At 47.0% G+C, this 1,153,433-nt stretch overlaps 1 protein-coding gene across 1 annotated transcript; it reads left to right on the top strand.

Moving 5' to 3' along the window:
- The first annotated feature begins 275,465 nt into the window (after positions 1 to 275,465).
- Positions 275,466 to 1,045,573, top strand: FKBP4 (FKBP prolyl isomerase 4). Its single transcript, XM_069628122.1, has 10 exons — positions 275,466 to 276,310; positions 429,351 to 429,495; positions 470,044 to 470,186; positions 472,804 to 472,924; positions 508,757 to 508,913; positions 568,333 to 568,423; positions 699,692 to 699,775; positions 794,742 to 794,927; positions 949,904 to 950,143; positions 1,044,833 to 1,045,573. Exons 1-10 carry the CDS (start codon positions 276,218 to 276,220, stop codon positions 1,044,983 to 1,044,985), a joined length of 1,413 nt encoding a protein of 470 aa, XP_069484223.1. The 5' UTR covers positions 275,466 to 276,217; the 3' UTR covers positions 1,044,986 to 1,045,573.
- Positions 1,045,574 to 1,153,433: the final 107,860 nt, after the last annotated feature.

Genomic DNA, 1,153,433 nt, shown 5'->3' with positions numbered 1-1,153,433 from the left:
ACAAACTTATTTTTGGGAATTTCAGTGGTCTAGGATGCGGGTTAATGCCCCTTTCAGGCTGCACGTGTTTTTGGGACATTCAGAGCTCTCTGATGCAATTTTTGGGCCACCAACCTTTTCTGGACGTTAGGGGGTCTAGGATGCCTGTAAAGCCCTTTTTTGTGTATCGAAAGTTTTCAACATTTTTGCAGGCCTAAGATGCATTTTAAGGCCTTTTTGGGCTGCTAACATATTCTGAACTTTCAGGGTTGTAGGATGCATTTTTCGTGCCAAAATTATTTTTGGGAATTTCAGGGGTCTAGGATGCAGGTTAATGAACCTTTGAGGCTGCAAATGTTTTTGGGACATTCAGAGCTATTTGACCCTGTTTCTGGGCCACCAACATTTTCTGGACTTTAGGGGGTCTAGGATGCCTGTAAACCCCTTTTTTGGGCCTCCAAAGTTTTCAACATTTTTGCAGGCATAAGATGTATTTTAAGGCCTTTTTTGGGCTAACATATTCTGAACGTTCACGGATGTAAGATGCATTTTTCATGGAAAAAATATTTTTAGTAATTTCAGTGGTCTAGGATGTGGGTTAATGCCCCTATCATGCTGCAAATGTTTTTGGGACATTCAGAGCTCTCTGACCCTGTTTGTGGACAACCAACATTTTCTGGACTTTAAGGGGTCTAGGATGCCTGTAAACCCCTTTTTTGGACATCCAAAGTTTTCAACATTTTTGCAGGCCTAAAATGCATTTTAAGGCCTTTTTTTTGGGCTGCTAACAGATCCTTAACTTTCAGGGGTGTAGGATGCACTTTTGGTGACAAAATTATTTTTGGGAATTCCAGTGGTCTAGGATGCAGGTTAATGCCCCTTGAGGCTGTAAATGTTTTTGGGACATTCAGAGCTCTCTGACCCCGTTTTTAGGCCACCATCATTTTCTGGACTTTAGGGGATCTAGTATGCCTGTAAACCCCTTTTTTGGGCCTCCAAAGTTTTCAACATTTGACAGGCCTAAGATGCATATTAAGGCCTTTTTTGGGCTGCTAACATATTCTGAACTTTCAGGGCTGTAGGATGCATTTTTCGTGCCAAAATGATTTTTTTGAATTTCAGTGGTCTAGGATGCGGGTTAATGCCCCTTTGAGGGTCCAAATGTTTTTGGGACATTCAGAGCTCTCTGACGCAGTTTTTGTCCCACCAACATTTTCTGGACTTTTGGGGGTCTAGGATGCCTGTAAACCCTTTTTTGGGCCTCCAAAGTTTTCTACATTTTTACAGGCCTAAGATGCGGTTAGGGGCTTTTTTGGACTGCTAACATATTCTGAACGTTCAGGGCTGTAGGATGCACTTTTCGTGCCAAAATTATTTTTGGGAATTTCAGTGGTCTAGGATGCAGGTTAATTAACCTTTCAGGCTGCAAATGTTTTTGGGACATTCAGCGCTCTCTGACGCAGTTTTTGGGCCACCAACTTTTTCTGGACTTTAGGGGGTCTAGGATGCCTGTAAAGCCCTTTTTTGTGTATCGAAAGTTTTTAACATTTTTGCAGGCCTAAGATGCAGTTTAAGGCCTTTTTTGGGCTGCTAACATATTCTGAACTTTCAGGGCTGTGGGATGCATTTTTTGTGACAAAATTATTTTTGGGAATTTCAGTGGTCTAGGATGCGGGTTAATGCCCCTTTCAGGCTGCACATGTTTTTGGGACATTCAGAGCTCTCTGATGCAATTTGTGGGCCACCAACATTTTCTGGACTTTAGGGGGTCTAGGATGCCTGTAAACCCCTTTTTTGGGCCTCCAAAGTTTTCTACATTTTTGCAGGCCTAAGATGCATTTTAAGGTCTTTTTGGGCTGCTAGCATATTCTGAACTTTCAGGGTTGTAGGATGCATTTTTCGTGCCAAAATTATTTTTGGGAATTTCAGGGGTCTAGGATGCAGGTTAATGAACCTTTGAGGCTGCAAATGTTTTTGGGACATTCAGAGCTATTTGACCCTGTTTCTGGGCCACCAACATTTTCTGGACATTAGGGGGTCTAGGATGCCTGTAAACCCCTTTTTCGGGCCTCCAAAGTTTTCTACATTTTTGCAGGCATAACATGCATTTTAAGGCCTTTTTTGGGCTAACATATTCTGAACGTTCACGGATGTGAGATGCATTTTTCATGGAAAAAATATTTTTGGGAATTTCAGTGGTCTAGGATGCGGGTTAATGCCCCTATCATGCTGCAAATGTTTTTGGGACATTCAGAGCTCTCCGACCCTGTTTGTGGACCACCAACATTTTCTGGACTTTAGGGGGTCTAGGATGCCTGTAAAACCCTTTTTTGGACATCCAAAGTTTTCAACATTTTTGCAGGCCTAAAATGCATTTTAAGGCCTTTTTTTTGGGCTGCTAGCATATCCTTAACTTTCAGGGGTGTAGGATGCACTTTTCGTGACAAAAAAATATTTTTGGGAATTTCAGTGGTCTAGGATGCAGGTTAATGCCCCTTGAAGCTGCAAATGTTTTTGGGACATTCAGAGCTCTCTGACGCAGTTTTTGGGCCACCAACTTTTTCTGGACTTTAGGGGGTCTAATGCCTGTAAACCCCTTTTTTGGGCTACCAAAGTTTTCAACATGTTTGCAGGCCTAAGATGCATTTTAAGGCCTTTTTTGGGCTGCTAACATATTCTGAACTTTCAGGGCTGTAGGATGCATTTTTCGTGCCAAAATAATTTTTTTGAATTTCAGTGGTCTAGGATGCGGGTTAATGCCCCTTTGAGGGTGCAAATGTTTTTGGGACATTTAGAGCTCTCTAACCCCGTTTTTAGGCTACTGTCATTTTCTGGCCTTTAGGGGGTCTAAGACCTTTAAACCCCTTTTTTGGGCCTCCAAATTTTTCAACATTTTTGCAGGCCTAAGATGCGGTTAGGGCCTTTTTTGGACTGCTAACATATTCTGAACGTTCAGGGCTGTAGGATGCATTTTTCGTGCCAAAATTATTTTTGGGAATTTCAGTGGTCTAGGATGCAGGTTAATTAACCTTTCAGGCTGCAAATGTTTTTGGGACATTCAGAGCTCTCTGACGCAGTTTTTGGGCCACCAACTTTTTCTGGACTTTAGGGGGTCTAATGCATGTAAACCCCTTTTTTGGGCTACCAAAATTTTCAACATTTTTGCAGGCCTAAGATGCATTTTAAGGCCTTTTTTGGGCTAACATATTCTGAACGTTCACGGATGTAAGATGCATTTTTCATGGAAAAAATATTTTTGGGAATTTCAGTGGTCTAGAATGCGGGTTAATGCCCCTTTGAGGCTGCAAATGTTTTTGGGACATTCAGAGCTATTTGACCCTGTTTCTGGGCCACCAACATTTTCTGGACTTTAGGGGGTCTAGGATGCCTGTAAACCCCTTTTTTGGGCCTCCAAAGTTTTCAACATTTTTGCAGGCATAAGATGTATTTTAAGGCCTTTTTTGGGCTAACATATTCTGAACGTTCACGGATGTAAGATGCATTTTTCATGGAAAAAATATTTTTAGTAATTTCAGTGGTCTAGGATGCGGGTTAATGCCCCTATCATGCTGCAAATGTTTTTGGGACATTCAGAGCTCTCTGACCCTGTTTGTGGACCACCAACATTTTCTGGACTTTAAGGGGTCTAGGATGCCTGTAAACCCCTTTTTTGGACATCCAAAGTTTTCAACATTTTTGCAGGCCTAAAATGCATTTTAAGGCCTTTTTTTGGGCTGCTAACATATCCTTAACTTTCAGGGGTGTAGGATGCACTTTTCGTGACAAAATTATTTTTGGGAATTTCAGTGGTCTAGGATGCAGGTTAATGCCCCTTGAGGCTGCAAATGTTTTTGGGACATTCAGAGCTCTCTGACCCCGTTTTTAGGCCACCATCATTTTCTGGACTTTAGGGGATCTAGTATGCCTGTAAACCCCTTTTTTGGGCCTCCAAAGTTTTCAACATTTGACAGGCCTAAGATGCATTTAAGGCCTTTTTTGGGCTGCTAACATATTCTGAACTTTCAGGGCTGTAGGATGCATTTTTCGTGCCAAAATGATTTTTTTGAATTTCAGTGGTCTAGGATGCGGGTTAATGCCCCTTTGAGGGTGCAAATGTTTTTGGGACATTTAGAGCTCTCTGACCCCGTTTTTAGGCTACTGTCATTTTCTGGCTTTTAGGGGGTCTAGGATGCCTGTAAACCCCTTTTTTGGGCCTCCAGATTTTTCAACATTTTTGCAGGCCTAAGATGCATTTTAAGGCCTTTTTTGGACTGCTAACATATTCTGAACTTTCAGGGCTGTTGGATGCATTTTTCGTGCCAAAATTATTTTTTTGAATTTCAGTGGTCTAGGATGCAGGTTAATGCCCGTTTCAGGCTGCAAATGTTTTTGGGACATTCAGAGCTCTCTGACGCAGTTTTTGTCCCACCAACATTTTCTGAACTTTAGGGGGTCTAGGATGCCTATAAACCCCTTTTTTGGGCCTCCAAAGTTTTCAACATTTTTGCAGGCCTAAGATGCATTTTAAGGCCCTTTTTGGGCTGCTAACATTTACTGAACTTTCAGGGCTGTAGGATGCATTTTTCGTGCCAAAATATTTTTTTTGAATTTCAGTGGTCTAGGATGCGGTTTAATGCCCCTTTCAGGCTGCACATGTTTTTGGGACATTGAGAGCTCTCTGACGCAGTTTTTGTCCCACCAACATTTTCTGAACTTTAGGGGGTCTAGGATGCCTGTAAACCCCTTTTTTGGGCCTCCAAAGTTTTCTACATTTTTGCAGGCCTAAGATGCTGTTAAAGCCTTTTTTGGACTGCTAACATATTCTGAACTTTCAGGGTTGTAGGATGCATTTTTTGTGCGAAAATTATGTTTTTGAATTTCAGTGGTCTAGGATGCGGGTTAATGCCCCTTTGAGGCTGCAAATGTTTTTGGGACATTCAGAGCTCTCTAACCCCGTTTTTAGCGTTTTTAGGCTACCGTCGTTTTCTGGACTTTAGGGGGTCTAGGATGCCTGTAAACCCCTTTTTTGGGCCTCCAAAGTTTTCTACATTTTTACAGGCCTAAGATGTGGTTAGGGCCTTTTTTGGACTGCTAACATATTCTGAACGTTCAGGGCTGTAGGATGCATTTTTCGTGCCAAAATTATTTTTTGGAATTTCAGTGGTCTAGGATGCAGGTTAATTAACCTTTCAGGCTGCAAATGTTTTTGGGACATTCAGAGCTCTCTGATGCAGTTTTTGGGCCACCAACTTTTTCTGGACCTTAGGGGTCTAATGCCTGTAAACCCCTTTTTTGGGCTAACATATTCTGAACGTTCACGGATGTAAGATGCATTTTTCATGGAAAAAATATTTTTGGGAATTTCAGTGGTCTAGGATGCGGGTTGATGCCCCTTTCAGGCTGCAAATGTTTTTGGGACATTCAGAGCTATTTGACCCTGTTTCTGGGCCACCAACTATTTCTGGACGTTAGGGGGTCTAGGATGCCTGTAAAGCCCTTTTTTGTGTATCAAAGGTTTTCAACATTTTTGCATCCCTAAGATGCAGTTTAAGGCCTTTTTTGGGCTGCTAACATATTCTGAACTTTCAGGGCTGTGGGATGCATTTTTCGTGACAAAATTATTTTTGGGGATTTCAGTGGTCTAGGATGCGGTTTAATGCCCCTTTCAGGCTGCACGTGTTTTTGGGACATTCAGCGCTCTCTCACGCAGTTTTTGGGCCACCAACATTTTCTGGACTTTAGGGGGTCTAGGATGGCTGTAAACACCTTTTTTGGGCCTCCAAAGTTTTTTACATTTTTGCAGGCCTAAGATGCGGTTAAAGCCTTTTTTGGACTGCTAACATATTCTGAACTTTCAGGGTTGTCGGATGCTTTTTTTGTTCCAAAATTATTTTTTTGAATTTCAATGGTCTAGGATGCGGGTTATTGCCCCTTTGAGGCTGCAAATGGTTTTGGGACATTCAGAGCTCTCTAACCCCGTTTTTAGGCTACCGTTGTTTTCTGGACTTTAGGGGGTCTAGGATGCCTGTAAACCCCTTTTTTGGGCCTCCAAAGTTTTCTACATTTTTACAGGCCTAAGATGCGGTTAGGGCCTTTTTTGGACTGCTAACATATTCTGAACGTTCATGGCTGTAGGATGCATTTTTCGTGCCAAAATTATTTTTTGGAATTTCAGTGGTCTAGGATGCAGGTTAATTAACATTTCAGGCTGCACATGTTTTTGGGACATTCAGAGCTCTCTGACGCAGTTTTTGGGCCACCAACTTTTTCTGGACTTTAGGGGGTCTAATGCCTGTAAACCCCTTTTTTGGGCTACCAAAGATTTCAACATTTTTGCAGGCCTAAGATGCATTTTAAGGCCTTTTTTGGGCTAACATATTCAGAACGTTCACGGATGTAAGATGCATTTTTCATGGAAAAAATATTTTTGGGAATTTAAGTGGTCTAGGATGCGGGTTAATGCCCCTTTCAGGCTGCAAATGTTTTTGGGACATTCAGAGCTATTTGACCCTGTTTGTGGACCACCAACATTTTCTGGACTTTAGGGGGTCTAGGATGCCTGTAAACCCCTTTTTTGGACATCCAAAGTTTTCAACATTTTTGCAGGCCTAAAATGCATTTTAAGGCCTTTTTTTTTGGGCTGCTAACATATCCTTAACTTTCAGGGGTGTAGGATGCACTTTTCGTGACAAAATTATTTTTGGGAATTTCAGTGGTCTAGGATGCAGGTTAATTAACCTTTCAGGCTGCAAATGTTTTTGGGACATTCAGAGCTCTCTGACCCCGTTTTTAGGCCACCATCATTTTCTGGACTTTAGGGGGTCTAGTATGCCTGTAAACCCCTTTTTTGGGCCTCCAAAGTTTTCAACATTTGACAGGCCTAAGATGCATTTTAAGGCCTTTTTTGGGCTGCTAACATATTCTGAACTTTCAGGGCTGTAGGATGCATTTTTCGTGCCAAAATTATTTTTTTGAATTTCAGTGGTCTAGGATGCCAGTTAATGCCCGTTTCAGGCTGCAAATGTTTTTGGGACATTCAGAGCTCTCTGACGCAGTTTTTGTCCCACCAACATTTTCTGGACTTTAGGGGGTCTAGGATGCCTGTAAACCCCTTTTTTGGGCCTCCAAAGTTTTCTACATTTTTACAGGCCTAAGATGCGGTTAGGGGCTTTTTTGGACTGCTAACATATTCTGAACGTTCAGGGCTGTAGGATGCACTTTTCGTGCCAAAATTATTTTTGGGAATTTCAGTGGTCTAGGATGCAGGTTAATTAACCTTTCAGGCTGCAAATGTTTTTGGGACATTCAGCGCTCTCTGACGCAGTTTTTGTCCCACCAACTTTTTCTGGACTTTAGGGGGTCTAGGATGCCTGTAAAGCCCTTTTTTGTGTATCGAAAGTTTTTAACATTTTTGCAGGCCTAAGATGCAGTTTAAGGCCTTTTTTGGGCTGCTAACATATTCTGAACTTTCAGGGCTGTGGGATGCATTTTTTGTGACAAAATTATTTTTGGGAATTTCAGTGGTCTAGGATGCGGGTTAATGCCCCTTTCAGGCTGCACATGTTTTTGGGACATTCAGAGCTATTTGACCCTGTTTCTGGGCCACCAACATTTTCTGGACTTTAGGGGGTCTAGGATGCCTGTAAACCCCTTTTTTGGACATCCAAAGTTTTCAACATTTTTGCAGGCCTAAAATGCATTTTAAGGCCTTTTTTTTGGGTGGCTAGCATATCCTTAACTTTCAGGGGTGTAGGATGCACTTTTCGTGACAAATTTATTTTTGGGAATTTCAGTGGTCTAGGATGCAGGTTAATGCCCCTTGAAGCTGCAAATGTTTTTGGGACATTCAGAGCTCTCTGACCCCGTTTTTAGGCCACCATCATTTTCTGGACTTTAGGGGGTCTAGTATGCCTGTAAACCCCTTTTTTGGGCCTCCAAAGTTTTTAACATTTGACAGGCCTAAGATGCATTTTAAGGCCTTTTTTGGGCTGCTAACATATTCTGAACTTTCACGGATGTAAGATGCATTTTTCATGGAAAAAATATTTTTGGGAATTTCAGTGGTCTAGGATGCGGGTTAATGCCCCTTTCAGGCTGCAAATGTTTTTGGGACATTCAGAGCTATTTGACCCTGTTTCTGGGCCACCAACTTTTTCTGGACGTTAGGGGGTCTAGGATGCCTGTAAAGCCCTTTTTTGTGTATCGAAAGTTTTCAACATTTTTGCAGGCCTAAGATGCAGTTTAAGGCCTTTTTTGGGCTGCTAACATATTCTGAACTTTCAGGGCTGTGGGATGCATTTTTCGTGACAAACTTATTTTTGGGAATTTCAGTGGTCTAGGATGCGGGTTAATGCCCCTTTCAGGCTGCACGTGTTTTTGGGACATTCAGAGCAATCTGATGCAATTTTTGGGCCACCAACATTTTCTGGACTTTAGGGGGTCTAGGATGCCTATAAACCCCTTTTTTGGTCCTCCAAAGTTTTCAACATTTTTGCAGGCCTAAGATGCATTTTAAGGTCTTTTTGGGCTGCTAGCATATTCTGAACTTTCAGGGTTGTAGGATGCATTTTTCGTGCCAAAATTATTTTTGGGAATTTCAGGGGTCTAGGATGCAGGTTAATGAACCTTTGAGGCTGCAAATGTTTTTGGGACATTCAGAGCTATTTGACCCTGTTTCTGGGCCACCAACATTTTCTGGACATTAGGGGGTCTAGGATGCCTGTAAACCCCTTTTTCGGGCCTCCAAAGTTTTCTACATTTTTGCAGGCATAACATGCATTTTAAGGCCTTTTTTGGGCTAACATATTCTGAACGTTCACGGATGTGAGATGCATTTTTCATGGAAAAAATATTTTTGGGAATTTCAGTGGTCTAGGATGCGGGTTAATGCCCCTATCATGCTGCAAATGTTTTTGGGACATTCAGAGCTCTCCGACCCTGTTTGTGGACCACCAACATTTTCTGGACTTTAGGGGGTCTAGGATGCCTGTAAACCCCTTTTTTGGACATCCAAAGTTTTCAACATTTTTGCAGGCCTAAAATGCATTTTAAGGCCTTTTTTTGGGCTGCTAGCATATCCTTAACTTTCAGGGGTGTAGGATGCACTTTTCGTGACAAAAAAATATTTTTGGGAATTTCAGTGGTCTAGGATGCAGGTTAATGCCCCTTGAAGCTGCAAATGTTTTTGGGACATTCAGAGCTCTCTGACGCAGTTTTTGGGCCACCAACTTTTTCTGGACTTTAGGGGGTCTAATGCCTGTAAACCCCTTTTTTGGGCTACCAAAGTTTTCAACATGTTTGCAGGCCTAAGATGCATTTTAAGGCCTTTTTTGGGCTGCTAACATATTCTGAACTTTCAGGGCTGTAGGATGCATTTTTCGTGCCAAAATAATTTTTTTGAATTTCAGTGGTCTAGGATGCGGGTTAATGCCCCTTTGAGGGTGCAAATGTTTTTGGGACATTTAGAGCTCTCTAACCCCGTTTTTAGGCTACTGTCATTTTCTGGCCTTTAGGGGGTCTAAGACCTTTAAACCCTTTTTTTGGGCCTCCAAATTTTTCAACATTTTTGCGGCCTAAGATGCGGTTAGGGCCTTTTTTGGACTGCTAACATATTCTGAACGTTCAGGGCTGTAGGATGCATTTTTCGTGCCAAAATTATTTTTGGGAATTTCAGTGGTCTAGGATGCAGGTTAATTAACCTTTCAGGCTGCAAATGTTATTGGGACATTCAGAGCTCTCTGACGCAGTTTTTGGGCCACCAACTTTTTCTGGACTTTAGGGGGTCTAATGCATGTAAACCCCTTTTTTGGGCTACCAAAATTTTCAACATTTTTGCAGGCCTAAGATGCATTTTAAGGCCTTTTTTGGGCTAACATATTCTGAACGTTCACGGATGTAAGATGCATTTTTCATGGAAAAAATATTTTTGGGAATTTCAGTGGTCTAGGATGCGGGTTAATGCCCCTTTCAGGCTGCAAATGTTTTTGGGACATTCAGAGCTATTTGACCCTGTTTCTGGGCCACCAACTTTTTCTGGACGTTAGGGGGTCTAGGATGCCTGTAAAGCCCTTTTTTGTGTATCGAAAGTTTTCAACATTTTTGCAGGCCTAAGATGCAGTTTAAGGCCTTTTTTGGGCTGCTAACATATTCTGAACTTTCAGGGCTGTGGGAAGCATTTTTCGTGACAAAATTATTTTTGGGAATTTCAGTGGTCTAGGATGCGGGTTAATGCCCCTTTGAGGATCCAAATGTTTTTGGGACATTCAGAGCTCTCTGACCCCGTTTTTAGGCCACCATCATTTTCTGGACTTTAGGGGATCTAGTATGCCTGTAAACCCCTTTTTTGGGCCTCCAAAGTTTTCAACATTTGACAGGCCTAAGATGCATTTAAGGCCTTTTTTGGGCTGCTAACATATTCTGAACTTTCAGGGCTGTAGGATGCATTTTTCGTGCCAAAATGATTTTTTTGAATTTCAGTGGTCTAGGATGCGGGTTAATGCCCCTTTGAGGATCCAAATGTTTTTGGGACATTCAGAGCTCTCTGACGCAGTTTTTATCCCACCACATTTTCTGGACTTTAGGGGGGTCTAGGATGCCTGTAAACCCCTCTTTTGGGCCTCCAAAGTTTTCAACATTTTTGCAGGCCTAAAATGCATTTTAAGGCCCTTTTTGGGCTGCTAACATATACTGAACTTTCAGGGCTGTTGGATGCACTTTTCGTGCCAAAATTATTTTTTTGAATTTCAGTGGTCTAGGATGCGGTTTAATGCCCCTTTCAGGCTGCACATGTTTTTGGGACATTCAGAGCTCTCTGACCCCGTTTTTAGGCCACCATCATTTTCTGGACTTTAGGGGGTCTAGTATGCCTGTAAACCCCTTTTTTGGGCCTCCAAAGTTTTCAACATTTGACAGGCCTAAGATGCATTTTAAGGCCTTTTTTGGGCTGCTAACATATTCTGAACTTTCAGGGCTGTAGGATGCATTTTGCGTGCCAAAATTATTTTTTTGAATTTCAGTGGTCTAGGATGCCGTTTAATGCCCGTTTCAGGCTGCAAATGTTTTTGGGACATTCAGAGCTCTCTGACGCAGTTTTTGTCCCACCAACATTTTCTGGACTTTAGGGGGTCTAGGATGCCTGTAAACCCCTTTTTTGGGCCTCCAAAGTTTTCTACATTTTTACAGGCCTAAGATGCGGTTAGGGGCTTTTTTGGACTGCTAACATATTCTGAACGTTCAGGGCTGTAGGATGCACTTTTCGTGCCAAAATTATTTTTGGGAATTTCAGTGGTCTAGGATGCAGGTTAATTAACCTTTCAGGCTGCAAATGTTTTTGGGACATTCAGCGCTCTCTGACGCAAGTTTTTGGGCCACCAACTTTTTCTGGACTTTAGGGGGTCTAGGATGCCTGTAAAGCCCTTTTTTGTGTATCGAAAGTTTTTAACATTTTTGCAGGCCTAAGATGCAGTTTAAGGCCTTTTTTGGGCTGCTAACATATTCTGAACTTTCAGGGCTGTGGGATGCATTTTTTGTGACAAAATTATTTTTGGGAAATTCAGTGGTCTAGGATGCGGGTTAATGCCCCTTTCAGGCTGCACATGTTTTTGGGACATTCAGAGCTATTTGACCCTGTTTCTGGGCCACCAACATTTTCTGGACTTTAGGGGGTCTAGGATGCCTGTAAACCCCTTTTTCGGGCCTCCAAAGTTTTCTACATTTTTGCAGGTATAAGATGCATTTTAAGGCCTTTTTTGGGCTAACATATTCTGAACGTTCACGGATGTGAGATGCATTTTTCATGGAAAAAATATTTTTGGGAATTTCAGTGGTCTAGGATGCGGGTTAATGCCCCTATCATGCTGCAAATGTTTTTGGGACATTCAGAGCTCTCCGACCCTGTTTGTGGACCACCAACATTTTCTGGACTTTAGGGGGTCTAGGATGCCTGTAAACCCCTTTTTTGGACATCCAAAGTTTTCAACATTTTTGCAGGCCTAAAATGCATTTTAAGGCATTTTTTTTGGGCTGCTAGCATATCCTTAACTTTCAGGGGTGTAGGATGCACGTTTCGTGACAAAAAAATATTTTTGGGAATTTCAGTGGTCTAGGATGCAGGTTAATGCCCCTTGAAGCTGCAAATGTTTTTGGGACATTCAGAGCTCTCTGACGCAGTTTTTGGGCCACCAACTTTTTCTGGACTTTAGGGGGTCTAATGCTTGTAAACCCCTTTTTTGGGCTACCAAAGTTTTCAACATGTTTGCAGGCCTAAGATGCATTTTAAGGCCTTTTTTGGGCTGCTAACATATTCTGAACTTTCAGGGCTGTAGGATGCATTTTTCGTGCCAAAATTATTTTTTTGAATTTCAGTGGTCTAGGATGCGGTTTAATGTCCGTTTCAGGCCGCACGTGTGTTTGGGACATTCAGAGCTCTCTGACGCAGTTTTTGGGCCACCAACATTTTCTGGACTTTAGGGGGTCTAGGATGCCTGTAAACCCCTTTTTTGGGCCTCCAAAGTTTTCTACATTTTTACAGGCCTAATATGCGGTTAGGGCCTTTTTTGGACTGCTAACATATTCTGAACGTTCAGGGCTGTAGGATGCACTTTTCGTGCCAAAATTATTTTTGGGAATTTCAGTGGTCTAGGATGCAGGTTAATTAACCTTTCAGGCTGCAAATGTTTTTGGGACATTCAGCGCTCTCTGACGCAGTTTTTGGGCCACCAACTTTTTTGGACTTTAGGGGGTCTAGGATGCCTGTAAAGCCCTTTTTTGTGTATCGAAAGTTTTTAACATTTTTGCAGGCCTAAGATGCAGTTTAAGGCCTTTTTTGGGCTGCTAACATATTCTGAACTTTCAGGGCTGTGGGATGCATTTTTTGTAACAAAATTATTTTTGGGAATTTCAGTGGTCTAGGATGCGGGTTAATGCCCCTTTCAGGCTGCACATGTTTTTGGGACATTCAGAGCTCTCTGATGCAATTTATGGGCCGCCAACATTTTCTGGACTTTAGGGGGTCTAGGATGCCTGTAAACCCCTTTTTTGGGCCTCCAAAGTTTTCTACATTTTTGCAGGCCTAAGATGCATTTTAAGGCCTTTTTGGGCTGCTAGCATATTCTGAACTTTCAGGGTAGTAGGATGCATTTTTCGTGCCAAAATTATTTTTGGGAATTTCAGGGGTCTAGGATGCAGGTTAATGAACCTTTGAGGCTGCAAATGTTTTTGGGACATTCACAGCTATTTGACCCTGTTTCTGGGCCACCAACATTTTCTGGACTTTAGGGGGTCTACGATGCCTGTGAACCCCTTTTTTGGGCCTCCAAAGTTTTCTACATTTTTGCAGGCATAAGATGCATTTTAAGGCCTTTTTTGGGCTAACATATTCTGAACGTTCACGGATGTGAGATGTATTTTTCATGGAAAAAATATTTTTGGGAATTTCAGTGGCCTAGGATGCGGGTTAATGCCCCTATCATGCTGCAAATGTTTTTGGGACATTCAGAGCTCTCCGACCCTGTTTGTGGACCACCAACATTTTCTGGACTTTAGGGGGTCTAGGATGCCTGTAAACCCCTTTTTTGGACATCCAAAGTTTTCAACATTTTTGCAGGCCTAAAATGCATTTTAAGGCCTTTTTTTTGGGCTGCTAGCATATCGTTAACTTTCAGGGGTGTAGGATGCACTTTTCGTGACAAAATTATTTTTGGGAATTTCAGTGGTCTAGGATGCAGGTTAATGCCCCTTGAAGCTGCAAATGTTTTTGGGACATTCAGAGCTCTCTGACGCAGTTTTTGGGCCACCAACTTTTTCTGGACTTTAGGGGGTCTAATGCCTGTAAACCCCTTTTTTGGGCTACCAAAGTTTTCAACATTTTTGCAGGCCTAAGATGCATTTTAAGGCCTTTTTTGGGCTGCTAACATATTCTGAACTTTCAGGGCTGTAGGATGCATTTTTCGTGCCAAAATTATTTTTTTGAATTTCAGTGGTCTAGGATGCCGGTTAATGCCCGTTTCAGGCTGCAAATGTTTTTGGGACATTCAGAGCTCTCTGACGCAGTTTTTGTCCCACCAACATTTTCTGGACTTTAGGGGGTCTAGGATGCCTGTAAACCCCTTTTTTGGGCCTCCAAAGTTTTCTACGTTTTTACAGGACTAAGATGCGGTTAGGGCCTTTTTTGGACTGCTAACATATTCTGAACGTTCAGGGCTATAGGATGCACTTTTCGTGCCAAAATTATTTTTGGGAATTTCAGTGGTCTAGGATGCAGGTTAATTAACCTTTCAGGCTGCAAATGTTTTTGGGACATTCAGCACTCTCTGACGCAGTTTTTGGGCCACCAACTTTTTCTGGACTTTAGGGGGTCTAGGATGCCTGTAAAGCCCTTTTTTGTGTATCGAAAGTTTTTAACATTTTTGCAGGCCTAAGATGCAGTTTAAGGCCTTTTTTGGGCTGCTAACATATTCTGAACTTTCAGGGCTGTGGGATGCATTTTTTGTAACAAAATTATTTTTGGGAATTTCAGTGGTCTAGGATGCGGGTTAATGCCCCTTTCAGGCTGCACATGTTTTTGGGACATTCAGAGCTCTCTGATGCAATTTATGGGCCACCAACATTTTCTGGACTTTAGGGGGTCTACGATGCCTGTGAACCCCTTTTTTGGGCCTCCAAAGTTTTCTACATTTTTGCAGGCCTAAGATGCATTTTAAGGCCTTTTTGGGCTGCTAGCATATTCTGAACTTTCAGGGTAGTAGGATGCATTTTTCGTGCCAAAATTATTTTTGGGAATTTCAGGGGGCTAGGATGCAGGTTAATGAACCTTTGAGGCTGCAAATGTTTTTGGGACATTCAGAGCTATTTGACCCTGTTTCTGGGCCACCAACATTTTCTGGACTTTAGGGGGTCTAGGATGCCTGTAAACCCCTTTTTCGGGCCTCCAAAGTTTTCTACATTTTTGCAGGCATAAGATGCATTTTAAGGCCTTTTTTGGGCTAACATATTCTGAACGTTCACGGATGTGAGATGTATTTTTCATGGAAAAAATATTTTTGGGAATTTCAGTGGCCTAGGATGCGGGTTAATGCCCCTATCATGCTGCAAATGTTTTTGGGACATTCAGAGCTCTCCGACCCTGTTTGTGGACCACCAACATTTTCTGGACTTTAGGGGGTCTAGGATGCCTGTAAACCCCTTTTTTGGACATCCAAAGTTTTCAACATTTTTGCAGGCCTAAAATGCATTTTAAGGCCTTTTTTTTGGGCTGCTAGCATATCGTTAACTTTCAGGGGTGTAGGATGCACTTTTCGTGACAAAATTATTTTTGGGAATTTCAGTGGTCTAGGATGCAGGTTAATGCCCCTTGAAGCTGCAAATGTTTTTGGGACATTCAGAGCTCTCTGACGCAGTTTTTGGGCCACCAACTTTTTCTGGACTTTAGGGGGTCTAATGCCTGTAAACCCCTTTTTTGGGCTACCAAAGTTTTCAACATTTTTGCAGGCCTAAGATGCATTTTAAGGCCTTTTTTGGGCTGCTAACATATTCTGAACTTTCAGGGCTGTAGGATGCATTTTTCATGACAAAATTATTTTTGGGAATTTCAGTGGTCTAGGATGCGGGTTAATGCCCCTTTCAGGCTGCACATGTTTTTGGGACATTCAGAGCTATTTGACCCTGTTTCTGGGCCACCAACATTTTCTGGACTTTAGGGGGTCTAGGATGCCTGTAAACCCCTTTTTCGGGCCTCCAAAGTTTTCTACATTTTTGCAGGTATAAGATGCATTTTAAGGCCTTTTTTGGGCTAACATATTCTGAACGTTCACGGATGTGAGATGCATTTTTCATGGAAAAAATATTTTTGGGAATTTCAGTGGTCTAGGATGCGGGTTAATGCCCCTATCATGCTGCAAATGTTTTTGGGACATTCAGAGCTCTCCGACCCTGTTTGTGGACCACCAACATTTTCTGGACTTTAGGGGGTCTAGGATGCCTGTAAACCCCTTTTTTGGACATCCAAAGTTTTCAACATTTTTGCAGGCCTAAAATGCATTTTAAGGCATTTTTTTTGGGCTGCTAGCATATCCTTAACTTTCAGGGGTGTAGGATGCACGTTTCGTGACAAAAAAATATTTTTGGGAATTTCAGTGGTCTAGGATGCAGGTTAATGCCCCTTGAAGCTGCAAATGTTTTTGGGACATTCAGAGCTCTCTGACGCAGTTTTTGGGCCACCAACTTTTTCTGGACTTTAGGGGGTCTAATGCTTGTAAACCCCTTTTTTGGGCTACCAAAGTTTTCAACATGTTTGCAGGCCTAAGATGCATTTTAAGGCCTTTTTTGGGCTGCTAACATATTCTGAACTTTCAGGGCTGTAGGATGCATTTTTCGTGCCAAAATTATTTTTTTGAATTTCAGTGGTCTAGGATGCCGGTTAATGCCCGTTTCAGGCTGCAAATGTTTTTGGGACATTCAGAGCTCTCTGACGCAGTTTTTGTCCCACCAACATTTTCTGGACTTTAGGGGGTCTAGGATGCCTGTAAACCCCTTTTTTGGGCCTCCAAAGTTTTCTACGTTTTTACAGGACTAAGATGCGGTTAGGGCCTTTTTTGGACTGCTAACATATTCTGAACGTTCAGGGCTATAGGATGCACTTTTCGTGCCAAAATTATTTTTGGGAATTTCAGTGGTCTAGGATGCAGGTTAATTAACCTTTCAGGCTGCAAATGTTTTTGGGACATTCAGCGCTCTCTGACGCAGTTTTTGGGCCACCAACTTTTTCTGGACTTTAGGGGGTCTAGGATGCCTGTAAAGCCCTTTTTTGTGTATCGAAAGTTTTTAACATTTTTGCAGGCCTAAGATGCAGTTTAAGGCCTTTTTTGGGCTGCTAACATATTCTGAACTTTCAGGGCTGTGGGATGCATTTTTTGTAACAAAATTATTTTTGGGAATTTCAGTGGTCTAGGATGCGGGTTAATGCCCCTTTCAGGCTGCACATGTTTTTGGGACATTCAGAGCTCTCTGATGCAATTTATGGGCCACCAACATTTTCTGGACTTTAGGGGGTCTACGATGCCTGTGAACCCCTTTTTTGGGCCTCCAAAGTTTTCTACATTTTTGCAGGCCTAAGATGCATTTTAAGGCCTTTTTGGGCTGCTAGCATATTCTGAACTTTCAGGGCTGTAGGATGCATTTTTCGTGCCAAAATTATTTTTTTGAATTTCAGTGGTCTAGGATGCCGGTTAATGCCCGTTTCAGGCTGCAAATGTTTTTGGGACATTCAGAGCTCTCTGACGCAGTTTTTGTCCCACCAACATTTTCTGGACTTTAGGGGGTCTAGGATGCCTGTAAACCCCTTTTTTGGGCCTCCAAAGTTTTCTACGTTTTTACAGGACTAAGATGCGGTTAGGGCCTTTTTTGGACTGCTAACATATTCTGAACGTTCAGGGCTATAGGATGCACTTTTCGTGCCAAAATTATTTTTGGGAATTTCAGTGGTCTAGGATGCAGGTTAATTAACCTTTCAGGCTGCAAATGTTTTTGGGACATTCAGCGCTCTCTGACGCAGTTTTTGGGCCACCAACTTTTTCTGGACTTTAGGGGGTCTAGGATGCCTGTAAAGCCCTTTTTTGTGTATCGAAAGTTTTTAACATTTTTGCAGGCCTAAGATGCAGTTTAAGGCCTTTTTTGGGCTGCTAACATATTCTGAACTTTCAGGGCTGTGGGATGCATTTTTTGTAACAAAATTATTTTTGGGAATTTCAGTGGTCTAGGATGCGGGTTAATGCCCCTTTCAGGCTGCACATGTTTTTGGGACATTCAGAGCTCTCTGATGCAATTTATGGGCCACCAACATTTTCTGGACTTTAGGGGGTCTACGATGCCTGTGAACCCCTTTTTTGGGCCTCCAAAGTTTTCTACATTTTTGCAGGCCTAAGATGCATTTTAAGGCCTTTTTGGGCTGCTAGCATATTCTGAACTTTCAGGGTAGTAGGATGCATTTTTCGTGCCAAAATTATTTTTGGGAATTTCAGGGGTCTAGGATGCAGGTTAATGAACCTTTGAGGCTGCAAATGTTTTTGGGACATTCACAGCTATTTGACCCTGTTTCTGGGCCACCAACATTTTCTGGACTTTAGGGGGTCTAGGATGCCTGTAAACCCCTTTTTCGGGCCTCCAAAGTTTTCTACATTTTTGCAGGCATAAGATGCATTTTAAGGCCTTTTTTGGGCTAACATATTCTGAACGTTCACGGATGTGAGATGTATTTTTCATGGAAAAAATATTTTTGGGAATTTCAGTGGCCTAGGATGCGGGTTAATGCCCCTATCATGCTGCAAATGTTTTTGGGACATTCAGAGCTCTCCGACCCTGTTTGTGGACCACCAACATTTTCTGGACTTTAGGGGGTCTAGGATGCCTGTAAACCCCTTTTTTGGACATCCAAAGTTTTCAACATTTTTGCAGGCCTAAAATGCATTTTAAGGCCTTTTTTTTGGGCTGCTAGCATATCGTTAACTTTCAGGGGTGTAGGATGCACTTTTCGTGACAAAATTATTTTTGGGAATTTCAGTGGTCTAGGATGCAGGTTAATGCCCCTTGAAGCTGCAAATGTTTTTGGGACATTCAGAGCTCTCTGACGCAGTTTTTGGGCCACCAACTTTTTCTGGACTTTAGGGGGTCTAATGCCTGTAAACCCCTTTTTTGGGCTACCAAAGTTTTCAACATTTTTGCAGGCCTAAGATGCATTTTAAGGCCTTTTTTGGGCTGCTAACATATTCTGAACTTTCAGGGCTGTAGGATGCATTTTTCGTGCCAAAATTATTTTTTTGAATTTCAGTGGTCTAGGTTGCCGGTTAATGCCCGTTTCAGGCTGCAAATGTTTTTGGGACATTCAGAGCTCTCTGACGCAGTTTTTGTCCCACCAACATTTTCTGGACTTTAGGGGGTCTAGGATGCCTGTAAACCCCTTTTTTGGGCCTCCAAAGTTTTCTACGTTTTTACAGGACTAAGATGCGGTTAGGGCCTTTTTTGGACTGCTAACATATTCTGAACGTTCAGGGCTATAGGATGCACTTTTCGTGCCAAAATTATTTTTGGGAATTTCAGTGGTCTAGGATGCAGGTTAATTAACCTTTCAGGCTGCAAATGTTTTTGGGACATTCAGCGCTCTCTGACGCAGTTTTTGGGCCACCAACTTTTTCTGGACTTTAGGGGGTCTAGGATGCCTGTAAAGCCCTTTTTTGTGTATCGAAAGTTTTTAACATTTTTGCAGGCCTAAGATGCAGTTTAAGGCCTTTTTTGGGCTGCTAACATATTCTGAACTTTCAGGGCTGTGGGATGCATTTTTTGTAACAAAATTATTTTTGGGAATTTCAGTGGTCTAGGATGCGGGTTAATGCCCCTTTCAGGCTGCACATGTTTTTGGGACATTCAGAGCTCTCTGATGCAATTTATGGGCCACCAACATTTTCTGGACTTTAGGGGGTCTACGATGCCTGTGAACCCCTTTTTTGGGCCTCCAAAGTTTTCTACATTTTTGCAGGCCTAAGATGCATTTTAAGGCCTTTTTGGGCTGCTAGCATATTCTGAACTTTCAGGGTAGTAGGATGCATTTTTCGTGCCAAAATTATTTTTGGGAATTTCAGGGGGCTAGGATGCAGGTTAATGAACCTTTGAGGCTGCAAATGTTTTTGGGACATTCAGAGCTATTTGACCCTGTTTCTGGGCCACCAACATTTTCTGGACTTTAGGGGGTCTAGGATGCCTGTAAACCCCTTTTTCGGGCCTCCAAAGTTTTCTACATTTTTGCAGGCATAAGATGCATTTTAAGGCCTTTTTTGGGCTAACATATTCTGAACGTTCACGGATGTGAGATGTATTTTTCATGGAAAAAATATTTTTGGGAATTTCAGTGGCCTAGGATGCGGGTTAATGCCCCTATCATGCTGCAAATGTTTTTGGGACATTCAGAGCTCTCCGACCCTGTTTGTGGACCACCAACATTTTCTGGACTTTAGGGGGTCTAGGATGCCTGTAAACCCCTTTTTTGGACATCCAAAGTTTTCAACATTTTTGCAGGCCTAAAATGCATTTTAAGGCCTTTTTTTTGGGCTGCTAGCATATCGTTAACTTTCAGGGGTGTAGGATGCACTTTTCGTGACAAAATTATTTTTGGGAATTTCAGTGGTCTAGGATGCAGGTTAATGCCCCTTGAAGCTGCAAATGTTTTTGGGACATTCAGAGCTCTCTGACGCAGTTTTTGGGCCACCAACTTTTTCTGGACTTTAGGGGGTCTAATGCCTGTAAACCCCTTTTTTGGGCTACCAAAGTTTTCAACATTTTTGCAGGCCTAAGATGCATTTTAAGGCCTTTTTTGGGCTGCTAACATATTCTGAACTTTCAGGGCTGTAGGATGCATTTTTCGTGACAAAATTATTTTTGGGAATTTCAGTGGTCTAGGATGCGGGTTAATGCCCCTTTCAGGCTGCACATGTTTTTGGGACATTCAGAGCTATTTGACCCTGTTTCTGGGCCACCAACATTTTCTGGACTTTAGGGGGTCTAGGATGCCTGTAAACCCCTTTTTCGGGCCTCCAAAGTTTTCTACATTTTTGCAGGTATAAGATGCATTTTAAGGCCTTTTTTGGGCTAACATATTCTGAACGTTCACGGATGTGAGATGCATTTTTCATGGAAAAAATATTTTTGGGAATTTCAGTGGTCTAGGATGCGGGTTAATGCCCCTATCATGCTGCAAATGTTTTTGGGACATTCAGAGCTCTCCGACCCTGTTTGTGGACCACCAACATTTTCTGGACTTTAGGGGGTCTAGGATGCCTGTAAACCCCTTTTTTGGACATCCAAAGTTTTCAACATTTTTGCAGGCCTAAAATGCATTTTAAGGCATTTTTTTTGGGCTGCTAGCATATCCTTAACTTTCAGGGGTGTAGGATGCACGTTTCGTGACAAAAAAATATTTTTGGGAATTTCAGTGGTCTAGGATGCAGGTTAATGCCCCTTGAAGCTGCAAATGTTTTTGGGACATTCAGAGCTCTCTGACGCAGTTTTTGGGCCACCAACTTTTTCTGGACTTTAGGGGGTCTAATGCTTGTAAACCCCTTTTTTGGGCTACCAAAGTTTTCAACATGTTTGCAGGCCTAAGATGCATTTTAAGGCCTTTTTTGGGCTGCTAACATATTCTGAACTTTCAGGGCTGTAGGATGCATTTTTCGTGCCAAAATTATTTTTTTGAATTTCAGTGGTCTAGGATGCCGGTTAATGCCCGTTTCAGGCTGCAAATGTTTTTGGGACATTCAGAGCTCTCTGACGCAGTTTTTGTCCCACCAACATTTTCTGGACTTTAGGGGGTCTAGGATGCCTGTAAACCCCTTTTTGGGCCTCCAAAGTTTTCTACGTTTTTACAGGACTAAGATGCGGTTAGGGCCTTTTTTGGACTGCTAACATATTCTGAACGTTCAGGGCTATAGGATGCACTTTTCGTGCCAAAATTATTTTTGGGAATTTCAGTGGTCTAGGATGCAGGTTAATTAACCTTTCAGGCTGCAAATGTTTTTGGGACATTCAGCGCTCTCTGACGCAGTTTTTGGGCCACCAACTTTTTCTGGACTTTAGGGGGTCTAGGATGCCTGTAAAGCCCTTTTTTGTGTATCGAAAGTTTTTAACATTTTTGCAGGCCTAAGATGCAGTTTAAGGCCTTTTTTGGGCTGCTAACATATTCTGAACTTTCAGGGCTGTGGGATGCATTTTTTGTAACAAAATTATTTTTGGGAATTTCAGTGGTCTAGGATGCGGGTTAATGCCCCTTTCAGGCTGCACATGTTTTTGGGACATTCAGAGCTCTCTGATGCAATTTATGGGCCACCAACATTTTCTGGACTTTAGGGGGTCTACGATGCCTGTGAACCCCTTTTTTGGGCCTCCAAAGTTTTCTACATTTTTGCAGGCCTAAGATGCATTTTAAGGCCTTTTTGGGCTGCTAGCATATTCTGAACTTTCAGGGCTGTAGGATGCATTTTTCGTGCCAAAATTATTTTTTTGAATTTCAGTGGTCTAGGATGCCGGTTAATGCCCGTTTCAGGCTGCAAATGTTTTTGGGACATTCAGAGCTCTCTGACGCAGTTTTTGTCCCACCAACATTTTCTGGACTTTAGGGGGTCTAGGATGCCTGTAAACCCCTTTTTTGGGCCTCCAAAGTTTTCTACGTTTTTACAGGACTAAGATGCGGTTAGGGCCTTTTTTGGACTGCTAACATATTCTGAACGTTCAGGGCTATAGGATGCACTTTTCGTGCCAAAATTATTTTTGGGAATTTCAGTGGTCTAGGATGCAGGTTAATTAACCTTTCAGGCTGCAAATGTTTTTGGGACATTCAGCGCTCTCTGACGCAGTTTTTGGGCCACCAACTTTTTCTGGACTTTAGGGGGTCTAGGATGCCTGTAAAGCCCTTTTTTGTGTATCGAAAGTTTTTAACATTTTTGCAGGCCTAAGATGCAGTTTAAGGCCTTTTTTGGGCTGCTAACATATTCTGAACTTTCAGGGCTGTGGGATGCATTTTTTGTAACAAAATTATTTTTGGGAATTTCAGTGGTCTAGGATGCGGGTTAATGCCCCTTTCAGGCTGCACATGTTTTTGGGACATTCAGAGCTCTCTGATGCAATTTATGGGCCACCAACATTTTCTGGACTTTAGGGGGTCTACGATGCCTGTGAACCCCTTTTTTGGGCCTCCAAAGTTTTCTACATTTTTGCAGGCCTAAGATGCATTTTAAGGCCTTTTTGGGCTGCTAGCATATTCTGAACTTTCAGGGTAGTAGGATGCATTTTTCGTGCCAAAATTATTTTTGGGAATTTCAGGGGGCTAGGATGCAGGTTAATGAACCTTTGAGGCTGCAAATGTTTTTGGGACATTCAGAGCTATTTGACCCTGTTTCTGGGCCACCAACATTTTCTGGACTTTAGGGGGTCTAGGATGCCTGTAAACCCCTTTTTCGGGCCTCCAAAGTTTTCTACATTTTTGCAGGCATAAGATGCATTTTAAGGCCTTTTTTGGGCTAACATATTCTGAACGTTCACGGATGTGAGATGTATTTTTCATGGAAAAAATATTTTTGGGAATTTCAGTGGCCTAGGATGCGGGTTAATGCCCCTATCATGCTGCAAATGTTTTTGGGACATTCAGAGCTCTCCGACCCTGTTTGTGGACCACCAACATTTTCTGGACTTTAGGGGGTCTAGGATGCCTGTAAACCCCTTTTTTGGACATCCAAAGTTTTCAACATTTTTGCAGGCCTAAAATGCATTTTAAGGCCTTTTTTTTGGGCTGCTAGCATATCGTTAACTTTCAGGGGTGTAGGATGCACTTTTCGTGACAAAATTATTTTTGGGAATTTCAGTGGTCTAGGATGCAGGTTAATGCCCCTTGAAGCTGCAAATGTTTTTGGGACATTCAGAGCTCTCTGACGCAGTTTTTGGGCCACCAACTTTTTCTGGACTTTAGGGGGTCTAATGCCTGTAAACCCCTTTTTTGGGCTACCAAAGTTTTCAACATTTTTGCAGGCCTAAGATGCATTTTAAGGCCTTTTTTGGGCTGCTAACATATTCTGAACTTTCAGGGCTGTAGGATGCATTTTTCGTGACAAAATTATTTTTGGGAATTTCAGTGGTCTAGGATGCGGGTTAATGCCCCTTTCAGGCTGCACATGTTTTTGGGACATTCAGAGCTATTTGACCCTGTTTCTGGGCCACCAACATTTTCTGGACTTTAGGGGGTCTAGGATGCCTGTAAACCCCTTTTTCGGGCCTCCAAAGTTTTCTACATTTTTGCAGGTATAAGATGCATTTTAAGGCCTTTTTTGGGCTAACATATTCTGAACGTTCACGGATGTGAGATGCATTTTTCATGGAAAAAATATTTTTGGGAATTTCAGTGGTCTAGGATGCGGGTTAATGCCCCTATCATGCTGCAAATGTTTTTGGGACATTCAGAGCTCTCCGACCCTGTTTGTGGACCACCAACATTTTCTGGACTTTAGGGGGTCTAGGATGCCTGTAAACCCCTTTTTTGGACATCCAAAGTTTTCAACATTTTTGCAGGCCTAAAATGCATTTTAAGGCATTTTTTTTGGGCTGCTAGCATATCCTTAACTTTCAGGGGTGTAGGATGCACGTTTCGTGACAAAAAAATATTTTTGGGAATTTCAGTGGTCTAGGATGCAGGTTAATGCCCCTTGAAGCTGCAAATGTTTTTGGGACATTCAGAGCTCTCTGACGCAGTTTTTGGGCCACCAACTTTTTCTGGACTTTAGGGGGTCTAATGCTTGTAAACCCCTTTTTTGGGCTACCAAAGTTTTCAACATGTTTGCAGGCCTAAGATGCATTTTAAGGCCTTTTTTGGGCTGCTAACATATTCTGAACTTTCAGGGCTGTAGGATGCATTTTTCGTGCCAAAATTATTTTTTTGAATTTCAGTGGTCTAGGATGCCGGTTAATGCCCGTTTCAGGCTGCAAATGTTTTTGGGACATTCAGAGCTCTCTGACGCAGTTTTTGTCCCACCAACATTTTCTGGACTTTAGGGGGTCTAGGATGCCTGTAAACCCCTTTTTTGGGCCTCCAAAGTTTTCTACGTTTTTACAGGACTAAGATGCGGTTAGGGCCTTTTTTGGACTGCTAACATATTCTGAACGTTCAGGGCTATAGGATGCACTTTTCGTGCCAAAATTATTTTTGGGAATTTCAGTGGTCTAGGATGCAGGTTAATTAACCTTTCAGGCTGCAAATGTTTTTGGGACATTCAGCGCTCTCTGACGCAGTTTTTGGGCCACCAACTTTTTCTGGACTTTAGGGGGTCTAGGATGCCTGTAAAGCCCTTTTTTGTGTATCGAAAGTTTTTAACATTTTTGCAGGCCTAAGATGCAGTTTAAGGCCTTTTTTGGGCTGCTAACATATTCTGAACTTTCAGGGCTGTGGGATGCATTTTTTGTAACAAAATTATTTTTGGGAATTTCAGTGGTCTAGGATGCGGGTTAATGCCCCTTTCAGGCTGCACATGTTTTTGGGACATTCAGAGCTCTCTGATGCAATTTATGGGCCACCAACATTTTCTGGACTTTAGGGGGTCTACGATGCCTGTGAACCCCTTTTTTGGGCCTCCAAAGTTTTCTACATTTTTGCAGGCCTAAGATGCATTTTAAGGCCTTTTTTTTGGGCTGCTAGCATATCGTTAACTTTCAGGGGTGTAGGATGCACTTTTCGTGACAAAATTATTTTTGGGAATTTCAGTGGTCTAGGATGCAGGTTAATGCCCCTTGAAGCTGCAAATGTTTTTGGGACATTCAGAGCTCTCTGACGCAGTTTTTGGGCCACCAACTTTTTCTGGACTTTAGGGGGTCTAATGCCTGTAAACCCCTTTTTTGGGCTACCAAAGTTTTCAACATTTTTGCAGGCCTAAGATGCATTTTAAGGCCTTTTTTGGGCTGCTAACATATTCTGAACTTTCAGGGCTGTAGGATGCATTTTTCGTGACAAAATTATTTTTGGGAATTTCAGTGGTCTAGGATGCGGGTTAATGCCCCTTTCAGGCTGCACATGTTTTTGGGACATTCAGAGCTATTTGACCCTGTTTCTGGGCCACCAACATTTTCTGGACTTTAGGGGGTCTAGGATGCCTGTAAACCCCTTTTTCGGGCCTCCAAAGTTTTCTACATTTTTGCAGGTATAAGATGCATTTTAAGGCCTTTTTTGGGCTAACATATTCTGAACGTTCACGGATGTGAGATGCATTTTTCATGGAAAAAATATTTTTGGGAATTTCAGTGGTCTAGGATGCGGGTTAATGCCCCTATCATGCTGCAAATGTTTTTGGGACATTCAGATCTCTCTGACCCTGTTTGTGGACCACCAACATTTTCTGGACTATAGGGGGTCTAGGATGCCTGTAAACCCCTTTTTTGGACATCCAAAGTTTTCAACATTTTTGCAGACCTAAAATGCATTTTAAGGCCTTTTTTTGGGCTGCTAACATATCCTTAACTTTCAGGGGTGTAGGATGCACTTTTCGTTACAAAATTATTTTTGGGAATTTCAGTGGTAAGGATGCAGGTTAATGCCCCTTGAGGCTGCAAATGTTTTTGGGACATTTAGAGCTCTCTGACCCCGTTTTTAGGCTACTGTCATTTTCTGGCCTTTAGGGGGTCTAGGATGCCTGTAAACCCCTTTTTTGGGCCTCCAAAGTTTTCTACATTTTTGCAGGCCTAAGATGCAGTTAAAGCCTTTTCTGGACTGCTAACATATTCTGAACGTTCAGGGCTGTAGGATGCATTTGTCGTGCCAAAATTATTTTTTGGAATTTCAGTGGTCTAGGATGCAGGTTAATTAACCTTTCAGGCTGCAAATGTTTTTGGGACATTCAGAGCTATTTGACCCTGTTTCTGGGCCACCAACTTTTTCTGGACGTTAGGGGGTCTAGGATGCCTGTAAACTCCTTTTTCGGGCCTCCAAAGTTTTCTACATTTTTGCAGGCCTAAGATGCATTTTAAGGCCTTTTTGGGCTGCTAACATATTCTGAACTTTCAGGGTTGTAGGATGCATTTTTCGTGCCAAAATTATTTTTGGGAATTTCAGGGGTCTAGGATGCAGGTTAATGAACCTTTGAGGCTGCAAATGTTTTTGGGACATTCAGAGCTCTCTGACCCCGTTTTTAGGCCACCATCATTTTCTGGCCTTTAGGGGGTCTAGTATGCCTGTAAACCCCTTTTTTGGGCCTCCAAAGTTTTCAACATTTTTGCAGGCCTAAGATGCGGTTAAAGCCTTTTTTGGACTGCTAACATATTCTGAACTTTCAGGGCTGTAGGATGCATTTTTGTGCCAAAATTATTTTTTTGAATTTCAGTTGTCTAGGATGCCGGTTAATGCCCCTTTGAGGGTGCAAATGTTTTTGGGACATTTAGAGCTCTCTGACCCCGTTTTTAGGCTACTGTCATTTTCTGGCCTTTAGGGGGTCTAGGATGCCTGTAAACCCCTTTTTTGGGCCTCCAAATTTTTCAACATTTTTGCAGGCCTAAAATGCGGTTAAAGCCTTTTTTGGACTGCTAACATATTCTGAACTTTCAGGGCTGTTGGATGCATTTTTCGTGCCAAAATTATTTTTTTGAATTTCAGTTGTCTAGGATGCCGGTTAATGCCCCTTTGAGGGTGCAAATGTTTTTGGGACATTTAGAGCTCTCTGACCCCGTTTTTAGGCCACCATCATTTTCTGGACTTTAGGGGGTCTAGAATGCCTGTAAACCCCTTTTTTGGGCTACCAAAGTTTTCAACATTTTTGCAGGCCTAAGAATCATTTTAAGGCCTTTTTTGGGCTGCTAACATATTCTTAACTTTCAGTGGTGTAGGATGCACTTTTCGTGACAAAATTATTTTTGGGAATTTCAGTGGTCTAGGATGCGGGTTAATGCCTCTTTGAGGCTGCAAATGTGTTTGAGACATTTAGAGCTCTCTTACCCCGTTTTTAGGCTACTGTCATTTTCTGGACTTTAGGGGGTCTAGGATGCCTGTAAACCCCTTTTTTGGGCCTCCAAAGTTTTCTACATTTTTGCAGGCATAAAATGCATTTTAAGGCCTTTTTTGGGCTAACATATTCTGAACGTTCACGGATGTAAGATGCATTTTTCATGGAAAAATTATTTTTGGGAATTTTAGTGGTCTAGGATGCGGGTTAATGCCCCTTTGAGGCTGCACATGTTTTTGGGACATTCAGAGCTCTCTGACCCCATTTTTAGGCCACCATCATTTTCTGGACTTTAGGGGGTCTAGGATGCCTGTAAACCCCTTTTTTGGGCTACCAAAGTTTTCAACATTTTTGCAGGCCTAAAATGCATTTTAAGGCCTTTTTTGGACTGCTAACATATTCTGAACTTTCAGGGCTGTGGGTTGCATTTTTCATGCCAAAATTATTTTTTTTGAATTTCAGTGGTCTAGGGTGCGGGTTAATGCCCCTTTCAGGCTGCAAATGTTTTTGGGACATTCAGAGCGCTCTGACGCAGTTTTTGGGCCACCAACGTTTTCTGGACTTTAGGGGGTCTAGGATGCTGTAAACACCTTTTTTGGGCTTCCAAAGTTTTCTACATTTTTGCAGGCATAAGATGCATTTTAAGGCCTTTTTTGGACTGCTAACATATTCTGAACTTTCAGGGCTGTGGGTTGCATTTTTCGTGCCAAAATTATTTTTGGGGATTTCAGTGGTCTAGGATGCATGTTAATGAACCTTTCAGGCTACAAATGTTTCTGGGACATTCAGAGCTCTCTGACGCAGTTTTTGGGCCACCAACTTTTTCTGCACTTTAGAGGGTCTAGGATGCCTGTAAACCTCTTTTTTGGGCCTCCAAAGTTTTCTACATTTTTGCAGGCCTAAGATGCATTTTAAGGCTTTTTTTGGCTAACATATTCTGAACGTTCACGGATGTAAGATGCATTTTTCATGGAAAAATTATTTTGGGAATTTCAGTGGTCTATGATGCGGGTTAATGCCCGTTTGAGGCTGCAAATGTGTTTGAGACATTTAGAGCTCTCTTACCCCGTTTTTAGGCTACTGTCATTTTCTGGACTTTAGGGGGTCTAGGATGCCTGTAAACCCCTTTTTTGGGCCTCCAAAGTTTTCTACATTTTTGCAGGCCTAAGATGCATTTTAAGGCCTTTTTTGGGCTGCTAGCATATCCTTAACTTTCAGGGGTGTAGGATGCACGTTTCGTGACAAAAAAATATTTTTGGGAATTTCAGTGGTCTAGGATGCAGGTTAATGCCCCTTGAAGCTGCAAATGTTTTTGGGACATTCAGAGCTCTCTGACGCAGTTTTTGGGCCACCAACTTTTTCTGGACTTTAGGGGGTCTAATGCCTGTAAACCCCTTTTTTGGGCTACCAAAGTTTTCAACATTTTTGCAGGCCTAAGATGCATTTTAAGGCCTTTTTTGGGCTGCTAACATATTCTGAACTTTCAGGGCTGTAGGATGCATTTTTCGTGCCAAAATTATTTTTTTGAATTTCAGTGGTCTAGGATGCCGGTTAATGCCCGTTTCAGGCTGCAAATGTTTTTGGGACATTCAGAGCTCTCTGACGCAGTTTTTGTCCCACCAACATTTTCTGGACTTTAGGGGGTCTAGGATGCCTGTAAACCCCTTTTTTGGGCCTCCAAAGTTTTCAACATTTTTGCAGGCCTAAGATGCATTTTAAGGCACTTTTTGGGCTGCTAACATATACTGAACTTTCAGGGCTGTAGGATGCATTTTTCGAGCCAAAATTATTTTTGGGAATTTCAGTGGTCTAGGATGCAGGTTAATGCCCCTTGAAGCTGCAAATGTTTTTGGGACATTCAGAGCACTCTGACGCAGTTTCTGGGCCACCAACTTTTTATGGACTTTAGGGGGTCTAATGCCTGTAAACCCCTTTTTTGGGCTACCAAAGTTTTCAACATTTTTGCAGGCCTAAGATGCATTTTAAGGCCTTTTTTGGGCTGCTAACATATTCTGAACTTTCAGGGCTGTAGGATGCATTTTTCGTGCCAAAATTATTTTTTTGAATTTCAGTGGTCTAGGATGCCGGTTAATGCCCGTTTCAGGCTGCAAATGTTTTTGGGACATTCAGAGCTCTCTGACGCAGTTTTTGTCCCACCAACATTTTCTGGACTTTAGAGGGTCTAGGATGCCTGTAAACCCCTTTTTTGGGCCTCCAAAGTTTTCTACATTTTTACAGGCCTAAGATGCGGTTAGGGGCTTTTTTGGACTGCTAACATATTCTGAACGTTCAGGGCTATAGGATGCACTTTTCGTGCCAAAATTATTTTTGGGAATTTCAGTGGTCTAGGATGCAGGTTAATTAACCTTTCAGGCTGCAAATATTTTTGGGACATTCAGCGCTCTCTGACGCAGTTTTTGGGCCACCAACTTTTTCTGGACTTTAGGGGGTCTAGGATGCCTGTAAAGCCCTTTTTTGTGTATCGAAAGTTTTTAACATTTTTGCAGGCCTAAGATGCAGTTTAAGGCCTTTTTTGGGCTGCTAACATATTCTGAACTTTCAGGGCTGTGGGATGCATTTTTTGTGACAAAATTATTTTTGGGAATTTCAGTGGTCTAGGATGCGGGTTAATGCCCCTTTCAGGCTGCACATGTTTTTGGGACATTCAGAGCTCTCTGACGCAGTTTTTGGGCCACCAACTTTTTCTGGACTTTAGGGGGTCTAATGCATGGAAACCCCTTTTTTGGGCTACCAAAATTTTCAACATTTTTGCAGGCCTAAGATGCATTTTAAGGCCTTTTTTGGGCTAACATATTCTGAACGTTCACGGATGTAAGATGCATTTTTCATGGAAAAAATATTTTTGGGAATTTCAGTGGTCTAGGATGCGGGTTAATGCCCCTTTCAGGCTGCAAATGTTTTTGGGACATTCAGAGCTATTTGACCCTGTTTCTGGGCCACCAACTTTTTCTGGACGTTAGGGGGTCTAGGATGCCTGTAAAGCCCTTTTTTGTGTATCGAAAGTTTTCAACATTTTTGCAGGCCTAAGATGCAGTTTAAGGCCTTTTTTGGGCTGCTAACATATTCTGAACTTTCAGGGCTGTGGGATGCATTTTTCGTGACAAAATTATTTTTGGGAATTTCAGTGGTCTAGGATGCGGGTTAATGCCCCTTTCAGGCTGCACGTGTTTTTGGGACATTCAGAGCTCTCTGATGCAATTTTTGGGCCACCAACATTTTCTGGACTTTAGGGGGTCTAGGATGCCTGTAAACCCCTTTTTTGGGCCTCCAAAGTTTTCAACATTTTTGCAGGCCTAAGATGCATTTTAAGGCCTTTTTGGGCTGCTAACATATTCTGAACTTTCAGGGTTGTAGGATGCATTTTTCGTGCCAAAATTATTTTTGGGAATTTCAGTGGTCTAGGATGCAGGTTAATGAACCTTTGAGGCTGCAAATGTTTTTGGGACATTCAGAGCTATTTGACCCTGTTTCTGGGCCACCAACATTTTCTGGACTTTAGGGGGTCTAGGATGCCTGTAAACCCCTTTTTTGGGCCTCCAAAGTTTTCAACATTTTTGCAGGCATAAGATGTATTTTAAGGCCTTTTTTGGGCTAACAGATTCTGAACGTTCACGGATGTAAGATGCATTTTTCATGGAAAAAATATTTTTAGTAATTTCAGTGGTCTAGGATGTGGGTTAATGCCCCTATCATGCTGCAAATGTTTTTGGGACATTCAGAGCTCTCTGACCCTGTTTGTGGACCACCAACATTTTCTGGACTTTAAGGGGTCTTGGATGCCTGTAAACCCCTTTTTTGGACATCCAAAGTTTTCAACATTTTTGCAGGCCTAAAATGCATTTTAAGGCCTTTTTTTTGGGCTGCTAACATATCCTTAACTTTCAGGGGTGTAGGATGCACTTTTCGTGACAAAATTATTTTTGGGAATTTCAGTGGTCTAGGATGCAGGTTAATGCCCCTTGAGGCTGCAAATGTTTTTGGGACATTCAGAGCTCTCTGACCCCGTTTTTAGGCCACCATCATTTTCTGGACTTTAGGGGATCTAGTATGCCTGTAAACCCCTTTTTTGGGCCTCCAAAGTGTTCAAAATTTGACAGGCCTAAGATGCATTTTAAGGCCTTTTTTGGGCTGCTAACATATTCTGAACTTTCAGGGCTGTAGGATGCATTTTTCGTGCCAAAATGATTTTTTTGAATTTCAGTGGTCTAGGATGCGGGTTAATGCCCCTTTGAGGGTCCAAATGTTTTTGGGACATTCAGAGCTCTCTGACGCAGTTTTTGTCCCACCAACATTTTCTGGATTTTAGGGGGGTCTAGGATGCCTGTAAACCCCTCTTTTGGGCCTCCAAAGTTTTCAACATTTTTGCAGGCCTAAAATGCATTTTAAGGCCCTTTTTGGGCTGCTAACATATACTGAACTTTCAGGGCTGTTGGATGCACTTTTCGTGCCAAAATTATTTTTTTGAATTTCAGTGGTCTAGGATGCGGTTTAATGCCCCTTTCAGGCTGCACATGTTTTTGGGACATTCAGAGCTCTCTGACCCCGTTTTTAGGCCACCATCATTTTCTGGACTTTAGGGGGTCTAGTATGCCTGTAAACCCCTTTTTTGGGCCTCCAAAGTTTTCAACATTTGACAGGCCTAAGATGCATTTTAAGGCCTTTTTTGGGCTGCTAACATATTCTGAACTTTCAGGGCTGTAGGATGCATTTTTCGTGCCAAAATTATTTTTTTGAATTTCAGTGGTCTGGAATGCCGGTTAATGCCCGTTTCAGGCTGCAAATGTTTTTGGGACATTCAGAGCTCTCTGACGCAGTTTTTGTCCCACCAACATTTTCTGGACTTTAGGGGGTCTAGGATGCCTGTAAACCCCTTTTTTGGGCCTCCAAAGTTTTCTACATTTTTACAGGCCTAAGATGCGGTTAGGGGCTTTTTTGGACTGCTAACATATTCTGAACGTTCAGGGCTGTAGGATGCACTTTTCGTGCCAAAATTATTTTTGGGAATTTCAGTGGTCTAGGATGCAGGTTAATTAACCTTTCAGGCTGCAAATATTTTTGGGACATTCAGCGCTCTCTGACGCAGTTTTTGGGCCACCAACTTTTTCTGGACTTTAGGGGGTCTAGGATGCCTGTAAAGCCCTTTTTTGTGTATCGAAAGTTTTTAACATTTTTGCAGGCCTAAGATGCAGTTTAAGGCCTTTTTTGGGCTGCTAACATATTCTGAACTTTCAGGGCTGTGGGATGCATTTTTTGTGACAAAATTATTTTTGGGAATTTCAGTGGTTTAGGATGCGGGTTAATGCCCCTTTCAGGCTGCACATGTTTTTGGGACATTCAGAGCTCTCTGATGCAATTTGTGGGCCACCAACATTTTCTGGACTTTAGGGGGTCTAGGATGCCTGTCCCCTTTTTCGGGCCTCCAAAGTTTTCTACATTTTTGCAGGCCTAAGATGCATTTTAAGGCCTTTTTTGGGCTAACATATTCTGAACGTTCACGGATGTAAGATGCATTTTTCATGGAAAAAATATTTTTGGGAATTTCAGTGGTCTAGGATGCGGGTTAATGCCCCTATCATGCTGCAAATGTTTTTGGGACATTCAGAGCTCTCTGACCCTGTTTGTGGACCACCAACATTTTCTGGACTTTAGGGGGTCTAGGATGCCTGTAAACCCCTTTTTTGGACATCCAAAGTTTTCAACATTTTTGCAGGCCTAAAATGCATTTTAAGGCCTTTTTTTTGGGCGGCTAGCATATCCTTAACTTTCAGGGGTGTAGGATGCACTTTTCGTGACAAAATTATTTTTGGGAATTTCAGTGGTCTAGGATGCAGGTTAATGCCCCTTGAAGCTGCAAATGTTTTTGGGACATTCAGAGCTCTCTGACCCCGTTTTTAGGCCACCATCATTTTCTGGACTTTAGGGGGTCTAGTATGCCTGTAAACCCCTTTTTTGGGCCTCCAAAGTTTTCAACATTTGACAGGCCTAAGATGCATTTTAAGGCCTTTTTTGGGCTGCTAACATATTCTGAACTTTCAGGGCTGTAGGATGCATTTTTCGTGCCAAAATAATTTTTTTGAATTTCAGTGGTCTAGGATGCGGGTTAATGCCCCTTTGAGGGTGCAAATGTTTTTGGGACATTTAGAGCTCTCTAACCCCGTTTTTAGGCTACTGTCATTTTCTGGCCTCTAGGGGGTCTAAGACCTTTAAACCCCTTTTTTGGGCCTCCAAATTTTTCAACATTTTTGCAGGCCTAAGATGCGGTTAGGGCCTTTTTTGGACTGCTAACATATTCTGAACGTTCAGGGCTGTAGGATGCATTTTTCGTGCCAAAATTATTTTTGGGAATTTCAGTGGTCTAGGATGCAGGTTAATTAACCTTTCAGGCTGCAAATGTTTTTGGGACATTCAGAGCTCTCTGACGCAGTTTTTGGGCCACCAACTTTTTCTGGACTTTAGGGGGTCTAATGCATGTAAACCCCTTTTTTGGGCTACCAAAATTTTCAACATTTTTGCAGGCCTAAGATGCATTTTAAGGCCTTTTTTGGGCTAACATATTCTGAACGTTCACGGATGTAAGATGCATTTTTCATGGAAAAAATATTTTTGGGAATTTCAGTGGTCTAGGATGCGGGTTAATGCCCCTTTCAGGCTGCAAATGTTTTTGGGACATTCAGAGCCATTTGACCCTGTTTCTGGGCCACCAACTTTTTCTGGACGTTAGGGGGTCTAGGATGCCTGTAAAGCCCTTTTTTGTGTATCGAAAGTTTTCAACATTTTTGCAGGCCTAAGATGCAGTTTAAGGCCTTTTTTGGGCTGCTAACATATTCTGAACTTTCAGGGCTGTGGGAAGCATTTTTCGTGACAAAATTATTTTTGGGAATTTCAGTGGTCTAGGATGCGGGTTAATGCCCCTTTCAGGCTGCACGTGTTTTTGGGACATTCAGAGCTCTCTGATGCAATTTTTGGGCCACCAACATTTTCTGGACTTTAGGGGGTCTAGGATGCCTGTAAACCCCTTTTTGGGCCTCCAAAGTTTTCAACATTTTTGCAGGCCTAAGATGCATTTTAAGGCCTTTTTGGGCTGCTAACATATTCTGAACTTTCAGGGTTGTAGGATGCATTTTTCGTGCCAAAATTATTTTTGGGAATTTCAGGGGTCTAGGATGCAGGTTAATGAACCTTTGAGGCTGCAAATGTTTTTGGGACATTCAGAGCTATTTGACCCTGTTTCTGGGCCACCAACATTTTCTGGACTTTAGGGGGTCTAGGATGCCTGTAAACCCCTTTTTTGGGCCTCCAAAGTTTTCAACATTTTTGCAGGCATAAGATGTATTTTAAGGCCTTTTTTGGGCTAACATATTCTGAACGTTCACGGATGTAAGATGCATTTTTCATGGAAAAAATATTTTTAGTAATTTCAGTGGTCTAGGATGTGGGTTAATGCCCCTATCATGCTGCAAATGTTTTTGGGACATTCAGAGCTCTCTGACCCTGTTTGTGGACCACCAACATTTTCTGGACTTTAAGGGGTCTAGGATGCCTGTAAACCCCGTTTTTGGACATCCAAAGTTTTCAACATTTTTGCAGGCCTAAAATGCATTTTAAGGCCTTTTTTTGGGCTGCTAACATATCCTTAACTTTCAGGGGTGTAGGATGCACTTTTCGTGACAAAATTATTTTTGGGAATTTCAGTGGTCTAGGATGCAGGTTAATGCCCCTTGAGGCTGCAAATGTTTTTGGGACATTCAGAGCTCTCTGACCCCGTTTTTAGGCCACCATCATTTTCTGGACTTTAGGGGATCTAGTATGCCTGTAAAGCCCTTTTTTGGGCCTCCAAAGTGTTCAAAATTTGACAGGCCTAAGATGCATTTTAAGGCCTTTTTTGGGCTGCTAACATATTCTGAACTTTCAGGGCTGTAGGATGCATTTTTCGTGCCAAAATGATTTTTTTGAATTTCAGTGGTCTAGGATGCGGGTTAATGCCCCTTTGAGGGTCCAAATGTTTTTGGGACATTCAGAGCTCTCTGACGCAGTTTTTGTCCCCCCAACATTTTCTGGATTTTAGGGGGGTCTAGGATGCCTGTAAACCCCTCTTTTGGGCCTCCAAAGTTTTCAACATTTTTGCAGGCCTAAAATGCATTTTAAGGCCCTTTTTGGGCTGCTAACATATACTGAACTTTCAGGGCTGTTGGATGCACTTTTCGTGCCAAAATTATTTTTTTGAATTTCAGTGGTCTAGGATGCGGTTTAATGCCCCTTTCAGGCTGCACATGTTTTTGGGACATTCAGAGCTCTCTGACCCCGTTTTTAGGCCACCATCATTTTCTGGACTTTAGGGGGTCTAGTATGCCTGTAAACCCCTTTTTTGGGCCTCCAAAGTTTTCAACATTTGACAGGCCTAAGATGCATTTTAAGGCCTTTTTTGGGCTGCTAACATATTCTGAACTTTCAGGGCTGTAGGATGCATTTTTCGTGCCAAAATTATTTTTTTGAATTTCAGTGGTCTAGGATGCCGGTTAATGCCCGTTTCAGGCTGCAAATGTTTTTGGGACATTCAGAGCTCTCTGACGCAGTTTTTGTCCCACCAACATTTTCTGGACTTTAGGGGGTCTAGGATGCCTGTAAACCCCTTTTTTGGGCCTCCAAAGTTTTCTACATTTTTACAGGCCTAAGATGCGGTTAGGGGCTTTTTTGGACTGCTAACATATTCTGAACGTTCAGGGCTGTAGGATGCACTTTTCGTGCCAAAATTATTTTTGGGAATTTCAGTGGTCTAGGATGCAGGTTAATTAACCTTTCAGGCTGCAAATGTTTTTGGGACATTCAGCGCTCTCTGACGCAGTTTTTGGGCCACCAACTTTTTCTGGACTTTAGAGGGTCTAGGATGCCTGTAAAGCCCTTTTTTGTGTATCGAAAGTTTTTAACATTTTTGCAGGCCTAAGATGCAGTTTAAGGCCTTTTTTGGGCTGCTAACATATTCTGAACTTTCAGGGCTGTGGGATGCATTTTTTGTGACAAAATTATTTTTGGGAATTTCAGTGGTCTAGGATGCGGGTTAATGCCCCTTTCAGGCTGCACATGTTTTTGGGACATTCAGAGCTCTCTGATGCAATTTGTGGGCCACCAACATTTTCTGGACTTTAGGGGGTCTAGGATGCCTGTAAACCCCTTTTTTGGGCCTCCAAAGTTTTCTACATTTTTGCAGGCATAAGATGCATTTTAAGGCCTTTTTTGGGCTAACATATTCTGAACGTTCACGGATGTGAGATGCATTTTTCATGGAAAAAATATTTTTGGGATTTTCAGTGGTCTAGGATGCGGGTTAATGCCCCTATCATGCTGCAAATGTTTTTGGGACATTCAGAGCTCTCCGACCCTGTTTGTGGACCACCAACATTTTCTGGACTTTAGGGGGTCTAGGATGCCTGTAAACCCCTTTTTTGGACATCCAAAGTTTTCAACATTTTTGCAGGCCTAAAATGCATTTTAAGGCCTTTTTTTGGGCTGCTAGCATATCCTTAACTTTCAGGGGTGTAGGATGCACTTTTCGTGACAAAAAAATATTTTTGGGAATTTCAGTGGTCTAGGATGCAAGTTAATGGCCCTTGAAGCTGCAAATGTTTTTGGGACATTCAGAGCTCTCTGACGCAGTTTTTGGGCCACCAACTTTTTCTGGACTTTAGGGGGTCTAATGCCTGTAAACCCCTTTTTTGGGCTACCAAAGTTTTCAACATGTTTGCAGGCCTAAGATGCATTTTAAGGCCTTTTTTGGGCTGCTAACATATTCTGAACTTTCAGGGCTGTAGGATGCATTTTTCGTGCCAAAATAATTTTTTTGAATTTCAGTGGTCTAGGATGCGGGTTAATGCCCCTTTGAGGGTGCAAATGTTTTTGGGACATTTAGAGCTCTCTAACTCCGTTTTTAGGCTACTGTCATTTTCTGGCCTTTAGGGGGGTCTAAGACCTTTAAACCCCTTTTTTGGGCCTCCAAATTTTTCAATATTTTTGCAGGCCTAAGATGCGGTTAGGGCCTTTTTTGGACTGCTAACATATTCTGAACGTTCAGGGCTGTAGGATGCATTTTTCGTGCCAAAATTATTTTTGGGAATTTCAGTGGTCTAGGATGCAGGTTAATGAACCTTTCAGGCTGCAAATGTTTTTGGGACATTCAGAGCTCTCTGACGCAGTTTTTGGGCCACCAACTTTTTCTGGACTTTAGGGGGTCTAATGCATGTAAACCCCTTTTTTGGGCTACCAAAATTTTCAACATTTTTGCAGGCCTAAGATGCATTTTAAGGCCTTTTTTGGGCTAACATATTCTGAACGTTCACGGATGTAAGATGCATTTTTCATGGAAAAAATATTTTTGGGAATTTCAGTGGTCTAGGATGCGGGTTAATGCCCCTTTCAGGCTGCAAATGTTTTTGGGACATTCAGAGCTATTTGACCCTGTTTCTGGGCCACCAACTTTTTCTGGACGTTAGGGGGTCTAGGATGCCTGTAAAGCCCTTTTTTGTGTATCGAAAGTTTTCAACATTTTTGCAGGCCTAAGATGCAGTTTAAGGCCTTTTTTGGGCTGCTAACATATTCTGAACTTTCAGGGCTGTGGGATGCATTTTTCGTGACAAAATTATTTTTGGGAATTTCAGTGGTCTAGGATGCGGGTTAATGCCCCTTTCAGGCTGCACGTGTTTTTGGGACATTCAGAGCTCTCTGATGCAATTTTTGGGCCACCAACATTTTCTGGACTTTAGGGGGTCTAGGATGCCTGTAAACCCCTTTTTTGGGCCTCCAAAGTTTTCAACATTTTTGCAGGCCTAAGATGCATTTTAAGGCCTTTTTGGGCTGCTAACATATTCTGAACTTTCAGGGTTGTAGGATGCATTTTTCGTGCCAAAATTATTTTTGGGAATTTCAGGGGTCTAGGATGCAGGTTAATGAACCTTTGAGGCTGCAAATGTTTTTGGGACATTCAGAGCTATTTGACCCTGTTTCTGGGCCACCAACATTTTCTGGACTTTAGGGGATCTAGGATGCCTGTAAACCCCTTTTTTGGGCCTCCAAAGTTTTCAACATTTTTGCAGGCATAAGATGTATTTTATGGCCTTTTTTGGGCTAACATATTCTGAACGTTCACGGATGTAAGATGCATTTTTCATGGAAAAAATATTTTTAGTAATTTCAGTGGTCTAGGATGCGGGTTAATGCCCCTATCATGCTGCAAATGTTTTTGGGACATTCAGAGCTCTCTGACCCTGTTTGTGGACCACCAACATTTTCTGGACTTTAGGGGGTCTAGGATGCCTGTAAACCCCTTTTTTGGGCCTCCGAAGTTTTCTACATTTTTACAGGCCTAAGATGCGGTTAGGGCCTTTTTTGGACTGCTAACATATTCTGAACGTTCAGGGCTGTAGGATGCACTTTTCGTGCCAAAATTATTTTTGGGAATTTCAGTGGTCTAGGATGCAGGTTAATTAACCTTTCAGGCTGCAAATGTTTTTGGGACATTCAGCGCTCTCTGACGCAGTTTTTGGGCCACCAACTTTTTTGGACTTTAGGGGGTCTAGGATGCCTGTAAAGCCCTTTTTTGTGTATCGAAAGTTTTCTACATTTTTGCAGGCCTAAGATGCATTTTAAGGCCTTTTTGGGCTGCTAGCATATTCTGAACTTTCAGGGTAGTAGGATGCATTTTTCGTGCCAAAATTATTTTTGGGAATTTCAGGGGTCTAGGATGCAGGTTAATGAACCTTTGAGGCTGCAAATGTTTTTGGGACATTCAGAGCTATTTGACCCTGTTTCTGGGCCACCAACATTTTCTGGACTTTAGGGGGTCTAGGATGCCTGTAAACCCCTTTTTCGGGCCTCCAAAGTTTTCTACATTTTTGCAGGCATAAGATGCATTTTAAGGCCTTTTTTGGGCTAACATATTCTGAACGTTCACGGATGTGAGATGCATTTTTCATGGAAAAAATATTTTTGGGAATTTCAGTGGCCTAGGATGCGGGTTAATGCCCCTATCATGCTGCAAATGTTTTTGGGACATTCAGAGCTCTCCGACCCTGTTTGTGGACCACCAACATATTCTGGACTTTAGGGGGTCTAGGATGCCTGTAAACCCCTTTTTTGGACATCCAAAGTTTTCAACATTTTTGCAGGCCTAAAATGCATTTTAAGGCCTTTTTTTTGGGCTGCTAGCATATCGTTAACTTTCAGGGGTGTAGGATGCACTTTTCGTGACAAAATTATTTTTGGGAATTTCAGTGGTCTAGGATGCAGGTTAATGCCCCTTGAAGCTGCAAATGTTTTTGGGACATTCAGAGCTCTCTGACACAGTTTTTGGGCCACCAACTTTTTCTGGACTTTAGGGGGTCTAATGCCTGTAAACCCCTTTTTTGGGCTACCAAAGTTTTCAACATTTTTGCAGGCCTAAGATGCATTTTAAGGCCTTTTTTGGGCTGCTAACATATTCTGAACTTTCAGGGCTGTAGGATGCATTTTTCGTGCTAAAATTATTTGTTTTGAATTTCAGTGGTCTAGGATGCCGGTTAATGCCCATTTCAGGCTGCAAATGTTTTTGGGACATTCAGAGCTCTCTGACGCAGTTTTTGTCCCACCAACATTTTCTGGACTTTAGGGGGTCTAGGATGCCTGTAAACCCCTTTTTTGGGCCTCCAAAGTTTTCAACATTTTTGCAGGCCTAAGATGCATTTTAAGGCACTTTTTGGGCTGCTAACATATTCTGAACGTTCAGGGCTATAGGATGCACTTTTCGTGCCAAAATTATTTTTGGGAATTTCAGTGGTCTAGGATGCAGGTTAATTAACCTTTCAGGCTGCAAATGTTTTTGGGACATTCAGCGCTCTCTGACGCAGTTTTTGGGCCACCAACTTTTTCTGGACTTTAGGGGGTCTAGGATGCCTGTAAAGCCCTTTTTTGTGTATCGAAAGTTTTTAACATTTTTGCAGGCCTAAGATGCAGTTTAAGGCCTTTTTTGGGCTGCTAACATATTTTGAACTTTCAGGGCTGTGGGATGCATTTTTTGTGACAAAATTATTTTTGGGAATTTCAGTGGTCTAGGATGCGGGTTAATGCCCCTTTCAGGCTGCACATGTTTTTGGGACATTCAGAGCTCTCTGATGCAGTTTTTGGGCCACCAACTTTTTCTGGACTTTAGGGGGGCTAGGATGCCTGTAAAGCCCTTTTTTGTGTATCGAAAGTTTTTAACATTTTTGCAGGCCTAAGATGCAGTTTAAGGCCTTTTTTGGGCTGCTAGCATATTCTGAACTTTCAGGGTTGTAGGATGCATTTTTCGTGCCAAAATTATTTTTGGGAATTTCAGGTGTCTAGGAGCAGGTTAATGAACCTTTGAGGCTGCAAATGTTTTTGGGACATTCAGAGCTATTTGACCCTGTTTCTGGGCCACCAACATTTTCTGGACTTTAGGGGGTCTAGGATGCCTGTAAACCCCTTTTTTGTGTATCGAAAGTTTTTAACATTTTTGCAGGCCTAAGATGCAGTTTAAGGCCTTTTTTGGGCTGCTAACATATTTTGAACTTTCAGGGCTGTGGGATGCATTTTTTGTGACAAAATTATTTTTGGGAATTTCAGTGGTCTAGGATGCGGGTTAATGCCCCTTTCAGGCTGCACATGTTTTTGGGACATTCAGAGCTCTCTGATGCAGTTTTTGGGCCACCAACTTTTTCTGGACTTTAGGGGGGCTAGGATGCCTGTAAAGCCCTTTTTTGTGTATCGAAAGTTTTTAACATTTTTGCAGGCCTAAGATGCAGTTTAAGGCCTTTTTTGGGCTGCTAGCATATTCTGAACTTTCAGGGTTGTAGGATGCATTTTTCGTGCCAAAATTATTTTTGGGAATTTCAGGGGTCTAGGAGCAGGTTAATGAACCTTTGAGGCTGCAAATGTTTTTGGGACATTCAGAGCTATTTGACCCTGTTTCTGGGCCACCAACATTTTCTGGACTTTAGGGGGTCTAGGATGCCTGTAAACCCCTTTTTCGGGCCTCCAAAGTTTTCTACATTTTTGCAGGCATAAGATGCATTTTAAGGCCTTTTTTGGGCTAACATATTCTGAACGTTCACGGATGTGAGATGCATTTTTCATGGAAAAAATATTTTTGGGAATTTCAGTGGTCTAGGATGCGGGTTAATGCCCCTTTCAGGCTGCAAATGTTTTTGGGACATTCAGAGCTCTTTGGCCCTGTTTGTGGACCACCAACATTTTCTGGACTTTAGGGGGTCTAGGATGCCTGTAAACCCCTTTTTTGGACATCCAAAGTTTTCAACATTTTTGCAGGCCTAAAATGCATTTTAAGGCCTTTTTTTTGGGCTGCTAACATATCCTTAACTTTCAGGGGTGTAGGATATACTTTTCGTGACAAAATTATTTTTGGGAATTTCAGTGGTCTAGGATGCAGGTTAATGCCCCTTGAGGCTGCAAATGTTTTTGGGACATTCAGAGCTCTCTGACCCCGTTTTTAGGCCACCATCATTTTCTGGACTTTAGGGTGTCTAGTATGCCTGTAAACCCCTTTTTTGGGCCTCCAAAGTTTTCAACATTTGACAGGCCTAAAATGCATTTTAAGGCCTTTTTTGGGCTGCTAACATATTCTGAACTTTCAGGGCTGTAGGATGCATTTTTCGTGCCAAAATTATTTTTTTGAATTTCAGTGGTCTAGGATGCCGGTTAATGCCCGTTTCAGGCTCCAAATGTTTTTGGGACATTCAGAGCTCTCTGACGCAGTTTTTGTCCCACCAACATTTTCTGGACTTTAGGGGGTCTAGGATGCCTGTAAACCCCTTTTTTGGGCCTCCAAAGTTTTCTACATTTTTACAGGCCTAAAATGTGGTTAGGGCCTTTTTTGGACTGCTAACATATTCTGAACGTTCAGGGCTGTAGGATGCATTTTTCGTGCCAAAATTATTTTTGGGAATTTCAGTGGTCTAGGATGCAGGTTAATTAACCTTTCAGGCTGCAAATGTTTTTGGGACATTCAGCGCTCTCTGACGCAGTTTTTGGGCCACCAACTTTTTCTGGACTTTAGGGGGTCTAGGATGCCTGTAAAGCCCTTTTTTGTGTATCGAAAGTTTTTAACATTTTTGCAGGCCTAAGATGCAGTTTAAGGCCTTTTTTGGGCTGCTAACATATTCTGAACTTTCAGGGCTGTGGGATGCATTTTTTGTGACAAAATTATTTTTGGGAATTTCAGTGGTCTAGGATGCGGGTTAATGGCCCTTTCAGGCTGCACATGTTTTTGGGACATTCAGAGCTCTTTGATGCAATTTTTGGGCCACCAACATTTTCTGTACTTTAGGGGGTCTAGGATGCCTGTAAACACCTTTTTTGGGCCTCCAAAGTTTTCTACATTTTTGCAGGCCTAAGATGCGGTTAAAGCCTTTTTTTGGACTGCTAACATATTCTGAACTTTCAGGGTTGTAGGATGCATTTTTTGTGTCTAAATTATTTTTTTGAATTTCACTTGTCTAGGATGCGGGTTAATGCCCCTTTGAGGCTGCAAATGTTTTTGGGACATTCAGAGCTCTCTAACCCCGTTTTTAGGCTACCGTCGTTTTCTGGACTTTAGGGGGTCTAGGATGCCTGTAAACCCCTTTTTCGGGCCTCCAAAGTTTTCTACATTTTTGCAGGCATAAGATGCATTTTAAGGCCTTTTTTGGGCTAACATATTCTGAACGTTCACGGATGTGAGATGCATTTTTCATGGAAAAAATATTTTTGGGAATTTCAGTGGCCTAGGATGCGGGTTAATGCCCCTATCATGCTGCAAATGTTTTTGGGACATTCAGAGCTCTCCGACCCTGTTTGTGGACCACCAACATATTCTGGACTTTAGGGGGTCTAGGATGCCTGTAAACCCCTTTTTTGGACATCCAAAGTTTTCAACATTTTTGCAGGCCTAAAATGCATTTTAAGGCCTTTTTTTTGGGCTGCTAGCATATCGTTAACTTTCAGGGGTGTAGGATGCACTTTTCGTGACAAAATTATTTTTGGGAATTTCAGTGGTCTAGGATGCAGGTTAATGCCCCTTGAAGCTGCAAATGTTTTTGGGACATTCAGAGCTCTCTGACACAGTTTTTGGGCCACCAACTTTTTCTGTACTTTAGGGGGTCTAATGCCTGTAAACCCCTTTTTTGGGCTACCAAAGTTTTCAATATTTTTGCAGGCCTAAGATGCATTTTAAGGCCTTTTTTGGGCTGCTAACATATTCTGAACTTTCAGGGCTGTAGGATGCATTTTTCGTGCCAAAATTATTTGTTTTGAATTTCAGTGGTCTAGGATGCCGGTTAATGCCCATTTCAGGCTGCAAATGTTTTTGGGACATTCAGAGCTCTCTGACGCAGTTTTTGTCCCACCAACATTTTCTGGACTTTAGGGGGTCTAGGATGCCTGTAAACCCCTTTTTTGGGCCTCCAAAGTTTTCTACATTTTTGCAGGCCTAAGATGCATTTTAAGGCACTTTTTGGGCTGCTAACATATACTGAACTTTCAGGGCTGTAGGATGCATTTTTCGAGCCAAAATTATTTTTGGGAATTTCAGTGGTCTAGGATGCAGGTTAATGCCCCTTGAAGCTGCAAATGTTTTTGGGACATTCAGAGCTCTCTGACGCAGTTTTTGGGCCACCAACTTTTTCTGGACTTTAGGGGGTCTAATGCCTGTAAACCCCTTTTTTGGGCTACCAAAGTTTTCAACATTTTTGCAGGCCTAAGATGCATTTTAAGGCCTTTTTTGGGCTGCTAACATATTCTGAACTTTCAGGGCTGTAGGATGCATTTTTCGTGCCAAAATTATTTTTTTGAATTTCAGTGGTCTAGGATGCCGGTTAATGCCCGTTTCAGGCTGCAAATGTTTTTGGGACATTCAGAGCTCTCTGACGCAGTTTTTGTCCCACCAACATTTTCTGGACTTTAGGGGGTCTAGGATGCCTGTAAACCCCTTTTTTGGGCCTCCAAAGTTTTCAACATTTTTGCAGGCCTAAGATGCATTTGAAGGCACTTTTTGGGCTGCTAACATATACTGAACTTTCAGGGCTGTAGGATGCATTTTTCGAGCCAAAATTATTTTTTTGAATTTCAGTGGTCTAGGATGCGGTTTAATGTCCGTTTCAGGCCGCACGTGTGTTTGGGACATTCAGAGCTCTCTGACGCAGTTTTTGGGCCACCAACATTTTCTGGACTTTAGGGGGTCTAGGATGCCTGTAAACCCCTTTTTTGGGCCTCCAAAGTTTTCTACATTTTTACAGGACTAAGATGCGGTTAGGGCCTTTTTTGGACTGCTAACATATTCTGAACGTTCAGGGCTATAGGATGCACTTTTCGTGCCAAAATTATTTTTGGGAATTTCAGTGGTCTAGGATGCAGGTTAATTAACCTTTCAGGCTGCAAATGTTTTTGGGACATTCAGCGCTCTCTGACGCAGTTTTTGGGCTACCAACTTTTTCTGGACTTTAGGGGTTCTAGGATGCCTGTAAAGCCCTTTTTTGTGTATCGAAAGTTTTTAACATTTTTGCAGGCCTAAGATACAGTTTAAGGCCTTTTTTGGGCTGCTAACATATTTTGAACTTTCAGGGCTGTGGGATGCATTTTTTGTGACAAAATTATTTTTGGGAATTTCAGTGGTCTAGGATGCGGGTTAATGCCCCTTTCAGGCTGCACATGTTTTTGGGACATTCAGAGCTCTCTGATGCAGTTTTTGGGCCACCAACTTTTTCTGGACTTTAGGGGGGCTAGGATGCCTGTAAAGCCCTTTTTTGTGTATCGAAAGTTTTTAACATTTTTGCAGGCCTAAGATGCAGTTTAAGGCCTTTTTTGGGCTGCTAGCATATTCTGAACTTTCAGGGTTGTAGGATGCATTTTTCGTGCCAAAATTATTTTTGGGAATTTCAGGGGTCTAGGAGCAGGTTAATGAACCTTTGAGGCTGCAAATATTTTTGGGACATTCAGAGCTATTTGACCCTGTTTCTGGGCCACCAACATTTTCTGGACTTTAGGGGGTCTAGGATGCCTGTAAACCCCTTTTTCGGGCCTCCAAAGTTTTCTACATTTTTGCAGGCATAAGATGCATTTTAAGGCCTTTTTTGGGCTAACATATTCTGAACGTTCACGGATGTGAGATGCATTTTTCATGGAAAAAATATTTTTGGGAATTTCAGTGGTCTAGGATGCGGGTTAATGCCCCTATCATGCTGCAAATGTTTTTGGGACATTCAGAGCTCTCCAACCCTGTTTGTGGACCACCAACATTTTCTGGACTTTAGGGGGTCTAGGATGCCTCTAAACCCCTTTTTTGGACATCCAAAGTTTTCAACATTTTTGCAGGCCTAAAATGCATTTTAAGTCGTTTTTTTTTGGGCTGCTAGCATATCCTTAACTTTCAGGGGTGTAGGATGCACTTTTCGTGACAAAATTATTTTTGGGAATTTCAGTGGTCTAGGATGCAGGTTAATGCCCCTTGAAGCTGCAAATGTTTTTGGGACATTCAGAGCTCTCTGACGCAGTTTTTGGGCCACCAACTTTTTCTGGACTTTAGGGGGTCTAATGCCTGTAAACCCCTTTTTTGGGCTACCAAAGTTTTCAAAATTTTTGCAGGCCTAAGATGCATTTTAAGGCCTTTTTTGGGCTAACATATTCTGAACGTTCACGGATGTAAGATGCATTTTTCATGGGAAAAATATTTTTGGGAATTTCAGTGGTCTAGGATGCGGGTTAATGCCCCTTTCAGGCTGCAAATGTTTTTGGGACATTCAGAGCTCTTTGGCCCTGTTTGTGGACCACCAACATTTTCTGGACTTTAGGGGGTCTAGGATGCCTGTAAACCCCTTTTTTGGACATCCAAAGTTTTCAACATTTTTGCAGGCCTAAAATGCATTTTAAGGCCTTTTTTTTGGGCTGCTAACATATCCTTAACTTTCAGGGGTGTAGGATATACTTTTCGTGACAAAATTATTTTTGGGAATTTCAGTGGTCTAGGATGCAGGTTAATGCCCCTTGAGGCTGCAAATGTTTTTGGGACATTCAGAGCTCTCTGACCCCGTTTTTAGGCCACCATCATTTTCTGGACTTTAGGGTGTCTAGTATGCCTGTAAACCCCTTTTTTGGGCCTCCAAAGTTTTCAACATTTGACAGGCCTAAAATGCATTTTAAGGCCTTTTTTGGGCTGCTAACATATTCTGAACTTTCAGGGCTGTAGGATGCATTTTTCGTGCCAAAATTATTTTTTTGAATTTCAGTGGTCTAGGATGCCGGTTAATGCCCGTTTCAGGCTCCAAATGTTTTTGGGACATTCAGAGCTCTCTGACGCAGTTTTTGTCCCACCAACATTTTCTGGACTTTAGGGGGTCTAGGATGCCTGTAAACCCCTTTTTTGGGCCTCCAAAGTTTTCTACATTTTTACAGGCCTAAAATGCGGTTAGGGCCTTTTTTGGACTGCTAACATATTCTGAACGTTCAGGGCTGTAGGATGCATTTTTCGTGCCAAAATTATTTTTGGGAATTTCAGTGGTCTAGGATGCAGGTTAATTAACCTTTCAGGCTGCAAATGTTTTTGGGACATTCAGCGCTCTCTGACGCAGTTTTTGGGCCACCAACTTTTTCTGGACTTTAGGGGGTCTAGGATGCCTGTAAAGCCCTTTTTTGTGTATCGAAAGTTTTTAACATTTTTGCAGGCCTAAGATGCAGTATAAGGCCTTTTTTGGGCTGCTAACATATTCTGAACTTTCAGGGCTGTGGGATGCATTTTTTGTGACAAAATTATTTTTGGGAATTTCAGTGGTCTAGGATGCGGGTTAATGGCCCTTTCAGGCTGCACATGTTTTTGGGACATTCAGAGCTCTTTGATGCAATTTTTGGGCCACCAACATTTTCTGTACTTTAGGGGGTCTAGGATACCTGTAAACACCTTTTTTGGGCCTCCAAAGTTTTCTACATTTTTGCAGGCCTAAGATGCGGTTAAAGCCTTTTTTTGGACTGCTAACATATTCTGAACTTTCAGGGTTGTAGGATGCATTTTTTGTGTCTAAATTATTTTTTTGAATTTCACTTGTCTAGGATGCGGGTTAATGCCCCTTTGAGGCTGCAAATGTTTTTGGGACATTCAGAGCTCTCTAACCCCGTTTTTAGGCTACCGTCGTTTTCTGGACTTTAGGGGGTCTAGGATGCCTGTAAACCCCTTTTTTGGGCCTCCAAAGTTTTCAACATTTTTGCAGGCCTAAGATGCATTTTAAGGCCCTTTTTGGGCTGCTAACATATACTGAACTTTCAGGGCTGTAGGATGCATTTTTCGTGCCAAAATTATTTCTTTGAATTTCAGTGGTCTAGGATGCGGTTTAATGCCCCTTTCAGGCTACACGTGTTTTTGGGACATTCAGAGCTCTCTGACGCAGTTTTTGGGCCACCAACATTTTCTGGACTTTAGGGGGTCTAGGATGCCTGTAAACACATTTTTTGGGCCTCCAAGGTTTTCTACATTTTTGCAGTCCTAAGATGCGGTTAAAGCCTTTTTTGGACTGCTAACATATTCTGAACTTCAGGGTTGTAGGATGCATTTTTTGTGTCAAAATTATTTTTTTGAATTTCACTGGTCTAGGATGCGGGTTAATGCCCCTTTGAGGCTGCAAATGTTTTTGGGACATTTAGAGCGCTCTGACCCCATTTTTAGGCTACTCTCATTTTCTGGACTTTAGGGGGTCTAGGATGCCTGTAAACCCCTTATTTGGGCCTCCAAAGTTTTCTACATTTTGCAGGCCTAAGATGAGGTTAAGGCCTTATTTGGACTGCTAACATATTCTGAACTTTCAGGGGTGTAGGGTGCACTTTTCGTGACAAAATTATTTTTGGGAATTTCAGTGGTCTAGGATGCGGGTTAATGCCCCTTTGAGGCTGCAAATGTGTTTGGGACATACAGAGCTCTCTTACCCCGTTTTTAGGCTACTGTCATTTTCTGGACTTTAGGGGGTCTAGGATGCCTGTAAACCCCTTTTTTGGGCCTCCAAAGTTTTCTACATTTTTGCAGGCATAAGATGCATTTTAAGGCCTTTTTTGGGCTAACATATTCTGAACGTTCATGGATGTAAGATGCATTTTTCATGGAAACATTATTTTTGGGAATTTCAGTGGTCTCGGATGCGGGTTAATGCCCCTTTGAGGCAGCACATGTTTTTGTTACATTCAGAGCTCTCTGACCCCATTTTTAGGCCACCATAATTTTCTGGACTTTAGGGGGTCTAGGATGCCTGTAAACCCCTTTTTTGGGCATCCAAAGTTTTCAACATTTTTGCAGGCCTAAGATGCATTTTAAGGCCCTTTTTGGGCTGCTAACATATTCTGAACTTTCAGGGCTGTAGGATGCACTTTTCGTGACAAAATTATTTTTGGGAATTTCAGTGGTCTAGGATGCGGGTTAATGCCCCTTTGAGGCTGGACATGTTTTTGAGACATTCAGAGCTCTCTGACGCAGTTTTTGGCCCACCAACTTTTTCTGGACTTTAGGGGGTCTAGGATGCCTGTAAACCCCTTTTTTGGGCATCCAAAGTTTTCAACATTTTAGCAGGCCTAAGATGCATTTTAAGGCCTTTTTTGGGCTGCTAACATATTCTTAACTTTCAGGGGTGTAGGATGCACTTTTCGTGACAAAATTATTTTTGGGAATTTCAGTGGTCTAGGATGCGGGTTAATGCCCCTTTGAGGCTGCAAATGTGTTTGAGACATTTAGAGCTCTCTTACCCCGTTTTTAGGCTACTGTCATTTTCTGGACTTTAGGGGGTCTAGGATGCCTGTAAACCCCTTTTTTGGGCCTCCAAAGTTTTCTACATTTTTGCAGGCATAAGATGCATTTTAAGGCCTTTTTTGGGCTAACATATTCTGAACGTTCACGGATGTAAGATGCATTTTTCATGGAAAAATTATTTTTTGGGAATTTCAGTGGTCTAGGATGCGGGTTAATGCCCCTTTGAGGCTGCACATGTTTTTGGGACATTCAGAGCTCTCTGACCCCATTTTTAGGCCACCATCATTTTCTGGACTTTAGGGGGTCTAGGATGCCTGTAAACCCCTTTTTTGGGCATCCAAACTTTTCAACATTTCTGCAGGCCTAAGATGCATTTTAAGGCCCTTTTTGGACTGCTAACATATTCTGAACTTCAGGGCTGTTGGATGCATTTTTCGTGCCAAAATTATTTTTTTGAATTTCAGTGGTCTAGGATGCCGGTTAATACCCGTTTCAGGCTACAAATGTTTTTGGGACATTCAGAGCTCTCTGACGCAGTTTTTGTCCCACCAACATTTTCTGGACTTTAGGGGGTTTAGGATGCCTGTAAACCCCTTTTTTGGGCCTCCAAAGTTTTCAAATTTTTGAAGGCCTAAGATGCATTTTAAGGCCCTTTTTGGGCTGCTAACATATACTGAACTTTCAGGGCTGTAGGATGCATTTTTCGTGCCAAAATTATTTCTTTGAATTTCAGTGGTCTAGGATGCGGTTTAATGCCCCTTTCAGGCTACACGTGTTTTTGGGACATTCAGAGCTCTCTGACGCCATTTTTGGGCCACCAACATTTTCTGGACTTTAGGGGGTCTAGGATGCCTGTAAACACCTTTTTTGGGCCTCCAAAGTTTTCTACATTTTTGCAGGCCTAAGATGCGGTTAAAGCCTTTTTTGGACTGCTAACATATTCTGAACTTTCAGGGTTGTAGGATGCATTTTTTGTGTCAAAATTATTTTTTTGAATTTCACTGGTCTAGGATGCGGGTTAATGCCCCTTTGAGGCTGCAAATGTTTTTGGGACATTCAGAGCTCTCTAACCCCGTTTTTAGGCTACCATCGTTTTCTGGACTTTAGGGGGTCTAGGATGCCTGTAAACCCCTTTTTTGGGCCTCCAAAGTTTTCTACATTTTTACAGGCCTAAGATGCGGTTAGGGCCTTTTTTGGACTGCTAACATATTCTGAACGTTCAGGGATGTAGGATGCATTTTTCGTGCCAAAATTATTTTTTGGAATTTCAGTGGTTTAGGATGCGGGTTAATGCCCCTTTCAGGCTGCAAATGTTTTTGGGACATTCAGAGCTCTCTGACGCAGTTTTTGGGCCACCAACTTTTTCTGGACTTTAGGGGGTCTAATGCCTGTAAACCCCTTTTTTGGGCCTCCAAAGTTTTCAACATTTTTGCAGGCCTAAGATGCATTTTAAGGCCTTTTTTGGGCTAACATATTCTGAACGTTCACGAATGTAAGATGCATTTTTCATGGAAAAAATATTTTTGGGAATTTCAGTGGTCTAGGATGCGGGTTAATGCCCCTTTCAGGCTGCAAATGTTTTTTGGGACATTCAGAGCTATTTGACCCTGTTTCTGGGCCACCAACTTTTTCTGGACGTTAGGGGGTCTAGGATGCCTGTAAAGCCCTTTTTTGTGTATCGAAAGTTTTCAACATTTTTGCAGGCCTAAAATGCAGTTTAAGGCCTTTTTTGGGCTGCTAACATATTCTGAACTTTCAGGGCTGTTGGATGCATTTTTCGTGCCAAAATAATTTTTTAGAATTTCAGTGGTCTAGGATGCCGGTTAATGCCCGTTTCAGGCTGCAAATGTTTTTGGGACATTCAGAGCTCTCTGACGCAGTTTTTGTCCCACCAACATTTTCTGGAGTTTAGGGGGTCTAGGATGCCCTTAAACCCCTTTTTTGGGCCTCCAAAGTTTTCTACATTTTTGCAGGCCTAAGATGCATTTTAAGGCCTTTTTGGGCTGCTAACATATTCTGAACTTTCAGGGTTGTAGGATGCATTTTTCGTGCCAAAAATATTTTTGGGAATTTTAGTGGTCTAGGATGCGGGTTAATGCCCCTTTCAGGCTGCAAATGTTTTTGGGACATTCAGAGCTATTTGACCCTGTTTCTGGGCCACCAACTTTTTCTGGACTTTAGGGGGTCTAGGACGCCTGTAAACCCCTTTTTTGGGCCTCCAAAGTTTTCTACATTTTTGCAGGCATAAGATGCATTGTAAGGCCTTTTTTGGGCTAACATATTCTGAACGTTCACGGATGTAAGATGCATTTTTCATGGAAAAAATATTTTTGGGAATTTCAGTGGTCTAGGATGCGGGTTAATGCCCCTTTGAGGGTGCAAATGTTTTTGGGACATTTAGAGCTCTCTGACCCCGTTTTTAGGCTACTGTCATTTTCTGGCCTTTAGGGGGTCTAGGATGCCTGTAAACCCCTTTTTTGGGCCTCCAAATTTTTCAACATTTTTGCAGGCCTAAGATGCATTTTAAGGCCTTTTTTGGACTTCTAACATATTCTGAACTTTCAGGGTTGTAGGATGCCTTTTTCGTGCCAAAATTATTTTTGGGAATTTCAGGGGTCTATGATGCAGGTTAATGAACCTCTGAGGCCGCAAATGTTTTTGGGACATTCAGAGCTATTTGACCCTGTTTCTGGGCCACCAACATTTTCTGGACTTTAGGGGGTCTAGGATGCCTGTAAACCCCTTTTTTGGGCCTCCAAAGTTTTCTACATTTTTGCAGGCCTAAGATGCATTTTAAGGCCTTTTTTGGGCTGCTAACATATACTGAACTTTCAGGGCTGTTGGATGCATTTTTCGTGCCAAAATTATTTTTTTGAATTTCAGTGGTCTAGGATGCCGGTTAATGCCCGTTTCAGGCTGCAAATGTTTTTGGGACATTCAGAGCTCTCTGACGCAGTTTTTGTCCCACCAACATTTTCTGGACTTTAGGGGGTCTGGGATGCCTGTAAACCCCTTTTTTGGGCCTCCAAAGTTTTCAACATTTTTGCAGGCCTAAGATGCATTTTAACGCCCTTTTTGGGCTGCTAACATATACTGAACTTTCAGGGCTGTAGGATGCATTTTTTGTGCCAAAATTATTTTTTTGAATTTCAGTGGTCTAGGATGCGTTTTAATGCCCCTTTCAGGCTGCACGTGTTTTTGGGACATTCAGAGCTCTCTGACGCAGTTTTGGGCCACCATCATTTTCTGGACTTTAGGGGATGCCTGTAAACACCTTTTTTGGGCCTCCAAAGTTTTCTACATTTTTGCAGGCCTAAGATGCGGTTAAAGCCTTTTTTGGACTGCTAACATATTCTGAACTTTGAGGGTTGTAGGATGCATTTCTCGTGCCAAAATTATTTTTGGGAATTTCAGTGGTCTAGGATGCAGGTTAATGAACCTTTGAGGCTGCAAATGTTTTTGGGACATTCAGAGCTATTTGACCCTGTTTCTGGGCCACCAACATTTTCTGGACTTTAGGGGGTCTAGGATGCCTGTAAACCCCTTTTTTGGGCCTCCAAAGTTTTCTACATTTTTGCAGGCATAAGATGCATTTTAAGGCCTTTTTTGGGCTAACATATTCTGAACGTTCACGGATGTAAGATGCATTTTTCATGGAAAAAATATTTTTGGGAATTTCAGTGGTCTAGGATGCGGGTTAATGCCCCTATCATGCTGCAAATGTTTTTGGGACATTCAGAGCTCGCTGACCCAGTTTGTGGACCACCAACATTTTCTGGACTTTATGGGGTCTAGGATGCCTGTAAACCCCTTTTTTGGACATCCAAAGTTTTCAACATTTTTGCAGGCCTAAAATGCATTTTAAGGCCTTTTTTTTGGGCTGCTAACATATCCTTAACTTTCAGGGGTGTAGGATGCACTTTTCGTGCCAAAATTATTTTTTTGAATTTCAGTGATCTAGGATGCGGTTCAATGCCCCTTTCAGGCTGCACGTGTTTTTGGGACATTCAGAGCTCTCTGACGCAGTTTTTGGGCCACCAACATTTTCTGGACTTTAGGGGGTCTAGGATGCCTGTAAACACCTTTTTTTGGGCCTCCTAAGTTTTCTACATTTTTGCAGGCCTAAGATGTGGTTAAAGCCTTTTTTGGACTGCTAACATATTCTGAACTTTCAGGGTTGTAGGATGCGTTTTTTGTGCCAAAATTATTTTCTTGAATTTCAGTGGTCTAGGATGCGCGTTAATGCCCCTTTGAGGCTGCAAATGTTTTTGGGACATTCAGAGCTCTCTAACCCCGTTTTTAGGCTACCGTCGTTTTCTGGACTTTAGGGGGTCTAGGATGCCTGTAAACCCCTTTTATGGGCCTCCAAAGTTTTCGACATTTTTACAGGCCTAAGATGCGGTTAGGGCCTTTTTTGGACTGCTAACATATTCTGAACGTTCAGGGCTGTAGGATGCATTTTTCGTGCCAAAATTATTTTTTTGAATTTCAGTGGTCTAGGATGCGGGTTAATGCCCCTTTGAGGGTGCAAATGTTTTTGGGACATTTAGAGCTCTCGGACCCCGTTTTTAGGCTACTGTCATTTTCTGGCCTTTAGGGGGTCTAGGATGCCTGTAAACCCCTTTTTTGGGCCTCCAAAGTTTTCTACATTTTTGCAGGCATAAGATGCATTTTAAGGCCTTTTTTGGGCTAACATATTCTGAACGTTCACGGATGTAAGATGCATTTTTCATGGAAAAAATATTTTTGGGAATTTAAGTGGTCTAGGATGCGGGTTAATGCCCCTATCATGCTGCAAATGTTTTTGGGACATTCAGAGCTCTCTGACCCTGTTTGTGGACCACCAACATTTTCTGAACTTTAGGGGGTCTAGGATGCCTGTAAACCCCTTTTTTGGGCCTCCAAATTTTTCAACATTTTTGCAGGCCTAAGATGCATTTAAAGGCCTTTTTTGGACTGCTAACATATTCTGCACTTTCAGGGCTGTTGGATGCATTTTTCGTGCCAAAATTATTTTTTTGAATTTCAGTGGTCTAGGATGCCGGTTAATGCCCGTTTCAAGCTGCAAATGTTTTTGGGACATTCAGAGCTCTCTGACGCAGTTTTTGTCCCACCAACATTTTCTGGACTTTAGGGGGTCTAGGATGCCTGTAAACCCCTTTTTTGGGCCTCCAAAGTTTTCTACATTTTTGCAGGCCTAAGATGCATTCTAAGGCCTTTTTTGGGCTGCTAACATATTCTGAACTTTCAGGGCTGTTGGATGCATTTTTTGTGCCAAAATTATTTTTTTGAATTTCAGTGGTCTAGGATGCGGGTTAATGCCCCTTTGAAGGTGCAAATGTTTTTGGGCCATTTAGAGCTCTCTGACCCCGTTTTTAGGCTACTGTCATTTTCTGGCCTTTAGGGGGTCTAGGATGCCTGTAAACCCCTTTTTTGGGCCTCCAAATTTTTCAACATTTTTGCAGGCCTAAGATGCATTTTAAGGCTTTTTTGGACTGCTAACATATTCTGAACTTTCAGGGCTGTTGGATGCATTTTTCGTGCCAAATTATTTTTTTGAATTTCAGTGGTCTAGGATGCCGGTTAATGCCCGTTTCAAGCTGCAAATGTTTTTGGGACATTCAGAGCTCTCTGACGCAGTTTTTGTACCACCAACATTTTCTGGACTTTAGGGGGTCTAGGATGCCTGCAAACCCCTTTTTTGGGCCTCCAAAGTTTTCAACATTTTTGCAGGCCTAAGATGCATTTTAAGGCCTTTTTTGGACTGCTAACATATTCTGAACTTTCAGGGCTGTTGGATGCATTTTTCGTGCCAAAATTATTTTTTTGAATTTCAGTGGTCTAGGATGCCGGTTAATGCCCGTTTCAGGCTGCAAATGTTTTTGGGACATTCAGAGCTCTCTGACGCAGTTTTTGTCCCACCAACATTTTCTGGACTTTAGGGGGTCTAGTATGCCTGTAAACCCCTTTTTTGGGCCTCCAAAGTTTTCAACATTTGACCCGCCTAAGATGCATTTTAAGGCCTTTTTTGGGCTGCTAACATATTCTGAACTTTCAGGGCTGTAGGATGCATTTTTCGTGCCAAAATTATTTTTTTGAATTTCAGTGGTCTAGGATGCGGGTTAATGCCCCTTTGAAGGTGCAAATGTTTTTGGGCCATTTAGAGCTCTCTGACCCCGTTTTTAGGCTACTGTCATTTTCTGGCCTTTAGGGGGTCTAGGATGCCTGTAAACCCCTTTTTTGGGCCTCCCAATTTTTCAACATTTTTGCAGGCCTAAGATGCATTTTAAGGCCTTTTTTGGACTGCTAACATATTCTGAACTTTCAGGGCTGTTGGATGCATTTTTCATGCCAAAATTATTTTTTTGAATTTCAGTGGTCTAGGATGCCGGTTAATGCCCGTTTCAAGCTGCAAATGTTTTTGGGACATTCAGAGCTCTCTGACGCAGTTTTTGTACCACCAACATTTTCTGGACTTTAGGGGGTCTAGGATGCCTGCAAACCCCTTTTTTGGGCCTCCAAAGTTTTCAACATTTTTGCAGGCCTAAGATGCATTTTAAGGCCTTTTTTGGACTGCTAACATATTCTGAACTTTCAGGGCTGTTGGATGCATTTTTCGTGCCAAAATTATTTTTTTGAATTTCAGTGGTCTAGGATGACGGTTAATGCCCGTTTCAGGCTGCAAATGTTTTTGGGACATTCAGAGCTCTCTGACGCAGTTTTTGTCCCACCAACATTTTCTGGACTTTAGGGGGTCTAGATGCCTGTAAACCCCTTTTTTGGGTCTCCAAAGTTTTCAACATTTTTGCAGGCCTAAGATGCATTTTAAGGCCCTTTTTGGGCTGCTAACATATACTGAACTTTCAGGGCTGTAGGATGCATTTTTCGTGCCAAAATTATTTTTTTGAATTTCAGTGGTCTAGGATGCGGGTTAATGCCCCTTTGAGGGTGCAAATGTTTTTGGGACATTTAGAGCTCTCTGACCCCATTTTTAGGCTACTGTCATTTTCTGGCCTTTAGGGGGTCTAGGATGCCTGTAAACCCCTTTTTTGGGCCTCCAAATTTTTCAACATTTTTGCAGGCCTAAGATGCATTTTAAGGCCTTTTTTGGACTGCTAACATATTCTGAACTTTCAGGGCTGTTGGATGCATTTTTCGTGCCAAAATTATTTTTTTGAATTTCAGTGGTCTAGGATGCCGGTTAATGCCCGTTTCAAGCTGCAAATGTTTTTGGGACATTCAGAGCTCTCTGACGCAGTTTTTGTACCACCAACATTTTCTGGACTTTAGGGGGTCTAGGATGCCTGCAAACCCCTTTTTTGGGCCTCCAAAGTTTTCTACATTTTTGCAGGCCTAAGATGCATTTTAAGGCCCTTTTCGGGCTGCTAACATATTCTTAACTTTCAGTGGTGTAGGATGCACTTTCCGTGACAAAATTATTTTTGGGAATTTCAGTGGTCTAGGATGCGGGTTAATGCCCCTTTGAGGCGGCAAATGTGTTTGAGACATTTAGAGCTCTCTTACCCCGTTTTTTAGGCTACTGTCATTTTCTGGACTTTAGGGGGTCTAGGATGCTTGTAAACCCCTTTTTTGGGCCTCCAAGGTTTTCTACATTTTTGCAGGCCTAAGATGCATTTTAAGGCCTTTTTTGGGCTGCTAACATATTCTGAACTTTCAGGGCTGTAGGATGCACTTTTCGTGACAAAATTATTTTTGGGAATTATAGTGGTCTAGGATGTGGGTTAATGCCCCTTTGAGGCTGCACATGTTTTTGGGACATTCAGAGCTCTTACCCCGTTTTTAGGCCACCATCATTTTCTGGACTTTAGGGGGTCTAGAATGCCTGTAAACACCTTTTTTTGGGCCTCCAAAGTTTTCTACATTTTTGCAGGCCTAAGATGCGATTAAAGCCTTTTTTGGACTGCTAACATATTCTGAACTTTCAGGGTTGTAGGATGCATTTTTGTGTCAAAATTATTTTTTTGAATTTCACTGGTCTAGGATGCGGGTTAATGCCCCTTTGAGGCTGCAAATGTTTTTGGGACATTCAGAGCTCTTACCACGTTTTTAGGCCACCATCATTTTCTGGACTTTAGGGGGTCTAGAATGCCTGTAAACCCCTTTTTTGGGCTACCAAAGTTTTCAACATTTTTGCAGGCCTAAGATGCATTTTAAGGCCTTTTTTGGGCTGCTAACATATTCTTAACTTTCAGTGGTGTAGGATGCACTTTTCGTGACAAAATTATTTTTGGGAATTTCAGTGGTCTAGGATGCGGGTTAATGCCCCTTTGAGGCGGCAAATGTGTTTGAGACATTTAGAGCTCTCTTACCCCGTTTTTAGGCTACTGTCATTTTCTGGACTTTAGGGGGTCTAGGATGCCTGTAAACCCCTTTTTTGGGCCTCCAAAGTTTTCTACATTTTTGCAGGCCTAAGATGCATTTTAAGACCCTTTTTGGGCTGCTAACATATTCTGAACTTTCAGGGCTGTAGGATGCATTTTTTGTGCCAAAATTATTTTTGGGAATTTCAGTGGTCTAGGATGCGGGTTAATGCCCCTTTGAGGCTGCACATGTTTTTGGGACATTCAGAGCTCTCTGACCCCATTTTTAGGCCACCATCATTTTCTGGACTTTAGGGGGTCTAGTATGCCTGTAAACCCCTTTTTTGGGCCTCCAAAGTTTTCAAATTTTTGCAGGCCTAAGATGCATTTTAAGGCCCTTTTTGGGCTGCTAACATATACTGAACTTTCAGGGCTGTAGGATGCATTTTTCGTGCCAAAATTATTTCTTTGAATTTCAGTGGTCTAGGATGCGGTTTAATGCCCCTTTCAGGCTACACGTGTTTTTGGGACATTCAGAGCTCTCTGACGCAGTTTTTGGGCCACCAACATTTTCTGGACTTTAGGGGGTCTAGGATGCCTGTAAACACCTTTTTTGGGCCTCCAAAGTTTTCTACATTTTTGCAGGCCTAAGATGCGGTTAAAGCCTTTTTTGGACTGCTAACATATTCTGAACTTTCAGGGTTGTAGGATGCATTTTTTGTGTCAAAATTATTTTTTTGAATTTCACTGGTCTAGGATGCGGGTTAATGCCCCTTTGAGGCTGCAAATGTTTTTGGGACATTCAGAGCTCTCTAACCCCGTTTTTAGGCTACTGTCGTTTTCTGGACTTTAGGGGGTCTAGGATGCCTGTAAACCCCTTTTTTGGGCCTCCAAAGTTTTCTACATTTTTACAGGCCTAAGATGCGGTTAGGGCCTTTTTTGGACTGCTAACATATTCTGAACGTTCAGGGATGTAGGATGCATTTTTCGTGCCAAAATTATTTTTTGGAATTTCAGTGGTCTAGGATGCGGGTTAATGCCCCTTTCAGGCTGCAAATGTTTTTGGGACATTCAGAGCTCTCTGACGCAGTTTTTGGGCCACCAACTTTTTCTGGACTTTAGGGGGTCTAATGCCTGTAAACCCCTTTTTTGGGCCTCCAAAGTTTTCAACATTTTTGCAGGCCTAAGATGCATTTTAAGGCCTTTTTTGGGCTAACATATTCTGAACGTTCACGGATGTAAGATGCATTTTTCATGGAAAAAATATTTTTGGGAATTTCAGTGGTCTAGGATGCGGGTTAATGCCCCTTTCAGGCTGCAAATGTTTTTGGGACATTCAGAGCTATTTGACCCTGTTTCTGGGCCACCAACTTTTTCTGGACGTTAGGGGGTCTAGGATGCCTGTAAAGCCCTTTTTTGTGTATCGAAAGTTTTCAACATTTGACAGGCCTAAGATGCATTTTAAGGCCTTTTTTGGGCTGCTAACATATTCTGAACTTTCAGGGTTGTAGGATGCATTTTTCGTGCCAAAATTATTTTTGGGAATTTCAGGGGTCTAGGATGCGGGTTAATGCCCCTATCATGCTGCAAATGTTTTTGGGACATTCAGAGCTCGCTGACCCAGTTTGTGGACCACCAACATTTTCTGGACTTTATGGGGTCTAGGATGCCTGTAAACCCCTTTTTTGGACATCCAAAGTTTTCAACATTTTTGCAGGCCTAAAATGCATTTTAAGGCCTTTTTTTTGGGCTTGCTAACATATCCTTCACTTTCAGGGGTGTAGGATGCACTTTTCATGCCAAAATTATTTTTTTGAATTTCAGTGCTCTAGGATGCGGTTTAATGCGCCTTTCAGGCTGCACGTGTTTTTGGGACATTCAGAGCTCTCTGACGCAGTTTTTGGGCCACCAACATTTTCTGTACTTTAGGGGTTCTAGGAGTCCTGTAAACACCTTTTTTTGGGCCTCCTAAGTTTTCTACATTTTTGCAGGCCTAAGATGCGGTTAAAGCCTTTTTTGGACTGCTAACATATTCTGAACTTTCAGGGTTGTAGGATGCTTTTTTTGTGCCAAAATTATTTTTTTGAATTTCAGTGGTCTAGGATGCGGGTTAATGCCCCTTTGAGGCTGCAAATGTTTTTGGGACATTCAGAGCTCTCTAACCCCGTTTTTAGGCTACCGTCGTTTTCTGGACTTTAGGGGGTCTAGGATGCCTGTAAACCCCTTTTTTGGGCCTCCAAAGTTTTCGACATTTTTACAGGCCTAAGATGCGGTTAGGGCCTTTTTTGGACTGCTAACATATTCTGAACGTTCAGGGCTGTAGGATGCATTTTTCGTGCCAAAATTATTTTTTTGAATTTCAGTGGTCTAGGATGCGGGTTAATGCCCCTTTGAGGGTGCAAATGTTTTTGGGACATTTAGACCTCTCGGACCCCGTTTATAGGCTACTGTCATTTTCTGGCCTTTAGGGGGTCTAGGATGCCTGTAAACCCCTTTTTTGGGCCTCCAAATCTTTCAACATTTTTGCAGGCCTAAAATGCATTTTAAGGCCTTTTTTGGACTGCTAACATATTCTGAACTTTCAGGGCTGTTGGATGCATTTTTCGTGCCAAAATTATTTTTTTGAATTTCAGTGGTCTAGGATGCCGGTTAATGCCCGTTTCAGGCTGCAAATGTTTTTGGGACATTCAGAGCTCTCTGACGCAGTTTTTGTCCCACCAACATTTTCTGGACTTTAGGGGGTCTAGGATGTCTGTAAACCCTTTTTTTGGGCCTCCAAAGTTTTCTACATTTTTGCAGGCCTAAGATGCATTTTACGGCCTTTTTGGGCTGCTGACATATTCTGAACTTTCAGGGTTGTAGGATGCATTTTTCGTGCCAAAATTATTTTTGGGAATTTCAGGGGTCTAGGATGCAGGTTAATGAACCTTTGAGGCTGCAAATGTTTTTGGGACATTCAGAGCTATTTGACCCTGTTTCTGGGCCACCAACATTTTCTGGACTTTAGGGGGTCTAGCATGCCTGTAAACCCCTTTTTTGGGCCTCCAAAGTTTTCTACATTTTTGCAGGCATAAGATGCATTTAAGGCCTTTTTTGGGCTAACATATTCTGAACGTTCACGGATGTAAGATGCATTTTTCATGGAAAAAATATTTTTGGGAATTTCAGTGGTCTAGGATGCGGGTTAATGCCCCTATCATGCTGCAAATGTTTTTGGGACATTCAGAGCTCTCTGACCCTGTTTGTGGACCACCAACATTTTCTGAACTTTAGGGGGTCTAGGATGCCTGTAAACCCCTTTTTTGGACATCCAAAGTTTTCAACATTTTTGCAGGCCTAAAATGCATTTTAAGGCCTTTTTTTGGGCTGCTAACATATCCTTAACTTTCAGGGGTGTAGGATGCACTTTTCGTGACAAAATTATTTTTGGGAATTTCAGTGGTCTAGGATGCCGGTTAATGCCCGTTTCAGGCTGCAAATGTTTTTGGGACATTCAGAGCTCTCTGACGCAGTTTTTGTCCCACCAACATTTTCTGGACTTTAGGGGGTCTAGTATGCCTGTAAACCCCTTTTTTGGGCCTCCAAAGTTTTCAACATTTGACCGGCCTAAGATGCATTTTAAGGCCTTTTTTGGGCTGCTAACATATACTGAACTTTCAGGGATGTAGGATGCATTTTTCGTGCCAAAATTATTTTTTTGAATTTCAGTGGTCTAGGATGCGGGTTAATGCCCCTTTGAAGGTGCAAATGTTTTTGGGACATTTAGAGCTCTCTGACCCCGTTTTTAGGCTACTGTCATTTTCTGGCCTTTAGGGGGTCTAGGATGCCTGTAAACCCCTTTTTTGGGCCTCCAAATTTTCAACATTTTTGCAGGCCTAAGATGCATTTTAAGGCCTTTTTTGGACTGCTAACATATTCTGAACTTTCAGGGCTGTTGGATGCATTTTTCGTGCCAAAATTATTTTTTTGAATTTCAGTGGTCTAGGATGCCAGTTAATGCCCGTTTCAAGCTGCAAATGTTTTTGGGACATTCAGAGCTCTCTGACTCAGTTTTTGTACCACCAACATTTTCTGGACTTTAGGGGGTCTAGGATGCCTGCAAACCCCTTTTTTGGGCCTCCAAAGTTTTCAACATTTTTGCAGGCCTAAGATGCATTTTAAGGCCTTTTTTGGACTGCTAACATATTCTGAACTTTCAGGGCTGTTGGATGCATTTTTCGTGCCAAAATTATTTATTTGAATTTCAGTGGTCTAGGATGCCGGTTAATGCCCGTTTCAGGCTGCAAATGTTTTTGGGACATTCAGAGCTCTCTGACGCAGTTTTTGTCCCACCAACATTTTCTGGACTTTAGGGGGTCTAGATGCCTGTAAACCCCTTTTTTGGGTCTCCAAAGTTTTCAACATTTTTGCAGGCCTAAGATGCATTTTAAGGCCCTTTTAGGGCTGCTAACATATACTGAACTTTCAGGGCTGTAGGATGCATTTTTCGTGCCAAAATTATTTTTTTGAATTTCAGTGGTCTAGGATGCAGGTTAATGCCACTTGAGGCTGCAAATGTTTTTGGGACATTCAGAGCACTCTGACCCCGTTTTTAGGCCACCATCATTTTCTGGACTTTAGGGGGTCTAGGATGCCTGCAAACCCCTTTTTTGGGCCTCCAAAGTTTTCTACATTTTTGCAGGCCTAAGATGCATTTTAAGGCCCTTTTTGGGCTGCTAACATTTTCTTAACTTTCAGTGGTGTAGGATGCACTTTTCGTGACAAAATTATTTTTGGGAATTTCAGTGGTCTAGGATGCGGGTTAATGCCCCTTTGAGGCGGCAAATGTGTTTGAGACATTTAGAGCTCTCTTACCCCGTTTTTAGGCTACTGTCATTTTCTGGACTTTAGGGGGTCTAGGATGCCTGTAAACCCCTTTTTTGGGCCTCCAAAGTTTTCTACATTTTTGCAGGCCTAAGATGCATTTTAAGGCCTTTTTTGGGCTGCTAACATATTCTGAACTTTCAGGGCTGTAGGATGCACTTTTCGTGACAAAATTATTTTTGGGAATTATAGTGGTCTAGGATGTGGGTTAATGCCCCTTTGAGGCTGCACATGTTTTTGGGACATTCAGAGCTCTCTGACCCCATTTTTAGGCCAACATCATTTTCTGGACTTTAGGGGGTCTAGGATGCCTGCAAACCCCTTTTTTGGGCCTCCAAAGTTTTCAACATTTTTGCAGGCCTAAGATGCATTTTAAGGCCTTTTTTGGACTGCTAACATATTCTGAACTTTCAGGGCTGTTGGATGCATTTTTCGTGCCAAAATTATTTTTTTGAATTTCAGTGGTCTAGGATGACGGTTAATGCCCGTTTCAGGCTGCAAATGTTTTTGGGACATTCAGAGCTCTCTGACGCAGTTTTTGTCCCACCAACATTTTCTGGACTTTAGGGGGTCTAGATGCCTGTAAACCCCTTTTTTGGGTCTCCAAAGTTTTCAACATTTTTGCAGGCCTAAGATGCATTTTAAGGCCCTTTTTGGGCTGCTAACATATACTGAACTTTCAGGGCTGTAGGATGCATTTTTCGTGCCAAAATTATTTTTTTGAATTTCAGTGGTCTAGGATGCGGGTTAATGCCCCTTTGAGGGTGCAAATGTTTTTGGGACATTTAGAGCTCTCTGACCCCATTTTTAGGCTACTGTCATTTTCTGGCCTTTAGGGGGTCTAGGATGCCTGTAAACCCCTTTTTTGGGCCTCCAAATTTTTCAACATTTTTGCAGGCCTAAGATGCATTTTAAGGCCTTTTTTGGACTGCTAACATATTCTGAACTTTCAGGGCTGTTGGATGCATTTTTCGTGCCAAAATTATTTTTTTGAATTTCAGTGGTCTAGGATGCCGGTTAATGCCCGTTTCAAGCTGCAAATGTTTTTGGGACATTCAGAGCTCTCTGACGCAGTTTTTGTACCACCAACATTTTCTGGACTTTAGGGGGTCTAGGATGCCTGCAAACCCCTTTTTTGGGCCTCCAAAGTTTTCTACATTTTTGCAGGCCTAAGATGCATTTTAAGGCCCTTTTCGGGCTGCTAACATATTCTTAACTTTCAGTGGTGTAGGATGCACTTTCCGTGACAAAATTATTTTTGGGAATTTCAGTGGTCTAGGATGCGGGTTAATGCCCCTTTGAGGCGGCAAATGTGTTTGAGACATTTAGAGCTCTCTTACCCCGTTTTTTAGGCTACTGTCATTTTCTGGACTTTAGGGGGTCTAGGATGCTTGTAAACCCCTTTTTTGGGCCTCCAAGGTTTTCTACATTTTTGCAGGCCTAAGATGCATTTTAAGGCCTTTTTTGGGCTGCTAACATATTCTGAACTTTCAGGGCTGTAGGATGCACTTTTCGTGACAAAATTATTTTTGGGAATTATAGTGGTCTAGGATGTGGGTTAATGCCCCTTTGAGGCTGCACATGTTTTTGGGACATTCAGAGCTCTCTGATGCAGTTTTTGGGCCACCAACATTTTCTGGACTTTAGGGGGTCTAGGATGCCTGTAAACACCTTTTTTTGGGCCTCCAAAGTTTTCTACATTTTTGCAGGCCTATGATGCGATTAAAGCCTTTTTTGGACTGCTAACATATTCTGAACTTTCAGGGTTGTAGGATGCATTTTTGTGTCAAAATTATTTTTTTGAATTTCACTGGTCTAGGATGCGGGTTAATGCCCCTTTGAGGCTGCAAATGTTTTTGGGACATTCAGAGCTCTTACCCCGTTTTTAGGCCACCATCATTTTCTGGACTTTAGGGGGTCTAGAATGCCTGTAAACCCCTTTTTTGGGCTACCAAAGTTTTCAACATTTTTGCAGGCCTAAGATGCATTTTAAGGCCTTTTTTGGGCTGCTAACATATTCTTAACTTTCAGTGGTGTAGGATGCACTTTTCGTGACAAAATTATTTTTGGGAATTTCAGTGGTCTAGGATGCGGGTTAATGCCCCTTTGAGGCGGCAAATGTGTTTGAGACATTTAGAGCTCTCTTACCCCGTTTTTAGGCTACTGTCATTTTCTGGACTTTAGGGGGTCTAGGATGCCTGTAAACCCCTTTTTTGGGCCTCCAAAGTTTTCTACATTTTTGCAGGCCTAAGATGCATTTTAAGACCCTTTTTGGGCTGCTAACATATTCTGAACTTTCAGGGCTGTAGGATGCATTTTTTGTGCCAAAATTATTTTTGGGAATTTCAGTGGTCTAGGATGCGGGTTAATGCCCCTTTGAGGCTGCACATGTTTTTGGGACATTCAGAGCTCTCTGACCCCATTTTTAGGCCACCATCATTTTCTGGACTTTAGGGGGTCTAGTATGCCTGTAAACCCCTTTTTTGGGCCTCCAAAGTTTTCAAATTTTTGCAGGCCTAAGATGCATTTTAAGGCCCTTTTTGGGCTGCTAACATATACTGAACTTTCAGGGCTGTAGGATGCATTTTTCGTGCCAAAATTATTTCTTTGAATTTCAGTGGTCTAGGATGCGGTTTAATGCCCCTTTCAGGCTACACGTGTTTTTGGGACATTCAGAGCTCTCTGACGCAGTTTTTGGGCCACCAACATTTTCTGGACTTTAGGGGGTCTAGGATGCCTGTAAACACCTTTTTTGGGCCTCCAAAGTTTTCTACATTTTTGCAGGCCTAAGATGCGGTTAAAGCCTTTTTTGGACTGCTAACATATTCTGAACTTTCAGGGTTGTAGGATGCATTTTTTGTGTCAAAATTATTTTTTTGAATTTCACTGGTCTAGGATGCGGGTTAATGCCCCTTTGAGGCTGCAAATGTTTTTGGGACATTCAGAGCTCTCTAACCCCGTTTTTAGGCTACTGTCGTTTTCTGGACTTTAGGGGGTCTAGGATGCCTGTAAACCCCTTTTTTGGGCCTCCAAAGTTTTCTACATTTTTACAGGCCTAAGATGCGGTTAGGGCCTTTTTTGGACTGCTAACATATTCTGAACGTTCAGGGATGTAGGATGCATTTTTCGTGCCAAAATTATTTTTTGGAATTTCAGTGGTCTAGGATGCGGGTTAATGCCCCTTTCAGGCTGCAAATGTTTTTGGGACATTCAGAGCTCTCTGACGCAGTTTTTGGGCCACCAACTTTTTCTGGACTTTAGGGGGTCTAATGCCTGTAAACCCCTTTTTTGGGCCTCCAAAGTTTTCAACATTTTTGCAGGCCTAAGATGCATTTTAAGGCCTTTTTTGGGCTAACATATTCTGAACGTTCACGGATGTAAGATGCATTTTTCATGGAAAAAATATTTTTGGGAATTTCAGTGGTCTAGGATGCGGGTTAATGCCCCTTTCAGGCTGCAAATGTTTTTGGGACATTCAGAGCTATTTGACCCTGTTTCTGGGCCACCAACTTTTTCTGGACGTTAGGGGGTCTAGGATGCCTGTAAAGCCCTTTTTTGTGTATCGAAAGTTTTCAACATTTGACAGGCCTAAGATGCATTTTAAGGCCTTTTTTGGGCTGCTAACATATTCTGAACTTTCAGGGTTGTAGGATGCATTTTTCGTGCCAAAATTATTTTTGGGAATTTCAGGGGTCTAGGATGCGGGTTAATGCCCCTATCATGCTGCAAATGTTTTTGGGACATTCAGAGCTCGCTGACCCAGTTTGTGGACCACCAACATTTTCTGGACTTTATGGGGTCTAGGATGCCTGTAAACCCCTTTTTTGGACATCCAAAGTTTTCAACATTTTTGCAGGCCTAAAATGCATTTTAAGGCCTTTTTTTTGGGCTTGCTAACATATCCTTCACTTTCAGGGGTGTAGGATGCACTTTTCATGCCAAAATTATTTTTTTGAATTTCAGTGCTCTAGGATGCGGTTTAATGCGCCTTTCAGGCTGCACGTGTTTTTGGGACATTCAGAGCTCTCTGACGCAGTTTTTGGGCCACCAACATTTTCTGTACTTTAGGGGTTCTAGGAGTCCTGTAAACACCTTTTTTTGGGCCTCCTAAGTTTTCTACATTTTTGCAGGCCTAAGATGCGGTTAAAGCCTTTTTTGGACTGCTAACATATTCTGAACTTTCAGGGTTGTAGGATGCTTTTTTTGTGCCAAAATTATTTTTTTGAATTTCAGTGGTCTAGGATGCGGGTTAATGCCCCTTTGAGGCTGCAAATGTTTTTGGGACATTCAGAGCTCTCTAACCCCGTTTTTAGGCTACCGTCGTTTTCTGGACTTTAGGGGGTCTAGGATGCCTGTAAACCCCTTTTTTGGGCCTCCAAAGTTTTCGACATTTTTACAGGCCTAAGATGCGGTTAGGGCCTTTTTTGGACTGCTAACATATTCTGAACGTTCAGGGCTGTAGGATGCATTTTTCGTGCCAAAATTATTTTTTTGAATTTCAGTGGTCTAGGATGCGGGTTAATGCCCCTTTGAGGGTGCAAATGTTTTTGGGACATTTAGACCTCTCAGACCCCGTTTATAGGCTACTGTCATTTTCTGGCCTTTAGGGGGTCTAGGATGCCTGTAAACCCCTTTTTTGGGCCTCCAAATCTTTCAACATTTTTGCAGGCCTAAAATGCATTTTAAGGCCTTTTTTGGACTGCTAACATATTCTGAACTTTCAGGGCTGTTGGATGCATTTTTCGTGCCAAAATTATTTTTTTGAATTTCAGTGGTCTAGGATGCCGGTTAATGCCCGTTTCAGGCTGCAAATGTTTTTGGGACATTCAGAGCTCTCTGACGCAGTTTTTGTCCCACCAACATTTTCTGGACTTTAGGGGGTCTAGGATGTCTGTAAACCCTTTTTTTGGGCCTCCAAAGTTTTCTACATTTTTGCAGGCCTAAGATGCATTTTAAGGCCTTTTTGGGCTGCTGACATATTCTGAACTTTCAGGGTTGTAGGATGCATTTTTCGTGCCAAAATTATTTTTGGGAATTTCAGGGGTCTAGGATGCAGGTTAATGAACCTTTGAGGCTGCAAATGTTTTTGGGACATTCAGAGCTATTTGACCCTGTTTCTGGGCCACCAACATTTTCTGGACTTTAGGGGGTCTAGCATGCCTGTAAACCCCTTTTTTGGGCCTCCAAAGTTTTCTACATTTTTGCAGGCATAAGATGCATTTAAGGCCTTTTTTGGGCTAACATATTCTGAACGTTCACGGATGTAAGATGCATTTTTCATGGAAAAAATATTTTTGGGAATTTCAGTGGTCTAGGATGCGGGTTAATGCCCCTATCATGCTGCAAATGTTTTTGGGACATTCAGAGCTCTCTGACCCTGTTTGTGGACCACCAACATTTTCTGAACTTTAGGGGGTCTAGGATGCCTGTAAACCCCTTTTTTGGACATCCAAAGTTTTCAACATTTTTGCAGGCCTAAAATGCATTTTAAGGCCTTTTTTTGGGCTGCTAACATATCCTTAACTTTCAGGGGTGTAGGATGCACTTTTCGTGACAAAATTATTTTTGGGAATTTCAGTGGTCTAGGATGCCGGTTAATGCCCGTTTCAGGCTGCAAATGTTTTTGGGACATTCAGAGCTCTCTGACGCAGTTTTTGTCCCACCAACATTTTCTGGACTTTAGGGGGTCTAGTATGCCTGTAAACCCCTTTTTTGGGCCTCCAAAGTTTTCAACATTTGACCGGCCTAAGATGCATTTTAAGGCCTTTTTTGGGCTGCTAACATATACTGAACTTTCAGGGATGTAGGATGCATTTTTCGTGCCAAAATTATTTTTTTGAATTTCAGTGGTCTAGGATGCGGGTTAATGCCCCTTTGAAGGTGCAAATGTTTTTGGGACATTTAGAGCTCTCTGACCCCGTTTTTAGGCTACTGTCATTTTCTGGCCTTTAGGGGGTCTAGGATGCCTGTAAACCCCTTTTTTGGGCCTCCAAATTTTCAACATTTTTGCAGGCCTAAGATGCATTTTAAGGCCTTTTTTGGACTGCTAACATATTCTGAACTTTCAGGGCTGTTGGATGCATTTTTCGTGCCAAAATTATTTTTTTGAATTTCAGTGGTCTAGGATGCCAGTTAATGCCCGTTTCAAGCTGCAAATGTTTTTGGGACATTCAGAGCTCTCTGACGCAGTTTTTGTACCACCAACATTTTCTGGACTTTAGGGGGTCTAGGATGCCTGCAAACCCCTTTTTTGGGCCTCCAAAGTTTTCAACATTTTTGCAGGCCTAAGATGCATTTTAAGGCCTTTTTTGGACTGCTAACATATTCTGAACTTTCAGGGCTGTTGGATGCATTTTTCGTGCCAAAATTATTTATTTGAATTTCAGTGGTCTAGGATGCCGGTTAATGCCCGTTTCAGGCTGCAAATGTTTTTGGGACATTCAGAGCTCTCTGACGCAGTTTTTGTCCCACCAACATTTTCTGGACTTTAGGGGGTCTAGATGCCTGTAAACCCCTTTTTTGGGTCTCCAAAGTTTTCAACATTTTTGCAGGCCTAAGATGCATTTTAAGGCCCTTTTAGGGCTGCTAACATATACTGAACTTTCAGGGCTGTAGGATGCATTTTTCGTGCCAAAATTATTTTTTTGAATTTCAGTGGTCTAGGATGCAGGTTAATGCCACTTGAGGCTGCAAATGTTTTTGGGACATTCAGAGCACTCTGACCCCGTTTTTAGGCCACCATCATTTTCTGGACTTTAGGGGGTCTAGGATGCCTGCAAACCCCTTTTTTGGGCCTCCAAAGTTTTCTACATTTTTGCAGGCCTAAGATGCATTTTAAGGCCCTTTTTGGGCTGCTAACATATTCTTAACTTTCAGTGGTGTAGGATGCACTTTTCGTGACAAAATTATTTTTGGGAATTTCAGTGGTCTAGGATGCGGGTTAATGCCCCTTTGAGGCGGCAAATGTGTTTGAGACATTTAGAGCTCTCTTACCCCGTTTTTAGGCTACTGTCATTTTCTGGACTTTAGGGGGTCTAGGATGCCTGTAAACCCCTTTTTTGGGCCTCCAAAGTTTTCTACATTTTTGCAGGCCTAAGATGCATTTTAAGGCCTTTTTTGGGCTGCTAACATATTCTGAACTTTCAGGGCTGTAGGATGCACTTTTCGTGACAAAATTATTTTTGGGAATTATAGTGGTCTAGGATGTGGGTTAATGCCCCTTTGAGGCTGCACATGTTTTTGGGACATTCAGAGCTCTCTGACCCCATTTTTAGGCCAACATCATTTTCTGGACTTTAGGGGGTCTAGGATGCCTGCAAACCCCTTTTTTGGGCCTCCAAAGTTTTCAACATTTTTGCAGGCCTAAGATGCATTTTAAGGCCTTTTTTGGACTGCTAACATATTCTGAACTTTCAGGGCTGTTGGATGCATTTTTCGTGCCAAAATTATTTTTTTGAATTTCAGTGGTCTAGGATGACGGTTAATGCCCGTTTCAGGCTGCAAATGTTTTTGGGACATTCAGAGCTCTCTGACGCAGTTTTTGTCCCACCAACATTTTCTGGACTTTAGGGGGTCTAGATGCCTGTAAACCCCTTTTTTGGGTCTCCAAAGTTTTCAACATTTTTGCAGGCCTAAGATGCATTTTAAGGCCCTTTTTGGGCTGCTAACATATACTGAACTTTCAGGGCTGTAGGATGCATTTTTCGTGCCAAAATTATTTTTTTGAATTTCAGTGGTCTAGGATGCGGGTTAATGCCCCTTTGAGGGTGCAAATGTTTTTGGGACATTTAGAGCTCTCTGACCCCATTTTTAGGCTACTGTCATTTTCTGGCCTTTAGGGGGTCTAGGATGCCTGTAAACCCCTTTTTTGGGCCTCCAAATTTTTCAACATTTTTGCAGGCCTAAGATGCATTTTAAGGCCTTTTTTGGACTGCTAACATATTCTGAACTTTCAGGGCTGTTGGATGCATTTTTCGTGCCAAAATTATTTTTTTGAATTTCAGTGGTCTAGGATGCCGGTTAATGCCCGTTTCAAGCTGCAAATGTTTTTGGGACATTCAGAGCTCTCTGACGCAGTTTTTGTACCACCAACATTTTCTGGACTTTAGGGGGTCTAGGATGCCTGCAAACCCCTTTTTTGGGCCTCCAAAGTTTTCTACATTTTTGCAGGCCTAAGATGCATTTTAAGGCCCTTTTCGGGCTGCTAACATATTCTTAACTTTCAGTGGTGTAGGATGCACTTTCCGTGACAAAATTATTTTTGGGAATTTCAGTGGTCTAGGATGCGGGTTAATGCCCCTTTGAGGCGGCAAATGTGTTTGAGACATTTAGAGCTCTCTTACCCCGTTTTTTAGGCTACTGTCATTTTCTGGACTTTAGGGGGTCTAGGATGCTTGTAAACCCCTTTTTTGGGCCTCCAAGGTTTTCTACATTTTTGCAGGCCTAAGATGCATTTTAAGGCCTTTTTTGGGCTGCTAACATATTCTGAACTTTCAGGGCTGTAGGATGCACTTTTCGTGACAAAATTATTTTTGGGAATTATAGTGGTCTAGGATGTGGGTTAATGCCCCTTTGAGGCTGCACATGTTTTTGGGACATTCAGAGCTCTCTGATGCAGTTTTTGGGCCACCAACATTTTCTGGACTTTAGGGGGTCTAGGATGCCTGTAAACACCTTTTTTTGGGCCTCCAAAGTTTTCTACATTTTTGCAGGCCTATGATGCGATTAAAGCCTTTTTTGGACTGCTAACATATTCTGAACTTTCAGGGTTGTAGGATGCATTTTTGTGTCAAAATTATTTTTTTGAATTTCACTGGTCTAGGATGCGGGTTAATGCCCCTTTGAGGCTGCAAATGTTTTTGGGACATTCAGAGCTCTTACCCCGTTTTTAGGCCACCATCATTTTCTGGACTTTAGGGGGTCTAGAATGCCTGTCAACCCCTTTTTTGGGCTACCAAAGTTTTCAACATTTTTGCAGGCCTAAGATGCATTTTAAGGCCTTTTTTGGGCTGCTAACATATTCTTAACTTTCAGTGGTGTAGGATGCACTTTTCGTGACAAAATTATTTTTGGGAATTTCAGTGGTCTAGGATGCGGGTTAATGCCCCTTTGAGGCGGCAAATGTGTTTGAGACATTTAGAGCTCTCTTACCCCGTTTTTAGGCTACTGTCATTTTCTGGACTTTAGGGGGTCTAGGATGCCTGTAAACCCCTTTTTTGGGCCTCCAAAGTTTTCTACATTTTTGCAGGCCTAAGATGCATTTTAAGACCCTTTTTGGGCTGCTAACATATTCTGAACTTTCAGGGCTGTAGGATGCATTTTTTGTGCCAAAATTATTTTTGGGAATTTCAGTGGTCTAGGATGCGGGTTAATGCCCCTTTGAGGCTGCACATGTTTTTGGGACATTCAGAGCTCTCTGACCCCATTTTTAGGCCACCATCATTTTCTGGACTTTAGGGGGTCTAGTATGCCTGTAAACTCCTTTTTTGGGCCTCCAAAGTTTTCCACATTTTTGCAGGCCTAAGATGCATTTTAAGGCCTTTTTTGGACTGCTAACATATTCTGAACTTCAGGGGTGTTGGATGCATTTTTCGTGCCAAAATTATTTTTTTGAATTTCAGTGGTCTAGGATGCCGGTTAATGCCCGTTTCAGGCTACAAATGTTTTTGGGACATTCAGAGCTCTCTGACGCAGTTTTTGTCCCACCAACATTTTCTGGACTTTAGGGGGTTTAGGATGCCTGTAAACCCCTTTTTTGGGCCTCCAAAGTTTTCAAATTTTTGCAGGCCTAAGATGCATTTTAAGGCCCTTTTTGGGCTGCTAACATATACTGAACTTTCAGGGCTGTAGGATGCATTTTTCGTGCCAAAATTATTTCTTTGAATTTCAGTGGTCTAGGATGCGGTTTAATGCCCCTTTCAGGCTACACGTGTTTTTGGGACATTCAGAGCTCTCTGACGCAGTTTTTGGGCCACCAACATTTTCTGGACTTTAGGGGGTCTAGGATGCCTGTAAACACCTTTTTTGGGCCTCCAAAGTTTTCTACATTTTTGCAGGCCTAAGATGCGGTTAAAGCCTTTTTTGGACTGCTAACATATTCTGAACTTTCAGGGTTGTAGGATGCATTTTTTGTGTCAAAATTATTTTTTTGAATTTCACTGGTCTAGGATGCGGGTTAATGCCCCTTTGAGGCTGCAAATGTTTTTGGGACATTCAGAGCTCTCTAACCCCGTTTTTAGGCTACCGTCGTTTTCTGGACTTTAGGGGGTCTAGGATGCCTGTAAACCCCTTTTTTGGGCCTCCAAAGTTTTCTACATTTTTACAGGCCTAAGATGCGGTTAGGGCCTTTTTTGGACTGCTAACATATTCTGAACGTTCAGGGATGTAGGATGCATTTTTCGTGCCAAAATTATTTTTTGGAATTTCAGTGGTCTAGGATGCGGGTTAATGCCCCTTTCAGGCTGCAAATGTTTTTGGGACATTCAGAGCTCTCTGACGCAGTTTTTGGGCCACCAACTTTTTCTGGACTTTAGGGGGTCTAATGCCTGTAAACCCCTTTTTTGGGCCTCCAAAGTTTTCAACATTTTTGCAGGCCTAAGATGCATTTTAAGGCCTTTTTTGGGCTAACATATTCTGAACGTTCACGGATGTAAGATGCATTTTTCATGGAAAAAATATTTTTGGGAATTTCAGTGGTCTAGGATGCGGGTTAATACCCCTTTCAGGCTACAAATGTTTTTGGGACATTCAGAGCTATTTGACCCTGTTTCTGGGCCACCAACTTTTTCTGGACGTTAGGGGGTCTAGGATGCCTGTAAAGCCCTTTTTTGTGTATCGAAAGTTTTCAACATTTGACAGGCCTAAGATGCATTTTAAGGCCTTTTTTGGGCTGCTAACATATTCTGAACTTTCAGGGTTGTAGGATGCATTTTTCGTGCCAAAATTATTTTTGGGAATTTCAGGGGTCTAGGATGCGGGTTAATGCCCCTATCATGCTGCAAATGTTTTTGGGACATTCAGAGCTCGCTGACCCAGTTTGTGGACCACCAACATTTTCTGGACTTTATGGGGTCTAGGATGCCTGTAAACCCCTTTTTTGGACATCCAAAGTTTTCAACATTTTTGCAGGCCTAAAATGCATTTTAAGGCCTTTTTTTTGGGCTTGCTAACATATCCTTCACTTTCAGGGGTGTAGGATGCACTTTTCGTGCCAAAATTATTTTTTTGAATTTCAGTGCTCTAGGATGCGGTTTAATGCGCCTTTCAGGCTGCACGTGTTTTTGGGACATTCAGAGCTCTCTGACGCAGTTTTTGGGCCACCAACATTTTCTGTACTTTAGGGGTTCTAGGAGTCCTGTAAACACCTTTTTTTGGGCCTCCTAAGTTTTCTACATTTTTGCAGGCCTAAGATGCGGTTAAAGCCTTTTTTGGACTGCTAACATATTCTGAACTTTCAGGGTTGTAGGATGCTTTTTTTGTGCCAAAATTATTTTTTTGAATTTCAGTGGTCTAGGATGCGGGTTAATGCCCCTTTGAGGCTGCAAATGTTTTTGGGACATTCAGAGCTCTCTAACCCCGTTTTTAGGCTACCGTCGTTTTCTGGACTTTAGGGGGTCTAGGATGCCTGTAAACCCCTTTTTTGGGCCTCCAAAGTTTTCGACATTTTTACAGGCCTAAGATGCGGTTAGGGCCTTTTTTGGACTGCTAACATATTCTGAACGTTCAGGGCTGTAGGATGCATTTTTCGTGCCAAAATTATTTTTTTGAATTTCAGTGGTCTAGGATGCGGGTTAATGCCCCTTTGAGGGTGGAAATGTTTTTGGGACATTTAGACCTCTCGGACCCCGTTTATAGGCTACTGTCATTTTCTGGCCTTTAGGGGGTCTAGGATGCCTGTAAACCCCTTTTTTGGGCCTCCAAATCTTTCAACATTTTTGCAGGCCTAAAATGCATTTTAAGGCCTTTTTTGGACTGCTAACATATTCTGAACTTTCAGGGCTGTTGGATGCATTTTTCGTGCCAAAATTATTTTTTTGAATTTCAGTGGTCTAGGATGCCGGTTAATGCCCGTTTCAGGCTGCAAATGTTTTTGGGACATTCAGAGCTCTCTGACGCAGTTTTTGTCCCACCAACATTTTCTGGACTTTAGGGGGTCTAGGATGTCTGTAAACCCTTTTTTTGGGCCTCCAAAGTTTTCTACATTTTTGCAGGCCTAAGATGCATTTTAAGGCCTTTTTGGGCTGCTGACATATTCTGAACTTTCAGGGTTGTAGGATGCATTTTTCGTGCCAAAATTATTTTTGGGAATTTCAGGGGTCTAGGATGCAGGTTAATGAACCTTTGAGGCTGCAAATGTTTTTGGGACATTCAGAGCTATTTGACCCTGTTTCTGGGCCACCAACATTTTCTGGACTTTAGGGGGTCTAGCATGCCTGTAAACCCCTTTTTTGGGCCTCCAAAGTTTTCTACATTTTTGCAGGCATAAGATGCATTTAAGGCCTTTTTTGGGCTAACATATTCTGAACGTTCACGGATGTAAGATGCATTTTTCATGGAAAAAATATTTTTGGGAATTTCAGTGGTCTAGGATGCGGGTTAATGCCCCTATCATGCTGCAAATGTTTTTGGGACATTCAGAGCTCTCTGACCCTGTTTGTGGACCACCAACATTTTCTTAACTTTAGGGGGTCTAGGATGCCTGTAAACCCCTTTTTTGGACATCCAAAGTTTTCAACATTTTTGCAGGCCTAAAATGCATTTTAAGGCCTTTTTTTGGGCTGCTAACATATCCTTAACTTTCAGGGGTGTAGGATGCACTTTTCGTGACAAAATTATTTTTGGGAATTTCAGTGGTCTAGGATGCCGGTTAATGCCCGTTTCAGGCTGCAAATGTTTTTGGGACATTCAGAGCTCTCTGACGCAGTTTTTGTCCCACCAACATTTTCTGGACTTTAGGGGGTCTAGTATGCCTGTAAATCCCTTTTTTGGGCCTCCAAAGTTTTCAACATTTGACCGGCCTAAGATGCATTTTAAGGCCTTTTTTGGGCTGCTAACATATACTGAACTTTCAGGGATGTAGGATGCATTTTTCGTGCCAAAATTATTTTTTTGAATTTCAGTGGTCTAGGATGCGGGTTAATGCCCCTTTGAAGGTGCAAATGTTTTTGGGACATTTAGAGCTCTCTGACCCCGTTTTTAGGCTACTGTCATTTTCTGGCCTTTAGGGGGTCTAGGATGCCTGTAAACCCCTTTTTTGGGCCTCCAAATTTTCAACATTTTTGCAGGCCTAAGATGCATTTTAAGGCCTTTTTTGGACTGCTAACATATTCTGAACTTTCAGGGCTGTTGGATGCATTTTTCGTGCCAAAATTATTTTTTTGAATTTCAGTGGTCTAGGATGCCGGTTAATGCCCGTTTCAAGCTGCAAATGTTTTTGGGACATTCAGAGCTCTCTGACGCAGTTTTTGTACCACCAACATTTTCTGGACTTTAGGGGGTCTAGGATGCCTGCAAACCCCTTTTTTGGGCCTCCAAAGTTTTCAACATTTTTGCAGGCCTAAGATGCATTTTAAGGCCTTTTTTGGACTGCTAACATATTCTGAACTTTCAGGGCTGTTGGATGCATTTTTCGTGCCAAAATTATTTTTTTGAATTTCAGTGGTCTAGGATGCCGGTTAATGCCCGTTTCAGGCTGCAAATGTTTTTGGGACATTCAGAGCTCTCTGACGCAGTTTTTGTCCCACCAACATTTTCTGGACTTTAGGGGGTCTAGATGCCTGTAAACCCCTTTTTTGGGTCTCCAAAGTTTTCAACATTTTTGCAGGCCTAAGATGCATTTTAAGGCCCTTTTAGGGCTGCTAACATATACTGAACTTTCAGGGCTGTAGGATGCATTTTTCGTGCCAAAATTATTTTTTTGAATTTCAGTGGTCTAGGATGCAGGTTAATGCCACTTGAGGCTGCAAATGTTTTTGGGACATTCAGAGCACTCTGACCCCGTTTTTAGGCCACCATCATTTTCTGGACTTTAGGGGGTCTAGGATGCCTGCAAACCCCTTTTTTGGGCCTCCAAAGTTTTCTACATTTTTGCAGGCCTAAGATGCATTTTAAGGCCCTTTTTGGGCTGCTAACATATTCTTAACTTTCAGTGGTGTAGGATGCACTTTTCGTGACAAAATTATTTTTGGGAATTTCAGTGGTCTAGGATGCGGGTTAATGCCCCTTTGAGGCGGCAAATGTGTTTGAGACATTTAGAGCTCTCTTACCCCGTTTTTAGGCTACTGTCATTTTCTGGACTTTAGGGGGTCTAGGATGCCTGTAAACCCCTTTTTTGGGCCTCCAAAGTTTTCTACATTTTTGCAGGCCTAAGATGCATTTTAAGGCCTTTTTTGGGCTGCTAACATATTCTGAACTTTCAGGGCTGTAGGATGCACTTTTCGTGACAAAATTATTTTTGGGAATTATAGTGGTCTAGGATGTGGGTTAATGCCCCTTTGAGGCTGCACATGTTTTTGGGACATTCAGAGCTCTCTGACCCCATTTTTAGGCCAACATCATTTTCTGGACTTTAGGGGGTCTAGGATGCCTGTAAACCCCTTTTTTGGGCCTCCAAAGTTTTCAACATTTTTGCAGGCCTAAGATGCATTTTAAGGCCCTTTTTGGGCTGCTAACATATTCTGAACTTTCAGGGCTGTAGGATGCATTTTTTGTGCCAAAATTATTTTTGGGAATTTCAGTGGTCTAGGATGCGGGTTAATGCCCCTTTGAGGCTGGACATGTTTTTGAGACATTCAGAGCTCTCTGACGCAGTTTTTGGCCCACCAACTTTTTCTGGACTTTAGGGGGTCTAGGATGCCTGTAAACACCTTTTTTGGGCCTCCAAAGTTTTCTACATTTTTGCAGGCATAAGATGCATTTTAAGGCCTTTTTTGGACTGCTAACATATTCTGAACTTCAGGGCTGTTGGATGCATTTTTCGTGTCAAAATTACTTTTTTGAATTTCAATGGTCTAGGATGCGGGTAAATGCCCCTTTGAGGCTGCAAATGTTTTTGGGACATTCAGAGCTATTTGACCCTGTTTCTGGGCCACCAACTTTTTCTGGCCTTTAGGGGGTCTAGGATGCCTGTAAACCCCTTTTTTGGGCCTCCAAATTTTTCAACATTTTTGCAGGCCTAAGATGCATTTTAAGGCCTTTTTTGGACTGCTAACATATTTTGAACTTTCAGGGCTGTTGGATGCATTTTTCTTGACAAAATTATTTTTGGGAATTTCAGTGGTCTAGGATGCAGGTTTATGCCCCTTGAGGCTGCAAATGTTTTTGGGACATTCAGAGCACTCTGACCCCGTTTTTAGGCCACCATCATTTTCTGGACTTTAGGGGGTCTAGTATGCCTGTAAACCCCTTTTTTGGGCCTCCAATGTTTTCAACATTTGACAGGCCTAAGATGCATTTTAAGGCCTTTTTTGGGCTGCTAACATATTCTGAACTTTCAGGGCTGTAGGATGCATTTTTCGTGCCAAAATTATTTTTTTGAATTTCAGTGGTCTAGGATGCCGGTTAATGCCCGTTTCAAGCTGCAAATGTTTTTGGGACATTCAGAGCTCTCTGACGCAGTTTTTGTACCACCAACATTTTCTGGACTTTAGGGGGTCTAGGATGCCTGCAAACCCCTTTTTTGGGCCTCCAAAGTTTTCTACATTTTTGCAGGCCTAAGATGCATTTTAAGGCCTTTTTGGGCTGCTAACATATTCTGAACTTTCAGGGTTGTAGGATGCATTTTTCGTGCCAAAATTATTTTTGGGGATTTCAGGGGTCTAGGATGCAGGTTAATGAACCTTTGAGGCTGCAAATGTTTTTGGGACATACAGAGCTCTCTTACCCCGTTTTAGGCCACAATCATTTTCTGGACTTTAGGGGGTCTAGGATGCCTGTAAACCCCTTTTTTGGGCTACCAAAGTTTTCAAAATTTTGCAGGCCTAAGATGCATTTTAAGGCCTTTTTGGGCTGCTAACATATTCTGAACTTTCAGGGCTGTAGGATGCATTTTTTGTGCCAAAATTATTTTTGGGAATTTCAGTGGTCTAGGATGCGGGTTAATGCCCCTTTGAGGCTGGACATGTTTTTGAGACATTCAGAGCTCTCTGACGCAGTTTTTGGCCCACCAACTTTTTCTGGACTTTAGGGGGTCTACAATGCCTGTAAACACCTTTTTTGGGCCTCCAAAGTTTTCTACATTTTTGCAGGCATAAAATGCATTTTAAGGCCTTTTTTGGACTGCTAACATATTCTGAACTTCAGGGCTGTTGGATGCATTTTTCATGTCAAAATTACTTTTTTGAATTTCAATGGTATAGGATGCGGGTTAATGCCCCTTTGAGGCTGCAAATGTTTTTGGGACATTCAGAGCTATTTGACCCTGTTTCTGGGCCACCAACTTTTTCTGGCCTTTAGGGGGTCTAGGATGCCTGTAAACCCCTTTTTTGGGCCTTCAAATTTTTCAACATTTTTGCAGGCCTAAGATGCATTTTAAGGCCTTTTTTGGACTGCTAACATATTTTGAACTTTCAGGGCTGTTGGATGCATTTTTCTTGACAAAATTATTTTTGGGAATTTCAGTGGTCTAGGATGCAGGTTTATGCCCCTTGAGGCTGCAAATGTTTTTGGGACATTCAGAGCACTCTGACCCCGTTTTTAGGCCACCATCATTTTCTGGACTTTAGGGGGTCTAGTATGCCTGTAAACCCCTTTTTTGGGCCTCCAAAGTTTTCAACATTTGACAGGCCTAAGATGCATTTTAAGGCCTTTTTTGGGCTGCTAACATATTCTGAACTTTCAGGGCTGTAGGATGCATTTTTCGTGCCAAAATTATTTTTTTGAATTTCAGTGGTCTAGGATGCGGGTTAATGCCCCTTTGAGGGTGCAAATGTTTTTGGGACATTTAGAGCTCTCTGACCCCGTTTTTAGGCTACTGTCATTTTCTGGCCTTTAGGGGGTCTAGGATGCCTGTAAACCCCTTTTTTGGGCCTCCAAATTTTTCAACATTTTTGCAGGCCTAAGATGTATTTTAAGGCCTTTTTTGGACTGCTAACATATTCTGAACTTTCAGGGCTGTTGGATGCATTTTTCGTGCCAAAATTATTTTTGGGAATTTCAGGGGTCTAGGATGCCGGTTAATGCCCATTTCAAGCTGCAAATGTTTTTGGGACATTCAGAGCTCTCTGACGCAGTTTTTGTACCACCAACATTTTCTGGACTTTAGGGGGTCTAGGATGCCTGTAAACCCCTTTTTTGGGCTACCAAAGTTTTCAACATTTTTGCAGGCCTAAAATGCATTTTAAGGCCTTTTTTGGACTGCTAACATATTCTGAACTTTCAGGGCTGTGGGTTGCATTTTTCATGCCAAAATTATTTTTTTGAATTTCAGTGGTCTAGGGTGCGGGTTAATGCCCCTTTCAGGCTGCAAATGTTTTTGGGACATTCAGAGCGCTCTGACGCAGTTTTTGGGCCACCAACGTTTTCTGGACTTTAGGGGGTCTAGGATGCCTGTAAACACCTTTTTTGGGCCTCCAAAGTTTTCTACATTTTTGCAGGCATAAGATGCATTTTAAGGCCTTTTTTGGACTGTAACATATTCTGAACTTCAGGGCTGTTGGATGCATTTTTCATGTCAAAATTACTTTTTTGATTTTCAATGGTCTAGGATGCGGGTTAATGCCCCTTTGAGGCTGCAAATGTTTTTGGGACATTCAGAGCTCCTACCCCGTTTTTAGGCCACCATCATTTTCTGGACTTTTGGGGGGTCTAGAATGCCTGTAAACCCGTTTTTTGGGCTACCAAAGTTTTCAACATTTTTGCAGGCCTAAGATGCATTTAAGGCCCTTTTTGGGCCGCTAACATATTTTGAACTTTCAGGGCGGTAGGTTGCATGTTTCATGCCAAAATTATTTTTTTGAATTTCAGTGGTCTAGGGTGCGGGTTAATGCCCCTTTCAGGCTTCAAATGTTTTTGGGACATTCAGAGCTCTCTGGCGCAGTTTTTGGGCCACCAATATTTTCTGGATTAGGGGGTCTAGGATGCCTGTAAACCCCTTTTTTGGGACTCCAAAGTTTTCAACATTTTTGCAGGCCTAAGATGCATTTTAAGGCCTTTTTTGGGCTGCTAACATATTCTTAACTTTCAGGGGTGTAGGATGCATTTTTCGTGCCAAAATTATTTTTGGGGATTTTAGTGGTCTAGGATGCATGTTAATGAACCTTTCAGGCTACAAATGTTTCTGGGACATTCAGAGCTCTCTGACACAGTTTTTGGGCCACCAACTTTTTCTGCACTTTAGGGGGTCTAGGATGCCTGTAAACCTCTTTTTTGGGCCTCCAATTTTTTTTTACATTTTTGCAGGCCTAAGATGCATTTTAAGGCTTTTTTTGGGCTAACATATTCTGAACGTTCACGGATGTAAGATGCATTTTTCATGGAAAAAATATTTTGGGAATTTCAGTGGTCTAGGATGCGGGTTAATGCCCCTTTGAGGCTGGACATGTTTTTGAGACATTCAGAGCTCTCTGACGCAGTTTTTGGCCCACCAACTTTTTCTGGACTTTAGGGGGCCTAGGATGCCTGTAAACACCTGTTTTGGGCCTCCAAAGTTTTCTACATTTTTGCAGGCATAAGATGCATTTTAAGGCCTTTTTTGGACTGCTAACATATTCTGAACTTCCGGGATGTTGGATGCATTTTTCGTGTCAAAATTACTTTTTTGAATTTCAATGGTCTAGGATGCGGGTTAATGCCCCTTTGAGGCTGCAAATGTTTTTGGGACATTTGAAGATCTTACCCCGTTTTTAGGCCACCATCATTTTCTGGACTTTAGGGGGTCTAGAATGCCTGTAAACCCCTTTTTTGGGCTACGAAGGTTTTCAACATTTTTGCAGGCCTAAGATGCATTTTAAGGCCTTTTTTGGGCTGCTAACATATTCTTAACTTTCAGTGGTGTAGGATGCACTTTTCGTGACAAAATTATTTTTGGGAATTTCAGTGGTCTAGGATGCAGGTTAATTCCACTTTGAGGCTGCAAATGTGTTTGAGACATTTAGAGCTCTCTTACCCCGTTTTTAGGCTACTGTCATTTTCTGGACTTTAGGGGGTCTAGGATGCCTGTAAACCCCTTTTTTGGGCCTCCAAAGTTTTCAACATTTTTGCAGGCCTAAGATGCATTTTAAGGCCCTTTTTGGGCTGCTAACATATTCTGAACTTTCAGGGCTGTAGGATGCATTTTTTGTGCCAAAATTATTCTTTGGAATTTCAGTGGTCTAGGATGGGGTTAATGCCCATTTGAGGCTGGACATGTTTTTCAGACATTCAGAGCTCTCTGACGCAGTTTTTGGCTCACCAACTTTTTCTGGACTTTAGGGGGTCTAGGATGCCTGTAAACACCTTTTTTGGGCCTCCAAAGTTTTCTACATTTTTGCAGGCATAAGATGCATTTTAAGGCCTTTTTTGGACTGCTAACATATTCTGAACTTCAGGGCTGTTGGATGCATTTTTCGTGTCAAAATTACTTTTTTGAATTTCAATGGTCTAGGATGCGGGTTAATGCCCCTTTGAGGCTGCAAATGTTTTTGGGACATTCAGAGCTCTTACCCCGTTTTTAGGCCACCATCATTTTCTGGACTTTAGGGGGTCTAGAATGCCTGTAAACCCCTTTTTTGGGCTACCAAAGTTTTCAACATTTTTGCAGGCCTAAGATGCATTTTAAGGCCTTTTTTGGGCTGCTAACATATTCTTAACTTTCAGTGGTGTAGGATGCACTTTTCTTGACAAAATTATTTTTGGGAATTTCAGTGCTCTAGGATGCGGGTTAATGCCCCTTTGAGGCTGCAAATGTGTTTGAGACATTTAGAGCTCTCTTACCCTGTTTTTAGGCTACTGTCATTTTCTGGACTTTAGGGGGTCTAGGATGCCTGTAAACCCCTTTTTTGGGCCTCCAAAGTTTTCTACATTTTTGCAGGCATAAAATGCATTTTAAGGCCTTTTTTGGGCTAACATATTCTGAACGTTCACGGATGTAAGATGCATTTTTCATGGAAAAATTATTTTTGGGAATTTTAGTGGTCTAGGATGCGGGTTAATGCCCCTTTGAGGCTGCACATGTTTTTGGGACATTCAGAGCTCTCTGACCCCATTTTTAGACCACCATCATTTTCTGGACTTTAGGGGGTCTAGGATGCCTGTAAACCCCTTTTTTGGGCATCCAAAGTTTTCAACATTTCTGCAGGCCTAAGATGCATTTTAAGGCCCTTTTTGGGCTGCTAACATATTCTGAACTTTCAGGGCTGTAGGTTGCATTTTTCATGCCAATATTATTTTTTTGAATTTCAGTGGTCTAGGGTGTGGGTTAATGCCTGTTTCAGGCTGCAAATGTTTTTGGGACATTCAGAGCTATTTGACCCTGTTTCTGGGCCACCAACATTTTCTGGACTTTAGGGGGTCTAGCATGCCTGTAAACCCCTTTTTTGGGCCTCCAAAGTTTTCTACATTTTTGCAGGCATAAGATGCATTTAAGGCCTTTTTTGGGCTAACATATTCTGAACGTTCACGGATGTAAGATGCATTTTTCATGGAAAAAATATTTTTGGGAATTTCAGTGGTCTAGGATGCGGGTTAATGCCCCTATCATGCTGCAAATGTTTTTGGGACATTCAGAGCTCTCTGACCCTGTTTGTGGACCACCAACATTTTCTGAACTTTAGGGGGTCTAGGATGCCTGTAAACCCCTTTTTTGGACATCCAAAGTTTTCAACATTTTTGCAGGCCTAAAATGCATTTTAAGGCCTTTTTTTGGGCTGCTAACATATCCTTAACTTTCAGGGGTGTAGGATGCACTTTTCGTGACAAAAATATTTTTGGGAATTTCAGTGGTCTAGGATGCGGGTTAATGCCCCTTTCAGGCTGCAAATGTTTTTGGGACATTCAGTTATTTGACCCTGTTTCTGGGCCACCAACTTTTTCTGGACTTTAGGGGGTCTAGTATGCCTGTAAACCCCTTTTTTGGGCATCCAAAGTTTTCAACATTTTAGCAGGCCTAAGATGCATTTTAAGGCCTTTTTTGGGCTGCTAACATATTCTTAACTTTCAGGGGTATAGGATGCACTTTTCGTGACAAAATTATTTTTGGGAATTTCAGTGGTCTAGGATGCGGGTTAATGCCCCTTTGAGGCTGCAAATGTGTTTGGGACATTTAGAGCTCTCTTACCCCGTTTTTAGGCTACTGTCATTTTCTGGACTTTAGGGGGTCTAGGATGCCTGTAAACCCCTTTTTTGGGCCTCCAAAGTTTTCTACATTTTTGCAGGCATAAGATGCATTTTAAGGCCTTTTTTGGGCTAACATATTCTGAACGTTCACGGATGTAAGATGCATTTTTCATGGAAAAATTATTTTTTGGGAATTTCAGTGGTCTAGGATGCGGGTTAATGCCCCTTTGAGGCTGCACATGTTTTTGGGACATTCAGAGCTCTCTGACCCCATTTTTAGGCCACCATCATTTTCTGGACTTTAGGGGGTCTAGGATGCCTGTAAACCCCTTTTTTGGGCCTCCAAAGTTTTCCACATTTTTGCAGAACTAAGATGCATTTTAAGGCCTTTTTTGGACTGCTAACATATTCTGAACTTCAGGGCTGTTGGATGCATTTTTCGTGCCAAAATTATTTTTTTGAATTTCAGTGGTCTAGGATGCCGGTTAATGCCCGTTTCAGGCTACAAATGTTTTTGGGACATTCAGAGCTCTCTGACGCAGTTTTTGTCCCACCAACATTTTCTGGACTTTAGGGGGTCTAGGATGCCTGTAAACACCTTTTTTGGGCCTCCAAAGTTTTCTACATTTTTGCAGGCCTAAGATGCAGTTAAAGCCTTTTTTGGACTGCTAACATATTCTGAACTTTCAGGGTTGTAGGATGCATTTTTTGTGTCTAAATTATTTTTTTGAATTTCACTGGTCTAGGATGCGGGTTAATGCCCCTTTGAGGCTGCAAATGTTTTTGGGACATTCAGAGCTCTCTAACCCCGTTTTTAGGCTACCGTCATTTTCTGGACTTTAGGGGGTCTAGGATGCCTGTAAACCCCTTTTTTGGGCCTCCAAAGTTTTCAACATTTTTGCAGGCCTAAGATGCATTTTAAGGCCCTTTTTGGGCTGCTAACATATACTGAACTTTCAGGGCTGTAGGTTGCATTTTTCGTGCCAAAATTATTTCTTTGAATTTCAGTGGTCTAGGATGCGGTTTAATGCCCCTTTCAGGCTACACGTGTTTTTGGGACATTCAGAGCTCTCTGACGCAGTTTTTGGGCCACCAACATTTTCTGGACTTTAGGGGGTCTAGGATGCCTGTAAACACCTTTTTTGGGCCTCCAAAGTTTTCTACATTTTTGCAGGCCTAAGATGCGGTTAAAGCCTTTTTTGGACTGCTAACATATTCTGAACTTCAGGGTTGTAGGATGCATTTTTTGTGTCAAAATTATTTTTTTGAATTTCACTGGTCTAGGATGCGGGTTAATGCCCCTTTGAGGCTGCAAATGTTTTTGGGACATTTAGAGCGCTCTGACCCCATTTTTAGGCTACTCTCATTTTCTGGACTTTAGGGGGTCTAGGATGCCTGTAAATCCCTTATTTGGGCCTCCAAAGTTTTCTACATTTTGCAGGCCTAAGATGCGGTAAAGGCCTTATTTGGACTGCTAACATATTCTGAACTTTCAGGGGTGTAGGATGCACTTTTCGTGACAAAATTATTTTTGGGAATTTCATTCGTCTAGGATGTGGGATAATGCCTCTTTGAGGCTGCAAATGTTTTTGGGACATACAGAGATCTCTTACCCCGTTTTAGGACACCATCATTTTCTGGACTTTAGGGGGGTCTAGGATGCCTGTAAACCTCTTTTTTGGGCCTCCAAAGTTTTCTACATTTTTGCAGGCCTAGGATGCATTTTAAGGCTTTTTTTGGCTAACATATTCTGAACGTTCACGGATGTAAGATACATTTTTCGGTGAAAAAATATTTTTGGGATTTTCAGTGGTCTAGGATGCGGGTTAATGCCCCTTTCAGGCTGCAAATGTTTTTGGGACATTCAGAGCTATTTGACCCTGTTTCTGGGCCACCAACTTTTTCTGGACTTTAGGGGGTCTAGTATGCCTGTAAACCCCTTTTTTGGGCATCTAAAGTTTTCAACATTTTAGCAGGCCTAAGATGCATTTTAAGGCCTTTTTTGGGCTGCTAACATATTCTTAACTTTCAGGGGTGTAGGACGCACTTTTCGTGACAAAATTATTTTTGGGAATTTCAGTGGTCTAGGATGCGGGTTAATGCCCCTTTGAGGCTGCAAATGTGTCTGGGACATTTAGAGCTCTCTTACCCCGTTTTTAGGCTACTGTCATTTTCTGGACTTTAGGGGGTCTAGGATGCCTGTAAACCCCTTTTTTGGGCCTCCAAAGTTTTCTACATTTTTGCAGGCATAAGATGCATTTTAAGGCCTTTTTTGGGCTAACATATTCTGAACGTTCACGGATGTAAGATGCATTTTTCATGGAAACATTATTTCTGGGAATTTCAGTGGTCTAGGATGCGGGTTAATGCCCCTTTGAGGCAGCACATGTTTTTGGGACATTCAGAGCTCTCTGACCCCATTTTTAGGCCACCATCATTTTCTGGACTTTAGGGGGTCTAGGATGCCTGTAAACACCTTTTTTGGGCCTCCAAAGTTTTCTACATTTTTGCAGGCATAAGATGCATTTTAAGGCCTTTTTTGGGCTAACATATTCTGAACGTTCACGGATGTAAGATGCATTTTTCATGGAAAAATTATTTTTGGGAATTTTAGTGGTCTAGGATGCGGGTTAATGCCCCTTTGAGGCTGCACATGTTTTTGGGACATTCAGAGCTCTCTGACCCCATTTTTAGGCCACCATCATTTTCTGGACTTTAGGGGGTCTAGGATGCCTGTAAACCCCTTTTTTGGGCATCCAAAGTTTTCAACATTTCTGCAGGCCTAAGATGCATTTTAAGGCCATTTTTGGGCTGCTAACATATTCTGAACTTTCAGGGCTGTAGGTTGCATTTTTCATGCCAAAATTATTTTTTTGAATTTCAGTGGTCTAGGGTGTGGGTTAATGCCTGTTTCAGGCTGCAAATGTTTTTGGGACATTCAGAGTTATTTGACCCTGTTTCTGGGCCACCAACTTTTTCTGGACTTTAGGGGGTCTAGTATGCCTGTAAACCCCTTTTTTGGGCATCTAAAGTTTTCAACATTTTAGCAGGCCTAAGATGCATTTTAAGGCCTTTTTTGGGCTGCTAACATATTCTTAACTTTCAGGGGTGTAGGACGCACTTTTCGTGACAAAATTATTTTTGGGAATTCCAGTGGTCTAGGATGTGGGTTAATGCCCCTTTGAGGCTGCAAATGTGTTTGGGACATTTAGAGCTCTCTTACCCCGTTTTTAGGCTACTGTCATTTTCTGGACTTTAGGGGGTCTAGGATGCCTGTAAACCCCTTTTTTGGGCCTCCAAAGTTTTCGACATTTTTGCAGGCATAAGATGCATTTTAAGGCCTTTTTTGGGCTAACATATTCTGAACGTTCACGGATGTAAGATGCATTTTTCATGGAAACATTATTTTTGGGAATTTCAGTGGTCTAGGATGCGGGTTAATGCCCCTTTGAGGCAGCACATGTTTTTGGGACATTCAGAGCTCTCTGACCCCATTTTTAGGCCACCATCATTTTCTGGACTTTAGGGGGTCTAGGATGCCTGTAAACACCTTTTTTGGGCCTCCAAAGTTTTCTACATTTTTGCAGGCATAAGATGCATTTTAAGGCCTTTTTTGGGCTAACATATTCTGAACGTTCACGGATGTAAGATGCATTTTTCATGGAAAAATTATTTTTGGGAATTTTAGTGGTCTAGGATGCGGGTTAATGCCCCTTTGAGGCTGCACATGTTTTTGGGACATTCAGAGCTCTCTGACCCCATTTTTAGGCCACCATCATTTTCTGGACTTTAGGGGGTCTAGGATGCCTGTAAACCCCTTTTTTGGGCATCCAAAGTTTTCAACATTTCTGCAGGCCTAAGATGCATTTTAAGGCCCTTTTTGGGCTGCTAACATATTCTGAACTTTCAGGGCTGTAGGTTGCATTTTTCATGCCAAAATTATTTTTTTGAATTTCAGTGGTCTAGGGTGTGGGTTAATGCCTGTTTCAGGCTGCAAATGTTTTTGGGACATTCAGAGTTATTTGACCCTGTTTCTCGGCCACCAACTTTTTCTGGACTTTAGGGGGTCTAGTATGCCTGTAAACCCCTTTTTTGGGCATCCAAAGTTTTCAACATTTTAGCAGGCCTAATATGCATCTTAAGGCCTTTTTTGGGCTGCTAACATATTCTTAACTTTCAGGGGTATAGGATGCACTTTTCGTGACAAAATTATTTTTGGGAATTTCAGTGGTCTAGGATGCGGGTTAATGCCCCTTTGAGGCTGCAAATGTGTTTGGGACATTTAGAGCTCTCTTACCCCGTTTTTAGGCTACTGTCATTTTCTGGACTTTAGGGGGTCTAGGATGCCTGTAAACCCCTTTTTTGGGCCTCCAAAGTTTTCTACATTTTTGCAGGCATAAGATGCATTTTAAGGCCTTTTTTGGGCTAACATATTCTGAACGTTCACGGATGTAAGATGCATTTTTCATGGAAAAATTATTTTTTGGGAATTTCAGTGGTCTAGGATGCGGGTTAATGCCCCTTTCAGGCTGCACATGTTTTTGGGACATTCAGAGCTCTCTGACCCCATTTTTAGGCCACCATCATTTTCTGGACTTTAGGGGGTCTAGGATGCCTGTAAACCCCTTTTTTGGGCCTCCAAAGTTTTCCACATTTTTTCAGGCCTAAGATGCATTTTAAGGCCATTTTTGGACTGCTAACATATTCTGAACTTCAGGGCTGTTGGATGCATTTTTCGTGCCAAAATTATTTTTTTGAATTTCAGTGGTCTAGGATGCCGGTTAATGCCCGTTTCAGGCTACAAATGTTTTTGGGACATTCAGAGCTCTCTGACGCAGTTTTTGTCCCACCAACATTTTCTGGACTTTAGGGGGTCTAGGATGCCTGTAAACCCCTTTTTTGGGCCTCCAAAGTTTTCAACATTTTTGCAGGCCTAAGATGCATTTTAAGGCCCTTTTTGGGCTGCTAACATATACTGAACTTTCAGGGCTGTAGGATGCATTTTTCGTGCCAAAATTATTTCTTTGAATTTCAGTGGTCTAGGGTGCGGTTTAATGCCCCTTTCAGGCTACACGTGTTTTTGGGACATTCAGAGCTCTCTGACGCCGTTTTTGGGCCACCAACATTTTCTGGACTTTAGGGGGTCTAGGATGCCTGTAAACCCCTTTTTTGGGCCTCCAAAGTTTTCAACATTTTTGCAGGCCTAAGATGCGGTTAAAGCCTTTTTTGGACTGCTAACATATTCTGAACTTTCAGGTTTGTAGGATGCATTTTTTGTGTCTAAATTATTTTTTTGAATTTCACTGGTCTAGGATGCGGGTTAATGCCCCTTTGAGGCTGCAAATGTTTTTGGGACATTCAGAGCTCTCTAACCCCGTTTTTAGGCTACCGTCATTTTCTGGACTTTAGGGGGTCTAGGATGCCTGTAAACCCCTTTTTTGGGCCTCCAAAGTTTTCAACATTTTTGCAGGCCTAAGATGCATTTTAAGGCCCTTTTTGGGCTGCTAACATATACTGAACTTTCAGGGCTGTAGGATGCATTTTTCGTGCCAAAATTATTTCTTTGAATTTCAGTGGTCTAGGATGCGGTTTAATGCCCCTTTCAGGCTACACGTGTTTTTGGGACATTCAGAGCTCTCTGACGCAGTTTTTGGGCCACCAACATTTTCTGGACTTTAGGGGGTCTAGGATGCCTGTAAACCCCTTATTTGGGCCTCCAAAGTTTTCTACATTTTGCAGGCCTAAGATGCGGTTAAGGCCTTATTTGGACTGCTAACATATTCTGAACTTTCAGGGGTGTAGGATGCACTTTTCGTGACAAAATTATTTTTGGGAATTTCATTCGTCTAGGATGTGGGATAATGCCTCTTTGAGGCTGCAAATGTTTTTGGGACATACAGAGATCTCTTACCCCGTTTTAGGACACCATCATTTTCTGGACTTTAGGGGGGTCTAGGATGCCTGTAAACCTCTTTTTTGGGCCTCCAAAGTTTTCTACATTTTTGCAGGCCTAGGATGCATTTTAAGGCTTTTTTTGGCTAACATATTCTGAACGTTCACGGATGTAAGATACATTTTTCGGTGAAAAAATATTTTTGGGATTTTCAGTGGTCTAGGATGCGGGTTAATGCCCCTTTCAGGCTGCAAATGTTTTTGGGACATTCAGAGCTATTTGACCCTGTTTCTGGGCCACCAACTTTTTCTGGACTTTAGGGGGTCTAGTATGCCTGTAAACCCCTTTTTTGGGCATCTAAAGTTTTCAACATTTTAGCAGGCCTAAGATGCATTTTAAGGCCTTTTTTGGGCTGCTAACATATTCTTAACTTTCAGGGGTGTAGGATGCACTTTTCGTGACAAAATTATTTTTGGGAATTTCAGTGGTCTAGGATGCGGGTTAATGCCCCTTTGAGGCTGCAAATGTGTTTGGGACATTTAGAGCTCTCTTACCCCGTTTTTAGGCTACTGTCATTTTCTGGACTTTAGGGGGTCTAGGATGCCTGTAAACCCCTTTTTTGGGCCTCCAAAGTTTTCTACATTTTTGCAGGCATAAGATGCATTTTAAGGCCTTTTTTGGGCTAACATATTCTGAACGTTCACGGATGTAAGATGCATTTTTCATGGAAACATTATTTTTGGGAATTTCAGTGGTCTAAGATGCGGGTTAATGCCCCTTTGAGGCAGCACATGTTTTTGGGACATTCAGAGCTCTCTGACCCCATTTTTAGGCCACCATCATTTTCTGGACTTTAGGGGGTCTAGGATGCCTGTAAACACCTTTTTTGGGCCTCCAAAGTTTTCTACATTTTTGCAGGCATAAGATGCATTTTAAGGCCTTTTTTGGGCTAACATATTCTGAACGTTCACGGATGTAAGATGCATTTTTCATGGAAAAATTATTTTTGGGAATTTTAGTGGTCTAGGATGCGGGTTAATGCCCCTTTGAGGCTGCACATGTTTTTGGGACATTCAGAGCTCTCTGACCCCATTTTTAGGCCACCATCATTTTCTGGACTTTAGGGGGTCTAGGATGCCTGTAAACCCCTTTTTTGGGCATCCAAAGTTTTCAACATTTCTGCAGGCCTAAGATGCATTTTAAGGCCCTTTTTGGGCTGCTAACATATTCTGAACTTTCAGGGCTGTAGGTTGCATTTTTCATGCCAAAATAATTTTTTTGAATTTCAGTGGTCTAGGGTGTGGGTTAATGCCCGTTTCAGGCTGCAAATGTTTTTGGGACATTCAGAGTTATTTGACCCTGTTTCTGGGCCACCAACTTTTTCTGGACTTTAGGGGGTCTAGTATGCCTCTAAACCCCTTTTTTGGGCATCCAAAGTTTTCAACATTTTAGCAGGCCTAAGATGCATTTTAAGGCCTTTTTTGGGCTGCTAACATATTCTTAACTTTCAGGGGTGTAGGATGCACTTTTCGTGTCAAAATTACTTTTTTGAATTTCAATGGTCTAGGATGCGGGTTAATGCCCCTTTGAGGCTGCAAATGTTTTTGGGACATTCAGAGCTCTTACCCCGTTTTTAGGCCACCATCATTTTCTGGACTTTAGGGAGTCTAGAATGCCTGTAAACCCCTTTTTTGGGCTACTAAAGTTTTCAACATTTTTGCAGGCCTAAGATGCATTTTAAGACCTTTTTTGGGCTGCTAACATATTCTTAACTTTCAGGGGTGTAGGATGCACTTTTCGTGACAAAATTATTTTTGGGAATTTCAGTGGTCTAGGATGCGGGTTAATGCCCCTTTGAGGCTGCAAATGTGTTAAGGACATTTAGAGCTCTCTTACCCTGTTTTTAGGCTACTGTCATTTTCTGGACTTTAGGGGGTCTAGGATGCCTGTAAACCCCTTTTTTGGGCCTCCAAAGTTTTCTACATTTTTGCAGGCATAAGATGCATTTTAAGGCCTTTTTTGGGCTAACATATTCTGAACGTTCACGGATGTAAGATGCATTTTTCATGGAAACATTATTTTTGGGAATTTCAGTGGTCTAGGATGCGGTTTAATGCCCCTTTCAGGCTACACGTGTTTTTGGGACATTCAGAGCTCTCTGACGCCGTTTTTGGGCCACCAACATTTTCTGGACTTTAGGGGGTCTAGGATGCCTGTAAACACCTTTTTTGGGCCTCCAAAGTTTTCTACATTTTTGCAGGCCTAAGATGCGGTTAAAGCCTTTTTTGGACTGCTAACATATTCTGAACTTTCAGGGTTGTAGGATGCATTTTTTGTGTCAAAATTATTTTTTTGAATTTCACTGGTCTAGGATGCGGGTTAATGCCCCTTTGAGGCTGCAAATGTTTTTGGGACATACAGAGCTCTCTTACCCCGTTTTAGGCCACCATCATTTTCTGGACTTTAGGGGGGGTCTAGGATGCCTGTAAACCTCTTTTTTGGGCCTCCAAAGTTTTCTACATTTTTGCAGGCCTAAGATGCATTTTAAGGCTTTTTTTGGCTAAAATATTCTGAACATTCACGGATGTAAGATACATTTTTCGGTGAAAAAATATTTTTGGGATTTTCAGTGGTCTAGGATGCGGGTTAATGCCCCTTTCAGGCTGCAAATGTTTTTGGGACATTCAGAGCTATTTGACCCTGTTTCTGGGCCACCAACTTTTTCTGGACTTTAGGGGGTCTAGTATGCCTGTAAACCCCTTTTTTGGGCATCTAAAGTTTTCAACATTTTAGCAGGCCTAAGATGCATTTTAAGGCCTTTTTTGGGCTGCTAACATATTCTTAACTTTCAGGGGTGTAGGATGCACTTTTCGTGACAAAATTATTTTTGGGAATTTCAGTGGTCTAGGATGCGGGTTAATGCCCCTTTGAGGCTGCAAATGTGTTTGGGACATTTAGAGCTCTCTTACCCCGTTTTTAGGCTACTGTCATTTTCTGGACTTTGGGGGTCTAGGATGCCTGTAAACCCCTTTTTTGGGCCTCCAAAGTTTTCTACATTTTTGCAGGCATAAGATGCATTTTAAGGCATTTTTTGGGCTAACATATTCTGAACGTTCACAGATGTAAGATGCATTTTTCATGGAAACATTATTTTTGGGAATTTCAGTGGTCTAGGATGCGGGTTAATGCCCCTTTGAGGCAGCACATGTTTTTGGGACATTCAGAGCTCTCTGACCCCATTTTTAGGCCACCATCATTTTCTGGACTTTAGGGGGTCTAGGAAGCCTGTAAACACCTTTTTTGGGCCTCCAAAGTTTTCTACATTTTTGCAGGCAAAAGATGCATTTTAAGGCCTTTTTTGGACTGCTAACATATTCTGAACTTCAGGGCTGTTGGATGCATTTTTCGTGTCAAAATTACTTTTTTGAATTTCAATGGTCTGGGATGCGGGTTAATGCCCCTTTGAGGCTGCAAATGTTTTTGGGACATTCAGAGCTCTTACCCCGTTTTTAGGCCACCATCATTTTCTGGACTTTAGGGAGTCTAGAATGCCTGTAAACCCCTTTTTTGGGCTACTAAAGTTTTCAACATTTTTGCAGGCCTAAGATGCATTTTAAGGCCTTTTTTGGGCTGCTAACATATTCTTAACTTTCAGGGGTGTAGGATGCACTTTTCGTGACAAAATTATTTTTGGGAATTTCAGTGGTCTAGGATGCGGGTTAATGCCCCTTTGAGGCAGCACATGTTTTTGGGACATTCAGAGCTCTCTGACCCCATTTTTAGGCCACCATCATTTTCTGGACTTTAGGGGGTCTAGGATGCCTGTAAACACCTTTTTTGGGCATCCAAAGTTTTCAACATTTTTGCAGGCCTAAGATGCATGTTAAGGCCCTTTTTGGGCTGCTAACATATTCTGAACTTTCAGGGCTGTAGGATGCACTTTTCGTGACAAAATTATTTTTGGGAATTTCAGTGGTCTAGGATGCGGGTTAATGCCCCTTTGAGGCTGGACATGTTTTTGAGACATTCAGAGCTCTCTGACGCAGTTTTTGGCCCACCAACTTTTTCTGGACTTTAGGGGGTCTAGGATGCCTGTAAACACCTTTTTTGGGCCTCCAAAGTTTACTACATTTTTGCAGGCAAAAGATGCATTTTAAGGCCTTTTTTGGACTGCTAACATATTCTGAACTTCAGGGCTGTTGGATGCATTTTTCGTGTCAAAATTACTTTTTTGAATTTCAATGGTCTAGGATGCGGGTTAATGCCCCTTTGAGGCTGCAAATGTTTTTGGGACATTCAGAGCTCTTACCCCGTTTTTAGGCCACCATCATTTTCTGGACTTTAGGGAGTCTAGAATGCCTGCAAACCCCTTTTTTGGGCTACTAAAGTTTTCAACATTTTTGCAGGCCTAAGATGCATTTTAAGGCCTTTTTTGGGCTGGTAACATATTCTTAACTTTCAGTGGTGTAGGATGCACTTTTCGTGACAAAATTATTTTTTGGAATTTCAGTGGTCTAGGATGCGGGTTAATGCCCCTTTGAGGCTGCAAATGTGTTTGGGACATTTAGAGCTCTCTTACCCCGTTTTTAGGCTACTGTCATTTTCTGGACTTTAGGGGGTCTAGGATGCCTGTAAACCCCTTTTTTGGGCCTCCAAAGTTTTCTACATTTTAGCAGGCATAAGATGCATTTTAAGGCCTTTTTTGGGCTAACATATTCTGAACGTTCACGGATGTAAGATGCATTTTTCATGGAAAAATTATTTTTGGGAATTTCAGTGGTCTAGGATGCGGGTTAATGCCCCTTTGAGGCTGCACATGTTTTTGGGACATTCAGAGCTCTCTGACCCCATTTTTAGGCCACCATCATTTTCTGGACTTTAGGGGGTCAAGGATGCCTGTAAACCCCTTTTTTGGGCATCCAAAGTTTTCAACATTTTTGCAGGCCTAAGATGCATTTTAAGGCCTTTTTTGGGCTGCTAACATATTCTGAACTTTCAGGGCTGTAGGATGCACTTTTCGTGACAAAATTATTTTTGGGAATTTCAGTGGTCTAGGATGCGGGTTAATGCCCCTTTGAGGCTGCAAATGTTTTTGGGACATTCAGAGCTCTTACCCCGTTTTTAGGCCACCATCATTTTCTGGACTTTAGGGGGTCTAGGATGCCTGTAAACCTCTTTTTTAGGCATCCAAAGTTTTCAACATTTTTGCAGGCCTAAGATGCATTTTAAGGCCCTTTTTGAGCTGCTAACATATTCTGAACTTTCAGGGCTGTAGGATGCACTTTTCGTGACAAAATTATTTTTGGGAATTTCAGTGGTCTAGGATACGGGTTAATGCCCCTTTGAGGCTGGACATGTTTTTGAGACATTCAGAGCTCTCTGACGCAGTTTTTGGCCCACCAGCTTTTTCTGGACTTTAGGGGGTCTAGGATGCCTGTAAACACCTTTTTTGGGCCTCCAAAGTTTTCTACATTTTTGCAGGCATAAAATGCATTTTAAGGCCTTTTTTGGACTGCTAACATATTCTGAACTTCAGGGCTGTTGGATGCATTTTTCGTGTCAAAATTACTTTTTTGAATTTCAATGGTCTAGAATGCGGGTTAATGCCCCTTTGAGGCTGAAAATGGTTTTGGGACATTCAGAGCTCTTACCCCGTTTTTAGGCCACCATCATTTTCTGGACTTTAGGGGGTCTAGAATGCCTGTAAACCCCTTTTTTGGGCTACCAAAGTTTTCAACATTTTTGCAGGCCTAAGATGCATTTTAAGGCCTTTTTTGGGCTGATAACATATTCTTAACTTTCAGTGGTGTAGGATGCACTTTTCGTGACAAAATTATTTTTGGGAATTTCAGTGGTCTAGGATGCGGGTTAATGCCCCTTTGAGGCTGCAAATGTGTTTGGGACATTTAGAGCTCTCTTACCCTGTTTTTAGGCTACTGTCATTTTCTGGACTTTAGGGGGTCTAGGATGCCTGTAAACCCCTTTTTTGGGACTCCAAAGTTTTCTACATTTTTGCAGGCCTAGGATGCATTTTAAGGCTTTTTTTGGCTAACATATTCTGAACGTTCACGGATGTAAGATACATTTTTCGGTGAAAAAATATTTTTGGGATTTTCAGTGGTCTAGGATGCGGGTTAATGCCCCTTTCAGGCTGCAAATGTTTTTGGGACATTCAGAGCTATTTGACCCTGTTTCTGGGCCACCAACTTTTTCTGGACTTTAGGGGGTCTAGTATGCCTGTAAACCCCTTTTTTGGGCATCTAAAGTTTTCAACATTTTAGCAGGCCTAAGATGCATTTTAAGGCCTTTTTTGGGCTGCTAACATATTCTTAACTTTCAGGGGTGTAGGATGCACTTTTCGTGACAAAATTATTTTTGGGAATTTCAGTGGTCTAGGATGCGGGTTAATGCCCCTTTGAGGCTGCAAATGTGTTTGGGACATTCAGAGCTCTCTGACCCCATTTTTAGGCCACCATCATTTTATGGACTTTAGGGGGTCTAGGATGCCTGTAAACACCTTTTTTGGGCCTCCAAAGTTTTCTACATTTTTGCAGGCATAAGATGCATTTTAAGGCCTTTTTTGGGCTAACATATTCTGAACGTTCACGGATGTAAGATGCATTTTTCATGGAAAAATTATTTTTGGGAATTTTAGTGGTCTAGGATGCGGGTTAATGCCCCTTTGAGGCTGCACATGTTTTTGGGACATTCAGAGCTCTCTGACCCCATTTTTAGGCCACCATCATTTTCTGGACTTTAGGGGGTCTAGGATGCCTGTAAACCCCTTTTTTGGGCATCCAAAGTTTTCAACATTTCTGCAGGCCTAAGATGCATTTTAAGGCCCTTTTTGGGCTGCTAACATATTCTGAACTTTCAGGGCTGTAGGTTGCATTTTTCATGCCAAAATTATTTTTTTGAATTTCAGTGGTCTAGGGTGTGGGTTAATGCCTGTTTCAGGCTGCAAATGTTTTTGGGACATTCAGAGTTATTTGACCCTGTTTCTGGGCCACCAACTTTTTCTGGACTTTAGGGGGTCTAGTATGCCTGTAAACCCCTTTTTTGGGCATCCAAAGTTTTCAACATTTTAGCAGGCCTAAGATGCATTTTAAGGCCTTTTTTGGGCTGCTAACATATTCTTAACTTTCAGGGGTATAGGATGCACTTTTCGTGACAAAATTATTTTTGGGAATTTCAGTGGTCTAGGATGCGGGTTAATGCCCCTTTGAGGCTGCAAATGTGTTTGGGACATTTAGAGCTCTCTTACCCCGTTTTTAGGCTACTGTCATTTTCTGGACTTTAGGGGGTCTAGGATGCCTGTAAACCCCTTTTTTGGGCCTCCAAAGTTTTCTACATTTTTGCAGGCATAAGATGCATTTTAAGGCCTTTTTTGGGCTAACATATTCTGAACGTTCACGGATGTAAGATGCATTTTTCATGGAAAAATTATTTTTTGGGAATTTCAGTGGTCTAGGATGCGGGTTAATGCCCCTTTCAGGCTGCACATGTTTTTGGGACATTCAGAGCTCTCTGACCCCATTTTTAGGCCACCATCATTTTCTGGACTTTAGGGGGTCTAGGATGCCTGTAAACCCCTTTTTTGGGCCTCCAAAGTTTTCCACATTTTTGCAGGCCTAAGATGCATTTTAAGGCCTTTTTTGGACTGCTAACATATTCTGAACTTCAGGGCTGTTGGATGCATTTTTCGTGCCAAAATTATTTTTTTGAATTTCAGTGGTCTAGGATGCCGGTTAATGCCCGTTTCAGGCTACAAATGTTTTTGGGACATTCAGAGCTCTCTGACGCAGTTTTTGTCCCACCAACATTTTCTTGACTTTAGGGGGTCTAGGATGCCTGTAAACCCCTTTTTTGGGCCTCCAAAGTTTTCAACATTTTTGCAGGCCTAAGATGCATTTTAAGGCTCTTTTTGGGCTGCTAACATATACTGAACTTTCAGGGCTGTAGGATGCATTTTTCGTGCCAAAATTATTTATTTGAATTTCAGTGGTCTAGGGTGCGGTTTAATGCCCCTTTCAGGCTACACGTGTTTTTGGGACATTCAGAGCTCTCTGACGCCGTTTTTGGGCCACCAACATTTTCTGGACTTTAGGGGGTCTAGGATGCCTGTAAACCCCTTTTTTGGGACTCCAAAGTTTTCAACATTTTTGCAGGCCTAAGATGCGGTTAAAGCCTTTTTTGGACTGCTAACATATTCTGAACTTTCAGGGTTGTAGGATGCATTTTTTGTGTCTAAATTATTTTTTTGAATTTCACTGGTCTAGGATGCGGGTTAATGCCCCTTTGAGGCTGCAAATGTTTTTGGGACATTCAGAGCTCTCTAACCCCGTTTTTAGGCTACCGTCATTTTCTGGACTTTAGGGGGTCTAGGATGCCTGTAAACCCCTTTTTTGGGCCTCCAAAGTTTTCAACATTTCTGCAGGCCTAAGATGCATTTTAAGGCCCTTTTTGGGCTGCTAACATATACTGAACTTTCAGGGCTGTAGGATGCATTTTTCGTGCCAAAATTATTTCTTTGAATTTCAGTGGTCTAGGATGCGGTTTAATGCCCCTTTCAGGCTACACGTGTTTTTGGGACATTCAGAGCTCTCTGACGCAGTTTTTGGGCCACCAACATTTTCTGCACTTTAGGGGGTCTAGGATGCCTGTAAACCCTTTATTTGGGCCTCCAAAGTTTTCTACATTTTGCAGGCCTAAGATGCGGTTAAGGCCTTATTTGGACTGCTAACATATTCTGAACTTTCAGGGGTGTAGGATGCACTTTTCGTGACAAAATTATTTTTGGGAATTTCATTCGTCTAGGATGTGGGATAATGCCTCTTTGAGGCTGCAAATGTTTTTGGGACATTCAGAGCTATTTGACCCTGTTTCTGGGCCACCAACTTTTTCTGGACTTTAGGGGGTCTAGTATGCCTGTAAACCCCTTTTTTGGGCATCTAAAGTTTTCAACATTTTAGCAGGCCTAAGATGCATTTTAAGGCCTTTTTTGGGCTGCTAACATATTCTTAACTTTCAGGGGTGTAGGATGCACTTTTCGTGACAAAATTATTTTTGGGAATTTCAGTGGTCTAGGATGCGGGTTAATGCCCCTTTGAGGCTGCAAATGTGTTTGGGACATTTAGAGCTCTCTTACCCTGTTTTTAGGCTACTGTCATTTTCTGGACTTTAGGGGGTCTAGGATGCCTGTAAACCCCTTTTTTGGGCCTCCAAAGTTTTCTACATTTTTGCAGGCATAAGATGCATTTTAAGGCCTTTTTTGGGCTAACATATTCTGAACGTTCACGGATGTAAGATGCATTTTTCATGGAAACATTATTTTTGGGAATTTCAGTGGTCTAGGATGCGGGTTAATGCCCCTTTGAGGCAGCACATGTTTTTGGGACATTCAGAGCTCTCTGACCCCATTTTTAGGCCACCATCATTTTCTGGACTTTAGGGGGTCTAGGATGCCTGTAAACACCTTTTTTGGGCCTCCAAAGTTTTCTACATTTTTGCAGGCATAAGATGCATTTTAAGGCCTTTTTTGGGCTAACATATTCTGAACGTTCACGGATGTAAGATGCATTTTTCATGGAAAAATTATTTTTGGGAATTTTAGTGGTCTAGGATGCGGGTTAATGCCCCTTTGAGGCTGCACATGTTTTTGGGACATTCAGAGCTCTCTGACCCCATTTTTAGGCCACCATCATTTTCTGGACTTTAGGGGGTCTAGGATGCCTGTAAACCCCTTTTTTGGGCATCCAAAGTTTTCAACATTTCTGCAGGCCTAAGATGCATTTTAAGGCCCTTTTTGGGCTGCTAACATATTCTGAACTTTCAGGGCTGTAGGTTGCATTTTTCATGCCAAAATAATTTTTTTGAATTTCAGTGGTCTAGGATGCGGGTTAATGCCCCTTTGAGGCTGCAAATGTTTTTGGGACATTTAGAGCGCTCTGACCCCATTTTTAGGCTACTGTCATTTTCTGGCCTTTAGGGGGTCTAGGATGCCTGTAAACCCCTTTTTTGGGCCTCCAAAGTTTTCTACATTTTTGCAGGCCTAAGATGCAGTTAAAGCCTTTTTTGTACTGCTAACATATTCTGAACTTTCAGGGTTGTAGGATGCATTTTTTGTGCCAAAATTATTTTTTTGGATTTCAGTGGTCTAGGATGCAGGTTAATGCCCTTTGAGGCTGCAAATGTTTTTGGGACATTCAGAGCTCTCTAACCCCGTTTTTAGGCTACCGTCGTTTTCTGGTCTTTAGGGTGTCTAGGATGCCTGTAAACCCCTTTTTTGGGCCTCCAAAGTTTTCTACATTTTTGCAGGCCTAAGATGCATTTTAAGGCCTTTTTGGGCTGCTAACATATTCTGAACTTTCAGGGTTGTAGGATGCATTTTTTGTGTCAAAATTATTTTTTTGAATTTCACTGGTCTAGGATGCGGGTTAATGCCCCTTTGAGGCTGCAAATGTTTTTGGGACATTTAGAGCGCTCTGACCCCATTTTTAGGCTACTCTCATTTTCTGGACTTTAGGGGGTCTAGGATGCCTGTAAACCCCTTATTTGGGCCTCCAAAGTTTTCTACATTTTGCAGGCCTAAGATGCGGTTAAGGCCTTATTTGGATTGCTAACATATTCTGAACTTTCAGGGGTGTAGGATGCACTTTTCGTGACAAAATTATTTTTGGGAATTTCAGTCGTCTAGGATGTGGGATAATGCCTCTTTGAGGCTGCAAATGTTTTTGGGACATACAGAGCTCTCTTACCCCGTTTTAGGCCACCATCATTTTCTGGACTTTAGGGGGGTCTAGGATGCCTGTAAACCTCTTTTTTGGGCCTCCAAAGTTTTCTACATTTTTGCAGGCCTAAGATGCATTTTAAGGCTTTTTTTGGCTAACATATTCTGAACGTTCATGGATGTAAGATACATTTTTCGGTGAAAAAATATTTTTGGGATTTTCAGTGGTCTAGGATGCGGGTTAATGCCCCTTTCAGGCTGCAAATGTTTTTGGGACATTCAGAGCTATTTGACCCTGTTTCTGGGCCACCAACTTTTTCTGGACTATAGGGGGTCTAGGATGCCTGTAAACCCCTTTTTTGGACATCCAAAGTTTTCAACATTTTTGCAGACCTAAAATGCATTTTAAGGCCTTTTTTTGGGCTGCTAACATATCCTTAACTTTCAGGGGTGTAGGATGCACTTTTCGTGACAAAATTATTTTTGGGAATTTCAGTGGTAAGGATGCAGGTTAATGCCCCTTGAGGCTGCAAATGTTTTTGGGACATTTAGAGCTCTCTGACCCCCTTTTTAGGCTACTGTCATTTTCTGGCCTTTAGGGGGTCTAGGATGCCTGTAAACCCCTTTTTTGGGCCTCCAAAGTTTTCTACATTTTTGCAGGCCTAAGATGCATTTTAAGGCCTTTTTTGGGCTGATAACATATTCTTAACTTTCAGTGGTGTAGGATGCACTTTTCGTGACAAAATTATTTTTGGGAATTTCAGTGGTCTAGGATGCGGGTTAATTCCCCTTTGAGGCTGCAAATGTGTTTGGGACATTTAGAGCTCTCTTACCCCGTTTTTAGGCTACTGTCATTTTCTGGACTTTAGGGGGTCTAGGATGCCTGTAAACCCCTTTTTTGGGCCTCCAAATCTTTCAACATTTTTGCAGGCCTAAGATGCATTTTAAGGCCTTTTTTGGTCTGATAACATATTCTTAACTTTCAGTGGTGTAGGATGCACTTTTCGTGTCAAAATTATTTTTTTGAATTTCACTGGTCTAGGATGCGGGTTAATGCCCCTTTGAGGCTGCAAATGTTTTTGGGACATTTAGAGCGCTCTGACCCCATTTTTAGGCTACTCTCATTTTCTGGACTTTAGGGGGTCTAGGATGCCTGTAAACCCCTTATTTGGGCCTCCAAAGTTTTCTACATTTTGCAGGCCTAAGATGCGGTTAAGGCCTTATTTGGATTGCTAACATATTCTGAACTTTCAGGGGTGTAGGATGCACTTTTCGTGACAAAATTATTTTTGGGAATTTCAGTCGTCTAGCGTGTGGGATAATGCCTCTTTGAGGCTGCAAATGTTTTTGGGACATACAGAGCTCTCTTACCCCGTTTTAGGCCACCATCATTTTCTGGACTTTAGGGGGGTCTAGGATGCCTGTAAACCTCTTTTTTGGGCCTCCAAAGTTTTCTACATTTTTGCAGGCCTAAGATGCATTTTAAGGCTTTTTTTGGCTAACATATTCTGAACGTTCATGGATGTAAGATACATTTTTCGGTGAAAAAATATTTTTGGGATTTTCAGTGGTCTAGGATGCGGGTTAATGCCCCTTTCAGGCTGCAAATGTTTTTGGGACATTCAGAGCTATTTGACCCTGTTTCTGGGCCACCAACTTTTTCTGGACTTTAGGGGGTCTAGTATGCCTGTAAACCCCTTTTTTGGGCATCTAAAATTTTCTACATTTTTGCAGGCCTAAGATGCATTTTAAGGCCTTTTTTGGGCTGCTAACATATTCTTAACTTTCAGGGGTGTAGGATGCATTTTTCATGGAAACATTATTTTTGGGAATTTCAGTGGTCTAGGATGGGGGTTATTGCCCCTTTGAGGCTGCAAATGTGTTTGGGACATTTAGAGCTCTCTTACCCCGTTTTTAGGCTACTGTCATTTTCTGGACTTTAGGGGGTCTAGGATGCCTGTAAACCCCTTTTTTGGGCCTCCAAAGTTTTCTACATTTTAGCAGGCATAAGATGCATTTTAAGGCCTTTTTTGGGCTAACATATTCTGAACGTTCACGGATGTAAGATGCATTTTTCATGGAAAAATTATTTTTGAGAATTTCAGTGGTCTAGGATGCGGGTTAATGCCCCTTTGAGGATGCACGTGTTTTTGGGACATTCAGAGCTCTCTGACCCCATTTTTAGGCCACCATCATTTTCTGGACTTTAGGGGGTCTAGGATGCCTGTAAACCTCTTTTTTGGGCCTCCAAAGTTTTCAACATTTTTGCAGGCCTAAGATGCATTTTAAGGCCTTTTTTGGGCTGATAACATATTCTTAACTTTCAGTGGTGTAGGATGCACTTTTCGTGACAAAATTATTTTTGGGAATTTCAGTGGTCTAGGATGCGGGTTAATGCCCCTTTGAGGGTGCAAATGTGTTTGGGACATTTAGTGCTCTCTTACCCCGTTTTTAGGCTACTGTCATTTTCTGGACTTTAGGGGGTCTAGGATGCCTGTAAACCCCTTTTTTGGGACTCCAAAGTTTTCTACATTTTTGCAGGCTTAAGATGCATTTTAAGGCCCTTTTTGGGCTGCTAACATATACTGAACGTTCACGGGTGTAGGATGCATTTTCCCTGCCCAAAATATTTTTGGGAAATTCAGTTGTCTAGGATGCGGGTTAATGCCCCTTTGAGGCTGCAAATGTTTTTGGGACATTCAGAGCTCTCTAACCCCGTTTTTAGGCTACCGTCGTTTTCTGGACTTTAGGGTGTCTAGTATGCCTGTAAACCCCTTTTTTGGGCCTCCAAATTTTCTACATTTTTACAGGCCTAAGATGCGGTTAGGGCCTTTTCTGGACTGCTAACATATTCTGAACGTTCAGGGCTGTAGGATGCATTTTTCGTGCCAAAATTATTTTTTGGAATTTCAGTGGTCTAGGATGCAGGTTAATTAACCTTTCAGGCTGCAAATGTTTTTGGGACATTCAGAGCTATTTGACCCTGTTTCTGGGCCACCAACTTTTTCTGGACGTTAGGGGGTCTAGGATGCCTGTAAAGCCCTTTTTTGTGTATCGAAAGTTTTCAACATTTTTGCAGGCCTAAGATGCAGTTTAAGGCCTTTTTTGGGCTGCTAACATATTCTGAACTTTCAGGGCTGTGGGATGCATTTTTCGTGCCAAAATTATTTTTTTGAATTTCAGTGGTCTAGGATGCGGGTTAATGCCCCTTTCAGGCTGCACATGTTTTTGGGACATTCAGAGCTCTCTGATGCAATTTTTGGGCCACCAACATTTTCTGGACTTTAAGGGGTCTAGGATGCCTGTAAACCCCTTTTTTGGGCCTCCAAAGTTTTCTACATTTTTGCAGGCATAAGATGCATTTTAAGGCCTTTTTTGGACTGCTAACATATTCTGAACTTCAGGGCTGTTGGATGCATTTTTCGTGTCAAAATTACTTTTTTGAATTTCAATGGTCTAGGATGCGGGTTAATGCCCCTTTGAGGCTGCAAATGTTTTTGGGACATTCAGAGTTCTTACCCCGTTTTTAGGCCACCATCATTTTCTGGACTTTAGGGGGTCTAGAATGCCTGTAAACCCCTTTTTTGGGCTACCAAAGTTTTCAACATTTTTGCAGGCCTAAGGTGCATTTTAAGGCCTTTTTTGGGCTGATAACATATTCTTAACTTTCAGTGGTGTAGGATGCACTTTTCGTGACAAAATTATTTTTGGGAATTTCAGTGGTCTAGGATGCGGGTTAATTCCCCTTTGAGGCTGCAAATGTGTTTGGGACATTTAGAGCTCTCTTACCCCGTTTTTAGGCTACTGTCATTTTCTGGACTTTAGGGGGTCTAGGATGCCTGTAAACCCCTTTTTTGGGCCTCCAAATCTTTCAACATTTTTGCAGGCCTAAGATGCATTTTAAGGCCTTTTTTGGTCTGATAACATATTCTTAACTTTCAGTGGTGTAGGATGCACTTTTCGTGTCAAAATTATTTTTTTGAATTTCACTGGTCTAGGATGCGGGTTAATGCCCCTTTGAGGCTGCAAATGTTTTTGGGACATTTAGAGCGCTCTGACCCCATTTTTAGGCTACTCTCATTTTCTGGACTTTAGGGGGTCTAGGATGCCTGTAAACCCCTTATTTGGGCCTCCAAAGTTTTCTACATTTTGCAGTCCTAAGATGCGGTTAAGGCCTTATTTGGACTGCTAACATATTCTGAACTTTCAGGGGTGTAGGATGCACTTTTCGTGACAAAATTATTTTTGTGAATTTCAGTCGTCTAGGGTGTGGGATAATGCCTCTTTGAGGCTGCAAATGTTTTTGGGACATACAGAGCTCTCTTACCCCGTTTTAGGCCACCATCATTTTCTGGACTTTAGGGGGGTCTAGGATGCCTGTAAACCTCTTTTTTGGGCCTCCAAAGTTTTCTACATTTTTGCAGGCCTAAGATGCATTTTAAGGCTTTTTTTGGCTAACATATTCTGAACGTTCACGGATGTAAGATACATTTTTCGGTGAAAAAATATTTTTGGGATTTTCAGTGGTCTAGGATGCGGGTTAATGCCCCTTTCAGGCTGCAAATGTTTTTGGGACATTCAGAGCTATTTGACCCTGTTTCTGGGCCACCAATTTTTTCTGGACTTTAGGGGGTCTAGTATGCCTGTAAACCCCTTTTTTGGGCATCTCAAGTTTTCAACATTTTAGCAGGCCTAAGATGCATTTTAAGGCCTTTTTTGGGCTGCTAACATATTCTTAACTTTCAGGGGTGTAGGATGCACTTTTCGTGACAAAATTATTTTTGGGAATTTCAGTGGTCTAGGATGCGGGTTAATGCCCCTTTGAGGCTGGACATGTTTTTGAGACATTCAGAGCTCTCTGACGCAGTTTTTGGCCCACCAACTTTTTCTGGACTTTAGGGGGTCTAGGATGCCTGTAAACACCTTTTTTGGGCCTCCAAAGTATACTACATTTTTGCAGGCAAAAGATGCATTTTAAGGCCTTTTTTGGACTGCTAACATATTATGAACTTCAGGGCTGTTGGATGCATTTTTCGTGTCAAAATTACTTTTTTGAATTTCAATGGTCTAGGATGCGGGTTAATGCCCCTTTGAGGCTGCAAATGTTTTTGGGACATTCAGAGCTCTTAGACCGTTTTTAGGCCACCATCATTTTCTGGACTTTAGGGTGTCTAGAATGCCTGTAAACCCCTTTTTTGGGCTACTAAAGTTTTCAACATTTTTGCAGGCCTAAGATGCATTTTAAGGCCTTTTTTGGGCTGGTAACATATTCTTAACTTTCAGTGGTGTAGGATGCACTTTTCGTGACAAAATTATTTCATGGAATTTCAGTGGTCTAGGATGTGGGTTATTGCCCCTTTGAGGCTGCAAATGTGTTTGGGACATTTAAAGCTCTCTTACCCCGTTTTTAGGCTACTGTCATTTTCTGGACTTTAGGGGGTCTAGGATGCCTGTAAACCCCTTTTTTGGGCCTCCAAAGTTTTCTACATTTTAGCAGGCATAAAATGCATTTTAAGGCCTTTTTTGGGCTAACATATTCTGAACGTTCACGGATGTAAGATGCATTTTTCATGGAAAAATTATTTTTGGGAATTTCAGTGGTCTAGGATGCGGGTTAATGCCCCTTTGAGGCTGCACATGTTTTTGGGACATTCAGAGCTCTCTGACCCCATTTTTAGGCCACCATCATTTTCTGGACTTTAGGGGGTCTAGGATGCCTGTAAACCCCTTTTTTGGGCATCCAATGTTTTCAACATTTTTGCAGGCCTAAGATGCATTTTAAGGCCTTTTTTGGGCTGCTAACATATTCTGAACTTTCAGGGCTGTAGGATGCACTTTTCGTGACAAAATTATTTTTGGGAATTTCAGTGGTCTAGGATGCGGGTTAATGCCCCTTTGAGGCTGCAAATGTTTTTGGGACATTCAGAGCTCTTACCCGTTTTTAGGCCACCATCATTTTCTGGACTTTAGGGGGTCTAGGATGCCTGTAAACCCCTTTTTTGGGCATCCAAAGTTTTCAACATTTTTGCAGGCCTAAGATGCATTTTAAGGCCCTTTTTGGGCTGCTAACATATTCTGAACTTTCAGGGCTGTAGGATGCACTTTTCGTGACAAAATTATTTTTGGGAATTTCAGTGGTCTAGGATGCGGGTTAATGTCCCTTTGAGGCTGGACATGTTTTTGAGACATTCAGAGCTCTCTGACGCAGTTTTTGGCCCACCAACTTTTTCTGGACTTTAGGGGGTCTAGGATGCCTGTAAACACCTTTTTTGGGCCTCCAAAGTTTTCTACATTTTTGAAGGCATAAGATGCATTTTAAGGCCTTTTTTGGACTGCTAACATATTCTGAACTTCAGGGCTGTTGGATGCATTTTTCGTGTCAAAATTACTTTTTTGAATTTCAATGGTCTAGGATGCGGGTTAATGCCCCTTTGAGGCTGCAAATGTTTTTGGGACATTCAGAGCTCTTACCCTGTTTTTAGGCCACCATCATTTTCTGGACTTTAGGGGGTCTAGAATGCCTGTAAACCCCTTTTTTGGGCTACCAAAGTTTTCAACATTTTTGCAGGCCTAAGATGCATTTTAAGGCCTTTTTTGGGCTGATAACATATTCTTAACTTTCAGTGGTGTAGGATGCACTTTTCGTGACAAAATTATTTTTGGGAATTTCAGTGGTCTAGGATGCGGGTTAATTCCCCTTTGAGGCTGCAAATGTGTTTGGGACATTTAGAGCTCTCTTACCCCGTTTTTAGGCTACTGTCATTTTCTGGACTTTAGCGGGTCTAGGATGCCTGTAAACCCCTTTTTTGGGCCTCCAAATCTTTCAACATTTTTGCAGGCCTAAGATGCATTTTAAGGCCTTTTTTGGTCTGATAACATATTCTTAGCTTTCAGTGGTGTAGGATGCACTTTTCGTGTCAAAATTATTTTTTTGAATTTCACTGGTCTAGGATGCGGGTTAATGCCCCTTTGAGGCTGCAAATGTTTTTGGGACATTTAGAGCGCTCTGACCCCATTTTTAGGCTACTCTCATTTTCTGGACTTTAGGGGGTCTAGGATGCCTGTAAACCCCTTATTTGGGCCTCCAAAGTTTTCTACATTTTGCAGTCCTAAGATGCGGTTAAGGCCTTATTTGGACTGCTAACATATTCTGAACTTTCAGGGGTGTAGGATGCACTTTTCGTGACAAAATTATTTTTGTGAATTTCAGTCGTCTAGGATGTGGGATAATGCCTCTTTGAGGCTGCAAATGTTTTTGGGACATACAGAGCTCTCTTACCCCGTTTTAGGCCACCATCATTTTCTGGACTTTAGGGGGGTCTAGGATGTCTGTAAACCTCTTTTTTGGGCCTCCAAAGTTTTCTACATTTTTGCAGGCCTAAGATGCATTTTAAGGCTTTTTTTGGCTAACATATTCTGAACGTTCATGGATGTAAGATACATTTTTCGGTGAAAAAATATTTTTGGGATTTTCAGTGGTCTAGGATGCGGGTTAATGCCCCTTTCAGGCTGCAAATGTTTTTGGGACATTCAGAGCTATTTGACCCTGTTTCTGGGCCACCAATTTTTTCTGGACTTTAGGGGGTCTAGTATACCTGTAAACCCCTTTTTTGGGCATCTCAAGTTTTCAACATTTTAGCAGGCCTAAGATGCATTTTAAGGCCTTTTTTGGGCTGCTAACATATTCTTAACTTTCAGGGGTGTAGGATGCACTTTTCGTGCCAAAATTATTTTTGGGGATTTTAGTGGTCTAGGATGCATGTTAATGAACCTTTCAGGCTACAAATGTTTCTGGGACATTCAGAGCTCTCTGACACAGTTTTTGGGCCACCAACTTTTTCTGCACTTTAGGGGGTCTAGTATACCTGTAAACCCCTTTTTTGGGCCTCCAAAGTTTTCAACATTTTTGCAGGCCTAAGATGCATTTTAAGGCCCTTTTTGGGCTGCTAACATATTCTGAACTTTCAGGGCTGTAGGATGCATTTTTTGTGCCAAAATTATTCTTTGGAATTTCAGTGGTCTAGGATGGGGTTAATGCCCATTTGAGGCTGGACATGTTTTTCAGACATTCAGAGCTCTCTGACGCAGTTTTTGGCTCACCAACTTTTTCTGGACTTTAGGGGGTCTAGGATGCCTGTAAACACCTTTTTTGGGCCTCCAAAGTTTTCTACATTTTTGCAGGCATAAGATGCATTTTAAGGCCTTTTTTGGACTGCTAACATATTCTGAACTTCAGGGCTGTTGGATGCATTTTTCGTGTCAAAATTACTTTTTTGAATTTCAATGGTCTAGGATGCGGATTAATGCCCCTTTGAGGCTGCAAATGTTTTTGGGACATTCAGAGCTCTTACCCCGTTTTTAGGCCACCATCATTTTCTGGACTTTAGGGGGTCTAGAATGCCTGTAAACCCCTTTTTTGGGCTACCAAAGTTTTCAACATTTTTGCAGGCCTAAGATGCATTTTAAGGCCTTTTTTGGGCTGCTAACATATTCTTAACTTTCAGTGGTGTAGGATGCACTTTTCTTGACAAAATTATTTTTGGGAATTTCAGTGCTCTAGGATGCGGGTTAATGCCCCTTTGAGGCTGCAAATGTGTTTGAGACATTTAGAGCTCTCTTACCCTGTTTTTAGGCTACTGTCATTTTCTGGACTTTAGGGGGTCTAGGATGCCTGTAAACCCCTTTTTTGGGCCTCCAAAGTTTTCTACATTTTTGCAGGCATAAAATGCATTTTAAGGCCTTTTTTGGGCTAACATATTCTGAACGTTCACGGATGTAAGATGCATTTTTCATGGAAAAATTATTTTTGGGAATTTTAGTGGTCTAGGATGCGGGTTAATGCCCCTTTGAGGCTGCACATGTTTTTGGGACATTCAGAGCTCTCTGACCCCATTTTTAGGCCACCATCATTTTCTGGACTTTAGGGGGTCTAGGATGCCTGTAAACCCCTTTTTTGGGCATCCAAAGTTTTCAACATTTCTGCAGGCCTAAGATGCATTTTAAGGCCCTTTTTGGGCTGCTAACATATTCTGAACTTTCAGGGCTGTAGGTTGCATTTTTCATGCCAATATTATTTTTTTGAATTTCAGTGGTCTAGGGTGTGGGTTAATGCCTGTTTCAGGCTGCAAATGTTTTTGGGACATTCAGAGTTATTTGACCCTGTTTCTGGGCCACCAACTTTTTCTGGACTTTAGGGGGTCTAGTATGCCTGTAAACCCCTTTTTTGGGCATCCAAAGTTTTCAACATTTTAGCAGGCCTAAGATGCATTTTAAGGCCTTTTTTGGGCTGCTAACATATTCTTAACTTTCAGGGGTATAGGATGCACTTTTCGTGACAAAATTATTTTTGGGAATTTCAGTGGTCTAGGATGCGGGTTAATGCCCCTTTGAGGCTGCAAATGTGTTTGGGACATTTAGAGCTCTCTTACCCCGTTTTTAGGCTACTGTCATTTTCTGGACTTTAGGGGGTCTAGGATGCCTGTAAACCCCTTTTTTGGGCCTCCAAAGTTTTCTACATTTTTGCAGGCATAAGATGCATTTTAAGGCCTTTTTTGGGCTAACATATTCTGAACGTTCACGGATGTAAGATGCATTTTTCATGGAAAAATTATTTTTTGGGAATTTCAGTGGTCTAGGATGCGGGTTAATGCCCCTTTGAGGCTGCACATGTTTTTGGGACATTCAGAGCTCTCTGACCCCATTTTTAGGCCACCATCATTTTCTGGACTTTAGGGGGTCTAGGGTGCCTGTAAACCCCTTTTTTGGGCCTCCAAAGTTTTCCACATTTTTGCAGAACTAAGATGCATTTTAAGGCCTTTTTTGGACTGCTAACATATTCTGAACTTCAGGGCTGTTGGATGCACTTTTCGTGCCAAAATTATTTTTTTGAATTTCAGTGGTCTAGGATGCCGGTTAATGCCCGTTTCAGGCTACAAATGTTTTTGGGACATTCAGAGCTCTCTGACGCAGTTTTTGTCCCACCAACATTTTCTGGACTTTAGGGGGTCTAGGATGCCTGTAAACCCCTTTTTTGGGCCTCCAAAGTTTTCAACATTTTTGCAGGCCTAAGATGCATTTTAAGGCCCTTTTTGGGGTGCTAACATATACTGAACTTTCAGGGCTGTAGGATGCATTTTTCGTGCCAAAATTATTTCTTTGAATTTCAGTGGTCTAGGGTGCGGTTTAATGCCCCTTTCAGGCTACACGTGTTTTTGGGACATTCAGAGCTCTCTGACGCCGTTTTTGGGCCACCAACATTTTCTGGACTTTAGGGGTTCTAGGATGCCTGTAAACCCCTTTTTTGGGCCTCCAAAGTTTTCAACATTTTTGCAGGCCTAAGATGCGGTTAAAGCCTTTTTTGGACTGCTAACATATTCTGAACTTTCAGGGTTGTAGGATGCATTTTTTGTGTCTAAATTATTTTTTTGAATTTCACTGGTCTAGGATGCGGGTTAATGCCCCTTTGAGGCTGCAAATGTTTTTGGGACATTCAGAGCTCTCTAACCCCGTTTTTAGGCTACCGTCATTTTCTGGACTTTAGGGGGTCTAGGATGCCTGTAAACCCCTTTTTTGGGCCTCCAAAGTTTTCAACATTTTTGCAGGCCTAAGATGCATTTTAAGGCCCTTTTTGGGCTGCTAACATATACTGAACTTTCAGGGCTGTAGGATGCATTTTTCGTGCCAAAATTATTTCTTTGAATTTCAGTGGTCTAGGATGCGGTTTAATGCCCCTTTCAGGCTACACGTGTTTTTGGGACATTCAGAGCTCTCTGACGCAGTTTTTGGGCCACCAACATTTTCTGGACTTTAGGGGGTCTAGGATGCCTGTAAACACCTTTTTTGGGCCTCCAAAGTTTTCTACATTTTTGCAGGCCTAAGATGCGGTTAAAGCCTTTTTTGGACTGCTAACATATTCTGAACTTCAGGGTTGTAGGATGCATTTTTTGTGTCAAAATTATTTTTTTGAATTTCACTGGTCTAGGATGCGGGTTAATGCCCCTTTGAGGCTGCAAATGTTTTTGGGACATTTAGAGCGCTCTGACCCCATTTTTAGGCTACTCTCATTTTCTGGACTTTAGGGGGTCTAGGATGCCTGTAAATCCCTTATTTGGGCCTCCAAAGTTTTCTACATTTTGCAGGCCTAAGATGCGGTTAAGGCCTTATTTGGACTGCTAACATATTCTGAACTTTCAGGGGTGTAGGATGCACTTTTCGTGACAAAATTATTTTTGGGAATTTCATTCGTCTAGGATGTGGGATAATGCCTCTTTGAGGCTGCAAATGTTTTTGGGACATACAGAGATCTCTTACCCCGTTTTAGGACACCATCATTTTCTGGACTTTAGGGGGGTCTAGGATGCCTGTAAACCTCTTTTTTGGGCCTCCAAAGTTTTCTACATTTTTGCAGGCCTAGGATGCATTTTAAGGCTTTTTTTGGCTAACATATTCTGAACGTTCACGGATGTAAGATACATTTTTCGGTGAAAAAATATTTTTGGGATTTTCAGTGGTCTAGGATGCGGGTTAATGCCCCTTTCAGGCTGCAAATGTTTTTGGGACATTCAGAGCTATTTGACCCTGTTTCTGGGCCACCAACTTTTTCTGGACTTTAGGGGGTCTAGTATGCCTGTAAACCCCTTTTTTGGGCATCTAAAGTTTTCAACATTTTAGCAGGCCTAAGATGCATTTTAAGGCCTTTTTTGGGCTGCTAACATATTCTTAACTTTCAGGGGTGTAGGACGCACTTTTCGTGACAAAATTATTTTTGGGAATTTCAGTGGTCTAGGATGTGGGTTAATGCCCCTTTGAGGCTGCAAATGTGTTTGGGACATTTAGAGCTCTCTTACCCCGTTTTTAGGCTACTGTCATTTTCTGGACTTTAGGGGGTCTAGGATGCCTGTAAACCCCTTTTTTGGGCCTCCAAAGTTTTCGACATTTTTGCAGGCATAAGATGCATTTTAAGGCCTTTTTTGGGCTAACATATTCTGAACGTTCACGGATGTAAGATGCATTTTTCATGGAAACATTATTTTTGGGAATTTCAGTGGTCTAGGATGCGGGTTAATGCCCCTTTGAGGCAGCACATGTTTTTGGGACATTCAGAGCTCTCTGACCCCATTTTTAGGCCACCATCATTTTCTGGACTTTAGGGGGTCTAGGATGCCTGTAAACACCTTTTTTGGGCCTCCAAAGTTTTCTACATTTTTGCAGGCATAAGATGCATTTTAAGGCCTTTTTTGGGCTAACATATTCTGAACGTTCACGGATGTAAGATGCATTTTTCATGGAAAAATTATTTTTGGGAATTTTAGTGGTCTAGGATGCGGGTTAATGCCCCTTTGAGGCTGCACATGTTTTTGGGACATTCAGAGCTCTCTGACCCCATTTTTAGGCCACCATCATTTTCTGGACTTTAGGGGGTCTAGGATGCCTGTAAACCCCTTTTTTGGGCATCCAAAGTTTTCAACATTTCTGCAGGCCTAAGATGCATTTTAAGGCCCTTTTTGGGCTGCTAACATATTCTGAACTTTCAGGGCTGTAGGTTGCATTTTTCATGCCAAAATTATTTTTTTGAATTTCAGTGGTCTAGGGTGTGGGTTAATGCCTGTTTCAGGCTGCAAATGTTTTTGGGACATTCAGAGTTATTTGACCCTGTTTCTGGGCCACCAACTTTTTCTGGACTTTAGGGGGTCTAGTATGCCTGTAAACCCCTTTTTTGGGCATCCAAAGTTTTCAACATTTTAGCAGGCCTAAGATGCATTTTAAGGCCTTTTTTGAGCTGCTAACATATTCTTAACTTTCAGGGGTATAGGATGCACTTTTCGTGACAAAATTATTTTTGGGAATTTCAGTGGTCTAGGATGCGGGTTAATGCCCCTTTGAGGCTGCAAATGTGTTTGGGACATTTAGAGCTCTCTTACCCCGTTTTTAGGCTACTGTCATTTTCTGGACTTTAGGGGGTCTAGGATGCCTGTAAACCCCTTTTTTGGGCCTCCAAAGTTTTCTACATTTTTGCAGGCATAAGATGCATTTTAAGGCCTTTTTTGGGTTAACATATTCTGAACGTTCACGGATGTAAGATGCATTTTTCATGGAAAAATTATTTTTTGGGAATTTCAGTGGTCTAGGATGCGGGTTAATGCCCCTTTGAGGCTGCACATGTTTTTGGGACATTCAGAGCTCTCTGACCCCATTTTTAGGCCACCATCATTTTCTGGACTTTAGGGGGTCTAGGATGCCTGTAAACCCCTTTTTTGGGCCTCCAAAGTTTTCCACATTTTTGCAGAACTAAGATGCATTTTAAGGCCTTTTTTGGACTGCTAACATATTCTGAACTTCAGGGCTGTTGGATGCATTTTTCGTGCCAAAATTATTTTTTTGAATTTCAGTGGTCTAGGATGCCGGTTAATGCCCGTTTCAGGCTACAAATGTTTTTGGGACATTCAGAGCTCTCTGACGCAGTTTTTGTCCCACCAACATTTTCTGGACTTTAGGGGGTCTAGGATGCCTGTAAACCCCTTTTTTGGGCCTCCAAAGTTTTCAACATTTTTGCAGGCCTAAGATGCGGTTAAAGCCTTTTTTGGACTGCTAACATATTCTGAACTTTCAGGGTTGTAGGATGCATTTTTTGTGTCTAAATTATTTTTTTGAATTTCACTGGTCTAGGATGCGGGTTAATGCCCCTTTGAGGCTGCAAATGTTTTTGGGACATTCAGAGCTCTCTAACCCCGTTTTTAGGCTACCGTCATTTTCTGGACTTTAGGGGGTCTAGGATGCCTGTAAACCCCTTTTTTGGGCCTCCAAAGTTTTCAACATTTTTGCAGGCCTAAGATGCATTTTAAGGCCCTTTTTGGGCTGCTAACATATACTGAACTTTCAGGGCTGTAGGATGCATTTTTCGTGCCAAAATTATTTCTTTGAATTTCAGTGGTCTAGGATGCGGTTTAATGCCCCTTTCAGGCTACACGTGTTTTTGGGACATTCAGAGCTCTCTGACGCAGTTTTTGGGCCACCAACATTTTCTGGACTTTAGGGGGTCTAGGATGCCTGTAAACACCTTTTTTGGGCCTCCAAAGTTTTCTACATTTTTGCAGGCCTAAGATGCGGTTAAAGCCTTTTTTGGACTGCTAACATATTCTGAACTTCAGGGTTGTAGGATGCATTTTTTGTGTCAAAATTATTTTTTTGAATTTCACTGGTCTAGGATGCGGGTTAATGCCCCTTTGAGGCTGCAAATGTTTTTGGGACATTTAGAGCGCTCTGACCCCATTTTTAGGCTACTCTCATTTTCTGGACTTTAGGGGGTCTAGGATGCCTGTAAATCCCTTATTTGGGCCTCCAAAGTTTTCTACATTTTGCAGGCCTAAGATGCGGTTAAGGCCTTATTTGGACTGCTAACATATTCTGAACTTTCAGGGGTGTAGGATGCACTTTTCGTGACAAAATTATTTTTGGGAATTTCATTCGTCTAGGATGTGGGATAATGCCTCTTTGAGGCTGCAAATGTTTTTGGGACATACAGAGATCTCTTACCCCGTTTTAGGACACCATCATTTTCTGGACTTTAGGGGGGTCTAGGATGCCTGTAAACCTCTTTTTTGGGCCTCCAAAGTTTTCTACATTTTTGCAGGCCTAGGATGCATTTTAAGGCTTTTTTTGGCTAACATATTCTGAACGTTCACGGATGTAAGATACATTTTTCGGTGAAAAAATATTTTTGGGATTTTCAGTGGTCTAGGATGCGGGTTAATGCCCCTTTCAGGCTGCAAATGTTTTTGGGACATTCAGAGCTATTTGACCCTGTTTCTGGGCCACCAACTTTTTCTGGACTTTAGGGGGTCTAGTATGCCTGTAAACCCCTTTTTTGGGCATCTAAAGTTTTCAACATTTTAGCAGGCCTAAGATGCATTTTAAGGCCTTTTTTGGGCTGCTAACATATTCTTAACTTTCAGGGGTGTAGGACGCACTTTTCGTGACAAAATTATTTTTGGGAATTTCAGTGGTCTAGGATGTGGGTTAATGCCCCTTTGAGGCTGCAAATGTGTTTGGGACATTTAGAGCTCTCTTACCCCGTTTTTAGGCTACTGTCATTTTCTGGACTTTAGGGGGTCTAGGATGCCTGTAAACCCCTTTTTTGGGCCTCCAAAGTTTTCGACATTTTTGCAGGCATAAGATGCATTTTAAGGCCTTTTTTGGGCTAACATATTCTGAACGTTCACGGATGTAAGATGCATTTTTCATGGAAACATTATTTTTGGGAATTTCAGTGGTCTAGGATGCGGGTTAATGCCCCTTTGAGGCAGCACATGTTTTTGGGACATTCAGAGCTCTCTGACCCCATTTTTAGGCCACCATCATTTTCTGGACTTTAGGGGGTCTAGGATGCCTGTAAACACCTTTTTTGGGCCTCCAAAGTTTTCTACATTTTTGCAGGCATAAGATGCATTTTAAGGCCTTTTTTGGGCTAACATATTCTGAACGTTCACGGATGTAAGATGCATTTTTCATGGAAAAATTATTTTTGGGAATTTTAGTGGTCTAGGATGCGGGTTAATGCCCCTTTGAGGCTGCACATGTTTTTGGGACATTCAGAGCTCTCTGACCCCATTTTTAGGCCACCATCATTTTCTGGACTTTAGGGGGTCTAGGATGCCTGTAAACCCCTTTTTTGGGCATCCAAAGTTTTCAACATTTCTGCAGGCCTAAGATGCATTTTAAGGCCCTTTTTGGGCTGCTAACATATTCTGAACTTTCAGGGCTGTAGGTTGCATTTTTCATGCCAAAATTATTTTTTTGAATTTCAGTGGTCTAGGGTGTGGGTTAATGCCTGTTTCAGGCTGCAAATGTTTTTGGGACATTCAGAGTTATTTGACCCTGTTTCTGGGCCACCAACTTTTTCTGGACTTTAGGGGGTCTAGTATGCCTGTAAACCCCTTTTTTGGGCATCCAAAGTTTTCAACATTTTAGCAGGCCTAAGATGCATTTTAAGGCCTTTTTTGGGCTGCTAACATATTCTTAACTTTCAGGGGTATAGGATGCACTTTTCGTGACAAAATTATTTTTGGGAATTTCAGTGGTCTAGGATGCGGGTTAATGCCCCTTTGAGGCTGCAAATGTGTTTGGGACATTTAGAGCTCTCTTACCCCGTTTTTAGGCTACTGTCATTTTCTGGACTTTAGGGGGTCTAGGATGCCTGTAAACCCCTTTTTTGGGCCTCCAAAGTTTTCTACATTTTTGCAGGCATAAGATGCATTTTAAGGCCTTTTTTGGGCTAACATATTCTGAACGTTCACGGATGTAAGATGCATTTTTCATGGAAAAATTATTTTTTGGGAATTTCAGTGGTCTAGGATGCGGGTTAATGCCCCTTTGAGGCTGCACATGTTTTTGGGACATTCAGAGCTCTCTGACCCCATTTTTAGGCCACCATCATTTTCTGGACTTTAGGGGGTCTAGGATGCCTGTAAAACCCCTTTTTTGGGCCTCCAAAGTTTTCCACATTTTTGCAGAACTAAGATGCATTTTAAGGCCTTTTTTGGACTGCTAACATATTCTGAACTTCAGGGCTGTTGGATGCATTTTTCGTGCCAAAATTATTTTTTTGAATTTCAGTGGTCTAGGATGCCGGTTAATGCCCGTTTCAGGCTACAAATGTTTTTGGGACATTCAGAGCTCTCTGACGCAGTTTTTGTCCCACCAACATTTTCTGGACTTTAGGGGGTCTAGGATGCCTGTAAACCCCTTTTTTGGGCCTCCAAAGTTTTCAACATTTTTGCAGGCCTAAGATGCGGTTAAAGCCTTTTTTGGACTGCTAACATATTCTGAACTTTCAGGGTTGTAGGATGCATTTTTTGTGTCTAAATTATTTTTTTGAATTTCACTGGTCTAGGATGCGGGTTAATGCCCCTTTGAGGCTGCAAATGTTTTTGGGACATTCAGAGCTCTCTAACCCCGTTTTTAGGCTACCGTCATTTTCTGGACTTTAGGGGGTCTAGGATGCCTGTAAACCCCTTTTTTGGGCCTCCAAAGTTTTCAACATTTTTGCAGGCCTAAGATGCATTTTAAGGCCCTTTTTGGGCTGCTAACATATACTGAACTTTCAGGGCTGTAGGATGCATTTTTCGTGCCAAAATTATTTCTTTGAATTTCAGTGGTCTAGGATGCGGTTTAATGCCCCTTTCAGGCTACACGTGTTTTTGGGACATTCAGAGCTCTCTGACGCAGTTTTTGGGCCACCAACATTTTCTGGACTTTAGGGGGTCTAGGATGCCTGTAAACACCTTTTTTGGGCCTCCAAAGTTTTCTACATTTTTGCAGGCCTAAGATGCGGTTAAAGCCTTTTTTGGACTGCTAACATATTCTGAACTTCAGGGTTGTAGGATGCATTTTTTGTGTCAAAATTATTTTTTTGAATTTCACTGGTCTAGGATGCGGGTTAATGCCCCTTTGAGGCTGCAAATGTTTTTGGGATATTTAGAGCGCTCTGACCCCATTTTTAGGCTACTCTCATTTTCTGGACTTTAGGGGGTCTAGGATGCCTGTAAATCCCTTATTTGGGCCTCCAAAGTTTTCTACATTTTGCAGGCCTAAGATGCGGTTAAGGCCTTATTTGGACTGCTAACATATTCTGAACTTTCAGGGGTGTAGGATGCACTTTTCGTGACAAAATTATTTTTGGGAATTTCATTCGTCTAGGATGTGGGATAATGCCTCTTTGAGGCTGCAAATGTTTTTGGGACATACAGAGATCTCTTACCCCGTTTTAGGACACCATCATTTTCTGGACTTTAGGGTGGTCTAGGATGCCTGTAAACCTCTTTTTTGGGCCTCCAAAGTTTTCTACATTTTTGCAGGCCTAGGATGCATTTTAAGGCTTTTTTTGGCTAACATATTCTGAACGTTCACGGATGTAAGATACATTTTTCGGTGAAAAAATATTTTTGGGATTTTCAGTGGTCTAGGATGCGGGTTAATGCCCCTTTCAGGCTGCAAATGTTTTTGGGACATTCAGAGCTATTTGACCCTGTTTCTGGGCCACCAACTTTTTCTGGATTTTAGGGGGTCTAGTATGCCTGTAAACCCCTTTTTTGGGCATCTAAAGTTTTCAACATTTTAGCAGGCCTAAGATGCATTTTAAGGCCTTTTTTGGGCTGCTAACATATTCTTAACTTTCAGGGGTGTAGGGTGCACTTTTCGTGACAAAATTATTTTTGGGAATTTCAGTGGTCTAGGATGCGGGTTAATGCCCCTTTGAGGCTGCAAATGTGTTTGGGACATTTAGAGCTCTCTTACCCCGTTTTTAGGCTACTGTCATTTTCTGGACTTTAGGGGGTCTAGGATGCCTGTAAACCCCTTTTTTGGGCCTCCAAAGTTTTCTACATTTTTGCAGGCATAAGATGCATTTTAAGGCCTTTTTTGGGCTAACATATTCTGAACGTTCACGGATGTAAGATGCATTTTTCATGGAAACATTATTTTTGGGAATTTCAGTGGTCTAGGATGCGGGTTAATGCCCCTTTGAGGCAGCACATGTTTTTGGGACATTCAGAGCTCTCTGACCCCATTTTTAGGCCACCATCATTTTCTGGACTTTAGGGGGTCTAGGATGCCTGTAAACACCTTTTTTGGGCCTCCAAAGTTTTCTACATTTTTGCAGGCATAAGATGCGGTTAAAGCCTTTTTTGGACTGCTAACATATTCTGAACTTCAGGGTTGTAGGATGCATTTTTTGTGTCAAAATTATTTTTTTGAATTTCACTGGTCTAGGATGCGGGTTAATGCCCCTTTGAGGCTGCAAATGTTTTTGGGACATTTAGAGCGCTCTGACCCCATTTTTAGGCTACTCTCATTTTCTGGACTTTAGGGGGTCTAGGATGCCTGTAAATCCCTTATTTGGGCCTCCAAAGTTTTCTACATTTTGCAGGCCTAAGATGCGGTTAAGGCCTTATTTGGACTGCTAACATATTCTGAACTTTCAGGGGTGTAGGATGCACTTTTCGTGACAAAATTATTTTTGGGAATTTCATTCGTCTAGGATGTGGGATAATGCCTCTTTGAGGCTGCAAATGTTTTTGGGACATACAGAGATCTCTTACCCCGTTTTAGGACACCATCATTTTCTGGACTTTAGGGTGGTCTAGGATGCCTGTAAACCTCTTTTTTGGGCCTCCAAAGTTTTCTACATTTTTGCAGGCCTAGGATGCATTTTAAGGCTTTTTTTGGCTAACATATTCTGAACGTTCACGGATGTAAGATACATTTTTCGGTGAAAAAATATTTTTGGGATTTTCAGTGGTCTAGGATGCGGGTTAATGCCCCTTTCAGGCTGCAAATGTTTTTGGGACATTCAGAGCTATTTGACCCTGTTTCTGGGCCACCAACTTTTTCTGGATTTTAGGGGGTCTAGTATGCCTGTAAACCCCTTTTTTGGGCATCTAAAGTTTTCAACATTTTAGCAGGCCTAAGATGCATTTTAAGGCCTTTTTTGGGCTGCTAACATATCCTTAACTTTCAGGGGTGTAGGGTGCACTTTTCGTGACAAAATTATTTTTGGGAATTTCAGTGGTCTAGGATGCGGGTTAATGCCCCTTTGAGGCTGCAAATGTGTTTGGGACATTTAGAGCTCTCTTACCCCGTTTTTAGGCTACTGTCATTTTCTGGACTTTAGGGGGTCTAGGATGCCTGTAAACCCCTTTTTTGGGCCTCCAAAGTTTTCTACATTTTTGCAGGCATAAGATGCATTTTAAGGCCTTTTTTGGGCTAACATATTCTGAACGTTCACGGATGTAAGATGCATTTTTCATGGAAACATTATTTTTGGGAATTTCAGTGGTCTAGGATGCGGGTTAATGCCCCTTTGAGGCAGCACATGTTTTTGGGACATTCAGAGCTCTCTGACCCCATTTTTAGGCCACCATCATTTTCTGGACTTTAGGGGGTCTAGGATGCCTGTAAACACCTTTTTTGGGCCTCCAAAGTTTTCTACATTTTTGCAGGCATAAGATGCATTTTAAGGCCTTTTTTGGGCTAACATATTCTGAACGTTCACGGATGTAAGATGCATTTTTCATGGAAAAATTATTTTTGGGAATTTTAGTGGTCTAGGATGCGGGTTAATGCCCCTTTGAGGCTGCACATGTTTTTGGGACATTCAGAGCTCTCTGACCCCATTTTTAGGCCACCATCATTTTCTGGACTTTAGGGGGTCTAGGATGCCTGTAAACCCCTTTTTTGGGCATCCAAAGTTTTCAACATTTCTGCAGGCCTAAGATGCATTTTAAGGCCCTTTTTGGGCTGCTAACATATTCTGAACTTTCAGGGCTGTAGGTTGCATTTTTCATGCCAAAATTATTTTTTTGAATTTCAGTGGTCTAGGGTGTGGGTTAATGCCTGTTTCAGGCTGCAAATGTTTTTGGGACATTCAGAGTTATTTGACCCTGTTTCTGGGCCACCAACTTTTTCTGGACTTTAGGGGGTCTAGTATGCCTGTAAACCCCTTTTTTGGGCATCCAAAGTTTTCAACATTTTAGCAGGCCTAAGATGCATTTTAAGGCCTTTTTTGGGCTGCTAACATATTCTTAACTTTCAGGGGTATAGGATGCACTTTTCGTGACAAAATTATTTTTCGGAATTTCAGTGGTCTAGGATGCGGGTTAATGCCCCTTTGAGGCTGCAAATGTGTTTGGGACATTTAGAGCTCTCTTACCCCGTTTTTAGGCTACTGTCATTTTCTGGACTTTAGGGGGTCTAGGATGCCTGTAAACCCCTTTTTTGGGCCTCCAAAGTTTTCTACATTTTTGCAGGCATAAGATGCATTTTAAGGCCTTTTTTGGGCTAACATATTCTGAACGTTCACGGATGTAAGATGCATTTTTCATGGAAAAATTATTTTTTGGGAATTTCAGTGGTCTAGGATGCGGGTTAATGCCCCTTTCAGGCTGCACATGTTTTTGGGACATTCAGAGCTCTCTGACCCCATTTTTAGGCCACCATCATTTTCTGGACTTTAGGGGGTCTAGGATGCCTGTAAACCCCTTTTTTGGGCCTCCAAAGTTTTCCACATTTTTGCAGGCCTAAGATGCATTTTAAGGCCCTTTTTGGGCTGCTAACATATACTGAACTTTCAGGGCTGTAGGATGCATTTTTCGTGCCAAAATTATTTCTTTGAATTTCAGTGGTCTAGGATGCGGTTTAATGCCCCTTTCAGGCTACACGTGTTTTTGGGACATTCAGAGCTCTCTGACGCAGTTTTTGGGCCACCAACATTTTCTGGACTTTAGGGGGTCTAGGATGCCTGTAAACCCCTTATTTGGGCCTCCAAAGTTTTCTACATTTTGCAGGCCTAAGATGCGGTTAAGGCCTTATTTGGACTGCTAACATATTCTGAACTTTCAGGGGTGTAGGATGCACTTTTCGTGACAAAATTATTTTTGGGAATTTCATTCGTCTAGGATGTGGGATAATGCCTCTTTGAGGCTGCAAATGTTTTTGGGACATACAGAGATCTCTTACCCCGTTTTAGGACACCATCATTTTCTGGACTTTAGGGGGGTCTAGGATGCCTGTAAACCTCTTTTTTGGGCCTCCAAAGTTTTCTACATTTTTGCAGGCCTAGGATGCATTTTAAGGCTTTTTTTGGCTAACATATTCTGAACGTTCACGGATGTAAGATACATTTTTCGGTGAAAAAATATTTTTGGGATTTTCAGTGGTCTAGGATGCGGGTTAATGCCCCTTTCAGGCTGCAAATGTTTTTGGGACATTCAGAGCTATTTGACCCTGTTTCTGGGCCACGAACTTTTTCTGGTCTTTAGGGGGTCTAGTATGCCTGTAAACCCCTTTTATGGGCATCTAAAGTTTTCAACATTTTAGCAGGCCTAAGATGCATTTTAAGGCCTTTTTTGGGCTGCTAACATATTCTTAACTTTTAGGGGTGTAGGATGCACTTTTCGTGACAAAATTATTTTTGGGAATTTCAGTGGTCTAGGATGCGGGTTAATGCCCCTTTGAGGCTGCAAATGTGTTTGGGACATTTAGAGCTCTCTTACCCCGTTTTTAGGCTACTGTCATTTTCTGGACTTTAGGGGGTCTAGGATGCCTGTAAACCCCTTTTTTGGGCCTCCAAAGTTTTCTACATTTTTGCAGGCATAAGATGCATTTTAAGGCCTTTTTTGGGCTAACATATTCTGAACGTTCACGGATGTAAGATGCATTTTTCATGGAAACATTATTTTTGGGAATTTCAGTGGTCTAAGATGCGGGTTAATGCCCCTTTGAGGCAGCACATGTTTTTGGGACATTCAGAGCTCTCTGACCCCATTTTTAGGCCACCATCATTTTCTGGACTTTAGGGGGTCTAGGATGCCTGTAAACACCTTTTTTGGGCCTCCAAAGTTTTCTACATTTTTGCAGGCATAAGATGCATTTTAAGGCCTTTTTTGGGCTAACATATTCTGAACGTTCACGGATGTAAGATGCATTTTTCATGGAAAAATTATTTTTGGGAATTTTAGTGGTCTAGGATGCGGGTTAATGCCCCTTTGAGGCTGCACATGTTTTTGGGACATTCAGAGCTCTCTGACCCCATTTTTAGGCCACCATCATTTTCTGGACTTTAGGGGGTCTAGGATGCCTGTAAACCCCTTTTTTGGGCATCCAAAGTTTTCAACATTTCTGCAGGCCTAAGATGCATTTTAAGGCCCTTTTTGGGCTGCTAACATATTCTGAACTTTCAGGGCTGTAGGTTGCATTTTTCATGCCAAAATAGTTTTTTTGAATTTCAGTGGTCTAGGATGCGGGTTAATGCCCCTTTGAGGCTGCAAATGTTTTTGGGACATTTAGAGCGCTCTGACCCCATTTTTAGGCTACTCTCATTTTCTGGACTTTAGGGGGTCTAGGATGAATGTAAACCCCTTATTTGGGCCTCCAAAGATTTCTACATTTTAGCAGGCATAAGATGCATTTTATGGCCTTTTTTGGGCTAACATATTCTGAACGTTCACGGATGTAAAATGCATTTTTCATGGAAAAAATATTTTTGGGAATTTCAGTGGTCTAGGATGCGGGTTAATGCCCCTATCATGCTGCAAATGTTTTTGGGACATTCAGAGCTCTCTGACCCTGTTTGTGGACCACCAAAATTTTCTGGACTATAGGGGGTCTAGGATGCCTGTAAACCCCTTTTTTGGACATCCAAAGTTTTCAACATTTTTGCAGACCTAAAATGCATTTTAAGGCCTTTTTTTGGGCTGCTAACATATCCTTAACTTTCAGGGGTGTAGGATGCACTTTTCGTGACAAAATTATTTTTGGGAATTTCAGTGGTAAGGATGCAGGTTAATGCCCCTTGAGGCTGCAAATGTTTTTGGGACATTTAGAGCTCTCTGACCCCCTTTTTAGGCTACTGTCATTTTCTGGCCTTTAGGGGGTCTAGGATGCCTGTAAACCCCTTTTTTGGGCCTCCAAAGTTTTCTACATTTTTGCAGGCCTAAGATGCAGTTAAAGCCTTTTTTGGACTGCTAACATATTCTGAACTTTCAGGGTTGTAGGATGCATTTTTTGTGCCAAAATTATTTTTTTGGATTTCAGTGGTCTAGGATGCAGGTTAATGCCCTTTGAGGCTGCAAATGTTTTTGGGACATTCAGAGCTCTCTAACCCCGTTTTTAGGCTACCGTCGTTTTCTGGTCTTTAGGGTGTCTAGGATGCCTGTAAACCCCTTTTTTGGGCCTCCAAAGTTTTCTACATTTTTGCAGGCCTAAGATGCATTTTAAGGCCTTTTTGGGCTGCTAACATATTCTGAACTTTCAGGGTTGTAGGATGCATTTTTTGTGTCAAAATTATTTTTTTGAATTTCACTGGTCTAGGATGCGGGTTAATGCCCCTTTGAGGCTGCAAATGTTTTTGGGACATTTAGAGCGCTCTGACCCCATTTTTAGGCTACTCTCATTTTCTGGACTTTAGGGGGTCTAGGATGCCTGTAAACCCCTTATTTGGGCCTCCAAAGTTTTCTACATTTTGCAGGCCTAAGATGCGGTTAAGGCCTTATTTGGATTGCTAACATATTCTGAACTTTCAGGGGTGTAGGATGCACTTTTCGTGACAAAATTATTTTTGGGAATTTCAGTCGTCTAGGATGTGGGATAATGCCTCTTTGAGGCTGAAAATGTTTTTGGGACATACAGAGCTCTCTTACCCCTTTTTAGGCCACCATCATTTTCTGGACTTTAGGGGGGTCTAGGATTCCTGTAAACCTCTTTTTTGGGCCTCCAAAGTTTTCTACATTTTTGCAGGCCTAAGATGCATTTTAAGGCTTTTTTTGGCTAACATATTCTGAACGTTCATGGATGTAAGATACATTTTTCGGTGAAAAAATATTTTTGGGATTTTCAGTGGTCTAGGATGCGGGTTAATGCCCCTTTCAGGCTGCAAATGTTTTTGGGACATTCAGAGCTATTTGACCCTGTTTCTGGGCCACCAACTTTTTCTGGACTTTAGGGGGTCTAGTATGCCTGTAAACCCCTTTTTTGGGCATCTAAAGTTTTCAACATTTTTGCAGGCCTAAGATGCATTTTAAGGCCTTTTTTGGGCTGCTAACATATTCTTAACTTTCAGGGGTGTAGGATGCATTTTTCATGGAAACATTATTTTTGGGAATTTCAGTGGTCTAGGATGTGGGTTATTGCCCCTTTGAGGCTGCAAATGTGTTTGGGACATTTAGAGCTCTCTTACCCCGTTTTTAGGCTACTGTCATTTTCTGGACTTTAGGGGGTCTAGGATGCCTGTAAACCCCTTTTTTGGGCCTCCAAAGTTTTCTACATTTTAGCAGGCATAAGATGCATTTTAAGGCCTTTTTTGGGCTAACATATTCTGAACGTTCACGGATGTAAGATGCATTTTTCATGGAAAAATTATTTTTGAGAATTTCAGTGGTCTAGGATGCGGGTTAATGCCCCTTTGAGGCTGCACATGTTTTTGGGACATTCAGAGCTCTCTGACCCCATTTTTAGGCCACCATCATTTTCTGGACTTTAGGGGGTCTAGGATGCCTGTAAACCTCTTTTTTGGGCCTCCAAAGTTTTCAACATTTTTGCAGGCCTAAGATGCATTTTAAGGCCTTTTTTGGGCTGATAACATATTCTTAACTTTCAGTGGTGTAGGATGCACTTTTCGTGACAAAATTATTTTTGGGAATTTCAGTGGTCTAGGATGCGGGTTAATGCCCCTTTGAGGCTGCAAATGTGTTTGGGACATTTAGAGCTCTCTTACCCCGTTTTTAGGCTACTGTCATTTTCTGGACTTTAGGGGGTCTAGGATGCCTGTAAACCCCTTTTTTGGGCCTCCAAATCTTTCAACATTTTTGCAGGCCTAAGATGCATATTAAGGCCTTTTTTGGGCTAACATATTCTGAACGTTCACGGATGTAAGATGCATTTTTCATGGAAAAAATATTTTTGGGAATTTCAGTGGTCTAGGATGCGGGTTAATGCCCCTATCATGCTGCAAATGTTTTTGGGACATTCAGAGCTCTCTGACCCTGTTTGTGGACCACCAACATTTTCTGGACTATAGGGGGTCTAGGATGCCTGTAAACCCCTTTTTTGGACATCCAAAGTTTTCAACATTTTTGCAGACCTAAAATGCATTTTAAGGCCTTTTTTTGGGCTGCTAACATATCCTTAACTTTCAGGGGTGTAGGATGCACTTTTCGTGACAAAATTATTTTTGGGAATTTCAGTGGTAAGGATGCAGGTTAATGCCCCTTGAGGCTGCAAATGTTTTTGGGACATTTAGAGCTCTCTGACCCCCTTTTTAGGCTACTGTCATTTTCTGGCCTTTAGGGGGTCTAGGATGCCTGTAAACCCCTTTTTTGGGCCTCCAAAGTTTTCTACATTTTTGCAGGCCTAAGATGCAGTTAAAGCCTTTTTTGGACTGCTAACATATTCTGAACTTTCAGGGTTGTAGGATGCATTTTTTGTGCCAAAATTATTTTTTTGGATTTCAGTGGTCTAGGATGCAGGTTAATGCCGTTTGAGGCTGCAAATGTTTTTGGGACATTCAGAGCTCTCTAACCCTGTTTTTAGGCTACCGTCGTTTTCTGGTCTTTAGGGTGTCTAGGATGCCTGTAAACCCCTTTTTTGGGCCTCCAAAGTTTTCTACATTTTTGCAGGCCTAAGATGCATTTTAAGGCCTTTTTGGGCTGCTAACATATTCTGAACTTTCAGGGTTGTAGGATGCATTTTTTGTGCCAAAATTATTTTTTTGGATTTCAGTGGTCTAGGATGCAGGTTAATGCCGTTTGAGGCTGCAAATGTTTTTGGGACATTCAGAGCTCTCTAACCCCGTTTTTAGGCTACCGTCGTTTTCTGGTCTTTAGGGTGTCTAGGATGCCTGTAAACCCCTTTTTTGGGCCTCCAAAGTTTTCTACATTTTTGCAGGCCTAAGATGCATTTTAAGGCCTTTTTGGGCTGCTAACATATTCTGAACTTTCAGGGTTGTAGGATGCATTTTTCGTGCCAAAATTATTTTTGGGAATTTCAGGGGTCTAGGATGCAGGTTAATGAACCTTTGAGGCTGCAAATGTTTTTGGGACATTCAGAGCTCTCTGACCCCGTTTTTAGGCCACCATCATTTTCTGGCCTTTAGGGGGTCTAGTATGCCTGTAAACCCCTTTTTTGGGCCTCCAAAGTTTTCAACATTTTTGCAGGCCTAAGATGCGGTTAAAGCCTTTTTTGGACTGCTAACATATTCTGAACTTTCAGGGTTGTAGGATGCATTTTTTGTGTCAAAATTATTTTTTTGAATTTCACTGGTCTAGGATGCGGTTTAATGCCCCTTTGAGGCTGCAAATGTTTTTGGGACATTTAGAGCGCTCTGACCCCATTTTTAGGCTACTCTCATTTTCTGGACTTTAGGGGGTCTAGGATGCCTGTAAACCCCTTATTTGGGCCTCCAAAGTTTTCTACATTTTGCAGGCCTAAGATGCGGTTAAGGCCTTATTTGGATTGCTAACATATTCTGAACTTTCAGGGGTGTAGGATGCACTTTTCGTGACAAAATTATTTTTGGGAATTTCAGTCGTCTAGGATGTGGGATAATGCCTCTTTGAGGCTGCAAATGTTTTTGGGACATACAGAGATCTCTTACCCCGTTTTAGGACACCATCATTTTCTGGACTTTAGGGGGGTCTAGGATGCCTGTAAACCTCTTTTTTGGGCCTCCAAAGTTTTCTACATTTTTGCAGGCCTAAGATGCATTTTAAGGCTTTTTTTGGCTAACATATTCTGAACGTTCATGGATGTAAGAAACATTTTTCGGTGAAAAAATATTTTTGGGATTTTCAGTGGTCTAGGATGCGGGTTAATGCCCCTTTCAGGCTGCAAATGTTTTTGGGACATTCAGAGCTATTTGACCCTGTTTCTGGGCCACCAACTTTTTCTGGACTTTAGGGGGTCTAGTATGCCTGTAAACCCCTTTTTTGGGCATCTAAAGTTTTCAACATTTTTGCAGGCCTAAGATGCATTTTAAGGCCTTTTTTGGGCTGCTAACATATTCTTAACTTTCAGGGGTGTAGGATGCATTTTTCATGGAAACATTATTTTTGGGAATTTCAGTGGTCTAGGATGTGGGTTATTGCCCCTTTGAGGCTGCAAATGTGTTTGGGACATTTAGAGCTCTCTTACCCCGTTTTTAGGCTACTGTCATTTTCTGGACTTTAGGGGGTCTAGGATGCCTGTAAACCCCTTTTTTGGGCCTCCAAAGTTTTCTACATTTTAGCAGGCATAAGATGCATTTTAAGGCCTTTTTTGGGCTAACATATTCTGAACGTTCACGGATGTAAGATGCATTTTTCATGGAAAAATTATTTTTGAGAATTTCAGTGGTCTAGGATGCGGGTTAATGCCCCTTTGAGGCTGCACATGTTTTTGGGACATTCAGAGCTCTCTGACCCCATTTTTAGGCCACCATCATTTTCTGGACTTTAGGGGGTCTAGGATGCCTGTAAACCTCTTTTTTGGGCCTCCAAAGTTTTCAACATTTTTGCAGGCCTAAGATGCATTTTAAGGCCTTTTTTGGGCTGATAACATATTCTTAACTTTCAGTGGTGTAGGATGCACTTTTCGTGACAAAATTATTTTTGGGAATTTCAGTGGTCTAGGATGCGGGTTAATGCCCCTTTGAGGCTGCAAATGTGTTTGGGACATTTAGAGCTCTCTTACCCCGTTTTTAGGCTACTGTCATTTTCTGGCCTTTAGGGGGTCTAGGATGCCTGTAAACCCCTTTTTTGGGACTCCAAAGTTTTCTACATTTTTGCAGGCTTAAGATGCATTTTAAGGCCCTTTTTGGGCTGCTAACATATACTGAACGTTCACGGGTGTAGGATGCATTTTCCCTGCCCAAAATATTTTTGGGAAATTCAGTTGTCTAGGATGCGGGTTAATGCCCCTTTGAGGCTGCAAATGTTTTTGGGACATTCAGAGCTCTCTAACCCCGTTTTTAGGCTACCGTCGTTTTCTGGACTTTAGAGTGTCTGGTATGCCTGTAAACCCCTTTTTTGGGCCTCCAAATTTTCTACATTTTTACAGGCCTAAGATGCGGTTAGGGCCTTTTCTGGACTGCTAACATATTCTGAACGTTCAGGGCTGTAGGATGCATTTTTCGTGCCAAAATTATTTTTTGGAATTTCAGTGGTCTAGGATGCAGGTTAATTAACCTTTCAGGCTGCAAATGTTTTTGGGACATTCAGAGCTATTTGACCCTGTTTCTGGGCCACCAACTTTTTCTGGACGTTAGGGGGTCTAGGATGCCTGTAAAGCCCTTTTTTGTGTATCGAAATTTTCAACATTTTTGCAGGCCTAAGATGCAGTTTAAGGCCTTTTTTGGGCTGCTAACATATTCTGAACTTTCAGGGCTGTGGGATGCATTTTTCGTGCCAAAATTATTTTTTTGAATTTCAGTGGTCTAGGATGCGGGTTAATGCCCCTTTCAGGCTGCACATGTTTTTGGGACATTCAGAGCTCTCTGATGCAATTTTTGGGCCACCAACATTTTCTGGACTTTAAGGGGTCTAGGATGCCTGTAAACCCCTTTTTTGGGCCTCCAAAGTTTTCTACATTTTTGCAGGCATAAGATGCATTTTAAGGCCTTTTTTGGACTGCTAACATATTCTGAACTTCAGGGCTGTTGGATGCATTTTTCGTGTCAAAATTACTTTTTTGAATTTCAATGGTCTAGGATGCGGGTTAATGCCCCTTTGAGGCTGCAAATGTTTTTGGGACATTCAGAGTTCTTACCCCGTTTTTAGGCCACCATCATTTTCTGGACTTTAGGGGGTCTAGAATGCCTGTAAACCCCTTTTTTGGGCTACCAAAGTTTTCAACATTTTTGCAGGCCTAAGATGCATTTTAAGGCCTTTTTTGGGCTGATAACATATTCTTAACTTTCAGTGGTGTAGGATGCACTTTTCGTGACAAAATTATTTTTGGGAATTTCAGTGGTCTAGGATGCGGGTTAATTCCCCTTTGAGGCTGCAAATGTGTTTGGGACATTTAGAGCTCTCTTACCCCGTTTTTAGGCTACTGTCATTTTCTGGACTTTAGGGGGTCTAGGATGCCTGTAAACCCCTTTTTTGGGCCTCCAAATCTTTCAACATTTTTGCAGGCCTAAGATGCATTTTAAGGCCTTTTTTGGTCTGATAACATATTCTTAACTTTCAGTGGTGTAGGATGCACTTTTCGTGTCAAAATTATTTTTTTGAATTTCACTGGTCTAGGATGCGGGTTAATGCCCCTTTGAGGCTGCAAATGTTTTTGGGACATTTAGAGCGCTCTGACCCCATTTTTAGGCTACTCTCATTTTCTGGACTTTAGGGGGTCTAGGATGCCTGTAAACCCCTTATTTGGGCCTCCAAAGTTTTCTACATTTTGCAGTCCTAAGATGCGGTTAAGGCCTTATTTGGACTGCTAACATATTCTGAACTTTCAGGGGTGTAGGATGCACTTTTCGTGACAAAATTATTTTTGTGAATTTCAGTCGTCTAGGATGTGGGATAATGCCTCTTTGAGGCTGCAAATGTTTTTGGGACATACAGAGCTCTCTTACCCCGTTTTAGGCCACCATCATTTTCTGGACTTTAGGGGGGTCTAGGATGCCTGTAAACCTCTTTTTTGGGCCTCCAAAGTTTTCTACATTTTTGCAGGCCTAAGATGCATTTTAAGGCTTTTTTTGGCTAACATATTCTGAACGTTCACGGATGTAAGATACATTTTTCGGTGAAAAAATATTTTTGGGATTTTCAGTGGTCTAGGATGCGGGTTAATGCCCCTTTCAGGCTGCAAATGTTTTTGGGACATTCAGAGCTATTTGACCCTGTTTCTGGGCCACCAATTCTTTCTGGACTTTAGGGGGTCTAGTATGCCTGTAAACCCCTTTTTTGGGCATCTCAAGTTTTCAACATTTTAGCAGGCCTAAGGTGCATTTTAAGGCCTTTTTTGGGCTGCTAACATATTCTTAACTTTCAGGGGTGTAGGATGCACTTTTCGTGACAAAATTATTTTTGGGAATTTCAGTGGTCTAGGATGCGGGTTAATGCCCCTTTGAGGCTGGACATGTTTTTGAGACATTCAGAGCTCTCTGACGCAGTTTTTGGCCCACCAACTTTTTCTGGACTTTAGGGGGTCTAGGATGCCTGTAAACACCTTTTTTGGGCCTCCAAAGTATACTACATTTTTGCAGGCAAAAGATGCATTTTAAGGCCTTTTTTGGACTGCTAACATATTCTGAACTTCAGGGCTGTTGGATGCATTTTTCGTGTCAAAATTACTTTTTTGAATTTCATTGGTCTAGGATGCGGGTTAATGCCCCTTTGAGGCTGCAAATGTTTTTGGGACATTCAGAGCTCTTACCCCGTTTTTAGGCCACCATCATTTTCTGGACTTTAGGGAGACTAGAATGCCTGTAAACCCCTTTTTTGGGCTACTAAAGTTTTCAACATTTTTGCAGGCCTAAGATGCATTTTAAGGCCTTTTTTGGGCTGGTAACATATTCTTAACTTTCAGTGGTGTAGGATGCACTTTTCGTGACAAAATTATTTCATGGAATTTCAGTGGTCTAGGATGTGGGTTATTGCCCCTTTGAGGCTGCAAATGTGTTTGGGACATTTAAAGCTCTCTTACCCCGTTTTTAGGCTACTGTCATTTTCTGGACTTTAGGGGGTCTAGGATGCCTGTAAACCCCTTTTTTGGGCCTCCAAAGTTTTCTACATTTTAGCAGGCATAAAATGCATTTTAAGGCCTTTTTTGGGCTAACATATTCTGAACGTTCACGGATGTAAGATGCATTTTTCATGGAAAAATTATTTTTGGGAATTTCAGTGGTCTAGGATGCGGGTTAATGCCCCTTTGAGGCTGCACATGTTTTTGGGACATTCAGAGCTCTCTGACCCCATTTTTAGGCCACCATCATTTTCTGGACTTTAGGGGGTCTAGGATGCCTGTAAACCCCTTTTTTGGGCATCCAATGTTTTCAACATTTTTGCAGGCCTAAGATGCATTTTAAGGCCTTTTTTGGGCTGCTAACATATTCTGAACTTTCAGGGCTGTAGGATGCACTTTTCGTGACAAAATTGTTTTTGGGAATTTCAGTGGTCTAGGATGCGGGTTAATGCCCCTTTGAGGCTGCAAATGTTTTTGGGACATTCAGAGCTCTTACCCGTTTTTAGGCCACCATCATTTTCTGGACTTTAGGGGGTCTAGGATGCCTGTAAACCCCTTTTTTGGGCATCCAAAGTTTTCAACATTTTTGCAGGCCTAAGATGCATTTTAAGGCCCTTTTTGGGCTGCTAACATATTCTGAACTTTCAGGGCTGTAGGATGCACTTTTCGTGACAAAATTATTTTTGGGAATTTCAGTGGTCTAGGATGCGGGTTAATGTCCCTTTGAGGCTGGACATGTTTTTGAGACATTCAGAGCTCTCTGACGCAGTTTTTGGCCCACCAACTTTTTCTGGACTTTAGGGGGTCTAGGATGCCTGTAAACACCTTTTTTGGGCCTCCAAAGTTTTCTACATTTTTGAAGGCATAAGATGCATTTTAAGGCCTTTTTTGGACTGCTAACATATTCTGAACTTCAGGGCTGTTGGATGCATTTTTCGTGTCAAAATTACTTTTTTGAATTTCAATGGTCTAGGATGCGGGTTAATGCCCCTTTGAGGCTGCAAATGTTTTTGGGACATTCAGAGCTCTTACCCCGTTTTTAGGCCACCATCATTTTCTGGACTTTAGGGGGTCTAGAATGCCTGTAAACCCCTTTTTTGGGCTACCAAAGTTTTCAACATTTTTGCAGGCCTAAGATGCATTTTAAGGCCTTTTTTGGGCTGATAACATATTCTTAACTTTCAGTGGTGTAGGATGCACTTTTCGTGACAAAATTATTTTTGGGAATTTCAGTGGTCTAGGATGCGGGTTAATGCCCCTTTGAGGCTGCAAATGTGTTTGGGACATTTAGAGCTCTCTTACCCCGTTTTTAGGCTACTGTCATTTTCTGGACTTTAGGGGCTCTAGGATGCCTGTAAACCCCTTTTTTGGGACTCCAAAGTTTTCTACATTTTAGCAGGCATAAGATGCATTTTAAGGCCTTTTTTGGGCTAACATATTCTGAACGTTCACGGATGTAAGATGCATTTTTCATGGAAACATTATTTTTGGGAATTTCAGTGGTCTAGGATGCGGGTTAATGCCCCTTTGAGGCTGCACATGTTTTTGGGACATTCAGAGCTCTCTGACCCCATTTTTAGGCCCCCATCATTTTCTGGACTTTAGGGGGTCTAGGATGCCTGTAAACCCCTTTTTTGGGCATCCAAAGTTTTCAACATTTTTGCAGGCCTAAGATGCATATTAAGGCCTTTTTTGGGCTGCTAACATATTCTGAACTTTCAGGGCTGTATGATGCATTTTTCGTGCCAAAATTATTTTTGGGAATTTCAGTGGTCTAGGATGCGGGTTAATGCCCCTTTGAGGCTGCACATGTTTTTGGGACATTCAGAGCTCTCTGACCCCATTTTTAGGCCCCCATCATTTTCTGGACTTTAGGGGGTCTAGTATGAATGTAAACCCCTTATTTGGGCCTCCAAAGTTTTCTACATTTTAGCAGGCATAAGATGCATTTTAAGGCCTTTTTTGGGCTAACCTATTCTGAACGTTCACGGATGTAAGATGCATTTTTCATGGAAAAAATATTTTTGGGAATTTCAGTGGTCTAGGATGCGGGTTAATGCCCCTATCATGCTGCAAATGTTTTTGGGACATTCAGAGCTATTTGACCCTGTTTCTGGGCCACCAACTTTTTCTGGACTTTAGGGGGTCTAGTATGCCTGTAAACCCCTTTTTTGGGCATCTAAAGTTTTCAACATTTTTGCAGGCCTAAGATGCATTTTAAGGCCTTTTTTGGGCTGCTAACATATTCTTAACTTTCAGGGGTGTAGGATGCATTTTTCATGGAAACATTATTTTTGAGAATTTCAGTGGTCTAGGATGCGGGTTAATGCCGCTTTGAGGCTGCACATGTTTTTGGGACATTCAGAGCTCTCTGACCCCATTTTTAGGCCACCATCATTTTCTGGACTTTAGGGGGTCTAGGATGCCTGTAAACCTCTTTTTTGGGCCTCCAAAGTTTTCAACATTTTTGCAGGCCTAAGATGCATTTTAAGGCCTTTTTTGGGCTCATAACATATTCTTAACTTTCAGGGCTGTAGGATGCATTTTTCGTGCCAAAATTATTTTTTTGAATTTCAGTGGTCTAGGATGCGGGTTAATGCCCCTTTGAGGCTGCAAATGTTTTTGGGACATTTAGAGTGCTCTGACCCCATTTTTAGGCTACTCTCATTTTCTGGACTTTAGGGGGTCTAGGATGAATGTAAACCCCTTATTTGGGCCTCCAAAGATTTCTACATTTTAGCAGGCATAAGATGCATTTTAAGGCCTTTTTTGGGCTAACATATTCTGAACGTTCACGGATGTAAGATGCATTTTTCATGGAAAAAATATTTTTGGGAATTTCAGTGGTCTAGGATGCGGGTTAATGCCCCTATCATGCTGCAAATGTTTTTGGGACATTCAGAGCTCTCTGACCCTGTTTGTGGACCACCAACATTTTCTGGACTATAGGGGGTCTAGGATGCCTGTAAACCCCTTTTTTGGACATCCAAAGTTTTCAACATTTTTGCAGACCTAAAATGCATTTTAAGGCCTTTTTTTGGGCTGCTAACATATCCTTAACTTTCAGGGGTGTAGGATGCACTTTTCGTGACAAAATTATTTTTGGGAATTTCAGTGGTAAGGATGCAGGTTAATGCCCCTTGAGGCTGCAAATGTTTTTGGGACATTTAGAGCTCTCTGACCCCCTTTTTAGGCTACCGCCGTTTTCTGGTCTTTAGGGTGTCTAGGATGCCTGTAAACCCCTTTTTTGGGCCTACAAAGTTTTCTACATTTTTGCAGGCCTAAGATGCATTTTAAGGCCTTTTTGGGCTGCTAACATATTCTGAACTTTCAGGGTTGTAGGATGCATTTTTCGTGCCAAAATTATTTTTGGGAATTTCAGGGGTCTAGGATGCAGGTTAATGAACCTTTGAGGCTGCAAATGTTTTTGGGACATTCAGAGCTCTCTGACCCCGTTTTTAGGCCACCATCATTTTCTGGCCTTTAGGGGGTCTAGTATGCCTGTAAACGCCTTTTTTGGGCCTCCAAAGTTTTCAACATTTTTGCAGGCCTAAGATGCGGTTAAAGCCTTTTTTGGACTGCTAACATATTCTGAACTTTCAGGGTTGTAGGATGCATTTTTTGTGTCAAAATTATTTTTTTGAATTTCACTGGTCTAGGATGCGGGTTAATGCCCCTTTGAGGCTGCAAATGTTTTTGGGACATTTAGAGCGCTCTGACCCCATTTTTAGGCTACTCTCATTTTCTGGACTTTAGGGGGTCTAGGATGCCTGTAAACCCCTTATTTGGGCCTCCAAAGTTTTCTACATTTTGCAGGCCTAAGATGCGGTTAAGGCCTTATTTGGATTGCTAACATATTCTGAACTTTCAGGGGTGTAGGATGCACTTTTCGTGACAAAATTATTTTTGGGAATTTCAGTCGTCTAGGATGTGGGATAATGCCTCTTTGAGGCTGCAAATGTTTTTGGGACATACAGAGCTCTCTTACCCCGTTTTAGGCCACCATCATTTTCTGGACTTTAGGGGGGTCTAGGATGCCTGTAAACCTCTTTTTTGGGCCTCCAAAGTTTTCTACATTTTTGCAGGCCTAAGATGCATGTTAAGGCTTTTTTTGGCTAACATATTCTGAACGTTCATGGATGTAAGATACATTTTTCGGTGAAAAAATATTTTTGGGATTTTCAGTGGTCTAGGATGCGGGTTAATGCCCCTTTCAGGCTGCAAATGTTTTTGGGACATTCAGAGCTATTTGACCCTGTTTCTGGGCCACCAACTTTTTCTGGACTTTAGGGGGTCTAGTATGCCTGTAAACCCCTTTTTTGGGCATCTAAAGTTTTCAACATTTTTGCAGGCCTAAGATGCATTTTAAGGCCTTTTTTGGGCTGCTAACATATTCTTAACTTTCAGGGGTGTAGGATGCATTTTTCATGGAAACATTATTTTTGGGAATTTCAGTGGTCTAGGATGTGGGTTATTGCCCCTTTGAGGCTGCAAATGTGTTTGGGACATTTAGAGCTCTCTTACCCCGTTTTTAGGCTACTGTCATTTTCTGGACTTTAGGGGGTCTAGGATGCCTGTAAACCCCTTTTTTGGGCCTCCAAAGTTTTCTACATTTTAGCAGGCATAAGATGCATTTTAAGGCCTTTTTTGGGCTAACATATTCTGAACGTTCACGGATGTAAGATGCATTTTTCATGGAAAAATTATTTTTGAGAATTTCAGTGGTCTAGGATGCGGGTTAATGCCCCTTTGAGGCTGCACATGTTTTTGGGACATTCAGAGCTCTCTGACCCCATTTTTAGGCCACCATCATTTTCTGGACTTTAGGGGGTCTAGGATGCCTGTAAACCTCTTTTTTGGACCTCCAAAGTTTTCAACATTTTTGCAGGCCTAAGATGCATTTTAAGGCCTTTTTTGGGCTGATAACATATTCTTAACTTTCAGTGGTGTAGGATGCACTTTTCGTGACAAAATTATTTTTGGGAATTTCAGTGGTCTAGGATGCGGGTTAATGCCCCTTTGAGGCTGCAAATGTGTTTGGGACATTTAGAGCTCTCTTACCCCGTTTTTAGGCTACTGTCATTTTCTGGACTTTAGGGGGTCTAGGATGCCTGTAAACCCCTTTTTTGGGACTCCAAAGTTTTCTACATTTTTGCAGGCTTAAGATGCATTTTAAGGCCCTTTTTGGGCTGCTAACATATACTGAACGTTCACGGGTGTAGGATGCATTTTCCCTGCCCAAAATATTTTTGGGAAATTCAGTTGTCTAGGATGCGGGTTAATGCCCCTTTGAGGCTGCAAATGTTTTTGGGACATTCAGAGCTCTCTAACCCCGTTTTTAGGCTACCGTCGTTTTCTGGACTTTAGGGTGTCTAGTATGCCTGTAAACCCCTTTTTTGGGCCTCCAAATTTTCTCCATTTTTACAGGCCTAAGATGCGGTTAGGGCCTTTTCTGGACTGCTAACATATTCTGAACGTTCAGGGCTGTAGGATGCATTTTTCGTGCCAAAATTATTTTTTGGAATTTCAGTGGTCTAGGATGCAGGTTAATTAACCTTTCAGTCTGCAAATGTTTTTGGGACATTCAGAGCTATTTGACCCTGTTTCTGGGCCACCAACTTTTTCTGGACGTTAGGGGGTCTAGGATGCCTGTAAAGCCCTTTTTTGTGTATCGAAAGTTTTCAACATTTTTGCAGGCCTAAGATGCAGTTTAAGGCCTTTTTTGGGCTGCTAACATATTCTGAACTTTCAGGGCTGTGGGATGCATTTTTCGTGCCAAAATTATTTTTTTGAATTTCAGTGGTCTAGGATGCGGGTTAATGTCCCTTTCAGGCTGCACATGTTTTTGGGACATTCAGAGCTCTCTGATGCAATTTTTGGGCCACCAACATTTTCTGGACTTTAAGGGGTCTAGGATGCCTGTAAACCCCTTTTTTGGGCCTCCAAAGTTTTCTACATTTTTGCAGGCATAAGATGCATTTTAAGGCCTTTTTTGGACTGCTAACATATTCTGAACTTCAGGGCTGTTGGATGCATTTTTCGTGTCAAAATTACTTTTTTGAATTTCAATGGTCTAGGATGCGGGTTAATGCCCCTTTGAGGCTGCAAATGTTTTTGGGACATTCAGAGTTCTTACCCCGTTTTTAGGCCACCATCATTTTCTGGACTTTAGGGGGTCTAGAATGCCTGTAAACCCCTTTTTTGGGCTACCAAAGTTTTCAACATTTTTGCAGGCCTAAGATGCATTTTAAGGCCTTTTTTGGGCTGATAACATATTCTTAACTTTCAGTGGTGTAGGATGCACTTTTCGTGACAAAATTATTTTTGGGAATTTCAGTGGTCTAGGATGCGGGTTAATTCCCCTTTGAGGCTGCAAATGTGTTTGGGACATTTAGAGCTCTCTTACCCCGTTTTTAGGCCACTGTCATTTTCTGGACTTTAGGGGGTCTAGGATGCCTGTAAACCCCTTTTTTGGGCCTCCAAATCTTTCAACATTTTTGCAGGCCTAAGATGCATTTTAAGGCCTTTTTTGGTCTGATAACATATTCTTAACTTTCAGTGGTGTAGGATGCACTTTTCGTGTCAAAATTATTTTTTTGAATTTCACTGGTCTAGGATGCGGGTTAATTCCCCTTTGAGGCTGCAAATGTTTTTGGGACATTTAGAGCGCTCTGACCCCATTTTTAGGCTACTCTCATTTTCTGGACTTTAGGGGGTCTAGGATGCCTGTAAACCCCTTATTTGGGCCTCCAAAGTTTTCTACATTTTGCAGTCCTAAGATGCGGTTAAGGCCTTATTTGGACTGCTAACATATTCTGAACTTTCAGGGGTGTAGGATGCACTTTTCGTGACAAAATTATTTTTGTGAATTTCAGTCGTCTAGGATGTGGGATAATGCCTCTTTGAGGCTGCAAATGTTTTTGGGACATACAGAGCTCTCTTACCCCGTTTTAGGCCACCATCATTTTCTGGACTTTAGGGGGGTCTAGGATGCCTGTAAACCTCTTTTTTGGGCCTCCAAAGTTTTCTACATTTTTGCAGGCCTAAGATGCATTTTAAGGCTTTTTTTGGCTAACATATTCTGAACGTTCACGGATGTAAGATACATTTTTCGGTGAAAAAATATTTTTGGGATTTTCAGTGGTCTAGGATGCGGGTTAATGCCCCTTTGAGGCTGCACATGTTTTTGGGACATTCAGAGCTCTCTGACCCCATTTTTAGGCCACCATCATTTTCTGGACTTTAGGGGGTCTAGGATGCCTGTAAACCCCTTTTTTGGGCATCCAATGTTTTCAACATTTTTGCAGGCCTAAGATGCATTTTAAGGCCTTTTTTGGGCTGCTAACATATTCTGAACTTTCAGGGCTGTAGGATGCACTTTTCGTGACAAAATTATTTTTGGGAATTTCAGTGGTCTAGGATGCGGGTTAATGCCCCTTTGAGGCTGCAAATGTTTTTGGGACATTCAGAGCTCTTACCCGTTTTTAGGCCACCATCATTTTCTGGACTTTAGGGGGTCTAGGATGCCTATAAACCCCTTTTTTGGGCATCCAAAGTTTTCAACATTTTTGCAGGCCTAAGATGCATTTTAAGGCCCTTTTTGGGCTGCTAACATATTCTGAACTTTCAGGGCTGTAGGATGCACTTTTCGTGACAAAATTATTTTTGGGAGTTTCAGTGGTCTAGGATGCGGGTTAATGTCCCTTTGAGGCTGGACATGTTTTTGAGACATTCAGAGCTCTCTGACGCAGTTTTTGGCCCACCAACTTTTTCTGGACTTTAGGGGGTCTAGGATGCCTGTAAACACCTTTTTTGGGCCTCCAAAGTTTTCTACATTTTTGAAGGCATAAGATGCATTTTAAGGCCTTTTTTGGACTGCTAACATATTCTGAACTTCAGGGCTGTAGGATGCACTTTTCGTGACAACATTATTTTTGGGAATTTCAGTGGTAAGGATGCAGGTTAATGCCCCTTGAGGCTGCAAATGTTTTTGGGACATTTAGAGCTCTCTGACACCGTTTTTAGGCTACTGTCATTTTCTGGCCTTTAGGGGGTCTAGGATGCCTGTAAACCCCTTTTTTGGGCCTCCAAAGTTTCCTACATTTTTGCAGGCCTAAGATGCAGTTAAAGCCTTTTTTGGACTGCTAACATATTCTGAACTTTCAGGGTTGTAGGATGCATTTTTTGTGCCAAAATTATTTTTTTGAATTTCAGTGGTCTAGGATGCAGGTTAATGCCCCTTTGAGGCTGCAAATGTTTTTGGGACATTCAGAGCTCTCTAACCCCGTTTTTAGGCTACCGTCGTTTTCTGGACTTTAGGGTGTCTAGTATGCCTGTAAACCCCTTTTTTGGGCCTCCAAATTTTCTACATTTTTACAGGCCTAAGATGCGGTTAGGGCCTTTTCTGGACTGCTAACATATTCTGAACGTTCAGGGCTGTAGGATGCATTTTTCGTGCCAAAATTATTTTTGGGAATTTCAGTGGTCTAGGATGCAGGTTAATTAACCTTTCAGGCTGCAAATGTTTTTGGGACATTCAGAGCTATTTGACCCTGTTTCTGGGCCACCAACTTTTTCTGGACGTTAGGGGGTCTAGGATGCCTGTAAAGCCCTTTTTTGTGTATCGAAAGTTTTCAACATTTTTGCAGGCCTAAGATGCAGTTTAAGGCCTTTTTTGGGCTGCTAACATATTCTAAACTTTCAGGGCTGTGGGATGCATTTTTCGTGCCAAAATTATTTTTTTGAATTTCAGTGGTCTAGGATGCGGGTTAATGCCCCTTTCAGGCTGCACATGTTTTTGGGACATTCAGAGCTCTCTGATGCAATTTTTGGGCCACCAACATTTTCTGGACTTTAAGGGGTCTAGGATGCCTGTAAACCCCTTTTTTGGGCCTCCAAAGTTTTCTACATTTTTGCAGGCATAAGATGCATTTTAAGGCCTTTTTTGGACTGCTAACATATTCTGAACTTCAGGGCTGTTGGATGCATTTTTCGTGTCAAAATTACTTTTTTGAATTTCAATGGTCTAGGATGCGGGTTAATGCCCCTTTGAGGCTGCAAATGTTTTTGGGACATTCAGAGTTCTTACCCCGTTTTTAGGCCACCATCATTTTCTGGACTTTAGGGGGTCTAGAATGCCTGTAAACCCCTTTTTTGGGCTACCAAAGTTTTCAACATTTTTGCAGGCCTAAGATGCATTTTAAGGCCTTTTTTGGTCTGATAACATATTCTTAACTTTCAGTGGTGTAGGATGCACTTTTCGTGACAAAATTAATTTTGGGAATTTCAGTGGTCTAGGATGCGGGTTAATGCCCCTTTGAGGCTGCAAATGTGTTTGGGACATTTAGAGCTCTCTTACCCCGTTTTTAGGCTACTGTCATTTTCTGGACTTTAGGGGGTCTAGGATGCCTGTAAACCCCTTTTTTGGGACTCCAAAGTTTTCTACATATTAACAGGCATAAGATGCATTTTAAGGCCTTTTTTGGGCTAACATATTCTGAACGTTCACGGATGTAAGATGTATTTTTCATGGAAAAATTATTTTTGGGAATTTCAGTGGTCTAGGATGCGGGTTAATGCCCCTTTGAGGCTGCACATGTTTTTGGGACATTCAGAGCTCTCTGACCCCATTTTTAGGCCCCCATCATTTTCTGGACTTTAGGGGGTCTAGGATGCCTGTAAACCCCTTTTTTGGGCATCCAAAGTTTTCAACATTTTTGCAGGCCTAAGATGCATATTAAGGCCTTTTTTGGGCTGCTAACATATTCTGAACTTTCAGGGCTGTAGGATGCATTTTTCGTGCCAAAATTATTTTTTTGAATTTCAGTGGTCTAGGATGCGGGTTAATGCCCCTTTGAGGCTGCAAATGTTTTTGGGACATTTAGAGCGCTCTGACCCCATTTTTAGGCTACTCTCATTTTCTGGACTTTAGGGGGTCTAGGATGAATGTAAACCCCTTATTTGGGCCTCCAAAGATTTCTACATTTTAGCAGGCATAAGATGCATTTTATGGCCTTTTTTGGGCTAACATATTCTGAACGTTCACGGATGTAAAATGCATTTTTCATGGAAAAAATATTTTTGGGAATTTCAGTGGTCTAGGATGCGGGTTAATGCCCCTATCATGCTGCAAATGTTTTTGGGACATTCAGAGCTCTCTGACCCTGTTTGTGGACCACCAACATTTTCTGGACTATAGGGGGTCTAGGATGCCTGTAAAACACTTTTTTGGACATCCAAAGTTTTCAACATTTTTGCAGACCTAAAATGCATTTTAAGGCCTTTTTTTGGGCTGCTAACATATCCTTAACTTTCAGGGGTGTAGGATGCACTTTTCGTGACAAAATTATTTTTGGGAATTTCAGTGGTAAGGATGCAGGTTAATGCCCCTTGAGGCTGCAAATGTTTTTGGGACATTTAGAGCTCTCTGACCCCCTTTTTAGGCTACTGTCATTTTCTGGCCTTTAGGGGGTCTATGATGCCTGTAAACCCCTTTTTTGGGCCTCCAAAGTTTTCTACATTTTTGCAGGCCTAAGATGCAGTTAAAGCCTTTTTTGGACTGCTAACATATTCTGAACTTTCAGGGTTGTAGGATGCATTTTTTGTGCCAAAATTATTTTTTTGGATTTCAGTGGTCTAGGATGCAGGTTAATGCCCTTTGAGGCTGCAAATGTTTTTGGGACATTCAGAGCTCTCTAACCCCGTTTTTAGGCTACCGTCGTTTTCTGGTCTTTAGGGTGTCTAGGATGCCTGTAAACCCCTTTTTTGGGCCTCCAAAGTTTTCTACATTTTTGCAGGCCTAAGATGCATTTTAAGGCCTTTTTGGGCTGCTAACATATTCTGAACTTTCAGGGTTGTAGGATGCATTTTTTGTGTCAAAATTATTTTTTTGAATTTCACTGGTCTAGGATGCGGGTTAATGCCCCTTTGAGGCTGCAAATGTTTTTGGGACATTTAGAGCGCTCTGACCCCATTTTTAGGCTACTCTCATTTTCTGGACTTTAGGGGGTCTAGGATGCCTGTAAACCCCTTATTTGGGCCTCCAAAGTTTTCTACATTTTGCAGGCCTAAGATGCGGTTAAGGCCTTATTTGGATTGCTAACATATTCTGAACTTTCAGGGGTGTAGGATGCACTTTTCGTGACAAAATTATTTTTGGGAATTTCAGTCGTCTAGGATGTGGGATAATGCCTCTTTGAGGCTGCAAATGTTTTTGGGACATACAGAGCTCTCTTACCCCGTTTTAGGCCACCATCATTTTCTGGACTTTAGGGGGGTCTAGGATGCCTGTAAACCTCTTTTTTGGGCCTCCAAAGTTTTCTACATTTTTGCAGGCCTAAGATGCATTTTAAGGCTTTTTTTGGCTAACATATTCTGAACGTTCATGGATGTAAGATACATTTTTCGGTGAAAAAAATTTTTTGGGATTTTCAGTGGTCTAGGATGCGGGTTAATGCCCCTTTCAGGCTGCAAATGTTTTTGGGACATTCAGAGCTATTTGACCCTGTTTCTGGGCCACCAACTTTTTCTGGACTTTAGGGGGTCTAGTATGCCTGTAAACCCCTTTTTTGGGCATCTAAAGTTTTCACTATTTTTGCAGGCCTAAGATGCATTTTAAGGCCTTTTTTGGGCTGCTAACATATTCTTAACTTTCAGGGGTGTAGGATGCATTTTTCATGGAAACATTATTTTTGGGAATTTCAGTGGTCTAGGATGTGGGTTATTGCCCCTTTGAGGCTGCAAATGTGTTTGGGACATTTAGAGCTCTCTTACCCCGTTTTTAGGCTACTGTCATTTTCTGGACTTTAGGGGGTCTAGGATGCCTGTAAACCCCTTTTTTGGGCCTCCAAAGTTTTCTACATTTTAGCAGGCATAAGATGCATTTTAAGGCCTTTTTTGGGCTAACATATTCTGAACGTTCACGGATGTAAGATGCATTTTTCATGGAAAAATTATTTTTGAGAATTTCAGTGGTCTAGGATGCGGGTTAATGCCCCTTTGAGGCTGCACATGTTTTTGGGACATTCAGAGCTCTCTGACCCCATTTTTAGGCCACCATCATTTTCTGGACTTTAGGGGGTCTAGGATGCCTGTAAACCCCTTTTTTGGGCCTCCAAATCTTTCAACATTTTTGCAGGCCTAAGATGCATATTAAGGCCTTTTTTGGGCTGCTAACATATTCTGAACTTTCAGGGCTGTAGGATGCATTTTTCGTGCCAAAATTATTTTTTTGAATTTCAGTGGTCTAGGATGCGGGTTAATGCCCCTTTGAGGCTGCAAATGTTTTTGGGACATTTAGAGCGCTCTGACCCCATTTTTAAGCTACTCTCATTTTCTGGACTTTAGGGGGTCTAGGATGAATGTAAACCCCTTATTTGGGCCTCCAAAGATTTCTACATTTTAGCAGGCATAAGATGCATTTTAAGGCCTTTTTTGGGCTAACATATTCTGAACGTTCACGGATGTAAGATGCATTTTTCATGGAAAAAATATTTTTGGGAATTTCAGTGGTCTAGGATGTGGGTTAATGCCCCTATCATGCTGCAAATGTTTTTGGGACATTCAGAGCTCTCTGACCCTGTTTGTGGACCACCAACATTTTCTGGACTATAGGGGGTCTAGGATGCCTCTAAACCCCTTTTTTGGACATCCAAAGTTTTCAACATTTTTGCAGACCTAAAATGCATTTTAAGGCCTTTTTTTGGGCTGCTAACATATCCTTAACTTTCAGGGGTGTAGGATGCACTTTTCGTGACAAAATTATTTTTGGGAATTTCAGTGGTAAGGATGCAGGTTAATGCCCCTTGAGGCTGCAAATGTTTTTGGGACATTTAGAGCTCTCTGACCCCCTTTTTAGGCTACTGTCATTTTCCGGCCTTTAGGGGGTCTAGGATGCCTGTAAACCCCTTTTTTGGGCCTCCAAAGTTTTCTACATTTTTGCAGGCCTAAGATGCGGTTAAGGCCTTATTTGGATTGCTAACATATTCTGAACTTTCAGGGGTGTAGGATGCACTTTTCGTGACAAAATTATTTTTGGGAATTTCAGTCGTCTAGGATGTGGGATAATGCCTCTTTGAGGCTGCAAATGTTTTTGGGACATACAGAGCTCTCTTACCCCGTTTTAGGCCACCATCATTTTCTGGACTTTAGGGGGGTCTAGGATGCCTGTAAACCTCTTTTTTGGGCCTCCAAAGTTTTCTACATTTTTTCAGGCCTAAGATGCATTTTAAGGCTTTTTTTGGCTAACATATTCTGAACGTTCATGGATGTAAGATACATTTTTCGGTGAAAAAATATTTTTGGGATTTTCAGTGGTCTAGGATGCGGGTTAATGCCCCTTTCAGGCTGCAAATGTTTTTGGGACATTCAGAGCTATTTGACCCTGTTTCTGGGCCACCAACTTTTTCTGGACTTTAGGGGGTCTAGTATGCCTGTAAACCCCTTTTTTGGGCATCTAAAGTTTTCAACATTTTTGCAGGCCTAAGATGCATTTTAAGGCCTTTTTTGGGCTGCTAACATATTCTTAACTTTCAGGGGTGTAGGATGCATTTTTCATGGAAACATTATTTTTGGGAATTTCAGTGGTCTAGGATGTGGGTTATTGCCCCTTTGAGGCTGCAAATGTGTTTGGGACATTCAGAGCTCTCTGACCCCATTTTTAGGCCACCATCATTTTCTGGACTTTAGGGGGTCTAGGATGCCTGTAAACCTCTTTTTTGGGCCTCCAAAGTTTTCAACATTTTTGCAGGCCTAAGATGCATTTTAAGGCCTTTTTTGGGCTGATAACATATTCTTAACTTTCAGTGGTGTAGGATGCACTTTTCGTGACAAAATTATTTTTGGGAATTTCAGTGGTCTAGGATGCGGGTTAATGCCCCTTTGAGGCTGCAAATGTGTTTGGGACATTTAGAGCTCTCTTACCCCGTTTTTAGGCTACTGTCATTTTCTGGACTTTAGGGGGTCTAGGATGCCTGTAAACCCCTTTTTTGGGCCTCCAAAGTTTTCTACATTTTAGCAGGCATAAGATGCATTTTAAGGCCTTTTTTGGGCTAACATATTCTGAACGTTCACGGATGTAAGATGCATTTTTCATGGAAAAATTATTTTTGAGAATTTCAGTGGTCTAGGATGCGGGTTAATGCCCCTTTGAGGCTGCACATGTTTTTGGGACATTCAGAGCTCTCTGACCCCATTTTTAGGCCACCATCATTTTCTGGACTTTAGGGGGTCTAGGATGCCTGTAAACCTCTTTTTTGGGCCTCCAAAGTTTTCAACATTTTTGCAGGCCTAAGATGCATTTTAAGGCCTTTTTTGGGCTGATAACATATTCTTAACTTTCAGTGGTGTAGGATGCACTTTTCGTGACAAAATTATTTTTGGGAATTTCAGTGGTCTAGGATGCGGGTTAATGCCCCTTTGAGGCTGCAAATGTGTTTGGGACATTTAGAGCTCTCTTACCCCGTTTTTAGGCTACTGTCATTTTCTGGACTTTAGGGGGTCTAGGATGCCTGTAAACCCCTTTTTTGGGACTCCAAAGTTTTCTACATTTTTGCAGGCTTAAGATGCATTTTAAGGCCCTTTTTGGGCTGCTAACATATACTGAACGTTCACGGGTGTAGGATGCATTTTCCCTGCCCAAAATATTTTTGGGAAATTCAGTTGTCTAGGATGCGGGTTAATGCCCCTTTGGGGCTGCAAATGTTTTTGGGACATTCAGAGCTCTCTAACCCCGTTTTTAGGCTACCGTCGTTTTCTGGACTTTAGGGTGTCTAGTATGCCTGTAAACCCCTTTTTTGGGCCTCCAAATTTTCTACATTTTTACAGGCCTAAGATGCGGTTAGGGCCTTTTCTGGACTGCTAACATATTCTGAACGTTCAGGGCTGTAGGATGCATTTTTCGTGCCAAAATTATTTTTTGGAATTTCAGTGGTCTAGGATGCAGGTTAATTAACCTTTCAGGCTGCAAATGTTTTTGGGACATTCAGAGCTATTTGACCCTGTTTCTGGGCCACCAACATTTTCTGGACTTTAAGGGGTCTAGGATGCCTGTAAACCCCTTTTTTGGGCCTCCAAAGTTTTCTACATTTTTGCAGGCATAAAATGCATTTTAAGGCCTTTTTTGGACTGCTAACATATTCTGAACTTCAGGGCTGTTGGATGCATTTTTCGTGTCAAAATTACTTTTTTGAATTTCAATGGTCTAGGATGCGGGTTAATGCCCCTTTGAGGCTGCAAATGTTTTTGGGACATTCAGAGTTCTTACCCCGTTTTTAGGCCACCATCATTTTCTGGACTTTAGGGGGTCTAGGATGCCTGTAAACCCCTTTTTTGGGCCTCCAAAGTTTTCTACATTTTAGCAGGCAAAATGCATTTTAAGGCCTTTTTTGGGCTAACATATTCTGAACGTTCACGGATGTAAGATGCATTTTTCATGGAAAAATTATTTTTGGGAATTTCAGTGGTCTAGGATGCGGGTTAATGCCCCTTTGAGGCTGCACATGTTTTTGGGACATTCAGAGCTCTCTGACCCCATTTTTAGGCCACCATCATTTTCTGGACTTTAGGGGGTCTAGGATGCCTGTAAACCCCTTTTTTGGGCATCCAATGTTTTCAACATTTTTGCAGGCCTAAGATGCATTTTAAGGCCTTTTTTGGGCTGCTAACATATTCTGAACTTTCAGGGCTGTAGGATGCACTTTTCGTGACAAAATTATTTTTGGGAATTTCAGTGGTCTAGGATGCGGGTTAATGCCCCTTTGAGGCTGCAAATGTTTTTGGGACATTCAGAGCTCTTACCCGTTTTTAGGCCACCATCATTTTCTGGACTTTAGGGGGTCTAGGATGCCTGTAAACCCCTTTTTTGGGCATCCAAAGTTTTCAACATTTTTGCAGGCCTAAGATGCATTTTAAGGCCCTTTTTGGGCTGCTAACATATTCTGAACTTTCAGTGGTGTAGGATGCACTTTTCGTGACAAAATTATTTTTGGGAATTTCAGTGGTCTAGGATGCGGGTTAATGTCCCTTTGAGGCTGGACATGTTTTTGAGACATTCAGAGCTCTCTGAAGCAGTTTTTGGCCCACCAACTTTTTCTGGACTTTAGGGGTCTAGGATGCCTGTAAACACCTTTTTTGGGCCTCCAAAGTTTTCTACATTTTTGAAGGCATAAGATGCATTTTAAGGCCTTTTTTGGACTGCTAACATATTCTGAACTTCAGGGCTGTTGGATGCATTTTTCGTGTCAAAATTACTTTTTTGAATTTCAATGGTCTAGGATGCGGGTTAATGCCCCTTTGAGGCTGCAAATGTTTTTGGGACATTCAGAGCTCTTACCCCGTTTTTAGGCCACCATCATTTTCTGGACTTTAGGGGGTCTAGAATGCCTGTAAACCCCTTTTTTGGGCTACCAAAGTTTTCAACATTTTTGCAGGCCTAAGATGCATTTTAAGGCCTTTTTTGGGCTGATAACATATTCTTAACTTTCAGTGGTGTAGGATGCACTTTTCGTGACAAAATTATTTTTGGGAATTTCAGTGGTCTAGGATGCGGGTTAATGCCCCTTTGAGGCTGCAAATGTGTTTGGGACATTTAGAGCTCTCTTACCCCGTTTTTAGGCTACTGTCATTTTCTGGACTTTAGGGGCTCTAGGATGCCTGTAAACCCCTTTTTTGGGACTCCAAAGTTTTCTACATTTTAGCAGGCATAAGATGCATTTTAAGGCCTTTTTTGGGCTAACATATTCTGAACGTTCACGGATGTAAGATGCATTTTTCATGGAAACATTATTTTTGGGAATTTCAGTGGTCTAGGATGCGGGTTAATGCCCCTTTGAGGCTGCACATGTTTTTGGGACATTCAGAGCTCTCTGACCCCATTTTTAGGCCCCCATCATTTTCTGGACTTTAGGGGGTCTAGGATGCCTGTAAACCCCTTTTTTGGGCATCCAAAGTTTTCAACATTTTTGCAGGCCTAAGATGCATATTAAGGCCTTTTTTGGGCTGCTAACATATTCTGAACTTTCAGGGCTGTATGATGCATTTTTCGTGCCAAAATTATTTTTGGGAATTTCAGTGGTCTAGGATGCGGGTTAATGCCCCTTTGAGGCTGCACATGTTTTTGGGACATTCAGAGCTCTCTGACCCCATTTTTAGGCCCCCATCATTTTCTGGACTTTAGGGGGTCTAGTATGAATGTAAACCCCTTATTTGGGCCTCCAAAGTTTTCTACATTTTAGCAGGCATAAGATGCATTTTAAGGCCTTTTTTGGGCTAACATATTCTGAACGTTCACGGATGTAAGATGCATTTTTCATGGAAAAAATATTTTTGGGAATTTCAGTGGTCTAGGATGCGGGTTAATGCCCCTATCATGCTGCAAATGTTTTTGGGACATTCAGAGCTCTCTGACCCTGTTTGTGGACCACCAACATTTTCTGGACTATAGGGGGTCTAGGATGCCTGTAAACCCCTTTTTTGGACATCCAAAGTTTTCAACATTTTTTGCAGACCTAAAATGCATTTTAAGGCCTTTTCTTTGGGCTGCTAACATATCCTTAACTTTCAGGGGTGTAGGATGCACTTTTCGTGACAACATTATTTTTGGGAATTTCAGTGGTAAGGATGCAGGTTAATGCCCCTTGAGGCTGCAAATGTTTTTGGGACATTTAGAGCTCTCTGACAACGTTTTTAGGCTACTGTCATTTTCTGGCCTTTAGGGGGTCTAGGATGCCTGTAAACCCCTTTTTTGGGCCTCCAAAGTTTCCTACATTTTTGCAGGCCTAAGATGCAGTTAAAGCCTTTTTTGGACTGCTAACATATTCTGAACTTTCAGGGTTGTAGGATGCATTTTTTGTGCCAAAATTATTTTTTTGAATTTCAGTGGTCTAGGATGCAGGTTAATGCCCCTTTGAGGCTGCAAATGTTTTTGGGACATTCAGAGCTCTCTAACCCCGTTTTTAGGCTACCGTCGTTTTCTGGACTTTAGGGTGTCTAGTATGCCTGTAAACCCCTTTTTTGGGCCTCCAAATTTTCTACATTTTTACAGGCCTAAGATGCGGTTAGGGCCTTTTCTGGACTGCTAACATATTCTGAACGTTCAGGGCTGTAGGATGCATTTTTCGTGCCAAAATTATTTTTTGGAATTTCAGTGGTCTAGGATGCAGGTTAATTAACCTTTCAGGCTGCAAATGTTTTTGGGACATTCAGAGCTATTTGACCCTGTTTCTGGGCCACCAACTTTTTCTGGACGTTAGGGGGTCTAGGATGCCTGTAAAGCCCTTTTTTGTGTATCGAAAGTTTTCAACATTTTTGCAGGCCTAAGATGCAGTTTAAGGCCTTTTTTGGGCTGCTAACATATTCTGAACTTTCAGGGCTGTGGGATGCATTTTTCGTGCCAAAATTATTTTTTTGAATTTCAGTGGTCTAGGATGCGGGTTAATGCCCCTTTCAGGCTGCACATGTTTTTGGGACATTCAGAGCTCTCTGATGCAATTTTTGGGCCACCAACATTTTCTGGACTTTAAGGGGTCTAGGATGCCTGTAAACCCCTTTTTTGGGCCTCCAAAGTTTTCTACATTTTTGCAGGCATAAGATGCATTTTAAGGCCTTTTTTGGACTGCTAACATATTCTGAACTTCAGGGCTGTTGGATGCATTTTTCGTGTCAAAATTACTTTTTTGAATTTCAATGGTCTAGGATGCGGGTTAATGCCCCTTTGAGGCTGCAAATGTTTTTGGGACATTCAGAGCTCTTACCCCGTTTTTAGGCCACCATCATTTTCTGGACTTTAGGGGGTCTAGAATGCCTGTAAACCCCTTTTTTGGGCTACCAAAGTTTTCAACATTTTTGCAGGCCTAAGATGCATTTTAAGGCCTTTTTTGGGCTGATAACATATTCTTAACTTTCAGTGGTGTAGGATGCACTTTTCGTGACAAAATTATTTTTGGGAATTTCAGTGGTCTAGGATGCGGGTTAATGCCCCTTTGAGGCTGCAAATGTGTTTGGGACATTTAGAGCTCTCTTACCCCGTTTTTAGGCTACTGTCATTTTCTGGACTTTAGGGGGTCTAGGATGCCTGTAAACCCCTTTTTTGGTACTCCAAAGTTTTCTACATTTTAGCAGGCACAAGATGCATTTTAAGGCCTTTTTTGGGCTAACATATTCTGAACGTTCACGGATGTAAGATGCATTTTTCATGGAAAAATTATTTTTGGGAATTTCAGTGGTCTAGGATGCGAGTTAATGCCCCTTTGAGGCTGCACATGTTTTTGGGACATTCAGAGCTCTCTGAGCCCATTTTTAGGCCCCCATCATTTTCTGGACTTTAGGGGGTCTAGGATGCCTGTAAACCCCTTTTTTGGGCATCCAAAGTTTTCAACATTTTTGCAGGCCTAAGATGCATATTAAGGCCTTTTTTGGGCTGCTAACATATTCTGAACTTTCAGGGCTGTAGGATGCATTTTTCGTGCCAAAATTATTTTTTTGAATTTCAGTGGTCTAGGATGCGGGTTAATGCCCCTTTGAGGCTGGACATGTTTTTGAGACATTCAGAGCTCTCTGACGCAGTTTTTGGCCCACCAACTTTTTCTGGACTTTAGGGGGTCTAGGATGCCTGTAAACACCTTTTTTTGGGCCTCCAAAGTTTACTACATTTTTGCAGGCAAAAGATGCATTTTAAGGCCTTTTTTGGACTGCTAACATATTCTGAACTTCAGGGCTGTTGGATGCATTTTTCGTGTCAAAATTACTTTTTTGAATTTCAATGGTCTAGGATGCGGGTTAATGCCCCTTTGAGGCTGCAAATGTTTTTGGGACATTCAGAGCTCTTACCCCGTTTTTAGGCCACCATCATTTTCTGGACTTTAGGGAGTCTAGAATGCCTGTAAACCCCTTTTTTGGGCTACTAAAGTTTTCAACATTTTTGCAGGCCTAAGATGCATTTTAAGGCCTTTTTTGGGCTGGTAACATATTCTTAACTTTCAGTGGTGTAGGATGCACTTTTCGTGACAAAATTATTTTTTGGAATTTCAGTGGTCTAGGATGCGGGTTAATGCCCCTTTGAGGCTGCACATGTTTTTGGGACATTCAGAGCTCTCTGACCCCATTTTTAGGCCACCATCATTTTCTGGACTTTAGGGGGTCTAGGATGCCTGTAAACCCCTTTTTTGGGCATCCAAAGTTTTCAACATTTTTGCAGGCCTAAGATGCATTTTAAGGCCTTTTTTGGGCTGGTAACATATTCTTAACTTTCAGTGGTGTAGGATGCACTTTTCGTGACAAAATTATTTTTGGGAATTTCAGTGGTCTAGGATGCGGGTTAATGCCCCTTTGAGGCTGCAAATGTTTTTGGGACATTCAGAGCTCTTACCCCGTTTTTAGGCAACCATCATTTTCTGGACTTTAGGGGGTCTAGGATGCCTGTAAACCCCTTTTTTAGGCATCCAAAGTTTTCAACATTTTTGCAGGCCTAAGATGCATTTTAAGGCCCTTTTTGGGCTGCTAACATATTCTGAACTTTCAGGGCTGTAGGATGAACTTTTCGTGACAAAATTATTTTTGGGAATTCCAGTGGTCTAGGATGCGGGTTAATGCCCCTTTGAGGCTGGACATGTTTTTGAGACATTCAGAGCTCTCTGACGCAGTTTTTGGCCCACCAACTTTTTCTGGACTTTAGGGGGTCTAGGATGCCTGTAAACACCTTTTTTGGGCTACCAAAGTTTTCAACATTTTTGCAGGCCTAAGATGCATTTTAAGGCCCTTTTTTGGCTGCTAACATATTCTGAACTTTCAGGGCTGTAGGATGCATTTTTCGTGCCAAAATTATTTTTTTGAATTTCAGTAGTCTAGGGTGCGGGTTAATGCCCCTTTGAGGCTGCAAATGTGTTTGGGACATTTAGAGCTCTCTTACCCTGTTTTTAGGCTACTGTCATTTTCTGGACTTTAGGGGGTCTAGGATGCCTGTAAACCCCTTTTTTGGGACTCCAAAGTTTTCTACATTTTAGCAGGCATAAGATGCATTTTAAGGCCTTTTTTGGGCTAACATATTCTGAACGTTCACGGATGTAAGATACATTTTTCGGTGAAAAAATATTTTTGGGATTTTCAGTGGTCTAGGATGCGGGTTAATGCCCCTTTCAGGCTGCAAATGTTTTTGGGACATTCAGAGCTATTTGACCCTGTTTCTGGGCCACCAACTTTTTCTGGACTTTAGGGGGTCTAGTACGCCTGTAAACCCCTTTTTTGGGCATCTAAAGTTTTCTACATTTTTGCAGGCCTAAGATGCATTTTAAGGCCTTTTTTGGGCTGCTGACATATTCTGAACTTTCAGGGCTGTAGGATGCATTTTTCGTGCCAAAATTATTTTTTTGAATTTCAGTGGTCTAGGATGCGGGTTAATGCCCCTTTGAGGCTGCAAATGTTTTTGGGACATTTAGAGCGCTCTGACCCCATTTTTAGGCTACTCTCATTTTCTGGACTTTAGGGGGTCTAGGATGAATGTAAACCCCTTATTTGGGCCTCCAAAGTTTTCTACATTTTAGCAGGCATAAGATGCATTTTAAGGCCTTTTTTGGGCTAACATATTCTGAACGTTCACGGATGTAAGATGCACTTTTCGTGACAAAATTATTTTTGGGAATTTCAGTGGTAAGGATGCAGGTTAATGCCCCTTTGAGGCTGCAAATGTTTTTGCGACATTCAGAGCTCTCTAACCCCGTTTTTAGGCTACCGTCGTTTTCTGGACTTTAGGGTGTCTAGTATGCCTGTAAACCCCTTTTTTGGGCCTCCAAACTTTCTACATTTTTACAGGCCTAAGATGCGGTTAGGGCCTTTTCTGGACTGCTAACATATTCTGAACGTTCAGGGCTGTAGGATGCATTTTTCGTGCCAAAATTATTTTTTGGAATTTCAGTGGTCTAGGATGCAGGTTAATTAACCTTTCAGGCTGCAAATGTTTTTGGGACATTCAGAGCTATTTGACCCTGTTTCTGGGCCACCAACTTTTTCTGGACGTTAGGGGGTCTAGGATGCCTGTAAAGCCCTTTTTTGTGTATCGAAAGTTTTCAACATTTTTGCAGGCCTAAGATGCAGTTTAAGGCCTTTTTTGGGCTGCTAACATATTCTGAACTTTCAGGGCTGTGGGATGCATTTTTCGTGCCAAAATTATTTTTTTGAATTTCAGTGGTCTAGGATGAGGGTTAATGCCCCTTTCAGGCTGCACATGTTTTTGGGACATTCAGAGCTCTCTGATGCAATTTTTGGGCCACCAACATTTTCTGGACTTTAAGGGGTCTAGGATGCCTGTAAACCCCTTTTTTGGGCCTCCAAAGTTTTCTACATTTTTGCAGGCCTAAGATGCATTTTAAGGCCTTTTTGGGCTGCTAACATATTCTGAACTTTCAGGGTTGTAGGATGCATTTTTGTGCCAAAATTATTTTTTTGAATTTCAGTGGTCTAGGATGCTGGTTAATGCCCCTTTGAGGGTGCAAATGTTTTTGGGACATTTAGAGCTCTCTGACCCCGTTTTTAGGCTACTGTCATTTTCTGGCCTTTAGGGGGTCTAGGATGCCTGTAAACCCCTTTTTTGGGCCTCCAAATCTTTCAACATTTTTGCAGGCCTAAGATGCATTTTAAGGCCTTTTTTGGGCTGATAACATATTCTTAACTTTCAGTGGTGTAGGATGCACTTTTCGTGACAAAATTATTTTTGGGAATTTCAGTGGTCTAGGATGCGGGTTAATACCCCTTTGAGGCTGCAAATGTGTTTGGGACATTTAGAGCTCTCTTACCCCGTTTTTAGGCTACTGTCATTTTCTGGACTTTAGGGGGTCTAGGATGCCTGTAAACCCCTTTTTTGGAACTCCAAAGTTTTCTACATTTTAGCAGGCATAAGATGCATTTTAAGGCCTTTTTTGGGCTAACATATTCTGAACGTTCACGGATGTAAGATGTATTTTTCATGGAAAAATTATTTTTGGGAATTTCAGTGGTCTAGGATGCGGGTTAATGCCCCTTTGAGGCTGCACATGTTTTTGGGACATTCAGAGCTCTCTGACCCCATTTTTAGGCCCCCATCATTTTCTGGACTTTAGGGGGTCTAGGATGCCTGTAAACCCCTTTTTTGGGCATCCAAAGTTTTCAACATTTTTGCAGGCCTAAGATGCATATTAAGGCCTTTTTTGGGCTCCTAACATATTCTGAACTTTCAGGGCTGTAGGATGCATTTTTCGTGCCAAAATTATTTTTTTGAATTTCAGTGGTCTAGGATGCGGGTTAATGCCCCTTTGAGGCTGCACATGTTTTTGGGACATTCAGAGCTCTCTGATGCAATTTTTGGGCCACCAACATTTTCTGGACTTTAAGGGGTCTAGGATGCCTGTAAACCCCTTTTTGGGCCTCCAAAGTTTTCTACATTTTTGCAGGCCTAAGATGCATTTTAAGGCCTTTTTGGGCTGCTAACATATCTGAACTTTCAGGGTTGTAGGATGCATTTTTCGTGCCAAAATTATTTTTGGGAATTTCAGGGGTCTAGGATGCGGGTTAATGCCCCTTTGAGGCTGCAAATGTTTTTGGGACATTCAGAGCTCTCTGACCCCGTTTTTAGGCCACCATCATTTTCTGTCCTTTAGGGGGTCTAGTATGCCTGTAAACCCCTTTTTTGGGCCTCCAAAGTTTTCAACATTTTTGCAGGCCTAAGATGCGGTTAAAGCCTTTTTTGGACTGCTAACATATTCTGAACTTTCAGGGGTGTAGGATGCACTTTTCGTGACAAAATTATTTTTGGGAATTTCAGTCGTCTAGGATGTGGGATAATGCCTCTTTGAGGCTGCAAATGTTTTTGGGACATACAGAGCTCTCTTACCCCGTTTTAGGCCACCATCATTTTCTGGACTTTAGGGGGGTCTAGGATGCCTGTAAACCTCTTTTTTGGGCCTCCAAAGTTTTCTACATTTTTGCAGGCCTAAGATGCATTTTAAGGCTTTTTTTGGCTAACATATTCTGAACGTTCACGGATGTAAGATACATTTTTCGGTGAAAAAATATTTTTGGGATTTTCAGTGGTCTAGGATGCGGGTTAATGCCCCTTTCAGGCTGCAAATGTTTTTGGGACATTTAGAGCGCTCTGACCCCATTTTTAGGCTACTCTCATTTTCTGGACTTTAGGGGGTCTAGGATGAATGTAAACCCCTTATTTGGGCCTCCAAAGTTTTCTACATTTTAGCAGGCATAAGATGCATTTTAAGGCCTTTTTTGGGCTAACATATTCTGAACGTTCACGGATGTAAGATGCATTTTTCATGGAAAAAATATTTTTGGGATTTTCAGTGGTCTAGGATGCGGGTTAATGCCCCTATCATGCTGCAAATGTTTTTGGGACATTCAGAGCTCTCTGACCCTGTTTGTGGACCACCAACATTTTCTGGACTATAGGGGGTCTAGGATGCCTGTAAACCCCTTTTTTGGACATCCAAAGTTTTCAACATTTTTGCAGACCTAAAATGCATTTTAAGGCCTTTTTTTTGGGCTGCTAACATATCCTTAACTTTCAGGGGTGTAGGATGCACTTTTCGTGACAAAATTATTTTTGGGAATTTCAGTGGTAAGGATGCAGGTTAATGCCCCTTGAGGCTGCAAATGTTTTTGGGACATTTAGAGCTCTCTGACACCGTTTTTAGGCTACTGTCATTTTCTGGCCTTTAGGGGGTCTAGGATGCCTGTAAACCCCTTTTTTGGGCCTGCAAAGTTTCCTACATTTTTGCAGGCCTTAGATGCAGTTAAAGCCTTTTTTGGACTGCTAACATATTCTGAACTTTCAGGGTTGTAGGATGCATTTTTTGTGCCAAAATTATTTTTTTGAATTTCAGTGGTCTAGGATGCAGGTTAATGCCCCTTAGAGGCTGCAAATGTTTTTGGGACATTCAGAGCTCTCTAACCCCGTTTTTAGGCTACCGTCGTTTTCTGGACTTTAGGGTGTCTAGTATGCCTGTAAACCCCTTTTTTGGGCCTCCAAATTTTCTACATTTTTACAGGCCTAAGATGCGGTTAGGGCCTTTTCTGGACTGCTAACATATTCTGAACGTTCAGGGCTGTAGGATGCATTTTTCGTGCCAAAATTATTTTTTGGAATTTCAGTGGTCTAGGATGCAGGTTAATTAACCTTTCAGGCTGCAAATGTTTTTGGGACATTCAGAGCTATTTGACCCTGTTTCTGGGCCACCAACTTTTTCTGGACGTTAGGGGGTCTAGGATGCCTGTAAAGCCCTTTTTTGTGTATCGAAAGTTTTCAACATTTTTGCAGGCCTAAGATGCAGTTTAAGGCCTTTTTTGGGCTGCTAACATATTCTGAACTTTCAGGGCTGTGGGATGCATTTTTCGTGCCAAAATTATTTTTTTGAATTTCAGTGGTCTAGGATGCGGGTTAATGCCCCTTTGAGGGTGCAAATGTTTTTCGGACATTCAGAGCTCTCTGACGCAGTTTTTGGGCCACCAACATTTTCTGGACTTTAGGGGGTCTAGGATGCCTGTAAACACCTTTTTTGGGCCTCCAATGTTTTCTACATTTTTGCAGGCCTAAGATGCATTTTAAGGCCTTTTTGGGCTGCTAACATATTTTGAACTTTGAGGGTTGTAGGATGCATTTTTCGTGCCAAAATTATTTTTGGGAATTTCAGTGGTCTAGGATGCAGGTTAATGAACCTTTGAGGCTGCAAATGTTTTTGGGACATTCAGAGCTATTTGACCCTGTTTCTGGGCCACCAACATTTTCTGGACTTTAGGGGGTCTAGGATGCCTGTAAACCCCTTTTTTGGGCCTCCAAAGTTTTCTACATTTTTGCAGGCATAAGATGCATTTTAAGGCCTTTTTTGGGCTAACATATTCTGAACGTTCACGGATGTAAGATGCATTTTTCATGGAAAAAATATTTTTGGGAATTTCAGTGGTCTAGGATGCGGGTTAATGCCCCTATCATGCTGCAAATGTTTTTGGGACATTCAGAGCTCGCTGACCCTGTTTGTGGACCACCAACATTTTCTGGACTTTATGGGGTCTAGGATGCCTGTAAACCCCTTTTTTGGACATCCAAAGTTTTCAACATTTTTGCAGGCCTAAAATGCATTTTAAGGCCTTTTTTTGGGCTGCTAACATATCCTTAACTTTCAGGGGTGTAGGATGCACTTTTCGTGCCAAAATTATTTTTTTGAATTTCACTGCTCTAGGATGCGGGTTAATGCCTCTTTGAGGCTGCAAATGTTTTTGGGACATTCAGAGCTCTCTAACCCCGTTTTTAGGCTACCGTCTTTTTCTGGACTTTAGGGGGTCTAGGATGCCTGTAAACCCCTTTTTTGGGCCTCCAAAGTTTTCGACATTTTTACAGGCCTAAGATGCGGTTAGGGCCTTTTTTGGACTGCTAACATATTCTGAACTTTCAGGGCTGTTGGATGCATTTTTCGTGCCAAAATTATTTTTTTTAATTTCAGTGGTCTAGGATGCCGGTTAATGCCCGTTTCAGGCTGCAATTGTTTTTGGGACATTCAGAGCTCTCTGACGCAGTTTTTGTCCCACCAACATTTTCTGGACTTTAGGGGGTCTGTAAACCCCTTTTTTGGGCCTCCAAAGTTTTCAACATTTTTGCAGGCCTAAGATGCATTTTAAGGCCCTTTTTGGGCTGCTAACATATACTGAACTTTCAGGGCTTTAGGATGCATTTTTCGTGCCAAAATTATTTTTTTGAATTTCAGTGGTCTAGGATGCGGTTTAATGCCCCTTTCAGGCTGCACGTGTTTTTGGGACATTCAGAGCTCTCTGACGCAGTTTTTGGGCCACCAACATTTTCTAGACTTTAGGGGGTCTAGGATGCCTGTAAACACCTTTTTTGGGCCGCCAAAGTTTTCTACATTTTTGCAGGCCTAAGATGTGGTCAAAGTCTTTTTTGGACTGCTAACATATTCTGAACTTTCAGGGTTGTAGGATGCATTTTTTGTGCCAAAATTATTTTTTTGAATTTCAATGGTCTAGGATGCAGGTTAATGCCCCTTTGAGGCTGCAAATGTTTTTGGGATATTCAGAGCTCTGTAACCCTGTTTTTAGGCTACCGTCGTTTTCTGGACTTTAGGGGGTCTAGGATGCCTGAAAAAGCCCTTTTTTGTGTATCGAAAGTTTTCAACATTTTTGCAGGCCTAAGATGCAGTTTAAGGCCTTTTTTGGGCTGCTAACATATTCTGAACTTTCAGGGCTGTGGGATGCATTTTTAGTGACAAAATTATTTTTGGGAATTTCAATGGTCTAGGATGCGGGTTAATGCCCCTTTCAGGCTGCACATGTTTTTGGGACATTCAGAGCTCTCTGATGCAATTTTTGGGCCACCAACATTTTCTGGACTTTAAGGGGTCTAGGATGCCTGTAAACCCCTTTTTTGGGCCTCCAAAGTTTTCTACATTTTTGCAGGCCTAAAATGCATTTTAAGGCCGTTTTGGGCTGCTAACATATTCTGAACTTTCAGGGTTGTAGGATGCATTTTTCATGGAAAAAATATTTTTGGGAATTTCAGTGGTCTTGGATGCGGGTTAATGCCCCTATCATGCTGCAAATGTTTTTGGGACATTCAGAGCTCTCTGACCCTGTTTGTGGACCACCAACATTTTCTGGTCTTTAGGGGGTCTAGGATGCCTGTAAACCCCTTTTTTGGACATCCAAAGTTTTCAACATTTTTGCAGGCCTAAAATGCATTTTAATGCCTTTTTTTGGGCTGCTAACATATCCTTAACTTTCAGGGGTGTAGGATGCACTTTTCGTGACAAAATTATTTTTGGGAATTTCAGTGGTCTAGGATGCAGGTTAATGCCCCTTGAGGCTGCAAATGTTTTTGGGACATTCAGAGCTCTCTGACCCCGTTTTTAGGCCCCCATCATTTTCTGGACTTTAGGGGGTCTAGTATGCCTGTAAACCCCTTTTTTGGGCCTCCAAAGTTTTCAACATTTGACAAGCCTAAGATGCATTTTAAGGCCTTTTTTGGACTGCTAACATATTCTGAACTTTCAGGGCTGTTGGATGCATTTTTCGTGCCAAAATTATTTTTTTGAATTTCAGTGGTCTAGGATGCCGGTTAATGCCCGTTTCAGGCTGCAAATGTTTTTGGGACATTCAGCGCTCTCTGACGCAGTTTTTGTCCCACCAACATTTTCTGGACTTTAGGGGGTCTAGGATGCCTGTAAACCCCTGTTTTGGGCCTCCAAAGTTTGCTACATTTTTGCAGGCCTAAGATGGATTTTAAGGCCTTTTTTGGGCTGCTAACATATTCTCAACTTTCACGAGTGTAGGATGCATTTTTTATGCCAAAATATTTTGGGGAATTTCAGTGGTCTAGGATGCGGGTTAATTCCCCTTTCCGGCTGATAATGTTTTTCGGACATTAAGAGCTCTCTGGCACAGTTTTTAGGCCACCAACAAATTCTGGACTTTAGGGGGTCTAGGATGCCTGTAAACCCCTTTTTTGGGCCTCCAAAGTTTGCTACATTTTTGCAGGCCTAAGATGCATTGTTAGGCCTTTTTTGGGCTGCCAACATATTTGGAATTTTCAGGGGTGTAGGATGCATTTTTCAGGACATTAATATTTTTGGGAATTTCAGTGGTCTAGGATGCAGGTTAATGCCCCTTTCATGCTGCAAATGTTTTTGGGGACATTCAGAGCTCTCTGGCACAGTTTTTGGGCCACCAACATTTTCTGGACTTTAGGGGTCTATGATACCTGTAAATCCCTTTTTTGGACCTCCATAGGTTTCAACATTTTTGCAGGCCTAAGATGCATTTTAAGGCCTTTTTTGGCTGCTAACATATTCTGAACTTTCTTGGGTGTAGGGTGCATTTTTTGTGCAAAAATATTTCTGGTAATTTCAGTGGTCTAGGATGTGGGCTAATGCCCCTTTCAGGCTGCAAATGTTTTTGGGACATTCAGAGTTCTCTGACATGGTTTTTGGGCCACCAACATTTTCTGGACTTTAATGGTCTATGATACCTGTAAACCCCTTTTTTGGACCTCCAAAGTTTTCAACATGTGTGCAGGGCTAAGATGCCTTTTAAGGCCTTTTTTGGGCTGCTAACATATTCTCAACTTTCAGGGGTTTAGGATGGATTTTTTGTGCCAAAATATTTTTGGGAATTTCAGTGGTCTAGGATGTGGGTTAATGCCCCTTTCAGGCTGCAAATGTTTTTGGGACATTCAGAGTTCTCTGACACGGTTTTTGGGCCACCAACATTTTCTGGACTTTAGGGGGTCTAGGATGCCTGTAAACCCCTTTTTTGGGCCTCCAAAGTTTGCTACATCTGTGCAGGCCTAAAATGCATTTTAAGGCCTTTTTTGGGCTGCTAACATATTCAGAACCTTCAGGGGTGTAGGATGCATTTTTCGTGCCAACATTATTTTTGGGAATATCAGTGGTCTAGGATGCGGGTTAATGCCCCTTTCAGGTTAAAAATGTTTTTGGGACATTCAGAGCTCATTCGGGCTGCACCGTTTTTGGGCCACCAACATTTTTTGGACTTTAGGGAGTCTAGGATGCCTGTGAACTCCTTTTAGGGACCTCCAAAGTTTTTTACATTATTGCAGGCCTAAGGTGCAATTTAAGGCCTTTTTTGGGCTGCTAACATATTTGGAACTTTTCTGGGGTGTAGGATGCATTTTTCGGGCTATTCATATTTTTTGGGAATTTCAGGGGTCCAGGATGCAGGTTAATGCCCCTTTTCGGCTGCAAATGTTTTTGGGACATTCAGAGCTATCTGACAGTTTTTAGGCCACCAACAAATTCTGGACTTTAGGGGGTCTAGGATGCCTGTAAACCCCTTTTTTGGACCTCCAAAGTTTTCAACATTTGTGCAGGCCTAATATGCATTTTAAGGCCTTTTTTGTGCTGCTAACATATTCTGAACTTTCAGGGGAGTAGGATGCCTTTTTTGTGCCAAAAATATTTTGGGGAATTTCAGGGGTCTAGGATGCGGGTTCATTCCCCTTTCCGGCTGTAAATGTGTTTGGGACATTCAGAGCTATCTGACACAGTTTTTAGGCCACCAACAAATTCTGGACTTTAGGGGGTCGAGGATGCCTGTAAACCCCTTTTTTGGGCCTCCAAAGTTTGCTACATTTTTGCAGGCCTAAGATGCATTGTTAGGCCTTTTTAGGGCTGCCAACATATTTGGAACTTTCAGGGGTGTAGAATGCATTTTTCAGGCCATTAATATTTTTGGGAATTTCAGTGGTCTAGGATGCAGGTTAATGCCCCTTTCATGCTGCAAATGTTTTTGGGGACATTCAGAGCTCTCTGGCACAGTGTTTGGGTCACCAACATGTTCTGGACTTTAGGGGGTCTATGATGCCTGTAAACCCCCTTTTTTGGACTTCCAAGGTTTTCTACATTTTTGCAGGCCTAAGATGCAATTTAATGCCTTTTTTGGGCTGCTAACATATTCTGAATTCAGGGGTGTAGGATGCCTTTTTTGTGCCAAAAATATTTGTGGGAATTACAGGGGTCTAGGTTGCGGGTCAATGCCCTTTTCAGCTGCACATGTTTTGGGGACATTCAGAGCTATCTGACACAGTTTTTAGGCCACCAACATTTTCTGGACTTTAGGGGGTCTAGGATGCCTGTAAACCCCTTTTTTGGGCCCCTGAAGTTTGCTTCATTTTTGCAGGCCTAAGATGCATTGTAATGCCTTTTTTGTGCTGCTAACATATTCTGAACTTTCAGTGGTGTAGGATGCATTTTTTGTGCCAAAATATTTTTGGGGAATTTCAGTGGTCTAGGATGCAGGTTAATGCCCCTTTCAGGCTGCAAATGTTTTTGGGACATTGAGCGCTCTCTAGCACAGTTTTTGGGCCACCAACATTTTCTGGACTTTAAGGGGTCTAGGATGCCTATAAAACCCTTTTTTGGGCCTCCAAAGTTTTCCACATTTTTGCAGGCCTAGGATGCATTGTAAGGCCTTTTTTAGGCTGCCAACATATTCAGAACTTTCAGTGTGTAGGATGCATTTTTTCGTGGCAACATTATGTTTGGGAATATCAGTGGTCTAGGATGCGGGTTAATGCCCCTTTTAGGCTGCAAATGTTTTTGGAACATTCAGAGCTCCCTGGCACCGTTTTTTGGGCCACCAACATTTTCTGGACTGTAGGGGGTCTAGGATGCCTGTAAGCCTCTTTTTTGGACCTCCAAAGTTTTCACCACTTTTTCAGGCCTAAAATGCATTTTAAGGCCTTTTTTGGGCTGCTATCATATTCTGAACTTTCAGGGGTGTAGGATGCATTTTTCGTGCCAACATTATTTTTGGGAATTTCAGTGGTCGAGGATGCAGGTTAATGCCCCTTTCAGGCTGCAGAGGTTTTTGGGACATTCAGAGCTCTCTGACACAGTTTTTAGGCCACCAACATTTTCTGGACTTTAAGGGGTCTAGGGTGCCTGTAAACCCCTTTTTTGGGCCTCCAAAGTTTTCCACATTTTTGCAGGCCTAAGATGTATTGTAAGGCCTTTTTTGGGCTGCCAACATATTCAGAACTTTCAGGGGTGTATGATGCATTTTTTGTGCCAAAAATATTTTTGGGAATTTCAGGGGTCTAGGATGTGGGTTAATGGCCTTTTCAGGCTGCAAGTGTTTTTGGGACATTCAGAGCTCCCTGACACAGTTTGTAGGCCACCAACAATTTCTGGACTTTAGGGGGTCTAGGATGCCTGTAAACCCCTTTTTTGGGACTCCAAATATTTTTGGGGATGATTCCAAGATGGCCACGTGAAGACGAGTCGCGTCTAAGCCGCGCTCGTCCCGGGCCGCCTAAATAAGCACAATTCCCAGCATAACTGGAGTGGCTACCGAGAGGATCTCCCCCCCAGCGTCGCCCGTGGACCCAAGACAACGGGTGCTCTACGGTGGGGCGCCAAGATAGCAGTGGACGAGTGCTCCCAGGCAACCGCCCCTCCCCCATCGGGCGATACCTGCTCCGGCCCGGCGGCTTTACCAGTGCGAAGCAGGAGGGCGGACTTCAACAGAAGCGGAGAAAATCGGCGACGGAGCGGTGGGGGCGAACACCCTCCCCCCACGGGTGTCAAGCTGAGACAGCGCGACTCCCGAAGGGATCGGGTCGCATACAGCAGCGACCGGGGATGACGGAGGGGCCATTCCGGCCCCTCCCTCTCGAGGAAACACAGTACCATATTCCCCGCCGTGGAGCTCCCGACGCGGCGCGGGGGGCCGGCAGTAACGGGAGCCCCAAGGATCACGGGGGGGGCAGCGGACGACACTCCTATCAAGGCGGAGCGCACCATAACTGCCGTCCTGTACGCCGGGGGCACCAAGGACAGAAGAGAGAACGCTGCGGGCTCTGGGCCGGACTAGACAAGGTACCGCAGAAAAGAGCGGAGGGGTGAGGCGGTGTAAAGTGGGGCCCAAGCCCCAAACAAAGTAAGTGATCACTCCCGGTGCCCCCACATATAGCAGCTAATTAACACACTCCCCAAGGGAAGGGGGGCAGTGACTGTACAAGGTTGTGGAGCAGAGGGATAGGAACTCTCAGGCGGCAATATAGACGCCCAACGGGGCTCAATAGGAGGGGGAATGGATACGGATTCAGAGAGAAGGGAGACTCCAACAGAAAGACGGGACCAGTGGGTGGTCCCCCCCGGAGACCAAGATAAGAAATCCTACTGGGAAGGGGAACTCATCCTCACAAGAAGGTTACACCAAGCCAACCCCAACAGGCGACCCAGGAGGACAGCCCCACGAGCGCCAGGGGGGCATAGCACAAACTCAAGGGGGAAACACAGCGGCCCTTGCATATTCCAGGACTCATTCATACCATGTCAAGGGCAAAAAGCAAAAACTCCGCTGCCAACAGACCCCACAACCCACGAGGCAAGATGCAAATATCCTTCAACTGTGGTCCACGGACGCCGCACACCAAACCAAAGGGAAACAGCAGGACAGCCAACAAAATGAAGGAATGGCACAGGCGATCCCCCATCACTCACCCTCTAGGGAAGACATGCAAACATGGTTCCACGAACTCCAGGAAAAATTCATGTCTTCCGTACAGGAACAATTCACGGCGATGAAAAACGACATGAAACAGGCGGTCCAAGACCTGAGGATTGATGTGGCGAAGCTGGAGGAGAGAACGGACACATTGGAAAGAACAGTCCAGGGGATAGAGGAGGAAACGCAACAGGCAAGCGAAACCCAGGAACATTTGGTGAGACGCACCCACAACCTTGAGTTACAGTGTGAGGATTTGGAGAATCGCTCCAGGCGCTCGAACATTTGCATCAAAAACATGGCGGAAACAGTACTGGACAGAGATCTTATGTCGGCAGTGAAGGAGGTGTTCAGCGATATCCTGGATGCTGCAGAACCGGATACTATCGGAGTAGACAGAGTCCACAGGGTCGGCCCAAAAAGATTGGGAGCTCCGGGGAAGAGGCCTCGGGACGTTCTGGTGGCGCTTTCCTCCTATCCGCAAAAAGAACACATTCTGAGGAAGGTCAGAGAAATGGATCACATTAGAATGAATGGACAGGAAATCCAACTGTACCAAGATTTGGCACTGATAACACTACAAAAGAGAAGAGCAATGGCCCCACTAGTCAAGGCCCTGCTGGCGAAAGAAATTCGATACAAATGGACATTCCCATTCGGGCTGACGTTTACATGGGAAGGGAAACAGAGGAGAGCAACCATTTGGGAAGAAGGCGTCAGCATAATGGGCCTACAGGGCGATACGGAGGATGGGGATCAAGCAACAGTCAGTGGGGAGCAAAGGAGAAGACTTAAGGGATGGGAAATGATCAAGCAAAAAAGGCCAGCCACGGGAAGAGAAGGCCGTAGGAAGCTGCCATGATAGGTGGAGAAGTAGTAGAGCGAGCCGAGGTCACCCATGCGACTTCGCACTAAACTCCGGTGAGGGTAAGGGAGAGAACAAGAGCAGCTGCACAAGAGCTGGAGAAGGCGGTCCGGGATGGACCCACCAGCTTGGAATCGGGTAAGATAAGACAGTAATGTGGGGTTTAGGATCCCCCACACACATATTCCCTGAGAGGAAGGAGGGCAGGGAGCTACGGGCGCAACGCCCCAGCATCACTAGGAACCCTCGCCCTACTCGGGGACAACAAGTTTGGTTTTTTGTTACCAGTTGGCAGGGGAGTTCAGGGGGATGGGAGTTGGGGACGGGGACAACAGACAGCAGCAACGAAGGAAGGGATTTCACGTACTCTGAACTTGTGCCTTATTAAATGGGGAAGATCCGCATTGTGACCTATAACATAAGGGGGATGAATCACCCAACAAAAAGGGTGAAACTGGAGAAGTTACTCAAAAGGGAAGAGGCGGACCTCCTGCTCCTCCAAGAAACGCATATCAGAGCTAAAGACAAACTAAAAACACACGTTAGTGGATATACAATCTGGGCTCAGGCGAATGCCACTGGAAAAGGGCGGGGGGCCTCATAGCAGGGAGGACCGGAAGGGACGCCATAATGGAGAACTCCATCACAGATAAGGAGGGAAGGTATGCGTTTGCTAATGTGGTGCTGGAGGGGCAGAGGATCACCCTTGCGTCAATATACGCGCCCAATGTGGGACAGGACGCTTTCTAAGAGACACCCTGAACAAACTAGAGTCCTTCGCAAGGGGGGAGGTGATCTTGGGAGGAGATTTGAATATGGCTTGGGACCCACAAAGGGACAGAAGCACTGGAGGGGCACATAGCCATGGGGCACCATCAAAACGTCTCAAGCAACAAATGGATCAGTTGGCCCTGAATGATATATGGAGGAAACTCAAAGGGGACCAAAGTGGGTTCACATACTTCTCACATGTGCACAACTCTATGTCACAAATTGACTATCTATGGGTATCAGTGGGGCTCATGGGCAAAATCCTGGAGGTGGAAAAGGGGGCAATTGCACTCTCGGATCATGCACCCTTGTGGCTCGATATGAAACTTCAGGGGAAATCTAGAGGTCTGTGGAGGTGGAGATTGCCGGAGGACATAATCCAGGACCCGGTCACGGGGGAAACCATAAGGGAAATGATAGAAGAATACTTCACCGAAAATGACACAGGGAAAGTACCAATCTCCACAGTCTGGGAGGCGTTTAAATCGGTGATCCGAGGGTAACTAATGGCACTGAAAATCACAAGGGAGAAACAGAGGTTTGGGTGGGAAAAAGAACTGGAAAGGTCAATCACTGAGTTGCAAGGGAAAATTCTGACACAACCCACCAGGGAACTTAAGAGGACACTCAGACACACCCAAGGCCAACTAGAGCTGCTGCGCTCAAAGGGTGCAGAAAGGAGCCTACTGTACTTAAGACAAAGGTACTACATAAAAGCAAATAAAGCAGATAGGCTGCTGGTGAGACAACTCCGGGCCAAACAGAAAGACATAACAATCAAAAGCATCATAGACACGAAAGGGGAACATCTCACACGCACACAAGACATAGGGGAAGTGTTCAGAGAATACTACCAGAAACTGTATTCCACTGACCACCCGGACTCAGACGCACAGGACATATATCTGAAATCCCTCACATTCCCGCAAATCTCAATGGCAGACAGGCAGGCCTTAGAGAACCCCATAATGGAAGAAGAAGTTAGAAAAACAATAAGCGAACTCCCAAAGAATAAAGCCCCAGGCCCGGATGGCTATACGGCCCCATTTTATAAAGAATATGCGGATCAGCTGATCCCGGTTCTAACCAGACTATTGAACTCCTTCAAAGAATCTGGCAATGTGACCCCCACCATGAATGAAGCGAAGGTCATGGTGTTTCACAAACCAGAGAAGGACCCAACATGCCCGACTTCATATAGACCAATCTCGCTGATTAATATAGATGCCAAAATATATACTAAGATATTAGCAGCTAGGCTTTCCCCGCTTCTCCCTAAGTTAATTCATTTAGACCAATCAGGCTTTATCCCAGGAAGACAAACACACGACAACCTCAGAAGGATCATCTATTTGGTGGAAAAGATAGGCGTAAAGCAAACCCCAGCAATTCTCCTGGCACTAGATGCAGAGAAAGCATTCGACCGAGTTGAATGGTCCATGCTATTCAAGACACTGCAATTTATGGGATTTGGGGAGCACTTTATAGCCAGAATCAGAGCGAACTACAATGCCCCTACATGCAGAGTGGCCATCAATGGGGAGGTAACTGAAAAGGTATACATATCACGAGGAACAAAACAGGGGTGCCCACTCTCTCCTCTATTATACGCTATTTTTCTAGAGCCCCTACTGATGAAAATAAGGGAAGACACGCAAATTAAGGGGATAGAGATGGCAGGCATGCAGCATAAGGTAACCGCATATGCGGACGATTTGCTGTTAGCATTAGAGGAGCCGGGCCGAACGCTGGCTGCAGCAGTGGGAGAGCCAGAAGTCTTCGGGCCCATCTCGGGGCTAAAAATCAATAGGAACAAGTCAGAAATACTAATACTGGCAGGAGACGGGGATGAGATAGAGAGAGAAGCAAAGGCACTCAATATCAAGATAGCAGCAGAGGGTATTAAATACCTAGGAATTACACCCACACACAAGGTGGAACTACTATACAGTAAAAACTATCCGCAGCTACTGACTAGCATCCGAAGAGATTTAGGAAGATGGAACCCCTTGCTGATTTCTTGGTGGGGTAGGATTCAGGCAGTAAAGATGTCTATTCTCCCAACGCTTCTATACTATTTCCAAGCCCTTCCGGTAAGGATTCCCCGCTCATTCTTCGGATCACTCCTGAGGGTAATCTCAACCTTTTTGTGGAATGGGAAAACTCCAAGACTGTCCAGGGCGGTCTTAACCTCGTCAACTAGGGAGGGAGGGATGGCGCTTCCCCATTTTCAAAAATACTACCAAGCCGCCCAACTAAAGGTGCTTCGGGAGTGGCTGGGTGAAGACCCACAACCAATATGGGCAGCACAAGATAGGGCAGTGGCTAGAACCTCACTAGTGGAATTACTCTGGAAACAGAAACAGCATAGACACCCCAACATAGGGATCAGCGAAATATTGAGCACGACTATGGAGGCGTGGGACACCCAAACGCGAAAGGGCGTAATGACCACCACACTAGGCCCATTCACCCCCATTTGTAGGAACCCGCAGTTCCCGCCAGGAATGGAGCAGGGTACATTTGACAACTGGGAGGAGGCGGGTACAACGAAAATTGGGGAAATGTTTGTCAACAACGAAATTAGACCATACGAATCATGCCTCATACTCCCAACAAGAACCACACAGGATAGATATATATATGAACAACTTAGGCATTGGCTAAAGACCCCTGAAATCACGAAGGTGGCAACGAGAACCCTAACCCCATTTGAGAAATACATTACAACCAACTCAGGGGCAAAGAAATGGATCTCGACTTTATACTCATTTATAAACACACAAGATGAAGAGATTAAATGGTCATAGATGAGCAAATGGGACAGAACGCTGGGAGTGGAACTAACGAGAAAGCAGTGGGAGGACATATGGGCTCTGATCCCCAAAATGACAAGATCTGTGCAAATGAGAGAAATGTGGGTTAAAATAGTGACTCAGTGGCACTACACGCCTGAAAGACTACATGCTATGTTCCCAGAAACATCTAACCTCTGCTGGAGGGAATGTGGAGAGGTGGGGACATGGAAACACATCTGGTGGGCCTGCAAGGGAATAGTGCCGTTCTGGGAAGAAGTTAAGGGAGAAATGGGCAAGATGTTCCCGGATGTGGGGCAACTAGGTGAGGGCGTATGGATGTGCGGAATGAGAGATGACACGACAAGAAGATACACAAAAGCACAATGGAGAAGCTTTGTGGGACCCCTCATCGCGGCTTGGACAACTATAGCCCAGAACTGGAAAAAGAAAGACACACCGCTGATATTTACGTGGCTTCAAAAAGTATGGGCGCAGCTAGCAATGGAAAAAGTCACACACTCAATCCAAGGCACAAAGGACAAATTCGCCAAAGAATGGGGCGGTGTCTTGGAACACCTCCAGTCAGACTTTATGGAACAATGGTGCCCCCACAACATTTTTAATGCATAGTTTATTCCTCGAATCAAATCTCGTGTCCCCGGGGGTGTGGGGGGAGGGGGAGGTTGGGGTGAAATGTTGGTACAAAGTTGATGTACGTTGAACACTGAAAATAATAAAGACAAGTTTTTAAAAAACAAAAAAATATATATATATATTTTTGGGAATTTCAGTGGTCCAAAGTTTTCAACATTTTTGCAGGCCTAAGATGCATTTTAAGGCCTTTTTTGGGCTGCTAATATATTCTCAACTTTCAGGGGTGTAGGATGCATTTTTTGTACCAAAATATTTTTGGGAATTTAAGTGGTCTAGGATGTTGGATGTTGGATAATGCCCCTTTCAGGCTGCAAATGTATTTAGGACATTTTGAGCTCGCTGGCACAGTGTTAGGGCCTTTAACATTTTCTGGACTTTAGGGCGTTTAGGATGCCTGTAAACCCCTTTTTGGACATCCAAAGTTTTCAACATTTTTGCAGGCCTAAGAGGCATTTTAAGGCCTCTTTTGGGCTGCTAACATATTCTGAACTTTCAGGGGTGTAGGATGCATTTTTCGGGCCATTAATAGTTTTGGGAATTTCAGGGGTCTAGGATGTAAGTTAATGCCCTTTTCAGGCTGCACATGTTTTGGGGACATTCAGAGCTATCTGACAAAGTTTTTAGGCCACCAACATTTTCTGGATTTTAGGGGCTCTAGGATGCCTGTAAACCCCTTTTTTGGACCTCCAATGTTTTCAACCTTTTTGCAGGCCTAAGATGCATTGTAAGGCCTTTTTTGGGCTGCTAACATTCTGAACTTTCAGGGGTGTAGGATGCATTTTTTGTGTCAAAAATATTTTTGGGAATTTCAGTGGTCTAGGATGTGGGTTAATGTCTTTTTCAGGCTGCGAGTGTTTTTGGGACATTCAGAGCTCTCTGACACAGTTTTTAGGCCACCAATATTTTCTGGACTTTAGGGGGTCTAGGATGCCTGCAAACCCCTTTTTTGGACCTCCAAAGTTTTCAACATTTGTGCAGGCCTACGATGCATTGTATGGCCTTTTTTGGGCTGCTAACATGCTGTTAACATATTCAGAACTTTCAGGGGTGTAGGATGCATTTTCCGAGCCATTAATATTTTTGGGAATTTCAGGGGTCTAGGATGTGGGTTAATGTCTTTTTCAGGCTGCACGTGTTTTTGGGACATTCAGAGCTCTCTGTCACAGTTTTTAGGCAACCAACATTTTCTGGACTTTAGGGGCTCTAGGATGCCTGTAAACCCCTTTTTTGGACCTCCAAAGTTTTCAACATTTATGCAGGCCTAAGATTCATTTTAAGGCCTTTTTTGGGCTGCTAACATATTCTGAACTTTTCGGGGTGTAGGATGCATTTTTTGTGCCAAAATAATTTTTGGGAATTTCAGTGGTCTAGGTTGCAGGTTAATGCCCTTTTCAGGCCGCAAATGTTTTTGGGACATTCCGAGCTCTCTGACACAGTTTTTAGGCCACCAGCATTTTCTGGACTTTAGGGGGTCTAGGATGACTGTAAATCCCTTTATTGGGCCTCCAAAGTTTTCAACCTTTTTGCAGGACTAAGATGCATTTTAAGGCCTCTTTTTGGGCTGCTAACATATTCAGAACTTTCAGGGACGTCGGGTGCTTTTTTTGTGCCAAAATTATTTTTGGGAATTTCAGTGGTCTAGGATGTGGGTTAATGCCCCTTTCAGGCTGCAAATGTTTTTGGGACATTCAGAGCTCTCTGACACAGTTTTTGGGGCAACAACTTTCTAGACTTTAGGGGGTCTAGGATGCGTGGAAACCCTCACACATTTAGGTCAGATGTGAAAACCGACTACCTCACACAATTAGGGCAGATGCAAAATATGACTACCTAACACAGGGTCTCATTACGAGTTGGCCAGTCCATTAAAAAAGTGCTGGTATTCATGGATATGGGCATTTTACCAGACTGCCAAACTACAGGTTTGCTGGTAGAGTACCTGGATTACCTCCAGCTGGCAGTAATCCAGGCGCCCTACCAGCAAAAAAAGCTCTCATTACCAGCACTGCATTGCCGGTGCTTTGCACACAGTAGATTTCCCAGTTGGAGCCAGAACTGTACTGCTCTTGGACTGACTTCTGGTTCTTGGAGATACTTCAGACCTTCCAGCTTCAGTGGCCTGATCATGGGTAAGGCTCCTATTAGGCTGAAAGGTGTCACTGGGGATCAAACGTGCTGGTGTACTTAAGACCTGCCCTTCACAAAAGGTCCAGTTCCAGACAATAGGCTCTTTTTCCTCACTTCTGTAGCATCAGGGCAACCAGACACGTCCTCAAGCTCTTGTCTGAGTAGTTATTTCTTGTTGCATTCTGAGAGCAAGGATTCTAGTCTTTCTTTAAGTGAGATTGCATTTGCCTCTATGCTTTTTTCATAGGCACCTTGGGCGGAGGTCACAAAGCCTTCTAAAAAGATCCATTTTGAATGTAGCATGGGAAGCACTGTGGAGTGGTCCTTTTAAGTATTGTTGAAGGCCTCATACAGTTGTATAAATAGAGCCAGCGAGATGTACAAGGCTAACATCAGGACCATGTCAATGCCACCACCCCCTGTTTCGCCTTTTAGATTAATCTTGCTTATATTGAAGTTCGTCCTTTTTCTCGATCTTCTGCTATTAGGCTTCATCAAAGGGGTACAGGATTCGGAAGATGCAGAACTTACGGAAGAGGAAGATGAGGTTTTAAGTGGATTCGGGACATGCAACCTTTACACTCTCAAAACGTCTGACGGCTTTGTTAAGAGCAGGTCAGCCACCTGAGCACCCACGATGAGGGTGTTCTCAGCAGACTATGGACACATGGCAGCTCCTTCAGCATGTGCATCTAATTCAGAACATTATATTCTACAAGTTGTCCATCCATTTTTCATTCAAAGTGCTTGTAGAGGACTGCACTTCAACCATTCCATTCACAAGAAGGACTGGGAGTACTGGTGAGTCGTTGTCACTGGCAGTTGAAGTTTTAAGTACTTCATTTGGTTTGTCCATGACTCAAAGAGCAAATTGTTCTTCACCATTAAAGAGTGAGAGATTGTCAATGGACAGACCATTCGCAACATTCTCGAAGGCACTTTTGTGATTAAACAACTTGGAGCCACCAGGGCATTGAACATCTTACACTGTTCGTACAGAGCAGAGGACACAATTGTGTTGCAGAGAATGGACTTTATTTTCTTCTAGGGGGAAGTCTCCCAAGCAGACGAGAGGGGCTTCATGGTTCAAGTCCAGCTCCACCCTGGTGGCAGACTCCAACAAGAACCGATCAGCTATTTCATCACCCATACATTTGTTGGCATTCTCAGCAGGCTTTTTGAAGAAAAAGCATTTCTTTTTTAACCACTGACTGTCACCTTTGGAAAGGGTTGAAAGCTTTCTCTCCAGGTGCTTCTCTTGGGTCTCTTGAATCTCTTGTTGCAGCTTAGGGTCAACAATGTACCCCTCAGGTTTCCACAGGCCAAGTTTAGATCTTGTTTCCTGCAAGTTTTTGCTTGACGGTTTGCTAATATGTTTGCAGGATTCTGTACGTTCCGGTGCAGCGATTAGCAATTGCATGCAAGGAGAACTCGCCGGTGCATTGGAAAAAGTGCATTCACAGGAAGTAATTGTAGATAAAACTTCCAAAGCAAGGGCAGGGCAGGTAGCACGACACCAACTTCATATGGGTCAGACCAGGAGGCTTCTTTCTCTTGTCCTCCATCCAGACTTGTGTCAATAAACGATTTTGCTGTAGCACAATACTTGATAGAGGCCACGTCCCTTCTTCATGCAACTATGCCCAGTCAGTTCATCAAGGCTGACTCACTTTGGAGGCATAGCTTGCGCCTTGTATGTGGTGGGGGTTCATCGGCGATCTTAGTACAATGTTTGGTGTACAATCCTTTTTTTATGCACTGCTGAATCACCAGCAAGTGACTAAGTTTGCACACTTGGGTTCTTATATGGCCCACAACCCACACAGTCAGGACGCACCAACTAATTACACCACACAGTAGGATAGAATTCTGATAAACAGTGGGAGCGGCAAAAACAAACTGCTTGATGTCAAAGTTATGATCGCAGTTTAGCCTGCTCAACGCAGTCAGTCACGTTACCAGTAGGGTTTCAAAGTTGTAAACGTCTGTGATTTACCTTGTTTTCTGTAAGGACCACATACCAGGACAGCAGTTCACTTCTCGGTGCCACCTCGCAACACAACGAAACACTTCTGAACACTTTGCGACGCTTCGAGTGTGTTCGGGGGTTAAGTAGAAGGATTCTTAAAGACACATGCAGCTTAATTTGAATCAGCAGCTCCACAAGGAAAAACGCCAGTAAGCAGGTCAATATTGCCAGCAGGTAAAAGCGAAACACTTCAGGACACTTTGGGTATGTAACAGAAAGACAGGGATCCCGGGATATGTAGTTTCCCACAACACTGGGGTTCGGGTTCTTAAAGGTTTTACCATAGGTGGATAGTGAGTTGGCTTTGGATAAGGGAGATTTATTGGTAGGAAGGGTGGTAGATCTGGAGCAGCCTACAAAAGCTTCATGGACTTCAACCTCCTCACCACCTTCCTCGGTATAATACCGTGTCTCCCCTGGGCTATTTCCCCAAGCACAACCCCAGGCTCCCCTACCGAGGTGATTTTTCCCCGCTCGTCTGCCTTTAGGGTTGGGATATGAGAGGGCCAGCTCTTCCTGGCCACCTGAAAAAGGGATTCCCGGGACCCACGTGGGAGAATACCCTCACGTTTCTCGCAGGAGGCAGAGCGGAGGGAAAACAAATGCACATGTGATTAAATCCCTAGTTCACTCCACTCATTCTGCTGTGATGCTGGAAATGCATTGGAGGGACAGGGCCTCCCTGTCCTTGTCCTGTAGTCCTTTTTCATTTGTGTTCTGTATCGTTTTCTGCCCAGGAGTCCATGTGGGACTCCTGGCAGTGCAGCTCTTCCTGTTTTTGGTTTGGTGTACAGACCCATGGGATACCCTTATGGCACCCATGGGTGGGGGCACAACCCTGTGCCCCTAGTGTATGTTTTTGGGCACATGTGGGTGGCCCACAGAGCAGGGTATGGGCTGGTGGCAGCTCCATGCTGAATTTGACAGGTGCTCTGAGTATCCTCCATTTTGGGATACCCTGGCCCAGCCATTGGAATCAGTTGATTCCTGATAGGAAACAAGATGGCCCCTGTGGCCTCTTGCTTTCTATTGCCTGTTACCTTGTTGTCCCTTCCCCCTGACTGGCTGTTGGGTGGAAGTCCCATATATGGTGTTGTTGTGAAGTCCAGTCCAGACTGGCTGGAGCCTTCCCAGTGACTGCATGTTGTGGGTACACCCTGTGGGTGGGACCTGGGTGAAGGGAGTGTGTGACCAATATACACTTCTTGTTGTGGTTGTCTGGTTTCTGGTATGAGAGGCAAAGACTGAGACAGCCCTGCCCGAAACTGGCCTGAATGCAGTGTGTAGTGTTGAATGGCTGGGTACTTGTCCCAAACCACATTCCTTGTTTTGAGTGTCTGAGAGGGAGGAGGATGGCCTGAATGCACTGTGTGCCTGATTGGCTGACTGACTGCATGAATGCCCTTCTGTATGATTAGCTGCTGAGTGTGACCCAGCAGTGTGGATGAGAAGCAGAATAGTATATCTGGGGACCTCTCACCACTGGAAATTGTTCAGAAGCTGTGTCTACACTTGAAGAGTAACTGGAACTGCTGATCCGCGACGCCCAGCTGGAAGAAGAAGACTTGCTGTTGGATTTGCTTCGACATGATCTGAAAGCTGCCGAATTCGTCGAAGACTGATCCGAGAGAGGACCTGGTAAGGCGCCCTCTTCCCGTGCTCCGAGGGACCATCAAGCACCGCTAACCTTCGCCGAAGCTCCCTGGAAGTCAGACCCTCGAAAGGCTGCCAACCGGAGACGGGGACCGCTGAGGAGAACGAAGTGAAGCACCTGGACTTTGCCGCTGTCGAAGTCCATTGCCGTCGACCAGGGTTCGCAGGTTTGTGTAACCGCTGGAGGCCTGTTGAAGTCGTGTTGCCCCAGAAGAGGGGACCGCTTGACGCCGTGCCGCCGACGACCGGAGCCGCCCGCTCCTTTGCCTAAGAACATTTGAATCGAAGGACTCCCTTGTCCGCAACGTCGACCGCTTTATCCAAAGACTTTGACAGCTCGACGCCCTTGCTGGGCCCCAGTTCTTCTGAAACTCTTTGCGGTCCAGAACTATCAAACGCCGAGGTGCCCCGCACACCTCATCCTCGCAGGACGTCGCCGACGAGCACCGCCTGGATCAACCCCGTGGTCACGGCACCCTCGAACTTCTCATCGATGTCGTTGACGCTAAATTCACCACCTTCGACGCCTCTCGACGATCCGTGACTCCTGCTTGAAAGGGGGTCACTCAAAAAGGATCCATCGACGCTTCTTCGAAGAACTCTGCTCCACCAGGTACATTAGGGGGGTAAAAACATTATAGGAGGAAATAAGACTATTGAGCAATATATGGACTGGGCTTGTGCTATATCTTTATTTTACAGGTTGCCCAGGTGGGAGGATCTCCACACAGAACTGTGTCTAGGTAACGGGGCCAGTATTCTGCCAATTGTGTCAACCATCTTGCTTTCCTTCCTATCTCTCTTGCTGGTTTCCTTGTTATTGATCTGTGTGACAGTCTAACAGTATAGTTGATGCACTTTAATGAGACCTGATAATATTGGTGGTACCACTTTAGACTTGTATATATTTGCCATTGTTGATTTCTGAGTACAAAGTGTGTTATTGTGATAAGTGTACATACCTTTGAACATTAATTATATAAAGACTGTGTTTTCAGTAATACAGTGTGTGGACATTCCTTTGTGGGGGCTCGCGGACTACACTGTACTTAAGAACCAGCCTGCATCACCTCCTGAGAAGCTAGGCCTTCATTGCTCGTCCATTGCTACCTTATAGAGAATCTTGGCTGGGGTCCTCTGTTCCTCTCCTCTACCATATAGAGAGCAGAAGTACAGACACCCCCCTCCGGTCCTTTACATCTGCGCATTCAGGCCATCCGGGTAACTGCCTGTATGATACAGCCAAAATTGTGCCCAGTTGCTCAATCTTGCTTCTGTGGCCTTGGCATCAATGTCTGAGACCTTGTCCACAGCCCACCACTTTAATTCATCTGGCCCATTGCCTTTGGATATATAATGCTCAACCAAAGGAGCTGTCATTTGCTTGGTTCTGATTCTGGATCGATGCTTCATGATTCTTATTTCTACCTGTCTAGAGGTTTTTCCTATATAGATCTTCTGACACGAACACATGATACAGTGGATTACTTTACAGCTCCTACATGTGATTTGTGTTCTTAATGTCCATGTACAGTCCTTAAGAGGGAACTCCTTCATAGAGGACGTATATTTACACACATACTCAACAGGGCACAAGGCCCAACACAGGGGCAAGGCCCCATACAGTGCTAATGGTTGCTGGTCGAGTTATTTGTCTCCTATCTGCCCTCGTTAACATTTGTTTAAAATGCCATCCCTTTTTAAAGGGGAATAGTGCAGGTGGTATCTCAGGCTCATTTAATTATATTAGATGCTAATTGCATAAAATACGTTTACGAATGGCATTACTGTATGTGCATTACTGTAGTTGCACATACAATCTGGTCTGTGTGTTCATGGGGTTGATGTTGTAGTAGGCATTCCCTGTCTTGGTGGCATGCCCGCTTTGCTGACTGTCTCAGTAATCTCTTTGGATAGCCCCTTTTGATAAATAGTTCAATCACCAACCGCACTTGATCTTGATAGTCCTCTATGTTAGAACAGTTCCTTCTGGCTCGAAGAAACGGTCGATACGTTATGTTGTCTCTTAAGGCTTGCGTGTGAAAGCTACAATAACGCAGGTTCTGATTACGATCTGTCTCTTTATGGTATAATCCCACTTTGAGAGTATCTGACTCAACCTGGATCATGAGATCCAGGAAAGGGATCGCTTTATTGTTAGAATTGAAGGTGAAGCATAAATACATGTTTAAACCATTCATCCAATTAAAAAAATCGTTAATGGCTCCCTGTCTGGAATCCCAAATGATCAAAAGATCATCAATGTACTGCTTATATATTTTAATAGTAGCAATGAAGGGATTAATATCAGAGTAAATGTACAGATGCTCAAATTTTGCAATGTAAAGATTTGCGGATTTAGGCGCAAAAGCTGCGCCCATTGCAATCCGCCTTATCTGACTATAATAGTCACTTTTAAATCAAAAAAGGTTGTTGAAAAGAGTACGTTCTAAAGTTTCCGTCAGAGACTCACTCAAAATTAGATGGGGCCTAGGTCTCTCGTCTAAATATGATTTCATAAAAACTTGTGCTTCAGCTTGTGGCATTTTAGAATGTAACGCTTCACCTTCAAGAGTCACTAGTAGGTCAGTCTCTGAATTAAAGGACATACCTTCCACCAACTTAATCACATCAGTCGAATCAGCCAAATAGGCCTGTGTTTTTGAGTCTTAAGGTTTAAGGAAAAAGTCCAAGAATTGGTCACTCGATTCTAAGAGAGTACCACACAATGATATGATCGGAATCCCAGTTGGGTGGATGGATTTTTGTGCGCTTTGGGTAAAATATAGCATTGGAGAGTATGGATGTTGTCAGGATTGAGAAACTCAAACTCTTTCTTGTATATAAAGCCCATCTCTAAACCCAACGTGGTAAACTGGTATAGTTCTTGTTTGATCACAGTGGTGGGGTATTCTCAAAGGCAAACATAATGATAATTGTTTTGTAATAGTCTGAGACATTGTGTCATATGCCATGCACCCCACACCACAATGTCATCTCCTTTGTTAGCACTCTTAATGACAGTAGACGACAAAAAAACTGGGTGGGTCAGCATTCTTCTGTTTAGCCGTGAAACTTTGGAACTCCCTTCCCAGGGAAACATGAAATATAGAGGGCCGCACAAAATTCAGGAAACTCCTTAAAACCTGGCTCTTCAGTTCTGAACACAATACCGACTGAACAGCACCCGCACACCTTGTAACCGATCAAACACTGAAAAAGGAAAAGGAGTCTGAAAACAACAGAGGAATGAGGGACAGGCCTGGGAACAGAGACCTTAAACAGTGATGTCCCCCACCCCTTCCCCTAAAGAGGGACCACTAAGAAACAGGAGAAGGTGTCAGGCCTGACATGATTAGGTCAGGGAAGGAGGATCAAGGGAAACCAGGGGGGGGTGGCTCAGGGAAGGGCAACTCCCGGCCTAGGTGTACCCCCAAGGTGGACCAACAAGTGAACAGGAGTAATGCACCAGACCCTTCCCAAAAGATAACAGATAACACTGTAGCGTATCGAAGAAAATGACTACCCATTCCCTGCAGATTCCTTTCATGCCAGTGAACACCCTCCCCCCCAACTAGAAAAAAGGCCTGTACCAAAATCAGACAGTATAACAAATTCCAAAGTGGCCCCGGAATAATGACCACTGAGGTGACAATCAAGGCAAAACCAGAAAGGGCAACTAGGAGTTAGGAAAAGATCATGACCGCCACAGGCGACGCAGTTAGATGAATTTTATGAGTAGGAATGTTACTCACTTAGACAGATTTCAGGAGTGGGAACTATGATGCACTTGGAGAAATCCCAGGGCTGGGAAATCTAACGCGCTTAGGGGGCTCTCTGGCTAATTGCACTCAGATGGAGTCTCAGAGGAGGGGGGACGTAGTGATACACTCGGTTTTACTCGTGGGGTGGGAGGTATGACACACCTGGATGGATTTCAAGGGTAGTAGTTCTGGCACACCTACTTTAACTTCAGGGTGGGAGGTCTGATGCATTTGGATAGTTTTTTCAGAGGGGGAGGCAGGACTCACCTAGATTGATGCCTGGGGTGGAAGAGTGGTGCACTTGGGTGGCTTCTCAGGGTGGGTGGGGTGTAGTTGTATGGATTCTTAAGAGTGGGAGACGTGGTACACTTGGATGGATCTCAAGGGTGGGAGTTGTGGAACATGCAAATGCACCATCAGGACTCTCATCAGCAAACCAGTGCTAATAAACGTACCCTCTGCATATGATATGATATATGATATGGCATTTATAACGTGCCTATACACAAGTGTTTCAAGGTGTGACGAGGCAAGGGAGGGGGAACAGAGGGAAGAACAAAGATAGCGATCTTACTCAGCAAGGTGACATTGAGATTGCGCAAGTGCAGGGGAGGGGGAAAGGGAAAAGTGCGGGTAGGGAGGAGGGAGAGAGCAGTGCAATACATAGGATCAAAAGTAAAAAAATATAATAAAATAAATAAAACAATAGGTAAAAAGTGCAGCCAGCTTGTGGCAAGTGCAGGGGTAAGTGCAGACATCAAATGTCAAGAGCTGGTAGGGGACTGTAGGTATACAGAAACAGCCCCCAAGTGCAGGGGTTGCCCGGGAGGCAGTGCAGGTGTGCAACTGGTGGGGGAAGGTACCTGGGCTCAAGATCAGAGGGTAGCCAGGTGACCAGTGCAGTTTCAGTAAGGAGTTCAGCAGGCGAGAGGAGGAGAGAAAGCAGAAGCAAAGAGGAAGGTCTTGAGGTGCTACAGAAACTGGAGATGGTTCTCCTCAAGTTTCAGGGAGGCAGGGAGGCTGTTCCAGAGGGAGGCCCCAGCCGAAGATAGACCTCTACCACCAACTTGTTGCTTGGAGAAGCGACTGACCCTGAGGGAGTTGGAGGCGGATGATCGAAGAGCTCGAGAAGGAAGATATTTAGGAAGAAAGAGTTGAAGGTATTGAGGCCCCATGCCCTAGAAGACCTTGTGGACAATGCAGAGGGTTTTGAACTTAATCCTCGCAGCCACTGGGAGCCAGTGCAGAGCTTTCAGTCCTGGAGAGATACGATCCCTGGGCTTGAGGCAAAGGACATGTCTCGCAGAGGGCAGAGAGTAGTAGCAGGCAGATTTACACCTCTCAAACTCTGGACCTAATGCAACCAGACCTCTACAGCACCACAGTCCACACCTACTTCACAACACCGCAACAACAAACCAAACCACACATAACCTGGCACAATAGCACACAGTGGCCAACTTCCAAAAATCACATTTATGCTCAGTGAACGGTGTTTCCGAACTGAAGCTGACAATAGGACATCACAGCTCTATTCCTTTTTTCTGCTCACCCCCACTAAACATCCATCCTCCCACCTAGCATTACGGATCCGCCTGAGCGCCTGGAGACCACACAAGTGGCATTGGTGTGCGGTATAAAAACCTTTAACATTAACCTTAACAAGTGATCATCATTACATAAGGCCTGTACTCTCTCCTGTTCAGTACATTTAAGATTGAACATCCGGGTGTGGGTTCTGGACTCATGTTATGTTATGTTAAATGTTCTTATAAAGCGCACGTATGCCCTAGGGCATCTTGGTGCTGAGCAGAGGTGGAAGGCCCAGAACAAACGATCAAGGAGAACCTCAGAAGAGAAGGGTCTTCAGGGCCTGCCGTAAGGCCAGATGGTTGGAGGTTGCACGCAGTGCCCAGGGCAGTTGGTTCCATGCAGTGGTTGCAGCCACAGAGGAGGCACGGCCGCCGGTCCTGGTCCGTCTGATACAGGGGACAGATAATAATAAAGCAGCCTGGGACCGGAGGGGGTGAGCAGGAACATAGTGGACACATTTCTCTTGAAGGTATTCAGCTCCTAGCCTGTAAAAGGCACGATGCACCAGGCACATGGATTTTAACAATATTTGTTTTTTCAATTGGAAGCCATTGTAGTTGTTTCAGGAGCGGTGACATATGCGTACGTGCCGGGGGCAGAGAATTGTTCTGGTTGCCACATTCTGAAGCATTTGGATACGGTTAATCAGCTAGCGTGGTTGGCCGTTGTATAGTGAGTTGCAGTAGTCAGCGGTGCTAAGAATCAATGCTGCTACCACAGGGGCATGAAAGTGACCAGGAATGAAGGGAAGGACCTTCCGTAGTGTGCGCAACTTAAAGTGATCGGATTTGCAGACTGCACCCACCTGCTCGGTCATGGTCAGGGAGGATGAAAACTTTAACCCCAGATTTCTCACTACAGGGGACGGAGATGGGAACGGGCCAAAGGAAGTAGGCCAGAAGTCAGGGGTCCAGTAGGTAAGTGGACTGGTTGTTCCTACCACAAGGACCTCGGTTTTGCTGCCATTAAGTTTAAGAGAGTTATTTGCCATTCAGGCTCCCAGATCCTCAAGGCAGCTCCTGAGCCGAGTTGCCGTCTCAGGGCGAGAGAGATCGAGGCAAACCAAGATCTGTGTGTCATCCGCAGAGGAGTAAAAGCGGAAGCCATGAGACACGATAAGAAGAAGAAGAGGGTGGATGTAGATGTTAAAGAGAATAGGGGAAAGCGCAGATCCTTGTGGGACTCCTCAGAATACTGAAATGGATTCAGAGCAAAAAGGGAGCAGAAAGACTGGCTTGGACCGGTCAGCCAGGAAGGCTGCAAACCAGTTCAGAACCTGACCTCCAAGGGCCGCGCTCGACAAATGGGATATCAGAATGGAATTATCTACCGTGTTGAACGCGGCCGAAAGGTCGAGCAAGAGAAGAGCTCCCACCCCGCCTTGATCAACTAGGTGGGTGAGATCGTTGAATACAGAGTTCAGAACTGATTCAGTTCTTCTCCCTGATCTGAAATCAGACTGAAAGGCATCAAAATACCCAGATATTTCCATAAAGGATGACAGGAGGGGGGAGACCAGAGCTTCAAGCACCTCCATCAAAGTGGGGAGAAGAGAGATGGGACGGAAGTTAGCCAGCACAGCTGGGTCCAGAGAAGGCTTCTTCAAGAGCGGAAGCACACGAGCATGCTTCGGAGAGCTGGGAATCAACCCCTCTTTAAAGGACAAATTAACTGCTGAGGTGATATGAGTAATCAGATCTGTAGAGATGTCTTTGAGCACATCCAGTGGAATAGCATCTGCCGGCGACGCAGATTTGAGCCCAAGAATTGCTTTAGGGATGTCCTGCTCAGAGAAGACAGTAAAGGAGAGCCATGGGGTTATAGCAATAGGAGGCACGGAGGTGGTCTGCTCAGCGGTAGCCCAGGCAGAGTTATCTCTGATGTCCTTACATATCGCAACAATCTTGGAGTGAAAAAAAGACGACAGGGAGTCGCAAAGAGCTTGTGAGGTCTAAATAGAGACACCTGTCTTAGTCGGGGTGGAAAGAGACTGCACTAACTCGAAGAGTGCTTTAGGCCTATTAACCGCGTGGTCGATCTTTTCACTGAAAAAAGATTTTTTGGCCGTCAAAATTGCTTTTTGATAGGTTGTTAGGGCATGGTGAAAAGCAGTTCTATAGGCAGCCGTATAGCTAGCCCGCCATTTTCTTTCGGCTTGTCTGCATTTAAGTTTTAGGATTCTGAGTTCGTCAGAGAACCACGGACTCATGGTCATAGATTTTATGAAAACCATTTATGATGGCTCTCCCAAAGGCGAAAATATCTTTGGATACCATCCTACCATCCGGCGGTAAGGAGTAAAAGTGGATTTGGGTGTAAAGGTGGTTGTACCCTCCCTGTCTGAATTACCAACCTTCTGGTTTCCCCAAAAATATCTCAACCTAATCTTCCAGAACTGCCTAGATTCAATTTCACTATGCATTTTCGATGGATTAGACATAGGTACAAAAGTCAATCCTTTGCTGAAAACTTTTAAATCTAAATCTGTCAAAGTCTTAGAAGACAAATTAAATGCAGAAGAGGCCAAATCTCTCATCTCCTGTACTTCCTCCTATGAGTTTTTCAAATGGTCTTGCGGGTGGTTGAAAGGTCTGTTCTGCCTGTTGAGGTGGCGTTGGTGGGGGGGAACTCTCTACGTGGGTGCCTTCTGTCCCTGACAGCCTCCGCCTAAAAAGGATCTTCTATTATTTCTATGGGTTCCTTGGCCTCTATACTATTGGCCCTCTCCTTCATAATCAGAGCCAGAGGAGGTATCAGAAAAGGTAACGTAACGCCTATGAGAAAATCCTGCTCGTGGCTGATTGTTCGAGTAACTTGGCCCAGTGTACTCAGTGCCCAAATAAGCATAGACTAACTACCAAAGTTCTGTAAGTCCTTCTTGAGTTTGTCAATTCTTTTATTAGTAGTAATTCTGACAAACTCTGTCACCTGTTTCTGGATCAATTCCAACTTGTCTTTAGCATTTTGGTGGACATTATTAGTCAAAAAGGTGTGTTTGGCGGCCTGTAATTCCTCTTCAATCTTGTGAATGGCCTTTCGTGCTGTATTACTTCTAAGTAGCATCCAGTCTCTGCTGCATTTTGTCTCAACACACGAGAAGGAAATTTTATATTCTTTACTGTCTAGAAAGATGCATGGTTCATTCTGAGCATGTATACCTTGAGGGATTATATTTCCTCTTAAATATTTAGTGAGCAAATTTCCATGCATTTGGGTACGGAATAGCTTCTTTTTCAGCTTCAATAGTGAATCAATGTTAATGTTGGGAACAGCCGGATTGATTGTATCCAAATTATCGAAAAAGGAGGGGACATTAATAACTTCTGCCAGTTGTTTGTCGGTGTATGAAAGAACATCTGAAGTAGCCATGAGTGAGAGGCACAAAATGGTGAAGGAGATCAAGGGAGGAAAAATGAAGAATCTGAGACACATAAGAATGCATAACCAAGATCAGGGAGTGGGTGGGTGGAAGACCGAAGTCTTCAAAACCAAAAGGAAAAAACTCAGTGGCAAGCAGGTGCCCTCAGCAAAGTGCTGCCCTAAAAATATTGAACCACAGAGGTGGGCAAACCCCATAATTCATTGACACTTGGGGTATGAAACAAACATAACAACAAGGGATCTGATGTCACATGGGATCAATTTCAAACCATAAATCATCTAAAACTCACTACTCATGCCCTCAATGGGAATGGAACCAGCAAAATCTAGGAACAAAATCAAAGACAATATAAACAAAAATAAATTAGAATTTAATGATGATGTAAATATATACTAAGTCACAAAACACAATCACATCACTATTACTGAAAGAACACTTAAGACTCAACAATGTAAATCCCTATCAAAATACAAAAGACAAAATCGTGCTAACCAGTGCTGAATGAAAAAGAAGAAATGTGGCTTCAAACAGATAAAACTGCAGAAAGAAATAGACCCACAAGTCCCTATAGCATATCGCGGAACACTTATTATTCTCTAATAATCACAATGCAATAAAAGAAACTATCGTAAATATAGTTGGACAATCAAGGTTTCCTAATCATGACAATATGCAAAAAACAGAAACATTCTAATATTTGGTCAACTAGCCAGCTGAGGTCATGAATGTACAATCAGTGCCTTTTATGACCCTCCTGTTGTTTTGAAACCAAGCTGGGAATCGAGGCACCTCTGGGACTCCAGCAATGGGAGACTTCATCCTTTAATATTTTACAAACTTCACAAATTTGTCACTTTGGGGTACTCTACAGGCAACATCTTTTTGCATCTCAGCTCAATACCCTTCTCTCACACTTTTGTCAACTAGAAGCGGATCTGGAAACAGAGGCTCTAGATGTTTTCCAACATTACTGGATAGAAATCGGAGGCTATGATTTTTCCCACTTCATAATGATTTCGAGACTGATTCAGTCAGCGAAAATCAAGCTCTGAAGTATTGCCATCTACTAAGGGTGTGAAAGCTGGCTTTTATTTCATTTATTAATAAATAATAAAATGGTGCGTGTAATTACATCTCAGAAAGGGGGGTCTGCTAATCAGACCCTCCTTTTAGTAAGCTCCAGGCCAAAAGCGTAGTGTAGACCTGTGCCTTGCTGCATCACTCTCCCTGATCTGCAGCTTATACTCTCCAGTGTCACAGAGCAGGTTCAGAGGTCACAAGTGCCCTGTTGGACAGCTGCAGTGACAGCAAAGACACTGCATACCAGAGGTTGCCTTTAAATCTGCACCACTGTTCCAAAACCATAATAATTATAAAACTTACCACCTGGTGGCAGGGTAATCTTGAAATAAAAGCCACACCTAGATTTTAGTATGGTGGCTGGTAATGGACATATTATTGAAACCACAGCAGATTTGTATCATACACATGTCAAAACTGTGATCCCAGGCCAGCCAGGGGAGGGTTGTGTGTATTATAGTCAGACTTAGTGTCTCTGCTCAGTCAGCTGGATAATGGGCAGGAAGACTGGCCATTTCCTTTCTGAGGTTGGGTAATACATCTCTCCAGTGAGGCAGCTCCTAACATTAAACTCCTGGGAGGAAAGCTTCAAAGCGGCACATCTTAAAAAAAAGGGCCAGTCTCAAACAAGGGTGTGGAATACCAAAGGGCAAATTAAAGTTGCATGCTTGGGAAGGGGGCGGGATTAGACATTCAGACAGAGCAGAATAACTGGGGAAAAGGTTCCTCCATATTGGTATTTGGTAGTCTTTTTCCTTCCTGTCTCCTCCACTCCTTGCACAACAAATCGCTTTTGGTGTGATGCTTGAAGGCATACCTTACCTTAACAGGAATTCAACTCCTTGAAGCAGGGTCACTTTTATTCAATCCTGGGTGCCATTTGCCTTCATAAGGAAGGGTTCTTCCACTCCTTTGATTCACTTTTGAACCTTCAAGAACATCAGGGACAATTTATTGCGACCCTCTTGAAAGAGCAATCCCCTTCAAAGTCCTCTGCCAGAGGTGAAGACAGGCAATCAAAGCCAGTGGCAAGCTATATTCCCTACCCATCCCTAGGGATCCTCAGTGCTGCCTCTAATGTCTTGAACTAACTCAACCTTTGAACTGATGTTGGGGAGCCCTCTGAACTGCAACACCCAAACGCTGCCTTCAAAACCAAATGAGTAGCTGCTTCAAACCCACTTGATGACAGCTTGTTGCTTGGACTAGCACTACTCTCCACATTCAAACCTGGTTTGCCTGTTGGGAAGGGGTGACGATCCTCCCATGCCCCAAGTGCTTTCAGATGCAGCAGAGGCCTGGAATTGTGCAGCAGGGGCTCAGGGAGGAGACAGAAGGGAGAGGGGTGGTGGCAAGGGCCATTGTGCAGGGAGGATGGGGGTTGTTTTTGTTCTAGCAAACATGGGGAACCAAACGTCATCTTAGATAGTAGCAGCCATATTGGAATTGAGGCCTAACTTTGCGCTGCAGCCAGGACCACAGGTCTGAGCCACACACATAGAAATAAGTGCATGCATGCAAGAATAGGGTGTAGATTTGGCATCAGTGAGAAAGGCCAGAGCTGCAGAGATGCATAGACCTTTCATTGTTTCATTTTGCCAACATTTCGTATCCCAGAAGGAACGTGCCCTGCAAGGTCACAAGGGGGTTGAGAGCTCTCTGCAAAAAGAGATCCCACGATGAGGGCACGAGCCTCCGAACTTCCCTGTCCCAGCTCTAAGTAATAGCACCAAAAAAAACATCCAAAGACCCCCAGCATTCCAAGGTACCAGTCAGTACCAGACAATCAACAATAAAAATGTTATACCCTCAATCGATCAGGAAAGATCAGAAATCAGGGACCAGTTGCCTTTACCATAGGTCACATGGTTTGTGCTGCGAGGTGCCGGGAGGGGAAAAACAACATAGCTAAAACGAGGGTGGGGATCTTTGGATGGGTGCAGATGTGTCTGGAATCGATTGAGTGCGCGCAATGCAATGGCCTTGAAGTATCCTCTTAGACCTTGTCTACAGTACCAGGTGCACATAAGGTTAGAGATAGAGCCTGCATTGTTTTTCTTCGCCTATAAACCAATTAAGTGTAGATTCATGTCTGATGATGCACAAGGAGGAGCTCACATGAAAGAAGACAGACAGAAGGGGCTGGGACCAATGGCCTGGCATACCCTTTAGAGCAGGTAGCCTATGTAAAGCGTTGCACCAACCAGCCATTTGGATGTGTACATTATGTAAATAATTTCTTCACTGATGACGCTGTCTGCCTTCATAAAGTGTTGCTCATACTTATTTTGGCAGAACATTCCCTGGCAGCAGAGTACTTTGCTGGCGAATTTCTACTTTTGTGGAAATCAAATTTTGATCTCCTTGCAAGAGGTGTGCTGGGCCTTTTTCCCTAATGGGTTGCATTTTTTCTGGTGGGATCGTTAAGGGGTTCTCTACATTTCTGGTGACCCTGACGTGATCCCAGCGAAGACAGAGGATTCCAGGCCGCATCTCTGGATGGTGGAAAAAATAGGTACCCTGTATTGAACGCGATACAACTAGGGGCACAAACATCAACTCACAGGTTATAAGCATTGGCTAATACAATTCTCTGAGTCACAACTTATCATAAATATTTCTTTATATGATTTTTTGTATGCTTTAAGGATGACATTTCTATACCAAACAGTACATCGATTTACAAACATGTATCGGTTGATTTGTTCTAGAGTCACAATTTCTGTTGGGTAAACAGTTAGAAACTAAAATTTTGTTAGTTTTCACAGTATTTCACTTTTTCTTCATACATTATCCTGGTAATCTGATAGGTTGATGAGTGTTGTATTCCTATCCTTAACTATGCGTTTCGGGCGTCATTATGCCCTTCTTCAGGTAAGATTATCTGGATATTAATGTTCTGTAAGTTTAAACACAAAGATAATGGGTTTAAGTCCTATGGATCCCATTTGATTAATCTAGGATTTTTATATAAACAACTGTCAGTAAATCAGTAACAAATCTGCACAAACCTGTGGCTGGATTAGGCCACTGATTGTTCCCTTCCTCCGTTACATTTGCGGGATCTGTAAAGAAATGTATCTAAATTACAAACATGGTGGATTTGTTAGCCTCTAAAAGGTGGAGTTTGTGTGGGATCAGTCGCATGAATATGCGCTGTGTCCCACTACAAACTCCTCCTACTAAGAATGTTCTTCACTACACTTATTTAAAACTAAGTGTACTCACTTGGTTTGGTCGACAGGACTCAGTTAGCTTCGGACGTGCCAGTTCTTCTTCACTAGGCAATCTGATGTCACTGTAATGAGATTTATAGATCTTGTGTTATTTACCCATCCGGATTAATCGTATGCTATAATTTATTTGGACATTTTCACAGTCATACCTGTTTTGTTTTGGTGGTTAGAGAGCCCCCATGGTCTCTGCTTGGTCTGCATGGGCTACTAGAGCGCCCTGCCGGTTTATACTTTTACAGGCGTGTGCGTCTCATCCATATTTTCAGGCTCCATCTAGCGTGAGCAAACAGTGTATGTTACGGGTCCTTATCTAGCCGGGACATGTATCTGCGTAATTCTCCACAATACACACTTGGTCTATCCCTTACATTTGCTTCGTGATGCTGCAGTATTGCGATTGCTTTCTCTTCTATGGGTGCCCGCTGTGTGGTAACTCTCTCTCAACACTCCTCTTCTTCTTGCCTGCCACGGCCACTCTGATACTCTATGTCCCTTCTCTCCTGTGTACGAACCGTGTGAGTCTGAGACCCCATAGTTCTCCCTTAAGACGTCCACTATTTTACTTTTCTGCCGGCTCCGACTGAGTTGGTGTACTTCCGTGTTACTGGATAGTTCTTCCCGTAGGCACATCTAGCGCGACTATGTTCGGTCGATTTAGTTAGGCAGCTGCGTCCGCCATCTTTGGTGTGTGTAGTCTAAGTGGGCTACCAATTGTCGTACATATATTTTGGATGATTGTACATACATTTTTCAAAGTTAACCATTACAGCCAAAACGTTGGTGCAGTTATGTTATTACCTTGTGTTAATTTCTAGCGCACACGTGATCAAATATAATAATCAAAATGTAGGATTATTTCCACTGTTAACCATTACAACAAAAACATTTATACAGGCATGCTATTCATTCCTTGCACTGTGTTTTAGCACACACTTAATCCGATATAATCATGATAATCATGATAATATACATATACCGGTCTTCCACTTCTTTCATGTAGTTACAGAGCACTTTTCTGGTAAATATACATAATTACATACATGCTTCTCAACTGCGTAGCAATATATTCTATAAGGCATGTTGTTTCGATCCCAATTCTCTGTTCATTTCTGCGTACACATCATGGTACTAAAAGAGTCCCTATCAGACATTTCAGTATTTTTCTTTTTACTATAGGCAGCAGCTCAAATCCCAGTCTAAGTTCATCCCCTTCGGGTGCATCGAATCGAGTTTGTCAATCCAATATAATTTCCTCTGTTGTAAAAGTTTGGTTAGGTTATCTCCACATCTGGGCAAGGTCACATGTTCCAGAATGATACATTTAATTTGTGCCACTGTATGTTTTTGTTCTCTGAAGTGCGTTGCCACTGGGGACATTAATGAAGATTGTCTGATGGTTGATTTGTTTTCCCCCCATCTTATCTTCACCTTTCTTCCTGTTAACCCCACATAGTATAATCCACAAGGGCATTTAATCCCATAGATTACATTAGCAGTGTCACATGTTGATGTATGTTTCAAAGGTATTGGTTGTCCTTTGTGTGGATGATTAACATAGTTTCCTTTCATAACATTGTGATAGCAGTTACAATTGTTTCATGGTATTGTACCTTTATAATTCCCTGGTGTGTTGCATCTTTTGTGGCTGAAATCTGATTTAATGATGAAGTCACAAATAGTTCTATTTTTGTTGTATGCAAACAGGGGTGTTGTTGGAAACAATTTAGCCATTGTGGGATCAAGCGATAATAACTTCCAGTTCTTTTTCACAATTTTCTTCACTTGGCTACTCTGTTGCGAGAAAGTTGTGACATAAACCAAATCCATACCGGTTGTTTTGGCACTTGGTTTCAATGCTGCTTCTCTTTTATTTTTTTTGACTCCTTCAGATTGTATCTGAATTTACTGTTGATCATAGCCTCTTGCCAAAAACTTTTTTGTGAGGTCAATTGATTTTCTCTCAAACTCTTCTTCCTCTGAAATTATTCGTCTTTATCTCAGTAGTTGACTCATTGGGATGCTTTCAACTGTGTTCCTTGGGTGAAAACTTGACGCAAGTAATATGCTGTTCCTATCTGTGCTTTTTGTGAAGACAGTAGTTTCCAATTTGTTTTCTTTACAATACACTAACACATCCAGGAATTTCAATTGCGTTTTGCTGTTTTTGTGGGTAAATTTAATTCTAGGTGATAGGGAGTTCATATTCTGAAATAATTTGTTAAGTTCCTCATCTGTGCCTCTCCATATCACGAACAAGTCATCAATGTACCTCACAAAGAATTGCAGCTTACCATTCCATATTGGGTTATTCAAAACTTGGGTTTCTTCCAGGTACGACATGTATATGTTTGCGTAACTTGCTGCCATCACGGCGCCCATCGACGTGCCTGATATTTGTATAAAGTAGCGATCCTCAAATCGAAAAAAGTTGTTATTCAAAATAATCTTCCACAATTTCAAGATAAAAACTTGATCAGATCTCACTATTTCCTGTGTTCAATAATTAGTTTGTCATTTTGTGCCCCAACCAATGTGCTTATAATCAGTTCTCTGACTTGCGAAGTGGGATCATTGTAGGTTTCTAAATAAGTGTCTTGATCAGTGAGTTGTCTCTCTACTTCTGATTTATACTTCTCCATATCCCAAATTGCCATGGCTCCTCCCTTGTCAGCTGGTTTTATAATTATTTCTGGGTTCTACCATAGCCTCTTCAACACCTGTTTTTCTCTGTTGTTCAAGTTTCCCCAGGACCTACTCTGGAACTTTAATTTCTTCATATCATTCAAAACCGATTTCTGAAAAGCATCCATTATGTTGTTCTGTACAGGTGGTAAAAATTTACATTTTGGTTTCATCTCTAGAAATTTTGGTTCTGGTCTGGTGTCTTCTACTTCTATTGTGTCAAAAAACGATTTAAATTTCATTTTTCTTGTAAGTTTAAAGAAAGAGATTTTCTTCTTAAGCAGAGAGCTATTATAGTGTAGGACAAAAGATATCCCTTTCTGTAGAGTTGCTTGTTCAGATCTGCTTAAGTTGTGAGTCCAATGTTGTGGGTGGTGACAATGGTGTTTTCCTTCCTCTATTATATGGTTGTCTACCACTTTTCATCTGATCTTTCAAGTGATAGTATTCTTTCCAACTATACACAATATCTAATTTGTAGTCAAGGGTATCTAATTTTCTTTAGTTCTATTTCACTCTTATAGTCTTCCAACTTGGTATTAACCCCTTCAAGTAGTTGTACCAATTTCTCTTTGATTATGAATGCTGAAAGCGATTTCTTAGTTGCTTCTAAGTCAACTTCCAAAGTGATCAGGAATTTTGATTGTTCCTCAATTGTCAGGATTATAAGGTCCAATGAACATTTATTAAGTATTAATCCCCACCTCTTCACAAAGTCAGGACTATCTTTACATAGGGTCGGTTCTAAACCAATTCGTAGACCTCTGGGGATGCGCTGGGCTCTGTAGTACTGGGCTAAGGTGGTTGCATGTAATCTCTGATCGATTTCTCTTCGAATAAGTCTCTCTAGTTGAAAGACTGTCTTCTGGTTTGACAGATGCTGAGACTTCTTTCTCAGTTGTTTTAATTAAATTTAGTATTCTATTTGCGTCCTCTTGTGAAAACGCTACGGTCTCCGCTCGATTACTTGTAAGAGATTTTATTTTTGAAAAGGACATCTCTACTATTCCAACTATTTATTGTGGTCTGCCCTCTAAAGTCGGTGTAGCAACAATAGAACTAAACAAAGTTAGGTGTAGAGGTGCACTCTTAAGTATTTAGGTAGTGTGGTTTCCATAAACTATCCTTATTTCAATATGTACATTCCCGCGGCTAGAGCGTTCTAGAGTCACACTTCACACCCAGCTACAGTGACAAGTCCCAAGCGCGCAATCCAAAGTGGTGTACAGGAGCCGTTTTCACTGAATTCCTGTCTGCTCTTTGAAGCGGGGCGCAGCTCCTAGGAGGTTGCAGGCTGTTGTTGGGACCCTGTCATGGAGGAGCTCCGGTGATCACCCAAATGTAGGTAAACCTCTTGTGAGTGACAACAAAGGGGGTAAGAGTGAGTGGGGAAGCATAGTGTATGCGTGGTTGACGGGAGAGCGTGAAAGGCCATGTGGCGTTTTTTGTATTTTTCATATTATTATTATTAAGGAGATAATGAGGAGGAAAACAGGACAGTGGGATCCTTTCCGAGTAAGGGGAGATGATGGCACCATTTTCATTGTGATTACAGGATAAAAAAGTAGGAGCTCCATATAATTAGAGAGTTTGGATCCTGTGCCCAACATATTCCAGGTGGGGGAAAGAGGCAGAGTAGTGATTGTTGTTTTGGCTTGTTGTTTTAGTATATTGAGCCATTATTGTAAATTCGGTGGAGGCTGAGGGAGGGCCTGTGAAAATAGTGTAAGGTGTGAGAAGTGTTGGAGTGAGTGCGAAGCAGGGAGGGCATGAACAGGGGGTGACCGAGAGGCAGGAACGGAGGACTGGAAGTGACAGTTAAAATAACGCTGTGTGTGACGTACAGCTAGAAGCTTCTTTTGAATATACCATTGTTAATTTGGGGGTAATGACTCTACTGACTCTATGTATAGTGCATTGCCATTGTACAAGTTCAAGATAGAGAAGTACCACAACCAGTGGGTGGTGAAGATGCAAGGGGGATGCCCGCCCTTGGCCAGAGCAGGGTACCAATAACAGAGAGATATTAGAATATATGAACACGTTCCTAGCTGCGAAGTATAAAGGTAAACAACTACAGAAACGAAAAGAGATTTTTGACTTGTGGAAAATTGTAGAGAACATAGGGCCTCATTACAAGTATGGAAGTTGCCAAGCCGCTTTTAGCGGCATGGCTACCCCCATACCGGGTACTGGGTCTGGGTCCGGGTTCCTGGAATGAGGAATTACCAGGCCATTCCGACCTTGGAGGGCCCGGTAATCCCCTTTCCTGGAACCCAGACCCCGTACATCCCCATTCCCATTTCAGCCCCCATAGGGCTCAATGGGAATGGTGAGGAGGCTAACAGCAGGCCCTTTAATGACGGGCCCGTTGTTAGCATCCTGGTCTGCTATCGGGTCCCGCTAAGGACGCCTGGTTTTACCAGACGTCCTTTGCGGGACCCGCAAGCAGACCCCGTAATAAGGCGGTAGGGGGATAATGGGGCCAGCAGCTCTACCGGCGCCGTTATCCCCCTACCGCCTTCCTCGTAATGAGGCCAAGAGTATACTGTTGGGTGTATTGCCCGGTGCAAAGATAGCAACACCTCGAGTATATCGAACTTGACAGCGCCAGAGGAAGCGCAGCAGCCTGCGCCTCGAGAGGAGATTTATCCACTTACCGCCTGCCCAGCCACAGGATACGCAAACCCAACATGTGTGCCCACGACTTTCACCGCACCCAATCCCCATATCATCTGACACTGAAAAGCATTCCACCATGGGAGAGTAAATCACAGAAGAAGTTAGAGGAGGCTTTAGCGGCAACGCAAGCGGAGCTGGCCCATCCGAGGACAGTGAAGGAAGGGGAGAGAAACCAGGGGTGTTGTCTGGGCAAGTGGAGGGCAGAAGTTATTTGGTTCAGACTGGATAGCACTGCGATAAAAGATGTGCATGTGGAGAAAGGGTATGGTGACTAACATGGAGCGCAAAGCATAGGCTATGGGATGGAGAGGTCAGACAGGGATGCAAACAGAGAACTGCGAGAGGGAAAATGGGATACTCTAGATGAATTTGAAGATGATGAGGGGGATACCCAGGAAGCGCCAAAGACATCACCCAGAGCAGAGAGCTTGAGAGGACTGTGATTGAGGAACAGATATGGGCGGTGTGAGAAACCAGAAGGTGTCTCCCCCGCTAGTCCCCAGGGATCTGTCATCCAGGAGGCCAGGACACAGCCATCGCTTTTGGATCCAGTTCCTGGGGGTGGGCCAGTGTGGGAGTATCACCTGTGTGAGGGATCTTTCGGGGAGTCGGACACTGGATGGTGAGTCACAGTATCCCCTTCTCTACACTGTCCGGCTTCAGCTTTACCACCCCCTTCTCCTCACCTGAATCTTCAGAGGATCTGTCCTTGGAAGCTGTTACTGACTTCTGGCGGTTGTTCTCCTTGTCTGGTTATAGCCTATTTGTAGGCTTCCTGGCCTTCCGCTCGTGTAAATAAGGTCTGTCCCCCCCCCTTAGGCCACCTTGGCAGAGTTAGGAATCTGCCCTCGTGGAACCCTGGGGGGCCAACCCCCATTTCAGGGAAAAAGCCGGATGGCAGAAAAAACCCTGAAGAAGAAGAGCACAGGAAGAAGTCTGTGGTTCGGTTGTTTTCTGAAGAATATGAGGAATTATACACAGAGAATACAGTCTCCAGTAGAAGCGGTTCTAGGTAAGTCCGGGATCAGCCACAAGTATACTTCTAAGTTAAGTATTTCATAGTGCAGAAAGCAGGAAGTGCAGGAATACCACTTCCGGTAAGAAAGGCTGAAAGGAAAGGCAAGACGGAATACGCCTAAGACGGAAAACAGAAATGGCGGATAGAACAGCAATAGCAATGAGGTATAGACAGAAACGGGAACAAGAAAGAAAGCAACAGAATACTACAGTAGCACCTTAAGATATGGCAGCTATTACCGGAAAGGAACACTCGATCCGAAGGGCTGGTCAAGTAAGTAAGAAGGCTATAGAAGGCAAACAGAAAGAAAAGGAAGGAATTGCATAGGAATGCGAAAGGCAACCCGATCCGTTATCGGATCGAGAAAGAAAGAATTGCAGAAAGACACACAAGCTCAGAAAGTGAAATATGCAAAAGAGGAGTAGCGTAGAAAAGGCGGAGGACAGTAGATTCCGAGAGTGGATTGAAAGGCACAGAATGGCGGAGGAACGCCGAGAATCAGATAAAGTAAACAAACGTGTATCAGAAGCGAAGTGAGAGGGAACAAGAGAGGAAGCTGACAAGCGCCGTAAAGGTAGAGTGAAGTATAAGAGCAGAAGCAATAAGAGGGTACACAGAACTAAGCTGCACAGGAAAGCCAGAGGGAACAACGAGTAATTCACGGAGCGCTGTAGGTAGAAACAACAGATACAACGCACCGGCAAGGGGGCAGAGTCTGAATATATAAGGGACTCCGCCATCTTGGGTGAGGACTAGAGCGGGGAGGCATAAATATGTTAGTGTCTCCAGTAATTCCACAGTTTCCACCCGCGATTCCTGACAATAACACCTTTTCTCCAGCCTACCAAGTAGGATACGTAGGAACTTTATCCGCCCTTTTACAACATGAACACTTTCTCATTGACAGCCCGCTATGAGAGAAAATGGACTAACACCCGAGCTGTAGACCTGCTATGTCCCAATGCAATGGTCAGGCAAGGTGAGGCAATTACTGATCACACACACACCTGACTTCCATTACATTTCCTCACACAGATAAAAGCCAGAGCACTAAATCACACTCAGAGTGAGGCAAAGCACACAAGGAAACAGCAGTTCCGAGATGGCAGTTTAATGAGAGGAGAAAGACAGCAAAACAGAAGGTGGTCGCAAGGAGGGATGTTCCCTTTACCTTTTTGACAAGGAACAGTTACTTCCAAGAAACCTCAAGAACAGAAAGCGTAAGAATAGGAAACCAGGCTGAAGAATCCTACATTGTGTGTCAGAGGTACTCGGGGCCCTCCTGTGTCAGTAATGAAGGCAGGGAGAATCTCCAGCCACCTTCATACTGTCCTTAGCTCCAAGAACAAAGCTGCTCCAGTGCAAACAACACAGCTGGTCAGTTGGGCAGACCAATACAAGAGTGGTCTGTGTTGAAGTCAAGGTTGTAAGCTGCAACATTGTATGGTGAGTGATGGAACAAAGATTGTTAAAACGCGTGTGATAAGAGACACAAGTGAAGTTAAATGGATGATGAGTGATTGAACTTTAAAGCAAGCTACAATACCTTTGACAGAGTGGACCAGCACCATGTGGGTGCTCCATCGAAGGTCTCTGTAAGTTATCCAGCTGAGAAGTAATGACAGTAGATAAAGTTGGTCCGAGTCTGTAGATAAAGTAGATAAAGTTGGACCGCCGGAGTGAGATCAATTGAAAGTTTTGTGTTAAAGTGGGTCTGACCCTGGCAGAGGGGGGCCCGGAGGGAATCAGAAATCACCCAAGAAGTTGTACATAAGAATTCTGAGGAGAAAGGAACTTTTGAATGTTTGTTTGTCGCATCAGGACCTCTAAAGTAAGAGATTTTGAATGGCAAAGAGACTTTGACATAGACGGCCCTGATACTGAGATTTGAACTGCATCCTCGTGCTAGAGAATCCAGAGACTGTGCTAAGCTCGAGTGTGCCTCCTTGTCCCATGCTGAAAACGTGGGCAAGGGAGGCTAATGGGTTGAATATCCTGACTTATCATTTCTTGACCACTTTTCTTTTGCATAACATTGTTTCCCACACTATTTTGAATTTAGAAGGACTGGCAATAGGTTTATTAGTATAGCCCCTTTTATTTTGACAGGCTTGACTAGGACTGCATTATTATTATTTGATGGTCATAGCTTGCTCCCATCTTTAGATTTCGGTTTAGATAGGTGTTTTTCAAAGCCAATTAAAGTTCAATAAACACCCTTGAACAGTGATCACTTGTGTCTGTCTTACTGTTTGATACCATGCCTTCCTTACATATGGTGTTAGAAGTGGGATATAATTCAATTGATAAAAATTGATCCATGCTGATAATCGTTGTACCACCAGAAGAGGAAAATGAAATCGTTGAGCACCTTGACTCTAACCGTGTATCCACTCTAAAAAAAGGTTTTGCTCTCCCAGCTGCAAGTCCCAACTGGTCAACAGGATTTGTTTTTTTTAAACTTAGTTATTGGGGGGTGCTGTTGTGCAGTGGAACGATGAAGACACAAGCCTCGATAGCTCCGTGACAGCCGCAGACATCCTGCAGAATTAATTCTGTTTCCCCAGCAAATACAAGTAACAGAACCATCACCTCGGACAGCTGAACATTGCGGCCGCAGATCGCTGCAATCCTGGAAGAAAATGCAGAGGGAAACCTTGCGAAACGACCACTGGCGGGGAAGTAAGGCAGCCGGCGCCATTTTCGGATTCAGCCCGTCGGCATCGTCAGTGCCGGAGACTGAGTGAAGAAACATCGCCGACCCAACATCAGGTGCTTCTTCCCCCCTCCCACCAGGCGGGCAGGCTGCATGCCCCGTACAGCAGTGGAGCAGCGCTGGAGAGCGCGCAATATAGCAGTGGAGGTCCTGAAACCAGGCATCCTTCCTCCTCCAGGCAGGAGAACTATGGCAGCGGTTCACAAGCCAGACTGGGACAGTGTCCTGAGAAAGAGGATCCTGCAGGGACCCGTCAGACCCAGGTGAGAGAGGGGGGACATCAGGCCCACTTGGCTGCAACAGAAAGAGGAGAAGAAGGACAATAAGCGGCATGGCATCCCTCCACCATCGCAGCTACAGCCTGTTCACCCCGTCCACCCACGAGCCACTTGAATATGAGGGACAGCCTTGGACTTCACTGGCCACCAGCAGAGGGAAGGCAATAAAGCCAACAGAGCACAGACACTCACATTCCGATCTCCATCTGCCTCAAGACCCAGCAGACCTAGGGGGGAGGTCCAGGGGTGGGTGACATCAGGCCCACAGGGCCCTGCATGAAAGGCGCAGGAAGACAGACCCTGCACCGCAACTAGTGACGGGGCTTCCTTCCAAGCCAGCCAGGCACAACATGAGGGAGCAGGAGGCAGCATTAATACCCATAAACCTAGTTGGGTGTCCTTATACGCTGCGGCATGAGGAGGGGAGCTCCAATGAGTGGGGGGGCAAGAACGGAAGGGGGCACTATCCGGGTTGAAGCATGGTTTCTCTGGGATGATGGCTCATAATGGGAAAGTCACGTCGATGACCTGGAATGTTAACGGGTTGTGCTCAGTTGTCAAAATAAGGTTAGTCCTACAGTTCCTCATAGGCTGTCCCGTGACATTGTATTTCTAACTGAGACTCATTTAGCAGGAATGGAGTGTAAATTCTTTCTCAGATCCAATTACAGGGTGGCTTTCCATGCAGGTTTAGCTCGGGGCTCCAGGGGGACGCTCATACTCCTGCATAAGAGGGTCCCATTCCAGCTCGCAGAGGTGAATGCCGACCCCAGGGGGTGCTATGTTCTGGCAAAGGGTGAGTTATGGGGTGACACTAGGGGAATGGTAGCGGTATATGCGCCCCCTCCGCTCGCATCCGATCTCTTGGCGGAACTTCAGGGGCTCATGCTTCAAAGCCATGAGGATGCTTGGATACTGGGGGGACTTTAACGAGGTGATGGACCGGGGCTTAGACAGGACATACACGGGTACCAGTAACCCGGCAGCCTGTACCAAACTGTGCTAATTCACTGAGGCTTTGGGGTGAGTGGACGAATGGAGATGGCTGCATCCAAACGAAAGGGGCATCTCCTTCTTCTCTGGGGTACACAGATCTATGTCAAGAATTGACTACTTTTTTTTCGTCCCAGCGAACACGATCCATCAATAACTATCTGCCAAATATTTGGCTAGAGGGATATCGGACCACTCCCCGTTAGTCATGGAGCTAAAAAATGGGATAACTAAGCCCCAAGGAAGCTGGCTCCTCAACACCTATTACCTGGTTGACCCTAAATTTGTGGATGCCCTGGCCACTAAAACCATACTTGAAAATACATTCGGGGATGGTCGGCAGCCCAGTCACACTTTGGGAGGGGTATAAGGCATTGTAACAGGGGGGGGAGCTATCAATGGTGGCAGCTAAGCATATGAAGTACGCACATGAGCTGGAGGAGGAGGAGAGGGAAGTGCAATAGGCAGAGGAGGAATGTCTCTCCTCAGGGTCACAGAAGGCCAAGCTGACACTAGTTACAGTGCAAGAAACACTGCGTAATGTGGCACTAGACAATGCCAGGGAAGCGCACTGGGCCAGACAAAGTCAAATCCATGAAATCAGGAATAAAGGAGGGAACATGCTGGTCTGGCTTGAAAGGATAGACAGAGGTACTGGATACATGCGTGCCTTACGGGCTACCCAGGGGGAGGAAATGACTAACAATACAGACATAGCCGAGGCCTTTGTGCAATACTACGAGGCGTTATACAGCTCGGGAATGGGAACCGTGAGGTGGATGGGCCGGACGCACTAGATCAGGTGCCTCTCCAAGGCTCTCCGCTCAACAAGCTTTGGGTTTGGAGGCAGCCATCTCAGAGGAGGAAATTTCAGCAGCAATCGCACAGCTACAGATGGGTAAAGCGCCAGGGCCAAATGGGTTCCCGATAGAGACATGGAAGCGGCTAGGGGAGAAAGTGACTGCCCTCTGCATCACTTCTTTCTACAATACAGACACGATGAAGGTCTGCCACCCGACTTCAGGCTGGCTAGCATAGTGGTTCTCCCGAATCCTGGTAAATCCCCAAAACTGTGTGCCTCAAACAGGCCAGAATTCTAAATAAATCGGGAGGCTAAGATCCTGGCGTGAGTATTGGCCAATCGCTTGTTGGGGGTGATCAGCTCGCTGATACTCCCGGACCAATGCAGGTTCATGCCCTTCAGATCCACACAAATGAACCTACGTCGAGCAAAGCTCACTATTGGTCTGGCATCTGAAATACCAGACACTCTTGCACTCCTTGCCATAGACTTCGAGAAGGCGTTCGATTCTGTTTGATGGGACTCGCTTTAGGAAATTATGAGTCGCATGGGATTTGGCGAAAACTTCCTGGCCTAGGTTGGCTTGCTATACATCTCCCCCGAGGTGGTGATAAGAGTAAACAGGGTCACCTATCGGGTCTCTGAACTGGGGCGAGGCATGTGGAAGGGATGCCCCCTTTCACCATTGCTGTTTACTGTGGCAATAGACAACGTTAGAGGTGCACTCGTGGGTTTTCAAATGTGATTTCTATAAGTCATCCTAATTGTAATCTAAACAATTCCCGGTGCTCCCTAGTAGCTCTGTGCTACCAGATCTCGAATATCATGTGAAAAATAGGTATCTTGTACTCGACAGGATACACCCAGGTGCACACACAATAACTAACAAGTTGCAAATATTAGTAAAATTCTCTAAAACACAATTTTTCATAAATTTTTCTTTATATGATTTTTCATATTTTCAATGTTCAATGTCTCATACAATACACACATAAAAATATGGATATATGAATTCTTTCTGTGATCATGTGTAAATCAAAATTTTTAACATCAGAAGAAAATTCTTAACATCAGAGAAACTTTTAAATTATTTCATCAAATATCAGAAACAAAAAATTCTGTTCGTTTTCCCAGTCTAGTTAATGTTCATAAGTGTTTCTCTTCTTCCACACTCAATATCCTGGTAATCTGATAGGTCACTAGATGTTGGATTCCTATCCTTTACTACGCGTTTCGGGCGTCACCTTGCCCTTCTTCAGGTAAAGATTAACTGGATTTTAACGTTCTGTAATTTTAAACAAAAAATAATAAATAATAGTTTACAGTACTCAGTGATCAATCTAATCTATATGACATTTTTTTCACTAAAATACTGTCAGTTCATCAGCAACAAATCTGCACAAACCTGTGGCTTAGTTGGGCCACTGATTTTTCTTTCTTTCCTCTTTTTCCTTTCAGGAAATCTGCAAAGAGATATAACTTAATTACAAGTCGGATGGTTTCTTTAGTTTATAGAGCTTGGAATTTGTGTGGGATCAGACACATCTATCTGCGCTGAGTCCCACTACAAACTCCTACTGCTTAGATTGTTCCTTTACTTATTGAAACTGAGTGTACTCACTTGAGTTTAGGTCTTTAGGGCTCAAAACGAATTGGGACATGCCTGGTCCTTTTCAATAGGCATTCTGAAATGATGTCTCTGTAATGAGGTTCGTGGATCTTGTTTAGCATTAATAAAAAAGATTATGCATTATGTTGCAATTCTGAAGAGTTGCTTGTTCAAATCTACTTAGGTTGTAGGAGGAGATGTTTACCAATAGGTCTTCTTTGTTGGTTGACTTACTTTCCTTGGTGGGTTTTTTCTTTTTCCCTCGTCTGCACGGACCCGGTCTAAAAAAGAGTAACTTGTCGGTTCCGATGTTGGTACTTGCTTTGATGTACTTGGTCTCTTACTTAAGTTCTTAGGGTCCCTTGTCTTTTCCTGTTGATTCCACGGGGTTTCCTCAATGTTGTCAGCCTCCGTACTGGAAGCGTCTGATGTAGTAGGTGGCGATGATGGTGTCTTTCTTCCTCTATTGTGTGGTTGTCTGCCGCTTTTTGTTTGATCTTTCAGATGATAATATTCTTTCCAGCTACATACAATATCTAACTTGTAATCAAGAGTGTCACGTCTACATTTTCTGATCTTCTTTGATTCTATTTCACTTTTATAGTCTTCTAATTTAGTATTAACCTCTTCAAGTAGTTGTACCAATTTTTCTTTAGTTATGAAGGCTGAGAGTGCTTTCTTGGTTGTTTCTAAATCCACTTCCAAAGTAATCAGGGACTTTGCTAGTTCCTTAATCATCAGTATTATAAGATCAAATGAACATTTGTTGAGGATTAACCTCCACCTCTTCACAAATTCAGGACTTTCTTTTCATAGAGTTGGTTCTAGGTCGATTCGTAGTCCTCTGGGATAGAACCACTAGCAATACAGCCAGAATGGGAGGCATTCAAATGGCCCTGGGGTGGGGAAAGATATTGTCCCACTCTATGCAGACGACCTCTTAATATACATGAGTAACCCAAAGGTCTCATGCCCGGTCATGACTGGAATACTTCAGGCATACCAAAGCTTTAGCAGGCTTAAAATAAATTGGCAATAATCTGTCCTTTTCCCAGTGCAGAGATAGGTAACACTGCTCCCCCAGGAATGCCCATACACAATAGCAGCTTCAGGTTTCAAATACCTGGGTATTCACCTTAGCCCATGCTTCGCTGACTTCATCCAGCTCAATCTCACCCCAGTAGTGAACACATTAGCACAGGATATCATACACTGGCAATCCCTCCCACGAACCCTGCTGGGCAAAGCAGCCCTATTTAAGATGTTGATGCTACTGAAATTTCTCTATACCCCTGTCCCAATCCCAAAGAAGGTTTTTGTAGAACTGAAGGGATCGTTGAGGGTGCTCTTATGGGTGGGGGGACAACTGTGGGTGGCACTGAAGACGCTGCAACAGTCAGTATGGGAAGGGGCCATAGGCTTACCCAAAGTGCGTAGATATTACTGGGAAGCCCAGCTTGGGATGGTGAATGGCTGGCTGCACGGGGACCCGTCACTCCCACACATCACAGTGGATCCAAAAAGAATGATAGGCTGGACATCCAGGTAGGCATTATATGGGGGATAATATACATGAGGACTCTGCCCGGGCTGACGAGGCACACATGCCAAGTGTGGGTGGAGGTGCACCAGGACATGGGGAGGGGCGGAACACTGACTCTTGACCAGCCCATTTGGCATAACACGCACCTGACGGAGCTGCTGAAGATGGGGTATTTTGAGAGCTGAGCAGCAAAAGGAATAGACACCTTGGAGGATATAACACAAGAGGGACGTCTTCAGCGATTTGAAGAACTGCAAGGACAATATGGCATGTCAACAGGTGAGGGATTCCATTATATGCAAATATCTCATGCCATGAAAGCCCAATTTCCCTCTCTGGGAGAGGTCCCAAGTAGTCCCCTGCTGGAGGCTGATCTATTCTCAGTGGGCATCGCCACCAAGGTCACGTCAACATTATACCAAGTGCTCACGGCATTTGGGATCACAGAGCTCACCCGCCTGAGGGTGAAATGGGAGTGGAACCTGGGAAGGTTGGAACCGGAGGAATGGGTGGAGGCCCTTATGTTCCCAGAGGGAGGTGGGAATAGCGGCTCCACTGCGGCTGATACAATTCAGGATCCTCCACAGAGTATACTACTCCCGTCCGGTGCTGACCAGATGGGGCAGGGTAGACAGCGACACATGTCTGGTTCCATGTCTTAAAATCATGGCAAAAATGGCAGTGAATACAAAATATTGTGGCAAAAATGCTGTGGTTTTGCCGCCACAATCATGTAAAGGATGCAGGGGACACCCCCGCAACTCCCAGACCCATTATACCATTTAAGGGGAGCAGGGGGCACCCCGCAACTCCCGCTCCCCTTAAATGGTATAATGGGGTACACTTTTACCGGGTCTAACCACAGCATTTTTGCCGTGATTTTTTTTTACTGGCAACATTTTTGCTGCAATTTAATTATCTAATATCACATGTCTTAGATGTGGTAGGGAAGGAGGTACATTCTATCACATTCTCTGGGAATATGCCCAGATTCAAGTGTTCTGGGGGAAATGTACACATAAACTGTCCACTGTAATGGGGGCTCAGGTCCCTCTGGAGTGAAATAGGCATTTCTGGGAATATGGTTAGATAAAGGGTTTACGAAACATGAAAAAACATTCCTGGCTATAGCACTGGGACTTGATAAGAGACTGATTGCAGCATCATGGGGCTCTGCAGAGTGCCCGAGATTAAGCCAGTGGACTGCGGAACAGGACCACTGTTTGGCATTGGATAGGAGAGTGTACAGGGCTTGGGGCTGTCCCGGAAAATTCACGAAGACATTGGGGAAGTGGGATGGAGATTGCTGAGGGGCTTGACAGTATGGAATGCCCGAACCTTGAACCTTCTTGCTGCCAATGTAACTTGCTAGCATCCTATGTTAGTTGCGCTCCCACGTTAATGATAATACTGTTAAATGGAAGCTACTCTATTATGCTCAAGTGGCACCTATGCTTGTGTTTGTTCTGTTCCTTTATGAAAATAATAAACAGATTGATTTAAAAAAAAAAAACAGTTGTTATTAGATACCCTTCCACTGTCACATTATAACATCCAACAGTGGAATTGAATAATCTTAAAAATACGACCAGCACACACCTTCTGCCACAAACCTTTTTTGTCAGTACCAAATTAATTTCATTCCATCGGTCTAGAAAGCAATCTAGCTAAATCTCCCTCTTCGGTGGAATCAGACTCAGAGTAGTATGATGAATTCGAGACTCTATCAGAGGGAGTTGAGACCTGTTTCTTTTCAGACTCAGAAAATACTACAGAAGGAACCCTTACCCCGTCGGAAGAAATGGCCGACCTGGCAGCCATCATGGCCCAACTGGCCACCCATCAGATTCAGGCAGAGGCCAGGCTTGAAGAGAATTTAACAAAATTGATTGAGTTACAGGCAAGACCCCTGCTAACTCGAGGGATACTCCAACCATACCAAGAGGGCAAAGATCTAGGGAAATTCTTTCAGAATTTTGAACGATTAGCCAAGCAGTTAGGATGGGAAGAAAATAGATTTTTTTTTTATCTAGGACCTCTGCTGAAAGGTGAGCTACCAGTTACTTAATATTGCCCCGGGAGCTACCGTTATATCCATAAACGAGGGGCTTTTAAAAAGGGTAGGCTAAACCTGTAACTTCTATCTGCAAAAATTAAGGGCCAGAAGACTAAAGCCCGGGGAAACCCCCCTTGAATTGGGAGAACAAATTAAAAATACGATTGCTCTGTGGATTAACAACAAAACAATGGAAGAATTGGTAGAAATGATTACGTTAGAACAATTCACCAACTCTTTACCCCCTTTTATGCAAAAAGCAGTAATACAACTAAATCGACCTACCCTAGCCATGCCCATGGAAACTGCCCAAAACCACTCGGTTGCAGCCAAACACTTCCACTCGGTACACTGCAGTGAGGAGCGGAAAGATCACAAACTTACACACCGGCCCCAAACCCAGGTATTAAATAGGGGAGGAGGATCCTATAAAACCAAGGAATGGATACCAAAAGAAATAATGGAAGTTAAAAGACCTGACCCTAGAGGTAGAGAGCAAAGTAAAAGAGAAGAACCGAAGGAAAACAAACCTTCTCCTCCTATTTGTTTTTTATGTAGAGAAACTGGCCACTTGGCTGGAAACTGTCCAAAAAATGTAAAAGAAGAACCCATGGAAATAGGCTGTTGTAAAGGGAAAGAGTGGGAGGAACCCGAAGAAGATCTGGAAACCTTCAACATATGTTTATGCCAGTCCTCCGATGACTTCACATATGAAAAGGCCTTGATATATGGAAAACATGTAAAGGCATTAATTGACTCAGGCAGCAAACTGCCATAAGGGCCGATTTGGTTACAACAACCGACCTCGAGGATACCACCCTAGTTAGAGTTACATATAGGCACGGGGATAACGAAATATACCCCAAGATACCTGTGTACATTAACATCAGGGGGTAGTCATATTTGATATCATCGGCCATCATTCCTGGACTCGCCGAAGAAGTCATTGAGGGAAGGGACTTCCCTCCATCTTCCACTCTTTTGCCGGAGTCTCCAACTCCCCATAGGGAATTTATACCTCAAGACTATTGGCACTCCAACTGTTACTCCCAAACCTCTCCAATGTGGGATTGGATGGAGACAGAACACCATGAGCCTACCATTTACCAAAAACCTTCCATGAAACATAAAGAGCACATAAATCCAGAATCAGCCCCTCAAGGCCAGGTTATGGGATACATTCGAGAGACAAATAGAAACACCTTGCATCTGCGAGCAAAGAGGAAAAGAGAGCCAAGGAATATGAGAGAGTCCTTGGATATATCTGGTTCTTGTTGTATCCAAGGTCTTCAAATCGAAGAACCTAGACAAAGAACAAATATATCCACCTTGCATAGGAGAAGGGCAAGTGAGAAACCAGAAGGTGTCTCACCCGCTAGTCCCTGGGATTCTGTCATCCAGGTGGCCAGGACACAGCCATCGCTTTTGGATCCAGTTCCTGGAGGCGGACCAGTGCGGGAGGATCATCTGGGCGAGGGGTCTTCGGGGAGTGGGAGTGGGACACCGGATGGTGAGACGCGATATCCCCTTCTTTATAACACCTTTTCCCCAGCCTACCAAGTAGGATATTTAGGAACTTTACCCCCCCCCCCATTTTACAATGCGAACACTTTCTCATGGACAGCCCGCTATCAGAGAAAATGGACTAACACCCAATCCGTATACCTGATGTGTCGCAATGCAATGGTCAGGCAATTACTAGTCATCAAACAAACCTGAATTCCATTCCACTTCCCCACACGGATAAAAGGCAGAGCCCGAGAGCACACTCAGAGTGAGGCAAAGCACACGAGGAAACGGCAGTTCCAAGATGGCAGTTTAACGAGAGGAGAAAGACGGTGAAACAGAAGGTGGTCGCAAGGAGGCAAGTTCTCTTGACATTTTTGACAAGGAACTGTTACTTTCACGAAACCTTGAGAAAAGAAAGCGTAAGAATCCTGCATTGTGTGTCAGAGGTTCCCGGGGGCCCTCCTGTGTCAGTAATCAAGGCAGGGAGAATCTCCAGCCACTGTGGTACTGTCTTGGGCTCCAAGAACAAAGCTGCTTCAGTGAAAACAACACAGCCGGTTGTGATCTCCACTGTCCCAGTGCTGGCTACCTCTGATTACACACAAGAGTTGTATCTCTTTTCCCATTCAAATGGCCAACTGATGACCGCAGTACTGACACAAAAGAGTACAATGGGCCACAAGCCATTGGCCTACTACAGCGGACTGTTAGATTCTGTGATGCAGGGCGAGTTCCCATGCAAACAAGCGCTTGTTGCAGCTGCATTTGTGATTGAGAAAAGCTCCACAATTGTCATGGGGTGCTCTGTAAAGCTGTACATGGAGCACGCAGTGTTTGCCCTTTTGGAGCATTCCAAATCAACTTTCACCACTCAGTAGGCATCTGAGTATGAGATGATTCTGTCCAGCCCGAACATTTATATTGTGAGGTGTAAAGCTATAAATCCTGCCACCTTTTTGAGAGAACAGTGTACTGAGGAAGACCTTGCAGCACATGATTGTGTAACATTTGAGGTGGAGGAGGATGACATCCTGAAAGTAAGAGATAGCCCACTCAAGGGAGGGGATACTTTTAGTTGACGGGTCATCAACTATCGACCAGGGCACAGGTTTGAGGCATACTGGGGTGGCAGTATTTCATCTAGTGTCTACGAGGTATTGGTACAAAAGAGATTACCCATGCACTATTCAGCCCAAGCAGCAGAACGTCTAGCACTCATTGAGGCGCTTCTGACATCTCAAGGGTTTTGCATCACCATCTATTCTGATTCGGCCTACGTCAGCACCACGGTGCATGCAGGACTGGCACAGTGGAAGAGGAGGGGATTTAAGAGGGCTGACGCATCCGCGGTACAACATGCGGCACTGTTAGATAAACTAATTGACGCACTATCTCAAGCATTGGCAGCGGTGGTGAAATGCACCGGCCATACTGACGATACAGACAAGGTCTCACTCAGTAATGATGCCACGGATGTGGCGGCCAAGCAAGCAGCACTGGTGCCGAGTGTTTCTGAGTACCCAGTGGTAGTGCAGAGCAGGGAACAACTGCCAGACTCCTTCAATTCCTTAACGATTGTGCAACTAATTGAATTGCTGGGACGAGCCCCAAAGGAGGAGAAAGTCATGATTGAAAAGGGGATGCAAGCAGTCCCCTGCAGATGTATTATGGTGACAAGAAACATCGGGCAAAGCAGTTATGCCACAAGAGTTGCTACAGGTTGCATTCAACCAGCTGCATCATCCTTCCCATGTGTCAAACATATTTCTGCAGATATACAGGAGGACTGGTTTGTGCCGAATCTGCAGGAGGCAGTTAGTAAAATAATTGTTAAGTGTATCACGTGCCAGACCTATAGTAGTGGTCTTACCCTAAGAAGAATCCAAGGTACACTGCCCCCACCCTTCTGGGACATTCCACAAGTTAGATACTGACTTCGCGGATATGGGCAAAAGGTGCAATGGATCCCGCTACACAAAAGTTGTTTTGTGTCCTTTTTCGTGGTGGGTGGAGGCTGGTCCTTTTGCACACCCTGATGCAAAATGTGCAGCCAAATTATTGGTCAGAGTGGTCTTTCTTCGTTGGGGCGTGTGTGAAGTTTTAAGGTCCAACAACGGCACACACTTTTTCAATGAGCTCTTCAAAGAGATCACTGCATTATTGGGCATTAAGCATTGGATGTGTACAATTTACCACCCTCAGGCCAAAGGATTTGTGGAGAGGATAAATGGTCTTCTATAGAGCAAGTTGTCAAAGCTTTCCACCATCTTAAAGAAATATTGGGTGCATGGCTTACCTCTTTCTCTATTTAGAATGCGAACGCAGGCCTATAAGGATCATCACTTATCACCCCACGAGGTGGTAATGGGGTGACGAATGCACATGCCCCTATCCCCAATCAGGAGATCATCTGATGCTCACAGGGCTGCATCTGTTTTAGGGGACGAATTTTGTAGCTACTCGTGTGCCCTAACCAAAGCCATAAAATGTAGGCCTCAACAGATCTACCCGCTAAGGATTGAAGAGACGAGCAGCACTGCATCTGATACTGCACCCACGTTGCATCCTCTCCATATTTTCCCTGGTGACCATGCCTTTGTAAAGAACTTTGTCCACCGTTGGAGCGAGCCTAGATGTAACAGCCCCTTTGAAGTCATCTGTGCTACTCCTCTTGCAATAAATGTTTGTGAATTACGATACTGGGTGCATTTATCTGATGTTCGCAAGGCACCCTGCCCACCCAAACTCAGTAAAGTACTAAACAGTACATGTTAAGTTCCTGCCAGCAAAAACTCTTTTCCTGGTAGAAAATTGTAAAGAACCACCTGCAGCTGCAGAGTGACTGCTGTTGTCTTCCTAATGTGTTTTCGACTTTATTTTTCAAAGTTCTACAACAAGACTACCTCTGTGATAAATACAAATGCTGCTATGCATTGTTTGCACTGAGAGCTCTCTCACTCCATTGTTTCCCTTTCTATTGTCACTCTCTCATCCATGTATAATGGATGTACATGGGTACAATAACTCCATCTATAAAAAGCAACGGTCTCGTTTTCAGAAAGATTCTCTTATAACTGTGTTTCCCCCCACATGCATATGTGTAATGCATTGGGTAGCTGGTACATCTGCTATTTCTATGTTTGGATTAGGAATATGTTTAAGGTGTAGCATGTTGCAAAGGTGGTTGAAACGAATAATACTGTGACTGTGGTCCACAATATACAAGCTAATGCATCTGCTAGACATACACATGTCACCCAGCAACCTATGAGGAATTTCGCAAATGTACTCATCCTATCGTTATTGCTTAACGTGCTTTTTAACATAATAGCAAATGATACTTTCTTTTCTAGTGTTTCACATTCTAGAGGCCTGAAATGTTTTAAAAGACAAGTTAGAAGGAACAAGTATCATCAGTACCAAGGACTTGGGTTAGATACAATAGAAGATGTGCACCATCAAGAATTAAGTAATAGCTGGTATGCAGACATGAGCTCAGTAGGGAAAACAAAATGAACTGGAAATTGTTATGTGTGTTCCTTGATTCCACACGCATCAGGGTCCCCAAGGTATTACTGCCATAGGAAATTCTGATTGTGTATGTTAAATGTTTATTCCATATGACCTTTTGGAGGTTGCAAAGCACTTTCCAGGCATGAACCGTGCAACTCGAGGTAATGGATACCTGATCAACAGCAATGTGCCCAAAAATCACAAAAGTATAGAGTGCCTGCAAAATTGTAAAATTGGAAGGCATGAGGTTTGTGGCAAGCAGATGGCAAGAAATCACTATGAGCTGTATAGCAGGGGTACTGGTAAGATTTGGAGAAAAAGTGATCACAGTATGCAGCGGGTACTGAAATGGGCAAGTAGCAAAACTCACTTGGATTAAGGCAATACAAAAAACAGTGAAAGTACAAAAGCAGGAAGAATACAAACTGTGTTTTTATAATGAAGGAAGTGTCTTTGTGGGGACCAACAGTAGGTGCAACAAAACATTATACATCCCAAACCTCAAGAAAGGGACAGCAGCCATGATGGACAAGTACTGGGTGTGTGGCCAGCATGCATTTCTGCACCTCCCGTCATCATGGAGGGGCACCTGCTCGCTGGCATCGCTACACTCAGCACTTCTGGTGGTCCCTGAACAGTATTTTATAGTGGGACCAGGTGACTTGTCGGCACCAACATCTGCACCAGTGTCTGACATCCACACCACGGTGCCACGACAGAAGCCCATATTCCGTATCCTGCCAGAAAAGGAGAAAAAAGATACATTGCTCAGAAGGGAAGGTCGAACTATCTATATCAAGACTCTTCAAAATTGCTTAAAGAAATACCAGATCAATATGACTCTACAGCAAAGAAGACATTTTTTTGCCTCATTACTCTTACCAGGAGTGCAGACTGCCACGAATGCCAAATGGCTGCAAATTGTGTGGTGGGAGGTGATCCAACTGGCCAATGACACTGAACTGGGCCCCATTGCGATCAAGATGGAAATGCGCGCACATTTCGGCTGATGACGTTGCAGAATCGTTACGTGTTGGACCTCCTCATGGCCATGGAGGGTGGGGTCTGCAAATGGCGATTCAGGTTGCACCTACGTACCTCCTAATGACTGACGATGTGTCCCTTAACAACATAATAGGGGCCCTGCATGTCCTCAGCACTCACATGCAAACAGAAGCTGGAATACAAGAGATTGATTGGTTCGATATCCATTTTTTGAGAGTGCCATCCTGGATGGGGGCCATCGTGAAGATGCTGGCTCCTGTGATCGTGTTCATGTTGGTGATCTTCTGCAGCTGCCAGCTGGGATTTTGATGCTGTGCCCAGCGGCGCAATGATAATGGTTTCAATTGGGGTACAGGAGGCACCTTGTGGTACAAAATTTAGCGCAGTTCAGACTGACGACCCAAACAAGCCATGTACAGTAGCAGTAGAGCAATGTCTTCATTCATTCATGGTGTGTGACTCTTTCTCAACTCTCATGCTGGACTTCCTTTGCATCTTGTACTCATGGAGGCCCTGAATCATGCTGTTCCGATCTTCATCTTGTATCCTGGCTTGCAACATTATGTGTTACTACTGACTTCTGCAATTGTAATCGCTCTCCACTCTTGCTTCTCCACTCTTTTTTGACTGCTTACCCTCTGTTCTCTCCTCCTTTCCTTTCTCCCTTTTCCTATCTCCTCCCCTTACTTTCTTCTATGCACTTACTCTATCAGAATTGTCCCTGGACCTAATGTGATAGCAACCTTGTCTGTTTCCTCCACCCTCCCATTACTGTTTTTTCCTCACCACCCACCTCCAGCACTATCTGAAATGTCGTCAGGCCTAGTATGATAGTCGCTTGTTTTGTTCCTCCCCTCCCTTTCTGCACCCCTCTCCCTCACCTTTTGTTTTTCTCCGGCTCTACCAGAAATGTCGTCAGGCCTAGTACAGTAGTCGCCTGTCTGTTTCCATTTCCTTCCCACTCTCCCCCTCCCTTCCTTATTTATGTCTTAGCTCTTGCACTATCTGAAATGTCGTCAGGCCGAGTACGATAGTTAATTTCACATCCTTACTGTTCATGGCCTGTAGGAATGTCATTGTATTTTCCCTTGTTCCCTCCCTTGCCTTGAAGTGCTTTGAAACACATTGTATATAGGCGCTATATAAATAAACTATCATATCATATCATACCCCCAAAGTACCACGACAGTTCCCCCACCTGACCAGGAGAAGTACACAGAACACTGGGTAGATTTAGCAGGGGATGGAGGATGTATATACATGACATGCACCCCTGAGCAATATGCACAGGCAGGGGAAAGTCTGTGGCCCTCATTACGACCCCGGCGGTAAGTGAAAAACGATGCCGGTAAATGATTACCGGCATCGTTTACCGCTAGGTCCGATCATGACCCGTGAAAGTGCTATTAGCGGCATCGTAGTTAACGGTGCCGCTAACAGCACCAAGCTCGCGCGCACGTGACCTTCCACGCCGTAAGTACTGGCATCGCGCAAAGGTAGGCAAATCACAAACCAAGCGGGCATGCTCTTAACGCCATCGCGAAGGCCGTAAGTACCTTACCGCCAAGGTGCTAATTCCGCCATCGCGAACCAACCGTAAATGTCCATGTGCAGTGTTCCCAGCTGCCACAGGTGCACAGAATCAGCACAGGTGGAAGCAATACAGGCTCACCAAGTACAAAAAGAGCACACCCCACCCCTTCCCACACCCAGTCACACTCCACAATGATTCCAATACGACTAGCAATGTTGGGGCTGGAGGACCTGATTGCAATGCAAGTGCTACAACTACAACAACAACAACAGGCAGCACAGAGGAGAGTCAGGAGGATAAGGCGGGCAAGGCAGGGCCAGCAAGCCCCACCACCACAGCCAGTGCCACCACGCAGGCAGCCCCCAATCCCACGCATCCGAGCCAGTCCATTCAAATTCACCGCTGAGCAGATCCATACCTTGTACCGTTTGGACCGGGACTCCATCACCACCATCGTTGACATGATACACAACGACATCGTCAGCATGATAGAAACACCCACCGCCACCCCCCCTACTGAAGGTAGTGTCCGTGCTCCACTTCCTGGCCACAGGCCCCTACCAGCACACAGTGGGGCACTTGCATGGCATTTCACAACCATTATTCTCACGTACACTGAGCCAAGTGCCCAATGCCCTCCTCAAGCACACAGACGACCACATTTCCTTACCACGGTCTGCCCAGGAGATTGTAAACACCAAAGTGGGTTTCCATGCACTAGCCAGCATACCTGGTTGTATTGGTGCCATCGACTGCACCCATGTGGAATTGGTGGTCCCACATCCCATGGAGGTAGCGTACCGCAACCGTAAACTATTTCACTCAATCAACGTGCAAATGGTTTGTGACTCCAACAGGATCATCACACATTGTTGTGCCCGATTCCCCGGATCAACCCATGATTCAATCGTCCTGCCTAACTCCACAATACCACGCTACATGGAGCGACATGCAGGGCCAAGATCCTGGCTACTCAGTGAGTCTCATGTCATGGCCATGGAAATGTGAAGTGGGTAGGTGATTGACGTACCAATGCATACTTTACCTGGCTGAAAGGGGGGGGGGAATGATGCATACTTTACCTGGCTGAAAGGGGGGGGAATGATGCATACTTTACCTGGCTGAAAGGGGGGGCGGAATGATGCATACTTTACCTGGCTGAAAGGGGAGGGGAATGATGCATACTTTACATGGCTGCGAGTAGCAGAGGCAATGGAGCCAGCTCATACCCTAAAGCAGCCCAAATGTCAACTGACACCTGTACACACAATGCCCGATGTAAGCAGCCCTACCATGTGAATGAAGGTGTGTCCCAACCATGACACAACCATCTGCAAGTGCATTGTACCGATTCGGACCACATTGACCTCAACGAAATGCACCTACATGCAATGACTTTAGCCAATAGACGGCACCAAACACCATCAACTGAAAGGCCAGTCCCCCATAACTGCGCGCAAAGGAGGCACATGACGGACAAAAACATCAATACACCAGTACACAGACACTGAGGCCCCAAAAATGTGCCTATCAACATTAGTAGTGCTATGATGAGAGCGTTGATATCACAGGACACCTGCCAGGTCACCAAAACAAACGCCATGAACGGACACAGTGGATGGGCACTCACAAGGCACTTGACCCCCCTGCATACATTGGTTGATGGCATGCAAAACAGTCCATGAGAGGAATACACATATACCGGTCACATAGTGTGAATCCATTTGTGCATGTAAAAGTGGTACAAAGTAACAGTTGAATGCATGCCATGGTGGCATGTCATGATTTGAGATTTGATGTCATGACTGACACATACATTGTTGCCCACATACAGGTGATGCAGGCTATCCCCTGAAGAGGTGGCTCCTTACACCAGTCCGGAACCCACAGAACTAGCACAAGGAGGACTTCAATCGTGCACTTACACGAACCCGTGTCGTGATTGAGCAGGCATTTGGTCTATTGAAGGCACGGTTTTGCTGCCTCAGCAGGTCTGGTGGGGCACTCCTGTACCGCCATGAGAAGGTGGCAAAGATCGTCATGGCATGTGTCATGCTACACAATATGTGCATCAGACGGAATGTGCCCCTGCCCCCTGACGCTGAACTGCAACCACCTGACGATGAGGATGAGGAGGGTGGGGATGGGGCAGCACCTCAGGGAGACAGCGATGCACAGGAGGGGCGTGACATGCGTCGGACTCTGATCAACCAATGTTTCTAGCACACATGGATTGGGGGTGTCACATGGAGATGGCAATTGGGGCACTGTGTGTGTCTGGGATATGCACACTGTGGACTGTTCACCAATAAATCACACATACGCAATGAGCAATGTCCACACATGTGATTTGTGATCAAGCAAAAATTGTATTGTAAATGTGAATTCAATTAACACACCCACTCCCCCCTCCCCCCTCAACTCCCCAACACACCCACTCCCCCCTGCCCCCTTCAACTCCCCAACACACCCACTCCCCCCTCCCCCCTCAACTCCCCAACACACCCACTCCCCCCTCCCCCCTCAACTCCCCGCAAAAGTGCGTGGATGCCTGTGTTGAAGTGCCTAATGTGGAATTGATCCACTGGGTGGCCTCTATTGGCAGCCCCCTCTGCCGGCCCCCGGGGCACCCCTGCCTGTACTCATGCATGTTCATGGCCGACCTGCGGACGGGGCTGCTTGGGGCAGAACTGGCAGCGGAGGAGGTACTCGGCTGCTCACTAGGACGCATGTCCTTCATTGTCTATATAAGCTCCGAGAGCACGTGCCGCACTGCGGCAAGTTTGGCACAGATGTCCTTGGTGGAGGATTGTATAGCTGCCTTCACAGTCTCAGCACATTTTTGCATTTCAGCACTTGCACCTCCACAATCGGCCACATGCTGAGTGAGGAGTGTGGACAGTTGGTGTTGCCTTGTTAATATTTGGTCCAGCGACTGTTGGTATTTTTGGGCATTGGAAGATGCCATTGGCGCATTCATTGGGCTACTCCCCTCCTCCACACTTTCCACTGGGCATGGAGTGGCTGGCCATGAGTTATCAGGGGATAGCCCCTGTGTGTTGTCAGCATGCAGGCTACATGGGGACAGGTAGGGGGAATGAAGGTGGGCAGTGGGGGAACATTCTATGACATCCTCATCATTCCCCACATCACTATCAGAGCAAGCTGCAATTGCAGCAGTCTCCCCAATCGTACTGCTTCCTGCAGACACAGTCCCTTCAGTGGCCACCAGTTGTTGAATGTTTGTTGCTGGTGGTACCATGCTGCTTGCCTTGGTGCTTATCGTTGCCCTGGCCTATGTTGTGGCAGTCGACTTTGGCTGCTGTGTTTTTTTTTTTTGGTCCAGCAGAGGTGGAGGGTTGGTGTGATGTTGCCTCAGGCCTGGCCTTCTTGGCAGGTGTGGTGCCAGTCTCGTCCTCGCCTGGGTCCGAATGGGAGCCTGTGGTGGAGCAAAGGAGGGAAAGTGTTATTGATGGGTCTGTGGACATTGAGCAGGCATTGTGATGACTGCCATGATTTTGATGACTAGATGGTGCACTTTGGAGGCAGTGACATACAGGTTGTCTCCCTTTTGGGTGGGAGAAGTAAGCAGGAATGTGGGTGCCTACAGTGAGAGTGTGCATACTGCATGTGTACAGGGTGTAGGTCAATGATGCCTGTTGGCAGTCTTCTGCTGATGTGTTGCGTTAACCCTATTAGGCAACATTGTGCTTCCCATGAAACTGGACTTCAGGAAGTTTAGCATGGCTTAATTTGAGGCACCTACCTGATGTCGGGGCACCTCTCTCCATTTCACCGACCCCCTCGATGGTCTTGATGCCAATGATTGTGGCACATATCTCCTCCCCTGGCTCCATTTTAATTGGTGAGTCTGCTCCTCCACCAGTTGCCATGCCCAGGTTTCTGTTGGCAGACAGTATGCTCCTTACACGGAGCCGGAGGTCGTCCCACCTTTTCCGGCACTGTTTTGTGGTGCGGGGTGTTGTTCCTACTGCACTGACCCGCTGTGCGACTAGGTCCCATATGGCCTTCTTCCATGCTATTGCCGGTCTGGTCATTTCAGTGGAGAATACGATGTCCGCGTTTTCCTGTAGGGTTTCTGCCAACATGGTGAGCTCTTCCCTACTGAAGCGCTCCTGCCGCAGCCGATCGCAAGATTTTTTGACAACTTTCGGCATTATGACGATGGGTGGGTGTGGGTGAAGGTTTGTGGCGGGTCTTGGGGTCAGATGTGCACTGGTTGTGGAGGATTGCAATGGATTGTGTTTTTAAAGATGGCCGCTGTGCTCTTTCCCGTTCCGGTGCGATGGCGTAACTTCCAGATCCGCTTCTTTACGGTCACCGCTAATAGCGGTCACCGCTATTTGCGGTGATCGCTAATATCGGTGGGTAGGGTGGCGGTGGTGCAGCTTGCACGGCATACGATGCCGGTAGGTGACCTTTTTGGGACGTTAACGGCATGGCGCAGATTACATTACCGGCATGGCGCAATGCTCGTGCCCGAGAGGTCGTAATTTATTGCTTTTAACGGTTTCAGGCCAGCACGGACACGTTAGTTGCGCCATGCCGGTAATGTCCATTACTTACTGCCGGGGTCGTAATGAGGGCCTGTATGTAAGGCATGGGTACCAAAGGAAGGGTCACCTACATACTTGGAAGCTGAAAGATAGGAAAGGGAAAGAAGAGGTAAGAAGGACGAGGGTGTTAGGAAGGATTTCCCTTAGGTGCAATTTTCCCTCCATTTGTGAACCCCCCAAACGTTTTGCTTTTGTTTGGAGTACTTAATCTGACTTTTTCAAGTGAAGCACAGCCTTCAGCTCCGCCCCTCTGTGCTTTTGCTAATTTGTTATGGGGAAACTGACACATCCTTCAGGCTGTCAGTAGTGGGAAACTATGTTTACCCTCGTCTTCGACTTTGTTGCCATTTCTTGGTATCTTTTTATCCATGTGTCAAGTACCTTACAGTACTGTGCATAGGGGTCCTTTTGATTTATGGCCCTAGCCACCCTCTGAGGACTTTTTGGTGTTTGTACAAGTGTGCCTAGGACGAACTGGTGGCAGCATTTTACTTTTAAAGTAGTTTTACTTAGTTTTTATGGACTATACCGCGTTTGCTGCGTTTGGTCCAAGACTGTGACCAGTGCCGAAAATGGCCGTGCCAGGAAGTCTTTTTTTCTGTCCGTTGGCCATTGTGTCCCTTTGCCTTCCCCCAGGTCGAGAGACCTGGGTATTTCTTATTTGGGCATGCAGCCTCCTGCAAAAACTGAAACTTTCGAAGGCTCCTGCATGTCACATGTCCTGGTGCCAAGGAAGAGGTCTGGGACTGTCTGGTCCCAATCCACACTAATGGTGCCAGTATGTCTGGTAGCCATGAATGTTTGGAACCACTGGGAGCCATGATTGGTGGGTATCACACAGGAATGCCACTGTCCTGAGTTGAGACTCGAGACTTGAGACTATGGGAATCGGTAGCTTTTCCTGGGCCCTCTCCCACCAAACGTTGTTGTCCGAATGCCTCTGGGTCGCAATTTAGGAGAGTGCGCCATGCCGCAAGCGTTTGCAGTCCCTGCGTCACCCTGCTGTGGTGACCATCGCTGAAAGTGCCTGCAGTGGTTGCCTTCAGTGTCCTGCGATGTGCTGTGCCGCAACTATCATTCTTCTTCCTTCAAGGGCTGAGAAAAAGCAAACGGCCCATCACGGACGATCGTCCCGTACAGCAGCAGCTGAGAGGCGGAGCGTCCTGAAACAACAGGGTTAACACCAACAGGCGAAGTGGGCTAGAATGCCAAATTTTGGTCCACACTGTGTTGAGGGTCAGTGAGTTCTTTCCTAAGTTACCGGTGGCCCCCTGGCACATCCATTCATTTTTACGCACAAGTGTTCCTCAAAAGATACTCATCTTGGCTGGGATAGCCTGCACTCGCCAGCTATTCTCGAGCTCCGAAAGTCACTCTATCCACAAGGGTAGACTCTCTTCTAGGAATAGGAACTTATTCTTCATCGCCTCAAGCCCCTTCCTGAACAGCTACAGCCCCCTGAAGAGAACCCACTTTTTCATTTACGCATGACTGCGTGCTGTTAACGCACAACTGTACTTTGAGTGCTAGGCTTCTCTCTTCGTAGGGCTGGACTACATAAATTAGGGGTTGTTGATGAAGGACTGCCTAAACTGATATCTGTGTTGATTTAATCCCTTTCTGTTTCAGGTTGTGGTTATTTTCTCCCCCATCATCAGCCTTAGGCTAATCGCATTATTGTATATATGTTAGAGTATGATTGTGTGTGGTATTGTTTCTTCATAACTGTGGTTTAATTGTGTTTTGATTATAAAGGCCTATAATAAATGTATTTTTGATACATCTGTCTAAGAGTAATCTGTGGAGTTTTACTGTGTGTGCTCATTGTGGGCTTCCGATCACTCTCACCCCTCCTGAGACTTAGCCTTGACCGCCTGCCAAGCTACCGTGGATTGGTCTGGTTTTTCCAGAAGTTTCCCCTATTCCACTAAACTAGTGTGGCCTCCTAAACTTCTGCCCACCAGGTCAGAGTTCAGAAATCCATCTTAACAAATTGGTGTACAACAATGGGATATGATTGGAGGTACCCCGTGTTGCACAACAGTGAAATACCCACTTACACAGAAAATACAGTGACCTTGGTTTAATTTAACTGTAGGCTACCTGCCACACTTATAACATGGAAGCAATTGCAAACATAACTTTGAGTGCTTCCACATCTGAAACTCTGAGAAAGATCTGTTTTGAAATAGGCTTGTCAGCCTCTGGAACAAAAGCTGAAATTATCCAAAAGATCATGGAGTGGCAGGAAAGCGAGATCTCAGCTTGTCCCTCCAATGACAGTGCAGAAGGTGCTGGGGCTGCTCCCAGTAACAGTGCTGATAGGACTGCTGCTGCCTTCATCGAGGGGACGGATGATGCTCAGGATGATTTAGAGTCCCATATTTCTTTTGCTGGCTCTAAGGCCAAGGCCATGCTGGAATTAAGAAGACATGAGCTGCTGTTCAAGCAGAATGAGCTTGGATTCTGCATTGTCTAAGATAGAACTTGGGAAAGCAGAGAGACAGAAGGACAGGGATAACCAGTTGGAGCTTGCTAGGACAGAAGCTGCCAATGGCTCCTCTAGACGATCTGTTAATGGGTCTACCGCCTTCTCTCATCCAAGGTTCCCAAAAAATATGCTTAGTATGTATGATGACATGAATGACATCTTGGATTGGTTAACTACATTTGAGTATGCATGTGAAGTGCAAGTAGTTGTGGATGATGATGAGATTGCATGGTTGCTCAGTCGACTACCCCATTCTGGCTGGAGTGCCATTATGGAAATGTCTAAGGCTGAGAGAAAAGACTTTGCAAAATTAAAGCAAAACCTGGTCTTAAAGTTTGGGAAGACTCCTGCCCAATACTTGAAAAGATTCAGGGATTACAAAAAGAAATAGGGTAATACTTGGGTCTCATATGTAACTGATTCCTTGAAAGACTTGACTGGCTGGGTGGAAGGTTAAAAGGTCATCACCTTTAAGGGTATGATTTGTTCAGTCATGCTTGAACATATTTTTGCTTCCTGTTCCCCAGAGTTTAAGCAGCACTTAGCTGATTCTAAGAGATAGATCCTAAGAAAATAGCTAGTGCAGCAGATTTGTGGGTGTCACACAGACTGTCCCATAAGGACAAGCCTGCTCCTGTTTAGTAGGAGGAGGGGGAAAAGCACAAATATAAGGAAGGTGGGGGATCTGATAAAACTTCCTCCCATTAGGGCCACAAAAAGCATAACAAGGGTAAATCACATGGGAATGTTCAGAATAGTGAAAATAATCCTCCAAACCTGAATTCTGGTTACAGTAAGCATCCCTATGTCCCAAGACCCAGTGGATCTTGTGTGGCTTGTGGAGCAAGTGATCACATGAAGGGGGACCCCAGATGTAAGGTCAAAACCTTGGTGTTCACTCTGTGAGTCTGGCCTTCCCCTCATATGAAGAAGAAGAAATGATCACAGGGGCATCCTTCTCTTCAGACTCATTTCCCAGTGGGATAGAATCTGAAGTAGTCTCAATATCCCTGGGTTCTTGTGTCTAGAGTCTCAGAGGCTTATTTCGGATAATACAAAGCACTACTTTAAAGACAGTGTGCTGATCAATGGAATAGACAGGGATAGTGGGGCCAGCAGAACTGCGGTGGATTCCACATTGGTAAACCCAGAGGAGCTTTCGAGAGCTTTCCTGATGCCCACCAAGTTAACTGATGGCCCCACTCACAGGTTCCAATCAATGCCTGTAAATCTAACCATAAATGGTACAGTAGTAAGGATTCCTGTGAGTGTTCAGAGGCAAGTATCTGGAAAGGTTCTGCTGGGAAATGGCCCCAGAGACTTAGGTTTTGTGGGGGCCACAGCAGAACGACCATGCACAAGGTCACACATAAAGGCTGCCCTGGCCAAGTCAAAGGCTGAGCCAAAGCCAAAGGGGAAACCCAAGGCTAAGGGAGTCAAGAAACCAAGAAGAGGGAAAGACAATATTCCCCCTAACTCACCTACCACTGAGGTGGAGTTAGTTGGCCAAGCACTTGAACCTGATGAGGAAGAGGTGCTGCTTGAAATTCTTAACCCACATGACCATCCTGAACTCCAAAGTGTATTGGTTGAAGGAGGTCCTGATAGGGAAGAGTTTAGTAAGGGCCAACGTGAGTGGCCATCTTTAGAAGGCCTAAGGAGACAGTCCTATTCCCAGCTTGAGAGCGAACCTCCTGGGAAACATAGGATTTATTGGGAAGGTCTACTGAAGGTGACCATAAGAAGTAATTGGTCCCCCTACAAGTAAGACCCTTCCTCTTACAACTGGTGCATGAAGTTCCATTAGCTGGCCGCCTTGGGATCAAGAGAACCAAGCAGAGGTAATCCATGCATTTTACTGGCCCAAGATGGGGGTCCAAGTAGAAGGCCATTGTAGGAGTTGTGCCACGTGTTAGATTTCTGGTAAGGGTGGCTCAACAATCCAGGCTCCATTGGTTCCACTCCCTGTGGTGGGGGTGCCATTTGAGAGGGTAGGTATTGACATTGTTGGTCCCCTTAAACCTATTGCCAGAGGATTTCTGAGGTTCATCTTGGTGCTGGTCGACCATGCCACAGAATATCATGAAGCCATCCCATTGAAGACTGTGACTGCCAAGTCAGTTGCAAAAGTATTGCTAGGCATATTTACTTGGGTTGGCTTTCCTAAATAAGTTGTGGTAGACAGAGGCAGCAATGTTATGACTAAGTACATGCAAGCCATGTGGAAAGAGTGTGGGTCACTTTCCACATGGCTTGCATGTACTTAGTCATAAGCTTATCACCCACAAACTAATGGCTTAGTTGAGAGGTTTAATAGAACTCTCAAAAGCATGATCAGGGCTCTGGAAGAACCTCAAAGGAGAAAATGGGACCTCCTGTTGCCATGCTTACGTTTTGCCTACCTCAGGAGAGTGTTGGATTCAGCCCCTTCAAGCTTCTTTTTGGTCACCCTGTTAGGGGAACACTTGCCATAGTCAAGGATCCTTCCATCACTACCAATGTAGTGGACTATGTATAAGGGTTAAGGAAGAGAACGGTCCTTCTGATGGCTCAGGCCGGTGATAAATTGAAGGCAGCTCACTCTCTGGTGAAACATTGATATGGCCGGAAGACTTCACTCATTCACTTCACCCCAGGACAATAAGTCCTAGCTATGAATCATATAAGGCCTAGAGTCCTACAGGACAAATGGTCAGGCCTTACACAGTTGTGGAGCAGCGGGATGAGGTAAACTATTCACTGGACCTTAAGAGACCTGGTCAGGCCCCTAAAGTGTTCCACATAAATAAGCTGAAGGCTTTCATCCCTAGGGTTGAAATAGCAGCACTGCTTTTGGCATCAGACAGAGAGGAAGAAGAATCCGAGCCTCAGCCTGACTTCTTCCAAGGTAGCCCTTCAGATGGCTCCATTGAATGTGTCCATGTGGCCCCTCACCTAACTTCTACCCAGGAAGAGGAAGTAAGATCTTTGCTTGGGCAGTTCTCCCTCTTGTTCTCTCAGACTGCTGGTTTAACACCTTGGTGCAAACACGAAATTGACACAGGAGACAGTGTACCTACCAAAAGTAAGGGGTACAGAATGTCAGATAAAGTGAGATCTTACATCAAGACGGAGGTGAACAAAATGTTAGATCTTGGGGTGATTGAAAACTCTAGTAGCACATGGTCCAGTCCTTTGGTTCTGGTACCAAAGGTACATCAAAACTGAGGTTTTGTGTAGATTATAGGGCTTTGACTGCTGTCACCAGGTCAGATGCTCACCTCTTGCATAGAATTGATGAGCTAGTGGATACCTTGGGTGCCTCCAAGTACCTCAGCACATTTGACCTCACTGCAGGGTATTGACAAATAGCCCTAGCAGAGCATGCCAATGAGAAGACAGCATTCTCAAACACAGAGGGTCTTTGCCAGTTCAGGGTAATGTCCTTTGGATTGAAGAATGCACCTGCTACATTTTAAATGCTTTTGAACCATGTCCTAAATGGGTTTGATGAATTCTGCTTAGCATATGTAGATGATATAACAGTCTTCAGTACCACCTGGGAAGAACATGTGAAACACCTGGGAATAGTATTGCAGGCTCTCCAGAAGGCCCACTTGACTCTCGGGAGGATATTTTAGGGGCAATGTGCTCGCCTTGGAAGCAAGACGACACGGAGCAACACAAGTTCGATCCCCGGGTCTGTGCTTAGAAACCTCTGGGTATTAAGCGCGTCATAAATAACCAATCATATCATATCATATAAAGGCAATGAAGTGCCAGATTGGGCAAAGATCTGTGGTCTACCTTGGACATGAAGTAGGTGGAGGGAGGATACAGCCTCTACCCAATAAAGTATAAGCAGTACAAGACTGGCCTACCCTCACTACACAAACTCAGGTGAGAGCCTTCTTATGTCTCACTGGGTACTATCAACACTTCATGGCAGACTATGGCATCATGTCTGTCTCTCTGACTGCTCTCACCACTCCAAAGAAACCAAAGAAGGTCTCCTGGTCAGAGGAGTGTGTGAAGGCTTTCAATGGCTCAAAAGACTCCCTGCGCCAGGCCCCTGTCCTCAGGGCCCCTGATTACAAACATGCTTTTATTGTGCAGACAGATGCCTCTGACACTGGCATAGGTGCTGTACTATCACAGATAGATGAGAAAGGCAAGGAACAACCGCTTGGAATTATTAGTCGTCAGCTTAAGGACAGAGAGCTCAGGTGGTCCACTTGTGTTGTCTGCCAAAAAGTGCATGGGCAGACATATATCTTTTTATCACCAGTACGCTGAAGGGGAAACCTTGGAGCAGGTAGGCAATGCAATGATTCACACATACACATGCAGTTAGAAGTTAATTTACAGTTTATACAGCTATTTACTCATCAAGAAAGCATACATAAATGCATAAACTGTAATGGAAATAAATCACAGAAAAGACAGTAATCTAAAGAGGATACATCACCGTTGGCGCAACTTCATTCCTCTTCTTGCCAGAAGCAGCTGGGAAGCCCTGCAACACAGCCAAGCACAGCAACCAACAGGCTCGGACCGAAGCGTCCCCCCTCCGACTGAGGCCTTTGCTCTCTGTCTGACCTTTCCAGAGCACTGCATTATAAGCCCTCCACAAAAGTGGGGTTGATTTTTCTCAAATCTTCTGGCATGAGCATCTGCACATTGGTGGTTGACCGCTTGTCCCCGGCCGTAGTGACCTATGGTAACCTCAAGGAGCAGAGCTCGTCCCTTTCTCAAAACAGCAAACTCATCCTCAACTTTGACAGTGTCCATGGCAACCTTATCAGGTACCAGCCTGCACCTGCAGATCGCTGTCTTTGCGAGCACTGTGCCCTTGGATGAGCCATGCAAACCAACATAAGCAACGAATAACGTTGAAAACATGTTTTCCAGTAAAATAATGCTAACAATTCTGAAAATCGGTGTACAAGTGCAGCTTTCACTGAGGAAATGGGGCAAATATCCATTATGGATCACAGTGCCCCAGAATGCACTGCACACCAGCACCATATTTTAGCTCAAGCATTACAATCCACCCTTGGATATTTGACTTCCATAGCCCAGTGGCATTGGAGTTGGTTTCCGAAACCGACGAAGGATCATAACTAAGTTGGGGATGCATTGGATACAACAGCAACCAGTAATTATAGTAGCTAGTATTACACTAATGCAAACAAAGGGGTAACGCAGGGTGACCCCAATATCTGGAACCCACGAAAATAGCCAGCACCACCAATTACCAGTATGATCTTGAGATACTTGGGCTATTAAGTCCTTTAACCAATGAACATGGCTTTCAATGGATTGTGAATGATAACTCAGATTATAACAACACATACCCTCAACTGCGTTTCACTCCAGGTTATGTCTCAGCAACAAATAATCAATGGCAGCTTGGTTTTGCAAAGCTGCCTTTCTAATAATTTTGCTATCAAGAGGCAACTCCTCTAATGCCTGAGAAGTGTGATTGAGTCCTTTCACTACTAAACATTCTAATTTGATTAAAGATGTATAGCCCCCAGCAGCTAAACCCCAAACTCCCACTAATGAATAGGCCAGTGCTAATACCTCAAACTCTGATAACAAATGCACATGTGAATCACAAATTGGGGGAAGCCCTACAGATTTAAAAGTGGATCTTTTGCTTCGATGTACTGCCTAGTGTAAAGGAAACATCATTAATCCTAATCGTGTTAAGGCACATGGACCTTTAGAAATGTTAGCTGGAATGTACGTGTATGTGATGTTGCCACATGAAAAAAGCAATCCCGTTGGAAGTTTCACATGATTTAGATGACTGTCAGCTACCACTGTGTAATTACAGGTCATGGTGTTATTTACATTGGTACATGTGCTTGGAACTCGTGCACACAATTTCTTCTCAAACGCTGTTTAGTTAGGTTCAGCTGTTGGCATTTGCCAATTTCCTTCGGTTCACAGGTCATATGATAGCAAACATCGCCTTGAGTCACATTGTAGGTTATAATTTGTGTCCGTTTGTTTCTCCATTTGCGATTTGTTTCCTGGCAAAACTTGCAATAACCGTAGACAGAAAAGGACTGCAGTACATCGGAATCCTGTACTGCAGAATCATTTTGCATGACCCTGAAAATCTGCCTCAGGATCGGAGCAGGTGTTAGCACTGCTACTAAACAGGTAGTCAGCAAAGCTTCTGCGTCAGTTAGGCAGAAATGTGAAATGTTTAAAACTTGCCATGCTAGATATGTCCACATGTTCTCCGTTTTGGCAATCTTCAGTGAATATCTTCACCGCCCTAACGACATCTCTTGCACAGCCGACATCAATGTTGTTTGTGCTCGCACCTGACATGTCTTTCGCATTACACGAATCCCGTTCTTCGGCCTGGTTGTTTTTGTGCCATTGGCATTGGGCTGCTTTTGGATATCATTTCTCATAATCATCAGACTCCCAAAAATCACAGGCATAGATGTGACATTATGCCTCGGTTGCAGCATGCCATTTGACTATCCCGAATAGAGTCCATTTAGTTCCACAGTTACACCAGCCAGACAAAGGAACTACAAAGCAAACCCAGAAAAGAGCTATCAGTGTTGATAATCATTCTCTTAAGTAACATTTGTCTATTTGTCTGCCGGCACATAATGCCATTTTTCCTTGCCAGGTGCCATCTCTAAGACTACTTGGTCCTTGCTTGATGAAATAACATCACCGGGTACCGGAGTCCACTTGGTCTTTCGACCCACACTTTCGCACTCAGAACCATGCTGTCTGAAGAGCCAAAACCACAATCCTGACGAGTAGTTAACACTTTCAGGGGCTCTCCTTTTTTTATCATAGGCAACTTAACTGGGACAAAAATCTGAAAAAGCAAGGAAAAGGTTTAGGCTCTAGAATTGAACACTCCTGTGCTGAGCTCTCTGTTAGGTTTGCTGTTCTGAATGATGCTGTGCAAGGTCACAGGTTGGAAGAGGTTAACCCAAAGCCTCTTGTAGAGAAAATTTGCAGAAAGTCCTGGCTACCTTACAGCAGGAGGTTTGTTTTCGAACCTTGTAAATAAAGATTCTCACGCTGGTTGCTGTGTCTCAGAATGTGTTTCTTTTATTGTTCATAGTATAGACACATAGTCTAAAAAGGTGATCAGCCGACACATGTTTCGACCCCGGAGGGTCCTTCCCAAGGCAAGTTAGGAATGGTTGGTCTGGGCGAACTTAACCCATAGAAATCAAGGGATGCCGTGTGGCAAAAAAATCAGGTGCAAAAGCGGTTGGTTTTCCTGGCTGTTTCCGTATTCCTTCAGGCATGCTGTGTCAAGCATGTGTCTATACTATGAACAATAAAAGAAACACATTCTGAGACACAGCAACCAGCGTGAGAATCTTTTTATTTACAAGGTTCAAAAACATACCTCCCGCTGCAAGGAAGCCAGGACTTTCTGCAAATGGGACAATAATCAATTGGGCTACTCTATCTCCCATTTTGAATCGGTAACACTTGGCCTCCACTGTTCATTAAAATTACTTTGATTTCTCCTTGATAATCTGCATCTATGACCCCACCTAGCAGTTGAATGCCTTTCAATGCTAATCCAGATGTGGGGGCAATCCATCCCATATGTCCTGGTGGAATCTGTACTCCAATCCCTGTTTCAATCACAATTATCCCTCTTGGGTCTAACTTTACTTTACTTTATAACACTTGTATAGCGCAGGCCATGGACCCGTAGGCATTAGGGCGCCGACAAAGAACATTGAGTTAGAGGAAGCCATGGAAAAGGTCCAGAGAGGAACGAAGAGCCAATTGGGATATGAAGCCATTTACGTGAACAGCCAGGTTTTCATATTCCTTTCAAAGGACTCTAAGTTAGGTTGGTCTTTAAGATCTGGGGGAGGTTGTTCCAGGCCCTAGGGGCTGAGAGAAAGAAGGCTCCTTTTTCAGCCCTTTTGGTTCTGCTTCCTCGGAGCATCAGGAGTTTCTGGCTATTAGATCCTAAAGATCGACTTTTAATTTTGTCCACGATTAATTGTTTTAAAAAAATGGGCATAATACCCTGTATGCATTTAAACGTGTTCACCAGTAATCGATAACGCACTCGAGCCTCCACTGGAAGCCAGGGCAATCCTCTTCTTGCATTAGAGACGTGATCCCGGCGTTTAAGCCCTGTCACGACACTGACAGCGCTATTCTGTATGACTTGAAGTCTTTTCATTTCTGTTTTGTCCAGGCCCGCCAATAGACTACAACAGTAGTCAATTTTGGCTCCCATAATCGCTCAGGCAATGGTTTCAGAATTAGCCTGATTGATGTAGGGCCTAAGATGTGCTAGCAATTTAATGTAAAATGTTGCGGCAGAAACAAAACTTCCCACATGGGCGTTCATCGAAAGCTGCTGATTTAGAATGAACCCCAAGGTTTTAACTTATTTCAAGGGTGCTATTTTGATCTCTCCAAGCTGAAAGCTCTGGTAAGGTAAGCCCAGTTTAGACAACAGAGATCCCTCAATAAGGAACTCGGTCTTGCTCTTATTGAGTGATAGATTTTTCCTCAGCATCAAGTCCTCCATAGACGAGTACACTCTATTTAATTCTACCTCATCCCTTGCATGGGCACCACTCACGGGGACAACACACTGGGTATCGTCTGCGTAATTGGTGAATATGATCCCCTCTTAAGCCAGCAAATCAAAGAAGGGACCATGAATATGTTGTAAAGACAAGGGGATAAACAAGCGCCTGAGGAATGCCAAATTCAATGGGGATCGAAGGAGCCTCTACTTCCCCGGAAAAGAGTCTGCTTTTGCGGTTATTCAAAAAAGATGTACTCCATTGTACTGCCATCGGGGAAAAGTTTGCTACTGACTCCAACCTGTCGACCGAAATAGAATGGTCGACCAGGTCAAAGGCAGCAGACAGGTCAAGAAGCATAAGCATGGAAGCAAGGCCGTTATCCATCTGGTCAAAAAGGCTGGATTTTAATTCCAGTAATGTGGTTTCTGTCCCAAAACCGACTCGGAAGCCTGACTGACGAGGGTTAAGCATAGGATACTTGTTAAGGTGTTGTGCAAGCTGTTCGTAGGTGACTGTCCAGAAATTTTAAAAGAAAAGGCGTGTTTGTAATTGGTCTAAAATTGAGGGAATCATTTGTGCAGAGGATGTTTTTTTTATAATGGGGGTGACCCATTCTTGTTTGAGGTTCTTAGGCACAAAACCATCAGAAAGAGAAGCATTGACAAATTTACAAACAGCGGTTAATAGCGCCGGTGGGCAGTTTATAATGATTAAGGCGGAACAACGATCGCCTTTACACAACGTGACTTTGAGATGTTTCACGATGCCTGCTAACTCCTCCTCAGATATAGGGGAAAAGTTGAATTGAGGAATTACTGAGTTTTTTGTAGCAGAATCTATCTTCTTCGTATTAAAAATTGTCAGAAGCTCTTTTTTCCTCCATGGCAGGTCAGCCCTGATATCTTTCAATTTGTTTGACATGGCATCCTGAATGTCCAGGCACCAAGCGGCATCTTGATAACTAGGCCTGAATCAAAGAAACCTGAGGTCTCTTGCTCTTTGAGTATTTTAAAGAGTTCTTTAAACTCTGAATGGGCCTTGGAAATCCTAATGTTTAGGGTATTTTTCTTTGCTTCTATGATGGCCATTTTATAAGCTTTAGCAGTGCGTTTATAGCTGGCCAGAGCATTAGACGAAGGACTAGATTTCCAAATATGAAAGAGTTTCAAAGTGGCGGATTTAAGTGTTCTCAATTTGGGTGAAAACTAGGGCTTATTTCTCACTCCCTCTGTCGTTCTTCTATTTTTAAGGGGGGGCCAGAGATTTAGTGATGCCCTCTAGATTTAGTAAGAGGGAGTTGGAAATATTTGTGGAAGAGTCCTGGGGGGGTGAAATTAATAGACGGGTTCAGCAGAGGTTAAACCCTTTCACGGGTAAGCAATTTGTAGCTTCTACTGAGTGAACTGTTTCTTCTGGAAGTCTGCCTGAATGGAAAAGTGCACGAAGGAGTGATCTGACCAGGGACAAGATAAAACATACGAGTCCTTGGTCTTGACATTAATGGATGAAATCCAGTCAAGGGTATGACCTAGGTTGTGCATCGGAGTGTTGATAAGCTGCTAGAAGCCAAGATTAGACAGAGCAATTTACAATCCCCTGGCCGCCTTGTCATTCTTATCCACCAACCAGAAATTGAAATCCCCCAGTATAAAATAACTAGATCTAAGTTTGAGATGAGGCAATAGATAGTTCCACAATGCTGAGGCAAAGTCCTCCGTGAGTGACTGAGGTCTATAAATGAGGATAAGATTAGAGGTGGATTCTGCATTTAATCCAATTTTGACATAGAGGGATTCTATACCATTCATAATTATTCCTTTAGATTTCCAAATAGTAATGGAAGATTTAAAAATGAAAGCAACCCCTCCCCCTCTGCCTTCTTCTCTACCCTCTTATCATCTTATACCCATCAGGGATGGCCAAATCCAAGGAAGGGCCAGCAGCGCTATGACCCCATGTTTCTGTAAGGGCACAGACGTCACTATTCTTCTCCTCTATATAGGTTGCGACTTCCACAGCGTGTTTAACCAGTGATCTGGTATTCAGGAGCATGCAGACTAGGTCATGGATAGGTGTAACAGAATGGCCATTACGCATGTGTTCAGAAACAGTGCGTGGAGAATTCAGCGAGGTTATTAAGAGGCGTGATAGCTTGGATCAAATTGACTTCAGAACAAAGGACACCCCCCTGCGCAATCACCTGAGTTAGGGTAGAAATAGAAGACTCTGGTGCCTCGGGTAAGACATGAGGCAGGAGGGTTCAGGCACTACTGTGAAATTACATCCCCCAGGGGGAACCGGAGATGCAGAATGTGTGTCTAATGACATAAGGCAGGCGGGACTCATTGTGGTATCAACAAGTGAAGGAGACACAGGTATAGTGAACATTTCTATCCATGATCTCTTCATGAGGATGCAAGTATACACCTGCTGATTCTGGGGTTGCTCGTTAGGGAGCTAAAGAACCTGGTGTAATTTCCCAGTACATTAACATCTCCCTAGCAGAATTGGGTTGGATCTCTAAAGCAGGAGTCATTAATCGCAGCAATGGGGTCTCATGGTTATTCACTGGTCTATTATTCAACAGCTGTACCGCATCTAACACTCGATCACGCCAGCCTGCTAAACTGCCATTGCCAGATTTGTGCAGCTGTTCTTTCCAACAATACATTAATTCTACCAATCAAACCTGATGCCTCTGGGTGTTAGGGGACGTGGTACACCCACTCAATGCTCTTTTCCTGACAACACTCCTGAATCAATTTGCCATTTTAAATTTGCAAGTGTACACAATTTTACAACGGAATCTAATCTAACAACTCAATGGTGTTCAGTTAAGTAGCATGTTTACACAGCAATACCATCAAATATCGGGGGTATGTATCCACAATGGTGCATGCATATTGACAGCCTTTGCTGTCAATATAGGACGATATAATCGATGTGCCAGGTTTGACCTACGTACCCTGGACAATTTGCGAGATGGGTTTATGCTGTTGGTGTTGACACACCGCAAAATGATTGTTTTCACTACCTTTAAACGGATATTGATCCCTCGAGCTTGTGCCCACCTGAGAGTAGCTTTTTCTCCAAGGTGCCCACATTTCTGGTGAGCTCATTTCGCCAGACCCTGCAAATCGTCCTCCTGAGCCTTTGCATCCACAGATGAAATCTTGGTGTGTTCATCTGCAACAGAATGAAACCAACGTTCGAATGAATCTGCAGCACAATGTGCATCTACATGATACACTGTCACTTCACTTTGCGATAACATTTCTACAATATCTTGCCACAGTTCCTTTCCCCACAACTCTTTTGAATGAAGTTCCATCCATTCTTTTGCCATGTTGGCAGCCACATTGCCAACCCATTTGCCATCAACCATGAATCTGTGTACATATGACATTGTTTCAATGCTTGGTAAACTGCATAGAATCCTGCAAACTGACTGCTCTTTCCTTTCCCTATTGTTGTCAAAATCTTTTTTGTCTTGGGATTATATGACACTGTTTTCCAGTATCGCTCAGTTCCCACATAGAGAGATGAGCCATCTGTAAACCAGGCATGCTCTGTATGCTGTACTGTCAGATCGCCATAAGGTACTCTCCATTTCATGGGAGACTCATGTATTTCAGTCACTTCCTGTGGTATGTAATCTGTGGGTGGTATGAAGGCCACCTGCTCATGTAATTTTGCAACTCCAGCCTTTCCTGATTTAGCTCTGGCCTCTTGAGTGTGCCCTGTTTTAGGAGAGCTCAACATCCATTGCTTAGTCGGTATTGTTTCAGGCCTCATCACTACATCATGCCCCACTGTCATTTGCTCAGTATCAACCAGCGCACAATAACATGCCAGCAACTGCTTCTCAAACAGAGGGTATGTGTTACCAGCCTCGGCAACTTACGACTACAGAATCCCAATATAACAAGTTTCCTGTCCTGTTTCTGCCACACACTCCAGTTAGCATAATTTTCTTGTACAGTCACATTTAACTCCACTTTGCCTTTCTTCAATGGCCACAAATCAAGCATCTGCTGCACAATGCCTTTTGCCAAATCAAATGCTCTTTGCTGATCCTCCCCCCACTGAAATTCATATTTCTTTCGTGTCACTTCATAGAGGGGGGGCAGTATCTGCCCTAGATGGGGTATGTGCTGTCTCCAAAACCCAAACAGCCCTATGAACTGCTGAGCTTGTTTTTTGTTCATCAAAGTGGTGAACTCAAGTATTTTCTGTTGGGCCTCCAGCACCATCTCTCAATGCCCATTATGCCACTGAATTCCTAAGAATACCACTGTCTCGGCTGGCCCTTGAATCTTGTTATGGTTAATCTCCCATCCTTCCTTCTTCAACCCTTCCATGATGACCTCTAACTGAGTTCGCACACTTTGCTCATCTTTTCCCTGAATCAAAATATTGTCAATGTAGTGAGAGATTTGTATGTAAGGTTTACATGGTATCTTGTCTAAGTGTCTGCCAGCAGGTGTGACAGATGGTTAGGCTATGTATGTACCCCATAGGAAATCTTGTGATGGTATACTGACACCCGTTCCAAGAATATGCAAACTGCTCTTGGCACTCCTCAACAAATGGCACAGAGAAAAATGCATTGGCTAAGTCTACCACTGCATACCAGGTTCCCTCAAACTTTTGGACATTCTCAATCAAAGTAACAGCATCTGAGACTGCAGGCACTAAAGGAGGAGTGTGTTTATTCAACTCGCGATAATCCACAGTCATGCTCCAGCTTCCATCCCCCCTTTTCAGATGCTAAAGCAGATTGTTGCACGTTGTAGCAACAGGGCGTAACACTCCTGCCTCTGCATGCCCTTTGATGGTGTCTGAAATTTCCTTATGCCCCCCCGGGAATGCAGTATTGCTTCAATGCTACCCGCTTGGGTGCCAAAGGTGCATGCACTGGGGGCATTTTCAGTTTTCCTACAGTAACTGGTGTACAAGTCAATGCACTCACTCCAAACTGATAGGTTTTACCTCCAAGTCCCAGAGTCAACCCTCCCAAAATTTCAAACCCAATTATGTACTCAGGTATAGGGACAATCCACACTTGGCATTTCTGCCTTGTCAAATTGCTGATTTTCATTTCCAATATTGTTTGTACTGCAGGGGTTTCCTTCCCTCCTAGCCCTGTAATGGTAAAGTGTCTGCCTTTAAATCGTGTCAGATTTCCATGAATCAAAGTGGCCTCCACCCCGGTATCATTCAATGCTTGCACCTCTTGTGTATTTCGCGGCCCCCAAAAAATCTTAACATTACCATGAGATCGCCTATCAAATTTTATGCAAGCAGATGCTGCCGGAGCGTGGCCGTAATCCTGGTCAAATTTCAAATGTGTGTATCCCGACTCGGACTCTAACATGGCACTCGCCACCTTCCCCAAATCAGCATATGTTGGCTGGTATGGGGAATGGATCCCCATCAATCCTTCTTCCTGTTCCTCCTCAGGAGGAGGTGAAGGTGAAGTGCCCCTCTGTGGCTTAGTCACTACCTGTCTCTTAACCTGTTTATAGCGCTCTTTTGTTGCAAGCCCTCTCTTTTTGTATAGCTCGTACATTGCCCTTGTTTCAATGCCATCAATTTCTTCTCGTGGCACACCATCTTTCAACAAGGCCGAAAACATATCCTCTCTGGACAATCGAGAGTCTCTACTATCTTGCCTCCTACCTTCAGTACTTCTCTCACTACACCCCTCTCTCTCTCATGGCTTATCTTCACTTTTGTCCCATTCCCCCAAGTCTGTTAATTGCCGGATGGCATCCATTACTTCATCAGTGAGTTTTCCCATCATACCGACGAGTAATGTCATGATGACACTATTGTATGCGGGTGGGGCAGTTCTTATCACCATATTCCTGGTTGAAACTGAAAGCGGCACTACCCCCATGTGTTCTGTCTCAACTACGAGAATTGCCTCCTTCATGGCATGCTCTCTGATCTTTTGAATCACTTCTTTCAAAGTATACCACCTCTTTTCCTTTCTAGGCCACTCTGTAGTAATGGGATACTTGTGCTTATACCCGTGGGCTGCTAGGTGCAACAAAGACACTGCAAAGCTTGACCATTAGCTTCAGGGGGTGGCCCTGATCTTAATACCTTCTGTACATTGGTGTCATTTGACAAAGGCAGGAAGCGCGGGGAATCCGTCGCATCTACCAATAACCCTGCTGCCCCTCTATCAAACAGCCTCATCATCCATGCCAGCAAAGGTTCCCCTGACTTTTGCCTCAGACGAGTATTGATTTCCGCAACCTCCTGTTGAGTGTAATCTTCCAGTGTGGTTAAATCTACAACTCCTCCCCCAGGATTATGCGGATGAGGTCCGACACGGCGTCTCGTAACGAGTTTAGTCGTCACTGTCTTTTGATTAAGTTGTGACTTAGATTCTGGCCGCCCCTTCCAAGGTGCTCTCGGAGCCGGTTGAGTCGAAAATGTCTCCATTCCCATGTCGGGGTCCCAGTCTATGCCTGATGTGGTGATTACAGCCGCTACTTTCCTTTGGTTGACCCCCAATTGTTTCTTTCTATATTTATATTGGGCAACTCTGACTGCTGCCCTCTCTGCTACGGTCTGATATCTATCAGCTTTTCCCTTAAAAAGCTTCATTTGCAAGAGCTGAATTAGCGCAATCTGTCTTCAGCTAACTCTTTTTCCAGCTGTACAATATCCTCTTTCAACTCCACATGCCTCTGGTGTAGCTTTCTATAAGCATGTAAGAGGACCCATCCTCTTCTGCCTAAAGCTGCACATTCCTTTCCCTTCTAGACTGAAACCTGCTATAAACAAAACACTACCTCTGCGGGGCTAGGGTCTCCTAATATCTCATCCCAAGGCTCACTCAAGCCTGGCCCACACACCTAGGCTTGCACCAATATATCATATGGGCTCTTGGCCCACGCTGGAGTCATAACTTTGGGACATTCTCTGCCAGCGGAAGGCCCTTTTCTCTTAAACAAACAATTCATTTTTACAATAATTTTACAAACCTCTTTTTTCTACAGTCACTCCTTCACTCGCGCAATGTGCACACAGAGAACACTAATTAAGGCAGCCTGACGCTCACTGTCAAAAGAAAAGACATTTCACTTGCAATATAAATCTTGCTTCCAGCGTTAAAACACAGATTCTTGGATACTTGGAATTCCTCATCACAAATACCCTGTTCACAGCGCCACATGTATTTCCTGCCAAAAAGTGCATGGACAGACATATATCTTTGTTATCACCAGTACACTGAAGGGCAAACCTTGGACGCAATGATTGCCACATACACACGCAGTTGGAAGATAAGTTAGCGCTTATACGTCTATTTATTCATAAAGAAAGCATACATAAATGCATAAACTGTAAGGAAATAAATCACAGAGTAGACAGTAATCTAAAGAGAATACATCACCGTTGGCGGAACTTCATTCCTCATTTTGCCAGAAGTGGCTGGGAAGCCCCGGAACACAGCCAGGCACAGAGCACAGCAACCAACGGGCTCGGAGCGAAGCGTTCCCCCTCCGACTGAGGCCTTTGCTTTCTGTCTGACCTTTCCAGAGCACCGCATTATAAGTCCTCCGCAAAGGTGGGGTGGCATTTTCTCGAACCTTCTGGCATGACCGTCTGCGCATTGGTGGTTGACCGCTTGTCCCTGGCCGGAGTGAACTACTGTAACCTCAAGGAGCAGAGCTCTTCCCTTTCTCAAACCAGCAAAGAAAACAACTCTGTAACTGGTCCCCAACTTTGACAGTGTCCATGGTAACCTTATCAGGTACCAGCCTGCACCTGCGGATCGCTGTCTTTGCGAGCACCGTGCCCTTGGATGAGACATGCAAACCAATTTAAGCAATGAATAACGCTGAAAACAAGTTTTTCCAGTAAAATAATGTTAACAATGCTGAAAATCTATGTAAAAATGCAGCTTTCACTGAGGCATAGAGCAAATATCCATTATGGCTCTGAGTGCCCCAAAATGAACTGCACACCAGCACCATATTTTAGCTAAAGCATTACACCACTTAGAGAAAGAATGTTTCTCTGTCATACGGGCCCTAAGGAAGCTGAGGCACTACCTCTATGGGACCCACTTCACTGTGCAAACTGACATTAAGCCCTTACATTGGCTTATGAACATGAAGTGAGAGAATTCAAAGTTACTCAGGTGGTCCATAAGCCTGCAAGGATTTGACTTCACCATTGAGCACAGGCCAGGTGTCTAACATAGCAACGCTGATGGGTTGCCCAGAATGCTTAGTCGACCTGAACATGAGACTCATCCAGGAGTGTATTAAGTCCCCCTGTCTTTAGGTCTCGGAGGGGCACGTGTTAGGAAGGATTTCCCTTAGGTGCAATTTTCCCTCCATTTGTCAACCCCCCAAACCTTCTGCTTTTGTTTGGAGTACTTGACCTGTGTTTTTCCAGTGAAGCACAGCCTTCAGTTGCGCTCCTCTGGGCTTTTGCTCATTTGTTATGGGGAAACTGACCTGTGCTTCAGGCTGTCAGTACTGGGAAACTATATTTCCCTTAGTCTTACACTTGGTTGCCATTTCTTGGTAACTTTTTATCTATGTGCCAAGTACCTTACATTACTGCGCATTGCTAGCCCGCGTCACACCCTAGAGGATTGCTCACATTGACCTGATTCATATCTAGAAAGCCCCAATCCGTGGTGGTATTGCGATTGCTAGCCTGCGTCGTACCCCAGAGAATTGTTCATGTTTACCTGATTCATATCTAGAAACCTCCACACTGTGACATTTCTGTGAATGCTAGCTTGCACCACACTGTGATAATATTGTAACTGCTAGCCTGCGTCGTACCCCAGAGAATTGTTCATGTTTACCTGATTCATATCTAGAAAGCTCCACACTGTGACATTTCTGTGAATGCTAGCTTGCACCACACTGTGATAATATTGTAACTGCTAGCCTGCGTCGTACCCCAGAGAATTGTTCATACTGACCTGATTCATATCTAGAAAGCTCCACACGGTGACACTACTGTCAATGCTAGCTTGTACCACACTGCAATAGTACTGTGAATGTTGGCCAGCACCACACTGTGATAGTATTGTGATTACTAACTTGCCTCACATCCCACAGAATTGTTCACAATGACTCAAATCATATCTAGAAAGTACCAATACTGTGATCATACTGTGAATACTCGCCTGCGCCACACTGACAGTATTGTGATTGCCAGCCTGCAACGCACCCCAGAGATTTGCTCGTACTGACTCAAGTTACATCTAGAAGCCCACACCTTGATCACACTGTGAATGTTAGCCTGCAACACACTGTGATAGTACTATGATTGCTAGACTGCTTCATACCCCAGGGAATTGCTCGGACTGACTCGAATCTCATCTACAAAGCTCAATACTGTGACCCTACTGTGAATACTAGCCTGCACCACGCTGTGATAGAATTGTGATTGCTAGATTGCGTCATACCCCAGAGAATTGTTCATGTTGACTTGATTCACAATTAGAAGGCTCCACACAGTGATAGTACTGTGAATGTTAGAATGCAGCACTCTGGGATAGCATTGTGATTGCTAAACTGCATCGCACTCAAAAGAATTGTTCATGTTGACCTAAATCACATCTAGAAATACCACTCTATGATAGCACTGTGAATTCTAGCTCGCACCACACTGTGATGGTATTGTGATTGCTAGCCTGCGCCGCATCCTAGAGAAGTGTTCATATCACACTGAGATGGTGCTGTGAGGACCAACCTGCAACGCCTCCTACTATCTCTCTGAAGCCTCTCTCACATTCTCCAGGAGCCTTAGTTCAAGACTTCCTAATACTGCCTGCCATTATCTGAAGCCTAGGCCTTCTCCCGCTGTCTGGGTGCCCAATTTAGGTATTCGACTCCTGCCTGCCATTCTCTAAAACCTAGGCCTTCCCCCCGTTATCTATATATCTCAAATCTAGTTACTCTAATCACTACCTGTGACTGTTAGAAACCCGGGTCTCCCTCTCGTCCGTCCAGGTCTCTCAAATCGAGGCGTTAAGTACTGTGTACTATTGTCTATTAGAATATCAGGGAAACCTAGGCTCCCACCATTTTGGCATCCCAAACTTCTGGGCTCTCCACCGATACCTACCTTAATTGATTCCTGGACCACCCCATGACCTAGAACACCCAGTACCCAGCAGCAATACCCTCCCCTGGACAGTGCTCCTATAAGAATACACCTAACCAACCAACGGAAAGGACAGACTGTACCCTATAGCACCCGCCCAGGAGCCTCAAACCAAATCTAGTTGCTTAAATTACTGCCTGCGACTGGTAGAAACCCGGATCCCTCTCTCGCCGTCCAGGTCACTGAAGTCGAGGCATTATTTACTGTGCGCCATTCTCTATTAAAACATCAGGGAAATCTAGGCTACCACCATTTAGATAAACTCGTAACTTCTGGGCAAACTATCGATACCTAACTTAAATTGAATCCTAGAACACCCCATGAACTAGAACACCTAGTACCCTCCTCTCCCTTGGACAGTGCTCTTACAGTAATACACCCAACCAACCAACGGAAAGGACAGACCGTACTCGATAGCACCGAAGCATAGCAACATAAGAGGAAACAGCTACACTGTCATGGCATAAGACACAGCAGACGGCCATCTGCCCTGTAAACTCTACACAAGACCATCTCTAGCCACTGAGGACCAAAAATGCCTCAGCGCAGAAATGGATGCCGACAAAGAGAGCAGGAACATGGAACAACTAATACGGACACACAACCCGAACTTCCCCCAGTAGAAGCAGCCTCGAATGTAGAGCACACCCCGCCAAACACCGCTATCAGCAAAACAAACACTGTAAGAGAAAAATCCTTATATCTTACACCGTACCTCGCGACCACCACATAGCCTCGATACCTCAACGACACTGATATCTCGAGACAAGCAAAGAATCCCCCCAACAGGCGGGGGGAAAAAAGAGTATCAAAGAAGAGATTGGGAAGATTTCAATACCCTCACTCCATACATCACAAGTACAGAAGGGCACTATTGATACCCATAACATCCCATACGGGATGATGAAGCTATAGTAGTCAACAACCCAACCACTAACCTAACAGACCGATTCAATGAAGAAGCAGCCTTCGCTGATCTTCATCCAATTAAACTCAATACAGAAGCACCCCGACTGAACAACCACAAACCAAAACAAGGAACAACAAATAAACAAAACCACACCGAAAGGTTCCACTGCAACCTTATCAACGCAAGGTCAGTGTACAAACATGCCACCGAAATCTACGACCTCCTATGTAATGGAGGCATCGACATCCTATTTGTAACTGAAACATGGCTAGATGACAACTACAAGATCACCCTTAACGATTGCCTGCCTGATAACTTCAAATACGTCCAAGCAAATAGGAAAACCAAAAGAGGGGGTGGACTGGCAATCGTCCACAAGGAACATCTGGTTATCAAACTGGAAGATCTGTTAAACATCGATAAATGCGAATCCTTAATCCTATGCCTATCAATAAACCCCAAAACAAACCTGAAATTCATATGGATATACAGACCTCCAACCTACAATGCACCATTCGTAGACTCCTTAATGGAAGCAATCACCAACCTAGCCATCGAGCATAATCATTTGATCGGCCCTGGAGATTTCAACATCTGGTTCGATGAAGAAACCTGAATCAGACAAAAATCTCTAACCAGTCAACTAGCAGCAATGAATCTACAACAAATAGTCAATGGAGCAACCCACACGGCAGGGCATACACTTGATGCAATCGTCACCAATAAAAAACTCATTACCACGGCACCACCAATGCAATTACTTGGGAGCGACCACCTCATCATTCCCTTCATAATAACACTAACCACCCCAATAAACAAGCAACAAGACAAACCACTGAACACCATGAAAAGAAATTGGAGAACCATCAAAAACTCCAACTTAACTGAACTTCTGGAACTCAGCAAACCACAAGAAACAACTATGGAAGAAGATGACCTGGAAAAAAAAGTAGCTCTACTCCACAAATGGATCACAACAACGATCGACGAAATCGACAAAGAAAAACCTTTCACCCCTTCACAAAAAAGATCAACGGCAAAATGGTTCACCTAACTACTCAGCACCATGAAAAGGAAAAACCGAAAACTAAAGCTAGAATGGAGGATCAAAAACGACAGGGAAAATAAACTGAAATTTCAACAACATATGAGCTCATACAAAAAGGAAATACAAAAAGCAAAAAGGAAATACTACGACAACCGAATCTTAAAAGCACCAAACACCCAAAGAGAACTCTTTAAAATCATAAATTAAATAAAAAACACACCTTGCTGCAACAACATTCTAATACCATCGATGAACCTATGCAATGACCTAGCAGACCATTTAAAAAACAAAATCATAACCATCCAACAAACCATACAAAACCATGCGATCAGACTACGGAACCCACCTACCCATATGAGGAATGCCCGAACAAACTCTGAAGGTTCCCCGAAATATCAGTGGAGACTTTCGTCAAACTGGTAAACCAAAGCAGCAAAACAGGTTCTCCTGAGGATCCTTGCCCCCTGGACATATACAAATCAATCCTCAAACAAGGAGCACCCTTGGAATACCACAGCAATGTCCTCAACCTCTCAATCTCAACAGGGAATTGCCACAATCCTTCAAATCAGTGCACATCAGGCCACTACTCAAAGATACAGCAGGAAATGTAGAGGACCTCTCCAATTACAGACCCATCTCCAACATCCCGTATCTAGCTAAACTGCTCGAAAAGCAAATATACCAAACAACTCAAGAATTCGTAGAAGAGCACGGCCTACTAGACCAGGCACAAGTAGGTTTCAGACCAATGAGAGGAACGGAATCAACACTCCTCTCAATTTGGGACGGCCTAAAAGCAAACACGGACTCAGACAACAGTACTGCCTTTACATCTAGACCTCTCTGTGGCATTCGACACAGTTAACCACAACATACTCACCACAAGATTGGAAGTACTGGGTATAACATACAGCGCCCTACTGGGGATCAAATCCTTCTTAACAAACAGAACAGAGACAATTTGGATGAAACCTTTCAAATCCTACCCAAGAGAATCCACTTGCGGTGTACCACAAGGATCATCCTTCTCCCTGTCATTATTCAACATCTACCTATCTCTACTAATCAAGATCAACAAAAGACACAGCCTCACTTGCTACAACTACGCTCATGACACACAAATAGTCTACAAAATAAAAGACACTCAAGAAAAAACACAACATTAGAGAACTTCCTTTGTGATATATACAACTGGATGAACTCGAACTGCCTCAAACGCAACCCAGGCAAAACAGAAATAATGATCACACAAAAAACGGAGGCGACAACCACTGCATCCCTTGGCCAAGGGAACTCAGTACAACCCCAGCACCATCATTGACTGTAAAAAACCTGGGTGTCCTGATAGACAACAAACTTACTCTAGAGCCACAAGTAAATTCTCTACTCAAGAAATGCTTCTTTCTCCTGCAAGAGGTAAAAAGGATCCTACCATTCCTGTCATTCGCCAACAAAACAGCTACTGTCATCGCTCTCGTCATGTCCAGAGTAGATCACACCAATAGCCTGTACCTGGGTATGCCTGAACGACTTCTAAAAAAACTACAACGCATACAAAATGCGGCAGCCAGATTACGCCTCAAACTACCCCGAAGAGAACACATCACACCAGCGCTAAAAACACTACATTGGCTACCAATAAAACAGCGAATCAAATTCAAATCAATGTGCATCACGCACAAAGCAATCCACAACCAAGGTGCAGAGTTCCTGAGAGATAAATTAAGCCTACATCACCCAACAAGGACGCTCAGATCAAGCAACAATATACGCCTGGAATCGAAACCCTACAACAAAAGGAAACTCAGAGGATCTTCTTTCTCTCACCTCGCACTAAAACCTTGGAATGACTTACCAAAGAACATACGTAACACAAGAAATCACCTACTATTCAGAAAACTCCTCAAATCCTGGCTCTTCACTGCATAACTAGAAGAACGCCCACAGGGGCATACACATAGTTAAAACAATGATGAGTGAAGAAACCGATCCTGGATCCGACTAGACAATCAACTACAAACAGAATCTACGGAAGACACTCTACGACATACCAAGCTTACTGACTGAGAGATAGCCAGGACAGGAGGAAACCAAAGATTGTATACACAGCTAGACCAGGATGGAAGGACAAGGACGACCACCAATAGCACCCTGCCCTGAATTACACACTAGCACCTGCAGACCATCGACAGAAACTGATAGCAAGGGAGTAGGGGACTGCCAACCTACAGCACCGATACTAGAGGAGGTGGCAAGACACACCCTATCCCATTACACTAAGTCCAAACACTACACAGCCGGAACGCGCCACGCCATCACTCAACAACTAGATCGACAAGAAAGGAAAGTGGCAATAAGCTTACCTACAGGAATGGCAGTTATATAGAACAAGTCCTGCAATGGCCTAGGATATAAAACCTACTAACCCAAGCTCAAACCTCTGCAAAACCTAACTCACCCTGAAAATCCACACAACCATCTTTCGCCCAGCACACCGCACACACTTCACCACACCGCAACAACAACAAGCAAACTACACATAAACCGCACCAACAGCACAAGAGGTCTCACATCGGTCCGATACTCATACCACAGCTCAGCGCACAGTGAAAACCGAACTGAAGTCACCAACAGCACACCACTTCTCTCACTTTCCAACTCCTTCTCCACCCAACTAACCTTACCCGCCCGCCTCTTGTTTTACATATCCCCGTGAACGCCTGAGGACCAATTCCGTTGGTGACAGTGCACGGTATAAATACATTTAACATAAATACCTTTAACATTTACAAGTGCAGCTTTCACTGAGGCATGCAGAAAATATCCATTATGGCTCTGAGTGCCCCAGAATGCATTGCACACCAGCGCCATATTTTAGCTAAAGCATTACACCACTGTAGAGAAAGAATGTTTCTCTGTCGAATGGGCCCTAAGGAAGCTGAGGCCCTACCTCTATGGGACCCACTTCACTGTGCAAACTGACATTAAGCCCTTAAAGTGACTAATGAACATGAAGGGAGAGATTTCAAAGTTGCTCAGGTGGTCCATAGGCCTGCAAGGGTTTGACTTTACCATTGAGCACAGGCCAGGTGTACAACATAGCAACACTGATGGGTTGCGCAGAATGCTTAGTCGACTTGAACATGAGGCTCATTCAGGGGTGGATTAAGTCCCCCTGTCCTTAGGTCTGGGAGGGGCAAGTATTAGGAAAGATTTCCCTTAGGTGCAATTTTCCCTCCATTTGTGAACCCCCCAAACTTATGCTTTTGTTTGGAGTACTTAACCTGACTTTTTCCAGTGAAGCACAGCCTTCAGTTGCGCTCCTATGGACTTTCGCTCATTTGTTATGGGGAAACTGACACATCCTTCAGGCTGTCAGTACTGGGAAACTATGTTTCCCTTAGTTTACTATCTATGTGCCAAGTACCTTACATTACCGTGCATAGGGTTCCTTTTGTTTTATGACCCTAGCCACCCTCTGAGGATTTTTTTGGTGTTTGTACAAGTGTTCCTAGGATGACCTGGTGTCAGCAGCTTACTATTTCTTTGTTTTTATGGACCATACCGCGTTTACTGTGTTTGGCCCAAGACTGTGGCCAGTGGCGAAAATGGCCATGCCACAAAGTCTTTTGTCCCTTTGCCTTCCCCTAGGTCAAGAGACCCGCGTACTTCTTATTTGGGCATGCAGCCTCCCGCGAAAACTGCAACTTTCGCGGGCTCCTACATGTCACATGTGCTAGTGCCCAGGAAGAGGGGTGGGACTGTCCTGTGCTCCCCAGCTATTCACGAACTCCGAAAGCCGCTCTATTCACAAGGCTAGACCCTTTTCTAGGAATAGGAACTTATTCTTCACTGCCTCAAGCCCCTTCCTGAGTAGCTATAGCCCTGTGAGGAGAACCTGCTTTTTAGTTTATGCACGACCGGGCGTTGTTAACACACAACTGGACTTTGAGCGCTAGGCTCCTCTCTTCGTAGAGATGGATTGCACGAGTTAGGGATTGTTGATGACGACTGCCTAAATTGATTTCTGTGTTGATTTAATCCCTTTCTGTTTCAGGTTGTGGTTATTTTCTCCCCCATCATCAGGCTTAGGCTAATCGCATTATTGTATATATGTTAGACATTGTATGGTTGTGTGCAGTATTCTTTCTTCATATCTGTGGTTTAGGGTGTTTTGATTATAAAGGCCTATAATAAATGTATTTTTGATACATCTGTCTAAGAGTCATCTGTGGAGTTTTACTGTGTGTGCTCGTTGTGGGCTTCCATTCACTCTCACCCCTCCTGAGACTTAGTCTTGACTGCCTGCCAAACTACCGTAGATTGGTCTGGTTTGTCCAGAAGGTTCCCCTGTTCCACTAAACTAGGGTGGTCTCCTAAACCTCTGCCCACCAGGTCAGAGTTTAGAAATCCATTTTAACAGAGGGGCCCACATGAGAGTTTGTTAATGTAGTATTAACGAAAGGGGGGAATGTTGGGAAAAGGGAATGATCGTCCCAGGCTCCCCAGCGCTTTCGGATGCGGCAGAGGCCTGGAAGTGTGCATTAGGGACTCTGGGAGGGGACAGGAGGGAGAGGGTCGTGGTAAGGGTCATATTGCAGAGAGGATGTGCATATTTTTGTTGTAGCGAACATGGGGAACCAAACGCCATTTTACATAGTAGCAGTCATATTGGAATTGAGGCTGAACTTTGTGCTAACAGCCAGGGCCGCAGTTCCGAGCCACACACATAGAAATAAGTGCATGCATGCAGGAATAGGGTGTAGCTTGGGCACCAGTGAGAAAGGCCATAGCTGCGGAGATTCATAGATGCTTCTTTGTTTTATGTTGCCAACATTTTGTATCCCAGAAGGAATGTGCCCTGCAAGGCCACAAGAGGGTTGAGAGCTCTCTCCGAAAAGCAATCCCACAAGAAGGCGGGCACAAGCCTCCGACTTCCCCTGTCCCAGCTTCAAGTAATAGCAACCAAGAACCCTAGTTCCAAGACCCCTAGCATTCTAAGGTACCAGTCAGTCCCACGTCAACCATAAAACTGCCCACATTCGATCAGGAAAGATCAGAAAGCAAGGACCAGTTGCCTTCACCATAGGTCACAAGATTTCTGCTGCAAGGTGCCGGGAGGGCTAAAACAACATAGCTAAAATGAGGGTGAGGACCTTTGGATCAGTGCCAACGTATCTGGAATCGAGTTAGTATGTGTGATGCAATGGCTTTGAAGTATCCTCTTAGCCCTTGTTTGCAGTACCAGGTGCACATAAGGTTGGAGATAGAGCCGACATTGTTTGTCTTTGCCTAATAACCAATTAAGTGTAGCTTCATGTCTGATGACACACAAGGATGAGCCCATGTGGAAGAAGACAGACAGAAGGGGCTGGGGCCAATGGTCTGGCATCCCCTATAGAGCAGGTAGCCTATGTATTGGGTTGCACCAACCAGCCATTTGGATTTGGACATTATGTAATTTACGCCACTGATGACACTGTGTGCCTTCAGAAAGTGGTGCTCATACTGATTTTGCCAGAACATTCCGTGGCAGCAGAGTACTTTGCTGGAACATTTCTATTTTTGTGGAAATAAAACTTTATTCTCCTTGCTAGAGGTGTGCTGGGCCTTTTTCCCTAGTAGGTTGTATCTTTTCTGGTGTGAGCGTTGATGGGTTTCTCTACATGACCTACACTGAAGGCAGCGTGAAGCCTGGTTCGACTAGAACCACTGAGTACTGTGAAAGGTACTGTTGAGAGGCGTTAGCCCGCTTTTTGGATCCTAGAGACTGTTAAGCCACCCATTTGAGCCATCTTCATCAAGAGATATCCTTTTGAATCACATTATTGCCAATCTCTTGCCTTTCACCCCTGCTACTTTACCCAGTGTGCTTGCATCATTTACATTTTGCAAATTCTGCGTTCTTTCAACAGGGGGGGGGAGTCGTGTTAGTGTTTTTCTAGTATATTTTATATTGCATACAGTGTGTTCGATTCAAGTATATATTTTTCATAGAGCCTTAATTGGACATTACTTTATTTTAGACCGTGGTACTTTTGATGTTTGGGTTGCTACTGTCATCATATTCACTACCCTCTCAAGGGCGTCATTTGGGTGTTGCCAGGGGTCGCACCTGAAACCCTTGAGGTCTCCCTTGCCACCCCTGTCGTCTCTCTTGCTACCCCTAAAAAAATGGAAAAAAACATTTTTTTGTTGTTGTTTTTTTCAAATTGAAGCTCCTGGGCTGTGACCAGTGCTATGTGGCTCTTTGTTTCTAGAGGGGCTGGCTTTCTTGTTCAGGCTTTTTTTTTAAAACAGAGGGTTCCACAAGTGTAAAAATAAAATAGGAATAACAAATCATTTGTCTTTCTGGAATTCTATACAATAATTGCTAGACTCATTAAAGGTTTACTGCAGGCACACTTCAGGGGGTGAGCCACTGATTTAGTCTGTTCCTAAACACCTCAAATTCGCAATGGAGACAAAAACTTCCAAAAAGCATTTAGAGCAGAATAAGCATCCATTTCGGACAATGGGCCTGATTCACAGAGTGTTTTCCTATGAGATTGTACCATTATAAACCGCTTCTGTGAATCAAGCCCTCTATATTTTGCTTTTCGCAAGTTACAGTTAGAGCATGTTTTTTCCTGCCTTTGTCTCTGTTATGATCATCACAAGACATTCCATCTCAGTGTCCTCAGTCACTTGACAAAATACTTGTGTCTAAAAGCTTGCGTACAGTGTAGAAATGTTTGGCCATAGCACATAAATTGGCCCTTAATTTCATTGAGCCACAGTTAATGCTTTGTTGTAATTTGTCTATCTTTCCTATATCAATGGCATGCTGTTCAGGATGTTTGCTTGCATGTGGGAGGCAACGAGTACCCAGAGTACAGGATGCTATGTGAGTGCGCTCCTTTCCCTGCGCTACTCTAAATTCTTTAATTCACAGTTATGAACCCTCCCAATGGCATGTATTTTGCCAACCTCTGAAGCTTGAAAAGAAGATCCACGCAGGCTTGACTTGTGGCCAACTTTGCACTAGACCTGCAGATTAACTCGCCTGCTGTTTAATCTCAGTTACCAGTTTAATGGTATCCACTAGAGAGTGTAATTTGCTTTCTGACTTTGAGAACATTCACACATGTAATTGCTAATTTTACTATAGCCGGTAAGCTAGCTATAGCCAGTAAGATTGTTCAGGGGTTTGAGCGCTTGCTGCTGTGATATGTGTGTGATGTGCAGGTTGCAGGTTCGAATCCCAGCAAAGCAAACACAGCCTTTCATCCTTCTGAGGTTTATAAATGAATACCAACATAGGTTGGGTGATATTGTATGTATATTTGTTCTATATAAAGTTCGTAAGGGTAAGTGCCATACAATAACACATCCTTACCATTTGGTCTTGGACATCTTCTTGCATTCACAGTAATTTGGTGTTATGGGCCTATACATACTGATATACATATGGTGATCCATTCTTGTATGAAATGTCACTTCACATCATCCAAGCAGCAGCCACGCACCGTGTGCATCCCACTCCAGCCTACATCTGGAAGATTGCCTCCAGTACTCACGATACAGGGGTGGACAGCAATGAGGACCTATCGACTTCATTTGGAATGAATGGGCCCTGCTCAGACCTATTTCCGCCTCTGCCACATTGGATGCTGGCAGCTTTTATTCCAGACTATGGAGGGAAGTTGATGGGCGACACCGGCCCCTGATGAAGGACTCCGACAAAGGGTGTCCTCCCATGTCTGGGCATGTCCAGGCACGTATGACGTATTAGTTCTTGCCCTTTCTGCGCAGCTCTAAAAACTAAAACGTCAGAATTCATTAACTGCAGGACTCTCACTCACACAATCGGTGCTGAAACAAACTCATCAGCGTCTACACTATGGCATGAGAAGGTAAGAAGCCTACTATCTCCGCTCCACTCGTACTGCACATTTTCTGACCCCTGCTACAGTACCATCACTGACTCTTTTTAAGTGCTGTGTTACCTACAAACATTACTTCACATGGTGCGCTCAACCGTCTGCTGCGGCCAGGCTGATGCGCACGCATGTATTACATTGTCTCTTAATTTCTGCCTTTTCCGTAATGTTAATGCTATGATGAATGACTATCACAAACAACCTTCTATACCTACCAACTTGTACTTTGGTACTCATATGATTGTCTGCATGCCTGATGTAGCCCCTGTAACATTTGGTGAGGCTATGCCAGTCTGCATACAGACACACACACCTATTATGACTCATATTCTTGTCTGCAAGCCTGATGTAGCCCCCGTAATATGAGGTGAGCCTTTGCCAGTCTGCTTACTGTGAGAAACCTGAGGGTATTCTCCAAAGTAGACCTCAGGAAACCCTTATTCGGGTGGCCAGGGGAGGGCTGGCACTCTTGGACCCCAATCCTGGAGGTGGACGACCAAGGGAGGATTACCTGGGTAGGGGGGCCCAGGGTTATTCTCAGGGAAATACCCCAGATAAGATGCAGAATTCTATTGGGGAAGAAGGAGAGGAGGACGAGATCCCTACGACCTTTGTAGGTGGTAGCAGATCCGCCGCTCTTCCTCCCAATAAAGCTCCCTTACTAGAATCCCATCACCCCAACATCTCTGAAATTACCAAATCTGACCCCTTCAAAATCTTATGGATACCCTAGGAACCCAATTCCCTTTGCAGTCCAAATCCACAGTTCCCAGAATCACTGCTATCCTGCCTTCTACTTGGATACTCCCAATCTTTCTCCTTCAAGTCCCTCTGATTATCATTTCCAACCTGCTCAGATAAAACACTACCATTCCCACAATCCCTCTTGTTTATTTTGTGATAATAGTTCCGATCATTTTCGCTTGCTCCACGAACCCTTCCAATCCCACCCTTCTGAATTTACCAACCCGCCCTAAGACGAAGAGTATAATTTGCCCTGACAAAAACCCACCTTTTGACAAAAACCCACCTTTTGACACAAACCTCTTTTTAGCCCGTGGAAGACGGCAGACTAACCCAGGAGATGTTCACCTGACATGTCCCAACGTAAGGGTCAGGGAAACTCAGGCAATTGATCAAAATCGCACACTCCTGACGGCCCTTCCCTTTCCCCACAGCGATAGAAAGTGCAGCACGAAAGCACACAGAGGGCAAGGCAGACCGCATGACGTGAGAGCTAACTCAGCATGGCAGTTCAAGAGGAGGAGACAGATGGCGCAGACCTGGAGGGTGACAAGGAGAGAAGCGACCTTGCCCTTTCCTACCAAGGGCCGTGAATCCTCCAGAGAAGGAATCATAAGATCGCATAAAATAGCCAACGTGTGTTGCAGCAGATGTCTACAGTACGTGAGACCCTCCTCCGCTGATAACCAAGCCGGGAAAGACGCTGGTCTCGGTGGTACAAACCTTGACTCCAAGGATAAAGAAACGCAAGCAGTTCATCACAGCCGGTGAGTCGAGGGGAGAATCAATAAGAAACCAAACTGTGTTGAACGAAAAGTAGCCAAGGGCTAGTTTGAACTTTGAAAGAATTAAAGAAACGATTGAGGAAAGAGGGGGAAAACCAGAAACAAAGGTGGCCAGCACCATGTGGGTGCTCAAGCAGGAAACTCTGTTTGATTACACAAGGGTAGAAACTACAGTAACCAGAAGCCCTTGGGAAGAGGCAAAAAGAGGTCAAAGTGGTCATACAGGGTTCTTGTAAAATCCTCTGTACCGTCGAAAGTCTTTGACCGGCAGATGATCGAGGAAGCTAAGGAAAACGAATCATGCATGGTGAACATTAATACATGAACTGTATCTCGTAAAGATTAGCAAGAGTGAACCCGGTGGAGGGATGCTAATGAGAGGGGGCGAAATCTAAAGTCCCATGATGAACTGCTAGAACCATCAGCAATAGTGAACTCAGCAGAGGGAAGCCGACAAAGGTTGATGAGAGTGAACACGATAAAGGGAAATCGACAACCAAAAGGTGGCGAGAGTGAACCCGGAAGAGGGAAACCAGTAACAAGGTGCAAAGCCCGAAAACCTGTTTAAAATGACATTAAGATTTCCGAAAGCAAGAAATATTGCAAGACAAGGGGAAAGGAAGTGCACCCCCCCCCCCTTGTCATTTGGGATCTGAGCCCGGCAGAGGGAGACCAGGACCCATCGCCCCAAGGTCATTGAGAATGGAACTGTTCAATTGATTGGTTGAATACGATATGTGAGGGGTCGGCGCCCGGAAGAGAGGGGCCCAGGAGTGGAGCCATCACCCATCGTGAACTGTGGAAAATAACTTTTTGTTTGTTGGATACATCAGGCCTCGAAGGCAAGAGACCTTTTAATGAAAAGAGACTTTACTATTGAAGAACCTGATAGCTGGAACGGAACTGTTGGCTCGTGCTGAGAAAGCTTGAGCGTGTACTGTGCCAGCTGGAACAGAACTGTCGGCTCGTCCTGAGAAAGCTCGAGCGTGTGATGTGCTCCAAGGTCTCACCTTGTCCTGAAAATGTGGGGAAGGGAGAACCCTGGCAAACACATCCTGACTTATTATTTGGAACACTTCTTTTCTTTTTTGAAACCCTTTACCACACTCTTTCTATAATTAGTTGTAAGGAATTGGCAATAGGTTTTTCTTAGTATAGACCCTTTTATTTTGACACAATGTCACTAGGACTGCCTTATTTTTCATTTGATGGTTGACGCTTGCTCCCGTCTTAGATTTAGGTTTAGCTTAGGTGTTTTTCCACCCTGCATTCATTGTTCAATAAACACCCTTGAACTGTGATCACTAGTGTCTATCTTTACTGTTGCCACCATGAGTGCTTTACATTACACACACACCTATTGTGTCTCATATTCTTATCTGCACGCATGATGTAGCCCACCGTAACATGGGGGGAGGCTTTGCCAGTCTGCATACACACAGTAATTCATTCTGTAACTCCAATGCATGTTCTTGCACTTCACTAATGTACTTTCTGTAACAAGCGCCCTGATGCCTGAGGGTTTGGTGCACCGCAATAAATGCAAATAAATACAAATATCACATTACAGTGATATTGTAACCATATTTTTCGCTGTGTACTTAGGGACAATGCCATGTGATGCCACTTCCTGTTTTGTGAAGGGGTGAAAGGTTGTGTTCCATCACTTCCTGTCATGCCGCTTCAGGGTGGGGCAAATGACATCACTTCCTGAGATGTCATCAGAGGTCAAGGCTCATGTGATGTCACTTCCCCTACCTCTGGCATTTTTGTGAAATGACGTCCTGTACCCTCTTAAATGTATATAGCCTGTCCTTGGCCCAAGTTACCACAAAAGGCAAAGGAAGTATAGCTCTTGACCGTACCAGTTTTACCTTTATGATTGAGATCATTGTTGGATTTGTAGCTGAATGAGGACTAGGTAGGCAGTTTAGCATACATGTCAATCTTCCAGATTTAGACTGGAGACTCACGATTTTTCAATTAATAATCGTGCTATTTTTTTATAGTCTCCTGCCTAAAATATTTATAAAGCAAATGCAATCCTATGAGAAAAAATACATTCTCCTGATTTCTGTGGTGAACTCTCCTTCCATGGGCTCCCCAAATGTTGGCAGGTCTGGTTTAACACTGCTCATCCTTATACTCCCAGGACTGGAATTGGGCTGGAAAAAGACAGATCAGCGCTCCGGTAAGACAATTCAGATTTTCAACACATTTGTTTAAGAAAGTCATAATTCTATTAAAGACATGGAGGCAAAGGATTATGCTTCTCTTATCTTTACTCGACTCGAGCAGCATTACAATAACAAAAGCAATAAAACAATAAAGTGAAAAAACGACACGTTCCATATAAAAACCAAGGGCCTCATTCCGAGTTTGGAGGTAATCATGGCGCTATTAGCGCCATGTCTACCTCCAATACCGGTACCAAGTCCGCCCTCGTTCAATGGGAACTTACCGGTCTATTCTGACCTTTGAGGGACCAGTAAGTCCCCATTGAAAAAGCCATTCCTCATTCCCATTTGAGCCCCCATAGGGCTCAATGGGAAGGGGTAAGGCGCTAATAAAGGTACCGCAAATTGCGGTACCGTTATTAGCTCTGAAGTCCCTTAACGGGTCCCGTCCTTAACGCCTGGTAAAACCAGGCGTTAAGGAAGGGACCCGCTAAGGGAACTCGGAATAGGGCGCAAAGGGATTACCGGCACTGGTGTCCTTACTGGTGCCCGGTATCCCTTTGCGCCCAACTCATAATGAGGCCCCAAATCTTTAGTAGTTCTCTTGTTATTGGACTTCAAAATAAACATGTGATCTTATTCCTCCAATAGTCTCTCAACACCTCCATAAATCTGTCCACCATCTTAATATCTTCCTCTTTCTTTCGCTGATGATTCCTTTTGCATCCCAACCGGTAAACGCTGAACTTTATCTAATCTCGTCCCGACGCTCATGTTCCTGTCTGCTTGTTATCTCCCATGGAACCTGCAATTAAAAAACATTTTAGGTTCCTGGTCACCTGGGATGGGTAATCGTTTTGCATGACAATATACATCACATAATTGCATCATATTCATGACATTATATTATACATGTTCACAATTAGAATGGGTGGGATAATCCTTTGCCTCTGTGTCTTTAATAGAATTATGACTTTCTTAAACAAATGTGTTGAAAATCTGAATTCTATGTCAAGACCTGGAGGCTTGGACTATGCTTGTTTAAAGCTTACTTACCACCAAGGTTGTTACCTTTTCGACTGGTTTGAAATAGAAAGTTTTGAATGTGGGCTAATTGTCCAATCTGCTGCCTTGAATATATCTTCGGTCATGCTCCTACACTAAAAGCTTTGGATGCTATAGCTCCTCTCGCTGAGTGTGCGACATATTGTGAAATGTCAATGCCCGCTTCGCTCATCGACCATCTCATCCATCTTGCTAAAGTGTCTGGCGCTACTACCCAAAAGGGTCTCCTCAGCACAATGAGCAATGGGGATACCTCTGCGGGAAGTATGTCTTTGTTTTATTTATATACGCCTGAATGCACCGTACTGGACATAATTTAGGTTGTTCGGTGAATGATGCATAATCTATAGTGCTCAGATTAGTTTTTGTTCGTCTAGATATATATCGAATGCTACTCCTGTGAGTGTAAATGTCTTCCTATCCATTTCTAACGCTCTAACGTCAGATACACGTTTACATGACAATAAGCATAATAGCATTGTCACCTTAGCTGATCATTCTTTCCTGGATAGTTCATTGTTATCTGGCCATGTTGAAAATAACTTTAATACCCTGTCCATATCCCATAATTGGTCGTGTTATACCCTGATGGTTCTCATCAATCTGATACCTTTTAGTAATCTGCATATCATGGGGTGTTCCCCTACTGTTCGTCCTTCTAAATGCATGTGTCCCGCTGATATCGCAGATCTAGCATTGCTGATGTTCCTGCATGCTTTGCCTTGCGCTGCCATTTGCGTAAAAAAGAAATTGCTACATGTACTACATCTGTTCAAGCCGAATTACCAATCCTCTCCATACATCGGCTATGCCACTTTGGCCATGCAGACCTATATGCCTTTCTGGTCCCTGGTGCCCAGGATTCCACAATGAAATGCTAAGCCTCGTTTGATAGCTGCCCTGATATCGCCCACACAATGAGGTTGAGACTGCCTGACCCCACTAGAGGACGGTTGTTCCCTATCAGGTTCCGAATTATTGATCCAATCGTCAGTAGTACAATTGGGTTGTTGTATGACATTTCCAGCTGATCAAGGAGCCATGCTTGTCCCCTCCATGATGGAGTCACTAATATTAACAATGCTCTTAGACTCCTCACCTGTGCCAGAGTTCTCACTATCATTTAGAATGGTGGGTAGGCATATTCCATATATGGGCACCATACTTTCAGGAAAGCCTCTGTCGCCTCTGCTTTGGGGTCTGTCTCCAGCTGAAAAATCAAGGAATCTGTCTGTTCAGTCTCGATCCAAATAGGTGCCTCTGAAATGGTCCCCATCTTTCCCGCAGTGTTTGGAATACTGTCTCGTCCAGCTTCCAGTCGCTGGCGTCCCTTGGGAACCTGGAGTTCGAATCGCTCCCTCGTTCAGACTGCCGGGCAGGTATTCTGCCATCCCTGAGATCCTCCCCTGAAGGCATAAGTGCCAGAACTCGTTCACTAAATCCGCTAACATCTTGGATCTCGTTCCTCCTAACCTGTTTATATATCTCACTGCGGTCACATTGTCCATCTTTTGTATTGTCTATTTATAAAGTGCTTACACACAAAACGAGTGCTTCAAAGGGCTCCAAGACGGGAGCGGAAACTTGGGATAGAATTGTTAATAAGGCCTTGGAAATTTCAGAATAATATACAGTAATAATAAGCATATTAGGCCTGACAACATTTCTGCTAATTCAAGTGCATTCATATGTAGTTGGTGGGGTGGGGGAGTGGGTAGGGCAGGGAGAAAACATAACAGACAAGACAAACTGTCAATGATGCAAGTGCCAGAACAGCAGTTAGGATAGGAGGAAGTGCGCCTGGTCTAGGAGGGCCGGGTAAGTGCAAAGGGTTGCCTCTTAGAGAAGTGCGTAGTACTGCAATTAGTGTGGGCCCGGAGGCAAGTGCAGGTACTGGTGTGGGTGCCTGGGACCTGTAGGTTCTGAGGTGAGCCAAGCGACCAGTCAGCAAACTGAGCAGAAGAAGGAGGTAGTGGTAGAAAGCAGAGGTTAGCAGAGGAGCGGTAGAGAGAAGGCATAAGAGAAGAAAAAGTTCTTGAGGAATTTCTGGAATTTAAGGAGTTCCGGCTCGAGACAGAGAGTGGCAGGGAGACTGTTCCAGAGGGTGGCCCCTGCCCAGGATAAGGCTCTACCCCCAAGTCTCTGGAAAAATGGCTCACTCTCAGAGAGCTGGGGGAGGATGAGCAGAGTACTCTAGAGGGAATGTATTTGAGAAGAGTGTGTTGTAATTAGTGCGTGGCCTGGCCCCAGAAAGCCATGTGAACTATGCAGAGGATCTTGTATATGATCTTTGCAGCCACAGGGAGCCAGTGGAGGGATTTCAGTGCCAGAGAGATGCAGTCCCTGGGCTTGAGGCCAAGGATAAGTCTTGCGGTTCTATTCTGGATGAGTTGTAAAGGTCTGGGTGTAGAATTGGGGAGATTGAGAAAGAGACTGTTAAAGCAGTCAAGTCTAGAGAGAACCAGAGCTCTCAATACAGTGTGGCTCTGGGGTAAAGTGAGAAAAGGTAGGATACCTTGGAGCAGGTTTAGCTGATAGTGAGATTTTCAGGATACATCTGATATGTGTATGGAGGAGAGAGTAGAATAGAAGATGACCCCCAGGTTTTTTGCCTCACTGATGGGTGAGGGTGCTGGGCCAAGGGAATGTGGCCCAAATGAGAGTGGGAAAACGGGAGCAAGGGTCCCAATGAGGACATTGTCTGTCTTACTGGCATTAAGGCAGAGGTCATTAGTTGCGCACTAGGACTGCATTTTGGACAGAGAGTCATGAATGAGTGAGGAGGAAGAAGAAGCTGAGGGTAGCTTGAAGGAGAGTTGAGTGTCGTCCGCATAACACTGAAAGTTGGAAGTGAAGGAAGAGATCAAGTGGACCAAGGCGGCCATGTATAAATTGAAGAACCAGGGGGATAGGTTAGATCCCTGAGGGTACCCCGCAAGTAGAGAGAGTGATAGCGGAGAGAAAGGGCCCAAGTTCCACCTGGGATGGACGGTCGGAGAGAAAGGAGGTAAGCCACGCCAGGGCCTGATCAGTGATGCCCAGGGTATCCCAGAGACGATTGATCAGGGTGTTACGGTTCACTTTGTTGAATGCAGAGGAGAGGTCAAGGAGAATGAGGACAGAAGGAGAGTTAGAATCAAGATTTGAGAGCGAGTCTTCATGGGTCTTCAGGAGAGCAGTTTCCATACCTCTGGATGCTCTGAAGCCAGACTAATGATTGTGGAGACTACCAACAGATTCAGTGTGGGGAGTAAGTTGAGAGATGGCCAACTTCTCCATTAGTTTGCCCAGGAAACGGGTGATAGAAATAGGGTGATAGTTTCCGGGATAGAAGGGTCGGCAGAGGGTTTTTTGAGTAGTGCGCGCACTAGAGAGTGTTTGCGAGAGAAGGGGAAAACTCCAGAGACGAAAGAGATGTTGCAGAGGTCCGCCAAGGCAGGAGCTAAAGTGTCAATGTTGTCCTTGAGGGGGCATGGGTCCCACACAACAAAAGAAAGACCGGGGTATAGTGCATCTACGTAGGGAACACAAGGAGGCTGGGTCCACCTGTCCAGAGGAGGCTTTCATAGACCGGACTAGACTAGTGACCTCATAAGGTGTGACGGGGAAAAGGCAGGAAAAGGGAGAGAGGGAAGAGTGTGAGAGGCTGAAGAGGGCTTGGAGGATGTTGGTGTATGTGTGGGTGAAGGAGTGAGAGAGGAAAGGATGTCCAAGGTTTTGTTGGTGAAATGTGCTGCCAGTGCCGAGCAAATGGCCTAGGTGGGTTCAGTGAGGCAGCAGAAGGATTTGCCAAATCCTTGCAGACTTCGAAATGTTTGGCCATTTTGTTGGATGCCACAGAGATGCAGGCCTGAATATGGACTGGACTCTTCTCTTGGACCAGATGCAGAGTCTATATTGCCTTTGGAGAAGGCGACAGGCCAGTTTGTCAGAGCATGCACCTGAGGCCACCCATTTCCGTTCTGCTGCTCTACACTTGTGTTTGAGGGCCGCCAGATCGGAGTCCTACCCGGAGGTGCACTTTTTGGGATGCTTTATGCGCACCCTAATGACAGGGGCAAGGATGTCAAGAGTGTTGGAAATGGAGAGATGAAAGTTAGAGAGGGCTGTATCAGGGTGGGAGCCAGCCGCAAGAGTCGTGGTGGAGAGTAGGAGGATGCAAAGGCAGCCACTGTCACTCTTTTCATGGGTCGTGAATCCTTGAAGACGGGAGACTGTGTGGGGAGTGCCAATGCTAGAGGAGACAAGAGCGTAAGGTGGGAAGAGAGGGATCGGCCCAGGAGAGTGTTGTAGTGAGAGGGGTAGAAAGAGGGACGTCATTGGAGATGAGAGCATCCAAGGTGTGGCCTGCAGTGTGAGTCGACCCGGAGGGTAGGATGGATGGAGAGAAGGAGTCAGAGTTTGGGAAAGGTCCTGAAGTTTCTGAGGAGTCCAGATGGATGTTTAGATCCCACAGCAGGAGGAGTTGTGAGGAGGTGGGGAGGAGAGAAGAGGCCACACCACCCTGAGAGGAAGAGGGCCTATAGAAGGTAGCCAAAGTAAGAGAGGATACTGGAGAGAGAGCGAGCCTGCAGACCAGGCATTCAAAGGAGGAGTAGGCCTGAGTGGGAATGATGGAGACGGGGATCCACTCTGGATAGATCAGAGCTACTCCCCCTCCTGGTTTTTTAGTCCTGGCCACAGAGAGGATCTTGTAGTCTTGATGGAGAAGTGTGTCAAAACTCGTGACAGATCTGCTCTTAAACCATGTCTCAGTGAGTACCAGAACATCAAGGTCCAAGAGTTCAAGGAGGTGGCAGATGTCGAGGAGTTCTTGATGGCAGAGTGAGAGTGCAAAGTGGCAATATGGAGCAGATTGCCATTTTTGAGAGACGTATGCGGGGTACATGGGACAGCTGTCCCCCCTGCAAGCAGAGAGAGGGCCTGGGAGTTGGAAATAGGAGAAGGTAGAGAGCCAGGAGAAGATAGCAAGACAGGAGACAAGGCTGGTTCTAGGGATGTAGCACATGTGGAGGTGAGAGAAGAAGGGGGCAAAGGTGCCCTAGGAGAGGAGGGTGACAAATTGATAAGGCACGTGAGTAGCCTATCAAAAAGGAGTACATTGGGTTGAGGACCCTGTACCAGGACAGTACCATTTAGATAGACATTAATGATGACCCTGTAGGAGAAGGAGGTAGGAAGGTCCTCCCAACAGGTGCCACCATTGATGTGTGAGGAGGAGAAGGGAGAGAGCAGAGCGACCATATGAAGGGTCCATAGGCCGGGTGTAGAGAAGACAAAGAGGATGTCGGTAAGAGTGTCATGACCCCCGCCCCTAACCCTTATAGGCAAGGCACTGGAGCCAGGCTACGACCCTCCATAGTGGCCTTAAAGGCCCTCCCATCTCATCTGAGACTCTCCTGGAGTCAGTCCTGGCACCTTTGGTGCCAGGCTCATACATAATGTTAGGAAGACTTGAGAACTGGACTTGGTAATGAACTTTTGTGCAACATGGATGCCCCCGCATAGCTCAGTTCTATGAACCATGCTATGCGGTCTAGTGTTTTGGGTGTGGTCAGGCCCAGGGATATCTGGGATACCTGGGCACTAAATAGGCCACGCCAGGGCAGAGAAACACGCTTCGTGTTACTCTGCGCTCTGCAGCGTGACGCTCACCACGTTCTGCTTGGATCTTCGCCTGCCTTCACGGAACCGTGTACCTGAAAGAACAAGAACATCATCAGCACAACACTTACCTGAGAGTGGAATCCTGTTCACCATCCATCGCTCCTTTGGTCCAGAAAACACAGCATCTCGGCAACTCTTTTTCCATCTTCGGAGCATTAGTAAGCGTTTATATTTCCAATTCAAGCCGCTCTTGGTCAACATCCGTTCCGGGACATAACAACGACCTACAAAAGAGAGGAAACACAGGTTAGCACACGACAAGTCAAGAAGGCACCGCATACTGCGCATTACTCACCACTTAATATTCTCTCAGCCAGCACCCATTCTGGGACACCGCAGCGGCCTGCAAGAAAAAGAGAAAGACAGGTCAGCACAAGAAAAGGCAAATAGCACTGTGCTTCGCGCTTTCACTCACTGTCTCGTGCTCAGCCAACCAAGCAGCACAACATCACTAATGACCTCTTCCTGCACCTAAAGGAAGAAGAAGAGACATTAACAGGGGCAATTGAAAAGAAAAGGACAAAACTGCAAAACCAACCAACTTACCTTGATGGACTGGAGTTACAGCAGCTCTGGACTCTTAGGGCCTGCACCAGTGAAGCAACTAGGTTGTGGCTTGCCCACGTCAACAACGCACCCCTGCACCGAGAGGCAGGACGGAGAGCGCATCATACAAGAAAGCAAGGTGAGGAGAGGACTTAAGGGGAAGGTTGGGTCCTCAAGGGAGGTGGGAACCAAGCAACAAGAGACAGTAAGAGTAAATCCGAAATTCCTGTTTTTCAGGCCCAATCCTCGGCCGAACAGATTCCAAGGGAGAGGTTTCAGATCGCAAGTGGTCCATTCAGGCTGAGTGGCGTCCCCGTGGATATCAGGTGAGTGTTACAAAGAGTTGCTCTGGCGGAAGTGCTGACATAGGTGTCAGCAATAGGTAGGCCTGGGTTGGAGGCCAGGGTGTCCTTTTTGATTTTCTTCCTGACAGATTTAGTGAGAGGTGAAGGATAGGTGATGGGGAAGCAGTAGGAGAAGATAGGGGAGATAGAAAGTGCCATAGTGGACACAAGGTGGTGCAATTAACCCAGCAGGAACCTGAGGGATGAGGCAGGAATCGAGCTGGCACACACATACACAAAGGGGTGATTGATTGATAGATTGATAGGTTATTTATAACGCGCTTAATACCCATGGGTTTCTGAGCGCGGAACCGGGGATCGAACCTGTGTTGCTCTGTGTTGTCTTGCTTCCATGGCGAGCATGTTGCTGCTGAGCTATCCTCCCGATGGGAGGAGGACAATGTGGAACCACAAGATGGGGGGTGACAGACTAGGACAGAGGGCGACAGGTGAGTACCAGGCAATGTATAAGTGTGCACACAGCGGTTTCAGTTACAGTTAAGAGCAGAATAGCACAATGCAGGATGTGCATACATCTCAATTTGATTATGGGATAATCAGAACAAACAATATTGGAGGGTGCACACAGCTACATTTGACTATGGGCAAATCAGAAAAAACTATGTTGGAAGTGCACACAGCTAAATTTGATTTTGGGCTGAACCAGAAAAAACAATGTTGGAAGTGCACATAGCTAAATGTGATCTTGGGCTAAACAGGAAAAACAATGTTGGAGGTGCAGACAGCTACATTTGGTTTTGGGCTAAAGCAGAAAAACAATGTTGGAGGTGCACACAGCTAAATTTGGTGTTGGGCTAAAGCAGAACAAAACAATATTGGAGGTGCACACAGCTACATTTGGTTTTGGGCTTAAGCAGAACCAACAATGTTGGAAGTGCACACAGCTACATTCTATTTTGGGCTAAAGCAGAAAAAACAATGTTGGAAGTGCACACAGCTACATTTCATTTTGGGCTAAAGCCGAAAAAAACAATGTTGGAAGTCTACACAGCTAAATTTGATTTTGGGCCAAAGCAGAAAAAACAATGTTGGCGGTGCACACAGCTACATTTGGTTTTGGGCTAAAGCAGAAAAAACAATGTTGGAAGTCCACACGGCTAAATTTGATTTTGGGCCAAAGCAGAAAAAACAACGTTGGAGGTGCACACAGCTAAATTTGATTTTGGGCTAAAGCAGAAAAAACAATGTTGGAGGTGCACGCAGCTACATTTGGTTTTGGGTTTAAGCAGAACCAACAATGTTGGAAGTGCACACAGCTACATTCTATTTTGGGCTAAAGCAGAAAAAACAATGTTGGAAGTGCACACAGCTACAATTCATTTTGGGCTGAAGCCGAAAAAAACAATGTTGGAAGTCTACACAGCTAAATTTGATTTTGGGCCAAAGCAGAAAAACAATGTTGGAGGTGCACACAGCTACATTTGGTTTTGGGCTAAAGCAGAAAAAACAATGTTGGAAGTCCACACGGCTAAATTTGATTTTGGGCCAAAGCAGAAAAAACAACGTTGGAGGTGCACACAGCTAAATTTGATTTGGGGCTAAAGCAGAAAAAACAATGTTGGAGGTGCATACAGGTAATTTGGTTTTGGGCTAAAGCAGAAAAAACCATATTGGTGGTACACACAGCTAAATTTGGTTTTGGGCTAAAGCAGAAAAAAACATATTGGTGGTGCACACAGCTACATTTGGTTTTAGGCTAAAGCAGAAAAAACAATGTTGGAAGTGCACACAGCTAAATTTGATTTTGGGCTAAGGCAGAAAACAATGTTGGTAGTGCACACAGCTAAATTTGACTCCTGGAAGACACATGTAACTCAGTGTTACCCTCTCGGCCCAATCAAAGGCCCCTGCTGTCCCACAGCTCTCCTCTGGTGTCGATTTGCAAGTCAGAGAAGCCCCTGCTGGGTCTCTCTGTCCTCTCCGATGTACCATTTGTAATGTAGCTCTGCAGCTTCCTATTCTGCTCACACTCTCCTGGCGTGCAATGGTGCCGGCTCTGTTTCTCCAAGCTCAACGCTTGTCGTTGGCTCCAGGCAACTAATATGCCCAAACAAAGGATTCTCAGACAGCGTTCCGAGTCTCCTGCTTCTCTTGACTTTCCTCCATCGGATCTGCCAGAGCAGGATCTGTTTAGACAGGAAATCCTATTGGGCCTTCTCCTGTGTCCAGCATTTTACTGCGAACAAGCCTGGTAGAAGCTCCAGACAGTTGCTATGCATAACCAGTTCTTTCCCCGACCATCTCCCTCCGGTCGTCATATTCCAGCACCGGGCTCCCTAGCCCCAACTGCTGTCATCAGACTCTATTATTAGGTCCGGGGATGAGCCAAATATTGCTCTCTCATTCCATGCCTCCATATGTGGTAGCCACCACTACATTTACTCCTTGACCTCTTGAGCTAGAGGTACTCTCTGTTCGTAAGAGGCCCAGCGCCGTGAGATGTTGTATCTTCAATCTCTAGAAAGCTCTGTAATGGAGTGGGCCTGGGAAAATCGCTTGTATTGATGATGCTAATCGTCCTACTAATCTAGCTATTTCCCGAATCGATAACCTTTTCCTTGTTAGAGCACGCTTGATCTCTTTCTTTATGTCGTTTACCTTGTAAACCGGTAGGCTCAGGGTAACCCGCGGGGTGTATACCAAGAATCCCAAAAACTCCATGGACTGATCTGGAGTCAGAACTGACTTCTGCCAGTTGACCAGAAAACCCAGACGTTCTAGCAGATCCAGGGTGATGTTCATCAGTTGGCTTGATCATCTCTCTGTCTTGACACATTATGCAGATGTCGTGTAAATACACAGTCATGCAAATTAACAAGGGGGGGTCCTCACTGTTCTTAGAGAGGCACAACTCCACCCTAATGATGAGGTCCAACCAGACCGAAACACCTGTCTGAGGTTGCTGTTGGTACTCTTGTTCAGAGGAGAATTGCCTAGCATTTCGGTGCTGAACTGCCCCAGGGCAGGACAAAGACTGATATGTTTGCGATATTCCTTCTCTGTGAAAGATACTGAGCTTAAGACTCTGGGTAAGGATCTCGTGACCAGGACTAATGTCTGGCAGAGTCTCCTAGGACCCCCCTTTGGTATTTGCATATTTTAAGTAACTTTGGGTCTCATCCTTAGTTACTAGGGGAATCCAGATGTAGACTCCTTGCTCACTATTCTTAGAGAGGCACAACTCCACCCTACTGATGAGGTCCCACCAGACCGAAACACGTGTCTGGGGTTGCTGTTGGTACTCTTGTTCAGAGGAGAAATTGCCTAGCATTTAAGTGCTGGACTGCCACAGGGCAGCGCAAAGACTGATATGTTTGGGATATTTCTTCTCTGTGAAAGATAGTGAAGTAAAGACTCTGGGGAAGGCTCTCATAACCAGGACTAATGTCTGGCAGAGAGTCTCCCAGGACCCCCCTTGTTATTTAAATACACAATCATATGTATCCCCTTTTCTCTTAGATATGTCACTACAGGTTTCATCAACTTTGTGAAACACCATGGGGCTGATGCTAGTCCGAATGGTAGACATGTGAATTTCCACATTTGTCCCTTTGATCTGAATTTTAGATATTCCTCTGATCTGTAGCTAGTGGAACATTCAGGTAAGCGTCCCCAAGATCTATTCTTACCAACAAATCGGCCTGTTCTAATAAGTACATCAAAAGGTGAATACCCTCCATTTTGAAGTGTCTGTACAATATGAAGCTGTTCAGTTCCTTTAGATTTATAACTGGTCTCAGCTTGTGTTTTCCCTTGACCAAAAACATACTGATTACAAAGCTGTCCGACTGCTCTGAAACTTGATTTATGGCACTGTGATGCTGGAAATGCATTGGAGGGACAGGGCCTCCATGTCCTTGTCCTGTACTCCCTTATCGTGTGTGTTCTGTGTTGTTTTATGCACAGGAGTCCATGTGGTACTCCTGCCAGTACAGCTCTTCCTCTTTTTGGTTGTGGTGAACAGAGACCCTTGGGATACCCTTAGGGCACCCATGGGTGGCGGTACAACCCTGTGCCCTAAGTGTATGTTTCTGGGCACCTGTGTGTGGCCCACGATGGCAGCTCCATGCTGAAATTGACAGGTGCTCTGAGTAGCCTCCATTTTGGGATAACTAGGCCCTGCCATAGGAATCAGTGGATTCCTGATGGGAGCCAAGATGGCCCAGGTGGCCTCTTGGTTTCAATTTCATGTTACCTTGTTTTCCCAAAGTCCCGGGAAGCCCTGACTCCGTCCCTTCCCCTGACAGGCTGTTGGATGGAAGAACCATACATGGTATTGTGGGGAAGTCCAGGCCAGACTGGCTGGAGCCTTCCCAGTGACTGTATATTGTGGGTACACCCTTGGGGTGGGACCTGGGTGAATGGAGCGTGTGACCAATATGCATTCCATGTTATGGGTGTCTGGTATCTGTGTGTGTGACACAAAGAATGAGACAGCCCTGCCCAAAACTGACATGAATGCAGTGTGGTGTGCTGAAAGTCTGATCTTCACTGAGGCACCCTGGAAGCCAGTCCTGAAAGGCTGTCGACCGGAGAGGTGTTTGGCAGTAAACCCACTTGGTAGCAGTCTGGACCACACAGATTCACTTGGTAGCTGTGGCTGAGCAGTCAGACTTCTCTCAAGAAGAGTTAAGCAGTATGTGGAGTATACAATATAGGACAATTCTTCACAGTAAAACAAGCAAACACGCAACAAGGCTTCAGTGTAAAGATATTAAGGTATTTATTTATAACGGAACATCTGTAGAAAACACTATGGCACTATCACGGCAAACATTTCAATTACAATTACTCTACGAAAAAGAAACGATCAAACCCCCTAACAATATTTCGACAAGTCTAGGTTCTACCGGCATCACTTATTTACAGACAGAGGTGTATGCCTCAACCTAGATGGTACTCTAATATTAGTTAGGACGGGAGAGAAAAATAGGCAGGTTACGAAATCAACACAGTTCAATACTTCACGGGTAAAATGCAAGGCAAGAAGGCAAGAACCACAATAGATCATAAAGTTCAGAGGCCATGCCCACTCGGAGAGAGGCAAGGCGATATGTCCCAAAAAGTCTCTAGTGGAAATGCGTTCGAGTCTTTGTAGCAAATTGCTATCGGCAGATTGAACCAGTTCAGAACAACACGCTAGAGAAAGCTTGGAGGCGACCCAATGGAAAGGCGAGGATTAAGACACCTCACTCGAACCGATCGAAAGGGAAGCCAGAGTGCGACCGGAGTTGGCAAGGCAACTCGGTCCAGGGTGCCTAAACCCCCTCCCACACCCCTGTGGTAACCCAGACAGAATGGCACCACTTTGGAGGGTCTCTGTACAGAGGCCCGCCAAAAGTGGAACAAAGGGCTCAACCTTAGGTTTAGGAGTCACAGAGACGAACACAGACGCCATTTTAAAAACAGAGTTCTGGCAGAAAATACCATCCGATAAACTTATTTAAGATAAGTAGACCGGTGGTACGTTGGAGATTAACGAGGAAAAGTATCAATCTTCCAACAATGGGACGAATCCCATAGGGTTATGTTCGGGGTCGAACATAACAAGTAGTTTCCACTGCCACCAGCCAAACCTCGACGAGGGGGGACGGGACAGTGCCCCCTCGAGTAACAGACCCAGGAGTAATCGAATTTCCCCTACTAGCACGTCCACAATAAAATGGTTTGTACTAGTTCTGTTAGTAAATTTAGGCCTAGTAAAGCCAATGGTGACTTTACATGCCCGGGGAGACAGTAGTCAGTCCCCGGGTATGGAGTCTATGGTGGAGGTCCGCTAGGACGCCCCAGTGTTACGGCACGTAGGGTGCGGTGTAACACACATAGAAAAACATATGAGACCCTATGGCGTAAAAGACCCCATAGCCATTAGAACACATTGACATTCAAAGGAATTACACACATTCATGTCCAAGAGTGGGAGGAAAAGAGTCTCACTCTTGGCAGGATGGAAAAAACAAACTCCAGAAATCCAGCAAAGCTGCTGGGGGACTCACTAGGTTAGGAAATTCAGCCTAAACAGAGAATTCTCCCTAACAGGGGGGGGTCCTCACACAGAACTGTGTCTTAGTAGCTAGAGTACTATTCTGCCATTGTTTAACCTAACTTGTCTTCCTTCCTATGTCATATGCTGATACACATTACTGTTTGATTTGTATGCCATTAGAAACTGTCAGCAGTTGGTTCATTTTAAAGGAGTCAATAAGTTAGTGTGGTACCACATAGGCATTGTATATATTTGCCATATTAGATTTACCAAGTACAAAGTGTATTATTGATTGTGTATATATACTGAATCTTATTTATATAAAGAACTTTGTTATCACATAACATAGTGTGTGGACATTCGTTTTGGGGGCTTGGGGACTACACTGTACTTAAGAACCAGCCCGCATCACCTCCTGAGAGCTTAAGCCTTGGTTGCTCGTCCATTCTACCATATAGAGAATCTTGGCTGGGGGGCTCTGTGCTTCTACTCTGCCATATAGAGGGCAGGAGTACAGATAACCCCCTCCGGTCTTTACAGGTTTCCTTTTTTTAATAAGGCCTTTATTTCTGTCTAGCAATTCTTTGTCTGCTGCTTCTGAAGTTGCTAGTTCACTTAGCTTGGGGTCCATTTTTACCAGAACTGACTTGCGTCTCTCAGTTAGGAGCGCAATATTTGCGTTCTCTAAAAGACATACGGCTCTCTGTGCCCATCCTGACAGAATCGCAGGGTCTATGGGTTAATTTTTCTCTTTGGCCTCTACTGTCATTTGCAGTATCTTAGTGGGGGGTCCTACCACGTCTAACATCTTGTCCTGGCATCTAGACCCTTTTTTAATGTCCTTAGCATATTTGCTCATAAAGGTCAAAATGTTTTCATCTATTTCAGGTGTTACAGCAATACCCTCTGATAGGTGTGGTCTTGGGCATTCTGCCCTAAATTTGTTTCTAGCCTCTTTAGACAAAGGAGTCCTCAGTCTCCTCTTCAAATATGCGGCTATCTTTGTCGGTGGTTCCCACTCTGCTGAGCGTGGGTGTCTCAGAGTATCCTGGTCAAAATCATACCCAGCCTCATTTTCTGTTTCGGTCATTTTCCTTTTCTTAGAGGTTCCCTCTTCCCCAGATGAAGATATCACTTCCACTTCCTGTGAGGATTGTTCTTGCCAATCATATACTCTTCTGAGATCTCCGGGGATGTGTCATGCCATTTGTGCACTCTCCTCTTAGACTTCCTTGCTGTCTTGGTTTACTTCTGTGGCATCCGGGGAGGGGGGGGTCTTGCTATGTACAACCTTACAGGCTCTCTTTCTCCCCCCTTTCTCTGTCTCATGTCCATTTGCTCCCGAGCTCATGCATGCCTTGCGGGAATTTTATTGAATCCTCCATAATGGCCATCTGATCCCCCATGCTGGTCCCCAGAGCTTTCTGTATAACGTGGCCCACATCTGTGTAGTTTCTTTTTTGGCTTACTTGTGCCCTATTTTCTTCATTGGAGCTGGACATTGTGAATGAATATAATATTTGCTACAGGTATGATATATATATATATATATACTCAATATATCCTTCACAGGATCTTTTGGCCTGTATTCCCCTCAAACTCCACTTACAGTGTGAGCAGTGGTCCCAAAAGTAAAGCTTTCTCGCCCATCAGGTTTACTTGGGACTGTGTCTGTCAATTTTGTTGCTTTCCTGCAACTTTATGTATTTAGCAACCAGGTGCTGCTGTTCTGACAGAACTTCACTGTCAATGACTCTGCGCGCGTGTAGCGCGGAACGTTCTGCTTATTGCAAACTTTCTTTCTGATAGAGATATTTTAAATGATAGTAAGAGGCTGACCGGCCCCTGCAGGGGGCGCTAGAGGGACAGCCTACATAGCGGGCTGTCCCCTCTGGCCACCCCCTTCCGGTTGCTGGTCATGCCTCTCCTCCCCCCCCCCCCCCAGCGAGGCGGAAGAGGCGTCCCCGGGGACCTGGCTTCCAGCCTGGTCTACCGGGGACACTTATAAGGGCGGGAGCTGCTGGCCATCATTCTTTTGCCCAGCAGCTCCCGCCTTGCAAGAATCATCGAGAATTGGCAGTCGCGAAAGATTGGTAAGTATGGGGGGGGGAGGGGCCCACTCGCTGGCCGCCGTGTCAGCTTGAGAGGGCCTCCCACATTCAGGCCTGGTTGACCATTTGTATACATTGATGGCCGCCGTGCCAAATGTTATGTGTTTTAATATGCACGCTGGGGTTGAGTTGTGGCCGCCGTGCCTATGTTTATAAAAGTGTGCGTTGTTCGAAATCAAGTTGGGACCGACGTGCCATGTAGTGGTTTTACTTGCGTGGGGTGGAGTCATGGCCCTTGTTTGTATTGACATGTGTTGCAGCGCGAAATCATCCTGGGTTTAAAAGGATGCATGGCCGCCACACCGGGTGTTTTTTGCATCGAATGCAAGTCGTTGGTGCCGCATTGGGCCCTCGTTGCTATAACATGTACAGCTACTTGATAATCATCCTAGGGTTTAGCGGATTCATGGCCGCTGCACCGGGTGTTTTTGCAATGAATGCAAGTGGTGGAAGCAGCAAAGGGGCCGTTTCAGGGTTGTGAGTCATGGCCGCCGTGCCATGAGGTTTGAGGGCACACAACGCGGTATTGTTAAGCAGCGCTCGAATTATGTCGGTCAAGTGGCACAGCGAGTAGAGTGCTTGCATTGACATACATGCAGAGCCTGCTAACGCAGGTTCGAATCCCAGCGGCGCCAAACGCAGCCTTTCATCCTCCCGATGTTGATCAATGAGTCCTACATAAGGCTGGATTGCGGGCTTTTGTAATTTAAATTGTTATGAGGCAGCGAGAGCCGCAAGTGGGGGGAACTGTGATCCTGCGTTTTCCCATGGCGAGTAGAGTCGTGGGCTTTTTGATGCGGTCTCGCTCTTTCCCGCACGCCCACTAGTATGGGTTCGGGCCGCAGCGGAGACTAAGTGTTGCCTTTAGTCCTACGGGGCGCGAATGCGCGCCAAACACCGCGGGTAGTGCGGGCGGCGCACGGAAGACGGAGAGTCTAGTGTGCTAGTTTCTCACAACACTGTATAAGGCCCAAAGTATTAATTAAGTTGGGGGGGGTACGTTTATCTTAACGCCTGTAACATGTGAACCCCGGGCAAAGCACCAACCCCCCCAAGCCCTCCACTCACACCTTAACATGCTGCGCGCAAGCGGTTCATGGTTGTTGATAATTTTAAGGCGTGTCAGCGGCAACGTGCCTATCACTGTAGAGCGCGCATCGTGCAGCTGTACAATGCATAATGACGCCAAACTCAACATTTCACCCTTCCGAGGGAATAAAAGAGCACCGCACACCATGGGTCATAATAAGCAGCGCTCCGATACCCGAGGGTCGTAGCACTATATAGATGCTACATTATTATATTAGCCATGGTATTATTATTTAATCATGTGGCGCTGTGACTTAGATGGGTAAAGCGCCTGTTTAGAAAAGAGGAGATCCTGGTTCGGATCTCAGCAGTGAAATTGGCGTATTGGAAGCAATTAAGGAGCAGTGCATGTGAAATACGCCGGGTGGTAGGCGAGTGATAAAGGGCTGCATGCAAATGGGTTGAGCACGAATGACATTAGGGGGGAGGCCTCCGCATCACGGGCTGAAGATGTGCTTAGCCAGGGCACGGCCAGTTACGCCTATTACTTCTGTTGTCTCCCAGTGTTGTGTGGGGAAATTTTTGCAATTCACGTGCTTTCTTGGGGCCAATACATTCCTTTATGATCCTCGGGGGCCTTTTGTGATGTCGAATGAATGAATTGCTTAACGGTGTGGTTCCATTTTTGAATACAGATCGGGCAAAGGAGTAGCGGTTAAGAGGAATTTAAGGATATTCACCAAAAAGAAAAGAAGTGGGGTAAGGTATATGTCAAGGAGGCAGCAAATGTGTGAAAACTAGTCTTGGCGGGTGCATTTAGTCAGCACTCGCAATGTGGAATGCAGTACGGTCGGGTAGTAACGTGAATTTTCCATCTTCAGTTAGGATGTCGTCGGTGGAGGACTCACAAGACCTGTTTCACTCCATTGAGGAAGTGCCCAACACCCCGGGGTCAAGTGAGGAAGAGGACGAAAGGGCCATCTGGGCGTTATTCCAAGAGAGGATGCGCAGTGAGGGGAAGGGTTGGGCTAAGAAAGTGTTAGCCAAAAAACAACCAGAGCTACCCAAAAAAGTTGTGGTGGACCCCCAGATCTGTCCACCCCCCGTGGTAGATACTCCCCCACCGAGCGCAATCGCACTAAAACCTTTACCTGCCAAGAGAAAACACCAGCAAAAGGGTAAGAAAGCGGCTGAAATGTTGCAGGTGGAGCCTACGGTACAAAATGTCAGCGAGCTGGCGCAAGTTGGGCCAGGGGCTACAGCCTTGTCACCGGTAGCAACTGCAGATGTAGCGAGTGTGAGCGAAACGCAATTGTGTCCCATTGCACCTCCCATGTTACAGGTTTCAGTTGAAAAATCAGGTGTGTCGCCACCAGTCGGGGGTGCGGTAGGTAATGAAAGGTTTGGGTTGATTTTAGAAGAGTTATTATTGTTGGTCAGGGGCAATGGGGCTCCTGCGGCAACAGTGGCCACCCTACCAGTGGCTAGGAGTGTGTGGGAGGGGACCAGCGCGAGCACCACTGATATCAATTTGCCCAGTATACCCATCCCCCCTGCCCGTACGACGGGCACAGCCCCCACCATCAGCGCCCCCATCACTTCACTTGCATCACCTTCAGCGCCTTTAGGAGCGGAACAGCCGGTTGCCCCCCTGTTATCAGGCAGGTCATCCTTAGCATGGCATATACCCGAGGACATCAGAGAGCAAATATGGGCCAGGAAGAATATTGACATATTCAGCCTTTTAGCAATAGAAGATGCTGGCCCCAATGTCACGCTAAGCACTGAAGAGAACAATAAGAGGCATCGTAAGTATCATCCGGAAGAGAACATAGCCAACTGGGAGAAGGCATTTGATATAATGTCAGTTTTGGTGATGGAAAAGAACCCTGAGCACGGGCCGGGTTTGATCAAGTACAGGGAATCAATTGTAGAAGAAGCTAGGCTGTACGGTTCTACAGGATGGATCGATTATGACAGGAAGTTTAGACACATGATGGAACACTGCCCCACAATGACATGGGACCAGAAAATGATGGACGGCTGGGTCACTTTTATGGGGGGTAAGCAGAGGAAGAGTATTGTCTGGACTGATATTTACAAAAGCGGGAAGAAGAACGGGTACGGTAAGCAAAACAATGGTGGCAAGGGGCAACCCTTTCACAATACCCCCCAGGGACGGGGGGGCCAAGAGTCGGGAGCCACAGGATCTGGTACCTCGAATGGACCACAAGAGGATAAGAAGGGAGCGAATAGGGCATGCCGGTTTTTTAATAAGGGCAGCTGTAACTGGGGTCCTAAGTGTAAGTTCAGCCCTGAGTGTGGGAAATGCAGGGGGAACCATCCCTTGGTCAGATGTTTCAAGCGGGAGGGTGGCTCCGGGGGTAGGGGCAAGAGGAAAGGACAGTAAGGCTCACATATTCACTCCCCCCCCGGCAACAGGCACGGCTACACAGAATTTGGATTTGTCTAGGAAGGGTCCCTCTCCAGTGAATTTGCAGGTGTTAGTGGATCATCTAAGCCATTACCCCAGACAGCGTGAGAGGGATTTGCTATTTCAAGGTTTCACAGAAGGATTTGTTATTCCTTACGAAGGTCCCCTCACCTGCCGCTTTGCTAGGAACTTACCTTCAGCGAGGGATCTGCCTGAGGAAGTTAATAAGAAATTAAACAAAGAACTAGAACTAGGCAGGATTTCTGGACCATTTGATGCCCCCCCTCTCCCCAACTTCATTGTGTCACCTCTGGGCATAGTTCCCAAAAAGGAGAGGGGCAAGTACAGGCTCATCCACCACCTTTCTTACCCGAAGGGCGAGTCAGTGAACGACTGGTTGAGCCCTGAAGTATGCTCTGTTCACTACGCATCTTTTGATCAGGCTATGTCGGTGGTGGCCAATATGGGAAGAGGGGCTTTGATGGCCAAAGTGGATATTGAGTCTGCATTTCGCTCATTACCTGTGAATCCAGCCAGCTTCCATTTGCTGGGTTTCCAGTGGAATGAGGGTTTCTTTGTAGACTAATGTATGCCCATGGGGTGCTCTGTGTCCTGTTCCTTTTTCGAAACATTCAGCACGTTCCTTGAATGGGCGGCACGCAGAAGGGAGCAGCGGGGGGCAATGGTTCATTATCTAGACGACTTTCTATTCTCTGGCAGGGAAGGGTCAGAGGACTGTGCAATAGCAATGTCTGTTTTTCAACAATTGATGGGAGAGTTGAGTGTTCCCTTAGCTCCTGAAAAAACAGAGGGCCCTTGCAAGGTTCTGACATTTCTTGGTATTGAGATAGACACGGTTAGGGGCACTTGTAGGTTGCCCGAGGATAAAGTAAAGGGTTTGAAGGAGGAAATAGTGAATGATTTGCCAAAAGACAGGACCACCCTTGAGAAAATGCAGCAACTTCTGGGGAAACTGAATTTTGCGGCCAAGATAATCCCGGCAGGCAGGGTTTTTGCACATAGGCTGGCCAGGGCAACAGCGGGTGTGGTTCAGAAACAACACCATATTAGATTAAGCACTGGCCTCAAGGAAGACTTAAGGATGTGGTACAGATTCTTAGACAGCTTCAATGGGGTGCAAATCTGGCGAACCCCGTGGGAAACCAACACTGAACTACAGTTGTTTTCAGACGCTGCGGGAAGTGAAGGTTTCGGCGTAATCCTAGGGCCAGAGTGGTGCGCTCAGAAGTGGCCACAGCAGTGGCACAAGAAGGGGATTACAAAGAACATAATGGTCTTGGAAAGGTTCCCCATTGTTGTCGCACTGTTGTTATGGCCTACGGTTTTGGCCAATAAGAGGGTTCGTTTTTGGTCTGACAACAGTGCGGTAGTGCAAGCCATTAACTTACAGTCCGCATCATGCCCTGCAATGTTGAGCTTGCTCAGGAAACTAGTGGAAGTATGTCTGTATCACAACATTGAATTTAGGGCCCGACATGTGCCGGGCACTGCTAATATTGCTGCTGACGCTCTTTTTCGCTTTCAGTGGTCAAAGTTCCGGAAGGCCCACCCAGAGGGCAGACTGGAGGGAGCGCAGTTCAAAAAGGAGTGGTGGCAGCTGGTGGTGTGGACAGGGCGCTCGCCGAGTTGAGTGAGCGCTCACTCACGCCCGGAGTAAGATCTAGATACCAGCAAGGTAATGGTAAGTTCAAGAACGTGATCTCTCATCTGCAGGGTGAGAAACTGACTGCGGAGGAAGCGCGCCTTTGTGGTCTGGGCACACACGGAGGGCATGTCAAAGAGTTGGGCAGCATCGCATTTAGCAGCAGTTGCATTCGACTTCAAATTGGAAGGGAAGGGCGATCCCACGAAAGGGTTTTTGGTGCGTTCTGCATTGAAAGGCTGGGCCCGTTCAGAGCCAAGGTCTAAGGATGTGCGAAAACCAATTGACTTTGGGTTATTGGTAAAGTTATTGGCCACGTTACCTAGCATATGCTTCAGCGAATACGAAGGGGCGCTATTCAGGTTGGCATTCGCATGGGCCTTTTTTGGGGCATTTAGGATTAGTGAGCTAGTTTCTGCATCTAAAAAGGACACATCTGGGAGGGCCATTGCTTTGGGTGATGTATCTCTGTTTCACAAGGAAACAGGTGAAGGGGTCAGTATATTATTGAGGAAAATAAAACGGACCAGCAAGGAAAAGGTTATAACATAGTCTTACACGCGGCACCCCTTTCAGAATGTTGCCCGGTACTCCTTTTTAAGCTCTTTGTAAAGTTACGTGCCACGAGTGCCGGCCCCCTGCTGACTCACGCTGACACTTCCCCCCTTTCTGTATTCCAATTCCGCAAAGTGTTGGCAATGGCATTGAAGGCTTTGGGCATCCAGGAGGAAGGTTGGTCCACGCATAGTTTTAGGATAGGCGCAGCCACCACAGCCTTTCAACAAGGCATGTCCCCTCGGGCGATCATGAAAGTGGGGAGGTGGGAGTCTGGCCGTTATCGACTTTATGTCCGCCCCCAGCACAGTGCATGCCCAGAAGAATACTAGATATCAAGGGCACTGAGGGGCCGGGGCAGGGAATGGGGTCGGTTTGGATACAGGTTAATCAGGAAACTTATGGTATGATATGTTTTTCTCCATAGATGATGCAGTGTGGCTGATCGGCCACTCATTTGTGACACGGGCAGAAAAAAGGGCTAGGCAATGGACGATCGGACAAGACTTGGGATTCAAGAGTACCGAGTGTGTGTGGCTGGACACTCCTGGAATGAGGTGGCATTCCTTGCTGCCGGCCATTCACTGGCGATTACAGTGGAGGCGTGCACCAAGGTGGTTGGTGATTCATTTAGGGGGCAACGATCTGGCTAAATTGGGCCGCGGTCGCCTGCTCGCCCAAATACAGGTGACTTTGCGCATTACAGCACATGAGTTACTAGGCACAGAAATACTCTGGTCAGAGATGGTGCAAAGGCGGGTGTGGAGCGACGCCATCTCTCTGCCCGGCATGGAAAAATCCAGGAAGCGCTGCAACAGAAGTGTTGCAAAATTCACAAAGGCAGAGGGCCTGGGGTTTATAGGGCATTGCTGCCTGAGCTCCTTTCCTTCCCATTTTGATGCAGATGGTGTACACTTATCTGACAAGGGCAACAATGTTTTCCTGACGGCTATATTGGGCGAGCTAAGGAGGGCTGGCTGCAGATGAACTAATGGTGAGTATGGAACAATTGGGATGCTAAGTTTGTCAGTTTGGCCAGTGGCTAAAGAGGTGACAGGGTTCACCTGTATCTGACTGTTTTGTAATGTGGCTGGGACCGTCCCAAGTTGTCTTGCTCCTAATAAACCTGTGACCCTGTGTTTTCCAAACTTTAAAAGTTGTCTTTGTATTCATTTCATTGTGTTATGGTACGGACCAAAGGAGGTGGGGGTGTCCAATGGGGATCTCCCCGCTATGAGCACGAGATGCCGAGATGGCTAACCGGAGCGGGGGCGCAGCGGAAATACATCTTCCCAACTCGCCTCCTCTCTGGCGCTGTGTTCTACTCTGCCCCCAATGCCGGTCCTGACTCCTGTCACGGAGTTCCCGACCACCAAAATGAATAATGATTTTCCTATGTTGCAGATCTGCTCCGCCAGAATTTTGATACGCTGCACTCGCTTTATATCTCCACATGCTCGTGCTGCCTTGTAAAACAAATTTCAATCAGTCAAATTACTTTTTTTTTTTTTTATAAATAAACAAATGCTATTTAACTGGCTGCCCGAGCAGCAAAGAAAGAGGAAGACATTAAGATGGTGGACAGATTTATGGAGGCGTTAAGAGACTATTGGAGGAATAAGTGCACATGTTTATTTTGAAGTCCAATAACAAGAGAACTACTAAAGATTCTGTTTTACATGAAATATGTATTTTTGTTTCACTTTATTGTTCTACGCTTCTCGAGTTGAGTAAAGTTCAGAGAAGCATAATCGGAACCTCGGGGTCTAACATAAAATTCTTGTCGGAGTGTAGCTCCGTCTTTTTCCGACTCAATTCCTGCCCTGGAAGTACCCGAGTTTGAGCTGGCTGTTGTCACATTTTTCAGTTGTACATTTTTAATTCATTGATTCTATGCTGCTGGCAGTTCAGTAAAGAACGTTAATGGAAATTGTTGCCTCCATGTTTATTAAAATTGCAAGTTTACTAGAAAATAGGTACTTCACATATATTTATGGCGTTACTAACACGTCAGGTACAATTCTTTACACTAAAGCGACTTCTGTTTTGCTTCAGTTCATGGGTTAGTAAAATAGGGTGGTGAATGAGTTCAATGTAAAGCATTTAGGACTATCGAAGATGCAATGTTTACATCTAACATGTGTGTCAAGAGACTGAATGGAACCTCCCCGTCCTGTTTGTTTCCATCTTGGTAGGTATGCAGCAGCAGCACTCTTTCTGCTAGTTTCCCCCGCCTTTGCAATTATCTATCCTCCTCTGGAAATGTCTGGAAACTTCCGCGCCCCTCCCACAGTAGCAAGGCAGAGGAAACCTGCAGGAAAAAAAACAGGCTCGCGCAGTACGACGGTTTGTGTTTCTCCTTCTCCGAAACAAGGGGAATGTCCCTGCAGCCTGTACCTACCCACTGACCTTTAAGCCACTTCTCTAAACTGTTAGGACCTTCCTGACGTTCTTCCAAATGTCTGCACTGAACCGCTTTATGCTATTTCAGCCAGAGCTGTTAAAACTCCGGCTAACACTGGATTGAATCTGATCTTTTTGTCCAAGCACTTCCAACCTTTTGGTTAAGCTACATTAAAACCTTCTAATTAGTACTGGATAGTTCAAGGGCTTGTTGAGATGAGCTGCGTTCCGACTTCTTGGCATTATTTCATAAAATTGCTGGGCTTCGTCGCAGCCATTCGGCGGCCAGTGACGCATTAGAACGCAAGCTAAAGCTCAGCTGCAGTAGCAAAGTCGAACTGACATGGCGTAAGATCCGCTGGTGAGCGGCGAAAGAACCGCCGACCTACATCAGAACCGTTTAGATCGATCCGTACGAAAACTCCTATGAGAACAGGAACAGCATTCGTGCATCTGCCGCTGCTGCGCTGCAACAGGGGAGGGATCCTATTGGTGGGCGTGTCGCCCGGAAGTGGACGGCGGCGAGGCCAGTGGGTGGAGTGCGCCACAGCATTACCCGGGGAGTGGAGCGCGAGGTGAGACTCACACACAGAGCGACATTAGCGCGGCGCTGTGGACCATGACAGCCGAGGAGATGAAGGCTGAGGCTCAGCAGACCTTTTCCGTGGAGGGGGCGGACATCACCCCGAAACAAGACGGAGGTATCCTTAAGGTAAGGCTCCTCGATCTGCGACGGCGCGATCAGCGTGCGATACTCCAAGCACCTGTGCATGGGTGTACGTGCACCGCTTCCGCATAGATACCGAAGACCCCGTCTTCATGGTTGACTCCCTTACAGGCCTCCCCCCCCCCCCCCCAAACCTGTCTAAATGCGTCCCATACTGCATGTCTGGCAGCCTATAGCCGAGCTCGCCACACTTTGTCAACCAGCGACCTCTTCACTCTGCTCATGCTGCCCGACCATTCAGGGCAGCGCTAGTATTCTTTTCCGTTGCTACTTGCAGTAACTTGAGGGGGACAATTTCAAAGCGCTGAATCATTAAATCATTATACCCTACCGATGATACGTTCTCCCTCCACCTCCACATATAACTTAACTCCTCTGAATACGTGGTTATTTACTCCCGTAGATGGTCTGGGCACCTTGGTCTTAACCGTTTCTTCTACTGCCCCCTCACAATCACATACCACTACTACCCCTCTGGTGCCGCGCCTCATTCCACATACAAATAAAAGCGGTGTGCAATTGCGCTGTTGTATTATGGAGCTTGTGGTTGCCATCGTGGCAGCAGTATTATGTATGCAATTTTTTAAAATACAGAGGGTGTGGAAGACATGGAAGTAATGAGACGGGCACTGAAATTATTGCAATGATGGAACATGAAACAAAAAAACTATGATGTCCATTCTGGCTGCTTAGTAAAAAGCTGGTGTCTTACTTACCCAGATGGTGGTCGACCAACAATGGGCGAACCATCTCTGAGAAGAGACATAAAACACGACTTGCTCGCATTTTCAAAGAACACAGACGCTGGTAGAAAATCCCACTTGTGTGACAAATAATTCCCTTGAATGTTATCGCCATACAAAAATGCGTGCCTGCGTGCCTCGTCCTTCTGCTCGATGAATGGCTGGGCTGTGAGTTTATCGTGAGACGTCAGTGTGATGAAGTGGCTTCTGCCCTGCAGGAGTACAAGGTGCACACTCTGCCCTCACACTACTACCAACCAAGAGCCAACTCAATCCTAAAGGTAAAACACACAGTTAAGAGAGTTCCTTGTCTCTTGTGGTAATTTGGACTAAGGGAAGGCTATAAAGAGGGCAGTGAAGGTGGTTCAGTAGCAACCCAAACCGCAAAGTGTAAAGCACTGTCAAAACCCACCCTTGTAGAAAAAAACACAGAACATGCAAAGACACAATAGACGCAGCACTGTGGGTATGAGACTGGGGAAGGGAGGCAATAAAAAACCACCTTGTTAAAAGTATATGTTGTTGAGGTTACTAAAGGAATTAAAATTATCTATCCAGTCCCTAGGGTCCAAAGATGGACCAGGGGATTGGTGGAGGCTGATGTTAGTCAATAATACCTTTGCAACAGTCTTCTGGCTCGACGGCATCGATTACTGTTGCTCTTTGGTTTAAAGATGCGGTGGTCCAGTGGCAAGCTGGTGTCGTATGGCAGTTAGCTGCAGTCTCAAATAGTTTACTCGAACTGTGTGGATCGGACAGTCACCAGGTTTGGTTCTGTGGTTGAGGATCGACGGCTGTCCATCTGGTTCCTAGGTGCGCAGGCAAGCGGATTCTATGCAGGTGCTTGGAGGTCGTGGATCGGGACACACTATGGTGGGTCTATTTTACAGGTGAAGCGATGAATAGTCCGGTCCTTTTGGACAGGGAGTCTAGCGCTACTTTGTTGGTTCGAGCCAATGCAACAACGCGCTTCAGCTACCGTAGTGTGGCAGAGAACTGAGTCGAACAGGCATGTAGTGGTTTGCAGAACAATGAACGCCAAAGCCCTCATCAAAGGGTCCTGATAGTTAATTTGGTCTCGGAACATGCTTGATTCACAGCTTGCGGTGGGTTGATGTACAAAAAAAAAATCTCTGCTGTTCTGGCTTCCAGGGGCTGGCATTCCCGCTCTGGGGTCTCGATGACCAACGTTGGTATTTTCTAGGGCTGGCATACTCCTTCAGGCATCCTGCAACACACCAAGGTACTAGGCAATAGGGTGGTTGGCAGAGATGCGTTCTTGGTCCAGCAGCAGAGTTCACCCCCAAAGGTCTCTAGGGATGAGACTGAGCTTGTCTCGGCCGTTGAACATCTGTCTTAACCCCACAACTGGGGGACTCTGGAAAGGACTGCTCTCCCAGCAGGACACAACAGAATCTTCTTTCAGGATTAGAGTCCAAAGGCAGCACTCAAAATTGAGGGGAGATGGGAGCTATTTAGCTCCTGCTTTTAGCCTAGTTAAGCCTGGTTAGTTGACACCAACTGATGCCAAACAAACACACCTATGTACATTTTAACTCTGTGTGTTTGGGACCATCTATAAATCAACATTAGGACACAGCTTTATGTCATTTTAAAGAATATTGGGTCATAAATAATGGACACAAATTATGTTTGCATCTTATGTAGAAGTTAGATTTGTGGCACGCTATGCTCTAGCTTCTTGTTCCCCAGTGATAGCTCCTGGATAATGCTGGATTCCGAGGAGCTGCATTTACCTCCTGCTCATCCAATCTTCATTTCGATTCTGGCAAAGGATGATTGATTTATTTATTTATTTATTTATTTTTAATTTTTTCATTTAGTTTGTACAAACTTTTTGAAAAAGCAAAATTATACACAATGTTCCTCCCCTATCTATCTCTAGGGTGCTTCTGAGATGGGTCTTTACGATGCATTTTTCATAGCAGAGTGTAGCGTTCCATAACTTATTGCTTCTCCCCGACCTGGTTATTCTCTTTTTTTCATTACTCTATTCGCTACAATAATTTGTTATTCCATTACCAATCCTTTATCTGGCTTTGCTTCGCCTCTTCTTCTCATCTCAACACTTCTGAAGCACCCATTACTTTTTAGATTCTTTCTCTAATTTAGTTCTCTTTTAGGAGGTTTTCAAGTATTTCCACGAAGTATGTCAACCCGAAAGTGTCTTTTTCGCATGGGTTGTGAAATTTTCGCCATAGATCCTCTCCACTTAAGGTGGCATATTTTTGCACTATATGTCCTAGGTGTATAGATCTCTGATTTTTCAGGGCCTCACAGTACAGTGTTAGGTGTTTAAGGGTTTCTTGATGTTTATTACAGAAACGACACCTGAGTAATGCTTTCAGATTCCTCGTTCTTATTGCTCGGCTTACTCTGGTGTTAAGTTCATACGAAATTTCATATAGTTTATTCGATGTCTTGCATTAGCTGATCTCATCAAGTATTGAGGCAGTTGTTTTCGATCTTTGGCTTCTATAGCTGCATCTTCCATAAGTTTGTGACGATTGCGATCATCAACTGTCGAGCACCAATCCTGTTCCCATAGCTTTTTCTTCACATGATTCGGGTTATTTCTCAGGGTGTCTTGATCAGTTCCTAATAGTTCTAATTGCTTTTTACACCCGGCTGCCCATTTACATAGCAGAGTTTCTTTGTTGCCTTTCATAGCATTTTGTAAGATCTTGAATTGAGGCAGACATTCTACTGTGATGATTTTCCGATATATGGATAGCATGTTCCATAACACTCGGGCATGCATGGATATTAGATTAAGTTCATATCGCACACATGCACTCGAGATTCCTTTCTGTAAATGCAGAACCCTCCTCCAGTATTGATTTTCTAGTTCTGGCCATAGAGTGGCGGACACTACGTAGATCTTTCTATTTTGTCGAATTGCTTCCATTTTCAGAAAGTTCAGTATTGTTAGATTCGGCCCGCAACCAACTCCTTTCACGAATCCAGTTTGCCGAAGATCGTATCTTTTGGTATCCTGGATCCAACGTAATAGTTGGTTTTGGAGTTGGGAGGCAAACATTTTTCCAACCACATCGAGCAGAGCTATCGGCCGGTAATTTTTGGGGTCGGTTCGATCACCTTTTTTAAAGATTGGTACTACAATGGCACACCGCCAGGAAGAAGGTATTTGTTTCATCTGGAGGATGGTTCGGAATAATAAGTAGCAGATGTCTGCCCATAGTTCTGGGTGTTGTTTTAAGTGTTGATTTGTTAGACCATCTGGTCCTGGTGCTCTCGATGTGCTTAATTTTAGAATGTTTCTGTAGATTTCCTCTTTTTTTATTTCAATTGACCACTCATGCTCTGAGGATGGCAAGATTCTTATATTGGGTTGATTGTTATTGAATGTTTCTGCGTAGTGTCTGATCCATTGAGCTTCAGAGATCATAGATTTCATGATGGTTCCCTGGGGTGTTGATATATTATTCAGCAAGGCCCAAAAATCTCTAGTCTTTCTTTTAGCAAGTACTTCCATCATACTTTCGGCATCTCTCTGTAACATGATGTGTTTGTGGCTGATTAGCCAGTTCTTATAGGTTTGTTTCAGATGTCTTATCATGCTTTGGTTATTTGTATTGGACTTGTTTTTGAACATTCTCGATGCTTTTTTCAGATTTTTTTTTCTTTTTGTTAACTTCTGCATCCCATACATGGAGCTGTGTGAAGTCCGGTCGTGCCTTAGTGTGTTTTTTCTCCCGGTATATCTGTAATAGAGTTGTATACTCGATTTGTTCCATTTTTGTTGTATTTTCAAGTGATTTCCTTAGTGAGATGATATTATTCTCACTCAATCTTAGCCTATTACGACCAGGACCTGTTTCGAGTGTCAATACTTCCTTGACAACTGATCTTCTCGATTCGTTTGATTTCAAATACAGCTTTACTAAGCAATGGTCGCTAACCTTCTTTTCGATGATTTTGAGAGACAAGACCTCGCTTCTTAGAATTCCGTCTACGAACATGTAGTCAATTGTCGAGCTTTGTGAAAGTCTTCTCCAGGTCAGATGGGCGGGAATGTCCCCTGGCGTATTGCCGTTCAGCAAGTGTAAGTTCCAAACTTCCATCTCCTGCATCCATCGCCTGGCTGCCTGTTTACCTTTTAGTTATTTTTTCTTCAAGGGGATCGTTTATAATAGACAGACAATTTATGTTTAGGTCTCCACATACTAAGATGTTTGTATCTTTTTCGTTCCTTTTGATATTACAAATTAATTCTGAGATGGTTTCCATGAAATTGTCTAATGGTGGTGTTGCGTGTTGCCAATATATATTAATCAGTATTAGTGCATTATTTTTGTTCACGTATCTCTCCGGTAGTTTCACTTTACACACTTGTATATATGGTGACACAATAGTGTGAGATAGGATACGCATACCGCTTTTTACTTTGACGAGTGTTAACATTCCTGACATGGGTCGTCCTTTTTCCCCTTTAATTGCTCTGTTGAATGCTATTTCAAAGCCGTCTGCTACTGGAGATTCCAGTAGCCAAGTCTCTTGTAAACAGAGCAAGTCTATGTCCATCAGTTCATTGGATGTATTTTCAAAAAGATGTGAATGTCCTCGTGTGTTCCATGAAGCGATACATATATTACCAGTCTCCTTGATCTTTGGGCATTAGCTATGTTTTGTGTTGTTTATAATTTTAGCAACCCATGACCAGTCCATGTCTTCCCTTTGTGAGTTGATTGCTTTCTTAATTTTGGAGTATCTCTGCTCAGTCGATACTTCAACTAACCCTGTTTCTGCAGTTTGTTTTATTAATGATGTGACATTTAGAAGGAACATTTTGTTTTTTGAGTATAGTTCTTCAACACGTTGCACTTTTATTCTCAGTTTCAAGATTATAGATTCGTACCAATCCTTTGTTCGTCGGTTGATCTGCCTTCTGTGGATTCTGAATTTCATGTATATCGAACCCCATAGAGTTCAAAATGGTTCCAGCGTTTAAAAGTGAGTCACAGATGATTTTAGAAGCTATATGCAGGATCACGCAGTCATTATTTTTCTCATCCTCTAATTCTACTATTAGGATGTCATCAGAAGCCACAGTTCTTAGTTGTGGAATATGATGAAATAGCTTCATCACATTATTCCTATTCAAGAGGAGGTCATCTTTTTCTCTCATTATACGTTCTAAGCGCAGCAGGTGTTTTCCCATTTTCCTAGATCTTCGAGCTTGTAGGCTATAATCGGGGCCATCGGCGTCGGTTGCTCGTACGTTATGCTGTACTTCCAGATATGTCGGTTTTAGCGGAATCCAATGGCTCTTTTGTAGCGATGATGGAGCTTTTGAAGAATGTTCCGAAGAAGGTTTAAAATTATGGTGAGATCCTTCTTTAAGATCAGCTTCTCTTATCAGAATGGGTTCAGTTAATCCTTTATCCATTAGCGCCATTTTAGCCTCCAAGATCTCAAGGTTTTGCTCATATTTCCACAGGTCCGAGTTACTCGAGCTATGCTTTATCTCAGATTGTAAGAGTTTCTTGGTGGCCAAGGTTAGCGCTCTTTTAGCCTCAATTGTCATACATTCAGAGGAGATTTCCGCTACGGTGGATAAGATTGTGCCAGAGGGTTTGAGAGAATCACTGTTAGTATCTTTTTGTTGAAATGCATGTATCTCGTGATCTGGGCAGCCAGGTTTGGAAGGAGGAGTAGTTCTACTAGCCGGCTGCTTTGTAAGAATCTTCGTTTTAGGGAAAACTTGGTTTATTTCCCTTATATTGAGGTCGATGTTGATTGAGGCGTCTGAGGGGGGCCGATCTTCAGGTATGCCTGAATCAGGAATTTCAATCCAATCATCTTGCTCATATGTTGAAAGATCTAAAAGTTCTTCAGAAATGCTCACAATTCCAACATGTTGGTCGTTTGATGCGTCTTTTAAATTTGGTGGCTCAGCTGGTATGGCATTTTTCACTGTACAAGGCTTGGCCTTCGCGGCGTTTTCATCTAGTTGTTTGGTGTTTATTGTAGAGCAGAGCCCTTTGATGTTCCTTAAGAATGATCGTACACTCGATCTACATTGGCTTTTTTCTTGGTTTTTTCTTTATGGGTTTTTTCTCAGTCATCTTGTCTCTAACTTTATTATTTAGTGTTGCATCTGATTTTTTTAATTCAAATATTGGGTACATCTCTTTTTGTATTGAATCTGGCTTTGCAGGAGAGACTGTCGCATCATAACCTTCAACCCCAAGTATAGAGTTCATGAGATCTTGTGTCTCGGGTTCATTTGACGCCTTGTTCTGATTGAGAAGTTGAGACAGCCACGTCCGTTATACACTTGTCTATAGGATTTGCTGACATTAAATCCTCATCTCTGTCAGAGGGAATGTCCTGCATTTGGGATAGGTATGATTTGTTGTTTACTTCACCACACTTTTGTGGAACATCTTTTAGTTGTCTGGTGAGCGTAGTCGTTTTTTCGGTGCTACAGATTCTTTTTCTCTCATTTGTGCAGAAGACAGCTTCACGTGGTCGTTTTGATTTTTGTGTACATTTCCTCGGAGGAGCATTAGCATCTTTTTTTTCACACCTCGTCTCATGCGTGATTATCTCTGCATTTAAGCTAGTATCTAGGATCATAATTTGGGTCTCATAGTCTATTGTATTGTTCGCAGTAGGATCCTGTGTTTTATCGTCATTCTGGTCTGTAATCTCTTTAGGTATCATTGATTTAAGAGCAGGATTTGATTTATGTTGTTGCAGTAGTGTTATGGCTTCTCGAGCTACTTCGGCGAACAGTCGTTTATCCATCGCACTATTTTTGGTTTGATCCACAATGGTCTTAATATATGCATCAGCTCTTAGATGGTCATCAGTCCAAGTTTGTTTCATCCAATTTAGATCTTGATCCGCATTGATAATTTTCGAGTTCAATAAGGCTATGAGAGTGGTTTGATCTTTAATATTCTCATTCAATTGTTCGTACAGTTTGATATATGGCGACATCGAAATCGTATGAGCAGCCATTATGAGTGAATTTAGATCTCTCGTAATTTCTTTAGCCATCAGTTCTGCCATGTTTAATATTTGGCTATTCTGTTTGTCACTTTTCTGAGAACTTATTCGAGAGAATCTAGATTTTTTTCTTACGTGAGTTGGATTTTTTCTTAGATCGAGTATCAGGCAGTATATCTATTACAGACGGTGGACCGTAAATTTCCAATCCAGTGAAAAGAGAGCCAGCTAGCTCTCTTTCATCGGTGAGCCTTTTTTGTGATGTTATAATAAGGTCACTAAAATCGTCATTGATGGATTCTGTACGTTTCCTTTTCGTCACTGGTTTTAACCAAGGTTTAGGAAGTCCATTAGGGTTTAGTGAGCCAGGTGGGAGACCGCAGACATGCTCCTCACAGGTTGAGAATTCCTCCAATGGTTTCGCTTGTTCCAAGGGGTTGCGGAATCCAGCCGATGATATTTCCGTTCTGCAGTCTACACGGCTCCTGTCTGCTAGGACCCTCAAGCTACATCGGTCGCAGTTCCTCTTGCCGTATGGCAGATAGTCCGAAGCAGAACCAGGACTAGACCGTGTTATCAGAACTATTTCCCCAGGAGCAGCATCCATCAGTGGTGTTTTTCTGGAGAACTCACTGTGGAGCGCAATCTCGCCAGATTTTCTGTCCACCATCTGGAGGATTTTATTGGGGTTGTGTAAAGATCCGGCAGGTCGTTTGTCGTTAAGTTCACAGTCATCGCTAGTCATGCCACTAGCACTACCTGTAGGGTCTATACAGTTCGTCATGCCTCCGCTGGTGATATCACCGACGGCGATATTCATCTCCTGTACGTCTTTGTCGAAATCAATTACCGTTCCGGCCATGCTTGAGAGAGATTTAGTAAACAGCAGTTCATTACCTTTCTCTGCGTTAACCATTGTGTTATCCAATCGTGTGTTTGTAGATGCACAGTTAGCTGTTAGAGTCTAAAGAAGCCCTATGAGTATCATGAGCATCATCAGCCACAGCGGGCTCTCCCTCCTTCACCGCGTAGGTTATATTGGGCTCTGTTTGTAATGTTTTTAGTGTAGTCAGAGACGGTGAAGTTGGCGTTGCTAGTGGATGTAGGTCAGTACTACACGAAGCTAAGGTGCTGTCCTGACAATCAAAAAAGTTCTCAGTCTATGGAGGTAGAGGATGCACAGTTCTTTTTACGGAACTTGCAGCGACTTACCATTAGTTCCAAGCGCGGGTCAGTGGGATCGCAGCCACCTGCAGCCAGGAAGCGTCGTTGCCGCCGTGTGAGCGGATGAGTGGCATCTTCCTCTCCTTGATACACCACTACATTGTCCAAATTGATCCCCGAGGGACCAGGGTCTAAAGTGTTCATCACAGAAGTCGTAGGGATCACGTAGAAGTTGAAAAGTAAAAATAGGGGAAATAAATGCCCTGAGAAACGCGTTCAGGCGCAAAACACGGTTGGAGCTGCAAGGAAGAAAAAGCGAGCGGAGTTCGGCACAGAGGCGTGGGCGGGGGCCGTGGCAGCTCCCAGCTCCCCAGGTGCTCCAGGCAACACTGCCAACACTCAGCGTCACTCCGCGGCCTGTGCTGGGTCTTTGAAGGTAAAAACGACTTCCTTTCACAACGAGGTAGACAGGCAGCAAAGCAGAGTTCCCAACACTGCCAACACTCAGCGTCACTCCGGATTCTTTAAAGGATGATTTAAAGAAGTGCTGTGAGACCCCTCTGTTTACAGGTAAAAGTGCACAGGTGGTTGGACTAAAGCTAGCCTTCTTTGGGGGTCCAATCCGTGCTCTTGGAATGAGTGGACTTTGCTCTTCTGACATCACACCCAGTGTGCTTTGTAGTACAGGAAGTGGAGGGGACAGAGAGGCAGTGAGAAACACTGGCATAATCTGTCCCAAACTGTACAGACCTCTCCCTGGCTACACAAACCCACCTTTTCCCATCTCAATAAAATTGAAGACCTTTAGAAACACAGTACCCTGGAGGGAGACTTAACACTTTTTGTGAATGGGTGTGCCTATTGATTCCTGTTCCCAGACTGGATTTCTGTAGATTGGCTGTCCCCGCTGAAAAGGTGTTAGCTGCTGTTACAAAGGAACATAGAGGCAATCCTCCAGGGCTAGAGTCCTGTCAATGTGCAGGGGAGCCTTGTCTGGATCAAATGCACATAGCCCTTCCACAGCTGAACTGGGCCCACAGTGCTGACAGGTGTGATAGCAATTTAATGTGACTAGGATGACTGAAACATGCAAGCCACCCTATCCTAACTATGATGTGGCTTATATTTACAGTTTCCTGTACTGCCATGACCGGTTCCTCAGTTATGTTTTTGGAACATAAGCGCAAATCATAGATGCAGCCCTGGTGCTGTAGAGACTTGGCTTTCACTGCATCTGTGCAGAGGGATCCTGTGACCTCTGAACAGGCTCTGTGACACTGGTAGAACAGGCACTGCAAATTAGAATGCTGATGCAGCATACACACTATGCTTTTGGCATGGAGCTTGTGAAAGGGGCATTTGATCCTCAGATTAACCTTTCAGAGATTGAATTACCTGCTTCTTTGTATTATTTAATACAAATCAAAAGAAGCCAGGGCTTTTGCACCCTTACAAGATAGCAATTAATCGCAGCCGACATCTGCCATGTGCGTATTTCTTTTGTTTTCTTGTAATTGTTTGTTGCAGGCATTTAGTGCTGCTGGGGCGAACAGCAGCAGCTTCCGTGCTCTGAGGTGCCATGGTTGGCTTCTCTGATTGACGAGTCCTGTTCCCTTCCTGTGTTAGACATATTTCTTTGCATGTTGATTCTGGTTCATATTTTGAAGGTTCTCAGTCGAAATTGTGCATGTGCTTTCAACGTGGTGGTGTATCGTTGCTTAGCAAAAAAGTTTGGATAAATTGAAAAATGGAGATGACACAAAGTTATTGGTATTGCTAGGATTAAGTTTCACAGAGTCGGGGAATTGGCCTAGATTGCATCATTGATCAAATGGGGAGTCGGCCAATGGAATTAGACTTTGTTCTAAAATAAACAACCAGTAGTCTTAGTCCACTTGTCTTGTCACAGTACTTTCAAAAAGGCTCCTGCTTTCCAGACAGAATGTCAAAGAAGTTAAAACTGAAAAATATGTTCAGTGGTTATGTATGTGTAGTGTACTGTATGCTCCATGATATTGAATAAACAGAAGTCCACTTTTTTTATTTTTTTCCTTCAGTGTATCCTACTCCTGAAAGGGAGTATAACGCCTCCCTTTATCTGATGTTCCTTCCACAAAGAAGCAGATATGCATGGCCCTTCCTTTCGCTTAAGAGTTGTAAGGACTGTGATAAGTGTCGACTATGAGTAATAATGATGTTTAACTTGTGCATCTAGCTTTTCTGGGGTGGAGACACCCCAATCCTCTGCACGTGAAGCGGCCATGCCCCTTGTCGCGCGTGTCTGTACCAGGGCTCAGAGACTTTGGTCGGGTTCCTTGTATGCCATGGAGAATGCATGTGAATCCTTCATCTCAAAGCCGTTGCTGACTGTGGGGTGACAGAGAAGCTCCAGTGAACCTGTTGTGACTCCATGCTTTACAGCATAGATAATGGTCCCATGGCCCCAAGATTTGTGTTGCCAGTCTGCAGCAGCAACTGGATGCTTTGGAGCCAACCGTGGCCCTGTGGAGGGAAGGAAGGTTTTGGCTGCAAGGGATCATTTAGAAACTGGAAAATTGCCACAGGAGGGAAAACGTCTCCTAAAAGGGCTGATTGAAGCAGACAACTGAGATGCTTTAATAAGCGTGGATTTAACATTTATTCCAGTACGCAGACAGCCCTCGCCCCTTTTAAAAAAATAAATAAATAAATAAATAAAAAAAAATAAAAAAAACTCAATGGGACCCGGAGACATTGTTCTGCATTTCCACTCATGAATGTTTATTGGAAAAGACAAGAGGCATGGATGAGATCGCCTTTGCGCACATTTCTCTTTTCTTTTATTTATTTATATTGCGCTCAGTGGACCCGGAGGCATGATGGCACATACAAAACAAACACAGAATTATACAATGTCAAAATATAAAAGGAGAGCAGAATACAATCGCAATAAGCAAAGCAGGGTGATTGGGAGAGATCAATTCAAGACAATATTTAACTTGGAATGGGGTGATAAATGTTTTAAGTTGGTAATTCTCTGTAAAAACAGGGGTACGCTACTAGAACCATACCCTACCACTATGCAGTCAATGTTATCTGAACCGCACCAGTCCTCAATCTGAGTTCTCCAGAGGACCTTCAGGTCCTGGGATCTAACACAGTTGGGAGCCACTTTTAGGTTGAGCCAGGCTAGGAATCTGTACTTAAGGGCCTCTCTTGATTCAAACCAACCCAGCTTCTCAACGTTAGTAATGATGAAGTTTCTGGAGTCCAAGGCAATGCTCCTTTAATTTGGGGTCCATGATTTTCGCCATTTCTGATATATTTTATTTAATTTTTTTTTTTTTGTGTGTCATAGTGCCTTATGAGGTATGGAGTCCGATGAATCAGCAGACTTGATGAGAGGTAAAATACCTTTTGGCTAGAATTTCTGCCTCAGGACAAGGAGCAGAGACGACTGATTTCGCCTGCATCGCCAGTATCAGAGGAGAAAGCTCAATAGTGTCTGTCTGACATCCCTGATGAGACCCATGCTGGGCAGATGCCGTTTGAGATGACTTTTCCTTTCTTTTATCTGCTGTTTGCAAGGGCTTCTGCACGGTTGACGTAGGTGCCAAATGAGATTTTTACCAACCGACGCAAGCCAGAACAGACATTCCTCAAGGTTTAGACAAGCCGCTATGTTCAGCAGCAACTGGTTCTTATAATACTACCACTGTCTGGTTCCTTGGGGATGTCCAGCCCCCAGTCGGGACTTTCTGGAGGCTTATCTCCCGACTGTCCCTCCCTTTGAAATTAAGTGAGGCGATACCATCTGGGCATGCCTCAAATTGTGGCCTTCTAAATTAACAGGTACCTTATTCTTTAAATGCACCCCTTGTTTCGCATCAAAGAACTCTGGTGCATGAGGCTGTGCAGGCGTGGACAAGGGTAAAAGAGGTCTTGCAACACTAACCCCCTTCTTGAGAGCACTTTTGAGGTTTTGATTATTAGACAAAAGTTTAGTAAGAAGGAGATGATCCTTCTGGAGCTTTAACCTCCTTTTTGCACTTAAGGCTAGAACCTCTGAGAGGCGACTGCCTCTCCTGTGATAATCCGGTGGCGGTGAGTGTGGATACCCCCTGTATCCATTTGATAGTTGGAAGACACCGGGGTAGAATCCCTTTCTCCCTTTCTCCCTTTCTCTCTCATCTATCCCTGTACCAGTAACTTTCAAGAAGCAAATATCCTTCAATAGTTGCTGATAAATTAAGAGCCACAAATGTATGGTAGAGTTGGACTCGGTGCTCCAGGTAGAATTTTGGCGTGAGCATACTTTACTCCCAATTTTTAGAAATGGAGAGTAAATTCAATTTCAAGAGTAAAAATGTGTTCCCTCCTCCGCAAGAGTAAAACGTGTCTGACAGCTATCCAATTTGCAAACTTAGCTGTTGATCGGTCGATGCAGCTACTGTGTCTCAGTCCATAATATCTGGGTGCCAGGCCCTGCCAGTGGTGGACCTGACGTCTTTGGCCAAGGTATTCCCTGAAACAGCTGACGACCTTGCCTCGTCAGACTATCTAGACCGCATTCTCGTCAATCTGAACCATGTTTTGGTGTGTTCAAGCTTCTCTGGCAGGCTGAACGTAAATGGACAGGCACCTACCTTCAGGTGGATTGAGCCCGTTTTGCGTCGGGCCACGGCTGTATTTCATGATGCAGTCGTGGCTGCTAAGAGCAGATGCCACTCTGGCAGAGTGGAGGCTGCTCTTAACCACCATAATGAGCTATTTGAGCTTGTATGTGCCTTTCTCCCCCCTGCCCCATCCCCCCCATGGCCTTGAAAGGGGGGTCTTTCTCTCAGAAAATTGCGAATATTCGCAATGTGATTGCACTCTTGGGTCCAGGCGGGGGATCCCCTGTAGTTGCATCTGACTGCCCTCCTCTGAGGTCATGGTCTACCTTCCCTATGTTTTCAGCTGAGGAGATTGTAGCTTAAATATTAATCGGACCTAGATCCTATTCCTTTGGCATTGTATAAGGATATAATGCCGTCTGTTGCCCCTTGGGTGACTTGTGCAAGTCGGGGTCCATTCCGTCACAGCTGAAACATGCACTGGGGATTCCTCTCTTGGATCCTGCCTGTCATGCTAATTTCCGCCATATTTCATTACACTTTCTTTATGAAGCTTCTGGATTTCTTGATCTCTCCCCTTCTGAGCTCTTTTCTGGAATCTTCTGTGTTTTTCGATCCTTTCCATTCTGGTTTCTGTCCCAGTCGGGGCAACAAAAGGATGCTGGTTTCGGTGGTGGATGACCTGGCACGTCTCTCGGATCAGGGTGGAATGGGGGGCCCTAGTTCTATTAGATCTTTCGGCACCCTTCGATCCTGTCGACCAGGCCATCCTGCTTGTTTGCCTGCACGGGGTGGGATTACTGGACCGGTTCTATCCTGGGTCTCTGCTTTTCTTGCTCATTAGGCACAAACTCTCCCACCTTTTTGTTGGGTGTCTGTTCCCCTGTCCTGTGGGGTCCCCCAGGGATCGTCTTTGTTCCCTACGCTAATTAATGCTTACATCCAGCCTTTGGTTAGGCTCCTCCGCTCCCACGGCCTCCGATGCTGCTCGTATGCTGACGACACTCAGATTATTCTGTGGCTTGATCTCTCCCTTCTTGATCCAGTGTTTCCGCTGCAGAGTTGCTAGGTGGACGTGGGGTGTTGGATGGGACACAATTGGCAGAAGTTAAATGGGGACATGACCGAGATCATGGTGGTCCCTGCTTCTGTCTCTTCTCAGGACCTCTGCCTTTTGTCCTTCCTCTTTTGGCCCCTGTCCTAGGCCAGTTTCCGTTGTGAAGGATTTGGGGGTAAAACTCTCATTCTCCCTCTCCTTGGAGGCCCAGGTGGCCTTGGTGTGTCAGTCTGGTCATTACAAGTTGAGGTTTGCATAAAGTTCTGGGGTTTCTCCCCTCAGTTTCATGCACCAGTGGTGGCTGTACTGGTGCAGAGTGTATTTGACTACTGTAATTCTCTCTCCATAGCCCAGCCATTATCTGATCCACTGCCTCCAAGTACTACAGAATGCGGTAGCTAGGCTGGTGAAATGTACCCCTTATCGTATGTCTGTCTCCCCGGTTGTCTGGCGGTTGCATTGGTTACCTGTGGTCCAGAGGGTGCAGTTCAAATATATGTGCATTGTGCCTTCTATGGCTGGGGTGCTGAGTACCTACAGTGCAAGTTTCACCCCTATGTTCCCAACAGTCCACTCTGTTCTCTTAAGTCATGTGCGAGACGTACCCGTAGAATAGAAATGGTACGAGTTGGTGGGTGTGCGTTTTCTGTTGCTGCAGCTCGGTGCTGTAATTCTCTTCCAATCAATCAGTCTTCGGGCAACTGCTGACCATTTATCTTTCCGCCAGCTACTGGAGATGTTTCTTTTCATCTAAATTATCATAGGAGGTCTGAGCTGTTGCAAGTACCTTGCTTAGTGCCAAGATGCCCTAGGATGGACGCGTGCTTTCATAAATTAATTTAATTGTAATTTGTTATTTATAACACGCTTAATCCTCAGAGGTTTCTAAGCGCTGACCTGGGGATTGAACGTGTTGCTCTGCGTCGTCTTACTTCCAAGGCGAGCTTGTTGCCCCTGAGCTATCCTCCTGCGATGAGGGTCAACCTGGTGAGGCAGACGCCAGTATCTCTGCCAGTATGTCAGGACTTAGTTACTGGATGGGGTCAAGATTCGCCACACCTCCCATAATAGCTCAGCTTGATAGCATGGTACCTGAAGGCCAATCCCTAGGTCCAGTTGTTTCCAGCGGTCAAGCTACCTTATCCCAAGCCTTGTGTCACAAACAGTTTAAACCGCTTCTGCAGATATCAAACTGGTGTCTTCAAAGACAGCATTCCTGGTGGCCTTAACATCAGTCAGGAGGATAAATGAAATACAGGCCCCAGCGCCGGCCAACCCTTTCATAACCTTTCTACGAGACAAGGTGTTGTTACGCACACACTCTTCGTTCCATCCCAAGATAGTCTCTGATTTTCATATTAATTAGAGATTTGTCTCCTGGTAATTTTACAAATCCAACTTCTGAGTCGGAGAGAATTCTTCCCTTGGACGTTAGGAGGGCCCTTAAGTTCTCCTCGACAGGTCTAGAGAATTTAGGAAACCTTATCCATAGTCCCTTACCACCATACGCCCTCCCTGCATCCCCTAAAATGTCCTCAGTTTATTTGTACTGAACTATGCTGGTCATAAAGGACTGTGGTGCGAGGGCCGAAGGAGGTTTTGGGAGGCAGAGCCTGTGGCCAAGCATGCGCTCAGACCCACGCATAAAAATAGGACCTAACACTTTGTATGGCGCTACAAAAGGCTTCAGTCGCGTCAGACGGTATAACCCACAAATATGGAGGAAAGGGGACTATGGACTAATGGTACAGTAGGTCACTACGGTGAGTAACGTTTCCTTTTCCATGTGCATTCATTCGAACAGGTTACTTTACTGAATGTATCCAGGAAATTCGTCCCCTTTCCCCAAGAGGGAGCAACATCCTTTTGGACTGGGAGGTGAGCACGCTAGGCAAGAACACCCACCAGGAAACAGGGCAAGCAAGTAACCACCTGAAGTGGCACCCCCTTGGTTATCAATGGGGATGGAGTAGTGTAGTTACTAATTAACCTTCAGAGATGGCTGGCATGGTTTCTGACCCTTGTATTGAACACAGAGTACGAGAAGCACAGAATCAACGGAACAACCAATCTTATATCAGCTTGAATTATAGACTATGGAGGCACTATATCGAGGAGAACCGGAAGAGGAAGTCCTGTGAAGGGGGCTATGCGAAATAACAGCCTCCCAGAGGGCAGAGCTAAGCAGCACGCCGACTAGGAAGGTGCCTGGGGCTGAACAACAAAGAGCCCACGGAGCACTGCTAATGTCTGGTCGGCTGGTTTCACTGAGCAGACTGAAAAGCAACACCCGAATTAGAGAGGGGTATCTGGCACCCATCCGCAGCACTGATTAACCTGTGAAACGTGAGCTGGAGAGGAGTCAAAGTCGCGGTCCCTTATTAGCCGACGAGACCACCTCCTCCTCAGAGAAGTGCTGTCATGACATTGAAGATACTTGGCTGTTCCTGGGAGGAGAGGTGGGGGTGGAGACCCAGTAAAACACCATGGTGGGGTGAGAAACCAGAGCCCTTGGCAGGGTGAAAGCCAATTGGCCCCAAGAAGAGGCAAGAGACGCACTAATGCAAGTACAAGTGAAAGAAACCATAGGCAGTGAGGACACGAAAGAGCAGTCTGTGCAGTCCGTGCATGGCCGGGCTCCAGGGCGACAAATCGGAGCCTTTGGATTCTGAACTCTTCTGGACTTGCACACAACAAACCAGAGGTAATTGCCTGCATGCACCCTCTTAACTGTCCCCATCCTTGTTGTTTTGACGTTTATCAAATACCTTGTTACAAGTTCCTTGAAAGGTGTTGCGTCACTTTCATAAACCGTTCACAGCTCCACGACTAACTTCACTCTCTTGTGCCTCAAGTGTTTCCAGGGGCCGAACTAATCTTACAATCCCTTGTACACAAAATACTTTGTTACAAACAGTATCACCAGCGGCTATTTCCCACAGGACACCAATTACAAAATTAGTCAACGCCAACTCTGCAGACTTGCAAACTTCTCTGCTGTCTCGTAGGGTGGCTCTTGACTCATTGAGCAGTGGAGCACGGTGGGCATGTGTGTTCACAGCGCCCAGGCTGCTGAACCCTGATACCATTCAGTGTTCCGGATCTTTGTTAATCTCTGACCACCGGAAACAAGCTACGCTTCGTATAGAACTCTGTTCCACCAATCATCAGCATGTAAAGTTGGGGACTGCGGATGAATAACCTTTGACCCACATGCTCAATTTCTGGTGCTAGGCAACAAGACCAGCTAATTTCAAGATCAAAGACACAAGCAATTTATCTAATAACAGTATTGATATCCAGGAATCAAACGTATACTAAGAGACCAGGTAGGAAATCCAGAGAATCTGTCCCGAACACACATGGCGAAAATGATCAGTGTTTCACAGGAGCTTGGCACCTCTGCCTCACTTCTAAACTACGTTACTGTATCAAGTTACACCAGTAATCTGGTGGAGAAGGGCACCTTTTAAACGCTACAAGTCTGGGGGTTGCGTCTTCATTCCACCTCAAAGTGTCTACCCGTCAGACCTTCAACGCCCCACATGTTTGGGGCTGGCTGGTACTCTGGCTCCCGCAAGGCTTGAAGCGGGAGAATCCAGCCCACTAAACCACCCCATATGTGACCTGCTAATCTGAATTGCACCTTAACCACGACAGCAATGAAGAACAACATTGGAAGCCTCTTTCCAATAAGCTCAGTGGGTCCCATGATGCGAACAAGGAATCTCTAATGAGGATACCGCAATTCCCCCAACTGCCTGGTGAACAAAAAGAAATGGCTTCAAATAACATTGACCTGCTCAATGAACTTTTGGATTTGGAAAATCAAGCCTTGATTGAGTCATTTTATGAACTCAATGCCGTACCAACAATGTGGGAAAATAACAGATCCAAAGATTGGCTTGCGAAGTCTCCAGGGAGAGCAAGAAGTTCTTTGGTAAAAGCAAGTCTAACAAACTTGCCCCACCTCCTCCCCTTACAATAATGGCCCTTAATTTTGTAGTGAGCTCACCGGAAAAAGTATTTATTTGAAAATCTAAAACTTGAAGTGCTACCTCAGTCAGGAACCCTACTGGAAATCTCGAAAGATCTGGAAATTAGCAATATCACTATGGTTGCAATATAAACAGCTTTCAATGAGTCGGTGTCTGAGATTCTAGGCGAAGTGCACTCATCATCCATAGCTCAATCATCCAAACTGGATTACTTAACTGAACAATGGGTAGTGTTCAAGGGAGAGATTAGGTCACTCTGAGAAACTCGACCGCCTGCCGCAAGCAGTATCTGGGGCTAGATTCTTGCCTCCAGAGATTATCAATCCGGTGGATGAGATGAATGACACTCCCCTCTCAGCCTCCGTATTGGAGGAGTTTCTCTGCCTAGCACAATTAGACGAGATGGAATTCTCCTGTATAGACTCAGATGAGGCGATGAAAATTAAAACTTTACACTACCGGAGAAAGCGGCCCAGCCCACAATTATTTTGAATAGGAAGACAAAAAAGCGGAAGAAAAAGATGAAGAGCCCAATTGAAACTCCAATCGCAGATGTCAATAAACCTGCAAACTAAAACAAGAATCGCACATTAGATCGTTTCATCAGAAATCTAAAAAGAGGGCCTGTGCCATATTGTCGCAGAGATCCCCCAGGCGTCAAACACCAGAAAAGCAAAAAAAGGGCAGAAATGCTTAAATAAACGACTTGGGGAAGTGCCACCTGAGGAGGGGGCAAATGTAACAATTGCAGTGGCTATCCAAACGGATCCAATTATTCCCGCAAGGAAATAGCCCCCATCTTCTTGCAAGCGGCCCTAAAATCCAAAACGATGAAACCGACGTTGAAACTTGCACCAATCTTTCTGAAATCTTGGGACTGCCGGACTCTATAGACTTTGTCCAAGTGGAGTCAATCAACAGCTTCCAGTGAATCCTGAAATTATCCCTACACCCCAAAAGAGCACGGGGGTCGCAAACAGTGGGCCCTGACCGGTTGGTTTGGGCCCTTACCCATGTCCCATGAGTAAAGCAACTGATCGGCAGCAACTAGTTTCAAAGCCCCTCGGACAGGACTCGGGGCTGAAGTTTTTCTATCAAGGCCAACTTCAAATGAGATCAGAAAACCACCTCTGAACCGTTCAACTATCTTATTGGAAATGAAGTCCATCCCTCCTCTTTTTCTCTTCCTCTGACATTTAACTGGTGAGCTTTCCCCACTGTCCCAATACTGACACGGTTGAGTTAGTCCTAAAATCAAGATTGGGCCAATCGTCAATCCTGGAGTCGAAAGAGGCTTGGCACCAGAGGGACTTGCTGGTCTCCAAAATATGCACTCAGAGCCAAGAATTTCGATCAATGAAAACATACACTCCTGGTTTAAATACTGCACCAAATGGTTCTGCCAGAGATGCCAGAGATGCTCCTATCTCCACAAATATGTGGGAGATAGTACTGGAGATATCTCCCAAGCCCTCCTTAAAATGGGCTTCCATCAATAGACTCTAGTAGGGACGCAGTTAAGTTTACTCTCTTGGAATACCGGGGGCTTCTCCTCTTTTTTTTTTTTTTATATCGGACCCCAGAAGACTTTTGACTGTTCAGAACTCGGATCTGAGTTGTTTTTTTTTCTCCAGGAAATGTGGCTGACCTCTGTTTTGGGATTTGATGGGTTCACAACATTTCAACAGCTAGCTCTCCACTTGGGAGGGGAAGAAGACCTGTGGGTGGTGGTCTTGTTGCCTGTAAAAATGTCTTCAGTTTTTCCAAATTGCTCTCCACAGAGAATCGGGGCGTGAGAGTTGGGACAGAAGGGGGCCGGGCAGACTTGTGTTGGATAGTAGTTAATCTGTATTGGAATCCGCATGTCTTCAATTTACTAGTTTTCCTGCAAGATTTGTCACTGTCTAGTTGAATTCTCATCTCTTTCACTCAGACGAAATTATAATAGCGGGAGACTTGAACTCCCAATGTGTGTCAACTAATGATAAGATTTCAGGCAAAACCAAATTTGGAACAAATAACAGTGAAGTTTGGTTAAAATGTATCGGGGGAAGGAGATCTTTGGATGCTCAATGGTAACCTTGTGGGAGACCTATTGAGTGCCCCTACCTGGCACTGGGGAGCGTCCTTTTCACTTTAGATTATTTTTTTGTCACCAGGAGAATCTTTGATAGATGCCTCACATTGGAAATTGCTGATGGGAACAGAGATGATCACGACATGTTGATGGCTACACTGGCCGGGGAAGTTGTTTATTCTCCTGCACCTATACATGTGATATATCCATATAAACTGCTGGTAATCGTTTGATAAAATTTGATGGAGGGGGCTTGACCCTCACTAATAATCGGAACTAACGAGTCAAACAGCTGTTAGATCATCAACTCTCGTTGCGTTGTGAGCCAACTAGTTTTCTCGCCTTCCTATGGGATTTAAGTCCCCAAACTAACCCTGCCCAAATGTGACACACCAACATTCTTATGATGCCCATAATTCAAGAACAAAAGAGGCTTAAACGTCAACACAGAGCAAGATTAAAAAAGGGGGGCCTTTGACAAAAAGGTTCTTGATGAACATCTTAGAGATCTAAACAAGTATAGGAAATGGATCCGGTCACATGGGCACCTAACATCTTTTCACCATCTTGCTGGCATATTAAGTGCCTTATCTTTCAGAAACTCTAGAAACTTTTGGGCTTTAGTGGGCTCTCTGAACAATCGATCCAGCGATAATCTGGAAGCAATACTACAGGAACATGTTTGGATCAAGCACAGGAGTGTCAGACGCTTCGGTTCCCTAGACTGAAGTGAGGTCCTTATCCCTTTCCGGTGAGTAGATTGGAACTCTTAAGAAATCGTCCACCTAAAGAGCGGTTGGGCCTAATGGATTGAGCAGTACAATCCTAAAAATGAATCTGGTTCTTTGGGCAAAGGTGTTTAAAATGTCTTTTCGATAACATCATCGTGTCAAAGGAAATGCCAGAATCCTGGAGGTAGTCTGTGGTAATTCCAATATATAAAATGGAGGACCGCCTAGCAGCCACGAACTATCGTCCCATCTCCCTTTTAGACACAGACAGTAAAAGTTTTCTGGGTCTAATGCTGGGCGAGATGAAGAGCTGGGCCAAATCCAAAGGTATCATCCCTAAACAACAAACCGGATTTCTGAGGGGTCTTTCAACATTCCTTAATGGGTTGGTCCTTAGCTGCCTTAGTGCGCAATCTCGCATGAAGGGCAGCGTGCCCCTCTTCGGTGCCTGAATAGACTTGTCACAGGCGTTCAATGCTTTCAACAGAATCTTTGGAAAAAATTGAACACCTGGGGCGCTCTGCCCAACCTGCTCTCCATATTGATCGAACTCCACCAAAACTCAACAATGCAAGTCAGGCTATCGAGAGCAGGCGCATTGTCGGGTTCAATCAAGATTGAACGAGGAGTGCGTCAGGGGTGTCTGATTGCTCCCTTTCTTCTTATTCTCCATGTCTGACCTGATTCTATGACTGCAAGACAAAGGACTAGATGCCCCAAAAATTGGAGGTACTATAACAAACTGGTTGGCGTATGCTGATGATGTAGTTGTTTTAGACCACTCAAAAGTTGGGTTGCAGTGCTTATTGTCTGCATTGTCGGAATACGCCAAATACAATGACCTAAAAATCAAACAAAATGAGTCTAAGGTGCTGATCTTCAAACACCCAAAGAAGGCCATAAAATCATACATCTGGGACCTAGAGAAGCATCCAATTGACATAGCTGCCCCCAAATAGGTTACCTCAGAGACTATCAAAGCTTTCCCGACTATGGGCCATCTTCTTGCAGCCATTGACCTTCAGGTCCTCCATGTGGGGTCACAGATAAAAAGAATTCATCTAAAATTTTGTAAGTTCTTGATTGAACCATTGGTGAGGTTCTACTTGGGTAAAGTGGTTCCCATTATCCTATTACCCTTAGACTCCAACACACTTTCCGTTAATATAGATTGGGATAAAATCAAGGCCAGACTATGGAAACGATTCTAGAACCTGCCAAATGTTGTACCCATTTGTAAGTCTAAGGTTTGAATTGGGATTCATTTCTCTCAGGGCGATGAAGTGGAAATGGATATCGATGCCGAGATTAATCTTGGATCCGCAGAAAGGATCGCTGTATGAGGAAGTGGCACTGTTAATGCAAAGAGACTTGAATACTTTCCTCAGCAACCTTAGCTCAAAGTGCCAGGAAATCTTGGTTAACTCGGATTGTTCAACAAAACTCCTTATCCAAAATCCAGGCAAAGTTAAAGTTTGTTTGAAACAAACGGATTGGATTCGGACAATTGACAGTATGAGGCTGGCTAAGTTATCAACATTGTATACACGCACAGATAAATGTAGGTCATTTTTGCTCCGGTATCTAAGTAAATCATCTGATCCAGTTATTAGATAAGACTTCTTAAGGTTTAGATTAAATCTGTTCCCCACGCTGGAAATCCTGTCTATAAGAAACCGAGAGGAATATCCAACTGCTATCTGTGATAAATGTGATGAAAAAGAAATCAGTCGCTTTACCATTTACTATTGAAATGCTCAGGCACCTGGACATTGAGAGTGGCAAGATACCAGAAATGTGTCCATGATATAAGGTGGCTGAATTCGGACATTTTCTGGGATATATCAACTGGGAATTAAACTTTTCTGACTTTGAGTTCTCGCCCTCTTAAAAGCCTTGGATTTGTGGTGGGGGGGGATTAATTCTAGATAACACTGAGATCGTGACTTGATGAATTTAATAATGTATTTGTCTGGCGTGATGACATTTCTTTTTTTGCATTTTTGTTTATTACTCTTATGTAACTCCTATGTTTGGTTTTGTTAAGATTGCGTGTGGTTCTTTTTTTCTTTTCCATTTGGTACACATTTTAGGAGTTTGTTACAAGTGTTTAAAGTCATTCATTGTATTTTTATTATAATATGGCTAAAACACTATAAATAAAAAAAAAATAAAACCATATTGCTGAGTTAAGGACTCGCCATCCCTGTAGGAAAGTCCGAGACTATTCTACACAAAAAGCAGACAAATCCAAGGGACATTCTTATCAGAACTTTGATTCTATCCAGCCAGTTAGAGTGCATGGGAGTCCATAGATGGACAATTGGGTGGGGGGCAGAATTTAGCCACCATTTCAACCATTTAGGAGTTAACGGTCAACCTGTTGTCCACTGTATGTTGGCCTTTTATTTTAGTTCTAAGGTCAGCACATAGATTAGGCTTTTGGGACAGAGAATGATGATTAGGTTTGTAAGACTTCCGGACAAACATGTAATTCTTCTTCTCTTTCATTATTCGCTAGGGCCAACCCACACTTTAGAGTTGGAGGGGAAAGTGTACTGTTTTGGTTCTGAATGTGTCATGGTTGAACAATGTTCTCTTGTCTGACTCCTGAGTCCGACTTGTCATGCAATATAAACACAATATAATGCATCAGTTTATTAATCCAACTAGAAAATAAATACAAGAGGGCATCTCTGATGCATAGCTTTATCTTGTGAACGACATGTTTGTTATTTTAAGTCGGGTCTTTTGGTGTACCCCGCATAAAGTAATTAATCAGCCTTTAACTGTTGCATTTAAAACTGTGGTGGAAATTTGCACTCCTCATTGGTTGGTGATATTTGAAATGGTGTGCCTGGTATATGTATAGCATTAGGGGGGGGGCTTTATTTGTTTTCTGGCTGGTGAGTAGCTTACAACATACCTTCGGACCATGGATTTTTGTAAACGCAATTTGCTTTTGGGTATATCTGTATTGTCAGCATAATGGTGCATCTTGATGTTGCGGTTGTCAGGTGCTCCCCAATAAATATTGGAGAGGACTGGGGACCTCCTTTTTGGACTCTGCTGATTATTGTTTTCATGGCATCTGTTACAATAAATAAAATAACCTAGTCTGTGGGGTTTTGAATGAAGTTAAGGTATGCCTACTGGGGATGCATTGCTAATGAAGCATACAATCCTACACCACTAGGTGATTTGTGGCAGAGGGCCTGTGTGATGTCGTTAATCCAAGATGACCACCGTTATGGATACTAATTTCATTTTTGACCTAGAACTGCTTTTAGGGTGGTTCTATGAAAAAATTGCCATGTAGGTTTTTTTTGTTTATAACATGATCAAAGCAATAGAAATACTGTTGAATATCTTAGTTTCTGAGATATAGCCTCATCAATTATTGCCACTTCATCGCAAACCTCATACTGTATGCTCACTAAATTAGAGAAGTTCGAAATAATTTGCAGCTTTTTGATGGAAATATACGGTTTATTAAAATTACAATATCCACATTTGAAGGGAGAAATTAAGGTTTTACACATCTTTTGAGTCCCCGAGTACATTTTCATCATCTGCAAAATCCTTATCGCGGAGCTGTTCGTCGCCACCACATTTTCAGTTCTGTGCACCTTAGTGATCGAGTTTGGCATTTGCAATGCACAGCATAACATACATTGACGCATGCCCACTGAACCAGCTGTGTTATTGACTGTGCTGCACATAGTAGGAGAGTATTGATAATCTGCTGTGAGGAGCCAGGAATGCGACATGAACACATTGTTTTAATTATAAACTTTTTTTAAATAAAGGTTGCAAAATGCCTCTATATCCCTAATCTAGGCGGCGTTTCCCTACCTCAACCAAAACTAATGGGCCAGTACTTGTTCAAGATGTCCAAAGCAAAATTACGTCCTGTGTCTGAAATCCTATTCTGGCCCTCGCACTCTAAAACTAACTATAGGGTGCAAAGGATATTGTCCAACTCTCAAAGTGTGTAAAAGTTCAAATTCATCACAAAGGTATAAATCCATCCAGAACGTTCCAAATGGACAATGTTTACAGTTCCATGGGATGGCTCCCTTCCCTGGGTTTCTTTTACCAATAAGAGGTTCAAACCGAGAATAGTAAAGGTCCTTGAGGTTATATTATTTGGCATTTATATAGTGCTCTATATATCAATGGTATGACCTCAAAGTGCTGGAAGGTTGAACGCCATCGGGGACCGCAGTCCAGGTCAGTCGAGAGATTAAGGTGTCATAGGGTGCTTGGGTGCACCGATATGTGCGCAGCTTGATGAGATTGCTTGATGGTAGCTGCATCCTAGCATTACATATGACGGTATTTGATAGCAGTTGAATGTGTGCAGTCTGGAGGATGGACACCAAGACTCGGTTCTGGCTGTGTTAGACCTGTGTAGTATGCCTAGGTGTGTAGCTAGGCTGATTTTACGTGGGGTATAGCTGTGTTTTATCAAAATGTTGAGGTGTTCATGAAGTAATCTTTGTATGTGAGCAGCTAGGCCGAATTGACCGAGGGGTGTAGCTGCGCTATAATTGTGTTGGTGTAGAGGGTGAGCATAGTGATTGAGAGGTCAGTGTCTGGGTGGATGTTTTGAATAATCGAGATCGATATTGCGTTAAGAGTAGACTTATTAGTGACTAAATGGGCACATTCAGTGGCGTCATTGCTCAGAACCTCTTTGAACATTTGTCATTAGGTTTGTGTCTCAGCAGCCTTAGATAGTCTTAGTCAGCATTATGGAAAGAGCCAGGTCTTTAGAGCCTTGTGGGAGGCCATGGCCATGTAGTCTTGGGTGTGTCGACTATATGGGGAGAGTTTCACATAGTTGGTGCCATGGTTGAGAAGGCGAATCCTCCCATTCTGTTAGAATTAGAGGTTGGAATCACTAGAAACAAGGCAGATCTTGATCTTAGCATGCGAGATTGGAGGTAGGGAATTATCTTCTCTTGTAGGTACCTTGGGCCGGACTTGTGCACTCCTCGGTGGGTAATGCATAGGGTCTTGAAGGTGGCCCTTTTTCCAGATGGGGGCCAGTGGAGGGTTCGGAGAGCGGGTGAGAGGTGGTCTTGTGCCTCAGGGCGAGGAGGAGTTTGGCAGCCGTGTTTTGGGCTCTTTGGAGTTTATTGATTTGGTATGCCAGTGCTCCCAGGCATAAGGAGTTGGCATAGTCCAGTCTCGACATAACAATAAACATAAAAGCGGTGAGTCTGTTGGGGTAGCAGAGGTAAGGAAAAATTAGTCTAAGAAGTTTGAGGTGGTAGTGACAGCATTGTGAAACACTGATCTGACGGGAGATGGTTAGGCCTGAGTCCTTAGTGCAGCCTACGTTTTTGACTATGTTGGAGGAAGGGGCTGGTGGGCTGAGGGAGGGAGGTGCATGGGAGCGGTTGTGGGAGAAGGCAGTATTGCCGCACACCATGATTTCTGTTTTCTCAGGTTTCAAAAGGAGATGGCTAACTCTCCTTTTGGCACTTGTAAGGGTAGCCCAAGTTACAGGGTATCCCTAATTATGACAGTGCCCCTAAATCACACTCACACCAGAGTAAAGTAGTACATCCCTTTAGGGAAGTAAGGCCAAGAATCTATCTTGCAAGTCTAACAAATGTATTCTTTACAGAAATGAGGGTAGGAGCAAATAACTCTGCTACCTGAATGGTCTCTTCTGTCCCTCAACCGTTCCTTTCTCCTGCAAACTGGTGCCAAGCAGGAGCTTTTATACTCTTGCCCTGGTCACTGGATATGGGCATGGCTACATCCCACACCGTCCTTCTTCCATACACAGGGTGCTCCAGTCTTCCTTCATTGTCGGCAATTTCTGTTAGGACATGCTGCTTTACATATTACTACATTACATCGACGCGCACTCCAGCCCTGCAGACTCTTACAAACCCTTGAGGCCAAGCCCCTGGAAAAACTCAACATTTCTATAAAATGTTTTCATTTGAAACACTTGTATTTAGGCGCGTTATAAATGCCATATATCCTATCATTCTCATACGTCAGTCATTCTACTCATATTTTTGTGGTCCTGTAATTTCTTTTAAACCTGTTTTTCATAAGTCTGCATGTTGTGCATTGAGCATGTTGAAATCCCCTTTTAGAATACTTGTGCTTTTGACAGACAACAGGCAGCTGCTGAGTTACTTTGTGCTGCTCTGACAGCCTTAGTGACGCAAGACTGCATGAGCCCTGCGAACCATTTTTAGCACGGGCGGTATTCTTCCGGCAGAGAGCTTGCTTCTGTCGTGGGTTGAGATTTTTAGAACTGCATCGACTTTGACATTTACACATTTATTCAGCTAATAGTTAATTATGCTTTATATTTTAAACAACCTGCCTTTACTGCCTGCCCATGTCTGTGTATATGATTATATTTTCATGAGAACTTTCTCTGTGCCCCCCCTTCCCCCTTGTAGTGCCTAGAAGCAGTCAAAAGAAGCCTTGCCTAATTCTAAAGCGCTTGGGGGCGGGGGAGGGGGAGGGGTGAAGGAAGGCGCTCGATCCTTTCCAACATTCCCTCCTTCTCCAGCAACAAACTCGTCCCCACCCGACATATCTACAACCCCAGAAATATTAGTTTGAGTTTCACTGTTTATTGTATGGCAAGTTGTTTTGGATCCCCCATTTTATACCATCATCTTTGCACTATTAGGGACTATATTGACACAACATTGGAGACTCCATCAAAGGCAAGCAATAGTCAGTCCGTGTTCTGAACTCCACCTTCTTTCTTCATTTGAACACCTAGATTGTGCACTGCCTTGATGACGTGGTATAGTGACCCATTCTCAACAACCTCCAGGGGTACAAAAGTGCAGCAGCTGCTTCCCAACTTTTTACACACTCCTCCATGTATGGCTGTTAGCAAATCCAGCATGTAGCGTTTCTGCATCGTCGTGAGTCTCCATGCACGAGGCTCTACTTTGATGGCGTTGAACCCATTTTCTGTGTCATTGGCCAGCTGGCCTAGCTCCCATTGGATTATCTGCACCCACTTGGCGTTAGCAGCTGCTTGTATCCCAGCAGCCAAAAAAGATTAAGTCTCTACTGAGCTTAAAAGTAGATACTTGTCAGGTATTTGTCTGAGCAATGTGTGATCTCTTCTTTCTTCCCGCTGTTGAAATCCTCTTTTCTGGCAGCAGCCAAATTCTTGTGTGATCTGCAAGTTCTGCTTCTTTAGGTGCTTGAGTGGCTGTTGGTACCTTGACCGGCATTTCTTCTCCCTTCAAGTGTTGTTCCGGTATTACTAGTTGCACTGAGTGCAGGGTGGCCAGTGAGACTACATGATGGTGGGAGGTGCAAGTAGGCTTGTCGTCCATAAACTCAATATAATCCATCACCGCTGCCATACCTTTCATCATACCGGCGATCACATGAGTGTAGGTGCACTGCGTGTTTGCGCCAACAGGAACAGTTCCTTCATTGCTAAAACAAAGTTCATAGTCTCTCTATTCGCACTAGCTTCTCCATTGTTGCAATTCTTGTGATGTATTGGGACCATATTTGCGCACACATAATCTCTACTTGGGCTATTGTTTCTTTTCTGTACGATCAGTCCATCTGCCAGGGACGTCACTGTGGTGCCCTGCCTTTTGTCGTTGACATGTAAGTAACTCCCAAGGAAAAATATGGTACTTGTAGACAATTGGAGTATTTCGTGTTGCCATTGCATAGCGCCGGGTCTAGATCAATGCTCCTCAACTGCAAGGTGTGTGGCTGGAATGTGTCCTTTATCTTACATGGTGCCAGATGTACCAGGCGTTGTGCCTCTGTAATTGGGACTGGATGTGGGACTAAAACCGTAGGAGCCCCTGATGCGTACGAGATAAATGCACACGCTTAATGGCTTTCATTGATCACATTCCTTCCTGCAGTGCGCATACTTTACCATCTGTTCGATGAATGAGTACTCGATCAGAAATAGCATCCAAGCCCAACCCCAAGTATAAATCATACGTCATTCGTGCTTCCTTTGTTTATTCGAAAAAAATGACCTTCTTTTTAACATTATCCCTACATAACCGAGGTTTGAACGCGTCGGTCAGGTGTGTGTGTGTGTGTGTGTGTGTGTGTGTGTGTGTGTGTGTGTGTGTGTGTGTGTGTGTGTGTGTGTATGTATGTGTGTGTATATGTATATATATATATATATATATATATATATATATATATATATATATATATATATATATATATATATATATATATAGTTCTCCTTTATCTTACTCTGTTGATTGAGCTTTGCCTTGTCTCAGGTGCTCCTTTAGACATCCGAGAGAGGCACCCAATATCTTAACCCCTTAACACGGACGCGAGAGGAGTACAGAACATCACCTCATAAGGAACCTGGGACTGATCAGTTCCCCAGGTAATAATGGTCCAGTTGTGATATGGGCAATGCTGTGCATGGAACTGTGGTCTCGCTTTCTACAGGGGTGGTCACTATTCTCCCCCCACTATGCACCGCTAGTGTGCCTCCGTCCCGTCTCCTTCCGTCAATGTATGAGCCGTTGATCAGAGTGGGAAAATAAGAAAAACTCCTGTGTATAATCCGGAGTTGCTAAAACAGGGGCCGTGCAAATAGCTTCTTTTAAGTCCTCAAATTGACTATTCATTTTGTCACTCCGTTCCAATTTGCTTTTAAGTCTTCTATCCTTCCCTTATACTTTGTAACAGCGTCCTTGTGTAGACTGCATAGTCTAGGATCTTTGCCCCACAATAATTACATAAGCCCAAAAACTGCTGCATTTCCTTGACAGTACTGGGCCTAGGGGTGGCATGTACTGCTGCTGCCCCATCTGGCAATGTTTATTTACTGTTTGCAGAAATAAGTTGCCACAACTATAGTACCTCCTGTTGGCAGTATTACAGCTTTATTTTTATCTGTCTTGTACCCTTTGTGACCCAGCAATTGCAGTAATGCAACAGAATCCCTAGTGCACTGTTGTTCATTTTCACTACGTATCAGCAGATCATCCACATACTGGATGATTGTGCTATGCACTTGACTTCAATGTAATCTGTACTGGGGTCACATCTCTCACTAACCCAACATCATGTGGGCTAACAGTCCATAATTGTGCTGGAACATGTTGCATGACCTCAAAAAATAAAGACTGGGTCACCACTGCCATCGGGGGGCACTGTACCTTCCTATACTGCACCATGATATCCCAGGGGATGCAGATTTCCAAAAAGATCTCCCCGTTTTGCTCACTACCCTCTAACTCAGTAATTTCCTTCAATTGTACTGTTGGGTCTACACATAGTACTGTCCGCCACTTGCAACCATCTTCAGGGCTACTTTTGTCTGACACTACTAGTTGGAAAATAAAATCTGTGGGCACTCGCCAACATTTTGTCGTAATCTGAGACCCTGCTTTTGCTTGTACCTTGATGCCTTAGACCAATCTGGAGCCACAGGAACCCCATGGACTACTGACTCCCTTGCCATTGCATTTATTATTACCATTGCCAGAGCTACACACATCCCTGGCGTGGAACACACTATTCCTTGATCTGTGAGTTGTATAGTTCTCCTTAGTTTACTGAGCTGTTCCCTACCCAATAGGTTAACAGGGAAACTCTCTGAATATAACAAGGGGGCTCGTACTACCTTCCCTCCCACTTTTATATCCAGCTCCTCAGTGTATGGAACCGTAGAAATAGACCCAGACAATACCTGTGTCAAGAGTTTTGCCTGATATTCGGAAGTTCCCCCTCCATAATGGATGATTTAGTTGCAACTGAATCTACCATAAATATAAATTGCTTGTTTCCTACTTCTGCTTCCACCAAGGACTCCTCTTCAGGGTGTACAGTTGTAAATAGGAATGGCCACGCACGTGCTCTCTTTGGGCTGTCGTAATCAGAATATGCATTTGTCCCAGCGAATGAAAAAGGGCGGCCCCGCCATAGTAACTTGTAATGGGGCGCCTGTTACACCCCCCCCCCCCCCCCGTCGCCCTGTTGAACTGTGTTCTCTCACCAGGCTGTGGTTGTTGCCCGCGTTGCCTCTGCCTGTCAGTCCCATACGGAAACTTATTTTTGCCCCCCATTCCCCCCTCGGCCAAATTGCTATTGTCCCATTCCTTGAGGCCCTTAGAATCCCTGCCCCGAAGGTGATGGCACATAATTAAATCCCATCTCAGGCCTGTTCCTGCATTCCCTTGCGACATGCCCCCATCTCATGCAATACCAGCACTGTGGTGTTCCCAATCCTCCTCCCTGGGGCCCTATCCCCCCTCCTATTGCCCCCCCCCACTAAGCCTCCTGCTCTTGCTCCTCAAACCGCTTCTCCCCATTGACGTTTCTTCATACTGCCACTGTGGGTTGGGGGTACTGTTCCCCCTCCCCCGCCCCCCACTCCATTGTCCCTGTCCTCCTTCACCCCATACTGCCGCAATTGGGGCATTCACAATTTTTGGTGTCTCCTTTCCTTTCCCATTGAGCTGGTGCTTGGATGACAACCTTATTTAGTTTCTTTTCCAATCGTTTTGCCTCGTCAGTTTGCTGCTTCTGGGCTGTGTCCCTGTCATGCTTCTTGCATCTCTTACAATGGTAGACTATTATACTTTGTATCTCCGCCCACCCTTTGGTGTCAACTCCCACAATTTTACCCAGTGCCTTCTGGACCTCTTTTGGTAATCTCCTCATCCCCCATTGTACATTACATTAAAGAATGGAAGTCTGGGTACATCCTTCGAAGGGCATCCCATACCCTTGATTCATTAAAGGCTGCGCCATCATGTTCATTATCTGCAAGACTCATCTCAGGGTACCCAGCCCTTGCCCGTATGTCCCAACTATGGCAACCAGTAAACTCTTAAGGTCTCCTAGTACTAAGGCTACCCCTGCTGTTTGTTTTTCAAATTCATAGATCTGTTTACTAGCTCCGGCTATAAGATGGGTGAGGGCTTTCATCAAGTTATTTTTGTCCATTTGAGGCTATGGCACAAACTGCGTTATCCCTACTCCTTTATGTATGAGGCATCTGCATGTCTATTTCATCTTCTAACCCTTTGTTAGTATTCTTCTGATCTTGTACTGCCACCATTTTAAATATGGTCTATTTCCTGGTCTATCCCTCCTCACTGTCTCGTGTCGGGGACGGGTTTCTCACTGCCTCCTCTCCTTGATCTTTCTTGTCCTCCCTCTTCATTATTTCAACCACCTTGATCTTCCCTCTTCATTTTCCCTTGCTTGTTCTACTTCTTGTCCCAGGATCGTCCATACCCTCTCCCCATCTTTTTCAACACAAACATTTCTTATTGCCCCAGGGTTGAATCTAACCAAAAAATCCCCTGACTTCAAATCCCCTATTTTCTGCACCGGTACCCTTATTTGTGATAATACTTCTGCAGGTTCTTGTAACCTGACTAACCTTTCCTGCAACGCTCTTAACTCTTTGTCTATATCTACTTGTGGACCCTCTGGGTACACCGATGTTACGGGCATGTCAGCGCTTGTGAATGGGTTATATGGAGGTGTAAAAGCTCTGGAGTGCCCCACCCCCCCATCTCTAGTTGCAAACCCTTATAATCCTATTGTTGAGACACTACCACTGGAGGCTTATAGACTGGGTTTGTATACTCTACTGCAGATTTAGGTGTTACGGGGTATATCCCCTTACACTGGATCTCTTTCACCTTCCTGATCTTCCATATCCTCGCATAATCACCAGAGATCTAGAATCTTTTCTTTTGGAATTTTTTCTCTTTATATTTTGTTGCTAAAAGATGGACATTTTTTCTAGCATGTTTCTGTTACGGGAGTCCTGCTCCAGCCAGGAGCAGGATATACGCCCCCTTCCTTTGTTTGTGATACTTATCTAGCCTGTCACAATACAGTGGCAGTACCCTATGTGTTTTATTGGTGTTTCTTCCCCCATAATTTTGCGCGCGTCCCCAATGCTTCACTTGGACCTTACTACTATGCTGCACATCCTGCTACTTGTTGCACAAAAATATGGATCAACTCACTTTTCCTCCCACTCCCTTTTTATTCCTTTCCACTTTGATTTCACCCACATACACCATGAGTCATCCACCTTTCTTCATTTTTTACCACAAAAGACAGCAAGAGAAAATATACAATAATAATTGACTAAAATCCAGGCCCATTTCTTTTACTTTTTTCCTTATATCCTTGTAATGCCTCTTTTTCCTTTTATATCCTTGTAATGCCACCTTCCCAGCTTTTTTAATATGCTGAGGATCCCATTGCCTTTGTCGTCATAAAAGAATAATGCGTGGTACTACCTTCTCAACCTATTATGGCTGAGGATCCCTTATCTCTCAGTCTTTATATGCGGGGGCTCCCTTTCTTCTCCGTCTTTATTTATTGAGGCTCACTTTTTCCATTATAGAAAGTAGAAAAACAAAAATGCGCCACAATTTCAATACATAACCCACCTCTTATCCAATCTACTCCTTAACACATCACCTGAAATCCTATCCAATTTATAAGATAACACATCACCACAAGTCCTATTGACCTCATACTTCATTCACATCACCATACTATCATACATTCATACAACATGTCCCTTTGTTTTTATCACTTGTAAGAGTATACTCACATGTGCGTGTTTCACCCAAGTTGGCTCTGTTTACGAAGTCCCAATGCTGGCCTGTCCCTGGAGCCACACCCTGCTTCAGTGAGCGAAGAGGATTTCTTTTAAAATTACTAACATTTCAGGAAATGTGTGTTTTTATTTAGGGGACTGTTCATTGTAGATGGGCGTGACTCCTTCATGGTGACTGGCCTGGGCTTCGCAAAGTACGTAGGTAAAAATGGAGAGCACCTCAGGTTATCGCCACTCTAAGTGCAGCCCAATTTACAGGGCTACCCCTAATTGTAAGGGTGCCCCTAAATCATGCTCACACCAGAGTGAGTACACCCATCTAGGGAAGTCATGCCAAGAGTCTTATCTTGCAAGGATAACTAATTTATTATTTACAGAAATGAGGATAGGAGCAAAGAACTCTGCTGTCTGAATGGTCTCTTCTGTCCATCAACCGTTCCTTTCTATAATAAATTTAACTCATTCTTCTCATATTTTTATGTGGTCCTGTAATTCCTTTTAAACTGGTTTTCATAATGTTGCATGCTGTGCATTGAGCATGTTAACATCCCCTTTCAGCATACATGGGCTTTTGACAGACAGCCGCGGAGTTACTTTGTGCTGCTCTGCCAGCCTTAGTGACGCAATACCACATGAGCCCTGCAATCCATTTTGAGCACAGCCTGCATTCTTCCCGGCAGAGTGATTGCTTCTATTGTGCTTTTTGAGATTTTTAGAACTGCATAGAATTTAACATTTAAACATTTATTCAGCTAATGGGTAATTGTGCTTTATATTTTAAACAATAACTGACTCATGTTAGTGCCTGCCCATGTCTGTGTATATCATTATATTTGCATGAGAGCATTCCCAGTGCCCCTCCTCCCCCCTGGTCCCCTGTAGTGCCTAGAAGCAGTCAAAAGAAGTCTGGCCTAATTCTAAAGCGCTTAGGGAGTAAGGAAGGCACTAGTGCGTTCCGAACATACTACAATCCATTGCCTGGGAAATGGCTCCCTTCGCCAGCCTTTTCTTCACATTCAAAGCAGATTAGACTCCTAAGGGTGAGTCCTTCTCAGAATTCTCCTTTTACTGTCGCAAATTGGGTGCAGCTCCCAGACTCGCAAGTCTTCTGGCATACTCTACTCCAGGTTCCTTTCCAAATTTACAACAGTTCAAAGTCTCAAGGGAATGACTCAGCCTACTGAAGGAAGTAAATCTTAAGGCAATCACACATACTGGACTTTGCTTGCTGTACTCTTCTGCCAGGACTGGTAGGCACTTCCTTCATAATTGTTAATTCATGAAATGCTTAATAACGGGAGGGTTTCTTAGTGCGGGATCGGGATTCAAGCCTGGGTTCTGCTGCGTTGTCTTGCTTCCAAGACAAACACTTTGCCTCTGAGCTATCCTTCCTCCCCAATTAACCGGCAGCCCACTGATGGATACCCTTGTTTGTAGCAGGGAAACAAGGATATTAATTGCAGGGCTGCAGCACCGTAATGGATTCAATGCGGATGACCAGCAAACTACTAGAGGGTGACATGCTGCACAATTGAACATTTTGCGAGAAGTAGAGGCATGTGCCTGGTGCAGACCTAATTGCGCAATACAGAGTGTTTAGAATAAAACAGTGGTTTCACATGTCACAAAATAATTCTTACAAGAAACCTATACACTGGCCCTGGAATGCAGAGAAGGAATCCAAGAACCTTAGTCCCTTGAGTAACAATACAGAGGAATGCGATGATATCCCTATACACACCTGGAACTAACATTACGAGTGGTTACGTCATGATTCCTGCCCCCCATGTTCCCAGCCCTCCAAGATGTCAGGCTGGAGGCAGGCCACGATCACCTACATGGCCCTCAAGGGCCTCTCCATCCCTCCAAAGACCCACTTGGAGTCCGACGTGGCGCTTGTGGCACCAGACTCGCTCACTCCCATAGGATAACATTGGGGTTTGGACTTGTAGTGCATTGATGGGGACAAGATGGATGCCCCCACATATTTCGGTTCCCAGAACTGCATGTGCAGTCTAGTCTTTTGGGTGTGGTTCAGCCCAGAGACACCTGGGATACCCAGGGACTATTTAAGCCACACCCAGGCTTAGAAACATGCTTTGCGTTCCGCACCTGCAGCGTGACACTTGCCGTGTTCGGATCGGTCTCCAGTAGGCCTACATCTTTCTTCTGTGCTCAGCTCCTGCAAGTACAAGAACACTGTTGGGAACAGCCTTACCTTGCGGCGCTTCTGCCCATCATTCATTGCTCATTCTATTCTGCGGGCATCTTCGGCGGTGTCATTCCCATTCCGGCACGCCGCTTCCTAATGAAAAGGGAAAAGAACAGAAAAAAGGCATTAGTAAGCATTCTGCAAATCTTTGCTTATTTTTGAATACTGCACAAGCTTCAAACGCTTACCTGAATCCCAGCCGCTCTGGGGGAACTCTGTCTCTGGAACTTCTCATCCATCTGCAAGAGGGAAAAGGCACTCCAGGTTAGCGTGGAAACATCTAGAGGCGCCGCATACTGCGCTAACCGTATTTGTTCTTCATAACCGGCATCCATGCTAAAAACATTGCGGCACTTAATAGACACAGAAAAATAACTCAGTTGAATACAAATACGAAAGGGGTGCATCGCGCTCACTCACCTTCAGCGCTATTCGTTTTAGCAGCACACCGCCATCCCCGGACGCCGGCCATCATCTAAGGAAGGAAAGCTTTGAAGTTAGAGAACTGTTCAAAAGACTCATTATACTTACCTGTCGGACTCTTGACAGTGAAGTAACTAGGCAGCAACGAGCCTGCATCGATCAACGCGCCCCTGCGCTGAAAGCAGGACGGAGAGTACGCTATCCAAGAAAACAAGGTGTGCTGTGGATCAAAGGGAAGGGTTGGACCCTGGGGAAGAAGGGGTTCAAGCACACAGAGACAATAAGCAGTCTACCAATCCTGTGTTTCAGGCCCAGTCTCCAGTTGAATAGCCCCCAGGGAAGGGTTTGAGGTCGTAAGAGGTCAGAACAGGCTGAGTGACGTCCCTGTGGATACCCAGTGAGCGTTACAGATTATGAATAGTTTGGGTATCTAAGATTGAGTCCAACTTTGAGCAAGACGGTCCTGATGAAGGCCTTACAATCAGCAGTCTAGAATGCTAGGAAAAAGTTTTTTTTTTTTTTAGCAGAAAGGCTGTAACCAGTGTCGATCGACAACTAGAGTATACATCTTTTCTTAGTCTCCCGGTTGTCCATAGAGGACAGTACAATCATGAAGTCCTCAGTCCACATTATCTGTACAATGTCGATCTAGTCTAATTTCTCTGGATAAGTGAGGATGTCATTCAATGTTCTTAGTGGAGGTACAGATTATAGAGGCGGACGATTGCTGCTGTTTTTATTGTTCCTAATGAAAACAACAACAAAAAGTTGTACAGACTTAAGTGCTAAAAACGGTGTACCGGAAATTCTTTTTCAAAGTCAGTGTACTATCCCCCACACTAAATGTTTTTAGAATGATTATTGTTGGTTTATAGAAGTATGTCGAGTTTGTATAATGTATGTTAGATGCAAAGCACAAGGTTTTTAAAAATGAAAATAATTAAAGAAGGAATTCATGACTTAAGATACTCCAGTGTTTCAAGTGTGGTTATTGACCAGCCATTCAGACAAGAGGATAATTACAATTGTTGTGACTGTGCAAGGGCTAACCGATCTCCACGCCTATGTGTATTTTACATCCTCCCGACTTGAGAACTGCCTCCTGGAAACAAAAAATTAAGGAAAGTACCCAGATCCTATATAGATGGTATACTCTCTTGCCAGAATTTGTATGCTTTTATTTTTAATACATGCATTGATACTTCTCATCTACTTATTCAGCTACTTTTACAAATACTCACTAGACTTTTGATCATGGTTCAACACACAATGGCTTTCTCTCTGCTATACCTCCTTGGTTCTCCCCAAGTTCGAGCAATGGGTCTCAGCCTTCTGGAAGTATGACTTGCTTCCTGGCGTTCTGGTTTCTGCAAGCCTTTTCAAAGCGCGTTGCTCACTAGGCTGCCCTCTTATAGCTGTCTGGACTCCTGCGTCCCCACCAGTACCTTGCTCTTCAATGAGCTGGAGGACTCAATGGTTCTCTTCCTGGCATGGTTTTAAATCATCTTGGGCTAGTTGTATTTTCCCAGTGATTAGACTTGTGCCCATGGTTCTCATGGAGGGGGGGACGGGGGTTAATCCTCATTGCTCCGTGCCTCTTTCTCGTATCAGTTGTTATACTTTATCTGGTGCAATCCTCATTGGGAGTAAACATCACTGCTCCCTGCCTCGTTAAGTTGCCAATAGACAAGTCTTTGGGGGATAGTGTGGGATACTTGAAGTAGACTTGGTCAGTGGTTCAGGGAGAGTGTTACAATATGCCATCAAGACATGAAGAAAGGAAGAAACATCCCTAAAAGTGAATTGGGGGTGGGAGGGGGGTGTATGTGACAGTTTCTGATGATGCGCGGTCCTTTCCCCTGAGCATCGCCCCGCCCCCTCCCTCCCCCCTTCTCCCCCCCCCCCCCCCCATGTGTGTGGTCTTGCCTCGCATACTGCTGCTAGGGTCAGGATCAGGTAGTGGCAGATATCCACCATCTTTTCCTTTACAGATGGGGAGCAGGTGCAAGTGGATCTTGGTCACCTGGCCTAAGCCCCGCCCACCTAGTGTCTTGCTGGTTGCCGCTCCTTTTCCCTACTTAAGGAGCCCTCCAGCCTCTTTTCCTTTTCAGATGGTGAGCAGATGCAAGTGGATCTAGGTCAACTGGCCTAAGCACCACCCACCTTGTTAGCCTGCCTCTTCCTTCCTGCTCTTAACTCTTACATCAAGGGTGTCTCTCTCTCTCCTGGGCGTCCAAAGTGAAGGGCAGATGAAGAGAAGGGCAATTCCTGTTTCGACCTGTTTGGACCAGGAGGAGCTAGGGACCAAACCCCTGCTCAGACAGCAGGACAGCAGGTAACATCCACCAACATGTGTTTAGTCCCTCTGACCCCACAGGCCATCCCCACTGCTCTGGCCCCCCTGTGATGTCCCCTTGTGCCCCCCCCCCCCTTTGTGCACAGGTGTTGCCTGATTTGCTTGATTCTTCTACCCAGGCCCCCCAACCCCCAAGCCTACTTCTGCAGGAGTCTGTCCTGATGCATTCTGGTTTCACCATCAGTCTAGTGGCCAATGCTGGATTTGACTTTTATGGCCTTCATGATTCACGGTGTCACTTTTTCTCATGGTGGCACTGAATCATGCTGTTCCCTTCTTTATCTTGTATCCAGGCTTGCAACATTGTGTTACTACTGACTTCTGCAATTGTATTTGCTCTCCCCTCTTGCTTCTCCACTCTTTTTGACTGCTTACTCTGTTCCCTACTCCTCTCCCTTGCTCCCTTTTCCTATCTCCTCCCCTCCTCCCCTTTCTTCTATGCACTTACTGTATCAGAATTGTCCCTGGACCTAGTATGATAGCAACCTCGTCTGTCTCCTCCCTTGCCCCTTACTTGTTGTCGCCCCCTCCCAGCACTATCTGAAATGTCATCAGGCCTAGTATGTTAGTTGCTTGTTTTGGTACTCTCCTCCCTTTCTGCACCCCTCTCCCTCACCTTTTGTTTTCTCCGGCTCTACCAGAAATGTCGTCAGGCACTTGTGCGTTCTCAATGTCACTGGGACTAGCAAGATGGTTTTTGTTCTCCCTTGTTCCCCTCCCTAGTGTATGAGCATGATCTAAACAAAAAATAATTTCATTTCATTACTGTAGTCGCCTGTCTGTTTCCATTTCCTTCACACTCCCTTCCTTATCTATCTTAGCTCTTGCACTATCTGAAATGTCGTCGGGCCGAGTATGATGGTTAATTTCACATCCTAACTATTCATGGCCTGTAAGGATGTCATTGTATTTTGCCTTGTTCCCTCCCTTGCCTTGAAGCGCTTTGAAACACATTGTGTATAGGCGCTATATAAATAAACTATTGTATCAGATCTCCTGGCCCCCTAAGGAGAGGCTACCTCACACTGCCTTCTCCGACCCCAAATGTGATGTCGCTGGGAGATTCGGGTATTGATCAGCGCATTGTCACTCATCACCTGGTAATGAGTCCTTAAGATATATGGTATTAGAGAGGATCTTGTTAGAGGCCTATTTATTATTTTGTTTATTTTTAAAGACATGTTTTTTATCTTTGTTCCTGACAAGTAGACTAGATGTCCAAGTCTTCCCAAAGCTTCAAGGATTTATTTTTCTGAAGTCTTAAACTTTCCAGAAAGAGTTCTTCGTAAAGCACCTGGTAACATCACATCCTGAAAGAGCATGAAGGCCTAGTAATGCCTGCACTTTTGTAGGCCCTAAACGGGAGCACACACATTTGAGATCTATAAATCTTCTATTAGTTCCAACTCCTTTGAAAAACATGCTGTCAGATGGGAAAAACAGTGACCACCACAGTGAAGGGACAAATACATTGGTATCGGGTGAAAAAATGTGGTGGGTAGTCGCAGGACGACTTAATGCATGAAGGGGAGTGAATAATTATTTTTGTGTCTGCCTCCTCATGTGTGCTTTCAATGTCTCCAACATCATCACCGGGCTTAAAAAGAATTGCTTTATTTGAGAGGTAAGCTGTTCTCCTCTTTAGCTTTATAATGCAATGGGAGGCTTCTCGTGGACATTATTTCAATATTTGTAGAATTCGTGATTTTGTACTCCACTGGTGTTGCTTTACTTGCTCTTTTCCTTTGCATGGAGTTCTAGATTTATTTTCGAAGTAGGTATTAAATATGAATTGAGTTTCTTCATACTTGATCAGATAAGGTTCTATTTTCTTGTTGAATTAAATTGCATGGTCATGGCATGTCTTCACATATGACGGTTTCTGCAGTGCTAGCAATTTTACCATTCCATCAAGGACAACTGCTGAATAGGTTTGCTCTGGCACAGATAATCTACCCTCAGGAACAAATGAAGAGCCCTTCGTCATGTTAGAAACCTCTGTATGCTGTTCCCTTTCCAGTATCTTCACATGCTTGCTTTTGTTTGCAGCTAAAACCATTGCACCATCTAAGTTGAACATTGAAAGAGGTACTGCAGAGATTTTCGGAATTACTGAAGCATTTTTGTAGTTCAATGTCAGTTCGACTTCGTGAAGCAATCGGCAAACGTGTGAACAAAGAATTATCTGCCTTCAACTGCACTTTGGTGGCTGATACTTTTATCTTAACAACTTTGTGTGCACTTTTAAACAGCTGAAGGTTCTCTTTCTTAATCGGTGCCCACCAATTACAATTACTGATTCGGTCTGGTATTATTTAAAGCTGTTTTGTCAACCATTTTCTTTTGAATGTTTTCATCAAACTACCATTGTCAAGATGTTCATTGGTTCTTTTCCAGGATAATTCCCTCCTCCTTTCTTCCTCCTATCCTCCTCTGCGCCTATGGCACTCACCATCTCCCCAATCTTTTCTAAATGCTATAATATCACCTATCCTCCCTCTCTGACAAAGTCTGGAAGAAAAAAAAGCTTAGACATCCTGGCCACTAATCCTGGCCCTCCTATCACAGACACCTATGTTGGTGCAACGTCAGGCAGATCTTCTCTGATGGCCTCTCCAGAGCTACGGACTACTCTCTACTCTCCTCTCCTAACCCATTAATGGTGGCACTAGATGGGAAGTACTCTTGGCAGGCTTTGCATCATCCAGGTGTATCAGTAATGTCTATCGCATTGGCACTGTCTTGGTTCATTGTCCTCGACCCAACCTCCTCCTCTTTGACCGGGGCCTGCCGTTCCTCATCAACTTTCTTCCTATACCTGCTGTTACTCGTACTCTCTGTCCGCCCTCTGACTGGTGTTCCATGCCCCGGTACCCCTCCTTTGAAAAACCTTCAAAGGTGGTGACCTCTTGCATCTAGCTACGCTTAATGCTCGTTCTGCCATCATCTGCCCCCTCATTGAAGACCTTGGCATCCTTGCTCTTACCGAGACGTGGTTCAATGACAGCCCAGTCACTGCTTTTCTCTCCCTTCTTCCTGATGGCTGTAAAATCAACTCCAAGTCTCGCCCTAACCGTGCTGGCGGTGAGGTGGCTCTGATCTTCCATGAGTGGCTCTCTTCTTCCCCTCATACCCACTCAGTCTTATTCTTACTCTTCCTTTGCGAGCCTGGTTTGCAAGCTGGTCTTCTCTCCTACCTCCATTGCCACTAACTACAGGCCACCTGGCTCTACCACCCTGTTCCTCCTCTCTAAATGGGCTGATTTCGCCTCCTCACAACCACCTCTAAACTACTTCTGGATGATTTCAACATCCACCTTGACTCCTCCATCACGGCATCCACTCTCTTCTGTGACCTTTGCACTTTGCTTTCCCTCTCCATTCTTCCTTCTGGTCCTACCCACTCGGCTGGACACTCTTGATGCCTTAATCGACACTGATCTTTCACCCACCCCCACTGATCACCCCACTCTCCAGGTGACCCAAGTAACTACTGACCGATTGCCCTCCTTGATTAACTGAGGAAAATATTTGCCTCAATTCTACTGCACCATCTTAATCATTGGGCTAAAACAACTGGCTATATTGATGATGGGCAAGCTGCCTTTATTAAAGGAATGGGCACCAACCTGAAACTTCTTTTATTAAACACACTGAGGGCAATATAGAACAAACAAAAATATGACTTGCATTCATAGACCTGGAAAATGCCTTTGATAGCGTCTCCAGAGAATGTCTATAGGTTAAATTAACATCTTGGGACTGCCCTAGAGATCTTCTGGAAGCTATCAAGGCATTATAAACAAAGACCACAGTACAGGAGAGATTGTCAATGGAAGGTATCCTATCAGAAGAAATCTAAACCTCTAGAGGTCTCACAGGGATGTTCCTTGTGGCCAATCAAATGGAGATTAAATCTTTCGCTCCAATGAGATATGGCCACCAGCTGCCGTGGATAATGTACGCAGATGACTTGGCCTTGATTGACCAACTCCAATTGGCCTATAACGCCGGCTAAACCAGCTATTATACTTGGAGGAAAATGGTCTCAAGATTAACGTTAAGAAAGCAAAGATGGTGATCTCCCCCGTCCCATACTGCCGGGAAAATACCTAAGTACAGATGGTGTGTGGGTGAGAAAAGAGTAGAATGTGTAGACTCAATGACTTATCTGGGAGTATTCTATAAATCCAGTGCACTTGGAAAACACTGCATTGAGGTGGTAAAACTCAAGTGTAAAAGATTGTCTACACAAGTGCACATTTTCCACAAAAGATATGGGAAATGCTTGCTAACGCCAACTATCACCTTGTACAAGCAAAAGGCGAAACACATACTTGGATATGGAGTTGAAGCTGTTACCTTTTGGTCCCCAAATTCTGTGAGAGGATGGAAGCACTTTATTGGAAAAGGATGCTGCGAATTCCGAATAGTGTGCAGATCACGTTCATTAGATTTGAATTGGGACTGCAATCCATAGTCCATTATTAAATGGAAATCATTGGCACTCTTCCGGAAAAGAATTGAACCAGATAACATTGCACCTTGGGAGATGCTAAAGAATAGAGGCTCAAACAATAAAGATTCCCTTCTGTATAGATGGAAACAAGATTGTGTTGAACAATCTAGACATGACAAGTGACTTTTTAATAGAGAACCCTGGAAAAGTAAAAACCCAGAGTAAGAGGCTGGACTGGATTGGGACACGAGCACGAAGATTAACATACAAAACGTGCTCAAGCTAGAGTTGGATAATAAAGGCGTTAATTAAGCCCTGAGGTACCTATGGAAATTCCCCGGTCCAAAGTACTGCAACTTATTTTTAAGATTGCGGTTAAATATTCTACCAACAATGGAAGTATTAAACAACAGAGGACTATGTGATGCGATGGGACCAATATGTAGACATTGCAAGGTGGATGAAACGATTGAAACAATGAAACATCTAATGATTGAGTGTCCTAAACTGGCTACTATGAGAACAAAGTGTCTGATGTCGGAATCCAGTTTAAAAGGTTAACAGAAGAGTGGTGGAACCTATTTTTAATAGGGGAAAATCGGTCAATTATGTTTGAGGCTTTAAAATTCACGGACACTACGTTAATGTTGTAGATAATTTTGAATATTACTACTCACTGTGTAATGAATTTGATGGAGATTGGCTGTTTTTATATTTTTTTATGGCAGGTTTCTAATAAGCCAATCCATAATAAAACAATAAAATGTCTCCTTTGAAAATGCAGACTTCCATTACGGTGCAGCGATCACATAGACCACTTTGGCCTGCATCCTAAACCCGCCTCCCCTTCCTCTCCATAATTGTCTTTCGACTGCACACTTCTGTGTGTCGCCGACTCATCTCTGTCCCTGTGGCATCAGTTCCCTTCCACCAATGTGGCTCGGAACTGGCACCCCCATTTTTTTTTAACCTTGTCCCCTGCTACCCTTGTTCGATGTAATGTGTTTATTTGTTCTTTTTATTTTTGTTGCATAGATCCCAAATTTGCCCGTATCAAAATTCCAACTGCGACTTCAGTTGGAATTTTGGTACAGGGCGAAAGCGCAGTATTGTATAGGTCTGACTTTTACAGTTGGCATTTTTATACAATACCAAAATATTTTTTGAAATCATGCAAAACGAACTGCGAACAGAAGCTTCTAAACAATAAGATCACATTCTCTTAAGGATCTTCTTTATTATGTTTTTATGGTGAACAAAAAAGTCCTTGGAAAATATTGGATAGGATCCCCCTGAAAGGAGTTATAGATCCAATTCTGATTCATAAATTGTAGCAGCGTCCGTGTTGGATTAATGACTTCACACAGGCCCTCTGCCACAATTTCAGGCAAGACACCTGGTAATACATATAATCTTGCTTCATTTTCAATGCACTCCTGGTGGAGTGTTGTTGGAGTGTTCCTTGTGTCCTGGTCCTGGCGTGCTCTGTTATAGTGCTTTGAGTAACTTTTCCCTGCCTATTGGGACCTACACATCTTAAACTCACCTCTGGACGCAGAGTGTTGCGTGTTGCGGAGTGTTCACTGCAGAACAGTGAAATCAAGAAGCATGGAGCCACTCTCTCGTACAACGGATCCTGCGCCACACCATTGACCGGCTGCCAGCGCGGAGAGGTGGCGTTCAACCCCCCCGGCCCCACCGCCTCACGCCCAGTGTTGTCGTCATGCCGAGATCGCTGCAACGGAGGCTCGTCCGCAACTAACCCGTAAGTGAAGTGCTGGAGCCCGTACCTTCATTGGAAGGAGTGGCTCCCGCCCCGATAGCCAGACTCTACATAGCTAATCGGCTCAATGAGTCCCCCTTTCATGCGGAATTGGACCCAAATTCTATCTGCTTTGAATTACTGGACTCAGTAATGCGACCAAAAGATCATTTAATTGGGGACCCTTTAGAGCGGGTAGCCATGGAAGCTAACAAATGGGACTTCTGGCGTTCTTCAGATTGGAGGTGCCATGACGTACCAGAGTCCTCGGGTACAGGACTCTGCTGGAAGGCACATGAATCTTCAAAGGGGCAAGTTGCAAAGGCACAACACGAAGATAGGTGTGGCCTCCCTCTTCGTTCCCTCCCTGAAGGCTCTGACATGCCGTGTTGTTGAAAAACAACAACAAAATACATCTAAGGAACAAGGCTTATAATAGTAAAACCTGTTGTTTAGCAGGTGAGGGTACCCTGCCAAGCTCACTACCTATGGCGCCCTCGGACGTCGGTGAATTGAGTTCTGGCCCGGCAATCACTGACTCTCAGAAGAAAACAGAACAGCAACATTTCTTAATGGTCACTAACCATTTGCTAAAAAATCTGAAGGAAATCGGCGCCTCGATGGCAGCAAACCAAAAAGCCAAAAAACTGGAAGGGGGGCCAGCAAGGCAACTGGCAGCGAACCAGCAGTGCTTGCATGAGTAGTGACACCATACCTCTGGATCAGAGTGTCCCTGCTAGTCAAAGTCAATCAAATATGAAATATTTGATCATACATCTTATACATGCTTAAATATAAAACTGAGCTCATGCCATTTGGCACAACAAAAGCCTTACTAAACTTAGGCCCAGCTTACTCTTCCTTCCTCAAACGACTCCACCATCACAGTGGTTAACGAAAGTTAAAACACTTGGCATCTATTTGCAATCTTTGCTAGGAGCTGAGGCGCAAGTCTCCTATCTGAAACGGGATTGTCAGTATTATCAGAGACTCCTATGCCTTATCAGCCCATACTTAAGCACTAGAAACAGTGCTACAATCGCCAGAGCTACTATCCTGTCATGACTGGACTATGGAAATGCACTATTGTTGGGTGCTAACAGCAATTGCATTAAGCAGTGTCAAATAATCCAAAATAACGCAGTCAGATCCATCGCTGGAAAATCCAAACGCGACCATATAACAAAAGACAAACTATCTCCACTGGCCTGCAATAAAGGAGCGTATAAGTTTTAAATCCTTGACTCTGGTCCACCGCTGCCTAAATGGCACAGCTTCGGCTTTCCTGAAGAAGAAATTTAACTGGTATGAACCAGGCAGATGCCTAAGATCGGCTCAGCAAGGATTACTTGGATCCGGCCATGCCAGAGTAAAAGCCACAGGCCTAGGCAGAGCTTTTCCCACCAAAGCAATTTCCCTTTGGAACGAGTTACCCCACAGCCTCAGGCTTGAAAGCAAAATCCAATCGTTTTTGAAAGCAGCCGAAAACCCCACTCTTTACATCAACACACTACCACCCCTGCGCTCATGTTGAGCCTACATTACTTTCTACTCGTACTGTCCTGTTAACTTTCATGATGCTTGCAAGCTTTCGGCGCGTTAATAAAAATATATATATGCTGCAAAAACGAAGAAAATTGGACCTCAGTATGAAATCGCTGCTTGTATGTTCCATCGAACTTAAAGGCATGGTCTAGTAAAAATGTTTATTGTCCCAACGGGTCGGCCATGTTTTTTTAAGCCAAAGTGGCTCGATTTTAGAAAACTTTCCTATGGACCTTACCCGAGTTTTCGTCCATTAAACACACGCGAAAACAAGCACCAGGGAGCCTCCATTTTCTGATAATACTATCTTTTCCCCGATCGCCCTGGCTGACCTGCTTTTGCGTCACTAAATCAATTCCCCCGCCCCTGAGCCTGACATTATGAAAACATTCATATTCCCCACCTCTCCCCGTGACGTTACTGTGCTGCGTAGGCAAACGCGCCCAGTCGTCTTCTGCGCGACTCCACACAACCCGGAAACCAACACAGATCAACTCACAACACAGCGCGCCACAATTCGGAATATGAAACTGTACTTTAAAATGAAACAGCAACACAGTACATTTGGTAAAGTACATTTATTTGACATTAAATGTTTAGAGAATATTCAGCAATTGACATATGAACTCCGGAAGCCATTTATTTTCTTTTATCTGTATCCGCAATAACTGTTCCGTTTCATCTTGAGTCACGCGCTGTTCCTTTATGGTACACAGGGTGTTTTTTTTCGTAAAAAGAATCACTTTGGAAGCACGGTGAACCGCAAGGCTGTTCCATCAACTAGGCACTAGTCCAGCCTAAAGGTTGATATGCTGCTTCTAGCCACTAGTACAGCGTAAGGGCATGTGGGCCCTTGGCGATCGTCCCATAATATGGTGATCGTGCTCCAGTTGTTGACACGAAGCTGCAGGTGTCTGCTGAAGAATCCATCCGACGGTGTCTCAAACAGATGGCAGTGGCAGTAAGGGATCAAATACCTGTTATGAAAACAAAAAAAATGATAATTAGTCTCGCTAGCCGAACTTCATTAATATTACTCATTTTATTTATTACGGCCGATCAGAAACTATTTGCTTGCAAGGGTAGTTCAATGGAGTATGTTCGTCTCTAAAATCAATGCGAAAAGTAATGAGATAAATCGAGGCCAACACACAATGATAAACGACAGTCTACATGTGCGAGGAATGATATATGATACAGCATTTGTAACGCGCCTATACTCAAGTGTTTCTAGGCGTGACGAGGCAGGTGGGGAACACGGGCAGACAGACAATGATCCTACTAGGCCAGGTGTCTTTCTGATCGCGCATGGGGATGGGCTGTACAAGGTTAGTTGAATACAAATTAAATAATAGGGCCAGCTGGTGGCAAGTGCAAGGAAAATGCCGGGAGAAGGGGCTGAAGGATACAGAGACCTTCCCGTAGTGCAGGGAAAAGTGGCTGGGCCAAGGAGCGAGATCGGTGAGACCAGTGGACCTGCATGCCCATGTGCCCACTACGAACAGTTTTACTTGGTTTTCCTAGCTCTTCATTCATTCATTTATTCATGAATCCATTCATTAATTCTTCATTCCGGTACAAAAGCGTGTAAAGATTTACTTACATTATATTTGAAATTTCCATTGTGTCTCTTCGTAATGCAGTCTGTAAAACGGACCGTGCTCTTGACAATGATTTTTCGTATACTGACCTAAAACTGAAACTCGTTCTAGTTTCTGAATTTTCTGCCTTATCGTCTTACGTTATTGCGCACTCCCTTCAAATGTAGTTCTTTCTGCACGGTCCCTGTCTCATGGTCAAAAAACAATAGACCCTTATACTTCCAGTGCGACTTGTGGGCCTCATCTGGGCGCTGTCCTTCGCATTCTTTATTTGCAACATCACGTAGTATAGGCATCTATGAGAACTTGAAGTTTAGAATCCGTCTATGTAGTGCGCCTCAATGTGCAAATGCGAACTGGCTTCTCTCCCAAATGCCACGGCCCTCTTGGCTGGCGAGTTCTAAGTGCCCCAATTTTGTCCCCGTTGTCTGCGAGCTTTGCAGCCCAAATTGAGACATTTAATTTTTGGCGGAAGGTCAGGGAAAGTATAAAGTACCACAGGAGTTGAGATGAAAGTGAGATTTATTGTTTGTTTTATTATTTGCAATACGCAAGCCTCCCCTCCGTTAACAGTGCTCAGCATTTACATTTACATGAGATGAGACATGAGAAAAATATATACATACACATGTGAGGTGAATAGAGAGAATTCAAAGATGACACCCAGCTTGTTCGCCACCCATGATGGTGAAGGTAGGGGCTAGGTTTACAGGTACACTGTACAATAACATTTATTTACAAAAAGACAATCGTATTGCAATTATTTAAACCGGGATTTGTACTTCACAATCAGCTGTGCATCGGGTGGGCATGGCACAGTCGCAATGTTCGGTGGCAATGGATCACTGCTCTGCACAGAAACGTCCAAAATTCCATATCTGTGCTTCCCTAACACAGCAACAATAAGGCCTTTCACAAAGTCGAACTGCATTTCATAATAGACTGGTTTGATCACCCATTGCTTACTTCGTTTTGAAAACACCTTAGTGTAGCGAGGCATCCTTACTTTACCCCTAGTCCTAGATTGTTCACGCCCGACATTGCTGTTATGGGCCAAGACCGCTAGTAGAGTGCGATGTTTCATGCCCCGAAAACTAAAATGCAAGCGCTTTGGCCTGTACTTTAGGCACATATTGTGGAACACCTCCAAATCGCCTGTGTGACAGAATTCTGTCAGTCCTCTCAAATCTCTTGATAGAGTTTTGTCAAACTGTAACACTCGCCTGATTCCCCCGGAGGCGCAGGTCTGGCTTCGAGTGCTGATGCTTCTTCAATGGTGAAGCGCAGGACTCTGAAGATGGACAGAAAGGGCCCTCTACTCTGGCTTCTCCGGCTCGCAGGAATATCCCCCTGTGCGTGAAAAGGGAGTATTACCTACTGACTGAGTTATGCTCAAGCCTCCCACTCTCTTCCAACCCTCCACGATACCCTTCCACGATTCCCCGTGAAGTCTCACCTTCCATCCTGCTTCTGATGCAGGGGCGCGTTGAAACCCAGTTACTTCACTGGATTGAGGATTGATGGGAGTTCAGGTAAGCTTGACTATTCAGGTAAGGCTCTGTAAAAGTTCTGTTGCAAGTTCAAAAGTCCAAGCTTAATAAGATGTTCATTGTCTTTTTGCAGCACGCGCTAATGCTTATGTCTTTTTTCCCCTTAGGGGCCGGGGTTCGGAATGCCGGAGATATGGCGCCGACCCGAAGTGAAACGTGCAGTTCCAGTTCCAGTAAATGGCAGGTTAGTTCTGGATGAGCGCTCGGGAACTGTCTTTGCATACGCTCATTCAATGTCTTTGTCTTTTTTTCCCCCATAGGGGCCGGGGTCCGGAAAATGCCTGGAAGTGGCAAAACCCGAAATGAAATGGGAATGACCAACAGGTAAGTCTTATTCCCTTCCTTCTCTCACCTCTTATTTTTGTTTTTTTCTCTAGGCTCTGGGAAGTGGCTGTGTATCCAGATGATCGCTGCTGAAGATGGAGGACCCAGGAAAGGTGAGTGAAATGCAGCGCTGCAGCGATCGTAACAAAATGCTTTTAAAAATGTCTTCCCTTTCAAGATTGTCGGTGATGTCTCCGTGGTGCAGATTTAGCTGGTAAGGTCTCTTGTCTCCCTTTGCAGGTGACCCAGGATGCTGACGGGCGTGGCTGAAGTCCAGATGCAGGAGCTGACACGGTGAGCGTCCAGCTGCGAGGAGCAGAACAATGCAAAGCGTGAGTTGCTGATCGGGTGTGGTTTAAATAGCTTTGGAAGAAGTCCCAAGTGTGTATCCTTCCTCCGATCAGGTATGTATCCTTCCCCGACCACACCCGGGTGGAAAGTAGTCCCACAGGTAAAGTAGTTCCATTCAGGCCTCAAGAGGGCCTGGATGTGGCAGCATGGTCTGCATCAGGTAAGTGCACATTAAAACACTTGAACACATGTCTAGCTTTATGAGCCTGGTGCCTAAGGCGCCAGGACAGAGGTCCAACATGAGCCTGTCGCCTAAGGCGCCAAGGTCTGCGTCCAAAGGGCCCCAGCTTGGGCCCGCTGGCAATACGCTGGGGGAAATGCCTGCCTCTGGGGTTGCTGGGTCGGACCTGGCTCCTTGGAGGTAGGCATCATGACACAAACGATCTTCTCAATGGCTTTGTGTGTCGGTGAAGATGGAATCAACCACTTCTTCTTCTGTGCCTCCTCTGGGGACAAAGGGCCATGTTCACATTGGTGGAAATGTTCATTTGTTGTCCAGCGGTGAACGTTGGTACAGTGGTGCAACAAATGGTGACCGCCATTTTTCAAGTAGCATTTCCACTGACCCCTCACGTTTTTGAGCTCCACCAAAGATGGTTGGTGATAGAACGTGACCACTGCAAAATACTTTCAAAACCTTTTTTTTTCCCTGCAGCCGAGATTTTCTTATTGATTGATTTAGCAAGATGCCATACATCAAATTGATGTTTAATATGTGGGAACTGCTCTCTCATTGTCTTGGCAATTGAAACGTGTCTATTCGTGGCTATGAGGTCGATGTGCATTCCCCTCGATTGTAGATATTCCACTGATTTTATAAAACCTAGTTTCTCCATGGCCACTGAGGATGTACATTGTGTTACCTGCACGACCACCGAACTCGCAATTTTCTTACTATCCATGTCCTGAAAGTGGTAGGTGCAGTACTTAGCAGAAAATCCAGGGCTGTCGCATTGTCCATCGCCGGCTAGCCTGAATAGTTGGCCTTCGAATGTACTTGCTAGAGACAATTGTTCAATTTTCCAAGCATCACTAATGGCCGGAAACAGATAATCACGTTGGTATGTGTAGTACAGCGCTTTAGAAATGAAATGGAGTCCCACAAACTGAAAGAAAGCCTCTAACTTTCTAAAACTGGAGCCACTAAAAAGTGATGCAGCTGCACACAGTAGATTGCCTGCTGGCAGTTTCCCCAGCATTGGTTGTGCAGACCATGAGAACCTATGATTTAATCTACAGGCGGCATTTATTTTGACGTTCCTGACTTTTATTTGACGAGTCACATTAATCAATGGCTTCCCACATACTTTCCCTCTAATGGAATGCACACATTTCAGCATACTTATAATTTCCATCAAACAACTGTCGAATACAATGTATTTGCTCTCTTTCATTAGACTGTCATCCTGCGTCAAAGTTGTTTCCGCCTTTGACGTTGTGGAGATTTCAACACATTGGGAAGTAATATTGCTGATATAAAGTTCTGATGCGTCTATGGATGCTGCGGCTGGTTCATTCACTGTCATTTCAACATCTATTACTTCAACATTGATGGGAGAACACAACAATGTCGACAGGTTTTTTGGTGGGAAATTTTTGACGGGTGTAGATTGTGTAAATTGATCTGCAACTACTTCAGAGTTATCTTCAACACATTCAATAACATCTTCTTGTGGTGGTGCGGTCGCACTGTAGCTATGGTCCAATGCAACTTTGCTGTAGTCTCAAACACAATTAATTCATGTTCTGGCCATTGGACATAAGCATCTCGAGCCTGAACACGCCTCGCCTCAATCAATAGTTCCTCCATAGTGTACACGGTCTGGCAAGCCACATCTCTCATTCGCTTCACTGTCTGTGTGTGTGTATAGTTCTGACACCCACGGGTAACTGGAAGAGAGATTGGAAAAGGGATGTTCAGTTTAAACACAAGATGGACTGTAGTAGAATTGACTGGAAAAAAACATAAAATAGGCCCCAGCACAAACATTTTTTTAAAGTTATGAACTGTTTGTAACCTTTTTTTTGTTTTTTTTCTTTGCAACTTTTTTGACTCGACCTTCAACATCTGCATGCTGTAGCTCCGATTCCTTTCCGCATGTCCTCCCTTCCTCTTGCGCTGCAACGACTATTTTCTGTATCCGCATAGACAGCACGGAATGAGGCTCCATCGTCTCCCTGAAACATAGTACTTTCATTACTATGTATCAAAACATTGTTAGCATAAAACACACGTGAGGATGAACACACAGGTACATCTCAATAGCCAAATACGATTTAAACATTGTGTGCAACAATCAAACGACAAGTATTCGACCAGTGATGATCTATTTCGATGGAACTGTCAGTATCCATACCTCTGGCTCTGCATGGACTGCCATGAATGGTTGTATTGGAGAGGAGCCATCCGCATCTCCCTGAAACACAGTACTTGCATTAGTATGCTTTTCAATATTGGAAACCCAACACACACTTGGGGTCGACGGCACAGGTACATATAAAGAGATAACCGCAAATGATGCATTGTCCAAAACAATCAAGGAACATCCAAATATGATCACATTTCATCGACTTATTTCAACGATTCCTTTACATCTGCATCAACTAAATGAGATTTTCTGATTGTGGTGGAAGCTCCGTCGTCTCCCTGAAACACAGTACTGGCGTTAATAGGGAAGAAAGTATAGCAAATGGAATCCCGTTATATGATCACGCATGATGGAGCTGTCATTATCCATACCTCGTGCTGCTGAAGAATATCTATGGATGTTGCAAATGTAGTGCGCACTTCCGAAAGCTGTTGCGCCGATTCGTATACTTGAATGTCAGGCTCTGCATCAAGTGCAGGGGTTGACGCTCCATCAACTGCCTGAAACATAGTACTTGCATTAGTGAGGTTTACAATTGTGAAAACATAACACGCACCTGGGGTCGACAGCACAGGTACATATCAACGGCTAACCACGAATGAAACATTATGTAGAACAATCAAACGACAAGAATTCCAGCTCTGATGATGATGCTCGATGGAGCTGTCAGTATCCATACCTCCTGATGTTGAAAAACATCTAGAAATATTGTAGATGTGGCGGACGCTTCAGCATCTCCCTGAAAGACAGTACTTGCATTAGTATGGATAACACTAATTATAACTGAAAACAAACACCAGTGGACGATAACTAAGGTGTATATCAATTGGAAAGCAGTAACCAAACATTCGGTAAAATAATTACACGATAGAATAAAACTATTACTTGACATGCATAAAACAAGTATGTAGCGGATTAGCCTAGTAAGATTACCTGATACGCGCTAGAAGTGGTTGATAACTGCGACCACGTCAAGGATGTAGAATGTTCTTGCTTCAGATTCAAGGGATAGTCAAGAAGTTGTAAAGGTCAATTAATGATTGATAATGAAATGCCAATATTAAAAATAGCCATGTAAGCCGACAGAATACTTGAAAAATGCTCAATACAGCACAGTTCCCTGTCCCCATATATATATATATACATTGCGTTTGTGGGTTATGAAATCGAAAAAGAATATATTGAGAAATGTCGTCATTATTCAAAAAACTATACACTCATATCAATATCGAAATTATTACAAGGGATAGAACGCCTACAATATCAATTAATCCATTCGGCTACACACTACCGCAAGGCCGAAAGCTAAATCCGGACACTTGACTCACCGGTGGCGGAATGTGGATGAATAGAGTGGGAATAGCGTTTTCACGCAATTTCCGTCTCGTTCGCCGTTTATTCTTCTTTGTTACCTTGTGTACATGTCGAAGGAAAAGTGCCGGCTGCAGATGCGGTATCGATCACCCCTCTTGTCCTCTAAGACTTGTTGGACTCTACTTTCCAGCTCATCCAGTGGATATCCGCAATGTCTGACCCATTCTCTTATTCAATCAACAGTTTTCGGGAATACATGCATTGTAGTTCCTTCAGATTTCGCATGGGTCTTCGAAGGGCAGCCGCTAATCGAACAGGCAGGCATTGTTGATAAATCTGAAAACTAAATATCGACATTATACAATCTTCAAGAATAAAGATTTGATACAAAAGTAAATGAATCCTACAATGATCAATGCAAGGTTTGTTTTGGTCGCAGGAACTGTACCAGTTATGTGCTGCTTAGTATTTGCATAAGTTGCAGAAATGTATAATTGATGTGACGGAAATCTAAACATGTGACTGGACCCCCGAAGGATGCAATTCAATGACAATACACAGATGAAAATTCTATTGATAGCATAGCATAGCAATGGAAACTGTCAATACCAATGAGACCAATGAACATAGCACTATTGTGTACTCTACTCGAAAATAGATAGAAATTTAAAAATCTGCGAAATATGACCAGGATACATGGCCTTACCTTGACCAACAAACAGTTGGATTCAGCAAGCAGAGCAGTATGTTGCGGGAGAATAGGTGGATGGCCACAGGTAGCGCACTGATGGGTATGCTCGAAGCGGTCACAGAAGTTCACGGATAGCACGACGACGAGCAGATTAGCATAGATCTCAGTGGTTCCCCGGTAGCACGTTCAGGAGTTGACTTGCAAAGCACAAAGATGTTCTCATGAGACATATTGAGTGGTTTTTAAAGTATTAGAAACTGGGGTGTGTTTGTGAATGAATGACGTATGTATGTCGTGGTATTAGGTGGGCGGCCTGCTTGAAGGGGAGGACTGCCTGGAGAGACGGGGTCTGAGGAGGCCATGTGAACAATGGCCCCTTGGCGTGGGACACCTTTTGAAGTGTACATGTAGTTTGGCACCTTGGCCGTTTGCGCACGTCACAGCCCCCCATGCCAGCGCGCATCCACCGGCGCGAACCGCCTTTATATCAATATACAGTATATAGCCTTTATATCAATGATAGTATATCGTTGATTATCAATAACAAATGCCACATGGCGGAGAATCTTGTGAGCACAGACCCACACTTCAACCGGTGTATTATAGTGGTCAAGACTGTATAATCGAATGGTAAATGTTTGTATAGATATGTGTGACATTTATAGAGACATAACCTACTGAAAGACTGAACAAGTGTGTTTTAGTGCATGCATTATCGATAATATGTTATGCTAGCTTAGATAGATAGTGACCACTCTGCTTCACAGCAACCAGACCTTCACCCATTCGGAGCACAGATGTCTGACGTCCATTCTTGAATGGAGACACACTTGATTCATCTAAAAAATCGAGACAAACGTTGTTAAAATATGTGGTGTTTTATTTTGTATCTTATTTTCATGACACAAAAATACAAGACTTTAAAGTTTATACAGGTCAGGTTGCAGCACAGCGAGAGAAAATCCCATGTACTGACCGCTGTCACTCGGGAACGTTTCTCTAATGGCACGAACGGCACAGGCGGGTATCACTCTTCGAACGCGGTGTCCAAGCCTCCTGTGAAGCCACCATGTAAAGGAACGATAGGCCACCAGCCTGTACCACCTGTGAAAAGGAATGAAACAAACTGTTTTTAAATGACCAAGATAAGTTTAATAAACTTTTGTTGTCAATGACAATTCTTGTAACTAATGGTATTTTACACGGACAAATGCTTTCTAGACAATGCACACTATTCAACGACTTACATGCGTTACAATGATATGTAGATGTAATTTTGGATATAGTAGAAGACCATGAAATAGGAGTGGCATGACAAGCAGAATATACTTACTTGTTACTCAGATTACGAGGACGAACAGTTGCTCGAAGTTCGTGCATAAGCACCATCATTATTCTCAACACGGCCCGTGTGAGGCAGGCTGCACTGAAGTCTGGAGCTCGGTGATGCATTGCAGTCGTGGCTCGCCTTCCGAAATGTAGGCCAGGCATCCCGAGTTTTCTCGGCAGCAGCAGTTCTCGTCCTCAGTTGGCATTAGCTCGCACCGATTGCATGTGCACCAGGTGGAGACGCCATCCATTCGACTAGGCCCAGGCTCTTCATCTGTTGATTCGTCCTGCCAACTGCCGTCTGAATCCCCATCGTTTTCGCGTGCTTCCCTTTCCAGTAGTTCCTCCTCGGTACACTCGGGCTCGTACATGTAGGGCATTATTGTAGCCATTGTGTGTTAAACAAACTAAAATAATTTATAGCGGTGGTACTGGTATCTGTTCACACGGGCTACAAGCGGCGAAGGTAGCTGACCATAGCACTGAAACGAGTCACAGAATACTCAAAAGTAACACAGAGAGAGGAATGGAATCGAAAATCGGCTGCTGTGTGTTGTGAAACGGTCTGTTTATACTTATTGGGGAGAGAGGCGTCCTGCCATTTCCATGGCGACGCGTCATTAGCTGAAGCGCAGCAAATGTTGACACGAGACGTGCTTTGGCGTTGGGAAATGGGCGCTACGAGTCTGCTGATGACAGGCTCAGGGGCGGGGGAATTGCTTTAGTGCCACAAAAGCAGGTCAGCCAGGGCGATCGGGGAAAAGATAGGACTATCAGAAAATGGCGGCACCCTGGTGCTTGTTTTCGCGTGCGTTTAATGGACCAAAACTCAGGTAAGGTCCATAGGAAAGTTTTCTAAAATCGAGCCACTTAGGCTTAAAAAAACATGGCCGACCCGTAGGGACAATACACATTTTTACTAGACCATGCCTTTAAGGACATGCCCCAAGAAGTTAACACCAAAGTAAGACGAAAGCGGAGTTCCACTACGTCTGCTGATTCCACTGAAGAGTGCTCCTCACTCCTCTTTCATAGAAAGACTTTCCAAAGATAAGACTCGGCTCCCACCAATAGGAGTTATAACATTGCTCCGCCTCCAAGGGATTGTGAGGTTTGCTTCAACCTAGTAGAACAAGTAATAAACGATCTACGGCCGAATATAGTCTCTGCACTAACCATAACGGTAGCACCGTTCTTAAAATTGTTCGAGCACCTAAGTGAAACCAGCAAAGATCAAAACACTTTTAGCGCTAATAAATTCCAAATTAATCAACATGGAATGTGCGGTACAGGAATTGAAACGGGAATCGAACTGCACAAGGAGAAATTATATGTTAAACACCCTAATAAGATACCAACTCAAACAATTCAGAGGATAAACGCCTGCTTGCAGAAGTTGCAAGGGAAGCCTTATCGATTCTGCAAAAACAAACCCACACAGGACCAAGAGTGCGGTATGCAGACCCACATCGAGAGACCTTGCTCTGAAGAACAAGATGTTGATCCAACAGATGATTTTACGGAGGGTGCCTATATAGCACGGACCGATGAGGAAGCGCCGCCAAGTGCCCAAAGCTCACTAGTTGGCTGGTCAGGGGACCCCAAGGTGTTCATCCCCAACGAAGGTACAACTCCTGACTCCCAGATGTAAATTCCAAGCCATCTGACCACCAGGGAACATTCAGTAGCGGATGTACAGAAGAGCAAACAGCTATTCCTTAGAACTTGGCGAACGCGGAGGGGTTTACCATACCTCCATCTGAAGATACAAATTCTAATGTAGCAAGCAGTACCTCGAGGGGCTTGAATTTTGCCATTTTTGAAAAACCAAATTCAGGTGCCATCCCAAATAAAGAGGAAAAGAAAAAACTGCGGAAGCAAACAAAAAAAAAAGTCAGAAAAGCACCTTGGCACAAAGCTCTTGTAAGTTCCTATGAAACATAAAGGCCCTAAATGTGACGATAGAAGCTGAATCAATAAAAGAACCCACTATTAAAACATTATTAGACACTCGTGCTCCAATGCAAAACCCTTTGAAGAAGATTACATCTGGATGCCTGGATAAACCAAAGCCCTTAAGCAACCAAAAAAAAGAGGACGACAAATGGTCGAGCTGCTTGCTAATTTGTCGACATACGAGGTGAGTTCAGAAATGGCATCCATGGATTTGGAAGTCGAAGAAGCAGACGCCATTGATGTCATCGACTCCGACACTGAATTACCCGGTGACCAGCATGCTCAACCTCTGCCAGAGGTTGAAATTAGTACAAAAAGAACAGGTACATTTGTAAACCCACTGATCGATAAGAACAAAGACATGTGAACAAACGAAGTTGAGGGCCAGCGATTCATGACAATAGCTGACAGAAGAGACTCTCTACACAAGAAAAGAGCTCAGTTCCCTGCGCCGACCGGAGCTATACCAGATCAGTTGAGTCTCTGTGGAAGAAAAGTAAACAACAAAACAAAAAATATTACCCAAGCGGGCATTAACGAAAAACAGAAAAGGACATCAGAAGCTCAAAACACCGCCAAGAATGATTGGAGAGGGGACAATCGACCTCAATCAAATGAAAATAAGGGAAAAGGAAATCATCGTCTGCATGTAATTGCCTCCTAATTGAAAGAATCTTTTGGTCCCAAGATCCTTTAATACTGAACAGAAGAAACGTACTGCAACTACTTGGACACATACCTCATCTGCGAGCAGTGGCATTGGAAGACATAACAATTGTCGAATTCCTGGATGAGGCTACCACTGACCGTGTATTATTGCACACCCCCTCAAGAATCATTCACGATCTGATTCTAAATTGTGATCCTGATTTTAACGTGTTAGGTTTCGACATACAGGTAGTCGGTTGTGATGAGTCCCTGACAAACGAAAGACAACTCAAGACCCTGCCAATAAATAAAACAGTTGACCAGAAGAAGAACAAAGGATCCCACGATCAGAATTATCTATCCACGGCAATAAAAACACCTAGGGGTGTGAAGCAGGGCTGCCTGTTAGGAGCAACCCTCTTCAACTTTTATATTGCTGATGCAGGGAAAGAAATGGGGGGGGGGGGAGTAAGGGCTTACCCCCGCCGAAGATAAACAGAAACAATCTAAGCCATATACTGTATGCCGACGACGTTGTGCTGATAGACGCCACGCTGATCGGAGTACAGTGTAAACTGACAGCTTTGGACGCATATACAGCAAAGAACGGTTTGCTTATAAACGCAGCAAAAACAGAGCTCCTCGTCCTCCAAAATGTAATTGGATCAAAATCTTCCAAAAAGAAGAAAATTAGATGGACTACTGGCGGCAAAACAATCAATTGTGCCAGTCGGGTACCATACTTGGGCGCCCTAATTAGCTCTCACACAACCGATGAGCCAATGGTTCAAAAGATGAAAAGAAAATGCAAACTCCTAGCAGTTCAAGGGACGACAATTAACAAAAAATACAGCAAATTCTCAATAAAACCAGCTCTGGAATACTACAGAGCCAAGGTTATACTATTATTTATTTATGAGCCGAAGCCATGCTGGGGTGCGCCCATGAAACATGGGTCTGGTGTGAAAACACATATTGGGATAGAATCTTGCAACTCCCGAAAGGCACACCTAATGCATGCACACGATATGAACTAGGCTTGACATCAATTAACGCCAGAGTGATGTGGAACACATTGGTACTCTATAGAAAGATAATTGGAGCAGAGGACCTACCGCAATTTAAGATCTTGAAATCACACGGAACAAAAGCAACATCTGACTCAATTCAGGATGACTGGGAGAGTGTTTGTGTTAAGTGGCACTGCGAGTAGAGCGCTCGCTTTGACACCCGTGCAGAGCCTGTTAACGCAGGTTCGAATCCCGGCAGGGCCAAACTCAGCCTTTCATCCTTCCGAGGTCGATAAATGAGCACCACACACCGTGGGTAATAATAAGCAGCGCTCAGATACCTGAGGGTTCGTAGCGCTATATAAAAGCCTAATTATTATTTATTATTATTTAAGATACTGGCTCAACTAAGTGTGGATAAAGAAACCCTGATTCAGAACCCGAACAAAGTAAAAAAACAAAAAAAAATTATTGTGGGAACAAGACTGGTGAGAAACCAGAAAAGCCCACTGCTGCATGTACTTTTCCGCCCCTGAAGCAAGAGCTTACAATACTCTGCCGAAATAATTTGCGATTTTCCATTGCACTATCAAGAGAAGGTCCTTTATGAAATTTCGCATGAACCTATTCAAAACAAAGGACATTCTGAACTTGAGACATGGAACCCCAGCCTTGGACTTTCTGTGCAGAGTTTGCGAAATGGAAAACAAACTTGAAACATCTCGTATTATACTGCACCAAATTAACCGCTATAAGAATCTACATTCCTGGGGAAAGTGCTGTCTGAAAGACCCTGTATGAGTGGCGAAGAATGATGGAAGGCGGTGTATGAGGGAACCAACCACAAATTATTTATTATATGCGATGGTGCTCTTCCTGGAGGTACCAGAAAAGAGCGTTCCGGAACATGATGTAACCGGAAAACATTGCCCGTGCTAACGATGGAGAACATGTTGAAGATACAAGACTGACAACGGCCCTTTGGACCCTGTAGCTGAATGCTGATTGGATGAACTGAGAAAGTATATATTTTAAAGTTTGTAATGAACTGTATAAAAATTACTTAAAACAAAAAAGTGCAATCCTGGTATTCATAATTTCATTTCATTCAAAATCCACAGAATTACATATGTCCTCAACCATATGGGATATTGGAAAGATTTGTTCGTTAACTTCTGACCAACTGTGAGCTTGTCAGAGCACAAGCCATTGCCTGCCGTAAAACAAATCAAAATAAATATTGTATGTGTTGGACATTTGTACGACGACTATACACAGGTGTTTCCAGGCACCACAAGATGGGATGGGATAGGATAGGATAGGATGGGATGGGATGGGATGGGTTGGGGAGGGGATTATGGGAATAAAAGTAATACAACAAAACGTTATATTGACTTTGTGACAGTCTTCTCATGCAAGTGCATGACAAGGTAGTAAGTGTTTGGGGTAGAGGGCGAAGTGCAGCAGTGGGGTTCCCCCATGGGTGGGGGAGGAAAAGTGCTGGGCTGGCCAAGGCGGCAAGTGCACAGGCGGAGGGACGGAGTGTGTGAGGCTGATTGTGGTGGACAATGAGGACCAAGATGGGCTAGTCCGGGGAAGTGAGCCCTGAGGGCAAGTGCTGGCAGAGGATGCTGGGGGAACTGGTAGGTGGTGGTCTGACCCCTGTATGACTTTGAAGGTATCCGGGCCCCAGTCACAGCAGCAGATGGAGAGCTAGTACAGGAGGGGGAGAGGGAAGGAAGAGGAGAAAAGTAAAGTCTTGAGAAGGTTCCGGAACTTAAGAAGATCCGGCTCAAGTCTGAGGGTGGAAGGATGCCGTTCCAGAGGGAGGAGCCAGCAGAGGAAAGGATCTACCTCGCACTCTCTGCTTGGAGAAACGTTGGACCTGCAGAGAGTTGGAGCCAGAAGACCGAAGGACTCTGGCTGGGAGGTATTTAGGCAGGGAAAGCTGATGTTCGAGGTCCCAGGCCCCAGACCGCCTTGTGGATGATGCAGAGAGTCTTGAATTTGATCCTTGTGGTCACTGGGAGCCAGTGGAGAGATTTTGGGGCAGGAGATGCGGTCCCTGTGCTTGAGGCCAAGGTTAAGTTTCAGTCTTATTCTAGATTAGTTGAAAGGGGCGAAGGGAGGAAAGAGGCAGGTTGAGGAAGCTGTTGCAGGATTCTAGCCTAGAGAGAACCGGGTCTCTGTAGATGCTGAGCTTCTGGTGGAAGGTTAGGAATGATAGAATGCCCCTGAGGAGATGAAACTGAAAATGTGACTTCTTGGCAAGGTCCATGATATGTGGAAAGAAAGAGGAGAGTCCCAAGATGATCCCATGGTTTTTGCCTTACAGGTGTGTGAGGGCAGAAGACCCAGGAAGTCTGGCCAGAGAGTGGGGGTTAGGGGAGGGGGAGTGGGGTAGAAAGGAGGAAGAGGAAGAAACCCACTCGGGGAAGATCAGAGCCAGTCCACCACCAGGCTGGGAGGGCCTGGGATTGGATAGGATCTTGTAGCCCTCAGGGAGAAGTGTCGAAAGCAGTTAGGAGCTGGCCTTGAAACACATATCCGTGAGCGCAAGGATGTCAAGGCCTTCAAGGAGGTGACGGATGTCAAAGGAGTTTTTGATAGCAGAGGGAGAATTGGGGGTAGCAAAGTGAAGCTGGTTGCACCCTTTTGAATAATTTGCGAGAAGGAGGCATGGGGGGTGAGAGGGGGAGGGAGTTGAAAAGGGAAGGAAGACACCTGTCGAGGAGGAGGTTGGGCTGAGAGCCCTAGGCCAGGATTGTGCCATTATGATAGACATTAATGGCACTTCTGGAAGATGCAAAGTGAGCCAAGAACACTTCCCATCTGCTGCTGCCAGTAATGGGTGAAGAGGAGAAAGGGGAGAGGACGGAGACCATATTGGGGACGGGGGACCCCATAGGCTAGAAGGGACAGCAAAGAGAATGTCAATGATAGTCTGTCTGGAGGAAGCATTGGTGTTATACATTATTTTTTTTATTTTTTCTTTTGAAGCAGGGCATTGGGAGAGCACTAGCGAAGCAGTCCGTATGATGCCCATCACAATGCATAGATTGGAGGTTACAGATTAGGCATGTAGGAAAAGTAGCAGGAAGCAATGTGAGCAGTCTGTGTCCAAGGAAGGTGGGTGGACCATTGAGATCGATAATTGCTTACCAGGGCAATTGAAATCAGGATTTTGTTTGTGGTTGGAGCATGTGGGAGACCATGTCCATATGAAACCATGGGAGTGTTGCCAAGTCGCAGCTGGGAGGGGGGGGACTCCCTCCAGCACCGGACAGGGCCAGACGGGGGGCTTTAGGACAGTGGGCTGGCTCAGCGGCCTTTAGAAGTAGAATGCAGCCAATCACGGGCCGTAAGGAAGTGGCACACGGGTGCCTGGAGAACTCAGAGGAGGCGGCCATTTTGTAGGGAAACGAAGGCCTTGGTAGTAACGGTAGCAATTTTATTTGTAATTCTGATTGCTCGTACTCCACCTTACACAAAGGAATGTGCTCATACTCAACCTTACACAAAGGTATGCAAAGTAGAACGATAAAATCTACAAATACACATAACATCCATATGTACATCAAGAGCTTGTACAAAACCATTCTTAAAAATAACCAATCAGATAGAAAATGAAATATATTTCAATTAAAAATAGAGAAGCAGAGACCGCACGTTTATCAAGCATTCCAGTCATCACTCAAAGTAAAACAGAAGTACAACGGTTTTAAGGCTGTGCTTGTATGAATGCAGGATAAAAGTAAAAATAAAAACATAAAAAAGCAAAACATTAAAAATATTCTACCATGTTAACTTTCTCAAACCCGCCTTGTGTAAGATCTTGACAACCGCAATAGTCGCCATGATTTCCTCACCGCTTGATATGCGCACAAAGAAGTGTTCTGTATTGAGCAATGCAAAATTGTGCATGTGGTGCCCTAGCCATAAGGTTCTAAATGTAGTTGGGCTGGGCAATTCTGTACAATGTGCATTCTGTCTTGTGACACGTCATTATCCTTACATAATGCACAGGCAGTTCCAATCGCCCCATTCTTTGATATAATCTGTTGAATCTCACTCGAGGGGAGTAAGTTCAATATATATCTTAGGAACTGGCTGGCCCAGTGAGGGTTTGGAAACTTTTTTAAAATTTCTCAGAATGCTACCCAGAGGTTTATCAAGCAGTGATGGGCTACTATATATAGTTTTATACTGCCTCATCTTGAAAATTGTGGTTATCCAATTGTTTCTTAACAGAAGCTTCATTATTTCATTTGGATAATTCATAAGGTAATTTTTAGACCACTGTAGGTTACTCAGGATGGCTTCAGCACCTTTCATAAAATTGATCAATGCTGTAATTGAGGATGAATATAGAAAAACAGCCAGGTCTTCATATATAGACCCTTCCAAGGGCACCAGTAATTTTCAGTACAGCGAAAGGCTCCTCCTGTCTAATACGCATCCCAACTAAAATCTCAATGAAGCCATAGGCATAGAGTCTGATAATCTCAGAGCTTGCTTCCACACCATAGACTCAATCTTACCATACTGGAGCGAGCACATTTTCTGATTAATCTCTGTGCCATGTAGCAGGCCTGGGACCACCGTTTATTTGTGAGTGAGTAGGGGGCAGATGCAAAACCCTACAGTACCGTAACCGTTTCTTCACCCGAGAAGCCGCTTGGGAGGCTTTTGTCAAACGAGCCATTAGAATTTCCAAATTGTCATACGCATCAATTTTGAAGCCCAAATAGGTTAGCGATAGTTTGTATCAACATTTGGTCCCCGGTATGCTGTCTAGAACCCATTTTGCTGTTTATTTGCTGTAAATCTGACGTTCTTTTTCTTAGTGTTGATGTATAGCTCCTTCAAAGTGGAATATTCCCCAAGGCATGCAGCTGCCTTTGAGGGCCAACCTGGGTCCTATCCATCAGAATGACATTGTTTTCATATGTTAGGCATGGGACAGTAGAGGAGATTTTGGGTGGAGCAAATAAGGAGCCTGATAGAAAGTCGCCCAGTCCCGACCGGTAGAAGTTGAAGAGGCAGGGAGCCAAAACGCAGCCCTGGCGGAGACCCCTCTTGTCTTGGAAGAGCTTTGTCAGGGCACCCTGTCCATTCAGTTGTACCTGTCGGAGCATACTCATTAAGATGGATCATGATAGTTCATAAGGGCCCAGGAATCTACCAATCACTTGTTTGCACCACAGAATATTATTTTTTATGCAATCAAACGCTTGCGTATAATCTGTGGCCACCATATGAAGTGGCAAGTTCCATGCCCAAATAATTCCTCCCATAACCAGCTCACTAGCAAACCTTTTAGTTCAGTACCCACCATCCCTCCATTTCACCCCGACCCCACCCCCCACCCCGCACCCCACAGAAGCCAGTCTGGTACTTCAGAAGGCAGCCCGACCGATTTGGACCAATCCACCAAATCGGAGAATGGTTCCTGCAAAGATCTTATTTCGTGGTCTAGAAGGGAGATGGGACAAGTCCTATCTGCCTGGGTACGATGCCGGCTGTTCTCCTTGAGGTCAGTATCACTTCCAGCCTCAACACCGAACTGAATAGGATAAACAGGTTCTTGGACAACATCACTCGGTCTGCTTTTATTAGGGCATTAGACTGACTAATGGGGCCGACTGCCCTAGAATTGGAAGCTTTTTTTAATTGGACTTCCACTCGGTTCAATGGACATATTCAGATCCCACTGCACCTCAACACTGGGGCATGGGATATCTCTAGCTGGAGCTCCGAAATACATTCTGAAAGTGCCTCACCCACTTACCCTCTGCTGTTGGGTTTCTTTGCAGAGACTCTTGGGTTTTATTGAGAACATTTATTAACTCCCAAACATTTCTGATATCCTTTTTGGTTTGATTCTTGGATCCATCATTGTGTAAAAAAAAAAGTACATTTGTAGCACTTGATTGATTTTTATTCTTCTAAAGCGCTACTACACCGTAGGCCTCCGAGCGCTACAAAAAATAAAACTTACAGAAAACATAAATATAATAAATAGGCAGAATAAATACATAAGAACAACCCAAAAAGCAACATCAAGCGGGGCGGAGGGGGAAGATATGTAAACAGAAAAACATTTGAAGATAATGGAGTATCACACTACGATTCTTACATTTGAGGAGCCCATTGGCATATATTTAAAAACCCAGGGAGATTACTAGTTCCACACCAAACCACCACACAATCCCTATTCTTCAAGGTACACCAGCCATCAATTTTTACTCTACGTAAAAACTTCAAGTCTGCATTTCTAACTACACCCTGGCCCGTTCTTAGGCAAAGCCATGCCAGCACTTTATTTCAAAGAGCTTCCCTTAGTGCTCTCACAGGGCTCATCAATATTGGTAATTATGATGTTCCTATGATCAGTAAGCATGGCTCTAGTTGGGCCGTCCTTAGGAATTGTCATATAGGACTTCCTTAAGCATAGATTCCATAGGTTAGATGATTTGGGGACAATATCCACAGACCCAGTCATGCCAGCCTGGCATGACTATTTTTTTGGTGATGGCAAAGGAGACCGTATTGGCAGACTATGAAGGCTCATTTCTTAGCGGCAGATGCAGTCTTCACGGACTGTTATAGTATGGTTTGAGCATGCAGAGGTACCCAATGTGACTTTTTTGATAACCACATGTGCTACTGTAGATGCATAAGAATCAGAAAGGCAGAGTTTTAAACAAATTATGTCCTTTGACAAATTTCTGCACATATTCCAGCTATGCTGTGAATCTCAGAGATTGGTACATCCGTTTAGCTCAGTGGTAATTTTGGCCTGAAAGAGCTTACATGGCACAGACGAGAGGTTTTGCTCCGAGTACAGGCCGAGAGGTGATGTATGGTCAGAATTGATGATGGTGCTATATTTATCTGGAGAGTGTATTCCAGTGGCAGAGTATATAAAAGACACATAGCAGCTTTCTGAGTATTTTTCTGCAGTAGAAGCCCTGAGAAGCAGAACAGTAGCGCTATCAGAGAAATTACCCATATCCAGGGGCAGACTTGAGAAACTTTCAGCAGGAGTAGCCCCAGAGAGTAAGGCTGTGTCCTGCTCAGAGACTTTAGTAGAATTTAGAAGGCAGTAAGATGGCTTGATACAATTTTTAAATCTTTCTCAGTTGAGACCATTCCAGTTTATTAGAAAATGGCAAAAAAGACCTAGTTTATTGAAGCTGGGGGTAGGACCAATCCTAATTTGCGTGTGTTCTTTCCCCTTTTGTAAATGCTTGGTAGGTGAAGAACTATGGTTTGGAGGGTTGCCCAGAGCAATGCCAGAGGTAAGATCAATTTTAAACCTTCCAGCCATCCACTCTTTTGTTTTGCTATAGTCACCCAGAGTGGGACAGGTATGCCCAGACGTGTCCCGTGCTTGCTGGTCCTAGAGAACCAAGCTGCTCCACACTGATGAGGCCCAACAAGGCTTTAAACATGTTTGGGGATGCTTGTGTTTTCATGCATAAGAACTGTGACCAAGCAATTCAAGCTGGAGAGCCTCTTTTGGGGTGGGACCAATCTTGATTTGCATGTGGTTTTCCCCTTTTGTAATGGCTTGGCAGATGAATAGAGATGGTCTTGAAAGGTTGCCTAGAGCAATGCCAGGGGTTAAGGTTCATTCTAAAGCTTGCAGCCATTGTCTTGCTCTAGTTTATTGAAGGGCAGAAAGACAATACTGCTCATTTAATACCCTCTCCTCTATGCATTGGAGCATATGCTGAACCTTATGCCTTGAACCCAGCTGTCCTCTAGCTGCCTATTGTAAGAGGTACGATTGTTGAAGTAGTTTCTTTGCTGCACATTTTTATTTCTTAAACTTTTGCTTTGGTTTTCTGCCCCTTGCTGAGAAGTGATTAATTTTGTGCCTTCATGTTGGTTATTGTTGAGTCAAATAGGACATAATCTTACTATTTGGATCGAGGCACACCTCTATCCTCCTAGCAACTGCCTTGTGATTTGTCAGTGGCTGGACAGACTGAAGTTCTTGCCTTGTCTTTAAAAGGAAGGGGAGTACAGATTCGAATCCTTTTGCGATCATACATTCAATTGAGGTAATTGAAGGAGCCGGTTGTCCTCTGTATAGGGACTTAAAGGGAGGCTGGAGGGGGGGGGAGACAGGGGAGAGGGGTAACCAGGTAAGGAGGAATAAAATGCTAAAGGATTTTGTCAAGCTGTAGGAGGTGAATGTTGTGGCATTTGAGGCATTTGACCCGTCTACAGCGTGGCAGAATAGAATTCTCTCTGGGAAGGTCTATAAGAGCAGGGAAGAATAGAATAAGGGCACAGCGGGAGACTGGCACATAAAGATACAGTACCTCCAACAGAAGAAAGCGAAGGTCAACAAGAGACCTACAACTCAAAGAAGAGACAGAGTGCCTCTGGCTCTATTGGGTTCCAACATTCTGCCAAGAAGACTCCAAGCTTATTGTTGTTACCCTTTCATAAACCAGGTAGTGTTTGGCTGCAAAGTCTGTTTTACCCAAAAGCACTGACCACAATATTGAATAAATTGAATAAGGGCGACTAACTGGAAGTTCTCCTTGACACAGATGCTCCTGCCACCATCTTAGATAGAGGCAGCCGGACTAGAAGCTTAATGGAGCACCATTTCCGATCAGGCGCTTTCTGTCACAAGTTCTGTGGGAGACCAGTTTGATGCTGCATGTGTCGGGACCTGGAGAGAAGCATGGCAGGTGTAGACATCGCCCTTCCCACCCCCTCACTGTGCTGAATATCATTGGAGACGTAGAGTGGACACACTGAGCTAGATGATCCAGAGGGCAAGACACTGCTGCCAGTGGGATTACTCCATACAAGTGAGACGAAGGCACGCAGTGACACAAGTACGGCTTATACTTCAGAGCAGGGATTTACTTGAGCAATGCTGAAATCGTGGATGTGTGCATTTGCAGACTACCTTATGATTGGCTGTGGGAATTATTTTCTTTCTTCTGCGGCTGACAATTCTTCCTTTGCCGCTTGTGTGAAAGGAAAAAGTGTAGTGAAGTAATTATCGCTCTAACAGCCATCTACTCCCTTAATTCTCAATGGGGTTTCTGCTACCATCCAGTGCTCTTCACATGTATTCCTAGTTCTGAATTGCTGTCCGTGATTTACTGTGCAGCCCAGGTTATGGTTTGAATCGTGTCCAGTTATATACATGTTTAACAAAAAAAAATCCATGAAACATTCATGTGACCACATACCTTCACTTCAAATAATGAACTTGGCTCTTAAAAATGGTTTCCTTCATTAGTTGTAAAGATTTGTGCTACAATCCTGCTTCCAGCTGCCCACCAATTTACAGTCCTTCAACCTCGTTAGACAACTAAAATACTTGGTTTTCTTTTCTTAAGTTAAATAGTAAATACACGTACCCCCTTAACTGTTGTACATGGCGGCCATTTATTTTAAGGTACTTTGGACATGTGCATTCATTGTGACCATAATTTCTCTTAAAGAATAAACTACTGCCCCCGCTCCTGCATTAAAGCGATGGCGTGCTAATATAAAAAAAAAAGCTGTGTTCTGGGATGGAGAGGGCTGGTAACGATGCAAAGTCCTTACTGCATGCAGGCCTTCCTAGCTGGAGCACTGGTTTTATTGCAGTAGTTTAAGTAGTGGTACTGGTTCTCGTCAGGGTGGCCCTTGAAACCCTTTAATAAGCACTTGAGGTTTTGTCTGCTCTGCTCGTGCACCCTAAAAAGATCTCTTCTCCAAACATTGCATCTTACACAACTTTGGCCCTTTTGATTTCAAGAGCAGTGTCTTACTTGATGCCTCACTGATGTCCTGGGATAGTGACACTTTCAGAGTTTAATTGCCTGAATTCTATTGGGTAATATTTCTATAAGCCATAATAAATGTTTCTTTGCCAAGAAGATGGTAGAATCTAGAAATGGGAGTATGGGCACACCCTGGGCTCACATTTGACAAATCCTCTTCTAACCTGAGGATGTCTTGTGGAAGTCAGGAAGTCCCTTGCCTACCTCGTCATCAATTGTCATTTCTCGAGGGCTAAACCAAACACCTTTTGCACGTAGGTGCAGTTGCCTCAATAGTTGGGACATTTACTAGATCTATTTTCCAGCCACTCACCTAAGGCCAATGTTCAAAAACAAGCTATTGTTAGCTTGTGAAGTACACATTTGTTGAGATTAAAACTGCACCCAAATTGCTCCTCACTCTAGATCTCTCCCGCCTGCTGTTGCTCTTGGAATCAGGCTGTTACATGCCAGATATGAGTAAAGAAAAACATGTTCCCACCAGTGCTGCAGATAGGATTTTGGTGCGAGTATTTTTCTTGCAGTTTTTTGAATTGGAGAGTAAATCCAATTTCAAGAGTAAAAATGAGTTTCTTCCATCGAAAGAGTAACATTTCTGACAACTATCCAAATTGTGCGTAAAATTAAAACTGTGTTTGAAAACATTGGTGACAAAGAACTTGTCGATGCATACTACCCAGCCTCCTCTTAATTCTACTTCGACACCAAAACTCTAAGAACTACTACAGATGCTAGCTAGTTATTTAAATCAAGTCCCTCACTCTACCAGCATCACTTTTTTGCCTTCGGGCCTACTGTTGCTGCCTGGCACTACCTGCTCGACGGCCACGCCATGTTTTTACTGCATCTCTCCTTCCCTTTGCTACTCTGTTTCCGCTGTCTGTCACTTTCTGATGTTCTGCCTGTCACTCTTAAATATTGCTATGCCACCTTTTGAGGTCTGTTGCTCAGTCACTATTCCTCTCACATCTCTGCATTCCATTATTACTGTTTCCCTCCTACATTGTGCTGTATCTGCTGATATAACTCCTCTTCCTCTCTCATGTCATTACTCTAGCTAAATCTGTTTTTTTAGTTTTTCTTGTGGTTGCTACTCCTTTTGATGATCTTTCTTGCATTGCCTCTTATGTTATTGGCCTGCCTTTCTCTAATCTGGATTTTCTATTTCCAGATCTGCCCATCTGCTGCGTATCTCATTTTACTGTCCGTCTCACTTGCTCTGCTTCTATCCCTCAATTCTATTGTGGGTCCTATTATTTACCTCAGTTTCCCTTCTCACTTTCTTTGTTGCTCTTATGTAGTTCATTGGTCTCTCCCTTCCTTTTGCTTGAATCCCTGTTTTGGTTGGTCTAATACGTTCTTTGTTCTCGCCCGTCTCTCTGCACAGCCCTCACTTTGTTCTCCTGTATTGCTTAGGTTCAGAGTTGCTCTTTCTCTTCTTTTTGTCTTTTGACATCTTAGGTTCAGAGTTGCTCTTTCTCTCCTTTTTGTCATTTGACATAGCATCAATACATATTTAAAAAGCTGAAAATGCCTTTTCCATTTACAAATCCAGTGCAGCTTTATCATTGGGTGCTCCTTTTTTAGATGTGTGCAAACCTGTTTTTGGCCATTATGTTGGGAATTAGAGTTGGAGCTCACCAGATGCAGTACTTGCTTGAATGCATATGCTTTACCAGCATTGTATGCCATTACAAGTATAAGAGCCCAGATAAGATGTGTGTTCTGGGCCATTACAAGTATAGCAGCCCTCGTGGGATGTGCTTGTCCTGAACCATTACAAGTATAGCAGCCCTGATGAAAGGGGATATATGTGATCACTGCCGTTTTTACTGCGATCACCGAAAATGTCGATTTTCACACAATCGACACCCTTTTCACCCCATATATATATATGCACCCCCCCCCCCCCGCACCCTCCCTGCTACAACCTATATATATATATAATCTCTGAGGCTTGTGGAATCTGCTTAGATCACATGCTGTGCATAGGCCGACATCTAGTGGAAGCTGCAGAGTATTAGTTTGTTTTTCGAAACTCAAATGGGCGTCGACACAGGGCGTGCCAGTAATACTATCCCTAGTGTGACGTCCACTGTACCCAAGATCCCTCACGCGTCTAGGATCCTCGGATTGTTTTTTTCCGCCATACTGGTCGGAAGCATTTTGCGGAGTCCCCTGGCCTTAGCCATACTTTTGCTAAAATATTGATTTATTGACATCCTTCCCCATCCCAACGTCAAACTTCGACACTCGACACCGGCTGGAGAAGAAATCGACCGTCGGCTGCTGCATGACGGATTTGGGCCTCGGAAGGCCTCTGGGAGAGTGGGGGGTTGGACATACTATACACTCTTGGTATATAGGTACAACTTATACATTTCCTACACTTAACAGCCTGCTGCCTCAAGGTGCATATGGAGGGTACCCCTTTTCAATTCTGCCCCAAGTGCAATCGCAAATACCCTTGGGTCGACAGGCACGCCACGTGCAATCTCTGCTTGCCGAGGGACCACCCCGAAGCGAACTGCAGAGCGTGTAGTAGGTTTAAACCTAAGACACTTAAGAACCGTTCGACGAAGCGTTGGGCCCACCACGCCAGGCAGGCGGCCATGGCAGTGGAGGGTGCCTTCAGCGATGGCAGCGACGCCATGCTTTCGGATGGCGAGGGCATTACGGCGTCGAAAGACAGCAGAGTGCAGGTCCCTGACCTCGGAAGGTCGTCCGACAGGGCGGCTATGGGGAAGACCTCCGCGACACAGGCGCTTCACACACCACCCACACTAAACACACGAAGTCCAACCGAGACTCGACTACGTCGAGTGCTCGGAAAGGGGCACAAACAGAACGGTCCGAATCGGTGTCCTCTGGCCGTTCGAGATCGCCGCATGACTCCAGGCAATAATCCACTCTTGCCAAGAGTGCCTCGCTCCCTAGGCTAACGGACGGACGTTCGATCGTCGGAAGACGAAGACAACTTCCACCTCAGGCTGCACTCCAGGAGTCGGAGCCCGCAGACAAGATCAGCACGGCCCCACGTTCGACGGACAGGGACTCTACCCCCGATCCTCGACGCCAGGCGTCGAAAACCTCCGGAGCCACAAAGGGACAGGGAAAACACTTTTCCACTCACGGGGAGGGGGGAAAACAGCAGAAGAAGCAGCCTCTGCACTCTTCCACACCTGTTTGTTTATTTATTTATTGTGCGCACCAAACCCTGAGGTAGCAGGGCGCATAAGACAAGAAGACTTACAGCTTGGTTACAGAAGTTACAGATATACAGAGCATGGTACAACCAGTTTTCTTGGATCCACAGGGTGAAGTTAAGGCATTAAGGTGCATGTACAATACGGTGTGCAGAAAGCCGGTCATCATATAGCTGACGTTTTACATGATAGCAAATCTATAGAAGTACAGTACATGCAGGGGATACGTGGGGCGAATGCAGGTTACATAGCATTCTCTGTGAGCCATTTTATTGTGTTCTTTCTGAATTTGTTAAACGTTTGGTCGGATCTAAGAGCATGAGGTAGGGAGTTCCAGAGTTGAGCTGCCCTGACTGGGAAGCTGGACCCTCCAATAGTGGTCAGTTTAAATCTGGGCACTAGCAGGCAGTTGGGACTGGCTGTTCTTGATGGTCTAGTGGAGATTTTTCTAGTAAAGCGTTCCGTTAGGTAACAGGGGGCTTTGTTATTTAAGCATTTGTGGATGAGGGAGGCAACTTTGAGGCTGATTTTTTCCTGGGTAGAGAGCCATTTGTGTTTCCGTCTTATTTCTGAAATATGTACTCCTCTGGGAATACCCAGGGCCGCTCTAAGTGCATTATTTTGGAGCACTTGTATTCTGTTGATGGTTTGTTTAGTTGCCCCTATGTAGAGGGAATTACAATAGTCTAATTTTGATAAGATAAGGGCTCTAGCTAGGATTAGGCGGCTGTCATCTGATAGGAATTGTTTCCCGGCGCCTATTAATTTACATGTATAGGCCGTGGATGAAGCCAGTGAGTTTACCTGTTTGGTGAGGGATAGGGTCGAGTCGAGGTAGAAACCTAGCGTTTTTACTTCTCTGGTGACCTTGATAGTGATACCATCGATGAAAAATGCAGAGTAATTTGGGTTGAGTTTAGAAATGCGAGCAGCGGTGCCCAAGATGATGAGCTCCGTTTTGTCATCGTTCAGGCAAAGGCCATGGTTGGCCATCCAAGCCTGAGCGATGCTAAAGACTCTGTTCACCAAAGCCAAATCTTCCTCGTAATCCCCGGAAAGAGGTAGGAGAATCTGGGTATCGTCTGCGTAGTTGGTATAGGTGATACCCAGATTGTCAAGATCGTCAAAGTGTGGCTTGGTGAAGATATTGTAGAGTGTAGACGAGACACATGATCCCTGTGGCACTCCGCATGGTATCACCCCATTTCCTTTTAAACAAACCCTCTATCCCTCACACAAGTAATGGGTATCGGGTCTGCTTCCGCTAAGGGGGAGAATACCCTCATGGTCCTGTCACTGAGGAATGACTGTATCCAGACTATGGCCTCCCCTGAAAAGTGGGCCGCAGAGTCCAGGTGATTACACAGGACTCTATGGTCCACCAGGTCAAAGGCGGCTGAGAGGTCTAGTAGAAGGAGGAGTGCTAATTTACCCTTGTCTCTAAGTGAGTCTATTTGGGCCTTTAAATCGATAAGGGCAGTCTCCGTGCCGTGTTGAGGGCGGAAACCAGATTGACGCCAAGGAGGTGGTTTACCTCAAGGAAGTTCTGAATTTGGGTGTAAGCTACCTTATCTAGTATTTATAGTAAGAAAGGCACCGTGGTGATGGGCCTGTAGTTTGCGGGAATGTTGGGGTCCAATGTTTGTTTTTTCAGAAGGGGGGGTACCCAAGATTCCTTTAGGTTGCATGGGATAGTGCCAGTGGTGAAGGAGGCATTAATAAGTTTGGTGATGATGGGAGCTAGATCTCTAGCAGCGTCCTTGATCAATTGTGCTGGGCATTGGTCACCTTTGCAGTTGGATGGTTTGAGTCCAAGAATGGTTTTCTCTACCTCGATCACTGAGACCTTAGAGAAGTTGAATAGAGTGGTTTCTTTGTGTTTCGGTATAGGTGTTTTGATCAGGGGAATTTGGGTTTGGGAGGATAATGAGGCTTTCTTTAGAGCAATTTTAGTTTGGAGGCTGGCTACTTTGTTGGTTAGTGCCAACTGTATATCTGTGCACCAGGTTTTATCTTTTATGGAGTCGTCCTGTACTGCAATGGGGGATTCCAATTCTTTTAAGATACAGAAGAGCTCCTTCATACTGGAGTTGGCTTGGGTAATCCTGTTATACGTTTCTTGTTTGGCCAGAATGTTATCCTTTTTGTATTGCGTTGAGCTATTTCTTAGCTTAGTTTTATTTTCTATGGTTGGATGTAGATTCCATACCGTTTCGCTTTTTCTTTTCTGTAATATTAGGTTTTTTAGGTGGGGTGTAAACCAAGAGTTAAGATGCTTTTTTGGTTTGCTGTTCCTAAGTTTAAGTGGAGCAATGCTGTCGAGGGCCGTGGTCATAGCCTTATTGAATTCCTCCACTAGAAGGCCTGGGTCAGTATGGTCTGGTAGAGAGTTAAGATTCGGTAGGATATGGGGCAAAATATTGTCTGCTGTAATATTTTTAATATTTTTCTTTCTGGTTGGTGTAGGTGCGGCGAAGGGGGGTATTAGAGCAGAGGGTCTTTTAGTATTGAGAGTAAAGGAATTTAGGTGGCGGTCAGTCCATATTTGGGGGGCGATCGATGTAATGAAAAGGTTGCAGTTGTGACTGGCAATCCAGTCAAGAGTTCTCCCTTTGGTGTGGGTGGACGTGTTCACTTTCTGCAAGAAGCCTAGTTCTGTCAGGGTGTTGGCTACGGCGGTGGCCTGGTGATCATTGATATTGTACCCTAGGTTGCAGTCTCCTAGCACTAAAGTTTGTGAGGAGTTTTTTAACTTGTCAGCTATAACAGTGGTAATGTCTTCATTGAAGGTGCTGATAGGGCCTGGGGGTCTATAGAGGAGATGGATATTTAATGTTTGAGAGTTGGCAGTGGGTAGTTTAAGGGATAGAGACTCGCAGGATTTGAGGTTGGGTGTAGAGGTGACTCTCATGGAAAGATTAGATTTGGCAATGATTGCTATTCCTCCGCCTCGTGCATCTAGTCTATTAGCTCTAAGGATAGTATAGTTGTCCGGGACTGCTAGCATTGGTGCTGGACCTGCCGCCTCGTGGAGCCAGGATTCAGTAATGGCGATGAAGTCGAGGTCGTTGTTCAGGATAGTGTCCGCTATATCTGTAGCATGAGCGACTATAGATCTGGCATTGATTAATGCACCTTTCAAATCGGGTTCTTGCTGTGGTGTTGGACTCCGGTTAGTGGTGGCAAGTCGGTTGGTGGTGGTCTTATTTCTTACAGGGAGGGGTTTGCGGCTAGGAGGAATGGTGGTTTCCAGGGGACCTTTCGGTCGAAGGTGATCCAGGTTAATGTTATATTTGTTAACAGGTTCGAATATTTTGGGTAGTCGTGCAGAGTTTATGGTTTCTCTGTGCTATGCTACAAGGGGATTTAGAGATAAGTTGCATATGAGAGGCCCCTACGCCCTCTGGGGGCAATGTGGCAGGCATGGTGAAAAACACTCCACTCCTCCTAAACAGGCAGACAAGACCAGGTCTGCTGATATTTCAAAGAGCAAATCTACTCAAGATAAATCTCCAAAACTTTCTGAGAGTCATTCCCAGTTCCAAAAAATGGTCCAGTGATGACATAGATAGGGTCATGTCAAGGATGTCTTCTTTGGCAGACTTTTACGATAAAAATCCAGACCATTTCCTTTCATATGATCCACAAGAGGCTACACCCTTAGGCTCTAATGATCCTATTCCCCCCCCCCCCGTGTAAGAAGCCCCGGTTTGAGACACCGATGAGGTCTACAGACCCCTTCGAGGTAAAACCATACTCACGACCATACTCACTATATCAAGGAGAGACTTCCTTTGGTGAGGACCAAGATTTTGGCATGGTAGAAGAGCAAACTGGGACGGGCTACTATGGGGACGATGAGGACCAAGAAGAGGAGGAGGAAGACCCCCAAACCTACAGAGTAGATTCCTGGGTAGAAAAGGAAGCCCCGGTTACCGACTCCCCTGTCGATAACCAACCCCTCCTGAACGAGGTTCTCGCACGTGCAGCAGAACATTTCCATATTGACACCCATGGTGTCCAGGAGGAGAGGGACTTCGCCGAGAAGTTAGTAGGAGAAAGGAGGCCTGTTGCCCACACCATCCCTATCCTCAAGTCTATTCAGCGAAGAATAGACCCGTCCCTGGTGAACCCGAACCTCACCAGAGCAGTCAATCCCAGAGTTGAAAAACCCTTCAGGGCAGCCCAGTCTGATCCTCTAAGAGGACATCTGAAGCCAGACTCCCTAGTTGTCACTAACACTCGTAAGAGGGCTGGAACACCCTTGTCATCGCCCGAAGCTCCTCCAGTCAAGGAGAGTAAAAAACAATATGGTTTCGGCAGGAAAGTAGGCGGACGTTGAGGCTATCGGGCAAGGATTGCTAACTCCACCACCCTGTTGGCCAGCTACAACTGCCATCAGTGGGAAGAAGTCGCGGCACTCATAGCCTCTGCTCCGGAACCCTTAAAGGTCCAGTTAGCTCGTATTTCCACAGAGGGTAGAGCCGTGTCTGGTTGCATTTTAAAAGCAACCTTTGACACCGCGGACAACGCAGGCAGATTGATAGCAGAAGGCACTGTTATCAAGAGACATGCGTGGTTACGGCAGTCTGGTTTTAAGGCAGAAACCCAGGCATCATTGTTGGACAAACCGGTGGAAGCCGATCTGTTTGGTAAGGCGGTCGAGGACGCACTGAAGAATGCCAAGGACGAATACGAGACACTCAAGTCCCTTGGCCAGTTAACCAATAAACCCCCTAACCAGAGAGGGAATAGTAATTTTCGTCGCCCACGTGGCCAAAATTCCCAGGGAGGCTCTAACTATTCCCAGAGGCAGGGTACACAGTGGAACAACACCCAACAGTCTACCCAGGGTTATGGCAGGGGTAATGGGAGAGGATGTGGTAAAGGCAGAGGCAGCCCCAGCAAAGGAGGTGGCACGCCTCCACCAAAGCAGTGACACTCAGTTCAGGGTCCCTTCTCACGCAACTCCAGTAGGGGGACGCATTTTCAACTTCACCCAGGCTTGGGAAGGGATCACATCAGACAGGTGGGTGCTGTCAACAGTATCCACAGGGTACTGTATAGAACTACTGCAGCGTCCCCGGAACCACCCTCCACGACCAAGAGTACACTCTTTAGAACATCAGAAGATTCTCCTCGAGGAGAACGCCATTCTGCTAGAAAAGGACGCGATAGAACTCGTCCCGGGACACCAGGTAAACAAGGGTATTTATTCAACTTACTTCCTTGACAATGCGCCCAGTATTGGACATGCGGCCTGCCAAAAAGTATGTCAAGCCCCAAAAGTTTCGTATGACTAGGCTACAAGAGGTAATCCCTCTCCTAAAAAAGGGGGATTACATGGCAACCTTGGATATGAAAGATGCCTATTTTCATATTTCCATGTTACCAGCGCACAGAAGGTACTTGCGCTTCAAGGTGGACAGTCGGCACTACCAATTCAAGGTACTGCCCTTTGGGATAGCTTCAGCACCAAGGGTATTCACCAAGGTACTGGCGGTGGCGGCTGCACACCTACGCAGGGAGGCAATCCCGGTGTACCCTTATCTGGACGACTGGCTCATAACGGGGGAAACCCCAGTAATTTGCAGGACAAACATTCAAAGGACTATCGACCTCCTCCACGAATTAGGCTTCTCAATCAACGAGAAAGTCAAGCCTGGTGTCAAGCACCTCCAAACACTTCCTAGGAGCAATCCTAGATACTCAAGAGGGGTTGACCTTTCCTTCAGAGGAAAGAATTCGGAATATACTACTGCAAATTCCGCAATATCAGTCCGGTCACCAAATAACGGTACGCAAAGCAATGCTTTTACTGGGCATGCTGGCGTCATGTATTTACCTGGTCCCCCACGCGCGCCTGCACATGCGTCCCATGCAGGAATGGTTGGCGAAACGGTGGTCTCAGGCAAGTGGTCAGTGGGACGATCTAGTGGTCATTTCGCCAACACTAGTACAAAGCCTTCACTGGTGGACAAGAGAGAATTTTGCACAGGGAAAACCCTTTTACGATCCCGAAGTACAGGCAGTAGTCGCTACCGGTGCATGTCTGACGGGGTGGGGAGCTCACCATCTCCACCACACAGCTCAGGGTCTCTGGTCTCCCTCAGTGGCCAAGAACCACATCAACCTGCTAGAGCTTCTGGCAGTATTCAGAGCGCTTCAAGCGTTCGAGCCCCACCCACTAAACCTGTCAGTGCAAATGCGGACGGACAGCACAACAGCCATGTTCTACCTGAACAAGCAAGGAGGGACTCGTTCGCCAAATCTGTCCAAGCTTGCCCAGAAAATCTGGATATGGCAACTCAGACGGAACATCTTCCTGTCATCACAACATGTTCCAGGGGAGCTCAATTCCCTAGCGGATGCTCTGAGCAGAGACTTCCTCCCAGAGGAACACGAATGTGTTCTACACAGAGAGGTCGTAGAAAATATCTTCTCTCAGTGGGGTTTCCCCACTATAGACTTATTCGCCACAAGGCGAAAACAGACAATGCCCAGGATTTGCATTCAGGTTCCCCCAACCAGACTCCCAGGGGAACGCCCTGTGGATGAACTGGTCAGGGATGTTTGCGTACGCTTTGCCACCAACTCCTCATCAGGAAGGTGATGAACAGGGAGTCTATGACGCTCGTCCTAGTTGCTCCCATGTGGGCAAGACAACCGTGGTTCCCACACCTACGCAGGATGGCGGTGTGTGAGCCCATCAAACTTCCAGCCTGGTACAACCTACTGTCCCAGCGCCAAGGTCAAACAGTGCATCAGCAACCCAACTCAATGAACCTGGCAGCATGGCTCCTGAGGTCATAGAGTTTGGACATCTCAATTTACCACAGAGGTGTATTGACATCCTAAAGCAATCTAGGAAAACAAACACAAGGCACTGTTACTTTGACAAGTGGAAGAGATTCGTTATCTGGTGCCAGAGTAGACAAATCAACCCAGTTGATTGCACTCCTTCCACTATTGTTGGATACATGCTTCACCTGCTAGACGCAGAAATGGTTTTTAACTCACTGAAAGTACACCTGGCAGCCCTGTCGGCATACATCACTTCCCATAACAAGGTCTCGTGGTGGAAAGTACCAGTAGTTAAAGCCTTCATGGAAGGAGTAAAGAGACTTCACCCTCCTATTTCGAACCCACCACCAGGGTGGGGCCTTAATGTGTTGCTATCTAAGCTCATTGGACCCCCTTTCGAGCCCATGCATAAAAGCAGTCTCAAACACCTGTCTTATAAAACGGCCTTCTTAGTAGCTATTACTTCTATAAGAAGGGTCAGTGAAATTCAGGCTCTGTCAGTGCAGGATCCCTTCTTTACTGTCCATAAAGACATACTGGTTTTACGCACACACCCCAGGTTCTCACCTAAGTTTATAGCTAAATTCCATGTAAACCAGTCCATCGAGCTTCTGGCTTTCTTCCAGGACCCTCAAAGCTCGGCTGAGGTGAAACTACACACCCTAGATGTGCGTAGGGCGGTCCTCTACTATGTAAATAAAACCAGACCGCTAAGGAAAACAGATCAACTGTTTGTCTCCGTAGCTACAGGCAGAGAGGGGGATCGCGTCTCTAAAGGTGCCACCTCGAAGTGGATTATTAACTGTATCCAGCTGTGTTACTCACACTCTGAAAGAACTCTGCCTTTCACGCCAAGAGCCCACTCTACTAGAGACATTGGGGCCACTCTGGCTTTCATTGCAAATGTACCCCTTGACACCATTTGCAAAGCAGCTACTTGGAGCTCTATTCACACTTTTACTCAGCATTACTGCATTGACACCCATTCCAAGGCAGATACACAAGTGGGACAAGCGGTTCTAAGACACTTATTTGCTCATGACCCTTCTCACAACCCACCTCCTTCTTCAGGTACTACTCGCTAATCTATGCACAGCATGTGATCTAAGCAGATTCCACAAGCCTCAGAAGGGATACATTACTCACCGTAATCGTATTTCTGATGCTTGTATCTGCTTAGATTCACATGCGACCCACCCTTCCTCCCCTCTGAGAGAAGGTGCATGGTTGCTTGTAGTCTTACCTTTCTATCTATCTGCTTGGATTATCTGTACTCCCGCTACTCCTCATGCTACCTCATGTCAGAAAAAATACAATCTGAGGATCCTAGACGCGTGGGGGATCTTGGGTACAGTGGACGTCACACTAGGGATAGTATTACTGGCACGCCCTGTGTCGACGCCCATTTTCAAGTTTCCAAAAACAAACTAATACTCCGCAGCTTCCACTAGATGTCGGCCTATGCACAGCATGTGAATCTAAGCAGATACAAGCATCAGAAATAAGATTACGGTGAGTAATGTATCCCATATATATCAACATTTTCAGAGGTTGCTATAAAAGAAGACTCAGTAATTGTATGATCCTGATGAGAGGTGTGTGTTCTGAAACACTGAACATTTAGTAGTCCTTTTGATAAGTCGAAAGCTAAGTCGGCTCTGTTAGAATTGAATGTTACCTGCATCTTAAACGCATACCTTTTGATGCAGACTCATTAACTCGCCTATCAACAGGATTTGAACTAACAGGTTACACAATGGTTTCTGCAGCAGGGTTATTGACCCAATGAGCTACCTTTCCCAACAGGCTGTTGACTTGGAAAGGCACATAGGGTTAGGGCACTGGCAGTTCCATGTGAGGCTTGCCTGGTATAACTGGCTTGTCAAATCGCTACGCCAGTTTGGACTATCCTACATGAGTCCCTAGATTATAATGAAGCTTTGAAATGTGCTAACATTTTGGTAGTGGGACTCAATAATGTGACAGAGAAGCAGAGGTTTTGAAAAGCGCAAGGCAGAGTAGGAGGGATTGAAGTATGACAGCATTGCCATCTTGTCGCACTGTCCGCCAGTGTGCATCACACCAGTTTAGGAGGATGGTGGAAAGGATGTATGTGAAAATACCAAATTTTTTACTGCAAGGTTGAAAACCCTGCACGTAAAACAAATCCTGTGTATTGTTAATGCAGGGGGAGTCCGCTTGCAGCACACACCCTCCACATCCACCCACTTTATTAAATACCCCTACCCAGCGCCCCTCCCCATCTATTCTTTGGGGGACATTTTCTGTTTTCCATGCAAGGTTTTCTACATCGCAGTAATGGGATTAAGGAATTTTGTAGTGAAAACGGTGGGAAGAGCTCAGACACTGTTTTTGCTCAGTACTTTAGCTTGCTTCAGAAAATGCCAACACATGTTTGTGCCAGCAGCTCTTTTCAGAAGTTCAGGTACTGTCCCAAACATAGCAGTCCTGCTAAGAAATGTGGGCATGATGCAATCAGCCCTGCTGTGAATAATTGCCACTGTGCCATGACATGCGTTTAGCAGCTCTGCTGATAAATTAGACTATTTTTGCCTGAATATATAGCAGCCCTTTTCAGAGGTACCTGCACAATCTGTGCCACTGAATCTATAAAGCGCTGCTTCTACCTGCATCCATTATACCTGCTTGTGGTGGGCGGGTGGTCAGAAAGGGAGTTAAGGTAAAGTTCAGACTACTTGCACAGCTATTCCTTGCTCTCTAACACAACAAACTATCTACAGTGCCCTTTCATGCATGCACGTGGACACATACTATCGTAAGAATAAAAAAAAATCTTCATATTGAACACCAATCTTTTCCATCGCACAAATGCCAAACAACTGCTTGCTGGGAGGCTCTTCTAAAACTTTGAGACATCAAACGCAATTGATGTGCTTCTGTGATGAAAAGAGTATGAAAGGCCCATGATGCTGCAAGTGCGCTGCCTCTATTAAAGCTGATTAAAACGGGACAATGAAACAGAAATGCAGCGCTAGTTTAAGACAAATTTCATTTTACACAATACTACACCTGTCCTAAAGCAATGTGAAACGCATGTTCATGATTCAAAATGCTTTAATTACACTTTCACCTACAAAATGCAGGCAGTTGAAGAGAGTGAACAAAACACACATTCCCTTCTACATTTATCTTGTTAGAATTATTAAGAGTGTTAAAAATAAAATATTCCAGTTGCTTCTTTCAAGGAACTGTGTTGATTGCTAAAGTAAAGAGTGGGTTTGCAAGCTGCTGCTGGGCAGTCTGTCACCAGGAACCTCCAAGATGTATTGGGGTGTTGCAATAAATAGCTTGTGTTAGCTGTACGCAATGAAGAATTAAAAGGGCCATATTGACTAGATTTCTGTGTGTAAAAATGCCCAATACGCACCTTATCTGTACGGCTGGTTCCCACTCTACTTGTAGCCTGATACGGCTCCTTCGTTGTGCCTTTTCCTGAATGCTTGGAAGTGCTATTGATGACAAATAGCTGAGTTATCCAAAAACGTTTAATTGATAGCTTGTTAGTTGTAGAAAACCCCAATATGGCGAAGACTCATATGTGCATGCTTCATATTCCATTTATTTTGCCAAAATATAATGGAGACTAAAGGATTGACCAACTGTCAATTTCAACATGTAATCCTGTTTGGCAACAGGATGTTATCTATGTAAAACATGTTTGTCAAACATTTTGGCAAATCTAAAAGATCAGTTTTACAATTGGTGGCTACCAGTCTATAATTTTATTATTTGTTTGCTAATGGCGTTTAAAAAAAATATATATAGCTGTGTGTAGCGCGAAACGCGTCGTTCAGGACACTGTTCTGGCGTCCTGCTTTGTTTTGCTGTGTTTGTCAATTTTGTAAAAAACATTTTTTTACCATATATTAAACTCGTGTTTACTTGACTCGAGTTTGTGGTTATTCCTTTTTTTGGGACTTCTTGACCTCACAAGTGGAGGTTTTTTTTTTTTTTTTTGTTTTTTTTTTTTTTTTTTGTTTTCCTCCATGTTTTCATATATACCCTTGAAATTCGCCAGTTATGGTAAGCTAAGCAACCATAACTCGCGCCACCACCGTGCACTGCTAAGACTAACACCCACGACATCAAAGATGACATCACAAATATCATTGATGACATCACATGTCTGGCTCACTCTTCTTTTGCTGACATATCTAGGCCACATGGTTTTCTTCAGTAACAGTCAGAAACTAAAAATGTTATTTTATTTGTAGACCTATCCTTCAAGTAGGTTCTTACAGTCATTCCCTTAGAGTCCAGTCACATCATATGAAACATATACATACGGAAAGACACAAGCTTGAAAGACAGCAATCCTTTTTGTGCATAAAGATACTCAATAGACTTATGAGCACTCTGACAGTGCTGCTTTTTATGGCTGTACTTATTCCATATTTCACAGTACACAAAATCTATTAAGAAAACAATTATTTCATTATTCAACATATTAACATTACGAATATTATACCTTCATCTTGTACGCTGCACACAATGTTATGTTTCTGCATGAGTAGCAGAGTATACTAGATAGAACCCCATAATAGAATGCTATTTATATCTAGTATACTCTGCTACTCATGCAGAAACATAACATTGTGTGCAGCGTACAAGATGAAGGTATAATATTCGTAATGTTAATATGTTGAATAATGAAATAATTGTTTTCTTAATAGATTTTGTGTACTGTGAAATATGGAATAAGTACAGCCATAAAAAGCAGCACTGTCAGAGTGCTCATAAGTCTATTGAGTATCTTTATGCACAAAAAGGATTGCTGTCTTTCAAGCTTGTGTCTTTCCGTATGTATATGTTTCATATGATGTGACTGGACTCTAAGGGAATGACTGTAAGAACCTACTTGAAGGATAGGTCTACAAATAAAATAACATTTTTAGTTTCTGACTGTTACTGAAGAAAACCATGTGGCCTAGATATGTCAGCAAAAGAAGAGTGAGCCAGACATGTGATGTCATCAATGATATTTGTGATGTCATCTTTGATGTCGTGGGTGTTAGTCTTAGCAGTGCACGGTGGTGGCGCGAGTTATGGTTGCTTAGCTTACCATAACTGGCGAATTTCCAAGGGTTTTTCGGTTTTACTTGGAACCGTTACATCCCTTTAACAAAGTTTTTTTCTTTGAATTTCATAGGTTTTTATTAGTGCAACGTCACCATAACATCTTTTTCAATAGAGGAAGACCACTAGCATCTTAGGTCCTCAAAGTGGGAACTCCGGGTGGTTAAAAAAAAAAAAATGGCCACCATGGAATGGAAAGGCGGGTGTATAAAGAGAACACAACAGGGCATGAGCGAGGGGTGGGGGGAACAGGGCACACACGGGGCATGAGCAGGGTGGGGGGAAAAGGAGGGAGACACGGGGCATGAGCGGGGGTGGGGGGAAGGAGGGAGACATGGGGCATGAGCAGAGGGTGGGGGCTAACACAAGGGAGACAGGGCATGAGCAGGGGGTGGGGGGTAACACAAGGGAGACACGGGCATGAGCGGGAGGTAACACAAGGGAGAAACGGGGCATGAGCGGGGAGTGGGGGGTAACACAAGGGAGACACGAGGCATGAGCGGGGAGTGGGGGGTAAATAGGGCACACACGGGGCGTGGGGTGGGGGGAACAGGGCACATGCGGGGCATGAGTGGGGGGTAGGGGGAACAGGGCACACGGGCATGAGTGGGGGGTTGAGGGGAAACAGGGCACACGCGGGGCATGAGCGGGGGGTGGGGCGGGAAGGGGAGAGACGGGGCATGAGCAGGGGGTGGGGGGAAGGGGAGACACACGGGGGGTGGGGGGAAGGGGAGACACACGGGGCATGAGCGGGGGGTGGGAGGATGGGGAGAGACACGGGGAATGAGTGGGGGGTAACACAGGGCATGAGCGGGGGGCGGGGGAACACAAGGGAGACACGGGCATGGGTGGGGGGTACACGAGGGAGGCACTGGGCATGAGCGGGGTGTGGGTTGGAACAGGGGAGACATGAGGCATGAGTGGGGGAGAGGGGAGAGACACGAGGCATGAGCGGGGGGTAACACAGGAGACACTGGGCATGAGCGGGGTGTAGGGGGGGAAGGGGAGAGACACAGGGCATGAGCGGGGGGTGGGGGAAAGGAGGGGGACACGGGGCAAGAGTGGGGGGTGGAGGGGAGGATGGAGACATGGGGCATGAGTGGAGGGTGGGGGGGACACGAGGGAGACGCGCATGAGCAGGGGGGTGGGGGGGAAAGGAGGGGGCATGAGCGGGGGGTGGGGGACATGGGGCATGAGCCGGGGGAGTGGGGGAGGAGGGAGACAGGAGCCATGAGAGGGGATTGGGGTGGACAGGGCAGACACGGGGCATGAGCGGGGGGTGGGTGGTAACACAAGGGAGACACGGGGCATGAGCGGGGGGTGGGTGGTAACACAAGGGAGACACGGGGCATGAGCGGGGGTGGGGGGTAACACAAGGGAGACACGGGGCATGAGCGGGGGTGGGGGGGAACAGGGGAGACACGGGGCATGAGCAGGGGTGGGGGGGAAAGGAGGGAGACGTGGGGGTGGGGGGGGAAGGAGGGGAACACGGGGCATGAGCGGGGGTGGGGGGAACACGAGGGAGACACGGGCCATGAGCGGGGGGGGCAGGGGAGACACGGATCATGAGCGGGGGTGGGTGGGGGTAACACAGGAGACACGGGGCATGAGCGGGGGGGAGAGACACGTGGGGGTGGGGGGGTAACGGGGGAGATGCAGGGGGTGGGGGAAAGGAGGGGGACACGGGGCATGAGCGGTGGGGGTTTACACGAGGGAGACATGGGCCATGAGCGGGAGTGCGCGGGACAGGGGAGACATGGAGCATGAGCATGGGGTGGGGGAAGGGGGGAGAGAGACACGGGGCATGAGCGGGGGGTGGGGGGGAAAGAAGGGGACACGGGGCATGAGCGGGGGGGAGACATGGGGCATGAGCGGAGGGTGGGGGGGGATCACGAGGGAGACCCGGGACATGAGCATGGGGTGGGGGAAGGGGAGAGAGATACGGGGCATGAGCAGGGGTGGTAACACAGGAGACACGTGGCATAAACGGGGGGTGGGGGAATGGAGGGGGACACGAGGCATGAGCGGGGGGTGGGGGCAAAGGAGGGGACACAGGGCATGAGCGGGGGGGAGACATGGGGCATGAGCGGAGGGTGGGGGGGATCACGAGGGAGACCCGGGACATGAGCGTGGGGTGGGGGGGTAACGGGGCACACACGGGGGGTGGGGGATAGGAGGGAGACAGGGCATGAGCGGGGGCTGGGGGAACAGGGGATACACAGCGCATGAGCGGGGGGAGGGGGGACACGGGGCATGAGCAGGGGGTGGGGGAGGAGGGAAAAACGGGGCATGAGCTGGGGTGGGGGTAACACGGGGCATGAGCGGGTGGTGGTGGAAAGGAGGGGGACAAGGGGCATGAGCGGGGGGGTGGGGGTTTACACGAGGGAGACACGGGCCATGAGCAGGGGGTGGGGGGGACAGGGGAGACAGAGCATGAGCGGGGGGTTGGGGGAGAGAGACATGGGGCATGAGCGGGGGTGGGAGGAACGGGATACACGGCGCATGAGTGGGGGAGGGGGACACGGCATGAGCAGGGGGTGGGGGGGAGGAGGGAGACACGGCGCATGAGCGGGGGTGAGGGGAACATGAGGGAGACACGGGGCATGAGCGGGGGTGGGGGAACACGAGGGAGACACGGGGCATGAGCGGGGGCTGGGGGGAATAGGGGAGACACAGCTCATGAGCGCGGGGGGAAAGGAGGGGGGCATGGGGCATGAGCGGGGGGTGGGGGTAGGGGGACACGGGGCATGAGCGGGAGTTGGGGGAGGAGGGAGACACGGGGCATGAGCAGGGGGTGGGGGGAACACGAGGGAGACACGGGACATGAGTGGAGGGTGGGGGCAACAGGAGACATGGGGTATGGGTGGGGGGAGACACGGGGCATGCACAGGGGGTGGGGGTAACACAAGGGAGACACGGGGCATGAGCGGGGGGTGGGTGGTAACACAAGGGAGACACGGGGCATGAGCAGGGGGTGGGTTGTAACACAAGGGAGACACGGGGCATGAGCGGCGGGGTGGGTTGTAACACAAGGGAGACACGGGGCATGAGCGGGGGGGTGGGTGGTAACACAAGGGAGACATGGGGCATGAGTGGGGGGTAACAATGGAGACACGGGGCATGAGCGGGGGTGGGGATAACACAATGGAGACACGGGGCATGAGCGGGGGGTGGGGGGTAACACAAGGGAGACACGGCATGAGCGGGGGGCGGGGAGACATGGAGCATGAGCGGAGGGTGCGGGGGAAGGCGAGAGACATGGGGGTGGGAGCTAACACAGGAGACACAGGGCATGAGCGGGGGGTGGGTGGGGAACAGGGGAGATACGGGGCATGAGCGGGGGTGGGGGGAACAGGAGAGACACTGGGCATGAGCGGGGGTGGGGGGGAACGGGGGAGATACGGGGCATGAGTGGGGGTGGGGGAACAGGGGAGATACGGGGCATGAGCGGGGGTTAGGGGGAAAGGAGGGGGACACGGGGCATCATCGGGGGTGGGGGGGAAAGGTGGGGGACACGAGGCATGAGCGGGGGTGGGGGGAACACAAGGGAGACACGAGGCATGTGGGGGGGTGGGGGTGAACACGAGGGAGACACGAGGCATGTGGGGGGGTGGGGGTGAACACGAGGGAGACACGGGCCATGAGTCGGGGGGGGTGGGGCGGACAGGGGAGACACGGAGCATGAGCAAGGGGTGGGGGGAAGGGGAGACACGGAGCATGAGCATGGGGTGGAGGAAGGGGAGAGGGACACGGGGCATGAGCGCAGGGTGAGGGGGTAACACAGGAGACACGGGGCATGAGTGGGTGGGGGTGAACAGGACAGACACGGGGCATGGGTGGGGGTGAACGGGGCAGACACGGGGCATGAGCGGGGGGGTGGGGGAACACGAGGGAGATACGGGCCATGAGTCGGGGGGTGGGGGGGAAGGGGAGAGACACGGGGCATGAGTGGGGGGTGGGGGTTTGCATGAGGGAGACACTGGCCATGAGCTTGGGGTGCGGGGGACAGGGGAGACACGGGGCATGAGCGGGGGTGGGGTGAATGGGATACACGGCGCATGAGTGGGGGGGTGGGGGGAACAGGGCAGACACGGGGCATGAGTGGGGGGAAAAGGAGGGAGACATGGGGCATGAGTCGGGGGTGGGGGGAAGGAGGGAGACATGGGGCATGAGTCGGGGGTGGGGGGAAAGGAGGGAGGCATGAGTCGGGGGTGGGGGGGAAAGGAGGGAGGCATGGGGCATGGGCCGGGGGTGGGGGGGAAAGGAGGGAGGCATGGGGCATTAGTCAGGGGTGGGGGGAAGGAGGGAGGCATGGGGCATGAGTCAGGGGTGGGGGGAAAGGAGGGAGGCATAGGGCATGAGTCGGGGGGGGGGGGGGGGGTGGGGAGGTAAAACAAGGGAGACACGGGGCATGAGTGGGGGGTAACCCAAGGGAGACACGGGGCATGAGCGGGGGTGGGTGGAACAGGGGAGACACGGGGCATGAGCGGGGGGTGGAGGGGACACGGGGCATGAGCGGGGGTGGGGGGAACACGAGGGAGACACGGGGCATGAGTGGGGGCGTCGGGGGTCAACAGGGCAGACACGGGCCATGAGCGGGCGGTGGGGGGGGGCAGGGGTGACACGGAGCATGAGCGGGGGGGTGGGGGAAAGGAGGGTGACACGGGGCATGAGCAGAGGTTGGGGGGGGTAACACAGACCGGGGGCATGAGCGGGGGGTGGGGGAATGGAGGGGGACACGGGGCATGAGCGGGGGTGGGGGAATGGAGGGGGACACGGGGCATGAGCGGGGGTGGGGGGGACGAGGGAGACATGGGGCATGAGCGGAGGGTGGGGGGCAACACGAGGGAGACATGGGACATGAGCGGAGGGTGGGGGGCAACAGGAGACACGTGGCATGAGCGCGGGGTGGCGGGGTACACGAGGGAGACATGGGGGTGGGGGGAACAGGGCAGACATGAGGCATGAGTGGGGGGAAAAGGAGGGAGACATGGGGCATGATTCAGGGGGTGGGGGGGGTAACACAAGGGAGACATGGGGCATGAGCGGGGTGTGGGGGGAAAGGAGGGATACATGGGGCATGAGCGGGGGGTGGGGGGGTAACACAAGGGAGACACGGGGCATGAGCGGGGGGTGGGGGGATAACACACAGGAGATACGGGCATGAGCGGGAGGTAACACAAGGGAGAAACGGGGTATGAGCGGGGGGGGAACAGGGCACACACGGGGCATGAGCAGGGGGTCGGGGGGGGGGGACAGGGCACACAAGGGGCATGAGCAGGGGGCTTGGGGGGCAACACAAGGGAGACACGGGCCATGAGCTGGGGGGGGAGGAGGGAGACACGGGGCATGAGCGGAGGGTGGGGGGCAACACGAGGGAGACATGGGACATGAGCGGAGGGTGGGGGGCAACAGGAGACACGTGGCATGAGCGCGGGGTGGCGGGGTACACGAGGGAGACATGGGGGTGGGGGGAACAGGGCAGACATGAGGCATGAGTGGGGGGAAAAGGAGGGAGACATGGGGCATGATTCAGGGGGTGGGGGGGTAACACAAGGGAGACATGGGGCATGAGCGGGGTGTGGGGGGAAAGGAGGGATACATGGGGCATGAGCGGGGGGTGGGGGGGTAACACAAGGGAGACACGGGGCATGAGCGGGGGGTGGGGGGATAACACACAGGAGATACGGGCATGAGCGGGAGGTAACACAAGGGAGAAACGGGGTATGAGCGGGGGGGGGAACAGGGCACACACGGGGCATGAGCAGGGGGTCGGGGGGGGACAGGGCACACAAGGGGCATGAGCAGGGGGCTTGGGGGGGCAACACAAGGGAGACACGGGCCATGAGCTGGGGGGGAGGAGGGAGACACGGGGCATGTGGGGGGGGAAACGGGGAGACACGGGCATGAGCGGGGGGTGGGGGCGAACAGGGGAGACCAGGGCCATGAGCAGGGGGTGGGGGGAAGGGGAGAGAGACACGAGGGCCTGCGCCTCACCAGAAACATTACTGTCTACAGGTACACTGTGACCGATGCAGAGCCAGGCAGCCCACGTCTACACTGTGCAGGCAGTAGATCCCGCTCCTATTGACAAAGCCTCTCATGCGATAAACAAAGATGGCAGGCGTCTCAGAAAATAGACGCACTGCACGCTTCATGGCAGCCAATAGAAAAGCACGTCAGATGTCCGCGGACATCACGCAAGCCGCTTACCCAATCCCTGCCCTGTCCGCGGAGCGAAGTGTCTGCGAAGCGAACACAGATATCACAAATTTTTTCTGACCTACTTTTTGGTCATTTAAAAAAAAAAACTACTGGACGGATTTTCACAATCTGCAAAAGCACGCTTTCGGGACCAAGCCGCTGCCCCTGGCCCAAATTTGGTGAAAATCCGTCCAGCGGTTTGAGCTGTAGGCTCGAGCAAAGTTTTTTTTCCCATTTTAGTCTATGGGGGAAAAAAATGTGGGACCCCCCTATAACTTTGCCCCCCCCCTATAACTTTGCCCCCCCCCCCTGGACCAAACCTCACCAAACTTTGTAAAACAATTCAGAGTGTGCCATATACTTTTTTTGCAAAGTTTGGTGAGGATTCGTCCAGGGGGAGCGAAGTTATAAGCCGCCCAAAAAGTTCTCTTCCTATGGAAACACCAACTTAACCATAACTACATGGCCACTAACGTGGCCATGTAATTTTGGTGGATAGCCACTAGGGGTGTCACGGTATTAGTTTTATGACGGTACGATAACCTTCTTGCCAAATGATAGTATATCATGGTTATCGCGGTATAGCAGGTGGAGTTAACTAATCTCAACAAATATTTTCTAAAGGTCATAAATTATCAGATTTATCAACACAAACAAAATCAGGCACCCAGGGCCAGAATTGGGCTTTTCAACATACTTTCCACTGAAATGCCAGGAGGAGGAGGAGGAGGAGGAGGAGGAGGAGGAGGAGGAGGAGGAGTTCTTAAGTGGTAATTTAGGCTTTTAGCTCCCCCTCTGGCTACTGGTGAAGATGAACATGTTGCCATCTTGATAACCTGTGTCGGGGGGAAATTCTGCCGGGGTCGGCCGGGCCGCCCACAGACCTCCGGGCAGGGAGGCCCCAACTCCTCCCGTGTATATCTCGGATCGAGACAGAGTATGAGGCACACACAAGGAGCAAGGCAACTTCTGCTGTTTATTATGCAAACGGCAGGGATGGGTCAAGGAGCGTACGCGTTCGTCCTGACACACACACGATCGTGGGGCTCGCAGGCCCTTTTTACTGTAATATGACGCGCTACTTGCGTCACTTCAAAAAGTTAACAAAAACCTACCGCCACTCTTAATTGGTTGCTCGAGTGGTAGGGTTAGTATAGTACACATATAGAGAATGATATTAGTGGTCAAGGTGTAGTCAGGTGGTATATCTGGGTTGTCCCTTCAATTAGATACATAAGAATTGTTACATGAAGACCCCTGAGGATTGGCTAATGTTACTGACGTCTGAGATAAGAGCCCCATGTTCTGATTGGTGCATCCGTGAGCTCCCCAGCCTGGGACCACCGTTGTTCCCAGCTCTCGGTGTACCCGTGTTTGCAACAATGTTTCAATATGGGTCCATGCAGACAATGTGAGGATTTATTCATAGGTGGGAGCTGACCGTTCCCACTGTAGCAGGTGTCCATTGAGCCTTTCAAGTGTCCCGGCCTGTGTCTCGTAGTGCGGGACCCAGACGCCCTGTCTCTCCTGGGTTTTGGCATCTCGTCAGGTTCGGCTTGGTCACGTGAGGCGGGACCGTGTTTGAGGCAGAATTCTGCACAATTAATATTGTTTTTCCACTGTGTGTCTGATTTAATTTGTAGATATGATTCTAACGTTGGTACGCGGAGTGCGAGGTTGCAACATCGTGCCTTTGATGATTTGGTCTTGGATGTGGGTTTGCAACATTGCGACCTTGGCTGGGTGCTCCACCAGGCTCATTCTGCAGGATCAGCAACCTGACTTTTGCTTTGTTAATGTCCACGGAACTCTTGCTTGAGGCCTACTTGGGCCTGGTGCATAAGTGATCCATTTCGTGCATGGGTGCTTTAGATTATAGTGGCATATATTTCCATGACCAATATCGTGTTTCCATTATACCTCTCACGGTGGTAACGGGTTTCAAGGGAAGCATGAGCAAGCGTTATAGATGAGTTCATGATGCGTCTTGCGTTTCTGTACTCTGAAAGCCTATGTAAAAATAATAAAGATGCATGTCCGTGAATATGCCTGTCGCCTACGTCAGAGCACTGAGTATATTCTTCGTGTAGATTGGTGTGGGAATGTTAAGTGTGTATATTTATACAGATGTGCTTCCCGTTGTCTAGGTCGTCATGGCATCTCTAACGACGTGTGGTTTTTAGTCTAGCTGATCCGGGCCGCAGGTGTCGGCACGGCCAGTGCGGGCTGCTGGGCAGGCAGGTGGACACATCCGTATGTTCCTGTACCATGGTACCTGGTCGTCTGGTAACTGGACGAACTCTTCTCGCGGCGGGTGTCTGGGCCGTGACCCTCTAGGCCAAGCGCGAGAGGTGAAGGACGGGAGCCTGGTCTTCCATTCTCCCACTTCAGTCCCCCCTCTGGTCGACTTGTCGACCACAAACATATCCTTCTCGTTATCTCCTCTTACCCTCCATATCTTAGTTATCCCTCCGAGATGTCCATAATGGTTTACATGATCTTCAAACGACCAATACATGTATTCACATGTTCTTCCAGGAGTACAGTATACCCATCTTCCTATGTAGCTCCTGGGGTTCCTTGGGTTCTCGATCTTCACTGATGGTGGATCTAGATGGTTGGCGATGATTTGTGTGCGCAGCTTCTCCCTCTCTTGTATTATCACCCCTGTATGCTGACCATCATCTGCTGGCATCAAGGGGTGCATTCCCACCATTTCCAGCAACTCGTCAGTCGTGCGTGCCTTCCGGGCCTTCCAAAACCTAATTATTATCAGGGCAGCTCCAGCCAAAATAGCACATCCCACTATTATTTTCAGTCCATCTGACAGCCAAGATGGCATCCATGACCATAATAGTGAAAACCAGCTCTTATCCTTGTTCACACCGTTACTTTCGTCCATCATTTTGGAGTGCATCTGGGCCAATTGTGAAACTGCTTCTGTCAGCGTACCATTGTCAGCATCGTTGGCAGGTATGAACGTGCAGCAAGATTGTCCTATCTTTGCACAAACTCCTCCTTCCATTGCTGTGAGGAGGTCCAATACATATCTGTTCTGGAGTGCAACCATCCTTACAGCTCGCAGCTCCTCTTTAATTGCGTTGAACCCATTTACTGTTGAATTGATGGTCATCATTAGTTCCCACCTTGTTATTTGGAGCCATTTTGCGTTTGCGTATGCCTGCAGTCCCGGATGTATTATTGAGGAGAAGAACATTGCTGCTCTGCTGAATAGTCTATGTTCTGGCGGTATTGATGTTCCGTTTCCGATCTTCCCCACAGGTAATTTCCTGTCAATGGCTCTCCTTGTCTTTTTCTCCTGTTTAGGACAGTATCATTGCTGTTGGTCCTGTTTCCTTGCTCCTTCTGGAGTGGTGCAGATCTCTTTCTTCTCTTATCCCCTTCATCCATTTTAGGAAATTTCGCCACATCGACATGCTTCTTAGGTACCACTAGTGATGGTACATTGACGTGTACCATTGTGCACACACCATTCCACAGGGGAGGCAATGTATGATATGCTTTTTCCCCACAGGCCCAATAATGGTCCATTATTACTGCTGTTCCCGCTCCCCCCTCAGGTAACTCCATCACGTTTGCACAATTGGTGTTATATCCTACGTCCACCTCTCCTTTATGCTGGTAGCATACTTTGGGTGCAGTCAATGGTAGTATAGTTATCGGGTCTTCATCTTCTTCTACCCATGTGAGCATTGGTACATACTTGATCCACGTCGTCCAACATCGATGATTGTGTGTCTCGATAGTTGAGATAGTTTCTTTTGTTACCATGTTGCTGCCAATCACTCCTATCTCCCAGCTGTTGCCCAGGAACACCTTTCCTGTTATCGTCAGTAGCGGCCTTTCCCAGCATCCTTGTTTACCCGGAACTTCAGTGGCGTACCAATCACATGGTAGGTACTGCAGTGTTACCTTCTTTGTTTCTCCTTTTGCAGGGCCACTTGTTATGTACCTGAATGCTTCAGCATGTAAACTGGTCTTGTGATAACTTAGATAGGTCTTGAGGAAGTTGTTTTCATATGGGTATGAGTCTCGTGTTTTCCATGTCATGTGCACTACTGTTCCTTGAAATCTTCCTTTTGTTTGGAACAGGGCCAAATATATTACGCACTGTGCTGTTTTTTCATCTATTTCTGTGGCAACAAATGTTCGTGAAGCGCTCATGGCGTATGGTATTAATGAGCAAACGTAACAGCTATCCTCAGTTGTCTGCTTACCAATGCGGGTCATGTGTTGGTACCATATGTTGTTTGTGACGTGTGCTGAATCTTGTACATAATTATCAATACCTTTATTGTCTGAGTATGTGCTGCGTTTAACTCTATTTTGCTTGGGTGCAAAATTACTATTACCACCTGACGTAACACCTGTTGCAGCAGGGGACGGGGGTATATTAAGGTTGGGTGCAGCAATAAAATCAATAGCATAGCTGTACTGCCAGACAGAAGCAGCCAAGAACCCGGTGATCATAAAAATCCCTATTATTTTTATTACATATGCTAATTTCACCGGCATTTTGCTCTTACCTTGCTGCGGTCCTGGCAGCTTATTCTTGCGACGTTATAGTTGCCCGCCTGAAAATTCTCAAAAGTGCTGGTTATTAGATGTTAGTTTTGTTACCTTTAAGCTCTCCCTATCAAGTAGTCATTCAGTGCCCAGGCGAAGAGCTGCTCCCACGCTACTCTAAGTGATGGGTCTCTTAGTACTGGCAAGTATGGGTGGAGGTGGGGCATGTGATATTCTATGGCCAGGAGGAAGGCTGTGTAGTATACACGTACCCTTCTCCTTTTTAAGTATGTTGGCCTCTTTATTTCGTATACAAATTGGTGTGACAATTCTTCTGGGTAGTTATCGTCTGGCAGCACCATCTACGCCTGTACACTGAGCTTGTTAATTAACTTTTCTTAACAATACAATATTACGCAGTTCCTGTATGTGCGAGAGAAAAAGAGAACATTCACGTGTTTACATGTGTATTAGTGCAAGCATGTCCTTCAGTTTTAGTTACAACTGTACTTAGCAGTCAATGGGGGGGGTTTGTGCTCAAATGGCGGAAGTATTTTTACTCTTTGAGCGAGTGATCATGGGGTGGGCAGTATGGGGATCACTTCCTTCTTGGTCAGTTATTGTCTCCGAGGGAACAATTGGGTCGTTGTCTGTGGTTGAACTTTCTTCCGCTGTAGGGGATGTGGTTGCTGTTCTTCCAATTGCTCTGTCGTTGGCGCTGGGGCGGGTCTGCAGTTTGTAGATCTTTACGTCATGTAGGTGGTTCCAGGCACGCTTATCCTTTAGTTTTACTGCTCTTGTTGATACGTCCTCTACCAGATGGGGGCCAGTGAACCTCTTCTCATGCCACCTTCTATTGAAATTGCGAAGTAGTACGTGGTCACCTTTGGCAAGTTTGCAGGAGTTCTCCTTTCCCAATTCCGTACTTTCGTCTTTTTCTTGATTGCTGGTGGACCCGCCCCGTGTGCGCTCGAGCTGTTGAGACACAAACACGACACTAGTAATCAAAGAAGACACATATTGATACATTTCATCACCTAACACATTCGCTGAACTTTCGTGGTCGGTGAATGCCCTTGACGTTGGTGTTAGGGGAAGGCGCATTTGGCGTCCAGTAACCACTTCGTGTGGGGTGAGGTGGTGGTCGGACCCTGGCCTGTTTCTAAGTTCAAACAATGCTAACGGGAGGCAATACAACCAACTTTTCTTTGTTGTTTGTTGTATTTTAGCAATTGCCTCCTTCAATAAGCCATTCAGGCGTTCACATACACCATTAGCCTGTGGGTGGTATGCACATGCAAATTTGTGTTTAATGTTCAGCAGGGATGTGATATGCTGGAACATTTCGTTTGCGAAATGGGGCCCGTTGTCTGATCTTAACACCTCACACACTCCCCATCTGGGGAAGACCTCCCTTACTATGAATTTGGCTGCTCTAAACGCATCAGGGTGTGAACAGGGCCCTGCTTCAATCCACCTAGAAAATGGGCATACTACTACAATCATATACCTATTGCCTTGACAGATGTTGATCATATCAACATAGTCAATGTGAAGGTGCCGAAAAGGTCCTTCTGGCCGGGGTATTGTACCTCTTATCACTTTTAAAGTATGGCCGGCCGTAAACTGTTGACATGTGAGGCAATTGCTGATAAAATTTGACACATGAGAGGTTAGCTCGGGACAAAACCAATCTTCTCTAATTCGTGCTGCAATTATTTCCTTGCCTGTATGGGCAGGGTGATGTAATTGGCTCAGGGCGGTATTTAACAGTGCCAACGGTATTACAACTTTCCCAGTGCCACCCTGGCGCCATAGTGCGTCAGTTGGTGACATTGTGCATCCTCTTTTCACCCATACTTCTTTTTCGGCCATTGGTGCAGCCGCTTGTAGCTCCATAATCTGTGTGGCTGGGAGATGGGTGTACCCTTCTCTTATTAACATCTCCCTCGCTATTCCCCTCCCTCTCCCTCTCTGTGAGTCGGTGGGGTTCCATATCTCACCAAAATATGCAGCATATTTCGCATGTGCGTCTGCTGCTGCATTTCCTTTTGATACATAGTCTTCTCCATTGGTGTGTGCGGTGCATTTTACTAGGGCTAGTTCTTGGGGATCGTTTATTACTTCAATTAGTTCAGCCAACAAGAGGGCATGTTGTACTGGAGTGCCATCAGCTCTCCTAAACCCTCTTCTTCTCCATTTTGATAGCCCTGAGTGGACAGTGGATGTAACATATGCACTGTCGGAATATATGGTTACTCTTTTATTAAAACTTTCCTTTAATGCCAATATGAGTGCAACGAGTTCCGCCGCTTGAGCAGAGTAATGCTGTGGTAATTGTACACACTTCATAGCCACACACACCGGCGCCTCCATCATTTTTACTACAGCTGCCCCAGTCCTTCGTATCCCATCTCCTTGATCAATAGTTGATGACCCATCAATAAACAAAAGCTCACCTCCCTCTAGTGCGTTTTCTTCAACTTTCCTAGTACATGAGTATAGTTCAGTTACTTGGGTGCAGTCGTGGGCGTAATCTCCTTCTTCAATTACTTATGCTAGGAACCTTGCAGGGTTAACCGTGCTACATCTAACAATTGCTAGTTCAGCTTTAGACAAAATAATCTCATAACCTGATGCCCTCTGTGTTGTTAGTGTGGACTTAGGTTTATTCAATATCGCAAATAGTGCATGTTCCACAAATAGTGTAGTTGGACACCCCATAGTTATTGCTGATGCTTTTTCTACTGCAAAAGCAGCTGCAGCGAGACCTTGTTCACAAGAGAATTGGCCTAACATTATAGGGTCTAAGTGACCGCTGTAAAATGCTACTGGTTTATAGCCCATGCTAGTTTTTTGGGCCAATACTGCTTTCATCACTGCTGAGTCGCAATGTGAAAATATAAAGAAGCGCCGCTCATAGTCTGGGGATGCCAGTACTGGAGCAGTTGATATTGCGTCTTTTAATTCGTCAAATGCCTCCCTCATTTCCATAGTCCATCCCAACTTTTTCTCCCCTTTATTTGCTTCCTTCAACCCCTCAAGCAGGGGTCCTATGTATGAGCTGTAATCAAATACCCATGCTCTACAGTAGTTGCACAGCCCCAGAAATTGCTGTAGTTCTCTCACAGTCTGTGGCACGGGAGTGCTTGAGATGGCCTGTGCTCTTTGTGGTGCAATCCTTCTTCCATGTTGGGATATCAGTTGGCCAATGTAAAGTACCTGTTCCTGACAGTATTGTATCTTTTCCATGTCTACCTTGTACCCCTTTTCTGCCAGTATCGTCAACATTTTTAATGAGTCCTCTCTACATTTGCTTTCGTTTGTACTACAAATTATTATGTCATCCACATACTGTAACACTGTGCTTTCCACCTCAACGTTACCCAAATCCATCTGTATTACTCTATTGAAAATTGAGGGTGATTCACAATACCCCTGTGGTAATCTGGTATGTTTCCACTTTGTATTTCGGTAAGTAAAGCTTGTCAAATCTTGTGAGTCTGGGTGTAATGGTATTGAGAAAAAAGCATTTTTAAGGTCAATCACTGTAAAACGTGATGCTTCTGCCGGAATGCCACACAATATTGTGGCCGGGTTTGCTGTTACTGGATACTCTGCTTCTACTATGTTGTTCAAGGGTCTGAGGTCCTGTATGAAGCGCCAAGACCCCCCTTTAGCCTTGCGCACCGGGTACACAGCTGTGTTACATGGTGATTCTGAGGGGACCAATATGCCATTGTTTATAAGGGCCGTTATGGTTTCATATATGCCCTCATCTGCCTCTTTTGACAATGGGTACTGTTTCACTCTTGGTAATATGGCACCCTTTTTCAACTTTATCCTTACACCCCCTATGCTTTTTATGCATCCTACGTCATAAGGGCTAATAGTCCATAATGATTTGGGCACCTTTGACATATCCTCCTTAAAAAATGGGACTGGGGTGCCTGCGGGTGCCTCAAGTGCCATTGCAATTTTCTGTGCTACTTGTTTGTGAGCCACTCTTAGCCATATTTCTACGCTCATCATGAACACCATTTCATTTTCTTCCTTTTCTTCTGAGAACAGCTCTTCATCTGACACCTGGGTCAGCCTACACCCTTCTGCTAGTGCTATCACCGCCCTCCAAGCTCTCCCTTCTTTATCTTGGGCGTGCACAGCAACATAATCAGCTGTTGCAATAATGCTCTCAATGTCCACTGCAAACACCTTCCCTTCTAGTTCATTAGCTGGTGTTTCTGGTCGGAATAGATAGGCTGCTGGTCTCCTCCATATTTTCCCTTCTATCCCTGGCATCCATGCAAATGCCATGTCAGTGCCATATTGAAATATCTCGCCATCTACTGGCTCCGCCCTAATCGCTGTCTGTCCACAGTATGCTTGCAAAATCTGTCGTGCTGCGAGCATGTTAATCCCTGGAGTAGAGCAAATTATGCCATCCTCTGTAAACGAGATCGTCATGTTCAACCTGTTCATTATGTCCCTCCCCAGTATATTTACTGGTGAGGCGCTATAATACAAAAGTGGAACTGACAGATCATAATCTCCAATAGATAACGGAACGTTATCAGTAAATGGAACCAACCCTTTAGCCCCAGAAAATCCTTGGGTGTTCATGGCTTCGCCTGACATCTTAAATTTACCTTCCCTTATGCAAGACCGGGTTGCCCCGGTGTCAACAAGAGATGATAATTTTTTGTCACCTATCTTTACCTCTATGCGTGGTTCCTCCGCACTATTAGGTGTTACTGACAGGATGGGACACACCAAGGCCGTCTGTGGGCTGGCCTATTGGGGGTACAATGATTGGCCATTCCCTGTGTAAGGGTTGTGTCCCAACACCGTCACCCCACCCAATTGTGTTCGTTCATTTTGTGGTGGTGGTTGTATTAACGCTACTTGTTGTTGTGGCGGTGGCAGATACTGTGTTATTTGTTGTTGTGGCAGTGAATAGGTTTGTTGCTGTTGTGGTTGTTGTGGTTGGCCACTCCCTTGTTGTGACATCTGCTGCTGTTGTATGCCCTGCTGTTCTTGTGATGTCCTAGGTTGTGCTTGTTCATTCCATGCTAGTGTTCCTGGCCTGACCCTACATGTACGTGACATGTGTCCTAATATTCCGCAGCTCCAACACACGGGTGGTTCCCTGTTTTGCCATGGGAAGCTCCCTGCGTTGTCTTGGTATACGGGTTGCCCTGTGGAGTAGTTATTTCTGAGTCCCCCAGCCTGTTGTTGGGTATTATATCCATATCCTCTCCCTCTCATAAACCCTCCTCTCCCTCTGTTATAACTATAATACCCAGTTCCTTGCATTGGGTACCCTCCTCCCATGTTCGGTGTGTGTAATTGCAGAGGCGGCACTTGCTGTATTACACCTTGTGGGGGCGCTATTTGAGCTTGATCTTGTGCAGCCACTACTTGCGTTGGGCTTTGGGTCATTGGTGTGGGCGTAGTTATTAGTGCCCCTTCCATTGTGTATTTAGTAAGTTTTTTCTGTACTAATTTGGCCTCTTCTGTTTTCCTGTCCTCCTCCTTTTGTTTCATCTTTCCTTGCCATGTCCTGCAGTGATGTACTATAGTCAGTTGTATTTCTGGCCATGGTTTTGCTTCCATTCCTACTACTTTCTTTAGCTGTTTCTGAACTCCTTCTGGGAGCCCTTGTACTAGTATATGATAAAATATGGCTGGTGTCTTGTCCCATTGTTCTCTAGTCTCCATGCGCCACTTCTCTTGAATGTCCTGGATATAATCAACAGGATCCTCATTTTCACCCATCTTACGGGAAGTAATGGCTCCTATGTCTGAGGTGTCTGGGTACTGCACTCTCAGTGCCTGCCATAGCGCATGTCTGCAGTTTGCAAATGGTGCCCCATCATGCGATGTGTTTGTTATTGTTACTCCATGGAATCCCGCTCTTTTCCAAATGTCATCCGCTCTATCCCCTAATATTGATATTAACAGGCCCTTCACATCTCCTACTGCTAGTTTCTGTCCTGCGGTGTGTTTTTCCATTTCATATATCCACTTACCCGCACCTCCACTTAGTGATGGGAGCCTACATTTTATATTTTCCTTATCCGTATGTTTCCAAGGTACATACTGTGGTCTAACCCCTCCTCTCTCCAGCAGTGGCATTAAATTCTGTCTTTTTTCACCCTTTACGCTCCATGATATTGAGTCTTCACACCCCTCCTCTTCCCCCATTTCTTTTACTACTTCAAATTCTTCCTTACTACCTCTTCCCCTACCTCCCTCTTCTTCCTTTCCCCTTCTTTCATCATTTCCTGTGTTCAATATGGGTATGTTTATTTGTCTGTCTGGCCTGCGACTAGGGAGGTCCCTAAGCCGACATGCATACGGTGTAAGTTCGTTCATGAAGGGCGCGAGCTTTATTCTGTGCAGAGAGCGTGCGGTGGTTGAACACGTAGGTAGTGACGTGGGAGGGCGGCGTGATGGAGATGTGGGTGGCGTGGTTTCATTGGTTTGTGTTTCCCCTATTCTTTTCGTTTCCTCCTTACTTCTCTCCAGCTCCTCCCCTCTTCTACTTATCCAGGGCGAATCTATGTTTGTTCTAGTGAGGTACAGTTTATCTAAGCTTTCCCTTTCACTCTCTCTTCCATCCTTCTCCACTCCTTCTTCCTCCTCACTGCAAAAATTATTTATAAATTCCACCCCCCACTCTGCCTTTTTTCCTTTTATTGTTACTGTTTTTAAATCTATTAAGTCTCTTTCTCCCCTTTCGTTGTTACCAACTGTCCCCCCTAGTGCTGATGTCGTTGCTACCTCCCTACTTTTGTATACATCTCCCCATCTTTCACTCTCCCTACCCCTCCCTTCTCTTCCTTCTTCACTTCTCTCCTCCATTTCCCTACTATTTTCCTCTCTTTTCCTTTTTAATTCTTCCATTACTTCGTTGCTCATCTGTTCCAATATCCTTTCATCCTCCCTCTTCCTTTCCCATTTCACCCTCTCTCTTTCTACTATACTCTCTATTACCTTCCCCTCTTCATATTTTTTAGCTGTCTCAGATATTATCCTCCTCCTCCATATTTCCATTTCTTTTTCCTTTTCTTCTTCTTCCTTCTTCTTCTCTCTCAGCACTACTCTTGATACCCTATCTGCTGCTGCTTTTACCCTTTCAGCTTCTCTCTTTTGTTCCTCGCTTCGTTCCCTTAATCTTTCCAATTCGTCCTTACCTTCTTTCCTTTTCCTCACTCTCTCTTTCCTCCCTCTCAAGTTGTTTGATCAGTTCATTCTGCTCTTCCCTTAGTTTTGCTAATCTTTCCTCCAAAATCTCTTCCTTCTGCCGTAGTAGCTCCTCTCCCCTCATTTCACTCTCTCTGGCACTATCCTCGTTTGTTCTCCTTACCGCCTCCTTTTCTTCTCCAGTTAGTGAGCCTCGTAATTTCAACAATATCTGTGCAGCTACCCACTCATCGTCTCCTATCTCTACAGTCTGCTCTTCTCTAATCCTCCCTTCCCCCATTGGTATCTTCCCATGAGCTACATATGGTGGAGGGCTGTATGCCGGGTTTGAGTATCCTTCAGCCGCCCTTAACCGTCCTTCTATTTCTCCTAATTCTCTTAACGGGTACAACCCTCCTCCCTCTGTTTTCACTCCCGGTGTTATGGGTATCTCATTGCTCGGTTCCTTTTTTATGTCGTCTGATTTATCAACATTTTCTCCTCCCTGTCTTTCGATCCCCGTATTCTTTGTGCTTTCGCACTCCTTTTCCCCACCCGTTCCTTCTTTCTTAATCTCCTTTTCTTCCGGTGTTTCCCCCATAGTGAACATTCCATTTGGTCCTGGTCGAGACCCCTGGAACATCCTCCATAAGTTAAACACCTCCACGTGGTTTGCCAACTTCTTCCCCTTGTATGTATTGTGCAGATGGTTCAGTAGTGAGTGTTGGGCATATGGATCGAAACTACCATTAGGCGGCCATGGTGTTAACATTTTATTGTCGGTCCCCTGGGTCCACTCTATGCTGTACTTAATTAACTTCTCCCTGTGTGGTGGCAGTGTGGTGCATATGTGCTGTAGTGGGGTAGTGAGGGTGTTCCCCCACCCTCCCGACCCTCTCCCGTATGACATGGTTGTGCTCCCCTTGTTACCCTTCCCCTTACTACCAATTTACAATGTACAACCTTGTATTGCTTACCTCGCCCCGCAAGTGTGGGGACTTACGACAATCCTTTGACAAATTATGCAATAGTAATAAATGTGATGTTATATTATATTCCTTCCCCTACGGCCCCCTGCGGCCGAAGCGCACGCAGCCCCCTGCGGCTGTGTACCCCTTACGACGATCTTATACAGTTGTCCTGTTTCTCCGTTCTCCTCCCCCTTTTACACTTGCCGTGGCCGGCGTTCTCCGTGCGCAGCCACGCCCCTTTCCCCTTCTTCTTTCGATCCACTGGTTTATAGTTTATCTCCGTATCAGCTCCTTTATCATGCTTCTCCTCCCCACCACTCTCGAACCCAAGGTTCCTTGTGCTCACGATATCCTATTAAATCCCTACTGGTGACGTCACCGATTTCTTCGAGCTACTGGTATATTCGTGTTATGTTCTTTAAATTCAAAATACACTTGTAATCTACCCCGCTAACCCTACAGCTGTCTTCCTGTTTCTCCTGGAACAAGGTAATCTCATCAATACTATAACCGGACTGCGCACGCTGCGTCGCCTCGCGTGTGATACGCCCCTCAACAGGAGGGCTTAACCAGCCAATTATCTTCCGTTTTGGGCAACTATGTAACTAGCCACCGCCCACAGGGAAACGTCATCTACCTATCGAGTTTCTTGCTCGAACAATAGGGAACCTCATCTACTCATTCAATAATAAATATCAAATCGTAGGAAACCACACACCCACCCTCACACGTATCCGCGATTCAGGCCAATCAGTGTCTTACGAGCGGCTGCACGTGATGTTTTCGTACCCCGCCCCCCTCTGTCGCGTAACGTTAGCTCACTGTTACGAGCGGCTGCACGTGATGTTTTCGTGCCCCGCCCCCCTCTTTCGCGTAACGTTAGCCGCCTGCTTTCGCACTCGTTTCGCTACCATTCATTCCATTTATCAACACTCAATTAAACCCTCGCCACTTTACAATTCCTCCCTCCTCCCTTATTTACTTCCTCCCCCTCCCTCACAATTTCGCATTGCTTGTTGTGCGTGTCATGCTCACCAAGTTCTCTCGATGCAGGGCCGCTCGACTGCGTGCACCCCTCCAAGCGGCTCGCCACCTCCCCTCGTCTGGACCACGTCTGGACACTCGCCGACCGCGGGCGGGATACTTCTCAACCGGCTCCCGAGGGCCAATATCCGGATTGCGCTGTCCGGTCCTCTCGCAGCTCCGCGATGGTCCTGTAGTCCTCAGAAGGGGGCAACGGCAGAGGGGGCCGCGCCGCCGGGCCTCCTCGCAACGGGAGTGCCTGGAAAAATTAAAAATAAAAGTCGATCTTAAACAGATCTCAGCAGTGCCTCCAACTTGTCGGGGGGAAATTCTGCCGGGGTCGGCCGGGCCGCCCGCAGACCTCCGGGCAGGGAGGCCCCAACTCCTCCCGTGTATATCTCGGATCGAGACAGAGTATGAGGCACACACAAGGAGCAAGGCAACTTCTGCTGTTTATTATGCAAACGGCAGGGATGGGTCAAGGAGCGTACGCGTTCGTCCTGACACACACACGATCGTGGGGCTCGCAGGCCCTTTTTACTGTAATATGACGCGCTACTTGCGTCACTTCAAAAAGTTAACAAAAACCTACCGCCACTCTTAATTGGTTGCTCGAGTGGTAGGGTTAGTATAGTACACATATAGAGAATGATATTAGTGGTCAAGGTGTAGTCAGGTGGTATATCTGGGTTGTCCCTTCAATTAGATACATAAGAATTGTTACATGAAGACCCCTGAGGATTGGCTAATGTTACTGACGTCTGAGATAAGAGCCCCATGTTCTGATTGGTGCATCCGTGAGCTCCCCAGCCTGGGACCACCGTTGTTCCCAGCTCTCGGTGTACCCGTGTTTGCAACAATGTTTCAATATGGGTCCATGCAGACAATGTGAGGATTTATTCATAGGTGGGAGCTGACCGTTCCCACTGTAGCAGGTGTCCATTGAGCCTTTCAAGTGTCCCGGCCTGTGTCTCGTAGTGCGGGACCCAGACGCCCTGTCTCTCCTGGGTTTTGGCATCTCGTCAGGTTCGGCTTGGTCACGTGAGGCGGGACCGTGTTTGAGGCAGAATTCTGCACAATTAATATTGTTTTTCCACTGTGTGTCTGGTTTAATTTGTAGATATGATTCTAACGTTGGTACGCGGAGTGCGAGGTTGCAACATCGTGCCTTTGATGATTTGGTCTTGGATGTGGGTTTGCAACATTGCGACCTTGGCTGGGTGCTCCACCAGGCTCATTCTGCAGGATCAGCAACCTGACTTTTGCTTTGTTAATGTCCACGGAACTCTTGCTTGAGGCCTACTTGGGCCTGGTGCATAAGTGATCCATTTCGTGCATGGGTGCTTTAGATTATAGTGGCATATATTTCCATGACCAATATCGTGTTTCCATTATACCTCTCACGGTGGTAACGGGTTTCAAGGGAAGCATGAGCAAGCGTTATAGATGAGTTCATGATGCGTCTTGCGTTTCTGTACTCTGAAAGCCTATGTAAAAATAATAAAGATGCATGTCCGTGAATATGCCTGTCGCCTACGTCAGAGCACTGAGTATATTCTTCGTGTAGATTGGTGTGGGAATGTTAAGTGTGTATATTTATACAGATGTGCTTCCCGTTGTCTAGGTCGTCATGGCATCTCTAACGACGTGTGGTTTTTAGTCTAGCTGATCCGGGCCGCAGGTGTCGGCACGGGCAGTGCGGGCTGCTGGGCAGGCAGGTGGACACATCCGTATGTTCCTGTACCATGGTACCTGGTCGTCTGGTAACTGGACGAACTCTTCTCGCGGCGGGTGTCTGGGCCGTGACCCTCTAGGCCAAGCGCGAGAGGTGAAGGACGGGAGCCTGGTCTTCCATTCTCCCACTTCACCTGCATGCCACAGATCAATGGAGGCTGATGGTAGTATATGCTTGTGCGCGTGTGCACACGCACTCTCTTTACGTTACAGCCTTTAGTTTACTGGCAGCAGGGAATACCCACAGAGATTAGTGAATTTTGCAGTGTGACTTATATGTAAATTCAATGATAGAGCCAGGGAAATCCCCCATTGTCATACGTTTAGCAAACATTATCCATTATAAATATATAAACCCCAAAGCCGCCAACCCAAAATAAACCTTTTTCCTTCTTGGTACTGTATTTATTCTTCCTATTGCTAAAATATAGATTTTTTGTCAGGCACGTGTGGTTTATGGAATGGCATTAAAAACTGCTCCATCTGAAACTACTTTACAGATGGCACATCCAACAGTGCAAGACCAAGACTGTGCAGTACTTGCTTACTGCTACCTTTACAAATCAGATTGAAAAGCACACTTAATGGTATAAACGGTATACCGGTATAAACAATGTGACGATTATTATTGTTCAATTAAGTGGTTCACGGTATCTTTAACGGTATACCGTTACATCCCTAATAGCCACCCATACAATGCCTTTGTGGCTTTTACATGCCTAAACTTTCCAACCCAGTGAGCAATCTACGCAATGCCCCTCCACATCACACTCTACTCAGCAACTGGAGACTCCCTGCCCATTGTTTCTCTGGGTGCCCGCCTGCCCTTCTGTTCCCATCTTTAGTTTTGGCTGTTATGTGGCACTAAACTGCCACCTCTAAGCAAAAACTATTGCTAGGGACAAATGCCATATGAGGAGGGACACAAAGCATGTATGCGTTTGATTTACCCACCCTTTGACTGTCCATGGTCATGCTAATCCCTATGGCCCGTCCTGCCCACTTCCTGCCAAAAACACTTCCTCCTGGAATCTTTGATATAGCTTTACAAGCTTTACCATCACACTGTGTGCTCGAAGTGGAGGGCAGTGTTTTTTCAAAGCAGTCTTTTGATAGTTAATGACTTATTTGGAGCTGTAGATGTTCTACTGGTGTAATAAAACATATCTTTTCTGCCTTCAGCCACTCGATTGAACAGCACTATGCATGCCATTCATTGAAGTCCCTATAAACGGTTGCCTAGCAAATGCAGCAGTTTTAGCTTGTCTAGAAATATTGAGCATTTGCCAGGCACTGCTGTTATATTTCCAGGTACTCAACATTTGGCAGCGGCTACCGTCAATGGCTAATTAATACCACTATGGCAGTGCCTGGCAAATGCCTTCCCAAGCCTACACAAAAGCCCAAATTGTTGGTATTGCCAGTGCTTGTTTCTACTTGCAAAAAGACTTCTACTCCACTGGTTCAATACCATCCTTCGCTTGATTTATGAGGTTCCCGGCACTGTTTTTATTCCAATGTCTATGTCTTGTGACTATCCCTCACAAGGTGGATGGAGAGATCAATTGATTCTCGCGAGTGCTAATTCGAGGGTCTAGTACAGGGGCATCAGTAATGGTGTCATTTATGTGAGATGTTGGCAGATAAACAGGCAACTTCTGCACCTCTCCAGATGTTTTGGACTAGGACTCCCATGATCCCAAATCATTAACTATGATGGCTGGGGCTGCTGGAAGTTGTAGAATATAACATCTAGAGAGCTAAAGGTTGCAGACCCCTGGAATAAATCCTCCTGCCTGAAATCTCAGTTTCAGTCGTGAAAGCAATCGATCATCATTTTTTACAGTGAGTTCTACTTGTGTTTCTAGAGCTCCTGTATTTGTCTGAGAGCCCGTTCTTCCATCAGATCCTTGCTCAGGTCTATACCTGTGTATTTCACCCATGTAAATGGTAAGGTTTTCATTGAATTGTTTGTAGAAGATTGAAGATTTCAGAAGGCCATCAAATACTATGTTCACAAGAGCCGTTTGAATAAACGGTTCCATGTAATATTTTCGCCGCAAAAATATCGCCATATTTTTGCGGCGAAAATAACACATGGACCCTGCGGGGGACACCCCTGCACCTAATATTTTCGCCACCAAAAATATCGCCTATGGCCGTTCCCGACGGCCATATGTACGCCGACATTTTTGCTAGCGAAAATATTACCCGATACCAAATAAACTTGTGAAGAATTATATAATGTTTATCTGGATTAAGTAATTTCCAACAATAGAGAAGTGTCACAGTTGTAAATGGCGCCAGAAATCTTTTCCATTGGTAATTTGTTTGCAATACATCCAGTCTAATGAAGTCCATCATCAAAGCACTCTTCCAGCAACGTATAAAACCCTTTCCAGTGGGCTGTTTTCAAAACATTGGCACATCACCAACGCTGAAGTAGTCCTTTAACCAAATGGGACAAATGTGATGAGAAACTGAAACTTGTATGAATGGTTAGTTGTTGGGGAGATTTTTCCAAAGCCTTTTGGGGTGGGATGTGACCCCATCTAACGGAATATCAAAACGGGGTTTCTTCCAAAAGGTAGACCTAACCTGTACAGGGTTCAATATTAAGATTCACTGAATAGCAGCTAAAACCAGTGTTTGGGTGTTGGTCATCACCCAGCAGGTAGGAACTACGACTGGGGAATAAGGAACGAGTACCTAGCACACCACAAATCTAACTTCATGAGATGCACACTTAACTGTTTGCCCATTATGTATGATCCATTATTTTAAAATGTTTACTAGATATGTCCCAATTCTTTTTTATTAATCTTTAAAAAAAATAAACTGCCACATAAGCATGTTTGTAAGGCACCAGGTGGCATGGGGAGCCAAAATTAGCTCCTGGTGGCTATTGATTTCAGGTTCTCCTAGGCTTGAAAAATACAAAAGGGATTCCCCACCAGGAAGTATTTAAATCATCGGAAATTAATTCTGGTGCATGGGATTTCCTCTGGACCCTTTCCACTGGGTAGGGGAACCAGGTAGGGCTGCCCCTTGTTCCCCCTTGTTCCCCCCCTTTTCCGACTGGCCGTAGAGCCCATCACAATCCAGCCCAGGACTTCCCCCTGGGTAGTCTGGGTTTGCGTGGTGGGGAGAACCGAGTTTCACTTTATGCGGACGACCTGCTCATCTCCATGAGCAACCCTAGAGTTTCGTGACCCGGAATCCTCTCTGAATATCAGGAGTTTTGTGGGCATGAAGTTGACAGGCAGAAGACTATCTTTTTACTGCTCCAGGGTGGGGCCGACATGATTCCGTGGCACTGTCCTTACTGTCTCCATCCAGAGTTTCGTCTACCTCGGCATCCAGGTGACCCCCCCAATCCCAATGATTTTCTTCGGCTTAATTTTCAACCATTGGTGAACAGGCTTGAAACAGATGTCACCTACTGGTAATCCCTCCCACTGGGCATCCTGGCAAGGGATGTCCTTTTCAAAATGCTTTCCCTACGGAGATTTCTCTGTCCTGCAGAACACTGCTTTTCACATTTCCCGCACAACCTTCTCCTCCATAGAACCTACCCTCCAGAAACCCCTATAGGGGGTGGGGGGACAATCCCGTATTGCCTTCACCACGCTGCAGTGGTCAGTCTGGGAGGAGGGGGCTGGGCATACCCCATTTTAGGGCTTACTACTGGGCTTCACAGATGGGCGTCTTGAATGATTGGCTCCATGCAGATCCGGCTCTTCCACAAAGCGCCTCTGGGTTCTATATGGGAGAGGCACCGCTGTGGCTGACCTTGCAGCGATGATGCGACAAATACCGTCTGTGTGGAACGAGGCCATCTATCACATTGGATGGGGGAGGCGGGCGACAATGGGCCAACCTATGTGGGACAATGGGTATATCCCGCAGGTCATGACAAAGGGCCGCTTTCCTAGCTGGGAGGACCGAGGGATACTGACCTTAACTGAGTTCTTACAAGAACGATATCTTAAGCCATTTGAGGCACTACGAGATCAGTTCGGCCTCCCTCCGGGGTGACATTTACAGATATATACAACTTGCACACTCCCTACATGCCCAATTCCCCGTACTGACATCCCAAAAAGCGCTCCCCTGAAGGTGAACGTCCTCCATGCAAGAATTATGGCGAAACCCACATCCACACTGTACCAAGTGATCACTGCATTTGGGGCCTGGGACTTAACCTCTCTGCTGGAGAGATGGGAAAGGTTGGTAGGTCCCCGGGAGTCGGAGGAGTAGGTGGAGGCCCTAATGTTCTCGCGAAATGGGCATAGACGCCAAACTAAGGCTCATAAAATACAAAATAATTCATCAGGTCTATCACTCACAGGCTGCAATGGCCAAATGGGGGCTGGTGGAAGATGCTGACTGTCCTAAATTTCGTCGGGTGACGGGCACCTTTTACCACATGCTGTGGTAATGCGAGGTCCTACAAGGATTCTGGCGTGAATGCATTCCTGAAATTAATGCGGTCCTAGATACGCCGGCACAGCTGGAACGCAAGGCCGTACTGCTGGGTGTTTGGTGGGGATGGTGAACAAATGAGCGGGAAAAAAACATTCCTTGCCGTTGCACTGGGCCTCACTAAAAGACTCCTAGCTACCACGTGGGGGGCACCTGATGGACTAACTAGATGGACAGATGTGCGTCCCTGGAGAAACGCATATATTCTGCCAGGGGCTGCCCTGGTACATTTTTGAAGGTATGGGGTAAATGGACTGGCACCGCATAACCAGGTGACACCCAGAGCACTACTTGGGCATAAGCACCGACCCCCGTTGCACCCCGCCCCTCCATGGGCTGCCTTCCTCAGGACCAGAATGGGGCCACCCATGAGGACCAAGAAATATGTAAAATCAGCACAGTTGCTGTAGAGGCAAATTAAACATCTGAGAATATAATTAAAAACTTCACCTTAGTGCTCCGAACTAGTGTTCAGTGAATCCACCACCACAAACAAAACAGTTACCACACCAAAATTCTCTAAAAGTGGTCTCTACAGTGCTAGTATGAATGAGTTTCCGCTCTGGGGCACTTACCCTCTAAAGTTATACAGGGAATTTCTCTGTGCAGTGAGCTAGAAGTTATCAGGTTCTATATTACTAAGAGCCATAGAGAAGCTGTCTGCATTGCACTAGATGTGAAGCAGAAAAGGGGCAAACATAAGTTCTGAGGCATCTTACAAGGCAGAATGTGGCATGTATGTCCTACTTCCTATGAGGATAGATTGAGAACTACCTGGATTTGAGAGCAGAGTCCATGTGGGCTGTTGCAAATGAAAAGAGTCCCTTCTGATTGAGGATGGTATGTGGAGGGTAACCCGATCATCTTCTTAAACTAGAATTTCTACATAGGGGAACAGAGAAAAATATTTCGAAGGGATTGTGTCCTCAGACGTATTCCTTATCTATGATATTTGTATCTCCAGCTTGCTAGTCTCGGAAAAATGTTTTCCCCAGTAGAGGGTGCTGCGCGTTGACGTCCGTCGAGTAGGTGTTCCTCGACAGCCACCGTATCGATGCCGACGTCGTCATGCCTATAAATGGCCACGCACAGCGTCCATTGTTCAGTTCTGTTTTTCCACGCTTCGTGTGCCTCGGAATACCGTTGCTCAGTTCGTCAGTCGAAATATATTCATATTTCCTCGAGAAAACCGACTCGTACTCAATGGCTTCCTCCTCCGACCCGACGACTCCTCGGTCCGGTTTCAAAAAATGCAGAGACTGTGGGAAGAAAATGTCGTTGACGGATCCTCACAGGATCTGTTTGTGGTGTCTGGGAATCGAACACCAGTGTTTGGAGTGTGAGGAATGCCTATCCATGATGGCGAAAGCCTTGAAGGAGCGTAAGGGGAAGCTCGAGAGAGGTAAGTCAGTTTTAACTTCCTCAAAAGTTTCTGCGGTAGAGTCGAGACATTCGTCTCCTCGCCATCGAAAGCATTCTCGGTCTATGTCTCGAAGTGGCTCCCACCACTCGTCGAGGTCTAGACACTCGAAAAAGAGACATAGAAGATCTCCTTTGTCGTCATCTTCTAGTTCCCCTGAAAGAACATTGCCCCACAAAACACAGCTCTCAGGCTGAGTGGGAGGAATTCAGAAAAAAGATGCTAAGCGTCTTCGAGAAAGCGGCCTCGACCCCCTCGAAGTCAGCTGAGCGTGATACCCCGGGTGAAAAGCCCAAAAAATCTAAACGCTGCGAGTCGAAGCACCCGGCGAAAGTCGACCCGAAAGCGCCATGAGCCATCGGGAAGTAAAGCATCTTCGACGCCATCGTCGAAAGCCCCTTCGAAGCATAGATCGGCGCCATCGACGCCGTTATCGAAGGGTTCTTCGACGCATCCGTCGATCGAGCCGACATCGACGCCAATAAAAGAAAAACCCATGGCTACTCCGCAGCCAACGGTTACACGAAGAGCCTCCGACACGACGTCGAACGTCGTCGACCTCCTCCAGCAGGATTACGATCCTCTCGAGTTCTTGGAGGCCTCTTCCAGTTTTCTCGGCACCTTCGAGGATTTTTACATCGGCTTCGACATCGACCTTTTCAAGGCCACTGATGATGGCTCCCTCTGCTTTAGAGATGGGTTTTATACCATTTCACAGGCCAGAGAATCCCCCCCTTAACTTCAATTTATGAAGAAAGGGAAGATTCTGATCAGGAAAGGCCTTTTGGGCTGCAGAGGACCACATCACCTGAACCAGAGACTTTTGCCTCTGAGGAAAGAAGGTTGGAAGACCTTCAGGATGTGTTACAGGAAGCAAGTGGCCTAGACACTTCCCCAGAAGTGGAATTTGTCAAACCAGACCCAGGGGAACATGCTGAAACCCCTTATAGAACCCTAATGTCAAGAATTATGGAGTTCATGGGCTGGTCTGCGCCTTCACCTGTTTTTCAACAGGATGACCTCACAGATATTCTGGATAAAGGTCCTCGGGAGGATCCTGTGATTCCCTTTCATTCTGCTTTACAAATAAAGATTTTAACTAACTGGGAAACTCCTGAAGTTGTCCCTGCGGTTAACAAGAAGTTGTCAGCGAAATATAGGGTATCTGCTGCTGACCCTGAATACCTATCTAAGCACCCTACTCCAGAGAGTCTGGTGGTCCAGGCTGCAACTTCATCAGGCAGTAGATCTGCATACCCACTGCTCCACAGGATAGGGATGATAAAAAATATGATGCCATGGCTAAGAAAGTCTTCTCGGCCAGTAGCATGGCTTTAAAATCTATTAATGCGACTTGTACGCTTGCTAGGTTCAGCCACACTCTTTGGGAGTGTGCTTCATCAGCGGCTGACTGCCTCAAGGAAGGAGAAGAAAGGGACGCATTTTTAAATCTCATCAGAGATGGTAAAGATGCAACGTGCGAGTGCCTTCAAACTGGCATTGATTCTGCTGACAGTATCAGCAGGGCCATGGCGGCAAGTACCACAATCCGCAGGCATGCGTGGTTGAGAAAGTCCGGCTTTGCTTCTGACATACATGCCAGACTTTTAAATATGCCCTTTGACGGCTCTTCCCTGTTTGGTAAAAAGGCGGATGACAGTTTGGAAGAACTGCAAACATCTAAAGCAGCAGCCAAGTCACTAGGAGCTGCAATCCGCCAAACTAATTTTCGTCCCCCAGGATCCTCTTGGAGAGGAAGGTCCTTTCGCTATTATTCCTCATATGGAAGAGGCAGAGGACGGCCGGCTCAGAGGCCAAGGAAAATTTACCTGTGGTGGACGGGGTAAAGGAAAGAAAGCTGCATCAGCAGGAGCCGCTTTACCTTCGGCAACTGCATCAGCCGCTCCCAAACCACTCTGAGGTCTCCCATCACAAGACACCTGTAGGGGGCAGGTTAACTCACCATCTGACGGAATGGCAGGCTATTACGTCAGATGCTTGGGCATTGGAGACAGTTGCCCAAGGTTATTGCCTGCCTTTTCTATGCATCCCTCAGAGCCATCCACCGGGGAACAGCTTTCTGAAAGTGCCAGATCCGCTCCTCTTGCAGGAAATTGTAGACCTACTAGAGAAAGGTGCCATAGAACCGGTACCTGTAGCGGACAGGAACAAGGGCTGGTACTCACCTCCCTCCAACCCCCCCCCCCCCCCCCACTATCTCATACCAAAGAAAGACGGAGGACTGAGACCCATCCTGGACTCAAGAGAATTGAACAAGTTCCTCAGCAGGAAGGACAAGTTCAAGATGGTAACTCTCTCTCCGATCCTTCAGGCACTCAGCTTCAGGACTGGTTGGTATCTCTGGACCTTCAGGATGCTTATTTCCATGTGCCAATCCATCCCAAGCACAGGAAGTACCTGAGGTTCGCAATTGGCAACTCTCATTATCAATTTTGAGTTCTGCCATTTGGGCTGACCTCCGCCCCGAGGGTCTTCACCAAGCTAATGTCGGTTGTGGCTGCAAGTCTAAGGAGGGAAGGGATTCACGTCTACCCCTACCTGGACGATTGGTTGATCAGAGCAGTTTCTTTGGAACAAGCTCGGATCCAACTAGATTATGTCTGCCACTTACTTCACAAGCTGGGCTTCTCCCTCAATTTAAAGAAGTCACAGATGATACCATCACAGAGACTCCAGTTCATTGGAGCAGTCCTGGACACGCCCCGGGGAAAAGCCTCGCCACCAGAGGTGAGGGCTCAAGATATTCTGCAGATGGTCACCAGGTTTCAAAATGCCCAATGTCTCCCAGCCTAGGAACTTTTGAGGTTGCTAGGCCTCATGCCATCCTGCATATCCCTTGTGCCAGAGGCTCGCCTGAGAATGAGATCCCTTCAGTGGGCACTGAGGACTCAGTGGTCACAATTCTCAGGGAGGATGACAGATCTCCTCCGGATACCGGACAAGGTAGCCCACGACCTTCAATGGTGGGCCTCTCCAGAGAACATCTTGAAAGGAGAACTGTTTTGGCAACCATGGCCGGAGATAACAGTAGTCAGACGCCTCACTCACGGGGTGGGGAGCCAATGCCAACGACTTGACCATCAGCGGTCGTTGGTCTCCATCGGAGTCCAGACTACACATCAACCTGTTGGAGCTGAGAGCCATCAGACTGGCACTGAAGGCTTTTCTGCCATCTGTACGGGGGAGAAACGTCCTGATAATGACGGACAATACAGTGGCCATGCACTACCTCAACAAGAGGAGGCGTAGGTGTCACTGCCACTGTGCAGAGAGGCGATGCAGCTCTGGTTTTGGGCAATTCAGGAAGGAATCTCTATCGGCAATTCACCTAGCCTTAGAGAAGAACTTGACAGCGGACGCTCTGAGCAGGCAGAACAGTCTCCCACGAGTGGGAGATAGCTCAGGAAGTCCTTCAAGAGATCTTCGCCCTTTGGGGAACCCCTCAATTGGATCTGTTCGCCACCAGTATCAACAGGAAGTGCGACAGATTATGCTCAAGGGAAATTTCCCCCGAGAGGAGCTCTAGGAGACGCATTCGTAGTGGACTGGGAGTTCCCACTTCTGTACGCGTTTCCTCCGGTCCCTGTCATTCTTCAAATGATCAGGAGGTTGAGAAGGTTTCGGAAGACCATGATCCTAATTGCCCCGGATTGGGCCAGGAGAACGTGGTACCCAAACCTTCTGGACATGTCCAACCATCCTCCAATTCGTCTACCGTAAAGAGAGGATCTTCTCTCGCAGAAGGGAGGTCAGGTTCTCCATCCAGCCATCAAGACCCTCAACCTTCATGCTTGGTATCTGAAAGGTTGAGGTACAAGGATTGGGACCTTCCAGATGACGTCATGGAGGTGTTGCTTTCGGCCAGAAGGCCAGCAACTAAAACTCTATACCGCTGCTGTTGGAATAAATTTTGCAGCTGGTGCAGAGAAAATAATATCAAAGCTTTTTCATGTGGCACACCTGCGGTGTTATCCTCTTACTTTATTTGGAAAATTCAGGCCTTCAAGTTGGCACTATTAAGGGCTATCTCGCAGCGCTATCGATCTTTAAGCGCACTTCAGAGGAGCCATCGTATTTCAAAATTCCATTGGTAATACAATACCTGAAAGGTCTAACTAATGTTTACACTCCAAGACCATTTCAAGTTCCCTTATGGGACTTAAATCTAGTTTTAAACTTCCTAAAGGGTGCTCCATTTGAACCACTCCACTCTTGTTCATTGAAGTTTCTCACCCTCAAAACTGTTTTATTGGTAGCATTAACATCTGCTAGAAGGGTTAGCGAGATACAAGCCCTATCTTGTAAACCTCCTCATACAATTTTTCACGAGGACAAAGTCGTTCTACAGGTGAAGCCTAACTTCCTCCCAAAGGTAGTATCTGAATTTCACATTACTCAGAAGATTACTTTACCTTCATTCTAGCCTCCTCCCCATCCGGGGAAAGAGGAAGAGAGACTACACAGGCTGGATCCTAAGCGAGCCTTGAGTTTTTATATCAGTAGACTTGCTAAAATTAGACAAGCAGACCAACTCTTAGTAGGTTACTCAGGACATAAATTGGGATTACCAATAACCAAACAAACCATCTCCAGATGGATTATTTTAGCCATTCTGGAATGCTACAAACTGGCAGGGAAAGAGCCCCCTCAAAATCTAAGGGCTCATTCGACCAGGGGTATCGCAGCCTCCTCAGCTCTTCAAAGAGGGGTACCAATTAGAGACATATGTGCGGCTGCCACATGGTCGTCCGCACATACCTTTACCAAATTTTATAGCCTGGATTCCTCCTGTAGTCAAGAGACTAGATTTGGCAAAGCTGTGTTACACTCTGTTCATTCTTAAAGAGTAATATGGCATCTCTTACTCCCGCCACCAATCGCATACCACTGCTATGGGAGTCTATCATAGATAAGGAATATGTCGGAGGACACAATCCCTTCGAAGAACAAGTTACTCCTTACCTGGTAACGTTCTTTCGATGGGATGTTCCTCCGACGTATTCCTTATCCCCCCTCCCATCCATCCCCGCAGTAACATTTCCCTTGTGGTTGCAGCTTACGCTCCTTCAAGGGTAGTAACCATTCATGCAATAACTACCTCACTCTACAAAACGGAACTGAGAAACGGACGCTGCGCGTGGCCATTTATAGGCATGATGTCTGCGTCGATACGGTGGCTGTCGAACACCTAGTCGACGCACAGCGCCCTCTACTGGGGAAACAAATTTTTCGAGGCCAGCAAGCTGGAGATACAAATATCATAGATAAGGAATACGTCGGAGGAACATCCCATCGAAAGAACATTACCAGGTAAGGAGTAACTTGTTCTTCTGAGTTACAATAGAACCAGTGAGTGACTGAAAGATTTCATGGCAACATCAGAACTGCTGATGTTCTTACGCAGGAAGCGTAGGTGTCAGGAGAAGTCCCAATGGAGGCAAGTATGCGATTGCCGAGGAAACACCTCCAGGCACCCTAAGTGGAGTTAGAAAACCCGTCGGAGCAGGAAAAGTAGTAAAGCCAAAGATAAATAAGTGTCCTACAAATGTTGCACCCCATCTTGGAGTAAATCTAGAGAATTAATAGTGTCTGGCTGAGAGGCAAACTCTAGTTTGGGCATACCTTGCTCGCATCATGTGTGTCCTTGTCCCGCTTCTAAGCGTGTGCTGGTTGTCCGGGCAAGCAAGTGTTTAGAAAGAGCCTCGGCTAGACACTGGATATGACCTCCCGTGAGATCTGACCCGTCGAGGCGTGTCTCCATGGAACTATCGTTGTCGCCGTATTCTTGCAGGTTAGCCATGTTGGATGGACTACCTCTACTCTGGATTGTAGAGTGGCAAGTCCGATTGGACTGCAAACCTTCTAACTTGGGGATAGATCCAAACCAGAAGGATCCGAGTCTGACCTAAAAAATTAATGAATGGAGCAAGTGAGGAAAACCGAGAAAAAGGAACCTTAATAGTGTTGTATATTGGTCTGATGTAAACAAATGGTAATCTGTATATAAATGCAACATTAACCTGGATAGCGGCCCAGGGCGGTAGCAAGTCTAGCTGTGTAGCTTTCGGAATATGGGCACTCCAGAGCTTAAATAAGCCGAAGTACTGCAGTGGTGGAAAACTCAGAGGACCATGTGTAAGCACATCAAAAGGATGTTTAGTACTAGACCACCAACCGGTATATATGTTTTATGCTAGGATAAGGGCATGCTGTCCTAAAAGTGCAATTGTGTACTATGGGACAAATGTGATGAGAAACAAACTTGTATGAATGGTTCGCTGTTGGGGAGATTTTTCCACAGTCCTCTGGGGAGGGATGTGAACCCATCTAACCGAATATCAAAACGGGGGTTTCTTCCTTGGACCGTACCGTACAGGGTTCGAAATTAGATGCACGGGGTAGGAGCTAAAACCAACATTTGGGTGTTGGCCATCACCCAGCAGGCAGGAACTACCGCTGGGGAACAAGGAGCGAGTACCCAGCACACCACAAATCTAACTTCATGAGATGCAGACTTACATTTTGCCCAATGTATGATCCATTATTTTTAAATGTTTACTAGATATTGCCTAATTCTTCTTTAATAACCTTTTAAAATAACTGCCACATAAGCATGTTTTTAAGGCGCTGGGTGGCATGGGGAGCCAAAACGAGCTCCTTGTGGCTATTGGTTTCATGCTAACCAGGCGCTCCTAGGCTAGAAGGGGGAGCTAAATAGCTCTGAACAATTTTGAACCCTGCTGTATACATTTCGGTATACCTCTGTGGTGTGTTAACTGGCAAGTAACTGGACACCACTACCAGCCTCCTTCCTACCTTGAGTAAGCCTGACTGCTCTGCCACAGCTACCACTTACGAGAGGTTGGCCTTTCTTTTGGGAACTGTCTTACCTTTAGGTTAGATGGTTTACATCCCTCGCCAGAAAGCTGTGGAACAATTTCCATAACGGCAGACATAACCTGGGGTTGAGCAAGTGATCTTTTAGACAATGCCGTGTTGCTGACTTTGATAGAGGGTGACCATGCAAATCCAGGTTACCAATCTAAAGTTGGAGGATATCCAGTGAGCGGTTAAAAAATGGCAAGGGGTAATGTGCTCGGAGAGGTTGGAATACCTGTTTGAGTCATGTTACAAAAATGCTGATCTTTTGGCTCTGCTTCTGATCGGGGTTTGAGGAAGTAGAAGACTTCTCCAGCATGGGGTCTGGCATGGATTCACATGCTCATGAATATTCCCCGTCGTCAGGCTGGGAATCCTCGGTAAAGAAAAAATCGGTATCCGTTTCGTTTCTGATCTGTCTTTCTTAGTAGTAACCAATCACTGATCTCTGGGTCAAACTGCCCCAGCCAATGACTGCCCTCTCCCTAAGCCCCTCCCCTGGCAGCCATTTTCAGATTTTTACCGCATGCTCAAGTGTTGGGAGTCCTCTTGTTTAGCTCTCGAGCTTTTTGCTGTGTTTTCGCGCTTTTCAAATAGATTCTCATTTTCCAGTCAAATAGAGCCTCAAGCTCCACCGTGTCTACATCCGATCAATGGGGACCCGTTTCTGATTTTTCTACGCCCCTCAAGGGTGAAGTTTTCGTCGAGTTACACTTCTTGGAGGAGTCCAGAAGTTTCTGTGGCCTACCCCAGACATGGCCCAGGAGAAGGGAAGCTTGACACCCGGAAAGCTGTTCAGGGTTTGCCCTGGATGCCAGCTGCAGAATGTGTTCAAAGAGGACGAACATTCAAAGTGCCTCTACTGCCTTCATGAGGACAAAACGCACGTTTAGAAGGACTGTGTGTTTTGCGGGAACATGTCGGAACGGACCAAGGATCGACGTCTTCGTATCGCCAACTGGCTAGAAGGAAAGAGCCCGTCCGGTGAGGAGAAGTCTGAGCGGTCTTCTAAGTCCTGTGAGGGCACCCCGGTGACGGGGGCCCAACAGAAGGCAAAGCACTGCGAGTCCGCGTGCACCAGGAGCGCCGAAAGGTCGGGCTCCTCGGCTGCCAAGCAGGGCGCATCCTCTCCAGCACCATCAACCACGAGCCAACGCTCTGGCTCAGGGAAGAGGAAAGCCGAGAACCCGGGGAAGCTTCTGGAGAGGCCACAGTCGGTCTCGAAAGATCCAGCCGAGGGTGACCGAGGCGGTGACCCCCCCTCCACCCCAAGGTGAAGGCCACAGGCTCACAGAAGGTGGTGAAGGCCTTAATTCACCCGGCTAAGGCCTCTATCGAAGTCACGGCGGCCCTGGCGCAGCCTGGGCAGGCTACACCAGTGGAGGCAACCTCGGGGCCCAGAGTTTCCCTGCCACCGCGGAGGGAAGCTTCTTTCAGGCCCATCGAGAAGACCCCTGTGAAGACCCCGGCGGAAAAAGGGTGGGTGGGGAGCCGGTGGCCATTGTGGACACAGACACAGCCTCCGAGAAGGAACTGGTTGAAGTCTTGGAGGGCCTCGACGAGGGAGTCGAAGAGGCCCGGTCCCACGGGAGGGATCCCGACGAAGAGGACGACGAGAACGACGACGGTGGCGCAGGCGAGGTTCCTAGTCAACCGTCATGCCCGCCGTTCGGGAGCCGCAGGACAACTCGGCAGCCATTTAGTTGCCAATACAATCCTTATGTTAGGAGAGAAGGACGAGATTGCCCCCACCACCGACGGAGGAGCCGGAACCAGGCCCAACAGAGGAGCCAGAGCCCGGCCCGTCGGGAAGTCCCCAAACGAGAAGACGGACCTATCCAGCCCCGCCTTTTCAGCCCTCGCGGCCTGCTCAGCCTTTGCCCACGTCCCCCGTACCTGAGGATGACACGGGAATAGACACGGCTGCGACGGGTTCGGGTGATGATGATGATGACGACGGTGACGGGACAGAGCTCCTATCGCCTCCAGCCCGTGCCTCCCCGCCCGACAAGATTGGGTCTTTCCACGCTATGATCGCCAGGGCATCTGAGCTTTTTCAGCTCTGCCCCGAAGAGAAGAAGGAAGGTTTCCTTTATCAACGGCGCAAGGCCAAGAGGAAGACGGTCCTTGTGCCTTAGGCCGCAACCGACCCCTGACTTGGTCGTCTCAGCGGCGGCCAAGAAGAAAGCGGGGTGCATCAGCCGCAACGTCAACTTCCCAGCCGGACGGCGAAGGAAAGAAGCTGGATGCAATGGGACGACGAGTTATCTCGTCGGTGGCAACAACGACTAAGGCGGCCAACGCCATCGTGATCGTGGCCCGCTACGACAGGGAGTTATGGTACAAGATCCCCCCCTGTTGGACTTCCTACCGCCGACAAGAGGGCTGTGGCCCTGGAGATCTTGCAGGAAGGTGAGGTGGTGTCGGACCTGTTTGGGAAAACAATGGCTGAGTCCCTCCAAGCCATCAAGGCGGCCACGGAGACAGCTAAGGCCCTAGGAGTTCTCCAGCAACGAAGGCCGTCCTTTCGAAGCTCCGGAGGCAAGCAAGGTCCCTCCAAGGGATTTGGCGGTGGCTCCTCTACGTACCGCCAACCGGCCCACTCCTCGTCGCAGGAAGCCTGTAGAGGACGAGGCAAGTCGGGTGGATCCTGCCGTCGTCGCTAGGGAGGCCAAGGTGGCAAGGTGTCCTCCAAGCAAGATTGAACCGACCGTGGTGTCGGGCCCCCACCGAAGCACCCCGGTGGGAGGCCGGCTGGCGAAGTTCATCAGCGTATGGGAGTCCATCTCCACTGACAGTTGGGTGCTGGACGCCCTGGCCCAGGGGCACGCCCTCAAATTTGTAAAAAAGTGCCCCTGCATTCATCCCATGGCCAGGAAAGAAAACCACGTCCCTCAACTACTGTTGGAGGTAAGGGCGATGCTCAAGAAAGGTGCCATCGAGCTCATCCCAAAGAGGCTCCGGGGCTCCGGAGTATACTTAAGGTACTTCCTCGTGAAAAAGACAGGAGGGTGGCGACCCATCCTGGACCTGCGACGACTGAACAAGTACATCAAGGCACAGAATTTCCGGATGGTCACCGTCCAGCACGTGCTGGGACAGCTGGAGGAGGGTGATTTCCTGTCATCGTTGGAGTTGGAGGATGCATACTTTCACATTCCCATACTAAAAGGACACCGGAAGTTCCTCAAGTTCCTGGTCCAAAGGCGGCACTACCAGTTCAAGGCCCTCCCGTTCGGATTGAAGTCGGCACCCAGGGTTTTCACCAAGTGCCTCGCTCCAGTGGCGGCGCGGCTGCATCTGAAGGGCATCCACGTCAACCCCTACTTGGACGATTGGCTCATCCGCGCAAGGACAAGGGAGCTCGCCGTAGAACACACAGCAAAGGCCGTCCAGCTGCTCACGGACCTGGGGTTCTCCAACTTCCCCAAGTCCCACCTGGTCCCCTCTCAAGTCGCACTGTTTCTGGGAGTCAAGCTTGACAGTGGCGCGTCTGGCCTCGCCATCGGAGGAAAGGACAAAGGCCATCCTAGGCAAGGACGTGGCCAGGATGAGGTCCAAGTCCCTCTTCGGGATGAAGTCCTCTTGCATTTATCTCGCGCGCCTGTGCAGACTTCGGATGCGCCCTCTACAGGAGTTCCTCAACGCCCGCTGGATTGAAGCGACGGGCAGCTTAGAGGACAGGATCCCTCTCCGAGGCCTTCCGACGAGCGATCCGGTGGTGGGGCACCCACGCTCATCTAGCAGCAGGGACAGACTTTCAGACCCCGGGCCACCAGGCGACGGTGACAATGGATGCCTCCCTGGAGGGGTGGGGAGCGCACACCCGGAGATCTTCACGTGAGAGGCCTTTGGCTCCCGGAGGAGAAGCCGCTCCACATCAGCATCCTGGAGCTCCGGGCAGTGTTCTGGGCCCTCTGGTCCTTTCTCCCGTCCCTCAAGGGCAAGGTGGTGAGGATCTTCACCGACCACACCACCACGATTTTCTACATCCGGAAGCAGGGTGGAACCAGATCCCCGGCCCTATCCAAGGAAGCCCAGGATCTGTGGCATTGGGCCGTTGCTCAAGGGATGTTTCTGGTGTCGTTTCAACTATAAAAAAACACCATCGCCGACTCTCTCAGCAGAGCGCTACGCTCGTGCCACGAGTGGCAACCACGCCAGGATCCAGTGGACCGACTCTTTCAGCGATGGGGCAAATCCCAGATCGACCTGTTTGCGACGGCGACAAACTCAAAGTGCCAGAGGTTAGCCAGCAGGTTTCCCCAAACGAGGAGCATGTGCGATGCTTTCTCGTTCCCCCTGGGACGGCCTGTTCCTATATGCGTTCCCTCCGTTGCCGTTGCTGCTCTTACTCATCAACCAGCTCAAGAGGTCCTGGTGCAGGATGATCCTCGTCGCACCGGCGTGGCCGAGGCGGATCTGGTTCCCGGACCTTCTGGACTTTTCGGCGTCCCTACCGGTCAAACTGCCGATGGACGCAGGTCTTCTTTCCAGAGAAGGAGGCACCATCCTTCATCATGACCCGGAGTCGCTGAACTTGCAGGACTGGGTCCTGCAGCACTAGAGTTTGGAGGGTACAATATCCCAGCTGACTGCAGAGAGGTTCTTGCAAAGGCCAGGGCGTCCTCAACTCTCGTGCTACGGACACAAGTGGAAGAGGTTCTCTGTCTGGTGCCATGCACAGAAGATTAACCCTCTGCAGATTACGGCCCCTCAAGTACTGCCGTACCTACTGTCGCTGGCCAAGGCTGGACTAGCTCGCGCTTCCATCAAAATACATCTGGCTGCGATCTCCCGATACACCAGAAGTACGGGACGGGCGTCCTTGTGGTCTCATCGCCTGGTGAAGGAATTTATGAAGGGGCTGTTCCGATCGTTCCCGCTGGTGAAGGCTCCTTCCCCGGCGTGGGAACTCAACGTGGTGCTGTTTAGGCTCATGGGGGCGCCATTCGAGCCTCTGCATTCGGCGCCGTTGAAGTTCCTGTTGTGGAAGACAGCATTTCTTGTGGCCATCTTCTCCACACGAGTGAGAGATCCAGGCCCTATCCTGCAAGCCTTCATACTTGACTTTTCATGACGCTAGGGTGGTGCTGAGGGCGCACCCCTCCTTTATGCCCAAGGTGCCGTCGAGGTTCCCCCTCAATGAGCCCTTGGTGTTACCAGTTTTCTTCCCGTCGCCTGTCGCCGGCCGAGAGGACTTTGCACTTGCTGGATGTGGCTAGAGCGCTGAAGTTCTACTTGGACCGCACAAAAAGTTTGGTTGGATGTTGACCAAGTTCACATAGATCAGTGTGGTTACAGCCACCAAAACACAACCAGTTTGGAAATTAGGACATTGTTCGTGGTGTTGCTGCGCAATATTCATGCTGGGGGCAGCTTGGCTTTAGCTAGCCTTAATGCACAAAATGTATTTGAAACAATTGGCTAGGAATACATCCTGGATGGTCTTAAAACATGCGTTATGGCGACCCGTATCGTAAATGGTGCTTCCTCTTATGACTAAAGTGGAAAAGTAACGATATTGGGGAGTAGGTGGCAGATCCAAAGGGGGTGGGCATGATGGGGCTGTCCTTTTTCTATGCACGTTTTCCATCTGATAGCCACTAGGTAAAGTGTTACGGCAACGCTTTTAAAGACAGTTGTAACGCTGGATGGTATTACGCACATGGTCTAGTTAAAACGCTTTTAGTTTTAACTAGACCATTTAGACCTTTTTAGACCACCAAGAGATCCTTGATCTCTTGGTGGTCTCCCCAATCCCACAGTTACTGTATGGTACAGTAATAGAGCAGTCTGGTCTGATATCGGGGCTAAAAATTAACAAACCCGTCTTATTTGGCAGGGTACTGCTTTCCTGCGTTGGCAACTTCAACTATGAAATTGTGTGCAGAACATTTGAGGTATTTAGACAGACTGGTCAGCTATACGTGTGATAAGCTTAACTATCCCAGTTTTGGAGTTTTGGGGGTGTTTGGGGGAAAGTGCATAGACCTGTGTGGAAGCATGAACGTTTGGCTCTGCTTCTCTACCTCTGAGATGAGAACAGCAGCAATTATTTATTTTAAATACTGCCTAGATTTTTGATTGTTTCAGCTCATGCTGAGCAGGAGCACTGAAATGTATTTACCAAGTTGGATACAAATGTATTAATCTCCCTTGGAAGGGGGCAGTGGTGGCACAATTGTGAGAATAACTGTCAGGGTATCAGGGAGCAATGAGCATAAAGAGGGTTGTTCAGCTTAGGTTACATTGCATTTTAAGGGCGAGCATTATATATATATTTTATAGATTTATATAGGATATACATAAATTGAAGGCAGGCAATATGTACAGTAAGCAGGCATAATGACAGGCTATATGTACTACCACCGGTCTTGGATCGTTTAAATCTTGACACCATTAGAAGTTTGGCATTGACCGTTCTCGAGGGACGGGTGGAGAGTTGTCTCGTGAATCTCTGTGAGGTATTGAGGGGCCGCATTATGGAGACATTTGTGTGTCAGGGTAGCTGTTTTGAGGAGGAATTTTTCATTTGTAGAAAGCCAGCTGTTACATCTTCTGAGGTCGGAAATATGAGCTTTCTTCGGCATGCTTAGGGCTGCTATCAAAGCATTATTTTGTAAGATCTGGATCTTGTTGGTGATGTATTTGTTGCTCCCTATGTATAAGGCATTACAACAGTCCAGTTGGGATAAGACAAGGGCTCTTGCTAGGGTAATGCAGTTGTCGGTAGAGAGGAAAGGCTTGGCTGCTCTAATTAATTTACAAGTGTAAGGAGTAGATGAGGGCATGGAGTTGACATGTTTTTTAAAGGTTAGCGTGGAATCTAAATATAATCCAAGGGTTTCCTTAGCTACTGTAATTTTGTTGCCGTCTATTTTGAAAGTAAGAGTAGGAGTGACCTAATTTGTTAAAGTTAGCAGGGGTGCCGAGAATGATAAGTTCAGTTTTATCATCCAGGCATAGACCATGAGAAGTCATCCATGCCTGAATGATGAGGTACACTCTATTCACAAAGGCCAAATCCTTGTTGTAATCGCCCGTCAACGGGATGAGGATCTGTGTATCATCTGCATAGTTAGTGTAGGTGATACCCAGGCCATCTAGATCATCAAAAAGGGCTTTGTGAAGATGTCCTACAGGCTAGGAGACGCCCAGGAGCCTTGAGGCACTCCGTAGGTGATGGGTATAGGGTCACCAGCTGCTACAGTTGAAAAGACGCGCATAGTTCTGTTGTCCAAGAAGGATTGGATCCATCCAATCGCTTCTTGTGAAAAATGTGCGGCAGAATCCAAATGCTTGCATAGGATTTTGTGGCCCACTAGGTCGAACGCTGCTGAAAGATCTAGCAGCAGCAATAGTGCTGCCTTGCCGTCATGTCTCAGTGTGTCTATTTGAGCCTTAAGGTCGATAAGCGCAGTCTCAGTTCCATGCTGTGGTCTGAAGCCAGACTGACGTACTCCTAGGAGATAGTTACATTCCAGGTATTGTTGGATTTGGATATAAGCCACCTTGTCTAGGATTTTAAGCAGAAATGGGACTGTGGTGATGGGGCGGTAATTAGTAGGTATTGACGGGTCAAGTGTTTGTTTTTTAAGAAGTGGGAGGACCCAGGACTGTTTTAAATTGTTAGGTATGGAGCCAGTGGCGAATGAGGCATTGATGAATTTAGAGATGAAAGAGGTCGTGAGTGCTATCTTTTATGGTCTGAGCTGGGCAATGGTCGCAGTGGCAGTTGGATGGTTTGAGGATGAGGATGACTTTCAACGGCCAGTATAGAAACTTTTTTTTAATTTGAAGCAAGGTATTGGTGGATTAAAAGGTGGCGGCGTAGACTGAGGTTGAGGCGTAGGAGTTTTATTGGGTTTAGCGGCAAGTAGGAGTGTTTCTTTTTTGTTGATCTTGGTTTGGAGGGTCGTTACCTTATTAGATAGGGCACTCTGAATGCTGGGGCACCATGTTTTGTCCTTGGGACATGTGTCTGGGGCTTGGATAGGAGTTTCTATCTCTTTGAGGATGGTGGAGTTCTTTGTTTGATTTAGCTTGGGTGATGCGGAGGTTGTAAGACCATTGTTTAGTGAGGATAATTTCCTTTTTGTATAGGGTGGTTAATTAGTTTTGTTGGTGTCAGAGGGATCTTGTCAGTTTGTTTGATTTTGCTTTTTTCTAGTCTAATAGTTTTCAGGTGAGGAGAGAACCAAGTATTCACATGTTTTTTGGGTTTACTCTTTCTAATCTTCAGAGGTGCTATGCCGTCTAATGAGGATGACATTATGTTATATTCAACCAAAGTGAAGGGATTAGTGTGGTCAGGCAGCAAGTTCAGAGTGGGAAGAATCAAGGGAACGAGTTTTTCAGCTGTGATGTTTCTTTTGTTTCTAATCGGGATGGCAGGAACTATATTGTGAGCAGGTAATGGAGGTGTAGCTTCAAGCGAGAAGGAAATCAGGTGGTGGTCGTACCAGAGCTGAGGTGTTTTAGAAGTAATGGATATTTGGCAGTTGTGCTCTGCTATCTAGTCAAGGGTCCTGCCTTTAGTGTGGGTGGGGCCTGTCACTTTTTGGGTGAATCCTAGTTCCTCCAATGAAGCATTGAAGTGCGAGGCATTTTGATCTAGTTGGTCGTTGAAGCCTACGTTAAGGTCTCCTAGGAGAAGGCATTATGAGGAGTTTTTAAGGTTATCAGATAAGATGTTAGTTACATCTTCTTCAAAGGAGCCTAAAGGTCCAGGTGGTCTGTATATGAGGTATATGGACAAGGTCTGGGTGTCATATGGTTAGTTTGGCAGAGAGGGATTCGCACGAGTCTGCATTAAGAGGCGTAGTAAGTCTCCACGCAAGACTAGTTTTGGCAATCCTGGCAAGGCCACCGCCACGGGTAGTGGTACAATCTATTCTATGGAGAGTGTAGTCCTCCGGGATAGCTAGCATGATCGCAGGGCCTGCTGCTGGGTGAAGCGAGGATTCAGTGATGGCAAGGAAGTCCATTTTTTCTGTATGGAGTAGGTCAGCTATTTCAGTAGCATGGGCCACCATTGAACGGGCGTTTATAAGGGCACCTTTTATGCTGGACTTGGTGTTTGGCAGTTTGAAGTACTGGTAGACTTCTAGGTGTTATTGTGGGGCTTCAGGTGAGTGTTGGGCTCACGGGTGAGTCAGCTGTTAAGCTGGAGTGAGTGCTGTGTGGAGTTTTTTGTATTGGGCTGAGGGCAGCTCAGGGTACTAGTCTTGTTGTTTGAGGGGGGCCATATTGTTTTGGCAGAAGGTTTGTATATTTTAGGGAGTCTGGGGTGGGCCATATGGCTTTTGTAGGCATTACAGTTCAGTACAACTGCAGTATGTGTACCCTTTTTATGCACACCCATCGGAATCGTAAAGCTATACATCAGTATGGCTGTTCTGCATCATGGTGGTATATGGGAAGGTGACCCGATTTCACAAGACATTCTATAGGTTTTGAGAGACTTGTGGCCCAGATGCGCTGTAGAGATGCTGCTCCCTTATTTGCCGCTATTGGGTAACTGGTTATTTTGGCACAAAAAAGCAATGTGGCTCTGGGTCCACTCCCTCCATTAATCTGCTATGTGACTAATTATCTATAGTATTGTAAGATGCATCCAGTGATGATGTAGTGGAGAATCCAAAAGCAGAATGAGAATGCAGGGATGGAATGAAGTGGGCATAGGAGCTGGCGGTTGGAGTAGCGGAAGGACTCGCCCCTTGCCGTTCCATTCATATCCCCTTTTTATATCTATATAAATACTATTAAGAATAAAGCCACTCATGAACATATATAATTTGTAAGTATCCTGGATGCTTCACGTGGTGACGAGGATCCAAAAGCACTAAGAAGCAAAGAGGCAGCGTCTGGCACTGTGCGATCTTGTCTCATTTGATACTACTGTGTACGGAAAGGTACCCATGAAACTAATAAAAGTAGATAAAGCTATTTCTGATGTTTGTTAATCTGCTTGGAATCACATGCTGTGCATAATCCGACATCCAGTGGTCACTGCAGAGTATTGCATTTTATTTTTCGTAGTTGAAAATGGGACGTCGACAAGGCGTGTCTGTAACACTATCCCTATAGTGACGTGCAGTGTACCCACAATCCCTCACGCGTCAAGGTCCCTCAGATTGTTTTTTTCTGCCCAGATATTGGTCGCTTATACGCGGAGCTCCTCGAGAGACGCTGCAAAAAACTTTATTCGACCTTTGGTCGCCCTTAACTCGATGTCATAGCTGCAAAGCTGTTCACCGCCGATCAAGATCTCCGACGGCGGTGCCTTCGACGGAGGAGGTTGTTCGGTGTTCGCCGAACACGTGGCCTGGCCTCGATGGCGAAATACAGTAGAGAGAGTGGGGCCGTGGGACATTTGTTTCTCTGAGAATGCCTTTCCCTTTCCCCTCCCTTTCCTTCGAGGTATCACATGCAATCTGTTCCTCAGCTATGGAGAGGACACCCTTTAGGTTTTGCCTGTGTTGGAAATGGCAAATTTACCTGGAAAGACTAGCATAAACGGTGTAACCGTTGCTTGCCCCTCGACCACAAAGAAGACGGCCGTGCGGCCTGTCAGCTCCTTAAGCCGAAGACTTTGAAAGACCGTAGGGTCAAGAGGTGGGCACCCTACGCCATGTCTAGGTCTGATTCATCACCCGCCGCCGCCGAGGAATGTGACAACCCGACGTCCGTTTCGGAAGTTGTAGACCTCTCTAAGGAGCGTTCACGCTCCTCCTCCTCCCCCGACAAGCTCGGCTCACGCCCTGCTTATGGGGATGAACACCCCGGCGACAAGGACGCACACAGAAAACACTCCCATAAACACAAAACCCACGACTCTTCCTTGTCAAAGACGAAGAGGGCATTAGCGCAAACGGAGACGCAGGTCCTACCGGCGGCCTCCTCAGACCGTAAGTGTCTGAAGCCCCCCTCGCAAACGCAACTAGCGACTGGGCTACCCCCAGATAAGGGCACTATCACTAAACCGCCAGATGCGCACCGGCAGAGAGCGCCCGTCGGCGTAGAGCAAGCAACGCTTGTAATGTCGGCGCCGGCGGTACCCTCGACAGTTTAGTTGTCGAGAGCCTGGCGCGGATTATTTCCACCGATATCCAGAGACAGACGGCGAAAGAGACGTCGGTTACCGCTCATAAGGCCCGGGAAACGCCAAAAAGGTCAGAAGGAAGGCGTGAACCGCCCGCTCCGTCGAGAGGGACTCCTAGCCTACCAGAAGGCTTTACAGAAGGCGAGGGGAATCTCTCTTCGACATTATGGGATAGGTCGAAGCGTTTTCTAACGGAAGGCCCTCCCTTTTCTCCCCCTGACCGCTCTGGGGTACCTCAAGAAACCATAGAGAGAATCTGGTTCTGTATGGACAAAATTGAGAGGTTTATGGAGACTCGGAACCTTTCAACACCCAAGAGATCAAGAGAGAGACCTCAGGAGGATCCCAGGGCCAAGTACCCCAGGCTGTTTGATCCTCTTTCCCCCCCCTCCCCCCCCCCCCCCCCCCGAGGATGTAGATTTAGGACCTCACTGGAGAGGACCCCCACTTTCAGGAGGATGACAAATTCTTAGGCAATGAAGGGGAACAAAATCTAGCGGAGGAAGGTTTTGAAGACAACCTGGATATGGGTGAATTTGGGGGGGGGGGTTTGAGGGGCTTCGGAGAAGACCCAGAAGAAGGCGCTTCACAGCCCTGGCAGTCCCCATCAGCGTTTTCAGAACCTGAAGCCATAAACCTGTCCCCACCCAAAGACTCACCTATTAGGAATACATCTCCTATAGACGATCAACCTACCTTTAATGCACTCCTACGCAAGGCAGCAGCGCATTTCGAGATTGAGACCGGGGAAACTTCTCCTGACATCGACTTTGTAGAAAAGATCATTAAGGAGAAACCCCCTGTCAGCCAAACCATTCCCCTCCTCGCCTCAGTAAAGAGACGAATTATTCCTTCACGATCAACTCCTGCGTTGATCAGAGGGGTCAACCCGAGAATAGAAACATTATTTAGTCCTCCATCAGACCCGTTATACATCAGGGGCCACTCTGTACCAGACTCCTTAGTGGTGACAAATACCAGGAAGAGAGCAGGGGTCCCGCTGTCAACTAGCGAGGCACCACCAGATAAAGAGGGTAAAAAATTGTATGCCCTAGGAAAGAGGATTACAGCCTCAGCTGCCTTTTCCGCAAGAATTGCCAACAACAACTCTTTGCTGGCAAGTTACGGAGATGCACAATGGAGCAAACTACGTAAGGACATTGAGGAGGTACCGGAACCCCTACATACTCGCCTTCTTGCCATGGTGACTGAAGGGACCTTGGTCAACTAAAGCATCATTAAAAATACTCTGGATGCTGCAGAGACGGCTGGGGGTTCCCTAGTCCAAGGAATCCTACTCAAACGCCATGTATGGCTACGTAATTCAGGATTTAAGCCTGAAACACAAGCATCTCTTATTAACAAACCTATAGAAGATGCAAACCTCTTTGGTAAGGCGGTGGATGAGGCACTAGAGACCGCAAAGAAGGAATTTGACACAATCAAGACACTAGATCAAATTTCAAGGCCTCCCAACAAACGTGATTATGGCAACAAACGTATTTTTCGAGGCCAACGCCAGCAGCAGCAATACTCTGCAGGTAACTGCTCCTCTAACCAAGGCACCAGTGGACAATATAACCAAAGAGGACAACGTCGTGGCAAGGGAAGAGGTTGGGGTCCCACCCCTAGAGGTTCCCAAGCCACCAACACCAAATGACTCAGATTCGGGTCCCCTCCCATGCTTCGCCGGTCGGGGGCCGGTTAACATCCTTTCTTCCAGCATGGGAGGGTATAACATCCGAGCGCTGGGTACTATCAACCATGGCCCGCGGCTACTCTATAGAATTCAACAGTTCCCCTACGTACAGACCCCCAAGGGGACGACTCGGGTCGCCAGAACACCTCGCCATCCTTCAAGAAGTGGACCAACTACTAGAAAAAGGAGCTATAGAGGTCGTGCCTCTATCCCAGGTAACGGAAGGTATTTATTCAGTGTCCTTCCTTGTACCCAAAAAGGACTTAACCATGCGCCCTGCTAGATTTGCTCCGAGCGACCAAATTTGTCAAACCTCAAAAGATTCGTATGGTGACTCTACAGGAGGTAACCCCCCTCCCCGCCGCTTTCACAGGGAGATTACATGACAACAGTGGGCATGAAAGACGCATACTTTCATATTTTAATGTTGCCAGCGCACAGGAAATACCTCAGGTTCATGATAGAGGGCAAACACTACCAGTTCAGAGTGCTACCTTTCAGCATAGCATCAGCGCCGAGAGTATTCACGAAGGTAGTGGCAGCGGCCCACCTTCGCAGGTTGTTCATCCCAGTATACCCTTACCTCGATGATTGACTCATAACGGGGGATTCTTATGAAACATGCTTCTCAAACACCCAAGACTGTAGACCTTTTGTTTCAACTGGGATTCTCCATCAACGAGTAGTCCAGCTTAGACCCCAGCCAGATCAAACAGTTGCTAGGGGCTCTAATTCGAACAAAGGACGTCATCGTCTTCCCCTCCGAGAGGGTCCAAAACATGCTGTTTCAAATCCCTCAATATGGGGCCGGTCGAGATGTGATGGTACGCAAAGCAATACGCTTACTGGGAATGATGGCGTCATGTATTTATTTGGTACCTCACGCGTGACTGCGCCAAATGCAAGAGTGGCTCAACAGCTAGTGGTGTCAGGCCAGCGGACAATGGGACGATCTAGTGGTGGTCTCGCAGGCCTTGGTTCTCTCGCTACGGTGGTGGTCGAAGGAAAACCTGGTAATAGGGAAACCATTCGCCACCCCCGCAGTGGAAGCCACTCTAACCACAGACGATTCCCTCACAGGATGGTGGGGCTGACCTATCCCATCAGACTTCTCACGGAGTCTGGACTCCGAGCGTAGCATCCAAGCACATAAACTTACTGGAGCTACTAGCTGTGTTCAAGGCACTGAAAGCCTTTCAGGCACACCTAAGGGGAAGACAGTGATGGTCCTCACAGACAGCACCACAGCCATGTACTACCTCAACAAGCAGGGGGGGGGCACTCACTCTCCAGGACTGTCCAAGCTGTCACAGAACATCTGGAAGTGGGCTGTCAAACACATGTTCCTACTGTCGCAACATGTACCAGGGGAACTCGATCTGCTAGCAGACGAACTCAGCAGAGACTTCCCTCTGCCCTCAGAGTATGAATGGCGGTTACACGAAGACATCGTCTTCGACGTCTTCACACAATGGGGATTACCAGAAATAGTTCTGTTCGAAACTCTGGAGAACTCACAATGCCAAGATTACGCCTCCAGGTACCCCCAGAACCAATCCAGGGGGAACGGTCTGTCGATACCATTGAAGTGGGAGAATGGAACAAAAGGCTCCCACCAATCCCCTCACACCCCTTGCCTAGAGGATCGCGGCCCAGACACCCGCCACGAGAGGAGTTTGCCCATCTACCATTCGACCAAATACCCTGGTACAGGAACATACGGATGTGCCCACCAGCCTGCCCTGCCCATGCCGACACCTGCGGCATGGATGAACTCGACTGAACCATTCAACAGTAAATGAACACATCGTTAGAGATGCCATGACGACCTAGCCAACGGTCAGCACACCCGTGCAAACATGCACACTGGACACTCTCACACCAATCCACACGAAGAACATATTCAGTGCTGTGACGGACACACCCACTGACGCGCATCTTTATTATTTTTCACATAGGTTTTTCAAAAATGCAGAAACGCAAGACGCACAACGAACTCATCTAAAATGCTTGCTGACGCTTCTCCTACCCCATGCATTGCAATGAGAAATATAAGACATGATACTGGGGATAAAGCACTATGATACCATAACCTAAAGCGCCGTGCATCAAACATCCCCACCTATGCACCAGGCCCAAGTAGGCCGCAAGCAAGAGCCTCCATGAACACTGAACGAGCAAGAGTACAATTGCTGACCCTGCAGAATGAGCCCGGCGAGAGCAGACAGTCAAGGGCACAATGTTGCAAACTCGCATGCCACAAGCCGAAGCCAAGGTCACACCTGCAAACTAAGCCAGGCACACAGTGGAAAATGCAATATTAAATGTGCAGAATTCTGCCTCAACCACGGTCTCTCCTCACGTGACCAAGCCAAACCTGACAGGGTGCCAGGCCCAGGAGGAGGGAGGCGCCTGGATCCCACGTTTTGAGACACAGGCAGCAACAATTAAGCGACTCAATGGACATCTGCGGCGGTGGGAGTAGTCTGCCCTCCAGCATATGAACAAATCCTCGCATTGTCTGCACATACCCATAGTTATACATTGTTGCAAATGACAGGTGCACCGCGAGCCGGGAACAGCGATGGTCCCAGACTGGGGGGCTCGCGAGTGGACCAATCAGAACATGGGGCTCTTATCACTGACGCCATTAACATTAGCCAATCCTCAGGGGTCTTCATGTAACAATTTTCATGTATCTTATTGAAGGGACAACCCAAGTATACCACCTGACTGACCCTCAACCACTAACAACGTTCTCTATACGTATGCTATACTAACCCTACCACTCGAGGAACCAATCCAGAGTGGCGATAGGTTTTTTGCTAACTTTCCCAGGTGACGCAAGTAGCGTGTCATACTGAGGTAAAAAGGGCCTGCGAGCCCCACGAATGGAGAGTGTGTCAGGACGGACGCATACAATCCTTGACCCATCCCTGCCGTTTTGTTTAATAAACAGCAGAATCACCTTGCTTCTTGCGTGTGCCTCATACTCATTTTTGGGATACACGGGAGGAGTTGGGGCCTCCCTGCCCGGAGGTCCGCGGACGGCCCAGCCGACCCCGGGAGAATTTCCCTCCGACACCATGGTCAGGGAAATTTGTTTACGCTTTCCCTCCCGACTCCCCTTCTCAACAAGATAGTGCACAAGATGCACCAGGAACAAGTTAACATACTGGTGACCCCTATGTGGGACAGACAACCTTGGTTTGCTCACTTGATGGAGATGTCCCTATCTCCTCCAGTGAAACTTCCCTGCCCGTACAACAAGCTGTCACAGGACAAGGCCAGGACACTACATCCATGCCCTCAGACCATGAACTTCGCAGCCTGGCTGCTGAGATCATAGAATTTGGACATTTACAACTCCCGCAGAGATGCATGGACATTCTCAGGGAGGCTAGAAAGCCTACCACTCGTCACTGTTATTTTAGCAAATGGAAAAGATTCGTCATCTGGTGTAGGGGAAGGAGCATCAACCCAGTTGACTGATCTCCCACACAAATTGTTCTGTACCTGACTCTCCTACTAGACTCAGGCTTGGTGTTTAACTCTAAAGTTCATTTAGCTGCACTTTCCGCATACACCACTTCCCAACTTAAAGTGTCATGGTGGAAAGTCCCAGTTATTAAAGCCTTCATGGAAGGAGTGAAGAGGATCCACCCTCCCATAGCTAACCCCGCTCCCGGATGGGACCTAAATGTGGTACTAACCAGGCTCATGGGGTCTCCCTTTGAACCCATGCACAAAGCAGCACTTAAAGACCTCACTCTTAAGAATGCTTTTCTAATAGCTATCGCCTCCATTAGGAGAGTAAGTGAACTACAAGCGCTCTCTGTACTAGACCCCTTTGTTACAGTTCACAAGGATAAGGTGGTTCTACGCACACATCCTAGGTTTGCACCAAAATGTATCTCTAAATTTCATGTCAACCAGTCAATAGAACTACCAACGTTCTTTCAAAATCTTTCAAACTTAGGTGAGAAGAGCCTGCATACACTGGATGTTCGCAGAGCAGTGATGTTTTATATGGAAAGAACTAGACCACTGAGAAAGACTAATCAGTTCTTTGTCTCGGTGGCAGCAGGAAGAGAAGGAGATGCAGTTTCGAAATCCACTATTTCTAGATGGATTGTACAATGCATCACTCTGTTTCTCTCTTGCTAAGAGAGAACTACCCTTCAAGCCAAGAGCACACTCCACTCGAGGCACCGGGGCTTCCATAGCTTTCATTGCAATTGTCCCTCTTGAGTCCATTGGCAAAGTGGCAACCTGGAGTTCTGTTCACACCTTTACAAACACACTACTGTCTAGATGCCCACTCTAGATCTGATTCCCAGGTGGGACAAGCAGTATTAAGACACTTTTTCTCCACTGTTCCTTCTGGCAAACCCACCTCCAACTCTGGGTACTGCTCGCTAGTCTATGCACAGCATGTGTTTCTAAGCAGATTAACAAACATCAGAAGACAATGCATTACTTACTGTAAAAGCATTTCTGATGGTTGTCTGCTTAGATTCACGTGCGCCCACCCTTCCTCCCCGCTCGGATGGAAGGAACATAGACTTTCTTCTATATCTCTTTTCTGTACTCGCTCACGTCTAGGCTCCATCAGGGCAGAAAAAATACAAACAGAGGGACCTCGACGTGTGAGGGATTGTGGGTACACTGCATGTCACTATAGGGATAGTGTTACAGACACGCCTTGTCGACGTCCCCTTTTCGACTACGAAAAACAAAATGCAATACTCCGCAGTGACCACTGGATCTCGGACTATGCACAGCATGTGAATCTAAGCAGATGCAACCATCAGAAATGCTTTTACGGTAAGTAATACATTGTCATATTGTTTAAACTGTACTTACGAACGCAGCAGCTTGTAAATCAAACGACCGCATCATACGAAATATCGTAGCAAGCCGCTTCAGAGTAAATGACCCACTACGACGTCACGTACGTTGGTTGCATGCAGCCATTTTGCTTGGCATTGCTAGAACTACTGAATGGTACGTATCAAGTGGCCGGAAACGTTTAAACCCTACGCGCGATACACAAAGCACTTCATATGGAGAGAACATTGAACTTCCAGTAATTTATTCACCCCCACATTCTATTTACAAACCACATGTGAAGACACTGAAGTAAGCGGCGAACGAGTGAGACTTACTCCCACTCGTCGCAGTAAACGCGTCCAAATTAGAATCGCGTGTCCATGCACACGCAGCGTGAAAAGAAAAAAAGGGGAATAATAATAAAGATTACCTATAATAATCTCCTACTCCTCACAGTACAATAAAAAAGAGGAAATTACAATCATAAGGAACCACATGCATCAGTGACAATAATATATTGGATATAGTAATGTTTACAGAAAGTGAATTATAATACAAACAAGTCGGGTCAAATAGCAACTGAAAACACTGATTTGTGTGGAGCAGGGGATCACATCAGTACCGCAAACATGTCGATGCATGGTGTTCCGCCACCTGCCATGTTTTTACCGGAAGCTTTTGAACCAACTTTGCCTTGGCAAAGATGGTTGAAATCCTTTGAGCATTATGCTACTGTAGTTTGTGGCACAAACTACAGCGTAGAAAGAATAAAGTCATTACTATTGCATTGTTTAGGTCCAGCAGGCCAGGAGGAATACGAAGATCTACCAGATTTGCCGGATGATGGGGATATGAACGAGTATGAAAAGTGTACTGCAAAACTGAACAAACACTATGAAAAAATTAAGCATGGTACTGGAAAGATACAAATTTGGCAAAAGGTCACAGGAAGCTGGTGAAGGCATTGAACAATTCATAAGTTCTAAGGAAGCTAGCAAAGAACTGTAAATTTGGACACCAATTAGAAGAAAGATTGAGGGATCAATTTATGCTCTAATGTAGTAGTGCCAAAATTAGAGACTGTGGCTGGCAGATGTCCCCCCATTTGATGTGGTTGTGCAGATCGCCAATGACAAAGGCAACTTGGATTGGTAATGAAGGAGAAAATGAAGAGTGCGTATTTGCCATCTGCGATGATAATAGCGAAGTAGAATCAGTGAGTCCAAAGACTATCATAAAGATAAATGGAAACCCAATCAGAATGAATACAGATTCTGGAGCAAAATATACGTTGTTGCCAGAAACAATATGGAAAAAGATTGGTCCGAAATGGTTAAATAAACCTGATATCAATCCAAGTGCCTATGGAGGAGTGAAGATAGAAATCATAGCATGTTTCAAAGCAACCTTGTCTTTCAAAGATAGAATGACTACTGGAAAAGTGTACGTATCAAAAAGAGGTGCATCACCTTTACTCAGTTGGACACATCGCGCATGGCTCAAGGTACGATTTAGATGCCAGTGCTGAAGAATCTGTATACGTTGTGGAATCAACAAATGAGTACAGAAAAGATAAAATATGAAGTTTTCAGAGATGAGAGCGGATGTGTGAAGGGTATCACACACCGCATACAACTCGAAAAGTACAAACCGGTTGCCCAAAAATTGAGGAGTGTCCTGCTAGCAATGAGAGAAGAATGAATTAAAGTTAGAAGAACAAGGAATAATTGAGAAAATTGATGCAGCGGAATGGGTGTCACCGCTAGTAATGGACTTTTACTGAGCTTCAGCTTTTTCTCAGTGTGAGCATTGATCTGAGGGAGATGAACAAATGCATGATTCCAGAAAGACACCCATTGCCGAATATCCAAGAACTATTATGAACAATGGGATCAGCTAAAGTATTTCTGACGTTAGATCTTACGTCTGCATACCATCAGGTTCTATTGCATAAAGAATCGAGGCATTTAACTGCTTGCATCACTCCTGAGGGATTATATCAATACTGGAGGATGCCGTTTGGTCTCATTTCAGCAGCCTCAGTATTTAAAAAAATTATGCATCACATATTTGATAATGGAGTAATATTTTTTTCAGGATGATATTCTCATATATGCAGATAATCAACAAGAACATGATAGAAGACTGGAGAAAGTTTTGAGACAATTATACAAAGTAGGAATGACTCTGAGCAAGGAAAAATCAAAGATTAATCGAAAAGAAATAGAATATCTGGGTCATGTTATTTCAAAAGAAGGAATTGCACCCAGACCAGAATTGGTATCAGCGATGGGAATGGCTAAGAGCATTCTTAGGCATGGCCGAATACTACTCAACGTATGTAAGAAAATTTGCTGACCACACAGCTGTATTGAGAGAACTCGCAAAGAATAACAAAAGGTTCGAATGGGATGAAGAATGCGAAAGAGAATTTCAGTATATAAAAAATTTTTTGGGAACAGCACCAGCCCTAAAAAAATATATTCAAGGTCATCGCACAATAATCACAACAGATGCTAGTAATGTTGGGCTGGGAGCAGTACTAACACAAGTGAGTGAAGAAAAGGAGAAAACAATTGTTTGCTTCGAGATTATTGAAGGGAGCAGAGAAAACATATGCAACTATAGAAAAGGAATCAGCTGTCATGTGGGCAGTTAATAAATTCAGAAGTTTTGTATGGGGCACAGGCTTGGAAGTAAACACTGACCACAAACCACTTGTTGAAGTGTTTGACTAAAGGTCTGGATAAAGTTTCAGGAAGGATGAGACGATGGGTTTTCAGGATGCAAGAATTTGATATAGTGATAAAATACATTCCTGGAGTAAGGAATTATGCCGCAGATTGCCTATCCAGATTAACACATTTTCATGAAGAGGGTGAAGGGGTAGAAGAGCAACAGGAAATGATTTGCTTGCTTCAAGATACAGCTATATCCAAAGATGAATGGTTGCTAGAGATGAGTAAAGATACAAAATTAAAGTTTGTGATGGAAAATATCATCAAAAGAATAGTTCCCAAGAATAAAGTTCAAGAAGCAGGAGTAGAAGGATTCTGGAGTATCTGAGATGAATTGAATTGCCAAAATGAATATCTGTTAGAGGAGACAGATTAATTCCACTGGAAGGAATTGGAGAAAGACTAATAGAACTGGGACATGAAGGTCACCAAGGAATATCCAAAACGAAGAACAGAATAAGAAATACATACTGGTGGCCAGGATGTGATGCACAAGTTGAAAGGAGTGTCGGAAAATGTATCCTTTGCAATAATTCTGACAAAAGTTGTGTGAGTGAAAGTTACCCAATGGTTATGACCGACATACCGGATAGACCATAGATAAAAATAGGTATAGATGTGATAGGTTCTGTGTGGAGTGATGGGTATCAGAAATTTGGTGTGGTTGTCATTGATATGCTGACCGGTTGGGCAGAGGTGAAGATGTTGTCAAATGTCACAACCAAAAGTATAATTAATTTTCTAGAAGAAATATGTGGCCATGAAGGCTATCCTGAAACAATATTATCTGATAATGGTCCCCAATTTGTTTCCAAGGAAATGAAAGAATATTTAAAGGGAAAGTCCATCACTCATATAACTAGTGCAATTTATCACCCCCAAACCAATGGTGTTGTGGAAAGATATAACGGAATGGAAAGAATTGGAAGGAAGTTGTTAGAATGACGGTATAGCACATAGGTTCACTCCACATAGCACAGCTGGAGTGAGACCCTTTGAATTAAGTAGAGGCAGGAAAGCAACCACCAAGTTATGTCCAGGGTGTATGACTGATGTGTTAGGCATGGAAGTGTCGACTGAGGATGTAGAAAATAAAATCAGACAGAAGCAGAGTAATACCAAGGCATGTGATAACGGGAGATTTAGAGTTTATAAGGATCCATATATAGGATGTTATGAGAGAATTAAGCTACCAGAGATCTTGAGGAAGAAAGCGAGTAATTGGTCTAATCCCATTAAAGTGAGTGAAGTTTTCAAACATGCTGTGAGAACGATTGATGGGAGAGTATGGAACAATGGTCGAGTAATGGTGATGTCAAATGGTGGTAATAGTGAACAACATAGTGTATGAGAATGAGAATATTGGGAGTCTGTTTTTTCTGATAATCTAATTCAATACATACAGAGTGTGGTACATTCTTCAAGATCATCTTGTGGAAGAAGATGGACGTGTAGTATTGTAAGATGCATCCAATGGAGAATCCAGAAGCAGAATGAGAATGCAGGGATGGAATGGAGTGGGCAGAGGAGCTGGCAGTTGGAGTAGCTGAAGGACTCGACCCTGCCGCTCCGTTCATATCCCCTTTTAGATCTATATATTCTATGTAAATACTATTAAGAATAAAGCCACTCATATACATATATCATTTGTAAGTCTCCTGGATGCTCCATTATCTCTGTGTTTTAGTGAGGCCTGCTGAAATATAAATACTTTCTTGGTGTGCTATCACTTTTGCAGTCAGGCTAGACACCTCTCGGGTGCATACTGTAATTCTGGTAGTAAACTGTGTAGATCTAGAAAACTGGCACATTATGACTGTACAATGCGTGTAGCTTTAAAACTTCTAGAGCGGTTTGCAAGTTGAGGGGGAAACGGGGAGAGGGAGCGCTTCATTGTTTAACCCCTGCATGTTCTCGATAAAATAAATCACATGGTTAGAGGCATGTCTGCGGTGTGGGACTCTGTGTGGTGGAGTTAGCACTTGCCTCTATATATTGGGGTATTAATATGAAAAAGTATTTGGTGACAGACAGTAGATGAACTGGGAAACTTAAAAATGACTCTTTTGGAACTGCTGCCTAAAAACAGCAAAGGTAAACCTTTATTGAACTAGTTTATAAAATCTGAGAGCCCCTCTGAAAACAATCATGGCCAAATAACCTATTCTCTGAGTAGATTTCCACTCCGGAGGGTCTACAACCACGTTTTAACTTGCTGTACTGTTCAGAGAAGAAATACCCATTTGCATTTCAAACTGATCCCACCCACCTAGGCAGTCAAGCACCAAAAAGCTAGGCAATTCTCTTCTGAGTACCAACAGCAACCTTGGACATGTTTCGGCCTCATCAGTGAGGTGAACCTGTGCCTCTCTAGGCAACAGGTCCACATCTGGATTACCTATGGCCTCATTCAGGCCAAAAAGCTTACTGCTATGAACTGAAAAGCTCATTTATTTTTATTTCTGTATTTGTAGAGCGCACTGCAGGCATCGAGGCGCTATGAGAAGGCTTAGGAAGGCTTGATTCAGGGTTACATGAATGCAGCCCCAGAAAATACTTGAAACGGAAACTAGTTGCGGTTAACAGTGGACATTTTCATGACATTTGATAATGTACTATGCTTCTGTGCCAAAACATGTTGCAGTACACATCAGACCATACAAAGAGTCTAGTTTTGATGGCCTTCCTGAAGGATGCGTGGGAATCAATCCCCCTAATGGAAGGGGGGGGGGGGAGGGAGTTCCACAACGTGGCCGCCATGTTGGGGAAGCTTGTACCGCCCGCTCTCACTCTGCGGGTAGAGGGTACAGTGATTGTTACTATATGCCGCTGTGGAGGAGCCTGATGGGAGTGTGAAGGCTAATCCATTGAGCTAGGTAAGGTGGAGCACGACCGTGCAGACACTTGTGCGCCAGGGCAAGTGTTTTGAAGGGAATTCTCTCCTGGACGGGGAGCCAGTGGACCTTCCTCCTGACCTCCAGAGATGTGGTCACGTCTTGAGATGCCTGTTGCAGCACTGATGGCATTATTCTGCGCTAGTTGTAGTTTGACCAGGTTTTTTTGGGAGGTGCCTACAAGGAGGGCATTGCAGTAGTCCAGCCATGACCCAATTATTGCCCTAGCTATGGTGAGGCAGTTAGCTTGGGAGAGATAAGGTCTGGCTGCATTGAGGAGTTTGGAGTGGTACGCTGCGGAGGAAGCAATTGGGTTAACCTGTCTATTCATGGATAGGTCAGGTTCAATGTATACGCCCAGCGTCTTAATGACTTTGGAGACAGCGATAGGGATGTTATCAACTGTAAAGGAGCGGTATTGTTCATCTACTTTCCCCAGGATGGAGGGGGGCCCCCCAATCAACAGGAGTTCGGTTTTCTTGCTGTTGAGGCATAGCCAGTTTTTTGCCAGCCAAGATTGGATTTTGGAATAAATGGCATTGAGGGTTTTGATGTCAGATATATAATCGCCAGAGAGGGAGGTTGGCACTTGGGTGTCATCAGCATAATTGGTGTATGAGATGCCCAGTGCATCAAGAATTTTGAATAGGGGCCTAGTGAATATATTATGAAGTGTAGGAGCTATGCATGATCCCTGTGGGACCGAGGCTGGGGTTAGCGCATGAGGATTCCGAGAAAACCTTCATGACTCTATCCTGCAGGAAGGAAGTTATCCAAGCACAAGCCCTCGGGGTGAAATTGGCTGCAGTGGAAAGGTGATGGCAGAGGGTCTTGTGATCCACCAGATCAAAAGCAGTGGAGAGGTCGGAGTAGAAGCAGCGCAGGTTTGCCCGCATCTTAGGTCGTCCATTTGATTTTTTTTAGGTCAAGCAGAGCTGTTCCCGTGCCGTGCCTACGCCGGAAGCCGGACTGCCGTAGACCTAAAAGATGATTGTCATCGATACATTTTTGGACTTGCAGGTAAGCTGCTTTATCCAGAATTTTTACAGGCAAGGCACCGTGGTGATGGGCCTGTAATTCCCTGGGATTGATAGGTCGCGAGAGGGTTTTTTCACGAGTGGTCTAACCCAGGCTTCTTTGAGTCCAGTTGGAACATATCCAGCCTGGAATGAGGAGTTAATGAAGGCAGTGATGAGTGGGACCAAAGGGGAGGCACAGTCCTTAATGACCTGAGCTGGGCAGGCGTCTCCTTTGCAGTTGGAGGGTTTAATGGAGTTAAGGAGGGCAGTGACTTCGAGTTCACTCATGTCTTTGAAGTCGAACACAGGCGCGAGGCTAGAGGCTGCTTCCACCCTGGCGGTGCTGTTAGAGTTGTCAAGAAGGTTGGAGAGGGCCTTTTGGTGTGCTGGGATTTTGGTGTAGGGTTTCCAATTTGTTTAGCATGGCAGTTTGACTTTATTGCACCAGGTGTCATCTTTCAGGTTGGTCAGAGGGGGTGGAGCGGGAGACTCAAGCTCTCAGAAGATAGCAAATATTTCCCTCGTTCCTGATTTGGCGCTTTCAATCCTGGTGTTCTAGGAGGAGGCTTTGGCCTGAATGATGGCCCTTTTGTAGTCTTTGGAGACAGCATTGAAAGCAGCTTTAGTGGTGTCATTTGAGAGGTTTTTCCAATTAGCCTGTGCAGCCCTTTTTTTTTGGAGCAAAGCCTTAAAAGCTCCTTGGTGAACCAGGCATTAGAATGCTTAACTTTCTTCGCCTTTTTGAGGGTGAGCGGGGTTACTTTGTCCACTGCTAGGGTGATGACCTGATTGAAAGTGGATTCTAGGGCTTCCGGGTCATTCAAGAACGGGTGTTTAAGAGCGGGTACCGCGAGGTAAGGGGCGATGTTTTCCATAGTGAGTTTACGCCCATTTCTCGTGAGAGCAGCTGGGAGTGGGATGGTTGGGCTAGGAGGCCCCTTGGATTAGAGGTCGAATTTAATGCAGTGGTGATCCGACCACGGGATAGGTGAAACATCAGAGATCAAAAGTGAGCATTTGTGGTGTGACACCCAGTAAAGGGTGCGACCTTTGGCGTGTGTGGGCTGCGAAATGGCATGGGAGAACCCAAGGGTGGATAGAGCTTTTTGTAGGGCCATGGCGTTGGCATCTTTAGGGTCATTTAAACCAAGATTGAGGTCGCCTACGAGCAGAATTTGTGACAAGTTTTTGAGGTTGTCAGAGAATGCATGGGTAATGGAGTCGTGGAAGTCTGAAATCAGGCCTGGTGGGCGATAGACGACATGGAAAGTGATGGTGCAGTTGGGCGTGAGCTGTAGTTTGAGGCAGAAGTAGTGACCCAGCTCACCTTCACTCTGTCTGAGGGCAAGCGTTTGCTTAGCGATAACAGCTACCCCTTGGCCTGGCCGGTCTTGTCTGAAGGTGGTGTCGCCGGAGGGGATGGCAAGGGATAGGGATGGGCCAGAGGATTCTTTAAGCCAGGTCTCTGAAAGAAAGAGCAGATCAAGATTGTCTTGGGTGATGAGATCATGTACATCCAGTGCGTGAGCTGGCAGGGAGCGTACATTGACTAGAGCACATTTAAGTGGGATGTCTCAGCTAGGGGGCATAAATTGGGTATTAGGCCTGACAGTAAGTCGCACTGGTGGAGGTGCAGCAGGCATGATTACAGGCATAGATACAGTCCTAGGCATCGCAATAGGCAGCACTGGAGGAGGTGCAACAAGCATGACCTGTTGGTCAGAGGCCTGAGTGTTCACGTTTGTCTGTTTCCTTGCTGGCAAGGGAGGAGCCTTGATAATGTGGGAAGGTAGAGTATGAGTGCTTGTGGCAGGCAGCAATCGCCTTGAGTACGCTGGTAGGCTTGGCCAGAGGGTGTGTATAGATGGACTGGTGGCGCTTGGTCACCTAGAGTGGGAGAGGTAGCCCGGAGGTGCTTGGTGTGTGGAGAGCTGCAGGGTTCTCGTCCCTAAGCGGCAGTTTCTAAGAGCACAGTTAGGGGTGACCGAGGCGAGCCAGTCTAGCACGAGGCGTGAGCATAGGTGTTCGTTCCTGCAGACGAGTGATAGTAGTGTGGTAGAGGGTGAGCAGTGGCTAGCACGACTCTTACCTTGTTGTAGAGAGTGAGTGCTGTCATCCGGCAACCTCGAGCAGCTGAGAGCTGCGGAGAGCGGCAGAGGCCTTTTCTGATGGCCTTTGCCAGGATGTGGCTTTGCCTGGCGCTCGGCCTCCTCTCCCTTTAAAGCGGTAGAGGAGGGGCTGGCAGGCGCAGAGGACGTATCAGCTGATATCAGCTCAGCTGCTGATTTGTTGTATGTTGCTGTGGCGACCTGGGGCTTCGGTTCCATTAGGGATGAGTGTTTCACAATGGCGGCGGGGGTCCCGGAGGAAACTGATGCAGCTTTCTGCTGTGCCCCCAAGAATCCAGGCGGCGCGAGAGGGTGCTCTCGCAGCAGAGCGGCAGAGGCCTTTTCCGATGGCTTTTGCCGGGATGCAGCTTTTGGAAACACTTAATGGAAATATGAATCCAATAGAATTTTTCAAATAGTTTGCTGCAAAAAGTGTTCTGCAACAAATTCTAAGTGATGGTAGTTTTATCACTTTGATGTAGTCAGTTTGGCACTGACATCTGGACTAATACAATTTCCTTCTGATCGTTTGCCCCTCTGATCACGTATTTGATATCTTGGGATTGCATGGTCAATCCGTGGTTTGAGAAAGAAACAACGGGGAACTTTTCCAGCAAGATCACTTTTTGACCTCCGCGACTCATAAGTACAGGTTTTAGTAGTGTCGCAATGGTGCGTGCAGGGAACGGAGACGGAGTTCCCCTGCTCAGTTTGTCAGAATTAAGAAGAATTCTGCACACATCAATTACAGCGCCACAGTAATGAATAGATTTAAGGCTTGTTCATTTTGTGCTAAGTCTTTATTGATGGCCCTTTAGGATAACACGTGTTTCGGCATTCCTATTGTGCCTTTCTCAAATCTGGGCAATAACTATGAGAAGTAGTTTAATGAAAAAAATAAAAAAATGAAAAATAAAAATAAGCAACATGTTTAGATCACATTTAACATCATATGGTCAAGTCGTAGAACAAAGGAATTGTGAATAGGTATGTTCAAATCAAGGTAACTGAATTTAAAACCTTCATTTTAACATGATACAAATAATAAACATAATGCATACATTATAATAAATTCAACATTGCATAAAGAGGTGTGACCGTACATAGGAGTAGAGTGAAAAAATTAAATTGTCCACATACCAACAAGCCGTCGGGTGATTGCATTAGTGATATAGGGTAGAGTACCAAAGAGAGGGGGGGAGAGTAGGATGTGAGGGTGCGGGAGGGAGGTATTGATGGATTTGAAGAAGAAAAATGAAATATTGGGAAAAAGAAAATTACTTGAAAAACGAAATCAGTACATGCTCAGGCAAGGTTATTTGTATCATTAGTTAATCAATGAACAGATTAGGATTACCTATCTGTTGTATTTAGAGCTGCATAATATTGTAATGGCAGAATGAGTCCCTTCAGACTCATGAGAAATACGGGCGCTTCGAAAAACAGAGGGAAGAATAGATTGTCACTGGCTATGTTATGACCAGACCAATACTATTATTCATATTCAAATAGTTTGTTGGCATCTGTCTTAGAGGATATTTAATCTAATATGTTGCCGGTATGTAGTAAAATGAAGTCTACTTCATTCATTAACTATAATCACAGGTTTCTAAAGTGATGCCGATATGACTTGTGTGCACAATACACCTATTTGCAATGCGGTCTAATGGTATCCGTAATTGTTATGATTATCCATGTATTCAAAAGATCTATGGGCATTACGTAAATTGCAATATAACAATCATGCTGTTTTGAGAATGAGCGAGATCTTTCTCTTACACATATGCGGTTTTTGCCAGTGTTAATAATCTCCTGCTGGGCGTCCGCGTGCTGTGCGGATCAGTTGCTAACTGGTGAAACCTAGTGGGTGGACTTCAGAACCAGGAGAACAAGGTACAATTTATCACTACGTACTGTGCAGATAAACATCTGATCAAGAAAACCCTCAGAAAACACTGGCATTTACTCAAGTTAGACCCCCATATAGGAGCTCTTATCCATGACCGCCCATCTCTAGTCTACAGACGAGCCAGAACTTTAAAAATGAGCCTCAGTCCTTCACTACTACCCGACGACAATAAGGAGACAACTGAGACCTGGCTCCAAGAATCTAGGCCAGGTTTTAGAAAATGTGCTACCTGCTCCATGTGTGAACATGCAACAACCATGACAGAGACTTTCAAAGACACTACGGGATTCAAATCAAAATACGAGAACAAATTAATTGTAGAACAAAGTATGTCATATATGCTATTATATGCACTTGCAGTGAGATCTACATCGGCAGTACAATCTGGGAACTCTGCTTCAGGATTAGAGAGCATCTAGCAGTGATTGGAAGTCAGGATAAAAACCTGCCTCTAGCAGAACACTGGCAACGCCTTCATCAGATGGACAATAAACATATCAAATTTATTGGCCTTAAAAGAGTTGCCCTGGGGCGTAGAGGTGGAAATTGGGAACTACGGTTACGCCAGGAGGAGGCTAAACTGTAACTTTTTCAGATGTGTGGAAATTGGTTTAAACACTGACCATGAGATGTCTTGCTTTTTATGATATGTAGGATTAATCAGAATATGACTTTTTTTCTCACACTGTGACAAAAAAAACACATTTCCCACAATACACTGGGAGTAGTGGAATACTCTGTCAATAACTATGCACAACTGACATGACCTTCGGAGTACTGGCAATCCCTACATCAATGCGACCATATCCTTTGAAATATATATATGTAAAGCAATAAATTCCTGTAAAACAATACGGTATATGTACTCGGTGGGTGTACTTAGAAAAGTACCAAATCCTGCCACGAATGCGCTCTTCTTTCCTTTTACCAATAGATGGGTAAAGCAATAGCTTTTGGACAAGGAATAAGATATTAGCACTCTGATTTTTTTAGTTTCAGAGAAGCACCGAATTATGCCACATGCTGTACAACAGTCTATGCCTGAAAACATGGTATACTCACACAAACCACACCTCCCATAATACACTGGGAGCAGTGGTGTACTCTTCGTGCTAGAGACACACACTTAGATATAAATGGGACTCCCTCATGCTCCTGAACACTTCGTTTTTACTTAGCTCATTTCATAGACATCATAGATTATTACAGTAAAACAATGTTTGGACGTAGGAATAATAAAACCCCTTTGATTAACAACCCTTGGCACATTAGCATGAACTCTAGGAATCACTCGTTCCCATTACATGCACGGACTATATTTTGAGAGAATACTTTCCCAAAATATCGCCGAAAGCACTCGAAAAACAGAGGTAGGACTCAGTCGCTACCATAGCAACATTAGAAATACAAGTTAGGATCGAGGTCCATTTTGCTAGAACCCGACACGTGATGCACCAGTATTGAAGTTTGCAGGTAAGCCCTAGGGGGGGACTCCAAGTCCACCCACTAGGTTTCACCAATTAGCAACTGATCCGCCCAGCACGCGCAAGCCCAGCAGGAGATTAACAACGCTGGCAAAAACCGCATATATTTAAGAGAAAGATCTCTCTCATTCTCAAAACAGCACGATTTTTACATTGCAATTTACTTAATGCCCATAGATCTTTTGAATACATGGATAGTCATAACAATTACGGATACCATTAGACCGCATTGCAAATAAGTGTATTGTGCACATGAGTTATATCAGCATCACTTTATAAACCTCTGATTATAATTAAAGAATGTAGACTTCATTTTACTACATACCGGCAACATATTAGATTAAATATCCTCTAAGACAGATGCCAACAAACTATTTGAATATGAATAATAGTATTGGTCTGGTCATAACATAGTGAGTGACAATGCATTCTTCCCTCTGTTTTTCGAAGCGCCCGTACTTCTCATGAGTCTGAAGGGATTCATTCTGCCATTACGATATTATGCAGCTCTGAATACAACAGATAGGTAAAACCTAATCTGTTCTTTGATTGACTAATGATACAAATAACATTGCCTGAACATGTACTCATTTCGTTTTTCAAATAATGTTCTTTTTTCCCAATATTTCATTTTTCTTCTTTAAATCCATTGATACCTCCCTCCCATCTTCCTTACCCCCTCTCCCTCTCTTTGGTACTCTACCCTATATCACTAATGCAATTACCCGACGGCTTGATGGTATGTGGACAATTTTTTTTTCATTCTACTCGTACTCCTACGTACGGCCACACGTTGAATTTATTATAATGTATGCATTATGTTTATTATGTATATCATGTTAAAATGAATGTTTTAAATTCGGTTACCTTGATTTGAACATACCTATTCACAATTCCTTTGTTCTATGACTTGACCATATGATGTTAAATATGATCTAAACATGTTGCTTTTTTTATTTTATTTTTATTTTTTCATTATACTACTTCTCATAGTTATTGCACTGATTTGAAAAAGGCACACTAGGAATGCCGAAACACGCGTTATCGTAAAGGGCCATCAATAAAGACTTGGCATAAAATGAACCAGCCTTCTTAAATCTTTTCACTACTGTGACGCAGTAATTGATGTGTGCAGAATTCTTCTCAATCCGTGGTTGTTTGCGGTGGGTGATATGGTAGGGATGGTTCTATATGGAATGGCTTTCAGCTTTACTACCTGTCTTGGTGTCGATAACCTTGCACTTCAATGCATATTCTAATGAATTGGCTAGCAATGATGAACTCTTGTTGTTTTATATTAAATGTTCTATTTGTTCCATTTAATGGATGGACACTTAATTTGCACATTATTTTTATTTTATTGGTCATTTTTAAGGCACCTATACAACAAATGGTGTTTCAAAGCGCCACAAGACAAAAAAGAGGGGATGGCGGCAAGGGAGAAAGATACAATAACGGTCCTACAAGGCCTCGACATTCGGATTGTGCAAGTGCAGCAAAAGTATGTTTGGGGGGGGGGGTGCCAGAATGTGCAAAAACAAGCAAAGGTGGGAAGGGACAAGGGGGAAGATGAAAGGTGCAAGTGCCAAGGGGAGGCCAGAGGGCAAGTGCCAATTATTGTAGAGGTGAGGGTCAACATAAGTGCAGTGAAGACTTGGAAGGGGGGGGGCTGGAGCCTGTAGAACTGAGGGAACCAGGCCACCAGTCACTGAGGCAGAAAGGTGATGGCAGGGGAGTGGAGGAGGAGGAGGAGGAGGAGGAGGAGGAGAAGCGTCTTGAGGAGTTTCTTGAATTTAAGGAGCTGGGGGGAGGAGGTTAGGTAGACTATTCCAGAGGGAGGCTCCTGCGGAGGAGAGAGATCTACCCCCACTCTTTGCTTGAAGCGTCTTGATTTACAGAGAGTTGGAGCCAACGGACTGAAGGGCTCTAGCAGGGGGTATTTAGGGAAGGGTTGGATAAAGCAGGGTCCAATGCCCCAGAAATTCTTGTGGATAATGCAGAGGGTCTTGAATTTGATCCTAGCAGCAACCGGGAGTCAGTGGAGAGCAATTGGGGTTGGAGAAATGTTGTCCCTGGGCTTGAGGCCAAGGATATGTCTCAGTCCTGTTCTGTGTTAGTTTAAGTGGGCAAAGGGAGAATGAAGGGAGATTGAGGAAGAGGTTGCAGTAGTCCAGCCTAGAGAGGACTAGAGCTCTGGAGACATTGAGTTTGTGTGAAGGTGAGGAAAGCGAGAAGGCCTCTGAGGAGGAGCTGCTTGTAGTGGGCTGCCTTGGCAGGGCCTGAGATATGGGGAGAGAGGGGAATCAAAGATGACTCTAAGGTTTTTTCCTCACAAGAGAGTAAGGTTAGGAGACCCATGGAGGGCGGCCAGAGTGAGGGAAGGTGGGAGCAGGACGCTTCAATGAGAAGGATCTCAGTCTTGCTCGCATTAAGGAAGAAATCATTGGCAGCACACCATGACTGAATAGCAGTCAGCCAGGGTTGAGAGAGGAGAAAGAGGGAAGCTTGACGGAGATCTGAGTGTTCTCTGCAGAACACAGTGAGGAGAGAAGGAAGAGAACAAGTGGTCCAAAGGGGCAAGGTAGAAGTTAAAAAGCCACGGCGAGAGGATAGAACGTTGAGCGACACCGCAGGTAGAGCATGTAATGGGGGAGAGAAAAGGGCTCAGTTGAACCTGAGAAGGTTAATCGAAGAGGAAGGTCAACCAGTCCAGTGCCAGGCTGTGATGGCAAGGGTGTCATGGAGCCAATTTGTCAGAATGGCATGATTGACTGTGTCGAAGGCAGAGGAAAGATCCAGGAGGATAAGAACGTAAGGAGAGTTGGAGTCAAGATTTGAGAGCAAGTCTTCATGGGTGCTCAGTAGAGCAGTTAACTGCTCTGAAGCTATACTGGTGGTTGTGCGGACAACCAACAGATTCAGTGTGTTGGACCAGTTGGGAGGTGGTCAGCTTCTCCAGTAGCTTGTCCAGGAAGGGGGTAATGGAGATAGGGGTGGTAATTAGCAGAGCAGGAGAGGTCGGAAGAGGGCTTTTTTAGGAGCGGGTGCACAAGAGTGCTTAAGGCGGAGAGAAAAGGAGCCAGTGGCAAAGGAATGGTTATAGAAATAAGCCAAGGGAGGCAATGTTGTCTTGATAGCTCTGTAGGAGCAGGGGAGCACCTGTTAGGAGGAGACTTTCATAGAGAGGACTTGTAGAGAGACCTCATCTGGTGCTATCGGCGAGAAAGAGAGTAGGGAAGGGGGTAGGGGGCCAAGGGAAGCAAGAGGGGGTTTTGAGGAGGGGGCGGGGTTTGAGGAGAGAGAGGACAGAATATCCTGAGTTTTGGTAAGCAATTCGGAGGCCAGTGAGATACAGAGGGTCAAGGATGGGAGAGGAGATGTGGAGACTGTAGAAGGATTGGTGAGTTTGTTGCAGATTTTGAACATTTCGCCAGAGATGTGGGCTTGGATGTGAGCCCTCTTCTTGGAGCTGAATGGAGAGTCTGTATTGCCCTTGGAGCAGTCTACTGGCCCGTTTGTCAGAGGAAGTGCCTGATGTCCGCCACTTGCACTCAGCCACTCTGCACTTGCATTGCAGGCCGCAGTCATACCAGAGGGTGGGATTAGCCAAGGCGGGGGAGGAGATGATTTTTAACTCCGGGCCCAAAATTTATTTTGCAAGCAACTAGACCGCCCTAGAAATTCACTCACCGCTCAATTATCCGCATGCTTACACACTCTTACTTTCCAGGAGTCTATCGTCACTAGTCAATGTTGAGTGCAAAATGTGAGGCCAGCTACATGTCTATCTGCACTGACTTATGGTGCTGATACTTCTCTGCAAGCGTTTTGTATGATAGAAATTAAATATTAATTTTTAAAATACTAATAGGAACGAGTATCGTTTAATTGTTTAGAACTTTAATTTGGTGTGTGTATAGATGTTTCAATCTCGAACGTAGTTTTTATTTGGCATGCTTTTTAATCACTCTTTCTCGTTGTAGCAAATCAAGAAAGAAGGCTCTGGAGAGGAGTCGCCAATGATTGGAGATAAAGTCAGTGTCCATTATACTGGGTGGCTGCTGGACGGCACTCAGTTTGACTCCAGTCGAAACCGTGCTGACAAGTTCTCCTTTGACATAGGAAAAGGTAATGCCTGTCTTAGATTTGCAATTGTGGAAAATGAATTCAACCCTTCATTTCGAAGGTGCTTGTTCTCTACAGGGCCTGACTGTTTTTTTTTCTTTGTTTTTTTTTTAAAAGTAGTTGTCAGTGACTTTGTTCATGCAGCTACTTTTTCTTACTGGCTTTCTATTCCATTTTGACATGTTGAAACAACCGCAGCTATTCTGTGTTGCAACACGTGATCGCACAACTATAATGAGGAGGATGTTCTAAATATAATGTTTCTTTACTAAATCGTTAAGTATTTTGTTGTGGTTCTTTGTTAAAGAGAATTCTGTATGCTGTGTTCATAGTTTGAAACCTTCCTACGTAGGCTAACTTGTTGTTCACCTACTTGTAGCAGTGGTTGAGTAATGAAGATCAATTTTCAGTAGAGGAGTCCAATACTCGAACACAATATCGTGTGCAGTAAAGGTATGTCTATCCTGAAAATAATCTTTTAGATATCTTAAAAGGTGTGTCAGTGTTCGGTGTGGGTTGCAGGTAATTAAGATCAAGGGTAGACCTATGGCTGGTCTCTTGGTGGCAGTCAGGATTGCCTCAGGTCTTAGGATTGTGAATTGTCAACATCTCCCCCTTTATCCAGGTGGTAACGGTTGGTTTTGCAGGGGCAGCTCATAACTTGAATCCTAATCTCTGCATCATCAACCTTTATTGGAACCATGGGGCCATCGGAGCGAAATACTTCATTGACGACGTAATGACAGCGATTGACGACCTCATGGAAACAGGTATTCAATATGACCTGATCATCTGTGGTGACCTTAATATCGACTGTATTAGCCACTTAAATCTACCCAGCAACAAGAAGAGAGCAAACAAACAATTGACAACTCACTGGTGCCTGGAAATGGACCTACGAGAGCTGACAACGCTTAATGGTCAAACTCCGGGGGACATTCCGGCGGCTCCTAACTGGAGAAGAGGGGACTCAAGTTCAACACTTGATTACATCTTGGTATCTGGGAAAATTCACACGAGAACCAATTGTCTCGTAGTCACAAAAATGAGTCACAGCGATCACGACATGGTGACTCTAAAATTCTCTTCATATGCTCGATCCTCCCAGGACCGATGGACATATGCAGTCAGAACAGGAACTGGTCGTATCCGTCTAAACCTCGAGTCTAGTGAGGTAGGCCATATCTTGACAGTTTTGCAATCTTCCGGAACTCTGGAGTACGATCATCTTCTGACTCAATACCAAGAACAGAAGAATAAATTAAGAAATACTCAATTTACATGCAAACACAAATTTGTTATTGAGATTTCACAACGAAAAAGGCTTCTTCGTCGGCAGCTGAGAAAGGTACGAAAATCACTTTCTACAGATGCCAGTAATCAATCACGAAAGCTCAAACAGGGCTACAAGAACTGGCTCAAGTCTTATAAGGCTATCCTGCTACAAAATGATGCAGAGCTTATGCTGTCAAAAATGGCGAGCTCCAACTCAGCTGACTACTGCAGACTCATAAATGATAACCTTGCACCACAACATGCCCTCCAGGCTAATTTGGTCCTAGAGTCTGAGTGGATAGCCTTCTACTCTGATCTCTTTCGCAAGGTCAAACACACTAACGAATGGGAACCTCCAAAACTAACACACTGGGAGCTTGCCTTCGACCACGACGACATCCTGCGATTCATTAGGAACGTGCATCACTCCAGAGCACCAGGTCCGGACGGGCTTAAGAATTGCACGATCAAGCGTCAACCAGAAAAATGGGCAGACTTCTGTGAGATGTTGTTCAATAGGATTATTAAGTGCTGTAAGACCCCTAACTCATGGAAATCTGCAGTGATTATACCAATCTTTAAAAAAGGAGACCACAGAAATCCTAAACTATAGACCCACTGCACTACTTGATGTGCTAGGGAAGGTGTACGCCACCCTTCTCCTACAACAACTCCTGGAGTGGTCCACCAAATGCAACCGGGTGGATCCGAGACAGACCGGTTTTGTCAAAGGTGTGGGCTGCTGCGTTAATCTCCTACTGCTAAACCTATTGAAGATGGAAGCCCTTCGATCAAAATCTAAAATCTATCTTGCTTTAGTAGACCTATATCAGGCATTTGACAGCATAAACGGAGAACTACTATGGGAAAAAAATGACCAAGTGGAACTGTCCATCTAGCCTGTTGGCTGCCATTCGTGAACTCCACACAAATACCTCGATCAGAGTCAGGCTAGATCTCAAGGGCAATCCATCAGCTCCAATCGACACCTGTAGAGGTGTCAAACAAGGTTGCCCTCTAGCAGCAAGTATTTTCAATCTGTTTATATCAGACATTAAAGATGTCTTCAACGGGTTACCTACGTTTCCACCCAAAATTAATGGTTCTCACGTTGATTACCTAGTTTATGCGGATGACATCATTCTGCTGGAACACCAATAGGACTACAACGTAAACTTACTGCTGTGGAAAAGTATCTAACAGAGAACGGCCTAAACATCAACAAGTGGAAATTCGAAGTCATTGTTTTTGAGAAACTGCAAGGCTCTAAAAGAAACAGGCAGAAATTTAAATGGTACTTGGACAAAGAACCCATCGGGCTTGTGCTGAAAACCACCTATTTAGGGATGCGGATAAGTGCGAGCAGAAATGATGCACCCTGGGTGGAATCGGCAAAGATAAAATGCCGACAATTGGCATGCCAGGCGTCCCTAATACACAAATTTGGAACATTTTCCCTAAAACCCACGATAAACTTTTTTCAGCAAAAAGTGGTTCCTTCCCTAATTTATGCTGGTGAAAATGCTTTTGGCTGTGGGAATGAAGTGTGGAACTCGCTTGAAAACATCTTTTGGTCTAAAGTTCTACACCTCCCCAAGGGGACTTCCACGGCTTGTGTAAGATATGACCTTGGGTGCATCTCTATGCAAGCAAGGGTTGCCTGGAACCTTTTAAGCCTCTTCAGGAAATCTAAACTAACGAACCCGACGCCTCAAATTGCAATTCTTCACAATCCAGAGTCCGAGAAAGCTCCTACAATCGTGTACCAATGGAATGAGTTGTGTCATGAGGTTCTCATTACATATGACATCACGACACATAAATCCTGACGCCGCAAAATTGAAGTTGTGGAGAACCGACTGGATCCACACATGCAATCTAAGATCGACATCACGGATAACGCAAGAAGCCCCTGAAGAGGCGAGAGCTTATGGTTGTACTCCGGCATACTTGTCATGTTTCCCGGACCAATGGTTGAGATCCTTATACTTGCAGTTCAGGCTCAATGTCCTGCCGACCAAGGAGCGACTCTGTTTTTGGTCCCAGTCAACTGATTCGGACCCTACGTGTCGCTTTTTTAAAACATCAAACGAAACGCTCAAACATCTGACAATGACATGTTCCGGATTAGAACAAGAAAGAAACAGCATCTTTGGCACAGTCACAAAGAATTTTCAGTTCTTCACCCGGGACGATTGGTGGAAAGCCCTGTTTGATGGGTCAAATAGACCTGTGCTATATGCCTTGGTCTCCTTTCTTCAAGTTGTAAAAGAACGTTTACATGCCAACTCGGCTGTCTAGAAGGAGGAGTCAGTTTGATTTGTGACCCGCTGATGTATGTGGTGACCAAAACACGTAATAGGATGCAAAGAGATGTGGTTTTGCTGTTTGTCATCCTGTGTTTTTTTTTTTTTTTTTTTTTTTGATCTCTCATTTTTAAAGGTTTGAAAAAACCCCAAAAAAAATTCAATTCTGAAGTCTCTTGGTGCACCTTTTAGGATTCGCCCACACTGTTTTGGAAGTCAAAAGGTCAACTGTACTTTTGGGTGCAAGTTTTTACAGTTTGTACTCCAGGCCTAATTACAGGCCTTTATATGCTCAACCAGAATTCAACGGGTGAGACCGACATGCTTCCGATTGACTGAGCAGGATACTCATGCTGAGCAGTGCAGAGTGTCACAGATCAGACTTCGCTTCAGAATAACTGATGCTTTCTTTGACCATCCCCCTGCTTAAGCATGGGTAGGGTGGGGTTCCCCAGGCCACTCACTGGATGCCTGCAAGGGGCAGTTGTAGGGAGACTTTGCAGACACCTTTCCAACCCTTCAGGTACTCTCCTTGCTACAGGCACAGCACGGAGAACTAAACTCCTGCACCTAACTCAAAGAAATACCCTTTACTCCGCTATGTATTCCAGGCCCCGTGGGGCAGGATGGTTTAGTCCATGGAAACATAAAAGGTACGTGATTTTCTTTCCTGGTCTCCAACTAAAATGCACATACACCTTTACACAAACAGTAAATAAACTTTTAATGGATTGCGAATGCCTAATCTTTGATATACCTATGTCCTGCTTGCAGTTTGGGAAACATTTGTAGACTGGTGCTGTGCAGCGTCAGGTCTATGTATCTCGGCGGCTTCCATCCCCACCCTCAAATTTGATGAAGACAGTGGTATATGTAGCGAGCACTGCGCCCGTTGCCTCAGTTTTGTTTTTTCCACATGCACAGCATGCTTTGGAGCAGTTTGACTTGCTTCAGCTATTCTTTTCGAGGGGATTGTGTCCTCCAACGTATTCCACATCTGACAGGTAATCACCACAGCTGTGCTGCTTCAGAACATTTTCTGTGTCCTGCGTCAATGACGTTGATACGCTGTCCTCGAGGGCCTCCGTCTAGCCGACGTCACCGTATGTTATAAGTAGATGCCCGTAGCCTCCGTTTTGTTTTTTCCGCAAACGTGTTCGCTTTGGCATCTCGATGCGCCTCGGTTCTTCTCCTTATTGAATCGGTGCTTGGTTTTTGTGAAAAATCATGTCTTCATCTTGTACCCCCGCGGTCGGGCTTCAAGTAGTGTCAGGACTGCGGTTCCAAGATGTCGCTTACAGACCCGCATGACGTGTGCCTCGGCAAGGACCATGCCACCGATGACTAACTATTGCCAGTCTTTGACATCGAAAGACTTGCGTGAGCGGAAGAAGTTGTCTCTAGGTAGGGTTTCCAAACCCCTAAAGTCGAAATCCACTGGGCTTTCGACCGACTATTCGAGGGGCGACTCTCCGTGTCGGCGTAAGTTCAGGGGGTCTAGGTCCTGGAGTGGTTCCCGCCAGTCCTCTGCCTCTTCTAGGCACTCACGGAAGCGCTGTCACTGGTCGCCTTCCCCGTCCTTGTCCGAGCACTCCACCAGACGGCGGGTAGCTTGTCCGAACAAGCATTTCTCTCCTGCGGAATGGGATGCATTTCGTAAGGAGATGATGGTGATTTTCGAATCGCAGGGCTCCGTTCCATCCGCACCTTCGAGAGAAGCTGGCAAGGAACGCGCTAAGGCCACTGCTCGCACACCTTTGGGCTCAGGCGGTCAAGCGATCATCGGGAGCCGTTGAGGTCCCTATCGGACAAGGTAGATCGCACTAGCCATGCCCTCTACAAGTCCCGGTCCTCGATGCCCTCGAGACCGTCGGAGCCTGTGAGGTCTTCTATGAAGATGTCGACGCCATCGGCGCCATGCCCGTCATGGACTCTCTTGAGGCTCCGGCCTCGAGGCTGTTGTCAGCGCCTCGCTCGGCATCAAGGCTGATTCTGTCGATGCCTTTTGAGGAGGCTTTATCAGAAGTACCCAGGAGACCGGTGGATACACCGAGGAAGGCCCTGAGTAAATGAGTGAGGCCTGTGTTTGAGCCTTTTTCTGTGCCCTCATCCAGGGATTTGTTCCAGCCTCTGGTTTATATCTGAGGTGGATGAAGGGGTCTGATGTGGAAGGTCTGGTTCCTCAGGAGGTTCCCGATGAACTGTTGTCTGGTAATAGCCAGTTGGAAGACCTAAGTCAATCTTTGCATGACGCCAGTGGTTTGGACACCTCCCCGGAGGTTGAATTTGGCAGGCCCGAGCCTGGTACTCGCACAGAATCTTCATACAGGCGTCTCATGTCGAGGGTTACGAGTATTTGGGGTGGTCTGCTCCACCCATGGATTTTCTGCAAGATGACCTTACAGATATCTTGGACCAAGGTACACCCACTGACCTGGTTCTGCCATTTCATATGGCCTTAGAAAGAAGGGTGGCGGCAGCTTGGACTGCTCCGGAGAGTCTCCCGGCAGTGAAATAAGTCGTTGCCGAAAAAATACTGTCCAGCCAGTGGCGACCCCGGCTACTTGTCTTTGCATCCCACTCCGGAGAGTTTGGTGGTGCAGGCGACTACGGCCCCAGCAAAGTAGGCGTCGTACCCTACCATCCCTCCTGATGGGGACAAGCGTTTCGACGGTTCGGCGAAGAAAATGTTTTCATCTGGGGGTATGGCTTCAAAGGCAGCCAACTCTGTTTGTGCCTTGGCAAGATTCACTCGCACTCTGTGGAATTGTGTATCTTTGGCGGCTGAACATATCCCTCCGGGATGGTTTTCTTGCCCTCGTTCAGGATGGCAAGGATTCCATGTGTGAATCTATTCAGTCGGGTCTGGACGTGGCAGACTATGTCAGCCGGTCCATGGCGGCGAGCAACGTGATGCGCAGGTTTGCGTGGTTGCGGAAGTCGGGGTTTGCTCCTGATGTACAGTCCCGGCTTCTCAACATGCCCTTGGATGATGACAATCTTTTTGGCGGCAAGGCTGACAAGAGCCTTGAGAGGTTGCAGATCTCTAATTCAGCAGCAAAGTCGTTGAGCGCTGCAGTTCATCAACCTCCGCCTTTTCGTCCTAGGGGACAGCAATGGAGTGGGGGTCCTTTCGATACTAATCTACCTTTGGTAGATCGAGGGGAGCTGCCAGTCAAAGGGGCCAGCGTAGGAGTACCAGAGGTGTAAAACAAGGTACTCGAAGTGCCAAAGTCGCTCGAGCAGCTGCCTCTTTGCCCTCAGGCGCAGCCACTTCAGCTCAGTCATGAGGCCATGTCCCATGGTTCGCCGGTTGGGGGAAGGCTGGCACAGCATCTTGTAGAATGGCGTACCATTACTTCAGATGTGTCATGATGCCTACCCCCGGAGCACCAGGCCAGGCCCAGCACCCCCGGAAGCAGGCATCATGCCCTCGGGTAAAAGCCCAGCGGCCCCTTATAGGGGCTCTTTGGACTCAGTCCTGGCGCCTTTGGCGCCAGGCTCATGTTGGACATTAGTCCTGGCACCATAGGCGCCAGGCTCATAAAGCGAGGTGTTTTGTGCACTTACCTGATGCAGACCATGCTGCACGCTTCATGCCTCCCTGAGACCTGAAAGGGACTATTTTTTCATAGGGACTATTTTTTCACTTTGGCGTGGACAGGGAAGGATGCATACCTAGTTGGGGAAGGATACATACCTGGGACTTCTTTGGAGGCTATTTAAGCCACGCCCAGACAGCAGCTCATGCTTCGCGTTGTTCTGCTTCCTGCAGCTTAACGCTCACCGTGTCTGCTCCTGGACTCCAGCAACGCCCGCCTCGAACCTGGAAGGAAGAGAAGAGAAAGGTGAAAACCAAGGACTATTTCAAACTTCTTACCTGCATCCGGAATCTTCTCGCCAGCATCCCTGAAGAAAGACTTCCATTTAAAAGCATTGCGTTGCTCGCTGCAACGCCACGCTTCACTCACCTGTCCTCGAGACATCTTCCGGCTCCATCGCGGCTGTCAGCATTGGACATCACATCTCTGCACCTAGGGGAGAGAGGAAGAAAAAAAAGGTGAGCAGAAGGAACACAGAAGGAAAGCCTGATTAACAGCCATAATACTTACTGACTTTTCTTCCACATTTCGGGTCGGCGCCGCCCCGTTGGCAGGTACCGTAACCCGGCCCCTATGGGGAAAGGACAAGAGACATTTCTGGGGAACGATAAGGACATTTAGAGGGATCGCCCTCATCACTACTCACCTCGGCAGTTTAACCCCTGGACGCATCGCCTTCATTCTGCACCTGAAATAAAGGACAGATCACAGGTTAGAAAGACAACATAAAGGGGGCCTCACTTGAACTTTGAACTTTCATACTTGCGGCGCATCGCTCAAGAAAGTCAAGTGCATTTTGCCAGCGCCATTCTGAAAACCAGTGAAGTAACTGGACGAACACGCGCCCCTGCACCAGAAGCAGGATGGAGAGTTCATCCTTCCAAACCATAAGGTGAACTTAAACCGGGGTTTGGAGGAAGTTAGAGAGGAACGAAGGGGGAAGAGGGAAAGTGGGGAGCTAGCACATTATTCTGCAGACTGTTAATCCCCTTTCTCATCTGCAGAAGGGTATTCCTACGGGCCAGGCAAGCACGATTTGGAGGTCCTGTCCAATCGGTGTTCCGGGTCCTGCGCATCACGCTAGAAGAGGCCACAGCAATCCAGACTAGACCAGCGCCCCCGTGGGAACCAGGTGAGCGTTACAATGTGAGTTCTGGAGATCATAGCCCACGGCTACTGTCTTTCTTTCCGGCAGAGGCCTCACGACAATCCACCAGGGAAGCTCTCTTTGAAGAGTCAGGATCCGCTCCTTGCGCAGGAGATCAAATCACTGCTGGAGAAAGGCGCCATAGAACTGGTGCCTGTAGCAGAGAGGAACAAGGGATGGTAGTCCCCATATTTTTTTGATCCCGAAAAAAGACGGGTGGGATTGAGAGCCATCATGGACTTGCATGGTTTGAGCAAGCGCCTCAGGAAGGACAAGTTCAAGATGGTTACTCTTTGTCAGGTCCTCCAGGCCCTTCAACTTCAGGACTGGTTGGTGTCTCTCGACCTCAAGGATGCTTACTTTCATGTGCCGATTCATCCCAAGCACAAGAAGTACCTGTGGTTAGCGGTTGGCGACTCGCATTCAGTTTCGGGTCCTGCCGTTCGGATTGACCTCCGCCCCAAGGGTCTTCACCAAGCTCATGGTGGTGGTGGTGGCAGCGTATCTCGGGAAAGGGGGATTCATGTCTACCCCTACCTGGACGATTGGTTGATCAGGGAGTGCTCTACCGAGCAAGTCCTGGATCATCTGTCAGTCACCTGCCACTCCCTTCACAAGCTGGGCTTCTCCCTCAACCTAAAGAAGTCCCACTTGACACCTACCCAGCGGCTCCAGTACATCCGAGCAGTGCTCGGCACATCCCCGGGGCAGTGTTCACCTCCCCAGGTGAGGGCTCATTACATTCTGCAGATGGTGGACAAGTTTCAACGTGCCCAGAGTCTCCCGGCGTTCCAAGTTCTTGAGGTTGGTCGGCCTCATGGCATCCTGCATTCTTCAGGTGCCAGAGGCCAGGCTGCGGATGAGATCTCTGCAGTGGGCTCTCAAGATGCAGTGGTCGCAAGCCTCTGGCAGGATGTCGGATCCCGTTCAGGTGCCGCCCTCGGTCGCCCAGGATCTTTTGTGATTGGCCATCGAAGGCAATCTGATGAAGGGGGCTCCATTTTGGCTACCCTGGCCGGAGGTGACTATCGTGACGGACGCATCCTTCACAGGATGGGGAGCTCATGCCAACGAGTTGAGTCAGCGGTCGTTGGTCTCCGTCGGAGTCCAGACTCCATATAAATCTGTTGGAGCTGAGGGCCGTCAGGCTAGCCCTGAAGGCTTTTCTGCCGTCTGTGCGAGGGAAGAATGTCCTGATTCTGACGGACAATACAGTGGCCATGCACTACCTCAACAAAAAGGAGGAGCAGGGTCTCTCCCTCTGTGCAGAGAGGCGATGCAGCTCTGGTTCTGGGCCATCCAGGAGGAAATTTTTCGATCTCAGCAGTTCATCTGGCCGGAGACGAAAATGAGGCGGCGGACGCTCTGAGCAGGCAGAGCACGGTCTCTCACGAGTGGGAGCTGGCTTAGGAGGTTCTCCTGGTTTTCCAGCATGGGGTCTGGCATGGATTCACATGCTCATGAATATTCCCCGTCGTCAGGCTGGGATTCCCCAGTAAAGAAAAAAATCAGTATCCAGTTTCGTTTCTGATCTGTCTTTCTTGGTAGTAACCAATCAGTGATCTCTGGGTCATACTGCCCCCAGCCAATGACTGCCCTCTCCCTAAGCCCCTCCCCTGGTAGCCATCTTCAGATTTTTACCACACGCTCAAGTGTTGGGAGTCCTCGTGTTTAGCTCTCGAGCTTTCTGCTGCGTTTTCGCGCTTTTCAAAGATTTTTTTCATTTTTATTTAAAATAACACTCCTCAGACGAGTGCTTAAATATGGACAGCGCTGCCAGGTAACCCTTAATGGTACCCACTTGCAGGCCCTTGTGGGCTAACGAAAGCAAAAAACCCAGAACCACAGGAATGGCACATGAAAAAGGATCCACATTCTTTACCCTGCACCAGTCGCAGAACTTTCTCCAACGGCAACTGTAAAGGGACCTTGTTGCAGGCCTTCTGGCAGAAGGCAACATCTCCATCACGTCTTCAGCGAGGCCCCAATCCTTGTACCTCAACCTTTCAGAAACCAAGCATGAAGGTTGAGAGACTTGACCTCTGGATGGAGAACCCGACCCTCCACCCTCCCGTGAGAGCAGATCGTCTCGGTAGGGAAGACGGCGTGGAGGGCAGATGGACATGTCGAGAAAGTCCAGGTACCACGCTCTCCTGGCCCATGCCAGAGCAATGAGGATCATTCAGAACCAAACCTCCATAACCTCTGCAGCTCTTGCGGAATGACGGGGACTGGAGGAAACATGTAAAGGAGTGGAAAAGACCACTCCACTACGAACGCGTGCCCTAAGGCTCCTCTTGGAGGAAATTCCCGCGAGCAGAATCTTTCGCACTTCGGGTTGACACTGGTGGCTAAGAGATGGAACAAGTTACTTACCTGTAACTGTTGTTCTCCAGCATGGGTCTGGCATGGATTCACATGCTCATGAATATTCCCCGTCGTTAGGCCGGGAATCCTCGGTAAAGAAAAAAATCAGTATCAGTTTCGTTTCAGATCCGTCTTTCTTAGTAGTAACCAATCGCTGATCTCTGGGTCATACTGCCCCCAGCCAATAACTGCCCTCTCCCTAAGCCCCTCCCCTGGCAGCCATCTTCGGATTTTTACCGCACGCTCAAGTTTTGGGAGTTCTCGTGTTTAGCTCTTGAGATTTTTTGCTGCGTTTTTGCGCTTTTCAAAGAGATTTTCTCATTTTTCGGTCAAATAGAGCTTTAAGCTCCACCGTGTCTACATCAGATCAAGGGTGAAGTTTTCGTCGAGTTACGCTTCTTGGAGGAGTCCAGAAGTTTGTGGCCTACCCCGGACATGGCCCAGGAGAAAGGAAGCTCGACGCCCGGAAAGCTGTTCAGGGTTTGCTCTGGATGCCAGCTGCAGAATGTGTTTAAAGAGGACAAACATTCAAAGTGCCTCTACTGCCTTCATAAGGACAAAACGCACATGGAGAAGGACTGTGCGTTTTACGGGAACATGTCGGAGCGGACCATGAGGGACCGCCATCTTCGTCTTGCCAACTGGCTGGAGGGAAAGAGCCCGTCAGGTGAGAAGAAAAAGAAGAAATCCAAGCGGTCTTCTAAATCCTTTGAGGACGCCCCGGCGACGGGGGCCCAACAGAAGGCTAAGCACCGTGAGTGCCGAACGGTCAGGCTCCTCGGCTGCCAGGGAGGGCGAATCCTCCCCGGCGCCATCGACCACGAGCCAACGTTCTGGCTCGGGTTAGAGGAAATCCGAGAACCCGGCCAAGCTTCTGGAGCGGCCCCGGTCGATCTTGAAGATTTCGGCTGATGGGGGGGGGGGGGGGCGAGGTGGGGACCCCGCCCCCAAGGTGAAGGCCACAAGCACGCAGTCGGTGACTTAGGCCTTGATTCACCCAGCCCAGGCCTCTATCGAGGAGGTCGCGGCAACCCTGGCACAGCCTGCGGAGGTTACACCTGTGGTAGCGGCCTCGGGGCCCAGAGTCTCCCTGCCACCTCGGAGGGAGGCATCTTTCAAGCCCATCGAAAGAAGCCCCACAAAGCCCCCGGTGGAGAAAGAGGGGGGGGGCAGTGGCTGTCGAGGATTCAGACACAACCTACGAGGAGGAACTTGTCGAAGTCCCTGAGAGCCACGACGCAGGCATGGAGGACGACCAGCCCGTCAAGAGGCATACCGATGAGGGGGACGACGGAAGCAACGGCGGCGCCGACGGGACCCCAGACCAACCGTCGCGCCAGTCGCAGCCAGTGCTGCAGGACAACTCGGCGGCCATTTTGAGGGCAATTCAATCCTTATGCTCTGAAATAAGGACTAGATTGCCTTTACCCCTGACTGAGGAGCCGGAGCCAGGCCCGACGGAGGATCCAGGGGCAGGCCTGTCGGGAAGTCCACCACCCAAGAGGAGAAGAACACATCTTCCTACACCTTTCCAGCCCTCGAGGCCTGCTCAACCCTCCTCCCTGTCCACGGTCCGCGGGGATGGCACGGGCATGGACGAGGGCGGCGACGGCGGGGTGGACCTCCCGTTCTCCCCCCCCCCCCTCCCCACCACCCCCCCCCCTGGGCTTCCCCGCCCGATGAGATTGGATCCTTCCATGCGATGATCTCCAGGGCATCCGAGCTTTTCCAGCTCTGCCCCGAAGAAAAGGAGGGGGTTCCTCTATCCACGTCGAGAGACCAAGAGGAAGATGGTCCTTGCGGTACCTCTACTGGATGACATCTGATACGAGGGGCTCTCCCTCTTCAAGAACCTGTCCACGACGCTGGCAAAAAGGGACCGACACGAGAAGTAACGGTTCTCCGACGCGGCCCCTCTATGCCTTGGAGCACAGCCCACCCCGGATTCAGTCTTCTCGGCGGCGGCCAGGAAGAAGGCGGGGGGTGCCATCGACATCGACTTCACCGCCGGGCGGCGAGGGAAAGCAGATCGACGCAATGGGACAAGTCATCGCGTCATCGCCGGCGATGACGATTAAGGCGGCCAACGCCCTGGCTATCGTTGCCGGTTACGACAGGGAACTTTGGTATAAAATCGCTCCCTTGTTGGACTTCCTGCCGGACAAGAGGGCAGAAGCCCTAGAAATCTTGCAAGAAGGCGAGGTGGCGTCGGACCACGCCATAACGGTGGCGACGGGCATCGCTGACACAGGGTTTCTGCCAGTTGGGCAACAGTGTTTGCCTCAGACGGCATGGATGGCTTAAGGCGACGGATTTCCGCCAGGACGTACAAGCAAAGTGTTGGACATGCCCTTCGATGGTAACAACCTGTTTTGGGAAGACAGTCAATGAGTCCCTGCAAGCCATCAAAATGGACACGGAGACAGCCCGGGCCCTGGAGTTCTCCAGCAACGACAGCTGTCCTTTCGGAACACCGGAGGCAAGCAAGGGGCCTCCAAAGGTTCCGGCAGCGGCTCCTCTGCCTACCGTCAAGTGACCCGTTCCTTGTCGCAGGAGGCCTATAGAGGACGGGGTAAGTCTGGAGGTTCCCGTCGTCATCGCCAGGGAGGTCAAGGTGGCCTTGCAACAGGACTGAACAGACCGCGGCGTCGGGCCCCCACCGAAGCATCCCGGTGGGAGGCCGGCTGGCGAAGTTCGTCAGCGTGTGGGAGTCCATCTCCACCGACCGTTGGGTGCTGGAAACTCTGGCCCAGGGGCACGCCCTCGAGTTTCTAAAGTGCCCTCGCGTGCCACCCGTGGCCAGGAAGGAAAACCACGTACCCCAGCTGCTGCTGGAGGTAAGGGCGATGCTGAAGAAAGGTGCCATAGAGCTCGTCCCAAAGAGACTTCGGGGCTCCGGGGTCTACTCAAGATACTTTCTCGTAAAGAAGACAGGAGGTTGGTGTCCCATCCTGGACCTGCAGCGACTGAACAAGTACATCAAGGTTCAGAAGTTCCGGATGGTCACCCTCCAGCACGTGCTGGGACAGCTGGAGGAGGACGATTTCCTGTCGTCGTTGGACTTGGAGGATGCCTACTTCCACATCCCATTCTAAAAGGACACCGGAAGTTCCTCAGGTTTGTGGTCCAAGGACGGCACTACCAGTTCAAGGCCCTCCCGTTTGGATGAAAGTCGGCACCCAGGGTATTGACGAAGTGCCTGGTACCGGTGGTGGCGTGGCTACGCCTGCAAGGGATCCACGTCTATCCCTACCTGGACGACTGGCTCATCCGAGCAAGGACAAGGGAGCTCCCTGTAGAACACACAGCGAAGACCATCCAGCTACTCGCGGACCTGGGGTTCTCCAACTTCCCCCAAATCCCACCTGGTCCCTTCGCAGGTCGCCCTGTTCTGGGAGCCAAGCTCGACACAGTGGCACGGCTGGCCTCGCCGTCCGACGAAAGCCATCCTGGGCAAGGTGCAACGCCTGCTAGCCACGGACGTAGCCAGGGTAAGAGCCATCAAATCCCTTCTCGGGATGATGTCCTCCTGCATCTATCTGGTACGCCTGTGCAGACTTCGAATGCGTCAACTGCAGTCAACGTCAACTGAGTTTCTCGACGCACGATGGATCCAGGCGAGGGACAGCTTCGAGGACAGGATACCGCTCAACGAGACCTTCCGACGAGAGATCCAGTGGTGGGGCACCTGCACTCATCTGACGGCGGGCGCAGACATTCAGACCCCAGCTCACCAGGTAACGGTGACGACGGATGCCTCCCTGAAAGGGTGGAGAGCGCATACCGGAGATCTCCACGCGAGAGGCCTTTGGCTCCCGGAGATAAAACTGCTTCATATCAACATTCTGGAGCTCTGTGCAGTGTTTTGGGCCCTCAGGTCTTTTCTTCCGTCTCTCAAGGGCAAGGTGGTGAGGATCTTCACCGACAACACCACCACGATGTTCTACATCAGGAAGCAGGGCGGAACCAGATCCCCAGCCCTGTCCAAGGAAGCCCAGGATCTGTGGCACTGGGCCGTCGACCAGGGGGTGTTTCTGGTACCCTTTCATCTGGCAGGGATAAAGAACACCATCGCCGACTCACTCAGCAGGGAGCTGCGCTCCTGCCACGAGTGGGAGCTACGCCAGGATCAAGTGGATCGACTCTTCAGGCTGTGGGGCAGACCCCAGGTCAATCTCTTCACGACGGCGACGAACTCCAAGTGCCAGAGGTTCGCCAGCAGGTTCCCCCAACCGAGGAGCATGGGCGATGCTTTCTCGTTCCCCTGGGACAACCTCTTCCTCTCTGCTTTCCCGCCGTTGCCACTGCTACTCCGGCTCGTCAACCAGCTCAAGAGGTCCCAGTGCAGGATGATCCTCGTCGCACCGGCGTGGCCGAGACAGGTCTGGTTCCCGGACCTTCTGGACTTATTGGCGTCCGTAACAGTCAGACTGCCCGTGGACGTGGATCTTCTCTCCAGAGAAGGAGGCGCCATTCTTCATCACGACCCGAAGTCGCTGAACTTGCAGGCCTGGCTCCTGCAGCACTAGAGTTTGGGGGATAAGATATACCGGCCGACTGCAGAGAGGTTCTTGCAAAGGCCAGGACGCCCTCAACTCTCGTGTTACGGACACAAATGGAAGAGGTTCTCTGTCTGGTGCTGGGCACAGAAGATTAACCCTCTACGCTTACAGCCCCTCAAGTACTGCCGTACCTACTGTCGGTGGCCAAGGCTGGACTAGCTCACGCCTCCATCAAGATGCATCTGGCGGCCATCTCCAGCTACACCAGGATAACAGGACGGGTGTCCTTGTGGTTTCATCGCCTGGTGAAGGAAGTTATGAAGGGACTAATCCGCTCGTTCCTGCCGGTGAAGGCCCCAGCCCTGGCGTGGGAGATCAACGTGGTGTTGACTAGGCTCATGGGGGCTCCTTTCGAGCCTATGCATACGGCACCATTGAAGTTCCTATCGTGGAAAATAGCTTTTCTTGTGGCCGCCACCTCCGCACGGCGCGTGGGAGAGATTCAGGCCCTATCTTGCAAGCCTCCATACTTGACTTTTCACGACACGAAGGTGGTGCTCAGGACGCATCCCTCCTTCATGCCCAAGGTGCCGTCGGACTTCCACCTCAACGAGCCCTTCGTGTTGCTAGTTTTCTTCCCGTCGCCGGCCGAGAGGACTTTGCACTCGCTGGATGTAGCTAGAACGCTGAAGTTCTACGTGAACTGCACGAAGAGTTTTCGGAAGACATCACAGCTTTTTGTGAACTTTAGGCCTGTGAATCAAGTGAAGGCTCTCTCGAAGGCTTCCATTTCCAGATGGCTCTCCGGCTGTATAATGCACTGTCACCGGTTGGCAAACCGACCGCTGCCCGGCCGTCCGAGAGCCCATTCGACCAGAGCGATCGCTGCTACCACGGCGGTCTTGTCTGGGGTGCCCCTGCTGGACATCTGCAGGGCTGCTACGTGGATGTCGACGCACACCTTCACGAAATTCTACTGCATCGATCGGGATTCCAGGGTCGACCAAGCAGTGCTGCGCAACCTGTTCGCCTGAAGGTCCTGGTGAGGAGGTAAGAGTTGCTTAATGTTGAGTTTATGTATTGCTTAATGTTGAGCCTTTTGCCACCTCCCTTGGTTGTGCATGTGTGTACTGCTATGTAATCTTATATTAATGAGCATGTGAATCCATGCCAGACCCCATGCTGGAGAAGGAACAAGTTACTTACCTGTAACTGTTGTTCTCCAGCATGGGTCTGGCATGGATTCACATGCGAACCCTCCCGCCTACCCCCTGAGGCTCTTCACTTGGTCATACTGCCACTTTACGTGCTACCAAATCTGAGGATGGCTGCCAGAGGCGGGGCTTAGGGAGAGGGCAGTCATTGGCTGTGGGCAGTATGACCCAGAGATCAGTGATTGGTTACTAATAGGAAAGACAGATCAGAAACTTTTTTTCTGTACCGAAGATTCCCAGCCTGACTGGGAATATTCATGAGCATGTGAATCCATGCCAGACCTGTCATGCACAATAGGTCAGTTACACACTCATACAACACCTTGCATAACACTCCGACACAAAGGACTGTCAGGCTCCCCGGGTCACAGTCAAACCCTCCAGTTGTCCCATCACCTAGGGTGCAGGGGAGTCGCCATCACCGATGGTTTCAGGTCACACGCAGAGGACGGCGTTGTTCGTTTCCTCGCCTCCAATGGCAACTGCCATGGAGATTGCGATCGGGCTGGAACAGCCGATCGCGATTGCTTCCTGTTTTCACAACAACTTCCCGATCACGTGCACGAAGCCCCGCTCACGTGATCAGGAGACGGCTCACATAAAAGCCAGGAGCTTTGAATCACTCGCCACTTCACAGCTGTTTCACAACACTGTTCGGCGTTCTTGACTCTTGTTTTTGACCACATCGGATTTCGACTTCAGGCTTACACATCACGGATTTGGTTAACTCTTGCTCCTTGGATACGGTTGCTGATACTCTGCACGGATACTGGTACTTTGGACATTTGGCTTACGCATAACGGACTGCTTTGGATTTTCCCTATCTGCTCACTTGCTACAACCTGGATTTTGACCCTTGGATTGTTTACGACCTTCCTTCCGTTCTTTCTTGGAAACCATTACGTGCACCTTAAGGGTTACGGGTGGTCAGCCCATACCTGCCTACAGGTACTTGACTGTTTGAATCGTCGGCGCTCCCTTGCACCAATACCTCAGGCTCCCTTCCACTGAACATAGGTAAGAGTATCATTTATTTGCATTTAACTAAAGCACTGTCTTTGCCTGTGTTAACCCCGACTTCCTTCCAACAGCCTCTGGGGTCCTCGGCGCCATCTGATTCAACAAACCAACAACCACCTGTGGCCTCAAAGCTCGCACAGGGAGTGTTTATCTTTCTCTCCCTGTGGGTGATTTGTGGACAGAGGCTCAATACTCTTCACTTCGTGGCAAGTCACGACAGACTGTGAAGCCGTTGCGCTGTGTCGAGTATGGAGCCTGTAGCCGAAGACCCCGTGGCTGCATTGGTACAGGCACTCACAGTACTGAGGGCAGACATGACAGCCCCCAATACAGCTATACATCAGAGATTAGATTTGATCCAAAGTGTACAACACCCGTTATCCGCTGATGTAGAGTTCGGGGAAGCCGCCGCTCATCCCCCAGTTGTCCAACCTATTCCCCCTGTAGCGCCACAAGTTCCTGTACTCATGCCTGCGCCCTTTCCCCTGGCCACCCCAGAAAGATTCCACGGAGACCCCAGAAAGTTTTGCGCTTTTGTAAATCAATGTAAACTCCATTTTCTTTGTAGACCTCGGGCCTTTCCCGACTCCACCACAAAGGCGGCTTTCACCTTGTCCCATCTGGCCGGCACTGCTGCAGCATGGGCCAATCCCCTACTGGAGAACAACCACCCTGTCCTTTATGATTTCGAGTTATTGGTCACAGAAATGTCTCATGTATTCGACACACGTCATAAAGCCCAATCCCGGGATCTTGAGCTGTTAGATCTGACTCAAGGGGTCACTCATAGAGTACATTGCCCGATTTAACCAACTGGCTGCTGAAACATCTTGGCCCGAACCCAAAAGGGCAGTTGTGTTTTACAGAGGGCTCAGTAATACCATGAAAGATGCTATGGCCGTCGTCCCTCCTTTGCCCACATCTCATACTGACTTAGTGGACCTCGCCCTACAGATCGATGCAAGGCGTTCCGAACGCAAGTTCGAAAGAGGGTTCCCTACTACTAGTTTGGCCTCCCCCTCCTCTGATACAGGTAGTGAACCTATGCAAATAGGCGGTATTCGTAGCCCGATCACACAACTAGAGAGGGACCGCAGAAGAACCGACCACGCCTGCTTCTACTGTGGCCTGAGTGGGCATTTTGTAAAGTCCTGTCCCAGACGCCCCAAGTTAAAAAAAATCCGGTTTTTCGGAATGCTCGACCCTAGATCCGGGGGCCAGATCGAGCAATCCTTCAATTCCCTCGGTCAAGTTCCCCACCTTTGGCAGGATCAGGCCGGTGATGGTAAAGGCTACGTTAAAACCCACACCGACATCGTTCATGCCGTTTCGATCTATATCGATTCTGGTGCCACTGGCAATTATGTCGATATAAACCTGGCCGGGTCATTGAATCTGCCCCTGATTACCAAACAGCATCCGGAACCAGTACAGGCGGTGGATGGCACAGCACTGATTTCTGGCCCAATTCGACAACAAACTGCCCCAATCACCCTGACTATACAGAAATCACATCAGGAAGTCTTATCCTTTGATTTAATTACAATGCCCCAATTCGGGATTATACTAGGGCTCACATGGTTACACCAACCCAACCCTTTGATCAACTGGAAGTCTTGGCAGGTTCACTTTGAATCGGAAATCTGTCAGAATTTTTGCCTCACCGCACCTGACGACACTGAATCTCCTTCACGTGCCTTGGGGGCCGCCGCACAACTTGCACTATACGAGGACGCTTTCACGTCCTTGGAGCCACACATGGTGGGGGCTGTTGCAACAAGTATCCCTATGGAATATAAGGACTTTCATGAGGTCTTTGACAAGGGTTCTTCGGAGGTACTACCACCACATCGTTCTTATGATTGCCCTATTGACCTCATCCCTGACTCCAGCATCCCTTCGGGACGTATTTACTCCCTGTCCCCCTCAGAGGAACAGGCATTGAAAGAATACATTCAAGCGGCTCTGAAGGTTGGCCATATACGCCCTTCCACCTCTCCGGCGGCTAGCCCTATTTTTTTTGTCCCCAAAAAAGAGGGCGACTTACGTCCTTGTGTGGACTACCGCCGCTTGAATGCTATCACCATAAAAAAAACGGTATCCGATTCCCCTGATTACACCATTGTTGGACAGGTTGAGTCACGCCAATATCTTCACGAAACTCGATCTATGCGGAGCCTATAATTTAATCAGAATTCGCCCCGGAGACGAGTGGAAAATGGCTTTTTGCACTCGTTACGGACTGTTTGAATACGTAGTCCTGCCCTTTGGGCTTTGTAACGCCCCTGCTACGTTTCAACGTTTCATGAATGAGATGTTTCATGACTTGTTGGACATCTGTGTAGCGGTATATCTCGATGACATCCTGATATTCTCACAGGACCTGAAGGAACATGTACTACACGTCCGCGAGGTATTGTCTCGACTTCGCCATTTTTCACTCTATGCTAAGCCAGAAAAATGTCAGTTCCATACTGAGTGTGGAATTCTTGGGATTCCACATTACCCCTGGGGTTTTAGCAATGAACCAATCCAAGGTTTGTGCAGTTTTGGACTGGCCAAAGCCCTGTAATATTAAGGCATTACAATCATTCCTTGGGTTTTCAAATTTTTACAGGCGCTTTATCCAGGATTTCTCATCTCTTGTAACGCCTCTTACTGCCTTGACCAGCCCCAAGTTACCTTTTATCTGGTTGGAACAACACCAAACGGCTTTTGATGCGCTAAAAGCTGCATTTACTACTGCTCCTGTACTGAAGCATCCCGACCCGGAACTCCCCTTCATTGTAGAGGCGGATGCATCCTCCTTTGCTCTTGGTGCGGTATTATCCCAACATTGTCCTTGTTCAAGTCAGCTACACCCGGTGGCGTTTCATTCCCGAAAGTTTACTCCTACAGAAACGCACTATACGGTCACGGAGAAAGAATTGTTGGCCATCAAGGATGCCTTTCAGGTCTGGCGGCATCATCTGTTGGGGGCAAAACATGCAGTCACAGTATACACAGACCATCGTAACATCCAGGACTTGGCCTCACTCAAGTGCATCAATAGTCGGCAGGTGCGGTGGCATTTATTCTTTGCAGCCTTTGACTTCCAGATAAAACACCGGTCAGGTCTGTCCCACGCGAAGGCGGACGCTTTGTCTCGGTCTCCTGGTGGGGTGTCCTTGCCTGTTTTCCCTGAAAAAGTACTAGATCAGCAATTCATTTGCCTCTGTACTCCTCCTTTGCCACTTCTAGAGTCCATTCGTACATGGGTTTCGTTACATCCCGAACAGGCCTCCGAGTGGGATCCGGTGTTTCATGATGGGCTGCCATTCATACAGAACAAATTATGGTTACCAACAGCCGACACTCGCAATCTTGCACTGGAATGGTCCCACGATAGTGCCATTAATGATCATCCTGGACAGAAGCGTACGCTGGACCTCCTCAGACGGTGGCGTTGGTGGCCCTCAATGAAACGCGATGTTGAAGGATATGTCAACACGTGCGCTGTATGTGCCCAATGCAAACATCTCGGAGGACGTCTGGTGGGGCTCTTACTCCCATTACCTATACCTCCTAGGCCCTGGCACAGTGTCGATGGATTTTGTGAGATACCTACCTCGAACCAAGGGCTTCGACACCATTTGGGTGGTGGTCGATTCCTTCTCCAAAATGGCCCGTTTCGTTCCCTGTTCTGGCATCCCATCAGCACCGGCTCTGGCCGACCTTTTCTTTAGATCGATCTTCTGTCTTTTCGGGTTACCCACTATTATAATCTCGGACAGGGTACCCCAGTTCACTTCTCGGTTCTGGCAGGCGCTCACAGGCCTCTTGGGCATTGATTCCCCTTTTTCATCCGCATAATCACCCGGAGACAGATGGCCAGACGGAGAGGGTGAACCAGGCCATGGAGCAGTATTTACGTTGCCTCATTCTACAGCACCAACAATCCTGGCTGAGTGTACTGCATCTCGCTGAATTCTCATATAATAATGCTCTGCATAGTTCTACTGGCTTTTCTCCCTTTTTTGTCTAGTATGGCCAACACCCCCGCACCTTGCCTGTTCCAGACCTTAAACATTCTGCTAACCCTGCCGCTGTTACCTGTGCACGTGACCTATCGGCCGTTCATGCCCAGACTCTCGCTCACCTTCGTGAGTCCCAAGTCTCTGCTAAGTCTGCGGCTGACCGGCGGAGGGCTGTGGCACCTTCCTATGTAGTGGGGGACAGGGTTTGGCTTTCCTCTCGTCACCTCCGGCTGCCTGGTTGTCGCAAATTGCTACCCCGTTTTGTGGGTCCTTATAGGATATCTGCTGTGATCAACCCTGTGGCTTATCGCCTCTCAGTTCCCGCCTCCTGGCGCCTTCACCCTGTATACCATACATCTTTGCTAATGCCTTGTCCTGCCCATACCCGTCTCGGGTCTACGCCTAGCCCCGTTTCTGTGGGTAGCTCTGTGGAATATGAAGTGTCGGGTATACTGGGTTCTCGTATGGTTCGTGGTTGTCTCCAGTATCTAGTGGACTGGGCGGGTTATGGTCCGGAAGAACGGTGTTGGGTCCCCGCGAGTGACGTCCATGCCCCCGAGGCTTGTCTCCCGTTTTCATTTAGACCATCCCACCTGCCCTCGTGGGCCATTGAGGGGGGGGCTCTGTCATGCACAATAGGTCAGTTACACTCATACAACACCTTGCATAACATTCCGACACAAAGGACTGTCAGGCTCCCCGGGTCACAGTCAAACCCTCCAGTTGTCCCATCACCTAGCGTGCAGGGGAGTCGCCATCACCGATGGTTTCAGGTCACACGCAGAGGACGGCGTTGTTTGTTTCCTCGTCTCCAATGGCAACTGCCATGGAGATTGCGATCGGGCTGGAACAGCCGATCGCGATTGCTTCCTGGTTTCACATCAACTTCCCAATCACGTGCATGAAGCCCCGCTCACGTGATCCAGAGGCGGCTCACATAAAAGCCGGGAGCTTTGAATCACTCGCCGCTTCACAGCTGTTTCACAACCCTGTTCGGCGTTCTTGAATCTTGTTTTTGACCACATCGGATTTCGACTTCAGGCTTACACATCACGGATTTGGTTAACTCTTGCTCCTTGGATACGGTTGCTGATACTCTGCACGGATACTGGTACTTTGGACCTTTGGCTTACGCATAACGGACTGCTTTGGATTTTCCCTTTCTGCTCACTTGCTACAACCTGGATTTTGACCCTTGGATTGTTTACGACCTTCCTTCCGTTCTTTCTTGGAAACCATTACGTGCACCTTAAGGGTTGCGGGTGGTCAGCCCGTACCTGCCTCCAGGTACTTGACTGTTTGAATCGTCGGCGCTCCCTTGCACCAATACCTCAGGCTCCCTTCCACTGAACATAGGTAAGAGAGCATCATTTATTTGCATTTAACTAAAGCACTGTCTTTGCCTGTATTAACCCCGACTTCCTTCCAACAGCCTCTGGGGTCCTCGGCGCCATCTGATTCAACAAACCAACAACCACCTGTGGCCTCAAAGCTCGCACAGGGAGTGTTTATCTTTCTCTCCATGTGGGTGATTTGTGGACAGAGGCTCAATACTCTTCACTTCGTGGCAAGTCACGACAAGACCCATGCTGGAGAACAGATATAGGTAAGTAACTTGTTCCATATACATCATAAATGCACATCATTTCAAATGTGTGTGTCCAAGACGTTAGATTGTTGCAAACAATCAATTTCAATTAAAAGAATTTTTTTACATACCCATATTATGTGGTGTCAGATGAAAAGGGCAAAAAAGAAAAAAACGGAACAGAAAACATCCATCGATTGTACACAAAAATTCCACACTGTGCCATATTGGAATAGACTTGAAAATTCTCGAGGTTCATGCCTAAACCTTCATACATCATCAATCATTGTCATGCCGGCACAGTGGATTGTTGAAACCATGTGGTTTACCACTGGTGGAAAGGGGAAATGTTTGGCATTCAGAGCCTTTCTAAACCTAGCAACAGATTGCTACACAATTAGGTGTTAGAAATGGCATCAGTTACGCCACTCCTCACCGGTAAGCAGGAACTGAGTCAGTCTCCTCCGCACATGGATTGAAAACTTCTGTAGTTTTCTTCCCCCCGCTCATCCCCACGCGTAAACATCCATGTAAAGAAGGGAACCCGGTGCAACGTTTTGGGAGCCCACCTCGAGGAGATGAGGACTTTGACCCCGCAGCCCCCCTCTCTCCACCCCCCCCCCCCTCTCCTCGGAGGACGAGCAAAGTGGAGTGCAGGAGATGCAAGAACTGGGGGATAAACAATGTGGAAACCTTTGTTGTTTTACTCGGACTCAAACTGAGGATGAACAAGAGAGGGATTATAGTACCTCCTATGCCTCAACCTCTTTTCCGGCATCAAGGCGCAGCTCTTATTGTCCTTCCAGCACATCAAACCAATACAAATGATTCTCAAGCATTAGTCTGATGGGCATTGATAAACCATGTTATTTCTACTATGGTTGGGCTGTACGAAGAGATCAAAGCTGACGACTCCAAGCTTGATTCTCAAGATCTAGACTTTGTGGCAGCGAAGATCGCACCTTTATGCTCAGCCGTCTCACTTGCCTTGGAGTTCCCCATTGGTAAGCTTAGACTCGTAACAAGCTGTGGCAAAACAACAATTTATATCCGATTTTTGTGAAAGTGTTTTACCCTCAAAACAATCAATTCTATGTTAGTAAATATGGTAATATCCAAAAAATCTATTTTATCCTTACTAAAGTTATTGGTAAACTTCAAAAAAGGATTTAGACCATTCAGCCAATCAAAAAATGCCAAAAGGCTTCTCATCTCTGTGCCAAATGAACAGCACATCGATTTAGCTTTTCCAAATGTTTATATGATGTGAAAATGTTGCTTTGTTCTAAACAGTTGACAAAAAGATTTGCTAATGTCTGTGCTACCGCTGACCCCATGGCGGAGCCATGGATCTGCGGGTAAAACCTGTCGAATTCGGATTCATACCACTGTTTCTCTTTGTCGGTAATAACTCTTCCACCACTTCCAAGGTTGCTTGCTGTGGAATCTTCGTATATAACAAGACTGTATCTAGACCCACCAGTATGGTTATCAAAAGGAAAGTCCTTTATTAAATTGATAACACTTGTCGTATCCTGTACATACAAAGTCATGTCTTTCACATAGCCTTTGAGAAAATAATCAGCAAACTTGGCCAAAGTTTCTAATAATGAATTGGCACCAGACACGATGGGTCTACCTGGGGGATTAATCAAAGTATTGTTCTCTTTTGGCTAAATGTAAAACTTGGGAGTACTTGGATTCATCATAACCAAGTATTCTGCTTTATTAGTTATCCACTTGCAAGCTTGTGCTTTCTCTACCTTATTCAATATTGGGACTGTAAACGTGACTTTCTAGTAGTTTGTAAAAGGAAGTGTATCACATTCCATAATGTAATCTGACTGATCTAGAAGTGCTATAGCACATCCCTTATCAGCACCTCTGATGACAATATCCTTGTTCGTTTTTAATGAGGTAATTGCCTTAGGTTGGTCCTTGGAGCAGTTCTTGAAGACTTGTCCAAAGTTAGCCTTCTTTTCCAAAGTCTCAAGTTCGGACAGCACTATGGACTCCAGACTATGACTTGTAGTTGGAGGGCTAAAAGAAGATGGACCATGGAGACCACTGTTACTCTATTCAGTGTCAAACATTATCCTTATAATATTGTTTTAAGTGAATCTTCCGAAAATGTTGTATTTCCAGACGAGTGGAGAAACTCTTGTACCTAGAGGTGGGGACAAAACCAAATCCCTTCTGTAAATGGCTACAATTACAAGGCAGAGGTCTCCTTCATATTAACACACAAGTGAGTTCATGATTTACTTAAATGAAAACAAGTTCTTTCGTGAAAGGGTCTGACTGTACCACACCGCCACGAGTGCAGTGGTGAGCTGCCCTGCTTACAAATTCAGGCCTTTTTATAGCAATTCTTAACATAGGGCCTTATGGTTTGTCAAAACAGGATGCTTGTGCTTAATTCCATTTTCCTGCCAGAATGCGTTCTCAGCAAAGGATACAATGGCAAGCTTTACATAAATTCCAGGTATGACGCACAAACAAAAAAACATGAGCTGCTTCACATACATTCCAAAGGAAGCGCATACTGATGGCGAACAAAGACAGTATATATATTTTACAGGATGACGCACGAATACTGACTGATTTCCTTTCCCATGTATTCCAAGAGGGCAGGTGTCAAACAAAAACAACAAATGCATACATTGCGTAAAGGCGCGCAGATGTCGGATAATTACTTCTCAAACATACATTGGGAGGAAAAGGGCAGGGGGGTCCTGAGACTTTTTTCACACATGCTGCAGGAGACCATTTAAAGCCCACACATTGTGGGAAGGAATGCGCAAGGGGCCGGCCTGAGGCCGTTGTGTACATAACAGGAAAAGCAAGCAGAGGCCAGACATTCCTCAATCTTTGACTGTTTTTCAAGGTAGCTGTAGTGGTTCGCGTGCAAACACAAGCTGGCTGTGCCGTCAGTTTTCAGAGCAAGCTGAATCTATAATGTGAACAGTATTCCAGTCTTGCTGAGGCAAACCTTAAAAAAAATGAATTTTATATTCACAAACAACCCTTTTGCATCAGCAAGACGGTATGTCAACGGGGCCAGACCTGCTTGATCTCGAGTTATCATCCAGTTCAGACTCATTGCCACAAATATACATTTTATGCAACTCCGCCATTGCGCCTTTCCATTCATATTATTTCATTGGTCAGCGTCACATTGGTAGTTCTGGGCCTCAGGGCATTCATTGCGTTTTTGCAACAATTTCCTATAATGGAAATGCACAAAGGGAAGTACTGTATGCAAAACCAGCAGGCTGCTATTGCTCAGCAATAACCAAAATGGGGACAAGGAGTTTCCAACCCCAGGACCTGATAAAGCTCCAAAACCATGACTCAGTCCCATCCCCAATGGCGTAGTGTATTTGAGCTGCCATTTTATGCATTTCATCTATGCCCTTATAAATATCGGGACTGTAGTCGGGTATAAACATGCAGCACGATGTCCCAATAATTTTATAAGCTCCTCCTGCTTCTGTTAATATTGTATCTAATACCACGTGGTTTTGTAATGTAACGATCCAAATAGATTGCATCTCAGCAGTGATATTTGAGAGGATAACACTAGTGACGTTAGGTTCCCTTTCTACTAATCTGGCCAGATGCTTAATGTCTCGGGAGTTCATCATTGTTCGTGCCAGTAATGATATACCCTTTATAAAGTCAAACAATTCCTGCCAGGTAGTATCTTCGTCATTAAAAACATATTGCTTCTTTCGCTTATTTTTTACAATTTTTGCTAAGGCCTTTTCTTAGTTTTGTGTTTAGTACCTCCAAAGGTTTATAATGTAAACCCAAAAATGGATAACTGCTGTTACACCTGCCCATCCAATAGCAGGACAAACAATGAAAAGCTTAATTTCCAGAGACATACGCTGCTCCCGGCGGGGCCGGGAGGGGCATTGTTAAACTATTCAGGTCTACTGTCATCCGACAGTTGTTCTTGCCTAGAAAAATGGCTTTATTATGCGTGAGGTTCCGTTCAAAACAAAAGGCGGCCTTCCGTACTATGTTGGCCACACTGATCGGAGGGGGGATTGCTTCTTTTTCCCCCCATTATAAAAAAAATTATAATTTGTAGGGCTTGGGTTTCCTTTGCGGGGGCCATAGCATGGGTGTCATGGGAATGCCATGCAATAAGATGTCTCGCAGTGGCATACATGTGTCTGCGGGCACCGCATAATACTCTGGTCCGCTATCATGGTTGTGGGGAACATGTGTGCATATGTAACAATTGGTCCTATTTAATAACTGATTTGTATCATTCATCCATCTCGGGATACTATTCTTATGGTGCTTTTTCCGATATTCTCGGTCCGCATGGGGAATAGTTACTGGTTCTGGGGTTGAGGGTTATACTGTCCTAGGCAGCAGGTTATGGGCAGCATAAAGATCATTATGCTCGAGATACCAGAAGGATACTGAATATCCTACTGCTATCAGCATTAATACGGTGAATATGATTTTTTTCTCCTTTTGAAGTACATGCGTACCTATCAACCTGCCGGCATCTGTCCCCTATTATCATTCATATGCACTAGTTCAATATTATCTATATTTAACAACCTACTTGGTTCCCTTGCACGGAGCTAATCTCGAGTGGCTGAGTTCTGGAATTTGGCTGTCAAAAATATAATACAATTATTCACACAATGTCCAGTAACCCAAGCATTTACCCTAACCGTGCCGTCCGCTTCCTTGACATGTCTCCGTGAGGCTACTTCCTTACCCTTGAGGGGCTGTTGAGGCCACTTCATCCCTATTTTCAATTGTCCTTAGTGGCTCTGATCCTTTACCAAGTCCGTCACTCAGCCAGGTGTCGGAGTCCAAACATAGACAATCAATGCTGTTTCCTAGGGCGTAGGTTGTATCTTGGAATATCCTCTGTCGATTCGGATGTAAAATGGTCTGTGTCCTTGGTTTGGGAGGGGGTGGATTATCTGAGATGGTGCTCACTTAATGTGGTTTGCCTGTATCCAAGTTTTATGGCCGGTGACCTTCACCGCCGTCTGAGTTGCCAATAAGACCAGATAAGGCCCTTTCCACCGTGCCTGTAAGCAATTGGTCCGGTCAAAACATTTGATAAGCACGTACTCGCCTGGTTTGACAGAGTGGCCCACTCCCTCTAGGACCAATGGAGCTGCTTCCTTCATCTGCTGATGGATAATAGACCGTTTATGTGAGAGTTCAGCACAGTATTCCATCAACAATGGCTGTTCAATATCTCCAATAGCTTTGGGCTCTGGTATGGACTAGGCACTTGGACGGCTTTTCACGATTTCAAAGGGTGACGGTTTGTGTCCCTTTTGGAGTAGTCTGCATGCTGAGTAATGCCAAAGGTAGCGCATCTCAGGGTTGTGTATGCACACGTTTTGGCCAACTTATTTTTCACCACAGAGTTTGCATGTTCAATAACCCCTGCTGACTTAGGGTGGTAGACCGTGTGGAATCGCTGATCAATCCCTATGGCAGTGCAGGCATATTTTACAACTTGCCAGTAAAGTGTACTCCATTGTCAGGACACAGCAGGCTGGGCACGGTGTACTGGGGCACCCAATATTTAAGATATGCACTTTGCTGTTGAAATAGCAGTGTTATCTCTCAGGGGGTAGGAATCTGTCCAGCCAGAAAACCCACACCTCATTACAAGGCAATATTTCAATTTGGCAACTGGCTCCATCTGTATAAAGTTCATATATACCACTTCAAATGGTTGCATAGGGAGCCTGCTATGACCTGCTGGCACTTTTTACAGATTTACCCTGGTTATGATGGAGGCAGATGGCGCACTGTGCCGCCCACCTTCTGCAGTATGACCCAATTTTCCGGTTCTTCCACACTTTGCTCAGAATGTCCTCCATTGCACTTACATTGACATGAGCATTCCCGTGTGCCATATCTATTACCATTGGCAAATAACTGTCAAGAAGCAACCACCTCATTTGTATTCTATCCAACCTCACACCCTTGGAAGTTTGTTCATTGTTTCTGTCCTTAGTCCATGCTTTAATTTCACAATATGCTGATTTCTTTTTGAATGTCTTACTCCTTCCTCAATGTCTCTTCCTATTTCACCCTCCCCCTTTCCTTCCGCATCATGTTATATTCTGGAAGGGGCAATTTACAGTGTTCTGCGGCATATTTAGCCACCTGCTCTGCCAAATCATTTCCTTGACCCACAAGATCTGTGGGCGGAGCACTTCACCATAGCCACCCGAGCGGGTTAAGTCAGTGCTGCTAACAATTTGCTTATCAAATCACCATGCTTTATTTTGGTACCATGTGAGGTAAGAGAACCCCCTTTCTTTCCATAGTAGGCCAAAATTAAAGGCCACACCATGTGCATAAACTGAATCCGTATAGATGGTAACAGCTAGGACCTTGCTTAATTCTAAAGCTTTAGTCAATGCCCTTAATTCTGCAGCTTGTGCTGATAATTCAGGTATGTGCTCCATATGGACAATATCATTTTCACTTATCGCATACCCAGCCACTGTTTCCCCGCTTTCCAATTTGTAACATGCGCCATCACAAAATAGAATCCCATCACCTCCCTCCAAGGGAAGGTCATTCAGGTCGACCCTACCTCAAGTCTGTTCATCAGTGCGTATTAAACAGTCCTGCATATCCTGGTCTCCCTCCCCACTTGGCAAGGGCAAAAGGGATGCTGGGTTCAAAGTATTGCATCTCATAGTCACAATTGGTGCAAACAATGTCAATTCGTACTCCGTCAGATGAGCTGCCGTCAAATGCTGAGCCTGTGTTCTATTGAGCAACACATCCACAGCATGAGGTTTTCTTAGTTATTACGGTCCCCAACACTAAACCAGCGCTCTGCTGAAGTGCTACCACTGCTGCAGCAACTGATATCATGCATGGGGGCAGTGCAGCTGCCACACTATCCAAAGTGCCAGAAAAATAAGCACAAGACCTCTGCCTTCCATCGGGCACAACCGTCTTGTTCATGTACAAAAAGGGTAAATGCTTGCTATAATTGGGTATCCAGAGTCCCGGGGCAGTACACAAGGCGCTTTTTAAAGCGTTGCATGCCTCCCTCATTTCCTGCGTGCAAATGAAAGGGGTTTGATCCTTTTCATTTTTTAAACACTAACAGGGGCTTAGCCAGCAATGAGAACTCAGGAACCCAATGACTGCAATGAGGAGTAATACCTAGCAGGCATCTCAATTCTCTAAAGGTACCAGGATAAGCCATTTCTTGTATTACTCGTATCCTTTCATTTGACATTGATCGACCCTCTACAGTGAGAACATACCCCAAGTAATCAACCTTTAACTGTACATATTGGATTTTCTTAAGTGACACTTTGTGGCCATGGTATGCCAGATGTTACAATACAATCAAGGTGCCTTCCTTACAACTCAATTCAGTATCTCTACATATAAGTATGTTGTCCACATACTGTATGAGCATTACCCCTGGGGGCAATAGAACCTCATCCAACTGTTTTAATGCTTGACTGAAAATAGCTGAACTCTCTGTGTACCCTTGAAATGCTCGGGAAGAGCTGTATTGCCGTTGTGCTAATACAAAGGCAAAAAGGTGTCTAGATTCCTCAGCTAGGGGTGTTATGGAGAAAAAGGCATTCTTCAAATGAACAACACTGAAGTAAGTGGCTTTGGGAGGGAACCATTGTGAGAATACTGGGGACAGCTGGATATCTTGGGTGTACAACTTTGTTGATTTGCTTAAGGTCCATAATAAACCCTTTAGGGGGGTCACTTTATCTCCTTTCTTGTGGACAGGTAACGCAGGAGAATTACACGGGTTATGATCACACTGTTCAACAACTCCAAGCTCTATTAAATCCAGTACAATTTTCACTAATGCGGCTTCCCCTTCTGGTGATATTCTATATTGTGGAGTCCGTGGCAGAGGAACCCCATGTTTTACCTTTATCACAACAGGTGGAATATTCAAAACACCCACATCCTTGCTTCCAGCAGCTCAAAGCGCTGTGGGCAGCGCCTGTAATTCTGGTGGCAATGGTTCAGCCAGATAACTTTCCATTTTGGGCTCGCATATAGTCATGCGTACACCTGCCGGTGAACAATAAATAGTTGCATTTAAGGCTTTCAATAGATCCAACCCAAGGAGATTTTCAGGACACCTGTTGGTTAGTAACCAGTTGTTTGTCAATTTCACTCCACATATAGATGTCTCAATTTTCTGAGACACCGGAGTACATATGGGTGCCCCACCAAACCCTACAGATACCTTATTTTCACCTGATAGATGGTCTTGACATCAACCAAGCTGTTACCTGCACCGGTGTCGTCAAAGCATTTAACAGTGGGGTGCTGTCCTATTTGTAATTTAATATAGGTCCTTTCTGATCTATAGGAACAGACACCGCCTCCCCAGGTTCACTAAGGGTGTTTCAACTGAATGTTGCAGTATCATCAAAGAACACCTGATAAGAGGTACATGGATGTATGTCTTTGTTATCACGGGGGCCTTGCTTGGGTCTGCATTTGCTGTGACGATAGGTGCACATTCTCGTATGGGTGCCATAGTTTGGATCTTTGGGAGAAACACTTCTAACAATCCCTAGAAACAACCTACATGTCCTACGGGGGTCCTCTTTTGCCCAGTTGTGGTTATAGTTCCCGAACTCGCCCTTGCATTCTCTCACCTTCTTACAAACCTCCTCCCGCTCACTCTCCTCACATTTCGATCCTATCCAGGAGTCAATCCAGACACACCAGCTGGCTAGCCGGGCTATGGGTAGAAAATACTCCCGTCCAGTAGTCCAGCTTCCCTCCCTCCTTTTCACCAAGTATTCTTTCAATTAAATTGTCAGCAGTTAATTTAGAATCCTTAAGGGCTTGCCTTCCCTTTTCCCTCTCCCTTGTTCCCCCCTATTTTTGGTCATTATAGTCTTTCATAACCTTGGTTTAATTATCTGAGTGTATTTAGCCCACAGAGCTGTCCGATCCTTCTCAGTGCTAAGGCTCTGATAGACTTCATACAACCCCTGGGGCCACTGGCACTTAGCCTCATTCCTCAACCACACATGAACAAGGTCACTATGCATTTTCATTACCTGTCGGAATAACGTTTGCATGACCCCTGCGCCTGGGTCGTTAAACAAATCATGTGCAATGTTTTCTAAATTTGCAAATTCAACCTGTGAAAAGGCAGGATATCTAGTCACATTCCCTCCTTCCACCTCTTCTGTACGGTTTGGGTCCATAGTGCCAGACTGGGCAGTATATGGGGGTGGGAATGCAGAGGGAGGTGCATAGGGGATAGTAGGCCCAACTTTAGATTGGGACATGACGGGTATTGTCAGTCGCAGGAGATTCTGCATCCTGATCAGTCTTACTGTCAGGACTGGCAGTTTCCTTTCCTGTTTTTTGGTAGGAGGGGATACATACCTTTACTGTATTTTAGGAGAGCCGCTCTGTCTTCCATGTCTATTTTCTTTTCAAATTCCTGGTTGTCTAACTCTCATGCTTTCTGTTCATTAGAGCGTTTATTTCTTCCTATCTTTCTTTTCTTCTGTCATTTTGTTTGATGGCTTCTATTCGCCAATGGCAAACAGCATCATGCTGAGCAAGGCGGACCTTTTTCCTCAATAATACCAATTCTAAATGCTCAATAGTTTTTAAACAAAAAGTTTGTGCTTGTGGCCAACAGTACTGAACAGATTTCTTTGTATATTCTTTCCAATTTTTACAAAACTGTATTGCTCCAAGCCCATGACTAGTTAACATCTGATAACACGGGGTGCCTTCAGCAGGCGCATGCATAGGTTTCTCATTACTAATTCTATCGCACAAATTACCCATTTTCAATAATATATCTTTTACCAAGAACAAATAATACGTACCATAAAACTGATAGCAATGTGGTTTACCATCCACCAATAGAATTTCTGCAGATGCAATCAACTCACCGCACCATTGGAGATCTCCGTCAGGTTCCTTATCCTCCAGCAGGGCAGCCTCCTATTCCCCCGTCCTGAGCCAGTCTATCAACGAGGACAGCGCTTTTTGTGCATCAAAGGTGTGATAGATGTGGGGCACCGGTGTCAGCGTCGTAAGACAGGGTTCAATGGGGGGCATGCTTCAAAGCGAAGGGGGCTACCGCTGCAGAGCACACCGAGGGACGCCAATTTGTAAATGGCTACAGTTAAGGCAGAGGTCTTCTGCAAATAAACACACCGGTAAGTGAGTTCATCAATCATTTATTTAAATGAAAACAAGTTCTTTCACGAAAGGGGCTGACTGCACCACACCGCCACAAGTGCAGTGTCCAAGTGAGCTGCCCTGCTTACAAATTCAGGCCTTTTTATAGCAATTCTTAACATGGGACCTTATGGTTTGTCATAACAGGATGCTCATGCTTAATTACATTTTACTGCAAAAATGCGTTCTCAGCAAAGGATACAATGGCAAACTTAACATAAATTCCAGGTATGACGCACAAACAAAAAAACATGAGCTACTTCACATAAATTCCAAAGGAAGCGCATACAGATGGCAAACAAAGACAATATATATTTTTTACAGGATGATGCACAAATACTGACAGATTTCCTTTCCCTTGTATTCCAAGAGGGCACATGTCAAACAAAAACAGCAAATGCATACATTGTGGAAAGGCATGCAGATGTCGGATAATTACTTCTCATACATACATTGGGAGGAAAAGGGCAGGGAGGTCATAAGACTTACTTTCGCACATGCTGCAGGAGAGCACTTAAAGGTTCCACATTGTGGGAAGGAATGCGCAAGGGGCCTGCCTGAGGCAATTATGTGTACATAACCGGAAAGACCAGCAGAGGCCAGACATTCCTCAATCTATGGCTAATGTTTGTTCAAGGCAGCTGCAGGGCTTCACCTGCGAACACAAGCTGGCTGTGCGGTCAGTTTTCAGAGCAAGCTGAAGCTATAATGTGAACAGTATTCCAGTCTTGCTGAGGCAAACCTTAGAAAAATGAATTTTATATTAACACTGCTGTAAAATTAATACTTTCTTTCAAGGGTACATAAGATGACAAATTGATCAATAAGCTGTCCTGCTTCTCATTTGTCCTGGTTCGTATTCCCACGCGATCTGGTGACTCTAAAGCATTAGATGTTGTTTGTCTCCCATTGCTCTGGGTTGAATAGTATTGTTGTGGTCTAAGGCTGTTAGTTCTCGTCTTTCACTTCAGTACCTTTTTGTGATTCATGGTATTTGTGTCACTAGTCGAGCTATTGTCATCTGAGCTCAGAGGACTAAAATGTTTTCCGAAAGCGTACACACTTACATATTTTAGGGGTCCCGTCATAAGATTGGTCTGGAACATAGTTGTCCTGTGTACCTAAATGCTTTTTCATGTTCATAGTTTGTTAGATCCTTCTTGAATATTCTTATTCTATCACGTACTGTCTGTTCCTTAAATTCGGCTATTTCTTTCATGATCTCAGTCTCTTTTTGAACGCTTCTATTGGTATACGTTTCTCTATCTTCCAAACCCGCTAATTAAATGCCATGTACGTTTGTCATCTCCTTTGCCGTATCTATGATGAAGAAGAGCCAGTCTCTGTCACATTTGTTGGCTATACAGTTCGAACGAATAATCAACTCCTTATCTAAGAATAGACTGAGCTCATTCTGTACAACCAAACCCTGTGATAAAACTCCTCCTTAAAGTTCAGTACGTATTAATCTTTTCTTTAATTGAAAGAATTCATCCCAATTACTGATGTTAATGGGGAACTCTCACCGTCAGCCGTGAAAAGCGATGACCTTGCTAACAATTCTGTGACATATTTGTCGTCGTAACTCTGGGTTTTCTCTGCCGCCATTATGTACTAGCATTAAATAACTAGAAGACCAATTATCAACATGTGGTAACTTCCACTTTCTACCAATAAAATTGTCTCTCTAATAGCACCAACCAACAGTAAGCAAAAAGTCACACGAACGAAAGACGTGCAAAATCAACAACCCAAATACAGAAGGGGGGACACCAGGTTTTTATACACCCACCGTCACACCTGGTTAAATGATCAAACTAAACAAAAATAAAGACTGAGTGTGAAGTGCATCTGTGTAGGGAACCAAAGATGACAGAATCTGCCTCCAACACACAACTACTAGCATGAGAAAAAAATGCAATTTTAATCGGCCTGTAGTAATAATTAATCTCAATTTTATTAATATGAAAACTCAATAGGTACTAGAATAATAAGTAATGGAACATATCAAGTTTTTGTCTAGTGCTAATTAATTTCTAATCAAAACTTATTTTTTCCACCATCTTTGCTAAAGCATTTTTCAATTTACATCCTACTTTACACATAAATACAGACGGAAATCGATCTGCTTTCTGTCTGCATTCATTCATAAAAATGGGGAAAAAATTGAAAGTCTTTATGCTTGGTTCCCTGTGCTGTCAAGCCTGCATCTCAGGCCAATTGCATTGCCGATTGGCAGCATGGAGTGTGTAAAAGTTGTATAAAAATAGCATTTAAGTTATTCAAATTGCTGACCGTATATATCTCGGGCAGCAGCAATCGCAGGAGCAACCATTTGTTATGGCAAAAATGGAGGTCGCATTTCTTTCCTGAGTGTGTGCTTTAATAAATGCATTTTTTTATTAGAATAAATGCAGAAAAATACTGTTTGCAAATTATCTTTTTACATGACAAAAAATTAATGTAGATAAATACAAAAGTATAAAACCGGGAGCCTTAAGTAATTTCCTTTAGCGTGCCAGTTTAAGGATTTAACACCTTACTGTGCACCGTATTAGTTTGATGCCATGTCTTGGCTTCCCATTTGTACCCATTCCAGGTAAGAGCTCTTTCTATTTGTATGTAGTTGGAGCTTTCAAACCATTTGTAACAATCCCACCAGTGGGACGACTGCCATCCTAAGGCTTTTCAGGGAAGCAAAATATAAGGTTATCCCTTCTACAGTGGCAATCTAGTGGCAGCTGTTGCCCATATATTTTGTTTTACTTTTAATTGTCAAAGGATACAGATGTGCAATGGGGCTGAACGTCTGGAAAGTGATGTAATACAAAGACGCAACCTGTGGGCATTACTTACACATAAGAGCTGGCATGAAATTAATCCCCCAAAACCTGTGCGGTATTAGGTAAATCACTGGTTCTCCCACCGTAGAACAAGAATTGGGATGGGCAATGATAAATAACAGAAGTCCGGTGTTCGAAATTGCCGGCAGTTATTTAGCCCATGGTCGGGGACTTGAAGAGCCTGGTTAGCTTGAGCGCAGAAGCTACTGGGTGCAACCTTTGGCTCCCAAGCTAACTGGTACCGCACATACTGATAAGACATTCACTTTGGGAAGTGGTAGAAAGGTGCATTGGGAATTTGCTAGAAGCCCTGTAAAGGATGTTTCAGATTAATGGATTGGTACTGGACAAAAGTTTAATTTGCTGCTCATGTGGACGTTAGATTTGTAGCACACGATCTATTACCTCTTCAGTTTACAGCTGGGTGATGGAAAGGAAGGGGGAATTGGCATCACGGAGATGGAGGCAGCATAGGTGAAAATGTTGGGGCAGCAGAGATAGATGCAGTAACAGAAACCAGTGTAGTTGGCAGAGTTATAGATGTAGCAGCAAAGTTATGTAATGTCTAAATGAGAGGGAGCAGTGAAACAAAACCACTGACGGGTAAGTGTAAAAGGAAAGCAATGTAAGCAAATGTGAAAGAAACCTAAAGCAACATGGCACGGAATGGAGGAACCAACAAAAAGATCTTCATGCAGCATAGCAATTGGAAGACAGACTCATGGTTTTTCTTTGCATTAAAGTTTGGAAAAAGCAGATTTCGCTATCATTTGGGCACATCGGATTGTCTGCTCTCACCTGTGCTGCTGCCATGTTACAGCGCTACACAGACGTAGCAATTTTTCAATCTCTGCATAGCTCCTAGGTTGTGATGAGTAACCCCTGGTCTGGAGGACAGTCATGACAACCAGGAGGTACTTCCAGTTCCTGCTCCGCAAATTCCAATTTCGAGCCCTGTAAGGCCATATTAGAAGGTGCATTTAAGAACTTGTAAGTAAATCTACAGCCACCCCCCCCCCCACCAAGAATAAGCATTAAAACACATTGTTCGGCACAATAGTACATGCAAGAAGTCCATACAAGAGGGTGCATGAAAAGTATGTGCAAATTAAATAGTTATGCCAGAAAAAAAGTAGAGAACCTCATATTCTTAGCCTACCTGGTCATTCATGAAGATGTGATCTGGCTTTTGTGTCGGAAAAGCGACCAGTCATTTTTGTTTGGGATGGGCTGTTCATGGGCAGTTCTGTCTCCTCTCCTGCAATTCTGTTACTTTTCTTTACCACTCTCCAAATTCAAGCCTCCTCATTCACTTCCATTAATCAGAGACGGGAGGAAGACAGCCCTTTTAACAGATTCAATGTCCGAGTCCCAAGCTATGGATCCTCATGGGCTATGGTGCTTGTGAGGCAGCCTCACAAAGGATCGAAGGCTGCTGAGGGGTGAGATCAGATGCACACAAGCCGCTCTACTCAAATAGGGCTGCAGCTCACATAGCCTGATGCAGGAGTAAAATCAGAGTGGCACACATGAGGAGAGCGTCTTAGAGTGGGGAAAAAGACCACAATGAGGATGAGAAAATAGGGATAATATCCTAACCGGGTGTAGAAAATAAAGTAGGGCACACACCCCAGAGGCCCACTTGATCACCTGATTAACCAGTGGGACACAACCCAGGAGTAAAATCAGTGGGGAGCATAAATGCAGCGCGTGAAACCCAGGAAGAAAATCAAAGCAGAGCACAGGATGTGTGCAGAGTTCCAGTATAACAAAGCACCCCAGAGCTGTTTAGAAGAGCCCAGCTCAGTACCTCCTGTAAGTGATATTGCCCACGATTCTTCAGGCTATTTCTACAAACCCAGGGGGATGAGGGAGGGGGGGGAGGGTGTCTTCATGTTTCCTTCGTTAGCAGAAACTTGTGAAAACGCGCCCTTGAAGATGTAATTGGGCAAAGGCAAATGTGGGGGTTTTGAGATGCTATGTGAGGGGTCTCGGGTCAGAAAATGAAGATGTCTGGACAGGCTGATCCGGTTTTAGTTCCTAAAATGTTGTTTATTCGAGACACTTTGCTTCAATCAGCCCTTTGCCTCCAAACCCCTTGCGTTCCTCCCTCCCCACCCTGTTTCTGCTAGACGTGCACCCAAATTGTAACCCCTTGAGTGCATCCCCTTTGTACATTGCTCGGGTGCTTCACAACTAGGTTTGCGCTTTCTAAATCCCATACATACAGTATAAAATAAGCAGTCTTGTATAGCAATTTGCTGTGCAATTCTGTAGGTTTGTGAATTAAATTGACACCCGTGCAGCAAAACTAGCTATTGAAGTTACCCTTTTCAGTGAAAGCACAGCTCTCCCTGCATTATTCTCTTGCTCTCAGGGTTCCATCTCCACCCTCTTTCCTCAGTGCAAGGTCTAAAGGGCTAATGGAGGGAGAGAGTACAGCAGTAATCCTCTTCTTCACTCGAAGTGCCAAAGGCCTGTGTGGGAGTGCTAGGCAATGTTCTCTTTTCCAAATATTTACAAACCAGAAGTAGATTGGGAGGAAACTTTTTTTTATTAAGCTAACCATCTCGTGTCTGACAAAGACCAGTATCTGTAACTTTATTTTTTTTAAGAGTCCTATAATTCCATTCCTAAAAATGTAAGCTGTTACATAATGCATAATTACAGTATTGCTATTAAAATGCTGCATTGTTGCCATGGTTTAAAGTAAAGTTTAGGTTGGTGTATCCAAATCTCCGTGTCAACTAGATTTCATTTTGTTGGGGGGAAAATGCATCATATTGATGAGTGAACACTTTTGAAAATGCACATGGTCACACAGCCAAATGCTTTTGATGGAAACCTTAGTTCTGTGACCTGCTGGCTGCATGCCTCTGTGCAACTGATGCTCAACCCATGAGCTGATCCGAAACATCTTGACATTCTATTTTATCACCTTGTTGCTTTATGCCAGCTACCCTGTAAGTGAATGGCCGCAAACTACAATATTCCACCTAGTTTGGCCAGTTCTCTGCCTGCTATGCCATTAAATCCGATCAGTCTTACTTTCCTCTTAAATAATGAATACACAAAGCTTATTAGTTTTACACAAAGTAGTGATTAATAGTTCCATCCTGTCTGTACATCTACCGAGCTACTTTAATACCATGCGCTGTAATAAGCCTCCAGCGCTCGCTTTGCTCATTTATTATGATTGCATTATATATTAGCATCTGCGGGAGACAACTGGCCAAACTGTTTTCAGGGCCTTTTTAGCAATATCAATTCTTTTGTGTCATTAATGCAGCTAAGCTTTAAATTTTACAGATACTCAGCCAGGGCTTGCAATGTCTACCTGCCTACTTGCATAGTCAAGTAGGTTTTTGGAAAGGTGACCATTTGTAGGGGATATTTGAGACTTTTACATTTACTTTATTTTCAGTAAATGTCAAATGTTTCACTGTGCATGACTGCCTGGGTGGCAGAGGTGTGCCAAAGAAATGAGGTTTGTGTTGATATGCATTTCACAGAGTGCATTTACATTTTTGGTCATCCGCTGCCATGGGTCGAGCACATTTCGATTAGGCTTAGTAGGTAAACTGTTAATCCACCGTCAGGTCTCTCAGGATTTTAAAGAATTTGCAAGGCCCGTTCTCACAAATGTCTTAATTCAGCATTACCCAAAAAGGCTGCATTGTTGCTCACATGTCTTGGATACAAATAACTTCTGATGACATTAAAAAGATTAGTACACCATTGCTGATCAGATGGTTTGTTTGCTAACTTTTTAAATTGGCAATCTCTGCTAATCAATTTTTAAAACTAATGTATGCCTTGCATAACTATGGGTTAGGTGCGTTGTTGTAACCATCCATTTGTTCTTGCATGTATGATGCTTCTCCTAAATGCCTTGAACAAGAAGTGACACTTTCATTGTGACATGAATCCTTGGTTAATAATGTCCAGTTTCTTTATGCTATAGTACAGGGGTGTACTTTTAATTTCCAAGCTGCTAGCCACCCATGTAAAGTTTCTTGCCACCTCAATTCTACAGATATACACACTTTATTACTCTTCAAGAGTCTATCCAGTGATAAGTGACGAGTGAACCTTTTGAGCCCTGCTATAGTAGCACAAGCCTAAGACTAAATATTCACCATTTGGTATGAGTCCTGAATGTATATTTTGTTTGCTTTTTTTCCCCTTCCCCACACCCCCCGATTCCAAAGTCATTGTTTTTTCTTTAAGCAAAGGCTTTTCCAAGAAATATAGTTAACAGAAGCCATAATTAAACCGTATTTTCAGTGTAGGTTTGCCAGATCGTTAAACTGAAGATGCATTGCAATTTCTGAATAGGTCAAAATACTATGATCGAAATTAACTGTTCTGCTGTATCTAAATGCTCTGTTTTAAAAGTAATTCTTGTTAACTAGTATTCCTGATGGTCTTTTTCTGCTAGGTCAAGTAATAAAGGCATGGGACATTGCTGTGGCAACTATGAAAATTGGTGAAATCTGTCAGATCATCTGCAAACCGGAGTATGCTTATGGAGCTTCTGGGAGTCCCCCTAAAATACCCCCTAATGCAGTGCTTGTTTTTGAGGTATGTCAAACCACTGTGACGATTTGTTTTTGATGTGGCATACCCACTCAAGGGCTTAATGGTTAGTCACTTCAAAGTAAGTATTGCACCGTTTGTTTTCACATGAGGCAAAATACAGGAAGTCCACAGCAGGAAGTGGTGCTTTTCCAACAATACAGAGCCTATTACAAATAAAATATCATATTCACTGATTGGGGTTCTGATTAAAACTGTTCCAACTTGGGTATTCAATCAATGCTGAAACTACACTTTATCTAGACTCTTTGCCACCATAGATGCTAAGATCTCTTGACTGGTTAAAAGCCTGAGGCCTATCCTTCCAAACAAAAGTAACTAGGTATATTGAAATGTTTGATTTTTAATGAGCTTAATTAGAGTATTCTTTCTCTGGTTATCAAATTGCACATGTAACTAGCCTCCCGGTTTTATGCTGTTTATTTTTTCAACATTTCAGTCGCACTTTAGTTCCTTTATCAGTATTGATCAGTTATTTTTTTGCTCTGTAAAAAAAATTACAATTATTTCTCCACATTTATTCAAATAAAAGTAGATTATCGGTTGGATAACTGTAATGTGACATACAGTGATCTGATCTCCTGCAGATCCACCCAAGCTCTGCTTTCTCCTTTATAAATGAGGTACTTTTTCCTTATAACAGCACTAGGGATTTGCACCTACAATGATTGCTGATGACCTGAGACACATCTCTGCACTAATTTGAACAGGCCCAATGGGAAATCTCCACTTTCTTTCATTCTCCTTTCTCAAAGTTGAATGGCTTCAAGGCATGACTAACATGGAGAGAATTAAGAACTCTGCTTTTTTTACGTCTTTGTGTTTACTTGTTGAAATGATGGGGGATAACTGGTAGCAAATTGATTTCTTTCTGTTGGTGTAAAAATCAGTGAAGACACCTAGCCTAATTGTAAGCAAGAATACATATGCATATGATTCAATGTTAAATAAATGGAAGTTTAAAGACTTGTACCACGTACTGCTTTAAAATAAAATGAACCCCAACCCACCTATTGGTACATTCATGGAATTATCAGCGCAGAAAATCGTACCTTTGCGGGCCAAAATGAGTGCAAAATCCTGTTTGTCCATTCATTGAATCGAGTGTGCAGGACTTTTTCGTACTTTGCCTGGACTTCATGCAGGTTCGGCACATCCCTGCGAGAGGCCAAGTGATTTGCGCGAGACACCACTCAGATCCTGGCTTGCGCAGAGGGCAGGGTAGGGGGCAGAACGCGGAAAAAGAGGAAGAACAAGGGAAAATGTGGATGTTGCAAGGACGGCTTGCAGGCAGTCCATCACACGCCCACTGTTGTGCAGAATAATACCTATTCAGCGATCCGATGGCGCAACCTCCCGGCAGGGAAATGACCACGCAAAGCCCTCATACTATCTGCCACCCGGAGGCAGACATACAGATACTTGTGCATAGGATTCATCGCACAGAGATAAGATCGGGTGTCTGATTTAGGGGTGCGTGCATGCAGCCGGGGTTCCGATATGACTTAGGAGTGTGCGTAAGCGGCATAGTGGGGTGCAGGAACGGTTTACGGTGGTTCGCACACAGATATGCAGAGTTTTACCAGAGTTACGTTAAATTGTACTAAGCTAAGTTAGACGTAGATATGCACTCATGGGTTTTCAAATGCAATTTACATATGACGTCCTTGTAATCTAAACAATTCCAGGTGCTCCCTAGTTGATCTGTACTACCAGATATAACATATCATGTAAAAAAAAATAGGCATCTTGTACAAGACAAGATGCAACCAAGGGGGCACACAAAAACTAAGAAGTTGCAATATTAATAAAATTTCTCTAAGAATATTTGAAAAATGTTGTCTTTATATTTTTCATATTTTCCTTGTTCAATGCCTCATATTATACACACATAAACAATAAGTATAAATACATGAATTATTTCTGTAATCATGTGCAAATCAAAGTTCTTAACATCAGAGGAAAATTCTCAGCCTCAAACTTTTAAATTATATCACCAAATATTAGAAACAAGATTCTGTTGATTTTCGCAGTCTAGTTAATGTTCATAAGTGTTTCTCTTCTTCCACACTCATTATCCTGGTAATCTGATAGGTTACGAAGTTGTATTCCTATCCTTATTATAAATATCGATAAATTGTAAGCATGTTGTTGGGGTGCCGGTAACAGTTACGGGAGACCGCGACCCTGCGGAAGGTGCCTGGGGTGCAAGTCTGCAGGCGGGGGACCCTTCAGGGTGCATGTATTTGTGCCGAGGGAGCATGCAAAGGTAGCGGTTTCTAGCTATTTTTGCATGCCTTCTGGGCATGTCGAGGGTGTTCCAGTCGCGACTTGTGTATACAGTTACTTTGCACGAACAGTGCCATGAATATGCAGACCGCGCAGAAAAACCTATGCACGCAGGCTTGCGTAGTCGTTCTCTGCACGCAGGAGTTGCGGGATCTCTGCGCAATATTCCATGAATCGGGCCCACAGTGTGCAGAGCAAAATTAAATAGAAATAAAGCTGTGAGGAATAGTTCATACAAGATAACTCAGAGGTTTCATCCTATGTTTGTTGAGGGGCTCCATTTCTAAAGCAATGTTCTTATGTTACTATCCAGGTGGAGCTGTTTGAGTTTAAGGGTGAAGATCTTACAGACGAAGAGGATGGTGGAATCATTCGACGAATTCGTGTGAAGGGAGAAGGCTACAGCAAACCCAATGATGGTGCCATTGTGGACAGTAAGTTGATGTATACCAAAGTAAAACATTTTTAAGCAGGGCACGTCAAAACAGTGAAAAAATGTGAGTCACATTTTCAAGGATGCCTAATAAATCTCTGTTCTAGCCGGAATGATTGCCAACTGCAAAACAAATGTTTGTAACGTTAACAGCATACATATTTTTTTCCACTTTGTTTTTATTGAACTTTTCAAGAAACGGCTCTGCCAGCCAACATCTGGCGTTAACCAAAAATTACACCCAGCAGAACAGTTCATACCCGTTTCCACACCCTTCCCTCCCCCACTCATCCCTCCCATCCCCACCCACAGGCTAACCGGGTTTCAGAGAACAGAAAGTACATGAGGCTTAAAGTTAGAACTAAACACGCATTAAGACTTATCAGTATAACATCATTGTCAGTGAGGTCCCCGGTTCCAGTACGGGGCGTGGAAACATGCCCGGCTCCCAGCTACCCTCCCCGAGCCTCAAGCGGCACTACAAGCCCGGGCTATTCACAAATTCAAGGCTTCACAGTCCACACTTAACAGATCAATAGTCCATTCCTGCAGAAAAGAAGACAAAGTATCATTGGCTATAGCCGACAATTTCTCATACGTTAAAATAGCTAGTAACTTGTTGAGCCACTCTGCCTTAGTGGGGGCATGGGAGCCTTTCCATTTTTGGGCCACAGCCATTCTCCCCGCTCCTAACATGGCCCCCATCACTTTTGAAAAGGGACAGGACTCATTATCAGGCGTGGGTATGCCCAGAAAAACTTCCAGGGGGCGGAGGGAGGGGCTTGTTCCCAAGATACCCTTAATCCAACTAGGCAGTTCTGTCCAGAAGACCTGAATGACTGGACACTCCCACCACATGTGGAACCAGGTACCACGGAGAGAACACTCCCTGGGGCACATCGGGGACACCTTGGTACACATATGGGATAAAGTAACAGGTGTACGGTGCCAGGAATGAAGAATCTTAGGTATGCTCCATGGCTGATGTGTACAACTCCCCCGCCCCAAAAATATAGATTTGAAGACTGACTTCCATGTGTGATCATCGAGGGTAATCCCAACCATTTCCTCTTGGATGCGCTTGAACGCCTGTCTACCTTCTAGATTAGTAGTAACCAGCACTTTGTAAATCTTGGACAGGGATCCCTTCCTGGACCTAGCTTCCACAAACTCTCTTAAAGGGAGTCAGGGGATGGGACAGGTCAGCTCGCCAACTGGCCTGGGTGAGGATTCCTGTAACGCTCACCTGATTCCCACGGAGGCGCAGGTCTGGCTTCGAGTGCTGATGCTTCTTCAATGGTGAAGCGCAGGACTCTGAAGATGGACAGGAAGGGCCCTCTACTCTGGCTTCTCCGGCTCGCAGGAATATTCCCCTGTGCGTGAAAAGGAAGTATTACCTACTGAGTTATGCTCGAGCCTCCCACTCTCTTCCAACCCTCCACGATACCCTTCCACGATTCCCCGTGAAGTCTCACCTTAGGGTCAGGAAGGATGAGCTCTCCATCCTGCTTCTGATGCAGGGGCGCGTTGAAACCCAGTTACTTCACTGGATTGAGGATTGTTGGGAGTTCAGGTAAGCTTGACTATTCAGGTAAGGCTCTGTAAAAGTTCTGTTGCAAGTTCAAAAGTCCAAGCTTAATAATAATGTTCATTGTCTTTTTGCAGCAAGCGCTAATGCTTATGTCTTTTTTCCCCTTAGGGGCCGGGGTTCGGAATGCCGGAGATATGGCGCCGACCCGAAGTGAAACGTGCAGTTCCAGTTCCAGTAAATGGCAGGTTAGTTCTGGATGAGCGCTCGGGAACTGTCTTTGCATACGCTCATTCAATGTCTTTGTCTTTTTTCCCCATACGGGCCGGGGTCCGGAAAATGCCTGGAAGCGGCAAGACCCGAAATGAAATGGGAATGACCCAACAGGTAAGTCTTATTCCCTTCCTTCTCTCACCTCTTATTCTTGTCTTTTTCTCTAGGCTCTGGGAAGTGGCTGTGTATCCGGATGATCGCTGCTGAAGATGGAGGAACCCAGGAAAGGTGAGTGAAATGCAGCGCTGCAGCGATCGTAACGAAATGCTTTTTGTCTTCCCTTTCAGGATCTTCGGTGATGTCTCCGTGGTGCAGATTAGCTGGTAGGTCTCTTGTCTCCCTTTGCAGGTGACCCAGGATGCTGACAGGCGTGGCTGAAGTCCAAATGCAGGAGCTGACACGGTGAGCGTCCAGCTCCGAGGAGCAGAACAACGCGAAGCGTGAGTTACTGATTGGGTGTGATTTAAATAGCTTTCGAAGAAGTTCCAAGTGTGTATCCTTCCCCGACCACACCCGGGTGGAAGGTAGTACCACAGGTAAAGTAGTTCCATTCAGGCCTCAAGAGGGCCTGGATGTGGCAGCCTGGTCTGCATCAGGTAAGTGCACATTAAAACACTTGAACACATGTCTAGCTTTATGAGCCTGGCGCCTAAGGCGCAAGGACAGAGGTCCAACATGAGCCTGGCGCCTAAGGCGCCAGGACTGCGTCCAAAGGGCCCCAGCTTGGGCCCGCTGGCACTCCCCTGGGGGAAATGCCTGCCTCTGGGGTTGCTGGGTCGGACCTGGCTCCTTGGAGGTAGGCATCATGACAATTCCCTTAAGCCGCAAGTAATCAAAAACTGAGAGCGGTTTATCCTTCGACACCGCCGACAACTGGCCAAACTCTATAAAATCACCCTGGTGAAAGAGTTGGGCAGCCCTTTCCACCCCCTGATCCGACCATGACTGCGTCCCTCGAAATCCTCTGGAACCTAAGTTGAGCAGGGGGCCCCCAAAGAGAAGAAAGGGGGGAGGGCCAGGACGTGAGGAGTCTGTTATCTCGGTTAGGCTTCCAGGATGACCACAAAACAGCCAGGATTGGGTGCGACTTAGCTGCCATTGGGAGGGTTCGCGCAGGGGCCCAAAAGTAATCCCTAACTTTATGTGGGTGGACCTGGACATCTTCCACATAGGTCCAATACGTTCTGAGGTCGTCTCTCAGATTTTCTAGCATCACATGCAGCTGACCTGCCTTATGCAGTTTAAAAGCAGGGAGGCCAAAACCCCCATAAGACTTTGGAAGAGTCAAGGTGGAATATTTCACTCTAGCCCTCTTGCCTTTCCAAATAAAGCGAGTAAGACGAGATTGCAGCAGTTTGAAAACGAAATCCGGGACAATGCAAGGAAGGGACGAAAAAAGATAAAGAAGCTGGGGAAGTATATTCATTTTGACCATGACCATTCGCCCAAACCAGGAGAGGTTGAGGGGAGCCCGTTTTGTCAGATCACTGAAGATCTTTACCTAGAGGGGGAGAAAGTTTAACTCAAACTCAAGTCCCTGGGAATATTGGTGCCCGGGTACCTAGAAGATTCCCGCTCTACTCTCGTCCCCAATACCTCTGTTCTACCCCTGATCTCTTGGTCCATCCTACCTATCGGCATTATGCAAGATTTGGATACATTGACTTTTAGCCCGGAAAACGCCCCAAAAGGACTGATTAAACCAAACAAATGCAGGAGGGATTCTTGGAGCCTGATCAAGTATGCCAAAATGTCATCCGCGAACAAGGATAACTTGAATTCGCAGTCCCCACACTGCACCCCAGAGACACCACTGTCAGCCCTGACCGCAATGGCAAAGGGCTCCATTGCCAGAGCATCCAAGAGGGGGGAGATGGGGTACCCGTGCCGTGTACCTCTAGGGAGCTGTAATCCGCTGAGAAACCACCATTTACCAATATCCGTGCTGAGGGACCATTGTACAAGGCCGAGACCCACCCACGGAATCTGTTTCCCAGGCCCATCCTACGGAGCACCCTCCCCATATAGGGCCATTCGACCCAGTCGAAGGCCTTCTCAGAATCCAACGAGAGGAGGTACGCCTGGGTTTCTCGTTTGACACCTCATGCATGAGGTCCAGAGTTTTCCTCACAATATCAGAGCCTTGGCGACCGGGGATGAAGCCAACTTGGTCTCCATGAACCAGAGAGGGGATAAACTTCGACAACCTATTCGCTAGAAGTTTAGCCAGAATTTTAACATCTATATTGAGAATGGAAATGGGCCTGTAGGACTGGCAAAGCGAGGGATCTTTCCCTTCTTTCGGTAGAACCACTATAAGAGCCAACATCATGGTATCGGGGAGGAAACCTGTGTCTAGGCCGGAGTTATACACCTTGGCTAGAAAAGGAGCAGATGGACAGAGAAACCGTTGTCTCCTGGTGCTGTATATCTCTTCAAGGAAGAGATGGCATCAATTATTTCCTGGGGCGAGATGGGGAGCTCTAAAGAGTCAGTTCTCTCGGGCGAGACAAGGAATCGGGAGAGATTCTACGAACCTGTCAACTTCAGCCCCATCCCCAAAGTACTCTGAAGCATGTAGACCTTCGTAATACTGCCTAAACTGCTCCGCTTTCTGATCATCCTGTAGAATTCTTTTCCCCCGCCCCGCCAGAAACGAAGTTCACCCTCCTGCTGTTTCGAAGCTCCCTCAGCCTCCAAGCCAAAATCTTATCCGCCTTTTCCCCTCTTCTCCATGTACCGTTGGTTTAAGAAAGCAAGTTTTTTCTGTCTGCCCCACGAGGAGGGCAGATAGTTTTGCTCTGAGATTCAGAAGCTCCTCCCACTTGACCGGGCACATCAACGCTTTCCGCTCCCCCACGCCCTCCCCCCCTGGCTGCCCTGGATGAATGGCAGCAATTTCAATTGGAATTCAAATCCCTATCAAGCAGCAGGGAGTCGTTACATACCCACCAAGACCTAATCGGGGCAGGGGGAGGAACCCCCAAATTAACTGACTAAATCATGATCAGACCCATGGATGGTCTCCACCCCAAATTCTGAGATGTAGTCCCGGATCGAGGAATCTACCAGAACATAATCGATCCTAGAGAGTTTTATGCACCTTGGAGTAGTAAGTAAAGAGATTCACGGTTCCGCTCCTCAGGGTGAGCATCCACCAGGTCCAATTCCCCAATAATCCGATGGAATGAGTCCGCTAACTTCATTTGGGACCGTAGATCGGGGCAGGGGTTAGGGGATTTCCGGTCTCTATCCGGACACAAAACCATATTGAAATCCCCACTGACTATTAATGCACCTTCCGCAAATCCTCTAATTTTCTCCCCACCCCTTCCCAAAAGACATCTTGCCCTTCGTTCGGGGCATACACGCCCACAAAAGTAAACAGTCGGCCTCTCACTGCTCCTTTAACCATAATATAACGCCCTTCCGGCTCAGCTGTGAAGGCTTTGATGGAGAAGTGAGCATTTAGGGAAATCGGAAGGGCAACCCCTCGCTTTTTCATCGCATAGGAGGACTGAAACACATGCTGAATAGCCTTGGATCTGAACGTTGGATCCCTCCCCCTGACCCAATGGGACTCTTGCACAAAAAGAAAGTAAAGTTTCAACCTAGAAAATTCCCTTGTCACCAACGATCCCTTGGTGGGGGAGTTTAACCCCTGCACATTTAAGGACCCCACCGATATAAACTGAGGAGAATCACCCATAGGGACAACCAGAAAGTCCTTCCGACTCCACAAGGGAGTCTATTGTAGTTGCCCCAACTCCCGGCCTCTGTGCACATGTATGAAGCAGGCAAAGCCCTGTGGAACCCCTTTACCCCCAGATGCTCTGAACAGCCCACCCCAACACCCAAGAAGAATTTGCTCTTCAGCCATCCCCCCACCCAAACCTTCCCCAACAATATGAATCCCCTCCTTCCCCCACCCTCTCTCTCTGAGCGCCTGGGAAGACTGCGACATCCAACTGTCGCACCACCTGGGATTGCCTCCACCTGGGCGATTTTCAACACCAGATAACACAATATTCTGAGCCCCCCCACTATAAGAACAGATCCAAACACATCGTATTTTTCAACCCTCCCTTGCCAACCGGGCGAGGAACCCCGATGTCGGAGACATTGGAGGCCGTGACAAACCTTACACGGCTCAACAGCCAAACATTCGACCCCTCAACCCCCAGGCATTTTTATAGAACACCCCCTGGCTGTCCCGGGGAAGGCGGAGCCACCTTTCTCTACTTCCTGTGCCCACAGATGTGACATCGACCTTCAAACTCTGAGGATTTCTTCTGGCCTCCTTTTTCCAAACTCCCTCCAGCCTTGACGTGTCTCAAGCGAGCGTCCCCCAGTAGCTCACTCGTCACTCTCTGAATATCTGATTCCGCAGTGAGGGAGTACTTGTAACCATCCACTTCAAAAGTGAGCGAAAACGGGTGACCCCCATCCGGATCGTACTCCCTTAGACTGCAGCCACCTTGTCCAGGGCCAGCAAAGTCTCCGGCGCGCAAGGGTAAGCGCCGAGAGGTCTTGATGAATCAATACTTTAGCACCCTCCCAATCAGACCTTTCCTCCGCGCCATCTCCAGAATCTTGGTTTTCTCCACATAATAGTGGAACTTCACATGGACAGATCTAGGCCCACCTGCACGTCCTCCCAATCTATGGGCTCTGTCAATTGTAGGTTTGCTGGTGTTTTCTCCGTCAAACAATTTACTTATGATTGCCTTGACCCTTCTCGAAATGTCTGCCTGCGACTTCCCATCTTGCTCAGGGATACCAAGGAACCTCAGGTTGGAGCGCCGCTCCCTATTTTCTAGGTCATCCAACTTGAGGGTGACCTTCTCCTCCCTCCTCTCCAGCTCTGCCAGCCTAATGTCACTGCGTTTCGAAGAGATCAGCAGAGGATTGATTGGCCTCTAAGGCTTGGACTAGGTCCTCCACGGCATCCACCTTCTTATCAAGGGAGTCAAGTCTTCTCCTTCTGTCTGCCCTGAAACCTCGGATCTCCTCCAGCAGGGCTGCCATGCTGCGACTCATTGACTAGGCCTCCATTGCCTCTGGTTGGCTCGTGGTTGCATGATGTTCCTTCCCTCCGTCTGTTTAGGAGAACACTGAAACCTCTGTAGGTCCAACGGCCAGTCCATCAACGATGGATTGGGCGCACCTGCGAAGCGTAGAACCAGGAGATCGAGAGGGACGGCTGGGCCCGGACCCCAGTCCGGTCGGCCGGACCACTCGGCGCCACATGCAACTCTCCACTTTCTTCTGCAGCTCCAAGACTAGGGCCCACACCTCATGCCAGCCCCTCCCGATCCACTGCCTGGAAAACCCCCCTCCTTCCGACCTGCCACGGGGGGGGGTCACAGTGCGCAGGCCACCTGCGCCAGGGGAGCAGTTAAGGGTATGCAGCCAATTCACAACCTTGAGGAGCTCTGGTAATCAGGGCTCCCCACGCGGTAGCGTTTTCCGCGTAGGGGGGCGACCAACCCACTGGCCAACCCACCTCCGAAGACACAGGCTGGATCACTGCCAGGAGGACTGGCCGGACACCATAGAGCTGCTATGTTGATGCGCCAACAGTAGATCATGGGGTGGTTCCTACCTGTGGGAAGCTATTAGACACACATCTGTCGTGGGGCATTGCTTTACCAGTGAGGGATAGCCAATCCGTTTGCTTCAATTAAGGATGCATTGAGAGGCCCACAGGAGACGCCGGGTATGTATCCATAAATTGGCCAGGACTGGGCAAGCTCCTTAGCAAGCGAATTCCCAGTGCCCCCTTAGCCCCCAGAGCACCACTTCTGCGGTAGGGTCCCTCTTTGCTCACTACTGCAGTGGGAGGGTCGCCCCAGTCCTCGCAACCTGCGGGGGGTGGGGGGGAACCAGCCTCCGCCCCGCGACCCGTGCACTGCCCAAAGGGGGGGGCCACTCCGAACCGTCACCTGCGCTCCTTCCCTCTTCAAGGCTGCTTGGACGCTGATGACCCGGTCACTGTCCACCTGTGCCTCTGCAACCGCTCAGCTGCGGCTTTTCCGCCCGAAACACCCTCTATGCAGCTGCATGGCAAGGTCCTACTCTGGACCTCCGTCCACCTTCAGTGAGCCCGCCTCGGGACGCCGACCGCGCCTGGGCACACTCGCACAGCAGCCACCCAAACTCTCGGATCTCCTCACTAGGACGCCTAACAGGCAGTGTCCGATGTCAAGCCCCGCTGCCCGGGGCCTGCAGTCCCAGTTACGGGCATTCCACTCGCCGCACTACAGGCCGTGAGCCCAAGCCGCAGGCCACTGCCCATCCCCCAACCGCCAGCCAGCCAACGTCCTTGCGGTTCCCTAGGCGGGAACGGCTGCTTCTCTGTTCCCGCTTCCCGCAGGGGTGCCGCCGATCGCAGGCTTCTCGACACCCTCGGGCTCCGGAGTTGCCCTCTGCCGCCTCACCACTGCTCCAGACTGCCCCGGGGGGGTTTGGCGGTGCAATTCCTACAGGGCTGGGGGGGCTCAATTTCCAAAATTAAACGTCCCGGGGAGGAGACCAGCTGAGACTTCAGAACATCTCGGCGCCCCCTGGTGGCTCCAACAGCATATATTTTTAACAACCAAAATTACCCATGCTGCCTTGAAGCACGTGGTAGCAAGGCTGTTGAGCTGCTATGTTTCAAATCATTAGCAGGTTGGCTAGACAAAAGCAAGAGTTGAGTTTGTCCCACAACATCCCATTATGAAGGTCATTCATAATTACAATGTGCCTGCATGTTCATCATTTAGTCTGCTATTGCTTTTGGTAGTAAAGGCAGGGTAAATTAATAGTTTGGCTAGGTTGCAGTTTAACTCTGACTGCTTGCCCACCCCACCACAACCCACAGACCACTGGGAATAGGATGGTTTCCAAAGGCTATTGGGGCATGTGTATGTTTACATCAATAGGCAAAACCGGAACATGGCTTTCCGGCATGAATGGATACTTCCTAAGGGCAATCGGTTGGTGAAAGCAGTTGGTCTGTTTGTTGGTCAATTGACTAAATTAGTCACAAATTTGGCCATCTTCTATGGTGAGGTATATAAAGTTCTCTAGCCCTTTTTTCCAGGCATCCTTTGACTATTATAAAGCATTCTGGTTGTCTTCATTTTAAGATATTGCCAACAGTCTCTGGGACAACTGCCAGCTACTCTGGTGCACTGGTGGGAGTTTTACTTTTGGGGTGTGCATCCTGTAATAGTTTGTTTTCAGAAGCTATGTAGTGCATGCTACCTGGAACTATCACTTTTACTTTTCTCAAGCGGGTTTGGAAACTGGGCCTGGCCCATATTGAATTCATTAAATAAACCACTCCAATTTGCTTGTGCATAATTGTCCCCACTTGTCTGTGGTGTGACAGGTTTGCCACTTTCTTAAAAGCTATATTAAGACTGTTTCAGAAGATTCCTGATTTAGAAAAACATTCCTGGGCCAGGATGCCTGAGTTTGTAAGCCAGGCATTTGCAAGGGCAACCGGGCATCATCAGCCAGATGATTATGAATGACTGCTCAAATATTCACCGGCAGCTTCTAATTGGTGGTTTATATCGCTTCATGCCAGACTCTACCTTCTAGGCGCCGGTATAGTGCAAGTAACATACATGTGTGGGGTGTACATTTTCTTCCCCACTGAGTCCAAAAATCTGTGCGCCTTGCTTATCTGGCATGCCATGGAAATTGCAGAGAACCTGGCTTTAGATAGGAATGCGCCAACCATGTATTATGGAGTTACTGAGCTAGCAGCAGTAGTATGACTGAGCTTTTCATCTGTGAGTCTGCTGAATGCAATGTGCTGTCTGTCATATATAATTGGTATTTTTAGAACATCTGGTTTCATTCAAGACGATAGAGTTGAGCCAGCAAAACTGTGGGAGTTAGGATTTGGTGTACAACCAGCAGACTCGCCCACCACGAAATGTCGTCAAGTAAGGGAAATCAATTTACAGAAGTTCTGGATGTGTTGTCTTTGGTTACAGACTGACGCAACCAGTGAAACCGAAAGCCCTGAACTGTTGTGACTATATCTCCATAGTAGCGTTGGATCCACTCAGCTATCCCGTTGGCAGGAGTGATTTGTAGGGTTTGGGAGCCCTTCTTCCACACACCACCCCCATAAACCATTTTGGGTGTGTTCCAAACTGCTGAGACTAATCTGCAGATGACCAGGCAATGATGAATCCAATGTTGTGTGGCATAAGTCTGCAAGAGTACCTCAGTATGAAATAGGTCACGTGTCCATTTAACTCTGAGGCCCTGGAAGATGGAAATGCATTGGCAGAGCTGCATGCTAGTCTCATTTGCCTGCCACAGCTACTGAAGAATGAGGTCCAGTAAGATATTTGTTGGAGGGCTAAAAATCGTGGTAAAAAATTATGGCACAAAGGAATTGTTGGATGTATCTGAAGGAAAGCAAAAGTACATTGTTGCAGAAATTTGCCTCAGAATGGGCGCTTCATGTTTTTAGTCATTTGTGTGCAGCTAGAAATATTGGCGAGGGGATCGTCGGTGCATGTGAGATGGCATAGTGAGGGTATGGTACTTAAACGATTAGGGGTCCCTCCACTCAAAAAACAATAAGTCACTGATTTCGTCCCATCCCTGTAATTCAAATGTGCTGTAGTATTGGGAAAGCAGGAACTTTAAATTCGGAACATTGGTTGCTGAGGTGAGTAACGTGCATTGTCTTTGTAAATGGTTTACCTAACTGGCTACATCAGTGTTCAAAAGGCTAAGCATCTATGTATACAGAAAAACTGTCTTCGGTCGTGGTAGGTGTATTTCCCAACTGCCTTAATCAAAAGCGGAAATGGAAATTCCTAACTCTACACTTAACTCTTTCCAGAAGTTAAAAGGAAGTTTGACAAAGTATTACTTTTAGTAACCTTAGACTTGGTGCTGAACGCTAGCTTGTGTGGTGGGTTGGACACTTTGAGGACTTTTTTTGTACTCTTTATTAAACTAAAGGAATAAGGCCCATCTCTTCCTATGACTAAAGGGAATACCGTACCTATCTAAAGGTGCTTGTCAGGAAGTCCAAAGTAACTCTGTCCTCCGTCCTAACAAACCCTTTCTGACCCTACCACTAAATATAACTAAAGTAAATATAGGCTAAGCAAAAGTCTGTTCTTCCGTTGGTCTTCTCTTCATCCAGGTTTCTTGTACTGTATATTTCCTAACCTAGTCCATTATGATAATCTTTCTTATTAGGTCTTGCAATTCTTCAAGATAACTTAGTTCTTGACCTTTCTATGGTCCTGTCTGGTTGTAGTTTTCCCTACAATCGTTTCTCCCCTTCTGGGCATCACAAATACATTCTTCACTGTCTTTCTTCTTATGCTTTTGCAGAGTATCTTTACTTCTATTTCGTTTTAGACTCTTTGTCAATTAAATTCTCTGGTACTTGCGGTTCATATATCCTCTTCAATTGTGAGCCCTGTCTTTCCTTTCTCGTTATGTTTTCCAGGGGTCTGCAACCTTTACGTTAGCAAGAGTTACTTGTAGTTAATGGCCAATAGGCAGAAGCTACTGGACTCCTGTCCACGAGTATCAGAATGTGTAGCGCAATATTGTGTGCAGTTTATTTGCTCTTTATATGAAAACATATACATTTACCATTATATTAACTTCGAAAACGTCTTTATTTTGTATTGGTAGCTGTTTTCTAACCAATTGTCAAGCATATCAGAATGTAGGAAACCAATGACAACATTCAGTGTGTAGGCTAACCACCATTGATCGGCAGTCTTGTGTGTAGCTTGAAACGGCAACAGGAAGTTCATGTCTGAAAAGGGCGGATTTGCAGATGTAGGCAATCGCATTGCGTGATATTGCAGATGCCTTCCTTGCCATAGTGCTTGCACTTAACTGCACACCTGACATGGCAGACATACATTCAGGATAGTTTTTAAAATCTCTTGCAAGAGATTGGGTCACAATTGAAACATCTGTAAAAGTACATTTGTTTCATCAAATAATTTAGCAATTTTGAAGGATCCCTCTAACAGCATTTAGATTGCAATATTAAGTTTACTTACTTTTTAGGATCATAGAGCTTTCTTTGGGAACATTTTCATAATGTGTATTATTGAAAAATGACTAATCTTCTCCCCACTGTAACTTGGGCACTATAGATTAAAGATGTACATTGCATTGTGCATCTGCAGCTAGGATTTCAACACGGTATTTTGTGTTTCTTTCAGGGTTGAATGTGCAAATACAATGAGTATTTCAATCAAGTGTTATAAGAGTTCAAAAAAAATATACGGTCTACCACGTTCTGCTTTCTCAAAAAATGAAATCCACTGCCAGTTGAGCATATCCCTAATTCATGCAAATAGCTCACATGCCAAGACAAAGAATTCAGCCAAGGACTATTAGGCCAATACCTATATTGTTGACTACCCTTAAAGGTTTCATGTAAAAATAATTGGCACGATTGAAATAATTAACATATAAACTTTGTGATCAAGTTGTTTGAAGAGAAAAGTGTAAAACCAGAGCTAAAATTATAGCATTATCTTGAAACGTGCATGAATCACATAATCCAACCAGACAATATATGAATAGTTATATTAACATTTTGAGCAAAGAGTATGGTTGAAGCGGAGCGATATATTCATAATGAGTGGATACCTGCCACCCGTCTACCCTTTATGAAGGAGGCAGCATTACAGAGAACAACTCGCTTCCTCTCCCTGCAGGAATTATGCAGGTCATTCCGGTGCATGACCAATGGGCCATGCCTGGTTACCACGAACAGCTGACATATTTAGGGCTCCAGCATCACAAAAAATGGTTTAAATTGACAATTATGACATATTGTTTGGATTGGCATCAACGTGTTTTACAGTGGCAGTACTGGCACCGTGACAGCATATCCCGTGTCCAGTTGGTGACCAAGCATACTTTGGAATTTTTCATGCGTTTGAGAATTACTTGTAAATTGTATGGTGTTTTGCCCAATTTTGAGCAAAAACAGTGCACCATTTCAACCCAGTATTGAAAATCCCTTGCCAGAATGTGAACACATGCATTCAGGTTTCCCACAGATCTCTGGCTACGTACACAAACTAGTAACAGTAAATGGCTAGTAAAGGTTTCTTAACCTAAAATGTAGTCCCCATAGCTGCTGGTGATAGGCCCCATACATACAAGCTTTCAGATTTTAAGGTAATAGAAAGACTCCTAGAATAAGTTGCACACCATAATGATGGTGGGGTTTAGAATCCAAAGATATCCAACAAAACTTAGTAAAGACTTCATATTACCTTCTGCTTGAAGTAGTATACTTAACACATGCCTATAACCCAGTAAAGCACTTAGATGTTGAGCACAGGGCTAAACCATATTCAACACAGCCCGGAGGGCTACACAAGTCGAGGATATCTTTTAAATACAGTCCCTAGGTTCAGAAGTACATATTACACAAGAAGGAGGGAAAACGGTATCAACACACAAGGATACAGTGTATAACCTACGAATGAGTGTAATGTACAGAATCCAAAGTCCCTAGTACCTCAGCAGAGGTCTATAATAATCAAGGGCTTGACGGGGAACTCCAGGGACCATAACTACACCCTAGGAAAATTTCACAGTACACACAAGTACCTTGCAGTGTCACGTTTAAGAGTCCAGTGTTGACATGAGTGTCCCATAGGAAAAGCCAGTTCAGTCTGTTTTTCTTTACATGAGTAGGACACAATTGCAGACCCAGAATAGATCCAGTGGAGGGTTCAAGACCCAGCAGCTGGAGGAGCAAAAGAAGCGGAGCAGGATTCGGGCCCCAATGTTATCCAATGGGGTAATGCTGTAGAAGGGGACCGGCAGAACCCAGAAACCCAGACCAAGGGGACCACTGAGGAGTGACTGGAATAACCCACCACCCAGGGCCCAGAGGTAAGTACTTATAGTGGTTGCCTCCAGAAATTTGGTTCCCAGGAGAAACCACGCAGTAAGTAGCAGCTTCTTTCTAAAGGGGAGAAATGAAGGTTCTGGCATCCCAGGGATTGGCACCCTGAGACAATGACCACCCCAACTGCCCCAAAGAACAACAATCGTCCTTCAGTGGAGTGGTACCCACCAACCAAAAGTGGAATCAGTGACAGATAGCTCCAAGAGAAAGGAGGAACCTGCACACCGCAGACCCCAGCGGCTCAGCAGGCAAACGTGGTCAGCACACTGAGAAACCTGGTGGTATTCTCCCACACATTCCCTCAGGATCTGCTATTCATGTGGCCATGGAAGGGCCCTCTCCTTTGGATCCCGACCCTGGGGCGTGGACAAGTGAGTGGAGGGTCACGGGGGATTGGGAGGAGAATGCCCAAAGGTGAGACATTGTATTTTCCCAATCCTAAAAACACCTTACCCTACTATCCCTCAGCCTTTGTGGGATGTTTACACGCACACCTCTCTCCCCATTTTCACGAAATGCTTAGACAAGGAGGAGACCACTAGAATAAATGAGGATTACCCATAGTAATTTCATGGCGAAGATGACGGCAACTGACTTTAGAAACAACTGTCCCACTAATAGTCGGGCATGGGTAGGTAACCGTACACACCTGACTCCACTTGACTGTGTTCAACTATAAAAACTGTGGTCAAAGATTTGAGAGAGCTGGGGATGCAGTATGGTCCAGGGACGCCCAGAAGCAGGAGCTGCAGGGAGGAGGAAGACGGTGCGCAGAGATGCTGACCCAGTGTGTGAGGGCTGCAGCATAGCTAGGGAGTCGTGCCTCCAGGGAGCTGGAGGAGGACTGCCTGCATTCCGCAGAGGATGAGCAGCACAGTGCTCGTACCATTGGGGCCTCTGCCGACCCCAAGGGTGCCTGAAGGGCAGGTGGTGAGACTGTGCCCTCCCTCCTGCATTGACTGAAGGAGACGCCTCTATGCGACACTGCCTGGTGAGTTTCATTACAGAATGCAAGAGAAACCCTGGGGGCATGTATTTAGATGAGTGGAGTGGGAGAAGGGCATGTACACGAAAGCAGCATAGAATCGGAATGAAAAAAGTGTGAAAGTTAAAAGTGAAAGAAAATTGAAAGGCAAGTGCAGCATGGAGACGCAAAGCAAGAGAAAGGCAGCAAGAAAAGCAGATTGGTCGAAAGGCTCATAAAAACCTGGATGAAAGCGGAAGCTTGAGAGAAAGTGGAAGAGAAACACTGGCCCGGAAGAAGAGTGGGGCACGAGAAATAGAGTGCCTGGGTCCCGCAAAGGAAAGGTGCAAGTGAGCACAAAACTAAAGGGTGCAAGGATGCACTTAAAGGTAAGCAGAAGAAAAGGGATTCAAAGGGCATCGGAAGGAAATAGAGCTACATGAGCGCAAAGAGAGGGGCAAGACGGTCAGAGTGGTTGATCCTAGAAAAAGTTAAAAGCCTGGAGTTTTCAGATTCTACCCCATGAACGAATGGTTTAAGAATTCAAGACCGAACTGTAATGAATTGTGGTGTTTCAAAGCTGGAAGAGGCCTAGAGCTTGGGGAAGGATGGAGACCATCAGAGGCCTATTTAAGAAATCAAAGCGCATCCCGGTAAAGAACTGAGCTTTGTGTTTAGAAGTTGAAAGGGGCCTGAGCTTGGGGAAGGGAACCATGAGAGGCCTAGCCAAGTTGGAGAATTGTTAGGTTTTGTTGAACTGGTAAAAGGATTGAAGCGTGAGGACAGGAAGGCCGGAAAACGTGCAAAAGGAAATGTTATTTTTGTTAATGGTGTTATGCTCTTTTGAAACTTGATGGAGCTTGGGGAAGGGGAACCTGAAAGAACTTTTGAAGGTAGTTGGAATAACTACAAGGGACCTGCAGAGAAGGTGCTGGAATAGCTCTGTAAAGTGAACTGAATTGTGTAATTTTGACTCAACAGCACCTGGTGAAAGAGCACCTGAAACCAATCCTGGTTTCCATTTTTGTTGAACTACACATTTTCTTTTGAAAAGACCAGCTATCACATTTGTGTATAGAGTGAGGGCACGCATAAGTTTAGACACCAACTTTTTTTTACTTTGGAAGTGTAGACAACGACGGCAAGTCTTACACTTATAGCCACCTTCTGATCATTCTTAATAGGTATGTTTTGGAATTACGCAACACATTTTTTCGTCCTTTGACTCTAACGGCCAGAATAACTATATCTCAATGACCACTTCTGCTAACCAGGTGAATAAAAAAGGGAAATTCTCTATAATGGGTGTGCTTATTTGATATTGAGTACACGCAAAAAAATGTTAATTATGTAAGATTTATTGACTATTTTTTCTTTACTTACTCTCTAGAGACTATATATCGAGTGAAGAAACACATTTCACAATAAATAATTGCTCTTGAAGGATTTAGCCCGAAATGCATCGAGCTCCTAATTTAACTATTGTGTGTTTTTAATCTATAAATGAAAAAAGGAACGTTATGTTCTCTTTATAATTAAATGTTGGTACTGAGAAGTATCCAGTTGCAGGATTTTTAAAATACGTAAAAATACACATTATTAGCAACCTTAATAAACATTAGGCATTACACCAACCCAGGAACCTTAGTAAATAAAGGTTTTCAAACTAACCCGTTTGAGTCTGTGTCTTCATACCATGCCTGTCTCACAGCACACACAGAAATGATCCCCTGCAGCAGGACAACGGTAGTGGCGACCAGAAACTACACAGGCAAGCACATTTGGTGAGTCCCAACACCTTTCCAGGTGGTTGCAGCAGCTTCCAAAATCAAGGTGGATGCCTTGGTGGGAAACCGTGGTAAAATACGGTAAAACGGTCCTGAAAACTGACCTAGTATGGAGGACCTACCCCCAGTAGATGAGCAGCTTGAGGGGAATCTTGGGAAGGGCATCCATCAGCGAAGGATCCAAATCAGAGCGATCTCTAGAAGAGGGCCTTGAAATGCAGCAACAGTGGGAAATGGCTGAAATTCCTCAAGCAGGTATGCAGAACTGCTTTACCTCCCATAAATCCAGCAGCTCGGGGAATAGGGTTTCCCCAATATATCCGTTCACTCACAGGGGCTAGCTTCTGCTAGCCCACCAATCCCATTAGGGGATTTAAAACCAAGGTATTGGCGGCCAGCCAATCTGGTTGGCCTCAAACTGCGAACACTAAGGGCCACCCCCACAGGAAGTGTCATGACGGGTCCAGGGCCAGGAACTGGTCTAAACCAGTCCAAACCTCCTTGGGTACTGCCCTCCTGGGCTTGTGAAGAGCCTAAGTGGCAAAAACAGCAATTTTAAGGCTTGCCTCATGGTTTCTTTGAACAAAGGAAGCCCCTAAATAAAATGGCAGAGTAGGACTTAAAAAGACCCATTAGCACACCAATGGCTACCAAAATGGCTCATTGGGCTACTAATGCAGTAAATCGACTTTCACCCCTGTTGAAGCCAAAACTAAAGATTAGCTGTCACCAGCCTACCCCCTGAAACCAATGTAGGGGAGGAATGGGATGCTTGGAGGGCACCCCTGGAACTGGGCACCTTATGGGTGACCCAATATCATGTATTTTAAATATAGAAAAAAAGATGTTGTGGCAGGGGGACTTGAGCAGAAGAACCTCTGACCCCAAAGTCAATAAAAAAATTGTGTGAAAAGGCAAAAGAGAGTAGGGTCCCATAAAGTGAGACTGCTGAACCCCAAAAATATAATTATGCCCCAACAATCACCCGGTTTTGTACAGTGCTATTTTACTTAGTAACCATGTTTAAGCTATATTAATCCTATACATATCGAAATATGTATTTTGTGGATTTGCTTAGAATCACATGCTTTACATGGGCCACCATCTAGTGGTACGTGGCGAGTATTGCATGACTTGTTTTCAAAGTTTGAAAAAAAGGATGTTGAATGGTCGTTTGTAATACTATCCCTAGTGTGACGTCGACTGTACCCATTGTCCTTCACGCATCAATTTCCCTTAAATTATTATTTTCTGCTTTAGTGGTTGGTCGCATGTTGTGGCGTTCGTGGCTTATAGCCTTTATTTACTTTTTCAAATTAATATAACTTCTCACCAACATCCTCGACGAACAACGCAGCAACAGACTTCTCGATGGCATTGTCCACAAGTGCTTTGGCCTCTGGTCCGGTGACTGTCTGCTTTGGCCCACACCAGGCTGCATCCTGTACAGTAGGGAGAGATGGGGTTGTTACATTAGGGTGTTAAATTTCTGGCGCCTGTTGGTCTGCTTGGATCACATGCTCTGCATAGTCCGACATCTAGTGGAAGTCGCATAGTATTACAAGATTTGTTTTCAAAACAGACATCGACAGGGTGTGCTAATCATACTATCCCTAGTGTGATGTGTACTGTACCCATGGTCCTTCACATGTCTAGGTTCTTCATACTGTTTCTTTCCGCTATCGTGGTCTGTCGCAAGTTGCGGAGTTCCTTTCCAGGCTGATGCATTTGATTAACTGAGAATTTATTCGTAGACTTCTTTCCTTTTCCATTGCAGCTCTTGGCACAGCGTCAACTAACTGCTCGACGGCCTTCGATGGACAAGTCCATCGCCGAGGACTTCATTGAATCGACGAACAGAGGTGGCCTTCATGGGCCCCTTCGGGTTTAGGCCTTACAGTAGAGAGAGGAGGATTATGGGGGGGCGTGGAGGTCTTCATACTGACTCCAAGAGAATGCATATTCTGCCATTGCCTTTCCCTCACCTAACTGCCCTTTTCATTAATAAAAGACAACTCATTTTAAATTTTGCCTTTCCTGCCATTGGAAATTCCTGTGGAAGGGCACGCATCGAGTGCAATTACTGTCTTCCTAGGGATCACCCCGAAAAGCTTTCCAGGTCCTGCAAACTTATCTGCCCAAAAACTCTCAAAGATCGATACACCAAACGGTGGGCCGTCCACACAATACAGGCCGAAGCCACCATTGATGTGATTGAGGACTCAAGCGAGGGCAGAATCAGTGTCCTTGGTGACACTGAAGGTGAGGTTCGTCGGGCCCCCGACAATTAAGCAGGCCGGCGGCGCTTTGGTGGAGAAAACACCCGACGGCCATAGCACACGTATCCAAGAACCGTAAGCCTATACCCCATGGCCGACATTTGACAATTGTCAAGCGTTGAGGCCCACGTGGAGTTCGGAGAAAAAAAAAAAAAAACATCAAGATCTGTCCTCTGGTTCATCGCACATGCTTTTGCCTCACGACAGTCCTCCGAAATGTATGGACATCGCACGCTGAAAAACTGGCCGCGAAAGGCGCATCGGCATCCCCCAAACAAACGCTGAAAATGCAAGAATTTATTAAAAATACACATCCCTGCTAAACAGTCACCCAAAAAGTCAAAACTCTAAACTCCTTTGTCGTCCAAAAGCATGCAGGCTTTAGGTTCTTCTTACTGTGTAGACAAACTCACAAGGTGCTATGCATCACAAGGACCAGGCACCCTCCCAAGCCACCCCTATCATGTCGGGCTTTCCGCCTTCATGCGATTATACTCCTGAACAGTAACAGAATTTTAAAGAGGATATCATGCTTTGTTGACTTTATGGACAAGCATCCAGAAGAACTAATGCCACTTAGAGATGCCTAACAACCAGGGGCTTGAACACCTCAAACCCCTGCCAAAAGACCTTGTGTTAAGCCACAGCCTAGCATCTCTGGCCTAGGTTCCCCAGCCTCAACCTACCAAGACCCCACTCAGGACATGTATGATCTGGGTGTTTCAGGGTCACAAGGCCCCCGGCTCTCAAGGGGACCTATATAGTCGGGACCAATACTACGACGTTGCTGATATCTACGTCATTCAGACGCCTGACCACCAAGACCAGCATGTAGTCGACTCTCCCGTAGACCATCCACTGAAATATAATGAACTGCTACTTAAGGCTGCCCAACACTTTTAGTATTGACACCCAAGAGGCACAAGCGGACAAGGACCCTGTACATTCTGGGAGACAGGAAGTCCACCACTCAGTTCACCCCGCTGTTAGTCTGTACAAAGACGTATACAGCCCTCCCTACTTGCGCCTAGTCCCACAAAGGTGGTTCACCCCAGAATAGAGTAATTATTCAGGCTATTACCCACAGAACCTCTGTACATTAGGGGCAAGCTAAAACATGATTCACTAGTTGTCGCCACTACCATCTGTACGTTCACTCAACATTATTGCTTTGACACAAACTCTAAAGCAGATTCACATGTGGGACAAGCGGTCTTAAAACATCTTTACTGCTGTACCTTCTCACTTCCCACCTCCTTCTCCAGATAGTGCTCGCTAATCTATGCAGAGCATGTCATCTAAGCAGATCCACAAGCACCAGAAGGGATACATTACTGAACGTAATCGTATTTCTGGTGCTTGCATCTGCTTAGATTTGCATGCGCCCACCCTTCCTCCACTTCTGGAGTACGAGGAGCTTAGTTGTTTTCTGGGTTATCACTGTTTCGGCTTTATCACATCTGTACTCCTGCTAAACCTCATAACCGAACAATCCGAGGTACCTCAACGTGTGAAAGACCATGGGTGCAGTACACGTCACACTAGGGATAGTATTACTAACAGTCTTCATTATGCACCATTGGGGTATACAGGCCCAGGCCCGGAGTGATCTGTTGTCTTCTGAGCCCTTTATCCCAGCTCCTCAATGCCATGTGGGTGGCCTCTAGGAAATGCCCTGCAGCCTCTCTGGCCCGTGCACGTAGTGCATGCAATGTGCCCAAGGGGATGTCAGTTACACTTTGCTCAATGCTCTCCCAACCCTTTAGCTTATTTCCCCCTATCCTTTTCAACATGGGTGCCACCTGGACAGCTACTATGTACCTCCCGATCTCTGGCACTCCCACCCCTCCCAGGAGTGGTGGTCTGGTTAAGATCTTTTTTTTTTTGCAACCTGGGTTTTTGCTGTGCCATATAAAGTTCACTATCGCCCTTTCTAAGGACCTGGACATTCCGTGGGTGATCTCTACTGGGAGGGAGAGACGTGGCAGTAGCGTCATCTGAACCGCGCGATGCGGGCAAACCAGGATAGTTCCTGTGTATCCCAGCTATATAGGTTTTCCTTTAGTTGTTTCCATAGGAGGGGGGGGGATTATGTTTGCCCCATAAAGGGTCTTGTAGGTTGTTGGTAGTTGGATACACAAGTATTCTATTGTGTTGGGTTCCCAGACTAGGGGGTATAGGGTACTTAGCGTTTCTATCTCCCCAGTGTCTTTTGAGACGTTCAGGGCCTTAGATTAGGAGAAATTTATTGCAAAGCCGGAGACTCCAGCAAAGGCATGCAATGTTCGTAGGGCCTTGGGGAGTGATCTGAAAATATCACTGAGGAACAGAAGGATATCAATAGCATGTAGTGCTATTTTGTGTGATGTCACCCCCAGATCACCCCAGTCACTTCAGGATCTTGTCTAATGATTTCCGCTATTGGTTCCATTGCCATTACGAAGATAAGGGGTGACAATGGGCATCCTTGCCGTGTGCCCCTCCGTATTTCAATTTTAGCGGTGGTACCCTTATTGAGTTTAATGGGGAGTTGAAAATTTGCAAGGAGCACCCTACTAAAGGTGGAATCGCAACCAAATTTCTTCAGGCCTAATGTCAGATATGACCAATCTAGGCTACCGAAAGGCGTGAGTCAAGCGCCACTATGGAAAAACTTTGCCCCGCTCTGTTTCCTATAAAACCTGCCTGATCCCCATGGATTATTTTGGGCAATACTTTCATCAGTCTTGTAGCTAAAACTTTAGCATATAAGTTAGCGTCAGTATTTTGCAGGGTTATCGGTCGGTAACTGGCACACACCGTGGGGTCCTTGCCCGGTTTTGTTACTATGATCGTGCTTGACCTCCCAATGTCAGGTGTGACTGTGCCGAACTCCCTAATGTGATTAATGAGTCTAGTGGTCCCAACAGCTGATTCCTGAACGTCTTATAATAGGTTTCCTAGCCCGTCCGGGCCCGGGTCTTGTTTAGGGGTAACTGTGTTATGGTGTCCCCATCTTCCTTTGTGGTTATGGGGGCTTGCGGCTTGATGTCATCTTCTTCAAAGATCTGTGGGAGAGTGAATTTCGACATATATTTTATTTGAGTTTGTCGGTTTGTAAGAGGTCCCGATGATACTTTTCCATTATCTCCAATTTATCTTTCTCTAAAACACACAATTCACCACTGACTTTTTTTAAGCCGCACTATGTGATTTCAGGCGCCCTACTTCCTCAATTTTGGCGGCCAGGAACCTGTTGGCTTTATCCCCTTGGGTGTAGTATGATTATTTGGTGCGTAACATGGCCTGTGCCGTGCGGTCTGCAACGTGGGCTTCTAATTGGGCCCTGATTTTACGGAGGGCTCTCAGTGCTTTCAAGGAGTGTCTGGTCTTGTGTTGTATTTCTGCCTCTTGAACCTCTGCCTCCAATTTCTTCCTTATGAGCTCTCTCTCCTGCATGTGATATAAACTCCCCCCTGATCACTGCCTTTCCTGCGTCCCATATCACTCCCCAGTCTGTTTCCCCGTTATCATTTTCCCAGAAGTAATTGTTAAGTATGCCTTCTATGTGTGCCCCGAGTGGACTGTCTTTCAGCATTATTTTGTTTAGTCTCCACTGTTTACGGATTGTAAGGGTATGTATCCCTCGCACCATCTGTACTAGGACCGGGGCGTGATTCGAAAGATACGTGGCCTCTATTTGCACCTTGTTTATTTGGGGAATCAGCGTGGCTGAGACTAAAATCAACTCTCGAGTACCCCCTGTGGGCTGCTGAGTAGTGGGTAAATTCTTTCTCCTGTTCGTGAAAGAATCCCCAGGTTTCTATCACTCAAGTCCCGAAGGAGCTTACCCAAGGCCTGCCTATTCCTGCTGTCTGTGGGGGGTGGGAGGAAGTGTCTTGTCTAGGACTGGGTCCATCACACAGTTAGTCTGCCCCGATCACAATTTGACCCTCTCACCATTCCCCTAGGCGGCGTAAAATCTGCCCCTTTAATAGGTCTTATTTCTCGTTTGGGGCAGAAGTCGCTATTAAGTTTATATTTGGTCATCTAATGTGCCCTTGAGGCGTAAATATCTGCCTTCTGCATCTGTGTACGGCCCTTTTTTAAATGGGACGTTGGCGCCCAGTAGGATGGCCACACCTTTAGTTTTTTCCAGACCCCTCCTCGCCCCCCCGACACAAAGTATTGTTTGGGAAAGGCCTTATGGGCCATTCTCCTCTCATCCTCTGGTAGTAAATGAATTCCTGCAGGAAGATTATTGCGGCTTGGAGCTCTGTGAGTATAGTTAGGATGGGTTGCCTTTTTGTCGGAGAGTTCAGACCCTGTACATTCAGGGTTATGACATTCAGTTCTGCCATTCCTTCCACCCGGAATCTCCTTCCCTTGAGTAAGCCCCGTGGAACCTCTTTCCTCTGCGTAGTTTCTCTTCACCCTACGAAGTGTGCACTGTGGGTTACCCCTACTGCACTGGACCTTAACTACCCCAACTCGTCCCCCCCAACGCCCATTCCCCACAACTTTGGACCGAGGCATCCTGGTGCCTCCCCCAGGTTCCTCCCGGGGCTTGGGGTCCTAGGTGTATCCCCAAAACGTATCAGCCAAGGCATGAGTATGTCCAATGGTTTGATTTCAACATGTCTGTCACTTCTCACCCCGCCGGAGGGGGTGGGGGGTGTGTTCATTTCCCAGGATACCCATGAGAACCAATACTATCCCCAAATTAGCACTAGTATTAATTGGTTGCCCATCTCCGCTCCTCACTTTGGTCTGGGTCCTTGCAGGGTGGAATTTCTGCCCCGTCTTCTCTTGGGCGCCGTCGACCATTCCCATTGATTTGGCCTTCCTCCTTTCTGGTTGTGGGTCTCCCCTTTGTCCCCGCTGACCGTGTTCTTCTCCTACTATCTGACCGAGGGACATACCCTCCTCGCATGTGGAGATCCGTTGCTGCTTTCCTTCCCACATGAAGGTCATCCCAAACGGGTACGCCCATCTGTAGGTTAACCTCCTAGTTATCAAAGCTTTAGTTACTGGTTTCATCATCCTTCTCTTGTGGAGCGTAGATATTGCAAATCTTAGAATAGCTGGACTTGTGTTCTGTTGATAGTAACTGTCTGCTGCTTTCTAGCTGCCCGTAGGATCTCTTCTTTCATTGTAAAGGAGATGATTGCCAGTAGGACGTCCCCTGGCTTCATTCCGGGGGCGCCTTTCTTTGGGCCGACTCTATGCACTCTGAGTACTTCCTCCGGCTATGTACCCGGGAGGCGACTGCTGAAGCAGGGTTGCATCGTCTCTCCCAGATCCATATCCTCCATCGATTCTCCCAAGCCTTTGACCCTAATGTTAGATCTTCGAGACCTGTTTTCCAGGTCTTCTCCTGAAGTTGCAAATTATGTGTTGCTCTAGCGAGTTGCTCTAGGATTGTTTGTTTTTTATTTTTATTTTTTTTCTTCTGTGATCTCCGAGATGCCTGCCTCTGTGGTATCTACTCTTTCTCCGAGCCCTGTAATCTCCTTCCTCACCTCCTGCAAGGACGTCCTCAGGTCTTCTCTAATAGAACTAAGTTGGGTCTGAAGGATGTCCATCATCCTGCATTACATGCTTCTCAGGCATTCTTGGAGCTCTTATTTGAGTGCCATATTCACTGGGTCCACCACGTGTGCCTTTTTTCTACTTGTTCTGCTGGTTCTAGGTTCTGGTGCACCTCCGATCTAAGTTGTCTCTAGCAATGCTCCATTTGGCCTGGCCGTGCTTTGGATATTGATTTCGGTCTAAGCAGGGTGTTCTTGGGCCTATTACCTGACATAGGTATTCTTCGTTCAGCACTTTAAATGACGGGCAACCTAGCTGATCTTTGGTAAGGTTGCTTCCGATCCTCCTCACCACTTTTCCAGTGGTGGATTGGTCTAGGCTGTAGGTACTCCGTTACACAGGGCGTTTTGTTAGCCCCCGCTGGAACGCGGATCCCCTGCAGATGGGCGGGAGGTGTTGGGGGAGGGGTTAGGTGGGGGTGCTCCGCTTCTCAGGCCGATGGTATGTGCCTCTGCTGCCTGGACCTTTTATTAATGCTGGTTGCCCAAACGGTCTGGGAGTGGGCTATTTTCCGTGCAGGCTGCCCCACTGCGCAGTGTCAGTGTTGCGTGTCACCTCATTGTACCTTAAATATAGTTCTGGCTCCGAGCCTCCCTGTCGCCCTCTTTCAACTCCTGTGCCCCCTCAATCACCTGCGTGTTGCTTTTGGACTGTGCGTGACTGGGGCCCCCCGCCTCTTGCGTGGATTGATGGCCTTGAGGAGTTACCATTTGCCGAGGCCTTTATCTGGTGTCTGCTATGCCCGTTTGAAGCGAGTGGCTTGATTCCAGGCGCTATCGGGGATCCAGACTGGAGCACGTTCTATTAAGCGACCTGCTGCTGGGCCCGGGCCACTTTCAGGCAGACAGTGGGTGCTGCTCCCTGAGTTTCGGACTAGGAGTATGTTCTTTTACATGACCTGCAGGTGGGCCCAGGGGCGCTACCGAACAGACCGCGGATGCTGCTCTCCAAGCTCCAGGCTGGAGCATGTTCCTTCACGTGTCCTGCGGATGGACCTGGGGGCGCTGCCAGCCAGTCAGTGCTGCTCACCAAGCTCCGGCTTGGAGCACATACTGTTGCGGACTCTGCGGATGGGCCCAGGAGCACTGCCAGACAGTCAGTGGGTGCTGCGTCTTGGGCTCTGGACAGGAGCATGTTCTTTTGCTCGTCCTATGGATGGGCCCTGGGGCACTGCCAGACCAACAGTGCTGCTCTCCAAGCTCCAGATTGGAGCACTTTTTATTAAAGGTCCTCCGGGCCGAACTGGGGGCGCTGTCAGACAGCTAGCGGGAGCTGCTCCTTCTTCTGGACCCCCCCGGGGGGGGCGCATCAGATCTCTGGACGGGGGGAGGAAGACGCCCAACCCCCCCCCCCCTCGTTAGGGAGAGCTCCCCAATGCTCCTTACCTGGTCTCCAGCTCGCGAACACCTGCCGCTGGGCCTGCTGTTGTCTACCGCAGCGTTGCGGCTTCAACTGCTCCTCTGGCGTTCCCATCTCAGGCAAGGAGCCCCGGGCCGGCTCCTTTCACTTGCCGGAGGTGGCTGCTCCGCGGGATTTATCGGAGCGACTCTTCTGTCAATGAGATTCGGGTGGATCTACGCTCCCTCCCCGCCTCCATGTGGTTCACTGCGCTCTCGAGTTACAGGCCTCCACGATCTCCCAGCCCGTGCTCCGCACTGCAAGGTCGGTTGTGTGCCCGCATGGGCTCAACCAGCAGTCTCCCTCCTACGACACTGCTTTTCCACCTTTAAGGGGACATCTTAGAGGTTCCCATGGATGGGAAACTGCTTATTTTGCCTTTAGAATGTTCCCACCCGAACGAAGCACTGAGGGAGTGTGAATTCACCGGGTGGCGGCCATCTTGGAATCTCCATATAGTCTAAATATTCACAACCCAAGAATGTAAATGGTCTGGTAAGTTATCGTATTCAGTCATTCGAAGGAAGGTGAGCATCTAAACTAGCTTGTGGAGACCTTTTTTGGTATATTGATTCTATTATCAGTGACATAGGTAAACACACAGAACCATAAGGCGGTTAGTTCTACCTTCCCAAATGTTTGACGTAATAAAGAAATAATTTAGAGCATGCTGGCTTACCAAAACTAAGTGCGTTTCAGAGGTAATGGTCATAGGTGTAGATCCGCATAATATAATAATATATAATCTGTTGCCGGTGTAACTATATTCTCCAGAAATAGATTAACTATTTTAGTGAAAGTTGTCTATACTATGCAAGTCCAAAATGTGTTCTAAGATTAATGGATTTGCATATGAGTTGATGCCAATAAAAACACACCAATCCTCATAAGATTTTACTTAAGATTATTTGATACGGACCAGACTATACCTTGACTATAGCATGAATTCCAAAAGTAATCCTAGATTACTACGACCGAATGCATGGCGGCAGTGGTGGGAAAGTGCCAGAACGAATGCATAGCGGTGGTGGTGGGAAAGTGGTATCACACTACACCTACAGAAAACATTGTGGGGCCTGGTGGACTGGGTTTTGGAGATTGTCAGCCAGGTAGGCCGGGGCAACCCTGTGAATACATTTGTGTCGGCGTGAGCATTTTGAACCAGATCCGTTCTTGGATGGGTAACCAGTGAAGTGTCAGCATAGTTGCTGAGATATGTGCTGATCTGGGGATGTTTGTTTAAAGCTGCTCGGTTGGCGTTGTTTTGATGCACCTAGAGTTTGACAGTTGTATGTTGAGGTGCCGGCGTATAGGGCATTGCTAAGCGGGTAAGGACCAATGCTCTGGCCAGCGTGATGCAGCTGTCGGGAGTGAAAGGGTCTGCAGGAATTGGAGTTTGCATGTGTACGAGGTGGCTGAGGCATTGACATTCACTGGTTTTACTAAGGTGAGGGAGGAGTCTAAGTAGAACCCCCAATGTTTTTACCTTTTTGGACACTTGAATAATGTTGCCGTCAATGTTAAAGGATTGAAATGTATTGCTGAGTTTGGCAAGCTTGTGTTGAGGTCCTATGAGAAGCAACTTGGTCTTGTCGTTGAGACACAACCCGTGATGTGCCATCCAGGCCTGTATGGTTTGGTATGGTAAATGGCATTGAGTGTTTGGGTGTCGGTGGCATGATCTCCTGTGATATGCAAATCCATTAAAGGAATAGAGTGCTCAAAAATGTTATTGTCTTAATATGGGCAATAATCAAACATATATTAAACATCTTCTTGAAGCAAGATTCTATGTAAAATTTTGAGCATATCCTTTTTAAACATAATACTTTCAAGCACTAGGAGGCATCCATTTTGTGAAATGGACAAGCCTCCTGTGCTTGTGTTAATCTCTGCCCTCGTGGCAATGAAGTAAAAGCCACCTGCTGGTAGCTTTTATTACAACGGCTTTTGCTTCATTATTGCCGGAGACGGGGAGAGCAGAGAATGCAGGCAGGAAATAAAATCTTTGTTTAAAAAGATGTTTAATATGTTTTTTATTATTGCCCATCTTTAAGACAACATTTTGAGCGCACTCTTCCTTTAATCTTGGAACACATTTTGGACTTCCATAGTATACACAACCACTGTCACTAAAATAGGTATGTATTTTAGGATAATATAGTGACACCGGCAACAGATGAAACTTTGTGCACGGTTACAGCCCAAACAGCTGGACGAATTTGCGGCAGGAGCGGGTGCTTGGGTCAGAATGCGTGATTTTGTGTTTGGTGGGAATCTGATCAGTACTTTTGTTGCAAACGACTGAAATGTACGACTCAAAAAAGGAGTATCCGGGTCTGCTCCGCAGACCCGTTTCCCTGTTAGCTCCACAGACTGAAGTGTCATTGGCCTACGGCATGCTGTGCTGTCTGCGAACAGTGGACACGGACGGTGGTTGGCTGGAGGGGAAGCGTGCTGTGCGTCAAAGGTTTTGGGAAACGCCACCATCGTGTATCGGAAGAGAGCGTGCTGGCGGAAGGGTCTGGAAAATATACCGTACGCCATGTGTTGGCGGCAAGAAAGGGTAGGGGAGTGAGAAGTGGTTCGTGTGAGATAGGCGGAAGAAGACGGAGGAGTGGTTGCAGTATTCGCGCGTATTGTGCCAAAATGCAGGTACCTAAACAAGCGACTACTTTGTGTGGTGATTGGAGGAAGCTGTCGGAACGGCCCGATAGCTTGTGCCGTGACCTGTTTGTACCGACCTGTTTCCATGGCGAGTGGTGGCAGGTGATTTTCAGAAGGGGCGTGATTTGCACATGAGAGAGGTTGTGTGGGTGGCTGTGCTGTGCGGCTGGATTGCGGTAGTTGGGCACATGGTAGCATGCATGGGTGCACAAAGTTGCGGTGGGTCTGTTGAAGGGTTAGACGATTGGGTGCTTGGCACAAGGCCGTAGGGTATGCAGTTAAGAGCCTGGGCCTTCAGCACACTCACCGCAGCAATGCATGTCCTACTCTGCATTCGGTAGAGGGTGGTGCTTCCATAGTGTGGTGTGTGTAGATAGGTTGGAGTAGGGCCAATGTTGCGAACAGTATGTGGGTAGGTTGGCAGTGACAGAATACTTTGTGAATGGAAGTGGGTATGGCCGCACTATGTGAATGAAAGTGCACAGGGGTGCAGGAGATCGTGCTTTTTTTCTACTTTATGGTAACGGTTGCACTTTTTTTGCTGCACAGCTCCATGGCGGTGCACAGGCTGGGTAGGAGTGCTGGTGGCAGTGGTGTGTATGTGGATTGTCTTACTTGGTGCCATGGTGACATGCATGGTGGCATTATGTTGTGGTGGTTGTGTTCAATGCCTAGACTATTGGGGCTTGAGCACACTCATCGCAGTAATGCATTTGTGAGACTGCAGTAGGAGGCCGTAGGCCATGCACTGAAGAGCCTAGGGCTTGGGCACACTCACAGCAGTAATGCATTTGTGAGACTGCATCAGTTAGAGGGCGGTGACTTGAGCGGAATAGGTGAGGAGCCCATTTCAGACGCAATAGAGCAGCAAAAGTGAGCTGGTAAAGAAAAAATCAGTTTGTTTCACTTCTGAAATGTCTTTCTCCTAACAATCACTGGTCTCTGGGTCATACTGCCCCCAGCCAATGACTGCCCTTTACCTAAGCCCCTCCTCTGGCAGCCATCTTCAGATTTTCACCGCACGTTCAAGTGTTGAGAGTCCTCGTGCTATAGCTCTCGAGCTTTTACTGCGTTTTGTGTTTTTCCAAAGAGTTTATTCTATTTTTTGGTCAATTTGAGCCTCAAGCTCCACAGATTCATCATCAGATTTAACAGGGGCCCTGTTTTCAGAAGCTTCTATGCCCCTCAAGGGCTATTTTTAAATTTATTTTAATTTTTTTTTGTTTTTTCAAACTTAACTTCTTGGAGGATTCCTGAAGATTCTTGAGGCCTACCCCGTGTGGACATGGCCAAAGATTAGGGAGACTCAACGCCTCTGTTCAGAATCTGCCCAGGATGTGGACTACAGAAAATGTTCCTGGAGGATGGGCACTCCTGGTGCCTTCGCTGCCTACACTTGCACACATCGCACGTGGAGGAGGCCTGTGCGTTCTGCAATGACATGTGCTCCCGCACCATGAAGGACCGTCGCATGGCTGTAGACTAAGAACCCGGCGGCAGGTGAGCCCCAGCAACATGCTTCCCCCAAGAGGAAATCTGAGCGGTCTTCTCAGACCTTTGAGGGTGCTCCGGCGGCGGGAGCCCAACAGAAGGCAAAGCACCACGAGTCTGCAGGCACCAGGAGCGCCATTGGTACGGGTTCCGTGGCAGCCAGGCCAGGCGCAGCTTCGCAGATGCCGTCAACCACGAGCCAACGCTCCGGCTCAGCGAAGAAAAGGAAGTCTGAGCACACGGGTAAGCTTCTGGAGAAGGCCCGATCGACTGACTGAGAAAGCCAAGGGGGAGCGAGGCGCTGACCATGCCCCCACAGTGAAGGCCTCAGACGCGCTCAAGGTGGTGAAGGCCCAGGTTCACCAGGCTAAGGCATCTATTGAGGGAGTGGTGGCGTCCCTAGTGAAGGCCGCGGATGCAGGTTCCCAGGAGACGAGAGTTTCCCTGCCCGCCCGGAGGGAATGGTCCTTTCTGCCTATTGAGGAGACTCGCGTGAAGACGATGCTGATAATCTCCCTGAGACCGTCGCGCCTGGCCGAGAAGAAGGGGGCAGGGTCGCAGTGGGCCAGCTGGACTCAGATCTCTTCCGAGGAGGAGCTTTCAAGCCTTGAGAAGGGCGTCAAGGCCAGGTCCTACGGTAAGGACCCCGATGAGGCAGATGGGGAGTGCGACGAGGGAACCGACTAGGAACAGGATGGCAGTGAGGAACCAGACAACATGACACTTCCAACGCTCCCGTCGCAACCTCCTCCACAACCGACACAGGTCGGCGGACATCCTACTAGCTTTGAACACCCTGTGCACTGAGATGCGGACAAGGTTGCCAGCACCACCGACGGGCGATCTGGAGCCTGGACCTTCAGAGGGTTCCCCCAGCTAAGAGGAGACTAGTCCATCCTCCTCCACCGTACCATCCATCACCTCCGCTGAGGGACGAAACTGAGCCAGATAGTGATTGGTACAGACGGCGACGACTACGAAGCAGATCTCTCGTCACCAGTACCCAGGGCTTCTCCACCTGACGAGATCGGCTCCTTCCACGCCATGATCTCTAGGGCCTCAGAGCTTTTTCAGTTCAATCCTGAGGAAAAGGAGGGATTCCTTTTATCAACGGCGAGATGCCAAGAGGAACACCGTACTCTGTCCCGCTGTTGGACGACATATGGGACGAAGGGCTGTCCCTCCTGAAGAACCTGTCCTCGGCCCCGGCGAGAAGGGACCAGTATAAGAAGAAATACTGGGTTCCAGACTCTGCACCGAGGTGTCTCGGAGCGCAGCCGTCCCCGGACTCTGGTCTCGGCAGTGGCCAGGAAGAAATCTGCAGGGTCGGCGGCATCGACTTCCACTTCCCCACCAGACGGCAAGAGAAAGAAGCTAGACGCCATGGGTCGGCAACAAGGACCATTAAGGTGGCCAACACTCTCTCCCTCGTGGCCCGTTACGACATGGAGCTTTGGTTTAAAATCACCCCTCTCCTGGACTTTCCTCCCAGACGACAAGAGGGCGGAGGCCCTTGAAATCCTACAGGAAGGCGAGGTGGCATCGGACCATGCCATCACGGTGGCCATGGACATCGCCGACACCGGATTCCGCCAGATGGGCAGCAGCGTTTGCCTTCCTCGGCGTGGTTGGCTCAAGGCCACCAACTTCCATCCAGACAAGGGTATTGGACCTGCCCTTCGATGGGGACAACTTGTTCGGCAAGATGGTGGACGAATCGCTGCAGGCCATCAAGGCAGATTCCGAGACGGCCCGTGCTTTGGGCACACTCCAGCAGCGGCGGCCGTCCTTTCGGACTCCCAGCGGCAAGTCCCAGGGTGCCGCCTAAGGATTCAGTGGCAGCTTTTCTTCGTACCATCAAGCGACTCCTTCCTCGTCCCAGGCAGCCTCCAGGAGCCGCAGCAAGACCGGAGGAAATCGTCGTCGCCAAGGAGCCCAAGTTGGTACGCCCTCCGCGAAACAGGACTGCACCGGCCGTGATGTCGGGCCCCCACACGAGCACTCTGGTGGGAGGCCGGCTGGCGAACTTTGTTGGTGTGTGGAAGTCAATCTCCACCGACCGTTGGGTGCTGGATGCCCTGGCCCACTTACACACCCTGGGAAGTGTCCCCGTTTTCCACCAGTGGCCAGGAAAGAGAACCATGTTCCGCAATTGCTTCTAGCGGTATGAAAGAAGACCGGTGGTTGGCGACCCATTCTAGATCTCCGCTGCCTCAACAAATACATAAAGTCCCAGAAGTTCCGGATGGTCACCCTCTAGCACGTGCTGGGACAGCTGGAGGAAGGAGATTTCCTGTCATCACTGGACTTGGAGGATGCTTATTTCCACCTCCCTATCCACAAGGGGCATCAAATGTTTCTGCGCTTCGTGGTCCAGGGACAGCAGTAGCAATTCAAGCCCCTCCTCTTTGGTTTGAAGTCGGCTCCAAGGGTCTTCACCAAGTGCCTGGCTCCGGTGGCGGCGTGGCAGCACCTGCAGGGGGTCCATGTCTACCCCTATCTGGACGATTGGCTCATCCGAGCGAAGTAAAGGGATCAAGGGAACTCTCCGTCGAACACACAGCGAGGACTGTCTGCCTGCTCACGGAACTGGTTTTCTCGATAAACTATGCAAAGTCCTGCTTGGTGCCATCGCAGGATGCTCTGTTCCTGGTGCCCAGGCTCAACACGGTGGCACGCCTGGCCTCACCGTCAGAGGATAGGATAAAGGCCAACCTGGGCAAGGTACCAGGGTGTGGTCCATCAAGTCCCTGCTCAGCATGATGTCATGCATCTACCTCGTTCGGCTGTGTATGTGGCCACTGCAGGAGTTCCTTGATGCCCGTTGTATATAAGTATCGAGAAGTATCGAAGCTTAGAGGACAAGATCGCCCTCAACGAGGCAGTCCTTCGAGCGATTCAGTGGTGGGGCGTCTGCGCGCGTCTAGCGGTGGGCGCGGACTTTCAGAGCCCAGCACATCAGGAGACTGTGACAATCCCATTGACTGCTCCCCTACTCATATTGTGTTATACCCGACTCATCTATTTGACTCTGGTCTGGTTTTTAATTCCCTGAAAGTTCATTTAGTTGCACACTCAGCATACGCTACGTCCCAACAGAAGGTGTTGTGGTGGAAAATCAGTTATTAAAACTTTCATTGAAGGGCTTAAGAGAATTCATCCCCAATTTCTAACCCTGCTCCCGGATGGGACCTAAAGGTGATATTAACCAGACTTATGGGGTCTCCTTTTTGAGCCTATGCATAAGGCACATCTCAAAGCTCTTACAAGACCGCCTTCCTAGTGGCAGTCACTTCTATAAAAAGTCAGTGAACTACAGGCCCTTCCAATTCTAGACCCTTTTGTTCCAATCCACAGAGATATAGTGGTTCTGCGTGCTCACCCTCGGTTTGCGCCCACATTTATTTCTAAATTGCATGTGAACCAGTCTATAGAACTGCCAACTTTCTTCCAGAATCCCAGTAATGTGGCGGAAAGAAGCCTACACACACTGGATGTGCGCAGGGCAGTCATGTACTACCTGGAAAGAACTAAACCACTAAGAAAGACTAACCAGTTTTTTGTTTCAGTGGCAGCTGGTAGAGAAGGGATCCCGTCTCTAAATCAGCCATGTCAAGGTGGATTGTCAATTGCATCACACTCTGCTACACTCTTGCCAAGAAAGATCAACCCTTCAAGCCTAGAGCACATTCTACTCTGGGCACTGGGGCTTCCATAGTATTAATTGCAGATGTTCCTCTTGAGTCCATTTGCAAAGTGGCAACCTGGAGTTTTGTACACACCTTTACGAAACACTGCCTAGATACTCTAGGTCTGATTCTCAGGTAGGACATGCAGTTCGAAGACCTCTTTTCACTACTGTTCCTTCTCACACCCCACCTCCAACTCCGGGTACTGCTCGCTAATCTATGCACAACATGAGATTCTAAGTAGATAAACAAGCATCAGAAGACCGGCATTACTTACCGTAATAGCGTTTGTGATGATTGTATCTCCTTAGATTCACATGCGCCCAGCCCGCTCGGATGGAAGGAACATGGACATCTTAACGCTCTTCTCTCTTTTCTGTGCTCACTCACGATAGTCATAAGGCTGCCTCATGGCAGAAAAAATACAATTGGAGGGACCTCGACGCGTGAGGGATTTTGGGTACACATCACGTTGGGGATAGTGTTACAGGCACGCCCATGTGGACGTCCCCTTTAGATCCTCGAAAGAAGACAACATGCAATACTCCGCGGTTACCACTAGATGTCGGACTATATGCACAGCATGTGAATCTAAGCAGATAGAATCATCAGAAATGCTATTACGGTAAGTAATGCACGTCATTCCTGTTTAGTGTTATACATGTAAGTGGATAAGCACCAGAATGCAGTGCAGCTAGTAGTTTAACATGTTTACTTAAATGTCAAATTGATGTTGCTACTTGAATTCCTATATTGGATCACACACAGAGGTGGGTTCCTCCATATCATGGTAAATTCCATCTTAACCTTTAATACAACTGGTGTAGTACTGATGAAAAAAAAGAAGTATCTTCAAATAAAAACAATCAGTTTAACCATTGGCTTTTCCTTCTCTCACACAACTATGCAGGGTTTTTGCCCTCCTTCCCAGGGTTTCTGTTCCCAGTCTTAATTCCCCACCTGAGTTGTTTAAATGTCTCATCACTTGTTAATTTACCTTATCTGTGTTCTTCTGCAATACTTTGACCTCGGTACTGAGCTTAGTTTGTTTTCATATACTCCTGGTCTTTCTTCACCTGACTACTTATTGTATATGCCCTTAGATTTTCACAGTTCCAACCATTCAGCTTTCTGTTTATGGTTTCGTCCTTAAGAATGGGAGGAGTTGTTTCACGTAAATGGTGATTACCCGGGGGCCTCCCGCTGTCCCTGCTATCCCGGTATCACTCCTGATGTGTGGAAGGGTTGCAGCGCTTGCCTGTCGCTCGGGGTACTGCTGCTTGCTTTATTCGGTATCCCTTTCTCAGCTTGGCATCGGACGTCTACCATCTCCATATGCCGGTGCTCGAAAGACGTTCAGACTTCCTGTCGTGGTAGTCTCTGCACTGTTCTGTGGGCGTCCTGCCCACTACTCTGCGTGCCTGGTCGCGCCACTACAAAGTACCTTCTCCGGCGTCTCGTAATCTACTGCTCTGCTTCTTTTAAACCTGCAGGCTCTGCGATGTACCTGACTCGACTCCAAAAGGCGTGATGAGATCAGGGGGCTTCCCCTGCATATCCGGCTCTCCTCTCCTTCTGCTCGGATTCGTCTGTTAAATACATATCTTGAGTTACAGGGATTTATTTTCCTTATTTTCTTCACACAGCTTTCTTCCTGCATTGTCTTCAGCCAAACTGAAGTCTGTTTTCTCCATGGAAGACAATCCCAAACATGTAGCTATGCTAGTTCCTTCAGGGAATTCCTCGCACAAACTTGAGTACCTGTCCTTTAAATTGGGAGTCTCTCCTGGTGAGGTCCTACTTGCCTCAACCCCTAGGAAGGGTCTTGCTGAACTTCCTCACCTCAAAGGAGTAGTCTTCCCCCTGGGAAGAAGGGCGAATACCTGCGATTCGTTTGGCTTTCTTTACTGCTACGGCCTGTATGGTGCTTCCATTACTCACTGATGTCGGCGGACATATGTTTTGTGGAAAAGTAATGAACAGGAACCATACACTGCTGATTAACTATCCTTTGCTTTATTTTTTTAAAAATACTGAGTAAAGTATTTTGATTCTGGTAACGGTCCAAAGAACAGTAAAACAGTGCAGGATGTGTCTTGTAGCAGCACTAATGTACCAGATATGTAACCTTCCGTGTTTTTGTGTGTGAATATTTTCTCTTTGTTGGACTTCATTATATTTTCAGAATAAGGACTGGTGTGCTTTTTGTTTCGTCCCAGGCTAGGCTTTTAGCTAATATTTTGTTTCTGCATACTAGTCTTTTTGCAAGGTTATCACAAAGACAGTCTGTTCGACGAAAGAGATGTGCAGTTTGAAGTGGGAGAAGGAGAAAGTCATGGCATACCACCTGGCTTGGAGAAAGTGGTGCAGCAGATGGAGAAGGGTGAAGAAGCTGTGGTGTACCTTAGACCCATGTAAGTAATGGAAGGGCACATGATTGGGGTTTGTGCAGCATAGTTGTTTTCCTCTTGTCTTCAAGAACAGATCATAACAGGGTATGCTAAGATAAGCTGTGAAACGTAAGCCATAGAGCACTCTTCCTGTTAAAGCTTTCTTATGTTTGTTGAATCGAATCACCTTGTAAACCTGAGCCTGCAGAAGGGTTTAGCCTTTTGTGTGTTCTAGTAATCCTTTCACTGCTCTTAATCCATGTGCATGTTCTTATAGTGGTTAATGGTGGGCTTTTTGTTCCGAGTGTGTTTGTGTATCTTGCAGTCGTTTTGGTTCACATGCTGTGCATAGCGCTGCTATCCAGTGGTTGCCCAGCATATTTGTAAATCTAAAGTTTGCTGTAAAATGGCATGTCATGTGATGTGCGCTTTCATCGACTGCAGCCACGTTTTTTAAATGGGTCTCTGCAAAAGAGGAGTGTTTAGACCACTGCAGAATAAATTCAGCTGCCACAAGGGGGGGTTTTGAAAATATTTGTTTGCATACATTCTCTTCCAATAAATACCTTTTGTAGTCCTTTTATTTTTCGTGAAAGTCTTGATTGAGCGGCTGGGTGTTTGGCCTATTGAACCTTGTGAGTTTGCAGTCATTTTAATGAATGTTTCTTTAGATAATGCACTTTCACCCATAATAGTTTTTGCTTGACGTGGCTTAACTGTTTTTCTTGAGAATTTTAAGAGAAGTGCTTGTCTACTGTACTGCTTGGCTTACAATGCGCTAAGTGTTAATGGAGATACCAACCTATCGGGCTAAAGCGTATTACCTTTTGTGACCCACTTAATTGCACAGTGCCGCTGGACTTGTAGCATGTCGACTTCCTCAACTGGAATCTACACATCAAGTGCTTCTCATGTATTCAGAGCTCTCGAGTTTCCAGAGGCCATGTGTGGGAAGGCCATCAAGTCCCCGTACTGCTTGGAATTCAGGGACTTTGTTTTCCTAGCAAGTCCCAGCATACAAAGGCAAAAACAGGACAGCATGGCCTTCTCGGGCATGGCCTCGGAAGCTCTGTTTCTGATGCCTGTTAATCAACTTAGCATCACATGCTGTGCATATGGTCTGACATCCAGTGGTAACCGCAAAGTATTGCATCTTGTCTTTCGAGGATTGAAAGGGGACGTTGGCATAGGCGTGTCTGTAACACTATCCCTACTGTGAAGTGTAGTGTAACCAAAATCCCTCACGCACCGAGGTCCTTCAGATTGTTTCTTTTCCACCCAGATTACTGGTCGCCCCAGTGCAGAGCTCTTAAATAGAGATGGCGTTGTCATTATTATCGACTTTGTAGTTATTCCCGTTAAGTCACTTCAACTGTTGAATCCTGTGAAACAACGCCAAAGACTGATGCAGACTTTTGACGTCTATTGATCCTGGCGGCGCTGCCGTCCACGTGGCCAGGCCTTCTGTCAAGTCTACACAGTAGGGAGAGTGGGGTTGGGGTGGACATATCCTTTACAAGTATGCCTTTCCTCTTTCACCCTCCCTGCTCCCTGGGTTTTGTCATTGCTCCAATTGTCTTTCGCTATAGAGAAAACGCCATTTAGATTTTGTGCTTCGTGCAGGGCCAAATATCCTTGGAAGGACGAGCACACCCAGTGCAACAATTGTCAGCTCCTCGACCACAACGAAGCAAGTTCTCCAGCATGGGGTCTGGCATGGATTCACATGCTCATGAATATTCCCCGTCGTCAGGCTGGGAATCCTCGGTAAAGAAAAAATCAGCATCAGTTTCGTTTCTGATCTGTCTTTCGTAGTAGTAACCAATCACTGATCTCTGCGTCATACTGACCACAGCCAATGACTGCCCTCTACCCAAGCCCCGCCTCTGGCAGCCATCTTCAGATTTTTACCGCACGTTCAAGTGTTGGGATCCTCGTGCTATTGCTCTCGAGCGTTAGTGCTTTTTTTGCGTTTTTTCTCAGAAAAATTTCTCTTCGGTCAAAAGAGCCTCAAGCTCCACCGTTTCTTCATCCGATCAACGGGGACCCGTTTCGGATTCGTCTACGCCCCTCAAGGGTGAAGATTTCGTCGGGCACGCTTTTGGAGGATTCCAGAAGTTTCTCAGGCCCTTCTCGAGCATGGCCCAGGAGAAGGGAAGCTCGACGCCCGGAAAGCTGTTCAGGGTCTGCCCTGGATGCCAGCTTCAGAATGTCTTTAAGGAGGACGAACACTCCCTCTGCCTTTACTGCCTGCATGAGGACAAGATGCACGTGGAGAAGGACTGTGCGTTTTGCGGCAATATGTCGGAGCGGACCATGAAGGGCCACCATAAACGTCTCGCCAACTGGCTGGAAGGAAAGAGCCCGTCAGGCGAGAAGAAGTCTGAGCGGTCTTCTAAGACCTTTGAGGGCGCCTCGGCCACGGGGTCCAACAGAAGGCCAAGCACCGCGAGTCCGCTGGCACCGGGAGCGCCGAACGGTCGGGCTCTACGGGCGCCAGGCAGGGCGCATCCTCCCCGCCGCCATCAACCACGAGCCAACGCTCTGGCTCGGGTAAGAGGAAGGCCGAGCACCCGGCGAAGCTCCTGGAGAGACCGCGGTCGTGCCCTAAGGCCCCATCGGAGGGGGAGCGAGGTGGTGACCCTCCCCCCAAGGAGAAGGCGGTGAGCGCACCTAAGGTGGTGAAAGCCTTGATCCATCCGGCCAAGGCCTCTATCGAGACAGTCGCGGCGGCCCTGGCTCAGCCTGTGGAGGCTACACCAGTGGTGGCGACCCCAGGGCCCAGAATCTCCCTGCCACCGCGGAGGGAGTCCTCTTTCATGCCCATCGACAGGACCCCCGTGAAACCTCCGACGGAGAAGAAAAAGGGGGGGGCAGGGGGTCGTCGTGGACTCGGCCTCAACCTCCGAGGAGGAGCTGATCGAAGTCTTAGGCCACGGCTCTGGCGTGGAAGAAGGCCATCCTGTCGGGAGGGACCCCGATGTGGAAAACTACCAGGGCGTCGAGGGTGCCGACGGGGCTCCTGATCGCCCGTCGGAACTCCCTCAACCAGTGCCGCAAGACAACTCGGCGGCCATTTTGTTGGCTATACAGTCCTTATGCTCGGAGTTGAGGACGAGACTGCCGTTACCACCAACGGAGGAACCGCTCCCGACGGGGGACCCGGAGCCAGGCCCTTCTGGGAGCCCTCCCCCTAAGAGGATTCATCCTCCACCTCCTTTTCAGCCATCGCGCCCTGCTCAGCCCTCCTCCCCGTCCACGACACGTGGGGCTGATAAGGGGACTGACACGACCGCGACGGGTAGAGACGACTAGATTTACGACGAGGATCTTCCGTCGTCACCTCCCACCCGGGCTTCCCCGCCCGACGAGATTGGATCGTTTCACTCCATGATCGCCAGGGCATCCAAGCTTTTCCAGCTCTGCCCGGAAGAGAAGAAGGAAGGTTTCCTTTTATCAACGGCGCGAGACCAAGAGGAAGACGGTCCTCGCTGTACCTCTACTAGACGATATTTGGGATGAGGGCCTCGCCCTCCTCAAGAACCCATCCACGACGCCGGCTAGAAGGGATCGGTATGAGAAGAAGTACCGGGTCCCGGACGCGGCCCCCTTGTGCCTTCGGGCACAGCCGACCCCGGACTCGGTCATCTCTGCGGCGGCCAGGAAGAAAGTTGGGGGGGGGGGGCGCGGCCTCTACGTCAACCTCCCTGCCGGACGGCGAGGGAAAGAAATTAGACCCGATGGGACGCAGAGTCATCTCGTCGGCAGCGACGATGATTAAGGCGGCCAACGCCTTGGCTATCGTAGCCGGCTAAGACAGGGAGTTGTGGTACAAACTGGCCCCCCTGCTGGACTTCCTACCAGACGACAAGAGGGCGGAAGCCCTAGAGATCTTGCAGGAAGGAGAGGTGGCGTCGGACCATGCCATTACGATTGCGACGGACATCGCTGACACTGGATTTCGCCAGTTGGGCAACGGCGTGTGCCTTAGGCGGCGTGGATGGCTCACTGAAGGCTACTGACTTCCGTCGGGACGTCCAGACTAGAGTCTTGGACATGCCGTTCGACGGAAACAACCTGTTTGGGAAAACAGTGGACGATTCCCTTCACGCCATCAAGGCGGACACGGAGACGGCCCGGGCTCTTGGGGTTCTCCAGCAACGGCGGCCGCCCTTTCGGAGCGGCGGGGGCAAACAGGGTGCCTCCAAAGGTTCCAGCGGCGGATTTTCCACCTACCGTCAAGCGGCCCGTTCGTCGTCCCAGGAAGCTTACAGGGGACGAGGCAAGTCAGGCGGACCCCGCCGTCGTCGCCAAGGAGGACAAGGCGGCAAAGCCTCGTCGAATCAGGATTGAAACGGCCGTAGGGTCGGGCCCCCACCGAAGCACCCCGGTGGGAGGCCGGCTGGCGAGCTTAGTCAGCGCGTGGGAGTCCATCTCCACCGACCGTTGGGTGCTGGACGCCCTGGCTCAGGGTCACACGCTAGAGTTTCTAAAGAGGTGCCCGGGCGTCCCCCCTGTGGCCAGGAGAGAACATCACGTCCCTCAACTTCTCTTGGAGGTAAAGGCGATGCTCAAGAAGGGCGCCATCGAGCTCGTCCCAAAGAGGCTTCGGGGCTCCGGAGTTTACTCAAGATACTTCCTCGTGAAGAAGACGGGAGGATGGCGTCCCATCCTGGACCTACGACGACTGAACAAATTCATCAAGGCACAGAAGTTCCGGATGGTCACCCTCCAACACGTCCTGGGTCAACTGGAGGAGGGCGATTTCCTGTCGTCGCTGGATTTGGAGGATGCCTACTTCCATATTCCCATCCTAAAGGGACACCGAAAGTTTCTCAGGTTCGTGGTCCAAGGGCGTCACTACCAGTTCAGAGCCCTTCCCTTCGGATTGAGGTTGGCACCCAGGGTGTTCAAGTGCCTCGCACCGGTGGCGGCGCAGCTGCGCCGAGAGGGGATCCACGTCTACCCCTACCTGGACGACTGGCTCATCAGAGCAAAGACGAAGGAGCTCGCCGTGGAGCATACGGCAAGGACCGTCCAACTACTCACAGACCTGGGATTCTCCATAAACTACGCCAAGTCCCATCTGGTGCCCGCGCAAGACGCACTGTTTCTGGGAGCGAAGCTCGACAGTGTCGCTTCTGGCCTCTCCGTCGGAGGAAAGGACGAGGGCCATCTTGGGCAAGGTGCAGCGGATGCTGGTTGCGGACGCGGTCAGGGTGAGGTCCATCAAGTCCCTCCTCGGAATGATGTCTTCTTGCATTTATCTCATCCGCCTGTGCAGGCTCCGGATGCGCCCGTTGCAGGAGTTCCTGGACGCGCGCTGGATCCAGACGACTGGCAGCTTCGAGGAGAGGATCACACTCGACGAAAGTTTCCGACGAGCGATGCGCGCGGGTGCCCCACCACCGGATCTGACAGCGGGCATGGACTTCCAGACCCCCGGCCACCAGGAGACAGTGACCACGGATGCCTCCCTGGAAGGGTGGGGAGCGCACACCGAAAATCTGCACGCGAGAGGCCTTTGGCTTCCGATGGAGAAGTCCCTCCATATCAACGTCCTGGAGCTCCACGCAGTGTTTTGGGCCCTCCGGTCCTTTCTTCCGTCTCTCAAAGGCAAGGTGGTGAGGATCTTCACCGACAACACCACCACGTCCTACATCATGAAGCAGGGCGGTACCAGATCCCCAGCCCTTTCCAAGGAGGCGCAGGATCTGCGGCATTGGGCCGTCGCCCAAGGGATGTTTCTGGTGCCGTTTCATCTGGCAGGGATAAAAAACACCATCGCCGACTTGCTCAGCAGAGAGCTGCGCTCTTGCCACGAGTGGGGGAACTACGACAGGATCTAGTGGACCGCCTCTTCCGACGGTGGGGCACACCCCAGATCAATCTGTTCGCGACGGCGACGAACTCCAAGTGCCGGAGGTTCGCCAGCAGGTTTGCCCAGCCGAGGAGCATGGGCGATGCTTTCTCGTTCCCCTGGGAGGGCCTGTTTCTATATGCGTTCCCTCCATTGCCGTTGCTGATCCGGCTCATCAACCAGCTCAAGAGGTCACGGTGCAGGATGATCCTCGTCGCACCTGCGTGGCCGAGACAGAAATGGTTCCCGGACCTTCTGGACTTGTCAACGTCCCCGTCAATCAAGCTGCCAGTGGATCTTCTCTCCAGGGAAGGAGGTGCCATCCTCCATCACGACCCGAAGTCGCTGAACTTGCAGGCATGGCTCCTGCAGCATTAGAGTTTGGAGGCTACGACATACCGGCCGACTGCAGAGAGGTTCTTGCAAAGGCCAGGGCGTCCTCAACTCTTAAATGCTATGGACACAAATGGAAGAGGTTCTCTGTCTGGTGCCACGCACAGAAGATTAACCCTCTACGGATTACGGCTCCCCGGGTACTGCCGTACCTTCTGACGCTGGCCAAGGCTGGACTGGCGCACGCGTCCATCAAGTTCATCTTGCTGCGATCTCCCGATACACCAGAACCACGGGGCGGACGTCTTTGTGGTCTCATCGTCTGGTGAAAGAATTCATGAAGGGACTGTTCAGATCGTTTCCGCCGGTGAAGGCTCCGGCCCCGGCGTGGGAGCTCAACGTGGTGCTGACCAAGCTCATGGGACCTCCGTTCAAGCCTCTGCACTCGGCTCCGTTGAAGTTCTTGTCGTGGAAAACAGCGTTTCTTGTGGCCATCACCTCCGCACGACGGGTGGGAGAGATCCAGGCCCTTTCCTGCAAGCCCCGGTACTTGACTTTTCACGACACGAGGGTAGTGCTCAGGACGCACCCCTCCTTCATGCCCAGGGTACCATCGGACTTGCACCTCAACGAACCCTTGGTGTTGCCTGTTTTCTTCCCGTCGCCTTCGTCGCCGGCTGAAAGGACTTTGCACTCGCTGGATGTGGCTAGAGCGCTGAAGTTCTACGTGGACCGCACAAAGTGTTTTCGGAAGACGTCACAACTTTTTGTGAACTTTGGACCTGTCAATCAGGGGAAGGCTCTCTCGAAGGCCTCCATTTCCAGATGGCTCTCCGGCTGTATCATGTACTGTCATCGGTTGGCAAACCGACCTCTGCCTGGCCGTCCGAGAGCCCATTCCACCAGAGCGATCGCAGCTACCACGGCGTTCCTATCTGGTGTGCCCTTGCTGGACATCTGCAGGGCTGCTACGTGGAGGTCGACGCACACCTTCACGAAATTCTACTGCGTCGATCGGGATTCCAGGGAGGAGTCCAGGGTCGGCCAAGCAGTGCTGCGCAACCTGTTCGCCTAAGGTGAGCCTGGTGAGGAGGTAAGAATTGCTTAATGTTGAGTTTGATGTAATGCTTAATGTTGAGCCTTTGCCACCTCCCGTGGTTGTGCATGTGTGTACTGCTATGTATTCTTTATTCATGAGCATGTGAATCCATGCCAGACCCCATTCTGGAGAAGGAACAAGTTACTTACCTGTAACTGTTGTTCTCCAGCATGGGTCTGGCATGGATTCACATGCAAACCCTCCCGCCTACCCCTCTGCGGCTCTTCATTTGGTCATACTGCCACTTCACGTGCTGCCAAATCTGAAGATGGCTGCCAGAGGCGGGGCTTGGGTAGAGGGCAGTCATTGGCTGTGGTCAGTATGACGCAGAGATCAGTGATTGGTTACTACTACGAAAGACAGATCAGAATCGAAACTGATACTGATTTTTTCTTTACCGAGGATTCCCAGCCTGACGACGGGGAATATTCATGAGCATGTGAATCCATGCCAGACCCATGCTGGAGAACAACAGTTACAGGTAAGTAACTTGTTCCTTGCGCGGCATCTAGACTCCTGCACCTTAAGACGCTTAAGGAGCACCGCTAAAAGCGGTGGACGGCCTACAGAATGTCGCAGGCTGAATTTTCTTCCCCTGCTGTTGCAACTGCCGAAAGTGATGGGGGAACTAGTGATGACCAAGCCTGTGTCAGAAGCCATTGACCTACCTGAGGACTACTCTCGGTCCACAACACCCGTCCCTGACCCCACCAGGCCTGACGAGGGTCACGCTATGGGGAAAACACCCAGCAACAGGGGTGCACACAATCACAACACCAAACACACAACCCAAAGTTCTGCTTCGGCGGCACTGTCGAAGTGTACCAAAGCGCCAACGGAACCGTCAATCTTCTATGGGATCCTCCGATCGGCGTGATCACCAGCCTTCCCCGCAACCGCAGTCCAACCCTGCAACTGGACAATCCAAAGTAAAGGGCACTAAAAGACAGACGTCTAGGCACTCCAGGAGGACACGCAAACACTGCTTAAGCCCCGGGTGGCGGCTAAATACACTGCTCAGCCCCTAGTTCACCCCTTCCCCCCCCCCCTTCCCTGAATCCACCCTCCCTGGTTCATCCGGTGGCGTCGAAATCCACCGCTCAGCCTCCGGTTCAGCCGGTAGACTGCCAGGATTCTTCGACCATTGCTGAGAGCATCTCCAGGATTACTTCAGCAGTTAGACTGAAGGAGCGGTCGAAGGAGGCGGCGACTGTAAGATCGGTCTAGAAACGTGTCGAGGGACACGCCACATTGCCCTGAACCCTGCCAGGACTAAGTTGAGAGTCCTGTGCCTTTGTCAGGCATTTTAGGGGCAAAATCTCGATGCCACGGGGAAGAAGATTAACCTTTTCCTCCACTGGAACCCTCTGGTTCATCCTCATGTACCAGGGAGAAATTTGATGGATGTATGGACAGATTAGAAAAATTTCTCTTCTGAGGCCCTTGCTCCCAAGAGACCTCGAGAGGATTTACCTTCTACTCCTGTATCCAAGTTTCAAAGGACCTTGGAAGATCCAGATGAGGTGTTTACTCCTGTCCTCAGACGAGGATGTTATAGACACTTATGATCAGGATGAAGATGGCACCTTTCTGGAAAACTACAATGTGGATGATCAGACCGGTCTTATGGTTAATTGGTAGGACAGCCGTCTGGTTGATGCTCAACCCTGGACGTCCCCTACTCCCACCCTGTACCCCGAGGTACTGTGCTTAGACCCCCCCCTCCACTCTGGCTCGGCAAGCCTCCCCAGTGGACGACCAAATGGTATTCATCGCCATGTTGAAGAAGGCGGCTGATTATTTTCAGATCGCCACTCAAGAGGCCTTACCAGATTCTGATTTTGTGGAGGATATACGCAAAGAACAACCTGCGGCCAGCCAGGCCATCGCCTTGTTGAACTTGATCAAGAAGAGATTAGCACCTTCTTAGTTGACACCGGCCCAGACCAGGGCGGTGAACCCTAGGGTTGAGAAGCTGTTTCGGCCTGCTCTGACCGACCCTACCTACATCAAGGGTCATGCCACTCCAGATTCGTTAGTGGTTACCACTACTAGAAAACGGGCTGGTGTTCCCCTGTCTACAGGAGAGGCACCACCTGATAAGGAATCAGACTTTATGCACTGGGTAAAAGGTAAAAAAATGGCTGTGGCGTTTACTACCCGTATAGCCAATAACACCACGCTATTGGCCAGCTATGCAGACGTCCAGTGGAACCTTCTGCAAGAAGGCCTTCAGGAAGTCCCAAAACCTACAAGGACCAAGTAGCTTGCCATGGTTTTCAAAGGCAAGCATGTGAACCAAAATGTGCTCAAAAACACTTTGGATGCTGCCAAGACAGCAGGAAGAACCCTGGCACAAGGTACCTTGCTCAAGAGACCTGCATGGCCGAAGAACTCCGGTTTCAAGCCAGAGACCCAAGCAGCGCTGATTAAGAAATCCGTTGAGGAGACCAACCTGTTTAGCAACGCAGTGGACGATGCTCTTGAAACTGCTAAGAAAGAACATGAAACACTCCAGTCCCTTCAACAAATTGCCCAGAAACCCTCTCCTCAGAGAAGAAGCGGCTCCCACCAGTCCTTTCGTGGGCAGTCTCGTTTTTCCAAGAACCAGTATAATGCAGGAAACTGGAATGCGGGACAGGGGTCTAATTTCGCCACTACTTGCCAACCCAGAGGACAGTGGCGTGGGAAGGGTAGAGGACGAGGTTCCAACCTCAGAGGCGCTCTGGTCAGAAATTGCCTGCAGATCCAGGTCCCCTCCCATGCAATCCCGGTCGGGGCGTATAACATCTTTCTTTACTGCATGGGAGGGGATAACAGACCAGTGGGTACTCAAGACGGTCGCCCACGGGTACTGTATAGAATTTGCCCGACCACCCCAATTCAGAGCACCAAGATCAAGACGCCTGACTACCTGCAAATCCTACTGCAAGAGGTGCAGACCCTTCTCGGAAAGGAAGCCATAGAAGTCGTCCCTATTCTACAGGTAAACAAGTATATTTATTCAGTGTACGTACTTGTACCCAAAAAGGATCTCACCATGCACCCTGTGCTAGATTTGCGCCCAGCGAACAAGTTTGTCAAACGTTTCGTATGGTCACTAATCCCGCTGTTCAAACAGGGGGATTACATGGAAACACTGGGCATGAAAGATGCATACTTTCATATTTCAATGTTGCCAGCGCACAGAAAATACCCAAGCTTCATGATAGAGGACAAGCACTATCAGTCCAAAGTACTCCCCTTCGGCATTGCCTCGGCACCAAGGGTGTTTACAAAGGTACTGGCAGTAGCGGCAGTGCATCTGAGCAGACTATCTGTCCCGGTTTACCCTTATCTCGACGACTGGCTGCTAACAGAGGAGTCCTACGAAACATTCCTGCTGAACTCTCAGAAGACCATAGACCGCTTATTCAGCCTGGGATTCTCCATCAACAAGAAGAAATCCAGTTTCTAGGGGCTCTAATTCGTACAAAAGACGGCCTCGTCTTCCCCTCCAACGAGAGGGTTCAAAACATGCTGTTTCAAATCCCTCGGTATGTAGCCAGTCGGCAAGTCACAGCACGCAAGGCCATGCGACTGTTAGGAATGATGGCGTCCTGCATTTACTTAGTTCCTTACGCTGCATCCCATGCAAGAGTGGCTTAACAGCCAGGGGTGTCGGCCAGCGGACAATGGGAAGATCTGGTAGTTGTCTCGGCAGCCCTCGTTTTCTCTGCAGTGGTGGTGGAGGGAAAACATCTTGAAGGGGAAAACCTTCACCACCCCCGCAGTAGAAGCCACTCTCATGACTGATGCATCCCTCAAGTGGTGGGGGCTCACCTGCTTCAGCAGACGGCGCACGGCGTGTGGTTCCCACAAGTAGCGTCCATCCACATAAATCTGTTGAAGCTATTGGCAGTATTCAAAGCACTGAAAGCCTTTCAGACAGTTATAGAGAAGACAGTCGTGAACTCCCTAAACAAACAAGGGGGCTCATATTCTCCAGGGTTATCCAAGCTTTCCCAAAACATTTGGATATGGGCTCTCAAACACAGGATGTTCCTGTTGTCCCAACACGTTCCAGGTAACACAATCTTCTGGCAGAAGTGCTCAGCAGAGATTTCCCACTGCCCTTGGAGTATGAATGGTGACTACACAGACAGTCCAACATTTTCGCAGAATGGGGCTTCTCAGAAATGGACTTGTTTGCAACTCTGGAGCGCGTGCAATGCCAAGATTACCCCTCGAGGTACCCACAGAACCGCTGCAAGGATAACAGGCCCTGGATAACATGGTCAGGGAAATTTGTTTACGCTCCCCCGACCCCTGATTCTTACTCAACAAGGTCGTGCACAAGATGCACCAGGAACCAGTCACCATGAAATAGGCGGCACCCATGTGGGCCTGCCAACCCTGGTTCTCTGGAGATGTCCCGCTCACTTTCTATGAAACTGCCCTGCCCGTACAACATGTTATTGCAGGACAGGGGAGAAACGCTTCATCCATGCCCACAAACCCTGAACTTAGCGGCCTGGCTCCTGAGGACACCTTCAACTCCCTTAGAGATGCATGGACATACAGGGAAGCGAGAAAACCCAACACCTGATACTGCTATTACAGTAAATGGAAACGCTTTATCTGGTGTAATGCCAAGGGCGTCCATCCCATTGACTGCTCTCCTACTCATCGTATTGTACCTGACCCACTTACTGGATTCAGGCCTAGTTTTTAATTCACTAAAAGTTCTTAGCTGCTCTCTTAGCCTACACTACGTCACAACAAAGAGTGTCGTGGTGGAAAATACCAGTTATCCAGGCTTTCATGGAAGAGGTTAAAAGGATGCTGCGCCCCCCCCCCCCTCCCATTTCAAGCCCAGCTCCCGGATGGGACTTAAATGTGGTTCTGACTACTCATGGGGGGAAGGGAGGGTCTCCCTTTTGAGCCTATGCACAAGGCAAGTCTAAAGGATCTTACCTATAAGACAGCCTTCTTAGTGCCCATCACTTCTATAAGAAGGGTTAGTGAACTACAGGCCCTCTTGGTACTAGACACTTTTGTTACTGTTCAGAGATGAGGTGGTTTTGCGCACTCAACCTCGATTTGCGCCTACATTTATTTCCAAGTGAACCAGTCAATAGAAATGCCCACTTTCTTCCAGGACCCCACTAACCCGGCCGAAAGAAGGCTACACACATGAGATGTGCGCAGGGCAGTCATGTTTTACCTGGAAAGAGCAAAACCACTGAGGAATACAAACCAATTTTTAATTTCAGTGGCAGCTGGCAGAGAAGGCGATCCTGTCTCCAAGTCGGCCATCTCAAGATGGATAGTCAAATGCATCACACTGTTACACTCTTGCTAAGCGAGAACTGCCCTTCAAGCCTAGAGGCACATTCTACTCTGCTTCCATAGCATTCATTGCAAATGTTCCCCTGGAGTCCATTTGCAAAGCGGCACCCTGGAGTTCTGTACACACCTTTACAAAACACTATTGCCAAGACACTCATTCTAGGTCTGATTCTCGGGTGGGACAAGCAGTACGAAGACATATTTTCACTACTGTTTCTTCTCACAACCCACCTCCAACTCTTGTACTGCTTGCTAGTCTATGCACAGCATGTGATTTTGAACAGATTAACAAGCATCAGAAGACTTGCATTACTCACTGTAATAGCATTTCTGATGATTGTATCTGCTTAGATTCACATGCGTCCACCCTTCCTCCCCGCTCGGGTGGAAGGAACATAAACGTCTTACTTTCTCTTTTATGTACTCGCTCACGAAAAGCCTTGGGCTCCCTCATAGGTGAAAAAATACAATGGGAGGGACCATGGCGTGTGAGGGATTTTGGGTACACTACACGTCACGGTGGGGATAGTGTTACAGACACTCCTATGCTGACGATCCTCGAAAGACAAGATGCAATACTCTGCGGTTACCACTGGATGTCTGACCATAGCACATCATGTGAATCAAAGCACATACAATCATTAGAAATGCTATTACTGGGAGTAATGCATGTTATTTGGCATTTGTATAGCGCACTATATATCATTGGTATGACCTCAAAGTGCTGGTAGGCTGAACGCCCTCGGGGACCGCAGTCCAGGTCAGTATAGAGAGTAGAGGGAGAGTGCTGTAGGGTGCGTGGGTGTACCATTTATGTGTGCAGATGGTGGAATTGCCTGGTGGTAGCTGCCTTCTATCATTGGGTGTGGTGGAGGAGAGATCAGTTAAATGTGTGCAGTCTGGTGGGTGGACACAGAGACTGGTTTCTGGCTGTGTTAGGCCTGTAGGATGCTTATGCGGACAGCTAGGCCGGTTTCTCACGGGATATAGCTGTTTTATTAGTGATGAGGTTTTCGTGGGGTAGTGTTCTTATGTAAGCAGCTTGGCCGAATTTATCGAGGGATGTAGCTGTAATCTAATTATGTGATGGTGTAGAGAGTAAGCGTAATGATATGATGTAATTGTTCATGCATAAAGCGCCTGAGTATAATGCGCTTCGAAGCAAGTGGTGAGGAACGGTACATGAGCACCGGGAGGGCTGTGTTTACATGTGGCTGAACAGACAGCGAGCACGGAGAGCCTGGGGTACAGACATGACTGGGTTGGTGGGATAGATGGCGACACTATGGGGACAGGAAGGTAGGGTACACAGTGACACATGGGCATGGTAGGGCACACAACGTGGTCATGGGCACTCAGGGCGGGCTAGAGGGATAGATGACGGTGTTGTGGGGAACATACGGGCGCAGAGGGTCATACAACGGGAGGCATGAGGGGTGGGGCACACCGAGTCAGAGGGCTGGGCTTACAGCGACTGGAGGGAGGGGTATACAGCGACGCACAGGGCACAAACCAACATTACGGGACTAGATGCGTTGTTGAAGGGACTAGAGCCAGAGTCCATAGTGCAGCCTAATTTGCCTTCATGCTCATTGAAGGCATGGTTGGGTCACATAGTATTTTAGTCTTATTGGTCTTGGCAATTCAGTCTATTCTTAAGGTTGAGGATGTTATGGATAAAGCCATGTTTGTAGTACTTTACGGAAAGTCATGTAGTCTTGGGTGTCTCGACTATGTGGGGGTATGGAGTTCCACAGTCTCGGGCCAGGACTGAGAAAGCGGACCCACCGATCCTGACAGTGGGAGGAATCACTAAAAGGAGGACAGTGCTTGATCTTAGGGTGCGCGGTGGGAAGTAGGGTTTTAGCTTTTCTTGCAGGTATAATGGGCCGGTCTTGTACACTGCACTGAGTGATGCACGCGGTCTTGAAAGTGGCTCTATGTCCGACTGGGAGCCAGTGGGAGGTTTGGAGAGCGGGAGAGGTGTGGTCTCTTGGACCCAGTGCGAGAAGCAGTTTAGCAGCAGAGTTTTGTGCTATTTTGAGTTTAACGTGGTATGCTGGGACTTCTAGGTAAAATGAGTTGGCATAGTCCAGCCTCGACATTACAATCGACATATCCGCGGCAAGTCTGTTCGGGAAGGAGAGGTAGGGGAAGATGCGTCTGAGAAGTTTGAGATGGTAGTGGCAGTATTTAGACACATTGTTGATTTGTGGGGTGAGGGTTAAGCTAGAGTCCATGGTGCAGCCTTGGTTTATTTACTGTGTCGGAGGGGGTGGAGGGGTCGACAGGGAAGGGGGCCAAGGGAGAGGATGAAGTAGAAGTGTGGAATTGCCGCACACCATGATTTTGGTTTTTGTGGGGTTTAGGAGGATGTGGTTCGTCATCCATCGGTTGATAGCTAGGAGACTGGTCTAAGGTCGGGCTGGGGGTTGGTGTCTGAATTGTGGATTTTAAGGATGATTTGGGTATCATATTTGTCATCTTTTTTTTAAAATTCCAATTTTACATTCCATATGCCATGTTCATTACACCACTTCCGATTGCTTTTGATGGTCATAGTTGTGGAAAAACCTACAGCATTTGTTCTACTACAATGTCGCGAAGCATTTGGGAGCAAATTTAAGGCTGCATGCTTCTGCTGTATAGAACACATGACTCGCTTTCCAAAAAGGGCATCAATGTTTCTTTCTGCAGTCAGGAGATGGCACAACTTAAAGAATGGAAAGTACAGTTTGCAGCAGGGTGAAACAAGGGAATGGTGTGAAGGGTTGAGTCCTGCCACTGATTTCTGGGCTTTGTTTTACAAAAGAGCTTTCCATTCCCAGCTTTTCCGTGGCCACACTCCAAAGCACCGGACTTAAAATCTAGAATGATGGAATTATTATTTGTTGTGCTACGCCGTGACCTTTTCTATGTGGCTGCGGTATGCTATCTTTGCTCTGTCCTGCTTTGAAATGCTATGCTCTTAAGCTTTGGTATGGTACGTCGTGCCATATTACACTTTGTGCAATATTTGTCTGTTAGGATCTGGGTTCCTTTCCCAAATCTAAATGCATGTAACTTTGTCTCTAGGCTTTTGGTTTGCAGATCCTCTACTTCCAACTTTATCTTCCAAAACATCTTCCTTCTTAAGCTCTCTGCTCATCTACCTCCTATTCTCTGAGGGTCAGACGCTTCTCTAAGCAGAGAGTTTAGGGCAGATCTATCCTCTCGGCTGGGGCCTCCCTCTGGAACATCATCCATGCCTCTCTCAAACTTGAGCAGAACCACCTTCAGCTTTCTCTAACTCTCCCCTGCTGATGCACCTGACTGTTACGTGCGCTGGTTACTTAGTCACCCTCTGAACTCAGGCCTGGTCTCCTGCTTGTCCAGTTGCCCTTGCACTGCCTCCAGTCTTCCCAGCACTTAAGGGTCTGGATCTGCAACCCTACAGTCCCTCTCTGCACTCATGAGCCACCCGGTGGCTGCACTTGTTAGTTAACTGCACTTCCCCTCCCCTCTGGCACTCCCCACCCCCCTCTTCCCCGCACTTGCGCGATCTGAATTACACAAGGCCTAGTAAGATCATTATTTTGTCCTTTTCTTTCACGCTCCTTGTCTTGTTGCATCTAGAAACACTTGTGTACAGGTGCATTATAAATGCCACATATATCATATAGCCTTCTGCTGTTGGGTGGGCATTCTCCCTCCACACACACATTTTTGGCACTTCCACATCCTCCATAACTGCATCTAAACCTAACCCTCTTCTGCCATTTTATTTTCTTGTTCTCCCTTCCCAATGGCGGGTGTGCAACCACATTTAAATGCCTTGTATAGGAGTTTTACTTTTCTTTTTCTATGTATTAATCCCACTTCCTTTTTTTAAATTATTTATTTTTATTATTATTTTTTTTGGGGGGACATGTCAGTGTTTGTTGTACTTGCTGGATAAGCCATGTTACGTTATGTCCTGTTTCATGTTTGTTCACTTTGACCGTTTAAAGCAGACTCCTCAATACACCCCATAAATGCAACACAGGAGCCGCACTCCGTGTATCAAAACTCATGATTTGAGGCATTATAAAATGCCTTTTCAATTGTTTCTTCCTGGCCCCTTGGAATAGTCTGCTGCAGAGAGTACAAGCCCCACCCCTTAAGTACCTTTAGGCAGTGCTAATGAGGGTTATAATACATTTGGGTGACGGGCAAAGAGGTTTCTACTAGTTTGTTGCTTCGAGTTAAGTGTAGAGTAAGTCTGTAAATTCACTTTTGAGATGGTCAATTGTGTATGCAATCATTTATGATTACTCTATCAGCTGAGGCCCATGATAGGTTAAGATGTGAGTTAGTGTTTGGAATTATTAAACAAAAGGTGCAATAAATGGTGCAGGATGTGACCAGAAAGAATATGGCTAACTGTAAACTGATGAATTATATTAATACGAGTAACCAGGTATGTGTAAAGACTCCATTGTTTGTACCCCACAATGCAGCTGCTCACTAAAGATATGTTTCTTGTTGCACAATAGTGCTGGCAGAGGCAATGGGGCTTCAGACCTCTGCCTACTCTTAGCTAAATGTACACTCATGAAAATGGAGGAGCAGGGCTGTTCATGTGTAAGTGAGCTGGGAGTCTGCCGGCTCAAAATTGGGGAACTTGTCTGCCCCCTCCAAAGGGGAGGGGATGGGTGCATTGCTGCCACCACATCAAGGGAAGCCGCAAGCACTGTGCTCCAATACAGTTGACACTCCTCCACAGCCCTTCACTTCTGATAAATCCATAAGAAATGTAAAAAAAAAGCCTATATGGCTGAAGTCTGTTGGCATATTTCTTACAATCTCTCTGTACTTCACAAAGAAGCTGTGCTAGCCTCTGCTCAAGCTCCTCGCTCCCCACAAAAAAACCTGTAACTGGGATGTATTTACAATAAGGCCAACTAGACTGGGGCCTACAGCTGCAAATTATAAAGAGGCGGCACATTTTTAAGTTTAGCCAATATTTAAAACTTGGGGTAGCACATTTTTTTGTGCACTCAGTATTGGTGAAAATCACGACGTTGCTGTGTCCCTAAACGGCAGTGAGTCACGGCACATAAATGTCTCCTACCCAGCCCGAACAGATGCACCAGTGAGATACTTTACTTGTGTGTGTGTGTGTGAGCTCTGTATATGTACCGAATAAAAGTAATGGCAGCGAGAGGGAAGCCCTTTCTGGCCCCGGGGAGATGTGCACAGAGACAGTTGTAAGGTAAACCATCAAGAACAGTCAGTTGTGCAGTTTGGAGGCAACTCGGCAGGCCATATGTTTAATAATGAGCGGGTTGCTGCTCCCGACTACTTTCTTGCTATGGACACCTGCTGAATGCTAAATTCATCGGATTAGAGAGGCAGCGATGGAGTGCAGACTGCATCCAGGAAGCTAAGGATTGATCGGTGCCAGCATCTGCACTGAATTCCAGGTTAGAGGGCATGCGCTTGTGTGGTACACAGGAGGAGAGGTGAGGATAACTGACATAGGTACTGTCCCCATAAGTGCGGGTTGTGTGCACTGTGGAAGATTTTGCAATTGGTATATTAAGACTTGGTATTGTTTGGTTAAAGCACCTCTTGTCGGCCAGAGGCTAGCTCTGCCAAGCCAGTGTGCCTCAGGGGGCATCAGGATGTACTAGGTGAGAAGGTGCTGTGGCTTCAGGCCAGAGAGCCTGAAGGCACTACTCATTTTAATGCAAGCGAGAGGAGAGTTAAGCAGTGGCTGGCCTATTGAGAAATTGGAAGCCTTCCCAACGTATAGGACGACATGCATGGGGAAGAGTCGGGCACTTGTCAGACATAGCAATGTGTGGAACTTTATCCTACACCTACCTTCAGTCATGTTTAAACTTCTTTTCCATTGGCAGGCCCATGAGAGTGGGTCCTGCACAGCTGTCTTGTCCATATGAAGTGCCTGGGAAGCGAATGGTGTGTATACAAATGGAGACGCAGTGGTCTAACGCGGTGCGAGTATGAGTGGCAAGTGCAGTGTAAGCAGTGGCATCTTGATTGGTAGCAAACTAACCTAACATCCCAGAAAATACATGGTGTAAAACAAATTCCCCACCCCCATACTCCTCCCCAACATGAGGTATCTGTCGCCCAAACTCTACTGGTTCTTAAAGTATACCGCCAGGTCGACTTAAATGGTATAAACTATTCCTGCTTTATCACAAACGTACTGCTCCTTTTGTGGGCAAGTGTTTGGTCTCTTGATGTCGGCAAATGGCATGGCATATCAGTGAAGAGAACAAATGTCCCTTCTGATCTTTGGGCCGAGGCCTGAAGTGGCCCCCTGTTAATCTTGTTCAGGACAGGTGCAGTGTTGCAAAATAGTTGCTGAAAAGGGGAGCTGGCCTCGGAGTATGCCTGTGTTACACATCTGTTCTAGCATCTGACGAGTGTTGGCCTTAAAGCTGCTAGGGGTCTTCGTCCAGCTTGATCTGGATGCCTGGCCGGTATAGGCTGACAGGCAGGTCTATATCACCTTGGGCGGGGTCCCGGTCTTCCCTTGGGTTTCGGGACAGTCCTGGTCCAATCCCTGTCAATGTGATTCTCTGCCCACTTCCAGGCTTCTTGTGGATCAGTAAAGTGGACGGTTTTGCCGTCGTGCTGGATCCTCAATTGGGCCGGGGAAAAGTAGCCCATATTTCACGTTCATGGAGTGGAGCCTCTTCTTTAAGTGTTCAAAGGATTGTCTGGCCTTCTGGACCTTTGCTGGTATATTCTGGGAAGAAGGGAATTTTGGCTCCATTGTATGTAACGGTCCCTTTTTGTTCGGGTAATTTGTAGAATAGCATCCCTTTTGCGATAATTGAGGAGCCTAGCAATGACCGTTCTTGGGGATGCAGCTGGAATCGGGCGACCCGCTGGTGTTCGGTGTGGATGTTCCACTGAAAAGAATTTTGAGAAGGTTTTTGGCACAAAGAGATCGGCCAGTCACTGCTCCAGAAAGAGTTCCATGCTAGGTCCCTCCGTTCGCTCAGGCAAGGCAAGGATTCGGATATCATTCTGACGTGATCTGCCTTCTCCCTAGTCAACTCGCACCTCCAGGGTCTCCAACCGGGTTAGCACCTGTGAGAGTTGTTGAAGCACTCCTCCGAGATAGTCTACCACCCCGGATACTCGTCATTCCACTTCCCCAGCCCGGGACAAGAGTTTTTGTAGATTGTGATGGAGGAATGATACCTCGGTAGAGATGTCGTCCATTTTCTTCTCCATCGAGGAGCAGGAGTTAACAACAGCGGCCATCACATGCCTCAGTGTCAAGGACTCATCAGGAATGGAGGTCGCCTCTGGATCCACATCACTTGGTGCAGTAAGTGTGCTAGTGGCATACTGATCCATGGTACTTTGCAGAGATGTTTTCTTGTCCTTGCCCATGGTGCTGCTCAGCACAGACCAGCAGTACAGTGGGAGTTCGGTAAGGCACCTTACTTCGCCTCGGAGTCTGAGCACCTGTGTTGATTGCTTCTCGTGATGCCCTGTATGGAATCATAGGTGTAGGCGGTTGTGGCACCGGTATCCCATGGCACTTCTACGTTGATAAAGTCACTCTCTGCCGCTGTATGTAGAATCGCTGTCTGCCTGGTTTGGTCCTCACTTTGAGGTGTGTAAGGCGCTGCTCGTAGTAATTTTGGTGGTGCACCAGGGCTTTGCGGCTTGTAATTGTTTTAGGCAGATGTGGTGGGTGAAGATAGGATTGGCTCCAACGCTCCCCTCGTGTCACACTGTTTTCTCCAGGAATTCAGTGCAGACGAGAAGAGGTACAGCAGGACCGCCGCAACAACTGCCAGATGTCAGGGAGAGAGTAGTGGTATCAGCGGTCCTGGGTCTCTACCTAAATACTAAGCAATGCACCAGGTTTGTCGCATCCTCCTGCCTCTTCAGGCGGCGAAGGCAGTTGTCACTTTGGCACAGTGACGGTACTCGTGTTTTCATAACTTCCAAGAGGGGGCAGATAGGCTTGGCATCGGCCAGTTCTGAATGTTATATACGTTTTTGGATGTACCTCCTCACCCACAGGTGAAGTAACTGGGCACTGCACTGCTTTGCTGTTAGTTCATCCGGGGGGAAGGTTTGTTGCTGCGAGGACTCCTTCCTGCTCACGCCGATCAATATTGCTGTTAGCTGGCAGCAGGAGCTTGTGCAACCCCCACCGCTGCCGTGGCTGTCACTGCCCCAATTGCAACCAGTGGGCGTTGTTGTCCCTCCAGCTAATCCAGTCCCCTTCGTGTTGCAACAGAGCGGCTTTACCCGTCAGCAGTTTCAGTGCAGGAGCTTAAGACTATACGTTTACTCCGTTGTCGCTTCTATGCCTGGGGAGGCGGTGAGGCATCGCACAATAGGGGTCCGGCACCGTGTTGCCGGCGAGGCTCTTCCTATCTGCTGAAGGTCCCACCTCGCGGGCCGCTGCACGCCCACAGGGCACTCCCCACTAGACCGCCCATGACAGTTGTCCCCGTTTCCACACACTTATATGTAGGTTCTGGGGCCGCCCCGAATACAGCAGGCCCTCCTCACCTCCATGCAGGGTGTCTCTAAAGTATAGCTGAGGCCTCCAGGTGTATCGGGACTGTCCCTCTGGTCCGCTAGCTGGCGAACAGGTGCTCTCTGGTCCATGCATCACTGCTAGGCACGCTCGGCTCCTCGCCGGTGCACTGCGATGTAAACGGTTCCAATGGAAGAGCACCACAGCCAGGGGCCGCCCCGACAGGGGTATCCCTGGTGCCCAACGGCCCGCCTCGGTCCCTTCCTCCACCCGCGTCACTCCAGTCTGCGGAGGTCCCGCAGCACGGAAGGTCCACCCCTAGGGTGTCTGTGGGCGACTTCGATCCGCCATGTCTCCACTCCTGATGTCACTGATTGCTGTTGAAGCGGGTGGAATGCGCAGGGTGTCAGCCTCCCGTTCAATGAGGGCGGTTCACTGCGGCCATTTTACAGGGGTCCTCCACCCTGGACGGGAACAGGAGTTGGACCGGAATCTCCCCTCTGGGGTTACGTCTCAGGCTCTCAAACTTTCTGGCGCTTTATGAGCAGGCATTCATCTCTCCCCAAATACATTTCTACAGGCTTCCGAACTGCCAAAACAGGTTATTTTCAGGATGATTTTTGGCAGCCAGCAGAGCGCTCAGGAATCACGTCTTCGTTGCTTGCATGCTGGCCACGCACCCCTACATTACATAAATGTTAATATTCATATGGAAAATACAACATAAACCCAACACTAAGTAAATATGGAATAATACATTTATCCAATTATGAATAAAAAATGCATATACATTGTTTAAACCCACCTCACTGGGTGGTTAATGGAGGGGGAAAACAAAGGAGCGGGAAAAACAAAGGAATAGGAGAAAGAAGATGGAAGAATAATATAATTAGCCTCAGTATATTGCTCATAGGTTTTCAATTGATTCTTCAATTTAATTAGTGACACAATTGATAAGTAGTGCCAACACGTTCCACCCTTGTAGTAAACGTGCACTAGCGTGCCACGCCCTGGTAGGATTGTATTCGAACATCCAAGTGACTAAAACTCCCAACTGCGCTAAGGAGTAGCTGTAAACACATGTGAGTTGGTTAGCCAAGCATATGCAGCATTCTTGAGACTGACAGTTTCCTTATGGCCAACACACCATATACGTAGAAGTGCAATAACTAAACCTGTGCCTTAAGTGGCTAGAAGACTCCCATATTTGCAGAATCTTAAATCGTGCAAATATTTCTAAAGTAAGAACGTATAAAATTACCAGATATTGTTGATAAAGTATGCTCTTCAAAAAGTGCTCTTGTAAAAACCACAATACGTCCAATATCTATAGCCAGTGAGAATTTGAAAGACCGCATAATCAGCTTGCTATTACTTGAGCTTGAGTACATGTTTCTGCCCAAGTGCTATAATTAAAAATACCTCCTAGTTCAAATGAACAAACAACGCGATTGCAAGTTGAAAGTCCATGGACTTGCAAAGAATTGTCTGTCCCTTAAAGTAAAAATAGCACGTATTTGAAAATGAAAAGCAACTGCCAATGCAGCCAAACCTTGAATGACCCTCCATTACCTGTGCCTTATTTATTTTATTTATTTATGTAGCGCACCAAACCCAAGGTTATCTGGGCTCGTTACTTGAGGACAGTAGTTACAGAAGGAGTCTACAGTGCATTCATTGATTACAGATAGGTTACAGTAGGTACAAGAATATACAAGGTATGGTTGGTAATACAAGGCAATAGATTTAAGGTGCAATATGTGCATAGGATTACATCAAGCATTACTGTTAGTATTGTGGGCGTAGGCTGTTTGTGAGTTGCTGCACTTGCGTGTAGAGCCAGGTTTTCAATTTCTTCCTGAAGGTCCATTAGGATGGTTCTGCTCTTAGTGTCAGGAGCATGGAATTCCATAGTTTCACTGCCTGAACTGGAAACTGTTGCAAGCTGATTTGTAGTTTGAATCTAGGTATATTTAACTGGTGAGAGTGATTGGACAGAGAAGTCTGTGGCTGAAGTGTTTTGTGAATTTGCTAGATAGATATTTGGGAGCTTCATTGGAAAGACAATTCTAACAAATCACACCAGTCCTATTTTGCCGTATTACTGGTTGGGTTTTATACGCGTGCCGTGGTCTTTCACTAATGTTAAGTGCAGCTGTCTGAAAAGCATCACGTTGCTATGTCAATATGATCCTTTTAGAAGAAAACAAAAGCAGGCAAAGAGCGATCTCAATCCTGCATCAAAACTCATTTAGCAACTCCTTCTAGCCTAGGGATTTGCAGGGAAATAAAAGCAAGCTTACCTATATTAGTGTGGCGTTTGGCCCACTCAGCCGAAGTCGGAGCAAGCGGTTGAATCCCACTGAAAGAATCATCGCAATACCCATGTAAAGTATTCCTAACATAGAAATCTGACGTTGCACGCTCAGCGTGTGACGTCAGCCGTCATTAACATGTATACAGAGAAAGCAAGCAACTAAGTGTCACGTTATTCATAAACCCTTATTGAAGAGGAATGAAACTCATAACTATATTACATCTCTGAATGTAAGTTCTATGTGAATGCATGATACAAGAGAAAAGTACAGTGGCACCCCCTTGTGCGACTGGGAAAGCAAATCCACCTGTAGTATCCATCTTATGAATGTGGTTACCTGTTAAAAGATTATTTAAATACTCCAAAGCACCTCAATAGTGATTGAATGCAGTAATTTGAATCCTCGTACCCACCATGTAAAAATAAGCTAATCTAGAATTCTGGCGTTGCACGGCGTTGCACGCATGGCTTGGGATGTCACAGATCATTAATGTACATATGTCGAAAGTCAATCTCAAGTTGGCATCTAAATGTAATCTCGGTAAACCATAAGCCAAAAAGAAGTTAAATGAGAATCCTACTTGGTTCCCTCTTTGGCTACTAATTCTAAATGGGAGCACAATAGAAATAGAAATTACATTGTGTAGCCTTGGGTGACGGCGATATGATGCACTTGTGAATATTGGGTTTCAAATTACATACTGACCCAAACACCTTAGATTTAGGTGATACTACTTATATAGTTTGTATATGTTCCAAAGCACCTCATTGGTAATATGCAATCAATCCACAAATAAACAACCTAGTTTAATTAGCAGGCAGAGGTAAAGGAGGGATGGTCATTTTTTGCATTGACATTTGCGTTTCATTTTCTAATATGCAGTATTTTTACTTTACGGGACAGCCAATACTTTGCAAGTTTGTGGACTTTGAACTTACAACCTGCTTTCTTTGTTCACTTGAACTAGCAGATATTTCTTCATTATTGCACTTGGACCGAAATAAGCACCCTTTATTAATTTCAAACTCGAGTAATAGCAAGCTGACTATGCTGTCTTTGAATTTCTCATTGGTTGTAGATCTTGGACGTATTGTGATTTTCACAAGTGCTTTTTGAAGAGCATACTGTATCAACAATATCTGGTAATTTTAGCCGTTCTTACTTTAGGCATATTTGTATGATTTAAGAATCTGCATATATGGGCGTCTTCAGCCACTTAGGGCACAGATTTAGTTACTGTACTTCTACATATAAGGTGTGTTGGACATAAGAAAGCTGTTTTAAGAACGTGGCATGTGCTTGGTTAACCAACTCCCATGCTTTTACTGATCCTCCTTGGTGCAGTTGGGAGTTTTAGGCACTTGGAGGTTCGAATACAATTCTACTAGGATGTTCACACTAATGCGTGTTTACTACAAGGGTGGAACATGGGTGTAGTTGGCACTACTAATCACCAATTTTGTCGCTAAATTGAAGAATCAATAGAAAACCTGTGAGCAATGTACTAATGAGGCTAATTATAATATTCTCCAGCATGAGGTCTGGCATGGATTCATATGCTCCTGAATATTAGCAGTCGTCGGGCTGGGAATCCTCGGTAAAAGAAAGTTTCATGTTCTTTTAAACTGTATTTCAAATGGATTGTTTCCTCCCACGCACGTATTCCTAATCTTTGATGTTAGATATCCAGGCTAAACTGCTTCAGAATTTTTTTTCCAGTAGAGGGGCCTTGTGCGGCGATCTAGTCTGTCTCCCGAGGGCCTCCGTCTCGAGGATGATGTAATCAAAGACATATATAGCACACGCAGCGCCCCTTGACTTTAGTTCCATTTTTTTTCCGCAAATGCTATTGCTTCAAGAAATACAGCGTGCTTTATTATCTATATTAGCGAGTATGTCTTGGACACTGACTACCCCGAAGATCGGGTTCAAGACTGGTCGAGATTGCAACTCAAAAATGTTAACCAATCCACACCGTATATGTCTCTTGTCTCAGGGTGGAGCATAAACAGCGGACTGCTCCAAGTGGCAGTCGATGACCAGAAAGGCCCTGAAGAAGCGAAAGGGCAAATTGGCAGGTCGAAACCCCAAGATATCACCTTATACCCCGACCAAAAAAAAAAACCTTTGACTAGTCAAGAGGAGACTGTCCTCGGAGGAAGAAAGTTAAGATCGAAATGCTTCCACTACTTCTCATTGTCGTTGAACTCCAAAAAGAGGCACCATAGGTCACCTTCTTTGACTTTGTCGGACACCTCCCCTGAGAGGGTATCTTGCCCCACAAAAAAATCCACTCCTGCCGAATGGGAAGCATTTAGAGCAGAAAAGCAAACATTTGAAAAGCAGAAACCCACAGCAAGCCATGCTCCCACTGCACCTTCCAAAGAAGGCGGTAAGGAAAGGGTTTGACCTAAATCCCACCTCCCTCAAGCCCGGTATGAAGACCTGGATCCTCATCGAGAGCCGTCGAGGCCTAGATGCGATGACAAGTCATCAAAGGGTCAGTCAAGCCGAAAACCTACTTAAGCACAAGTCAAGGTCATTGACTCTATCAACGCCTGCTGCGCCCTCAACGCCAGCCAAGCACTCGACATCGACGTCACCTTTGCTGACGCCTTCAACGCCAGCCATACCATCGACATTGAGTGCCCCATCTAAACCTATGGCGCCATTGAAAAAGGTTTTGACAACTCCTTCGAGTGATGCCTGAAAAAACATATGTTCCTTTTTTAAGTCCCTTATCTCAATATGTGAGAACGATGCACCCTTTGGTCTCGATTTTGGCACACCAAATGTTCCTGAGTTTAATTTCTGAGGAATCCAGCTTGAAAGACATTTATGATAACTTAGACTGCAATTGGGGTGGACACCTAACCTGAGTTCGAATTTGGTAGGCCAGAAGCTGGGGAACACGCTGATGCATCCTATGGATAGCTAAAGTCCACGGTGGTTGAATACATGGGGTGGGTTACACCTCTGTTACCATTTGAGCAGGATGATCTTACGGATATCCTGGATAAGGGTCCACAGTTGGAGCCTATACTGCCTTTCCATAATGCGCTCCAAAAAAGTGTGGCAGCAAATTGGGAGACACCAGAATCTAATCCGGCTGTGAATAAAAATCTGGTCAGAAAATACTGCCCTTCCAGTAATTACCCTGACTACCTGTCAAAATACCCCACTCAGAGAGTCTGCTGGTGTAGGCAGCTACTGCTACTTCAAAGCAGGCAGCTTACCCTACCATCCCTCCAGATAGGGACGACAGAAGAGTAGATGGATGGGCAAGGAAAGTATTTTCTGCAGGGTGTATGGGGCTCAAATACTCCAACTCTACATATATTCTTGCAAAATTTTCATTCACTCTATGGGACTGCATTTCCATGGCGGCAGAGCACATTCCCAGGGGGAAGAAAGACTGTTTCTTGGCCATAATTGGAGACGGCAAAGAAGCCATGTGAGAGTCTCTTCAGTCGGGTCTAAATTCTGATGACTGCATCAGCAGAGCCATGGCACTAGCTCCGTTATACTCGGATTTGCGTGGCTGAGCAATTCGGGTTTTACACTGGATGTGCAATCCAGATTCAACATGCCCTTTGACGGGTCTCCCCTTTTTGGCAGTAAGGCTGACGAGAGCCTTGAGAAGGTGCAGACCTCAAAGGCGGCAGACAGATCTTCAGATGCCGCTATTGGGCAGCCTCAGTCTTTTCACCCTAGTGGATAACCTTGGAGGGGTAGATCTTTTCGCTATCACTCCTCAGTGGGAAGAGCGAGAGGAGTGGCTGGTTAAAGATGCCAAAGAAGATTTCCTCATGGTGGACGAGGGAGAGGTGCAAGCCAGCTCAAGCAGGAGCATCTTTGCCGTCTTCCGCTGCATTAGCCGCCTCAAAACCTCTGAGGACTTGAGTCAAAGTTCAACACTAGAGGGCGGCGGGGGAACACCGTCTCAACATCAAGAAGAATGGCAAGACATTAGTTTGGCTGCTTGGGCATTGGAAACCATAGCCCATGGGTACTGCCTACCTTTCATTCAAAGGCATCAGAAATCCACATGGGAGCCATTCTTTGAGGATTACAGATCCGCTCCTTGTGCAGGAAATGTTACCTCTGCTCGAGAAAGGTGCTATAGAACTGGTACCTGTAGTGGAGAGGAACATGAGATGGTATTCTCCATATTTCCTAATACACAAAAAGGACAGAGGACTGAGACATATCTTGGACTTGAGATACTTGAACAAGTTCCTCAGGAAGCAAAAGTTCAAGATGGTCTCACTTTCTCGATCCTTCAGTCCCTCCACATCGTGTCATTGGACCTTCAGGATGCTTCTTTTCATGTGCCAATCCACCTCAAGCACAGAAAATGCCAATCCATCTCAAGCACAGGTGCTCCGTTGGCGGTTCTCATTATCCTTGTTGAGTTCTGCCATTCGTGCTGACCTTCGCCCAAAGGTTTTCACTGATGGTGGTGGTGGCAGTGAGTCTCTGGAGGGGGGATTCACGTTTTCCTCTACCTGGATGATGGCTGATCAGGACAAGTTCTCCCAAACAAATCCTGGATCATCTGAACGTCACCTGCCACTGTCTTCTAACTGGGCTTCTCCCTCAATTCTATAAAGTCCCATATGACACCTTCTCAAAAACTCCAGTTCATCGGGGCTGTACTGGATGCATCCTTGGGAAAGAGCTTGCCACTGGAGGTGATGGCTCAACACATTCCGCAGATGGTCTCCAAATTTCAGAGTGCCCGGAATCTACTGGCCTTCGATTCTCTGTTCTATCTATCTATCTATCTATCTATCTATCTATCTATCTATCTATCTATCTATCTATCTATCTATCTATCTATCCTTTCTGGTTCCAGAGGCTTGTCTGAGAATGAGATCCCTTCAATGGGCCCTCAGATTTCAGTGGTCCCAATTCTCGGGAAAGATGTTGGACCTACTTCAGGTTCCAAGCAGGGTCGCACAGGATCTTCTGTGGTGAGCCTGCAAGGACAACATTCTGAAGAGAGCACCTTTTTGGCAACCATGGCAGAAAACAGAAGTGACGGATGCCTCACTCATGGGGTGGGGCGCCCACACCAACGATCTGACAGTCAGCGGTTGTTGGTCTCCATCGGAGTCCAAACTACTTATCAATCCTTTGGAGCTGAGGGCAATCGGACTAGTGCTGAAGGCTTTCCTGCCCTCTGTACAGGGAAAGAATGTCTTGATAATGACTGACAGCACAGTGGCCATGTAACCTCAACAAGAGAGGTGGTGTAGGGTCACTACCACTCTGCAGAGAGGCAATACAGATCTGGTACTGGGCAATTTAAGAAGGAATCTCTCTATCGGCAGTTCACCTAGCCGGAGAAGAGAACACTGTGGCGGACACTCTGAGCAGGCAGAACAGTTTCCCTCGAGTGGGAACTAGCTCAGGAAGTCCTTCAAGAGTTCTTCACAGTTTAGGGAACCCCTCAAGTGGATCTGTTCGCTACCAGTGTCAACTGGAAGTGTGAACTGTACTGCTGCAGGGTATTTCCCCCAAGAGGAGCTTTAGGAGACCGCTCGTAGTGGACTGGGAGTTTCCACTCCTACATGCGTTTCCTGCAGTCCCTGTCATTCCTCACATGATCAGGAGGTTGAGAAAGTTTGTGAAAAACGCATGATCCTAGTTGCCCCGGATTGGGCCAGGAGGATGTCCATCTGCCCTCCAAATATCTCTTCCACTAGGAGAGGACCTTTTGTCGCTAGGTCGGGTTCTTCATCCAGAGGTCAAAACACTCAGCCTTCTGAGAGGCTGAGATACAAGAATTGGGACCTCCCGGATGATGTAATGGAGGTTTTGCTTTTGGCCAGAGGGCCTGCAGTCTTTGTGCCGTTGGAACACATTTTGCAACTGGTGCAGACAAGAATGTAGACCCTTTTTCTGTGCAAAACACCTGAGGTGTTATCCTTTCTACTATACTTAACCAATCTGGGGCTCCAGGTTGGAACTATTAAGGGCTATTTAGCAGCGTAGTCCATCTTTAAGCGCTTGTCTGAAGAATGTTCATATTTCGAAATTCCACTGGTGACAACATTTCTAAAGAGGCTCACCATTGTGTTCTCCCCATCTCCTTTCCAGGTTCCAATTTGGGACCTTAATCTGGTACTAACATTTCTAATGTGTACACCCTTTGAACATTTACACTCATGTCCATCAAGGTTGTTAACTTTTAAAACAATTCTCTTGGTGGCTCTAACTACAGCCCGTAGTGAGTGAATTGCAGGCACTTTAATCTAAGCCACACTTTACTATCTCCCATAAGGATAGGTTGTTCTGAGGATTAAGCCTTCGTTCTTACCCAAAATCATTTCTGATTTTCATGTAGGGCAGAAAGTAGTTTCACCCTCTTTCTATCCCCCACCTCTTCCTGGCAAGGAGGAGGAGAGATTGCATTGGTTGGACCCTCGCAGAGCTCTGAGCTTTTATTTATCTAGACTATCAAAACGTTGCCATGATCATCAGCGTTTCATTGGCTATACAGGCCTCAAACTGGGTCAAGCTGTTACGAAACAGACCTTGTACAGGTGGATCATTCTGGCAATTTAAGACTGTTACAAACGGGCAGGCAGAGAACCTCCTGAAGGATTAGGGGCCATGCCACCAGGGGCATGGCTACCTCTACAGCCCTGCAAAGGGGTGTACCGATACAAAGTATTTGTGAGGCAGCAACATGGTCTATTATTGACACGTTCACAAAACATTACTGCCTGGAGTCTTCCTTTGGTCAGGATGGGAGCTTTGGAAAAGCAGTCCTGCATTCGGTTCATGGAAACCACATATTCCTCATTGCACTCCCAACCTACCCCACAGTAGAATATCCCATGCTATTACAGCTTTCGCTCCTTCAAAGTTGAGTATGCTCATTCCTGTGGTTAGGCGGGTATTTCTACTGTAAGAAAAACAGGACTGAAATCAATGGACGCCCCGCATGTTCTATATGCCTTCAATGACATAATCCTCGAGACGGGGGCTCTCGAGGGACATGGACTCGACTACATCGCACAGTGCCTTCGGCCGAAAAAAAAAAAATCCGAAGTAGCTGAAGCTGGATATCTAATATCAAAGATGAGGAATACCTGGGAGGAACATCCAGTCGAAAGAATGTTGCCAGGGGTAAGTAACTTCTCCACTGAACCAATCACTGTCCTCTGGGTCATACTGCCCCATCCAATGAAAGTCTTCTCCCTAAGCTCCAACCCTCATGGCCATCTTCAGATTTTTACCACATACTTCAGTGTTGGGAGTCCTCAAGTTGCTCTCTGAGCTGATTACGTGTGTTTCTGGTTTGTATCCAAGATAGTTATTTTGATCGATTTTTGCCTCGTTATCTTTGACGAGGACACTGGCGAAGAGCTTCATCCACCGTTGGATCGTCTACTTTGGGCCTTTAAGCATGAGTGAAGAGAAGGAAAGTCGAAGTCTCTTCAAACTATGCGCGAACTATAAAGGCTTATATTGCCTGCATCCGGACCACAATGAGGCGGGATGTGAGGTGTGCCGTGGTTTCTCGTAGAAAACCAAAAAAGACAGCTACTGCAGACTGTCAGCGTGGCTCAAGTCCAGCAAAGCCACTGAGCCGTGGGGTAGAGTTAAGCCTCATCTAGGACAGGTTGGTCAGAGGAGCGAACTCCTTCTGGGAGGAGGTCGGAATTCTCTGAGCACACCATGCTCACAGGGCTCCAAGAGAAGGCCAAGATCTGCGCCTCTGGGTTTGCCGCTACGGTGAGCCTACCATCGATGGGGTCCTCTTCAAAGAGGAAGTCCCCAAACCTGGCAAAACTGTTTGCGGATAAGCTGGCGAAGGACCAGTCCGGAGAGCACTCGTCGAAGCTGGCAAAGACCTTGCAGCATGCCGCGATGGCACTAAAGGAGTGTGGGTCCACTCCATGGGTGTCCTTTATCCCGCCACTCCGGGGTCTGGGATGAACACGCAATCGCACAGACCCAGCTGCCTCCTGAGAAGGGGGGAGAGAGGGAGATGGTTCCTCTGCTAGAGTTCCCCGAGACGTGGACCAGGGGGCTTTCCCCAGACAGACTGGAGCAGATCTACTCTAGCTCCAACAAGGACAATGATCTGCAGGATGATTGCTACATGGATCACTAGGGATTTCCTGCTATCCAGCGACATGTCCCTAGGTGTAAGGGTGGTGGTCAGCCAGACCCTATTCCCTTGGCTCCATTCACCCTTACACCTAGGGACATGTCGCTGGATAGTCTAACCACCCTACACTCGCTGGTCACCGAAATCCAGCAGAGGATGCCTCCAGGACCACCTTCACGGGACACGCAGGAGCCTCCGAGGCTTTGCTCGCCCTGCAAAAGAGAAAGTCCAAAGTGGGTGCTGGTCCTTGCCATCATCCGATGACTCCACCACCACCTCATAGAGAAGACCCTTGCACACGGACAGACACCACAGGCACCAGTGAGGATGACTACTTCATTACGGCCGACAGGGAGACTCCACACGAGGTCGAGCCACATAGGGCCTCCCAACCTGACGAAGTTGGATCTTTTCAGTCATATCAAGGGACTCGGACTGTTTCATTTAACCCCAGAGGAGACCAGAAAGGAAGGGCTCATATACGAACGGCGTGAATCGAGAAGGACAGTCATGCCCATTTACTTCCGGGGCGACTTCTGGGAGGAAGGCCTGGCGCTAATAAAAAAAACAGTACGGCCCAGACCGAGCTGGACAGGCTGGAGAGTAAGTACATGGTCCCAGATTCAGCCCCCGGGTGCTTTAGGTCTCAGCTCTTGCCCGACTCGGTCTCGCAGCAGCCAGGAAGCTTTTGGCGAATCATTCGGCAACCATGTTACCTCCGGACCAGGAGGGGAAGAAGTTGGATATGATGGGAAAGAGAATAATTTATACGGCAACATCTACGATCAAGGCAGCTAACACCCTATCCATCTTGGCCCAATATGACGGGGAACTATGGTACAAGTTTGGTACTATTCTGGACTTAGTGCCCGAAGACAAGAAAGTCAAGGCACTGGAACTCTCTCAGGAAGGGAAGTGGCCTCAGATCATGCCATCACGGTGGCGGTGGACATCACGGACACAGGTTTCTGCCAGATGGGGAACGGGTTGTTCCTGCGTCGTCAAGGTTGGTTGAAGGCAACTAACTTCCACCTAGATGTTCAGATGAAGATACTGGATATGCTTTCCAACGTGGGAGAACCTCTTTGGAAAGGTGCTCAATGAGTTTTTGCAATTGATAGACTGACACAGAGAGGGCACGCTCCTTGGGAACTTTGCATCATCGACAGCCGTCGTCCTTTCGCTCTTCCAGTGGAAAACCAGGAAGGTCCTCCAAAGGATATAATACGCCATACCACCAGCCTACAGTTCCTAGTCTCAAGAAGCATACATCGGTCGCTCTCGAGGCAGAGGACAGCAACGCCACCCGCATTAGCAAAGCTCAGATCCCCAAGCATGCCTAAATCAGCCGTGGCCTCAGGCCCCCACCTAGGCACCCCGGTGGGAGGCAGGCTTGCAATGTACGTTGACACATGTATACTCCAGATGCTTTCTGGCTCGAAAGAAAATGGGGGGGGGGGGGGTTAGGGGTAGAGGCCGATTCTGGATCTTCGTAGTCTTAAGTACTGAAAGTCCCAAAAGTTCCAGATGGTCCTGTTGCAACACATTTTTCTAGTTTGATTCATGTATATTATTGCTTCTACTGTTCAACTGTAAAGCGCCTTGGATTAAGATGCTATATAAAAATAATAAATACAAATACAACACCTGCTCGGCCAGCTGGAGCAAGGAGATTTTCTGACGTTGGATCTGAATGACGCCTACTTCCACATTCGCATGAAACGCTGCAAGTTCATAAGATTTGTAGTTCAAGGTCAGCATTACCAGTTCAGGGCTCTGCCTTTCGGTCTGAAATTGGCCAGAGGGTGTTTACGAAGTGTCTGGCGCGGGTGGCAGCATATTTTGTCCACAAGGCATCCACGTGTACCTGTACAACTGGCTGGTACGTTCCCGCTCATGCATTCTAGCGGGCGAACACACATCGAAGACCGTACATCTGCTGACGGAGTTGTGGTTCTCCATAAACGAGCCAAAGTCTTGCTTGACGCAATTTCAGGACGCATTGTTTCTTTGTGTCAGACTCCACACAGCGTCGCCCTTGGAGGGGAGGGTGAGGGCTATACAGGACAAGGTACAGCGCTTGTCGGTGGTGCAGATGGCGAAGATTTGGTCTATGATTCTGCTGCTGGGCATGATGTTCTCCTGCATCCACCTAGTTTGTCTGTGTAGACTTCACGTGAGACCTCTGCAGGAGTTTCTGGATGCGAGGTAGATGCAGAACTCTGGGAGTTTTGCGGACAAGATCTCAATCAACGAGGAGTTCCGTCAGGCAGTTCAGTGGTTTGGCATATGGCCACATCTAATCCAGGGAACTCTGTTTCAGGTTCCTCCTTACCAGGTGACTGTTACCACGGATGTCTCTCTAGAGGGATGGGGAGCCCACACCGGATAGTTGCACACCAGAGGCCTCTGGCAACCGGAGGAGAACCACCTACAAATCAACGTCCTCTACCTTCGGGCTGTATTCAGGGCCCTCAAGTCTTTTTCTCCCATTGTTGAAGGGCAAGGTGTGAGGACCTTCAGGCACCACCTCCATGTTCTACATCCGGAAAAAGGGGTGACCCGCTCACCGTCGCTTTCCAAGGAGACCCAGGACCTGTGTCGCTGGCCCGTTCGTCAAGACCTGTTCCTCGTTCCGTTTTACCTAGCAGCAGTCAAGAACACCATTGTGGACTTGCTCAGCAGGGAATGGAGTTCTTGCCACGAGTGGGTACTTCGCCATGACCAGGTGGATTTTCTGTTTGGTAAATGGGGCAAGCCCCAGATCGACCTCTTGGGGACGGCGGTGAACACCAAGTGTCAGATTCGCCAGCAGGTTCCCTCAACATGGGAGCATGGGGGACATGTTCTCGTTCCCGTGGGAGGGACGGTTCTTGTACGCTTTCCTGCCATTCCCACTCCCCTTACGTGTGATCAACACACTCAGACCATGCCACTGCAGGATGCTAATCGCCCTGGTACGGCCGAGACAAATCTGGTTTGTGGACTTGCATCTCAGTGGCCCCATCCATCCAGCTGCCACTGTCCTTGGACCTTATCGCCAGAGAAGGGGTGGGGGGGTGATTCTGCATCACCAGCTGGAGTCCCTGCACCTGGCGGGCATGGCTCTTGCAGCCCTAGAGTTTGGAGATTGTGTTTTAACTGCAGAATGTAAGTACATCCTATGCCTACGGTCATAATTGGAAACGCTTTTCCGTTTGGTGCCGGACTCCGAAGATTACCCCTCTGCGTGTTATGGCTCCGCAACGTCTACCATGCTTGCTTTCCTTGCCCAAAGTGGGACTGGCTCATGCCGTTATCAAGGTGCATTTTGCTGCCATATCCAGGTACACCAGGTCCTCGGTAGGCCTTCTCTGTGGTCTTGCAGGCTCGTCAAGGAGTTCCTCCAGGGACTCTTCAGGACTATCCCGCTGGTGAATGCCCCTGCCCTGGGAGCTCAATGTTGTGCTGACTAAACTCATGAGCGCCCTTCAAACCAATGCATCAGGCACTGCTTAAGTTTCTCTCATGGAAAACTCCTTTCCTCATGGCTATCACCTCAGCCAGGCGGGTCGGGGAGATGCAGGCCCTGTCCTGCAAGCAGGTATAATTGCCTTTCCACGCTTCAAAGGTGGTACTGCGTAGACACCCAACCTTTATGCTAAAGGTGCCGTCCAAATTCCACCTCAACATACCTTTACCGGTCTTCTTCCTGGGCCTTGCATTCGTTGGATGTTGCTTGTGCCCTGAATTCTACATGGTACGTACAAAGAATTAACAGAAGACTTCTCAGTTGTTCGTCAGACTTTGGACCTGTAAATCGATGAAAGGCCTGATCAAAGGCTTCCATCTCCAGGTGGCTCTCTAGCTACATCATGCACTAGTAGACTGCTTCCAGAACGGCCGAAACCCCACTCCGCCAGAGCCATCGCAGCAACGTCAGCGTTTCTCTCTGTGCCCTGGCTCGACATCTGCAGGGCTGTGACATGGAGGGTCATGCACACCTTCACAAGGTTCTACTGCGTCAACAGGGATTTCGGGGAGAAGTCCTGAGTCGGCCAAGCGTTGCTACTCAACCTGTTTGTTTGAGCGGAGTCTGTTGCAGGGGTGAGTGTTTATTGCTTCTGTTGAGCCTTGCCACCTCCTGTGGTTGTACGTGTACTGCTGTGTAATTGTTCATGAACATGTGAATCAATGCCAGACCCCATGCTGGTGAAGGTTTAAGTTACTTACCTGTAATTATTGTTCTCCAGCCTGGATCTGGCATGTTATTCACATGTGAACCCTTCTGCCTTACCCTCTGTGGCTCTTCTTGGGTCATACTGCTACTTTATGTGCTTACCAAATCTGAAGATGGCCACCAGGTGTGGAACTTGGGGAGAGTACGGTAATTGGATATGGGTAGTATGACCCAGAGGACAGTGATTGGTTTAGAGGAGAAATACAGTTTTAAAGCTAAAGTGAAACTTTTTTTTTCTTTTACTGAGGATTCCCAGCCTGACGGGGAATATTCATGGGATTGAGCGCGAAGATGGTAGATGTTTACAGAAGGCCTTCGGGCCTACTTCGTGCCCTCCGACCATGACTAAGGAGAAGGAAAGTAGGTCCCTCAAGTCCTGCACCAAGTGCGGGCTTCGAAATGTATTTGTGAAGGACAAGCCCCTGCAATGCCTCTACTGACTGCCTGCCTCCGAACAACAAGGAGGGAGATTGCGAGAAATGCCGTGGGTTCTCCAAGAAGACTACAAAGGACAGGCACAGTGGAATGGCGGCGTGTCTGAACTTCAAGGCCTCTGTCCCGTGCTCAGAGCAAGGGCATGCCTCACCCAAGGCCAGTCGGTCTGAGGAGCTGGCTTCTAAGTCCTGTGGGCGTCTTATCCATGGAGGCCCAAGATGAGGCCAAGCGCTGCAAGTCCACCGGGGTTGCGGAAGCTGGTCCCACGGCAGATGGGTCGCAATCAATATCACCTTCCGCCTCCATTGCCAACTGGCAGTCGAGCTCCTCCTCGGAGAGAAATAGAGAAATATGCGGCTAAACTGCGAGAGAAGCAGCAGACGGAGGAGAAGGCCGAGCTGCCCAAGAAGGCTGAGGCGGCACAGGATAAGTCTTAGTCGACAATGGAGCTGGTGGCGGCTGCTTTCTTGAAAGCTAAAGGGGCTGACCCTGAGAAGGTAGCCCCCCCAATGATGAAGGTATCCCTCCCGCTGAGGCGTGAGGCAGCTGTGGTGACTTTGACAGGTGTTGGGCAAGTTTATATGCAGTACCCTTTGGGTGCACTACAACAACCCTGACCCACCTGGCAATAGGAACCCAACCTTTGGTACAAGTCAGTACTACACAGGTTGGTAGCGTGTTAAGCAGCCATGCTTATCTCAGGAGGGGTCAATGTGAGCTGTAGAGGAGTTACACAGATTCACAGTGACACGTATTCAACTAAACTCTTACACACAAGGTTTCTTGATTTAAACAATTGATTTAAGTCAGAGTAAGCCTTCTTCAGAAGAGTCAGTATAATGGTATCACTCAAATACACTTCAAAAATACACACTTAATATTTCTAAATCAGCAAGTACCCATTTGGTATGGCGCACACACTACCTACACCCTCAGGTGACTTCAATAGTTTAGGGTTCTGGGGACATTAATATATCACTGTTGCATTTAGAATCAGATTTGGATATATGTAAAAGGAAAAAGGTTATTAGAACACAAGAGATCACACAAACATTCTGAAGCAGGTAAGTACTTTTGGTAACCCCCATTGCAAACTTAGTTAACCCCTTCCTGGAAGGCACACACAACACCTAAGCAGAGGAGAGGAGTCATTCAGGGAGCCTAGGCCAGCCAGTGTTAAGTTAGCAAAAGTCAAGGTGAGATGAAGCACTTCTTGCTGGTAAGTAAGAGTCTTGCACAATGTTTTAGAAGTCTTGGTAGAATAAGAAGAAATTCAAAGTAGGGCCACAAGCTGGTTAGGCTGGTGAGGTAAAGAAGCTGTTGGCAACTCTACAGAGGCAACCAAGACCAGTTTCCAATGAGGACAAGCAAGGTGGCGCAACAAGAGGTAAATTCTCTGAATTTACAGTCCCTGTAGGTTGAAGAAAACGTGCAGCAGATGACTTCTGTTCCTGTGCAGCTTTGCAGATCCTGCTGTTCCTGGGCCTCAGTCGTGGGGACCAGAGGAATTCTGGCGACTCCTGCACTTTAATGGGACGGTCACCTCTCGCAACCGGCAATCTTCAAACAAGTGGCACTTTGGTGTTTCAGCTCCTTGCGTCTGCCGCAAATAGCATGTTCCTGGCTGTCAAAATTGACTTTCTTAGCATCTTGGGGTTCCGCACTCTGTTGAGGGGGCTCGGTCAGTCCTGCTTCCTGGGAGACCGGAGGTTCTTCCTGGAGCTCTTGGCCAGCTTAAAAGCAACGCACACGATCTGGTGTTCCTCTCCCTGGTTATTCGGTTCCAGTACCAACTGCAGTGGAATTTCAACCAGCTCCAAGAGGATGTCCAGGTGGCTTACTTTGGAGTTGATTGGTCCGACCAACTCAAAGGGAGAAGACGTCCTTTGGAGGGGCTTCTGTGTCGATATGAATTGGGAGTTTCAGCACAGCAGAGCAGTAGGGCTTCACCGGGCAAACCAACGGTCCAGGAGTTGCAGCAGGCCTCCTCCAAGTAGTTCTTCGGATTCCTTCGTCCAGTGGTCGACTCTGCCTTCCAAGCCAAAAAGCCTCGCATTTTATGTAGGTTTCTCCCATTCATTCCAGCCTAGCTGTCAGGTTGTCCTTGCCAGACAGCCAGCCGGCAGTCACCTAAGAGTGCATTTCTGTCTCCTCTGGGATTAAGCACAGGAAGTTTCGGGCACCTCCCTCGCTTCCTGCCCCCGCCAGACATCCTGGAGCCAGAGGCGGGATGATTCAAAGACAAAACTAACAAAGGGACCAAACCTGGTTTGGCGCGCAGATTAAATCTCAAGAAGGACCTTTTCACAAAGAAATGGTGAAAAAAGACCAGGGCCATTTTGACAAAAATGGCGCCCCTATGTGCTTTACTGCAGCTACGACCGCAGCCTGCAGTAAATGCGCAACAAGGTAGTTAAAAGTAAACCACTGCCATCAGCCATTCATCGAGGAACAGTTAACATACAAATTTTACATGAGAAGCTAGACAAAGGGAATACGAAGTAACCCCTCCAGCACCCTATTGTAAGATGGTGTGTGCTGGGTCTAGAAAGTTATAAGTGTAATTAAAGTCAATGTCACTTCACTGCCCTTGGAAACAGTAGTCTATCCAAGAGAAGGTATTTAAACCTTTGGGAAATCTGAAATTGCTGTGCGACACAATTGAAAAGATGATGCCTATGGAATTTGTCAGACTCCACAACCAACAGAAACAGAGTTCAAAATCACATTAAAATACAAGAGTGGGAAGAAAGGTCTCGCTCTCTCCAGGCAAAAGAATTAAAGTCCTAGAGTCCAGCAAAAGGGCTGGGGGTTTCGGAGGTAGAGGGGAATGAGCACATTTCTTAGAACTCTCCCTAACAAGGTCTGCTGGCACACCAGAGAAGGTGACACCATCTCAGAACCTGTTTTCTGCCCCTCAGGGTGGAAAAAAGGGGTGGGAGGTGTGCAAGGAGGTCCTGAATCACTCAGGCCGTGGCCCAAGCCACAGAAATTTTGGCCACGGACGATGAGGACCTGGAGTTCCAACACACTAGGAGGATGAGGAGTCCACATTTGCGATGGGTCCCCTCTCCTCCAGCAGACACAGGGACGGCCATGAACGGCAATCTTTTTGGAACGGGCACCGGGTCCCCGCAGCCTAGGGCATTCCCACTGGACGAGGTGGGGTTGCTCCATTCCACGATCACCAGAGCCTCCAAGATGTTCCCACTTGTGCCCAAAGAAACTAGGAAGGAAAGGTTTACTGTACCAGAGGCGTGAGGCCAAGAAGGCTATCAAGGCGGCACCCCTTCTGAACTACATGTGGGAGGAGGGTCTGGCACTCTTGAAAAACACTTGCACGGCTCCAGCCAAGCGGGGCAGGCTGGAGAAGTAGTACCGGGTGCCGGAATCTGCACCCAAGTGTCAGAGGTCGCAACCATTGCCGGATTTGATGGTCTCGGTGGCCGCGAAGAAACGGTCATCCAACCTGTCCTCGTCATCTTCAGTCACTCCGGACAGCGAGGGTAAGAAGCTGGACGCCATGGGGTGGAAGGTGATTTACACCGTGGCGTCCACCATCAAGTTGGCCAATGCACTGTCGAGCCTAGCCATGTACGACAGGGAGCTGTGGTACAAGCTGGGTCCGATTTTTGGATTTCCTCCCAAACAAGAGAATGGAGGGTGATCGTTCTCTTCCAGGAGGGGGAGGTAGCGTTGGATCACGCCATCACAGTGGCGCTGGAGGTTACCGACACGGGATTCTGGCAGATGAGAAACTGCATCTGCCTTGGTCGCCAAAGCTGGACGAAGGGCACAAATTTCAGCCAGGAGGTCCAAACTAAGGTATTGGACATGCCTTTCGACAGAGATAACCTTTCCGGTAAGGTCATTGACTAGTCCCTACAGGCCATCAAGGCAGATACAAAGACAGCCCATTCCCTGGACACCCTCCAGCAGCACCACTGTCCCTTTGACTCATCCACAGGAAAGTTGGGCAGGTCTTCGAAAGGTTTCTCCTCCTCGTACTGTCCGTTGCAGCACGTGCTCATTCAACTGGGAAGAGGCGATTTCTTGAAGTTACTGGACCTGGAGGATGCCTACTTCCCCGTTCACGGGAAACACCAGAGGTTTCTACGCTTTGTAGTGCAAGGACAGCACTGCCAGTTCAAAGCCCTATCCTCCGGCTTGAAGTTGTCCCCCCAGAGTGTTTACGAAGGGCCTGGCAGCGGCGGCGGCTCATCTGCGTATACGGGGGATTCATGTATACCTGTACCTAGACTGGCTCACCTGGGTCTGCTCGCGAGAGTCTGACACGGAGGCGGCCGTGAAGCTGCCGACGGATCTGGGTTTCTCCATCAATTATCCAAAGTCCTGCATGACAACATTGCAGAATGCGCTTTTTCTGCAGGCTAGACTAAAGACAGTGTCCTGCCTAGAATCCCCATTGGAGGAGAGGGTAGCAGCCATTGAGGGGAAGATGCAGCGGCTGTTGTCAATGAAGTCTGCCATGTTGTGGACCATCAAGTTGTTGCTCGGCATGAGGTCCCGCATCTACCTCATCCGGTTATGCAGCTTACAGATGCAATCTCTTCACACGTTTCTGTAAGAATTTCCTCTGTTGCCTCTACTGCTACAAGCCATCAATACACTGCCAGTGCAGGATGATACTAATCGCCCTGGCGTGGCTGAGGCTGATTTGGTATCGGGACCTTCTCAGCCTGTCAGTGATGCCTCTGATCAAGTTTACCAGTGGTCCTGGATCTTCTCAGCAGAGAATGAGTTGCAATCCTGCTTCATGAACCCGGATCGCTCAACCTGAGGGCTTGGCTCCTGCAGCCCTAGAGTTTGGAGGATATGAGTTACCTGCGGGGAGGCCCTTGCCAGGGCATTGTCTACTTTGAAGTGCTACGGTTTCGCTACATGGTGCAGAAGATTACCCCACTGAGGGTCACGGCCCGGCAGATTCTTCCATATTTGCTATACTTGGCCAAGGCTGGGCTGACGAACGCCTTGATCAAGGTACATCTGGCGGCTATCTCCCGCTAAACCAGGTCTCCAGGAAGATCTTCACTTTGGTCTTGTCAAAGAATTCCTCAAAGGACTTTTTTGTTCTTGCCATCCGGCAAAGGCTCCTGCCCTGGCGTGAGACCTCAACATGGTGCTGACGAGGCTCATGGGGGGAAGGGGAGGGCCCTCGAGCCTATGCAGGCCCTCTCGTTCCTCTTTTGGAAAACTGCTTTCCTGGTGACCATCACCTCCACCAGGAGGCTAGGTGAGATATAGGCCCCATCCTGCAAACAGCCATACCGGATCTTCCACAAATCGAGGGTGGTGCTGCACCCCTCTTTCATGGTGAAGGTTCAGTCCGAATTACACCTCCTGCGAACCTTTGTGGCCTGTTTTATCCCTGAAACCTTTGTCACCGGCGGGCCTTGCACTTGCTGGATGTTGCTCGTGCCCTCAAGTTCTATGTGGCACACACAAAGGGTTTCTGAAGACTTCAGAGCAGTTTGTGAACTTTGGTCCTGTGAACCATGGGAAGGTCTTGTCCAAGTCTTCATCTCAAGGTGGCTCTCCGACTTCATCGTCATCGTTTGGTGAACTGACCACAGCATGGCCGTCGGGGGAGCCCACTCCACCAGAGCGATTGCTGCAACGACTGTGTTCCCAGCTGGTGTTCCCCTGCTGGAAATATGCAGGGCTGCAACATCCAAGTCCATGCATACCTTCACAAGGTTCTACTGCCTCGACAGGGATTCCAGGGAGGAGTACAGTCTGCCAAGCAGTGCTATGGAACCTGTTCACTTGAAGTGAGTCTGTTCCAGAGGTAAGAGTTAATTGCTTCTCTTAAGCCTTGCCACCTCCTGTGGTCCTGTAATGTTGTACTGCTGTGTTTTGGTTATTCATGAGCATGTGAATCCATGCCTGACCCCATACTAGAGAATGAACAAGTTACTTACATGTAACTATTGTACTCTTGCGTCATGTCCCCTTTCCTCCATACTGTATGGACGTCCCTCATGAGGGACAGGAGATGGAACCTTTCACCAGAAAATCATCTTCACCTTTAAATTTAGAGGCGCTTACCTGACTCCTCCCACCTGTGCCACTCCTCAGTCCCCTTTTCCGCGTCGACTGGAACGGGCCGATTTAACCAGCGCTCCTGGGTTTGGCTTTGGCTATGTAATACCATGCGCTCTTCCCTGATTCTTCTCTTTTCTTTTTTCTTTTAGATACTGTCATCAGTCGCCACGCTCCTCACCAGCGCATTTCGACTTCAACTGGCTTCAGCAGGTGTCCAGCCTCCGAGGGGGCTCTTCCCCATAACAGACCTCACGCCCTTTTCCTCTGCTGCCTTGGCCCCGACCACGGCTGCAAAGGTTGCTCTGCATGTGATTCCTTGACACCTCGGGCTCTGAAAAAGACTGGCTAGGTGGAGGGAGCTCTTCCAGACGTCTCCTCCGAAGGACCTCAAGGACTTTGTCAAACTTAGTTGGAGGCCAAAGAAGAGGCCTCTATTCAGCATAGCACCCCACAAGAGCCACTCCTTTCTTAAAAGTGCCCCATCGGGAGGGGCCTGTCAGGCTCTAGTACCAGTGCATGTACAGAGGCTAGTCCAGCCACCGCCCCTACGGCCGAGGGGTCTCCTGAACCTTCCGGGTTTCAGTGCTGAGGGACTGCAAGGTTACTCCCGAGGGACAACGCCCTAGTACCGGTATGTCCGAGGGGGCGGCTTCATGCAGCACTACGGGCAGTTCTGCCGAGGGCATTACGCCTTCAAGGCCCTGGCCTGAGGTGCAGGATGGGCCTTACGCTCCAACACCAAGCGTCTTGGACGGGGCTAGTTCCAGCGAGCCAGGTACCCCGACTCAGGCATGTGGCATGCAGCTCGACATAATGGCCGCTGCGCCAGACAAAATACCTCCTTTAGTAGAGCGGGTCGAAGAAAGAGTTAACATTCCTCTGTCTGGCTTTCAAATCTCTCCATGACCTTGCTCCCCCCTACCTCTCCTCGCTCTTCTCATTTTACACTCCATCCTGTTCGCTCTGCTGACCTCTTACTCACTATACCCCGTCACCATGTGCCTCTTCATGCTTCCGTTCCTTTCAGCTCTTGGCCCCCCTACACTGGAACTCCTTACCTCTCTCTATCTGTTCCATCCCCACCTACACATCCTTCCGAACCTCCTTGACAGCCCTTCTTCACCCCCCACCCCTGGAATTTTCTTCTATCATCTCCCCTGTCCTCATATCCCCTTCTCCTTCCTTCTCACACCCACTGGAATTTAAATCAGATAACTGAATTATTGTTCCTCTTCCCTTGACTACCTCCTCTCCCTTCCTTCTCACCCTTCCCTCACCTCCTCCATCAAAGGAAACTGTTCTGCATATTGTTTCACTGGTTTGTCTCATGATTGTAAATATGCTTCTTCCATTATTGTACCTTATATTGTAAAGTGCTTTGGATTAAAGCGCTATATAAACCTAATAAACATAATAAACACAAAATGTGGGACTGTGGTCAACCAGGTACATGGCCTACAGCTTATCCATCAGCAGCGCAGCGCAGTGCAGGTTCCCCCTGCATCCCAGAAAGTGTGCCCTGGCCCCAGCAGCCCTTGGCCACTCGTCAATATCTCCTGCCGCCTCCGAAGACTGGTTCTTTGAAAGGTTTCTGGCGCTGATGCAAACACACCAGATATGGGGTCTATTCTTTGTGATGCTGTCGGGGACATGCTCCCTCAGGTCACCCACTGGTACCCTTAGTCATTCCTCCAATGTCTCTGGTGCCTCAGGCCCCAGCGCTGCCCATGCTTTTTATGCCGGCTCCTGCTCTGGCCCTCATGCCTCAGGCGGTTCCACAGGCTCCGGTTCTCACACCGCAGCCCTCGGCGCCCAGTACCCCTCCACCAGTTCTGGATCCTCCAAGCAATCAGGCGGACACAGCTGAGGAGGAGGATCCCGACACGCCATCGTCAGCGAGGGCCTTCCATGAACGCCTTGCGCCCCTTGTGGATTATCTGGGCTTTCCTCGGCCCGAGATTGAGCAGCCCGGGAGGGGGCGCTGGCAGAAGTCCTCACGCTAAGGCCTCCCTCCAAGACTGGGGTCATGATGCAGAAGGAGGTTGTCGCCTTGGCCAAGAAGGGGTGGCTGAAGCTGCACTCGGCCCAGCCTGTCAATCGGCACCTCAACACCAAGTACAGGCAGATAGAGGGGGGATACACTCTTGCTTTTGGCTCCTCCGCAGTTGCACTCCTCGGTGATCGCTGCGGTGTCATTCTAAGCCTCAGTCATCCTCGGCCACCTTGTCCTTGACGCTGCTAGGCAAGGAGGAGAAGATCTTTCAGGTCTACAGGAAAAAGCTGTACTCCAATGCCTCTCTGCACCTGCGTTTAGCCAATGCCATGCTGACAGCTGCTAACCAAAGGCTCTGGCGGAAAATCGCAGACTTCCTCCCAGAACTCTGGCCCAAAAGCCAGACTTGCTTCAAAACTGGACTAGGGAGACGCCAGGCTGGTAGCGTCCTACATCATGGGGTCCTCAATGACCCATATCGATACCTCTGGCTGGGCCATCTGCATCGCCACGGACATGAGAAGGATGGCCTGGCTCTGGGCTACTAAGTTCAACCTGGATGTCCAGGAACGCATATTGGACCTTCCATTCGAGGGTAGTGACCTCTTCCACTCCTCGAGTGTCTGTAGGGTTCCGAGGCTTCCAGGAACGGAGGTCCAGCAACCTGACCGCTCTCCGACATCGGCATCTGAGGAAACAACAAAAGTGGGTGGGGGGGCCAAGGGGTTTTTCCAATCCCCGTCGTCCTCCTCAGCCTCAGAGGGTAAAAAGGTATGACAAGCCCCTCCGGGTCCACATGTCTCCAGTCGGGGGGGTTGGGAGGGGCAGGCTTAGAACACATGCAATTTTGGCACCAACATTTTTCGGATCCCTGGATCCTATCTGTAGTCTCCACGGGGTACCGCCCATCGGTCCCTCCTCTGCTCCCTAGTCCCCCTCCTCTCCCACAGATTGGGACAGCAACTCTCTTGGCGGAAGTCTGGTCGCTCGTAGAGAGCCAGGCAGTGGAAGAAGTCCCAGCCTCCCAGAGAGGATTGAACTTCTATTCCAGTATTTTCACCATACAGAAGAACCAGGCTAGCATGAGAGTTGTGTTGACCTTTCCACCCTCAACCTTTTCCTAACTCTACAAAATTCAAGATGGTTACGCCAGTTCTCATTGCAGAGACACCGAACAGGGGAGACTGGATGTCTCCCTGGATCTGAAGGACGCACATCTACATGTCCCGATTTGGCAACTTTATCGGTCCTTTCTGTGCGTCGGGATCATGGGCTGCCATTTCCAGTACAAGATTCTACCCTTCGGCCTCAACTCAGCCCCCAGGGTATTCACCAGACTGATGAATGCAGTGGCAGCTCTCCTCAGGGCCCAGGGCTACAACATCTCCCCCATACCTGGACGACTGGCTCGTCCGGGCCTCATCTCCGGTGGCGGTTCTTCACACCTCTTCCATGCTTATGATCACACTCCACTACCTGGGGTTTACTATCAATCTCAACAAATCTCAGCTGCAACCCACGCAGAAGCTGACCTTCCTGGGCCTCATCTGGGACACCGGATCAGAGAGGTTGTTCCCTTCAGAGGACAAGATCACGGCCATCATGAGCTACTACTCACTTCCTCTCCAGGACTGTGACCTCGGCCTGGTGGTATCAACACCTACTGGGCATTATGGCGGCGGTCCTTCTGGCCGTCCCCCACACGAGACTCTGGATGAGGAGACTGCTGCTCCACTTTGCAGCTTTCTGGAATCAGGAGAGGGGTTTACAATCGGAGTCTGTGGACATTCCCATGTCTCTCCGCCCTGACCACCTCTGTTGGTCTGGACTTCAACCTACGACAGGGCAAGCCTTTCCAGCAGCCTCTCCCTCAGGTCACTGTCACAACAGACTCCTCTCTGGAGGGTGGGGTTGCCACTCTGGACAACCGGTGTCCCTGGAGTCTGGGCCCGGCAGGAGTCCCACATCAACTGGCTGGAGTTGATGGCCATATGGCTGGCCCTTAAAGCCTTCCTTCCTCTCCTAGAGGGCAAGACGGTACTTATCCTGACGGACAACTTCACCAGCATATACTACGTGAACAAGCAGGGGGGTACCAGGTACTCCGCCACTGTGCAACCTGGCTATCAGCATGTGGGAATGGGCCCTGGAGGACATCTACCTCATTGCTGGTCACTTCCCGGGGGAGTTTAACCTGCAGGCGGAGAGACTCAGCAGACTGGGGGCAGACAATTACAAGTGCCAATTGAACGACCTGGTACTAGAGGAAATATTGCTCAGATGGGGGCATCCCCAAGTGGATCTGTTTGCCTCCCACGACAACAATGTCTGCAGTTTGCCTACTGGCAGGGCTCCGGCTCCCTGGGCGATGCATTCCACCTACAGTGGAACTACATGTGGGCGTACGCCTTCCCGCCCACCCCCCTGGTCCACAGGGTAATCTGCAGGATAAAGCAATCGTGTCACCTCCGCGTCATTCTGATAGCTCTCTGGTGGCAGGTGCCACCGTGGTTCTCCGAGCTGCTCAGCCTAACGGACAGGCCTCCCATTCACCTACCGCTGGGCCCAGCTCCGCTCCATACACAGCAGTGGGGCCATGGTTCTCCACCCTGAGCCTCACAAACTAGCCCTTGCAGCGTGGTTCCTGAGCAAGTTACTCTGAAACACTTGAACATGTCGCAGGCTAACCTGGACATAATTCAGGGCGCCAGAAGCAAAGCTACCAGGAGGCCAATACAAGAGCAAATGGTCTAGATTCTGTCATTGGGCCAGCTCTAAGGAGATCGACCTGCTCAAGTGCTCTTTGGATGATATCCTCTCCTTTTCGGCACACCTCGCACACTCCGGGGTGCAAGTAGACACTTGCTGCACCTACCTGGCAGCAATAGGTGCCTACAGAAATTCATAGGGTCTTTTTTTCCTTCCTCTAATGCTGTGGTCAAGCAGCACCTGGCGTGCCTCCACAGACTCTCCCGTCCTGTAACGAGGCCTCACCCAGTCTGGGACCTCAATGTGGTATTGGGCACTTTGGCCCACAGACCATTCGAGCCAATGGCTTCTGCTGACATCAGGTTGGTTACCATAAAGACAGCTCTGCTCGTGGGCCTCACCTCAGCTCGCAGGGTCAGCGAGATCCAGGCTCTTGTGGAGTCGGAGCCCTGCACCACTTTTCAGAAGGATACAGTGGCTCTCCGTACACACCCTGATTTCCTACCCAAGGTCCCATCCGCCTTCCACCTTGATGAGGTGATTGTTCTACCTACTTTCTACTCCGATCCCAATGTTGAACCTCGGTCTTGTATCGCCTCGATGTCAGACGCACGCTGAAGTATTAATTGGACAGTACCAAGGATTTCCGCAAGTCGGATGCCCTTTGTTAATTTCAGAGGGGCAAGGCCAGGTTATCAGGCCTCCAAGGCCTCCATCTCTAGGTGGATGGTTGTGGCCATCATGGAGGCCTATGAGGGGCAACACAGGCCGGTTCCGACCAATCTGCATGCCCATGCTATCAGGGCCAAGAGCACAGCTATTGCCTTTCAACGCCATGGGCCGTGGCAGATCAGTAGTAGGCCGGCCACCTGGGCTACCCCTCAGTGTTTTGCCAGCACTACTGTCTGGACGTCGCCTCTAGGTCAGACGCAGCTTTCGGGCAAGCGGTTCTCAGAAACCCGTTTGCTTAAGGATGGTCTCCTCTCCACCCTGGGGCTACACTCAGTTGTAATCGCCCATACAGTATGGAGGAAAGGGGACAGGACATAAGAGTAATTTAGTTACTCACCGTAGTGACTAAAGTACTCTTAGTCCATAGTCCCCTTTCCTCCATCCGTCCCACCATCCTCCCCCCTAATAATACTGGTGTCGTTAGGCAATGTTGCATATTGTCGACACGTCAATGGGGACTAAGGAGTGGCGCTGGTGGGTGGAGTCAGGCGAGCGCATGCTCTCAGGGCCGCGCCCCCACACGCCTCTAAATTTAAAGGAGATTTTTCTGCTGAAAAAGGTTCTGTCTCTGTCCCTCGCGAAGGACGCCCACACAGTATGGAGGAAAGGGGACTATGGACTAAGTACATTAGTCACTACTGTGAGTAACTATTAACTTCTCCAGCATGGGTCTGGCATGTATTCACATGCAAACCCTCTCTGTTCCCTCTGCCGCTCTTCTTAGTCATACTGCCACTTTACATGCTACCAAATCTGAAGATGGCTGCCAGAGCAGGTGCTTGGGGAGAGGATTGAAGCAAAAAGAATTGTCGGTTTATCGGCCCAGTTACTACTGACACCAGGTTCCGTACAGCAAACTTGTGACAAGCTCTGCAATCTTGCAAGAGACGTGCCCACGGCGACCCCAATGCCTTACAGCACCGACATGACGGTGCAGTGAAGACTGGCAGCCCGTCCCAAAGATTACTACTTACCATCCCCTGACACACTGGTTGGCTATTCCATATTGCTTCGCAGCAAGACTAGCAAGCTCCCGCTACAGGCACACAGCAGGAACAATACTGGGTCCTACCACAATTCAATAGGATTGCATGCCCCCACAAGAACCCTCAAGAGGTTGTGGTTATTTGTTTATTTTCACCTTCACTCAAGCTGGATGCAGAATAGGAATTTGATGCACATTACCTCCTCCTGATGAAAGGTCTGTATATATGACTGTTTGGAACTGAAAAATATCGAGACTAGATGTCTCTCTATAATGACAGAGCCATAAAATCAACATTAATTGTAAAGATACTAATGACAGCAATCAATGATTTATAATTTCCTGCCTTTTTTCTACGTTCCAATTGAAGGTTAGCCATTTAATGGCTTTGTCACAAAAATTCTTTTTGATAGATGTTTTGAATTGATGTGTAATGATTTAGTACTTGTTTTATGAATGTCTCAAATTAAACTTTTTGTTAATTTTTTCCCCCTTTGACCTGTCCTTTTAAGTTCTATTTTTCAATTCCTAAAGAAAATCTCACCAGACCTGTTGATGCCAGTGTTGGTAGTACATACAACTATAAGTAACTTATATCTGATCTAATTTTGTCCATATTTAATACGGAACAGTAGTATTCAAAACAACATATTCAGTGTGGAAATCTTCCTTTTAATCTTCATTTTAGTTTGTTGTGCAGAGGCCGTCACAGATGCATTTCGGACCTCAGTCCTTCATCAGAGCGATGTCTACAAGAGCAGTATGATGCATACATTTTAGCACATGATCTTGTTAATTATACAGAATTCTCAAAAAGAAAATGTAATCTGAATAGTGATAGACAGAATGACATGATACCTGGTCTCTATTGGAAGATTTGGAGAAATCTGATTTCACCTTTCTGTGAGGTGAATTCCTGCTCAGTTGCTTATGAGGAAGGAGTATATGTGTGAGCCTAGTAAGTATGTGGCTCAAAACAAAGGCTAATCAGTTTAAACTAGGGTGATCCAACGCATGTTTGAAATTGACATAATGATGAAGCGCATGCACCCAAAAAAGTACAAAATACCCCCCCAAAAACAGGGTACCTTACCACAATCCAACCGCTTGTGCCATATAACTGGGGCTGCAAAGATTCTTAATCTTAACGGTCCTTGCTTCACGCTGTTAATATGGGCTCTGAAAAAAATTGTCATATTATACTATTTAGTTTTGAAGGTTCATTGGGCACCATATGGTGAGAGACAGACTACTGCTATGCTGGATAGTTCTTGCCTAGCTAATGTGTTCGAGCTCAGACCTTTGTGCAGCCAGTAATCAATGTTTGGGTTCGATATGCTTTGGTCTGCAACTGTCCAGGTGATATGCGATACGTCAGTAGAGCAAGTATTAATGGAGGTCTGTCAGTAGGCTCGTCCCATGCTGGGAACTGGCTGTGGCGTTAGTGCAAATGCCTGACCGTTAATACGAATCTTGATGTGCTGTTGCTAGCGGATCGGTTATATGGGTAACCACACACTTAAGCGTTAAAGTATCTCTTGGAGAATGTGGCGCATCACTGCCTGATGATGTGAATCGAAGTTTGTCATTGTCATGTATAGAGCTTGATTTAATGAGTAAATGTCCGTGGCACCCTCTAGAGAGGTATTTCGCAAAAAAGAATAACTGTTCTCGATCGGCCTAATGAAATGAGTGAGATTCCAGTGAGCATTACTTTGGTTGCACTGGATATGTTTATGGAAATGTGGTGAAGGGAGAAGCCTGTCATTGGAAGGGCTCAGTATGATCCTGAGGGGGACAGTCATTGGTTTAGAGAAGAAATAAAATGTGTAAGTGAAACTGTTTTTCTTTTTACCTAGGATTCCCAGCAAGACATGGAATATTCATGAGCATGTGAATCCATGCCAGACCCATGTGGACCTTAAACGTTTTTGTACTGTGAAATATAAAGTATTGATTTATTACCATTTGTTTGTAATTCAGAATGACCACTAGGCCAACGGGTTTCGAGAGTCACACTATACATTTTGGAGTTTAAAAGTAAATGGAAGCAGCATCTTTCTTAACTGCAATACACCCATCTTGGACCTCTCCCCTAATCTATGGTCCGATCGCCATCGCCTTCATGGTACCAATGCTCAATCTCTTCCTCCAGCGAACACAAGATGCTCCCGTAATATCACGAAACAGCGACTCCTCCCTGTCCTCTGTTGACTGCACCCTTGCTTTAGCCGCACTTCCATCTAATCATTTAAATTTGGTTGACACCTACAATACTACCATCCTGCCAGCCTTTGATGCTATCGCCCCACTCAAACTTTGCAATGCTAACCAACTAAACATTTTAATTCCTGGTTCACACCTTGTCTTCAAACCATGCGACCCAAGAAGCACCTTCTTTAAAAGCAACTGGCTATAATACCCTTCAATAGCTAACAAAATCAACTTCATACATTTCTCTAAGAAACACAGGCACGCCATCCTCGCAGCCAAAGCATCTGCCCTCTCCAACAGGATCTCAAAAGCGAAGTACCAATCACATGAACTTTTCTCTATCCTACGTGAATTTGAATCACCCATCACACTTATTACTAACTTCATCAGAGAGGCCACTTGTTGCCAAAATATCCAAGATTCCCTCACCAACAAAATCACCACCCTTCAGGAAGAAATTGAAACTAAGAGATCGTCCATCCTTGCGAAAATAAAGATGGAGCCTGGTCACCTTTTGCCCCCCAACCCCATCCCCCTCTGACACTGCAGCTTCACCCTTGTTACAGAATCAGAAATCTCCACGCTGATTGTTAGTATGAAGCCCTTTCGCTGCCAACGGGACACCTGTTCAACTCCCCTCATGAAGGACTGTGCCACAGCCCACACCACCATCATCACTGCAGTCTTCAATTCTTCATTTGCGAACAGTTTCATCCCACCTAACCTCAAGGAAGCGTGGATCTCACCACTCATCAAAAAAGCCTCCCTTGACCCCCACCATTCCTAACTACAGGCCCATTACAACAGTTCCTTTCCTGCTAAAGATCCTGGACCGCTGCCTTCATTCAGATACAAGCCTACTTGGAACTACATAAAATCCTCAGCCCACAGTCAGGTTTTCGCCTAGAGCATGGCACTGAATCCGCCCTCCTGGACCTTGATATGATATGGCATTTATAACGCGTCTATACACCAGTGTTTCAAGGCGCGACGAGGCAAGGGAGGGGGAACCAGGGAGGACAGACAACGATCTTACTAGGCCAGGTGTCATTCAAACATGCAAGTGCATGGGAAGGAGGGAATAGGGAAAAGTGCATGGGGGACAGGAAAGTGCAGTACATGGCATAGTAGAATAAATAAGATAATAAACTGCCAGATGGTGGCAAGTGCGAGGTAAGTGCACATACATGCTGCTAGGGGGGCTGTAGGGATACAGAAAACAGTCCCAGGGGGTGCCAGGGAGGCAGTGCAGGTGTGCAACTGGCGGGGCCTGGGCCCAAGAAGAAAGGGTGACCAGGTAACCCGTGCAGTTTCACCCAGAATTCAGCAGGGGAGAGAGGGTGAGAAAGCGGAGGCAAAGAGGAAGGGTTTGAGCTGCTTCCGGAACCGGAGATGGTTCTCCAGTTTCGGGGAGGCAGGAAGGCTGTTCCAGAGGGAGGCCCCTGATGAAGAGTCTACCACCAACTCGTTGCTTGGAGAAGCGACTGACCCTGAGGGAGTTGGAGGCGGATGAGCGAAGAGCTCGAGAAGGAAGATATTTGGGCAGAGCGAGTTGAAGGTATTGCGGCCCCAGGCGGCCTTGTGGACAATGCATAGGGTTTTGATCTTAATCCTTGCAGCCACTGGGAGCCAGTGCAGAGATTTCAGTCCTGGAGAGATAAGATCCCTGGGCTTGAGGCCAAGGATAAGTCTTGCAGTCCTGTTCTGGATAAGTTTCAGAGGGCAGAGAGTAGAGGCAGGCAGATTTAGATAGAGGCTGTTACAATAGTCCAGCTTAGAGAGAACCTGGGCTCTGGAGACTGTGAGCTTCTGGAGGAAGGAGAGGAAAGGAAGAATACCTCTGAGGAGGTGCAACTGGTAGTGTGACTTCTTAGAGACGTCCGAGATGTGAGGAGAGAAGGAGTGTGGAATCGAAGATGAACCTGAGGTTTTTAGCTTTGCAGGTGGGAGCAGGAAGAGGGCCAAGAGAGGCTGGCCAGAGAGCTGCAGGGAAGGAGGGAGTGGGTGTGCCGATGAGTAGAATCTGTCTTACTGGATAGCAGACAGTCCGAGATGAGGGAAGGAGAGGAGGCGGCCAAGGGTAGCCTGAAAATGAGCTGTGTATCTGCATAGCACTGGAAATTATGCTTTAAAACCAGTTGGATGACATCTGCGAAGCTGACGACCTTGCCCCCTCCTCCCCCCTTACTGCTAGATCATATGGCAGCATTTGACCTGGTCAACCACCAAACGCTCTGTCACCACTGTACTACAGCAGCCAACATTTCTCGTACAGCCACCAAATGGATTGCTTCATTCCTTCCACCTTTCCAATTCAAGTCCCTGTGGAGTCCCACAGGACTCCTGTGGATCACCCACCTTGTACAATATCTATACAAAACCACTGTTCAACCACCTCGATTCTCTGGGTATCTCATACACAAACAATGCCGATGATACCCAGATCTCCCCCCCTTTCAAGCAACTATGACCAAGATCATATTGCCAGAATTTGGCACCATTCAAACCTTGATGGTCACACACCAACTCTATCTTAATGATGACAAGACTGAGATCTGGATCGTAGGCCCCCTGTCAAGTTTAGCCAAGCTTGGCCCAGCCTACTGTGCCTTCACCACCCCGGTTTCCTCTGCTGTTAAAACACTAGGCGTCATCTAGATGCAAGCCTATGCATGAACCCGCCATGTTCTCAGCTGCACATACCACAAAACTCTTGAACGCATACAAACACTTCACCTCCTCACAAGACTGTCTGACCATATCCAGAGAAGTAATTATCTTTCGAAGGGATTGTGTCCTCCGACGTATTCCTTATCTTTGATAATTCGTCTCCAGCTTGCTGGCCTCGGAAATGTTCCCTCTGTAGAGGGTGCTGCGCGTCGATGTCCGCCGAGTCGATGGCCCTCGACAGGCACCGTATCGGCGCCGACGTCACCATGCCCATAAATAGCCATGCGCAGCGTCCGTTCCTCAGTTCTGTTTTTCCATGCTTCGTGGGACCTCGGAATATCGTTGCTCAGTTCAGTCACATAAACCTCTATTTCCTCGATAAAACCAACTCGTTCTCGATGGCTTCATCCGAACCGACGACTCCGCGGTCCGGCTTCAAAAAATGTTGAGACTGCGGAAAGAAAATGTCGATAATGGATCATCAAAGGATCTGTTTGTGGTGCTTGGGAGTCGAGCACCATTGTTCGGAGTGTGAGGACTGCATGTCCATGACGGCGAAAGCCTTGAAGGAGCGCAAGGAGAAGCTCGAGAGAGGTAAGTCCGTCAAAATCTCCTTGAAAGTTTCTTCGGTCGAGGCATTCGTCTCCTCGCCGTCGAAAGCATTCCCATTCTAGGTCTCGAATTAGCTCTCACCACTCGTCGAGATCTAGACACTCAAAGAAGAGACGTCGAAGATCCCCTTCCTCATCATCTTCTGTTTCCCCAGAAAGGGTCTCCTGCCCCACAAAACACAGCTCTCGGGCTGAGTGGGAGGAATTCAGGAAGAAAATGCTAAGCGTCTTCAAGAAAGCGGCCTCGACCCCCTCGAAGACAGCTGAGGGTGATACCCTGGGTGAAAAACCCAAAAAATCTAAACGTTGCGAGTCGTTGCACCCGGTGAAAGAGTCCACCTGAGAGCGCCCGAGACGCATGGATCGACGCCATTGTCAAAGGGTTCTTCGACGCGTCGATTGAATAGACGCCATCGTCGACGCCGATAAAAGATAAAAGCACGGCTGCTTCACAGCCAACGGTTATACCCAGAGCCTCCAGCACGACGCTGAGAACGTCGTCGACATCCTCGAGTAGGATCCCGATCCTCTCGAGTTCTTCGAGGCCTCTTCCAGTTTTCTCGGCACCTTCGAAGCCTTTCACATCGGCGTCTACGACATTGACGTTTTCTCGCCCAATAATGGCGAGTTTGGCTCCTTCTGCTTTAGAAATGGGGTTTACACCATTTCCAAGGTCAGAGTACCCCAGATTATCTTCAATCTATGAAGAAGGGGAGGATTCTGACCAAGAAAGACCCTTCGTGCTGCAGAGGACCACACCACCTGTTTGAGAGGATTTTACCTCTGAGGAAAGAAGGTTGAAGGACCTACAGGAATCATTACATGAGGCAAGTGGGCTGGACACTTCCCCAGAAGTGGAATATGTCAAACTAGACCCAGGGGAACATGCCGAAACCCCCTATAGAACCCTGATGGCAAGAATTATTGAATTCATGGGTTGGTCTGCGCCTTCACCTGTTTTTCAACAGGATGACCTTACAGACATAATAGACAAAGGTCCACAGGAGGATCCTGTGGTCCCTTTCCATATAGCCTTACAAAGGAAGATTTCATCAAATTGGGAAACTCCTGAGGTTATCCCTGCAGTCAATAAAAGATTGTCAGCCAAGTATAGGGTAGCTGCGGCTGACCCTGAATATTTATCAAAACACCCGACTCCAGAGAGCCTGGTGGTTCAAGCGGCAACTTCATCAAGCATCAGATCCGCGTACCCTACTGTCCCACAGGATGGAGATGACAAAAGGTACAATTATATGGCAGTCTTTTCTGCTTGTAGTATGGCGTTGAAGTCCATCAACGCCACTTGTATGCTCACCAGGTTGTCACACACTGTGGGAGTGTGCTTCATCAGCGGCTGACTGCATACCGGAAGGAGAGGAAAGGGAAGCCTTCCTTAACATCATTAAAGATGGCAAAGATGCCATGTGCAAATCTCTTCAAACTGGCATCGATTCCGCTGACATTATCAGCAGGGCCATGGCGGCAAGTACTACAATCCGCAGGCATGCGTGGTTGCGAAAGTCTGGCTTTGCTCCAGATGTACAGGCCAGACTTTTGAATATGCCCTTTGACGGCTCTTCTTTATTCGGTAAAAAGGCTGATGACAGTCTGGAAAAGTTGCAAGCATCTAAAGCAGCAGCAAAATCTTTAGGAGCTGCAATCCACCAAACTTCTTTTCGCCCCTCAGGAACGTCTGGGAGAGGAAAGTCCTTTCGCTATTATTCCGCATTCGGGAAAGACAGCTGGCTCAAAGAGGCCAAAGGAGATCCACCCGAGGTGGACGGGTCAAAAGTTCTAAGGCCGCAGCAGCAGCAGGTGCCTCTTTACCCTCAGCATCTGCATCAGCCGCGCCCAAACCACTCTGAGGTCTTTCCACACAACACCTGTAGGGGGCAGGTTAACTCACCATCTGACGGGATGGCAGGCTATTACGTCAGATGCTTGGGCATTGGAGACAGTTGCCCAGGGTTACTACCTACTCTTTCTACACATCCCTCAGAGTCATCCACCGGGGCACAGCTCTCTAAAAGTTCCAGATCCGCTCCTCTTGCAGGACATTGTAGACCTGCTAGAGAAAGGTGCCATAGAACCGGTACCTGTAGCGTAGAGGAACAAGGGCTGGTACTCCCCCCTACTTTCTCATACCGAAGAAGGACGGAGGACTGAGACCCATCTTGGGCTTACGAGAATTGAACAAGTTCCTCAGGAAGGACAAGTTGAAGATGGTAACTCTCTCTCATATCCTTCAGGCCCTCCAGATCCAGGACTGGCTGGTATCTCTGGACCTCCAGGATGCTTATTTCCATGTGCCAATCCATCTCAAACACAGGAGATACCGGAGGTTCGCAATTGGCGGCTCTCATTATCAATTTTGAGTTGTGCCATTTGGGCTGACCTCCGCCCTGAGGGTCTTCACCAAGCGAATGTCGTTAGTGGCTGCAAGACTAAGGAGGGAAGGGATCCACGTCTACCCCTACCTGGACGATTGGCTGATCAGAGCTGTATCTTCGGAACAAGCTCAGATCCAGCTAGATTATGTCTGCCACGCAAGGTAGCCCACGACCTTCAATGGTGGGCCTATCCAGAGAACATCTTGAAAGGAGAACTGTTTTGGCAACCATGGCCGAAGATAACTGTAGTCACAGACGCCTCACTCACGGGGTGGGGAGCCCATGCCAACGACTTGACCATCAGCGGTCGTTGGTCTCCATCAGAGTCCAGGCTACACATCAACCTATTAGAGCCGAGAGCGATCAGACTAGCGCTGAAAGCTTTCCTGCCATCAGTACAGGGGAGAAATGTCCTGATAATGAAGGACAACACGGTGGCCATGCACTACCTCAACAAAAGAAGAGGCGTAGGGTCACTGCCACTGTGCAGAGAGGCAATGCAGCGCTGGTTTTGGGCAATTCAGGAAGGAATCTCTCTATTGGCAGTCCACCTAGCCGTAGAGAAGAATGTGACAGCGGACGCTCTAAGCAGGCAGAGCAGTCTCCTACGAGTGGGAGCTAGCTCAGGAAGTCCTTCAAGAGATCTTCGCCCTGTGGGGAACCCCTCAGGTGGATCTGTTCGCCACCAGCACCAACAGGAAGTGCGATCTGTTCTGTTCAAGGGAATTTCCCCCGAGAGGAGCTCTAGGGGACGCGTTCGTAGTGGACTGGGAGTTCCCACTCCTTTACGCGTTTCCACCAGTCCGTTATTCCTCAATTGATCAGGAGGTTGAGAAGATTCTGGAAAACCATGATCCTAATTGCCCCGGACTGGGCCAGGAGAACGTGGTACCCGGACCTTCTGGATATGTCCATCTGCCCTCCAATCCGTCTTCCACTCAGAGAATCTTCTCTCGCAGAAGGGAGGTCAGGTTCTCCATCCAGAAATAAGAACCCTCAACCTTCACGCTTGGCTTTTGAAAGGTTGAGGTACAAGGATTGGGACCTCCCTGATGATGTCATGGAGGTGTTGCTTTCGGCCAGAAGGCCAGCAACAAAGTCTTTATACCGCTGCCGTTGGAATAAATTTTGCAGCTGGTGTATAGAAGAGAATATCGACCCTTTTTCATGTGGTACACCAATGGTGTTTTCGTTTCTACTCTACTTGGCAAACTCAGGCCTTCAAGTTGGCACTGTAAAAGGCTATCTCGCAGCACTTTCAGTCTTCAAGCACACTGCGGAGGAACCATTGTATTTCAAACTACCCCTAGTAATAAAATTTCTCAAGGGATTAACTAATGTTTATCCTCCAAGACCATTCCAAGTTCCCTTATGGGACTTAAAGTTAGTCTTAAATGCACTAATGGGTACTCCCTTCGAACCACTCCACTCTTGTTCGCTGAGATTTCTCACTCTTAAAACTGTCCTATTAGTAGCACTAAGATCTGCTAGGAGGGTGAGCGAATTACAAGCTCTATCTTGTAAACCCACCCATACAATTTTCCATAAGGACAAAGTTGTCCTACAGGTGAAGCCTAATTTCCTCCCAAAGGTGGTTTCTGAATTTCACATCACTCAGGAAATTACCTTACCTTCGTTCTATCCTCCTCCCCATCCGGGGAAAGAGGAAGAAAGGCAACATAGGCTGGACCCAAGGCGAGCTCTAAGCTTTTACATCAGCAGACTGGCTCGGATTAGGCAAGCAGACCAACTGTTTGTAGGATACTCCGGTCACAAGTTGGGACTACCCATAACAAAACAGACCATTTCCAGGTGGATTATTTTGGCCATTCGGGATGTTACAAACTGGCAGGGAAAGAGCCACCCCAGAATCTTAGGGCTCATTCAACCAGGGGTATCGCTGCCTCTTTGGCCCTCCAAAGAGGGGTACCGGTCCGAGACATATGTGCGGCTGCCACATGGTCATCCGCACATACATTCACAAGATTTTACAACCTGGATTCCTCCACTAGTCAAGAGACCAGATTTGGCAAAGCTGTATTACATTCGGTTCATTCCTAAAAGGGATACATGACATTACTCCCACCTCCAATTACATGCCACTGCTATGGGAGTCTATCAATGATGAGGAATACGTCGGAGGACACAATCCCTTCGAAGAACAAGTTACTTATTACCTTGTAATGTTCTTTCTCTGCAACCCCTTACCTCTCGCAGAGGATCTCCAGAACAACTTGTCTAGACCAACTAGACCTACAACTCCGCGTTTTAGAAACACACTAGAGCAGGAGGCTCCAGGTTCCCAGTCATTGCTGCACGATTATGGACCAATTTACCCTCTCACCTACACTCTGAGCCCTTGTTCTGGCCTTTCAGAAAACAATTGAAAACCATCTTATTCAACTGACATCGCATTGTCCACACAGAAAACACTTGAAAACGTCCTGCCGCTTTTGACACTGTGCCTGACAATGAACTGTGGTAACTATTCACTTTCTACCTTCCTTCACCCCTACTTCCTCTCCCCCTCTTTTCGTAACCAGCGGCACAATGCCTGTGGGTTCTGTGCGCTCTACAAATGTAAAAGAAAAATATATATATGAAGTATTGACCTAATTTGGCATGTTCTCAACCGAATTAGTTTGTATTCTTTCCCACTTGGGCAGGATGTGGGAGTTGTATGCTTATCTGTGTTTTCCCATTCTGAATAATTGGTGCTACAGGTGAATTGATCAGTTCATCATGGGTGAAAGTAGGATTAAACACGGTATGTAATCTCATTGTTTTTCAGGATCGCTTCAAAGCCTGCTGTCATTTACTAGAACTTTTTTTTTTTCATGCCAGGTATGGGTTTGGTAGTGCAGGAAGTGAAAGATTCAAGATCCCACAAGATGCTGAACTGCGATATGAAATAAAACTTAAAACCTTTGAAAAGGTAAGGTAACATTGAATGGTGGTTTCGATGTATTGTGTTTTATATTGCATACTATTTCACCTAAGGAAGTGCTACAGGGAGGCCTTTTGCTTTTGAGGTGGTTCTAACGCTATCCTGGTGCAAAAATATCTTTAGGATGGTTCCATGTAATTTCACCGACAGAAATCACTTCAAAGTGATTTACTTTGAAGTGATGAATGCGAAATTATACAATTTTTTAGCTTGGTTCCCCCATGCCTTCCCCTTCATTACTACCCCACACAAGCCTGTTAGGCAGAAACCTGTGCAGTTCCCTTAGGGACCACTGCAAAAGGCTTAAGACTCAGGTGTTGGCAGTAAACCCAATTGGTAGCAGTCTGTACCACCCAGATTGGCAACTCAGTCCAGGGTGCCTACCCCCCCCCCCCCATTACACCCCCTGTGGTACCCAGACAGAGTGGCACCACTTTTGCAGGCTTCTGGGGAGAAGCCCGCCAAAAAGTGGAACAAAGGGCTCGACTTGGGTTGGAGTCACAGAAGCGAACACAAACGCCATTTTGGAACAGAGTTCTAGCAAAAAATACCAACCGGTGAAATAATATTAAATAAACCGGCGGTATGTTTGAGGCTATGTTAAAAAGTATCAGCCTCGAACAATGGGAAAATCCCATAGGAATATATTCGCAGTGGAATATAAAAAGTAGTATCCACTGCCACCAGCCAAAACTCACTCAGGGGGGACTGGACAGTGCCCCCTCGAACAGACCCAGGGGCAATCGAATTGCCCCTACCAGTACGCCCACAATATGATGGTTTGTACTGGTTCTGTTCACAATTTAGGTCTAGTAAAGGCAATGGTGACTTTACATGCCCTGGGAGACAGTAGTCACTCCCAGGGTACGGAGTCTGTTTGGGGGTCACTATGACACCCCTGTGTTACGGCACAGAGGGTGCTGTGTAACACACATACCAAAAACACATTGAAGCCCTATGGAGTAAAAGACCCCTATAGCCCATAAACACATACAAAGTCAAAGGATATCTCAAATCATGTCTAAGAGTGGGAGAAAAAGAGTTTCACTCTTAGCAGGAGAAAAAAAATAAACACCCAAAAATCCAGCAAAGCTGATGGGGGACTCACTAGGTTTGGGAAATTAGCCTTAACACAGAATTCTCCCTAACAAAGCCCCTCCACAGTCCCTTTTTACCTCAAAACCCACAACTCCATATATTTTTCTCAAAGTAATCTTTTTGAAATAAGTTATTTCAAAAGGATTACTGTTGGTGAAATCACAGGATACACGTTAGGTTAGTTTAAAAGGGCCAACAACAAAGTTGTGGTGTAGATCTTGAGAAGTGGTCCAATTGATTGAACCCTTTAATCTGGCAGAAGTGAAGAAAATCATTCTACTGAAAACAAAGCAATATTTTTTTAAACTGTCACCAGTGTTCTCAGATCACCCAAAATAGTAAACTCAGTTGACATCAATAGTTTTACACTTCTGTTGTTAAAACATCTCATCACAAACCAGGGTCCTACTACATCGTCTATACTAGATTTTTTTTTTTAATGGCTCAAAAATGTCTTTCTACTGATTATATGAAATGGGTATAGTCTCCATATCATGGAACACAGCAGCCCATCGCTAATACAACGTCTCTTGATGGCTAGTAATGGACATTGCAAGGGAGCAGTGCTTCAAATGCCTTACTTCCTTGATATCCAATTGTGGCCTCCTTCGACTTAGAGGCAGAACTTCGGGGCAGAAGCCTAGTCCTTAAAGTGGGAATTTGCACAGGCTCTTCACCATTTTTATGTGACTTGGAACAATCTCTCAATAAACATATTTGTGATTTACCAGATATTGGGCATTTTTGTTAAGGATGGGCATCACATCCAGTTCCTTAGGAGGATCGATTGATGGCCTTCTTGTCTCAGTTTCTGTAATGCTACGCCCACATGCGTGACATCTGGTGAGTTTGAACTCCCCACCCTACATATAGGAGTAGCAGGCGGTTTGGGACGGGGTTGGTGCAACTGCTACCCGATGTGCCTCCCACAGAGTGGAGGAGGTGGGATCCTGCAGGCTTGCTACTCATCTGAGGTTGTACTCTCCCCTCCGTGACCTCTACTACTATTAGGGGACTTACTACAGGACCCAGAATCCCCACAAATGGGTCATGGCGACTGGAAACTGAAAGGTTTACCCAAACACTTTGCATGTTCAGGAAGAGTAAAATATGATACATTCATGGATCTATCTAGAATTTTGCGACCTACATCAGCAAAACTGCAGCTCGCCCTTTCAATGCAGGGAATCTATCATGTCTGGATTGTGAACCTGCAACATTTGTGAACTTAATGCTTGATTACACCAAAGCTTACGTGAGTAAGATTGGAAACCAGAAGATTGCATGCAGACTGATCCAGCAGTCAAGACGAGCCAAGACTGTTGAGCCCAGAAGGGCACCAAACAGCCTGTTTTTTTGCTTTCACATAGCACAGAATCCCAAGATGGCGTGACCATTTAGCTAACGTTCAAACTCTTGCAGACCCTCATTAGGGTTAGCCAGAGTCATCAGTTTTATAACCATCCAACACTGGAGATTGTTATGGTAATGCAGGTGAGGAACAGGACAGGAACAGGACAGTAACAGCCTCTTTCTAAATCTACCTGCCTCTACTCTCTGCCCTCTGCAACTAATCCAGAACAGGACTGCGAGACTTGTCCTTGGCCTGAAGCCCTGGGATAGTATCTCTCCAGCTCTGAAATATCTCCACTGGCTCCCAGTGGATGCAAGGATTAAATTCAAAACCCTCTGCATTGTCCACAAGGCTTTCTGAGGCCTGGGTCCAAAATACCTTCAGCTATCCCTCTGCAAATACCTCCCCTCTCGAGCTATTCACTCCTCTACCTCCAACTTACTCAGGGTCAGTTTTTTTTTCTAAGAAACGAGCTGGGGGTAGATCTGTCTTCGGCTGGGGCCTCCTTCTAGAACAGCCTCCCTGCCACACTAAAACTTTAGCAGAACCATCTCCGGTTCCAGAAGCACCTCAACACCTTCCTCTTTTCTTCTGCCTTCGCTCCCCCTCTCCCTTGCTGATCTGTTCTCTGTTGGCACTGTGCACCTGGCCACCCTCTGTCTTTTGGGCCCAGGTACCTGCTCATCCTGCCACCCTCCCACACTGCCTCCGGGCCACCCCTTGCACTGGGGTCTGTATCTGTACCCATGCAGCCCCCCTTTTTCTTCCTGCACTTATCTGACCTACCCTGTCTACTGCCTTAAACCTAGCACTTGCAAATTGCTGGCTGTATTACCACTGTTTGTTGCCTTTATTATTTATTTGGTATTTATCTGTTTCTCCTCTGCTTTGCACTTTCCACTTCTCCCCCCTTCCATGCACTTTTCCCCTCCCCCTCTCCCATGCAATTGCCCATTCTCAATGTCACTGGGCTTAGTAAGATCGCTGTTCTGTTCTCCCCTGTTCCCCTCCCCTGCCTTGTCACGCTCTGAAACACTTGTGTACGAGCGTGATAGAAATAAAATATCAATCAATCAACCAGTCTCATCTCCAGTCAAACAAAGCATAAACTAAGGGAACGGAAGTAGGAAACCCAGCCCTGTTTTAGGGATTATAAAAGGGAGGGAAAAACATTACGGAAGAGTTCTGAGGGAGACCAACATCTGTCCATGCTGCCTTGTACCAAGGGGAGAAGCTGGAAGAATTCCTAGGAAGACTGCAGGCTGGTGGAACCCTGCTACGTTCTGGCAGGGACTACGGCAGTCCAGAGGGCCTAATTAGTAGGAGTCTTGATGAAGAGGCTTTTAGGAGTTGGTTATCTGTACTACTTTACCTTAAGGGAACTGGAGGGCCAAGAGTTTAGGACCTCCACCAGCAACTCCAAGTTGGAAGACTAACCCATGGCAGAAGGGGCATTCAAAATATTGTCTGCCTGACAAGTACCCGGATGAGGTGGTGGAGAAATGCCCAGCACTAAAACTTGAGACTGCCTGGTAGAAAGGCCTTGTGTGAACTCTTGACTTGGAGGGCTGGTGGAAGACACAAAGAGCAATGTAACATCCTGAACCGTATTGTTGCAGCTTTGACCCTGGGAGTGGAGACAACATCCATTCCAGACGTCTGTTTGGTGTCCTGTGAACCGGAGCCTTCGGAAGTTCCCCATTGCCAATCTGTGGTTCACCAGCTCATGGTTTCGGCTACTGCCCTGTAGATGTTGCCATTCTGAGTCGAGGTTCGCAACTTTGGGGAGTGACGGCTTGTGCTACTGGACTCCTCACTGCCTAATTTTGTGGTGCCAGCATTGAGGGGGACCCAATATGATAACTTGTCCCTCTGTGTCGCTATGAAGCGGTGGCCATAGTCCAAAACAGCTTTTCTGCATAGTCCTTTGCTAAGAGGGGCCCTGCATAGAGTTCTTCTGCATTCTCCATCCTGAAGACCTTAAACAATCGATCAGAAAAGTGCTCAAACCTGCAAGCCCTGGGCACTGAGGACCGGTGCTGACACAGGTAAACTGAAAAGTGTTTAGGGTCTTCATAGAAGGCTCCTTAGATGTGTTCCAGTATTAAGCCTGGGTCGCAAGGAAGAAGAGATCAACACAGGCAGCAGTTACACAGCAGGTGTTTCTGGTCGCTGGAATCCGCTACAGTGGTCTCTCTCCACTCCTCGGATTCAGCTCCTCTCTTCTCCTCGGATTCAGCTCCTCTCCTCGGATTCAGCTCCTGTTGTCGACTTATGTTCAGCTTCCAGATTGTCATGGCCACTAGTCAAGGGGCCAGTCCTTCTTCAGGGTCCCATTGGACCCAGTCCTGGCGCCTCTGGCGCCAGGCTCATGCAAAAGTGTGCTCTGCACACACTATGCCAAGGGCGTGGCCATAGAACAGAACTGGAAGGCACGTGCTACAGTCTCAGAAGGGCAAGGTGGAGCCAGTAGGCGTGGCTAAAGGGAGGGGCTTGAGCCAGCCTATATAAGGCCTGCCCATCTATGTGTCTTCGCTTCGCGTTATTCTGCTTTCAGCAGCGTAACGCTCTGTGCTTACCTGCGATTCCTGCAGCCCCATCTTGAAGATGTTCCTGAGAGCGCTCCTTACCTGCAGTGTACCGCTACATCGCCGCGCGCGCCTTCCACCCCAACTACTCCATTGCTGAGGGCACTCCTTGCCTATTGCCAGCCGCTACATCACTGGGTGCGCTTCTTACCTGCTGCTAGCCGCTACATCATTGGGCGCTCATCTTACCTGCTGCCGGCCGCTACATCACTGGGCGCGCATCTTACCTGCTGCCAGCTGCAACATCGCTGAGAGCGCTTCTTACCTGTAACTCATCGCGGCCAGAGTTGGACTCTTCCTCTTACCTGCATTCCATCACGGCCAGAGCCTGTCTTCTTTCCCACCGGCATTCCATCACTGTTGAAGTCGGAGTCTTCATCCTGCAACCACGAATCTTCGAGAATCCGTACGCCACTCTTCATAGTCGGCCTGCACCTACGAGGAAATAAGAACACAACGGGTTAGAACTCGTATGCATATCGAACGTACAGCCACATCATACAAAAGATTTCCCTTGTAAAGAACAACTTACCTGTCACTGTTGAAACTCCATCAGCATCTAAGGTCTTCCCGACTCTCTTCGGTCCGGATTTGCTTCTCCGTACCTATGGAAATGGAATGAGACATTGCAAGAATAATTAGATGAAATACAGACCGTCTAATCGAACAATAGTTGTAACAAAAAGACTTACCTTCAAAGTGGATTGGTCGTAGCTGGTCTGGATCAACACTCCCACGGACCAGTGAAGCAACTTGGCCCGTTCTATGCGCCCCTGCTAGGATAAGCAGGACAGATAGCTCAACATTACAGAACTACAGGTGAGCTTATATGGGAAAGCGCTTGCACACCGTATTTTGGCATCTAAGGGCTGGGGGAAGTATTTGTATTTATTTTATTTGTATTGCGCGCCTTGCCCAGAGGCTTGCGGGCGCATGTTTGGGGGAAGTTACAGGTTACAGTAGGGGTAAAACAGTATACAGTTACAGCTTATAGTAACATCAAAGTCAAGGTAACGGGTTACAGCAGAGGTAAAAGCAGTATGCAGTTACAAGTTACAATATATATTTACATCAAGGTCAATTTATATTACAGCAAGGTCGATAGGGTAGCGAACCTACGCACATTAAGCAAATATAAGTACAGGCGTGTTCAAGTCAGAGTGCAGTCAGCCGCGCAAAAACAGCATTAGCAGCTGATGGATGCAGGGGTGGATGCTGAGGTATCTTGTTCAAGTAACCATAGTTTGGTTTTGGCTTTAAAGGCCTGGCAGTGCGGAATGTTCCTTAGGACATTGGGAAGGGAGTTCCAAAGCTTGGCGGCAAGGACAGGGAAACTCGACCCTCCAGCAGATCGTAACTTGAAGCTGGGGATGTCCAGTGTGTGAGCCTGGGAGGATCTCAATGGTCTAGTGGCTGTGTTGCGTGAAGCGTGATGCTAGGTAGGCAGGAGCTACATTATTCTGTGCCTTGTGGGTGTAAGCACAAGTGATTTGAGTGATATGCGGTGAGAGATCGGTAACCACTGAATGTTACGTCTAGTATTGGAGATGTGATTCCGTCTAGGCATGTTGAGTGCTGCCCTTATGGCGTTGTTTAGCGTGATCTGGACTTTGTCCAGGTTTCTTTGGCTGGTCCCTAGGTAAAGGCTGTTACAATAGTCGATTTTAGACAGGATGAGGGTTCTAGCGAGTATCAGGCAGTTGTCCGGTGTCGGGAGGGGCTTGCAGGCTGTAATCAATTTGCAGGTAGGTGTAAGATGATGCAGAGACAACTGCATTAGTTTGTAGAGTGAGGGACAGGGTGGAGTCAAGGTATATTCCTAGAGTTTTGGTGAAATTGGCAACTTTGATATCATTCCCGTCAATAGAGAAGGACTTGTAGTTGGAGTCGAGTTTCGTAAGTTTAGTTTGTGAGCCAAGGATGATCTAACTCAGTTTTCTCGTCATTAAGGCAGAGCCCATGATTAGCCATCCAGGCCTGGATGACGGTGTAGACTGTATTTAGAGATTTTGAGTCGGTTACGTAATCACCAGTGATGGGGATGAGTATCTGGGTGTCATCCGCATAATTAGTGTAGGAGACACCCAGATAGTCGAGGAGATAAAAGAGTGGTTTAGTAAACACGTTATATAGTGTGGGAGATGCACAGGATCCTTGAGGGACTCCACACGGGACGTGGGATGGATCGGCTGCCGCTAGTGGGGAGAAAACCCTCATGGTTCTGTTAGCAAGGAATGAGCTGATCCAGGATGTAGCTGCATCAGAAAAGTGGGCGGCAATTTTGAGATGGTGATCGACCAAATCAAAGGCTGCTGAAAGATCAAGGAGGAGCAGGAGTGCCAGTTTGCCCTTGTCTTTCAGGTCCTCGATTTGGGTTTTTAGATCTAATAACGCTGTCTCAGTGCCATGCCTGGGACGGAAACCGGATTGTCTAAACCCTAGTACATTGTTGCGTTCGAGATACTCCTGGATTTGGAGATAGACTGCGCGATCGAGGATTTTGAGCAGGTGTGGCACGGTGGTGATGGGCCTATAATTGGAAGGATTGCTGGGGTCCAGATTAGGTTTTTTAATTAAAGGTATGCCCACGCATCCTTGAGGTTGTCGGGCACAGTGCCTGATTCAAAGGATGCATTTATGAAAGTGGTAATAAATGGGGCGAGATCGGGTGCGGCCTCCTTAATGATGGCGGCAGGGCAGGCATCACCTTGGCAGTTGGAGGGCTTGAGCTTAGTTATGTTTTCTACTTCCTTGATAGTAAGGGGTGAGAAACTGAATGGTTTAAGGTCGTGTTTAGGCAACTGGATTTTGTAGTTAGGGGTGGCGCTGGTTGAGTCTAAAAGGTAGTTTTTTTTTTGGCATTAATTTTAGCTTGGAGCATGGCAATTTTGTCCAGCAAAGCTTTTTGAATATTTGAGCACCATTCCGTGTCCGGGGTACACGTGTCGAGAGGAGCAATTGGAGACTCAAGTTCCTTAAGTTCCTTAAGTATCTTAAATAGTTCCTTGGTGTTGGAGTGGGCTTGGGTGATCTTTTTATTGTATACTTCCTTTTTTACATGGAGGATAGCTTCTTGGTAGGCAAGTGTGGCTGACGTAAGGTTATTTTTGTTGGCTAGGGAGGGTGCACTTTTCCATATAGCATCAGCTTTTCTTTTTTCTTTGCGCAAGTCGCGTAATTGTGGTGTGAACCAAGAATTAAGGTGGGTCCGCGGTTTTTGTTTGCGCAATTTGATAGGGGCGATAGTATTGAGGGCTTTTAGCATAACACGGTTATAGGTGTCTACTAACGCTGTGGGGTAAGAGCAAGACTCAGAAGCCGCGTTCAGTAAAGGGAGGATGAGTGGTAGAAGTTTCTCAGCAGTGATGTCTTTTTTGTTCCGTTTGTGCGTGGGAGGGGCGAGGTTATGTTTGTCTTCAGGAGGGCTGCTGTTAATGGAGAATGAAATTATATGGTCAGACCAGGCGCAAGGGGATACAGAGATATCGTAGAGAGCACAATTCATGTCGATAACCCAGTCGAGAGTGCGACCCTTAATGTGGGTGGGCTCCTTGATATGTTGTGTGAGGTCGAAGTCGGTCAGGACATTTGCTAAATCTGTGGCATTGGTGTCATTCTTATCCAGGTATCCCAAGTTAAGGTCCCCCAGAATAATAATTTGGGAGCTAGGCTTTGAGCTAGCTGCTAGGATAGATGAGATGTCTTCTACAAAAGAAGAGGTTGGGCCAGGAGGTCTGTATATGAGGTGGACTGTGGCTGTATGATTGGGAGAAATAGGCAATTTGAGAGAGAGTGATTCTGCTGAGTGTAGCTGAAGGCAATTAGCAATTCTGATGTTGGCGAGCTCTTAAATATGACGGCTAAACCGCCACCCTTAGTTTGGTTGGTATCCCTGTCACAACTGATTATGGAGTAGTTGTCTGGAATGGCCAGAGTCAGGGTAGGGCCGGAGGCTGCATGCAGCCAAGTTTCCGTGACTGCAAGCAAGTCCAGGTTTTGTGTGACAATGAGATCAGCTATGTCAAGGGCATGTGCTGGGACAGATCGTGTGTTGATGAGAGCACCTTTAAGTTTGCAGGCAGTGGTAATGTTGTATGGCTGGATATTGGAGATAGGTGTCGACAGAGGATGTGATTTGTTAGAGCTGGCGTTACAGATGTTGTCTGTTACAAGGCTGTTAGTGTGATATGACCAATGCGGACATCTAGAGGCTAATCTTTGGTTCCTAATCGTTGGGGCACAGGGTAGGCTAGGTTGGATAGCAACAGATGACGTAGCATGGTGAGTCTGTGTAAGGCAGTTGGTGGAGTTGAGCCAGAGATAAAGTAGATCGCACAGTGTGGTAGCTCGTGAGGGTGGCTGTGTTGATGGTTGCAAAGGGTAGGTACTGGGGTGCGAGGCGCAGCCGAGAGCCGACCCTCGAATTTCTAGTGAGAGTCGTGCAAGGGTGGGTGTTGATAGTATCACGAAAGATACGACTGTTGAGCTGGCGGTGGTGCTGGGTGGTAACATTGATGTTTGCAGGGTGGTGAGGTCGTTTCTCTCGGGGTTCGTAGATTCTAAGGAGTCTGGCGCGTAATCTGAGGTTTCTGTGGATGGGGCTACAGGGTACCGTTTCCCAGGTAGTCTGTTTGGGACATTTGTCAGAGGGAAACGCGAAGTTGGCTAGGTGCAGTGTGTGTGCCATAATGGGGTTGATAGTGCTTATTAAGTTTAGTATCGTCCTAAGTAGGATGGTGTAGATAGTAGGAAGATGCATGATCTAAGGGTCAAGAGGCTGAGGGCGGAGAGGTGTGGCGTAAATGATGGGGGGGGGGGTGCTTTCAGCAGGCGATGTGGAGAGGTGCGGGAGTAGGCGCAGTGCAAGGGAAAATGACTAGGGTGGCGGGCGGTCAGCACAGCAAGGCCTTCATGGCAGGGTGCATAGGCAGTATACACAGTCAAGGCAATCTGGGCAAGGCACAAGGCAGGTACATGGGCAGTTGCGCAGTAGGGCAATCGGGCCTACTAGATACTAGACAGGCCTACTAGTGAGTAAAGAGTAAACGGACATATGAAACCTGGGTATGCCTAGTAATGGTTTAACAGCAATGCAACATAAAGTAAAAGTGGTTATACTGTAAGATGCATGTTTGGCAGATACATAGTGTTGAGGCTAACAAGATCCGTAGGGTGCAATAATCACAAATCTCCCCTTCAATAAAGGACTAGTAGGCAAGTCTGACCGACGTGGGTTATTTAGGCAGAACGTTATAAGCGACAGCCAGTGCCATGGAAAACTCGTCTAGGTGCAAAGGTAATGCTGACTAACGAGTATGTCTCATGTGAGACAATCAAAGCTCTGCAAGAAAGTACTTGTACAAAGATACAAAGGTATGTGGTTTGTGAAGTCGTCCTTACCACAGCGTAGTTCGTCCAGAGTTTTAAGGCGACGCGATGCTGCGACACGCCCGGACAGGCACAGACAGGCCCTTCGGCGCAGGACATCCGCCTGGCGGTGAAGGTGGGGGCAGGAAATGGATGCGCACATCCAATCAGGACTAGGCAAAGGCCCAGGCCTTGCCGGTGCTGCAGAGTGCAAAAACAATGGTCACGATATCCCCATTCCATTTTCATTGCCTCTCCTCTTCACTCGGGCAACACCCATCTCCCGAGCTGCAGGTCCAACCACCATCGGGAGGGGAAGGCGATTCTGAGGAGTCAAGTCAAGGGAGGGCTCCAACCGTGCCCCAACGCCCCCGCGGAGACCAGGAGAGCGTAACACAGACCAGGCCAGTTATCCAGGAACCCATCCAATCGGCACACATGCTACATTCCAACTTTGGGGTGTGGCTGTCCCTTTAGGACAGCTAGCCTCCCAGTTAGGACTGGTTCCAGGCAGGCATGCAGAAGACAAAGGTCTGTGGAGTTTCGGACTCCTCCCTCATTTCCTGGCTTTGCAGACAATCTGGAGCCTCGGAGGGCTACCAAAGGGTTCCAGCCGAAGACAAAAATCAAACCAGGACCTCCCCCCCCCCCCCCCCCCCCCCAGGACAGCAGAAGAACCAAGAAAGGACAAGCACTCTAAACATGGCGTACAAAGAATTAAGCTACCCCTCTAGATGAATGGTGACCCTTCAAGGCATTACCACGGCTGGTTTGACAGCCTGCAAGTAAAAATCACACAAATGTCCTTAGAACATGTCCACTGCTACCACCCATAATAGTAAGCATGTCGCTGTAACAGAAATCATACAGGTGTCATGAAATCGCACTACCGCCCCCTTTGGACGTCCTGGTCCATTCAACATGTCAGAACATGGCGGAGGCGCTCCTTGATCAGCGGTATAGTTTCTAGTGCGACTAGATGAGCCCCACGCCCCTGCGGTTCAGCGCGTGTCAATGCGCTCACATCCATGTTCGAGTGTAGTTTCCTCGCGCTCGCTCCTAGGAATTTCCTTCACCTCTTTGCCTCCCTGGTTTTCAGCGACCGTGTCTTCCCTGGCTGTCCATCCAGGACTGCTCTTGCGGTTGCCCTTGGACCGCCTTACCTCTACCCAGGATTTCCGGAATCTTCCGGACCTCGACTGCGACTCACCGCGTTCCGCGGCTCTCCATCCAGGACTGCTTTCGTGGTTGCCCTCCGACCGCCAGACCTCATACCCGGGATTCCCGGAGCTTCCGGACCGCGACTGCGGCTGCAACTCACCACCATCCACGGTTCTCCATCCAGGGCTTCCGCGGTTGCCTTCGGACTGCCACATCGACCCAGACAATTCATCAATTGAACTCTGGGTTGCCTGCCATAGACAGTGTGGCGTCTGAAGAAGCCCGTCCTTACCTCCACGAGACCCGCACCTCCAGGAAACACGGGCAGCCAGATCCAACAACGAAGCTTACCAAGCCTAAACAGGTGAGCCCTCAAACCAGTCGTGACAGTTTGACACGCCCACCATCTGACAAGGCAGCAGAGATGGCTCCTACCATGCAGGATCTCTCGCGAGGCATGCAAGAACTCCAAGGAGGTACAGAATCTTAAGGCAGAGAACGCCGCCCTGAAGCAACTGGTCCTATCCCGAGATTCGGCCTATATGGATAGCGCTTCCACGAGTTGAGTAGTGGATAAATACGAAGGTTCCCCTAAAATGCTCCATTCGTTCCTTGACTTCGGTCTGGTGCAATTTACGTTTAAGCCCTACTACTTTTCCACCCCCTGAACTAAGGTGTGGTTTGTTATAGCCCATCTTACTGGCAATGCCCTGGCCTGGGCTACACCACTGGTCTCAACAGGAGATCCTTTGTTGGACAATTATGACAGGTTTATCAAGGCCTTCAAGGAGATGTTTGACCGCCCTGACCAGGTCTATACTGCATAGGAAAGGCTGCTGGAGTTCCGCCAAGGATCTCAGGATATGTTATCCTATGTTACTAGATTTAAACAACTTGCCAAGGAAGCTGATTGGTCTAACGTGGCGTGCTTTACCCTGTTTCGTTGTGGCCTCAATGATGAAGTAAAGGATGAGCTAGCCAGAATTGCCCGTCCAAGTTCCTTCCAGGCCCTAATGGATGTGTCCCTACAAATTGACTTCAGAATCCAAGAAAGAAAGGCAAAAAGAGAATGCGAAACTCACCTCCCAAGATCTCTCCGTTCGCTCCTACCACAAAGGAAAACCCTCTTGCTGAGCCCGAACCCATGCAATTGGGAGCAATGAGAGAGGCCCTATTTCAAGCCAGGAGAGAAGCCGCAGATTCGACAGTGGGTTGTGCATGTACTATACCTCAGACAAACATCTGGTCAGGAATTGCCCAATAGCACCACCTATGCGTTTGGGAAACGCCAGCTCCCGATCCTGAATGGAGCCCAGCTTCGGGAGACCAAGGACCGCTTCATCCCTCCGATCCTGGATCCTTCATCAAGATGCAACCTGGTAGTCCTTGGGGTTACTCTACTCCCCTCCATCAGAACACCAGACTGTTCTGGCCTTGGTTGACTGTGGCGCTATGGGTATATTTATGGATGACCAATGGGCATTTAGGAATGATATACCCAGAGAACAAAAGGATATCATTCAGACAGTAGAGGGGATTGATGGCTCCCCCCTGTCCTCGGGACCTCTCACCCAACAAACCAGGAAAATCACGCTTTGAATCCACAACCACCAAGGAAGCATGCAGTTCGACATAATTAGAGCCACACATTATCCAGTGGTCCTAGGCATGCCCTGGTTAAAGAAGCATAATCCATACATCAACTGGTCTGCCGGCTCTTTATTTTTGGGTTCTGAATATTGCCTATCACACTGTTTGACTTCTATCACCAATTCAGACGTATCCAAGGTCGACCAAAGGACTAATACTTCTCTCTCCAGCTCCAATATCAATAATGTACCTGAGATCTACTAGCAGTTCTCTGGCGTTTTTTTCCTCTGCCATTGTTCAAACCCTGCTTCCACATCGGCCAGAAGACTGCGCCATCGATACCGAGGAAAGTGCTATAATTCCCTTTGGCAGGATGTTTATTCTATCAGAACCAGAAAAGAAGGCCCTAAGAGAATATTTGGATACCAACCTTGCTAACGGCACCATCCGTCCTTCCAAGTTCCCCGTAGATGCATCCTTATTGTTTGTACCCAAGAAAGGCACAAAGGAGCTACGACCCGGTCTAGATTACAGGGGTCTAACCAATGTACCCGAAAGGACCGATACCCTTTACCACTGATAGCTGATATCTTGGAAGCACTCAGAGGCGCTGTGATTTTCACCAAATTAGACTTCAGAGGAGCCTACCATCTGGTACAAATAAAGGAAGGTGATGAATGAAAGACCGCCTTTCGAACACCATTTGGACACTGAGTATCAGGTCATGCCCTTTGAACTTGCCACCGCCCCGGCTGTGTTCCAGCGGTTTATGGATCGGGTTTTTTTGGATATGCTATTCCTCGGTTTATAGTCATAATCTCGAATACAAATATGTCGAAAGTCAAAAAGTCGAAAAAAAAATGTCAAACAAAAATGTCGAATTTATTTTTTATGACGTTTTTTTTTCGAAATGGGGGGTTCCCCCCAACCCCCGTTTTTTCTTTTTTTTTGTTTTTACCTATTTTTTTATATAAACTAGAGCCCAAAAAAAATATAGAAAAAAAAAAATAATTCGACATTTTTTTTTTCGACATTTTTGATTCGACTTTTTTGCCATTCGAAATTTTGTATTCGATATTATGACTGGACACCCTATTCCTCTGTTGTTGTGTATTTGGATGACATTCTGGTGTACTCCATGAACCCTACACCGCATCAAGATCATGTCGCTGCCGTGCTACGACTCAGAGAACATCACTTGTTAGCCAAACCCGAGAAATGCACATTCCATGTTTCAACTACGTTACCTAGGATTTGTTTTGAACGCCCAAGGGGTGGCTATGGACCCTGCCAAAATCGAAGCCATCACATCATGGCCAGTCCCCTGCTCAGTGAAACAAGTCCAATCCTTCCTGGGCCTTGCAAACTTTTTCAGGAAGTTCATACCTTCCTTTTCAGCCATTGTTCAACCAATCGTGAGTCTACTTAAGAAGAACTCCCCCTTTTTATGGACCTCTTCTCAAGAAGCCGTCTTTGTAAAACAGAAGGAAATGTTCACTCATGAACCCATCTTGATATAGCCTGACGTTACAAGGCCCTTTCTGGTGGAGACAGACGCCTCTGAATATGTGATAGGTGCAGTGTTAAAACAAGCCCAAGATGGGCTTGAACATCCTGTGGCTTACGTATCTTGGACCTTGCTCCCAGGTGAAACACTATTCAGTTCTAGAAAAAACTGCTTGCCATTCGCCAAGCCTTTAAAGACTGGCGTCATCTCCTCCTGGGTGCTACTCATCCCGTACAAGTGCAAACAGATCACAGGAATCTACAAGTCCTTTAGTCCATGGAGTGCCGGAACAGTCGACAAGCACGATGGGCCTTTTTCTTTGCTCAATATCAATTCCAGATATCTCACATTCCAGGGAGCTCAAATGTCATTGCAGATTCCTTGTCCAGACGTCCTGACTACCCTACTCAGGAAAAGACCACCCTGCCTAAAATGTTTCCCAGCACTGTGCTCCTCGCTCAAGCATCTGACATCTTGGAGTCCACTAAGAACAAGACTACAACCTCAGAGCTTTGGAAGGACTTCCAAGGACACAATCCCTGGGGTCTTAAGTTCAAGAACGGATTCCTTTTTCGGGAATCCCAACTAGTTATACCTACCCAGTCGCTACAGGAGAGCATTTTACACCTATGCCATGACACCCATTACTCTGGACATTGTGTGGTCAGTGGTACCCTCCTTTCCATTCAAAAACTTCTGGTGGCCCAAGATGCTGAAAGATGTTCAGATGTATGTCCGGGCATGTGCTGTCTGCTACCAGAACAAGACCGATGGCAAAAAACCTGCGGGACTACTTCTCCAACCAGCTCCTCCTTCCCGACCCTGGGAAGCCATAGCTATGGATTTCAACGTTGATCTTCCCCTCCCTTCCAGGGGATATACAGTTATAATGGTAACCATCAATCTCTCTTCTCACATGACTCACTTTACGCCATTATCTAAATTGCCTTCGGCTCCAGAAATGGCCGGACTTTGTAAAACACACTTTCCGTCTTCACACTTCCATCCAAAATCATCTCTGCTCGCGGACTTCAGTACATTTCCAAGTTTTGGAAAAACCTCTGTAAAGTGTTAGGAATTCAATGAGCGCTTTCATCCGGATGCCACCCCCAGACCAACGGCATTACAGAAAGGGTAAACCAGACCCTTGAATAGTACCTATGCTGTTTTTCCACCAAGATTCAGGACGACTGGTCAGTTCTGATATTGGTTGCAGAATTCGCTTATAATAACTGAGCACTCTTCGATAAAGACCAGCCCATTATTTTGCAACCTAGGTTTTCATCCTTCCATACTTCCTTCGGTGCTGCCTTCTCCTAGTCCTGTTCCTTCTGTTGATTCCTGGACTGCTCAGTTGGTTTCAGTTCATGAAGAAGCGCTGAACCAACTATCTCAGGCTAGGGAAAACATTTGAAGATTTTCAGACCTCCAAGAGACGCCCTGCTCCAGACTGATGTTGGGGACAAGGTCTGGTTATCCTCCCGATATTTACCCAGCCATTTAATACCAAACAAGCTGGCACCCCGCTACTATGGCCCCTTCGTTGTATCTAAGAAAAACAATCCAGTGGCCTATCAACTATGATCGCCTACAACTTGGAACAGAATCCATCCTGTCTTCTATACTAAAACCTTATCTCCGTTCTACCAAGAATGCCCCCAGTCCTCCTCCACTTCGAGTCCAGGGTCAAATGAAGTATGAAGTCTCCCGAATTTGCGATTCCAGGTACAGAAGGGGACGATTACAATATTTGATCGAACGGAAGGGTTATCCACCCAGTGATCGTACCTGGGAACCGGACTCCAACATCAACGCCCCCAGACTGCTGCAATGATTCAATCGATTACATCCTGGCAAACCAGGGAGTATGAGGCTTCGGAGGGGGCATACTGTCATGAAATCGCACTACCGCCCCCTTTGGAACTCCTGGTCCGTTCAACAACGTGCCAGAAGGCTCCCCACACCCTCTCAACATGGCGGACGCCGCTCCTTGATAAGCGGTATAGTTTCTAGCATGCCTAGATAAGCGCCACGCCCCTGCGGTTCTGCGCGTGTCAATCCGCTCACAATTCCTTGTTCGAGTGTAGTTTCCTCGTGCTTGCGCATAGGAATTTCCTTCACCTCTTTGTGCCTTCCTGGTTTCAGCGACCGTGTCTTCCCTGGCTGTCCATCCAGGACTGCTCTCGCAGTTGCCCTCGGACCGCCTTACCTCTACCCAGGATTTCCGGAATCTTCCGGACTGCGGCTGCGACTCACTGTGTTCCATGGCTCCCATCCAGGACCGCTCTCGCGGTTGCCCTCGGACCGCATTACCTCTACCCAGGATTCCTGGAGCTTCTGGACCTAGACTGCGGCTGCAACTCACCCCCATCTGCGGTTCTCCATCGAGGGCTTCCGCAGTTGCCTTAGGACCGCCACATTGGCCCAGACAATTCATCAATTGAACTCTGAACTCTGGGTTACCTGCCATAGGCAGTGTGGCGTCTGAAGAAGCCCGTCCTTACCTCCACGAGACCTGCACCTCCAGGAAACGCGGGCAGCCAGATCCAACAAGAAACAAGCTTACCAAGCCTAAACAGGCGAGCCCTCAAACCAGTCGTGACAACAGGAGAAGTGAGAAAGGGGGGGAACTATGGATCTCCTCAGCACTCCACATAAGGTGGGGGTGTGTTGATTTCATGATTGGGATTGTAGAAAGGATAAGTATCTTTCTACCTTTGGGAACAGTAGTTAACAGAAGGAATCCAAGAGAAAATTAAAAGGGGAGCCCAAGGGTCACTCCAGCAACAGTGCACAGAAAGTGCTGCATGCTGCAATAGGAAAGTGCAGATGCCCAAAAAGGTATAGGAAAGTATAATTCCGAAACTAAATTATGGTGTCATAAAAGACACCCATAAAAAGAGTAAAAGAGGGTGAGTGGGGAAAATTATTCCCACTCGGAACCTAGAAAAAAAATCCATCCGCCCAGCAAAAGGTGGTGAAGGAGATTTAGCAAAATATCAAAATCTAAACGAACAAGTACGTCTGGTGGGGTTCCTTAGTAGTTTGTAAGTTTGTTTTGTTATGCTGCACTGTGGTGTTTAGGCTGGTTCAGAGTGGGTGTTTGTGGTGGGGTTGCACCATTGGCTCTCTGCTGGCCAGTGAGGGCGGTGTGTGGGAGGGGAATGAGTCTAGGTCGGGCTATGGGTAGTTTCACCATAAGGCTAAGACACTGGAGTTTGGAAACAAAGCTGGCACTACTTCTATTTACAGGAGTAGTAGTGACTGAGAATCCAGTAGCAGTCACGGTGGTGACATGGAATGTGAGGGGGCTGAACAATGTTATTAAGGCCTGCAAGGTGGTTGCCTGTCTGAAGAGGCACTTGGTCAGCATTGTGTATTTACAGGAGACACCCACCATACACAGGACAGGGGCATAGTGAAATAGTACTCATAGTTTTCTACACAAGCTGGAATGGTTATTATTCTTCTATGTTCATCAATAAGTTTCAGTCCTCACAGCGTGATTACAAACCTGGAGGGTTGGTACGTTATCATTGCTGGGATGTTCAGTGGCAATCTTATTGCACTCCTCAGTTTATGCTCCCAATGTGGGCGATCCCTACGTTTTTTGACTTTCTCCCTTAAAATGCATGGGCTAGTAGATCACAGCATCATAATTAGAAGGTGAGCCCAACACAACTGATGTTGATCAGGATAGGTCCTCAATCTCACATAGGCAGTTTGGTAGGACAGCCAAAGCTCTACTGGCTCTTTGCGATTAGTATGCACTAAGTGATGCTTGGAGGAACCTACATGTGTAAAACAGGGAGTACACGTTTTACTCTGGCATACATTACTTGCATTCCAGAATTGACAGATTATGTCCAAGGCACTCTCAACCCCCCCCCCCCTTCACCCCCTCCCCATACACCCCCACCCACCCAAACCTTTGAGCTGTTGCATCCTCCTTCGGATGCTTTCTGATCATTTGCCAGTAATTATGGGCTTGAAGGTGACTAGCCCCAGGCAATCGTTGTTTGAATGGATTTTGGTGGTAACCATTTCCTGGTCATTCCCTGGGATGTTGACGCGGATATCAGCTACTTTTGTGTGAAAGAATTCAGATAAAGAGTCACACTAAGTCTGAGAGGGGAGCACAAGTGGCCACCAACTTGAGAAGGCAGTAGATTCAGGTGTGTCCATATTTAGACGCAACTTAAGTGTTTGGAACAAGGGACACACCTCAAGAGTTTAGAAAACACCCTGCTAACAGTTGACCTACTGTTCCAATAAGGATTCTCTATGAACGATAAGTCAAATCTAGTGCCCAGCCAAGTAAAACAATTTCTAGGGGCACTAATTAATAAAAACCAGCGACTGTCTAGTCCTCTCACCCACCCCCCCACCCAAACCCCCCCTTAACCCCCACCACCCCCTCCAACGAGCGGGTTCAAAACATGTTATTTCAACACACCTCATTATGTAGCAGGTTGTCAAGTAACGGTGCTAAAGGCAATGTGCCTTCTAGGAATGATGGCTTTCTACATTTATCTAGTGCCTCACACCCGACTGTGCATGGGTACAATGTAAGAGTGGTTAGCGAAACAATGATCACAAGCAATCACTATGTGGGACGATCTAGTGGTGTTTTCACAAACTCTAGTTCAGTCGCTGTGGTGGGGATCCAAAGACAACCTGTTAAATGGAAATCCTTTCAACACACCAGTAATCTTAGCCACTCTTACAACAGACGCATCCTTCACAGGGTGGGGAGCGCCCTTTCTCCATCACACTGCACATGTGGTGTAGACACATGCATTAACCAAGAAACATACCAACCATCTATAACTGCTAGCGGTCTTGCATGCACTTCAAGCGTTCAAGACACAGCTAGTACACAAGACACTCTTCATCCGGACAGCACCAAAGCCATGTTTTATATAAACAAACGAGGGGGGGCACATTCTCCTGGCCTGTCCAAACTAGCCTAGAACATTTGTCTGTGAGCTCTAAGACCCATGTTTCTCCTAGCACAGCATGTTACATGGGAACTCAATTCACTGGCAGACGTACTGAGCAGAAGTGCAGTGCTTCCCTCAGAACACGAGTGGCAACAAAACAGACTTGCTACACAACAGTCTTCTCAAACTGGGGGTTCACAGAAATAGACCTCTTCACTACTCGAGAGAACACACAATGCCTAGACTGTATTGAGATTTACCCAGAAAGGTTTCAAAAGGAACACACTACTAAGGAATTAGTCAGGGAAATTTGCATTACCCCCACGCACCTCTTCTCAATAAATGGTCGACAATCTACACCGGGAACAAGTAACACTTATCCTGATGGCTCCTATGTGGGCATGATTAACGTGGATCTCACACCTGCAGATGTTCCTGTGTCCTCCCGTGTCCAGTCAACATGTCACAGGATCAAGTTATGACACTCACCTGTGCCTTCAGACATTGAACTTTGCAACCTGGCTCTTGAGATCATAGAATTTGGGCACTTGAACCTAGACCAAATATATATGGACATTCTTAAATTGTTCCGTAAGCCAAACATTTGACCTTGTTGTTTTAACAAATGGAAGCATTTTGTGTTATGCTGCAAAGCATGTTCACTCAATCCAATTGAATGCTCACCATCAAATATAATACACTACCTACTATTGTCTGTTAGATTCTGGTCTAGTCTTCAATACGTTAAAAGTACACCTAGCTGCTCTTTCAGCATACAACACTTCATAGAGCAAAGTTTCATGGTGAAAAGTGTAATCGCAACATTTATGGGGGGAGTCGAGAAATTTCCTCCTTTCTAATCCTGCTCCCGTCTGTGACTTATATTGTACTTGGAAGACTCATGGGTGCCCCCTTGGGGCCGGGGGCACAAAGCCAGTCTTCAGCATTTTACTTATGACCGCTTTTCTTGTGGTTATTGCACCTAACAGAAGAGTCGGTGAACTGCAAGCACTATCAGTACAAGATCCCTTTGTTGTAATCCACAAAGACAAAGTGCTACGCGCACATCCATGGTTCTCGCCAAAATATAGATCTAAATTCTGTGTGAACCAGTCAGTGGAGCTTCCTGCGTTTTTAACACCCCACGAAAGCAGCAGAAAAAAGCCTTCATACCCTAGATGTAAGGAGGACAGTAATTCCTCCAGCATTGGATCTTTCGTAGTTTCACATGCTTGAATATTCACAGTTGTCGGACTGGGAATCCTGTGTAATTTAAAGAATTATAAACTATATCAAAGAACTTTCCCTTCAGGAAATGCTACACACTGAGCCCATAGGGCCTGGGTAGGCTGTCACTTGTGCAGTGCTTAGGCTCCACACCAGTCAGCCATCTTCAGACTGTTCACTGTAGTCTTACTGAACAGGGGAATTCTTTTGCGCTCTTAGCTTATTCACTTTTAACATCTAAACTTATATTTATTCTCTACCAAAGGTACTTTCCCTTCATTGAGACTGTACCCTTGCTGGCCTAGTGTTCCTGAGATCAGGTCACTTTGCTTTACCTCCGAAACTTTGTGCGTTGGTCTGCCTTGCTTCCCTTCCTGACAATCTCAGAAATGCAGGCTGCCATCCCTCATCAGGGACTGCAGCAAATGTGGCAAAAGGTAATCTTTATTGGGGACCCTCACAAATACTGTATTTCTCCAGCATAGGGTCTGGCATGGATTCACATGCTCCTGAATATTCCCTGTTGTCCGACTGGGAAGCCTCAGTAAAAAAAAACCATTTAACTTACAAACTTTTTCACCTCTAAACCAATCACTGTCCTCTGGGTCATACGGCCCCCATGCAATGACAGCCCTCTCCCTAAGCCCCTCCTCTGGCATCCAACTTCAGATTTGGCAAGCACTTAGTTCACATTTGAATCCATGCCAGACCCATGCTGGAGAACAATAGTTACAGGTAATTAATTTGTTCCTTGTCCAGCATGGAGTCTGGCATGAATTCACATGCTCATGAATAACGTATACACAGAAGTACAACATTACACAACCACGAGAGGTGGCAAGGCTCAACCGAAGCCATCAACTCTTACCTCTGGAACATTGTCTCCTCAAGTGAACAGGTTGCATAGTACTGCTTGGCTGACTCTGGACTCCTCCCTGGAATCCCTGATGATGCAGTAGAATGAAGGTGTGCGTGGACCTCCACATAGCAGCCCTGCAGATGTCCAGCAGGGGCACAGCAGCTAGCACGCTGTCGTCACAGTGATGGCTCTGGTGAAGTGGGCTCTCGGACAGCCAGGCAGCCGTCAGTTCGCCAACCGATGACAGTCTATGATGCAGCCGGAGAGGCACCTTGAGATGGAATACTTGGACAAGGCCTTCCCATGGTTCACAGGACCAAGGTTCACAAAAGGCTGTGAAGTCTTTCGAAAACTCTTAGTGCGTGCCATATAGAACTTCAGGGCACAAGCAACTGCAAGGCCCTCTAAGCCGTTGATGAAGGTTTCGGGGGGAAAAAAAAACATCAAAGGTTAGCTGAGGTGGGAGTCCGACTGAACCTTTGGCATGAAAGTGGGGTTCATCCGCAGTACCACCCTCAACTCGTGGAAAGTCAGGTATGACTGTTTGAATGATAGTGCCTGTATCTCACCCAACCTCTTGGCAGAGGTGATGGCCACAAGGAAAGCTGTTTTCCATGCGAGGAACTTGCGAGGAGCCTGATGCATCGGCTCAAAAGGGGCCCCCATGAGCCTTGCCAGAACCACGTTGAGTTCCCACACCGGGAGCCTTCACTGGCAGAAAAGAACAAAAAAGTCCATTAAGGAAGTCGATGAGACCAAAGTGAAGACCTTCCATGAGACCTGGTGTTGCGGTAGATAGCCGCCAGATGTACCTTGATCAAGGCGTGTGCCAGTCCGGCCTTGGACATGGATAGCAAATATGGAAGAATCTGCAGGGTCATGACCCTCTGAGGGGTAATCTTCTGTGACAGACGCCATGTAGCTAAATGCTTCAACTTGTGACCATAGCACTTCAAAGTCAACGGCGCCCTGGCCTTTGAGAGGACCTCCGTGCAGCCTGCGTCAACTCATATCCTCCTAACTCTAAGGCTGCAGGAGCCAAGCCCTCAGGTGGAGTCATCCTGGGTTGTGATGCAGGATTGCGCCTCCTTCTCTGGTAAGATCTGGGACCGCTGGTAGCTTGATCGGAGGCGACGCCGACAGGCTGAGAAGGTCTGGATAGCAAATCTGCCTCGGCAATGAGGACCATCCTGCACCAACATTGTCTGAGTGTATTGATGACTTGTAGCAGGAGAGGCAACAGAGGAAACGCATAAAGAAATATCCCTTCCCACAGGCTCCTCGGTTGGCGGGAATCTGGCAAGCATCTGGCATTTGGAGTTCGCAGCTGTCACAAAACTATCGATATGTGGTCTGCCTCACATGGCGAATATGTGGTCCATCTGGCCCTGCAGCGGTTCCCACTTATGGAAGGAGAGAGATGCTGAGGAATCCGCAATGGTGTTGACTGCCGCTAGGTGAAGAGGGGCGAGGAACATTTCTTGCCCGATGGCCCAGTGCCACAATTCCTGCGCTTCGCTGGAGGGCGCTGAGGAGTGAGTGAGTGAGTGCATGCTTGTTTCCTAATGTAGAAAATTGTGGTGGTGGTGTATGTGAAGATTCTCACCACCTTGCCCTTCAGAGACTGAAGGAATGACTTGAGGGCCCGGAACACTGCCCGTAGCTAAAGGATCCTTCTCTGGTAGCCACAGGCCTCGGGCGTGCAGATGTCCGGTGTGTGCTCCCCAACCATTCCAGGGAAGCATCAGTCATGACAGTTTCCTGTAACTGAGGGTTCTAAAACCCTGTGCCCTGGATGATGTTGGAGCGGACGCCCCACCACCTTATCGCCCGACTGAACTCGTCCGGAGTCATCTTGTTCGCACAGTTTCTGGACACTTGTACCCAGCAGGCATCCAAGAACTCCTGAAGAGGTTGCATCTATAACCTGCAGAACCGGATGAGGTAGATGCAGGAGGACATTCCGAGCAATGACTTGATGGTCCGTACCATGGCAGTCTTCAACAGCTGCTGCACCTTCCCCTGAATGACCGCTAGCCTCTCCTCCGAGGGTGATGCTAGGCAGGACACTATAGAGTCTGGACCCCAGGAACAGTGCGTTCTGCGATGGTATCAAGCAGGACTTTGGATAATTGATGCATACTCCCAGATCAGTGAGCAGCTTGACGGCTCACTGTGTGCTCGATGGCCAACTCTCACGAGCGGGATGAGCCAGTCACTGATGTACTATCAGTTCCCAGTGTAGAATGCTGCAGTAGCAGACGATAGTCCTCCAGGCCGCTTAGTCCAGTGGGGCTTAGGGAGGGGGCTGTCATTGGATGGGGCAGTCTGACTCTTGGGGAGAATTCTCTGTTTAGGCTGAATTTCCTAACCTAGTGAGTCCCCCAGCAGCTTTGCTGGATTTTTGGGGGTTTATTTTTTTCTCCTGCCAAGAGTGAGACTTTTACCCTCACTCTTGGGCATGATTTGAGTGTGTTTCTTTGACTCTAGATGTGTTTAATGGGCTATGGGGTCTTTTACTCCATAGGGCTTCATGTGTTTCTGTGATGTTACACAGCACCCTCAGTGCAGTAACACAGGGATGTCATAGTGACCCCCCAATATAGACTCCATACCCTGGGACTGACTACTGTCTCCCAGGGCATGTAAAGTCACCATTGACTTTACTAGTCTCAAATTCTGAACAGAACCAGTACCAACCATTATATTGTGGACATACTGGCCGGGGCAATTCGATTACCCCGGGGTCTGTTAGTCGAGGGGGCACGTCTCCGTCTCCCCTGATCGAGTTTTGGCTGGTGGCAGTGGATACTACTTTTTATATTTGACCGCAAATATATCTCTATGGGATTTCCCATTGTTCGAGGCTACCAACTTTAATTATTTAATTCCCATAGCCTCGAACATACCGCCGGTTTATTAATTTAATATTAATTCTCTGTTGGTATTTTTTGCCAGAACTCGGTTCTAAAATGGCGTTTGTGTTCGCTTCTGTGACGCCAACCCAAGTTGAGCCCTTTGTTCCACTTTTTGGCAGGCTTCTCCACAGAAGCCCTCCCAAGTGGTGCCACTCTGTCTGGGGTACTTAGGAGGGGTGGAGGGGGATTTAGGCATCCGGACTGAGTTGCCTAGGCAACTTAAGTCGCACTCCGTCCTGATTGGCCCCGGCTCACCACTTAGCATGTTTGAGTGACAGCTAGGCTGAGTGAATGGGGGTTTTCTGCATAAAAGCAGGGGTTTGGGGACTGGAACTTTAGAAGTCGCCATAGGACCTAAGAATCCGACGAGGGAGAAGCTGAGCCGACCTGCTACGACAACCACCGGTGGAGCCCTGCTGAACCGTCTCACCACTTTTCCCAACGACTGAGGAGAGCTCCAGCCCGGAGAGTCTTCTTCCTTCGACTGGTGGGGATAACCAGTCTGCTTCCTTTTTCGCTTCCTGGAGCATCTCGTGGCCGCCTTGCCTGTGCCAAGCACCCCGGCAACCGGGATACCACGTTTTACCACTACCGCGAATCAAAGGGTAGTACCTTTAACCGAAAAACTCTGCGGCTGGTTTCTTCCCTGGCAGTGCAACGACCTTCAGCTTTCCTCCACGTCGAGATCTTCTCTTCCTCTGGACGACGCCGCGGCTTGCACCCGCTGCCAGGAACTGCCCCCGCTGGAGGATCCTTTCCACTTAAGGTACCGTGTTCTGCCTGGCTTCCCTTGCAACCGACTGTACGGGGTAGATTTAGCCCCCGGCTTTCGAACCTCGGTTAGCCTGGGACACCCTGAGCCTAACTAAAACCTTTCTGAACTCCCTGCAAGACTTTAAGCCTGTTGTCATTGTGTGATCTTGGGTGCATTTGTGCCCTGCTCTCTCCAAGAATAGGCCCGGCCTATGGACTTTGGCTCACAAGTAACTTTTGACTTTCCTGCCTTGCTTAAGAGTTCCTAAGTATTAGTGTGGTGTATTTTCCTACATTCTGCCTTTTTCCCTCCCTTTTTCGTTAACCTATTGGAGTGCCATCTATAGTTAAGCGTTCACCTCTGTCTGGAAATAAGTGGTGTTAACTAAGACTTGTCTGATAAGGAATAAGGGATGTATATATAATAATAGTAACTGTGTTTAGAGTGATTTACAATAATAGTGCTGGAGTGTTTCAATAAGTGTGTTTTTAAATAAATAATTATATACCTTGATATCAAAGCTCTGGTCAGTGTTTGCTTGTGCTATTGTGTCTGAGTGCCTATTGTGTATACTTTACGTACTGTCTAACTCTTCTTGAGGGAAGTCTGACCGCTCAGCCACAGCTACCAGGTAAATCTGGGTGGTACAGACTGCTACCAAGTGGGTTTACTGCCAACACCTGTAGTCCTAAATCTTTTGCATTGGTCCCCAAGGGAACTGCACAGGTTTCTGCCTAACAGACTCAGAGGACAGTGATTAGATTAGAGGAGAAATACATTTTGTAAGTGAAAGTGAAACTGTTTTTCTTTTTTACCGAGGATTCCCAGCCTGACGGGTAATATTCATGTGAATCCATGCCAGATGCATGCTGGAGAACAATAGTTCCAGGCAAGTAACATGTTCCTTATTGCCTCTACCCTCATGAAATCCAGTCCTGTAAAATCTGTCGGACCTTCTCCAAGAAGATTCTGGTGGACAGCCAGACTGCTACTACATCTAGAAAGCAAGCAAATGTCTTTTGAGGAATCTTCAAAGACTGCACCTTCAACTTCCACCAGACCGACTGAGAAGCAAGCTACAAAGAGGAGAGCATCAGTGAATAGAACAGTCTCCACCTCCAAAAGCAAAGAGGAGTGAAAGGCCCACTCGGGGGGGGGGGGGGGGGGGGGGGGTCAGAAAAAACCTCCCAAGACACTGCAAAAGGGGATCTTCACAAGAGTAAAGATTTTAAATCATCTTCGCCGGCGGAGCCATCGTCCATGCCTAGGCACTCTTCTCTGTCTACGAGCCCCCTCCCGCCGTCTAAAACGCCTGGACTGTCGAGGTGAAAAATCGTTGTCCAAGAAGCAAAGTAGTCAACGGAAACCTTATCGCCGGACAACTGAAAACAGAAGACCCTGTCAACTGGCACTCCATCACCCATGGCACCATTCATCGTTCTGGATCCTCCTGTGCAGGTGAACCAGCCAGAAGGAACATCACAGCTGTCCCCTTTAAGAGAAATGGCAAAATTGCCAGACCTACTACAGGAGGAGTTGTCGAAAGGGGAGGAGCCGCAACCAGTGCAGCCTAAGGAGCAGAGCCCACACTCTCAAACAGTGATGGAGGACACGACCGGTTTCCTTCGACCCAGCTCTGATGCAATCTCTGCACAGAATAATGGAGGCGTTTCAGAGGAAACTGAGAGCAGGGCTCGATGATACTCAACCAGGTCAGGAAGGGGGAGAACCTCGCGAAGCATGTCTACGGCAGGCTGCACTAGGAGCGGGTCCCCCAGTGCCCAATCATTTGCCACTTGGATAGCGAACATCTTCTGTTAGCAGTCACCAGAGGCAGCGATCGCAGTACAGTCCGTCACCCAGACCTCAAAGAAGAAGGCAGTCTATCTCACCACCGCGGTCCTCACAGCAAAGGGTGGCATCTACCATCACAGCTCCAGAATGGCCTGATGACCCAACGGAAGACCTGAGGGAACCGGATAATCCTTTCAGGGTATGTTCGGACATGGATGCACATGGCGAAGAATCAGAGGAGTGTGAACGGACACCTGACGCAGACCCTGATGTTTGGGCGTGAGTCGTCATCGGAAAACAGAAGGAACGAGACTCCCCCGGAGGATTCGCCCCTATGGACAAGATTCTCGCTTCACTCATCACAAAATCAGCATAGATTTTCAAGATTCAATTAGCATCTGAAGAGAAGGCTTTGCTCATTTATTTGAAAGTATTTTTATTGGCTTTCATAAGATCAGTTGTTAAACAGTACGCGTATAACCATTCTTATTATACACAACATATGCTTAGTTACTAACAACAAAACAAACGTTAACCACGTTTAACTGTCTTCATTTGTAGATCATTGAACTGTTACCATTGTCACAGTTACACTGAGTTCCTTTAGGGTATGGTTTGCAGTAATCGGCTATTATTATTGGGGGGGGTGACTGGTTGGGGGGGGCACCACTTCCATTCCACTTTCCACAATGTTGTGATAGATGTGCTAGGTGAGTCGTGTCCCCACGGGGGGTTACCATCAGAGGGATGAAACATGTCCCAGATTAATGTTTTCAGGCTTTGTATGCTGTGCTCAAATTCTCTTCTGATCTGGACACCCCTGCACCCCATATCCTCGTCTATTCCTCTGCCCAGTGCTCTAGTTCTTTGTACCACAGCACATATTGTGGGTCCCCTGCCGAATTCCACACCATTGCAGTAGATCTCTTGGCCAATATGCATACCATGTCCATGAGTTTAACCACGTTCTTAAATTTACTTATTCTGGGGTAGGCACCCAACAGGCATTCCTCCGGGGACCAGTCATACCTTACTATCCTGGCTTTTCTGCAAACCTGTTCTATCCGGGCCCAGAACTATTGAACCCGTACACATCCCCAGAACATGTGCATCAGCCCGCCTCTCCCACGCCCCGCCAAGGGCACAGGGACCGTGTTTGCCTGTTGAATCCAGCCACCCTGTGTGGGGTCATGTAGGTGCAATATAAAACATTTAGTTGGGTTAGTCCGAATCTAGCCTTCCTGGACACTTCCCGGAGGTACATTAATACCACCCCCATCCCCCCCACTCTTATATTTATTCCCAGGTCTGCTTCCCATCTTGCTTTTAATGTAGCACTTCTGGGGTTGGGTCTATCCGTCAACTGGCCATATAGTCTGGACACAGGCCTCCAGCCATCGCTCAGGTTGTGCATAAATAGTAAGCAGGGGGTTCGCTGTCGGCTCTTGAGGCCATTTCTCTGATTTCCCTTTGGCCGCACGTCTGGCCCTCTGGTACCACAAGAATTGCCCATTGGGGTATCCCCTCTTTCTCTCGCAGCGAGTCGAACTCTCTGAAGACACCCTCTTTGTGTAAGTCTCCCCATGTGTAGATGCCCCATCTCTCCAAATACTTTACAGTCGCTAAATCTGTTCCTACTTTACATACGTCCGTGGCTATTGGCTATTACAGAGCACGAGCATACAATAGCCCAGGTCAAATTCCAGGTTTTGGAAGTGGTTAAGAAACCATACAGAGGGGGAGATTACCAGTTAATCCTCTCTCGCAGAGAAACATTTTGGATACATCTCCTTGACACGCTGAAGCCAAAGGGACTCAATGAAGAGTTTTCTCTGATGTTCTTTATCTGATTCCCAGGTAAAGGATAGACCTATACTTTGTTTTAACAGTATACTTAGCAATATGAATGATGACATCCCCCCCCTCCCCAGAGACAGTCCACTGACTCACTGAGGAGCAGCAAATTGTAAAGTATGTACAATCTGCATTATAAGAAGCATAACATATGGAATACTCAATTTTTGACAGTGGAACATGTGTTAAAATAAAGACAGTCCGGGATGTGTTTACCGGCCCACTGGTCACAATTCTATGTTAAAAGAAATCTACTTGTATCAACTAAGTAAATACATGAGTGATAATGTCACAAGACATATTGAAGCGCCACTTTTTCTGCTGTGACCTATATGTAACTTTAGCACACGTAGAGCAATGAAAAACCTTACAGCTCCTTTTTTCTATCTAATAGCCCATATTAATCTAATAGCCATGCAGGATTTCTCATTATAATATATATTTGTCTGTAGCTTAGAATGCAATAGTGGACACTGATGGGACTCATGCACCATCCTCGCGCAGTTGGTAAGCCTTCTGACATTTAAAGTTGGCGCCCATATAACACCTTCAAGATGGCACCTTTTAACATAACAACCTGGAGTAGTCACCTTCCCGTTTCTATGAGACCTCTTACAAACACTTGGGGTCACCGAATGCTCATTGTTCGTCGGCGTCCTGAAGGGTTTCCTGGGAGACGCAGAAACCCACCGAAGAGCGCACGAGAGGCGCATCTACCTGATTATAGTACGCCCGGCCCCTGAAATCGCACACAGAGCATTATACACGCTAGACTACTGGCGTGTATTTCCACAGTGACACTTTGGAGGTAAGCAAAACATTGGAAGGGCATCTTTGCTTGTGTATCCAACAGCATGTAATTAGCCCCCTGTTACAAACTTCTTTTGCTTTTATTTTTTTTTCGCAGAACATTGCAGATGATTTGAACACTGCATAATTTAGAAATTTAGGAAAAAGCCTGGAACTTTATTTTGATTACGCAGATTGTCATTCACCAGCTCTAGTCTCAACTTGAGAGGTAAGCTTGCAAACCACATAGTAATTTCTTCTATTCTTTCTTGAATGCTCGATGGGTGAATGAACACATAAGGCTCCCAGACTATTTAGGCTGGTTCTTTTTTTTTTGTTGTATCTCTATTAAGATTTCACCAAGAAATGGAAATTAGGCACATAAAGTAAATATCTGTCAGGACATGTACTACTTACTACCTTAAATATTTCATCATCGCGCCAACACATGATTAAGGTGGCAACCAGAATTTATATAATCTATAGAGATTCAGAGTACCTCACTAACGGATACATATCCTGTTCAGATTAAGGTGTTCCAGACTCAGAGCAGGAGAGTTTTCTGTACTTGATGTGTGGGGATTCGAAATACATTTGATCACCATTTGCAGGGGAAGAAGTATATTCACTCTATTCAATTAAGGTACGCTTATTTTAACGTTCAATGCTGTCTAATGTTCCATACATACAGAAGCATTGAATACACTCCTAGAGCATAATCATCTATCTCTGATCTACAGGAGACATGTATTTAGTGCATTATTACATACTGGCCACAGCAGACACTTTTGACTTTTCTAATGACTTTAAACAGGAATCTAGCATTTTCTGGTGTTGTGCTCATAATGATTCATCCGTAAGAATTCGATTCACTGTGGTCTCGGTAATGTTACGAAATGTTCATATCTATGCATATTGTTGATTTTTACTCAAATTACACAGGATTTAAATGCTTTCCGTTCACTTTACTTTTCAGTTCAAACTTTTGGCTCAAGAAGAAGGGATGTGTATCCCGAAACTTGTCAGCCTCTCTATCTGAACTGTACACATGGATTATTGATACTCGCCAATAAAATTTGTTGACATTTGGTTTGGTTTCCTCATTTAAAGTACAAATGAAAAATAATTTATTAACTTCTTTGGTTTTTACAAATGAATGTCTAGTTTGTTGTACATAAACTTGCACATTGCTAATTAATAATAATTTATACATTTATAAATGTGATGAACCATCTGATGATGGATTTATAATAGTGTGCAGGGGACGGGAGGGCAGGCTTGCCTTTCACATGCAATTTTGGCGCCAGAACTTTTCAGACCTGTGGATCCTATTTGTTGTTTCGACGGGGTACCGCCTACCGGTCTCTTCCTCTCCCACAGATTGGGACAGCAACTTTTTTGTCAGAGATGGGGTCACTAGTTGAGAGCCAGGCTGTGGAAGTCGTCCCAACCTCCCAAAGAGGATTGGGCTTTTATTCCAGGATTTTCGCCATACAGAAGAACCAGGCTGGCCTGAGAGTTGTGTTGGACCTTTCCACCCTCAACCTCTCCCTTCCTCTGCAAAAATGCAAGATGGTTACGCCAGCACTTATTGCGGAAACACTGGGCAGGGGAGACTGGATGTGCTCCCTGTATCTCAAGGTCTTGTATTTACACGTCCTGTTTTGGCAGCCGCATCTTTCCTTACAGCGTTTCAGGATCATGGGCTGTCATTTCCAGTACAAGTTGCTACCCTTTGGCCTCAACTCGGCTCCCAGGGTATTTAGCAGGTTAATGAATGTGGTAGCAGCCCTCGTCGGGGCCCAGGGCCACCACGTCTATCCATACCTGGACGACTGGCTCGACCGGGCCACATCTCTGGAAGCAGTTCACAATACCTCCTCTGCACTGATGAACAAAGGCCACGACCTGGGGTTTCACATCCGGAAAAATATTGGCACATTTTCTGAAAAAATCGAAAATTTGGGCATTTTTGAAAAAAAAATATTTTTACATTTGCCCTAATCACAGCGCCGCACAAACGCGCTCCAGTCCGTTTTTTTGTGTGAAATCCTGCTGCTCTGCACCTGCTTTGAAGCCTCACTGCCTGTCCATGCCTGCATTTCTATGCACCATGCGGTGCTTAAAACATGGCCGCCTGGGCCCTCTCTACTAGGGATGCTCTGCTGATCTGGGCACCTTCTGCCATCCTGCTCCCTGATTGTTGGGGAGTTAGCATTTCTGGACCAATGAGGAACCGGCAGGCTTTTAGCCGGCCCAATCAGTCCAAGGCCCACTTCTAAGGCCCCGTCAGCTTCCCTGTCTGCTGTCACAGGCTGCAACAGCCCAAACCCTTGGTGTGGCTGCTACAGCTTGAATATTGGACTGCCATGACTCTCCTACCATATTCTGTTTGGGTTAGTTCCCCTCCCTCTTGGTCTACGTCTACTTCCTCCTCAGATGGTACTTTCTACTCTCCCTGTTGTGTTCATTTGAAGCCTTATTTATACTCTCCATTACTATCTGTCTACCATTCTAAATTCCATAACTGCTGTTCTGCCATTTATTTTTGCATTTATTTGAAAGTCAAACTTGGGTGTATTTTTGCATTTGTAATTCTGCATCTTACCTTGGCCTTTGAGTGTGTAGCCTGCTAGCCCAGTGACTGTTTCAATACTGCTTGGCTTGCTTACTCATTCCTCTGCTTCCTGTTTTTCCAATCATGACGCTTTGTTTCTCCCATCTATTCCAACTGCTTCTATATCAACTATCCTTCCCTTCTCACTAAGTCTGGAAAAAAGAAATTCAAAAAGGATATCTTGGCCTCCATCCCTGGTCTCCCTATTGCTGATACCTATAACAGCGCTTCCCCCAGACAGACCCTCACTGACATCCTCTGTGTTGTTCCTTCGCCGGATCTATGGATCCCCATATGATCTCTGTGCTCTGTCCTGTCTACTCTTCTCCCATAAATGGCGGCACTCGCTGGGATGTCCTCATGGCTTCTTTTGACTCCTCCAGAGTCATCCTTAATGTCTACCTAAATGGCACTGTTATGGTCTAAGGTCCTCAGTCCAATCTCCTCCTCTTCGATAGACGTTTCCCTTGCCTCATCAATTTCCTCACATCTCCAGCTGTAAACCTCTACCTCCTTGGCTACATTGCCCACTTGTTCCCCCTCTGCCACTCTTCAGGCTACCTCCACAACTCTGCAGGGCGTACCTCTGATTTGTACCCCTCCCCGGAAGATCTTTAAGGCTGACAACCTTCTTCATCTAGCCACTCTCAACTCTCGCTCTGCTGTCAAACACTCCTGACATCTGTCACCTCCTTGAAGAACTGGACCTAGATGTCCTCGGTCTCACGGAGACATGGTTCACGGCCAGCTCTGTCACGAGCTTTGACACTCTACTCCCTGATGGCTACAAGATCCTCTCTGCACCCAGATGTACTCGACCTGGAGGGGGTGTAGCCCTTATCTTTCTTCAGTGGATTTCTGCCACTATCATTCCCACCCAGATTTACTCCTCTTTTGAATGCCTTGTCTGCAGGCTCTCAAGCTCTCCTAAATACTCTTACTGTTGCTACTCTCTACAGGCCCTCCGGGCAAATCGCCTCTTTTCTCTCAGAATGGGCTGAACTCTCCTCCTCCCTCCTGGCCTCTACCACGCAACTCCTCCTCCTTGGTGACCTTAACATTCACCTCGATTCTCCCTGTCCCTCATCTCTGCTCTTCCGTAACCTCTGCAACTCGCTGTCCATCTCTAGCCTTCCCTCTGGCCCGACGCACTCTGCTGGACACACACTTGATGTCATGATCTCCTCTGGCCTCCCCCTCTCTATCCCTCTGACCACTGCCTTCTCTCCTCCGATCTCTCACTCTCTTCACCCCAAGCCAATCCCACCCCAACACTACCGCCTACTTTTGCAGACATCGGGCCCATGAAGCGTGTCTCAGCTTGGCTTTTGCAGCCACCTTCTCTCCCCCTGCCCCTCCTCTGGCTGACTCTCACCCAGACACAACCCTGTCCCTTCTCTACTCTTCTGTCTCTGACACTCTTGATGCTTTTGCCCCTGTCATGAGGATCCGTTTGAAGCCCAAAGCAAAGTGCAACTCCTGGTATGACTCCGACCTAGCTACACTTAAACGAAAGTCTAGGGCAGCTGAGAGGAAATTGAGGGCTTCTTGCTCATCCTCTGACAAACTGGCCAGTCGCCTGCTCCAAAGGCAATACCGACTCTCTGTCCGTACTAAGAGAGCCCACATTCAAGCCCGTGTCTCTGCGGCATCTAACAACTCAGCCAAACTCTTTAAAATTTGCAAGGAGCTTGCCAACCCTGTGGCAGTCTCCACCCCTCCTCTTGCCTCCCAGGCTCTCTGCAATGCCCTTGCCTCGCACTTTATCTCTAAAACCCAGGACATCCTGCCCACCCTCGCCTCCCCTCCCCCTCCTATTCCCCCTCAGTCTGTGCTTGCAGACCCCCCTTTAACCACCCCCCCACCATCATTCTCTTCCTATTTTCTCCCCTGACGAGGTCGCTAGACAAATCCGATCTATGAAAGCCTTGTCAAAACAGGTTCATCCCTGTTCCTCTAAAACCATCAAGGACCACATTGACACCCTTGCTCCAGCCCTTGCCGATTTTTGCAACCACTCCTTTGCCTCAGGACTCTTCCCCCTCCATTCTGAAGCACTCCCTTGTGCATCCTCTTCTCAAGAAACCCACAGCTGATCCTTCCTGTCTGGGTAACTATCGCCCAATTTCCATTACCCCCTTTCTGGGCAAACTCCTGGAAAAGCTGGCAATCTCTCAACTTAACCTTCATTCAGATTCTGTTGGCTGTCTTCATGACCACCAGTCTGGCTTCAGAGCGGCCAGAAGCACGGAAACTGCTCTCCTGAACATCCGTGAAGATCTACTCTCCAACCTGGACTCTAACATTCCCTCTGTCCTCATCCTTCTTGATCTCTCTTCTGCCTGCGACACGGCCAACCACACCATCCTGCTCAACCAGCTCCGTGATAACCTGGGTATCACTGATCAGGCTCTGGCCTGGCTGACCTCTTTTCTCTCTGATCGACCTTCTCGGGTTCAACTCGGGTCCTTCCTATCATCTATCTTCCTCTTGACCTGCGGAGTTCCCCAGGGTTCTAACCTCTCACCCTGGCTTTTCAACCAATACCTGGCAACTCTTGCCCACTGCATTGTCATTTTCTGCTCAAATTTCCAGTGCTACGCTGACGACACTCAACTCATTTTCCGGCTGCCTTCTTCCACCTCCTCCACATCTCTCATCTCTGACTGCCTAACCACCATTCAAGATTGGTGTGCCGCCAATGATCTTTGTCTGAATGCCAGCAAAACTGAGATCCTCCTCATCGGCACACCATCTCCATCCTTTTCACTCACTCTCTGGCTTGCCTCCCTTGGCCCGCCTCCTACCCCTACCTGCGAGGCTAAGAACCTTGGAGTCATCTTTGACTCCACACTTTCCTTCTCTGCCCATATCTCTGAGGTCTCTAAAAAGTCAAACTTCCTACTGCACCTCCTCAGAGGTACTTTGCCTTTCCTCTCCTTCCCTCAGAAGCTCACTGTCTCTCAAGCTCTGGTTCTCTCTAAGTTGGACTATTGTAACAGCCTCTTTCTAAATCTACCTGTCTCTACTCCACCCTCTGCAACTTATCCAGAACAGGACTGCGAGACTTGTCCTTTGCCTCAAGCCCAGGGATCGTATCTCTCCAGCTCTGAAATCTCTCCATTGGCTCCCGGCGGATGCAAGGATTAAATTCAAAACCCTCTTAATCAAGGTCCACCCACTGACCCGGTGCTGCCATTTCATATGGCTTTGCAGAGAAGGGCGGCGGCGGCTTGGACTGCTCCGGAGAGTCTCCCGGCAGTGAGCAAGTTGTTGCCGAAAAAATACAGTCCAGCCAGTAGCGACCACTGTTACTTGACGACGCACCCAAACGTTTTGATGGCTGGGAGAAGAAAGTGTTTTCTTCAGGTGGTATGGCTTTACAGGCAGCCAACTCCATGTGTGCCTTAGCACGTTTCACTCACACTCTGTGGAATTGTTTCTTTGGCGTCTGAACATATTCCCGAAGGGGAGCAACGGGATGGTTTTCTTGCTCTCGTTCAGGATGGCAAGGATGCCATGTGTGAATCCATTCAGTCGGGTCTGGACATGGCAGACTGTCAGCCGGTCCATGGCGGCGAGCACCGTGATGCACAGATTTGCCTGGTTGCTGAAGTCGGGGTTTGCTCCTGACGTACAAGCCCAGCTTTTCAACATGCCCTTTGATGGTGTCCATCTGTTTGGCAGCAAGGCTGACGAGAGCCTTGAGAGGTTGCAGACCTCAAAGGCTGCAGCAAAGTCGTTGAGCACTGCAGTTCGCCAACCTCTGCCTTTCCGTCCTAGGTGAAGGCTGGCGCAGCATCTTGTAGAATGGCGTGCCATTACTTCAGATGTGTGGGTTCTGGAGATCATAGCCCACGGTTACTGTTTTCCTTTCCGGCAAAGGCCGCACGACAATCCACCAGGGAATCTCTCTTTGAAGAGTCCGGATCCGCTCCTTGCACAGGAAATCAAATTCCTTCTGGAGAAAGGTGCCATAGAGCTGGTGCCTGTAGCGGAGAGTAACAAGGGATGGTATTCCCCTTATTTTCTGATCCCGAAAAAAGACTAGGAGAGAGACCCATCATGGAGTTGCGTGGTTTGAACAAGCTCCTCAGGAAGGACAAGTTCAAGATGGTTACTCTCAAGTCCTCCAGGCCCTTCAACTTCAAGGCTGGTTGGTGTCTCTCGACCTCAAGGACGCTTACTTTCATGTGCCGATTCATCCCAAGCACAAGTACCCGAGGTTTGCGGTTGGCGACTTGCACTTTCAGTTTCGGGTCCTGCCGTTTGGATTTACCTCCACCCCGAGGGTCTTCACCAAGCTCATGGTGCTGCTGGCAGCGTTTCTCCAGAAAGGGGGGATTCATGTCTACCCCTACCTGGACGATTGGTTGATCAGGGCGTGCTCTCCCGAGTAAAGTCCTGGATCATCTGTCAGTCACCTGCCACTCCCGTCACAAGCTGGTCTTCTCCCTCAACTTAAAGAAGTCCCACTTGACACCTACTTAGTGACTCCAGCACATCGGAGCAGTGCTCGACACATCCCTGGGGCTGTGTTTTATGCCCCAGGTGAGGGCTCATCACATTCTGCAGATGGTGAACAAGTTTCAACATGCCCAGAGTCTCCCGGCGTTCGAGTTCTTGAGGTTGCTCGGCCTCATGGCATCCTGCAATCTCCTGGTGCCAGAGGCCAGGCTGCAGATGGGATCTCTGCAGTGGGCTCTCAAGATGCAGTGGTCAGTCCTCTGGCAGGATGTCAGATCCTGTTCAGGTGCCGCCCTCGGTCGCCCAGGATCTTCTGTGGTGGGCCGCCTAAGTCAATCTGATGAAGGGGGCTCCATTTTGGCTACCCTGGCCGGAGGTGTCGATCGTGACGGACGCATCCCTCACGGGATGGGGAGCTCATGCCAAAGAGTTGACAGTCAGCAGTCGTTGGTCTCCATCGGAGTCCAGACTCCATATCAATCTGTTGAAGCTGACGGCTGTCGGGCTAGCCCTGAAGGCTTTTCTGCCGTCTGTGCGGGGGAAGAATGTCCTGATTCTGACGGACTATACAGTGGCCATGCACTACCTCAACAAAAAGGGGGGGGGGGGTGTCAGGGTCTCTCCCTCTGTGCAGAGAGGCGATGCAGCTCTGGTTCTGGGCCATCCAGCAGGATATTTCGATCTCAGCAGTTCATCTGGCCGGAGACAAACGCGGCAGCTGATGCTCTGAGCAGGCAGAGCACGGTCTCTCACGAGTGGGAGCTGGCTTAGGAGGTTCTCCTGAGATCTTCCACTTGTGGGGTCCCCCAAAGGGTGATCTCTTTGCCACCAGTGTCAACCGGAAATGCGAAAGATTCTGCTCACAGGAATTTTTCTCCAAGAGGAGCCTTAGGGGACGCGTTCGTAGTGGAGTGGTACTTCCCACTGCTGTATGCGTTTCTTCCAGTCCCCATTATTCCGCAAGTGCTGCGGAGGTTAAGGAGGTTCGGATCCCGAATGATGCTCATTGCTCCTGCATGGGCCAGGAGAACGTGGTACCCGGACCTTCTTGACATGTCCATCTGCCCTCCACGCTGTGTTCCCTACCGAGACGATCTGCTCTCACGGGAGGAGGGGGGTGGTCAGGTTCTCCATCCAGAGGTCGAGTCCCTCAACCTTCATGCTTGGCTTCTGAAAGGTGGAGGTATAAGGATTGGGACCTCCCTGAAGACATGATGGAAGTGTTGCTTTCGGCCAGAAGGCCTGCAACAAAGTCCCTGTACCGTTGCCGTTGGAGAAAGTTCTGCGACTGTTGCAGGGTTAAGAATGTGAATCCTTTTTCATGTGCCATTCCTGTGGTACTGTTTTTTTGCTTTCGTTAGCCCACAAGGGCCTGCAAGTCTGTACCATTAAAGGTTACCTGGCGTTGCTGTCCATATTTTAGCGCTTGACTGAGGAGTGTTCTTATTTTAAAATTCCTTTTGATTTCTCAGTTTCTGAAAGGGCTCACTGTGTTCCCACCGTCTCCTTTCCAGGTGCCCGGTTGGGATTTGAATCTGGTTGTAAAATTCCTCATGGGAGCTCCGTTTGAGCCTTTACATTCTTGCCCTTACTGTATTTTTAGTTGCGGTTACTTCCACTCGCAGAGTGAGTGAGTTGCAGGCACTTTCCGTTAAGCCACCCTTCAGTGTTCCATAAGAACAGGGTTGTCCTTAGGGTTTGTCCTTCCTTTCTTCTGAAAGTTGTCGGAATTTCATTTAAGCCAGAAGGTCATTCTTGCGGTGTTCTATCCTCCTCCGCATCCTGCTAAGGAAGAGGAGAGGCTCAATAGCTTGGATCCTAGGAGAGCTTTAAGTTTCTACATCTCACGCATGTCCTGGGTCAGAGTGGACGATCAGCTCTTTGTTGGATACGCTGGAAGACGTTTGGGACAAGCTGTTACTAAACACTGTCTAGATGGATTACCTTGACAATTTCTGAATGTTACCGCTTGGCAGGTAAGGACCCTCAGGTGGGTTTATGGGCCCATTGTACTAGGGGTGTGGCTGCCTCTACTGCCCTGGAGAGGGGTGTTCCCATTCGTAACATTTATGAAGCAGCCACATGGGCCTCTGTCCATACTTTTGTAAAACACTGCTCCCTGGATTCTATCCATGGGCAAGATTTGGCCTTTGGCAAGGTGGTCCTCTATTCTGCAATTTAATTGGGCATTCTAATATTCTACATTTGTTTTTCCCACCTCCTTACGTTGGTACTACTTTGGGAGTCTGTCATAGATGTGGAATGTGTCGGAGGAACCAATCCCTTCGAAGAACAAGTTACTTTCTTACCTGGTATTCTTTAGATGGGATGTTCTGACGACGTATTCCACATCGCTCTCTCCCTACCTGCCCCTCTACAGAATTTCTTATGCAATTGCAGCTTTGGTTTCTGCAAGGCTTTCTGTAGTCATTCTGGCAAAAGATTGTTGCCACACGTTCTGGGGAAAAAATGACAACTGAGGCTACGGGCGTCGTGCGTCCTACTTGTAACATCCGGTGACGTCGGCTTGGAGGCCATCTAGGACAGCGTATCGACGTCATCCACGCAGGACGCAGACCCTGAATGTTTTCCGAAGCAGTACAGCTGTGGTGATTACCTGTCAGATGTGGAATACATCGTCGGAACATCCCATCGAAAGAACGATATCAGGTAAGAAAGTAACTTGTTCTTCTGATTGTGAATCTGCATAGAATCGCGTGCTGTGCCTATAGTCTGACATCGCATGGTAATTGCATCTTTCTTTCGAAGATCGAAAGGGGACGTCAACATGGGCGTGACTGTAACACTATCCCTAACGTGAGGTGCAGTGTACCCAAAATCCCTCGCATGTCGAGGTCTCAGATTGTTTTTTTCCGCCCAACTAGTTGGTCGCCTTATGCAGAGTTTGCAAGAGTTAATATTGCTTAATTTGTCCCACGACCTACAGTAGTCTAGTCTCCCGACTACTTCTTTACGCCGGCTGCCTCGTGGGCTTCCTGCCTCCAAAGACCTCCACAACTGCTTGACCACTGTCGACCATGTGGCATCGGCCCTCCGGCCAGGCCTTACAGTAGGGAGAGTGGTGCCCTGGGTTTGTTCAAGAATGCATTTCCTTTTCCCTTCTCTTTGGCTATTTGGTCTGGCTGCCGTCACCCTCTGCTCTGGAGAGGACACCCCTTATAATTGTGCCCATCGTCTAACAGCCAGTTCCCTTGGAAGCACACCCATGGCCATTGCAATCTGTGTCTACTTTGAGACAACGATGAGCGTTCATGTAAGTGCTGAAAGCTCTTTCGACCCAAAACGTTGAAGGACAGGCTGACTAAACGGTGGCCAGCCTACGCAATGCAGGCCGAAAGCCATTCCCCCGTTGGCGCTGTCTCTTCAGATGACATGGAATCCATCGGCAGCCATGGCTCCATATTGGAAGCCATCGACCTTTCAGTCTTAAGAGAGGCCTGGTTGAAGTACTCTGGTTTATACCAGAAACTCGGGCCTCTATTAATAAACCCCTCAAGGACTCCAACCTTTTTGTTAAAGCAGTCAATGACGCCCTGGAGACTGCCAAGGAGGAGTACGAAATGCTGAAATCACTCCACCAACGTGAAGGCTCTAACTCCCGCCGTTCCTTTTGTGGGCAATCTTTTTCTTGGTCTCCCCATGGACAATATCGCTCGGGAAGTACCCTCTGGTCCTCCGTCCAAGGCTCTTCCGGTAACAGCAAGTATCAACAGAGAGGTCCTCGTAGAGACAGGAACTCTACTGCAAGAGGCTCCCCGGCCTCCACCTCAAAGTGACTCACCGATTTGGGTCCCTTCCCACGCCTTCCTGGTTGGGGGTCGCTTATTAATTCACACTTGGGAGCAGATCACATCAGACCAGTGGGTCTTAAAGATTGTTACCCACGACTACTGCATCGAGTTTTACTGACCACATCAATACCACCCACCGAAGAGCAGTCGCCAGCACACCTGCACATCGTGTTGGAAGAGGTTCAGTTCCTTCTCGAAAAGAACGCTGTAGAAGTCGTCCTCATTCACCAGGTAAACAAGGGTATTTATTCAGTGTACTTCCTTGTACCCAAAAAGGATCTCGCCATGTGCCCTGTTAGACCTGCATCCAGTGAACAAGTATGTCAAACTTCAAAGATGCAGAATAACACTGCAGGAGGTAATCCCACTGTTGCTGCAGAGGGATTACATGGCCACACTGGATATGAAAGATGAGTACTTTCATATTTCAATGTTGCCAGCGCAGAGAACGTTCCTAAGGTTCATGATAGGACACCCACTATCAGTTCAGGGTTCTTCCCTTCGGCATTGCCTCAGACCCACGGGTGTTCACGAAAGTACTGGCGTTAGTAGCTGCTCACCTGCGCAGGCAGTATATCCCAGTCTATCCTTACCTCGACGACTGGCTCATAAGAGGGGATTTGTATGGAACATGCCAGACAAATACCCTGAAGGCGTTATATCTTCTTAGTGTGCCAAGAACCAGTCAGGATGATTATGGTGGCCCTGATGTGGCCCCGCTAGCCTTGGTTCTCCCATCTCATGGCAATGTTAGTCTCCCCTCCCAGGAAGCTGCCATGCCCATAAAACATGCTGTCTCAAGACCAAGACGAAACCCTACATCCATGCCCTCAAACACTCAATTTAGCAGCCTTGCTCCTGAGGTTGTAGTGTTCAGGCACCTCCAACTCCCTCAAAAATGTATGGACATACTCGGGGAAGCACAGAAACCTAACACCAGGCATTGCTACTCCAGCAAATGGAAGCATTTTGTCATCTGGTGTAATGGCAAGTGCATCATTCCGATTGAATACACACCTAAACACATTGTCCTGTACCTAACTCACCTGTTGGATTCAGGTTTGGTTTTCAATTCTCTAAAGGTCCACTTAGCTGTGCCTTTGACGTACACCACGTCCCAAAGCAAGATTTTGTGGTGGAAAATTCCACTAATTAAAGCATTTATGGAAGGGGTAAAGAGGCTTCCTCCCCCTAGTTCCAACCATACTCCCGGGTAGGACCTAATTGTTGTACTTACCAGACTAATGGGGCCTCCCTTTGAGCCAATGCACAAGGCTAGCCTTAAAGCACTCACAAGACCTTCCGGGTGGCGATCACCTCTATGAGCAGAGTTAGGGAACTGCAGGCCCTTTCAGTTCAGGACCCATTCATCACGATTCACAAAGATAAGGTGGTTTTGCCCGCGCACCCACGCTTTGCTCCTAAATTTATCTCAGTTCCATGTAATTCAATCCATAAAACTACCCACTTTTTTTCCAGAACCCCACTAACGTGGTGGAAAGAAGCCTCCACACACTGGATGTGAGGAGCGCGGTTCTCTACTATCTGGAAAAAACAAAGCCACTAAGGAAAACAAACCAGTTGTTTGTTTCAGTGGCAGCTGGTAGAGAAGGGGAACCTGTCTCAAAATCAGCTATCTCCAAATTGGATCGTAATCTGCATCACAGTTTCCCCTCTTGCCAAGAGATCTCCCCGTCTCGCCTAGAGTACACTCTACCCGGGGCACAGACTACCATAGCATTCATTGCAAATGTTCCTCTGTAGTCATTTGCAATGCAGCAACCTGGAGTTCTGGACACACCTTTACATAACACTACTGTCTAGATACACTCTAGGTCTGATTCTCAGATGGGGCAAGCAGTGCTAAAACATATCTGCTACTGTTCATTCTCACATCCACCACAATCTCTGGATACTGCTTGCTAGTCTATGCACAGGATGTGATTCTAAGCAGATTCACAAACCTCCGAAGACATGCATTACTCACCGCAGTAGCATTTCTGAGGATTGTTTCTGCTTACATTCACACGCGCCCACTCTTCCTTTCCTCGTGGAGTAGAAGGAACATAGACCTCTTACAACTTCTCTCTTCTGTACTCGCTCACCCTGACTATAAGGCTCCCTCACGGCACAAAAAACACAACCAGAGGGACTTCGGCGTATGAGGGATTTTGTGTACACTGCATGTCATGTTGGGGATAGTGTTAGTCACGCCCCTGTCAACGTCCCCCTTTGATGTTCGAAAGATGCAATACTCTGAGATTACCACTAGATGTCGGACTGTGCACAGCATGTGAATATAAGCAGATACAATCATCAGAAATGCTATTACGGTGAGTAATGCATGTCCTATATTTCTGAAGATTGTGGATCTGCTTGCAATCCAATGCTTTGCATAGGCCGACATCTAGTGGTTGGTGCAGAGTATTACAAGGTTTATGTTCGAATTCGAAAAGAGATGTTGACTGTGTGTGTTTTATTATACCCCTGCTGTGACATGTGTTGCACTCCTGATCCTTCACATGTCAAGGACCTCAGCCTTTTCCAGCATTTTTTATGGGAGTTACTGCTAGTTACTGAGCACATAAAGGTAAATATTTTTCTGGAGCTTGTGGATCTGCTTAGATCGCACTCTACATAGTCCGACATCTAATGGAAGTTGAGTATTAAAAGATTTGTTTTCAAAACTCAAACGGACGTCGAGAGGGCTTGTTAGTAATACTATCCCTAGTGTGACGTGTACTGTACCCATGGTCTGTCACACGTCGATACCGCAGATTTTTTCCGCCATTGAAGTCGGTCGAAAATGCAGAGTTCTCTTCCTGGCTGATGCCTTTAATTAGTTGAAAGCCTACTTGTAGACTGCCTTTCCTATTGTCTGCACGGCCAACAGACTGCTCAATGGCTTTCGACGAACATTGTCGACGACCTGACTGATAGACAACCAGAAGCGGCCTCCACAGGCCTCTTTGGACTTCGGGCCATTAAAGTAGTGAGAGAAGAGAAGTTGTTCATACTGACCTCTTTAGGTCATCCCCTTTCCCTTTTTCTCGCCAATCTGTCCTTTTAATCTATTGTGGACAAAACTCCCTTTAAATTTTGCTCTACCTGCCACTGAAATTCCCGGAAAAGGACCCACACCGAGCGTGCAATACTGTCTCCCGAGTGACCGCCCTGAGAAAGTTAGCACACCTTGTCAGCTTTTTCGGCCTAAGACCTGAAAGGATTGGCGCACCAAACGATAGGCTGCTCACGTCATGCAGGCTGAGGCCTCCATCGATGTGACGGAAGATTCCAGCGATGGCAGTATAGAGGTCATGAGTGACGAATCCCATGTGCAGGGCCCAGACTCCAATAATCACGCCGGCGGTTCTGTGATGAAGACATCTGGCGGCCAGCGCACACATGCTCAAGAACAAGCGTCCAAGCCCACGCAGTGTCCACGGAGAAAGCCTCCGGTTTTTCACTGTCCTCTGGGCCATCGCGTACGCTTTCGTCCCATGACTGGCCTCTTACCGGGACCCAAGGTCTTTCGCGTGCTGAAAAACAGGCGGCGAAAGGTGTTTCGGAGTCCCCCACGAAAACGCTGAAAATACAGGAAATAATCAAGACACGTCAGTGCTTCCCTGCTTAAAGTGAGGTCACCGAAAAATTAGAACATTTCGATGCCTTTGTCCTCAAAGCACAAAGGCTGTAGATCACCCACCTTTGCCCTGTAGAGACACTTTCAGGGGTTATGCACCACAAAGATAAAATTCCCTTCAAGGCCACCCCTATCATGTCAGGCTTCCCACCTTCATGTGATTGTACACCTGATCAGTTTAATAAATCTTGAGGATGTCCTGTTTTTTTGGCCTTCATGGACAGACACCCAGACTAACAGTGATCCCTTAGAGATGCTACACAGCCAGGAACCTCAGCACAGCAGCCCCCTGCCAAAAAATCTCATCTTGTGCCACAGCCTAGTACCTCTGCTCTAGGCACCCCGGCCTCAAACTACCAACACTCTTCTCTAGATATTTACTATGACGCCACCTCAAGGAGACCTTTATAGTTGAGACCAATTCTATGAAAGTGATGAGATTTTTTTATGTAATCCAGTAGCCGACCACCAGGACCAGCCGGCTGCAGATTCTCCATTTGATCACCAACTGCAGTACAATAAACTGCCTCTAAAGGCTGCACAACACTTAACATCGACACTCAGGAAGCGCAGATCAACAAAGACGTAATGGAAGACATTCTGGGGGACAAAAGGTCTGTCACCCAGCTTATCCCGCTCCTGCTGTCTATACAAAGACTCATCCAGTTATCCTTACTTATGGCTAGTCTAAGCGCGGTCAACTCCGAATAGAAAAACTATTCAGACAAGCACCCACTGACCTCCTGTATATTAGGGGTCAGCTTAAACCTGATTTGTTAGTAGTCACCACAACCGGAAAGAGGGCAGGCACTGCTTGGCGTCGGCTGAGGGCCCGCCAGACAAGGAAAACACAAAGATATATATTTTCGGCTGAAAAGTTGCCTCCACAGCAGCATACCAGACCAGAATCACCAGCAACACTACAGTTTTAGCTAGTTACGACTGCCACAAATGAGATGACCTGGAAAACCAAATAAAAGCTGTCCCCGAACCCTTAAAGGCTCAAAGGCAAGCAGATATCGAACTGCATCCTGAAAAATAACCTTGATGCAGCAGATAATGCAGGACTCAGAGTACACTCCTCAAACGCCAGCCCTGCCTCAGACTATCAGGGTTTAAGTTACAAACCCAGGCAACCCTTCCAAACATGCCGGTGGAGACAAATTTGTTATTTGGGAAGGCAGTTGAAGATGCCCTTAAGAGTCCGAAGGAGGAATACAACACTATCTAATCTCTTGGCCAGTTAACAAACAAGCCTTATGTTCTATGGGGCTCCTCAACCTCTAGAATATTTTGGGGTCAGGGTGCTCAATGTTCCTCTGGCTATACACTGGGCAGACAGTCCTCATCTTGGGGCCAATCGCAAGGACTAAGTTCCTCTAACAATTTTCAAAGAGGAAATAAAAGGGGTAGAGGAAAGGGCAGAACCTCACCCGGGAGAGTTGCCACTCCTCCCAAACAATGGCGCACCACTTCAGGTCCCCTCCCATGCCACTCCAGTAGGAGGACGAATTTCACACTTCACTGATGCATGGGAGGAGACGTCGGACAAGTGGATGTTGTCGAGAGTGGCAGGCGGCTATTATAGCAAGTTGTTACAAAAACCACCCTACCGACCGTCAAGACAGAGGAAAATGTCAACAGAAGAGAAACGCATACTGCTGGAGAAGGATGCCATAGAGATCGTCCCAGCAAACCAGGTAAACAAGGGTATTTATTCAACGTACTTCCTTGTGCCAAAGAAAGACTTTTCCATGCGCCCAGTACTAGATCTGCACCCTGCAAACAAATATCTCAAACCCCCAAAGTTTTGCTTGATTGCACTCCAAGAGGTAATCCCACTCCTAAAACGGGGGGGGGGACTACATGGCAACATTGGATATGAAAGATGTATACTTTCATATTTCAATGTTCCCAGCACACAGAAAATATCTGCGTTTCAAGATAGCAGGAGTTCACTACCAGTTCAAGGTACTCCCCTTCGGCATCGCCTCAGCACCAAGAGTATTCACAAAGGTACTTGCACTAGTGGCAGCATATCTGCGCAGAACGTCCATCCCAGTATACGCTTATCTGGTCAACTGGCTAATTACCGGGGTATCTCCTCAAATTTCTAAACAAAATACTCGAAGACAATGGGCCGCCTTTTCAATCAATGAAAAGAAATCCAGCCTAGTCCCCAGCCAAATAAAACAATTTCTAGGGGCTATTCTAAAGACAAAGGAGGAGCTGGCTTTCCCCTCAAACTAGAGAGTACAAAACATGCTGTTGCAAGTACCTCACTACAAAGTCGGTCGCCAGATAACTGTATGCAAAGCAATGCGCTTGCTCGGGATGATGGCCTCATGCATTCACTTGGTTTCACACGCGCTTCTGCGCATGCGTCCAATGCAGGAGTGGTTAACAAAACAATGGTCTCGGGCAAGCTGTTAGTGGCACGATCTAGTGGTTGTTTAGCTAACGCTGGTACAGGCTTTGTGCTGATGATCCAGGGACAACCTGCTAAAAGGAAAACCCTTCCGTGTTCCATCTGCACAAGCAATCCTAACTACAGACTCCTCACTCGCCGGATCGGGGGCTCACTTCATCCACCACACAGCCCATGGCCAGTGGACACCAGCTACAGCTCAGACATATCAACTTCCTGGAACTTTTGGCAGTCCGCAAAGCTCTTCAAGCCTTTCAGCAACAGATCAAACAGTGCAGGTACTCACGGACAGCACCACTGAACGTCTGTCCAAGCTATCCCAAAAAATATTGAAGTGGGCACTTAAGCGGAACATGTTCCTAACATCTCACCATGTTCCAGGGGAACTCCCATTATCTAGCAGACACTCCAAGCAGATACCCTGTACCAGAAGAACACAAGTGGCAACTCGACACATATAGACGGAATATACTCAGAATGGAGCCACCCCCCATTAAACGTTTTCCCCACAAGCCTAAACGCACAATGCCCTGACTTCGCGTCCAGGTTTCCCCAACCAGGGTCCAAGGGGGAACGCTCTGTGGATGAACTGGTCATGGAAATGTTCTTACACCATCAACCTCCACCCACCCCCCTCCGCCCCCCCGACACTACCCCTGAGCAAAATAGTGCACAAGATGCACCAGGAACAATTAACTCCAATCGTGGTTGCTCCTATGTGGGCAAGACAACCTTGGTTTCCACATCTACTCAAACTGGCGATGTGCGACCCAATCAAGCTCCTGTGCCTGTACAACATGCTAACACAACACAAGGGAGCATCCCTCTACCTGCACCCTCAATCTATGAACTTGGCAGCTTGGCTCCTGAAGTCATAGAATTTAGCCGCTTGAATCTTCCACAAAGGTGGATGGCTATCCTAAAAGAGGTATGGAAGCCCAACACCAGACAGTGCTATTTCAATAAGTGTAAGAGATTTGTGATAAGGTGCACGTCCCAAACATTAAACCCAATAGAATGTTCCCCAGGTAACATTCTACACTACATGCTTTACCTACTAGACTCTGGCCTAGTATTTAATTTAATCAAAGTGTATCTGGCGGCCCTGTCAGCTTACACCACTTCACATAACATGGTGTCCTGGTGGAAAGTTCCTGTCATTTAACCATTCATGGAATGGTTAGAGGCTATACCCCCTAATTTCCAATCCTCCGGGTTGGGATCTGTGTTGTGCTCTCCAAGCTCATAGGTCCACCCATTGAGCGTATGTACAAGGCCAGCCTAAAACATCTGACTTGCAAGACTGCATTCCTAGATTAGATCACCTCTGAGACGAGTCAGTGAGCTACAGGCTTTGTAATACACAAGGACAAGGTCGTCCTCAGAACACATCCTAGGTTCTCACCTAAATTAATTTCAAAGTTCCATGTTAATCCATAGAACTCCCTACCTTCTTTCAAAATCCATCTAACTCTGCAGAAAGAATCCTCCGCACATTTGTACTATGTGAACAAAACTAAACCTCTAAGCAAACAAACTATGTTTCCATAGCACCTGGAAGAGAAGGTGATCACATATCTAAGAATGCCATCTCCAGATGGATAGTCGGTGCATACAGCTCTGCTAATTCTCTATCCAAGAAAGCCTTAAATTTCACCCCCAGGGCTCACTCTTACCAGAGATAGAGGATATACCTTAGCTTTCATTGCAAACGTCCCACTAGACGCAATTTGCAAGGCTGCTAAATGGAGTTCCATCCTTACATTTACACAGCATTATTGAAGCAGATTCACAGGTGGGACAAGCGGTCCTAAAACATCTTTGCCACTGTACCTTCTCACTTCCCACCTCCTTCTCCAGATACTGCTCGCTAATCTGTGCAGAGCATGTGATCTAAGCAGATCCACAAGCTCCAGAAGGGATACATTACTGCACTGTAATCGTATTTCTGGTGCTTGTATCTGCTTAGATTCACATGCGCCCAACCTTTGGCTCATAGATGCATTCTGAGCTAACAGTGTTTCTGCTTTATTACATCTGTACTCGTGCTACACTCCTTGCAACCTCATGTCATAAACAATCTGAGGCACCTCACAATCTGAGGCACCTCGATGCGTGAAGGACCATGGGTACAGTACACGTCATGCTAGGGATACTAATACTAACACATCCTGTCAACGTCCTTTTTCGAGTTTCGAAAATAAATCTTTCAATACTGACTTTCACTAGATGTCAGATTATGCAGAGCATCTCAGAAGATACAATCGCCAGAAATACGATTACGTTGAGTAATGTATTCCATATAATGATCATAGTCTTTACATAACCATCTTTGACAACAACTCTCCCATTCTCATCTTGCAAACCTCAACATCCTCTTCACGACGTCTGAGATGTCTTCACAACGCCTGGGATTCCTGAGCCTCGCCGACGGCCGCAACTCTTAGGTTTCGGCCTACACAGTAGTTGGAGTGGGGGTGGAGGGGGAAACATTTATTACATTTTTAGAGAATGTCTCTACGCTTTCCTCATAATACGCTTTGTCTCACTGTACCCTGTCACTTAAATATCCTGCTCAGTTTGCTGTGGGACATTTCCCTGGAAGGACGCACACAACCATTGCAGCCATTGTCTTCCAAGAGACCAAATGTCTAGTGTGTAAGCTTTTCAAACCAAAGATGCTAAAAGATTGATGCTGAAGTGCTGGGCAGCCTACATGATGCAAGCTGAGGCATTTAATACCCTGTGAGCTCTGAGGAACGGGACAGTCATTAGTGACGTCATCCGATCGGGAAGCAGAAGCTTCTTGGGTGTAAGCCCCAGCTCTGAATGGCAGGTGTCGTACGCTGCTCTGGAGGCTTCCACTGGCATCAAGGACAAACCTCTAAGACCTGCATGGGGCGCCGATGCTAAAGAAACACCCACTAGGATGCACACATTTCGCCCATGCCGCAAGGCATTCGTCAAACCTCAAAGGCGCCAGCGAAACTAGTCTCTTCATCTGCAAGATCTATGCCTAGTAACCCGTCCTCTGGTGAAAGTTTGAGGCTAAACCAATGCCAAGTAAGTGTTTCGCCACCTAAAGTATCATCTCTACCACCGAATATCGGATGCAGTGGCCAAAAAGCACTGTTTTGGCGCCTCTTCAAACACCATGTTCTGATTACACAGGGCCACCTTGCCTTTAGTACTCTTTCCCCTCCAATGCACACCCTCTGGTAGTGTTTTGACCAAGGATAGGTTTGAGGTCACCCTTAACAAGATGACTGTTTATGGAATTCCTAGGGAAACGCCACATTAAACATAAACCTAAAGTTCATTAGGATGGAGAACCTCGGTGTAAGACTCCTAGGTTAGATACTCGGGTTCCTATGAAGAATCCGTTATTGAGCTAGACTCGGATCAATAGGTTGTTTTAGACGATCCTGGCATCGACCCTGAGGTTTATACAGTCCTATCGGCCATTGTCACCAACTACCCTATTTTATCCTTGCCCATTGATGACCTACAATGAGGCCCTAAAGAAGGTGGCAGATTTCTTTCAAATAGAAATGCATGATTCCGAAGAGGGCACTGACTTTGACAACATTCTCAATGAGAAGAAAACAAATCGGGCACTACATCCCGTTTCAATCAAACAACGCCGATTACCGTCCCTTTCCACTCCAGCACACACCAGAGCTGTTAACCCACGTATAGAGAACGCTTTAAGCCATCACCTACAGACCCAAACTGGATTCATTGGTGGTTACTACCACACGCAAAAGGTTGGGCCACCGCCCTTGGCCACTTCTGAGGCCCAGTCAGACATAGTGAGAAAAAAGATATGCTCTTGGGCGGCAGTGTGGAAAGTAGCTACATCTGCCTTTCAAATGCGCATAGCCAATAATACTACCCTTGTGGCCAGCTTTAACAAAGCACAATGGGACCAGGTGGATGACGAGATTAACGTTTTTGAGTAACCCCTACGATCTGAGATAATACCATATCTGAAGGCAAACTGACAGAAAAAGCCATTATAAAAAAAAAGAATACACTTGATCCTGCAGATACAGCGGGTAGAGTAGTTGCTGAGGGGAAACTTATGCCTATTGAGAACAAAGTCCTGTTGCAGTGCTCCAGATAAGATTTTGAAGTGGGAGTATTTTACTCCCTATTTTTGAAAGTTGAGAGCAAAATGTTTTTTTTTTTTTTTAAAGGAGTAAAAACGTGAGTCCCACTCTCAATGGGAATATTAAAGAGTAAACATTTGTTCAACTGTGAAACAGAAATGTTGTGAGAAATACTGGTTTGCACGAAGGTATTCATGCATATAAAAAGATGCATTTGACATCTTACATAATTGGTAGTTTCTTCCTGTGGAACTAAATGAACTACTAGTTGGAACACATCCATCAAACTGTTCGGGTGAAAGCAGGGGCACCATTTCTACTCCCCATTTTGATTTTTTGGGAGTATTTGCCTATTTTTAGGGAGTAAAAGTGGCCGATACACCCCTTATTTGAAGGCTGCCTGTTGGTCAAAGCAGTGGATGATGCCATTGAAACAGCCATAAAAAGAGCATGATACACTCGAAACGCTAGGACAAATTGCAAATAAACCCCCACTACAAAGGGTGGCAACCACAATACTTTTCGTGGCCAGGGATACGCAATATCCTCTGGACAATCAACCTATATCCGTCACAAGCAGGCTCCAGCTCTTGGTGCATTAATTGGGGGCAATCGCCAGCATCATAGCCGTCCTTTTAGAGGCAGTTCAGGCGAGGGTGAAGCTGGGTAGAGGCCAAACCACTAGAGGCTCAACTACCCCTCCAAACAACGACTTTGCGTCACCCGCCCTCCAAAGTCACCCCGGTAGGGAGTTACATTTCACTACTAACCCACGCATGGGAGGAGATCACATCCGACAAGTGGTTACTGTGTGGAATTCCTGCGTGATCGTCCTCCACATACAGAAATGTCTCTGGAATAGCAACATTCTCCAGGCAGAAATGGATGCCCTGCTGCAAAAGGGAGCTATAGAGCTCTTCCCTCCGTCCGAGGTAAACAAGTGTACTTATTCTGTCAACTTCCCTGTTCCAAATAAAGACAGAATGCCTGGTACTCAATTTAAGACGAGCAAACTGGTTTGTCAAAACCTCACAAGTTCAGAATTACAACATTGCAAGATGTCATCCCTTTACTCAGAAAGGGAGACTACATGGCAACGTTGGATATGAAAGATGCATAATTTCATTTGTTGTCCTGGCTCTCCAAGTGGTTGGGAACGCCTGCATCCACAGGCAGGCCGGAAAAGCTGGCTGAAAGATAGCTGCCACTTTAAGAGTCTTAGAAGGGGAAGGGCCCACATCATGCATGCGCCACTCCGCGCGCCGTGTTCATCGCCTTATGTCACCAGTGGTCCACACCCAGTTTCTGTTTTTCCACCTACTGGGCGGGTCGGAATTTTTTTGCTGCACTTCGACTCCCTTTCGACGCCTTCCTTTTCCTTTGGCTGTCCATCCCTTTTTTCCTAGTGATTGGCTCTTTGTTTTATTTTTTCGATTTGTGGTGCCTCCCTCTACGCATACTGTTTGCGATAGGCTTCAATCAATGCATTCGTTGCCGGAAGCATTTTTCAGTGGCAGATCCCCGCCATGCCTGCGTCCGCAGTCTGGTTATTCATCACCTGGTGAATACCTGCATTTCTGGTGCTTGTTAATCTGCTTAGAATCACATGCTGTGCATATAGTCCGACACCAAATGGTCACCCCGGAGTATTGCATCTTGTCTTTCGAGAATCGAAAGGGGACGTCGACATGGGCGTACCTGTAACACTATCCCTGACGTGACGTGTAGTGTACCCAAAATCCCTCATGCGTCGAGGTCCCTCAGATAGTTTTTTTCCGCTCAGCATACTGGTCACCTTATGCGGAGCACGTCGAGAAAAAATTGCTATTGCTTTCTCCGACCTTTGGTCGTATATATATATATTAAAGTTTTAGACTATTACCCTACTGTCCCCTCCATCGATGGCTGTTCCAGTCTCCGGCGAAGACGGTCCATGAGATCTTTGACGGACGGCGTGCCGGTCGGTGCTGCCGACCACGTGGCCTTCTGGCCGGCCTACACAGTAGGGAGAGTGGGGTTGGGGTGGACATTTCCCTTTTCTGAGAATGCCTTTTCTTTTCCTTTCTTTGTTCCCTGGGTCTCTTCGTCACCAATTATTTCCTCAGCTATGGAGAGGAATCCATTAAGGTTTTGTCCTGTTTGCAGGGCCACATTTTCTTCAAAAGATGAACACCGTAAATGCAACCAGTGTTTACCCCTAAATCACGACGAGACGGTTTGTGCGGCTTGCAAGTTCCTGTGCCCGAAAACCTTGAAGGAGCGCCGTATTAAGCGGTGGGCGGCCTACGGAATGTCGCAGGCCAAGTCTGGTTCTCCTGCTGCCACAACTGCCGATTGTGACAAGGGGTTGAGTAACGAAAAAGCCTCTGATTCGGACACAATTGACCTCTCGACGGAGCACTCTTGCTCTGCGTCGCCTATCCCAGCCCTGCTAGGCACGACTTGGGTCCTGCTATGGGGAAATGTGCACCCCAGCGACAGACTCACATATTCCACACACTAAAGACACCCCAAGGACTCTGTTGATGAAACATTCAAAGCGGTCCGTAGCGCCAACAGGCACACCGAAAATTTCGGGCGTGCCCGTCGACTGCCAGGGCCGGCAGCCCTGCCCGCAACCGCAGGTACGTCTTGTGACTGGGCCTTCTAAATCAACGGGCGCTGACCCCAATACCCACCAATCCGTCGAGAAGCATCGAAAGAAAGCGTCCGCGACCGATAAGGACCAGGTTCCGCAGAAAGTAGTCGCGCAACCAGAGGCCCCGGACCTTAAAACTTCCCGATGTTGAGGTGATTACCGACCGCATCGCCGGATTCTCACAAGCAACAGTCCAGGGATTCATTGAAACGGAGGGACAAGCACAAGGGTTCATGGAAGCCCAAGAATAGGCCGAAGGAATTACCGGAACCTACTGAAAGGCCCACGGATAAACAAAAGGACACGCATCCGCTGTCGGAACACCGAAAAGACTTTTCGGTTGCTCCTGAAGGGATTTCTTATTAGTTAAAGAAAACATCTCGATGTTTACAGATGGAGGATCCATTAGAAGAGCCATTTCCACCCCTGGAACGCTCTGGTTCATCTGTTTTTGACCAGAGAAATATGTGAAGGCTGTTTGGACAGACTAGAAAGGTTTGTGGAGCTCTCTGAGAAGTCCACACCCAAAAGGTCTAGGGAGGAAACCCCCCCCCCCCCCTTTCCTGTGGCTAAGCTGGAGAGTCTTTGACCCTACTCAAGAAGAGGAATACATTTATGACCTCACTGAGGAGGAGGCTCAAAATGAAGATCAATTTATCGACTCTGACAGGGTCCATTTAGACCCCACTGAGGGGTTGGAGTTGCGCTCACCTGGTCTCTGCGTAGGCGTTTGGGCACGGTTGCAGCCCTCCCTGAACTTGAGTCATCCCCTTCAGGCCTCTCCCTCAGTTGAAAAGCTGTGAGCGGTGGTATGTGGTGATACTGCTCCTGCGTGGAGACGAGAGCGCCAATCTGTGATTGTTGTACCTATCGAACCCTTCACCCCAAAGTACAGTTTCTGTGAGCATACGCCAGCCCATAAAGCTCACCTGTGAATTATGGAAGATAAGCTCTTTGTCCTGCTACTTCTGGCAGGGGCGCGTCGAATGGGATCTAGCTCCTTCACTGATCCCTGATAACGATGAGTCCAGTCCAGCTACGACTATGCTTCTCCTTATAATTGGTAAGTCTTTCTTGAGCTCTTGTGATGCTGTTCGTTCTGTTTAATGTCTTTATATGTTGCTCCTATTTATGCCCGCAATGTCTCTTCGGTTTTCTTCTCTTTGATGGAAATGCGGCCTCAATGCAGCTGTGAGACGCGAAACGCAGCCGGATGGAAGATGGATGCTACCGCAATGTTCAACAGCAGTTAAGTGATGGTTTAAGGAAAAGCGCGAAGTATGGCAAAGCGCAACCTTAAACAGACTGTTTTTTTCGATGTCTACACATGTCTTCTGAAGATTTTGGCGTTCCTGAAAGTGTAAAGATGAATACTTGGTTCGCCGAAGAGATGTACAGGTAAGAACAGCTTACCCAAGTTGGTCAGTATGCTGGCAGGAAGCAGGATGTCCAGGAAGCAGGATCTTCAAAGGTAAGTCTGACCTCAGGCGATGGTGAGCGTTACGCTGTTTGCAAGTGCAGAATAACGCAAAGCGTCTGTCTTGAGGATCGGAGCAGTTTATATAGCTGAGATCGTTGGCACGCCCATTAGGGCCGGTTTACCAGCCACATCCTGCCACTCCTAGAGTGTGCACGTGCGAAGGCAATCCATTAGCAGCCACACCCAAGAATACACTTGGGGCTGCTTAATGGATGGAATCTTCATGGCTAATGCATCCTTCATAAAGGATGGAATATTCAAGGTTAATGCATCTGAAGTGCTATGTCCATAATAAAAGCTTTTTGGTGTTAAATGGATGTTCTTGTTTACTTTTGTTCATGAGCCTGGCGCCATGCGACCCCTGCATGCCTGTGCCCCTGACTTCATGACCATGACAGTTGGGGGGTGGCTCTGGACCCTATTGATCCTTATCCTTGGCAGTCACCTACTCCAACATGAGGAAAGCAGCGGAACACTTCAAAATGGCTACTCAGGAAGCTGTTCCAGAGGCTGATTTTGTGGAAGACCTTTTGAAAGAAAAACCTCCTGCCAGCCAAGCAATTCCTCTACTAAATTCAATTAAGAAGAGATTAGCCCCTTTATTAACACAGCACTTACTGGAGCAGTGAGTCCAAGGGTGGAAAAAGGTCTCCGACTCTCCCCCTCTACATCAGGGGTGTACTACTCCAGATTCATTGGTTGTTTCAACTACCAGAAACAGCAGGAGTTCCCCCATCTACTGGGGAAGCACCCCACTGACAAGGAATGTAAGACTTTATGCTCTGGGTAAAAGGGTCACTGCGGCGGCGGCTTACTCCACTCGTATCGCCAACTATACGACGCTGTTGGCCAGCTACACTGATGCACAATGGGCCAAGCTAGAGGAAGGCCTTCACGAGGTCCTGGAGCCACTGCAAGCCCCTCTGCTCTCGACAGTGACAGAGGGCAGGCAAGTTAACCAAAGTATGTTTAAAAATACTTTTGATGCAGCAGAAACGTCCGTAAGGTCTTTCTTTCAAGGTACCCTCCTGAAAAGGCATGCATGGCTTAGAAACTCTGGGTTCAAGCCAGAAACACAAGCTTCACTTATAAATAAACCAGGGGAGGACACTAACTTATTTGAAAAGGCAGTGGATGAAGCCCTCGAATGCAAAAAAGGAGCAAGACTCTGGTGGAGCGGAAACGGACATTTGTTTCGTGGGCAACGATTCCCCCAAAATCAATACAGCTCAGGAAATAACTGGTTCTCTCCCCAAGGAACCAGCCGCTGCAATACGTTTGTGCCACTGGCGCACCAATTGGCACCCATTGTGGACTATTTGGGACTCAATTGTTCCCGTAATAGTCCCTGGACCGCACTGATTCATATTATTGTCTTTACTTTCCGTTTACAAGGCTTTGGAACTTTCGTATTTACTTTTACAAACTACATGTCCCATAATGCACCTTGTGGCAGTTCCCATTTCCTGGCTATTCCTATACAGCTGTTCTAGGACTACAATTCCCAGAAGCCTTGGAGAACAGTGCAGCTTTCGCTTTCCCAGGACTAGAGGCCAATTAAATTCAGGTGTGCTGCTCCAGGTGCTGCTAATTACCCTACTTCAGCACAGGGAAGCTCAGTATTTAAGCAGCTGCCTGCAGGAGCATAGGCCTTTTGCATTGAGCTTTCTACCAGCCCTTTGTTGCCCTGTTCCTTGGATATTTGCTGTGTCCTGTGGCTTCCAGTTCCTGCTCTTGTTCCAGAGCCCTGTGCTTCCTGCCTTGCTGCCCTGCTTCTCAACCCTCTCTCCCCCGCCTTTTGCCTGCCTTCCATACTGCAGCCCTGCTTCCTTGTTTGCAGCCCTCTGTTCCCTGGCAACAGCCCCTTGCACCCTTTCTTATTTAAAGCCCTCTGTTTCAAGGCTACTACTCCCTTGCTCTCTTCCTTGTCTGCAGCCCTCTGTTCATGATTCCTGTCCTTGTCTTCCTTGAGTCTTCAGTCCTCCCCTTTGCTTATCCTCTTCAGTTATACTGTTTCCTTAATTTCCCTCTGCTAGTTTTCTCTTGTCTTTCCAGCCCCAGGTTACTGTTCTTGATTCCCGTGTACAGTTTCCGGTCGCCATTCCCTGCATTTAGATACTAGGTTTCTGCCCTTCCTTTTTTTTTCGGTTCTCTGTTCTGAACCTTGCTCTCTTTGACTTCCTTTTCCCTGGATATTTCTGTTCTTGTCTTCACTCGTGTTTTATGTAAATCCTATATACAGAGTTTGACTGTTGGATTTCAACAGGTAATCTCTGCCCCTTCCCTTGTCGCGTTTCAGTGTTGTACTTCGTGCCATTGTTTACAGTGTACAGGTTCCTGTTTCAGGAAGCAGTCATTGTTTGCTTCCTGCTGGACCTATACAGGCTTTAGTCTTGTGAGTACTGTTACCCTGTTCGTGCCTTTGAGTTCAAGTGCATACACCCACTGCTCTTGCCCCCAGACATGAGCATTCAGAGTGGGCCCCTGTAATAGCAATCTGTGCAGAAGGCTGGAGTTTCCAAAGGTCTGTGCCACTCCTTCCTCATTCTGTGTACACCCCAAGAGGGAACACAGAGTGTGTATCTTTGTATTCCCTGCCCCTTTTTGTTCACAGCCTCGGTTGCCTATCCTTTCTTGTCTACAGGACTCTTTGTATTCCAGCTTCTTGTGTGCCTTTTTCCCTTAAGCTTAGTGGGCACGTCTCTACCATCAGGCCCCTCCTGACAACAAGGGGGCAACAGCGTGGTAAAGCAAGGGGCTGGAATGCTACCCCTTGAGGCTCCCCAGCCTTAGGCCAGAAATGACCATAGTTCCGGGTCCCCTCCCAGGCATCTCCGGTCATGGGCTGGCTACCATAATTTCTGCAAGCATGGGAGGGAATAACTACAGACCAGTGGGTGCTAAAGACCATTATCCACGGGTACTGTATAGAATTCCGCCGGACCCCCCAGTTCAGACCGCCACGAGCAAGACGTGTAATGCAGATCCTGTTAAAAGAAGTGGAAACCTTGCAGGAGAAAGGTGCCATAGAGGTCATACCTCTTCTATAGCTAAACAAGGGTATTTATTCAGTGTACTTCCTTGTACCCACAAACGATCTCACCATGCGCCCTGTATTAGATCTGCGCCCAGCGAACACATTTTTGAAGCCCCAAAAGTTTTGTATGGTCACTCTGCAAGAAGTAATTCCCCTGCTCTCACAGGGGGATTAAATGGCAACATTGGACATGAAAGATGCATGCTTTGATATTTAAATGTTGCCGGTGCACAGAAAATACCTCAGATTCATGATACAAGACCAGCACTGTCAGTTCAAAGTACTACCCTTCGGCATAGCCTCTGCATCAAGGGTATTTACGAAGGTAGTGGCAGCAGCAAAGCTGCGCAGACAATCCATCAGTTTATCCTTACATTGACGACTGGCTCATAACTGGGGATTCCTATGAAACCTGTCTCTCAAATACCCAAAGAACTATAGAGCTTTTATTCAGTCTAGGATTCTCCATCAGCGAGAAGAAATCCAGCCTAGACCCCGTCAGGTTAAACAGTTCCTAGGGACTCTAATTCGAACAAAGGACAGCCTTGTCTTTCCCTCCAATGAGGGGGTCCAAAACATGCTGTTTCAAATCCCTCCATATGTAGCCAGTGGAGAGGTGACGGTACGCAAAGCTATGCGACTGTTGGGAATGATGGCGTCTTGCATTTATTTGGTTCCTCGCGCACGCTTGCGTCCAATGCTGGAGTGGCTCAACAGCCAGTGGTGTCAGACCAGAGGACAATGTGATGATCTAGTGGTTGTCTCGCCAGCCATTGTTCTCTCGCTACGGTGGTTGTCGACGGAGAACCTCTTGAAGGGGAAATCCTTCACCACCCCCGCAGTGGAAGCCACTCTAACTACAGACGCATCTCTCACAGGATGGGGAGCTCACCTGCTTCCAACAGGCAGCGCACAGAGTTTGGTCGGCAGACATAGCATCCAATCATATAAACTTGTTGGAACTGTTGGCAGTATTCAAAGCACTGAAAGCCTTTCAGACACAACTGCAAGGAAAGACGGTCCTGATCCTCACAGACAGCACCATGGCCATGTACTATCTAAACAAGCAAGGTGGCACTCTCTCCCCAGGGCTGTCTAAACTGTCTCAGAACATTTGGAAGTGGGCTCTCGCACACATGTTCCTGTTGTCACAACATGTTGCAGGGGAACTCAGTCTTCTGGCAGACGTACTCAGCAGAGATTTCCCACTACCCATGGAGTACATCGTCTCCAACGTTGTTGCAGAATGGGGTCTCCCAGAGATCGACTTGCTTGCAACTCTGGAGACCTTGCGATGCCAAGATTACGCCTCTAGGTTCCCACCCCCCCCCCCCCCCCCCCGACTCCCCTACTCAACCCTGGTTTGCTCATCTGATGGAGGTGTCCCTATCTCCTCCAGTGAAACTGCCTTGCCCATAAAACATGTCGCAAGGCAAAGGGGAGACCCTTCACCCATGCCCGCAAACATTGAATTTAGCGGCCTGGCTTCTGAGGTCATAGAGTTCGGGCACCTGCAACTACCTCAGAGCTGTATAGACCTACTCGGAGAGGCAAGGAAACCTAACCCACAATATTATTCCAGTAAGTGGAAGCGGTTTGTCATCTGGTGCAACTCTAAGAGCATCAACCATATTGACTGCTCTCCTACTCATATCTGTTTGTACCCGACTCATTTACTTCACTGAAGCCTAGTCTTTAACTCTCTTAAAGTTCACTTAGCTGCTCTTTCCGCCTACACTACATCACAACAAAAGGTGTTGTGATGGAAGATACCAGTTATTAAGGCTTTCATGGAGGGAGTAAAAATAATTCACCCTCCCATTTCTAACCCAGCTCCCGGATGGGACCTAAATGTGGTATTGACTAGACTTATGGGGTCTCCCTTCGAGCCCATGCATAAAGCAAGTCTCAAAGATCTCACCTACAAGACTACCTTTTTAATAGCCATTACTTCCATTAGGAGAGTCGGTGAACTACAAGCGCTCTCAGTTCTAGACCCCTTTGTTACAGTTGACGGAGATAAGGTGGTTCTGCGCACTCACCCTAGGTTAGCACCTAAGTTCCTTTCAAAGTTCCATGTGAACCAATCTATAGAACTACCAATGTTCTTTCAAAACCCCTCAAACATGGGAGAAAGAAGCCTGCACACACTGGATGGAAAAAACTTGACCACTATCAGTTTTCGTTTCAGTGGCAGGTAGATGGGGAGACCCAGCATCAGAAGACATGCATTACTTACCGTAAAAGCATTTCTGATGATTGTATCTGCTTAGATTCACATGCACCCACCCTTCCTGCCTGCTTGGATGGAAGGAACATAGACCTCTTACTACTTTCTCACTCTTTTCTGTACTCACTCACGATAGTCATAGGCTCCCTCAAGGCAGAAAAAATACAATCGGAGGGACCTCGACATGTGAGGGATTTTGGGTACACTACACGTCATGTTAGGGATAGTGTTATAGGCACGCCCATGTCGACGTCCCCTTTCGATTCTCGACAGACAAGATGCAATACTGTGCGGTGACCACTGGATGTCGGACTATATGCACAGCATGTGAATCTAAGCAGATACAATCATCAGAAATGCTTTTACGGAAAGTAATGCATGACATTTTGCTGTGTAATTCACACAAGGTCCCTGCGGACAAGTCTTATCTGCATGTCCTAGCTGGGACCAGTACCGAAGGCGACCAAGGACTTTGTTCGGAACAGGAGGGAGGCTGATATCGGTAAGCGGGGGTACTATACCTTCAGGTGAGATGCTAGTTTTGCCACCGGCTGTCTGTAGCCTAGGGAAGACTGCCTCCTCAGTTCTGGAGTCTTCACGGGACCGTTCAGGGGGGAAACGCCTCGCCTATTCAACTGAAAGTAGCTCTGGGTGCAAAAGCACTAGTACCTCCAGGTGGGAAAGGGCCACAGAAGACCCACCCAGTTCCGGAACAGTTATTTACTCAGGACAAAATAACAGTTCCGGCAAAACCCTCTATTGCCTCAGTACACCGAACAGGCAACGGTACGTGCAAAGAGGCTTGCACCTCCACGGTTGATTCGGTCCATTTAGATTCCCCTGTACCGGGCAAAACCAATTTGGCTTCTGCACATAAAACTTCTGGTACTTCGGTACCGAAAGCAAACATTTTACCCTCAGCTACTGCAGTTGAGCTTGCAAGCTCCTCGGTCCGAGGAAAACTCATAAGTCCTCTCATAAGAGGCATAATAAGCGCACTCATTCAAGATCTACTCCAGTACCGAATGCTCCACCAAAACACAAACTGAAGCAATCTCCTGTGGCTTCTGTCTCGGGCGTGGTACTGGAGAGCCAGAAGGACAATTCAACTTTAATTTCTGACTCTGAAGACTTTGACGCTTCCAAATTCTTTACTGTTCCACCAGAACAATTGTTCAGCACTCCTGTGAGAGCTCATACTCCTCACAATTTGCCTCAATGTTCTCCTCGGTCTGGGGACAATTTGGGTCAACCTACACTGGTGCCATCACTACCTGCACCCCAACTGGTTCTAACCAACTTTCAGGTTCCTAGACCAGTGATGTTGAACATTTAAAATCCTAGCCAACCACTTAAGAAGGCTGACTCTTCTACTTCTTTTAGATTGGAAGAACCTCTAGCCCTTCCCAAATGGCAAATGACATCATTAACATTGTGCTGGAAACAATGCTTTCTGTGCCCTTCCTCAAAGTCTTGGCTCAACACATCAAGGACAAAATGGCACCAGTACTACCTCAGGGGTCGATTCCTGTAGCCCCTACTCCTGACCCTGTACCAGTGGTCAATGTGGACCCTGCTCCTCCACCCAAAAAAACAGCAAATGTCTAAGGACACCGACTCGGATTCAGAGGAGGACACCAATCGTTCACCTTCTAAGGTGTTGCAGGACATTGTCACTAAAGCCATGCAGGCTCTTGAAATCCTCCCAAAGGATAAGCCTGAAACGGCTGGTGTTTTTGGGAAACTGCCATCACAGCAGTTTAAGGTTCTAGGGCCCATGGAATTGTCCGTTATGGAGCAAGCTCTAGCTAGTTGGGAAAACCTCATTCCAATACCCACATCTCCAAGGCCCTAGACAATAAATACAAGGTGCCCAAGGACAAACCCTTCTTACTCATGGGAAGTCTTCCAGCTCAATCAGCACTAGTCTGCTGCCCTTGGCACAAAGGGTAAAGGCCCTTTCCATCTCCAGTGCTTGACAAAAATGCAAAAGCATGGGAGACCCAAGGTAAGATGTCTTACACCACCTCTACCTTACAACTTAGGCAGGTTAACACTGCTACAGTTCTGGCAGGATTTAATATCCTTAACTGGGAGACTCTGGAGCACTTCACTGACATGCTACCTCAGGAAGCTGCAGACAAGTTCTCTTTCTTCCATTCGATGGCAAAACATTGTTTTACCCATCTACAGATCTGGTCCTAGAGAAATGTAAGGCCAGTGTCACAGCAGTTAAAACTCTCAGCTCCATCTCGTTGAAACAACCAGATCACCAAAAGTTCAAGGCATTTAAACCACATACACAAGACAACAGTAGTTCTTCCACTTCTGCTAAATCGTACTACTCTTCAAAAAAGGGAAGGTATAGGCCTAAGAATAAATTGGCCTCTCCCCCTGCTTCTAATTCTGCTCAAGAAGTATATTATTCAACATGGTTACCACTTTGCTCTTCCGGCTACTCCACCTTCCTCTCCTCCAAAGCTCCAGAAATCATCCCCAGAGCTCCTGGGAGAGATTCAAATACTCCTAGGAGCGATGGAATTGGTTCCCCAAGAGGAAGTAGGTTGGGGATTTTACTCATGTTACTTCCTGATCCCAAAGAAATCAGGCGGGATCCATCCATTTCTGACCTCTCATACCTTAACCAATTTCTGGATATGGAGACTTTCCATATGGTAACCATTCCTCAGATTCTGGCTCTCTACATCCAAACGATTGGATGGCATCTGTAGACCTACAGGATGCTTATTTTCACATCCCCATCTAAAAATACCAGTCGGTTTCTGAGATTCACAATGGGAAGGTCTCTTTACCAGTTCACATATCTACCCTTTGGGCAAAACTCCGCCCCCAGGGTTTTCACAAAGGTTCTGGGGTCAGTGGCAGCCTAGCTACGGTTGCAGACAATCCATCTGTATCCCTACCTAGACTGGCTTCTCAAAGCCCAGTCTCTGGAGGTATTGCTTCGAAGTTGCAAATTACTTGCCATACTCTGATCAATCTGGGGTTCTCCATAAATGGGACAAAATCCCAACTAGGTCACTCAGAAATCCAATTCTTGGGAGTAGTTATAGACACTACTCTGCACAAAGTGTTTCCACCCTTGGAAAGAGTGGAAGCCATTCAACAAACCATGGTTCGGTTCTCCACCCACCAGTCACTGACAGCTTGGTGGTTTCAAAGGCTACTGGGCCTCATGGCCTCTTGCATAAATGTAGTTTCCTTTGCAAGGCTCCATATGAGAACGACCCAGTAGCATCTTGCTCTCAACTGGAATCCGCTGTCCTATCACCAGGAAATAAAGATCAAAATTCCAGGCCAAGTTCAAGACTCTCTGATGGTGGAACTCCCCAGAGAACCTGCTAACAGGATCTCCCTTCAACCTCCCCCCTCGCTAAACGGTTGGGGAGCTCATTGTCGAAGCTTAACGGCTCACGGTCTTTGGTCCTGAAAAGCTAGCCTTTTCACACTTGCATTTGTTAGAACAAAACATTGCTATTATGTCGGCCTCCAGGAAATCCTCCACTAAGAAGCAATATTGTAGCAAATGGTTACATTTCTGACACTGGGCCCTAGAACAAAACCTTAACCCTCTAAAGGCCTCCATTGATAATGTCACGTCCTTCATGCCTTATCTTGTTTCCACCGGTGTCGAGGTAGACGCGTGCAAACATTACTGAACAGCTATCTGTGCTTACCTGAATAGAGAACACAAGTATTTTTCTCTTTCCAAAGAGTCCATCAAAAGGCAGAGTCAGCGGAGAGTCTTTGAGTCTGCTGGAGGGCTGCTGTGCTGTGTGGAGACAGTCTGCTTTCTATCTCCATTTCCTTCCTCAAATTCCGCACAGCGGACACGGAGTCAGCACAGTCTTTGAGTCATCGCATCGGGAGGCAGGTGGTGTGACTCCTTGGCATTCGACTACGAAAATGAGGACTTTCATGAGCACAGTGAATGTCAGACCCGGGCCCCTTCAGGGAAACCCTGTGATGCCTGAAGCTGGCCCTTTGACATGCCATAAATTGCTTCACCAACAGCAGAAGATCTCAAACGATCAAGGTGAGCCCTTTAGCAATATGACTGACATCGTGCTTGCGCCTGCCCCAATAGCTGCCGCTGCTATGTGCTCCCACAATCACTGAGACTATTGAAGCCTGCGGTACTCCCATTCGGAATGGTTTCAGGCAGCATTCATTTAAACGCACATCCATGCAATTCACCTTTCAAGCTTGGAAAAGTACCTGAAAACACACCCACAGCACATGAGAAGCCTGGAATTCCACAAATGGAAGGTTACAGACCTCTAATTACTGGAACACAGTAAATGCACGAACATTTCTCAAACATCCTGTCTGGAGCAAGACGACGTGGAATTTCTACAGAAACTAAACACTGACATCATTAATGTGCCTGTGACATCTGAAACAAATCTTTCTCTCAACACTGACGCGACACCTCAAACCGTATGTAGCATTTCCCATAAAGATCGTCCAGGCAGTCGAAATAACTCTACAGTTCCCACAATACCTGCAAACTGCAACAGAAATCGTTCTGAAACATCCGATATTGTATGCAAGTCTTTTAATGCAGATGATCTTGGAAACGCCTGTGCACACCACGAAGAAGTACCTGCAATAAAATCAATAGACATTATACATGGAATTACCACTCCTGACAACGCTCTAATTACTTCGCAATTACATGTGCTGTCAGGCAGAAAAGACATTGAATGTCTCAGTCCTCGTCCAGCTTCTATCGCAGATAACCATGATAGCATTGCACCTCCTACACCAGGTGTTAAAGATAAGACAATCAACACTGGGTTGGGCTCATTAAGGTTTCACTTTGCAGATGCTGCAGCTTGGGAAGCAAGACTAGCAGCACATTTAAAAGCCGATTTTTCTAAACATCAAATCGACAAGTGGTGATGGAATCTGTTAATTTACTCGGAACGATGAACTTGGATTTACCTCGACGGAACAGTCCCCTCTGGAATTTACACAATTACCATCACAAACAAGCAGAGACTAGTTCAAAAAAGTCCTTGCTGCAAAAAGTTTATTTAACCAGCACTCCAACACACCATAAAAGAACAAGTTACTTTCTTACCTGGTAACGTTCTTTCGATGGGATGGTCCGACGACGTATTTCATATCTATGACAGGTAATGTCCACAGCTGTGCTGCTTCGGAAAATCTTTAGTGTCTGCGTCCTGCGTCGATGACGTAGATGCGCCGTCCCCGAGGACCTCCTCCGACGGCCGACGTTACCCGATGTGATAAGTAAGACGCACAACGCCCACAGCCTGTTATATTTTTTTCCCAGAATGTGTGCCACCATTTTTCTGCCAGTCAGACACACAAGGCCTTGCGGAACGCAAGCTGCAATCGCAAAAGAAATTCTGCAGCGGGGAAGGCAGGGAGGGAGCGATATGGAATACGTCGTCGGACCATCCCATTGAAAGAACATTACCAGGTAAGAACGTAACTTGTTCTTCGAGGGGATTGGGTCCTCCGACGTATTCCATATCTATGACAGACTCCCAAAGCAGTACCAAGCAAGGAGATGGGAAAGAATTTAGAATACAAATTTAGCATGCCCAATCAAATTGCGGAATAGAGAACTGCCTTGCCAAAGGCCAGATCTTGCTCTCTGATGGAATCGAGGGAATAGTGACGTACAAAAGTATGTACTGAAGCCCAGGCGGCTGCATCACAGATGTGACGAATAGGAACTCCACTCTGCAGGGCAGTAGACGCAGCCACTCCTCTGGTAGAATGGGCCCGCAAGCCAGCCGAGGGTCCTTACACGCCAAGCGGTAACACTCGGAGATAGCTAAAATAATCCAACAAGACAAAGTCTGTTTCGTCACAGCTTGTCCCAAATGCTTTCCAGCGTAACCAATGAAAAGTTGATCGTCCACTCTGACCCGGGACATGCGCGAGATATAAAAGCTCAACGCTCTCCTAGGATCAAGCCTATGGAGCCTCTTCTTCCTTACCAGGATGTGGAGGAGGATAGAACGCCGGAAGAACAACCTTCTGGCTCAAATGAAATTCCGAAACCACCTTCGGAAGAAAAAGGACGACGAACTCTAAGGACAACCATGTCCTTGTGAAACGCAGTGAAGGGTGGCTTAACTCAAAGTGCCTGTAACTCACCCACTCACTCACTCTGCGAGCGGAAGTAACCGCAATTAAAAACAGTTTTCAGAGTTAACAGTCTCAAAGGGCAAGAATGTAAAGGCTCAAACGGAGCACCCATAAGAAACTTAAGATCAAGGTTCAAATCCCAACCTGGCACCAAAAAAGGTGACGGAGGGAACACATTAGTGAGCCCTTTCAAAAACTGCGAAATTAAAGGAATCCTAAAATAGGAACACTGTTCAGACGAGCGCTTAAATATGGACAGCGCCGCCAGGTAACCTTTAATGGTCCCCACTTGCAAGCCCCTGTGGGCCAAAGAAAGCTAAAAAGAAAAAAACCATGGGAATGTCGCATTCAAAAGGATCCACATTCTGAACTCTGCACCAGTCGCAGAACTTTCTCCAACGGTACAGAGACTTTGTTGCCGGCCGCCTGGCCGAAAGCAATACCTCATCACGTCTTCAGGGAGGTCCCAATCCTTATACCTCAACCTTTCAGAAGCCAAGCGTGAAGATTGAGGGATCTGACCTCTGGATGGAGAACCTGACCCCCGTGAGAGCAGATCGTCTCGGTAGGGAAGACGATGTGGAGGGTAGATGGACAAGTCGAGAAGGTCCTGGTACCACGTTCTCCGGGCCCACGCCGGAGCAATGAGGATCATCCGGGAACCAAACCTCCGTAACCTCCAACACTTGCGGGATGACGGGACTGGAGGAAACATGTACAGCAGTGGGAATGACCACTCCTCCACGAATGCGTCTCCTAAGGCTCCTTTTGGAGGAAATTCCCGCGAGCAAAACCTTCCACACTTCGGGTTGACACTGGAGGCGAAGAGATCCACTTGAGGGGTCCCCCACAGGGCGAAGATCTCCAGGAGAATCTCCTGAGCCAGCTCCCACTCGTGAGAGATCGTGCTCTGCCTGCTCAGAGTGTCCGCCGTCCCGTTGTCGTCTCCAGCCAGATGAACTGCCGAGATCGAAACGTCCTGCTGGATGGCCCAGAACTCGAGCTGCATTGCCTCCCTGCACAGCGGAAGTGACCCTGCCCCCCCCCCTTTTGTTGAGGTAGTGCACGGCAACCGTGTTGTCCGTCAGAATCGGGACACTCTTTCCGCGCACAGTCGGCAGAAAAGAATTCAGGGCTAGCCTGACGGCCCTCCGCTCCAACATATTGATATGGAGTCTGGACTCCGACGGCGACCAACGACCGCTGACTGTCAGCTCGTTGGCATGAGCTCCCCATCCCGTGATGGATGCATCCGTCACGATAGTCACCTCCGGCCAGGGCAGCCAAATTGGGGTACCCTTCATCATATTGCCCTCGACGGCCCACCACAGAAGGTCCCGGGCTACCGAGGGCGGCACCTGAACAGAGTCCGACAGCCTGCCGGAGGACTGAGACCACTGGAGCTTGAGTGCCCAATGCAAAGATCTCATCCGCAGACGAGCCTCTGGCATCAGAAGAATGCAGGATGCCATGAGGCCGAGCAGTCTCAAGAACTCGGACGCTGGGAGAGTCTGGGCAAACTGAAACTTGTGCACCATCTGCTGAATGTGAAGCGCCCTCACCTGAGGAGGAAAACACTGCCCCAGGGACGTGTTGAGCACTGCTCCGATGTACTGGAGCCGCTGCGTTGGTGTCAAATGGGACTTATTTAAATTGAGGGAGAAGCCCAGCCTGTGAAGGGAGTGGCAGGTGACGGACAGATGATACAGGACTTGCTCGGGAGAGCTCCCCCTGAATAAACAATCGTCCAGGTAGGGGTAGACGTGAATCCCCCCTTTCCTGAGATGCGCTGCCACCACCACCATGAGCTTGGTGAAAACCCTCGGGCGGAGGTGAATCCGAACGGCAGGACCCGAAACTGAAAGTGCGAGTCGCCAACCGCGAACCTCAGGTACTTCTTGTGCTTGGGATGGATCGGCACATGGAAGTAAGCATCCTTGAGGTCGAGAGACACCAACTAGTCCTGAAGTTGAAGGGCCTGGAGGACTTGAGAAAGAGTCACCATCTTGAACTTGTCCTTCCTGCGGAGTTTGTTCAAACCGTGCAAGTCCATGATGGGTCTCAATCCCCTGTCTTTCTTTGAAATCAAAAAATAAGGGGAATACCATCCCTTGTTCCTCTCCGCTACAGGCACCAGTTCTATGGCGCCTTTCTCCAGCAGGGCTTGAATTTCCTGCGCAAGGAGCTGATCTGGACTCTTCAAAGAGAGGTTCCCTGGTGGATTGTCGTGAGGCCTCTGCCGAAAAGGAAGACAGTAGCCGTGGGTTATGATCTCCAGAACCCACACATCCTAAGTGTAATGGCTTGCCACTCTACAAGATGCTGCGCCAGCCTTCCCCCAAATGGCGAACCATGGGACCTGGCCTCATGACTGAGTGGTAGCGGCTGCGGCGTTGCCTGAGGGCAAAGAGGCAACTGCCCGAGCGGCCTTGGCACCTCGAGTAACTTTGTTTCCACCTCTGGCACTCTTACGATGGCCTCTTTGACTGCTAGCTCCTCTCGCTTTACTGAAGGACGAGTAATGGCGAAAGGAACCTCCCCTCCATTGCTGTTCCCTAGGACGAAAAGGCAGAGGTTGGTGAACTCCAGCGCCCAACGACTTTGCTGCAGCTTTGGAGGTCTGCAACCTCTCCAGGCTCTCGTCAGCCTTGCTGCCAAAAAGGTGTTCACCGTCAAAGGGCATGTTGAGGAGCCGGGACTGCACATCAGGAGCGAACCCAGACTTCCTCAACCACGCAAACCTGCGCATTACGGTGCTCGCGGCCATGGACCGGCTGACACAATCCGCCAAGTCCAAACCCGACTGAACGGCCCACACATGGCATCCTTGCCATCCTGAACCATAGCAAGGAAACCATCCTGTTCGTCCCCTTCGGGAATATGATCAGCCGCTAATGCAACACAGTTCCACAGAGTGTGTGTGAAACGAGACAAGGCACATATGGAGTTGGCCGCCTGAAGCGCCATACCCACTGAAGAAAACACTTTCTTCGCCCAGCCGTCAAAACCTTAGTCGTCCCTATCCGGAGGGATGGTAGGATACAACGCCTGCTTTGCCGGGGCCGTAGCCGCCTGCACCACCAAACTCTCAGGGGTGGGGTGCCTAGATAAGTAGCAGGGGTCGCTACTGGCTGGACGGTATTTTCGCGACAAAGACTTGCCCACTGCCGGGAGACTCTCTGGAGCAGTCCAAGCCGCCGCCGCCCTTTTCTGCAAAGCCATATGAAAAGGCAAAACCGGGTCAGTGGGTGGACCGAGATCAAGTATGTCGTGAGATCATCCTGAACGTACTCCCCTGGGGGAGCTGACCAACCCAAGTACTAGGTAACCCGAGACATAAGGCGCCGATATGACGAATCGGCATGAGTGCCAGGCTCCGGCTGACAAAACTCCACCTCTGGAGAGGCGTCCACTGGCATCATGCAGTGACTGCCTCAGCTCATCAAACTGACTATGGCCCGAGATAAGGTCATACGGAACCGTAACCGGAACCAGGCCGCCATCAGAGCCTTCATCACCCTCTGAAATGTACTCCAGGCGGGGAGAGGAAGACCTCTGCGGACCAAAGCAGTGCCGGACCTTAGCCGTAGCCTTTTTAGGGGCAAACCCTGTGCCACGGGGCCCCTCCAACACCACCGCCTCGAAAGTCGTCGAGGGCGCCGAGCGAGTCGGCGTCGACAGAAAAGGCGTCGACGTAGAGCGAATCGACGTCAGCTGCAACGCCTCCAGCATCTGCGGCATCGACAGTCCTCGAAGCCGGAGCTCCGAGCGTGTCTCTCGACAACCTGGGCGCCGACGGTGGCGACGACCCCCTCGAAGACGGAACCTCGAGAAATCCTCGGCGCCACAGGCGTCGACGTCTTCTTCGAAGACTGCACAGGATCACGCGGTCTCGAGCGCATCGAGGACCGGGACCTGGAACGGGCATGGCGAGAACGGCTACACTTGTCTGAGCGGGACCTCTCCCGCGAGCCGTGCTGACCACTCGAGCCCGAAGGCGTACGGGCGGTGTCTCTCGACCGGTGCCGACCGACCCCACTCGGAGGCGCAGACGGACCGGTGCCCTGCGATTCCAGAATCGCTAGCATCTGCTTCCCAAAGGAAGCCCATTCCTCCGGTGTCGCTTGCATGGAGGGATAAGCGACCCGCCGACGGGTGGAGTCCTCGGAAGAGGATGGGGAAGGTGACCTATGCCGGCGCTTCCTGGAATGCCTAGAAGAGGCGGAGGAGTGGTGAGACCGACTCCTGGAAGGAGACCCACCGGACTTCCGACGACGACGCGGAGAGTCACCCCTCGCCCCGCAGACCTCGACTTCCGGGGCTTTGACACCCGACCTACCGACAGTTTCTTCTTGCGTTCTCGCAAGGCCTTCGCAGTGAGCGACTGGCAGTCGACAGTTGTCCGTATCGTGGGCTTCCCCGAGGCACCAGAGGCAGGCGTCGTGCAAGTCTGTGACCGACATCTTGGACCCACAGTCCCCGCAGTTCTTGAAGCCCGGACGCGGGGTCGAAGATGAGAAAGACATTGCCACAAACAGGTCTTCACATTAACCGAACAGGTTCAACGAACCGAGAAAGAAAACAGCAACTCCAACGAGTCGAGGCGTACTATGATTTACGAAGCTAACACGTTCGCGGAAAAAACGGAACTGAGGCTATGGGCGTTGTGCGTCCTACTCATCACATCGGGTGACGTAGGCCGTCGGAGGAGGTCCTCGGGGACGGCGCATCGAAGTAATCGACGCAGGACGCAGACGCCAAAGATTTTCCGAAGCAGCACAGCTGTGGACATTACCTGTCATAGATATGGAATACGTCGGAGGACCCAATCCCCTCTAACCAACATTTTGCCAAGTTCTAGTTTAAACTCCACTCCAAGAACTAAAGAGGATGAGAAATTAAGCGGCCCTGATCATGTAACTGGAAATCCCAAAGGGAAAGCAGATAGCTTGATCTCTGCCCTCAGTGCGTCGTGTAACATGGAGACTGATATCCCACAAGCAAATAAACATCTATCAGTCACCGCAGGGTTACAAATTTATAATAATGTTCCAGCTGCATCTGCAACTTCGCTAATTCCTTTTACAAAACTGAGTCACTACATGACGCGATCAAGGATCAGACTGCCTTGATTGCTCTTGTCAACTTTAAAGTAAGTACATTGGAGTCGATGGTGGAGCACATTCATAAAGATCTCGATGCTGAAGCAGACATCTCTGCAAAATGGCAACGCGGCTAAGCGATATTGCAAGGAATGAGCTTGTCCACAATAATGATCTGATGGAATAGGTGCTGGATTGTACAAAATGGATGCGCTACAATGCCCAAAAGCCCATCTCAAACGATCCACCACTGAAATGTTAGTGTCAGAACTTACAGATCTTTCAACAAGACCTAATAGAAGTCAATGCAGCCACCTCTAGAGAAACAATGTTATCTGGAAAAGAGCAGGCTGAACCACAGATCAAGCCGTTGGAAAAAAATGGACATGATGCGAAGATTTCTGATGTCAATAACAAATCTAGACAAACCTGGTTCCCCATTGATGGCTCAGAGCCGAGCAGACTGCTTCTAGCTTTTACAAGTAAACCTGACGTCTTGAAGACGAAGTCGAATGTGTTGGACTTACCTGTCGTGGTGCCGTTATGTTTTAATTTTGGGAAACCAACTCAACTATTCTCCGATATAGTGAAGCTTCCAATAACTGCAGCAAACTCGACTAAAACTGGAACCCTAGACATTTTTCTATGTCCTAAAGTGGTGTCGTCCGTTTCTGGCACAAAAGCAACAAAATCTACCGACCTTGTCAAAAAACCACCCCCGAATAATGGGAAAGGATGGAAATGCAAGTCTAACATTGCCAAGAAATTCTTAAGAAATTTAACGACACCCCCTCCGGTTGCAATCTTCACTCGTCCAGAAAAGAAAACTGGAACAAATAAACTGGACCTCTCTGGCCCCCTCAACCGTGAACATTGTAGAAACAACATGCCTCCCGGTTAAACGACCGAGACTTGAGATCTTAGCGGATAAGATCAATGTTTCTTTCACCGCCACTGACTTGGCCAATCTTTCAACTTATTCAATTGATGATGAAGATGAAATGCACTCTGGTTGAAATCACGACATCAGCATTAATTCCAGCTCATCATCGGCGGCAACTACTCAAAACTGGTAAAGGCAACCGGCTGATGAAAACCGCAAAAACGAAAACTTGAGGCTGACACACCAGAGATGGCCCAAACCAAAGTCTTATAAAAATCAACCATCAAGTGAAACAAACGGAGTACTCAAAATCTGAATCCGAAATGTACTATATCGCAGGCAAAAAAGTCTGGAATCGCAAATGTGGTCAGGGCTAGCTCTAAAACAAATCATTCAGGAAGTATGACGAAACTACAACTGGAGTGCATATTACGTGACAATGAAGAAATAAACTTAAATCGGCGAAACATTATGAAACTCTTGGGTTGTGCCCCAAGCCTCCGGACCATCGAATCTAACGACATCCAAATTGTTGACTATTTATCGGCGCAACAATCTGGGTTGCCATACACATGCACTCTCAATTAGTAGCAAAGACCCTTAGAGATGCAAAACACGAATTACTAACATTTGGATATGATCTGTCTAACTATAAAGGCCCCGAGACTGACTCCCAAGAGACCCAGCGGAAAGAGAAACCGCAGCGATTCAGCCCTCATAGAGCAAATGAATCTTGCAGACGAATCTTGCAAGAGCACTTTGGAGATCCAACAGAGAGGAAGAACCCAGGAGACATCCCTCAGATAGCAGAGGCCGACATTCCATGGAAAGAAACAAAAACAAAACAAATGACATGTCACTAGCTCTCTGAGGACCCTAAGCAGGAAGGATCCTTGATATCATGGAACACAAGAGGATTCATCCACTTATTTCAAGAGACTAACCTGGAGAAAAAAAGAGCACAACATTATTTACCTCCAGGAAACTTGGATGAGATATATTTCATTATGTGAGGGATTTTCGATCATTTTCTCACCAGCCTTGAAAAATGTAATCGGTCGCCGTTTCCCTGGACTTATAACCCTGATCAACGATGTGCCAGGCTGGTCTATTATAATGTCCCATCATCCAAATGCATTTGTTCAAGGCACCACGATTCACATAACAAATGAGACTCCAAAGTCTGGTACATTCCTTTTGTCAGTGAACGTATACTGAAACCAGGCAAACATATCTTCAAATGCCTTTATTTCTTCAGTGACCTTGTTAATTGATGAATTCATGACAACTTATTGAAACTTTTCAATCATGATCTGTGGAGACCTTAACAATTCTTGGGTTGACTCAAGTGGTTGTATCCAAGAACTACATCACAAATTAACATCAACTCGCGTCAGGAATTGGTCCAAAGAGCTGGCCAGCAGGAATTGTACCATGTTAAATGGTCAAACCCATGGTGACATACCTGCACGCCCAACCTGGCATAGGTCTCGCGCGACCTAATCGCTAAAATTAACAGGCTGGAAATCCTCAAGATGCAACATAGTGACCACAATGCTGTCAACATCCGCTGGACAAAAAACATACCTCAGAGAGCCCAAGACTACGTCCTTCCACTTGAAACAAATCGAGGCCCTAACTGCCTAAGAATTAGATCAGCGGAGATCACAAAATTGACCACGACTTTACGAGTGATTTCCACAAGCACCGATGAGAATGTGGAGTATACGCCGCTCTTGGCCCAATATAAACAATCGCCAAGCAGGCTCAGTCGATAAGTTCGTACATAAATATCCATACAGCAAAACAAGAAGTGACATAAAGAAAAAGCGTTAGAGCAGCATTAAATTGCTGAGAAAATAATGTTCAACGGCTAACTTTGTGGTAGCTAAAAGGAAGCTGCAACAAAATTACCGAAACTGGCTGTTAATGTTAAAAAATGTCTGAGAACAGGAGCAAGCTGAGATCATGCTTCGTCTAATTTGCACCCGTAAGAGCGGTCCAACATCACAATCTGCCAGGACGACTGGGGTCAATGAGAGAGTGGATAAACCACTTCAAAATGGTATTCAAAGCAAATTCTGCACACAATCCATCGCGATACCTAGATCCTTCTGTACCGTGGATCCTCCATTATAACAGCTTGGAAATTGAGTAATGTATCATGAAATTGAAAAACTTCGTGTCCCAGGTCCTGATGGCCTGACAAATCTAATATTAATGAAACACAAATCTGAGTGGGCGTATTCATTGAAACCCTATTCCTAAATATTGCAAGAACGAAAAATCCCCACCTCATGGCAATCAGCAGTAGTTGTCCCAATCTATAAGAAGGGTGATTGCGCAGACCCAGGCAACTACTGTCCGATTGCCCATCTAGATGTAATTGGGAAAATGTTTGCGTCCCTACTACAAAAAAGGTTATCCAAATGGGCTAGCGACGCACAAATCATTGACAACTGTCAAACAGGTTTTACAAGTGGTGTGGGCGTCAAACTCAATTTGACTTTATTAAACATACTAAAATTGGAAGCCTTAAAAAGAGACCATTGTTCTTGGCTTTTGTGGCCCTTTGTCAGGCCTTCGACAGAGTTGATTGTTCACTAATGTGGGCCAAACTATTAAAATGGAAATGCCCCTCAGACCTGCTACAGATGCTAATTCAACTACACACTAATACCTCCATGAAAATTTGCTTGAATGCTGATGGCGAACTCTCAGAAAAGATCAACACAGAACGAGAAGTCAAGCAAGGCTGCCCACTGACCGCCCTAATCTTCAAGCTTTATATTGCCGGTCTACCTGAAGCACTATGCAAATGCATCAGTTTTCCACCAAAGGTCAACAATCACCCTGTTAGTCAGGTTACATACGCGGACGACATAGTGCTTCTAGATTCCACACAAATCAGCCTTCAACGTCTATTATGAAGCTTAGATTCATACTTGAAGGAAAACAGCATGGTAATCAACGTTGAGAAATCTAAAATTGTTGGCTTTGCAACTAAACCAGGCACTCGAGGAAAGAACTTCAAATGGATTGTTGTCAAAAAGGAAATTCAAAGAACTAATGCCATTCGCTATCTAGGGATCTTATTTAATAAATCACTAAGAGAATGGAATTGGACCAACGATCTGAAAGCAAATATAAGCACCCTTGCCTTACAAGGTGCTAAATTGCACTGGGAATATGGAAAATTCACATTTTTGGCAGTGATCCAATTTTATCGTCAGAAGGTCGTACCCACGGTTACTTTTGGCAGTGAAGCTGGATTAAACATCAATTATAAGATATGGTACCAGCTTGAAGGAAAATGTTGGAGGAAGGTGTCTTCCATCGTACATTTCTATTTTGTCAGTCAGATATGAACTCTGGCTGGAATCTTTCAATGCCACGGTACTATGGAAATCTTTTGGCTTGTTCCGGAAGATGTCTGAACACGATCAAGCCGCCCCATATAACATTTTGAAGGCGAGCCTAAGTGCACCTTATACTGGATTTTTAAACGAGTGGTTGTCGAACATTTTAATTAATCTATCTCTCATAGGAGCTTCTGTTGAACTAATCCACACAAACCCTTGCGCGGTAAAGAAAAAGGTGACCCAGAGTGACTGGAGCATGACGCTAGATGATCGCTCAAAACTAAAATCAGCTATTATATCAATCAGCAATATTCAACCGGTAAACCTACTTCCAAAGTACTTGTAACAGTTTCCCTCTATCATCGTGACCAATTTTTCCACCTACGGCTAAATTTACTGCTGACAAGAGATGCTCTGGCAGAAACAAGACAAAGCAACATTAAACAACTCATGCCGATATTGCAGTAATCCTGTGGAAACGATAAAACGATGGTGAACTGTTAAGCATTAAATTCTGAACAAACTGTCGCTCTGGGCCAGTTCGCACCTCTCAATGACAACATGGATGATTGGTGGTCGTCAATTTTAGTTGGTCATAATAAAATGTTGAGATGCGCCACAGTAAACTATCTTGCTAGACTACTAGCAAGAGACAGTTGACACACCTTTTATGTTTTATTATTATGTAGAAGCCTAGATGTTTTATATATTTTGATGTTCTATGTTTTTGGAAGCAATGTGTCTGTTTGAATCTTAAAAATGCGCTTAATCAGTTGAGAACCGCAGTAGTTTCAATCTTCTCCCTGGCTGTCCTTAGGTTTCCTGTTTTCCTTGCTCTTATTGGTTCTTTTGTTTGTCTTTTTGTCTTTCTGATCGAATACTTGATGTAACTGAATGACAAAGATTTGTAAAGTTTTGCAAAAAACTAAATACAATAAAAATAAATTTAAAAAAGGCCCTTCAAGGGCCTTTTGCGTATACATACCCCTATTCGTGAACCTCCACCTCAGTGCTTTCTCAACGTGATCTTGGCAGCCATAATGCAAAAACCATTTGAGCCTATGGCTTCATACGATTTAGAATTCCTAACTTGGAAATCGGCATTCTTAGTGGCCATTACTTTGGCTAGAAGAATTGGTGAGCTCCAGGCTCTTTCCTCAAAGGAACCATATATTGTGTTCCATAAAGACAAAGTGGTCTTGCGTACGGTTCCCACCTTTCTGCCTAAGGTGGTTTCCAATTTTCACTTAAGGCAGGAAATGTCTTACCGTTTTTCTTACTAGACTGCACACATCTGTGGCAGAAGAAGAATTGCATAATCTAGATGTAATAAGAAATTTTACATTCTACCTTGAAAGGACCAAACCAATAGCAGGTCAGCTCTTTGTTACCTGTGGTGGTCCTTCTCCTGGCAATAAAGTAGCAAGGGCTTCTATTGCCAGATGGGTTGTCTCCTGTATCTCCAAGGCTTACGACTTGAAAGGGCTTGCGACTCCGTAGAGTCTTCCGGCTCATTCTACTAGAGCCAAGGCAGCATATGTAGCCTTTACCAGGCACGTTCCCATTGTAGACCTCAGTAAAGCAGCTACATGTGCTACCCCACTTGCCTTTTGCAAGAACTATGCTATGGACACATCGTCCAGCAATGATGCAAAATTAGGCCAAGAGGTTCTCTGCAACTTGTTTGCCTGAATCCTGTACATGCTGTCTCCTCCATCCTTGCTTACTTAAAGGCTTTTTAGTCTGGTCCCAACCAGTTGGGAAGGAGGGAGAGCCAAGACGACGGAGTAATGAAAAATGACCTTCATGGTCATTCATGTTCTTAGTCCGGGCTCTCCCTCCTTCACAACACCCACCCAGCATTCCCCTGCAGTACGCATGTACTTCAATTCTACTGCCTCAGCGGAACCACGGGAACTGTGTGTGGACCGTTGGTGATATGAGGGTAAGGTGTGGGCGCGGTGCAGAGAGGGACCCACGTGTGACGTAGGCCCTTCCCCTTCTAAAACTCTTAAAGTGACTGCTTTCTTTTTCAGCCAGCTTTACAGACCCGTCTGTGGATGCAGGCGTTCCAAATCACTTGTGAAGGATGGAGAGCCTGGGCTAAGAGAACCTGAATCGCCACGAAGGTAATTTTTCATATTTCAATGCTGCCAGCGCATCGAAAGTAACTACGATTCAAAGTGAAGTCTACAAACCACCACTTCAAAGTACTCCCCTTCGGTATCACATCAGCCCCTTGGGTATTTTCATAGGTATCAGCAGGTGTAGCAACGCACTTACTCAGACAATCAATTCCAGTGTGCCTGTATCTGGACGACTGGTTCATAACCGGAGACCCGCCGTAATGTGTTAACATACGCAGAATACAATAAACCTTCTACAACAACTGGGGTTCTCTATAAACGGGGGAACAAGTCAAGCTTAGTTCCCAATCAAGTAAAACGGTTTCTAGGAGCAGTAATTCAAAGGGCAGACTTATTAGTCTTTGCCTCCCAAAGAGAGGGTCCAAAACATTCTCCATCAAATTGTTATTTAATCCGTCACCCGATAAGTCAGAAGGGTCATGCGCCTTCTTGGAATGATGGCATTGTGTATCTTCATTGTGCCAGATACAAGACTACACATGCGTCCAGTACAGGAATGGTTAGTGGCACAATGGTCGCAGGCGGGTTGTATTTGGGACTATCTAGTGCAGGTTTTACAAACAGTAGTATCAGCACTTCAGTGCTGGACAAAGGAGAACTTGTTAAAGGGGAATCCTATTGTCAACCCGCCAACACACGTCCCAATCACAACAGACTCCTCACTCTCAGGGTGGGAAGGACATTTCCTCCACCAAACAGTGCACGGTGGACACACACACTAGCAAACGGGCACATCAATGTTCTCAAATTAATAGAAATCTGCGCCTTTCAGTGCAGACTTTCACAATATCGCCCAGTAAATATTTAGGCGGAAGGGTCATGGGGGTTGGGGGGATCCCAATCATGACATGAATCGCCTCCTGCAAACTCTTGCCAGAACTGTGATATCTTAGGGCAATTCCAGAACATGTGAATCGTGTCCGCTCGCTCATATCCACAATTCATGCATTTGTTCTTTGTACCTGGGGAAAAATATTGCCAGCTTGACCAGTGTATATTGTGAATGGTTTAAGACCTTAAATTGAATTGGATGTAATCGTGCTTTAAGTGCAACATCCTTTGTTAAAAGACAATATTTACACCATTTGGTCTCATCTATGCACACATTCAGGTCTCTTTCCCACTTGGATTTTGCTGTATTTCGAGGCGTTTGTACCGTCTTATATAGCCTCAACACCAGCCCTCTCAGTATGTCACTCAATGCAATTGCATCTATACACTTGCATGAGTCTGGTACCTGGTGGGGGGGTGATGGCCACTTCCGGCATGCCGCTGCCCTCATTCAGAAGTATTGTAGTAATTTAACAGGGTTGGTTCACAATTTCATGGCGCATTCCTCCTGCGTCACAAATCTTCTCCCGGGAAATAAGTCACCCAACACCATTACTTTACCCTGGTCCCAGGATGTCTATGTCGAGTCATAAGCAGGGAGGGGGGGTTTGCCTCAGACAATTCCAAAGACCGATCTAATTGTTATAGGGGCTTTGTTATTACCAAGCATTTAAACATTCGGGCCCATGCATTAACAGTTGTGTGCACCAGGTCAAATGTGCAGGAATTTGGTATTCATTGTCCAAGATGACCGCTCTAAGGCTTGCCGGTGCTGCTGCATATTGTTCCAAAGCACGTTGTACTGGGCTGGGGTCAGGGGCATACCAGCGTATTGTGCCTGGAGCACCAGGTAATAGCTAGGCCCCCTCTATCATAAGGTTCAGCTGGCCCCTACCAGTTTATGCGGGGTGTCCTGAGCCCCCAACCGAACCATACGGCCAAAAAAACAGTGTCTTACAAAAAAGCCTGTCCCTGCCAAATTGGTACACAATTAAAATATAAAAGTTTGGGCACCACCTCCATGTTCAATAGAGACAGTCTGCCATAGTCTAGCCTGGACAATGCAAGAGAAAAATTGAAGGAAATTAACACCACCATGGACCAGTTTACCGCCGAAACATTAGAGAAAAAGCATAAGAAACTGGCGAAAGAATAATTTTAAATTGGAATCAGTGTACCCCTAGCTAAGTCCAGACTACAAGGAAACTTAAAGAAAAGGACAGGATGCAAAAACCAAGCTGCCACCCTAAAGTAAAGAAGGAAATGGGTATACTTCTCGGATACGTCTAGTTCAGGCTCTGGCCCCGACGACCCCAACAATGCATATGGCTAACAGATGTATAATAGGAACTTCCCCTATCCACCATCCATACCTCTGCTGCCTTTTTTAGGGCGAGGGGGGCCCAGAGGCCAACCCTGGGGGATGGGGGGCAAATGTTCCAGTACCCCATGTGGAGACCGACCAGAGGTAGACTACGCAGCCACCCGTAGAACCAACCAGACAGCAACAAGAAATACCAGTATTTAATCTATCTGATACCATACTCACAGAAACCAAACTCACCATTCTATCAAAAGTACTTTCCTATGTTCCAACCAAACCCACGGATTGGTTTAAACTGGACAAAGAGCTGCAAGGCTTCTTTAGATCAGTACGCCTTAAAATACACTTCCAAGATTCAGAATACGACCAGCAAGCAGAAGACACAGGTCTGCACCCTAAGTCCTCGTACAGCCCAAGGAACGACATACCAACCTCAGTGGTCACTTTTGAAAAAATGCATACGACAGGTGGTCAGAAAATTACAGAATGGCTCTAAAAATTTACGCCCCAACCTATCCAACAACAAACGAAAAGCACTCAAAAAATTTGGAGAATACCAACATTGTCATTAAGAGTGCAGACAAAGGAGGGGGTATTGTGATCCAGAGCATCCAACAATACAAACAGATGGTAGAAACTCTACTTGACGACACAACCAATTATAAGAAACTCAAGAAGGATCCTACTATTGAAATTGGGAACAATATCCAAGAAACAACAAGATATGCTTTTGAACAAGGGTAGATTACTGAGAAGGAAGAAAAATTCCTGAACAGTTCGGAGGGCAGAGTTCCAGCTTTCTATGCCCTCCCCAAAGTACATAAAAATGCCATCACCCCACCTGGAAGACCAATCGTATCCGGGTGTGGCTCGATACTGGAACCGGTCTGCAAATGTAGACTTTTTTCTCAAACCATTGAGTCAAGAAACCAGTACCTACCTGAAAGACACGATGTCCACAATCACCCACTTTGAGAATCTACCATTTGACAAATCCAAGGACCTATTGTTGACGATGGATATAACTGCCCTCTATACCAACATACCTCAAGAGGCAGCTCTGACAAAGAAGCATGTCCCAGTGAACTTCATAATTGAACTTCTTGAATTGGCACTAAATAAAAATGACTTTTCCTTCGACGAAAATGTTGTCATGCAAATATGCGGGACAGCCATGGGGCTGCCTTCGCCCCTAGCCTTGCTGTACTCTTCATGCCAGAGTTTGAAGAAAAGTATGTACTTTCCACCCAGGACCCATTCCGGAGTCGTATCACAAACTGGTATTGCTACATAGATGACATCATCTTTATATGGCACAGCAAATCTACACTTCTCAATGACTTTCACGACTGGATAAACCACCAAATGGTAGAAATAAAATTCACCATGAGCTACAGTTTGGAAAACATAGACTTCCTAGATCTAAAGATAATGACTCAGGATGATCAACTATCCTGTACCCTGTTTAGGAAAGACACAGACCGCAACACTCTACTGCATTACAACAGTAACCACCATAGGAACCTAAGGAACAACCTGCCCTACGGCCAATTCCTCCGGTTACGCAGAAACTGTACGGAAACACGCCCGTATAAATTACACGCAGCCAGACTTGAGGAGAGATTACGAGCAAGGTGATATCCGAAGAAACTCATTAGAAACATCAACAAAAGAGCACTCTACACCCCACGAGAGTCATTACTAGTTCCGAAAAACAGGAAAATTGAAACTGACCACATAACATGTGTCACAACATTTGGACCTGAGACTACCAGGATACAACAGACCATCAAAAGATTCTGACCACTTATACAGTTGTCTACCAGAGGAACCCATCACGAGGATGGCACTGAAACGAAAAAAAATCTGAAAACGCCTAACCCACGCACGTCTGCGAACAGCACGGTGAGCTCTATGGAACCTGAGGGACCTTACTGGTCACCACCCCTGTGGTACATGCATTGCATGTAAATTTACCAAGAAAACCAAATCCTTCAAAATTGGAAATAGAGACTAGGTCCATACAGTTTTCCAATTGCAAGACATGCAGTGTAATCTAGTTGGTGCAATGCCCCTGTGGACTCCGATACATCGGCCAAACACAAAGACCTGTCAACACAAGAATCAACGAGCACCGTTCTCGCATCCGGTCCAAAACACACAACGCACCTATGGTGTCTCACTTCTTGGAGTTCCGCCATGGACCGGATGATTTCACTTGGTGGGTTATAGATCAAGTGGACAACAATACTAATGCAAAAAACGCATAAAATCTTAAAGCAGCCTGGTGGACTTTTAAGCTCCAAACCATCATGTGCGGACTTCATGAGGCAGATGTGCCCTGGGATTAACTGCACACCACTCCTCCAAGAGATCTGTCTGGCTTTGCAGAATGGTGACTTCTTTTCTGCCACAAGGGCATGAGTGTCTCAAGTGATGCCCCCCTTACCAGCAATATGGGAAACACCTGTGCAAGCTATGCCATGACCTCAAACCCCTGTTTTGCTAAAACAATACATACACAACCAGTTACTCATTTTGTCTTAAGCCCAAACTACCTTTAGACTGCATTAATTTCAACCAAGTGACACTAGCGGATGTGTGCAGTATGGTCCTTACCATGCACCGCCTACCTGCACTATGCTGAACCACAGGCTCCATATGGGCTTTTGAGCCAGGGACACGACAACACACGCCCTTGCTTTTGCGTGGTGGTAAGTTTAGCACTCCTTGCAGACTGCACCCGTATCTTCCCCTACCCAGTCACATTTGCTACATTCCTTGTACTATCTGAGCTTTTTCAGATCCGGGATCGCTCTGCTTGCAGCATTCGCACTGAGGAATGCGCTTTGGCAGCATTAGGCCCCCTTGATTACCGTGAACAGCCACTGACGCCCAAGGGCATCCTGCCACCTTCCAGATTCACCACCCCTCCTCCGAGCATATGCCCTTCAGCACGTCCTCACAGCAACGGCATTGGGTTGCTACAACAACTTAACGTGAGCAAACTGAACACGCATGCGTGCGACCATACACAATGATCCCATCCACATGCGCACTTCGCTCTGCAGCACAGCTCACTCCCGTACGCAGACCCACAGCGACGGAACTGCTGTTACAACGCTCCTGATTCAATTTGTCTACCAGAGCGTTTCACAGATCCATCTCGAGGTAAGCAGCTGTCACACCGGAGTGCTCTACCTCACAGACAGTACTGGATCCAAATGTGATCCAGGCCGCAATGTTGACTTCTTTCTCTGCCCGCTCTCCCGCCCTTTGCAGGAAACACCATTTGGAGCTGGGAACGAGACAGAGGCCACGGCATTGACGCCGGTAGAAGCCCTCCCACAATTCCACTCGCATATCGAGCACAGGAACTCTGCCACCGTCCAAGCACCTAAAGTATGCTGAGTTATCAGCCACATTTTAGCTCTGCTTCTAGACAAAATCAGCAGGATCCTAACCAATATACTCTCCCTTGCCCAGCTCCACTATCAAGACTGGGGTTTCCTGTACAGGAGGACGGCCAAGTTCGTTACCCTCCTGCTCTCCCTTGAAGCGACACTTCCACGCCTCTGAATATTGCCACAACGACGGAAGGGCATTTCCAGCCCCAGCCTTCCCCCTAGGACTTCCAACAGGTCAGTCTTTGTCCTGTTCCAGTTGCACAAAGCAGATTTGGTATGGTTTGTCATGACAGTTTAATAGTATCTCTTTCTCTACATTAGCCCTCACGCCATGCAGCAATTAGTATTTTATGGTGCACATCTAGTTTTTGAGACTCAAGTCTCGTCTTTCACTTTTTCTTTTCCCCACCCCCTTTTTTCTTTTTTCCTCCGTACCACGCAAACAGTACTAACACACCATTGATTCAGACATTGGTTTTGTGACTTAGCATAATACTTGGTACAGTTCTATTTGCATTTTGTTCATTTGATTAAGCATGAGTATGAAAAATGTGCCCAGTCATAGGACATGACTTGCTTAATAGCAGTAACTTAAGAATGAAATTGTTGTCTCAAGATTTGTGCATGGACTAAAATCCACTTAAAACTATTCCACTATGGGATACATGGCTTACTCTTGAAGCTTGAATACATAATGAAATTGATACAGCGCAATAGACACAAGTAGGATAGTAGTGTAAACCAATTGATATGTAGTTGGAGCCCCCACCCCCCCCTTTTGTTGTACACTCTATTAGAGCTCTACTTCCTCCCACATTATTAGGGCTATCCCTTCTGTTACATATAGTCTAGCCCATAACTCTAATGTAACTGCCAGAGTGTTAAGATACTCATGATCCTTTTCAGGCAAAGTTTGTTGTGTATGGGATACAGTCACTCCCAGATATTTAAGGCTAATTAGGGCCCATCTAAAACCTCGGAGGTTGACAGGTGCAATGGTACCATCAGTGAGCGGAACACCTGCTTATTTAGAGGTCTTAATTTTGTATCCAGAATGACCTGTAAACCTAGCCACTTCCATTATCGGTCCCAGATTCTCATCAGGGTTTCGTAAATATGTGTTGTCTGCATGTAGAGGTGATCTGAGGGGGCCCCGCTAAGTGTATTCCCCTATGTGCGTGCCAATCCCTCATCAGTCGGGCAAGCTCATTTTGTAATGTTGCCCTGCTAACCGCCTTTTGGCCACCTATCAGGTTTTTATCAGATGTGTTGCCTCCCAGACGCTGGCTTTTTCCACATTTTGTTCTCCCAGGCCTGACAGTATTATGGCACAAGACGTGGTACATACACGAAAGCCCTCTGAAGCAAATGGTGATCGCCAGGAGGTGTAGTATACTGAGCCACCTTTCCGCACCGCGTCTGTTCTTCGGTCGGACAAAATTCTCCATGCCCTGACCACAGGACTGCCTCTACACTGATGGTATTGTTTGAGCCGCTATTAAGGTATATTGCATGTGGGGTCAACCAGTCCATTTATCCCATAGATGTGTGCCAACATCTGCCAGTTCAGCCAGAGGAAAGTGTGCACACTTCACCTAGTGGCGCAATGTAGCAGCGCACCAAAAAGCAGCAGCTCGCCCCCAAAACCTCTGTCTACAGTACTCTGCCCTTCCTCTAAAAGCCTCACATCAAGGCCCGGCCACAATCTGCAGGTCAGCAAGCGGGGCTGCGAGTCAAACTTAGCCCGTTACTGTGTGCTCTCAATGGATGGAGAGCTTGAGGCACTAATGCGCTGTCCCAGCAGTCCCTGCCACAAGCATGGAAATGCATCTTCCCCTCTCTGCCAATCCCCTGCATCTGTGCCGCACGGTTCCGCATGTGGGAGTCAGCGGTGCCAGCACTGCTTGTCCATGGCCTGCCTCTGCTCAGCCTGCGATGTGAAAAGGTTCAGCACGGGGATATATGCCAAGCGGCACCTCCCCAAATGGGCCGCCTGATCCCCGGGGTGTAGTTAGAATTTTGCCGGTCTCACCACTATTACCAGTCGGCACCCGCTACAGGCCGGCTCCGCCTACTCCCTTAAGCCGCCAGATCAGTCTCTCGGCTGCGGGGAGCCACCGGATTGTAACCGCTGATGCCCCAGGTCCTCAGCCACAGGTGGCCTCACTTGGGATGAGAAACGTCCACTAGGCAGGATTTATAGGTTTAAAGGATTGTCTGGGCCGGCGCTCACGTTCAAGCCGCCATTCTTCTTTACTGCTCGACAGTGCGACCTCCATCAGGCCCATTTTTTTTTTTAAACTTGTCTTTATTATTTTTCAGATATCAACATTCACCAAACATTGTAACAACTCCCTCCCTCCCCCCCAGGGGGCACACGTGGTTTGATTTCAGGGATTACATTATGCACTAAAAATGTCCGTTACTTTAATGTTGTGTGGGCACCATTGTTCCATTAAATCTGACTGGAGGTACTCTAGGATTCCTCCCCATTCTTTTGCAAACCTGTCACTCGGATTGTGTGGGTGACTTTTTCCATCGCCAGCTGCACCCAGACTTGTTGTAGCCACGTGAAAATCAGTGGGGTGTCTGTCTTTTTCCAATTCTGGGCTATTTTTGTCCATGCCGCAATGAGAAGTCCCATAAAGCTTCTCCATTGTGCTTTTTTGTATATTCTAGCTGTTTCATCTCTTATTCCACACATCCAAACTCCCTCTCCCATTTGTCCCACATCTGGGAATATTTTCCCCATCTCTCCCTTAACTTCTTCCCAAAACGGTTCTATTCGTTTGCAGGCCCACCAGGTGTGTTTCCACATCCCCACCTCGCCGCATTCCCTCCAGCATAGATTTGACGTTTTTGGGAACATTGTGTGGAGTCTTTCGGGGGTATAGTGCCACTGTGTAACTATTTTAATCCACATTTCTCTTATTTGTGCTGATCTGGTCATTTTGGGGATCAGTGTCCATAAGTCCACCCACTGTTTCCTTGTCGGTTCCTCCCCTAGAGTTCTGCCCCATTTGGTCATGTAAGTCCACTTAATTTCCTCCTTGTGTGTTGATAAAGGAATATAGAGTCGAGACCCATTTCTTTGCCCCTGAGTTGGTTATAACGTATTTTTCAAACGGAGTGAGGGTTCTCGTTGCTGCCTTTTCAATTTCCGGGGATTTTAGCCAGTGTTTGAATTGTTCGTGTCTAAATTTATCCCGGTTGGACTGTGATGAGCGTGAGTGGCAGGATTCGTATGTACTAATTTCATTGTTAATGAACATTTCCCCAATTTTCGTTATTCCTGCTTCCTCCCAACTTTCATATGCCCGGTGGAAACTGCGGATTCCTACAAATGGGTGTGAATGGGCCTAGCGTGGTGGTCATGAAACCTTTTCGTGTTTGGCAGTCCCACGCCTCCATAGTTTTAATTATTTCACTAATCCCTAAATTGGGGTGTCTGTTTGTTTCCAGAGTAGCTCCACAAGCGGGGTTCTTGCTACTGCTCTGTCTTGTGTTGCCCATATTGGTTGCGGATTGTCGCCCAGCTATTCCCTTAGAAACTTTAACTGGGCCGCTTGGTAGTATTTCTGGAAGTGAGGGAGCGCCAGCCCACCCTCCTTGATTGGAGCGGTTAAAATTGCCCTGGCCAGTCTCAGCGTTTTCCCCTTCCATACAAAGGATGTGATTACTTTTGCTAACTTTTTAAAGAAAGTCCTGGGTACCCCCACCGGGAGTGCCTGGAAGTAGTATAATAGCTTTGGGAGGATGGTCCTCTTCAACGATTGAATTCTGCCCCACCATGAGATCAACAGGGGTTCCATCTTTCCAAATCTCTGCGTACCCTTGCGAGTAGCTACGGGTAGTTTTTGCCATAGAGCTGCCCTACCCTATGTGTTAATGTTATTCCCAAGTATTTAATGCCTTCCTGTGCGATCTTGAGGTTCAATACTTTTGCCTCTCTTTCTATCAGTCCCTGATCTCCCGCCAGTATTAAGATTTCCAATTTGTTCCTGTTCATTTTTAGGCCTGAGATAGCCCCAAAGTCTTCCAGCTCCCCAACTACTGCCGCTAATGTTCGGTCCGGCTCCTCTAGTGCTATTAACATATCGTCCGCGTATGCGGTTACCTTATGTTGTATACCTGCCATGTCTATCCCTTTAATGTGTGTGGCTTCTCTTAATTTCATTAATAGGGGTTCTAGAAACATAGCGTATAGAAGTGGGGACAGCGGGCAGCCCTATTTTGTTCCACGGGATATTGATATCTTTTCAGTAACCTCCCCATTGATGGCCACTCTGCAGGTTGGGGAGTTATAGTTCGCTCTTATTCTTGCAATAAAGTGTTCCCCAAAACCCATGAATTGCAGGGTCTTAAATAGCATGGACCATTCTACCAGGTCAAAGGCTTTCTCCGCATCGACTGCAAGTAGAATTGCCCGGGTTTGCGTTATGCCTATTTTTTCCACCAAGTGAATGATCCTTCTAAGGTTGTCGAGGGTTTGCCTTCCTGGGATAAAGCCCGATTGGTCTAGATGGATTAGCTTTGGGAGAAGCGGGGATAATCTTGCTGCTAATAACTTAGTGTATATTTTGGCGTCAATATTTATTAGGGATATTTGTCTATATGATGCTTGGTATGAAGGGTTCTTCCCTGGTTTGTAAAATACTAGGACCTTTGCTTCGTTCATTGTGGGGGTCACGTTGGCACTATCTTTAAACGAGTTTAGAAGCTTGGTTAGGACCGGGATTAGCAGATCAGCGTAATTTTTATAAAAAAGGGGTAGTGTAGCCATCCGGGCCTGGTGCTTTGTTCATCGGGAGATCATTCATTGCTTTTTTAACTTCCTGTTCCCTTATAGGGATCTCTAGGGCCTGCCCTCTTCTGAGATTTGCGGAAAGTTGAGGGTTTTTAGATATGTATCCTGGGCATCTACTTCCGGATGGTCTGTGGAGTACAGTTTCTGGTAGTATTCTCTAAACACTTCCCCTATGTCTTGTGTGTGTGTGTGGTGTTCCCCTTTCGTGTTTATAATGTTCTTTATCGTGGTGTCTTTCTGTTTCACGCGGAGTTGTCTTGCTAGCAGCCTATCTGCTTGGTTTGCTTTTATGTAGTATCTTTGTCTTAGGTACAGTAAGCTCCTTTCCGCTCCTTTTGTGCGTAGCGTCTCTAGTTGGCCCTGTGTGTGTCTTAGTGTTTTCTTTAGAGCTCTAGTGGGCTGTCATGATTTTCTCCTGTAGTTCAGTTATTGACCTTTCCAGTTCCTTTTCCCACATATACCTCTGTTTCTCCTTTGTGATTTTTAGTGCCATTATCTTCCCGCGGATAACCGCTTTGAACGCCTCCCAGACAGTGCTCATAGATACTTCCCCAGTGTCATTTTGCGTGAAGCATTTTTCTATCATTTCCCTTATGGATTCCCCCGTAACCGGGTCTTGGATTATATCCCCATGTAGCCTCCACCTCCAGATACCATTAGATTTCCCTGGGAGTTTCAAATCAAGCCACGAGTGCATGGTCGGATAGTGCTATAGCACCTAGTTCTAACCCCTTAATCTTGCCCATGAGCCCCACTGATGCCCAGAAGTAGTCAATTCTTGACATGGAGTTATGCACATGTGAGAAGTATGTATACCCTCTTTGCTCCCCTTTCAGTTCCCTCCCCACATCGTTTAGGGCAAGTTGGTCCATCTGCTGCTTGAGTCGTTTTGACGGTGCCCCTTGGCCTTGTACACTCCCTGAGCTTCTATCCAATTGTGGGTTGCATGCCAAGTTCAGGTCGCCCCCCCATTATCACCTCCCCCCTTGCAAAGGTTTCCAGTTTTCCCAGGGTATCTCTAAGAAAGCCATCCTGTCCCACATTGGGCGCATATACTGACGCGAGAGTGATCCGCTGCCCCTCTAGCACCACGTTTGCGAATGCATACCTTCCCTTCTTATCTGTGATTGCGTCCTCCAGTATGGTATCCCTTCCATCCTTCACCGCAATCGGGACCCCCAATCTTTTTTCTGTTGCATTCGCCCAAGCCCATATTTTGAATCCCCTTACTCGGGTTTTCTGTTTGTCCCTTGCTCTAATACTCGTTTCTTGGAGGAGCAGCAGGTCCACACTTTCCCTTTTGAGTAGTTTCTCCAGTTTCACCCGTTTCGTGGGATGATTCATCCCCCTGATATGTTAAAATGCGTATCTTCCCCATTTCGTAAGGCACGTGCCCCTTAACATTGAATCCCCTTTCTTTGCCGCTGCTCTGGTTTTCGTGCCCCCATCCCCGTTTCCCCTTCCCTTGAACTCACCCCCCCAACCAATAACCATAAACCAAACATGTTGCCCCCGAGCAGGGCAAGGTTTCCTACTGATGCCAGGGTGTTGCGCCCACAGCTCCTTGCCCTCCAACCTCTAGGGGGAAATTTTCGTAGGGGATCCTAAACCCCACATTACCGTCTGTCCTTACCGGATTCCAAGCCGAAGGGACCATCCCGGGCCGCCGTCTGACTTTCTTGCAGCAATTCATATTTTCTCCATCCCCCCTCGAAAGTGCCTTGTGTGGCTGCAGCCGGGGATGCCCACGGTGTTCCTTTTCTCTTTATCTGATCAAGGCAGCTTCCTGCAGCTTTCCCTTCCCGGGTTTGGCCTTTTTTGTTTGTTTCCCAGCCTCTTGGTTTTCTCATTTGCTCCCATCCTGATGTTGCATGATCCGCTTCCTCCCCGTCGTCCTGGATCCCCATAATATTGAAGCCCTCTTCACATGTGGACGCTCTTCTGTCTCCCCTCCCATGTGAAGGTTAAGCCAAATGGGAAGGTCCACTTGTATCGGATTCCTTTCGCCACCAAAGCCTTGACCAGTGGGGCCATCGCTCTTCTTTTTTGCAATGTGACCAGGGCCAAGTCTTGGTAGAGTTAAATTTCTTGTCCGTTCATACTGATACGATCCATTTCTCTAGCCTTCCTCAGGATCTGCTCTTTTTGTGGGTATGAGGAGAGCGCCACCAGGACATCCCGTGGTCTTTCTCCCGGTGCTCCAGATCTTTTTGGTCCCACCCGGTGGACCCTGTCCACTCCGATTGTATCTGTCTCTGGTGCATCTAGTATATCCCTGAACACCTCCTTCACTGCAGTCATCAGGTCTTTATCCAGTACTGTTTCCACCATGTTTTTGATGCGTATGTTTGACCGTCTGGAGCAGTTCTCCAGATCCTCACATTGTATTTCCAGGTTATGGGTGAGTCTCACCAAGTGATCCTGTGTTTCGCTAACCTGTTGCGTTTCCTCCTCGACCCCCTAGACCGTTCTTTCCAATATGTCTGTCCTCTCCTCCAGTTTGGCCACGTCAACCCTGAGGTCCTGTACCGCCTGTTTCATGTCGTTTTTCATCGTCGTGAACTGCTCCTGTACTGAGGACATGAATTTGTCCTGCATTTCCTGGAACCAAGATTGCATATCATCCCTCAAGGGTGGGTGATGGGGGTTCGTCTGTGCCATGCCTTCGCCTTGTTGGTTCTCCTGGGGCTTCCTTTTAGCTTGCGACGTGTCCGTTGACCACAATTGTAGGATGTATGCGTTGTGCTTTGAGATCTGCGGGGCCAGTTGGGTAGCATTTAGTTTTGGTTTTTGTGCCCTGGAGTTCTGTTCGATTTCCTGGGATGCGCTTGGGCTTCTGTGTTCGCCTATGGGCTAAGTGATGTGCCCCCTGGGGTGCTCTTGGAGATGCCGTCGTGGTTCACCCGATGTCGCCCACTTTTGTTGAGCCTGTGCGTGTAAGGGCCTTTTTGACCTCTTATTTGCTTTTGTGGGTTTCTCTGCCTGGTCAGGGTATCCTATCTCGGCAGCAGGGCCACCCCGCGTGAGTCTCGTTGTTCCGATGGGTTCCCCTTTCTCCCTCCCACTGGGCGTCTGTGATGCGGCCGGGGGACTCCCTCCCCTGCGCCCCTCGTCAGACTGCCGTTGCCGAGTAGCTTCCCTTTGGTATTTAAATTGCCCCGCTTGTGCTATGTGGGGGTGCCGGAGGAATTCAGCTGGCTCGGGCTCTGTTTCCCCTTTCTGCTCCGCTCACCTGTGGGGGGGGATTTCTTTCCGGGTGTCCGCCTCTGTCTCCTCGTGGCTATCCGTGGGGCCCGCTCGGGGCTGGAGCCACTCACCAGCCTTCGGCACTGTCTGCGCACCTCCCTCAGTTTGTGCGTAGCAGTCTCTGGTCCCTTGTTCCTTGTGCTTTTTGCTGGTTGCGCCTCCTGGCCGTATGTTGGGGACCCTGCCTCCACCGCCGCTCCCCGGCGTCTTCCGCCTGCAGGCCGCCGCCACACCCCGGTCCGGTTCTTTTAGGTTAGTATGCCTTTGCGGGGCGCATTGGGGGGGCGGATGTGCCCCAAATCCTCCGACTCTCTTCTTTTTACTTGCAAGGCGTTCTCGTCTTGTTCCGCTGCGGTTGTGTTGTCGGCCTGGCAGCGGGGACCTCCCAATGGGGGAAGGGCGGGCCCAGCTTCCCTCGCTTCCTCGGCGCTCCCAGCACCCCGAAGGTCGTTCTTGCGGACCGGAGGTCTTGGGGAGCGAGGGGGTGGCGATCCACTCTCTCGCTGCGTGTTTTTTGTTGCTAATTCGTGCTTATTTCGGTGGCCCGGGGAGAGCGCGATTTAGATCCCCCGGTGGCCATCTTGGAAACACCCATTTTTTTTTAAAGACCCCATCACTACTGAAGATACATCTCGATCCAAGGAGTAAAGTGCGGACTCCATTCTGTTGGTGAGAGGGGTGGAGGGAAAGTCTGCTTTTCGATTTCCTTACCTACAAATAGTATGGCCATGGATTCCTCACTCTGTCTGGGGTCTATGATGGAGCACCTACAAGAACATGATTTATGGAGCCCAGAGCTAACTGCTGCACATATGAATATCCTCCAACTCAAAACCATCTTCCTAGGATCTGATGTTGGGGACTTAGAACTCCTTCTGTGGGGTCGGAGTTCTGATATAGAAAGACAATATGACTGCTTTGTTTCACTTAGAGGACAGAACAAGGTTTCATCTCCTCTGTGGGTGGGCAGTGGGAATGTTACATTGGTGTCTGTCCGTGGATTCATTTACATTTGCGGGTAAACTCTGATCAACTCTCTAAGCAGGCTATTGCAGGTCCTGCCGTAGTGGGAACTTCACCAGATTTGTGAATCCGATTTTGAATTAGTTGCTTTGGCACCTGCTAAACAAATTTGCATTATAGAACAAGAATAAATGCCCTTTTTACACTTCTTGGAAATGCAGTTCTGCTCTGCGGGGGCCTGTTTTCATCCGGGGGCTTTGGTGGACACTCGGTTCCCACTCTACGCCTCATCCTGAGTCCTACACGAGCTGAAGCATCCCATCCTGCATCTCCTACTAAAAGCTCCTCACTGGCCCACTGTGATCTCTTCTTGGATTACTTGCACTGAACTTGGTGTTTCCCTGGCAGCCCCTACTTATGTCTTGGAAGGAGGGGATTGTTCCTTCTGTCTCTTCTGTCTCTGTTCAGTATCTTCAGTATCTTTCCGTGGTAGCCTAGTTACCGAGGACTTGGTGTTTGGGAATCAAAAATTGTCTTACGAGAACCTGAGTGTCATCAAGACAGTAAGGAAGTCTTCTTCACACTCCCAATATTCAGCCCAGAGTTCTCTGTTTTTGTTGTATCCTGGATAAGGTGCTAAGCTAGTGTCATGATCTCTGCTTCCAAAAGGTCAGGGTTTTCCCAACTCCCCTGGAAGCAGATCCATAACCCAGGTTCCGAGTGCCAACCAGTCCCAATTGGGACCTTTTGGACCCAGTCCTAGCGCCAGTGGCACCAGGCTCATAAATATGCCCAGTCCCAGCGCTGGAAGCGCCGGGCTCATAATGCTTGGGTGGACTTACCAGCAGCAGACCATGCTGCTTACTTGCCTGCCAGTTGAGCCTCTGATCCTCTTCTGTTTGGAACTACTTTTCCTGTTGGGTGGGGCAGGAGCCACTCCCTAGATTCAGAACACTGGAACTCTTCTGGAAAGCAGGAACTCTTTTCTTACCTAGGCGTGGCTGTGGAAGGAGACACCTAAGCACTACAGGAGGCTTTTTAAACCACACCCGATGGATGAATCTTGCTTTGCGTTATTCTGCATCCTCTGCAGCAGAACGCTCATCGTGTCTTCTGCATCTGATCCTGGGCCTAAGGAAAAGGGCTTACCATCCTGAATCCAGTCTTCAGCAACACCTATAAAGACAAGAAAGAACAGGTTAGCATTACGGTCTTCAATGACAGCTCTTCACTTACCTGGTCCATCGGCTGTCACCAACGCCTCGCGCTGCATTCCGGCATCTGAAAGACAAAGGCTTACCTACTCTTCGTGCGCTCCGGAGGTCTTCACACTGCATTCCGGCATCTGAAAGACAAAAGCTTACCAACTCTTAGCACGCTCCGGAGGCCTTCAGCGCTGCATCCCGCATCTGAAAGACAAAACAAGGTGCTTTTAAAGACATTGGGGAACTTTAATACTCACGTGCCATTACTCCTTTCCACATCTAACCCAGTGGGTATTCCGGCACCCTGCAGCCGCTCCGAACTTGTACCTGCAAAATTAGAGCGCATCGTGAAGCAGGCAACAAGCGCTTACTTACGTGCTTCCAGGTGCTTCTATTCATCACACGGGCTCCATCTTCAACTCACTTCAGCCCGTCATCCGCCATCGCCGGAACCCTGCAAAACAAGAAACATCATTACTAAAGACTTTAAAGACATTAGAATTACTCGAAACTTACCGTTCGTGCAGTAAACGACGGACAGCAGTCCTCTGAAGTCAAGAGGCCTGCTCCCCTTATCCAGTGAAGAAACTGGTTACAGCACCCTGCCCCGAGGCAGATGGAGAGCACGGCGTTCACTTACCTAAGGTGAGAGCGTTAACCTTTGGGGTTCTACAGGAGAAGAGAAAGGGAAGAAGAGAGACATTCAATAACCCAGTTCCTTAATCCCATATTTTCTATCTGCAGACATCTTACCCTTCAAGTCAGACCTACAGTGCACAGAGGTCCAGCCCAAAGAGCCAGCCGTGTGTTACACATCACCTTTGCAGATACGGTATACGCCCAGTCAAGACCGGCGCCTCTACGGGAATCAGGTGAGCGTTACACCTAGGGACGGGAGATGAAACCTTTTTCACCAGAAAAACCTTATTCCCCTTTAAATTTAGAGCCACACGGGGGGTGCTGCCCTGGGATCACGTGCTACCCTGACTCTGCCCACCGACGCCACAGCCCAGTCCCCTTTTCCGCACTGACAGGAATGGGACGATTTCACCAGCGGTCCTGGGTTTGGCCCTGCCATGTAATTCCACATGCTCTTCCTCGGATTCTTCTACCTTTTTTGTCTTTTATCTGTCATTTAGGTACTTAGTCCTCTGGTGTCACGCTCCTCCCCGGTGCATGTCGACTTCAGCAGGTGTCCAGCCTGCGAGGGGCTCTTTCCTACATACGAACCCCCGATGCTCTTTGCCTCCACTGCCTTGGCCCCGACCACGGCTGGGATGGTTGTACTGCGTGCAACGCATTGACTCAACGCGCACTGAAGAACAGGCTAGCTAGTTGGAGGGAGCTCTTCTAGAGGTTGCCTCCAGACAGAAATCGAGGCTCAAAGGTGTGCCGCTAATTTCCATCGCACCCCGTAAGGGCGACTCCTTCCCAAGGAAATCCCCGAGCCGGAGGAGCCTTTCTGGTTTTGGTACCAGCGCGCACACTGAGAATAGTCCAGCTACTGGCCTCACGGTCAAGGGGTCGTCCGATACTTCGAGACACAGAGCTGAGGGACTGTAAGGTTCTTTTACTGAGTGTACACCCGAGGGGCTACGCCCTAGTACCGGATCAATGCCCGAGGGAGCGCCTGCATCAAGCACTACCGGTGACACCGCCAATGGCAATAGCCTTCCAGCCCTAGGCCTGAGGTGCAGGTAGGTCTCTGGCTCCACGACCAAAAGTCTTGGAGGAGGCCTGGGCCCAGGGAGCTATGCACCACGACTTTGGCACACAGCTCGACAAAATGGCTTCTGTGCCAGACATGGCCGCTTGTCCGATGCCACTCCTAGGAACAGAGCAGGCGGTTGAACGAGTTTCAAGGTGGTACTGGTGTCAACCAGGTACTTGGCCTACAGTTTATCCATCAGCAGCGGAGGGCAGGTTTCCCCTGCAACCTAGACAGTGTGGTCTGGCCCCAGCAGCCCTCAGCCACTCCGTCAATATCACCTGCCACCTCTTCTGCCTCAGAAGACAGGTTCTTCGAAAGGTTCCTGCTGCTAATGCGAACCCCGCCAGATGGGGGCCATCCCGCGGGATGCAGTCAGGGACTTGCTCCCTCCAGTCACTCCACCGCCGTCCATAGTCATTCCTCCCATGGCTCCGGCGCCACAGGCCCCAGCGCAGCACCTTCTGCCCCTGCCGGCCCCTTCGATTCTGGCTCCCCTGCCTTCCACATCACAGGCCTCCACACGGCAGCCTACAGCACCCAGCATCCCTCCACCTGCTCCAGACCAGCCGAATATTCTGGTGGACACAGATGAGGAGGACGACCCTGACATGCCGTTGTCAGCAAAGGCCTTCCACGAAAGGCTTACAGGTTTGGCATAATATTTGGGCCTTCCTCAACCCAGGGTAGAGCAGCCCAAGGAGGGGGGGTCTTGGCAGACATCCTCACCCTAAGACCCCCTACCAAGAAGGGTATCCCGATGCAGGACGTCGTGGCTCTGGCCAAGAAAGGGTGGCTCAAGCCACACTCGGCCCAACCTGTCATTCAGCGCCTCGATGCCAAGTATAGACAGATGGAGGGGGATACAGTTTTGTTGTCGGCACACCTCCAGACGCATTCTTCAGTGATCACTGCAACGTCACTACTCTAAGCCTCAGTCGTCCTCGGCCGCCTCGTCCTCGGCACTGCTAGGCAAGGAGGAGAAGGTCTTGGAGGCGTACGGGAACAAGCTGTACTCCAACACCGATGCCATGCTGGCAGCTGCTAACCAGAGGCTTTGACGGGAAATAGTAGTGCAGAGCCAGGGACTTTTGAAGACGGGTCTAAGAGAAGCCAAGCTGGTAGCGCAAAACATCATGGAGTCCACCGTGGCCCACATTGATAGCTCTTGCTGGGCCATCTGCATCGCCACGGACATGAGGACGGCTTGGCTTTGGGCTACTAACCCTGATGTCCAGAATCGCATATTGGACCTTCCGTTCGAGGGGAGTGACCTCTTTCACTCTACCACAGATGGGGAGTTGGATAAAAAAGAACAGCTCATAAACTGCAAAGTCTTTATCCTGACGAAGGCCACGCCCAATGCGTGCACCCAGTCGCATCAACACTCCGACAAGGGGCAGGCATTTGGTGTGTTCCGGGGATTCCAGTAACGGAGGTCTAGACAACCTGACCTCTCGCTGAGTCAGCACTGGCACAAGCAACAAAAAGGGGGGAGCAAGGGCTTCTTCCAGTCCCACACCCTCTGCAATAGCCTCAGAAGGAAAAAAGGCATGACTCGTCCCTTCGGGTCCACGTGTCTCCAGTGTGTGGCAGGCTTGCCTCTCACGTACACTTCTGGTGCCAGAACTTTGCAGACCCCTGGATATTCTCTGTAGTATCCACAGGGTACTGCCTAGTGATTCCTCCCTCCTCCCCTCCACTCCCACAGATTGGGACGACCACTCTGTTGGTGGAGATCCAGTCGTTGGTCTAGAGCCAGGCAGTGGAAGAAGTACCAGCCTCAAAGAGAGGATTAGGCTTCTATTTCAGGATTTTCGCCATTCAAAAGAACCACCAGGCTGGCCTGAGAGTTGTGTTGGACCTAGTCACCCTCAACCTCTCCCTCTTCAGGAATTCAAGATGGTTACGAAAGCACGAATTGCAGAGACACTAGGCAGGGTAGACTGGATGTGCTCCCTGGATCTAAAGGACACCTACCTACACGTCCCGATTTGGCAGTCACATCGCTCCTTCCTACGCTTCAGGTTCATGGGCTGTCATTTCCAGTGCAAGTTGTTACCCTTTGGCCCCAACTCAGCCTCAGGGTATTTACCAGACTCATGAATGCAGTGGCAGCCCTCCTCAGGGCCACCATGTCTACCCGTACCTGGACGACTGCCTCGTTGGGGTGAGATCTCTGGAGGGGGGGAGGGTACCCACACTTCCTCGTTGCTAATGAACATGCTCTGCAACCTGGGGTTTACTATCCACCTCAAGAAGTCACAGCTGCAGCCCATGCAGAGCATCACCTTCCTGGGCCTCATCTGGGATCCAAGCTCCGAGAAGGTCTTTCCCTCTGAGGACAAGATTACGGCCATCAAGAGGGCCACTACGCACTTCCTTACCAGAGCAGTGACCTCGGCCTGGTAGCACCACCACTTATTGGGTATCATGGCAGCGGTTCTACTGGCTGTGCCGCTCACGAGACTCAGGATGAGGTTACATCTGCACTTTGTAGCCTCATGGAATCAGAAGAAGGCTCCCAAACGGAGCTGGTCAGCATACCTCCTTCTCTCCACTCAGACCTCACATGGTGGTCCAGGGACTGCAACCTGCGGACGGCAAGCCCTTCCAGCAGCCAGCCCCGCAGGTCACCATTACTACAGACTCTGCCCTAGAAGGCTGGGGAGCCACTTTGGACAGCCACAGCATCCACGGAGTCTGGACCCGGCAGGAGTCACAAACTGGCTGCAACCAGGGGCCATCTGGCTAGCTCTCAGAGCTTTCCATCTGCTCATTGGAAGCAAGACCGTCCTCATCCAGACTGACAACTCCACCAGCATGTACTATGTCAACAAGCAGGGGGGTGGAGGGGGGTACCAGGTCCCCTCTGCTGTGCAGGCTAGCGGTCAGAATGTGGGATTGGGGCCTGGAGAACATAATCTACCTCACTGCCGTCCACCTCTCGGGGAGGCCAACTTGGAAGTGGAGAATTATGATTGGCAATTGAACGACCAGGTGCTGCTGGAGGTCTTCAACAGATGGGGGCACCCTCAGGTGAATCGGTTTGCCTCCTGGAAGAACAAGAAGTGTCATCAGTTCACTTCTTCCCAGGGCCCCGCCTCCCTGGGTGATGCATTAGAGATACGGTGGGACTGCATGACGGCCTATGCCTTTCCTCCCACACCACTGGTTCACAGTGTAATCCACAAGATAAAGGAAGCTTGTCGCCTCAGCATCATTTTGATAGCTTCTTGGTGGCTGGCGAGACCGTGGTTCTCCGAATTGCTCAGCTTCAGGCAGACCACCCCTTTGCCTTCCGCTGGGTCCAGCACCTCTCCTGTCCCAGCAAGGGGGCAGGGGCCTCCACCCCGCACCTCAGAAGTTAGGCCTTGCAGCGTGGTTCCTGAGCAGATAACCCTCGGGCACCTAAACCTATCACGAGCTAACCTAGAAATCATTCAGGGCGCCAGGAGCACGGCTACCATGAGCCAATATAAGAGTAAATGGAGCAGGTTCTGTCGCTGGGCGGACTCTGTGCACGCTGGATGATGTGCTCTCCTTCCCGGTACACCTTGCGCACTCAGGCGTGCAGGTGGACACATGTTGCAGCCATAGGGGCCTAGGGAAACTCTGAGGAGGTGGTCTTCGCCTCTTTGAACCTGATAGTCAAACATCTGGCGGGCTTGTCCAGGCATTACCCTCCCATCAAGAAGCCACATCCCGTCTGGGACCTCGTTGTGGTGTTGGGGCTTTGGCGCACAAGCCTTTCGAGCCAATAGTGTCCGCGGACATCTGGCTGGTCACCATTTAGACAAGTTTGCTAGTGGGCCTCAACCCCGCTCGCAGAGTCGGCGAGATCCAGGCTCTAGTGGCCTCAGAACCCTATACCACTTTCCACAGGGATAAGGTGCTCCTTTGCAATCACCTGCCGTTCTTACCTAAGGTACCCTCCACTTTCCATCTAAATGAGGATATAGTCTTACCTATGTTCTTCGCTGACCCCAAGGACGAGGCTCAGAGTCTTGCACTGTCTGAATGGCAGACACGCTCTGAAATTCTATCTGGACAGAACCAAGGGCTTCTGCAAGTCGGACACACTTTTTGTCACCTTTGCTGGCTCCAGACCTGATTATCAAGCATCCAAGACTTGTATTCCACGGGGGATGGTTGCAGCCATCAAGGAGGCCTATGAGGGCCAGCACAAGCCGCTGCCAGCCAACATGCACGCTCACACGGTCGTAGCCACGGCCATCGCATTCCAGCAGCGCAGGTTCTGTGGCAAGTCCTAAGCAGGGTGGCCACCACTTCGGCTTTCTGTAAGCATTCCTGTTTGGATGCCGGCTCAAAGTCAGACGCGGCCTTCAGACATGCAGTTCTAAGGAACTTATTTGCTTAAGGAGGGTCTCCTCTCCGCCCTGGGGCTACATACAATCGTAATCGCCCATGCAGTATGGAGGAAAGGGGATAGGACGTAAGAGTAATTATAAGTTACTCACTGTAGTGACTAACTAAGTCCCCTTTCCGCCATACGTCCCATCCCCCCCCCCCTCCCCCCCCAAATACTGGTGTCATTAGGCAATGTTAATCATTGTCGACGCCTCAGTGCGGACTGAGGTGTGGCGTCGGTGGGCGGAGTCAAAGTAGCACATGCTCCCAGGGCCGCAGCCCCACGCCTCTAAATTTAAAGTGGAAGAATGTTTTTCTGGTGAAAAAGGTTCAGTCTCCCATCCCTAGGAAGGGATGCCCATGCAGTATGGAGGAAAGGGGACTAAGGACAGTGAGTGACTTATAATTTACAAGGCACTTTAATGGCCGCCTTTGGGTCAGTTCACCTACTCTGCCTCCCCATACTCCTTTGGGATATCGGTATCTTGCTCTTATCTGGCCCATAAGCGTTTCCCGTCTTTTTCCTGCAGAATTTTCAAAGCAAAGTATTTGATTTTCTTTTTTTAAATGTACTTTTTACTGCAGAATGCAGGGTGTGTTTGTGTGAGGCAATATGGTAATGGTAGAGGATGGCGGTTGAGGGGGAAGGGAGTGATATTGGGTCTCCCTCTCCATCGTGCATAAATAAAATCTGTAAAAATGTGAGTTAATACCACAGTGACATTTCTGTGGCAAAATGAATAGGACAGTTTGAGACATTGACATCAACAGATTTGTTTAATCTGCAAGAATGTTTGGCGAGCGCCGCTTCTGAGCCTTACCTAATTTTCCTGAGACCTGGTGGCTCTACGTACTCTCCCTTCCTTTGTGCTTCAAGTGGTATAATCCTACTGAGTGTTGGTGTACATCTTCCTAGCCAGGTGAGAACTCTGCCTCCTTACCTGTTACTTTGGAGGGGGCTAGTGATTCCTCTGTCACGATCTTAGGAGAAGCATCAACAGCTGAGCCAAGAGAGAAGGTAACGTCTCCCCCTGCACCCAAGTCCAGAAATGATTTATGCTTGCACTACTATTTTTAACCTTTTAACTGCCATGGGTCCCCCCCCCCCCCCCCCAGTGCCAAGGTTTTTTTTGGTGATTTTCAGTATTTCACCATGCAAAGCCTCCTAACATGTTCTCCTTCATTAACCCCTTAAGTGCCAAGGACAAGCTATCTCGTCCTTGGCACTGGGAAGGTAATCCCAAGGATGAGATACCTCGGGGGCGGGGGGGGGGGGTTCAGAGACCAATTATCTTACTAGGCCTTGTCATTCAGATAGTGCAAGTGCGACAATGCAAAGTGTAGGGGGAAGGGAGGGAGAGGGGGAATGCCAGGGAGAGGGAAGGGGGGGGGGGGAGTGCAATCAGGCACCATTGCTCTGAGTAAGGGCAGCGCGGCTCTGGGTAAGTGCAAAGTGGCAGGGGACTGTAGAGGTTACAGTTACAGCCACAGCCCCTAAGTGCGCAGTTGGCTCGGAGGCAGTGCAGGGGGGACTGATCATGGATGAACCTGGTACACAGGGATACTCTGGGGGTTGCCAAGCAACTAGTTGGCGCATCAGACGGGTCGATCAGCAGGGGAGGGAGTGACAGAGGAGAAAAGGAAGGTCTTTAGCTGCTTACAGAATTTTAGGTGGTCTGGCTCAAGATTGAGAGGGGCAGGGCAGGCCATTCCAGGCAGAGCCACTTGCAGAGGAGAGAGATCTACCTGGCGGCTCTCTGCCTGGAGAAGCGTCTGACACTCGCAGTTGGAGGTAGCTGAGCGAAGGGCTTGACAAGTTATTTTGGAAGAGAAAGTTGGATGTAGTGCGCTCCTCGGCCCCAGAAAGCCTTGTGGGCGATGCAGAGGGTATTTAACTTCATCCTTGCAGCCACCGGGACCCAGCGGAGCGCTTTCAGGGCTGGAGAGATACGGTCTGTGGGATTGAGGCCAAGGATAATTATCGCAGTTCTGTTCTGGATTAGTTGCAGAGGGTGGAGAGTAGAGGTAGGCAGATTGAGAAAGAGGTGGTTGCAGTTCTCTAGCCTAGAGCGAACCAGGGCTCTGTAGACCGTGAGCTTCTGGGGGGAAAGCGAGGAAAGGAAGAATACCTCTGAGGAGGTGCAGCTAGTAGAGCGCCTACCTGCTAAGGTCGAAGATGTGAGGAGAGGAGGAGAGAGTGGGGTGGAAGATGACGCAAAGGTTTTTTGCCTCACAAGAAGGCGAAGGAATAGGCCCAAGGAGGGCAGCCAGAGGGAGGGGGGGGGGGGAACGGGAGCAGGGGTCCCATTGAAAAGGATTTCCGTAGTGGCTATAAGGCAGAGATTATTGGAGGCACACAACTCCTGAATTGCGGATAGACCGTCAGGAATTAGCAGGAGAGGAGGCTGAGGGGAGCCTGAAGGAGAGCGTCATCCGCTTAAGGTAGAGATCAGGTGGGCCAAAGGGGCCAAGTAGCCATTGAGCCTGGGTGAGTGGATAGAGCCCTGGGAACATCACATGTGGAGAGAGCGAAGTGGAGAGAAAGGGCCCAAGTTGGTCCTGGGAAGGTCGGTCCAGGAGGAAGGTCAACAACTACTGGGCCTGATCCGTGATGACCATGTTCTTGCGGAGTCGATTTGATCAGGATGGCGTAATTGACCATGTCGGAAGCAGAGGAAAGGTCAAGGAGGGTGAGGACATACAGAAGGCTGGAGTCAAGATTAGAGAGCAGATCTTCACTGATTTTCAGGAGAGCAGTTTCCATGCCTCTGGCTGCTCAGGAGCCAGACTGATGGTCATGGAGACAACCGACGGATTCAGTGTGGAGAGTAAGCTTGGAGATAGCCAGCTTTTCCAGGAGTGTGTCCAGGAAAGGAGTGATAGGGTTTGTCGGACAGGTAGAATCGGCAGAAGGCTTTTTAAGGAGTGGTGCACAAGGGAGTGCTTGAGGAGAGGGTGGGGGAGGGGGAGTGGAAGATCCAGTAGCGAAAGTGTGATTGCAGAAATGGGCCAAGGCAGGAGCGAGGGTGTCAATGTGATCCTTGATGGTTCTGGAGGAGCAGGTGAGCACCTGTTAGGATAACACTTTCATAGATTGAACTTTTCTAGAAACATTGTCGGGTGGTGTCGGAGAGAATGAGGAGAAAAAGGAGGAGGAGAGGGAGAGCTGGCCAGAGTGTGGCCGAGGTAGAAGAGCGGAGGACAGGATGTCCGGAGTTGTGGTGAAGTGAGAAGCCAGAGCTGTACAGATGGCCTGGGAGGTAACGGTAAAGGATGAGACTGCAAAAGGACTGGGCATCTCCTTGCATATTTTAAAAAGTTCGGAAGTGTTGTTAAAGGCTGCAGACACAGAGGCTTGGGTGTGGACTCTTCTTGGACAGGACAGAGTCTGTATTAATTTTGGAGCAGGCGGCAGGACAGTTTCAGAGCATGCGCCCAAAACCTGCCACATCCTCTTAGCCACCCTGCACTTGCGTTTCAGGGCGGCGAAGTCTAAGTCGTACCAAGAGTTGCACTTGGACGTAGGCTTCAGATGGATCCTCAAGACAGGGGCAAGGATGTCCAGTGTGTTGGCATTAAAACGATGCAGGTTAGAGAGGTCCGAGTGTGAGTGAAACGCAGAAGTAGGAGGAGCAGAGGAAGTAGAAGCAAAGGCAACCACTGACACATGCTTCATGGGCCGAATGACCGAGAAGGTAGGTGGCAGTGCTGGGGTGGGATTTGTCTCGGGGACAGAGTTTGAGGTGAGAGGAAAGCAGAAAGTGGCAGTCCAAGAGAAGAGAGGAGTGGTTAGAGAGGCGGATGTCTGAGGAGTTGAGAACATCCAAGGTTGTCCGGCAGTGTGTTGGACCGCATGGTAGAGTGGAGAGAGTGTCAGAGGTTGCGGAAGAGCCCAGAGCAGGGATTAAAAGCATCCAGGTGGATGTTGAGGTCTCTGAGAAGGAGAAGTTGAGAGCTTAAGGCAATGAGAGCAGAGGAGAGGTCCACCCACTCTAAGAGGTAGAGGGCAACCTGGACAGGTGGCCTGTGGATGGAGGGAGAGACCAGGCATTCAAAGGAGGAGTAGGAATGACGGAAGCAGGGATCCACTCCAGAAAGATCAAAGCTATTCCACCTTTGAGTGAGTTGTTTCTGGGCTCGGAGAGGCTCCTTATAATTATATTTCTGATGCTTGTTAATCTACTTAGAATCACATGCTGTGCATATGGTCCGACATCCAGTGGTAATCGCGGAGTAGTGCATCTCGTCTTTCGGGGACCGAAAGGAGACGTTGGCATAGGCGTGTCCATAACACTATCCCTAGTGTGACGTGTAGTGTACCCAAAATCCCTCACGTGCCGAGGTCCCTCAGATTGTTTTTTTTCCGCCCAGATAACTGGTCGCCCTATAGCGGTGCTCTTACAAGAGACATTGTTTATCTACTGACTTGTCGGTTATTCCACATTGAGTCACTACGCTCACCAAGAACATCTTCGACGAAGACTACGGGGGGGATTCGCTACGGCTGTGGATTTTGGCGCCTAAAATCCAGTGGCCAGATTTTCAATGTGGTCGGGCCCTCTGGCTAACCTATACAGTAGGGAGAATGGGGTCAGGGTGGCCAAATTGTCGTTATGTCTTTCCTCCTGTCCCCTCTTTTCACTTTCGGTCTGGTCATCCTTCCCTTTAGCTATGGAAAGGACTCCTTTTAGATTCTGCCCTAAGTGTAGGGTCAGATATCCTTGGAAGGACGAGCACAGGACGTGTAACGCCTGTCTCACCCCAGAGCACGGTGAGAAGCGGTGTGCGGCCTGCAAACTCCTTCAGCCTAAGACCCTTAAGGAGCACCTGTAAAGCGGTGGGCCGCGTACAGAATGTCGCGAGTGGAACCCCCTTCATCCACCACCACACCCGCTGAAAGTGACAGGGGTACTTCGGATGACCAAACATCCGTTGCGGATGTTAGACCTCGAGGCGGACATTTCTAGGTCCGCCATGCCCGTCCCCGACCCTCTAAGGCCTGACTCTGGTCTCGCTAAAGGGACAACACCCGGCGACAGGGGCGTACAATCGCATCACACTAAGCAAACAACCCCTATACCAGTTTCAATGTCTTCGAAAACGATAAAAGCGCCAACAGGACCGCCGAAAACTTTGGTTCCCTCGAATCGTTCTGATCCAAAGCCTTGCCCGCATCCGCACCTTGCGACTGGGCAATCTAAATCAAGTAAGGGGGCTCCAAAAGCTTTACACGTCTAAGTGCGGAAATCCAACGCTTCGACAGTCCCAAAGGCCGCGGTAGGCCCAAAAACTACAGCTAGGCCTGTACCCGAAAAACCAACCGCTAGGCCCTCTAGCGCCGCGGAAGGTACTATACCTACCGATAAACCATCGGAACCTTTATCGCACGCCGATTCAGTGACTATCGAAAGCAGCCTCGAAAGAATTACTGTGGCGGTGGGTCTTACTGCGGTTCCGCCTAAAGATATTGGACAAGCCGCAGAAAAAGTTTAGACGGATTGGGACCCCGATTCTTACGATAAGTGTGCAGATAGTCAAGAGCCTCTTTCCGACACCCAAAGAGGCTCTTCTCGGCGCCGTAGGGCGGAGAACACTGATCTTCCACCCATAGGCCCGTTTGGGTCCACTAAATGGACTACAGAAAAGTTTGAAGGATGTATGGATCGGTTGGAGAAGATTATCAGTTTTTCTGATCATCCTCCCCCGAAAAGGGCTCGGGTAGACCCTAATCTCCAAATTCAAGAAGATCAGTCTTCTAGCTTTCAGCAAGAAGGTGTTGTCCGGACTCATATAGGGACATTTATAATGAAGAGGAGGAAGCTTCATTCCTACAATGTTATGAGGAAGAACAACCGGATACTACGGACAACTGGGAAAAAACCCAGCAGGAAGGTCAAGATCCATGGACACTGCAAGATCAGGACACTGATGTTTTGTGCCTGGATTTTCCTACGTCCACCCCGGCTCGCCAGGCCTCTCCTGTAGATGACCAAATGGCATTCAACGCCATATTGAAAAAAGCGGCTGAATACTTTAAAATTTCCACTCAAGAAGCTGTACCTGAGCAGGATTTTGTAGAGGATATCCTTAAGGCAAAACCTCCATCTAGCCAGGCCATACCCGTCTTTAATTCTATCAAGAGAAGTGGAACCCCTCATTGGTGTCCCCAGCTCAGACTCGGGCAGTGAACCCAATGAAAAATTATTCCGCCCCTCCCCTTCCGACCCTTTATACATCAGAGGACACACCGTCCCAGATTCATTGGTGGGGACTACCACTCGGAAAAGGGCAGGGGTACCCCTTGCCCCAGGGGAATCACCACGGACAGGGAATCCAAGCGACTGTATGCCTTTGGCGAACAAGTCACGTCGGCGGCCGCATATACTACGCGGATTGCTAATAATACAACACTATTAGCAAGCTATGCCGACGCCCAATGGAACTTGCTCCGGGAAGGCCTCCTCAAGGTTCCTGAACCCGCAAAGTCGAAGCTTCTCTCAATTGTAATGGAGCGAAGACAAGTTAACCAGCATGTCAAGAACACTATGGACACTGCAGAGACTGCGGGCAGGTCCCTGGCCCAAGGAACCTTACTGAAAAGACACACTTGGCTGCGTACATCAGGGTTTAAACCTGAAACTCTGGTCTTCCTCATTAATAAACCCATTGAGGAGTCTAACCTCTTTGTGAAAGCAGTGGATGAGGCTTTGGAAACAGCCAAGAAAGAGCATGAAACTTTAAAGTCTCTGCAAGAAATTACGCAGAAACCCTCCTCCCAGAGGGGTAATAACTCTCGGCGGATATTTCGATGGCAAGCCCGTGCTGGTCAAAACTACGGCATGGGTAGCTTTAACGCAGGACAATTATCTGGAAGCTCTGCATACTACCCTTCAAGGGGTCAAATGCGGCAGAGGTAGAGGCCCCAATCCCAGAGGAGCCACAGCCTCTGGTCAGAAATGACCACCAAGTCCAGGTCCCCTCCCATGTCACCCCGGTCGGGGGGTGATTAACATCTTTTCTCAGGGCATGGGAGGGGATAACTTCAGACCAGTGGGTCATAAAGACGGTCGCCCACGGTACTGCGTAGAATTCGCCCGACCTCCACAATTTAGACTTCCGCGCTCACGGCGCCTTTCACCGGACCATCTGGAGATCCTGAATCAAGAGGTGGAAGCACTGCTGGGAAAGGACGCCATAGAAGCCGTCCCTATTTTTCAGGTAAATGAGAGTATTTATTCAGTGTACTTCCTTGTACCCAAAAATGATCTCACCATGCGCCATATTCTAGACCTGCGCCCAGCGAACAAGTTTATAAAACCCCAGAAGTTTTGCATGGTAACACTGCAGGAGGTGATTCCATTGCTGAAACAAGGGGACTACATGGCAACATTGGACATGAAAGATGCATACTTTCATATTTCAATGTTGCCAGCGCACAGGAAATACCTAAGGTTTATGATCCAGGACTGGCATTACCAATTCAAGGTGCTCCCCTTCGGCATCGCCTCGGTGCCAAGGGTGTTTACCAAAGTCGTGGCAGCAGCACACCTGCGCAGACTATCAGTCCCAGTTTACCCTTAGCTCGACGACTGGCTCATCACGAGGGACTCGTTCGACACATGTTTTTCGAACACCCAAAAAACAGTAGATCTCCTTCAGTCTGGGTTTCTCAATCAACAAAAAGAAATCCAGTTTAGTCCCCAGCCAAATAAAACAATTTCTGGGAGCCCTAATTCGGACGAAGGACGGTCTCGTCTTCCCCTCCGACGAGAGAGTTCAGAACATGCTTTTTCAGATCCCTCAATATGTAGCCAGTCGGGAGGTGATGGTGCGCAAAGCCATGCGCTTCCTAGGAATGATGGCGTCCAGGTACCCCTAGAACCGATCCAAAGGGGAACTGTCTCTGGATAACATGGTCAGGGAAATGTGTCTACGCTGCCCCCCTCCCCACCCCCCCCCCCGAGTCCCCTTCTCACCAAGATAGTGCACAAGATGCACCAGGAACCAGTTACCATGATACTGGTGGCCCCCATGTGGGCCTGCCAACCCTGGTTCGCTCATCTGATGGAAATGTACCTCTCCCCACCAGTGAAACTACCCTGCCCGTACAACATGTTGTCTCGGGACAGGGGGGACACCCCACACCCATGCCCACAAACTCCGAACTTAGCAGCATGACTCCTGAGGTCAGATTTTGGATACCTACAACTCGCTCAGAGATACACGGACATACTCAGGGAAGCGAGAAAACCAAATACACGTTATTGCTATGCCAGCAAATGGACGTTTTGTTATCTGGTGCAATTCCAAGGGCATCAATCCCTTTGATTGCTCACCCACACACATTGTGCTTTACCTAACCCATCTGTTGGACACTGGGTTAGTCTTCAATTCCCTAAAGGTTCATCTGGCTGCTCTGTCAGCCTACACAACATCACAACAAAAAGTGTTGTGGTGGAAAATACTGGTGATCAAAGCCTTTATGGAAGGGGTTAAGAGGATTAAGCCTCCTATTTCTCACCCAGCCCCTGGATGGGGATCTTAATGTGGTTTTAACCAGGCTCATGGGACCTCCCTTTGAGCCTATGCATAAAGCAAGTCTAAAGGACCTGACCTATAAGACAGCCTTCCTAGTGGCTATCACTTCTATCAAAAGGGTTAGCGAGCTACAGGCACTCTCTGTGCTAGATCCCTTTGTTACAGTCCACAAAGATAAGTTAATTCTGCGCACACATCCTAGGTTTGCGCCTAAATTCATCTCAAAGTTCCATGTGAACCAATCAATAGAACTACCCACTTTCTTCCAGAACCCTACTAACATGGCCGAAAGAAGCCTACACACACTAAATGTGCGCAGGGCAGTCATGTTCTACCTGGAAAGAACTAAAACATTGAGGAAAACTAAACAATTCTGTTTCAGTGGCACCTGGTAGAGAAGGAAATCCTGTCTCTAAATCGGCTATCTCAAGGCGGATTGTCAAATGCATCACACTGTTACACTCTTGCTAAGAGAGAGAACTGCCCTTCAAGCCTAGAGCACATTCTACTTGGGGCACTGGGGCATCCATAGCATTCATTGCAAATGTTCCCCTGGAGTACATTTTCAAAGCGGCAACCTGGAGTTCTGTACACACCTTTATAAAACACTATTGCCTAGACACTCATTCTAGGTCTGATTCTCAGGTGGGACAAGCAGTACTAAGACATCTTTTCTCTACTGTTCCTTCTCACAACCCACCTCCAACTCCGGGTACTGCTTGCTAGTCTATGCACAGCATGTGATTCTAAGCAGATTAACAAGCATCAGAAGACATGCATTACTCACCGTAATAGCATTTCTGGTGATTGTATCTGCTTAGATTCACAGGAACATAGACGTCTTACTTTCTCTATGTACTCATTCACTATAGCCTGGGCTCCCTCTAGCAGGAAGAAATACAATCGGAGGGACCTCGGCGCATGAGGGATTTTGGGTACACTACATGTCACGATAGACGAGATGCAATACTCCGCGGTTACCACTGGATGTCGGACCGTATGCACAGCATATGCACAGCATGTGAGTCTAAGCAGATACAATCATCAGAAATGCCATTACGCTGAGTAATGCATGCATTGTTCATTTATGTGCTTAATGCCAACAAGTGGTTTCTAAGCACGGAATCGGGATTCGAAACGTGTTGTGCTTCGTTGTCTTGCTTCCAAGACAAAAGCATTCCCCCTGAGTTGTCCCCCCCCCCCCCAAACAACCTCCTAGCCATCAGGGAGGAGTGTGTCAAAACCTTTGACAGAGCTGGCCGTGAACCATGTCTCAGTGAGAGCAAGGACATAGAGGTCAAGTTCTTCAAGGAGTTGGCAGATGTCGGAGGAGTGTTTGACAGCAGAGCGAGAGTAGCGATGCAGAGCAGGTTGCCACATTTGACATACTTCCGGGGTGGGCTACAGGCTTGAGGTACACCCAGCAGAGTGTTAGGGGTGCCGAGAGTGGGCAGAGGTGGCATAGTAGACTGAGGCGGCCGAAGGAGCAGGCAGAGGAGCCTGAGAGGTGCTAGTAGAAGTAGCAGGAGATGGAAAGAAGTTAAGACACTGGAGACGCCTATTGAAAAGGAGGAGATTGGGGTGAGGGCCCTGAACCAAGACGGTGCCATTCAGATGAACATTAATGATGGTCTTGGAGGAGTGGAAGGAGGCCAAGAGTATCTCCCACAAGTGCCACCATCAATGGAAGAGTAAGAGATGGGAGAGAGAGCTGAGACCAAATGAGCGGTCCATAGGTGTGGATAGGGAATGGCAAATAGGCTGTTGGTTAGGGTCTGTCTGGAGAAAGCACTGATGTGGGTGTCTGCGATATGGAGGCCAGGTTGGAGACCAGGATATATCTCCTGAACTTTTTCCTACCAGACTTATTGAGAGGTAAAGGATAGGAGATAGAGTAGCAGTTTGTGAAGATGGGAGAGATTGAGAGCACCATAGAGGGTGCGAGGCCGCAAGAAGGGAGTGTGAGGGAGGAAAGAAGCACGGCAAGAAGGGAGTGTGAGGGAAGAAGCACAGCCCAACCTGAGCAACACAGGAGGCAGCAGCAGGGCGGGATCACTCGGAAGGCGGCACACAGGAGGCAGCAACAGGGGAAGGTAGGAGCAGCGTGGGCGGAAGAAGGTGGGTGTGGAGTGCAGGGGGCACTGTGAAATCAACCAGATTAGACTTTACTAAAAGAGGGAACAGGGCCTAGTTTCGGTACAGACAGCAATGCAAAAAGGGAAAAGCAAACTATCCTAGCGAGATGGCCAAGCAATGCTAATAGGTGGGTGGTGCAATATGAAAAATATAATAATTAGCGGGGTGGGTCCATTTAGTGGGGTGCATTGATTGCTGCAACCCCTGACCCACCACACTTGATCAGTCTCTGCAGGTTGACTGCTGCTTATCCGGTTGACAGTCTCGAGCTGTCCTTTGCCTCAGGGTCCTTTGCCAAGGGGGCTGCCTTGCACAAGTGTCTAAAGTAAGGGCTAGATGGCCAATGGGTCCATGGTGGGCGGAAGGGAGGAGGGGAAGGAGCAACCAGGAAGGAGGAACAAGGAGGAGTGGGTCACTGAAGCACTGCGGTGCCGAAAAGGATGTTCCAAAAATAAGTTTAAACATGGCAAAGGCACAGATCCAGCTCACTCAGCACAGGAAATGGTAACCAAAGGTAACCAAATCCACAAGAACTAAAACTCAAATCTTTACATTGGAATTGGTCACAAAACACTGCTGTCACAAAACACTTGTCATCTTCAATAGTATAACCTTAAACAAGGAAAACTTGTTTACTGATTGCTAGTGCTCACTTCCCATCTGCTCTGTAGGGAAAGGCATTTCACTTCTAAAGACTCAAATCTTTTTCAAACAAACAAATCAAAAGCAGTTAAAAAATGCAAAATCCAGTGCATCAGAATGAATATCAAATATGAGAAATCTGAAACTAGCAAACTATCAAATTGCTAGTTTGACAATACCTCACATGACAGGCAATTTAAAATCTGCATGAAAAAATCAATACGACATTCAGCTAAACTTAAAGCCTTTGTTCCAGTCTCTTATCAGTATCTGCATTGAGGTTGGAATGAATTTATATGGGGTACTCAGTTTTTGGAAATCCCGTTTCTTACCTAATGCATCCATTGTTCGACTAATCACCTTGGCTTCTTACTCCAGGGTATTGGGTACCGCCCCTTTATTTTTTTTTTTTTTTTTTACTTTTATTTATTCAGCTTGGCAGAATAACACAGGCGAGCAACACACAGGGCAGGTACAATATAGTTACAGTTGAAACAATACAGGCATAGAGTAACTGCTTCCAATGTGGACATGTTCATCAAGTACATATGTAGAATAAGCGAGTCATAAGTGGACTGTGATTCAGGATGGGGAACTTAGTTGGGTAGGGGTAATAGCTGGAGAAGATGCATCCGGTGTCGCATTCAGATCGGACATATAGGGCCGGAATTTATGCCAGATATCTCTAGGTCTTGAGTGAGTGGGTTGTAGGTAAGACCAGGTTTCCTCAGTGTCTGAGGCCCATGTGACTGCGCTGAGCCATTGAGCATGAGTGGGGGGTGCGGGGCGTAGCCAACAGTAGTATGGATCGTACTGCAAGGAGCATTCAAAGGCCAGCCAGTTTTTTGGAGTCCGGAGAAGTCGTGAAAGAGGCACTTTATTGGGGAGGGGTCGATAGGGTGGTCGAGAATAGTGGATACGGTTGAGCACACCATGTGAATATAATCAGCAGTATCCTGGCCACATCTGTGACATCTTGGGGAGTGGTCACTAACCATGCGATGTAATCTGTTCGGGGTATAATGAAACCTATGCAGTACCTTCAGCTGAATCAATTTGAAGCAGGAGTTAAAGGATACCCGGTGTATACGAGCACACATATGGGCCCAGCGTTCATCTGTCACCTCCACCCCAAGGTCGCCCTCCCATGGTCGCCTCAGTGAATTTCGGAGTGGATCTGGATTGCACCATGGTGTGCAGCCTAGATATTTTACCTCTGGTGGGTGTAGGGGAGGTCAGTTCTTCAATAGCGGGGTCATCTGGCGGTAACGCTGGGAACATATGGTAGTTTCGTTTAAGGGTTTTACGAAGGGACGAATACTGGAGCCATGCACACGGGCCACGTCTCAAGGGCAATGGGAGGTCCGGCCACTCAACAAAGCTGCCCTGCTCTAAGACTTCTCCAAGCAGCTCGTATCCTGCCTCAGCCCAGCGTCGCACCATTGCTGGCGGTACTCGTGGAACCCCCGGGAGAAAGTTCCAAAGCGGGAGATTGCCATGGAACAGGTAAGTGGTATCAAACAGTTTCCATGTTTTCGTTAATGCCAAGGATGTACAGGCAACCGGGTCTAGTGAGTCCAGTGCCGAGGGGATGGGTTGTATTACCAGGGAACGGATGTCCGGGTCGCTAACCGCTAGTTTTTCAAGTCTGATAGGTGGAGGGGGGTCAGTCGTGTTAAACCAGTACAATGTGTATTGAATTTGGGAAACCAGACAGTATTTAAGAAAATCAGGGGCTCCAAAGCCACAGTTATCCATAGAGGTAGACAAGGTACCAAGTTTAAGTCGAACCGCACCCGAGTGCCATAAGAAGGAGTTAATAGTGAGTCAATATTTGGAAGAAGCCCACGCCTGGCATAAGGGGATGTTGGTGAACCTGTAGAGTAGTTGGGGTAACACTATCATTTTCAATATCCCTATTCTGCCTGCAAGGGAGATCGGTAGCTTACTCCAGGCTAGCGTTTTAGTCGCCAGATGCGTAAGGTAATTTTGATAGTTCTCCTCGAAGGTCGACTCAAATTGTGTTATTTCTCTTCCCAAATAGGTGATTTTTTTTTTCCTGGGCCCACGTGAACCCCATGGTATCAGGAGGGGGAGGATGCAATCGTGAGTGGGAAGAGTGGATTTGAGCAGTTCACCTTGAGGCCCGAGATATGATGGAAGTGGACGACGTCCTTCAATATCGGGGATAGTTTGACGGAGGGGGAACGTATGAAAAGCAGTGCGTCATCAGCGTACAAGGACACTGTCAGCCTGACCCGCAGTGCGGAGCCCTCTATGTGCGTGGGATTGGCGTAGCATGTCAGCAAAAGGTTCTATTGCTATAGCGAAGATCAGGGGAGGGAATGGACAACCCTGTCTCGTCCCCCTAGCAATCTTAGAGAGGGGAACATCGGTCTTCAGTGCGGACCCTAGCCACCGGATTTGAATAAAGCACCCTGACCCAGGAGAGAAAGGTAGGTCCAAATTTGCATTGTTCAAGGACTCGCCAAAGGTATTTCCAAGAAACCGAATCAAACGCCTTTTGCATGTCGAGAGTGGTGGCTACCGCGTGTACATTGGGACTTAGTCTACTAATTATATTAAAAAGACGCCTCAGGTTCAACGAAGTAGAGCGCCCCAGGATGAAGCCCGCTTGATCTGAGTGGATAATAGATGGCATACAAGGGGCCAGTCTTATCGCTAACAATTTGGCGTATATTTTGACATCACAATTTATGAGCGAGAGTAGGCGATACGAACCGCACTGTGTGGGGAGATTTACCAGGTTTGAGTAATACCGTTATTGTGGCTTCTCGAAGTGATGGGGGAAACATGCCCGCCTCTACTGATTCCTCCCAGAGAGCTATTAAGTGAGGGAGTGGGAGAGCTTTATAGCGTTTGTAAAATTCAATTGGGATGCCATCAGAGCCGGGGGCCTTCCCCAAGGAGAGGGAGTCAATGGCATCCGAGAACTCCTCCGGGGTAAGCGTGGAGTCGAGGGACCCAGTGGTCTCAGGGGAAAGGGCCGATACGGGGAGGGCATCGAGATAGGAACTGACTTCTGCCATTGAGGCCTCATCCGAGTTGGAATACAGGGCTTATTAAAATGTAAAAAATTCCAGTGTGATGTCTTGTGATGCGATAGCCGTCGGGCCTTTCAATCCCGGGGATATACGGAGCCCCAGCTCACGGCGGTTGAGTCTAGCAAGGAAGCGGCCAGGACGCTCTCCCTCTCTGTATTTCCTCGCCAGGCCAGGGTTATCTAAGAATTTTTGTTCACGATCCTCCAGGGACCGGAATGTGCCTAATTCCACCCCTATAGATTCCAGGGTCTCAGGGGCTGAGAGCAGTGAGCATTGGGCCTCCAGGACCGATAGTTTGGATTTGCTTTCAGTGATGCCCCTCCGGATTGTTCTGAGAATGCCATTTTCCTTGGACAGCACTATACCCCTAATGTAAGCCTTAAAGGACACCCATAGAATGGCCTGCAAAGACATGGAACCTGTGTTTATTTCAAAGAACTCTTCAATAGCTACCTCGAGCTCGGAGCTGAACAAGGAGTCGAGGAGAGAATGGGGTTTCATCCTCCAGTGTCTAGTTCGGTCGCGGTCCGGTCCCCAACTCATGGTAATGGTCACTGGCGAGTGGTCAGATTGGGTTCTCGGAAGGATCATCAGTTGTATAACATTTTTTATCAATACATCAGAGATCACCCATCTATCAATTCGGGAATAGGAGTCATGCACCGAGGAGTAGGAGTAGGCGCGAGAATCAGGATGGAGGAGTCTCCATGCATCAAACATAGCGAGGCGGGGCAGGGATGGCAGCGCAGTATAGTCTGCCCTGGTGAGTTGGTGGGGTCTGGACCCGGATCTATCGAGGTCCACGTCAAAAATTGTGTTGAAGTCGCCCCCCCAAAGAGTGGTAACTAGAGGGAAGCCATCGAGAAGGGATGAGAGATGTGCATAAAATTCTGGGTCATCTGTTAGGGCCGTAGATGTTCTGTAAGACCACTCCCTGTTAAGTGTGGCATGGAGTAGTACATATCTGCCCTGAGGGTCTATCTGTGAGGATATAAGAACAAATTTAAGACTTTTATGAATAAGAGTCAGGACCCCACGGCTTTGGGTAGAGAAGTTGGTAAAGTATCTTTGGGGACCCCATGTTTTAGCAAATCTCACACATTGTTCGGCACAGGCATGTGTCTCAGCTCATGAGTCAGGTTATCTTCAGTCAATAATGCAGCGGTGTTCGTATCAAGAGTGTGAATATCCAATGGACCGATTTAGCCGCACTGTAACTCCAGTATTTCCACGTTACCCTGTGATCCGCCTCTGCTGCCAACGCCAAGCTATTTATAACATAACACCCAACGTATCCAACCCCAACCCCACCCACATCCCTCACCCAACTAGAGGAATGAGAATCCCCAAACCCTTTAACCAAATCCGAAAATTGGACAGCCACCGAGAAGTCAGGGTAGAGGTGTATCCTTGCGCCACCCAGCAGAAGCTCTCTCTCAAGTCTTGCGGCCTTGAGGAGGGCATCACTGTCTCGAAGTTCAGCACCCGAGCTATAATGGGTCGTGGAGGAGCACCCGGCTTAGGTTTAGCTGTCAGGGCCTGGTGCGCTGCTCTATAGCAAACTGTGGGGATAGCCTCGGTGAGTCAAGGAGCGACAGCAATGTATGTTCAACAAAGTCCTCCATTGGTTCATTGTTGCCATTCTCGGGAACACCGATAATGCGGAGGTTGTTACGCCTCGATCGGGATTCCAAGTCCTCATTTTTCTTCTCCACCTCAAGAACTCGGTTTGAAAGAGCGGCGACCTCCGCACGCAAGGCACCCAGCCCATCCTCGGCGGAGCTCACCCTGGTCTCGACCTCCGACACTCGACTGTCAGTCCTTTTGATATGGGCCTTGATGGAGGATATGGTGCCATTCATGTCGTCTAATTTCGAATGGATTGTGGGAAGCCCTCGCAGATGAATTCCATCATGTTCTGGGATTCCCGGGTGACCAGGGATGATGAGTTAGTAGGGGCCTGCTCAGGGACCTCTTCCGACGATCTCACCGGAATCTTTGCAAACATATTGATGGAGCTCTGCTTTTTTCCCGGCCCCCTTGGTCATTGTGGCGATGACGAGGGTCGAGCGGAGCGAGGGAGAGCTGGTGGTGCTTCGGTCAGTGTGAGAGGGGGATAGGCAAGATACAGCCCCCTGGGGGATCAAGTCACTCACCCGCACTGCGGGCGGCCGCCCAGGGTGACAGTAGGATATTGTATTTGACCCTGTCAGGAGAAGGGGGCCGCCTGATTGTGCAGACGGTTGAATGGGTGTGCAGCGGCAGGCAGCCCTACCTGCCTACCGTACCCCAGGAGGGGGGACCTAGAAGATCAGGTAGGCGATCTCACCCGCACAATGGATGCGACTACCAATGCATCCTATAGGAACTTGGCCTGTAAAAGTTGAGACGAGGATGGGGACCCAAATCCACCTGCGTGTAGTCAAAGGCACCCGTCGCAGGTCACCGAAGGGTTAGACGCGGTGACACCATTCCACCTCCACGGAGGACAAGAGCTCAGGCGCAAGTATCCAGTTATATTTGCTGGGGGGACGAGGGTGAATTTCACTAAGCCTTGTAGTGTTTGCCTGTAGGAAGGACAGGCCGTGAACTCTGAATAGGTGATGTGGTTCACAGGAGGCTCCAGTTAATATGTGGGGCGTACAGTCAAAGTAAATGGGATGTAACCAGATGCTAGGGCCCTTCCGGGCACAATGCAGGAGTCTAATGCGGTCCAGACCGCGCGTAGATGGAGCGAGAGGATTCAGCCGAACCCGCACCGCAGGTACACCTCGGGGAAAGGTGGAGCGGAGCCGAGATAGGGGCAGGCCACAGTATGTCCTCAGATGCGAGCCACCGGGCCCCAGTGCGTTCTGTATCAAGTGTTCACTGGCTGGCGCAGACCAGTGTTATTATTGCGCCTCGAGGCCAGGCACGTCCGGTAGACAATCCGTGGAGCCCTGCAGGGAAGGAGTGAAGCAGTGCCACAGTGCCACTCCACAGGGGTGTTGAAGGGGCCCTCCTCCTCCACGTACCTTATGGCCACCAGGATCTGGCAGCTTAGCGCGCGACGTCAGGGGAGCGCAGTATCTGGTGTCCGCTGGTGTACCGCAGCTCCACCCTGAGCGTTGAAGTCTCGCTGACGGTGGGGGGAGGCCCTCCACCCAACAGCCTGTCCGACAAGGCGCAGCAAACGAGGGGGGGGCGGGGGCGGCCAGGGCCGACGCAGGGGCAGCCGTCTCCCCGATGCGACGCCAGACCAGCACCCAAGGGTCGGGGCACAGCTCCAACATCCGCGTCCACCCACGCCAGTGATGCGCGGCCTCAGTGCACGCACAGGCTGCCCCCAATCCCCACCTCTATCCAGAGCCACGGAGGCGTGCCATCCCCCGGCGGCCATCTGCAAGAGTAACGGGGTGTCTCGGGCACGCTGGGCGGATCAGTCCGTCTCTCGCCGGTGCTGGATTTTGGCGCGTAGGTGCGCCGCCGATTGGGGACGGTCTCAGCGGTGCCCGATTACAAGGGTTCCCGGCACGTTTTGCGTTGGGATTTGGACCGTGGGGTCCCTGGACCAGCGGCTCGTAAATCGTGACAGCTTGGGTCGAGTCTTTGGTCATAAAGGTGCCAAATCAGGATTGTGTGATCTGCCTGCCACGGAGCTTGAACTTCAGGCGGCCATCTTGTTCGGCGCTCAACAGCGTCCCCCCCTGCCCCTTTATTTCTTGAGATTAATTATCAATAAGAGTTTGGTACTGCCCCATGTTCTCTGAGCGCATTGATCTGATAGTCCTCAAGCGCATTTATCTGTCAACAGACCTATGGGAAATGGTGCCTGCTGGCTTATCAGTATGTCCCTTGTCCAAGGCTGCCTTGTTACTATGTACCTTAGCATCTTAGGAGCAAGCTGTTGTGTTTCTTGCTCAAAGAAAATGGAAGGAAGCTTGCTTTTTACAGAGGCCTACTTAATGTCTTAATCTTGCACACAGGACGCCTGAAATGCACTCTCATCCCAGTTAAACTACATGTGTATATATTCATGTATGTGTGCTGCAATCTGAATCTGCTTGTCCCCTTGCTATCCTACATGGTTGAATGAATGGTAACTCAAAAACACAACTTAGTGTCTGAGACATTACTTCAAAAAGCCTCATCTAGATACCTCTTTCACGAAAATCGCTTTGAGTACATGTCAGTTTTGAGCACTAATCTAAACTGACAGACTTATATCATAATTATATTTTACTACCAACACTTAACAAACATTGCAGGATATATTTAAAGAGTGTTTTGGTTACCCTTATTCAGGGTGTGAAAGTCTACTTGGACCTCTAGAGCCAATACTAAAGTGGTCTAATGTATATGTGATGCTGGAAATGCTTTGGAGGGACATGGCCACCTCGTCCTTGTCCCACTACTTCCGTAATGTGTTTTCGGTATGTTCTCTGCACAGGAGTCGAGTTTGGACTCCAGGCAGTGCAGCCCTTAATCTTTATTGGCATCACACCCATGGGTAAGAGTACACCTTGGTACCCCTAATGTGTGATTTTGAACTCTGTAAGCAGCCTGGAATCCTTTGTGGGCTAAGGTTGTGCAAGTTTTGCGGCTATCTTGCTTTTTCATCTTGGGTTTCCCAGCTAGAGTTGCTGTTATTGTTGGTGTAGCACAGGGCCAACTCCCTCCACCCCGCCTGCCCTCCTAGACTGTTGTGATTGGTCCGTGTGGTGAAAACCGGAACCCGACCAGCACCTCTTTAGAGGCTTTCCCAGGGCAGCCTTTCCTGGCCATGGGCAAAGGGCCGCTCCCTCGCCAGTTCGCCCTGTGCTCCCTACAAAGCAGTTTACTGCAACAACCAGGTAAGGTGGTAGAAACTAAGAGCACAGCCAGCGCTGTTCTACTGAAATCCTGCTATTACTTTAATACTACATTTCAATCTAGGTGCCTATGTCATTCTAGCCACTTCATTGAATTTAGCTGAATTTCGACTGTAGCCACCGTATTGAATTTTAGTATATCTGCTAAATTGAATTTAGCTGAATTTGAGCATAGCCACTGGATTGAAGTTAGCAGAATTTTGATGCGACTGCCCACTAACCCTGCTAAAAACTTGCAAATATCCTGCATACTTACCTTTAAACACTGCACTAAACACACTCATACCTCTACTGCAGCAAAAAATAAAATCACCCTACGCAATACCCAACAAGAAACAAACCATATTATACACATCACCCCATACTCGCTCATACACCAAACACCACATAGCATCTACGAACTAAAAACAAACGAGAACACAGTGACCGCTTTCTCCAAACTTAAGCTACCACTAACCAACCCCTCCTAGCACTCCTTCCTTTTCAGATTTGACAGATCGCCTGGAGACCATGAAAATGGAAGTGGTGAGCAGTATAAATCACAATACCATAACCTATGTGTGGCCCCACAGAGCAGGGTATGGGCTGTTGGCAGTTACATGCTAATTTTGCAGTGGCTATGGGTCTCCTCCATTTTTGGGACACCAAGGCTCTTCCATACGTATCAATGGATTCCTGATCAAAAGCAAGATGGACACCAAGCCTGATGGCTCTCTTCCTTTTGCTCTTGTTTCTCAGTCCTTAGAAACCATTGTACTGTCTCCCTTCCCCTGATTGGATGTTGGGTGGAAGGGACACATTAGGCTCTTGGGCTGCTAATTGGCAAGAGCCCTCTCCAGAGACTGCTTGTTTGGGGTACACACTACGGGTGGACCTTGACTGAATGGAAACGGGAGCCAAATCGCATTCTATGTTATGGGTGTCTGGTTTTTGCATCGTGACACAATGCCTGTGATCTTGCCTGAGCCAGCCCTGTCTTGAAATTGAGTGAATGCAAAGTGTGCTCTGAAACGCTGGGAAGTTGTACCCAGTACAGATCCACTGTTTTGGGAGAATGGACTGAATGCCTGTGAGCCTGTTTAATGGCTGCATGAATGCCTTTGTGTGGGATTGGTTGACTGATCCTAGTTAAGCCTGAGTGAACCGGGGAATTTGTGTATATCAGAAGACCCCCCTCACTTACGTCTGTCTCAGAAGCGTGGAGTTTTCCTGGAGGCCAGTATCCTGAATACAGCTGGAGGAAGAAGTTCTGCTGCTGCAACTCCATCAAATCCAAAGGCTACTGTGTTGACTCAAGGACTGATCAGAGGGGACCTGGACAGGCAACCTCTTCCGTAGCTACGACTGGACATTCTGCAACTGTGTTCTGGAAGCCAGTCCCAAGTGCCTCCCATTCTGCAGAGGTATCTTAGTGGTTCCTCAAGAAGAGTGACTGTACATTTTGTGCCCAAGAAGTCCACCACCGTCGTCCAGGGTCCGAAGGCTGTCCGCGGTCATTGGAAAGCCAGGCTGTGGTGTATCGACCAGAAGAGGGAGTATGCTGGCTTAGTGCTACTCGACACCCAGAGCTTTCCAAGTTTAAACTGACTGAAGCAATCTTGAAGTGTAACGGCAGCCCTGACATCTGTCCACTTTTCCATGATGGAGGAAGTCTAGAGTCGCTGTCTGCAGATAACTGCCCGCTGGTGGGTTTCCCGCCACTATGCACCAAGGATCAAGGTCTGCAGAGAAGTTATCGGCAGAAGCCATCCTGTCATCTGTTCTGTCGCTGCAGCACTGAAAAGTCAAATTGCAGCAAATCAACGAAACCCGGCAGACTTCCGTTATTGCACCCGTTGTCACCGAAGGTCATCAATGCAAACCAAAACTTGTCCTCACCTTCCAAGCCTTGTCGAGGTCCACAGTGAGTTCCAGCTTCATGGGATATCCCCAGCCTGCATAGTGACCCGGCCAATGAGACCACTGCGACCGGCCACACTGCTTGGTTCCCTTCTCCTGCTCGACAGCAATGGCCCAGCAACCACAACATCCACAGGGGGGGGGGGGGGGCAATCCTCAAAGGGCATAGTCGCCTAAAGCTCAGACTCCAACACTTCACCTTCCAAGGCGCTGTGACGTGGAAGCGGGACTTCCACCCATAGGGTCCACCAATGGGTCAAGGATTTGTCCCAAGTCCGGCTCCCCTGTTGCTTCCCAAGGTTGGTGGAACCTGTAGAGATAAAAACAGACAATGAAACATATGGACGCTGCATTAAGATATAAGCAAAGTAACGTAACTTTATTTGCAGGTTACCCAGATGGGGGACAGTGTTGCATTTTGACACTAAAAAACATTCTTCCGGTACCCTACACTAATTGCCTACATTTCTACATTTGTATTCCGAGGTTAAACAGTGCTTAGTCATTTTGGTGCATTTTATGACAATAACCTGTTGGTGAATTATTATTGAAGCAAAGAATAACTGTGGTACCCCCATAGTGCTGTATATATTGTGTTAACTGTGGGGGTAGAGATTCCAAAGTACAAAGTGAGTCTGATTTATTTGTATATATCCACCTAAACCTATTCTTCTTTAATAAAAGAACTGTGTTGGTACATAACATAGTTTGTAGAAATTCTTTTGTGGGGGCTTGGGGATTCACTGTACCTAAGAACCAGCCTGCATCACCTCCTTGTGACTACCAGCCTTGACTGATCACACATTGCTACGTGAGAGCCTTGACAGGGGGTGCCTCATCTCTACCCCAACCCTAGTGGGAAGTATTACAGATAAACCTCCCCTCTAGTCTTTATAATGTATGTACAGGATGAAGTGGTGCGTGGCTTTCTACTCCTCTATATCCTGCGGGGCAGAATGAGTGAAATATCTTGACATCCCTTCCAAGTGTTCCGGACCCTCCTCAGAGGGCGAAGGCATGTTTCAGTCTGGAAGTGGCTAAAGCGTTAAAATGTGACTTGGTGAATGAAATCTTTCCAGGTCTTATGAACATCTTGGTCCCCTCTAGGGGACTTTCCCCAGTGTACTATATCCGCTATGGCCTGAATCTTGGAGCGCTGCAATCTCGGGTATGGTGGTCCTCCTAAAGGTGTTCACAGCCTTATTGTTCTCAATATAGCTGCTTCAGTGGCCTTCCAAAGACCCTGTCCGCCACGAACATGTGCGCCTCTGACAGGTGCAAGGCAGCCACTTGGTCTCCTCTGCCTGCTTTTTTTTCAAGCATTACACCATGGATGTCTGCTCTAGATTTGATGCTCGCTTTGTTCAAACGGCCCGGCAGAATGTTTTAGGACATTAAGGAATTCCCTCCACCGTTTAGGGTACAGTGATTTGTAATCTCCCGTGGGTGTGGCGCAAAGGAGATGGGATGATGATGATGGTGTAGGTAGCAGTTACTGTAGTGACTACTGTACTCTTTGTTCATACTCTCCTTCTCTGTCCCCACAACTAAGCTTAGCTTCATTAGAGGCTCAAAGGAGTGAATGACGGGGTGGGAAACATGCGCGTGGGACACTTGCGTACCCCACTGCTTTTCTTGGTTTAATCTAAATGCTGATGTGCAACATAAGGTCCTGGCCCCATTTTGTAAGATGTCAGAAGTATGACAAGAGAACGATGAGTACAGTAGTCGCTTCAGTGAGTTACTTTTACCTTCTAAAACACACTGTCCAGTGGCAGGAATGCAGAAGTATTGCTTTATGGAGTGGCCCATTGGTTTGGGATAGCATAGTAATTCCTATAGTTGCTGGTCTCCATGTTTACATTTAAAGGATCTGAGTGAATTCTAGCAGTACCACTCTTTTTAAAATATAAAAAAAAACCCTTAAACAGAGCACTGCTTGCAATAAAATTAAAATGATTTGAACTGTTATCTGATTTACTCAGTGCTACATGTGACTAATCCTGCAGATACCTTACAGAAATCCTGCCTAATGTCTCCTCCCCTGTGGCCATGGCAAGGCCGACTTTTTCTGATCTGAACCATGGGGGTGGTGCACTGTGGGAGGATCACCCGGGTGGAGACAAGGCCCAGTGAAGTGAGGAGATTCCGTGGGACAAGATACGGTATTATGCCTCTAATAGCGAGACTCTTACCATGGGACCAGAAGAGGTTATGACCTACTGTCCTACTGGTATGTCCCGTCCCTTTCCTCCATCCTTGTGGGTGTCCCCCAACATGGGAATGATACTGGAACTTTTGCCAGCAAAAAAGTGAGCGTCCCCATTAAGTTTAGTATAGCATGTAAGGGGAGCAGCAATGCCCCGCCGAGCCTGCACCCTGTGTCTCCTCACCTCAGTCCCTTTTTCCGCACAGACGGCGACGGACCTGGCAGCCAGCACAGAGATTTTTAGCTTTCCGCTTTGTCACCTCCCTGTTGCACGACGGTCACAGGAGGATTCATAAGATGTGCCTCATGTGACTGCTCGTTCCTGACCTCGGACCCCCATGCACGCTGTCTTGTGTCTTTGGGGCCCAATCACTGCTGGGACACATGGTCGGCTTGCAGCACTCTGTCACGGGGCATTGAAGAATCTGTTGCAGTGGAGGGAGATCTTCCACACTTCTCTGCCCCAACTTAAGGACTTAGTCTCCAGGACCTCTCATCAAGACATGGTAGGCCCTCTATTCAGCACGGCTCCACAGAGTGGCAACTTGTTCCGTGGGGTTCCCACAGATCGGGGTTCCTCGAATTCAGGTTCTGGCAAGACTAAGGCTACCGACTCTCAAGCAGAGGGGACCGGGGGCTCTTCCAAGCATTGTGGGGACAGTCCTAAGGCCGTCCCGGCTCCCAAGCTAAGGGGCTCAGGGGCCTTACCAGGCTGTTCTCGGGACGACCGCAGTCCTCTTCTTCTACCCCCCGGGGGGGGGGGGGGGGATTGTCGAGTGCCACCTCAGAGTCCATCCTCAGCATGATCCAGCACGGCGATTGGCACAGATGCAGCGGGCATCCAGTCTACCATATATCGCTAGGAGGTCATGAGTGGGGGCTTTGTGCAACACCCAATCGGTATCCTCCTGTGTCTGAGGCCTCTCCGCGCCCTCACAACCAGGGCTTGGCACAAGGCTTTAAAATGGTGGAGAGGCATGTGGTGTAGCCTGCCAGGCTGACGGACATCTTGGATCCGGCTGAGGGCCCGGCATTGCTTTTGCATATCGAATGAGCTTTGCAAGATGATCCCGGTCCCTTTCCCTCTGCAAGCGGCAGTAGATTGGATGGTGCAGGCTTATGTTCCTTTCAGGGATACATCTACCCATCACAGCCTTGGGGCAACATGCACCAGGCTCCTTGGCGCTTTGACCAGCAGCGGAGGCCCAGCGCCTTGGAGAACCGGGCCCCTAGGGAACAGCCGGCTTGCGAAAACAGATTCTTGGAGTGCTTCCTCTTACTTATGCATTCCCCTCAGATGAAGGGGCTCCTGAAGGACATGGTGAAGATCATACTGCAGGTGGCACTGTCCCAGCCCCCTCCTCTGGGTAATCCTCCCGTTCGTCCAGGGATGCCGGTCCCAGTGCCACTCCCTCCCCCGATGCAGACCCTACTGGGTTTTCGGACCCCTCCACCACAACCACCAACGCTTTCCCATCAACAGCCGTCAGACCGGTCTGCCGCTCCGGACCTGGAGGGTGGGAGCCTGCTACCGGCGGAACCTGTGTCCCAGGGCTTGGATTCCCCTCGGTATGTGAAAAGGGGGGGGGGGGCATGAACACTGAGGACGATGAACCCTCAACATCCTTTAAGGCCTTTCATGACTGCCTTCAGGTCCTGGCAGAGATCTGGGGGCGGGGGGGGGGATTCCTCTGCCTGAGGAAGCACTCAGGAGTCTAGGGGTGCTAGCAGAGTTCTTGGGGAAATGCACCACAATCTGGTCTGATATTCCTCTACAGAAGAATGTTCTGCAGGTGGCCCGAAAGGTCTGGGAGAAGCTCTGGGCCAAAGCCCAGATGAAAAAGAAATTGGAGTGTGGACAGCACGTTTAGGCTGACGGACGGGGACCCAGCTGCTTCCCACCCGCAGCCTCGTTCTTCAGTGGTGGCTGCAGCATTCTTTTATTCTAAACCATAGTCTTAGTTGTCTTCCTACAGGGCAGCCTTCTCCAGTTGTCTCTTCAAGGAGGACAAGTACTCGAGTCTTTGGGAAATCGCTGTTCCATCTCAGGACTGCATCTGCGGCAAGCCAACGCAGACGCTCTTGGTTGTAGGTAACCAGAAGCTTTGGCAGGAGCTCGGGGAATTTCTGCTGACCTCTCTTCGTTCAAGCAAGCATCCTTCATGGCCAGTCTGGCTAATGGCTGGGCCATTGCGCAGGACCTAATGTAGTCTTCGATCTCCCACATCGGCACAGCCAGAAAAGGGCTGTACCTTGGGGTCCAGATGAGCAGGCTGGCGTGGATGCACTCCACAAAGTTTTCACCTGACTTGCAGGACTGGATCCTGGATCTGCCTTTTGAGGGCGTGGACCTTTTTAATTAAACTGATAAGTTGACGAACAAGAAAACCTCCACTCAGACTGCAAAGTGGCAGCCATCCTGACAAAACCAGTACCAACATCTTTCCCTCATGCCCAGGGCAGGACTGAGTTTAAGCTCGCCCTTTCTGGGACTGCGGTACTGGGAAGCCTGACTGGTCGCCCAGCGACAACAGGAGGAAGCAGCAGAGGACGTTGCACTGTTTTTTTCCACTCCCCTTCCTCTGCATCCGACACCAAGAAGCAGTGACTTCAAGGTCTGGTAACACAGCTTGCCTTTGAGGGACCGTTTGGCTCTGTTCCAGGGCACCGCAAAGTGTCTTTTCAGCAACCTGTGGATCCTGTCCAAAGTCAACGGCTTCAGTCGTCCTCTTCCTCTACCATCCTCTCTTCTTCGTGAGATCGGGTCCCCGACTCTTTTATGGGAGGTCCTTTCGCTCTTGGAGATGCAGGCTCTAGAACCGGTTCCTCTTGTCAACAGGGGCTCTGGTTACTATTCCAGGGTTTTTGCCGTACCCAAGAACAACCAGGCTGGCCTGAGGATTGTCCTGGACCTTTCATTTCTAAATCTCTTTACCGCTGGAACGATGATTACTCCCACGCACATAGCCGAGTCTCTGTGTGCAGGGGACTGAATGTGTTCCCTGGACCTCAAAGATGCATACCTGCATGTTCCCATGTACCAGCTGCATCGGAAGTTTCTGCGGTTCATGATTGTCGTACCACTTTCAGTATAGGGTTCTGCCCTTGGGCCTGAATTTAGCCCCTCGTGTCTTCAAGAAGTTGATGAACGCAGTAGCAGGCCGCCTCCGCTTGGAAGGCCACCATCTGTACCCTTACTTGGATGACTGGCTGGTGAGAGTGGGGTCACCCGAAGGGGTGGTGCACTCCTGCCATAGATTGGTGGATATCCTTCATCAGCTGGGGTTCTCCCTCAACCAGAGGAAGTCACAGCTGTGCCCCTCTCAGGAACTGGTCTTCCTAGGAGTGCGTTGGAACACAGGAGCTTTTGTCCCTCCACAAGGCAGTGGGGCACTTTCTGGCCAACTCTACCACCTCAGCATGGTGGTTCCAGCGCATTCTGGGCCTGATGGCCTCCTGCGTGCTAACTGTATAGCACGCTTGCCTCAAGATGAGGCGCCTCCAGCTCCTGCTTGGCGGCCAATTGGGATCAGGAGACAGGGTCTCCGTCAGACAGGATCCCAATGCCACTGCTCCTACTGCCCGATCTTTGCTGGTGGATGATGGATGCCAATGTTTCAGTAGGAACCCCCTTCACCCGACTGGAGTCTACCCTGATGGTGACTGTCTCCTCTTTCGGGTTGGGAGGCTGCTCTAGAGGTCTATGCGATTCATGGCGTTGTGGTCCAGGAATGAAGCCCTCCTGCATATCAATCTGCTCGAGCTCAGGGCAGTGGGCTTGGCCCTCAAGGCGTTATTTGCCCCTCATCAGGGACAAGTCTGTTCGGACCAAGGTGGACAATTTGAATACGATGTTCTACTTGAACAAGCAGGTACCACCCGTTGCGCCCATGCCTTCCAACCCCTCCACCCCCATCTCCCTTCCTCTGCATGGAGGCGGTATTGATCGGGAATGGGCCCTGACAGTTTGGATTTCAGCAGTCCACCTCCCGTGGGGACAGCTATGTAGAGGTGGACCAGCTGAGCTGCTTGGGGTTCAACAACTGAGTGGGAGTTGCACACCAACTCATTATTGCCCCTGTTCCAGCACTGTGGGTTCGCAATCTTGGATTTGTTTGCATCCCCTCTGAATTCCAAGTGTCTAGTTTGCTTCATGGGCAGGTCGTGGGTCTCTGGGAGATGCCTTCCAGATCTGTTGACATGGCCGCAGGTGCTATCCCCACCCTTTTGCTCCAAGTGCTTCCCACAAGTTTTGGACTTTGGTGGGTTGCAGCCTCATCCTGATAGCCACCCCCCCTCCCACCCCTCACTGGCCGTAGAGACCCTGGTTTTCGGATCTGCTACAGCTGTTCTTCCCGGGTCCCATCTGATCTCCAGCAGTGGATTCCTGACGCAGCAGGGCAGTTGAACCTCCGGACCTGGCCAAGCTGGCGCTGGTAGCCAGGTTCCTGACCAGCTGAGGCTTCAACCTGCTCAATATTCAGATGACAACTGGGCCATGATTCAGCAGGCCAGGAGGCACTCGACTTGGTCCCAGTATAAGACTAAATGGACTAGGTTCTGCCTTTGGTCATGTGAAAAGGGCCTGGATCCTGTCACCTGGCTGATTTACAGGCTTTTTCAGCACACCTGGCTTGTTCTGAAGTTCAGGTCGATACTTGCCACACTTATTTGACAGCTATTGGGGCTTAAAAGAATTCCCCTGAGAATGTTTTTTTCTAAATCCAATCCGGCGGGTTAAAGCCCACCTTAAGGGGTTGTCCATGCTCTTTCTGCCAGTGCACAGGCTGCACCCGGTCTGGGATCTCGATGTGGTTCTGGTAGCTTTGCAGCGCAAGCCTTTCGAACCAATGGCCTCTGGACATCCGCTTGGTGACGCTAAAGACTGTTTTACTGATGGCTCTCACCTTTGCACAGGGTTAATGAGCTGCAGGCGTTGTCCTTGTGCGAACCCTTCACCACGTTTCATAATGACAAGGTCATCTTGCGCGCTCACCCAAACTTCTTGACCAAGGTGGTCTCTCCTTTTCATCTGAATCAAGAAATGTGCCTGCTGGTATTCTTCCCGAATCCGCAGTCTGAGGCAGAGAAGGCCCTGCATTCCTTGGAAATCAAGAGGGTCCTTAAGTTTGAGCTCTCTAGGACGATATCCTTCACGAAATCAGATTCCTTGTGACTTTTGGGGGCTCCCCCAACTCTCAGGCTTCCATCGCCCGTTGGATGGTTCATGCCATTTCAGAGTCCTATACAGCCATGGGCAGACCAGTTCCTGAGGGGGATTTAAGCGGTCAGACAAGGCCACGGCCGTCGACATTCCAAGAAGCAGGTCCCTGAAACGCATTAGCAAGGCGGCTACTTGGGCCACTCTGACCTTCTGTAGGCACTACTCACTGGACCACCAGCTCCAGGCACGATGCAGTGTTTGGTCTGGCAGTTCTGAAGAACCTGTTTGCCTCGTCCTAGATATGAGGCAGGTTATCACAGCTCCACCCTATGTTCTTGTTAAGGATGGAGGAAAGGGGACTATGGACTAAGAGTACTCTAGTCACTGAAGTCAGTAACTTTGATATTTAATATATCTAAACCTCCTATGGAATCTAAGATGGTAACACCAAAACATATTATGCCAAAAGAAGGAATCTTTTTGGTACCTAAAATTAAATGCCCTCATTACCAAAGGTACACTACAAGGAAAGGCTGAAATGTCTTCTATAAATCCTCTTCCTCTAGCACAGTTAAAACATACAGCCCCTCTGTTACAATTACTAAGGGATTTAAATCTACCCATAAGGATATTTAAAGTAGAACTACATGTCCCAGAATGTTATAGGGACTGAGATGAAGAAGAGGGCTGAAGAAGGCAATTAAGCCTAATAGCCTTTGCACAGGTCTGTCAATTGAAACCAATGTCTCACACATGAAGTTAATTGCTAAACTTGTGTGGGATAAAAGGCTGCAGCAGGAGAGGAGAGAAGGGAGTAGCTGGAGCACTAGTTGGAAGAGACAGCAGAAAGTTAGGAGAGGGTACTGTGGTTTTAAACCCTGCATTGCCGTGGCTGCACTGAGGAAGACTTGCTGAGCGTGGAGCTTTCCTCCTGTGCTCCTAGTAGCTGTGATTGCAGGTCTGTGACCGTGCTGAAGCCTAAGGCCCTTGGCAGAAGGCAAGCTGAGGGACTGAGGAGTGAAAGACTTGCAACTGGCGTGGCCGGACCAGAGACCACCGTGCTGCAGAAGGTTGTGCGTCCCAAGAGTGCCCGAAGTAGTAGCAGCAGCAGTTGGAGTCGGAAAAGTGAAGCAGCCTGCAACTGGTGAGTGAAGTTTGTCGTTCAGGTTCACTTTACAAGCCTTGCTGGTAACTGTTACCAGCTCAGAAGTAACTTGTATAAGCTCTAAAGCGAGTATAAACTGTTTGGCGGTGTGTAAGTACTTAACAATGGAAATGTATCAAGCACACTGTTAGTGAGAGCAATATTGCTCGCATTAAAAAAGACTGTTTCCGTTGTCGAGTGATTTGCTGTTGCCGGAGTGGTCGCATGCCTTTGATTAAAGGGAAACGCTTGTAATGAACCATTCTGAAAACAACGCTGACTTTCACAATGTTTTACAAGAAATGCAGCATCAAAGGAAGGTCGCGTGTGGCCTATTGTATTTTGTTAATAGTCTGAAACCATCTATGTAAGATTGAATAGGAATACAATCACTGGCTTCGTTGTAAGTTGAAAATCTACTTGAAAGAGAGGTTGCTTACAGTTAAAACTGTTTTGCCTTGGAAGAATGAACCTTGTAATATTCTGAACACTTATTCTTTAAAAATAGAACCCTTTCCATAGTGAAACCAGCCCTATTAAGAACTATCAATCTGTGTTGAGGTTGCCAGAGTTCTAGTGTGGCATCACTACCTGTAGCTGGAAGAGTGGCAGTACAGATTCAGGGTAGTTGCTGGAACCAAGAAGATGTGAACAAAGCTGGGAAAGGGAGCTGGCCCGTGTAAACGTTATGCAGAAGATCTGTAATGCTGAAGCTGAGAGAAATATGGTCTTGGAGCAGAGGCAGGTTAGATTTGTGGCGGTAAGGTAGACAGAAGAGGCAAAGAGGCTGCCCTTTTCTTGGAGTATAGGAAAGAAGAGTGCCTTGCCTACCCCTAGATGTCGAAGAGTCTTGTCTTTATATGCCTAATCATTTTTGTATTACAAAATTGTAGACGAAGCAGAAGTACCTGGACTGTGGTGGTGTATAAACAATCAGTGGATGTTACATTGAAGTTGGTTGAAGTAGTAGTATACTGTGGCACAAAGGAGACTGTCAGGATTCTGCTTCTTGGGTTGTTGCTTTGCTCTTGGCAACCCCCCGCACCCTCCTACTACTGTTACCGTGAGACCAAGTAGACCAAATGTACTGCAGAGGTATTAACCAATTGTAAAGTTGTTGACCTAATCTTTGAACTGTGGCTATTAATCTTGGGAAGATCATGTCCAGGAATAACCATTGGTCCCATTTTCTTGGCTGACCTTGGAAGGGGATATTTTCAACTGAAAGCTGAAGAATTGTTACCAGTGGATTTTTATTTGAACTTTTTGCATTGACTTGGAACTCATAAAAACTGGTTCAAGACTTTTCTTTTGCTTTGAGCATTTGGAGAACCGACTGTAAAAACCCCTGGGGAAGGGATTTACCTAAGACAGGTGAAGGTCATCCAAATACGCCTTAAATATTTATCATTTTATGATGTTTGATTTCCTTTGAAAGTTTTGTTGTTTAGCATGAGCGCCCGTTTGTTTGTTAGGAGTATTCCCTTAGCCTCTAGACCAGGTAGGGAATTCCCTAGTAGAGTAGGATTAACAAGAATTTTTAATGAACAATGTGTTGCTTAATAAAAGAATGTATTCTTGAGAAAACCCCAAGCAGTTGTCAACCTCCTATTACTGACCCCTCACATACATCAATCATTTTTAATTTGCTGTAATTGTTTAGCCGTTTAAAAAAGAATAAATCCTTTTGTGGCGCTTCAAATTTTGAATAGTCTATTGAATAAGTCGTTAATACTATCCACTCCGATTTGGCCTTTTGCAGTATTTCCTAAACACTTCTCCTTTCATTGGAATGCAATTATGAGTTTGCCTTTTGATTGTGTGTTTTTTTTACAGGCAAAAGAAGCTTGGGAGATGAATGGAGAAGAGAAACTGGAACAGGGTGCCATTGTGAAAGAGCGTGGCACCCAATACTTTAAGGTCTGTTTTGAAGAATTGGTGACAACTTTAGGATACTAGTTAGTTGAGTAAAACGCTAACCTTTTCTGTTTCAATATAAGAACCTACAAGTGTCTAAATATGTTATGTTTCACTTGAAGTCTGGCAAAAAGCCATTGGTCAGGCACTGTTTAAAAAAAAAAAAAAAGTTTTTAAGACTGCTCTTATCTTACTTACACAACTTGGTTGTGTGCATTTATTGGTACATGTGTTACTATCTTAAGCCTTTTTCCACAACAAAATGGAATATAACTTAGTGCTTACTTTTTTGTTTGTGGATGAGGTGGTGGGTTGGCGTGGCTATTGTGTTGGATCAAATAGCATTGCCACAATTCAATACTTTGTTTTCCAAGTCTCGGTTTAAATGCTCGTTTCCAAGACTGTGCTGACTAATATTAGAATTGTACAGTGGTGTTTGTAAACGAAATTCATTTTTATCAAAACGGGCATCCCCATTTTGTAATTTATTAAGATATTCAACACATCTAGCAGTTCATAAGTTGTGAAACCAATGCTCCGGGCAGTATTTTGAAGTGGGAGTAGTTTACTCGCAGCATATTAAAGTTGGAGAATAACATTTATTTTTTAGGGAGTACAAAAGTAAGTGCTATTCCAAATATAAGTGTTTTTATAAGCAAGTACAAATATTGTGTTACCCCTAAAAAATAAAAATCTTTTTGTATCAAGCAGTTCTTTGCACCTGGTTATTCATGCACATTGAAGTATACAGGTTTACCTTGTGATATCCGGTAGTAATAGGAGTAGACCACCTTTCTGTGGCAGTAATGGTACCGTTGATCTGGACAGATCTGTGGACCCGTTGGGTCATAGATAATGTATAGAGCGCACGTTCACCAAAAAGGTATTTTGGCGCAAAGTAGGCCAGGGGAGGCTGAAAAGAAAAGGCTAGAGAACATAGGTTTTGAGTAGCCACCGGAAAAGATCATTCTCAGTGGCCCGTAAAGCACAGGGGAGAGCATTACGAAGCTGACCAGCAACTATAGAAAAAAAGCAGCCAACGATACGGGTGGTCTTAAATCGAGGGAACAAGACCAGCATCCCCAGAGTTTAGAGAGCCCGACCTGGAATGTAGGGACAGAATTTAGTCTGCAGGTATTCTGCACCAGTGCCATAAAAAGCACATTGAATCGTACAAAGGGCTTTGAACTGAATAGGTTGGCCACAGGAAGCCAATGCAGATGGTGTTAGGACTGGGAAGATAGGCGCATATCTCGTTCTGTTTAGTTCAATGCTAAAGGTTTTCTCCGTCCACTGTGTCCTTCCCCTTGGTAAAGTAAATGTCTCTTCCACAAAACACAAGTTCATTAACAAAGGCAATATTTTCTTTCTACCACACAATGTCTTTATTACAAATATTCTTTCAATTGAATGCTTTAGCCCGGATAGCACAGCAACAACCTCTGTTAATGCAACTTTTTGTCAGCATGATAAAGTTAATGTCTTTCCACAACACCTTCTTATCACAACCACATTTCTTCAAAGTAACTTTCTTTCCTGGTGAATTGCCTGCCAGGACTAAATACAATTGGTCCCTTTCCTGGTTCACTCCTGCCAGGAAGAAAACTCCAACTGCTACAGTTGATCCCTTATTAGTGGCAATATGGGTTACAGATTTCCTCAAACTGGTGACTCGGAAAAGTAGAATTGTGCATGTTTTGCGCTTTTATCTCTTCGTTATACTGTTTGTACTGCTGGCAGTGCGGGTTACAGGTTTCCCCAAGTTGACACCTCAAAAATTGGTAATTGCGCCCTTTTATATATTTCGCCAATCAAGGGATTTTCTCAGGCATTCATTTAATTATGCTTGCCTCACCCTTCTTTCACTTTGCTTTCTGGCTCCCTGTGACTTAATTAAGGGAGCAGAGAACGCTATGAAGTGCCCTGGTGCCCTGCATCTCATCTGAGGCTCACTGGTTACTGTTTCCAGTTTCCGTGTCCTCGCAAAGTGCTGCACGGCATAGCGGTTCTCCTGCTCCGTCTCTCTGGGACCTCTTTGTTTCTCTCGCTGTCTGGGTCTCTCTCTCACCAGGAGCCTCTGCTGCTCAGCGTTCAGCAACCACGGCTCTCCTGTCTTCCTCGCAGGCACTTCCTTGGCTGCTTCTTTGCCTCTCTGCACATCTGTTGCTTTTCACGCGATCAGACCACAAGCCACAGCGTGGGAAAGTGCTTGTTTCACCTGCAGCTTCAATCACTTCAGTCTTCCTGCACTGCTTCTGCCTCTGCTGCTCCTTTCCTCCCACATGTACCTCTTCTCCACAAATGTGGTTCACTTTCAGATTTAAATGCCCTGCTCAGTTTCCTTGCCTTAAAACTAGACCACACATTTTCTTCATTGGCACCTTTTTGATCTTCATTAACTCCTGGTCATTCTTCCTCGTCCCAGTACCACAGGCATTATGGATCTTGTAGCCCATCATGGATTTGTCTTGTGGGTCTACTCACTTCTGTTTGATTGTTGAACTGAATATTATTACTGTTGGGAGATTTTATTAGGGATGTGTGACTTATTAGGGATATGATTCCTACTGAAAATATTCATGGCCATTAGAGGATATTGCATTTAATTCATGAACTCCCAAAGTATATAACTTATTCTGTCTAGGTAACTCTTCACAGAAAGTTGTTTTGGGTTTCCTCATGAGGGACTTTTACAATGATGGCATGCCATTGGATATTTGAGGTTTACAGGACCCTCATCCACACAACAGGACTCAAAAGATGATTACTGCGTCGCTCCCAAAGGAGTCACCACTGTCCCTTGACAGACGTATCCTCCCCTGTGATCGTCCATCATGATCACCCCCCCCCCATCCCCCAGTGTTAGGTTCCGGTAGAGTCTGCATTCCCTGGACCTATGGGATATTTTAGGCTGGGGTTCAGTGATGGCTCCGCAGGATCCATCACATTCCTCTGACTGTGGAATTCTGCAACACTTGAAGCCTCCGTATAAGATAGGCAGGTTGTGCCAGAAATAGAGCGTCCATAGAATACATAGCCTGGGAGGACACCACGGGATCCTGTAACTACGATGGCAGAAACAGGAGGGTCTTGCACAGGGTTTTAAGTAGCAAATGACCCCTCTGGCAAACTGCACTCACTTGAGATTCCACACAGATGCCAATATCTTGACCCCCCAAGCCCTTCATTAGCGGGACAATGGAAAGAAACTGGGCCAAAGAGTGAGGCCATAAAGGGGTCCAAAAAGCAGCTGCTGAAGGTGGGCCCACCGACAGCACCTCGGTTATTTTGGCCATTTACCTTAAACCAGTTAAGAATCCATACTCCCACGGCTTCAATGCAGGGCCTGAATCTCGTTGCCGTCTCAGGGATAGAGATCAAGACCAAAGAATTAGGTTATCATTGCTGTAAGAATAACAGCAGAAGCCACGAGAGAAGATAAGCGTAGTCAAAGGTTGACTGTAGATGTTAATACCGGGGAGATGGCGGACCCTTGGGGGACATTGCATGCCAGTGCAGTAGGTGCAGAACGAAAAGGGGAAGAAAGTGTGATTGAGAACAGGACAAAATGGCACCAGATAGGCTGGTCATGGGGAGGCGGTCGTCTCACTTGTGTAGGTGAAAACGGGGGGCGGGCACCCAGGTCGGTTTCTTATTTTTTGTTCGTGTTTTTACTCCGTTTTGCTTTCTTGGGAGTATTTACCCATTTGTATTGAGTACAACTGGTGGATATGCCACTTATCCATAGAGATGTCTTAAACGGATCTAGATAAAATGCATCATTTTTCTGAATCCAGCTCGGTACTCTCAGTACATGTAAATCTTTGCAGTAATGGTTGGTCTAATTAATATGTATGGCAGAAGCCTTTGATGCTTTGTGGGTGAGAACGTTGCTCTTTTTATGCCTTTTTGTTTTCCACTTGTTTTTGTGCTTTACCATTTTCTAATCTAGGGATTTCGGTTGCACAGCAGGTTATGGTATGGTACGAGTGAGTGCAGCACATTAGAACACATGTATGGAGCTTCACTGTTCCATTCAGGTGTGAGTTGATGGAAGAAGCGTGTGTGTCATTGGCATCCTAGAGCTTGTCTGTCCTAGTAATATAAGAACAGGGGTGGTGGCAGCCTCCATTAGCAGTAGAGGTATAGGTGGGCACCACAAGCTTCAAAATTAAATGGAATGAATTTTAGCTGTGGTTATAGTCACTTTTAGGCATCCTCCAGAAACCTGAATGGCACTCTATCAGGAAATCGGAAACAAAATAATTTGCCATGATCTACATCAAGAGCTGGGGACGCTATGTTTTAGACTATACTATTTCTGTTTGGAAGTGTAATTTATTAATGCATGCATGCATGCATGGTTATTTCACCTTTTCTTCCCTTTGTAATGACCCAACACTTTTTCCTGTCATGTGTTGACATTCTGTATTGTGTGATCATATTATGAGACTTTACTGCAGTGAGTGTAAAGTGTCCTCCGTTCTTGACGGCTGTTCTTGATGCTTGTGAATCTGCTTAGAATCGCATGCTTTGCATATAGTCTGACATCTAGTGGTAATCGCAGAGTATTGCATCTTGTCTTTAGAGGACCGAAAGGGGACGTCGACATGGGCGTTCCTGTAACACTATCCCTCACGTGACATGTAGTGTACCCAAAATCCTTCACAAGTCGAGGTCTCTCAGATTATTTTTTTCCACCCAGCTAGCTGGTCGCCTTATGCGGAGCTTGTAAAATTGCTAACTACTATCTTTGTCCACAACCTTCGGTCGTTAATATATTGGTCCCCTTCATCGACGAGTACTTAACCACTGTGGAAGAAGACTCCAGACCTCCACGCTGGTTCTCCGGTCGACACTGTCGACTACATGGCTTTGGCCCTCCGCCAGGGCTACACAGTAGGGAGAGTGGGGTCCGGGGCTCTTTCTTTTCAAGAATGTATTTCCTTCTCCCCTCTCTTTTCCCTTCTGTTTTTGCTGTAGCTATAAACCTGAGCTATGGACAGGGCACCTTTTTAAATGTTGCCCTTCTTGTAAAGGCAAGTATCCCTGGAAGGACACACACTGGAGGTGCAATAAGTGTCTGCCTCGATCAGAACGAGGAGTCCTGTTGATCTTGCCAGCTTCTACGTCCTAAGACGATAAAAGAACGGCGAGTTAAACTGTGGGTGGCCTACGCCATGATGCAGCCCGAGGGTAGCTCCCCTGCCGCCACCAGCGCCGAGAGGGACGAGGAATTGAGTGACAGCCGTGGCTCCGACACGGAGGCCATCGACCTGTTTTCTGAGCAGCCACACTCGGAGCCCGTCAAAGACACCAACCGGTACGCAGATTTCTTTGATGGAACCCACCAATTCGTAGGGTCGGCAGCCCTCGCCGCAACCGCCTAGGCGGCATGCGTCCTGGCACTCCAGCGACAAGGGCGTCGGCAACAAAGTTCGTAAGAACGTCGAGATACCTCTTAGGAGCACGCTGACGCAAAAAGTTCTGGCAATGTCGAAAATTTCAGCGAAGCCACTAGAACAGTCAAAATCCCTCCCAGATAGGCTGATCATCCGCGAGAGTCTCGCAAACATCATTTCGGCTGCAAATAGGCCTAAGGACAGGTCGAGGGACACATCCACATGCCAAGAAAGGCAGGAAGAGTATTCTAAAGGTCTTTTTCAGATAAATCTTGATGGCCTAAGAACACAGGTCCCCAAGAACCCCCTCCGCGCCCCCCCCCCCCCCCCCCCCCCCAGTCCCCTCTGGTTAATCCTTATGGACCAGAGACCGGTTTAAGGGGTGCATGAATAAACTTTCAAAATGTGTGGACTTTTCATTAAGGTTTACCACACCTAAAAGGCTTAGTGAGGAAGATCTATACCCTAGTTTATCTAAATTCCAAAGGACCTCTTACCCTCTTCACGAAGAGGTGTTTGACCTGACAGAACCAGAGGAAGTTCCTCAGGACCCTTATGTACTGAAAGATGATCCCTTTGAGGACCCTTTTTTACCAGGCCCCAGATTTGGGGGGGCATGGGAGGAGGGTAGGGGGGAGGGGAAGGGAGGCGTGAGCAGCCAGTGGATAATGCATCATGGCTGTCACCAATCGATACCCCTGATCCAGACACATTGTGCGTGGATCCTCCCGCATCGCCTCCTATAAGACGGGCAACTCACATAGATGACCAGATGGCATTCAATGCTATTCTGAAGAAAGCGTCCGAAAATTTTCAGATCACCACGCAAGAATCAGTGCAAGACACCGACTTTGTGGAAGATATATTCTGAAGGAGAAACCACCTGCAAGCCAAGCATTACCTCTATTGAACTCCATTAAACAGCGTATTGCCCCTTCTTAGCTTACACCATCGCAAACAAGAGCTGTGAACCGACTCTACATTAGAGGACATGTCACCCCAGATCCCTATTGGTAACATTTGGAAAAGAGCAGGAGTACCCTTGTCCACGGGTGCAGCACCACCAGACAAGGACTGCAAGAAGCTGTATGCCCTGGTCATGCGTGTCACTTCTGCGGCAGCCTAATCCACCAGAATTGCCAACAATACCACGTTGCTGGCCAGCTATTGTGAATTTCAGTGGAATATGCTCCAGCAAAGCCTGCAAGAAGTCCCTGAACCAATACGATCACGCCTGCTGGCGGTTGTATTGGAAGGGAGGCAGGTGAACCATAATATTCTTAAAAACACTAGACGCTGCAGGGAGAACACTGGCTCAAGGTACCCTATTGAAGTGGCATGCATGGTTGAAAAATTCAGGATTCAAAACAGAAACAGGCATCCCTCAATAACAAACCGTTGGAGGAATGTAACATGTTTGCTAAAGCGGTATATGAGACGTTGGATACTGCAAAGAAGGAGCATGAGACTTTGAAGTAATTAAACCAGATAACTCGAAGACCCTTTCAACAGCGTGGTGGAACCTCCCGCCGCTCCTTTCGCGGACACTTTCCTACTTTCCCCACACAATTAGTACTGAACGGGAAACACATGGTCCTCAGGACAGGGGTCAGCTGTTTCAAACCAATATCCGTCTAGAGGGCAGCGCTGTGGCAAAGGAATGGGTAGAAGCACCACAGCTAGAGGCTCCCCGGCCTCCAATCAGAAGTGACTTGCTGTTCCAGGTCCCCTCCCATGCCACTCCGGTGGGGGGAGCGGAGGACATCATTCTTCCACGCATGGCAGGGAATTGCCACAGACCAGTGGGTGCTCAAGACCGTCGCCCACTGCTACTGTATCGAGGTCAGCTGACAACCTCAATACCGACCAACGAAGTCCAGGCGTTTGTCACCGGAACATCTGAAGATCGTACTGCAAGAGATTGAGAACCTGCACTAAAAGGGCGCAATCAAAGTCGGCCCAGTTCTACAGGTAAACAAGGGTATTTATTCAGTGTACTTCCTTGTACCCAAAAAGAATCTCACCATGTGCTAGACTTGCGCCCAGTGAATAAACTTGTCAAACCACAAGTTTTGTATGATAACATTGCAAGAGGTAATCCCTCTGACACAGGGGGATGACATGGCAACATTGGACATGAAAGATGCATACTTTCATATTTCAATGTTGCCAGCGCACAGAAAATACCTAAGGTTCATGATGGAGGACAAGCGCTGTCAGTTCAAGGTCCTTCCCTTCGCATTGCCTCAGCCCCAAGTGTATTTACATAGGTACAGTCAGTAGCAGCGGCTCACCTGCGCAGGCAATCCATCCCAGTTTATCCTTATCTCGACGACTGGCTCATAACAGGGTATTCATACCAAACATGCCTTTCAAACACCCAGAAGACGATAGATCTACTCTTCAGTCTGGGATTTTCAATAAACGAGAAAGTCCAGCCTAGACCCCAGCCATGTCAAACAATTTCTGGGGGCTGTGATTAAACAGAAGATGGCCTCGTCTTCCCCTCCAACAAGAGGGTTGAAAAACTGCTGTTTCAGGTCCCTCAATATGAAGCCAGTCGAGAGGTGACTGTATGCAAAGCCATGCGTCTGTTAGGCACGATGGCCTCCTACATTTTAGTCCCACACGCACATTTGCGCATGCGCCCCATTCAATAATGACTCAACAGCCAATGGTGTCAGGCCAGCGGACAATGGGACGATCTAGTGGTTGTCTTGGCAGCCTTCGTTCTCTCTCTGCAGTGGTGGTCGAGGGAAAACCACCCCGCAGTAGAAGCCAATTTCACAATGGACTCGTCTCTAACAGGGTGCGGGGGGGGGGGCTCACCTCCTTCAGCAGACATCGGACAGCGTTTGGTCCCCAGCAGTAGCATCAAACCACATAAACCTGTGCCCTGAAGGCCTTTCAGATACAATTACAGGGGAAGACAGTACTAGTCCTCACGGACAGTACCACAGCCATGTATTACCTGAACAAACAAGGGGCACACACTCTCTGGGGTTGTCCAAACTGTTGGACACAAAATGTTCCTCCTGTCTCAGCATGTTCCAAGGGAACTCAATCTTCTGGACGTGTTCAGCAGTGACTTTCTGCTACTCATGGCGACTAAAAAGACATTGTCTGGAACATTTTTGCAGAATGGGGCTTCCCAGAGATCGACTTGTTTGCAACTCTGGAGGACTTGCAATGCCCAGATTACGCCTCCAGGTACCCTCCGAACCGCTCCAAGGGGGAACTGTCTCTGGATAACATGGTCAGCAAAATGTCTTTACGCCCCCGACTCCCCTACTCAACAAGATAGAGCACAAGATGCACCAGGAATCAGTCACAAGGATATTGGTGGCCTCAATGTGGGCCCGCCACCCTGGTTCTCCCATTTTATGGAGATGTCTATTTCCTCTCTGATTAAACTACCTTGCCCATACAACATGCATGGGCGTGCGGGGGGTACACTCCATCCATGCCCGCAAACTCTCAACTTAGCAGCCTGGCTCCCTAGAGTTCAGCACCTCCAACTTCCTCAGAGATGCATGGACATACTTAAAGAAGCAAGAAAGCCTAACACCAGACATTGCTACTCCAATAAATGGAAACGCTTCGTCATCTGGCGTAATTCCAAGAGTATCAATCCTATAGACTGCTCGCCTACACATATTGCATTATACCAGACTCATCTACTGGACTCGGGTCTGGTTTTCAATTCCCTGAAAGTCCACTTAACCGCACTTTCAGCATATACCACGTCCCAGAAAAAGGTCTGGTGGTGGAAAATCCCGGTAATACGATGCAATGTACTACATAAAATGTGTTCTAAAAGGTTCGGTACAAACCAGTCTTCTGCAATAGCTGCAGCAGGCCTCTCCCTAGCTACATGCGCTGGGTAGTGTAACTGTTCTAATGCTACCCTTAAGGCTACAGGCATCGCTGCTTTCAGTGCTGTCCTGTCACCACAATGCCTCAGAGGGGGATAAAGAACACCCCCTCCATGCCCACAGCTTTTTCTTCTTGTGGAGCACGACCTTGAACTTCCATCAATTGTGCTCTAGACAAATGATTAAATCCTTCATTTACAATCATAATTGTGACAATTTTTTCTTTCACATCAGGGGTATCAAAACAAAAAATATTTGGTAAATCTGCAACCATATTGGCCTCTTCGTCTGCTGCTTGGTTTCCGCGTGAAATAGATCTTATAAGATCTGAGCCTGTCCAATTAGGCAGCCTGTTGCACCGGAGTGCCGTCTGCTCTGCGGTAGCTCCTCCTTTTCCAACGTGCTAACCCTGCATGTACGGTTGACATCACATAGGCGGAATCACTGTACACCGTCCCTTCTTGCCCTGCGTGATTCTCAAGCGCAACAATAAACACCACCAATTCTGCAGCTTGTGCTGTAAAATGAGGCGGTAGTCTTGCACTTGCTACCACTTCAAATTCCCCATTAGCTCTCTGCCTTACCACAGCTGAACCTAAATGCCTTTCCATCAGTTTGATCAATTTTCGAAGACGCGTCAAAGAGAATCTCCCTCCCTGACCCTTCTCCTTTACGCTCAGGATTTCATAATAAAACTCCTCAGAATTTGAGGAATCGTGCACCTGCTTGTCCTCTGTCACAGGTTCGGCCACAAACGTGGCAGGGTTCACTATTTTACACTCAACTACTTTTATCGCTGGATTCGATATGACTACCTCGTATGCAGAAGCCCTCTGAAATGTTAGTGTACCCTTAGGTTTCGCCAAAATATCAAACAAAGCATGCTAAACAAAGTCATGGAACAACCCATCACAATGCTTGCAGAGTACTCCATAGCGAACGCGGCTACTGCCAGCGATTATTCGCAAGGAAAGTGTACTCTCATAACAAGATCTAAAATCCCACTATAATATGCCAAAGGTTTATACCCAAGTGTGGTTCTGTGTAAGCACTGCTGTCATAACTGTCCCATTTGTATGCGAGAACAAAAAATTCCTAAGAATAATTGGGAATTCCTAAAACTGGAGCTGTACATATTGCTTTTTTAAACTCCTCAAACCCTTCCTCCATTTCTTCCGCCAATTCTATCTTCTCATTGTTCACTTAGGCTTTCTTTCAAGCCTGCAAACAAGGTCTTGTATATGAACTATAATCAAATACCCACGCTCTAACATCTCTTCAGCTCTTTCAGGTGTAACCATCTTTCCCTCATGTGAAATCAACTGACCTATGTACAACACCTCTTCCTGGCAATATCGCAACTTCTCCTACTCTTAGGTCCCGTCCCCTTTCCTCCATACTGTATGGGCGTCCCTTTCAAGGGACGGGAGATGGGACCTTTTTCACCAGAAAAAAACCTTCTTCCCCTTTAAATTTAGAGGCACGCAGGGGTGCGGCGCAGGGAGTCACACCTCAGTCCCCTTTTCCGCATCGACGGGAACGGGCCGAATTCACCAGCGCTCCTGGGTTTGGCTACGGCCATGTAATTCTATTCACGGATACTTCTTTTTTGTCATTCAGCTACTCGTTCTCAGGCATCACACTCCTCCCCGGTGCATGTCGACTTCTACAGGGTTCAGCAGGTGTCCAGCCTGCAACAGGCTCTTCCCAACGTCAGACCCCCCACGCCCTCTGCCTATGTTGCCTTGGCCCAGACCACGGTTGGCAAGATTGTTCAGCTTGTGGCTCGCTGTCCTCGAAAGCGCTGAAGAACAGACTAGCCAGGTGGAGGATGCTCTTACAGAAGTCGCCTCCAGAGGACCTCAAGAACTTTGTGAAACATCGAACCAAACTGAGGCACTGGTACTGTCACAGTTAGCGTGATACCAGAAATGGGACTGCCAAAGTGTGACTCTCTCTCTCCAACATATTGGTGCATCGCTGGATACCCCATTTGGGGTGGTCCCACGCCCTGTGAACATCTACAATCCGGGGCACTTTATCCCTCATCTCCCCTTCTGACAATGCCCAAGTCTGCACATAAACATAAAGGGAGTGAAATTACAGCAATACTGGCTCCCTCCACTTCTATGGCCCAGAAGATGCAATCTACCAAAGATGTTGTCCATGCCCCGCAAGGGGTGGAATTATCTTCTAAACCTGCTCTGTCCAAACAATGCTTTGAAGAGAAGTTACGAACCCTCAAGCAGGACATTACCCAAGAGATAAAATTGGAAATAAAATCTTCTAAGGATTCCTTAGCTCCCTCCATTGCTGAACTGAATTCCCACTTGACTGGCCTGGATGACTTGGAGAATATGGCGTGTGAACAAGAGCATGGGAATGAAGAGCTTGCTAAGAGTGTCAGGAACATAGAAAACCGGCTTGAGGAGGTATGGGCTAAACAAGGGGACTTTGAAAACTCTAGGAGAAATAATATTCGACTACGTGGGATTCCAAGACACATTCTAGATCAAGACCTCCCGGAATATGTGCAGGCTCTTTTTAAATCTGTTAGCCCTTGGGGACTCGGGTGAACTGATTTTAGACAGGACCCATCGAGTCTACTCGTCAGTCCAGCAGAGGCGGAACCTCCTCCCTGACGTTCTCTCCAGGGTCCATTTCTTTCACCACAAGGAGGAAATGATGGCAGCGGCTAGAAAGGCTGAACCAGTGAATTTCCACTGCTCCACTATCTCTGTTCCAGGCTCTGTCACCATATACACTGGCGAACGGCAAACATCTTCAGAAAGTCACCGCCTGGCTCCAAGCAAAAAAAGGTCCGGTATCGCTGGGAGTATCCATGCAAACTACTCTACTTCACAACCGGTCCTATTCCATCGGTCCTGAAGAGGAAGCGAAGGAACTGATGTTGGAACCCAACAGTGATGACGCTTGCATGGGGAATGGTGATTCGAGGGAGTTGGCTGTGAGCCCCACGCCGAAAGATGTGAGAAGGAAACCTAAAGGTTGGGCTGCTGGAAAAGGATCTCCGGTCCTGAAGGCAGGGAGTGTAGGCCCGACCGGACTTGGGTGAGGTTGTTCTGATCCTGCGACTCCTGGAGCTTGTATAGGCTTCATCGCCCCAGACGTGGGTAGCTGTCCTGTGTACCTTGCCTAGTTGGGGTCTAATTATTACTCAGCAGGGCAAACATTTACCTACTATGCAGCCTTTGATTGTTGGTCAAGTTGTATGTTATTATGGTTAAATATATGGGCATTCTCAGATCACTTCAAGGCGAGACTGAAGGTGACCTAGTGATGGCACCTACTGTTGTCGCCATGTTGTACCAGTGTGAAAAGGCTGTAATGGCCTGTTATTCTTTTATTCCTATCTTTAGACATTCTGCTATGTTATTTTTATGAATTCTGGGCCTGGATTTTCTTATACTATATACTGGTTTCTTTACTGTTGGTGTTTTTTTTTTTTTTTACAATGTCGGCGCTAATGCCGCTTTGATAAATTGTGGCTGGTTCACAGCTGATTACGGGATTACTATGCTATTTAAAATGCACTACATCAATGTTCATGTTGATTTTGCCGGGGTATATGTTGGTTGGAATTGTGTGGGGCTGGTTCACAGATGGAGGTAAAAGGTACACTGGGCTATGCAGAGGCCGGTGCGAGACCAGAGTGACTACTGTGAATTTTAATTGTCTCACTTTGAACGTTCAGGGCCTACATCCCCCTCTAAAACGAGAAAAGGGCTATTTCACAGATTGATTACCCTTAATCCTGATTTCCTATTTCTTCAGGAAACTCACCTGCTAAAGTCAGGTGAGTTTCGGCTTAATAATAAAATATACCGCACTACATATTGCGCCTCCTCTGGCCTAAAGAAGCGAGTGGGCATTTTAATGTGCAGCGATATCCCCTTGAAAGTGCTAAAAGTTCTGTGGGATAAAGATGGCAGATCTATTCTGCTGGTTGCAACACTTCAGGGGTGAAAAGTGACTCTGGTCTCATTATACGCACCTAATTCTCACCAGGACTTGTTCTTCACCCCCTTGTCCAAGTTGTTGTTTGAACAGGCGGAAAGGGAACTCATTATGGGGGGTGATTTTAATGCTGTCGTCAATCCATTAGTACACAAGGCCTTACCCCTACTGCTGCTGACAAATGGAACTTTCTTTCGCTCACTTCCCTGCTCCACGAGCATTCGCTTATCGAGGCTTGGCGCTTCTCATCAGGAGGAGCAGGGTTATACCTTTCACTCTGCAGTACATAGGGGTTTCTCTAGATTGGACATGTTTCTCATCTCAGATGCATTGGTTCCCCAGTGAATAGGCATAGAGATTTTCCACGGGGCCTTGTCCGATCACATCCCGGTGATGCTTACTTTGGCCCCTTTTAGTGACATCCCACGGTCAGGTGGGTACTTGGCGCATGAATGATCTCCTATTGGGAGATCCCCAGTTTCGAAATGGCATCTCCACAGCTATAACTCACTATTTCACTGAGAACGACAGGGAGAGGAGAACTATCTCACTGTGTAGGATGCGGGGAAAGAAGTCACGTTATAGCCCAAACGGTAGCCAGGCGGGAAAATGGGAAACCGTTACAAGCCCAGTTGGAGTCGGAATTACACTGAAGAGAAGAACTGCATAAAAAAAACCTTCTGACGGGCACTTCGAGATGCGCGAATAGCCCGCAAAGTCCTGGAAGCTCACCACATGAGTCAAGCGGCATATGGTATTATGAGAACCAGACAATATTATTCGAAAGGGAACAAGGCTAATAGACTCATAGCAGCCAAACAAAAAGCCAGACTCAATCGTATAGATTACCTAAGAGACTCCAACGGGAGGCATACCAACCCCGAAAAGGGTAAGCTCCAAATAATAGAGAATTTCTTTAGAGAACACCCAGACCCTTTTTTACACTGATTCGATCTGCCTCAAGTTACCCAGGAGCACCGGCGACGTTTGGAGGAGCCCATCACGCTAAAGGAAAAGGAACTGGCGATTTGTCCCTCCCTCTTAGAAAGGCCCCGGTTTAGACGGCCTTACAAATGAATTCTATAGAGCTTTTAGTGCTGTACTTTCCCTCTACTTGACAAAATTGTTTAATACAATCTGGGACACTGGTTCGGTATCTAAATCTATGGCTGAATCCACAACCACTTATTTCTAAAGCCTAGCAAGGATTGCACGGAATGCACGTCCTATCGGCCGATTGCCTTATTGAACACAGACGCAAAACTCTTAAACAAAATAATTGCTGGGTGCCTTGGAGAAATTCTCCCAACATTAATAGAGAGACACCAAACGGGCTTTATTTGTAACTGCTCAACGCATGATAATATCCGCTGGGCGATTAACCTAATTGCCCTTGCGCCCAAGATCTCATGGAGGTTGTCCCTTTTTGTCTCTAGATGCCACAGGGCATTTGCTAGCATGTCCTGGGATTATCTGTAGCTTGTTTTAAAGGGGTTTGACTTTGGATCTCGATTTTCAAAATTGATCCTCTCAAACTTTCAAATTCCATCAACTAAGGTTAAGATGAACGCACATTGGACTCCTCTGTTCACCTTAGGCAAAGGCACGAGGCAGGGATGTCCCCTGTCCCCCTTAGTTTTCGCTTTGGTGATGGAGCCCCTAGCCCAGCAAATTCATCTCCATCCTGAGATACTTGGCTTTGAGTTTGCTGGAGAATGTCATAAAATAGCCTTGTTTGCAGATGACTTGCTCTGCTTCTTAAATGACGCAGTTAGGTCTATTCCGCCGCTGCTGAACCTTGTATCTCGCTTTGCAAAGATATTGATTTGAGGTGAACCCAGAGATCCCCCTACTTGTGAATAAAACTGAGCCGATCGTACTCGGGTCTCTTTAAAGCCAAAATACCTGCCCTACTAAAGGAGGCCAAAGATTGCCCCTCAACTGAGAGTCCCAAGAGATCTCATGGTTAGGCCGGATTTATGTGGTCAAGATGACCTTACTCCCGAAGCTTCTATATGCTTTTCAGGCTCTTCCAGTGCTGATCCCGGAGGGAGACATCGATTTGCAAAAGGCGTTGGACTGTTTTATTTGGAAAGGGAGAAAGCCTAGAATTTCTCGCAAACTTCTTACTAGGGTAAAGGAATCGGGCGGCTTAGGGCTCCCATCGATTCAGCGTTATTATAGAGCTGCGCAGGTCGCTGCTATGATGACTTTGGTGAACTCTCCGGATCCCCCTAAATGGCAGGAAATCGAACAGGCGGTGGCCCCATCCCACTGACGCATCTGTTTCTCCCTAAAGAAGCCAGAAGACACCGGAGCGCGCTATTGCCTACCACGTTGACAATGCTTCAGAATTGGGAGAAGGCACGCATGAAAAAAGGGATCAACTCTGGTCTGGGCCCGCTTTCCTCTGTCACTCAAAAACCAGCATTCACACTGGCCCTTGCAGCTGGTGCCTTCCAGAGTTGGGAATCAGCTAACCTTTGAGACTAAGATAGCTATATTCAAACTGAGAGCCATTGACGTTTGTTGAATGTAAAGAGAAGTTTAACTTTCCGGAATATGAAAGTTTTCGGTACATTCAGCTTTGTCACTGGGTAACCAATGGGGACACCCGCTGGGCTGTAAACAGGGACCCAATTGGGATACAACTTTAAATCCTAGAAGGTCAGCAAGCTCACAGAATCTCAACCTGTTACATACTTTTAGAGAATGTGCCCCTTGGGGAAAAGCTTCCATACATGATAGCGTGGGAAAGGGAATTGGGACTGGAGATTCCTGAGGAATCCTTGCATAGGATCTGGGACAGAGCCCAGAAGAGTTCCTGATGCATGGTTGTGAAGGAGAATGATATTAAGCTGTTACCAATGGTATTTACCCCCAAGCAGGTTACATGCAATGAACCCTGACTTTCCCGACACTTGTTGGCATGGCTGTGGAGAGAAGGGTGATCTAGCATACATGTGGTGGCATTGTTCAATAATGCAGATGTTTTGGCTAGAGGTACGATCCAAAATCAAGAGATCACTGGAGTCTCCCTCCCTATGAATCCACGGATTTTAGTCCTGGGGTTTGTCCCGGAAGACTGGACCTTCCCAATGTCTGCTTTTAGAGCAACCCCACTTTCCCAGCTACTCATAGCAGCTCGAATCATGAGGACCCGTTTCTGGAAGTCATTGGAGGGACCACATATAGCATACTGGTGGGTGAAGGTGTTGGAGCTATTGGGCCTGGAAAAGCTTACAGCCCTACTAGAGGGGAAGATGTCAAGGTTTATGCGCACTGGGGGATCATTTCTGGACTTTGTACGGGACAGAGAGCAGATGTTTTTTCGGCCGTTGTTACTGAAACACCTCGTAATGCCTTGATGTTGGTATTGTAAATCTTCCATAAAACCCCAAAGCTGGCATTGTGAACTAGGCCTTTTTTCAAAATGTGTATTCTTTTTCTTTCCTGATCTCCCCCCTCCCCCTTTCCTTGTTAGGCTTTGCCTTTTCGTTTCCCTCCTGTGCTTACGACGCCTCTAGGAAATCTTTCTCCTTATACCTGACCATGACTTGAGTTAAACAAGATATTGATATGCTTAATGACCCATGTCAATTAAATGCAAACCTGGGGAGGGAAATTAACTGTTGCCATTCGTATTGCGAGTTCTTACATAATGCTTGATAGTTTGTTGATTTACAGGGTTTGCCTCCTAGACACCTAGCTGGACTGTTTTTCGGAACAATTTTTCATTTTTTTTTGGTTGATTAATGAATTGTCATTCAGGATGGAATTGAAGTTGGATGAATTGACTCATTCTCGATGAAATGTTCTGTTATTTGTTGTTTCTTGAAAACGTAAAAAAATATTATATAGAAAGAAAATACAAAAAAAAAATGATGTACATGCTCAGGCCTTAATAAGTTGTCCCGAGATCTATACAGCAAGCGTGGGGGTGAGTCTGGGTAGAAATCGATTAGTTATCAACCCTTCGAGAATTAAAACACTAATATGTTTAACTTGGCATTAGACCTATTTATCTGGAGCAGTTTCAGTGGAAAAGACACTCTACTACCCGTCGCTGATGCTTGATTTTGTGAAACATAGACCCCTCGACCAGAAAAACTAATTTTGTCCACTACATACGAATAACAAACTGGTTACTACAAGGAAGAAGGTGGTCTACTCTAGCCTGAGGGGCTTGAAAAAGATGGACACTAATGCAGCAGCTGCAAAAGCGAAGAAACTAAAACAAAATGATCGGAACTGCATTAGACTCAGGAAGCAAGAGATGCTGCAGCATGATTCCGAGAACATGTTGAAAAATATAGCAGCTATATGGCAGACAATTAATGGCTTAAACACTCCCCAGGAAGCTCTTTTGACAAACGCAGTACCAGCTAGCGCTTGGAGTAGACCTTGTATATCTTTACTTCAAAAGAAGGAGCTGCCTCATCAAGAGAACGAAAGTCAAAGGCTATTAGGTTGGAACTTTGAAACTACTAGAGACGATATTCTTACCTTAATTAGCATGGCTAATAATTCTAGGGCCTCTGGTCCTGATGGTCTGTCAAATGCAACGCTCAAACGAAATCCTGAACTCTGGGCATCGTTTGTCGTCCCAATTTGAGCATATCAAAAAGGAGCGGAAAATTCCCCAAACATGTAAAAAGGCAACTCTAGTCCCTTTTTACTCTTATGTCCCGTCCCCTTTCCTCCATACTTTATGGGCATCCCTTCCAAGGGACGGGAGACCTAACCTTTTTCACCAGAAAAAAACTTCCACTTTAAATTTAGAGGCGCGCAGGGGCGCGTCCCAGGGATCATGTGCTGCCCTGACTCTGCCCTCCGGTGCCATACCTCAGTCCCATTTTCCGCATCGACAGGAACGGGCCAAATTCACCAGCGCTCCTGGGTTTGGCTTCGGCCATGTAATTCCACGCGTGGATACTGCTTTGTTTTTTTGTCTTATCTGACATTCATGTACTTCGTCCTTGGGTGTCACGCTCCTCCCCGGTGCATGTCGACTTCTACAGGGTTCAGGAGGTGTCCATCCTGCAACAGGCTCTTCCCAACTTCAAACCCCCATGCCCTCTGCCCACGTGCCTTGGCCCAGACCACAGTTGGTAATCCTGTTCGGTGTGTGACTTGCTGTTCTGGAAGGCGCTGAAGAACAGACTAGCCAGGTGGAAGGAGCTCTTCCAGAGGTCGCCTCCAGAGGATCTCGAACTTGGTGAAGCATCGAACCAGGCCCAAGGTAGGGCCAATATTTTCCAGTGCACCCCGCAAGGGGGAGACTCCTTCCTAGGGACTCTCCCATGCAGGTGGGACAGGCCAGGTTCTTCTACCAGCACTTGCACCGAGGCTGCTGCAGCTACCTGCCTTCGGGGCGAGGGATCCTCGCATCCTCCCGGGTGCAGTGTTTACGGACCGACGGTTCTTGTACCGGGTCTAAACCTGAGGAGCTACGCCCTTTTACCGGCACCATGGCCGAGGGGCTATGAACTAACACTGGCAATATGTTCGAGGGGCTACGCCCTAATACCGGCAATACATCCGAGGGGGCACCTAAATGCAGCTGTATTGACCCCAGGGTGGAGGGTGTTGCACCTACCGGGCTGAGGCCCGAGGAGCAGGGTAGGCCTTGTGATCCACACACGAGAGTCTTGGACGAGGCCGGGCTTAGCGGGATGAGCACGACGTTGCAGGAACGTGGCAGACAGCTCGTCAAAATGGCCGTCGTGCCAGTAAGAGGCACCGGTCCGATGCCATTCCAGGAATTTGGAGAAGTGTCAAGGTGGGACTGGCCTCAACCAGGCACGTGGCCTAAAGTCTACTCTTCATTTGCACAGGGCAGCTTTCCTTTGTGTCCATATGGACAGGGTATGCAACGGCTCCAGCAGCCCCCCCGCTACCCAGTTGCTACCCCCTGCCACCTCTTTGGCCAGTGAGGAGGTGCCCTTCGAAAAGTTTTTTTGGCCTCATGAAGTCTCGTCAGATTGGGGGGGGGGGGTTATCATCAAAGACTCCATCACTGAAGTCCTCCCCACCATGCTAGCAGCACCACAGACTCCTCCATCGGGCTCCCAGGCCCCGGTGAAGCCGCCGCCTCTGGCTCCACAGCCAACTCTGCAACCTCCGCTGCCTCCTCAGCCCCTGGCTGTGTTCCCGGTACCCCAGCCACCGGCGCCATCTACTCCTCCACCACAGGATCCTCCAGAGCCGCAGGATATGGACGAGGAGGATCCGGACACGCCATCCTTAGCCAGGGCCTTCCACGAAAGTCCGGCTGGCCTGGCGGAGTACCTGGACCTCCCTCAACCGAGGTCGAACAGCCGGCAGAGGGGACTTCTGGCAGAAGTCCTCACGCGACGCCCCTCTGTCAACACGGGGAATTCCACTGCAAACCGATGTAGTCTCCCTGGCCAAGAAGGGTTGGCTCAAGCCCCACTCGGTCTAGCCGGTCAATCGACACCTGGGCGCTAAGTACAGGCAGATGGAGGGGATACACTCTTGCTCTCTACCCATCCTCAGCCACACTCATCGGTGATTGCTGCAGCATCACTATATTCCAAGCCTCAGTCGTCCTCAGACTCCTGCTCTACGGCGCTGCTAGGTAAGGAGGAGAAGATCTTGGAGGTGTACGGCAAGAAAATCTACTCCAACGCATCCTTGCACCTCCGTCAGGCCAATGCAGATACCATGCTGGCTTCCGCCAACCAAAGGTTATGGTGGGAAATTGCGGACTTCCTCCCGGAACTCCCCACCTAGTACCAATCACGCTTTAAGCGGGGCTAGCTGAAGCCAGGCTTGTGGCGTATGACCGCATGGAATCCACAGTGGCTCATATCGGTTCCATGTCATTTCATTGTTGGATTTTTTTCCGCGGGTTTTACCGCAATTATTTTTATGAAAAAATCCATCAAATCTTTTTGCGTTATTTTTGGAGGGTTCTCCCAACCCCCATTTTATTTAATTTGTATTTATTTCCAAGCACCCACACCCCATTTATATTATATACTTACCCCCCTAAAAAAATGTGTTTGGTTTTTTCGGAAAAAAAATTGCGGCAAAAAAACCCATGAAAAAACATCCTGCGATGAAAGGACGTCGTACCCTCATATCGATACCTCAGGCCGTGCCATCTGCATTTCCACAGACATGAGAACAGCCTGGCTCTGGGCAAGGAAATTCAACCCGGATGTCCAGGAGCACATTCTAGATCTACCGTTCAAGGGGGCATTCTTCCACTCCTCTACGGACGAAGAGCTGGACAAAAACAGCTCACAAACGGCAAAGTCTCTATCCATTCTTACAAAGACCACGCCCAAATCATACACTCAATGTCAGCAGCGCTCAGAAAAGGGTTGTACATATGGAGGGTTCTAGCGGCTTCCAGAAACACAGATCCAGGCAGCCGGACTGCTTGCCGGCTCAGAACTGGCACAAACAACAAAAAGGTGGAGTGGGGGGGGGGGCGGGGATATAGTACTTTTTTGTTTTTTCTCCAGCCCCCCTCCTCGGCGTCAGCCTTCGATGGAAAGAAGGCATGATACGCCCCTTCGGGTCCACGTGTCTGGGGGGCAGGCTTGCTTTCCATGCACAATTCTGGCGCCAGTATTTCTCGGACCCCTGGATCCTCTCCGTAATATCCACGGGGTACTGCCTTCCTATCCCAGCCGCTCCTCCCCTCCACAGGTTGGGACAGCAACACTTTTGGCGAAGATCCGGTCGCTCGTAGAGAGCCAGGCAGTGGAGGAAGTTCCAGCCTCCCAGCGAGGCTTTGGCTTTTGCTGCAGGATTTTTGCCATTATGAAGAACCACCAGGTGGGCCTGAGAGTTGTGCTCGACCTTTCCACCCTCAACATCTCCCTACCCCTGCAAAAATTGAAGATGGTTACTCGAGGTTTTATAGCGGAGACATTGGACAAGGGTGACTGGATGTGCTCCCTGGGCCTGAAGGACGCGTACCCAAAGGTCCCGATTTGGCAGCCCCATCATTCTTTCCTACGGTTCAGGATCATGGGCTACCATTTTCAATACAAAGTCCTTCCATTTGGCCTCAACTCGGCCCACAGGGACTTTGGACTCATGAACGCTGTGGCGGCCCTCCCCAGAGCGCAGGGCCTCCACATCTACCCATACCGCCACTGGCTCGTCCGGGCTAGATCTCCAGAAGCGGTTTGCCACTCTTGCCATGCCCTTGTGAACACACTGCACAATCTGGGCTTCTCGCTCAACCTCAAGAAGTCACTGCTGCTGCTTATGCACACTGACGTTCCTGGGACTCCTTTGGGACACATGCTCTGAGGGAATCTTCCCGTCGGAGGACAAAATCTCAGCCATCAAAAGGGCCACCGCCCACTGCCTCAGCAGAGAGGTGACCTCGGCATGGTGGTACCAACATCTCCTGGGTCTACCGGCAACACTTCGCGGCCCCATGGAATCAGGAGCGGGGCTCGCAATCCGAGATCAACATTCCTCCACCAATCTCCCCCCCCCCCCCCACACCTGACCCCCCCCCCCCCCCCCACGGACCTAACCTCGTGGTCGATGGACTGCAACCTGAAGACAGGCAAGCCCTTTCGGCAGCCCTCTCTGCAGGACACCATCACCGCAAACTCCTCGCTCGATGGCTGGGGACCCACCCTGGACGATCTCTCGGTCCACGGCACCTGGACTCGACAGGAGCAGGAATACCAGATCAATTGGTTGGAGCGGAGCTGAACGCCATCTGGCTAGCGCTCAGAGCATTCCTACAACTTCTCAAGGACAAGGTTGTCCTCATCCAGACAGACAACTCGACCAGCATGTACTACGTCAAGCAGGGAGGCACCAGATCCCCTCCTCTGTGCAGACTGGCGATCAGCATGTCTGAATGGGCCCTGGAAAACGACATTGACCTCTTGGCAGTCCACCTCCCGGGGGAATCCAACCTGGAGGTGGACAGGCTCAGCAGGCTGGGAATGGACAATTAAGAGTGGTAGCTAAACAACCTAGTTAGTCAGATTTTCAACAGGTGGCGTCACCCCCACGTGGATCCCTTTGCCGCCTGGCACAGCAAAAAGTGTCCCCAGTTTGCATCCTGGCAGGGTCGGGGCTCTGGCTCTCTGGGCGACACATTTCACCTCCAGTGGACAGGCATGAAAGCCTACGCCTTTCCACCCAGTCCTCGGATCCACAGGGTAATTTGCCAGATCAAGGAGTCTCGCTGACTCCTCATTCTAATAGCTCCATGGTGGCTGGCCAGGCCATGGGTTTCGGAGCTCCTCAGCCTCTCGGAGGTGCCCCCTATGCACCTACCGACGGGCCCAGCAGATCTTCTGGCACAGCAGGGGGGCAGAATCATCCACTCTGCGCCAGGGAAACTAGCCCTCACAGTGTGGTAACTGAGCAGGTAATGCTTCGTCACCTTCCTCTTGCAGGCCAATCAGGAGCAAAGCCACCAGGGCCCAGTACAAAAGCAAATGGACCAGATTCTCCCACTGGGCAGACTCCAAGGGAATTGACCCCTGGCCTGCACGTTGGACAATTTGCTCTCCTTTTCGGCACACCTAGCTCATTTGGGTGTACAGGTGGACCCCTGCCACACATACCTTGCAGCCATTGGGGTTTACAAGAACTCTGAGGAAGGCATTTTTTCCTCCTCCAACCCTATCGTTAAGAAACATCTGATGGGTCTCGCTAGGCTCTACCTGCCAGTCAAGAGACCACACCCCATGTGAGACCTTAACATAGTCTTGGGCGCCCTGGCGCACAAACCATTCGAGCCAATGGTGTCCATGGACATCAGGCTGGTCACCATCAAGACGGCCTTACTAGTCGGTCTTACCTCGGCTCGCAGAGTCAGCGAGATCCAGGCGCTGGTCGCCTCTGAACCATATATCACCTTTCACAAGGACAAGGTAGTCATGCGGACGCATCTGGCATTTCTGCCCAAGGTTCCATCTGTGTTTCACTTGAACGAGGAACTACTCCTTCCTATGTTCTTTCACGATCCCAAGGACGAAGTAGAGTGCTGCACTGCCTGGATGTTAGGTGTGCTCTACAATTATACTTGGAGAGGACCAAGGGCTTCCGCAAGTCAGGTGCCCTGTTTGTCACTTTCAGAGGCTCGAGGCCAGGCTATCAGGCCTCGAAGGCTTCCATATCCCTCTGGATAGTCTCTGCCATCAAGGAGGCGTTCGAAGGTCCGCACAAACCACTTCCGGCCAACATGCATGCCCACGCAGTCAGGGCCAAGGCAACGGCCATCGCATTCCAGCGCCATGTCCCTTGGCAGGTCATAAGCAGGGCGGCCACCTGGGCCCCTCCCTCAGCTTTCTGTAAGCATTACTGTTTGGATGCTGGCTCTAGGTCTTGTGGTGGCGGACATGCCCTTTGATGGGGAACATCTATTTGCAACACTGGATGAGTCTCTGATGATTAAGACCAATACGGAGATGTCCTTTCGTTCCTTACAAGGGCGAAGTCCGACAAGTCCTCTAAAGGGTACAACACCCGCTATAGTCAACCCTCCCATTCCATGGCCCAGGAGGCCTAGTGGGGCCACTCACAAGCCTCAGCAGCAGAGGAAAGCTTTGCCTGCAGGCCAGGACGCAGACACCCAAGCAGGCCTGAAGCTGCCAAGGATCAAGGCCCCTACTTTCGTACCCCAGTGGGAGACATGATAACTAACTTTGTCGGTCGGTGGAGGACCATAACGGATAAATGGGTGCCGGACATTCTTAATCAGGGGCACACCTTGGAATTCCAACACTGGTGTCCTCGCATTCCTCTTGTGGCTCATCAAGAAGTACACATGGCTCAGGTGCTGCAAGAGGTGCAGGCCATGTTAAGAAAGGGAACAATAGAGCCTGCCCCTCAGCGTGTCCTGGGTTCCGGCGTGTACGCCAGATACTTACTCTTGGGTCCTGTCCCCTTTCCTCCATACTGCATGGGCTTCGCTTCCTAGGGACAGGAGACAGAACCTTTCTCACCAGAAATAACCTTCTTCCCCTTTAAATGTAGAGGTGGGTGGGGGTGCAGCCCTGGGAGCATGCGCTACCCTGACTCTGCCCACCGGTGCCACACCTCAGTCCCTTTTTCCGCTTCGACATGAACTAGATGATTTCACCAGCTCTCCTGGGTTTGGCTCTGCCATTTAAAACCACGCGCTCTTCTCCGGATTCTTCTATAGTTTTGTCTTTTTGTCATTTAGGTACTTGGTCCTCCGGCATCACGCTGGTGTCCAGCCTGTGAGGGGCTCTTTCCCACGTTCGAATGCCACGCTTTTAGCCTCTGCTGCCTTGGCCCTGACCAAGGATGGGAAGGTTGTACCGCGTACGGTGCACTGACTCTACGCGCACTGAAGAACAGGCTAGCTAGATGGGGGAGCCCTTCGAAAGGTCGCCTCCAGAGGACTTGAGGAACTTCATCAGACATAGATCGAGGCCCAAGGGAGGGCTGCTATTTTCCATCGCACCCTGTAAGAGTGACTCCTTCCTGAGGAACCGCCCGAGCGGGAGGGTCCTCTCGGGTTCTCGCACCAGCTCACGTTCCGAGGCTAGTCCAGCTACCGGCCTTATGGCTGAGCGGTAATCAAATACTTCCGGAAGCAGTGCTGAGTGACCATAAGGTACTAGTACCAGTTCAATGTCCAAGGAGATGCCTGCAAGCAGCACTACCGGCAACACTGCTGAGAGCAATACGCCTTCCAGGCCTAGGCCTGAGGTGCAGGGTAGGCCTTATGCTCCAGAGTCTTGGAGGAGGCCGGGCCCAGGGAGCCATGCACCACGACTGTGGCACGCAGCTCGACAAAATGGCTGCCGTGCCAAACAACATGGGTGCTTGTCCGATGCCACTCCTAGGAACAGAGCAGGCGGGTGAACAAGTTTCAAGGTGGGACTGGTGTCAACCATGGACGTGGCCTACAGCTTATCCATCAGCAGCCCAGGGCAGGTTCCCCCTGCATCCTAGGCAGAGTGCTCTCCGGCCCCAGCAGCCTCCAGCCACTCCGTCAATATCTCCTGCCACCTCTTCAGCCTCCTAAAACAGGTTTGTCGAAAGGTTCCTGTTGCTGATGTGAACCCCTAGATGGGGGCCATCCCGCGGGATGCAGTCAGGGACTTGCTCCCTCGGGCCACTCCTCCGGCGCCCATAATCATTCCAGCCATGACTCCGGTGCCACAGGCCCCAGCGCCTTCCCTATTCCGGCTCCCCTGCCTCCCACAGTACAGGCGGTTCCACACCAGCCTCTGGCTCCAGTCTCCACTGCATCCCACGGCACTATAAACAGATGGAGTGGTTGTCGACGCACCCTCAACCGCACTCTTCGGTGATCGCTGCAGCGTCACCTTTCTCTAAGGCTCAGTCATCCTCAGCACTGCTAGGCAAGGAGGAGAAGATCTTGGAGGCGTAGGGGGAAGAAACTGTACTCCAGGCCGTCAACCCAACGCGGATGCCATGGCCGCTAACCAGACACAGGCTTTGGTGGGAAATTGCAGATTTCCTTCCAGAAGGAGAAGCCAAGCTGGTAGCGCAGGATATCATGGAGTCCATTGTGGCCCACATCAATACCGCTGGCCGGGCCATCTGCATCGCCACGGACATGAGGACGGCCCGGTTTCGGGCTACTAAATTTAACCCTGTTGTCCAGGAATGAGGGTAGTGACCGCTTTCACTCTACTACCGACGAGGATTTAGATCAAAAGACCAGCTTGCAAACTGTGAAGTCTTTCTCCTAACAAAAGGCCACGCCCAAGGCGTACACCCTGTCGTATCAATGCTCCGACAGGGGGTGGTCGTTCGGCGTGTTACAGGGCTTCCAGGAATGGAGGTTGCGACAACCTGACCGCTCGCACAGTCAGTACTGGCACAAGCCACAAAGGGAGGGGGCTTCTTCCAGTCCTCCTCCTCAGCAGTAGCCTTAGGAAAGAAAGCGTGATGCGTCTCTTCAGGTCCACGTGTCTCCAGTGTGGGGCGGCCTTGCCTTTCTTTCACGTGCAATTTTGGCACCAGAACTTCTCAGACCGCTGGATCCTCTCTGTAGTATCCACGGGATAGCGCCTACCGGGCCCTTCTCATCCCCCTTCCTCACCTACACTCCCACAGATTGCGACTGCAACTCTGCAGAGAGATCTGGTCGCTGGTCGAGAGCCAGGCAGTGGAAGAAGGATTTTCGCCATGCAAAAGAACCAGGTTGGCCTGAGAGTTGTGTTGAACCTATCCACTCTCAACCTCTCGCTTCAGAAATTCAAGATCGATACGCCAGCACTCATTGCAGAGACACTAGACAAGGGAGACTGGATGTGCTCCCTGGATCGAAGGACGCCTATCTTAACGTCCCGATTTGGCAGCCACATCACTCCTTCCTGCGTTTCAGGATCATGGAGCTGACATTTCCAGTACAAGGTGCTACCCTTTGGCCTCAACTCGGCCCCCATGGTATTTACCAGACTCCCGCCTTGTGAAGGACCTCCGCAAGTCTTTGATCCCAGAAGCCCTGGCCCTATTAACTCCTAAGTCCCAACCTGAAACTACTACTGTGTGTTATTGTGAAGTCTCTATCTAATCTATAGGACTAGATTAGACAGATGAAGAGCCAAAGAAACCTATGGAACAATAGACTGGATTACCATCTTTAAACTCATAGTTGGTGAATTCCCAAAGTCCATGAAGGAGCATACACTGGGCAAGAAGTAAGTTTATTGTATCTCGGCAAGCACCAATCAAACAGCAGAGTGGAGCAGAACTGGTTAAAGAGAGCCGACAAAACTGTCCACGACAGCTGTATCTTTTATACAGTGAAAACAATATTTGCATAGTGAGAAACAGTTGCACTTAAATCTGAGTTGTCGAGTGTCCAACAAAGCGAATTGGTAGGGCAACGTCAATTCCCTATAGCTGAACATAGGTCAGTAAAAAAAAATGATTGGCGCAAACAAACCTACCAGCCCCCGGATCGATCACCTCCCTCCTGGCGCCACATTCCAACACACTCCACCCAAAATGTTGGTTGTTACTACATGCTATGTAATCTTGCTGACCTCTGGGACTTTATTAACCTGCCATTGGTCAGCACGCATTGAGAAAAAACACGAGACATCTTGAGCTTGTTGGAAGGGACACATTCATATGGCGTCTGACCAATGAGGTGCTCCACTGACATCGTCGAGAGCACCAGATACTTGTTGCTGTTCAGGTGCACCGAAACTCAACTGCTGATTGGCTTTTGTGTATCACCCCTCGCCCCTTATCCTGCTTACCAGGCCCACCTGTCAAGGGACAATTTGTTAGCTTAATTTTTCCCCAGTCCACTCCCAAAGTCGCGGTTCGCTGTCCTTGTATACATCAGCGTGTTCTGTTCCCAGCGACTGCTGTCTCCTGGGAACATAAAATTCTATAAACCAAAGGAAGGTGTTTCCAATGTCATTGCATCCCAGGAACACAGGGTAATCAAGGGAATCTTAAACAATTTAGACTCTCAATATGCTAACCATAACTAAAACAATCAGTACAATACAAATCAATATAAACAATGTACACCTTAATGTTCAGAAACAAATATACAATTTATAATCCAGATCATAAATGTACACCTAAAAAGAGCCATAAAAACAAGTGTCGCAAATCAAAACCCAGCGTATTGATCCTATGGGTGATCTCCTAAATGTCACTAATTCACTTAAACTGGTAGTCCAACTTGTACAAGTTTGTCCTATTTGGCTCAAATGCTGGACATTCATCAGGGGCTCTAAAATATCACAGGTGTAACATGTGGGGAACTCCTTTTTCCTTAAAGCCTTCTTTCCCTGGTTTCTTGGATTGATACCCTAATAGGGATAAAAAGACACAAGTCTCCAATTAGACCCTTTACTTCAAATAGTCTTCTAATTAGACCTGTCATCTGGACCCTTCCCCACGGGTTCCCTAGTACAACTGTAATTAGTGCAACTTGGCCTCAAAAATTCCTTGTTGGTGTCGCCAAACAACTATGTTGTACTTCGCTGTGCTCATTAGTACTGAGGTAGCAGTCCACTGTCCTCTTCTCGCCCCGCAACAATGAAAAACAACTTAACTGAAGTTGTATTCCTTTCTCTGCTACTTATTCCCTTGTATTAAGAGCTTACCTCTTCACAATCCTGCCATGTCATTTTCATAACATCATTCTGGGTCAGGACTCTTACTTTGTAGGTACTGGATCTCACTATAACACATACAACCAATGCCAGGTTTTAGGGTCTTGTATGTCAAGAGGCTAATATGAAAACTGTAGTTCCAATGTCACTAACCTCCAGGGTAACTTACAGTATTTCTCCTGCAGGGAAGTGCTCTGTTAAGAGGTTCCTGCTACTCCCACTGGACTCCTAAAAGGGACAACCTGGGAACAGTCAGTTTGTCTCTCTCCCACTGCACCCTGCATGCCCCAACTCCACTGCTGAGAGGTCGGCGCAATTTTCTAGGTGACCTTCCGTGGAGGGTCGGTCTGGGCCCTCCACATGCAGTCTACTCACCTGTCATAATCACCTAGTTCAGACATGGCAGTAGCGACCTATACAATTGGGCAATACTACACATTGTATTGTTATTGTTATTTTGCACTTATATAGCGCCTTATATACCATTGGTATGGTCTGAAGGCGCTGGTAGGTTGAACGCCCTTGGGAACCGAAGTTCAGATCAGTAGAGGGAGTAGGGAGAGTCAAAAGGTGCGTGTGTGCACCGGATATGTGTGCAGCTCGTGCGGTATACGTGTAATAGCTGATTCTTATTGATAGGTGTGGTGGTTGAGAGATCAGGAGAATGTGTTCGTTATGGCAGGATTTATCCGGAACGGATGTGGCTGCGTTAGGCCTGAGGAAGACGCCTGGCTGGGGTTGTGAGACCAGCAGTGATTACATAGAATGATGTGGAGTAAGCAGTGGATGTTCGTATGAGAACAGTTATACCGAATGGTGTCATAGTATCTCTGTGTTCTAGTTGAGTGGTGATGTAAAGGAGAGAGTAAGCGTGGGGTGTGGTAAGAATGGTTATATGCTCTTTCAATGTGCAAACTTCTAAAATCAACTTTCCCAGAGTATGCCCCTAGTTCCCCCACAAGTACTCCCACCCACCTTAAGTCCTTTAGTGCCTTGGGCTGTCTGTGTGCATGAGGCACCTAGTGCTCAGTTGTCAATTATACCGTCTCCTGCCAAGGGTGCCCCTCCCTCCCCCATTCTTGCAACTGGTAGATGCGCCCGCCTGGACAGCGTTTCTTCAGCACTTTCATTGCACTGCCCTCTTTGATCTGAACACTTTTTCCCACCATTTCTTTACTTCCTGTCTTGGTCATCCATATTCTTGTCAACCTATCCATGTTCCCTCCATAGTCTTTATACCCCTCTGGAGTGTTCTCTGTTACCAGGCAATCCTGCCCATCTTGTGAACAGACCACCCATAAGGCATCATAATCATCTAGGTTTGCTGGTGGTGCTACAAAGTCCACCTACACGCCATCCTCACTACCATTCATTCTGGGATGCGGATTCTCCCTGGCGGTGCCCTCCTTCACCACCTCATTAGCAGACATTATATAGCAAGCCCTTTTTTTCAGTTAGTTTTTGATGATCCACTGTCCTGCACAAACAGCGACAAGCAGCACGACAAGCATTGGGGCAGTTATCTTAAACAAGGCAGACAGCCAATCGGGCAAACAATGAGTTCAGCCAACTGTCTGTTATATCCTATGTCTCTCTTTAATCATTTTCTCATGCTGTGTACAAATCTCTTCAACCGCCTCTGTAATTGTCCCATTGGTGGCATCATTAGCCGGATTTGCTGTGCAGCAACTGCTGCCAATCTTATGGCAGACCCCTCTGTCAATTGCTGTTATTAAATCCAGAACATAACGATTCTGAAGTGTTACCAAATGCAGCACCCGGAGTTCTTCTCACTGAATTTAGCCCTTTTGGGGTCGCGTTTGCCAGCTGTAGCACTTCATAGCTTGTGATCTGAAGCCAGTTGGCATTCGTGGCTGCTTGCACCCTAGGTAGCAACAACAATGTGAAAAACGGATGCCTTGCGAAAGAATCTTAAATGCTGCGGGATGGCATCCAAACTTCCAAAATAAAATTGCTACTACTTTCCCTCTGTCGATTTTGCTTTCCTCTCCTTTTCTCCGCTAGTTCGCCAACTTTGTTTACTGCAATATAGAGGGTACGCTAAATGGCAGTAAATCAGCTCGATGTACATCCAAAGCAGGGTTGTGAAGCATGACCAGAGCACGCACTCCTTCCCCATTCCAGAGGCAACTGGGCATATGCCATGTACCCACAGACCCACCACCGATCCATCATCGCCGCTGTCCCGCTTTGCAGCGCAGATATGCTAGTCTTCCGACAGCCAGTGATTATCGCTAGAATGGTCGAAACTCTTGCTCTGAAACATAAAGAAAGGTGCGTAAGATGCTTTATATGGACTAGTTGATGCCTCATCTATCAAGGTCAAACCATGTACATTAGTATTCTACACCGTCAGGCAAATTTCTATTTTTCTAGCAACCACTTCTTCAAACCCCACTAGCCCCTATGCTCAGATTTTCAACATACCTCGTTCCCATTTCCTATCGTGAAACACCAAACCCTATATTCTCATCACAGGTCTGGTGTGGCACTATGGGATATCCTGTCGAATCAAATTTTTACAAGGCAGCCTAAACCTCTTCCCCCTTCTGCCCAATGGACTTCCACCATCTGCCCTTGGAACAACCCACTACCCACTAATCCCACACAAGGATAAGTGCATCACGCACCCACCCTCCCTCTTAGTAAATTCTTGATGCAGGAATTGTCTTGGTGTCCCTGTAACGTTTGCGATTAGTGAGCAGATGTTTCCCGGTGCTGTTTCTGGCTCTAACCCCCCTCACGTCCCCTCCCCCCTCCCCCCTGCGCCCCCATCCCCAATTGCATCATAAAACCTTTCTGCCCGCAATGTACTACCTCTGGCACATGGGCCAATTTTCTGTGATCAAGCTACTGTACACTCGAGAAACAAAACAAAATAACACAAAGTAATCCTGTTCCTAGTAATAACGCATTATTTTTGCTTCTCCCATTACCCCCTATGCCCTTTAGTCTCTTCCTGCACTGGCCTTCTGTAAAGTCATATAGCAGAAAATATTAATGACAATTGTACTATACTTCCCATCGTGTTCACCCCCTCCCTTCGCCTTTGGGGCAGTGGTGCTGTCTTTGCGGACGTTGGATGTATGGATCCATGCTTTCTTCTATTTAATTGTTACCGCTGTGGGAGTTGCATATACCACTGGGTAGGGCCCTGTGAACCTCAGATCTTGCCACTTCTGCACAAAACTGTGGTCGAAAATGTTCACTCCCAGTTAGACGGGTGACGCTTGTGGAAAAGTCTCTCTATCTTGTCCAGTTGTGGGAGCATCCACAATGGTACGGGCAGGGGGGGGGGACAGGTGCCTGCATCCTCCTGCCAGTGACTGTTTCATGCAGAGTCAAGTGGTCTGCGCCAGCAGAATTGCAAGGAGCGAAAGGGAGGCAATACAGCCAGTTCTTGCACAAAGTGGTGGTTGGCTTTGCTAAGCGCAATTTTAGTAAGCAATTCAAACGTTTGACAACGCAGTTCTCCAGCATGGGGTCTGCCATGGATTCACATGCTCATGAATATTCCCCGTCGTCAGGCTGGGACCCTCGGTAAAGAAAAAACTCAGTATCAGTTTCGTTTCTGATCTGACTTTCGTAGTAGTAACCAATCACTGATCTCTGCGTCATACTGACCACAGCCAATGACTGCCCTCTCCCTAAGCCCTGCCTCTGGCAGCCATCCTCAGATTTTTACCGCATGTTCAAGTGTTGGGTTCCTCGTGCTATTGCTCTCGAGCTTTAGTGCATTTTCGCGCTTTTTTCATACGAACATTTTCTCTTTTTTTCGGTCAAAGAGCCTTAAGCTCCACCGTTTCTAAATCCGATCAACGGGGATCCGTGTCGGATTCTTCTACGCCCCTCAAGGGTGAAGATTTCGTCGAGCCACGCTTTGGAGGACTCCAGAACTTTCTCAGGCCCATCTCGGAAATGGCCCAGGAGAAGGGAAGCTCGACGCCCGGGAAGCTGTTTGCCAGCTTCAGAATGCCTTCAAGGAGGACGAACACTCCCTTTGCCTCTACTGCCTGCATGAGGACAAGATGCACGTGGAGAAGGACTGTGCGTTTTGCGGGAACATGTCGGAGCAGACCATAAAGGACCGCAATCTGCGTCTCGCCAACTGGCTGGAAGGGAAGAGCCCGTCAGGCGAGAAAAAGAAGTCTGAGCGGTCTTCTAAGACCTTTGAGGGCGCCCCAGCGACGGGGGCCCAACAGAAGGCCAAGCACCGCGAGTCCGCGGACACCGGGAGCACCGAACGGTCGGGCTCTTCAGTTGGCAGGCAGGGCGCAGCCTCCCCAGCGCCATCAACCACGAGCCAACGCTCTGGCTCGGGTAAGAGGAAGTCCGAGCACCCGACGAAGCTTCTGGAGAGGCCCCGGTCGAGCTCGAAGGCCAATTCGGAGGGGGAGCGAGGCGGTGACCCCCCCCTACCAACCCCCACAAGGAGAAGGCGGTGAGCGCACCTAAGGTGACGAAAGTCTTGATCCACCCGGCCAAGGCCTCTATCGAGACAGTCGCGGCGGCCCTAGCTCAGCCTGAGGAGGCTACACCAGTGGAGCTGACCTCGGGGCCCAGAGTCTCCCTGCCACCGCGGAGGGAGTCCTCTTTCAAGCCCATCGACAGGACCCCCGTGAAACCTCCGACGGAGAAGGGGGGGGCAGGAGGCCATCGTGGATTCGGCCTCAACCTCTGAAGAGGAGCTGATCGAAGTCTTAAGCCACGGCGTTGGCGTGGAGGAAGACCAGCCCGTCGGGAGGGAGCCCGACGAGGGGGACGACGAGAACATTGAGGGTACCAACGAGGTTCCTGTCCGCCCGTCGCAACCCCCTCAACCAGTGCCGCAAGACAACTCGGCGGCCATTTTGTTGGCTATACAGTCCTTTTGCTCGGAGATAAGGACGAGATTGCCGTTACCACCGACGGAGGAACCGCTCCCGACGGGGGACCCGGAGCCGGGCCCTTCTGGGAACCCTCCTCCTAAGAGAAGGATTCATCCTCCACCTCCTTTTCAACCATCGCGCCCGTCTCAGCCCTCCTTCCCGTTCACGACCCGGGGGGATGACACTGGGATGGACACGGCCGCGACGGGTACAGACAACGAGGTTTACGGCGAGGATCCTCCGTCGTCCCCTCCTCCCCGGGCTTCCCCGCCCGACGAGATTTGATCGTTTCATGCCATTATCGCCAGGGCATCCGAGCTTTTCCAGCTCTGCCCGGAAGAGAAGAAGGAAGGCTTCCTTTATCAACGGCGCAAGACCAAGAGGAAGACGGTCCTCGCTGTACCCCTACTGGACGATATCTGGGATGAGGGTCTCTCCCTCCTCAAGAACCCATCCACAACGCCTGCGAGAAGGGATCAGTACGAGAAGAAGTACCGGGTCCTGGACGCAGCCCCCTTGTGCCTTCGGGCACAGCCGACCCCGGACTCGGTCGTCTCCGCGGCGGCCAGGAAGAAAGCAGGGGGGGCATCGGCCTCCACGTCAACTTCCCCCCCGGACGGTGAGGGAAAGAAATTGGACACGATGGGACGCAGTCATCTCATTGGCAGCGACGACGATTAAGGCTGCCAATGCTTTGGCTATCGTAGCACGCTACGACAGGGAGTTGTGGTACAAGATCGCCCCCCTGCTGGACTTCCTACCGGACGACAAGAGGGCTTAGGCCCTGGAGATCTTGCAGGAAGGGGAAGTGGCGTTGGACCGCGCCGTCACGGTAGCGACAGACCTCGCTGATACTGGTTTTCGCCAGTTGGGCAACGGCGTGTGCCTTAGACGGCGTGGATGGCTCAAGGCAACGGACTTCCGGCAGGACGTGCAGACCACAGTTTTGGACATGCCGTTCGACGGGAACAACCTGTTTGGGAAAACAGTGGACGATTCCCTGCAAGCCATCAAGGCAGACACGGAGATGGCCGGGGCTCTTGGTGTTTTCCAGCAACGACGGCCGGCCTTTCGGAGCACCGGAGGCAAGCAGGGTGCCTCCAAAGGTTCCGGCGGCGGATATTCCACCTACCGGCAAGCGGCCCGTTCGTCACAAGAAGCCTACAGGGGACGAGGCAAGTCGGGCGGACCCCGCCGTCGTCGCCAGGGAGGACAAGGCGGCAAAGCCTCGTCGAAGCAGGACTGAACCGGTCGTGGGGTCGGGCCCCCACCGAAGCACCCCGGTGGGAGGCCGGCTGGCGAACTTCGTCGGCGTGTGGGAGTCCATCTTCACCGACCGTTGGGTGCTGGATGCCCTGGCCCAGGGTCACGCGCTCCAGTTTCTAAAGAAGTGCCCGCGCGTCCCCCCCCCCCCCCCCCCCCCCCGTGGCCAGGAAGGAACATCACGTCCCTCAACTTTTCTTGGAGGTAAAGGCGATGCTCAAGAAAGGCGCCATTGTGCTCGTCCCAAAGAGGCTTCGGGGCTCCGGAGTTTACTCAAGATACTTCCTCGTGAAGAAGACAGGAGGATGGCGTCCGATCCTGGACCTACGACGACTGAACAAATTCATCAAGGCACAGAAGTTCCGGATGGTCACCCTCCAGCACGTCCTGGGTCAGCTGGAGTAGGGCGATTTCCTGTCGTCGTTAGATTTGGAGGATGCCTACTTCCATATCCCCATCCTAAAGGGACACCGAAAGTTTCTCAGATTTGTGGTCCAAAGGCGGCACTACCAGTTCAGAGCCCTTCCCTTCGGATTGAGGTCGGCACCCAGGGTGTTCAAGTGCCTCGCACCGGTGGCGGCGCGGCTGCGCCTGGAGGAGATCCATGTCTACCCCTACCTGGACGACTGGCTCATCCGAGCAAAGACAAGGGAGCTCGCCGCAGAACACACGGCGAGGACTGTCCAACTACTCACGGACCTGGGATTCTCCATAAACTATGCCAAGACCCACATGGTGCCAGCGCAAGACGCACTGTTTCTGGGAGCGAAACTCGACACAGTGGCGCTTCTGGCCTCGCCGTCGGAGGAAAGAACGAGGGCCATCTTGGGCAAGGTGCAGCGGATGCTGGTTGCGGACGCGGCCAAGGTGAGGTCCATCAAATCCCTCCTTGGAATGATGTCTTGCATTTATCTCATCCGCCTGTGCAGGCTTCGGATGCGCCCGCTGCAGGAGTTCCTGGACGTTCGCTGGGTCCAGACGATGGGCAGCTTTGAGGACAGGATCACACTCAACGAGAGTTTCCGACGAGCGATCCGGTGGTGGGGCACCCACGCGCATCTGACGGCGGGCATGGACTTCCAGACCCCGGGCCACCAGAAGACAGTGACCACGGATGCCTCCCTGGAAGGGTGGGGAGCGCACACTGAAAACCTACACGCGAGAGGCCTTTGGCTTCCAAAGGAGAAATCCCTCCATATCAACGTCCTGGAACTCTGTGCAGTGTTTTGGGCCCTCAGGTCCTTCCTTCCGTCCCTCAAGGGCAAGGTGGTGAGGATCTTCACCGACAACACCATCACCATGTTCTACATCAGGAAGCAGGGCGGTACCAGATCCCCAGCCCTGTCCAAGGGGGCGCAGGATCTGTGGCTTTGGGCCGTCGCCCAAGGGATGTTCCTGGTGCCGTTTCATCTGGCAGGAATAAAAAACACCATTGCCGACTCGCTCAGCAGAGAGCTGCGCTCGTGCCACGAGTGGGAACTACGACAGGACCTAGTGGACTGCCTCTTCCGACGCTGGGGCACACCCCAGATCGATCTGTTCGCGACGGTGACGAACTCCAAGTGACGGAGGTTCGCCAGCAGGTTTCCCGAGCAGAGGAGCATGGGCGATGCTTTTTCGTTCCCCTGGGAGGGCCTATTCCTGTACGCGTTCCCTCCTTTACCGTTGCTGATCTGGCTCATCAACCAGCTCAAGAGGTCACAGTGCAGGATGATATTCGTCGCACCTGCGTGGCCGAGGCAGATATGGTTCCTGGACCGTCTGGACTTGTCAGCGTCCCCGTCAATCAAGCTGCCAGTGGACGCGGATCTTCTCTCCAGGGAAGGAGGCCCCATTCTCCATCACGACCCGAAGTCGCTGAACTTGCAGGCCTGGCTCCTGCAGCGCTAGAGTTTGGAGGTTACGACATACCGGCCGACTGAAGAGAGGTTCTTGCAAAGGCCAGGGCGTCCTCAACTCTTAAATGCTACGGACACAAATGGAAGAGGTTCTCTGTCTGGTGCCACGCACAGAAGATTAACCCTCTACGGATTACGGCTCCGCAGGTACTGCCGTACCTACTGACGCTGGCCAAGGCTGGACTAGCGCACGCTTCCATCAAGATTCATCGTGCTGCGATCTCCCGATACACCAGAATCACGGGACGGACGTCCTTGTGGTCTCATCGTCTGGTGAAGGAATTCATGAAGGGACTGTTCAGATCATTCCCACCGGTGAAGGTGCCGGCCCCGGCGTGGGAGCTCAACGTGGTGCTGACCAAGCTCATGGGACCTCCGTTCGAGCCTCTGCACTCAGCTTCTTTGAAGTTCTTGTTGTGGAAAACAGCGTTCCTTGTGGCCATCACCTCCGCACGACGAGTGGGAGAGATCCAGGCCCTTTCCTGCAAGCCCCCGTACTTGACTTTTCACAACACGAGGGTAGTGCTCAGGACGCACCCCTCCTTCATGCCCAAGGTGCCGTCGGACTTCCACTTCAATGAACCCTTGGTGTTGCCTGTTTTCTTCCCGTTGCCTTCGTCGCCGGCTGAAAGGACTTTGCACTCGTTGGATGTGGCTAGAGCGCTGAAGTTCTACGTGGACCGCACGAAGAGCTTTCGGAAGACGTCACAACTTTTTGTGAACTTTGGACCTGTCAATCAGGGGAAGGCTCTCTCAAAGGCTTCCATTTCCAGATGGCTCTCCGGCTGTATCATGTACTGTCATCAGTTGGCAAACCGACCGCTGCCCGGCCGTCCGAGAGCCGATTCCACCAGAGCGATCGCAGCTACCACGGCGTTCCTATCTGGTGTGCCCCTGCTGGACATCTGCAGGGCTGCTACGTGGATGTCGACGCACACCTTCACGAAATTCTACTACGTCGACCGGGATTCCAGGGAGGAGTCCAGGGTCGGCCAAGCAGTGCTGCGCAACCTGTTCGCCTAAGGTGAGCCTGGTGAGGAGGTAAGACGCTTAATGTTGAGTTGTATTGCTTAATGTTGAGCCTGTTGCCACCTCCCGTGGTTGTGCACGTGTGTACTGCTATGTATTCATATTCATGAGCATGTGAATCCATGCCAGACCCCATGCTGGAGAAGGAACAAGTTACTTACCTGTAACTGTTGTTCTCCATCATGGGTCTGGCATGGATTCACATGCGAACCCTCCCTCCTACCCCTCTGCGGCTCTTCACTTGGTCATACTGCCACTTCACGTGCTACCAAACCTAAGGATGGCTGCCAGAGGCGGGGCTTAGGGAGAGGGCAGTCATTGGCTGTGGTCAGTATGACGCAGAAATCAGTGATTGGTTACTACTACGAAAGTCAGATCAGAAACGAAACGGATACTGAGTTTTTCTTTACCGAGGATTCCCAGCCTGACGAGGGAATATTCATGAGCATGTGAATCCATGCCAGACCCATGCTGGAGAACAACAGTTACAGGTAAGTAACTTGTTCCTTCGCTTGCGGTTGCTTCCCTGTGCAGAGTATCGGTGCTTTGTTCCCAAATGGTTTATTTCCTTAAATAGGTTTTTTGCAAAATGTTGCCCATTAGCCAACTTTATTTCATCACATACCCCCCCCCTTCACCCCCCTCTGTTGGAAAGACCTCCCGCACCAAAAATCGTGCAGCTGACTTGGCATCATTGTTTATTTTTTTATTAATTTGTAATACCCACCACACCCAGGGGTATCAGGGCGCAGCAGATGGGAAGATACATGAATACTTTCATCTTAGGTTACACAGATTACAAGTTACAGTGATATATACATAGCCGATAGAACAGGGTGGTACATAGTTGCATATGTATACAAAGTTGATGTACAGCAGATTCAGAAGATTTCCATTGGCTCCGAGGCTAATGTACCGAGCACATGGCAGTACAAATATACATTTACAGTGTAATATACAACAAATTCAAAGGATTTGCAGTGGAACTAAGGCGCATTTAAAGTCAAAAGGTAGTGTTGTGATGCATGCCTTCAAAGTTAGTAGTCGGTCGTCGGGGATGGTGGAAGGGAGTTCCATAGCTGCGCTGCTTTGACCGGAAGCTACTCCCTCCGGATTTGGTTAATTTAAATCTAGGTACGACTAGGCAATCTGAATTAGCGGTCCTAGTAGGACGGCTATTCATTTTTCTATTGATTCTTTCCACAAGGTAGCGAGGGGCAGCGTTATTGAGGCATTTGTGGGTCAGTGACAGTGTTCTAAGCCAGAATTTTATCACTAGTGGACAGCCACTTGCTCTGTCTCCTTGCTGCTGAGATGTGTGCTCTTCTAGCAATACCCTGTGCTGATCTCAAAGCATTGTTCTGTAGGATTTGGATCTTGTTGATTTGCTTAATGGCACCCAAGTATAGGGAATTACAATAGTCCAATTTGGACACAATTAGGGCTCGTGCCAGTATGGTACAACTATTCTTAGATTAAAAGGGTTTGCGAGCTCTTTGTGAACGCAGAGTCCCGCCTTAAGCCAACATGAAAAAGGTCAGACGACTACAAGCATTTAACAGGTACATCTCTCTTGCATGTTGACATAGTCGATATGCAAGTGGCAGAAGGGCCCTTCTGGTTGTGGTAACATGCCACAAATTGTTTTCAATATATGACCAGACAGGCATTTTTGGCACACCACACAATTCCCAGTAAACTCTGCATCAAGTTCATGTAATCTGGGGATGTACCACCCTTCATATATATCTGCTGCTGCAAAATCTTTAGGGGGTGGTAAAATGCAGTTGCTCTAGGGCAATAGCTAACAATTTACTAAGCATTACTGGTTTCCCTGTGCTGTTTTGCCACCAAACCAAGTCGGTGGATGAGTGAGCATCCCCTTTCCCCCTGTATCCATACAATCTTTCTTCTCCAATGGAACATCCCTCTGTGTCAACTATCTGTACAATCGGTAGGGAGTTGAAGGTTTCTGCTCTTTCTGATTGTGTCTTTTTTTTTTCCTCTCTCCAATCATCATTGGTGTTAGCGGGCAATCCCGCCGCCCCCGTGAGCCCCCCACCCCCGTGTACACAGAGACACACGGAGACCGATGCTGTTCGTGTGGGCTCCCCGGTGGCTCTGCTGCCGCCGGGCGACGCCCCTTTATTTGTATGGCACGCGACGGAGTGAACGTCACTCCGTCGCGTGCTTGCCCTTAAAGGGGCCACGCCACACTCCTCCTTTTCCATAACAACAAACACAAAGGAGGATACAATTGTTCTACTTTCTACAGCACTCAAAACTGACTAATCACTACTTCGCAGCATGCACATTAGGAATCCCCCATTTATTAGCAACCACCCTGGATCCCCCAGCGGTGCCTTCACACGGTCCGGCGACCCATCGCCACCATGACCCCAGATCAGTCCGTCACATAGTCACTCAGGTGGGCAGGTTTCCCACGCCCTGTTCTCAGGGGGTACCTCCTGCCACTGTCCCTTACCGGAGTACTTGAGTCGGTTCTTCCGCGAACAGGCGAGTCCATGGTGGGGACATCTCCTCCACTCTCGTCGGGTAGTTCTTCGCCAGCCTCTCCTCGATTCGCTCCTGGTTCACCCAGTCTCCTAAAGAAACTGGCATTTCTGGTCACCGACGATGTCCCATCTGATGCAGTCACCATAGACCCCTTCACCGCTACAACATCCAGGGGGGCGGGCTCATATGTGAGGGAGAGCTTGCCCTGCGGATGACGGTTCCTCACTAATACCTCATCCCCTGGGGCAATGTCGGGCGGCCTCAGTCCTCTTCTCATGTTCTCCGCCCGAGTTCTTGCCAGCCGATCTTCCTCCACCTGCTCATTGTCAATGATGGCGGGCTCTCGGGCCCCTACCTCAGGTACGACATCCCGAGGGCACCTCTGGAAGAGGGCCTCCGCCGGTGCTACCCCCGTCGATGAATGGGGAGTGGTTCTGTATCCCCATAGGAACACATACAGGGCCCTCTGCAGACATTCACCCTTGCCTTGGGCGATCCGGAACACCTTGTTAAGGGTGCGCATCATGCGCTCGGCCTCCCCGTTTGCCCGGGGCCAGAGGGGTGTGACCTTCCTGTGCTGAATGCCATAGTTCTTTAAAAGTTCAGCAAAACTCTCACCCTGATACGGTGCTCCATTGTCAGTGCACACAACCGATGGAAGGCCATGGGTGGCGAAGATCTTTTCCACGGCGATCACCACGTCACCAAACGCCAGCGACTCTACAAATTCCACCTCCGGGTATCGCGACCACTCGTCGACCATCACCAGGAAGTGCGTCCCTCTAGATGTAGAGCCGAAGTCAGCATGCACTACTTCCCATGGCTTGGTTCCCCTAGGCATTGTCTCAATGGATGGATCCCGCTGGGCTGGGGATGCGGCCTGACACCACAGACACGAGGCCACAAACTCTTCTACCCTCCGCTCTAGCTCCGGGAACCACACCTTCTGGCGAAGCCTAGCCTTTGTTTTGGGCGCCCCTTGATGGCCCTGGTGGGCGAGAGCGATTATCTGTGGGATCTTCGTCTGTGGCACCACTATTCTGTCGCCTCTCAGCAGGAGTCCCGATTCCGAGAATGCAAGCTCTTCCCGCACCTTCCAGAGCTGTTCCAGTGCCACTCTGGCTTCGCATGTTCGACGGTCAAGCGCTTCCAGCACCGTCTTCCACGCACCTTGTTGCATGGCCAGTCTTAGAATGGCGAAGCACTCGTCATCCTTCGATGCCAGCTCCAGCTCCTCCACCTGCACGGAGTTGGGGGTGGCAGACTCAACGACGAGACAAATGTATTCATCAGCCTCCTCCGCGGACACAGACGCCCAGGCATCCCCACATGGGTGACGTGACAGATAGTCTGCAGCGTTGCTTACCCCAGGCCGATACACCAGCGACACGCCGTATTCAAGCAGGGCAAGCATCCAGCGCTCTATCCTTACTGGTGGTCTGGAGGAGGAGCCCGCCATGATGGGTAGCAGTGGTTTGTGGTCAGTGATAACAGTCACAGGACGCCCTAAAATGTATAGGCGAAAATGCCTGCAACCCCACAATACTGCCAGGGCCTCCCTCTCGATTTGCGAGTAGCGTTGTTCAGTATCCGAGAGTGCCTTGCTCGCATAGGCTATTGGCCGAACTTCCTGCTCGCGCCCCACTTGAGTGAGGACCGCCCCCAGACCATAGGGACTGGCGTCCACGATAATTTCCGTCTGCAGGCTAGGGTCAAAGAACGCCATGGTGTCCTCTGCCGCTAGGGCACCCCGGATGTCATCAAATGCCGCCTGCTCGAGGGGTCCCCACTGCCACACAGAGTCTTTCTTTGTTAAAGATCTTAGAGGCTCAGAGCGGGACGCTAGATTCCTAATGAAGCAGCCACAATAAGTGACCATGCCCAAAAAGCTCCTCACCTCAGCGACATTTTCAGGTGGGCGGGCCTCTCTAATGTCCTTCACCTTCCGGGGGTCGGGTGACACCCCATCTGCCTTAAACACGAACCCAAAGAACTCAATTGTTGTCCTGAGGAATTCGCATTTCTCCTTGTGTAAGGTAAGTCCCAAAAGACGAAGGCGCTCAAATGTCTTTGCAAGGCGGGCCATATGTTCTGCCTCAGATTTGGAGTGTACTAAGATGTCGTCACTGATGTTGATGACCCCATCCAGATCTGCTAATGCCCCTCTTATGATATTTTGAAAAACTTCCGCTGCAGAGGACACCCCAAAACTCAGCCTTTTATACCGATACAGGCCCCGATGGGTGGTGAAGGTGGTGATGTATCGGGACTCAGGGTGCAGAACCACCTGATGATACCCTGCCCTCAAGTCCAGCTTGGAGAAGAACCTCGCCCCCTGTAATTCTGCAATGATGTCGTCCATGGTGGGGGTTAGGTGTCTCTCTCTCTTGATCGCCTTGTTGGGCAGGCGCATGTCGACACAAATCCTTACTGCATCTGGTTGTTTGGGCTTTCGTGCGACGACAATGGGTGAGACCCACGGAGTGGGGCCTTCCACCTTCTCAATAATGTCAAGCTGGACAAGGTTGTCCAATTCCTGGTCTACCAGATCTCTGAGGTGAAATGGTATGCGCCGGTGCTTCAGAGCCACAGGTTGTATGGACTCATCAATGTGCAAGCGGACTGGTTCCCCCACCAACTGTCCAATGCCTTCAAAAAGGGATGTGTGCTTCTCCAGGAGCTCCTGGATGTCGTCCAGATACACGTTGTATGCGAATGTCACAATCCCCAAAGCTTCAGCAGCTGCGCAGCAGAGGAGCGTGTTGGTGCTCACCGGCGTGACGTAAAACCTTGCCCGAATGCCTGAGTTGCCATATTGAGTGTCAGCCACAAACACGCCATCCAGTGGGATTGGATGGTTGCCTCCAAATGTGAATATGCGCGCTCTCGGTACCGCCAGCGGTGGTGGTGCCTGCATGGCATCATAGTGTTGCCTGGCCATCACGTTCACGGACGCCCCCGTGTCCACCAACATGGGTACTGAATCTCCATTGACCAGCACGTCACATCTGGGCTGTCTCTTGGAATGTGATTTCAGCATTTTTATGCATGACACGAAGAAAACATTCTCTTCATCTTCTTCTTCTTCCTCCTCACCTTCTTGAGGGGGTCCATCGTCGGCCTGGTCCACCTGGGCAACGTTGGATGTTCTCTGGGGGCGGAAAGAGCCAGCCCGGACAGGTCCCCTGGGGACCATTTTCGGGACCGTCGATCTGCACACTCTTGCAAAATGGTCTGTGCCCCCACATCGTCCACACTTCACTCCCGCTGCTGGACAGTCTGCTGGGTGCGGGAGGTCATATCCACACTTTAGGCACGAGGACTGCGCCACTTGGGGCCGTGGACCTTGAGTATTCATGGGGCGTCTTGATCCGCAACCTCTTCCGACTGCGCATACCTCTTCCACCCTACCAGGGCGCACACCCGCTTCCATCCTTGATGCCCGCAGCTCCGACACCTCGTGGCACCTCCCCAGTTCTAGGATGCGGGGTAGTGTTATACCAGGCTCACGCAGGATTTGACGCCTCAGCTTACCAGAGGAACAGCCCTGAATGAGGTGGTTGCGAATCATGTCTTCAGGGTCATTCCAAGCACAAGGTGCCGCCAGCCTGCGCAGCCACCCATAAAACACATCCAAAGTCTCGTCATCTTTCTGTCTGGTGTTGCCCATTAGGAAACGTTCGTAATCCACATTGGCCATGGGCAGGAAGTGATTGTGGAGCGCAGTTTTGGCGGCATTAAAAGACCCATCCGCCGGTTGCAAAGACAAGAAGATCTCATGCACAGCAGGGCCTGCAGAATACAGGAGAGTGGCCAACTTACTGTCGTCACTTGTCTCCATCGTGGCCCTAAAGTACATTTCCAGCCTGTCCATCCACATCTTCCACCTCTGTCCTAGGCTTGATGGCGTGCCCGTGACATCAAACTCTGGCATTGGCTGTAGGGTACCGGGAGGTCTCTGCAATGGTCTTGGTGGAAATGCAGGCAGGGGTTGGGCTGGAGCAGCAGCCTGCTGTTGGGCCCCGGCGGCCGCGGCACCTTGATCCATGGTGAATAGCGCACAGGCACCCCGTGATGGGGCCGCAACTTAGACACCAAACGCACCCAGTACCTTGATGAGGATTCCAGCCCCTCAGGTGATTCAGATGATGTCCAGGTTCGAGACTTCAGCCGGTGTAGGATGGAAGAATCCAAAAATTGAGCAGGGTAGGCCCCAGTGTGCATCCAGTAGGCCTCCAGGTAGCTCCACCCTTAAACTCGGATGAAAAACAGTGAAAATGCAAATGACTTGCCTTTCCACCAGCACGTGTTGCAAGCAGTGACTGTCCGCCACTGGAATCTCCAAAAATTGGGTCCGGATCTCTCACGGATGCTTCGTTATGAAGCCGCGAGTTTCCGAGGCCTTGTTGTCAAAATGGCCGCCGGCCACGCGTGTCTCTCCCCTCTCCGCGGCCAACATTTACGGATGCGCTCACACGCGATCATCTGCGCAATGCGAAAATGTTGCCACCTGTCCCAGGGATGGATCCGACCTCGTCGCCATTGTTAGCGGGCAATCCCGCCGCCCCCGTGAGCCCCCCACCCCCGTGTACACAGAGACACACGGAGACCGATGCTGTTCGTGTGGGCTCCCCGGTGGCTCTGCTGCCGCCGGGCGACGCCCCTTTATTTATATGGCACGCGACGGAGTGAACGTCACTCCGTCGCGTGCTTGCCCTTAAAGGGGCCACGCCACAATTGGTACCCTTCCCTCTGTTGGCCAGCTATTGTGATGTTCAATGCAACCTGCTACAGGAGGGCCTGCAGGAGGTTCCCAAACCAGCTCGTTCACACCTGCTCATGATTGTGTCAGAGGGTAGACCAGTAAATCACAATATATTTAGCACCCTAGATTCTACTGAGACAGCAGGGAGAACTCTGTCCCAGGGTACCCTTTTAAAGAGGTACGCCTGGTTAAAAAAAAAAACGTAGGGTTCTAACCAATGACCCCAGTGTCTTTCATCAACAAACCGGTGGAGGAGTCTAACCTGTTTGGCAAAGCTGTTGATGAGGCGCTGGAAAAAGCGAAAAAAAAACCATGAGATTTGGAAATCTTTAAACTAAATCGCTCAAAGGCCTTTTCAGCAGCAAGGTGGAAGTTCTTGCTGCTCCTTTCGCAGACAGTCCTATTCACGTTCCCCACATAACCAGTATGGCACGGATAACACATGGTCCTCAGGTCAAGGGTCTGCTGCCTCAAATCAGTATCCACCTAGAGGACCATGCCGTGGGAATGGAAGGGGGCGCAATGCCACCCCTAGAGGCTCCCTGGCCTCAGTCAGAAATGACTTGCAGATCCGGGTCCCCTCCCATGCCTCTCCGGTCAGGGGACGTATAACCTCATTCTTACTCACATGGGAGGGGATTACCACAGACCAGTTGGTGCTCAAAACAGTCCCCCACGGTTATTGCATCGAGTTCAGCCAGCCACCTCGATTCAGACCACCAAGTCCAGGCATCGAACACCGGAATAGCTCAAGATCCTGCTGCAAGAGGTCGAGATCCTGAAGGAAAGGGCGCAATCAAAGTTGTCCCCGTTCTACAGGTAAACAAGGGCATTTATTCAGTTTACTTCCTTGTACCCAAAAAGGATCTCACCCTGTGATAGACTTGCGCCCAGCAAACAAATTCGTCAAACAACAAAAGTTTGGAATGATAACCTTGCAAGAAGTAATCCCTCTAACGCAAGGCAACATTGAACATGAAAGATGCATACTTTCATATTTCAGTGTTGCCGGCACATAGGAAATACCTAAGGTTCATGATAGAAAACAAACACTATCAATACCCAACATGTGAGGGATTTTGGGTACACTACACGTCACGTTAGGGATAGGGTTACAGGCACGCCCATGTCGAGCTCCCCTTTCGATCCTCTAAAGAAAAGATGCAATACTCTGCGATTACCACTAGATGTCGGACTAAATGCACAGCATGTGAATCTAAGCAGATACAATCATCAGAAATGCTATTACGGCAAGTAATGCATGCCATATAGGCCCATCCCCGCAGCTTCCCCTCAGATTTCAACCGTCTTCCAAACTGGATCACCTTGTGTTCTCTCCAGAGAATTCATCTTTTTGTGAAAACTCCGTTTTTTTTGCTGACAGCTTTTGCAGTTACCAGTCTTTTTTTAGCTGTGAGGTTCCCGGTCCCTTGTGTCATCTTCGAGGCAAAAGAAATCCTTATTTCTGCCATGCGAGACCTGCGACCTCAAGAATGTGTACAAGGGGGACGGGCATCTGGATTGCCTGTACTACTTATACCCCAATCACTCGGCCGAGCACTGCGGCATCTGTGAGGGGTTCTCCCAGAAGACCCGCAAGGACCGCAACAGTCTTCTGCAGCAAGGTCTTTGTCGAGTGGGGTTCCCGCTCCAAGAACACTGGGCTCTGATGAGCAGAAGGCAAAGGGTTCATACCTGCAGAAGTCCGTAGGCCCAGCTCACAAGGCTTCGTCATCGGATAAGGAGAAGTCAAGGTTCTCCTAATTCTTCCTCGTCGACTAAAAGGTCTTCATCCGTGGAGCAACATCGCTCCTTGTCTGGGCGTGAGTCGTCGAAGCACACGTCCAGGTCATCATACAAGCGGCCTCCGTCTCCAAAGGTGGGGGTGCCGGTGTCGAAATCCACGTCGACAACTCTACCCTCGTCATCTGATCTTCCAACAGCGACTGTCGTCCACGACTGTCGACGATAGCGCTTTCATCGGCACTCGGTTGACTACCATACTGACGATGGCTCTGTCGACGGCTACTCTGGCGACGACTGCTCCGTCGACTGGGAAGGATACAGAGAAGAGGATGTAGGTGCCCGCTGCAAGGCCAGTTCAGCTCCACAGGAGTCCAGTCTCCCATGGAAACTTTGTGGCTTTCCGGGGTGCCTGCAGGGCAGCCTCTTGAAAGATTTCCGTCCTTGTTCCCGATGACATTTTCCAACAGGAGGCTCCGGCCTACGACGAACATGTATTTTGGATTCGAATCCGGCAGGAGGTTCAGGGCCACCGTTCCTGGATCTGTCTGTTTTGGGTCTCTAATCTGCGATTCCCTCCTCGTCAGCAGGTCTAGGTGCTGTACCACCTCAATAGCCTCTCGTCACCCCGCACTCCTTGCTCTCGATGCAAATGCTCTCTAAGTTGCAAACGCTCTTGTGGCAATTAGATGCTAGACTTTCGGGGCCACAACCTCCGGCCGTTCCATTGCTGCACAACCCACATGAGGTTCCTCGTCCGAAGGGTGGGGCAGAGGTTCCCCGTGGCCAAGGGCCTCTGTCCAGGAGATCTTCCCCCGCTAGGCCTACTCTTCCGTTGCCTAGGGCATTCAGTTCCCCTTCCTCCTGATCCCTTCAAGGAGAACTGGAGGATTCGGAGCAAAAAGAGGCTCTGCAGGGCACATCGTCTACGGCCCTGTCTTCTTCAAGAGTGGCAGATACCTGGGATACGGACTCGAATCTCAATGCTCCCAGTAGTCCAGCACAATCATCTCCACCAAATCTTTGAGCTTTCCATGTGATGATGGCTAAAGCCTGTTAACAATTTGCGCTCATCCCGGAGGAGGAAAAGGGGACTGCTTGTTGAACCATATGGAGTAAAGGAGACGGGCAGTTTTCTCAAACCCCATATTGGATCACGTGTGGCAGGAGGGTCTCCATACGATGAGGCACCCGTTTACAGAGCCAGCGGTCAAGGGCCGCTTGGAGAAGTTCAAAGCGCCCAAGTGAACTCTGAAGTGCCTGTTGTTGCAGCCTACCCTGGAGTCGATGTCTGCAGCAGCTATTAAGAAGGCTCGTACCCAGCACAAGTGTGCTATTCCTCCTGATAACGAGAGCCGTAAGATGGACTCTTTCGGTAAAAAGGTCCTCGCTGTCAGAGCCATTACGGTCAAAGCTGCCAACTCATTGGCTATCATTCCGAGGTATGACCGCGAGATGTGGCACCGCCTGGCGCCTCTGTTGGACCACCCTCCAGAGCAGCAGAGGAAGGAGGAGATGCTTTTGGTTTGCGAGGGGGGAGTAGGCATCTAACCATAGTATTAATATTGCGGTCGACTAGGCGGAGACCGGTTTCAAGCAGATCAATAATGGGGTGGTTATTCGGCGTCAAGCCTGGCTTCGCTGCACTGACTTCCGGCAACAAGAAGTCCAACATAAGTTTTTGGACATGCCTTGCGAGGAGGAAAATCTTTTTGGGGAAAAGATTGATGACGTGTTGAAGAACATGAAGGCGGACTTGGATACAGCAAGGTCCCTTGCAGCCCTGCAGGGCAGGAGTTCTTTTCGCCCCTTTCGCTACTTCCATGGTTTCTCGGGGAACGCAAGGTTTTCGGGATCTCGAGACAAGGGATGCGCTAGGTCTTACTACTTCTCCCAGGGGTACAGGCGTTGCTTCCAGGCCGCCCAACGGAGCAAGGAGTACCAAGGACAGAGGAAAAGGGGATCCTCCTTCGCAAATAGGCTGTCAAAGCAAGCCTCAACAACTGCCACATGGGCAGCCGTCTAGGGGCATGGGGACGTACCACCTCGACGAGTGGCGTTCACTACAGATGGGTGCTGGAAGCAGTCCAATACGGCCACTCAGTGTTTCCGCATCCTCAAATCCCCATTCCTCCTGTAAATGCTTCAGTCTCACTTGCAGGTCTTGCGCCAGAAGATGCATCTCATGCTCCAAAAAGGGGCAATCGAGAGGCTTCCTGCATCGGAAAGGGGCCAGGGGACCTATTCCAGGTTTTTCATAATAAAAAAAGCCTAACAGAAAATGGCACCCCATTCTGGACATGTGGCCACTCAACAAAAATATAAAAAAGCAAATGTTCAGGATGCTAATGTTGCAAGACGTCATACAGACGGTTCAACCAGTAGAGTTTTGGGCGTTTCTGGATCTCGCAGATGCTTGCTTTCACATCCCTATACCCCTTAGGCATTGCACATTTATCAGGTTCGTGGTGGGAAACTGCCATTACCAGGTTCGGGTTCTCCCTTTTGGCCTTAAGTCAGCTCCCTGGACTTTCACCAAGTGCTTGGCTCCGGTAGCGGCTTAGCTATGCAAGAACGGACCCCACGTTTATCTGTAACTGGATGACTGACTAGTCAGGGGGTTGACTGTCCAGCGGACTTTGGATTCTCAACATTGCTATGCTGCTTTTACAACGTCTGGGCTTCGCTATCGACTTCAGCAAATCCTCTGGTGCCCTCTAAGGATTTGGTCTTTCTGGGGGACCATTTCCGGACTGCTCTCAATCAAGTCAAGACATGAGAGGAGAGGTTGCAAATACTAGTGTCCCTGGCTGGCTCGTTTGTGCCAGGAAAATCGGACACGTTTTGCTCGTACATGTCTCTCCTCGGCACCATGTCGTCCTGCATACCACTCATTTCAAATTGCCAGCTGTTTATGCGCCCAGCACATGAATTTCTCACTTCCCACTGGTCCCATAACCGGGGTTCTTGGTCAGATAAGGTGCTCATTTCCCGGACTCTGACAGACGCTCTTCAGTGGTGTACTCATCCTGTCAACATCGATCAGGGCATGCCCCCGGTGGAACCAGAGTATCGATACACTATTGTGACCAATGCCTCACAGGCTGGATGGGGGCGGGGGGCCTCACCTGGACCAGTTCCAAGTCAGAGGCCTATGGTCTCCCACAGAGGTTCCTATACATATCAACATCCTGGAGTTGAGAGCGATGCACTGGGCAATCAAGTCTTTTCTTCGCCTCATCCAGGGCACAGCGGTGAGGATTCTCACGGACAACACTACGTCTGTTCTATCTGCGTAAGGAGGAAGGGACACTTGCAGCTCCTGTCCCAGGAAGCCCAGACGATCTGGCATTGGCCCATACGGCACAGGATTCAGATCCTGGCATTCTGTCTGCCGGGGCTTCAAAACGTTCAGGCAGATTCCCTCAGCAGGGATTCATCTCAGATGCACGAATGGCAACTGCACATGACCCTGTTGACGAGGATATTTCAGAAATGGGGCACTCCTCCTTAGATTTGTTCGCCAGCCCCGAGAACAAGCAGTGCCTTCACTTTGCCAGCAGGTTTCATCATCCAGAATCAAGGGGGAATGCTTGCTCTTTCCCATGGACTGGGATGTTCGCTTACCCATTCCCTCCTTTTCCCCTATTAAGAAAAACTGTTCCGATGATTTGCAAAGGTTCCCTGCAAAGTCGTCCTGGTTGCCCCGTTCTGTCCCAGGCAAACCTGGTTCTCAGTCCTTCATGTGGCGAGGGAAGACCCTCTTCACCTGGGTTCGGAACCGGATCTCCTCTCTCAGAACAAGGGGATGGTGTTGGATATCAACCCAGGCTCCCTCCACCTGACCGCAGGGTGTTAGGCAGAATCCTGTGCAGGGCTTTTAGGGACCACTACACACAATTAAGACTACAAGTGGCAATACAAGTTTACCTTTGGTACAAGCCTGTACTACACTGTTAAAGTGGTAGCAATAGCGGAGCAGCCAGACTTATCTCAAGAGCAAATGAGCAGTAGTAGAGATTACACAAAAGACCACAATTACTGTGACTCAAGCAAACACTGACTCACGGTTTTTGGTTTAAAAGTACATTTATTTTTGACCATCTGTTTGCAAAACACTTCACCTCTATTAAATTAAAATCACACAAAAATACACTACAGACAACCAATTCACTTTGGATGAAACAACTGTTGTGAAAGAAGACGTTACCGGGAATACATAAGCGATCACTCTTTGACAGTAATGACAGTTCGGTCTTACTAAAGATACGCCTATCCGCCCCACTTAGCACCTGAGTTACCAAAAGAGAGTTGGGGCAAAAATCACCCAATACTTTTGTCAAGGCAGACGCAATCAAAGAACACTTACTAACCCAAAGATAAGTCAATAGGCCTGCACCAGTGTTAGGTGGAACAGGGTTCCTGTTCTCGAGGATCACAGAGTCAGATAGTTCAAGATTCAATGATGCCATGAGTACTTTGATATTGTGAAAAGAGGAAGCAAAAGTTAGGAGGAGAGAAAAGGATGAGCCTTGAATGAGGAGAAAAAGGGTTCACCCTAGTTCCTTGGAGTTGGACACAGTACCTTATTCTTTGAAGAAGCTGGTGCCACGGCAGTTGTTCCTGGTAGTTTCCCGCAATCTTAGTTCCTAGAGCTTCAGTCGTGGGGACAAGAAGGAAGACGTCTGGAGTGAGTTGCACTACCCAGGGATGAGGCCAGCAGCAGCGACGGTGAATAAAAGGTGCATTCCTTTAAAACAGGAGAGGCTCTTCAGATGGCTATCCGGACCACTACAGCAGTGTGCAGCGATTTTGACCACGAAGAGGATCCTCTGGCTGTGATAGATGAGCTGGTTGACCCCACCAGGCTCAAGGGAAGAAGACTCCGGACTGGATCTTCTCTGGTCGTCAAAGGGTAGATAGCTCAGGTCTGCAGCAGGGCTTCACCGGGACGGGGTAGTTGCAACAGCTGTCTTCTCCCCTTCACTTCGGTTCCTTGCAGTTCCAGTGGCAACTCTGACTTCCAGCCCAAGAGTCCTGCCTTTTATGCGAAAATCCCCCATTCACACAGCCTGGCTGTCAATCACACAGCAGGGGGGTTGTCCAGCCCGGACAACCACCTCAGCCAATCATGGCAAAGTGCGACTTGGGTTTCCTAGGATATCCTGTGCAGATATATGATATGGCATTTATAATGCGCCTATACACCAGTGTTTCAAGGGGTGACCACACCCCTCCCTTACATTCAGCCCACCTAGACACCCAGGCACCGAGAGGAGGGCTTCTGTGCAGAAGCCTGCCAAAAGACAGTGAACAAAGAAGGCAAACCTGGTTTGCCGCACAAAGTAAAACCCAAGAAGGACTTTAACAAAAAGAAATGGCGAATAAACCTGATCAGAGCCAAAAGAAAGAACATGTGGTCAAGCGGGTTTACGTTCGAGGCTACTATAATAGCCTGGAACAATACCACGTTTATATAATATAATTTTGGTAGAAAAGTTAGGGTAGATACCACTGCCACCAGCCAAGTCTAAATGTTAAAAGAGCAAAACAGATCTCAGAGCGGCACAGACAAAAGGATAGTAATTAACCCTTTTCCAGTACTCCATGTAAAATGGGGTGCACTTGGTCTGTAGTTGTAACGTGACTATGTAAAGTTAATGGCAACTTTACCTATTTCTGGGGGACGGTAGTCAGCTCCAGAAAATGGAGTCAGAGGGAAGTCTCAAAGACGATCCTGTGCTACTGCACTGAAGGTGCTGTGTAACACACACAAAAATCGGGCTCATGGAGTGGTGTGCTCCAGAGCCCAAGATCACACAAACAGTAGACCTACACATGGCAAAACACTGGTAAGAGTGGGGAAAAAGGCTCACACACTTACCAAGTGGAAGAAATAAACTCCAGAAATCCAGCAAAGCTGCTGGGGGACTCACTAGGTGAGGGAAATTAGCCAAAGAATGAGAATTCTCCCTAACACAGGGCTCCTGACCAGTCAGAGTTTGGAGAACTGAATATTCCTCAGGTTTGTCGCTTCATTTTAGGTGCACCGAGGGCTCCGTCGACCAACACATCATACACCTGTAAATGGAAAAGTTTCTGTATGTGTAACACTCAACTGATTCCCACGGAGGCGCAGGTCTGGCTTCGAGTGCTGATGCTTCTTCAATGGTGAAGCGCAGGACTCTGAAGATGGACAGGAAGGGCCCCTCTACTCTGGCTTCTCCGGCTCGCAGGAATATTCCCCTTTGGGTCAGGAAGGATGAGCTCTCCATCCTGCTTCTGATGCAGGGGCGCGTTGAAACCCAGTTACTTCACTGGATTGAGGATTGATGGGAGTTCAGGTAAGCTTGACTATTCAGGTAAGGCTCTGTAAAAGTTCTGTTGCAAGTTCAAAAGTCCAAGCTTAATAATAATGTTCATTGTCTTTTTCCCCTTAGGGGCCGGGGTTCGGAATGCCGGAGATATGGCGCTGACCCGAAGTGAAACGTGCAGTTCCAGTAAATGACCGGTAAGTTCTGGATGAGTCCTCAGGAAATGTCTTTGCATTCGCTCATTCAATGTCTTTGTCTTTTTTCCCCATAGGGGCCGGGGTCCGGATGCCTGGAAGCAGCAAGACCCGAAATGAAATGGGAATGACCCAACAGGTAAGACTTAGAAGGAAACTGAGCTTTTCCTATTCCCTTCCTTCTCACCTTGTTCTTGTCTTTCTCTCTAGGCTCTGGGAAGTGGCTGTGGATCCGGATGATCGCTGCTGAAGATGGTGGTGTCCTGGAAAGGTGAGTGAAATGCAGAGCTGCAGTGATCGTAGCGAAATGCTTTTAAAATGATGTCTTCCTTTTCAGGATCGTCGGTGTGATGTGTCTGTGGTGCTGATTTAGCAGGTAAGGTCTTTTGTCTCCCTTTGCAGGTGACCCAGGATACTGACCGGCGTTGCTGAGGTCCAGATGCAGGAGCTGACACGGTGAGCGTCCAGCTGCGAGGAGCAGAACAACGCGAAGCTTGAGTTGCTGATCGGGTGTGGTTTAAATAGCTTTGGAAGAAGTTCCAAGTGTGTATCCTTCCTTCGATCAGGTATGTATCCTTCCCCGACCACACCCGGGTGGAAAGTAGTCCCACAGGTAAAGTAGTTCCATTCAGGCCTCAAGAGGGCCTGGATGTGGCAGCATGGTCTGCATCAGGTAAGTGCACATTAAAACAATTGAACACATGTCTAGCTTTATGAGCCTGGCGCCTAAGGCGCCAGGACAGAGGTCCAACATGAGCCTGGCGCCAGCACTGCGTCCAAAGGGCCCTAGCTTGGGCCCGCTGGCACTCCCCTGGGGGAAATGATGCCTGCCTCTGGGGTTGCTGGGTCGGACCTGGCTCCTTGGAGGTAGGCATCATGACAGTATGGTGCTCTCAACAGCCCCTACGGGTGTCTCCTCAGCAACTCCTACCATACCTTCTGCTATTGGCAAGGGGTGTCTGGCAATTTAGTCTATCAAAGTCCACTTGGCGGTGATCTCCAGATTCACAAGAAAATGAAATTCTACACCTCTTTTCAGTAATGGATTGATCAAACATTTTCTCATGGGCCTGTTCAGGACCAACCCATTCTCCACCATCCCCCCAAGGTGTGGAGTCTCTACCTGGTGCTGTCAGCCATCATGAAACCACAGTTTGAGCCGATGTCGCCGGCTGCCATAAAGTTTCGGACTTGGAAGGGGATTTTTCTAGTGCCCATTACGTCTTCCAGGTTTGTATCGGAGCTGCAGACTCTAGTCATTCACCCTCCATACCTACGCTTCATGAAGGACAAAGTTCTGCTCTACTAATCCACACTTCATTCCGAAGATTCCGTCTTGACTTTCACAAGAACGCAACAATATCCCTATCAACTTTTTTCCCTAAGGCTTTTACTCCAGTGGAAAAGGCCTTTCATTCCCTGGATGTCAAAAGGGCTTTGAAGTACTATCTGGACCGCACCAAGTCACACAGAACGTCCAAGCAACTTTGTGGCTTTCAGCCCCCCAGTAACGGGAAGCCGATCTATAAACAGGGCATCTCCCGCTGAGAAGCAGCGACTATTTCTTTTTGCCACACTAAGGCCAACAAGCCTTTACAGTCATCTCCAAGAGCGCACTCTACAAGGTCCACAGCGGCCTCGGCGACGATATGGTCTGGCATACCGCTCGCCGACATTTTCCAGGCTGAGATTTGGGCAGTGCCCCACACTTTCACCCGGCACTACTGTCTGACTCAACAGCATGCTGAGGAAGCGCAGGTGGGGCGAGCAGTGTTCCACGTCTGTTTCACTAAGGTAAGCCGCGCAACTTCCGGGGTTTGTTTTTTGGCTCTACTACTGTTTTGTTGAGTATTGCATGACAGTGAAGTTTGTATATTGTTGTTTATGGTGTCTCATGCCTGCATTCTGTTTGCCTGTTGTGCACCCCCATATTTGCTTCCTGCTGCATAGTCTATTCACAGCATGTGAATCCAAGAAGGATCCAATGCTGTAGAAGGGAGTCATTTCTTACCTGTAACTCCATTTCTCCAGCATTGGGATCTTTCATGGATTCACATGCACCCTCCAGCCTTCCACTCGAGGCAAACCGTTTCTTCGGCCATCCTAGTTTGGGGGCCAGGTTAAAATCTGAGAAGCCGCGCAGGTGGAGCTATACACTGGATGTCCCATTGGTGCTGCCTAAAGCGCCCATAACTACGTTGATGGGACACTCAAGGTGTCAATGTTTTTCCATAGGAAAACTACTATACTAAAGTTACTGAGTTTTCCCAGCCTGACGGGAAAATATTTGCAGCATGTGAATCCATGCAAGATACCAATGCTGGAGAAATGGAGTTACAGGTAAAAAACGACTCCCTTATTGAACAATGAAAGTTTTATACAAGTTGAAAAAACGCCTAATCTAAGATGGGGACCGATGTCGACCATCAAATGAATAGAAGGCAGTCCTACTGGTGTTGTGTTAAAATAAAAGGGCCTATACTAAAACCTATTGCCAAATCTCAACTAATATAAAAAGGGGTGTGGGATAGTTCGAAAGAAAGTGGTGTTCTCAAATAATATTTAGGTGAAGTGGATTCACAGACGAGAGAGGTCTGCATAGCGGGAAACGCTGTGCCAGAGTAAAAGCTTCATCACTGGAACGTGCCACGGGTTGGAAACTCTACCAGACACCACTGAGTCTGTCCAGAGATGTTAGGGACCCCTGGGCATATCAATAGGGATTTGAGCCTTTACGAACTTATTTTGAATACCGACTAAGTAGAATACAAAGATAGAATTTGCCCAAATCCTCATGTATGAGATGTCAATATGGGGAAGATTGGAGCAAGTATTGCTACAAGCCAATGAAAACTAGTGAAGGAGTTAATAAACATAACTTGAACAAGTCTCCATATATGAGATATCCATGTGGGGAAAGTTGGAAGAAGTACCTTAAGCCAAGAAAGTATAGATGGTGAAGGAATACAACTGTGCTGTAAAAATAAACCCTGGTGAACAAATCACAACAGGCAGTAAGCATTTGGGGAGACGATACCTGGCAGAGAAGCATGCCATGGAATCTGCAAGCCCCAGAAAGGGATTCCTGGCAAGGGAGTACACCAGGCAATCTGTTAGAGGAATAAGACATTGTGGGCAGATACCTGGAAGGAGAGCATACAAGGTGACCTGCAATAACCAGCTGAAGGAGGGGGGGCGTGGCCTTAGCGCGTGGAGTGAGGAGGGGAAGCTACGAAGCTCCCGTCCCGATCCTCCATTGATCCTATAGTCTGCCGAAGTGGTGGTGTCTTGAGAGTTGAGAAGCGACCTACAGGTGTTAGAAGGGGTTGCCTACACCCCGGAAGAGGTTTCGTCAGAAAACTGAGCTTCCCGGTGCCCTGAGGAGACTTGGAAGTCGTGGGTCCCCTGTTGGGCAAGATGGCAGATGGTGCAGCAAGATAGTGAGCTGCGGGTGTACTGAACGTAGGCTATGTGATAACCTGCGCGCAGACCCAGGCGGTGTACAGTGAGGATGGCGGTCTGACAGATGGCACGCCGCTGAGTGAGGAGGGCAACAGTTGATGGGGTTGGTGAGGGGACGTTGCCTGGACCCGCTAACGGTTAAAGAAATGAGATGAGGCGCTAGGTGTACAAGTGCAGGCACGAACAATCCTGCAGCCCGACCTGACATCATGAGCTGGGAGGAGTACTAACTGGCTGTAAGGCTGCACCAAAGCCTGGTCTTAAGGCGATGATCTGAGAAGACGTATGATATGGTGACGAAGCTGCTGGGAGCCCGGCTGTGCAACGGAGGAGCAGTATCAAGAGGTGCAGTGCATGAGACTGCGTGACATGCCCTGGCAGACTGAGCCCGAGGTGCCGCTGGCGCCCGGGTACACATGGCTTATGGTGGTTGGAGTCTGGCACAACACGGCTGATGGGCTGCCCGGCTGCTAAACTGTGGCTACCTCACGGCTATGCCTGTGGGAACAACGGCAGAGAGAAGGAAAACTGAGGTTGTGAGGCAGTGCGCAACGAACGAGGTGCAGCCCCGAAGACCAGCACGAGGAGATTGGCTGTAAGTGCTGAATAGGGAAGCAAGACCCCTCTGGGAGTGGGAGGAGCGGAAAGGACACGGGCCCTTATGACCTTAAACTGATGATCTGCCGGTGCCTCGAGATGTGGCAGAATAATTAATCGGAGTGCTGGGAGTATGGACAAGTTGGCAACGAGCATTGCCCTAAAGTAGTTGCAGCACAGTTGTGGGCCCAAGCGAGACCGCTGTGACAGCTGTGCGGGGAAGTGTGCAAGGGGACCCAGGAGCGAGGAAGTGGAGCTTCAGCTTGGTGTTTGGTCGGCCTGCTGGGAGTGCAGGCAGGAACGGCATATGCGGCAAGGCTGCGGGGCTGCCCACACAGTGGAACAAGGAACTCCTATTAAATACGGGGAGGGCTTAGGCCAAAGCGCAGCAAAGGAGCGGCCCCACCATTCAGGAGGAGTTGGGCGACAGGTGCTGGTCGAGGGCATGTGACTGTGCGGGGTGCAGTGCATTTTAATCAGCATCTCTGAGGAACTGGAGCCACCTGAGGGTGTAGCTATACTGGCATTCTGGGAGCTCGCCATAGGGAGCCTGCAACACCGGGGCAATGGCACGGAATGCGCAGTACGATAGGCACGACACTGGTAGGCACTGACCAGAAGTAACCACGGCTGCTTACAGGAGAGTGGCCAAATGAGATTGCTGTGACTGCTGGGTGGGGCCGAGCATCAGTAGGCCCAGGAGTCGGGTAGTAGTGCTTAAGCTAAGTGCACTACAGGTCTGCGGTGGGCGCGTGCATGGAATAAATCAGAGGCGCTGGCCCCTATGCAAATGACTTGACACAGAGCCTGAACATCAGAGTTGACTGGCTCGGAGGGCTGCCGCCTAGGATGCAGTGGTGAAAGACTGAGGTCCAGCCTGGGTAGAGACTACTGTGAAGAGCAATGGTAAGTGCATGAGCTGGGGGACATCACACTCCAACAATTGAGGGCATTAGCTTGCAGTGGTGCTGTGGTTCCAGGGGTGGGTAAGACCATGGCATGAACTAATGGACAATGTTAGCAACACATTGCGGCAACTACCAAGTGGCAACCTCGAGCACTATTGGGTGGCAGCAGTGCCTACGGGTGCTGCAGACTTGGGGGACAAGAAATTGCACAGCAGCACCGGAGTCACACTAGTCACTGTGGAAGAATTGCTCCTACTCCAGCGAGCAAAGACATGTCTCCAACTAAAGCAAAGAATAAGTCTACGGTTTGTACACCAGAATAGATCACCTCTTTGTCGGTAGAACTCGGATGGTGGAAATGGTTTCGGCACAGTACCTGGGCAGAACGATCTCGAACCACTCGCCGATTTTGCTGGAGTGGAAGATGATCGGGCCAAGGCCTCCCATACCGGTGTGCTGCATGCCCACTGACTCCCTGGCAGATCAGATCTTTAGGGACAGGCTCAAAACAAAGCTGGAGGAATATTTGGAGCGTAATGTGGGCAGTGTGAAGGGCTGGAGCGCATAGTGTGGGAGGCAATGAAAGTTGTGGTGAAAGGGGAGGTCATCACTAGCGTGGGTGGTATCCGTAAAACACATGGAGTGGAACTGGAGAAGTTGTAAGATGACATCCGACAAATGGAGAACCAAACGCAGGGACATGGCGCTAAAGTTCTCCAGCTGCCGTCTTGCTCTGCAGTGCAGAAATGCTACTCTTCCAGCAGCCAGTGTTCACCTCTAGCACGGTCGCCGCTGTTGCTCAGAAACATAAAGAAAGATGCACAAGAGGCTTTACATGGACTGGTTAATGTCTCATCTATCCAGGTCAAACCATGTACATTGGTATTTCACACCGCCCGGCAACTTTCATTTTTATTTTTTGCCACCGCTTCATCAAACCCCACTGGGCCCTATGCACTGCATTGCACCATACTTCTTTCCCATTTCTCGCTGTGAAACACTGAACCCATATTCTCATCAATGAGTCTGGTGTGGCACTATCGGATATCATGTCCCCGTCAAATTATTTTATAAGGCACCCTCTGGTTTGTGACATGCATCGCGTCCCTTCATGTCCTCTCTGTAACATATTTGTGTATTATATGCTTTGTGTATTCTTCTTCGGACATGCTTTGTAGCTTTATATAATTCAGGACCTCCACCATCTGCCCTTGGAACAACCTAAGAGTCCTACACAAGGATAGGTGCATCAAGCATCCCCCTTCCTCTGTTATTGAGGCAGGAGGAATGGTCTTGGTGTACCTGTAACGTGTGGGATTAGCGAGCACACATAGCAACTGCCATTAGCCCTCTTGCCCCCCATGTTTCACTTCATACCAGATGTTTCCAAATGCTGTGTCTAACTCGCCCTCACACTCGCACCACAATTGCATCATAAAACATTTCTGACTTGAAAATAATTCTTCTGGCATGTGTGCCCTTTTAATTTTCTGTGACCAAGCTACTGTACTCTTTGCACGATAAGTCAAACGAAAGAAACACAACAAAATAACACAATTCTATTCGTAGTAACACATTTTTGCATCATCTCCCATTCCTTCCTTCCCCCGGCCCCCTATGTTCCTTTGCCCTTCAGTCTCTGCATGCACAGGCCTTTTGTACAGTCGAATAGCAGAAAAGAATCTTGTGCAATGCTTCCCATCAAGTTCGCCTTCTCCTAAGGGGGCAGTGCTTCTGTCTTTACGAACGTCGGTATGTGGATCTGTGATTTCTTCTTTCATTTTCACTGTTGTGGGAGTTGCATATATCACGGGGTACGCCCTGTGAACCTCAGCTCTTTCCACTTCTGCACAAAATTGCGGATAAAAAAATGTTCTCTCCCGGATAGAAGTTTGTCGCTTGTGGAGAAGTCGCTTTAGCTTGTGCAGTTGTGTGCGTCGTCGTTGGGATTGCTTACTTGTTGAAAGTTTGACCTGGCGAGACACGTATTTTAGGTCCTTGGTCCATTCAGTGAAATAAATTTGCATTTCATCGCCTAATACCTTTGCTACTGTATGAGCATCCGAAATTGTACAGGCAGGAGGGACAGGCGCCTGTATCCTCCTGCCATTGACAGTTTTGTGTAGAGTCAAGTGGTGGTCTGCGTCAGGAGAATTGCGTAGAGTAAAAAGAGTTATACAGAGGCATTACAGCCAGTTCTTGCACAAAGTGCTTGTTAACTTTGCTAAGCGCTCTTTAAGCCAGCCAATGTTTCGACAACTCCATGCACTTGCGGCCGGGACACTGCAGAGTTAGTACTTTATTCCCAATAGGTTTGATATTTCCTTAAATAGGTTGCAAAAGGTTGCCCATTATCAGACATTATTTCATCACACATCCCCATCTTGGAAACACATTTTGCAGCCGACTTAGCATCATTGTGAGTGCAGGGTCCCGCCTTAAGCCAACGTGAAATAGAACAGACATCTAAAAGCATATACATATGAGGTACATCTCTTTTGCAAGTGCCGGAAAGGCCCTTCTGGTCGCGTTAACATGCCACAAATTGTTTCCAATGTATGATCAGACAGAAATGTTTGCCACACCACGCAATTCCCAGTAAACTCTGCAACAAGTTCATGTTATCTGGGCATGTACCCCCTTAATTTATTTTTGCTGCCACATGCTCTTTTCGGGGTGGGAAAAATGCAATTGCTCTAGGCCAATCGCTAACAGTTTTCTAGGCATTACTGGTTTCCATATGCTATTTTGCCTCCAAACCAAGTCGGTGGGTGAGAGTGAGCACCCCAGCTGTATCTGTAAATCTCTCTCCTCCTGCAGAACTTCCCTCTGTAAGTCAACTATCTGTACAATCAGTAGGGAGTTAAAGGGTTCTGCCCTTTCTAATTCTGTCTTTCTTTCCCTTGTAACAATCATTGGTACCCTTCCCTCTGTGCCTGGGTATAACCAGGTTGTCCCCTAGGGTAGATGGGCCACTTCCTTTGCTGCCCGGTCGGCCATATCGTTCCCTTGAGAAACAAGTCTTGCTCCCCTGTGTGGGTGGCACACTTTATAATAGTCACTTGCCCCGGCAACTACAGTGCCTCTATTAATTCACTTAGTAATTCAGCATGCTGCACTGGGGACCCGTTGTTTCTCCTGAATTCCCCATCCTTTTACCTGTATGTTTCTTTCCATGTATGCCACGCAGTCATGCATGTAGTCCCCCTTCTCTGCTGATTCTATCAATGTTGCTGGATTAACCATACTGCACTTCACTACCTCAGTTGAGTTTTTCAGGATATTTTTCGAACTGGATGGCCTCTGCATGTTAAGCGTACTCTTTGCCTTCTCTAAGATGGCAAAAAGTGTTCCACATATAGAACCACTGGGCAACCCGTGGTAATAGTTGATACCATCTCTATTGGAAACTCTGCAGCTTCAAGCGCCTGCTCGCAGTGGAAGTTTTCTTGCATCACTGGATCTAAACAACTACTGTAATAGGCCAAAGGATTGTGCCCCTGCGATGTCTTCTGCGTGAGGACAGCCGTCATCACTGAGCTGTTGGAATGTGAAATCAGAACTACTTTGAAATGGGGGTGCGGGGGTAGGTAGCCAATCCCTCTTTGAGTTCGACAAAATTGTCATTCATCTCTGCTGTCCACAGTATTGCCCTTTTCTCCTTCTGCTCTTCCTTAAACACCTGTAGCAAAGGTTTTGTGTAGGAGGAATAGTTGACTACCCAGGCCCTACAATAATTACATAATTCTAGCAACTATTGAATATTTATCACCGTATGGGGTCTTGTGTTTTGCCTCTACTCTCTCTGGCGTTAACTTGCTGCCTTCTGTGGATATAATTTGCCCCAGGTACACTACCTCCTTCTGACAGTATGGTATGCTTGTCCACCCTGTACCTCTTGTCTGCTAGTAGTGTTAAGAGGTGGGCCGATTCTGCTCTGCATTGTTCCTCTGTTTCACTGCAAACTAATAAATCGTCAACATATTGGATCACTCTACTGGGCATCTGTAGGTTGCTTAGATCCATCTGGATCACACTGTTGAAAATACTAGGTGATTCACAATACCCCTGTGGGAGCCTAGTATGCTCGAATTTGGTCCCCCGATACATGAACGCTGTAAGGTATCTGGATTCAGGGTGGAGAAGGCATTCTTCAGGTCAATGACTGTCAGGTATTTTGCCTTGGTTGGGATGTTAAATAATAGTGTAGCAGGGTTCTGCACAAGTGGGAACTCTGCTTCCACTATATAGTTGAAGAGGTCTAAATCCTGTATGAATCGCAAAGACCCCCCCCCCCCCCCCCCTCCTTTGACTTCTTTGTCAGGTATATGGCGGTGTTGCATGGCGATGTCTGTATTGCTCTGCTGCCATAATGCGTGAAGGGTGGAGTAAATACCTTTACGGGTTAGTGGGTATTGTTTCGTTTGGGGCAATACATCTCCCTCTTTCAATTTTATTTTTACTGCTCCTTTTAGTACCCCTATATCATGCCGCCCTGTGGTCCACAATTTCTCTGATGCCTTCTTTAAATCTTCTTGCATGTACATAATCTCCTTTTTCACTAGTTAAGTTAGCTGCAGTACCAACTTTTCTAGCAACCTTATTGGGCAGAAGATCTGTAGCTGGAACACCTTTTCTCCTCCCCCCAACCCCACCCCCCACCAAGAAGAGATGTTTGTACGCCCCCCCCCCCCCACCCCCTGTTATGGTCTGTTATGTCAATGCACAGCACGGTACGCCATTCTGTGTCATCCGTCACGCTTAAGATTGCCATGTCTTTGAGGATTACTACTTCCTCAAACTGTACTACTGTGGCAATGCCCCTTGCTCCCTCCTTCTGACACTGCTGTCGAAAGAAGTCGGATGCCAATCTGAACACCGTTCCCTTTTTTTCCTGGTACCCAGCCCAATAGTATCTGCACCCCATGCATGAACAATTTCGGGTACACTGGCTGTTCCTGCTGCGTGCTGTGCACGTATATGGCCAGAAGGATTTGTGCCACCCGGGCGTAGGACACGACCGGTGTTCAGCACACATCCCCTTTTCCATGAATATTATTGCATTGTTTGGTCAGTAAATCTCCCCAGGATGTTTATTGGGGGGGGGGGGGGGGGGGGTTGAGTACAGGAGGGGCGCCACTAAATGCTGTCCCTATCGTGAGTGACGCATCTTTTATCGTAACCATGATGTTGGCCCCGGAAAAGCCCTGGGTGTCCATAACTTTGTTTGACAAAGGAAATCCACCTTCTTTAATACATGACTTGGTGGCCCCTGTGTCTATCAAAAATGAAAATGTTCTTGATCCTATCTTCACTGCTAACTCTGGTTCCTCTTCGGGGTATTCAGTTACTGCTAGGACTGGACACAAATGCACCCCCTCTGGGCTTTCCTGTTGGTGGGGGGGGGCTATGCTTGGCTGAATCGTAAAAGGATCCTCCCCCCCCCCCCATAACACTGACCCCGGTGTAGTGGGGCACCACTTTCTGCCCTAGTACCATCACATTTCCCTGTGTCTGAGGTGGTGCTGACAACCCTTCGAATGTTCCTCTGCTCTCTGTCCCGCTGATGCGTGTGACTTCAACTGTGGGAGCGATTGTCCCTGTTGCATTTGCACTTGTACAGGTAGTGCCTCCTGTGGCTGAAACTGCTGCTCATTAGGGACCTTGCTGCTAGACCATGAGGTATGCCTGTGCTTGCTGGCCAAAGGTGCACATGCACGCCAAGTGCCCCATGTTACCGCATATAAAACACAGGCCCTTGAACCTGTATCCTACTCCCTATATCATCCTCCTCTCCCTCGTTACGGGTTCCCTCGTCCCATTTGGAAATATCCCCCTTATTTGTGCACTCCAGCTTGCGGAGCCCCCTCCCCCTGTTGCTGCATCCCCCATTGTGGGGCATACGGCGGTGGCACGTTCCCCACTGGGATCTCCCACTGTTTGGCGCTAGCCTCAGCGGCAGCTTCAGGTACAAGCATATTCTCCATTGTATACCTAGCAAGCTTCTTCTTAACCAGCTTGTTCTATGCCTTGGCAGCGTTTTCTGCCATCTGCCTCTCGCTCTCCTGCTTTCTCTTAAAGTACTGTATCATTCTTGCCTGGATCTCTGGCCATCCTTTTGCCTCTAGTCACACTTGTTTTTAAATCTAAAGACATCTGCACATCCTATTTGGCCAATATATGGTAGAATTTATGTATGAATCTGTCACACGGTTTCTGTGCATCCTGGATCAAGAGCTCCTGCACCCGTTTTAGATAAATCTGCTGCATCTTCATCTGGCTTCATTTTATGGGACATGACCGCTCCTAGGTCTGAGCTGTCCAGATAAATGTTCCTCAACACCTTCCACACCTTCCACACATGAGCCTGGCAGTTAGTGAATGGTGCTCTGTCGTGCACGTTTGTGTTTAATCTCACCCCTTTATATCCCTTCTGTTCCAGTATCTTGTCCTCTTGTTCGCCTATTATCGCTGCAAATAAACTTTTCATACACCCTACTGCTAACGTCACTCCTGCCGTGTCTTTTTCGAGTGTGTATATCCATTTACTATCCGCTGGCATAAGGGAGGGAAAGCTACAGATTAAATTCTGTCCTTTATCCACCATGGTTCGTAGAGTGCGTCCCCTGTCCCCTTCTGTAGCAATGGCATCTGTCACCCATGGGCCTGTCTCTAGCCTCCTCTTATCGCCTGTTCCCCTCCTGTCTGTGCCTTCTCCTTCCGATTGCAGAGTACACTTGACCATTCCCTTCTCTGCTCCTCACTCACTCTCCTTCTAACTTTGCCCCCTTCTCCTCTGTGGTGTCCATTGCTCATCCTCCCAGTCACTCATTACCTCCTTCTTCCTCCTCCTCGGACAGGAATGTGATCATCCCTGAGTTCCACCCTTTTACATCTCCCGTTGCTCCCTCCACCTTTGTCTTCCTTCGGACCTACTTTTCAATGGCTCTCTGCTTCATTAATCAGCGCGCCCACTTGTCGCCGGGTGTTCTTTACTAAGTCAGCTCAATACTTTTTCGCTCCCTTGTCCTGTCTTCCCTCCTTGGCGTTTCCCTTCCTTTCTTTTCCCTTATCCATCCTCCTCTTTTTCTGGGGATACCCGCTGTATGTTTGTATCTCCTGCGGCAGGTCTCAACGCTCTGTATATATATTCCATTTGGTGGGGAACTGGGTTCGTCCCTCGCTTCTTCTTTTTTAACCTCTCCCCTCATCTGCTCCTCATTTCTCTCCTCGTATAATTTCCAGAGGCCCAAAATACTCTCTACTCTTCAACTTCGAGCCCTTGTATTTAGTTAATAAAAATGATATGTTCTGCTATCAAGTGTTCCCTCCCCTGGCCATGCATAAAGACACTGTCCTGCAGTTTCCCAAATTCACAGAAAATTATATTTTGATATTTTATCACAATATGGGGGTTGTTTATCACAAATGTCTTCATGGGGGCTATCTCAAAGCCATATGCCCCTCTCCCTTCCCCCTTATGTTGTATCCTAATAGTCCCCCTCCCCCTTTTCTCCCATGTCTCTATACTCTCCTTTTCCTTTCTTCTGTATGTTTGTAACCAACCCCTCATTCACTCCTCAAGCGCACTTGCTTACTGCTTTCTCGTTCTGGCCTTCTCCACAGTCCCACCAACTCACTCTGTGTTAGCACATCACTGGCTCTCTCCACAGATTCACCTTTACCCAGGTTAGTGTAGGCAGACTCCAAACCGCACCCTCTCCCTTCTGTGACGTCCACCAAGCGCAGTGTCATACAGCGGTTCCCCTTTGTTGGGACACATTTTGTATACTCTGGCCTGGTGGACAAAACACACTATGTAAAATGACTAGTAGCTATAAACAGTGATACATATATACATTAACTTGTAAAAAGGGAATAATATTCAACACAAACTCCTGCAAAGGAAGGGTATGGTTAGATTATGCACTTGGGGATCAATCTCTGGACTCCTAACTAAAATTGTCTGGCCCTAAATTGCCCTATCTTGCTCATGATCTTTAGCAGTTCTGCAAAGGAGCTGCGACCCTTGGAGTGGAGGGGCCAAGAGTGCCGACTACCATTATAAGTCAATGGGCTTATAATAAACCTTAATTCTAACACTTTTGGCTTTGCCGTTGCTTGCTTGCGCAAGACCTCTGAAAGTTGGGGCTACTTTTGGTAGTTAGTTTTACTTGTACCCTAGCCCTAAGAACCTGTCACTGGACCCCAGAGACCCTACCTGCATTTCTTTCTGCTTCAGGTAAAAGCAGGGACTTTTCCCCAATCATTCAGGTAAAAGTCCCACAGGGGTTATGAAGCAGGAAAGAATGCAGGTAGGGTATCTGGGGTCCAGTGAAGGGTTCTTGGGGTTAGGGCACAAGTAAAACTAACTAGAAGGAGGGTGCCTCGAGGAAGGTTATGTTGAATCGCAGGGCACAGGTCCGGTCGTGCCTCCTGTCAAAGCTGGCCAGGATCAGTCTCGTACCGTGGCTTGCACGCCTTTTGGCTTGGGTCCACGTCGCGACTCGCATCGGCAGCCTTCGAGGTCCCGTACGGACAAGGTCACAAGAGGTGTCTGTCCTCATCCCCAGCAAGACCGCAGCTACCTACTGAGGGCTCGATGCCGGCGTCGACTCGGTCAGCGCCGTGTCCGTCCGACTTGGACGTCGACACTTTTCCATCATACCAGCCCATGGCGCCGTCGGCACCTGTGTCGACGTCGGCGCTCTCGGCGTCGAAGCCTTCGGTACTATCAGCGTTTTTCTTTTCTTGACATTTGTTTTGGAGTACCCAGATATCGTGGATCCTCCAAGGAAGGCCACTGGGAAGTCTGTGCGGCCAGTTTTGGCCTCCAGGCCCTCTTCTGTCTCCAGGCCTGGGTTTCAGCCTCCTCTGGAGGACATTTATGAAGAGAAGGAATGGTCCGAGTTTGAGGACCCTGGTGAGCTTGATGAAGCTCCACTTTTTTCTGGTGACAGTCAGTTGGAGGAGTTGAGGCAGACCATCCATGATGCCAGTGGGTTGGACACTTCTCCGGAAGTGGAATTTGGTAGACCTGAGCTTGGGGCTCATGCTGAGCCTTCGTACAGGAGGGTCTCGGGAGTATCTGGGCTGGTCCAGTCCTCCTGACGAGTTTGTGCAGGATGATCTAATGGACATTTTAGATCAAGGTCCGTCCTCTGACCCTGTTTTGCCATTTCATCTTACCTTGCAGAAAAGGGTGGCAGCTGCTTGGCAGTCCCCGGAATCTTTTCCGCTGTTAATAAGTTTTTGACCAAGAAATACCACCCTACCACCCTTCCATTAGAGACTCCAGCTATTTATCTACTCGCCCCACTCCCGAGAGTTTGGTGGTTCAGGCGGCTACAGCCACCTCGAGGCAGGCAGTGTACCCTACCATCCCTCCGGATAGGGATGACGAGCGCTTCGACGGTTGGGCCCGGAAGGTATTTTCTGATGAGAGCATGGCCTTGAAATCGGCCAACTCCACGTGTGCCTTGGCAAGGTTTTCACACTCTGTGGAATTGTTTCTTTGGCGACTGAGCATATTCCCGAGGGGGAAGAAAGGGATGGGTTCCTTGCTCTCGTGCAGGATGGCAAGGATGCCATGTGCCAATCCCTTCAGTCGGGTTTGGATACGGCCGACAGTGTTAGCCGATCCATGGCTGCGAGCACCATTATACACAAATTTACATGGTTGCGGAAGTCGGGTTTTGCTCCGGATGTGCCGGCCAGCCTTCTGAACATGCCCTTTGATGATGCACATTTGTTTGGCAGCAAGGCTGACGAGAGCCTTGAGAGGTTGCAGACCTCAAAAGCTGCGGCAAAATCTTTAAGCACTGCAGTGCGTCAACCCGTGCCTTTTCGTCCTAGGGGACTGCAATGGAGGGGAGGTTCTTTTCGTTACTACTCCTCCTTTGGTAGAACGAGGGGGGCTGCCAGTCAAAGGGGCCAGCGAAAAAGTACCCATGATGGTCAGGGAAATCGTGGTGCAAAAGCCGCTCAGGCAGTTGCCTCTTTGCCTTCAGGCATTGCCGCAGCCGCTTCCAAACAGCCATGAAGCCATGTCCCACCGGCTTCATGGCTGTTTGCCGGTTGGGGGCAGACTGTCTCAGCATCTCGAAGAATGACGAGCTGTTACTTCAGATGTGTGGGTTCTGGGTACCATAGCCCACGGCTACTGCCTTCCCTTCCTTCAGCGGCCTCACGACAATCCACCGGGGAAACACTCTTTGAAGCTGCCGGATCCGCTCTTTGCGCAGGAAATCCTGTCCCTGCTGGAGAAACGCGCTATGGAACTGGTGCCTGTAGCGGAAAGGAACAAGGGATGATATTCCCCTTCTTTTTGGATCCCCCAAGAAAGATGGGGGGATTGTGACCCATCATGGACTTGCGTTGGTTGAACAAACTTCTCTGGAAGGACAAGTTCAAGATGGTCACTCTTTCTCAAGTTTTCCAGGCCCTTCAACTTCAGGATTGGTTGGTGTCTTTGGACCTCAAGGATGCTTATTTTCATGTGCCGATCCATCTAGCGCACAGAAAGTACCTGAGGTTTGCGGCTTGCGACTCGCACTTTGTTTCGGGTCCTGCCGTTCGAATTGACCTCCGCCCGAGCGACTTCACCAAGCTAATGGTGGTGGCAGCAGCGTACTTCAGGCGAGGGGTGGGGGGGGGGGATTCACGTCTACCCCTACCTAGACATCTGGCTGATCCGGGCGCGCTCTCCCAAGCAAGCGTTGGATCATCTCGGTCTCACCTGCTGCACCCTCCACAGGCTGGGCTTCTCCCTGAATTTCAAGAAGTCGCATCTGACACCTTCCCAACAGCTCCAGTACATCGGGGCTCTGTTAGACACGTCATTGGGGAAGTGTTCGTCTCCCAAGGTAAGGACTCAACACATAGTGCAGATGGTGGACAAGTTTCAACATGCCCAGTGTCTCCCGGCTTTCGAATTCTTAAGGTTGCTCGGCCTCATGGCATCTTGAATTTTACCACCTGCCAGAGGCCAGGCTGCGGATGAGATCCCTGCAGTGGGTCCTCAAGATGCAGTGGTCACAGTTCTCTGGGAAGATGTCGGATCCAGTTCAGATTCCACTCAGTCTCCCAGGATCTTCTGTGGTGGGCCAACGAAGGGAACTGTTACGCTCACCTGGCTCCCACAGGGGCGTTGATCTGAACTGGACAGCTGCGGCCTCCACCAATGTGACGCGTAGTGCAGAGATGACGGACTGGACTGGGCCATCTAGCTTTGTTTGCTTGGCCCGTAGGAATCTTCTTCTGCAAATGGAGAAAGGGAATTAACCACCCGTCGAGTTGAGCCTCAACCCTCCCCCACTCCCGCTGTTCTCCCCAATGATCACCTTTGATGTCCCCTCTTATAGTCTCACCTCATGGTTTGGAAAGATGAGTTCACCATCCTGCATTGAGCGCAGGGGCGCGTTGATAACCAGTTGCTTCACTGGCTCGAAAGAATTGGTGAGTTCCAGAACAATATTGACTCTGAGATTCCCGGCAAGACGCCGTAAGTATGTAGTTCGTAAGAGTTCAAATGTCTGACTTTCATTCTTGTCCGATTCCTTGCAGGTTGCAGCTTGACCCTAGCGAAGAGTTCCTCGTGGCAACCGGTAATATTCAGGTAAGGATTTGTATCCTCCAACACAGTTCGATAAAATAATGTCAATATAACCTGTTGCTTTCTCCCTGGATGCAGTGGAAGCTGCGCCGACCCGTAAAGAGGAATAGTACCCCCGGTGGTAAAATCAGGTAAGTCTATGGGGGGGTAACTAATATTGCCTCTGTGTATTCCCTTGGCTCACCTTGCTGTTCTTGTCGCACCTTTAGGTGCCAGAGTGCGGCGGGAGCATGCAGAAGGATGCGGTGGAATGTGAAGATGCTCCGAAGGCCGGTGAGTTCAGCGCGGCGCTGCTGCAGGCGAGGTGACGCGCATAAAATAACTTTTCTTCCAGCTCGACGGCGCGATGGATCGGGAATTCGGGTAAGGATCAAAGGTATTGCTCTTGTTCTAACCTTTTCTCCTTCTCCCCCCTTTTTCTCGGAGCTCCAGACTCGAGGCGGCAGAGGACTGGATGCAGACTTGCAGGCCCGGTGAGCGTTACGCTGCTGGGTGCAGAATAACGCAAAGCGTGTGCTGCTCTTCAGGCGTGGTTTAAATAGCCTCCAAAGTAGTCCCAAGTAAGTATTGCTCCCCAGCCCCACCCGAGTAAAAAAACAGTCCATTAGGTAAAGTAGTCCCTTCCAAGCCTTCTTTGGCTTGGATCTCTTGCAGCAGGGTCTGCATCAGGTAAGTTTTAATCTATGAGCCTATGGCGCCAGGACTGCACCCAAATAGCCCCTAGCAGGGTTTGTTGGGTTTGCTTAGTATAGCTTGATGCCTGCTTCCGTGGTTGCTGGACTTGGTCTGGGTCCCCGGGGGTAGGCATCATGACAGGAACCTGATGAGGGGGGGAACCATTTTAGCAACCATGGCCGGAGGTGACTGTAGTGACGGATGCTTCCCTCACAGGATGGGGCTCTCATGCCAACGATTTGACAGCCAGCGGTCGTTGGTCTCCGTCGGAGTCCAAACTCCACATCAATCTGTTAGAGATGAGGGCCATCAGGCTTGCCCTGAAGGCTTTTCTGCCTTATGTACGGGGAAATAGTGTCCTTATCATGACAGACAACACAGTGGCCATGCATTACCTAAAAAAAAAAAGGGGGTAGGGACACTCGCGTTGTGCAGAGAGGCAATGCAGCTCTGGTTCTGGGCCATCCATCAGGAAATTTCGATCGCGGCAGTTCATCTGGCCGGAGATGAAAATGCGGCGGCGGACGCTCTGAGCAGGCAGAGCACGATCTCTCAGGAAGTCCTTCAGGAGATCTTCGCCACCAGTGTCAACTGGAAGTGCGAGAGATCCTGCTCAAGGGAATTTCCACCAAGTGGAGCATTAGGAGACGTGTTTGTGGTGGATTGGTCATTCCCACTGTTGTACGCGTTTCCTCCAGTCCCTGTCATTCCTCAAGTGTTGCGGAGGTTAGAGGTTTGGTTCCCACATGATCCTCATTGCTCCAGATTGGGCCAGGAGACCGTGGTACCCGGACCTTCTAGAAATGTCCATCTGCCTGCCATGCCGTCTTCCCTACCGAGAGGATCGGCTCTTGCAGGAGGGTGGGACGGGTGTGTGTCGGGTTCTCCATCCAGAGGTCAAGAGACTCAACCTGGTTGAGACATAAGGATTGGGACCTCCCGGATGACATGATGAAGGTGTTGCTTTGGCCAGGCGGCCTGCAACAAAATCACTGTACCGTTGGTGTAAGTTCTGCAACTGGTGCAGAGATCACAATGTTGATCCTTTTCAGTGCTCCATTCCTATGGTTTTGTCTTTCTTACTTTCTTTGGCCCACAGTCGCCTTTAAGTGTGTACCATTAAAGGTTATCTGGCGGCGCTGTCTATATTTAAGCGCTCGTCCAGAGAATGTTCTTACTTTAAGATTCCTTAGATTTCCCAGTTTCTTAAAGGACCGACTAATGTATTTCCACCGTCCCCTTTCCAGGTGCCGGTTTGGGATTTGATTTTGAAATTTCTCATGGGTGCTCAGTTTGAACCTTTGCACTCTTGTCCTTTGAGATTACTGTCCTTCAAGACTGCTCTTGGTTGCGGTTACTTCCGCTCGCAAAGTGAGTGAATTGCAGGCACTTTCATCTAAGCCACACTTTACTGTGTTTCACAAGGACAGGGTTGTACTGCGAGTGTGTTCCTCTTTTCTGCCTAAGGTAGTATCTGAATATCATTTGAGTCAAAAGGTGGTTCTTCTCTCTTTCTACCCTCCTCCTCATCCTGGTAAGGAAGAGGAGTGACTCCATCGGTTGGATCCTAGGAGAGCTCTGAGCTTTTACATTTCTAGGATGTCCCGGGTCAGAGTGGACAATCAACTCTTTGTGGGATATGCTGGACACCGATTGGGCCAGGCTGTTACCAAACCGACATTGTCCAGGAGGATTATCCTCACCATTACGGAGTGTTACCAATTGGCGGGTAAGGACCGTCCTGAAAGGTTGCAAGCTCATTCCACTAAGGGCATGGCTACTTCCACCACCCTCCAGCGGGGTGTTCCCATCAGGAATATTTCTGAAGCCGCTACATGGGCTTCAATCCACACCTTTGTTAAACATTATTCCCTGGATACAATCCATGATCACGATATGGCCTTTGGAAAGGCGATTCTTTATTCCGCAATCTAATTGGGTACTCTACATTCTTTTCCTTCCTCCATTTACTGGTACTGCTTTGGGAGTCTGTCAAAGATGTGGAATACGTTGGAGGACACAATCCATTTGAAGAACAAGTTACTTACAAATGGTAACATTCTTTCGACTGGATGTTCCTCCAACGTATTCCACATCGCCCTCTCAGCCTGCCCCTCTGGAGAATTTCCTATGCGATTGCAGCTTCCGTTTCCGCAAGGCTAAGTGGAGTCAAGCAGGCATGAGACTGGTGCCACACGTTCTGAGGGAAAAACTTAAACTGAGGCTACTGGTGCCATGCGTCATATTTATAACATCCGGTGACGTCGCCCTCGATGGAGGTCTTCGAGGGACATCGACCCGACGCCATCAACGCAGGACGCCCGCTGCCAAAAAAGGTTCCGAAGTGCACAGCTGTGAACATTACATGTCAAAGATGTGGGATACGTTGGAGCAACATCCAGTCGAAAGAACGTTACCAGTTGGTAAGTAACTTGTTCTTCTTTACTAACACCATTTGTCGTCGACCCTTCCACCTTTCTCTGTGCCATAAGAGAAACTAACAAAATGCTCTTTCCTTAGTTCTTACCAACAAAACACCACTTCAACGAATTCAAAAACAAGCAACTCCCTTCTTCCCCCAATTATGCTACTATGAAATAGCCTACACTATGCGCATCTCCCATATAACATAGTCCGTCCCTTACTACACACCCCACTACTCTTAACCCAGGTGTGCACACTTTTACCCCCAATGGGGTAGAGTGCACTAAAATCTGACTACTACGGCCGATAGTCCTCTCACCTTGAGGATTTGTCCTAAACACCAGATCACTCCCCCCTCGTGGGCATGCAACCACGATATAGCACGTTAATGCGCAGGTACACTTGCGTGTCCTAGGGATCCTCCTCAAGCCCTCTTGGCCAAGCCTTCCTTGTGGGCTCGCTCCCCCTCCTGGGCTCGCCCCTCCTCCTGGGCGTGGGCCGCGCTCTGGACCTGGCCGACCTTTGCGAACTCCGGGTCTGCAGGGCCGCCTCAGTGGTGCACATTGAACTGGTCTGTGGTCACTGGACCAGCGCCCTCCCGGGTAGGCGTCCGGAATCCCCCCAGTTGGCCGAGGGAACGGAGGATCTTTCTGGGGCTTCCAAAAATGTACTTGAGGTCCTCTGAACACATAGTAAGTAATTTCCCAAAGTAGTGCAAGGAGTGCACACCAGGCAAGAGGTAACACTGTTTTTTATAGCTGGGCAAGCACAAATGAAACTGCATAGTGGAACAGAACTGGTTGATGAATGCTGACAAAACCGCTCACTGCCCATGGATCTTTTTTTACAGTGAAAACAATATTAGCATAGTGAGAAACAGTTACACTTAAAGTCACCCGTTGTAGAGTGTCCCACCAAGCAAATTGGTGGGGCTACGTCAATCCCCCTATAGCTGAACATAGATTACTAAAAAGTGATTGGAACAAATAATCCAACCGCCCCCCTGGTCAATCACCTCCCTTGTGGCACCACATTCCTTCCTGCTCCACCCCAAATGTTAGTTAATACATGCAATGTAATTGTGCAGACTTCCAGGACTTTATTAACCTGCCATTGGTCAGCACGCATTGAGAAAAAACAAGAGCCATCCTAAGCTTGTGGGAAGGGAGACATTCACACGGCATCTGACCAATGAGTTGCCCACGACATTGGCGTGAGCACAAAATACGTGTTGTTCAGGGTCACTGAAACTTACCTGCTGATTGGCTCCTTTGTGCATCGCCCCTCGCCCCTTATCCTGCATCCCAGGCCCACCTGCCATGGGGTAATTTGAAACTGCTGATCATACTTTCACTGTACCTTCCTACTTTTCTGTGAGTTTAATTTCTCCCCAGTGCCCGGGCATCCCCGAGGGCTCGGTTTGTCTGCCTTGGATGCATCAACTGGTCATTATCCCAGCGACTGTCTCTTGGGAACGGTCAGTTTGTGAGTCTTTCCCCCACCCCACTGCTGTGAGAGGTCCGCACAATTTTCTAGGTGACCTACCATGCAGGGGTTGGTCTGGGCCCTCCCCATACAGTCTAATCACCTGTCATTTTCGCCTGATTCGCACAGGGCGCAGCAATCGTGTAACCCTACACTGTGTGCCCCCAGCTCCCCCCCTCAAGCCTTTCCACCCCCTTCAGTCCCATAGTGCCTCTGGCTGCATGTGTGCACGAGGTAGCCTCTCCCATTATTCTCGCGACTGGTAGATGTGCCCCGCAGGACAGGGCTGTATCAGCAGTTTTTGCAGAGGCATGACGATGACTTGCTACAAACATTGATGCTACGCTGGGGCAGTCTAAGCAATATAAAGTAAAGACAGATGGAAGGACTAGGTGTTCAAGAGCAGTGAGGGAAGCTTGCAACAGTCCTGCAGGTCCTAGGAATTTCAAACCTGCGCTGCCTGAAGCATCAAGACAGTCGGCCTTGAAAGGAGAAGATGAAAGAAACCACGTGAGCCAGTGTAAACCTGAGTTACAGATGCAGGAAGAATCCATTGGTGATGTGGCCTCTTTGAGATGTAACGTGTGGTCCATAAAATGCACCGAGACCGCTACGACGACTGTGGAGCTGCATAGACCAAAGAAGAGGAAAGCAGGAATATGCGCTGAATGCGTACAGAACCAACAGTGACGGGAGACCCTGGGAAGAACTGGTATTGCTTGCCAGTGAAGATTATAGGCAACAAGAGTTACGGGAAAGCCTGGTGTGGTCCAGGGAGCCCAAAGAAGTATTTAATTCTCAGGAATTAGCTCCCTCATCACAATAGTGATACACAGAGAACCAAGAGTCAAGTATTCCTCAGAAGTGATCTCCCTTGTCAAAGTGGGAAAACCAACGCATGTGAAAGATGCCCAAAAAGACAAAACTGTCGGAGTAATCTAGCTAATATTCAAGATATGAAAAGCCCTAACAAAGTGTCAGCAAGAAGAAGAGTTGGTAAAGCTTGAACTCGGTTTGCAAATCCTTGTGCGAAAAAGGTTCTAACAACTTGTACACAGGAGTATAAAGGAACAGTCTCCAAAACTCTACCATATGGACCAGGAGAAGGGAGTCATTTTCCTGGCCAAATGTATTTGTTAAATCAGACCCTATTGCTCAAGACTGCTGTTTGTCAGCCTAAGACTGGATTGTGTTGCCAGGAGATTTGAGCCATTCTCCTATTGACTTTTATAAATTCATCGTAGAGGACAATATTTTAGTTGTTGGCTTGCTTCCCGACACGCACCAGAGTTATTTTGTGTTGTGATCGGGGAAAACCCCTCTAGCAATCGGGAGAGAGTTTTTCTTTTAAAGGTCTATAGCCAAAATGATAACACCTTGTCAGCCTCCTTACTCCATCACGCAACAGCCCTCTACTCAGAAAACCTTAATTGGACCTAACTCAACATTCTAATTACCACCAGATTTCTTTACTTCCATGCCCAAGCAAGTTGATGGGGTTCATTGCAGTGACACAACTGCAGTAGTTTGTTGACACTCCAGTCCTACTCGGCCAGACCCATAACAGCATTAGACCCGGATGCAGCACTGAACTGGCAGTGGTAGCAGCTATTGTTATCTTAGGTGCCTGCTTGACAGTGGGTAGGAGGGGGCCCTGATAATATTGGATCGCTCTGCCACCTTTGATGTAGTCAACCATTCGATTCTGCTATCCTGTCTCTTAACTGCGGGTATTAAGAGGTATCTCACTGGCATGTTTGACTTTTCTCCTTTTTGACTCATTAAATAAATAGATCCCCTGTGGTGTCCCAGAGGGGTCAGTCCTCAGCCCCTTTTTGTTCAACCTCTATATGAAACCTTTAACAGGCCTAATTTCGACTTTTGGAGTTCAGTTTTAGATCTAAGCTGATCATGCCCAACTGATTTTCCATGTCGTCGAACTGTGCGACACAAAGGCTTGTTTGGAACAGATTGATAGGTGGATGAATGCTAATCGACTTAAGTTTAAGTGGAAATGGAAATTGTTATGCTCCCGTCCTGCGTTAAATCAGTAGACTGGTAAATTGGAAGGATCCTTTGGGTCAGAGCCCTATTTAGCTCAGTTCTGGCCGGATGGGCTGGGAGGGTGCCCAGCTCCTGCCACAGGCATTGTGAATTTTCAGTGTCCGCGATAAGAGACAGCAGTTTATAAAATGAAAATTTGCTTGCTTCTAATTTCTAAGAAAATACAATAGGGTCAGTTTTTGTTTGTGTCCAAACACACACAGTGCTCTTGCGTATTGGATTTGCACATACATTGGCTTCTTGGTACGCTGGTAAGATATCTCAGCGAGCTGAGCACTCGCATTGTGTGATCTGTAGGTCACAGCTTCAAATCCCAGGAAGGCCAACTTCGCCTTTCCGAGGTCCATAAACGAGAACCCACTGTGGGCGATATTGTATGTAAATATGTTCCGTGTAAAGCACTTCAACGAAAGCGCTACTATATGAATGAATCCTTATTATTTTGCCTGAATATTTTTTTCTATTTCTTACTGTTGCTGTCATTCTTTACTGTCCTGCTGTCTGTCTCCCAGTAGTACCTATGGCTTTGCCCCTTCTCTGTTTTGACTTTCTTGATGTAACGCTTTCTCTTCCCTGTTAAATCTTCTGTCTAGTCATTCCACTGTTGCTCCTCCCAGTTATTGCTCATTTTCTTTTGGCTCGTGTGTCTAGCTGCCCCTCATGTGTTTTTATAGTTCTGTTCCTCTGCCTCCCCCTTATATTTTGCTGCTTCAGCATGCTCAGACTGCAGGCTTTAGCCCCCCCTAGAATGGGCTTGGAATTCCAGTCACCTAAGTGGGTAAACGTTTGTGGCCATCATCTGTTCCAAAGCTTGCCAGCATTCGCCCCTGGCCCCACACAGCACTTCCCGAACACCAGTTTCCAGCACCGCCATGCTGCTTGCCCCGCCAGAACACTGGCCACTCTTCCCCCTAACTGCCTCTGCTACCTGGAAATTGAGAAGGGACTCAAAAAGTAGTTCCTTCGCTGTTTCTATAGCTGACATCTTATTTAGTAGCTTTTTAAACTTGTGAAATGGGCACTGCATGCAATACTTGTGATTTTTGTTTTCTTTTTTCTTCTGTGAAACTAAAAGAATACACCATTTTGTAGACCTAACTTGTAAAATAAACCAATCTGATGAAACATGACCGGAGTTTAAAAGAAAATCCTTATGGAAATATGTTAAAGGAGAAGGATTGTAGCTTTAATTTCTGCAGTCAACATGTGCCAGAATAATATTTGTGAACTAAAACAAAACAAATCTTATCTGGGTTTTGAAGATTTAGCTACACCTAACATTTTAAACCCTGATAATGTCACCAGCTTTGTGTCATTTTGACACAAACCTACAGGTTGTTCACAATGTAAAAAAGACCATTTGAAATTGCAGAAAAAACAAACTGCATCGAATATGCAGACCTTACAATGCACTTGCCAGACACTAATGACATTTAGTTGGTGCTCTCGTGTGTACTCCAAATGACCTTCATGAACAGAGCAGACCATGTACTAAACTATACTACCACAGTAGGAGATGGATGATTTGTGTAGGATCACAGTATCCTATTGTAGGAAGGCTGTAATATGAGACTCAACACTTTGTTTCATTGTCTCAAATTTGCCTTCTTAATTAACTCTGTTATCAACCTGCACTTTGCTGCAGTTGACTGCCCAGTTTTTCAACGCTTGTTTCGAGGGACTGTGCTCTAGAATTCTACTATGCTGATGCTATGTTAATTTTCTTAACTACCACTTTCTGGTGTATGTAGTTTATTTTTGTAGCTCAGTAGGTTTTCTTTGACCATAGTTCATGTGCTCAATTTAGCCTCGGAGAGAGAGGGGGAGGGAACGCCTCTGTATTTGACAGTATTTGACATACTGGATGGTCAGACATGCCTCAAAATATGCACTTTCGAAGGGATTGTGTCCTCCGACGTATTCCTCATCTTAGATATCTCCTTCCAGCTCTGCTGGCCTCGGAAAATGTTTTGTCTAGAGGGCGCTGCGCGTAGACGTCCTCCGAGTCGATGTCCCTCGACAGCCGCCGTATCAACGTCATCCTGCCTATAAAGGCCGCGCGCAGCGTCCGTTGCTCAGTTCTGTTTTTCCGCGCTTACTCAGTGCCTCGGAATACCGTTGCTCAGTTTTTGTCAGATTAAACCTATTTACCTCGAGTTATTCGATCCGTACTCGATGGCTTCCTCGTCGGAACCGATAACTCCTCGATCCGGCTTCAAAAAATGCCGAAATTGTGGAAAAAAGATGTCACTGACTGACCCTCACAGAGTTTGTCTGTGGTGTTTGGGAGCTGAACACCATTGTTCGGAGTGCGAGGACTGTATGTCCATGACAGCTAAGGCCCTGAAGGAGCGTAGGGGGAAGCTGGAGAAAGGTAAGACTTTTAAAGCTTCTCCTTCGTCGACGAAGTCGAGACATTCGTCTCCTCGTCACCATTCGCGCTCCAGGTCTCGGAGTGGGTCCCATCACTCTTCGAGATCGAAGCACTCAGAGGAGGAGACGAAGATCCCCTTCTCCGTCTTCCTCTTCCTCTGTTTCGCCAAAAAGAATCCCTTGCCCCACGAAACATAGTTCCCGGTCTGAATGGGAGGAATTCCGCAAAAATATGAGCGTCTTCGAGAAAGCGGCCTCGACCCCCTCGAAGACTGCCGAGAGCGATGCTCTGCTCGAAAGACCCGAAGGTCAAAAACGCCGCGAGTCGCAGTACCTGGCGAAGGAAACCTCTCGAGCGCATCTCGAACCCTCGAGTAGGACTATGACCTCTAAACCTTCCTCGACGGTTCCGTCGACGAGGGTTCCGTCAACGCCGAGGTCGGTGTCTTAGACGCCAAGAAAAGTCACGGTCACGACACACCCAGTGACTATCCCCAGGTCCTCGATGACGATGGCTTCGAGATTGTCGAGTAGAATCCCAATTCTGTCGAGGTCATCGAGGCCTCCGCCTTTGTTTTCGACGCCACGCTCGAAGCCTTCGGCGTCGACGACATCGACGTTTTCAAGGCCGATAATGACAAGTTCGGCAGCCTCTGCCTTGGAAATGGGATTTACACTCTTTGAGTTCAGAACAATTGAGAACTATGTCCTCAATTTTGGAAGAGGGTGAATTGTCTGAACAGGAAGACACATTTGAGTTGCAGGGACCTGTAACCCCAATTAGAGAGGAATTTTCCTCTGAAGAACGCATGTTAAAGGATCTTCATGATTCCTTACATGAGGCAAGTGGGTTAGACACTTCCCCTGAGGTGGAGTTTGCTAGGCCAGACCCGGGGGAGCATGCTGAAACCCCCTATACATCCTTAATGGCCAGGATCACAGAGTTTATGGGGTGGTCTGCACCTTCACAATCTTTCCAACAGGATGACCTCACGGATATTCTTGATAAAGGCCCACAGGAGGATCCTGTGGTGCCTTTCCATAAAGCTCTTCAGAGGAAGATTATGACGAACTGGGAAACCCCAGATGTCGTCCCAGCAGTAAATAAAAAACTGTCTACAAAATACAGGGTATCCTCTACAGACCCGGAGTTTTTGTCAAAACACCCATCCCCAGAAAGTCTGGTGGTACAGGCAGCATCTTCTACCGATGTCAAGACGGCTTATCCTACCGTCCCACAGGACAAGGACGATAAAAAATATGATGCTATGGCAAAGAAAGTTTTTTCGGCATGTAGCATGGCGTTAAAATCTGTGAATGCTACTTGCACCCTTGCTCGATTCAGCCATACACTTTGGGAGTGTGCTTCTACAGCGGCTGACTGCATCCCGGAGGGAGAACAAAGGGAGGCGTTCCTGAATATCATACAGGACGGTAAAAACGCTATGTGCGAATCCCTCCAGACGGGCATTGATTCGGCTGACAGTATCAGCAGAGCAATGGCGGCAAGTACAACAACCAGGAGATTTGCTTGGTTGAGAAAGTCTGGTTTTGCCCCAGATGTGCAAGCCAGGCTCTTGAACATGCCATTCGATGGCTCTTCTTTGTTTGGGAAAAAGGCGGATGACAGTTTAGAAAAACTGCAAACTTCAAAAGCAGCAGCAAAATCCCTAGGCGCTGCAATCCGTCAGACACCTTTTCGTCCCACAGGAACCTCTGCGAGAGGCAAGTCCTTTCGCTTCTACTCCGCATTCGGAAGAGGTAGAGGACGACCGGCTTAAAGGGGACAAAGAAGAACTACCCGAGGTGGACGGGGTAGATAGTCAAAGGCCGCAGCAACAGCAGGTGCCTCTTTACCATCGGCATCTGCATCAGCCGCCCCAAAACCACTCTGAGGACTTCCCTTACAGGACACCTGTAGGAGGCAGGTTGACTCAACATCTGACGGAATGGCAGGCTATCACGTCAGATGCTTGGGCATTGGAAACAGTTGCCCAAGGTTACTGCCTGCCTCTCCTACGCATACCTCACAGTCGGCCACCGGGAATCAGCTCTCAGAAAGCTCCAGATCCGCTCCTCTTGCAGGAAATTTTGGACCTGCTAGAGAAAGGTGCCATAGAACCGGTACCTGTAGTGGAGAGGAACAAGGGCTGGTACTCCCCTTACTTTCTCATTCCAAAGAAAGACGGAGGACTGAGACCCATCTTGGACTTGCGAGAATTGAACATTCCTCAGAAAAGGCAAATTCAAGATGGTCACTCTTTCTCAGATCCTCCAGGCCCTTCAGTTCCAGGACTGGTTGGTATCTCTGGACCTTCAGGACGCTTATTTCCATGTGCCTATCCATCTCAAACACAGGAAATACCTGAGGTTCGCAATTGGCAACTCACTATCAATTTCGAGTGCTGCCATTTGGGCTGACCTCCGCCCCGAGGGTCTTCACCAAGTTAATGTCGGTAGTGGCGGCAAGTCTAAGGAGGGAAGGCATTCATGTCTACCCCTACCTGGACGATTGGTTGATCAGGGCTGTCTCTTCGGAACAAGCTCAGATCCAGCTAAATCACGTGTGCCACTCCCTTCACAGACTGGGCTTCTCCCTCAATTTAAAGAAGTCACAAATGATACCATCGCAGAGACTCCAGTTCATAGGAGCGATCCTGGACACTTCCCTGGGAAAAGCCTCGCCACCAGAGGTGAGGGGTCAAGATATTCTACAGATGGTTACCAAGTTCCAAGATGCCCAACGTCTCCCAGCCTTCGACTTTTTGAGGTTGCTAGGCCTCATGGCATCCTGCATTTTCCTAGTGCCAGAGGCTCGTTTGAGAATGAGATCCCTCCAGTGGGCACTGAGGACTCAGTGGTCACAATTCTCAGGGAGAATGACAGATCTTCTTCAGGTTCCTGACAGATTGGCTCGAGACCTTCAGTGGTGGGCCTGTCGGGAGAACATTCTGAAAGGAGAACAGTTTTGGCAACCCTGGCCGGAGATAACAGTAGTCACGGATGCCTCACTCACGGGGTGGGGAGCCCACGCCAACGACTTGACCATCAGCGGTCGTTGGTCTCCATCGGAGTCCAGACTATATTTTCAACCTGTTAGAGCTGAGAGCCATCGGACTTGCGCTGAAGGCGTTCCTGCCAGCTGTACAAGGGGAAAAACGTCCTGATAATGACGGACAACACGGTGGCCATGCATTACCTCAACAAAAGAGGCGTAGGATCACTACCCCTGTGCAGAGAGGCGATGCAGCTCTGGTTTTGGGCAATCCAAGAAGGAATCTCTCTATCGGCAGTTCACCTAGCCGGAGAGAAGAACTTGACAGCGGACGCTCTGAGCAGGCAGAGCAGTCGCCCACGAGTGGGAACTAGCTCAGGAAGTCCTTCAAGAGATCTTCGCCCTTTGGGGAACCCCTCAGGTGGATCTGTTCGCCACCAGCGTCAACAGGAAATGCGATCTGTTCTGCTCAAGGGAATTTCCCCCGAGAGGAGCTCTGGGAGACGCGTTCATAGTGGACTGGGAGTTTCCGCTTCTGTACGTGTTCCCACTGGTCCCTGTCATTCCTCAAATGATCAGGAGGTTGAGAAGATTCCGGAGAACCATGATCCTAATTGCCCCGGATTGGGCCAGGAGAACGTGGTACCCGGACCTTCTAGACTTGTCCATCTGCCCTCCAATTTGACTTCCACTCAGAGAGAACCTACTCTCACAGAAGGGAGGTCAGGTTCTCCATCCAGACATCAAAACCCTCAACCTTCACGCTTGGCTTCTGAAAGGTTGAGGTACAAGGATTGGGACCTCCCTGATGATGTTATGGAGGTGTTGCTTTCGGCAAGGAGGCCAGCAACAACGTCTTTATACCGCTGCCGTTGGAACAGATTTTGCAGCTGGTGTAGAGAACAGAATATCAACCCTTTTTCATGTGGTACACCAATGGTTTTGTCCTTCCTTCTATATTTGGCAAATTCAGGCCTTCAAGTTGGCACCATTAAGGGCTATCTCGCAGCGCTATCCATCTTTAAGCGCACTGCGGAAGAACCATCCTATTTCAAATTACCCTTGGTAATACAGTTTCTAAAGGGTTAACCAATGTGTATCCCCCAAGACCATTCCAAGTTCCCCTATGGGATTTAAACTTAGTACTAACTTTCCTGATGGGCACACCTTTCGAACCACTCCATTCTTGTTCGTTAAGATTCCTTACCCTTAAAACTGTTTTATTATTAGCACTTACATCTGCTAGAAGGGTGAGCGAATTACAAGCTCTTTCTTGTAAACCCCCTCACACAATATTTCACAAAGACAAAGTTGTCCTGCAAGTGAAGCCTAATTTCCTCCCAAAGGTGGTTTCTGAATTCCATATCACTCAGAAGATTACCCTACCATCTTTCTATCCTCCTCCTCACCCGAGGAAAGAGGTTACACAGGCTAGACCCTAGAAGGGCTTTAAGATTTTACATCAGTAGACTAGCCAGGATAAGACAGGCAGACCAGCTGTTTGTAGGTTACGCAGGTCACAAGCTGGGGTTACCAATAACTAAGCAGACCATTTCCAGATGGATCATTCTAGCCATTCTGGAATGTTATAAACTGGCAGGGAAAGAGCCCCATCAAAACCTTAGGGCTCATTCGACCAGTTGTATTGCAGCTTCATCGGCCCTCAAAAGAGGCGTGCTGGTTAAAGACATCTGTGCGGCCGCTACATGGTTGTCTGTCCATACCTTTACACGTTTTTACAATTTGGATTCCTCCTCCAGTCAAGAGACTAGGTTTGGAAGGGCTGTACTGCATTCTATTCATCAATAGAAGACAGTGTGAAGTCAGTACTCCCTCCTCCAATAATAGAATACTGCTATGGGAGCCTATCTAAGATGAGGAATACGTCGGAGGACACAATCCCTTCGAAGAACAAGTTACTTCTTACCTTGTAACGTTCTTTCGACGGGATGTTCCTCCGACGTATTCCTCATCGGCCCTCCCATCCATCCCTGCAGTTCTACTTCCCGTGTTGTTGCAGCTTACGCTCCTTCAGGGTGATTAGTCTAGTCCAGAAAGTATTATTGTGGGCTACAAAACGGAACTGAGCAATGGACGCTGCGCGCGGCCTTTATAGGCAGGATGACGTCGACACGGCGGCTGTCGAGGGATATCGACTCGGAGGACGTCGACGCGCAGCGCCCTCTAGAGAAAAAAATTTCCGAGGCCAGCAGAGCTGGAAGGAGATATCTAAGATGAGGAATACGTCGGAGGAACATCCCGTCGAAAGAACGTTACAAGGTAAGAAGTAATTTGTTCTTCTGTTGGCTAGTGACAATTGACTGTTGGCACATCAAGAAGGTTGAGAAGTTGTTAAAAGGGGAGGCAGGAGGAGACTGGAAAGGAGGTGGAATTAACTAATTGAAGAAACAGGAAAATGTTGGAAGGAGTGGACATTAAGATACAAAGGGCAGAAAAGGCATTTGGAGAGTATGTGGCAATCAAGGAGGCTGTTGGTCAGAGGGAGGTCATTGGTGGAGGTGGTTGCTAGAGAGTATGTAGAGGAGGTAGACAATCTGAAGGTCGAAAGAGCTATTTGAAAAGGAGGCTGGGACCATGGGTTAGGAGTGGAGGTGGGTAAAAGATTCTTAGTGGCAGGGAGGAAGTAAGTTGTAAAGAGGTTAAGACCATAGTGAGGGGCAACATGTTAATAAGAGAAAGGCGGTCGTCCGAGGTGAGAAGGAAGACTGTGGAAGTTAATAGTGGGTGAGAAGGAGGGTGGAAAGAATCGGAGAGCTGCAACAAGTCCCTGAGAGAAGGGGCAACCTTGTGTGGCCATGGTGTGGATAGGGGAGATGCTCCGATCTGAAGGGTCGGATTCCAAGGTGGAAGGAGGTTTGAGTGGGGCATTGCGGCAGGAAAGATGGGACCAACCTAGTTATTGCAGGTCTTCCAGAGCACTCCCTCCTCCCTGTTGGACCTGAAAGCTTGATCCCCAAGAAGCACACTATGAACGGCGATGGCTTAGAGTAACTCTCCCACCACAAGACTTGAACTGGACATCCAGCCCTAGAACCAGGTAGTGTGATGAGTCAGACATGGGAGACTGACACGTTGATGTAGAAGTAGATGCCATTCATTGGAATAATAAAGGGTGAGTTAAACGCCCATCTTTCCCATACCTAACAAAACCAAGACTAAAGGAAAATGACCTAGTGTCTGAAAAAGGTCTGTCCCTCACACTATTACATACAACAAAATCACACAGGAAACATTTGGCAGTTTCAACTTTGTAACGCAACATATATTCAAATGTAGGGAAAACAAACTCTTATGATAAGGGATTGTTCAGTTCAGGATAATTTAAACCAAAGCATTTCCTTTTGCCTACTTCCACTCCAGGTGGAATTCAGTTCTTGATCTCCAATATATACTTCACTTGGCCAAGTGACTTCTCAGTTCAAAAAGGCTTCTTTCTTAGAACACTGGCAGTTCAAAGCATCGTTTTCTTCATACATCGATTTGAAAAGTTAATGGCAAAGACATTTTAAACTCGGGAGACTGATCACTTCATCACATTATGTTTCTTCACAAAGGACACCTTGATCAGAATGGATCATTCAGATGTTCTACTTCTGTCAGGATGGTCACAACAGTTCATAAAACACAGAAGTGGAATTGACAATTCTTTTCCACCACAATCAATTACAACCATTTACCACATTTAAAGTACTTCAACTTCTCTTCTTTCTGGTCCACTCGCATGCCAGGAGTAACCACTGTCTCCCTTTCCTGGTATACTCTCCTGCCAGGATAAAACTCCTATTATTCATACTGTGGTAAAGGTTTGTTCCCAACTTTCCACACTCGACTCCTCAATGGGGAAAGTTAAACAAACAGCTTCTGGGATAGGTTTTTGGACTTGGAGCATCATTGGCTTATAACTTCTCCAGCATGGGGTCCGGCATGGATTCACATACTCATGAATATTCCTGTCAGGCCAGGAAAACTCTGTAAAAGAAAAAACAGTTTCACCTACAAACTGTATTCCTCCTCTGAACCAATCACTGTACTCTGGGTCATAATGCCCCCAGCCAATAATAGTCCTCTTCATAAGCCCCTCCTTTGGCAGCCATCTTCAGATTTTTAACGCACGTTCATGTGTTGGGAGTCCTTGAGTTTCACTCCATTAGTTTCTTCTAAAGTTTAGTTTTTCAACTGAAAGTTTCAATTTTTGTCAAAGAGCCTGTGTGCCGACAGCAGGGATCTGTTTGTCAGTGAATTTCAAGCGCCCCTCAAGGGCGAGGATCGTCAAGTTTCCAGAAGGCCATCGGGCCTACTCTGCGCCTCCAACCATGACTGAGAAGGAAGGAAGATCTCTTTTCAAGCTCTGCTCCAGATGCGGACTACAGAACGTGTTTGCGGAGGACAAACACCTTCAGTGCCTCTACTATCTTCATCTGGACCACAAAGAGTGCGAGATCTGCCGTGGTTTCTCCAAGAAAACGATGAAGAATCGCACAGTAGACTGGCAGCGTGGTTAAACGCCAAGGCCTCTGCCTTGACCCCCAAGCACGGTCATGCCTCACCCAGGACCGGCCGTCCGAGGAGCAGGCTTCTAAATCCTTTGAGGGTGCCCCATCCGTGGAGGCCTAAAACCAGGCCGAGCTCTGCTAGTACGGTTCCATCGGGGTCGCTGCTGCGCAAGCGGGTTCTGCGTTGGGCAGGGTGCGATCAATGTCCCCATCCTCCTGAAAAAGGAAATCGGCCAACCCGGCTAAGCTGCGGGAGAATCACGTGAAGCTCAGGACTGAGGAGAAGGTGGCTGACCTTCCCAAGAAGGCCCAGGCGGCAGAGGAGGAATCTTCGAGGATTGAGCAGGTGGCAGCTGCTTTCTCAAAGGCCAAAGGGGCTGACCCTGTGAAGGTAAACCCTGCTGCGCCCGGGTGTCCCTACCTCTGAGGCGGGAGAAGAGGATGCAATCTCTGATCCCAGCCTGACCCCTTAGGGTGCCGAAGGGGGGGTGGAGAGGATGAAGTCCCAGGCCAGCCACAGGCTGTGCCCCAGACCATGGAAGTTTCATCCACGGATGACGAAGACCTGGAGTAACGATAACAGCGATGAAGTGTGGCCTAGTGTTCCGAACACGTCAGCTCAGCCATGAGATGTATCCCTGGACATCTTATCGACCCTACATACATTGGTGTAGGAAATCCAGAAAAGGATGCTGCAGTCCCCGGATCAGCCTCCGGCTCAAGAGGAAGCGCCAGCCGACGCCCCTGTATCAGCCTCCACATCCGCATCAGGTACCCTCCCACCCAGCAGACACAGGGACAGAAACTGCAATGACACGTGACAATATTGTCACGGCAGGCGGATCTCAGCAACCGAGGGCCTCCCCACCGGAAGAGGTGGGGTCATTTCATTCCATGGTCGTCGGAGCTTTTCCAGCTTGCGCTTGAGGAAGACAGAGGATTTTCTATACCTAGGAGCGAGGCCAAGAGGAAGACCGTCATGGCACTACCCCTCCTGGACGACGTGTGGGAGAAGGGCCTGGCCTTCTTGAAGAATCCTTGAACGGCCATGGCCAAGCGGGATAGACTGGAAAAAAAAAAGTACTAGGTGCTGGAGTCCACACCCATTTGCCTACAGTCGCAGCCATTGCTGGACTCTGGTTTCGGCAACCACTAGGAAGAGGTAGTCAAACCCTTCCTCGTCGTCCTCAGTCCCTCCGGACAGCGAGGGGAAGAAGTTGATCACCATGAGGAGGAAGGTTATTTACACTGCAACGTCGATCATCAAGGTGGCTAACATATTTGCGATCCTGGCCAGGTACGACAGGGAACTTTTACAAGCTGGGTCTCATTCTGGAGTCCCTTCCCGACAAAAGGTTGGAGGCGATCGCCCTCTTTCAGGAGGAATAGGTGGCTTTGGAACATGCCATCACAGTGGCGCTGGACATCGCTGACACAAGGTCCTGTTAGATGGTCAAACGGTGTCTGCCTCTGTCGTCAAGGTGGGCTGAAGGCCACAAATTTCCACCAGGAGGTCCAGGCAAGGCCACTGGACATGCCTTTCGACGGTGATAACCTCTTTGGGAAGGCAGTCGACGAGTCCTTGCAGGCCATCCTTTCCTGTCACTCTCTGGCCGGCCTCTCTTGGCCCTCTTCCTGCTCCCACCTGTGGGGCTAAAAACCTTGGGTCATCATCGACTCCGCTCTCCTTCTCTCCTCACATCTCTGACGTCTCTAAGAAGTCACACTACCAGCTGCACCTCCTAAGAGGTATTCTTCCTTTCCTCTCCTTCTCCCAGAAGCTCACTGTCTCCAGACATCTGGTTCTCTCTAGGGTAGACAATTGCAACAGCCTTGTTCAAAATCTGCCTGCCTCTACTCTCCGCCCTCTGCAACTTATCCAGAACAGGACTGCAAGACTTGTCCTTGGCCTCAAGTCCATGGACTGTATCTCTCCAGGACTGAAATCTCTGTACTGGCTCCCAGTGTCTGCGAGGATTAAGTTCAAAACCCTCTGCATTGTCCACAAGGCCTTCTGGGGCCTCAATACCTTAAACTCTCTCTACCTAAAGATCTTACTTCTCGAGATCTTTGCTCATCCGCCTCCAACTCTCTCAGGGTCAGTCCCTACTCCAAGCAGCGAATAGGGTGGTAGATATCTTGCTTCAGCTGGGGCCTCCTTCTGGAACAGCCTCACTGAAACTTGAGGAGAACCATCTCCAGTTGCGGAAGCACCTCAAAACCTTTCTTTCTTTGCTTCTGCTTTTTCTCCTCTTCTCCCTTGCTGAACCTAGCCCACCCTCTGTTTTCGGGCCCAGGTACCCTGCATCGCCATTCGGACTCCTGCACTGCCTTCCTGGCAACCCCCTGCACTCGGGACGGTCTCTGTATCCCCACAGTCTCACTACCAGCACTTGACACCTAATGTCTGCACTTAACCTTGCACTTGCCACAAGCTCGCCGTACTTTACTTATTATTCTTTATCCCTTGTACTGCACTTAACCCCCTCCTCCCCCTCTCCTTTGCACTTTCCCCCTTCCATGCACTTGCACGATCTGAATGACACCTGGTCTAGTAGGATCGCTGTCTGTCTTCCCTCTGTTCCCCTCCCTACTTCGTCACGCCTTGAAACACTTGTGTATAGGCATTTTTCTGGTGCCAGAAGCCAGATTGAGGATGAGATCCCTTCAATGTGGGGCTTAGGGAGAGGGCAGTCATTGGCTGGGGGCAGTATGACCCAGAGACCAGTGATTGGTTACTACTAAGAAAGACAGATTCGAAACGAAACAGATACTGATTTTTTTTTTTACTGAGGATTCCCAGTCTGACGGGGAATATTCATGAGCATGTGAATCCATGCCAGACCCATGCTGGAGAACAGTTACAGGTTAGTAACTTGTTCCTTATTTAGCAGCGCTATCCATTTTTAAGCGCTCCTCAGAGGAATCTTATTTCAAAATACCCTTAATTATACAATTTTTAAAGGGTCGTAATGTGTTTCCTCCAATACCTGTTCAAGTACCTGTGTGGGACTTAAACTTAGTATTAGTTTCTCACATGCATTCCGTTTGAACATTTACCTTCTTGTCCCTTAAGGCTCATTACTTTAAAAACCATACTTCTACTGGTAATTACTTCAGCCCGCAGGGAGAGTGAGTTGCAGGCGCTTTCTAGCAGACCTCCTCACACATCTTTTACAAAGATAAAGTTGGCCTTGGAGTCAAACCTTTGTTTTTAACAAATTGTCTCAGATTTTCACCTGTCACAAAAGATAAGACTGCCTCCTTTTTATCCTCCCCCCCCCCCCCCCCCACGCAAGTAAGGAGGAGGAAAGACTACACAGATTGGACCCTAGGAGGGTTTCGTTTCTATATTTCAAGACTGGCCAGGTTACGTCAGTGCGACCAACTCTTTGTGGGATACACTGGCCGTAAATTAGGCCTGGCAGTGACTAACTAAACATTGTCCAGATGGATAATTTTGGCTATAACTGAATGTTAGACTGGCTGGGAAAGATCCTCCAGATGGGCTGAGAGCTCATTCCACCAGGGGCATGGCAACTTCAACAGCACTTCAAAATGGTGTCCCAGTACAAGATATTTGCGCAGCAGCCACCTGGTCATCCATGCACACACTTATAAAACACTATTCCCTAGATTAAAATTCCTCACAGGGGGGAGTCGGGGGGGGGGGGGGGGGTCTCTTTGCTAAATCAGTACTTCATTCTGTACATGATTACTATCCCTCATACTCCCACTACCAATACAAAAACTGCTTTGGGAGTATATCTAAAATGAGGAATACCTGGCCGTAATGTTCTTTCGATTGGATGTTCCTTCCACATATTACTCATCGACCCTCCCAGCCTACCCCACAGTACAGTTTACGTGGTTTACACTCCAATTTCCTTTAATGCTTGGGTCAAATGAGATACGCCATTATCTACAATCCATTGACTATAATATATGAAAAAACAGAACTGAGGCCACCGGGCGCACCTTGAGGCTTTTATACAACGGATGACGTCGCCCCGGGACATAGATGCCATGCCGTAGCCTCGAGCAGAGCTCCCTCTGGTGGAGAATTATTATTTTTTTTTTCCGAAACAGCAAAGCTGGAAGGTAAGAATATCTAAGATGAGTTATATGTGGGAGGAACATCCAATCGAAAGAACGTTACAGTTGTTAACTTGTTCTTCTCCAGCATGGATTCACATGCAAACCCTCCCACGTACCCCTCTGTGGCTCTGCCACTTAAAGTGCTTACCAAATCTGAAGATGGCTGCCAGAGGAGTGGCTTAGGGAGAGGACTGTCATTGGCATGGGGCAGTATCACCCAATATACAGTGATTGGCTTAGAGGAGACAAACAGTTTGTAAGTGAAAGTTAAACTTTTTTCTTTTGCATAGGATTCCCTGCCTGGCAATGGGGAATATTCATAAGCATTTGAATCCATGCTAGACCCATGCTGGCGAACAGTAGTTACAGGTAAGTAACTTGTTCCATTTTTCATACACATGCTGCACAGAGGGACAATGATTCTTACATGAATTTATTTGCCATTGGCAATGCAGGTTACAATTCTCTCCTTGATCCTTTTTAAAAGCAGGGCTTTTCTCCTGCTGTCTTATTTCTTTACACACAACCTATTGGCTGTTGACAATGTGATTTACAACTCTGTGACTGCTACATTCGATCTTCCTTGATATCTCTTGATTTTGGCAAGGCAGGTAATAAAGTCATATTTAAATATCCTTCTTTGGGAAAACTATTCCATTTGTTTTATATTTGCCCTTCTTTGGCTTGGGCAATGCAGGTTACAACATTCTCTTATTGGGTCTGTCCTTTCAGGCAATTCGCATTCAGTTAACAATTGCCAACTTTTGGTTTGGGAAATGTGGTTTACAATATCCTTCTGTTCGCCCTCTCCCTTTTGGGTAATTACATTAAATCAGTTTTCTTTTAATGTTTGGCATTCAAAATGTTCTTTCTTTTGAAGCGGTATATGTTGGAGTGCCCCGGGGTTACCTAGTTCAGGACAACTCGCAGGTTTCTCTTGGCATCTCATCCAGACCCTCCTGTTCTGCTTTGCTGCTCAACAGGTATTCACTTGCAGTGGACAGCTACCGCCAGCCTCTTGCTGCACGTGCAGTCTCTCGCTGGAGCTCACATGGCTCCACACGTGCTCCAGTGAAGGCCTCACACCAGAGTGCACAATTGGACACGGCGAGAGTCTCTCTTTAGGACAGCTGTTGTCACCGCCAGGGGCACCTCAAAGGGGTGGTCAAGGGGGGCAGAGGCACCCTTATAAAAACACTGGCCTCCCCATCGGCCCATTCAGTTGTTTGTTTTGGTGTGCCACCCCAAGATTACAAGTGTGGCCACCCCTATGAAAAGTAGGGGTGGCCACACTTGACAAATGTGGCAAATGTCTTACCGCTGCATGTCCTCTTTCATCTCTAGGGCACTACAACCTCCTGCAAACTCTATGTACAGTGTCCCGCTATCGACAAAGCAGCGACGCCAACCTCTACTTTCTCCTGGTGCTTCTGAGGCTCCTGCTGCCACAGCTTCCTACTGACATGCACCTGACAGGCCTTTAAATATTTAAAGGTCACGCTTATGTGTGATAACTAGACCGCTCACTATGGTCTAGTGACCTCTGTGCCCCTCTTCGTCATCTCAGTACTACTTGAAGTCCATATGTTCCTAGTTTCATTGTCTCTTTTTAATCCACCTCATTTAGGGGTTTTATGTGACATATTTAAAGAAGAAAGATTTAAATTGAATTATAGGTTCTTTTAGGTTTATTACTTGAACATTCTGAAAGATTAGTACTAAAAACCTAGTAACATTGACTCCTTGACTCTGATATAGATGGTCTCATGTTTACAAAGAAGGTTGTCTGGGGGAGAGTAGAACCTATGGTAACAAACCTACGGTAACAATATGCCATTAACGATTCAGACATTAATAAACCCTCCTTCTCAGAAGAGTATGAAAACCACATTTCCTTGATGGCCTTCTCCTCCCATGTGATCCTCCCACCTGATGCCACCCCCAGGGTTTGGATCAGGTAGCGTTTGCTGCCTTCTACCCACATGGGAGGAGGCGCTAGAATGGGACTCTAGGATGACTCTTGACCTCACTTGTCTAGGCACAGTTGAGCTCGACAGTATCTGGGAATTTAGGACCGCTCCATGAGCTTGGAATAGAGCATAGCACAGGGGCATCGCACTGGTCTTGGAAGCAAGACTACGCAGAGCAACGGATGATCGAATCCCGGATCCACGCTTAGAAACCAACCTCGAGTACGGTATTGGGAGCGTTATAAAAAACAAATCTAGGCAACATTTTTAATGTGGCAACGACTGGGTAGAAAGCTTACAGCTCAAGGTGCTTCACCCGGAAGTGTCCCAGTGGAGCCCTACTTAATAGTTTCTTGTTTTCATCTTGCTATTAGTTTCTTTTTGGTTTATAATGAAACCCCTGAAATACTTTTTCTGTGTCCAGCCTTTATTTCCTCTGAAAAGGCCATATGCTTTTCCAGACTGGTGCACTGAGCTTTTCCTGGATGCCTAAACTCTGGTCTCTTATGTGGCTTTGAGTCTGCCACTTATCCAACAACTTTGAGACACATTTTTCCTCCCGCCACTGGTCTACTCAGTTGCTTCCTCTCTCATCTGTCTTTTCCCCCTCCTAGAGAGCTATTTGCTTCTCCTTTTCAACTCAACTTTGTTTTCCTCTCTTCCTTGCTTCTCTCAACTCGGTTTGCCAATAAATATCACAAGTGCCACTCTTACCCTCGAAGCATGTGAAAAGAAGCTTGGACTTCTTTTTATTTCATTCCCGACTAAATGGGTAAACCCATTGCAGTTGTGGTTTCTTTGGGAGAGACACTTCTGTGTTACTGGGGCATGTAAGTGCTGAGGCGTTACAACTGTTGGCAATCTTGGAGTCAGGTGGTCCTTGCTTCATGGCCTCCTGACTCAAGAATGACGCTGCCAGTGTGTGCCGCTACAGGTTTCCCATGCCTGCGGCACGCTCTGCTGGCTGATTGCACAGGCTTGAGGATGCTAGTTATCAATGTCTTTCCACAGTACATCCTTTGGAGCTGCTTGCTCATCTGTTACTCGCTGGCCCTCAGGAAATGGTATGGTCAATGTATGTTAATGTTAAAGGATATTTATACCGTGCATTATCGCCACCGGATTGGTGCTCTGGCGGCACTGAAAAGGGAAGGGGGGTGAGTTAGTGGGAATAAGCAGGGAAAAGGTGCAAGAGAGCAGTGATGTGCCATGGGCAGCCTCAACCCGGTTAACACCGTTCGCTGGGCTTGTGGTGTTTTCCGGTCGTTAGCAGTCATGTGCTGTTGTGCGAGTCTGTGTGGTTTTTGTTGTTGCAGTGAAGCTTGTGCGGATTGTAGTGCTATGGGGTTGTGGTTGTGTTTGGTTAGTTTGACAGGCGTATGCAGAGGGGTGAAATAGTGGATTAGTTAATTGGCATCACTGTCTAGAAGCGATGTGCTAAACTTCCACATTCCCTCCAGGTGCGGCACGCAAACATCCCTGCACCTCCATCCAGATCCGGCACCGGCCGCCACCCACAATCCCTTCCGCACATGACGACCACCATCATTCACAACTGTGCCAAAGTTCTACTCCCGCCCACCTCCGACAAACCTGTCTGTATGCGAGGCAAGCAAGCGTTCGCGATTTCATCCAAATCTGGCCCTGATAGCATTCCCAATCAAGTCCAGATGCGATATCTCTCAACCATCGCTACTCTATCCAGACGTGGCAATGGTCAGCATTCACAATCCTATCCGGCTGCTCACACAGGGTACCACTCACAGCCCCTTCCAAGCGTGGCACATGCCAACACTCAACTACGTCCAGCAGCGGCACCTGCCATCATTCGCACCGTCTGGGCCCAGCGCATGCCAACATCCACAACTCAGTCCAAGTGTGGCAACTGCTAACATTCACACAATTCCATGCAAGTATGGTACTTGGTAGCGTTCATGGAGTGGGTGAGGTTGCTGAACGGAGTTGGGCAGGGATGCTAATTTCAGTATTCATGGGGGTGTTACTTGTGTCCTATTTGACCTAGCGTCGCCTCTCTTGTCATTGTAGGAGTTTCCCTTACTCGGTTCTGGGTATTGTCAGTGTCATCCTAAATTCTTTCAACCTGTTCTTTGTGTTTGCTGTTTGATTAGTTTCAATTTGAATCTGCGGTGTTGAAGAGCCAGGTTTTTAATAGTTTTCTGAATAGTAGATGTTCTTTGGTGTTTATTTCTTTCGGGATGTTCCAGTTTTTTTGTGGCTAGTTTGGAGAAGGAGCACCCTTGTTTTTTTTTGATGTATGGCTTGTCTAAGCCTCTGAATTTGGAGACTCAAGCTAGGTTTGCGACTTCACAGATATCTCTATAATTGTATGCAACATCTCTGGAACAATGAAGGGGGGGTGGTCACTCATGTTTATTTGCTGTGCAACACAAGAGGCTATAATGGAGGTATTATCCCCTGAAATACTGTCTCCAGGGACAGTATTGCAGAGCAGATGGCATTCCCTGCCCTGCAGCGTCTCTAGTCCCGTTCCTTAGCCTCCTCAGGTTAACTTTGGCACAGTTGTCTGTCCAAAACAACCTTGTCAAAAATATATAAACATCTAAGTTTTAAAATGCTTTAGTTTGTTCCAGTTTCATGTTTTCAGTTTCGTTTTTATAAATTTAGAGCAATATCTCTTCCAAGGAAGACGAGGGTGTTCTCTATGATGTTGTAGTCTAAACGGTAGTACTTGGTCAAGATGTATGAAATGTTTGTTCAGTTTGCATTACATTTTCAAAATGCTCTGGAGTTAAAGGTTCTCCTGCAATTTCTCTTTCAATTGCTACTTCATTGTACAGGATGGGAAATACAAACAAGCATCATTGCAGTATAAGAAGATTGTGTCCTGGCTGGAGAATGAATCTGGTCTCTCTGGAGAAAATGGAGAAAAGGCTAAAGCCTTAACCCTTGCTGCTTTCCTCAATCTCGCCATGTGTCACTTGAAATCAAAGGAGTATCCTCAGGCCTTGGAAAACTGCAACAAGGTACCATGCTTTATTTATTATTTGTTTTTTGCCTGTATTACATGCTTAATCTCTCTAAAACTTCAAAGCTGTGCTTTTCAATGCAAGTTCAACATTTTGCTTATGTAATCTTTGATTGCAGTATCCTTTTAGGTTTCACACTGAGCTAATTATGAAAACAAAAGGGCCCCTGCCGGTAAGAATGTAGATTTCTGGGAGTATTGTAGAGAAAATACGTTTGTGTGGCACACGATTCAAAATGTATGCCTTCACTTGGCATTGAAAATACGATTGGATTATGAAATCTGCTTCAGTAGTTGGTAGTTTTTACATAGAACCTTCTCCTTACGTCCCCTTTCCTCCATACTGCATGGCACGGGAGACTGAACCTTTTTCACCAGAAAAACCTTCTTCCCCTTTAAATTTAAAGGCGGTGGGGTGCGGCCATGAGAGCATGCGCTCGCCTGCCTCCACCCACCAGTGCCACTTCAGTCCCCTTTTCCGCATCGACGGAAACGGCCGATTTCACCAGCGCCCCTGGGTTTGGCTTCGGCCATGTAATACCACACACTCTTCCCCGGATACTTTTATCTTTGTCTTTTCGTCATTTAGGTACTTGGTCCTCCGGCGTCGCGCTCCTCCCCGGCGCATGTTGACTTCAGCGGGCTTCAGCTACTTCCGACCCACACGCTCTTTGCCATCGCTGCTTGGCCCCGACCACGGCTGGGAAGGTTGTACAGCGTGTGACGCACTGACTCCACGCGCACTGAAGAACAGGCTAGCTAGGTGGAGGGAGCTCTTCGAAAGGTCGCTTCCAGAGGACTTGAAGTACTTCATCAGACAGAGATCGAGGCCCAAGGGAGGGCAGTTTTTTTCCATCTCCCCACATAAGGGCGACTCCTTCCCAAGGAAATGCCAGAGCGGGAGGAACCTCTCGGGTTCTCGCACCAGCACATGTAACAAGGCTAGTCCAGCTACAGGCCTCACAGCCGAGGGGGTCAACAGATCCTTCCGGAAACAGTGCGGAGTGACCGCAAGGTTCTTTTACCAGATGTTCTCCCGAGGGGCAATGCTCTAGTACCGGCCTAATGTCCGAGGGGGCGCCTGCCTGCATGCAGCACTACCGCCAACCCTGCCGAGGGAAATGCGCTTTCCAGGCCCCAGCCTGAGGTGTAGGGTAGGTCTCATACTCCTACCGCCAAGAGTCTTGGAGGAAACTGGGCCAGGGAGCAAAGTACCATGACTTCTGCACGACAAAATGGCCGCCGTGCCAGACAACATGGGCGCTCGTCCGATGCCACTCCTAGGAGCGGAGCAGGCGGGAGAACGAGTTTCAAGGTGGGACTGGTGTCAACTAGCTATGTGGCCTACAGTTTACCCATCAGCAGCACACGGCAGGATCCCCCTGCAACCTAGACTGGGTGCGCTCCGGCCCCAGCAGCCCCAAGCCACTCCGTCAATATCACCTGTCACCTCTTCAGCCTCCGAAGACCAGTTCTTTGAAAGTTTTCTGTCGCTGATGTTAACCCCCCAGATGGAGGCCATCCTACGGGATGCAGTCGGAGACTTGCTCCCGCCGGTAATCCCACCAGCACTCAGTCATTCCTCCCATGGCTCTGGCGTTGCAGGCCCCAGCGCAGTCCCCCCCCCCCCCGCCCCCTAACCTGCCCCTGCCGGCTCCTTTGATTTCAGCTCCCCTGCCACCCACAGCAGAGGCAGTACTCTTACGTCCCGTCCCCTTTCCTCCATACTGTATGGGCGTCCCTTGCAAGGGACAAACTTTTTCACCAGAAAAAAACGTACCGGTGACTGAGCAGAGGTGCCACAAGGTTCTATTACCGGGATTAGCCCCGATGGAGTACGCCCTAGTACCAGACAGAGGTCTGAGGGGGGCGCCTGTACGCAGCACACAGATTGCTGAGGGCAGTCTGCCTACCAGGTCCATCTTGAAGTGCAGGGTAGGCCTCCACCGCCAGAAGTCTTGGAAGAGGCAGGCCCAATGCGGCAAGCACCCCGACACAGGCACGCGGTATGCCGCCCGACAAAATGACCACCAGGCCAGATAAACTGGTGGCTCCGGTGAGTGTTCGGTCAGGAGCAGGCGGCCCTCGTCAACTGTCTCGAGTTGATGGCCATCTGGCTCGCCCTCAAAGCCGTTATGGCGGCCACTCGGGGCCTACCGGAACTCTGAAGAGGACAGTGTTTCTCATCCGCCAATACAGTAGTTGAAAGATATTTGGCATGACTCACCAGGCTTTACCCGCCCAACAATAGGCCACACCTTGTGTGGGACCCCCTGCATAGTATGGGGCGCCTGGGCGCATAAACCCTCTGGGCCAATGGCGTCCGTGGACATCAGGCTAGTAACCATTAGGTCAGCCCTCGTGGTGGGTCTTATGTCTGCATACTGGGTCAGCAAAATCCAAACTCGGAGCGCCTCTGAGCCATACACTACCTTTCGCAGGGACAGGTTGGTCCTCGTAATGCTCCTGCGTACTTACCTGAGGTAGTCTATGCGTTCCATCTAAATGAGGAGATGGTGCTCCTTACTGGCTTCGCAGAGCCTATGAACCCTGCTCAGAGGGCTCTGCACTGTCTTCATTTTGGACTAGTGCTAAAGTTCTATCTGTGCAGGACCAAGAGCTTCCGCAAGTCAGATACTTTATCACCTTTGGCGGGTCAGGGCCAAGATATCGGGCTTCCAAGGCCTCATAGCAAGGTGGATGGTGGCCTCCTCAAGGACCCCTAGGCGGGGCAACACAAACCACTTCAGGTAAACGTGTAGGCCCTCGCAGTCAGAATCAAGGCCACAGTAGTCGCCTCCCAGAGACTCGTACCATGGCAGGTCATCAGCAGGGCGGCCACTTCGGCCCTCCCTCGGCTTTCTGCAAGCACTATTGTTTGGATGCCGGCTCTAGGTCGGATGCGGCATTTGGGCAGGCGGTATTAAGGAACTTGTTTTCGTAAGGAGGATCACCTCTCCACTCTGGGGCTCCATTCATTTGTAATTCCTCCATATGTCCCACCATCCTCCCCTCTAATTAAACTGGTGTCAATTAGGCAATTGTAATATTGTCGATGCCTCAATGGGGACTGAGGAGTGGCGCCAGCGGGCAGAGACGGGGGAGCCCATGCTCCCAGGGCCATGCCCCCCGTGCCCCTGTAAATTTAATGGGGAACACATTTTTTTTCTGGTGAAAAAGGTTGTCTCCCGTTCCTCGCAAGGGACGCCCTTACAGTATGGAGGAAAGGGGACTATGTACTAGGAGTACGTTAGTCACTACGGTGAGTAACTTGTAATTTCCACACCAGCCTCTGCAGCAGCCTTGGTCTCCACACCGCAGCCCACAGCGCCCAGCACTCCTCCACCTGCTCCAGACCAGCCGGACACTCTGGTGGACAGACTATGAGGAGGACCCTGACAGGCAGTAGTCGGCAAAGGCCTTCCATGACTGGCTTGCAGGTTTGGCTGAATGTTTGGGCCTTCCTCGGCCTGAGTACGAACAGCCCGAGGAGTGGGTCCTTGCATAAATCCTCACACTACAACCCCCTACCAAAACAGGTATCCGGATGCAGAACAACGTTGTTGCCTTGGCCAAAAAGGGGTGGCTCAAGCCACACTCAGCCCAACCTGTCAATCACCGCCTCTATGCCAAGTATAGACGAATGGGGGGGTCCACTCTTTCTGTCGGCACACCCTCAACCTCACTCTTTGGTGATCGCTGCAGCGTGCCTTTACTCTAAGCCTCAGTTGTCTTCGGCGCTGCAAGGCAAGGAGGAGATGATCTTGGAGGTGTACGGGAAGAAGCTGTACTCCAACGCTTCGCTGCGCCTGCGTCAGTCCAATGCGGATGCCATGCTGCAGCCAATAACCAGAGCCTTTGGCGTAAATGGCAGAATTCCTTCCAGAACTTCCGCTGCAGAGCCAAGCTCGCATCAAGGCACGTCTCAAGGCGTGTCTAGGAGAAACCAAGCTGGTAGCGCAGGACATCATGCAGTCCACCTTGGCCCACATTGATACCGCTGGCCTGGCCATATGGATCGCCACGGACATGAGGACGGACGGCCTGGCTTCTGGCTACAAGTTTAACCCTGATGTCCAGGAACGCATATTGGGTCTTCCCTTCGAGGGTTGTGACCTCTTTCACTCTAGCACTGACAAACTAAAAATCAGGTGGATCGGTTTGCCTCATAGAGGAACAGGAAGTGCCATCAGTTTGCGTCCTAGCAGGGCCCTGGCTCCCTGGGTGACGCATTAGATACAGTGGGACAGCATGGCAGCCTGTTCCTTTCCTCCCACCCCCTGGTCCACGGGGCAATCTGCAGGAGTCTTTCACCTCAGCATCATTCTGATAGCTCCATGGTGGCTGGCGAGACTGTGGTTCTCCGAACTGCTCAGCCTCACGGACAGACCACCCATTCACCTTCCGATAGGGCCAGCCTATCTCCTGTCCCAGCAGGGGGAGGGAGGGGCAGGGTCATCCACCCCACCCCACAGAAGTTAGCCCTCACAGCGTTGTTCCTGAGCAGGTCACCCTCTGGCACCTGATCCTATCACAGGCTAAACTGGAGATCTTTCTGGGTGCAAGGAGCAAGGCTACCAGGAGTCAATACAAGAGTAAATGGACTAGGTTCTGTCATTGGGCGGACTACGTGCACCCTGGATGATGCGCTCTCCTTCTCGGCACACCTTGCACCCTCAGGCGTACAGGTGGACACATGTTGCACCTAACTGGCAGCCATAGGGACCTACAGAAATTCAGAGGAGGTCTTCTCTTCCAACCCGATAGTTAAGAAACATTTGGTGGGCCTGTCCAGGCTCTACCCGCCCATCAAGAAGCCTCACCCTGTGTGGGACCTCAGTGTGGTGTTGGGCGCCTTGGCGCACAAACCCTTCAAGCCAATGGCGTCTGCAGACATCACGCTGGTCACCATTAAAACCGCTTTGTTAGTGGATCTCACCTCCGCTTGCAGAGTCAGCGAGATCCAGGCTCTAGTGGCCTCAGAACCCTATACCACTTTCCACAGGGATAAGGTGGTCCTGCGGACTCACCCTGCATTCCTACCTAAGGTACCCTCCGCTTTCCATCTAAACGAGGAAATCGTCCTACCTACTATTTTTGCTGACCCCAAGGACTAGGCTCAGAGTCTTACACTTCCTGGATGTCAGGCACGCTCTGAAATTATATATGGACAGTACCAAGGGCTTCTGCAAATTGGACACACTGTTTGTCACCTTCCGGGGGTCCAAGGCCTCTATTGCACGGTGGATGGTTGTGGCCATCAAGGAGGCCTACGAGAGGGCAGCACAAGCCACTGCCAGCTAACATGCACGCTCACACTGTCGGAGCCAAGGCCACGGTATTCCAACGGTAGGTTCTGTGGCAGGTCATCAGCAGGGCGGCCACCTGGGCCACCCCTTTGCTTTCTGTAAGCTTTACTGTTTGGACGCCGGCTCGAAGTCAGGCGTGGCCTTCGGACAGGCGGTTCTAAGGAACCAATTTGCGTAAGGAGGATCTCCTCTCCACCCTCAGGCTACATTCAGTTGTAATCGCCCATGCAGTATGGAGGAAAGGGGACCGGAAGTAAGAGTAATTACTAGTTACTCACCGTAGTGACTAAGATAATCTTAGTATCTTAGTCCTTAGTTCCCTTTCCTCCATACGTCCCACCATCCTCCGCCCTAATAATACTGGTGTCATTAAGCAATGTTAAATATTGTCGCGTCAATAGGGACTGAGTGGCACTGGTGCACAGAGTCAGGCGAGATCATGCTTCCAGGGCCGCGCCCCCGCGTGCTTCTAATTTTAATGGGGAAGGTTTTTTCTGGTGAAATGTCCCCGTCTCCCGTCCGTAGCGAGGGATGCCCATGCAGTATGGAGGAAAGGGGACTAAGTTAGTCACTATGGTGAGTAACTAGTAACTTTTCTGAATGATTTGAAATTGACAAAGATCCCAGAACTCGTAAGCAATGAAACCTGAGCTGGGTGTGGGGGGGCATTACTGCTTCAGGTCCTAAATGCAGGCCCCAGGGCATTACCTGAAGCAGTAACGCCCCCCAAACACCCAGCGAGGGGTTTATTGCGATTAGTGCATTGGACTTGGGTACTAATAGAATCTTCGGTGTTTGACAACAGGAAAGAATTTTAAAAAAAGATGGCCGCCATGGAACGGGTAGAAGGGACTACTTGTCCCTTCTTTTCCATGGTGGCGTGTCGCAGATTGGGAGCAGACACGCCGGGATCACTACTGTTTCGGCACATGACCAAAAAGAAGGTAAATGGGGCAGGAAGGGGAGGGACTGAAATCTGTGACAAAACAAGGGATGGATGCAAGGGTATGGGGGCACTTGTTTCCCGACAGGGAAGATGGTGGCCTCCAGCCCCGAGGAGGCTCAGAGCGGCAGGATTATTGTATGATAATGCCCCCACTCCAAGACTCCCTATTGGTCGGGAGGACAAAGCCACGTCACCGCCGGGTACTAATGAACGATATTAGCATTGTCTAACTTTTATGCACCACTATTGTCCTATTTTAAAGTATTCTGTTTATATCACAAAGGCAGAAATTGAAATCGAGCAAAGGGTGAGCCGTTCCATTCGTAATGTTTGATGTTTTAAGGTGTTTAAACTCAAGACCTACAGTAGTCCTAAGTAGACCGTCCCATTTCTAGAAGTACTTTCCAAGAGTAGTTTGGCTAAGCATCCAACAGTTTGATTTCTGAAGGTGTGATTTGGGTGAAGAGGAAAGAAGCCCTAGAATGTATAGAAAGATGTCTCGGCTAACTGAAAGGTTCCTAACTGTTTTTGTACGATTTTAGAAGCCCATGTATCGTCCTAGGATTTCCACAGGAATTTGAGTTCTCAAGCAGTATCCCTTTACCTGACAAATGTGTTTTTTCCTGAATGTTTAAGAGCTGTGCAGTGTTCTTTGTAACCTGTACTGAAGCAATGTACACCAGCATCTACTACTTCACACGCTTGTATAAACTGTGTAAACCAGGCAGCATACTTACAGATTCAAGACTAGCTGGAAAATAACAATCTTTTGGGGCTCAGACAATCTGGCTTCCATCCCCCTCACGGTACGGAAACTGCCCTAATCAACCTCAAAACCCAGATTGAGGATTTAAAAGACAAAGGCAAACTAGCCTGTCTACTACTTCTTGATTTATCTGCAGCGTTCGACTTGGTCAACCACCAAATCCTCTACAGTCACCTCAAATCAGCTGCCCATTTTTCAGATAAAGCCACTGCCTGGATCACCTTGTTCCTGGTCAACAGATCTATTCGGGTCTTCCCCCCCCACCCCCCCCCCCCCCCCGCTGCTGCTGATCCATCCCCAGTCGAGTACCACAAGGATCGTGTTTCCCCTACACTTTACAATGTGTTTATGAAACCAATGTTTGATATTTTAGATTATCTGGGTATCACCTACACAAATTATGCGGAGGACACCCAGATGCTCATTCCCATCACCGGTGACCACACAGTGCACACTTTAGCCATAAACGCCAATTACCAAGTCATACAAGCCTGGATGGCTCAACACGAACTATGCTTAAATGACGAGAAGACTGAGCTTCTTATCTTGGGCTCCCATCAGAGACTTACCAAACTAGATCCCTCTTTCAAATCATTCGTCATTGATAGTAACACCATCAAAGTGACTAACGACACCAAAACATTAGGCATATACCTCGATTCCACACTATCTCTCACCAGACAGACCAATGCATTATCGGCTTCAGCATATACCTGTAAGCTCATTACAGCCTGCCGACCTTTCCTCACACCAGCTAACTGTACTACATTAGCCAGAACTCTAGTTATGTCCAAAATCGACTATTGCAATGCCCTCTACTTTGGTACTAACCAATGCAATCTCAAACTGCAGATTGTCCAAAATAATGCCATCAGAGCTGCACTAAACATCCCCAGAACCACCACATCTCTGACACCAGGCAGAGTCTTCATTGGCTTCCAGTATCGCAAAGAGTCTCCTTTAAAACATTAGCCCTGACATACATATGTCTTGCGAACCAAGCACCCAAATACCTGGCCTGCAGATTTGCCCAACATAGTTCCAATAGACCTATGAGCTGCCCAGGCCAAATGCCTGTGCATACCTTGCTTCAAGCTACAAAAATCAGGCGGGATCAGCTTCCCAGTCCTTGCTGCGAAATTATGGAGCTCACTCCCAAATCCTCTTAGAGCTGAACCATCCTTCCCCACCTTCAAGAGCAAGGCCAAAGCCTGGCTGTGTAACCAAAACCTGCCTCGGCACTAACACGCCTTCACCACCGGTGCTATATTGCATCAGTGCACAAAGCTGTTTTTCATCATCTGCAATCTTACTGTACCTCATGTATTACCGGTACATACCTGATGCATACTATGTGCCTGTTAACGAACCTGATTATTTACCACTGTTTTTGCTAGCCTATCTGACTGTAAATTTCTGCTTTCGTCTCCGCTCTACTGTACATCACACTGTATGTTCTGCTTTTGTCAATCTGCTGTGTAACTTGTATTATTGTATGGCCAATCCACCATGTAACTCAAATGATGCGCCCGGATGCCCTTGGGCCAGGTGCGCTTTATAAATAAAGAAAATACAAATAAACTGTTTTCTCCAGTGTGTTCCTCCTAGGGTGTGCAAATCTGTTCTTGTACGTTACTTCTGTCATCCATGCCATCAGTGTAAAAAGCCCATAGTTTCAAGTGGTTAATACCAGGAGCAAGGAATGTCTCTAATTTCTCAGCCTTACTCTGTGCAAAACATATCGTCCATCCTCCATATCTCATTACTCTTGCTGTGTTGGTATTTCCTATCGGTTTTTGTAACCTGTCTGAGCCCGCTAGAAACTTTTTTACAGATTCACTGGGATTGCCTATCTGCCAGGATCCAGAAGCAATTCATTTGAAATGATAATCTTGTGTATCATGTAAGTACCGACAGTTGGGGTCGTTTTCACTTCCTTCCAATGCCAAGGTAGGTAGGGTTAGTTTATGCCAAACGATTCTAAACACATGACCTGCTAGGGAGTCTTGCCAGATTTTCCTGGTCTTTAAATAGATCTTACTGAAGGGCCTATGTAAAAAATGTCTCTATGAAGGGCATGATCATGCAGGATACCATCTAGTTGTGCCACAGTTCCCTCTCCAGCCCTATTTTAAACATAAATATCAGCAAATACTGCAGATCGAAATAGCAGGGACTTGCTGTTGAGGTGGACTCCCAAAATCAGCCCTGGAGGGAACATTTTAGGAGGCATCCTATTATGGTGAACAATGAAGACACTGGCATTAGCCAAACGCAATCAAGGTAAGGTAGCAGAGTGGGAAGGCTATGAGAGTGGTCTAGGGCTTGAATGAGCTCACACAGAGCAACAGCAATTCGTTATATAGGTAAGTATACAAATAAAAATGTTATTGGGTTCTTTAGTTTACACACTAAGCAGATAAATTGCCTAGGCAATAGTGTCACACAAAACCCGTATAAAACGGATGTATACATTCACGCTTTGGAAAGTTAGGTGGCATATATACAGTGATACACAGGTAAGTACTGCGAGGCATAGAAATAAACAGCACCCTTCAGAATCGACACAACTGCTTCCCTAATTCTTATGACGTTCAACCCTAAAATGGTTTGTGGCCTTGTGCTGAAACGTCACCAGTTCCAAAGTATATACTTTTCCAGTTAGGTTTAGATGGAGATTTTCAGTGCCAGTGGTTCGGTTTAATGAAGAGTTACAAACGTTGGATGCAAGTTAAATTTGAGGTTTGAACTCTATTCAAATTCAGTCCCAACACACTGATAGTCTTGGGGGGGATTTGTAACCTAGGCTCCACCACCAAAGGTCAAGTAAGTGACACTTGTGGAGGTTCCAGGCTTTGTTGTCGGCTTGTTCTAATGTCTTGGTGCCTTTTGTTAGGGAAGTCTGGACAGAACAGATTATTTTGCAGTATTTTTAGTTGCGGTACTTCCGTTTCACTTGCAGACAGCTTCTATTTGAAGACCAAAACCAAGGTAGGTGTTAACCTATTCAGGACACACAGCCACGGTACACCACAGGGACATGAAGACCACATTTAGCTATGATCACCACAGTCAGGTGGTGACAGGCGATCTGCCAACCCAGGAGCAGGCCCAGCACAGCATCCCTTGGAGTGAGAAAGCTGAAAATGCAGGAGCAGACAACTTGTGGCACAAGCTGAAGATCTGTAAATTGCGAAGACTCTCCTTAGAATGGAGACGGCTGTAGCAAGGTAGTTCAGGAGAGAGCTGATAAGTCCACTGGTTGATCCAGCGACACTTAGTAAGGCTCAGCAGGTATGGAGCCTGGAGCAGGTGTCTAGAGTGGTTGTTCCCACTGGTCAAGGGGTTGAAGCACCAACAAAGGCCACCTTATTCTCAGTATAGAGGAGCAGGGCTTCACCAGGACAACACTGCAGTAAATGCTGGTCAACTTCAGAGTTATTCTTTGGCTAGTCACACAGTTTCTATTCTTCGTAGAGGGCTTGGCTCCAACAGTGATCTCATGAAGAGTTGCAGGTGCCCTTACTTTTATCCAAGATTCGGGCTGGGACCAAGCCTGCCAATCGTAAGGATCTGCACCATTCAAACATCCAGTGGCTATCCAATAATGCATAGCTACTTGGTCGAATATCTGCCCAGCAGCAGACATTTGGGCACCAGGGATGTGGTTTGGGACTTGACTGTCCCAGCCCCTTTCTCTGGTCACACAAAGTAACTGCCCCTTAGCCTGCTTTTCCTAGGAAAGGGATTTCCATTTAAGGCATTTCCCACTGAAGAACAATATGGCCAAAGAACAAGTGAAAAGACTTGTGGCATGGCCATCTTGGAGTGCTAGCCACTTTTAGTAGCCATTTGTGGTAAATGCAAAATTTGACGATTAAAATGACACAAATGGTGAACGTTTCACAGCTGCCACCAGTTTTTCTTGGGCACATTGTAAAAGTAACCAAATGCCATTACAGTATAGGGATACAAAGTATCCTAACTGCACTTCACTGTAAGGTGATAACAAAACAGGAATTCATACAGAGAGGCAATCTCTCAGTGCGGCTAGTGTGGGGGCTAATCGGTTTCTCCATAAGCATTATTATTTGAGCGCAGTCCTAGCTTTGGAAAGCAACACAGCGCTTTACAATCGGGGGAAGAACACAGTGAGGGAAGCAAAGCAAAAAAGATCAGGCGGCAAACTGGAAAGGGTGGGCAATTGGCACCATGGGGGGGAGACTGTGGGGAGCAGACCAGAGTCTGTAGTTGGGTGGGGAGTGCAGGTTTTGTGGACCTAGGTTTTCAGGACAAGCGATTCCTTCGGAAGGGAGGCTTTGAGCTCTTTTCTGAACTGCCGAAGTGATGGGACAATTTTGATGTTGACGGGAGTAGGTTCCAGAGCCTTGGAGCATAGACAGAAGGCCTGTCTTCTGGTTCTTTCCTTCCTGTACTGTCTTAATTCGAGTCATTATATTTCCTTAGTTCTGTTGGATCGCAGGCCTCCGAAGATGCGTAGTTTTTCAGTGAGACAGCCTTGTAGACGATGTAACAGGGTTTGAAGATTATACAGGCTTGCAGTGTGATCCAGTGCAGTTCAATGAGGGTCCAGTGATGTGGTCGAATTTGCCGAGTTTTGCGCAGCATACCGGACACATTTCAGGGGGGGTGCCAGGGTAATCACTGGAAGGGCTTTAATAAGGCATTGCCACCATCCAGGTGCGAGAGGACGAAGGCTTGGACAGCATATCTGAAGTTTTCTGGGATGAAAGGCTCGATTCATCTGTAGGAGAGAAAGTTGGTACCAGGTCTTTTGTGTTTTCCATGCTCTGTGCTGTTTGAACGTGAGGTGTCTGTTGAACTCAATGAACTTGGCACATGGGGCCAGCTGGTGTGTGAATCCCTTGAGGTTCATAGTGGAGAGCCAGGTTTGGATGTCCGGGTGTTGAGTGTTGCTGGTCAGCAGTAGGAATTCAGTCTTGGAGGGGCTGAGTTTCAGGTAAGCACTGGTGATCTACAACTGGATCAATGTGAGGCAGGCCTTGAGCCTGTGGATGTATTCAGTGAAGGATATCTTGGTAGATCTACATGTCTACTGCATATTGGTGGATTTTGTGTGGAGAGAGGAGGGTTCCGAATAAATATTGAACACTGGGGACGGGATGGATCCTTGTGGGACTCAAGGTAATGGGCAGAGATGGTGACCTGGAAGAATCCATTTGTACGAACTGTTGGTGGTTCGTAAGGTACGATTTGAACCCACTGAGGATGATCTTACTGATCCCCATTCAGCGATGTGGTCTACTGTATCAAATGCTGCTGAGAGGTCAAGGAGAACTAAGAGGCAGGGATGGCATTCATCAAGGATTGTAAGGCCATCATCGATCACCTTGATGGTAGCAGTTTCTGTGCTTCATCTGGGTCTGAAGCCAGATTTGTAGGACTGAAGGTTGTTTTTGGCTTTGATGTGTTAGAGGTATTGTGTGGCTACTGCTTTATCAAGGATCTTACCTAGAAAGTGAAGATGGGTAATGGGGGCGGAAGTTGCTGAGATCGTCTGGGTACAATGTTGGTTTCTTAAGCTGGAGGATTTGTCTGGTCTTTAGGGTCGAGGGGAGGTTGCCTTGAGTTGGGTAGTGGTTGAGGATTGTCAGGTAACGGAGGAGTGGTTCAGTCGGAAGGGTCAGGAGGAAGGGGGGACGTCGTCTGCATACAATGTGGCCTTGGTGGATGCCAAGGTGGCAGGGAGGTCTTAAATAGTGTCTTCAAAGTTGTCCAGGTAGTTGTGGTTTTGCGAGATGGGATGTGTAGTGTGTTGTCAGTTGTGGCGTTGGTGTCTGTTTTGGTGGATCATACTGATGTTGATGAAGAAAGAGTTGATGACCTAAGTGAAACTAGCAAGAGAAGTAAAGCAGAAGGCTTTACTTGCCTCCAAAAAGTCAGGACAGGGTTCAAAACGGGTACAAGAATGCGGGAAAAGAAACAAAGAGCCTCCTGACTGGGTTAAGTTCTGATAATATTGGTGACATTCTTGACTACAGTGAAACTGCAACTTTCATGCCCTTTCCCGCATAGTTTAGTGAGCAAAGGGGGTTGATCAACCCTCCTGCATTATTTGCTGCAGAGACTGACTTAACAAAGCAGGGAGCAAATCTAGGTGAGCCTGCACCAGGGCCTACAAGCTAGCACTTTCCTGCCCGTCACCGTTTTGCGTCTCCCTACTCTCCACTGTGTCCTTGAGTTGTGGAATGTCTATCGCCAGTAGGCCTGTAGTCTGACCTGTCGCCTGCAGTGTGCTCTGTAGCCCGTTGTTGCAGCATGTCATTGAGTTGGTGATTTGGCCCTGCGTTTAATGCTGGCATCCATACAATGGTTGAATACCTGCAGTCTATATATCCACATTTGATGGTGTCCTCTGAGCATTTTTTGAAGCAGAGAGAATATTATGTCGCCCTAGATCTAGAAAGCTGAACTTTGTATCCAGTCAAGTGTCGCAATCTATCGAGGCTTCTGGGAAAGGAGGGGGGTGGGGGGTGCAGGTTAACTGGTGACGCAATGAGCAGATGTTTGTGAAAGCAGAGTTCTGTCCGCAGACCCAGAGCTAACGTGGCGCCAGTGGTTTGTCCCCTGCCCTCCTTTTACCTCCTCTTTTCTGGAGTGCTAGACTACAACATAGCAATTTGTGGCATTTTGCGAGTGCACACCTGTGCTGGTAATTGCCACCCTGACTCCACGCCAATCTCCCTTAAATGATTATCTCCTTTGAATAGGCAAGAGGGACCCACAGCTGCTGTGGGATCTAGAGTGTGGCATGGTGTTGTGCCATTCCTAGACACTGTGCGGGAGGTTTGCACTAGTGAAATTTGGCTCCTCTCTGGCATCAACTAAACTTAACCTACTGGTTGGCATAACCAATACATAAGGGGACTGCTTAATCAACAGTGCGCCTTTCAGAACATTTGGAGATTCCATGCACAATCTGATTCTTTATTTGGTTGGTTGAGACTTGCACGTGAGCTTCTGAATCAAATTCTCAGACTGTTAGGAGTGGAATTTCTAAACCACAGCTGGTGTGGGCTTTAGATGAATCAACTTTAGTGTGCCTGCTGGGTTACCACAGGAGACGACACAAAGTTTCACAGGTAAACGCAACTGAGTTGTAAGGCTAAAGCTTGGAAGGGGTGGTCACTGGTGTTGGGGAAAGATTTTCTTTTTGCTGCTTTCCTCCCATAGACTTCTATGGGACACCCTTTCTTTTTGCTTTGACCGATTACCTGACCGCATCTTTTTTCCTTTTAGAATTTCTGGGTTACAAATACAATATGTCTAGGATTTCCTGGTTGTGAACCTTTTTACTCGTGCACTTTTGCAATTACTGCAAAGCGTTACTAAGAGTGACTAGCTCTTTCAAATGCCATGTAATGATTGTGCCGTGAGATTTTTTTCCTTGTCTTATTGTACTTTGGCCTTCTTCCTGCCATCTCAGACCTGTAACATTCTTAATGGAATGCCCTCTCCCAGGGATAGCTGCTGCTGGTGTGGGCTGAGGGGGACAGTCTGTGTGTGTGGTCAGATGTGGGGGTTGGACTGTCAAGTCTGTCCACATCCTGGTGCCTGAATGTCTGTTGCTGGGCAAATAGTGTGGCCAGTGGCTATCCGTGATTGGATAGCCATTGCTAGTTTGAATGGTGCAGATCCTTGCCATTGGTGGGCAAGCTTCCAGTCCAAATCTTGGACAAAAGGAGAATTCATGCAGGCATTCCACAGATCGCCTTAGGAGTCCAGACCCCTATGAAGAGCCGCCTGAGGACAATCAAGAGACTCCTGCAGCTAACCAGCACCAATTAAAGTCCCAGTGATGCCCTGCTCCTCAGCCCGATCTCAAGACCTTCATCAGTGCTTTCACCCCTGGACCGGTCGGAACAACCAGTCTCTACCCCTGCTTGAGGATTCATGCCTTAGAAGTGTCCCTGGACCTACAATTGGACCGATGGGTGCTGTCCTGGGCTACTTCTTGTCGCTGTTTAGAGTGCATCCTTGGAACATGCTGATTGTTTGGTTTGTACTACAAGACTCTTGCTTGTACTACAAGACTCCTGCTCCTGCATGTCCGCCTTCTTGCTTCAACTGATGATCTGCAGGGACTGCTCCTTTGTTCGTCCATTGAAGATCGCCTGGCTCCACCTGATTGTAGTGACTCGCATTTGAAAACCGTAGTCTCCACTCCTTGGAGGTGTCCTCAGGTTGCAGAAGTCTTCATCTTTTCTTTGCAAAGGTATTCAGCCGGAAGGTGCCTGTAACTGAGATTCAAGCTCTGTGACCGACCGAAACTAAATCCCGTGTCAGAAAGTGACCTTTGCACTAGCGTGCCTTGGGCCTCCCTCGATCAGACCAAGCACAGATGATTTTGTCCCCAACCGATTCTGGAACCTCAGCAGTGATCTCTGGTGAAATCGGAGTCAAGGGGGTAAGTTACCGTACATGTTTCTTGTACCCCTCCATCTCCCCGTTCTCCATAGGGTTATATGGGTATAAAGTTCTGTCCCTCTCTCTCCTGACTTTGGTTGGTGGTAGGCCTACCCTAGTGTAGTGTGATTGAGGGAGTTACCTGAACTTTACTTAACATTTTTAACTTTGAGTCATATGTATCTGAAAAGTACAACTTTCTCACTAGTGAGTTGGGGCACAAGGCCCCAAACCTTCTTAGGGCTGGACATACTAAGTGCTAGGGAATTGTTTCATGTTTTATGGTTGCTCTAAATTGTTTCTACATAACATCATGCAACAGATTTCTTTCATGTTTTACACTGGTTATTGAATTAAATCCTTTCTATCTTCTAAGTGTGAATGTATAGATCTGTTTTATAGTAAGTGTGACAATACTTGCCTAGAGATTTCATTTGCATAGTTTATTTTAAAGGACTAATAAGTAATTGTATATTTATGTACTTACCTGTCTATCTGGAATTAGTGGTGGTGCTGTGTGGACTCATTGTAACCCTAGACCACTGTCATAACCCTTCCTAAGTCTAAGCCTAACCGCTCTGCTACCTACCTTATTGTCTTTGCTGTTCATAATAGGCAAGCCTCCCTAATTCTGCCCCCAGGATAGATTTTGGTCATGCATCTTGGCATGTGTCAAAAGGTCTTCTGTAATCTGTGCACTAGTGTGAGGTAGCCGTTCTAATGGCAGAACTGTCTTTGAAGCACCGGTTCCCAAGTACCTCTCAGAAAGGGTTCCTGTTTCCTGGAGCAAGGCGGCAACCCTTCTCAACGGGGAGCAAAGTGTGCTTCCTGGGCTTACCCCATCATGATTGTTGTGGGTACTAACGGGCCACAGAGTTTAATGTGCACCAGGCCCTGTCATGAATGAGTCACTGTCCACCAAGCAGGCAAGGAAATTATTTGAAACGCTTGTGGCTGTAGAATTGTGGAATTACAGCATGTTTCTGGAGTACAGTTCTATTTTACGCCAGAGGTGTGGACTGTTAAAAAGTCACCTGTGCCCATTGGAACTTTGAATTCCAGCAGCAGTGTTCAGGATGGTACTTATGTGACAGGGGGATGGACTTTACTCTATCGGGGTGGGAGGTGGACAGGGACCGCTCATATTTTGGGGTAGGCATTCTGCCAGGATATATGCTAGAGGCTATCCTATCCCAGAGGCAGGGTAAGAGTTGGGAGGGCTCCAATCCTAGAACTCTCTAATTGTGTGGGGCATACTTGTAACCTTGGTGCCACTGTATATTGCACCATGCCTTGAGTCCTCCTATCTGGCAGAAGTGCTCTTGTTTCTTAGCCAACCACCTGCTCCAAAATGTAGTTTGCAAGTGGGATACTTTGCAAGCAGAATCACTGATGTTGAACACGAGTCTTGCTCCTTTGATGACCGCAAGCCAGCAAAAATGTGACAAGACAGCAGCAACCCCACGGATCACTGCATGGGGGAAAAAGGTTCGGGCCAAGAGGGGTTCCTAAAAGAGTAGCTTCCAGAAAAAGAAAGCGAACAGTTTACCTGAGAGAACCAGTGTTGACTGGGACCAAGAAAGAGGAAACAGGAAATTGAGAAGAGAGCGTAGCAAGGAAAGTGTGACCATAGAGGTGGATTAGAAGGAGAAATCTGTTGGAGAGAAACGAGTGAAAGAGAGGGGGAGACAGGCGCATAGGGCGGAGATCCTGTTGGCAGATCTCACTTTTTTTTTTTAAACCAAATTCCCTATTTTGTCCTCACATTTCAGCACCACAGCACAGAAACCTAGATTTTTATAAGGTATTTACAGAAAGGGCATCATACAGAAGTCATTAATATGAATTTAGTGGCTTACATTAACAATGATCATTGAGGACACAAGTTTCTTCACTTGGTGTATTTACTTTCAGTTATTTGTAGTGCTTTTTCTGATGCGTGATTTATTATTCTTTACATGATATTTCTGCCAGTGTGAGATGTAACATTCTTTACAAAACTCTTTGTGGCAACATTTATTTGCACATGCTTATTTCGCCAATCCTTGGGCTTTGTCAAGGCACTTAATTTAGTTTTGTATGCCAAATTGGGTAATATGGTTTTGTAAAGAATGTTCTGATGCTTGTTAATCTGCTTAGAATCACATGCTATGTATATTATCCGACATCCAGTGATAAGCACAGAGTATTGCATCTCGTCTTTCGGGGGCCGAAAGTGGACGTCTGCATAGGCGTGTCTGTAACACTATCCCTATCATGACGTGTAGTGTACCCAAAATCCCTCAAGTGCTGATGTCGCTCAGATTGTTTTTTTCTGCCCATATAACTGGTCGCCCTATAGCGGACCCCTTATTTAAGAGACATTGTTTATCTTTATACTTATCTTTCATTATGTCTTTCCTCCCCCCCCCCCCTTTGCCCTCTAGGTCTGGTCATTTTTGTTTATACCTTTCACTATGGAAAGGACTCCATTTAGGTTCTGCCCTAAGTGTACAGTCATATACCCGTGGAAAGACGAGCACAGAAAGAGTCCTTCTAGTCTCCCCTTAGATCACAACGAGAAGTGGTGTGCGGCTTGTAAGCTCCTTCGTCCTAAGACCCTTAAGGAGCGCTGTTTAAAGTGGTGGGCCGCATACGGTATGTCATGGGCTGAACCCTCTTCCCCCACCGCCACACCCGCTGATTTCAACAGTTCTGTCGAAAAAGGTGAAAGCGCCAACACGGCAGTCGAAAATTAAATTTTGACGGATTCCTCTGATCGGGTTGATCAGCAGCCTTCCCCGCATCCGTAGCTGCGTCTTGTGACTGGGCACTCCAAAAAACAAGGGCGCTACCCCTAAATCGGGTTTACAAGTCGAAGCGCGGTCATTCGATGCTACAACAGTCACTAAGGTCGCGGTAGGCCCAAAACCTACTACTAGGCCTCCAGGGGAAAAATCTACTGCTAGGCCCTCCGATGCGGTGGTAGGCGGTAAATCTTCCGATAAGCCTTCGAACCCGTTAACTCATGCTGATTCGGCAGATATTGAAGATCGCATCGATCGTATGACTTCGGCAGTGGGGCTGGTACCTACACCGTCGAAATGCATGGGGAAGGCCGTGGGCAAGTCTAAAGACACGCCATGGTGCCCCGATACTCGCAAAACCTACGAGGATGGTCAGGAGCTTCTGTCCAACACCCTTGGAGACTAATTTTGACGCCAAAGGTCGGAAAACGACATTGTTCCACCTTTAGGCCCTTCTGGTTCCTTTAGGTGGACAAGGGTGCATGGATCGTCTTGAAAGAATTGTCTCGTTTTCTGAGCATCCATTCCCTAAGAGATCTCGTAAGGAACCTATTTTAAGATTGCCTTCACGTTTCCGAGAACATCTTGACTCTCAGCCCTCTGGTTCTGTCCACCATGAAGATGTGGTCCAGATGGACACTTAACAGGACATCTATAGCACAGAAGACGACCCTTCCTTCCTGCAGGACTCCACTGAGGACCAGGAGGATGCCATGGACAACTGGGAGACAATCCAGCAAGTGGAAACGGAGCCATGGATGCTCCCCACGCAAGATCAGGACACTGTTCTATGCCTGGATTCTACTCCATCCACTCCGGATCGCCAGGCCTCGCCTATAGATTACCAAATGGCCTTCAATGCCATCTTAAGGAAGGCAGCAGATCACTTTCAGATCACTACACAGGAGGCGGTACCCGAACTAGACTTTGTGGAGGACATTCTCAAGAAACCCCCCTCAAGCCAAGGCATTCCCCTCCCTAAATTCGGTTAAAAGAAGATTGGCCCCCTCCCTGGTCACGCCAGCTCAGACCCCGGGCAGTGAACTCAAGAGTGGAAACTATTTCTGCCAGCTCCTTCGGACCCTCGGTATATATATATATATTTTTTTTTATTGTTAGTTTACATAAAACCTTACACAACATTTTACACACAAAAAAAGTATACATATCATTTTATAAAACAAGCATACACAGATATGAAATGGAGACAATGCTAAAATGCCATACAATGGAAAAAGAAAAAATTTCATAAAAAATCACAAACATCATAAAATCTTAAAAATATCTCTCCGAGCCTAAACTTTTTTTCCCTTGTGTTCATTGCCGTTATTCCACTGTAAAGACATTACACATTAAATTCTTTATTTTTTACCTCCAATTCCTCCGTTATATTTTGGAGCAATAAGTTCAATGCAAGAATTAAGGAAATATTTACACCCCACATGCAGCGACTCCCAAACAGGTTGGTAGATATTTCAAAATCCCCATTGAATCTATCTTTGGGATAGAGAGCTCGTTTAGACCCAAAATGGGAACACGTTAAGACAAGGTGCTTAAGGGTTTCTAACATGTCAGTCTCTCCACAGAAACGACATGTAAGGCTAATTTGGTTTGAATTAAGCACCTTTTCTTTATGTATCCAGTGATGTATTATTTCTAAAGTCGGCATCTGATTGAGTCTAAACCGCAGTCTAGCGGACCCTCAGTATATTAAAGGCCACGCCACCCCCGACTCCTTGGTAGTCACTACGACCCAGAAACTGGCAGGCACCTCCGTATAAGGAATCCAAGAGGTTGAATGCCCTAGGTAAGCGTGTTACCTTGTCAGCTGCATACATCACACGCATAGCGAATAACACCACGCTGCCGGCCAGTTATGCAGACGCACAATCGAACCTTGTACAAGAAGGTCTCCAGGAGGTTCCTGAACCGGTTAGGTCCAGGCTTCTCACCATAGTGTCCGAGGGCAGGCAGGTAAATCAGAATATAATCAAGAACACTCTGGACACTGCTGAGACAGCAGGCAGGTCTCTGGCCCAGGGCACTCTACTCAAGCGGCATGCATGGCTTCGCAACTTAGGGTTCAAGCCTGAAACACAGGCCGCTCTTATCAACAAACCCATAGAAGAGACCAATCTCTTTGGGGAAAGCAGTCGACGATGCCCTGGAGACAGCCAAGAAAGAGCATGAGACTCTTAAGTCCTTGCAACAAATAACTCAGAAACCTTCCCCCCAAAGGGGAGGTGGTTCTCGTCTGTCCTTTCGAGGACCGTGCTGTGCAAGTCAGAACTACAGCATGGGTAACTGTAACTCTGGGCAAACATCAGGAAGCCCCGCCTACCACCCACCTAGGGGTCACCGACACGGCAAAGGCCGAGGTAGAGGCCCCAATCCCAGAGGAGCTGCAGCCTTTGGTCAGAAATGACCAACGGATCCTGGTCCCCTCCCATGTCACCCCGGTTGGGGGGCATTTAACATCTTTCCTCACGGCATGGGAGGGGATCACTTTCAGATCCTGAATCAAGAGCTGGAAGCGCTGCTGGGAAAGGAAGCCATAGAAGCCGTCCCTATTCTTGAGGTAAACAAGGGTATTTATTCAGTGTACTTCCTTGTACCCAAAAAGGACTTCACCATGCGCCCTGTTCTTGACCCGCACCCAGCAAACACATTCATAAAATTTCAAAAGTTAGTTGAAACAGGGGGAACCACATGGCAACATTGGACATGAAAGATGCATACTTTCATATTTCAATGTTGCCAGCGCACAGGAAATATCTAAGGTTCATGTACTTGGTTCACCACGCGAAGCTGCGCATGCGTCCCATGCAAGAGTGGCTCAACAGCCAGTGGTGTCAGGCCAGTAAAAAATGGCAAGATCTGATAGTTGACTCGCCAGCCCTCGTTCTCTCTCTGCAGTGGTGGTCGAAGGAAAACCTCTTGAAGGGGAAAACCTTCACCACCCCTGCAGTGGAAGCCACTCTCACGACAGACTCATCTCTCGCAGGGTGGGGGGCTCACCTGTTTCAGCAGACACTGCATGGAGTTTGGTCCCCACAAGTAGCATCCAACCACTGAAAGCCTTTCTTGACAGCTACAGGGGAAGTCCTGGTCCTGACATCACCACAGCCATCTATTACTTGAACAAACAAGGGGGCACACTCTCCAGGGCTATCCAAGCTGTCCCACAACATTTGGATGTGGGCTCTCAAACACAAGATGTTTGTTCCAACACATTCCAGGGGAACTCAAATCTTCTGGCAGACGTGCTCAGCAGAGATTTCCCACTGCCCATAGAATACGAATGGTGTCTGCACAAAGACATTGTGTCCAACGTCTTTGCAGAATCGGGCTTCCCAGAGATCGGTAGAAGATCCGTGAGGGCGGTAGGGAGAGTAAACAGGTTATGGCCCTTAGTTTTAGCACAAACATAGGGCAAAAACCATTGTATGGAAAAATGGGTTATAGCTCATCAGAAAATCCAGAGGCCTATGTGGACCAGGACCAATGTACTAGCACCCAAAGAGAGGGTACATGTGCAAACAAGGCTGTGATGGAAGGACAGAAAAGGATAGAATGAATATCTGACTATCCCTGCCTAAGTGCAAAGCCTCCTCTAGGTAACAGTGTTGTGCCGCTTACAAACAGTGGATAGACAAAGAAATAAACAAACCACTTCTAGGTAGGTAATACTTTCAGCCTTGTTGGACCTATGCCACATTCTTCCACTATGTGTAAGTGGAAATAGGAAGAGAAGTGCTCAATGATCACTTAAAAAGGTGCACATATGGTCAATTGGAGAGGCATCTAGTGAGGTATCTGTCAGTTTATTAGCCACTAGATTGTCTTCCTGGCCATGGTGTACTCGGGTCTAAAAACGACACAGATACATTGACATACAATGTTCGACATAACACAACGAAGAAGACACCAAGTCCCATAATCCGTTGTGAAATGATGTAGATATAATGGGTCATGGGTGGTTGGTAAAAAGAAATGCTCAAAGTACAAGGTAGGCGTGATTTGTGCCTCTTGTAAGTAGCATCCACTGTCGACCGGTTTCTGTGGCTTGTATGCGGGTAAAGCCACTATCATCAGGACAGTCTTCTGCTCACAGCAATTGGTACAGTCTGGTATGGGTAATTAAAAGACTGACCATATTGAGGGAGGAATGGTTCAACATATAGGGATTGTCAATACTTTACCCCCAAGTTGTAAGTGCCGTAAGGCTGGATCACATGGAGAGGGACCCTTAGATAGGTTCCTGCTTCAGATAGTCATAGCTGGAAAAATGGGTGTACCCAAATGTAAGCGGCACACATGGATCGGATGTACACCATCCGCTGGGAAAGGCAGCACGCGTATCTCCACGCGCCCATTCTCCTGTGCGAAGAGCGGGGGACTCTGATCCATGTGTGCCGCTTACATTTGGGTAATGTAAGCGGCACCCCCCACTTCCCCCACGACTCCCCTACTCAACAAGATAGTGCACAAGATGCACCAGGATCCAGTCACCATGATATTGGTAGCCCCCATGTGGGCCCGCCAACTCTGGTTCACTCATCTAATGGAAATGGCCCTCTCCCGACCAGTAAAACTACCCTGCTGTCACGACCTTACTCCCACCATGTGGTAACGGGTCCCGGAAGACCCTATTTGGACCCCCTTGGGTACCTTGGAGCCAGTCCTGGCGCTGTTGGCATCGTAGGCACATACTAGGACGAAGTTTCAATGGGCAATGGACAAGCATGGCTGTCCCCATGAGGACTAATGGGGAACAGCAATCAGCGGTCTAGCATCCAGGGCGGGGCCCCCCCCGAAGGCACCTGGGATACCTGCTGGCTATTTAAACCATGCCCGATTAGAGGCACGCGCTTCGCGTTATTCTGCTTTGCAGCGTGACGTTCACCGGGTCCTGCTCGGCATCCTGGCCTGCACGAACGATAGAAGGCAAGAACCATCGTCATCCTTACCTGCCCAGTGGCATCCTCCGTCAACCAAAGTCATCCAACGATCATTGCCCTCTGCCAGCATCATCTCTGGAAGGAGGTGCGTGAACAAAGCATTGAGTAAGCTACTTACCAGTCCGTCAGTAAGGCCATCGCCTCCAGCACATCGTCTGTCAGCTTTTGTTCCGGAGAACCAGTCTTCCTGGATTCTTTCTCGACCTCCAAGATAAACAATAGCACAGGTTAGCCAATTGCAAGGATGCCATTAGTGCCGCTTGACGCATCATCCTACCTTCTCGAACTCAGCTTTAGCATCCATCCTCTGCTTTCAACATCTGCAAGAAAAGGGGAGAAGGTTATTTGGTGCCTTAACCAATAGAGACATTGCTCTCATCCTAAAAGACTTGCCTGAAAAGTGGAGTCCCAGCTGGTCTGGACTCCGGCCCATGCCAGTGAAGAAACTCTGCGGAACGGTGCCATAGACAACGCGCCCCTGCCCAGCATGGCAGGATGGAGAGCGCATACTTATAGAAATCAAGGTGAGAGATGTCCCCAGGGGAACGGCGAGGGGAACCTGGGAGGTGGGTCGCAAGGGGAGGAATAGCAGTTAAACTTCACCTCCTGTCTCCTAGAACCGATCCTCAACAGCACAACTGCCAGTGAAGGTGTGGAGTTCCAGAGAGCATCCCGGCCAGTCGAGAGGAGTCCCCGTGGATACAAGGTGAGCGTTACACCTGCCCGTACAACATGCTGTCTCAGGACGGGGGGGGGGGGAAGACCCTACACCCATGCCCACAAACTCTGAACCTAGCAGCCTGGCTCCTGAGGTCATGGTTTGGACACCTTCAGCTCTCTGAGATGAATGGACATTCTCAGGGAAGATAGGAAATCCAACACCCGCTATTGCTATTCCAGCAAATGGAAACGCTTGGTCATCTGGCGTAATACCAAGGGCATCGATCCCAGCGATTGTTCACCCACACGCATTGTGCTGTACCTAACCCATTTGTTAGACTCGGGGTTGGTCTTCAATTCCCTAAAGGTTCATCTGGCTGCTCGCTCGGCCTACACCATGTCACAACAGAAGGTGTCGTGGTGGAAAATACCGGTGATTAAAGCTTTTATGGAAGGGGATAAGAGGATTCATCATCCTATTTCTCACCCAACTCCTGGATGGGATCTAAAAGTGGTTTTAACCAGACTCTGGGAACTCCCTTTGAGCCAATGCAAAAAGCAAGTCTAAAAGACCTTACTTAAAAGATAGCCTTCCTAGTGGCTATCACTTTTATTAGAAGGGTTGGCGAGCTACAGGCCCTTTCTGTTCTAGACCCTTTTGTTATAGTCCACAGGGATAAGGTAGTTCAGCGCACTCATCCCAGATTTGCGCCTAAATTCATCTTGAAGTTCCATGTGAACCAATCGATAGAACTACCTACCTTTTTCCAGAATCCCACTAGCATGGCCGAAAGAAGCCTACATACACTAGATGTGCGCAGGACAGTCATGTTTTACCTGGAAAGAACGAAACCACTGAGCAAAACGGACCATTTTTGTTTGAGGCAGCTGGTAGAGAAGGGGATCCTGTCTCTAAATCGGCTATCTCAAGGTGGATTGTCAAATGCATCACACTGTTTCTCTCTTGCTAAGAGAGAACTGCCCTTCAAGCCTAGAGCACACTACTCTGGGCACTGGGACTTCCATAACATTCATTGCAAATGTTCCCCTAGAGTCCATTTGCAAAGCGGCAACCTGGAGTTCTGTACACACCTTTACAAAACACTATTGCCTAGACACTCATTCTAGGTCTGATTCTCAGGTGGGACAAGCACTACGAAGACATCTTTTCTCTACTGTTCCTTCTCACAACCCACCTCCTACTCCGGGTACTGCTCGCTAGTCTATGCACAGCATGTGAATCTAAGCATATTATCAAGCATCAGAAGACATGCATTACTCACTGTAATATCATTTCTGATGATTGTATCTGCTTAGATTCACATGCGCCCACCCTACCTCCCTGCACGGGGTGGAAGGAACATAGACGTCTTACTACTTTCTCTCTTCATGTACTCGCTCACAATGGCCTTGGGCTCCCTCATGGCAGAAAAAATATAATCGGAGGGACCCGGCGCATGAGGGATTTTGGCTACACTACACGTCACAATAGGGATAGTGTTACAGACACGCCTATGCCGACGTCTGCTTTTGGTCCCCGAAAGACAAGATACAATACTCTGCGGTTACCACTGGATGTCGGACCATATGCACAGCATGTGAATCTAAGCAGATACAATCATCAGAAATGCTATTACGGTGAGTAATGCATGTCTTACATCTCACACTGGCAGAAATATCATGTAAAGAATAATAAGTGTCACATCAAGAAAAAGCACTACAAATAACTGAATGTAAATACACCAAGTGTAGTAACTTGTGTCCTCATTGATGTATGTGAAACGGTTGGTATAAGAACTAGGTGAAGCAACCTGTGCCTAGGAGATGAATGTTTAATATATGAATAAAATGCAAACATTATATGAAGTAAACTAACAAGTGTGTACCTCACAATTATTATATGCACTGGGAATCTGTGAGGACAACCGAACAGAAAGCGCAAAGGTTTGAATAGGAACACAATTCCTTACGCTTTTTAATATTAGGCCAACAGGTGAATATCGGCCCCTATTAAGCCTCGCAGCCACTGACCTCCAACTAAACTCTTGGACAAATCATTTATTAAGCAAAGACACCTACATAAAGGAATCCAAAACTGACCAAATACCATGGATGGAGCGCGCAGACTGGTACTATTCACCAAAAGCAAGAAATACATTAACAATAAGCTTCCTAACGGAACATCCCTTTGACCTTAGGGGTTTGGGGTGCGGGAGGGAGCTGGAATTGCTTTTCAGCATGCAAGACCTGTACAATTCCACTTGGCCTATCCGCATTAGAGACCCACAAATATCTGCCTACAGCTGATATTTTCATTGTTAGGAAGAATTCTCATTTCTGTGCTAATTCCCTTCAACAACCTTAGAGACCCCTAGCTCTTTTGCTGGATTTAGGACTTCTAACGTCTACCCTAGAGTGAGTGAGAAATTTTTCTCGCTCTCAGGTATTTTTGATCTGATTTGAACTGTTTCTTTGTTTTTGGAGTCCTTTGGATTTCTCATAAGGTTTAAAAACCTTCTCTTGGGTGAACTACTTTTCCCAAGAGTAGTAAAGGAAAATTGACTTTACTTACCTTTTTTGCTATGTAGGTCCAGTACACCCCGTGTTATGTGGAGTGGGGGGTGGTTACTTAGTAGCCCCTTTTCCTACCTACTCATGTAACATTTTTTTTATGAACACTCACTACTTGTAATGGCTGGTGACACTGGTTTAATTTTCCTACCATTGTACTTTTTTACCACAAGCTGTATCCTCAGCTGCAGTATATCACCCCTGGGCTGACCATTGTGTCAAAATGGCCCCGGTCTTCTTTTTCTGCCATTTCTTGTTAGTGAGGTCTTTCTTGGGTTTAACTCTGTTTCTCCAAACCAGGTTTCCCTTTTCTTTGTTTTGCCTTTGGTGGTCTTCAGTACTGAAACACGCCTCTGGCTCCAGTGTGTCTGGCAGGGCAGGAAGCGAGGGAGGTTTCCGAAACTCCCTGCCCTTAGTCTCCTTGGTTACCTGAATGCACCCAGTGCTGATTGGCTGGCTGTCCTTGCAGGTCTGTGCATGAATGGGAGAGACCTGAATAAAAGGTGAGGCGTCTTGACCTGAAGGCAGAGTCGTCCACTGGACAAAACATCCGACAAACTAATCTTAAAGAGAAGCTTGCTGCATCCTCCTGGACAGTTGAACTGCCTGGTGAAGCCCTGCTGGTGTGCTGAAGTTCCAATTTCGAATCCACTAGAGAAGCCCAGAATGGGCAACTTATTCCCTTGGGTTTATGGGACCAAATAACCCCAAGATTAACTTTGCTGGAGGACCTTCCGCAACTGGCTATACTATGTTGCTGCTGCTGGAACTGAGTGCCAGGGGTCGAGAAATCTGTGGTCGAGTGCATAGTCTTTAAACCGGACTTGAAGCTCCAGGAAGAGCCTGAGGACCCTCCCGAAGCAGGACAACCCAAGCTTGTCACCTCACCAGAGTGCAGGACTCCAGGAGTGAAGGAAGCCCTTCAAGTGCCCAAGGTCCCTGGTGGTGCCATTTGCCAGTAGCTGAAACTGCAAAATGCTGCTGATCTGAAAAGCGCCTGTAGCCGCTGATGACCTTCGAACTGCAATGCAGGAGTCCTCCAGACGTCCTCCCTCTTGTCCCTACGACTGGGGCCCAGGATCTGCAAGACTCAGCCAGAACAGAAGCCAGCTGGGTCCTCTTCTTCTAACCTAAGGTACTGTGCTGACTAAGGGGTACTTTACTTACTTTTGTCTGTAGCTTGCATGATCTCACTTGAGACTTGCAGTAGCTACGTTTTGCAGAGCTGATCTCGGCTCTACCCCCTCACAAGTCTAACAGCTTGTGGGCCAACTGTGTTTTTCTACAAACTCTAACTTTGTGCAAGATGTTGTGCTATCTAAGAAGTGCCTCAGCTCCCTAGACATTGTTCAAATTGACTTTGGCTGTCCTGGCTCCCTGCAGACTCTTCTGACTCATTGGCTTTGATTCTATTTGTCCCTCATAGGTGTTGCATACATTTAACTTGTATTGCTGGGAAAGATCTAATCTAGACTTTGTTGGGAGATTGAAAAGTGCTCACATGCTCTGAGAACCTGTTTAACCTTTTTCCTTCCCTAAACTTTTCCTTTTCCACAACCTCAGAATTTTACCAAGTGGAAACGTGATGGATAAATGCCAATACGGTCCTAGTAATTGAAGTCACCTCAGGGTGTAGGAAGTGTGTATGAAGCATCTCTAGTGAATATCAACTTGCTTACCTTAATTCTGAGAAAGTGTTATGAAGTGTAGTTTTATTGTTGCACATTGCCCTTTTTTAAGAAGGCGTATTTAAAACTGACTGTTAAATACACTCAACGTTTTCTAGTAAAATAATGTAAGTAATTTGGGTATTTGTGAATTTCGATGCTACAGCTCACATTTACTCTTCTTGAAATAAGTCTTGCTGCTCAGTCACTCTACTAACTTGTGTAATACAGACCTATACCAATAGGTGGGTTACCTAATACCAAGCGGACAAGACTTGTGTAGTCTCCCACAGGGTTACTGCATACAATCTTGCCTAACATTCATACATGTATTAAGACCTGATCCAGTACCAAGGTGATCTTTGTTCCCTTCTCAGGCTGTAAGCCACTTCTTCATCTGTGACACACCCGTTATGGGCTTCTAGGTGTTTGCCAGCCAATACGACTTCTTTCCGTGCCATAACTGTTTACTGTGTCATCCGCCCAACCATAGCTTTGGTTTTGCTCTGTGGCTAATTTGTCTTGGGCCACTCGGAAATTAAATACTGTCTGCTTCGACAGAAGTAAGGTGACCATCTGGAGGAGTTCATATCTTTCAACAAGAGCTTCTCGGAATAGCTCACTGTATCCTCACTTTCCGGTACTCCCACCCTTGTATTGCACCTGCGTGACTGCCCTTCGGCACCCTACACTTTTCTTTCCACCTTTAATTTTAAGTGATTAATCCTGCAGAGTCTTTACTGATCACCAGCCTAAAGTCTCCTCCCATGTGGCCAGTGGAAGGCAGTCACTACCTGATCCTGTCACTGGGGGTGGTATTCTGAGGGTAGATCACATGGGAGGCGATGGCTGTAACTGCAGAGTGCTAACTCTGCAAGAAGAGAAACATACTTCTTTTTACTGTGTCGAACATCTATTAATTCCAAGGTTTTTGATAGCTTGTTGCCATTACTCCAAACAATCTAATTGTAAAACCCTGAAAAATACACTGTTTAAACAGAAACCCATTCAGTCTTCATGAAGATACGGTGAGAATAAAATGTGAAACATCTGGTGTTTATGCTAACTTGAATATTATTGCAACTGTTCAACCATGTAATGTAAAATCCATTGGAACTTCTTTGGACTCAAAGTCCCAGATATCCCCCCAGTACTGTGACAAGTAAGGGGTTAATGTGGAGGAAATGTGACTTTGAGACAACTGTGCAGTCTAGTTGTCACAAGCCTAATTAGCTGCACAGGACTTTAAAATGCCCAAATCTGCAGCTGAGTGAATGTGGATGAGAGAGAAGGCAGTTTGCAGAATGCGGGAAGCGTGACTTGTGCCAGAGGAGATCATATAAAGTCCTGTAGGAGTGGAAGTTCGCCAGGAGTCGGCTGGCGGCGTTCGAGACCAGAGGATGGAAGCTTCGGGCAAGAGTAAGCAGAAGGTGCAGAGCCGTGTTCGGAGAAGCGGTCCTACAAAGCTGCGCTGTTCTTAGCGGCAAAGGCACAGATGGGGGACGGGCTCCTCGCAAGCATCTCAACCGCAGCAGGAAGAGCCGGTGTCGGCATCATCATGAAGGTGACCTTGGGATATGCAGATATGCTGAAAAGCATATTAAAGATTCTTTTGAATGCCAACCTAATAGAATTGATGGAAAAGTCAAATGTGGTGCAATTCTCCTGACATGACATGTCAGTTGGGGGACATCTGAAACAAGCATTGCCTAAGCCAGGAGACTGTTAAAAGAACAAGAACAGATATGGTTCAAGTCTCCTGACTGAAGAGGTCATTTGGAAGAAACCTGGATGTCAAGAGATATTGTTGAAAGGAAAAGCTTGAACAACCCTCAGTTCTCCAGCATGGGGTCTGGCATGATTCACATGCCATGAATATTCCCCGTCGTCAGGCCGGGAGTCCTCGGTAAAGAAAAAAATCGGTATCAGTTTCGTTTCTGATCTGTCTTTCTCAGTAGTAACCAATCGCTGGTCTCTGGGTCATACTGCCCCCAGCCAATGACTGCCCTCTCCCTAAACCCTGCCTCTGGCAGCCATCCTCAGATTTTTACCACACGCTCAAGTGTTGGGAGGCCTCGTGTTTAGCTCTCGAGCTTTTGCTGCGTTTTCGTGCTTTTTCAAAGAGAATTTCTCATTTTTTGGTCAAATAGAGCCGCAAGCTCCACCGTCTCTATATCCGATTAACGAGGATCTGTGTCGGATTTTTCTACGCCCCTCAAGGGTGAAAATTTCGTCAAGTTGTGCTTCTTGGAAGGGTCCAGGAGTTTCTGCGGCCTACCCGAACTTGGCCCAGGAGAAAGGGAGCTCGACGCCCGGAAAGCTGTTCAGGGTTTGCCCTGGATACCAGCTGCAGAATGTGTTCAAGGAGGACGAGCACTCGAAATGTCTCTACTGCCTTCATGAGGACAAAACGCACGTGGAGAAGGACTGTGCGTTTTGCGGGAACATGTCGGAACGGACCATCAGGGACTGACACCTTCGCGTCTCCAACTGGCTGGAAGGAAAGAGCCCGTCAGGTGAGAAGTAGTAGTCGTCCGAGCGGTCTTCTAAGTCCTGTGAGGGCGCCCCGGTGACAGGGGCCCAACAGAAGGCAAAGCACTGCGAGTCCGCGGGCACTGGGAGCGCCGAATGGTCGGGCTGCTCGACTGCCAGGCAGGGCGCATCCTCCCCAGCAACATCCACCACGAGCCAACGCTCTGGCTCAGGGAAAAGGAAGGCCGAGAACCCGGTGAAGCTTCTGGAGAGGCCCCGGTCGAGCTCGAAAGATCCGACCGAGGGGGAGCGAGGCGGTGACCCTCCCCCCAAGGTGAAGGCCACAGGCCCGAATAAGGTGGCAAAGGCCCTGATTCACCCAGCCAAGGCCTCTATCGAAGACACGGCGGCCCTGGCTCAGCCTGTGGAGGCTACACCAGTGGAGGCGACCTCGGGCCCCAGAGTCTCCCTGCCTCCGCGGAGGGAAACCTCTTTCAGACCGATCGAAAAGACCCCGGCGGAAAAAGAGGAGGGGTGGCCATTGTGGACACGGACACAGCATACGAGGAGGAGCTGGTAGATGTCTTAGAGGGCCTCGACGAGCGTCAAAGAGGCCCGTTCCCACGGGAGGGATCCCGACGAAGGTGACGAGGGCGACAGCGGCACCGGCGAGGGTCCTAGTCACCCGTTGCTTCCGGAGCCGCAGGACAACTCAGCGGCCATTTTGTTGGTAATAAAATCGTTATGTTCGGAGATAAGGACGAGATTGCCCTTACCACTGGAGCCAGGCTCGACGGAGGAGCCAGAGCCAGGCCCGGCGGAAAGCCCCCCGAACAAGAGAAGACTGATCCATCCAGCCCTGCCTTTTCAGCCCTTGCGGCCTACTCAACCTTTGCCCAAGTCCCCCATCCCTGGGGATGACACGGCCACAACGGGTACTGATGACGGCGGTGACGACGGGACGGAGCTCCCATCGCCCCTAGCCCAGGCCTCCCCGCCCGACAAGATCAGATCTTTCCATGCAATGATCGCCAGGGCATCCAAACTTTTTCAGCTCTGCCCAGAAGAGAAGGAAGGTTTCCTTTACCAACGGCGCGAGGCCAAGAGGAAAACTGTCCTCGCCGTGCCTCTGCTGGATGACATCTGGGATGAGGGCCTCGCCCTTCTCAAGAACCCGTCTACCACGCCTGCCAAGAGGGATCGGTACGAGAAGTACTGGGTCCCCGACGTGGCCCCTTTGTGCCTTAGGGCACAACCGACCCCTGACTCGGGTCGTCTCGGCGGCAGCCAAGAAGAAAGCGGGGGGGGGGGTGGACGGGGGCATCGGCCTCAACGTCAACTTCCCCGCCGGACGGCAAAGGAAAGAAGCTGGACGCAATGGGACGACGAGTTACCTCGTCGGCGGCAACAAGGATTAAGGCGGCCAACGCCCTCGCGACTGTGGCCCCCGCTATGACAGGGAGTTACGGTACAAGATCACAACCCCGCCGCCGCCCCTGTTGGACTTCCTACCGGACGACAAGAGGACCGAGGCCCTGTAGATCTTGCAAGAAGGTGAAGTGGCGTCGGACCACGCCATTACGGTGGCAACGGACATTGCCGACACCGGTTTCCGCCAGCTAGGCAACAGCATTTGCCTTAGACGACAAGAATGGCTCAAGGCGACAGATTTACGCCAGGACGTACAAGCCATAGTTTAGGACATGCCGTTTGACGGGAACAATCTGTTTGGGAAAACAGTGGATGAGGCCCTCCAAGCCATCAAGACGGACACGGAGACAGCTAAGGCCCTAGGCGTTCTCTGGCAACGAAGGCCGTCCTTTCGGAGAACCGGAGGCAAGCGGGGTGCCTCCAAGGGATTCGGCGGTGGCTTCTCTACGTACCGCCAAGCGGCCCACTCCTTGTTACAGGAAGCCTATAGAGGACGAGGCAAGTTGGGTGGACCCCGCCGTCGTCGCCAGGGAGGCCAAGGTGTCCTCCAAGCAAGATTGAACCGACTGTGGTCTCGGGCCCCCACCGAAGCACCCCGGTGGGAGGCCGGCTGGCGAAGTTCGTCAGCGTGTGGGAGTCAATCTCCACCGACCATTGGGTGCTGGATGTCCTGGCCCAGGGGCACGCCCTCGTATTTCTAAAAGTGCCCCCGCATTCCACCCGTGGCCAGGAAGGAAAATCACGTCCCTCAACTGCTATTGGAGGGTAAGGGCGATGCTCAAAAAAAGGTGCCATCGAGCTTGTCCCGAAGAGGCTCCGGGGTATACTCAAGGTACTTCCTCGTGAAAAAGACAGGAGGATGTTGCCCCATCCTGGACCTGCGACGACTGAACAAGTACATCCAGGCACAGAAGCTCTGGATGGTCACCCTCCAGCACGTGCTGGGACAGCTGGAGGAGGGCGATTTCCTGTCATCGTTGGATTTTGAGGATGCGTACTTCCACGTCCCCATTCTAAAAGGACACTGGAAGTTCCTCAGGTTCGTGGTCCAAGGGCGGCACTACCAGTTCTAGGCCCTCCCGTTCGTATTGAAGTCAGCACCCAGGGTGTTCACCAAGTGCCTCGCACCGGTGGCGGCGTGGCTGCGCCTGCAGGGGATCCATGTCTACCCCTACCTGGACGACTGGCTCATCCGAGCAAGGACAAGGGAGCTCGCCGTAGAACCCACACCTAAGACCGTCCAGCTGCTCACAGACCTGGGATTCTCCAACTTTCCCAAATCCCACCTGGTCCCGTCGCACTGTTTCTGGGAGCCAAGCTCCACACAGTGGCGCGTCTGGCCTCGCCGTCGGAGGAAAGGACGAAGGCCATCCTGGGCAAAGTGCAGCGTCTGCTGGCCACGGACATGGCCAGGGTGAGGTCCATCAAGTCCCTCCTCGGGATGATATCCTCCTGCATATATCTCTTGCGCCTGTGCAGGCTTCGGATGCGCCCTCTGCAAGAGTTCCTCGACGCCCGCTAGATCCAAGTGACAGCTTCGAGGACAGGATCCCGCTCAACGAGACCTTCCGACGAGTGATCCGGTGGTGGGGCACCCGCGCTCATCTGACGGCGGGCACAGACTTTCAGACCCCATCTCACCAGATAACGGTGACGACGGATGCCTCCCTGGAAGGGTGCGGAGCGCACACTGGAGAACTTCACGCGAGAGGCCTTTGGCTCCCGGAGGAGAAGCCGCTCCAAATCAACATCCTGGAGCTCCGTACAGTGTTCTGGGCCCTCAGGTCCTTTCTCCCATCCCTCAAGGGCAAGGTGGTGAGAATCTTCACCGACAACACCACCACAATGTTCTACATCCGGAAGCAGGGAGGAACCAGATCCCCAGCCCTCTCCAAGGAAGCCCAGGATCTGTGGCATTGGGCCGTCGCCCAAAGGATGTTTCTGGTGCCCTTTCATCTGGCAGGGATAAAAAAAACACCATTGGTGACTCACTCAGTAGGGAGCTGCGCTCGTGTCACGAGTGGGAACTACGTCCGGATCAAGCGGATCGACTCTTCCGATGGGGGAAAACCGCAGATCGACCTGTTCGCGTCGGCGACGAACTCCCAAGTGCTAGAGGTTCGCCAGCAAGTTTCCCCAGCAGAGGAGCATGGGCGATGCTTTCTCGTTCCCCTGGGACGGCCTGTTCCTAAATGCGTTCCCTCCGTTGCTGCTCCGACTCGTCAACCAGCTCAAGAGGTTCCGGTGCAGGATGATCTTTTTCGCACCGCCAAGGCAGATCTGGTTGCCGGACCTTCTGAACTTGTCAGCGTCCCCACCAGTCAAGCTGACGACGGACGCGGATCTTCTCTCCAGAGAAGCAGGTGCCATACTTCATCACGACCCGGAGTCGCTGAACTTGCAGGCCTGGCTCCTGCAGCACTAGAGTTTGGAGGGTACGATATCCCGGCTGACTGCAGAGAGGTTCTTGCAAAGGCCAGGGCGTCCTCAACTCTCAAGTGCTACGGACATAAGTGGAAGAGGTTCCCTGTCTGGTGCCGTGCACAGATGATTAACCCTCTATGGATTACGGCCCCTCAAGTGCTGCCGTACCTACTGTCGCTGGCCAAGGCTGGACTGGCTCACGACTCCATCAAGATACATCTGGCTGCAATCTCCCGGTACGCCAGAACCACAAGACGGGCGTCCTTGTGGTCCCATCGCCTGGTGAAGGAATTTATGAAGGGACTGTTCAGATCGTTCCTGCCGGTGAAGACCCCTACCCCGGCGTGGGAGCTCAACGTGGTGCTGACAAGGCTCATGGGGGCGCCCTTCGAGCCCCTGCATTCGGCACCGTTGAAGTTCCTGTTGTGGAAGACTGCGTTTCTTGTGGCCATCACCTCCGCACGATCAGTGGGAGAGATCCAGGCCCTATCCTGCAAGCCTCCATACTTTCACAACACGAGAGCGGTGCTGAGGATGCACCCCTCCTTTATGCCCAAGGTGCCGTCGGACTTCCACCTCAACGAGCCCTTGGTGTTACCTGTTTTCTTTCTGTCGCCTTTGTCGCCGGCCGAGAGGACTTTGCACTCGCTGGATGTGGCTAGAGCACTGAAATTCTACGTGGAGCGCACGAAGAGTTTTCGGAAGACATTACAGCTACTTGTGAACTTTGGACCTGTGAACCAAGGGAAGGCTCTCTCGAAGGCTTCCATTTCCAGATGGCTCTCCGGGTGCATCATGCACTGTCATCGGTTGGCAAACCGACCGTTGCCCGGCCGTCCGAGAGCCCATTCGACCAGAGCTACCACTGCTACCACAGCGTTCTTGTCTGGTGTGCCCCTGCTGGAAATCTGCAGGGCTGCTACGTGGAGGTCGACGCACACCTTCATGAGATTCTACTGCGTCGACTGGGATTCCAGGGAGGAGTCCAGGGTCGGCCAAGCAGTGCTGCGCAACCTGTTCGCCTAAGATGAGCCTGGTGAGGAGGTAAGAATTGCTTAATGTTGAGTTTTTATGTAATAATGTTGAGCCTTTGCCACCTCCCGTGGTTGTGCATGTGGGTACTGCTATGTATTCTTATATTCATGAGCATGTGAATCCATGTCAGACCCCATGCTGGAGAAGGAACAAGTTACTTACCTGTAACTCTTGTTCTCGAGCATGGGTCTGGCATGGATTCACATGCGAACCCTCCCTTCTACCCCTCTGCGGCACTTCACTTGGTCATACTACCACTTTACGTGCTACCAAATCTGAGGATGGCTGCCAGAGGCAGGGCTTAGGGAGAGGGCAGTCATTGGCTGGGGCAGTATGACCCAGAGACCAGTGATTGGTTACTACTGAGAAAGACAGATCAGAAACGAAACTGATACTGATTTTTTTTCTTTACCGAGGATTCCCGGCCTGACGACGGGGAATATTCATGAGCATGTGAATCCATGTCAGAGCCATGCTGGAGAACAACAGTTACAGGTAAGTAACTTGTTCCACATGCACTGTCAGTGTGGGAGAAATTGGTACAAGTAAGGGTTGAAGTCTGCAAAGTGTGCTATTGAAAAAGGACTTTGTGTGGTGTGATACGTAAGGAGAAAGGGAATGTGCTGATAAGGATTCGGACAAGGATATCTGGCAGGAGAGTACATACACCACGGGATCTAAGAAAGCCAAAAGGGGGATATTCCTCACAGAAGAGTTAATCAGGATATGAAGAGCTTTCAGTTAATGAGTTTCCTGGCTGGAGAGTGTACAGATAGACTCACTTTGAATTGGTATGTTCAAAAGAGACTTGGTTATATTGGTTTCCTGTTTCCATTTTATCAACCGGAAACTTTCAAAAGACTTGTCTTTTGCCATATCTGAACCTGTGTTCTGAAAAATACATTTGTTTTGCCCTGCTGAAAAGTAGTAAAGTCTTTAATTTACCTTATCCAAACCAACAATGTAGAAAAGATGCTTTGTTTAGCCATTCTGAAAGACTAGAACCGACTTTCTCTTTTCCAAATCAATTTTATGGAAGGAACATTTGTTTTGTCATCTGAAAGAGAGCATTGGGTAAAATAGACATTTGTAACACTTTTAAGAGACTGGTTTTGACACCGAACAGTGTAAATAATTTGTCTGAGACAATACAGGGGAAGGGAGACAAACCTTGGAAACAAGAAGTGCTTTGTTGAAGTTATGAGTTATTGCACTTTTCTATTGAGTTACATTTTAAAACTTTTACCTTGCACATTTTCTTTGTTATAGTGTGAGGGTCAGGTTTAGTTTTATAGGAAGGGACACTTGTCAGGATAGGGAAAGTTAGGCATTTATCCAAACTTCTTTCTATTAATAAAATGGATAATGTTGAGAATTATGCATACCTCTGTATCCGCATCTCATTGCTGACCCCTCAGTTACTGTTCTGCTGTGCGCCCATTTCACTCCATTGACCGGAAACTGGCAAAGATGAGAATGGAACTTCTCCAGCATTGGATCTTTCATGGATTCACATGCTGCAAATATTTCCCAGCCTGATGACTGGAAATATTCACAGCATGTGAATCATGAAGGATATCAACGACGAAGAAATGGAGTTACAGGTAAGAAACTACTCCATTACTCTGATCTGGGGGCACCACACCTCAGTCAAGATGCTGCTCAAACTGCCAAATAATCTAGTCTTTGTGCATTGATGGGCTCAGCAGCGCCATAACCCCAGGCACTCTGCTCACCTACCACCCCCAACAGACTGCGATATTCAGTCCACAGCCCTCAGGGGTGACCACCTTTCCAGGTCCTCTGAGAAAGCTAGGGACTCGGGCTACTCCCCTACCAGGTACTGGGTCGACCTCCCCAGCTCAGCATGCCTGCTGTGGCATATCAGGGCAAGGCCTCTGCAATCTCCCATGTCACCAAGTAGCCATATCGCTGAGCAGGCCCTGGCAGTCCAACCTCAGCAGGAGCCACCATGTTTGCCACTGAGCACTCTTTGGCTGCCAGCTGAGTTCTCTGTGGCGCTGGCATCGCTGCCTCCAGTACTCCCACACGTCAGTCGTCAGATGATCAGGATCATCCAAGATAGCAGGATAAAGAGGGTCCAAGGGTAGAGCTCTTGTCAGACGGGCTGCATTGTATAGACTACTCTATGCTTCCCCACCCAACTTCCACAGCTGCTACATACATTCCCTTCTTGATGTGCACCTTCATCCTCAACTTTTCTGAACAAATCTCAGCTTTTCCCAGTACATCTTTGATGGCCCTCCTTCATGAACCACCTTCTTAATACCTTCTGCCAACTACTTTTCTCCCCTCTAGTCTCAAAACAGTGTCCTCTCCAAGCTCCTGTGTTTGGGACTTTGATTGTGTTTAGTTTGGTTCATCAATGCGGACTTAAGGGGCTGGAAGGGTGAGCAAAGCTTTGTCAGCCCTTTTAGAATTTTCTGAGACTTTTGGTAGTGTGAATGCAGCAGCCTAGGGTTGCCTCCAGCCCTTCCCTCTTCCTCCTGCCTTCGTGAAGCGTGTTGCTACTTTCATCCTCCCTTGTGGCCATGAGAAATGTCCTCCATGTGGTGTGCGGTCGAGAGATGACCACATCACCCTGGCCCTCATAAACCTTCACTGGCTCCCACTACATGCACAAATCACCTTCAAGTCTTGCTGCAGCATCTATAAGGCAGTCGCCCAGCTACCTCACTGAGAAACTCTGCATCTGCGGCGGTCAGCGCGCCACCAAAAGCCAGGACAGGTGCAGACTTGAAATTTGCTGCTGCAAAAAGTAAAAGGACCAGAATACAACCCTTCTCTGCCTACTCCCCAAGACTATGGAACCTCCTCCCCATCAGCATCACTTCTCCCCCACCTCCCACACTCCTACAATTAAAAAAACAACTCAAGACCCACCTCCAAGGAGTTTCTCCTCCTCAACACCTAGGCAATCACGTTGCCCCTTGCGCCACCTTGCTCGCTAGAAGCCCGCCCCTCTCGTCCCTGCCAACTGGTACAGCTGTACCTCTCCTCTGTTCCGCCCCTCTGTACCCTACCCCACTATACATCTGTTCTGTTACCACTGAAAAGTGCTCTGTTATGCATCTCTAATGTTCACCTCTGTAAAGAGCTCCATTATGCATCTGTATTGGTGTATACCTCTGTAAGAAGCTCAGTTGCTTCTCGAAGCTCGGTCTGTGCTAAATAAATACCGTAATAATAAAAGGAATTATTGGATCCCTTGCTACAGTGCTTCCTTCAACTGTTGAGAGTGAATCATGTGACTCTGGTTTCTATGGTGTCTGTTCAGATACTAGCCTTCCATGGCAAAGAAAATTGAACCTCTTGCTTCAGTGTTTCTTTCCAATCCTGAGCTTTGCCCGCTGCCTTAACAAGACATTTTTGCTGCTCGATAAGCAAGGTTGCCAAAGTTGGGGGTTGTAAGGGTGTTTTCATTCTAACGGTTTCCTTCATCACACGCATTCCCTCATCTTAAATCTATCTTCAGTGCTAGCACTCGTGGGAAATGTTTTCGGCTACCAGGGGGAGGCACAACACAGCACCCTGTCTGCTTTGCTTGCTGCAGTTGCTTATCCCTGAAGTGATGTCTGGGCTAGTTTGTATGGAGCCTGTTTTGCCCCATGGCTTTTGTTCCTTTTTTCTCCACACTCGGTATGCTGGAAAGCAACTGGCTTTATATTTTGCTAATTTATTGCATATTGCCTCATACTCTGGCTAAGTTCTGCCTGGATTACAGGAGGCAAGTTCCCACAAGTTGTGTTTATTGCTTTGAGGAGGATAACGACAAAGAATTGTGGATCCTACAAATCCATGCTTTCAGAGGCCCTCTAGGAGCAAGCGGCCAAACTCATTTAACTACAAAAAGAAGTTAAAGGACACCAGAGTCAGATCCTTAGTTGAAGAGGGTCCAATCCCTTAGCGATGTCAAAGGAAAGAGAGCCGTTCGGCTGAAAATGACAAGCACCACATGTCCTGCTTTGTGTGGCACCAGATATCACTTTTCCATTATTTAGGGGGAAGCTAAACAGTCCCTTCCACTCCAGACACTGGTGAGACTTGATCATGATCTGCAGGAAGACTGCCCCTCTTCCCCAAACCCACTCCTTGCCTGTCCTACCTAGACCACCACCACCTTCCCCTCAACAAAATAAAGAACCTTGGATGCACCATGGATGGAGATATGACATTATCACATCAACAGTGTCAAAACCCTGCAATCTACACCTATGCGTTCTCCGCTTCTTCCATGTACCTCACCTACCCTCAGAGTCGCTGCAATCACAACAGTCGTCCTATCTCTCCTAGACTATGCCAACAATGTTAACCTGGGCACCCCTGCATCCTAATTCAGAAAACTCCAACGGGTCCAAAACGCTGTAGCCAGGCTCTTCCTAGCCCTGTATGCTAGAGAGTGAATCCCACCCACTTCCTGTGTCCTGCACTAGCTCCTTGTCGGGCGACTGTCCACCTTCAAGGCCATGTGCATCATCAGTTGTGTTCTTCACAACACAGGCCCAGAATATTTGCAACACAAGTTCACCCTCTGCAGACCCACCAGAAACCTGAGATCCCTTCTGCCAAATCGGCCAGAATAGGGGTTTCTCCTTCTAGGTCCAGGCACCCACAATATGGAACTCTATCGCTTTTGGCATAAGCTGCATAGAGGATCACCTTGCCTTTCCGGAAGGCACTCAATTTTGGTACTTTCCTTTTACGTCTTGACTGACCTAATCTACCTCTCGGGTGAAATTTCACCACAAGACAGATGGGCAAGGGCATCAATGAGTCGCATGTAGAAACTCCAAGAAAATACTGAGCATGCACAGAAAGGATTCCCGTAGACCTACATGACAGGATCTGGACTCAGTCATGGCTGATTACTTGTTTCAATGACAAACTGGTACGTATCTCACTCCATCTCAGTGGATTATAGCTGTATCCCTCGGAGGGCACTTTTTGCAATCATCCACTACTTGATCTCATATCGCACCTCACTTCTTCCACTAGATAGCAGCTATGTCCCATATCCTTGACTCGCATACTCTCCCAGAGGCCTTTCACATCACGATCCACAAGCCAGTTCTTCATGGGTCGCTAGCAGGGATTTAGCAACCCCTACCCACCTTATACTTGCTAAAATGCACACATTCTAAAATACTCTTACCAATCTCTCATACCTCGACCTCAGTCCTTCAAGGGCTATCACCAACAGTGCTTTGAGGCCATACCAATGACACTAGGCGCTATACACATGCCATATTACATTAACTGCACAGGCACGTTTCCCCCCTTAGTCCTCCTCACTGAGACAGTGGGTGAAGTTCAGGTAAGATACTTAATATCTTTGCCAAGGTCCCCATGCTGACTGCTTTGGTGTCGGTAGTTAAGCCAGGTCCCACTAAACTTTTTGAAGCGTGCAGATCTACCTCCTCAGCATGCACTCACATGCCTGCTAGCTTGATTTCGGCCCCTCCTCCAGAAACTGCTCCTCTCTCTTCTATCATTTCAGGCATCAAGAGCTGTTGTAGTATATTTCCATCTTTGTGTGAAATTCTCTGCACCTACGAGTCCCCCAGCACTTTTTGCTGGACTCTTGAATTGTTCTGACTCATTCTCCTGAATGAGTACGAACCTTTTCTACACTCACTCATTCTTTTACTCTGATCATGGGAGCCCTTTTCGTTATTTCTTGGTGGAGCCATCCATTCCTCCAATTTTAGGCATCTACAATTTACTAAGTCAGCACACATCACTTTCTGTGCAGTGTTGCTGGAGGCTCCTAGCTCTTCCCTGTGATTTATTATATATTTTTTTCTTTTTCTCCAGCATTGGGTCTGGCATGGATTCACATGCTTATGAATATTCCCCGTCAGGCTGGGAATCCTCGGTAAAAGAAGTTTCACACCAATCGCTGTGTTCTGGGTCATACTGCCCCATCCAATGGCAGTCCTCTCCCTAAGCCCTGCCTCTGGCAGTCCTCTTCAGATTTTGAATGCATGCTTCAGTGTTGGGAGTCCTTGAGTTTGCTCTGAGCCATTTAGTATGTTTTTCAAGATTATTTTTTTTCACAGAAAAGTTCAATTTTTGTGTCAAAGAACCTGTATGCTTTTTGCCTTATCGGCCAGCAGCAGGGACCCCTTGTCAGTGAAGTCTTGCGCAAGGATTCATCAAAGTTTCCAGAAGGCCACTTGGGCCTACTTCGCACCATCCGACTATGTCGGAGGAGGAGAGGGGGGGAGGACCCTCTTCAGGCCCTGCACCAAATGCGGGCTATGGAATGTCTTTGTGGAAGACAAACATCTGCAATTTCTTTATTGCCTGCACCTGGACCACATGGAGGTGGAGTGCGAGATATGCCTGGGATTCACTCCATGATCTCCAGGGCCTCGGAGCTGTCCCAACTGGCGCCCAAGTAAACAAACAAGGAGAGTTTCTTGTATCAGCAGCAAGAATCCAAGACCGAAGGCGGATCATGGCGGTACCCTTTCTGGATGACATTTGGGAGGAAGGCCTGGCCCTCATTAAGAACCCTTGCACGGCCCCAGCTAAGTGAGGCGGGTTGGAGAAGTAGGTGAAGAAGAGGTAGCTGTAAGCACATCCACATCTCCTAATTGGAACTTGAACTTAGGATAAACACAGTGCCATTTCAGTGACGTGCGCAAATAATGCAACACGGAATGCGGCGCACGCTCTTTTAGCTTCCATCCGCAGTGAATCACTGCATGCAGCTGCAGGGAAATGTTTGAATATCCGACAGTAGGATTTTTGAACATAAATTGATGACACATGCATACGTGCGGTGGAAACGATTCAAGCACAACAAAAACTCTGCCACAGCACCGGCCATCAAGAAGTGCCAATATCTTCCATAACACCCGTTTTCCAATATAAACAAGCCATCCCTTTTACCACCTTCCATCCACTTAGTCCTGCTGAGGCTGGTCCATCAAGCATCTTGAGGACCTCCGTTAAACCGAAACTCGAGTAGTCGAAGACCCTGGATTCATACTTTTTTCCAAGAAGTTGAACATTTGTAAACATACAATTGGTAAACAACAATATAAAAATATTGAAGAATTTTGGTTACCTGTATGAAAAATGTAATGGCTTCATTCATGCAATTGGTTTAGTAATAGACAATTCTATATGATTTTACAGTTTATTTGGTGGTTCATGATTGCTTATGTTATGTCTGCTTGTGGTATGAAAGTAGTAAATATGTTGATGAATGGTTGGTTAGCAGTGTCATAATTGCATTGCGATTAGGCATACAAATGTTTTTTCATTGTTGGGTGTATTATTTATTTTAAATTTGAATTGTGTTGGTTTTTGGATCACAATATAGACACAAAGTATTGTTTGCTTTATATCCATTGAAAGATTTCTTTTGCTTAAAAGTGTATTGTTATACATGGCCAGAGGGCATTGTACTTTTTTTTGCGGGTTGGAGAAGTAGTACATGGTGCCAGACACAGCACCACAGTGCCTGAGGTGTCTCAACCGTTGCCGGACTCTGGAGTGTCAGCTGCTGCAAGAAAACATTAGGCTAATCCCTGGCCTCATGGTTGACAATCCCCCTGGACAGCGAGGTGAAGATGGATGCCTTGGGTAAGGTCATTTACACAGCGTCATCCACAATCAAGGTGGCCAATGCCCTGGCTATCTTGGCCGGGTACGATGGGGAGCTGTGGTACAAGCTAAAGTAAAAGGAAGCTCTCGTCCTCTTTCAGGAAGGGGAAGTGGAGTCCGATAATGCCATCTTGCTGGCAGTGGACATCGCTGATAGGTTTCCAGCAGATGGGGGGGGAATGCAGTCTGCCTTCATCGGCAGGGATGTTTCAAGGCCACTAACTTTCATCCGGACGTTCATGCAAAGGTGCTGGACATGCCTTTCGGCAGCGAGAATCTGTTTGGGAAGGCGGTTGACGAGTCCCTGCAGGCCATAAAACAGATACAGATACAGAGACAGCACGTTCCCTGGGCTCTCTTCAGCAGCATCGCTCGTCTTCTCGTTCCTTCATGGGATAGTCTAGCAGATCATCCAAAGGTTTCTCCAAATCTTACAGGCAACCTGCCCGATCATCCACACAGGAGGTCTACAGGGGCCGCTCCCAGGCCTATGTCGGCCTGGCACCCAAGCAGGCCTGAACCGGTCAAGACGTCGGGCGCCCACTCTTGCACCCTGGTGGGAGGCTGGCTGACGAGGTTCGTCAGTGAGTGAAAGATCACCACCGACAGATGGGTGCTGGATTTTCCCGCCCAGGGTCACACCTTGGAGTTCCAACGCAGGTGCCCTCGTATTCAACCTGTTCCCCGACAGGAGCAGCACATTCCTCAACTCCTGGCGGAAGTGTGAGCCATGTTACAGAAAATGGCGATGGAGCTTGTTCCCCAACGGCTCGGGGTCCCCGGAGTCTATTCCAGATTTTTTCTGGTAAGAAAGAAGACTGGGTTGGAGACCCATCTTGGATCTACGCCGCCTGAAAAAGTACCCGAAGTCCTTAAAATTCAGGATGGTCACGTTGCAGCATGTGCTCAGCCAACTGGAAGAAGGGGATTTCTTAATGTCGTTGGACTTGGAGGATGCTAACTTCCATTTCCCCATTCACTAAAAACATTGAAAGTTCCTACGGTTCATGGTGGAAGGCCAGCCCTACCAATTCAAGATCCTGCCATTCGGCTTGAAATCGGCTCCAAGGGTGTTTACAAAATGCCTTTCCGTGGTGGTGCTCCACCTGTGTCTGCAGGGCATCCACGTATACACTTACCTGGATGATACACGCCCACTCTCGGGAGCTGGCTGACTAGCAAACGGAGGAGACTGTCCGCCTACTGACTGAGCTGGGATTCTCCACGAACTATCCAAAGTCATGCTTGACTCCATCGCAGATCGCAATGTTACTCAGCGTCAGACTCAACAGTGTCTTTTCTGGCGTTGCCCTCAGAGGAGAGGCTAGCAGCCATTCAAGCAAAGGTGCAACGACTATCATTGGCGAAGACTGGCACAGGCCATCAAGTCGCTGCTGGGCATGATGTCATCCTGCATCTACCTCGTCCAACTCTGCAGATTGCAGATGCGACCCATACAGGACTTACTGGGCGCACGCTGGATACAAGTGTCCAGAGGTTTTGCGGACAAGATCCGTCTCTACAAGGTTTTCCTGCGGGCTATAGAGTTGTGTGGGGTGTGCGTCTACATCGCCCAGGGAATGGGATTTCAAACCAGGAGACCGTCATCATGGACGCCTCTCTGGAAGGTTTGGGGGGGGAAGCTCACAACGGGCATCGGCACACCAGATGTCTGTGGCTTCCAGAGGAGACGGATCTGCACATAAACATCCTCAAGCCACGGGCACTGCTACAGGCCCTCAAGTCTTTCCTGCCGTGCAAGGTGGTGAGGATATTCACGGACCATACCACTACCATGTTGTACATCAGGAAGCAAGGGGGCAATCTGTCTCCAGCTTTCTCCAAGGAAACTCAGGATATGTTGCACTGGGCCATCGGACAGGGAATGTTCCTCATCCCTCTCCACCTGGCAGGCGTCCAGAACACCATTGCAGACTTTCGCTGGTGCCACGAGTGGGAACTTTTTTAGGATCAGGAGGACCACCTGTTCGTCTAATATAGATTTGCAGCCGGTGAAGGCTCACACCCCGGCATGGGAACGGAACATGGTTCTAACAAGGCTCATGCGGGGCACCTTTTGAACCTGTGCATCAAGCCACGCTCAAGTTTCTCTCGTGGAAAACGGCTTTCCTTGTGGCCATCACCTCTGCCAGACGTATGGGTGAGTCCCGGGCCCTATCCTGAAGGCAACTGGATCCGACTTTCCACAAGTTGAGGGTGGTAATGCTTACACATCCCTCTTTCATGCCGAAGGTTCCGTCAGAATTCCACCTCAACATGTCCTTGCTTTTGCCTGTTTTCTTCCCGAAATCTGTCGCCAGTGGATAGGGCATTGCATTCACTGGCTGTTGCTCGTGCTATGTGGCACACACAAAGAGTTTTCGGAAGACTGCCCAATTGTTTGAACTTTAATCCTGTGAACCACGGGAAGGCCTTGTCCAAGGCCTCCATCTCAAGATTTCTCTCCAGCTGCATCATGCACTGTCATCGGCTGGCAAACCGGCCGCTGCTGGGCCGTTCGCGATCCCACTCTGCCAGAGAGATCGCTGCGACGACAGCGTTCTTTTCTGGTGTGGCCCAGCTGAATATTTGCAGGGCTGCGACGTGGAGGTAAACGCATACCTTCATGAAATTCTACTGCATCGTCGGGGATTCCAGGGCTACGCAACCTGTTAGCTTGAGGTGAGTATGTTCCAGGGGTAAGTATTAATTGCTTCTGTTGAACATTTGCACCTCCCGTGGTTGTTTTGTTTACTGCCGTGCATTTGTTCATGAGCATGTGAATCCATACTAGACCCCATGCTGGAGAAGGTTTAAGTCACTTACCTGCAACTATTGTTCTCCAGCAATGGTCTGGCATGGATTTGCATGCGAACCCTCCCTCCAGCCCCTCTGTGGCTCTTCTTGGTCATACTGCCACTTTACGTGCTTACCAAATCTGAAGATGGCTGCCAGAGGCTCGGGGCAGTATGGCCCAGAGTACAGCGATTGGTATATAGGAGTTTATTAAAAGTGAAATGTTTTTTTCTTTTACTAAGGATTCCCAGCCTGACAGGGAATATTCATGAGCATGTGGATCCATGCCAAACCGATGCTGGAGAACAATAGTTGCAGGTAAGTGACTTAAATCTTCACTTGGCACACTCTGTTACCAAGGTAGGGATGCTTTTTATCCAACCTTATGGGTATGATGAGGGGATCCAATGTATCCGGTTTCTTGACTCTCCAGTAACTTTTTGTACTCTTGCGTCCCGTCCCCTTTCCTCCATACTGCATGGGCATCCATTCCAAGGGACTGGAGACAGAAGCTTTTTCATCAGAAAAAAACCTTCCTCTTTAAATTTATAGGTGCGCAGAGGTGCGGGCCTGGGATCATGCGCTACCCTGACTCTGCCCACTGGCGCCACTCCCCAGTCCTATTTTCTGCATCGACGGGAATGGGACGATTTCACCAGCGCTCCTGCGTTTGCCCTTGCCATGTAATTCCACGTGCTCTTCCCCAGATTCTTCTATATTTTTGTCTTTAACAGTCATTGGGTACTTGGTCCTCCGGCGTCACGCTCCTTCCCGGCGCAATCCGACTTAAGCGGGTGTCCAGCCTGCGAGGGGCTCTTTCCTACGTCTGACCCCCACTCTTTGCGTCCGCTGCCTTGGCACTGACTACGGCTGGCAAGGTTGTACCATTGGTGATGCTCTGACTACGCGTGCACTGAAGAACAGGCTAGCTAGGTGGCAGGAGCTATTCGTAGGGTTGCCTCCAGATGACTTGAAATTCATCAGAGCTCAAGGCCCAAGGGAGGGCTGTTGTGTTCCATCGCACCCCGTAAGGGTGACTCCTTCCTGAGGAAACGGCCAAGCGGGAGGAACTTCTCGGGTTCGGTTACCAGCACACGCACCAAGGCTAACCCAGCTACCGGCCTTACGGTCGAGGGGGTCTTTCGATCCTACTGGTCTCAGTGCCGAGGGACCGCAAGGTTCGTCTACTGGGTCTACACCCAAGGAGCTACGCCCTAGTACCGGCTCAATGTTCGAGGGGGAGCCTGCACTCAGCACTACCGGCATCAGTGCCAAGGGCAACGCGCCTTCCAGGCCCAGACCTGATGTGCAGGGTAGGCCTCATGCTCTACAACCAGGAGTCCTGGTGGAGGCCGGGGCCAAGGGAGCCAGGCACCACGACCTTGGCATTTGGCACGCAGCTCGACAAATTGGCCGACGCGCCAGAAAACATGGCTGCTCGTCCGATGCTACTCCTAGGAACAGGGCAGGTGGGTGAACAGGTTTCAAGGTGAGACTGGTGTCAACCAGGTATGTGGCCTGCAGTTTATCCATCAACAGCGCAGGGCAGGTTTCCCCTGCTACCTAGACAGTGTGCTCTGGCCCCAGCAGCCCCTAGCTACTTCATCAATATCGCCTGCCTCCAAAGACAGGTTCTCCAAAAGGTTCTTGTCGCTGATGCGAACCCCCAAGATGGAGGCCATCCTATGGGATGCTATAAGGGACTTGCTCCCTCCGGTCACTCCACCAGCACCGATAGTCATTCCCCCTATGGCTCAGCCCCCGTTGCCCCTGCTGGTCCCTTTGATTCTGGCTTCTCTGCCTCCCACAGTACAGGCGGTTCCACACCAGCCTCTGGAGCAGCCTCTGGCTCCGGTCCCCACACCGCAACCCACGGCGCCCAGCACACCTCCATCCTGCTCCGGACACTCGGGTGGACACAGACGAGGAGGAAGACTCTGACACGCCGTCTTCAGCGAAGGACTTCCACAACGGGCTTGGCAGTTCAGGTCAAGCAGCCCGAGGAGGGGGGTCTTTGCAGAAGTCCTCATCCTACGAACCCCCTACCTAAACGGGTATCCCAATACAGAAAGACGTTGTGGCTCGTTCAAGGCGGGGTAGCTCAAGTCTTACTTTGCCCAACCTGTCAATCAGCATCTCGATGCCAAGTATAGACAGATGGAGGGGAATACACTCTTTATCAACGTACCCCTGCTGCATTCTTCGGTGATCACTGCGGTGTCACTCTACTCTAAGCTGCAGTCGTCCTCTGCCACCTCGTTCTCCCCGCTACTCGGCAAGGAGAAGATCTTGGAGGCATACAGGATGAAGCTGTACTCGACCGCCTCCCTGCACCTGTGTCAGTCCAACGCTGCCATGCTGGCAGCCGCTAACCAGAGATTGTGGCGGGAAATGGCAGACTTCCTTCCGGAACTTTCTGTGCAGAGCTAGGCACGCTTCAAGGCGGGTCTAGGAGAATCCAGGCTGGTAGCGCAGGACATCATGCACACATTGGCCCACATCGATACCTCTTGCCGGGCCATCTGTATCGCCACAGACCTAAGGACAACGGCCTGGCTTTGGGATACTAAGTTTAACCCCAAGGTCCAGGATCGTATGTTGGGCCTTCGTTTGAGGGCAGTGACCTTTTCCACTCTACCACTGATGACAAACTAGATAAAAACAGCTCACAGACTGCAATGTCTTTATCCTGGCGAAGGCCACGCCCAAGGCGTACACCTAGTCGCATCAACGCTCCGACAAGGGTGGTGGGTTCCAGGAACAGAGGTCGAGACAACCTGACCGCTCGCCGAGTCAGCACCGGCACTTGCAACAAAAAGGTGGGGGGGGGGGCAAGGGCTTCTTCCAGTCCCCTCTTCAGCAGCAGCCTCAGATGGTAAAAAGGCATGAAGCGTCCCTTCAGGTCCACATGTCTCCAGTGGGTGGCAGGCTTGCCTCTCATGTGCATTTCTGGCACCAGAACTTTACAGACCCCTGGATCATCTCTATATTATCCAAGGGGTACCGCCTAGCGATGCCTCCCTCCTCCCCTCCACTCCCCCAGATTAGGACGGCAACTCTGCTGGCAGAGATCTGGTCGCTCGTTGAGAGCCAAGCAGTGGAAGAAGTGCCAGCCTCCCAGAGAGGCTTAGGCTTCTATTTCAGGATACTCTTACGTCCCGTCACTTTTCCTCCATACTGCATGGGCGTCCCTTCCTAGGGACGGGAGACGGAACCTTTTTCACCTGGAAAAAAAACCTTCCCCTTTAAATTTAGAGGCACGCAGGGTTGCAGCCCTGGGAGCATGCGCTGCCCTGACTCTGCCCTCCGGCGCCACACCCCAGTCTCCTTATCTGCATCGACGGGAACTGGCCGAATTCACCAGCACTCCTGGGTTTGGCTTCGGCCATGTAATTCCACGTGCGGATACTTCTCTTCTGTCTTTTTTTTTGTCTTTTTATCATTCAGGTTCTCGGTCCTCGGTGTACCCCTCCTCCCTGGCGCATGTCGACTTCTACAGGGTTTAGCAGGTGTCCATCCTGCAATGGGCTCTTCCCTACTTGAGACCCCGACGCCCTCTGCCTACGTTGCCTTGGCCCAGACCACAGTTGGCAATCTTGTTCAGCGTGTGACTCGCTGTCCTCAAAAGCGCTGAAGAACAGACTAGCCAAGTGGAGGGAGCTTTCCCAGAGGACTTCAAGAACTTTGTGAAACATCGAAACAGGCCCAACGTATGGCTGATATTCTCCATCGCACCCGGCAAGGTAGACTCCCTCCCAGGGACTCTCCTGAACAGGGGGGACCGCTCAGGCCCTTGTACCAGCATGTGCACCGAGGCTGCTGCAGCTACTGGATCCGTGGATCCACCCGGTGCCAGTGTTGAGGGACCGATAAGCTTCTTTTACCGGGTCTTCACCTGAGGGGCTACGCCCTAATTCCCGGCAATATGTCGAGGGGGTGCCTAAACGCAGCTCTACCGACCCCCGGGTCGAGGGTGTCACACCTACCAGGCCTAGGCCCGAGGAGCAGGTTAGGCCTTGTGATCCACACACAAGTCTTGGAGGAGGCCGGACCCAGCGGGCCGAGCAACACATGGCAGGCAGCCTGACAAAATGGCTGCCGCCCCAGAAAAAGGCACCTCTCTGCCTTTCCAGGAATTTGGCGAAGAACCAGTGTCAAGGTGGGGCTGGCTTCAACCAGGTACACGTGGCCTACAGCCTTACCCCTCTTACGCGCAGGGCAGCTTTCTTTTGCGTCCGTATGGACAGGGTATTCAGCAGCCTCCCGCTACCCCGTCAGCACCCCTGCCCACTGCTTCATTCAGTGAGGTTTTCTTCGAGAGGTTCCTCTGCCTCATGGTCACCTCGGTTGGGCGTTCTCCTCAAGGACGCCATCAGGGAAGTCATTGCCATCATGCTAGTGGCACCACAGACGCCACCGTCAGCGCACAAGGCCCCGGCACAGCTGCCGCCTCCTGCTCCACAGCCGACTCCTCAACCTCCGCTGCCTCCACAGCCTCTGGCAGCGGTCCCTGTACCCCAGCCTCCGGCGCCAACTACTACTCCTCCACAGATATTCATGCTAGATCTACCATTCGGGGGGTGGACCTCTTTCACTCCTCTGTGGACAAAGAGTTGGACAAGAAGAAAAACATCTAAGTCTTTATCCATCCTTACAAAGACCACGCCCAAATCGTACATTTAATCTCAGCAGCGCTCAAACCGGTCATACGTGCGGAGAGTTCAGCGGCTTCCAGGAACGCAGATCCAGGCAGTCCTACAGCTCGCCGTCTAAGAATCAGTGCAGGCAACAAAATGGGTGGGGGGGGGGCAAGGGCTTTTACCAGTCCCCCTCCTCAGCAACAGCCTTCGAGGGAAAGAAAGCATGACACACCCCTTTGGGTACAAGTTTCTCCGGTGGAGGGGGCAGGCTTGCTCTACATGCACATTTCAGGCACCAGAATTTCACAGACCCCTAGATCCTATCCGTAGTATCCACGGGGTACCGCCTTCCTATCACAGCCTCTCCTCCCTCTTCCCCTCCACAGGTTGGGACAGCAACTCTTTTGGCGGAGATCCGGTCGCTCGTAGAAAGCCAGGCAGTGGAGGAAGTCCCAGCCTCCCAGCGAGGCTTTGGCTTTTACTCCAGTAGTTTCGCCATTCAGAAGAACCAGGCAGGCCTGAGAGTTGTGCTGGACCTTTCCACCCTCAACCTCTCCTTACCCCTGCAAAATTTCAAGATGGTTACGCCAGCTTTTATTGCAGAGGCATTGGACAAGGGAGACCAGATGGGCTCCCTAGATCTGAAGGACGCGTGCCTACACATCCCGATTTAGCAGCCCCATCATTTTTTCCTACGGTTCAGGATCATGCGCCACCACGTTTGGCCTCAACTTGGCCCCCAGGGTATTTACCAGACTCGTGAATGCTGTGGCGGCCAAGCGCAGCTGGTTATCATACCTCTTTCTCTCCACTCGGACCTCACATGATGGTCCGGGCACTGCAACCTGCGGACGGGCAGGCCTTTCCAGCAGCCTTCACCGCAGGCCACCATCACTACAGACTCCTCCCTAGAGGGCTGGGGAGCCACCCTGGACAGCCACACCCTCCATGGAGTCTGGACCCAGCAGGAGTCGCATCAATTGGCTGGAACTAAGGGCCATTTGGCTAGCCCTCAGCCTTCCTTCCGCCCATTGGGGGCAAGACCGTCCTTATACAGACCGAAAACTCCACCAGCATATACTATGTCAACAAGCAGGGGTGGGGGGGGTACCAGGTCCCTTCCGCTGTGCAGCCTAGCGGTCAGCATGTGGGAATGGGCCCCGGAAAACATCTACCTCACGGCCGTCCACCTCCTCATATGGTAGGGCAACTTGGAAGCAGACGGGCTCAGCGGGCTGGGAATGGACAATTAATAATGGCAATTGAACGACCAGGTGCTGCAGGTGGCTTTCAACATATGGGGCCATCCTCACGTGGATCTATTTGCCTCCTGGAGGAAAAGGAAGTGCAATCGGGTCGCGTCTTGGCAGGGGATGGGCCCTGGCTCCCTCGGAGATGAATTGCAGATTCAATGGTAAGGCATGACAGCATATGCCTTTCCTCCAACACCCCTGATCCCCAGGGTACTTCGCAAGATGAAGGAAGCTTGTCACCTAAACATCATCTTGATAGCCCCTTGGTGGCCAGCGAGCCTGTGTTTCTCCGAACTGCTCAGCCTCACGTACAGACCACCCATTCACCTTCCATTGGGTCTGGCACCTCTCCTGTACTAGCAGGGGGATAGGGACCTCCACCCCGCACCTCAGAAGTTAGCCCTTGCAGCGTGGTACCTGAGCAGATCACCCTCAAGCACCTGAGCCTATCACGGGCTAACTTGGAGATCATTCTCGGCGCCAGGAGCAAGGCTACCATGAGCCAATATAAAAGCAAATGGTGCAGGTTCTGTCAGTGGGCGACTTGCGTGCGTGCTGGACGAAGTGCTCTCCTTCTCAGCTCATCTCGCGCACGCAGCCGTTCAATTGGACACATGTTGCACTTACCCCGCAGCCATAGGGGCCTACAGAAATTCAGGAGGAGGTCTTCTCCAACCCGATTGTCAAACATCTGGCGGGACTGCTAAGGCTTTACCCACCCATTAAGAGGCCACACCCCATGTGGGACCTCAGTGTATTATTGGGTGCCTTGGGGTACAAACCATTCGAGCCAATGGCGTCTTTACTGGTGGGACCTCACTCTGCTTGCAGAGTCAGCGGGATCCAGGCTCTGGCGGCCTCAGAATTTACCACTTTTCACAGGGGTAAGGTCGTCCTACGGACTCACCTGGCGTTCCTGCCGAAGGTTCCCTCTGCCTCTCATCTAATCAAGGAAATCGTCTTCCCTACGTTCTTCACTGACCCCAAGGACAATGCTCAGAGTCTTGTACTGTCTGGATGTCAGGCGCGTTCTGAAATTCTGTCTGGACAGGACCAAGGGCTTCTGCAAGTCGAACGCAATTTTGTCAGCTTTGGGTGCTCCAGACCTGGTTATCGGGCATCCAAGGCTTCTATCGCACAGTGAGGGGCAGCACGAGCCACTGCCAGCCAACATGCACGCTCACGCGGTCAGAGCCAAAGCCATCGCCTTCCAGCGGCAGGTTCAGTGGCAAGTCATAAGCAGGGCGGCTACCCAGGCCACCCCTTCGGCTTTCTGTAAGCATTACCGTTTAGACACCGGCTCTAAATCAGATGCGGCCTTCGACAGGCAGTTATAAGGAACATATTTGCTTAAGGCGGGGCTTCTCTCCACCCTGGGGCTACATTCAGTTGTACTCTTAGTCCTTAGTCCCCTTTCCTCCATACGTTCCACCATCCTCCCCCCTAATAATACTGGTGTCATTAGGCAATGTTAAATATTGTAGATGCGTCAATGGCGATTGAGTGGCACCAGTGGGCGGAGTCAGGGTACCGCATGCTCCCAGGGCCGCACCCCAAACGTTCCATCTTCCGTCCCTTGCAGTATGGAGGAAAGGGGACTAAGCAGTAAGAGTATGTTAGACACTACGGTGAGTAACACATCATTTTATGGTGGCAGGTCTTTCTGTTTAATCTGGTGGCATTGTACCCTTTATGCAACATTTTGTGAACTTTCTTTGCAGCCTGCAGTAGGGGGCACCATTTGTCCAAAAGGGTGGCTGTATTTTTTTAAGCCCTAAACCAGATGGCCTATCCATTATTATGTCGTCTTCTGCCCTGCTAGGTGGGGAGGGTCTTTTGTCTGTTTGCCTTTGCCGGGCTTCCTTTGGAAATCCTGCAAGGACCCTTAGTGTCTGGCAGGATAGGAAGTTGGGGAGGTCAACCAAAACTCCCCTGTACTTTTGTCCTACAGTGCGCCTGAGAGAAACCAGTTCAGACTGGGAGGTTGGCTGTCCCCATTGGACGGCCATTCCCAAGTTTGAATGGTGCATGAGATAAGATTGCTGGACTCTCAACCAGGTTTCCCGCATAAATCCAGAGGTCGTGGAGCTGAAACCCAGTCTCTACCACTGGAACAGAAGAATCCAAAGGAGGACGACGCCAGCAACTTCCAGCACCTGCTGAGTAACCGCTGCTATCCCAACCTCAACCTCTAAGCGACGGGGAAGAATTGAAGACGACAACTTCTACTTTGGGTGGGCCTAACCAGTACCAAACTACATTTTGTGCCATCCCTTGAAGAGCTGCAACCACTATGGCTTGCAATTTGCCAATACCCTGGGACCTTGGCTGCATCGCTGTGTGTAGTCTGTGTGGTTTTGCATGGAGCTTTGTAGGCATTCTTCTAAGCCTGCAGTGACTGCAGAGTCGCCTCACCTGAGGCGAGGACCAAGAAACCGAGACGAGTCATATCGGGACAACCGTCGTTCAACTGAGCCTGAAAAAGGCACCAACAAGACCAAATCGAGAAGCTCCTTTGCTGGCCGTCCGCCTGCAAGAGAACTGTCGCCCAATCTACTGAGGTCCCTTTTTTTATATCACCAAGACCGAGAAACCAGTTACCAGGTCCGATGTCTCCTCACCGCTGGAACCGTCCTGTAGCAACCTTTTCTTCGACTAAATGTACTGTCCTACCCTTGGTTCAATTTACCTGTGGGTGTTTTGCTTGATACTGGGGGCTGAAGATAACTTTCTCCCCCCAAATCCCCCTCACCCTCTCTCCCCAAGTGCCTCAGTTACATTGAGGTGGACCACCCATTGCACTCTAACCCTACTTTAGGACACTGGTCCTTGGGGCACTCCTACAAGGGAACACCTTGATTCCCTTTCCTTTTGCAGAACTAACTTTCTTTTACCATGCTTTCCAGCCTTTCTTGCGCCACCCCTGCTCACTGGTGGCCTAGTAACGCAGCTGAACACTGGAAGACTCACATAAGATAGGGTTGGACTCTAAAACGGGCTGGAATAAAGTTATACAAAGTTATGAAAGTTTGCAAATATATTTCAGATTGTTTTACTGCGTGATTTGTTGCTACCAATGCTATTCTAAAGTTACTATAACTGTGGTTTGTTATCTAGAGACTATTACAAAGTGATTATATTATTATCCTAGTGTTGTAAAAGTATTTAATTGAATAGTGAATTCTCACCCCTCCCTTAGTATATATAATAAATGCATATTTCTTATATAACTCCCAGGTGTATTAATGTTTTCTTGGATTAGGTGTATGCTCAGAGTTCTTTGTACCTCACTACAGCCCTCCACCCTCCTTAGAATAAGCCCGACTGCTTGCCATTCTACCAAATGTTATGTGGTTCAGGCTGAAACTAAGAAGTGTTCTGTCGGACAACTTCTCTTGTGAAGCTCTCTAACAAGGCCTCATTGCCATTTTTGTTGTCCGCAGTGATGTCAATACTGACTAGTGCTTGGGTGGATTATGCTCCAGCGCTTAGTTGTGAGTTTTTCTCCAAGATGGTTCAGGCCTTGAACCTCTGAATCTGGTGAAGGGCAAGAATTTCCCCAAGGAGTGCTACAATAAAGATGTTGAATTGGCAGATTTACCATCTGGCTTGAAATGGCAGGTTGGACACCATACCAGAGTGGTACGGGGGGGGGGGGGTTGTCAGTGGTGTTTATTTTTGGCAATCTCCCACATATGGCAAGCCTTGTGTGTCCTTTTAGAGGGGCATTGCCAAGATGGCAGTCTCTAGGGCTGGCTGTTCCCACTAGATCTACGGTCCCATTTTCTTTTACTATATTGTGATAGGGTCCTCCTAGGAAGACCCTGCTTCCCATTAAACATATTGTGGCTGCCCCGGTTATGACTGTAGCGGATGTCTGCCTCTGTTCTTTCAGTGTATCATGACCTGGCAAAAAAAGCACAGACCCGCTCCTGGTGGCCTAATGGTTCAGGCATCCGCAGTAAGAGCAGTCAGCTCCCATCCTTGCCCCCCAGACAGGGAGAGGAAGAAATTGTATGCTGGGGACCACAAGGTTTTCGCCTTGGACAGCCATGCCCTTAGAGCAGCCAGTGACACTTGTTCTCAAGCGAAGTACATGCATAACCTCTGGGTGTGATCACGGAGGCGGCTGATAACTTGCTAGCACAGGAGATGAGGATGTGTTTGCTTCCTGACCAACTTTGTGGCCCAGGCGATAGTAACTTGTTTAGTTAATCAGACATTCCCGTTTTAGGGCTTCTGGGTTTGTTCCAGATGTTCAAGCCAAACTGTTATGCCGTTTGGCGGTTGACAACCAGTTTGGGGTCGAAGGTTGGTGAATCATAGAAGTTGAAGGCCTCCAAGGCTATGGCTAATCATTAAGTTCCCACCCCCTTCCCCATCGAGGGGCCATTCCCTTTATGGCTGTCATGATCACCACCCAAAGCACCCCTATTTATGTGATTAGGGGTGAAGGCTGGACCGCTCTGACTTGCTCCTGGCGCATGCAGCATCATTGTGGAGCATCAACCTAACAGAATAAGTATTCCACCAACATGGCCACTGCATTGGACTTCAGTTTTCACCCCTAACATGGCCGTCCAGAAACCCACAGGCAGCCAGTTAAGGCTACGGTCTAGCATTCAGGGTGGGGTCGCTATAGAAGGCGCCCCGTGCCTTTCATCCTCGATTTGCGTTATTCTGCAAGTTGCAACTTGATGCGTACCCACCTGCTCTCTAGCGAACCTGGTATCCGGGTCCCCGGGCTACTGCACACAGCACCTGAAGAAGGGAACAAGTGTACTCTGCGACCACAGCAGTGCATATTTTAGGACCATTCAGGCATTCCATAGCACATATACTTTTACAGCATTGGATCTGCAGCCCCCTTGGCCTGTTCCCGTATCCTGGAGGAGTTGGCACCTCAGCAATTCGCCTACCTGAAAGCGACATTAAGAGAATTCTAAGCAAAAGGAGAACAAAGCGCTTTGAGCACACAAGCGAAAGAGACTGAAAACATAAGAGAACAGACTTTTCAGTGCAGCAAGAAAGCGTTTAGAAGCAGCTAGAGACTGAAAGTAGGCAACAGACAAAAGGCAAAGTAACAGACTTTGAGCACAAGAAGCATCGCGTCTAGCGTGCTACAGCCAGTCCGAGCAAGCAGAACGCTAGTGAAGTAACTAGCAAGGGATGCAACCAAAAACCAAGCTCCCACGTGCAGTACATAACTGGTGAGCCCAGCCTTCCCTGGGTATGGCATGCTAGGGGGTGGTGAGGGTTCAACAGCCAGAGATTGACACCCATGTTTTGTCCCTATGTACTCCACATCACAGCAAGACAAATCCATTTCCTGCGGGTTCACAACGCTCCACATTACCACCCCTTCCATCCTAAACCCGGTAGAGATTCTCAAGGGACATTGCCCGTGTTTGGGGCGGTGAGTGGTGTGGAACGTTCAACAGAGATCCAGGCGTTTCCGCCGAGTACCAAGGTAAGCGTTAGACTGGCAGGATTCTAGCACCCTAGGGTAAATTTGTTCTGCAGAGGATCCATCATGGCAGGGGCAGAGGTGAGTCTGCTTCCCCTGTGGTCTCTTCAGGGGCCACAGTACCAAAACTCCTTTAATTTGGACTACACTTCTCTGCAGGGGTGGGGGGTATTTTCCCTTCTCGCCAAGGACTGACATTTTGACAACTTAGGATGTTTGAGCTCCACCGGTCGTACCGCAGGGGTAGTGTCTTCCTTTCATTAATCACCCTTTTTATCGTCCCTCTGCCTCCCTGGGTACTCTTCTCCCTGGAAGAAATCCTGGTTCTCTTAGAAAAGAGCTCCATCGCGCTGGAACATGCCACAGAACGTGAGAAGAGGCAATACTCTACTTTCTTGGGTTTATAGTGATAATTTCGAAAACAATGTCGAAGGTCGTTATTTCGAAAAAAAAGTCGGAAAAAATGTCTTTTTTTATACTTTTTTTTTTTCTAAATGGGGGGGTCCCCCAAACCCCTTTTTTAAAATTTTTTTTTGTTTTACCCATTTTCTTTTACACTCGGACCCCAAAATAAATATATAATTAAAAAAACAATTTTTTTTTTCGACATTATTTTTTCGACATTTGTCATTGGACATTATTTTTTCGATGGTTGGGGTGCCCAACTGGGGAATCGGATGGTGAGCAGCCTCTGGTCCCCGTCCAAGGCTCGGAAGCATATTAGCCTACTAGAACTGTGGGCCATCAGGCTGGCCCTATTGGCTTTTCTTCCATCCGTCGGGGTACATCTTGGATCCTGAGAGTGAACACAGTAGCCATGGACTAACTCAACTAAAGGGGCGATGTTGGTGTTTACTCTGTGCAGATAAGCAATGCAACTGTGGTTCTGAGCACTAGAGAATGAGGTCCCACGAAGGGTGGCCCATCGTGCTGGGACAGACCAGGTCATAGTGGATGCTCCGATCAGGCAGACTTCAGCCACCCATGAGTACTAGCTCTGCCAGGACGCTGTGGAGATCTTTGCCTTCGAAGGGATTGGGTCCTCCGACGTATTCCAGATCTAGGACAGGTAATGTCCACAGCTGTGCTGCTTCGGAAAATCTTTGGCGTCTGCGTCGATGCGCCGTCCCCGAGGACCTCCTCCGACGTCACCCGATGTGATAAGTAGGACGCACGACGCCCATAGCCTTCAGTTCCGTTTTTTCCGCGAACGTGTTCGCTTCGTGAATCTCGGTACACCTCGACTCGTTGGAGTTTGCTGTTTTCTATTCTCGGTTCGTTGAACCTGTTCGGTTTGTTGTGAAGACCTGCTTGTGGCGATGTCTTTCTCATCTTCAACCCCGCGTCCGGGCTTCAAGAACTGCGGGGACTGTGGGTCCAAGATGTCGGTCACGGACTCACACGACGCCTGCCTCTGGTGCCTCGGGGAGGCCCACGATACGGACGACTGTGTCGACTGCCAGTCACTCACGGCAAAGGCCTTGGGGAAACGCAAGAAGAAGCGGTTGGTAGGCCGGGTGTCTAAGCCCCGGAAGTCGAGGTCTGCAGGGCTTTCGACGGATGACTCGAGGGGCGACTCTGCGTCATCGTCGGAAGTCCAGTGGGTCTCCTTCCAGGAGTCGGTCTCGCCATTCCTCCGCCTCTTCGAGGCATTCCCGGAAGCGCCGGCATAGGTCGCCTTCCCGGTCCTCTTCCGAGGACTCCGCCCGTCGGCGGGTCCCTTATCGCTCCATACAAGCGACACCGGAGGAATGGGCTTCCTTCGGGAAGCAGATGCTAGCGATTCTTGAATCGCAGGGCACCGGTCCGTCCGCGCCTCCGAGTGGGGTCGGTCGGCACCAGTCGAGAGACACCGCTCGTACGCCTTCGTGCTATGGTGGTACGCACGGCTCGCGGGAGAGGTCCCGCTCGGACAAGGGTAGCCGTTCTCGCCATGCCCGTGCCAGGTCCCGGTCCTCGACACGCTTGAGACCGTGTGATCCTGTGACGTCTTCAAGAAGATGTCGACGCCTGTGGCGCTGAGGTCGTCGATTTCTCTCGAGGCTCCGCCTCTGAGGGGGTCGTCGGCACCTAGATTGTCGAGACACGCTCGGAGCTCCGGCTTCGAGGACTGTCGACGCTGCCGATGCTGGCAGCGCTGCAGCTGATGCCGACGCCGACTCGTTTGGCGCCCTCGACGCCTTTCGAGGCGGTGGTGTCGGAGGGGCCCCGTGGCACAGGGTTTTCCCCTAGAAAGGCTATGGCTAAGGTCCGGCACTGCTTTGGTCCACAGAGGTCTTCCTCTCCCCGCCTGGAGTACATTTCAGAGGGTGATGAAGGCTCTGATGGCGGCCTGGTTCCGGTTACGGTTCCAGATGACCTTATCTCGGGCCATAGCCAGTTTGAAGACCTGAGGCAGTCACTGCATGATGCCAGTGGACTGGACACCTCTCCGGAGGTGGAGTTTTGTCGGCCGGAGCCTGGCACTCATGCCGATTCTTCATATCGGCACCTTATGTCTCGGGTTACCGAGTACTTGGGTTGGTCAGCTCCCCCAGGGGAGTTCGTGCAGGATGATCTCACGGACATCCTTGATCTCGGTCCACCCACTGACCCGGTTTTGCCTTTTCATATGGCTCTGCAGAGAAGGGTGGCAGCGGCTTGGACTGCTCCGGAGAGTCTCCCGGCAGTGGGCAAGTCTTTGTCGCGAAAATACCGTCCAGCCAGTAGCGACCCCCTGCTACTTGTCTAGGCATCCCACCCCGGAGAGTTTGGTGGTGCAGGCGGCTACGGCAAAGCAGGCGTTGTATCCTACCATCCCTCCGGATAGGGACGACAAACGTTTTGATGGCTGGGCGAAGAAAGTGTTTTCTTCGGGGGGTATGGCGCTTCAGGCGGCCAACTCCATATGTGCTTTGTCTCGTTTCACACACACTCTGTGGAACTGTGTTGCATTAGCGGCTGATCGTATTCCCGAAGGGGACTAACGGGATGGTTTCCTTGCTATGGTTCAGGATGGCAAGGATGCTATGTGTGAGGCCGTTCAGTCGGCTTTGGACTTGGCGGATTGTGTCAGCAGGTCCATGGCGGCAAGCACCATAATGCGCAGGTTTGCGTGGTTGCGGAAGTCTGGGTTCGCTCCTGATGTGCTGTCCCGCTCCTCAACATGCCTTTTGACAGTGAACACCTTTTTGGCAGCAAGGCTGACGAGAGCCTTGAGAGGTTGCAGACCTCCAAAGCTGCAGCAAAGTTGTTGGGCGCTGCAGGTCGCCAACCTCCGCCTTTTCGTCCTAGGGGACAGCAATGGAGGGGAGGTTCCTTTCGCTATTACTCGTCCTTCAGTAAAGCGAGGAGAGCTAGCAGTCAAAGAGGCCATCGTAAGAGTGCCAGAGGTAGAAACAAAGGTACTCGAGGTGCCAAGGCCGCTCGGGCAGTTGCCTCTTGGCCCTCAGGCAACGCCGCAGCCGCTACCACTCAGTGATGAGGCCAGGTCCCATGGTTCGCCGGTTGGGGGACGGCTGGCGCAGCATCTTGTAGGGTAGCATGCCATTACTTCGGATGTGTGGGTTCTGGAGATCCTAACCCACGGCTACTGTCTTCCTTTTTGGCAGAGGCCTCACGACAATCCACCAGGGAACTTCTTTGAAGAGTCTGGATCCGCTCCTTGCGCAGGAAATTCAAGCCCTGCTGGAGAAAGGTGCCATAGAACTAGTGCCTGTAGCGGAGAGGAACAAGGGATGGTATTCCCCTTATTTTTTGATTTCGAAGAAAGACGGGGAATTGAGACCCATCATGGACTTGGGCGGTTTGAACAGACTCCTCAGGAAGGACAAGTTCAAGATGGTGACTCTTTCTCAAGTCCTCCAGGCCCTTCAACTTCAGGACTGGTTGGTGTCTCTCGACCTCAAAGATGCTTACTTCCATGTGCCGATCCATCCCAAGCACAAGAAGTACCTGAGGTTCGCGGTTGGTGACTCGCACTTTCAGTTTCGGGTCCTGCCGTTCGGATTGACCTCCGCCCGAGGGTTTTCACCAAGCTCATGGTGGTGGTGGCAGCGCATCTCAGGAAAGGGGGGATTCACGTCTACCCCTACCTGGATGATTGGTTGATCAGGGGGAGCTCTCCCGAGAAAGTCCTGGATCATCTGTCCGTCACCTGCCACTCCCTTCACAGGCTGGGCTTCTCCCTCAATTTAAAGAAGTCCCATTTGACACCAACGCAGCGGCACCAGTACATCGGAGCAGTGCTCGACACGTCCCTGGGGCAGTGTTTTCCTCCTCGGGTGAGGGCCCTTCCCATTCAGCAGATGGTGCATAAGTTTGTTTGCCCAGAATCTCCCAGCGTCCGAATTCTTGAGACTGCTCGGCCTCATGGCATCCTGCATTCTTCTGGTGCCAGAGGCCCGTCTGCAGATGAGATCTTTGCAGTGGGCACTCAAGATCCAGTGGTCTCAGTCCTCCGGCAGGCTGTCGGCACCTGTTCAGGTGCCGTCCTCGGTAGCCCGGGACCTTCTGTGGTGGGCCTTCGAGGGCAATCTGATGAAGGGGGCCCCATTTTGGCTGCCCTGGCCAGAGGTGACGATCGTGGCGGACGCATCCCTCACGGGATGGGGAGCTCATGCCAACGAGTTTACAGTCAGCGGTCGTGGGTCTCCGTCGGAGTCCAGACTCCATATCAATCTATTGGAGCTGAGGGCCGTCAGGCTAGCCCTGAAGGCTTTTCTGCCGACTGTGCGCGGAAAGAGTGTCCTGATTCTAACGGACAACACGGTGGTCATGCACTACCTCAACAAAAAGGGGGGGGCAGGGTCACTTCTGCTGTGCAGGGAGGCGATGCAGCTCGAGTTCTGGGCCATCTAGCAGGAAGTTTCGATCTCGGCGGTTCATCTGGCCGGAGATGACGACGAGACGGCGGATGCTCTGAGCAGGCAGAGCACGATCTCTCACGAGTGGGAGCTGGCTCAGGAGATTCTCCTGGAGATCTTCGCCCTTTGGGGGACCCCTCAAGTGGATCTCTTCACCTCCAGTGTCAACCGGAAGTGAGAAAGGTTTTGCTCGCAGGAATTTACTCCAAAAGGAGCCTTAAGAGACGCGTTCGTGGTGGAGTGGTCGTTCCCACTGCTGTACGCGTTTCCTCCAGTCCCCGTCATCCCGCAAGTGCTGCAGAGGTTCGGTTCCCGGATGATCCTCATTGCTCCAGCGTGGGCCCGGAGGAGGTGGTACCCGGACCTTCTAGACTTGTCCATCTGCCCTCCACGTCTTCTTCCCTACCGAGACGATCTGCTCTCACGGGAGGAGGGTCAGGTTCTCCATCCAGAGGTCAGATCCCTCAATCTTCACGCATGGCTTCTGAAAGGTTGAGGTAGAAGGATTGGGACCTCCCTGAAGACGTGATGGAGGTGTTGCTCTCAGCCAGGCGGCCGGCAACAAAGTCTCTGTACCATTGCCTTTGGAGAAAGTTCTGCGACTGGTGCAGAGTCCAGAATGTGGATCCTTTTTAATGTGACATTCCCATGGTTTTGTCTTTTTTGCTTTCTTTGGCCCACATGGGCTTGCAAGTGGGGACCATTAAAGGTTACCTGGAGGCGCTGTCCATATTTAAGCGCTCGTCTGAACAGTGTTCCTATTTTAAGATTCCTTTAATTTCGCAGTTTTTGAAAGGGAGCTCACTAATGTGTTCCCTCGTCACCTTTTTTGGTGCCAGGTTGGGATTTGAACCTTAAGTTTCTTATGGGTGCTTCGTTTGAGCCTTTACATTCTTGCCCTTTGAGGCTGTTGACTCTGAAAACTGTTTTTAATTGCGGTTACTTCCGCTCGCAGAGTGAGTTACAGGCACTTTCAGTTAAGCCACCCTTCACTGTTTCAGAAGGACAGGGTTGTCCTTGGAGTTCGTCCTTCTTTTCTTCCGAAGGTGGTTTCAGAATTTCATTTGAGCCAGAAGGTGGTTCTTCCGGCGTTCTATCCTCCTCCACATCCTGGTAAGGAAGAGGAGAGGCTCCATAGGCTTGATCCCCGGAGAGCGTTGAGCTTTTATATTTCGCGCATGTCCCGGGTCAGAGTGGACGATCAACTTTTCATTGGTTACGCTGGAAAGCGTTTGGGACAAGCTGTGACGAAACAGACTTTGTCTCGTTGGATTATTTTAGCTATCTCCGAGTGTTACCGCTTGGCGGGTAAGGACCCTCCGGCTGGCTTGCGAGCCCATTCTACCAGAGGAGTGGCTGCGTCTACTGCCCTGCAGAGGGGAGTTCCTATTCGTCACATCTGTGATGCAGCCACCTGGGCTTCAGTACATACTTTTGTACGTCACTATTCCCTCGATTCCATCAGAGGGCAAGATCTGGCCTTTGGCGAGGCAGTTCTATATTCCGCAATTTGATTGGGCATGCTAAATTTGTATTCTAAATTCTTTCCCACCTCCTTGCTTGGTACTGCTTTGGGAGTCTGTCATAGATATGGAATACGTCGGAGGACCCAATCCCCTCGAAGAACAAGTTACTTTCTTAGCTGGTAACATTCTTTCGATGGGATGGTCCGTGGACTAGATGTAATGCAAAAACAGCTGTCTATAGGGGCAGATGAAAGATAAAACTATTACATGTGTTGCAAGTGGTTCTTAGATTGCAGATGGAATACCAAAGCTGTTAACAAAAGTGTATGTAGCCAACTGTCCATGTCACAATTTGCAGTAGTGGTTAATAAGAGGGGAACAAGACATTTGGAGAATGTAATAAATCGTGCATAAAAAGGCACTTGCAGGAAATATTCTATGGCAGGAAATATTCTATGAGAACTCACTTTGGCATAGACCACACATTATAAAGTCAAGGATTGACACAAAATGGCACTAGTGGATATAGAACAAAGCACTCTGTATATATTTGGAAAAATGCAAAATAATGAAATACTGTTATAAAAAAAAGTCACAGTATAGACAACTTGTAGTACAGCCACAGGGTATTTGAGCAAAGGATATTAAAAATAACAGGTATTGAAAAATAAATTGCAAAGTCAAAAGCTTGATTTCGAATGGGTTGTGTCCTCCATTGTATTCCACATCTTTGACATGTAATGTCCACAGCTGTGCACTTCGGAAACTTTTTCAGCAGAGGGCGTCGATGACGTCGGGTCGATGTCCCTCGAGGGCGACGTCACTGGATGTTATAAATAGGACGCACAATGGCCGTAGCCTCAGTTCTGTTTTTTCCACGAATGTGTTGCTTCGTGAAACTCAGCGCGTCTTGTGTGTTTCATCGATGTCTTTTTCTTCGACTCCGCAGTCTGGCTTCAAGACTTGCCGGGACAGCAAGTCGAAAATGTCGATCACTGACCTGCATCGCATTTGTTTGGGGTGCTTGGGCGAGAGTCACGACACCAACAACTGTTCAGAATGCCAGTCGCTCACTGCCCAGGCCTTGCAGGAGCGTAAGGGGAAGCTCCAGGTAGGTAGGGGCTCTAAGCCCAGTTAGTCCTGTAAATCCAAGTCTGAATCCAAGGTGGTGTCCACCGACGACTTGAGGGGCGACTATATTTGTCGGGAGGAGGCCCGGGGTTCTCGGTCCCAGGGTGGTTCCCGCCATTCTTCTTCCTCATTGCGGCATTCCCGGAAGCGCCGTCACTAGTCGCCTTCCCCATCGTCCTCGGAGGATGGAGCCGTGAGGAAGGTAGCATGCCCAACGAAGTCCTCGACACCAGAGGAATGAGCTGCCTTTAAGGAGCAAATGTTAGCGATATTGCAATCGCAGGGCACGGGTCCGGTCGCGCCTTCTACCGAAGGCGTCCAGGATCAGTCTCGTACCGTGGCTCGCACGCCTTCGGGCTCTTGTCCGCGACGTGCATCGGGAGCCTTCGAGGTCCCGTTCAGACAAGTTTTCGGAATGTCGCAAGAGACTTGATTCTAGGTCTCGGTCCTCATCACCAGAGTCTACGGCAACCTACTAATGGCTCGAAGCCGGCGTCGACTCGGTCGCTCGGTGTTCGTACAACTTGGATGTCGACTCTGTCGTTTTATCAGCCAAAGGCACCGTCTGCACCAGTGTCGGCCCCAAAAGCCTTTGGCACCCTCCACACCTTTGGCTTTTTTTTTTCTCCCGAAATTTGCCATTGGAGTACCCCAATGTGGTGGATCCTCCTAGGAAGGCTACGGCGAAGTCTGTGAGGCCAGTATTGGACTCCAGCCCCTCCTCTGTCCCCAGGCCAGGGTTCCAACTCCCTCTGGACGACACCTATGAAGAAAAAGGTCTGATTTTGAGGACCCTGGTGAACTGGATGTGACTCCAATTTTCTCTGGAGACAGTCAGTTGGAGGAGTTGAGGCAAACCCTCCATAATGCCAGTGGGTTGGACACTTTTCCGGAAGTGGAATTTGGTAGGCTTGAGCCTGGGGCTCATGCTGAGTTTTCATACAGGAGGCTCATGGATAGGGCCTCGGAGTATCTGGGATGGTCCAGTCCTCCTGAAGACTTTGTGCCGGATGATCTAACGGACATCTTAGATCAAGGTCCGTCCTCTGACCCGGTGTTACCATTTCATCTCACCTTACAGAAAAGGGTGGTAGCTGCTTGGCAGTCACCGGAATCTCTTCTGGTTGTTAATTAATCTTTGATCAAAAAGTACCACCCTTCCGTTAGCAACCCCAGCTATTTATACACTCACCCCACTCCCAAGAGTTTGGTGGTTCAGGTGGCCATGGCCACCTCGAGGCAGGCGGCGTACCCTACCATCCCTCTTGATGGGAACAACAAACGCTTCGACGGTTGGGCTCGGAAGGTATTTTCTGCGGGGAGCATGGCATTGAAATCTGCCAACTCCACTTGTGCCTTAGCAAGGTTCTCACACACATTGTGGAACGGTTTCTTTAGCGGCCAAGCATATTCCTGAGGGGGGAAGAAAGGGATAGCTTCCTGGCTCTCGTGCAAGACGTCACGGATGCTATGTGCGAATCTCTTCTTCAGGGTTCGGATAGGGCAGACCGTGTTAGCCGGTCCATGGCTGCGAGCACCGTTATACGCAGATTTGCGTGGTTGTGGAAGTTGGGTTTTGCTCCGGATGTGCAAAGCAGTCTTCTGAACATGCCTTTTGATGGTGCACATTTGTTTGGCTACAAGGCTGACGAGAACCTTGAGAGGTTGCAGACCTCGAAAGCTGCGGCAAAATCTTTAAGTGCAGCTGTTTGTCAACCTCTGCCTTTTCATCCTAGGGGAAAGCAGTGGAGGGGAGGTTCTTTTCGTTACTACTCCTCTTTTGGTAGAACGAGAGGGTCCGCCAGTCAAAGGGGCCGTGGTGGTCGGGGGGAAATAGAGGTGCCAAAGCCGCTCAGGCAGCTGCCTTGTTGCCTTCAGGCACTGCCGCAGCCACTTCCAAACAGTCATGAGGCCATATCCCATGGTTCGCTGGTTGGGGGCAGACTGTCTCAGCATCTCGAAGAGTGGTGAGCCATTACTTCAGATGTGTGGGTTCTGGATACCATAGCCTATGGCTACTGCCTTCCCTTCCTTCAGCGGCCTCACGACAATCCACCAGGGAAACTCTTTGAAGCTTCCGGATCCGCTCCTTGTGCAGGAAACCTTAACCCTGCTGTAGAAAGGCGCTATAGAACTGGTGCCTGTAGCGGAGATGAACAAGGGATGGTATTTACCTTATTTTTTGATCCCAAGAAAGACTGGTGATTGAGACCCATCCTGGACTTGCGTTGGTTGAACAAACTTATCAGGAAATACAAGTTCAAGATGGTTGCTCCTTCTCAAGTCCTCCAGGCCCTTCAAATTCAGGATTGGTTGGTGTCTCTGGAACTACAGGATGCTTGCTTTCATGTGCCGATTCATCCCAAGCACAGAAAGTACCTGAGGTATGTGGCTGGAGACTCTCCCTTTCAGTTTGGGTCCTGCCGTTCGGATTAACCTCCGCCCGAGGGTCTTCACCAAGCTAATGGTGGTGGTGGCAGCGTGCCACAGGCAAGGAGGGGAGATTCATGTCTACCCCTACCTGGATGACTGGCTGATCCTGAGCAATCATAAGTCGCTCCCGACACCTTCCCAACAGCTCCAGTACATCGGGGCTGTGTTAGACACATCATTGGGGAAGTGCTCGCCTCCCAAGGTGAGGGCTCATCACATTGTGCAGATGGTGGACAAGTTTCAACATGCCCAGTCTCCCGGCTTTCGAATTCTTAAGGTTGCTTCGCCTCATGGCATCCTGCATTTTTCTGGTGCCAGAGGCCAGGCTGAGGAAGAGATCCCTGCAATGGGTCCTCAAAATGCAGTGGTCGCAGTTCTCAGGCAAGATGTCGGATCCCATTCAGATTCCACTCTCGGTCTCCCAGAATCTTCTGTGGTTGTCCAATGAAGGGACCTAATGAAGGGGGTGGCGCTTTGGCAACCATGGCCAGAGGTGACTGTAGTGACGAATGCTTCCCTCACAGGATGGGGCGCTCATGCCGACGACTTGACAGCCTTCGGTCGTTGGTCTCCGTCGGAGTCCAAACTCCACATCAACCTGTTGGAGCTGAGGGCCAACAGGCTTGCCCTGAAGGCTTTTCTGCTGACTGTATTGGGGGGGGGGGGGGGGGAGTGTGTCCTGATCATGACGGACAACACAGTGACCATGCATTACCTCAAAAAAGGAGGGGGGGGTAGGGTCACTCCCGTTTTGCAGAGAGGCAATGCAGCTCTGGTTCTGGGCCATCCAGCAGGGAATTTTGATCTTGGCAGTTCATCTGGCCGGAGACGAAAATGTGGCGGCGGACGCTCTGAGCAGGATATCTTCGCCCTTTGGGGGACCCCTAAAGTGGATCTCTTCACCCCAGTGTCAACCGGAAGTGCGAGAGATTATGCTAAAGTTAATTTCCTCCTAGAGGAGCCTTAGGAGACGCGTTCGTATTGGATTGGTCATTCCCAGTGCTGTACGCGTTTCCTCCAGTCCCCATAATTCCTCAAGTGTTGCAGAGGTTACTGAGTTCAGCTCCCGCATGATCCTCATTGCTCCAGATTGGGCCAGGAGAGCGTGGTACCCAGACCTTCTAGAAATGTCCATCTGCCCTCCACGCAGTCTTCCCTACCGAGAGGATCTGCTCTTGCAAGAGGGGAGGGTCAGGTTCTGCATCCAGAGGTCAAGACACTCAACCTTCATTCTTGGTATCTGAAAGGTTGAGATAGAAGGATTGGGACCTCCCGGGTCACGCGATGGAAGTGTTGCTTTCGGCCAGGAGGCCGGCAACAAAATCTTTGTACCGTTGCCGTTTACGTAAGTTCTGCGACTGGTGCAGAGGACACGATGTGGATCCTTTTCAGTGCTTCATTCCTATGGTTTTGTCTTTTTCTTTCTTTGGCCCACAGGCGTCTTCAAGTTGGTACCATTTAAGGATTACCTGGCGGCGCTGTCTATATTTAAGCGCTCGTCTGAAGAATATTCTTACTTTAAGATTCCTTTGATTTCTCAATTTCTTAAAGGACTGACTGTGTTCCACCGTCTCCTTTCCAGGTGCCAGTTTAGGATTTAAATTTGGTTTTGAAAATTCTCATGGGTGCTCAGTTTGAACCTTTGCACTCTTGTCCTTTGAGATTTTCCTTCAAAACCGTGTTCATGGTTGCGTTTACTTCCGCTCGCAGAGGGAGTGAGTTGCAGGAACTTTCCTCTAAGCCACCCTTTACGGTGTTCCACGAGGACAGGGTACTACTTAGGGTACGTACGTCCGTCCTTTCTACCTAAGGTAGTTACTGAATTTCATTTGAGTAAGAAGGTGGTTCTGCCTTCGTTCTATCTTCCTTGTCCTGGTAAGGAAGAGGAGCAACTCCATCGGTTGGATCCTAGGAGAGCTCTGAGCCGTTACATTTCTAGGATGTCCAGGGTCAAAGTGGACGATCAACTCTTTGTAGGATATGCTGGACACCGATTGGGCCTTGCTGTTACCAAACAGACCATGTCCAGGTGGATTATCCTCACCATTACGGGGTGTTACTGATTGGCGGGTAAGGACCCTCCTGAAGGTTTGCAAGCTCATTCCACTAGGGGCGTGGCTGCTTCCAGCAGGGTGTTCCTATTAATATTTGTGATGCCGCTACATGGGCTTCGCTTCACACCTTTATTGAGCATTATTCCCTGGATACAATCCATGGGCAGGATATGGCCTTTGGTAAGGCGGTACTTTATTCCGCAATCTAATTGGGTACTGTACATTCTTTCCCCTACTCCATTTACTGGTAGTGCTTTGGAGTCTGTCAAAGATCTGGAATACATTGGAGGACACAATCCATTTGAAGAAGTTGTTACTTACCAACTAATAGTGTTCTTTCGACTGGATGTTCCTCCAACGTATTCCACATCGCCCTCCCAGCCTGCCCCTCTGAAGAATTTCGTATGCGATCGCTGCTTCTGTTTCCGCAAGGCTATGTGCAGTCAAGCAGGCATGAGACTGATGACACACGTTCTGAGGAAAAAACTTAAACTGAGTCTACGGGCGCTGTGTAGTCCTATTTATAACATCCGGTGACGTCACCCTCGACGGAGGTCATCGAGGGACATCAACCCAACGTCATTGACGCAGGACGCCCTCTGCTGAAAGTTTTCCGAAGTTCACCGCTGTGGACATTACATGTCAAAGATGTGGAATACGTTGGAGGAACATCCAGTCTAAAGAACGTTACCAGTTGCTAAGTAACTATGGGAAGCATTGTAGGTTGAACTCCTCGTTCATACCTCTCGGATACACTGTGTCCAACAAGTGTATCCAGTGCTCTTTGTGCCAGTTTCTTGGATCTATAGCCCCCTGCTTCCAGTATAATGAATCTGATCTGGGATTAATTATCTGTAATCTTTGAAATGTCTTGCAACCAGTGATTTAGTATTTTGTGTTCTTATGTTAGATGTGTTCCTCTCACAACATATGCCGCTGGCGTGAGCCGACTGCTTTCCTCGCGCTGGTCAAACATGGCAGCAACTGACATTACTGCTCCGTGGTCATATACTGGAAGCTCTGATTTTCTTTCCACTTACCGTGAATTTCTTTATTGACATATATTCTATCGGACAACCTCCTTGATCTGGGCGATCCATTTATGATGGACATAACTTGCATTGCAGCGCACGCATCAGCAATTTTGCCACAGTCATTGACCAATCGAGCTTAAGACTGCTGTTAACCTTTCATCCAAGTTTGTTTCACCATGCTTAACTTCATAATTTTACCAGTTGGGTAAATATTATCCTTCCTTCTATGTATTTACGATGGAATACGTTTCTTTTCTGATGCTTTTCACCATACAGTCTTGTTTTACTTTTTTCGGTCTGCCCAGGTGCAAGTACCCCTCCTCCATTTGACCTACTGGCACAAGATTGAGTTTCCCTATATGCCCCCTCCGGTAATTCTCTGTACATTTATGTTCTTGCATGATCGACTCTTAAGAAGGTGATTTGGGTTCCTTATATTTACTTTTCATCTTACCCACATTGTTCAGTGACGCATTTGAATTCCTCAACTTTCACCACCTGATACTTTCCTTACCGTCTGTTAGGGAGAACTCCCTGTTTATGCTGAATTTCCTAACCTAGTGAGTCCCCCAGCAGCTTTGCTGGATTTCTGGAGTTTGTTTTTTTCTCCTGCCAAGAGTGAGACTCTTTTCCTCCCACTCTTGGACATGATTCATGGTGTTCCTTTGAATGTTAATGTGTTTCATGGCCTATGGGGTCTTTTACTCCATAGGGTCTCATTTTTTTTTTATGTGCGACACCCTCCGTGCAGTAACATAGGGGTGTAATAGTGACCCCCCACCATAGAAGCCATACCCTGGGACTGACTACTGTCTCCCAGGGCATGTAAAGTCACCATTGGATTTACTAGTCCCAAATTACTAACAGAACCAGTACAAACCATCATATTGTGGACGTACTGGTAGGGGCAATTCGATTGCCCCTGGGGCCGTTATTCGAGGGGGCACTGTCCCGTCCCCCCTCGTCGAGTTTTGGCTGGTGGCAGTGGATACTATTTATATTCAGCCGCGAATATATCTCTATGGGATATTCCCATTGTTCGAGGCTAATACTTTTTAACATAGCTTCTGACATACCGCCGGTTTATTTATTTAATATTAATTCACCAGTTGGTATTTTCTGCCAGAACTCGGTTTTAAAATGGCATTTGTGTTCGCCTCTGTAACTCCAAACCAAAGGTCGAGCCCTTTGTTCCACTTTTTGGCGGGCTTCTCCACAGAAGCCTCCAAAAGTGGTGCCACTCTGTTTGGGTACCACAGGGGGTGTGGGAGGGGGTTTAGGCACCCTGGACTGAGTTACCTTGGTAACTCAAGTCGCACTCTTGTGTGATTGGCCCAAGTGGTGAGCCGGCCGGCTCACCACTTAGCATGTTTGATTGACAGCTAGGCTGAGTGAATGGGGGTGTGCTGCATAAAAGCATTGCTTTTTTGACTGGAACTTGAGAAGTGCCACAGGACCTGAAAATCCGACGAGGGAGAAGCTGAGCCGACCTGCTATGACGACACCACCAGTGGAGCCCTGCTGAACCGACTCACCACTTCCCAACGACAGAGGAGATCTCCCTGCTGGAGAGTCTTCTTCCCCTGACTGGTGGGCACAACCAGTTGCCCTTATTTTCTCGCATCCGAGGACGTCTTGTGGTCGAAATGCCCGTGCCAAGCACCCCTGCAACCGGATAGCCACTTACCACTGGACCGCAAATAAAAGGACCGCTCCTTTTAATTGAGAACTCCGCGGCTGGTTTCTTCCCTGGCAGTGCAACGGGCTCCTGCTGTCCTCCCCGACAAGATCCTCTCTTCCCCCGGACGAAGCACCGACTTGCACCCGCTGCCAGGAACAACTGCCCCCGCTGGAGCGTTCTCACCATTTAAAGGTACCGTGTCCGCCAGGCCTCCCTTTCTAAAGATTGCTACACGGTAATCATAATTAATCCCTGAACCTTCTGGACTGGGTTGACTGCCTTGACCATCTAACTGGTCCCTTTCTGTTGATCCAACTCCTTCTGAACTATTGCAAGACTTTTGGGCACTTTTAACCGTGTGACCTTGGACACATTTCGACCGGAGCCTCTTAAAGTGGGTCCAGCCTTGTTAACTTTGACTTTACGGTTTTAACCTGCCTTTTTCTCCTACCGTATTCTTCCGAAAGTGTTGGGATCTGTTTCTATCTTTGCTCTGCCTTTCTCTCCCTTTTTAACCGATTGATTAGAGTGCCATCTTCGTTAAGCGCTCACCGCTGTCTGAAAATAAGTGTTGCTTTATTTAAGACTTGTCTAATAATCGTTGAAGGGAGTGTATATCTTTTAGTGACCATGTTTTTGAACTGCCTGATATTAGTGCCAGTGTGTTTAACTGGATGTGTTTCTTTTAAATAAATAATTATCTCTTTTACACCAAGCTCTGGTCAGTGTTTGCTTGTTCTACTGTGTTCTTTTGACCTATTGTGAATACTCTGTATACTGCCTAACTCTTCTTGAGAGAAGTCTGACTGCTCAGCCACAGCTACCAGGTAAATCTGGGTGGTGCAGATTGCTACCAATTGGGTTTACTGCCAACCACCCGTAGTCTTAAATCTTTTGCAGTGGTCCCAGAGGGAACTGCACAGGTTTCTGCCTAACACCGTCATATTCACTATTTCGTAATACAGGTATCTTTATTATTACCATCATAGGACTAGCCACATGCATGAACTCGCCAGTTGCTAATGGTTCCATTAAAACTGTCTTTTTGATTTTCTCACTTGTAAGACTAACATATGTTAAATATGATTATTCTTACTTTCAAAAACCAGGATTAATTTTGGTGAATGTATACTAGATTCACTGTTCTGCACCTGATGAAGGGAATTGTTTATTCCGAAACGAACGCATTGTGCCTTTTATTTGGAAATACAAAGAAGAGTTGCACACAGAATTGACTCTACTGAATTGGTTTTGTGAACTAATTTGCCATACAACTTGTATCAGTTTCTTGTCTCTTCGGACACCAACTTGTATTTCTCAATACTTTAGTATTGACACCCAAGAAGAGGCACAGGTAGACAAGGACTTTGTGGAGGACATTCTGGGGGACAATAAGCCTGCAGCGCAGTTTATCCCACTGTTAGTCTGTACAAAGACGTATACAGCCCTTCCTAATTGTGCCTAACCTCACAATAGAAATTATTCAGGCCAGCGCCCACAGACCGCCTGTATATTAAGGGTCAGCTGAAACATGATGCACTAGTCATCCCCACTACCAGAAAGAGGGCTGGCACTCCTGTGGCATCTGCTGAAGCCCCGCCAGACAAAGAAAGCAAGAAAATATACACTTTCGGAAGGAAGGTTGCCTCCTCGGGGGCATATAAAGCTAGAATAGCAAACATTAGTCTACTGGCTAGTTATGGATGCCTCAAGTGTGACGACTTGGAACAGGTTGAAGCAGTTCCAGAACCCATAACATCGCAATTGTTAAGCACTATCACAGAGGGAAAGCATGTATCAAACTGCATCCTCAGTAATAATCTCTATGCATCAGACAATGCAGGCTGCATCATCGCAGAAGGCACGCTCATCATCACCACGTCTGGCTCGGACAGTCTGATTTTAAACTAGAAACTCAGGCCATCCTCCTTAACATGCTGGTGGAATGTACTTTTCGGTAAGGCTGTCAAAGACTCCCTCAAGAGCGCAAAGGAGGAGTATGACACTCTTAAATCCCTCGGCCAGTTAACAAACAAGCCATACGCACAACAGGGATCCTCAAACGCCAGAAGGTTTCGGGGTCAGGGTTCACAACACTGTTCGGATATACTCTGGGCAGACAGTCTTCAACTTGGGGCCCATCGCAAGGACAATTTTCCTCTTCTGGCTTTCAAAGAGGAAATAAAAGACCTGGAGGAAGAGGCAGGACCTCACCTGGTAGAGGCTCCACACCTCCCAAACAATGACTCACTGCTGCAGGTCCCCTCCCATGCCACTCCAGTAGGATGGCGAATTTCACACTTTACCCAAGGCATGGGAGGAGGCAACGCCAGACAAGTGGGTGTTGTCCACCGTGGCAGGCATGTATTGCATCGAACTGTTACAAAGCCACCCAACCGCCCGCCAAGTCACTGCTGGAAAAGGACGCCAGAGAGATCGTCCCAGCAAATCAGGTAAACAGGGTTATTTATTCAACGTACTTCCTTGAGCCAAAGAAAGACCTTTCCATGCGCCCAGTACTAGATCTGTGCCCGGCAAACAGATAAATCCAGCCCCAAATGTTTCACATGACCATGCTTCAAGAGATAATCCCCTCTTAAAACAGGGGCTATATTGCAACAATGCTCCCTGCCCACAGGAAATATCTGCGCTTCAAGATAGCAGGGTTTCATTACCAGTTCATGGTACTCTCCCCTCAGCGCCAAGAGTATTCACAGAATGCCCTTTTCAGGATTACTGCCTAATCACTGGGGAATCTCCTCAAATTTGCAAACAAAACACGCAAAAGACGAGACTTTTTTTTTTTTATTTATTTATTTTTTTTGGGCTTCTCCATCAACGAAAAGAAATCTAGTCTAGTCCCCAGCCAAATGATACAATTTCTGGGGGCTATTCTAAAGACAAAAGTGGAGCTAGCTTTCCCGTCAAGCGAGAGGGTACAAAACATGCTGTGGCGAGCACCTCACTACAAGGCGGGTCACCAGACAACTGCGCAGAGCAATGCGATTGCTCAGGATGCTACCTCCTGCATTCATTTGGTTACACATGCGTGCCTGCACCCAATGCAGGAATAGTTAGCAAAACTATGGTTTCAGGCAAGCGGTCAGTGGGATGATCTAGTGGTTGTTTCGATAACTCTAGTACAGGCTCTTTGCGGGTGGTCCAGGGACAACCTGCTTAAAGGAAAACCCTTCCGTGTTCCACTAGCACAAGCGATCCTAACTACAGACGCCTCACTCGCCGGTTTTGTGGCTCGCTACCTCCACCACGCAGCCCATGGTCAGTGGACACGTGCTACAGCCCAAAGACACATGAACTTCCTGGAACTTTGGGCAGTTCTCGAGGTTCTTTAAGCCTTTCAGCAACATTTTAAAGGGTCAAACAGTGCAAGTCCTTACAGGCAGCACCACTGCCATGTTCTACATGAAGAAGCAGGGAGGCACATACTCTTAAAGTCAGTCCAAGCTATCCCAAAAAAATATGGAAGTGGGCACTCAAGCGGAACATGTTCCTAACCTCTCAACACATTCCAGGGGAACTCAATTCTCTGGCAGACACTCTAAGCAGGTGCCCTCTACCAGAAGAACATGAGTGGCAACTCGACAAAGATCTTAGACTGAATATTCTACCAATGAGGTGATCTCCCATTAGACTTGTTCGTCATCAAGCCTAAATGCGCAGTGGCCAGACTTGGAGTCCAGGTTTCACCAACCAGGGTCCAAGGGGAACGCCCTGTGGATGAAATAGTCAGGGAAATTTGCTTACGCTACAATACCTGCCTCCTCCCCTCCCCCCCTCCCTGCCATAGCATCCCTCACCCCTGCCCATGGGCAGGATAGGGCACAAGATGCACCAGGAGCAAGTGTCTAATCCTGGTTGCTCCTATGTTGGCGAAACAACCTTGGTTTCCACATCTGATCAAAATGGCGACCCAGTCAAGCTCCCTTCTCCATACAACATGCTAACACAACACAAGGGAGCATCCCTCCACCTCAATCTATGAACTTGGAAGGCTGGCTACTGAAGTCATTGAATTCGGCCCCTTAAAACTTCCACAAAGGTGTATAGATATTCTAAAGGAGGCACAGCAACACAACACCAGACACTGCTACTTTAACAAGTGGAAGAGATTTGTGATATGGTGCAGGTCACATACCTTAAAGGCATGGTCTAGTAAAACATTTTATTGTCCCTACGGGTCGGCCATGTTTTTTTTTAAGCCTAAGTGGCTCGATTTTAGAAAACTTTCCTATGGACCTTACCTGAGTTTTCGTCCATTAAACGCATGCGAAAACAGGCACCAGGGAGCCGCCATTTTGTGATAATCCTATCACTTGCCGCATCGCCCTGGCTGACCTGCTTCTGCGGCACTAAATCAATTCCACCGCCCATGAGCCTGACATTATCCAAACATTCCTATTCCCCGCCTCTCTCCGTGACGTTACTGTTCTGCGTAGGCAAACGCGCCCAGTCGTCTTCTACGCGACTCCACACAGAACCCGGAAACCAACACAGACCATCTCACAACACAGCGCGCCACAATTCAGAATATGAAACTGTACTTTAAAATCAAATAGCAACACGGTACATTTGGTAAAGTACATTTATTTGACATTAAATGTTTAGAGAATATTCAGCAATTGCCATATGAACTCTGAAAGCCATTTATTTTCTTTTTATCTGTATCTGCAATGGTACACAGGGTGTTGCTTTTCGTTAAAAGAAGCACGGTGAACCGCAAGGCTGTTCCATCAACTAGGCACTAGTCCATCGTAAAGGTTGATATGTTGCTTCTAGCCACTAGTACAGCGTAAGGGCATGTGGGCCCTTGGCCATCGTCCCATAAAATTGTCAGTGTGCTCCAGTTGTTCACACGAAGCTGCAGGTGTCTCACAAAGAAACCATCTGCTGGTGTCTCAAACCGATGGCAGTAGCAGAAGGGGAGCAAATACCTGTTATGAAAACAAAAAAATTATAATTAGTCTCGCCAGCCGATCTTCATTAATATTACTCATTTTATTTATTACAGCCGATCAGAAACTATTTGCTTGCAAGGAGAGTTCAATGGTGTATGTTCGGCTCTAAAATCAATGCGAAAAGTAACAAAATAAATCGAGGCCAACACACAATGATAAACGACAGTTAGTCTACATGCGTGAGGAATGATATGATATGGCATTTGTAACGCGCCTATACTCAAGTGTTTCAAGGCGCGATGAGGCAGGTGGGGAACAAGGGCAGACAGACAACGATCCTACTAGGCCAGGTGTCTTTCTGATTGCGCATGGGGAAGGGGGGAGGGGGGGCAAAAGTGCTGCACATGGTTAGTTGAATACAAATTAAATAATAGGGCCAGCTGGTGGCAAGTGCAAGGTAAATGCCGGGAGAAGGGGCTGAAGGATACAGAGACAGTCCCGTAGTGCAGGTAGGCAGTGCAGGGAAAAGTGGCTGGGCCAAGGACCGAGATCGGTGAGACCAGTGGACCTGCATGCCCATGTGCCCACTTACAAACACGTTTTCCTTGATTTTCCTAGCTCTTAATTCATTCATTTATTCATGCATCCATTCATTAAATCTTCATTCCGGTATAAAAGCGTGTAAAGATTTACTTACTTTATATTTGAAATTTCCATTGTGTCTCTTCGTAATTCAGTCTGTAAAACGGACCGTGCTCTTGACAACGATTTTTCGTATACTGAACTAAAATGAAACTCGGTCTAGTTTCTGAATTTTCTGCCTTATCGTCGCTTACGTGATTGCGCACCCCCTTCAAATGGAGTTCTTTCGGCATGGTCCCTGTCTCAAGGTAAAAAAACAATAGACCCTTATACTTCCAGTGCGACTTGTGGGCCTCATCTGGGCGCGAGCTGAAAATCAAAGCCGCTGTCCTTCGCATTCTTTATTTGCAACGTCACGTAGTATAGGCATCTGTGAGAACTTGAAGTTTAGAATCCCTCTATGTAGTGCGCCTCAATGTGCAAATGCGAACTGGCTTCTCTCCCAAATGCCACGGCCCGCTTGGCGCGTTCTAAGTGCCCCAATTTCGTCCCCGTTGTCTGCGAGCTTTGCAGCCCAAATTGAGACATTTAATTTTTGGCGGAAGGTCAGGGAAAGTATAAAGTGCCACAGGAGTTGAGTTAAAAGTGAGATTTATTGTTTGTTTGATTATTTGCAATACGCAAGCCTCCCCTCCGTTAACAGTGCGCAACATTTACATGTACATGAGATGAGACATGAGAAAAATATATACATACACATATGAGGTGAATAGAGAGAATTTAAAGATGACACCCAGCTTGTTCGCCACCCATGATGGTGAAGGTAGGGTTACAGGTACACTGTACAATAACATTTATTTACAAAAAGACACTCGTATTGCAATTATTTAAACTGGGATTTGTACTTCACAACCAGCTGTGCTTAGGGTGGGCATGGCACAGTCTCAATGTTCAGTGGCAATGGATCACTGCTCTGCACAGAAACGTCCAAAATTCCATATCTGTGCTTCTCTAACAAGCAACAATAAGGCCTTTCACAAATTCGAACTGCATTTCATCATAGACTGGTTTGATCACCCATTGCTTACTTCTTTTTGAAAACACCTTAGTGTAGCGAGGCATCCTTACTTTACCCCTAGTCCTAGATTGTTCACGTCCGACATTGCTGTTCTGGGCCAAGACCGCTAGTAGAGTGCGATGTTTCATGCCCCGAAAGCTAAAATGCAAGCGCTTTGGCCTGTACTTTAGGCACATAATGTGGAACACCTCCAAATCTCCTGTGTGACAGAATTCTGTCAGTCCTCTCAAATCTCTTGATAGAGTTTTGTCGAAAACAATCTTCTCAATGGCTTTGGGTGTCGGTGAAGATGGAATCCACCACTTCTTCTTCCGTGCCTCCTCTGGGGACAAAGGGCCATGTTCACATTGGTGGAAATGTTGATTTGCTGTCCAGCGGTGAACGTTGGTACAGTGGTGCATCAGTGACCGCCATTTTTCAAGTAGTATTTCCACTGACCCTTCACAAGTTTTCGAGCTCCACCAAAGATAGTTGGTGATAGAATGGGACCACTGCAAAATACTTTCAAAACCTTTTTTTTTTTTCCTGCAGCCGAGATTTTCTTACTGATTGATTTAGCAAGATGCCATACGTCAAATTGATTAATATGTGGGAACTGCTCTCTCATTTTCTTGGCAATTGAAACGTGTCTGTCCGTGGCTGAGGTTGATGTGCATTCCCCTTGATTGTAGATATTCCACTGATTTTATAAATCCTAGTTTCTCCATGGCCACTGACGATGTACATTGTGTTACCTGCACGACCACCAAACTCACAATTTTCTTACTATCCATGTCCTGAAAGTGGTAGGTGCCGTACTTGGCAGAAAATCCAGGGCTGTCGCACTGTCCATCGCCGGCTAGCCTGAATCTTTTGCCTTTGAATGTACTTACTAGAGACAATTGTTCAATTTTCCAAGCATCACTAATGGCCGGAAACAGATAATCACGTTGGTATATGTAGTACAGCGCTCTAGAAATGAAATGGAGTCCCACAAACTGAAAGAAAGCCTCTAACTTTCTAAAACTGGGGCCACTAAAAAGTGATGCAGCTGCACACAGTAGATTGCCTGCTGGCAGTTTCCCCAGCATAGGTTGTGCAGACCATGAGAACCTATGATTTAATCTACAGGCGGCATTTATTTTGACGTTACTGCCTTTTATTTGACGAGTCACATTAATCAATGGCTTCCCACATACTTTCCCTCTAATGGAATGCACACATTTCAGCATACTTATAATTTCCATCAAACAACTGTCGAATACAATGTATTTGCTCTCTTTCATTAGACTGTCATCCTGCGTCAACGTTGTTTCGGCCTGTGACGTTGTGGAGATTTCAACACATTGGAAAGTAATATCGCTGATATCAAGTGCTGATGCATCTATGGATGCTGCGGCTGGTTCATTCTCTGTCATTTCGACATCTATTACTTCAACATTGATGGGAGAACACAACAATGTCGACAGGTTTTTGGGTGGCAAATTTTTGGCGGGTGGAGATTGTGTGAATTGATCTGCAACTACTTCAGAGCTATCTTCAATACATTCAATAACATCTTCTTGTGGTGGTGCGGTCGCACTGTAGCAATGGTCCAATGCAACTTTGCTCTAGTCTCCAAACACAGTTAATTCATGTTCTGGGCATTGGACATGAGCATCTCGAGCCTGAACACGCCTCGCCTCAATTCATAGTTCCTCCATAGTGTACATGGTCTGGCAAGCAACATCTCTCATTGGCTTCACTGTCTGTGTATGTATAGTTCTGACACCCACGGGTAACTGGAGGAGAAATTGGAAAAGGGATGTTCAGTTTAAACACAAGATAAAGTGTAGTCCAATTGACTGGAAAAAAACATAAAATAGTCCCCAGCACAAACATTTTTTTAAAATTATGAACTGTTTGTAACCTTTTTTTTTTTCTTTGCAACTTTTTTGACTCGACCTTCAACATCTGCACGCTGTAGCCCTGATTCGTTTCCGCATGTCCTCCCTTCCTCTTGCGCTGCAGCGACTATATTTTCTGTATCCGCATAGACCGCACGGAATGAGGCTCCATCGTCTCCCTGAAACATAGTACTTTCATTACTATGTATCAAAATATTGTTAGCAAAAAACACACGTGAGGACGAACACACAGGTACATCTCAATAGCCAAACACGATTTAAACATTGTGTGCAACAATCAAACGACAAAGTATTCGACCAGTGATGATCTATTTCGATGGAGCTGTCAGTATCCATACCTCTGGCTCTGCATGGACTGCCGTGAATGGTTGTATTGGAGAGGAGGCATCCGCATCTCCCTGAAACACAGTACTTGCATTAGTATGGTTTTCAATATTGGAAACATAACACACACTTTGGGTCGACGGCACAGGTACATATAAAGAGATAACCACAAATGATGCATTGTCTAAAACAATCAAGGAAAATATAAGTATGCAGATTTCATCGACTTATTTCTCCGATTCCTTTACATCTGCATCATCAAAATGGGATGTTGTGATTGTAGTGGAAGCTTCGTCTCCCTGAAACACAGCACTTGAGTTAATAGGGAAGAAAGTATAGCAAATGGAATCACCTTATATGATCACGCATGATGGAGCTGTCAGTATCCATACCTGGTGCTGCTGAAGAATATCTATGGATGTTGCAAATGTAGTGCGCACTTCCAAAAGCTGTTGCGCCGATTCGTATACACATGGTCCCGCTTCCACTTCCCCTGGAATTACTTGAATGTCAGGCTCTGCATCAAGTGCAGGGGTTGACGCTCCAACTGCCTGAAACATAGTACTTGCATTAGTGAGGATTACAATAGTGAAAACATAACACACACCTGGGGTCGACAGCACAGGTACATATCAACGGCTAACCACGAATGAAACATTGCGTAGAACAATCAAACGACAAGAATTCCAGCTCTGATGATGACGCTCGATGGAGCTGTCAGTATCCATACCTCCTGCTGGTGAAGAACATCTAGAAATGTTGTAGATGTGGCGGACTCTTCAGCATCTCCCTGAAAGACAGTACTTGCATTAGTATGGATAACACTCATTATAACTGAAAACAAACACCATTGGACGATAACTAAGGTGTATATCAATTGGAAAGCACTAACCAAACATTCAGTAAAATAATTACACGATGGAAGAAAACTATTACTTGACATGCATAAAACAAGTATGTAGCGGATTAGCCTAGTAAGATTACCTGATACGCGCTAGAAGTGGTTGATAACTGCGACCACGTCAAGGATGTAGAATGTTCTTGCTTCAGATTCAAGGGATAGTCAAGAAGTTGTAAAGGTAAATTAATGATTGATAATGAAATGCCAATATTAAAAATAGCCATGTAAGGCGACAGAATATACATTGCGTTTGTGGGTTATGAAATCGAAAAAATATATGATAAATGTCATTATTCAAAAAACTATACACTCATATCAATATCGAAATTATTACAAGGGATAGAACACCTACAATATCAATTAATCCATTCGGCTACCTACACACTACCGCAAGGCCTAAAGCTAAATCCGGACTCTTGACTCACCAGTGGCGGAATGTGGACGAATAGAGTGGGAATAGCGTTTTCGATCAATTTACGTGTCGTTCGCCGTTTATTCTTCTTTGTTACCCAAGATGTTGTGTACATGTCCAAGGAAAAGTGCCGGCTGCAGATGCGGTATCGATCATCCCTGTTGTCCTGTAAGACTTGTTGGACTCTACTTTCCAGCTCATCCAGTGGATATCCGCAATGTCTGACCCATTCTCTTATTCGATCAACAGTTTTTGGGAATACATGCATTGTAGTGCCTTCAGATTTTGCATGGGTCTTCGAAGGGCAACCGCTAATCGAACAGGCAGGCATTGTTGATAAATCTGAAAAGTAAATATCGACATTATTATACAATCTTCATGAATAAAGATTTGATACAAAAGTAAATGAATCATACAATGATCAATGCAAGGTTTGTTTTGGTCGCAGGAACTATACCAGTTCATTATGTGCGGCTAAGTATTTGCATAAGTTGCAGAAATGTACAAATGATGTGACTAAAATCTGAACATGTGACTCGTCCCTTGGATGTTCTGCCTTGCACGAGAAGGAAACATGCTTACATTATAGACTGGACCCCCGAAGGATGCAATTCGATGACAATAGACACAGATGAAAATAAATAGATCTATTGATAGCATAGCAATGGAAACTCAAGTCAATAGCAATGAGACCAATGAACATAGCACTATTGTGTACTCTACTCGCAAATAGATAGAAATTTAAAAATCTGCGAAATATGACTAGGATACATGGCCTTACCTTGACCAACAAACAGTTGGATTCAGCAAGCAGAGCAGAATGTTGCAGGAGAATAGGTGGGTGGCCACAGGTAGCACACTGATGGGTTTGCTCTAAGCGGTCACAGAAGTTCATGGATAGCACGACTACGAGTAGATTAGCGTAGATCTCAGTGGTTGCCAGATAGCACGTTCAGGAGTTGACTTGCAAAGCACAAAGATGTTCTCATGAGACATATCAAGTGGTTTATAAAGTATTAGAAACAGGGATGTGTTTGTGAATGAATGACGTATGTATGTGGTGGTCTTAGGGGGGCGGCCTCCTTCAAGGGGAGGCCTGGCTGGAGACACGGGGTCTGAGGAGGCCATGTGACCGATGGCCCCTTGGCGTGCGATACCTTTTGAAGTGTACATGTCGTTTGGCACCTTGGCCTTTCGCACCCCTGACAGCGCGCATCCACTGGCGCAAACCGCCTTTGATAGAGGGGGGTGGGCTGGATGGGCCTGGGGCGTGCAGATAAAGCTGAATGGAGACACTTATGTGGATTGCAGCGGGGAGGCCTGCCTGGAGACACGGGGTCTGAGGAGACCATGTGAACGATGGGCCCTAGGCCTAAGTTACCTTTTGAAGTGTACAAGTTGTTTGGCACCTTGGCCGTTCGCGCCCCAGACAGCCCCACATGCCAGCGCTCATCTACGGGTGCGAACTGCCTTTGATAGGGGGGGGGGGTGGATGGGCCGGTGGGCGTGCAGATAAGTGTTTGGGAACGAGGGGCCATCAGGCCCCTTTCATGCTTTACTTCTCAGTAGAAACTCGGACCAAGTGCCTCCAGTAGTGGGTTCACCCCTTGCCCCTATGTGATAACTTTGGTTGACAATCGCGTAGATGGGACCACTGAGCATGACTCTTCCACTGAGATCAATGTCCTGCATGTGAACCAGCCTGAACTAAGCACATCGCTCGGTCATCTCCATAAACGTGTCCTTGCCCACACACCCTCGCCAGTGGAAACTTACTGCCATTGTGACCGTGTACCTGCAAGGTATCCTCTTCAAGTGCCAGAGCACTGACCACGACATGATGCCCACCTAGCAGATCCCCATTAACATTAGACCCCTACTGCAGTATATCGTTGTTTATCAATAAGAAATGCCACATACCAGACATTCTTGTGAGCACAGACCCACACTTCAACCGGTGTATTACAGTGGTCAAGACCCTTAACCTAAAGACTGTATAATCCAATGTTAATTGTTAGTATATATATATGTGTGATTTTTATAGAGACATAACCTACTGAAAGACTTTGAACAAGTGTTATTTAGTGCATGCATTATCGAGAATATTTTATGTTAGCTTAGATAGTGACCACCCTGCTTCACAGCGACCAGACCTTCACCCATTCGGAGCACAGATGTCTGACGTCCATCCTTGAATGGAGGAGACACACTTGATTCATTTAAAAAAATCGAAACAACCGTTGTTAAAATATGTGGTGTTTTTATTTTGTATCTTATTTTCATGACACAAAAATACAAGACTTTAAATTTTATACAGGTCAGGTTGCAGCACAGCGAGTGAAAATTCCCTGTACTGACCGCTGTCACTCGGGAACGTTTCTCTAATGGCACGAACGGCACAGGCGGGTATCACTCTTCGAACGCAGTGTCCAAGCCTCCCGTGGAGCCACCATGTAAAGGAACGATAGGCCACCAGCCTGTACCACCTGTGAAAAGGAATGAAAGAAACTGTTTTTAAATTACCAAGATCAGTTTAATAAACGTTTGTTGTCAATGACAATTCTTGTAACTAATGGCATTCTGCACGGACAAATGCTATCTAGACAATGCACACTATTGAACGACTTAAATGCGTTACAATGATATGTAGATGTAATTTTGGATATAGTAGAACATGAAATAGGAGTGGCATGACAAGCAGAGTATACTTACTCGTTACTCGGATTACGAGGACGAACAGTTGCGCGAAGTTCGTGCATAAGCACCATCATTATTCTCAACACGGCCCGTGTGAGGCAGGCTGCCCTGAAGTCTGGCAGCTCGGTGATGCATTGCGGTCGTGGCTCGCCTTCCGAAATGTAGGCCAGGCATCCTGAGTTTTCTTGGCAGCAGCAGTTCTCCTCCTCGGTTGGCATTAGCTCGCACCGATTGCATGTGCACCAGGTGGAGACGCCGTCCATGCAACTAGGCCCAGGCTCTTCATCTGTTGATTCGTCCTGCCAACTGCCGTCCGAATCCCCATCGTTTTCGCGTGCGTCCCTTTCCAGTAGTTCATCCTGGGTATACTCGTGCTCGTACATGTAAGGCATTATTGTAGCCATTGTGTGGTAAACAAAGTAAAATAATTTACCGAGATGGTACAGGTGTTCACACGGGCTACAAGCGGCAAAGGTAGCTGACCAGAGCACAGAAACGAGTCACAAAATACTCTAAGTAACACAGAGAGAGGAATCGAAAATCTGCTGCTGTGTGTTGTGAAACGGTCTGTTTATACTTATTGAGGAAAGAGGCGTCCTGCCATTTCCATGGCGACACGTCATTAGCTGAAGCGCAGCGAATGTTGAGACAAGATGTGCTTTAGCGTTGGGAAATGGGCGGTACGAGCCTGCTGATGACAGGCTCGGGGGTGGGGGAATTGATTTAGTGCCGCAGAAGCAGGTCAGCCAGGGTGATGCGGCAAGTGATAGGATTACCACAAAATGGCGGCTCCCTGGTGCCTGTTTTCGCGTGCGTTTAATGGACGAAAACTTGGGTAAGGTCCATAGGAAAGTTTTCTAAAATCGAGCCACTTAGGCTTAAAAAAACATGGCCGACCCGTAGGGACAATAACATTTTTTACTAGACCATGCCTTCAAGCATAATCATGTGTTCAAAACATTTTACATTACATGCTTTACCTACTAGACTCGGCCTAGTATTCAACTCCATCATAGTAAACCTGGCGGCTCTGTCCGCTTACACCACTTCACAAAACAGTGTCCTGGTGGAAACGTGCTGTCATTAAGGCATTTATGAAAGGGGCAAAGAGGCTATACCCTCCTATCTCTAACCCTCCACTGGTTTGGGATCTTAATGTTGTGCTCTCCAAACACATGGGTCCACCCTTTGAGCCAATGCACAAAGCCGGGCTAAAACATTTGACTTGCAATGCTGCTTTCTTAGTAGCCATCACCTCTGACTGGTTAGTGAGCTACAAGCTTTGTCCGTTCAAGACCCTTTGTTCATAATCCACAAAGACAAGGTTGTCTTCAGAACACATCCTAGATTTTCACCTAAGTTCATTTCAAAGTTGCATGTTAATCCACAGACTTTTCTACATTAATTCAAAATCCATCCAACTCAGCCGAGAGAAGCCTCCATGCACTTGGTGTGCGGAGGGCAGTCTTGTACTATGTGAACAAAACTAAACCCCTGTGGAAAACAGATCAGTTTCCATAGCGGTTGGGGGAGAGGACAGTCGCATACCAAACGCCATCTCCAAATAGTCGAGTGCATACATCTCTGCTATTCCCTATACAAAAGTTTTTACCTTTCACTCCCAGGGCTCACTCTACCAGGGGTACCGAAGCTACCTTAGCCTTTATTGCAAATGTCCCTCTAGACGCCATTTGCGAAGCTGCTACATGGAGTTCCATTCATACTTTCACACAGCATTATTGCGTTGCTACTCTCTCTAAAGCAGATTCACAGGTTGGACAAGCGGTTCTGAAAAATGTATTTGCCTCTGTACCTTCTCACATACCACCACCACCACCTCCAGATACTGCTTGCTAATCTATGCGCAGATACAAGCATCAGAAATACGTTTACGGTGAGTAAAGTATTCTATATATATATATATATATATATATATATATATATATATATAGATATATATATATATATATCTGAGGCTTGTGGAATCTGCTTAGATCACATGCTGTGCATAGGCTGACATCTAGTGGAAGCTGCAGAGTATTAGCTTGTTTTTCAAAACTCGAAAATGGGCGTCGACACAGGGCGTGCCAGTAATACTATCCCTAGTGTGATGTCCACTGTACCCATGATCCCTCACGCGTCTAGGACCCTCGGATTGTTTTTTTCTGCCATACTGATCGGAAGCATTCCGCAGTTTTCCCTGGCTTTTAGCCTTAATTTTGCAAATATTACAATATTTCCCTGTTTTTTCCATCCCCACGTTGAGTCACCGAATATCGAAGATCGACGCCGGCCCGGAGAAGATAACCGCCAAGAGCTGCATGGCAGACTTTGGGCCTCGGAAGGCCTCTGGCCTCGGCCCTACAAGTAGGGAGAGTGGGGGGGTGGTACATACTCTCACTCACATATATTTCTATATATATATATTCCTAGACACACTAGCCCGCTGCCACAGGGTGCTTATGGAGGGTACTCCTTTCCAATTTTGCCCCAAGTACAACCGCAAGTACCCTTGGGTTGACAGACAAGCCACCTGTAACCTCTGCTTGCCGAAGGACCGACCGGAGGCGAACTGCAGAGCGTGTAGCCGGTTCAAGGCTAAGATTCTAAAGGACCGTTCGACAAAATGTTGGGCCCACCACGACAGGCAACGAGAGGCCATGGAAGCAGAGGGCACCTTCAGTGATGGCAGCGACGCCATACTATCGGACGGCGAGGGCAACGTGGCGTCAAGACAGCCAAGCGCAAGTCCCCGATCCCGGAAGGTTGTCCTGCAGGGCAGCTATGGGGAGCACACCCGGCGACGAGAGCGCTACCCACACCACTTCCACTAAACACTTGTCCAACCGAGACTCGACGCGCGTGTCGAGTTCTCGGAAAGAGGCACGCAAAGAACGGTCCACCAAATCGGTGTCCTCTGGGCGTTCTCGGTCAAGATCGCCGCATGACACCAGGCAACCATCCACTGTTGGCAAGAGTGCCTCACTCACCAAAGTAATGGAGGTACGATCGTCGGAAGACGAAGCGGACCTCCATCCTCATGCCACACTCCAGTCGGCGTCAGCAGACCACTCTACGGCGGTTGCCGTTTCCCGACGTCCTCACTCTAAAGAAAGGGACACTAACCCCGAATCTCGACGTCAGAAGTCGAAAACCTCTGAGAAGGTGAAAACACCAGGGAAGCACTCTTCCACTCATGGGGAGGGGGGAAAACAGCAGAAGAAACCCTCTCATCCTTCTACTCCTCTGGTACATAAAGACAGTGCTAGGTCTTCTGATAAACAACTAACCAAGTCCCCTGCACAAGCCCATAGGTCCAGTCAGGTTATAGCAGGGAAACACTTCCAGGAAAGGGTAATCCCCAGCTCCAAATAATGGTCCAGTGAGGATATAGACAGGGTTATGTCTATAATGTCATCCCTAGCTGACTTCTATGCCAAGAACCCAGATCACTTCCTCTCCTATACCCCTGACGGGGCTACTCCCTCAGAGTCTAGGGACCCGTTGCCCCCTGGTAAGAAAACTTGAGTTGAGGCACCAACGCAAGGTTGGTCTTCTGACCCTTTCTACCTACAGCCATACACTCAGTATAGTCAGGATCCACTACAAGAAGAGGATCCAGATTTGGTAACGTTGGACGACCAAACTGGAGTGGACTACTATGGGGATGACGAGGACCAAGAGGAAGATGGCCCAGCAGTCTACAGAGTAGACTCCCCGGTAGGCAAAGAACCTCAGGTTACCGACTCTCCAGTCGACAACCAACCTCTCCTAAATGAGGTTTTGTCTAGAGCGACTGAACACTTCCGCATAGACACCCAGGAAGCACAGGCGGAGAGGGACTTTGCTGAGGAACTAGTAGGAGAAAAGAGAGCCATTGCTCAGGCCATCCCTATTCTCAGGTCTATAAAGAGGAGAATTGATCCTTCCCTTATCACTCCTAACCTCACCAGGGCGGTAAACCCCAGAATCGAAAAATTGTTCAGGGCAGCCCAATCAGACCCGCTTTACATAAAGGGGCAACTGAAACCGGACTCCCTGGTAGTAACTAATACCCGGAAGAGGGCGGGAACGCCCCTATCTTCATCTGAGGCTCCCCCCGACAAAGAGAAAAAGAAGATCTCCGTGTTGGGAAGGAAAGTAGCCTCCACTTCCGCCTACCAGGAAAAGGATTGCCAACTCCACCACTCTGCTGCCTAGTTACAACTGCCACCAGTGGGAGCAAGTTGCTGCACTTAGACTCCGCACCGGAATCTTTAAAGGGCCAGTTGGCACAGGTTGCGTCTGAGGCGAGCGCCGTGTCCAGTTGCAACCTTAAGGCAACCTTTGATGCCGCGGATAACGCTGGCAGGCTAATAGCAGTAAGCACTGTCATTAGAGGCATGCTTGGTTAAGACAGTCAGGGTTTAAATCCAAGACACAAGCATCCTTAAGCGACATGCCGGTGGAGCCTACTCTACTGTTTGGCAAGGCGGTAGAGGACGCATTGAAAAATGACAGACGCGTATGAGACTCTGAAATCCCTGGGACAGTTGACCAACAGGCCCCCTAATCAAAGAGGGAGTGGCAATTTTCGTCGCCCACCCAGCCAAAATTCACAAAGATGCTCCAACTATTCTCAGGGGCAGGTTACATCATGGGGTAATAACCAGCAGTCTACCTATAGTTATAACAGGGGAAACGAGAGGGGCCGTGGTAAGGGAAGAGGCAGCCCCGGCAGAGGCGGCACGCCTCCTGCAAAACAGTGTCGCCGAGATCAGGGTCCCTTCCCACGCATCTCCAGTAGGAGGATGCATTACCAACTTCACCCAAGCTTGGGAAGGGATCATATCAGACAGATGGGTGCTGTCCAGTGTCCACAGGATACTGCATAGAACTGATAGAGTGTCCCCGAAACCACCCCAAACGACAAAGTACATTCCTTCGACCACCAGAAGATCCTCCTTGAGGAGATCGTCAATCTTCTAGCTAAAAGGACACGCTAGAACTCGTCCCGGGCAAACAGGTAAACAAGGGTATTTATTCAACTTACTTCCTTGTGCCAAAAAAAAATCTAACTATGCGCCCAATCTTAGACTTATGCCCTGCAAACAAGTATGTCAAACCCCAAAAGTTTTGCATGACTACTCTCCAAGAGGTAATCCCCCTCCTAGAAAAGGGGGATTACATGGCAACATTGGACATGAAAGATGCCTATTTTCACATTTCCATGTTCCCAGTGCACAGAAGATTCTTGCGCTTCAAGGTGGACGGTCAGCACTACCAGTTCAAGGTGCTGCCCTTCGGTATAGCCTCGGCTCCAAGGGTATTAACCAAGGTCCTGGCAGTGGTGGCGGCACACCTACGCAGGGAGGCAATCCCAGTGTACCCTTACCTGGATGACTGGCTCATCACGGGAGGGACCCCAGCAATTTGCAGTTTAAACATTCAAAGAACGATCGACCTCTTCGAATTGGGTTTCTCCATAAACGAGAAGAAATCAAGCCTGGTGCCAAACAGTTCCTAGGAGCTGTACTAAACACTCGAGGGGTTGGCCTTTCCATCAGAGGAAAGAATTTGGAATATACTACTACAGATTCCTCAATATCAATCAGGTCGCCAGATAACGGTGCGCAAAGCGATGCGTTTGCTAGGCATGGTGGCGTCATGTATTTACCTGGTCCCCCACGCGCACCTGCGCATGCGTCCCATGCAAGAATGGTTGGCGAAACAGTGGTCTAGGGCAAGTGGTCAGTGGGACGATCTAGTGGTCATTTCACCAACACTGGTACCAAGTCTTCACTGGTGGACAAGAGACAACCTGTCAGAAGTACAGGCTGTAGTCACTACAAATGCATCCCTGTCAGGGTGGGGAGCACACCACCTTCACCACACAGCTCAAGGTCTCTGGTCTCACACAGTGGCCAAGAATCATATCAACCTGCTAGAGCTTCTGGCAGTATTCAGAGCGCTTCGAGCATTCGAGCCCCACCTGTTGAACCTGTCAGTGCAGATCTTAACGGACAGCACAACAGCGATGTTCTACATAAACAAGCAGGGAGGGACTTGTTCGCCAAATCTGTCCAAGCTTGCCCAACAAATTTGGATATGGGCACTCAGACGGAACATTTACCTGTCATCTCAAAATGTTCCAGGGGATCTCAATTCTCTAGCAGATGCCTTGAGCAGAGATCCTCTCCCAAGAGAACACGAGTGGTCTCTACACAGAGAAGTCGTAGAAGACATCTTCTCACAGTGGGGTTTCCCCACTATAGACCTGTTCGCCACAAGCGAAAACAGACAATGCCCAGACTTTGCATCCAGGTTTCCCCAGCCAGGCTCCAAGGGGAACTGGTCGGGGAGGTTTGCTTACACTTTTCCACCAACTCCTCTGATGAGGAAGGTGGTCAACAAGATGTACAGGTAATCGATGACGCTCATCCTAGTTGCTCCCATGTGTGTGAAACAACCGTGGTTCCCACACCTGTGCAGGCTAGCAACGTGCAAACCAATCAGACTCCCGTGCTAGTACAACCTACCATCCCAGCACCATGGTCAAACAGTGCATCCTCAACCCAGCTCAATGAACTTGGCAGCATGGCTCCTGAAGTCGTATAGTTTGGACACCTCAACTTACGACAGAGGTGCATGGACATCCTAAAGGAATCTAGGAAGCCCAACACGAGGCACTGTTATTTTGACAAATGGAAAAGATTTGTTATCTGGTGCCAGAATAAGCAAATCAACCCGGTTAATTGCACTCCTTCCACTATCGTCACCTACATGTTCCACCTGCTGGACGCAGGGTTGGTATTTAATTCACTAAAGGTACACCTGGCAGCTCTGTCAGCATACACCACCTCCCATAACAAGGTATCGTGGTGGAAAGTACCAGTGGTTAAAGCCTTCATGGAAGGGGTAAAGAGGCTCCACCCTCCAATTTCTAACCCACCACCAGGGTGGGACCTTAATATGGTGCTGGGTAAACTCATCGGCCCCCCATTCGAGCCCATGCATAAAAGCAGTCTCAAACTCCTGACATATAAAACTGCCTTCGTAGTAGCCATTACATCGATAAGAAGGGTCAGTGAAATTCAGGCTCTGTCAGTGCAGGATCCTTTCTTTACTGTTCATAAAGATAAACTGGTTTTACGAAAACACCCTAGGTTTTCACCTAAGTTTATTTCTAAATTCCAGTTAAACCAGTCCATTGAGCTTCCGGCTGTCTTCCAAGAACCCCAGAGCTCAGCTGAGGTGAAACTACACACCCTAGATGTGCGTAGGGCGGGCCTATACTATGTAGACAAGACCAGGCTGCTAAGAAAAACAGACCAACTGTTTGTCTCCGTAGCTACAGGCAAAGAGGGAGATCGCGTCTCTAAAGGTGCCATCTCTAAGTGGATTATAAATTGTATCCAGCTGTGTTACTCCCTTTCTGAAAAAAACGTTGTCTTTCACGCCAAGAGCCCACTCTACAAGAGGAATTGGTGCCACTCTTGCGTTCATTGCAAATGTACCCCTTGACACCATTTGCAAAGCAGCTACTTGGAGCTCTATTCACACTTTTACTCAGCACTACTGCATTGACACTGATTCCAAGACAGATACTCAAGTGGGACAAGCGGTTCTTAGACATTTGCTCATGACCCTTCTCACATCTCACCTCCTAACATTGCTCGCTAATCTATGCACAGCATGTGATCTAAGCAGATTCCACAAGCCTCAGAAGGGATACATTGCTCACCGTAATCATATTTCTGATGCTTGTATCTGCTTAGATTCACATGCGACCCACCCTTCCTCCCCTCTGAGAGAAGGTGCATGGATGCTTGTAGACTTATCTTACTATCCATCTGCTTGAATAATCTGTACTCGCGCTACTCCTCATGCTACCTCGGGTCAGAAAAAATGCAATCTGAGGGTCCTAGACGTGTGAGGGATCATGGGTACAGTGGACGTCACACTAGGGGTAGTATTACTGGCACGCCCTGTGTCGACGCCCATTTTCGAGTTTCTAAAAACAAACTAATACTCTGCAGCTTCCACTGGATGGCCTATGAACAGCATGTGAATCGTAAGCAGAAACAAGCATCAGAAATACGATTACGGTAAGTAATGTATTCTATATCTATCTTGTGGATCTGCTTAGATCACATGCTATGCATAGGCCGACATCTAGTGGTAGTCTCAGAGAATTCCATGACTTGTTTTTGAAACTCAATGGGACGTCGATTGGGCGTGTCCTTTGCCTCCCGCTCCAAGCAACTTACTGCGACTGTCGGCAGACTATGCCAGTTACATGCGTCAAAGGAAAATCGCCTACTTGCCCTCTCTGGGCTTCGGCCCTTCACAGTAGGGATTGTGGGGCCAGTACATATACTATGTCTAGAGAATGCCTATTTTTACCATATCACCTCCCATTTATCGTCACGCTGCCTTTCACTACCATAATGGAAAACGCCCCTTTCAAATTTTGCCTTGCATCCATTGTGTTCCACGGTATCACGACAAAAAGCACTGCTAATCATGCAAGCTTTTCAAGCCGAAGACCCTAAAAGATAGACGCACAAAACATTGTGCCGCCACGCCATGCAGGCCGAGGCCTCCATCGACGTGGAAAATGAATCAGACGAAGGACGCTGAGGACAATCAGGTTTCAATGCAACCCCAAGTGCTAGCCCCTACTTTTCATGGATAAGACACCTGTCGGCAAAAGCACACACTTAATCGCGCAACCCTGAGCCGAACGGTGTTGAAGGAAAAGGAAATAACACGCCTGCTATCCTCTTGGTCCCTCGCGCTTGCGGTCGCCACACAACAGGGCTCCAAAACAGGCGCTGAGCAGGCCTGTTTCTGACACTGCGCCAAAAAGGCCCTCCTTTTGCGCGCCTCAAAGTTCATGTCGCAAGAAATCACGCTCTTCAGGCACGTGGAAAAATGCAGCAATTTATCCAAAAACATGTCCCCAAGAAGCTGCTTCAGGGCAAAATGTCAAACATCTACTGTTTCAATGTTTAAACTACATAGAGGACAAAAATCACTAGAAAGACTACACACCCTCTGAGGGCACCATATCAGAGGCATTACACCACCAGAGACTGGACCCTCTCCAGTATCCCTCTCCCTCTGGATCTAGCCCTTTCCCAAAGTCCAACGTATTAGGACTTCTTATCGCCTGGCTGACGAGATTTCTCATAGGACCTTGTTGCATACTTTCATATGTCAAGGTTTGCAGCACACAGAAAATACCTGCACTTCAAAATTGCAAACAAACATTACCAATTCAAAGTCCACCCGGTCGGCATTTCATTAGCGCCAAGGGTGTTCACAAAGGTATTAGTAGCAGGGCACCTACACAATCAATCCCAGTGTACCCTTATCTAGACAACTGGCTCGTAATAGGGCAGACACCACAAATTTTCAAATGCAACACCCAACTTTCAATCGACCTTTTCGAATCGGGGTTCTCCATCAACGAGAAGAAATCAGGTCTAGTTCCCAGTCAAATCAAACAATTCCTGGTAGCAATTATAAAAACACAAGAAGAATTGGTCTTCAACCTCAAATGAGAGTTCCAAACTTGCTATTTCAAGTACTTTACTACACAGCCGGTCGTCTGATAACCGTGCACAAGGCAATGCGCTTGCTTAGGATGATGGCTTCATTAATTTATCTTGTTCCACATGCGCGGTTGCACATTCCCCTGATGCAAGAGTGGCTAGCGAAACAATGGTCTCAAGCTAGCGCTCAGTGCGACGATTTTAGTGGTTTTGCTAACCTTAGTTCAAGCTCTACACTGATGGACAAAAAACATGTTTAAAGGGAATCGTTTTCGCAACCCACAAGTTAAGTTAAAAGCCACTCTCACAACAAGCGCCCCACTCAGGCTGGGGAGCGCATTACCTTCACGGACCGTGGACACAAACAGCAAAAAAACACAACCTACCACTATTACTAGTAGTCCTAGAAGCACTGCAAGCTTTTCAACACCTAGTAGGACAGTGTTCGCCCTAACAGACAGCACCACTGCCATGTTTTATCTAAAGTAACATGGTGGGACATACTCTCCAAGTCTATCCAGGTTGTCCTAAAAGATTTGGAAGTGGTCACTCAAATTAAATATGTTCCTAGTACCACAACACATTCCAGCGGAACACAATTCACTAGCAGACACACTGAGCAAGAGTCTACAACTACCCGTAGAACATAAGTGGCATATACACAGATATTTTAAGGAATATCTTCACCCAAATGGGACATCCACCTCTAGACTTCTTCACAACCAAGAAAAACACACAATGCCCAGACTTCGCATTCGAGTTTTACCAACCAGGATCCAAGGGGAAAGCACTGTGGATGAGTTGGTCAGAGAAATGTGCTTACGTTTGCAGGGCTTTGAGGACTACTAGAAATTCTGGTAGGTTTGTGTTTTATTGCTGTTTGCGTCCACACTCCTGAACAAAATAGTGCAAAAGATGGACCAGGAACATGTCACCCAGATCCTAATCCCTCCAATGTGCAAACCAATCAAGCTTCCGTGCCCTTTCAACATGCTGTCCCAACGCAAGGGAACAACACTCCATGCATACCCTCACACTCTGAACTTGGCAGCTTGGCACCTGAGGTCATTAGAATTTAGGCACTTAAATCTTCCACAAATGTGTATGGATATCCCTAAGTAAGCATGGGAGCCTAACGCAAGACACTGTTATTTTAACAAGTGGGAAAGATTTGTCATTTGGTGCAGGTCACGAAACATATCAAATTGACTGTTCTCCATCACACATACTCCACTGTTTGCTTTACCTACTAGACTCCGGATTAGTCTTTAATTCATTCAAAGTACACTTAGCAGTGCTGGCTGCTTACACTACATCTCAAAACAAGATATGGTGGAAATTACCAGTTATCAAAGCATTCATGCAAGGAGTTGAGACTATATCCATCCATATCAAATCCATCACCTGTCTGGGACCTCAATGTTGTACAAAAAAAAAAAAAATCATGGATCCCCCATTTGAACCTATGCACAAAGCCAGTAGTCTATAGCATTTAACATACAAGGCTGCTTTTCTAGTAGCTGTCACCTCCATAACACAAACGCACATTCAGTACAAGACCCTTTCATGCTCCTATGTCCCGTTCCCATTCCTCAATACTGTTTGGGCGTCCCGCACTAGGGATGGCAGACGGAACCTTTTTCACCAGAAAAATCATCTTCCCCTTCAAATCTAGATGCACGCAGGGGCGAGGCCCCCAGGAGCATGCTTTTGACGGCCACAGACCGCTTTCACCAGCGCTCCTGGGTTAGACCTCTGGCCTAGTAATTCCATGCGCTCTCCCCCCGGAGAGTACTTTTGTCGTCTTTTCTCTTTCAATGGTACGGCACCACTTTGTCCCCTGGTGCCATGCTCCTCCCCGGCGCATATCGATGTTGGGCTTCAGCAGGTCTCTAGCATGCCAATGCTGTGACGTTTATCCCGTGTGCGAAGCTCTGACTCTGCGCGTCCTCAAGAACAGACTAGCCAGGTGGAGGGAACTCTTCGGAAGGTGGTCTCCAGAGGACTTAAAAGCATTTGTACAGCAGAAGGCCAGGCCCAAGGTTGGTGCACTTTTCTCCTCCACACCCCTCAAAGACTCCTCCTTTCCTAGGAAGTGCACTAGCGTGAGGGACTTGCGGGTCCTACGACCAGCACAAGCACCGAGGCTGCTCCAGCTACTGGCCACCCAGCATTGGGGTCGCAAGATCCTACCGGTGATTCCACTGAGGGACCGCAAGGTTCCATTACCGGGTCTCAACCTGAGGGGGTATGCCCTAACACCAGACTGATGCCTGAGGGGGCGCATGTATGCAGCACTGCCGGCTCTACAGCTGAGGGCACTCTACCAGGCCCCGATCTGAGGTGCAGACTACGCCTTAACCTCCACCGTCCGCGTACTGGAGGAAGCCGGGTTCAGCAAAGCACTTACCATGACGCAGGCACGTGGCATGCAGCAAAAAAAATGGCCAAGGGGCCATCCAAAATGGCGGCTCACCCGACACCATCTCACTTTTGGTGACCCGGTACAGGGGCGAGTTTCCAGGTGGGACTGGTCCATGATTGTCACTTGTCCCACAGAATACCCATTCAATTTGCAGGGCAGATACACCTCACCCCATACAGCGAGACAGGGTGCGCCTAGGTCTCGGCAACCTCAGGGCCCTGCACCTATGGCTATTCCATCAAGCACTCCTCGGGCCTGTGAAGATGGGTTCTTTGAGAAGTTCCTTACTCTCATGAGGTCGCCACAGATGGGTACCATCCATGGGGATGTGATCGGGGATATGCTCCCTCCGGCACATATCCTAGAACCCAAAGCCATGCTGCCTTTGGGTCCAGCGCAACCCCAGGTGCCTGCACCAGTCCCTACAACACCGGCTCCCATGCCTGTACCAGACACGGCAGCCCTGTCTACACTGCCGCAGCAGCCTCCGTCGCCGATTATCAGTACACCACAGCTTCCTGCGCCCCCAGCACTCCTTTGGCTGCACCAGACCAGAAAGACACAATGGGGGAAGCAGATGGGGAGGAGGACCCCCAACACTCCATCAACCAAAGCCGGTCAAGTGGCACAGCGAGTAGAGCGCCTGCTTTGACACCCGTGCAGAGCCTGTTAACGCAGGTTCGAATCCCGGCGGGGCCAAACTCAGCCTTTCATCCTTCCGAGGTCGATAAATGAGCACCACACACCGTGGGTAATAATAAGCAGCGCTCAGATACCTGAGGGTTTGTAGCGCTATATAAAAGCCTAATTATTATTATTATCAACCAAAGCCTTTCACGATGTCTGGCAGTCCTGGTTGAGTATTTGGGGAGGACAGATATATGACCGGGCGGTTGTCCCAGTCGGCTGGAAGGACGTACGTGGTATCCCACTGTTTATTCCTTATTCTCTACTTTGAAATACATATTCCTGTTCATTAAAGATACTCTAAGACTTTGTATGGCTTCAATTGTAATTGTCTTTATTAGTTAAGACTATCTTGTAATAGGCCTTTTACAATAATTGCTTTTTGTCCAATGCATTTCGGTCTTTTTGTGACCTTCTTCAGGGACTATTACAAAGTTAAATGAATAAAGTAACTAAACAGTAAAGTTAAATAAAAACATGTTTCAAATCATCTGTTGTAATTTTGACGGGATTCAATATTTTCACATGAATCACCATTCTCAATAGTACCTGTGTGTGCAATTTTCCTTAGCTTCTTGGCCTTTTTCTTATAGTCATTGTTTTGGAAGGTAAATCCAAAAGTATTTTTGTCCACTCTGAGTTAGCTACCCTTGGAATCTGTGTAGAAGTTAAACACACATTCTAGTTTTGATCTACAATACTATTGTGTTTCTATATTCATAAATCTATTTGTTGACACATAGCTTACTCCTACCTTTTTTGTGGTCTTATATATGCTCTTCTTGTGTTCCTCTTTTGTTGTTTTGCATAACCTGTGTCAAAAAATATATGGGATTCTCAGTTCTGTTTAATATATAATTAAGTGTGTGGGTATTAGAGGGATTAGAGTTTCATCTCCCTAAAGAGGGAGTCTTACCTGTTTTTGGTATGTTCTAAGACAGGAGGGCACCTCGCTCGTGTAGACGCGCGTTGTTGGTTGTCCTGTCTTTATATGTTTTCAAAATGGTGCTGGCACGTAGCGTGGTGACATCAGCGTAATTAAGTCATCACGCGCCGGCGGCCATTTTGAATGCGGTTCGTTAATATAACAGATCTTGTGATATTTTCTTGGTTTAGATTTACTTTAGATTTACTTTAGTTATTGCTGATCTCAAAATGTTTCTATTTTACTTCTATTACTGGTGGTCATCTTCTGTTGGAGCCAATTCAAATGCAATAAACATTTATCCATAAAGTGATAATAGAAGGTGAATTGTGAATGAGCTTTAAATGACATTTCAGCCTCCTTCATTCTTATACATGATTTGTAACAATGTATGTACAGAGATATATTAGTAAATGGATCTGATACTTACAATTTGCTGTACATTGAATGCAAATGGCATTCTTGTTACTAAGTGGAGAAAGAAACATACTGAAATGCTGTGAATTGATGAATTCTCGTCTAGTTATTGACATATTGTCAATGCATGACACTTATATATGGTTGTAGTGGCATCACAAAGTCTTTGATGCCCAGTTCTTGTTTGTTTTGTCCATTAAAAAGTTTGGAGAAATTAAAGAAAGCTTGTATAGTTACATTCTTCATTGAGTCCTCCTGGATGCAGAGAGTTAAGTCTGTTTATATAATAGGTTTCTTTTTGCTTGAGAAGTCTGTTGATGTCCACATTTGCTCCTTTTCTTGTTTCAGTCACATCTAGTATTTGAAATCTCATTTGCGCTATCTGATGCTTCGCTTCTTTAAAATGTCTGGATACCGTAGATTTGATGTTACCAGTTCGTATGTTTTACCAGAGTCCATTCCACCGCAGTTTTGCCTTCCTTGTAGTCTGTCCCACGTAATATTTGCCACAAGAGCATTTGATGCTGTATAATACGTTAGGAAGGCAAAACTGCGGTGGAATGAACACTGGTGAATACTCACCCCCCATTCTGAGTATTTGGGGATACCACAGCCACAGGTGGAACAACCGCAGGCGGGGTATTGGTAGAAGTTCTCACTCTACGCCCCACAGCTAGAACAAAAATCCCACTACAGAAGGACTTAGTGGCGCTTGCCAAAAAAAGGATGGCTCAAGCCACATTCTTTCCAGCCTTTCAATAGGCGTCTCAACGCTAAATTAAGGCAAACGGAAGGGGATCCCCCTCGTACTGTCGTTGCACCACCAGACACACTCCCCTTGATAGTGGCAGCATCACTACTATAAGCCTCAATCGTCGTCAGCTACATCACCCTCAGCACTCCTGAGTAATGAGGTGATGATCCTGGAGGCGTTTGGAAAGAAAATCTATTCCAATGCCACTCCATCTGCGCCAGTCCAATGCAGATGCCATGCGGCTGGCGGTCAACCAGAGTCTCTGGCAGGAGATCGCTGACTTTCTACCTGAACTCACTGTGCAGAGCCGGGCTTGCTTCAAGGCTTGGTTGGCTGAAGCCAAGATAGTGGCACAAGACATATGGAGTCCACGGTGGCTCACATTGATACCTCAGGTTGTACCATCTGTATTGCTACTGGCATGAGAAGGATGGCTTGGCTAAGCGCGACTACGTTCAACCCTGATGTCCAGGAACGTATACTGGATCTTCCTTTCGAGGGGGGCGATCTGTTCCATTCAACAACGGACAAGGAACTCAATAAGAAAAAGAATTGCTCGCAGAAAGCTAAGCCTTAATCAATCCTCACCAAGATCAACCACTAAGACCTATAGCCAAGCGCCCCAGCGCTCGCACAAGGGCCGGTCCTTCTGAGGCTTCGGGGGCTTCCAAGAGAGACCGTCCAGGCAACCGGACATATCCTCCGAGCCAGCCAAGGCGCAAGCAGCAAAAGGCGGTTCATAAGGGCTTTTTCAAGTCCCTCTCCTCAGCCCAGCCTCAGAGTGCAAGAAATCATTACACACAAAACCAGAACCAACTGTCTCCGGGGGGGGGGGGTAGATTTGCCCTTTACACTCTCAGCTGGCGGATACGGTGCACAGAACCATGGATCCACTCAGTAGTATCCACTAGCTTCCGGCTCCCTATTCCCTCCTCTCCTACGCTACCACAGATTGGACAGCAACTTTGTTGGCGGAAGTACGCTCGCTCATAGGGAGTCGGGCAGTGGAGGAAGTCCCAGCCTCTAAGCAGGGTCTGTGCTTCTTTTCACAAATTTTCGGCATAGATAAAAAGAACCAGGCTGGCCTGAGAGTTGCGTTGGACCTTTCCGCCTTGAATCTTTTTCTTCTCCAAAAGTTCAAGATGGGTTACCCCAGCGCTCATAGTGGAAACATGGTGTGCAGGAGACTGGATGTGCTCCCTGGATCTGAAGGATGCCTACTTACACGTCCAGATCTAGCAACCCCATCAGTCCTTTGTGCGGTTCAGGGTCATGGGTTTTCACTTCCAATACAAGGTTCTACCCTTTGGTCTCCATTAGGCCCGCAGGGTCGTTACATGACTGATGAATGCTGTTGCAGCCCTACCCGGGGCGCAGGGGCCTCGCAAAACCACCCATATCTAGACGACTGGCTAGTCAGGGCAAGGTCTCCGGAGGCAGTCCAGCACACTGCCTCCGCCCTCATGAATACACTGCACGAGCTGGGATTTTCCATCAATCTCAAGAAGTCGCAGTTGCCGCCCATGCAGTCTCTGACCTTCCTGGGCCTTATCTGGAATACAAGCTCCGAGAGGATTTTCCCCTCAGCGGACAAGATCGCAGCCACCAAGAGGGCCACAGGGCATTATCTCAACAGAGCAGTGACCTCGGCATGGTGGTACCAACACCTCTTGTGTATAATGGCGGCATGTCCCCTGGCAGTGCAACATAAAAGGCTCAAAATGAGGCGACTGCAGTTGCACTTCGCAGCCTCCTGGAGTCAGGAGAGGGGTTCCCAGCCGGAGCAGGTCAGCAACAGGACTTAGTCTGGTGGAGCAGAGGCAACAACCTGCGGATAGGCAGGCCATTCTGTCAACCAGCACCTCAGGTCACCATCACCACAGACTCATCCTTAGAGGGCTGCGGAGCAACCTTGGCTAGTCAATGTCCATGGGGTATGGTCCCGTCTGGTGCAGGCGGCCCACGTCAACTGGCTTGAGTTGGTGGGCTTCTGGCTCGCTCTCAAAGCTTCCCTCCTGATGATCAGTGCCAAGGCGATCCTCATTCAAACAGACAACTCCACCAGCATGTATTACATCAACAAGCAGGGTGACACCAGATCTCCTCCCCTCTGCACTCTAGCAGTCAACATTTGGGAGTGAGCTCTGGTAAACATGCACCTGGCAGCAATCCACCTCCTGGGGGAGTCCAACCTAGAGACGGATAGACTCAGCAGGCTGGGTGCGGACAACTACGAATATCATTTTCAGGGGTTCTTCAACAAGTGGGGCCGTCCTCGGGTGGACCTTTTTGCTACCTTGGTGCCCCCAGTGTGCGTCCTGGCAGGGGCAGGAGGAGCTCACTGGGCGACACAAGGCAGATCCGGCGGAGCAACATGAACTCATATGCCTTCCGTCCAACTACCCTGGTCCACAGGGTAATCTGCAAGATCAGGGAGGCCCACCACCTCCATATCCTCCTGATAGCTCCGTGGTGGCCAGCAAGACCATAGTTCTCGGAACAACTCAGCCTGATGGATCAGGCCCCGGTGCACCTTCTGCTGGGCCCAGCACACCTACACACTCAGCAGGGAGGCACAGTCATCCACCCCACCCCACAGAAATTGGCCCTTGCAGCGTGGTTCCTGAAAAAGTGACACTGAGGCATCTGCATCTGTCACAAGCTAACCTAGACATTATGCAAGGGGCTAGGAGCGATGCTACCAGAAGCCAGTATTTTTTTTTATTATTATTGCATCAATTAGTTTCCAAAAAAAACTTTAAATGCATACTGAAACCAAGATTTTCTTACAGAAACATAAAATTACATCAATTATATATATAGGGGGGGAAAAGTAGTAAAGATAAAAAAGTGTAGCTAAGTATCCAGTTTTGTGAAAATTTCTCTCACGAAGTTCAACAGTGCCAAGGTCGTGGATACTTTTCCTCCCCTTCTTAAAATTGTCCACCTCTCTTGCAAGGATAGAGTAGTTAGATTTTGGAAGTGCGACCCTAGCCATTTTTCTCTGGGCCTAGATAAAGTACACAGTTCATCACCAAGTGCTGTAAGGTTTCAGTCTCCTGCCCACAGCAACGACACAAAAAACTAGGTTGCACCTCCTTTTTATTTCTTCTCCCTAGAACTTCTCTAGTGTGGAGAAGATTTAATTGGAATTTTAGAAATCGGTCCCTTTCCATGCTTGAGGGAAATTTGTCGAGATACGGGTGCACGGTACCTCTATGGTAATGCTCATCCATGCCCTGGGTTATAGACGAAAAGGCACTAAGTCTGTCCAAGGTGGTTATCCAATCCCAGTCCAGGAGTTTCCTCTTTACCGTGTGCGGATTTAGCACAAGGTTTTTAGGTTCCAAGGCTATAAAGTTCAAGATTTCTGTGCAGATTAACTGCCACTTGGTTAGAGCCGGGATCAGTTTTCTTGTCATGGCTTCATTAATGGCCAGGAAACCACTTCTTTCCTGTGGCTGCAGACATTTACCAAGGAGTGTCAATGATTTCCAAGCCATGGATACGTAGAGTGAAGATAAGCCCAGTTCTTTATGGACACTTTCAATCGGGATCGATGACGGTAGAGCCAATACTCTTTTCCAAAACAGACCCTCCAACAGTCTCCAAACCTCTGGAGTGAGGAAAAAGTTTGCCTCCGCCGCATAGGTCAAAATGGGCGAGACTTTCAGTTTATAGAAGACAATCCGTGTTCTAAGGGAGAAGGAGCAGTATCGCCGTTTGTTTAACAGTGCTTGGGAAGCTAAGTTTGTGACTTTACTTCTAAGACTTTCGATACCCGGACCATCTTGGATACTGTTGTTTAAGGTTACTCCAAGGTATACCATGGTCGAGACCACTGGTACCACTTCCCCCGACAAGAACCACCTTAGATTTTTAGCACCCATGATGGGACCTAGCCTCAGGATCTGTGACTTCTTCGGATTTATTCGGAGGCCATTACCTTGTATATACAACTCAAGTGCCTTTAGTTGGCGCTGTAATCCAACAGCGGTCTGGTCTAATAGCAGGAGGTCGTCCGCAAACAACAACCTTCCCACGGGAGTCCCCGCAATCTTAGGGGGGAAACATCTCACTGCTTCAAAGGCTTCCTGCATGTCGGATATGAAGAGACAAAATACCGCTGGAGCCAACCGACAGCCCTGTTTCAGCCCATTCATGGCCTCCACACTGTTTGAAAGGTTGCCCTGTCTGTCCAGCCTTACTTTAAGGGGTGTCCCAGTGTGCAGTGCTTCCAAGGGTTCTCTCAGGTTGTTCGGACAACCCCATTTCCTCAGTTTTTGCCATAGAATACAACGGTCGACAGAGTCGAACGCCTGTTCCAAATCTATGGACGCAATGTAGATGTTTTTGTAGCTTTTCTCCTTGACCAGGCATTTTAATATATTTATGATGAGAACATTTAGGGATGTCCCAATGCCCTTACGAAAACCTGATTGCCAAGGGTCCAAGTGATTTGTCGACCAACTCCAATCGTTCAGATATTTCAGGATTAGCGCTGCAAAAATTTTGCCCACGACGTCCAAGAGGGCAATTGGTCTGTAGTTCGTGGGCACAGACCTATCTCCCCTTTTGAAAATCGGCACGATTATGGACGTCGTCCATGATTTGGGCAACTTTTTTAGTCTCGTTAAATCGTTGAACAACAGCATAAATGAGGCCCATTTTTCCGGGTCCTTTTAAGGATGTCGTTAGTAAGGCCGTCCGGACCTGCAGCTCTTGAAGAGTTTGAGTTTTTAATTAGGTCGAGAATGTCTTGTTTTCCAAATTTAATGGCCCAAGATTCGTCGGCTGATAAGGGTATTTGTGGACCACTTTTTATCCCCTTGGAATAAAGATTATGAAAGTGGGTTTCCCATACTGTTGCTGCTATGGGATTCACCATCTTGGAGTCCGGAGGGGTATTTATTTCGTTAATCAATTTCCAAATACCAGTGATATTTTTAGTAGTTAACAATTCTAGCATTGTCTCACTGTCTTGTTGCACCAGTTGACGTTTATGTTGCGTGATCCAATTCCTGTAGTTGTTTCTGAATTTTTTGTACAGGAATAAATCAACTGGTGCACTGGTTTTAAGAAATCGCCTCCTGGCTTTTCTTACAGCTTTTTTTTTGTCACTACTTGGTGATCATAAGTGTGCCGAGTACATTGGTGACTACCCCTGGCAGCTGCCTTTGTTCGAAAGATCTTCAGTACTTCAGCATATTCGATCAGTTTGGAACCTTGGTCTTTAATTAAAGAATCCAACACCAGGCTCATCTCTTTCGAAGGGATTGTGTCCTCCGACGTATTCCTTATCTTAGATAGAAATCCTTCAGCTTTGCTGACCTCGGAAAATTTTTTCGCCAGAGGGCGCTGCGCGTCGATGATCGCCAAGTCGATGACCCTCGACGGCCTCCGTGCCGACGTCGACGTCATCCTGCCTATAAAGGCCGCGCGCAGCGTCCGTTGCTCAGTTCCGTTTTTCCGCGCTTCGTTGTGCCTCGGAACACCGTTGCTCAGTTCTCGTCAAAGATAACGTATATAATAACTACTATTTACCTCGATATCGATGGCATCCTCCTCCGACCCGACGACCCCTCGGTCCGGTTTCAAAAAGTGCCGAGACTGCGGGAAGAAAATGTCGTTGACGGACCCTCACAGGGTCTGTTTGTGGTGTCTGGGAATCACGCACCAGAGTTCGGAGTGTGAGGAATGCCTTTCCATGACGGCGAAAGCCTTGAAGGAGCGTAGGGGGAAGCTCGAGAGAGGTAGGTCAACTTTAACTTCCTCGAAAGCTTCTTCGGTAGAGTCGAGACGTTCGTCTCCTCACCATAAAAAACACTCTCGATCTAGATCACGAAGTGGCTCCCACCACTCGTCGACATCGAGACACTCGAAGAAGAGACGTAGGAGATCCCCTTCGTCATCTTCGTCGAGTTCTCCTGAGAGAGTTCATTGCCCCACAAAACGCAGCTCGCAAGCTGAGTGGGAGGAATTCAGGAAAAAGATGCTAAGCGTCTTCGAGAAAGCGGCCTCGTCCCCCTCGAAGACAGCTGAGGGTGATACCCCGGGTAAAAAACCCAAAAAATCTAAACGCCGCGAGTCGCAGTACCCGGCGGAAAAGTCAACCCGAAAGCGCCTCGAGCCATCGGGAGATAAAGCATCATCGACGCCATCGTCGAAAACTCCTTCGAAACAGAGGTCGGCGCCATCGACGCCGTTGTCGAAGGATTCATCGGCGCATCAGTCGATCGAGTCGACGCCGACGTCGACGCCGATATCGACGCCGGTGAAGGAAAGAACCACGGCTACTCCACAGCCAACGGTTAGACAAAAGACCTCCGACTCGACGCCGAGAACGTCGACGTCGTTCTCGAGCAAGACTCCGATCCTTTCGAGTTCTTCGAGGCCTAGTACACATTTCTCGACGCTTTTCACGGCGCCTTCGAGTACTTTCACGTCGGTGTCGACGACATCGACGTTTTCAAGGCCTGTGATGATGGCTCCTTCTGCATTGGAAATGGGGTTTATACCATTCCAAAAACCAATGTATCCCCCTTTAACCTCGATTTTTGAGGAAAGGGAGGATTCAGACCAAGATATTGATTTACAGAGGACCACATCACCAGAGCCAGAGACTTTCGCCTCTGAGGAAGGAAGATTAAAAAATCTTCAGGATGCACTTCAGGAAGCTAGTGGCTTGGACACTTCTCCTGAAGCAGAATTTATCAAACCAGACCCAGGAGAACATGCGGAGACTCCATATAGAGCTCTGATGTCTAGAATCATAGAATTTATGGGTTGGTCTGCACCTTCTCCTGCCTTTCAGCAGGATGACCTCACTGACATACTGGACAAGGGCCCACAGGAGGATCCTGTGGTTCCATTTCACTCTGCTCTACAGAGAAGGATTTTGACAAACTGGGAAACGCCAGAAATTATCCCGGCAGTAAATAAAAAACTGTCAACAAAATACAGGGTGGCTAGTTCTGACCCTGAATATTTGTCAAAACATCCTACTCCTGAGAGCTTGGTTGTACAGGCTGCAACCTCATCAGGCAGCACATCTGCATACCCCACTGCTCCGCAGGATAGGGATGACAAAAAATATGATGCCATGGCTAAGAAGGTTTTTTCTGCCTGTAGCATGGCGTTAAAGTCTATTAACGCGACCTGTACGCTCGCTAGGTTCAGCCACACCCTTTGGGAGTGCGCTTCATCAGCGGCTGACTGCCTCCAAGAAGGAGAGGAAAGGGACGCATTTTTAAACATCATCAGGGATGGTAAAGATGCGATGTGCGAGACCCTACAAACTGGCCTAGATTCTGCTGACAGTATCAGCAGGGCCATGGCGGCAAGTACCACAATCCGCAGGCATGCGTGGTTGAGGAAGTCTGGTTTTGCCTCTGACGTGCAGACCAGGCTTTTGAATATGCCCTTTGACGGTTCTACCCTCTTTGGAAAGAAGGCGGATGACAGTTTGGAGAAACTGCAAACGTCCAAGGCAGCAGCCAAGTCATTGGGAGCTGCTATCCGTCAGAATACCTTTCGTCCTTCGGGATCATCGTGGAGAGGACGGTCCTTTCGTTACTATTCCTCATATGGAAGGGGCAGGGGACGACCGGCTCAAAGAGGCCAAGGAAGATTTACCCGTGGTGGACGGGGTAGGGGAAAGAAAGCCGCACCCGCAGGAGCAGGAGCCACTTTACCTTCGGCAACTGCATCAGCCGCTTCAAAACCACTCTGAGGTCTCCCCTCACAGAACACCAGTAGGGGGCAGGTTAACTCACCATCTGACGGAATGGCAGGCTATTACGTCAGATGCTTGGGCTCTGGAGACAGTAGCCCAAGGTTATTGCCTGCCCTTCCTACATATCCCTCAGAGTCATCCACCGGGGAACAACCCTTTGAAGCTTCCAGATCCGCTCCTCTTGCAGGAGGTTTTAGACCTGCTAGAGAAAGGTGCCATAGAACTGGTACCTGTAGCGGAAAGGAACAAGGGTTGGTACTCCCCCTACTTCATAATACCGAAGAAGGACGGAGGACTGAGACCCATCTTAGACTTACGGGAATTGAACAAATTCCTCCGAAAGGACAAGTTCAAGATGGTGACTCTCTCTCAGATCCTTCAGGCCCTCCAGCTTCAGGACTGGTTGGTATCTCTAGACCTCCAGGACGCTTATTTCCATGTGCCGATCCATCCCAGGCACAGGAGATACCTGAGGTTCGCAATTGGCAGCTCTCATTATCAATTTCGAGTTCTGCCATTTGGGCTAACCTCCGCCCCGAGGGTCTTTACCAAGCTAATGTCGGTTGTGGCTGCAAGTCTAAGGAGGGAAGGGATTCATGTCTACCCTTACCTAGACGATTGGTTGATCAGAACTGTATCTTCGGAACAGGCTCAGAGACAACTAGATTATGTTTGCCACTTCCTTCACAAGCTGGGCTTCTCCCTCAATTTAAAGAAGTCACAGATGATACCATCACAGAGACTCCAATTCATTGGAGCAGTCCTGGACACTTCCCTGGGAAAAGCCTTGCCACCAGAGGTGAGGGCTCGAGATATTCTGCAGATGGTCATCAGATTTCAGAATGCCCAATATCTCCCAGCCTACGACTTTCTGAGGTTGCTAGGCCTCATGGCATCCTGCATATTCCTCGTGCCGGAGGCTCGCCTGAGAATGAGATCCCTCCAGTGGGCACTGAGAACTCAGTGGTCACAGTTCTCAGGAAGGATGACAGATCTCCTTCGGATCCCGGTCAAAGTAGCCCGAGACCTTCAGTGGTGGGCCTGTCGGGAGAACATCCTGAAAGGAGAAATGTTTTGGCAACCATGGCCGGAGATAACAGTAGTCACGGATGCCTCACTCACGGGGTGGGGAGCTCACGCCAACGACTTGACCATCAGCGGTCGTTGGTCTCCATCGGAGTCCAGACTACATATCAACCTGTTGGAGCTGAGAGCCATCAGACTAGCGCTGAAGGCTTTTCTGCCGTCTGTACGGGGAAGAAACGTCCTAATAATGACGGACAATACAGTGGCCATGCACTACCTCAACAAAAGAGGAGGCGTAGGCTCACTACCACTGTGCAGAGAGGCGATGCAGCTCTGGTTTTGGGCAATTCAGGAAGGAATCTCTCTATCGGCAATTCACCTAGCCGGAGAGAAGAACTTGACAGCGGACGCTCTGAGCAGTCAGAGCACAGTCTCTCACGAGTGGGAGATAGCTCAGGAAGTCCTTCAAGAGATCTTCGCCCTTTGGGGAACCCCTCAAGTGGATCTGTTCGCCACCAGTATCAACAGGAAGTGCGACAGATTTTGCTCAAGGGAATTTCCCCCGAGAGGAGCTCTAGGAGATGCGTTCGTAGTGGACTGGGAGTTCCCACTTCTGTACGCGTTCCCTCCGGTCCCTGTCATTCCTCAAATGATCAGGAGGTTGAGAAGGTTTCGGAAGACCATGATCCTAATTGCCCCGGATTGGGCCAGGAGAACGTGGTACCCGGACCTTCTAGACATGTCCATCTGCCCTCCAATTCGACTGCCATACAGAGAGGATCTTCTCTCGCAGAAGGAAGGTCAGGTTCTCCATCCAGCCATCAAGACCCTCAACCTTCACGCTTGGTGTCTGAAAGGTTGAGGTACAAGGATTGGGACCTTCCGGATGATGTTATGGAGGTGTTGCTTTCGGCCAGAAGGCCGGCAACTAAAACTCTATACCGCTGCCGTTGGAACAAATTTTGCAGCTGGTGCAGAGAAAAGAATATTGAACCCTTTTCTTGTGGTACACCTATGGTGTTGTCATTCTTACTTTACCTGGCTAATTCAGGCCTACAGGTTGGCACAATTAAGGGCTATCTCGCAGCGCTATCAATCTTTAAGCGCACTGCAGAGGAGCCTTCATACTTCAAAATTCCATTGGTAATACAATACCTAAAAGGATTAACTAATGTTTATCCCCCGAAACCTTTTCAAGTTCCCTTATGGGATTTAAACCTAATTTTAAACTTCCTAAAGGGTGCCCCTTTTGAACCACTACACTCTTGTTCATTGAAGCTTCTCACCCTCAAAACTGTTTTGCTAATAGCATTGACATCTGCTAGAAGGGTTAGCGAGTTGCAAGCCTTATCGTGTAAACCTCCACATACAATCTTTTACAAGGACAAAGTTGTTCTTCAGGTGAAGCCTAACTTCCTCCCGAAGGTAGTCTCGGAGTTTCACATCACTCAGAAGATTATATTACCTTCTTTCTACCCTCCTCCTCATCCGGGGAAGGAGGAAGAGAGACTGCACAGGCTGGACCCTAAGCGAGCCTTGAGCTTCTATATCAGCAGATTGGCTAAGATCAGACAAGCAGACCAACTCTTTGTAGGTTATGCAGGACATAAGTTGGGCCTTCCAATAACAAAACAAACCATCTCCAGATGGATTATTTTAGCCATTCTGGAGTGCTACAAATTGGCAGGAAAGGAGCCTCCTCAAAATCTAAGGGCTCATTCTACCAGGGGTATCGCAACATCCTCAGCCCTTCAAAGAGGGGTGCCAATTCGAGATATATGTGCGGCTGCCACATGGTCGTCCGCACATACATTTACCAAATTCTATAGCCTGGATTCCTCCTCTAGTCAAGAAACTAGATTCGGCAAGGCTGTGTTACACTCTGTCCATTCTGGAAGGGTAACATAACTTTTATTACTCCCGCCTCCAGTCACAATACCACTGCTATGGGAGTCTATCTAAGATAAGGAATACGTCGGAGGACACAATCCCTTCGAAGAACTAGTTACTCTTACCTTGTAACGTTCTTTCGATGGGATGTTCCTCCGACGTATTCCTTATCGACCCTCCCATCCATCCCCGCAGTATGACTTCCTGTGGGTTTGCAGCCTATGCTCCTTCAAGCTGATTAGTCTAATCCAAAAACATTACTGGGGACTACAAAACGGAACTGAGCAACGGACGCTGCGCGCGGCCTTTATAGGCAGGATGACGTCGACGTCGGCACGGAGGCCGTCGAGGGTCATCGACTTGGCGATCATCGACGCGCAGCGCCCTCTGGCGAAAAAATTTTCCGAGGTCAGCAAAGCTGAAGGATTTCTATCTAAGATAAGGAATACGTCGGAGGAACATCCCATCGAAAGAACGTTACAAGGTAAGAGTAACTAGTTCTTTCTTCCCATACGTAGTCTGTTTCCCCCCGGAGTTATCTCAAGGGGCTGATTTGGTAAATGTTTGGCTGGTATAAGGGGGGACTTATCCCATGGCTCAATTACAAGTTCCAGAATGTTGTGGTCACTCTGGGTCGTGGGGACCACTTTCAACGATGTTAGATTTCCAAAGAGTTTCTGATACAAAAATGTAATCCAACGTGCTCATTTGATTGGCCCGTTTCCAAGTTGGAGCGGCCGGTTGGTCGCCCAACAAGTTCCCATTGGCCATATGGATATTCCTAGCTGTGAGTTCCTTTTCCATGTTTACTCCTTATTATGTTTTTAGAGGCGGTCAAAGGCACAAACTCAATCTTCCTCTGATTCTTATCGTAGCATTCCATATTGAAATCGCCACATAGAAGGATTTCGAGTTTCGGGCACTCAGTCCTAGCATCGTCTATGGCTTTCATAAGGACTTCCATAAATGTGTCTTCTCGTGCTTTAGGACCCCAATATACATTACATATTAGGAGCTGCCAGTCTTGGGATCGTAGTGAAGATTTTGTCGTAGATGAAATCCTAATGAGTTGGATCCAAGGATTCCTATTTACTGATGAAAGCACTTTTAAGCCACTGGTGCGCTTTACCCCTACCAGGAGGCCTGCACCCGGTCTCCCTTTCAAGCCCTTTATTGCGGGATTTAAGAGTAGCTCGAACCTATCCAAGAGGGGAAGATCACACAGCCAGGTTTCCTGCAGGCAAAAGACATTGTAGGTTGTCAAGTGTACTAATGAGTTTCCGAGGCGGTGCGAGTATCCCCTTGTGTTCCAACTCATGATTTTTATCCCTTTTGACACGGGATTGAGTTGGGCACTCCTGGGGCACTGATGACTTTATAATTTGGGGGATATGGCCCCTGCTAACCCACTCCAGTCCTCTGAGCCGTTCTCCAGGATCAATCCGGCTTTGTCTGGTTGAGTGCGCACATGGTCTTTTCTGTTGTCCTCCCCTCGTACACCCCTATCGCTCTTACCAACTTTCGCCTGCTGTTCCTTTTTGAGTTCGGTGGAAGAATTTGAGTTACTTAATGTGTGTTTCGGGTCTTTAGGACTTACACGTTCTAAACTGGTCCCCTCCTCCAACTCCTTTAGCATGAACCCACATAGATTGAGTTTAGGACCCAACTCCAAAAGTGAGCTTTTGATGTTTCGATCACTTGTGTGGAGAATCACACAATCATGACGCTGTTCGTTGTGAAATTCAATCCAGTCTATGTCCCTAGATTTTAGGTGGTCAGGATAGTCCAGGGATTGCAGGAGTCTCATAACATTTGCCCGATTCATAGTCCGATTGTCTTCGTAACCCAGGGTTCTTTCCAGTAGCACTCTGTAGTGTGCTGGAGCGTTGTGTATCTCAGACCCTTTGTGGACAGTCTGGTTAGTGAGTCCTGATACTAGCTTATTCTCTATATTTTCCGCCCATGAGACTGTTCTTCTAATCCCCTTTATCGTATCCATACGGTCTCCTTTGTTGTTATTGACTTCCGAAAATTTCCGGACCAGGAAGTTCCTCCTGTCTTCCAGTGTTACAAAGTCCAGGGGGCTAAGTGTCTGCGGAACCATACTTTCTTTTTCCAAGGAGCAGGCCTTGTCTTCTCTCCCAGTGTGCACTCTAGATTCCCACTTGAACTTTTTAACTGAGTCCGCTTTCAGCACCGACAACGTTGGTAATGAGGGCTTTTTAAAAGTTACTTGTCGCTCCCCCCGATCTTTAAACATCTGACCCTCCGTCGCCCCTTTGTACTCAACACCTTTGCTTTTGTTTTGTACTTCAGTCGTCATCCTCAGTTCCACTTTCTGTATCGGAGGTATTTGTTCCCGACTTCTCCTCCCATGAGGTGTTCATGTCCGAGTAAACAGATAAGTCCATGAGGGAAATATCAATGTTTTCGTTGTCCCTCTCGCTGACCAGCGGGCGAAGATGCTCATCTGGGCTCACATTTTGTGAGAGGGCGGGGGGATCACTGATTTTCTTTGATCTGTCGTGAATCAATGATTTGGAGGGGAGGGTCAGATTCATAGGGAGAGTTAGGCCGCTAACGGTTATAGATCTCGCTGAAGGTTTCCTTGTATTCAAAGGCCCCTGTCCTGTAGGTTTTTCCGGCAGCATAGGTGTCTTCCCGTAATTTCTTTCTCCTTTCTTGTTTACTTTGAGTTGACCTTTGTCTGAAGGGGAAAGGCCTGTTTTGGGTTTCCTGAAAAGATCGAACACTTTAGTAGTATTAGTTGATTCTGAAGCATTGGGTGGATCCACTATCACCTGCGCAAGGTATTTGTTGCAGTGGAGGTCATTGAGCGACCTTCTTTAGGGGCAGGACCACTCTCCTTCGTTGCGGGGACAATCGCCCACACGGTATTATCCGTGTTAGTAGAGGCGTCCATGAATTTTAATAGGGGGGTATCTACAAAAGAACTCTTAGAGGGCGGTACCACCTGAGGTTTTGTAGTTTGTGCTGGGGTGACAGGATCCATCAGGGGGCCACCCACTCCCCCATGCAGAAGACTTAGCCTTTCAGATCTCCTTGTTTCTTTTTCCTTTATAATCGGCTCGATGATGCTTTTCAAGATTTCAGTTGTATGTTCATCATTTTTTTCCAGTTTCGACTGAATTGCTGAGACAAAGCCTTCAATGAAGATCATTTTGGAGTACAGCATAGCAATTGTTGTCGAGTAGTCCCGAAGCTGGTCATTTTGCGTCTGAGTTTCATAAAGGGGGCCATTACAAGGGCAAAAGCTGTAATCATTCCGGGATCGATTTGTGGGTCCTTTTTAGAGGAGTCATCTACTTGGGTAGATACCAGGACAGACAGGAGGTCCTCATCTGTGGGTGATGGTTGTCTTCTTTGCCGTTTGCTCGGGAATGGAGCTTGCTGGGGAAAGACTCCTTTGTGGAATCTTTGAGGGGGACCCCCAGATACGATTTTATTTGCTGGGGCAAGTTGCCCCCCTCTTGTGTTTAAAATTGCGCTCGGGGGCTGTGGTGTAGGACCCCCAAATGTCCGTTTGATGGTGACTAAGCCGTGACGTAGAGTAGTCCGGGAAACGGCCTTGGGGAGTCGCCTTGTTTTGCTGGTCCACACTAGAAAGGTCCGGACAGATTACAGTATTCGACAAGGAGATCCCAAAGGGTTTCCAACCTTTGTCCGGTCTTTGTGCGTAGGGCTGACCTCCCTTGGACCCATTGAGAGTACCAAAGACAAAGGGGTTCGCGTCTAGAGGGGGTGTTAACCTTGGAGAACCCATTGCATCGTCGGGGGCCGGACCCAGGTCCTTTAGTGCGGGAGGGGTAAAATTTGGAGGGGTCAGTTTGAGAAAGGCCTCCCGCAGAGTTTCACTGGGGGACAGACCTGACAATGGATCCTTACTCAGTCCCGTTTCTTCCGCGACCACCGCTCTATTTGGAGTTAAAGTTCCATTTTCTTTGGGTGGCCCCGGAGTTTGTAGAGTTTGTAGAGTTTGTGGAGTTTGTAAGGGATGTTGAGGGTGTGAATGAGTAACTTCTCTTTCCCCTGCACTCGGTCCCTTCCCCTCCCCCTCTCCCGTGTTTAGTTGCAAAATGTTTTCATGTGAAGCAGTGGTGCTTGTAATGGCTACTTCAGGGTAAAGGTCCCCCATTGTCCTGAGTGGAGGAAGTTTGGGGGCCGGGGAGCCGACCATTGTCCGCAGATTAACGGTTGAACCTAAGCAGACTAGCTGGAATTTCAAGGCAACTTCCAGTACCGTGTATCACAAGTCTTTTAATCAAAATAGTGCGGTGAACCCTTGTAGTACACTTCCGTACCAGTAGAAACATGCAGGAAAAATTCAGTAAGTATAATTCACAATGTTGCCTTCCTGTAACGCTCACCTGATTCCCGTAGAGGCGCCGGTCTTGACTGGGCGTATACCGTATCTTCAAAGGTGATGTGTAACACACGGCTGGCTCTTTGGGCTGGACCTCTGTGCACTGTATGTCTGATTCGAAGGGTAAGATGTCTGCAGATAGAAAATATGGGATTAAGGAACTGGGTTATTGAATGTCTCTCTCTTCTTCCCTTTCTCTTCTCCTGTAGAACCCCAAAGGTTAACGCTCTCACCTTAGGTAAGTGAACGCTGTGCTCTCCATCTGCCTCGGGGCAGGGTGCTGTAACCAGTTTCTTCACTGGATAAGGGGAGCAGGCCTCTTGACTTCAGAGGACTGCTGTCCGTCGTTTACTGCACAAACGGTAAGTTTCGAGTAATTCTAATGTCTTTAAAGTCTTTAGTAATGATGTTTCTTGTTTTGCAGGGTTCCGGCGATGGCGGATGACGGGCTGAAGTGAGTTGAAGATGGAGCCCGTGTGATGAATAGAAGCGCCTGGAAGCACGTAAGTAAGCACTTGTTGCCTGCTTCACGATGCGCTCTAACTGTCTTTTTATTTTGCAGGTACAAGTTCGGAGCGGCTGCAGGGTGCCGGAATACCCACTGGGTTAGATGTGGAAAGGAGTAATGGCACGTGAGTATTAAAGTTCCCCAATGTCTTTAAACGCACCTTGTTTTGTCTTTCAGATGCGGGATGCAGCGCCGAAGGCCTCCGGAGCGTGCGAAGAGTTGGTAAGCTTTTGTCTTTCAGATGCTGGAATGCAGTGTGAAGACCTCCGGAGCGCACGAAGAGTAGGTAAGCCTTTGTCTTTCAGATGCCGGAATGCAGCGCGAGGCGTTGGTGACAGCCGATGGACCAGGTAAGTGAAGAGCTGTCACTGAAGACCGTAATGCTAACCTGTTCTTTCTTGTCTTTATAGGTGTTGCTGAAGACTGGATTCAGGATGGTAAGCCTTTTTCCTTAGGCCCAGGATCAGAGACACGATGAGCGTTCTGCTGCAGAGGATGCAGAATAACGCAAAGCAAGATTCATCCATCGGGTGTGGTTTAAATAGCCTCCTGTCGTGCTTAGGTGTCTCCTTCCACAGCCACGCCTAGGTAAGAAAAGAGTTCCTGCTTTCCAGAAGAGTTCCAGTGTTCTGAATCTAGGGAGTGGCTCCTGCCCCACCCAACAGGAAAAGTAGTTCCAAACAGAAGAGGATCAGTGGCTCAACTGGCAGGCAAGTAAGCAGTATGATCTGCTGCAGGTAAGTCCACCCAAGCATTATGAGCCCGGCGCTTCCAGCGCTGGGACTGGGCATATTTATGAGCCTGGTGCCACTGGCGCCAGGACTGGGTCCAAAAGGTCCCAATTGGGATGGTTGGCACTCGGAACCTGGGTTATGGATCTGCTTCCAAGGGAGTTGGGAAAACCCTGACCTTTTGGAAGCAGAGATCATGACACTTCCTGCCTTCGTGCCTTCCAGCCGCAGACTGCCAGAGACTGCACTTAGCCGCACTTCAAAAATGTGCACAGTTTTTGCTGTCAACCATGCAGGAACAACCATCCGTTGGACAGGAGCCAATCGTACTGGTGCACCCCAGTGCGCCAAACAGCCGCACAACAGCCGATGGACTTGACTCCTGTCGGGCTTAATGCCGCGAGGGTGGTTGGGCCTGCTTTTTGCTGGTGAGGTGGATCATGTGGCTTGTCTCGTGCTTTGGGCAAGCTCCGCCTCCTCCAGGAAGCGAGCTATCCACGGCAAGAGCCCCTTGTCAGCTCGCAAAGCCGGAATGGAAACGACAATGAAAGCAAACGTTTCCACTTGAAATAAACAGTTCTCCTTGTGCAACAAACGCTCCAGTATAAAAGCAAGTGCACCAGGTTTTGTCACTCGGCGGAATCCTAGGAGGTTGATCAGTTGACCTACATGTTGGGCGACGTGCTATCCTCTGTGCACCTTGCACACTCAGGGGTGCAGTTAGACACATCCCACACCTACTGGAGCCTACAGGATCTCCGAGGAGTAGGTATTTTCATCCTCTAATCCGGTAGTTAAGACACTTGGCGTGCCTGGCCAGGCTTTATCCGCCTTCAAGAAACCACACCAGTGTGGGACCTCAGTGTGGTCTTGGGTGCCCTGGTGCATAAGCCATTCGATCCTATGGCATCCGCGGACATCAGGCTAGTCACCATTAAGACGCCCTCCTTGTGGGCCTTACCTCGGCACACCGGATCAGTGAAATCCAGGCGCTGGTGGCCTCAGAGCATTCTACTACCTTTCATAAGGACATGGTGGTGCTTGGAACTCACCCCGTGTTCTTACCCAAGGTTGTCTCCTCTTTGCACCTAAATGAGGGGATAGTGCTACCAATGTTCTTTGCAAACTTTAAAGATGATGCTCGGAGGGTATTGCATTGTCTGGTTGTGAGGTGTGCGCTGAGATACTACCTGGACAGGACCAAGAGCTTCTGCAAATCAGATTCCCTCTGTCACCTTCGGTGGGTCAAAGCCTGGCTGTCAAGCCTCAAAGGCTTACGTAGCAAGGTGGATGGTTATGGCCATCAAGGAGGCGTACGAGGAGCAGCACAAACCTCTTCCAGCAAATATATACATGCCCACGCAATCAGACCTAAAGCCACAGCGGTTGCTTTCCAGAGGCACATCCCGTGGCAGATTATCAGCAAGGTGGCTACATGGGCTACGCCCTCGGCCTTCGGCAAACCCTACTGCTTGGATGCCGGCTCCAGGTTGGATGCAGCATTTGGTCAGGCAATTTTAAGGAACTTGTTTTCTTAAGAGCACATCTCCACCCTGGGGCCACATTCAGTTGTACTCGCTCATACAGTATGGAGGAAAGGGGACTGGACGTAGGAGTAATTGGAAGTTACTCACCGTAGTGAATAACATGCTCCTAGTCCATAGTCCACTTTACTCCATATGTCCCACCAACCCCCCCCTAATAAAACTTGTCATTAGACAATGTTAATATTTGTTAACAGTTGGATGTAAAGGTGATCCACACAATATGTAATGTATGTATCTGATTTTCTTAGAGGGCATAAATATGTATTTATGAGAAAATTAGATTTTGGTCCTAATAACTATCGGAGGTTTCCATTCAGATCATAAAACATGACAGTCCTTTCTGTCATCCAAACAGCAAAGAGCAAGGCGGGAACTGTACTTTTTGACCAATCATAGCCTTATGGGTGTGGGTTGTAAGTCTGCCCCTACCATAAACTGAATGATGTCATTTGGCATGATAAATAAGGGAACCTCACAACACACAGACACTTATTCCTGACTCCATCCTGATTTCTACGTGGCACTCTGTTCCTGAATTCTCCAACTTTGTTCCTGATCCAGATTTCTTTGCAAAGCCTAGGCCTCAGCATTGCTGAACTTTTCAGCTAGGCCAAATCCTGAAAACATCCCAAAACTTAAAGGAAGCAATTTTGATCCAGGTTGGCTTGCTACCATTAATGCTTGCCTGCTGAACCTCACCATCCCACTGATCTACAGTGTCCAGCAACCGGAAGGGCCAATCCACTCCACTCCAGTCTAGTCTGAGGTGCCAGTCCAGATGACCAGAACTGCCCAGCTGACCTATCCCGCCAGAGGTGCCCTGCTTTCTTTAGACCTGATCCATGATGACCAGAACCTGACGGTCCAAATCTTAAATTAAAGTGGACAGTAAGTATCCATAGTAAACCATAGCATATATTACATTGTCCTATCCCCATCTATAACCTATACCATCTTTCCTTAAGATCCTATAATAGTGTCAGAGTCATTCTTGCAACTCTGTCTGTAATTCTTAGTGTTAGTGCTAACCTTCTCATTTTTGTTTTACTAGACCATAAGCCATTAGTGATTTTGAGTAACTAAAGTAATTCCCAGAAAGAAAACGGGGTATCCACCACGTGAAGGGTTACAAGCGGCCGTGCGTAACTGTGGAGATTCACAGGTGGCATGCTCTTTTTCTTAGCTATTAATCTAGTTTAAGTAAAATCAACCTGTCATTTTAAAACCGATTTTCTGCTGTTCTGGTTTTCTAAAAACGCCTCTCATTCAAACTTGCATAACTTTCTCAATTTAATAGCTAGAGACTTAATTTCAACTCTGACTTAAACCTAAGACATTTAGCTACATCCCCACCCAAAAACAGCATCCATGTGTGGTTTTCAATTCCAATTATTTCCAAACTTCCATAAAGATTCAAAGTGTGTAATGTTGCTCATATTATAGTTTGTTAGTTAGGATCTTTTCAGTGTTGCTCCCATAGAGATTTATATAAATGTAGGGATTTTTGCACACTTTTCATTGTTTTTCTAAGCCATTTTCAAATGTCATTTTAAGTGTAAAATGTCCACAATGCTTTTCCTCTTGTTTGGGGAGGGGAGATTGTATTCAAACTCTGTACACTGTTCTTTATTCCTGAATACCTGCTGCTCCTTTACATCTGTGTAGAATTGCTTCTTTGTGAGTTGAGAAATTTGCAGGGGGAAATCTTAACTTAAGCGCTATCTTTTCAACAAGCCAAAAGTTTTCTTTTCTCTATATTTTATATTCTCTGTTGCTATAAGTGAATTCAACTGCGTTACCTACTTTCTTATTTGTATTGTCACCACATTGGTGATTTCTGCCCCATATATTAAAACATGTGTTTGATTTGAATTTTAAATAAATAAATATTACCTTTAACAACCGGCCTGATTCCTGGTCCATTGTAACCTGGGGGTATTTTGAGAAGGGGTGTGATATGAGTGGTATATCACTCAGAATATTGAACCTATAGACACAGTAAATAAGTATTTCATTTGTGCATTGCATGCTAGGCTGAGACCTGGGTGTATTGCCTTATTGAAATCCTTAACAGATGAAATTTGCAAATCAATGTATATAGTCACACAATACTATTGTGCATGCACATATGCAAGATCAGGCTTGCAGATGGGAGAAGCTTGATGTAAGAATGTATTTCATTTTTCCATCAGCCTACCCAGTATCATCTTCTGGTACTTCTGTCTAGCCTATGCAAAGGAAGTGAGTCTAAACAGATTCACAAGCCACAGAAGGTAGGCATTACTTACCCATTAATGGTCTTTTTCTGAGTTATACCTGTTTAGAGTCACATGGGCCCACCATGCCTCCTGACATGGGAATTGAAGTACGTACTCTTCTAATATGCTGTTTATGCTATCATCTCTGGAAAAGAAACAATCTAAGAACTTTGATGTGTGAGGGATCATAGGTGCCTGTACGTGTAGGGTAGTGTGTGATGGGAACATCACTGTCCATGCCCTTTTTTCTACAGAAGTCAACAGTCTGTGCCAAACACTAGATAGTCTATGCAAAGCATGTGAAACTAAAGAGATACTTAGTAAATAGACTTCCTGTGCAGGCTCAGACTGGTCTATAGGGCAATAGGGCAATCCCTGAACCAAAAATGCCAGAGTGGGACAGTTTCTTTTTGTTTTGGTCATTGTCACATTTCTGGCCCATGTGGGACAGTTTGATAAGTGACTTCACCATGTGGATAATGGTTTTGACCATTGTTAATGAATGAATATTCTTTAAAATGCACAATTTGCATCCCATTTTATCAAAAACCTCCCCCTTGGGCTACTCAGTCTGTCACAAAAGGAATGAATTGTCATTTACAACTATGGGCCATTTTTTCATTGATGCCCTAGACAATTTTATGTCCCAGTCCGACCCTGTGGCTTGTAAGTAATGTGTGCTTGTATACACTAGCGCATGACATACTTAAGATTAAGACAAGTTGTCTATGGAGATTCAGACAATAACTTGAGACTCGAACCCTTTAAAAAAAAAAACGGAAAAGATTCCATCGTAAAATTGAGGCAGCAACCCATGCATGGAAAACTCTAGGATTCTTCATGAACGCCTTCATATTTTAAAATACCATTTTTTTTTAAATCTTTTTTTTTAAAGCTTTTAATGTGGGGTTTTCTCACAGGAAAAAGTGGGTTATTTTTATCTCAACTTTCAAAATTCACTGTTTCAATTTTGAACATTTTTGGCATGCATCTATGCTCTCAAAATTTGTACTGAATCGAGCGGGCCAATTTCGAGTTATCCACCGTTTTAAGATTGACCTGTATCATGCATGCACAGAATGAATGTTCATCTTTTATACGAACTGTGCACTTATGTGCAGAAGATGTACATTCCCTACACATACATTTATGTATGTATGACAACTCTCACATCAAAGTCCGGAAGGCTTTGTAGGTTTTTTGTGAATCTATGTATAGGAAATGTCAATTGCGTACATGTGCGAAATGTAGAACTCCAATATGCCTCGTAAACTTGCATCAAAGACTGCACTTTAATGTGAACTTTTATACGGATCAGAGCCATTTAGAACCAGAGCAGAATGAATGTACATGTTATATACAAACTGTTTACGTTCTTGTGAGAGATGTACCTTTTGGTACATGTACACTAATATACGTATGAAATCTTACATCAAAGCCATGACTGACAGTTTTGAGAAGATGTAAATTCTGTACATGTATGAATTGTATAACCCTTATACGCCTTTTATACCTATAAAACACATCCTCGTCAAAACTCCCTTTAAGCTATGTTTTCAGGTTTATAGGACATCTGCATGTCATGACTTTATACCAAACCCTCTAATGCAATGCTACACTCACATGCAACATGTGCTCGTGCAGCACACCCTATTACTACACGCTCTGAATTGATGCACATTTTCTATAGGAAATGTACATCTAGGAGATGCACATTTTAGCTACACTAATATACATATGAAAACTCAGTCGACTGCGTGACCTCGGCCCTCTGGCCAGGCCTACACTGTGGGGAGAGTGGGGCCTGGGGTTCTGTTTCTTTAGTCGAATGCATTTTTTTCTCCCCTCTTTTCCCTTCTGGTTTCGCTGTCGCTATTAACCTGAGCTATGGACGGGACTCCTTTTTAAAATGTTTCCCTTCTTTCAAAGGCAAATATCCATGGAAAGACACACACTGAAGGTGTAATAAGTGTCTACCTCAAGATCACAAGGAGCAGTCCTGCCAACTTTTACGTCTGAAGACAATAAAAGAACGGCGGATGAAGCGGTGAGTGGCCTATGCCATGCAGCTGGACGAGAGTAGTTCACCCGCCGGCACAGGCGTCTCGAGTGACGAGGATGTAAGCAACAGCCATGGCTCCGATGCGGAGACCATTGACCTCTCTGCGGAACAGCCAAGTTCCAAGATGTCCGGCCCCGGCAGGCAGGCCACCAGTTCTGCCATGAGAAGACAACACCACGGTGACAAGAACACAAACACCAAGTAAAGAAAAACACGACCCCGCCTCCCCACCCCCGAGCCTCCTCCATAGACTAGTCGTGGAAGGCCGCAGATGCCAACAGGAACTCCGAAACTTTCAACAGAACCCACTGATCAACATGATTGACCGCCCTCCTGGCAACCGTCCATGCGGCATGTGCCGAAAACCGTGACAAAGCAAACATCATCTCAGCGGAAATAGGCCTAAGGACACGTCGAAATGTCGAGAAGAATATTGGGATAGTTCCCAGCCCCTGTCTAAGACACTGGCAGACTAATCTCAACAGCCTACAGACCCAAGTCCTCCAGAGGAGTCTTTTCCCCCTCCAGACCGCTCTCTGGTTCATCTCTATGGACCAGAGATGGGTTTGAGGGATACATGAACAAGTTTTCGAAGTTTGTGGATTTTAAAGAAAGATTTCTTGCTCTCTGCTACAACTTTGCCCTGTGCATCTACCTGCAATCCTCCTGTACCCATTGCAACTAATGTACCTTGTGGCACTCTACATACTAATGTATTGTCAATCATGCCCACTGCATTATTAATGTGTCTAATCGCACCCACTGTATTGCCAAACTAGCCTATCTGGCACATATATTGTACTGCTATGTCAAAACCACTATATTCAACTGACATTTGCTAGAACTAGCCTATTTAGCCACTGCTAGACTAGCTTATCTTGCACATGTATTGTACTCCTATGCCATAACCACTGTTATGCCAAGACTTTAGTCAACTGATTTTTGTTAGAATTAGCCAATGCCAGACTAGACTTGTTGCCACTTGTACTAGCAGCCTATTGGCTTTGTAGTGCTCAGTACAAGCCACCGCAGTCAGTTGTCCGACCTTAGCCATATTACTGTCAGACTAGCCTACCCCACCAACTTAGAAGTGTTACTACATTAGCTCTACTTCGCCTACCGATTACACCTGCCTATTTCAGCATGTTAACTACTAGTCATCACTTTAGCGCCTTCAATCTCCTATTTTCATTCATCAGCCTGGTGTGTTTCACCTTGCTCTGCCTTCCTCACCCTCAAGGCCTACCAACTCCTACCTACTTGAAGGCAGGTAATCCATGCACTATGGCACAATCTAGCATCCCCATCTCGGGTCCTATCCCAAATCACCCATGCAATACAGTTATCAGGGACGCTAGATTACGCTAACTACAAGCACCTATCCTTAATAGGGCACGCACTCACACCACCATCCCCAAGACTCGATCCACAGCACTACCCTGTACAGCTACCACTACCCCCAACTTTACAGGCGCCTTAATAAATGCCAGATCACTGGTTGCTCATGCCACTGAGATATCCAACCTGAAAATTATGCTTTCCTGGCAATCACAGAATCCTGGCTACATGCTGCTGCTGGCACCACCCTCGTGATGGCTATTCCCATTGGATACAGCATCCTAAGAGCCGATGGAAACGAAGCACGAGAAGGTATAGCCCTCATTGTCAAATCCAATCTCTCGAGAAGACTAGCCCCTCCCCTTGATATTAAATCATGCAAAATTCTCACAGCCAAACTATCCATTAATAACTCCCAAACTCTCACCATTCACTTGATTTACAGACCCCTAGGCACGATTGAAACATTTGAGGAGGATATTTCGACTATCTCCAATAATCTAAAAAACTCTTTCCAAGTCATTTTACTAGGTGACATCAACCTAGGCTTCAAACACCCTAAAGACCTATAAGCCTTAAAAGTGGCTAACATTCTGACTGACCTTGGCCTCACCCAGAGAGTGCTCCAGCCTACCCCTACTAAAGGGAGAATACTTGATTGGGTAGCAGACTATAACTGCAATGTCTCCATCTCGTCAATCTCCCCTCAAATCTGGACAGATACCTTGTGACATTCTCCTTAGCAACTAAACGATATACCTCTACCCACCACCCAGTTGGCCCCACCCATTGCAACTAGGAATAAAAAGAATATTAGCCCTGTCAATTTACTCCCTTTGATTCTTCCTACTCTGGGCCCAGATGCTTTGGTGAATGAGTACAATAAAATCAAGGCCACTTCACTAGACTCAATTGCGCCTCTTAAAATGCGACCTAGCAAGCCCAAAGCCCACCTTAACTCCTGGTACACACCACACCTGAAAACTCTATGCTCAAAAAGAAGACAATGCGAGGTATCCTGGAGATTACCAGTTTACGAGGAAAATAAAATTAACCTCCACACAATATCTGCCTTATATAAAAGTGAAATAATTGCAGCCAAACACAAAACTTAGAACATCAGAATTGCTCAAGCTAACTCAAGTCTAAAGGAACTTTTTGTTATCTTGAAGGAATTGGAAGCCCCTATCCCAGTACCTGACAATTGCATAGAAGATTAACCTTGGTGCTATAACATACAGAAAGCTTTATCCGACAAAGTCACAACCCTACAAGCCAAAATTGCTAAGAATAAAGCATCACTAATCCCAACCACCTTCCCCAAAACTTATACCACTTCATCCATAGACAGTGCTTGCCCTCCCCGCTTTAAATTCTCCAAAGTCTTGATCATCAAGACTGAAAAAATTATCCTATCGCTCAAACCCTCTAATTGTCAGGGAGATCAATGTCCTACCCAACTGATAAAAGACGCTGCCAGGGATCTGGCCTCTTTTAATCTTGAAACATATCAATGCTTCATTCTCATCTGCACAATAGCGAGTAACCTTGAAGAATCATGGGGGCGCCCACTACTTAAAAAACGGACGTTAGACCCTGCCATTCCCACCAATGACCGACCGATCACAACAGTGCTCTTCCTTTTTAAAAATGATAGATAAAATTGCCTATTTACAAATACAGAAACATTTGGAATCCAACCATCTGCTTGGTGCCCGCCAGTCAGGCTTTCAACCTCAACATGGGACTGAAACAGCCTTAAAAGACTTAAAAGCCCAAATTGACGAGCTCACGGATAAAGGGAAATCAGCCCTCCTCCTTCTCTTGGACCTTTTGGCTGCATTCGACCTTGTAGATCACGGGGTCCACTGCAGCCATCTAGATTCGGCGGCTCACTTTTCTAAAGAAGCCATAGTATGGATTGAATCCTTTCTTAACAATAGGACCATGCGAGTCTTCTCCCCTACTGCGGCGGTGGACCCCATCACTTGCGGCGTGCCTCAGGGATCATGTGTCTCTATTACCTTGTACAACATCTTCAGGAAGCCCCTTTTCGATCTGGACCATCTGGGTATCACCTACACGAATTATGCAGATGATACTCTGATTCTCTTACCACTTACTGGTGATTATGACAAGGATTTGGCCTTGGTGAACAAGGTATGTCTCGTCATTCAGGCATGGATGGCTACCCATTGACTATGCCTGAATGATGACAAGACTGAGATCATTATCCTGGGCACCTCTTCAACCCTCAAAAAATTGGGACCCAAATAGTCGAGCTTCAATATTGACAGCAACATTATCACGGTCGTTAGTGAGGTTAAAACCCTGGGTTCCTACCTAGACTCGACCCTTTCCTTTAATAAACAGGTTAATGCAATGGCATCCGCCACAGAATACACCTGCAAACTGATCAGAGCAGGCAAACCCTTCCTGTCTACTAACAGTTGCATTACCTTGGCCAAAGCATTGGTTCTGTCGAAGTTGGATTACTGTAATTCTCTTTACCTTGGGGCCAACAAGGAAACCATCAACAAAATCCAGTTCCTCCAGAACAATGCTCTGAGCTGCACTTGGAATTTCCAGGAAAGATCATACCTGTTGAAAGTGGCCTCTATCACATACAAAGGTCTAAACAATATGGCATCCTCCTATTTTACTGCGATTCACCAGAGAAACCCATATAAGACCTACCAGACTATCAAGCTCTAACTGCCTCTTGGCCCCAAGATTTAAACTCTCCAGAGTTGGGGGTTGCAGCTTCTCTGTTAAGGCAGCTAAATTGTGGAACTCCCTACCCCCTCCCTTGCGAGCAAATCAATCCTACCTACATTTCCGGTAGAACCTTATAGGTTGGCTCAAAGATTCTGACCAGTAACCCACCAACCTTTTCCAGACTACCTTTGACTTTTCCTCTGCAACACCTTTGTATATGACAATGTGTAACTAAAACTGCATCTAGTATTTTATTATTTATTCTGCCTATGTGCCCCCACTTGACTCTGCATCCTATTCTTTGTATTATGTACATGTACTTAACTGTAACCAAGCTGTGAGCTGTCTTATGCGATGCGCCCTGATACCCTCTGGTCTGGTGCGCAATACATGTAATAAAAACAAACAAGCCTGTATCGCCCTAAAAAGGCCAAGAGAGGAGACTCTTGCCCTACTTTGCCCAAAGTTAAAAAAAAAACGTTGTCAGCTCCCTTGTGAGGAGGAGTTTGACCTAAATGAACCACAGGATATCCATCAGGACCCCTATGATGAGGGAGAGAATCCCTTTGAGGCAATAGACCAGTCTCCAGACTGTGGTGATGAACAACTGGTGGGCGAGGCACCAGGACTGTCACCGTCCACTGCCCCAGATCCCGGGACACCATGTATAGATCCCCCCTCTTCAAAGACCAACCTCACCTATCGATGACCAGATGGCATTCAATGCTATTCTTCAAAAAGCAGCTGAACACTTTCAGATTGCCACTCAAGAGGCGGTACAAGATACCCACTTTGTAGAGTATATTTTAGAAGAAAAAGCACCCTCAAGTCAAGCGATACCTCTGCTGAATTCTATCAAGAGTCACACTGCTCCCTCTTTGTTGACTCCATCCCAAACAAGAGCTGTAAACCCACAAGTCGAAAAGCTTTTCCACCCCTCTCCAACAGACCCGCTTTATATCCGTGGACATGCCACTCCGACTCCCTAGTAGTCGCGACAAGGAAGAGAGCCAGAGTACCCTTGTCTACAGATGAGGCACCAGACAAGGATTGCAAGAAGTTATATGCCCTTGTAAAGCGCATTTCAACATCAGCAGCCTACTCCTCTAGGATAGCTAACACCACATTTCTGGCTAGTTATAGCGATGTCCAATGGAATTTTCTCCGGGAGGGCCTGCTAGAAGTCCCAGAACCAACACGATCACGCCTTCTGGCGGTTGTGTCGGAGAGAAGGCAGGTCAATCAGAACATCCTCAAACACCCTGGATGCTGCAGAAACACCGGGACGAACACTGGCCGAAGGTACCCTGCTTAAAAGGCACACATGGCAAAATAATTCTGGATTTAAACCTGAAACCCAGGCATCCCTTATTAACAAGCCAGTTGAAGAAGCAAACCTGTTTGGAAAGACAGTAGATGAGGCCTTAGAGACAGCTAAAAAGGAACATGAAATTTTAAAGTCTCTAAACCAGATCGCACAAGGACCCTATCTGCAGCGAGGGGGAAGCTGTTGCTGCTTCTTTTCAGGGACAATCCTTCCCACATTCCCCCCGACAATCTCTACGGAACGGGAAATACACCATGGTCCTCAGAACAAGGGGCAACTAACACGGGACAATATTAGCAGAGAGGGCAGCACCATGGCAAAGTAAGGGGTAGAAACTACACCCCAAGAGGCCCCCCAGCCTCAAATCAAAAATGACTTGCCGGTCCAGGTCCCATCCCATGTCTCCCCGGTCGGGGGATGAATAACCTTTTTCTTTCAGACATGGGAGGGAATCGCCACAGACCAGTGGGTGCTCATGACAGTTACCCACGGTTACTGTATGGAGTTCACCCGGCCACCTTGATACCAACCACCAATGTCCAGATGCTTATCGCAAGAACATCTGAAGATCCTACTGAAAGAGGTTGAGATCCTGCAAGAAAAAGGCACGATCAAAGTCGTCCCCATTCTACAGGTAAACATACTAACACAAGGGGATTACATAGCAAAATTGGACATGAAAGAAGCATCCTTTCATATTTCAATGCTGCCAGCGCACAGAAAGTACCTAAGGTTCATGATAAAGAACAAATACTATCAGTTCAAGGTCCTTCCTTTCGGCATTGCCTCAGCCCCAACGGAATTTAAAAGGTGCTGGTGGTAGTAGCGGCTCACCAGCGCAGGCAGTCCATTCCAGTCTATCCTTAGCTTGAAACATCCAGAAGACGGGTAGATCTTCTGTTCAGTCTGGGATTCTCAATCCACAAGAAAAAGTCCAGCCTAGACCCCAGCCAAGTCAAACCATTTCTGGGGGCCCTAATTTGGACAAAAGGCGGCCTCGTCTTCCCCTCCAACTAGAGGGTTCAAAACATGCTGTTCCAGGTCCCTCATTATGAGGCCAATCGCAAGGTGACCACGCAAGGCCATGCAACAGTTGGGGATGATGGCTTCCTGCATTTACTTAGTCCCACACGCACGTTTGCGCATGCGCCCCATGCAAGAGTGGCTCAACAGCCAATGGTGTCAGGCCAGCGGACAATGGGACGATCTAGTGGTTGTCTCGGCAGCCCTTGTTCTCTCTCTGCAGTTGTAGTCGATGGAAAACCTCTTACAGGGGAAAAACTTCACCACCCGGCAGTAGAAGCCACTCTCACCACAGACTCTATCTCTCATGGGGTGGGTGGTTCACCTCCTTTATCACACGGCTGACTGCGTTTATTCCCCAGCAGTAGCGTTCAACCACATAAACCTGTCGGAATTGTTAGCAGTGTTTAAAGCCCTGAAGGCTTTTCAAACACAACTACAGGGGATGACAGTACTAGTCCTCACGGACAGCACCACGGCCATGTATTATCTGAACAAACAGGGGGGCACGCACGCTACAGGACTATCCAAACGGTCCCAGAACATATAGAAGTGGGATCTCAAACACAAGGAGTTCCATCTTCTGGCAGACATGCTCAGCAGAGACGTCCCACTACCCACAGAGTACGAATGGCGATTACATGAAGACAGTCTCCAACGTCTTCGCAGAATGGGGCTTCCCCGAGATTGACTTGTTGGCAACGCTGGAGAAGACACAATGCCCAGACTACGCCTCCAGGTAAACCCAGAACCGCTCCAAGGGGAAGGGTCTCTGGATAACATGGTCATAAAAGAATTTTGAACAAGACCAAAGATTACATTTATGTGACATAAAACATACAAAAATAACATAACATACAAAAGGACATTTGAACACAGGACAAGAATACTCAGCGATTTGTGGCCTTCCAATCAATTAGTCACATTCATTAAACGCAGTAACTTTATGACCTCCCAGGTTAAGAGCGGTTTGTGACCCGAACTTAGTCTTTCCCAAAATAATCTAACACCAATCATTATCTACAAATCTTGCAAACACCTTTGTTCTCATTTCTCTTGTACTGTCACAAACCAGAATATGTCTCAATATTTGCGGGTTTGATTTTACCACACATCGGACACAGATTATCCTTGTATTGTTCCTTATATCTGATTAATAGAATCTCCCTCGTAGGTAGTAGATTCAGATGGAATCTGAGGAAGTCCGATCTATACATGGAATTAGTGAAGCGTTTTAGATATCTTGCTAGGAGACCTCTTGGTTTGTCAAATGGCGATAGTGGCTGGTGGAGCTTAGTACTCTGCATTTCTGTTATTGTTTGAATCAGTCAGATTTTTTCAAACACCCTTTGACATACATATGGGGTTTTCCGTCTGATTTCTTTTTTCAAGACAATCGCAATTATATAATATTTTGAACGCCTGGGTTCTTAAATCCCTTAAATGAGTTGAGCAGTCCTCCAGAATTATTTTTGTCTATGTATAGTGAGTTTTCTTTGGGGGCAATTATCTGCCTATAAAGGGAGAGTACCTTCCATTTGGCATGCGAGCTCAGGGACTGTAGACCCTATTCATATCTTGGGCATGTCACAGGAAGGCATTGGGGAAGGGGTTAAACATTTTTTCCAGAGTTTGCCTTCGAGACCACCCTCCAGTTCATTAGTTTGATAGCTGGATATATTTCCACACTGTATGTTAAAACTGGGATTACCTTGCCAATGTAAAATGTAATCGGAGGTTCTAGCATGAATTTACAATAAACCTGATTGATTTATTTATTTATTCATCTGACAGCCAAGTTGTACTAGCTTAGCCTCTAGAGCTATCCAGACTTGGCTTAAGGACGGAAAAGATCTTACGTTGCAGCCTAAATTTGTGACTTCCTTTTCCATAGGAATATTGTGCCCCGCTAATTACCAGTTGTATTACGCCGATTTAGTCTGTGGGTGTATGAACCTGACTAGTCTAGATTTTACTGGGCTGATCTTTAGATCATTTAGCTGTGCATAATCCTCCAGAGCTTTGTCCTACAGGGGTGTGGTCTAATAGGACGAGATCGTCCGCATTGGCCACCCACCTTAGTTTTTCAGAGCCGAGCTTTGGACTCACTAAACTGTGGTGAGCTGCCACATCCGCCATATAGAGATTAAAGAGGCAGGGGGCAGCTATGCAACCCTGCCTAACCCCTCTACCTGTGGGAATAGGTGCCGCCAGGTTGCCTTGCAGTTCAGCTTTACTCTTAAATAGGATCTATTATGGAGCTCAACTATGATGCTCAGAAATTGAAGCAGGAGGCCCCATTGTCTGAGTTTCTGCCACATACGTGCTCTATTTACGGTGTCAAAGGCCTGTGACAGATCGACCCATGCTCCAAACAAAGGAGGCCCCCCTTCCCAAAAAATGATACCTGCAGCCAAGCGCATTAATAAACCATTCAATGAAGTTGACGCGCCCCGCCTGAATCCCGTTTGGTGTTTGGCTATAATAACCTCCTTTTCTACCCATAATTGCAATCCTCTCAAAATACCTGCAAAGATTTTACTATCTACATCTAGGAGCGAGATCGGGTGATAGTTTATTGATTCTGCCTGGTCGCCTTTGTTGTAGATGGGAATAACTATGGCGCCTTGCCATGACTCTGGGATGATCATAGAATTCATTACATTATTAAAAAATAATTAGTATTTTTTACCACAGCCCTTAATTAGATTGTAGCATCTGATTTTAGTCCGTTCGGGCCTGCTGCTCTAGAAGGCAAGGACTTCTTTATTGGGTCCTCTGGGGTCCTGATCATAACTTGCTTCCCAATTTATTTTGATCAAACTGGAAGTCCAGGACCTATTTTAATGGGGCATATAAAGTTAAAAAATGTGTCTGCCATAAATCTTCATCGATTATGTTGCTCTGTAAACTATTTTGAGAATGGCTCTGAGTTAATGAGACCAGAAGTTCCTAGAGTTTGCAATGCATGTAGCATTTGCTCCCCATCCTGTTGTAGTTGCTGATATTGCTGTAATTTTGACCAGTTCCTATATTTTTTATTTATTTATTTTAATTTGGCCCTGTAGTCAAATTTATAGAGATTTTAATTTTTAAGCATTATTTCCCTTCTTGGCTCTCTTCCTGAGACTTGTGGCATCGTCAAACGAGTGAGTATTCTTTACTTTCACCACGTTCCCCCCTCCCTATTCTTGGCGGGTTGATGGACCATAGAAGTTCAACAAATGTAAGGGGATTGTAGATGGGATTAAATTCTGGTACAGTAGTTTTCTCCAGCAACCTCAATAGACCCTCATTCAATTTGGACCCACCCCCGCTGAATCTGGCTGGTCTATTGCCTTTACAATTTACTAAGGCAGATCCGGCGAGGACCTTCCTGGTCACTGGCTTTTGGTTATAAAAGACCCCCACAAGCATATTATGATTGCTAAATTTAGTAAATTCTACAGAAAATTGTTAAAATTATCAAACAAGTCTTCAGACAGGAACACATTGTCAATTGTTGACACCTGGTCCCATCTTGACCAGGTTAAGCGAGGGGGGACATCTCCCTTTATATTCCCATTTGCCATGAAGAGATTCCATTCCATTAGGTAGGAGTGCCAGCAGTTTCCATTTGGTGTGGGTGCTTTTGCTGTGACGTTGGTCAGACATGATTTGATACATTGTGAGTTCTGATCTCCTGTCAGCATTATGTTTATTGTACCATACTTAATTTTGATCTGCACAAGAACAGCCGGCAGCTTTCCAAGGAAGATAGTTATTGTAGCAGGATTCCATTGAATATTGATCACTATCACAGTGATCACTAAGGCAGGAAGAATTAATTCTGGTCTTCCTTCCAGCGTGCTTTTAGTGCCAAAATTCCTGGAGTTGTGTTGCTGATCAGTTCTATGCATGAACATGGTGTATTTCTTAGGGTGACCATGAGACCCCCTGCTGGTCTCCCCTTTCCACAGCTCTGTGCTGTCTGGTCGATTACTGTAAAGCCGTCCGCTTCAAAGTTTGGATGTCAGCCATGACACTTGGAGGTCTACTAAATCATAGGTGTTAAAAATTGCCTCTCACCATCTTGTTCTTGCGCATTGGAGCCCCTTGTATTCCATCCCAGTAGCCTAGTTTCCTGATTCTAGAGAGTTATCCACCAAGCCCAATTTTTGGAAAACCTGAGCAATTATTTCCAGTATCATATACCAGTTATTTTGTCTTTTCCGATCTTCTAAGTTCTCGCTACTCAGTATCGGCCTTTTTGCTGGTGAAAGATTTTTCGAGCAGGATGCATACTGAGAGTTTTGCTTGCGTCTTCTGTTCTGCTGTAAGCATCTGTTCTCTCGCCCCGTTATTTTATAATCGGTCAGTGGATCTGCTGCTATATCTAGACCCTCTGCCTGTAGAGTAGGTGTTGCAGCAAGAATAGCATCAGCTCCAACTGTGGATTTTAGGCCAGTTAGGCTGGTTTGGGAAACAAACATATTCTATGTCATTAGACGAAAAAAGGAATAGATCATCCACTTCCTTAAAAGTTGCCAGGCTTACGTTCCTATTCAAGGGTTTTATTTTATTATTCCCACCCACTCTTCTCATAGAGATCGTTGATATTGCATAAGGACAGTTAGGAAGATCTCTTAGGTGTACCGACCTCCTTGGGTCTCGCTTCATCTTCCTCCACTGCTCTTAATCACATTGAGTGGATTTTTGCAGAGTCTTGTTCTTTGTCCTTACTTTCGATTAGTGCTTTGTCGAGGACCTTGTGTTTTCTAAAGATGCTATTCTGGTTTTCCAGCTGTGTGTCTTGGATCAATCTTTATGTTCCCCTGTCAAAATTGACAGTTTTGTTGATAGATTTTGCACCTACAACATTTGACAGCCAGACTCTCGCTATCATATGGGAGCCATCATCGCACCTTTGAATGTTGTTCGCCTGTGGGACTTGCATACGTTACGGAATAGGGGCTTCTTTGGCTTGTGGAGGTTTTGCTCTTCTTGAAATATTGGTGCCAATTTCAGTACTTTCGAGGGAACCTCCGTTTGTACCCCCACGCTCGCTTTCATCTGCATCATGGTACTCACTGAATGTTTTTTCACTACGGAGATTGCTTGTTCCCCAAATTTCACTCTCATCGCGATTATTTCCAGAACATTATCTACTTGAGTTTGTGGGGCTACCTCTTTGACCATTTTCTTATTCTTCTGGGATTCCTTCTCTTCTTTGGGATTTGGAATTGTGATTGCTTGCACAAATTGAGCTATTGTGCTTTTCTTTTTAATAGACTTTTTCTTTCCTCCCCCCCCCCCCCCCCCCCACCCCCTGTTCATCTTGTTGGGCACTCGCCCCCCACGCCCACCTCCAAGGAGTATGGGGCTCAGGGAGAGACCTGATGAGGTCTGTTTGTTCTTTGAATTAGTCAGATCCCTCAATGGGTGATTGTGCAAGATTGTATAGCGGTCTTCCAACAGGCAGCTTTGCCCTGCTTGCCCCTTTGGATCATTCCTTTCTGCCGCTCCTAATTTTCCCACACTGTGACTTCTCCTTCTTGGGAAGTATTCCGTGATAGCTTTCTTAATTGTGGTTGCTGTCAGGGTGTATTCCAGGCCCCCCTTTTCCACCCTTGATATAAGAATATTAGTGTTAGGCAGAAACCTGTGCAGTTCGTTAGGGACCACTGCAAAAGGCTTAGGACTACAGGTGTGGGCAGTAAACCAAATTGGTAGCAGTCTGCACCACCCAGATTTACCTGGTAGCTGTGGCTGAGTAGTCAGACTTCTCTCAAGAAGAGTTGGGCAGTATATAGAGTATACACATTAGGTACAAAAATACAGTAGCACAAGCAAACACTGACCAGAGCTTTGGTATAAAAGTATATAATTATTTATTTAAGAACACACTTATAAAAATACACTAGCACTAATATGGCAAGCAAGTTCAAAACAGTCACTATTAATATATATATCCCTGATTACTGATTGAATAAGTCTTAGTTTAAAACACCACTTATTTGCAGACAGGTGAGCGCTTAACCTAAGATGGCACTCCAATTAGTTAAAAAGGGAGGGAAAAGGCAGAATTGGAAAAGCACAAAATACCAACACTTTTAAAAGAACCACAGCAAGTCAGGAAAGGCAGAGTCTACTGTAGAGCAAGAAAGTGCATAGGCCAAGCCCATTCTTGGAGAGAGCAAGGCGGAATGTTTCCAAGATCACACAGTTCAAATATACTTTAAAATTCTTTGCAGATAGTTCAAAAAGAGTTGGATCAGTTCAGAAAAAGTTAGTTAACAGGTCCCAGGTCACCCCAGGATAGAGAGCCAAGGATTTACGGGACACCTTGAAAAGTCTGTTGCAAGGGAGACCTGACGGGACACAGTACCTGAAATGGTGAGAAAGCTCCAGCGGGGGCAGTTGTTCCTGGCGGCAGGGGCAAGTCGGTGCTTCGTCCAGGGGAAGAGAAGATCTCGACGTGGAGGAAAGCTGGGGGTCGTTGCACTGCCAGGGAAGAAACCAGCCGCAGAGTTTCCCGGTTAAAAGGTACTACCCTTTTATTCACGGTAGTGGTGAACCGTGGCTATCCAGCCGCCGGGGTGCTTGGCACGGGCGATTCGACCACGAGACGATCCAGGAAGGCGAAAAGAGGGCGAACTTTTTAACCCCACCAGTTCAAAGGAAGAAGACTCTCCAGGATGAAGATCTTCTCTGTCATCGGGAAGTGGTGAGGCGGTTCAGCAGGTCTCCACCGGTGGTGTCGTCGTTGCAGGTCAGCTCAGCTTCTCCCTCTTTGGATTTTTTAGGGCCTGTGGCGACTTCTGAAGTTAGTCCCCAAAGCCCTGCTTTTATGCAGAAAACCCCCATTCACCAGTCCTAGCTGTCACTCAAACATGCTAAGTGGTGAGCCGGGCGGTTCACCACTGGGCCAATCACACAAGAGTGCGACTTGAGTTGCCGAGGCAACTCAGTCCAGTGTGCCTAAACCCCCCTCCCACACATCCTGTAGACCCAGACAGAGTGGCACCACTTTTGGAGGCTTCTGTGCAGAAGCCCACCAAAAGTGGAACAAAGGGCTCGACTTGGGTTGGAGTTACAGAGGTGAACACAAACGCCATTTTAAAACCGAGTCCTGGCAAAAAGACCCAACTGGGGAATAAATATTAAATAAATAACCCAGCGGTATCTTTTTAACATTGCACCAAAAAAGTGGTGCGTTTAAAATGAATGGGAGAATCCCATAGGAATTATTCCGGTGGAATGTTTTGCGTGGTAACCACTGCCACCAGCCAGAAACTCGACGATTGGGGACTGCACAGTGCCCCCTCGAAAAACAGACCCAGGGGCAATCTAATTACCCCTACCAGTACTTCCACAATATGATGGTTTGTACTGGTTCTGTTCATAATTTAAGACTAGTAAAGTCAATGGTGTCTTTACATGCCCTGGGAGACAGTAGTAGTCAGTCCCAGAGTATGGAGTCTGTTTGGGGGTCACTATGACAACCCTGTGTTACTGCACTGAGGGTGCTGTGTAACACACTTACCAAAAACACATGAAACCCTATGGAGTAAAAGACCCCATAGCCGATTAAACACATTACAAAGTCAAAGGATATCTCAAATCATGTCTAAGAGTGGGAGAAAGAGTCTCACTCTTAGCAGGAGAAAAAAATAAACCCCAAAAATCCAGCAAAGCTGCTGGGGGACTCGCTAGGTTTGGGAAATTTGCCTATACAGAGAATTCTCCCTAACAATTAGGCTATGAAATAGTTCCCTTGCATCTCGCTGTTTATCTAGGCCTGAGGTAGAGGGTAGTTGAGAATCATTTATACAAAGTGATAAAGCTGATGTGGTATTTTTTATATTGGAGGAAGTAGCCATTTCCCTGGCTGCTCTGCCTGCTCAATTAGTCTAGATTTTGGGGACTGCTGTATGACATTTGCTGTATGCATGGAGTATGAGGTTGCGTTTTTTTTTTTTTTTTTTTTTGTTTTTTTTTTGACTGCCCCAGAGCTTTAAGCTAGCCCCTCAAAGAGCGACATACGGGTGCTGGTTCGTCCAATTCGGGCGCTCAAATAATCTTCCAAGAGACCACTTCTCGGATGACGGTTCCGAGACATGGTGCCCCTGAGCGTTCTTGACTATTGATAATGACCTGGGCTCTCAGCCCCTCCTTCTCTGGGGGGGGCCTAGTTACTATTTTAGTGGACTCTGGTGCCCTGTGTGATGAGCCAGAACGTATTTCTACCTGTTCCCTATAGCACTGACTCAGGCTTTAATCATAACACAAATCAACGTAGCAAGACAAAATCAAGGTATCGCCTGAGTCGGGACAGCAAGCATCAATAGATCTAAACTCTGTGCTGTTATAGTTGGTCTCTCAAAGGCTTGAAAAGCAAGGAAAAAGAGAAAAATAATATGAGAGATTATGCTGGCTCAAAGTCCCTGCAGCTCAGTCACCAGCAGCAAAAGAGAATGTATGAACCTCTAATCAAATATTTGGATAATGGAAAGTTACAGGGTCAATGATTTAAGACTGGCCCACGAACTATGAATTGCTGCAAGATTAACTGTCTCAGATTAGTGTTTACCGGCGCAAAGGCACCGAGGCCCACAATCCACATTATCAAACAAAGGGGACTTTATATCAGGCAACACATCTTCCAGACAAGACTGAAAGAAATCGGCTCAAAGGCTCTAATTGGCCCACAGTCCCCGGAAGAAAGAAACACTAGTAAATGCTGCATGGCTCAAAGGCACTAAGGCCCGCAGTCCCCGACTGAACAATGAAAATCAAGGCTATTCGCTCTGATTTGCCTCACCCTTGCAGCCCTGACCTCAGAGCACTGGTCCAAAGTGAGGAGAGAGTAGCAGAATGGGATGCAATTAATCTCTCGTTTCCTGCCCGGTTCCGTCCTCCACCGCCTTCTTTTTATCATGTTAAGTCAAATTAAATAGCATTAACCTGCTACAGCGCAAGCATGAAACATATAAAGAGCAATGAACTTGGAGGCTCACTTTCTTTTTGACTGGTTATTTAGTGTCTGGCCGATGAGTCACTCATCTTTGCTGTGGGCTTCTAGTTTCTGTAGATGTTGGGTGCTCGCGAAGAGAGCAGTTTCGAACTGCCTCACTCCGCCTCTCTGTGCGGCTCTGAAGATGTTGGACGTTTTAGAATGTTTTGCCATTGCCTCCAGCAGGGCTGAACCGTCTGCATCCACTTCCCTGGATGGAAAACAAATGTCCCACATGCCGATCCGCAGCTCTCCTCCTGCTGCCTTTCTGCTGTGAAGACAGGGCTGCTGTGCTATTCCCTGAACCCTCAAGCAGACCCAGCAGAGCGGATGCCTGCAACGTTTCCACCGGAGGGCAAGAGTGAGCCCAGTTGGGGTGCAGTAGGGTGTCTCCGCGAATATACTCTGCTGGAGACGTGCAACTTGAGTTCAGCACCCCCCTTAAGTCACAGTGCATGGGTCATTTGTTCGTAGCGGGCCTTCTGAATGATGCTCAACTTGTGGCATCCCCCCGAAGTGTGTTTATCTGGGGTTTCCCCTTTCTCTTACTTGTGCATACACGTTCCTTGTGCTGGTGTCAGAGGTGGAAGAGGCCTGAGCTTTGGGCATGGAACCCTGAGGGGCCTATTGAATGAACTGACTTGGTGTTTTGCTTTGAAAGCTGAAAATAAACAAGTTTACGCTTGGGGAAGGGGTCCCCAAGGAACTCTAGGACATTGGAGATGTTTTCACGGTAAGGGGTCTCTGGAGGTCATTCGAACATTCCGGGGGAGTGAATCCATCTTTGTGACATTGACCAAATTGCACTGGTTTCGCCATTTTGGTTGAACCACTATTTTTCCTTTCCAAAAGACTTCCCATCACATTTTTGTACAGCGTGAGGGCAAGCATAGGCTTGGGGACCGACAGACTTTTATTTTGGACTATTAGACGACTGCCATTATAAACAGTCCTCGAAACAGTCCTCCCAGGTAGCTGTGCTAATCTGTGGAGGTTTTGTCCATAGATGAGGATCAAGAGTCCATGTATACGGTCCTCTCTGCATTCTTAGCCAAGGGACATTTCCTTGGAAAGTCTATCGACTCTCCACACCTTGGTGTCTGAGATATAGATGAGGATGCCCCTGACACCGGTACCTGCAGCGCCACAGGTTCCCGATCAACCGCCGACGAAAAAAGAGGAAGCGTCATTCGATGCCTCCTCCATCACATCGTGCCACAGCGGACCCTGATACGGCAACAGATATGGCCATGACTACGGATGCTCCTCCTAGGGTGTCCCCACCAGACGGTGGGAATGTTCCACTCCATGATTGCCAGGGCATCCAAGCTTTTCTAGTTGGTACCCAAGGAAACCAAGGAGGGCTTCTTGTACCAAAGGCGAGAGGCCAAAAGGAAGATGATCATTGCGGTTTCCTTTCTGGATGATATTTGGGAGGAGTGCTAGGCCCTCATGAAGAAGGCTTGCACGTCTCCAGCAAAACGGGAAAGGCTCTAGAAGTAGTACAGGATGCCGGATTCCGCACCCAAGTGCCTGAGGTCGCAGCCATCGCCGGACAGTTGCTGCGAGAACACAGTCGGCTAACCCGTCTTAATTGGTACAGCAAGGGGGAAAAGGATGGACGCCATGGGCAAGTGATTTAGATTGTAGCATCTAGAATAAAGGCGGCCAACGCCCTGGCGATCCTAGCAAGGTTCAACAGGGAATTGTGGTACAGGCTAGGACCAATTCTAGAGTTCCTACCGACGATAAGATGGAAGCCTATTTCCACATTCACAAGAAACATCGGAAATGTCTACGCTTTGTGGTGCAGGGACAGCACTACAAGTTTCAAAGCCCTACCATTCGGCCCCAAGAGTGTTCACAAAATGCCTAGAACCAGTGGCCGCCCATCTACGCCTACAGGGCATACACGTATACCTGTACCTCGTCGACTGACTGTTCTACGCCCACTCACGGGAGCTGGCTGACAGACGGATCCGGGATCCCGCATCAACTATCCTAAGTCCTGCTTCACGCCATCGCAGAGCACTGTCTCGGAGCCAGACTCAACAGTGTCTTGCCTGGCATCCCACTGAGGAGAAAGAAAGGTCCAACGACAGTTGGTGGTGAAGACGGCCATGATGCGGGCCATCAAGTTGTTACTGGCATGATGTCATCCTGCACCTACCTAGTCTGTCTCTGCAGGTTGCAGGTGCGACCCCCCCCTACAAAGATTCGTACATGTCCCTCAGATACAGGTGTCAGAAAGTTTCATGGACGAGATCCCTCTCAACAAGGAAATCCGACAGGCGGAGTGGTGAGGAGTCAACTCCCACATTGCCCAAGCCATAGGATTTCAGAACCCACCCCATACCAGGAGACCGTCACCACGGATGACTCCCTGGTAGGTTGAGGAGCGCACACAGGATGTCTACACGCCAGAGGCCTGTGGCTGCCAGAGGAGAAGTATCTCCATATCAACATCCTGGAGCTACAGGCAGTGTTCTGGGCCCTTGGGTCGTTCCAACCGTCTCTGAAAGGCAAAGTGGTGAGGATCTTCACGGACAACAACACCACCACCACTATGTTCTACATCAGTAAGCAGGGGGGCACTCGATCCCGGCTCTCTCCAACAAGGCCCAGGACTTATGGCACTGGGCCGTCAGACAGGTGATGTCCCTCCCTCTTCACCTTGCTGGAGTCCAGAACACCATGCAGACAACATCTTTGTAGGGAACTGCGCTCCTGCCATGAGTAGGAACTTCGTCTGGGTCAGTTGGACCGCCTGTTCATCGAATGGGGCAGACCCTAGATTGATCTGTTTGCAAAGGCTCCAAATGCCAGAAGTTTGCCAGCAGGTTCCACCAACCAAGAGCTTGGGGGACACGTTCTCCTTCCTGTGGGAAGGGCTGTTTCTGTATTCGTTCGCTCTCCTGCTATGTGTCAACACGCTCAGTGCCAATGCAAGATCATGCTCATTGCTGTGGCGTGCCAGAGGCAGATTTGGTATACAGACCTAAGCCTGTCAACGATACCCCCAGTTAAGTTACCGGTGGGTCCGGATCTTCTCTCCCAGAGCGGGAGGTACGGTCCTTCATTGCGACCCAGGATCACTGTACCTGAAGGCCTGGCTCCTGCAACTCTAAGTTTGGGGGCTATGAGTTGCCAGCGAACTGCAGGGAGGTCCTAGCCAAGGCCAGTGCTACGGCCATAAGTGGCAACGTTTTGCTACGTAGTGTCGGTCACAGTAAATTACCCCTCTGAGGATCACAGCGCCTCATATCTTGTCATACTTGCTGTCCTTGGCAAAGGCTGAGCTGGCTCAGGCATCCATCAAGGTACATCTGGCAGCTATCTCCCGCTACACAAAATCCCTGGGGACATCATCTCTGTGGTTGCACAGACTTGTCAAGGAGTTTCTCAAAGGCCTTTTCTGATCCTTCCCGCTGTTGAAAGCTCCAGCACCGGCGTGGGAACTCCCTTTCATTCTGACTAGATTCATGGGGGCTCCCTTCGAGCCTATGCATCAGGTCCCACTCGGTTTCTCTCGTGGAAGACTGCTTTCCTTGTGGCCATCACCTCTGCCAGGCGGGTAGGTGAAATCCAGGCCCTATCGTGCAAGCAACCGTACCCGACTTTCCACAAATCAATGATGGGACTGCATACGCACCCCTCTTTCATGAGAAGGTTCCGTCGAAATTCCACCTCAAAGAGCATTTGGTGTTACCATTTTTTTTTCTCGAAACCTTTTGACGCCGGGGTAGTTTGAAGTTCTACGTAATGCGCACAGAGTTTTTGGAAGACTTATCAATTGTTTGTAAACTTTGGTCCTGTGAACCATGGAACAGACTTGTCCATGGCTTCCATTTCAAGATGGCTTGCCGGATGCATCATGCGCTGTCATCGGTTTGGCGAACCGACTGCTGCCGGGCCGCCCAAGAGCCCACTTTACCAGAGCGATCGCTGCAACAACGGCATTCCTGTGTGATGTGCCCCTGCTAGACATCTGCAGAGCTGCTATGTGGAGGTCCACGTACCCCTTCTCGAAGTTCTACTACGTCAACAGGGAGGAGTCAAGAGTCGGCGAAGCAGTGCTGTGTAACTTGTTCGCTTGAGGTGCTAGAGGTAAGAGTTAATTGCTTCTGTTGAGCCTTGCCACCTCCCTTGGTTGTGTAATGTTGTACTGCTGTGTATTCATCATTCATGAGCATGTGAATCCATGCCAGACCCCATGCTGGAGAAGGTTTTAGTTGCTTACCTGTAACTATTGTTCTCCAGCATGGCTCTGGCATGGATTCACATGTGAACACTCCCTGCGGCCCCTCTGCCGCTCTTAGTCAAACTGCCACTTAACGTGCTTACCAAATTTGAAGATGACTGCCAGTGGTGGGGCTTACAGAGTGAACTGTCATTGGATGGGGCAGTATGACCCAGAGGACAGTGATTGGTTTAGAGGAGAAATACAATATTAAAGTGAAACTTGTTATCATTTACTGAGGATTCCCAGCCTGACGGGGAATATTCATGAGCATGTGGATATGTGCAAGACACATGCCAAAGATCAATAGTTAAAAGTAAGTAACTTAAACCTTATTCATTTAGGCCTTACACAAACTCTTATCAATGAAAAACACTTAAGCACTAACACTTCAATTTTACATACAGTTTGAATGAGATTGCAAGACGTAAGTGCAGTAAAACAAGTGTAAACATCCACATAGAAGTATTTTCAGGAGGCTAGGAGTCTCTTAAGGTAACTGAACGAGTTTTGGCTTGAGCCAACAATGTTCAAAAGCTCAATACAAAAAAAGGTGGTCTTAAACAGGCCCTCTCCCAATCTAACCACCCTAGGGCAGGCCCAGAATTGCATTCATGACCAGAATAACACTGTTCAAGGCTAGCAAGGGAGCGAGAGGGCTAGGGCTTTACGTCCATAGAACCCTAAGGAGACTTGAGGGAGGAAGGGTACAAAACAGTTGTTTGCTCACCCCCTGTACTCCGATTCATGCAGCGGCTTAACCAGTTCGCCCTTTTTTCGCCTTCCTGGATCGTCTCGTGGTTGAATCGCCCGTGCCAAGCACCCCGGTGGCCGGATAGCCACGCTTCACCACTACCGCGAATAAAAGGGTAGTACCTTTTAACCGGGTAACTCTGCGGCTGATTTCTTCCCTGACAGTGCTGCAACGACCTCCAGCTTTCCTCCGCGTGAAGATCTTCTCTTCCCCTGGATGAAGCAACGACTTGCATCCGCTGCCAGGAACAACTGCCCCCGCTGGAGCTTTCTCACCATTTCAGGTACTGTGTCCCGCCTGGTCTCCCTTGCAACAGACTGTTCAATTTGTTGCGTAAATCCTTGACTCTGTATCCTGGGGTGACCTCCGACCTGTTAACTAACTTTTCTGAACTGATCTAACTCCTTTTTGAACTATCTGCAAAGACTTTTAAAGTGCATTTCAACTGTGTGATCTTGGGCACATTACGCCTTGCTCTCTCCAAGAGTGGGCCTGGCCTATGAACTTTTTGATCAACCGTACACCCTGCCTTTCTTGACTTGCTGTTCTTTAAAAGTGTTGATATTGTGTGTTTTCCTATTTCTGCCTTTTCCCTCCCTTTTTAAATAATTATTGGAATGCCATCTTAGTTGAGCACTCACCTCTGTGTTGATAAGACTTGTCGAATAATTGATCAGGGAGGTGTATATATTTCTAGTGACTGTGTTTGAACTTGCTTGACATATTAGTGCCAGTGTATTTTTACAAGTGTTTTAAATAAATGCTCAAAAACGGCGGAACCTCGGCAAACATCTTGATGCTAAACCTAATTAAAGCCAAGGTAAAGCAGGGCTCTCGCCTGGTGTTCCTGGCCTTCATAGACCTTTCTCAGACCTTTGATAGAGTGGATAGGAGTCTGCTTTGGTCGAAACTGCATAAATGGAAATGCCCTACTGAAATATTAGATCCAATCAAAGCACTTCACACAGCTAACAAACTTCGAGTAAGATTCAACAACCAAGGAAAGCTATCTGAAGAGATTCCAGCAGAGAGGGGGGTGAAACAAGGGTGCCACTTAGCCCCGGCACGTCATCAGCTTCCTCGGCGACTTCAAAGATACTGAAATTTCAGTTCGAGCTTTCCCACCGAAAATAGGCAATACAAACCTATCTCGCCTCTTATACGCAGATGATCTAATTCTGTTAGACCAAACTGAAATTGGACTACAGCGCCAACTGACCAACTTGTCAAAATACATGAAAGCAAACAACTTGGAAATTAACAAATCTAAAACAAAAATCATGATCCTGGCGAAAAACCATTCCATGAAGAGCCGCAACAAAGAATGGTTTTTGGAGAACACCAAGATTGAAATTGTCGAACACTACAAATACCTGGGGCTAATGATGGACAGCTCAACACAAGAAACATGCATGCAATCTACTCTCTGGGGCAAAACCAGGAACTTAGCAGCCCAAATGAGATCCATCGACAAAAGATATGGCAAATTTTCGTTGGAGCCTCTAATTCAATTCTATAGAGGCAAAGTTGTCCCGGCGCTAATTTACGGAATGGGCGCGACCCTGTCAATGCCAAACTCAATCTGGGCCAAACTCAAAGGCTTGCTATGGCACTCAGTTTTGGGCTTACCAAACTCGGCGGCCATTGCAAATATCAGGCGGGATTTGGGCCTTCAGTCTTTACTGGCATTTGTCGAACAGAATTCTATGCAAATGTACAGAAAAATCATCCTTCCGGACACCCTTCCAATATACTAACTGATAGCCGCAGAAATTTCAACCGGCCGCACCAGTATTTTTAAAAAATGGTCGCTAAAGCAAAAAACAAAATTGGAAGAAATAGCCTGCACCGAAGATGAATTGGTCGGTAATCCGCAAAGAATCAAAAGAAAAATTGACCTAATGGACTGGATTGGCAGAGTCGAAAAGGCCCAAGCTAACAAATTGACCACACACCTGCCTCCAACATTTAATCAGCTAAAGGTTCTTCTGCATATTCAAAATTTCCGGATAAAAAACTGAGGACATTTCTGAGAGCCTGTTTGAACTTAATGCCCACACGCGAAATTCTATGCATTAGACTCCAGTCGGTGTCTAAAGAATGCAGATTGTGTCGATCAGCAAAGGAACCTGAAAATCTGAAGCACCTATTGCTGCATTGTAAGGCGCTCAGTCACAAAAGAAGTGCCTATCTCTCACACCTTGGGTTGCCAGTTTCAGTTTTAGATGAAGAGGTGGTGTGGAACAGATTAATGTCGGGAGAAAAGACAAATTGGACTATTGCGACAACAAAACTTCTGACAATCACTTTTGACAAAATGAAAGCACATGATTCAAAAGCTGGATAGAACAGAAATTACTCTGGTCAATTTATTTCTCCACGAAGACCGTCTTCAGTAATCTTCAGAAATTTCTCAGAAATGTATAGAAATCAAAGCAGCTTTGTAAAAATCAAAATTTGATTATATACAATAAAAAAAATATATATACTTTTATACCAAAGCTCTGGTCGGTGTTTGCTTGTGCTACTGTATCTTTGTACCTAATGCGTATACTCTATATACTGCCTAACTCTTCTTGAGAGAAGTCTGACTGCTCAGCCACAGCACCCAGGTAAATCTGGGTGGTACAGACTGCTACCAAGTGGGTTTACTGCCAAACACCTGTAGTCCTAAATTTTTTGCAGTGGTCCCTAAGGGAACTGCACAGGATTCTGCCTAACGCCACTGCATCTGCCCAGCAACAGACTTAGTGCGGCACAAATGTGTCCTGGGTCCGGACAGGCCCAGCCCCTATATCCAGCCACACACACAGACCACTACCTGTTCCTTGAAAGCAGGAGCTTTCCCTCGGAAAAGGCATCCTATGCATGGACAACCTGGCCACTCAAGGGCCAGAAGATTAAATTGTAAGATGGCCAAAGAGCAAGCAGCAATTTCATGGCATGGCTATTTTAGAGTTTATGGTACTCTAAATGGCATTGAGCAGTAAAATACAAAAGTGCACAAGACTAAAATAAGTGTCCATTGCCACCAGCCCATCCTGAACACATCATGTATCTCTATACAAAGTTATAGAGATCGTGTCTCTAGCACACTTCACAGAAGGTGACATGTAAAGAGAAAAATAAACAAATCATTTTTTGTGGGGAACAGAGTTCTCCTGCACTGACAGCCTTCGAGACTGATCAGTGCCCCCCAAACAAATGTGGTTATCTAGGTAAGTTTAGCAAAAAGGGTTCATTTCCCTCCAAAAGTTGGGAAAGGGTGTTCTATTGATGTCTATGGAGGGAAGGCAGCAAAATGAAAACTTATGAAAACTCATACCAAAGTCGGGACTAGCTCTGTTGTGTATTTTCATATGTTACAGGATTTATAGAAGCTGTAACTAGCATACATTTATGAAGTGTAAACCATATTGTTCATAACGCTGATACTCAAACTTCAAACACTCATACTACACACACTTATACAGAATCATTTGTATGCTCAATACGCCATACTCATCCCCCAAAAAACTCACGGAAATTAGATAGAAAATTAAATTCCTTTTTTAAATATTTAAGGTTAATCTAGTAAAAAGTAGTCTACAAACAGTGGGAATAACAAAGGTCCGTTAGAAACACTCCCTTTTGTATACCACTACAAATTCAAGTATGAAATTAAGTGTATGCATTTATTCCATACCACTACAAATCCAACCGTAACACTCACTTCAGGTGTAAGGCAGATTACATATTTTTCCTGGAGCCCTGAGTTTGTTTTCAGTGACTGTGGAGGAGTCTTCACTATAAAAGACTCCACCATTAAGGTATCAAATAAGGTCAAAACCTTAGGTATTTATTTACAATCTTCCCTAGGTGCAGAAGCCCAAACCGCGTATTTAAAGCGACATTGTCAATATTACCAAAGGCTTCTCTGCCAGCTCAGACCATTCCTAAACATCAAGAATAGTGCCACGATAGGGAGAGCTAGAATTCTGTCTCGCTTGGATTATGGGAACGCGTTAATGCTTGGCGCCAACAGCTGCCTGAAACAATGCCAGATTATCCAGAATAATGCTGTCAGGTCCTTCACTAACAAATCTAAGCGTGAACACATCACCAAGGACAGAAATGATCTCCATTGGTTGGCAGTGAAGGAACAGATCTTGTTTAAATCACTGACCGTAACCCACCAATGTCTCTATGGCACGGCGCCAGCATACCTCAGGAAAAAATTCAGTTGGTATGAGCCGAGCCATAGTTTGAGATCCGCCAAAGAAGGACTGATCAATCCCAGCCTTCCAGGTAAAGCCACTGGTCTCGGTCGAGCTTTTCCGAGCCTGGCGACTTCCCACTGGAACAAACTGCCTTACAGCCTTAGACTGGAAAGCTACATCCAACTCTTTAGGAAGCAATTGAAGACCTTTCTCTTCAAATAATTAGGCAAACCGCATCATGTTGCCATCTTTCTGCTCCTCCTTTCTCTACTCTTTTTGTGTCGTCCCGTTAATCTTCGTCCTTGTCTTTTTTCGCCCCCTGATGCTTGCGAGCTTCGGCGCGTTATAAATAAATAAAATAGGCGTTTTGTCCACACTGTGCTGCTGAAACCTACAAGACCTGCTACAACGTGCGTAGCGGTGAAAAAGCAGTGTGCGGCGAGGCGGGCATAAGCTAAGCCAAACAGGCTAAAATATGCGAGGGAAAGCCACAGCAGAAGGGAACCATTACAATCTACGTAAGCCCAAATTACATGGAAAAACACGGTACAAAAGGTCTGATAAAGATTTCTTACAAAACCGAAGTAATGCGCCCATGTAAGCAAACCAAGCAATTAAGTGTGGAAACCACAAAATATGGCCGCTAATCTAAACACGGGCCAAATAACTTAATTTAAACTGTGAAATAAAGTAAAAACGGGGCATACTCTGTCCAAACCTTCAACTGATCAACCTGTGGCCACAAACCATATCGGCACTACACCCTGTGTATCGTTTGACGAGATCACATAGATCTAACCAAGTTCTTGTCGATCGTCTTTGTGGCACATCAAGGTCCTCAGCAGAAAAAATAGTGGAGCTTAACCCCCTGCTATAGTATCGGAGGCCACAGTTTCCTGCAAAGCAGGAAGAAAACACGCTGCAACGTCTATCACTGGCACCAAGCCTATTTCCGCCTACCGCCAACTCACCTAGCAGTGTGTATCTGCCAAGTGCCACAATGCGTAAAGAGTTGACTGAAGCTATAATTGAGGAGTCACTGTGGTTATGGATTTTGTAGTTAATCCTGCTGCCGTTCCAAGGATCTTGTGGGACAAGGCTCCCGAATTCCCATGTACTGAGATAGGAGAGATCACACTGCCAGACCGTATGTATGGTTCCACATGCATTGCATGTTTCTGGATCACAGTATGGGTACCCTCTATCATGGCCCCTTCCCCACAGGTTACTTAATTCCACTGGCCTGTTCACATACTGGCTCCCACCACGCCAGTGGCATACCCACATTGCGCGCATACGTGCCATCTCATTGTCAACCATCACCAGGCCCGATTACTGTGCCCTGTCTTTTTAATCCCCTCCCCTACTCGACCATCCAGCTGGCATCCTTCGGCTAGCTTCCTTATCCTGACGGCTGTACACAACTCGATAGTCAGCCCGTGTCTGCTATGTACAATCTGATCCTTCTACTTAAACCAGCAGTGTAGCGCACTATGCCTTAGAATCATGCACAACTCCGCAATTCGTTCTGGTGGCCGGCGCCCATCTCTATGGAAATTAAGCAGCGAATCAGAGCAGTACTCTGAAACTGCCGCCCAACCAATCGTTGACACTCTGACACTTCAAACATCTCCAACGAGATGGTGGACAGGTTTGACAGATCGCTGTGACCGCCCATCTTGTAGATGGAGGCCTCCGTGGCCCCACTGGTAAGTCGCTCCCCTTTCCCTGCTATGTGCTTCCTAATGCTCGCCTAAAGGCTCCCCCCCCCCCCAACCCCCTTGCTCCTTGCACATGCCACTGCATTGTATGCATGGCGCTAACCTTAACCAACTCGTCCCCCTTGCGCACCTTGCATCAGGATCACCGGACACTCCTTGTCGGGCTCTATCAGGCCCATGTGCCTCAGTACACTGGTTAACCCCCGCACCCCCACTGTCGCACGGCACATGTCTTGCATACCTGCCACTTGCTAGCAACCAATTACACCACTACCAACCAGGGCAAACGTGCCTGCCTAACTAAGTCTCCTCACACAATACTACATTCTTTTAGCCTGCTATACATATGCACCTGTTGCGCCACCCCACCGCGCCTGCATTTCCGTCCTCGGGCGCACTGTCCTGTTCCCATGCAACTCGCACAAACAAGGCATTATACAGCCCCTGGCCCAGTAATAATTGCCAGGCATTGACAACTTGCCTCACCCATCACACTGTCTACTGGCATCCACGGCTTCTACTGAGCTGCGGATTTATACTTGCCAGGCATTGACAACTCGCTGCAACCCCCACCCCACGCCCCAAATCAGTCTGCTGGCATACACGGGTACAACCAAGCTCCGGATTATTCTCCCCTACACCATCAGACTGACTCCACCCATTCTCCTTTTCCTCCTAGATGCTATCCATCCTCTTTTCCAAGGACCATCTCAGCACTATACTTTGGTAAGACCCTTTAAATTCAACAAAATTGATTGGAGTCCACATACCTACACTTTCTGTAACATCTTCTCTCCCCTTTGGGACAATTTCTCATTATGTAAATATGTGCCCATCCGGGTCATGCTTAAATGGTCACTTATGCAATGTCGAACTATGTATATGTATGTCATGCCACATTCACTAAACACCATTGTTCCATACACATGACAACTGAATGTACTAATGGAACTTGAAAATGTAGACCATCCAACAATCATGTTTTTAACTACCACCAAATCACGCACGGCAAACCACCACATCACCAATTGGCACCATCACCTTTCCACAACATCACAGCCCTGGTTAAAAACCCATTGGTCCAAACACGTTTTGGCTTTTTCGCATGTGAATGGCAACCTTGTTGCTCTCAAGAAGGCAGCAACCGCTTGCCCATTAAAACCAATACTACGCACATCTAACAGTTTCAAGACTCATCATTTGCCACCATGGAGGCACTATTGCATTGAGTGAAAACCATCATATCCAGCGCCTATTGCAACGGTGTTCCAGCACGCTCCTCTCCTAACTTAACTATTACTCCTACCCAATTGCCAAGTAATCTGCTCAATTTTGCCATCAAAATTCATCTGAAATGATGTGACCGTGTCTACACTGAAACTCAAAAACACAGTGAATTGTTGGGAACGCTGTGAAATTCATTAAGCATCGAACGTTTGCGTGAAGAAAGAGCGACTATGGAAAACTGTGAAAGTAAGCAGCCATGTTCTGCTGCCATAATTTCTACTCAGGTCGACCCCAACTTAACAGTTGACAACGATAAAATGTTACTCACCCGAAACATATTCAACACGCAAACAAATATGGCGCACTGCAAAACTGCAAAAAAATCACCAAAAGACACAGCAAAATTAATTCCTAATGGCAGAGAGTCTGGAGATCAAAAGCAGTCACTTAACTCCACAGTCTGTGGCTGTCTGTGGATAGCCAGCAGGTTAAATCAAAACGAGCAAGGAAACGTGTAAACAAAAAAAACTTAACCAGCAGAATATTGGTACTCTTACTAGTTGGCTCCTCTCCGACAGCCAACATATTGATGATGACACTCGTGAATCGGTCACCAGTTCCTTTAATGTACCGAACGAAAAAGATAATCTCCCTGGCAGCAACATGCAAAGAAAAACTGTAATCTGGAGGCACCTTGCAACAGTACGTCTGAGTCTCTACCAGTAATGGACCTACTGCCTGCACAAATACTCGATGCAAGAATAGTGATATTGGGCGAGATCAGTGATACAAAATCTAAATAGAATGTCTTTGTTGAAAATCTTCTCAAATTCCCACACTGCGGATTTTAAAATCCTGCAATTTTGATTTTATTGAGCCCATAAAAAGCAGCTTTGGGTCAGTATCCCACATTCATTGCCTCCTCCCCTCAACTGTCTGATTAGGAGTGAACATGAATGATATGATATGGTATTTATAATGCGCTTAATAACCAGAGGTTTCTAAGCATGCACCCGGGGATCAAACCTGTGGTGCTCTGTGTCGTCTTGCTTACAAGGCAAGCATGTTGCCCCTGAGCTATCCTCCCGAGACTCAAGCAGAGTGTTTGGGATACAACTTAGGTAAGGTCCAACCTGATATTGTTCCATCTCCATGTTGTGATCGTTGTCTGGAAGTGACTCCCAAAGAAGTAGTAAACCACAAAAAAAGCAATGGAACCAAACCAGAGTGTCTTGACAACCAAATAGCCTGGAAACGGCTTAAAGATCTTGTGAAACAAATGGAATCCCCAGAAAAATTAGAGCTTATCACTGGCCTCGTGGAATGCCAGGGGCCACTCGCACTGCATTAATGGAGGACCTTCCCTTAGCACTATCACGTCTTACCCAGTATTCCCGCTTCAAGAGGCTTGGCTGACCACTTATTTCTATGTTAACAACCATGTTGTGCCTCATGTAAATGCCAAAAAAGGGATCAGGGGCCATCCATACGGTGTTTTAATTATCGGGGTGAGCCACAAATTTGAAACTAATAGAATTGATGTACCAGTAGGTTGTGATAATGTGTTAGCAATTGAACTGAAACTGAAATCTTCCTCTGATGCACACCATACTATTGATAAATGTATACGACCCGCTCACCTGTAATTATACTACTGCTATAATCGATTATAGCGATGCAATAACACCACAATGGCTTATCCTTTCGAAAAATTGCGTGATCATAATAGGCAGTGATTTTAATGCCAAATCTACATGAAAGCTGCCATGCATAAGATCGCAAGTACCAGTATGATGGCCCACACCAAGCCTAACGCTAAAGGTAAAATATGGAATGAGTTTCTGGAACAGTGGGGTTTATGGCCGCTAAATGGTAGAACTTTCAGTGACGCACCTGGGAAACCTACATGGGATAATCTACTAAAAACTAAAACCTTGCACTACAAATGTGGTAGTGTTCCATTATTACATCAGGTTGCAGATTTTAAAGTAGTCCGCACACACCGTAGTGATGACGCCCTTGTTTACTTGCAGCTAGACATTCCACTAAATGTGGTAAATGATCGGGGCCTGATCAATTTGTCCACCAACAACAAAGGTAATCGTATACGGCGGTCTCAAACATTAAGAAATTCTGTAATGCCATACAACAATTCACTTTTACCTTTCCCAATGACTTGTCTCGTGACCAGATGGAGGAATTCTTAAAAAAATTGTCTATAAAGAATGCTCCTTTTGAAAGAGGTTACTCCTTCTATCACAATGAAAAAGCACTGTCAACATATTTGACACTGAACTACTTTATGCCAAGAGATTACGGAGGAAGAAAAAACAAAGGTAGGGGGAATGAGTCAAAACAGTTAATAAATCCCATTGATGAAGTGTTGTGGAAGGCCCACTTTGAATAAAGTATGTATGAGCAGGGACAGGAATTTGAGATGAGGAGCAATCTAGATAAGTGGCCACTGCTTCTTACAGTACACAGTATTAAAATGGCTAAATTTAACACTCAAGAGCTCCTGGCACTAATGGATTGGCAATGTGGTAATAAAAGCTAACCAACATCATGGGCTGCTATGCTTCACTTACTTTTTAGCAAGGTATGTAGAGAAAGAAAGTTGCCTACTTCGTGGACCTCCTCCATCCTGATCCCAGTGTTTAAAGCTGGTGATCGATTGTTACCCAATAACTACCGCCACCTTTCCCTTTTAGACCCCTCAGGGAAGGTGTTTGCAGCAATAATCCTAGACCACCTCCAAAGCTGGGCAAACCAAAGAGAAATTAATGCACCCTTTCAAACTGGTTTCAGGTCTTGCTCAAGTACGTTACACAACATCAGGATGCTTGATACAATTTTAACCAAGGCCAAAACATATATGGGCATTCCTCTGTGATGTATGCACATTTTACCGCTGCTTTTGACAGTGTTAGTCGATTGGTACTGTGGAATAAACTCAAATTGATGGACTGTCCTACATGGTTAGTGGAAATGGCAATCGCACTACATACCAAAAACACAGCCCAAATAAAACTGGACAACCAAGGATTATCATCTGCTCCCATTAAAATTAACTAAGGGCTGAAGCAGGGATGTTTATTTGCTGTCATGGTTAATTTGCATTTAGCAGATTTGTTGACTAGATTGGAAGACAAAGCAATATGCCCTGCTAAAATGAAATATTGGAGTTTCAGATATGTTATATGCCGATGACCTTGTGATCATAGATCACACATTTAGGGGGACAAGACTACTTTTGGAGGAACTAGGCAAATATGTCAATGAAAATGGCTTGAAGATTAACCTGACAAAGGCCCAAATAATGTTGGTCTCTACCAGAAAAATTCTAAAAAGTAAAATGACGACTAGCTGGGGATCGGTCACATACACTGATAATTATAAATTCTTGGGTGTTGTGATGCACTGTCAGAAGAATTAGTGTCACATTAGAGATGCCAAGATCCGACATGCTAGGCAAATCACTATGATGATACGAGGTTTTGTTACAGGCCATGCTGGATATTCATTGGCTGGTATAGTGATAGTATACAAACAATGGTTTATACCAGTCATTGCATACGGGCTGGAAGCACTTGCCATTACTGAATGGAGGTGGATTGACAGAATTGAAGTGTCTTTTTGTGCACTATTCTCAATCTGCCCCATAATTGTCCTATCCAATATGTAAGGTTGGAACTTGGACTAACCTCACTTAAAGCCATGATTCTATTGAGGTGTGGCATGCTGTATCTAAAAGCGCTAACAAACCCAGTATGCTCAGTATTGCGGATTCTGGGTTCTATAACTAACATCAGCAACAACAGAAATGCTGATGTATATGGACGATCGATTGGCATCTCCTCATTGAAGTTAATTGGACACCAGGGTCTGTCCGTTGTGGTTTTTTCACCAAATTTTAAAAAAGCATTCACTTATAAGGTCAATAATTGGGGTTGGACCAATAATTGTACCCACTTAAGTGAATTACAGAACTACACCCATATCCAAGCTATAGTACATTCTTACCTTCGCCCCCAAAATTATCTGGTAAAATTTCCTGGTACTGCTGTTCGGCTGCTAATGCACACTAACCAGCTTCCTGTACGTGCCCTAGGGGGCGGGCGGTAAGTGGAAGCTGGCCCCGGATAAAAAAAATGTTGCATGTGTAAAAACACTAATAACATTGAATCTGTCAGACATGTGCTAAGAAAATGTCCACTTCTCTGTATATATGACCCTGTTCAGAAAATATATACACAACTATGACACATTAAAATCGATTGAATTCTGGCAGTATTGTCTAAACACTGAGTCAGGAGGTATGCACATTGCACTTTAGAGTCTGGGACAATGTTCTACCGTTGTTGGGTAATGATAATATGCAATGAAATAACAGATCCTATCTTTATTCTTTGATATGTACTTTTAGACTTTAGAGCACTATTTGAAATGTTTACAAGATCGAATAATTTTTAGTCAACCAATTATTTATTTGGAAGTATGTTCAATGTTTTATGTATGTTTTGATTGTACAAAATGTGTAACGAAAAGTTGTGAAAGTTTGATTTTTGAACTAAACACAACTATAAATAAATGTGTCTTCACTTGGGGCTTAGTTTAGTGGATTTTGGATTAGATTTCAGGCCTCAGTGACTAGGACGAGAGAAAGTCTGTCAGTGGGGAAACGTTAATTTTAGGGCTTTTATACTTTCCTCACCCCATATATGTATGTTTGATCTGTTCAAGTAAATGTATAGCCAATATGTATAAAAGATATTCAAAGGAAACTAGGCCCTACTCTACATGGAACTTAAACATGTTTTATTTTTCAGTGTTGGATCCCGTGTGATAACTTTGGCTTTGGCTAGAAGGCTTACCATTGCTAACACTTACAATGGTACACTTACTCGCCCCTCTACTTTGACAGCCATCCTTTCTTTTCTTTCCTGATTTTTATTTTCCATGTTAATCGGTAAACTTGTTAATCTTTTCCTAAACCCTTCTTTTCAGTGATGCCTGCACAAACTGTATGTGAGCTCATAGTTTAACAAGACTGCATGTTGAATACTTTCTTGTACCCTGGAATGATATATTATTGCATCTGTTCATCCCCTTTCATAAATCTGTGAAAATGATGCGATTACCAAGGCCACAACAGTTTTAGTGAACTTTATGGTCCTTGTCCTGCTTTGCCAGGATGCCATGTGACTTACCCCCTCGAGTTTTGTTATTTTACCATGATTGCTGGCATCAGATCCAAGACTCAGTTCGGTCAGACCTTCTCAAAGGAACTCTTATGTTGTAGGCATGTGCCATAGGCTGCATTACTCCCCGTTTGTCTACCTGGGGGTCTGGAGGGAGGAGTAGGGAATGTACCTGTAAAAGCAAATTACTTGTTGGTAACACTTCAACAGGATAGTCTTTAGTCTCCCATCCTCCAGTTTAACCCGATCACTACCATAAGTAAGTTTGGTATGAGAGAAGAGAGCCACGAGAAAGGAGACAGTCGAACACTTAAAGGGGTTATCTTACTGTAAATCCTGTACATGTACAAATAAGATCCTCTACCGTAACCCATGTTTCACCCACATGTCTATTCTTTCTATCATTCAGTTGTTCATCAAGTGTGGGTTGATATATCCAACTGAGTGGCTTATTCTGGGGGAGCGCTAGAGGGTTGCACATTAGTTTGCAGTGTATAGTAAGCAAAACTGCCTGTACAGAAGATGCAGATGTCCGTGTTGACAGCAATGTCAAAAGTAAGGCTCTGCTGTGTGGCACATTCAGTTTTATTTCTGCTAAATAAAATTACTCCAATTATCCTCCTGTAATTTCTAGGCACTTGAACAGGACAAGAACAATGAGAAAGCCCTCTTTCGCAGAGGAGAGGCATATCTGGGTATGAACGAATTTGATTCCGCCAAAGAAGACTTCAGTATGGCTCTCCGGCTATATCCTAGCAACAAAGCTGCAAAAGCACAGCTGGCTGTGTGCCAACAAAGAATAAAACAGCAACATGAACGAGATAAGAAGACTTATGCAAACATGTTCCAGAGGTTTGCAGAGAGGGATGCCAAGGTAAGCAATTTGACTGTCTTAAGTGTCGTGAGAGAATTGTGCTTTGGACCAAATCTGGCAAGCATGAATTTCTGAATATCAAATAAGTAGCACACACACAATTTCTTACCTTCTCTTTTAACCTGTAGTCTCGGCCTCCAAAGACACGATCTAGCAGCAGCTGCATACCACCCTAAATAGTGATTTGTCACAGATGGTTTCAGAAGTCCTTAAAGATAGGTCTACAATCGTTTGAGGTTTGTAACGGGGTTCTCAAGAAGGTTTGGGTGGACCCTAGCCCAGTCGTGCCTAACCCTGACTATGATGTAGAGATGTAGTACGAGTGCTAGGTAACCACTACTATCTACTTCTAGGATGTCAATGAGGGAGGACATACAAGTTGTGGCCTTCCACTCCCTCTGGGACTTTTGCAGGGGGTTCTCTGTTAAGTTTTGTGATTATTGTATCCAGATGTTCTTACCACTCCCCTCTCCCATCTTTTCCTACACTCCTCTAATTACTACTTCAATCTCCACATGCCTGTCTTCTTACTTGTCTCTCTCCTCAATCTTCCTTACCTCTCCTCCCTCAGTGGCCTTGATCTTACCCCCCCCCACCAGCACTCACCCTCCTCTCTGCCTCGATCACGCCACACTGTTTCACTCCTTGCTCCCTCCATCTCCTTCTTCTACCCTTACCCTACGCTAAGTCACACTTTCAACATTTTAAGGTAAGTAAAAATACTATAGAACATATATATATTTCTGAGGCTTGTGGAATCTGCTTAGATCACATGGTGTTCATAAGCCGACATCTAGTAGAAGCTGCAGAGTATTACAGTTGTAGTTTTCGAAATTCGAAAAGGGACGTTGACAGGGCGTGTCAGTAATACTATCCCTAGTGTGACGTCCACTGTACCCATGGTCCTTTATGCATCAAGGTCCCTCAGATTGTTTTTTCTGCCATCGTAGACGGGTGCAAAGTAGCAGAGTTCTCATTTCAGCTTAACGCCATTGATCAATTAGAGTTAGTTACTCTTCCTATCCTTTATATCTTTCGCTCACTGGCTATCGATAACATCTCTGACGGCGGTGAGGAAGACGACCGTCAAATAAGACTCGCATTGACAGATCCTTTTGGCTTTGGAGGGCCGCTTCGGGCTTCGGCCCACACTGTAGGGAGAGAGGGGGGGAGGACATTGAGAATGTATTTACCTCGGGGGGGGGGGGGGCGTGGCCAGCAGCGAGATGAGAAAGACTTGAGTCTCTCCAGCTCCCGCGACCGCAGCGCACATCCTGACCAAAACGCCTGATTTCTGAATAATACAGGACCACAAACATCCCTGACGGGTGTCGGACATCCTGGGGCAGAAGTGATGCGAAAAGCGTCAGAAATCGCTCCCGAATACAGGTGCTTGGGGCACAAAGAGTTCCGAGTGGGCGCCGACCAGCCCGACACAAAGATGGCCGCCTGCGTGAGGCAACAAACCTACTGAAGCAGGAGAATGAGGCGTTGCTGCCGTGGAACCTCTACCACCACCCTCTCACCAAAAGCGGCGGAGGTGGAGCACAGTCCCTGGGGAGGCTCCGACGGAGACAGAGCGCCCCCGCCGGTGGGCGGCACCCTGGGCCCTGATGGCCGTGTCCCGAAGCGGGCCCCCGGGGGGGGGGGGAGAACGTGCAGCGCCACAGAAGTGGTGGATCGGGGTCCCCCCTGACCTGCAGCGCGGCAGGATACCCCTCTCAGTGGTGGCCTGCTGGAGGCTCAGGAGCGGGGGTGTCGGCGGGTGCCCCTCTGGCACCCCCCCCCCTCCCACAGTGCACCTTGGTGTGGCTCCCCGGTGACGAGCACACCAGCCCGATCGAGGGCCTGGGGGGCCTGCGGAGTGCTGCGGCAGTGCCGTGCAGTACGCAGGAGGCCACCAACTGTCCAATATTGAAGGGGCCTGTGGGAGCGAGGAGTTCCATGACGGCGGTGAGCACACCACCCTGAGAGCGGGGCCTGAAGGCCTGCACCGCGCAGCAGCAGAGGCGTGGCCCACGCACACACCATCAGCCCTATCCGGGGGGGGGGGGGCGCAGGAGCACTTTGAACAGCAGCCACACAGCCTGAGGTGGGAGGCCAAGAGTCCCACAGCATGCCGCAACTTCGGCGCCCTGCCCCAGTAATAAGCGGGCTAGCTCTGAGGGGAGACGGAGTGGCCACGTAACCGCCCAGCATCCCCAACACCCACACCAGACAGAGCAGCAAGCAAGCAAACCGCCGGGACCCACGGCAAGGTAAAGATGCGCCTCACACCCGGGGCATATCAGGGACACGCAACAGGCAAGCCTCGCTGTGCAGCTAAAGGCCCACGCACACGGCTGCGATGCAGCAGGGCGCCTCCCGGACCACATACGACAAAACCGGCCATCAGCACAACACTGAGGCCCGGAGGTGACACTCCACACGGCGCAGGACCACCATACACTACCCTAACCCGCTAAGGCACCAGAAAGAGATGACCACGGCCAGGGGCTAAGCATAGCAGGCACATCCACGTGGCAACAGATCAAAACAGGGCACACCGGTGCCGGACTGGACACTTGGGTCACAACCAAACCCCATTCCGCAGAGGCTTTGGAACACGATCAGAGTGCTGAAAGACCACAAAGAAGTGAGCGGATAAAGAACATATCGTTACTCAATTACCATAAGGTAATCACAGCGCAAGGGCTACATCCACGAGGCGCAACAAAGCATGGGGAAAGATGAACCAAAAAGACTTCCCACTCAAAGCAGAATGGACCAGTACACCATTCCCCCCCACCACCGGCCCCCGACCTCAATTTGTTATCCTCGGAGGACGCAGAGTCAGACCATACGATTTCTCTGAAGGACGTTATGGCCTCCATAGCGGATTCCCGCACATCAATGGAACAGAAGATGGACGGGATAAGCCTTGATGTATCCCTCCTCAGGCATGACCTTCAAAAACTAACAGCACGCATTGGAGAGGCCGAACAACGTATCTCCAACACAGAGGACGGGATACGCAAAATGCAACAGCAACTCCGGAGCGTCACATCCAAGCTCAAGATGCTGGAGGACAGAATTGAAGATGGAGAAGGAAGATCTAGACACAACAATGTGCGTATACTCTGCATACCCGAGAAAATACTCATGCATGGAACTCTTCCTTGAACAGTGGCGCACTGACCTCTTTGAACTTGACTCCTTTTCCAAGTTCTTCTCTATAGAAAGAGCACACAGAATGCCCATGGGCAGACCGGTGCCCCCCCCACGCACAGTGATAGCAAAGTTTCTAAACTATAGAGACCGAGACGCACTATTACAACATGCACGCGCCAAGGGCACGATCACCTTAAACGGCTCCAAGATCGCCTTCTTCCCAGACTACACAAGGGAAGTGCAGAAAGCGAGACAATCCTTCGATCATCTCAAAAAGCAACTACAAACAATGGGTGTTAAATACGGTCTGCTCTTCCCCGCACAGCTCAAAATCTATCCTAAGGGAACCACAATCCACTTTAATGACCCCAAGGAAGCATGAAGCGGGGCTGAACAACACATAGTAGACTGGTCGACCTCTTGTGGCAGCAGAGGAAGAAACCCCAGACCACAGCCTGACTAACAACTAGCACCCCGACATCCACCAGCACAAGATCTGCCGGAAGACCTAGGAAGATGACCCCCCCCCACCTTGGTCTCCAACAGAACCTTGAAACTCGGACATGAGTACAAACCGACTCACCTAACCACCCACAGCGCAACTCGACACCTACAAGGGGATCATATGCTTTCATGATGTGGTCGCGAGGAAGACATGCGTCCTCATGTCAAGGGGCCCCCCCTCCTATAAGTACACTTTATGACAGCACTAGCGGTAGCACCCCCCAGTCTTGCACCTCAAGGGGGAACTATCTGAACCTTAAGTTTAGTTTGGCGCATCTAAGTTGTCCGGTTGACAACTTGAAGTTCTCATGTTCGGGCGACCGATGCTTCTAGTTGGGAGGAGTAAAGGGTGGGGAGTTATGGGTTTCTTGAGTTTAGTTACGAATGGGACCAGTCCAGCACGAAGCACACTCGTCGGACAGGAGGGCAACAGCACATGAACGCAGATTAGCCTGGCACTTAGCGCCGCTATCACCAACACACACTGCTCTAACCACGGGCAGACATGGCATCACGTAGCCCCACCACCAACGTCTCCAGAACGCTCAAGATCATGACCTAAAATGTCAACGGCCTCGGCATTGGGGGTGAGCGCAGTTTGGTACGACAATTCCTAAACAGACTCGCACCAGGCATAGTATTTCTGTCTGAGACCCACCTCGCAGCACTGAGTGTACCCTATTCAAACGCACAAACTATAAACTTGCACTTCATGCAGGCTTTACTATGGGCTCACGGGGTGTCATGATACTGATACACAAACTCCCCTTCCACCGCAACAGTTACCCAGGACACCGGAGGCAGAATGTATACGCGACAGGCAAGCTCTGGAAACAATCTATTGCACTACTAGCCATCTATGCGCCATCCACCCTGCTATCACTGCTATTTACCGATATCTACTCCTTGATTACAAAAGACACGTCCAACATCACAATAATAGGAGGGTACTTTAATGAAGTCATGGACACAGCTCTGGACAGCTCACATCTACGCAGTAGAAACTCCAGTATACCCACCAAACTTGCTACATTTACATACGCCCTGGGCCTGTGTGACGTATGGCGAGATCTCCACCCCAACACCAGATAATACTCCTTTCACTCTGGAGCTCATGCCTCGCTCTCCACATAAGATTACTTTCTCCTCCCATCAACTGACTTACATAGGGCACAAGAGGAATGTCTGCTTCCCCGAGGTATTTCCGACCACTCCCCACTGGCGCTAACAATCAAAACATCCAGGCCGATTTACTCACCCCCCCCCCCCCCCCCCCCCCCCCCTGCCTAGCTGGTGCCTGAATAACTACTATCTGGGCATTCCAGACCTGGTATATAAGCTCCAACAACCAAAATATATTTTGAGCATCGGACCCAGAGTCACTAGGGGAGGCCTACAAGGCAGTACTGAGAGGTGAACTCATCTCATGGACAACCGCACACAGGAAAAAACGTCTACACAAGGTCCACGAAGCGGAACAGCAGGTAAAACAGGCAGAGGAAATGCACATTACTCAAGACACGCCTGGTATGAACCGAGCCCTACTCCTAGCACAGAAGCAACTCCAGAACATAGCACTAGATAATGCCAGGCACGCACCCAAGGCAATGCGGTCGCGGATAAACGAAACGGGGGACAAGGCCGGCAAGATGCTGGCGTGGCTGGAGCGCAGGGACGCAGCCATGTAAGGCAGTTGGAGACAGGGAGCCCAAACCCACTAGTTTCAGATCAAGACATAATGTGGGGATTTGCGGCCTATTATGCTGAGCTTTATAAGACACCCACCACCAGCATAGATGCTTCACTTATTGAGGGAATTCATTTCCCTACTTTAAACACGGCACAACAGGATCTATTAGAGAGGGATATCACGGAGGATGAGTTGTTGAGTGCCATGTCCGGCCTCCAATCCGGCAAGTCCCCAGGCCCAAACGGTTTCCCGATCGAGCTATGGCGGAAGGTGAGAACCAATGTAGTTGCCCCACACCTACTGCGAAAGTACCAACACGCACTGGACCGGGGCACCCTATCCCCGGATCTGAGAGAAGCCACAATAATAGTTTTGCCCAAACCGGACAAACCCCCTGAAAGCTGTAGTTCATACAGACCTATTTCACTCATAAATAGCGAAACCAAAATATTAGCGAAGATACTAGCAGACCAATTGCAGCAGATCATCCCCTCCCCGATTCACCCTGATCAATGCGGTTTCATGCCCCAGAGTTCAACGCGCATGAACCTTTATAGACTGCACTCAGCCCTGGAAAAAGCCGACAGCATACAAGGTCCGTTGGCTTTATTAGCAATTGACTTTCAAAAGGCCTGGGATGGGAGGCTATTTGTGACATAATGAGGCACATGGGCTTCGGCAGGAACTTTATGAACTGGGTGCAACTACTATACAACTGCCCAACGACCAGAACTAAGCTCAACTGCTAGCAATCAGACCCCTTTAGACTGGGCGGAGGCACTAGGCAGGGCTGCCCCCTATCAGCTATGATCTTTGCAATTGCTATCGAACCCCTGGCTATTCTCCTGTGAAACACCACTCTGGTAGGGCTTCCGCTGGTCAGAGACATGGGAGGACAGAGTCTCGCTCTATGCAGATGACCTGCTCATCTACTTTTTTTTAAAAAAAAATATTCTTTATTGGCATTTCAACATAACAGTTCCAGAACTTCCCCCCCACCCTCCCTAACCCTCCAATATCAAGCCCTCCACATACATGAACCTCGTTAAACAGCCCCTCCAACCGCTTCCCAGTCCCCCCCACCCCCAATCACCGCTTCCTAGTATCTTATCTACTTCCTCTTGTTCCAGTGATCACAGCATAGCAGGCTTCAGTGTCAATTGTTCGGTGAGAATCGGGCCAGTCCACCTTCCGCTCACCCCTCCGGGCTCCCTTCTCCCCCATATCCCTCATCTTCCCCCTCCTGCCCCTGCCTCTTCACGGTGGGCGCAGGTCATTTTCCTTCGCCAGATCATTTAACATTTGGGACCAGTGGACCGTCACCACCTCTCGGTCTTCACCCGTCTCCCAGTTCTGCAGCACCGTTAATTCCGCTAGCCCCCACCTCCGTACATCCTTCCGCCATAAATTGACCATCGGGCCCTGGGTCGATTTCCACGCTATTGCCATTCAGCGCCTAGCCAATATGAGCAAAAAACTTCCCATTCTGTTCCGTACCTTATACTTAAAAGGTCTGATGAACTCCTGCCACAGAGTCACACACATGCTGAAGAGATACGGGGTTTTCAGCGGTCTTCGCGTGAACTGGTCCAAATCCACCTTATTCCCCATAGGCAGTATGACGGCCGCAAGACCTGCAGACTGCCCTTACCAAATCGTAACAGAACAGTTTAAATACCTCGGTGTACAAATTACGAAGCATCTCACGGACTACATATCATTGAACCTCCACCCACGCGTGACGAGGTTCGCAGAGGATACTCGCCACTGGGTCTCACTGACACTAATGGGCAGAGCTGCGCTGTTCAAAATGGTTGCTCTTCCCAAGTTCCTGTACATCCTGCAAAATGCACCGCTGCACATCCCACATCATGAATTCCTCAAAATAGACTGCATCCTTCGGAAACTACTTTGGAGCGGGGGCCACCCGCAGATAGCTCTCTACACTTCAGAGGTCCATCTGGGAGGGTGGGATTGGGCTGCTCAGACTCCAAACATACTACTGGGCCAGCCAGATGGCGGTGGTGAATGACACACTACACGGGGACGGGCACTTTCCGCATATCAGATGGATCAACACCAACAATACAACACCCCTGGAGATCTTGTACTGCGGTCTGGTTCGCTCATCACCCTCCGACATGGCAACACATATTGCGTGAATCTGGGCGGAAGCACGACGACACATTAAGGTTGGACTTGAAACTGACACTGTTCCAACCTCTGTGGAACAGTCTCCTCCCCGAAATACAGAAGCTTCCCAAATGGCCCGCCTGGGATCAGCATGGAATCGCCAGAATTGGAGATGTGGTGCGGGAGGATGAATTGATCCCGTTCGAGACATTACAATCTGAATTCTCCCTCCCAATCACAGAAGGATAGCATTATATTCAAATGAAACCTGCATTACATGCCCACTGGCAGAACACCCGCTGGAGCGCAACATTGTTCAGGACCAAATAAAACAAAAAATCACCTCAACTATGTACAATGTGATCACATCCTTTGCCACACCAGAACTGACCAGTCTGAAAGCCAAATGGGAACGGGTTTTGGGACCGCTACAACCAGAAGATTGGACAGAAGCTCTGATGTACCCCCGTGAAGTAACCATCTCGTTGAGGCTCAGACTGGTCCAACTTAAGATCCTGCGCCGCACCTACTATCCGAGAGTGGCACTGTTCCGATGGGGCAGGGCTTCGGACTCGCGATGCCTACGCCTCAAAGGTGAGGAAGGAACCTTCTTCCATATCATATGGGAATGCGACAACATACAACGGCTCTGGCAGAAATGCTGCGATAAACTGTCCAGAGTCATGGGCAAAACAATATAAAGGGGACCAAAACAACTCCTACTGGGGATTTCCGATTAATGTGATCTGTCGCGATACAAGAAACTGCTCTGGCCGACCGCTACACGGTACTCGGAAGGAACATCGCGCAGTTATGGGGATCGGAGAGAACACCAAGCTATGACCAATGGGTCACGGACGTGGACATCTGCGCGACAATGGAACGCAGAGTGTACGCGGCGAGGGGATGCCTGCAAAATGTGGCACAGATGGGAGGATTCCAGCTAAGCACCCGACGAGGCGGCACCAGCAATATGCACCAGGTGGACTGAGCAATGCCACGCAAGTGGGCCCGACACGAACAAACTGTTACACGAGATCCCTCGCCAAAGGCTTGACGGTCCGAGGGGCTAAGGCCCCCCCTTTCTTTCTCCTTTGTTATTTGTAATGTTTATTCATGTTTGAAAATCAAATAAAATCTTTGATAAAGAAAAGAGAATGTATTTACCCCTTTTCATACATTATCTTGGCCCAGCTGCCATGTCATTTAATTATGGATAGAACACCTTTGAAGTTCTGCTCAAGTCGACAAGCACCTGGTGTGCAACCTTTGTCTCCCGTGGGATCACTGCGAAGGGAACTGCCGAGGCTTTAAGCTCTTTAAACCTAATTTTATTTTCAAATTTCTTTATTGGCATTTATATAAACAATTGCATTGTGACACCGAGTGACCACTGTGACATAAATCAGAATTAGTTAAAATAAGCCATTCAGTTTTCAACGAATAAACAAATGATTAAATAAAAAGAAAACATCCATAAACAATAAACAACTAGTCTCCGGATGGTTTATGGTAAATACATCTTAGGAAGGTCAACAAGAGGTAAAGAAAGGAAAGAATCAAGGAGGGGAGGGAGTCAAATAAATTCAGGCTAGGGATAGTGCGAGCACACTGTGGCAGTTAAATTGCACAGATAGGGGCAAGTCTCTCAAGGGGGTTTATCGTCATTGGAGGGGTTGAGTAAGGCCCATGTGAGGGTCTTCCAGGCTTCAAGTGCCAGACCCGTGTCTTCGGGGGATGTGGCAATACCGTCCTCCCAGGCTGAGGTTTCTGCCCCAATCCATCGTTCTAATTCTTTGCGCCATACCTGGTATTGCGGGCCTCCTGGTCGCTTCCAAGCCATGGCAATGGTCCTTTTGACCAGAATGCTTGCAAGATCCATAAGCTTAACTGAGTGCTTGAACTTGGCTAGTCTGGGATACGTTCCAAGAAGGCACTCCCCCGGGGTCCACTCATATCTGGTCATGCCTGCCCCCCTACATAGTAGTTCCACTTCCGCCCAAAGTTGTCGGACCTGGACGCATCCCCAGAACATATGCATAAGATTTGCTTTGCCTCTACCACACCAAGGGCAGTTATGCTGGGGTAGCTCATATATCTGTGCTACTCTAAGTGGTGTCAGGTACGAGCGGTATAACACATTGAGCTGAATCAATCTAAACCTAGAATTTCTGGATACCTCCTTAGGAAACGCCAATGCTCTCCCCCCATTCCACATCAGACAATTCACGCCCCAAGTCCCCATCCCATTTGAGTTTTAGATCCTGACTACGGGGGATTGGGCCTGTCGATTAGGTGACTGTATATATGGGACACAGGTCTCCACCCATCACCCAAACTATACAGGTGTGTTATTAAGGGGTCAGATTCGGGTTCATCGGGCCAAGTGTCCCATTTGGTTCGAGCAAGTTTACGTTTCTTCAAGTACCAAAGGAATTGGCCACCAGGTATGCCATCGTTGGATTGCAAGGAGGAGAAGTCACGAAAGGAGCCCTCAATATATAGGTCCCCCCAAGTGTATACTTCTAGCCTTTCCCAGTATCTAATGGTGGCAAGGTCAATGGAGTTCTGGCGCAGGTCGGCCAGGAAGCGGAATGTCCGGAGTATATGCATGCTTCAAATGAAGAAGCATTTTAACTCTGTGCCATATCTGTCGTCCCAGGACAGCCAAGAAGGGGATCCCCACCTACAAGGTGTTGAGGGGCCCAGATGAGTTCATTCAGCCGGATCGGAGCAATTGGGCGTTGCAAAAGTACTGTTTCGGAGGTGTCATCGCCTAGCCATTTAGCCACGAAGCCAAGCTGGGCAGCCAGGTAGTACAGTTCCAGATCAGGGAGCTGAATGCCGCCCTGCTCGTAAGGGAGGGTCCGCGTGGATAGTGCAAATGTATGCCTACCCACGCCCCACAAGAAGTCTTTAAGTATCTTCTCCAAAAGGCGGAAGAAAGGAGTCTTAATGTAGTAAAATACATTTTGAAAACCATAAAGCAATCTGGGGAGAACAATCCTCTTGGTGATGGATGCCCTACCCATCATGGATAGGGGGAGACGAGCCCAAAACCCTATTGACCTGCGTAGAGGGGGTAGCGCCGCCGCCGTGTTATTGACATGCATGAGTTCAGGCGTGTTATAGATATTGACACCCAGATAGCGAAATGTGGTAGGACGCCAACTTATTCCCAGTGAAGGAAGATCTACGTGTATGTTTTGGAGGGCTCCTAACGGAAACAGACAGGATTTATGTCTGCTAAAGTGTATACCTGATACCTTGGCAAAGTTGTCGAGGACCTCCAGCATGGTTGGGACATTCAGCTGTGGGTCCCTCACATAAAGGAGGACCTCATCCGCATATAGGGATATTATGTGGTCCACCCCATCAAGACTTATACCAGCGTCAAAAAATTGCTTCCTGAAGAAAATGGCAATGGGTTCAAGCCCAAGTATGTAAAGCATAGGGGAGAGCGGGCAACCTTGCCTGGTACCCCTTTGTATGTCCCATGCCGCAGAGATGAGCCGACCAGATTTCACTTGTGCCCGTTGTTTAGTGTAGAGGACTGTGATCCATCTAATGAATCGATCTCCAAAGCCAAACTCGCGAAGCACCGCAATCAGCCACTCCCAGAAGATAGAATTGAACGCCTTGATGGCGTCCAGAGATAGCAGTGCATAAGACTCCCCTACGTGGGTGGAATGTGACAATACATGTTGGAGCCTGCGAAGATTGGCGGTGGTGTTGCGGCCCTGCACAAAGCCATTCTGGTCGGGATGTACCACCCCTCCAATTACCTTGGACAGCCGCTTAGCTAGAATGGTTGTAAGGATTTTCACATCATAATTGAGCATCGCAAGAGGGCGGTAGGAGTCACAATTATCTGCAGGTTTGTCGGGCTTGAGCATCGGAACCACCAAAGTCTCACGCATACTCAAAGGCAGAATTCCCAACTCATAGGCTTCTAGGAAAACCTCGTGCAGCAGTGGAGTTAATTCTGATTCGTAGGTTTTGTAGAATTCGGTGGGCAGCCCATCACTGCCCGGAGCCTTGCAAGTGGCCAGAGACTTGATAGCATCTGTTATGTCGTCTTTGGTGATGTCAGCATCCAGAGCCTCCTTATGTGCAAGCGGTAGTAGGGACAAGCCGATTTCTTCCAAGGTGTCTGAGATCTCATCGGGGGGCACCATATCATTGTGGGAGTAAAGTTGGGCATAGAACTGTCTGAAAGTGTCATTAATGCCCTGCTGGGTCCGGTGCAACGTGCCATCTGCGCTTTTCAAGGCTGTAGTTGAGTGTTTGGGGTGTTCTTTCCTGCACAGCCAGGCTAGCAGTCTACCAGGTTTGTCAGCATGGGCGTGTGCCCTATTGGTTCTGGTGGTATAATCAAACTTGGCCAGTCTGTCCCAAGCTTCCTTACAGGCGGCCCTAGTGTGGATGAGCCTGTCTTCTTGCTGTCGGGAACCACGGATGTCAGATTCGAGCTGCTCTATTTTAGTTTCTAGTTGTTCAAGTTCGGTTCTTAGGTGCTTCCTCATTCCCCCAGCCTTTGCTATGACCTCTCCCCTTACAACCACCTTGAGGGCGTCCCACACCGTGCTTAGGTGGTCAACACTATCCTTGTTCTCCCTTATGTAGTTCTCTAGGGATTGCCTAAAATCTTCCCTGAACGCTGAATCCTTTAGTGCCTCTGTAGGCATCCTCCATGTAGGTATAGGAGATCTGGGTCCAGTGATGCTCCATTCAATTGCCAGGGGAGAGTGATCAGAAATGGTGCGGCCCAAGTAATTGGAAGAGTCAATCTGGGGAAAGCTTTCTCTGCCAGTAAAGAGGTAGTCAATTCTAGTGTGAAGATTATGTGGCGAGGAGTAGGAGTAGCCATGATCTCCTGGGTGTTGCTCCCGCCAGATGTCCACCAGATCCAGGCGGTTCAGCATGGCATTCATAGCAGAAGTAGCGGCCGACGGGCCTCCCAGGGGAGGAGCAGATTTGTCAAGCACAGGGTTACTGACGCAATTGAAGTCACCTCCCCAGATAAAGAATGCATCTCTATAATGTGCAATCCTCGTGTACAACATATCTAAATGCGCTGGTATGTTATTGTTGGGAAGGTATGAATTGACACTGCATATTTCGGTTTGCTCGATGTGGCCCCAGAGTATCACCTACCTTCCTTCCGGATCCGATTCGGACTTAGTAAGTTGGAAGGGGATTTGAGGGCTAATCCAGGTGAACACCCCTCTAGCAAATTTAGAATACGTGGACCCAAACCCCTGTCCACCCCAATATGATTGGAGCGTCGCAGCGGACTCTTTAGTTAAGTGGGTTTCTTGTAGTAGAGCCAGCCCTATCTTCTTCCTGTGTAGATAGGATTTAATTCTGTTGCAGCAAAGGTAGGTGCCCAGGCCCCTCACGTTCCAGGTAACGATCTTAATGCGTGCAGACATAATGTTGAAAAAGGAGTTGGAGTGTCAAGATCATGTCAGCCCTAATCATCTTCAAGCCTGCTTTGTGAGTTGAGCAATTGCCCCCTAGACCGGTCAGCTTCAATGCACATTGCGATCTCTCTGGTGACCTGGATTGTTGTTGATGTAACAAATGGAGACTTATGAACAATTCTAACTTCCACTCGAACAGGTGGATTGAACACAAAAGACAACTGTAAATTGCCCCCAGCAGCTGTACTGGGAGGACAACGCTCGGGGGGCTTCCGCTTCCCATTGGCCCATCCAGGTCGTGAAGTGCGGATGTGGTGGTGGCAATAGGTCACCAATGATTGGGGTGGGGTGGGGTGGGTTGTGACAATGCCCATGTGTAGACCAGAGAGCTCCCGTCCGTGGAAAAACAAACTGATCAATACGGCGAAAAAACGAATTTATATTCAGCCTTTGGGCGTCATGGCGTGTTCCTCTCCCTCAGCCAGATTATTGTGCTCCATCCACATGATGGCTGCTGCCGAAGTCTCCATGAAAACAGCTTTCCCTTTGTTAGAGTATCTTGAGGCACGAGGGGTATAGGAGCATATATTTATGGTTAAGCTTACGTAGTCGAGCTTTAACTGGTATAAATGAGTTCCTGGCGCGCTGCACTTGTGGGCTGTAATCAGGGTAAATAACGATCTTGGAGCCATTGCGTTTAATCTCGCCTCCTTCCCTTGAAAATTGAAGTATCGTCTCTCGTTCACGAAAATTCAAGATCTTGGCGATCATCGGGCGTGGGTGTGATCCCAGTGGGGGTCTTTTTTGTAGGGAGCGGTGGGCCCTCTCAACTGAGAATCCCTGCGTGAGTTTGCCGGCCCCTACCTCCTGCATTAACAAGGACTCAACAAATTCCGTTGGGTCAGTGCCCTCCATCTCTTCCGGAATGCCAAGGATTCGGATATTACTGCGATGGGCCCTGCCTTCTGCCTCCTCCGATCTCGCCTCGAGGTGAGCCACCTGTTTCTCAAGCGCGACAACTTTGTTCTTCAGATCCTTGGCAGTGTCAGTGGTATCTTGCAGGTTGACTTCTACCGTGCTTACCCTTTCCGTTAGGTTGCGGGCATCCTGACGGATGAGCTGCATATCCACCTTAAGTTCATCTAGCTTGGTCTCCATGAATGTTTGGAGTGTAGCAATAGCCTGCAGCACCTGAGCGTTGCTGGGGTCTTCCACGGGAGTAGGGGGTTCCGTCTGTGTGGGGATCTCATGTTGGAGGGGCTGTTTGGGTTTAGCCCCAGAGAAAGAGTCCATAATTGTTGCACCTTTGTTTCTGTTCCTTGAGTTAGACATTAGCCCCTCGTATTGAGTTATGCCAGCAATTAAGAACCACTGGTTAGTATGGCGCAGGGTAGACCTCACAGTTCAATAATGTGCAGTGATCCACGGTGTTGACCTGTGCACCTGCAGTCCGGTGTCCTAGGAGCCAGTCCACTGTCCCACAATCAGGCTGTATGCCACCCGAGAGCAAAGGGGGATGCGGTCAAATGCACACTCTTGCGCAGATATTGTTCCCCAGGGGGGCCTCCTCGCCCCCTAGTTGTGCAATGGGGTGCTTAAGCTCTTTATTAAAGGACCGTTTAACTAAGCGCTGGGCACACCGCGCCATGCCGGCCGAGGCCACCATGAGCGTGGAGTGGACCTATAGTGACTGTAGCAGCGCCGCATTTTCAGACGGCGAATGTGACGGGGAAACTTTGGCTCCCCAATCGCAATCCCACGACCCCAACAGACAGGCCGGCGGCCCTATTGCGGGGACGACCCCCGGCGGCATGGGTGCTCACACTTCCCCTACCACTAAACACAAAGCCAAGGGCCGGGACTTGAGGCACTTGTCGTTCAAGGGCCCCCACACGACGTCTAGGGAGAGGTCAACATCCCTGTCCTCTGGGCACTCGGTCCCGATCACTGCATAACAGGCCCTGACTGTCGAAAGGCAGCACAGACGTTGTGCCTAAATCCATTCCCGCATGTCGGCCCTAAACATTCGGCATTAGCCCACCTAGTTGAAAAACACGTCCCGAAAAGCCTATTGAAGGGGAAGGAGTGCAAGAAGCCCTCTTCTAAAACCCCTCATATGGAAAGGTCCCGTTCAACACCCAGGAAGAGATTCCCTCCCAGACCAGGGAAAAGATTCACTTCCACAAGAAGAGGAATTCTTGACAACCGCCCTAAAGAACAAGGCCTAACCCTCATCTCAAGTCCCAGTCCTACCTCAAGGTCAGGCTTTCCCATTAGGCCCTATGTCCATTCCAATCTTGGCCCAATGGACATGTGAGGATGTGGACCGAGCCATGAGAAGGATGACCTTTATGGCAAATTTCTTTGAAAAGAACCCACATTTCCAAAACTTTAAAGTCACCCCTCCCACTACAGCTGCCTCTGGTTCTCAGAACCCTACAGATGCCCCTTCTCAGCCCCCTCATAAAAGGTCTTGTCCTGCTACCCTGGGGATCCCACCCCAGCAGGACCCAACCTTCATTGATCTGTATGACCCAAACACTGACCATGAAGACACCTTTACAGCTCAGGAGGGCACAGTACATGACTGACTATGAATGAGATCTGTAAAACCTAGCCTCTCCCGTCACCCAAGACCCCCCCTCCCATCCCCTTTTGTGGCAGATTCGCCTATAGGCAACCAGCCACCTCTAAACAACCTGCTCATCAAGGCAGCTGAGCATTTTCAGATAAAAACACAGGAGCCTCAAAAAGACAAGGACTTTGTTGAGGACATTTTAGAGGATAAGGGAGCAGTCATGCAGTTCATTCCCATTCTACAATCTATCAGCGGAGGATCCAGCCCTCTCTGGAGACACCTAACCAGACGCGGGCAGTTAACCCACACATAGAGAAGCTCTTCCGCCCTACTCCCACAGATCCTCTCTATATAAAGGCACAGCTCAAACCAGACTCTCTTGTAGTTAACTAGAAAGAGGGCAGGGGCACCCTTGGCCTCTTCGGAGGCACCACCAGACCAGGAAAGTAAAACTATACACTATGGGGCAGAAAGTAGCTTCTTCGGCTGCCTTTCAGGCAAGAATCTCTAATAATATGACACTTATAGCGAGTTAGAACTGCCATAAATGGGATGTGGTGTCTGCATTGTCTTCAGCTCCTGAACCCCTGAAGACTCAATTGTCCCTGGTAGCGGCTGGAGGCAGAGCAGTTTCTAGCTGCATTCCAAAGAGTAATTTAGACACTGCTGACAATGCAGGCAGAAATATTGCAGAAGGAAGAATTGAGAGACATGCATGGTTAAGCAAGAGAGTCAAGCTATACTTCTTAATATGCCTATTGAGCCCAACGTCCTCTTTGGGAAGGCCATTGAAGATGCTTAAAATCTGTTAGAGGAATACGACACCTTGGGACAGCTTACCCATAAACCCACAGGGCAAAGAGGTAGTAATCATTTTCGTTGCTCCTGCGGCCAAAAATCAGAGGGGTTCAAGCTACAATCAAAATCAGGAATCGTCCTTGGGTAACGATCAAGGCCAGGCCTCTTGGTTACCAGAGGGGACGGCGCAGATCTCGCGGCCGGGGGTGGTCCTCCACTTCTAGAGGTGGAGCCACACCTCCAAAACGGTGACTACCCGCTTCAGGTGCCCTCCCATGCCTCTCCAGTATGAGGGCGTATTGCAAACTTCACCCACGTATGGGAGGGAATCACATCAGACAAGTGGGTGCTATCCACTCTGGCGGGCAGTTATTGTGTGGAACTAATCCAGCGTTCCCAAAACCATCCCCCGCGCCAAAAGACTTACTCAAAGGAAGAACAACGCATCCTTCTAGAGGAAATCGCAACACTGCTCCAAAAACACGCCATAGTAGTCGTCCTGCCGAAACAGGTAAAGGGCATTTATTAAACCTACTTTATTTTGCTAAAGAAAGATCTAACAAGGTGCCGAGTATTAGACCTGCGCCCTGCAAACACCTATGTCAAGCCACAAAAGTTCTGCATGACTACGCTACAAGAAGTAATCGCCCTGCTAAAGCGGGGGGACTACATGGCAACATTCGATATTAAAGATGCCTATTTTCATATTTTAATGTTCCCAGCGCACAGAAGATTCTTGCAGTTCAAGATAGCAAACCAGCACTACCAATTGAAGATGCTACCCTTCAGAATAGCATCCGCACCAAGGGTTTTCTTCGCAAAGGTACTGGCGTTGATGGCAGCACACCTGCGCAGGGAAGCAATCCCAGTGTACCCTTACTTGGATGACTGGCTGATTTTCAGGGGAAGAGTCCCCAGATTTGCAGGCAAAACAGTCAAAGAACTATAAACCTTCTCTTTCAATTGGGCTCATCAATAAACCAGAAAAAATCAAGCATGGTGCCAAGCACAACCAAACAGTTCCTAGGAGGTGCAATAGACTCGAAAGAGGGGTTAGTCTGTCAGAAGGAAAGAGTCCAAAATATGGTACTGCAAATACCTAATTATCAGGCCGGCCGCCAGATAAGCGTACGCAAAGCTATACGTTTGCTAGGCATACATTATCTTGCATTTACCTGGTACTGCAAGCACGCCTGCGCATGCGACCCATGCAGGAGTGGTTGGTGAAACATTGGTCTCAGAGAAGCGGGCAATTGGACGATCTAGTGGTTGTTTCGCCAACACTAGTACAGAACCTTTGCTGGTGGACAAGGGAAAATCTGTTGAAGGGGAAACCCTTCCACGATCCAGAAGTGCAGGCGACAGTTACGACAGACGTGTCACTTGCCAGGTGGGGTGGGGGGGCATGGGGGTTCATCACACAGCGCACAGTCTGTGAACTCATGCCACGGTGCAGAACCAATTCAGTCTACTGGAACTACTGGCGGTGTTCAAGGCCCAGGCATTCGAGATGCACCTAGCAAACCAGTCGGTGCATGCTCACCGACAGCACTACGGCGATGTTTTACATCAACAAACAGGGGGGCACATGTTCTCCAGATCTGTCGCAAGCTAGCACAACAAATTTGGAAATGGGCACTCAAACAGAAGATATTCCTATCCTCGCAACACGTTCCATGGGAACTCAATTTAGCCGACTCACTGAGCAGAGATCCACTACCATAGGAACACGAGTGGCAACTAGACACAAAGGTCGTAGACCACCTCTTCTCTCAGCAGGGATTCCCCATGCTAGACTTGTTCGCTACAAGCGACAACAAACCATGCCCAGACTTCGCGCCCAGGTTCCCCCAGCCAGGCTCCAAGGGCAAAGCCCTATGGATGAACTTGTCAGGAAGATTTGCTTACGCATCCCCCCCCCACCCACTCGCCCCCGGACTCCTCTCATGAACAAAGTAGTGAACAAGATCCACAATGAACCAGTGACGCTCTTCCTAGTTGTTCCTATGTGGGCAAGACAACCATGGTATCCACATCTGCGCAAACTGGCGATGTGCAATCCCATCAAACGCCCGTACCAGACCAACTTAATCACTCAACACAGGGGATTAACAGTGCAACCGCAACCTCACTCGAACTTGGCAGCGTGGCTCCTGAAGTCAGAGTTCGGACATCCACAAAGGTGCATGGATATCCTCAAGGAGGCACAAAAGCCGAACACTAGACACTTACTTCGATGAGTGGAGGAGATTTGTAATTTGGTGCCAGTCTAAACAAACCCCATAGACTGTAACCCATCCCACATTCTAAACTATATGCTCCACTTGCTAGACTCTGGGTTAGTTTTCAACTCCATAAAGGTCCACCTGGTTGTTAGGCAGAATCCTGTTCAGTTCCCTTGGGGAACACTGCAAAAATATTAAGACTACAGGAGCAGCAGTAAACCCAATTGGTAGCAGACCGCACCACCCAGATTTACCTGGTAGCTGTGGCTGAGCAGTCAGACTTCTCTCAAGAAGAGTAGGGCAGTATGCAGAGTATACACAATAGGGCCAAAACACAGTAGAGCAAACAAACACTGACCAGAGCTTTGTATAAAAAGTATATAGTTATTTATTTAAAACACACTTTAGGTAATACACTAGCACTCTCAATGAAAAGTAATCTAAAACAGTCAGGTAAGTATACACACCTCCCTTGATAACTATCAGACAAGTCAGGGTTAAAGCACAACTATTTGTTTAGACAGAAGTGAGCGCTTAACCTAGATGGCACTCCAATAGTTTAGGTTAAAAAAGGAGAGAAAAGGCAGAGCATAAAATAAAACAGTTCCCAACACTTAAGAGTTCAGAGCAAGGGGAGAAAGGCAGGTTATACTGTAGAGCCAAAGTTCATAGGCCAGGCCCACTTCAAATGGAGCAAAGCGAAATGTGCCCAGGATCGCATGGTTTAAAGCGCACTGGAAGTCTTTGCAGTGTGTTCAAAAGAGGTTGGGGTGATTCAAAAGGTATAGTTAAAGGTCTGGAGCCAACCCAGTATAGAAGCCAAGGATTTAAGGGTCACCTTTAGCAATCTGTAGAAAGGGAGGCCAGGCAGGACACAGTACCTTAAAGAGAAAGGAAGCTCCAGCGGGGGCAATTGGTCTTGGCAGTGGTTGCAGTTCGTTGTTCCGACCAGGGGAAGAGAGGATCTCATCGAGGAGGAAACATGGAGTCGTTGCACTGCACAGGGATGAAACCAGCCGCAGAGTTCCAGATTAAAAGGTTCAGTCCTTTTATTCGCGGTCAAAAAGTGGTCGCCGGGGTGCTTGGCACGGGCGATTCGACCAAGGGCCGTCTTTGGAAGGCGCAAAAGGGTAAACTGGTTGGTCCCACCAGCTCTGAGGAAGAAGACTCGTCCAGCAGAAGATCTTCTCTTGTCGTCGGGAAAGTGGTGAGGTAGCTGCAGCAGGGATTCACCGGTGGTGTCGTTGCAGATGGCTCAGCTTCGTCCCTCTTCGGATTCTTAGGTCCTGTGGCGACTTCTGAAGTTCCTGTCCCAAAGGCCCTGCTTTTATGCAGAAAAACCCCATTCATCAGCCTAGCTGTCAATCACACATGCTAAGTGGTGAGCCGGGCGGCTCACCACTGGGCCAATCAGAGTAGAGTGCGACTTGGGTTGCTAAGGCAACGCAGTCCAGGGTGCCAATTCCCCCCTCCACCCTTCTTGTGGAACCCAGACAGAGTGGCACCATTTGGAGGGCTTCTGTGGAGAAGCCCGCCAAAATAGTGGAACAAAGGGCTCAACCTTGTTCAGAGTTACAGAGACGGACACAAATGCCATTTTAGAATTTAATTCTGGCAAAAAGACCCAACCGGTGATTTAATATTAAATAAATAAACCGGCGGTATCTTTAATGAATGGGAAAATCCCATAGAGAATATTCCGGTGGAATATTTTGCGTGGTAACCACTGCCACCAGCCAGAAACTCGGCGAGGGGGGACGGGACAGTGCCCCCTCAAACAGATCCAGGGGCAATCGGATTACCCCTTACCAGTACTTCCACAATATGATGGTGTGTACTGGTTCTATTCACAATTTTGGACTAGTAAAGCCAATGGTGACGTTATATGCCCTGGGAGACAGTAGTCAGTCCCAGGGTATGGAGTCTGTTTGGGGGTCACTGTGACACCCCTGTGGTACTGCACTGAGGGTGCTGTGTACCACACATGCAGAAAACAGATGATACCCTATGGAGTAAAAAGGAACCCCATAGCCCATAAGCACATAACAAGTCAGTCATACCTCGAATCATGCCTAAGAGTGGTAGTAAAAGAGTGTCACTCTTAGCAGGAGAAAAAAACAATCCCCAAAAATCCAGCAAAGCTGCTGGGGGACCCACTAGGTTGGAAATTAGCCTTATAAGAGAATTCTCCTTAACACTGGTGGCCTTGTCGACTTACACGACCTCCCACAATAAAGTATCGTGGTGGAAGGTACCGGTTATCAAAGCATTTATGGAGGGAGTAAAGGGACTCCACCCTCCAATTTCAAACCAGCTGCCAGGATGGGATCTCAATATAGTACTCGCTAAGTTCATGGGACCCCCTTTCGAGCCAATGCACAAGTCCTGGCTTAAACACCTGACTTGCAAGACTGCCTTCCTAGTGGCTATTAATTCCATAAGAAGAGGGTATCACGTAATACCCCTAACAAAAATATCGCTGTATATATATGGTCGTCGGGAACGGCCATAGGTGATATTTTTATTGGGGATAATATTTGGGGTTCTGGGAGTGGGGGTGTCCCCCGCTCCCATTAAAGTAATACAAGGGTTGCGGGTGTGTCCCCCACAGGTTTCATGCCTTAATATCACTGCAAAAATGTGGCAATATTTTTGTACGGCAAGATTATTGCGGCGATATTAACACATGGAACCAAGAAGAATTAGTGAATTGCAAGCATGGTCAGGGCAGGATCCTTTATTGGTCATACACAAGGACAAACTGGTTTTACGTTCTCATCCTAGTTTCTCTCCTAAGTTCATCTCTAAATTTCATGTGAACCAGTCCATCAAGCTTCTGGCTTTCTTCCAGAACTCTAAAAGCTCAGCTGAGGTAAAACACCACCCACTAGATGTAAGGAGGGCGGTTCTTTACTATGTATTTACTATGTATTTCGCATTATTACCTGCGCATGCTCAATTATCAAATTGCCAAGCAGAAGTGATAACGTGTAGAACGCAGAGACACTAATCACTAGAGTATGCGCAGGAAAGTTCTGGTGGCGAGCATGCTCAGTGATGACAGCATGAGCAAAGATAAAAAAAATGCAAATCATGGGGGTGTTATGCATGATGGTTGAACTAGGTAGGCTTCATACTTTTGATGAGAAATAATTTTCCATCATTGGTACAGCGAGGTTCCATAAAACATACTCAAACGCGGAACACGTCTTAGTCTCAAAAGCATGAAGCCTGCCTGGTTCTGCCTTTGGGGTTTTCCAAAATTGGCTTCTAGACCATGAGGATAGTGATTGCCTCACGTTCTAGTTAAGTGTTTCTCAGAGGCCAATCTGGAGGCTTTGAAGAAGTGAGGTTCCCATTAAGCAGGAAAAGTGAATTCATCTTTCACTAGATGGATGTTTACCTTGCATAAAGAGCAGAAAAAAATGGTTTTATAAGAATCACACCCAAGATTCAGAAAGTGATTAAGGATTTGACGAGGACAGCCCCTGATGAATGTCCAATGTGGTGCTAGGGACAGAAACATGTTGGGTTTTTCTTACACAGATGCATGAATTGGATCATTGAGCCATTGTTTGTCCCATTTCTGCAAGGAACTGGACCGATCCTGCCGCAGTCTCTACCTCTCCTGTCCCTTCCCGGCCCTCTGCACGGCTCTGGCTTCTCACTTCATCTCTAAAACTCAGGACATCCTGTCCTCTCTCCTCCTCTCCTCCCTCTACTCCCTGCACTTCCTGTGGCCCTTCTGCTGCCACCTCTCCTCCCTCCTTCTCTGCCTTTCCCCTGTTCTCCGCAGACGAGGTTTCTAGACAAGTCCGATCTATGAAAGTGTCGTCAAAATAGGTTCACCTCTGTTCCTTCAAAACCATCATGGACCACATCGACTCCCTGGCTCATGCCCTGGCCGACTTCTGCAACCATTCCTTCGCCACTGGAGTCTTCCCATCCCCCCTGAAGCACTCCCCTGAGCACACTGTTTTAAAGAAACCCTCTGCCGACCCCTACTGCCCGGGTAACTATCGCCCAATCGCCATCAATCCTTTCCTGGACAAACTCCTAGAAAAACTGGCCATCTCCCAGCTTAATCTTCACACTGAATCTGTTGGTTGTCTTCATGACCATCAGTCTGGCTTCAGAGCTGCCAGAAGCACGGAAACTGCTCTCCTGAACATCCGTGAAGACCTGCTCTCCAACCTTGACTCTAACACCCGCTGTGTCCACATCTTGCTTGATCTCTCTTCTGCCTTTGACACGGTCAACCATGCCATCCTGCTCAAATGTCTCTGTGATAACTTGGGTATCAACGATCAAGCCCTGGCGTGGCTGACTTCTTTCCTCTCTGACTGACCCTCTCAGGTCCAACTTGGGTCCTTCCTCTCCGCTATCTTTGTCTCTACCTGTGTTGTCCCCCAGGGGTCTACCCACTCTCCCTGGCTGTTCAACGTATACCTGGCACTTCTTGCCCACTGTATTGCTCTCTGCCCCAAATTTCTGTGCTATGCGGATGACACTCAGCTCATTTTCAGTCTACCGTCGGCCACCTCTTCTACGTCTCATCTGTCTGTTGTGCTATCCAGGAGTGGTGTGCCTCCAATGACCTCTTCCTTAATGCCAGTAAGACTGAGATTCTCCTCATCAGCACACCCGCTCCCTCCTTTCCTGTCTCTGGCCGGCCGCTCTTGGTCCCCCTCCTGCTCCTACCTGCGAGGTTAGGAACTTCGGGGTCATCTTCGACTCCACACTCTCCTTCTCTCCTCACATCTCAGACGTCTCTAAGTCACACTACCAGCTGCACCTTCTCAGGGGTATTCTACCTTTCCTCACCTTCCCCCAGAAGCTCACTGTCCCCAGAGCTCTGGTTCTCTCTAGGCTGGCCTACTGCAACAGCATCTTTTCTAAATCTGCCTGCCTCTACTCTCCTCCCTCTGCAACCCATCCAGAACAGGACTGTGAGTCTTGACCTTGGCCTCAAGCCTAGGGATCGTATCTCTCCAGGACTGAAATCTCTGCACTGTCTCCCAGTGGCTGCGAGGATAAAGTTCAAAACCCTCTCCATTGTCCACAAGGCCTTCTAGGGCCTCAGTACCTTCAACTCTCTCTTCCTAAATATCATCCGTCTCGAGGTCTTCGCTCATCCGCCTCCAACTCCCTTAGGGTCAGTCGCTTCTCCATGCAATGAGTTGGCGGTTGATCTCTTTATTCGGCTTGGGCCTCCCTCTGGAACAGCCTCCCTGCCTCCCTTAAACTTGAGAACCATCTCCGTTTCCGGAAGCACCTCAAAACCTTTCTCTTTGCTTCTGCCTTTTCTCCTCCTCTCCCCTGCTGACATCCTGGTTGAAACTAAATTTGCACTGGTTACCTGGCCACCCTCTGTTCTCAGGCCCAGGTCCCTCCCCCGCCAGTCACACACACCAGCACTGCCTGCCTGGCGACCCCTGCACTTGGGTACTGTTTCTGTATCCCTAAAGTCCCACTATCAGCACTTGACACCAGATGTTTGCACTTCCTTTGCACTTGCCACCTGTTGGGCGTTACTTTTACTTGTTGTTATTCTCTGCCCATGTACTGCACTGTACATCAAAGTACACCTAGTGGCACTTCGCAGAACAAGGTGTCTTGAGGGAAAGTTCGGGCTCCTCGGCTGCCAGGCAGGGCGCACCTTCACTGATGCCCTCAACCGCGAGCCAACGCTCTGGCTCGGGGAACAGAAAATCTGGGAACCCGGCTAAGCTTCTGGAGAGGCCCCGGTCGATCTCGAAGGATCAGGCCGAAGGGGAGCGAGGCGGTGACCCTCCCCCTAAGGTGAAGGCCTCTAGCGTGCTCAAGATGGTGAAGTCCTCGATTGAGGGAGTTTCTGCGGCACTGGCAAAGCCTGTGGAGGCTATCCCGGGGGAGGCGACCTCGGGGCCCAGAGTTTCCCTGCCTCCACGGAAGGAATCCTCTTTTAAGCCTGTCGAGAAGACCCCCGTGAAAACCCCGGTGGGAAAAGAGGGGGGGTAGCCGTGACGGACACAACCTCCGAGGAGGAACTGACCGGTAATTTGGAAGAGGCCCGGTCCCACGGGAGGTACCCCGACGAGGGGGACGACAAGAGCGAGGGTGGCGACGACTAGGTTCCCGTGGAGGAGGAACAACCGTCGCTCCCGGCACGCCCGTCGCAACCCGAGCCACAAGACAACTCGGCGGCCATTTTGATGGCAATCCAAGCCTTATGCACGGAGATGAGGACGAGAATGCCCCTACCCCCGACAGACGACCCAGCTGAACCGGGTCCGTCGGGAAGCCCTCCAAACAAGAGGAGGAGAATTCATCCGGCTCCCCTTCAGCCCTCTCAGCCTTTGTCGCCCTCCCCGGTCCCGAGGGATGATACGGGAACAGACACGGCCACGACTGGGACGGATGACGGCGGCGACGGCGGGGGGACTGGCCTCCCGTCTCTGATTCCTCAGGCATCCCCTCCCCACGAAATTGGCTTCTTCCACGCCATGATTGCCAGGGCATCCAAGCTTTTTCAGCTCTGCCCCGAAGAAAAGAAGGAAGGCTTCCTCTACCAACGGCATGAGGCCAAGAGGAAGACAGTCCTCGCGGTGCCGTTTCTGGATGACATCTGGGACGAGGGACTTGCTCTCCTGAAGAACCCGTCCACGACGCCTGTCAAAGGGGACCGGTATGAGTAGTAGTATCGGGTCCCCGACGGCGCCCCTTTGTGCCTCCGGATTCGGTCGTCTCGGCAGCAGCCAAGAAGAAAGTGTGTGGGGGGGGGGGGGGGGGGCTTCGGCTTCAACTTCCCCATCGGACGGCGACGGAAAGAAACTAGATGACATGGGACGAGTCATCTCGGCGGCGACAACGATGAAGGCGGCCAACGCCCTAGCGATTGTGGCCCGCTACGACAGGGAGTTGTGGTACAAGATCGCCCCCCTGTTGGACTTCCTCCCAGACAAGAGGGCAGACACCCTGGCGATCCTACAGGAGGGTGAGGTGGCGTCGGACCACGCTATAACTGTGGCCACGGACTTTGCCAACACCGGTTTCTGCCAGTTGGGCAACAGCGTTTGCCTTTGACGGCGGGATTGGCTCAAGGCGACGGATTTCCACCAAGAAGTGCAAGCCAAGGTTTTGGATATGCCCTTCGACGGGAACAATCTGTTCGGAAAGACAGTGGATGAGTCACTGCAGGCCATCAAGACCGACACGGAGACGGCTCGGGCCTTGGGAGTTCTGCCGCAACGGCGTCCGCCCTTTCAAAACTCTGGAGGCAAGCAAGGTGCCTCCAAAGGATTCGGCGGCGGCTCCTCGACCTACCGTCAGGCGGCCCGCTCCTCGTCACAAGAAGCCTACAGGGGACGAGGCAAGTCAGGTTGATCTCGCCGTGGTCGTCAGGGAGGCCAAGGCGGCACGGCTGCTTCCAAGCAAGACTGAACCGGCTGTTGCGTCGGGCCCCCACCGAAGCACCCTGGTGGGACTCCATCTCCACTGACCGTTGGGTGCTGGATGCCCTGGCCCACGGGCACACTCTGGAATTTCTAAAGTGCCCCCGAATCCCTCCCGTGGCCAGGAAGGAAAACGTCCCTCAACTGCTGTTGGTGGTAAGGGTGATGCTCAAGAAGGGGGCCATCGAGCTCGTCCCAAAGAGGCTCCGGAGTATACTCAAGATACTTCCTCGTCCAAAAGAAGACAGGAGGTTGGCGTCCCATCCTGGACTTGCGTCGGCTAAACAAATGCATTAAGGCACAGAAGTTCCGGATGGTCACCCTCCAGCATGTGCTGGGCCAGCTGGAGGAAGGCGACTTCCTATCGTTGTCGGATTTGGAAGATGCGTACGAACGTTTCTCAGGTTCGTAGTCCAAGGGCGGCACTACCAGTTCAAGGCCCTCCCATTCAGATTGAAGCCGGCGCCCAGGGAGTTCACCAAGTGCATAGCATTAGTGGCGGCGCGGCTGCGCCTGCAGGGGATCCACGTCTACCCCTACCTGGACGACTGGCTCATCCGAGCAGGGACAAGAGAACTCGCCGTCGAACACACAGCAAAGACCGTCCGGCTGCTCACAGACCTGGGATTCTCCATCAACTTCCCCAAATCCCACCTGGTTCCGTCGCAGATCGCGCTGTTTCTGGGAGCCAAGCTCGATACAGTAGCGCAGTTGGCCTTGCCATCGGAGGAAAGAACGCAGGCCATCCTGGGCAAGGTACAGCGTCTGCTGGCCACGGACGTGGCCAGAGTGAGGTCCATCAAGTCCCTTCTCGGGATGATGTCCTCTTGCATCTATCTGGTGCGCCTGTGCAGGCTTCGGATGCGTCCTCTGCAGGAGTTCCTCGACGCCCATTGGATGCAAGTGACGGGCAGCTTCGAGGACAAGATCTCGCTCAACGAAGTAGTCTGCCAAGCAATTCGAAGGTGGGGCACCCGTGCACATCTCGCAGCGGGCACGGACTTTCAGACCCCAGCATACCAGGTGACGGATGCCTCCCTGGAGGGGTGGGGAGCGCACACCGGAGATATTCACACGAGAGGCCTGTGGCTCACGGAGAAGAGGCCGCTCCACATCAACATACTGGAGCTCCGAGCAGTGTTTTGGGCCCTCGAGTCATTCCTCCCGCCCCTCAAGGGCAAGGGGGTGAGGATCTTCACCGACAACACCACCACGATGTTCAACATCCGGAAGCAGGGAGGAACCAGATCCCCAGCCCTGTCCAAGGAAGCCCAGGATCTGTGGCACTCGGCTGTTGCCCAGGGGAGTTTCCGGTACCTTTTCATCTAGCAGGGATAAAAAACACCATCGCTGACTCACTCAGCAGGGAGCAGCGCTCGTGCCACGAGTGGGAACTACGCCAGGATCAAGTGGATCAACTCTTCCGGCGATGGGGCAAACCCCAAATCGACCTGTTCGCCACGACGACGAACTCAAAGTGCCAGAGGTTCGCTAGCAGGTTCCCCCAGCCGAGGAGCATGGGCGATGCTTTCTCGTTCCCCTGGGACGGCCTGTTCCTGTATGCATTCCCTCCGTTGCCGTTGCTGCTCAGGCTCATCAACCAACTCAAGAGGTCCCGGTGCAGGATGATCCTCGTCGCACCGAGGTTCCCGGACCTTCTGGACTTGTCACCGTCCCCACGAGTCAAACTGTAGACGGACGCAGATCTTCTCTCCAGAGAAGGAGGCGCCATTCTTCATCACGACCCGGAGTCGCTGAACTTGCAGGCCTGGCTGACTGCAGAGAGGTTCTTGCAAAGGCCAGGGTGTCCTCCACTCTCAAGTGCTACGGACACAAGTAGAAGCGGTTTTCTGTCTGGTGCTGTGCACAGAAGATTAACTCTCTAGGGATTACAGCCCCTCAAGTGCTACTGTACTTACTGTCGCTGGACAAAGCTGGACTAGCTCATGCTTCCATCAAGATACATCTGGCAGCGATTTCCCGATACACCAGAACTGCAGGACGGTCATCCCTGTGGTCTTATCGCCTGGTGAAGGAGTTTATGAAAGGACTGTTCCGATCGTTCCCGCCGGTGAAGGCTCCAGCCCCGGCGTGGGAGCTCAACATGGTGCTGAGAAGGCTCATGGGCCCGCCATTCAAGCCCTTTCATTCGGCTCCGTTGAAGTACCTGTCGTGGAACACAGCGTTCCTTGTGGCCATCACCTCTGCACGACTCGTGAGAGAGATTCAGGCCCTTTCCTGCAAGCCTCCAAACTTGACTTCCCACGAGACGAGGACGCACCCCTCCTTTATGCTCAAGGTGCCGTCGGACATCCATCTCAACGAGCCCTTGGTGTTACCAGCCTTTTTCCCGTCGCCGGCCGAGAGGACTTTGCACTCACTGTATGTAGCTAGAGTGCTGAAGTTCTACGTGGACCTAACCAAGACTTTTCGGAAGACATCACAGCTGTTTGTGAACTTTGGACCTGTGAACCAAGTGAAGGCTCTCTCGAAGGCTTCCATTTCCAGTTGCTCTCGGGCTGCATCATGCACTGTCTTCGGCTGGCAAAACTACCTTTGCCTGGCCGTCGGAGCCCATTCGACCAGAGCGATCGCTGCTACCATGGCATTCTTGTCTGGTGTGCCCCTGCTTGACATATGCAGGGCTGCTACGTGGAGGTCGACGCACACCTTCACGAGATTCTACTGCGTCGACTGTGATTCCAGGGAGGAGTCAAGAGTCGGCCAAGCAGTGCTGCGCAACCTGTTCACTTAAGGTGAGCCTGGTGAGGAGGTAAGAGATGCTTAATGTTGAGCCTTGCCCACCTCCTGTGGTTGTGCATGTGTGTACTGCTATGTATTCTTATGTTCATGAGCATGTGAATCCATGCCAGACCCCATGCTGGAGAAGGAACAAATTACTTACCTGTAACTGTTGTTCTCCAGCATGGGTCTGGCATGGATTCACATGCGAACCCTCCCTCGTACCCCTCTGTGGCTCTTCACTTGGTCATACTGCCACTTTACGTGCTACCAAATCGGAGGATGGCTGCCAGGGGCGGGGCTTAGGGAGAGCGCAGTCATTTGCTGGGGCAGTATGACCCAGAAACCAGTGATTGGTTACTACTAAGAAAGACAAATCAGAAACAAAACTGATACTGATTTTTTTTTTCTTTACCGAGGATTCCCAGCCTGACGGGGAATATTCATGAGCATGTGAATCCATGCCAGACCCACGCTGGAGAACAACAGTTACAGGTAAGTAACTTGTTCCTTATCAAGGCTTTCTTTGGAGGGGGTAAAGAGGAGATACCCTCCCATTTCTAACCCTCCACCAGGTTGGGAACTTAATGTTGTGCTCTCAAAGCTCATGGATCCACCCTTGGAGCCTACGCACAAGGCCAGCCTAAAACACTCATCATACAAAACCGTCTTTCTGGTAGCCATCACCTCGATAAGATGAGTCGGTGAGGTACAAACATTATCTGTACAAGACCGTTTCCTTGTAATTCACAAGGATCCTTAGAACACATCCTAGGTTTTCACCAGAATTCATATCCAAGTCCCATGTCAACCAATCCATTGAACTACCTTCCTTTTTCCAAAATCCATCCAACTCAGCTGAAAGAAGCCTCCATACATTAGATGTAAGGAGGGCAGTCTTGAACTATGTAAACAAAACAAAGCCTTCAAGAAAACAGATCAACTTTTTGTTTCCATAGCACCTGGTAGAGAAGGTGATTACATCTCTAAAAATGCCATCTTGTAAATGGATAGTCAAATGCATACTGATGTGCTAGTCACTATCCATAAAGACCCTACCTTTCACTCCTAGAGCTCACGCTACTAAAGGTACAGGAGCTACTCTAGCATTTATTGCAAATATCCCCCCTAGACGCTGTTTGCAAAACAACTACTTGGAGTTCTATTGATACCTTTATGCATCATTACTGCATTGACACCCACTCTAAAGCAGATGCACAGGTGGGACAAGCTGTGCTTAAACATCTATTTGCTGCAGTACCTTCTCGCAACCCACCTCTTCTCCAGATACTGTTTGCTAATCTATGCATAGCATGTGATCTCTGCAGATCCACAAGCCTCAGAAGGCATACATTACTCGCCGTAATCGTATTTCTGTTGCTTGTATCTGCTTAGAATCACATGTGCTCACCCTTCCTCCCCTCCTGTAGTCGAAGGTGCATAGATGTTTCTTGCTCGACTGCGATTTTCTGCTTTACTACATCTAGTCGTGCTACACTTCATGACACCTCATGTCGGAAACAAAACAATCTGAGGGACTGTGACGCGTGAAGGACCATGTGTACAGAAGACTTCATACTAGGGATATTATTACTAACACGCCCAGTCGACGTCCCTTTTTGTGTTTTCAAAATGCAGTTAATTTTGGGACTGGTTAGGCCCACCAGTCCGAGGGAGGAAGTCCTCTCTGGGACTTCGCTGTTGCACAGAGGTTGAGTTCGGCTCTGGTGGTCGCTGGATGTGACTGTGGATGTCTTCCTTCTGAATCATGGGTACAGTGGTGAGTTTCAGCTCCAAAACCCTACGATTTATCCTAGAACACTGTTGGAGTCTACCATTCAAACTTGGAGCGAGGCTGTCCAATAGTTACAGCCAGCCTCCCAGTGCAAGCTGGTTGCAGGCAAGCACATGGCAGGACAAAGACTGGGGGAATTACAGTCAACTCCCCCACTTCATGTCCTCTCAGGTGCACTCTCTTCTCGGGCTTTCCAAGGGAAGCCTGCCAATGACAAAAGATCCATCAAGACCTCTCCCACCCAACTAGGTAGAAGAAGGTTTCAAGAAAAAACAAGTCCTTGAGAACAGGGCTTAAAAAGGTGCAGCCACCATGTTAGGCAATTGCTGATGCTTGTGTTCTTTACCGCAGCTGCTAGGAAACGGAGACAACCGTCCACAAAACGTGTAATAAGGTGTGTCCGATTTTGTCACATCAACCAGGGAGTAGCTGGAGAGGCGAGAAAAGGGAGGCATTATTTCCCCAGCACTACACTTTAGGTGGGGTGGGTTGATCTTGCAAAATAAAATACAGATGGGACAAAGTAGTGTCCCCCTCTCCTTGTAACAGGTTATCACAGGTTATCACAGGTTATCACAGGTAAAATAAAAATGCAACCCTCAGCAACACTGCACAAAGTGCCGTGTGCTGCAATAGGAAAAGATATAAAAAAATTGAAGAAAAGCTTAACTCAATTCCAAAGTACCAAAAACAGGAAAGTGTTCCCAGGGTCAGTCAAATAAGGTGAGTGTGTAAAAAGGTTCCCACTAAGGAGAATCGGTCCCAAAATTCAATAGTCCAGCAAAAATGCTGGGCGACTTGGAAAGTGGGGGGAGAATTTCACTCAAAAAGGTAAATCTACCGAATGCAAACCCTACAGGGAGGGGGGCAGGTCAAGAGATGAAAGGCATCTTAGGACCATTCTTTACTTTTTTAGAGGGTTCAGGGTCTATGTGACAATCACTGGGGAAAGCAAGGCTCAATGCTGTCTCTGTGCAGGGTTGTCTGGAAACACTGTTTGTCTTTAGAATCCTTTGTAGACCTCAGATTGAGGGAAAACATGCATACTCTGCTCCAGGATCAAGCAGGGACCCTCGCAGAGATCTTTGTTAATGAAACCTGTCATTGACATAGGACAGGGTCAGGAGGCACTCTGCAACCCAGTGCTAGGGGAGTTTTGCTAAAGTCCTACTGGCAGTAAGATTTTAGTGAGCTATAGCAGTGGTTTGTAGATCCCCAACTCTTAACAGTCTGTACTAGCTCAGGACCTTGGTAGTGTGGCAGAGCAGTCCGGCTGATCTTAAGAGGAAGATGTGAGGTGTAGGTAAGTACTCTGAATCTTAGACATGCACAACAAAGAAGCACTTAGACATATATTTATATAAAAGATAAACATTTATTACATTTGAACCAGAATCGCTTTAAATAATTTAGACGGTAACAATAGAACACTTAGGAATACTAGATAATATACTTCAAAGGGCACTTTCACTTTTGGGTTTGTCCGCAGTTATATTTGTAGCAACGTTAGAAAGGGAAAAGACAAGGTTGGGAAAAGACATGGTTATGGTATTATCGGTAATAGTGCACTCATGTGCTTTTCAACAGGTTATATGGTAATGGATTTACTTTGCAAGAACATATCAGAGTCACTTGAAGGGAGGAATACAAGTGTTTAGTGCAACAGGAGCTTAGTGAAAAGTTCTAGCAACTGTTTATTCGCCTGGCAAGTCTTTTGATCCAAAAACGCAACCCTAGCTAATGGCAGTTCGGAGAGGGCTTGAAGTCTTGACAAAAAGTGAATGGGTTCCTGTGGATTTCTTTCTGTGTCTAAAGTTACTAAAGCAGCAAGTTAGCAACTAACAAAGGAGACCTAAAAACCCTCCAAGGGGGGACAAGCAGCAGCATGGGTCAGAGGTAAGGGGGAGTTGCCCTGGACACCTCTATATGCACTCCAATGCTCGGAGCGAGTTTTTGGTATCGAGCAAGCAACACCTTTTTCTCCACAGTACATAGTTTGAAGAAAGTGTTTGTGTTGGCGCCTTTGCGATGTGGCAGCTCTAAACCTGACCTGGATTCCTTGGACTGTCACGACTTTCAGCAACTTCTTGGTTCACTCTGCGGTTTTGGCCCTTTTTTAGCAACACCAACAAAGGACATGGATCACCCAGTCAGTCTTCTACGCTTCCTGCAGTCCCGTGCTCTGGTGATGGGGTCTGGGCAAGTTGGATCAGATTTCTAGAGTGTCCTTACAGGCTCAACACAGATTTGGACAAATTCAGCCTTCCCACAACAATGCACTTGAAATGGGCAGCAGGTCTCCTGGTATAGGGGTTCTGCAACTCTGGAAACTCCTATGACCTCGGGAGATGGCTTGTTTCTAAGTTCGTCTTGGGGCAGGTTGTTTCCACCAGCCAAAGGGAAGGAGTTGTTCTCTTCGGAGCTCCTCTGACGCATAGAAAACAGGGTCAGGACAGCAGTGGTCGCTTCACGGTCTTGCAAAGGGTCTGCAGGCATCTCTGATCGTCTTCAGTTGCTTGTGTCTCCTGCAGTCGACTTGCTTGATCATCCTTTGTTCCTTCTCCCGACCTATAGACTCCCCATATGGCTGCTTTGCTCTCTCCTTACTCTTCCTTACACATAAATGGTGCCACCAGCTGGGAGGCCCTTCTTGTCTCCTCTTCCACCTCCAGGGCCATCATAAATGTCTATCGAAACGGTACCATCCTATTACAAGGGCTTTGATCCAACCGCTTACTTTTTGTAGGCTCGTTCCTCGCTGTATCAACTTTCCTCTCTCCTTTTCACGGGCTCCCTTGCCACCTGCCTCTATGGCCGCCCAGGCTCCTTTACCTCCTACCAACTTCACAACGCCCCCATAGTCACTCTACTGTACAGGCTCCCTTGCCTACTCCCACTACACTAATAACTTTGTCAGCACCCTCCACCCTGGCCACTCCCTGCCACTGCATCTGGAGCACCTCTGCTGCCGGCTACCTCGATCTCTCAGGCATACTTGCGCCTGTGGGTGGTGGCGGAAGGGGGAGCCTCTGTCTCCTGCATCCCCCCATGTAAATCCTTGAAATCTGTCAACCTGCTCCATGTCGCCATACTAAACTCTCGCTCTGCTGTCAAGCACGTCTCTGACATCTGCCACCATCTAGAACTCCTGGACCTTGATGTTCTTGCTCTTACTGAGACATGGTTTAAGGACAGCTCTGTCACAAGTTTTCACACACTCCTCCATGAAGGGTACAAGATCCTCTTTGTGCCCAGGCCCAACAAGCCAGTCGGTCGAGTAGCCTTGATCTTTCCTGAGTGGATCCCTGTTTCCATTATTCCCACATCGGTCTACTCCTCCTTTGGAAGCATGGTCTGCAGGCTCTCACCTGTCCCCTCTCATTCTGGCCACCTTCTATCGGCATCCGGGCCAGTCCACCCTCTTCCTCTCTGAATGGGCTGCCCTGGCCTCTTCTCTCTTCTCCTTCTCTTACCAGCTCCTCCTTCTGAGGGGATCTTAACATCCACCTGGGTTCTCCTGACTCTTCAGGACCTTTCCAAAACCTATCTGATTCCCTTTCTCTTTCCATTCTACTCTGGTCCACCACCCACTGCTGGCCATACCTTGGATTCTCATCACCAGACATCCCACTCTACTCCTCTCACTACTTCACTCTCATGGACTGATCATTCTCTTCTCTCTTCAAGCTCTCTTCTCCCTTGGCAATAGCATACCCTGCACCATCTCCTTCCTTCAAGGTCATCCGACCCATGAAAAGAGTGTCAGGTGCCGCCTTTGCCCCCACCTACTTGCCTCCTACTCCTGTAGCTAACTTCCACCCTGATACAGCCTTCTCCAACTTTAATTGTTTAATCTCCAGCACTCTTGATATTATTGCCCCTGTCATGAGGGTCCGACTGAAGTCTGCCAAACAGTGTAACTCTTGATACGACTCCGATCTGGCTGCCCTTAAATGCAAGTAGAGCAGCATAACGGAAGTGGGGAACTGGCCTGCCGCCTCCTTCAAACGCAACATAGACTCTGCATCCGCTTCAAGAAAAGAGTCTACATTCAAACCCTCATTTCTGCTTCGTCGAACATGACGACTAAATCTTCAAAGTCTGCAAAGAACCGGCCAACCCTACCGCAGCCGCACCCTCTATTACACCTACCCAGGCCATTTGCTCGGCCCTGGCCACACACTTCACCATCAAAACACAGGACATCCTGTCCCCTCTCTTCTGCTGCCCCCACCTGCCCCTGTACCACAGCTCTTGGGGACACCTTGGCGTCTCCTCCTTTTCTCTCGCATGCTAACCTCCTTTCTTTTCTCTCCACCCTCCTTCTCCTCTCTAACCCTGTTCAGTTTTGCTGACTGGTTGTCTGGTTCATCTCCACAGAGCCTACAGGTCGCAGGCACCCCCGCCGGTCTTTTGCAGTTGCCTCCAGGCCGCTGCACTTTGTTCAACATTACTGCACTTTCACCTTGCACTCCTTGAGCAGGGCAACCTCTCTGCACTTAACCCAGGGCCCTGCTGGACCGGACTGTTTGTTCCCAAACCCACCAACCCAGTCTGTACATATGCATGACCTAAATGTACTAGGACCGGTTAGTGTCTGTCCTGCCACAACGCACCACTGTTTTCCATTCTGCTGCCTCCTGATCTTGGTCTCAACTGTACCTCTTGCACTTGCACAAGGAGAAAGGTTGTCCGGCATCGTATGCTAGCTTTCTGTTTAGATCATTCGGAGTCTTCAAGGCCTAAGAATGATTACTGTATTCCCTTGTTCCCATCCCGCTTTGAAGCACTTCTCCTGTGTATAAGCGCTATATAAATACAAAATGAATACATTCACACTCCTTAAGAGTGTCTCCTTTTTATATAGTTCCAGCACACACTCCTCTGCAATCTGTCTCAGCATTTTACAGAAAGGGGCCTTTGGCTGTCCAATCCGGACAGCCAGATCCCCTCTGGGAGCTGATTCTGTTCAGGCACTCTGGCACAAAAGGATGGGGAGGACGACTCCCCCCCCCCCCCCCCCCCCCCCTTCCTGCCTGCCCAGACTCTTTGGAGTCTAGGCAGTGATACCTACGGGTTCCTGCCAAAGGCAAAACACACACACAGATCTCTCCATCCCCGAATGGTAGAAGGGCAAACTAAGAACAACCACGCTAGAAATGGCAAAAAAAGAAGGGAGGCCCAAAGTTGGTACTTAGGTGCCCGTATTGTGCACTACCCAGTCTATGGAGATAGCCTCCGGCATAATAAAATGTACTGTAGTTGATAGAACACATCCACTGCCACCAGCCATAGCTAGGTGATTGTCTGCGTCTGTGACTAAAAAGACTAAAGTCACAGGAGCGGAGAGAAGGGGGTCGCTTTGGTACTCCAGTGAAGATGGTGTGCCAATTTCTCAGACTATACAGTTTTGGCAGAGCTATCCTTAAGAAATGTAGTTTACTTAAGGATATAGGAAAATAATCTTAAAGGAGGGCCCTAGGGGGTCCCCAGCAACACTGCCCATTAGGAGCTGTGTGCTGCAGTAGTAAAACAGATGCCTTCAAGAACTATGGAGCAGACAGACTCCATATTACAGGTAGATCTACAAAGAATAGAGTTCCAAAAGACAGAGCCCATAAGAATGAATCGGTGGAAAAAGGCTCCACTCATTCAGGATTAAAAGAAAAGGGTCCAGAAGTCCAGCAAAAAGGCTGGGGGTCTCACTAGGAGAGGGGATTAAGCATAATGATTCATCTCAGTAACACTCGGCAGTTGAAGTTTGGTCGCCCTGCTGGAGGGTAGCACAGTGGATTTCCAGAGCCTCGAAGATGCCCATGATGCGTTTCAGGAGTTTGGTCAGGTGCAAGTCCTTGTAACGGTGGATGTCAGGTTTTGGGATTTGCAGAGCAAATGCAGTGGTGCACGCTCCAGAGATGAGAAAAGGGGCTAGAGGTGACCCCAGCCCTCCATAAGGATGCTACAACATTCAAACCTGGAGGTGGCTGTCCAATTGGGGGACAGCCAACCTCCAAGAATCTTTCACCAACATCTAACTCCCTGGAGGAAAGTGGATTGGGGGCAGACGGTTCCCCTCCCCACTCTTCCTGCCAGCTCGCTCCCATTTCCCCCCTCCCCAACCCCACTGCCCCCTGCCCCCCCCCCCCTTCCCCTCCCCCCGGCTCTCTGGCTTTCTGCAAGAAGCTTGCAAAGGTTCATGAAGCTAGAGTCCTCCCCCACCGGGAAAGGACAGAGGACGGCTAACAGAAGATAGGACATCTTGAACCAGGCTTAAGTAAGAGTAAGGTGCTCCATATTAAGTATAGTGTCCCCTTTAATGCATTATCACGGCTTCAGCAGCAGCCTTGGACGATGCACTCAAAAAGTACATGAAAAGTATCGACTGCCACCAGCCTGTTCAGAGGATGCCTGGAAGGTAACAAAATTGACACTTAGAAAGATGTTGAGGGGATACAAAGTGTCGCCAAACACTCCATTGAGGATGGCTTGTGCTGCAATTAGCAGAACTGCACTAGTTGCAAAAAAGGTGACTATCCAGTGAACCCAAGCAACATTGCTAGGCACCCTGGGGGCCCTGGACGCAAAGAAGGATTATCAGTGTATTCATCGGAGGCTAGAATTCCTTTATTCTATATTCTCCATAGCATCCATAAAAGTGCCATCAATCCCCCTGGACACCCAATTGTATCCAGTTGTGGGAACCATTATCAAAGTATATTGTTTTTTTTCCATCAAGCCACTTACACCCACACTTTCCTTTTGGCTATTCGTGCAATGATCAATCTTGTTGAAAAGACTCAATTTTGTCCCCCGACTGTAATTGGTCACTATGGATATTGAGACGCTGTATACAAAGATCACTCATGTTGAAGCTATTCATAGCCTGCGTATCATGCTTGACGGATGCGCTACCCTGTATAATGTGCCTACTGGCTTCTTGACAGCATGTGCTGAAGTAGTCGTGAGAATTTATTTTACTGTATAAAGATTACTATTGCTTCCAATGTAGGGGAACAGCTATGGGCTGTATGTTTTATCCCAATCTCACCATTTTAGATATGGCACTATTGGAAGAGAACCATATTTTGAACGAGAGCAATCCATTCATCCTGGCCATTTCCATGTACCATTGTTATATTGATGAAATTGTTTTCCTTTGGACTGGAACATCAGAAAGATTGTTTGAATTTGTGACATGGGTCAGTAATTTAGACTCAGATTTACACTTTACCTGTGAATATTCTGAGTCTTCCATCTCATTTCTTGACCTCAAGATTGTTCACCAGCAGGGGCTTCTTGAGACTGAACATTTACGCAAATCTACAGAACGCAATATGACACTTCACTTTTCTAGTCGGCATCCCAAGAGTCTACTTCATAATATTCCTCATGGGATGTTGTTGCACCTTTGATGGTGATGTCACTGTTTTAAAAGAGCCAGCAATACGAATCATGAAATTTTGCTGGTGGTTGAACGAGTGAGGCATGCTGATAAATTGATTTGTGCAACGACTTTCTGACAATTTAGTGCGCCCATTAGTGAAGCAATTCTTAAAATTGGAGGATTATTTCTACTATGGACATTAGGTTAGCGAAATCGCTTTTTGCTTTTAACAAAGGCAAAAGCTTACAAGGGCTAGTAGAAAAACATGTAAAATCGACATATATAGTGGGTCCCGGTGCATAGATAATTCTGTAGTGGGTCCTCCTGCACCAATTTTCTATCAAGATGCATTCACTTGAGAGCGTGGGAAAAATATGGCACTTGAGAACCTCCACTACATGGTGTATGCCATGTGTTTTCCTTGCCTAAAGCTATGCATGGGGGAAAAACGTCTCGTGAAGTGTATTTAAGGATTAACGAGCATCGCTAGAAAATCTGCACCAGAATTTTGAATGCACCTTTGGTATCATACTTTGTAGAGTTTGGTCATAAAGAGACACTTAGGGGGGGGTTCTGTGCTGAGAATTTTCTGTCCATGAATAGAACACTTACCTACAAAGAACTGTGGACCTTTCTATTAAAAACTATTGATTCTGGTCTTAATTCCATGGAGGAGTGGCAATGGGCTTGCAATTATTTCTTCGGAGTGTATGCCATCCATCACTCCGCTGTACTCTGAGATTTCCCTCGCCGCCGAAGGTGGTAAGTATTTATTTCCATTATTTTTATTTTGAGTTTCTTACATATGGTGCACCAATTTTTCAAGTTCTGGCCCCATGAATGCGTTCCCTGTTGCAGATTGGTAGTTTTGTTTACTTTGATTTGTATCAATCCTGGTATTTATTTCTCCAGCATCTTTTTTTGTACTTATCTTGGATACATGTGACTGTTTATATTGCTTTCTGGTGTGTAATTAGTGCTCTAGAGTGTATTTTCATCCATCCCTCCGCAGCACTTAAAAAATGTTTTCCACTCCGTTTGGCAGCTGCCTTGTCAATTGTGGTGAACGTTTTTTTTTTTTCAATTTTTATCTCCCGCTTCCATGATTCGTTTCCGTGAGTGTCCTGCATTGCACTCTTGGCAGCCTTGAGAGTTGTGTTGAGGACCACCAGTCTCTTGCCTGCGGACAGATGTTGCGGCTCTTACCTGGACAGCATTTACATTTGCGTTTTTTGCGAGAGGTGCGCCGATGTGTTATCTGTAGACGTTTCCATGGGCGATCATTCCTGCACTCAGTGTTTGACTTGATTCCTGGAATGTTGCCGCTTCTTCAGCCTATTTACTCACGGTGATGGGTTTTCATTTTTTTTGTAAAATTTGCACTACATCCTGGTTTTATTTTTATTCTTTGGTGCAGGTCTTTATTAACATTCGATGTGTTAAACCTTTGGCAACCTGCTTTACAATGCCCCTGGTGTCTTTGGACCCTCGGTCACTTATGCCAGGAAATATAGTTTGGTGCAACCAGTCGAATTGCTGATTTCTTGGCAGTTTACGTCACATCTCCTTTACTACTTTGCAATTTCAGGCAGTTTCTCCAGGTAGTAGTAAATTGTCTATCCTCATGTTTTTCATCTATCACATGTATGGTTTTTAAAATAAAATTGTGTGGTGCTATGGTGGGTGGTTCCCACTTTCGGTTCTTTCATTCATTGCTCAATTGTTTAGATCATTGATGATCTTTGGATGTGCTGTGTCTGGGCCCTTACCCCATTGTCCAATTGGTTTGACTTTGTTTCCTTGGGTTGATGCACTTGTGTTAAGTGAATCCTGTTAATCCGGTTTCCCAATGAGTTTTGGTTTCCTGGTTACTTTCTAAGCCCTTTTGAATGACATGGCTGTGATTGATTTGTAAGTATGGTTTGAGTCATTTTCCAGTACAACAATGGACTTGCGTGTTAGTTTTGTCAATTCATTAACTCACAATATGCCTTTTAGGATTTTCCATATCCCTGGTGAAGACGCTCATAATGAATTACGTTGAAACTGGTGTGTTTTGGAAGTAGACAGAAGATGTGAATAAGAATTAATCAACTATCTCTCTCATTGGCTACATTTGTTCCGATTCATGATTTAATAGTATGGTATGTGAATTGTTTCTCATGGTTCATTGTATTAGTGTGTGTAGTTGTGGTATGCTAGTGAGTTATTCTGACGATGTGGTATGTAAGGACGTGTGTGATGTAGAATGATTTTTCACTGATTTCCATCATTGTCCATTATCTGTACTATTTGCTTAAGTTTCAACATGTATTGTAAATCCATTTCTGATGCTTGTGAATCTGCTTAGAATCGCATGCTGTGCATATAGCCGGACATCTAATGGTAATCGTAGAGTATTGCATCTTTCTTTCGTAGATCGAAAGGGGACGTCGACATGGGCATGATGGTAACACTATCCCTAACGTGACGTGCAGTGGACCCAAAATCCCTCACACTTTGTGGTCCCTCAGATTGTTTTTTTTCCACCCAACTAGTTGGATGCCTAATGCGGTGCTTCCAAGAGTTAATATTGCTTACTTTGTCCCACAAACTACGGTAGTCTAGTCTCCTGATGACTGCCTCGTGGGCTTTCTGCTGCGGAAGACATCCACAACTGCTCAGAGACTGTTGAACTGCTCGACGCCTGTCGACCGTGTGGCCTCTGCCCTCCGGCCAGGCCCTTACAGTAGGGAGAGTGGGGCCCTGCAGTTATTCTTCAAGAATGCATTTCCTTTTCCCTTCTCTTCCTCTATTTGGTCTGGCTGCCGTCGTCCTCTGCTATGGAGAGGACAGCATTTAAATTTTGTTGAGGATAGCCTCAAGGAGAAGCCTCGTACTAGTCAGGCCATTCCGTTGCTCAATTCCATAAAGAAGTGCCTAGCTCCTTCTTTGTTGTCACCGTCCCTTACACGCCCATCTCCTTTATACCCACTATACATACAGGGTCATGCCACACCGGACTCGCTGGTAGTTACAACCACTAGGAAGAGGGTGGGGGTTCCACTGTCCACGGCGGAAGCCCCTCTGGATAAAGATTGCAAGAAATGTTATGCCCTTAGAAAATGAATCACTACCTCTGCGGCCTATTCAACTAGGATCGCAAACAATACTACTCTCCTAGCAAGCTACAGCCACGTCCAGTGCAGCCTAATCTAGGATGACCTTCAAGAGGTCATAGAGTCCACTCCATCATGCTTGCTGGCAGTTGGTTACCCACAACATATTAAAAAATACTCTGGACTCTGCAGAGACTGCTGGACGCACTGTAGCCCAGGCAGCTTTACTTAAGAGACACGCTTGGTTGAAGAACTCCGGCTTTAAACCTGAAACTCAGGCCAATAAACCAGTCGAGGACTCCAAACTATTTGGGAAAGCTGTAGATGACGCCCTGGAGATCATTTTAACTTGTTCTAAATAACATTTAAAATGATCTCGTAATATCTTGCATACTAATGGGCATCTACATCTAATATTTGTAGATTAAGAAGCACAACTCCAATCCAAGGAGAGAAAAGTTTTTCTGAATAAACACATGGAATTAGATCTTAGTCTTGCCAGCAAGGTATGTTATGCTTTATTCAGACATTCTATTCATTTGAAAGAATGGATGCGTGGTGACTGATAACATTTTTATATTATAGGTTATATGTAAGCTACTGGACATTCATTTAGTTAGAATATGTAAACAGAAGAAAGGTAAAGTATTGCCTCACTTTGGGATGAATCAAAGATACATCAGAGCCTTGGTGCACAATGAATTGTTAGCGCTCACGGGTGAGAGCAAGGCAGGAGTCATTTGGGGTGATTTGTAGAGCGCATGGAGGTGTGAGCTAGCTTTGCACTAGAATTTGCCTGTCTCAATTAAAATGGCATGGGGAATTTCAAGAGTAACATTAATAAGGTTATAGCCAGTTATAAAATGAATCACATTGAACATGGTGATGTAATGTGAACTCAAAGGTTTTTTTTTAATTAGAAAATGGGTAGTAGATACTCATGAGGTATTTCATACACTGATCACTGTTTGAATAATATTGTTTACATGTGTCCTGTACTTGAATTGTGCTTGGTACAATGTTTGTTTATTTTATGTATTTTATGTTGACTTTTAATCATTGTAATGTTAAAAGGTGATACATTGGCCCTGAAGAAGACCTGGTCGAAAGATGTGTTGGCAGGAATATATTAATCTCCAATTGAAATTACATTTCAACATGAAGAATCTGTTAAACTCTCATTTGCAAAACATTGGAAAGAATACTGATACTCATTGATAAAACTGTACATTAAGGAGAGGATTGATCAATGGTCTATGCACAGTGGTTGCATTAATACCTTGTCTGTTGTCATACCACTTGTTGGGCTCATAAGGGACTCTGGGTCTACATAGGAAAAACCCTGCAGCAATGATATTCTTGGGATGAACATTTGAGCAATGTTTTGTGTGATTGCGCAGGAGAGTAGTACTCCCCCCCAGCCCCCCAGTGTTTGAGGGGGGGAAGTTTTTGTCTTCTGGGAAAAGGCACTGTAAAAGTCATCCCCATTCACTAGGTAAACAGTATTTATTCTGTGTACTTCCTTGTACCCAAAATGGATCTCACCATGCACCCTGTGTTAGAACTGCGCCCAGCCAATCATTGTCAAACCTCAAAAATTCAAAATAACACTGCAGGAGGTAATCCCACTGCTGCTGCAGGGGATTGCATGGCCACATTGGATATGAACGATGCATACTTTCATATTTCAATGTTGTCAGTGCACAGAAAGTACAAGAGGTTCATGATAGAAGACACCCACTGTCAGTTCAAGGTTCTCTCCTTCGGCATTGCCTCAGCTCCAAGGGTGTTCACGAAGGTACTGCTGGTAGTAGCTGCTCACCTGCACAGGCAGCCCGGCCTATCCTTACCTTGACGACTGGCTCATAACAGGAGCTTCTTACAGAAAATGCCAGACAAATACCCAGAAGACAGGTAGATCTCCTCTTCATCCTAGGGTTATCGATCAATGAGAAAGTCCAGTCTAACCCCCAGCCAAGTCAAACAGTTTCTGGGTGCTCGAATTCGGACGAAAGACAACCTTGCCTTTCCCTCAGAGAGGGTTAAAAACATGCTGTTCCAAAGGTGTCCGTACGCAAGGCCATGCGACTGTTGGGGATGATGGCCTCCTGCATCTACCTAGTTCCACACGCTCGCTTGTGCCCCGATGCAAGAGTGGCTCTCAAGCCAATGGTGTCAGGCCAGCGGGACGATCTAGTGGTTGTCTCTGCAGCCCTCGTTCAGTCTCTGCATTGGTGGTCAAGGGAAAACCTTGTGCAGGGGAAAATCTTCACCACCCCGCAGTAGAAGCCACTCTCCAGACTAATTTCTGACTTGGTGGGGGACCTCACCTCCTTCATCAGACAGCGTGTGGTGCCCAGCAGTAGCATCCAATCGCATAAACTTGTTGCAACTGATAGCAGTGTTCAAGGCCCTAAAGGCCTTTCAAACACACCTCCAGGGGAAAACAGTTCTAGTCCTCATGGACAGTACTACGGCCATGTATGACACAAGGGGACACTCACACTCTAGGGCTGCCCAAACTGTCCCAGAACATATTGAAGTGGGCTCTCAAACACAAGATGTTCCTCCTGTCACAACATGTTCCAGGCAAACTCAATCTTTTGGCGGATGTACTCGGAGACTTCCCTCTACACGTAGAGCACGAGTGGCGACTACAGGAGGACATTGTACTCAATGTCTTGGCAGACTGGAGCTTCCCCGAGATCGACTTGTTCGCCACTCTGGAGAACTCCCAATGCCCAGATTGCGCCTCCAGGTACCTTCAGAACCGCTTCAAGGGGAACAGTCCCTGGATAACATGGTCAGGGAAATTTGTCTAAGCTTATCCCCCGATTCCCCTGCTCTACAGAATAGTGCACAAGATGCCCCAAGAACCAGTCAGGATGATTCTGAGGGCCCGCCAGCCTTGGTTCATGTCAGTCTCCCCTCCCAGGAAGCTGCCATGCCCATACAACATGCTGTCTCAAGACCAGGGGGAGACACTACATCCATGCCCTCAAACTCTAAACTTAGCGGCCTGACAGCTTAGCTCATAGCGTTCGGTCACCTTGCGCCTTGAAACACTTGTGTATAGGCACGTTATAAATGCCATATCCTATCGTAACTCCCGCATAGAGGTATGGTCATACTCTGGGAAGCACGGAACCCGAGCACCAGGCATTGCTACTCTAGCAAATGGAAGCGCTTTGTCATCTGGTGTAATGGCAAGGGCATCAATCATATTGAATGCACACCTAAACACATTGTCCTGTACCTAACTCACCTGTTTGATTCAGGTCTGGTTTTCAGTTCTCGTAAGGTCCACTTAGCTGCGCTTTCGGTGCCAAAGCAAGGTTTTGTGGTGGAAACTTCTAGTAATTAAAGCATTTATGGAAGGGGTAAAGAGGCTTCATCCCCCTATTACCAACCCAGCTCCCGGGTGGGGCCAAAATGTTGTGCTTAACAGACTAATCTGGCCTCCCTTTGAACCAATGCACAAGGCTAGCCTTAAAGCACGCACTTACAAAACCGCCTTCCTGGTGGCGATCACCTCTATAATAAGAGTTGGTGAACTGCAAGCCCCTTCATTTAAAGACCCGTTCGTCACAAAAATAAGGTGGTTTTGCGCACACCCACGTTTTGCGTCCAAGTTTATCTCAAAGTTCCATGTAAACCAATCCGTAGAACTACCCACCTTTTTCCAGAACCCCACTAACGTGGCAGAAATAAGCCTCCACACACTGGGTGTGACGAGAGTGGTTATCTACTATCTGGAAAAAAAGCCACTAAGGAAAACAACCCAGTTCTTCGTTTCAGTGGCAGCTGGTAGAGAAGGGGACCCTGTCTCTAAACTGGCTATCACAAAGTGGATCGTAAACTGCATCACACTTTCCCCCTCTTGCCAGGAGAGATCTACCCTTCACGCCTAGAGCACTCTACTCGGGGCACATGGGCTACCATAGGATTCATTGCAAATGTTCCTCTTGAGTCCATTTGCAAAGCAGCAACCTGGAGTCCTGTACACACCTTTAGACAACACTACTGCCAATATGCACACTCTAGGTCTAATACTGAGGTGGGACAAGCGGTGCAGAGACATCTTTGCTACTGTTCCTTCTCACTTCCCACCACCATTTCCCGGTACTGCTTGCTAGTCTTTGCACAGCATGTGATTCTAAGCAGATACACAAGCATCAGAAGACATGCATCACTCACCGGAATAGCATTTCTGATGATTGAATCTTCTTAAATTCACATGTGCCCACCCTTCCTCCACTCGTAGAAGGAACATTTACCTCTTATACCTCTCTTCTGTATTCGCTCATGCTGGCTATAAGGCTCCCTCACGGCAGAAGAAACACAACCCCAGGGTATCTCGACAATAATCAGAAATGCTATTACAGTGAGTATTGCATGTCTTTCCATCTGGACATTTCTTACAGGGGTATAAAGTGTGGGTCTGAGTTGCAACAGGCGTGACTATCTGAAGTCAACCTTTCTACTTAGACTCAAAATGAGATTCTAGGGAGGCCATTTGGAGACATGACCTATTTAGTGGTGTTTATGCAAATGTAAGATTGATGCCAACACGGTCAGCCATCTGGACTTGATTTTCTAGAAGCCGTTCATATAATTTTATATGTTCGATCAATCTAAGCACAGCCCCAAGCAATAGGTGGATGTTCTCCTTACCAGTACTGATGGTAGAGTCAGGGGGTCACTCAAACCAAGCATAGGCTCATTTGATGAGCGCTGCATATGCAGGAATGTGAGGTCTGAGCTCCCTCCCAAGCAAAGAAAAATACTGTTTTTAACAACTGCACTCTATGAAATCTGATTAATACTACAATTTAGAAACCCTCATCAGGTGTCCATCGTGCAGCGGTTCCTTCCCTACTTCAGATCTGCATGCACTCTGCATCCGGTGCCTTGGCAAAGACCACGGATGGGAAGGCTACTCCGCGTGCAACACTTTGATGCCCCAGTCCCTCAAAAACCACCTCGCGAGGTGGAGAGAATTGCTCTCCCGGACTATGCCAGAGAGTATCAAGGAATACGTGAGGAGAAATACCAAGAAGGTAAGAATATTCTTCTCTAAAGCACCCCGCTGAGGCGATTCCTTCCTGGGGAAGCCTGGGGGCGGGAGGGGTCAGTGTGACCCTCGTACCTGCTTAAGAGGTACCAAGGCTCTTGCAGCTACCGGCCTAACGGTCGAGGGGTCTACGGGCCCTAACAGTTCTACCGCTGAGGAGCCTACAGGCTCTGGTACCGGGTGTCACCCCGAGGGGCCTAGCTGTAGTACCAGACACTAATCCGAAGAGCCGCCTTCACGAAGCACCAGCACTACCAGCCACATGGCAGAGGGCCAGCAGCCTACCAGGCACGTGCCTGAAGTGCAAGACAGGGTAGAGCCGATGCGACCAGGCATACAGGCCAAGCCCAGGCCGGCGTTTAACACTGGTCCCATGTCCGGTAGCCACGGACAAGATGGTGGCACATGCAGCTAAAATGGCAGACAGGCCAGACCCTCAAAGGTGGGAAAGAACCCCAGCCAGGACAGAGCCCCGCCAATTGGGTGAACCGCAGAGAGGTGAACCCTTGGCCAAGGCGGACTGGGTAGCAGACACAAATCGCTTGGACCATGTTGTACCAACCTTCACCGGAGCTCGATACAATGAGGGCATGTACACTCCCTGCATTCCTGCGAGGACCGTTTCTTTACCAGATTTTTGTCCCTCATGAGGCCCCCTCAGATGTGAAACATCCTGAAGGGCATAGGACAGGACATGCTGCTTCCAACACCACCACTTCTGCTGGTGCCTGCGCAGCCCATTCGCCCATTCGGCTTCCAGCTTCTGTGGCAATGCCGGCATCAACACTGGTGCAAACAATCTCGGCGCCGACTGACTTCCCCTGCGCATCCGGGGGTAACGGCTAACGCAGGGGATCAGCAGGACACAGATGGAGAGGAGCAAGACACACCTTCCTCGGCGAGGGCTTTCCATGACAGGATAGCGGGCCTATCCGAATACCTGGGCCTTCCTCAGCCGCAGAAGGAGCAGCAGGAATCTGGAGTATTGGCGGAGGTGCTCAACATAAGAGCAGATGCCAGATTCGGTTTCCCTTTGCAGAAAGATGTCGAAGCAATGGCGAAAAAGGGTTGGCTCAAGCCACATTCTACGCAAGCAGTCAAAAAGAGGCTGGATGCTAAGTTCAGGCAGATGGAGGGCAACACTATACTCTTGTCGGTACACCTGCAGCCATTAACCAGTTATAACAGCGGCATCCATGAATGCCAATCCCCAGGCTTCCTCTTCGAGCACTTCCTCTTCAGCGCTGCTTGGCAAAGAGGAGAAAGCTTTCCCTACAGGAAAAATACCCATTTCAATGCGGGCTTACATCTCTGGCAAGACAGCGCCATCCTGGCGGCAGCCAGTCAAATATTGTGGAGAGAGATCGCAGACTTTATCCCGGATATTCCTGCTCAAGCCTTTTTCAAGGCTGGGCTTGCTAAGACTAAAATAGTGGCACAAGTTATTATGGAGGCCACAATGGCCCACATAGACGCTGCTAGTCTGGCAATCTGTGTGGCTACAGACATGAAGAGAGCAGCCTGGCTTAAAGCCACCTGGTTCAACCTGGACATCCAGGAGAGAATTAATTCTCGACTTGCCATTCGAGGGTTGTGATCTCTTCCACTCCACTCTAGACAAAGAGCTAGACAAAAAGAAAAGAAGCTTGCAGACTGCCAAATCACTGGCCATTCTGACCAAGCCGTCAGCAAAAGCCTTCCATTCAGAGCCAAACCCGCTCCAACAAGGTGCGATCTTTCAGCCGGTTCCGGGGGTTTCAGGGCCGCCGAGCCAGGCCAACGGACAGGTCTCCTAGCCAGCATAGGCATAAATATCACAAATCTGCCCACAAGGTGTTCTTCCAGTCCCCCTCCCAGTCAACCGCCTCAGAACCAAAGAAGTAATGATGGCTTTTTTCAGGTCCACAGCACCCAAGTCGTGGGCAGACTGGCCCTACAGGGTCAGGCTTGACATGCACACTTTTTGGACTCATGGGTGATCTCGGTAGTCTTTATGGGCTTCAGACTTCCCTTCCATCCCCTCCTTGTTGTTGTCCCCATCCTCCCCGCATTGGAGCACCCTCACTCTTGATGGAGATCGGTTCCGTCCTGAAGAGCGAGGCAGAGATCATCCCCTTCAGCAGGTTCAGGGTTTGGTTTTTACTCCTGCATCTTTGCATGCAAAAGAACCACCAGGCGGGCCTGCGAGTGGTGCTAGATATTTCCTTCGTCAATCTGCACATACCTTTGCAGAAGTTCAAAATGGTGAAACCAGCTTTTATAGCTGAGATGATGTGGGGGGAGGGACTGGACGTGCTCCCTGGATTTGAAAGACTCGCATCTTCATGTCCCCATAGGGGAACCTCATCGGTCCTCCCTCAGGTTTCCGGGTCATGGGCCTGCATTTGAATGCTGTGACTGCTCTCATTAGGATGGAGGGTCTGCATGGATATACCTACCTCAACGATTAGTTAGTCAGAGGCACGTCTCCGGAGCAGGTCAGGGCCTCAGCGGACAGACTAAAGGCTACACTTCGAGGTGGGCTTTTTGATCAGCTACCAGAAGTCGCAGCTCTGCCCCATGCAAACTCTGGTGTTCTTGGGACTGCTGTGGGATATGCAGAAGTAGAAGGTATTCACTACAGAGGGAAAGGTGGCAGCTATCAAGGCTTTGGTCGCTCATTTTATCAGCAGAACAGTACCAACACCTGCTGGGAGTGCTAGCGGCATGCCTCCTTGCCATCCCCTACATCAGGCTCTGAATGAGGAGGCTAGAGCTTCAGGAAAATGGTCGTCAGGGAGCACTGGTCACCATTCCCTCCCACTTGCAGCGGGACCTCAGATGGTTGGACCAGGAGGAGAACCTTATGCATGGCAGGCCATTTTGACAGCCCCTAATACAACATCCATCTCTCTCCAGAGATGGGGTGCCACCCTGGGAGCACAGGCAGTACCTGGGCTGTGATCTCCGACCGAACAGCAGAATCACATCAACTGGCTAGAATTGCGTGCGAGCCAGATGGCCAAGTCTTTCCTTCCAGTGATCAAGGGCAGCGTGGTGTGTATCCAAACGGACAGCTCTACTTGTGTGTATTACCTGAACAAGCAGGGGGGGGGGCGCACCAGATCCACTCTGCTGTGTCGGTTGACCCTTGACTTCTGGGAGTGGGCAACTGCTCAAGAAGTATGGCTCAGTATGGCTCTCTGCAATCCATCTGCCGGGAGTATCCAATCTGGAGGCGGACAGGCTGTTGGTTGGACTCTGACATTTGCGAGTGGGAGCTGAACGGGAGTGTCCTCCATGAGGTTTTCAACAAATGGGGTCACCTGGCCATGTACCTGTTTGCAATAGAGCAACCGTTCTTGTCAACGGTACGCAACCTGGGGCGGAGGGGGGTGCCTCCCTCTGGGATGTGCTTCAGATACACTGGGACAGGATGTGGCCGTATGCATTCCCCTCCCCCAACCGCTCATGCACAAGGTAGTGAGCAAGATCAGGCTATCCCAGCGGTTGCGCCTCATCTTGTAGTACCTCGGTGGCCTGCAGTGCTGTGGTTCTCTGACCTTTGTCAGATGTCAGCCCATCCAGAAATGCCCCTCTTGCTCTAGAAGGGCCCTCTTCTGGCACAAGGGGGACAGTCCTGCACCCCTATCTGGAGAGGCAAAAACTAGCAGCCTGGTACCCGAGCAGGTAACTCAACATCTCCAGCTATCTCAAGACAACCTGGAAATCAGACATGTAGCAAGAAGTCTACACAAAAGCAGTACAAAAGCAAATGGACCAGATTTTGCCTATGGTCCATGGCAAATGGCGTGGATCTGCTCGCTTGCACACTGGACCAAGTCTTATCCTTTTCGGCCAACTTGGCTAGATCAGGTGTCCAGGTTGACACCTGCCGGGCTTACCTTGCGGCTATTGCTGCATACAGGAACTCGGGACAAATGTATTTTCTCTTCGGCCAATCCGGTCGTAAAAATTAATTTGGCATGTCTGACCACACTGTACCCTCCGGTTAAGCGGCTGCACCAAACATGGGATCTTAATCTTGTGCTCAGTGCCCTGACGCACAAACCTTTAGAGCTCATGGCCACTGTGGATATCAAGCTGGTTACTCCAAAGACAGCGCTGCTAGTCAGAATCACATCAGAGCACAGGGTCAGCGAGATCCAGGCCCTAGTGGCCTCGGAGCTCAATACCAGGTTTCGAGGGGATTGGGTCCTCCGACGTATTCCATATCTATGACATGTAATCACCACAGCTGTGCTGCTTCAGAAACTTTTTTCTGCGTCCTGCGTTGATGACGTCGATGCGCCGTCGTCGAGGACCTCTTCCAACGTCTGACGTCATCCGATGTGATAAGTAGGACGCACGACGCCCGTAGCCTCAGTTCCGTTTTTTCCGCGAACGTGTTGCTTCATGAATCTCGGTTAACGCCTTGACTCTTTGGAGTTCTGTTCTTCTCGGTTCTTCGAACCTGTTCGTTTTGTGAAAATCCTTCGTGTGAAGATGTCTTCTACTTCGTCTTCGACCCCGCGTCCGGGTTTCAAGGAATGCGGGGAGTGTAGGTCCAAGGTGTCGGTGACGGACTCGCACGACGCCTGCCTCGGGGAGGCCCACGACACGGATGACTGTATCGACTGCCAGTCGCTCACGTCCAAAGCCTTACGCGAACGTAAGAAGTTGTCGGTAGGTCGGGTGTCCAAGCCCCGGAAGTCGAAGTCTGTGGGGCTTTCGACGGATGATTCGAGGGGTGACTCTCCACGCCATCGTCGGAAGTCTCGTGGGTCTCCTTCGAGGAGTCGGTCTCGCCACTCCTCAGCCTCTTCGAGGCATTCTCAGAAGTGCCGACACCGGTCCTCTTCGGAGGACTCTGCCCGGCACGTCGCTTACCCCACCAGCCGTGCGACGCCGGAGGAATGGGCTTCCTTCGGGAAGAAAATGCTGGCGATTCTTGAGTCGCAGGGTACTAAGCCGTCCGCGCCCCCGAGTGGGGTCGGTCGTGAGAGGTCGAGAGACACCGCTCGCAAGAGTGGTCAGCACGAGTCACGGGAGAGGTCCCGTTCGGACAAGGAGACTCGTTCTCGACGTACCCGTTCCAGGTCCCGGTCCTCGACGCGTTTGAGACCGTCTGCACTTGTGAGGTCTTCAAGGAAGACATCGACGTCTGAGGCGTCGAGGGCGTCGACATGCTTTCTCGAGGCTCCGGCTCTGAGGAAGTCGTCGAAGCCGTCGACGCTCAGGTTGTCGAGGGACACGCTCGGGGCTCTGGCTTCGAGGGCTGTGTCAACACCGCCGATGCTGGCGGCGCTGCATCTGACGTCGACGCCGATTTCCTCGACGCCGATGCCTGTTCTCTCGACGTCGGCGCCGATACGCTCGACGCCATCGACTCCTTTCGTGTCGGAGGTACCCCGTGGCACGGGGGAACCCCCTAGGAAGGCTCTGGTTAAGAGCAAGCACTCTCGGGTGCCTTCTTTTCGCCACCTGGAATATATTTCAGAGGCGGATGAGGATTCTGATGGCCTGGTTCCTAGTCAGGTTCCAGATGAAATTTTCTCGGGCCATAGTCAGTTTGACGATTTGAGGCAGTCACTGCATGATGCCAGTGGACTGGACACCTCTCCGGAGGTGTTTTGTAGGCCTGAGCCTGGCTCTCATGCCGATTCCTCATACCGGCGCCTTATGGCTAGGGTTTCTGAGTACTTGGGATGGTCTGCTCCCCCAGGGGAGTTTGTGCAGGATGATCTGACGGACAGCCTTGATGTTGGTCCCCCAACTGACCCGGTACTGCCGTTCCATATGGCTTTACAGAGAAGGGTGGCGGCGGCTTGGACTGCTCCGGAGAGTCTCCCGGCGGTGGGCAGATCCTTGTCGCGAAAATACCGTCCAGCCAGTAGCGACCCCTGCTACTTGACCAGGCACCCCACTCCGGAGAGTTTGGTGGTGCAGGTGGCCACGGCCCCGGCAAAGCAGGCGTCGTACCCTACCATCCCTCCTGATAGGGACAACAAACGTTTTGATGGCTGGGCGAAGAAAGTGTTTTCTTCTGGTGGTATGGCGCTTCAGGCGGCCAACTCCATTTGTGCCTTGTCCCGTTTCACACACACTCTGTGGAACTGTGTTGCGTTAGCGGCTGAACATATTCCCGAAGGGGATGAACGGGATGGTTTCCTTGCTATGGTCCAGGATGGTAAGGATGCCATGTGTGAGTCCGTTCAGTCGGGTTTGGACTTAGCTCAATGCGTCAGTAGGTCCAATGGCGGCGAGCACCGTGATACGCAGGTTTGCGTGGTTGCGGAAGTCGGGGTTTGCTCCTGATGTGCAGTCCCGGCTCCTCAACAAGCCCTTTGACGGTGAACACCTTTTTGGCAGCAAGGCTGACGAGAGCCATGAGAGGTTGCAGACCTCAAAAGCTGCAGCGAAGTCGTTGGGCGCTGCAGTTCGCCAACCTCCGCCTTTTCGTCCTAGGGGACAGTCTTGGAGGAGTGGTTCCTTTCGCTATTACTCCTTCAGTAAAGCGAGAGGAGCTGGCAGTCAAAGAGGCCAACGCAGGTGTACCAGAGGTGGACGACAGGGTACCCGTGGTGCCAAGGCCGCTCGGGCAGTTGCCTCTTTGCCCTCAGGTTACGCCGCAGCCGCTCCCACTCAGTCATGAGGCCATGTCCCATGGTTCGCCGGTTGGGGGAAGGCTGGCGCAGCATCTTGTAGAGTGGCAAGCCATTACTTCAGATGTGTGGGTTCTGGAGATCATAACCCACGGCTACTGTCTTCCTTTTCGGCACAGGCCTCGCGACAATCCACCGGGGAACCTCTTTGCAGAGTCCGGATCCGCTCCTTGCGCAGGAAATTCAAGCCCTGCTGGAGAAAGGCGCCATAGAACTGGTGCCTGTAGCGGAGAGGAACAAGGGATGGTATTCCCCTTATTTTTTGATTTCAAAGAAAGACAGGGGATTGAGACCCATCATGGAATTGCGCGGTTTGAACAAACTCCTCAGGAAGGACAAGTTCAAGATGGTTACTCTCTCTCAAGTCCTCCAGGCCCTTCAGCTTCAGGACTGGTTTGTGTCACTCGACCTCAAGGATGCTTACTTCCATGTGCTGATCCATCCCAAGCACAAGAAGTACCTGAAGTTCGCGGTTGGCGACTCGCACTTTCAGTTTCGGGTCCTGCCGTTCGGATTGACCTCCGCCCGAGGGTTTTCACCAAGCTCATGGTGGTGGTGGCAGCGCATCTCAGGCAAGGGGGGGGATTCACATCTACCCCTACCCGGACGATTGGTTGATCAGGGGGAGCTCTCACGAGCAAGACCTGGATCATCTGTCCGTCACCTGCCACTCCCTTCACAGGCTGGGCTTCTCCCTCAATTTAAAGAAGTCCCATTTGACGCCAACACAGCGGCTCCAGAACATCGGAGCAGTGCTCGACACTTCCCTGGGGCAGTGTTTTCCTCCCCAGGTGAGGGCTCTTCACATTCAGCAGATGGTGCACAAGTTTCAGCATGCCCAGAGTTCGAGTTCTTGAGGTTGCTCAGCCTCATGGCATCCTGCATTCTTCTGGTGCCAGAGGCTCGCCTGCGGATGAGATCTTTGCAGTGGGCACTCAAGACGCAATGGTCGCAGTCCTCTGGCAGGATGTCGGACCCGGTTCAGGTGCCGCCCTCGGTCGCCCGGGACCTTCTGTGGTGGGCCGTCGAAGGCAACTTGATGAAGGGGGCTCCATTTTGGCTTCCCTGGCCGGAGGTGACGATCGTGACGGATGCATCCCTCACAGGATGGGGAGCTCATGCCAACGGGCTGACAGTCATCGGTCGTTGGTCTCCGTCGGAGTCCAGGCTCCATATCAATCTGTTGGAGCTGAGGGCCGTCAGGCTAGCCCTGAAGGCTTTTCTGCCGACTGTGCGAGGAAAGTGTCCTGATCCTGACTGACAACACAGTGGCCATGCACTACCTCAACAAAAAGGGGGGGACAGGGTCACTTCCTCTGTGCAGGGAGGCGATGCAGCTCGAGTTCTGGGCCATCCAGCAAGAAGTTTCGATCTCAGCAGTTCATCTGGCCGGAGACGAAAACGTGACGGCGGATGCTCTGAGCAGGCAGAGCGCGATCTCTCACGAGTGGGAGTTGGCTCAGGAGATTCTCCTGGAGATCTTCGCCCTTTGGAGGACCCCTCAAGTGGATCTCTTCGCCTCCAGTGTTAACCGGAAGTGCGAAAGGTTTTGCTCGTGGGAATTTCCTCCAAAAGGAGCTTTAGGAGACGCGTTTGTGGTGGAGTGGTCATTCCCGCTGCTGTATGCGTTTCCTCCAGTCCCCGTCATCCCGCAAGTGCTGCGGAGGTTACGGAAGTTCGGTTCCCGGATGATCCTCATTGCTCCGGCGTGGGCTCGGAGGTCGTGGTACCCGGACCTTCTCGACTTGTCCATCTGCCCTCCACGTCGTCTTCCCTACCGAGACGATCTGCTCTCACGGGAGGGGGGTCAGGTTCTCCATCCAGAGGTCAGATCCCTCAACCTTCACGCTTGGCTTCTGAAAGGTTGAGGTATAAGGATTGGGACCTCCCTGAAGACGTGATGGAGGTGTTTCTTTCGGCCCGAAGGCCAGCAACAAAGTCTCTGTACCGTTGCTGTTGGTGTAAGTTCTGCGACTGGTGCAGAGTTCAGAATGTGGATCCTTTTGCATGTGACATTCCCATGGTTCTGTCCTTTTTTCTTTCTTTGGCCCACAGGGGCTTGCAAGTGGGTACCATTAAAGGTTACCTGGCGGCGCTGTCCATCTTTAAGCGCTCGTCTGAAGAGTGTTCTTACTTTAAAATCCCTTTAATTTCACAGTTTCTGAAAGGGCTCACTAATGTGTTCCCTCCGTCACCTTTCCTGGTGCCCGGTTGGGATTTAAACCTTGTTCGTAAGTTTCTTATGGGTGCTCCGTTTGAGCCTTTACATTCTTGCCCTTTGAGGCTGTTAACTCTGAAAACTGTGTTTTTAGTTGCGGTTACTTCCGCTCGCAGAGTGAGTGAGTTACAGGCACTTTCAGTTAAGCCACCCTTCACTGTATTTCACAAGGACAGGGTTGTCCTTAGAGTTCGTCCTTCTTTTCTTCCGAAGGTAGTGACGGAATTTCATTTGGCCCAGAAGGTTGTTCTTCCGGCATTCTATCCTCCTCCGCATCCTGGTAAGGAAGAGGAGAGGCTCCATAGGCTTGATCCTAGGAGAGCTTTTGTTTCACGCATGTCCTGGGTCAGAGTGGACGATCAACTCTTTATTGGTTATGCTGGAAAGCGTTTGGGGCAAGCTGTGATGAAACAGACTTTGTCTCGCTGGATTATTTTAGCAATCTCGGAGTGTTACCGCTTGGCGGGTAAGGACCCACCGGCTGGCTTGTGGGCCCATTCTACCAGGGGTGTGGCTGCATCTACTGCCCTGCAGAGGGGTGTTCCTATTCGCAACATCTGTGATGCAGCCACCTGGGCTTCAGTACATACATTTGTACGTCACTATTCCCTCGATTCCATCCGAGCACAGGATCTGGCCTTTGGCAAGGCGGTCCTTTGCTCTGCTATTTGATTGGCTATTCTAAACTTTGATTCTAAATTCTTTCCCTCCTCCTTGCTCTGGTACTGCTTTGGGAGTCTGTCATAGATATGGAATACGTCGGAGGACCCAATCCCCTCGAAGAACAAGTTACTTTCTTACCTGGTAACGTTCTTTCGATGGGATGGTCCGACGACGTATTCCATATCGCTCCCGCCCTGCCTTCCCCGCTGCAGAATTTCTTTTGCGATTGCAGCTTACGTTCCGCAAGGCTTTGTGTCTGACTGGCAGTTGACTAATGTCACACATTCTGGGGGAAAAAACTACATCTGAGGCTACGGGCGTCGTGCGTCCTACTTATCACATCGGATGACGTCGGAGGAGGTCCTCGACGACGGCGCATCAACGTCGAGGACGCAGACGCCGAAAAGTTTCCGAAGCAGCACAGCTGTGGTGATTACATGTCATAGATATGGAATGCGTCGTCGGACCATCCCATCGAAAGAACGTTACCAGGTAAGAAAGTAACTTGTTCTTCACCAGGACAAAGTTGTGCTCTGTGCACACCCATAGTTCTGGTTTCCACTTTACATATTGAGATAGTGCTCCCCACTTTCTTCCCAGAACCCAAGGAGGAGCCAGAAAAGACCCTTCACTGCCTAGTTGTCAAACAAGCACTCAAATTCTAACCGGACACAACGAAGGGATTCTGCCATAGGCCCAGCACCCCACTCTGAACGAGGCAAGGGATAGAATTCCACCTATTTTCTAGTCCTGAAAAAAGACGGAGGACTGCATCCCATTCTGGATCATGAGCTCATTAATGGCACTTGGGCAAGGACGAGTTCAAAATGGTCACTCTAGCCCAGAAACTTCAGGCACTGGACCTGCAGGATTGGCTGTTATCCCTGGAGGTCCAGGATGCGTGCTTTCACATGCCCATCCACAAGAAGTACAGGAAGTTCCTGAGATTCAAAGTGGGGTACTTTCACTATCGGTTGCGAGACAGGCATGGCGTCGAGAGACGACAGACAACAGAGCTCAAGTTTCAAAGGACTAAATTAAAATGTCAGGATAGTGGAAGGCCTAACTTGCCCTATAACTAAGGTAGGGATTTTTCCTAAAAGAAATCTAAGTGAAGTTAGTGTCTGTAAATCCAAATGAAAAGTCTTTGTCAAAACCTATGCTTGCCCTCACATCTAGAAATAAACATGATGTGGGGTTTCTTCTTAACAATAAAATAGTGTTCAGAAGTAAAGTCTCAGCTGCTCTCTGCTTAGGTCCTTCTTGGGCTTTGTATTTCAGGCTCAATACAGTTTCAATAGCAGTTTGCCTCATAAATGTTCAACCAGGCCTTGAGGTTCCCTTCAATATGGTACAGTTCACAAAAACGATCTTTAGGTTCCTTTCCCCTAGACACAATGTCCTTTGCTGGTCATCATTTAGGGCTCCCTGGTCTGGGTGCAGTTATCAGACCACATGGTCCACCCATCACAGGTCACGCAAACATAAGTCTCCCCGTTAGGTTTGTTTAGCCCATCACAGACTCTTCTGCTTTGGGCTTTCCACACTTACCTTTCTTTTTGGCTAGTGCAACCCTTTTCTGCATCAGTCTTTGCTTTACCACAAGTTTATGAATCAAAACATTTGTAGTTTGAATACTTAAGTGTTTGTTCAATTTGCAACATGCTTTAGATTTGTTCACAATGCTGCTGTTATACAATTTGACATTCACTATCAGTTTAGCTTCCAAATATTGGTTTGGTATTCAGTGTCGCTTGTTCTTAATCAAATAGCAGTTTCCATTCAGTTAGGTATTCAATATGATGTGCTTTCACTCGAATAGCAATTTCTATTGAGTTCAGTATTCAATATTGTCCACATTCAATTTGCTTATGGACCGTTAATTGCATGCAGTTTCATGGGGGTGCTCCAGTCTTCCCTGACCTCTGACACTCACTGGCTTTTCGCGTCGCCCCAGCGGCGGTTCCTGCTCACCTCTTCTGAAGTGCGGGAAGCAGAGCGCATATGCTCTGCTTTCTCGCCGGGCATGTAGTTTCACACACTGGCTTCCCAGTTCCCTGCAGAGAACGCACACTGCATTCTCTTTGCTTTCAGCTCCTTTCTGCAGCTCTGTCTGGTAGCCTTCCACGTTGAAGGCTCCCGGGTCCTGCGAATGCCACGCAACCAGTTCTCCCCAGGTCCTGCAGGTCCTCTGGCATTGTTGCCAGTCTTCAGACTTCTGAGTCTCGCTCCAACCCAGCGGTTCTCCTTTTCCATGCACATGGTTGCCTCTCCTTCCTTTATACACCTTCGCCCTGTTGAGGGGCCTCAGGTGTGGTGTTTTGATTTTCCTTGCTATAATGAGCCCAATTAATGGGACATGCCCGACTTTCAGTACTTCAAACAAAAGTGAAAAGGGTCAATGGAACCAAACCCCCAGGTCCTTGAGATGAATCAATACATCTGGACTTCAAATCTCAATTAATTTTAAAGATTTTATATAGGTCAAATAAAGACATGTCTATAATAGACAAAACACAGAAGACTCATTGCATACAGGTATAGAACAATAAATAATGCTGTTAGTGTTGACCCAAGGTGATTGCCTTGGAATGTGGTTCATACAGAGAAAACAATACATATCCTACTGTCAAGATACAGATGACGGGGGTCACAGCAATATACAAACAAGAACAATACAAGATGCTGTACTGTGCATTCATAAAAAGTGTGCTTTCTTAAACACTGTGACTAAAAGTCAAAAATCTACACATGGGTGTTTCGGCCCTAGAGGGCTGGATTGTGAGCCATTCTTGAACGGGCCTTCATCAGGACTGGAAGACTGTGGGGTCCGAGTATTCTGTGTACGTGTCCAAAAAGATTGGGGTCACGGAGTGGATTCACAAACAAGCCAGAACTGATCAGGTATCCGGAAAAGGACATCGAAAGTCCTAAAATACTTCCAATCTCATTGCAGCTGCATATGGCAGACAAATGCGAGGGATGCTTGGTGCTTCCAATGGATGGCACCTGCTTGCTGCGGAAAGATTCCTAGTGCGAGAGCCAGCACCCCCGCAGTGTGATGCCAATTGGATGTGGCAGACAAATGCAGGGCATGGTGTGTGCTTGGCCGGTGTGTCCCAAAGATGGCACCTGCACGCTGTGGAGTGATTCCAACAGCGAAAGTCAGCGCCTCCGGCAGTACTGCATGTTCTTATACCTCTTTTTCGTCTCAGTACTAGAGTGGTGTTTGTAATTGGAAGTGTGCTTTGCTCCGAATTGCCTCTTCATATTCTCAGTACTTGGTGGACATTTACTGGGAAACATAGGGCATGAATGAACGTAGCCCATGAAGGCTGAGTGAGTCTATATTAAGGAAGGGGGGATACCATGTTTCCCCATCCAGCGCACTCTCCAATCCCCAAGGACCCTCCATCCAGGTGATCCTCTCGCTTGTCCACCCCTAGGGTTGGGATCCAAAAGCGATAGTCCTTCCCTGGCCACTTGAGCAAAAGATCCCTGGGGTGTCTGTGCCTCTTCTGGCTTCTCCTATACCCTTCCGATATGCGGGTTGGATTGTGATACTTCACAAGGGAACCTGGAGAGGAAGTCCACATTCCCGATGTTCCACTGAAGCAGTATGGTTCTAGGTCCAGAATCCAGTGCATAGCCCTGCGGTTTGATTCCTTTCTTTGGCTAATCCAGACTAATGGATAATGGTCTGTGATTAATCTGAATTTCCCCCCAAGTAAATGGAACTTAAAATGTAATATTGCCCATTGTATGGCCAAGGCGTCTAGTTCAATAACTGAGGAGTTTTTCTCCCTGGGGAACAATTTCCGACTGATGTACAGATTCAGATGCTTTAGACAAGCATGATATTGTGATAAGAAGGCACCATGTCCTGTCAGTGAGGCATTGGTTTGTAGGATGAACTGCTTGGGAAAACGCAGCCTCTTTTAAAATGGGACTCTGGCACCGGTTTGTTTTAAATTATTATAGCAGATTTCATCTTCGTCCCATTTAACCCTTTGGGGTTCTGCACGCTTCAGCTTAGCCGGAAGTCTGGAGGTCTTATTAGAAAAATGTGGGATAAACCTGTGGTAAAACCCAATTAGTCCTTAGAAAGCTCTTCAGTCCCTTTTAGTTTATGGAGTAGGGGTTTCAAGGTCAGCTCTTTTTCTTGTTGGGGTTCTACACTACCATTACCTATGAAAAACCGAAGGTACCTAAAAGCAGACTGGGCTAGTGTGCACATGTTCGTGTTGGCCGTTAAACCGGCGTTCCTTAGAGCTCTCATGACTGTATATAGATGGTTTAAGTGCTCTTCCCAGTTTCTACTGTGGATTACGATTTCTTCAATGTATGCTCCGCAAAAGTCGGAGTAAGGTTGTAAGATTTGGTCCATTAATCTCTGGATCGTTGCAGGAGCACCATGTAATCAAAAGGGCAGGACTTCCTAAGGGGTGGCTAATGCAGTTTTTTTCTTTGTCAGGTGCAAATAGTGGGACCTGCCAATATCCTTTTGTGAGATCTAGGGTTGACAAGTAGACGGCATTCCCCAATGTATCTATAAAGTAGTCAATACGTGGCATTGGCTAAGTGTTAAAAGGTGAGCTCGTATTCACTGTCCTGGCAATCCATGCAGAATCTCCAGCTACCATCACATTCTGCCACCAACACGATGGGTGACAACCAGGGACTGTTTGAAGGCTCTATTATATTGGGTTTGAGCATTTGTTCTAGTTCCTTAATGATATTCTTTCGTGATTCAGGTTGTCGATAGGTTTTAAATGGACTTCCTTGCCAGGCGGAGTGCGAATGTGGTGGTATCTTTGTGTCACTCACCCCGGCTCCTCACAAAACACATCAGCAAATTCTCACTAGGTCAACAAGGTCCTGTTCCTGATTATTTGGGATGTCGGAATGAATAAAGGTGTTATTGTCTACTTCTTCCAGGACCAAACAGGACAGTATGGCGGCATTGACCTCAGATGGATTCTCCTTCCACTCCTTGAGTAGATTTAGTTGATAAACCTGTGTGTTTAGGCGGCATTCGGGTTGTGAGATCTTACACTTGCATGGCCCCATCTGCTCTACTACTTCATATGGCCCATGCCACTCCGAAACCAACGTATGGACCTAGGCAGAAGTACCAAGACCTTTGAGGGGATTGGGTCCTCCGACGTATTCCATAGCGATGACATGTAATCACCACAGCTGTGCTGCTTCGGAAAATCTTCGGCGTCTACGTCCTGATCGATACGCCGCCCTCGAGGACCTCCTCAGACGTCACTGGATGTTATAAGTATCTATGTATAAGTAGCCTCAGTTCTGTTTTTTTCCGCGAACGTGTTCGCTTCGGAGATCTCTGCGCGCCTCGACTCTTTGGAGTTCCTGTTCTTTCTCGGTTCTTCGAACCTGTTCGTATTGTGAAGTCTTTCTTCGTGAAGATGTCTACCTCGTCTTCCACACCGCGTTCGGGCTTTAAGAAGTGCGGGGACTGTGGGTCCACGATGTCGGTAACGGACTCGCACGACGCCTGCCTCTAGTGCCTCGGGGAGGCCCATGACACAGATGACTGTCGACTGCCAGTTGTTAGGCAGAAACCTGTGCAGTTCCCTCTGGGACCACTGCAAAAGATTTAAGACTACAGGTGTTTGGCAGTAAACCCACTTGGTAGCAGTCTGTACCACACAGATTCACTTGGTAGCTGTGGCTGAGCAGTCAGACTTCCCTCAAGACGAGTTAGGCAGTATACAGAGTATTCACAATAGGTCAAAAGAGCACAGTAGAACAAGTAAACACTGACCAGGGCTTGGTGTAAAAGAGAGATAATTATTTATTTAAAACCACATCTAGAAAAACACACAGGCACTAATAGTAAGCAATTCAAAAACATGGTCACTAAAAGATATACACTCCCGTAGAAGAATATTAGACAAGTCTTAAGTATAGCCCCACTTATTTTCAGACAGCGGTGAGCGCTTAACGTAGATGGCACTCTAATAATTTGTGTTTTAAAAGGGAGAGAAAAGCAGAGAATAAATGGAAACAGATCCCAACACTTTTTCACGAACACAAGAAGAGAGGAAGGCAAAGTAACACTGTGAGCTTAGAGTCAGTAGGCCGGATCCACTTTAAGAGGATCAAAACGAAATGTGTCCAAGGTCACACGGTTGCAGTGCACAAAAGTCTTGTAACGGTTCAAAAAGGAGTTGGACCAAAGAAAGGGACCAGTTAGGTCAAGGCGGCCAGCCCAGTCCAGAAGGTTAAGGGATTATTATTACCTTGTAGCAATCTTTAGAAAGGGAGGCTTGGCGGACACGGTACCTTAAAGTGGTGAAAATACTCCAGCGGGGGCAGTTGTTCCTGGCAGCGGATGCAAGTCGGTGCATCATCCGGGGGAAGAGAGGATCTCGTCGGGGAGGAAGACAGGAGTCTGTTGCACTGCCAGGGAAGAAACCAGCCGCAGAGTTCTCAGTTAAAAGGAACGGTCCTTTAGTTTGCGGTCCAGTGGTAAGTGACTATCTGGTTGCCGGGGTGCTTGGCACAGGCAATTCGACCACAAACCGGTCTGGGGTACGAAGAGAAGGTAAACTGGTTGTGCCCATCAGTCAGGGGAAGAAGCCTCTCCAGCCGGGAGATCTTCTCTGTCGTCGGGAAGTGGTGAGTCGGTTCCGTAGGGCTCCACCGGTGGTGTCGTGGTAGGTCGGCTCAGCTTCTCCCTCGTCGGATTCTCAGGTCCTGTGGCGACTGCTGAAGTTCCAGTCCCCAAAGCCCTGCTTTTATGCAGCACACCCCCATTCACTCAGCCTAGCTGTCAATCAAACATGCTAAGTGGTGAGCCGGGTGGCTCACCACTTGGGCCAATCACACAAGAGTGCGACTTGAGTTACCAAGGTAACTCAGTCCAGGGTGCCTAAACCCCCTCCCACATCCCCTGTGGTACCCAGACAGTGGCACCACTTTTGGAAGCTTCTGTGGAGAAGCCCGCCAAAAAGTGGAACAAAGGGCTTGACTTGGGTTGGAGTCACAGAAGAGAACACAAACGCCATTTTAGAATCGAGTCCTGGCAAAAAAAATACCAACCGGCGAATTAATATTAAATAAATAAACCGGTGGTATGTTCGAGGCTATGAGAATTAAATAATTAAAGTTGGTAGCCTCGAACAATGGGAGAATCCCATAGGGATATATTCGCGGTCGAATATAAAAAGTAGTATCCACTGCCACCAGCCAAAACTCGATCAGGGGGGATGGAGACGCGCCCCCTCGACTAACAGACCCCGGGGCAATCGAATTGCCCCGACCAGCACGTCCACAATAGGATGGTTTGTACCGGTTTCTGTTAATAATTTGGGACTAGTAAAGCCAATGGTGACTTTACATGCCCTGGGAGACAGTAGTCGGGGGTATGGAGTCTATGGTGGGGTGTCACTATGACACCCCTGTGTCACTGCACGGAGGGTGCTGTGTAACACGCATAGTAAAAACACATGAGACCCTATGGAGTAAAGGACCCCATAGCCCATAAAACACTATCAGTCAAAGGAACACCATAAATCATGTCCAAGAGTGGGAGAAAAAGAGTCTCACTCTTGGCAGGAGACAAAAACAAACTCCAGAAATCCAGCAAAGCTGCTGGGGTACTCACTAGGTTAGGAAATTCAGCCTAAAGAGAGAATTCTCCCTAACACCAGTCGCTCACGTCCAAAGCCTTGCAGGCGCGCAAGAAGTTATGGGTAGGTAAGATGTCCAAGCCACGGAAGTCGAAGTCTGCAGGGCTTTTGACGGACGATTCGAGGGGCGACTCTCCGCATCGTCATCGGAAGTCCAGTGGGTCTCGGTTCCGCCACTCCTCTGCCTCTTTGAGGCACTACCGGAAGCGCCGTCATCTGTCGCCTTCCCCGTCCTCATCCGAGGACTCTGCCCGTCGGCGGGTCGCTTACCCCACCAAGCATGCGACGCCGGAGGAATGGGCTTCCTCCGAGTGGGGTCTGTCATGATCGGTCAAGAGACACCGCTCGCACGCCTTTGGGCTCGGGTGGTCGGCACGATTCGCGGGAGATGTCCCGCTCGGACAAGGGGAATCGTTCTCATCATGCCCGTTCCAGGTCCCGGTCCTCGACGCGCTCGAGACCGTGTGCACTAGTGGTGTCTTCGAGGAAGACGTCAACGCCTGTGGCGCTGAGGTCGTCGACTGACTCTTTCGAGGCCCTGCCTCCAAAGAAGTAATCAACGCCATCGGCGCCCAGGCTGTTGAGGGACATGCTCAGGGCTCCGGCCTTGAGGACTGTGTCGGCGCCTTCGATGCTGTCGGTGCCGCGTTCGGCGTCAATGCCGATTCACTCGACGGGGGTTCCCCCGGGGCTCGGTGGAACCACCTAGAAAGGCTCTGGCAAAGGTCAAGCATGGCTTTGTTCCACATTCTGTGCCTTCTTACCGCCAACTTGAGTTTATTTCAGAGGTGGATGAGGGCTCTGATGATCGCATGGTTCCGGATACCGTGCCGGACGAGATTCTATCGGGCCAGAGCCAAATTGAGGAACTGCGGCAGTCCCTGCACGATGCCAGTGGGCTGGACACCACTCCGGAGGTGGAGTTTTGTAGGCCTGAGCCTGGCACTCATGCCGACTCCTCGTACCGGGGCCTTATGTCCAGGGTCACCGAGTACTTGGGATGTTCTGCTGCCCCAGGGGATTTTCTTCAGGATGACCTTATGGATATCCTCGACCAAGGTCCACCAACTGACCCGGTACTGCCGTTCCATCGGAGGGTCGCTTATCCCACTATGCAAGCGACACTCGGGGAATGGGCTTCCTTCTGGAAGAAAATGTTGGCGATTCTCGAATCTCAGGGCACCGGTCCATCCACGCCTTCGAGTGGGGTCGGTCGGCACCGGACGATCTCTCTCGAGGCTCTGCCTCCGAGGGGGTCGTCAACGCTGTCGGCGCCTAGCTCGTCGAGCTCCGGCTTCGAGGCCTGTGTCGACGCCATCGATGCTGGCGGCGCTGCAGCTGACGTCGATGCCGATTCTCTCGACGCCGACTCGTTCGGCGCCCTCGACGCCTTTCGAGGCGGTGGTGGTGGAGGGGCCCCGTGGTACGGGGTTAGCCCCTAGAAAGGCTCTGGCTAAGGTCAGGCATAGCTTTGGTCCCCAGGTGTCTTCCTCTCACCGCCTGGAGTACATTAGAGGGTGATGAAGGCTCTGATGAAGGCTTGGTTCCGGTTACAGTGCCAGATGAGCTTCTGTCGGGCCATAGCCAGTTTGATGACCTGAGGCAGTCACTGCATGATGCCAGTGGACTGGACACCTCTCCGGAGGTGGAGTTTTGTAGGCCGGAGCCTGGCACTCATGCTGATTCTTCGTACCAGCGCCTCATGTCTCGGGTCACCGAGTACTTGGGATGGTCGGCTCCCCCAGGGGAGTTTGTTCAGGATGATCTCACAGACATCCTTTATCTTGGTCCCCCCCACTGAACCAGTACAGCCGTTTCATATGGCTCTGCAGAGAAGGGCGGCGGCTTGGACTGCTCCGGAGAGTCTCCCGGCAGTGGGCAAGTCTTTGTCGCGAAAATACCCTCCAGCCAGTAGCGACCACTGCTACTTGTCCAGGCACCCCAATCCGGAGAGTTTGGTGGTGCAGGCGGCTACGGCCCCGGCAAAGCAGGCGTCATATCCTACCATCTCTCCGGATTGGGACGACAAACGTTTTGACGGCTGGGCGAAGAAAGTGTTTTCTTCAGGGGGTATGGCACTTCAGGCGGCCACCTCCGTATGTGCCTTGTCTCGTTTCACCCACACTCTGTGGAACTGTGTTGCATTAGCGGCTGAACATATTCCCGAAGGGGACGAACGGGATGGTTTCCTTGCTATGGTTCTGGATGGCAAGGATGCCATGTGTGAGGCCGTTGAGTCGGGTTTGGACATGGCAGATTGTGTCAGCCGGTCCATGGCGGCGAGCACCGTAATACGCAGGTTTGCGTGGTTGCGGAAGTCTGGGTTCACTCCTGATGTGCAGTCCCGGCTCCTCAACATGCCCTTTGATGGTGAACATCTTTTTGGAAGCAAGGCTGACGAGAGCCTTGAGAGGTTGCAGACCTCCAAAGCTGCAGCAAAGTCGTTGGGCGCTGCAGTTCGACAACCTCCGCCTTTTCGTCCTAGGGGACAACAATGGAGGGGTGGTTCCTTTCACTATTACTTGTCCTTCAGTAAAGCAAGAGGAGCTGTCAAAGAGGCCACCGTAAGAGTGCCAGAGGTGGAAAACGGGGTACTTGAGGTGCCAAGGCCGCTCGGGCAGTTGCCTCTTTGCCCTCAGGCAACGCCACAGCCGCTACCACTCAGTCATGAGGCCAGGTCCCATGGTTCGCCGGTTGGGGGACGGCTGGCGCAGCATCTTGTAGGGTAGCATGCCATTACTTCAGATGTGTGGGTTCTGGAGATCATAACCCACGGCTACTGTCTTCCTTTTCGGCAGAGGCCTCACGACATTCCACCTGGGAACCTCTCTTTGAAGAGTCCGGATCCGCTCCTTGCGAGGGAAATTCAAGCCCTGCTGGAGAAAGGCGCCATAGAACTGGTGCCTGTAGCGGAGAGGAACAAGGGATGGTATTCCCCTTATTTTTTGATTTCGAAGAAAGACTGGGGATTGAGACCCATCATGGACTTGCACGGTTTGAACAAACTCCTCAGGAAGGACCAGTTCAAGATGGTTACTCTCTTTCAAGTCCTCCAGGCCCTTCAACTTCACGACGGATTGGTGTCTCTCGACCTCAAGGACGCTTACTTCCATGTGCCGATCCATCCCAAGCACAAGAAGTACCTGAAGTTCGCGGTTGGCGACTCGCACTTTCAGTTTCGGGTCCTGCCGTTCGGGTTGACCTCCGCCCCGAGGGTTTTCACCAAGCTCATGGTGGTGGTGGCAGCGCATCTCAGGCAAGGGTGGGGGTTCACGTCTACCCCTACCTGGACGATTGGTTGATCAGGGGGAGCTCTCCCGAGCAAGTCCTGGATCATCTGCCCGTCACCTGCCACTCCCTTCACAAGCTGGGCTTCTCCCTCAAGTTAAAGAATTCCCATTTGACGCCAACACAGCGGCTCCAGTACATCGGAGCAGTGCTCGACACGTCCCTGGGGCTGTTTTCCTCCCCAGGTGAGGATTCTTCGCATTCAGCAGATGGTGTACATGTTTCAACTTGCCCAGACTCTCCCAGCGTCCAAGTTCTTGAGACTGCTCGGCCTCATGGCATCCTGCATTCTTCTGGTGCCAGAGGTCAGGTTGCAGATGAGATCTTTGCAATGCGCACTCAAGCTCCAATGGTCTCAGTCCTCCGGCAGGATGTCGGACCCTGTTCAGGTGCCGCCCTCGGTCGCCCAGGACCTTTTGTGGTGGGCCGTCGAAGGCAATCTGATGAAGGGGGCCCCATTTTGGCTGCCCTGGCCGGAGGTGGCGATCGTGACGGACGCATCCCTCACGAGATGGGGAGCTCATGCCAACGAGTTGACAGTCAGCGGTCGTTGGTCTCCGTCGGAGTCCAGACTCCATATCAGTCTGTTGGAGCTGAGGGCCGTCAGGCTAGCCCTGAAGGCTTTCCTGCCGACTGTGCGAGGAAAGAGTGTCGTGATTCTAACAGACAACACGGTGGCCATGCACTACCTCAACAAAAAGGGGGGGGGGACAGGGTCACTTCCTCTGTGCAGGGAGGCGATGCAGCTTGCGTTCTGGGCCATCCAGCAGGAAGTTTCGATCTCGGCTGTTCATCTGGCCGGAGACGACAACGAAACGGCGGACGCTCTGAGCAGGCAGAGCACGATCTCTCACGAGTGGGAGCTGGCTAAGGAAATTCTCCTGGAGATCTCCGCCGTTTGGGGGACCCCTCAAGTGGATCTCTTCACCTACCAGAGCTTTAAGATCTGGAAAAAAAGGACCTTATTTGTATTCCAAAATGCAAAAAATGAAAGTGTGGACAGTAGATCTTTTATGGTACTAGAGCATATCTTGTGGGAAAACATTTCTGTCCATATCAGAAATAATCCTTATTACTTAACTTTTTGCCAGCTTCTGAAAAGGTTTCTATTTTCTAAAGCGTCCCTAGGATGCTTCAAATATTGACGTCTACTTGATAGTGTTCAGACCTTGGTGTCATTGTGCTGTTAGTTGGGTGTAAGTATACAATTGAGAAAAAAACAGAGCAACCAGTGCATCCCAGCCACTCTTGGACAGATGCCAGCACATCCACACAGTGGCCATCTTTATCAGGATTACTGGCTAAGTGTGGTTTGGCTATACAGAATTTCCCTGATTGTTCCTTACAAATTTGGCGTTGGAACACCTAGCTGTGTGATCGCTGTTCAGGTCAGGTGGGATGACCACCATTCACCCTACAGGCTGTATAGGCCCCCCACTCGATTAACCTGGTAATTTACCACTTGCCTTGAGGTGTGCCTACATGATTTAAGGACCCAATTCCTATACTCGTCAAACTCCCCATATATGCAGTATGGAGGGTTTGTTTTGGGCCCCTCGCTTTCAAGTTAATTTGGAGCGTGGTTCAAGAATGGCCCCTGTCGACTGCCTGGTTTATGGTTTTGAGGTTCACCAGGAGGGGAGTTTTTCACTGCAGGTTGGGGCAAGGCAGTGGGGTGGATGAGGTGTAATGGGGCAGATGAATATGCAGGTGTTACCTACTTGGATGACTGTACCAAGTACTTTCCCTTCCCCACATCTGTACCATACAGGTGAGCAACAATACCAGCTGAGGCAGATCTACCGCCCCTTATGTTTAGGGGTGAGACACAAGTCAGACTAAGGCAGGTCCCAAGAAGCAATACTTTAAACAATCCGTGTTTCTGATGTTTGTTAATCTGCTTAGAATCACATGCTGTGCATAGGTCCGACATCCAGTGGTCACTGCGGAGTATTGCATTTTGTTTTTCGTAGTCGAAAAGGGGACGTCGACAAGGCGTGTCTGTAACACTATCCCTATAGTGACGTGCGTTGTACCCACAATCCCTCACGCGTCGAGGTCCCTCAGATTGTTTTTTTCCGCCCAGTTTCTGGTCGCCTTTCGCGGAGCTCCTAGAGAGACATTGCTATACTTGCCACAGACCTCGGTCCTTTGTCATAACTTAATATACTGATAACGATCCCTCCCCCTCGACGTTAGCTGTGAAGCTGTTTCTCCGCCGAATTGATTTTCGACGGAGAGGAAGAGCGGAGGAGATCCTTCGGCGCTGCCGAACACGTGGCCTGGCCTCGACGGCCAACTTACAGTAGGGAGAGTGGGGGTTAAAACTTTGTCTCTTCTCTTTGAGAATGTCTTTCTTTCTCCCCTTTCTTTCCCTTGGGGTTGTTATCGCCAGCTATTATTGCCTCAGCTATGGAGAGGACACCATTTAAGTTTTGCCCACGCTGCAGGGGCAAATATACTTGGAAAGATAAGCACAAGCTCTGTAATCGTTGCTTACCCCTCGATCACATAGAGAACAGCTGCGCAGCCTGCAAGCTCTTAAAACCCAGGACTCTTAAAGAACGTAGGGTTAAGAGGTGGGCGGACTACGCAATGTCGAAGTCAGTTTCCTCACCCGCTGCCGCTGTTACTGAAAGTGACGAGGAGTGCGATTACTCGACGTTCGTTACGGAAGTCATGAACCCCCAGAAGGAGCGCTCCCGCTCCTCGTCCGTCCCCGGCCCCGACGGGCTCGGCTCACGCCCTGCTTATGGGGATGAACACCCCGGCGACAAGGACGCACACAAACCCCATAAGGCTAAACACACTACTCTTCTTCGTCGAGAACGAAGGATCCATCAGCGCCGAAGGGGACGCAGGGCACTCCGGCGTCTACCGCAGACCGTAAAGGTCACAAGCCCCACCCGCAAACGCAGCCGCGACCAGCGATTGGGCTTCCAACTAACACGGGCGCTACCCCAAAAACATCCGACGCAGCGCTCCATAGAGCGACCGTCGAGGTACAACGCGCAACGCACACAACGTCGACACCAGAGCCCTCGACGGACAAAATCGTGGTCGAGAGCCTAGCAAGAATTGTCACCGAAGACAAACGTACGCGGACGACGAAACAAACGTCGAATACCGCGTCGAAAAAACATAAAAGTAGCCAGGAACTGCCCCTTTCCCCAAAGGACGCTTCCGAACTACCTGAAGGCTTTTCAGAAGGAGACGGGAACCTCTCGTCGACGTTGTGGGAGCGTTCGAAACGATTCGAAGGCGAAAACACTAATTTCCCCCCTATAGACTATTCAGGGGTACCCCATGAGACCCTTGAAAGACTCCATTCTTGCATGGAGAAAATGGAAAGGTTTCTTGGAAACCAAGACCCACCCACTCACAAAAGACAAAGAGAATGGCCACAGGATGACCCTAGAGTCAAGATTCCTAGGCTGGTTGACCTCACTGAGGAGGAGCTATACCTCCAAGAAGATGAGTGTTTGGGGGGAGAAGAAGAGGTAGAACTTGAGGAAGAGGGGTTCGAAGAAGATCCTTACACCACTGCTACAGGGTTTGAAGAGGATACAGCTACCTCGCAGCCCTGGCATTCACCGTCAGGGCAGCCTTGGCAATCCCCATCAGTACATTCAGACCCTGATGCCTTTCTCCCTTCTCCTCTCAAGGATTCACATGGGAACTCCTCTCCCATAGACGACCAACCTTCCCTCAATGCACTATTGCGCAAGGCAGCAGCGCATTTTGAGATTGATACAGGGGAAACTCTTCCAGACATTGACTTTGTAGAAAAAGTCATCAAAGAAAAAGCCCCTGTTAGCCAATCTATTCCACTCCTGGCTTCTATTAAAAGAAGAATTTCTCCTTCCCTTACTAACCCAGCTTTAGTAAGAGGGGTCAACCCAAGAATAGAAAAGCTCTTCAGCCCCTCATCCTCTGACCCTTTATACATCAGAGGACACTCTATTCCGGACTCCCTTGTGGTTACCAACACAAGAAAAAGAGCAGGGGTGCCACTATCCACTAGTGAAGCACCTCCAGATAAAGAAGGCAAAAAACTCTACGCACTGGGGAAGAGAATCACGACCTCCGCCGCCTTCTCTACTAGAATTGCTAATAACAACTCACTTTTAGCTAGCTACGCAGATGCACAGTGGAACAAGCTGCGCAGCGAAGCAGAGGAAGCACCTGAACCTCTGCGTTCTCGCCTGCTAGCTATAATATCAGAAGGCACACTGGTAAACCAGGGCATCGTTAAGAACTCCCTAGATGCCGCTGAGACGGCTGGCCGCTCCCTAGTGCAGGGAATACTTCTCAAGCGCCACGTTTGGCTACGCAATTCAGGTTTTAAGCCCGAAACCCAAGCCTCCCTCATAAATAAACCCATTGAACAGACGCATCTGTTTGGGAAAGCAGTAGATGAGGCCCTAGAACATGCTAAAAAAGAGTTTGATACCATCAAGACTCTTGATCAAATTTCTAGGCCCCCTAACAGGCGAGGCTATGGTAATAAACGCTCCTTTCGTGGCCAAAGACAGCAGCAGAACCAACAACAACAATATTACTTTGGCTCCAACTGGCCCACTACCCAGGGTAACACCCAGTTCAGTCAAAGAGGCCAACGCCGTGGCAAAGGAAGAGGTTGTGGCTCCAGCCCCAGAGGTTCCACGTCCAATACCAGCAAATGACCCAAACATTCGGGTCCCCTCCCATGCATCACCGGTCGGGGGCCGGCTAACATCGTTCCTTTCAGCATGGGAGGGAATCACGTCAGACCGTTGGGTATTATCCACCATAGCCCACGGATACTGCATCGAGTTCAACGGTTCCCCGAAGTACAAACCCCCACGGAACCGACGCATGACACCGCAACACCTCTCCATTCTTCTTCAAGAGGTGGAAGAACTACTGAAGAAAGAAGCTATAGAGCCCGTCCCCCTATCACAGGTAACAGAAGGTATTTATTCAGTGTACTTCCTTGTACCCAAAAAGGACTTAACCATGCGCCCTGTATTAGATCTGCGCCCAGCGAACATTTTTGTCAAACCCCAAAAGTTTCGTATGGTGACATTACCGGAGGTAATCCCACTGTTATCACAAGGGGATTACATGACAACACTGGACATGAAAGATGCATACTTTCATATTTTAATGTTGACATCGCACAGAAAATACCTCAGGTTCCAAATAGAGGACAAACACTACCAGTTCAGAGTACTACCCTTCGGGATAGCATCTGCACCAAGGGTATTCACGAAAGTGCTGGCAGTGGCAGCGGCCCACCTGCGCAGATTATCCATCCCGGTATACCCTTACCTCGACGACTGGCTCATAACAGGGGATTCTTACGAAACATGCTTCTCCAATACCCAAAAGACCGTAGACCTTTTGTCCCAACTGGGCTTCTCCATCAACGAAAAGAAGTCCAGCTTAGACCCCAGCCAAACCAAACAATTCCTAGGGGCTCTAATTCGAACAAAGGACGGCCTCGTATTCCCCTCCAACGAGAGGGTCCAAAACATGCTGTTTCAAATTCCCCATTATGTAGCAGGCCGAGAGGTGACGGTACGCAAAGCAATGCGCTTGCTAGGGATGATGGCGTCATGTATTTATTTCGTACCTCACGCGCGCCTGCGCATGCGCCCAATGCAAGAGTGGCTCTACAGCCAGTGGTGTCAGGCCAGCGGACAATGGGACGATCTAGTGGTGGTCTCGCAGGCCTTGGTTCTCTCGCTACGGTGGTGGACAAAAGAAAACCTGTTATTAGGGAAAACTTTTGCCACACCCGCAGTGGAAGCCACTCTAACCACAGACGCATCCCTTACAGGATGGGGGGCTCACCTATCCCATCAGACGGCCCACGGAGTGTGGACTCCGAGTTTAGCATCCAAGCATATAAACCTGCTGGAACTACTAGCGGTGTTCAAAGCACTGAAAGCCTTTCAGGAACACTTACAAGGGAAGACAGTGATGGTCCTCACAGACAGCACCACAGCCATGTACTACCTCAACAAGCAAGGGGGCACTCACTCTCCAGGACTGTCCAAGCTGTCCCAGAATATATGGAAGTGGGCTCTCAAACACAACATGTTCCTACTATCACAACATGTACCAGGGGAACTCAATCTGCTGGCAGACAAACTCAGCAGAGACTTCCCACTGCCCGAAGAGTACGAATGGCAATTGCACGAAGACATCGTCTTAGACGTCTTCACGCAATGGGGATTCCCGGAAATAGACTTGTTCGCAACCCTGGAGAACTCACAATGCCAAAGTTACGCCTCCAGGTACCCCCAGAACCAGTCCAAGGGGAACGGTCTGTCGATTCAATGGTCAGGGAAATTTGTTTACGCCTTTCCCCCGACTCCCCTTCTCAACAAAGTGGTGCACAAGATGCACCAGGAGCAGGTTACCATGATACTAGTGGCCCCAATGTGGTCCCGGCAGCCATGGTTCGCTCACTTGATGGAGATGTCCCTATCTCCCCCAGTGAAACTTCCCTGCCCGTACAACATGCTGTCACAAGACAAGGGCAGAACACTGCATCCATACCCTCAGACCATGAACTTAGCAGCCTGGCTCCTGAGATCATAGAATTTGGACATTTACAACTCCCACAGAGATGTATGGACATCCTCAGGGAAGCCAGACAACCTAATACTCGCCACTGCTACTCTAGCAAGTGGAAAAGATTTGTCATCTGGTGTAGAAGTAAGAACATCAACCCAGTTGACTGCTCTGCCACTGACATTATTCTGTACTTGACCCATTTACTGGATTCAGGTCTAGTGTTTAATTCCATTAAAGTCCACCTAGCGGCACTTTCTGCATACACCACTTCTCAACTTAAAGTGTTGTGGTGGAAGATACCAGTTATCAAAGCCTTTATGGAAGGGGTAAAAAGAATACACCCCCCGATAGCTAACCCAGCTCCCGGATGGGACTTAAACGTGGTACTTTCTAGACTCATGGGCACTCCTTTCGAACCCATGCACAAGGCAACTCTTAAATACCTCACTCTTAAGACTGCTTTCCTAATAGCTATCACTTCCATTAGGAGAGTAAGTGAACTACAGGCTCTTTCTGTACTAGACCCCTTCGTATCATTTCACAAAGATAAGGTGGTTCTTCGCACACACCCAAGGTTTGCACCAAAATTCATCTCAAAATTTCATGTAAACCAATCTATAGAACTACCAACGTTCTTTCAAAACCCTTCCAGCTTGGGAGAAAAAAGTCTGCATACACTAGATGTACGCAGAGCTGTCATGTTCTACATGGAAAGAACCAGATCACTGAGAAAGACTAATCAGTTCTTTGTCTCGGTGGCAGCAGGAAGAGAAGGAGATGCAGTCTCTAAGTCCACTATATCTAGATGGATTGTACAATGCATCACTCTCTGTTACACTCTTGCTAAGAGAGAACTACCCTTCAAGCCAAGAGCACATTCCACTCGAGGCACGGGGGCTTCCATAGCATTCATTGCAAATGTTCCCCTTGAGTCCATCTGCAAAGCGGCAACCTGGAGTTCTGTGCACACATTTACAAAACACTACTGTCTAGATGCACACTCTAGATCTGATTCCCAGGTTGGGCAGGCAGTATTAAGACATCTTTTCTCTACTGTTCCTTCTCATAACCCACCGCCAACTCCGGGTACTGCTCGCTAGTCTATGCACAGCATGTGATTCTAAGCAGATTAACAAACATCAGAAGACAATGCATTACTTACCGTAAAGGCATTTCTGATGGTTGTATCTGCTTAGATTCACATGCGCCCACCCTTCCTCCCCGCTTGGATGGAAGGAACATAGACATCTTTCTATATTTCTCTTTTCTGTACTCACTCACGTCTAGAAGGCTCCCTCAGGGCAGAAAAATACAAACAGAGGGACCTCGACGCGTGAGGGATTGTGGGTACAACGCACGTCACTATAGGGATAGTGTTACAGACACGCCTTGTCGACGTCCCCTTTTCGACTACGAAAAAGAAAATGCAATACTCCGCAGTGACCACTGGATGTCGGACCTATGCACAGCATGTGAATCTAAGCAGATACAACCATCAGAAATGCCTTTACGGTAAGTAATGCATTGTCATACGCTTCTACCATTAGTTAGGTTGCGCAACACAAGTAGGGATTACAGTTGGATAGCAGAGCACAAGTAGTATTCCATATGTACTATAGAAGGAAGGAGGATTCTATGATACCAAGAGAGGGACTCTCTACAACAATAGGGAAGATTATAGGCAGGTTAGATGCAGATTACACAGGCAGCGAACCCAACATATGGCAGATGCACAAAGTGAATATAAAATGAATAGAGACGAATATAGGTCCCCAACATGGAGGCAAAAGGTGCAGAAGTACAGCCATTTTCTTATCGGAGGCCGCAGCAGGCCTAGAAGTTAGCAAGATTCAAACAGTGATCGTGTCGAGCGGAACAATGCTTAATAGGCAAGGAAAAACCGACAAAAGTGACAGAAAAGAACCCAGAACATACACTGCAGATAAACCCAAAAAAGACATAAAATTATTAGTTTAAGTACATTATTATCTTTTAGACATTAAAAAATACATATTAAATCTACAAAGTTCAATATAAGCTTATTTTTTTATATGAAGATAAAGTGCTTATCTAAATAACGGACAGTCTAACCGGTCCGTGCCGCTGAAATGCCAACTGGGCTGTCTGAAACACAGAGTGAGGGAAGGAGATCACTCAAAAGTGAGCCGGCAGTCCCAGAAGCGTCTGTGGATTACTGACTAGAAAATCAGAGATATGCAATCAAACAATGGTAATACATGTAAGAACTGACAATGGGGTGCCGTACGTCGACTACTGAAGTGTCAAGCCAACAGTGTTAAAAAAAAGTATACATCTGACACCGATTGTTAATAGTAGTTTCGATGGTGTGGAGCATCTAGCTGTGCCACAGTTGATGTCCATCTTCGTCAGGACGGCGCACTCACTTGGGAATAGTTGCCACTTGATGTTTGATATATACAGTTTGTGAAGCATTAATAAAACCAGCAATAAATGCTTAAAGGCCGGAGCCAATCATCGCACCTAAAACACATACACAAAAACAAAGCAAACAACAAGTTAAAATGGAGATCTGAAAGTGATTGTACTGGGAACTTCTATCATTAACCAAGTTCGGAAGGGCATTGAAACATACAGTGGGAGAAATTAAATTTACCATTATCTCTACCAAAAACGGCTGAGCCCTGCATCCTGTGGATTAGTCCAGGAATATGTATGGGCCGTGCCGAAAACAGATCAAATGAATGGATCTGTGAAAGCAAGGACAAGAACATTTAATAAGAAAAAGGGGACGATATCCCTAATTTTCATTTTGTGAAGCAAGAGAAAAGGAACAGCTGCCAGTCCCTGAAGTCAAAGTAGTGTAAAATTGTATCCTAGGCCAAAATGGAAAAAGGCAGACCTCCAAAAAAAAGGGCCGACTCACCTGGATAAAGTAACTAGGTCAGAAATGAAGGCCTCCCATCAATCAAGAATGGCAGATGAGCTCAGTAATTAAATATATTTGATTTAACCGACGATCAATAAATGCCAGGAAACGTCAACCTTATTTTCATGTAGAGCAGGTATAGATGATTCAAAAGCTGCATAAGGTCAAAGGAACAGAAAAAAAGTATGAGGAAAAATAACACAAAAGAAATGCATCAAAGAACCAATGTTAAGCTATATAAAAATTCAACGCTAACAATGGAAGGCGTCTGTTGCAGAACACTGAATTGGTCAGCTCGAAGGGCAAAATTACGGGCCGAAGCTTCCCGGAGAGGAAGAAACCCCTATTAATGTATAACATGTGTTGCGAGCACTTTCCCTGCTGAAGAGATCTAAAGCCTGCTGCAGTACGCTGGTACAATTCAAAAAGTGAGGAATCTAAAAAAACTTGTGCAGGGCCAAGAAAGCATAACCAAATGTCCAAACTCAGCCTCTATTACCGTGCTGCAATATTTTGTAAATGTACAAAGGTTGCAAAATCCAAACATCATGAAGGCCTAAAGTAATCAGCCTCCGAGATGAAAAAAGCAGTTTGAAAATGCCCAGCGAAACGCTTACCTGCTGTGAATGCAGCCTGCCGCTTGCATAGAAACTCGAGCATGTGCCTCATTAAATACAATCATCAAATGTATCACATGGGCTATGCTGAATTTTTTTTTAAAAAAGTGTTCAAAGTGCACTTTTATTTTTGGGGGTGGGGGGTTGCCCCGAAACCAGTTTCTAAACCTCTAAAAATGCACCCTGACAGTTTCCAAAAAATATTTAACCCTTTACTGCATCCCTAAGTGCGTTCACTATAAAGGTTTTCAATATAATAAATTTGATATATGGGCATTCAGTATAAGAAATTTGATATAAACACTGTATACCGTACAAAAGGTACTACCGTAGATGCAGAGGCGAGAACTTCCCAGAACGGGAAGCTGTAGACTCCCAGGTTAATTAAAGTTTCATGAAAACGCAAACGGCTATTGATGTCAAGGTGCACAAGAATAGTATACCAAAAGACTCCATAGAGAATAGGTGAAGGGTGTCACAAGGAATACAACATGCACGTTACAATTCGCTTAAACCAAATAAATAAGAAGCACTTTGTCGGGGTGGTTCTCCCTCTGGGCTGGGAGGCCCCAACTCCTCCCGTGTTCCCCAAAAAGGAGTATGAAACGCACACAAGAAGCAAGGCAGTTCTGCTGTTTATTAAAATGGCAGGGATGGGTCTAGGATTGTACGCGTCCGTCCAGACTCTCAAAATTCGTGGGGCTTGCAGGCCCTTTTTGCCGCAGTATGACGCGCTACTTGCGTCACTTGGGAAAGCTAGCGGAAAAACCTATTACCACTCCGGATTGGTTCCTCGAGTGGTAGGGTTAGTATAGTATACATATAGAGAGCAATATTAGTGGTTGAGGATGAGTCAGGTGGTATACTTGGGTTGTCCCTTCTATTAGTTGAAAATGTACACAAAGACCCCTAATGATTGGCTAATGTTAGTGGCGTCAGTGATGAGTGCCCCCATGTTCTGATTGGTCCTCCTGTGAGCCCCCCCCCCCCCAGTCTGGGACCATCGTTGTTCCCAGCTTGCGGTGTACCTGTCACTAGCAACAATGTGTAACTGTGTTTGTGCAGACAATGTGCGGGTTTACTCATAGGCCTGAGAGCAGGCCGTTCCCATCGCTGTAGGTGTCCATCTAGTCATTTCACTGTTGCAACCTGTGTCCCAGACGTGGGATCCAGGCGACTTCTTCCTCGTGGGTCTGGCACTTTGTCAGGTCGGCTTGGTCACGTGTGGAGAGACCGTAGCTGGGGCGGAATTCTGCACATTTAAAGTTGTATTTTGCTTCTGTGTGATTGGCTTTGCTTACAGGTGTGACCTTGGCGCCGGCTGGTAGCATACAAGTTGCAACATCGCCCCCTTTGGCTGTGAGCTCTCGCTGGGCTTGTTCTGCGTGATCAGCACTTGTACTCTCGCTCATACAGTGTTCATGGCGGTTCTTGCTTGCGGCCTACTTGGGCCTGGTTCATGGGTGGGGATGTGTAATGCACGGCACCTGTGTTGCGGTTTGACATGGCTTCATAAGCAGTATTACGTCTTCTTTATATTCTCATCACGATGCGAGGGGTGGGAGAAGCGTCAGCAAGCGTATACGCGAGTGCTTTATGCGTCAAAACCTATGTGAAAAATAATAAAGATGCACGTCAGTCAGTGTATCCGTCACCTACGTCATAGCATTGAATATATTCTTCGTGTAGGTTGGTGTGTGAGTGACCAGTGTGCATGGTGGCACGTGTGTTCTTGGCAGTTGGCTAGTTCGTTATGACATCTCTAACGATGTGGGGGCTTGTTGTTAAGGTCTTAGTCGAGTTCATCCATGCCGCAGGTGTCGGCTTGAGTAGGACAGGCTGGTGGGCATATCCTTATGTTCTTGAACCAGGGTATTTGGTCGTCTGGTAGATAGACAAATTCATCTCGTGATGGGTGTCTGGGCCGCGATCCTCTAGGCCATGGTCGCAAGGAGATTGGGGGGAGCTTTTTCTCCCATTCTCCCACTTCAACTTCACTCTCCAACACAGTCCCCTAACATGTGATCAAGACATGAAAAACACTAGTTATGCATTATGAGCCAAATACAGATATGACACCTGCTGTACTCCCTAGCATGCATGCAGACACGGCATGATGCACAAAGCAAAATAGAAAGGAATCGATGGGGCACATGGCGTGGGAATGATGTGGACTACCTTTTTAATTGAAAATATTGCAGACCATGGATTTATCTCCCCCACCATGTGTCTCCATTATATCTTGATGTCTTGTTGAGTGTCAAAGGTTGGTGAGTAAATGTCAAAGCAATGAAAATCCCTATTGCCACACCGCCCATGGTGAATGATACCACCCAATTAGGTGTTGACGTAATGATGTAGTGAAACTAGTCTCTACAATGGACTGGGCTCAGGAGGAGCCATCAGTTATAATCCAATGAGGGCATTAACACCTATGTAATCTGCCAATCATAACCACTCGTACGTTTCGTAACTATCTTATTATGACGTCATTGTCTGTGTTTTTAGTTTAAAAGCTGCTCACACCTAATAAGAGAGATACTTGTAAGCTATTCTGTGTTTAGAGCAAAGCTGGGTTGTACTGTGCACTTCGAGTACTCCATTATTGAGTATTATTTTTTATTCTAGCTTGGCTAATCGGGCCCATCTGTAATGGGGAATACTGGGCGGTTAACTATATAACCTTAAAAATGAAACCTCATCAGTCACTTGCTTTAAAGACCCTACAATCCATATGGTGGTGATAGTGATTTATGTAATCTCCAAGATGCTCTAAATTTCTAAACCCTTGTGGCATCCTTTCCAAATGTTTGCCCTTTGATAAACTGGATTGTATGGGGTCTAATTAACCCCATGAAAGCCAGCAAAGTACTAGTCTATTGTGAACGTCATGGAACGAAAATCACATTTATTCCAGATACTTAACTAGCTAGTCAGGCGAATGACTCCTTTGCCAAGGCATAGTGCTCCTTTAGATATTACACGCCCATTTCCAACTCTCGTGGGGGTACTCTCCTAGATCCATAAATTCCTAACATTTAAGGTACATCGTCGGGAGTATGACCCTGAGGGCCGGTACATGATCTCTAGTTCCCGGTCCTGTACTAATTTGACTATAGTCAGAAACCTATGCGCAAAATGTCGATGATCCGCAGTGTTACAATCTGATTGCCAAAAGCCAAATTTCATTGACTTAAGTGCATCCGGTGAGGTATGACCGCTCTGGAGGCCGATATTCAAGCTCTTGAAATGACACCTGAATGACCCAATAATAGTGATGCACTCCTATCTAAAACCCATACTGAATCAATTCCGGTCCCAGACAGAGGGCTCAAATACATCTACTTCTGTGGAGGCACACAGATCTGGTGAGGGTTATCGACATGGTCACATTCCTAGCCTGAACAATAAAGAATGAAGAAGCCCCCAGCAGTATAACTAGCATTACAACAGAGGGTGAATACTCCTCTCCGATCCAAATGATATTCTTAAAACATTCCAGAATTTTTACGTGCTACTGTACATGGCCAATGACAACTGTTTTTCTCATGAAGATATAAAATATTGGACTGGAACCTTAATTCATAAACTCAGTCAAGACGGCCTAGGCTCACTGAACCAGCAGATAACCACAATTGATATTCTTAAAGCCATCTCCTAGCGTCCCACCTTCAAAGCACCAGGATCTGACAGTCTCGCAGCTTATTTATACACAGAGTAGGGCCTGAGACTAGCCCCATATCATCTTAAGGTCCGTCAAGACTCCCTATTTAGAGGAACACTACCATCAACCATGTGCAAAGCCATAATAGCTCTAATTTTAAAAGCTGTTAAAGGCCCGACTTGCTGCACCTCTCCAGGCCCATATCACTCCTAAATCTAGATGCAAAAATATTTACAAAATCCCTGGCTGATCGATTGATGCCACAGGTGACCCCATTGAGTAACCCTAACCAAGCAGAATTCCTTCCTGTGTGATCCACAGCTTCAAATGTACTGTGATTATTTGCAACCATAGGCCAAATTGAGACAAAATATATGCACTAATCGCACTCCTAGATGTCGAAAAAGCGTTTGACTCGCTATCATGGGAGTTTCTCTTCGTTCTCTCTTGAAGAAAGTGGGCATCTGTGTCCATTTCCTACAATGTTAACAGTTATTAAACTCCACTCCAAGTGTCAGCCTTTTGGGCCGACTACCAGAACTATTTAGACTCCGTAGAGGAACCAGGCAACTAGAATTGGACAACTGCATATAAAGAGGATTAGCGATGGGGGTTTGGGGAAGGGGTTAAAAGGAAATGATCACTATAGGCAGACATTCTGCTCTACATCAAAAATCTGGAGAATCTTCACCCATTTAAGAAATAACTGAATATGGATGGCATTCGGGACTCTGTGTTAATTTATCTAAATCTCAACTATCTTGACTAATGAAACCCAAACTATGTAACATTGGAGATTATAGATGGGAACCACAATCAAGCAAATACCTGGCTATCGAGATAAGTAGAAACCAGTCTTTGTTCCTGCAAGATAAAATTCCACCTATCCAGAGCTCCTACGTCATAAAATGTTGAGATGAGCTCTTTGATGATATCTCAGTTTGCGAAAATAGCTACAGCTAAAATGGTTATAAACCCAAAACTTCTCTTTCTGGAACACTCACTCCACTATGACCGGGCAAGTGTTTGCTTTTTTTCAAACGGCTACGCTCACTATTAATACAGTAAGTATGTCACCCTTAGACAACCAGAATAAAATGGGAGACAATGACTCACCCTTTTTCACGGGGGGACGTGGGGCACTAGATTTTGAACTTTTTTTCCTGGTAGCACATGCTCAATTTGCTTCCCAATAGATACCCGGAGCTCATTCATCCCCACACCCCCATGTTAGAATAGAGAAGCTGTCAGTCCGCCCATACTTTCTGCAAGCCACATTGATATCACCTGGTCTAATCTATACCTGTAAGTTTAACTGTGTTTTGCACAGAACATGCATGGTGCAAACTATACAAATATGTGAACATACCATTCCCATATGCATCTGAAATGTCTGAGGTGTCAAGGCACTAGACCCTACATGTGATGAGAAGATAGCGAAAACTTGGTCTTGCCTTGAAATAAACTACATGTATGACATGTACTCAGGGGGCACCTTAGTTTCCAAGGAGTTATTTGCTGAGAAAGCCAAAAATGTGTTCCATTTATTCTTGCAGTACTTCCCGGTTCGCATGGCCTTCAGTGCCTGGTTCTCTTACTTCGCACAATAACCTCCCCAAGTCGCCTTTCCTACAGTACATTAACTGCAGGGATATGAAGAATGATTTCCACACACTAAAAGCTAGCACAAGATTTCCCACTACCTATGCCTCACTGCTTACCACGAGTAGAGTGAAGTTGGGCACATGACCTAAATGTGCAAATAGAAGATCAAACGTGTAATCACACTCAATTTCCATCAGCACCATATTTAAGTTTATACAATACAAAGTGCTACAACAGGCAAACATACCCCGCTCATGCCAGCCAGCGTTTGATCCTTCATCTAACAGACTGCAGCTTGTGCCCTGCGGGTAACGCAAACGTCTTCCACATAATGTGCTCATGCCCTATAGTTATAAGATGTTGGTAATCACTACTTCCTATGATATCAAAGATGATTAAGGAGGAACCTCTAAAGCCCCGTAGCATCCTGTGATGCTCCTGGAAATGTTGTATAGGTAATATATGGAATGTGGAACTGACAAGGGTGGAATGAGAATGTCTGTGTTTATCTGGTCAGTCGAAGGAAGCTGTGGTTAAGGCCGGTGGGGCATATTGCACATCTTAAGTTTATGTAAATAAAAAATCTTCACTGCGCCCCTGTGTGAAGAGAATCATTTGACTGGTGACGAGGATCAAAGGAAATGTCACCATAGCAGCCCCACTGAGTAGCCGTAGTGCCAGGATGTTATGGATTCAAGTTACTGTCTTCTTTCATCAAGGACTAGAGCATAAATACCAACCTGCAATCAATAAGGTGAGACTGCTGCCAGCGTGCTAAACTGCTAAGCGTAAATGCAACCCAAGTTCCCTATACAGCTTAGTGTGCTGCCCCCAAAGCGCATCGCTCAAATAAGACTCATTTATTCACAAAGTGAAACTGACTTGCCATCTGCAGAACAACTTTGTCACTGCTGTGTTGTTAAACCAAGATAGCATTGCTTTTACAAATACTTTACAAAGAAACTCGGCGCGCCTGTTTACACTAGCCATTTTAAAAGTAGAATCCTCCTGAAATGGACACTTATGTTTCTGTGTTCAGATTGAGTTGCCCAGCAACCATACTTCAAGAACAACAAATGTACCTGTACATTCCACTAGCATCTGCATAAACTAGAAAAAAACCTTACATGGCATAGTGAGGGAAAGGAATATCCAGTGCCAACCCATGTCACAGATGGGCAAAGGAACTTTCAAGTCTGTTAATATTCCTTTCAATTGTTACATTGTCCATGAGAGTAAAGGTTCGTGTCGTCTTAGCGTTCCTTTCAGAAAGGAATGTTCAAGCCAGCACACTCCACACAGACTTGTGTTCATCATTCATGGGACTAAAGCCCATTGGGAGTGCAAGTCGCAAGGGGAGAAAGGAGCTTCTAAGTCTCTGCTGTTTCAGTGCTTACAAATAAATCCAAGTATTCGTGGCACGTATACAAAGGAAACTGCTATTACCAATTAAGAACCTACTTCTTTTGTGTGAAAACATTGCTGTCCTGCTCTCAGACATTTTGAAACATAAGAGGATCCAAGGAGACTTTGTTAGATTCAGGGTCCGGCCATAAATGACTGACACTCCAGTGAACTGTTAATTTATTTACTTAAGTTCAGGTACATCAAATACAGTTCTTAGAGTCAGGTAAGTAAAAAGGAACATAGGACACCCAATGGCATCCTCTCTCGGGGCTTACATCCTTGCAATTGAGAATCCTGGAACGCACTCATAGCTAAACATTCTAAGCCCAGCATTCCATCTCAAGATTCTAGTCACTTGCACCAGATGCATGCAAAGTTAATCACAACACATCTTTCCCCTCTAGGGACAAAAATAACAGCAGTAAAATATGAGTGACAAGATCAATATTTAGTCAAAAATATTAGTCCCGTAAAGTCCCACCTGAAAAACAAGATTAAAGAAAGCATTTCACAATAACCAACAACAACTCCAAAAAGTGTAGACCTTGTCACCACTTCAAAAATCTAATAACATTAATGTCCATCTGTGGAATAAAATTAAAAGTGCACCTGTGGAGAGAACATATTAATCTACCTAGATTGGAACAGCTAATGAAGAAATAATCAACACTCCTAACACTAATCTCACTCCCTTCACACCACATCCACTGAAGCTACACCTCATACACTTAGATCTACAAATCCATGCACAGCACCACTCCCTACTCCTCCTACATCACCAGTAAGTAGTTTACATTTACATTGATATATATCAATCACATTGTTCTAGCTGAATTTAAAACCACACTGTTCTTGCAAGAGCTAAACACTATAACATTGACACTGCACCTGGGTCAACAACCACCATTCCCCACACACATACCATATAGTCCAATTGAGCATTGAACATGGTAACCAAGTAAAAGAAACACTCCATAAATGTCCAAAATTCAAGCCTACAAGGCCCATACTGATGATGTGCCTGTGGGAAAATGAAGGGTTAAAGAACCAGTTCGCAAAAACACGTTTGTTGAGTGTCAAAACACATCACACGTGTGTCAAAGCAAAGACTAAATAGTGCACCAACTTTTAAGCTTTAAAGTCCACCTGTGGAGAGAACATATTAATCTTTTTTTTTTTTTTTTGCGTTAAACTCACAAACATCCATTTCGCTAAATGCATCCCTGATAAAGGCCACGACTTATAACTGTGGCCAGCTTGCACTAAATTCTCAAAACTTACTGCTACGGCCTCTTGCACTCATACTCAAAATTCCAATACTATAGACCTCTCATGACAGCTAATTCCTATCTTAATCTAACGAAACTAAAATGCCAATTGCATGCTGCCAAAACGTTTTATCTCCACGTGAAATCAGCACTTTTAAACTTTAAAGTCACCTGTGGAAGAAAACCTGTTAGACACAACATTCCTACCAGCAATCATTGGCAATCATTGTACTGAATACACTGAGCCCGGCAACCTCCACGTGTCAGGCCAATACTACCAAACTTCAAAACAGGGAGCCAGCCCCCAACCAATGTCAACCCCAAAATCAACCAACATCAAACCCACAACACTCCACCAGAAATCCACTTGCATGAACTTGCATAAAGATTATAGCACCTAGCCTAACGCACCCACTGAGAATAAGTTCTAGTCACATTGGCGCCACTGATAACACACTAAACTAGACACCATTACCTCACACAACTCGACCTCACTACTTGAGAGAACACCAATTGTACCCTATCACACACCCACTGAGATTAAGTCTGTCACGTTGGCACCACTGGTACCACACAACCTTGACACCAATTTGTCAAACAACTTGACTTAAACCATGAAGAGAGCACATACATTGCACCCTTAGATCCAACACAATGCTATGCTATCCACTCAGACTTGCACACTGAACCCACACACAATTCTACTCCCAACACCCGGAACAACACTTTTAGTATAAACATGGTTAACGGTAAAACAAAAACACCAGATAAGAGTCCATAGTTTAAACTTGCAGGGTTGATCTATGAGTGTACCTGTGGACTTAAATGTTAGTTTAGGATACATAGTCATGCATATCTACTTTGAACATTGGATCATGCACATCAAACAACAAACCAGCCAGACTCACACAAATGTCCGCACACATGTCTGACAACATATGCCAAATACAAAGGCACCACGTAACCAGGAACTACCTAGGTCACCACAAAACTGTGTACTACCACAACCAGCTACTCTGGGACCACATCCCACCAAATTTGTGTCACAGCACAACTAAGGACCACTAGTCCCCAACCTTAGACAGTACATGTCAGCCTGTGCAAAACTCACAAGTATGAGTCCCGCACCATGCTCTACACCACACACATACCAAAATGATGAATTGAGAATTAAAAATGGTTTAAAATAACAAACATCGCATCACGATACCATACTTAAAGCCTGCAGAGTCTTAATGGTAAGATCCTGTGGAGAAATGCATGGTTAAGTTACTCGCACATGTATTGAACTTCTTTAGCGAATTTCACCCATATGGCAATAGCATGACTCACCAAACTTGAAGTGTGGCCCAACCACAATGAACACTAGAACCTTCCACCAGATGGTGATAAACCATACATCACCCTCCTGGTTGGTTCCTTGAGGTTCCCAAAACAGACATCCAACCATCAATTAAGAAAACATTAATAGGCCTGATCATCACAGATGTGCATTATTGGATGTTAACTCCAGCATGATGGCCTCCTGCGTGCTGACTGTACAGCACGCCTGTCTCAAGATGTGGTGCCTCCAGCTCCACCTGGCGACCAATTGGGATCAGGAGATGGGGTCTCAGTCGGACAGGATCCCAATACCACCGCTCCTTCTGCCCGATCTTCCCTGGCAGCTGATGGATGTAAGTATTTCAGTGGAAGACCCCTTAACTCAACCAGAGCCAACCCTGGTGGTGACAACGGACTCCTCTTTCAGGCTGTGGGGGCTACTCTGGAGGGCTATGTGATTCATGGCGCATGGTCCAGTATGGAAGCCCTCCTACATATCAATAGTTTGACAACATTTCCATCAAAATTAAATTGTGCACCTCCTTTCCATGAAACTTATCCCTTGGCATCTGCAGCAAAAATCTTCAGGAACGGAGATCACCGCCCCAACTGTAATTCTTGTGGAAATGCAGTACCAATACGGAACATACGTCATTGACTTACATTTTCCCTAATACCTTCGCTGGCTTCCTCCGCATTGCTAGCCACAACCGCTAGTGCTCCACGGCATTACTCTCTTCCGGCTCCTTTTTGCCCTAAAAACTGCATCATCTGGCCCAGCAAGGCGCTTCGCCTCAGCATGTACCATCGAAGAACAGAACCTAATCACATGCAGATGCCACGTCCTGACGACTCGACACGTAACCTGGGTTCCTTTTTCTTTTCCTTTACAAATTCTCACTTCACTGTTCCAAAGAAGCAAACGATGATACTAGTGTTGCATTCGCTCCGCTGTAGTCATCGCCATCACCCCCTGTATTCTGAATGACGTCATCATTCAGGCTGAGACACCAATGAGAGCGGAGCTCCCAGCTCCGACAAACCTTTCTGGAACACGCCCATCTCATAGCCGTGGACTTGCGCCAGCCCCTTCTGTAATCCAGCCACATAAAGGTACTTCCATTGCACCTTTCTCCCATCAACCGGCGCAATGTTAATCTACAGGACTCCCTGACACAGCATTTTCTCATTTAAACTTTAACCAACGTCACTTCCATTTTCAGCTCCCTGCAGCGCTTCCTTGAGACTCAAGCCTTTGCCATTCCTAACCAATGGACCTCTTGACTTTCCACTGGCACTTTTAAGCAGCTTCCTTGGACCTCCTGTCAAATTACTTTTACTCTGCAACGCCGCTTGACAGCCTCTTGCAGGGCCACACTGCAGCACATCACATACAGGCTCACTTGCCCTTACTAAAGCGCCTCTTCACTTCAGCAAAGCGCCTCTTCACACCTCTTCATATCCGCAGCACCTCACTGTGCCATACAGCGCTTTGCTGCCTCTGCAGCACCTTGTTCATTGCCTCATGCAGCACCTCACTGCCTCTGCAGCGCTTATTCACTGCCTGTTGCAGCACTCCTTCACTGCTTCATGCAGCACTCCTTCACTGCCTCATGCAGCACTCCTTCACTGCCCCATGCAGCGCCTCACTGCCCTCGCAGCATCACTTCACTGCCTCAAGAAGCACCTGTTCACTAACTCATGCAGCACTACACTGCCTGTTGCAGCGCCTCACTGCCTCTGCAACACCTCACTGCACATAACAGTGCTCCACTGCCTCTGCAGCACCTCTTGATAGGCATGGCTGCTCTGATTCCAGTGCCATCCGAACGCCTCTGACTGGGCTTTTCTTGCGCCTCTGCCTCTGTAGCACCTCTGTCTGGACCACGCTTGCTCTCACTGTGCCAGTAGCGCCTCACAACCATCCAGCGCTCTTACCTGAGAGAGGACCACTTCTCGTGGGGGGGGGGGGGGGGGGGCGGTGGGTGTCTCCCTTTGATGCAGTCCCCCCAGCACAGCCAGCTTCATCCTCGTCGCCAGTGTTAGATTCAGGGTCCGGCCATAAATGACTGACACTCCAGTGAACTGTTAACTTATTTACTTAAGTTCAGGTACATCAAATATAGTTCTTCGAGTCAGGTAAGTAAAAGGGAACATAGGACACCCACCGGCATCCTCTCTCAGGGCTTACATCCTTGCAATTGAGAAACCTGGAGAACACTCATAGATAAACATTCTAAGCCCTGCATCCCATCTCAAGATTCTAGTCACTTTCATCAGATGCATGCAAAGTTAATCACAACACTTTGGTTCTACAAGTGTGTAAAGTGCACACTTACACTCACATCGCGTCAAAAAGAAAAGCTTCATTTTATGAGAGCCACACATCAACTGACCACAGCAAAGGGTGCCAGTACAACCAACACTGCAATATTGCGGTGAAATTACAAGCCGGCTACACTGCCAGTGTGCATCTCTACTTTCAAGACTCAGCGAGCAAACCTAGTTGCAAGCAAGTTTATCAAGTACCAGTACACTAGTCTGTACCTACACCACAGACAGAATGGCTTTACAAGGAGTACCACCGCCTAACTATTTTCTGGAGATACAAGGAGAGGCAGGTATACCTTAGGTGGAAGAAGAGGTTTGATCATTGTTTTAGCTATGCATGGAGTAAGCTTTGCAGGAGAAAGGAAGAAATGTCTCCTCATGCACAGTCTTGGAAATTATGGACAAAAGCAATTTGAAAACCTACCCGCTCTACCGAAGAAGCCGCCAATGGCTTAACAGAATATGAGAAATGCATCAAGATGTTGGACAAACACTATGAAAAGTGCACAAACATATTAAAAATATATCAGTTTGGGAAAAGTAAACACTGAAAGGGTGAGTCGGTGGAACAATATATCACAGCCCTGAGGCTTAGCGGCTTAGTGTGAATTTGCTAGAAAGTTGCAATAAAAAGGTGAGGAGCACTATAGGCCAAGAACAACCCAACCATTGAAAAAATATGAGAAGAAACCGGTAGAAGACCAGGTCATGGAACAGTCACCGGTCAGACAAGGAAATAAAACAAGCAACAGAATGTTCAGAAGGTTAATGGAAAAAGGAGAAATACAAGGAGCAGGGGTAGAAAGGATGAATCTGACAAGAAAATATGTCTTTTGTTGTGATAGCCCTTCCCATTTTGTAAGCAGTGACAAATGCCCGGCAAATAAAGACCCGTGCAAAAGGTGCAACAGGTGTGGACATTTTACTTCTTGTTGCTGGACAAAAAGTGAGAATTTTGCTATGATGGATGAACTATGTGAGGACATGGAGGACTGCATATGTCTCATTGATGTCACCACAGATGATGTTACTATGGTACAGGATGATGCTGCTGACAGTGAAAAACCCATGGCTGCCATTGAACATCAAGGGATGAATCTGAATATGGTGATAGATTCAGGGGTGAAGTATACGTTACTCCCCAAACATGTTTGAAAAGGGTTTGCAAAGTTCCATATCTCTAAATGAGGTTCATATCCGCCCTGTTGCCTATGGTGGAAAGAGAATAGATTTCGAGGGTTGGTTCTGGGCTTTATTAAAGTTCAGACAGGTCAATAAAGTGTACGTTTCTAAGAAAGGTAGCAATCCTCTACTAAGTTGGTCCCATCAGAAACGGCTTAAGATAAAATGAGATCCTAATGCTGAGGAAACTGTGTATGCTGTAGGAAGGCAATGTTGATATGTCCCAACATGCTGTTTTGTGATGAGGTAGGCAGCCTTAAGGGCTTTATGCACAAAATAAGAATAAAACAAGAATCCTTTCCTGTTGTACATAAGCTCAGGAGTGTGTCACTAGCCATCAGGGATGCAGTTAAAGAGTGCTTGCTTACCATGGTGAAGAATGTTATTGAAAGTGTAGAGGCTGCTCAATGGGTCTCTCCTTTAGAAATGGTTTGTGAGCCCAATGGATAACTGAGATTATTCATTGATTTAAGATCGGTTAATCGTTGTATAATCCCAGATAGACATCCCTTACCCAACATCTCAGAAATACTGGGTAGCATTAAAGAAGCAAAGATTATGAGCACACTAGAATAGAGGTCTGCCTATCATCAGATTTTACTCCATCCCTCTTCCAGGAATATGAGAGCATTCATTACGCCAGAAGGCCTATTCCAATGCAAACGCATGCCTTTCAGATTAGTTTCAGCTGCATCAGTCTTTCATCATGTACCAGTTATTTCACAATATGAATGGTGTTCCGTTTCTCCAGGTCAATATGTGGGTATATGGTAAAGATCAGGAGGAACATAAGAGGTTGAAGAAAGTGTTAAATATTACTCTTGCGTCCCCCCATACTGCATGGGTGGCCCTCGCTAGGGACAGGAGACACAACTTTTCACCAGAAAAAAACTTCTTCCCCTTTAAATTTAGAGGTGCATGACCCTGGGAGCATGTGCTACCCTGACTTCGGCCATGCAATACCACACTCTCTTCCCCTGATACTTTCTTCTCTTTTTGTCTTTTCTGGCACCACGCTCCTCTCCGGCGCACCCATTCACCTGCCGATGGGCCCAGCTCGTCCTCCGGTGCAGACGGGGGTGTGGGGGGAAGGGTCATCCACCCCACCGCACAGAAATTAGCCCTTGCAGTGTGGTTCCTGAGCAGGTCACGCTGAAACACTTGAGCCTATCACAGGCTGCTAGGAGCCAGTACAAGAGATCGACCCCCTTACGTGCATGTTGGATGAGGTCCTCCTTCTCTGCATACCTTGCTTACTCAGGCATGCAGGTGGATACATGTCGCACCAATTTGGCAGCCATAGGTGCCTACATAAATTCAGAGGAAGTCTTCTCTTCCAACCCGGTGGTCAAGCGACATTTGGCAGGCTTCGCCAGGCTCTACCTGCCCATCAAAAGACCACACCCATATAGTGTTGGGCGCCTTGGCGCACAAACCGTTTGAGCCAATGTGGTCCATGTACATCAGGCGGGTCACCATTAAGACAGCTCTGTTGATGGGCCTCACCTCGGCTCACAGGTTCAGTGAGATCCAGGCACTGGTGGCTTGAGAACCCTATACTACATTTCACAAGGATAAGTTGGCCCTGAGAACACACCCTGTGTTCCTAGCTAAGGTAGCCTCCGCTTTCCATCTAAATGAGGAGATAGTCTTACCTACTTTTTGCCGACCCTAAGGACGAGGCTCGGAGGGTCTTGCACTGTCTGGGTGCCAGGCGTGCTCTGAAATTCTATCTGGACCGGACCACGGGCTTCTGCAAGTCGGACGCTCGGTTTGTTACCTTCAGGGGGATTGGGGATCAAGGCCCGGTTATCAGGCATCCAAGACCTCTATAGCAAGGTGGCTGGTTGAGGCCACCAAGGAGGCCTAGGAGGGGCAGCACAAGCCACTTCCAGCAAACCTGCACGCCCACGCTGTCTGAGCCCAGGCCACAGCCATCGCATTGCAGCGGCAGGTCCCGTGGCAGGTCATCAGCAGGCCGGCCACCTGGGCCACCCCTTAGGGTTTCTGTAAGCACTACTGTTTGGACGCCGGCTCCAAGTCGGACGCGTCTTTTGGACAGGTGGTTCTAAGGAATCTGTTTTCTTATGAGGGTCTCCTCTCCACCCTGGGGCTACATTCAGTTGTAATTGCCCATGCAGTATGGAGGAAAGGGGACGGGACGGAAGAGTAATTCATAGTTACTGTAGTGACTAACATACTTAGTCCGTAGTCCCCTTTCCTCCATACGTCCCACCATCCTCCCCCCTAATAATACTCGTGTCATTGGCAATGCTAAATGTGGTCGCGTCAATGGGGACTGAGTGGCGCCAGTGGGCGGAGTCAGGGTAGCGCATGCTCCCAGGACCACACCCCTGCGTGCCTCTAAATTTAAAGGGGAAGGTTTTTTTTCTGGTGAAAAAGGTTGTCTCCCGTTCCGAGCGAGGGACGCCCATGCAGTATGGTGGAAAGGGGACTATGGACTAAGAGTACGTTAGTCACTACGGTGAGTAACTATTTTTATGGAAGCAGGTTTAACCTTGAGTAAGGGCAATTGTCGGTTTAGTAAGACTGCTATCCAATATTTGGGACATACTATATCTAAAAGGGGCATTGAGCCTAAGGCTGAGCTAGTGTACAACATTGTACATGTTCCCAGTCCTTCTGACAAGGAGAAATTAATATCTTACAAGACTTCAATTGGGATATTGAGTACCTACCTGGAATAAGGCAGCAGATTGTTTATCCAGGCTCACTAAAGATGAATACGTTTTGAGTGTAGACCAGGCAGTAGTGACATAGGAGGAATGGTGTGAGGCTATGTTGGCTGATGAGGTCCTCATCAATGTTAAGGAAAGGTTGGAGTGTGATATGAAAGGTGCTGATCCCTTTAGGCATGTTTTTGATGAGCTATGCATAAAAGGGGATTTGATTTTGATGGGTGATAAGATATTACTCCCAACAGGTGTGAAGAAGAAAATTCATGAAATGGCTCGTGAAGGCCATCAAGGAATGACTAAAACTAAACAATTGGTTAGACAGGACTATCTGTGGCCATGGATGGACGTACATAAAGTATTATCAGGGAATGTGGTGTCTGTGTGAAGAAGCGACCAAAGGGTGTTTCTAGCGCTGAACCTATGACCCTTATGTCTATTTCCTCTGTGAGAGTAGGTTTGGATATCATTTGTCCTGTGAGGTCTCAAGGAGTCAATAGATGTGGTATAGTACTAGTTGATCTGCTGTGTCACTGGGTGTAATAATTGTGGGTTCAGAATGTGTGCGCCAGGGACTTTGTTGCATTTCTGGATAATATATTTAGGAGGGAAGGCTTTCCTCTTTCCATTGTCAGCGATCCCCTTTCCATTGTCACTGATAATGGAGTCCAGTGAGTAGCAGATGAGATAAGAGTATCTCGGAACCAATGGCATTGAACATAAGACTAGTTCCATTTACCACCCGAAACCAAAGGATTAGTCGAACGGTTTAACAGAGTTAAGAACAGTATAAGGGTGGCTATCTCGAAAGGCGGGGATTGGAAGAAGGCTGCGTACGACACTGGTAGCATACAGGTTCACACCCTATGGTATAACAGGTATCTCGCCTTTTGAAATGTTGAGAGGAAGAAAGCCTAACACAAAAATCTGCCCAGGTTGGTTGGGTAGGGCAAAGGAATATTTATTTTCGATAATGTCAAGGAGAGGATATCTTCTAGACGATTGAGCAATAAGATTTGAGGAGAGCGACCAAGCAGGTTGTTAAAGAAGGGGAGTTGGTGCGCATAAAACTCCCTGATAATGGAATCGAAGGGGGTTTGAGATGGTCTGTGTCCAGGAGGGTTATTAAGAAATGACATGGCGCCATGAAGGTGTCAGATAGGCGAGTGTGGAACATGAAAGTCAACAAGGAGTTTAAGGAGGAGGAGATGGTGACAAGCAATCGTGTGTGTTGCACAAGACTGAATATTTTAAGTATTTCAGTAAGAGCAGGCATGGCCTTGGAAGGGGGGGGAGGTGAAAGCCAGGCGACCGCCCAGGGTGCCATTAGCCCCTGCCAGGCCAGCTCGGGGAGTCTTTCAAGGGCTCTCCCGAGCTGGCGTAGCGGTAGTAGGCGTGGCAGGCGGGCGCATTCAATGGCAATAGGATGCTAATGCACCCTATTCATAGCATTAAAGTGACACTTCCTGGCCCCGCCCCCTGTTGACCAGGGGTGTGGGGGGGGTGCCATTCGCCCAGGGCGCTGATGCCCCTAAGACCGGCCTTGAGTAAGAGGGTGGTCCCCAGTAGGAAGAGTGGGAGACCATCCTATTTTTAAAAGATTATGTGGAATGAAAAACTTACCTTATCTGTGTTCAGATGAGCTTTACAAAGTATCTCTCAGTATTCATGACTGTTATTTACCTATCTGTGCATCACTGTAGTTATTTAGTTCCAGTGTAATGTTGTTAGATAGGTTCTTCATTTTAGGCTGTTGCTTTTAATAATGCTTAGGCATCTGTTTGTTTCATTTTCTGCTTTTCTTCATTATTATCTTTGCTGTTATGGAAAAAAGGGAGATGTGTAGCATCCTGTGATGCTACTGGAAATGTTGTATATGTAATATGCGGAACTGACACGGGTGGAATGAGAATGTCATTGTTTATGGTCAGTTGAATGGAGCTGTGGACAAGGCCGGTGGGGCATATTGCAGATCTTAAGTTTATGTAAATAATCTTCCCTGCCCTCCTGTTTGAGAAGAATAATTTCAACCCCCTATGCTGCCTCTTTGGGAAACTGAAGGATCCCCAATATGTCTAGCATTCTATTATACTAGAACACTTGTACACCCCCACATTCAAGAAATGGCTTGGAGAACTGGTGCCAAGACATGGATTCTTGCCTACTGTATGTCTTCTCCCTCAAATCATCGCCTCAAGGACATATGGGCATGGTTACAACAAGTACTATGTGATATAGCTAGCTCAGAATGATGAGCAAATTGTTGCATGTGTAGTTGCCACCCCTGTAGACTACATGTCCAGAACTTGATATCACCCCAAATCCCTTCAGTGCACCTTATTCCTTTCCTTTTGTAAAATGTTTTTTTTATTGAAATTATTTGTAATGTGCCCTGTGATATGGCATAAATAAAGTACTAAAACGCTGGGGAAATGAAACCTGTTGCTGTGAGAGTGGAAAGTGTGCAGGCCACATATGTGCAGCTATAATATTTATGCCAGTGACTGTTTTAGAAATGATTCCTGTGATCTGCCTAAAGAAGGCACCAATAGTTGGGTTAAAAAAAATCGATGTAAGCTGTAAGGAAAATAACGGAATTGTACTCTTATTTGTGCAGAGGGATGCGGAGAAAGGACACACAGGCAAAGGTGACCACAAGGAAGAACCCAAGGCTGCTTCTGAGGATGTTGAAATGAAGGAAGAGGTAGAAAAAGTATCAGAAACCGAGAATGAAGTTGCTGAAACACAAAATGCCACAATGGAAGGATGAAAGCTGTCGGATTGGAGATTTTATTTTAAATGGAATTAGACCTTTTATTTTTCTAGCTGATTGGGTGCAGGAGAGAAAGAATCTATGGTTGTGTTGCAAGAGCCATAGTGCATTACAGCTGTTCGCTATATTTTGTTTTGGAAATTGGTGATGGCTGGATTTGGCACAGTTATCGGTTATGTTCTTGCTCTCCTGTTTGGAATTATTTCCCGTCCATCCTGAGTCATTCCTCAATATTTTTTTTTGTGTGTGTTGCTTTCTGCTCGTTCTTCTGTGATGAAACGTTTTGAGTCCTAGACCTGAATATTTTACTTGAAGTCATAAGCTCGTTCTGTTTTATCTAAAAAGGGAGGGTGCAGGGAAGGGAGGTGGAGGTACCACAGTAGGCTAATGTGATCTATAAACTTGAGTTATCCATGCATACTATCTCAAAAGCAGGCTTTTTATTTGGAAGCCTCCTACTGTAAAACATAAATAAAAAGAATAGAGTACAGGGTAAAATCCCTAATGTTTCTGTATATAACGGTGGCCAGAGGTTTATGACTTCCCTCAAAATCTTTTTCCAATAAAGTTATTCAAGAAAGAAAATCTACATGTTTATTGTAATATTTTTTAGATGGTAGGAACAACTTTCTACTGAATCAGTGGACTTCAAAATGTGTGGCTGGCACCTCAATGGCGGTCTGGAGAGTGTCTGGGGGATGGTGGGGGGGGGGTGACCTTGCAAAAGAGGACAGTGGCTACTTGTAATTGGAAATATAAGCAAATACGGCATTTGGCCAGCATAAAAAGAATTGTAGACTACTGTACTAAATTACCAATTCTTAAAAAAAAAAATAATAATTTACAAAAAAAGTTGGTACATAAGTGTTTCAAGAGTATTTGAGCCTTTGCCTGTGCTTTGCTAGTTTTGAAACTTGATATTTGGAAAACTACACTGCCAAAAGTCAGTCTGTCTTTTAATGAGGCTGATAAAATGAAGCCAGGTCTTGTTGTTGCAAATGCATCTATTCTTTGTAAAAGTAATCCCTAACTATTTATCATTCACTTGCTGCAATAGGAGGCATTTAGACATGTTAAAATAGGTTTCAATTGTATATATATGTAATGCGTTTTAACCCTTTCCATGCTATTTTACAAGGTGTGCAAGTTCCTTTGCTTAATGTCACAGGTGGCGTAAAGAACACACCAACTCCCAGAGATGGTTCAAGGGCTTTTATTAACATTTTTGGCAGTGCGCCAAGGGCCATCCTATGATGAAGCAGTTTCCTTTGTGAAATTGGCGATCTTACTCCCTAATTTAGTGTCTAGAGCTTATTTAACGCCTACTGTCCAAGTTCTGTCTCTGCCAATGAAGGCCTAGAGGCAATACCCTTATCATTCTCATCTCCCTAAGGGTTTTCTTAGGTTGGACCTTCAGTATCAATGATGTTGGGTCTAAAGGGGTTGTAGACATTTGCCTTTCACACTCTGGCCCCAATCGGTCTTCTTCCACTTGTGCCTTTGTGTCCCTATTCCCATCTCTCTGCTCTTTCAACCCTCCTCCTACTACTCTTCGCCTTCCAACTTCAACCCTCATTCTATCATAGTACATCCTCCTCCTAACCCTCTGGTGTATGTGTCTCTCCTATCCTACCTCCACCCTCTGCTATTACTCTCCACTACTACCCCACCTCTCTTCCAACTCATTCACTCCCGCTTTCACTTCCTCAGTCAACGTTCACTCTCTACACTTTATCACTCGCGCATCACATTGCCACTTTTCTCCCCAAACACCAACTTTTCTCAAACACCTTCAGCCCTCCCAACCCCCTTCATCTTCCCCCCACTTTATTCCCATGGAATTCTTGCCCTAGGCAATCATGTCCTGAATTCCCCGCTCCTGAGGTGTCACAAGTATCAAAACACATGAAAAGGGTGCTAAGCCCCACTGTGCGTAAAATGCTGGCCCGCTTTGGCAAGTGCTATAGTTCATGTTAGAGTGCCGTGTTGCGTAAAAATCCATGTAAATTGAAGTCTTACTTTCTGCTGCACCGTGGCAAATCTGTGATGGTTTTGTCTTGGGCAGCACCGTTGCAGCTGTTGGAGCGCGGAGTAGGCTGGTATAGGGGAGGGGTGTGCAGCATTCTTTCACTTCATTCAGTGGTTCTCCAGCATGGGGTCTGGCATGGATTCACATGCTCATGAATATTCCCCGTTGTCAGGCTGGGAATCCTCGGTAAAGAAAAAACCAGTATCAGTTTCGTTTCTGATCTGTCTTTCGTAGTAGTAACCAATCACTGGTCTCTGCGTCATACTGACCACAGCCAATGACTGCCCTCTACCTAAGCCCCGCCTCTGGCAGCCATCTTCAGATTTTTACCGCACGTTCATGTGTTGGGATACTCGTGCTATTGAACTCTCACTCCCTGATGTCTGCCGCAGTCTGATGACTGGATTCGTCTGATGGAAGGCTCAGATCGGTTGCTGTCTGCGGAGACTTGGGCTGCATCTTGATGTTGAATAAAAAGAAAAACTGGCCAGCATTGCTAGAAGGTATGGGGTGATCTACATAGTCACTTAGGGAGGGGAACTCCGAAATGCCACATTCCCCTTCTGGGGTAGGAATGGCTCTGGCTTCCACGCTGGTAGGCCTACCATCCCATGCTCAGTGGGGTCCCCATCCACTCTTGACAAGGTCCGATTCAATGACCATGTCATATTAAGCTATGTTATTGTGTCTGTAAAAATAGTTTGCGTTTTCATCCTTTTGTCTTTTAGTTGCATTGGGTGAAACAACTGTAGGTGCCTATTGCTGCAGACCTTTTGTAATGCCTGATTACACTATTAACCTATGAAGGCAAACATCAAGGTTCTGAAACATGCCAATTTATACAGCCACTTTTCGATCCGGATAAGGTTTTTTCAGTTAAATAATACTGGCTAAGAAGTCTAGATCATCTTGTGTTATGGCTCGTCCGCAAAAACATAATTTTAATGTGTTAGCCTGGGTCGGGGTGGGTTGAGAATTCAAAGAAAGACACCTAACAATACGAGGAAACTATCAAAAACCAAATGTAGAACCCATACAAACGCACAAAGCCCAGATCAACTAAGCAACCCACACATAACAATTTAATACCCCTCCCAACAGACATGAAATATCAGAATGCTACACCTCTCCAGCCAACAAACATAATTCCCAACCAATGCATACTAGCACCACGTGCACAGGAGTCATCTATGCACACATCTCATAACTGCTCTAGGCTAGGTGTGACCACACACTTCAACTTTCTTTGCTCCTCTGGTTTTTGGCCATACTTTTGTTTCATAGTATTCTCCCTTCAACTTTTCATGTTCTTATCCCAGCCCTTTATTGCCCTCTTACTTTATCCAGACACCACCTCCTTTCACTGACTCTCAATATTTCACTTAACTTCCTTCTTTCAGCTCCACTTTGTTCTTCACTCAGTAGCCCTCTGCCTTCTCTCTGTCATACTCGCCCCACTTTATCTGTGGCTCTTAAGTTGTCTCACCCGTTACTGTCTCTGGCCACTCTCTATCTTACACACGCTCCCTGTTTCTACATTTTCCTCTTTCTGCTTTCCTCCTCGATATGCCATGGCGCTCTCCTGCTTACTCTGTTCTCCCACAATAAAACTGTTTGGTACCTTTCATAGGGCTACGGATTGACTCCTTCATACAGTAGTTTGTCAGTAGAGCCATTGAACGGAAAGCCCCTTCAGATTGTCTGGTATTAAACAGTAGCAGCTACACAATTTTTCTCTATGCGATTAAGTGTCTGGAGCCTTTATCCTAGCTAGCTGCCATCTTTGTTTCCTTTAGTTTTCTGGCGTTAGGCAGAAACCTGTGCAGTTCCCTCTGGGACCACTGCAAAAGATTTAAGACTACAGGTGTTTGGCAGTAAACCCACTTGGTAGCAGTCTGTACCACACAGATTCACTTGGTAGCTGTGGCTGAGCAGTCAGACTTCCCTCAAGAGGAGTTGGGCAGTATACAGAGTATTCACAATAGGTCAAGAGCACACACTAGAACAAGTAAGCACTGACCAGGGCTTGGTGTAAAAGAGATATAATTATTTATTTAAAACCACATCTAGAAAAACACACAGGCACTAATAGTAAGCAATTCAAAAACACGGTCACTAAAAGATATACACTCCCTTAAAAGAATATTAGGCAAGTCTTAAAGCCCCACTTAGTTTCAGACAGCTGTGAGCGCTTAACATAGATGGCACTCTAATAGTTTGTTTTAAAAAGAGAGAGAAAAGCAGAGAACAAATTGAAACAGATCCCAACACTTTTTCAAGAACACAACAATTAGGAAGGCAAAGTAAAACCGTGAAGTTAGAGTTCAAGAGGCTAGATCCACTTTCAGAGGATCCAAACGAAATGTGTCTAAGGTCACATGGTTGCAGTGCACAAAGGTCTTGTAAAGGTTCAAAAAGGAGTTGGACCACAGAAAGGGACCAGTTAGAGGGTCAAGGCGGCCAGCCCAGTCCAGAAGGTTAAGGAGTTATTACCTTGTAGCATTCTTTAGAAAGGGAGGCCTGGCGGACACGGTACCTTAAAGTGGTGAGAACGCTCCAGCGGGGGCAGTTGTTCCTGGCAGCGGTGCAAGTCGTTGCTTCGTCTGGGTGAAGAGAGGATCTCGTCGTGGAGGAAGACAAGAGTCCGTTGCACTGCCAGGGAAGAAACCAGCCGCAGAGTTTCTCGGGTACAAGGAGCGGTCCGGTGATTCGCGGTTCAGTGGTGAGTGGCTATCCGGCTGCCGGGGTGCTTGGCACGGGCAGTTCGACCACAAACCGGGCTGGGGTGCAAAGAAAGAAAGGAAAACTGGTTGTGCCCACCAGTCAGGGGAAGAAGCCTCTCCAGCCGGGAGATCTTCTCTGTCGTCGGGAAGTGGTGAGTCTGTTCTGCAGGGCTCCACCGGTGGTGTCGTCGTGGCAGGTCGGCTCAGCTTCTCCTTCGTCGGATTCTCAGGTCCTGTGGCAACTTCTGAAGTTCCAGTCCCCAAAGCCCTGCTTTTATGCAGAAAACCCCCATTCACTCAGCCTAGCTGTCACTCAAACATGCTAAGTGGTGAGCCGGCCGGCTCACCACTTGGGCCAATCACACAAGTGTGACCTGAGTTACCAGGGTAACTCGGTCCAGAGTGCCTAAACCCCCTCCCACACCCCCTGTGGTACCCAGAGTGGCACCACTTTTGGAGGCTTCTGTGGAGAAGCCTGCCAAAAAAGTGGAACAAAGGGCTCGACTTGGGTTGGAGTCACAGAAGAGAACACAAACGCCATTTTAGAATCGAGTCTTGGCAAAAAATACCAACCGGAGAATTAATATTAATTAAATAAACCGGTGGTATGTTCGAGGCTATGAGAATTAAATAAATTTGGTAGCCTCGAACAATGGGAAAATCCCATAGGAAAATATTTGCGGTCGAATATAAAAAGTAGTTTCCACTGCCACCAGCCAAAACTCGATCAGGGGGGACGGAGACGTGCCCCCTCGACTAACAGACCCCGGGGCAATCGAATTGCCCCGACCAGTATGTCCACAATATGATGGTTTGTACCGGTTTCTGTTAATAATTTGGCACTAGTAAAGCCAATGGTGACTTTACATGCCCTGGGAGACAGTAGTCAGTCCCAGGGTATTGAGTCTATGGTGGGGTGTCACTATGACACCCCTGTGTTACTGCACAGAGGGTGCTGTGTAACACACATAGGAAAAACATATGAGACCCTATGGAGTAAAAGACCCCATAGCCCATAAAACACATTGCCAGTCAAAGGAATACCCTTAATCATGCCCAAGAGTGGGAGGAAAAGAGTCTCACTCCTGGTAGGAGGAAAAAAAACAAACTCCAGAAATCCAGCAAAGCTGCTGGGGGACTCACTAGGTTAGGAAATTCAGCCTAAAGAGAGAATTCTCCCTAACATCTGGCAGGCACGGGTGCGTCTGATAGTGACTTATGCTCCACGCAGGTGCTGAATGCTTCACTGCATCCATGCTTCACAGGCTTGCATCACACAGCCTGTGAACTCTTGTGGCTGGGAAAGTGGTTTGTAAAAGAGGTCCCCTTAGGAGCCCCTTTATAGTGTTTAAACTGTTCCACTGCTGATACAGCACACAAGCCCCCCATAGATTGAAGCACTTCTGGAAAATCAGTCTATTTCCTTCTGTTAATGCCCTTTGGGATATCCGTAGGTACATTTCAAGTATTTGCTTTTCATGCTCTTGAGTTTGCTGCAGTAGAGTTGCGTCCAATAGCAGGGGTCCTGCAGAGACCAGCTTTCCAGGCAAAGTTTTTGATCATGTATAGTGGCCAGTGTTAAGCAGGACTTAATGACACTACACAGTGAACCGGGATTGAAGGCTAGCAATGGGTTCTTGACATTTTTTCTCTTGTGGAACCAAAGTTATGTTTCTGCAGCTTGGAATCTGCGTTTGATGCACGTGCTTTGCATTGCGTGCCATCTAGTGGTTGGTCAGGAGTAATCTTGTTTTTTTAAATTGATTATTTTTTCTTGGGCATCAAAGGGGCATTTCGGCAATGGGAACAGTGTAGGATGTGCTGTTGGTACCCAAGGTGCTTCTTCTGTATCACTCTGCAAAAATACTATTGCTGGTAGGTAACTTGTTTCTGCATGTAGATGCTGAGCAAGTGATCAGGCATGCCCCTGTCAGGCTATCTCTTCTGCGTATAATGTACATAAGTTAAATAGTTAAATGGTGGCATTACAACAAAACTCTTGAAGGTGCGCAGAAAGTAGTCCGGAAACTGAAAATGGGCAAACTGGAACAGAAACGGAAGGAAATAAGAGTATGCAGGGATCGGGGCTCCCCAGATGAGTATGGACTAGCTCATGCAGCCAAGGAGTCCACCAGTGGAGACAAAGGGTTAGCAGAGAGCCAGGCCTTGATCTGACAGTTGTCCTAGAGGAGATGAGCCATGCACTTTCACAGCAAAGGTCTAAGGCACAGGTGCACAACTTGTGGGCCAGTTGCGGCCTGCCATGCTTTTTTGTCCGGCCCGCTACCAACAAAGACTTTCCTAATGGCGTGCGGCCCGCAAGCATCGGCCGCCCTCCATTAGGAAAAGTCTTTGTTTGTCTTCCGGGCCAGACAAAACACTCACCATCATTGGCTCAGTGGACACGCACCATGTAGCTCCTACAAGACACGTAGTGAGTGTGTGCTTGTTGCACCAATGGAGTGCCAGCACTACGGCTGGCATGGTCAATAAGGCTTGATGCCGGAAGGCATTTCAGCCTTTCCACGCCAGCCGTAGTAACACAAACCTCGCCAGCGTTCCAGCTAGCCTGCCTTGCAGTACGTCCGGTAAGTAGTGAGTCGGATCTACCTGCCTGTATGTTTGTGTTTTTGTGTGTATGTTGAGATGCAATGGGGGGGGGTTCGGGTCGGGTCTGCTTACCTGTATGCTTTGTGTGTGTCTTTATGTTGAGATGCCATGGCTGGGTGGGGTGTCAGGTCTGCCTGCCGGTATATTTGCTTTTGTGTGCATGTTGAGATGCAGTGGTTGGGGTGGTGCAGGGGGGGTGTCGGGTCTGCCTACCTATGTTTGTTTTTGTGTGTAAATTGAGATGAAGTGGTGGGGGCGGTCTGTGTGTATATATATATATGTGTGTAGGGTGTATGCTTGTTCTATGCTGGGGTTTGAGGTCTATGGATATGTGTATGTGTGCATGCTTAGTAGTCTGTATGGTGGGAGGTCGGGTCTGTATGGGTATGTATGCATGGTATATGCTCGTTAGCCTGTATGCTGGGGTGGGGAGATTCGGGTCTAAATGGGTATGTATGCATGGTGTATGCTTGGTAGTCTGTATACTGAGATGGGGTGGGGGTCTGGTCTGTATGGTGCATGCTTGGTAGTCTGCTGTGGTGGGGGTTCGGGTCTGTATGGGTATGTATGCATGGTATATGCTTGTTAGCCTGTATGCTGGGGGGGGATTCGGGTCTGTATGGGTATGTATGCATGGTGCATGCTTGGTAGTCAGTATGGTGGGGGCTTCAGGTCTGTATGGGTCTGTATACATGGTGAATGCTTGGTAGTCTGTATACTGAGATGGGGTGGGGGGGTCTGGTCTGTATGGTTAGGTATGGTGCATGCTTGGTAGTCTATGCTGTGGTGGGGGTTTCGGATCTGTATGGGTATGTATGCATGGTGCATGCTTGTTAGTCTGTATGGTGGGGGCTTTGGGTCTGTAGGGGGGTAGAGGGCGAGATTGTGCATTCGGGATCCACAGGGAGAGGGGTCTAGGCGTGTGCCGCCCAGTGGAGTGCAAAAGTCAGACCTGTTGGTGAGGTACCGGGAGGCAGCACAGACGGTGATCGTGAACTCAAGCCCACATTCCTGGCCTCCTGATTAGTCGATGCCCCTCTCCCCTGGGTACCAATACATCACTTACCCATGGCAGCAATTACTTAATCTGGTGCAAAACCTAGTGATGTAATGTTTTAACAATCCTGTTTCTCAATAAAACGAACAACTCTATAAATGGCCCACGCATCGTACCTGAGAAACCATGAAGGGGTTATCTCAGACGAAAGCAGACGGAAGAGTCCTGATGGCCGCTCCCAGCTCCATGGCGTGCAGCTTTTGGAAAATGACTCTCGAGGCACACACTTTTCCTTTTCATTTTTCTCCACGCTGTACCACCAGTGCAAAACCTATTGAATGCCTCGTGTCTATTTGACACTGCATAGCCTAACTTTTCTTAATGGTCTGCTCAATGAATAACAGTATCTATTGCCAGTGATTCACTCTGCCCTGGTCGGGCTCTCCCCATCACCAAACAGTCTATTGCTGGTCATCTACCGCACCCTGATCAGGCTCTCCCAATAACTAAACAGAAAACATCTATTGCTGGTCATCCACTGCACCCTGAACAGACTGATTCAGGCAACTGTTCCCTCTGTTAAGGGGTGTACGGGACAGTGTTGGGTTGGGGAGTGGGGCCCATGGGTCATAGTGTTCGGTTGGGAAATGGGGGCCATGGGGCATAGTGTTTGGTTGGGTGCCATGGGGCATAGTGTTTTGTTGAAGGTGGGGACTGGGGGCCATGGGGCATAGTGTTTGGTTGGGTGCCATGGGGCATAGTGTTTCGTTGAAGGTGGGGACTGGGGGCCATGGGGCATAGTGTTGCATTCCAAGAGTGAACCCAATAATAAAGCTGAAACAGGCACAATTAGGAGATGTGCTTTTTGTGGAATCCTGACTCAACAAAGGCCATACTCCTCATGGCCAACCCAAACAGCAAAGTATAGCAGTCCAAAATAACGGAATGTCCAATCAAGGGTCAATAAAATATATATACTTTAATTAGACAATATGCAATAACTAAACAGAAATAAATGATAACAAATGGAAAATGTGTAGTAAAAAATGTAAGTTTGAAATACAAAGAAACACCTTTACACTTCAAACGCATTCTTTTTCCATGTGTTTAGTGAAAAGAGGGGGTTGAAAAAGCCTCCTGCCACAACCCTGCTGCACCTACCGCCCCACCCACATTTACTTTTCGGCCCACTATAGGCATAATGTAAGGTACTTTCGGCCCTCTGTCAAAAACAGTTGTGCTCCCCTGGTCTAAGGCATCACGGTAAAATTGGACTTGATGCAGCAAATGAACGATTTGACAGGCAAAATACACGAGGCAGGGGGAACGAGTAGGTGTACTCATACCTTAGAGCCCATTCGTGAGTAGATTTGTATGGTTATAATGGAGCTGAAACTGGTCATAAACAGGTTTGAGAACCAGAATGGGGAGGACAAGGAATAACCTCAGGATTCCTGGGGCCCAAGGGTCTTAAACTGCAGAGACACATGGAAAAGCTTGTGTAGAAGCATGTGAAAGATACTCTTTTTGGGGGGGGGGGGTGCGGCTAACCGCCATGTGAAGAGGACGCGTCTTGGGTGAGGTCCGCACGATATGCCCACGATAAGCTGCTTTTCATGCACTATAGAAGCCCTAGATACCTGTAAGCCACCATACCCGTCGCAGAAGACGTCAGGAAGCCCCAGACAGAGTTTTGTGAGTGAGAGTACCCTGGAGGAACCGAGACACCTCGCGAAGCGCCACCGCGAAGCCGCGCCCAAGATGGCGGCTCCCAGGCAGTAGCCCGCGTATCATTGCGCACGGCGAAACTGAGCAGCGGCCCCAACCCACGACCTGCCGAATGGACCAGAGGCCCATGAGTCCTGAACGAGGGAGCGCACTGCCCCGTTCTGGGAGCTGAAAATGCACGACAATAGATCCGGATCGGCAGAAGACCCCTGGCGGTGGAGGCAACAACCGAAGAGCGTGAAGTGGCAGAGGTTTGTGGGGCCCGCTGGGTCGCCGCCAGAGAACCCGCTTCGGAGGGGGGCGGACAAGCACCAGAGAAGCCGTGACAAGTGAGAAACAGAAGAGGCGAGCAGTGGAGGTGAGCACCCCACCCGACCCCCCCCCCCCTCCTTCTACATCTAGGCAGCACCGAAGGCGGGCACAGCACGAACGAGCACAGACAGCCGAGCGGCCTGCCCCGGACACTAGCAAGCGACGCCCCATTGAACAAACTCGCCGGCCCCTGGAAGCTGGAGCAGGCCCAACAAAGCCGCTGCAACCTGGCTGGGATGTCCGTGAAAGGAGCGAGGGCCAAACAGTGCCAAACCACCATGGACACCTACACTGCTGGGGGGCCCACAGAAACCACAAATGAGGCATACGCCGAGGCACCACCGGACCCCTCTGAGGGGGCAACTGAACCAAGCAACACTCGGATCCTGGAAGCCATCAGAATGTTCCAAAAAACAATGGAAAATAAAATCGATGCAGTGGCCATAGACCTAGGCCTACTACGACAAGATGTTCTCTCCCTAGCCAGCAGGACTGAAACATTGGAACTCCAGGTGCGAGAAAACACTGAAGCTAAAACACAGCTCCTAAGAGATGTGGACGTGCTGCAGCAGAGGGTGAGGAGCCTGAAGGGCGGGCACGCCGAAATAATATCCCACTTTTGGGCCTGCCGGAGGGAACCGAAGGATCAGAACCCACGAACTATGTAGAGACCCTTTTGCTACAGGAAATAGGAGCTGGAAAACTCTCGCAGGGCTTCACGATCGAGAGAGCCCACCAATCCCTCACGAAAAAACCTCCCCCGGGCACCCCGCCTAGACCGATGATAGCAAAAGTGCTTAATTACAGGGACCGTGAGACCATCCTGGCCTTCTCCAGATCCGGGGGCCAGGTACAGAGAGGCTCTGCAAAAATAGCTAGCTACCTGGACTACACCTTCCAGGTCCAGATGAAGAGAGCACAATTCATATATACAAAAGCCAGATTGAAAAAGGCAGGTCTGCGATACATGCTCTTATACCCGGCAAGACTAAAGGTGATACACAACAGGGCTCTTTTGTTGACACCCCTGCGGAGGCCCGGGAATGGATGGACGGGGAACAGATCCCAGATGACTATGTGAAAAGGCGGAGGTCGCGGTGAGCCATAGCACAGGGCTGCAAGCAGGGCCCTTAACCCGTAGAATATGGGAACAAAACAGCCGAAGCTAGGCGCAGCTGGAATGATTCCTCGAAGAGCGACACCGAAGACTAACACCCCTCTACACCCTGGAGTTACCGGGGTATATATACCCGCCTGTAAGGCACCAGGAGACCATGTGTGGTCAAACAGAGCGGAAACGGGACAGTCATAACGAGGGAAACCTTGCTGGACCTGTTTTTAATTTGGGGAGTTTAAAGTTATGGGGGGGAATGCGGGAGTTGGCACTAAAGTTGGGGCTTAAAGGGGGAAACACCAAGACCACTAGGAACCTTCAAGAACAGTGCAACGAAAAATCAGCCTTGAGAGATGTCACGCTCGAATGCTCAACCACCCAGCACCCATGTCTGACAAAATTAAAATTATGACACGGAATGTCGGAGGCATGAACAGCTTTGTCAAGCAACGCCGCATACAAGCATATTTAAAAAGATGCAAGGTTGGGATTGCCATGCTCCAAGAGACCCACCTGAGCGCAAAAAAAGTTGAAGCAATTGACAGGACCTGGCGCGGAACCCTAATTGGATCCTCTTACTCCTCCTATGCCAGAGGGGTCCTGATCTGGATCAGCCCGACCATTCCCATCAAGTTGGTAGGCACCAAAACAGACAACGAGGGGAGGATGGCGCTGGCACATGGCACCATAGAGTGAAGAGGTATGTCTGATCAGCACCTACGCACCCAACCACGATGCCACAGTCTTCCGCTCACTATACTCACGGCTCAGCCCTTAAAGAGATAGCACCATGATATGGGGAGGAGATCACAACTGCACTCTTGATCCCCGCAAGGACAGATCAGATGACAGACGCACCCGTCCATCCCCTCCTGCCAAAATTCTAACCACACTAACACATCAGCTCCTACTCCAAGATCTGTGGAGGGAACAACACCCGGAACAACGGGAATACTCCTTCTACTCCCCACCGCATGCAGTCCACACCAGATTAGATTACATATTTGTGAGCCAAGAGCAACAGGCCACGTTTGGGAACGCACACTACCTGCCCAGGGTGCTATCTGACCACTCTCCTTTAGCAATCACCTGGGAGGTGCTCCCGCCCAGGCCTCCGGTGCCCACCTGGAGGCTCAGGAGCGAATCCCTACTCGACTCAGCTTTCCGGGAACACATACACGAAAGCACAGAGGAGTACTGGCAGTCGAACCTGAATAGTGTGAGGCGTATAGGCACAGTGTGGGAAGCATATAAGGTGGTCATGAGGGGGGACATGATTGCAACGGTGGGAGGTGCTCAAAGATCCATCAAAGCGTCACTTGAGCGCACTGAAAAAGAGCTGGGAGATCTGGAGGGGAAGGCGGACTCAACCCCTGAACACCTGCAGAGGGAGATCAAACTTAGACAAACCTGCCTAACCCACTGGGAGGCCCTGGGGAAATTAAGCTACGCCAAAGACAACGAGAGAACCCACGCCCTGGGGGACAAACCCGGAAAACTATTAGCATGGCTCTATAAGAGGGAAACCCCCCGGACACCTATCTGCCACATTCGCAAACCAGACCGCACCACTGCGCACACGCAGACAGAAATAAACTCAGTCTTTTCTGATTTCTACCAAGACCTGTACTCCAGCGCCGCAACCCCTACGGACATTGAAATAGACAATGTCTTGGATATTATCAGGCTACCCAGATTAGACATGCAGATGGCGGAAGCCCTTAACGATCCCATTACACCCGATGAGGTGAAGGCAACCATTAGATCCCTGCCATCTGGAAAATCCCTGGGCACGGATGGTCTCCCGGGGGAATTCTACAAGACATATGAGGAGACTCTAGCCCCCTTACTGGCCCAAGTGTTCTGTGAGGCTTACGAGACAGGCACCCTCCCTGAATCCATGAGGGAAGCCGTTATCATTCCCCTCTTGAAACCTGGGAAGGACGGTGCGGAGTGCGGCTCATGTTAAATGTAGACAATAAGATCCTAACGGCCCTACTAGCGCAAAGATTGCGTAGAGTGATCCCCCTACTGGTACACCAGGATCAAACGAGCTATGTGCCTGGGCGCTCCATCACTGAAAACCTGCGCAGGCTGCACCATGTAATATACAGCACCGAAAGCAGGCCCCTGAAATACGCGGTGGCGTCCTTCGACGCTACCAAAGCTTTCGATTCTGTACGGTGGAAATGGCTGTATGCCACCATGATAAAAATGGAGATGGGGCCCGTCTTCCTAAAATGGACCCAGCTGGTATACACTAATCCCACTGCCAGGGTATGCACTAATAAAACATACTCCAACTGATAGCCCTCCACAGGGGCACAAGACAAGGTTGCCCACTTTCCCCATGCTATATATCTTGGCCATAGAACCCGTAGCAGCTTACCTACGACAGGAATATGGAGATGGGGGCATAGAGATAGACGGTGTAACCCACCTCATCTCAATGTACGCCGATGACATGCTACTATACCTACACAACCCTGAACACCTCCTCCCATACATCCTGGAAACACTAGACGGATTCCATAGATACACGGGGATCCAGACTAATCAAGATTAATCTTGCCTCTACCCCCTCGCTGCGCGGCAACAAATATGGACCCCCTGTCCCCCCTGGCCCTCCAATGGAAGACAACCTCCTTCAGATACTTGGGGATCACTATACATCGAGCCCCCAGTACTGAACACATTACCAACACAGTTAGAGCCAAGGATGCCCTGGCGAATTCAATGGACTAATGCGGAAAACTGCAGCTCTCTGTGGCAGGGAGGGCTGGCCTCCTCAAAATGGTGGGGCTGCCCCGGCCGGCTACTTCACAACTTCACCAACGTCCCATTCAATATCCCCCATCCCTTCTTCAGGGAAATAGACAAACTTTTCAGACGGTTCTTGTGGCAAGGAGGCAGACAGAGTGGCGCTAGAGACACTACAGAGACCCTATAAAAGAGGAGGCATGAAAATCCCCAACTTCGAACTTTACTACTTGGCAAGTCAGCTCAAGCCTGTAGTGAAATGGATGGCGGACGAAACCACAACAGACACTCGACTTACAACCAGCCCTGCCTCGGCTGCTGCTTAGGGTCCTACTCTGTGTCCCGACCGCCACACTGCAGAATAATCCATACCTGGTTAAGCTGGGGACCCGGCTGTGGAAACGCGCCTGCAAAACTGAGAGCGGAGGATCTGTATTCCCCACAAATCCCCATAGCAGCAATCATGGCCAACAGACCCTGGGGACAAACAGAAACACGTAGCCAATGGGAGTCCCACGGCGTGGCCACACTGGGGGACCTGGTCCAGGAACAAGAGATCCTAACGTTTGCAGAACTCAAGGAGACCACAGGTCTACCGCCAGGGCAGTTCTTGCTCCATAGAGCTGTGATGCGGAGCATGGTGGACAGATGGCCAGAAACCACGAACATGGTAACGGAGCATGAGGTCATCGAAACCTTGCTAAATGCGGCCGAAGGGGGTCATGAAACCTCACGACTATCTGGGCCACTAACGGAGGGCATGACCAGAAACTAGCTCAAAAGTAGGGTGAAGTGGGAGCACGAACTGAGCCTGGAATTTGATGACAATGAATGGGAGAAAATAACTCAATATCACAAATAAATCTCCAGAAACACACGCCTGCAGCTCATCCAGTTTTACATAACCAACAGAGCATACCTCTCGCCAGAAGCGATTTCCAAGTTTAGGGGAGCGGAGATCAAAGTATGCCCCAAATGCAATGAACCCAGGGCTGCTATGACTCGCATGTTCTGGGGATGTCCAGTGATACAGGAGTTCTGGACACAGGTCGCAGCAAAAATGGCAGGGGTGGGCATCGACGTGGAGGTGTTGACACTGGCGTCTTGCATCTTGGGCCGATACAGACGTAGCTGGAAAAACAAGCCTCTAAATAAACTCAATGACCTAATGTATATAACAGTGAAAAGATGCATAGCCATGGGGTGGAAAAGCCCACAAAATCCAAGTGTGACACAGTGGTGGGGGGACCTCCTGCGGTGGGTGACTGCCGAAACTGGAGCGTGGGAGACCGCGCTACAGGAACAGAGGCTGGACAACAGCGGAGATCTGCACCAATGGGTGGCACAGACGGAGCCTCTTCTCCATCCTGGCGGGGAAGACACTATCCCAGAGGACCCAGACAACCCTAACTCGAACGCTAGCACAGCGAGGTCTGATGTACAGACTGTGGTCTTGGTGGGGGGGGGCGGGAGGGAAGGGAGGGAATTAATGATGGTTGTATTTGATTGAGTGTATTGATATTATTGGATGTTTGTTTCTATTGTTAAATCAATAAAGACATTTTAAAATAAAGATACTCTTTTTAATGTGAAGCTTTCAGACTTTGTGGTGGAGAGGGTGCATTGCTCCATCTATAGGTCGAAGAACACCTCCAGAGGCCCACCCATGCCCCATTTCAGTGAAAGGTTTGAACCGCAGGGACCGTATTGAGATACTTAAGGTTGTACAAATTAGAGGTACTATATTTTTGTGCAGTTCAAAGACCAGCTTCTTTGCCAACCTTATTCTGGTGGTACAAAGGGTTTGTAAAAAATAAGTAGTGGAGGCTGTGCAGAGGGCTGCTAGGATACCATAGTTCATGCTGCACCATATCTCCCACCCCCAATATCCCACTGAAGGTGGGTGACTGTGAACACAGCAATGATGGGGTGAGGCAAAGATTGTGGAAATGTGTGGACGGCTCTGAGAAGAGGAACTACTATGTGTGCGCTGCATCGAAGGATTTGTGGTATGTAAATGGAAAATTTGAGAATGTGTTGTGAATAATGCTATTACTATAAAACTTGTAGAAGTAAAATGGAGGCTGCAGAATGTGTGCAGAGGGTAGACTAGACAACTGGACCATAGCGAAGAGAGGTTTAGTAGAAAAGATCATTGGATTGGATTAGGATGGAATAGAGAGGGTGAATCGCTGAAGACTGACATACATAACCAAGCTTTGGTAGGTGCTGCAAGACTGAGCAGGGCTCCTGGGACGGGGTACTGAGTGGAATGAGTGAAGTTGTTAATTGGGTCAAGTTTATATTAGTGATTTATAGTTAGGGCTAAATGGATTGCCGTTTCAACCTCAACTTGTCCACATGCCCTGTAGGGCAGTGTATGTATAGGAGAGAGAGGGAGGCACTATTGTAGAAGGCGGTGTGGACGAGAGGATGAGGGGCTAAAATGGGTCCGACTGCATTGCAAAGTGTTGATGGTGGGGTGCAGGAGATGGGCATAGATGTAGGGTAGTGTTGAGACTTCATTATGTTGCACAGCTAGTGGCTGCGAGGAGAGGCAACATGTAGTGACAGCGGTCAGTGAAGGTGGCCCAATCTGAAGTGGGACCAGAAGAAATGTGCTTGTTGATTGGGGTTGAGGAGCGGTGAAGGATTAAGAAGTAAGCTGCTGTAAGGCCTGTAACACAAAATGAAGGGGATGTGTGGACTATAATGGGATAGTCTGGGTCAAGAACCAGACAGAGCATGGGGGGCTAGCAGGGGATCATGGTATGTGAGGCAGAATCCTAACAAGCAAGAGTAGTGGTGTAGTTGCTACATGGGGCTTTACTTGGGGATGAAAGTAGGTAAAGCTTGGGGGTACACATAGCCATAATACAAGGAGTGGGACAGCGGGGCCTGGACAGTCGCATCCTTGCTTTGGTAGCCAGGATAAGCTGGGCTGTCATGAGTAGGTGTTCTGTAAAGGAAAGTGGGAAACAATTTGCAGAGATAGAGAGGAGTGTGTGCTGCTTCAGGTGGGGAATCCTGGGGGGGTGATGGGCTTCTGGGTGCTGAGGTTATAATGTTGGCGTGGAAGAGGTTAACCACAGGGGAAATGGTTCGAAGGACTTGTTATAAACTACAGCACACTACACAAGTTAGAGGGAGCTGTTCAGTGCTGAAATACATTGCAACTGTATTGAATAGATTTCAGCCCTGGACAGCTCCCTGTAATGTTACTTTATGCATGTTTTACCGACTTTCCATGCAAAAAATGTAAATTGTTATATAACGAAGCCCTATTCGATGAAAGGGTTTCGATGCATAAACACTTTGCACTTTATGCATGGCAATTCGATGAAACCTCTTTCAATGAAAGACATTTGATGGAACATAGCCTCGATGGAAACGATTTGATTGGAAGATATGTAACTGTTTAAAACATAAAAGTGAGATGAATGTGAACGCTTTTGTCATTTCATTAAATTCACTAATTCATCACAAGTGATTCCTATTATTACAAGACTCTAAAATGTGATGTCATGAAATGTTCTGCTTTTATAGAACAAAATGTTGCTCTTTTAGAATGTTAATGATTTCCATGATTAGTCCCGATTCTCTGCCTGACACCATGCTTTCCCAAAAGGAGGTTGTGAATATCCACCAGTCTTAGGGCCTGATTCATGGAAGTGTTTTATAATTGTGCAATCCTATAGGAAAACGTTCCATGAATCAGGCCCTTAGTCTTCAAATCTTAATCTTTTTTCTCAAATGTTCTCTGACACTTCATCAATAGATCCTTTATGGATTGCACCCGTTTGTCATGACCTAGATCAAATTTGTTGTTTGGATGGACTTCCTTGTGTCTTGTATGTAATATCTCCTGTGTTGGTAATAAGTTGAGGCGAAACCTCACTCTATTCTCCATAGTGAGTTTGGGAAGCATCTGAGGTACCTAGGACATCATCCTCTAGATTTGCCACATGATGACAATGCTTGATAGTCTTGATCCTCTCATTGTAGTGATTGCGTTAATCTAGTCTGCCCTCTTGGCATCTTTGACCTTCATGGGATTCTGTAAGATTTGTTTTATCTCTCACTCACATTCTGATAACATTTCAGATCATATGGTTTTATATCTTCTAAATAAGGATTATCACTTAGCATCTCTTTTAAATCTTCTTACAATTAATGTTTCCGTGGATCTATGATATTACAATATACAGAGAGCATTCTCCATTCAATTTGTGACTTTGATTCCAGTCCTAACTTTTACCTTAATGAGGTTATCGATACACTCTGAGGCAGGTGTAAAACATGTTTCCATAGTTTGCCTTCGATCTTGTCCCAATGTATACCATTTGTCATTGGTTTTATGTCCAGACCATACATGAGGGATGGAATTATCTTTCCAGCGTAAAATTCTATCATTGGGAGCATAGATAACTTGCAATAGGTGTGTAGAATCTTTTTTATCTGCGCACCTAATTGTGTTATTTTGCATTATAGATCCTCAGCGCATCAACAAGCTTATTGTTGGCAGATTCCGTAGAGAAAAGCGGAGATATGACTTTGTTCACTACTGATATGGTTTGATCCATCATCTGCCAAGTAATTTGTGGTACTCCTTTGCAGCCGTCTGAATGTTGCAATTTTGGATTCCTCAGGATTGATGTTTAAATCATTCAATTCTGAATATTCTCCCAAAGTCTTCAAAAGTTGTTGTAATCCTATGGGAGTATAGTCCAGAAGGACAATGTCTTCTGCATATGTGATCCATGAGATTTTTGTTTTCCCAACTTTCGGGCTTGCCAACCCAACATTGTCCAGACTTTTGGAGAAATCTGATAAGTAAAGATTAAAGAGGCACAAGGCCAATCTGCTTCCCTTCTTGACTCCTCTTTCCGATGGGGTTGCTCAGATTGCCTATCCTGCCCAATCTAATCTGCAATTTTGTGTATTTATGAATAACTGCTAGCAGTGATTGGTAGTACCCATTTTTGCAGCTTACTCCTCAGCAGACTCCTATTGACAGTGTCTGTAGCCTGTGAATTATGCACCATATAATATGGAAAACAAGGGGGGGGCCTGGGAATATCTCTACCAGCACGAACACCACCCAAGAACAGGTCATTGGGCTAATAACCCCTGGGAGAGACTCTACCAAGTATTTAGCTCACTGTCCCTTTCACAGAGAAGAAATGTCCCTGCATATCAGTCTTTGTCCTGCCCAGGGGTAGTCCAGCACCGAAATACTAGGCAATTCTCCTCTGAACAAGAGTACCAACAGCAACCCATACACGTGTTTCAGCCTTGTTGGGCATCATCAGTGTCGTGAAGCTGTGCCTCTCTAAGAACAGTGAGCAAGGGGTCCACGTCTGGATCGCCCTTCAGCATGACTTCTCCATCTTTTTGAAGATTTAGTTTATTTCCCTTAGACCAATTCTTGTATTTATTTCTTAATTGTTTGATTGTTGTTCTCACGTTAAGTGTCTGTTTTTGAGTGCATACTCTGATTGTTTTAGCTCTTGGTTTTTTGCCCCTGTGTTGTCGTGAATGTGTTTTCTTTTTTTTTCTCTTTATTACATGGCGTATCCAAGTGCCATATAAAATCTACAAAGTTTGACAGATTACACACTGTTCATCTCATCATGCAGATCAAGACAATCTTGGAGATTTTTCTTTAGTGTTATTCCTCCTCTGCCTAATACAGCCAATTATATTTTTCCGTTATTTATTGTTATTGCTCCATCAGTCGTACATTTATTTTGATTTTTGTTTGGCCAAGTTGCAACTAAGATATTGTGGTCACTGTAATTATTTTCTATGATGGCGAAACTTTGGCAAAAAGAAATAGTCCATTGTCGTGGTTGAATCTCCTCTTTTCCAGGTAGTACCCAGAGGAATGGCTCCATTTATATTGGCATTAGCCATGGTTAAATCCCATTCTGTTAAAAAATCCAGCCATCGCCTACCATTTTTAGTTGGTTTTCTTGTTTTGTCTCCTATCCCATTCGTTGTTTCCAAGCATTGCAAATTTAGATCTCCCATCAGCATCACATAAATTAGGCTATGTTGTGTGTCTATAATTAACAGCTGATCTGTTACAGCCTGTAAGAACTATCTGATGAATATCCGGATTAACTGGATTCTAGTACAGATTAATAACTGTTGCTGTTTAAAATATATTTCCATCTTTTATTTCAATCTGTACCGCCAGAATGCCTTGTCTTATTACTTAGGAGCGTGACCTTGATTATTGAATTTCAAAAAGAAATAAGGAGGCCTCCAGGGGGTCGTCCTTTACCTTGACTTGTAGCTAATTGTTCCATTATTGAGAACCCATCTGCCTTAAATACCGATCTGAGCCATGTTTCTTGAAATGCAATAATGTTGTATTGATTAAAGATTTCCTCTATCTGCGTTTTGTTCCTGAATGAAATGGAGCCCCTCGAGTTCCAACTGCACAGTTTGTTCTTGTTTTGATAGTGACTTATTGGGAATTTCTAGTTTCTTGAAAATGTGGATTATTTCAGGCAGTAATGACCATGCTTTGGTTTTGTCTGTAAATTGAGAGTTGTCATTTTTTCTTATCTTCATTTTTTGAGCTATTATTAACCATCTATCCTCTCCATTAAAATGCTTCTCGGGAGTGACTGATGTTCCTCAACCCTCTCTAACCTATTAGGCAGTTAATCAGAGGCAACATAGCCTCATTTTGTTAGCTCCTTATTTGCTGCCAAGGTTGCACTTGCTCCCAGTCTAAATTTCAGACCGATTTCCACTACATATGTGCAGTTTGTGTGGAAAATGTAATGTTTTGTATGTCGGTGGATGAAAAGAGGAATAGATCTGTAGTTTCTTTCAAGATGGACAAGATCATGGTTCGATTTAGGGGTCTAGAGCCTGTCACTTTTCTATCTAATCGTTTCATCCAGACTTTTGGGATTGCAAACAGTGAGATAATTGTTGATTTCTCTTCACATTGTTCTATTTCCCAATTTATTTTACCTTCCATACACATGCATGTGCATTTACTTTTACACTCTCCCTTTGCTGCATGTATATTACAGGATTCCTCTTGCTTGTCTTCAACTGTGATTTCGGTAGAAGTAATTTCTTGATTCACGTATGCTATTTCAGAGTTATCTTATGTCCTTGCGCTGTATTCTATTTCCTCTTCAAAAAAATAGGAGCTAGTTTTATAGGAATTCGTCATATTGGTCTGTATTCCCACTATAGCTGCTGCTACCGTTGGTTTGTGTGGTGTTTCTTTATTTTCGACTCCACCATTGTTTTTTCTTGAGCCACCTTCTCTTGCAGATTGGTGTACTTTTTTTTTTCCCCTTTTTTTATTAACTTCTTATTCTTTGTTGGTGGTAACATTAAAGCGTTAATACATTTGGTTGTATCTGCTTATCTTGCTTTTTTTCCTTTTCTGATTTTTGGTTTTCAATTCTTAGGGTGCACTTTCTACTTCCACAATGTTGTGCTTTCGTTTGTTTTTCTTCCTTTTTCTTGTTCCATCTTCACATTATTTCCGGGATTGGATTATTTCTCAGGTTATCTGATTAGGATTATCACCAAGGCATGTGGTTGTTTCTTTTTGTGAATATGCTTCCTCCAGAATTTGTGCTAGCCGTATGAATTTCATCATGTACTCGGATAAAGGTTTATCATTCCATTCTTTATTTTCTTCTGTTGATTTCCCCCGGAATTGGCATATTCTTTGCTGTTCGTTGCAATTTATTGTTCATAGATGTTACATTTTAATTTGTTCCATTTGTGTATTCCTGTCTATCCATTTTGCATCCAAGTCTCTCATTAGGATTGTTAGTTGACTAGCTTGTGTTTTTATTTTTTTGAATTCCTCATTTACTGCTGAATTTAAAGCTGTGCTGAACCCTTCTAGGGAGCTTTGACACCCATCTACTTCCTAGGTGAGTTCCTTCAGGATGCCTGTGTGCGTTTGTACCTCTCTTTAGCATCTCAAACACATTTACAAGGGAATTAAAAAAAAGAATTAAGGCTGAGGGTTGATTCTTGGCCTTCTTTTGTATTGGTTGTATTCCCATTTTCTTCATTGTTAATCCAATTGCGGTCCGTTTTTTCCTGAATTTGACATTGTGATGGTTTTTATTCCCATTCTTGCTGCTGAGCGGATTAAGTTCGTAAGACGTTTCCGCAGAGATGTAAATTGTGTACAGCATGTTCCTCTAATATTTCTCTAGTTAGTATTGTTGGAGAAAACATTTTCTTTTGCAATGGTGGATTAAATGACGGAATGTCCTCTTCTATCTCTATTTGCACCACAGCTCCAAGACTGCAACACTTTTGGTTTGGGAAAAATTCCATTATGACCTTTTTCATTGTGGTATATTCTTTGCTTTTTACATATGCCTCTTCAAAGGTTAGTTGATTGGGTATGGATTGAACTCTTTGCTCAGGGGAAACTTTTTATGCCCAACAGTATGTTCAGTATGTGAATCCTCTTGTTTGTTCCGTCAGAGGTATTAATGTACTTCTCACTTCGCTTCTTTCTCGAGTTTCAATCCGGCCATCATCTTCTGTTTCAGGGGCTTTTCAGTCATCCCATAGTGGGCCACTTAAATTGTATAGTCGTACCATTTTGTGCCATTTGTTAGCATCCTGTTATTTACGGATTTAGTGGCACCACTGTTAGTTACTTGCTCGCTTGATTACTCGTGAGATCGCTTCTCACTTATTACTTGTTAATTATGTAGTGTCTTTTCTCGTTATTGCTGCTTGCTCGCATTCACCACTACCAGCACTGCCGTAACACCGCATTTATAACACCTCACCTTACAGCAGTCACATTGCAGTATTGTTGTTACACTTTCGCTTTTTTCGTTGGATTTATGAGAGCAACTCATGATCTTTGATGGATGCGGTTAATGGGCTCATCAGGTTCACCAGATCCTCAGTTCTCCGGAATACTCTTCACACTTTTTTGCAGATTGGGTGCATATTTGAAGCACACAAAGCACAGAAAACACATCTAACGCATTACTCTGCAACACGGTCAGCATTGGGCTATGGATTTTGAAGAGTGTCTCGGGATCGCTGGAAATGATAAGCTGACTCTCCAGCAGTCTGCACAGGTAACAACAATATGCATCTGCCATCACATCAATCATTGTTCCATATCAGACTACACAAACAGAAAAATCATATTCATGTTTTCAAGTGTTGTTGCTGATGCATTTCGGATATCCATCCATCCTGGTCTGATCTGATGTAATACTCTGCAACTTCCACTACATGTCGGCCTATGCACAGCATGTGAATCTAAGCAGATACAAGCATCAGAAATACGATTACGGTGAGTAATGTATCTCATACTGTATTATATCCCAAAAGGGAGTAGTTTCTTACCTGTAACTCCATTTCTCCAGCGTTGGTATCTTTCGTGGATTCACATGCTGTGAATATTTTCCGTTGTCAGGCTGGGAAACCTTGGTAACTTTAACATAACGTTTTCCTATGGAAAACTTCGACACCGAGTGTCCTAGCGATATACTTTTTGGACGTCCTAGTATAAATAGCCCCACCCCTGCAGCGTCCCTTCACATTTTAACCTCCCAAAAGAGAGGAAACTAGAACCAATGTTTGCCTGCAGGGTCGGCCGGTGGTGCGCATGTTAATCCATGAAAGATACCAACGCAGGAGAAATGGAGTTATAGGTAAGAAACTACTCCCTTCTCCAGCATTGGATCTTTCATGGATTCACATGCTGTGAATATATTACATAGTAGTATGACCACTTGGTGGTGCTTGACAGGCCAACCAAAACCCCATGCCCCCAGACCACAGTAACCAACATAATGAAAAAGAATCCAACAATAGGCATGAAAAACAAACACTATTAGAACAAACCAAAACCACAGAAGCTGCAGGGCTTACCTTATTGGAACAGGCATTGGAGAACCGCACGTCCCATCTGCACATCCTCCACATGTTGCCCCAGACAGTAGTGTCTGGTGAAGGTATGCAGCACCATCCAAGATGCTGCTTGGCAAACGTCACCGAGTGTTATACCTGCCCACCGTACGGCTGACAACGCTGTGGCTCTTGTAAAATGTGCCTTAGGATTGGCTCGCAAAGGCCTGCTAGCCTTCCCATGGCAGAAGGAAATCGTAGAGGAAACCCAACAGGAAAGTCCTTGCTTGGAGATTCACTGCTCCCTGTTGGAGGGACCAAAAGCCACAAACCGCTCCCTCGACTTCCTGAAGACTTGAGTTTGGTCGAGATAAAACTTAAACGCCCCTTAACGTCCAAGGAATGCAGTGCTTTCTCTGCAGGAGTGGAAGCCTTAGCGAAGAAAGTCGGCAAAGCAATTGTAGAGTTCTTGTGAAACTCTGACAGCACTTTAGGGATAAAGTGAGGATTAGTAGACAGGAGAACATTGTCCCTCATGAAACGCGGATACAGCGGGTCGATGACCAGAGCCTGAAGTTCAGAGACCCTTCTGGCCAATGTAATAGCCACCAAAAAAATAACTTTCCACGTGAGGAACTTCATCGTTGCTGCCGACATAGGTTCAAACGGCGGCTTCATTAGACCTGAGAGGATCACATTGAGACTCCATACCGGAGCAAACTTTTTTTCAGGGGGTTGGGGGGGAGGTCCTGAAAAGACGTTTGAGAAAGTGTTTGACCAACCGGTCACTGAACAGAGGCGTAGAGTTGTGCCGTCTCATGAACCTGGAGATGGCTACCAGAAGGACCTTGAAGACCATGACAGCCCCCTCTTCGCCAGCTTTAGAAGATAGGTCAGAAGCTGAGCTGGAGACCCCTCTAATGGCTGCAAGTCCGGTTGCTCTACGCACCAGGCACAGAACCCGGTCCACTTCTGACTGTACAATACGTTGGTAGATGGTGCCCTTGCCGTTGCCAAGATCCGACGGCGATCTGGCGTGATTTCTAGATGGCTAATTCAGAGAGGTCAGGGGCCACGCCGTAAAACTGAGAACCTGGATCGTGATGCCACACCTTTTCGTTGTCCTGTGATGGCAGATCCGGCTCTGACCCCAGATGAAGCGGGGTTGTCCACCGTAAGATGGAGCAGATCTGAGAACCAAGTTTGCTGGCGCCAAAACGGGCCCACCAGGATCACCCTGCACTGGACCATGTGGACCATCTGGATCGTTCTCCGCATCAGAGGAAACGCATATGCGAACAGGCCCATCCACGGGAATGAGAACGCATCCCCCCTTGTGTCCGGATGAGTCACCCTGCTGGCAAAAAACGAGCCCTGCTTGTTTTCTGGGCTGGTGAACAAGTCCACTAGAGGAGACACCTATTTCTTGAAAATTCTTGCCACTTGGACGTCCTTCAGTTTCCATTTGTGCAGCTCACCTGTGTCCCTGCTGAGAGCATTCGCCTGAATGTTCTGCACCCCCGGCAAATGTTAAGCAATGATGTGAATCCCGTGAGCAATGGCCCAATGCCAGACCCCCTGAGCCTCCCGGGACAGGAGCCGTAAGAGTGCCGCTCTGCTTGCACATTGTGGTGGAGTTCTCTGTCAGAATGCGGACCACTGTACCCTGAATGAGAGGCAGAAAAGACTTCAGAGCCAAGTGCACTGCCTTCAATTCCAGAATGTTGTTGTGTAAGGATGCCTCCTTGAGAGTCCACATGCCCTGAACCTGAGAATGGTTGAGGTGCGCACCCCAACCCACCTGGGATGCATCCGTCACGATTGTGTATCGAAAGTCTGGCTGCACCAGGGGCATGCCCCTCACAATGTTGTTGGAGCGAGTCCACCACCACAGGGCCTCCGCTAAAGCCCAGGAGACTACCACTTTGTCGGGCCAGGACCCGAGGCTCTGTGACAACCTGGAGGTGAGAAACTCCTGCACTGGCCTCATAAACAGATGACAATTCGGCATGAGAGGGATGCAGCATGCCATGAAACCTAGAAGATAACTGTTCCCTCAGACCGTGACTGTTTTTGGCCCCCACGAGGCGGCCCTGGACATCAGCTTCTGTATTCTGTCGACAGGCAGCTTCACCAGATTGAGCTGCGTGTGAAACTGGGCCCCTAGGAAAACCACGTCCCTGGATGGCGTCAGACAAGATTTTGCGAAGTTAAGTGCAAAGCTCAGCCACTGTAACGGGAGCATTGCTGCCTGGAGAGACTCTGACACCCTTTGAGGAGATGCTCCCCTGACTAACCAATCGTCCAGGTACGAGTAAACATGATGCCGTTCCCTGCGGAGGAACGCTGCCACCGGAGCCAGGCACTTGGTGGAGGTCCTGGGAGCCGACTTGGGGCCAAATGAGAGATCCCGGAACTGGTAATGATAGTTGCAGACCATGAAGCTCAGGAACTTGCAATGTTTGGGAAGCATCGGGATGTGGAAGTAGGTGTCCTCGAGGTCCAATAACGCCAAGAATTCTCCTGGCTGGACCGAGCATATGACCTCCTATAACGTCAACATCTTGAACTTCAGGCGCTGCAGATTTTTGTTCAACGGCCTAAGGCCCAGAATAGGGCGCAGCTTTCCATTTGGTTTTTTATTACAAAATACTGAGTGTACACCCACCTGTCCTTGTTCTGACAACGGCACTGGTTTGATCGCCCCTTTTTCCAACATCAGACGTACCTCCTGCCGCAAGATCGATAGCTGTGGCTGCAACACCTTCACTGGTGGAATAGGGAGTTGCGGGTGCCGAAACTGAGTGGCCATAACGTACTGCATCCAGCACCCATCTGTCCATCGCAATAGACTTGCCAGTCGTCAATATGGTGCGCCACCCTGCCCCCTAGTTGACTGACTATATGGCGTCATTGCTGAGGCTTGGACTGCCTGCATTTTACTAGCCGAGGCCGCAGGACCCCTCTTCCGCTGCGCTTCAAAGTCCTTGGCCCTCTGTGTGGACTGGAAAGAACGTCAGAACACTTGGCAGGCATAACTGGGGCGACCGTAGCCCCTGTCGCGGGGACCTGCAAATCTGGCATTCCCTGAGGCTCTTCGAAATACACGAAAGGGGCGAAAAGAGCATCCACTCTGCAGCGTGCCCAGTGACCTTGCAGTACCAGTCTTCCTTCATCCCCTTCAACGCCTCGTCAATTTTAGCACCAAACAACTGCTCCCCTTCACATGGCATATCTACCACTTTGTGTTGCACCTCAGGCCTGAAGTCAGTACAGCGGAGCCAGCCCTGCCGATGGAGAACCATATCATTGTTGATCTGGTTGAACCCCGACTCTGCCAGGTCCACTGCAATGTTAATGCTGTGGTTGGAGGCTTCCTCCCCCTCTCGAAACAGCAGCATTGCCTCCTTCCTTTGTTGCTTAGGCAGATGATCGAAGAGGGGTGCCAGCCGGTGCCGCATCTCCCTGTCATATCGAGCCATAAAGGCCAAAGAGTTGGCCGCCTTCACTGTCGTAGCCCCCACCATAAACACCTTCTTGGCGAACGCATCCTGCTTCGGGCCTCATTGTCAGGGGGCATCGCACACTTGTGCTGACTACGCGCCTTACAGCCAGCCGTCTTCGATATCACCGACCCTGGTGTGGGGTGTGAGGCACTTAGGTGAGAACTCAAGCGCTTTAAATTTCTTCTCCAAGCAACCCTTGACCGCAGGCGCTGAGAACGGATGGCGCATCGTACGCAGCCCCCTCTTGCCACACATGGTCTAAAATGGGGACAGAGAAGACCGCCTTCCGCCTCTTCCCCATGTGGTCGAACAAAGTCTTTTCAATCCTCTTCTGGGGTAAGACCGAACTCTCATTGGCCATCATTGCATGAAAAGCGCTGACAACCGGTGGAGAGGACTGAGCTGAACTGCTCGGGGGGAAATCCACCTCCGGATTGGTATCCGCCTGCCTGGGCGACATCAACAGCATAGTGTCACATGGAGCACTATCAGGATCCGAATCCACCAGCTCCCCTTCCTCTGGATGTGTCCGGGGAGGGGTGAAACCAACCGGAGACCGACCCAGTGGCTGAACTTGTAGGTGTCAAATGCAGTAGGACTGGGTGCGGGGCATCTTGTTGCGGCACAACCCGCACCACCTTCTCTGCTGGACACACTGGGTTCGGCGGGATTGGGAGCCGTGCATCCAACTGCCCCATCGACTGCAGCGTGGTCAGCACCAGCATGGACCACATCGAGTGCAGATTCACAAATGGGTACTGCGGCTGGACAGCACTCTGGCCTGCCGACTGCAGATCCAACAGACGGATCGAAAAACGGCTGACTTTCCTCCTCCTGAATGGAGTCCAAGTTGTATGGTCTTGCTGCAGAATCTCCAACAGGAGCAACGGCCCAAGGCCAGACCCAGACTGCCACGGCACCTCTGAAGTCAATGGAGCACCTGCCCCCGTGAACATCGACAAGGAATCCAGCGTGGTCAACAACTGAGCAGTTGTCACAATGGTCGACGGAAGAGAGGGCAGCACCATCGACAGAGGGACTTCCGTAGACTAAACCCTCAGTGACGGAACCAAGGCCGCTACCGGCCTGGCCTTCTCTGGAGAAGTGGACCATTTGGACATGGAGTTGGATCGATTTTGGAAGACTCACGGCCTGAAGAGGAGCGGTGCAGATCCTTCAAGTGTTTCGTCGACGAGGAGGATGCGCGAGACTTTGCCTTCTCCTCATCAGTCGCTGAGGACTTGTGCAACAGCGTTGCCGATTTCTCTGGCCTGGACCTCACGGACTTCGACTTTTAAACCCTGAGAGCCTTGTCCAGAGAGCGACCCAACCCTCTACTCTGATGCACCGACCTGGCCAGGCTTGTGCTGCTTCTTAGAGGGTGGTTCCACTGACCGCACCCTCGCGAGTGATGACACCTTCTCTGCCATAGTAGAGGACCTGCCTGAAATAAACCTCCGACCCCGGGTAAGTCCCCTCATTTATCCAGCAAATCAACCGCTGATTGCGGTCCTTCAGCGTCTTCTGCGAGAAGCCTTGCCAAACCTCACAGTTGTCTGCAGAATGATTGGGATATAGGCAATGAAGGCAGTCCACATGCCCAACCCCATTCGTAGAAAAGGATGTCAACCGGACACTCCAATGTCGAATTTACCATAGGAAAACGCTATTTTAAAGTTACTGAGGTTTCCCAGCCTGACGAAAGGAAATATTCACAGCATGTGAATCCATGAAAGATCCAAAGCTGGAGAATTTCTATTCTTATAGCTTGTTATGATCCTAGTGTTGATATCAACGTTCATCTCACACACCTTGTTCTCAGTTTTGCACTGTAGTCTAATATCTAAAAAACTAATAGATATTTGTCCAACATAGCTTCCCAATTTCCGTAATTCCAAACATAAAGGTCTCTACAGAGTAATCGTGCCTATACTTGCCTGACTTCAGTTCATAAGACGTTTGTCCTCTGTTATGTTCCCCCAGCGTGTTTGTGTCTTGTATAACCAGCGTATCAACGGCAACAAGTGTCCCATTAGCGCTGAGTCACCTTAAAAATGTAATTGGCCTGAGTCTACATCATTGCGGTCAAAATCCCTTCTTGGTACCTTACCTTGCTAAGGTTAGTATCGATCATAGAGCGTGGGGCATCAAATCGGAAAAACCGGTTGGGTACCCTGCGTCCCCTTATGTGTATCGCTGTTGCCATGGTTACCCTCCTTGATGAGAACGAGGCTAACAACCCTGTGGCACGGCCACCATCTTGTGCTGGTATATGAGTTATCTCTTGGCAATGTGAATAGTCCATTCCGGCACTCCCTCCTGCCCAAATCCCCAATTTTTAGCCCTCATTAAGGTATTTTTTATTTTAGGTACTGTTGGCTCTTATTCCGCAAGAAATTGCATGATTTTCTAGAAACCAGTCTAGAGTGTAGATTCGTATATAACTGAAGTTAATTAATATCCAATTTTATGGGGTGCCTCTTGCCTACTCTTAGCACACAATTCTGGTCACATCCCCCTCCATTCCTATGTTCAAATAACCTATTCTGGATCCCCCCCATATTGAGCTGTACATTTCGTCATATGATTACTAAAGCATCTGTTATTCGCTTAGAGAGTAATCACAGCATTAAAGTGTATAGCCTCCAGCTCCTATTGACACATATTGATCATTTCCCATCTGGTAAAGATCATGGGGTTTACTCTTGTATATAATCAACACACTCCTCCCTGAGGTTCAACTTGTATGTGCGATTACCTAGATAGCTTCTCCAACCTTACTTATTTCACCCAATTCCACTTGGCTGCAAAATCCTGTCAAGACCATTATTTCGATTTCATTTTGGCACAGATTCCCATTTGCCCAGCGATCTTGCCACACCGTTTCAGCCAGTACTCTTAAGTCAACCACTGCAATAATGAGTGTTCCCAAGCTGTTATTCCTGTGTCTCACAGACCAGAGACCTAGTCATACTCTAAATTTCAATTAAAATTGATTTATACAGTTCTGAAATATCGTGCTCATAGATTTTGTTCCTTTCAAATATGTGGCCACTTCACAATCTTCAAGATTAAATCACCAGCTAGTGGTCTATAAAAGCCACAATAGGTCCCACTCTAGGTTTATACCCTTGGTATCAGGCCTCACAGAACCCAGTCTCTCAAGACCCAGACTGGGTCCCTGCTGATGACGAGGGTACTTGGCACACTACCCCAGCCCAAGAACCTGACGCAGACATTTTTGGGGCCACTCCACCCATAGTTTAGCCCTGGGACTAGTCGCCCGTTGGCGACCAGATGTTATTCAACAACCTCATCAAAAAGACTGACCATTTAGTCCATTTAGCACCCAGGATGCAGTACCCGATACTGATTTTGTGGAGGATATCATTAAGGAAAAGGTCAGTCAGGCAATTCCCCTCCTGAACTTGAAGAAACACTTGGCTCGCTCTTTGCTTCCACCCTCGCCCACTCGGGCTGTCAAACTTCGAGTGGAGAAGATGTCCCGCCTGGCACCCTCAGATCCTTTCTATATCGGAGGCCATGCTGTTCCGGACTCCCTGGTTGTAACAATCACCAGGAAATGAGTAGGGGTGCCACTATTCTCATCAGTGTCTTCCAGACAAGGATTGTCAGAAGCTTTATTCTCTGGACAAACTGATTACCACCTCGGCTGCATTCTGCACTTGGATCACTAATAATACCACGCTCCTGGTGTGTATAGCGATTCCCAATGGGGACTTTTGCAGGAAGACCTTCAGAACGTCCCAGAATCTACCCGCACACAACTCTTAACAGTGGTGGCTGAAGGGCGTCGAGTGAATTAGAACATCCTCAAGAACAATCTGGGTTCGGCTGAGACGGCGGGATGAGTTCTCGCACAAGGATCTCTGTTAAAGCGCCATGCATGGCTCAGAAACTCAGGATTTAAGCCAGAGACTCGGGCTTCTCTCATAAACAATCCTGTGGAAGGCTCTGCTCTCTTCAGTAAGACGGTTGATGAGGCCCTTGAAACCGTAAAAAAAGAGCAAGATACACTACAGTTGTTAAACCAGATGTCTGCCAAACCCTGCTGGTTTTTACACGGCCAATCCTTTTTCTGTTCCTCCTAAGGGAACTATGGAACAGGAGGGGCTCCTTGGTTTTCCAGACAAGGTAGTTCCAGCAGCTTCCAGTCCCCCCCCCCCCCTCCCACAACAGTGTGCATTTCGGCGTGCATAGGTTAGAGTGAGAAACTCTGCAGGTACCCAACGGTGACCCACAAATGACACTGCAGTACAGAGCCCCTCCCATGTCTCCCCGGTGGGGGGTGTGATGAACATCTTTTACCCACGCATGGGAGGTGGGTACTTAAAACAGTCGCCCACAGATGCTGCATAGAATTCCTTAAACCACCTTGCTATGATCCACCCAAGAGCATACTACTGTCGACAGAACATCTACAGTTCCTTCTAGAAAAGGGATCGATCAAGGTCATATCTCATGTTCAGGTAAAGCAGGGTATTTATTAAATATACTGCCTTGTACCCAAAAACGATCTAACCATGCACCCTGATCTACCTCCTGAAAACCAGCATGTCAAACCTCAAAAGTTCAGGATGACAACTCTTCAGGAAGTAATCCCACTGCTGCAACAGGGAGATGTGATGGCCACATTGGATATGAAAGATGCATACTTTAATATTTCAATGTTGCCAGCGCACAGAAAGTACCTCTGGTTCAAGATAGAGAACACTCACTATCAGTTCAAGGTGCTCCCCTTCGGCGTTGCCTCTGAATCAAGGGTATTGCTCCAAGTGTATTTACAAAAGTTACTAGCAGTAGAGGCAGCTCACATGCGCAGGCAGTCCATTCCAGTGTACCCTTATCTCGATGACTGGCTCATAAGTGAGACTCTTACGGAACGTATCTGGAGAACACTCAAGACAGTAGATCTCCTTTTCAATCTGGGATTCTCAATAAGACAGTCCAGTCTGATCCCCAGTCAAGCGGTTTCTAGGGGCACTATTTCGGAGAGAAGATGGCCTTGCCCTCCCCTCCAAAGAGAGTGTTCAAAACATGTTGTTCCAGATCCCTTCGTATGTAGCCAGTTGCCGGGTAACCGTGCAGAAAGCCATGCAGCTACTGTGGAGGATGGTGTCCTGCATCTTCCTGGTTCCACGTGCCAGTCTGCGCATGTGCCCCATGCAGGAGTGGCTCTCAAGCCAATGGTGTCAGGCCAGCTTTCAGTGGGACGATCTAGTGATTGTCTCACCAGCTCTCGTTCTGTCTCAGTGGTGGTCAAAGGAAAACCTTCTAAAGGTGAAATCCTTCACCAACCCCACAGTAGAGGCCACTCGCCACAGGCGCATCTCTGTTAGGGTGGGGGAGCACACCTCCGACAACAGACAGTGCACAGCATGTTGTCTCCATCAGTAGCATCCAAACATATCAATCTGTTGGAACTACTGGTGATGTTTAAAGCACTGAAAGCCTTCCAAACACACCTACACAGAAAGACCGTTCTTGTCCTCACAGACAGCACCACGGCCATGTACTATCTGAACAAACAGAGGCACTCACTATCCAGGACTATCCAAACTGTCGCAGAACATTTGGAAGTGGGCACTCAAACATATGTTCCTAGTATCAAAACGTGGTCCAGGGCAACAGTCTTCGGGTAGACGTGCTCAGCAAAGACTTGCCCCTACGTGTAGAAGACAAGTGATGCTTGAAAGAATATATTCTACTCAACGTCTTCGCAGAATGGGGTCATCCAGACATCGATTTATTCACAACTCTTGAACGCCCAATGCCCAGATTATGCCACCAGGTACCCTTAAATGGTCCAAAGGGAACTGTCTGTGGATAACATGGTCCAGTGATTTACCTATGCTTTGTTCCCAGTTCTCCACCCCCCCCCCCCCCCCCCCCCACCTGCAACACTGATTCCCCTTCTCAACAAGATGCACCAGGAACAAGTCATGCTTATCCTGGTGGCACCAATGTGGGTTTGACAGCTGTGGTCCTCTCATTTCATCAGAATGTCAGTCTCCCCTCCCAGGGCAGTTGCCCTGCCCATACAACATGCTGTCACAAGACCTATGGAAGACACTCCACCTGTGCCCCCAAATACTCAACTTAGCAGTTTGGCTCCTGATGCCATAGAATTTAGGCACCTCAAACTCCTCAATGTATGATTTACTTAGTGGCACAAGGCATTGTTACTCCAATAAGTGGAAACTTTTTGTCATTTGGTGCAACACTAGACATCAACCCTGTTGATTGTTCACCTAAATATAGTCTTTTATCTAACAAACCTCTTCGGCTCAGGACTTGTTTTCAACTCTTTAAAGGTTCACCATGCTGCCCTCTCTCTCCGCATACACCCCATCTCAAAGCACAGATTCATGATGGAAAATTCATTTAATTGAGGCATTCATGGAAGGAGTAAAGAGCTGTCATGGTGCATGCTTCCAAACTTCTGGAGCTGGAGGGCCTACCCCAGTCACTGGCACCCATAAGGGCTTATAAAGCCCGAAATTGTTGTTTTAGGACTTCCTGTACTCAGTCCTGCCGCCGTTGGTGCCCGGCTCATAAAATTCCATCTGGTGATAAACTGAATGGGACTACATACAGCCCAGCCTAATGGGCTGAGCCATCCAGCCTACCCTGAGTGTGTCTGAGGGACTACTTTACCTGAGATTGCAGGATGAAGCTCGAGGGACTATTTTACCTGGAACTACCTGCAAGGCTATTTAAACCACACCCTACAGACAGAACACGCTTCGCGTTATTCTGCACTCCTGCAGCTTAACGCTCACCGTGTCTGCTTAGCTCCAGTACCTGAACTTCAACAGCCACGCCCGTTCTGGAATCACGATCCATCGGCACCTGAGAAGAAGAGAAAGAAAGGAAGAAGAATTAGTACAGCTACTGAGGCCTTACCCGAAGCACTCCATCCGAAAGGCTGCGCCTTCAGCTGCTCTCCGGATCGTCGCACCTGCAGAAAAGAAAGCATCTTCAAGAATAGCCAGTACTCGATTGAGGCGTGGCCAACGGACGCGGCATGAAGACGTGAGCTCTCGGTGCACCTGAGGCCGTCAGCCGTATCCTGCAATATCCTACCAAAAAAACGATCTCCATGTGAAGAGAAAGATCTTTCCGAGTGTCGGAACATAACGTCTTTCGCATCCGGTGGTCCGAGTGTGCAACCGACGGCCAGTTCCAGAGAAATAAGCCGCTAAAGAGTTGGAGCGTCGGCGTCTTGGAAGTCTCCAAGATGGCCGCCGGGCGCTGTTGAGCGCGAACCTAGGGACGCTGCAAACACTGATCCCTGAGGAGGAGGTGCTGTGGGGAGACGGTGGCCGCTGTGGAGGGAGGAGACTGCTCTCCCTCCCCCTGCGTGGACCAGCTTATTGCCAGAGAACGGGTGTCTGAGGGAGCGGACCGGCGAAGAGAGGAGACCCGCGCCGGACTCCCCGCCCCCCCCTGGCCTTCCAAGTGGAAGCGGGCACCCCATACACCGCCGAGCACCTGCCAGCCTGCAACCTACCTGCCGCGCCACCGACCTGTGCCGGGGGGAGAAGGCCGCAAGACCCGGTAAGGAGTGGCGGGAGCGGGCCCTGAATTCAGTCCATCTGCCCGGGGTGCACTGCCGGGAAGGAACCCCCGCAGCACTCCCGGCCCCCTCCTGGGCACCAGAATCGTGCAAGTCCAGCGCACACGATCTCCCACCCCGGGCTAGTACGGTTGTGGCCTGCCGCCTACTGCTCAAGAACTCGAGAGAGTTCTACAACAGCGGGGACCGTCGTTCCCCCCCCCACACACTGAGGGCCACGGGAACTGTGCGCTATACCCTGGGCACACGCAGGACACTTTTGCAGCTCGGAGAAGGGGCACCACCATAAAGCAGGCTAGATACATAGTCACTGGCACAGATTGCAGTAAAGAGAATAATCTCCCGTCAAGTAGGCAAAGAAACCACAGCTCCAAGCAGTGAAGGGCATGCCATAACTGGACACCGGACTCGCTCTTAACAACACGGGAACAGGGGATCACTTGCCTGAGCCGCGCACGCCCAGAGAACGTCGTGCCGGCCCGAACACAATGACCTTCTGAACAACTAAGCCAGTTTATCTCTGTGGCACAACAATCAGTTCCCCCCCAACCGCAGAACGTGCTTTTCCTCATAATATAAAGCCTGCTTCGCAAGATGGGAAAGGACAGGTCGAGGAAAACTTCCACACAAAGCAGGATAGAACAGTATGCAACCACCCGTTGTCCCGCTCACCAGAGAGACCAGCATCAGCTCAACCTGAAATTATGGAGGAAGACATCTCCCTCAGGGATGTAATGGGCGCCATTGCCAGCTCCAGGACATCCATGGAAAAGAAAATGGACGCCATAGGGGCTGAGGTATCCCTGCTGAGGCACGACTTGCAGAAGTTGACTGCACGCACTGGAGAGGCGGAAGCACGTATATCGGAGACCGAAGACAATCTGCAAGCAGTTAACCGCCAGATAACCGGCATGTTACAACGTATAAAGTCCCTGGAGGGAAGAGTAGATGAAGGGGAAGGTAGATCACGGCGCAATAATGTCCGCATCCTAGGCCTTCCCGAAAAGGCGGAAGGAGACTGCATGGAGCTGTTCCTTGAAAGATGGCTATTGGATATATACGATGCTGAATCCTTCTCCAAATTCTTTTCTATCGAAAGGGCCCATCGCATCCCATCGGGCAGGATCACCCCGGGTGCACCACCGCGTGCAGTCATAGCAAGACTTCTGAATTATAGGGACAGGGATGCCATACTACAAATGGCAAGAACGAAAGGGTCCATCACCTTTAATGGCTCAAATCTCCTTCTTCCCTGACTTCACGAGGGAGGTCCAAAAAGGGCGCCAATCCTTTGACCCACTTAAAAAACACCTCCAATCGTGTGGAATCAAATATGGCCTGATTTTCCCCGCTCAACTTAAAATATACTACAAAGGCACAACAGTACACTTCACGAATCCCAAGGAAGCATGGGATTGGGCAGAAAGACACATTGAGGGTGACTGGAGTGGAGGGAAGAAGATTGGAAACAACCGTAATAGGCCACATCCAGAAAGACCACCAGACAACGACTCACCACAGCGACAGGTGGATGTGGCACAACAAGGGAACGCATGATGTAAAATGCCGATGGTTAAAACAAATGTAATCATGAGGCGTGGAAGAAAGCGAATCCAAACAGAACGTGTCTCACATGATAGGAAGAAAGTAATGGCTGACGGCTGATACCGTCCCGCCCCCCTTCTTTGGCAAGAAACGTACACAACGATAGGCAAAGTTCTAGATTGCCTAGATATACTGTTTAAGTAAAGTTTGAACTGTTGAAAGGGCGACAGATGCTTCGGTTGGGAATGAAGTATGGGGAGGGGGGGAGTTCGGGACAAGTTGGAACCACTCAATGAAATACTACATATTACAGAGGATAGTGATCACTCAGACAGCAATTTCTGTTCCCTGCTGCGAATCAAGCGAGTCCACTGCCCATGCTAAAGGAGGCCTTATCCCCTGCTGGAACCATACACGCAAACGCAACCCTGCAGGATAACAAGGACAAAACGTTAAAACTACTCACCTGGAATGTAAACGGCCTGGGAAACAGCCTGAAAAGGAGGCTAGCGAGACAGTTCCTGAACCGACACAGCCCGGACATAGCCTTCCTAACAGAAACCCATTTGGCAGGTACTTCCAACGCGCTATTTAAACGATCGAACTACCGCACAACCATACAAGCTGGTTTTACTATGGGAGCCAGAGGGGTATTGATGTTAATCCATAACAGGCTACCGCTCACCCTCACCAAAATAATACAGGACACCGGGGCAGATTTACATATGCCACGGGCACGCTTTGGAACAGATCGATATTCCTCATGGCGATCTATGCCCCACCGGCTCTTCAGTCCAGACTTATGGAAGACATTACGCCCCTACTAACCAGCGACACCTCAGATGTTCTGGTCCTGGGAGGTGATTTCAATGACGTCATGAATAATGTACAAGACCGTACGCATCTACTCAACAGAGACCCCAATCGCCGAACCAATCTGGCCACGTTTACAGAGGCTTTTGGCATCAGGGATGTGTGGCATGACCTACACCCGGAAGAAAAGAGGTACTCCTTTCACTCAGGAGCGCATGCATCGCTGTCACGACTGGATTATTTCTTCATGCCTGCGACATTAACACACACAGTAACGCAAGCTGAATATCTTCCGCGGGGCATTTCGGATCACTCCCCCCTACTCCTATCACTTACAACGTGCAAACCAGCTCCTCCACCGAGGTGGAGATTGAACAACTATTATCTGGGTTCTCCTGAGCTAATAGAACGTATACAAAATGTCACAACAGAATACTTTGAGACCAACACGGGAACAGTAGAAAGTCCCGCCGTACTTTGGGAGGCATATAAACCGGTACTACGAGGAGAAATCATCTCCTGGACGACGGCCCAAAGGAAAATGCACCTGGAATCACTGCATGAAGCAGAAACAAATGTTAAACAAGCGGAAGACGCACATCTCACCAACAACAGCCCAGATACCAATAGAGCGCTGATACTGGCTCAAAAGAAACTGCAAAATATCGCAATGGACAACGCCAAACAGGCACATAGTGCAATGAGGGCCAGAATATATGACACTGGAGACAAAGCAGGGAAGGTCCTAGCCTGGCTTGAACGGAGGGACGAGGGACATTACCAGGTGAGATCGATTGTGTCCCAAAACTTGGAGTCCTGCCTCGCGGACAGAGACATAACTGAGGAATTCGCAAAATTTTATGAAGACCTATACAGGGCCCCCACAACTCCCCCTGACAGCTCTATACTAGAGGATATCACCCTTCCGATCCTCAATGAGACCCAAATTGCTGGTTTAGAAAGAGACATCACAGAAGATGAAAATGCAGTGGCTATGACCCAGCTCCAGTCTGGGAAGACCCCTGGTCCGAACGGTTTCCCCATAGAAACCTGGAAGAAGATCGGCTGTAGCAACCTAGCTCCCCACCTACTACGCATGTTCCAACAAGCCCGGACAAAGGGATCCCTCCCGGCAGACCTGAGAAAGGCCACAATAATTGTTATACCCAAAGTGAATAAGCCTCCGGACCAATGTGGATCATATAGGCCTATTTCCCTTATTAATGTTGAAACCAAGATTCTGGCCAAACTTCTAGCGATACGCCTACAGCAAGTCATAACATCTCTAGTCCACCCGGACCAGTGTGGCTTCATGCCGGGCAGATCCACGAGGATGAACATAAGAAGACTTCACTTAGCCATTGAACGGGCCCAGACCCTCAATATTCCCCTGGGTGTACTTGCAATAGACTTTGAGAAGGCCTTTGACTCTGTCCGGTGGGAGGCACTCTGGGCTATCATGCGAAAAATGGGTTTTCAGGAGCAGTTCCTATCCTGGGTCCAATTGCTATATGAGGCACCAATGGCTGAGGTCCGTGTGAACGGTTGGACCTCACGTCCCTTTGCCTTGGGGAGAGGGACCCGGCAAGGATGCCCACTATCAGCGCTGCTCTTTGCACTGGCAATGGAACCATTGGCTCAGCTGCTAAGAGAGACACCCATATGGAGTGGCATCCCGGGTGGTTTGGAGTGGGAAGACAAAGTCTCATTATATGCAGACGACCTATTGCTATACCTGAGGGACCCCAGAACGACATGCCCGGTAGTGACAGTTACTCCAGAAATATGGTGCCTTTAGCGGTTTGAGAGTAAACTGGGCTAAATCTACACTATTTGCATTAAATACTCTAGGCAGTGAGGTTCCTGAGTCATGCCCATATAGAATAGCTCCTGATCACTTCCAGTATCTAGGCATTAAGATCACGAGGAACCTAGGTGATTATACACTGAATAACCTACAACCCATTACGGAGAGATTCACAGGGGGATGTACGACATTGGCGGTCCCTGACTCTGACACTATTAGGCCGAGCTGCATTGTTCAAAATGCTGACACTCCCCCGCTACCTGTATGTGCTCCAGAACGCCCCCCTATATATACCTACGAAAGAATTTCGGAATATAGGTAACATACTCAGAAAACTCTTATGGGAGGGACGCCCGAGAATTGCCTTACAAACACTACAAAGATCAATATGGGAAGGCGGGATTGGCCTACCAAGACTACAGACATACTACTGGGCCAGTCACATGTCTGTAGTAAATGATGAGATGCACGCAGACCCAGGACTACCACATGTACGGGCATCGCCCCACTGGAGCTGTACAAAGCAACGTCCAGAGCGACTTCCCGAAACATGGCGGCACACAAGCCCCGTATTTGGGCGGAATCACACATCTTTATAGGATGGGTAGACAAGGTCACACCAATCCAACCACTATGGAATAATAGGAACCTCCACGAAGTAGCCAAATTACTGAGATGGCCAGTATGGAGGGGGATGTGGCATAGAGAGAGTGGGCGACATAACCAACGGCACCATCAGATCCTACGAAGAGCTGGCTATAGCCTTTAACCTCCCAGAGACAGAAAGGTACCATTACACGCAGCTCAGACACACATTACAGCAACATCTCCCCACACTAGCTGACATGCCAGACACCACACCAATAGAACGTAATATAATAACCGATAGTATTCAGGCTAAGGTCACCACAGTCATGTACAATGCCATCACCTCCTTCGCTACAACGGAGCTGGTGCGCCTCAAAACGAAGTGGGAAACCGAAGTTGGGGAGATATTACCGGAAGAAAGGGTTCAGATACTGATGTTCCCCAGGGAGGTAGCCATCTCGACCAGACTACGACTGGTTCAGCTAAAAATATTGCACAGAATTTATTACCCGAGTATTCGCGAGTATTGGCAGCAATGCTGTGACATCTTGACTAGAGTACTGCATAAAACAATCCCCAGAGAACCGAAACTGTTACTCCTCGGAGCGGACAGTGAAATTGACTTGTCAAGGTATGAAAAACTTTGCTTTATGACAACTACTGCAGTTGCTAAAAGGAATATAGCACAATTATGGGGTGCTGCAGAGACGCCGCAAATAAACCAGTGGATCACTGATGTACAGATTTGCATTGCCATAGAAAGGAGAGTGTTTAAAAGCTGAGGCTGCCCCGATAAGGCGGACAAGATATGGCGCCAATGGGAAGACGAGGTGTGAGGCATGTAACCAGTCTTGACGGGACACCCCTATACGTAGAACGTGCTGGCAACAGGGGATCCTTCTTCGTAGTATAGCAACTCTATTGCGATTTTGTATGATTTGCTTGTTTGAGTGTACCACTGTACGATATCATTGTTTTAGTTTGTTTAGTGTCTTTGGTCAGGTGAGGACCACAGTTTGTATGTTACAAAACCAATAAAATATTACATTAAAAAAAGAATAGCCAGTACTCTCCCGGAGACTGCTTTCTTCTGGAGTTTCTTTGAGGGTCCGTCCGGTCCCCGCTCCGGAGCCACACTGCATCTGCATTGCAGAAAAAGGAAAGAAAACAGCAGGTTGGTTGCGCACGGGAAAGGAACCATTATTAAATACATTTAGCGCCATGCACTTGCGCTATACTCACCGGCAGGATATCTGCTCAGTGTTATAAGAAGAGGCAAATCTTCATCTGAAAACTGCCCAAGGCCACGCCTGAAAGAAAAGGGAAACAAGTCAAAACTTGGGCAATAAAGACGTTAAGCAACTATACCAAGCATCTATTGGCATAGAGACTTACCTGCTGAGTCAAGCTATTCAAGACTCCCCTACAGACCGCGCAGGATCAGTGAAGGAACTCGATCCAGGGAAAGACTGAACGTATTGCGCCCCTGCTAGAGATCGCAGGACGGAGAGTCCACTATTAAAAAAACCCAAAGTGAGGCTGAGCAGAGAGGGGGCATTAGGAGGTTACGGGAGGTGGGAAACAAACCCGCTCCTCAGGGCTGGCTAATACCTTATTTTGACATTTTAGGCAAACGTTTCCTGGAAAGTAACTGTGAGGGAGAAGTCGCGTGCAAGCCTCATCACTCAACCCCGTGTAACGCCAGTACAGACATCATTCGTGCAGCTTCGTGCAAAGCCCCCGTGGAGACCAGGTGAGCGTGAGAGAACGCGAAGACTTACTTAACCTCCACCTGGGCGTCATGGAAACCTCAGACTGACCAGCTAGCCCAGCTTTTGGGGGAACTCAGGGCCGAGGTGCATTCAGTTAGGCAAGAAACCAATGCCTTAAGGAGAGAACTGATTGTAGCCAAGGATCGTACAGACTACCTCGCCAGACAACTGCTTCAATCGCAGGCGGGGCAAACACCACTACCCGGATTGGGGTCAATGGTCCAGGCTTCATCAAGCAATCCAGTACAGGTGGTTCTTCCAGGAGCCGTACCTTTGGCACCCCCAGAACGCTTTGCAGGAGACCCAAAAAACCCGGGGGCCTTCCCAAATGACCAATCAAAGGTGGCCTTTGTGCTTTCATATCTCAGTGGCAGTGCTGCAGACTGGTAAGTACCACTAGCCAAATTGCGATTATCCCATTTTTCAAGACTTCCAGAGATTCCAACTGGACATGGAGAAGTTGTTTGCCCGGCACTCCTAAGGTCCGGCATTAGATAATGAACTCCTGTCTCTGCGTCAAGGGAACCAAGACCTGTTGACGTACATCGCAACCTTCAATAGATTGGTAGTGGAAACCAGTTGGCCGGACGACAAAAGAACGCTGTTTCACCGTGGTTTGAGAGGCGAGGTAAAAGATGTTTTAGCTCAAGTGGTCAATCCACCCAGAGACTGTGCTGAATACATAGACTTTGTGGTCCAGCTTGATCATAGACTGCAGAACCGTAGAGCTAGAATGAACACTCTGGTATTTGTGCGTCCAAAGGAAAATGCTTCCAAAACTACTGATTTGTCTGAACCCATGCAGATTGGAGGGCTGCATCCAAGACTGAAAGAGACGAGAGAAGGCAGCAACAGTTGTGCTTGTATTGCGGAACAGCCAGCCACTTCCTCGGAGAGTGCCCAGTGAAATCACCCAAGAAAACAGTAGGGGTTGCCGGCAAGGTTGAGGCAGAGCCAGTTCTGGAAAACTTCCCCGCCCGACAAGCGTAGAGGTCAGTTTGTCGAGCGAAAAGGACTCCCAGACCTCGCACCTAGCTTTGCCAATGATTCTCATAAGTCAACAGCTGTCTCGAATGCATGCAGTCAGAGCATACATCGACAGCGGAGCCACTGGTAACTATATGGATCAAGAATAGGCTACAAGGATGAATCTTACGCTTTGCGAGAAGGCAACAACTGACTTAGTCACCACTGTCAATGGAACAGAGATTTCCTTGGGACCGGTAACCCATTCAACAGAGAGACGCTTTTGTGCCAAGATGGGCATCGGGAAGCCATTGTGTTCGATTTAATCAAGGCTCCACAATTCCAAATAATTCTGAGAATGCCATGGCTAGAATCACAGAATCCTTGCATCGACTGGCGTGCTAAGAAGCTGACCTTCTCAGTCGAGTGTGCTCATACTTGCTATCAAGCAGAAGAACCTTTGGCCAAAGAAGTGGCAACGATCATGAGTCTAACGAATTTGCTACCTCAGGTATACCAAGACTATCAGGATGTCTTCCAGAAGGATCAAGCCAACACTCTTTCCCCCCCAATAGACCATACGACTGCCAGATCGACCTTATACCAGACGCACAGATTCCATGTGGCCGAATCTATGCGCTCACTGAGCCTGAAAATCTGCATTTAAAAAGTATCTAGACCAATACCTGGCAAATGGTTTTATCCGGCCGTCCAAGTCCCCGTCAGCCTCACCCTTATTCTTCATGCCTAAAAAGGAAGGAGACCTTAGGACTTGTATAGACTACCGTGTATTGAACCAAGTCACTGTTAAAAATTGTTACCCCTTGCCTTTGTTTCCTTTCTATTGGATCAAGTTAAAGATGCACAAATTTTCACCAAGTTAGACCTCCGAGGAGCGTACCACCTTGTACAAATTAAGAAAGGGGACGAATGGAAGACCGCCTTCCGTACCAAATACGGGTAATTTGAATACCAAGTAATGCCCTTTAGCCTGTGTAACGCCCCAGCGGCGTTTCAGTATTTCATGAATGACGTCCTGCGAGAGTTGATCGATGTCTGTGTCGTAGTATACATAGACGACATTCTGGTATGCTCCTCTTCTGAACAAGAACATGTGAAACACGTCTGTGCTGTTCTGGACAAACTTTGGCAACACAAATTATATGCTAAATTAGAAAAATGCTTCTTCCATGTTGCTGAGGTAGAGTTCCTTGGATTTGTCCTAACCCCTCGTGGTGTAAGTATGGATTCGCGAAAGGTGGATGCCATCCTCAACTGGCCGCCTTCAACCTCAATCAAAGGAGTTCAGAGTATGCTTGGATTCGCGAATATCTATAGTCACTTTATTCCAGGCTTTTCGCAACTTGTGCACCCCATCACCTCTTTACTGCGAAAGAATAAATGTTTTCAAAGGTCAGAAGAGGCGGAAAAAGCTTTCCAGAACTTAAAACAAAAATTCATCTCAGCTCCAATCCTGAAACACCCTCGTCCAGATCTCCCGTACGTGGTTGAGACAGACGCTTCCAGCTTGGCAATGGGGAGCGGTCCTTTCGCAAAGAGATCCTGAAATGGGTCAACTTCACCCCGTGGCATTTTGGTCACAGAAATTCACGGCACCAGAACTGAATTACGCCATAACGGACAAGGAACTTTTAGCCATCACGGCGGCTTTCAAAGCTTGGCGGCATTATCTCTTAGGAGGCAAGGCACACCATCACGGTAATCGCAGATCATCGCAATCTACAATACCTAAAGATGGCGAAAGCACAACCATCTCGCCAACTCCGATGGGCGTTATTTTTTTGCTGATTTCGATTTTGTAATTACTTACCGGCCTGGTTGTCGAAATGGAAAGGCAGATGCCCTGTCCCGTATAGGGGTATATGATGCATATACAAATCCAGACCCAGTACCCATCATCCCTGTAGGAAGAATCCTACGAATTACAACGTCTCTAACATTAGATGACATTCACGAGGAAATTGCATCTCATTGATACCAACACTCTGCAGGATTGGCCATCCAAAAGTACACACCACTCAGTCTCAAACCATTTGCCATATTTTCAGGGACGTCTCTAGCTACCCAGCAAGGAACTTAAGGAAAAGGTAATCTCAAATTACCACGAATCACTGGTAGAAGGTCATCCTGGAATTGCTAAAACCGAAGCTAAGGTCAAACAACTCTTTTGGTGGCCAACATGGCGTAAGGACATCAAGCAGTTCGTACTATCATGTGGAGTTTGTGCACAAAACAAGGCCCAAAAGAAGAGATCACCAAGTCTTCTGCAACCACTGGATATTCCGCCTACACCTTGGCACACATTATCTCTTGATTTTATCACTTATCTCCCTCCTTGCAATGGATTCAACACCATTTTAGTGGACGTGTTTTCCAAAATGGTCCATTTCATTCCACTAAAAGGCTTACCCTCAGCTTCAATCCTGGCCAAGGAATTCCTTGAACAGATAGTCCGAATACACAGATTTCCTTCCATCCTGATTTCAGACCGTGGCAGTCAATTTATCTCACGTTTCTGGAAAAAATGTTGCGAGTTAGCTCAAATTGATGTAAGACTTTCCACCAGTCACCATCCACAAACCGATGGTCAGACCGAGAGGACCAACCAGACTTTGGAACAATACCTAAGATGTATGTTACACCAAACAGAAAGCAGTTGGAAAGATGTTTTGTGGATAACCGAGTATGCCTATAACAAATCCTTCCACCCCAGCACTGGGCAGAGTCCTTTCTACAATATATGGGATGCATCCACGAACCTCCAATATTGACGCGCCTCAACTTCTGGAAATGCCAGCTGTAAGGAATTTGCACACTACCTTCACTGAAGCCTTTAAACAGGCGTCAGACCATCTGAGGCAAGCTAAGGAAAGATACAAGAAAACGGCAGACGTACATAGAAGTGAAGCCCGAAGGTATCAAGTTGGGGATGAAGTCTGGCTGGTCTCGAAACGCATACCAGTGAAAGGAACCCATACCTTCAATCCCAGATATTTGGGTCCGTACACCATAAAGGCCATCATTAATCCGGTAGCGGTAAAATTGGACTTACCTCCACATGCGGATTCATCCCGTGTTTCACGTCTCGCTTTTGAAACCAGTGAAACCTGTGACCAGAGTACTAAAACCACCAAAACCAATCATGGTGGACGAGGAACCTGAATTTGAAGTTAAGGATATTCTGGACTCAAAAATCATCAAATTAAAACTTTTGTTTGATAGACTGGAAAGGATATGGTCCACAAGAAAGATCATGGGAACCTAGTGATCACATTCATGCTCCACGGTTGTTAAAAAGATTCCATCATAATCATCCAAGCAAACCTGGAGCAATGGGAGAACCCAGCGTGGAGGTGGGTTTGGGGGGGGGTGCTGTCATGGTGCATGCTCCCAAACATCTGGAGCTGACTGGCCAACCCCAGTCACTGGCACCCCTAAGGGCTTATAAAGCCCCAAAGAGTTGTCTTAGGACTTCTTGGACTCAGTCCTGCCCCGATGGCGCCAGGCTCAAAATATTCCATCTGGTGATAAACTGCATGGGACTACATAAAGCCCAGCCTAATGGGCTGAGCCATCCAGCCTACCCTGGGTGTGGCTGAGGGACTCCTTTACCTGAGATTGCAGGATGAGGCTGGAGGGACTATTTTATCTGGAACTACTTGCAAGGCTATTTAAACCACACCCTACAGACAGAGCACACTTTGTGTTATTCTGCACTCCTGCAGCGTAACGCTCACTGTGTTTGCTTAGCGCCAGTACCCGAACTTCAACAGCCATGCCTGTTCTGGAATCGCGATCCATCTGCACCTGAGAAGAAGAGAAAGAAAGGAACAGGAATTAGTACAGCTACTGAGGCCTTACCTGAAGCACTCCATCCGAAAGGCTGCGCCTTCATCTGCTCTCCGGATCGTAGCACCTGCAGAAATGAAAGCATCTGCAAGAATAGCCAATACTCACATGGATACTGCTTTTTTCTGGAGTTTCTTTGAGGCGGTCCGTCCGGTCGCTGCTCTGGAGCCGCGTTGCATCTGCATTGCAGAAAAAGGAAAGAAAACAGCAGGTTAGTCACGCGCGGCAAAGGAACCATTATTAAAGACATTTAGCGCCAATATACTTACCCACAGGATATCTGCTCCACGTTGTAAGAAGAGGAAAATCTTCATCTGGAAACCGCCCCAGGCCGCCCCTGAAAGAAAAGAGAAACAAAAGTCAAAACTTGGGCAATAAAGACGTTAAGCAACTATACCAAGCATCTATTGGCATAGAGACTTACCTGCTGAGTCAAGCTATTCAAGACTCCCCTACAGACCGCGCAGGATCAGTGAAGGAACTCGATCCAGGGAAAGACTGAACATATTGCGCCCCTGCTAGGGATCGCAGGACAGAGAGTCCACTATTAAAAAACCCAAGGTGAGGCTGAAGCAGAGAGGGGGCATTAGGAGGTTACGGGAGGTGGGAACCAAACCCGCTCCTCAGGGCTGGCTAATACCTTATTTTGACATTTTAGGCAAACGCTTCCTGGGAAGTGACAGTGAGGGAGAAGTCGCGTGCAAGCCTCATCACTCAACCCTGTGTAACGCCAGTACAGACATCATTCGTGCAGCTTCGTGCGACGCCCCCGTGGAGACCAGGTGAGCGTGACAAGAGACCTCGCCCTCCTATTTCTAACCCATCTCCCGGATCGGACTTCAATGTTGAAAGATTAATGGGACCTCCTTTTGAGCCAGTCTTAAGGCCCTCGCCTATAAGACTGCCTTCCTAGTGGCCATTACCCCTATCGGGAGAGTTAGTGAACTGCAGGCTCTCGGTTCAAGACCCATTTGTGACCATAAAGACAAGGTGGTACTGCTCGCACACTCACGCTTTGAGCCTAAATTCCTTTCTATGTTTCATGTCCATCGAACTTCCAACTTTTTTTCAGAATCCCACCAATTCAGCTGAAGGAAGTCTCCATACACTAGATGTTAGGAGAGCTGTGGCATATTACCTTGAAAAAACAAAACCACTAAAAGACAAGCCAATTCTTTGTCTATGTTGCTGCTGGTAGAGAAGCAGACCTAGTCTCTAAATCGGCAATTTCTTAATGCATCATATTGTGTTACTTTCTTGCCACAAAAGACTTTACACCAAGAGCTCACTCTACTTGTAGCACAGGAGATACTATAGTCTTTATTGCAAATGTTCCTCTTGATTGTATTTGCCAAGGAGCTACCTGGAATTCTTTTCACACTTTCACTCGACATACTCCTACGTCCCGTCCTCTTTGCTGCATACTTTTGAGACCAGACCAGAGCACTTTTTGAAGCATCAAAAATATCGTCGTCCTTTTATATTTACGTGGGGCTGAAGCCACGCTGAAGTGGGAAAATGGGAAAACAGACTCCCCTCTTTCCCCTCTCGCGCCTGGCCTAAAGGTTCACGGCCCAAGCACCCGCCACGAGAAGAGTTTGCCCATCTACCAGACGACCAGATACCCTGGTACAGGAACATAAGGATGTGTCCATCTGCCTGCCCAGCAGCTCGCCCTGCCCATGCCGATGCCTGCGGCATGGATCAACTGGACTAAAGCTATACGTCAGAGATGCCATGACGACCTAGCCAACGGATAGCACACCTGTGCCAACATACACACTGGACACTCCCGCACCAATTTACATGAAGAATATACTCAGTGCTATGACGTAGGCGACAGACATACTCACGGACGTGCATCTTTATTATTTTCCACATAGGCTTTCAAAATGCAGAAACGCAAGACGCACCATGAACTGATCTAAAGAGCTTGCTTACGCTTCTCCTACACCTAGGTGCCATAATGAGGATTATAACGAAGACACAATACTGGTCGTAAGACAATACGAGTCTATAACCCAAAGCGCCTGTGCACCAAACGGTTCCACCTATACACTAGGCCTAAGTAGGCCGCAAGCAAGAGCTCCCGTGGATGTTAACAGAACAAGAGCCAGGTTGCTGATCCTGCAGAATGAGCCCGGCGAAAGCAGACACCCAAGGTCATAATGTTGCAAACCCACATTCCAAAAGCAGACCATCAAGGGCACGATGTTGCAACCTCGCACGCCGTGCACCAACATCAAAGTCGTACCTGCTAATTAAACCAGGCACACAGTGGAAAAACAATATTAATTGTGCAGAATTCTGCCTCAAGCACGGTCCCATCTCACGTGACCTAGCCGAACCTGACGAGATGCCAAGCCCAGGAGGAAAGAGGCGTCTGGATCCCTCGTTACAAGACACAGGCAGATACACTTGAAAGGATCAATGGACATCTGCGACAGTGGGAGTAGTCGGCAGTCCAGCTCATGAATAAGTCTTCACATTGTCTGCATGTACCAATAGTGAAACATTGTTGCAAATTGCAGGTACACCGAGAGCTGGGAACAGCGATGGTCCCAGACTGGGAAGCTCACGGGCGCACCAATCAGAACATGGGGCTCTTATCACTGACGACAGTAATATTAACCAATCATTAGGAGTCCTCATGTAACAATTCTCATGTATCTAATTGTAGGGACAACCCAGATATATCACCTGACTAACCCTCGGCCACTCATATTATTCTCTATATGTATGCTATACTAACCCTACCACTCGAGCAACCAATTAAGAGTGGCAATAGGTTTTTTGTTAATTTTCTAGAGTGACGCAAGTAGCGCGTCATACTACAGTAAAAAGGGCCTGCGAGCCCCACGATTGTGTGTGTCAGGTCAGACGCGTATGATCCTAGACCCATCCCTGCCGTTTGTGTTTAATAAACAGCAGAGTCACATTGCTTCTTGTGTGTGTCTCATACTCTATCTCCTTTGGGATATACGGGAGGAGTTGGGGCCTCCCTGCCTGGAGGTCTGCGGATGGCCCGGCCAACCCCGGCAGAATTTCCCCCCGACAAGTTGGAGGCACTGCTGAGATTTGTTTAAGATCGGCATTTTTATTTTTACTTTTTCCAGGCACTCCAGTTGCGAGAAGGCCCGGCGGCGCGGCCCCCTCTGCCGTCGCCCCCTTCTGAGGACTACAGGACCGTCGCGGAACTGCGAGAAGACCGGACAGCGCAATCCGAATATTGGCCCTTGGGAGCCGGTTGAGAAGTATCCCGCCCGCGGTTGGCGAGTGTCCAGACGTGGTCCAGACGAGGGGAGGTGGAGAGCCGCTTGGAGGGGTGCACGCAGTCGAGCGGCCCCGCATCAGGAGAACTTGGTGAGCATGCCACGCACAACAAACAACGTGAAATTGTGAGGGAGCGGGGAGGAATTAAATACGGGAGGCGGGAGGTGTTGCACAGGTGAACGGCGAAGGTTTGATAGTTTAGTGTTAGAAATAGAATGAATGATAGTTGAACAAGCGCGAGAGCAGTTGGCAACGTAACGCGAGAGAAGGGGGCGGAGCGCAAAAACATCACGTGCGGCCGCTCGTAAATACTGATTGGCCTAGGCCGCGACTACGTGTAAGGGTGTGTGTGTGTGTGGTTTCCTACGATTTGGCATTTATTGATCAATGAGTAGATAAGGATCCCTATTGTTCGAGCAAGACACTCGATAGGTAGATGACGTTTCCCTGTAGGCGGTAGCTAGTTAGTTGCCTAAATACGGAAGATAATTGGCTGGTTAAGCCCTCCTGTCGAGGGGCGTATCACACGCGAGGCGACGCAGCGTGCGCAGTCCGATTATATTGTTGATTTGATTACCTTGTTCCAGGAGTGACAGGAAGACAGCTGTGGGGTTAACGGGGGTAGATTGCAAGTGTATTTTGGATTTAAAGAGTATATGAAGAACTTACCAGTAGCTCTACGTGATCGGTGACGTCACCAATAGGGTTTTCATAGGATATCGCAAACACGAGGCATCCTCGTTTTGAGAGTGTTGAGGAAGAGAACGGTGGTAAGGGAGTGGAAACGGAGATAAACGGTAAAACGAGTTGATCGAGAAAGGCGAAACGGGGAACGTGGCTGCGCACGGAGAATGCCGGCCACGGCAAGTGTAGAAGGGGGAGGAGCACGTGAAAACAGGACTGTATAAGGACGTAATAAGGGGTACGCAGCCGCAGGGGGCTGCGTACGCCTCGGCCGCAAGGGGGCCGTAGGGTGTTGTATAAAGGAAGAAAGGCAGAGGAAAATCTACAAATGTAACATACTATATTTTTATAATTTTCCTTAAGCGGACTATCGTAAGTCCCCAAACTTACGGGGCCAGGTAACGATATAAGGCTGTATATTGTAAACTACTAGTGGGATAAACTGATACCAGATTAAGGGAGGGTAGCGAGTGGAGCGCTACTATGTCATACGGAACAGGATCGGGAGGGTGGGGGAACACCCTCACCACGCCACTACAATACATATGCACAACGCTGCCACCCCATAGGGAGAAACTGATTAAGTATAGCATAGAATGGACCCAGGGGATGGATAACAAAATGCTAACACCGTGGCCGCCTAACGGTAGCTTCGATCCATATGCCCAACATTCACTATTAAATCATCTGCACAATACATATAAAGGGAAGAAGTTGGCAAACCACATGGAGGTGTTTAACTTATGGAGGATGTTCCAGGGGTCCCGACCAGGACCAAATGGAATATTCACTATGGGGGAAATACCAGAAGAAACAGAGATTAAGGAGGAAGGAGAGGATGGGAAACAGGGGTATGAGGACCCAAAGAACACGGGGAACAGAGGTGAGGGAGGAGAAAAGAATAATAAAGCAGATGAAATAAAAAAGGAACCAAGCAATGATATACCCATAGTAACGGGAGTAAAAACAGAGGGAGGGGGGTTGTACCCTTTAAGAGAATTGGGAGAAATAGAAAGAGGACAGTTAAGGGCGGCTGAGGGATACTCGAACCCGGCATACAGCCCTCCACTATATGTGGCTCATAGGAAAATGCCAGCAGGGGAGGGGAGGACTGGAGAAGACCAGACTGTGGAGATAGGAAATGATGAATGGGTAGCTGCACAGATATTATTAAAATTACGAGGTTCATTAACAGGAGAAGAGAGGGAGGTAGTGAAGAAAACAGACGAGGATAATACCAGGGAGAGTGAATTGAGGGGGGAAGAGCTGTTAAGACAAAAGGAAGAGATTTTGGAGGAACGATTAGCAAAACTTAGGGATGAACAGAATGAATTGACCAAGCAGCTTGAGAGGGAAGAGAGAGAGAGAGAGCGAGGAAAAGGAAAGAAGGTAAGAACGAATTGGAAAAAATAAGGGAACGAACTGAGGAGCAAAGGAGAGAAGCTGACAGGGCAAAAGCAGCAGCAGAAAGGGTATCAAGAGTAGTACTGCGGGAAAAGAAAAGGGAAGAAGAAGAAAAATAAATGGCAATATGGAGGAGGAGGTTACTATCAGAATCAACTAAGAAATACAAAGAGGAAAGGGTGATGGAGAGTATAGTAGGAAAAGAAAGGGCGAAATGGGAAAGGGAGAAAGAGGATGAGAGAATATTAGAACAGATGAGAAGTGAAGTGATGGAGGAATTGAAAAGGAAGAGGGAGGAAAATAATGAGATGGAGGAAAGGTATGAAGGAGAAAGAGGAGATAGGGGAAGAGAGAGTGGAAGATGGGGGAATATATATGATGACACAGAAGTAGCAACAACATCAGCACAAAGGGGAGCGGTTGGCAAAGGAGAAAGAGGAGAACTGGACCTAATAGATTTACAAACAGTAACGATCAAGGGGAAAAAGACCGCGTGGGGGGTGCCGTTTATAAATAGCTTTTGTAGTGAGGAAGAGAGAGTGGAAAGTGAAGGGAGGAAGAGTGAAAGGGAAAGCTTAGATAAACTATACATTACCCGGACCAACATGGACTCACCATGGATCAGTAGGAGAAAGGATGAGATGGAGAGAAGTGAGGAGGGAAAGACAGGAGTAGAGGAAAGACGGGCAAATGAGGACACAACATCCCCATCCCCATCACGCCCTCCCCTATCGCACCCTACATGCTCAACCACCTCACGTTCGTTACGCAAAATAAAACTAGCGCCCTTCACCGACGAACGGACACCCTATACATGGCGGTTTAGAGACCTCCCTAGTCGCAGGCAGGTAGGAGGTATACACATGCCCACATTAAATACAGACAAGGATGGAGAAGAAGGAGGTATCAGCAGGGGAAATAAAAACGAAAGTGAAAATGTGGAAGAAAGGGAAGAGGAGGAAGGGTGTGAGGATTCAATATTATGGAACACAAAGGGTGAAACAAGACATAATTTAATGCCACTTTTGGAGAGAGGTGGGGTTAGACCACAGTATGTTCCTTGGAAGCATACCGATAAAGAAAATATAAAATGTAGGCTCCCATCGTTAAGTGGAGGTGCGGGTAAATGGATATATGAAATGGAAAAACACACCGCAGGACAGAAGCTAGCAGTAGGCGATGTAAAGGGCCTTTTAATATCAATATTAGGGGATAGAGCGGATGACATATGGAAAAGAGCGGGATTTCATGGGGTAACAATAACAAATACATCGCACGATGGGGCACCGTTCGCAAACTGCAGATGTGCACTATGGCAGGCATTGAGGGTACAGTACCCAGACACATCAGATATAGGAGCAATTACATCCCGCAAGATGCATGAGAACGAAGATCCTGTTGATTATATCCAGGAAATCCAAGAGAAGTGGCGCATGGAAACTAGAGAACAATGGGATAAAACACCAGCAATATTTTACCATATACTGGTACAAGGGCTCCCGGAAGGAGTTCAGAAACAACTAAAGAAAGTAGTGGGAATGGAAGCAAAACCATGGCCCGAAATACAACTGACTATAGTGCATCATTGTAGGACATGGCAAGGAAAAATGAAACAAAAGGAAGAGGACAGAAAAATGGAAGAGGCTAAATTAGTACAGAAAAAGCTTACTAAGTACACAATGGAAGGGGCACTAATAACTACACCTACAACAATGACCCAAAGCCCCACACAAGTAGTGGCTGCACAAGATTCCTCACAAATACCACCTTCACATATTACAACACAACATGTGCCGCCACTCCAACCATACACGCCCAACATGGGAGGAGGATACCCAATGCAAGGAACTGGATATTACAATTATAACAGGGGGAGAGGAGGACCCATGAGAGGGAGAGGGTACGGGTGGGGTACCCAACCGCAGGTGGGAGGATTTAGAAATTCCTACCCCACAGGGCAACCAGTATACCAGGACAACACAGGGAGCTTTCCATGGCAGAATAGGGAACCACCGGTGTGTTGGAGCTGTGGACTATTGGGGCACATGTCACGCACGTGTAGAGTTAGACCAGGAACACCATCATGGAGTAATGAGGGACGACGGCCCGCACAAGTACAGCAGGGCATACCACAACAGCAAATGTTGCCACAAGGAAATGAACAACAACAACAATTAACACAACAGCCCCAAACATTGCCACAACAACAGGTAGCGATCACACAACAACCACAAATACCACAAACACAACTGGGTAGGGTGACGGTTTTGGGACACAACCCTTATACCGGGAATGGCCAGTCGTTGTACCCCCAATAGGACAGCCCACAGACGGCCTTGGTGTGTCCCATCCTGTCAGTAACACCTAATAGTGCGGAGGAACCACGCATAGAGGTAATGATAGGTGACAAAAAATTATCATTCCTTGTTGACACCGGGGCGACCCGGTCTTGCAAAAGGGAAGGTAAATTTAAGATGTCAGGTGAGACCATGAACACCCAAGGATTCTCTGGGGCTAGAGGGTTGGTTCCCTTTACTGATAACATTCCCTTATCCATTGGAGATTACGATCTGTCAGTTCCACTTTTATATTATAGTGCTTCACCAGTAAATATACTGGGGAGAGATATAATGAACAGGTTGAATATGACGATCTCCTTTACTGAGGACGGCATAATTTGCTCTACTCCAGGGATTAACATGCTCACAGCACGGCAAATTATGCAGGCATACTGTGGACAGACAGCGATTAGGGCGGAGCCAGTAGATGGTGAACTCTTCCAGTATGGAACGGACATGGCAATTGCATGGATGCCAGGGATAGAAGGGAAAATATGGAGAAGGCCAGCAGCCTATCTGTTCAGACCAGAAACACCTGTTAATGAACCAGAAGGGAAGGTGGTTTCAATGGATATTGAGAGCATTATTGCAACAGCTGATTATATTGCTGTACATGCCCAAGACAGAGAAGGAAGAGCATGGAGGGCAGTGATGGCATTAGCAGAAGGATGTAGGCTCACCGAGGTGTCAGATGAAGAACTGTTTTCATATGAAAAGGAGGAAGGTGAAATGGTGTTTATGATGAGTGTGGAAATATGGCTAAGAGTGGCCTACAAACAAGTAGCACAGAAAATTGCAATGGCACTTGAGGCACCCGCATGCACCCCGGTCCCTTTCTTTAAGGACGACATGTCAAAGGTACCCAAATCATTGTGGACTACTGGCCCCTATGACGTGGGCTGCATAAAAAGTATAGGGGGAGTAAGAATAAAATTGAAAAAAGGTGCAATACTCCCCAGAGTAAAACAGTACCCACTATCAAAAGAGGCAGATGAGGGCATATATGAAACCATAACGGCCCTTATAAATAATGGTATATTGGTCCCCTCAGAATCACCATGTAATACGGCTGTGTACCCAGTGCGCAAGGCTAAAGGAGGGTCTTGGCGCTTTATACAGGACCTCAGGCCCTTGAACAACATAGTAGAAGCGGAATATCCCGTAGCTGCAAACCCGGCCACAATATTGTGTGGCATTCCAGCAGAAGCATCACGATTTACAGTGATCGACCTTAAAAATGCTTTTTTCTCAATACCATTACACCCAGACTCACAAGATCTGACGAGCTTCACTTAAAGAAACGCTAAGTGGAAGCACACCAGATTACCACAAGGGTATTGTGAATCACCTTCAATTTTCAACAGAGTGATACAGATGGATTTGGGTAACATTGAAGTAGAAAGCACGGTGTTGCAGTATGTGGATGACATAATAATTTGCAGTAAAAACGAAAAAGCATGCAGAGAGGACTCATTAAAGATGTTGACAATATTGGCTGACAAAGGTTACAAGGTAGACATGGAAAAGATACAGTACTGTCAGGAACAGGTACTTTACATTGGTCAGCTTATATCCCAACATGGAAGAAAGTTCGCACCGCAAAGAGCACAAGCTATTTCGGCCACTCCAATGCCACAAACTGTAAGGGAACTGCAGCAGTTCCTGGGGCTCTGCAACTGCTGTAGAGCTTGGGTATTTGATTACAGTTCATACATAGGACCCCTGCTTGAGGCGTTACGGGAAGCTAATAAAGGGGAGAACAAACTGGGGTGGACGAGGGAAATGAAAGAAGCTTTTGATGAATTAAAAGATGCGATATCAACTGCTCCGGTGCTGGCATCCCCAGACTATGAGCGGCGATTTTTTATATTTTCACATTGCGACTCAGCAGTAATGAAAGCAGTGTTTGCTCAAAAAACAAGCATGGGCTACAAACCCGTAGCATTTTACAGTGGCCACTTAGATCCTGTAATGTTAGGCCACTTCCCCTGCAAACAAGGTCTCGCCGCAGCCGCTTTTGCGGTGGAGAAAGCAAGAACAATAACCATGGGGTGCCCGACTACACTATTTGTGGAACATGCACTTTTTGCAATATTAAATAAACCTAAATCCACCCTAACCACGCAAAGAGCATCAGGTTATGAGATCATTCTATCCAGAGCTGAACTATCAATTGTTAGATGTAGCACGGTCAACCCTGCAAGATTCCTAGCAGAAGTAATTGAGGAGGGAGACTATGCCCATGACTGTACTGAAATAACTGAAATGTATTCATGTACTAGAAAAGTTGAGGAAAACGCACTAGAGGGGGGTGAGCTGTTATTTATTGATGGGTCATCAACTATCGATCAGGGGGATGGTGTGAGGAGGACTGGGGCAGCAGTGGTGAAAATGATGGAAGTACCGGTGTGTGTGGCAGTGAAATGTGTACAATTACCACAGCATTACTGTGCTCAAGCAGCTGAACTGGTCGCACTCATCTTGGCGTTGAAGGAAAGCTTTGACAAACGAGTGACCATATATTCCGACAGCGCATATGTCACATCAACTGTCCACTCAGGGTTGTCGAAATGGAGAAGAAGAGGGTTTAGGAGAGCTGATGGCACCCCAGTGCAACATGCTCTCTTATTGGCTGAACTGATTGAAGTAATAAATGACCCCCAAGAACTAGCTTTAGTAAAATGCACCGCACACACCAATGGTGAAGACCACGTCTCAAAAGGGAATGCAGCAGCAGACGCACATGCGAAGTATGCTGCATACTTTGGTGAGATATGGAACCCCCCAGAGTCACAGAGAGGGAGAGGGAGGGGAATAGCAAAAGAGATGTTGTTAAGAGAAGGGTACACCCATCTCCCAGCCACACAGATTATGGAGCTACAAGCGGCTGCACCAATGGCCGAAAAGGAAATATGGGTAAAAAGAGGAGGTACAATGTCCCCAACTGACGCACTATGGCGCCAGGGTGGCACTGGAAAGGTTGTAATACCATTGGCACTTTTGAACACTGCCCTGAGCCAACTACATCATCCAGCCCACACAGGCAAGGAAGTAATTGCAGCACGAATTAGGGAAGACTGGTTCTGCCCCGAGTTAAATTCGCATGTGTCGAATTTTATCAGTAACTGTATCACATGTCAACAGTTTACGGCCGGCCACACTCTAAAGTGATAAGAGGTACTATACCCCGGCCAGAGGGACCTTTCCGGCATCTCCACATTGACTATGTTGATATGATCAATATATGTCAAGGAAATAGGTATATGATTGTAGTAGTATGCCCGTTCTCTAGGTGGATTGAGGCAGGGCCCTGTTCACACCCAGATGCATTTAGAGCAGCCAAGTTCCTAGTGAGGGAGGTCTTCCCCAGGTGGGGAGTGTGCGAGGTGTTAAGGTCAGACAATGGCCCACATTTTGCAAACGAGATGTTTCAGCATATTACATCGCTGCTGAACATTAAACATAAATTTGCATGTGCGTACCACCCACAGGCCAACGGTGTATGTGAACGCCTGAATGGCCTATTAAAGGAGGCAATTGCAAAGATACAGCAAACAACAAAGAAGAGTTGGTTATATTGTCTTCCATTAGCATTATTTGAGCTAAGGAATAGGCCAGGGTCCGACCACCACCTCACTCCCCATGAGGTGGTTACCGGACGTCAAATGCGCCTTCCCCTAACGCCAACGTCAAGAGCATTTTCCGACCACAAAAGCACTGCAAGTGTTTTTGGTGATGAAATGTACCAATATGTGTCTTCTTTGATTACTAGTGTAGTGTTTGTGTCTCAACAGCTCGAGCGCACACGGGGCGGCTCTAACGGCAATCAACAAGAAGACGCGGATAATGAATTGGAAAAGGAAGGACTGTGTAAAGTTGCTAAAGGTGACCACGTACTACTTCGCAATTTCAACAGGAAGTGGAACGATCCACGCTTTACTGGTCCCCATCTGGTGGAGGAGGTATCAACAAGAGCAGAAAAGCTACAGGAAAAGCGTGCCTGGAACCACCTACACGACGTAAAGATCTACAAACAACAGACCCGCCCCAGCGCCACCGACAGGTCGATTGAGAGAACAGCAACAACATCGACAACGGAAGAAGGAAGTTCTACCACAGCCAGCGGCCCAAGTATTCCCATACCTTGTCACTCCCCAGACTCCCCAGAGAGAATAACTGAAGAAGAAAGGGTTGATCCCCATACAGCCCACCCCATGATTACACGCTCAAAGAGTAAAAGCAACGCCCACCGGTTGAACCCAAACACCCCCTGCCCACCATCCACTGACCCCTGTACCCATTATAGTAGTAACTGAACTGAAGGACATTGCCTCGCACAAATACACATGTAAACACGTGAATGCTCTCTTTTCTTTCGCACATGCAGGAACCGCGTATTATTGTATTGCTAAGAAAGTAGATAACTAACAAATTCACTGCCCAGGAGTAGATGGTACCCTCAGATGATAATTACCCAGAAGAATTGTCACACCAATTTGTATATGAAATAAAAAGGCCAACGTACCTGAAAAGGAAAAGGGTACGCATCTACTACACAGCATTCCTTTTGGCCATAGAATATTCGATGCCCCACCTCCACCCATACTTACCTGCCCTAAGAGATAGATCGCTTAGAGTAGCGTGAGAACAGCTCTTCGCCTGGGCACTGAATGACTATTTGATAGGGAGAGCTTAAAGAAAAACAACAACTAACATTTAATAACCAGCATATTGAGAATTTTCAGGCGGGCAACTATAACGTCGCAAGAATACGCTGCCGGACTGCAGCAAGGTAAGAGCAAAATGCCGGTGAAATTAGCATATGTAATAAAAGTAATAGGGATTTTGGTAATCACCGGGTTCGTAGCTGCCTCTGTATGGCAGTACAGCTGTGCTATCAAAATTGTTGCTGTACCCAAACCTAACACACCCCCATCCCCAGCTGCAACAGGTGTTACGTCAGGTGATATTAGTAAAATTGTGCACAAGCAAAATAGAGTACAACACAGCACATACTCAGATAATAAAGGTATTGACAATTATATACAAGATTCAGCACACGTCTCAAACAACATATGGTATCAACACATGACCCGCATTGGTAAGCAGACAACAGAAGACAGCTGCTATGTTTGCTCATTAATACCATACGCCATGAGCGCTTCTCGAACATTTGTTGCCACAGAAATAGATGAAAAAACAGCACGATGCATAATATACTTGGCACTGTTCCAAACGAAAGGAAGATTTCAAGGGACAGTGGTGCATATGACGTGGAAAACACGAGACTCATACCCATACGAAAACAACTTCCTCAAGACTTATTTGAGTTACCACAAGAGCAGTTTACATGCTGAAGCATTTAGATACATAACAAGTGGTCCTGCAAAAGGAGAAACAAAGAAAGTAACACTGCAGTATTTATCATGTGATTGGTACGCCACTGAAGTTCCTGGTAAGTTAGGATGCTGGGAGAGGCCACTGGTGACGATAACGGGGAAAATATACTTGGACAACAAATGGGAGATGGGAGTGGTTGGCAGCAACATGGTAACAAAAGAAACTATTTCAACTATCGATGCGCACAATCACAGATGTTGGACAACTTGGATCAAATACGTGCCTATGCTCACATGGATAGAAACGGATGAAGACCCGATAACAATACTGCCGTTGACTGCGCCTAAAGTATGCTACCAACATATAGGAGAGGTGGACGTAGGAGATGACACCAATTGTGGAAGCGTGATGGAGTTACCTGAGGGGGGAGCAGGAACAGCAGTGATAATGGACCATTACTGGGCATGTGGAGAAAAGGCATATCACACACTGCCCCCTCTGTGGAATGGTGTATGCACGATGGTGCACGTCAATGTACCATCGCTAGTGGTACCCCAGAAGCATGTGAATGTGGCGAACTTTCCCAAAATGGATGAAGGGGACAAGAGAAATAAGAGATCTGCACCGCCTCAGGAGGAGCCAGGGAACAGGACCAACGGCAATGATACTGTCCTAAACAGACGGAAGAGACAAGGGGAACCTCTGACAGGAAATTACCTATGGGCAAGGTCGGAAACGGCACTAACTTCGATTCCGCCAGAACACAGACTATTCAGCAGAGCAGCAATGTTCTTCTCCTCAATAATACATCCAGGACTGCAGGCTTACGCAAACGCAAAATGGCTCCAGATAACTAGATGGGAACTAATGATGACCATCAATTCTACAGTAAACGGATTCAACGCGATAAAAGAGGAGCTGCGAGCAATAAGGATGGTAGCACTGCAGAATAGATATGTATTGGACCTCCTCACTGCAATGGAAGGAGGAGTTTGCGCAAAGATAGGACAATCGTGCTGCACATTCATTCCTGCCAATGATGCTGACAACGGTACACTGACAGAAGCAGTTTCACAACTGGCCCAGTTGCACTCCAAAATGGTGGATGAAAGTAAAGGTGTAAAACAGGATGAGAGCTGGTTTTCGCTATTATGGTCAAGGATGCCATCTTGGCTGTCAGATGGACTGAAAATTATAGTTGGTTGTATTATTTTGGCTGGAGCTACATTGATCATAATAATATTTTGGAAAGCCCGGAAGGCACGCACCACTGACAAGTTGCTTGAAATGGTCGGTATGCACCCACTGATGCCAGCAGATGACGGCCAACACACAGGCATAATAATACAAGAGAGAGAGAAATTGCGCAACCAGATCACCAACCACCTGGACCCACCATCGGTGAAGGTCGAGAACCCAAGAAACCCCAGGAGTTACATAGGGAAATGGGTATACTGTACTCCTGGAGGAACCTGTGAATATATGTATTGGTCATTTGAAGATCATGTTAACCATTATGGACATTTAGGAGGAATAACTAAAGTGTGGAGAGTAAGAGGAGATAACGAAAAGGATATGTTTGTGGTCGACAAGTCGACCAGAGGGGGGACTGAAGTGGGAAAATGGGAAAACAGACTCCCCTCTTTCCCCTCTCGCGCCTGGCCTAAAGGTTCACGGCCCAAGCACCCGCCACGAGAAGAGTTTGCCCATCTACCAGACGACCAGATACCCTGGTACAGGAACATAAGGATGTGTCCATCTGCCTGCCCAGCAGCTCGCCCTGCCCATGCCGATGCCTGCGGCATGGATCAACTGGACTAAAGCTATACATCGTTAGAGATGCCATGACGACCTAGCCAACGGATAGCACACCTGTGCCAACATACACACTGGACACTCCCGCACCAATTTACATGAAGAATATACTCAGTGCTATGACGTAGGCGACAGACATACTCACGGACGTGCATCTTTATTATTTTCCACATAGGCTTTCAAAATGCAGAAACGCAAGACGCACCATGAACTGATCTAAAGAGCTTGCTTACGCTTCTCCTACACCTAGGTGCCATAATGAGGATTATAACGAAGACACAATACTGGTCGTAAGACAATACGAGTCTATAACCCAAAGCGCCTGTGCACCAAACGGTTCCACCTATACACTAGGCCTAAGTAGGCCGCAAGCAAGAGCTCCCGTGGACGTTAGCAGAACAAGAGCCAGGTTGCTGATCCTGCAGAATGAGCCCGGCGAAAGCAGACAGCCAAGGTCATAATGTTGCAAACCCACATTCCAAAAGCAGACCATCAAGGGCACGATGTTGCAACCTCGCACGCCGTGCACCAACATCAAAGTCGCACCTGCTAATTAAACCAGGCACACAGTGGAAAAACAATATTAATTGTGCAGAATTCTGCCTCAAGCACGGTCCCATCTCACGTGACCTAGCCGAACCTGACGAGATGCCAAGCCCAGGAGGAAAGAGGCATCTGGATCCCTCGTTACAAGACACAGGCAGATACACTTGAAAGGATCAATGGACATCTGCGACAGTGGGAGTAGTCGGCCGTCCAGCTCATGAATAAGTCTTCACATTGTCTGCATGTACCAATAGTGAAACATTGTTGCAAATTGCAGGTACACCGAGAGCTGGGAACAGCGATGGTCCCAGGCTGGGAAGCTCACGGGCGCACCAATCAGAACATGGGGCTCTTATCACTGACGACAGTAATATTAACCAATCATTAGGAGTCCTCATGTCACAATTCTCATGTATCTAATTGTAGGGACAACCCAGATATATCACCTGACTAACCCTCGGCCACTCATATTATTCTCTATATGTATGCTATACTAACCCTACCACTCGAGCAACCAATTAAGAATGGCGATAGGTTTTTTTGTTAATTTTCTAGAGTGACGCAAGTAGCGCGTCATACTACAGTAAAAAGGGCCTGCGAGCCCCACGATTGTGTGTCAGGTCAGACGCGTATGATCCTAGACCCATCCCTGCCGTTTGTGTTTAATAAACAGCAGAGTCACATTGCTTCTTGTGTGTGTCTCATACTCTATCTCCTTTGGGATATACGGGAGGAGTTGGGGCCTCCCTGCCTGGAGGTCTGCGGACGGCCCGGCCGACACCGGCAGAATTTCCCCCCGACAACGCCCCGCCTTCCTGAGCCCCGCCCAGCACATTGCCCTTCAGTCCATTTCTCTGCAGTCAGATGCACTTGCATTTGTTGGGATTTATTTGTTTTCCCATCTTGTACTTTAAACTTCCTGCTCCAGTTCTGTGGTCATCTCTGCCTATGATGGAGCAGCGTGATTTTGTATCCAGCTCTTGCTGCAAGTGTCTCATCATGAGGGCGGGTCCTCCTTCTCTGTCTAGACCCGGAGCATCGGTGGGATTTCTGTCTTTACTGTGACTCTATCCTTTTGGGCTCTTCAGTGCAGGCTCGTCGGGTGGGAGGACGTGTTCCATCGGTTACTTCCGGCTCACCTTCAGCAGTTCATCAACGAGAAGAGGAATTGTCCGGTAGGTTCTTCATTTTTTAGGGAACTCAGGCGAGGTGACTGCTTCCCAGGGTTGTCCAGTGCTTGGAGGGGCCTCAATGACTCTAACCTCAGCAGGGTCCGCCCTGAGGTATCCTGAAAGGGTTCTAATCTGGATACTGGGGTCTCCTCCAAGGATCCCTATCAAGGGGCAAAATGTACCGGGGTCAACCTTGAGGTTCCCCTGCCCGGGGGTAAAACTACTGGGATAACTCTGGAGGTATCCCGTACAGGGACTAATAGTAGCGGGGGTTTGCAAGAGGTTCCCCAGTCTGGGATTTTTCCAGAGGTTCCCTGGAAAGGGGCTAAAATGACCAAGGTCATTCGTGAGGATCCCCAAATAGGGGCTGAAAAGAAAACCAGCAGGACTGAGGGTCCCCATTCTGGGAATGCTGACACTGGATGTCGGCCTGAGGTTCACCTCAAAGGGGCTGAAGTCCATACTGGTACTGCTGAAGCAGCAAATTCATCGGATAAAGGTCCATGGTCTTTGAATACCGGCTCTGCCGAGGTTCCTTCACAGAGGGCTAAAAATCGATTCCAAGGCTCCAAAAACCCTGTCGCAACAATGGCTTCAGATAGGTCTGTGATGCAGGTCTCTTCAGAGTATCACAAAATGGCATCTTAGCCTGCACTGTCGGAGGTGTCCATTTTGTCGGGCCTGTCCAAATCCTCGGTCTTAACTAGTTAATCATGGGGACTCAGGATAGCAGCTGGGCCTCATTTTTCATTGCCCGAGCTGGATAACAGAATTCCTTTTTGGCCGGCAATCGACTGGAGTAAGAGACTCCCTCTTCCACCAACCATGACACTTCCTCCTCAGCCACACTGCATTATGTTGATCCATTCAGGCGTGGGCTGTCTTTTCAGCCAATTTCATCGGAGTCGTGGAATTATGATCCGTTGGATCAGCCACTGCACACACCCCAGCCTAGGTCGTCCCCAGAAGATGCTTTTTTTTGTTCACATTTTAAGCCCTCATGCAGTCGGACCCAAAGAAGGTGTATTTTAGAGATCTCTTAAAGGATTTGTGCCTCAAGCCTTAACCCACTCCACTGCCTCAGAATGCACTGAAATTGCCTCCCCTGCTTCCAGCAGGGCTTCCTCCAGTGCCTCTTCCGCCTCTGCCAACTCCAGTTGGGCAGCTTCCAGAGCTGAGGGTGTTTGATCTGCTACACATTTCGGAAAACAGCCTTCAGTTCCTGCCAAAAAGGACGAGGGGGACAATGAGCAAAGACTGAGGAACCTCCCTTTTATATCAGGGCGTTACATGACCGAGTGCTGGATTTAATGACAGCGCTAGAAATTCCAACTCTGGAACCCCCGGCTTTGCAGGAGGGAGCTCTATCGGGGCCCTGATGTTGAACATTTTTTCTGCAAAAGGACGTGCTAGCAGAAGCTTTCAAAATGTGGGAGAAACACCATATGGGGCATCACATTAACAGAAAAGTTGATGCTGGTTACAAACTCCAGTCATCTGAAGACATTCCTTTTGGTTTCTTGTCCGCTTCCTTGGTCCACAGTAGTGGCGGCGGCTATGCTTCAGTCTGACTTCTTCCTCCCCTTCCACGCCACGTCACAGGTATTATCTAATGACAAGATCCTTGATAGCATTGGAAAGAAAGTATTTGCCATTGCAGGGCTTCAGCTATGTGTCATGATCTCTGCTTCCAAAAGATCAGGGTTTTCCCAACTCCCTTGGAAGCAGATCCATAACCCAGGTTCCGAGTGCCAACCAGTCCCAATTGGGACCTTTTGGACCCAGTCCTGGTGCCAGTGGCACCAGGCTCATAAATATGCCCAGTCCCAGCGCTGGAAGCGCTGGGCTCATAATGCTTGGGTGGACTTACCTGCAGCAGACCATGCTGCTTACTTGCCTGCCAGTTGAGCCTCTGATCCTCTTCTGTTTGGAACTACTTTTCCTGTTGGGTGGGGCAGGAGCCACTCCCTAGATTCAGAACACTGGAACTCTTCTGGAAAGCAGGAACTCTTTTCTTACCTAGGCGTGGCTGTGGAAGGAGACACCTAAGCACTACAGGAGGCTATTTAAACCACACCCGATGGATGAATCTTGCTTTGCGTTATTCTGCATCCTCTGCAGCAGAACGCTCATCGTGTCTTCTGCATCTGATCCTGGGCCTAAGGAAAAAGGCTTACCATCCTGAATCCAGTCTTCAGCAACACCTATAAAGACCAGAAAGAACAGGTTAGCATTACGGTCTTCAGTGACAGCTCTTCACTTACCTGGTCCATCGGCTGTCACCAACGCCTCGCGCTGCATTCCGGCATCTGAAAGACAAAGGCTTACCTACTCTTCGTGCGCTCCGGAGGTCTTCACACTGCATTCCGGCATCTGAAAGACAAAAGCTTACCAACTCTTCGCACGCTCCGGAGGCCTTCGGCGCTGCATCCCGCATCTGAAAGACAAAACAAGGTGCGTTTAAAGACATTGGGGAACTTTAATACTCACGTGCCATTACTCCTTTCCACATCTAACCCAGTGGGTATTCCGGCACCCTGCAGCCGCTCCGAACTTGTACCTGCAAAATAAAAAGACAGTTAGAGCGCATCGTGAAGCAGGCAACAAGCGCTTACTTACGTGCTTCCAGGCGCTTCTATTCATCACACGGGCTCCATCTTCAACTCACTTCAGCCCGTCATCCGCCATCGCCGGAACCCTGCAAAACAAGAGACATCATTACTAAAGACTTTAAAGACATTAGGATTACTCGAAACTTACCGTTCGTGCAGTAAACGACGGACAGCAGTCCTCTGAAGTCAAGAGGCCTGCTCCCCTTATCCAGTGAAGAAACTGGTTACAGCACCCTGCCCCGAGGCAGATGGAGAGCACGGCGTTCACTTACCTAAGGTGAGAGCGTTAACCTTTGTGGTTCTACAGGAGAAGAGAAGGGGAAGAAGAGAGAGACATTCAATAACCCAGTTCCTTAATCCCATATTTTATATCTGCAGACATCTTACCCTTCGAGTCAGACATACAGTGCACAGAGGTCCAGCCCAAAGAGCCAGCCGTGTGTTACACATCACCTTTGAAGATACGGTATACGCCCAGTCAAGACCGGCGCCTCTACGGGAATCAGGTGAGCGTTACACTATGTTGGTCAAACACAAATGTGATGCATGCAACAGCTAACCTCAAATTATGGAGGGAAGGGTCTGAATTTCAGGACTTTTACTCAGCACAAGCTAGAGTATGTCAAAGACTGTCTTTCTAGTGCCAGGGTGTTGGCTCAGGACCTGCTGGAGGCAGCGGCCATCATGTGGATACTTCAGCTCGGGACCTCATTATCGGGATTGATGTTTCCTTCCAGGCATGGCTCCACGCTACCATGTTTTCAAAGGGAGGTCCAAGAAAAGGTGCTTGACCTGCCCTTCGAGTGCAAAGAACTTTTCCATTCTCCACAGATGAGAAACTGAATAAAAACAAAAGCTAGTACTTGCTCCTTCCAAACTGTCCTTTCCTCTGAAATCAGACTCCCGATCAAGATCCTTTTTGGGCTTCAGAGGGTTTCAATATCGAAAGTCACTCCAACCAGATTGTTCCTCCAGTGGGCCTCTAGGAAAGCAACAGACAAGGCAGATGTTTTTTCTCCTGGTCCCCAGCCTTCTCTTCTGCTACAGATGCCCTTGCCACCGATAACTCTGCAAAATTGTTTCAGTCCCACAAGTCTCCAGTGGGAGGATGGATGTCTTCTCTGTGGAGAAACAAAACTGACAACTGGTGGGTTTTGTCCGTCGCCCGTGCAGGTTTTCAGCTACCCCCTCCAGATACCCCCACCTGCTCATCCTCCTTTACAACAGACAGGATCGCCCTCTCTCCGGGCCGAGGCGCAGAAGTTCCTTGACCTCATGGCAGTGCGCGTGGCCCTTCATCGGAACAAGTGGAGGGGTTTTATTCACGTCTGTTCAGTGCCCATAACCAACCAGGTTGGCCTGTGCACTATTCTAGATCTATCCAATTTCAGCCTTTACCTTCCTCAAGAGAAGTTCAAGATTATCACGCCCAAACAGATCAGATTCTCCCTTGAAGGATGATTGGCTCTGCATGGCAGATCTTCAGGATGCTTACATGCATATTCCAATTCGACCTCAACGCTGCAAATTCCTTTGTTTCTCAGTAGGAACAGAACATTTTCAGTATCTGGTCCTCCCTTTGGTCTCTGCTCAGCCCCACAGGTCTTTACGAAAATGATGGCGGTTATTGCAGTGTTCCTCTGGGTCCAAGGACTCCATGTATATCCATATTTGGACACCTGGTTACTTCAGAGTCACTGTCTGCACACTGCAGCAAACAATCTTCAGTTCCTTCTCCAACTGCTGTTCCAACTTGGACTGTCAGTGAACCGGCAAAAGTCGTCTGATGGTTTCTCAGGACCAGATCTTCTTAGGTTTTTGCTGGGATACCATCACAGCCAAGTTTTCCTGACTCTGGACAGGTTTACAGATTTGGCATTCACGTGCCCCCTGTTTCTCAATTCATTCCACAGATCATCTTGGTGGTTTCAAAGGCTTTTGGGCTTGATGGCCTCGTGTGTTCTGGCCCTTCCTCTGGCGAGGTTGAAGATGAGATGCATGCAACTGGTGGTAAGGAGGAACTTGTCTCAAGCTTCAGACCCAGACTTCCGAGTATTCCAATCCCCTTGATTATGGCTACAGATCTCCAGTGGTGGTCAGACCCCACCAACCTCTTGGTGGGAGCCTCTTTTTGGGAGCTCTCACAATAAGTCACGATAAGACTCCTTCCTTCTGGGCTGGGGGGATACGTTGGATCACCCGATGGTTTTCGATCTGTGGTCATCCCAGGACTCATCAATTAATTACCTTGAGCTCTTGGCAGTTTTTCTGGCATTGAAAGCTTTTTGGAGTTCCATCTTCTGCAAGGTAGTGAGAGTACGCCACAGACAATTCGATGGTTATGGGAACAAACCGGGAGGTACCAGGGCTCCACTGCTTGTGGACCTAGCCATTCAAAATTGGGAATGGGTGGTGCAGAACGATATTTGGCTGCAGGCAGTACACATTATGGGGCGCAACAATGTTGCGGCAGATTCTCTGTGGTCCGTCTGTGGCGAACGCAGTGGGACAATCAGACAGTGGACCTGTTTGCGACATTGGCCAACAAGAAGCTTCTGCGTTATGCTCCCATGGAAGAGTTCGGACCACTTTCCTTGGGGGGATGCTCTTGAGATTTAGTGGGACAACATGTAGGCGTACGCCTTCCCTCCGCTGCCCTTGATTCATCGGGTGCTCTTGAAACTCAGGGGTGCCAGCAATTGCACTCTGCTATTCATAGTTCCTTGGTGGCCAGCCAGGTTTCTGGTTCTCAGAAATTCAGCATCTGTCAATACATAACCCGATTAGGTTGCCGCAGATTCCCAATCAGGTGTGTCATCCCTCCCCACAATCCTGCTTAGCGGCATGGTTCCTGAGTCCACATCTCTAGCGCAGGTCAGTATCTCAGAAAATGATAGGCGTATAATTCAGACGGCGTGCAAGCCTTCAACACAAGCTCAATACAAAGGCACATGGCTTTGATTCTGCACTGGTGCCTTGCCAAACAGATTGACCCTCATCAAGCTTCTATTGACTGTGATCTAGCAGCGACTTGCATCCACATTTTGTCATTTAGAATGTATTAGTCTGCCATTGGGGCTTACCTTAGCACAGATACTTGTTCTTTCACTCTTGCAAATCCAGCCATAAAGAGACATTTTGCTGGGCTTCTTGACCTTTTTCCTCTGGTCAAGTGACCTCACCCTACCCTAAATAGAGCTGTGAGGACAACAGTGAGATCTGTCTCGCAAACCCTTTGAGCCACTGGTGACTACAGAGCTCAAGTTTCTCACCTGGAAAGTGGCTTTCTTGATAGCTGTTACAACGCCAAGAAAAATAAGTGAATTACATGCCCTTTCTATGATCATCCTTTTTTGACTTGGGATAAGGTGGTGCTCCGCACACATCCTTCTTTCCTTCCAATGATCGTTTCTGATTTTCACATTAACAAGTCTATTTCCTTGATGGTTTTCTTTCCAGATCCGGCTTCAGATGCAGAAAGAATCCTCCATAATTTGGATTTCAGGAGGGCACTGAAGTTTTACCTACCAAGAACAACCAACTTCAGAGGCTCTTGTCAATGTTTTGTTACTTTTGGGAATCCTAAGGGAACCCCAGCATCCAAGGCTTCCATTTCGCATTGGATTGCTTTGTGTATTTCAGAAGCTTATTTGGTACAGGGCTTTCAAGCTCCAAAGGACATCCACATTTGGTGCGAGAGAAAGCTGTGGCTGTTGGTTTCCAAAAATATGTTCCATGGGAGACCATTGCCAAAGCGGCCACATGGACCTCATCTTTAGCCTTTTGCAAGCACTATTGTGTTCTCAGTTCCCAGGCTATACCGCAGTTTGGACAAGCAGTGCTTAAAATCCTTTTTCTGTAAGGGAATTTTCCATCCTCCCGTTTTTGATGAATCAGTGCTTGGGAATCTCACAAAAGTATGGAGGAAAGGGGATGGGATGTAGGAGTATAACAAAGTTACTCACTGTGGTGACTGTCTTACTCCTAGTCCAGGTCCCCTTTCCTCCATACAGCTGCCTGCCTTCCCCTCTATAAAAAGGTTCTCTTCGCTGCTAAATTGTCCTTTGACTTTGGTGCTAGAAAAGGACTGAAGGGTTATGCGCTTGGCAGGTCCACAGGAAGGCTGAGCTATAGCCATGTGTGGTGGCCCAGTGTAAAAAATAAAGGACAATAATATTTTTGATGCTTCAGAAAGTTCTCTGGTCCCCGTCCCAAAGGATGGAATGTCCCAAAAGTATGGAGGAAAGGGCGCTATGGACTAGGAGTAACTTTGTTATTACTGCTTATACACACAATCTAAGTCTGAGTCTCAAGTGGTGCTAAGACATCTCTTTGCTACTGTTCCTTCACACATCCCACCACCATCTCCAGATACTTCTTGCTAGTCTGTGCACAGCATGTTATTCTAAGCAATTTTATAAGCATCAGAAAGCATAGGTTACTCAAAGTAATCGTATTTCCGATGATTGTATCTGCTTAGATTCACATGCACCCTTCCCTCTTGGAGTACAAGAAACATAGACATCTTACACCTTATTTTATTCTGTACTCTGGCATTCTGTAAGGCTCCCTCATGGTAGAACAAAAACAACCGGTAGGACCTCAAACATGAAGGATTTTTGGTACACCACACCTCATGTTAGGGAACGTGTTAGTCACGCCCATGTCGATGTCCCTTTTTGATCTTTGAAAGAAAGATGCAATACTCTGTGATTACCACTAGATATCTGACTACATGCACAGCATGCAAATCTAAGCAGATACAATCATCAGAAATATGATTACTGTGAGTAATATATGGCATACCAGTACTGACATGGAATATCTGAAGCTTAAATAAGATGAAGGAAAGTTCTCAACTATTTGACACAACATGGGGTCAAAATATGATTCCTCAAAACATTCCTTGCACAACTGGGAACATAAGTGGGCGAGACCATGGGAAATACACAGATACCGTGACTTATTACAAGGGAATTCTAGAAGGGCAGTGTATACTATTAGCTAATCTCTCCCTAAGAGTGACTCACCAGAGATCAACAAACAATAGAATGCAGCTATATGTAGCGTGGCTTGGCAGAAGGCTAATGGCGGCATAGCCCCACAAGTTCTGCATCCCTAAGAAGTGAACATTGCATGAATTGCCTCTGAATCAAATGCTATTGCGCTGTGTTCTCAAAGTCCTAGGACCCCGATCTTGCTCTTTAGCACCTCTTCAGCTACGACAGGCTCTCCTGGACTCTCTAGGGCTCTCGGCATTTCAGAAAAAGTACTCGGACAGCATGTAGGAGACTGAGTCAGGTTCATCAAAGACATCAGGTTTTATTCACGCCAGACTGACACAAACTGCAGAGTTGTCTGGTACAAGAACTCTGGCCCCGTGCTAAAAACGGAGCTTGCTTTTATATCCTTTTTAGAAAGAGAGTCGAACCCTCACCCTTTTCTAATGCATGCCCAGGCGAAACTCTCCATTGTTTTTACTCTCGCACGTGGCAATTATTCGTTATCTGCTTAAACCTTCAAATTGAAATACAATTTGGGACCAGTTACTGGATTTTCCCGGTTTAGCAAGCCTTATTTGGTCATGCAGCTGTGTTCCTTGGCTAGAAACTCAGACATGGCCTCATTATCTGTCTGGTTTCTGACTGCTTATCTAGTTTCTGCAGGGCACTGTGGCCTTGAAACTTTCCTGCTCCGGGCTGACTCATGCTACCACTGTCTGCAGCGTGCTTCTTGATTTGATGCATTCAATTTACTCATTAAAGGCATTGTTCGAATTAAAGCCATTTGTCAGTTACACAAATGGTAGAGTTCTTTTCTGTCTGGGTATAGTTAAACACTTAATCATTTTCCTACTCAATTTTTTATAATATGCATTCTATACCTTGCCTACCTACTAAACCATGATAAAAGCATGTTTGACTTTATAAACATAACACCATTAAAGTACTAATGTCTTTCAACCCTATGAGTTCTATTTTCACACATTTTTCACACATTTACAATACTCAATCAATCTACACACATTTCTATGCCTAGCTTTGAGGGGGGGGGGGGAGTGCCCCCTGCTGCATTTAGTTGCTGGTACCTCTTCTTCATATTGGTACCTCCGTTACACACCCCCGTCTTGAAAGTTCTTGGTTGCTAAAACAATTACTTTCAACCATCTCCATGTCCACCCTCCTTGATACTTATCTAAAATATATTCTATTGCAATCCTACAATTTGTCAAATACTAACACATTATTATTCTTAAAACAAAACATGTGTGTGTCTCTAAACTTTTTATCTTCTTTCATCTAAACCCCACCTTCCTTTCTCAATTTACTTTAAACTAACTGTATGCCTCAGATAATTTCACGGCCATTGTGAGACTCGAGAGTTTGGTCACACTTTGAGATAACCCATTAGCCCATTGTCTTTTCATATGTCCTATCTTGTCTGCAACTCCCAGCCCAACGAAATGCACTCTCTCCTTGACATCTTCTTCTGACCATGCATATATACAATGTTTTTCAAACTGTATTTTTTCCCCTTGTTCCACACATTTTCTTCTTCCGTATCTTCCACTTGACTCATCTTAGTTTGGCATTGGTGGACCGTATGTGTCCTGTAGCCTTTGTCCTTTCCTTTCAGCTGTTTTCACAGTTAGTCTGCCAGGTCCTTTGATGCTTGGACCAGGAGTCCATTGTCTTTTTTTTCCCACAAAAGTTCAATTTTTTTTCGAGTGTCTCTGTATTTATTGAAATTCTTCAAATTAGTCTAAAAGAGGGAGCATTTTAGCGTGGGGACACAAGGTTGGGGGAGTCTTTTGCAGACACATTTCAGACATTCATCTTTGGCCGGGCTTTCACTGGGTATCTTTACAACCTCCCTCTTTCCTCACATGGTTCGACGTTAATTTCCTGAGGCAAACAGGTCCCTCGATGTATACCTCTAATATAAAACTGAATGAGTTTCTTTTGTAAAATAAACATGTCTCTTTTACTTAACACATTTCTTACTAACCCATCTTCTTAAAAACCCTTTTGATGTCTATTCTAGCACTCATACCCTACCTCCTAGAAAAACTACAAGACATTCCCTCTTATTGAACACCCCTGCCTCCTCGAGAAACTAATTTTTCATTTTTAATTTAAACATTTCTTTTTTATGGGTCATTCCTGCCTCCTAAAAAAACTACACCGCCATCTTTCGCTCTGTGTGAGCCGGCTAGAACCCGAGTTTGTTTTCAATATCATGCAATACACAATTTGTCCTTCATGGGACACATTTTTCTCTTGAGGGTGACACATGCAACCCTAAGGAAATAAAATAACAATTAAAGAAGTCGTCTTCTTTTCTGGTCTTCTAGGAACATCCATAGTAGATGACAGACGTCCTTGGGATCCCCGTTGTCTGTAGAAAGTCAAAATAGGAACAAAAGTAATTTGGGTACTGGTAAGGGGTCAGGTTTTCCTTCTAACTTCAACCCTTTCCTCCTTTTCTGCTATCAAAAATACCTTCTGGATCATTCTCCCCTACTCGTTGGTGCACATAAACAACTATTTTCCAACCACCTGCAGGATACTTATTTTAGGCTTGGTTCTTTGCTCAATTTAGCTGCACGTGCTGCCTGGTTAGCTGCACGTGCTGCCTGGTTAGCTGCACATGCTGCCTGGTTAGCTGCACATGCTGCCTGGTTAGCTGCACGTGCTTCCTGGTTAGCTACAAGTGCTTCCTCAGCTCAGCAGTAAATACTTGCTCCTTAGCAGCCATTCTTCCTTCTTTTTTTCTTGTCTTGGTTGGATCATGGCCTTTGCTTGTGCTTTGCATTCATCCTATGGAGACAAACGGAGGTGTTTCGCTGTACACCGTCCCTGCCTAATCTAGTCTACCCCTGTTTTTCGAGACTATAGCACCAATTCTTACTATGTGCCTCCATTTTTTTATCGTACACAACAATGTTTGCCTCTTCTAATAATTGCATACCTCTATCACATCAACCTTCTTTGGCATTATGAACACAAAAACAATTACTCACATTCAATTTGACTTCTGTTTTCTGGGGTTGTCTGAAATGGCCATGCAGTCATCTTTTTCCTACTTTTTCCACACCTGATTGCACCTATCTTGGGAAAAACAGCTAAACACTTGAAGACATTGTGTCTCTTACTACATCTTTTCCTGTTACTCACCTGGATCCTCTTACTTTTAGTGCTGATCAGTTGTGCGTCCACACCCTTTTAGTGTGAACTAGTACTTACCTTTTTCTCCCTAATTAAGGGCATACAGACATTTCTCGTGCTTTCACGCAAGGTCCACGACTTTTATCTGTAACATAAATCAAAATCGTTACAGGCACTCAAAAATAGGTTTTTTTACTTACCTCACTATATTTTCTTAATGGCTTTGTGTACAATTTCCCTTGTTTGGTTGACACAATTCTTTTGTCAGCCATACTCCTTCTCTCGGTCTTCATGGTCACTGATGCTTTTAATTACCCTATGCTTTTTTTTTCTTTTTTTCTTCTATTCTTTTTTTATTTAAGATAATCAATCACTTATCTTTTTCCAATTTATTTTTCTGATCCTGTGTAACAAAGGCCCAGAGTCTCCCTAATGTGTTCAATCCTCTTTCTTATCTTTTATTTATGTTGAGCACTTATTTCATTATTTTCCATGTATACTAAAACACACTTCCTTTCTTTTCCTGTGTGATGATGTAAGGAAAGGACCACTTTATACTCCATTAAGCCCTGCATAGCTGTACCGTCATCTATGATGTTGTTTAACCTAAATCTTTTTATTTTAACCATTACTGTCCATGATTCTTATTTCATGTTTGCTTCTTAATCATTTGCCATATTTCCCTATGTTATGGCTGCCTCTAATTACCTGGAGGTCATCTGTCTCTTCCTCTTGTTCATAAATGTTCATGGCCTGCCCCTGAATTTATTAAATATTTTTTTTATAATTTTTCCACCAGGTCACACAGCTAGCTATATTACCATGCTTTGCCACAATAATAAAATCCTTTATAGTTTTTACCCAAACAATCTCATTGGCCTTCTGCCGTTTTCATGCCTTCAAAATTATGCTTGTGTCTAAATAGTGCATGTCTCAAATAAACAAAACATGCTTGCTTTGATAAACTAAACAACATCATTATGCTTTCAGGCTTCATCATTCAATCCTTTCCTCAATTATCTGAATCCTATAATAATAGAATCTCAACTGTTAGTCCTGAATCAAAAAGGTTTTTCACTATTTTTCAAAGAATTTTCTCAACGTCAGCCGCCAAGGCCTCAAAAAAATCATCAAACACTAACCCTGGTGTAACACCATTCAGGCTGTCCCATCAAACAAGGTGGAGCTTCCATAAAAGAGACTTTTAGGAGAACCCCAAAACCCCCATTCAGTACATTATGCTATCCTCAAAACACATGTCACAGAGGACCCAATAACCCCCTTCAACTTCAGAGGGCTGTCTAAGTCAAAAATAATAGAGAACATGAATAACATTAGACCATTCAGCTGCAAAGGCGATGTCTGCCCCTGCCTGCACGTTAGTTTTAAAAACCTGTGTAGAATCACTTACTCCATATCTCATGACGTTCACCAATGCCTCCTTTAATCCCAACACTATTTCTGCAGCTGTAAAACAACCCTTAGGGGTGTTCCTTGACTCACCCTGGTCCGTGTCGTGCCAGGTTAAATGCTACAATCTGTTCTGTTGCACTTATCATTGAGTGCCATTGCCTCCGCTTCACTACCAAGTTCACTAATGCCATATCCAATGTAAGCTAAACATGCAATTTATCCATTTTAACTAAAATGTGTATTTGTTTGTCCTATAACTACAGGCGAAGCTGTGGCATGCAACCAATATGTATGCCATGTTCTTTTGTAATCTGAAAGTCTCTTCTTTGTAACAGCACCACGATGCTTAAGGACTGCTGTGTGCTCTATACATTCTAGTAAATAAAAAAATAGCTTTTTCATGCATTTAAGTCTTTCTTCTCTACTAGGAATTGCTTATTCCTTGCCAAAACTCCAGTAGGCACTAATACTAGATCACTACAATGCCCCTTCTCTGGGCATTCATGGACAACTCCTCAATAAATTATACATCACACAGAATAATGCCTCTAGGCAATACTGAATATTCCCATAAGGAAGCCTTTCATAGGATAGGAAAGAAGCACACTGGCTATCGGTGAATAAATGCATTCTTTTTTAAACTCATGGCCATCACACAAAGATGCCTTTTTGTCCACGTCCCTTCATACTTATCAGAGTGAATCACTCGTATTAGTCCATCAGACCCTCCTGGTAAGTCCAATATATGTGCCTGCCTTTAGAAAATCCACAACTGGGGTGCCCAGCTTTAGCCATCTGGCTCCAAAAAAAGCTGGAATGTCCTCCCACCAGCACTAGGAAATAAAAGAATCTTACATTGCTTTACTCAAAATGCTGAAAACATTCATGTTCAACCAAGCCTCTTCATGATCATCATGATGAAAAGCTAAGCTGGCTATGACAATGCCATCCATGTGCTAATTCTTCTCTTGTTCAATGTATTCCTGTACTTGTACCATTGAACCTTTTGTACTCATGCCACAATGCCCCAGGGCTGATGTGCGCCGTTATATTTGAATAACTACCACTGAAAAGTGCCTATTGAAATTACACCACAGCTAACACATTCTCCTCAAAGACTGCTAAACCAATGCCATAACTGCAATCTTAAAAGCCATCTTTGCTCCATGGATACACAGTCCCAATGCCTATCATTAGACCAAAAATTGTTTTTTCTTGCCATGTTTCTCCTTGCATTGTAAAGCCCTAGTTCCACGTAACTCTTCTAAACACATCCAGTCATCCTCTGGGGCTGTCCTACTGTGAAACACATTCATTTTTCTGTTTTGCAAAAATATTCCTTATTTTTAGGTTGACACCTTTTATTCCCAGGTGTCTGTGTACCCTGTGTTTACGTTTTGCTGGGCCTACATGTAAGCTCACTCACTTGTCCTCTGCAACAAATTCATTTTGCATGTAATGCACTTTATTTTCACTATAAATGCAACATCCTTGCTTTTATTGTGTCTTTTTTAAAATAATGTATCTAGTTTACCGCCCTGCTAAAAAATTACCACGACGAGTCATAATGAAACATAAATGCAGAATGCAATGACCCAACCAAATCCGAGCCCTGCACCCACCAGAAGTGGGCCACGCAAACACGGGCCACATCAACTCTCTTCTCACTTCTACAGTTGCGCGCTTGCCTGGTGCGCACAAGAAATGTACTTCATCCAAAGAATGCCCTCAAACTTTTCAAATGTTTTTGACAAGTTTCAAAAATGCACGACAATGCTCAACAAACAAACGCCTCATATCTACAATCTGCATTTGGCACATGCTTTTGATAATTAAAGCCTTTCTGTAAATGTGGCTCCCGATGTGCATTCTGCACTCCTTCAACATGGGCCAATTTCCTGATCTTGGCAATGTTCTCTTCAAGGCCGACACTGTGCATTCCTGCCCAAAGCCCTTTTGTTTGAGCTCTCGCCCTGCTTTTAAGCTAAACGAAAACACATTTGCTATTTGTGTGCTACTTTGCCCACTTCATTCTGCCCATAGCAACACTGTTTAAATCTCACATATTTCTTAACTGTGCGCTTTTAAGGAGTTTCTCTGACTTTATATTCAACAATGTTTTTTCCCCTTATAAACAAAATGCCAACTGAGTTTTTTAACACTGCATTTCTCTTTAACAAAACCGCAGTCTAAACATAACATCATTTTTCTTTGTTTCGTGTTCCCGAAACACATTTTTTTTCAATCTACAAAACAAACGTGTCTGCACTTTAAAATTAATTTGCAAAAGATGTGCTTAGTTTCAAACACACAAACAGACTGGAATTTCACAATACCGCGCTTCTTATCTGAATCTCATTAAATCATTTCTTCACATCTCCACCATTCCTTTTTCCATCAATCACTGTAAATCCAACGTGATTCTCTGTTCGCACATAGTTTCTAAAGGTCCCGACCTCTCATTCTGTCTTTCAACTCTGCTCAATTTCAGTGATCACATACAACAGCCCTTTTTAAATCACTGTAACTTAGTCATGTAAATGTGAAACTCTATCGTTCTTGGTGTGATTCATTAGTTATCTTGTCTGGTACTAGGAAATCAATTTAACTCCATAGCTGCTGGTTTAAATGTTTTGTAATGGCTACCAGTGCAACAGCTTTTTTTCACTTATCTCAGAACTGTGACTTTTTTGAAGTGAAATCACCACAAATCTGTGTGCCTTAAGTCATAGTATCTGATCTTCTACATTTTTGTTAAGTTTTGGCATTTTCAAAAACTTGGCTGAAAGTGAAGTTTTTAAATAAGCTTTAAAATATTTAATATTTGTTCTAATATTTTACCGTGCACACAGACAATATGACACATAAAACAAAATCAAACAAGCAACATAAAATATAGAATCAAACAAAACAACATAACATTTGATGAAATCAGAAGGACTCCGGCCGGCTACATGAATTTCTGCCCCTAATGTTATCCCAACATAGGGTGTGAACTCATCCCTTTCACAGGCGTCTTTAACAGCTGTGGTGACCTATTTGTTCCTATTTTATTCAGGACTATGGATGCAAGTTTCTTCTCGCTGCTATATTAAAGCGTAGGAATTTGGGCGTATCCTCTCTTCTTGGGTGTCCCCCCCCCCCCCTGCCCCCGGTATCCCCTCTCCTCTCAGGTATCCTCCCCGCTATATATATATATATATATATATATATATATATATATATATATACACACACACACTCCTGGTATATCTCTCTATTGCTCGGGTACCCTGAGTCAATATTTTTCCATATATATATATATATATATATATACACATATATACACACATTATACTCTTACATTATTTTTGTTCATATCCCACCTCCCTCCGTTACCTTTTGCTGGGGTTCCCCATGAATGTTTTATGTTTTACAGTTGTTTCTGAAAAGCTGTTAACAGTTTAACTGAAAAAAATACTTTTTTTAAAGTGGTTTCCTAATGATTTCTAAAAATGCCCCCCAAAAATGTGTACCCCAATAATTTTGGGGGGTACCCCAACATTTTGCATGGGGGTACCCCAATAATTTCCTCCCCTTTCCCCAGATGGTGTCATGATTCCTGCCCCTCGTGTCCCCAGTCCTCGAAGATGTCAGGTTGGAGCCAGGCCACAATCACCTACATGGCCCTCAAGGGCCTCTCCATCCCTCCAAAGACCCACTTGGAGTCAGACTTGGCGCTTGTGGCACCAGACTCACTCACTCCCATAGGATAACATTGGGGATTGGACTTGTAGTGCATTGATGGGGACAAGATGAATGCCCCCACATATTTTGGTTCCCAGAACTGCATGTGCTGTCTAGTCGTTTAGGTGTGGTTCAGCCAGAGACACCTGGGATACCCAGAGACTATTTAAGCCACACCCAGGCTGAGAAACATGCTTTGCGTTTTCTGCACCTGCAGTGTGACACTCAGTGTTTGGATTGGTCTCCAGTAGGCCTGCATCTTTCTTCTGCGCTCAGCTCCTACAAGAACACCATTAGGAACAGCCTTACCTTGCAGCGCTTCTGCCCATCATTCATTGTTCCTTCTGTTCTGCGTGCATCTTCGGCGGTGTCATTCCCATCCTGGCATGCCGCTTCCTAAGGGAAAAGAACAGAACAAAGGCATTAGTAAGCATTCAGCAAATATTTGCTTATTTTTAAAGACTGTACGAGCTTCAAACGCTTACCTGAATCCCAGCCGCTCTGGGCGAACTCTGTCTCCGGAACTTCTCATCCATCTGCAAAAGGGAAAAGACACTCCAGGTTAGTGTGGAAACATCTAGAGGCGCTGCATACCGCGCTTACTCACCGCATTTCTTCTTCATAACCAGCATCTACGATGAAAACGTTGTGGCCCTAAAAGACACAGAAAAAGAACCCAGTTCAATACAAATACGAAAGGGTTGCATCACGCATCGCGCTCTCACTCACCTTCAGCGCTACTCATCTCCGCAGCACGTCGCCATCCCCGAAAGCCGGCCATCATCTAAGGAAGGAAAGGAACGAAGTTAGAGAACTGTTCCAAAGACTCATTATACTTACCTGTCGGACTCTCGCCAGTGAAGTAACTAGGCAGCAACGAGCCCGCATCAATCAACGCGCCCCTGCGCTGAAAGCAGGAAAGAGACCATACTTTCCAAGAAAACAAGGTGAGCTGTGGATCAAAGGGAAGGGTTGGACCCTGGGAAGAAGGGGTTCAAGCACACAGACAATAGGGAGTTAAACTCTACCAATCCTGTGTTTCAGGGCCAGTCTCCAGTCGAGTAGACTCCAGGGAAGGGTTTGAGGTCATAAGAGGTCAGAACAGGCTGAGTGACATCCCTGTGGATACCAAGTGAGCGTTACAGATGGCAAATCCCTCTGTCATGCCATCAGGCCTACAAGACCCTCAGTTTTTTCTCTTTTGGATTTCTTGGCTTTTTTCCAAATCTGGACTTCTTTGACATTATTTTTCCCTGAAAAGTTGCCAAAAATATTTAGTCCCCTTCTGCCTTACTGTTCTGCGTCCCTGTCCCTTCTTTTCTATTGGCTAGGGCGGCTGCAGACTGCCCTATCCCAATCTTATTTTCTACTCCCTTTAGTTTACTCTTATTTTGGGCAGAACCGTATGGCTCACCTTAATCTTGAATGTCCAGGTTCTTTTGGGATTGAAGAGATGGTTGTTCATCATCCTATCCCTCCTGTGTTGGCTCGCCATGTGTTCTCAAAGTCCTAGGACCCCAATCTTGCTCTTTAGTACCTCTTCAGCTGCGATATGCTCTCCTGGACTCTTTGGGGCTCTCAGCATTTCTGAAAAAGTACCCAGACAGCATGCAGGAGACGGAGTCAGATTAATCAAAGACATCAGGTTTTATTGACGCCAAACTGACACAAACAGCATCGTTGTCGGGTACAAGAACTCTGGCCCCATGCTGAAAACGCAGCTTGCTTTTATATCCTTTTTTAATGCATGCCACGCAAAACTCTCCATTGGCAATTATTCGTGATCTGCTTAAATCTTCAAATTGAAATGCAATTTGGCACCAGTTACTGGCTTTTCCTGGCTTAGCAAGCCTTATTTGGTCATGTAGCTGTGTTCCTTGGCTAGAAACTCAGACATGGCCTCCCTTATCTGTCTGGTTTCAGTCTGCTTATCTAGTTTCTGCAGGGCACTGTGGCCTTAAAACTTTCCTGCTCTGGGATGACTCATGCTACCACTGTCTGCAGAGGGCTTCATTATTTGATGCATTCAATTTACTCATTAAAGGCATTGTTCGATTTAAAGGCATTTGTCAGTTACACAAATGGTAATATTCTTTTCTGTCTGGGTAAAATCATTTTCCTACTCAATTTTTTTATAATATGCATTCTGTACCTTGCTTAACTACTAAACCATGATAAAATATATTTGACTTTATAAACATAACACCATTAAAGTACTAATGTCTTTAAACCCTATGAGTTCTATGTTCACACATTTACAATACTAAATCAATCCACACATTTCTATGCCTAGCTTTAAGAGGGGGGGGGCTGCCCCCTACTGCATTCAGTTGCTGGTACCTCGTCTTCATATTGGCACCTCAGTTATAGCTGGCATTCCTGTTGTGAGTACTGAAACCTATGCTGCATTCCTGACCTGAGTAGTGACTGCCACAGTGGTTACCTACAAGCCGGTAGGCAAATTAATTCCCTGAAGCCTGTGCTCTGGCCTCGGTAAAATGGCCACTCCGTAAGACAAAGGGGACGCAGGCCTGGGCCGCATCGTACCTACTACAGCCCATCTTGGAAGCTCCCAATTCGAGAAGCAGCGCACTAAGAGTCGGGCGAGAACCGCAGAGCCTCACTGTTGTCGTCTGGTGCTGGATCCTCCCCCTACCACCTTGAACGCTACAGTGCTGTCTGCACTTGGACGGCAGTGGACTGAATAGACCTTGATCCAGGTGGCAATTTGGGGGGGGGGCTGCCTTTCTCCACTGGAGCTTGGATGCTGCTGACTGGATTTCTGCAGCCTCATACATCATTAATGCTGCAGTTATTCCTGCCACCACACGGGTGCTAGCAACTGAGGCAGGTTAAAGAGCCTTATAAAAAGTGTGGGTGAGCTGCATGTCTGCTAACCCTGAAGCAGAACACACTCCCCTTGTAATAGACTTGGAGTGCATAGCATTGGAGGGGGAGCTCACCTTTGGAAGCAATTGGAGGTGCCCCCTTGCCAGCAGACACCACTGCATCAAGCACTTCAGGACCCCCTATTCTGAAGAGAGCAGAGCAGTTGTGAGGGCACTGGGTCCATCCGATTGGTTGGTGAGCCAGCCCAACAAGGGTGACTGAAGATGCGCTTTACGACCCAATGCTTGCCATAACAATCAGCTTGTGGACGCTCTTTGGTCTGGGGGCTCACTGAGCCAAGCAGGCGCTATATAGTGACAGTGCAGTGGAGCCTGGACAGAGGCTGATCTCATCTGGCATCTCCCAGACGACCTGTCTGGCGGAGGTGCCTGCAAGATATATACTGTGAGCTACAGGGGCCTGTCTCACTGCTTGTTCTGGTGCCCCTTGGATTCCAAGAGCTGTGGGTTTGGGCAGTCATCTGGCTGGGAGGAGTAGAGGCCTATTACGTGACCACTGTGGGACCAGGCCGGTGCTGGAATGAGCAGGGGTATCGGGTAATAATATCCCCATATATATGGTCGCCGGGAAAATGTTGTGGCAATATTATTTGGGTATATATGTTTACATATATTGACATGGGCAAAAATAAAATGTAAAAAAAAGAATTAAAAAAGAAAAAAAAAAAGTTTGGGGGTTGCGGGGGTGTCCCCCGCATGTTCCATGCAATAATGTCGCCATTTTTCGGCGATATTTTTGCATGGCTAGATTTCTTGTGGCGAAATTATTACATGGAACCTGAGCCGATTGATCTCTTTGTCTTACCGAGTCTCATCACACCCGACAGTATATGACCCCTGAATTGTAGAGCGCTGGGACAAGTGCCTTCCTGGCAACAGGTGAGAGTTGTTGCCTGAACGGGATACGAGGAACTGGGTCCCAGATAGAACGACCTGGTCGCCAATAAAGCGCTGGCACTGATATAAATCCATCAAGCGTCTAGTACATCCTCCCCATTTTTATTCCAGCCTCACCACCTCTGATCCCACCATGAAGCCCAGTAAGCATAATGATAAACCGGCAGCCACTATCAGGGATATGCTTCAGCAGACAAAATCCGCCGCTGAGGCACCCTCCTTCTTGGATGTAGAGACTCATCCGGCTTCAAAAGGCGACATCACTCTGTTACTTCAATCCATCCAGAAAGAGATGGCCACCAAATTGCAGGAAATAAAAGGTTCCTTCCAAGAACTCTCACATAATGTTGAATGGAATTAGACCAGACTCAGTGACTTGGAGACTACCTTCTGTGACCAGACTAATTCGCAACATCAGCTGGCCCAGCAAGTGGCCACACTAGAGGTCTATGGGAGCTCTGCAGAAGAAAAGCAAGACGATGCAGAAAACCGGTCTCCTAGAAATATTTGCCTAGAGGGATACCAAACGAAGTCACAGACCGAGAGTTGGCGGAATATGTATGGGGCTTGTTTCAAGACATTCTGGGAGATGCTGAAGTGAACCTCATCCTCGGTCACACGCAGAGTGTGTTCTCCAACTTTCGGGTCTGGCAACACCTACTCCCAGATGTGCTGACAAGAGTTCACTTTTTTAAGACGAAACACCTAATCTTTTAAAGAGCCAGAATGAGGCAAGGTTTGGAGTACAATGGCACCTCCCTTCAACTGTTTCAGGACTTGTCTCAAGGGACCATTCAAAGGCGTAGACTGATGAGGCTGTTAACCAGGTGGTTAACCAACAAAAGCATTCAATATAGGTGGGGATACCAGTATCAGATTCTGTTTCAAATGGATGGAGTTCAGCATCAATTTACCTCCCTAAGTGCAGCCATCGAGACCCTGAAAATTCAAGAGGATGATATAACATTTCCCGAGACGGTACCCCCTGAGACCTTGTCTGCTGAATGGCCCCAAGTGCATTCAAGGAGGGGAAGAAGGTAGGATTGGAGGAAGGCCTTTATGGACAGAAGGGAAAGAAGCTGGGATTCGGAGGTCCCCACTTGAAAGTTGGCTGTGATATTCGGGGATAGGTAGTTTAATATCCACTGGGTTGAGCAATGCAGACTGTTCATCTCTTCAGGTTCTGTGAGTTGGCTCTACAGCTGCTGTTGAGGCTTCAGAAGCCGTTCTGCTACAGTTCATATATAATTCTAAGGGCATTAGGAGCATGTGTCCTTGATGGTTACCCCAGACAGGGTTGTTTCCCCTTTGTATTTTCCTTTCCTTTTTTCTCATTTATTTGTGTTTTGTTTTGGCATTTCTTAAATATGGTCTCTAGTGGTTGACATGCACAGGGTGGTGGTCTCGATGGCGGAGAGATGGTAATTGCCCTCCTTTGGAGATGTGTTCAAGCCGGGGGCAAACTCGCTGGGTAATATGGCGAGGTCTAGGTGGAGGGAATAGGAAAACCGGACCTGGGGGAATGACCGATTTGAAAATATCTATGAATGTTCATGGTCTGAATTCTCTGAGGAAAAGGAAGAGTGTGCCATCTAAATTGGTAGACCTTGAGGCTGACATCGCCTTACTCCAGGAAACACATCTTTTACAGCAAGATTGGCACAGGCTTCACTCCACATGGTTCCCCCCACCAATACTTTGCCTGTACCTCCCAGAAGAAAGCTAGGGTGGCGATTATAATGACCAAATCTCACCTTTTTGTAAAGTTGAAGGTAATAAGGGACGCCCGAATTGGGTATCTAGGGTTACATATACGGATAGGGGTCAAGGATCTCCCTCCTGTCGCAGTCTATGGGCCAAACCACCAACATCATCATCCCTTTTACTCTCAGGTCTTCCCTCCCATTGCGCAGTTTCAACAGGGGGGTCTTGTGGTTGGAGGCAACTTCAATATAGTATTAGACACAGGGGTAGACTGTGCGGGCCCAGCTACCCCATTGGAGACATTGAGTGGTCTCCCTTAAGAAAGCTATAGAGGACATACAATTAGGGGATGCATGGAGTCACCTTCGTCCTCACACTCTGGATGATTCTCAATTTTTCCATGTCCACTGTAGCTACTTTAGAATTGACTACTTTCTAGTGTCTCACTCCCTGCTCGCACAGATCAGTTCAGCTACCATAAAGCTAGCAATGGTGTCTGACCACTCTCCCGCTGCGTTACAGCTCGACGGCGATGGGTTGGGCGTCAGGAAGACCACTGGATGGAAGCTGAATGACTCCCTACAAGTAACTTAGGACTAAGCACCTCTAATAAAGTGTCACGCATCTTGGCATATAAACTACAAGCTCAGAGAAATGGCACTGCAATAAGGGGGTCTGAGGGTTTGTGCTGCTCAGTTGCAGGATGATGAACTGTCCAAGATGCATATATTATGGCGGTACTATTCAGCATTGTTCATGGTGAAGCCCCTTAGTGGAGCTCAGCAAGACACATTTAACAGGGATGCTCAACTCCCCCAGATTTCTGAGGACAAGCAGAGGCTGGAGGCGCCCATTACCCTGGAGGAAGTTTCCCAGGCCATTCCCGCCCTCCCTGGTAATAAGGCCCTGCGACCGGATGGGTTTACCATCCTTTTTTTATAAGAAGTTTCTGGATATACTCGCCCCCCAATTAGTTTTATTTAATTATTTTGCAGCAACGGGGTCAATTACACCCTTGATGCGGGAATCAACACTGACTTTAATAGGTAAGCCCAAGTAAGGATCTCACCCTCTGTCCCTCTTTTCGCCAGATAGCAGTCCTTAATTATGTTTCTTGCATCTACTCAAAAATCCTGACCACACGCATAGCTACAGTACTCCTTGGAGTGGTCAAAGAGGACCTAACAGGATTTGTCTCGAGACGACTGGCATCGGACAATATCTGTCACAGGGGTAGACAGAGCGGGAACAGCTACCCCATTGGAGACATTGAAAGTGGTCTCCCTTAAGAAAGCTATAGAGGACATGCAATTGGTGGATGTATGGAGTCCCCTTCGTCCTCACACTCTTATTCTCACTTTTTCCATGTCCACTGTAGCTACTCTAGAATTGACTACTTTCCGGTCTCTCACTCCCTGCTTGCAGAGATCAGCTCAGCTACCATAGAACTAGCAATGGTGTCTGACCACTCTCCCACTGCATGGGATGATGTTATGGTATGGGCATGAAGACAGAAATGAGATTTAGACCTACTTTCCATTGAGGCTGAAAAGGGGGTTGACAGAGTAGACTGGATGTTCTTGTCAAAAGTATTGGAAGGGTTTGGATCCGGCCCTATCTTTCTTAAACAAGTGTTGGCTAATTTTGTGCTCCCGTTTACTTGGATCAGAGTGAATGGAATATTGCTGGATCCCATGATATAAACAAAAAGAGTTTGTTGTTGCTGTGCCAGAGAAGAGTGACTGGGTTATATAAATTAGGTAACCTCTCAAAGTCGACCTCTGTTGGTCCAAAAAATTGATTTATATTCTGGAGTACAAATATTCATTTGTTAAATAGGAACCAATCGCATTCAAGCTTATTGACAAAGAGATCAGAACAACTCATGGGTTGGCGTATTAAATCATTCTATATTCAATTTAGTAATCAAAATAAATCAACAAATATATTCCAGAACAACGAAAAATCCAACATCAAACATACAAAACATATAAAATCACATGGAGTTGTTTTGGTGTTAGTACAAAGAGAATGCATGCGTTGATTCAAAAACGGTACAAACTACAATTTCTGTTTTACAAAAAACCAACCTAAACCATTGCTGTGCTTGATTTATGCTTGGTTCAAAATGGCGCGGACGTGCAATGCATTCTGGGAGCGCTCGAAGCCATGTTGTATATTTACTTCACACCGCAGTGAAAGGCTGCACGCATTTTGCTGAAGTGTTAGATTCACAGTGCTGAGACAAACCTGCTTTTCCAAACCTGGTATGGGGTCAAGGCCATTTCTGCTGGGAAAGCTAACGTTGTTATGGCTTGCTACTGTTCTTCGTGGAGCATGTTTTTAGAGCAGGGAGGCCCTGCGTTCCTTGGGGGGAGCTCTCAATTGACCCAGCTGGCAACCGACGGCTGTTCCTCAACTGCGCAGGTGCAATTTCCAGAAGGTTCAAGAATTAACTCCCCATTGTGGAGTCTGTATGTATGCGGAAACCCAGAGGTGGTCAGGTGAGACTTAAGCCAGAGAAGGACGTTCCGTCTGGCCTTCCTGTGAGCTGTGGCACTCTTGGCCTGGCTGTTCCCGGGGTCTTCCAGCTGCTTCTGGACGAGATGAGGACTTAGATTACGCTCACAGTGATGTATTTCTTTTTGATTTCTTTACTTCTTCTGTGATCTATGACCTTAGTATTTTTATGAGTTATTTCTATGTACTTGTAAGCTTTGCATAAATAGCCGTAAAGAGCTGATTTATCTTTTAAGAGTGTGTGGTTGTAAGTTATTGTGTCTGTTTTGTTTGGTTCAAAGTACTTGCTCCATAATTGCATTGATGATTTATGGTTGTTTCGTGCACTTTTCGGGGGAGAGCAGTACATTTTTGGTGTCATGAACAGGATGTACGTGATGAGTTGTTCCGTGCATCCAAGAATCTGTTGAAACGTAGATAGGATTTGGTTGTTGTTTAAGTGAAGTTTTCTTTTTGAAAAGTGAAGTTTTTTGTCTCTTTGGTAACTGTTTGAGTGCCTGTGGGAGTGATTGCAGTGTGGAGAAGAAAATATATAGGTTCAACGAGGTTTTGCTTTGCTTGCGATAATGAATAGTTTGTTCAAGAAGAACAACGTTACCGCTGGTGGTGATTGTTCTGATGTTGTTATTCCAGGTTGGACTAAGAGTCTGTCTGATAAGTTGGCTCAAGCGTGGGCATGTGGTGCCGATTTAAGTGAAACTTGGGATCAAGGATTGGGAGATGCCGTTCTGACTGATGTAATTGCATGCTTGCAACAAGTTCCAGTAGAACGTGGTAAAGAATGTGCAGCATTAGGTAGGCGAGGTTGGGTTCTTTTGCATGCTTGTAGGAAAATACATCAGAGGCAAATGGACATGAAAAATGAGGTTTTGAGATTAGAGAGAGAACTAGCTGCAGAACGGCAGACTGCGTTAATGCAGCAGATTCAAATTAAATTGTTTAAAGATAAGGCCGTTCCATATCAGGCAGTGGCCGAGAGGGCAGCAGTCAGAGTAGCGCGATATAAGTATAGGAAAAGACGGGGAGAGGTCAACGAAAGAAAGGTGGCAACTGTAATCGCTACCGCTGGTGTAGACTGGGATCCGGACAAATGGGATGGTGATATTTTTGATTCGACCATTTTAGAAAGTAGTTCTGCAGAAGAGGCTGACCCCAAACCAGAGGTGAAACAGAAAACAGTGGCGGCAAAGCCTGTTAGAGGTTGGTGAGCCGGACCACACCCACAGAATCCTGGTGGTGGTATGGTGGATTTAGGCACTTTTGAAGATTACACACTACAGGCGGTTGGGGGAAATTATTACCCGTTTGAGGCAAAAATCAGGGGAAGCTTTATTGACGTGGATGGTGAGATTACTAGACGGGGGTGCTGCAGGGTTGTCGGTAGATTCTACTGATTCACCGCCTTTTTTACCCCAGTCAATTGACACCAATGTACAGGAGGTCTTAAGAGCAGGACCGCCCCCTGATGCTAATGGTCAAGATACACAGGTGTCTTTGTTGCACCCGATAGCCCATGCATGTAACCGTAAATACCCTATTACCACAGATTGGCCCAGTGAAGAAACAAAGTGGTATACGTTGAGAGAAGCAATTCAAAAAGTCAGAGAGCATGCTATGAAAGAGGCGATTCACATAGACTCTCCTGATCACATGGGAGCCGTACCGCTCTGTTTCAACGCTAAACATCGTGATTAGAAATGCGCCACCCGTGTACAAAAGTGTCCTTATGACTTTGCTTGTAGGCATGACGGGCAAGGCTACTGATGAGGTAGCAGATGCCATTCGGCAACTTGCAGATTTGGGAGAGTGGGATAAGAGCGATAACAAGCCACGGGAGAGAGAGGGGCGTAGTGAGAGAAGAACTGAAGGCAGGCGGCAAGATAGTAGAGACTCCAGAGTGTCCCGAAAAGACATGTTTTTGGCTTTGTTAAAAGATGGGGTGCCACATGAAGAAATTGATGGCATTGAAACCAGAATAATGTATGAATTATACAAAAAATGAGGACTTGCAGCCAAAGAACGTTATAAATAGGTTAAGAAACAAGTAGTCACCACGACACAGGGGGACGCCTCACCACCTGCTCCCCCTGTGGAAGAACAAGATGAAGGGTCTATGGGGACGCCTTCCCCGTACCAGCCAACATATGCCGATTTGAGAAAGGTGGTGAGTGCGATGCTAGAGGCGGAGACGAGTCACTCTCATTTGAAGTTTGACTAGGGCTTCGGCCAAGCTCCGGCAGCGTCTGCCCGCATAAAAGTGGATAGGTGGCCTCATGTTAAGATTTTTTGGGGGCCAGGATACACACAAGGGGTGCGAGCATTGATAGACACCGGGGCGGAGGCCTCTTTGATTCATGGTAATCCGACACGATTTAAAGGCAAACAGTTCACGATTACAGGTTTAGGGGGAAAGGAGACCCCCGCAGTGCAAACAAGAGTGGAGATGAAAATAGGCAACTTAAAGAGGCAGAAATACCAAGTGTTGATTGTCCTGATACATGAATATATAATTGGCTTTGACATTTTGGAAGGACTAACCTTGGGACTTGGCGGTAAAACGTACCAGTTTGGGGTGAGTGCACCCATTACTGTAGGCAAATTGAAGATGCCCCCAGTGCAAGTGCCAGTGGCGACTAAGCGGGTACCAATGAAACAATACCGCATTACTGGGGGGCACAAGGAAATTTCAGACACCATCAAAGAGTATGTGGAGGCGGGTGTATTACGCCCTATTACCATATCATGGAACAATCCGCTCTGGCCCATTAAAAAAGGGGGATGGGCGGTGGAGGATGTCTGTGGATTACAGGGAGTTGAATAAACACACTCCTCCCTTGGTGCCCGCAGTCCCAAATGCTATTACTTTGATTGAAAATGTCCAAATGTTTGAGGGGACTTGGTATGCAGTGATCGATTTAGCTAATGCATTTTTCTCCGTGCTAATTGCTGACGAGTGTCGAGAACAGTTTGCATTTTCATGGGGTGGACGTCAGTACACTTTCACGAGACTACCCATGGGGTACATGCAAAGTCTGACTATCTGTCACCGGCTGGTGGCAGAGCACTTAGACAAGATACCGTGTAAACCTGACATACAAATCTCCCATTACATTGATGATATTTTGATCCAGGGCAAGGATGAGCATAGCATGCAAAGTCAGCTAGATGTCCTTATAGAAGGATTGAAAAAGGAAGGGTGGGAGATTAATCAGAGTAAAATTCAAGGTCCAGCTGAAACAGTGATATTCTTAGGGATTCAGTGGCATCATGGGCATCGGGAAATGGTGCCAAAAGCACGACAGAAAATACTTGAATTCACCAATCCAACAAGCAAAAAGCAAGCTCAGCAGTTTATAGGACTGTTTGGCTTTTGGAGACAGCACATTCCGCATTTAGGGCAGATATTGGCCCCCCTCTACAAAGTGACACAAAAGAAATATGAGTTTCAGTGGGGGGAAGAGCAGCAGAGAGCCTTTGAGATGACGAAAGACACGGTGCAGCAGATGCTTGATTTATGGCCCTTGAAGGAAGGCGAAGTGGAATTAAATGTGCCTGTGCAAGACATTTATGCTAACTGGAGTGTGTGGCAGAAACAAGACAGGAAACGTGTGCCATTAGGGTTTTGGAGTCGTAAGTTGCCCGATGCTGGTAACTCATATAGTCCGTTTGAGAAGCAATTGCTGGCATGTTATTGGGCTCTTGTTGATACAGAGCAGATGACCTTGGGTCATGATGTATTCATGAGACCTGAAATACCAATCATGCAGTGGGTACTGAGCTCTCCTAAAACGCATCGTATAGGACATGCTCAAGAAGCCAGCATAATTAAGTGGAAATAGTATATTCAAGACAGAGCCAAATCAGGAAAGGGTGGAGTGGCAAAATTACATGAGCAAGTAGCCAACATACCGCCCTCAGATTACATGCCACCGGAGGTGCCTGAAAAACGTGAGTCTCCCGTGAAATGGGGAGTCCCTTACAGTGATTCGACCGTGGAGCAAACAGAGCATGCTTGGTTCACGGATGGTTCAGCTCGATATGTGGGAACAGAGCGGTACTGGAAAGCAGTGTTGTACAATCCCAAAACAAAAAAGATGTTGACAACGACAGGGAAAGGAAAGAGCAGTCAGTTTGCAGAACTTTACGCAGTTTACCAAGCACTGAAACAAGAGACCCCTAATCAATGTCATGTGTACACAGATTCGTTGTCAGTGACGAATGGATTGGCAGTGTGGTTGCCGACTTGGCAAAAGAAGGGATGGAAGATTCATTGAAAAGAGTTGTGGGGAAAGGAACTGTGGCAAAATATTGCAGAGATGTTGTTACAAAGTGAAGTCACTGTATATCATGTGGACGCACATTGTGCCACAGATTCATTAGAATGTTAGTTTAATTCTGTTGCAGACAAACACACCAAGATTGCGACAATGGATGCAGAGGCTCGGGAAGATGATATGGAGGGTTTGGCCAAATGGGCCCATCAGAAAAGTGGGCACTTAGTAGCCTTTTCTCCAATCAGGTGGGCACAAGCTCGAGGCATCAGTCTTCCGTTAGAACTAGTGAAAACAATTATTTTACAGTGTCCCATGTGCCAACACCAATTGCATAGACCTATACCTCCAATTGTTCGAGGCACATTGAGAAGAGGAAAATTACCAGGTCAAATTTGGCAGATTGATTATATGGGTCCTATGCCAAACAGCACAGGTTGTCAGTATGCATGCACTATTGTAGATACATACTCAGGATATTTGATGGTCCTAATTTACAGGTTCAACCCAATTCAGTTAGAGAAACATAGTTATACTGGGAAATTACGCCAGGTTCTTTAGCTCCCTATCGAGCAACTCCAGAGTCAGCAGGGGTAGACTTGCATTCTAATGAAGAAATCAGATTAGACCCAAGAGGAATAGTTGTCATTGAAACAGAGTTTGGGGTACAGATTCCCCCAGAGCATATGGGATGGATTGCCCCTAGATCTGGCCTAGCATTGAAGGGAGTTCAAGTGTTGGGAGGGGTAATTGATGCTGATTACCAAGGCGAGATTAAAGTCATCCTAATGAATAGTGGGGATCAGTTGTTATCAATACAAAAGTTGATCGAGTGGCCCAATTGATAGTCATTCCCATTAAATTGTCCATGTTTAAGAGAGGGGAGCCTCCTACAGTGTTAACTACCCGTGGGGATCGCGGTTTTGGCTCTTCAGACAGTATGGTACCGGGTGCAAAGGTGTGGGTGGAAAAGCCAAGTGGCCCACCAGTGCCAGCAGATGTCATTGCATCAGGCAAAGATCAAGTGGTGTTAGTAATGGAGCCTGGTAGAAAGAAATGGCAATATGTACCCGCAGATAAATGTTACCTAAGAGAGTGATGTGCAACACTGTTATCTCTTTTCTGGGTTTGCTCTGTAGATCCTGGGTCTGGTTGGTGTAACTGTGGCACTAAATGGACTCCATTTGGGCGAATTAGACGATCTTCTGTTACCAGCGACCAATGTCACATCTGTGCCAGTGATCAAGGGGATACTGATAGTGATGAATAATGTTGTCCCCAGGCAGCCCTATGCTAGTGCCGACATGCCCGCCAGACCGAAGACATGGATCCGTGAAATGCGACAAACCCATCAGGAGCAAGTGAAAACGACCTTGATGCCAGTTGTGCAGGAGACTTTTGTAGGACGGAGCAAACACTCTCCTTTGATCACCCAAGAAGAAAATACGTGGATATATCTGGCACAACAAGTACTGAATATATCACAATCACACTTTTGTCTTACTGAGGTGCCCAATGCTGAAGCTTTATTGACTACATGTGTAGTAGCGGTGCCGACGCCTGTTCCGGTGTTAAAGCATATTTTCAGCGTCACACATAAAGCGATAGTAAATGTAGGAGACCTATACGTAGATGGTAAGTTCAGGACAATTGATGATGAACTAGGGAGAGGAGAGAAGACAGTGAGCAGACGTGTACACTATGGGAGAGTAAGAGATGATCAGGAAGAGGTGCGTAGGATTTCCAAAGGAGCCGTAGAAGTCTCTATTGCTGCCCTATCTTTTATAATCTGGGTCGTGGGGGGTATTTAGGAAAGTGGTGTTTAACACATACAGGTTTAAGGAACTGGGAAAAGTCAGTTGAGAATACTCCCATGAAATGGGAAAAAAGATTGGTTGTTTGATTTAAGACATTCTAGTTAGCAAGAGCTGTCTATGAATTTAAGGTAGAGGCTTTTTTTATATTACAAGTTGACAGTGATATCCTACAGGACTGCTCATCACATACATTACTATGATGTGCATATGACTTGATGTGCAGATTGTGTGGAGCCCCTGATGTGTTTTTTTTTTTCATTTACCATGGGGGTGTCTTCGGGTAGAGGTCTACTGGAAACGTGTTATTTGGGATATCAATGACATTTTTGGGATGGAGATTCAAATCACTTCTCAGAAAAGGATACTGGGAGCTCCCCCCAAAGAATGTCACCATCCCAAGTAAGATTCTGCAGCTTAGTGATGGTTCTGGCTAAAAAATGCATTATGCTGTAATGGATGATTGACTGCCAGTTCTACGTAGGCAGGGTTGGTGACCTCCTCGTGTATAATGACAGGGAGGAATGTTTTCGATTGATAACATACTCAAACCCGAGGCAAATGGATGAATGGGAGAACTTTAGGATATGTATGCACATAAAAAAGTCACAAGGGGTGTCTTGGAGGGGGGGAGCAATTTGGACACAGATTGAGAAGTAAAATGGCAAAGCGACTGTATCCAAGGTTCATTGTGAGTGAGAGACTGATTAACTAGAGGATGGAGGAATGTACCCCGTGGAAGCAGCATATATTTAATGGAATAGCTTGAGGCTGGAACATCAATTGCACCTGTGATGGGGAAGTGGAGGGGCTAGTGGAAGTAGGTTGCTGGATGGATGAGGTTCTACATAGGGACATCACCTACGATAATGTACTAGTAATTATGTATTGCAGGATTCATTTGATACTGGAATTTGTTATAGAAGACAATTCGTGTCCTTGGTTACAGCCCTCTTACCTTCGGGATCTTTGTCTCCAGGCAGCATGGAGCCTACATAAGGTGGCCCGCTGACATGGCTTAACACGTGGCCTGTTAATGTACTGGGGTCAGTTGGGGATCCCGGTGTACCCCAATTGTGCTGGATGTCCTCAGGCAGCGGTGTGGGACATTGCCCCCACGGTCCATCCGGTGCCATCAACCAGCTGTAACTGTCTCACTAGTGTCTTCCAAATGGCATGCATCAACATAACAACAAAGGTACCTTGAGCCCCCCCCCCACATTTCTAACCTAGCCACTACCCCATCTATCAGCGCCCCAAAGCACCAAGAGACCATGCAAATGGCAGGATGGTGCGGTAGAAAACCCCAATAAAAAAACTCAACAATTGGACCACACCCAGCCTCTAGTGCACTGCCACTCGCCAATTACCTGTGCTTTCCATTGGCAGTTGGCACCAAGATACCTTTAGTTAATTACTGTGAATGAACCAGTTTGGTAGTTATCAGCTAGCTTTGCAGAGTGTTGTAAACTGTTTGGTATTGGCTGCAGAACCAAAACATCTACCTCTTAGAATAGTGGTAGCGACAGTCACAAGACCCCAAGGCCCTTAACAAAGCAAGTTCCATCTTTACGGAAGGCTACTCGTTCTTCGACTAGAACCCTGCATTACCAAGCAACCATTTCAGAACTGATGAGCTAATGTGTTTACTACAAAGCAGGGCCTGTGCTGCTGTAGCAAGTTGGTCATGAAGAAGCCAAATGCAGGGGGCGATGCTGCAGAAACCAGCAGATTTCGCTAGGTAGTAGAACAAAAGTTAATGAGAAAAAAGAAAACTGCCTCGGCAAAATAATTAGAACTCTTAGTGGCACAAGCGTACGCTGCATTGGGGGGGGACACGATGAACTCTACACCCCCAACCCTATAGCCAGTGAGGTAGCTGTCATAGACCAAAACGTGGTGAGAGTCATTGTCCTAATGAATGCAACAAATCTAAGGTAGGCAATCCTTTGGGAGCATATCTAAACGTTGTTCAATACTTAGCCGTTTAAATTATTAAAACATGTATTTCTTGGTCTATACAAACTCCAGAATAGCAGAATACAACGAGTAGTCTCTCTCCGACTGATGAAAATGAGATCTGGTTTTGACCACTTATTGGGTGCATATGAATTTTCTGTAACTGGTATAGTGAATTAGGAGTGCTTGAGGGTGGTTCTATTCCCGTTAGATAGGTGCTAAAATCATATGTTACTCTTGGGAAAGAGTTAATAGAAGAGAAAGTAGAGGTTTTCTGTGTGCTTAGTTGAAGTTAAGTTGCCTTCTGTTGTGCTAAAGCCAGATGGCTAAGAACGCCTGTCATTGATTTCTCAAAATGTGCATCCTACCATGGCAATAACATCAGACATGAAACTGAGTTTACATTCTCAGAGGCGGTACTTTCAGGCATAAGAGTTTATCAGATCTTAAAACATACTAGCCTTCCTGGTAAGCAACGGCTTGCACAAAGACTTTAATAGACTTCCAAACCTTTGGTACCCAGCCCAGTACATGTCCTCTTCTGCTCCCCAATCCTTAGTTTCCTCATCAACACTGGAAAAGTGGAAGGGCCTCATTGGGAATGTGTTTGTCCCTGAAGTACATATGAACCCCCCACAGAGCTGGGTGTTCCAAAGTTTTGCAGACATCTTTATACCCTGAGCGGTTTGCCCTGTTTAGAGCCTTGAGACTCGCTGGTTGCAGATGATTGTATATTGTTTTTAGAAGGCTGCATATTTTTACTTTTTAGGAAACAAAAGCTGTGTTTATCCTGTAAAAATTCTATGTTGGGTAAGTTGTCCTGGTTCTCATTTTTGGGATGGAATGTAATCTGGCGGCCTATAAGGTTGACTGGGACTAAATTGAAGGCAAAACAAGCAAAACATGGAAGTACTTGAGTCTTCCAGATTGTGACCCGATCTCCTGTTTAAGATTTGAGCTTGGTCTTACTTCCTTGAGAAATTGGCTAGAATGGAAATGGGTCTCATGCTATAGATTGGTTCTAGCGCCTCCAAGATCCTCGCTCTGAGGCTCTGGCTGACGCTATGAGGAAATTAACACTTTGAGATCCAAATGTGATGAGATTCTTTCCTTGTCGGACTGAGACTCTGAAGCTCTCGTCCAGAATCCCTCGAAAGTAAAGGAGAGCCTTTATCTGATGGATTGGATAAGAACTATAGATAGTATGAGGAGTGCTAAGCTATCTTCACCTCCCCTGATACTTCACAAACCTTGAGATCTACTCCCAAAATATCTAATAATCTACCTATGCTCAAACGAGGATGGCTTTCCTAAGACTCAGGCTTAATCTATTGCCAACCTTGGAAATCCTCCATGTTCGTTTTGCTGATCACTATCCCAATAACTTATGTGACAGGTGCACCGCCAAAGTAACCCAGTCAACTCCTGACTGAGTGTGCGGGGACCTGGCCTATGAGACTCGCAAGATTTAAAAGTTTTGTCCATGACTCTAATTTTCTTTGTTCAGACATGTTCTGGGACAGACTAATATCTGGTACTGAAGCTTTTCTTACATTTGAAGTTGTGCTTGTCTTAAAAGAGCTTAATTTGATGGGTAATGGCCCAATTTGAATGCGTTCCAATAATTTGACGTTTTATACTTTCAATGTTTAGTAACTTATTACCTGGGTTTTTTGTCTTGCTATCTGCTCTTTTTATTTATCTTTGATTCTATTTTGTACTGTGTAAAAAGTCATAATTTTCATTTTGGCTAATGCACAATAAATAAATTGCATTTTCCTTCTGTATGAATGCATAAGTATTAGGAATTGTTAATTCCACCAGTATGAACATCAGAACACATTATGATAAACCTGCAGGCTATAGCTCTCCTACACAGGATGGTCGGCCTAGATAAGTTCCAACTGAAGGTACCTTCAATGGAAGTAAATTCAGTACTTTTAACAAATCCTCAAGTCTAAAACGTATAATTTGTGGCAAAATGATACTCATTGATATTGGGAATGAATCTTAAAGTGAGAGGCTTACAAGATTCTAATGGAAAGTCGAAAGTTCAGTTCCATAGTTTGAGCACCACATGTGACTGAGCCTCCAGTTTATTACCCAAGTTATGTTATGTTATTTTGCATTTATATAGCGCCTTCTATACCATTGGTATGGTCTGAAGGCGCTAGTGGGTTGAACGCCCTTGGGAACCGAAGTTCAGGTCAGTAGGGAGAGTCAACGGCGCGTGTGCGCACCAGGTATGTGTGCAGCAGGTGTGGTATTCGTGAAAAAAGCTGCTTCTTAGCGGTAGGTGTGATGGTTGAGCTCAGGGGTATGTGTTCATTCTGGCAGGATTTATCTTGACCGACTGTGGCTGCATTAGGCCTGAGGAGAACTCCTGGCTGGGGGGTGTGTAACCAGCAGTGTTTACTTAGAGTGATGGGGAGTGAGCGGGAGATGTTAGTATGAGAACAGTTATACCGAATGGTGTCATAGTATCTCTGTGTTCTAGTTGAGTGGTGGTGTAAAGTAGAGAGTAAGCGTCGGGTGCGATATTGTGGGTTACACGCTCTTTCAAGCGTTACTTGCATTCCAGACCATACGATGTACGTCGCACAGTTCTATGCCCTCCAGTCTGTTCTATGTACTTTTATTCATTCCATGCGTCCCCGTCTGTGCTACACACTCCGGTCTGCTTGACGCACTCATGCACTCCAGTCCGCCCCGTGCGCTCCTGTTTGCCCCATGCATGCACTCTGGTCTGCCCCACACATGCAGTCCTGTTTGCCCCTGAATTTCGTATTCACCCACCCTACGCAGTCACCCGCTCCCCGCATTCACTCTCTCCCGTACTCATGCGTTCTCGGCACTCTCCAGCTCCCCGCACTCTCCAGCACTCATCCGCTCCCCTGCACTCATCTGTTCCCTCACTCATCAGCTCTGCTCACTTCTCTGCTTTATGCACTCATCCGCTCTATGTACTCATCTGCTCAATGCACTCATGCTTTCCACGCATTCAACTTGTCCGCTCCCCGCACTCATTCGCTCACTTCATTCATCCGCTCCCTGTACTCATCCGCTCCCTGTACTCATCCGCTCCCTGTACTCATCCGCTCCCGTACTCATCCACTCCCCGTACTCATCCGCTCAATGCATTCGTGCTTTCCATGCTTTCAGCTCATCTGCTCCCCGCACCCATCCGCTCTGCACACTCATCTGCTCTAAGCACTCATACGCTCTATGCTTTCGTGCTTTCCCCGCGTTCAACATTAATAAGCATTCATCAGCCCCTTAGAGACTTTCGGTAATACGTAGTAATCCTGGTCTATAAATTCATCCGCGCTGTAGCCTTGTTTGCTCTGTAACCTAGTCTGCTCTGTAAACTCATCCCCTCTACACACACTTCCGGTCCGCGCGCTCTTCCGGTCCGCGCGCTCTTCCGGTCCGCGCGCTCTTCCGGTCTGCGCGCTCTTCCGGTCTGCGCGCTCTTCCGGTCCGCACGCTCTTCCGGTCCACGCGCTCTTCCGCTTTGTGCGCTCCTCCGCTCTACACGCTCCCCGACTCTACACGTTGCCCTTGTCTACACGCTCCCTCACTTTACACGCTCATGCGTTCTGTACATTCATCAGTCTTACATCCGTTTCTCTGTAATTATGCACTCCTCCGCCATACACGCTCGTCCGCTCTTCACACCAAACCACTACAGGCGCCCATCCGCTTAACATGTTCATCCATTCTATAACTTCATCCGATCTACAAACTCATTCAATTTACACACTTATTCAATCTATATAGTCATCAGTTCTTCCACTCATGCATTCTTTCACTCAGGGCATTCATCTGTTCAACGGGCTTCATCTATTCTAACTATTTCATCTGCGCCATTCATTTCGTTCCCTCTTCATGCATTATGTGCGTTTCAGCAGTTTACATCTTATTACAGTTTCCCTATGATTTCTTCTTATCCGCTTCACTGTTTTGATCTACATTACTCGTTTAATTCTGTGTCTTTCTAGTTTATATTCAGGGTTTTGATCTACATTACTCGTTTAATTCTTTGTCTTTCTAGTTCATATTCGGGGTCATTAGCTGCCAATTTCTCGCTTCAGGTAGTTTGTTGGGTTGGTGTCGTTGAGATGCTGATTGTCTGTTTGGGTTCGTTTAGTTACCGGTTGGCTTTTAGAGGAAGAGACAGGTTTTCAGCAGTTTGCGGAAAGATGATAAATCCTCAGTTTGGCGGATGTGGGGTGGGAGTGAGTTCCACAGGGTGGGGGCCAAGGCTGAGAATGCTGATCCGCATAATCTGACTGAGTTTTCTTTTAGGAATGACAAGGAGGCCGGCTGAGCTTGATCTTAAGGTGCGAGGGGGGTGATAGGGTTTTAGTTTGTCTTGAAGATATTGGGGTCCGGTTTTATGCAGTGCTCGGTGGGAGATGCATAAGGTTTTGAAAGTCACCCTTCGGGCTACTGGAAGCCAGTGCAGCGTCTTAAGGGCTAAGGAGATGTGGTCTCTTGGGCCGAGCGCAAGTAGCAATTTGGCCGCCACGTTTTGTGCTCTTTGGAGTTTATTCAGTTGGTACGCGTGGATTCTGAGGTATAGGGGGTTTGCATAGTCCAGTCTTGACATAACGATTGATTGGACTGCGGAGAGTCTGTTAGGAAAGGAGAGATATGGAAAGATGCGCCTAAGGGTTTTAAGGTGGTAGTGGCAGGATTTTGAGACGCTGTTGACTTGGCGCAAGATTGTTAGGTCAGAGTCGGGGATGCACCCAAGATTTTTCACTGAGTTGCAGGGGTTCGGTGAGCTGCCCATGGCGGATGGCCAGGGTAGTGGTTGCGAAAGAAGCTCGGAGTTGCCACATACCATGATTTCCATTTTAGTTGGGATTTGAGTTCATTAGTTTTAGAATTAGTTGAGTGTCGTCGGCGTAGTTGTAACACAGGATGTTGTATGAACGAACTATTGGAGGGAGGGTGATCAAGTAGAGATTGAACAGGAGGGCAGATAGGCATGCTCCTTGTGGGATTACCGTGTCGACTGGTCGGGCTTGGGAGGTATAGGTGGAGAGTATCGTTATTTGGTACCTATCTTTGAGGAATGAAGCTATCCATTTAAGAGCGGTTCAGCGAATTCCTCGGGAGTGGAGGCGGTCTAGGAGGATTGAGTGATTGATTGTGTCAAAGGCAGCAGATAGGTCAAGAAGGATTAGTGCAGCGCATCCCGCTGAGTCTGCCGTCATTTTAAGGTCATCCCAGATTGAGGTTAGGGTGGTTTCGGTACCGTGACGGGCCCTGAAACCTGATTGTGCAAGGTCTAGGAGATTGTTGGCTTCGACAAAGGCATTTAGTTGGGAGGAGGCGGTTCGGTCAATGAGTTTGACAAGGAATCTGGTGTTCGAGATGGGGCGGTAGTTTTTGGGCTGTAGAGGGTCAAGGGAAGGTTTTTTAATTAGTGTTTTGACATGATGCATTTTGAATGCGTCGGGAAAGATGCCAGAAGAAAGGGAGGTATTTATGATGGATCTTGCGTGTTCTACTGCGCAGGTGGAAGCGAACATTTCTTTGAGGGTTATGGCCGGGCAAGGGTCCAGCGGGGAGCCACATGGTTTGCGGCAGATAGAAGTTTGAGAAATTGCTCTGGTGATATTGGACTAAAGGATTCGAACATTGGTTGTATAGTGGTCGCAGCTGGTGGGCTGGCTGCTATGGGGGGAGTATTGCCTGGTGGGTGTAAGAGAGCCAGTTTGATGGCTAGAGTATTTGTTCTTTCGAGAGCCGTGGTGTAAAAGTGGACGGAGAGTGAGTCGCACAGTGATTGTGAGGGGGTTGGGACGGCCGTGGTGCAAGCTGGTTTGGTGAATTCAGAGATGATTTTGTGGAGTTCCTTGCTTGGGTTTTTGCAGTTTAGTATTCGGAGTTGTAGTGGGCTTTTTTTTGCTTTCCGAATTTCGGCCTGATAGGTGTCGGGCCAAGGAGCCCCTGTTCTCCTTGGTTTTGTCTTTCCACCATTTGCGTTCTAGGTATTTATATAGTTGTTTAGTGGTCTTCAGCTCAGGAGTGAACCCTCTGGGGAAAAGGCCACGGCGGGTTGATGGTTTGCAAGGGGGTGTGAGCTGAATCAGAGATGGGTTGAGCCATGAGTCAAAGGCATCCGGGGTTAGTTATTCAATGAGTTGGCTGGTAGGTGGTGGAGATTGGAGGAGTGCGTCGGCTAGGTCCAGGACGATTTTGTTTTTTCCAGCATTTGCATAGATTAGGTGGTTCAGATTCGAGTACGGGAATGGGGACGGGTGAGCGAATGACGAAGGAGAGAATTAAGTGATCGGACCAGATGATGGGGTTGAGGGGGGTTTAAATGAATCAGGGTGCTGGAGCTGAATATAGCATCAAGAGTGTGTCCTTTATAGTGAGTCGGGCCATTTATGTGGGGTTGGAAGTTAATTGCGTCTAAACCGTCAACCAGAGAGTGTGTCATAGAGTTGGTAGGGATGTCGAGCCATATGTTGAAATCTCCAAGAAGGGTGAGGTTGGGATGGTTTAGGGTGGCAATTGAGTTGCAGAGGTTGTTTGCGAATTGTCTATCGTAGCCTGGGGGCCTGTAGCTTATTAGGAAGCTATGTGAGAGCGATGGGGAGAGGGATAGTTTAATGAGAAGTGATTCGAAGGAATGGAAGGTTGGTTGTCGATGATTGAGGCGTGGAAGAGAGATGAGGGACGGTTCAGTGGTATGATGGAGTAGTCCGGGGGGGGAGACAACTTGGGGGAGGCTTCACTGGCGATTGGAGCGAAGTCGTCAGAGAACCAAGTTTCGGTGATGAAGACCAGGTCTGGTTTTTCAGAGGCGAGGAGGTCATAGATGGAGAATCTGTTTTTTGCTACGGAACGGGCATTAAATAGGATGCAGTTCACATCGACAGGTGAGGTTGGTCTCGGGGCTGGAGCGGAAGGAGGTAGTGGCGGGGATACAGGAAGCTGGAGAGGGTGGGAATAGTGGGCGAGCAGAAGAATTGGCGGGCTTCGGGCGGGATTGGATGGCTGCGTGTGTTCGGATAATTGGGTTTGACTCAGGGGAATTGAGGGTGGGGTGTGGGCGGTTAGGAGTATCCATTTCAGTTGATGAGAAGTCAAGGGAGATGGGTTTCAGAAAAGGTGAAGCTACGGGGGACGGAGGTGATTGGGCGAAAGTGGAGGTGGGTCGAGACAAGGGAGGCGGGGAGTGCTGACAGATTGAGGGGGACAAGGTGTGATTCCCTTTTAGTTTCTTTGTTGCGATTGGAGTGTGAGAGACGGAGGGGGAGTCCGAGGGGAGAGGGATGCGGCTTCGGTTCTTGCTAAGGCTAGGCGTGCAGTTTTTAGGGACGGAAAAGGGTGTGTTCGAGGGGGGAAGGTGATGGGGGTTTGTGGGCAGGGTGGGGGGTGGATGCTTACAGGTCAAGGTGTGCCCGCTGTGATAGTGCGGGGAGCGGGAATGGTTAACGTGGACTGGCCGGTGGTGGGGTTCGGGGGGGAAATGGTCTTAGGGTGGTTGGTTTGCCATCATGCCCCTCTGGCTTGGTGTTTGGTTAGGGGAATGGTAGGGAGTGCAAAAGAAGGTGGGGTGATTTGGGAAGTGGGGTACGGGACGGATGGCACACCAGGAAGTGAGGGCGGTCCACAGTGGTCGTTTCCGACAGGCTCTGTTGGAGAATGCTTAGTACGAGCTGTGGTTTCAGTTGAAACTTAAGTTTATTGGATTTTATATGTTAGACTATATCACTGGCTGTAAGTAGTCTTGGATTCAGGGTTGTAGTAGTTTGCAGATAGGCCGTTTTGAGGTGTAGCTAGACCCTAGGATATGCTAGTTAGGCAGTCTATTTAGTTGTAGCTACGGCACTGTGTGTTGTTGGTAGACTTTCTTCTAGAAAGCTGGCATTCTTAAAAATAAGCTAGAAGATAGGTAAGCTATTTAAGGAGAATATGAATGTAGCAACATAATTTTAGTTCTAAATTCAGTAGAGGCCCACTATTAGGCACACTTCCAAGTTCAATTTGCACATAGATATTAGACTATTAGGTGCACTTCTAGCTTCAACTGTACACAGAGATGATAGGGTATTAATACACTTCTAGGGTATTGGGTACTACTAGGCACACTTCTAGATTTGACTGTACACAGGAGTTGGTATCAGGTCTACCTCTAGATTCAGTTTTGTATAAAAGGGATTTTAGACTATCCGGCCCAGTTCTAGATTCTACATTGTACAGATAATATTAGACTATTAGGATATTGGGTATAATTCTAAGTTCAACATTTCTCAGAGAGGTTATTGGGCGCAACTTCTAAATGCAACTTTTCTCAGAGAGGCTATTGGGCACAACATCTAAATACACACACAGGCTTTTGGGTACACTTCTAAATGCAACTTCTCTCAGAGAGGCTATTGGGCTGGAGAAAAGGGCTGCATCTTCTGGGGCAACAGTATATATCCCTGTCACTACTATAAAAGGAACATGGTACAGCCTCCAACGCCCCTTTAAAACAGTTACCTGAACCACTGCAGATCGGGACAATTTAGTTGCCATACATGCCACAAGGACTACAAAGGACCGTCGAAATTTGGCAAAAGACTTTCCTGGCATAAGAGAACGATTCAGACTGTGGTCAGGTGCTATAATCGATCCTGGGCAAATGGGAAGCAACTCAGGAGGGCCATTTTGCCGGCTGAAGCAAAAAGATAATTAATTGATTTAAGTAATTGGCAAACAGACCCGGTTATAGGAGCAGAATTAAATATGGCAAGAATAGTTTAATGACAGCACTTCCAAAGGTTTGCCCTAAGAAAACCGTTGGGCAAAACTTTACAATTGCAAACAGAATAAAGGAGAATCTCCTGGTGCGTTCTTGCTTTCCTTCTTTAGTATTTATTTTATAGATAAAGCCTCAAGCCTGTAGCCGTCCATGTGCTATCCGACATTACACAAGACAAACGCAAATACATAATTAAAAAACTAAAGTTGATGCGAAGTGTTCTCTAAAATGATATGCTTTCAGCAGTTTTTTGAAGGAGATAGCCTCAGACTGGTGGCACATGTTACCACACTGCCTGCGTTTTGACTCTAATCCTATTGTTTGAAATGATCTGCCTCCTGCACGACTGCGTTTGCAACGCTTCTCAGCTAAGAGTTATAGTGAACTCAAGCGAAGCAAGCAAGGTGGTTCATAAGGACGTAATCGAGGCTTTCGGATATGATGGAGCTTCGCCATGCATACATTTATGGGTGATAGTCGTTGCAGCCAATGCAAGTAATATGGAACCTTCTGTAACGTTATCGAAGATCCGAGCAGCCACATTGTGTATTACTTGAAGCCTTGCAATCTCATTGCTTGTTGCAGCAGCAAGTAAAGCGTTGCACTAGTCAAGTTTAGTCCCTATAATGGCTCTGGCGATTACTGCCGTATTGGAATCAGAGATTAACCGTATTAGCTGGCGGAGCAGGCAAAGGTAATGAGGACTACAGCTCACAGTGGCTGCAACTTGGGCATCCGTATTCATCTCAGTATTAAGATGAATGCCCAAGGATTTAGCTATCTTCAATATATGGATTAAGTGAGTGTTTTTGGACAAAGTCATAAAAGTCCCACAATTACATAATAGTATTGGGAGCCTTCAACAAAAGTAGCTCAGTCTTTTGGTCATTCAAGCACAGCCAGTTCTCTCTCTCATCCATGAATTGATGACAATGTGATTAGGATCACTAACTATGGGCCTCCCCACGAGGTTGGCTGTATCCCGGCGATAATTGTGCCAGGTTACCGTCAACACAAATGGCGTTACCACTACTCTGGTGATATTAGCGCACGGTCATGAGTAACAGTAAGGCAGTAAATTCCCATTGGGTCCATTGGACTGGCGTTATTAGAACCGGCGTAATTAGCACTGCGATAATAGCGCTGAAAACAGGTGGAAAAAGGAATTTTTTTTACAAAAAGCTGGAGGTAAAGGAACCACTTTCCATCCAACTCATGATTGGGCCAACCCTTAAATGCGACGGTAATAGTGGTACTGCCGCATTTAAGGGCTACCACCCAACCCGTGATGAGGGCCAATGTCACCAGAAAGCAATAATAGCTGGGTATCATTAGCATAATTTTTAAATTGGACCTCATTGCGGAGCAAAAGATCGTGAAGAGGTTTTATATAGAAGTTGAAACGTAGAAGGGATATATGCTCCATGGGGAACTTCCTGTGTAATCGAATAAAGAGAAGAGTGCAGAGCCAACACCACTGATGCAGTCCTACCCCAGAGAAAGGCGATAATCCAATTTAAAGCAGGATGATCAAGGTTGATGTCCTGTGACATCTCGGAGAGATTTCAGATTCTGTTTGCTTAACAGTCTGGTGTGAACAAACTCATGGATACAGCGCCGAAGGAGATTGCAGCTGCTTTTGTTCAGGGCTCCACTCTAAAACACAGCTACAACACAAGGTTATTTGTATGGGTTAGCAAACTAAACCCTTAGCAAATTTGGAGACTGAAAATCAGTGTGTTGCTGCCAAGAATAGAAATAAATAATGTAAAAACGAAACTTATGGCAATATAGCTGCAGAGTTGTCAAGGCAGAAGGGAGGTTCCACCAGAAGAGATATGAAAGGGAGAGGACTAAGCCTGGGAAAAGTCTCAGAAAATAGCTTTCAGGGTGCCGCATCATACAACTGTCCTGCATACAAACATTGTAAACAAGAGTGTCAGTGGAAGTTGGAATGTCTTAATAGACGCAAGAGAAATTGTTTAACCGGTTTTCCAATCAATCCCCATTTCCTAAGCCCAAAGCACCTGCATCCCCACCACCCCACCACCCACCCCGAAACCACCAAAATATCACCTGAGGGAAGACTTAATAGGACAGTCTAAAAGAAAATAACCCTTTCATGAACCACAATTCCTGCTGATCAAGAGTTTCTCTTTGTGCAATGCGTAATTAAAAGACTTCTTGCCTTGCCTTGTAGACATGGGATCTAGCAGATTGGCTCTCCAATTTAAATATTTTCCCACTGCTCCTCTTCTGCCAAAGTTCTTGGTATCACTAATAAACATGTTTTACATCCTCTGGCTAAACCTACATCTGTATCACTGGGTCCTATAGGAGACCAGCATGATGTTCTGTTAAGCCCCTCGCCACTCAATTTGTAGGGATAGATATCCTTTGTCAGCTATTCTTTTGTATTCACTCACACCTGATGGACTATTTCTAGATATCCCTTATGAAAACACAGAAATTGTACTTGCAACTTTACAAGAGGGATCGATTATACCGCTATCCCCAAATAATGCAAATCTCTGTAAGGACCAGCTTGTTTTGTCATCCCAAGTCTGTAGTTGCCTCTGGTTAAATCACGATAATTAGGTATGTCACATATTAAACGCACCTTATTAGGATCAGCAGAGACACCACCAAACCCCTCCAGAAGGGTCCCCAGTGTCCACTACACCAGAGATCTCCAACCTTTGGCCCACCAGACATGTAGGACTACTAATCCCATGAACAGTAACTGTTGACAATGCTGGCAAGGGCTGATGGGATATATAGTCCACTATGTCTGGAGAGCAAATGTTTGCCACAACACTACACACTAAACCAGAACTGATAGATGCTACCATTGATTCATGATTACACCAGAGACCTATTGGTCTCACTTGCCTGTGGAACACTCCAGGTTTACCTGTGAATAAAGCTGGCAAGTACACATCACTTTTTACATGACCTGTGTGCAGTAAGCAGGTAGTACTGTCTTCCTTTCAGTGGTCCACTATCTAGCTGTTCTCTTGTATCACACCTTGATCTACCTACTTTATTTTCATAGATCTATGCTCTTTCCGTTCTATATAAAACCACCTAGACTGTCTATATTTGTTTGCCTTCATATATCAAGGTTTACAATATAGCTGGACTAGACTGTGAGGAGCCAAGAATGAGACACAGAGGACTCATAGTTTTTCCTATAAACTTTTATTTAAAATCAAAAGGGTTGGGGGAAATGCCTTACTATCCCTACCCTAAGAGGTATTTCCCTACTTAACCAAAAGCAAAGGGATCCGTCCGTTGTCAAGATGTACAAAGTAAAAATACGTCCTGAGTCTGAAATCCTATTCTGGCCTTCACACACTAAAAATTATCTCTAAGGTGCAAAGGATATTTTCTATGGATCTCAAGGTGCACACATTTTCCAATTAAATGAAAAGGAGAATGCCAACCAAAAAGTTCCAAGTGGACAATGTTCACAGTTCCAGGGAATGGTTCCTTCCCCAGGTTCATTTTTGCAGTCAAGTTCAAAACAAAGAATCACGTTTCAAAAAGTTCAAGATAATAGGGCATGTGACCTCCTAAGGATTCTCTTAATTTAACACACACTTGATTTGGCATGGTATGCTCCCAAGCAGGACTGCCTTCGTTTTTTTTTAACACATTTTAACTCCTACCAGGTCATCCATTCAATAATTCTCTTCACCTGGTGTACTCTTTCCAGGTCTTTCATATCAACTTTATTCCAATTCTCTTCACCTGGTGTTCTCCCTTGCCAGGACTTTCACATCATACCTTTATTACAATTCTCTTTTACCCATTATACAATATCAGCCCAATGTTGGTGTATCATTTCTTGAATGGATCTCTTTCATATATTGGGCTTTTGCCCCTCTCTCAAGTTCATTCACCTTAGCTCCTTTTTCTCTCCCTCTCCCTTTAAGATGTGGGTTCAACAAACCATTAATGGAATAGCTTATGGGTCTTTCAGCTGCTTCCCATACCTCACTTTAAACACTCATGGAATAGCTTTTAGATTTATTAGCTAATTCACACACTTCACTTTCCTTACAGATATCTACTTCGAAGCAGTACACACTTTCAGGCAACCAGGTAACCCTCTCTGCTGCCCTGTGTTTACTGGGTGCTCCAAGTGTCTCTCTGTTACGCTCACCTGGCTCCCACAGAGGCGTCGATCCGAACTGGACAGCTGCAATCTCCAGCAATGTGACGCGTAGGGCCGAGATGACGGAGTGGACTGGCCCACCTAGCTTCATTTGCTTGGCCTGTAGGAATATTCTTCTGCAAATGGAGAAAGGGAATTAACCACCCGTGGAGTTGAGCGTAACTCCCCCCACCCCCGCTGTTCTCCCCACAGATCACTTTTGATGTCCCCTCTTATAGTCTCACCTGATGGTTTGAAAAGATGAGCTCTCCATCCTGCATTAAGCGCAGGGGCGCGTTGATAACCAGTTGCTTCACTGGCTCGA

The sequence above is a fragment of the Ambystoma mexicanum genome, chromosome 12 (assembly GCF_040938575.1).
Source record: "Ambystoma mexicanum isolate Mex_15411 chromosome 12, UKY_AmexF1_1, whole genome shotgun sequence".
Taxonomy (NCBI): domain Eukaryota; kingdom Metazoa; phylum Chordata; class Amphibia; order Caudata; family Ambystomatidae; genus Ambystoma; species Ambystoma mexicanum.
The sequence above is the reverse complement of the archived record's forward strand: the minus strand, read 5'-3'. Positions and strand labels throughout refer to the sequence as shown.

Coding starts and splice junctions, on each gene's coding strand:
- FKBP4 (XM_069628122.1), top strand. CDS start 276,218: ATGACAGCCGAGGAGATGAAGGCTGAGGCTCAGCAGACCTTTTCCGTG. Junction 508,914..568,332: donor GTGGTGTACCTTAGACCCAT/GTAAGTAATGGA, acceptor TTTTCATGCCAG/GTATGGGTTTGGTAGTGCAG. Junction 568,424..699,691: donor AACTTAAAACCTTTGAAAAG/GTAAGGTAACAT, acceptor TTTTTTTTACAG/GCAAAAGAAGCTTGGGAGAT.